The following is a 1075056-nucleotide window of genomic DNA, read 5'->3' as shown; positions in this document are numbered from 1 at the left end:
TGAATGGTATGTGAATTGATGAATTGGGGACTTTAATATTTTGCTGTGTACACTTTCCTATTTGAAAAAATATATCGGTGAGTATTATTTGATAATTTCTAAAAGCCTAAAATAAGCAAAATAACAATAAACAAGTAGAAGACTTGCTTTTTTATTTTAAGGTAAAAAGATAAAAAGGATATGTCTTCTTCTCTTACCTCTTTCTTGGTCCCTTTCTGCATGCTGGAGAAAGGGACAATGATGGGAATTTCCCCAAAGAGTTTCTCCCTTTCCCATTCAGGACAGGTCTGGTTTTCTAGTTACAGGTGACCTGTGGTTGATAAGATTTGGGATTATTGACAAACACCAAATATAAGTAGTACCAGTCAGCCTACAGTGACATCTAAGAAAGTATAATACCCAGATGACAATTATTTCATTTCTTTCATTTGACAGAAGGGCAAAGTGTTTCCTTTTTACTTTCTTTCTTTCTTTCTTTCCTTTTTTTAAAGAACAAAGTTGGGTTTTTTGTTGTGGTGGCGGTTGGTTGGTTATTTCTGAGACAAAAGCTTCACTAAGTTGCTGAGGCTGTCCTTGAACTTGTGATCCTCCTGCCTCAGCCTCCTGAGTCACTGGGGGTTACAGGCATGAGCCACAACACCCAGCAGAATGCAGTTGTTTCAAAAAGCCACACCATCACTAGATAATGGACCTTTAATTGCTTGTCCAGAAACAGGGATAATTTTTCTATAGAATGACTTAACACATACTCCCCAGGTTTCCTGACAGCCACAGGCTGAGTTTGGGGAGACAGCTGGCTAGGGTTATAAACAGCTAGTGACCTTAGAAGAGAATGAAAACTGAACTTGTGGTCCAGGCTCAGAAGCAGCAGATGCTGGTCATTTTGAAGTGAGCACTGCTGACCTTGTGGACAAACCATGGCACCAGAATTAGATGCATACTTAATCATAAACTTAATTTCCTAAGTAAACAAAAATAATTCACTTGACTTCCCCTTTATTGATTCCTCGAACACTCAACTGAGCTCCCTCTGATATCAGAATGTCTTGCCATTAAAAAGGAACTGAGGACATTATGGATATAAGGGTGGCTTGTAAATATAAAGTTATTGCCTCTGCCCTTGAGTGTGCCTTACCTGGTCTTGTGTAACCCAAGAAATAGCTACTAAGGGCGAAAGTGTATTGTGTGCAGAAGCCGAGTTCTCCAAGTGGATAAGAAATGGTGGAATAGGAAATAAATTGATCAGCTCTCTTGTTAAGCTAGCCAGAATCTATTTGAATAGAATTCCAAACTGCAAAAGGGTACTGAGGCTGACTGTGAAATGATAAACTTTCATGAAATGCGAACAAAACACAGTCTCCAAAACCACACTGCCCATTCGTGGACAGCTGGGAACTTACCTAACCCGAGATATGGTGGAATAACACCTGCGGACAGGTAACGCTTTGTGACTGTTTCTTTGATTTAGCTTGGAGATGGAGCTATTCTGTAATAGCTTTCACATGGTTCCATCTTGTGACGCTGACTAGCCAAAAATTTGAACATTCAAGTGATACTTTAAATATATTTTTCAAAGAAAAAAACATGTCTAAGTTCCCCTCAATTCCTTCATTTCTGTTATCCTTTGAAACTCAGTCTGGGTATTTCCTGATCAAATAGCACATTCTCTAAAAATACTTATGCCAAGCATTTCTGGCCCTCTTTCTACAAATTAACCATATTATGAAGCATGACATTGAGATTACACTACAAGTTTCTTTATCTGTCCTTATAAAGGTCTAGCTTTCCCATGCAGCCTTAAATTAAAGTACCTACCAAGTTCCAAGGGTACCAAAGAGAATATCACTTCCTGTTGTTGTTATTGTCGTTTTTTTTTTGGGGGGGGGGGCAGATTTAAGCATTAAGTGCAAACAGATTCACCTAAGATACATTTGGGGACGGGGAGTCAGGATTGAACCCAGAGGCCTCTACCACTGAGCTACAGCCCCAACCCTTTTTATTTTATTTTGAGAAAGGGTCTCACTAAGTTGCTGCAGTTGGCCTTGAACTTGTAATCCTTCTGCCTCAGCCTCCTAAGTAGCTGGGATTACAGGCCTGCATCACCCTGCTTGGCACCCAGGATACTTTTAAATAGGTAAATGCCTGTCTCCATCCCCAGAGGTTGTAATTCATTAGGTTTGGGCTGCAGCCTCATTCATCTACCATTTTAATATGCATCCCAGGTGATTCTGATACAGGGGTCCACATCCCACATGGCTGTTCTAGTGGTTAAAATCTCCACGAGATTCCTGCTTCCTATGCTAGAAACTGTCATCACACAGCATTTGACATCTACCTGTCATCTTACTTTTTAAATGGACTATTTCCCCAATGTACTTTATTAATACTCAATTTTTACTATTTCCTCAATGCCCAATAAGGTCTGCATTTGAAATGAGAAAAGTTTAGAGAAGCAAGATTTTAGGCCAGTTGATGTTTAAAGTCTAAATCAGAATCTAATTTTGTTGTAAGGTATAATGTTCTCTAAAAGCATCTTTGGGATTCTGAGTTGAGAAATATTCATGTAAAATGGGGAAATAAAATTCATCATGGAAGAAGTGAATTTTGTGTTCTTTTCTGAGATAGCAGCCTCTAATTTGTTCAACCATGGTTTTAGTGCTGAAGAAAAAAGGAGAGGCCTAAATGGTAACTGCTGAAAGCATAATGGGGGGGCATTTCCTCCATGCAGCCCCCAGGCTCCCCTTAACACATATTAATAACCAGATTGACAGAGCACACAGCTCCAACACTGAAAAGGTCATTCCATCCTGATTCAAGACCACATAGCTAAGGAATTTATTGTCCTATCATCAGGTCAAAAAAATTTTACTTCTATTTTGACCTTCCATAAGCCCTCTTCTCTCCCTAGACTTCCTCAGCATAAAACAGAATTGAGACAAACTAAGTGGAGTCACAAATACTACTTCATATCAATTCCCTGGGCTTCTTAAAGATGGCAGCCAAGGTTAAGATAGTTGCTATTACTCCTGAACTGGAGTGAATAAAGATGTGAAATCTTGTCCCCCCTGATAATTGAGGGTCTGAACACGGGGAGCAGAAGGAGAATTAGAAAAATGTACGGTAGTGGACTATTGGTTTTTTTTTTTTCTTTTTCCTACTTAAGATCCCTTTCTTCTTCAAGCATTTAACTTCCTCCTTGCTGTGGGAAACCTTTTATGTGTGTTTGGAGAGACTTATCCCTCCCTACCACCACAGCTAGAGTACAAGCCTGGAGAGGGTGGCTCAGGGAGAGGCAGGGACCTAAAGGGACCTGTCAACAACGTCTCTGGTATTTTTCTGACTGATCTACAGGAAGTCTTCTCTTTCCATTGGGATTAAGCTGGAGGGGAATATTGTTGTGGAGAGTCATCACTGTCACCACACAATGAAACAGTCTATCAGAGAGGGAAGGATAGGTAGATCCTAGGTGATAGTTATTTAGCCCTGGCAAGTGTGAACTTTATGTGAGTCAATAAAACCCTTCCCCAGTATTGTTTGCCCTTAAGTTGGTGGGGGTGGTTTTCTGTCATTTGAAACGGAAAGAGTCCTAATACGGATTTTACATTTATTCTTGAGATTTGTGACATGGTAGAATAGATGTTGTTGATGTCCCGCCCAGAGCCCCTTTCTAGCTAGTATGTCCACCCCCCTTCCCAGTTGCTGAGAGTATCTAATGACATACCTGTGATCTTCAAGGAGAATTGCCCTTGATTGACAAAGCACCTTCACCTAGGATGCCTAGGATGTTACTAGGAGTCAGGTGCAGACTGATTAGTGCCCCCTACAGGGGACAATCTGCAGTGCAATTTATGACCCAGAGCTGCCCATGGATCAGCCAAGGCTAGGCTGTACCTGAGGCCAATCCTGGAAGCTCAGCTCCTCCACTTCTTTATCCTGCTTCTCTCACTCCCTTTGAGAAGCATCCTGAAGGGCCTTCCTTCAAAAGATCTCATGCCCTAAATCCCTGCCTTAGCCTTAGCCTTAGCCTATGCTGATAGGAAATACACCTAGACATGCATTCATTTTTAATTAGTTTTTATTTTAATCAAAGCAATATATTGAATGTTTAAGCAATATATTGAATGCATGAAAAGGCTTTTGCACTTTAATGATAGTTCCCTACTCAAACTTCTCCTCCCTCTCTTCTAATTCTCTTGGCAGGGGGAGCTTCTGGCATCATAACAATTGAAACAGGATCATTCGCTACATTTAGCTGTTACTTGTCTCTCCTGATATCTTGGGAGGTCAGACAACAACTTGGTTCCGGTTTGTGATGTGGAAATTTAGCATGAGCAACTCCATTAGAGTTCTAGTCTGGTCTGTTGGGATCTATTTGGTCCAGTGCAAGAGCCTGGTCCAAAACCAAGGTCTCCAGCAAATTTTATTTCACAGAAGTTCCCAAATGTCCAACTGGTAACAAACCCAGATTTGGAAGCTCAACCCATGGAAAAACCAATATCTGAGAGTTGAGTGACAGGGAGAAAGAAAGGTTTTATTCAGTGGCCAAAGAATGGAGTGGATGGAGTTTTGCTCACAATTCATCTTCTCAACTCCAGCTGGTTGAGAGGTTTCAGATCTAGGATAGGAATTATGAGGAGAGGGATCATCTAATAATGAGGAGAAATATTCATGTCTTTTCTAGGAATGGGAAGAGTTCTTCCAGGAACTCAGGTGCCATCTCTTTTAAACTTCTTTCATGGTCTAGAGTTCTGGGTCATGCATTTGACCTTAAATAAGGTAGGGAGAAATGAGGGAAGTTTAGGTCATGTTAAGCTTATGTTATAGTTTTGGACAAAACATTTCTCAACTGATCAGCATGTCTCCAGGCAAAGCTGAACAGAATCTGACCCAAAAGCTGAGGCAACAAAGGAGCGAGACACAATATGAAGGCAAGAGGCCAAGCGTTTCATCTCACCCCAGTCACCCACTGGACACTTGCAGGCCCAAGTGAACAGACAGTGTTTTCAGCACAAGTGTCCTTCAGGTCCCCAAAGACTCACCTAGGCAATTGTTACCATCCTAACCCACATGTCAGAGTGTGATCTAAAGTGAAACCAGTGGGAGACCAATAATGCATCAGCCCACTGTGTGACCTCCAAAATTAGTGAGTTTTAAGTCAATGAAGAGCAAGTGGGGAAAAAAAAGAGCAAGTGCAGCTAGAGGGCTCATGTAGCCTTCTCCTTGAATATGTGACCCATTACTGTGACATGACCATTTACCATATTCTCACGTGCTCAAACGTATCAGCCCCATTTTCTCTTGGAGATTTGCCTCCTGAAGACTCATCCTTTTGCACAAAACTCCACATCCTTCACCTCATCTGGAAATTCCCTGGTCTGTTCTCCCATGCTAGCCTTCTTTTTCCTTGATCCCACATTCTCTCTGTCTTGGCTCACTACCTTGTTCTTGTGGCACATCCTCTCCATTGTCTTCCTGAGACAGGGCCTCTCCTCCTCCTCCTTCTGGAGAGGTTGCATGTCTGAAAATATCTTTATTTTATCATCACCCTTGATAAACAGGTAATGCTGGTTTTCACTCAGACCTTTGCAGGGTATCCTGTTCCCTCCATCTGCCTGCTGTTTTCCAAAAATGTCTTGAAATCTATTTACTCTTGATTCATCTTGCATTCTTTTGGTCTTGATAAGTTCACACCATTTTTTTAAAATAAATTCCTTTACTCTTGATTACTTTAGTAGATTTTTAAGAAAGTGGGAAAATAATATTTCTGGTCAATTTTTATCACAGGGATCTGTTTTTAAATAACATTTCCTTATTTCAAAATCAATATATGTTTATTGAATAAAACACAAATAAGCAGAAGTAGGAAGATTAAAATGACCTGTAATCCCACTGCCTAGAGAAAATAGCTGTTAATATGGATTGTATTTTTTTTCCAGCATTTTCACCTGAATGTCACACACAAACACTGTTCTTATTGGGCTGGGGCCAGTGCTCAGTGATAGAGGGCTCAGCTAGCATGTGCAAGGCACTGGGTTCGATCCTCAGCACCACATAAAAATAAATAAAATAAAGGAATTGTGTCCAACTACAACTAAAAAAAATACATTTAAAAAACGGTTCTTATTGCCATTGTTATCTACTACCACTTTGAGGATGGGGGAAAGGATGCTGGTAGCAGGAGTTCCCCCTGTTAGCTCATCATTGGAAAGGGGAATACAAATGGGGAGGTAGAAGCTGAAGCAGAGCAGATTATTTTGCATAATTACAGGGAGATAAATGTGTTTGAGGGAAACCAGGAGGAAGGACAGAGAGGCCAATGTGTCTTAAAAGACAAGAGGCAAAACCTTATTGGCATCATGGTAGGAAAATAACAACTTACAAGATCAAGTCCTAAACCAAGGATTAGTGTTTACGCAGGGAGGCAATACACTTCCTTTTCATTTGGTTCTTTCCTCAGAAAATTCAAGAGCTACATAGATACCTGTGAAATTGAGCATGAGGATTAAGTATGTAGAAACAGGTAACATGTAGAAACAGGTGATGTAGAAACAGGTGACATATAGAAACAGGAGATATTTAGTAAATAGACATACATGTGTATTTTTAGCAGAAATGGGAACATTGTAAATGAATGAAACTGGAGACCATTATGCTAAGTGAAATGAGCCAATCCTAAAAAACCAAAGGCCAAATTTTCTCTCTGATATGAGGTGCTAACACACAGTGTTGGTGGGGAGAATAGAATTTCATTAGATTAGACAAAGGGGAATGAAGGGAAAGGAGGAGGGATGGGAATGGAAAAAGACAGTAGAATGAATCGGGCATAACTTTCCTATGTTTGTATATGAATACACGACCAGTGAAACTCCATATCAGGTACAACCTCAAGAATGGGAAGTTATACCCCGTGTATGTATAATACATCAAAATATATTCTATAGTCATGTATCTAAAAAGAACAGATAAAAACAAAAAGGGACTATTTTAAACTTGACTCTTATGTATCATGTTGTTTTTCATTAAATGTATTGTGAATATCTTCACTAAAAATTCCTCAACTGCACTAGTTGCAGAGGTACACACCTATAGCCTCAGCTACTGGGAAGCCTGGAGCAGAATAATCACTTGATTCCAGGAGTTCAGTGCCAGCCTGGGCCACACCGTGAGACCTTGTGCCTTTAAATAAGTAAGTAAATGAATAAATAAATATTCTCCTCCTGGGATAACTGGATAATATCCACATGCAAAAGGAGGTAAAAATACATCACAAAATGAGAGCAAATATTTGCAAATCATGTGTCTACTATCTAAAACCTATAAAGAACTTTTACAAATCAACAATAGGAAAACAATTAAATTTAAAAAACAGACAAAGGACAGGAATAGACATTTCTCTAAAATATATGTGTGTGCATATGATTATATATATATATATATATATATATATATATATATATATATATAGAGAGAGAGAGAGAGAGAGAGAGAGAGAGAACCAAGAAATACAAGAAAAGATGCTCAACATCATTAGTCATTAGTGAAATCCAAGCTAAAACAATAAGGGAATATCATTTCACCTATTAAGATAGTTGTCTTAGGGGCTGGATGTAAATGAATGGCTCAGCGGTAGAGCACTTGCCTAGCATGGACAGGACCTGGGTTCGATCCTCAGCACCACATAAAAATAAAACGGCATTGTGTTGTGTCCATCTACACCTAAAATATATATATATAAAGATAGTCGTCTTAAAAAATTTTTAATAGAAAGTAAGTGTTGGTGAGGATGAAAGAAATCAGAACACTCATACTTTGCTTTTGGGAATGTAAAATTGTTCAGTCACTGCAGAAAATAGATTGACAGTTCCTAAAAACTTAAACATATGACCTAGCAACTCTGCTCCTAGGAATATGTCCCAAAGAATTGAAAACAAATATATGGAGATGCATGTTCTCAGCCACAGTATTCACAACAGCCAAATGTCTTTCAATGGCTGAATGGATAAATGCACTGTGGGGCATATATTAGAATAATATTCACCCATAAACAAGAATAATATACTAATCCATGCTACAGTGTGAATAAACCTCAAAAGACCATGTGAAATGAAAGAAGCAGACATCTTGCACAGTTATAAATGAAAAATGCAGAACAGGTAAATCCACAGTGTCAGAAAGCAGATAGGTAGCTATCAGGGGCTGGAGAAGGGGAGAATGGGGAGTAACTGTTTAATGGCCTTTTGAAGTGATGGAAATGTTTTCAGATGAGATTGAATTGTTAGCTATGCAAATTGTGAATGTACTAAATGTTTCTTGGTTGTGCACTTTAAAATGGTTAATTTCACGTTATGCAAATTTCCCCTAATTTAAAAAATGTCCATAAACACTGTCTTTAATGACAAAAATGTTGCAATATGTGGATATAATTTTTAAAAAAATCCTTCATTTTTTGACACAGAGGTTGTTTCTAGCTTTTCCTTATTATAAATGCCTATATCATATAATGCAGCAGCTAAATACTTTTCTATTTAGGAAAAAAAAAAAACCCAAGAGATAGCCTTGATTGACCAAAGAAGATGTATAGTTAAAATGTTTAGCTCATTTTTCCAGACTTTCTTGCAAACACGTTTAAAAAGATTAAGGTTTTCTTACTCAAAGGAAATTATTTGCATCAATATAACTGCTCAGAGTAGAGTCCTAATAAAATTATACAGATTTTCCAATCTCCCCTGGTGTGGCAACCAGATCTCACCCATATGTTCAAATATCACCTGGATGTGTACAGTTCCTAGAGCTCTATTCCAGCTCAACTTTCTCTCTTGTCTATCCAACAACAGGCTCATTTAGATACATAACAAACAAGCCCACGGATTCAGCACCTTGACCCGTTTTTGATCCCCTGCCATACAACATGGACCAGCAGGGGGCAGTGTTTTAATCATTTCCTCTTGCAAATAAAAGACCCTACCAGAACAATTGTAGAGGAGAAAAGTTTGTTTGGGGGCTCATGGTTTCAGAGGTCTCAGTTCATAGATAGCAGGCTCCATTCCTAGGTCTCAAAGTGAGGCTGAACATCATGGCAGAAGAGTGTGGTGGAAGGAAGCAGCTCACATGGTGATCAGAAAGCATAGAGAGAGACTCCACTCCCAGATACAAATATATACACCAAAGCCATGCCCCGAATGCCCACCTCCGCCATCCACACCCCACCTGCCTTCAGTTGTCACTCAGTTAGTTAATCCCTATCAGAGGATTGATTTGATGATTGGATTAAAGCTCTCATGACCCAATCATTTCCACTCTTGCGTTGTCTCACACATGGGCTTTTAGGGGACACCTCACATCCAAACCATAACAAGAAGGGTGGCATAGCTCCTGCTGTACCCTGCTATTCAGACTGCCTTAGCCCAGGCTGCCATAAATACCAAAATACCACAGACTGGGTAGTTTACACAACAAAAAATTATTTTCTCATGATTCTAGAGGCTAGAAATGGAAGGTTGAGGCATTTTGGTAGGACTGGTGTCTCCTGAGGCCTCTCTCCTTGCTTGTAGCTGACCATCTTTTCGGCATGTGTGTCTGTGTCCAGATTCCCTGGACAACAGTCACAGAGTTAGGGCCACCCACATGACCTCATTTTACCTTAGTCACCTCCCTAAAGGCCTTGTTTTCAAATACAGTCACATTCTGAAGTACCTGGGGACTTGAACGTTGGAATTTGGGGGAACACAATTCAGCACACAACAGGGTCTTGAGGCTCCATCTGGAATGTGTTGCCTTTCTTAGTTGGTGTGGGCCTGGGAAGTGGCACTGTAGGGTCTGTTCAGAAGACAAAGTGGTTCAGACCAGAAAGGACACACCTCACTCTCACCCACAACCCTGCGGTCAGAACAGTCACACGATGCTGCCCAACAGGAGAGGGCTGTGAGAGTGGTCTTCCCTGAGCCTGGAAGGGAAGGGGAGGCAGGGATTGACAGGCACTCATGGCTGTCTCAACCACTAAGGACACTTGGCCTACTGTCACCTGATGCAACAATTCTGAGGCTGAATGCCATCCCACAGCACCCTGCCCCACACCTGAGCTGTGAATGATTTCTCCCAGAGATCGATGGCATCCTTGCGCTTGCCCAAGTCCGTGTCCAACAGCCATCTTCTCCCTTTCCCTCTAAATACCACGGATCATAAAGTCCTTTTGGCTCTTTACCTGGAAAGAATTTTACTGGGTTTTCCTCTACAGCTTTCAAGCCATTTTGGTTTCAGCCCACCTCACTTCTGTACTGAACTATTAGAAGAGACTTGTTTTTATCCTTCCCGCCTTCAGGCCCTACCCACTCTCTACACTGCAAGAAGGACCCTCTATAATTTGAGCAGCAGTAATATAACTCCAGTCTTAAAATACTCTGCTGGCTTCAGCCCATGGTCTGAGATCCTTGGGGTTTTGGGCTACCATATGCTCTATAAGATCCTCACTCTAAACTCTCCCATGGCTCCCCAGTTCACAGAGTTAGGAGCCAATATCCTTCCAGAGAGGGATCCCATAGAATCCAAGACAGTCTGCCACACATGCCCTCCACGCCTCTCTGCCCTCACCTACTCCCCTGCCTCAGGTCCATGCTGCTCTGGCCATGCTGGTCTCCTCGCCAGGGCTCAAACACCCGGTCCTGCCATCACAGGCCTTGAACTGACTGACTCTCTGCCTGGGATCCTCTTCCCAGCTATTTGCAGGACTGGCTCCCTTATGTCCTTCAAGCCTTTTCTCAAAAATCACCTCAGCTTTCCTCACTCACCTTCTCCTCATGCCTGATCCAATCTACCATGTGTTTCTCTAATGGTCTTTGTACTTCTCGCCTTCTAACATGTTATGCAATTTATTTATTATTCCTATCATCTATTTCTGTCTCCCCCCTATTAGAATATAAGACCCTTGAGGGTAGGGAATTTTTACCCATTCCGTTCACCAATGCATCCCAAGCACCTAAAGAGTGCTTAGCACACAAGGAGGTACTTTGTGAGCCCATGAAAAATGGCAAGAGTGAATCGCCATCACATTTATTCCCTCATGTTGAATGCTGTAATTATCTATTGATATTTCTGCTGCTTCCACTACAAAGTGGATTTTTTTCATTTCTGTAACTCCCACATGATGCCTGACAAACACATGCTCAGTCGATATTTGCAGATTAAATCATATAGGACAAACATATCACTTTACCAATAAGAACACCAAGGCCACGGGTCTTGCTGTATATCACACAGTCAGCAAATGGTGTAGTCACAGCTAAGATCCAGGTCATCTGTGTCCCTGAAGTGGTGTCTTTCCACTATCCCATTCAACTCCACTGAAAATAGTTTCAGATCCACCTTGGTTTCCAATGGTGTTGCAAATTTCTTGAGACAAGGACTAAGCACTAAGATACTTGGAAGTTTCCCCAATGCCAGGTAGAGTGCAAGGTATATATCAGACTTATCTAAGAAACATTGGTGGTTTAATTTTAATTTTTAATTTTTCAAAAAAAAATTATTGTTAGCAATTGTTTCTACTTTTAATGACAGGAATGATAATAACCTCCCAGCAGTCTGCTTTAAATAGGTTCAAGACACTGAAATACAATTTGAACGGTGTCTTTCATCAGCCTGCTCCCCGGAGAGATGAAATGAGTTCATAATGAGATTCCTGCAATGAGTCAAAAAGCGAGGGAAGGAGGACAGGCTTTGCTCCACAGATGTTCCACTGGCATTCAGAGCCCATTTTTCCTCTGATACTCAGAGCTAGCTCCAGGCCCCAGCGGGTGGGGGGCAGTAGCATGGAGACACCCTCCACCCCCCAGTGCGGAACCCACATTCTCTCTTCTGGCATGGTCTCTTCAGATCCACTTTATCTGTGGTGGAGGCCTGGTAGAGAACTGATTGTCTACTCAATGTAAATGTAGTTTGCTCCCAGCCCATGGAAAACACGGGAGTCTGTGACTCCCGCACAAAATAACACACTGATTAATTGCCAGCAACCACAACAGGTTATTTTCTCAGTAAGAGAGTAGTGCAAAGTCTCTCATTTTGAGTTTCTGTTGTTACTATGCTCGACCTGCTTGATTTTAAAGCACAGGTTAACATATCTGGAGTCTTTACACATTGGTGATAAAAGTGTTAGTTTTGTAGAATCTGGGTAAGAGGTAGACACACAAATAGTCAAACGAGAAAGAGTAGGTTTCATCATTTCCCCTTATGCAACTAGCATAGCATCAAGGAAAGGAATAGAGACCATAGGAAAAAGTAGCCCAGAGGTCACCTAAGTCCTCACACAGGGACACTGGCATGGCTGCTGCAGATTGGAAGGGTTCTTGATACGCTGTCCTGTTCTTTTCTGAGGTGAATCAGGGCCAAGTACCCAATGACAAACTTTCAAAATACTTTTCCATTTGGGCCCACTCTTGCAACAGAATGCCTAAGGCTCTTCTCCACCCTGAATGACACTCTGAAATAAAGAAATGAATGCCCTCATTTCCTGAGCGCTTCTGGGACCCGAAAGCTTGCTTTCTGGCTAAAGTCTCAAGCCTTTGAGCAGCATTAGATTCTTGCCAGGGCAATTGAGGTTGGTTTTCTCTGTGTGAACGCTCCCTGTGCTCACTCTTAGTGCCCCTCTGTATCCATCAACTTTTCATTGCTGTGACCAAAATACCTGTCAAGAGTCACTTAAAGGAGGAAAAGCTTAACTGGGCGCCTGGTTTCAGAGTTTCAGTGTGTAGTCAGCCAAGCCCATTGCTCTGGGCCCAGGATGAGGCAGAACATCATGGCGGAAGGGCATTCAGAGGGAAGCTTCTCTGCTCATGACAGCCAGGAAGCAGAGGCAGAGAGAGGGGAAAGGACCACACAAAAGATGAACACCCAGTGAGCCACCTCCTCCAGCCATTCCTTACCTGCCTATAGTTACCACCCGCTAATCCATCCAAACTAGGCTGAACTGATCTGGTTACAGCTCTCCTAATCTAATTATTTTATCTTACTTTCAGCATTTCTGCATTAACACAGGAGCTCTGGGGGGGCACCTCATATCCAAACCATGACACCCTCTTAGGTCACCTCAGCACATCAAGGCATCCTGCCCCCCCACACTCCCCAAATAACACAACAGCAAACCCGCCTAAAATAACAAACTCCAAACGCTCTCAAAAGTTATAATGTGAGAAGAAAGAGGAGAGAGCTAACCCACAGCTCAGTTAGCAAAATTTGACAAAGCATTCCCCCTAATTTCCTCTCAGGAGCCAGTGGTCTGTCTTTCCTGCTGAGGGGACTCTGCTGCCTTTCAGAGTTTGGCAATTTACAGATCCTCCTGGTTTTTCAATTTGCATCTTCACAAAGAACTTCCTTGGGCATCTCTCTCCCTTAGAAAAGAGGAGGATTGAAGATGGCAAATATTTCTTCCTTTGTCACATTAAATGAAAGGGCTGCTTAAATGGGTGTTAAGTGTTGAGATCGGGGTGCTGAGGCACTGAATGATATACGGGTTCAGCTCTGATCAGGGTCCACTGGCTGGGAATTTAGACACAGGGCAGACTTCCTCTCTCTCTTTCCTCACAGATAAAGTGAGGTCAGTGTCACCTTCCCTAATTCTTCTGCCCAGTGGGATAATAGAGGAGAAGGTATTGGAGGGAATAACTAATAGATCCCAGGAAATTACATTGCCCTGGTTGGAGATTCTGTGATTCCCTTCCCAGTCTTTTGCCTTCTTGTAGTTTCTACCTTTATCATTCTTTTTGTCTCCTTTCCCTATAGTGACCCAAGCAAGGAAAGCCAGACACAACCTCCAGACAGTGGAGTCTCCTTAACTATGAGCACATTACGTCAGTCTAGGGCACGGCTTGCCTGGCTGGCCCCTTTCCCCAGGCCCTTCTTGTTTCTGAGAAAAATGTACCATTGAAACTAAAAAGCCTCCCTTTTCTATCCTGGTATAATTTTCTTCACAGAGAGTGTTTTTCCCAAGGTTTCTAAGGTAAGTGCAGGGAATAATAGCCTCTATGGGAAATCGAATTACATTCTAGTGGAATGAGGATGACTCTCAGGGAAAAAAAATGTGATAATGTATGAGATATCTTTTATTATTTTTAGCAAAAAAAAAAAATGTTTCTTAAAGGAGATTTTACCCCAGGAGTTTTCTATTAATGTAACAAAAAATGTAGCCACACACACACACATGCATAAGGAGACAAAACAGAGGGGGAATGAAAGTCAAATTAGATTTGGAGGATCTTGTTTCTCACCCTCTCTTTCTCTCTCAGGTTTGCTGTGATTCATTGTGCTGATGGTGAGAAGATGATCTTCCTTTCTGGGCATTTGTTGCCACTCGGAGAGGGAAGAAACAACAACAAAATAACAGTGGGTGGAACTTTCCTTTGATGCCAAATTCTTTTGCACAGTCTTTGAGGAGGACACTGGTACTCCATTTAATTTTCAGAAAATTCCTCTCAAAAAAGTTTGGCTCTTAGCCTACCCAAACAACATCCCCAAGGGTCCTAGGATGCGGTATAAGTTCTGAATTCCCTTTCTAGCCTGTCACTTTCATACTTGATCGACCTGTTGATTCCACAACATGCCAGCACAGGAATCCATCTGTCATGATGGCACGGTGCCCTTTCTGCAGGATGACATGCCAATATCCACCAACCACAGTGCCAGCCAAAGTGGCATTAGCAACAATGCCCTGCACGACACAATAAACCGTATATCGGTTCAGCAAGAAGGTCTTCCCGGGGAAGGTATAAGCTGCCAAATGAAGAACATGCTTCTCATTACAGCAAGTCATGTGTGACCCATTTTAGCATATACCCGGTCCCATGGATAATATCAGCTCTGTCTATATAGAGCTACTGTGACAGAGGGTAGTTCCTCCTCCAGAGAGTGCTCACTGTGCTGAAAGAGCACATCCCAGAGAGGAGAACTAGTGGTGGTCAGAACACCACAGGGTGACCAGCCTCCCACTGGGTCAGGGACTGGGGGACTTACTTGGCATGCAAGACTTTCAGTGAAAAAAAAGGGGGAGAAAGTTTCAAACTTGATTGAGTTAGCCACCCTACCTGTGTCTCCATCCCAGGGCCCACCAGGCAAATTCCTTCTTGCCCTGTATCTCCATCCAACCTAGTTTCCACTTCCACTCTTATGGTAGGTGTCTTCAGTGGCCCCAGTGATCCCCACCTCTTGGTCTTCACACCTGGTATAATCTCCTCCACTAGATGTGGACTGGATTTATTTCACTCCCTTCTAATGAGAATAGGGCAGGAGTGGAGAGATACCCCTTCTGAGATCATCTTAGAAATACCATCTAGGCTTCCATCTAGGCCACTCCCTTTTTCTTCTCTTCTCCTTTCTCTTCTTTCCCTTTACTCCCCTCCCCTTTCCCACCAGCTCTCTTTCCTTCTCCTCTAAGGAATAACCAGCTACCATGTTGGGAAAAGCCCTATGGAGAAGTCAGGAATTGATGTCTCTGACCAAAAGCCAGCAAGGACCCAAGGCCCGCAACAGGCACCTGACTGAGCTTGAGGCAGATTCTCCCTCTGTCCAGCCTTGAGATGGCTGCCACCTTTTCCAACACCTTGCCTGCTGCCTCTGAAGAAACTTAAACCAGTGCATCCACGAACCCAGGCTGGGGTTCCTCATCGACAGAGACTGTCAGACAGTAAGTCTACGTGGTTTTGATCTTCTAAGTTTGGGATTAAGTTGTTACACAGAAGTAAAGACCTAATAGAGTTTTAAACTGTTCAGAAGCAGGACTCAGCTCAGAAACAGACTGGACTCCAAATAGCACTTCAGAGTTCACAGTAACCTGAGAGATCAGTGTCCCATTCCATTCATTGGAATGCCTGAGCCCAAAGGAGCCCAAGCAACTAATCAGGAACCACTAGCTTGGCTCCTGCATCTCCGACTTCTGCTCTGCTGCTAGAGCTGTTCTGTCCTGCTACCCAGCCCGCCAACCCTGGCACCCAGATTTTCAGGCTGTGCCTGGATATCCGACTCCTGCTTCCTGTGTCTTGGTTCCCAACAGAAGATTCTTTGAATGGATCAGCGGCAGCTTCCTAATCACGTCTTCCCTGATGGAAGCTTTTCTAACTCCTGTTAGCTGGCTGGATGCTGCTTCCAGGGCATTCTAGATGGAGTGGCATGTGAGTCCTGTCCCCCTGCTTGTATTTTCTTAAACTGTATTGTTTCCCTGAGATTGTGCAGGGGAGAATTTATGTCCAGTCTTGTCACAGGGTTGATAAACATGATAAAAATCTTTTCGGCATGATCTAGAAACACTGCAGATCTTTCCTGGCTCTGACAATCCGGAAGCCTCTTATCCACTTTAAATCATATTTCTATAGTGTGAATAAACTTTCATTCCAATTTAATTCAACGAATATTCCTAAAGCACCTATGCCATCATTTGTAGGGCTGGGATGGAAGAAGGCAAGAATGGGAAAAATATATGACATGATTTTTATCCTCATGGAGTCTGCCGTCTAGGGACTAAGACCTCTGAAATTCTGATCCCCAAATAAACTTTTCCTCCTCTAAGTTGCTCTTGTCAAGTATTTTGGTCACAGCCGCACGAAAGCTAACTAAAATTGAAATGTACATAAAAATATATTATATTTTTTGAATAATTTTTTTCAAGTTAAAAGTATCTGAGTTTAATGAGTATTCACTATGTCCAAGACTCCAATAAGCACTGTACATGAATTGCTCCCAATCCTCTGAGAAAGGACTGATTTTTTCCTTTCTTTTCTGCAGTTCAGGAAGGTTGAATAATTCTTTGAAAGCCACCCAGCTAAAAAGTAGAATTTAAATCTAGTTCTGTCTTATTCCAAAGTCAGTGATCTCCATCTCCAAGTCTTAATTCTTGCTAAGAAGAAATGCATCTGGAGTAAAAAATGAGAGATACATGTATCAAATATGTTCAGACAAATAACTTCAGTAAGCTGTTATACTGCTGTATGTATAACAAAGAATCAAATCTGCAGCAGGAGTTCCCAGTCAGGAAAGTGAGAAGACAGGGCTAAAAGTGAGAAGTCGGTGCTAGCCAACCTAGTAGGAGAAGGCTTCAGGAAACAGATTCATTCATTCATTCAGCTACTATTTCCTGAGCATCTGTTATGTGCACGGGCAATGGGGATAAAGTATAAGTCAGGACAAGACAGAGCACTGTTCCAGAGGAGCTCACATTCGGGTAGGGAGGGATGGACAATCGTAAGTACGTAAGATGACTTTAAATTTTGATAAGTACTATGAAAAAATTTAAAACAGAATGAAGGAGTAATGAAGGCAGGGGCTTTAGAGCAACTGGTTTAGGAAACCCATTGCTTAAAGTTTGATCGGTTTCCCTTTCTGTCCCATTTTTTGAGGTCAAGAGCTCATGACAGGTGGACCTCAAATTATAATTAGTGAGGTTTATGGAGACAGGACCAACAGGTGAGGGCTGACCATGTCAGGAAGGGGATTGGGGTCTTCCACAATCTGATCTCATTTAGTAACGTGTGGACATGTTAGGAGTGGGCAGTAAGGGGAAAGTTAGAGCCTGCACAGGGCGAGAGCAAGAAAAAACATCCTGGGTTTGGACCAGGGTGAGAAAGCAAACCAGGTGAAGGAGGGCCCAGAATGCATGCTGAGAATCAGGGACAGAACATTCCAGAAAGACTTTTGAAAGCCATTATGCTGGGTCTTGGACAAAAATTTAGAGCCAGAGTAGACAACTGAGCAAAAGAATAAAATGATGAAAGTGATATTTTAAGAGGCCTCCTCTGGGGACAGAGTCCAGGGTAGATAGGAGTAGAGACACTCAGGAAACAAGAAAACCTTCCAGAAGACTGTAACAGCCATGTGCCACATAATGATGTTTCCATCAAGAAGGGACCAAATACACCACGGTGTTCCCATGAGATCACAAAGGACCCGAAAGGTTCCTATCACCAGCGACATTGTGGGTGTCACAATGTTGTCGTCCAATGCTGTACCCGCATGTGTGGTGATGGTGGTGTGGACAAACCTACCACACTGACAGTCATATAAAAGTACGGCAGAATTATGTACAGTACAGAATACTGATGATGAGAGAAAATGACTGTGTTACTTTCATATGAATTTCTATACTGCACTTTTATTATCATTATTTTAGAGCGTATTCCTACTTACTGTGAAACGGTAGCCTCATATAGCTTGTGTTTACCATGTCACTAGATTACATCAAGGGATTTCATTGAGTGATTAACCTATACAATCTGGGTCTGCTGAAGTACATTTATTTATTTATTTATTTAGCTGTACTGCAGATTGAAATCAGGGATGCTCTACCACTGAGCTATATATCCTCAGCCACTTTTTTGTTGGATTTTTAATCATTGCTTTTTTTTATTAGACCAAGTCATAAATGCAGATGTACAGCTTTTGTGCAATAAACATGTTCATGAAAGTTCTATATGATTTTTATGTAGTAGAATGCCGTATTTTTACTGACACTTTGGTATTCACTATATAAGTGCATACCATTAAATTGTTTTAGAATGTAGGAAATCATTCATTTACTTACATTTCCTCTGATACCAGATTTTTGTTTGAAGTTTGACTATATTATATATTATCATCTTGCAGTTTGGGTGGATTTTTTAGTGTAAGATCTGGAAACATATTTTATACAGAGAAGTAACCTCCTAACCTCATAAAAGAATGCTAATAACTTAGTACAAAACCACCTCAGCATCTATGGACTTTGGATTTATCTGCCTCCTGAACCATTTGCTGATCTGTTCTATCTTTGTGATTATTTTTGCTGTGCAAATATCAACCCATGCTATTTGTTGATTCAAACAGTCAAAATTAGTATTCAGCCCTTTTTATTTTTATTTTTTTGAGACAGTGTCTTGCTAGGTTGCTGAGGCTGGCCTCAAACTTGTGAACCTCCTGCCTCAGCCTCCCAAGTAGCTGGGTTTACAGGTGTATGCCACTATGCCTGTCTGTGATGTTCATACAACAACAGATTTGCCTAACAACAAATTTCTCGGTTGTTAGGCAATGCATGATTGTAGTTCATACAGGCCCTATGGAACCCTTACCTAAGAAGGCGAGAATTGGGAATGGAGGGGTGTATCTGAGATATTGCAAAGAATCAACCCCAGGAACGAGGAACTGGGATACAGATTGCACAAGTTCTCTCTTAGAGATGGCAGCAATGTTTTTGCCTAGCATTTCTGGAGGATTGGGTTCTTCTGGTCTGATGATGCTTGAACAGATTGTGAAATGATCTCTCCAACTTTCTGGTTTTGGACTTACAATGGAAAGTTTTTCTGAACTACTTGGGAAAGTGGGAGGATCATGCGTAGGACTCAAGCTTCCGGGGGCAGAGAGCTGTTGCCCAGATGGATGTTTTACAGAGCACAGATCACAATCGACTCCAGCATTTAGAAAATTTCCTTTTCCCCTAAAATTTGTTCTACCCTTTCAGAAATAACAAAGGAACTAGTGCCATATGCCTCAAATATCACTAATGCTCCAGTACTTTCCAAAGATATTTAAACTACTATTCCTTCTTGGCCCTATAATTAAAACCTTGTCCACCAACATATTTACATATATGTATATGTGTGTATAATTGAATTCTGTTCTCAAAGAACAGAGTTTTGCCCAAGTTGCCTCAAGTGAAAAAACAGGGAAGGATAATCAATTATTAGGATTTGTAATAAGATGTAAAAATGTCACCCTCCCTCTCTCAGAATTCGGATCAGGGTCCCCAACTCATGATTATTGGTGCAAAATACCCTAGAGCATGGATGCAGGACAAAGAAAGGAAACTGCAAAGAACATGGTGGCCAATGCTGGCTCATCTCCCACCTCCAGGCAACATAAGAGAAATCTAACTCATAAAAGGGATTTAGTGGCCAAGAGTTGGGACTTCTCTTCAAAGTGCCGTCATCTATGTGTTCATAACCACACTCTCCTCCTCCCTCTTCCCCTCTGCCCACATCCCCTTTCCGTCACACTTTAGTGCCTACTTATCCATTTGTCAGCTTCCTGCCCTGCCTTTCTTAGAGTGTCCTCTGGTCCTCAGACCCAGAGAAATTGCTAGAAATGAAGGTCTCCCCTCCTCTGACCCAGGGGAGCATCTCACAGCTCACAGGAGCTGGTAACGAAGTGGGTGTAATAAATTGGCACTGTGTGCTTTACATTAGCTCTAAGTGCTCCGTGGCAGGACTGAGACCAAGGGTCCATAATTGTTACTTTCTTCATAACAATTCCTTCTAAGATTATAGGTTTCCTTCCCCATCCTGTTTTATTCTCCCACTCCTGTATGGGCACCTGGGATCCCCAACTAATTAATCATTTGCACTTATGCCCTTGTCTACAGTCTGCTTCTGGGGAACCCAAATCAAGATGAAGGGAAAGAAACTTAGGCATCTCCTGGAATTTGGGACATGGGACGTCTGGTACCTGACACAGCATCTAAAGATAAAATTAACCAGAGGGACTTTCCTGATGGCAAATCTAAAAGCCAGGACAGCACTGGGAATGGCCCAGACTTCATGGGATGAGCCCATCTTTACTGTCCTTTTTATGTGTTTGCTGGATTGGATCAGCCAAGGTTTTAATCTATGATCCTACCTATAAACCTGAGTGAGATGACCCTACAATTTCCCTTTCTTCCACTGTTTTAAGGGTGTGTCAGGTTATGCAAGCTTCGTGGCCTCACTGAAGTGTGAGCATGCAATCTTCTTCTTTTCCCCCAGGGTAGTGGGCATTAAGCCACGGAGCTCTTCGCCACTGAGCCCCATTCCTAGCTCTTTTTATTTTTTATTTTGAGGTAGGGTCTTGCTGAGTCACCCAGACTGGCTTCAGATTTCTGATACTCTTGCCTTAGGCTCCCGAGTCACTGGGATTACAGGTGTGCACACCACTCCATAACCTCTTCCTCTAATTTTTCAAAGTTGGATTTTTCTTTTCTTTTCTTTCTTTCTTTCTGTCTTTATTTCTTCATTTATTTTGGTATCCAAATGTTTGGTAAAAAACCATCTAGGCTTGAAACTTTCAAGGAGGGAAATGTTTGGATTATTGTATATTTGAAAAATTTAAAGTATTTTATATTTGAAGTATACAAAGGTGTGTGTGGGTGTGTGTGTATGTTTGTGTGTGTGTGTGTGTGTATAAAATAGTTCACATGTTAAACCTTTTCTTGGGTACCTAAAATCTACTCTTTTAGTAAATTTACAGTATATAATACAATGCAATATTATTAACTATAGTCCTCAGGCTACAGATTAGATCTCCAGACCTACTTATCCCCCATAAATGGAACTTTGTCCCCTTTGACTTCCAGCTCGCAATTTCATGAGAGAAATTTGTGTGTGTGTGTGTGTTGCTAGGAATAGAAGACAGAAAATTTGCCAGGTGTGGTGGTGCACACCTATAATTCCAGTAACTAAGGAGGCTGAGGCAGGAAGATTCCAAGTTTGAGGCCAGTCTCAGTAATGAAGCAGAGCCCTAAGCAATTTAGGAGACCGTGTCTTGAAATAAAAAGTAAAAAGGGCTGGGGATGTGGCTCAGCAGTTAAGCCTCCCTGGGTTCAATCCCTGACACCAAAAAAAGTAGAGAGAAAGTTTTTGGTCACTGATTCAATTTCTCTAATGTTTCTAGAATCATCCTGTTTTTTTTTTTAAAGCTCTTTTTCAGTTAGTGTCTTCAAAATACTATCTTATTAATGAATGTTTTCTTTTTTTCCACTTTTAAAACTTAGAATCTAATTTACAGAGCATAAAATTCATGCTTTTGAAGTGTACACTTTGGTGGTTTTAAGTATATTTATAAAGTTGTTCATCTATCACCACTATCTAATCTTAGAACATTATCATCACCCTCAAAAGGAAACCCCACACCCTTTAGCAGTCACTCCGCATTTTCCTTCCCCCACAACCATTGGCATCCACTAGTCTATTTGCTGCCTCTAAAGATTTGCCTATTGGGGGCATTTCCCACAGTGGGATTATAGAATATGTGCCTTCTTCTGTCTGTCCTACCACGCTTCCCAAGTCCACCCACACAGCAACTTGTCTCAGTATTTATTTCCTTATTTTGTCTGAATAATATTTCTTCTGTTATTTGCTCATTGTTTGATGGGCATTTGGATTAGTTCCACGTTTGACGTTGTGGGGTTATCTGGCAACTCTACGTCAACTCTCTGAAGAGGCCCGAGCTGTTTCCCAACAGAATTTGCTCAGTCCCCTATTTTAAATATATAAGCATAATATTGTTCATAATGTCATCTCATCTGCTACAGCAGCAGCTATGGTTATATCCCGTTATTCATTCCTGTTTATTTGTTCCTTATTGTATTTTTCTTGGTTAATTGCACTGAAAGCTTGTTAGTTTTTTTTTTTACTATGGAGTTATTTTTTTTTATTTAACTTAGAATTAAAATGAATTTGCAAAAGAGAAAGTCATATATTGGTGTTCATAATTAGTTTTAGTGATAATAAAAAAGACATATATTTTTTTGAAAGGGTAACTCTGCTTTCTTCATTAGGCTGAAGCAAAGATTTTTCTAGTACTGTGTGTACAATCAGTGGGAAAGGTGCATTCTGTATTGGAGGTTTGAGACAGTGGGGACAGAATGACTTCTAGTTCTACAGTGTGCTAAGTCCTAGATGAAGAGGTTGGCATATTTGGTGTCGATAGAAGCCACTTTCTTGTTCTTGATAAGGTTTTCTTGCTCTCTTCACAGGGTGGAAGCTGTCAGTTGTCTTAGTCTTTAAAATCAACTTTGGGTTTTGTTGACACTTTATTTATAGCATTTTGTTGTTATTTTGTTGCTTTTCATTACTTTCCATTCTTATTATTTTAATTTTCTTTCTTCTTCTCTCTGTGGGTTTACTTTCTTTACTTCCCCAACTTTACCTTACTTTAAATTTCATATTTCATTAATTTTCTAATATGATCCTTTAGGGCTGAACATTTCTCTGTGTTGTGTTTGTACTGTATCCCACAGTTCAAATTATTCAATTCAAAATATCTTCTGTTTTCTATTCTGGTATCCTCTGTGATCCATAGTTTATTCAGAAGTACTTTAGCTAGAGGTATGTTTCTTCATTTCTGAATATGTGGGGATTTCCCCCCATTATATCTTTCTAAATGATTTGTATAATCATTGCCTTAGCGTGCTAGGATCTACTCGTGGTGTAAACATTGAGATTTATCTTCTAAATCTCCCTTCAAGGAAGGTCCCAGCTGTGAAGCCTGTGGTCAGCAGACACACTTTACCTGTCAGCTGCTCAGGGTCTGCTTCTGCTGAGGCCACCTCATCTGGCCGCACAGCAAGCTGCATGGGGCCACTGAGCTTGGTGACTTGAGCTAGACAAGGACGTTTCTGCTGGCTAACACCAACAGCTGTCTACCATATTAGCCAAGACTGTATTGAGCCTGACCTGCAGTGTGACTCCTTCTGGCTTTCTACTCCTTCCTTTGACTGGTGTTGATCCCTGAGAAACATATTGCACCCCAAATTCCATCTCAGAGTATGCTGAGGGAGAACCCAACCTGCAATGCTATTCAACATCATTTCAATACTCTAGAAATGCGTGGAGATTTCTTTTTCTGTTCTAGCACATGGTCACTTTTTATAAATTTTCCATAGGTCTTTGTAAAGCATTATCATGCTAGAAAAAGTCTTTGCTGTGCTGTTGAATGTCATTAGGCAAAGTTTGTTAATTGAATTGTTAATTGCTCTAGTCTTCTATGTGCTTACTGATTTTTGCCCACTTTGTCTATGAATTTCTTAGTAAAAGAAGAAGTCAAAATCTCTTGCTAAAATTGTGGATTTGTCTATGTTTCTTTTTAGTTTTGTCCATTTTTGCTTTTTATATTTTGGGATGATGTTATTAGGTACATATTGATTTAAATATACTTTGATAATTGCAATTTTATCAAGAAGAAGTAATCATCTTTACCACTAGTAATTTTCTAACCAAAATTCTATTTCAAGAGATATTTGTCTAGCTAAACCAGCTTTCTTTCAGTTAATATTTCTCTAATAAGTATAATTTTGTGCATCTTTTTTCTTTAAAAACAACTTTACTGAAATATAGCTGACATATAATGAACTACACATAATTAAAGCATACAGTTGAAGAAGTACTAATATATTAATATACCCATGAAATTATGAGCCTTATCACAATATTGAACATGTCCATCGCTCCCAAATTTCTCTTATACCTTTTTCCCTTCCCTCAACTCTCCTGCAACCCTTCCCACCAATTCCCAGGCAACCACGGATCTTTTCTTCTGTCCCAATAAATTTATTTGCTTTTTATAGAATTTATGCACTCTTTATACAATCTGGATTCTATTGCTCATTATAATTCTTTAATACCTTTATTTTACTTATTTATTTTTGTGTGGTGCTGAGGATTGAACCCAGTGCCTCACTCATGCTAGGCAAGCGCTCTGCCACTGAGCCCCAGCCCCAGCCCTCATCATAAATATTCTAAAACTTACCCATTTTGTGCATACCAATTGATTATTTGTTATTACTCCAAATGTCTAGCTACTCACCCCCTTCTTCAGGGATTCCATTTACACAGATATCAGATGATCTGAAGTTGCCTCACAGTTCACAGAAGCTTTTTTCATTAAAAAAAAAAAAATGTTTTCCTGTGTTTCATTTTGGGTCGTTTCTATTGCTATTAGTCTTTGAGTACATTCCTCTTTTCTCTGGCGATGCTTAATGTGCTGTTAACCCATCCAGTGTGTTTTTCATCTTACACATGGTAACTTTCCTATGTAGGCATTTAATTTGTTTTTTTAAAATGTCTTCCATATATCTATTTACCTTTGTAAATATATGGATTACAGTTATAAGAGCTGTTTTAATGTCTTTGCCTGCTAATTATATTATGTCAGTTCTTGATCATTTTAAATTCATAGATTTTGCTTGTGACTCTGAGTCATAGTTTCCTGTTTCTTGTCATGCTTGGTAATTTTCAAATGGATACCAGACATCGTGCCTTTTTGGATGATAGATATTTTTGTATTCCTATAACTAATTTTTGAACTTTGTTCTGAGATACATTTTAGTTATTTTGAAACCATTTGATCCTTCTGCTCTTTCTTTCAATTTTGTTAGGACCAGATTGGTGTTTAGTCTAGCATGAATTATCCCTCACTGCTAAAGCAAGACTTATTCTAAGTATTCTATCCAATCATCTGTGAATCCAGTTTCTGGTTTGACTGGTGGGAAGAGGTACTAACCTCTCCCTGTCCTATGTGAGGGGCATGAACTGTCCCCTGCCACTTTTCCAATGCTTCTTTCTCCACCTCAGTTCCTGACATTCATGCACTGATCAGGGTTCTGCTGAGTGTTCAGGTGCCCTACAGAGAACTCCAGAGTTCTTGGTCTCTTTAGCTCTTTCTTTTCAGACTATGATTGTCCTGCAAACTCTAGTCACTTACACTCTGAGCTCCATTTCCAGTTCTCTGGGAATTACTGACCTGCACTTGGATTCTACCTACCAACCTGGGAAACCTGGCGATCCCAACAAGCTGGAACAATGGCAGGACCCACCTCATCCGTTCCCCAGCTTTAAGAAATCACCATTCTTCATTGCCTAGTATCCAGTGACGTGAATATAATTGTTTCAAACACTTTATTTGTTTCAGGTGTAGTTTATATCTAGTTCATATTATTTAATGTTAGTTGGAAGTAGAAGTTCCATTCTTTTGTTTTTAATCTTTCTAGAGCCTCGGGTTTTACATGTGTTTTTAAAAATAATATGCATTTGGGTCTTTTAAATATAATTTCAAAGTCTTTATGTTTTAGTCAAAAGCATCAGTTCAGTTTTATTAAAGAATTGTTGGTACATTTAGGTTTATATCTACCATCTCATCTTCATACTGTCCCTCTCGGTTCTACATTTCTTTATTGTTTTCCTCATTTTCATTTCCTGCTTTCTTTTCAATTGATCGCTTTTTATTTGTCTGATGGTTTCCCCCTTTGAAGTAGTTTGGAAGTTATTGGGATATTATCCTTCAAGAAACCAAGTTTTGTAGATCTGATAAGTGAAGTCAGTAAGATTCAGAATTAGGAATAGTGTAGAATCCAGGTGCCATAAGGAAATCACAACAGACCCCTGAAAAGGGAATCAAAGGAATGGGAAGTATCCAGGCTGCCTACTAAGTAAAAAAATAATTAATAATAGGGGGAAGATAGCTTAAAAATGACTTGTTATTATCAGCAAAGATTCCAGTGGAAGAGGTAAAGTAGAAATTGCTACTGTAGTTTTAATTATGCTTCTATGCCTATGGGGCTTAGAGAGCAATGAATTTCTGAAGAAGATCCCAGAGATGATGGGAAGTGGTGGCATAATAATCTAAGCTACCTGCACCTTGCTCTTTCCTTGAATAAAAATCTGTTCCTCAGGGCAATCATAACAATAATGACAGTAATGACGGAAGTAACTAAAAGTTTTAGAGCACATCAGTGTGGGATGTGCAAAACAGTTTCACACGGTTTTTTTTTTTCCACTTAATTATCTAAACAGCTTTTTGACGTGGGTCCTGTGCAGGACACCTGCTGTATACCATTTCATATTCCCTCGCTTTGCTTATCTGCTAATCTAGCAAGTACTGAGGACTAGCCAGCTACTACTTCAGCCAGCTTCATACAGGAATTCCCTGATGATGCCTGCTCCTGGTCCCTGCCAAATACCTCCTGCTTGCTGTCCTCGAGCTTCTCTGTGGAGGCTGCAGCACGAGATGCTTGTAGAAAGCTCTGGTATGTCATCGGGATAGCTACACTTAGAAGAGTCCTCAGGTTAACGCGCTGATCTGAAGAATTTCAGGGGTAGGAAGGACTGTGTGGGGGCTCCTGTCACTGCCCTCCTCCCCTACCTTTCTGGTCAAAATAATAAAGCAATCATGCATCCCAGAGGGAACTGCAGAGATTAATGCTACCATCAAAGGCTTAAAAGATGCCGGGGTCATGATCCCCATAATTATCCCATTCAATTCATCCGTCTGGCTGTTGCAAACAACAACAACAACAGCAAGATAGATCATGGTACATGACAATCATAAATTTAATCAGGTGATTGCCCCAAGAGCAGCTGCCATGCCAGCTGTCCTGTCTTTACTAAAGCAGATCATCACAGTTTTCTAGCTCTTCACATGTGACTATTGATCTGGCAAATGTCTTCTTCCCCGTTTGGATCCGTACGGGGAGGATCACAATCGGTTTGATTTTACATGAGAGGGACAGAGATGTACTTACTGTCTTGCCCCAGGGCTACATTAACTTTCCTGTCCCCTGCCCCAAAAGCATCTGCAGAGACCTGTCTTGACAGTCCACCAGAACATTAGTGACATCTTCTAATGGGAGCTGATGAGAATGGAATAGCAAGTATCCTTGATGCCCTGTAAGCGAGCCAGTTTGTGGAGACAGATCTACAAAAATGGCAGGCACCACTAATGTCATTATTCACCATTTTAAAGTTTTTAACTAAGAAAATTTAAATGATTATTGTAGAAAATTTTAGATGTACACAAACTTGGTAAAATAGTATAATACATCAGCATGTGTCCTTGACCTAGCTTCAATGATCATCAACTCACAACCAGTCTTTTTCATCTATAACTTCACTCCTTCTCCCTTCTAATAAAGTTGGAAACAAATCCAGGCATCAACTCCTATCATTCACAGATATTCCATATGTAAAGGTAAAACTTTAAACATAACTATCATATCATTATCACATCCAAAATACTTAACAATTCCTTAATATATCAAATATCAATCTTTCAAATTTCAATTGTTTCACAAATGTCAATTTTTAAATTTTTTTATAGTTGTAGATGGACAGCAAGTCTTTATTTGTTTAGTTTTTTATGCAGTGCTAAGGATCGAACCCAGTGCCTCACACATGCTAGGCAAGCACTCTGCCACTGAGCCACAACCCCAGCCCACAAATGTCAATTTTAAAGGTGGTATCTGAGTAAAGACAAAGCCTACATATTGCAGTTGCTTGGTATATTCATAAAGCCTCTTCTAGTTTATGACTTCCCCTTCCATCACTCTAAATTTTTCTCCCTGTAATTTATTTGTTAAAAAAACTGGGTCATTTCCCATGCAGGTTGGATTGTGCTAATTGCATCCCTGTGGTGTCTTTTTGACACGTTCCTCTGTGTTACCTGTAGATATGCAATTGGCGATGAAATGTTTTGGAGTCACAGAATTTGAGATGTCCTGGGGTATGTGCCTCTAAGGTACAGGACGGGTTTTTATATGTTGCATCTGTTGTTATTAAGGAGACACAATGTTTGATAAGTGTCTTTGGGCTTTGCACACAATGCACTTGAGCCCGTTGAGTGGGTAGCCAGAAAGTCATCCATTTTCAAGCAGGAGCCTGCTGTCATTTGGATCTGGAATGCATCTCAAAGGTCCACATGTTGAAGACTTTGTCCCCGGGGTGGTGCTATTGGGAGATAGTGGAACCTTCTGGAGGTGAGACATGGTGAGAGGATCTTAGGTCATTGGGGACATGCCCCCTGCTCCTTTCTCTTCTTCTCTTTCACTTCCCAGTCATGAGGTGTGTGGTTTTGCTCCACCACACATTTCTACCATGATATGCTGCCTCACTACATGCCCAAAGTAAACCTCTAAAACTCTGAGCCAAAATTACCTTTTCTCTTTATAAGTTAATTGTCTCAAGTATTTTGTTATAGTGATAAAAACTTGACTAATACAGATTCAGAAAACAGACACACACACACACAATCAGCAATAGGCCCAATTTGTGGAACAAACTGCCTGCCATTTGGACCACATGACCCAGCAGGTTCAATTTGCCCTGAGGGATCCCCAGTGGATAAGAATGCTTGGTGAAATTTCTGACAAACCCTGACATGAGAGTTATAGGATGTTTCTGAAGCAAGAGCACAACCTCTAAAGAAGAGAACTGCTCTCCTTTTAAGAAACATTCCTGGTGTGTTCCTTGGCTCCATCAGAGATCTAACTCTGGAGATGCAAATTGACTGTGAGACTCAAACTGATCATTCTGAGTTCCCTATTACCAGAACCAACAAGTCATGAAGTCCGTTCCCACCGCAGTAGTCCAATGTGCATTATCAATAGAAGTAGGATCGCGTCCGAGCAGGACTAGAATGCACAAGCAAAATATATGATCAGCTGGTCCTGCCCCCAAGTCACCTACTCCAGTTGTACCCACATCTCCCCCTCAGTTTACACCAGTGGCTTTATTGGGATCGTGGCACAGTGGGGGGAGTATTAACACCCAACTAATAGAGGAAGAAATGATTTTTTTCATAAATGAATTACATTATATGTTGGTGCTACCCAAATATATACTCTTATAAATTATGGTATTAGAGGGATATTTTCTTTTCAGGAAAAGCAAGGAGTAGTTAATACACTTAATCATTCCTTTTTGTTTGTTTTGTGGAAGGAAAAATGGTCTAAGGTTGGGATTAATGTAGATTCCTGAGCATTCGTGAATACCTTGGCTGGTGGTCACGGGCTTTCAAGGAAATAAGACTGTAATATATAGGACAAAGAATTTGGGGTAAAGGCCTGTGGATAGACTTCTGGGAAGAAAGCATGCAGGTCTTTGTGTCTCACACTGATGCTCAACAGAGAACGTCCCTTGCAGAGGAGGATCTAAATAGCAAAGTGGTGAGCAGGACCACTCACCTCATGGATGTCAGCTAGTCTCTCTCCTAAGCCACCCCAGTGTCTCAGTGAATTGATAAACATGGTGACCCTGGTAGCAGGGATAGAGTCTATTCATAGGTCCAACAGCATGGGCTCCCTGTCACCAAGGCTAATGGCATTAGTGAATGCCCAACCTGCCCAGAGCTAAGGTTGACACTGAGCCCTTGAGATGGCACCATGCCTTAAGGATACCAGCAGACACTTGGTGACAGGTCAATTATAGCAGACCCCCCTACCCTGGAGGGAGAAGAAATTTGCCCTTCCTAGAATTTATACTTACTCCAGAGACCGTGTTTGCCATTCCAGCCCACAGTGTCTCCATCAGAGCCATCATTCTTGGTCTCCAGAATGCCTGACCTCTTAGCACAGTACGGAAGGACAGTGTCATAGAAGAAAGGGTCCATTTTTATGGCAGAGAGGTACAACAATGGACATACGACCTTTGGTACCTCATGTACCCCATTATTTAGAAGCAAGCAGCCTAATCGAATGCTTTATTGGGTGGGGTGTTGTCCCCAGTAAGTCTCATCTCCTGGATAATGCTCTGCTGGTCGTGGCATTTTACTCAAGGATACAGTATATACAATAAGCCAAAGGAAAATATGTGCTGTACACGACGGGGGCAGGACGGAGGAATGAATGCCAAGGCACTTAGTCATGGAACTCAAAGTTGCCACTATCACCCGATCACTTTGGTAGTGATTCTCATGTTAAAGGACAAGGAAGCTAAGAAAGGAATTATGATACTAGCAAGGGTAATTGACACTGATTACCACAAGTGGCTACTGCTTTCCAGTTGTAAGTAGCTCCCTACTTCCAGACAGGTCTGGAACCCAGGGATTCGATGGGAGCATCCCTTGGTAAGTGGTAAGTGATATTTTAGAGACCATTGCTGCCAAGGCAACTAAAGCTTAGATTATTTAGAAATGAATATCTGAATCATCCTCCACCAGGGAAGCAAAGGGGGTAGGATCAGAGAAATAAATTTCCTTTCCCCTGTCATTCCCCAGATGACTGATTCTGAAATAAATTAAATAAATAACTTTTCTTATAGTCTTGCAGGGTCAAGCAGCCAGTTAACCACCGCTGAGACCAGTTCCAATGTACACCTGGGTGTTGGCTCTCCTTCCTTTCCTATTTCACATGTCCCATTCTTTTTTTGGTAGGGGGGTGTTAATTACCAGGAATTGAACTCTAGGCACTCCACCACTGAGCCACATGCCCAGCCCTATTTTGTGTTTTATTTAGAGACAGGGTCTCACTGAGTTGCTTAGCGCCTCCCTTTTGCTGAGACTGGCTTTGAACTCATGATCCTCCAGCCTCAGCCTCCCACGACGCTGGGAATACAGGCATGAACCACCACACCCAGCACATGTCCCAATCTTTACTTCAGTTCTTAGGAATGACACTGCCAATAAAACATTTTCCTATTAGCCTCTCAGGCTCTGCTTTATGGGAAACCTAGACTAAGACAGGGTACAACTGTGATTTCTGTGTTTATAGACTAATTAGTTATTTCTCCATGGTTACATAACTACGGAGTTATGGAAGCAGGATTTGGTCCCAGTTGGTCCCAACACAAAAGCCCATGCTGTAAGCGAGTTCTGTCCAACAGAACTTTCTATGATGATTGATATGTTTGCTATTGACTTTCTCCACTGTGGAAGCCATTAGCTACATTTGACTATTGAAATTGGAAATGGGATTAGTGCAAGAAGAACTGAACTTTCACTTTATTCAGTTAAAATTTAAATAGTCACATGTGGCTAGTGGCTCTTGTATTGGACAGTGCAGTTTCAAACCACTTTTCTCAGCTTTCTCCCACAGCAGATTTACTGATTACAAATTTATAAAACAATCTGTGAGCACGGTAGATAAAAATCAATAAAGGTGCCTTTGATTGTTCTTGCTGAGAACTAATTGGGAAAAAGAAATTCTCACACCAGAAACTAGAAAGTCATTTGACAAATTAAGGACAAATTTGGAGTCAGGCATTGGGGAGGCAATAGTAAAGGGGACAGAGCTGCCCTTACATTGGATAAAACTGAGGCCAATAATATATGGACAACATTATCTCCCTTTGTCTTTCTTGATCAACCACCACTGGCTCTATATAGGGTGCCATGTGTCCCCCCTTCTTCCTTGACCTTCCCTGGTCTCATTGTTGAGCTGTCTTACCACCATGACTTCCGAAGCACAGGTACTGACTGGAGTGTAGACTCTGAAGCCAGATATATCTGGATTTGAATCAAATTCTACTTTTAAGGACCTTTCCTATCTTAGGAAGTCACTTAGGTAGTTACTTACCTATCTGAACTTTCATTTTCCCATCTGTAAAATGGGGTTGAGGGTTAAATGGAGTCATGTATATCCTGGCAGGAGAAAAACCCCACAAAAATATAATTTCTCTTTTCCTCATTCTGACTTTGAAATTTCTTCCCGATGCCTCCTGAAGTGTTTATAAGAACTTTCCACAGAACAGTCAACCGTATGGAAGGAGAAGCTAACTCCGGAAGTCCATTGATGGGAATGGGTTGGCCATAAGATAATGCATAGAAATGGTTTACACAGGGAGATAAAGTCAGTGTTCTTGGAATCACACCGCTTTTTCAAAAGGAAGAGAAAGTCACAGACTCACAATCTCTAGTCCTATCATGTCCACCATGGAAATAGATTCAAGTTACTAATCAGGAGCATGCAAATACAAGGTAATAAAAAGGGGTTGGCACGAGACTGTGCTCCCTTTATTATTGTAGGAAACTTTAAACTGCTCATTCCGTACGTGTAGCCCTATTAACAAATGCTGTCTGACTTCCTGCCATGTGTCCATCCCTGTGTTGACCCTTGGGGATGGAAAGATCCACACAACCTGTCCCTGAGCTCCAGGCTGAGGGGCGGAGTTTTACATACCCCAGTCATCACAGGCAGCATGTGACAAGTGGTAGTATAGGGCAGCTGCTCTGTCCCGGGCTGCCTAGTGGGCCTCAACAGTGGGCAGCAGCAGTGACTGGCGGCGGAGCAGTGGGGCTTACAGGATGGCCACGTGCACAGGTCATGGTCTACAGGAGGCCTCTTCCTAGAGGTCCGGGCTGGTATTGACAGAAAGGCTCCAGTCTCTTGGCGGATGCAAAGTGAGAGTGAGTCGTGGCACAACTAGTTGCTAATGGCTCCCAAGAATGTCTGGGGCTGGAAAAATGCCTGGGTCAGGCTTTAGTAGAGAATTCTGGCAGCAGCGTCCTGAGGGCTTTGAGCTAGACCCTCAGCTGACCTCTCTTCCTGTGAGCACCCATTTTCATTTCCCTATGACAAGGCGGAGTCCTCCTGGGCCCACCTCAATGGGTCTTCTCTGCAGGCAGCTCAACACCACTGGGGGGACTGGGTTTTACTTGTGGGGTTAAAACCTCCTTCTTGGTTCACTCTTAGCAACTCATCTGGGGGGTCTTTAGTCTTCTCTGAAGAGAATCCTTTTGGGGGGGTCTTTTCAGGAGATTGGTGTTGAGGCCCCTCTGGTAGCATCTTTGAGGAAGGCCTGAGGACTGAGGGATCTGAGAAGGCCTCTCGGAGGTGGAGCATGATGGTCTGGAGAGCTGACCACCCTGGAGTCTGTGGGAATGGATCCCTGCAGCGGGGCAGGGCCCAGCTGTGTGGCTGTGAGTGGCATCCCCACAGCTCTGTACACAGAAGAAGGGGATCACGCATTCTAGGAAGTGAGGACAACATGAGCAGCAACCGGAAGCCCTCGTTTGATCCACACTAATTTATTACCACTTTAATCCAAGGGACATTCTGTAACTCATAGACGTTTTCACCTCATGATTACTTCATTAACTCCCTCTATATCTCTGGGGAATTGGTTTGTGGGAAGTATTATTACCCTCACAGCAATCTCAGTTGAATTAAAGAAGCAACTTGGATCCTGAGAGTGAATTATTGGCAGAGGTGGGAGAGAGAGGGTTTCCCATCCCCGGGCTCTAACTCCTCTCCAGTCCTTCTTAGATTCTATCACCTAAATTAAAAAAAATAAAACTAACCCGATTTTTTTTTCAAGGACGGTGGAAGAAAATTGAGGCGGCCATGAGGGCACTCCACTAAACGAGGACCAAAGCTGGAAGAAAAAATTTAAAAAACACTTACCCTTGTGCAGTGACAAACTGAAGTTACTATAAATGCCAAGTGAAAACAATACAGAGAAAATAGATGGGGTTACTAGAACATGTCCATAAATTTATGCAGTAAATGTGCTGTGTATTCTCCAATTGGCAAAAGCCTGATATAAGACAATATTAAGGTATTGCAAATCTAAGTTAATATAACAGTTCCCCACTATACTATTTAGATTTATTGCCTGAATTTTTATGGGTTTTAAACAGCTTTTTCTTGACATTAAATATTTAGCAGTTAACAGTTAATTTGTCATTTTAATCTCAAATTGTTTCATACTGCATAATGTGACAGGAGGTAGGGGAAAGAGAAGTGGGATATGATTATGTCTTAGATTTATGAGCAAGTTTGGGGGTGGGGATGCCTGATGGGAAATTTTCGACATTGTCAGAAATCTCTTGTACTTGAGACAATGAGACTTGTTGCAAGGCTTTCTTGGGAGATATTTGGGGGTTGGGGGCAGAGTCGGATCTCACACCTAGAGCCAGGAGAACAGACATTGGTGATTCTGTCCACATATGGCAGAATTTAAGGCACTTTGAGCAAGACCCACATGGTTGACAAAGTATTGATCATCACTTGGGCCGGTTGATGGCTATGCAGGAAGCCGATTGTGTAGCCCTCTGTTTTTCTGTATGTTTGCATCTGTATGAAAATTAGAAAGAAAGGACCCCAGGAAAGAGAACTAAAAAGCAAAGACAGGTGCTGGGCCCTAGTGCTTCTCCCCCAGGCTGCTCTTCAGCTCACCTTGTGAGGCCATCCCAAATTGTGTCTCAAGATCAGCACGGCAAATCTAGGATTGAGTCCTTTCAAGATTTCAATAAGGAGAAGCCATCATGGCTAAAAATTGTAATAGTTTCCATATTTTGAGCTCCTAGTGAACACTAAGCCCAAGCTTTTATGTGCCATCTCATTTAAATACTCTGACAATTATCTGGGTGAGAGGAGTATATTGCTATTTTACAGTTAGTGAAATTGATGCTCAGAGAACTAAGTAATAATGTGCGATATCATAAAAGAAGGCAAAGCTGGCATTAAAACCCATGTCTGCCACCCCTAAGACCTTAGCTCAACTCCTATGTAAAAGCAGATCTAAATTATGATCTAGAGGACAGAGTAAAAGGAAGCCCTCAGGGTTGCCCATTAGGACTCAACTCAACCTCACACATGACTTGACATCATTGTCCCATCCAGTGGCCATCAGCAGAAGAATTCAGACTGCTGTCTTCCCTAGTCAAACACAGGGATCCATGATGGGAGCACATGGGCAGGGGCATGGTACAGATGACTTCAGGTAGAGGCTTAATCTGAACAAGGTCATAATAACTGGGCTTGTCTTAAAGTCATGCTGGGCTTTCAGTTACAGGCCAGGATGGAAAGGGGGAAGCAACCAGTAGTAGAGCTGGGACCGAGGTATTAACATGGCTCTCTAGGTAATCCTCAAGGAAGGTTAGCCAGTGGTCAGTCCCAGTGAGACATGATGGATGGATGAATGGATGAAAGGAAGGAAGAAAGGAAGGAATCAAGTCCAAAGGGCTGTAAGAAATTAAACCTTAGGCCACAGCGGCATAGGGATGTGGGAGTCCAACCAATTGCGTGAAGCAAGTCAGCAAGTTCTATGATGTTGAAATACCTTAAGATAGAAAGATGGCAATATCACAGGTCAAGTGATAGTGATCACAGTACATAGTGATTATAGGGAATAACACAATAAAGCCTACTGAATTTCCTCAAGGGAAAAGTCCAGCCATTAGCCATTCATAACTGCAGTTTCTAATGCAATGCCTCATTCAGAGTAGGTCCACGAAAATGTCTGTTGAAAGAATTAATGGGAAGATTTCAAGCAAGGATATGATATAGGAACGAATCTCCTAAAATCAAGATCATCTGAACAGATTAGACCTGTTACCAGGCTTACTTACAACAGTGCACCCAGCTCCATTATTCATGGCTCAAATTATCATCACCGAACATAGCAGATCAGTTTTCTACACCTGACTTAAGTTGGACCTTCTTCAACCATAAGCCCATCCTACCCTGGAACTCTGTACCACCAGAGTTTCCAGTCCTCAGTTCTCCTCATGTAGATCAAGTTTCAAATACTGGAGCAGAGAACTGGAAAGGGATATTCATTCCTAAGATTGATCAGAATTTCTCTCTATAGTTTTCTTTTTGTCATTTCTAAGGTCAGCCCCATTTGATGAACATCTGTTGCACTGTTAACTGGATCCAGATTCTAGGTGCTATGAATATAAGGCTTTCAGACACACTGGCTCAAGAACACTGAGTCACCCTTATCTTGATAAGAGTAACTGGGGGAACAATGCTCCAGCATAGCTTGGCTTTCATGATATAATTGGAAACTGGCAAATTTGCCCTTTGCTGCTTATCACATTCCAGAGCAACTTGGTATAAAGCCAACCTGAACTCTGCGAGCACAGGTTCCTTAGCAACAATAAGAACATCTTACTCTGAGTTATGTCCTTCCCCCTGTAGAACCAACATTTGAAACTCTCTCTGGCTCCCTGCTGCAAGTGGACATTCCCTTTGCATTACAGTCAGGACTGTGCAGCCACCAACAAGATCTGACCTTCCATCTCTCAGCTTCTATCTTGCATCTTGCATAGCCTGCTGAATTCATGTGACAAAGTTTCTGTCAAAGGACTGTCTGAATGGGCTTGAGGCACCAGGAAATCTGGGACTACTGGGTTCTCTCTCCTCATCTGATTTATATATATATATATTTTTTTACTGGAATTATCATTGTCTGTGTTTGTATCCCTATGATGGATGCTGTGATGTACCACTCAGATCATCTTCAAGAAGAAGAGATTGCTGCCCAGCTGCTGGTAGCTGTTGGACGCTCGCCAGCCCCCTTTGGCACTTGCTAAAGAGAGTCACCTTGCCCAAAGCCATGTTGTCTTCCCAGGGAGGTCTGCATCCAACGACTGATCAACAGGGAGTTTAAAAGCCAGTCCTTCTTGCCCCACTGGGACAGCTCCTAAGGTAATTGCATCTTCACAACCGCCCATAAGGTAATTTCAAAACATACTTGAGCCTACATTATAGAATAACATCTCCCTTTGCCCAGTCCTGCTTCTAGAAGTTCCTTCCTTTTCATATCTGTCAATCCCAAGAGATCTCCCTAGTAAAATCCTGCTTCCTGAAGAGCTCAACCTGTCAATTCTCATATTCCAGTATTAGAATTAAAAGTGAGGAATTGGGGGTCAAGAAGGTAAGTCTTTCCTATATGAGCCACTTGCTGCTTGCTCACTGTGAGGGTGCGCTCCAAAGAGCCCAGGCTTGGTAAAAGAGATGATCACACGTACACCTTGAAACTAGAGGCTTTCCCAATCCAATTGTTTCTTCTCTGTTCTTGGGTCTGCTAAATGGGTCTCTACCCTAATTCCAGAGTCATCTGAGAATCCTCTTGAAGAGGGTAGGAAGCCTGATGCAGGGAGGGTAGAAAATCCGAGGCCATGCTTCTCTCTGGTAAACTGATAAAGTGAGGTTCAGTGACCCCTCTTTTTTTTTACCATGTTATTCTAGATTGTTTACATTTAATATAAGTTTCAACTGATAAGATTTTGTTCTGTTTTGTTTCTAAGTCAAGTCAGTTTGGCAGCTAGCACTCAAGGATAGCTGATATAGCCAAGATTCTAAGTTCTAGGAGAGAGGGGAGGCACCTTCATGGATGTTACCACCTTATTAAGGCCCTTGTAACCTCTGGTTTCCTGAAGCTTGAAATTTCTCAACAAGGATATGGCTGTACTGTATTCCTCATTCATTGGCCCTGAACAAAAGCAATATAAGTTAGGGGCTGGGGTTGTAGCTCAGTGGCAGAGTACTTACCTAGCACATGTGAGGTACTGAGTTCGACCCTCAGCACCACATAAATATTAGTTAATTAATTAACAATTAATTAACTAAAGGTAAAAATATTGTGTAAGTTAGAGAGAGGGAAAGCAAGTGTCTTTATGGAGGGAAATAGAGGATGGAATTGAGGGTGTTTAAAATATGTTTGTATCATCTGTGCCCAGGACCAGACATCTGTCTGTATCAATTAGTAAGTAACTAAAAAGGGGACAGCAAAATTATTTCTCCAAATGCCGAGTCTTCTGTAGACTTTGATAAGAGACAAAGAAAAGCCATTTGTCATTTCTCTGTCTTAGGGTCTTTATCTATCAAGAAAAGATACTGATCTCAAGCTGGCTCCTGTGATTGGAGGATGCTTGTTAGATCGTCTAGTTCTCAGGAATAGGCAGCAGGAAGAGAAGATGAAGCAGTTGACATGAGACATGTTGCCTGTTGCAAATTCCAAATAAAGCAATGGTGGAAAAATCTTTTAAGTGGCAGATCTGCAAGTGTGGGTTTAACCCTTGCCTTTGATCTATGCTTTTCTTTAAGAATAGTGTTTCTACTCTCCAATGTTTAAAACAAGATGGAAACTTCAGGGATTAATGCCTGCATTGAAGGGTTTTAATTTTTTAAAAAGTTCTTTCTCCAAATGGCAGAACCTCAGCATGAATGCTCATAATTTCTTTGAGGAATGAAACGCCATTGGAGGTGGAGAGATGAAGTGACAAAGAAGGAGCAGGAACCGGACTGTTTCAAGATCATAGCGGCCCAAGAAATAGATATCTCTGAATCCTCACTCTGGGTCCCTGCCAGAGAATGCTAGGTATTCACTTCCCACATCTCTAAAATGGAATTGGTTAGACCCGATGCCTATCTTCACTGTTGTGAAGATGGGTTTGAGCAAAATAGATCTTTCCACACTGTTTTCACCTAGATTGAACCAAGAAAGTGATGAGCAGTGAATTCCAGATGTTGATGATCCCCTCTTGCTATCATTTCTCTCTGCACCTGCCTTGTCATTGACGGCCTAGGGTGTGGACAGCATCCTGTAATGGCTCACTGCTCTCCCTGTCTCTTCCCACTTTTACCTCCCTCTCCTTTTCTTTCTCCCTTTCTCTGTTTATTTCTCCCTCTAATGAAAACTGCCTTCTATCATGGAGAGATATTTGGCATATATTTAAAAGCAATAGGGGGAGTGCACAAGTAGCAAACACAATCAAAGATCAACTGCTTGGAAATATGAAAAGTGCTTTTGCAAGGGTCCCCAGAAAGTGAGATGCCTATAAACTATCTGCCATCTCAACATATTCCCTTTTTTCTTCTTTTCCTTCTTCTTCTTTTTCTGCTTCTTCTTGGAAACAGAGAGGCACTGGGCTCAGAAAGGTCCAATATCTTCTTCCCTTTTTTTTCAATTTTTAAAGAACAATCCTGGTCAGAATTTTATGTGTTTTTGTCAAAAACAGCAACCTACCTACAGTTTTTCACAGACACATCCTAGGGTCAAGCAAACCCACTGAACACACAGGCAAACTTCACCTATCAAGAGCCGCTAAAGGAACACAGAGTGGGGCTCTTTGCCAGCTGCTGATGTATGACTAACACTCTCTAAAAAGTCTTCTGTGTTACAAGAAATAAGAAGGGACAGGTGGCCCACGAATTAATAGTAATAATACTATCATATGCATATGACACTCTTCTTTGTAAAGCTTGAAACATTTAATCCTTAACACAAATGTATGAATTAGAAAGGGCAGTTGTTGTTGTTTTCCTAGTCAGAGTAAATGGATGGCTTACTAGGGTTAGTCAGAGGTCAAGACAGGGTAATCCCAGATGGAATCAAGGCCTTCCAATTCCCAGCACTGTATTCTTTCCAGCCCACAGGAGCTCCTAGTCTGAGGATCTTAGCAGCCAGCAGCAGGATGTGTGGATCCAGCAGACTGCACCTCTGCCTGGGGCCAGAGTTTAATCCTGCTCCTACTTAGCTGCTTGGACAGCTCTGCAGCAGATGGCCATGATGCACGGTGCCACATCTCCTTGGTCCACTTGATTTCAGCACAGCGGTAGTGGACAGCGCCATGCACACTGCCCCATCCTCCTGCCTGCTTCACATCTCTTCTGCCTAGCTCAGGGCTTTGTCTGAAGCCACAGAAGGTGCTCAGCAGCCACCTGCAGGTGCAACCTTTAAGTGCAGAGAGTTTACCCAGTGTATAAATGCCCAGATAGTAAACATTCAGCTCACCTGTCCCGTGGGGGAGGGGGAGCAATTCTGAGGTTTGTTCCACACTTTTCCTCTGAGTGTCTCCAAAAGGACCAAGCCATAGCCGCCCACTGTAGTAACCAGTGATCAATGTTGCCACTGTCAGTTTTTCTCCCTCCCTGTTCCACTCTCTCCACCCTCACACTATGGGTTCCTGAGACCACCTCCCAAATACATTCTCTATCTGCAAGTTCTTGTCTCAGGCTTTGCTTTCAAAGGAGCCCAAATGGAAGTCAGTCCCCTCTCATCCACTTCCCCTTCCTTTCTCACTGGCGTGATGTCTTCTCATGCATTGTGTGATTAACCACTACCAGCCAGCCCAGCCTCCTCTTCCTTGCAAAAGCTCCCTGGTGGCTTAGTCAGCACTGTTTGTAAGAGCAATGACATTTGCTAATGAGTGATTCAGTATCTCTCTGTCTGGAGTCCTAAATGCAGGGAGCTATGGCTGCACTTACTACTGTCTAGCACTTCAAAGTGCCTTCCTATTTTCTGTGCCCCAGACCATAGCTGCAAGCTTTTTCTCTACAGGGCAGACAATAAATATTATAGCTTTGCAGGCTGTACAGTCTCTGCTGCAACCACTCAACTGTGCTATTAGAGTGGGAAAGCAACCGTAGATGGCATATTAATGCATGAGCCAGGTTGCATTCCAGTAAAACTTCACCGGTGGATGCTGAAATCTGCAGTTCATAACATTTGGACATCGTGAAATATACCCCTCTCCCAACATGAAAAAATTGTAAAGAGCGTTAGTCTTTTGGGCAAAATGGCCCACCCCACCCAAGATCCTAAGCTCCTGAAGAGAAGAACAGCTTCTTCAAAGAGCTTCTTTTCTCTGTTGAGCTCAGTGCCTGGCACGTGGGGTGTGCTTAGCACTTACTGGTGGCTGAACAAGTGGGGCGAATGCCAGCCCCTTGACCGCTTCCTACAAAGCACTCACTTGCTGAACCTCCTGCCCTGTTTGTTCCCCCCAGGAAGTGTCCTAAAAGACAGAGCTTCCTAGCTTAATTCTAACTCGTCTGCTGGGGAGTTCTCCTCAGAACCAAAGGCTCTCTGAGAAAGCACTTAGATAAATGGGTTCCTGGAAGCCAGCAGCACAAAACCTCTTCTTCCAGCCTTGTTTCCAGAAACTTCCAGGCCATGTTTTGGCCCAGCATGCATTGGAATTTGGGTGCTGAGAACAGGAGCACAGGTAACAGGTGCCTTTGCTGCTCTTGCCAGTAGAAGAGGAAAATTCCAGCTATGTTGAGAGCTTTGTTATTGAAATAACACAAACACACACACGAGGGAGAAATAATGATCACAATCTGATCCAGCAATATTACAGCCTGTATTATATAGACCCCGAGAACATTCCCTTAGATGACTTCCCCCTTGATTGCATCCACACTGTTAGGATAACCATCTGTGGACTCAGCCTGAAGGATTTATCACCTCCTGGTTCTGCTGCCCACCATTGATAAGATCAGGGAACTGATTTAACAAATTGAACTTTAATATATTTTCTTAAGAAAATTTATCATCCCAGACCCCCTCTGGCTTGTTGAAACAGTCCCATTGGAGATAAAGAGATAGAAAAGTTCTGAAACAGCATGGCCTCTGGGCTCAGCATTGCTCTGATTCTCGGATACAGCTTTGTGACTGTGGGCACACGCCATATCCAAGAGCTTCCAGAGAAGCATATGGAGGGTTTGGAAAGAGGCTGCTGACCCAGAGACCCCGAAGCTCCAGCCGTTCAGACAGAGACCCTGAGCTGACCCTAGGCAATCATCCAGGCGTCCAAGGGCCCTGTTTTAGTCAGCTATTTTGCTGCTGTGACTAAAAGATCTCGCCAGAACAATTGTAGAGGAGGAAAAGTTTATTTAAGGGCTCACGGTTTCAGAGGTCTTAGTTCATAGAAGCTGGCTCCATTCCTCAGGGCTCAAGGTGAAAGTGAACATCGTGGCAGAAGAGTGTGGCAGGTGGAAGCAGCTCACATGATGATCAGAAAGCAGAGAGAGAAGCCTCCACTCTCCAGCTACAAAATATATACCCCATAGCTATGCCCCCAATGAACCACTTCCTCCAGCCACACCCCACCTGCCTCCAGGGACCACTCAGTTAATCCCCCCAGGGATTAACCCACTGATTAGGTTAATGCTATAACCCAATAATTTCTCCTCCAAACCTTGCGTTGTCTAACAGGTGAGCTTTTGGGGAACACCTCACATCCAAACCACAACAGTCCCTATTTGAGTCTTCTTCTGATTGACTGTATCCATATGCCTGTCACTCCCCAACCAGGTCCTTGGGGTTTTTCCTTTTGGGTTTTTACTCAAAGAGAGTACGTGATGAACTTATTCATGCTCAATGTTCTACCCTAGAATAATGACAACTAATTGTTCATTGTCTCTTTCTCTTGAAACATAAGCTCCAGAAGACCAATGTGTATACTTACGCCTTGACTTAATAGATTCTCAATACGTCTTTTCTAGAACTTTGAAATGAGTGATATGCGTGGGGGGTGGGGGAGGGTACAAACATAGTCCCCATGACTCCCAAAAAAGAGAGAGGAAAGAAATAGAGAAGAACAGATGTACTTATTGCTTTTAAAAAGGCTCGAGACTCCTAGGCCTACATGTAACCCAATGATTGTACTTACAAATTTATCTGTGTAACAAATTTATTATTTGTAAAGTGCTTAGAACAGCACTTGGCTCATAGAAAACAATGTATGAGTTTTTAAAGCAAGCAAACAAACATAAATAAAATAAACAAAAAACTAGCAAACCTTCCCCCCACTACTGAGAGAAATGAGAGCAGACAGTCCCTTCTAACACCCCTCCTTTGTCTTTTCCCTTCTCCGTTTCACTTCCACCAAATTGGATTTTGCTTTTTTTTCCCATTTAAGGCTACCACTCTGTTTGATCTTGCCAGGCTTTATCAGTCTCGGGGGGAGGCATTGGCCCCTCTACCCTTCTGGAGCAGATCTTCTAGAAGCCCTGTGACTGACAAGCTCCTGTGTCACCCTACTGCATTTTGATAGGTAGGCTTGAACTACACAAGTACCCCTCTGAGGCACAACTTTGGGGGCAGTGAATGGACCCACTTTGGCCTGGGTCTCACTATGTCAGTCGGCTTTTCACTGCTATGATCAAAACACCTGACAAGAACAACTTAGAGGAGGAAGGATTTATTTTGGCTCATGGTTTCAGAGGTTTCAGCCCACGGTCAGCTGGCTCCATTGCTTTGGGCCTGACAGAACCTAATGGTGGAAGGGCATGATAGACAAAAGTTGAGAGCAGAGAGGGAGATAGGAAGGGCCAGAAAGCTGGTAATCCCTTCCAGGACACGCTCTCCGTGACCTACCCCTCCATCCAGTTTTGGCCTCCCATTAGTCCATTCAGCCATCAATGGATTAATCCATTGATTAGTGAGGTAGGTCAGAGCCCTCAAAATCCAGTCACTTCCCCAAAGCCCTACTTCTGGACACACGAGGTTTGGAGGACAGGACATTCCAGATCCAAACCCTAGCACTCACTGGGGGTATCCTCCCAAGATGATCCTCGTTGGTAAGATAATGATAGTAAGGATGAAGACAATGGCTGCCATGCCTGTGCTTACCACCTGCTATTTACTGCCCTAAGATCTTTCTTCATGGATTATCCTGCTTAACCCCAGGACATAGTTTTTGTTTTTATATCCCTGTCGTATTGACTAGGAGAAGTTTTCTAACATCCCATGCTCAAACAGCTTATAACTGATAAGGCAGAGATTCAAACTCACATCTGTCTTCATTCACATATTCCCAGCATGAGGCCGGGTGCTAAAGAGCCTGCTGACATTACCTCTCACTCTTGCAACAACACAACAAGAAAGGTATTGGTTCCCTTCTTCAAAGCTGTGACAAATGGGGCTCAGAGGAGCTAAGGGCTGCTGCATGGTTATAGCCAAAAAGTGCTGGAGTTAGTATCTGAAGTCCTTTCAACATGCAGTTTTGTTGTTCCTGAACTGTGGGTCATTTTTATTTTCTCCCTTAAACTTTTAAAATATTTTTTCGAAGTTTCGATAATACACATATATTACTTTAATTTTTATCTTTTATAGTCTTTTAATTACAAACACAATACATGAATATATGCTTATTGTAAAATATTCAACAATGTACAAGTTATATTACTTTTATAACGAAGAGAAGGGATTATAAAAATGACATTACTACATATTTCTTTAGGTTTACTAATGACTAGCAATTCTTAGGCTTGTGGCAATATCCCCATTTTTCAAATGAAGACCCTGTACTTGAGAATACTCTTTACCATTGGTTTATGCTGGGAGATTCAGTATGTTTCTCATTCTCCTCTTTCTGCCTGGTCCACAGACACTGGGGCAGTTAGGATGGGCTTCAAGAGTATCACTGGGAAGAAAGGGGTTTCTGTTTTTCTTGGAGAGTCATGGTGTTATAGGCTGGTGGGCGTGTAGGCTATGAGGGACTAGAGCAAGCACAAGAGGGAGTATTGGTGATCATCAGGACCCTGAGGGCCTATCAATAGAATCACAGAAGGAAACGGATGGTCCCACCAAGGGGAGAAATCAGAATGGGTTTAATGAAGGCGCTATTACAAAGGGGTGGAAAGGACTAAAAGAATCCAGTAAGTGATGGTAAAATATCCAGAGCCACCAGTGGTGCAGTGGTACATGCCTGCAGTCCTCAGGAGGCTGAGGCAGGAGGATTGCAAGTTCAAGGCCAGTGTCAGCAACTTAGCCAGACTGCCTCAAAATAAAATATTTAAAAAGGGCTGAGTTCAATCTCCAGTATCACAATAAATAAAATAAAATAAAAATCCAGGGCAGCAATAGTCACCAGCCTAGGCCCAAGGAGCAAGAGCAAGGAGCAGTCAGGGAAACCTTGGGAGAGCAATAGCAGCGGTCTCTCTGATGGAGCTCTGGCTCCACACAAAAGCTGTGACCAAGCCACTGCCAAGTGGCAGGCTCACTATAAACTAAACACCTCAAACTCTCTTTCTCCCACTTTCTGATCTCCTGCCAGGTCTTTTCATTTGTAGAACTCAACCAGAAGTCAGGGGACAAGGAAGGCTCGTTGGATACATCCGTGGTGGTTAACTTCTAAGGCATCCAGAGGGTGATGAGTGAATCAAGAGGCCAAGTATAGCAGCAGGACCCTACTCTCCTAGCTGAAGGTAAGAGGAGGGCAGAGTAAGAGCTGCAAAACTTCCAGAATGTGAGGTCTGAGAGAAAGGGGACCAGGCTGGTGACCTGATGACCCCAGAGTCTGTCCTTCTTTCAACTGATTATTTTTGGAAAAGTTTTAGAGCCTTACAAAAATTTCAAAAATAATACAGAGACTTCCCACATAACTTGCACCCAGTTTTTCCTCTTATTAATTTCTTACATTAGTATGGAATATCTGTTAGGATTAATGAGCTTATACTAACATACTGCTACTAACTAACATCTGTAGTTTTTTCAGATGTCTCTACTTTTTCTCCATTATTTTTTTTCTATTCCTGAATCTCATTCAGGATACCTCCTTACATTCAAGCTTGTGTCTTTGCACTCATTTTTAGCTCGAGCAGTTTCTCAGTCTTCTCTTGTTTTGATATCCTTGTCACTTGTGAGCAGTATTACTCAGGTCTTTTATGGGATGCCTGCCCTTCTACTGGAAAACGTCTGATATTTTTCTTAGGAAAACTAGGGTTATGAGTTATTGGGAGGCAACCCACAGAGGTAAAGTACCATTTTCATCCTATCACATCAAAGGTCCATAATATCAACATGACTGGTGACCGTTGATCACATGGCTGAGGGAGTGTACTGTAAAGATTCCCCACCACCACCACCACTTTCAATATTGTACCCTTTAGAAGGAAGTCACTAAATTCAGGAGAAGGGATGAATCTACATAAATTCTTCTGCTTAGATTTCTCTCTTATGTCTCTCTTCTTTCCTATTCATTAACTTATTCAATTATTTATTTATCAGTATGAACTCCTGGATATTTACTTTACACTTTGATTTATAATCAGATACTACTTTACATATCTTTTTGCCCAAATTGTTCTAGCCTTGACCAAAGGGAGCTTTTTCAGTTGGCTCCTGTGTTCCTCTGACATACATACCCCTATTGATGTGTTTTCCTGGGTTTTATTTAGTTTTGTTTATTTGTTTGCATTTTCTTACTCCAGGCTCCAAGCTTATCTTGTGTCTTTCTTGCCTTAGTCCTGGAATCTGATATTTCTCCAAGGATCCCTGATTCCTTTTATTGAAAAATAATATTAGAAACCAAGATCTAGACACTAGGTGCACTTGTTGTTACTGGGGTTTTGCTTATTTTAGGCCTTCTTAGCTAACAAAACAAAACAAAAGAAAAATCTATATTTGCTTACAGTAACTACATCTATACATATTTCTATATGTATCATTTGTATCTATAATTAGTTAAACAGGATCTCCTACTGATGTCTTCAACTCGAATCCTTTACCATATGAATTGTTCCAGGCTTCTTTTGGTGTTCATCTGTGAATTTCCATTTTAAAAGAGATAAAGTTATGGTCATTATTATCCAAAGTACATGTGTGAAGACACGAATTGGCATGAATATACTTTGCATATAACCAGAGATATGAAAAATTGTGCTCTATATAGTAGTAAGAATTGTAATGAATTCCGCTGTCATATATAAATTAAAAAATAAAAAATAAATTGGGCTCCCAGGTAGACGTGTGTAGAGCAGTATCAGCACTGTTCACTCCTACCCCATGATTAACAACATACCAATTTGCAGAGATACAGCGCTTTATCATTTAGAATTCAGTGCTTTGGTGCAGTTCCTTCTGTCTTTAGTCTTGCAGATTCCCCTAATTTCCAGAGTGACTTGAATTGGAGCCTTTTCCACTGTCCCCTTCAGTGACATTGTCTCATACAATTGTCATACAAGTGGCTTCTTCCACAGTTGGCTCTTCTTCCTGGGACCCCTCAACTTTCTAAATGATTTTTAAGATTTACATCCATTAGGATTCACTCTTTGTGTTGGAAAGTTCTATGAGTTGTGACAAAGTACAATGTCATGTGTCTGTTACAGGACTACATGAAATAATTTTACTGCCTTAAAAATCCCCGAGCTTTACTGTTCAGCCCTCCTTCTCCCTAGACCCCTGGAAACCACTGTCCATTTTACCAGCTCTGTAGTTTTGTCTTTTCTAGAATGTCATACAATTGGAATCACATCATCTGCAACCTTGTAAACTGGCTTTTTTCACTTAGAAATTTCTCTAAAGAAATTTCATGCATTTCTGTGGCGTGATAGCTCATTTCTTTTTATCACTGAATAATATTTCAGAGTATAGATGTACCACAGCTCATTCCCCCACTTGCCTATTGAAGGACATCTTGGCTGTTTCCAGCTTTTGGCAATTATGAATAAAGCTGCTATAAACATTTATGTGCAGGTTTCTGTGTGAACATAAGTTTTCAGATCAATTGGGTAAATACCCAGAAGTATGATTCCTGGGTTGTATGGAAAGACTATGTTTAGCCTTGCAAGAAACTGCCAAACTGTCTTTCAAAGTGACTGTCCCATTTTGCATTTCCTTCCAGCAATGAATGAGGATTGCTATTGCCCTGAGCCTTCCCTTTTAACTCAACTACCATATTTTACAACATGAAGAAAACCTCTCGATCTCCTTTGCTCCAGAAGGCAGTTTTCTTAAGAAGAGGCAGCAGTCCTTGTGACCCACTATAGTGCTAGGGGACACTAGCTCACAAAGGACGCCTGTAGTTGCAATAATTTTACAAGAGGGAAGAATAGTTCGAGGACACTCGAAATACTTGGTATTCTCATTGCACAAATTGTAGTTCTGTGTAATAGAAAAGGGGTTGCATTAACTAACATTCAAACTGAACATCTGCAACCTGGGTCCCAAGATTTCCTCACATACATAGTAGTCAGGACAAATTAACCAGCAGGAATCTTCAAAGTATAAATATATAACATGGAAGAAAAATTAAAAACTTGCCAGCTTGCTCATTTGCCAACACTTCACCACAGAGATCCATTGAGCCTGTGCAATAGGTCAGTCACCGTGCTAGGTGCTAGCATCCTAAATTCCCAGTACCAAGCAGGAGACCTACATGCCTACAAATTTTACTATCCAATGTTTGTCCCCCAGCAAGGGACATACATTGGTTTTGGAGCTGATATATAAATCTAGTTAGTAAAAAAGAAGTTAAATGACAATTTCAACCATAGCTTCTGCATCCAAGAAACTGGGCCAGTCAACCCAAGGGGCCGTAATTACTTTTTCAGGCTTATGCTAAATTCCTGCAATGAGCTTTTTTGCAGATGGATATGAAAGAGGGGATGAATGCTGCTGTGTTTTGAGGCTATTGTGGAGGAAAAGATGGCTGGAGGTAAAGGAAAAGGCCCAGTGGTGGAGCAGCCCTGGGTAGAGAGAAGCAGAGGCATTTTTATTCCAGAACCAGCTGCAGCCCACACTCACCAGTTTCCAAAGCTTCCCTGTCATTTGGAGAGAAGACAGCACACATTTTAAGGACACAGTGGAATGCAAGCGATGGATGGGTCAACACGGCTGGGTGGGCTGGTGATTTTGTAATTACGAAGCAGATTTTTTAGACAGAATGGTTACCCCAACTGTGTAATTAAGAGAATCGTTAAGGAATGTTGCTGGGCTGTGCATCACCCTGGGGCTAGAGCTACCACATGGTTACAATAGAAAAATGCAGTCAGGCTTCATCATAAGGCCATTGCTAATTAATTGAAACAAATATTTGCAATACCAATTTCTATAGATGATATATTTGCAACAGTTGAATTCTGAGAGAATCTTAATAGAGAGGTCTGGTCAGAGGTGGAAATTTTAGAAAAACAGGTGTTAGGCCCCAGGTTAAGGAAAAAAACAATTGGTCTGTTGAAATTGGATGGCCTTGGCGCAGTTTTAGTTGAATCCAACTCTGTAGCACTTGTTAGGACTTTATTTTGTCCAGCATATTTAGCTTAGAATGGGTATGGGCAAACTGAAGAAGTTCCAGAAACTAGCAATAATGATTTGAATCGAAAAATAGCACTGAAGAGGAAAGTGAAAGAAAAGAAATTATTTAGCCTAGGCTGTGAATCTGCATAGTACATCCATAAAGACTGTCAAAATAGTGAGAAGTTTTCTTTCCCCCCTCCCCAAGGACAGAAATTAGCCACTTCCGTTTCTCCTGAACACAAAGAAGGATTAACCCTCAATTATAGAACATCTGAGCCAAATCTCCAGCATCCCCTTTTTTTTTCATTTTAGTTATAGATGGACACAATACCTTTGTTTATTTTGTGTGTGTGTGGTGCTGAGGATCAAACCCAGTGCCTCACACATGCTAGGCGAGTGCTCTACCACTGAGCCACAACCGCACGCCCTTGTCTTTTTTTTTTTTCTTAGAGACAGGGTCTTGCTAAGTTGCTATAGGGCCTTGCTAAGTTGCTGAAGCTGGCTTTGAACTTGTGATCCTCCTGCCTCAGCCTCTAGAGCCACTGAGATTATAGGCACGTCCCACAGCGCCCAGCTGTTTTCAATTTTCAGACAGGTGACTACCATATTTGATCTAATTCTAACACTTTAGAATCGCAGAGGGGCTATAAATCCAAACACAACTCTCCTTGATATTCTGTAAATAAGTTTCATCTTTATGTTTTGTGGGTTTATTTATTTTTATAATTAATTATTTGGTGCATTATAATTATAAATAATATTGGGATTCATTACTGATATCACCAGTTATCAGTGATGAGTCCTGCTTCCTCACACGTTGAAGTATAACATTAGAGAAGCACACCAAGGCAAGCATATAAAGCAGAGTTTATTTTAAAAGGGGGTCACCTAGGCTTCTCCTGGGAGGGAGAAGGGGGCTGGTGTCCTGGTATCCCAAGAAGTGAGAGCATTCTGCCTTTTTTATATGTGCTAGCTTCCTTGTTTCTCCCGCTCTCTTCCCCTTATCTCTCTCCTTCCTGCGTAAGTGACTAGGCCCAGGAGATGCTCCAGTGGGATGGCCAAAAGGTGAGAAGCAGATGGACAGGAGGAGCCAAGGTAGAGTGATCTGAGCAGGAAGGGGGCCCAGGGTGCATTAATTAACAACTTTTATAACTCCCTGTAGGAAGGGACAATCCCTGGGACAGGTTACCTTAGCAACAGGTTGGAACAGGGGCAGGTTATATTTTTTCTTTTTTTATAATAGCTTTATTTTATTAATTTATTTTATGTGATGCTGAGGATTGAACCCAGGGCCTCACACATGCTAGGCAAGCACCCTACCACTGCACCATAACCCAGTCCTGGTGCAGGTTATCTTAATAAGGATAGAGGAAGGGCTCTGAAGGCACTAATATTTCAATCCCTCAGCAGGTGGTCTCCAACTTCCCAGAACCAAACTGGCCTCTGTTCTCTGGATCTAATCCTTGCCTATCTGCCTGTCTTTAATTCTGGCTTTATTATGAGATATTCACATATGCACTTAACATAATTTGGTCAATTTCATTTCCGAATCCCTTCTCCCTCCTGGGTCCCCTTCATTTACTCTACTGGTCTCCCTTCTAATTTCATGAGATCCTCCTTCACCCCACACCCTTTTTATTTCCTTTTTTCTCTCTAGTTTCCACATAGGAGAGAAAATATAAAATGCTTGACTTTCTGAATCTGGCTTATTTCATTTAACATAATGCTCTCAAGTTCCATTCATTTTCCTACCAAATACATAATCTCATTCTTCTTTAGGAGTGAATAAAACTCCATTGCATGTATGTGCCACCTTTTCTTTATCCATTTATCTGCTGATGGACATCTCGTCTGGTTCCATAACTTGATTATTGTGAATTACACTGCTATAAACATAGGTATGCATATATCGATACAGTATGCTGGCTTTGATTCTTTTGGATAAATATTGAGGAGTGGTATAGCTGGGGCCTATGGTGGTTTAATTTCTAGTCTTTTGAGGTACCTCCATAATGTTCATTTTCTACGTGTTACTCTGGATATCTCTTTTGTTGGAAATCCTTAGGCAGACTTTGTTAGACACAAAATCTGCTTTGGAGAAAACAGGCCAAATCATTAACAAAAGTCCCAATGTAACACATCAGAGGTGGGAGCAGTCTGTAGAATATAACTGAATCTTCTTAGGGCTTAAGGATAGGTTCTAGATCCTGGGAGGTCACCTCCAAGCTTAGGATTCTAGAAATACCTCTGGTGTTCACTACCGTGCTCACATACAGTAAATGTTCAGTAATTGGAGACCACATGCAATATAACATAAGGACTTTTGTTTAAGAGCAGATTGAATCAGAACCTCGGTGAATTTATATTTTTAATACATTCTTCAAGTGATTTTTGGAAATTCCTGGCCGAAGGCCACTAAATGCCAGCATTGAGCTTGGAGAAATCTCCTTGAGAACAACATTCTAGAAGAGAATGCTAAAATCTCAGTGATCAGCAGGATAGGGACTCTCTTACCGGGTTAACAAATTCAATCTATGTCTATTTATCCAGCCAGGTTGTCACAGCATGGATAAAAAATGGCAAAGATCTTCTGAAATGACCTCCAATGTTTCCTGTGCTTCACAATGTCTCGCTGGTTGCAGGTGGAGGTTCTGGGAGAAGCTGGCTCGTCTATCATTCTCAGGGCCTAATTATGAATCACTCCATTCCAATAGCACTAATTCATTCCTTCCCATCCCTCACTGGTTGGGGAGGCAGGAAGTACTGATGGAGACAGCCTCAGTTCTTCGAAACCTGTGTCCCTCCAGCAACAATGTGAAAAACCACAGAATACATCCAACACCTTCCCAGGTTGTCAGTGGTATTCAATGTTCTGTATTAAAATAATTTTTTCCATTAAAACAAAGATAGATGCATTGTAAATGAAAAAGTCACATGAGCTTTAAAAGAAAACAAGAGATGTCCAAGAAATTTCTCCCCTGATCAAGTTCTGACAGAGGCTTCAGAAACCCAGGGATATATACATTGCTGTGCTGTATGTAAGGAATAAGTTTTAAGTAGCACTGTACATAGAATTTTCTTCAATAGTGGCAAGAAGTATGCTCTTTGGACTTTCAGCCTCTAAAATTGTGAGCTAAATAAACTTTTAAAATAAGTATTCAACCTCAAGTATTTTGTTATAGTAGTAAAAAATAAACTAATACAACTTGCTTCTGTGGAAAGCAGTGAAAGGTAAGGAAGCCTGCCTGGGAACTCATTCTGGGTGTTTGTGCTCCCTCAACAAGGTCTTAGGAATCCCGAAGGTGCTCATTTTCAAATTCATCTCAGAGAAATGGAAACTGAAACTTGAAAGTGGAAATATTTACTATCTCAATGACTTAGTGAACAAGACAGGAGTGTCACACTTGGCTTCCAGTCACCATGAGCTAGTTCCTGTGTCCTTCTCAGGGGATCATGGATTGTTCTGCACTGGCCTGAGAGGTTGCTAAGGTTTCAAAGCAAGACAATATCCTTGTAATTTGACCATATGTATCATATGATTTACAAATTCCCCTCTGACCTTGTAATTCCTGTGCTAGTAATTTATCCAAGGTAATTCACAGGGAAATGCCAACAATATTATATTAAATAGAGAAAAAGAAGGGCACAAAGTCATATATACATAGATCACAGATATATATAATCTCAAGAATTTTTTTAAAGGCACATTTGTGCCTATTTAAAAAGTTGGAAGAAAATACAATAACTATATCTGAGTGGTAGGGCTATAGATGATTTCAGTTTTCTTATAACTTTCCAATTTTTCTTTAATAAACATTATTTTTATAATCAAGAAAGCCAATTATGTATAAACACTGACACATTGTTTATTAACAATGACTGAGTACCTGCTATTTGGCGAGGGCCCACATCCTTTTCATTGTTGAAGACATACACTGGTGTTCTCTGGTCTTGCCCTCAGGGAGTGGGTATTCTAGAGAACATGGAATTTTGAACTTCTCCTTCCTTTTCTGAGTAAATTTTCTCTGAAGAGGACCCTGCACAGAGGTGGACATGTTCAAGAAGCAGTGCCAATGTGTAAGAAACAGGTAGTCTGACCAAGGAAGTCTTCTGGGAAGAGATTGGTCAGGTATCTTTTCAAGTGGCCAGGAACTGGGATCCTGTCTATAGCAAGTAGCTATTATCAGAATATGCAGGCTCCCACCCCCGCCCCACCGAAAGGCACTTGGTAGGAAAAAGTGGTGCCCCTTCCTAATTCATAAAGAGGTGAGTTCTAGGCTAAAAATAGCCCCGTGTAAGCTCTTTAGCATCATCAACTTGATCATGTTCAGAGTGAAATGCAAAAGTGGCAAACATATGCAGAAGCTATGTAGGAAATTGCCCTTACAGGAACCTTCAAAAGTCAAGACCAATACCAAGATCTGAAACATGCCTAATTTCCAAGCACAGGCATGCAATTCCAGGCTCATCTCTTCCCTGAGGTGGCTTTAGGTTGAAGCTAAATGGGCTTTGTTTTTTCAAGGCAATTGCTGATAGAATCAGGTTTTTGAAAGCCGTTGCTGATAGAATGCAGCCTAGAACTATGCAGTGGTTTCTAAGGTGTTAAGAGAGCCCATTACATACGCGAGCCAGCTCTCTCCAGACCACTGACAGATGCAGGATTGGTTGAGAGCGGGACATTCTGCTGTGATGTGCTGCTCCCACTGAGAACACAGCGCTTTGCAGGCAGGACACGTAACGTTGCATTATACATCTCCCAGCTTGCCACATCCTGTTATGTTACATCCCATCAGCCTAAACCATGATGGAGGTGAATACAACCTGGGGTGACACGTAGCACTTTGTAATGCATCGTAGCATTTAAATCTACATCGGCCAAGTCGCACACATTGGCTTGGACACTAGATGCTCGTTATTCAGAGAATGGGATCTCATGTACAGGAACTTCTGGCTGAGGGCATAAAATGTGCCAAGGGACAGCATTGGTGTCATACTCCATCTGAGAGCCAAAGTTCATCCAGTATGAACTGAATTATCAGTCCACCATGGGAATACTCCACAACCACTGGGTTCTTAACAGAGAGTATCTGACAAATGAAAATATTTCAAGTTTTAGGGAAGAGGATGGTGCCTCTGATGCACTGAGGGATGGGTCATGCATGCCCTGAGATCTTCAATGGACAGAAAAAAGCAAGTAATTAAAAAAAATTTTTCGTCGTAGATTAACACAATATCTTTAATTTATTTATTTATTTATTTATTTATTTTAATGTGGTGCTGATATTTGAATCCAGGGCCTCACACAAGCTAGGCAAGTGCTCTACCACTGAGCTATAGCCCCAGCCCAAAAGCAAGTAATTGTACCCACATAGCTATCTTTACCCATTCCTGTGACTATAGAATGTTCTCTGGAAAGGGGACTATGGGTGGGATATGCACCTCAAAAGGCATCCTTCTCACTTCTATTTCTCTCCACTCTAAGCACAACCTCCAACTTCTCTTTCAACCACAACTTCACCCAAGTGATCATACAGTGAGAGAGAATAGGCTTGGCAGTCAGACAGACTTGGATTCAAATACTGGTTCTGGTAATTATATTGGCTCTCATATGAATGATAATTACATAAACCTCAATTTCTCCTTAAAAATAATGGAAATAGCATTATTTAAAAAGGCGATTTTGAGAAATAATGACTCATTTTGGAAGGAGCACCTAAATTCAGAATTTCTACTTCATCACTCTGTTAATAAGCGTTTCATCACAGTGAACAAAATAGCTAACAAGAACGACTTAGAGGAGACAAAGGTTATTTTGGGCTCACTGTTTCAGAGGTCTCAGTCCATGGTCAGCTGACCCATTGCTCTGGGCCTGAGGTGAGACATGAGGCAGAGGTGGCCAGGAAGCAGAGAGAAAAGGAGGAGCCAGGGCACAAGATACAATGCCAAGGACAGACCTCCAGGGACTTGCTTCCTCCAGCCATGCCTCACCTACCCATAGTTAGCAACTCCAGTAGTCCTTCAGATTATTAATTCACCCAATGGATTAATACACTGATAGGTTACAGTTCTCGTGGTCTAATCATTTCACCTCTGAACATTCCTGCGTTAATGTTTTGGGGACACCTCATAGTCAAACCATGACATTCCCTTTCCATTTACCCTATACTCACTCTCTCTGTTGTCATTAAGGTCAGCTTTCTCTGTTGCTAATATTTGTCCTGATCGTATTCATCTTTTCAGTATGGACATTGTTGATCACTCTTTCCTTCTTGAAAATTCTCTTTATATTTCCTCTATATCAATGCATTTTGATTTTACAAATCCATGATGGTTTTTTTTAAAGTTATTTTACTAAATAAATGAACAAAAAGTAATCATTGATCTTTTGTATCATCACTAAAAATTAACCATTGTTAACATATTTGATTCTCCTTTATTCTTTTTTTTTCATTTTGGTCACTTTATTAAATGACATGAAATAGTTTGAAGTTTAAACTACTAAACAGCACTTTGGTGGAAACACAGATAGTATATTATCATACTGGAATGCTTTCCTTTAAAAACACAATTCCAGACCATATATATATATATATATATATACAGGGTCTTGGAAACTGGTTCTAGTTCTACATTTGGTTCTCTCTCTCTCTCTCTCTCTCTCTCTATATATATATATATATATATATATATATATATGTATATATATATGTATATATATATGTATATATATATATATACACATACACATATATATTACAAAACAGCCTTAAAGGAATAAGTGACATCTTTTCTACAGTACTCAAGATACTCAATTCAGAACTGAAAAGCAGTCTAACAGAAACAAAGGCAAATCTTCACAGCTGTATGATTTCAGCAGCCAAAGCTGGATGATGGACTGAAACATTACTATACAACTGGGACAAAACATATGCAATATCACAATACTAAGCAAAAATGCTTTATGCCCAAAGAAATAAAGCAGGTTACACAATGTGGAGACTTTAGCAAGCAAAACTATATTATAAGCAACATTTTAAATTGTCATTTTTAAGCCATTGCCATTATTTAAAACAAATATAAAAATGAGTTCTATATTTTCTATTCTTTTCTTTATAAAAAAATCACTTCACCATTTTGTAAAAGTTTTTACTTGCTTATGATATATTTTAATTAATGTGTAAATGTAAATATATTAAACATTTTATAACAGCCCAAATTCCTCCATCTGGAAATTTTTTTAAGGAGATCACAATTAAAACTCTTTGCTTAAACAAAGCATCTTTTAAAAATGCAAATGTGAAACTGGAAAAATAAATACATATTTTTTTTAAAAATGGGTTCACAGGATAGACACTCTTTTAAATTAAAAGAAACTTCATTTTATTTTAATAGATGTGAAACAGAAGAATTTTTGAACTTCTAATAAACTCACTACAATAAAAACAATTTCTAAAAGATTCCTCTACAGCCAAAAGGAGTATATGAACAATATTAGGAGGTTAGAGTCATCGTCTCTCTATTTTGGACATCACCTCTCACATTTCTTCCAACCTCCCTTCCCCTTTTGATTTGTGTTAGCTGTACTGAAGTTTTTATATTGGTCACATTGATAACTTCCCATTTGATTTTGGTATAATGCCCATGATCGCTTGGAAACTGGTTCTACTTCTACATTTGACTCTATATTCAAAGGAATTTTTTGCTCACTGAGTCCTTTCATCATAGAATTTCCATTTCTGAGTTCTTTATATTTGATTTACCTCAATGTGGCATTGTGTTACTCACAGTTTTTCCAAAGTGCTTGAGGGCCTGTATTCTTTATTTCATGTGCTGAGAAGGGTTGTGTGAGGCTTTTCACTTGAAGGCTTATTGGACAATTTCATGTTTACAAGTCACACTTTCCCTTACCACTTTGATAATATTCTTTTTCTTCTTTTAGCACTGAATGCTAGTGTGGAGAAGTCTGGGGCCGGCCTTATTTAGCATTTCTGGCTAGATTAACAAATAAAATCTTCATTCTTGTGTATATAATTTAACCTAGCTTAACTAGATTGTGTTTTGATGCTTACTGCTCCAAGAAATTGACACAATGTAGGTAAAATGCCCCAAACAGTACTCAGTACAGGGTCTACAAACTATGGCCTGAAAGATAAACCCAACCCTCAAACTATTTTTTAAATCAATTTTTGTTGGCTTACACTCTGCTTGTTCATTTATATGTTATCTGTGGCTGCTTTCCTGCCTCATGGCAGAGTTGAGCACTGGTGAAAGAGAACCTATGGTCTCCCAACTTAAAATATTTGCTTTACATGAGGAGTGCATCTAGAAAATGTTTCCCAATCCTACTCCACAACACACACACTCAATCTGTGCTATGGAATCAGAAACACTGGATATTAAAAGCAACTTTTCACTTCATTTTCCAGTCTAACACCTTCTTTTTCTGAAAAGCATTTTCTATAATACATCTGGATATGTGCCCCACCAACCTTAGCACCTCCCAATAAGGGAAGTTCACATGCATCCCATAATTTCCACATTGCATAAAGTAGCTTTCATGAGCTCACATCTATGTCCAGAGGCCCATCCACAGGTGAAGGAGCATGATGCTTCCTTCAGAAACTTACCTTCACACAGCCAGATGCAAATAACCAATCAACCACAGCCCTGTCATGGAACTTCAAAAGGAAGGAGTGATTCTGATTTGAATAAAGCCCAAGAAAATGAAATGAGTAATCTATTAGAGTTCATTTTGAAATGGTCCATATTTTAAGAGTTTTACTCTGTTGATAGGACTCATCTGGGCCTTCCTCTTAGGGAATGGGCAGGTTTCTGCATCAGGAATACCTGTGGAGATCATTTCCGGCTCCGTGAATTGCCATCGACATCCATTATCTCTCATGTACCAATTTGTGGAGAGTGATGAGGGTGGTGAGATACAAAAAGGATTAATAGTCTGCTTCCCAGTGACTGGGAATGCTGAGAACAGATCTATAGCAGAGGCTGAGATAAGAAATCTCCACGCCTTCTATGTGTTTGTACATGGAAGATATTATCGATATATCAGCCTTTCAGAACCCACTTGCCTTAGGTCAATAAAAATTAGAGGCAGAAATTTTACTTAACTCTTTGTTATCTAGTCTTTGCAATCTGAAGTAGGTGTAGGCTAGTTAACACAAAATATTCTTGGGGTGGATCCGTGTTTATATTATATATAAAAAGCTAAAATATGGTTTATTCTATTTCTTTCATGGACAACAGAATAGGCATCTATTAACTTCTTAAGAAATATTACAACCTTAGCATCAGCAGACCTAGAATGTGTGACTTTGGGTGAGTTTCTTAACCTAATCTGGCTTAGTTTCCTGATCTTCAAGATGGAAAAATAGTAAGAGTTAACCTTTGTAAAGTGCTGACTGTGCTTCTATCTCATTCAATTCTTATCACTACAGAGGCATGCAATTATTATTCCCTCTTTGATGAGGAAACTGAGGGACAGAGAGGTGCAAGCCATTAATAAGAGATGAGCCTGGATCTGTACTTGGCAGTCTGGTTCTAAAGATGGTTCTGATTAATAGTAAGTACATTTCTTGTGTGCTTCATATTTAAGCATGCAACACATGGAAGTCAACTACAATAATGATGGTGTCCTTGAGCAGCAAAAAGCAAGCTAATTTTAAAAAGGTATGATGGCAATCCGAGAGGATTAGTGGCCCTATGCCAACAACTTACCTGCTCGAGAGAGGACTTTCTTTACTTGATCCTATTACTCCTTAATAGGGGGTCAATGAAGTCCAAAGCCACCAAGGCCATGGCCACAGATCTAGTTTGGATCATTGACCACAGTGATGTGTTCAACTTTTGTCTTCTGCCCATCTCAAAATCAGGGATGAGCCTCAAGTATTCATGTAGGCCACTAGGTAGAAATCAGGAAATATTTTCACTGAGGAATGTTTGGAAATGGGGCTCACTTAGGTTTATGGGTATCACTGAGAAAGTGTGGGTATATCCTCCTTGAAGTTTCTAGTCCCGAGTTACTATTTCTGCCTTAGCACTAGGCAATCTATAAACAGCAAGCTTGGACTAGGGGTGTAGCTCAGTGGTAGAGCAGTTGCCTGGAAGGGGTCAATCCCCATCAAAACACACACACACACACACACACACACACCCCAAAAAAGATAAAAAAGCTTGAGAGATGAATTAGAATCTGCGAGCTGAAGAAGAGGGCATGATAGGTGGGGGCAGTAGAAGAAGAGGTAGGATCCAGGTTTGACAGGGAGTCACAGGTGAAAACTGGGATGGAGTTGCACAATCAAGAGAATGAGTGGTTCTTCTAAAGGGAGGGCAAAGACCAAAAGAGCTGAAAGCAGGGACTCCAACAGATACTTGTACACTGAAGTTCACAGCAACATTATCCGCAATTGCCACAAGGTCAAAGCAACCAAAGAATCCGTCAACAGACAATGGAAAAGCAAACTGAGGTATATACATACAAGGGGACATCATAACAATGTGAATGTATTTAAAGCCACTGAAGTATACACTTAAGAGTGGCTTACATGGTAAATTTTATGTTATACATATTTTACAACAATAAAAACAATACAGAAAATGTCACCAAAGGAGTAGTCAAATATGAATGATAAAACTTCATCATAGCAGTTACCTTCTCATGCACATCTATTACCAGATATAACTTGGTGGCTGGGACAAAGATGAAACTGACCAAATGTGTAGAACTTCCCATCTTGTCAATTGAACCCTCCATTGCTCAGAAATAGGGTCTATAATTTATTTCAAGGAGCTGTCAGAAAATGTGGGCCACTCTGCCTTCCTGACAATCACTCTCCAGAAAGGCCCAGGAAGCCCAAGAAGGCCTGATGGAGGTGTCATCACCAGGATTATTGATGACTAGAGTTGGCAAGATTAGACCAGGAGGAAAGCAGGTCCATGAAACTGCCAGTCACAGGCTTACAGAGGCTTTGTTTGGGGTGTGGAAGAGCCAGCTGTGCTGCTGGCCTTGCATAGGACAAGAGGGTCTTCTTACACTTGGGGGCAAAAGCTATCACCATCACAAGGTTGCACAAAACCTTCTAGAAACCACGAGACTCTCACTGGCTCTGGCAAGCTCCCTAGTATTGGCAAATCAAGGCATCACAGGATGCTAGTCTCCCTACAATTAAACAGATAATTAAGAAATAAGAACATATTTTTTCAATATAAATTGATAGATGCTGATTGGTAATGTTAGCATCAGGAATAAATGGAGCAGTAATCTGCAAAGGATGTTATTGCTATTATAAAAATAAAGATCTGTCTCCGCAACCAATCAATTCAGCAGATATATACCAACAATCAAATTGTTAAAAATGACTTCTATAAATTACCCAGTGTTCCGTCTAATGGTGCCAGAAGCAGCTGTGATGCAATTTAGAGCTGATATAACCATACGTTGAGAGTGCTTTTTCATTCTGATGTTTTTCGTTCCCTTCAAAGTAGTTGTGGTAGAGCCCACAGCTTTGTTTAGTGCACCCATGTGAAAACAAAGTGTATTTCACTCCGTGGGTTAGCAAAGTCATTTTGGCAGAAATACTCAGGAATATATGCATTTAATATGGGAAGAATAATTCAATTTTCTTTCTATTATTTCAGCTACAAGGTTGCCATATCCTTAATTCTTCATTAAGCCCTCTGGCTTCCAAGGAAGTTGCTGTTTTTTTATGAGCTGCCGTACTTCTTCCAAATGAATGTGGAAAAGACCCACAAAGGGATAGTTATAATCATGTATTTTTCAGTCTTGTCTAACAGCCATTTCAACGAAATCAACGATTTAGTGCCCTTCCTTGCTACCTGCAGCACTTGAAGACTCAATCTGTCTACAAGTTGATTGTCTGCTAATGTCTAATCACCAAGCCAGGCTAGGATCTGTCAGTGGCCTCTCTTCCCTTTGCATATTCATGTCAGTTGAAAAAGTAGTTAAATGCTGGCTGAACTAAAAGCAATTTTCCCATCTGGGAACCCCGACACAATAGAAATCCGTCTTTAATACGATCATTCCAAACTTAGTTCTTACGTTAAGGTTTGTTGAGTGAGCTTAGGAGGTGCCCAGGTTGAGATATGGTTTTCTCCAGATGCAATCAACAGTGAGAGCAAGAACATAAACAGTAGCCACCGCACTGCTACTGAGTGTTCTTTCCTCAGGATATGGAACACCATTAGATGCATCAAGAGAAACAGACATGGCCCTCTCCCTCCAATAACTTATGCTACCATGAGGAAATGGCCAAAAAGTTCCGATAGTTTGGGAATGACTACAGTGATGCAAACAAGGGTGGGTCTCATGGCATAGATTCTCTTCTGGAGAAAAAAGTTCCTGTTTTTCCCCAAGATGGAGTTAGACAGGCTCTTCACGGGACATTATGGAAGGTTACCAAAGGAGCCACAACCTTGTCCTGAGTTCAAGGATCTAACAGTCTAGCTGAAGAAGAAAGATAAATAAAGGCTGATATAATGATGTAAGAGAAATAGACAAATTCAGGGGCAGGGATGTAAGGGTATCTGTCATTGGCCTGGTTTAGAGAAGCCTGAATCTGACATATTAACTTTGTCATAGAAAGGATGCTCAGCCATCAATTAAAATCTGAGTCTGAAACTCAGGAGAAAAATCAAAATAAAGATAGAGTTTTAGAGTTCTGTTTTTGGAGTACCAATCAGATCTACTGCAGAGTTTTTTTGAGGGCCTCCTCATTTATCTAAATTGGGGAACAGGCAAAATTATTGGTTAAAAGTCAAAACATCAGTATAGCAAGAAGGTTTTTGGATTTTACCCTTAATATTCAGAAACCTTTTTGTTTTCGTTTTTTGAATCTCAAAAGTATTAATTTCTTCCCTGACAGGTACTCATTCTAAGACTCTAAATGAAAACTCCCCATCTTAGAATAATGTGTGAATTATAAAAATGTTGACAACTCTGATTGGGTCCTTCTCCTAGACATTGTCTAGGTACACTTCCCTAATCTCTATTCATCCTCCTTCATCCTAATTTGTGCTCGAGGAGGCTGAGCTCTGTGGATGGCGTCATCCTGCCCGTGGGATGCTAAATGTCTTGGCCAATGGGAAGCATATTTGGGAGAAATTGGTTAAGAGGATAATGAGATCAAGGTGTATTTGTCGCGGGTCCCTCTTTGTCTGGTCATGATGACTTGGTGCCTCTTTCTATGTGGCAACTTGCTTTAGGTTGTACAAACCATTCCCCCTACTTGCCCATCTGGCCTAGGGGTGATGACAGCTCCCTGTCATTGTTAGTCTGTTTGTGACACCATCCCATAAACTCTTCCCATACTTCTATAAATAATGCCTTTATTATCTTCATTAATTAAAACTTTATTAAACTCTTCTCAGTTTCCTAGCTTGGATGCACAATGTCTTTTCCAACTTGACTTTGATAAGGTCTTCTGCAAATATTGATTGACTGACTAATAGACTTATTCATTAATACTATCCAATCTTGGCCCTAATATATCTTCTTTAAAAAGTTCTGCAACATAGTAAATGGCATTTGAGCTGATCTTTTTTCATGAAAAAAATTATTAAGATAGTTTTCCTTATCCTAATTATTCATCAATGGGCAAATGGTTAAATAAATTATGATTCATTTCTACATATGATACAGAAATAAAAAGAATGAGACAGTCTTACAGATACAGATATAGAAGTATGCCTAAGACATATTGTGTGAAAAAAATCAAGCAAAACAGTCTCTGTATAATACCATTTATTAAAACATAAAAATATACAATTATACATTTCAAATGAATTCATCATCCTTCTAACTCTAGTCCCAAACATTTCCCTTGCTTCATCTCATACCATATCCCTGCCAAAACATTGCACTTTCAGTATATTATACAGCAGTGAAAGTGGAGTCAGTATTCAATGCTTGTTGGATGAATGAATGCAATTTTCAAACATGTTCTATACTGTAAAGTCTCCATCATAGTGTTGTTCAGACTGTCCCATCAATTGGAATGCTGAGAAGCACTCCTTTTCCAATTGCATTTCAGTTAATTCTCCAGCAAGCATTCCCCTTATCTGTGAAGTCTTCCCCAATTCCTCAATCTAGAATTTTCTGATCCTCCTGTGCTTTACCAGAACACTTGGAACACCTGGCTTTATATTCAGATCCAGCTTCCCCTATAAGATTCTAAGATCCTTGAGGGAGCTTTGCCAATTTTATATTTCTAATACACAACTCAGAATCTCACACGTGGTGGACACTCCTTAAATAGTTGATATATTGCCTTAGAATTAAATCTAATTGATTTCTAGGGTCTGGTGGACCAGGTCTTGCTGCCTATCGTATATCAATCATTGAATGTCTCCCAAACAAACTAAGTTGATTGATTTAATTATGAAATTGAGTGTTATCACATTTAAATAATTTACTCTAAAACTTCAAGCAATTTAAATCTAAGAGGATAAGCAGGGAAAGAGTGTAAGAGAGCAGGTAGGACAAATTTTTGTTGGATCTCAAAGTCAATGCAGAGAAGGTAAGAGTTTCAAACAAAGATGTGGCCTGGCCAATGTGGGAACAGGCAAGAGAGGAGAAGTTGGCTCATAAAACATATATGAGAAACAAGCATATTTTCCTGTCTACTTTAGCAGCAGTTTCCCCCTGTGGATTTCCCAATGAATCGGAAGCCGCCTCCACACAGACCCATAATCCACAGCTTGTAAGTAATTCTCAGATCTAATTTATTAAGAACTCATCTATTTTCAACAACACCAGATTTCTGATTAATTCCCAGCACCATGGGTTATTTAATGCAGTGGGTTTCATTGTCATTTCTGATTTCCCGAAGTACTTGATTGATAGAAGCTATTGTGGACTTAGTCTGTCAGTGTATTATTCCCTTGTCAAGTGACAACAGAAAAACTTTATTGATGAAATTGCTGGTTGTCTCTTAAATAAGGTAGGAATACAGTATGGCACCAGAGACCCACAGGTGTTGGGCATTCACCAGGGAACCTAAAAATCACGCTGAGAAACTGAAATGTAAAGCAGATATCCGCGTCTATTATCCATCTAAGTGTCTGGCAGATCACGTGGTTGTGTTTGTTCATCTGGTATCGAGGAAGAAAGAGGTTTATTCCTATCTGTCTTTCTATGAGAGTGATAAAAGGAGTATCAAAATAGATTCAGAACTATAAATCAACTTTAAATGAAACAAATCTTATTGTTTTTTAAAAATTTTCAAAATATTAAAGACCCATTTAAATCCTTAAGGAGAATAACCCATAGAAGACTAAATAGAATTAAGTCTCAAAAAAAAATAGTAAGATCTGGTGCCATGATGTTTGTGTAGCTAAACTGTCAAAACTAAATAGAAACCCTTTTTTCCTCCCTTTACCTCTCCTCTGGCCTGAGATTATCTCCTCAATCTGGCCATAGATATAAGCTAGCCACAGATATTAATTAGGCACAAATGTCAACATGAAATGTCAATAAAGGGGGAAAGAAGCAGTTTTCTCACACATTAGCAAATTACTTATATACTCAGTTTGCTGAAATGTGGAAAATCTTCTTTATGTACCTTCCTTTAAGGTGTCTTTGGTACTTTAAATTTCTAGGTAGACAGGGTCCTCAATGACGAACTAGTCATTAAATGGAAAGTCTGATCTCCTCACATTTCTCAAACATGAGGATAGATAACTTCCTAATCAGATCTTTCTCTTTTAAGCATCTCTTTCCACAACCCTCAGTGACTGTAGCCCAGAGATTTGGATTAGTTTCTGTGCCAAATTTTTTCCTTTAGCATGGTGTCTGACAGCTGGGATGTTGTGATGTTTATGAAATGTTCACTGTCAAAGAGATTATATAGCACCTTGAACAGCTTAGAGGACACATACTGTGTAAATCTAAGAGCTAAGAAGTCAGCAACCTGAGAAGAAAGCATAATGCAGGATAAGTCTCCCATCCCCTTTCCATCACCTCTACTTGTCTCCTGGGAGGACATTCTATAAAAGCAAACTGGGGAAGAATGGCGCAGGATCCAGAGTTCTTAAGATTCCACTTCACTGGGCCCTTTATTGTGTACGAACAAGCCTACTCACAGAGAAGCTCACATATCAATACAATGCTACTGACACTGTCAGAAAGGTGAGTCCTTTGAGGTATTTTCCAAAGAGAAGCTTGCAGTAATTTATCTAGGAATGGTTGCATGCAAGAACCTGTATTTACTGAATGACTAAATTTAGTGTGAATGAGTTTTTAGTGCCCTTTATAAGAGATAAAGATTGTGCATCTCTACTTTTCATTAAGATTGATTGAGATTTAAAATCAAATATATTAAGATGGTAAAGATATAGGGAATAGACACTTTTTAAATATTGTTGTATATAAATTGGTACAAAATCTATGGATGGCAATTTGAGAATATTTATCAAAATTTAAATGTGCAATCAGAGATTTTCAATTTTAAGATGAGAGAGACAAGATTTTTCTGCTTCATTTTCTTTGCAGAAATCACTCCAATCCAAGGGTAAAGAGAAACAAAACACAAAGTCCATAATCTATGACATTAGGAAATAATCAAAATACATAAAAGTGAATAGAGGAGGACTGGGATTGTGGCTCAGCGGTAGAGCACTCGCCTAGCACGGGTGGGACCCGGGTTCAATTCTCAGCACCACATAAAAATAAAAAGGCATTGTGTTATATTCATCTACAAAAAAGGATATTCTCTCTCTCTCTCTCTCTTAAAAAAATAAAATAAAATAAAGGTATTGTGTCCACCTAAACCTAAAAAACAAATATTTTTTAAAAAATGAATAGAGGAGTTTTATGATGCAGCAGAGTGGTTTTTTGGTTAATGATAGGATTTTTTGGTTAATGATAGGATTTTTAAGACATCAAAATAACACAGAAAAAGAGATTAGAGAAGGGGATATAAATGAGAAGTAAATTAGAAGTCTGTATAAGAAGAGAAGACCTCTCATAACCCCATTCCATCCTAAGCAGCAGGTGACTACCCCTCAAATAATTCATACCAAGAAGAAATTAATCCAGAGGAGCTTCAGACTCAGGATGCTAAGTAGAAGAAGGCAGGTGACAGGGACTAGGTTAAAAACAAATTCTGTGTTAAGTGAACAGTGAGACCCCTCCCCACCCCAGTGTGTGCCCAGCTGCCGGATACTGGGAATCTGCCTTCTTAACACAAACTCCTCCTTTTCCCACCACTCTCTGCATAAAGAAAGTAAATCATACAACTCTTCTCTGCAATATTGAAGAGAAAATACCTCAAGAAACAAATAGGTATGAATTCCACCAACGAAAATCATGTAACATGCTATCCACTAACCTACAATAAAGCCAGCAAGCTCAGCCTTACAAATGGAAGTTTCAATCAGTTTCTTAATGTCTTCTTTTAAAATATGAGCTGACAACCAGGAATCATTTGACATTTCAGGAAAACCTTCAATATTGAAGACACTAAGACACAGAAACAAAAACTGAAAATTAAAAATGACCTTAAGAAGAAAATAGTAGTGAAATGAACAGACAATGAATGTAGTGAAAAAATACTTGCCAAAAAAAAATTAAACATAAATGATAGCATTAGAAATAATGACCACATTATTTCATTGGAAAAAGAATGGGAACTTTAAAAATATAATCAGAGAAACAGCTCTTGAAAATCAAAAACATCAAAGCAAAAACTTTAGAATGTTTTTTCAGTGAAGGTAGAAGAAGAAAGAGTTTAGGAAATCCCTCAGAGAGTATAACAAAGAGACAAGGAAATAAAACATAGGAGAAACTATTTGAAAATTAGAGGTTCAAACCATGAGATCCAACACCTGATTGATGAATGTATAAAAAAAAGAGAACAAAGAAAGTCATGGAGAGGAAATTATCAAAGAAATAATACAAGAAAAGTGTAGGGCACAAGTCTCTAGATTCAAAGAGCCCCAAATGTCAGTACCAAGAATGAAAAAGACCCACACCAAAGGATTCACTGTCAAATTTCAAACCTCAAGAATAAAGACTCTAAAGCATTTTAGAGATTTTTTTTTTAAATCACTTATAAAAGATCAGTGATCAGAAGGGCATTGGACTTCTCAACAACATTTTTGGATATCAAAAGATTATGGGAAAATGTCTTTAAAATTCTGAAGGAAAATTATATTCTACCTATATCTAGCCAAAATATCAATAGTGAAAGTAAAAATAGAGACATCATCAGTTATAAAAGACTTAAACATTTTGCCCTTCATTAATCAGTCTCAGGAAGATACTAGAGAATGTACTCCACAAAAAGCTTGAAAAAAACATTCAGAAAAGACGGGGAGCTGGAAAGTAGGAACCCAACATGAGAATAAGGATTCTTAGAATGACGGTAAAAGCTGGGTAGCCCAGAGAGCCAACTGGTCAAGTTGGAGCAAGAAAATGGAAGGTAGTCATAGGTTGTACATTAGTTACGGTATCAATTTAACCTTGAATTGTGATATAGCCACATCAACAGTCTGGGGGTGAGAAGAGTGATGTGCATAGAGACCAAAATCTTCATCTAACATAAAATAAGGGCAATAGAAAGCACCACAATAGTTACACCAAATGTTATCAGTATTTGCATAAGATTTAGAGATACAGAAGTTAAAAACAAAGCAAAACAAAAAACCCGGAAAATAAAAACAAAGGGTTAACAGTAGAGAGGTTGGCATGAGGAGGATCAAGAAATGGTTGGGCAGGGCACTCTGGTTTTTAATTATAAGTCTCCTAGTGCTATTTGATTTTTTTAAAATGATCTTCCCGTAGTAATTTGATCTTAAAAAATAAGCCCTTATTTAAAAGTGATAACAAGATTAAGAGATCTGTAAAATTACCCCTAGCTTTAAGAGGCACTTCCTGAAAGTTTCAAAGGAAAGAAATCACTTGAAAGAGAAAAGTATGAAAACTAACTAGCATGTTACAGGTAACTAGCATGTTATTATTTTTTAACTATAAAAGTAACTCATATGCATGAACAGTTTTAGTTTAGTTTTTTCTAATTCCATTTTGGACTAGAAAAGAAAATGTATGATTAGAATTTGGCCTAGGTTAATTTCTGGAACTAATTTAATAGAATACAAATAGAATAACTACTCAGTAACTTCTGATAAATGCTTCAGCATGGGTGACTCTTAAATGAATTAAGAGAAAGAAGCGAGAGAGCCACAGACTGTATAACATGTGATTCCATTTATATGACATTTAAAAAGACAAAAGTACAGACATAGGAAATAAATCTGTGGCTGGGGGTCTGGAATGGGGATGTGGAGCTGACTCAGGGGCTAAGAGAATCTTTTTGAGGTGATGGAATAAATCTACTTCTTAATTATGCTGGGGTTGAACAATTAAACACTTGTCAATCTCGCAGAACTGTACACTAAAAAGGATGAATTACATTTTGTGTACATAGACCTTGTGGGTAGGGAGGGTAATGGTTTCACAAGTGTTTTAACTTCACAAATTGCCAAAGGAGACGAAAAGAAAAAAAAAAACACCTAACCTCCTTGGTCTTCTGAGTGTATCTTTAACATCCCATAAGACCTTCTCTCCCAGATGTGTCAGTTGGGATAGAAAAACCCAAAGCATCATGCAGGAGTCTATATTAGCTCTATGATCAACACAGTGTTCCTCAGAACTTTCTAAAAGCCAAATTTTAAACATGAAAAGCATTCCTACAGTAGATTGTTTGCACAAATGACAGTGATTATTCCTCTTCCGGTATCCACATTACCTTGCTATGTGCCTTTGCAATTCCTTCCTCAAGAGGAGATCCTAGTTCTCTGCAACCTGAACATGGCCTAGCCTTGAGGATTGCATTACTGACAGAATATGGCAGACATAACTCTGTGCCAGTCGTGAGGGTAGGCCTCCAGAGGCTTGGTAGCCTTTCACACATTCTCTTAGAGCCCTGCTCAGCTACCATGTGAATAAGCCCAGGCTTATTCCTGTGGCAGAAATGTGACCCAGTCACTATAATTACTCTAGGCAACTTCCAGACATATGAATGAGGCCACCCTGGACCAGTAATCCTATTGCTAATGCACTAGCTGATCCTAGACCCATTAGCAAGCCCAGGCACAATCAGCTGGTGTGGCCTAGATGAGCTAAGTCATCCAGTAGAACCAGATTCAGGAACAATAATAAATGGTTGTTATTTCAAGTTGCCAAGTTTTGGGGTACTGTGCATGCAGCAGCTATCTGACACAATATTAAATATATAATTCCATGAAAAAAGGGAAACAGCTTACTTAAGTAGCTTTATAATACTGAAAGTTAGGTATGTAGATGAGAGATGAATCATCCTGAAACAAAAAGAATACCTCTTAAAGTTTCACCAAACAGCATATTATACTTTGAAAAACCAATTTAACTTACAGGAATTTATTCTATATACTCACCCTGGTGTGCATTAATGTCATTAACTGGATGAGCCCTGAGGAGTATAAATGAAGCCTTAACCATTCATTTACATATTCTTCACTGCTACTTTCAAGCTACAATGGCAGGTTGAATAATCTTGACATAGTCTGTGTGGCCCTCAAAACCTAAAAATATTTACTATCTGGTCCTTTCTAGAAAATGTTTGCTGACCCTCTGGTCTAAGCCAGCAGATTTTTTAGTGTGCATCAAAATTACTTGAAGTACCTGCGAAAACACAGATTGTTGTATCTACCTTTTTTCGGATTCCTTAAATCTAGAAGAGCTTAAGAATTTGCATTCTGAATTGTTTCTAGTGATCCTCAAATTTTCCTACATAGGCACCTACCTGATTGATGTCCTCTGTGAGCTGGTAACAGAGGTTACTCAATCCAAACGCCAGGTGTCTGGGGCACGCATTCAATGCGGCCTTGCTCTGCCCTCCATTCCTTGAGCACCTACCAAATGCTGGGGTTGAGCTCATAGTTCTGACTTTGACTTGTCATAAGCCATCTACTCTTTTCTCCTAGGTATTTGGAGGGGGAGCCATAGAACCTGCAAAAGAATGATAAGAACTAGTTTCAAGTTTCTACTTCACTGTATGCTTAGGGAAGTCAGTTTACCTCCTGAAGTCCTAGAGATAATAAAATGCTCTCATCTGCTTTCCATGGCTATTGTGGGAATTAAATAGAAATTTCACACAAGCTAGTTCATCAATGTTAACATTTCATATAAACTAAAGTTATATTGCTATGTATGACTATTAGTAACCGATTGTATCGACATAACATCACTAGTATTGATGGCACCAGCAGTTTGGAGTGGATGTTGCTATCAGCTGAGAAAAAGGCTTTGCCCAGAAAGAATTAACAAGCATTCATGAAATCAGAGGTAAATATTTGTCTTCATTCTTGGCAGGAAACAAGAGTGTGCAGGGCAGGGAAGTGGGGTTGATAGATACAAGTTATCAGACCTGGAAGCTTGAAGCAAACCCTTCCTGTATCCCTGCCCAGTCTTTGGGTTCCATTCCCAGCCCCAATGCCACGCCATCCTCTGAGCACCTCCAGGTGCTCCAGTGCCTTCTGCTGAATTGCTCTAAGAGGACCCGAGGCACCATGAACACCTGCCCACACAGGAAACCTCAGGAAACGACTGCCAACCCTGTTTGAGCTACAAAAAGCCATTAGCTGCTAATGACCCTTGATCAACCAGGAGCCAGACTAGAAGTTGATGTAGAGTGTGGCAACCGAGCATTCTGTCCCCTCCAGCTGCCCAGCTCCCCAGTGGCACCAAACTGATGATTGCTGGCTGGCTGATTTTGTAAATGTCTTTCCTCAAACCTCACAGCTGTCCTTCTTGGGGAGCCAGAGGCCGGGGCTGCCTCTCTGCTTCGTGTTTGCTCTTCAGCTGTTATTTCAAGGTCAACTTAACTCACCAGCAGCCAGGCCCCAGGTTACCCATCGGATCGGCATATGCTCTGGTGTCCTGATTTGAAGTATTGTGCCTGCGTGTGCTTTTCCTTGCCATACTCCCTGAGAGTCACTAATCCCAAAAGCACCCGATGCTCGACTCACACAGAACTCAGGTGAAGGTCCTCAGGAGCTCTCAGCTGATGCCAAGCAATTCAAATCCCAGTAGCATATGCTAAGAAGGCTCAGAGCCCACGGGGCTGTCAGGCTGCCTTGGGGAAACAGGTGTTGTCTGGTCCGCAGGGAGGTGGAGCCTCCTGATCCAGCCTTGTTAGGAAGCTCTGTGCCTCCAGAAGTCAGAATGCAGATGTTTTCACCCTTTGGAGCACTAACGAGATTGTCCTGACAAGGCCAGAACACTCAGTCAGGCTTCTAATTAACAGTGTGTGTTTCTCCTTTTAGAATGATGGAGTCAGAGACCTGGGTCTGCTCCCAGCTGTGCCACCAGTTCACTCTGAGATATCAAAAGAGTCACATAACCTCTCTGGGCCTTGAATGCCTCTTCTTCAAAAACAAAGGAGGAATTTGCATTACGATTGCTAAGGCTCCTTTTGCAGCTAAGGGTCTATGGTTCTCTTGAACTCTAGGGATGCCGTTCCTAGCCCTCCCCCCACAGATATACACACTCACAGAGAATGCAAACAATTTTTTAATATGAATCCAAGCAAAATGTAATAAAGAAGGTAAATTTGCTGCCCCAAATTTGCATAATGTATTCTCAAACCAAGCAGAAATGGCATTTGGATTGTTTGCTGTTTTGAATTATCTGCACCACCGCACCCCTGCATTTGTGCAGATAATTGGGAGTTGACTCTATATGAGGAAGATATACAGTTGTTGTATATGGATCACATCACAATACCATTTCTCAGAGTTCAGGTTAATGTAATTAACTCAGTTGGTGGAGCCCGAGAAAGAGCATGAGTCAGATCTCTGTAGATTTATATACAGAAAAATTTTTCTTCAAATGTCCCTAATTACACCCTTGATTGTAAAAAGAATTAAGAGGTTAAGAAAATGCATGTTAACTCAATTCTGAATCAGTAAATTCTTCCATTTGTGTATTTTGCTTGTGATCAGAGTGACTCCAAAGGTAGGTAAGGCAGTCTGTCATTTTATTTAAGCTTGAGTTTGAATTAACTGTGGTGTGTGACAAGTAATGGGAACCAGCATTAGAGATGACAGTAACCAAGCAGCTACTCAGTATTGTCTGCATAAGCATCCACACACATGAAGTGAATTTTTAAAAAAATATTTTTAATTGTAGATGGACACAATATCTTTACTTTGTTTATTTAGTTGTTTTTTTTTTTTTAATGTGGTGTTAGGGCTTGAACCCAGTGCCTCATGCATGCTAGGCAAGTGCTCTACCAAGGAACCACAATCCCAGCCCCTACTCTGAGGTTTTAATAAGGACAAAAAGGCTATGAATTTGTCTGTGAAGCTTTGCAAGGGAAATATGTGATTGGGAATGCAACCCAGAAGAAACCCCGGAGCCTGTACAAATGTTCACATTCACTCAAATTCAGAAATATGAACAGGTCCTTGTGGTGGAGGTCTCCAAGGCTACTGAGATAGAACCAAGAAGCTGTCTCAGGAGCTTGAAGGGGGTGGTTTTAGGACAAATACAACAAATTACTACTCAGAGAAGCAGGTAGAAGAGAAATGAAACATGCTGCCCCTGAAGGCGACATGCTATAGGCTGAAAATAGAAATAGGTTCAAAAATTGCTTTGGATAAATTCAAGACTTATGAATCTACTACAGCATTCTCCTTTGGAATGCAAAATCTAGGTACACTTGACACTTGACACGGAATAGCAACACTCGTCTACCAAGCATCCATTCTCAGAATGGCAGCCACTACTACTGGCTTCCTTTGCTTATTGAGTGGCAGAAACTTACCAAGAATTTTGCATACATTATCATATTTAATCCTCACAGGGACACTGTGTTGGGCATTATTATCCCCAATTCAGGAAAGAGGAAACTGAATATTTACAAACCTCCTGGGTTGATTACTCAGCACACTCAATTCCTCCCCAAGACTCTTGATCCTTTCCCTTCCCTGCTGTTGCCAACACATACAAGGGAGGGGGGAATCTCTTTCTGAACCCAAGGTGGGTAAATTACATTCTTTCTTCCCAGATATATGAAATGTGAAGTACAGTTGCACGGAGGTGGAGCTGTGCCCATTAATGCAGAAATCCTGTTGGAGAACATATCCTTTGGAGAAATTGGAACCCTTTATACATTGCTGGTAGAAGCTTAAAATGGTGTGGCCATTATAGAACACCGTTTCACGGTTCTTAAAAAAAACTACCATATGGCTCTTCTATTCCATTCCTAAGTATATATCCAAAAGGATTAAAAACAGGGCTGGGGGTGTGGGGCACTGGGTTTGATCCTCAGCACCACAAAATAAATAAATAAATAAAGTTATTTAAAAAAAAAGAATTAAAAACAGAGACCCAAATACACTAATATTCATGGTGATATTATTCACAATTACCAAATACCAAAAGGTAGAAACAACATAAATGTTCATCAACAGATGAATGGATAAACAAACTGTGGTATATCCTTATAATAGAATATTATTCAACTGTTAAAAGCAATCAAGTTCTGATATATGCTACAATATGGATAAACCTTAAAAACATGATGCTAAGTGAAACAAAATAATTCCAATTAATTAAAATATTTTACTATAGGCAAATTCATAGAGATAGAAAGTAGATTAGAATTACCAGGGTCTATGAGAAAGGGGGTATAGAGTATTATTACTTATTGTTTTACTGAGTTTCTGGTTAAGAGTGACACAAATGTTTTGGCAAAAGATAGTGGTGATGATTATACAACATTGTGAATGTAACTCATGCCACCAAATTATACATTTTAAAAATGGCAAATTTTAGGGGCTGGAGTTGTGGTTCAGTAGTAGAGCACTTGCCTAGCATGTGTGGGGACTGGGTTCAATTCTCAGCACCACATTCAAATAAATAAAATAAAGGTCCACCAACAACTAAAATATATATATTTTTTAAAAATGGCAAATTTTATTTTATTTGTATTTTTACCACAGAAGAAAGAGTGGGAAAAAAGGAAGAAGACACATCTTTCTACTGCTAGCTCCTCAGGGCTGCCTAGACTCTCCATTGGATTATTTAACTGAAGTGACTCAGTATCATGATAATAAATTTCTTTTTGTCACTTAACCAGCCAAACTCATCCAAAATGAAATAGTCTTTGAAGGTTTCAGGTTTTGTAAGGAACTTGTCTAAAGTCCCACAGCTTCAGAGTATCAGAACTGGGATATGAGGCCACATGCCCATAGGTGTCTGGCCTCAGACAGACCTCAGAGTCCATGACTTTAACCACAGGATCTCTGCACGTTGTCAGAAGCCTAGTGTTGGGCTGTGCAGACTCCGAAATACTCTGCTCCTGTTATCTCCTCTGCTAGAATACAAACATTCCAAAGACATGAAAGACAGCTTTATTCATCAGTCATCCATCATTCATTCATTCATCTATCCATCCAGCTGGCCAGACAGTCAGTCATATTTACTGAGCAGTTCCTGGGTGTACAACATGTTACACAATGTTGAAAAGGTGGAGAAGAGAGAGGGAGAAAGAGAAAGGAGAAAACGAAGGAAGGAGAAAGAAGGTGGGCAGGTGGGAGGGAAGGAAGAAAAAGGAACAGGAAGACAGAGAACCCAAACTCCATAACTGTTTGATCTGTTGGGGGACAAGTACCTGTGCATAAAATACTTAAGCAACTAGGCAGTGTGAACAAGGCTTGCAAATCAAAGCATCTGAGGAAAGGGGAATTGAATGAAAAGGAAAATCCATTTCTTATGGATTGGCTTAAATAATAAAAGTTCCCCTTGGTGGACAGTCTAGGCCCAATGGAGAAGATTATTTCCACTTGGATTTACAGTTCAACAACCTTAATTACCATCCCCAAATCCACTTCTAAGGTTTAGCCTCTCCTGTCATTCCTCAAGAGCCACCAGAGACACCCTACTGTAGCGTTTCTGCATGTTACTCCTCTTGCTGGTTCACTAGTTTTTACTGTGAAATGTTTGGCCCATTGGGATTTGGGGGAGGAGTGTATTCAGACAGTGTCGAAATCCAGAAAAGCCCTGCCTTTACTCTAGGTACAAAATTTTGTAGTCAGAAATCTGACTAGATGCTGGTAAGAAAAACAGTCTTGCGTTTCACTGTTTAATGAAGAGAGAGTCTCATATCTCATTGTTGTAGTCAGCTGTTGCGCTGCTGTGACCAAAAGACCTGACAAGAACAATTAGGGGAGGAAAAGTTTACTTTAAGGCTCACTTTTTCAGAGGTCTCGGTTCATAGACAGCCGGCTCGCTTTCCCTGGGCCTGAGATGAGGCGGATCATCAGGGTGGAAGTGCGTGGCAGAGGAAAGAAGCTGGACTATGGCACCAGGAAGACAGAGAGAATGAGAAAAAGAGCTCCCCTCACAGACAAAATATAAACCCCAAGGGCAAGTCCCTGTCAACCAACCTTCTCCAGCCACACTGTACCTGTCTACAGTCTCCACTCAGTTAACACTGATCAGGTTAAGGCTCATAACCCAATCCTTTTGCCCCTAAGCCTTCCTGTATTGTGTTTGGAGGACACCTAATATCCAAACCATAACACTCCTGAAATGAGGATCCTATCATTTGGGTCACCTTCAAGACCATGACTCGTCTCTGATTTATCACTTTGGATGAGCCTTTTCTATCCAGTCCAATAGTTTAGCAATCAGCCATGTTAATCTCCAAAGTATGTCTTCGTTCTCACCAAGCGCTCCTGATTGGACAGGGCTTCAGGCCACACCCCTTAAGTCTGAACCTAGAGAGGTTTCTTTCTGAGTGACAGTAGATGATGACCAATCCAGGCACGAATGAGGCCAGATTGACAGGCTTCCCAACTGCATTCTTTTTTTTTTTTCTTTTGAGGTCTGAGAATTGAACCCCAGAGGCTCAGGCTGCACCTATTTTAAAGCAAAATTTCTTCTCAGAAGTGAGATCCAGCCCAACCAACAGAATATTTGCATTTAACCTTGCATATAAAGTGATGTAGATTTATGGATTGTATATGTTGGCATATTAATCATAAATGAAATAATATAATGACAATTACAGTAAAATTTCATTTTAAAAAGTATGTCTTAGATTTAGATATGTTCCACCCATGAACTCACATAGGGAAACACTCCTTATAGAGTGATTTAGGAAAAAATAACAGCCACAAACTGATTTGTAAATCTAACTTCTTTAATCTGTATGACAGCACTTGATTGACTGACAAAGGCCTTTTCCAAAGGTCTTCTTCTTTGGCTCCTCCCACAATGGGGAGGACTCCTTCTTGCAACTAACAGAGGCAACACAATCCAGTCTTTGGGCCTTTGAGATGTAAGTGAACGACTGGTGGGCCATAGTGAGGGAAAATTCTGGAAAAGAATTTCTCTCCTGTTTAAAAAAGGAGATGTCATGAAGATGAACATGACCTGGAGTACTATGGTAAGTGTCACATGGAATGATGGGTTTAGGGATGAAAACCAATCAGCTAAGGATGTTGAGTACACATGCATTAAGAGATGGGTCCTGAGTCTATACCAGAAACCATGTACTTTTGGGCTTCTTCTTCCAAGTGTTTGTTGTGAAGCATAATATAAGCACAGAAAATATACCTACCACAAATGGACAGATCAATGCAGTATCATAGAACCACACACCCAGGTAAGCAGAACCCAGAATAAAAGGACAACATAACCAGCACCGCAATGTCATGGGTGTGTCCTAGTTCAACCTTACCTCTAGGAGGATAACCCTTCCTGCTTTTAACATCATTGATTAGTTTGGCCTGATTAGTTTGTACTCTGTATAAGTGGAATTGTGTGGTGTGTATTATTTTATGTCTAGTTTCATTTGTTCCATATTTATGAGATTCTTCCATCTTGGTCTGATTCATTCATTTTCTATTATATGCCATTTATGTATATGTATCACAATATATTAATCCATTTTTCCATTGATGAGCATTTGTGTACTATTCAGTTTTTTTCTAAATATTCATTTTTTAGTTGTAATTGGACATAATATCTTTATTTTATTTATTTATTTTTATGTGATGCTGAGGATCGGAACCCAGGGCCACACACGTGCTAGGTGAGCCCTCCATCGTGGAGCCACAACCCAGCCCAACTATTCAGTTTTTGATTATTACCAATGAACATTCTTAGACAGTCTGATGGTAAACACATACATATTTCTCTTGGGTATATACCTAAGGGTGTGATTGCTGAGTCCTAGGATATGCATTCACAAACAGTTTTCCACAAGGATTGTGTCTTTTTTTTTTAATGTGAAAACAAAAGCCACTTCCATATTTGTTTAAACTACTGTAATCTCACAGCTGAATGAATTCCCAACTGATAAAGGCCTCTTGGTGTTTTACAATATTTTTCAATTATTTTAAACACATAAAATCAGTAAACTAATATGAAAAACTGCATTTCTAGCGTGTCCTAAAATATTAGAAGATCTCACAAGATAGCACACATTCCTGAATGAAAACAATTGGCTAGATTTAAAAATAACCATCAACATTTGTACAGAGCTTGCTATGTGCCAGAAGCCATTCTAAATGCTTCAAATACATTGATTCATTTAATGCTCACAGTGATCCTACAAGGTAAGTCCTAGGGATATGCCAATTCCACAAGTAAAAACCCAAGATACCAAGAGATCCAATATATGGTGATCACACAGGAAGAAACCACAGAAGCAGAACTTGGACTCAGACTGGTTCCAGAGTCTGTGCTCTTAACCTTAGCATATCACCAGTACAAGGACCACATGTCTCTACTTCACCACAGTCCCCATCAGTCCTACTGCCTGATATCCAGTTCTGCTTTCATTTATGTCAACATGCTAGATTTCTGTAGACATCAAATTTGCAACCTCAGCATTATATAATTTTGTGAACGAAAGAAAACCCAGAGCATAAATTCTGGATTTTTGCCATGACTTTCCAGGATACTTAGCATACTACTAATTTGTTAACCCCTGGAACTCAAAATAAAATAAATCTATACATTTGCCTATGTTCAATAATTCCTCCCATCATCCATTGCAGTAAATTTCCTACCTCCAACTTCCTGTGGATTTTTTTAAAAGCCTGTTTATTTCAGGGCAATAGTTTCACAAGTAATTTGTGTTTCTATATGTTAAGGTCAGCATTGCTCAGCAAGTGAGAAGCCCTTTAGGCCTGGGAGCCCAGGAATGTTGATAGAATGGAGAAAAAGGAAGCATCCAGAGGCACAGGAGTAGGTGGCAGAGTGGAGCAGAATGATGTGATCCAATTCAGAGGAAAGCAGAAGTAATCAGAGTCCAAGAAAATTAACTGAGCAGAGGCCAGGCATCTAGAATAGTCTTGAAAGCAGAGAGCAAATGCCCAGGGGAATGTTTTCACTTAGGTCAAAAGCTCTGGGAAGAGAAAGGAGGGTGGGCGGTGGGGGCACTCCATTCAGACTGACAAGTAACTGAGAAATTCGTTTTCCAGTTGGCACTGTAGGTAGAAATTGTTCCTGAAAAGCAGAGAAAAGGATCTTCTTGAGTTTTCAGGGATGCAGAGAAAAAGAGGAGAAATGATACATGTGGACATTGCTTGCCTTTATATACCTGGAACACCTGTCCCCTTCCTGGTCATTAGGCTACTCCCAGTCAGTTTGGCTTTGATAGAATTGACCCCACCCCATAGCTCCAAAACTTGTCATGGGGTCCAGGCATAGCCAACCAGCATATTTAATTTCTGCTGGCTACACTAATCTGCTCATCGGTGGGTATAAAATCCAAGCCACACAATGCACGTCAATCCTGCAACTTTTTCTGGAATCGTTAGGAAAGATACACTCTTACAGGTATTTCTGCCTACTAGTAAAAGGATAATAGAGGGGCTGGGGATGTGGCTCAGTGGTAAAGTGTTTGCCTGGCATGCTTGAGGCCCTGGGTTCAAATCCCCAAGCACAAAAAAAAAAAAAAAAAAAAAAAGAAAAAAAGGATATTAGAGGTTTTGTTTATTATTATTATTTCTTTCTAGCTATTAATAACAGTTTGAAGGCACTGGGAACTCCCACATGGAAACAACTTCTAGAACTAATGTTAATACAGATGAGAGAAAAAAAACACACTTCTAATGATTTCACATGGTTCTAGTCCCTGGACCAAACATACCTGAAACTCCAGACTTTTTCATAATGAGAACCAGTAAGTTCCCCTTCCACTAAAGTCAGTTGGAGTTAGATTTCTGTCACTTACAACAACAAATTTATTTATTTATTTATCTTCAAATCATGTAGTTAGAGGCAGGGTCTTGCTACGTTGCCCAGGCTGGCCTTGAACTCTTGGACTCAAGCAATCCTCTATCTGAACCCCTCAAGTGACTGGGATTAAATGTACTTGCCTCCACACCCAGTGATGCTCAAATGGTAACCTACCACTATTAGGCTAAGGCATGAGAGACTACAAGTCTTTAAGGCTTGAAAAAGAAAGGGACAGGAAGAGAGACTTGGCTAGTGCAGAATGAAAGAAGGAGAGTGTGCCTAACTTCACCTACCCCATAACTGGCAAGAGAAAGCTTGAGTTGACAAAGAAAACTAGAAGCCGTCTTGGAACCTTTTGAGTGTGTGGAAGGTGGATGCTCCCTGCCCAGTGTGGATGCTCAGGCCCTGCACTGTGCAGGGCAGAATCTGTATGACATGGAAGATACGGCTGGAAAGAGAAATTCAGGGAGAAAGGCCAGTGACTCTGACCCCGAGGCTTCACTCTTTATAGATACAAGAGCTTTGCATGTCTGAGTGGCAGGGACCGTGTCTGTCCGTGTGGAGCCGGCACTATGTTAATGAAAGGCACTATGTTGTCTGGTAAATCTGTTAGAACTTATTCATCTTTATACCCATTGAACAACGTCTCCCCATTCCACCATCCTTAACCCTGGAAACCAGGCTTCTGTTCTCTGTTTCTATGAGTTTGACTGTTTTAGATCCTTCATGTAAGTGTCATCACACTGTATTTGTCCTTGGACTGGATTATTTCACTTAGCATAATCCATGTTGTCACACATGGCAAGATTTCCTCCTGTTTTTATGGCTGGATGATATTCCATTGTGTGTATATGCCATATTTTCTTTTTAAAATTGTTTTTTTAAATTTTAGTTGTCAATTTACCTTTATTTATTTATATGTGGTGCTGAGAATCAAACCCAGTGCCCCACGCATGCTAGGCAAGTGCTTTACCACTGAGCCGCAACCCCAGCCCCTGCCATATTTTCTTTTTGCAATTCTACATGAGCTCTTTTTTTTTTTGCATACAATTCTTAATACACCTTTATACCACCATTTATCAAATCTCTGTTTGTATGTAAGGTGTGTTGACACCAAATTTACATCTTCATACATGTATTTTGTATAATGATGACCCTCTCCTTCCACCATCCTAGCTGTTCCCTTTCTCTCTCCCTTTCCCTCCCACCCATATTCCCTATCTAGAGGTAATTTTCCTCCCATGCTCTCCCTCCCTACCCCAGTTTGAGTCACCCCCGCCCTTTTATCAGAGAAAACATTCAGCATTTGTTTTTTTGGGATTGGCTAACTTTACTTAGCATAATCTTCTCTAATGCCATCCATTTCCCTGCAAATTCCATGATCATATTCTTTCTTAGTGCTGAGTAATATTCCATTGTGTGTATATGCCACATTTTTTTTTATCCATTCATCCACTGAAGGGCATCTAGGTTGGCTCCACAGTTTAGCTATTGTGAATTTGCTGCTATAAACATTGATGTGGCTATGTCCCTGTAGTATGCTGTTTTTAGGTCTTTGGGTATAGTCTGAGAAGAGGAATAGCTGGGTCAAATGGTGGTTCCATTCCCAGCTTTCCAAAGAAATCTCCAAACTGCTTTCCAAATTGGCTGCACTAATTTGCATATTTTCTTTATTGAGTTATCTGCTGATATACATTCAGGTTGTTTCTACATCTTGGCTGTTGTGAATTATGCTGAAAAGAACATTAGGAATGCTGATGTCTCTTAAAGACTCTGATCTGGCAAAACTGAATCTTTTAATTAAAAAAAAAGAAGAAGTTTAGAATATGAGGTACCTTTTTCTCATTTTAACCCAAGAGTTTCAGGAGAATCCTTCTAGTAAGATTTATTGTTACTGACTCAGATAAGCCTTCCTTATTCTAATTTCAACTGATGCTCAGTCTCATAACTGAAAGCAATACTAGGGGTGTTTTAGTCAGCTTTTTCATTGCTGTGACCAAAAGACCTGACAAGAACAATTTTAAGGAAGAAAATTTATTTAGGGGCTCATGGTTTCAGAGGTCTCAGTCCATAGACAGCTGGCTCCATTCCTTGGTGGAAATGTGTGGTAAACAGCTCAGGACATCACATCAGGAAGGAGACAAAGAGGGAGACAGAAGTAACAAGGGGGAGAGAGGGAGAGAGGGAGACTTTTCTCACCAAGGACAAAATATAAACCCCAAAGGCATGCCCCCAGCGACCCACCTCCTCTAGCCACACTCCACCTGCCTACAGCTACCACTCAGTTAATCCCTAGCAGGGGATTAATGCTCTGATTAGATTAAGTCTCTTATAACCTGATCATTTCACTCTGAATTTTCTTGCATTGACTCACATGAGCTTTTGGGGGATACCTCATATCTAACTATAACAAGGGGACTCCTCCCACTAAAACAAAATATTTATAGAATACCCTCAATTATTAGTTACATATCAGGGTTTAACATGCCAATCACGTCCAAGTGTTTGGCAACAGTTAAATACTTCTTCAGAATGTGTGTGTGTGTGTGTGTGTGTGTGTGTGTGTACACGCACAGGGCACAATGGCGCATGCCTCTAATCCCAGCAATTCCAGAGGTCAAGGTAGGAGGCCAGTCTCAGCAATTTAGTGAAGCCTTAAGAAACTTAGTGAGATACTGTCTCTAAATAAAAAATAAAATGGACTAGAGATGTGACTCAGTGGTTTAGCACAACTGGGTTCAATCCCTGGTCTAAAAAAAAAAAAAAAACCAGAGCTAAAATTAGTAAGCCCAGTTTTTCTTTTGCATATCCCTTTTTGTCCTCCCCCCCCCCCCGCGTCCCTCCCTCCCTCCCTCTCTCAACATGTATTGAAGGCCTATTGTGTGCCAGCATTGCCAGTTCTGGAATGAAACTGAGTGTCCCTGACAGTTAAGTTACAGCCACTCTTATCCCATATTATTTGACTTGATTCACTGAGGGAATCATTTTTAATTTCATTGTAGAAATTTCCTTAGTCTCTGATTTCCCCGGGGGATTGTGTGTTAAGCAAGAAAAAAAAAATTAAACATTTTCCTCCATCTTAGTGAGTTTGAGGGCTGATATACATCATTGAAGTTTGCTATTAACGTTTAAGTTAGTTAATTATGGCAAGCACATAGTCGACATGCTGTGATGATGGAAGAGAGAAAGAATAGCCCATCAGTCAGAGCGAGCTTTGAAATGATTTTGCCATAATCCAGGGATATTGAAATTGATGGGTCTCAGCCCATCAACCAACCAAATATAGCTCTTACTGAGGAACAGGATCTAGGTTTTAAGCATGCTAAAATCCAAAGGGGTGGGTGACACCATGTCGCACTTGAATAAGGAATTATTTCTATCTATCTTCTACATTGCATACTTGTCAATGTCACTTGTCCATATTCACTACTCAGCCTGTGGCACCTTGTGTCTTTCTGACCATTCCAATGCTGACACTTTGGGCTTTGACCTGAAACATTACCACCTGAGCCATGGATGGTCCTGTTGAGGTGCATTTCCATGGCCTAGACTCTGCTCCCACCCCAGGTCAGTCAGGGATGAGTCCAGCCACGATCCTGCAGATTTGGGATGAGTCCAGCCATGATCCTCCAGTGACTTTAAGAGCAGGGCCTCTTGTGGTCCCTGCTATGAGTTAAGTCACTCTCCTGTGGGTGGAAAGGATCCACCTGGTCAGATAACTGGGAACAGGTGGCAGAGCTTAAGGCCCCCTGACTTGACTGTTGAGGTCAGAAGCTGCTTTGAATCATTAACCATGTCTATCAGCAAACAGCCAGAAGACATTTTAGAACAAGTTGGTGGAAGACCCACTTCCCAACACCAATCTCCTGATTCCTCCCTTTCCTCTTCCTCCTGTCACTTTGTTTCATGCAAATGAGCGCATACAGAACTTCCCTAATTGCCCAAGAATCTGAAGCTGAACTCAGTGCCGCAGTAGGAGAGATTTATGACCCACTCCTGCCTGCAGGTCAGCAGCATGGGAGCCCCATAATGGTCATTTTCCAGTCAGAAAAGATTTTTAGGTTCCCTTTACCAACCTGCTCTCAGCGTCGCCCTCCATCTTGATGAAGGCCTGTCTTTGCCTTCATCCGCCTAACAGTTTGTCTCCCTAATAAGAGCTTCAGCAGCCTTAAGCAGTTAATTTTTCCAACCTGACCTCTTCTAGCTATGGTTCTCTCCTTAAATGACTGTGTATCATTTCCTCTGAATAAAACTGAATATTAAAGAACATAGAGAGGCTTCAGAATGAACAGGATGACAGGATTTCATCTGCAGAGGCAGAGGGTGTTAAAATGTTCTACAGTTGTGCACCAAGGAAATTTCTTTCCCCTTACACCTCTGGGAAGCTGTCAGTGCCACGTTTAGCACATATTTACACTCTCACAGCTCCTAGATGGGTATCTCATCTCCTCTCAAAACAAAGTCAGCCGGATTGGACCACCTTCTCTGTCTGAACCTATTAAATCGTATTTATTTCCCAGCTGCTAGAGATTCAGGTAATAGTTATTTATGTAGGAATTTGGCAAATGTCAGACAAACCCAGTGATGCTTGTAGAGTCCCGTTCGCAAAGGATGACAGCTAAAGGGTTGAGAGACTATTTCCCAATGTTTTCTCCGAGGATGACCCTGTTTGAGGCTTTAGGTAAAAAGGCCTTGCAATGTCTGCTCTGGAGGGAAACAGTGAGACCAGATGTTGTACTGAATGCTAAGTACTCCAGGAAGTAGAGTAGATTATATCAATAGTAACATATTTGCTCCACCAACTCGAGGCGCAAATATGTTCAGTTCTTTTGTTTTTCTCATTAGTGTTTGCCCGACAGCAAAACTTTCCCATGTACCTGTTGGCAGAAAGCCCAGGAACTTTCTCTTGAGGTCCACCCTAATGTCTTCAACTGTCAGTGGATGCCAAAGGCTTAATTCCTGGGGACAGTGTTGACAATGGTGGTGACAGTCCTTCCAGAGGGACGGTTTACCAGTTCACAACCACCTAGGAGCTAGCTCGAAGGGGTTTCCGCGACCTTTGTGTGAGGGCCAGGCCTTCCCCTGAGTTCCCCCTCCACACCCTTCCTCTGTGTTTTCCGTTCGGGGCTGCCTTGTGTCTCTGTCAATTTGTTCACTTTTTCTCAGAGAACTTATCCCAAGACAATTGATTGTGAGTGGCATCGTCACACCGCCTCTTAGCCACAGGTCACCCCTCTCCAGTCTGCCGGTGTTCTGCTCAAGCGAGTCTAAGTAAGAACAGTCTCTCCAGGAAAGATGTCACTTTAAGCACCACTGTGGATGGCCGCTGTGTTCTCTCTGCCTTGCTAGGCACACTGTTCTCAGCACATCACTTCCTAATGCTCATTTCTTAGTTCATAAAGCAAATGTTGACTGAAAAGATTCCCTAAAGTAGCCCAGATGTGCACACCCACGGGTTATGACAAACAACAAGATGCTCACATTTTTTTAACACCCCAGATCACTACACCACAGAGCCCCACTTGCCCAATCTCCTCAAGATCCCCATGGTTTCTCCGGGGAGGCCCCCTCATTGCTTCTGCCAGCAGCCAGGAGAGAACAATTCAGATGCCCCTGAAGCCAGTCAGTGGGCAGCAGAGGATGTCTTGGGTCCCCATCAGACACCTTGCCATTGGGCCAAGTGGAATGTCAGGCGGCAGCAGCCACACTGCCTATCTCAGAGGGGTCCCACTCTTTGAGTTTACAGCCATTTTCATCGTGGAGGTCCCATAGAGCTGGGAAGGACAGGTGAGAAGCTAAATTTAACTCATGGGCTCTACCTCAAACCAGCACTTTCTTCTGACAGCCAAGCTGCTCATGCTAAGTCCAGGCCATCAGCCCAGATTTTGTCCTCTTTCACAATGGTCTCCTCTCAGGGACCCTATTCTGCAATCTGCCTTTAGGCTGCAGGACTAGCCTACCTTGTAAAGTAGGACTCATCTGTCATGCATATCTTCATCCCATTTACTCTTAGGATATTCCCAGATAAGGTGTAATGTTTTCTCCCCAGTTGGCTGTTTGGCCTCTTATATCTGATCGCAAATAGATCAAGGATGGAGGTGAAAATCACCTTTCTACCTACCTGGCAATAGCCAAGACCCACACCTAATTCCTCCGGCCAGCCATAATTCCTGCCAAGCCAAGGCAAAAATAGTCTTTTATATCCACGTATGATCACAGTGGTACTTTTTATTCACATTGCTCTTTGTATTAATTTTATATTGCTGCTGTAACAAATTACCCCAAATTTAGTGGCTTAGAACAACACCAAAAATTTAGAACAAGAATTTAGACCTCATTATCTTATAGTTCTGCAGATCAGAAGTTCAAAATCAGTGTCACTAGCTAAAGTCAAGATGCCTGTAGAGCTAGTTGCTTCTGGAGGCTCTCAGGGAAGAATCTTCTGCCTATCTTTTTCAGTATATAGAGGCTGTCCCCACTTTTAGCTCATGACCCCTTCCTCATATCACTTCAACCTCTTGCTCCTGTCATCATGTCTACAGCTCACTCTGATCTCCTGCCACCAGAGCTCTCATGAGGACACTTGCAATCACATCAGGCAGATTATCCAGGATAATCTCCTTATCTTGGGGTACTTAATCACATTTTCAAAGATGCTTTTGCCATATTAGGTAACATATAAGGGAACATATTCACATACAAAAGTTTCACAAATTCCAGGGATTAGGATGTGAATATCCTGGGAGAGGGCATTATTCAGTCTACCAAACTCATTATATTTTTTTAAAAAACTGTTTTAGTTAAATTATTTCATGTAATGCTTAAGACAACATTGAGAGCAGGTTATTGTCATTTCTATTTTGTGAAAGAGTAAATTATATAGGCAAAGACTGTACTGTCCAATATGATAGCCATGGTCACATGTGACTCTTGAATACTTAAAATGTGACAAGTCCAACCTGAAGTATACTGTAAGTATAAAACTCCCACAATGGATTTTTTTATTTTTGGTGGGGGAGTACTGGGGATTAAACTCAGGGGCACTTGACCACCACTGAGCCACATCCCCAGCCCTATTTTGTATGTTATTTAGAGATAGTGTCTCACTGAGTTGCTTAGTGCCTTTTGCTGAGGCTGGCTTTGAACTCATGATCCTCCTGCCTTAGCCTTCTGAGCCGCTAGGATTGAGGTGTGCACCACCTAACCCAACACACTCACAATGGATTTTATTTATTTATTTACTTTGAAATTGAGGATTGAACTCAGGGGTGCTCAACCACTGAGTCACATCCCCAGCCCTCTTTTATGTTTTATTTAGAGACAGGGTCTTGTTGAATTGCTAAATGCTTTGCTAAATTGCTGAGGCTGACTTTGAACTCATAATCCTACTGCCTCAGCCTCTCAAGCTGCTGGGATTACAGGCATGTGCTACCATGCCCAGCTTACAATGGATTTTGATGGTGTTTTACAAAAGGAAGACTGTAGAATACCTCTTTAGTAATTTTAAAAATATTAATTACATATTGAAATGATAATATTTTGCTGTATTAAAAATGTAATTACATTATTTTTACCTGTTTTCCTAAAAATGTGATTGCTAGAAAATGGAAAATTGCACATGTAGGGTGGAGGTATAGCTCAGTGGCAGAACACTTACTTAGAATGTGTGAGGCCCTGAGTTCCATCTCCAGCACCACAAAAGCAACAGCAAAAATATTACATTTCTATTGTATTCTATTTTATTGTATTAGTTTTATATTGCTGCTATAACAAATTACCCCAAGTTTAGTGGCTTAGAACAACACCAAAAATTTAGAATAAGAAGTTAGACCTTATTATCTCATAGTTCTGCAGATCAGAAGTTCAAAATCAGTGTCACTAGCTAAAGTCAAGTTGCCTGCAGTCAAGTTGCTTCTATTTATATCAATAGTTACATATTTGCTCCAACAACTCAAGGTGCAAATATGTTCAGTCCTTTTGTTTTTCTCATTATTATTTGCCCTACAGCAAAACTCTCCCATGTACCTGTTGGCAGAAAGCCCAGGAACTTTCTCTTGAGGTTCACCCTAATATCTTCAACTGTCAATGAATGCCAAAGGCTTAATTCCTGGGGAAAGTGTTGACAATGTTGGTGACAGTCCTTCCAGAGGGCCAGTTTACCAATTCACAATTGGCTATATTTCTGTATTTCTATTTCTCTTTCACAGCACTGGATTAAGGTCATGCATTTGGTAAATGGCCAACCAGGGGGTGTTGGGGTTATGGCTTAGCCGTAGAGCTCTTGCCTCACAAGTGTGAGGCACTGGGTTCAATCCTTAGCACCATAAAAAATAAATAAATAAATAGGTAAACTAAATAAAGGCATGTTGTGTCCATCTACAACTAAAAAAGTTACTAAAAAAATGGCCAACCAGTCTTCTAAACCCGCTTCAAGTGTCCTACATTCCATGGAATAGTAGAAAAACTGCGGGCTTTGGAGTTTAAGGGAGCTAGCTTCAAATTTTCAGGATTTGAATTACAGATGTTTATAAATGTCTCTAAGTTTCAATTTTCAAATCTCAAAAAGAGAATAATAGCACTCATATTATAGGATTATTGTGAATATAAAATTGACAGCCTATGTAGAGGATTCAGCAATGGAAACTAGAACTGGTGATTAATGACAATTCCCTTCCTATGTTGTCATTTGTCTATAAAAACAACCACCATACACAAATGAGTAAGTAACAATTTTAAAGGTTAACAATTACAGGGAAATGTCACACTTACAGAAACCTTGTCTCATCTGTATTAAAGTAGAAAAATCTACAATTCTTTCAACTAACTTTTACAGTTTTCATTCCAGGTACCTATTGGATGATTTCTGTCCATAATATTTGGATCTCAAGGTTAGTTACCAACATGGATGATGGTAGATAGCAGAAAGGAAGTCAGACTTTCTGGGACCAATTGTGCTAATAAGAAAACTCCAAAGGATTGGCACTTACTTCTATTCATCAGAAGTTTGTCTTGAGTGAAATATTGCAGACTCATGAAGGATAAACCTTTGCTTCCATATGTCCTCTACTGGTAACATAAACACAGACCTGTTGCATGATACTCTGCTTAGAAAGTAGCCATTTCACCTACTGCTGGGTATAGCAAATTGCATTTGGTTGGAAACACAAAAATGCCCTGGTGATATAAGTTCAGGAAACTCTGGGTTGAACATCAGGAATCAGGATGGAGTGTGCAAATTCCCAAACTTATTTGGCCGAGGAAAATCCTTTTTCTCCTGACTGAACATGGAACTGCTATAAAGTAATATTGAATTCTTACTCTGGGGAAGCACACTTCAGGAAATGTTGATCTATGTAAATGGAATTTTTGTCCTCTGCCCCAGCTCTGAAAATCATCTCTCAAGTCAAGACCTAGATATTTTGTTGGGTGGACTTCAGGTCAAGTTAGTTACTCCTCTGTCCATGAACCACTGTCCATGTTGGTTGGATTTGTTTTTCAAATCCTGAAACTCAAAGAAGTGCTTTCATGACTGTGTTCTCCTTAGGACCTCCTTTCTGCCTATTTATTGATTTATAAGATAATCAAGTTCCCAGAGGAGAAATAACAGAACAAAGGAGTTCCTCGTTTTGAAAGACTAATTAATATGACAAGTTACTTGAGTGGACTTTGAATCTAAAAGAGATGATTTTATTTTAATAACATGAGAAACTGGAATGCAAATTTCCTCTTGCTGTAACAACCATGCTGACATTGCCAGTCTTTTACTTCTCATAGCTTATACCACGTGGCCATTTGTCCTTTATTGAAATGAATAATGTCAATCTAATCCTACTCTGACTTCATCAGCACCCTCAAGTGGGTCCTAAGGAGAGGGAAGGAGAGATCCCCTACCCTCTCAGTAGCATCTTTATAGTTACTTTTCTATTCCCTGCAACTCATACTAGACATTGATGCAACTTTTAGATGTGTTGCATGCTGTCAGCTGGAGCATCATTTTCTCTGATGATGGCATGATTTTACTCTCTATAGTAATCATTTTAGAAAACAAATAATCCCATTGGTTAACTATTATCAACCTAAGATCAATTGTGCTAAATTTAAAATGGTCACCGTGGGCATATGGGCTCCAACTTCCAAGCTCAACAACTTTCTTATTTCATTAGTCATCAGGAGATATTTATCCAAAGTTGCTTCCTGAAAAAAGTGAGGCACTGAGAAAAACTCACAGGGTTTTAGGTGAACCCACCAGGGTCTTGCTTAGACCCATCATCTAAGCAAGAATATAAATCAGGTTCTTTAGTTTCATCATAAAACTTCAGCTTAGCCATTAGCACAATATACTGAAGCATATGAATCTTCTGTCAAGAATGTGGAATATATATGTCTTAGGTTCAACTTACCTGCTCTTCATTGTCTTTAATTACCTACCTGAGACAACTGATCATTGAAAGGAAGCTTCAAGGCATAGCTGAAGATGTATTCTTCCTAGCCTAAATTCTCTTCTAGACTAAATTCTATTCTCATACTAAGTAAAAAACAAAACAAAACAAAACACCACCATCAACATAAACCTAGCAAATAGGGGTTGGGGTTGTGGCTCAGTGGCAGAACACTTGCCTAGCATTTGAGGCACTGGGTTTGATTCTCAGCACCTCATATAAATGAAATACAGATCCATCAGCAACTTAAAAAGAATTTAAAAAATTTTTTAAAAACTAGCAAATAATACACTTGTGATAGGCTTCTATTAGCTACCTATGAAGAAATTTTAACAAACCACTACAAATCTGCTTAACTTTCTTCCATTGGCATTTGTATTTGAGAAAGTTCTAGATAAAAGTGTTCCTATATCTCAAATAAAATCAAAGATAATAAATCCACCATATTTGTCAAATCTCTCCATGACACATAGATTCATTTTAGAACATAATAATAGGAAAAATGTCTTCTAAGTTGGGATAATTAATTGCACAGGTAATGAAGACTATCTCAGTGATCATATCTCTTTTTCATCTTGGCTTCCAGAGTGCTTGGTGATATGTTTTGGGATCAATTGCTATAATTTTGCTAGACCTAAGTTTTTATGACATTATTGCAAACCACCTAGGGGTTAGCTCTTATTCTCTTTCTATCTTTTAGTGTTTTATTCTTTGTTATAAATCATTTAAAATCTTTTGGGACAGTACATAAAATCAAAATACTAAGTAAATAAGCCACACATAATGTTTATACCAGCCTCCTGGTAACATGATATAGTTACAGGTAGAGAGAGAATGCCCTGCTACAGAAAAAGAGAAAACACAGGCAGAGAGGGGAAGAGTAGTTTTGCTAGGAAGAAAAGCGGGAAGAAATAATCTGCTCTGTGTAGCCCACTTATTTACCAAAGGGGATTAGGATTTGCACCCCATCTGAAAGCAGCAGATCACCAACTGTTGCTTGGACAAACTGTTAGTAACATTTTGTCAAAAAGAAAGACCGTGTTAGTGACTGACTAATTTAAGAAGAAATGATAAAGGTTATCTCTATGCACAGTTTTTAAATGGAGCATGTTTTGTTTGCTTATAGGGAGAAGCGTTTTTCTTTTTTATCTTTCTTCATTCACTCAATGGTTTCTTCCTGGGTTTGTCATTTCTGACACTTTTTTTGGTGTGTGTGGGGGTGGTACCAGGGATTGAACTCAGGGGCACTTGACCACTGAGCCACATCCCCAGCCCTATTTTGTATTTTATTTAGAGACAGAGTGTCACCAAGTTGCTTAGTGCCTCATTTTTGATGAGGCTGGCTTTGAAATCATGATCCTCCTGCTTCAGCCTCCCAAGACGCTGGGATTACAGGCATGTGCCATCATGCCCGGCTCTTTTCTGACACTTGAGAGACCATGAGCACACCCGTACTCAGCAGAGATCCCTCTGTTCAGTTCATCAGACACAGCACTGCCTTCTCTGGCCAGACCCCTCTCTCTGACTTGTAATTCCCAGGCCACAGTGGATTGGCAGGATGGCCCTGGTGTCCCTTAGATGATTTCAGCTGCAAAGTTGGACTGTTGCCAGTCAACAGACTGGATGTCAGGCTCAGCTGTATCAGCCAAAGAGATTGATCCTTTTTAAATAAAATCTGTTTGGGTGAATAGTACAACGCCCTGGGTGTTGTGACAGGGAAGGGTCATACTAGTAGGGAAAAATCCGATCACAATCACAGGGGAATTCAGATGGCAGCTCTAGACTTCACTAAGAAAGGGATCTTGGAGATAAGTTTGGAGGAAAAGATTGCAATAAAGTAAAAAAAAAATTCATCTAACAAGCCAACTGACTTTGTAATAGAGTCATAATATTATAGAATTGAAATGATACCCACAGTAATCAAATTCAGGTTATATTAAGTGACAGACTGTGAAACACCTTGAAATTGGATGCAATATTGTGTGGGTATGTGCAAATGTTCATTCTCCTGGAAAAAGGAGTCATATTTTCATCAAATTTCCCAAGAGGTCAACAATAAAAAAAAAAAAAGGTCCAGAACCTCTTGCTGATCTAATCCAATACCTTCATTTCCTCCAGACCATCCAATCATAACTAACTCAAGTTGCTGAGCTAACGCAGAGCTGCCAGGTGAGGGATTAGGGAAGATCAATCACAGGAAGGGAACTTTTCTAATAAGATTTTCTTTGAAAGTCCTGTAGCTTGCAGGGCTAAAAACACCCTAAAAGGACTAAGAAGGGACCCAAGCCAGCTAGAACTCTACACAGGTTTCTAGTCAAAATATTTCAGGGATGATCTTTTCTGTGATCATTCTGTGTGTTTAGGAGTATCATTTTTCCCCAGTGGTAATGCATCATTTGTAGTAGAGAAGCCTGCAAGTAGGAGACGTCAGTATTGGCTGGAACAAAAGCCTTCATTCTTTCGAACCCTCCACTCACCAAGAACACATGAAGAACTCCACACTGGGAGTAAAAAAAACAATAAAAAAAGAAGCTTCTTTTTTTTATTGGTTGTTCAAAACATTACAAAGCTCTTGACATATCATATTTCATACATTAGATTCAAGTGGGTTATGAACTCCCATTTTTACCCCAAATACAGATTGCAGAATCACATCGGTTACACATCCACATTTTTACATAATGCCGTATTAGTAACTGTTGGCTAATTCACTGCATGTATTCTTTTCTTTTGGCCTGGACCACTGATGGCCTCCAATCTCTGCTAAATCTCAACAACTGCCAGCAATCCACACTCTCCCCTTTCCTCTTCTCTATGGCAGCTCCATCAAACCTCCAAACCCTCAAGTCTCCAACTCTCCCCCCTACATTCAACAGATGACCTTATCTCTACTGTACAAAGAAAATAAAGGTGGTAGACCAGAAAGGTATCCATCTCTTGCTCTGCACTGGATTTGCTTCCTTCCCTTCTGACCCAGTGAAGAGATGCTTCTCCTTATGTGAAAGGCTAATAATCTTCCTTTGTTCTGGATCCATTCCTTCCACCTGTGTTGGGATCACATTCCATTTACTATGTGTGCTCTTTTTGCAGCATCAATCTCTCCTGTTGTACTTGATCCTTAACAACATCTCCAAACAGGAAGGAAGGAAGGAAGGAAGGAAGGAAGGGAGGGAGGGAGGGAGGAAGGAGGGAAGGAAGGAAGGGAACACTGTACCTCAGATATAACAGTAGCATCTTCACCCAATGTCAAGCTTGTCATCAAAGTAAGATGGTCTGTGGCTCCTAATGCAATATAATTGGAGGTCAGTGGGATCGCTTCTGCAGTGTTCTTAAAAGACGTATATGACCTGAACCGTACGACAGAGATATGGTCGGATAAATTCAGCATGTAGATGTTCTGATTGAAAGTTAATCTAGACACTAAAGGATTTTATTACATGGACACAGAGCCAAGCATTGGCGGAAACTAGAGAGACATCATTGCCGAATGTGTCATGTGAACCTTGTCTGGATCCTAGATCAAAGAAAAAAGTAAGTTAGAGGACATTTTCAGGATGGTTGAGGAAATACAAGTATAGATTGAATATTGGATGAAGTTATTGAATTAATGTTGATTTTCTTAGATCAGAAACAGAATGTTCTTGTTCATGAAATACATGTGCTTGCAGTGTTAGGGGAAGGGCACCTTTGGATGCTTTGAGATTCTCTGGAAGGGTAGTGAGACGAAGTGGGTGAATTTGGATGCATTCATCATTTTAACTTTTCAGTGGATTTGAACATATTTGAAAGAAAATGTCTCTGTATATTCTATTTTTTATCTTCTTTTCCCAAAAATTTGATAAATTATCCAAATGCATTATCTTTACATACTCATTTCTCATTCATTCTTCATTCCAACATAGTCTGGTTTCTTCCTTTGACACCACTGAAATTGCTTGCATTGAGGTCAACTATAACAACTTTGTTGCTAAAACCAATTTGTGTGTACTTTGATCTATTTTCTGGTTCACAAAATCACTCTTCAACTGTGTCCAATTTAATGCTAAACTTATCAAATGGGTCTTAAATTTCAGTTATGTTTTAGTTTCCGGATGTTCTGTTTTCATTTCTAGAAGTTTGAATCTACTTTTTTTTTGGCTTAATATTTTTGCAAGTGTATTTTAATGGGTAGAAGCATACTACCTTTACTTTTTAAGATATTGTAATAGTTTTATTGAGGGATAATTGATATACAAAACTACACATATTTAAAATATATAATTTTAAAACTTTGATATATCTATACCTATGAAGCCACAGACATAGTCAAGATAAGAAACATCTATACCTTCAAAAATTTTTGGCATCCTTTTGTAACCCCTCCCTAGCCCTTTGTGCCGGCCCACAAGTTCCCAGGCAAGTACTAATCTGCTTTCTATCACTATAGATTAGTTTGAATTTCCTACAATTTTAAATAATAAGGTCATATGGCATATACTATTTTTATGACTTTTTTCACTTAGTATAATAATCGTGATAGCTGTTATTTCATGTATCAATAGTTAATTCCTTTTTGTTACTGAATAGTATTCCACTGGATAGATGTACTACAATATAATCATTCAGCCATTGAAGAACATTTGGGTTTTTTCCAGCTTGGGACTATTGAAAACAAATATGCTATTATACATTTGTGTTCATGTCTTTGTATAGACAAACAGTTTCATTTTTCTTTAGTAAATTCCTAGGAGCCAATGGTTGAGTCATATTGTATATTTAACTATTTAAGAAACTCCTAAATTTTTTTCCAATGGAGTTCTATCATTTTACATTCCCACCAGAAGTATGTGTAGTACGCTTGTCCCAATTATTCCACAACCTTTCCAACACTTGGTATAATCATTCTTTTCATTTTAGCCATTAGTATGTTATGTGGCCATGTCTCATTATAATTTTAACTTGCATTTCCTATTGATGTTGAACATTTTTCCTGTGGTTATTTGCCATCTGTATATATTCTATGGTTAAGTAGTTTCTCAAATCTTTATATTTTTAAAGGTAATTGTGGGTTTTTTTAATTTTTTGAGTTTTTTCATTGAGTTTTGAGAATTCTTTGTGTCTTCTGGATTTAAGTTCTTGATTAGATATGTGATTTTCAAATATATTATCACTTCTGTAGATAGCTTATTAGCTTATTTTTCATTCTTTTAATGGTGTCTTTCAAAGTTTTAAATTTTGATGAAAACGAATATATTCATATTTTTCATTTTTGATGTTGTATCCAAAAAAATTAAGGTCACAGATATTTTTTCTAAGCTTTATTCTAGAAGTTTTACACTTAGATCTAAAATCTATTTTGAGTTCATTTTTAAATGATATAAATTATGAAGCAGGGAGGAATCCAACATGGCGGCGGGCGCGGAGAGATCAAGTCTCTGACCTCTCCAGCTGCGCGGGCATAGGGAGTCGTAAATTGTCTAAATGCTATTTGCTCAGGATCACTAGGCAATGCTGAGCTGACGTGGATCTGGAGCGAACAGTCTGGGCCCCTCAGAACACACACACGGAGCCCGGATCGGCTGCATTCAAACTCCGGTTCGCCTGCTTCTCATGACTCAGCACTAACGATCCCGCTGAAATAACTGGTCGGCCTGTCTGAACTTACAGAGGTAAAAGCCAACCGAGCCTGCATAGGCAGTGGCCACAGGTTTGAAACGGGGCTTGGGAGAGACAGTCAGGACCCACCCGTTGCATTGGTCACCCGGCAAAGGGAACGAACGGTCACCATTTGCACGGGATACCACCATGGCAGAGAACTGACGTCACAGGCGGAGGAGATAACTTCATTGAAACCAGCGCGACAGCATGAAATAAATTTATAAGAGTAAACAGTAACTCAGCAGTCAAACAGAACAAGAAGTAACATGAGCAGCATAAAAAAGCAAGGAAGAAAAGGAGTACAAACAATGAAGGACAGCCTAAATATTCAGGAGGATCTAGAGTCATCAGAAAAATGGTCATATAAAGAACTCAAGGAATACCTTAGACAGATGGAATGGAACCTTAAAGAGTATACGAGACAGCAAATCCAAACAGTGAAAGAACACTTTGAAAATGAATTACATAAACAGATAAAAGAAGAAGTTAAGCATCTTTATCAGGAGATAGAGATTATAAAAAAAAATCAAACAATAATTCTAGAAATGAAGGAAACGATAAACCAAATTAAAAACTCAATTGAGAGTATCACTAACAGAGTGGAGCAAGTAGAAGCCAGAACGTCAGATGATGAAGACAAAATATATCATCTTGAAAAGAGTCTAGCCAACTCAGAAAGGCTGGTAAAAAATCACGAGAAAAACAACCAAGAGATATGGGATAACATAAAAAAACCAAACTTAAGAGTCATCGGGAAAGAGGAAGGTATAGAGGTTCAAACCAAGGGAATGAGCAACATGCTGAATGAGATAATTATAGAAAACTTTCCAGAAATAAAAAAGGAAACGGATATACAAATTGTAGATGCACACAGGACACCGAGCATACAAAATCACAGTAGACCAACACCAAGACACATTGTTATGAAGATATCCAATATACAGAACAAAGAGAAAATATTAAAAGCTACAAGAGAAAGGAGGCAGATTACATTCAGGGGTAAACCAATAAGGTTAACAACGGATTTTTCATCACAGATGCTGAAAGCGAGAAGATCCTGGAACAACGTATTTCAAACACTGAAAGACAATGGATGCCAACCAAGAATTCTGTATCCAGCAAAATTAAGCTTCAGGTACAACAACGAAATAAAAATCTTTCATGATAAACAAAAGCTAAAAGAATTTGCAGCCAGAAAACCAGCATTGCAAAGCATCTTGAGCAAAACACTACACGAGGAAGAAATGAAAAACAATAACCAAAACCATCAGTGGGAAGTGCCTCTGTAAAGACAGAGGGCGGGGGGAAAGCTAATCATGGAGAAACAAACTAAATTAAAAAACAAAAAGATAAATAATCAAACATGGCTGGAAGTACAAACCATATATCAATAGTAACTCTAAATGTTAATGGCCTAAACTCTCCAATAAAGTGACATAGGCTGGTAACGTGGATTAAAAAAACAAATCTAACAATATGCTGCCTCCAGGAGAAACATCTGATTGGAAAAGTCATACACAGGCTGAAGGTGAAAGGTTGGGAAAAAATATACCACGCACAAGGTCCTCGTGAGCAAGCAGGGGTGGCCATCCTCATATCGAATAAAATCGACTTCAAGACTAAGTTAATCAAAAGGGATAAGGAAGGACATTATATACTGTTAAAAGGAACCATTCACCAACAAGACATAACAATTATCAATATTTATGCACCAAATAATGGTGCTGCGACGTTCATAAAACAAATTCTCCTCAAGTTCAAGAATCAAATAGACCACAACACAATAATTATGGGTGACTTCAACACACCTCTCTCACCATTGGACAGATCCTCCAAACCAAAGTTGAATAAAGAAACTATAGAACTCAATATCACAATCAATAACCTAGACTTAACTGACATATATAGAATATATCAACCATCATCAAGTGGATATACTTTTTTCTCAGCAGCACATGGATCTTTCTCAAAAATAGACCATATATTATGCCATAGGGCAACCCTCAGTAAATATAAAGGGGTGGAGATAGTACCATGCATTTTATCTGATCATAATGGAATGAAACTGGAAATCAATGATAAAAGAAGGAAGGAAAAATCCTACACCACATGGAAAATGAACAATATGTTACTGAATGATCAATGGGTTACAGAAGACATAAAGGAGGAAATCAAAAAATTCTTAGAGATAAATGAAAATATAGACACAACATACTGGAATCTATGGGACACAATGAAAGCAGTTTTAAGAGGGAAATTCATCACCTGGAGGTCATTCCTCAAAAAAAGGAAAAACCAACAAATAAATGAGCTCACACTTCATCTCAAAGCCCTAGAAAAGGAAGAGCAAAACAACAGCAAATGTAGCAGAAGGCAAGAAATAATTAAAATCAGAGCAGAAATCAACGAAATTGAAACAAAACAAACTATCGAACAAATTAACAAAACTAAAGGTTGGTTCTTCGAAAAAATAAATAAGATCGACAGACACTTAGCCATGCTAACGAAGAGAAGAAGAGAGAGAACTCAAATTACTAACATACGGGATGAAAAAGGCAATATCACAACAGATCCTACAGAAATACAGAAGACAATTAGAAATTATTTTGAAAACCTATATTCCAATAAAATAGAAGATAGTGAAGACATCGATAAATTTCTTAAGTCATATGATTTGCCCAGACTGAGTCAGGAGGATACCCACAACTTAAACAGACCTATATCAATGGCTGAAATAGAAGAAGCAATCAAAAGACTACCAACCAAGAAAAGCCCAGGACCGGATGGGTATACAGCGGAGTTTTACAAAACCTTTAAAGAAGAATTAATACCAATACTTTTCAAGTTATTTCAGGAAATAGAAAAAGAGGGAGCTCTGCCAAATTCATTCTATGAGGCCAACATCACCCTGATTCCGAAACCAGACAAAGACACCTCTAAGAAAGAAAACTACAGACCAATATCTCTGATGAACCTAGATGCAAAAATCCTCAATAAAATTCTGGCGAATCGGATACAAAGGCACATCAAAAAAATTGTGCACCATGATCAAGTAGGATTCATACCTGGGATGCAAGGATGGTTCAACATAGGGAAATCAATAAATGTTATTCACCACATCAATAGACTTAAAGATAAGAACCATATGATCATCTCAATAGACGCAGAAAAAGCATTCGACAAAGTACAGCATCCCTTTATGTTCAAAACATTAGAAAAACTAGGGATAACAGGAACTTACCTCGACATAGTAAAAGCTATCTATGCTAAGCCGCAGGCTAGCATCATTCTGAATGGAGAAAAATTGAAGGCATTCCCTCTAAAATCTGGAACAAGACAGGGATGCCCTCTCTCACCACTTCTATTCAATATATTTCTGGAAACACTGGCCAGAGCAATTAGACAGATGAAAGAAATTAAAGGCATAAAAATAGGAAAAGAAGAACTTAAATTATCACTATTTGCAGTGACATGATTCTATACCTAGAAGACCCAAAAGGGTCTACAAAAAAACTACTAGAACTAATAAATGAATTCAGCAAAGCGGCAGGATATAAAATCAACACGCATAAATCAAAGGCATTTCTGTATATCAGCGACAAAACTTCTGAAACGGAAATGAGGACAACCACCCCATTCACAATATCCTCAAAAAAAATAAAATACTTGGGAATCAACCTAACAAAAGAGGTGAAAGATTTATACAATGAAAACTACAGAACCCTAAAAAGAGAAGTAGAAGAAGATCTTAGAAGATGGAAAAATATACCCTGTTCATGGATAGGCAGAAATAACATCATCAAAATGGCGATATTACCAAAAGTTCTCTATAGGTTTAATGCAATGCCAATCAAAATCCCAACGGCATTTCTTGTAGAAATAGATAAAGCAATCATGAAATTCATATGGAAAAATAAAAGACCCAGAATAGCAAAAGCAATTCTAAGCAGGAAGTGTGAATCAGGCTGTATAGCGATACCAGATTTCAAACTATATTACAGAGCAATAGTAACAAAAACAGCATGGTACTGGTACCAAAACAGGTGGGTGGACCAATGGTACAGAATAGAGGACACAGAAACCAATCCACAAAATTACAACTATCTTATATTTGATAAAGGGGCTAAAAGCATGCAATGGAGGAAGGATAGCATCTTCAACAAATGGTGTTGGGAAAACTGGAAATTCATATGCAACAAAATGAAACTGAATCCCCTCCTCTCGCCATGCACAAAAGTTAACTCAAAGTGGATCAAGGAGCTAGATATCAAATCAGAGACTCTGCCTCTGATAGAAGAAAAAGTTGGCTACGATCTACATATTGTGGGGTCGGGCTCCAAATTCCTTAACAGGACACCCATAGCACAAGAGTTAATAACAAGAATCAACAAATGGGACTTACTTAAACTGAAAAGTTTTTTCTCAGCAAGAGAAACAATAAGAGAGGTAAATAGGGAGCCTACATCATGGGAACAAATTTTTACTCCTCACACTTCAGATAGAGCCCTAATATCCAGAGTATACAAAGAACTCAAAAAATTAGACAATAAGATAACAAATAACTCAATCAACAAATGGGCCAAGGACCTGAATAGACACTTCTCAGAGGAGGACATACAATCAATCAACAAGTACATGAAAAAATGCTCACTATCTCTAGCAGTCAGAGAAATGCAAATCAAAACCACCCTAAGATACCATCTCACTCCAGTAAGATCGGCAGCCATTATGAAATCAAACAACAACAAGTGCTGGCGAGAATGTGCGGAAAAGGGTACAATTGTACATTGCTGGTGGGACTGCAAACTGGTGTGGCCAATTTGGAAAGCAGTATGGAGATTCCTGGGAAAGCTGGGAATGGAACCACCATTTGACCCTGCTATTGCCCTTCTCGGACTATTCCCTGAAGACCTTAAAAGAGCATACTACAGGGATACTGCCACATCGATGTTCATAGCAGCACAATTCACAATTGCTAGACTGTGGAACCAACCCAGATGCCCTTCAATAGATTAATGGATAAAAAAATGTGGCATTTGTACACCATGGAGTATTATGCAGCACTAAAAAATGACAAAATCATGGAATTTGCAGGGAAATGGATGGCACTAGAGCAGATTATGCTTAGTGAAGCTAGCCAATCCCTAAAAATCAAATACCAAATGTCTTCATTGATATAATGAGAGCAACTAAGAACAGAGCAGGGAGGAAGAGCAGGAAGAAAAGATTAACATTAAACAGAGTCATGAGGTGGGAGGGAAAGGGAGAGAAAAGAGAAATTGCATGGTAATGGAGAGAGACCCTCATTGTTATACAAAATTACATATAAGAGGTTGTGAGGGGAATGGGAAAATAAACAAGGAGAGAAATGAATTACAGTAGATGGGGTAGAGAGAGAAATGGGAGGGGAGGGGAGGGGGGATAGTAGATGGTAGGAAAGGCAGCAGAATACAACAGTTACTAATAGGGCATTATGTAAAAATGTGGATGTGTAACCAATGTGATTCTGCAATCTGTATTTGGGGTAAAATTGGGAGTTCATAACCAACTTGAATCTAATGTATGAAATATGATATGTCAAGAGCTTTGTAATGTTTTGAACAACCAATAAAAAAATTATGAAGCATGGTTTATTTTTGCATATATTTGTCCAATTGTTCCTATAACATTAGTTAAAAGACAATACTTGCTCCATTGGATTGATTTTTACCTTTAGCGGAAAACCAGTGGACCATGTATGTGTGCATCTATTTCTGGAATCTCTATTCTGTTCAATTGATCTATTTTTCTATCTTTAGCCAATGCCACACTATCTTAATTACAGCATTTTTTGTAATAAATGTTGAATCAGATAGCATAAATACGAATTGGAACATATTATCTCTTTTAGTCCACTCTTGTTCCCGTCTTCTTTATCTCATTGAATGGTGGTATCTTCATTCATGACAGGAACCAGAACATCATCTTGGAATCTTGAACTTTACTTTCTTCATCTTCTACATTTTATCCATCACTGAAAATACTTCTGGACCACACTTTTAAAAAATTATATATTCAATATCTTCTCTCTCTCTCTCTCTCTCTCTCTTCCTCTGTTTCTGCTTCCCTTCCATCAGGTTAATTTCTGCTCTTTCTTCATGCTTCAGTTGAGATATCTTATCTTCCCTGAATCCATCACACCTGAGTTAAATCTTTTTCATATTTGCTCCCAGAGGAACAGATATTTTACTGCATCATAGAATATTATCATTATGCATATTCATAAAAGGTTCTATGGAAGCAGGAAGTAGAACTATCTTGTTGACCATTATCTTTCTAGCATCTAGTGACACATAGTGGGTGCTTAATAAGTATTGCATACTCTGCTCAACATGATTTAAACTGTGAGAGTGAATTTGAAAGCAACATTAATGTTTCAAATTCATTAGTCTATGTTAATATATTTAAAACTCTTTAGAACAGTTTGACTTAACACGTTTCAAAAAGGTTCATTTCATTTTATATAGGGAGTGACTTTGAAATAAATTGAAGTTTTCATTGGTGCTTCTCAAACTTCAGTGTGGACAGAATCACTTGAAGAATTTCTTTAAATTTCAAATGTTTGGGCCCTGTTTCAAGAGTTTCTGATTCGGTATATCTGGGAACGAAACAAGGTACCTGCAATTTGATAAGTATTATATTTCCAAGGTCACCTATCTGCCATAAGTAACCATCAAACCTCATATGGTTAACACACATGTAAGATTCATTTCTGAATCCAAATGAATTTATATCCTTCTGCTGAGATCCAGAACCCAAACTGCTAACCTTTCATCTTCTAGAGAACTGGAGTCCCCGTGGAAAAACCTATCTCCACCCAAGAAATGAAGGAAGATTGAGAATGCAAAGTCCATAGTATGTGAGATGTTTGATAGACTTTACAGGCTATGATGGCAGTGACCGTAATGTGTCCAGAGCTGAACTCAACCAAGAAGTCACACCTATGGGTCAGTTGGGAGGGGGCCTCTTATCATGCTCAATGCAGCAGAAGAGGCCTGGCTGCTCATCAGCACTAACATTCCCTGTTTCTCGCTCCCTTTGCTTCAGCTGCCCTAACTTATGGGCAATAGTTGGAAGACGTTCTGGTATATGACAAAACACAGTTCATTTCTTACAGATTCTAAACATTATCATTGATAGCATAGTTAATTATTCTAACACTTGATTTGAAGATGTCTCTAATTCTTATTTTAAAGTCAGTTAACGTGTCAGATATAGCTCCAGAGGCTGTCTTAGGATGAAAGTTGTCTTCATAGCTTCCATCAACTCTTGGCTACTGCTTATACTTAAAGATTATAATTTCTGGGGCTGGGGATGTGGCTCAAGCGGTAGCACACTCGCCTGGCATGCGTGCGGCCCGGGTTCGATCCTCAGAACCACATACAAAGATGTTGTGTCCGCTGAAAACTAAAAAATAAATATTAAAAATTCTCTCTCTCTCTCCCTCTCACTCTCTCTTTAAAATATATATATATATATATATATATATTTTAAAAAGATTATAATTTCTGGGCTGGCACCACATAAAAAAATAAAATAAAATAAAGGTACTGTGCCTATATACAACTAAAAAAATATTTTTTAAAAGATTATCATTTCAATGACTCTCCTTTTTCATTGCTGCCGCTGAAGTAGTTCCTTGGAAGTTTCAGGTCTTACAATCAATTCTCCCCTTGCAGCAGGAAAGAAGAGTATGACCAGGTAAGGCTTTTCAGCCCTTCAAAAGAACCTCTTGGTAATTAATTCTATTCTTAGGTTTCTCTTCACTTGAATGCCTTTACATCTTTGTGTTTTTTTTTTTTTATGTGAGAGCTCACTCTAAGTTATAACCGTTTGATCAATATTTTATTTCGCACATAAATGATTTTCTTTAGTAACTTCTCAGCAGCTTACAACTTTTATAAGCTGCCTTCTTAAGTAAACTGCTTTCTGAGGAAGATTACATAAGAAAGTAGTTTGTCAAGATTATAAGTTGTGAAAGAGTCCTCATTAAAATTATTGGCTGTGGGGCTGGGGCTGGGGCTGGGGCTCAGCGGTAGAGCGCTGGCCTTGCAAATGCAAGACCCTGGGTTCGATCCTCAGCACCATATAAAATAAATAAGTAAACTAAAGGTATTGTGTTCAACCACAACTAAAAAATAAATATTTTTAAAAATTACTAGCTGCGAACGGTGATTTTTACCTACAAAATTCAGCATTTAAACACCCCCCAAAAATGTTTAGAGGAAATTTTAAAAGTATTTTTCCAGGATTCAATTACTGTAGTAATTATTTGGTTTTTTTTTTCACCTTTTTGAAACTTATTTTTTATTCTAATTTGTTATATATGACAGCAGAATGCATTACAATTCACATTACACATATACAACACAATTTTCATATCTCTGTACAAAAAGTAGAGTTACACCATTTGTGTCTGTAGTAATTATTTGGATTAGCTGAATAATTTGAAGGAAGGCAGTGAGAGAGAGAGAGAGTTGTGGTTCTTTTAACATGTAAAATCCACCTTCACCTTTACTTTCTGCACTGGAGAAAGAACTACAGATGAAGCTTAGAAAATAATTATTCTGAGTTAGAAACCATCGAGGGGAAGAGTGGGGAAACAAGTTGAAACCCTCTGGCTATTTCTAACCAACTCATTATGCCATGCGTGGTTTCCAAATCCCCCTTAGTACAATGAAGTAACTTGGACTCCATCATTCCCCCACTCTCTGTTCATAAAGTGGGTTTTGCCAGAAAGTTCTGCACTAATCTATGAATTTATAGAACCATAAGTCAGAGGAATTGTGCCAAATCTGAAAATATCTTCAAATTCTGTTTTTGTTTTTGTTTTTTAATGAAATGAAGGATTGATGGACATATGGTTGACAAGATGAAGCTCTGTCTCCATTTATTAAAGGAATCCTTTTCACTGCCAGACCTTTTTCAAATGGCTAGGGACAAGGGTCAAGAAGAGGCTCAGCCTCCTTTCCAAACAAGCAAATGTTAGCTCTTATAATGCAATCTAAAGTTCAAAGGATAAGCAGGTGGAATACATCTGAGACACAGTGGCAAAGGCTCTGTACACATTTCCAGGAGTGGAATTCCCTTAAGCCCTGGAGAGGTCAAGAGCCTGGTGTGCTGCGCCCTGTCTATCACTGCTTGGCTTGTTTTCTTTCTGCCATTCTAAGCCCTGGGCAGATAAAAAGCCTTGATAGATTTTCAGTTTAATATTTCTCCAGCTCTGACTCTCTGGACCTCCCTGGGACTGGGTGCCAGGGGCTTTGCAATCTGATTCTGGATATATGAAGTGGATTCTGGATGGTGAAAATAGCCCTGATCTAGAAGGTTCTGTCCCTTACCTAGCACTGATCCTGAGGTCTAGGACTTAACATGCCTCTGCCTGCTCGTTCTCACTGGAAAAATTGGGTGGTCCTGTTTGTACTGTGGTTGTGCAAAAGGCTCACAAGAGAACAAGAGGCTTTTGATTTCTTACAGCAGGAATTTCTCTATGGTGTATGTCCCTCTCTTCATCTCAATTGGCAATATCAGCCAAGTTGTGACACTGTTATCTCTCTGGTTCTCTCTTCTGCCTCCCTCTTCTGCTTTTAAGAACCCTTGTGATTACATTGGACACCGCCCCCCCCCCCGCCCAGATAATATACCTACCTTTTTATAATTTAATTACAATGAATAAAATACACATAACATAACCACCTCAACCATTTTTAAGTGTATGGTTCAGTAGTGTTAACTATGTTCATATGATTATGCCTTTAGATAATTCTTATTTTAAAAGGTAAATTCAAGTCCTCCTAATATCACTTGGATATTTTAATACCTTTATAATAATTATTGACTTAAAATGGAATTCAATACTAAAATTACAAATTATTGTGAAACGAACGGTAACGATAGCCCTCTATGTCAAAACTTGTTCAGGTGTAACCAAGGAAAATTTACTAGAAAATGAGAAAGACTAAAAACAAATGAACTAGACATTCATCACAGAAGCTTGGAAAAGAACAAAAAGAAAAAGAGGGAAATATTATAAACACAATAGTAGAAACTGATGAAGCAGAAAATACAGTAGTTTGGACCAAAATAAAAATGAATTATTTTAAAGAACAATAAAATAAACCAAATTTTGGAAATACTCATAAAGATAAAAGAGAAAAAAAGGAAAACAACAAATCTTAGAGAAAAGACTGAACAAACTAAAGTTTTAGCAGTGGTTTTAAAAATTACATGAGATTATGTAAATTTTATAGCATTATGTTTGAAAATATAGATTAAGTGGATGGATTTCCATAAAAATATAAATTTTCCATATTTATGTAAGTAGATGTAAGAAGTAGAAAACTGAATAATTCAATACCTATAAAAGTAATTTAATAGGTAATCAAATATCTATCTTTTCAAAGGCTCAGTCCCAGATACTTTATAGGCAAGTCCTACCAAACTTTAAAGAAATAGATAACTTGTGCTTCATATAAATTATTTCAGAAACAGAAAAAGATGGAAAGTCTTCTAACTTTTTACACAGACATGTCTAGGCTAAGAAAAATTACATGACCATGAATTTAAATAAATATCCTGTCTAATATATTATAAAATAAACGTGCAATTGCACATCATAGCCAAGGTAGATTTCATCCCATGGATATATGAATATTGCAATGTTAGAAAATATTTTTTATAATTTTGTACATTAACAAATGAGGACTTGACATTGGTCTATGCTGTAAAAATCTGCTCACATTCAACTTCTTTTTCTAATTAACATAAAAAACAATACAAAATAGTAAAGAAAAAAAACACCCCTAACCTGACAAAGGATATCTTCCATAAATTCAGCACAAGGAATGGACCTGAAACATCCCACTGATATCAGGACAAGCAACTGCTGAGCTATTCACCATTGTACTGGAGCTTCAAGCCAATACAGAACTTACTATTTTAAGTGGAATTTCTGGGTCATTGAGTGGATACATTCGTGATAGATAATCTGCTTTCTTCCAGATCAAGTAATATGTCAAGTCTGTTTTCAGTATTATGAACAGATAAATACCGTTTACTGCTGAGCCAACTGAGGTGTCATAATTACATTTATTTTCTTTCTCAAATGTTTGCTTTACCTGGAGTTATTTATAATATCCGTATTTCTTAGTAGTTACTCTGTAGTTTTTGAACCCATCTATCCTATACAATCACAGAGAAATATAAAATGCTACTGTAAAGACTTTTCTACATAGTCAAACTTGTTAGGATATTAATTTATTCTAATTTTTATTTTCCAGAATATTCCTCTTAGAGTCTGCACCTTTCTGTTTCAATCTGGACCCTCTCTGCTCAATTTCTCCAGAAAATAAATCTCTCCTCTTCTATGCAAATGGGTGAGAGTGATTTAAAGTGGAGGTGGGGAGATGAGTGTGGTCGTAGAACCTTTTAAACCATCCTCCTGATTGTATGCTCTGCCTTCTCCCTTCCAAAAAAAACCACAGTGCTTCTAATTTTGGGCTCTCCTAAGCTTCATGAAGTCATTTATCTTTCCTCACCGTGTTTCTATGTTCAGGTAGTTTTGCTTGGGTTTATAAATGACGAGATGGCATGTGTATTTTCATTCATCATTCTCATTATTGTTTTGGGTGATTCCCCCAAAGGAGAAAGGGGGTATTTTATTTAGGGCCCAAAGAGGAAAATCATGGCATGTTAAATTTGCAGTGATTTGCACAATGTTCAATACATGGGTATTTATAAAGGATATGGGAAACCACAGGGGATATTTCAGTGCCAGGGTCTGTAGCAGATCTATTACTCAGCCTTCAACCTGAAAAGGAAAAGAGGGAAAGGGAACTGAGATCCAGGAGAGAGTTAAGGGGAGGAAGCCATCCCGAGACAGTATCTGTGACCTTTGTGTGGCTCCGGAAGTGACCTCATCACTCCTCATTCGTCCTCCCTCTCCTCTCCTGGGAGTGAGGGCAGAGTTCCCCATGGGTTAAACTCAGCCAGGAGCCAGAAGACAAGAGAAAACACTGATGGCTCTGTACATATGTATCGCCATGGTTTGGATGTGGTTTATCTCCCAAGGGTTTGCGTTTGTGTACTGGAAGCTCAGATTACAATGTACCCGTATTCAGGTGGTAGAAACTTCAGGAGACCGGGCCCAATTACATTAGACCATAGGGAACTACCCCAGAAAGGGGTGAATTCCCATTTCTTGGAGTGGATTAGATCTTGGGTGACTTGGTTAGAGCTCTTAGGAGTAGATTGTTATGTCAGAGCTATGCCATGCACTTGACACCTGCATATGGCTGGTTCCCTTCTGCTTCCCTACCATGTTGTGTATCACCACTAGGATGCCTGTGCTTTGTTGTTTGGACCTCCAGTCACAAGAATTGTGAGCCAAATATACTTCTTTATTTTATAAATTACCAAGCATCAGGTATTTTGTTACAGTAACACAAAGCAGACTAAAACATATATCAGCAACCTGTATACTCAGAAAAAATGAGATATTGTATCCCATGTGATTCAAATGTGTGATATGTCAAGGTCATTGTACTGTTATGTGTAACTAATTAAAACAAATAAAAAATTTTGAAAAAACCCATATATCAGCTCTGTTGAGACAGAAAAAAAGGTAGAAAGGGGAGAGTGATTATGGAGTACCAAACAGAAGATATTTGGCAATGGGGTGTAAATCTCTTTGACTACCAAATTAAAACTGGAAGTTTGATGTCCTGTATTTAAATGTTATTTCTCATCTGACACCTAAATTGATGTTATTAAGGCCTAAATTTTATATCTCAAGCCAGACTTCTCCTTTAAAGTCTAGATTTGTAGCTGCTACTGCCTACTTAATAGCTTCACTTGTGTGACTAACTGACATCTTGAACATAAAATGTTCAAAACAGAATTCTTGATTTTTACCCCTAAAGTGTACCTCCCCAGCCTTTCCAGAATTAGCAATAGCACTTCCCGTCCCCCCAAAATGACTTAGATCAAACCATTTCTCTCCATTTCTGCTGTTACCACCCAAGCCTGAGTTCCCACCATCTTTTGTCCCAGTATGAAATTTAAAGTTTCCTTCTACTTAGTTCTACTGCTTTAACCCTTGCTTTCCCATAACTTTATTCTCCACCCAGCAGCCAGAGCAGTCTTTAAAAGCTGAAAGCATGAGCCAGATGTCATTCCCAGGCCAAACTTCCCTGATTTCCAATGTTTCGAGGGTAAAATTCTTGAATCATATTTTGGGATTTCAAAAATAACATGTTTTCAAGTCCCTGCAGGTTCTGGTTCAGCCTCTGCAACTTTTCTCATGTGAATTCAAATGCAGCCTTACATTTTATGCTATTTTTAATTGACCTCCAAGAATAGTCCTAAAAACAGCTGGGATGGTTCCAGGTATGTGCCCTGTACCAGGAACCAGAGCTTCTTGACCGGATTAAGCTTTCAGCCACCCAGGTGGTAGTTAGCTGATAATGCATGCTTTACTGGTAGCTTTCCTTTTCTGTCTCACTTCTGCACTATCTTATCGAAGCTTTCTATCCTTCCAGAATGTGTCACTTGCCTTTGAATACGTGTCTTGGGAACTGCTTCTGGCAAAGCTCAGAGGACCAAAGACAAACACTGAGCCAAGGTATATATTTCCTATCCTTCTGACCTACCTACCTACCTACCTGCCTTCCCAACCCTCCTCCCATAGTACTTTGGTTTGATTCTTAAGATTGAACCTAAAATAGATCCAGTCTAGACAATAGTGATAGTTTGGGACCAGATTACTGGACCCTAGAACATTTCTATTTACATATGCTCTGTGTGTGTATATGTTTTCTGATTTCTGTGGCGTAAATACTTCCACCATGGCCAAGTTCAGGCAATCAGTGTGATGTCATTGAAAGTGGAGTTGGGAAGAAGCACAATGGTTTATCCTTCTATAGTTTTTCCACCTGTACTGGCCAGCCTTTAAGCTGCCACCTCTGGTATTCACATCCAATGTTTGTTTCCCTTCCACATTGTTCCAGGGTTGGTTTTTATAACCAATAGAAAATGGCAGAGCTGGTGGTTGGTAATATTCCAGGTTAGACCATAGAAGACAACGAAACTTCTGTCTTGACCTCTCCCTCTCTTGGATCACTCGCTTTGAGGAAGTTATCTGCCATGCTGTGAGTAGCCTGTTGGAGAAGCCCATGTAGCAAGAAGCTGAGGTCTCCAGCCAACAGATGTAAGAGTTAACACTCCTGGAGGTGAAATCTCCGGCTCTAGTTATTTCCAACTAATGCTTTCACTGCAGCCTCATGGGAAACCAGGAGTCTACCCAGCTAAGCTGCTCTCAGATTCCTGACTTAGAAACTATGTGAGCTAATTAATATTTGTTATTTTAAACTGCTAGATTTTGGGTTAATTTGTTATGCAGCAATAGATAATACCGCCATACAGATAAAATAGATGTTAATAGACTCACAAGCATAGATAATCATAAAATAATAACAGTAAAATAATAAGAAAATGCTGAATTTTGAATATTTATTACCTTTGTTTCTAGCATAATTTATGTAATTATATTTATGTAATTGAAATTTTAATAGTAGTGTGTTTAATAGACAACTTGAAAAATTTCTGAAATTTTAACAAATTGGATCTCCTGAACTCCTATGAGCCAGTTCTAGCCAACCACTGACTCTCATTCAGTAATTGCCATTTTTTTTGTGGTTGCATATACCAATTAGCAATAATTCTTTGAGCTCAAAATTGCAAAATATCTGTAGCTAGTTTTATATTATGTACCTGTACTACGATACTAACTTGGTTATACGAATTTTAAGGGAAAATTAATACTTTAACTGATTTGTGATGTGAAACTTTATTTTATCAGTGGAAACAAACTTTTTTTTAAACAAAAGAAATGTGTATCCTCTCTTAGATTACCACTAACTTCACTAGTTCATATAAGTAGAAAAAGTACCAGCCCTGTTAATTTCTTATTTCCTGTGCTTATGTTATTAACATTCGGCTCAATTCACAATCTTTCTGGGCAATATTTTAAAGTTACTTCTTCTTTTTAAAACTAACTAACACAATCTGAATACCATATATGCAAATTGCATGCAAATTGCAACATCGCAGAATTCAATGAAATAGAATGAAGGAGAATGGGAGTCATTGTCAATGTCAACTGAGTGTGGCATCTTCACTCTTCCTAAGATATTTGGCATATACCAGTGGCAAATAAGTGGACCAAATAACAGCGTCAATGTCAGTCCACATTGCTGATTATTAAAGCTTAACTCCTTTTGTTTTTTAAGAATAATGAATGAATATTTTATTATGTTTCCTCATACACCAGTGGATCATTTTACCCAATCCCTGGAAGAACATCAGCCCCTATTCACACCCATAGCTATGGTTTAATCCTTTGTAGGCAACTAATTTTGACAAATGGTGTTGAATGGCCAGGGAGGATCTCCAACAAGGTCACCCGAGAGACACACTCCCTCTTGTCAGACTAGGGAATCTCTATACCTGATTTACAAAACTGGATCAAATAAGAACACAAACAACTAGAAATCACAGCTCTCTCTGTGGAATTGGAAAGGTGAGACCACAGAAGGATGTTTTAAAAAAAACAAAAAACAATATATACCAGCAGAGACCCAACATGGTGATGGATGTAACGATCAGAGCTGTGGTGCTTTGTTAAAAGCAAAACTCAAAAAAGCAAGTAAGATAAAGAAAGAAAGTTCGAAAGGATCTTGAGTCCCCGAAGTTTCCGTTTTCTGGGAAGATTTAATAGAAGAATAAGGCAGTCACCCATCCTTCTGCCTGACATCTATGAATGTGTTATTCTCCCCCCAAAAAGTCTTTAAAGATGATCATTCAAATGCATATTTTCTGCATATTATAAAGTAATTTGTCACTTCTTTTGTGTTTTGATAGATGTTTCCTGGTGTTTGGCTCCAGAATGTTTCTTTTTATGCATCTGAAACACTGTCATTTCCTAGAGACTCCAACATGGTTTTAAAAAGAGAGTATCAGGGCTGGGGTGTAGCTCAGCTTCAGAGTGTTTGCCTAGCATGCTCAAGGCCCTGGGTTTGATCCCCAGGACTGCAAAAGAATGCAATGAAAGAGTATTCCTCTGTTTCTCCCCAACCATCATCTGCTCTCCCAAGGAGGGGAACCCAGAGAAACTGCAAGGTATCAGTGATTTATGCTGGAGGTGGCCCTTGGCCCACCTTAATTAAGCTTCCTTATCATCGTTATAACACTTTTGGCTAGTGGCTAGGATCAGGGTGATAGTGAAAAGAATAGATTGACAATGTTTCTTTAAAGAGATCAAAGCCTGTATTAGTTTTGATAGTGCCAGAGGAAAAATAATTGCCATAATCATAGCCCTCAACATTTTATAAGGTACTTTCATATCCTTTTCTCTTTAGAACGTATCTGCAGTCCTAGGTTGAGATGGTTTTTATTTACTGTTGAAAAAAATCCAGGTCAAGTGGCTTGCCCAATTTATACAAAGCTTGTTTCCACTGTCAATATTGCAAACACAGCAGGTCCCATATTCTGTGATATATGACAAAAAGAGACAAGTAAAACAGATCCCCCCACCCCACCCATGCCTTTGGTTCATGTTTTCACTACCTCTGTCACTACACCTGGTCCAGGTTGTGGTAAGTTGACAGTCCTCATTTACTCTGCTTGTTTGGAGAACACTTCGGAACAAAATTAAACCTCTGGGGCAGGATAAGAAACCAGGGAGAAAGAGACAGGTTCATTGGCAGACATAAACCGTGAGGATGATTGCCAAAATAGGGACAGACGAAGATAACTAGAAATCTGTGTAGCTATAAAGCCAAGAAAACAGAGACAGTGTAGGAAGATCAGAAAGAAAAAAAAAAAGAATAAAGCAAACCCTGGGGCCTCAGATCACTCTTTCTTTCACCTTTCATAGCATCTTAGGGTAAAACGGACAGTGACCCTGTTCACAATGGTCAACTGTATAAATTGAATGGAGTACAAGTATGCTCTGAGCCTCAGTTTGTCTCCCTTAAAGACAAAAGCACACTCAATTTAAGTTTGACAGATAAAATACCAGGATATCCAGTTTTAGATTTAAAACAAATAATTTATTTTAACCTAAGTATGCCCCCATGGATATATGAAACAAACACCAAAAAAAAAAAAAAAAAAAACTGTTCTTCATGTGAAATTTAAAATTAATTGGGTGTATTGTCTTTTGATTTGTTAAATCGGTTAACTCTAACCTAATTAAGCTTCAGATCAACTTGCTACAGTGAATATAATCTGACAGAAGCTGAACAAACCATTACTATTTCCCACTGACCTATCGAAACAGTTGTTTTCTGTGTTCAGACCTGTACTTAGCTGCAAATGGTTCTTAGTCCCTAGCTATGGTTACTCAAGATTCACATTTCAAGTGTGGTTCCCACTCTGTAGATGCTGGGAAATTTTTTCAATTAGGTATGTTTTGGGATTTGTTCTCTCCTTTTTACAAATTGCAGAGATGTTCAATCTCTTCCCTGTCACCAAGATCACTTCCTTTGCCCAACTGGCAAACAACTCCAGTTAAATCACAAAGTGAACTCAATGTCCACCTCCTTGTGGGCCTTGGAGCTTACGCCTTGGAAGGCTTAGTCATCAACATCAGGAATTTTCCTGTAAATTCTACTCTTTGAGTATAAGGTCTGTTACAAAGTTTGTAGAATCTCTTTCCTGGGAGTCCGTTGGTCTATCTAAATAGATTGAATTGATAGATGGTCTATCTCAATGGATTGAATTCAAGAGTACCACATGTCAGGAGGAAAGAAGAGACAACACCCCAGACTACATCAATTATATTTTTATTTCCTTTACCCAATTCTGTTTTGCTTAGAAGAACTGTTAAACTAGACTTGCCAAGGTGGTGAGTCATTTCATACAGAGATAGTTGAGGGGTACTCCATCCCTACCACCCAACTGTGAACCTGACCCTATTAAGAGTCTCCATGGCACTACCTGCCCCCTCCCAAAACACACACACACACACACACACAAATGATTGTTTTGTGTGCCCTTGAGGGTGATTTTGGTGCATAGAAAAAAAACATCCACAGGTTTTAAAAATTGCTGTTGGATATATTAAATCTTTTTGTTGTTGTTGTTTGTTTGTTTTTGAGGTGCTGGGGATTGAACCCAGGGCTTTGTACGTGCTAGGTAAGCACTCTAGCAATTGAGCTATCCACCTCCCCCCCCTCCATTAAATTTTAGTTGTTAAAATTGAATCTAATTTTTAGTTTTTTAATTGAGATGAAGTTCACATAAAATCAGCCAATTTAAAGTGGACAATGCAGTGAAGGCACTACTACCTCTATCTAGTCCCCAGGCATTTCCATGGCTCTATTTCCATTACCCATTAGCCGCAATCCCCACTCTTAGCCTCCCCTCCACCCTGCGTGATCACTATTCGGCTTTCTGTCCTTTTGAACCTACCTATTCCAGATATTTTATGTATGTGGAATCATGTACTTAGTGGCCTTTCGTGTCTGGCTCTTCAGGCAGCATGATGTTTTAGGGCTCATTCACCTTGTAGCATCTGTCAATGCTTCTTCCTTCTTTTTATGGCTGGATAATATTTTCCTACATTTTTAAGTTCAATTTACAAATCTTATTATATCTGACTGATTAGTACCTAGCCCATGGATATTGTTCATTAAAATTTCAAATAGTACATGCAGATTTAACTATCCAGTTTTCTTTAATACTTTATTGAGCCTTTTAATTGAAGTGTAGCACTCATGGGAAAAGACATAACTGCTGGGCTGGGGCTGTACGTAGCTCAGTGGTAGAGCGCTTGCCTAGCACGTGTGAGGCACTGGGTTTAAACCGCAGCACCATGTAAAAAATAAAATAAAATAAATAAAGGTATTGTGTCCATTTACAACTAAAGATAAATTTCTAAAAAAAAATCTAAAAAAAAAGGAAGACACAATTGCTCAGTTTGCAAGGCCTTTCACAAAACACACCCATATAGTTACCAAGAAGAACATGAGTAGCGTCGCAGAAGGGCCTTCTTGCCCCTTTGCATTTTCCTGTGAAATAATCATCTTCACATCCTGACTCGCTATGATTTTCTGTAGATACTTACCCACCAAACGTTCTATAAGTTATTTCTTCATCGCTTGTCTACCTTAATGACAGTGGCTGCCTGGTGCTGAGGACAAGATTCAGAAAGAAGCTTTTGGTCTCTCTGGCATCTCTTTAGAAGCTTCCTCAGGAACAAATTCTTCCCTTTGTGCTGAGCAGATAACACATAATGTCCTTAAGTATGAAAGAATTGGGGGTAGAAGAGAGTTATAGCCGGATCTATGCTGAAGATAACTGCTAGTTAACTGTATATGGATTTCCCACAGTGGTATAGGCAATTAGTCTTTTTGTTATGGAAAAAAACCTGAGGCTTGGCAGAGCTAACCAGGCAACTCAATGAACCTCAACAACATTTATTGTTAAGGGCTCCCAGGGCTAAAGCCAAAAAATAGCGCCCCCTAGAAAATACATGGTGAGAAGAATTCTTTCTAGCTGGACTAGAGTTTAATAGCAGCAGCCCAGAGCCAAGATCAATGTGGAAAGTAGTTATGAGATTGGGTGGGGAAAACACTGTGGGGCCACAGAGTAGAGTTTCCAATCAGAGGAGAGAAATGTGCTGTTGGCAATCAGGTACTGCTGGAGATTTGTGAGGCCGACTGATCAAAGCCAATCCTCTCCTCTTCTATACCTTTACTTTTATTTTCAGAGGGGGCTTCTGACATGAATCATAGGACGGACGAGTGATTTTTCACTCCTATGTCTTCTTCAGGGAGATTACTCTGTTCACAGAGGCCCTTTATCAACCCTTCTACCTCACCATGGAGTTGGCTGTCCACCTCGCCTTCGATTTCTAAGTCCCCACACGTTGATCTGCGTGGTATCTGTGTCAACCATAATAATAGCTAGCAGTATTTATAATGTGACCTGTTCCAAGGGGTTTTCAATCTATTTAGTCTTTACAGCAACCTAGATAGGTTTTCAATCTATTTAGTCAGCCTATCCTTACATCGATTTTACAAATGAAGAAACTGAGGCACAAAGAGACCAAGTAGCTTATCAGAAGTCACCGCCAGCCAATATGTGGCAAGAACAAGATTCACAGCAAGAGGGTGTGACTCTAGGGCCCATATTCTGAACTTACTCTATTACAAACTAATTCGTAATTTGAAAATACCTTGCCTACATCAAAGCTACATTTAATGTTCAATCTCTCTGCATGTCCCTGGGATTTGTAGGCTGCTATTACAAATTTTGGATGAAGTTTTTTTTTTTTTTTTTTTCTTGCCTCTTATCATCTGGGCCCTGGGCAATTGCTCAGAGGTGGGGCTGTGTTCTGCAGTTCCTCACCTGTGCTTCAGGTGAAGCAGGTAGGGGAGCCTGCATTATTCTTTGTCCATTTATTCGGCACTAATTGAGTGCCCATCACAGACAAAGCACTGGGAGGATTTAAAACGTATAAGACATTATCCCTGGCTTGCAGGTTCTTACACCTCACCTGGATCCAGGGGCATTGGGGGAGAAGATGGGGCAGGACAGAACACTAAGAACAGAAATACTCAGCTCAAGCAATGTTTAGCTATGAGCTTTATCTCTTACTCTATCTTCAATCCATGATGGTGTGAAATAAGTTGCAGCTTTCCTGTACCCTTGCTTTGTTTTGTTTTGATTGTTTTGGCACTACTGGAGATTGAACCCAGGGCCTTGCTCATGCTAGACAAGCTCTCTATACCGAGTTACATCCACAGCCTTTTTTAAAAATTGAATTTGAGACAGGGTCTCACTAAGTAGCTCTAGCTGACCTCGAACTTGCAATCCTCCTGCCTCAGCCTCCTGTTTTGTAACTGCTTTTTACTCAGGAAAATGAAGCTCTCTTGATACCTTTTTTTTTTTTGCCACAGAATACTGGAAGTGGTTTGTTGGAGTGAAAGTGGTTTAAGATCTAAGGCAAAATAACAAAGTGTTATCATCTGCATACACAGCACACATTGCCTTTCAGAACTATTGCCTGTAGACATATTGCACAGAGTAAAGCCCTCTGGGAATGAGCACTTACAAAAAAATGGTTTATTATCATAATGGAGTATTCAATTACTTGCTCTGATGAGAGGTGGAGGGGTTTCTAAATTCATTGTATTAATTTAGAGTTTGAGAGGGAAATAATTAAAAATATAGGCCACCTATGGGTGCTGCATAATGTGGATGATATAGTGTGACTCCAACAGGAATATGATGCATTTTATTTACACAGTCTCTGGCTACAAAGAGTATTATTAGGTATTTTGCAGTGGGGCTCAGAAGCCTAAAACAAACAAGATTAAAATCAGCAATAAAGCAGATCAGGAGAAGCCAGTGAAATTCAGCAATAAATTTGATGCAAAACCAATGTGATATGCCTAAGGCCTTTTAGAATTTGCTGCAGGCCTATGCTTCTGTTTTCTTATTTTTGCGATATGGGAGGATACAGGGGTGGGGTTGATGACTGTGGAGGAGAGGTCAGCCAGGGAGCAGCTCCTGTTATAGCTCCAGTGTTGTGGAGGAGCACAGTATTTTCATGGCCAGGAGATTTTTGTGAAAACATGAGCGCACACGCGTCTGTGTGTGTGTGAGTGTGTGTTTGTGTGTGTGTATGTGTGACTTACAACCCTTACAGGCAAGAAATCCTTCTCTTCCATATGACCCCAGATCATTTTGCTGGGCTTACCATAACATTCTATTTTGTTTTTTCTGCACTGATTCTCAGCTTCCCATCTTTTAAAGTCTCTGGACTCCTATAACCATTACTCCTGGTATCCCTCATGCTAATGTAACATAGCATACTAGACAGACAGAAAGATGTTCAGACCCAGTTCTGCAAAGGGACTGAATATCACTGGTTTGCCTCCTCAGGATAAGATGGACTTAGTGGTTTGGAGTTCACTGGGCCCAAGTATCTCAATGTAATATAACTCAGAAAAATCTCTTACTTCAGATCTTTATGAAAATGGCCACAAAGATTCGTTGAGAAAGACGAAATGCACCTCTGTGAAGAAAATCTTTATTTTTTTCCAGGCATTTAAATGAAACATACTCTAAAGCATATGTCCTAATGCCCTAGTAAAAGCCTTTAACCTCTATGCTGAAGAGAATGGTTCTGGTCTCGGTTTTCCCTCTTTCACATGTTCCAGGTAATTCTTGCTGCAGATGCAGGTGCCCTCATCTGTCAAAGCATCACCTCTGGACTAAACATCGCCTATTTTCTATGGAAGATTGCCTATCCACTGTGGGTTCTACAAATTACTTGCTAGGTGTCTGCTCTACTATTAACAAAAGTGGGTACATAGTAAGAATAGGAATTCCTCTCAGTCTCAGAGTACATGGCTACCCTTGATCTCCTTTTGTCTTGACACAATCTGTGTTTCCTGTATGGAGATGATCCCAGAGCCATTTAATCCGCTTTGATGGGCAGTAATTCTTGCTTGGCAACTAGGCTGAAAGATCCTGCTTTCCCCGGCGCGGTGGCATAAACCTGTAATCCCAGTGGCTCAGGAGGCTGAGGCAAGAGGATAGCAAGTTCAAAGCCAGTCTCAGCAAAAAACAAGGCACTAAGCAACTCAGTGAGACCCTGTCTCTAAATAAAATACAAAACAGGGCTGGGGATGTGGCTCAGTGGTCAAGTGCCCCTGAGTTCAATCCCTGGTACCAAAAACAAAAATAAACAAACAAACAAAACTTGATCCTGCTTTGAGCTCTAACTTTAACATCTCCCTTCTCTCTGTGCTAGTGACTCTAGATCTTATTGTCTTAACATTTTATTTCTAAAACTAGGTGGCAATATTGAATTGTAATCATGTACTATGCTTAATAGTTCCCAACTTGTGTGTTTTAATAGGGCAGGCACTACCCTTAACATTCCTTAATGTTTCTCCATGTCTGATTGAATGTTGAATTTTATATGTATTAACTGCTTCATAAATATACTTTTCCCACATATGCCACTTTCCCTTTTTTCTCTTGACATCTTATTTTGAAAATGTTCAAACCTATAGAGAAATTGAAAGAACAATGAAAATCTGTGCATTTTCACATGGAGTTACCAATTGTTAATATTTGGCCACTTTTACTCTATTTATACAAACCTTATTTTTCTAAGCCATTTGAAAAGAAGCTACAGAAATCATGTTTCAACTGTGACTACTTCAACACACATTTCCTACAAAAAAGACATTTTTCTATATAATAACTCTACTATATTATACCCAGGAAAAAATAACAATGTGCAGTCCATATTTAAAATTCCTTAATTATCTCAAAATTGTCTTTTAAATAGTTGTTATTTTTTGGGCTGGGGTTGTGGCTCAGCAGTAGAGCACTCGCCTAGCATGTGCGAGGCCCTGGGTTTGATCCTCAGCACCACATAAAAATAAATAAAATAAAGGTATTGCGTCCAACTACAACTAAAAAATAAAATTTTTTAAAAAATAAATAAATAAATAGTTTTTAAAATCGAGGATCTCATTAAGATTCATGAATTGCATCTTATTTTTATATTACAAGGTCACTTTGAATCAGTGTGGAAGTTCAAAGTTCTTCTGTTCAAAGTTTACTGTTCTGGTTCCATGATTCTTGGTAGAATCTGGATAATTATTTCTACCCAGAAAATTTGTACAGGGACTAAAGGTAAAAAGATGAGGACACTTGGAGCATAGCCTGATATATATCAGACACCTATTGTGGGAAGAACTAGAATTAGATTAAGGCTGATATTCTGGCAATATGCGCCAAAAAAATTGCCATGGTCATTTAATATTAAAAATACTGCCTGAAGCACCCCTAATATGCTCCCATCCTCACACTTCCAAAGGCAAACTCTAGCACCTAAAACCTTAATTCCTGGCACTGCAGATGACCTCGAGGACCAAGACTGAGATGTCTGTTCTAATTGGTCAGCATCTGTCACACCATTCTTAACTTTTCCATCATCCTTGAATTAAAAGAACGAAAACTTCCAACAGACAAATTCCATGTAATTCTATTTCTATTTCAGTTTTCTCATCTTACTGCAATTATCGTTTTCCCTCACAATCCTTTGCAATTTTCTTGTCATTGGACTCCCATTGATCTATCATATATCTATGTGTATATACCCATGTGTGTATAAATATTCATTATACATGTATATACACACACACGTATATATAAAATTTCCCCAAGGTAGAGCACATTTTCCACACAAAGCTCCTGACATCCAGTGCTGAGGTGAAAATCACATTTATTAATTTACAAAGGTTGGCACTGAACAGATAGCAGGTGGTAGTGACTGTTAAGAATTGCATGCATATCTGAGCATTTATTTACTTCATACTTTTGAAAAATAAGCATAGAAATTTCCCAAACCTATAAAGTGAAGTAAATGTCAACTATTTTGCATTTGTTGCATGCAGTGAAGAGGGTGCTTATCTTGGGGAATGTTTGTGGTAATAATTTATTTAAAATATGATTTTTTGGCAAATAATACCTTTATATGTTTCAAAATTCAAGAAATACACCCTCACTCTTTAGTCACCACTTGCTTCTCAATTGGCAACTAAAATTATTATTAGCATACCCTTTTTTTTAACAAGGATATATATCACCTATGTGTCTGGATAAAAATATTCAGTGTGCACACTCACATGCATATAATTGAACCATATATTTAAGAGCAGCATGTTGTCATCATCTACAGGAAAATTATCAAAATCATACATATAACACAAAAGTAAATGAAATGTAAAACAAAGTTAATGTCCGTTGTGACCACTACCTAATCATTGTCACCCTTTCCTTCAGCCTGGAAGGTAGCCATTTTCTTGACTCACAACAGTAAAGTTTGTTTTCCCCATTTCTCGAATTTTTATACAGATGGAATTAGACAAAACACATCACTTTGTTTCTTTGTTCATTCCATTTTATGTTTTGGAGATTCATTCATGTTGTGGGTAGTGGAAGTTGGCTCCTTTTTAAATTGTTCCAGGGTATTCCATCATGAATGTGCTACTACTTTTATGTTTACTGTTGTTGGGCATTTTCCCCGTAACATCCAGTTTGGGGATATTATGACTAATGCTGCTATAATACACACAGACTTCTGTTGGGAAGAGAAATATATATCTACACCTAGGTACGAAGGTGGACAGATTGATAATATAAATAAGTCTTCATATGTTATTACTCCCTCCACATACAATGGCTTTTTCATAAGGTTTTTTTTTTTAATCAAACAGGACTAATAGAGGCAACTTGGTTTGTGGGAGCTAATCAAATTCCACTATGTAGGTAACTATTTTTCATGTATTCACTGAATCAACTCAGCTTGATAATCTCTGTTCCATGAATGTTCCTTTTTTAATATTTATTTTTTAGTTATAGGTGGGCACAATATCCCTATTTTATTTTTCTGTGGTGCTAAGAATCGAACCCAGGGCCTCACACATGCTAGGCGAGTGCTCTACCTCTGAGCCCTGAATGTTCATTCTTGAACTCCAGGACTGTGTACACAATGACAAAGGTAAAATACTCCTATGTCCCAAAGTAGGAGGTGGGTTAATTATGTATCTGTTCAAATCCACCCTATTCAGCTATTTAAAATTATGCAATGAAACAAAGACTTTTTATGGAACAAGATACTATGTATCACACATACAAATAAAATGTTCATTGTAGTTATGTCTGAGTAGCAGGTGGTAATATTATTAAGGATTATTTTACTCATGTTGTTGCTCTATAAAAATTTTCTTCCATAATAAACACAGTTTTCATAATATGAAAGCATTATTTTAAAAAGTGGAGGCACAGGTCTGTTGACTTGGATATGATGGGCACCTGGAGAACCTCTTACTGCCATGACTACCTTCAATCCTCCTTCTCTGTCTGACTCTCTCTACTTCCTTTGTGGCACTGCGCTTGATTTTTATTCAGCATTTTCTCATGTTCTCTCTCTCCCTTCCCATTTGCTTAGTATCAATTTTGGATATTAAGGGCACCAGCAGACTTTATTTATTTGGCACCCAGAGCTAGAAGAGAGATCATGGACATGGTGACTGAACTCAATTCATCCATCTGTATGGAGCAGTGAACCCACCTGTGGACTGGGTTTCCTGTGATACCTTCCCAACCTCTGCATATCCATGAAGCATTGGCATAACATATAAAGTGATCTCTGTGGGTTGTTGAAGATCCTCTCAGGAGAGGTGAAGATAGATGGTGTTCGTGCTATTATAACTATTACCATTGCAAAGGAAATTGCCATTTTAGGACAATTGAATTTCCAACTCTACTATTTTTCTATTTGGTATAGGTTTTTTTTTTTTTTCCCATTCCTTTCACAAATGAGCCATTTAAGGACAAAAATAAACATCAAATAAGTAAACAGAAATTCAAAAACTTTTGTATTTTGAGGATGTGTTTCATTCTACAATAAAAATCTATAAGTATTCTTATAGGACAAGGACATGTTTTTTAATATTATCTACAGTTTAAATAAAATGTAAAAAAATTAAAAATAACAGAGGATTTTTCTATAGACAGAATGAGAAGTTTCAGATGTGAAATTAGGTTGCTGACTGTTTTAATGTTCCTCCTAATTTTATGTACTAAAACGAGTTACAGTGTATAAATCAATAAAAAATGATTTCTATTTTTGTTATTGTTCCCAAAGGCAACTTAAATTTGAATTAATTTGTTGAAATGGTGAAATCTGTTAAAAATTGCTAAAGGAAATACTGTGTTTAAATCACTTATCATTAGTTTGACGACTGTGGTGACTTTTACCAGCCTCTCTGGTGTAATTTCCCTTAAAATCAAGTATTTTTGAAAGGTTTGATCGTAGCCTGATTATATAGTAAAGTAGTAGAGAGGATGCTTCAATGTAATAAGTACTGTACTTATTCAAAGTCCTAGTCTGTGAAATGCATTGGGGGGATTAAAATGAACACAACATTTTGCACTCAAGTTTATACATAAACAAGACTACAGGGCGCAAACCCATCCTCTATAACAATCATGTCACTTTGTCATAACTAGTACTAATCAAGATTAAGAAAGCTATAATGTGTAAACATGTTGTACATATGTATGTGTGAGTGTTGGGTTAGCTACTGGCCTTTGGCCTGGAAGAATCAGCAGAATTTTAAGCAGGGGAATTGAAAGAAACTCAATGCTTTAAAAAGAACCCAATGCTGAGTGTCCTACATACATATCTTATGGTCTCCATGTCTCACAATAACCCTGGCGATAAGAAGCCACATTTTAACAGATAGAGAATTGGAGGCTTAGAGACATTTTAGGTTGAGCAAAAGTATGCAGGAAGAAGGAAAGTATAATAACACGTGGCATTTTCAGGACCTAAGTAGAGAGTGAGAGCCACTAGAAGAGTAATCAATAAAGAAGCTGGACAATTAGTTGGGGCCTGGTTCTCTAGTGAACAGTAGGAAAACCAATGATGTGGGCCGTGGAGAACTTGGAGTTTTTAAAAGTAGGAGTAGAAGGATTATATTCCCCCCTCAGAATAAATCAGGAGGAAATATGGTGGGTAGATTAGAGTGAGGTCCTTACAAGGAAAGGGATGATAAGTGGAAAGCAATTCAAAGAAGATGAGGGTCCAGGGGCATGAAAATGTGGGGAAGGGGTGGATTTAAGTCACACAGGGAGAACTTGGTGGCCAACTGAGAAGTGACTTAACAATCCTCACTTGAGGACTCAAAAGATTTATTTTTCAGGTAACATGAAATTAACCACTGGAGGGCTGGGGATGTGGCTCAAGCGGTAGCGCGCTCGCCTTGCACGCGTGCGGCCCGGGTTCGATCCTCAGCACCACATACAAACAAAGATGTTGTGTCTGCCAATAACTAAAAAATAAATATTAAAACTCTCTCTCTGCCTCCCTCTCTCTCCCTCTCTCACTCTCTCTTTAAAAAAAAAAAAAAGAAAGAAATTAACCACTGGAAAGGGTGTGACCTGATGGCATTTCGTGCACCCACAAGGGTAAGCAACTCTCAACAATATCTGGTTTTGGAAGGAAACCCCACACTCACTAGGCAGTCCCCCTACGCTCTCTCCCTACCCCAGCCCTCAGACCCTGACAACCACTAATCTACTAGCTGTCTGTGGCTTTACCTCTTCTGGATATTTTATATAATAGAAATCATATAATAGTTCCCCTCATGTGTCTGGCTTCTTTCATTTTCCATGTTTTTGAGATTCATTTGTGTTGTAGGACCTATCAGTACTTCATTTCATTTCACAGGCCACATTTTGTTTATCCAACTATTTCTTTTTAATTTTTTAAAAATTTGTTTTAAGTAGTTACACAGGACAGTAGAATGCACTTTGATACATCATATATAATGGAGTATAATTTATCATTCTTCTGGTTGTACATGATGTAGAATCACACCAATCATATCGTTACATATGTGCATGGGGTACTAATGTCTGATTCATTCTACTATCCTTCCTACTCCCATCCCCCCTCCCTCCCTTCATTCCCCTCTACCTAAAGTAATTCTATTCTTTCTTAGCCCCTACCCCATTGTGAATTAGCATCCACATATCAGAGAAAACAATTGACTTTTGTTTTTTGGGGACTGGCTTATTTTACTTAGCATGATATTCTCCAGCTCCATTTATTTTCCATCAAATGCCATAATTTCATTCTTTTTTTAAGGATGAGTAATATTCCATCATATATATATATATATATATATATATATATATATATATATGTAATGAGTAATATTCCATCATATATTACTCATTACATATATATATATGATGGAATATATATATATATATATATATATATATATATATATATATATAACAGATTTTCTATATCTGTTCATCTGTTGAAAGGCACCAAGTTTGGTTTAGTTTAACTATTGTGAGTTGAGCTGCTATAAACTTTGACGTGGCTGCATCACTGTAATGTTATATCCTTTGGGCATAAACTGAGAAGTGGAATAGCTGGGTCAAATGGTGGTTACATTTCAAATTTTCTGAGTTATCTCCATATGGTTTTCCATAATGGTTGCATCACTTTGCATCCCACCCGCAATGTATGAGTGTAATCCACATGTTAACAAAATGAAATTAAACCCCTATCTCTCACCCTACATGAAACTCAACTCAAAGTGGATCAAAGATTTAGGCACTAGACCAGTGTTAAGAGCCACAGCCGAAGGGGCCCCAACAAACTTCCAGCTGATTGGTTCACCGTGGCCCCAGCAAACTTCCAGCTGCCAGCTGATTGGCTCCTCTGCAGTGATGCTCATTGGGCTGTTTCCCTGCCCTTTCAGACCACGGAGCTGCTCATTGGGGGACTCTTTTGGCTCCACCCACACGACCCAGCCAATCAGCCTCAAGAGCAGGAGGAGTGGGGGTTGAGAGGCTCGCTGGAACCGATGGTGGCAGTTGGGCTCTGAGGGAATTCCTGAAGAGCTCCTGTGGTGCAGCATGTGTGTTCTAAAAATAAAGTTAGTTTTTGCTTGACAAGTGGCTCATGAATTGTGCCCAGCCAGACTGTGGCAGACCAGAGACACTGCGCCTAATAGAAGAAAAAGTAGACCCAAATCTTCATCATGTTGGCTTAGGATCTAACTTCCTAAAGTGCAAGAAGTAAAATCTAAGAATCAATAAATGGGATGGATTCAGTCCAACTAGTAATTGATAAATAGATTGTTTACACCTTTTGGCTTTGTGAGCAGAGCTTCTATAGACATTCATGTGCAAATTTTTATTAGAACACATTTTTAAATCTTTTGGGTATACTGAGGAGTGGAATTACTGGATTATATGACAACTTTTTATCTAACTTTTTCAGGAACCACCCATTTTCCATAGCAGCTACACTATTTTGTATTCTCATAACTAATGTGCTAGGTTTCTATTTCTCCACATATAAGCCCAAATTTGTTTCCCCTTTTAAAAAAATTAGAGCTAACCTAGTAGGTGTAAAATGGTATACCTCATTGTGGTTTTGATTTGTGTTCATCTGATGACTGATGATGTTGAACATCTTTTCATGTTATTGCTGACCATTTGTACATCTTCTTTGGGAAAAGTTCTTTTGCTCATTTTAAATGTTGGATTTCTTGTTTTGATGCTGAGTTTTAAATTCTTTACATTTTCTGGAGACTAGAATATTATGCAAATATTTTTCCCATTTTGTGGGTTGCCTATTCATTGAGTGGATTTGTTCTTTCTTTCAATACTTTTAATAAAATTAAAATAAATGTGGGCTGGGGATACAGCTAATTTGGTAGAGTACTTGTCTTGCATGCACAAGGCCCTGGGTTCTAATCACTGGCACCATAAAAGAAAAACAAAACCAAAACAAATAATTAAAATAATGCAGGGCTAGGGATCAAACACAGGACCTTGTGAATGCTAACTAAGCATGTGTTCTATCACTGAGCTACACTGACAGCCTTCTCACTGAATAGATTTTAGAGTCATTTACTGAAATAGGAAACACAGAGGGAGAAGCTGGTGGCCATGTAAGAGCAAGGGAGAAGCAGGTCTGGTTCTCTGGGGAGAGGATGCCCAGAGGCTTTTGGCTAGATAGACGTATGTCTGGAACATGCCATGCATTCAGTGTTGATGATGAATCCAGGATAGAAGCTGGGAGAGTGTTGTGTCTTTGCTCACTAGCAGACAGGCTTGTGTCCCACAGAAACAAAGGATGCTCCTCTTTCAACAAAATGATCCTTCATTATTGAAAACACTATTCTTCTGTGCATGGTGATGCACACCTGTAATCCCAGTGACTGGGAAGCTGAGACAGGAGAATCACAAGTTGGAGACCAGGTTTAGCTACTTAGTGAGGCAATTTAGCAAGACCCTGTCTCAAAATAAAAAAATGAAAAGGGCTGGGGATGTAGCTCAGTGATAAAGTGCCCCTGGGCTCAATACCCAGTAGGGAAAAAAAGGAGGAGGAGGAGGAGAAGGAGGAGGAATAAAAAAAAAAAAAGAAAATACTATCCTTGACCAAATTCCTAATACACTCAGAATCTCAAATGCAACATTAAGATTAAACCACCATTTCCCCATGAGACAAAATAGATTGATCCAGGTATTAAGAATGTGGACAACAAAATTAACTGGTGTGAGAGAGATTCAGCCTATTGTGATCTACGTATAAAAATTCTCTACAAATAGAGTACAGTATGTGTATACCTGAAATCAAGCGTGCATTTATGTAAGATTTATTTAAATCAACACAATTGAAAAAGCTATACAAAATCTGTCCCCAATAAAATAAAACAGTTGCTTTTTTCATGACGAAAGAATAGTTGACTTCCTTGAATTTATAACCTGAAGCCCATACCTTGACTTTCATGGTCATACCTAAAGTGCATTTTTTAATATTTTAGCTGAGCTGAGTGTTGTAAGCAGGCAGTGTAGACAGGGGCATGAATAGTTCCTTTACTGGAGTCCCATCCCCAGGGCTGAGAGTACAGGATGCTTGTTTTCAAATCTCCTGTGTCTGCACTGGGTGTTCTGCAGACACCCAGGCCTGGACATTTTTACAAATCTCAGAGAAGCCATTCTGCTGCTGAGCAAGCCTCACTCACGCAGTTCATTTATCCACAATAATAAGAATATCAATACCTTGGATTTATAGAGAGCTGCTCATCCAAAGAGGTCAAAGCATTTCAGTTTAATTGGATGTTCCCATGGCTTTAAGAGCCTCTGGGTATATTTACAAATGTAATAATAAAGAAACAGTCTGCCCTGGTTTGCAAAATAATAGACAACATAAAACAAGACCTGCACATATACTGCTTCTTGCCCTCACTGCACCAGTGACTGACTGTGGGGTTCAAGGTTATTTCTGAGAGGATCTCTGTGTGTCCCTTCACCTCATGATGCCATTTCTTCTTCATGAACCAAACATTCTAGACAAATTATCCCCTTGAATATATCATGCATGTTTTCACTTCATACCCTGTCTGGAAGGTCCTTGTCTGCCTCTTTAGGGGTTTAAGCCTCCATTCGAGACTACTCTGGTCATCCTACTCTTCGTTGATTAGTTTGCATTGAAATATCTGAAGCATTTATGCTGTTATTATGTAGGCATTCAGTAGATTCTGTGGCTTACAGTAATTTCTACATTTCCTTTTATTTCCCTGCATAGCATGTCAGCATCTCCACCCAGAAGAGTGTATAATTAGTCTCTTAGATATTCATAAATATTAGTTGGTTCCAAGTAACCTGGTGAGCTTTGGGAATCTGCATTGGCCATTGAAGGTCATAAATGTGTACACATACTAATCCTTTCCTAAGAAAAAAAATTTTTTTTTGATGATACTGAGGATCAGAACCCTGGGGTGCTCTACCACTGAACTACATCCCCAGCCCTTTTTAGGCTTTTTATTTTGAGACAGGGACTCAGTAAGTTGTCGAGGCTGGTCTGGAACTTGAGATCCTCCTGCTTCAGTCTCTCCAGTAGCTGAGATTACAGGAAGATGCTCTAGGCTAGAAATTTAAACAATTGTTTACTCAGATACAGGTCTGGAGTCACTCTAGAATAGAAGAAGTGTTAAGGGATAAGTTCATCATCCACAGATGAAAGGTATGTTGGGCAAAGTTTTCCTGAGGTAGGATACGAAGGAAGGGAACAATCAAAAAGTTTATTGAATGAAGATTTCATTTGGGTGTGTTAATTCAACCATCACTTAATTGCATTTCCAGTATGTGACAAAAGTGGGCCATCATTTTTTAAAAATATCTTTTTTAGTTGTAGATGGACACAATACCTTTATTTTATTTATTTATTTTTAGTGGTGCTGAGGATTAAACCCAGTGCCCCACACGTGGTAGGCAAATGCTCCATCACTAAGCTACAACTCCAGGCCCCATCATTTTTTTTTATGACTAGATTTTTTAAAAATGTGGTATCATCCACACGGTTTACTATATTTGTCCACAAAAAGGAATTGTCAATACGCGCTCCAATATGTATGCTAAGTTAAGCAAGATAAATAAAAGCCAAACCAAAAGTCCACGAGATGTATAGTTCCACTTATATAAAGTGTCCATCACAGACAGGAGGTGGATTAGTAGTCACTGGTGCAGTAGGAAGAGGGCAATGTGGGTGGTCACAAATGAATACAGGGTTTCTTTGGGGGGTGATGAAAATGTTCTGTAAGTTGCACAATATTGTGAACACTCTAAAAAACACTGAATTGTATACTTTAAAGGGGTGCATTTTCTGGACATGTTATATTTTAAGTTATAGAAAAATCATATGTCACACTGTTTTATAAAATTTTTTTAGTTGTTGATAGACTTTTTATTTTCGTGGTGCTGAGAATCGAACCCATTTCTTCACACATGCCAAGCAAGCACGCTACCTCTGAGCCCCAGCCCCAGCCCCTGTCACACTGTTGTTTTTTTTTTTTTAATAATACCTTTATTTTATTTATTTATTTTTATGTGGTGCTGAGGATCAAACCCAGTGCTTCACATGTGCCAGGAGAGCACGCTACCATTGAGTCACAGCCCCCACCCCTGTCACACTGGTTTTTGAATTTACTCTCCCATGGGTACAACCAGACCTGGACTTGAGACCACTTGTTGCTACCAACCCCCTTTTTAGGAAACTTGGAAAAAGGAGATTTGTTCAAGGTCAAGATCTTTGACATGGCCTGTCTCTTTAGGTGCCTGCCACAATTGTTATGACCACAAAGAGTGACAATAATAGCAGCTAATTATAGCAGTTCATTTTACATTAAGGACAATAAAAGATAAAATCCCTATATTATTGATTGCAAAATAATGCAAAAGTATAGAACAATTTAAGTCATAAAGACTTTAGAATATTTTGCTCTTCTATTCTCTTTGGGCAATCATTTTTGACACTTACGTAATCCTTGCTTTTTTAAAAAAAGGTAATTTTGTATATTATTGTTTATAAATGTTGAAACCATGAAAATAATATATTGAAAAATTTCCCATATTATTGTGCCTCAAAACAACTGCATATTACCAACAGAGTTGTATTTTTTGAAGATGCTAGTACCCATTTCAGTAATAATAGCTGGTATTTCCCAAGTGCTGATGATGCATATCTCCCATAGTCTCTCAGTAACTCTCTAAGTGAAGTAATAATCTCTCTTGCTTAAAAAGATATGGAAACTGAGGCACAGAATCCTTAATCGATCACTTTCCAAAGGTAAGCTAGCCAGTGGGTAAAGACCTGGGAGAAAAATCCAGGCTGGTCTACTGTACAAAATACATTCTTTTTAAAAAATCGTTGCAAAATATGCGTAACATAAAACTTACCATTTTTAAACCTTTAAAAATGTGTAATTCAGTGTCTTTAATACATTCACAAGTTATGCAACTATCAATACCATCTAGTTCTAGCACATTTTATCACCCTTGTATCCATTTCTAGTCGTTCCCATTTGAGCAATCATAATATCCCTTCTGTCTCTATGAATTTATCCATTCTAGATATTTCATAGAAATTGAATTAAATACTAGATGGCCTTTGTATCTGACTTTTTTTCACTTAACCCAATGTTTCAAGGTTCATCAGTGTTGCAGCATACATCAGTACTTCATTCCTTTTAATGGATGAGTAATATTCCATCGTTATTTATCTATACTACAGTCATATACCACATATTACACCGCATTTATTCACTTACAGACATTTGGTTATTTTCACCTTTTGCCTATTCTGAGGAGGAATGCTAGGAATGTTCACGTACAAGTTATTTTTTTGAACATTTAATTCATTTGGGACTATACTTATGCGTGGAATTTCTGGGCATATGTGTAATTTCATGTTTTAATCACCAACTATTTCTCACAGTGACTAAATCATCTCACATTCCCACGGGCAATATTCAAATGTTTCAGTTTCTCTACATGTTTGCCAACACTTATTTTTCATTTTTAAAAGTTATAGCCATCTTAGTGAGTGTGAAGTGGTATGTGGTTATATTGTTTTAATTTGCATTTCCCTAATGATAAATAATGTTCAGCATCTTTTAATGTTTGTTGACAATTTGTGTACCTCCTTTAGATTAATAGCTACTCAAATCCATTGCTCAGTTTTTGCTTTTTAAAATCTTTTATTGATTTCTAAGAGTTTTTTAAAAAGTGTATTCTGTATATAAGACAGATTTGTCTATGTTTTCTCTCATTATGTGGGATGTCTTTTTACTTTCCCAATAGTATCCTTTTTTTTTTTTTTTTTGGTTTTCATAACTAGTTTATTTGAGTTCTCTTTCATAAGAATACAGTACATAAAAGAAATGAAATGAAACTGCAGAAATGTTTTTTTAAAAAATTCCAAATTAAAAAATAAAATTACACATAAAATAATTAAATATTTTAGCTTTTCTGAAATCTATTGGTAAAAGTACATTCTCAAATATGGTAGTATAAGTTATAACTGATTGCATCCTTTTATTTCAAAGACAGGTATTTCTCCTCTGTCCCTTTCTATCCCAAAAGAATAACTGCAAAGTAAAATAAATTATATTTTTAAAATTCCTCGAGAAAGAATATTTATATAATAGCATATCTCAGCCTGTTTCTTAAAATGCATTATTTATGTCCCGTTTATGTTTTGCATATATTTAGTGTTAAGAAAACAATGTGGTAGCTATTTGTATATAGTATGCTATCATATTACACTGATAAAAATCTTACTTTGTAAGAACCTAGGTACTTTATTTTTTAATTTTTTTTCAATTTTTATTGTTGGTTGTTCAAAACATTACATAGTTCTTGATATATCATATTTCACAATTTGATTCAAGTGGGTTATGAACTCCCATTTTTACCCCATATACAGATTGCAGAATCACATCAGTTACACATCCATTGATTTACATATTGCCATACTAGTGTCTGTTGTGTTCTGCTGCCTTTCCTATCCTCTACTATCCCCCCTCCCCTCCCCTCCCCTCCCCTCTTCTCTCTCTACCCCATCTACTGTAATTCATTTCTCCCCCTTGTATTTTTTCCCCTCACTTCCTCTTGTATGTAATTTTGTATAACCCTGAGGGTCTCCTTCCATTTCCATGCAATTTCCCTTCTCTCTCCCTTTCCTTCCCACCTCTCATCCCTGTTTAATGTTAATCTTCTTCTCATGCTCTTCGTCCCTACTCTGTTCTTACTTACTCTCCTTATATCAAAGAAGACATTTGGCATTTGTTTTTTAGGGATTGGCTAGCTTCACTTAGCATAATCTACTCTAATGCCATCCATTTCCCTGCAAATTCTATGATTTTGTCATTTTTTAATGCAGAGTAATACTCCATTGTGTATAAATGCCACATTTTTTTTATCCATTCGTCCCCAATAGTATCCTTTTCAAAAATCTTTATTTATTTTTATGTGGTGCTGAGGATCGAAACCAGTGCCTCACACATGTGAGGTGGGCGCTCGACTACTGAGCTACAGCCTCAGCCCCCAATAGTATCCTTTGATAAAATTCAATTTTGGCAATTCCTATTCATCTAATTATTATTTTTTTTGTTTACTCATGCTTTTGGTGTCATTTCTAAGAATCAGTTGTTAAACCTAAGGTCATGAATATTTACCTCTTTATTTTCTCCTTTGAGTTTTAGCTCCTAAATTTAGGTCTTTGATCCATTTTAAAATTAATTTTGCATATAGTATGAGGTAGGTGTTCAACTTCATTTTTTTTTTCTCCTTTTGATATCTCATTTTCCAGACCATTTGTCAAAAAGACTATTCTTTCCTCCACTGAGTGGTCTTGGCACCCCTGTGCCTAATCATAGATGCATAGGTTTATTCCTGGATTCTCAATTGCATTACACTTACTTGTGTGTTTTTCCTTATGCTAGTATGACCCTATTTTGATTGCCATAACTTTTCTGTAAGTTTTGGAATTGTAAAATGGGAGACGTCAAAATTTTACTTTTTCAAGATTACTTTGGCTATTTGGGGCCATTTTTGTTTCCATATGAATTTTAAATAAAATTGAATTTTAAATATGAATTGTTAAATAAAAGACCATTGGATTTTGATAGAAATTGCATTGAATTTTTAGATAGCTTTGCCTCTATAACACTGTTAAGCTTTCTACCTATGCTAGGGGATGTTTTTTTTTTTTTTTTTTTGGTTGTTTATTGTTTGTATGTGCCAGGGATTGAACCCAATAGTGCTTAATCACTGAGCCACATCCCCAGTCGACATTTTTTTTTTTTTTTTAATTTCCATACAGGGTCTTTCTAAGTTGCTTAGGACTTGGCTAAGTTGCCCACGTTGACTTTGAATTCATAATGCTCTTGCCTCAACCTCCCGAGTTGCTGGGATTATAGGCATGTACCACCGCACACAGTTTGGGATGTCTTCCCATTTTAGGTATTTAATTTCTTTCAGCAATATTGTAGTTTTTCACATACAAGTCTACAAGTATTTTATTCTTTTTTGCTGCTATTAAGTATGGAATTGTTGGGGCTGGGGATGTGGCTCAAGTGGTAGCGTGCTCGCCTGGCATGCGTGTGGCCCAGGTTCGATCCTCAGCACCACATACAAACAAAGATGTTGTATCCACCAAATACTAAAAAATAAATATTAAAATTCTCTCTCTCTTTCTTTCTCTCTCTTAAAAAAAAAAAGTATGGAATTGTTTCATTAATTGCCTCTTAGGAAATTGCTAATATATAGAAAAATCACTGACTTTTTTGTTGCTAATTTTGTATCCTACAATGCTGTTGGATTCCTTTAGTAGTTCTAATAGTTTTTTTTTTTGTGTGTGTGTGTGTGTACTCTCTGTACTCTTTATGACATTCTCTACATAACACCCTGTCATCTACAAATAGAGATTGTTTTGTTTCTTCTTTCCAACTAGATACCTTTTTTTCTTGCCCAATTTCCCTGGTTACAATTTCTGGTACTCTGTTGAATAGAAGGAGTAAAAGCGGGCATCCTTCTTTTGTTCTTGATCTTAGTGGGAAAGCTTAAGTTTTTCGAAGAGTATGAAATTCATTTTTTAAAACTCCTTTTATTATGTTTAAGAAGTTTCCTTATATTTCTACTTTTCTGTGTGTTTTTATTATGATAGCATGCTGAATATTGACAAAGATTTTTCTCCATCAATTGAGATGATTGTATGCTCTTCCCCTCTCCCACAATCTGCATTCTTAGCCAACAGGCCCAATTGCCTCTTTCTTTATGAATTATTTAATTTTATATCCTGCATTTAGCACATATAACACAAATTATTTTAATCGAGAACATGATTTCAAGTGCCTATGTTATTTTCCTATAATAATTTATTGAAAAACATTGTTGTTTCAATAACTTCAGTATTTTTTCTGTTAGCTACATTTCTTTTTTTTTAACTTTCCTGTTATTTTTTAAATTGATTTTTAAAAAATAAATGACAGCGAAATGCATTACAATTCTTTTTTTAAAATTTGTTTTAATTAGTTACACATGACAGCATAATGATCTTGACATATATACATTTAAATCAGATGGGATATAATTTTTCATTTTTCTGAGTTACAGGTTGCAGAATTACATTGGTCATGCAGTCACCTATACACCCACAGCAATAATAAAGTCTATTTTATTCTGCTGTCCTTTCATTCCCCACTTCCCCTCCCCTCCCCTCCCATTACTTCTCTCTACCCAATCTAATGTGACACACTTCTTCTTGTTTTTTTATCCCTCACATCTTCATACCTGAATTCTGTATAACGAAGGGGGTCTCCTTCCCTCTTCCATGCAATTCCCCTTCTCCCTCCCTTTCCCTCCCACCTCTCTTCCCTATCTAGAGGTAATTTTCTTCTCATGCTCTTCCTCCCTACCCCATTTCCTCTTTTCTTTAGACATTTGGTATTAGAGAAGACATTTGGTATTCGTTTTTTTGGGATTGGCTAACTTCACTTAGCATAATCTGCTCTAATGCCATCCATTTCCCTGCAAATGCCATGATCTTGTTATTTTTTAGTGCTGAGTAATATTCCATTGTGGCATTACAATTCTTATTATCCATATACAGCACAATTGGAATCAAGTGCTCTACAACCCAAGGAGGTAGGTAAGTTATCTTTCTGTTCATCTCTGAAGCTCTTCCATCTTCTGCTAGTAGCAATTTATCTCCTTATTCCCTCTCAACATTTGTTCTTGTTCCTCACTCTACTCACTTTCCAGAAACATTCTAATTCTGGCTCTGTGTTCATTTAGAGTTCTGAATGAATGACTAGGCCAATAGAGTTAATGTAGAAAACATAATAAACTTAGTGGTAAAACAACTAATAAACCACAAACTTGTTCTATTACTACCTGTATTTATTTAGCTTGGAAAGAAAAGGAATATGCAATTTGGTCAGTTTTTTTTTTTTTTTTTTCAGTTTTCCTCTTTTCTTTATCAATATTGATTTGCACATTCCTGCATGAATTTTCAGATAATCTGGAAATATAGGAACACTGTAAAGAATTGGACTCATACATAAAACGAATGTAGTAACATTTAGTTTTAGAAAACACCAAGGAAAACATTTCTATTAATTTTCACAATGATTGAATTTTTTAAAAAAAATCACTTTATGCTTGAAGTAAAAATTTTGCTCATAGACATCACGGAATCCCTTTCATTTAAACACATATATTTACACATTTTGAAGCCATCAGATATATTTGATTCAAAGACTATTAAAATTCTGAAAGCAAGAATACTGAAAAAAGCCAAAGACCTGAATAGATATAAAAGAAGCTGCTCCTTGCAAGACTCAAAGTTGCCATGGTTAAGTTTTCCTGAGCCGCAGAAGGAGAACTACAATTCCCACAATGCTAAGCGCGAAAACGCAAGCCTCGGCTTCACTTCTTGCCGCCTGAGTCCCGCCTCCTCGCCCCAGTGATTGGACTTCCCACTTCCGCGCCTCTGGACTTCCCTTCTCCCATTGGTGGAGGCTTCAGCGGGGTCAACAACGGAGTTCACGCTCTGCCGGCTTGGTTCTGTCAAGCCCACCGGCCGGCCTTCCCCTCCGTGCCAAGATGGCGGCAGAAGCAGCTGGTGGGAAGTACAGAAGCACAGTCAGCAAAAGTAAAGACCCTTCGGGGCTGCTCATCTCTGTGATCAGGTGAGGGAGGCAGGAAGCAGCGTCAGGGGACGGGGGCAGAGGCTCGATCTCCGCTGTGGAAGGGAGAAGGGTTCGCCGGGTTCTACCCCGCACACCTTTTCCTTTCCTCCCTGCCTCCCCAGCCCCTCCCAGGGCCCCAGCAGCCCCACGCTTTTCAGCCCCAGTAGTACCCCACTTTTCTCCGGGCTGGGCCTAGAGGGAGGAGCCCCGCTTCACAGTCAGTAGGGGCTGAGCCCTCTAGGTTCCCTGGGCCCTAAGAGCACGCAGTTTGGGTTGGTGGAGAGAGCCAGGTGAAGGTGTGTTCATCCATTGATCAAACCTTGATTGATGGGTTGCCTTAGCAGAGCTCTCAGAGGAAGACGTCTTGTTCCCTGTACTCTGGGTGCAAGGCCGGAGACTACTGTCAGGAGTTGCAGATTGTCCAACTCTGGTCACTTTCCACCACTGTGAACGGCCGCAGCCCCACGTACAAGGGCCGGCAGTGGGCTGGTAGAAGGGCTGGGGTTTGAAGGCACACATCTGTTTTCGATTTGTGTTGTGCCGGTTTCTGCCTTTCTATCCGTCTATTCCTTAACAAAACGAAGCAAGTTTCAAATTCTCCTTCACGCATCCTCTTCCCTGCCACGTTAGGATGAGAGTGGGAAAGGGAATCTTTTAGGAACCTGTGTTTTAAAAAAGTGAAATAAATTGAGTACCGTTAAGGATGATACAGGCAATAACTATAAACAACCCAAATTAAAAGTAACGTGACATGTTTTTACATTGTTGGCACTTGAATGTCAAGTCAGTCATTTTCCATGAAAGGAACACCGCTCTCTGCTCCTTTCCCCGACCTATGCTAAACTTTTGTTTGAGTTCTTGGAGGGCTCCTGGAATGTCCTGATCATCTTTTTATTTAAAAAACATTTCATCAGTGCACTATAATTATACATATTAGTGAGATTTGTTGTTACATATTCTTATATGCACACCGCATAATTTGGTTTGATCATCTTTTTAAAACTCAGGACTCATCAGTATCAGATAAGTACTAAGCAATTTGAATGAATATATCAAACTTTAATTTTATTATTTTTTGCAATATGGGGTATTGAACCCAGGGGTGCTTTACCACTAAACTATATCTCTGCTTCCCCCTAACCTAACTTTTAAAATATTTTGTTTTGAGACAGTCTAAGTTCCCCAGACCTGTGATCCACCTGCCTCATCCTCCACAGTTGCTGGGATTACAGGCATGTGCCACCATGCCTGGCATTTATTAAAGGACAGTTTACCACTCAAGGACTAATAAAGATCCATTCTCTGGATCTTACTTAGGAGACTCAAGTTTAAGATTATGTCTTGTTAAATCATTTTCAATTCGTTTTATAATTAGGAGAATAATTATGTATGGAAATACTTAATATACTTGGTAGGCCTAACAGGAAATGCTTTTTTAAAAAAAATTTTTTAACATTTTTATCTTATTTATTTATTGTTTACTTTGTCATATGTAAAGCATTATTTGTTAAATGTTTAATGCTTCACATTAAGCCTATATTCACAATATATTTACATAATCATGATTCTATAAACATTGCTTCCTACTTGTGCATGATTGGAATATCATACTATAATCTCAGACTGATACAATTACTATCTTTAATTATCTTTAACTTGATTTAATTATTATAAATAGTTGTAAAGTGCTTATCAGAGTCAATAAATTCACATTTGCATTTGGAAATGATGTTCTTTTGGATTCTAAAGATCCACATTCTTGCTTTAGCTATACATGTGGTGTATGGATATGTCTCATTATACTAAAATTCCAACTGGAATCTTCATAATTCTCTCTGAAATTACAATAAATGAATTTGGATTTTTTAAAAAAATTGTTCATTTTTTCTGCTTTACAGTCAACATTCACTTATAAGAAGTTAGTGCTAGTTTTCAATATGCTGCCTGGCATTTATTATATACTTAGTCAGATTTGAGCAGATCCCCTGAGTTTTGCAAAGACAAATCAGTTATATTACCTTCGAGGGTCTATCTGGGGGATAAATGTTTGTAAGAACTATGACATAAGACAGAAGAAAGAGATGAAGTAATATGGACATGCAGGAATGTTATAGAAGGAGTAGTTACTTCCAAAGAAAGTGGAGTAGGGCCCGGGGAAGGTAGCAGCTATATACAAAGGTACTATTCTCATTTATATATTTTTGATCCTGAAGATTGTTCCTTTTTTTAATGCTTTATGTTGGTTTTCTTCAGTGCCAGTTAAATATACCCTACATGTCTGATATTTGAAAACAGCATGGAAATCAAAACCTGTTTTTTTTTTTTTTTTTTTTTTTTTTACTGATACTGACTCAGAAACATACATTGCCTTTGGTGGACTCAATGTGGACTCTATGCCAGATGGGTTGCAATATGATTTTGTGATTATTCATCCATCTCTTATTTTATTGGACTTGTTACATTTATTTCCATGATTTGGGCCTGGGCATTTTTTGCTTTTAATTCTGTTGTGTATTAACTGCTTTTCATTTTTCTTCTTTACTCTTGATCACTTGAAAGCTCCTGAATAACACTATTATCATGTCCATTGCAAGTATGGTATTGGTTGGTACCTGATCTAGCATTCTGGGCAAGTTTAGTAAAGATTGGGGTTCAGAGTTACATGTGAATGAACGCCTGGATGTTGTTAATGCTGAAGTGTTTGTGTTTGTGTTTCAACATTTCTTTGAGTCACAGGAAACTTCAGGATTGAAGTAAGGATGTTGCTCTCCTTGTTGTTTCCTTTCTGATGTGTTTTTGAAATGGTTTAAATTCCATTAATAGTGGCAGTGAATGAGAGGAGGATGACAGGATTCCTTCAGTGTTAAGGATTTGGGGTAAGGGAAAGGTCACACAGGGAAGAATGGAAGGGGGAATATAATTTTTGTTAGTAAATTGTGTTGTAGCTCTAAAGTAGCTACTTTGTATATTTGTACATTTTGTGTCCTATTTGTTGTCCTTCTTGCAACATTGTATTCATGATTCTTAATTTCTCAAACAAAAACTCCACCTATCTAACTTTTTTCAAATTCTTCTCAAAGACTGTAGCTGTAGTGGTTGCTTTGGCAACAAGCCTCCAAAGAAAAACCCATTTTAGGCTTGTGTTTATTAAGAGGAACCTAGTACATGCTAGTTCTCTTTCATGTTTCCCGATCATTTTTTCATGAAATAAATTACTTGTTAGGGATATAGTCCACTCACTTTTGAAAAATTTGATCATATTAGCTTTATCTTTTTATGTCACTGAGCAGTTATTTTTCTTTTGTAAATGTTCATAATTCTTCTTCAGTCCTTTTGCTCAGGTATGTAAAAAATGTCATTTCCTTGCAATACTTTATATTGTTTTTAAAATGCTATCCCTAACAGTTGGAATAGCATTTATTATTGCAGTCATTTTTTAATATTGGGTTTTTAAAAAAAAAAAATAGATAAGATTTAATGTAAGGACAGAGTAGGTGTAGATAAGGGGAATATCTAAGTCTCATCACTATTTCCTGAAGTGGTACTAAATAACTAAATGATGACTCTATTTTGCTAGTATGACAGTCTACCACTTTAAAGCATTTAAAGGCCAAAATAATTTAAAATGTAGTATAATTATAACACAAGTATTATATTTGATAGATGTATGTATTTTTAAGTGCCCAAGACTGATAAATAAAAATTTCTGATCATTCAAAAAATAATGGATAAAAATATTTCAGGACAGTCAGATGTCTCAAATAGTAGACTTCCAGGGCTTTACAAAAGAGGTCTTCAAACTATGGGGTGAGGGGTGGGAGCTTTGGTAAGGAGACAGATGGTGCTTGGGATTTATTCCATTGGAGGCTGCTGCTAACTGTACATTTGGGGTTTAAATCTTGCTACTGGCTCTTTAAAATGGAACTAATTGGGTGGACAGAGTCCTGATTATCTGCTGATGTACAGTTTGGACAGTTTGCATGTGTGTGTGCAGGCGCACACATGCAACCTCCCCCCCACCCCCCAACACCTTTTTGTTTGGTGTGGAGTTGGAAGAGGCAGCCTTTCTACTTGGGGAAGAAAGCAAGATGGCATTTTGAAGACGTTGTCTTATTTTTGTGAGTTCCTGTCAGATTTTTAATTGGGAAATGTGTCTACCACTTACTGTTAGGTGATTTGCTTTCCATTTAAATGTTGCCTCTCTTTTCTTTGTAAGTTGGCCTGTAATAGCCAGTTTAATTGGGGAAACAAAATTTAGTTGTGACTTAAGGAGACCTTATGGAAACCTCTGGGCAGAGCTTTTGTAGACAGACTCCGTAAATGTCAAGGAGAATTGAACACAGCTAAAGGCTCACATTTCCATCAACTTTTGTGCCTTCACAGATGTTGAAATTTCAAAAACTTTCAATATCCTTTATTGTAGACACCAGTTAAATTTGCTTCCTCCTCAGAGTGTATTTTGGTCAGCCCACAGTTAATTCAAAGTCAGCTTTGTTGAAGGGGCCCAGGCTTTGATCAGGGCTTTGAACAAATAGCTTTGAGGTTCACAACAGAGTTTGTGGTGGGAAAGGAATGTGGTCCCTGATCCCAGCTGAGTCCTGGAAGTTGTGGTAGGGGTTGTCTCCAGCACCAGCTCTTCATTTGAGCCCATCTCATCATGACCTCTAGGCTTCTGCTTCTTTTTGTATCCTTGCAGAGTCTTGGCACTAGTGATGCAGTGTTAGAATACGTGGAGACCAAACACTTCACAAACTTTCAGAAAGTTCTGGGACATTTAACAACAGATGTGGAAGTAAAACCCTTTTCTGGTTGAACATGCAGATCTTGGGGATCCATGTCTGTCTTTCTAACCCCACATGTGATTGTTAACACTGGAATTTCTTAAAGTCTTTGAGTTATTTTAGTTTTAATATTTGGTGATATGGTCAAGTTTTTTTTCAAGCTGTTCTAGTTAGTTGAAGACATACGTAAGTGGTTTTGTTTGGTTAGGTAGATATTTACTGTATTACCCATGTTACCAAGTAAAATCCTTGTGCTTAGTTCTCATTTGTAAAATGGAATGATAATTTAATCTACTGTGGTATAGGGGAGCCTTAAGTGAGATATGAGTATATAAAAGCACAGAAAAGTTTGTCAAATGTTCATTTGTGGGATCTGTTGCTTCTTTGGTTAAAAACTTGATTTTAATAAATTTTCCAGATGACAACAAATATATAATGTGAATTTTCCACCAGAAATATCTTTGCCAGGTTGACAAGAGTGTTTGAGTGAATCCATGTTAGAATATTGTCTTCGTAACTAGAAAGAAAACCTTATACGGCTGAATTAAGATGGCAGCTATTTGATCATTTGAGATTCAGTTAAAGGAGCTAGATTTAAATACCTATGTCTTTGTTTATACTTGTTTGTGTATAAAACATACAAAATAGAAACACAAAATGTAAACCATTAGATTAAATTCAAAATATTTTACAAACAAGAAAGGGTATCCTTGCCTAGATATCCTTGTTGTCCTTTGTAAAAATATACTATACAAATTTGAAACAAGTAGACCATAAAAGAGTGACACTGACCAGTCATTTCCCAAAATACTACCTAGTTGTTTTGTTTTGTTTTTGTTTTTGGTGCGGGGATTGGACCCAGGATCACTTAACCACTGAGCCATATCCCTAATCCTTTTCATTTTTAATTTTGAGACAGGATCTAGTTGCTGAGGCAGGCTTTGAACTTGTGATCTTCCTGTCTCAGCCTCCTGAGCCACTGCCTATTCTCTTTTTCATATTTTCATATGGATTCTGTCCATGGATGTACAGAGGTTTAATAGTTGTAATTATAACAAGCGTAACATTGTTTAACATAACAAACTTTTATATTGCTGTATAACCTTTTTAGTCACATAAGTAGACTGTAGTTTTAAGTGTGGAAAATAACTATATTCTCTCCACACAGAATTAACCACTGATAATACTATTGCTTCCAGTTTAAAACAAAAATTACTTCACTTTTATAAAATTATTATACTCATGATAAAAAATTCAGATGATGAATATGATAACAATTGAAGATGAATACAAAAAGAAATTATTCTGAATTTTATTTTCTGTCATTTATCATCATAGAAAATGGGTGAATCTAACTCTAGATTTCTTTTTCTCTTTTTCTGTGTGCATGTGTATGAAATGTTGGATGGATAGATAGAAATAATATTGTATGAAATGTGGAATCTTATTTTACATATTGACTTTATTTTCCTTCCTTTTTGAGATATGCAGATAAGTAGTAAAGCATACAAATCTTAAGTATGTGGTTGATGAATTTTCACCCGTACAGATGAAGATATAGGACACTTCCAACATCTTAGAATGTTCTTTCCTTTTTAGTTTTTTCCAATGCATTTCTTTGTGTGCAAGAATATCCAGCTGTTCCAATTCGTTTGTTGAAAAGTCTGTCCTTTCTTCCCTGTGTTATCCTTTGCACTTTTGTAAAAAATCAGGTCACCTTATATATGTGGGTCTATTTCTTGACTTTGTAGTCTGTTCCATTCATGTCTATCTTGATGACATACCACACTATCTTGATTATTGCTTTTGTAAGTCTTGAAGACAGTGTGAGCCACTAAACTTTATTCTACTTTTTTAGAGTTGTTTTGGATATTCTAGTTTCTTTGCATTTCCATGCAAATTTTAAAATGAGCTGGTTTCTACAATAAAACGTGTGATTTTGGTTGGAATTGTATTAAAAGTATATATTAATATAGTGGAATTGACAATATTGAGTCTTCTAGTCTATGAAAGGGGGGGTGAATCTTTCCATCTAATTTGACTTTAGTTCTCAGAAATGTTTTCTTTCTTTCTTTTTTTAAAAATAGATTTCAGTGTATAGGACTTTTATATTTTTGGTCATATTTACCTCTTAAGAATTTTAGACCTTTTCAAGTTGTGTTATTGTTCTCTAAAGACTAATTTTCATATTCTTTTTTTTGGTGTTAGTACTTTATTTTATATAGTTTGTATAGCTGAACCTTTTAATTCACTATTTTCCCCCTGTTCCTAATCTATTGTTAATTCCATCTAATATGATTTTTTAAATAACTTTTTATTTATTCTTTTATTTTTATGTGGTGCTGAGGATTGAACCCAGTGCCTCACACATCCTAGGCAAGTGCTCTTACCATGGAGCCACAACCTCAGCCTCTCATCTAATATAAATTTTATCTTAAATTATGGTTTTCATCTCTGGAAGTTTTATTTGGGTCTTTGGAAGATATCATTTCTCTGTGTACATCTTTAATTTATATCTTTAGCATAGGAAATATAAGTATTTTATGACTCAGTTTCATTACTAATAACTTTAAAAATTGTGTCATTTCAGGATTAATTTCCCCCCTTTATGTGTTTTGTACTTTTTGATTACATGGTAGACATTGTATATTTTACCTTGTTGGATATTGGTTTTGGATATTTTTGTGTTCCTATAAAAATTCTTGAGCTTTTTTCCTGGGCTGTGGTTGGAAACAATTTAGTCTTTTTAGCTCTTGTTCTAAGTTTTACTAGTTAGGAGCAGAACAACATTTAGTTTATGGCTGATTTTGTTTCACTCCTCTCTGTTCCCTATTACAGTCTTACATTCTGCGGCTTTATAGAGTTAGATTTTTGTTAACTGTTTCAAGCTATGAAATAAGTTATGAACTTGATTCTTATATTAGTGTCCAATTCTCTGTGTACTGGGACTTAGCCTTGAAAAACATGAGAACTCATAATTTAACACAATAATAAGGGAACATTCTTCTGCTACATTTGGCACTGTTGGTAAGAAAATGATACAGTTCAAGATTCCTAGGAAAAACCTTTTTGACTTTTATTTATTCTTGAAAAAGTATTTGTAAAATACTTGCTAAAGGTAATGTAGAATATAATGTAAAAGATGTTTTTCCATTTAAAGGTGCCTATCATTGTGCTGAATATTATAGGAGACATTATTTTGTATTCAAAATGTCACTTGAGAGTTTCCTAGGAATGTATGAATTCAGGCACCACCTTGACTCACCCCCCTGATGTGAATATACATTTAAGTAAGAGTCCCAGATGATTTGAAAGCCTGTGAAGTTTGAGTTGCTCTTAGAACATAATGTATTTGGGGAAATAAAGAATAAAAAACCAATTGGAATTGTTAATATTTTTTAGCTGAAATGATGGTATTATGGCTGAAAGAAAAGTGACCACAACACTCAGAGCCACCAAGAGACCTTTATTGCAGCAGTGCAAAGAGGAGAGAGAGAGAGAGAGAGAGAGAGAGAGAGAGAGAGAGCGAGCTCACACACAAAGGAGACAGAGCAAGAGAGCAGAGCAAGAGAGAAGAGCAAGAGAGACAGAGAGAGCAAGAGAGAGAGTGGCCCGGCAGGAGGGAGTTTTTATAGCCCAAATCTAATAGGATCACTGGGTCTACAAGCTGCCTTGTTGGCAAGTGCTCCGGCGGGGGTGGGGGGGGTGGGGGGGACTTGGGCGTTTGGGCTTGAAGTAAACAGGTGATAAAGAACCAGACAGAGGGTTTGAGTGGCCAGGTCATCCTGCAGCTGACTTTGTTTGGCATGACCTGCAGACAACTTACTCAGCCTGTCCTGCACCTAACAATGGCTATGTTGTTTAAAAAAGGATTATTCTTAAAATGTATACACATGTATTGAAATATAAAAATAATACCATGTAGTCAGCCCTAAGTGCTGTCTGAAATAAGACACTAGTGAAATAATTGGACAGGAGTGTTAAAGAGTCAGAAGCAAGATTGGACTGTGTTAATAGCTGTTGAAGCTTTATTTTTTAAAAAAAATTTTTTTGACAAGTCTGTTAATTTTTGTATATGGTTGAAAATTTCCTTGAAAGTGTATGTGTTAGGACTGGGAATCTAGCTCTGTAGTGCTTGCCTAGCATGCCTGAGGCCCTGAGTTTAATCCATAGTACTGCAAAAGATTAAAAAAAAAGGGCTGGGGTTGTGGCTCAGTGGTAGAGTGCTTGCCTAGCATGCACGAGGCACTGGATTCAATCCTCAGCACCACATAAATGTAAAATAAAGATATTGTGAGTCCACCTAAAACTTAAGAATAAATATATTTAAAAAAAAAGAGAGAAAAAGAAAAAGTAAAAAGTGTGTGTCTGTGTACCTATGGTAAAGGGTAAAGGAATAGAAAACAGGTCCTATAGATTAATAAATTATAAAAATGCTACAAAATATATTCTGTTGGGCTGGGGTTGTGGCTCAGTGGTAGAGAGCTTGCCTGGCGTATGTGAGGTACTGGGTTTGATTCTTAGCACCACATATAGACAAAAAAGCTCTATCAATAAATAATAAAAATTAAAAAAAAATATATATATATTCTATCACCTTCCCACCATGTGCCTTGACATATTAAAATCTTATGAATGTCTCAGTTACAGAAACCTGCTCCAATTTGTGTGACCCAGAATTTCCAAAATGTATTTGACCACATAGAACCTATTAATATTTTGCAAAACATTGTTTCTCAGAAACTCACCAGGAAGTAAGGTTACCATGGAGGGTGCCTTAAAGAAGGATGAGGGACTTAAAGTGGAAGAAGAGAGCTAGGATTTGGGTAAGGAAGTATATGGGCACATTTTAAGTAGACGTTGTCACCTTTAGAGTCAGTTTTTTGTCCTAGTGGGTGATTTAACTTAATTTCACATAAATGGCCTTTGTTGGCTGAAACAGTTTTAGCTTTTTGTCCCCTGAAATATTCTGTGTATCTGAGTTAATTGAAATATTGAAAAACTGTGTCAGTGGTGTGTAGTAGTCGGCCCTAAGTGCTGTCTGAAATAAGACACTAGTGAATTTTCAATTGACTACTTTAAAGCAGAAATTGTTTACTGTCACTTGATAGTAAATGAATCTCTGTGCTGTTAAGGGATGCTTTTCTTGTGCATCAAAACTTTTTGAGAGGAACTTGTTATTTTGAATTGCTATCAATTGGGATGAGATTATCTTGTGTTTTGTGGGCTCTAATAAGACATAGTTAAGAAATAAGCAATCACAATGTATAATACAATATAACAAAATTCGATTTAAAAGTGCAATGTAGATTTGCTTGTGCTCTGAGTGAAGCCCTATCTTAGGTGATTATAGTGATAATACATATCAATGATTTCTTTAATATGTAATTTTTTATGCAAACTTGGAATTATGATGAACGCCCCTTATTTTTATAACTCACTGGAAGCATTTCCAGGCTGTTCATCATATACAAAGTGTCCTGCTTAGTATAATAGGTTTGCAGGTCTTCCCCCAGCTTGTTTAGTGTTTATATTCAGAGTAGTCCTCCTTTCCTCCTCTTCAGTTTGTGGTTTTTCACTCCACTCATACATGGAACTGCATGTTCGTTTCCCTGCTGACGTAAAAGGCATATGTTTCTGTCAGATACTTCTTACATGGGTTGTTTTATATTTTAAAGGAAAAGAAAATCTGACTTTGAGGTAGAGCTAAATAGACCCAATAGTATACCCAAAGGACTTCTGGTTAAAAGAATTTTGGGAAAGAAAACAGGATTCACAGTTTGTAGAGTTGTGTCAGCTGTGTGTGTGTGTGTGTGTGTGTGTGTTGGAGTCAGAAAAAGGAATATTATGTTCTGGATGGATCAGTAAGATAATACTTTTTATTATTTCTTTTCCTACTTGGAATGAGGTTCTGAAGCTAGTTAACACTTGAGCATTTGTTGAGAGTTAAACTGTACTTAGTTTCTGCCTTGTGGAAATGTTAGAATATTTTGTAAATAAAGGTGACTGCCTGTTCCATGCTCTTTTCATTATGCAAGTAAAAAAAAAAAAGAATTGTCCTCAAAGAGGGAGGGTAGCGCTGACTGGTGTGCTCAGGTGTTTGATGAGTAAAAATTACAGGGGCCTCTGACATTAGTTGGTTTCCTCAGAGGCCCATTTTGAGGACTTTTTAGAATGGAGGGTCACTGAGGAGATTTGATTCTTACTGTAGATTGTGCTGTAAAGAGCTGTCGTTTTCTGATAAGTGATGTTTGGATATGAGAAGCCTTACTTGTGATTAGTTTTTCTGAGTTGCTTGAAGGGATTTCCATTAATTGTTTTGTTAATCTTTTTATTTCTGGAAGAGTGGTCACTGGATGCCAACAAGGAATGCCCTTAGTAGACAATCAAGCCCATTAACTGTTTTCAGAAAGCATGATTTAATGCTAATCATTCTGCAGGTGTCACCAAAATTCAGGTGTATTACATTAAATACTTATAGCAGGTTAATTAGTTTAGTTGTCTGTAGTTGTATTAGCCAGCAAATTCTTCTTGTGGATTTGCCAAGAATCTGTGTTGTTGTGGCCAAGGAGGCCAACTAATAACATCTGCCTGAGATTTTAACCCTGCAAAATACACTGTAGTGTTTTATGATGTGGTGTATTATTCTGCTCAGGTTGTCAAAAAATACCAGAGACTGTGTGGCATAAACCATGGTATTGTGTCACACTTCTATAGTCTCAGAATGAGACTGGTGATACCTCTGCCTGGCTTGTAGATGGCCTCCTCCTTTGCTGTGTCCCCACATCCCTTTTACTCTGTGAGCCTGTAGAGAGGGCTCCCTGCTGTCTCTTTCTTTTCTTGTCTAGGCTCCTCCCTGACCTCAATCTTTATATCTCCTTCTTAGGCCCTATCTCCAAATACAGTCACATTGAGGGCTGAGGTTTCAACATACATTTTTTGTGTGTGTGTGTTGTGTGCGTGTGTGGGGGTTCAGTACATAACAGGTATACCCTGGAAACTCTTTATTGATCAACATACCTTAAACTGCTTCCAGAGTGATATTCTGCCATCACCAGCTGATAATCTTGAGGTCCAGGTGAGATCCCTGGTCTGTGTCTTAATTTATCACCCTCAGTTGTCAACCTTCCGATATGATTTCTGGCTTATGGAATTTAATAGTCTTCTAATAGCCCTCTCATACCAACACTTACACCATGCACTATTTCAAAGAACTGCTAGCTGGTTGGCTTGAACTTGCAGAAGTTTTGCTGAGAAGGGGAACTTAATAAAACAACTTGATCCATTTGGTTTTATAAATTCCCTAAATTCTAACCTTAGATTAAAATGAATCACTGAAAAACTTCACACATATACCATATTCAGTCTTTCAAAACCTTTTAGCCTAAGTTGATTTTAATGTTATATTCCTGAAGGAACTTGTAAGAAATGGTGATGTAAAATTTATTACTTTGTTTTCAGGGGGTTGTTGAGGACATCATTTGCTATGTTTGATAATGTCTCCCTTGTTTTTAAGATTTCTTTTAGAATTTAGACTAGTATAAAGTTTGTTTTCATAGAGGATCTAGAGTCTGTGTTTTTGAGATTGAGAACTATAATACTGATTCCTTTTTGCCTTGACTACCTGAAAACTCAGATTTATATTAGGGGCTCATTTCATATAAACCACGCTTGGCCACATGACCTGCTTGTGCTCTGTACTCCCACTTTCTCGTGTGAATTTTCATTTCATTAATTATATTCTTGCTCAAATGATCTCAGATTTTTTTTTTTTTTTTTGAAAAGAGGTGGGCTATAATTAAATGCTGGTTGTGAAGTTAAAACTCTTTGGCTGGGTGCTAACCCTTAAGTGGCTTCAAAGAACACCCAGAATAAAAGCCTATAAAGCTGTGCCTGGTCTGGCTCCCGATTTCCTTCCTGACTTCCTCTACTATCACTGTCACTCTCCTGGAATCTGTACAGCCACATTAACTTCCTCACCATTCCCACTTTTCTGAATGTGCTGAACATGTCCTCCTTCAGAGCCTGTGCATCTTCTGTTCTATTGTCTAGGAATTAGTTTCCCTAGATAGTGCCCGACTTTCTCCCTCATTTCCTAGCAAACTCTAGTCAGATGCTGTTCTTCATCTGAGAGATCCTTCCTGGCCTCCCTAGCTACAATCTATGCTTCTCTGCTTTACTGACTTCCTCTCACTGAAATGCAGGCTTCATGAGGGAGGGATTGGCATTATTTACTGCTGTATCTTTAGCTCCTTAGAACTGTGTCTGGAAAGTAATAGGTACTTAATAAATATTTGTTCAGTGATTCAATGCAATAAATAGGGGCACCATACCTATTGCTTGTCCTTGCCTAGAAATTTTTGAGCAGTTATTTCTTTGTGTAAGACAATTTAGTTGCAATTGTTTCTTAGGGCAGGGAGTTCTCTTTATGACCTTGCCAGATTCTGCATTTTGCTGCTGCATCTGTAGCTTTTACTAAGCATTTAATATACCAGCCACTGTAATAATATAGAGAAAAGGTCTGGTCTCAGTTCATTGAATAATATCCTCAAGAACTTTAGAATGGGGGAGGCTTTAGATGATTTGGGCTAATAGAGTGATTCATAGATTTTTATTTTTTTTTATGTTTATTTTTGTAGTTGGACACAATATCTTTATTTATTTATTTTTATGTGGTGCTGAGGATCAAACCCAGGGTCTCACACGTGCTAGGCTAGTGCTCTACCGCTGAGCCACAACCGCACCACCCCCCTCATAGATTTTTAAATATTGTTTCTAATATCATCTAAATTTTTTTTTTAAAGCCAAACTTCTATATATTTTTACACAGCACATTTATACACCTCTCCAATCCCTATTACATCCTGGTGAGGCAGGTATTTTTATTATCTTGCCTGTTTTATAAAGAAAAAACAGACCCAGAGAGATTAAGTAACTTGCCCAAAGTCGAATAGCTTAAAGTTGCAGAGCCCTGTTTGAATCTGTACTTGTGCATTCCAGAACTTGTGTCCTTTTGATGTTTACTCTCGTTTGACCCATTTGATGAGGGTAGAAGAAGGTTTTCTGGTGTATTCCTAATGGTAGCATTCTAGATTTGTTTTTTTCTTTTTATATCCTTTTATTCTGTCTTTGACTGAAAGCTATTGTTCCCCTTGAGTGATGGGTCACTTTTTGGTGACTAACCTTATTCTCATAGGTGTGTTTTTTCTTTTTGATTTTCCTTTTGTCTTTTAAAAGAATAATATCAACTTTTATGTGCTTTCTCCTTTCTGGACTCCATTACCCTATTAAGTCCAAACTGAAAGCAAAATTGCTCCATAGAAGGAACCAGTGATGGTGACTAGTTATTTTCTTTTCAAAACATTTGACCGGCCAACTGAAATATAGAAGCTAGTATAAGAAAAAGAAACAGAAAATTCAGTTTTCAATCTCGTTATTTACCCTGGATTTTAATATTTGTTTATAGGATTTGCTTGGATCTGATGGCTTATGAAACCACTAGAACCATATAACATTGTTGTTCCACTAGATTTGTTAACAGTAGCTGAATGTACTGTGGCCCTTTTAACCCATTAGGTAAATAAATTCCTTTCTGGGGATTAATTAGTCATGGTTAGAGATGTAATTCATCATGTAAAATACCAGAGCTGTCTTTGTGAAAAATTCTTAGTGATCCAGAAATGTCTCTGTGTCTAGCGTCACTGCAACCTGGTTTATTCTGTTACTCCATGAACTTGACAATAGTTTGTAAATCAATTGTTTTGAGATAGAAATGGAAAAATTGAAAATCAATTGTTTTGAGATAGAAATGGAAAAATTTTAAGGAGTGATTTAGTATCTTGGAATGCAACTTTAAACCATTTTGTCTTTACTTAGGTCTTTTATTATTTTTATTTTTTATTTTTTGCAGTCCTAGGAATGGAACCCGGGGCCTTGCACATGCTAGGCAAGTGCTCTACCACAAGAAACACCCCAGACCAGCTCATGTCTTTTAGCTCATGCTTTAAAACCTCCAGATTCAAGACTGTTAACTACTTAAAAAGCTGCTTAGTGCTCTGTGTCCATCTCTAGCTATCCACTCTTTTCCTTGCATGTGTGTTGATTATAGCACGGTTAGGGTGCAGTGTGCACCCTAGGAGTTGAAGGCAGGTAAGATAGGATTTTGTAACATCTATAGAAGAAAGAGCATGGGCTTTGGAGTTAAGGATAGGTACATTTTAGTTCCACTCTGGTATTATTAACGGTATGTGTGCAAATTACTTCTCTGAGCCTCTGATTCCCCAGCTGTGAGAAGGGTGATGATACTATCCAACTCACTATTTTGAAGATTGTCTTATTATGTATACAAAATAACAGTGCATTGCCTATCGTATTATAGGCACTCAATAATTTGTACTTGTGCCTCACTTGTACCTTCTTTTTCCAACAGGTAGGACATAGGGATGAACATAAACTTTTGCATTTCATTTAAAAATTTTGCAAGTAGAACATGAGTGAGAGCTGGCTCATCAGGGTTTACTGTCAAAGGGGTCAGATTATTTTTGGATTCTATATTTTTAAAAATGCAATGTAGTTTTAGGCTAGATTGTTTGGAATAAAGAGTCTAAACTTTCAGTTTGGAAGTATGTTGTTGAGTCAGGCAGCTTTCAGTCACTGTGACAAAATAATCCATATAAAAGGAGGAAAGATTTCTGTTGGCTCATGGTTTTAGAGACTTCAATCCTTGATTACCTGATATTGCTGAGTTGGGCCTATGGTGATACAAAGCTTTATGGCAGTAGCATGTTGAAGAGGAAGCTTGTTTGCCTCAGGGTAGTCAGTGAAAAGAAAGAGAGGAGGGGCTCTAGCCCCAATGTCTCCTTCTAGAGCATGCCCCCAGTGACCTAACTTTATTCCATTAGGTCCTGGCTCCTAAAGGTTCACCTACCTTCGAATAGTGCCACAGGCTAGAGATCCTTCAGTAGTACCTGGGTCTTTGGGGGACATTTCATACCCTAAACTCTTGCAGTTGTGTTCAGTTCTGGACACATCTTGAAAAACAGGATTGTTCAAGCCCTCATGAGCTGGACTATGCAGCCAGTGGCCCAGGTTCAAGGTCTGACTGTGCTACTTAAATGCTCTGTGCCTTGAACAAACAACTCAATCTCATCCATCATCTCTTAAAGGAGGTATAATAATGGTACCTACCTGACAGAGTTGTTATCCAGAATATACGAATTATGTTTAAACTACTTAGATTAATGCCTGGCCACAGTAAGTTCTATGAGAGTGTTAGCTATTTTGAGGGAACTTCAGAGGATAGCAACAAGGTTTTTGGACTACTTGGAAGACACTGTATGGAAGAAACAGTTGGAGATGTTGGAGGGGATGTTTTATGGAAGAGAGAATAGGCTTATTTTGTGTTGCTGAAACATAATTAGGATAAATGGGTAGAATTATAAAGATGCTTATTTTATTTTGATAAAAGGCTTTATAACAAATAGAACTCAAAATTGCAATGAGTTGCTTTGTGAGCTAGTGAGCTTCACATCACACAGAGGCTTAGAAGACGAAGAGAGGTTCCTGATCTGGCTTGTGGGATGAGCTAGAATGCAGACATTTGTTTTACCCTGTCAGTTCAGGTTAAGTGACTAGTTTAAAGTAAGATACCCACACTGAAATTTGTTGGTTTTGCTGGTATGAGTGAGAGCTTTATCTCTGGAAGCTTGCTGCTTCATGAGTTTATGGTCTATCATTCATTCATTTTCCATGTGTTTACTGTGTGAGACATTGTAAATTGTCTCATTTTGCAGAAAAGAAAACAGACCTAAGAAATGAATCCTTACCTTGATGCCATTCAATCCTTAAAGGAATTCGGTGACTTAGGTTTCATTAGTGTTGGGGGATAGTTCTCCTTGGATCAGTTGTTTTTCTGAAGTTCTTGTGAGCAAAGCACTGGGCACCCTTTGTTTTAGACTATCTTGTCAAGGATGTTTGTTTGACAAACAACCTTGAAAGACAGAAATAGCCTGTCCCTCCAGATAAAGGGTAGGCATGTCTTCAGCCCACTATAAAAGATTCAGTTTTCTGCAGGATTCTTCTCCAAGAACTCCCTTTGTGGGGCAGGCATCCATGTGGTCCTGCCTGCCTAATCTCCTTGGGGAGCTGATACAGATTTGCTGATTCTCATGTTGTTTACCATGCTGTGAGTAACAAAGTCTTTAGTCTCTGATTAAAGTTTTCTCCGGAAGTTTGTATCTTCTGTCAGTAGCAATGGAACTTTGGCAGGCAAACTTGCTAGGTTATAAATAGGATAAAGGCTCAGACTCTTCACAATTCTTGACATTAGGGAAAAGTAGGAGTCAGAGAAGTCTCATACCCAGTGCTAAGTGATCTAGTATTTGGGGTAGCGGGACTTGAACCTTTGTCTCTAGAGATGTACTTCCTATTTTATTCTGGAAAAATGCTGTTGTGTTTGCTGTTTCTTCTAAGAGGTTGAGTACCTAATTTGAAAATCTGAAATCTGAAGCATTCCCAAATCCTAAACTTTTTGAGCATTGACATGATGCTCCAAATGGAATATTTTACACCATGTATTATACACAAAATTATTAATGTATAATCTTAATTTTGGGCTATGTGTATAAGGTATATATGAAATACATATTTCATATTTAGACCTGAATCCCCTTCCCAAGATATCTTGTTATTCATATACATACATTACAAAATCTGAACTCCCAAGAACTTCTGATCCCAAGCATTTCAACTCCACAAAGGGATACTCAATCTGTGCTACTACTAGTATTACTATAAAAATAATAGTTGACAACTACACTAACATTTGTTGAGTGATAATTATATACTAGGCTTAGTTTCATCTAATTTAATTCTTACTAATAACCCTATAAGGAAGTATCTTTATTGTCTCCATTTTGTGGATGAGTAAATTGATATGCCATTATTGAGGTCATATGGGAAATAAATGTGGCAGTGCCAGGATTCTTATCCAGGCAGTTTGACTCTGACAGTTTGGAACATAATCTGCAAACAGACCAGCCTGGGTTTTAAATCTCTGTACTACCCTTATACTCATTGTGTGAGGTAGGGTAAATTAATTTAACCTCTTCAAATTTCAGCTGCTTCCACTGTAAGGGGGGAGGTGGGGAGGTAATAACAGGACCCCCTCAAGAGGGATTCCACATATATTCTATAAAATGCACCACACAGCTGCTTCCTGGCAGCTAGTGAGCCTGTTTAAATATTAGAGTCTATTAATATTTTTATTATCCTACTGCCTTTTTCTCTAATTAAAAAAGAACTTTTTGTGTTTTCATGCTCTCAGATTCTGTAACATAAATTTTTTTGACTAAAAGACAAAATGTTATTCTTCCCAGTTTATATCAAGACGCTGAATTTCAGATGTTGGGCATATCTGGCACAGGATATTTCTTATACAAATGTTTTCTCTAAAAATGAAAATAGCAGCAAAAATCTCCTATGGACCCAATTTACTCTCTAATCTTCATTTTAGTACCCTGTTCTATTTCCTAAATAACTCCTAATGATGCAGTAATATGTTGCCGTGACAGCTGACGCCAGAGAAGGTGTCCTCTTTGGGCCTGACATTTTCCTTCATGGTAATTCTAACTGGTTAAGGTAAACAATGTGAAATGTTTGGCATGTTTCTTTCAAATAGTAGTGGAGAGAAAGAATTATAAAAAGCATCGTCAAGATGGTAGGCTTATGCAGTGTAGCTTAAAAATCTGTGACTGTCTGCTGTTCCAAGGGGAACGGATAGAGTTAAAAATCTAAGAACTCTTACCTTTGGAACAGTTGATAAATTGAAGGCATTTTCTGATTGTGCTTCACTTTAGATTAATAGCCTAGAAGGTTTCAGATTTAAAGAGCAAAGTTATGTATCATAGAAACAACTGGAAGACATGCTCAGCTACTCTGTAACCAAATATTACAAGTAATCTTGGTAGTTCTTTCTGTCTCTGAAACTGTTTCCCCCGAATTTTCTACTTTGATTTACTTTAGTAGTCAAAACTTATGTGTTATTCTCTACCCCCAAAATAACCTTGGATATAGTGTGGTACAGAATCACCAGTTTATAAACAAGGAAACAGAATTTGGTATAATAAAGGTAAAGGCCTTCATTCAACTTATAGTTCCCTGGAATGTTGATTTCCTGAGTATCTCACACTGTCCTTTGTGGCTTTTGTCTTTTTGTTCATCGCATTTCTTTCACTGCCCGTTTCATGCAGTACTTGGTCTCTTGGCATGCCTGACACATTTACAGACTTCATTTTGGAGGTTGGATTGTAGTCAAAGGCTGGTCTCCTGAATTCTCTAAATTGAAAAGGAAGTTTTATATATTGTGTGGCTCATGAATTAAGATCCTTCCTCTGAATGACAGTTTGGAGAAGACTGTTGTACAGTATTTTGCTTTCAAGTATCTAGAAGTGGATTTGTGATTGATTTGCTGACATACCATCTCTGAAAGCAGTTCTAATGATGGACTTATAATTGATTGCATCCATCATTGAGAGCCTAAAATATCCCCCTCCCTAAATTAAAAAAGATAAATGAAATAAACCAGGCTGAATGTAGAAGCTGACAAATCTGAGGGAATTTAATGAAACTCTAAATTACCACAACCAACAGATAAGAGGAAAAGGTGTTTTTTTTTTTTGTTTTTTTTTTTTGTCACTGATTATAATACTAAATTTAAAAAGATTACCCAAGAAAGATAATAGAGGAAACAAAGATCTGTGGCCCATGTATCAAACTGTTATTGAAATATTTTTAATAAGTGTATCTATCGCATTCTCTGGTTATTGTTGATTCATATCAATCTTGTTAATGCTGTTTGAAGAAGAGTAAATGCAGGGACTCTTGTTGTATAGCTTAGACTGTTGCTGTTGTAGCATTTTAGAATTAATATAACCTTATTTCCAGGCTGCTGAGGGCTCTGTGAAATTCAGGTCATTGGAATGAACTCTTTAGAAGGTGGTTCCTCAATGTAATTTTATCAGTACCCTTTCAGCTGCATATAAAAGAAGATCAACTGAAAGTGACTTAAACAATGGATATTTATTATTTCTCTTAAGAAGAAGTCTTGAGGTAAGGTGGCTTCAGGCCTGGCTGCTTCCACGGCCTGGTGACATAATTGTGGTAACTTGGCATTTCTCTTGGCTTTCTCCTCCATGGTTGTAAGGTGGCTGGTGTTTGAGCATCTCAGCTTTTTATAACAATACCTAGGGTTTCTGTTATCCTTCTTCCAAGAAAATGATTTCTATGAGTTCGTATTGACCAAGCTTGTCCCTGATAAGAGAAATGGAATCATTAGGAAGTCTGATTGACTCAGCATATCAAGAGCTGCCTGGCCTCTCACAGAGCTCATGCCCACCTGCTATCTGATTAAAATAAATTCTAAGGCCAAGGAAACAGGTGAAGGAAAGGGCTCCTTGGACAGATAAGCCCTAAACCCAAGTAGATGGCCTGTTGGAATTTACCATGAAGGAGATGTCATATTTTCCATTACTTCATTTTTCTAGGTGATAAAATGCATGTGCTAGCATATTGACAGAGACTTTTACTTTCTGCAAAAATTGTATTCAGCTTGATATATTCTGTCTTTACCAGGACTTTGTCTACCAGTGATGATGTTGAAGACAGAGAAAATGAGAAGGGTCGCCTTGAAGAGGCCTATGAGAAATGTGACCGTGACCTGGATGAACTAATTGTGCAACACTACACAGAACTGACGACAGCCATTCGCACATACCAGAGCATCACAGAGCGCATCACCAACTCCCGAAATAAAATAAAACAGGTAGGCCTCTGCTGGCAGAGGTCACCTTGTCTGGTGACTGTGGCACTTACTTTTAGTACAGGTGTGTGCTTGGAGAGGTGCCATGGCAATGGCTAATGGTCCTTAACAAGTGATTCATGATGACAGTTTCAAGGGTTCTGCAGGTGTCTAGAAAGCCTGCCTGATTAAGACCACGGAGAACATCCTGGGCTTGTCCTTCCGTCCTCTTTGTCTCCTTGGTTTCTGCAGTGTGAAGTGGCATAAGAAGGTGGCCTCAACTTGAGGAAGACTGCAAAGAATCTGAACCAGAGGAGAGCTCTTTTCAGACTCCAGGGCTTCTTACAATCAGAGGCTCCATCACAGTGTATTTAATGTGCTCATATCCTATTTTTTACACGTTTAGGTATATTGCTGTAGCAATTAGAAAACATTTTTTTGGTGGTTTTATGAAATTTTGACTTTGAGTATGTCACATAATTGGAAGTTAGTTGTGATTTATCTGCAGTTGTGTGAATTCTTGGTATTTTTGTGAAGAAAAGGAAATTTAATATACAAATTAAACAGGATGAAATGTTTATGAAAAACAACTTTTGAATATCACACTTGGATGTGATGAACTGGTATTAACTTTTATTTTGTAATTTTGTTGTTTGGAACTGTTTCTTTTTCATCTCTGTTCCCCACCCCCTTTTTAAATGATAAGTCTTTGAAAAGCTCTTGGTTCCTGGTTATCTGCCTGAGGTACTTAAGTGATAAAGTGAGTTCATAATGGGCATTTTTATGTTTGTCAAGGGATGAACTGATAAAGTAAGGGTTGTTTATTGTAATTTTATAGTTGTATTGTTCTTGGCTGTGTGTGTGTGTGTGTTTTAGTGCTGGGGATTAAAGCCAGGACCTCACATGTGCTAGGCAAGTGCTCTAGCAGTGAATTATACCTCAACCCCTCTTGACTGTCTGTTTTTAAGATCACTCCTTAAATACCTTTTTTTAATACTATATTTTGATGAGTAACAATAATTTCTACCCTTACTGAACATTGATTCTTTGTCATAAATGGTTGTGTTTATTTTCCAAATTTAGAATTTGAACTCTATAGTCTCCCTGAATATAAAGTTTTGCTGCTGATTTTCAGGCAGTTTTTAAGCATTAAAATCCCCTTTAAATTAAAAAACAAGTGATATTTTGCAGATATCAAAACATTAAGCATAGCAAACATTAAGGGGCACTGCTTTCTACTTATTTGGAGTTGGAGTGAGCCATCCAGAGCATCATGCTTGGTGGTGTCCTTAGCATTTGGCTACTGCCCTTCAAGCACCACTGGGGGATCAGTCTCAGATTCACAGTCCTATGGTAGAGATTGGTAGGGGACTCCCTGACCTGAACCTACCCAGAATGGCTGTGTTTAGGGTATTCTCATATGCTTTATTTCCTGTTCTTTAGACCTTATCTTATGATTTTGTAAGCAGATACATAAATTATCCTTCCAAGAATATTATTGGTATATGATTTGCAACCTCTCAGAGTCTAGTTTCAGAATCACTTAGCTCTTAACCTTTTTTGAATAAATGTACTGACCTCTTTACGTTTTAAAAATAACTGGACATTTTGGAAAGGAATACTATAATTCTTAGCCTTCAGAAGTAGTTGAGTTCATTCTATGGATTTGTCTGTGAGACTAGGTAAAGCTATAGATCAGTTGCTGTAGATTTAAAATAAACTGTAGTCCACTTTGGCCCAATATACTAAGCTCAAGAAGGGTCAGAAAATGAATGTATAGAGCTGCTGACCTTCTGGCTTTGCCTCGGGTAATCACAGCAAGGGTGAAGGACCTTTTGGTATTTGTGTTTTCTGATTAGTTTGGTTGACTGAATGGACTCTGTCCTAATCTCAAGGGAAGCACCAGCATTGCTTTCTGCTTTGCTCCCTACCATTCTGAGTCGATAGCATCTTTGCTGCAAACAAAGAGTGTTCGCCTGGTACTGAAAAGGGCCTCATCTTGAGGACTGCACATTTGTTTTAGTAGCCACAGTCTTCTTACCTTCCTCATTTTCAATATGCTGTGGTTCTGAGCAAAAGGAAACAAACAAAAGAAGCCTTTCTTGTATCAGACAGTGTCATGAAAGTAAATGTCATACAACTCAGTCTTCAGAATTAGCTTCAATATTGGGAAGAGGAAAAAAAGGAACTAAAACTCTTTGCAAAAAAAGCTTTTAATAATTGATTAATAGGAGAAGAAAAATGTTGGGGAAAAATGAGAGTGAATATGTTTTTATTGCATAATTTGACAATTTTGTACCATGAAATTTTTGTCTGTCCATTTCTTATCACCAAGGAAACAGTGATATTTCTTATCTTTCCTTGTCATTTTTTGGTTTTTAATTGCATTTTGGATTGCATATAAAATATAGGTATGCATTTTTTGAATTAAAAATGTGAATGATTCAATCATCTGTGGGGTGCTTTATTTTAGAGCCAAGCAAGATGTGGAGAAGTATAGACTGAGTTGAAATTTTCTTTCTGTTCTGTACCAAAATATAATGAGGATTCATTCAACATATGTGTTGAGTGCTGGTTCTGTTCTAGGTCTGTTCTAGGTTCTGGGGCTATACAAGTGGAAAACACTTGTCCCTGACCGTGTCATGGAGCTTCCATGTGAATGGGAGGAGGCAAGAAATAAGCAAATAGATAATGTTTATCAACACTTATTTAATCTCTGTATCTTGAGTGTCTGTCTTGGACTGAGAGCATTGTTCTAGGCTCTGGGGTATTAAAGTGATGAAAACAGACACAAATTCTTGTCCTTATGGAGTTTACTTAATAGTCCACATTGTAATCAAGAGAGAGAGACTGAAAACTAATAAATAAGTAAACAGATGGAATAATAGATGGTAACAAATGCTGTGCAAAAAAAGGAAAAAAAAAAAAGAAAAGGAAAGTAGGAAACTGCTCTTTTAATTCATAAGTCAGGAAAGCTTCACTGAGGTTACAGTTGAGCCAACATCTAAAGGGGTGAGAGAGAGGGTAGGAACTGCAGCAGAGTCATGGTTAGAAGTTTGGAGGAGTAGCAAAGAGGCCAGTGAGGCTGGAGCAAATGGAGGAGTCCAGGGAGCAGCAGGAGAGAGATGAGAGAGTGGGTGGGTGAGGTGTGGCACAGAGGACCAAGGCCTACAGGACCTTGTAGGTCGTTAAAAGAATTCTGATTTTTAGCTTTCAATAGGATGGGAAACGATTGTAAAGCTTTGAGCATAAGAATGACATAATGTGACTCGCATTTTTGTTAGAACTGCTATTGGTCTAGGACTAGGTTTTAGTGGGGACTAAGACAGATGCAGATGTTCATACTCATGCATTGCTACCTTCTAAAACTTGAGACCATGCAACTGTTTACAGTTTTCTTTCTTTCTTTCTTTCTTTCTTTCTTTCTGTACTGGGAATTGAATCCAGGGGTGCTTTTACCACTGAGCCACATTCCCAGCCCTTTTATTTTTTTTTTTATTTTTCAATATTTCTATAGAAATGTTTTCTATATTTAAAAACTTGTACAAATAAAATACCCTGTATGATTGACAAGGTCAAATAATTTGAGTAATAAGCAGAATACTTGGGAAGTTCTATTACTTTGAATACATTGTAAAATTGGTCAAAATGAGATATTATTACATTAGGTAATTTCAGAATCCAGAAATTCTGCCAGTGTCTCTCATTAAGACTGTCTAATATAGCAGCAGCAATACCAAAGTAGATGAATATGAGTTGATACAACTTGGAGACTTGTAGGTATTTGAATCTGAGAGTTTCTTTGTGGTGTACTAGGTGGTAAGATAACTCAGATTTCTTTTTTTTTTTAATTTTTAAAAAATATATTTTAGTTATAGATGGACACAATATTTTTAATTATTTATCTTTATGTGGTATTAAGAGTCGAGCCCAGTTCCTCACCCGTGCTAGTTGAGTGCTCTACCACTGAGCCGCAACTCCAACACCTAACTCAGATTTCTTTAGGATGAGTTAGTCTGTTGCTTATCCACAGGAGCAATGTAGGCTGAAAGGAGGACACAGAGATCCAGTTCTGTTGTGATGTACACTTAACATTTCACCACTGCCCCCACCTTTGTTTTTTTTTTTTGGTACTGGGGATTGAATGGGGCTCTTGACCACTGAGCCACATCCCCAGCCCTATTTTGTATTTTATTTAGAGACAGGGTCTCATTGAGTTGCTTAGTGCCTCACCATTGCTGAGGCTGTCTTTGAACTTGAAGTCCTTCTGTCTCGGCCTCCCGAGCCACTGGGATTACAGGTATACGCCACTGCACCTGGCTTTAACCCCATTTTTGACTGCCCTCTTAGTACTAGATCAAGATGTAAAATCTGTTTTTGCTGCCTGTAACTAGAAAAATAGCTATATGTGATAATCAAGTAAAGTCATTAGGGCCTAATTATTCGGTAATACAATGCTCATTACTTAACATGTACAGAAAATAACTTTGGCTTTTATATGAAAGTATACTTTGAGAGGTGGAATTAGAATGAAGAATTGCCTTAATTAAAATTAGGAGTATCATAGTGCAACAACATGGTTTTTGTAGCCCAAATGTAAGATGGAAATTCCTACCTGATTGTATAAAAAAAGGAAAAAAGCCTTCAGCTTTCTAGAAATGGTGATGGTAAATAATAGGCGGTAATGAGATATTATAATTTAAAAACAGACCAGTAGTCCGCAGTACATTAGTGTAGTAATAAGAACCATGAGGTAATCCTTGCATGTAGTTCAACTGTACCCAAACTCAGCCGCTCAAAAGGAGATATTGCCCTGGGATAGGGTTGTGGTGAGCCTCTCAGAGAATTTAAGATATTAGAATGTCAGCTGAAAAAAACTAAGTGTAATTTTGAAATGACCTATATTTCCAAAGGGCTTTTAAACAGAACAGTGAGTGGTGTTTCTGAAGTTTGTCTTTCTAGGCACTTTCTATTAAATTTCATGGAAAAAGTTGGGCTGGATACTTGCAACAGGCGAATACCCATAGAAAAGTGCTTATATGTAGAATTACTTTCACTGCCAAAGTGGGGCGGAAGTGGTAAAACAGTATTTTGTACTTTTAAAATTAAGAATAATGTTGATTTATATTAATCTTCAATGACCATCTCTTGTTCATAGGGCACTTTCAGGATCTTTGTGGTCTACAGGTTTGATGAGTTCCTTGCTCATTTGGTGCACCTTATTGCAGATAATATGCACACTTAGAGGTGCACCCTCCCTTTAATCCTAATTCAGTACTTTTCTAATTACATAATTTAAATGTTATAATCTTCCAGCATTTTCCCTGTGCCTGTATCCATCAGCCCCTCTTGAGTATATCTCTTCTCCTCCTTTCCCCAAAGCTAAGACATTATGATTAAAAAAAAAAAAAAAAAAACAGCAAAAAAACCCCTGTTTTTCTCATCTTTTCATCTTTCCCAAGGATAGGTTGCAAAATCTCTGCTTCTCTGCCTTCTGTATCATCTCTCATTTCTGTTTTCAATAACCTCTTAGACTCTGTTTTTCTTTTTTTCTTGTGGTCTTTAATTAGAGTGACTTGCAGGTCTTGTGTATTGAACCTGAAATTCTTGGTATCGATGGACAGGTGATGAGGGGCAAATGTGAAGTTGCTAAAATTCCAAGGACTCCAAGGAAACTTGTCTCCATATGTGATGTCATGATTTGAACACCTCGACTTTTTGTGGATTTTTAAGGAAAAAACAGTAACATAATTTTTCAATCTTAATTATTCTCTTAAATTAAAAAGAAAAGAATGGAATGAAAATACCATCATCACATTTATTAAAGTAGAACAGGGATTTGAGAAATAAATTTTTATGTGTAGTTGGGTACATTTCTCATATTTGATTGTTTTTATTTATGGATAGGCATATCCCTGTTTCCTTTTCCTCATTTAAAAATAAAACTACTTTTTAATGTTTTAAATTGACAAATAAAAATTGTGTAGATTTACTGTGTTTAGATGGATATTTTGAAGTATGTATACATTGTGGAATGGCTAAATTAAATTAATTATTATATGCCTTACTTCATATATTTAGTTCTTTGCAATGAGAACACTTAAAATATCTCAGCAATTTTCTTTTTAAAAATTATTTAATTAATGTATTTATTGTGGTGCTGGGAATTGAAGCCAGGGCCTTGCACATGCTAGGCAAGTAGGCTCTCCTACTGAGCTCTACCACTAGGCCTAACAATTTTCAAGTATTTTTAATATATTAACTATAGTCAACATGTTGTACAATGCATCTTTTGAATTTAGATAAATTGAAATTCTTTTGATAACATCTCTCAGTCCTATTCTCTGGTATCCATCACATTCATTCTCTTCTGTGACTTTGGCTTAAGATTTTACACGTAAGTGATGTCAAAGGGTATTTATCTTTATATGCCTGACTTATTTCACTAAGCATGATGTCCTCCAAGTTCATTCATGTTGTCACAAACGATACGATCCCTCCATTGTTAAGGCTGAATATTATTTCATTATATTTATACCACATTTTCTTGATCCAGTCATCCTTCGATGAACACTTGGGTTGATTCCATATCTTGGCCTTTGTGAGTAGTGCTGCAATGAACATGGAAGTGCAGGTATCTCTTTGACATACAGATTTAATTTACTTTGGATATACACATATTCCTTGGCTTATGGGATTATATCTGGATAAACCTATTGTAAATTGAAAATACCATAAATAAAAAGTGCATTTAGTACATGCCTTCTACTGAACATTCTAGCTTGGTATAGTGCAGTGTGGAGCATTGGCTGTTTATCCTTGCGATCACATGGCTTGCATCTTGCTGCTGCTTCCTGGAATCACCAGAGGATCATATAGCATATGGCTAGTCTGGTAAATGATCAAAATCAAAGTATAGCTTCTCCTGAGAGTGTGTCACTTTTACACTATTGTGAATTTGAAGCATGATAAGTTGGGGACTGTATACACGCTAGGGGGATTGCTGTATCATCTGGTAGTTAGTTCTATTTTATTTTTTGGAGAAACTGCCATACTATTTTTTTTTATAATGGCTATAGTCCCCATCTTTGTCTATATCTAATTTACATATACTAAAAGCATGTATTTTGAGAGTGTAGTTCAGTGAATTTGGCAAGTGTGTATATCCTTGAACGTGTTACCATTGCCCTAGAGTGTTCTCTACTGCCTCTATGCAGTCGCTTCTTTCCCATATCTTGTTAAAAGCTACTATGAATTTGAAATTGGATTCGGTTTTGCCTGTTCTAGAACTTTATACTTTATACCTTCTTTTGCATCTGGATTCTTATGCTTACATTGTTTTACCACTGAACTACCCCAATTCTTTAAAAAAATTATTATTATTTATTTGAGACTGGGTCTTGCTAAGTTGCTGAGTTTCTTTTTTTTTTTTTTTTGGTAGTAAAATTGTTTTTAATAAAATTTTACACTAAGACATACACCAAAAAAAAAAAAAAAATGTAGAACTGTAAGTTAGCCACTGTGAGCCTGGTCCTGAAAATTTACGTTTCTCTTGAGTTAATAATGGGATATTTCTACACTCTAAATATTCTTAAGAATTAACAATTATAGGATGGAAAGCCACAATGAAAGGAAAGATGATTGGAGGATGTATAGTGGGAATGAGACTGGTGACCAGAAAACTCATTATTTTTTTTTAATTGGTTGTTCAAAACATTACAAAGCTCTTGACATATCATCTTTCATACATTTGATTCAAGTGGGTTATGAACTCCCATTTTTACCCCAAATACAGATTGCAGAATCACATCGGTCACACATCCATGTTTTTACATAATGCCATATTAGTGACTGTTGTGTTCTGCTACCTTTCCTATCCCCTACTATCCCCCCTCCCCTCCCCTCCCCTCCCATCTTCTCTCTCTACCCCATCTGCTGTAATTCAATTCTCTCCCTTGTTTTTTTGTTACACAAAATTACATATAAGAGGTTGTGAGGGGAAAGGGGGAAAAAAAAAAAAAAACAAGGGAGAGAATTGCTGAGTTTCTTGTTAAATTGCCCAGGCTGGCCTGGAATTTGTGATTCCGTTTTCTCAGCCTCCCAGTCACTAGGATTTTAGGCATCTACTACTATCCCTGGTTTATAATCATCTTCCTCTCCTCCTCCTCCACCTCCTCCTCCTCCTCCTCCTCCTCCTCCTCCTCCTCTTCCTCTTTCTCCTTCTCCTCCTCCTCCTCCTCCTTATTATTATTATTATTATTTTGCTACTGTGAATTAAACCCAGGGCATTCTACCACTGAGCTACATCCCCAGCCCTTTTTGTTTTTTTATTTTAAGATAGATAGAAGGAGGTAGAAGGTCCAGAGGTGCTGAGGAGCATGCTGTCCTTTGACTTTGAGCTCTCCAATTGCTGAGGCTGACCTTGAACTTGTGATCCTCCTGCCTTGGCTTTCTGAGTTGCTGGGTTTATAAACATACACCCCCTTGCCTTGCTTATCATGTAGTTTTGAGATTATTTTGATTCTTCTTTTTTTGTTGCTGACTAGCCCCCAGTTTTAAAATAATAGTTCTTTTTAACTGTGATGTACAAATATAAAAGCTGAAGACTCTGGATAATTTGTAATAAAAGTTCTTGCACCCGTGTTACCTCAGTTTAGGGAATAATTTTGGTGATGTTCATTTTCTGCGCAGTCTGATGCCTATGTTGCCGTCTGCCCACCTGTCCTGAAAAGTTCTGCCTTTCACTTTTCCTTCCAGGTAGTGTGAAGAAGTAAAAAGTGAGTGAATAACATTGTATATATGCTAGTGTGAAATGCCATAATGGTCTTTTCCCAATCATACAGGAGTTTGCCAAGCTTTACTGATAGTTTGTTAATTTATCAGGAGCCTATTTGAGTGTTGTATGACAAAATATATCAGGAGCCTAGTTGAGTGTTGTATGACATAAAATTTATTTTTTACTACTTCCATGGTGACCATTACATAGAAGAAAAAGCTGAGACTAAGAGAACCAAGGATATGAGTAGAATATCAGAAGTTCATTTCTAAAAGATTTTAACTAAGTTAAAATGAGTTTAATAGCTGAAGTTCTTAATCCAGCGACCAATAACTTCAAGAAGAGTCAGAAATGGCCTTGAGATAGATGTTTAAAAGTCAAAATCAGAAATGGTGATAGATGCCAAGATTCCCCTACTTTATCCTACCACATTCCCAGTTCCAGTGCTTCAGAGGCACTGACTACTCTTCTAATCCACAGGCCCCACAGGTCTTCCTGTTTTTATTAGTTTGCTCACATTATTTCTTCTTGCGTTTTCTCTTTGGGATCTTGTATGTTGACTTTTAGCTATGGAGGATGAGGACTTAGTCCTTTCTCCTTTCCCCAGCCTATTATATCTTCCTCCTTCATTCTCTCTAAATATAGAAATTGTATCCTGGTTTTGGTTAAATTATCAGTGCTTACCTTGTTAGAACTACATAAATATTTACTTTCAAGTTGCACACGATAATTACATTTTCTCTTGTGCAGTTTTGTTGCCGTTTTTGTTTTCTCTGGAATTAGCGAATGGATACTCCTGTTGCCTGAGTTCTACAACAGTTGTACCCTTTCCCGGATCCCATGTTTCTTCTGTTAGTCTTGTGTGTTGGGAGAGCATATTGTTTAGAAATGTGCTGGGGCCTGGTACATGTAATATTCACTTTTTGAGAGCTTGCATGTCTGAAAATGTCTTTATTCTTTCCTCATGTTGGATAGATTGTTTTTCTGGGAAAGAATCCTCTCTCAGAATTTTGAAGGTATAATGTTTCTTTGTATTATAGCTTTTAGTCTTGCAGTTGAGAACAGTCTGATGTCATTCTGATTTTCACACCTTTGTATAGGTCCTGCTTTCCCTTTTTCCTTTTGAAAGCTTTTAGATTGTTTCTTTATCCCTGGTGTTCTTAGACTTTAGGATGATGTGTCCTGGGTGGGGTCTTTTCTCATTCCATTCCCCTGAGCACTTGATGTGCGTTTTCAGTTTGAGAACTCATATTTTTTGTTCTGGGAAAATTTTTAGTAAAATTTTATTAGCCTTTTCTCCACTATTCTCATTTTCCTCTTCCTGGAACTCCTGTTTGGCAAATATTGGACTTTTAGGCCAATCTCCTCATTTTATTTTATCTCTTACCTGTTGTTTGATGTATATTTATATATGTTTCTGTTTGGAGAGTTCTTCAAGGATGTCTTCCATCCTTTCTATTAAATTTAAAAATTTCTGTAATTAAATTTCTAAGAGTTGTTTTTAATTTTCTGAAAACTTTTGTAGCACCTGTCTTGTTTTGCTGTTTTATGTAATAATGTCTCTTATTTTTCCTCAGGCTGTTAATTATAGTTTTTTTTTTTTTTAAATTCTGTTTCCTGCATAGTTTCTGTTCCCCCACTCCTTCCAGTACTTCTTTCTTTTTGTTTGTTTAGATGCTTGTCTGTCCATTCTGCATGCTTTCCTTGAATGGTGACCTTAAACTAACCATTTGTCTGCAAGAGGGAGGGAGCTGGTTAGAAGCACAGAGCATATTCTGGGGTTTGTGCTTGATGATTGGGCAGGTACTTGGTGGTTTCTTCAGTGAAACCTTAGTTGTCACTATTATACAGGTCTTTTTACTTGGACTGGGACACTTTCCTTGGAAAATCATAAATTTCCTGTGTTGGGGTTGATAGTTGAGCTGCTTCTGTTAATTAGAGCCAGATCCCTGAAGAAGGCAGAGGGTCCAGAGGTGCTGAGGAGCATGCTGTCCAATTGGCTCTCTGTCCAGCATCTCATGCCTTCCCCTCAGCCTGGTTCAAATCCTTTCTAATTCAGTCTCTCCAGAATGGCCAGTGTGAGGGAAAGGAATTACCTGTCTGGGTAGCTTGATGGGAGTTTGGCCCTCCAAGTACTCTTATAGAAAGTTGTAACTCTGAACTTCTGCCTTCTGAATACCTGGTGCCTTTTTTCATTGGTACAAACTCTCAGTCCAGGCTGAGGTGTTCAGATTTCCCTGGTTTGATAATTCAGTTGCCCACACCATCCATCTTCTAGAATTCTGTTGCTATCTCTTATTTGCGGTTACTTCCTCTCTTCTCTTTTCTTGATGTTCTTTGCTTAAGAAAGAATTTCTTTGCCTTTACTTTGGTGAGATTGCAGGAAGGAATAAAGAAAATGGGAGCCATTTCTATAAGATTTTTCAAGGGGTCTGTGACCGCCCCCCCCCCCCCAAATTATTAACAGTTATTTTACCATGCCTATCTTGGGACATCAAAAGAAATTTTTGTTTTTAAACATGGGAGAGTATCATATAAATATGATTTAGGTATTATCCTGGGGTTACAGAAATGGATTAGGATCTTCCTCAAGAAACATTTTAATCTTAGCATTCTGTCTTCATATTTTCTGTGCTTACTAGAAAAATGTGGAAATTTAGCTTGTAACCACAGAACTATAGGGTCAGTGAGTATGTACATGAACACACACCAAATATTGCAGAAGAGGAATACAGATTTTTTTAGTTGTCAGAAACGTGGCAGGTATTCCAGGGTAATGGAAATGCCTCATCTTAATGAAGGTTTGGTTATATAACCATATACATTTGCCTAAACTCATCTCATGGTACACTTGAGATGCAGTCAGGCATAAAAATTTTAGCTCAAACAAATCAGAGACAAAACTATAAATACATACTGAATTTTTTTTTTTTTAAGAAAGAGAGAGAGAGAGAGAGAGAGAGAGAGAGAGAGAGAGAATTTTAATATTTATTTTTTAGTTATTGGCAGACACAACATCTTTTGTATGTGGTGCTGAGGATCGAACCCGGGCCGCGCGCATGCCAGGCGAGTGCGTTACCGCTTGAGCCACATCCCCAGCCCCCATACTGAATTTTAATTTAAATAAAATATATGAGGATTGTTAAAAGTATATGAAAGCAGTTTTATGAATGGTCAAAGGTCACGATTTTAAAAAAAAATTTTCCATGTTGTAAGAAATCAGGGCACAAAATAAAGACTTACTCTTCATCATTACCCTAGGTACATGTATGACTGCACATGTGGTGTGACATTACTTTGTGTACAACCAGAGAAATATAAAGTTGTGCTGCAATTGTGCACAGTGAATCAAAATGCATTCAGCTGTCATATGTACCTAATTGAAATAAATCAATCAATTAAAAAATCCTTACTCTTACCATGTGTATTGTGATTCCCCCCCTCTTTCCAGTCCTTGTCCTTTAATTTTGTCGTGTTGTGCCTTGCTAGTCAGGACACTGGACAGAACTACAGAATGCTGGAGACTATCTTATTTAATATCTGATTTTCAGAATATAAAGGCAAAAAATCCTTCGTATGTTCTTTAATTTAAAGATTATCTCTGGATGTACCTACTCTTTTTTAGAAGTGGGTTATTTTTATTGTAGGCAATTGAGAAGAGCACTCAGCTCCTTACTTGTAAATTTGCCCAAAGTTGTAGAGTTAGAAGCATGGACCAAGTCTGTCAGCTGAATCAGATGTCTACAAGGAGGATTGGAGAAGTAATAATGGCTTTGGACTTACATTAACTATTCCCTTTTTATATATATTAACATTTATGTGGTGCTTTATATTTTCAGAGTGCTTTATATTTGTAGTAATTATTTCTAGATTCATTCAAAGGTATTTGGGAGTAGTTTTCTCATTTCATGGTAGAGAAAATACAGGCATAAAGAGGTAGAGATGCACCCAAGTGAGTCAGTGTCAAAACCAGGATTGGAATTTTGTAAGCAGACCAACCAAGGGAAATAAGTGGGAGTGGGAATTAGAAACTGTTTTGCATAGTGGAACCACTGAGGAATGCTAACTAGATTATGGGTTTAGACTGGTTCAAGACTGAATCTGTTTTATTTTAGGTAAAAGAGAATCTTCTTTCGTGCAAGATGTTACTGCACTGCAAACGAGATGAACTTCGGAAACTGTGGATTGAAGGAATTGAACATAAGCATGTCCTGAACCTGCTAGATGAAATCGAGAACATCAAGCAAGTACCTCAAAAGCTGGAACAGTGCATGGCCAGCAAGCACTATCTCAGTGCCACTGACATGCTGGTAAGAGAACAGCCTGTTCTAAGGGTCATTTCTGCTAAGATAAATTATCTTAAAAGTACTCTTTTTTGTTTCCTGTGAATCCTGTAATGCATGCAGTACATTACAAAATGCCTTCTTAGGATTCAGTAGCCCTCACATGTGAAGCCTGGCTGGTTCTCTTCCTAATTTCAGTGTTTGAAATGGTAGATGATTGTTATTTATGTATTTTCTACCTTTGGAACAATAGCCAGAAATATAATGAAAAGAAACCAGTATTTAAATCATGTTGGAATGGTAATGAGAGGTGTTCTTGTTAGCTTTAGAGGAAGATAATGAATCTCATTTTAAGGAATAAAATCTGTATGACATAGAACTTACAAAGATTTATAAACCTGGTTCTCTACAAAGTCTTTAAGGAATTTTTACATTAGGGCTTTTTTTTTTTTAATTTTCAATTGATAAGAAAGAAAATAATTTTTTTGAGATGATTCCTAGAAGTTACCTTGTTAAACAGAAGCCCTTTACAACTTATAGCCTCTATCATAGTCCATTAAATTCTGCTATTTTTTTTTTTGGTGGGGGGTACTAGGGATTGAACTCAGGAGCACTCGACTACTGAGCCATATCCCCAGCCCTATTTTGCATTTTTTTTTAATGGACAGGGTCTCACTGAGTTACTTAGCGCCTTGCTTTTGCTGAGGCTGGCTTTGAACTCGAGATCCTCCTGCTTCAGGCTCTGGAGCCTCTGGGATTATAGGCGTGCACCACTGCGCCCGGCTAAGTTTTGCTGTTTTTTGACTGTATGAAAGTTCTGAGGAGATTGTGGTTGTTGGTGAGTGTCAAGCAGATGAATAAAAAATAAAAATGCAGATTTTGCTCCCAAGTAATCTAACTTTTCCAGGGCTTGTGGCTCTTACAGAGGGCTGCTCTATCTTCTGCCCATTCTACATGTGTAAACACCCACTTTTACTGCTCAAAGTTGGCTGAGTACTACAGAAGTTCTCAGCAGCAGATTGACTGCATTTACTTTTTTTTTTTCCCTCAAGAAGTGAAACCCTTTTTCTTTGTTTTATCAGATTACTTTCACTGTTATACTGGAAAAAAAAAAATCCCTAAGGGAAATTGGTGGGAATTTGAAGGCAATGTTCTAAGTGGTTCCAACTAATTTAGACTTCCAAGAAGGGTTTTGCTAAAAGTGTTTCATAAGTTTTTAAGGTAATGTCATAACCAAAGTTTGAGAAGTGCTATCATATATTAAAACCTGGTTCTGAATGGACTGCCTGGTCAATTTCCACGGGGGAAGAAGGTTAATAGTGGTTTGCTCTGGGGAGTGGCAAGAGAATTGGTTGTTTCCAGCATCTTATTTAAAGTGACATCTTAATAATGACTCTAGATTGTCTGACAGAAAAAAATTACTTTTCAGCTTTAGTGTTGGTTAATGCATAGTTGTGCTAAATTATTAAGAAACAGCAATTGCAACAGATAAATTCATACATATTTGCGAAGCATAATACATCCATTTGCATCATGATTATTTGGGAGTACGCCTGCATTTATGTAAGTGCCATGTATTGAAATAGTTGTTCGACTATATTTCTGGGTTATGTTCATTTTAGGATTTCAAATTTTTGTTTTTTGGTCTTATTACTCAAGGGCTAATTTTATTTACTTAAAGGCTAATGAATTATGGATATACCCCCCTCCTCCCTTTTTGACATATTTTTCTTCAGGACTTCATTATATAACTTCATTAAATGATTGGTCATAAGTTGTAGAAATTCAATGCCAGCTAGCTGTGTTAGTTAGCTTTCCAATTATTGTTTAAAATAGCTGAGGTAAATTAGCTCATAAGAATATAAAGGCTCATTTTGTCTCACAGTTTGTGAAGGTTCAGTCCTTGGTGATTTGGTCCCATTGCCTTTGTCTGTGGAGAGGCAGTATATAATTGCAGGAATAGGTGACAGAGGAAGCTGTCGCCTCATGGCACCTGGGAAGCAAAGAAAGAGGGGTTGGGTTCCCAGTATCCCCTACAGGGTCATACCCCTGATGCCCTAACTTCTTTCTACTAGATCCCATCTCCTAAAGGTTCCACCATCTCCCTATAGGGTTATAGACTGGGGACCAACCCTTCAACACATGGCCTTTGGAGAACATGAAGATCCAAACTGGCACTAACATAAGTACAAAGAACTGCTTGGCTTATGTAACCAATCTGCTAAAAATATATACATGAAATGTCACTGTATGTTCTCTCTGCATGTTTTCTTGTTCTACTGTAGGCTGATCTCTTCCACATGTATGAAAGGGTGTGGGTGTGTGGGGAGAAGTAATATAGGCTGTAGTCCACATCTTTTCAGCTTTTCATAAGAAAATAACCTTTTGTTCCTAATTGAAAAACATGGGATCAAATTGCAAAGATTGCTTTGCAGAAGAAAATAATATCTTTTTATAGTTAAATAATTGAGACTTAGGTTGAGCCAGTTTGGGTACCATGGTCATCGGGTTTAACCAAAATCATGTGGTTAGGGTGGTGGGAATTGGGGTGGGAAGGAACCATAGTTGCCTCCACAACAGGGTGAGTGCATATGGTATGTTTCTCAGAAGTTTTTGTTCCTTTTTCTTCCTATTTATAGTTGTTTATATATTCTGGATACTAATCCTTTGTCAGCAGGTGGATTATAAATATCTTCTTCCAGTTGGTGATTCATCTTTTTACTTTGTTTGTGGTGTCTTTTGTTATAAAATTAAACAAATTTTAATGCCATGAAGTTTCTGAATCTTGTTCATTTATATTAGGTGCTTTTGTTTTAAGAATGTTTTTCATTTCAATGTCTCAAAGATAAACTCTTATGTTCTCTTTTTTAAAAATCTTTTAAAAATGTATTCTTTTTAGTTCCTGTGTTCTCTTCTTTAATCTTTCCAAAGACCATTTTCTATATGGTATGATCTATGGATCTAATTTTATTTTTCTTCTGGATAGCCAATAGGCTCAGACTCTTTATTGAATCATGTTTGTACTGATTTATAATGCTCTTTGTCACACGCCAAATTTTCACATATGCTTAGATGTGATTCCAGGTTCTTTATTTTATTCAATTTGGTCTCATACCTCCACCAAACCACGCTGATTTAATTATTGTAACTTTATAATACATCCTGACAGGAAGTGAAGACATTCACTTTCTGTATGTGCTGTTCTTTACCTTTTACTCTTCCATAGCAATTTCAGTGCCAACTTGTTGAATTCCACAAAAAGTGTGATAGGATTTTCATTAAAATTAAGAGAATCTCTATGTTAGCAATATTGAGGTTTCTTGTCCGTTAATTGGATGTGCCTCATTTATTAAAGACTTTGTTTAATATCCTTTACTAGTGCTTAGTTATGTCTTTAGAAATATTTTGTGTATTTTGATGGATTTAATCTGGGTATCATTTTTTGAGGCTTTTAAAAAACAATAGTTCTTTATTAATAATAGTTTCTAGTTATTCATTGCTGGTATATAAGGATAGAATAGATGTTTCTTTTTTAATTGACTATGTTTTTTCCTGACATGATTCACAATTCTGTGTCCCTGGAAAATGGTGACATATTCTCTAAGATTTTATCGACTCTCTGAAAGCCTCAAACACTTAGATGCTTTTTTTTTTTTATGTTTCCTTAACCATTGTGTTATTCAATATAATATAATTGATTTTGTTTGTGTGGTAGGTCATTGAAGGTAGGGCTGGTTCTTATCTATTTTTGTCTGCCCTGTGCCTAGCATAGTGCAGTCCATGTGGTCAGAGTTCACAAATTGTTAGCCCAAATGAGTAACTATGTGAAAATCTTTAATACTAGTGGAGTGAAAGGTGTTTCTTTTCTAGGAGCTCTGGTATGCTTTTCCTTCTCTGGTTAGTGGGTTTTTTCTTTCTTTTTTAAAAATAAACATCTTGTTTCTGACCATTCTTCTTAGTAATATTTAAATGAATAACAACAATTATAACATCTAATATATATTTAGCTAATATGTATGTTATAATTTGTTAATTCATTTAATGCTCTCCATAACCTTATAAGAAATAAAGCTTTAATATTATTGCCATTTTTCAGATGTGGTATTTGTTTGCATGATCTGAGGGGTTGGCATGTTCCAAATAAGCAATTGTTTGAATATCCCAATCACAAAGATTTCATGGAGATAGGATTTAAAGTGTGCCCAAAAGGTTGGAAGTATTCTTCAACGTAGTCTTTTATATATAAGAGTGAAGAATAAGGTTAATAATGCTCTTTCACTGGACTTCATATAAAAAAAGATCACATTTTCTTTGCCCATGGTTATGTGCCATTCAAAGTAAAATCTATTTAAAGAATCTCAAGGGTCCAAATGGAAATCTTTGCTAAAAGACCTTGGTGGAAAGTAATGTCAAAACAACCTAGTCTTTTAAAACCCGCTAATTTCCTTGGATTTGTTTGTCTGAGATTTTGCATTTTCATTTTAGGCAGGTGCAGATACAGATATGTAGTAATTTGATCCCTACTCATATGGGTTAATATTCTAGAGTAAATAAATCAGTGGTGACCCCTGGCTCTTGCCAGCTCCTGTTGTTCTCGTTTCACCGTCAGACTGGCCTAGTAGCTATAGGCTTGGCTTCTAGGTGGATATTTATTTCTTCTTTTGATATGATAACCCAAGTATTGCATAAAATAATTAAATTGTCATGACAGGGAATGTCTGCAAATAGGTCTGGCCTTTTGTTTCCTTCTTCAAGGTAAACAGCTGCTGTTGGCTTATGAAAAGCTAGAAGTGATCCAACAAGAAGCCTGTATCCGTCACATTGAAATCAGAGACTTGATTAATATTGTAGCCTGTAGCTTTGTGATATGTACGGTTTAAATTAGACCTTTGCAGTCATTGTACTGGGTTGATGCAAGCACATTAATGACATAATTTCTGGTTGCTGCATCACATTTCTGCAGTCTATCCTTTGTATTCCACTCACATTAATTGAAGTAATTTTGCCAGTGAAGCGTGTTTCAAACCTCTGCATTTAAATTGAAATTTTAATTCCCTTATTGTCTTGAAAAGACGGTTGAAGATGCCTTGTTACAGGTTTCATTATCACTCAAAACACTCCAGCTGCTGGTTCTAATGTACAATGACTGATTAATTCTGGAAGAATTATTAATATAAGAATAGTGGCTTCTTCCCAGTGGTATAAGCTAGCCAGGAAGGTATTTTGTGATAGTTAATATTTTTATAAACTTTTATTCTCAAAGAAAATTTGCGTGTAGAAATCTGTATCATACCAAGATTGCAGAGAGCTTTGAAAACCACTTACACAAGTTCTGATTTATCAGCCCATAGAAGTCAATTCATAATTGCATTCAATCAGTGGAAACCAAGCCAGTGTGAGTAGTTTTGAAGCACTTTAGCTGACAGTCACAAGACTTGTGACTAAAATAAATTTTTCATTTCTAAGCCTTCCTAAGATTATAGAGATTTTGAATGTCTTATAATCATTTTTCTTTATTTATATGTCTTTAAAATAGGAATCCATAGCTATACAGTCAGATAAGGATTATTATGATAATTATAGTAATAACATATTTATGTAGCTGCCTTCTTCCCAGAGGATCCCAGAATACTTTCCTGAAAGAATGGTGTGGTGGAATGATTTCTTTCACTCATACTGAAAAGATGATTGTGTCTGGGATAATGAATTAAATCATTTTCTAGAACCCCATAATAAAATTAAGAGTATTTGTAGTATTTTCAGTTTATAAGATCCTTGGCGGTTGTTGGGTAATGTGGATTATCATCATGGGTCTTAGTTTGGGTTAGGTGGACCTTTGCTTGAATCCCCACTTTGACTCTGCAGATTAGTGGACTTGTGGCCCTTGTGGCCATTTATCTTTGCTGAAAGTTGAAGTTAAGAATAATATATATACCACTAAAGGTTGTTGAAGGATTAAATGAGATATTAAACCTTATACATAAAGTATTCATATTATATATAGTAAATTCTCCAAATGTTATTTATAATTTTTTGTTTTTTATTGGTAGGAAAGAATATGGTGATTGCTTCCATGTTATATTCTCAAAAACTGATCTGGAGGTGGACTTACATAGAGCTAGTAAAATGGTTAAAGTAGGGCTAGGTGAAATATTTTAGGGCTAGTTAAGCATTCTTGATTTTTTTCTTTTTGGCTCAACATGCACATTACTTGAATGCAGTAAAGACCAGTCTAACTCTTTATTATAATGATTATTATTTAATTTGTACATATTTATGGGCTACTGTGTGATACTCAATACATGTTATATACAATATGTAATGATTAAATCATGGTAAGTAGCATTTCTATCACCTTTTCATTACTTTGCTTTTGGAGCCATTGAGCCCTTGTCTTTTAGCTATTTGTAAAATATATAATAGGTTATCATGCGCTCTAGTCATTCCACAATGCTACAGAACCACTAGGTCTTATTTATCAATATGATGGTATTTGGGTACTATTGTCCAACCTCTCTCTGCCTCCCCATTTTCCATCCTCTAGTAACCACTGTTTTATATCCAGATCAACTTGTGGCTATCAACATATGAGGGAAAGTATGGAATCTCTGTCTTTCTGTGTCTGCCTTATTTCCCTAACCATAATCTTCTCCAAGTCCACTCATTTGACTGAAATTGATAGAATTTCATTCTTATTTATGACTGATTCCATTGTGTATATACATCACATTTTCTTCATCCATTTGTCTCCTGACCTGCATGATTCCATAGCTTAGCTATTGTGAATGGTACAGTAATAAACATAAGCATGAAGGTATTGCTTTTATATGTTGGCATCATTTCCTGTGAGTATATACACTGAAGTGGGATAGCTGGATCATATAGTAGATTTTGTTTTTTAGAAATGTTTCTTGCTGGGAATCAACGAAATAGTTGAAAACTTCTACAACAAAAACTACAGGAGGCTAAAAGAAGACCTTAGAAGATGGAAAGATCTACCTTGTTCTTGGATAGGCAGAATTCATATTGTCAAAATGACGATATTAGCAAAAGCATTATACAGATTTAATGCAATTCCAATCAAAATTCCAATGTCATTCCTCATAGAAATAGGAAAAGCAGTCATGTAATTCATTTGGAAAAATAAGAGACCCAGAATATCTAAACCAATCCTTAGCAAGAAGAGTGAAGCAGGTGGCATCACTATACCAGACCTTAAACTATACTACAGAGCAATAGTAACAAAAACAGCATGGTATTGGCACCAAAATAGACTTGTAGAGCAGTGGTACAGAATAGAGGACACAGAGACTAACCTACATAATTATAGTTATCTTATATTTAACAAAGGTGCCAGAAACATACATTGGAGAAAAGACAGCCTCTTCAACAAGTGGTGCTGGGAAAACTGGAAATCCATATGCAACAAAATGAAATTAAACCCCTATCTTTCCCAATGCACAAAACTCAACGCAAAGTGGATCAAGGACCTAGGAATTAAACGAGAGACACTGTGTCTGTTAGAAGAAAAAGTAGGCCTAAACCTCCATCATGTTGGATTAGGCCCCAACTTCCTTAATATGACTCCTATAGCACAAGAGTTAATATCAAGAATCGATAAATGGGATGGCATCAAAGTAAAAAGTTTCTGCTCAGCAAAAGAAACAATCAGTGAGGTGAACAGATAACCTACTAATTGGGAACAAATTCTTACCACATGCACGTCAGATAGAGCACTAATCTCTAGAATATATAAAGAACTAAAAATCTTAACACCAAAAAAACCAAATAACTCAATAAATGGGCCAAGGAACTGAACAGGCATTTTTCAGGAGAAGATATACAATCAATCAAAAAAAATGTATGAAAAATTGTTCAACATCTGTAGCATTTAGAGAAATGCAAATCAGAACTACTCTAAGATTTTATCTTACTCCAGTCAGACTGGCAGCTATTAAGAATACAAATAACAATAAGTGTTGGCGAGGATGTGGGGAAAAAGGCACACTCATACATTGCTGGTGGGACTATAAATTGGTGCAGCCAATATGGAAAGCAGTATGGAGAATCCTTGCAAAATTGGGAATGGAACCAACGTTTGACCCAGCTATCCCATTCCTTGAACTTAAAAACAGCATTCCACAGGGACACAGCCACATCAGTGTTTATAGCAGCACAATTCACAATAACTAAACTGTGGAACCAACCTAGATGCCCTTCAGTAGATGAATAGATAAAGAAAATGTGGTATACATACACAGTGTACTATTATTCATTATTAAAAGAGAGTAGAATCATGGCATTTGCAGATAAACGGATGGAATTGGAGAATATAATGCTAAATGAAATTAGCCAATCCCCAAAAACCAAATGCTGAATGATTTCTCTGATTTAAGGATACTGATTCATAATATACTGCAGGGGCAGGGGGAGGGATGGGAGGATTAAATAAACTTTAGATAGGGCAAAGGGAAAAAGGGGAGGGAGGAGAAAAGAGGGAGTATAGGGGTAAGAAAGACGATGGAATACAATGGACATCATTACCCTACGTATATGTATGAAGACACGAAGGATGTGACTCTACTTTGTGTACAACCAGAGATATGAAAAATTGTACTCTATTGACATTCTGTTTTCATATATAACAAATTAAAATTTTAAAAAATATTTAAAAAAATGTATGTTGCTATGTTGCCCAGGGTGACCTGGAGTTCCTTGCCTCTAGAGAACCTTCTGCTTTAACCTTTCAAGTATCTAGAACTGTAAGCACATGCTCACATGTTTTTTGACAAAACTTTATAGTGTTCTCCATAGTGGTGGTACTAATTTATGTTTCCACCAGTGGATTTTAAGAGAGTTGTTCACATTCTAGCTAGCACATTGTGTGTCTGTGCATGTGTGTGTGTGTGTGTGTGTGTGTGTGTGTGTAATTGTATGTGTACTTTTTTTTCCCTAAATAGTCATTCTAACTGGGGTGAGATATAGCTTATGGTTTTGACTTGGTTTTCCCTAAGTATTAATTATGATGATGATCATTTCTTTCTTTCTCTCTTTTATTTTTCTTTTTAACTCCTAGTGTTAGATATTGGACCCAGGGCCTTGTGCATTTTCCACCACTGTGTTACATACCATGTTTATGAATTTCTTTTGAGAAAACTATATTCATGGATCACTTGCCTATTTTTAAAGTAGGTTATTTGCTCTTTTGTTACTGAGTTTTTGGTTGTTTTTTTTTTTTTTTTGAGAATTTTAATATTTATTTTTTAGTTTTCGGCAGACACAACATCTTTGTATGTGGTGCTGGTGATTGAACCCGGGCTGCACGCATGCGAGGTGAGCGTGCTACCGCTTGAGCCACATCCCCAGCCCAATATTTATTTTTCAGTTTTTCCGCGGACACAACATCTTTATTTGTATGTGGTGCTGAGGATCGAACCCGGGCCGCACGCATGCCAGGCGAGTGCGCTACCACTTGAGCCACATCCCCAGCCCTTGGTTTTCTTATATGTTTTTGATATTAATCGTTTGTTAAATGCAGAGCTCCAAATTTTTTTTTTTCTGTTTATGTGTCTCTTTGTTTCCTTTGCTGTGTGGAAGCTTGCTTCTTAGTTTGTTATTGTCCCACTTCTCTATTTTTTGGTTTTGTTTCCTATGCTTTGGTGATTTTTCCAAAAATTTGTTGCCTATACTGATATCTTGAAGTATTTCTTCTAGTAGTTTCTTAGTTTCAGTTTTTACATTTTGGTCTTTGATCTATTTTGAATTGATTTTTATAGAGCATGAGAAATAGGGGTCAACTTTCAATTTTCCACATGTGATTACCCACTTTTCCCATTAGTATTTATTTAAGATGCTTTCCTTTCTCCAGTGTACGTTTTTGGTGCTTTTGTCTAGAATAAATTGGTTGTAAATGCATTGGTTATTTTTTGGACACCCTATTCTGTTCCATTGGCCTTTGTGTCTGTTTTCATGCCAGTACCATGCTGTTTTGATTACTGTAGCTTTGCAGTATATTTTGAAGCCAAGTCTTATGATTTCACTACTTTTGTTCTTTCTGTCCAAGCTTGTTTTTAACTATTTTGGGTCTTTCGTGCTTCCATACGAATTTTAGAATTTTTTTCTAGTCATTGATATTTTGATGGGGATTGTATTGAGTCTGTAAATTGCTTTGGGTGGTATGGACATTGTAACAATATTAATTTTTTCATACCATGAATGTGTGAAGAATTTGTTTTTGTCACAATTTCTTTCATTAGTTTTGTTCCCTCATTGTAGATGTCTTTTACTTTCTTGGTTAAATTTATTGCTTGGTATTTTATTTTTCTGTAGCTATTGTGAATGGGATTGCTTTCATGATTTCTTTTTCAGAAATATATTATTGGTATATAAAATGCTACTGATTTTTATATGTTGTTTTAATTTGGTAACTGATTTTTTAAAATCAGTTTTAATATTCTCTTGGTAGAAACTTGAGGTTTCTCTCTCTATAGAATCATGTCATCTGTAAATAGGGATCATTTGACTTCTCCCTTCCTATATGTATTCCTTTTATTTCCTTCTTTTGTCTCATTACTTTAGGTGTGATTTCTTGTGAGAGCAGACATCTTTATCTTTTTCCCAATGTCAGAGACTTTATTCAGTATAAGGTTGGCCATGGGATTCTTGTGAATAGTCTTTATTATGTTGAATTGTATTCTTTGTATACCCTATATGTTCAGCCTTTTTTTTTTGTTCATGAAAGGATATTGAGTTTTATTAAGTATTTTTATGTATATATTGATATAATCATATGATTTTTGTCTTTAATTTTGTTGATATATCATATTTATTGATTCATGTGTTTTGAATCATTGAATCATACTTGCTTCTCTGGGATAAATCCTATTTGATTGTGATGAATGATATTTTTTGTTTTTGTTAATGTTTTGGGTACCAGGGATTGAACCCAAGGGTGCTTAACTAAGAACCACTCCCCGGTCCTTTATAAAAATATTTTATCTAGAGACAGGGTCTCCCTGAGTTGCTCAGTACCTCACTAGGTTGCCATTCTCCTGCCTCCACCTCCTGTGCCTCTGAGATTATTGGTGTGCACTACTGCACCAGGGTATGAATGATGTTTTTGATGTTATGTTGGATTTAATTTGGTAGTAAGTTGATGAGAATTTTTACATTATGTTCTTTGGAGATGTTGGTCCATAGTTTTCTTTTTTGTTGAGTCCTAATTTCAGTATCTACAGTGCTGGCTTTGTAGAATGAGTTTAGAATTCCCTTGCTTTTATTTTTTGGTTTTGAACAGTTTGAGAAGAATTGGAATTAGTTCTTCTTAAAAGTTCAGTAGAATTCCACAGTGAAGCCATCTGGTCATGGACTTTGCTTTTCTGGGAGGCTTTATTCATCATCATTACTTGTTATTGTTCTGTTTAGGGTTTCTGTGTCTTCATGTTTCTATTTTTTTAAGTTACATATGTCCAGAAATTTAACCATTTCTTGTAGGTTTTCCAATTTGTTGGTGCATAGTTGTTTATAACAACAACAGTCCCTTATGATCCTTCATATTTTTGTGGTAACAGTTGTGATGTCTCCTTTCTCATTTCTAATTTTATTATTGGGTCTTTTTTTTCCCTTGAAAAGTCTAGTTAAAGTTTTGGTCATTTTGTTTAGCCTTAAATTTTTTTTTTCAATTTCTTTGATCTTTTCAGTATTGCTCTATTTTTCTGTCTTTAGTTCACTCATTTCTGCTTTTGTCTTTGTTATTTCTTTTATATACTAATTTTGAGTTTGGCTTATTCTTGCTTTTCTAGGTTTTTAAGATACACTGGCAGTTTTTTAAATTTTATATCTTTCTATTTTTGCAGGGTAGGTGTTTATTACTATAATCCCTCATAGAATTGCTTTGACTATATCCCTTGTTTAAGTAAGCTGTGTTTTTGTTTTCATTTGTTTCAAGAAAGTTTTCAAATTCCCTTTTGACTATCAGTGTATTATTTAATAGCATGTTGGTTAGTCTCCATGAAGATGTTTTTGTTTCTTTCTTGTTTTATTGTATTGTGGTCTGAAAAGATACATGATATGACACGTTTTTGAGTTTTTATTTTTAATTTGTTGAGTCTGGTTTTGTAGTATAATAATAGATCATCTACTCTATGGAATGTTAAATGTGCTGATCAAAAGAGTGTGTATTTTGTAGCAGCTAGGTGAAATGTTTGCTAGGTTCATTTGGTCTGTAGTATGGTTTAATTCTGATTTTTTTGAGGGTGATGCTAGATAATCTGTTCATTGATGAAAGGGTATTGTCAATTATGACTATTATTTTATTGGATCCTATTTCTCTCTATAGATCTAAAAATGTTCATCTTATAAAATTTTGTGTATTTAGGTGCTCTGGCATTAGGGGCATTTGTAGTTGTAATCATTATATCTTCTTGACTTGAGCCCTTCATCATTTTCTAGTGACCCTCCTTATTTCTTTTTATGGGTTTTGTCTTTAAGTGTATTTTGTCTACGTATGGCTAGTTTTGCTTGTTTTTGGTTTCCATTTGCATGGAATATCTTTTCCTATCTTTTTTCTTTTGGTCTATATGCGTCTTTACCTGTAAAGTTTTTATGGTAGCTTATCATTGGATTTTGATTTTTATCTATTCTGTATCTTTAATTCCTTCAAAGTTGTTATTGATACGTCAGGACTAACACCTGACATTAAAAAAAAATTCTATTTGTTTTGAATATCTTTTTTTTTTTTTTTAACCTTTCTTTCTTTTTTTTTCATGTGGTGCTGAGGATCAAACCCAGTGCCTCACACATGCCAGGCAAGCACTTTACCCACTGAGCCACAACCCCAGTCCTGTTTTGAATATCTTTTGATGTCAGTCTTCCTTTCTTGTGGTTTATCTATGAGGTGTGGTGGTTTTTTGTGTTGATAAGATTTTATCCATTTGTGGTTTTTGTGAACCTGCTCTTCCAGTGAGTTTTATACTTTCACATATTTTTACTCTAGTATTTAATCTTTACTTTGCTTCTGGATGTAGGACTCTTCTTGTAGGTCATCTGGTGTTGATGAATTCCTTCAGTTTTTACTTGTCTTGAAAGCCTTTATCTCTTTTTTTTTGTTTTTGAAGGATAACTTTCTTGTGTATAGTATTCTTGGTTGGCTGTTATTTTCTTTTAGAACTTAGAATATGTCACTCCACTCCTTTCTGGTTGTAAGGTTTCTTCTAAGAAATCTTTTCTTAGTCTAAGGAGACCTTCTTGAGTGTGACTTGCTGCTTTTCTCTTATGAGTTTTAAAATTCTCTCTGTCTTCTTATTTTGACAGTTTGACTGTAACATAATATGTCATGGTGATGATCTTTTCTGGTTATGTCTACAGGCCTTCAGTACCTGAATATCTACATTGAGGAAATTCTTGGCTATTATTTTATTAAAGAGGTTTTATCTGATTTTTCCTTCAAGTACTATCAAATTTCAAATATTTATTCGTTTAATGATGCCTCAAAAGTCTTGAAGGTGTCTTCTTTCTGTCTTTCAAGTTTAGATATTCTTTCTTCTGTTGGATCTTGTCTGGTATTCAAGCTTTCAACAGTATTTTTTATTTGATATTATTATGGTCTTCATTTCCAAGATTTCCTTTTGATTCTTTTTCAACATCCCTCTTTGCTGAATTTCTCATTTATATTATGAACTGTTTTTCTAATTTCATTCAACTTTATGTATTTTCTTAAAACTTCAGTTTCCTTATAATAATTTTTTTATTTATACATATTAATTGTACAGAATGGTGTGTTTCATTATGATCTATTCTACATGCATATAAAATTATTTGATCAATGTCACTGACCAGTAACTTTCCTTACTCTTCTCTCTTTCCTCCCACAAATCCTCTTCCTCTATCCTAATGGTCTCCCTTCTATTTTCATGACATTCTTATCTTTCTGAGTTTGGCTTATTTTGTGTAACACGATGCCCTCCAATTCCACCCATTTTCTTGCAAATGACATGATTTTGTTCTTTGTGGCTGAATAAAACGTGTGTGTGTGTGTGTATAAGGTCACATTTTCTTTATTCATTCATGTGTCAGTGGACATGTAGACCAATTTTCTTATCTATCTATTATGAATTGTGCAGTGATAAACATGGGTATGTATGTATCTTTAAAATATGCTGACTTCTTTTTGGATAAATATCACTGAAGAGTATAGCTAGATCATATGTTTGTTCTGTTTTTAGTTTTTTGAGGAACCTCTATACAGATTTCCATAGTGAGTGCTTTAATTTACAGTTCTTCCAGTAGTGTATAGAGTTCCTTTCCGCCCCACATCTTTGCCGTATTTTATTTTTATTTGTATTCTCTTCTGACTGGAGTGAGATGGAATCTCAGTGTAGTTTTTGTCCCATTCTCTAGGTTGTCTCTTCACTCTGTTAAATTATTTCCTTAGCTGTGCAGCGTTTTCTCATTTGATGCCACCACATTTGATTCTTGCTATTATTATTTCCTGAGCTATAGGAGTCTTGTTCAGGAAGTTGTTTCCTGTTATAATATGTTGAAGTGTTTCCCCTACTTTTTCACCTAATAGTTACAAAGTTTCTGGTGTTATACTTTGGTTTTTTCTCCATTTAGTATTGACTTTTGTACAGTGTGAGAATTAGGGATCACTGTCTTCTACTTAGAGATGTCCATATTTCCCAGCATCTTTTTTTTTTTTGAAGGTGCTCCATTATATGTTTTTGGTATTTTAGTCAAGAATCAAATGATTGGAGGTTTGTCTCTTGTGTCTTGTTCTTTTCCATTGGACTGTGTGTGTTTTATGTAAGTACTGTGCTTTTCTTGTTACTGTGACTCTGTAGTAGAATTTGAAATTGGGTATTGTGATGCCTCTAGCATTGTTCTTTTTGCTCAGGGTAGTTTGATTATTTTGGGCCTTTTGTTTTTTCATGTGAATTTTAGGAGTGTTTATTCTACTTCTGTGAAGAATATCTTTGGTATTATGATGGAGATTACTTTGAACTAGTAGATCACTTTTGGTAATATGGCCATTTAATAATAATCTGCCTATCCATGAACATTTAAATTTCTTCCATTTTTTTGATGGTTTCTTTTTTTTTAATTGTTTCTTTTAGTTTTTGATGGACTTTTATTTTATTTACTTATTTTTCTATGTTGATGGATGTTTATTTTATTTACTTATTGTTATGTGGTGCTGAGAATTATTGTTGTTGGACCTTTATTTTATTTACTTATTTTAATGTGGTGCTGAGAATCGAACCTAGTGCCTCACACATGCTAGGCAAGCACTCTACCACTGAGCTACAACTCTAACCCCTGATGTCTTCATTTTATTCAGTGTTCTGTGATTCACTGAAGAGGTCTTTCTTTTCTCTTTTTTTTTTAGGTCTATTTCTAGGTATTTTTTGCTCTTTGAAGCTGTAGTGAATGGAATTGTCCTGATTTTTTTCTTAGTCGATTAATTTTGGTGTATAGAAAAGCTATTGATATTTGTATGTTGATTGTGTCCTGTTACAGTGTCAACTTTTTCTTTCTTTTTTAAAAAATTAACTCTGGAAATCTTCTTATGGAAGTTTTAGTGTCTTCTAAGTATAGGATCGTATCATTTACAAACTGTAAAATTTAACTTTTTACTTACCTGTTTGTATGCCTCTTAAATTCTTTCTCTTGCCTAACTGCTTTGGCTCACATTTCAAGCACTAATTGATTAGCAGTAGGGAGATGGACATCCTTTTCTTGTTCCTGATTTTAGAGGACATGCTTTCAGGTTTTTCCTCTAAGTTTGATGTTGGCTTTGTCATATATAATCTTTAGTATGTTGAGGTAAGTTTTTTTTCTATCCTTTTTTTCCTTCATGAAGGTGTGTGGAATTTGGCAAAGTCCTTTTTTTTGCATGTATTGAGACGATCGTGTGATTTTTGTCCTTGGTTCTATGTATGTGTTATATTACATTTATTGATTTTCACATGATAAACCATCTTAGCATCCCTGGAACGAAGCCAACTTGATCATGATGTATGATATTTTTAATGTGTTATTGAATTCAGTTTTTTAGTATTTTATTAAGGACTTTTCCATCAATATTCATCAAAGATATTGGTCTGTAGTTTTCTTTCCTTGATGTGTCCTTATCTGGTTTTGCTATCAAGGAGATACTGACTTTGTAGAATGAGTTTGGAATCATTCCATTCCTTTGTATTTCATGAAATAATTTGTGGAGTGTTAGTATTAGTTCTTTAAATATCTGGTAATATTAGACTATGAAACTGCCTGTTATTGAGTTTATCTTTTTGGTAGACTTTTTATAACTGCTTCAATAGAATTGCCTATTATTGGTCTGTTTAGGGTTCAGTTTTGGTAGGTTGTATGTGTTGTAGAAATTTATTAATTTCTTGTAGACTTGCTAATTTATTGGAATACATGTGTTCAAAATGATCTCTAATGAATCTCTGTATTTCATTGTGTCTTTTCAAAAATTTCCATTTTCATTTGTGTCTGTATTAGTTTGCAGCTTTCTCTACTAAACTTAGTTTACCTAAGGGTCTATCAGTCTTGTTGATCTTTTCAAAGGACCAGTACTTTGTTTTATTGATTCTTTATGTTTTTCTTTTAGTCTCTATTTTGTTATTATTAGCTCTAATATTTATTGTTTATTTTCTTTTACTAGATTAGGTATTGGTTTTTGTCTTTCCAAGACCTGGTAATGCATAATTAGATTATTTATTTGATGGAATTAAAGATTGTTAAAATAAAATGAAAATAGAAACACCATATATCAGAATCTGAGAATACATCACAAGCAGTTCTATGGGGTAACAGGGATTGAACTCAGGGGCACCTGACCATTAGCCACAACCCCAGCCCTATTTTGTATTTTATTCAGAGACAGGGTCTCACTGACTTGCTTAGTGTCTTACTTTTGCTAAGCTGGCTTTGAACTCCTGCCTCAGACTCCGAGCTACTGGGATTACAGGTGTGTAGCACTACAACTAGCTATAATATTTTTATGTACCATATCAGTTTTAGTCTCAGGTCTAAAATTTCTCTCTTAGAACTGTTTGTGATGTATTCTTAGATTCTGATATGTTGTGTTTCTATTTTAACAATTTTTAATTCCCTCAGTTTCTTCAGTGACCCACTCATCATTCAAAAATGAGTTGTTTAATTTCCATATATTAGTGTATTTTCTGTAGTTTTTCTTGCTATTTATTTCTAGACTTGTTAGGGGTTAAAAAGATATAAAAGGTTATTTCAACTGTATTTGCTGAGACATGCTTTGTAGTCTAATATATGACCAATTTTGGAGAAAGTTCAATGACTGGCTTAAAAGTCTATTTAGCTGTTGTTGGATGGTTTATTTTATAAATGCTTATTAAGTCCATTTGATCTATAATATAGTTTAAATATGTTATATCTGTTGATTTTCTGTCTGGAAGACCTTTCTATTAATGAGAGTGATGTATTGAAGTCCCCCATTACTGTTGTTTTAGGACTTATCAATTCCTTTATGTTGGTAATGTTCATTTTTATCTAATGACATTAGATAATGTTGATTTTTATCCAAGTGACAATAACATTTTGGGCAGAAATATTTACAATGTTTATATTTCTTGTTGAATTGCTCCCTTTACCAATATGTAGTGATATTCTTTGTTCTAATTTTGGTTTGAAGTTTGTTGGGTATGAGAGTAACTACTCCTGCTTACTTTTTGATTCCATTTGTTTGAAATATTATTTTCCATCCTTTTACTTTCAGTCTGTAAAAATCTTTGCCTGTGCAGTGTGTTTCTTGGAGATAATATACAGTTGGGTCTTGTTTTTTAATCCAGTTTTCTAGCCTATGCATTTTAATTGGAGAATTAAGACAATTTGCATTCATTGTTATAGAGATGTGAATGTTATTTTTTGTCACTTTAAAATTTTTGAAATGTTTTGTCAATCCTGACTCTTATTGGCTTATCTTCTTCTGGTGAGATTTATTCTTTCGCAAGTTTTCTTGGTTATTTTTATTTTCCTCTTCTGTGTGAAGGATTTTTTTCTAGCCTATTCTTCAATGCTGGCTTTGTAGCCATGGATTCTTATGTTTATGCCTACATTGGAAGGCTTTTATTTCTGCTTTGATTCTGAAGGATAGCTTTGATGGATATAGTGGTCTTGGTTTGCAGTTTTTTTCTTTAAGGGCTTTAAATTCATCATACTGTGCACTCTTGAGAAATCTGGAATGCTGATAGGTTTGTCTTTATAAGTGACATGGTGCTTCTCTTTTAAGATTCTTTTTTCCTGATTATTTCACATTTTAACCATAATATATGATATAGAGGTTCTTTTCTGGTCCTGTCTATTTGGAGTTCTAAATGCCTCCAGTACTTGCATGACCATAACATTTCTGAAATTCATTGAGTTTTCTACTATTATTTAACTGAATAAGTTTTCAGTACTATTAGTCTTTATCTCCCCTCCTTCCTCAAGAGCTATGAATCTTGACTTTGGCTTCTTAACGTTGTGTCAGAGGTCTTGTATAATCTGGTTTCTTATTTTTTTCCTTTGGTACTGATTGAATATTCTTATTTATCCATCTTCTCAAGCCCTGATATTTTTTCTTGTGCTGTTGTTGAGATTCTTCACTGAATTTTTAATTTGATTGTTGAGGTTTTTTTTATTTCCAAGATTTCTGTTTGGTTATTTTTCATAATCTCTGCTGAAATGCTGTTTTATATCCCATATTAATTCATTTCTTAGTTCTTCTTTTAATTCTTTGATCATTTGAACAATCAACTTTTTGAATTCTTTGTCTGGCATTCATTTACTTCATTGTTTATGGTTCAGTTGTTGGTGAGTTATGAACTTTTGGCAGTGTCTTGTTGACCTGTTTCCAGTGATTCTGTTTTTTTTTTTTGTGTGTGTGTGTGTATGCGTATGCACGTGTGTGTGTGTGTTTGCATATATATCGTAATGGCTTTCTCTTTCTTGGTTTTTAGTGAGCAGTTACCTGTTTACACTGTGCCCTGGGCTCAGGGTATATTGCATCAAAGCAACCAATCAATATAATCGAAATGCAGCCACTAGCAGCACTTTGAGAGAAGAGACTAAATTACCAGTAACAGCAGAAATGTAAGAGCAAACCATATACTAACATGTAATGAACAATTTATTAATAATGATCTCTATAATCACTAACAAATGAGAAAAGGGAGTGGGAAATAATATGGAACAGATTGAAAAATTGAGCATTAATGATAGTGTGCTTAATACTTTGTTATGTATGAAGAAAGGAGGTAAATTGTGGAGGAGGGAAGAGAGAAGAAAAAATTGTGGAAAGAAGAACGAAAGAATGAAAGGGAATAGAGATGTGAATGAAGAAGGGATGTACCAAGAAATATATTTGCAAAAATACATAAATTTAGAAAAAAATATGAAAAAATAAATGAGAGAAAAATACAAAATAACTTACAAATAAAGTTAATGGAATAATAAACATGCAGACCTGAAAATTTATCCTTATTAAGATTCAAAAAAGTGTGGATGAGGAAAGAGACAGGAGAAGAAATGTGGAGAGGAAGAAAGAGAAAAAGGAAGAGAATAAAAATAAGAAAGAAGAAAAGAGGTCTCAAGAAAAAAAATCCCATCATTTGAAAAAACACAAAATGAGGTAGAATAATGAAAAACAAATAATGAGGAAAGACACAGAAGAATAACTTCCAAAAGCAAATACAGGGGCTGGGGTTGTAGCTCAGTGGCAGAGTGCTTGCCTCGCATGTGTGAGGCCCTGGATTCGATCCTCAGCACCACATAAAAATAAATAAATAAAATAAAGGTATTGTGTTCATCTACAACTAAAAACAACAGCAACAACAAAACAAACAAAATCAAATACAATGCCAATTATAAAAAAGTTAAGATTTCTCTTTTTTGGGTTTTAAAATGGAGGCTCTTCTCTATAGATCTTGAATTTTAGATTTCACCACCTTTGGGGAATTGGCACCCATCTCTCTTCCCTCTCCCTGCTGGGTTAAGCTCTGCTAGACCTCTAGCTCTGGCAGCCCCAGTGGCATTGGGGACCTAGAGCATATGCCCTTAGACCTTAGGTGCAGGCCCATGAGTAACGGTTAGCCCCAGCGCGGGGTGACAGTTGGTACATTCAAAATTTGTTGTCAGACTCAGTGGTGGAGATGGCAGCTGGAGGCTGGAGCACATGCACTCAGTTACAGCAGTGGTGTGACAAGCCCACTGCCGCAGTCTGGCTGGGCACAATCAGGAGCCACTTGTCAAAAGAAACTAACTTTATTTTTAGAACCACACACGCCAAACAAAACAGCCTCTCAGGAAAAACCCTCAGAGCCTCAACTGCCACCACTGGCTTTCCACAAGCCTCTCTCTCCCACACAAGCTTCTCTCCACCTCCCACAATCCTCCTGCTCTTGAGGCTGATTGGCTGGGTCACGTGGGCGGAGCCAAAAAAATCCCCCAATGAGCAGCTCCGTGGTCTGAAAGGGCATGGAAACAGCCCAATGAGCATCACCGCAGAGGACCCAATCAGCTAGATGTTGCTGGGGCCGCTGTGAGCCAATCATCAGCTGGCAGCTGGAAGTTTGCTGGGGCCCCTTCCGCTGTGGCTCTCAACAGCCCACCTGTTCTTCTCTATAGTTAATGGAAGTTCCTACAGCTAGAGACTGGATTTTTTTCAGAAAGCAGTTGTGGTCTGCTTTAACACATGGACAGTTGGGCAATATAGACTCCTTATGCCATATTTTTGGAATATGGTATGGACAAATTTCAGGTTCTCTGTGTCATCAATGACCTGTTCATCTTATATGAAGTATGTGTTCATTGGAGACTCAGTGTATGGTTTTAAGCAATGTTGGTACCCAAGATCAGCTTACTGTAAAATCTACTCTTCGGTAACTAAATGTGTTAATCTACTGAATGTTATAATTTGGTATAAACCAGTTAATTATTGGAAAATGCTTGTTAAGAGTGTTGAATTTTAGCCAGGTATGGTGGTGCCCATCTATAATCCCAGCCCCTAATGTTCTCTAATAATAACTCATCAGGAAATGATCTGACATATATTTTAATAGATGGAGAAACGATTGGGTCTTTAACATGTGATGATGCAGTTGTTGATCATTTCTGTTGTTATGTGTTTTCTGTGAAAGAGCTTAAAGGAGCTTACATTCTAGCAGGGAGAGACAGGTGGTGAACAAATACAACAGCGTCTCATCTCATGATAAGTGCAGTGGGGAAATGTGCAGTAAGAGGGCATCCATGGGTCCTCGGGATGAGGTCATGTGGTTTGCTGTTACACAGGGTGGTCAGCTGTTGTTGCTTTTAGCAGCATTTCAAACCCCTTTCATTCCCTTGAACACTTACCTCTGATTCTCCAAGATGAGTTAGGAAAAAGCTGAAAATAAAGTTATTGAATGAGTGACCTTGGTTTTTGTGTCCCAAATTAATTGAGCAGATTTGTGCCAGCTTTATTTTTGTCTTATAGAGTACAAGTACAGAACTTTGTGGTAACTCTTTTTCATGTGATTCAAAGCCCTTTTTATTTATATTTGATTTTGAAAGCTGTAATTTCTAGAAAACAGACTGTTTGATAGGTACCTGGGTATTGTATGTGTTTTCCTTCTCTTTTATTTTGCTTTTCTGTCTGCAGTTCATTTGCCTCTTTTATTTTAAAGCTGATAGAAACTTTATTTTATTGCATTAAACCTTATAAGGTTTAGCAGTTTTCGTTTGGCTCATTTGGCTGTAAGGCAATGATTCCTAAGCTGCACATTAGGAATTCTTCCAAGAATTCTGAAGCTCAGGCCACATCCCAGAATGATTAAATCAAAATCTCTGGGGTTGGGCTACTGGCTTCAGTAATTTTTGCTGTTCTCATCAGTGATACTGGTGTGCAGACAAATTTTGAACTATTGGTGTAGGGTTTACCTTGTGCCACGGAATAGGAAAAAAAGTCATTGTCATTGTCTTCATTTAACACCAGCTCCAAGTAGTCAGAATAAAGTATTTTTGTTTGAAAGACATCACATGGTGATCTTCACATTTATGTAGAAATATTATTGTTTTGAAGATGCTTTGTTGCCACCCTCTGTTGCAGTTTCAGGATAGAGCTCATGAGTACATACATGGCTTTTATAGCCTGATTATTTGATCAAATAAGTTTAGTTTAATAGTCAAATTAGATGATTCTTTAGGTTTGGACTGACTTGGTACTTTTCGGAGATATCTTCTTAATGATATTTCTCATGCATCTTTGCTGTGGGTCTTTATTTTACTGATTGCAGGGCTTTAATGAATTGGAACTGGGGCACGCTTTTATTAATTGACAAGTGGTGGCTATGTGCAGGGTGGCAACATGGAAACAGAGTGGATTTAAATGCTGCAAGAAGTTCACGATTGTAGTCCTAATTCAACTACTCATGGAGTGCTGTGCAGCTTGGACAAATATATCACTTTTTCTTTTTTTTTAATATCATATCTGTAGAGAGGAGATACAAATATTATGTCTACATTATTATGGTTATGAGAATGAAAATTTTATGGGAAGAATGTTTTGTAAGATACAAAGCAATATTCAAATTTATAATGGTGGTCAATATTATGGTCATGATAACCACTACTCAGTGTTAGGCGAGAAGAAAAGACAAGAGTCTTGGACTTGTTTATGTTGAGCCGTGTTTCTATTCTGGTGTTGCCTTCAGTAATGTACATGTGTTGTTTAGTCAGATAAATCATATGTGTGTTCATACACATAAGTCTATAGGGTCTGTAGGAGGGATTATTTAGGTCAAGAACAATGCCCAAGTTATTTGATGTCATCCATCGTATTTCTTTTTTTCAGCCTGATATACAGATTTACTGAAGTAGGTTTTCAATTGGTCAGTCTGTGGCCAGATGGAAACTAGATATTTGTGTAAATTACATCAGTGACAACTCTTGTTGATAGGAGACTTCTGTCTCAACTTGATGATGGTCTGAGAATGCTGATCAGTAGCTTTCACTTAGCTTGACACGATAGGAGAAGCTCATTAAAGAAGTCTATTTTCTCTGACATTCGTTCCAATACTAATTACTTGTGGTTGTCTCACTCTTAAAATGAAAGAAGCTATATTCCTCTCACATTTTGTGGGAGTTTAAGAGTTCAAGTTAGTAAAGAGTTGTGTAAGTGCCGAGCATTTCTAAGGGCTTTGGGGCTCTTTCGGAGTACGAGTGAAATTGTCTTGATTTATGTGTGACCTTGAAGTGATTCTCAGTGACCTCCTTTGCCAACTGTTACGAAGAGTCCTATTCTGTAATCTTTCATGTCCCCAAATAACAAATAAGATGATAGGTTAAGTGACTTTTGGGACATTTGTTAAAAGACAATGTCCTTATATTTTGAGGAGAAACCTAGGTTTTAATGCTCTCTTTATAGTGCACTGATGAAAACTGGGAATTGCAGGGTCCATGAGATTTGGAATAAGGAAGGATTTTTTCCCCAGAAGCTTTTCTATAAGTAATTTACAATTCTTGTCTTTCTTATAAGGTGTTATATTTTTTTTTTATTTTTAATTTTTTAGTGTGGGTTGTTCAAAACATTACAAATTTCTTGACATATCATATTCCACACTTTGATTCAAGTGGGTTATGAACTCCCACCTTCACCCCATACACAGATTGCAGAATCACATCAGTTACACATCCATTGATTTACATATTGCGTGGACAGATCTGTTATAAGGCCTTTTTGAATAAATAACCTTCTTAATTTGGCGTTATGCCTCTAGAACCCCTAAATGTGAGTGTAACTTTGGATTTGGACTTCTACTTGGATACTTTTATGTTGAGGAAAAAATTAAGACTTTAATTATTTTGTGTTTTGAAATGTAAATACATACACACACACATATACACATATATTCCAGTGTTCACACATACACACACACACACACACACAAAGTACATACTAGGATATTTATGAAAGATCTACAGAAGTTAAAAAAAATCACAGTGACTTCAGTCTAGGGAATTTTAAGTCATTTGTGATATAGTCCACAAATACTAAAAATCATATGAGATCTAGTGATAAGCTAATGTTCCCAGTGTGTTGCCAAATGATAAAAAGCATTTTTAAAAATAGTCATTTTTGTAAAACTTGGATGGCAAAATGGTTGGAAGGAATCAGATTAAAAAATATATTATTGCCTATGATGAGTAAGATTATGGGTGATCTTTTCCTTAGTGAGTTTCTGTCTTTCAAGTTGGTTGATATAAAGAGCAGACTATGAATTACTCCATGATGAATAGAGCAGTAGTTTTTAGGTTGTGCCTAACCCTGAATTAAATTTGCCATGTATCATTCCTGTTGAGTACAGGTGCCAGGGTAGAATGATGCTACACCTTGTTTGTGCAAATAAACCACCGCCATTGCCCAGCACTACCATAAGACATAAATTGATATATAACATATTTGTGTCAACTTATCAAACTACATCAGGAGCACCTGACACATGGGCATCCCAAATCATATCAGAAACACCAGATGCAGGGATGTATCGCCCTCACCAAATGTAACCCCCTCACCTAAGACTCATCCAAGGAGGAGCCTCCCAAGACGGGACACAGTGGCACTGGTTTCTTGCATGAGCCTCACTGTGGTAAATCACCACAGCAAAATCCTCTGATTCCCGGTCCTTGGGCTTCAGCTCAACATGGTTTCTTCTGCTAGTGATGACAGTGCAAGGGCACTATAAGCTGACACCTCAAGCTGACACTCAAGTTGACATTCTGAAAGTGCCATCCCTCTGAACCCTACCTTGACAACTCTGTGGAACTGGTTCTTTAAAACACTTATCTGACCCCCTCCAGGGACTCTTTGCATTTCTGTTGCTCTCTGCCTTTGCAGAACATCCTGTCACTTTGTGGCCACCTCAATCCTTTCTTAGTCTTTTTTAACCTCTGTTTATAAGTGTATATATATCACCTTTGACTTGAGTGTTATAGATATTAGGAATTAAAATTGGAGTGGAATTAAAGAACTTATGTTTGCTTAACCTAAAATAAAAGTGGAGTAGCTTATGAATTTATTGTTAAATTCTGATACTGTGGAAAGATATAAATATATTCAGTCTATATTAATGCAAATCTTACTCACTGCAATTGAGCATATGTTAACTTTGAAATTTAGAATAAAAATAAAGTTTAAGAAAAAAAAGTGCCTTTCTGGACCTCACTTTTTTTTTTTTTTATAAATCCATAAAATTTTGTGGAAGTCCAGTTTTAAAGCTTTAAACTCTCAAATAGAAAGTTCTAACCAGGCACAATAGTAATCCCAGGTATTTGGGAGGCTGAGGCACGAGCATCCCAAATTTGAGGCTAGCCTGGAGAATTTAGGAAAACCCTGTCTCAAAATAAAATAAAAAAGGCTGGGGCTATAGTGTGCCGCTGGTTTCAGTCTCTGGTAGTGTAAATACTAAATAAAACAAAAGAAAACACAACCATACAACAAAAAACCTTACATTTTGTTATCTTCGAATCCTGTTGGGTTTATCTCTGTTCAGTAAAGAACTGAAGAACAGGACACAGATAACAAGCAAGCAGCAGGGTTATTGCAAAAGCCACAGAAGACAGACTTCTCCCAAGAGAAGGGGACCCGGAACCAGAAGTCCGGTGGGGGAATTACGGCTTGTTTTTTTTAATGATCTCTGGAATTTCCTCCTTTCTTTATCTCCTCCTCTGACTATGCTCTCATTGATTGGTGTCCCCTGTGTCCACGTGTCTCTTTTAGGCTTTCTATTGGATCCCCCTCTTAGGAGTTTGAGAATAGAAATGTCTGTCTGATTGGGTTGCCAGCTTGTGTCCTGAGAACTTTTATCAAGCAGAATGTTGACTTCATTAGAAAACCCTCTCCATGCTTCTTTGTTCTGTCCCTGACCTCACTCATTGTGCTACCTAAGCCCCTCTACATCTCCCTCAATTTCATCTCCAGATACTGTCATTCTGTGAAGCCTGGTTGATGAAATATCAGAAGACCCAGCTGCCCCTACTTCAGTAACAAAAATGAAATAAGATATTCACCTTAATAAAAAATAGGAATTATTTGTGATAGAATACCCTATTCAGTAGAAGAATTTAAAAAGCCAAAGTTGGGTGAGAGTAGTCCAAGGTAAGCTTAAAAATAGCTTAATAAAATGGAATGCTTTTAAAACAAGTCAGTTTTGATGGCAGTAGTAGGGTGAGACCTTTCATGAAACTATAAGTCCCATTTAATTTCTTTTGAGTTTTGTTTTCTAAGATAGATTCTATGGTACTTTAATGAAGAAATCCACAGGTAAAAGGTCTTTTCTTTGACAACACTTTATTTTACAGCCCCCCCCCTCACTCACTTATCAATAACTTCATCTCATTTGCTTATCCTGTAAATTCCATTATCTCCCAGGCAGTCCATTGCATTAAGCTGTTAGTACCTAATATCGCCTCATTTACATTGACACATGCTTGACCTCAGCCCTTCTCCTCTCTTTGTTAATGCACCAACAAGCACTGATATCTCTCTGGAGCATTATCATTTGGTTGTTAGCTGAACTAATAACAACCCTTCATTTGAGCTGATGAAGGTTTATTAAATAAAAACATGCAATAACCCTGGCAGTAATGAAGGGAGAATGGAGGTAGACTGCATCCTGTTTTTAATGTTGAGAGCACTGCTGAGTCTGCATTATAGGAATTGGTTTCCTGAGGGAGCTGGTGTACCTGACCGGTCTGATCAATATTGTGTTATCAGACTGATTTAAAAATGGGCATTTTTGATTGCCTGATTTGATCACTGTGGATTAGCATGTGGGCTGAGGAGTTGGGGGGAAAAGGTGTTCTTCCTCCAGGCACTTGTCCTTGCTCTGTGATGCAGCTATCTTGGGAAGTCTGTCTTCAGTACCAGACTGTCAATAGCCTGAGGCCTTCAGACAGTGGCAAAGCTGAGCAACAGGGAGCCAAAAACATCATCTGTCTGTCTTCTCTAGTGAAGCTAGGATCAAACATTGTTTTTCCTTTAAGTTCTCCAACATTCCCCCAAAACTTTGCCATAGCCATGACCCTTGAATGATTTTTCTTAATTCTCCCCAGCAGGTCTCGTACTCCCCCGACCCCGCCATTTTTGCTTGACGATCAGTCCATTCCCTGTGCTAGCTGGTGTCATGCTATAAACAGAAGTGAAGTAGATGATAATTGAGTTTATATTTAACAGTTGGGATTTTTGTGAACATAGGTTCATTTGCTTTGCACTTTTATGTCATATACACATAATATGGTATTATGTTCTATTAGTAAAATTGTTCCTAATTTATCTGGATCAGTTACATATACAGGATTCTATGAAGGTCAGAATTTTCTACAAGTGTGTTGTAAAGTTCCAGAGATACCAAAGCTTTTAGACTTTCTCCTAAAATTGATAGGTTTGTCAAGCTAAAATAACAGCAGAGTGGCTGTACAAAGAAATGAATTTATTTAGGAACAAAAGGGATTATATTCCAGGATACTCATGCTGTGATGAATCATAGGCACTTCCAAGGAGGCAAAGGAAGAAAGAGGGTTTAAAGTAAAATGAAGAAGTTTACAGAAGTTGTTTTGTAGAAAAGGACTTTGGTCCACGTTTAAACAAACAGGGCTGGGCACGTGTCCTGGCAGAAGCATTCTTAGTTTAAAGTTGTGGTGGCCTTTGTGCAAGGTTGTGGTTTCATAGAGTCAGGTGCTAGTTTATAATCTTAAGGATGTGCCCCTACTTATGACATCCTGTTTGCATTTTATTAGGGTCTGGCATAAGTAACTTCATTTTGATTTTGACAAGTTTCACAGGTTGAACCATATGAAAGCCAATATTTGATCATTTTGACCTGTAAAAACACATTTTGTTTAAGTTAATACAGGTAAGATGCCATATTGTTTTTTTGTTTTTCTTAAATAGCATTCAGTATGTTCTACCAGTTCCTATCTTGATAAAGGTCAAAATTTCTGCAAATAAGGTGTAGCAAAGTAGGAGTGCTTGATGAGAAGGATGGGGGGGGGGGACACTCTTGTTTCTTGTATAGTAAAGGACTTCCCTCTTGCTTAGAGGTGAGTTGGAATCACTCTGCATTCACAGGGAGTCTTGTAGGCTTCTTTTAGTCTCTTGAAAGTTCCTGAGCTTGAAGGTAAACATTTGGAAGTCAAGGCCACCCAGGGAGCCAGGCCTGAAGTCACCTAGAGTTACCTTCTAGTAACTCACAGGTAGGGTACCAACAGTGATTACGTTGATACCAAATCAATCTGTCTTTCCAAGGCAGTTTTTCTGGTTTTTCATAGCCAAAGATTTTTTAGTATTCTTATTTAGTTGAGATTGTTCAAAGGTTTGTTTAACTTGTGTCTTATTTTATACCTGTAGGAAGGGATAAGGTATCAATTCTCTGTAGTAGCCTACTTTATCTTTATTTATTTTTTATACCTTAATTAAATTAATTAATTAATTAATTAATTTATTTATTTATGTGGTGCCAGGGATTGAACCCAGTGCCTCATGCATGCTAGGCAAGTACTCTATCACTGAGCCACAACCCCAGCCCTATCTTTTTATTATATGAATAAGTTGGGTGGTAATCACATTTTCAGAATAGTTACTTTGTCTCACTAGAAAAATGCCTCCCTAAGGGAGATTTACTCTTGAAAAGTGACCTATTGAAAAGTGTCAAAGCATTTTGGAACTATGTAATTATCAAAGTCCTGAAAGAAATATTTATTTTGGAGTCAACAATAGCAATGCATTTGCTTTCTTGGTTTATATAGTTGCCAAAATAAGCAAGTTCTGTAGCTAGCAGATGTTTTAGTTATCAGATTAGTTTTTTTTTTTTTTTAATTTATTTTTGATATGGTGGATTGAACTGGTACTCGACCACTTAGCCACATCCCCAGCTCTATTTTGTATTTTATTTAGAGACAAGTTCTCACTGAATTGCTTAGCGCCTTGCTTTTGCTGAGGCTGGCTTGGAATTTGTCCTCCTGTCTCAGCCTTAGGAGCTGCTGGGATTACAAGCATGTGCCACTGAGCCCGGCTCAAATTAGAGTTTGTTCACTTATAATTTCCATATTTTTAGATTGAATTTAGGTATTTTTAAAAAACCAGTTACTATATCATTTACCTTTGTGTATCTTACCTTTCCCAAATTAAAAAATGAAAAGTTCAGTAGTTTTATAGGATTTATTCAGCAAAGGAGCTACTGAGCATGGCAAACTTCAGTGTTCCTCTAAAACGTATAGACTACAGAATTAGGTATTTCTAACTAGAAGTTTGAGTCAGATTAGCTGAAGACAAGCACTTAACTATGAAATAATAATTTCCTGTACTTTATACAGAAATAAGATTGAAAAATCGAATTTGGGATAGAATTTGTGCATTTGGTGGTTTTTAATCACAAAGATTTTTCTTTTTTATAGACCGGTATCTCAATTTAAGACAAAAAAAATTCTTGATTATGTATATTTTAACTGTGTACTTGACCTATTTTTTGTGTTACAGAAACATTTTTTGATATTTTTTTTCTTACATGGATAGGTTTCTAGTACTACAACATGCTGTCCTGTTCAGTATTGTGTGTTAAAGTATTTTGGGAATGTATATTTATCTTCATAATCCTAAAAGAAATATTTATTTTCAACTCTAAATCAGATTTCTGTTACCTTTATGAACAGTTTCCTACTTTGTTGACTAAAACACTGATATTCTGTTAGATGGTAGTAAGTATTCTGTGAAAGAATTCCCTGCTAGTAGTATCTTTTTTCTTACAAAGTTTATTTAAAAAAATGTGTAAGAAAAATTCCAAATATATTTAGTTGACTCTTCTCATGATATAGAAATCTAACTTGAAGAAATGGTGTGGCGTACTGGAAAAGTCTAAGAGTTTATATTAGATATCATTTAGGGCATGAATGTATATTGTTTATTCTGTGACTAGATACATAGGCAACATTAATTAATTCACTGTCCTCTGTACTGTCTACTTTTCTTTCATCTGCTGTGTCTTGTCCTGTAATTTTAGTATATATTTGTGACTTTGTTCAAATTTCCTGTCACAATGATTTTGATTTTTTTCCCCTCTAGTATTGGGTATGAACGCAGGGCCTCATGCATGCTAGGCAAGAGCTCCACCATCGAGCTACGTCCCAAGCCCCCATCCTGTCGAGTTCATTTTGTTGCCTAGTTGAATACAAATTCATCTTGTTCAGTTTCTATTGATGTTTCATCAGTGTCATTTAAAAAATGCTCTGTAGTCATTGAATTGGAAAAACCCAATATTGTGGTTTGGATCTTGAATGTTTCCCCAAAAGCCTATATGTTGAAGACTTGGTTGTAAGTCTGTGGTGCTTTTTGGAGGGAGGTGGTAGAACCTTTAAAGGGTGGAACCTTGTAGAAGGAAATTAGGTCATTAAGGGCATGCCTTGAATGGGATATTGGGACTCTGACCCTTTCCTTTGTTTCACTTTCCAGCCCCCTCTGCTACATGTTCCTGCCATGTTCCCCGGGCCACCCCAGGATCAAATTAACAGGACCAAATGCCATAGACTTAAACCTCTAAAACTATGAACCAAAATAAAATCTTCCTCTTTATAAGTTGTTTATTTCAGGAGTTTTGTCCCAGTTATGAAAAACTGACTAACCCAGTGAAGTAACTTATGACTATTTTTCATATACTTAAAAAATACAGCCTCAGTTATGCACATTTCTAAAAATAGAAGGTTACTAAATTATTTTTCTTTTAGTAAATCCCAAATACTCAGAAATACTTAGTCATTACTTGGAAACCAGACTCTGTAGTACAACAGAATTGACCACCAGTGACAGGATGGTCTCTTAGGCTGAGTGCTGCCTCACCACGTTTTCCTTCATGTGTAACTTTGTGGTGCAGGCTACTTAAAACCACACTTAAAAAATGCTAAGTTTTAAAATTGACTTTCTAGAGATCAAATGTTGCATTGATAACTATTTCTTCAAAATGGCTTGATACCACTAAGAAGATCCGGGGAGGAGCAAATGACGACTTTGCCTAGTTCCCAGAATTTTAGCTCTACAAATAGATTTTTAGTAAGTGAAGGTCAGAAAATAAAGCACTGTATTTTCTAATAGGAATAAGAGACTATTCTTAATTCTCTTTTGTGGTGAGGTATCCAAACTTTGAAGTTCTAAGATCCCCCTTGATTACATATGTTAATTGTGTTTTGGGTCAAGGAAACATTCAGAAAGTTTGTCCTATAAATGATTGGTGGTTCAATGAAGGAAAGAACCCTTGCTGAAAATGCTGTTGAAACATTAGGTAAATCCTCTCTGAGATTCTCTATCTACAGAATAAATAGGTGTTGCTAAAAATAATTTCTATGTGTGCCAGGCACTGCATTAATTGTTTCACCTGAATATTTGTAAAAAAAAAATTGATTAGATTGTTTTCAAAGTTGATATTGTCATGTTGTTTTGTATTTGGAGTGTGAACTGTTTGGGTTAAAAATCTTCATGCAAATTTCTACAAATAAATCAAGTGTGGATGTGCAGTGGGTGGTTTTTAAGCTTAAACATCTCAGCTGGATTTAATTACCTTAAGGGATAAGGCTACACGATGGGCCAGTGGTTTACCAAATTATTTTTCATTTTCTGGATCTTGATGTCACTGAAGGTTAATGCATCCTCTTTTCTTCATTGGAGACCTAAGTTAAAATCCATTTTAGGGCATAAGTGTAAATGAATTTGTTGTTTTTCCTCCTTGGGGACACTTTGGTCATTTTGTGAGGCTGCCTTTCCATTTGGAATTGCTGGCAGCTTGCACACGGCCCAGGGGCTCTTGTAGCAGGGGCAGTTGCAAGTCAGCGTGAAAATGAACTGGCAGGGCTTCAGAGGGCAGAGCTGGCCCAGGGCTTGTCACTCTTCCATTCCTTGATTCTTTCTTGCTTAACTTAAGCAAACTTATTTACTACTGACATTTGATTATAGCACATCACAAAACAAGTGATGTGTTTGTGGGAAAGCCATTGGATTTCTTTTTTCATTAACCATTTCAGAATGGTTTATATTTGGCAGCTTTGCAGTTTTCTGTATTCACTGTCTGCAAACTCTAAGATGACTCCTTAAACTGCTGTACATCTGTGATCAACCTTTTTGATCATCAGTATGTTTTGGGGCTTTCATTGTTTATTGTTTTTGTATTAGTGTTTGATTTGGGAGGCATATTTGTATTTATAATTATGTTGAGTGGTTCCACCGTGAAGTGGGTAACGGGTAGTCTGTCATTATTTCCTCTACCTATTAGAGTATGAAGAAGTAGAACCTAAGCAGGGAATAGTCACAGATCTTAGTCCTTCAGGGCTCTGGTGTGCTCTTCCCCCTCCAAGCCCAGCTTGTCGTCATGTCATTTCTTTTCGAGTCTTCTTTTAAACATTCTTTATGTCTCCCTCATCATCCTTTTTTTTTCCTCTTGAGGAATAGTACTGAAAGTATATTTTTCACTTTATATTTTCTTCTTTTAAAATATAAAAAATATTTATATATACATGGACACACATTATTTATATACATAAATAAATGGGATCATATCATATGTGCTTTTTTTCCCCTTTGTAGTTATTGTTTTGAGTTTCAGAGTCAGTTGTTTTTTGTTCTCAGAATCCTTCACCTTCTCCATTTATTTAGGCATTTCTACACCAGTTTGATTAACCCCATCATTTTTATCTTTAAAATCTCCCAAACCACTTTACACCAGGAATATTGTCCTCTCTATAGTTTATCTTCTATTACCATCTAAATTACATTTATTCTCTCAAACTGGATCAGGATAAGGAGGAGTCAATGATTTGCTATTTCCCACTTGTAGCATTTGTGTAAAAAAAAAAGTGCTTCCCTCTGTATGTGTATATGTGGGGAGTGAGACTGATCTGTGTAGATATACATATAACTTAGTTAGCCAAGCTCTGACTCGTGAGCACCATGAGAATAAGCTATTAAAACCTTCATATAGTATGCTTTTATTTGGTCTTAATCTTCAAAGGCTAAATTTGATTAAAAGCTGATTTAAATAGTTAGCATTTGGGATTCTTGTGAGAATATGAATGATATAATCATTTAATTGGGGAGGTCACTTCTGTGTGTCTTTCAGTAAGTGATATGTGTGGAATTAAATAGTACATATAGCTGTAGAGCTTCACATGCCTTCATGTTTATCTTGGTCAAGAATTTTCTTTATTTACCTTAGATGATCAGTCCTTTAAGAGCAGGACTAGACATCTACCTGATGCTCAGCCATGTTTGATGTATGCTCACAAGGCTTTCATGAACTGCCTTTTCATAGTACCTTAAAAATAGTCTTTCTTACTGTATTGCTGGTGATTATTTAATTGTCCATTATTGGCTCTCCTTTTGTGTTTTTTCAGGTATCAGCAGTAGAGTCTTTGGAGGGTCCCCTGCTTCAAGTAGAAGGACTGAGTGACCTCAGGCTGGAGCTTCACAGCAAGAAGATGAACCTCCATTTGGTTCTCATAGATGAACTGCACCGGCACCTGTACATCAAGTCCACCAGCCGAGTTGTGCAGCGAAACAAGGAAAAAGGGAAAATGAGGTGGGTTAAAGTGCCTCTTTGTCATAGTGTCTTGTGGCAATTATCAGAAGAAATATTCTTTGTTTTCAGAATATTCTAGTTTGTTTTATTTTTCCTTTAATGTACTGTCTCTGAGACTTTAAGATGGTTTTTTTTTTTAAACATTTATTCTTTAATTATAGGTGGACACAATATCTTTATTGTAATTTTATGTGGTGCTGAGGATCGAACCCAGTGCCTCACGCATGCTAGGCGAGCACTCTACCTCTGAGCCACAACCTCAGCCCTTGAAGATGGTTTTGTAATAGCTATTCCTTGTTCTGAGAGGTGGGCATCAAAGTTTGTTGATTCATTCATTGTACATTTATTGTGGACCTCTTTCATAAGGATACCTAAGAAACATTTCCTGTGGGCCTCTTGTATATTGGATGAGAGACACTCTTTTATATCTCAAAAGGGAATGAAAAATTCTTTTTTTTTTTTAAATTTGGCAGTAAAGTCAGCCAAGTTAGGAAATATAGATATATGCACTAAAGTTATAAGATTTATTGTTACTTAGGGTTATGTTTAGCTTTAGGCATTCTTCCTTGTGGAATTGTTCAGAAGAGGTTCAGAAAGAACACTTTCCTTTTACTCCTTGGATGGTTGTAGTGTAGCTCTGTGTTTAAGGGTCTGGGTGAGCTTAAGAAATCCGTTGCTTTAGTATAGACCAGATAGGGAGTAAGCCTAGATCTTAAGATGGTAAAACGTTTGGATTATTAACATATGACAGCTGTGCAAGTGCATGTCCTTTCAAAATTCTTTTAAATAGCCATAAAATCTTTTCAGAGGGGATTTTAGTATCATATTCTGAAATAGATATGCTTTTGCTTTCTCATCCATGTATACCAGAAGAACACTGCATGCTAGCACAGAAGTCTTTCAAGTCCTATCCTTTTTGAACAAAAAGTGCTAACTTTGTGTGTGAAGCTTTAGTTTAGCCAGAGATCCTGACAAAGAAAGAGAAATTTGTACCTTTTCAGCAGATAGACATAATATAAACTTTTGCCAGGCACATTCCATTCCAGGTAGGAATGTGTACCCGAGACAAAACTTCAATACAAGATCTGAATAGGGTTAACTCTGAGTTACCCATTCTGCAGAGAGGGAGTGGGAGTGCTAAGGAGATTGTCTCCAGAGTTTGGTGGTAAATGGTAGGTCTGAATGGATTTCTTCCCCTTCCAAGAAAAACAGTAAAACAAAATTACCATGAGTCTTGTCAGTTTCTGTGCCATATAGGAAAATAAGTATTATGTTGAGGTATCAGAGGAAACACTCTGATAAGGAAACATATTTTAAAAAAAGAATTTATAAAGCAACAAGAAAAAATTTGGGAAACAGAAGCTCAAGTTTTCTCAAAAGAAATTTGATGGTAGTAGATTAGATGATTGTTTGAAATAATCTCTTTTCCTCTTCCACTTCAGTGGGAGAAGTACATTTGTTCCCCTCTAGTTTTGGGCTTTTACTTTTGTGAGTCATTAGGATGTGTAACACAGACAGAGGCTGCAAATACTCTTGTGCTGGTAAATGGGGAGTATGCCCTCTCGTGCTTCCTCCATTCCCTGCTGGCTTTTTTCCCCCAGAGGAGGAAGAGAAACACACAGAACCAATTCAAGACCAGCAGACCTGCCCAACGTGGATCAGCTAGCACCAGAATATATGCTTATTGTTGACATCATGGAGCGTTTGTGGTTGTAGGCAGCAAGTGTATCGCTTCTATGAAACAATAACAGGGAGCAGTTAGAGTGGAACAGGGAGAGATGCTAAGAGAACTACAGTGTGAGTTAAATGTGAGAAAAACAAAAGCGAAGAAATTTAAGTCTTAAAATGTTAGATGAATCAGCGATGTGGAGGAAAAACTTTCCTCCTCATGAAGAAGAAAAAGACAAGGTGATAAAAGAAAGATGATGGAATAAAAGATGGAAAACAGTGATCAATCCAATGATTTTAGGTGAGGATTACACCTAAAAATGATAGTGCTGTGGACCGTATTGTGAACCACACCCCCTAAAATTCTCATATTGAAATCCAAATCTCTGGAACCTTAGACTATATTTGGAGATAAAGTTTTTCAAGAGTAACTAAGTTAAAAACAGGTTATTATAGTAGCTGCTAACTCAATAGATTGTTGTGCTTGTAAAAAGAAGGAATTTGGACAAGGAGAGATACAGTGAGAAGACAGTAGAGAAGACACACATCTACACACAAAAGAGTAAGAGGAAATCAACTCTGCCCACATCTCGACTTCAGATTTCTGGCCTTCAGAACTACAAAAAAATATATTCCTATTGTTGACACTCAGTCTGTGGTACTTTGTTATGACAACCTGAGCAAATCAGTGCAGAGATACTCAGAAGCAATAATTGTAATTTAAATTAAAAAGTCTGCTTTAACAGGAAAAAAAAGAGAGAACTTGCTCTGCAAATCAAAAGGATTCAAGGTAAAATTAAAACAAAATAAAAAAATCCTTAAATGTAACTTAGGAATTTTTTCATTAGAAACAAATTCTATAAGCACTAGGAAGAATAATTCTGTTTACTGCTCTGATAGAGACAGTTATCTGCCTAACCAGTATCCATTCTCCCCTTTACTTTTGATAGCAATCCTGTTTGTTCCTGGTGGCCAGAGACCCAGCTTAAAGGCTTTATTTTCTATTTTTCTATATAGCTAGAGCTGATTAGTGGGTCTTTTGCTTGCAAACTGTTGAATGAGAACTCATGGGAAAAATTTTCAAAGATGCCAACTAAATTGGCATGCTTACTGTTTTAAACCTTCACATGCCTTTATCTCCTTCCTATCTGTGACATGCGTCTGTGCCATGAAGTTATTTTAGACACGAGATGTCATCAAGAATAGAAGGTCACATCCTAAACTCTGATGATGTCCAACCATCTATTAGAGCCTTGGATGGGTTGCCTCTTTTGTATGAGAGGAAAGAATCCTTTGGTTTACTCAGATCACTATTATTTGGGTAATTATTATGTTTTGCCCGCCCTCCCTCCCTAGCTCCCTTCCTCCTCCCTTCCTTCTTTCCTTCCTTCCCTCGCTCATTCGTCTTTCTATACTGGGTATTGATTGAGTTCAGGGGTACTGTACCACTGAGCTAGGTAGAGTACCTTTTTATTTTTTGAGACAGATTCTCACCAAGTAGTCGTAGTTGGCTTTGAACTTGTGATCTTCCTGCCTCAGTCTCCTGAAAGCTGGGATTACCTGTATGTGCTACTGTGCCCAGCTATGTCTTCCATTTTATATTGTAAACTCTAGTTTTGATACACAAAAAGGAGTAAAAGTCAGGCTCACCAGAATTTGCTGACCAGTAAATGTGAGACAACAGTGGAGTCAAGTCTATAGTATAATATGCACCAATGACCAAAGATTTCTAGGCCCAGCCAAGTGGCTATGGGTATGCATAAGCAGCTGAGTGTTCTCATATATGAATTTGTAGACAAGAAATAAATTACTAGTGTTTTTTTTCCCCTAGAAAACTACTCACAGATAAACTCTGTCATAACTCAACAATCACAGCTTGAGAACAATACAGTTATAGATAGCTTGAAACAACTTTTGAAGAACATACACCATTTAATATGTAAATTTGTGTATGAGTAACTAATAAATGTGTGTTTACAAGCAGAGAACTACTGTTGAAAAAGAAGGTCTGTGTAGTCATGGAATACTTCCCTAATAATAAGCAGGATTTATATCACCACACTGAGTTAGTAGAGAGTGGTTAATTTGAAGAGGCAGAAAATAAAAAGGAAAATTGAATTTTTGCTAAAGATGAGTCAGAGTTGGTTTGTTTTAGACTTTAACTATTAGAGAAAATACATTTAATTTTGTTTTTATGACTCTTGATAGGTATGTTTAGAAATTTCTGTATTGTTTAAGAATTATTAGGGAACACAGAATCAAATAAAACATACTTGGTATTTTAGAGGATGATGTGTTAGCTAAGATTCTTGATTGTAAAGAGTAGAAATCTATCCTGAGAACTAAAACAGCTATGGAGTTAACTGGAAAGTTATCAGATATTTCACAGAATTTGTGAGCATTCTATACAATCATGTTCTCAAACGTACTAGGAAGGAACTAAAGCAAACAAAGCAGTTGAGCACACAGTCTTAGACCACATGAAGGGCCCATGAGGGTTGCTACCACTGCTGGTACTGTGCTTACCATGGCTAGATTTTAAACACTCCTGTCAATGATCTTTAAATGTCCTGTTTCTCTCCTTAATCTCCTCCAACGTCCGAGTCCTGGGTAGAAACGTCCAGTTTGCTGAGCATCCTGGGCCCTATCTTGCCTCCTTTAGTTTCCATAGTAGGAAGTAGGTCCATCTCTTTTTTGACTCCATGGGGATTCTGCCCAAATAAAAAGATTGTTTACATGGTTAGTTTCCTAAAACAAATAAAATCCAATAACAAATTTCTACAGCAGGAGAAAACAAAGGAAAGCATATGAAGGCATCTACATATAAAGAACAGAGATTTTTGAGTAGGAAATAGACAAGTAGACACAAAAGAAGACACATGACTACATGAAAAAAATATTAAACATCATATCTGGAGGAAATAAAACAAATGGCGAGACTGTCCTTGTTCTTACCTCATAAAGGTGTCAGTTGCAGTTAAATCCCAGTTGAGGTTTTTGAAACTGTCACATGAAACCTGAAGTTCACATGGAAGAAGAAATATATAAGATTTGCTTTAAAAAAGTTGAGAAGGGAAGTTGTGATGGAGGCTTTTCTTATGTGATATCAAAATATATTGTAAAGCTATTTTAGTCAAAATAATACAGGCATGCAGATAGAAAATCAGATTGCTGGGATAAAATAGAATTCAGAAACCAATCCCAGGATTCATGACACTTTAGTATTTTACTGTGTGTGGGTGAGTCGTAGTGATAACGGGTGTTTAGTAAAGAGTTGAGCCAACTGGCCAGTGATTTGAAGAAAATAAATTTAGATACCTATGTTTTTTTACATACAAAAAGTTCTAGCTAGATTTAATAATCACATGATAAAACTTCATTAACATTAAAATACAAGAACTAAGTGTAGAGGATGCTTTTCTAAGAATGTCAGAAAATGTAAAGAATAACATGAAATAATCTAAATATTGAAAATCTGAAAAGGTGTCTATAGCAAGATGGAACCAAAAGATAAATCGCTGACTCTGAGAAAAATATTTATATTATATAAAACTTTAGTAACTAAAATACTAAAATAGTTTTCAGAATAATAGTAAAAAGGGCAAAGGGTAATTCATAGATTTAAATGCAAATAGGTAATAAACATGGGAAGATTGTTCAATATCATGAGAAATACAGATTGAAGAAATCAAATGCAGTTTTTTAATCAACAGATAATCAAAGTTAAAGACACCCACAACATACTTTGTTCGCAGGATGGAAAGAAATAGTTTTTTCTTGGCCAAGATGCCTTTTTAAGCATAAAAATTTGCATATTCTTTGAGCATGGGAGTCCATTTCTAGGAATGGAAGTACAAAAGTACTACTAGTTCATAAAAATGTCTATAATAGGATGTTTAGTGCAACATTATAGGTAAGAACAACAACAACAAATCCCCACGACTGTAATGTTCATGAAGTGGAATATGGTTCAATGCATTATACATCCATTGCATGTAATGCTGGACCTTCAAATGGGAAAGATCTCTATGTGCTGATTTGGTAAGATTTCTGAAATATGTTGGCCCCCCAAAACAAGTTGAAAACAATATATATTATATGAACTTATTGTGTAAGAATTGAGTATATATTTAAATATGTATCACTTATATTTATATAGACATAAATACTTGTATGTGTATAGAAAATGCCTTGAAGTATAATACCAAAGCTCTCATCAGAGTTACCTATGGGAAATAGAATTGGGAGGTGAGGAATAGGAAAGGACTTCCCTGTGTGTACTATGAGCATGTATTACTTGTAAGATACTACATTTATCAATGATTTCAGAGATTTTTTTTTAATGAAATGTAAAAATGTTTAGATTGTACTGTTGAAGGGAAAAACTAGAATTCGGAACTGTATGCAAGATGATTTAAAAAATGCTGAAAACATCAAATGTGCCTTTTCTGGGGTATGTGTGTATGAAGAGACTTCTCTTTTTTTGGTACCAGGGATTGAACTCAGGCACACTTAACCACTGAGCCACATTCCCAGCCCCTGCCCCCCCCCCCCCCCCCCCGCCTTTTTTTTGTATTTTATTTAGACACAAGGTTTCACTGAGTTGTTTAGCACATCGCTGTTGCTGAGGTTGGCTTTGAACTTGAGGCCCTTCTGCCTCAGCTTCCTGGGCTGCTGGGATTACAGGCATGTACCACTGTGCCTGTGTCTTAAACTTTTTAAAGTTTTTAAAAAAAATCTATTCCTTTTAGATACATGTGACATTAGAGTATATTTGGACGTATTTTTACAAACATGGAGTATATCTTATTCTATTTGAAATTCCAGTTTTGTGGTGGATAGACTTTTTTTTTTGGTAAAACATTTTGAAAGGTATTACATCAAAATGAAGTTAATGGCTTATTTTTATGTTTTCATATTTTCAAAAAAAACACCTTTATAACCACATAAAATAATTAAAAAGTCAACTTTTTCATTTATTGCATGCCTCCTGGGTTAGCTCTTGGCTTGCTCTTGCTTCTTTGGACATCTTCAGACATCTCCTAGCTTATGGAGCAGAACGTTTCAAACTCATGGGTTTGGTGTCTGTATTTGTCTCTGAAATGTGTTGAGATTGTTGTGGATCCCATCATGTTATTTGATCCCTGTTTCATCTTTTATTTTTTTCTGTTTACATGTCATTTTCTTTTCGTTTTTTTTTTTTTTTTCCCTCTTTGCTTGCTTTATTTATTCATTTGATCTTGGGGGCTTAACCCAAGGTTGTTGACCATTGACCCATATTCCCAGCCCTGTTTTTCACTTTTTATTTAAATGAGACAGGGTTTCATTAAGTTGCAGAGGCTGGCCTGGAACTTGGGATTCTCCTGCCTCAGACTTCCAAGGTACTGGGATTACAGGTGTGCACCACTGCACCTGGCTGCTTTGATTTTTAATGTTTTCATTTCACTTTATGTTCTATTACCACATCTTTATCCTTGATCTGCCATTTGAAACTATGACTCTTTTTTACTTTTATGTCTTCTAAATCACTCATTGTTCTTTCTGTATGTTCAGCCAGTTCATAGAACTATATAGACTTATTGTGCCAGTCATTCCTGTTTCATGGTTCACTTAAACATTTACTAAACGCATAGTATCAAATGACAGATATTTCTCATCTCAGTGTGACTTAACAAACTTTTATGTGCATTTGCTCTTTGATAGGTACTGTGCCAACTGTCTGGTTATAGAGGTTATAACTAGAGTTATAGCTTACAGTTCAGCTCACCTGTGTCAGTCTTTGGTTTGATATTAAGATCAGCCAGATGAGTTGCAACTATAAATTTTGGACATAGTTGGACCATTGATTACTAAGCAAAGGAATAGAAATATGTTCTAATTAAAAAGCAAATATTCAGTAAGCCTAGTACTTCTCTCCCTTCTTTAAAAACAAACAAACAAACAAACAAACAAGAACAGTTTTCATGGATTTAATTCTGAGATCAAACACATTTAGAAGCAGATCCTAATTAGCTGGGATGGTTGATTAATGACCAGAAATTTCTTGGGGTTATGGGGGCAGTAGTTGTTGTTTATTTTTGGTTTGGCTTCATTTGTTTTATAGTTTTCCTGTCCTCCACCATGTTGTTATTGAATTGCAAAACACATGCAATCCCAATATACAATTGGTGATTTTGCAAGACTCTCTTAGGCTAGGAGGGATTTAGTGTATATCAGCTATTGTTTTCAATTCAGTCATGAATGATTCTGAATGGATTTAAAATAAAAAAGTTGTTATATGTATTTAAAAAGAAAAATATCAATATCTCTCTCAGAATAAAGTGGTTCATATTAATTACAAACTTCAAAAAAATTATTTTTTATCTCAGTTTTTATTTTCTAAAATACATTGAGGGATTCAAAACCCTTTGAAGTAATTAACAGTTTTCACCTTTATCTCTGATATGGTGAGAAGAGGTCTTCTTTTCTCTTCTTAAACGAAAACTAAGGTCCATACACATTAAATGTGATATTCCATAATAACACCTACCTGTCTGCCAAACTTCATGTCTGTAGTTACTAAATGAGTGGGTGTATCCTTTTTTTTTCTCTGGAACTTTTGAAAGCAAGTCCTTCCATAAAAGAACAAGAAAAAAAACCAAAAATCATTTCCAGAGTTACTTGCCTTTGGGTTAGTGTTCACAAAGGAGAAAATTGAGGCCTAAGGGAAATTTTTAGAGAGAGAAAGAGATGAGTCTATGAAAATAGTTCTGCAGTAAATTGACTTTCTACAAGTTTATTGATGGAGTTTGAGAGCCCTCTGGCTCTGATTATAAAGTTGGGAGGTTATGTTTTTCAGAGTTGAAATGCAAGCCATTTATCACCCTATATTTAACTGAATATATTTTTAGGTTAAAACTGAGAAAATAATGTAGGTTTTAATTTAAGATGAATCGTGTGCTCTGTGTTCTTAGAAGTATGTACTGTTACAGATTCTCATGTGTATATACATGTCAGTATGCACATACATATGTACTAACTGTACTTATTTATTATTAGATTTGGCAGGTAGTATTATAGCTATACATCTACCTGGATTTTCCTGCTAATTGATACCTTTATCCTCCTTTAAAAATCACTTGGTTATTTAAATATTTCTGAAATACATAATTTTCCTGACATTGTAAATTTGAAATTGACTTTTTATTAATCACTCAGTAGCAGTATTATAAACCTCAGTAGACTCCGGATCCATGGGCTAGGGTGCTAGGGAAATATGGACAGCTAGTTTTCTAATTATGAGAAAAAAGACAGATAAAAAGTGATAAGGTAGATAAAAATAAAACAATGAGAATGCAAAAGTAATCATAAAAGATGGAAGAAGGATAAACCTCTGATCTAACTGATTTTATAAATACATAAACTTTTATTACAAAATATTGTGTTTTTTGAAGACTTGGAGTTTTTAAAGATCATTGAGGCAATTAGGAGCTTATGGTTTTATGTTGGTGGAAAAGTCATCGGAACTATGATGGTTCAATTCCTCCTAATATAGCTTTTATATCTTATACTTTCAACTTCACATTAGCCTGTGAGTGAACTATTAGAATTTTGCAATTTGGTGTAGCTCATATCCTAGCATACTTGCATCTTCAGCACAGAGCACAGTGCTGAACACTATCAGATGCTCAGTAATTGTTTGGGTAATGATTTCCCTTCTTTTCTGGGTAAGTGAAAAGGGAAAAGTTAATGACTGTCATAGTCATCCTCAAGGCTTAGAACAATGGCTCATACATTATTAAGACTCAATGAAAACAGTGATACCTTAACTGATAATTTTACTCTTTAACAAAGCTTATTTTTCAAATTTTTCTGAAGGAACCATTTTTTTAAAGTAAGCTCAAAATGCACACATGCCTGGGTATAGCATGTAGCACAATAGTAAAGTGTTTGCCTAGCGTGGGTTCCATCCCCAGCACCACTAAATGAATGAATGAATGAATGAATGACCAAAATACTCACACAACTAGCACCTTGGTTCCAAAAGAGTGTGGAAGGAAATGGGGACACATGACCATGGGGTGGTTGCAGGTGTCATTCACAATTGCTCACATCTCTCAGTCCATCCTTCTTGGAGATACCCTTGTGATGGAGATGGTCTTTTCCTTTCTCCCCCTGTGCCTATTGTCCTTTTATGACCTACTTTGAAAATCAATCCAAGGGTAGCCATTACTACTGATGGTGTTTTTTGAAATGGGAAAGAAATGAGAACTATGACTTTGACTCTATATCCTTGGAACTGATGTTAGAGCAGCTCTTCTGTGGTCCTGTTGTGTGGCTAGATCATTTAGTTTCTTGAGGGCAGGGCCCAGGTTTCATCTGCATTAGCATTGCCTACTTTCTTATAGGTAACAGGTGCTCATAAATTTAACAGGATAGCTTGAAAATTGAAGTGTTCTTTATAATCTTTGTATCATTTAAGATCAGTGTTTTTTTTTTTTTTTTTTTTTTTTTTAAGACACTCTGTAGTTTATTATTAACAGGAGGGACTAGGCTTTAAAAGAAGATTTTTTTTTTTTAAAGCTAATCAAATACTAAATCAGCCTGTTTGAGATTCTTTAAATCAGCTTTATTTTAGTGATTCCCAACTTGTTGAAATTTATGGCCTCTTTTAAAGAAAACTAAGAGTAGTTAACTTCTGAAAAAATATGTAAAAATCTGCTTGAATAATACAAATTTAAATGAAGTTTCTGTACTAGTAAACCTTCATTTAGATATCATGTCATGATGTCATTTGAACTTTTCTTGCTAAGGTATTCTTTAATATAAAGGAGAATATAAAGAAATTGTGCAATAGCTTGGCACAATTTCATTATAAGGTGGTCATCCAGATGATCCAGAATATCATTTAAATACTTTGAATCTTTAGACTACATTTTTATGCTCCTGGCTGTGTCAGTCACCGCTTTATTGGAAATGTGCTTGTGAGATTTTTGAAATCACAGTGTGAAGAGGGCTTGTAGCAAAAAGGAAAGTGATAAGGGCCAGGCACCTAGTAGGACTTAAGTTGGTTTTAGCGAAAATGGTAACTACTGTTCATTTTCCCCAAAGCTCCCATGTGAAAGATGCTTCTCCTGGTCCTCTGATCGATGTTACAAACCTCCCTACTCCACGCAAATTCCTTGATGCTACTCAATACTCTACTCCTGGAAGCTCAAGTGGTAAGTTTTCATTCTTCAGCCACAAAATGTTTTAGTATGCCTATTGAGTATCTGTGGATGTCTGAGGTAAGTGCTTTGGTACCTATAATGAGCCCTTTGTGACCCTCACAGGAAATAAGACAGAAAACCATCATTTATTGATTTCTCTATGTTGAACCGACCTTGCATCCTTGGGATGAAGCACACTTGATCATGGTGCATTATCTTTTTTTTTTTTAATTGATTTTATTATTTTTTAAAAATACACGATGACAGTGGAATGCATTACAATCCTTATTACACATATAGAGCACAATTTTCATATCTCTGTTTGTATATAAGGTATGTTGACACCCAATTCAAATCTTTATACATGTACTTTGTATAATGATGACCATCACATTCCACCATCCTTGGTAATTCCCTTTTCCCTCCCTTTCCCTCCCACCCCTCTTTCCTATCTAGAATTAATCTAATCCTCCCTGCTCTCCCTCCCTATCCCTCTATGAGTCAACCCTCACCACCTCATATCAGAGAAAACATTTGGCAGCACTATCTTTTTAATGTGTATTTTTTTTTAAATTTTGTAGTTGTAGATAGATAGCATGCCTTTATTTTGTTTATTTTTATGTGTTCTGAGGATCAAACCCAGTGCCTCACATGTGCTAGACAAGCGCTCTACCACTGAGCCCCAGCCCCAGTCCCTTAATGTTTTTTTTGTATGAGATTTGCCCCTGTGTTTTTAAGAGTTTTTGTATCTTTGTTTATCAAGGATATTGGTCTGAATTTTTCTTTCCTTGAGGTATCTTTGTCTGGTTTTGGTATCAGGGTGAAACTAGCTTCTTAGAATGAGTTTGGAAGCATTTCCTCCTTTTCTATTTCATGGAATAATTTAAGGAGGAATGGTGTTAGTTCTTCTTTAAAGAACTGGTAGAACTTGGCTAAGAATCCATCCAGCCCTGGGCTTTTCTTTGTTGGTAGGCTTTTGAGGGCATCTTCAGTTCATTACTTGAAATTAATCTGTTTAAATTTTCTATATTCTCCTGGTTCTATTTGGGTAGGTTGTATGTCTCTAGGAATTTGTTGATGTCTTAAAGATTTTCTAGTATATTAGAGTTTAAATTTTCAAATTAACGTCTGATTATCCTTTGTATTTCACTAGTATCTGTGGTGATGTTTTCTTTTTCATCATGAATTTTAATAATTTGAGTTTTTTCCCTCTTTCTTTTGGTTAGCTTGGCTAAGAGTTTATCAACACTTCTCAAGAAGAAATATATGAAAAAATAGTTTAACATCTCTAGATATTAGAGAAATGCAAATTAAAACTACACTGAGAATTTATCTGACTCCAGTCAGAATGGCAATTATCAAGAATACAAGTAGCAATAAGTGTTGGCAAGGATGTAGAGAAAAAGGTACACTCATACATTGCTGATGGAACTGCAAATTTGTACAATAACTCTGGAAAGCAGTGTGGAGATTTCTCAAAAAACTAGGAATAAAACCACCATTTGACCCAGTTTTCCCACTCCTTGGTATATATCCAAAGGATTTAAAAGCAGCGTACTACATGACTTAGCCACATCAATGTTTATAGCAGCACAGTTCACAATAACTAAGCTATGGAGCCAACCTAGGTGCCCTTCAACAGATGAGTGGATATAGAAAATGTGGTATATATACACAGTGGCGTATTACTCAGCCATAAAGAAGAATGACTTTATGACTTTTACTGGTAAAAGATTGATCTGGAGACTATCATGCTAAGTGAAATAAGCCAATCCCAACAAACCAAAGATTGAATGTTTTTTCGATATGTGGAAGCTGATCCACAATAAAGGAGGGGGAGGAGAAGAAGAGATGTTCAGAGGTTTAGACAAAGGGGAATGAAGGGAAGGGAGGGAGGATGGAAATAGGAAAGACAGTGGAAAGAATCTCATGTAAGTTTCCTGTGTTACATATATGAATATGCCATCATGTATATCCACAAGAATAGGGCTCTAATTAGAATAAGATGTATTCTATGCAAGTATAATTTTATCAAAGTGGACTCTACTGTCATGTATAACTAAAAAGAAAAAAAAATTATATAAAACCATCAGTTGAGCCCATTGCATTTTCATAGTTGAATACGGGCAGCTAACCCTGGCCTGCCTGTAGATTCCAGATGTGGACGTTTCCTTTCACCAGCACTGTTGGTTTTCTAAAGCTGAAATCTTGGCAGGCATGCTCTTTCCTTTTTAATATAACTTTATTGCTCCTGTTTCACGTACTGTTTCATCTCTGGTCCTTGAGAGCTTTTGAGTATGTGACTCTTCTCCTGTGACCTGGTTGCTTGTGCATCTTCCTGTGGCCTCACTGCTTCCAAATGTACTTGCCTACTTGTGTGCACACACTTAACACATTTGGAGGAATTATCTGTAAACTAATAGTGCCTTCTTTGGGGTGACCTAGCATACTACTGAATGAGATATAGGAGAGCCATTATAGTCTATGTTTAAGTTTGGGGTTGGAGGTCTCTCTTTGATTCTGGATATAAATATTTAGTTGGATTTTCTGTAGTGGCTCAAACTTGCCCCTTCAGCAAAGGGCTAGGCTAAGCTAGAATCAGAGTTTTTGGGCCTCTACAAAGAGTTTCTCTGCTATTGCAGTTTTGGGTTGTGGAAGAGAAATTGGGTGTGTTGTGTGATGCTTTGCAAGTGCCTTCGTTTGGCACCCAGAGTCCTCCATGTCTTTTTAAAAATAGTAATATCTGTTACTGGCTTTCAGATAAAAATTAGTTGTAATAGTTCTTATTAGATCCATAGTTCTGTAGAGCTTGAAATAATGTAAAACTAGAAAAGAGAAAAAATAATTTGTAATCGACCAATACATTTTGTGTAGCTAATTGAAAGTATTTCTTTTGAGAGCTTAACAATATTTTATTCCTGTGGCATATTTCATTGTCCTTTAAAATACCATTTAATTAAATCATTTTAAGGTTATTTAGGCTTGGAATTTTGAAGTTTATTACTTTTACTGTAGAAAAGTATAGGAATTATTCTGTAATAGATTTTTCTTCTGCCAGTTTTCTTACGATTTTTAAAATATCCCAAACACTGATTTTTTATTATAATGCTTTAAAAGAGAACACAAATCTTTTCGTTGAGTTAGGAATGTCTTTATTTTTTTCCTCCTTTTGATGTAGTGTTACTTTTCACTGAGTTTTTGATTCTCTCCTGAGCTGTTACTGAGTGTAGAATTATGAAATAAAGATACATTTATACTTTTAATTTGTGTTTCACCTCTACTTTTTGTGGAAATTACCAATTGTTACATCTTGGCATTTTTGAAATGTGAATCTCACTGTCTAGTCTGATTTTATTACTGTATGCAAATGTTGCCCTGTAAATGGCCAAGTGAAATAAAAAATTTAATTGTTTATGAACAAGTGAAAGTGTAGGCTTTGCAAATAAAAGTGCTTTATAAATATCAAAATAAGCTGAATAATGACAATTATGGCAAATTCAAGTAGAAACTAATTTTGCCACGTCTGTTATTTTTAATATGACAGCTCTACTCTTTTTTAAAAATTTATTTATTTATTCCAATTAGTTATATATGACAGCACAACACATTTTGATTCATTTACACAACTGCAGCACAACTTTTCATTTCTCTGGTTGTATACCATGTAGCATCACACCGTATGTGCCATCACACATGGACCTAGAGTAATGATGTCCATCTCATTCCACCATCTTTCCAATCTTTACTTTTTGATGGGCACATTTTCTGTCAGATTCTGGAGTAAGCCTTTGTCACTTAGTGGAGTTCATGGTGATATTTGGACTTTGACATTATTAGGAACAACTCTTGAAGCACTGCATGGTAGTTTATTGAAGCTGGGGCCATTATGGAGACTGCTTTTAGAGATATGTGCAAATTTTTCTTTTAGACGGTTTTATTATTTACTTTTGACCCTTTTGGAGACTGTTGACCTCATGATTTTTTGGTGGATGAATGAATAAGTAGTTAAAATGATGACTAAAATCTAATAACAGATTAAGATGTCTTTAGTGTCTACTAAAAATGAAATGATATTTTAAGTGCTTTACATTTAGTCCTTCAACAATCTTCTGAAATGGCTATTATTAGGAGCCTCATTTTATAACTGAGAAAACTGAGGCCTAGGGAGGTTTATAATTAGCTTAAACATACATAGCTGACAAGTAGCAGAGCTATGATTTTAACTCAGGAACTAGGTTTCAGAGTAGACTCTTCTAAGTAGTTTGTTCTACTGAAAAGAAACCAGGCTCTGTATAGCAGTTTTCTAGTCACACAGATGTAGTGAGTTAAAACATAAAATTTCTGTTGGTCAGAAATCTAGCATGAGTCCTCTTGTGTTAAAATCAAGTTGTTGGTCAGGGCTGTGTTCCTTTCTGGAGAGTCTAGGGGTGGTTTGTTTCCTTGCCCTTTCCAGCTACTGTAGGCTGCCATTAGCTCGGCTCCTGGCCCCCTTCCTCCAGGTTCAAAATCAGCAGTGGTTGTGGACATCTTTCTCACGCTGCATCTCTCTGACCTACTTTTTTGCTACCTCCTTTCTCTTCTAAGTATTTCTGGGATTAGATTGAGCACATGTGGGTAGTTCAGATGAATTTCTCCAACTTAAGGTCTTTAACCTGATCACACCTGTGAAGTACCCTTTGCCATGACCTGCTCAAAGGCTCTAGGGTTTAGGACATGAGTCTCCTTGGGGAACTGTTATTTGACTTAATCACACTCTGTTCTGCTGATTTTCTGACTCAAGTTATTTTTACTAGTGAATGTGGGAAAACTTGACATTCTTTAAATTATGTAGTGAAATCTTTTCATGTAATTGAAGTTCTAGTCTTTGGAACTTTATCAATTAATTTGCATCACATTATTAAAGGGGATTGTATAAATGAGGAAGATGTAAATTTTGTAGATATTGCTTCAAATGTTACTAAGGACATAAAAAATCAGTGGAGTGAAGAAGATTTCTATAAATAAAGGGAAGAAATTTTGTCTTATTCTTAATCATGAACAATAAGTCCTAAGAGTCTGCTTGTGGAGTGCTCTGCAAGTCAGCCTAGAAAGTAACAGCCATTTTCAGCAGGGAGTTTAACATGGGCTCTTAAAGCTCCCCTCTCATCTTGTGAAACAGTAGGATTGAGCATGTAATCCATTAAAATTGACACTTTGATAGAAGAAGTTGCAATAGGAAATCCCTGGGTAAAACGGATTTCCCATTGGGGTGCCATAAATTAAGGTTGGAGGTGATTCCTGAGAACTTTCAGGTTATTATTAATTAAGTGAGAGTTTTGATTGCCTGTGAATGAGTCGTCTTTCAGATGTCTTATTTAAAGGTAGAGTTGCGAGTGACTTTTCTGTGAGATATTTTCTGTCATAGTTTAAAAGTGATAGTTTGCAAGATATATTTTATCATCCACACAACAGTTTTGTGAAGTAGTCAGGGCAGGTACTGTTGTCAGTACTATTATTATTTTTATACTTATCTATTAATTTTAAGTATATGATCATATATTCAAGGTATAAAAATTATATAGAATTTTGTATGGGTATGCATCATCTAATTAAAAAATAAAGAAAATGAAAAGTCAAGGCATAGATTGGCAGAAGCAAATAACACATTAACAAAAAATGATTAACATCCTTTTTGTTTACCAACTACATGTTAGTGAAGAAAAGAAATGGCATAATAAAGACCTGGGCAGCTCATGGAAAGGTTGGCATTGATTTGATGGAGATTAAATGTCCAGAATATATAAAGAACATCTATAAACTAATAAAACAAGCGAAGAGAATAGACAAAATTATGAACGTGCATTTTGTTTTGTATGAAACCCCTTCTAACTAATGTAAGAAAAATTGTGCATATTCTAACTATTCAAACATTATTTAAAAAATCATTTTATAGATATGGAAACTGATTCCCAGGGAGATTTGAGGGACTGGTCTGGGGTCAACTAAGGTGGTTGTTGTTTGAGCCTGGCCTCATGCTGTTTCCACTTCAAATATGTAAAGAATGCATTTTGCAAGACTTTCTCTTGTTGTTCTTATCAGTCACAGTATTTTGTAATTACAGGGAAACTATTGTTTAATTTATATGTAGTTATTCAGCCATCAGGTAGAAGGATGGGAAAATGTGGAGAAAAGCCAATAATTGTAGTAAAAATGTTGGTTTAAGCTTTTGGACTCCCAGTATGTCCTTTCATTTGGCAAACTGCCTTTGGAACATTTTGACTGAGCAATTACTCCCAGGGTACACAGGCATTTCATTTGTGGCTTCTTTATTCATTTGATTCATGCTCCTGCTGGGAAGGCTGTGATTATGACTGTAATGAAACTGGACTTCTTACTTCTTTTCTTTTTGGTACGAGCATAGGTTAAGAAATAAAACCTAAAGAGAACACAAATTAAATGTTTTTCCTTTTGCTGCTGTTTTCTTGATGTGCGTTTTATTTCATAACATCTTGTTTGAGACTTAATATTTAAGATTTTGAGGTCTGTTATTTAAAGAATTCTCTCTACATGCAGTGGGAGCTATGTATCCTAATATGAGATGAATTCTCTTAGAACTCATATGTATAAAACAGTGAAAATCTTGATTCTACAAAATTATATGATGTCTTTCGGGTTTCATCTGTCCTTAGTTCAGGCCTCCCTTGGCATTTAAAATCAACTGGTCCTAAAGTGTTCTTACATTTGTTAATTTTAACCACTATGTAGTACTTCATTACATAATAGATCACAATCTATTCATTCCCCTATGCTTAGATAAAGTGTAAGTTGTTTCCAGTTTTTGTTCATATGAACCTTATGGCAATGGTTGTTTGTATGCATATTTTATAGGACAGTTTCCCAACCATGAATTTCTTGGAAATGGGTTATATATGTGTCTGAGTCAGAATCTCTATGCACGTGCTCTCTAGCCACATGCAGCCTCTTCCATTCACACACTTATGTAAGTGCTTTTATTTTCCATATGTGCCATGATTCTCAAAAAGTGGAGAAGCTCTACTATTAGGGTGCACGTGTCTGTATGTACATATAGGAACGTTGTGTATTTTCAGCTCTGCTTGCCAAATTATTTTTTTATTATTATTATTTTATTTTTTAGGTGTAGATGGACACATCACAATGCATTTATTTTTATGTGTGGTGCTGAGGATCGAACCGGGGTCCCGCCCGTGCTAGGCCAGCACTCTACTGCTGAGCCACAATCCCAGCCCCTGCCAAGTTGTTTTTGTGAAAACATTATTTTTCAACTCATATATAAAAACAAAATATACAATATTAGTGGAATACCATGTGATGTGAACATATATGCATACATTGTGTAATGTTTAATTCAGGCTAAATATATCTATTGCCTCAAGACATTTGTCATTCTTTGTGGTGAAAATCCTTTCTTCTAACCACATTTCTTTTTGAAGTGGTCGTACCAATGCAGATGCCTCTGAGCAGTGCATGAGCTTTTATTTCTCCACTTGTCCTTTCTGTTGGTTTTGTTAGACTTTAATTTTTGAAAATCTGACAAGACAAGCTGTGTGTGGCTTTTGAAATTTCAGCTTTGTTTATTTTAGTTTGCATTCCTCTGGTTTCCAGTGGTGTTAATCATCTTTCCATGTATATGGACCATTTTGGTCTCTTTTCTGAATTGTCTGTTTTTTCCCTGGTTGTTATTGTGCAGTTTTCTCTATAAATAAATAAGAGAGTTAAGTGGATGCTTATCACTTTTCTGTAAATATCTTCCAGTATAGTTTTTTTTAAAAAAATATTTATTTTTCATTTATAGTTGGACACAATACCTTTATTTTGTTTACTTATTTTTATGTGGTGCTGAGAATCCAACCAAGGGCCTTGCATGTGCTAGGTGAGCGCACTACCGCTAAGCCACAACTCCAGCCCTGTAGTTGGTCTTCTTAAAAATTTGTTTTGTAGTTATAGATGGACAGGATGCCTTTATTTTATTTGTTTATTTTTATGTGGTGCTAAAGATTGAACCCAGTGCCTCACCTATACTAGGCAGGTGCTCTGCCACTGAGCTCTACAGCCCCAGTCTTGTATAGTTGGTCTTATTTAATATTTTATTGTAGTTAATTTTACTTAATTGTAGTTAGACTTGTCAGTATTACTTTTATAATTTATATTTCTTTTGTCTTAAAAAATCTTTTCCTACTTTGCTATCATAAAACATGTTTGCATGTGTTTTTAAAATGTTTTACAAATTTGCCTTTTAAACTTGACTCTCTTAAGCTATTTGGAGTTTATGTTTTATATACTTTTTCAGGAACTGAAATTTTGTTTTCTTATACGTATCCAGTTAATCCAGCGTTTAGTGGTAGCTCATCCTTTCCCCCTTTAATAAAAAATTTTTCTGAAATGGACTTTATTTTAGAATAGTTTTATAAACTGTCAGAAAATTGCAAAGAGTAAGAACAACGAGCCCCATTGATTTTTAATGCCACTTCTATACTTTTCCCATAAACTGTGGGTTTTTATAGTCTTGTGTTTCCCTGGACTATACTGTTCCTCTCCTAATACCACACTGTTCAAGTATCTTTGGCTTTCTTGTTTATTTTGGTGCCTGGCAAGGAAGTGTTCCTATCTTGCTTGTTTTTAGAATCAGCTAAGCTATTCTTGGCCCTTTACTCTCTCATATACATTTTAGAAGTAGAATGTCAGGTTTTATTAAGAATTTGTGTCTTCTTATTGAGTATTCATATTCATGAACTTAAAATAACCTCATTGAATTACCATCAAATTGAATCACCATCAACTATTTACTTTGTCAAAAAAGATGATGTTTTACTCACCTTTTATTAGATGTATTCCTGAGTTCTTTATAGTTTTTCTGGTTACTGTGATTCTTTTTAACTTTTTGTCTTTTGTTATATTTCTAGGAAGTTTGATTTTTCATGTAGACTTTGTACCTAGAAATTTTGCTGAATTATTTAAAAATTCTAATAGTATTCTTGAAAAATATATTTGTGTATTTTCCTGGATTCATATGTAAATAATGATAGTGTCTTCTATTAGGAGTAGTTTTATCTGTTTTTCTTAAAAATTTAACTGATATTTTCCCCCTTTCCCTTTTTATATTTGATTATTAATATTTTTGAGTAGCTGGGAATGTACAATAATACTTTGATACAGGCAGTAGTGGGATTTTGATGGATATGCTTCTAAAATGTCACCATTAAATATGATATTTGCTTTTAGTTTTTGATGAACCATCTACCCTTTTGTGGAATGGGAAAGTATAGATTCTGTTTTTGTTCTTTTAGATTTTAACCTTGATGTTTCAGCACCTACTGTTCCAAAGAGATATTTTAAAGTTATCGGCCATCTATTTTTATTATTTCAAATGCAGTGCATATTCAAAGCTACTGCTTGCCTATAGCAGTAATAAGGTATTTGCCAAATTGTGATTTTCTTTTATAATAGAAAAATGTACTAATTAGAATTCTATCATGAGGAAGAAATGTCTCCTCTACATTCATTATTCATTATTTAAGTCAGTACGAATTCATGGATACATATTTTGTGCTATGAGTTCTAATTGATTACCATTAATTATTTACATTTTCACTGAAATTGCCCCAAATCTGACTGCTGGTAGGTAGCTACTTCAGGTTGGTGTCTAGGTCCTTCCGACATTTCCTTTATCATCTTTTGATCATTTGCATTCCAGTGCCATAAGACATTTTAGACTCACATTGTACATTCCCTGTCCTAGCCTTAAAATCAGATCTCTCTAAGCAACTCTGATTCCTTCTATTGGAGAATGATATTTTGAAACCAAGATTTGTGTTTGAGTTGTACACATTTCTACTGCTATGCTATTGCTGTAGTGCCTCTGACAGAGCTAGTGGGGAATATATAAATACACACACATTTATACTTAAGTATGTAAATTTGTGTATAACACACACACACACACACAGAGAAACAAATACGTATATGAAGAGAAAGCATGAGTTCAACTCCAGTTTCTAATTAACCCACTGCAATTCTAGCAATCTTTCTTAACTTAATTCTAGTTCTTTTCTCCAATAATGAGAAACCTGGCCTTCATTTTTGTTTTATTTATTCCAGTAATCCTAGTATACACATAAAGTAAGTTAAGAATTGCTAACCCAGGAAAAATAATAACAGTGAAAAACAACTTTATTCTAATATTTGTGTACAGTTCTATGTGCGTGCTATAACACTTTGGGTATGTTGTCAAAATTGGTCAAAAGCTACTACGTAGGTTAGGTCTCGCTTCCCTAAACCAACTTTGTGATTATTTACTTGCAATTTATTTAGGTTTGTTTGTTTCTGCTTTTTATTTCATTTGGGCTAATCTAGAACCTGGCTGATTTTAATATTTTATTTTGGGAGACATATGAGACATTATAATGTCCTAAGCATCACACATACACAAAAACTAATCAGATAAGCATCACTTCTTCATCCTTATCTTTTATCCATATCTAGTCTACTTTCTGTTCTGTTTCTACCCATGTTCTGTAGATAACCAATCTTATTAGTTTTTGCTTCATCATTCCTGTATTATTTTATAAACAGTCAGATAAATGTATCTTACATTTTTTCTTCCATAAAAGGTAGTTTATTCTCTTATACTTTGCTTTTTTCACTTAACCATACTTTCTGGAAGTTGTTCCATATCGGTTCATAGAGAATTTGCTCTTTATTTTTTAAAATAATATTCTGTTGAGTTGATTTACCATAAGTCAACCACTGTCTTTATGGGTATTTTGGTTGTTTTACATATTTTCCCATTGTAAGCAATGATGCAATGAAAAAGTTCATTATATGTTTTCATATTGTTAGAAGTGTATCGTTAGACTTAAATTTCACAAGTTAAGCCCATATGTAGTCAAGTTAAGCCCATATGTAGTTTTTTTTAAGCTTTAAAAAATGGTTTTCTTGTGATCAAAAAGTCATTACATAAAATTTACCATCATGAATCATTTCTTTTTTGTCCCCCTTCCTTTTTTTTGGTGGTACTGGGTATGTAATCCTGGGGTGCTCTCCCACTGAGCAACATCCCTTTTTCTTTTTTACTTTGAGATGGGGTCTTACTCTATTACCAAAGTTGTCCTTGAACTTGCAATCCTCCTGTGTTAGCCTCCCAAGTAGCTGGGATCATAGGTGTGTCCCTCTGTGCCCTGCGCTATCATAACCATTTTTAAGAGTACAGTTCAGTAGTGTTAAGTGTATTTACATTGTTGTGCAGCTAATCTCCAGAACTTTTTCATCTTGCAAAGTTGAAATCTATGTTCATTAAACAACTCTTCCTTTCCTTCTACCCTGTACTCATGACAACTAACATTGTACCTTCTGTTTCTATTATTTTGGCAACTCTCAATAACTGTTAAGTGGAATCATATATTATTTATCTTTTGTGAATAATTTCACTTATATATAGTTTTTAATATCTATTCATGTTGTAGCATATACCAGAATTTTCTTTTCAAGGCTGCATTATAATCCATTTCATGTATATACATTCTGTTTGTCTATTCATCTTTTGATGGACACTTGGATTGGTTTTACTTTTTGGCTAATGTAATAGTACTGGTTTGAACATGGGTGTGCAAATATTTCCTTGAAATTCTGCTTTCAGTTCTTTTGAATACGCACTTAGCAGAAGAATTTTGGGTTATATGGTAATTTTATTTTTAAGTTTTGAGGAACGACCGTAATGTTTTCATTGCAACTATACCATGTTTACATCATTACCAACAGTGTACAAGGGTTCCATGTTCTCCACACTTCTCACTTTCTGTTTTGTTGTTAGTTTGATAGTAGCCATCCTAATGAGATTATGTTTGATGTGTTTTTGGTTTTTGTTTCCATAATGACTACTGATGTCAAACATCTTTTCGTGTGCTTATGGCCATTCGGAGACATTGGAGAAATGTCTACTTACACCCTTTGCTTGTTTTTTTTTTTTTTTTTTTAAATTGGGTTATTTGTTTTTTATTGTTGGGTTGTAGAAGTTCATTATTCTGAACATTATCCCCTATTTGTATTGACTTTTAATTATCTTCCCCATTTTATAGGTTGCCTTTTCACTCTATTGATGGTATCTGTTGATGCACAGAAGTTTTAAATTTTGATGTAGCTCAGTTTGTCTGTTTTTTCTATTGTATTTTGGTGTCATATCCTGGAAATGTTTCTCAAATCCAATTTTCTGAGATTTTCTTCATATTTTTTAAAAGAGTTTTATAGTTGGAGACCTTATGTTTAGGTATGTATGATATAAAGTAAGGGTCCCCACCCAACTGTGCTTTTATTAGGTTTTGCCAAATTCTTCTCTAGAATAATGCTAGTTTGTATCCCCATTACTAAATGTGTGCCAGTGCCTGTTTCCCCACAGTCTTGCCATACTTTGATACTGTTGCCATACTTCTAAATGTTTTCCTAATCCGATGGGTGCAATGATATCACTTTGTTTAATTTGCATTCTCAATGTTTAAAGTATGTGTATGTGTGTGTTTGTGTGTGTATGTGTATTTATGTGTGTGTGAATTACCATTATGTCTATTCTTTATCTTTAAATCTTTAATATGCTGTATTTCTGTATTTCCAAATAGTGAACCAATTTGAATTCTTAGAATAAATCACTCTTGATTATGGTATATTATTCTCTCATTGTGATATTTAATTGTTTGCTATTTTTTGGTTGCTAATTTTAAATTTTATTTTGTTATTTAATTTTTTTGTGATTTCATGTGTGATATAACCTACTAAACTGAAAGCAAAGCATAGGGTTTAGAGTCTAAACCAGGAGGTCTGGTAAAAAGGAAGAACTTCAGTTTGTCTTTTCCTTGTTTTTTGTGCTGTGATTCAAAAGAAGGAGGCATGTGACTATCTGTTGGATCTTCAGATCATCCCTGAGTTTTTAGATCTGTTCCGCATTATCTCTCCCTGCACTGATATGGTAGCTGTGGTCACCCTCTCCTATTCAGTCAGTATTAGTGTTATCACAGAGAGAGTGTGCTTACAGTACTTTTGATTTGTAAAGCAGTCTAATAAATCAGTAACTTTCAAGAGTAAATGTTTGCAAATATTTTATTCAGGATTTTTGCACCACTGATGTTCAGGTGTGGTATCAGGTGAGGGATATTGTATGGTTTAAACCTTAGTAGATATTTTCATATGAGTGAAACTGTGTAGTTTAACCTTACTAGGTTTTTATTTTTCAATACCATAATTAGATTCATGGAAGAAATTTGTAAGTTTGAAATTGTTTTTGGAATAACTTGTGGAGCTTTGGAACTATGTGGTATTTGAAGGTTTAGAAATTCCCCTATGAAACAGTGTACTGATTTACATTTTAATTTTTTTCCTAAAATTTTGTCTGTATCTTCTTTACAAAAATTTTAAAGTATTTTATCCCAATGGGATCTTATTTCAATCTGTATTTTTCCTATGAAACTATTCATCTCATCTACTTTAAACATTTTATTTATGTATATGTCTACAGAATATTTTCTTCTGTTTTTTAAATTTATTTTCCTTTTTCTCCCACTTCCTATATTTTAAGTTTGTGTTATCTTACCTTTTTTCTTCATCAAAATCACTCTCAGTTCGTTAGTTTTTCAAGAAATACAACAGAATTTATCGATTAATTTTACTGTTATTCTATTTTTCTATCTTGTTAATTTCTACTCGTCTTTATTATTTCCTTGTTTGTGATTTCTTTTGGTTTATTTTGTGATATAGTCTTTTTGTTTTTTTGACTTTGTATGAGCTAGAATTTAAGTCAGGTATTTAGTTCTTTCATTTTTACTGAAAAGTGTTATGTGATGCAAATTTTGTCTGACCACTGGTTTAAATGGTCCATAGACACTAATATGTAGGATTTTCATTATCATTTAAAAATTATCTTAATTCAATTTGTCTTTCCCTTTTTATCCAAATGTTTATAGTACAGAAAGTTTAAACTTAGAAATGAGCCCATTTTCAAGTTTCAGAATCAGCCTAGGTGTCTGTCAGCAGATAAAGGGATAAAGAAAATGTGATACATATACACCCTGGAGTTTTATTCAGCCATAAACAAGAACAAAAGTATATCATCTTCAGGAAAACATGGAACTGGAGACCATGATTTTGAGCAAAATAAGTCAGACTCAGAAAAAAAAATCATGTTTTTTTTTCATATGTGGAAGCTAGAAGGCAACAACAGGGACTCCATGAAATTAAAAGGGAGATGAGTAAGGTAGAAAGGGATGGGGGGGGGAGGAGGGTAGATTGGGAAGATATTGGGGAGTGAATTGAACAAAATATGTTTTCACTCATGTACCAATATACCACATTGAAGGCCACTATTCTGCATAATTAATATTATGCACAAATTAAACAAAGAAATGAAGCAGGTGGAACAACAAAAATGAATGGCATTTTGTATTTGTTTGCTTTAATACCTAATAGTTTAACTTGAGTGTAATTGGAGAATAGTGTTTGTTTCTTTCTACTTTGTGGAATTTGTTAGAGCTTTCTTTGTGACAATGTAAGATCCGTTTTGTTTTTTTTTCTTAATTAAATCTTCTATGGATACTTGACAGCAAGAAGATTTACTGTTATCAGGTGTAGTGTTTGGTCTGTATCCTTCAGATCTTCCTCATTCAATTACATCACCCAGGTCTTCTATCTCCTTTCCTAATTTTTGTGATGGACTGAAGTTTCCTATTAATAGTGATGGTTTTCCCTCCATATTTCTTTATGTCTCCTATAGTTTTTGCTTTTTAAAGGTGATTTGGCATGTAGTCAGAAGTGTAGCTTCATTGTGAATTGTTGCTTATGTATTCAAATACTTCTTGGTCATGTTTAATGCTTTTGACTGGCATACCTTTGTTCATGCTATAATCTAGCCTTTCTAAATTTTGGGAATATATGTACAGCAGATAGTTTTACTTTGCATTGTGGGCCAAAATTAAAATACTTTTTCTTTCAATATTGAATTGAATCCCTTGATAAGTAGGAATATGATGATATATTTTGTTAACTACTGCCATCCTCTTTTATAAATATATGTATTATATTACACTGGTTATGTCTCTTTGAGTTTGTTTTTTTTATTTTTAATTTTGCACATCTTTTGGTGTCATAGGGCAGAGGGTTCATGGTTAAGGCTTCCATTACAAAAGAGATTTAGAAGAGAAAAGCATAACAAATTTACTTAATGTAAGTCTTTTGTTTCACAGGTGCTTTCAGAAATGAAGACTCAAAGAAATGGAGAAATCTCCATTTTTATAGACAGCCATACAAAAACATGTTTGGAGGACACAACAGCATGATCTCAGATAATAGTGTAGGAGGAGTTTAGCAAGGCTTATTAGTTCATATTCTTTACATGACTTGTTGCTTGAGGTCTTTCAGGGGAGAACTGAGGGAGGTCAGAGAGTGACCTTCCTGGGATTTATGGCTGCTTCAGTGCTGAAGGACAGTGGGGAAGTGAGAGTGACCTTCCTGTATATTTCTTTTTTAAAAATATATATTCATATATTTTTAGTTGTTGATGGACCTTTATTTTATTTATTTGTTTGTGGTGCTGAGAATCGAACCCAGGTCTCACACATGCTAGGCAAGCGTGCTACCACTGAGCCACAACCACAGTCATCCTGCATATTTCTTAAATGACAAGGTATCCTGTTTTGGGGAACCATATCCTGATCCACATCAGATTTTAGGATGCTTTTGTATTAGGGATTGTCCTGAAATTAATACCTTTTAAAAAAATGTTCTCAATATCTTCTTTTTTTCTATTTAACTTAATTTTTTATGTATTCATTTTTATTGGTATCCTTTAATTCCCATCTATTTGCCTAGATAAACAGTAACTTTATTTTACCTGCCTCATTCTCTGTCTTCTGATCTTTTGCATAATTTTTAGTTTTTCACAACCTATTACTTTTGTTTAGTTGTCTTCTATCCTCATCTTCATTTTTGCATTTGTCTTAAATCTATATTGAAATATTTAAAATGCTCATCACAAGCACTTTTGTTGAAGTTTTCCCTGTCAATTCTTGGCTGGATGAAGCTCATCAACTAAGAAGGGCTCATCATTTCAATTGAAAGCTGTTATTTTCCATAGTCTTGTTAAAGGACAACTTCCAGTGGTATTCATTCCTTGGCTTATACTTTCATTCATTGAGTTTTCTTTTTTTTATTTGGTAAGAAATGTTCTTCATTGTTATCTTCCTTTGTATGTTTTTATGAAAATTCTAATAATTCTAATGGTTTTTTCCCTTATTGTGACTTTTTGCCTATAGACTATGAAGTTTTGTTGTTATTTATTATTATTATTTTTTGGTGTGTGTGTGTGTGTGTGTGTGTGTGTGTATTAAAGCTAGGGTTTCACTATGTTGCCCAGGCCGGCAGAGTCAAAATCTTGGGCTCAAGCCATTCTCCTGCCTCAGTCTCCCAAGTAGCTGAGTAGCTAGGACTACAGTTACATGCTACTGTGCCTGGGTGAAGATTTTTTTTAATCTTAGAAATATAATAGCTTTACCTAACATTATATTTCAGTGTTGATTATTTGGATTACCTTTCCCAGATACCCAGTGGACTTTTTCATTTTGTGTGTGTGTGTGTGCGTGTGTGTATTTTTATGGCAAATTTTCTTGATTTATAATTTTATGTATTCTGGCTCACTGTTTTTCTTCTTTCCCTAATAATGTTATTTTTACTTTTATTTTCTACTTCTGCTACTTTCTCTTTGATCTTTTTCATCACTGTATTTCTACTTTATTCTCTACATTGCTACCTTGCATTTCCTCAATACTTTTTAGGAAATACACACACACACATTCACACACACACACACACACACACACACATATATGTAACAATACACATATATATGAAACAATAGATATGAGGAAATATATAGAAAAGGAATCTATACATAAAAATATATGTTTTATATATGTTAGTCCGTTCTCTTGGGCATTTTATAACTTTTTCTTCATGTCTGAAATAACTTTGTCCTTTTCTTCCATTTATTTTCTGAATTTAATCACTTTTCTTATGTTATTTTTTTTTTATCCAGGTCAGTTGTTAGCTTTTGAATTTCTGACTCAAGATGGTTTTTTTATATCACCAAATTCTTGTTTGAATATATCAGTTGCATCTGGAATGTTGCCTTCCTGTGTTGCTGTGTTTCATGGTTAATTTTTGGAGGAACTTTACCTTAATTGATATGTATTGGGTTTTCTGACCTTTTCATAATACCTCAGTGTGAATCTGTTCATCATTATTTATTTTTTATTTTTTGTTAATTTTTATGGTATTAGGTGCTTTACAGGATTTTTGGCTCATTGGCTCCCTCTTCTGTCCATATCACAAAGTCTTGATACTTTTGTGGTTCTTTTTGGTGTTGGGAGAAAGTTGCGTGTTCTCTGAATTTTGGCTCTTTTGTATAGAATCCTGATTTTTTTCCATTTTGCTTCTTTCTCTCTCAGCTGTCCTATAGCTGGAGGGAGTTTATCTCTTCCTTTATGTCTTATTTCTGTTTCAGAAGAAAGCCTGCTTCTTCGTATGGTGTCTACTTTTAAGTCCTTTCTCTATGGTCAGTGCTCTGATCTGGTTAGATCCTTTTATAGTACTTTGAAGCTCAGGGTGGACTTTGTCTTTTATGATGATGATTGTATGGTGATTTTAGATCAACCTTAACATCACTTATCCTCTTGATCATAGGTTTCCATGCTCTACTTTGTCTGCTTCAGAGCCTTGTGGCAAAGAAGGGGGCAGTGCCAGAATGAGAGAGTCATTTGTTGGGTTTAGGTGTTTTGTCTTATTTTTATTTACAGTTATTTTGAATTTCGGGCAATTTCTGCTTTCAAATTACCTTGGTGACATAGTTTTTATGTAGTTTTGTTGATTCTTCTTAATGTTTTATATTGTTTTTGGAGGAAATATTGCAAGATGGGGACCTTAGCACCTAAGGGAATTCCTGGTCTGTGTGCTCCCAAAGCCAGAAGTTTTCAGAGTACATTATTGGGGAGCATTTTTCTTGCCTTTGAGTTTTTGATGTCACATTATCTCATTTAATATGTGTTGCTTTGTGAGGCAGGTCTTATTATTTCCACTTTGCAGATGAAAAAATTGAGATCTGCAAGATTAAATGATATGAGTGAGCTCACTCTACTTGGAAGTGGTAGAGATGCCAATCATATCTAAAACTGAAGGATGACAAGTTCTGGTTCTTTCCATGACATTATGCTGTCTTCCTGCATTATTAAACTTAAAAAATTTAACAAAGGACTATGGCTTAATCATTTTTGTGATTATCAATATAACAATCAGTTTATTATCAATTCTTGTTCTCCCTGTTCCTGTGTCCGTGTTCCATTTTAGTCATCTCTTCTCAAGCAGACCTCCTCTACTCAACCCTCGAAGACCTCTGTTCCTTGCTCTAAGTGAGTTATGAAAGTTAAGCATCCGTCAATAGGAAAATGATCCAGTAGATGTAAGCCGGCTTTGTTTGCTTGGGATCTAACAGAACTTACTTTCACTTATGGAAGAACCAGTGTACACTCTTAAGTTCTTTCAAAATTCACTACGGTGTGGGGTTTCTCTCCATCCCTAAACTGAAACTGTCCGTTTTATCTGCCACTTCATGGTCTTATCCTGAGGCCTTGTAAATACTTCCATTGAAGAAACCATAGCTCCAAGATGCAGGTGACAACAGCTTTTGACAGCCTCTTTTCTGGAGTGGGGTGTTATATTGTCTGTAGTTTTCTTTAAAGTAATTTAATCTGCACCTTAGGGGTGCTTAGTTAACATTTTTGAAGTACCTTAATCAGGAATCTACACTCCAGGGGTAGTTAGTTAACATTTGAAAGACCCTAATCAAGATTCTATACTCCAGAGGCAACCAGTGCATCAGATATTGCTCTCAATCTGCACCAGTGGGTGCATTAATTAGAATAAAAGATGTAAGAAGTAATTTTTCACTGGTGAAGGAAATAGTATTTAAGATAATATAGTTGACCAAGAATTTCCACTGAGACAAGAATGGAGGATAAGGATTTGGTGAGGTCAGTAGAGTTGCAGTCCAAGTAGGAGCTTGCAGCCATTGAAGGTGGCTTTTGTTGGCTCACTTGGCCAGTGGAGCAAGGTAGAGTCCCTTTACTGGCCAAGTCCAGCCTTCCTCTGCCTGCTTCTGTGTCCAGAGCTCCATTGGACCCATACTCTTCAGCACCTCTCATTGTATTTCTTGTCCTTAGAAATGTTACTCTCAATTTTGAGTCAGACTATTTAATTTCTTAATCACATATTTTTGTATATTTTAAGCTGATTGGATATCTCAAGAGTGTGAATTTATAGTTCCATTTTGATCAGAAACAAATTATTTTCATATGGTAACCTTCTTGTTATTTTCTACTTGTGAGTACTGTCAGCATTCTGAGGCCAGGTTTCCCATTTGTGGAGTAACTTTTGTAGGTGAGTAATTTGGTAGTTTAATGGTCTAGTTAGGCTGGATAATTTTTTAAAGTTTCCTTTGAAATCTGTTCAATACCAGCAGACAGATATCATGTTAATAGGGATAATATTTTTGAATACAATATATAATTTAGATTATATAGATTGAAGTCATATATGAATATAAGAACTTTGCATAATTGGTATACCACATGTAATATAAGAAATGACATCTGTTATGAGTCTTATAGCTTTGCTATTGTCTCATACCTTGGTTAACATACAAATGATAAATGACATATATAGCATATTCAATAAAAAGCTCAAGTGTGTTACTGGGGCCCTTGTATTCTGCACTTTGGTGAGATGCATGAACAAGGCATGACACATATTACTACTGATCTTGGCTTAGCAGACATACTGAAGAAAGCAAGCAACCATGAACCGGTGGTGTAGATTGTTTCTCACTGGCAGGCAAGGTAGCTTTTTAAATAAAATATTTGACCACATGAATGGATTATTCCTTTTAAAAATGTGTTATCTGTACTATAAGTATACATGTAAGTTACTATCAGTCATGCAAACAGATTTAAACTAAAATTAATGGAATTATGGAATTTTAGTGCTTGAGATGACCTTAGATATCATCCAGTTAATCGTATCATGAGTCCCAGAGAGTATTAGTTGAACCCCATTTCCATGATTCCATGCTTAGCCCCAACATGGTTTACATCCACTTAGGCATATATACCTGTGTATCAGATCAATCTATAGTAAAGGGGTGTGAGTAAAAAGAAACCCTTGTGGCCAGTGGGATTTTTGTGGAAATAATTGGTCAAAGGACATCAAAGTTTTTTTTTTTTTTTTTTTTTTTTAAATTTAGCACTATCTTTTTGGTAAGATTCAGAACTAAATTTGAGGAATTTCCACCTGGTAAAAACAGCTCAAAAAAAAAAAAAAAAAAAAAAGAGGAATAGAATTGGGAAAGGCAGTGAAGTAAAGTAATTCTATTTTAAAGTGTTTCAAACCATAGCAATAAAGATACTAAGGGATGATCTGGGATTCAGTAGTCTGTACCGAATCTGTACATTTTGTTCTAATTATTGTGTTAGGCTTTGTTGCATTTCAGTTAACTTGTTTTTATAGAAAGCCTCCCCCCCCCTTTTTTTTAAGCTCCAGTAATTCTATCTGACCTCATAGGGTTAGTGAATATTAGACTAGTCATGGTTGATTATATTATCCTTTTAAATTGCCATTTAATTTTTAGCTGATGTAAGTGAAATAGATAATATAAATTAATTAATATTGGATCTTTTCAATGTTTATGCTCTAGGAGATTTCAGGAGACAAATAGAAAGATAAGATTCTAAACAAATGTACCAGTTGGGGCTGTGCAATTTTATTATTCATACCTTGCTTATTTGTTGCTTTTTAATGGGCCATCTATCATATTAGTGTGCATATAAGTAGCTATATGCCATGTAATCTCAGGCCTTATTGATTTAAACCACATTTACCTTATCACCAATCACCTTTGTGGCAGGTAGCTGATATTTAGGTGGCTCTTTGTATATGTCATGTTTGTGACTCAAATGTGCTCCATTTTAAAGAACATTTTGTCTCAGCTAAATTTCTTTTTGCTTTTCTTTCTTCCTGAAGCAAGCAGATGTTTCATTCCCCAGGCTTCTGAATTTAAATGGCTCCTTGGCTAAGTACTTTCCTCTCCTCATTGTGCTGCTGGTTAGTCCAGAGAGTACACTTCTGTGGCCTAAGGTGTCTAGCTTCTTCATGTATAAAACAAAATCACATGTCTCTTCTTGAAATGTCACATTTGGAAATATTGATTTTTTTTAAAAAAAATTGCCTTCAGAATTGTCATCCTTAAAGTTTGAGGCTTTTTGGTACTACTGCTAATTTCACTAATATTAGAAAAGTATACTTAAGTAGCATATCATCAAATGCTCTCTGCCTTGCAAGGAAGGCCACATGAATCTGCTTATTCTTTATGTCCTTCTCTTTCTTTGTGAATTTTGGACATCTAGAGAGTCTAATAAAACACAGGTAAATATATAAAGGATTTGTTCTCATAAGAATGAACTTGTGCAAGTAATTTTATTTTGTATGTAATTAAAATATCTTTGACTCATATATAAATACGATTTTTGTTATGGTAAAATACACACAATGTAAAACTTATCATTGTAACCATTTTTAAGTGTGCGCTTAATGATATTAAATACATTCATGGTGAACCATTTCCACTATCCATCTACATAACTCTTTCATCTTGTAAAACTGGAACTCTGTACAGGTTAAGCAGTAACTTCCTCCTTGCTACTCCCTTTGCTACCCTCTGGCAACCAACATTTTCTTCTGTTTCTAAGAATTTGTCTACTCTTAGTACTTAATTCATTGTAAGTATAATCATACAGTATTTATGTTTTATATATTTTATGACTGGCTTTTTTCACTTTGCATAGTGTTTTCAAGATTCAGTCATGTTAGAATGTATTATGTCCCTTCCTTTTTAAAGCTAATATGCTATTGTTTGAATGTATCACATTTTGGTTAGCCTTTTGTGTGTCGATGGGCACTTAGTTTACTTCCACATTTTGGCAATTGTGACTGAATAATGCTGCCATGAATATGGGTGTTCAAATATATGCTTAAGAATTTTATTAGGGAACTAGGTTTGTAGTTTTCTTATAGTATCTTTTACTGGTTTTGGTATCAGTATAATGCTGATTTCATTGAATGAATTAGGAAGTTTTCCTTCCTGTTCAATTTTTTTTTTTTTTTTTTTTTTGAAAAGCATGAGAAGGATTGGTTTCAGTTCTTCTATTAGTGTTTGGTAGAATTCACTATGAAGCATCAGATTCAGGGCTTTTGTCAGGAGATCTTTAATTTAATCTCCTTACTTGTTATAGGTCTATTTGGATTTTCTATTTCTTTATGGTTTAGTTTTGGTAGGTGTTCAGAATTTGTCCATCTAGGGTCACACATAGTGTTACTCATATGTAGCTTTTATTTATTTTTTATTTACTTTCCTTCTGTTACTAGTTTGTTGATTGTTTTAATCATGAAAATGTGTTGATTTTTCTGGATCAACTTAGGTGATCAAGTGTCACTCCACCCTTACCAATTCTGTGAATGTGGTGTATTACGTTGATTATTCATATGTTCAATCATCCTTGCTTTCCAGGAATAAATCCCTTCTGGTCTTGATGCATAACCTTATTAGTCTGCTGCTGCTTCAGTTTGTTAGTAATTTGTGGATTATTATGTTATTTAAAAGTCCTCTATTTCCTTACATATGTCTGGTTTTCTATCCATTGAGCATGGAGTATTTAACTCCATTATTGTACAGCTCCTTTCTTCCTTCATTTCTGCTTTATGTGTAGTCTTCATTTCATAGTCTGTCATTGGGCATATGATGTTTGTAATTGTTATATTTTATTTCTATAGTGAACCTTTTATTAATATATTATCTTCTTTGCCTCTTGTAATCTTTTTAAAATTTCAAGTTCCATTTTGTTTTATATGTTTACTACAGTCTTGGTCCCTTTTTGTTACTATTTCCATGGAATATCTTTTTCTATTTCTTTGCTTTTAGTTTCTTTGTGTCTTTGTAGACAGCTCATAGTTGGATCACGAGTTTTTAAAATCCATTCTGCCAATCTCTGCCTTTTGGTTGAAGAGTTTAATCCATTTATATTTAAAGTAGTTACTGATAAGGACAGACTTATTGTTGTCATTTTGACATTTGTTTTCTGTATGCCTTATAGCTTCCTTTTGCCCCTCTTCTTTTGTGTTTAGTTGATATTTTTGTAGTGAAACATTTAAATTCCTTTTTATTTTTCTTTCTGTGCATTCTATAGCTATTTTCTTTGAGGTTACCACTGTGTTTAAGCATTCTGAGGTTATATCACTAACTTGAATTTATGTCAGATAAACTTCAATAACATACAAAAAGTTGTATAAAATCTTAGCTGTATTAACCACTATAAGTCCACTGCTTTTGATTTTTTTTAAAACAATTTTTTGTAGTTGTAGATGGACAGAATGCCTTTATTTTATTTTATTTTTATGTGGTGCTGAGGATCAAACCCAGTGCCTCATGCATGCTAGGCAAGCATTCTGTTGCTAAGCTACAGCCCCATCCCCGCTTTTGATTTTTGATGTCATAAAATTGCATCTTTATGTTGTGTGCCCCAAATCATAAACTGATTCTTCTTTTAAGTGCACTAGCCTCTTAATTTAATAGAAAATGTACATTTATAAAATAAAAGACAAAAGACAAAAAACCTCTTTACATTTCTTGCATTTTTTTTGGCTTCTCAAAATTTATAATGTCCATTGCCCTATATTAAAGTTTATAGATTCTTTCTTCTGCCTGCTCTCATCTGCCTTTGGATTCCTCTAGTGAATTTTTTTCCCAATTATTATACTTTTCAGCTTCAGAATTTAATTTGGTTCCTGTCTCTTTGTTGATATTGCCATTTTGTTCATAATGGATGTTCTTGAGTATCTTTAAGATATTTTATAATCTTTGTTGAGTAGATCTCCCATTAGTTCTTTTTAAAGGACAGTTTCTATAAATATGTTTCTTTTCCTTTGAATGGGTCATATTCTCTTTCTTTGTATGTCATGCCATTTTTTTTTTTTTTGTTTAAAATTGGGAATTTATTCATGATAATTTGGTGACTCGGAAATCAGATTCTCCTCCTTTTCTAGGGTTTGCTGCCTTTGTTGTTGTTATAGGTTATCTCAGTCCCAAGTATGTGCCTGGGAGTAAATGTAATGTTTACCCAGATCTGTCTATGCTTGAGTACCTTTTCTTGGCCATGTACAATCATTTTGTACATGAAGTTGTTTTTGAAAATTTTAGTCTTTAATGCCTTATACCCAAAAGAGGAGAGAGAGAAAAATGAAGGAGTGGAAGGAAGGTTCTGGCCCTTGAAACTCTATGGAAGTCACTTCAGCCAAAGCAAGAGGGGCTTGAAAAATTGGAGAAGGGCAACAATAATGGCAGCTCATCTCTGTCTGCACCTCTGTGAACAGAGGAAGAAATCAGCAATAACAACATAGATTCCCAAATATTTGTAGGATAAGATCCTTTTTGACCCATCCTATGTCCTGCCAGCTGTGTCTAAGTTGCCCCATAAATATGTTAACAGCTGCCTGCCAGGGGTCTGGGGTGGGGGTGGATGGGTAGCTGTAACTGTACTAAGAACTGAAATTGACTGACATTAACTATGGTTTACCATCCATCCAAGCATTCACATAGAAGTTACAACAAGCCTTCAGTAAGTAGACTCCAGAGTTCCATGAGTCCTTTAAGGATGGGGATACTTTCTGAGAAATGCGTCATTTGGTGATTTTGTCCTTGGGTAAAAATCATAGACTGTATGGCCGTGATGTCATTAGGCAATGCAGTGTTATGGAACCACTATCATATATGTGATCTGTTATTGACTGAAACTTCATTTTGTGACATATGACAGTAGTTAAATCAGATAGACTCTGTCAGTACAATTGTTGTCTAGGTGAGGAGAGAGGTTCTTGGTGCTTCTTATTTTGCTATCTTTCTAGAATCCTCCTTAAGAACATGTTATGAATTGGGAGTTCTCTAAAAGGGACAGGATAGAGGGCAGAGGATTTTATATTGTTTAAAGTAGAGGTTTTAAAGGCTCTGTATAGTGGCCTTTACTCTATATACTGGGGTATTTTCAATCTTCTCTGGGTAGATTTCAGTAAGATTCCAGTGGTGATGAACAATTTATAGTGGCTTATAGTCCATTGGAACTTGAATCTACTGAGAAGAGTGCATCCATCCCTTCAGGTTGTAAACATGTTGTAAAATCCATTTGTTTTGAAGGATGACTGATGGGGAAAACTTTTAACAGTTAGCCTTCATCTTTGGACTTGTACTCACTTTGGCTTTTGTTCCTTTCATTCTTGCCATAATAAATTAAAATAATTACTTTTAAGCTAGAGGTTTGTAACTTGTGATTCTTTTTTCTAGGTGTGAAACCACAAAATTCATATGTGAAGTTGTGTGTGTGTGTGTGTGTGTGTGTGTGTGCGCGCCTGTGCATTATGTGGAGGGAAAGGCCTGTGTCCTTTAGTAGATACAGAGGTCTCAGATCACCAACTAATTCTTCTCTTTAGCTACCTTCAGGTTTAGGGTATTTCTTCCTTTCAAAACCAAATGATTTGGTTGAAGGCTGTCGTCTCAAGATCCAAAGAGGTTTTTAACCTATAATATTACTTCTCAAAAGATTACTATGGATTATTAGCAGTGTCTATGTTGAGTAGATAATGTTATTCCAGGCAAATCTTTAAAGAAAAATAGGAGGTCTTCTTTTATATTTATGCAACATGTGTTCATTACTTTTTTTTCTTTGAAATTTTGTCTCAGTTGTACATTTTTTCTTGCTTTTGTTTCTCTAGATTTCTTTTTAATTTGTTACAATCTTAACTTATTTACCGTGCTCCCTTATATGGATTTGTAATATATTTTACTCCAGCTGCTTATCACTTCTGACCAATGAATATGAACTTCAGGTTGGGGTCTGGCTTTTTAGAATTGTCCTGTAGCAGCATACATGGCATTTTATAAAGAACCGGTGCCTATTAAATATCAATGGATGCATGTCAGAAGTTACGTAAGAACAACTTCCTGTGGAGATCTGCATACTCAATTTTAATTGCTTCTACCACTTGCTACTAACTACTGGGTATGATTTGAGGAATATAAATATCATTTTGTGACTCTTAGATAATTACTATGTAAATTCATTTGATTGTAAAAAATCTTTGAGCTGGGTATGGTGGTGCACACTTGTAATCCCAGTGACTTGGGAGGCTGAGACAGGAGGATTGCAAGTTTGAGACCACCCTTAGCAACTAAATGAGGAGATCCTGTCTCAAAATAGCAAATGAAAAGGGCTCGGGATGTAGGGGATGTAGCTCAGTGGTTAAATAACAACAACAAATGTTAAAATGTTTATATGTTAAAAAAGATGCCTCTGGGTTCAATCCCCAGTACCCAAAATAAAAAACAAAAAACAACCAATCAAACAAAAAGACCCCAACAACAACAACAACAACAATCTTTGATTCCTTTAAGGAAGGAATCAAAGGAGTAATCTCATTTATTAGACTTCTGTTTTGGGATTTTATAATGTAAAAGTATTACTAGTATTCTCAATATTATTGTTTATTTTGCAGTGAAGGAGATAAACCTGCAGGATCTCAAGGAGGATTTGGAATTGGATCCAGAGGAGAACAGTACCCTTTTTATGGGTATCCTCATCAAGGGGCTGGCCAAACTGAAGAAGATACCAGAGACGGTGAAGGCTATCAAGGAGCGCTTAGAACAGGAGTTAAAGCAAATTGTGAAGAGGTCTACCACCCAGGTGGCAGACAGTGGCTATCAGAGGGGAGAGAACCTCACTGTGGAGAACCAGCCAAGGTAGATGCAGGTGTCACTTGTGTTTTTGATAACTCTTATTTATTGGGTATTTTCTAGGGTACAGCATAAGTAACTTATCTTGGTGTTATCTTCTGAAACTTGGAATACTATATCTCATACAAACATGGGTGAAACAGCTTGACTAGACATATTTTAGCTGTCTGTTTTTTACTGTTGAGGAATTTTAAGTCATATTGTTCTTATTCACATACATTGAATGAAAGCTACAGACATATCTAACAAAAGTTTATATTTAAAGACATTGAATGAATAAAGAAATTGAAAGAACATAGCTGGTATTGAACATGCACTAGAACTAAGCAGTTTTCAAGGTGATTTACGTATTTTATCTCATTTGATTCTCACTGTAATTCTGTGAACTAGTCATTACTACTCATATTTTATACTTAGGAGAACTGGGGCTTAGAGACTAAGTAATTAGCCTAAGTTTATAGCTCAGGAGGCTGTTCGTAGAGTCCAGTTACAAGTCCATTTGATTCTAAAGTCCTTGGTCTTCTGTTGCCTCAGACTTTCTTTTTAACATGTGGTGATATTGGCCAATAGGCAGATCAAGTCTCAGGAAGTCCTATAATTATTTAAAACAATAAGTAGAATTTGGATTTCATAACTTTTGTTTCCTAAAGAAAATGTGGAGATTATATTCTGATCCTAACTCTTTGACTATCATACACTGTGCAATCATGTTTGTCAAACCGGATTTTAGACCAGTGTCATCTATGAAATTGGGGCTTTCCTGGAAAATCAAGGATTCACTATAAAGGGATTTCTGCCCCTACTATTTCTTTCTTTCTGTCTTTCTTCTTTTAGTTGTAGATGGACACAACACCTCTACTTTATCTATCCATCTATTTATTTTTATGTGGTGCTGAGGATCAAACCCAGTGCCTCACACATGCTAACAAGTGCTCTACCACTGAGCCATAACCTCAGCACCTTCTGCCCCTACTTCTGTCCCCAAACTCCCACATACACCAGGCAGGCACTTGGCATGGAGGGAAAACGTGAGTGGAAATGACAGTGTCATCTGAGAATAGAAGTCAGAGGAGAGGATATCTTCTTGTTTGCTCAATGGTGTGAGCCCCTGGGAGGTGGCAATGTGTAGAGGGGTCATCATCTTATTGACATGCTGTGAGGGAAATTCTACTCATTGTACTGGGTACTTTTAAATATTTTAAAAAGAAGTTAAGCAGATTTGAGGAGAAACAATCATAGCTCATTTAGTATACACTTCCTTAGACATTTTACTTTTGTGGAAAAATTGATACTCTATTTATATTTTTTATATTCTTTTGTGTATCTACATAACATTGATTTTAATTGTACTTTATAACTCTTCAAAAAATAATTCCCTTGTGAACTTCATTTAGAAGTACTGTGATTGGTGGAAAAAACTATGGTCTAACCCTCTCCAGTCACACAATGTTTTGCAGCAAATTATTGATGAGCATGGGTTTTGGAAAGCAAATCTGACTTTGTATTCTGGCTTTGTGATCTGTGTTACAGGGTTGCTAGCTGTAGCCAAGGTTATTTGGATGGTGTTTAGTGTAATAGCACCATAGGCACACTGCCTACACACCTGTGTGTGTGAACACACCTGTTTGTTCATGACTGGTGCCTTCTTGTTTCCATGTTTTTGATCACTCATGTCATGATTCAGAGAAGTCAGGATATGATTCTAAATTGAACTTTTCTTCTTTCTTTGCCTGGTTCCTGGGTTTCCATGAACACCTTTTGACTCCTTACTAATGAATACTCTAAAATTCTGGTTTGTTATTTACCCTGTTGCTGCAAGTCCCTGGACAAATATGCTGAACTTTCATAGGGAAATGGCATTACTATAATATATACTGGAAATAAAGCAAAAGGGCACAGATCAATACCTTTTCTGCAGATCTCATTACAGTACTCTTAAAAACATCCTGTCTTTCAAAGGGTTTTGACCTCTTCCTCTTCTGTTTCTTCTATTGCCTCAGTCCTTTCCAGAATCCACGAGTGGAAATTACAGCACTAGAAGTAGAAATTGAGCTCACTGCCCCAGGAAATACTAAATGTTTCTCTGTGAGGAATGAGTCAGCAGAAGGTTTTTTCCCACCTCTCTCTTTAAGTTTCTTTCTTTTTTTTTTTTTTTTGACAGTATTTTAAAAGGCTTTTGTGGGCAGAGTATATGGGATACTAACAAGTGAACATGCTGTTTTCCTCAGCTTCTTATCTGTAACATAATCCCATTTTATAAAACATACAAATTTAAAAATTTTAGGCCTAAACTCTTTGTTATGATATAAAAATTACAGAAAAGGCAAATATTTGGGGTGAATCACTTTGTTGGGAGATCAAAGATTAAATTCTTGGGCTGGGATTCCAAATGACTGATAATTTTGAGCTAGTCTTTGGTACTTGTGTGCTATTAAACGCTTTAAAACTCCTCAGGAATTAATTCCTTTGAATTAATCACAATCATTCGAAAGTGATTAACATTGTTGCTTCTAGTGGATTGGAATTTTAGAAAGGATATTGTCAAATTATCCCTTGCAGCTTGCATGATGTTTTGTGTGTGCAGAACTTCATTAGGGAGGCATTTATTTCAGAAAATAGTAGAATCGCAGCACTTGGTATTATTATTATTGTATTATCATTGTATCATTGTTTTACTATTCAAGATATAAGAATCTGTTTTTCTTAAAGAAAGTTGGAGCATAGCATAAAAAAAAAACATGATACCTCCCTAATATGCATATTCCCTTACCCTCCCACGCTGCAAATGGCCTGTTCCATAACATTAGTATGTAAATGCTTCTCTGAAGGAGGGTAGGAGTACTGTAACTTTCCCTAAAAATTTCATTGTTCCTCCACGTCTTGTTAAATATATTCTGGTAGTGAGGCATTGCAGGCCTGTTTTCATTTGTCTTTATGTAGAGAGAATTAATGTTGTGTGCTATTTTGCTAGAAATATGGAAAAAACAAGGATAATGAATTCTGTCTTGCTTTAATTCCTACCGAGCCAGAATACTTCCTCAGCCAATTTTAAAAATCACTTTGGTGGGGCTGGGATTGTGGCTCAGGGGCAGAGCGCTTGCATTGCATATATGAGGCACTGGGTTCCATTCTCATCAACACATCAAAAAAAAAATTAAATTAAATTAAAAAATTGTGTTCATCTACAACTAAAAATATATTTTGAAAAATCACTTTGGTGACCCACTTAGGATTTTATTTTATTTTTATCTCCTAAGCTATCTGTTGTCTCTTTATAGGAGATATATCTTTTCTGTTCATTCATAATCTGTTGGTATCTATAAGCCTCTACCTACTGTTAAAGGAATGTATTCAACTACTAGTATCAGTAGTTCCCTAAACATTAGGGTAATATATGCTTTTGCTAATCTACCAGAGTCATCTGCCACCCATTGTTTTCTCAGAAAGGAAGGTGGTGTCTTCAGCTTCAGATGACAAATGTGGGCTGCAGCCTCAACACTTCAGAACCAGTTTCTTCAACTTCTATTGATTAATTGTTGATTCTTTCCAAAAATCTATAACATGAATATTTTCATATCTTTTTTTGTGTGTGGCAAAGAAGCTGGAAGTTCTCTAATATTTAGCAAATAAGAAAAGCATGAGGAAGAGATGGAACGAAAAATCTTTCTCAAAGATGTGGTGAAATCTTGTCAAGAATAGGAAGAGAGAAGAATGTGGGAAAGAGAATGGTTGTCATCTGTAAGGCAACTAACCACTCCATCTATTTTTTTGTTTAACATGCGAAAGCACAATTTCATTGCAGGGGCTGAGTGTGGTGGGCACCTGTAATCCCACCTCCTTTGGAGAATTTCAAGTTCAAGGCCAGTCTGGGCAATTTAATGAGACCTGTCTCAAAATAAAAAGGACTGAGAATGTAGCACAATTCTAGAGTGCTTGCCTAACATATGCAAAGCCCTGGGTTCAATCCCCAGCAACACACACACACAGATTATTACATGAGGAGATGCTGAAGGCACACTCCACTTTGGTAAAACTGTTGGTCTTAAAGGTGGCGGAAGAATTGAATGAGTTGGAGCCACAGCTGCCAGAGATATCTTTTTGCAATATCCATTGACCTCTATATGAAGAAGGAACATTGAATGTCAGCTATGAAAAACAGAGAAATTACTTGTTTTGTGCTCCTGTGGCATGGAAGAAAGTTCATGGAAAACACAGGAGAGAAATACTTTAATCCTTAAAGTAATTGTGTTTGGGTAGCAAGGCTATAGGTTTTATTCCTCCTGCTATTTTATAATATATATTAAGTTATATTGAAATATATTTTATTATGTAAAATATATTTCATATAATAAAATATATTTAAATACATTTATTACTTAAAAATTACATTTATATTCAAGGTATTTTAATCAGAAGAAATCATTATAAATGAAAATGCCTCTGGGGGTTTAAATCACCATTAAAGTAAATTTTAGTATGGGAAAATTAACACCTATTTGTAGGCCAACTGGACATTTAAGTTTGTTTTTTTTTAATAATTAATGTGTGTGTGTGTGTGTATGTGTGTGTGTGTGGTTAGTTTTTCAACTGAACCTAGAAAGGGAAAGAGAACTAGTCTACCTTGTTCAGCCCCATACCTGCACAACCTAACACAGTGTCCACCTGACCTATAACAAATATTTGTTGAATGAAAAAATGAATACTGCACATAGCAAGTGTCTGCCAGGGACCAGACACTGGATTAAAGTGCCAAACAGATCAAACATGGTCCCTATCCTCATGGAATTTAAAGAAAAGCATTACTCAGAGAATGTTCAGATAAATGTTACAAATTATGATAAGAGCTATAGACAAAGTGTGCCATACAAGCATATGGCTCTGGATTTGCTATCTAGTGTGGGTATGAGGGTTTTAGGAAGTAGCCTGTGTTTCACGTGCCATGGAAACATATGACTCTGGGTATACTATCTAATATGGGTAGTTTGGTGTTAGGAAGTTGCTTTTATTATTTTGATAGTAAAGTAAGGAAACTTTTTATTATTGTTGTATAATAGTTGCAGTTGTCAGGTACCATTTGTTTGATAGCACCTACCATTTATTCTTCTACTTGTGCAGTTAATATGGCATTGACATGTAAGGTGTGAGGAGAGTGGCCAGCATTTCCATATGCCATTTTCACAGTGTTTGCTGACCCCTATGGTTGATTAAATTTTGATGAGTACTGCCAAGTATGCTTTTTTTTTTTTTTTAAGAGATGATAGCGGTTTTTCATGTCGTGGGTAATGTTTAAGTGCTCCTATATTCCTCTGATAACATATTGTATTATCAAATGTTTTTATCTTTGCCAATCTGAAAGGTAAAAAATGATATTTTCTGTGTGGTTTAGATTTTATTTTTCTTCTGAGTAAGTTAAATTTTCATTTGTTTAGAAAAATTTTGTTGCAATATTTGGGTTATATCTATAATAAAGTAAGGCAACTGGGGGGATACCAAGAACCCCAGTGGATGCCTGAAACCATGAAGAGTAACAAATCAAACATATATTATAAGTGGGATTGAGAGCAGGTGAAGATATAAATAAAACCAGCCATGAAAATGATAATGAAGCAAAGTATGGGTACAGTGTGCTTTACTATTCCATTACCTTTATTTTTTTTGATGTTTGATGTCTTAAAAGTTATAAACTTCAGGTATTGTTTATTTCTTTTTCAATAAATTGTCTATTTTCTACTATGTCTTTTATTGAATTGCCAAAGCTCTTTATATATTTAGGAAATCAGTTCTTTAGATTTATTTCACAACTTTTCCGTAGTTTATTGTGCTTTGACTTTGTGATGTTTCTGACCATGTAGATATTAGCTTTATTTTTATGAGGCTCTATTTTATTATAATTATAGCTTGTGGATTATGTGTTAAACTTAGGTCTTCTCTATTCTTAGATTATAAATAAACATTTCCAGACTTTCTTTTAGTATGTAAATAACCTCATTCTTAATGCAGATGTTCCTTGACTTATGATGTTTTATTGCAGTAAATTCATTGTAAGTTGAAAATATCATCTTAAAAATGCACTTAATACACCTAACTTACTGAACATTATAGCCTAGTAACATAATACTGTGGAGTATTAGTTGTTATTCTGCTGGTTGGGTGGCTGATGGGAGCTATGGCTGACTGCCACTGCCCATCAGCCAGTATTGTCCTATCTTTGAAAGGTAGAACAGGAAAAAACCAAAATTTGAAATTTGAAGAATGGTTTCCACTGAATGCATATTGCTTTTGCAACATTGTCTATTGGTTCAAAACCATTATAAGCTGGGGAACTTCTATATTTACAGTAATATCATCTTACCTGGGGGGATACCAAGACCCCCAGTGGATGCCTGAAACCGTGAAGAGTAACAAACCAAACATATATTATGTTTTTTCCTTCATATAAATATTTATGATGAAGTTTAATTTATAAATTAGGCACTGTAAGAGATGAACAATAATTAATAAAATAGAAAAAAATTTAACCATATACTGTGATAAAATTTACGGTAATGTGGTCATTCTCTCAAAATACCTTATTGTAGTATGCTCACCTTTCTAGTCATAACGTGAGATGATACAGTGCCTACAGGATGAGGTAAAGTGAGGTAGAAACATAGGGTGTGACATGGCATTAGGCCTCTTGCAGAGGTTACCTGGACACAAGCATACCATGACAGTTGGTCTGCTGACTGAGATAGCTACTGAGTAGCTAATGTGTACAGAGTGGGTATGCTCATCTCAATGGCACATGATTTTAAACATTTGAATTGTTTCTTTCTGGAATTTTCCATTTAATACTTTAGGACTACAGTTGACAACGGGTAACTGAAACCACAGAAAGCAAAACTGCTGATGAAGGGGAGGGGCTGTTGTGCATCTTTGGAACATCTGGGATGTGAAGGAGGGGCACACTCTTTCATAGATATGCCCTATTACACTGTACTGTCCTGGGTTGTACATGCCTTTCCTTCCTCTGCCAGTGTATCTGCCATGTACTTCCTTGTCAGGGTCAGCTGCAGGCTTGCTGAAAATTGTAACACTGAATCATTTACTTTAGAGTCTTGGTTCTTTTCAAGGTTGATATTTGCCTCATTTCCTAAAACTTTTTCCTGGGGTTTCTCAGCCTGTGAAGGTTGTAGGTTTTCAAAAATCCATTGAATTGTTGTTCTAAAATTTGAAAAAAAAAAAAACTTTAAAAATATTTTTAAAATTTGAAGTCTATAACTCAGTAGAAGGACATACTGATGCAACAGAGCATTCTCATTAAACAGTTTTATACATGAGGAAGTCTAAAGGCTCAGTCCACAAGTATATATGCAGTGTTTATGGAAAGAGAACTAAATGGCATATTTCTCAGGATCTCTTTTAGACTTGTGGCTAGAGTCAGACATGTGTTTCCTTTTCAAAGTGGCATTTCCTTTCATCTCTTCTTTCTAATTTAGTTACTCTTCTCCAAGTATCTGAAATTCAGGATTTGGTAGAAATTGGTCATTTTATTTTACAGAAAAGTCATTTAAGAGCAGCTTTGAAGCAAGGTCAGGCATTTGTCCTTGTGGCTTCTTGTAGCCATTCCCAAGCTCTGCATGTAGCACCTGGACATGCTTGGAATCAGGAAGGGCCTCGATGTAATTTAGATGAGTAGTTAATTCGAATCAAAGCAAGCGGGAAGCAAGTAAATTTAACTTCAGTGATTATGATTCCATTTGATTAAATCTCTACTTTTGATTACACGTATCAGTGAGAACATGCTTTAAATACACCCAACCATTAAATATTGAAGGGTACGAATAGGATGAACCAGGGACATATAGAAGAAATCCCACTCTTCCTTAACTACCCACGTCCCCCACAGCTTTACTGAAATATTTTTAAAACAAACGAAAGGAATTAATTCTTTCACATATGGGACTTATTACTCTAGTTGTTAACTAAGATACACAATTCATTACCATGGAAGTCCCAAGTCTACGTACATTCTTGTAAGACTTAACTAAACTAATTGATAATAGCGTGATAACATATGAGGTGAATTAGTATTATAAATAATGTTCATAGTTATCTGGTAAACATGAAGTTATAGATTGTCCTTTGCTTGTGAGCTCTAGAAAAAGGGATCTTGAATAGGCCAAAGCTACGAAATTTCTTAAATCTTTGATTCATACTTGAAATTGAAGTTTTTAAAAAATCCGCTCTCAAATTCTTTTGTTTTACACACTACAGTGGGTTGAAACTAGAGATGGGACCAGTTAAGGGGATAATAGATAAAGTCTATTTCATGGGTCGTTATAACTTTATGTAGATGTTACCCTTCATGCTGCATCAGGTCATATCTTTTTGGCAGATAGTAGGATCTGCCTTTGTTCTTGCTATTTTCTGTGCACTTGTTAGTTCCATAATACAAAAGGTAATCCAAGTTTAAGCGGACACTGGATCTTTTCATTACAAAAACAAATGAACTTGTGTCAAATTAATTTCTTCACTTGGTGGTGTCGGGGGGTGGTGTCAGACATGATTAAAGCCCTCTCATGTGTTTCTGTTTGTACTTCATATTATCTGGCCTCCTTTTACTCCTGGCCCATACTTCTTAGTACAATCTCCAATTAGATTGGACTGTGAATTTGTAAGAAGGGAGTTAACTTTGTGTTTTTAGCCAGAGTTAGGTCTAGGCACATAGTAAATGCTCAAGAATTTTAACAAATGAGTTTCTGAGAAAGATGTGAAGAAGATATATAGTTAGAAGAATTAAATTATGATTATTTTTTCCTTTAAGACTCAATTCTACTCACAGTGGCATCTAAGGATCCATAGCACTAGTGTTACTCAAGAGATAGAAATGCAAGTTGTCCCTATGGGTCAGGGAGTTGTGATTAAATTGGGATTTCTGGGTACAGGGCCCACAGGACTCTCTGTTTTAGATGATTCTTATGCATGCTTAAGTTTTAGAACATTCTTTATAGCATCATGAACATCACAGAGTTTTGCAGTCAGTTTTGTAGCATTCCTGCTTTGCAAGGCAGTCTGCCATCTGGTATCTCACCCGAGTGCATCTCACCACTGGGCTCAACACAGACAGGGGCATTATTATTAATCCCAGATTTATCCAAAGAAATGTGAAAGCTGGAACAATGTGATAGTTCACAAAACTTGTTGGTGGAGAATTAAGATTAAAAGTAGTCTCTTTTCACTGTGTAGAAGTTTGCTGTTTGCTTTGTGCAAAGATGATGTTTCTAGCTCATTTCCTGGACCTGTTTTTGTTTTTCCTCAGGAAAAGGCAGTGTTTGTACCGACATAGACACATCCATTCTCCTGCCCATACCTCCCGTTGTGATCAATGGCAGGCATCTCAGAGATAACTGGACATGTTAAGAAGTGGGATCAGCAGCCACAGAATAAATGGATTCTAATTAGCTCACTTGAGACTCAAACTTAGTTACGGAAACAATTCCTCTAGAGGCCTTGACATTCATACTAAGGGTAATATGCAACAAAGTACTAAGAATATGCACTGAAAATCTTAACTTTGGTTATCTCTGGAAAGTAGATTTATAGATAATTTTTTAAATGTTTCACACGGATGAAGTACTGTTTTCACAATGAGAGAAAGGCTTTTAAAAGGATGACACTGATATTTAAACTCAAGGAAAGAAGGCCTCGATTTATTATCTAATTTTAGTCACTAATTTGCCACACATCAGAATTAGCAGTTTATTCCAGGTCATCTCTCCAGCACTCAGAAGCCTGACTTGTCAAGGAGGGAAGTGACTCAGGAGAGGAGAGATGGAGCCAGGACCCGGTGCAGTGTTCCTGTTATTTTTGCTGTGTTTCATTCTGAATTGCTAATAATTTTTTTCCTGTTCTTTTCATACTGCAGATGGAGAATTAGTCAGCATTCTTCAAATAGTAACTTCTTTTTACATGAAGTTTGTTATTAATAAGTGCTAAAACTTATCTCTGTTCCTTAAAAGTAGGTTTTAGATAACCTTGAAGGTAACTGGAGTTTATGTCCTGTTTGAAAAGAAAGATACTAGATCAGCTGAGCTTGTTATGAAAATCAGATTGTAAGTATAGGCAGGAAAAAGAAGACCATTTTGATATCATTGATTTCTTTTATTTTTTCATATGACATATAAAGTCTGAGATTTGTACTTTCTTACCTTTTAGAGCATAGCAGTAGGGAAATAAATATTCTGTGTTATACCTTTGTCTGTCAATGGGAAAATGTAAAATGCTGGCATTAAGGTCTCAGCAGATAAATAGTAGAACAGAACTGCTTTTCTACCTTGTGTATGTCTTTGCTTCGTGACCAAGCGAGGCAGCTCTTTGGCTGCAAACATGGGTTTTCCAGCCAAATGACTAATTCAAGGTTCCCTGATGTTAAATTTAGATTCAGATAGTCTTTATCTCACCTTAAATATTGAACATTTTTCACAGCTTGATGATGTAAGTTATACCATACACACTTCTTGCCTTGGGCATGTGACCATTCTTAACTTTCTATTCTTAGCCTTTCTTCATGGTGGCACTTGAGATTTGTAGGATGTCTGCGGGTAGGAAGTTGGTAGAAGCTCTGGGAGAGTAAATAATGTTTTATTTATGGCTGTTTTTAAAGCCTGCCAGGTAATTGGATGTGTGTTTAAAGAACAAATGCTTTTTTCATCTTAACACGTTTCTATTTTTTGCATAAAATACATTTTACTGTGGTATTATCAAAGTCAGCTGTGAAAGCTTGTCTTTCAGCTTGTAACTATACTTCTTTATGTTCTCATCTTTATGTTGGTAAGGTCACCTTTTTGAGAGTATAGTTTTCTGTAAAATATTTTGTAATTATGAGAGATTATAATCAACATTTATTTCTTCAGCACGTACATCTGTGATCGGGCCTGTCCCTTTGTTCTAGAGCTCATTTTTTATTCCTTCATTCAAATACTCATTTATTGCCCGTCCTGTGCTGGCTCTTATGACGCATGCTGGAATGCAGACAGACATCAGTCAGTTAGAAACAGTTTTTATCCTCCATGAGTTGACAGTCTGGAGGGAAAGAGTCAAGGACTAGAGGAAAGGACACTGGGTTGAGGGTTGTTTTAGGAACTTTGGGAAGAGATGATAAGGCCAGCTTTAGAGGCTAACAATGGCACCGGGAAGAAGCAGGCCTGTCTGAGAGACAGAGAAGAGGTAGACGAAGGGGACCGAGATAGTTATGAGGGAGAAGGGAAGGTGAGGATTGTTTGCTGGGACAAACAAATCATTGCTGTAGCGAACAGGGAGAAGTAGGGAAGGAGATGATGGGTTCTACTGAAGTCGTGTCAAGTTTGAGGACTACAGTCCAGGAGAATGATCGTGCTAGGAGATGTGTTTGGAGGCAGTAGCAGATGGAAATGATGGATGAGCTCACCTGAAGAAAATATGAGGCTGGAGAAGAATTCCTAGCACGTAAGGAACTGGTGGAGAATGAAGTTCTTGAAAAGAAGCAATTAGAGAGGGGGAAGAAAACAGAAGTGTCTGGGTTGCAAGGCCTGTGGAAGACAGTGTTTGACAAAGAAGGGAGAGGCCAGAGGCCAGAGGCCTGCACCTTGTCGATTAAAGACCAAAGTAGGCTGGGGATAGAGCTCAGAGGTAGAGTGCTCACCTAGCAAGCACAAGGCCCTGAATTGGATCCCCACCACCAAAAAGAGACCAGAGAGGTTATACCTGAGCCAAATATTTATTTGGGACTTTTGCAAGAGATAATTTATTTGTAGACCTGGTGTGATAACCTGCTTGTAGTAAGAAGATCAAGGCAATGTAGACAGTTTTGATGATACTCTCTCTACTCTCCCAAGTACTTCAGAGTACTAATCTCTCTCTGACCACCTGTGTTGAATATTTCTTATTCGTTATTTCGTAATAGCCTTAAAAAGGGACATTCTCTAAAATTGTGTCCTGGTTCTCTTCTTGTCTCTGAGCTTTAGTTTCCTTGTCTGTAAAATGGAGATGAAAGTAATGTCTTCCTCATAAGGTGGTCATGAGGATTAAATGAGGTAATCCAAATAAAGCACTTAACACAGAACCTGGCATTTGTGAGCAGTTAGTACCAAAATGTGACTATTGTTTGTATACTTGTCATTGCTGTTGTCCTCATATGTAATGGTTGTCATCTTCGTTGTTGTTACCTGATCTCTCATTTTGGCTTTACTTTCTTAGGGTCCCCTGCATTGTGACAGCTTTAGCTGTCTGCCCCGTGAGAGGCAAGACCCCAGATTGCATCTTGAACCCCAGATCTCTCCTAATACTTCTATCCTTCCTTGCTCACTCTTTTACTTGTGAACTCAGTTGCCCATGGAATTTAAGTGTGTTCTCCATTCTATACATTGGGCCATGTGTTGGCAGAAAGGTGTGGTAACAAAGAAGCATGAAGTTGGTACTCTCTCTTCACCTTCCGGTCTAGGGGACTACGCACACCAATATTTTGCCACTCCCCTAAAATCATTGTAATGATCTGTTTTAGTTTGAAAGGAGTTCATAGGAACACAGAGACTCAAATTTTACTAACTTAAAGCGGGGTTTTTATAACTATGTTATGAAGTATAAGCAGGACTTTACTAACTAAGCTGTGGGAAGGACAGAGATGGGTTGGTCCTAGGACCATCTCGGGTAATGCTTACCTCCCTCTTTGCCCTCTAGATGGTGGCTGTTAAAGTTTCTGAAATCTATTATTACTTTTAGATTTCTTTAAAAGTATACATTTGCATGTGTTTTTTGCATACAGCCCTCACAATCAATTTGTGAGTAGGGAATTGAGATTGAGGAACCTTAGATTTCAATCCCAACATGTATTGAAAGTCACAGGGCTGTTTGCAGAGAGCTGGTATTGAAGTCTAGGTTTTTACTTCAGTGCTTTATACCATCTCTTGCTACCATTTTGCCATCCCAGGGTTAATATTTACCTTTGTGATGCTGTATAGCATATTATTGTATGCTGTTTCATGTCTCTAGAAATAACCTATGAGAGGGGCGTGTGTATGTGTTACTTTTTTCTGAAGGGTAGAAATTTCAGTTAATTGAAATCCAGAGCTCTCAGGGTTCTTAGGCCTATTCCTGTAAGAAGCCTTTCCTAATTCAATTCAGCTTAAGGAATTGTCAGGTAATTTAATGATCTTGCCTGCTCTATTGTCTTTTAGATCAGTGGTGAAAACCTTGATCTAAACTGGATTTAAGCAGCTGAGCTAACTGCAATATAATGTTTTATTTCTTCTTTTATTTAATATTTTGCAGTGGGGGTGGGGTGGAGAACAGTTTTAGTAGGGCTTTTTGTATTTAGTTAATCCTGGGTGTCTCTGCAGCTAAAGGCAAACACACTTGTTTTCACAGTCTTATGTTGTGTGTGGGCAGATGGAGAGTGTATATGAATGTTAATGACATATTTCAGTTTATTTCTGGTGGCTTTAAACTGGGCCATATTAGTGTGGACTTGGTCCTGTTTGTTTGGGTGATTCCTAATCTCTTTTATTCTTTGATGCATTAATGGAGCATTTTCTTACTTTTCCTTTTTTAAGGTGCACATGCTGGTGAGGAACATTGTGCCTTTGCAAAGCTTGAGACTGACCTTGGTTTACTTTTCCTTATTAGTCATTCACTCCTAGCTTCCAAAGCTCTACTGGAATCTTTCTTGCCCAGTTCCCTGGGGACCTGTGAGTTGTACATTTCTCTTTTTCCCTTAGCTGACCTCTGCATACCCTTGACTCTGATGATACTCTTTTCCCTTGTCTTCACATTTCCTCTGGTTCCTTCTTCCTCCCTAGCTGCTTCCTAACCATCCTTCACTGCTGCCTTCTCCTACAGTGTCGCCTCTGTCCTGGCTTGCCTGCTTTTCTTAGTCTGCATATTATCTCTGAGTGATCTCATCCTCTCAAATATTTATACTTCTACAATTTCCAGTTATCAGGCTCTCTCCTGAGCTCCTGACTTGCATACCCAAGTACCTAAGGACAAAACACCTTAAACTTAACATACCCAGGGCTAAACCCAAATTTCTATCTTGACATTATTGTTCCCTCCTTCACTCCCTCCTAGGAAAAGTAACCATCATCTTCAGTGTTGCTCAAGCCAGAAACCCAGAAAAAGAAATTCTGAACCTGCTGCTTTCTCTAATATTATACCATTATCTCAACTAGTTCTGTTCATTTTAAAATTGTATCTTTCTGGCAGTATTGTGAGGCACCTAGAACAGGTACTGATTCTTTGCTCTTACAGATAGAGACTCCTGGAAAAGTTGAGGCTCCACCCCGCCCCGCATAATTAAAGGTCTAGGAAGCATCAGTTCTGGGAAAGAATGGAAGTCTTTAATTTCTATTTTCTTTTTAAAATATATATTATCATATATTATTATTATATATATTATTAGTTGTAGATGTGCACAATACCTTTATTTTGTTTATTTATTTTTATGTGGTACTGAGGATTGAACCCAGTGCCTCACACGTGCAAGGCAATTGCTCTACCACTGAGCCCCAGCCTCAGGCCCCGGAAGTCTTTACTTTCTTATATGTTATTTATATAAGAAGGAGAAACAAACAAAAACCAAATGTACCACAAGGGAGCAGTTAATGTCCTCCCAGTAGTAAGAATTCAAAGGCATAGGCTTCCACCGTTTTGTGAGTTTTCTCTTCACCACAAGAGAGATGTTGGACCCTCACTGTCCTTACTCAGAGCTACAGCTACTCTTTGAAATAATTTTTTTTAAGAGCTATATTGAGATACATTTTGCCTACTATACAATTCACCTTATTGAAAATATGTAACTCAGTGCTTTTAGTATGTTCACAGGATTTTGCAACTGTCAGAACTATCTAGTTCTAGAACATTTTTTGTGCCCCCCCCCCGCCCAATTCCTTATACTCTGTCAGGTCCTACCTAGTTCAAGTAACCACTAATGTATTATTTGTTTCTAAAACTTTTTTGACTCTGGGTATTTTATATAAAAAGAATCATACAATATGTGGTCTTTTGGATCTTTTTCACTTAGCATAATATTTTCAAGGTTTTTTCCTGTTGTATCATATTGTAGTATTTTTTTCCTTTTCGTGGCTAAATAATATTCTCTATACATTTTGTTTTTTCATTCATTAGTTGGTGGTCCTTTGGATTTTTCACCTTTTGGCTAATATGAGTGATGCTGCTATGAACATTTGTGTACAAGTTTTTGTGTGCACATATGTTTTCACTTTTCTCAAATGTATACCTTCCAATGAAATCACTTTGTCCATATGGTAACTCTGTATTTAATGTTTTGGGGAAACCGCCAAACTTTTTTTCACAGTGGCAGTACCATTTTCTATTCCTACCAGTCTTGTATGAAAGTTCTAATTTCTCAACAACCTCACCAACACTTTTTGTCTTTTGATTATAGCTATCTGGTATATCAAAGTGCAATATCATTTTGATTTGATTAGCATTTTACTGATGGCTAATGTTTTCGAGCATCTTGTTGTTGCTTATTAGCCATTCATATTTATATATATGTTGCTATCTTTTTCTTTTTTGCAGCAATGCATTTTCTAATCTTTGTCCATTTTAAAATTTGGTTGTCTTTATTACAAGTTAGGAGTTTTTAGGTATTCTCATTACTAGTCTTTCATCAGGACTTGTGTGATTTGAAAATCATTACGTCGATATCATTACTTCGATATCACTTTGTTGATGGTATCATCTGGGGTAGAAATATTTTTAATTTTACTGTCAGAACTACAGTTTTATTACTATTATGATTGCTTTGTGATAAGGCAGAAGCCAGCTTCCCTCCTATTAAAGTGGGTGAATGTCTCACATAGGTAGAACTCCAGTGCATACTCCCCATGTATGGCCTGTATCTTCTTAAGTCCCTCCCTGTTTCCTAGGCTGTGATGGCCTTTGTAGACACAGGCCTGTCTTGACCTTGAGCCTCCAGCAGTAGCTGAAGCTGGCACTGTGTTTGCATTTTATCTAGGTCTCTATTTCCATGATTTTGCTGGATACCGTGAATCTCATCTTATACTTCATTTGTCCACTGGTCTCTTTTCTAAATGGAGCATGGCTCTGTTAGAGCATTGTCAAGCTGTTCTTCTCCTTAACTGACAGATAAGGTGTGCAGTCATGGAGCTTAGGGGCCCCAAGATAACCAGACAGCAGCACCCCTTCATTTAGAGGAGCCACTGCTCTTCCATTGTTTTCTACTTTATTGCTAGGTCACAGTCCAGTACCAAGAACTTCAAGCCACTGGGATGTTGCACACTACTGGGCTTCAGGCTTCTGAATGTCATGGATCAATGTGCTTTCAAAAAGTGTTGAGTATAACATATGGTCATTAAAGTTTAATTTTGTCAAGTAAGGACATTTGGCAACATAACTACCATTACGACAGAAAATAACTGAGATTTCTCTGCTGAGAGAGTGCTAAAAATATAAAATTAAATAAATTTAACTTAGCAAAAAGTCAATATATTGTTTTTATTTTTCTTATTTTGCTGCCTTCCACTGAAAAATAGATATGACCTGCAGATTTATATTTGGGAACTACAATCTTATATACTTATCATAATCTTTATTTGAAAAGTAGAACCGTCTCTTAACTGGGTATTTACTATGTGTAATTCCAGTTTTGTTATTTTTATTATTATGACAATTATTTCCAGGCACCATATTAACTATTTCAGCTGTTCTGGTTAGTCATATCTTCCTGTACTTTGTACCTTTGTCTGCTGATATTTGTGTCGCTCTCCAATAACACAGATGAGAAAGAGTAATTTTCTTAGAAATATGAGTATAAATATGAAAAATGATATTTTAAATTATCAGTCAAAAGGTGTATATTTTCAAGATTAAGTATGTGTCCTAGAGTGGCAGTACTACATAAATTCTGTTTCTGTCTCATCTAAATTATGATGTCAATAGATATTAGGGTTTTGTCATAAGATAGTTATGGACCAACATATTGGCATACTAATTACAATAACTGGGCAATAAAGAAGCCATAGTAATAGATAATATGCTATACGTTTTGATGAGATGGTAGATACCCTCTATTATTTATGGTAACACCATCTTGTTAACTGGCATTCTGTCAAGCTCTTTCGCTATTTCTTTGTACTTTACTGGTAGATTTACCAGTCTGAACTGAGAGCCACATAATATATAATAAAGCTCAAAATCTAAGATTTTTTGATACTTTCTCACGGTATACACAGGAAATTAGTTAAAAAAAATAATTGCTAACCACTGCTAAGTGCTCCTGAATATACCAGAGACATGTAAGACAGTGCCTACCCTGAAAGATTAATAATGGAGAAGGGCAATAAAATATTTGTATATGAATAAATGTGACCCGCAATTACTGAGCCACATACGTGAGTCACATATGATAAGTTCCATAAAAATGGATTAAAATACTACAGAAGTTCAGAGGAGGAAATGGAGATTCTAGACTTGGGTGATCAGTGAAGCTATATGTCTTGGTGGTAAAAGAATTGCTTTGTACCCTGACCTAAAGCTCTGTACTATCTCTAAATACACAATCTGCATTCTAGTATGGTAGTGACAGGTAGGTGGCTAAATGCCCTGACACAGAAATCAACTTTTGTTCTAGGCCCAGCTGCCTTGCAACCTCATTTTGTGTCCTTGAGTATATAAAATCGATGTAATAATATGTGTCTAGCATATCTCACTATGATAAATGAGATAATGCGGATGCCTAAGCTGCTCCCTGTAGTGAAAGTCAGATTGCTTGGCAGGTGTGTATTTTTTTTTCAGGCACCTTAGGCCATATATTTGAATGGTAGTAAGCACGGCTTTCCATGACTAAAAGGATTAGAATCCTTACCAAAGTACCCAATTTATTGCTAGGGAATAGCATATTCTGTGCAACATCTGAGCTGTTGTTTGAAGAAAAAGAAATTGCCTGAATTCCTTGGAGAAGCTGCCTGGGTGAATATAGAGTGGTAGAATTGTAATCACTGAAATACATTAAAAAGGATACAAACATTCATTGAGCTTCTATTGCTACTTTAGGGACTTTATAATTGATTTTTAAATTCTTAAATTATTTTCGTTTTGTAGCAAAGGTAACTGAGGCTTAGAAAATTATTTTTTTTAAAGTTGCATAGAATATGCCACTGTTTGAAATCAAATCTGTTGAAGTGTGATATTTATGCTGTTTATGTTGAAGTATGTTATTTCACTTTACTACACCTGATGTTTTTCTTATAGACCAGTATGAACCATCCATCAGCATGCTTGCATGTTTGTGTGTTTGTATAAATGTTATTTATTTATCTGTTTGTTTGTTTTGTAACTAGATTACTTCTAGAGCTGCTGGAGCTGCTGTTTGACAAATTTAATGCTGTAGCCGCTGCACACTCTGTGGTCCTGGGATACCTGCAGGACTCTGTTGGGAATCCAGTAACTCAACAGGAAGAAATCAAATTGTATGATATGGCAGATGTGTGGGTGAAGATCCAAGATGTGCTACAGGTACGGGATTTTTGCAAAGGGTTTCATCTTGATTTAGGACAGCAATTTAGAATAGCAATAGTAATAAATCAGTCAACTAAAATACTACATTAAGAATCATAAACAGTGAGAAAGTAGTGCTTCCATTTAAAAGGGAAACTGCTGATATAATTAACTTTTACCATCTTCGAAGGCCATTTAACAGTTTCTTTTTGCCTAACTTTAAAAATAAGAACAGATTGTTAATTTGTATCAATCAAAGATTTATAGTATAATGCTTTCTGTTGTATTATATTTTTCTTTACTGGAATTAGGTATATATAATGTAAAAAATTAAAACACCCTTAAACACCATTTCATAAAATCATATGCACTTATTTGTACTGACTATTTTCTAACAGTCACCTTTTGCATATTTTGGGCTATATGACATGTTAAGAGCTTATTCTGATAGAAGAGAATAAATCTGTAAGATATAAATGTATCACTTGAAGATCAGAGGAATTATATTGCTGTTTGGTATGATACTGCTGAGATGGCATTTAGAAACTGTGCTGTATTTTCTTTCCAGCAAAATATACTTGAGTTGGCCAGATGAAAATTAGAAATGCAATTAAGAGTTAGCTGAAGCAAGTTTGAAATAGCTAAATAGAAATGACTCAGTTAAGTAGTACCTACTAGTAGGAAAAAAATTAAGTATATGTAGGAAATTGAAAAATATAACTATGTAGGAATGAAATTACTTGCATGGCAAATAGGAATCTTTGCAGTAAAAAATAAATCATGAATATAAAATGTAGTCATTTTTGAGAATATAGGCATGCTCTTGTTGGATTGAATGATTGATTCTTGGTTATTCATTCATTAGATTTTTTTTTGTATAGTGCATTTGCTTTATTGATGCCATCATAATATGCCATCAGTAGAAATAATATGGTTTGAAATTACATTTTCTGAGTTATTTTTTACCAATATGTCAATTTTCTTGTACCCATAGTAGGTGCTTGATGAATATTTACTTATTGAATTAAATATCTTTATGGGCTGGTGATTCAATATTTTATATCTTGACTTGATAATCTGTCATATGGAATGAATATGTGCTTTTTATGCAGTTTATTTTCAGGATAAAATAATAGATTTTAAAGCTTTTTTCAAATATAATTAGCATTAGGAGCTTCTGGTTCTGGCCATGATGAAGTTTCCTCTTGCTGGAAGCAAAGGTAAAACTGGTTAGACTCAGACAGCAGAGAGAAAACACTTGAGGTGAGCTTCATATTTATCACTGCTTCTTCCTGGGGGTACTTTTCCAAATTATGGCATAGGGAAGTGAAGTCCAGATAGCAGCAGACTATCTTTGCAGAGATTGGAGTTGAAGGATCTAGAGGCAGCTGGAATTTGTGGGTTGGGATCCTGGAGAGCAGAGAATTGCATTCAATTTGAAGGAGCCCCTTCAGAATTTATAAATGAGTGCCATTGAACCCTTGGGTCTATTATGAAGCTGAGCAACACAACGTAGCTTAGTAGAAAACGGCTACTGTGGGATTTGAGCTGAACAGAGATTTCAAAAGAAGCTGCAAAATGGTCAGAAATGTTGTAATTCAGGCCATCTAGTGTGGGAGAACCTGCAGAATGCCCTGTGCTTTCAGCTGTGACTTCAGACAGATCATGCTTTAGGACCAAGGCTATTCTAGCCACTGAGGAAAGTTTACTGCAGATTTATATAACAAATCCCCAAAACATGTTCCTTTGAGATCAGCCTGATCTACCTGTAAATTAACTGCCTGGTAGACCAAAACTCTCTCTAAAAAAAGCCAACATAATTTGGATTCTCAATAATGATGCAGCTACAATGTCTAGCATATAATTATTACACTTGTGAAAGAGCAAGAAAATGTGACTCATAAGCAAAATTTTAAAAGTTGACAAAAATTAGTATCTCAAATAAAAAATTCGCCAGATGGACTTAACAGCAAATTGCATAGTCTAAAAGAAAGGATCAGTGAACTTGAAGTTAGATCAGTATAGACTGCAAACCAAAGTATGGGGAGAAAATAGACCAAAAAGAAAATGAACAAAGTCATAAGAGGCTCTGGGACATTATTGTACAGCCTATCAATTGTGTTGTTATTATAGAAGAATAAGGGCCAGATAAATTAGGGCAGAAAAATATCAGAAAAAATAATGGCTTCCAAATTTTAAATTTTGTTGAAAAATATACATACACAAATCCAAGAAACTTATCAGATCCCGAGAAAGATTAACACAAAGAAAATCAACGCCTAGACACATCATTATCAGGTTGCTCAAAGTCAAAGAAAAGAAGTCTTTAGAAATATCCAAAGGAAAAAAGGACACATTGCCTATAGGGAAACAGTGATAAAAATTATCACTGGCTTCTCATGAGAAACAACGCAAGCCAGAAATCAATGAACGTCATCTTAAAAGTGCTTGAAACATCAAAAATTGTCAATCTAGAATTTTGTTCTCAACTGAAAATATCCTTTGAAATGAAGATAAAAATACATTTTCAAGTGAACTAAAGCTGAAAGAATTTGTTGCCTTTGTACCTGCACTTAAAGAAATGTAGAAAGTTTTTCAAACTGAAGGAAAATTATACCAGATGGTACATCAGATCTAGAAGAAAAATTCAAGAGAGCCATAAAATAAACATATGAGCAAAAATTCTCATTTCTTAATTTCTTTATCTTTCCTTAATGGAATTTTTAAAGTAAAAACAATAGTAATATGTGTTTTTTTAAAAAAATATATTTGGAACTAAAAGATGTGGCAGTAATTGCATAAAGGACAGGAGAGTAGGGTAAATGAAATTGTAGAGTTGTAAATGTCTTACATCATATGTGAAGGGGTGTAATGGTCAGGGTAGAAACTAGGATAGGTTAAGGATGCACAGTTTGATTCCTGGCGTGCTAAAACATTAAAGTGGAGATATTGTTAAAAAGCCAATAAAGGGGATTGAATTTAATTTTGAATAAATATTTGGTTAATCCAAAGGAGAGCAAGCAAGAAAGAAAAAAGAACAAAGAAAAAAGAAGAGATAAGGACAGATAGACAAGATGGAACACAAATAGCAAGATGTTAGACATATAAAAAATCACATTAAATGTAAATGACTGAATACTGCAAAAAATCAGAGATCATCCAGGATTAAAAACAAAATAAAAAGCAGGACACAGCCATGCAGTTTCAAGAGTTGTGTTTTATGTCATTTTATTACTTTTTAATTTTTAAACGATTTTGAAATTTTTGGAAAGTTGTAAGAATAGTACAAAGAATACCCGTATACCTCCTTATTTAGATTTAACTATTTTTAGCAATTTACCACTTGATCAGTTGTTTTCTCTATACGTACATGCGCATATACACATTTTTCTTTGAAAAACTGACAGCTGTTATCTAAACTACTATTTTCTAGTTTTGTGAAATAACGTTTGATAGAGCAGATTTTTTACTCCTTTAGTAGAGAAATCAACATAGGAGCAGGTATTACATTTAGTCTCCTTTCAACTTGAATATTTCTACTCTCTTTTTTTCTTTTCTTTCTTCTTCTTCTTCAGAAGAAATTGAACTTAGGGGCCCTTGACCACTGAGCCACATCCAAGCCCTATTTTGTATTTCATTTAGAGACAGGGTCTCACTGAGTTGCTTAGTGACTCACTTTTGTCTTTGAACTTGAGATCCTCCTGTCTCAGCCTCCAGAGCTGCTGGGATTTCAGGCGAGTGCCATCACGCTCGGTTTCTTTTTCTTTTCTGACAGTGGCAGTTTTGAAAAAATATGCTCTCCCCTTTTAAGACAGATTTCTCATTTGGGGTTTAAAAGACACACTTTAAAGATGCAGAGATATGAAAAGTATAAGATTTTTAAACCTTTTGAGAGTGTTTAAAAAATCTGTAAAACAATATAGTTGTCAGTTTGGTTTCTAATAAGACAGATATTTTAATGATGGTTTAATGTTTTGGAGCAACTATCTGCTAAGTACTGGGGAATAAAATGAACAAAAGAAAGAGAGCTTACTTCAATGAAGTAGGGAGAGCCTGCAGTAGTGTGTGTTTTTCTATTAAATTCATCATTAGTGATCTTTTATACAAGTAACAGCACAGGAAATCCTTGGTAGGAAATATTTAGTGTTTTCCTACATGCAGGTTTAGGACAGAGAGTTTTGGTTCAAGTTTCCATATAGTTTTCTGCGTAGAACTAATTTAGTTTTATATACTTATTGGAAGATTGATCTTTAGGTTTCATATTATTCCTGGAGGACAAAATAATCAGGAACAGTAGATGCCTGCTTTAAGCATATAGCAGCATGAATGAAAAGAATAAGATCACATGATGAATGGAGTTAGAAATGTTTAGAGTTTGAATCTCAGTGTTTCTTTAAATGAAAAATATTTCTTGCTGAAAAGAATTGAAGTGTTCTTTTGTATATTAAATTTAGGCAAAGAAAGTTATTCTTGATCTTTTAGAGATGAGCATTTTTTCTCATCCAGAACCTGGGCTCTCCCTGGCAGGCAGAACTGTCCTTTAGTTGGAAGGCTTGTTTGTCTCAGTATGTTTGCGTCTGGAGACAGACAGCGAGGAGACAAGGCTAGAGCTATCATAGTAACAAGGTGTCACAGTTTTCTCCTGGTGTCAGCCCTGTGACCACACACCATTGCACTCCTTTTTCGGTTTTCACTCTTTTGAAACTGTGATAATAGAAATACATGTTTTTGGCCTTCTGAGCAGCAGCAGCAGCACCTTCCAAAATGTCACCTACTTGATGACATGCCTGTCATACTGTTGGCTACACGTTTTCAAGTGTATATAAGGCTGAGGTACACCAGAAACAAAATTTTCATTTCTTGTGGAATTCTACATAAAAGGAAATAAGAGGATTACTTGGAACCAACTCATCCTCCTGGCATTATCGTTGTGAAAAAGATCTATTTTTTTTTTCATATCTCATTTCAAAACAAAACTGTCTACTTGGCCATTGTTGGTTAAAACGTACACCCCTTAGTGTGCTCACCAGTATTTACAGATGGAAGTAGTGGGTTCTCATTACCTGGTTTACCACTAACAGTGTCTCCCAGAACAAATCCTTTCACTTTTTTAGTGTCTTGATTTCTTTTTCCAGAGAGTAACAGACAGAATGTAAAATCATGTTACTTTTGTTAACTGCCACATAAACGTTTAAATAGTGACAGAATTAACCTCATGCAGAGAGAACTGAAAGTTTGCTGTCAAGTAAGAAAAGCCACAAAAATTATTGCTACTTATCCATGACCTGCAGGAGATTTTCAAGGGGACATGTAATTTCTATTTTGAATCCATACCTGGAACTGGGTTATTCTTAGTTTATTCTATATTTTGGTTAGTTGAGGATTCCCTACCTTAAAGTAAAATTAGCTTCTTTTCAGAATTCTGGGCTAGAGAGTATTCTTGCAGAAATAGTTTCTCTTCATTTTCAGCCTTTATAACTTCTCATGGCCTCATTTTGGGTGACATAATAAAGCCATGCTGTTAGCCATGCCATTGAGTCCTCAGAAAGGTGCTTGCTCCTAAAATGTTTGTTCTGTCTTCCCAGAGGATAGTATGCTGCACATTGAGGAGAATTCAGTTAACATTTTTTAAAAAATATTTATTTTAGTTGTAGATGGACCTTTATTTTATTTATTTGTTTATATATGGTGCTGAGAATCGAACTCAGTGCTTCACACATATGAGACAAGTTTTCTACTGCTGAGCCACAACCCAAGCCCAGAATTCAGTTAATATTCAAAACTTCAGTTAAAACCCTTCTTCTAAATTAGAATCAGCTTCTACAGTACTGAGACTTTTCCTGTGTTGTTTCATGCTCACTACTAATTCTTCAAGCAGGAATTGATGGGTTGCCAAGGAGATTGCTCCTGGTGCAGATGTGGCAAATGCCCAAGTCAAAGTGCTGGGGTGTCTGCTGCTCAGTGAAGCCTGATGTAAATGCAGACAGCTTAATACACTAAGCCAAACTTCAGAAAATAGTGTCTTGTCAGGGCGTACCCCAGAATAGGAATATCTGGTGGTCAGTCTGCTCTTCTTATATTCTTAGATACCAAAGATGGTCTGCTTGGCCTGATTACCTTAGTTTAAAGGACCTCAGGTAAAAATGGCAAATCTTTCTTCCAACCCACCACCTCCAAAGCTTAGTCCTTATCTATTTTTTTTTTCTGAGATTTTAGCATATGAACAGTTAAAAGCCAAGGGCCCTGGCAGATCATGTCACTACTACTGCCTGAAGTGTCCTTTATCACATTTTGGTATACTTGGGACTTAACAAGGAGCCGTAATAAGTGGTGATGATTACACAATGGAATATTACTCAGCATTAAAAAATAACGAGATCATGGCATTTGCAGGAAAATGGATGGCATTAGAGCAGATTATGCTAAGTGAAGTTAGCTAATCCCCAAAAAACAAATGCCAAATGTCTTCTCTGATATAAGGGAGGTGACTCAAAATGGGGTAGGGAGGAAGAACATGAGAAGAAAATTACCTCTAGATAGGGAAGAGAGGTGGGAAGGAAAGGGAGGGAGAAGGGGAATTGTAAGGAAGAGGAAAGGAGACCCCCTTCGTTATACAGAATTCAGGTATGACGATGTGAGGGAAAAAAAAAGAAGTGGGTCACATTAGATTGGGTAGAGAGAAGTGATGGGAGGGGAGGGGAGGGGAAGGGGGGAATAGAAGGACAGCAGAATAAAATAAACATTGTTGATGCTGTGTGTATATATGTGACTGCATACCAATGTAATTCTGCAACCTGTACACTCAGAAAAATGAGAAATTATATTCTGATTCAAATGTATGATAATATCAAGATCATTATACTGTCATGTGTTACTAATTAAAACAAATAAAGTGGTGATGATTAATAGTAGTAGATGAAATAGTATGATATACAAAGTATCATCATATGTTTCATGAAATTGAAGTAAAAGCTATGAATTTCACTACATTTCTCAGGTCTACCAGAAAAGATTTTAGAGCAACAATAATTATATTTTTCTGAATTGGTAATTTTTTTTTTTTTTTTAAATTTTAAATGTGTCTTTCTTAAATCTACTCTGGTTGTGGAAGCAGTGCATGCATTTGACTTTAATTTTTTTTTTTTTTTTTTGGTGCAGTACTAGGGATTGAGCCTAGGAACTATATCCCCAGTCCTTTTAATTTTTTTATGATTTTTTTTAGTTGTATATGGAGTCAATGTCTTTATTTGTTTTTATGTGGTACTAGGATTGAACCCAGTGCCTCACACTTGCGAGGCAAGTGCTCTACCACTGAGCTACAACTCCAGCCGTCAATTTTTTTATCTTGAGACAAGAGTCTCACTAAGTTGTTCAGGGTCTTGCTAAATTGCTGAGGCTGGCCTCGAACTTGTGATCCTCCTGCCTCAGCATCCCAAGTCTCTGGGATTATAGGCATGAGCCACCATACTTGGAACCAATTTCTAAAAGGTGAAGGCTGGAGACCTTATAAGACTCAGACTTGGGCATTGCCTGGTATCACATTCTTTTGGACAAAAGGACAGTTCAGATTCAAGTGGAGGGAAGATGTAGTCCATGCATTGGGAGGAGCAGCAAAGAATTTGCAGCTAGCTTTATTCCATGCCAATTTTGTGGGGTTTATAAGTTTGCTTTTATAGATCCTCCAGAGTCTGACTTTGGCATGAGGTTATTTCTTTTGCATCTTTGCCACTAGATAAAAGATCAACATTTTTTTCCAACTTCTTTTAATTAGTTAGAGAATATTTAAATGATGTAAAGGGTCAGCAGATTTACCAGTTTGATCATATTAAAGACTGTTCAAGATACACTAGTAAATACAAGTCTTTCACAAACTGTTCAAGTTTATGAAAATCCTTATAGTAATGACATTTTGTTTAACAAATTGTCACTTTATACTCAGGCACTGAAATGATTCCTTACATCTTATTAATTCCTTTGATCTTTCCCTTGTTACCATTTGCCCTATTGTCTCCCATTTTAGAGATGAAGAAACTGAGATAATACATTTTCATGTATTATCCCTTTCTTTTTTTTAATAGTTTTTTTTAGTTGTCAATGGATATTTATTTTATTTATTTATATGCAGTGCTGAGAATCAAACCCAGTGCCTCAAACATGGTAGGCAAGCAGTCTCGACTGAGCCACAACCCCAGCCCTTCTTTGTCTTTTCAGAAATTTTAAACGATTGGTTCAGAAGCATACTTTGGCTTCTACTTTGACATTTCAACATGTAACTCAAGAGAATCTGTGCTACTCTCTTAGTTGATTCATTTGATTGAAATGATTTTAGTGTGTATGTGTGTGTGTGTGTATTTATATATATATACATATATGTGTGTGTGTATTTATATATATACATATATGTGTGTGTGTGTGTGTGTATATATATATGTGTGTGTGTGTGTGTGTGTATGTGTGTGTGTGTATTGTAGTAGTCACTGCTTAGAGATTTGGCTTTTCCTGTTCTAAAATGCCAAAGGTTTGATGAATCCAATAACATGGGTTTGAGCCTTTGCCCTGTATAGTCAGGGAAATTAAGAATATTTTAGGGCTGGGGTTGTGGCTTCGTGGTGAGCCCTTGCCTAGAATGTGTGAGGCACTGGGTTTGATCCTCAGCACCACATAAAAATAAAAAAAGTAAATAAAGTTATTATGTCCAACTACAACTAACAATACTTGTTTTTTAAAGATTATTGTAGTTATGTTTTTGGCAGTAGCTTTGCATTAAATGATCTGAATGTTCTGAATGCTTTGCTAGTCATGGTGGTCATCAGTTCTCCCAGTGTCTGTTCCTTCCTCCTCCCCTAGTTTTTCCTTCTTTTCTTTCCTGTTTTAAAGATAACCATTTTTTCTTGTTTACCTTACTGTTGTGCAGTTTTGTTGGCAGGGAGGACAAAGAGGCTTTGGTGGTTGTCTTTCCTTTGAGATGTCTTTTTGCTTTGCATCTTTTGCTTCTTTGTCCCTCCAGTGAGGACTGCATTCTAGTGGTGGAGGGAGCAGTCCTTGACCTTGTTAGTTCCACTGCTTATATTCTCGTTCTTGGGTGAAAGTTGGAATATTCAGAGGAGGGATATTACTGATACCTATAATATGAGTTTATGCAAAGCTTAATTTAAAAATTGAGTAGAAGTTAAATAATTTAAGTAGGATATTAATATTTTATGTACTTGGTCTTAAAACTTCTGAGGTAAAGGGTGATACAGAACTAGCTCTTGTATTAGTTCAACCTTCATGAGGTCTCCTAAAAAAAGTGATACTGAAAGAAGTGATTTTCCATGAAGTTCTTCCATGGTGGGTAGTTGCTGTGGTTAAGAGGTGGCAAGAAGCAGGGATGCAGTGACCTGTGACATACTGAATGTCATTATTTGGTTTCTTTAAACATAAATATAATTTAGTCAGTGATGTCTTCTGGATTCTGTTATACTAGTCATGCTCTGTCTTGATGTTTTCATATTTACTGTCTTAAAACTGTGATTCTGCGAGAAGGTGCATAGTCAGAATTCCTGTGGACTCCCTACCAGGAAAGCCTACTTAGTAGGATTATAACTGATTCTAATGCACACACCTGGTTCAATACTAGGGATAGTATTATTGTTTGGTTGTATTAATACTAAGACCATGAAAGACAGTATTAGGGAGTGGGAGAAGCTTATAAAAGTTAGATTTAGTTTAACTTTTAAAGGTATGTTCAGTGTTGCACACTTGGGAGGGTTCCATGACGTATGGCAAATGGTGATAGGATAAAGAAACTCCATGAAGATGGGAAAGGGCATTAATATATGCACGTTCTACAGGGTTAAGGAAGATCTAACACCTGTGTCTGAGTTGATCTCCATTTACAGATGATATTGGTCAACTTGAGTGTAGCAGCCCAAAGACAGCAAATGTCGGTAATTCCTATTTGTGACCTAAATAGTTGAGAATGTTGAAAAATACAGTATTTCATCCAACAACTTTTTTGCCTAGAAAAAAATGACAACAGAGTGTTGATAATTATTATATTATTAAGAAAGGGGTTTTCTGGGTTGCTTCTCTCCTTCTATTCTCATTTATTTCTTCTATGATTTTTCTGTATCTTCTTCCTTTTAAACATGTTCTTGTAAAAGGAATTTAAGAAATTATTTTAATTTTGCAGGAAGTTAAGACAAGAACCATAACAATATGGAGCAGATTATGGTGCCCTGGAAAAATGACCAGTATTAAAGCAGTGTTAGTAGATCACAGAAGGACGAGGTCAGAGTGAGGTAAAGTACTTGAGTTTATGGAATAGTCGGACTTGGCACATTTAAACATGGTTAGGGCTAAATATATGTGAGTAGTATTATAGAAAACTGGGGAACAGGGAGGTTATTTTTTGTTATTTGTTTTTAGTTGGTCTTCTTGAAAAGTATTACCAAAACCCTCAAACAAACAAACAAACAACAACAACAACAACAAAAAAAAAACCCCCTTATTTTTGGTTAGTTTTGGGTGGTAGAGAGATCTTTGAAGAATAGATTGGGCCATTTGGACTTGAGCTTTCAGAAAGTAGGCTGCCTTTATAATTTGTTTATTTGCTTTTCCATTATGGAAAAGTATGAATATGTTCAGACATAAAATAATGGATCCCTCTGCACTCATCATCTGGTTTTATCAGATATCAGTTTCTGCCTAATATTGCTTTATCCCTCCCTCTACTACTTCCTTCTCCCTATTTTGAAACCACCCTAGAAATCACATTATTTTGTTTATATTTCAATATGTATCACTGAAAGACAAGAACGTTCTTTGAAAAAAATCAAACTCTACCTAAAAACAAATTTATCATCAAATATCCAGTCAATGTTCATGTTTCTAGTTGTCTCAAATGTGATAATTATGTTTTTCACAGTTTGAACCAGGATCCAAACAACATTTAAATATTATAGTTTGATGTTTCTTAGGACTCTTTAATCTATAAGCTCCCCCTCCATCTCTTGTTTTATTTTTACCCCTCAAAATTTATTTTTTAAGAAGCGGATCATCAGTCTTGCAGAATTCCCTACAGTGTAGCAGTTGTTAAATGCTTAGTGTCATTTACTGTTTACTTTTGTTGTGTTGCTTGAGTCTAGAGACTTGATCAGATTTAAATTGATTTGTAAGTGCATGAATATTTCACAGGTGAGGTGAGATGATGGTAGATGTTATCCTTTTTATTTTTTAATTTTTTGATAGAGGAGTAATATACTGAAAGTCATATTTTTAAGATGCATTTTGTGGCAACAGGGTACAGAATGAATTGATGGATAAGGAAATGGATGAAGAGAGACATCAATTAGAAGGAAAGTTCAATCAGTGTTAGATGGGAAGGCAGGGTAGAGAAAAGAAAGGGGAGAAAGAGTAGAGAGATTTTGAAAAGAAAAAAAGAATGAATTCTCAAAACCTTAATATTTACTCTGAGAAATGAAGAACCTTAAGTCAGGGTAAAGTTTTTAAACTGGGTGATTGGGAATTAGGATAGGAGGGTGGTGCTTTATGTGGGTTAAAGTTGGGGTATTGGCAGAATAGGAATTATGTTTAGGCAGTTATATTGAGCTTGGGAGGCTAGAGTAGAAATTTGAATCAGCATATTACAGGGACCCAGCCACATCAATATTTATAGCAGTTCAATTCACAATAGCTAAACCGCGGAACCAACCTAGGTGCCGTTCAAGAGATGAATGGATTAAAAAATGTGGGGTGTGTATATGTGTGTATGTACATGTGTGTGTATACACACACACACACACGATGGAATATTACTGAGCCTTAAAGAAGAATGAAATTATGGCATTTACCAGAAAATGGATGGAGCTGGAGAATATCATGCTAAGTGAAATAAGTCAATCTCAATAAACCAAAAGCTGAATGTTTTCTCTGATATGTGGATATTAATTCACAATGGCAGGAGGGGGCTGGCTAGGGAAGTATGGAGTTATTTTAAATTGGGTAGAGGGAAGTGAAGGGAGGGAAGGGGGTCTGAGGGTAGGAAGGATAGAAGAATGAATTGGACATTATTACCATATGTACATATATGACCAATGTGATTCTACATTATGTACAACCAGAAGAATGAGAAATTATACTTCATTATATATGACGTATCAAAGTGCATCCTACTGTCATATATAAATAATTACAACAAATAAAAAAAAATAGGATTGTATAGGGAGAATAATGCAAAAAAAAAAAAAAAAGCAAAATGAGAAATACAACATATATGAGGCCAAATATAAGGAAAAGACCCTGGAGTCAAAAGATTGAATGTACCAAGCTTATTTTTCGTTGTTTCCCTTATAATCACTATATTGGCCAACCTGACCTGTACTGTGACTGATCTCTGGTTAGTGGGGGTGGGCCCAAGAGTCTTCTCCTGTTCCTTCCTTTATATATCCTCTTTAAATTCATGTGTTGAGGCCTAGTGCCCAATGTGTTCCTATTTGGAGGTGGGGCTTTTGGAGATTAGGTGATAAGAGCCTAGTTCTCATAAATGGAATCAGAACACAGAGTGTGTTGTTCATGGGCGACTATAAAAATTGGGTATAACATAAAAAAGTCCTTCCTAACTGGAAGGATCTGAAGAAAATATCTTTTAAACTGTTTAACAGCATTGTATTTACTCCTCTGTGATTTGTGTATACTTTTGCCTCGTTGTAGGAAGCCAAAATAAATTTTGCTATCAAATCTGTACTTATAGTTCAATGAAGTGTTGAAGTAGGTGATGGGCTCTTCTTTACACTAGACTTGGGTTCAAAATCATTTTGGTTTTTTAATCCTTATATAGCAAATCTTATAGTACTTAAAGACGTAGATGATTTTTGTTTCCCTGTAAGTCATTCTGGGCTCCCCAGAAGTACTTGTTGTCATTGCTAAAGAATTGTTCACATAAGTGAGTGGCATGAACTTTTTAAAATTAGCTACCTAAAAACTTTGAAGGCCTTTGAAAATAGAAAATGAACAACAACAACAAAATCCACTGCTTTGGATATGATTCCATAGGAAGACCAGGGCTGCTGCCAAGTGAACTACAGCAAATGACGAAAACTCAGCACGAAGGAGCCAGCCTCGTGGGGGTGATAAACGACAGCACATTAGATATGTGTTAGCAGCGTGATATGGCAATGCAAAAGGCCAGCACTATTTTTGGCTGTGCTGCACAAAGCAGCATCTCATCACCGATTTGGGCTGATCATCCCTTTCTATCCAGTTCTCAGGAGGCAGCATCTGGGAGGTTGTCCAGAGTATTGGGCACATGTGTGTTGGGAAGATAGACAAATGGGTGGGAGTCCCAAGCAGAGCATCTGCAGTGATGAAAGACTTCAGACGGGACAAGTTCTGCTGCTTTTGAGAGAAAGTGGCACATTTAGGAATGAGTATGGGAGTGTAAAGAAATGTTAACCTTTTCAGAGATAGGAAGGTAGTGAAGAAATACTGTCAGGATAAGGTTGGTCACCAAGAAGAGAATTGTAACTCCTCCACAGTTGGCATTGGTGTAACACAGTGCACTCAAAGGGGTCACACCAGCACTTTCACAAACAGCAGGTTGTCAGAAAGGACTGTTCCGCAAAATTTGTTTATAGGTAACTGTTTTTTTTTTCCTCAAGGGATCAACATTGGCAATGCTTGCTGTAATGGAAAAAGGAATACAAAATAACAATAGATTATATAGGTCTGGTGCTTTGGATGGGAAATTCAAACGCAAATGTTAATCTTGGAAGCAATGGGGGTGAGATTTAAAAATCTTTAAAAATTTAAATAATGAATCATTGATTCTACAGTAGTATAAGCAAGTATACCAGAAAAAAAATAAGACACACAGAATGTAAGCAGAATGTCAGAGTATATTTCTACAGTGAGAACTACTGGCACACCGGACATTATCCTAGAAAAATGGGGTTAAATTTCATTGGACAGTTGATCCTGACAGAATTGAATGTGTATCAGTAGGGAAACAGGCCAAATATCCCTCTAGGCATTTTCATTTATCTTTCCTCTGATTCAGGGTTCTTGTTGATGATCTCTTCACCCGCTGTGATCAGCAAGAAATTTTATCTCTTGTTTTTCTACAAGATGAGAAGTTTTGCTGATTGACATAGGCCAAAAGTGGAGCTTCATTGCCCCAGGATTGACCTGCTGCCATCCCTCCTGATATTGTAGGATGGCTCCCCTCTGTTTGGGACATATGTTAGAAACCCTTATTGAAGGTGGATAAATTTGATGGAGTGGGCTGGTGTGTGGGGTCAGTTCTTCCTCTCAGATACCTCATAGCTAGCCACTATGTTTTGGGGCCAGAAGAGCTGTGGAAGTGAATAGTAGTCTGTTTTCCTCTGGACTTTGCTTTTAGGAAAAAGGATATTTAGCAGACCAGGTGACCACAGACTCTTTCTTTTCCTCTTTTAGAGGTTTGTTAATGTCAGATTCCTGAACGGGAACGGTCTGCTGAAAACCAGCTTGGCTCCTTAAGGGTTTGGTGGTGACATGTGTGCCAGTCTGTCTATAGTAGTCTCACTGTGTAATTAAAGAAGTAAACTGAAAATGCTAACTAAATTTTTCGTCCATTACAAATGATTTGTGTTTCCTTATAATAAATAGTCTGTTCGATAGCATCGTTTTCCTAGTTTGGCATTCTACTGACCCCAACCTTTGCTTAGCCTTCTTTTCCAGGCTTACTTTTGCTCTTTATATAAAAAATGCTGTGTTCCAGTTAAATCAGTTTTTCTCCCTACCCCCTCAATATGACTCTCCTTTCTCATTCAGTGCTCCCCTGTGAACTGCACATCTTTCCCACTCTCATCCCTGAATATTCACTCAGACGTGCTGTGTTACCTGTGAAGCATTCATTGATCTTGTCCTTTCAAGACCTCTTTGTGCTTTTTGTTTTTACCACTGTACTCTTTTGACATATCTAATGGTTGTATTTTTCTTCTGTTACAGAATCTATATCTTTCCTTTTTAATCAGATTAAAGGTCCTCTTGAGTGCCATTTCTTACATGTCTTTAAATTTCTTACAGTGTTTTTGCACTTTCATTTTTCAATTCATTATTCAACTAGTCTGTAAGCCTTTTGAGAGAGGAGATTTTAGTGTATTTATTGTGTGGATCCCCTCCCCTCTATTCACAGAGTTTGGCCCAGGTTCTTGCAAGTAATAGATACCTAATAAATACTTCTTGAATGAATAAGCAGTAGATACTCATTATGTATCTATTGATTGGTTGATTTAAGATTTGCTACAGATGGAATATATCCTCTTTAACTTCATGGATTGAAGTCTAATGCCCAATGTGTTCGTATTTGGAGGTGGGGCTTTTGGAAGATTAGGTGATAAGAGCATAGTTCTCATGAATGGAATTACTGCCCCATAAAAGAGGCTCCAGAGACCTTTGTGATTACTTTGCCCATTGAGATTACAGTGAGAATATGGCCGGCATGAACCAAGAAATTGGCTCTCAGCAAATATCTGTTTTGCTGGTACCTTGATCTTGGATTGCTCAGTCATCAGAATTCTTTAGAATAAATTCCTTTTGTTTACAAACTATTCAGTCTATGGTATTTTGTTATCATAGCCCAACTGGAATAAGAATGATTTTTTTTTTCAGATTTTCATTAATTTTAATAGTCTTAGGTTTAGATGATCATCACTTGAACATGTGCCATTCCTCTCAGTAAGAAGTCAGGTACAGATGGCTGTTGCCCACAATGCCAGAATAAGTATGCTGTCAATGGAACAATGGAAAAGGATACTAGTTCACATATGAAGGATTATTAGTTTATTTGATTAAGGATTTGAATTCTAAAAAAACAAGACAAGAAGAATATTAGCTTCTTTGGTGGTATTTGGAGTACACTTATGATGCTAACATATAACAAGATTGATTTTTAAATGGCATGTAAATCTGATGAATAGATTTAAAAATTCTGTGGCAAAGAAATCATAGAACTGTGAATGTTTGCTGTGTTCATAAGAGACACATTCATTCTGCTTTCTCTTACATTGTCTTATAGTTAAATTTTCCCTTTATGAAGTGATTCTGTTGGCCAGGTAGATATGAGGAATGAAATAATGTTGAAAGAGAAACCATAAATAATTGAGCCTTTTACAGTATTGCTGCCATCTCACTGATGTTTGCTCACTGGCAGCCATCATTTTTATCTTGGATATGACAATATAGATTGGGAAGAAAGCTAAAAATTTGATATTAGGTTAAGTAAAATAAAACTGTCTGAGATTGTTCTTCATTTACAATTTTAATATAACATTTAAGATTTGGATATAAATTTTTTTGTCCTTACCGAAACAATTTCCTCTAAATCTTTCTATAATTAAAGTGCACTTGCTGTAAACTAAATCCATTTCTTTTGGTGGTATCTTTGGTGTGTCCTTACTTTCTTTAATTGTTATGTCTTTGTTTAGCACAATTGGGGCTTCTATTCTGTAATTCTTTGCAGTAGATGCTAATTAGGACATGCATTTAACCAGAGGGGCAACTTTCATTGAGTGTTTAGGAGGGGTCTCCTCTATGTATAGTTCATTAAGTGTTCTGGGGTACTTGGGGAGGCGAAGGGCTATAGAAATGTAAGGCTTTTATTAGAACTCATGGCCTACTATACAGAACCATGCTAACATCATTGATGATTCGTTTGCATAAACAAAAAAGTCATATTAATTTTCAGCTCCATTAGAGATGCAAGAATCAAAAAAGATGTTTGCCAAATGGGAAGGGACTAAATTGGTAGGAGAAAGAAATTTTAATTTCAAGCTTCAAGTGAATGATACAAATAATCTAGCACTAAGAAAAGGCCCTACTGAAAGTGTCTGACAGTGTGCTTTTTAAACATCAGCAATGTTGAGAGAGGGAAAATGAAAAAAAAAAAAAAGAAGAAGAAGAAGGAGAGAGAAGCCTTAGGAATGTGAAATTAAAATTGTTATAATTGCGTCAGTTTGTGGTAGTAAATTACTTCTGAGAGCCTTGATTTAAAGAGGACCAGCTAGTCTCTGGTAATTAGTATAATCTTGCTGTGGTCACTCAGTCCTTATTTTACTGATGGTCAAATAGCAGTAATTTTGCCTTTTTTTCTTACCTGGTTGCAATTGAAGATGATGAAAAATCCATTTTACCTGTTTATAAGGGTAAATGAAGTGAAATAGGGACATTTGAAGCATTTACATCAAGAAAAGTTTGTGTTTTTAGTACCAAACAGTCTTACTTACAATTTTCTCCCATCCATGTGTAAACCCTGTCAAATCCTGTGGGAAAAGTGCTTGTTTATCTTCTGGGATCATTAATCAGAGGTTAAAGAGAGAGAGAGAAGTATATGCAGTGAAGGGCAGTGTCCTTTCCTCTGAAATAAAAGCCTGGAGACAGTCAGAAGAGTTGAGAAAATCCTTGTCCTTTTTTAGCTATTATGCTCTTGATTTTATATCTACTGTATCTCCTTCAACCTCAGTCAGCAGAATGTAAATAGGGCATAAGCAGATCACAATATCAAAGGGGCAAGTGACTTGGACCACAGGACAGTGGTGGTGAGTGTATTGAGATGATTTGCATTTAGGGCCTATGTGACTCCAAAGGCAGTGAGATTTACTGCGTAAGTTAAAAAATGAAACAACTATATGTATAAAATAAGCATGTGTGTGTGTGCGCAAACACACACACACACACACACACATACACACAGTGTTTAGAAAGAAAAGGCTATGTGTTCATCCTATCCACCATTTCTGTGGGGATCTAAATTGACAGTGAATCACTTGGGATTTATACAGAATAAACTTGTGTTAACAATATAGAAAAGGGTGGGGGGGGCACCAAAACCACCTTCTCTTTAGGGGTTTCCTTTAGGGCCCTGCAGTTGTGTTTAACGGGCCTTTCTCATTATCGAGGACCACTGAATCAGATCCCAGACCATGATGAGAAAATGCCACTATTATTTCAGGAAACCTCAACACTCAGACTCATGCTGATGATTGTGACTTGGTCCTTGCTTAAATGTATTGTTTTTTGTCAGCCTTCCCAGCTTGGTGATGACTACGTCCAAGCCCATGTGACTGGGAAGCAATCCTGGTATGATTTCTAAGTTTGTTTTCTTTACTACTACTGAACAGAAAGATTTGAAGAAAAATGCTTTCAAGTGAGTATTTTTGTGTTTTACAACTTGGTGTGCCCTGGGTTAGGAAGGCACCTGGAAGATAAGCAGCAAGTCACTTGACAAGAACAAACTAGAGCATAAAATGAGAACTCAGTTCCGGCCCTAGCTCTACCTTTTCTCTCTCTGATTCATCTAGTCCACCTAATGTCTCTCTGAACAGGCTTCTTAGGAGTCTTCATTCCTTAGAAGACTGTAACTTCCCTGTGAAGGTGCCATTTTACAGTAAGTCCACGTCTAACTGGAAAAATTAGTATAGTGAAGTAGTTTTTTTCAAGGTCATTTTCCTCCTTGAGTGGAAGAGCTCTAGTTTGCTTCTGTTCATTTTAGTGTGAGAAGTTCACAGCTTTGTTACCATCCTGTTTCAGTGCGCAAAGAAATACAAACCAACCAAGATTCTGAAGTTCAGTTTTCCCTGCATTTTATTTTGCATATACTGTTCACAAAAGTAAAGTATTTCTTTGACTTTCTCCTTTGTTCACAACAATCATGGTTGTATCCATGTCAAGGCTTGATTTGGAATGGCCTTTGAACCACTCTGAATCTATCCCAAACAGACCTGATCTAGCTTTCCATCTAGGCATGAAAATATGCTCTTATTTTCATTGGTTTATAATTTTATTTTCTTACCTGTCATGTGAAGTTGGAGTCTCCTTAGCTGAATTATTGGCCTTTGAACATTGAGTATGAGTTCTTGGTTTTTTTTGTTTGTTTGTTTATAAAACTAATATGATGTCATTTCACAGCAGGTGTTAAATAATTTTATAAAGAACATTTTGGCTTTTCCTTATCTTGATGTTCTTTCCTAGTATCTTCCAGTCTGTCCTCGGTGTATTACTCCATTTATCTTTCTGTATTGATGATTTTTCCTGTTTCCTGTAAGCATTTGTATTTGCCCTTTCCCTAACTTACTGTCTCCATTGGTATTAAAATATTAAAAATTACAGCTAACATATAATGAGCATTTATCATTCACCATTATGCTTAGATTCACATTATCTAATATAGTCCTCAACTTAATTATGCCAGTATTATTCTTACTTTGTAGGTGACAGGAATGAAATTTAAAGAGATAAATTTCTGTAAAGTGATGAGGCTGAGATTCAAACCCAGCATTGTCTGATTTCAGTTAGATAGTTAACCACTGTGGTGTATTGTCTCCATGGTTTGCAAAATTTCATATGAATCTTTTTGGCCTTATCTCCTTTGCTTTATTGTGGCATCTTACTCATATATTGTGTTAATTTGATTGTTGTAATCTGGGAAAATACACTGTAGAGACTGCTAGGCAGGCCCTTCAAGCTAAAAGTTCCACACCTAGAGTCCTGGGATATTCTGCTAGAGGGATCTGATGTTATGAGCAGCAATGATGGGCTACAGCCCCCTGGCTAACATTCATTTCACATGGTCCAAACAATCTCCTTTTCTAGCAATGACAAAATTAATGAATGTGTTCATACTTAAGCTTTAATGTCATGTTCAATAATTGTATAAGTGTAAGGACAAGCATGCTTGTATGGCCCTGCGATGAAATAGGATTGTATCAGTATTTTCCCAATTTGGTTACTACCTTCTGCTATACCACACAATTCCCTATAATCTGGGATCTTTTTGTTTCTATTCTTCTCTTTTCTCTTCTTTCAAACCCAGATCCTTGCTCATGCTAGACAAGTGTTCCACCATGGGGCCACATTCCTAGTCCTTCAATGCAGGGTCTGGTGACTTTGTGTGTGTGTGTGTGTGTATTTTTTATTTTTTATTTTTTTGGTACTGAGGGTTGAACTCAGGGGCACTCGACCACTGAGTCCCATCCCCAGCCCTATTTTGTATTTTATTTAGAGACAGGGTCTCACTGAGTTGCTTAGCACCTCGCAGTTGCTGAGGCTGGCTTTGAACTTGCAATTCTCCTGTCTCAGCCTCCCAGGCCTCTAGGATTACAGGCATGGTGACTTTGTACATTTGTTCATAAATCTTTTTTTTTTTTTAATTTCATGTTTACTCTTTGTATTTGACTAATTTAGTCAGGCTGAACTTTTACTTGTAAGTGTGCACCAGAGCACATAGTGTGGTCAGATCTTCACTTTAATAGCATTCTGCTCCCAGACTCTCCTCTAATCTATTCTTTCTTCAAATCAGTTCTGTGAGGGAGCTAAAATCAGAACTAGAAATTGAATTGGTATGGTTATCTTTTGTTAATTTTGGTATATTCCACATTGTCAACTGAATTTCCAAGGATCAAAGGAAGCTTTAGTTCCTTTCAATGTTACCCTGACTTGATGACTTGACTTACATTTCCTCTAAATGGAAATATTTACATGTATTTGGGGGGATGCCCTATGGTTTAATTCTTATCTTGAAACTGATTAGAGAATATAAAATGGAGTTTAAGTGCTTATTATTTTTAAATTACATTTATAAAGGTTAAAATATAGATAACTCAACCATCATTATCGTCATCATTTAGAATTTGTATACCATTTACATCTCCAAAGTGCTTTATTCATGTAAATTAGCTGGTCCTCCTGGCATTCCTATAAATTATGTCAGTATTATCCATGAAATGTTGCCATTTTCTGTTGATAGTTATTATTTTTATTTCAGCTGTATTACACCTTGTTAAAAGGGTGAAAGCAATTAATAGCTTTAAAACCACATAGGTAAACATTCTTAAATACTCTTGCAGATATAACTGGGTGCTAGAAATACTGATATTGGAAAATGAATATTTTCCCTGTACAGATGATTAGATTTTTCTCCCCCTTATTCACTCTTTTTTCTGTTTAGTTTGTATTTTTTATTCACACAAAATGTGTGCATATTATAAGTGTATATTTTTTTATGTGTTTTCACAGCTATACTTATCCACATAATCAACACTTAGGACAGGAAATAACACAATGTCAGCATCTCCCCCACCACTTGTCCATTGAATGTCTATGTGAATGCAAGATTCTGTCTTATACATTAGACATACAAAGATCAGTATATTTGGAATCATGGGTATAATGAGTTTTATGCTCAGCTGTTGCTTCGGTCAAGAAACTTGTTTGTATACATCCCAGAAATATTATTTCCATATTTTTTACTGGCTCTGAATATTCATAGAAAGAGATGCACACAAGATGTGCCTCATGAGTAGACAAAATATATTATTGGATATTGCCGGAAAGAAGATGGGTCCTCTTTGCAACACTTTAGCTGGAGGTGGAATTAGTGCTATGCTGCTTTCTGAGGATAGAGAGCCTGGGCAGAAGAGTGGGCTTGAGCTACTAGAAGGAAAAAAGATGGGTAGGGGTGGCCTATAGTCCAAACAGGTGGAGATGCCTTACACATGACCTGGATTATCCTAGTTTGTTTGGAGTAGAGGGTTCATGTAAGGGCATAATCACCATTTAAATTGGAAGGGTAAGTTGGGGCTTCATTTTTAAGGATTTTGAGTGTCAGCTAAGGAGGCAGAGAACTAACACTTATTTGTGTACTGTCTGTTTTAGGCACCATTCTCAGAGATTTTTAAATTTGGGACATTTGGGACAGAGGGTCAGAGGTTAGTGACACTGAAGACATGAGGAACCTGGAGAAAAATGAAGAGACTAGAGACAAGGAAAAACAGTTAGAAGGCTATTATGGTGGTTTAGATGTGGGGTGATGAACCTTTGATTAGGGTTGTATTTAAAATTTGTAGACCTGGCCCTAGGATAGACTTTAGGTTTTCAGGTTATTCTATATGTAGTCTAATATGTAAAGAGTTCACAGTAATAAAATGAATAACTATAGGACAGATACTTACCAATGACCCTCTCTCTCTCTATGTCTATCTGTCTGGGCTTTATGGGCTGCTCACTCTGCTCCTCTGCCCATTTGGCATTAGTTGATTTGGGGGCAACCATTGTTACTTTCTAGCATCTGCAGGTGACTGTTAGTTTGGGAGTCATCTGATTGAGGATTGTGGTGTTACTCTCCCCTGCATTTTTTCCTGAGGAATTTTTGTCTTTTTTACAACAATGTGCTCATGTCAGTTTATGGTTTCTCCCTTTTGTTGTTTTTCCCCTTCCATATACTCCATCATTTTGGAACCAAAGCCAGAGCTCTAGGAGGAATTGCTTTTGATATCTTTCTTCCAGTTTTAGCCCCTTTTGGCCATAACAACTACCTAAGTTTGTCTCTGGCTCTCCTTCCCTTTCATCACCCACCAAGAGGTCTTATTCTTCTGTTTTGTTAGGTGGTCTGTTAATAAACTAGATAATGACATGATAGATTTATAAATAAACAAGGTATGTAGGCTAGTAGTTTAATGGGTATACTGGAGAATGAATTGTATAAGAAAAGACAGAAAACAGAGAAACAGAAGCAGAGAATAAAACATACAGAGGGTGAAAATAGGAATGAGAAAACAAAATGATATGCAATCTCAAGAGTGGTAGTGTGAAAAGTTGTTTATAGCCAGATATTACTGGTCAAAGTCAGATTTCTAAACTCTTAACTAAGTTTTGTGGGACACAGTCAAAACTATTGAAATATCACTCTAGTTGTCTTTGAATCAATTACGAGATTTGTCATGGTTTTTAATAGTGCTCTACAGTGGACCTCAGAATCACAGTTACCACCACCATTTGTATGCAATTTTGTTTCTTGATGCCAGAACCTACATGATTTTTTTTATTTGGCAATCTGGAGAACTGAGCCTTTTAAAGTGGCTTTAGTACTAATATTGATCCGAATTTGGTAAGTATGTATGTCTTCTCTCTCCTATTCTGTCGGTTGTTTTACTTACTTCTCAGTGATTTTAGTTGTCCTAGGATTTGGTCTTTCTTAACATTGACAGTGTGTTTTATGTTCTTTGGTAATTAGAGGATAAATCACCAATATAAATATTTTTCATTTAGGATTTTAAAAAATAACTAAAGATATTAAGTAGTACATGCAATGATTTTAGTATGATTTTGTTTTTGTCTAAATTTTGAGTTTAACTTCTCCAACCTTTTAATCTACTCTGGAATGCATTATTTTTAATAGATGTGCTATTAATTTGGAACTGAAATATTAATTAGCCCTTTTAAGGCAACTCACTATCCAAAACACATTAACTGTGCCTTGTCTAAGAACCCTGGTAACACATTTTCACCTGACAAAAGGGGGTGGGCAGAAAATTAGCTAATGAAATCATTGTTCCAGACGAGTATGTAATTAAGGTCTTTGCAAAGCTCTGAGGAAACACGAAAACTGGAGATGAATTGAAAGTATATATAAGTTATCTATTACACATTTACTAAATAAATGTGTAATGATAATGAATTTTCCCTCCGGAATGTACTTAAAACAAGAACAAACCCTAGTTCTATTTGCCTAAGTATTCTGGCCTACTAAATATGGAAAATCCTGCATTACTTTTTGATCAGTGCTGTTTGCCATTAAGTGCCCCTGTGTATTGCTTTGTAAATTGTACAATTTGAAGGTTGTTGTAACATACTTCTTCAATTAGGTATGAAGTCAGCAATACTGTTTTTATTTTATCCATAGGGAATAAATTGTGGACCTGTTCCCTAATTCAGTGCTTCTCAAACATATTTAACAAACACATGAATCACCTGGGATCTCCTTCAAATGCAGATTTTCTTTCTTTTTTTTTTTATAGCTTTATTTTACTTTTATGTGGTACTGAGGATCAAACTCAGTGCCTCGCGCATGCTAGGTGAGCACTCTACCACTGAGCCACACCCCAGCCCCAAATGCAGATTTTCATTCAGCATTTCTTGGGTGGGACTAGGGAATTTATATTTCCAGTAAGCTTGTAGGTAATGTTGATGTTGCTTGGACCAAACTTTGAATAGGAAAGACCCTAATTAATGTTTCTTGGGATAAGAAGAGAAGAGAAGCCTTTTATCTTTAATTTTTAAATTTAAAAATAATAGGAAGCACACATCTTGAAGTCTTGGGAACTGTTTGGGGGCTTTAGAGGGCTATGGTCAAGATTCCTACCCTTTTGATATCTGTTTCCCTGATTATTGGGATGCCAGTGCACTTGAGGAAAGGCTGTCAGCTGGATAACATATTTGATCCAGAATTCAGTTCTGAACTTCTCTGTGGGTTTCAATGCTAGTAGAAATGAATTTAGCCTGTCACAGTCATTTGTCACTACAGTGATGCCATTTGTTGAGTCCTGCCTGTTTGCTTAACTCAGTGCTGAGGACCAAATTAGCTTTATCCTTGGGAACTCCTGAATACTGCCATTCTAGAAGCCCCATGTCAAAAATACCTAATATCAATCATGAAAGTCTGATAATTCTGCCCTTTGCAGCTCTAAAAAATCCTCTTAATTTTCTCTCCATAGCACCATTTTCTCTCCTCACACCACTATATCATTCTGTTCACTGAGCTTCAGGCTGTTTTCTGATTTCTCTTCATATTGCAGCTCACATCATCTTTCCAAATGACAAATCCCTCCCTAACATTCAAACTCTGAAGGTTAATTCCTAACCTCTTGGCATGGTGTACATGTCCTTTCTCTACCTGGCCTTGGCAACTTTTATTTCACTTAGTTCCTTAGTGGGGTCCCAGTCTCTTGTGACTCCAAGATTTTGCCCATTCTGTATCCTCTGCCTAGGATGCCTTTTCTTACCTCTTCTTCTACTAGGCAGCTCTTCTTGGCTCTGATGTCAGACTTTCTGGAAGGCAGATCCTGAACACTTGGGAGGATTTGGTAAGTCTGTGCGCTTCTCCTCCCTGGAGGTTTTCATGTTATATTCTCATTGCCTGTTCCTGGGGGACCTGACTGGGGACCTTCTTGGGGCCATAACTGAGTCCTGTGCACAGCTGTATTCGTAGTGCCTGGCACATAAGTGTATTGGCTGAATGAGGGCCGGAATGAGAAAGAAAAGGTTAAGACTTCAATCCTTTATTTATTTTGTTTAAGGTAGAATTTGCAATGTTTTTGAGGACATAGAAACTTTATATTAAAATCATATAACATTGATTTAGCAGTCAAATTTTAATGATGTACATATAGCAAATGTCAATAAAATAAAATTTGTAATTTTGTTGTTGGTATGTAGTCAATGAGCCATATTAAATGTGAAGGAGGAGGAAAAATATCTGGAATAGTAATCATAAGACCAATAATAAATATTTGAATTAAGATAGCTTGTGGAAATTATAAAAAATTAAATCATTTCTCCTTTTTTGTGGTTTCTCTTTTCTGATTATGGAAAAAATATATAAATATTTCAAACAAATATTAATATTATTATTTTTGTGTTTTGAATGCCTTTTGAAGCAAATGCACCATCCTAAGGTGGTGTCTGGTTTATAATTTACAGCTAGGACTATCTACTTGTCCATCCACCTTATTTAGCAAGTGTTTGAATGCCAATTATGAGCTAGATATTCTCTTAGGTTCTGGGATTACAAATAAGATATAACGTGATCTTACAGATAATCTGTTAACTTTATAAAAATATCTTAAGTGTGATTCTACTCTGGTGTTCCATAGATAATTAATACTTTTGAAGTGATTTACTGCTTGTAGATCCCTTTCATGTGTCTTATTTTCTTTTATTTCTATACCACCGATGAAGAAGATGAGTTTGGGAGTAGTTTGCAAAAAATCACATGGTTACCTGGTGGAGAGAATAAACTTGAACCCAGGGTCGATTCTGATTCCAAATCCTGTGCTATTTTCTTACATCGCTTTGTACTGCCTTCATAAACTACTTTGAAATACCTTATGGAACCCTATCAAGATTTCAAGAACAGAGTTTGAAAAATATTTTTTTTAGAAAAATTTATGGTACATGTTCAAATGCTCAGTAATATCTGAGCACTGGTATCTAATACAACTTAACTTGTGTCTATTATGATATTTATTGAATCTGTGTTGCTTTTTCAAATACTAGTATTTCTCAGGATTGCATTTTTAATTTAGTTATAGAATGTCTAGTTTTTAAAAGTTTAGTTTGATTCTTTTCATTTAATTCTACATTTGTCAATATGCAGCACTTTATTTATGAGACCAAAAGATCTTTCTGAACCACCATAGGTAGCCTTTGTTAGGACTGTCTTCTATAAACAATTTTCTCTTGACTACATAAAAAGAGAAATGTAATAAATATCAGATAAACCTCCCAGTAGGTTAGTCTGTATAGATAAATGATCATTCTTACTCATAGGCTATGTCTCTGCATTGCTCATAAGGGACTGAACTATAAATAAACAAATTTATGGTTAGCTAAAATGCAATAAGAGAGTGATCAAATTTTATTGCTACATTATTGAGGCTTTGTTTTCCTACCAGAAAACTACCATTTTGATGGTCTACTAAAATTAAGAGAATTTTAACTGCATTAGATTTGCTCTTTCACTTTAATTCATTCCTCTGACACAATGTTCCTGCTACACAAGCAAGAGAAGAGATGTATATATAAATGCCTGTGTGCTAAATGCCGCTGCTAAGCACAGTGACCCCCCACCCCCATCTCCTCAAAGAGATCCTGAGGAGCAGTGCCCACTGTGAGAGGCAGAATGTGCTAGAGGTTGGGTTTGTTTATTGTTAAGAATGTCTCCATAAATGACCAAAGGAGTTGATTTTCTTTTGTTTTCCCTGAATGTTTTCATTGGTGCCTTTGGAGATCACTAACTTCAGAACAATAAGTGTGACTTTCTGCTATCCTCATCCTGACCTTTGCCCAACATTTCTTACTGTGGAGCATATTTAACAACTTGACTTACGCAGACATTTGGCAGGCTGTGGTCATTCAATTAATTCCTTCTTTCTTTTCCATATATTTTAATTACCCCAGGGATCCTGTATTCTGAAGAATGTTCCTATTGGCCAGCTCCATAAGTGTTGGAAATACTCCCTCTAAGTGAGTTAGACTTTCAAGGCTGGAAAGGAGATTTGAATTAAAGAACTGGAAATGACAAGATCTTACTTAGAGGGAGGCTGGTTGTCAGTTAGCATTTTAAAGGAATTTTGCATTTTCATGGTTCTTTATTGTTAATTAGCCTATCTGTGTGATGTTCTTTAGACAATATTCAAAAGTATTAGCCTTATTTTACAAGAAAGAAATAAAGACTGAACATATAGATTTGCAGGGGGTCTTTTTTTCCAGCTAAGAAATGAAATTATGGTCTACCTGGACTGCCTGCTTATCTCCTTTTTATTTTCTCTCTATCTTCAGACTCCTTCCTGCTGAGCCCATACAGTTAGTGCACTTTTGAAATGGTTTTATGTCTATGAGCTCCACACAGTTAGCCTGCAGGAATCATAATAATGTGTTGGGCATGTGTTTCAAGGTAGCTCAGAGTCTTCTTATCAAGACTTAAATCTCAAAGGATATGGGGGAGGTGCAAAGAAAAAGGGGAATTATGTTAGGGAAATTAGAGTTTTGCAAAAGGCTATCAAATTAACTTTAAGATTGATGAATGTATATCTGGGTATATGCAAATTTTTTCTCTCCATGCAGCTATACATTCATTCACCTTGTGTGCATATGGGCATCTGTCCACCACCTTATTGTGTTATGTTTGGATAGTGCATTCAAGGTTACCAAAAATGGTAGTAAAATTTTTTGTTTGTAAATTTTTATTTTAGCATCAATAAATACAGACTATTTTAACTGTACTAAGCCAACCTCTCTGACCTTAATTAACTAAAGTTTAGGACAGGTGTTACATTGGATAGGCCTCTGATCTTAAGAGGCTGAAATTACAGAGGGTCAGCTATCTTTGGGTTAGGTAACGTTGGTTTGTTTATTGACCATAGAGTATATCCAAAATTACAGCCAGGCATCTTAAAGATATTCATCTTTTCTATCATAAGGAATTTAGCAGAAGAAAGATGAGTATCAATTTATATCCATATTTTAAAAAATACAGTTATCCTAAAATCTTACATTTATAAAGTCATTTTCACAGACAAAGGAAAGGGCCTTAATTATTTCATTAAAATATTAACCCAATTTAAGGAGATTGAAGCATCTTTGCGGAATCTGGAGATGATACACATTGAAATCACTTTATTTACTATAGTGCTGTCATTAATGGTTTGTAATGTCATCAGAAACAAACTAGAGGATTCTTATTAGTAGAAATATCATTAGCCATTTATCATTATATAGCCATTTCCCATTTCCTGTGCATTTCCTGACCTCTGCCAGTACATTTTAGCATATTCTTAACACTTGGAGAATTCTAACTAGATCTTATCTGTAATGTTTTCAGGATTCAGCATTAGGAAAGTATTTTCTAAACAATTTTTGGTCTTTACATTGCATATAAACATATATTGACATTCTCAAAAAAGTCATTTGAGCGAGAATCCCACCATTGAATACTCCAGAGAGGGCATAGCCAGGCACAAACTGATTGGATTATGAAAGACTTACCTTCAAGGTCACCAAAGTGTGGTGATTTTAGGAAAAGCTGTGTCACAATGTCAAGTAGAAGGAACATGCCTATATTATAGGAAACTCATGCAGTGTTGTTTATACTGAAATCCTTGAATGGATCTGCTCCTGTACTTTCTTTTGCCTTGTAAAAATCGTGGAGAAAGTCATCACATCAAGGCATTTTTTTCCTTGATTTTTGAATTGCAAGTTTTTGCTCCTCTCTAATAGTGTAATTTACTTCTAATTGTAGCCTTTGAAAGGAAACAATAGGACCCTAAACCATAATCTGAATCATCAAACAATAGTCATCTATTGGTGAGCTTATTTTTAAGGTGTGTTACTTTTGATGGCTTATTGCCTGACTGTTCCACCAAAGTCAGTCTTGCTCTACAAAAAGCAATCTACTCCTAAATCTTTAAAGAGCTTCTAGATTACATAATATTTCTGACATGTAACTTCTGAGTATTTCAGATTTCAGCTTTTTTTTTTTTTGGTCAATATTTTCTGGGCTGGCATTAGCTAATAAAAAATGGTCTGTTGGGTTGGAACATTTGGGAGGATTAGATATACTTTATTTGAATGTAATTTGATATTTTAGTACTTACATATTTATTTGAATTGATGTTCACTTAATTTTTCATAGTTAGGCATAAAGTTGTTTTTTTTTTTTTTTAAGCATTTGTCTAAGCACAGCTCAATTCTACAGTCTCACAATTTTATGTTACCCTCAAGCCAACAATGTAATATCAGATCTCTGCATTAATTAAAATAAAGTCTGGTCATAGGACTGATTCATATGACAACAGCAAGTATCAGAAAAATCATAAGAAACATTTTTTCATAAATGAACTCTTGAATCTATTAAATTCAAGGGAATGATAAATTTTGAAGTTTTGTTTTTATTATGAAAACAAAATCCAAAAGGGCTTTCTCAAAACAGTGATTTGATGGCAAACTACTACTAGGCAAGGACTCTGTTTCTTAGGGGTGGTGAATTCATTGCTGGTGTTCAGTTCATGTTTAATAATAATGTTACTCAGGATTGAAATGTGGTCAAGTACACCAAGGTTAATGCTGGTGCTCTTAGGAGGAGGGTGATTGGCATTTTAATCAGAGCCAGTGTTCAGAAGCTTTCAATGACTGTATTTCCTGCTCTTCAGATTTCCCTGCTCAGTGGTTCAGCACCAATTCAGAGGGGAGAGCTCCATCTACTGAGGACCCATTTCAGATTGCTTCCTTCTGTTGAGTTTAGTGACTTTCCTTTTGCACAGCTCATTGAATTTTCTTCTGACTTGTATTTTCTTCTGATTTATATTATTTCAAATCCAATGGAGATTTTGTTTAAAGTGATAATTTGATTGTTTGAAAGCCAAATTCTTTCTCATTTTGCTTAGTGCTTAATTTCAGTGGAGTTACCAGGGAGCATTCTGATTCACTTTATTTAATAGTGATGTTTTGTTGGGACCTATGTAGATGGTAAGCTGCTCTTAGGGAAATGTTGCTGTAGATAGTCTTTCTTTAGTCACCCCTAACTTGAATCGCCTTCCATACAATTGCATTGGTATTTTATTGGTGATGTCACTTTGGTGTCAAATTTAGGCTTGACTTTTTCCAGTTTGGCTGGCTCTGGGATATTGTGCAAGGGACTTAGTTTTTATAAACCTCAGTTTCCCCAAGGGAACCTGTGGGTCATGCTTAATGAATTTGGACTTAGTTGGAATGGCAGTAGAGGTTTTGAAGGGTTTTAAATAGGGAATCATTTATATGTATTGTAGATCAGACCAGAGATGTTATTGACCAGAACTGAAGGTGACAGGCCTATCAGAGACTGCCAGAGCTGCAGATAGTCATGTTTCCCAAGATCATGTCCCTTCTAGGGTTGGCCCACACTGACTGGTCAGTGAGGGGGTAAAAAAGCCAGACCATCTGAGACAAACTCTGATACTCTGAAGGGCAGTATTTCATGAATTTGTGATAGAAAAGGATGATTTTAAAAAGATGGAGAAATCACAAGCTTCTGAGAACTAATATTTTTTATCACACAAAATCTTCAGTATAACAAATGACTTTAAAAACAAAATGCAAAGGTAGACCAAAGACTAGGAGTATATATTTGCAGCTCTTTTTGAAAGGAGTCTTAAAATAAGAAAAAGACAAATTGCTCAATAGAAAATGATAAGGGATAACTGTATTTATGTGGGTTTGTCTCTGTGTCTTTTATTTTACTGCACTGGTCTTCATGCTGTTTTTGCTACTATAGCTCTGTAGTGTAATTTAAGGTCTGATAATGTGATGCCTCCTGCTTCACTTTTCTTGCTAAGGATTGCTGTGGCTATTCTGGGCCTCTTATTTTTCCAAATAAATTTCATAACTGCTTTCTATTTCTATGAAGAATGTCATTGGAATTTTGATGAGAATTGGATTGAATCTGTACAGTGCTTTTGGTAATATGGCCGTTTTGACAATATTAATTCTGCCTATCCGAGAACATGGGGGTCTTTTTATCTTCTAAGGTCTTCTTCGATTTCTTTCTGTATTGTTTCATAGTTTTCCTTGTAGAGGTCCTTCACCTCTTTTGTTAATTGATTCCCAAGTTTGTTTTTTTTTTAAGGCTATTGTGAATAGAGTAGTTTTTCTAATTTCTCATACAGTGGATTCATTACTGATATATAGGAACATGTTTGATTTAAGGATGTAGATTTTTGTATCCTGCTACTTTGCTGAATTCATTTATGAATTCTAGAAGTTTCCTGGTGGAGTTTTTTGAGTCTTCTAAATATAGGATCATTTTATTGGCATACTAGACAAAGGTGCCAAAAACATAAATTGGAGAATAGATAGCCTCTTTAACAAATGGTGCTGGGCAAACTGGAAATCCATGTAGTAGAATGAAATTTAACCCCTCTTCCTCTGTACAAAACTCAATCAAAGTGTTTCAAAGACCTAGGAATTAGACCAGAAACCTTGGCCCTACTAGAAGAAAATGTTGGGCCCAACACTCCAACAAGTTGGTTCAAGAACTGACTTCTCTTAACAGGACTTCAAAAGCACAAAAGTAAAATTAAGAACCAATAAATAGGATGGCAACAAACTAAAAAACTTCTTTACAGCAAAGGAAACAACCAAGAGCATGAAGAGAGAGCCTACAAAATGGGAGACAATCTTTGCCAACTGCACCTCAGATAGGGCATTAATTTCCAGGATATATAAAGAACTCAAAAAACTTAATACCTAAAAATAAATAAATAAATGGGCAAAGGAATAAGCAGACACTTCTCAAAAGAAGAAATACAAAGGATCAACAGATATATGAAAAAATATTAAACTTCTCTAGCTATTAGAGAAATGCAAATTAAAACTACACTGGTATTTCATCCGTCTAGAATGGCACTTATCAAGAATACAAGTAACAATAAATGTTGGCGAGAATGTGGGGAAAAGAGTACACTCATACATTGTTGGTGGAACTGCAAATTGGTGCAACCACTCTGGAAAGCTGTATGGCGATTTCTCAAAAAACTAGAGGTGGAATCACCATTTGATCAAGTTATTCCACTCATTAGTATATATTCATAGGATTTAAAATCAGCATTCTTCAGTAATCCAGCCACACCAATTCATAATAGCTAACCTATGGAGCAACCAAGGTGCCCTTCAACAGATGAATGGATAAAATAAATGTGGTATATATCACAATGGAGTATTACTATAAGCCATGAAGAAAAATGACTTTATGATATTTGCTGGTGAATGGATGGATCTGGAGACTATCATGCTAAGTGAAATAAGCTTGTCCCCAAAAATCAAAGGCCAAGAGTTTTCTGTGATATGTGGAAGCTAAATCACAATTGGAGAGGGATAGAGAATAGAAGTTCAGAGGGTTAGACAAAGAGGAATAAAGTGTAGGGAGGGGGGATGGGAAAAGGAAAGATAGTGGAAAGAATCTGACAAAACTTTCCTATGTACATATATGAATATACCAGTGAATCTTACTATCATATACATCCACAATAAATTAATAAATTCCTTGGGTAAATGGTAGAAAGATCAATATAGGGAATGGAGAAGGGTGTGTGGAGTAGGAAGAGGAAGGAGAAGCACTGAGATCTGAATTAGAACAAGATATATTCCACACTTGTATAATTATGTCAAAATGGATTCTACTGACATGTATAACTAAAAAGAACCAATTAAAAAAGAGAGAAAGTGTTAAGGGATATGATTAGACAATTCCCTTAAGAAGAAGATCGAATGCCAATTATGAAAGATGTTCAACCTCGAAAAAGAGAAATGAAAAGTTGAACCCTGGTGAGGTTCCACTTTATAACTATTGATGGCAAGACCTAATAAGCTTGATAATACCAAGTGCTGGCAAGATAGGAAGGAATGGGAACTCTTGTATATCACTGATGGGAGTAAATTACTACATTCTTTCTATCAAGCCTTCTGGAAATATCTGATAAAGTAGAAGATGTGCATATTCTGCAACTGACGCTCTCTGCTTTCATGTGTCATCCTAGAGAATTGTCATATTTTAAAAACAAGGAGACAAGTACAAGGATGTTCATTGTAGCACTACCTCAAATGAAAATAAAAAAGCAGGAGATTTGATAAATGTGGTATTTATTTTTCTTCCATATAGTGGAAAAATTAAAATAACTAGTTGTACATGTTTCCACATGGATAAATCCCAGAAACATGATACTAGATGAGTACAGTAAGCTGTAGAAGAGTGTGTGTATAATTATATATCTGCAATATTATAACATGTATTTTATAATACATATAAAATTTAGTTGGTATATAATTCTTATACCATACAATCTGTCAATTTAAAGTGTAAAATCCAGTAGCTTTTACTATATTTACAGAATTGTACATCTATCACAATAATCAGTTTAGAACATTTTCATTACCCCTCAAAAGAACCACTCTTCTTGGCCCCCTCAATCACCCTCCCCAAACTCCTGTTGCCTCTAGCAGTAGCCACTACTTTGCTTTCTCTCGTACTTGTCTATTCTAGACATTTCATATGAGTGAGATCGTATAACACATGGTCTTCTGTGACTGGCTTCTTTTAGTTAGATGATGTTTATGACATGTTGTGCCATGTACCAGCACTTTACTACTTCTTATTAGAAAATAATATTCCATTGTATTGATCCACTGCTTTTGATTCACCCACTCATCAATTGATGGACTTGTGAGTTGTTTTCACCTTTTAGCTGTTATTAACAAAGCTGCTTTTTACATTTATGTACAAGTTTTTGTGTGCACAAAATTTTTTATTTCTTTTGGGTATACACCTAGGAGTGCAGTTACTGGTAATCATATGTTAGAATTGCTGAGCTGTTTTCTAAGGAGGCTGCATGCTTTTTCTTTTTCATCAGCAACATATGAGGGTTCCAGTTTCTCTATATCCTTGTTATTATCTGCCTTTCCCTGTTATAAACATTCACGTGGGTGTAAGTAGTATCTCAGTTGTAGTTTTGATTTACATTTTCTTGGTGAGTAATAATATAATCATTTTTCCATGTGTTATTGACTGCATATACATTTATAAAGTATATAAACATTGGTATGTGTTGTTTCTGGGTATACAGATGTATAATAAAAGTATAAAAAGTGGGCAAGTCAGGAGAGTGGGGCTTTAGCTGTATTTGTGTCTTTTCGTTTTTTAAAAAGAAAAATGTGAAGCAAATAATAGAAGTATCACCATTTTTTAAAGTTATAATGTTAAATATATAGATGTTATTTTTTTTATTTGTGTGTATTAAAATAAATACATATACATATACATACACATATACAGGGTACCCTAAAATAATAGTTGATATGGTGAGAGTAGAAAACTTTTCTGAGAAAGAATAAAACATGAAAGTCCAGACATGCTTTGTTGTATGTACATTTTGTTGAAGTAGAACCTATAGGAAATAATGTTTGGTCAAAAAGTTTAAATTGAAGATCAATTGCTAGTACAGATACCAAATAAGGGCTGTTAATAGTGTCAAATGTTGAGAGACAGAGAGAAAAATAATGTGGCTTGGTTAGATACAAACAATAAAATTTTATATTTGATAATTAGATCTAAGTTTTGATTTAGAAGTGAGGTGCAAATTCAAATTATAGGAGGGATGCAATAAATATACAATCTGTGGAAAAAAGAAGAGAATGGTGTAAAACACATTAAGGTTGTCAGTGAATTGAGGGAGATAAATAGGGCTGTAGCTTGGAATGAAAGATGAATCTAAGAACCTTGCTGTGTGTATCAGCCTTGGTACAGTATATGCCCATTATCCATAAGGATCATTTGGGATTCCAAAGTGATACCACAGCAGCACAGTTTGAATTTAGAAGCTTAGAGTGGCTACTTTTTTATTCATAATTTCTCTTTTCCCTCCTTGTTAAAAACATTATGTAATTTGCATACATGCTCTTTCCCTTTGTAGTTCGTGCTATCCTTTGAGTGAAGGAATGATGGCTTAATTATTCATCTCTGTATCACTGCCGACTGCAATGCTTTGTGTATAGCACATGCACAAATAATGAACTTAATTTAAAAGGGAACTTTATTCAGCATGCCAAGGCTTTGTATGTGGGAAAGCCATGGAAAAACATGAAACGATCAGATGCAACAGTGTGTACCAAGTGCCCCCAACAATACCTGACTTACTAATAAGCGTGAGTGTTCCCTCATATTTCCTCCCCTACCAGATATTTGAGATGAGGCAATTGAAAACAGCTCCAGTAGACTCTGAAAGGAATGGAGAGAAAGGGTGACTGAAAGATTTTTTTAAAGACAGGAAAATGAGTCTTCCCTTTCAGGGAAGGAGGACAGGGTGATTTTGGCGTGGAGGGCAGAACCGAATGAATGCAGAATGCATGGTCAATGCCCTAGTGTAGTGAGGAGGAGGGGGTGGTGGGGAGTTGAGGGGAAGGAGGTAACAATATAGGGAATTAAAAGGAAGAAAGACTGTGGAGATTCTTTGGATGAACAAAAAAAGAAAAAAAAAAGAAAAAAGAAAAAAAAAGGTTGATGATTAAGTACATTGTCCACAAAATTGAGGGTTCACTTGAATTTAGATGGGATGACTGATGATGAGTTCCATGTGATTATGTGATTTTTATGCTTCAGAAGCTGGGCCTGAAGAAGAGCATCCAGGGTCTGTCTTACAAGGGAAGGGATTCACAAGGCTGCAGAGAAAGACTTGGTAGTTTTCCTTAAATGATTTGAACAATTCCAATTTGGATAAGTCATTTTTAAAAATTCTTTCTTATTAGAGGACAGAACTCAGGCTAAGGAATTGAAATAAGTTAGTATTTCCTGCCCAGTGAAAATAACTCACCACTAATCCACTAATTAGAGCTTTCTAATATTAGATTACCGTGTTTTGAGAAAGGAGCTTCTTGTGGGTAGAAGGAGTCAAAGAGAGGCCAGGATGTGAAGAAGGAAGGTCTCACTGCACATTATCTATAAACCCTTTCAGCACTTAGAATGTTGGAAGGTTTTATAATAGCAACATTGATGGGGTAAGAAAATGTAGTTTGCAGTTAAGAGCAGAATAAATGTAGTGACTGCAAGAGTGCAGTTGAGGTTACATAGTATTTGTAGCCGGAAAGGCGATGAAATGAGGGTCTAAGAAAATTGGGGAACCACTATGCTGCAGTTCATTACCTTTTTTCTCCTCATGATGTCAAGGACAGATCCCCTCAGCCATATTTCCCCTCAGTTGCTACGATCCTTAACTACTTTATACTTTACTTCACCAGTATCTTTGGGCTCCTTGTGTTTTCACCTTCATTTATAATTTAATTTAGGGTGAATCACTGTATTTGACTTGCTTGAAATAAAAATGGGATTCTAAATTTATTTGTAGTTCATGCATGTGAAACATTATAATTCTTTATACAGTTGCCATTTTTGCATGCTTCCCCCCAGATCAATCTATAGATGAATTTTTGATGTTGGGTAAAGACCATTCATACTAGGAACAGCTGTTTTGTCCATATTTACTAAACAACAATCCCTAAATAAATTGGTTTCTGTTCTATCCTTTATCTCCTCTTCATTATTAAAAATATCTGAACTGTTTATTAGCTTCACTCATGAAGAGAATGTCATCAGACACGAAGTTTAGGACAAGGGAAAACTGTATGTTTTGGTTTCATTTTGGTCATTGCTTAGCATATTTTGTCTGTGGACTGCAGTCTTCCAGGATCTCAGCTCAACTTTTTTTTTTTTTTTGGTGTGGTACATTAGTTCCCAGAAATTTAGTATAGATTACTGCAGTTTCTCTTACTTCATCTAAATGTGAAAGGAATGAAAACAGAATTTGGTTCATAATGTTGTCCAGTCAGCTTTTTTTGCTTACTGAGCTTATGCATTGGTTTTGTAGAACACTGAATAATCATTTTCAGAATTACTTTCACATTGTAGTGATAAGATACTATGGAATTAACGGCATAGCCTTCATGGAAAATAATGTCTGATAACTAAGAAGGATGTCTAAGATGTACATAGGTTGGTGAGATGCTGGAAAGAGAAGAAAAGAGCCATTGCACTGAAGCTCTTGGGATAGGGGAGGGGCCACATTCTTCAAGGGCTATGCCAGTATCTGTGGTTGCAATGTTTGTACAGGCCAGGCTCATGACTCTCTTCCTCAGGTGTTAGAGCCACCATCCCCAGGATTCTTTATCTTGCTTTGTGTTACTACCTATGACTGTCTTTAGGATTACTGTAAATGTTGTGAAATATAAGATAAACTGAGAACCACAATCCTGGTGAACATTATTGGGGATAGGAAATCATTCTATTTGGTCAGTTAGTTTTATAACAACCTCTAATATTGAATATAGGATTAGATAAAGACTTTACATATGGTTAACTTTTAAAAATGAAAAAAAAATAAATGGAGATTTGTGGAAATATATTGTAACGATGACAACTTCAGTGTTGAGAAAATGGTCATCTTTGACTGTGCTTAGAAGTCATAAAGTAGTTCATTGTGTGTAAATGAATTCATGGCATGTGGTATAGCAGAGGAAACAGGAAGTGTCCTTTCTTCAAGTAGCTGGGTGTGTAGGCAGAATTAAAGATTGCAGAAATGGAGAAATAATTTCAAGAAAATAACAAAGTGGTTTCAATTTGAGGGGCATTTGATGAATTACCTATTGAGAGGTTTTGGTGATTATGACCTGATGTGTGGTTAGTAGGACTGGAACAATGTCAAGGAAGAAAAAGAATGAAGGCTCTGGCATGCAACAGATGAAGAGATTATTTGCAGATGCTCTGAAGGAACAAGTTTTAAATTCTCCAGTTCTCCAAGTTACTATTCATCATTGAAATAATTCAAAAGTAATTTTGAAGAACCAATAGTAAAGGAATTTACCACCTGACTATTGTTTTGCTGTAAAGCAAATTTAAAGGGAGCAAATAAATCTAGAACAGAACTAAAAGGGAATCTACATTTTAACTGTATTTCCCAGGTGGTTACATTTCAAGAGGTGGCACTATAGATGGTAGATGTCAAAGGAATTTGATTTGGAGGAAATAGAAGGTTCTTTGGTCGTAGATTGGACAGATGGATTGTCTTATGAAGAAGAAACTAATTTGTGCCATAAAGGCTTATTCACACCAGGGACTTTTTGTTCCCCCACTCCATTAAGTATAGTGTTTTCACTTCTTTTTTTTTCTTTTTCTCTTTTTTGGAGGGGGCAGTGGTGGTGTACCAGGGATTGAACCCAGGGGCACTTGGCTACTGAGCCACATCCCCAGTCCTCTTTTGTATTTCATTTAGAGACAGGGTCTCACTGAATTGCTTAGCACCTCACTAAGTTGCGTGGTTGACTTTGAACTCTCAATCCTCGTGTCTCAGCTTCCTGAGCTGCTGTGATTACAGGAGTGCGCCACCAGGCCCGGCAGGGTTTTCCCGTCTGAGATGCTGTTGGACATCTCTCTGAGAGTCTGTGATTTTCTAATTTAAATGTTTTGAGAAAAGAAAAAGAAATTCTGTTTCTTTGCACTATTCCATGTTGGTGTTGGAGATTGGTGGGAAATAGTGGACTTGAGGTTCTTTTCTCTGCCCTGATAGCAGAACAACCTTGAGAAAGACATTGGGCTCTCCTTTGCATCAGTTCTCTCCTATGTAAATTCTGTTCTTCCTCCCTTACAGGGTTGTTGTGTGAATTGAATGAGTTAAAGAAGAGAAAGTTCTTGGTAAAGTGTAAAGCATTTTATAAAGTTGTAGTAGTAGATACCTTTTGTAGACATTGTCTAGTTCACAGTGTTACCTCTTTGCCACGTGTAGAAGTGGGTAACTGTACCTTGATCATATGACCACAATACCTCAGAGAGGGATGAATGCCCAACCCAAACTGGGCCACGCAGATTCTCTTTCTTGGGAGTCTGCATTTGATATCAAACAATGACAGTTCAGTCCTTGCTGATCTAATGTAAGGAGGTTAGAAACCAAGTAAGCTGTAGTGCTGCTGTCTTCTACCGTGCAGAATGAGTAACAGAAAGCTCCTGCAGAGCACACAGGGATCCTTGGGTCTGGAGGGAAAAGGAAAAACACAGAAAGACAGAGGATTTGCTCTTGAGGGCTTGTCTGCTTTCCAATTCCTGCTTCCTGTTCCTGGTTTTGGCTGCATTTTTGCTTTGGAGTTGTATCATATATAACTCTAATTCTGTATAATAAATTCCACTCTTTTTAGTTTAAGCTGTTTTGCTTTCTGTTACTTTTAACTGGAGAGTTAAAATGAAAGCCAGTAAGTAAGTACTTAATATTTTTAATACTCTAACTACTCATTTATTTCCCCCCCTAATGTCTACTAAGTTGTTTTAAACGGCCAGTTACATTCCTTCATTTATCGAAAAGTCATTGAGTTTTTTTTTTTTTCCAGGGTATTTTAGAGATACTAAGATGAGGAAATATGGTCTTTGTATCCAAGCTATTTTTTATTTGCTAAGAGAGATGGACATGTAAATGACTAGCTCTATTAGGCAGAAGGAAAAAATAAGTGCACAACTCATGTGAAGTGATTTTTATCTTATGCTCGATAATCTTGCTTAAAGTCATTGAATTTTATATATTTATTATATTATATATACTTATTTTATATATTTTATATATATAGTTTTTCAAAGAGTTGAGCCCCTTTGCCCCTGACCAATACTTAGGTTCTGACACTTTTGGAGCAATCACTTTGATCTGTGCTTCTAAGCTTTGAAAGTAGGCCAGGCAGTTTGTCTACAGGAGCCTTTCTTTATTAAAGTAGGTGCAGAGAATTACAATGATATAAGCAAAGCAGAAAATGAACCAAAACAAGCTCAGATCTAATTTTTTATTATTTTAAACTTCTTCCTAAGGCCCCTTAAGATGATTAAGTCACCAAGGGCAATTTGAACATTTCCATGTTTAAGGTTGGTCTTGAGGTTCTGTGTTCCCCAGCTTGCATCAAGTATAAAATTGATACTTATATACCTTGGGTTATGTAATAAATACAGTACTGCTGTGTCTTGCATTTTATTAATATGAAGCGTTCCCTCATATAAGGGTTCTGTGTTCCCTATAGCTTGCATTACATAATAAAATGTGTGCTTAAATTAGAAACTAGTGAAATGATAGTTAAACTGCATAGTGCTGATTTTAGAACCACGTTTTCTTAACATGGAGATTATGTAGGTTACATGTTTTACTGGCTCATGCAGCTCTTCCAAATGACCCAGTTTGGAATGACATTCAACTTGGAGAGAGCTGATTGAAATGGGCATTGGTAGAAAATCCCTTGGGGATTTATGGAGCAATTAAAACAAAAACTGGGAATCTCATTCTTTTTAATAATAGAACAAAACCTGTGCTTAGACTTTTAGAATAGTATGTAAAAGTTTTTTCCTGCTAAAGAAATTATGGGAAAAGCTTAAATTTTATAAAAGGAGGAAAGGAAACAATTAGTTCCATTAGGAAAATATCATTAGAGAAGGTAATAAATAATATAATAACCTAAGAATAAGCTAAATAATTTTCTTTGTGAGAATTCTGCCAGTGATTAATTCTAAAATTATTCTAAAAACTTCATAAAGTGATAAAATTAATCCTGGCTGAGATACTCTATCCTACCTTTCCCCCTCATCTTAGATAAGCCATGTGTAGTTTTCTCTTGGCACTCTATCACCTTCACATCACTTAGCTCATTTGGTAAAAGTGTAGGTGTGAGTGCATGCACACATACACATACAGACATTTCTCAGTTTCTTTACTACTAGATTGTATGCCCTGGACATAGTGCTGTCCTTGGACCTAAAGAGTACTCAGTAATTATTGAATGTATGAATGAGTGAACACTTACTTATTTCCATTACCTTGTCCCTTACAAACATTACTTGTAATAAGATATGCTGGAAGTATTTTTAGGAAATAGTAGTTTTAGGCTCTTAGAATATTGTATATTTGAGGTGAAGTTTAGCACGATGAATGTGGTCAGCAAATAATTCATAAAACTGTTATCAGTTTGACTCATTTCCTATATTCTCTCAGAGAGAAGTAGACCTTGAGAAAAGAAAAGAGAAGTGAAGGGAATCACTAAGTTGGACATTTCCAAGCCTTACCCCATGACTTGACAGATGAGTACCAATGTTCTCTGGGGACAGTTTCTAGTAAGTCTCCACGGCTTCAGTGATGGCAACAAGTTCCTTAAGGAAGCAATGGTGTTTTCTTAGGGTCAGAGCTCAAGAGAGGGGAAGAGAGCAGCATGGTACTCTTTGGGGAAGGCATGTACTCCATGGATAGCAGTTATGAGCATGTGGGGAGAAAAACTTCAAAGACTGCAAAGTACCCATGAAAGCTACAGGGGATGGGGGAGGTGGGGAGGTAATTGCTTTTCTAAGGGAGGATAGAATCAAGAAGTGTGAGTTGGTGTGGATACCCTGTTTTCCTGGATGCTTTCTCTTGTCTCTGGTAATGTGTAATTGATACAAAGTGGGTCACTGGTAAACATGCATGCCCAGATAGGAGAGGTGTTAACTGAATCCAGCCTCTGCAAATTCCACGCTCACTTTAGAGTTGGTGACATCATGCCTCAGTTGGGGGTTATGTCTGTAATTGCCATAGATGAAGCTCTGTGTGCTATGCCTGCAGATGGCTCGGAATCTGTCAAGGAAAGAGCAAGATAAATATTTTCTTATAAATATAAAAGGAAGAGTTAAACACTTATTGTTTAGAAACCAAGCTGATAAGCATATTACATTGTCTGAGGCACCAGAAATAAGCAAATTAATTACATGCAAATAACTGTTGCTCATAAAGTGTGGGATAATAATAGTATCTGTTTAGATGTTTATGGCAAGTTTATTTACATGGCACAATTTTCTGCTAATTTTCCTGTGGAAAATGATAACTATTGGTTCCTTTTCCTTCCTTTCTTAAATACTTTAATGAAATTATGTAAACTGTTATCTTGTCTTTCTATCTTTGCTTTGCCAAGGGTAATTTTAAAGACTGTATCTGTGAATTCATGGTGAAGAAAGAACTGTTAATTGTATTTAGGTTTTTTTTTTTTTTTTTCCTTCCTTAAACAAACGTGGCCATCATCAGCATCACTGTGTAATGGAGAAGTTCTTATTGCATATTAGCACCGAATAGTCCCATCCAGATTTACTTTCTGTTGATCTTTTTCATAAACATCTTTTGATGTCAGCTTCTTGGTGAACTTGAGATGTCTCCTCTCTTAAGGCAAAACAAGGAATTGAACAGTTTATATTGACAGTGTGATCCCGGTGTCGTCTGCAATTCCACTAATGAGTAATTAAGTTCACTTTGCAAGGATACCTTAGAACTCTGCTGTGCTCCACATTCTCTATTGGGACCTTGGCATCCTGCTGCATGCTCTGGGTTCTGCTGCTGCTGTGTGTGTGTGTTTCTGCAGGTGTATCAGCGTGATGAGATGAGTTCTCTCTCTTTTTCTCCCTAAAACTATCAGTTCTTGTGAGTCATTAGCTTGGATCGTATATCAGATGCCCAAAGGCCAGGGAACATTTTAGTTGGCAGAGAAGCAATTGTTGTTGTGTTCAGCTTTATAGGCTGGACTTATCCACTGTCTACCTCCCTAAATCAGGTGACCCACACCTCTACCAGGTTACCCTTTGTTTGCTCTGGATATGCTAATTCTCTGGCACTTACTCACCTCTGTGCATTTTCATCAGCATCCTTGACATTTTGACATGATAATTTGGTAACTATTATCTATGGAATACCAGACACCTTGATTGATATTTCTTATTCACAAAATAGAAAGTAGATTGGAAATGGACTTTTGCTGTAAGTTTTAGAGCTAGAGTTTTATTAAATTCAGTGAAAAAGAAAGCATTTAAAAAATTTTGGACTAAATTGCGTCAACTACTCTTCAACCTCATTTTGTCACCTAGTGGTTACATGTGTGTTGGGATGCAGGAAAATAGGGGTGGAATAAGAAGGTTGAACCACTGAACTCTGTAAATATCTTGCCTTTGGGGGGAATCTCTTTGCTTGTCTTCTTCATTGATTGCCATGATAGAGGTTAGAGGTTGGGAGGTTGGTGGCCAAATATTTTAAAAATGTGTTTCCAAGGGGTAGGGTCGAGAGTTCTGAACACATTCACCTTGGGAATCCACTATTTTATTGTTTCTCCTTTCAGTTGCAACTCACAGGGAAAGAAATTATACTTCCTTTTAATAATCCTGATTAAAAGGAGGACAAAAATCCACTGGCAGATTTTGAGGAGAGAATCAATTTTCTTATTATAGAAATGGATGAGAGACACAACTACCTGTGTTTGCAAATTATTTGCTTTCAGTCTATGATGCTTTCAAGAGTTTGAGAAATAGGTATTTAACTTCTCAACTTATGACTGATAGGATCATAGTAAAAGTGCTCCAGTCTAATGGAAGCTTAAAATGCAGCTCTCAGAATTGCTGGATCACACTTGACAGTGATTTGTATGTCTATGGATTATTAAACCCCAGCATAGAGAATGTCCTGACTTAAAAATTTCCAGTTTTATTCACTTGGTCTGATGTGAGGAGCAGCCATCCTTTCTGTTTTTTATGTGGTAGATTATAAATTTCTCAACCACAGTTTAGATTCTGGTCAAGGCCAACTACATTGAGTTGTAAGGAGTTTATTCTCCCTTGGACTTCTCAACCAGAGAATTGCTAACATTTTCTTCACACTTGACCTTGTTCTCTATTACATTTAAATACCACTTGTTTTTCAGGCAGCCATAGGTATGTACCACCAGTTGTCACCTATGCCTTAGAGTGATTAGAAAGAAGCAATCTTGGAATTTAATTACTATGTAATGTAATATTTTATTATGTTTACTACATGGGTCCTCATAGGGTTTCCTTAAAAAGATCCCTCAGGCTTATACAGCTTTAGTTATGTACAAATGCAAGGTTCAGAAATTTGCTGTTGTAGAATGTATAAATCCGGAAACCGTTTGGGCCTTGAAGACTTGTTTAACATAATCTTCAGGTTTCTTTAATTATTTTAGACAGCACTATGTTTTCTTGTACTACCACTTGCTGTTTTTTTTCCTTAAGCTTAGTTCTCACCTAGGTTATACCAGGACTTAAAATTACTTTTGATAAAATTGCTTGCAATGAATATCATTACTCTTCTTAATTATTTGTGTTTTATCTTTCCTGCCTTTTTTCCCCCTGATCGAAAGTTTTGTTATGAATGTTATACAGATGTGCATATCTAAAATCCTAATTTATAATGAGTCAAAATCTGACTAAAGGGGATTTGGAGAAATATTGATGTTTTGGAAAGGCTGGAGGGGTAGGGAGAGTATGAACCAAGAGGGACCCAGCATGAGAATCAGGATTGAGGTGATTAGCAGTTTGGGTTAGAAGGACAACGATGGAGGAGAAGTTGGGAGGATGTTGATTTAGTTAGTACAAGAGTACTGAAACCATGAAGTCTGAGAATATTAGCGAAGGAATTGATAGATGCATAACTTTTTCATATTCTTTCAATTTTAATGGTGTTTGTCTTTGACCTAAGATAATGGACCAAATATAAGACTACTTTGAAATCATAATCTGAACATTATTTTAAATATTTCTCTAGCGTATCACCTGCTTTCTATTTCAATGTTATTGTCTTTCTTTTGCTGAGTTAATTGATTTTGTTATATATTAGGGCCAATATTTTTTTCTGTAAGTTTTAAATTTTTTAAATGAAAAATTGAGATATAATTCACAAATAAATGCATCATTTTAAAGCATGCAACTAATAGTTTTTAGTATCTTCACAAGTATGTGCGACCATTAGCACTGTCTAATTCTAGAACATGTTCATCACCACTGCAGAAAGGGAATTAGTCATTAGTGATCATTCTCCATCACCTGTCATTCCCATTCCTTTCTCCTCAACCTTTGGCAACCACCAATTTACTTTGTCTCTGTGGATTTCTCTGTTCTGGATATTCATGTAAATGGGGTCATACAATATGTGGCCTTTGTGACTGACTTCTTTCACTTAACAGTGCTTTTGAGTTTCATTTCTGTAACATGTATCAGTACTTAATTTCTCATTATTTCTTAATAATATTTCATTGTATGACCATTTTATCTGTTCATCAGTTGGTGGCCATCTGGGTTGCTTCTACTTTTTGATTGTTATAAATAACACTTCTCTGAAAATTTATATGCAAGTTTTCTGTGAATATATATCTATAATTTAAATATACACAGGAATGAAATTGTTGGTTCCACATAGTAACTTTTTAAACTTTGTATTATTTATTTATTTATTTTTTGACATATGTGGATTGAACCCAGGGCCTCACAGCAGCTAGGCAAGTACTCTGCCACTTAGCTACATCCATCAGTGGGCTATATAGTCTTTTTAAAAGATTCTCTTTTGAGAGAGGATCTGGCTAAGTTTCCCAGACTGATCTCAAACTTGTGATCCTCCTACTTCAGCTTCCCTAATAGCTGGGATTACAGGTTTGCACCACTGTACCTGGCTTGTGCTTAACTCTCTGAGGAAATGCCATACTTTTTCAAATCTTTTGTACCATTTTTACACTCCTACAACATTGGGCATTTTATTTGTAGTGTAACTGACATGCTGTTGAAAAATAGTGTGCCCTTCTCTACTGTCTTTTTTGGACATGATGCTTACTGCTTACTGGAATGAATAGTTGCCTGAAGCTTTGCAATGTTATATAGTGTTAGGGCTGGAGTAGTTCTAATAGATCCCTTCTTTCTACTGGAAGAGAATGTCCCTGAGGTCAGATATCTTGTCCATTTTGTTCACTATTAGATCCACTCTATTTAGATCAGTATGGTAAATAGTAAGCACTCGGTAAATATTTCTGAATAAATGGACCTAATCAAACCCCTGTGTTTTATAATGAGAAACAGCGTCCAGAGAAGTCAGGTGGCATCCTAAGGCCACACAGAGACTTAATGGCAGAATGATAGAACTGTGGTCTTAATTTCCCTGCCAAACTCTTACCCATAATTATTATCTTGAATTCCCTAATATTCTTGAGCTTGGTGGTCTATTGGCCTGCTACAGGATTTTCTTACAGTTTTATAGCTGTGTTTTAAAGGTTATTGGCATTTACTGAGTGTTTTTGTTCTTGTGAAGTTATTTACATGTTTAGTGCTGAGTCCAGCATTTATAAAAGGAGAAAAACATTTAAATAACTGCATTTACCTCAGGAAGATAAATTACGGTTGCCCATCAATAAATAGATAATTTTTACATCTACTAAGATTATTAGATTGTGGAAGACAATAAATTTGTGCCTCCCTTGTGAGTCACACACCTTAAAAAATTCACAACTAATTATCTGAAACGGAGACAAGTTAATGCAAGTTTACTTGCTACTAGTATTCTCTTCATTCCTAATCACCCTTGTGGATGGAAGAATCCATTTTATCAGTCTTTCCTCCTTACACAGCTCTTCCAGAGTAATATATGTATAAATTAAATGTAGCATAACATAAGCAAGCATAGATGGCCCTGTGTCGGGGACAGTGTTCTTGGAGCCACATTTGCATGTTAAGTGGAGTTGTGTGCCATGAAGGATAGGTTTATAGACTAGGCCCTTAATGAAGTAGAGATTCACTGTGCAAAAGCCGGAGGCTGTAGGTAGAAATCTAGAGTCTGCGAGTGCAAAGTGCATATATTTCACTTCCTTTTAACAAAGATTTTATTTTATAAGGTTTTATGGGAAACAGTCATTTCAATTACCTTAGTCAAAACTCATTCTAGGAAATAGAATATTAAGACATTACTTGAAGATAGTGAGATTTCCTTATTTTAAAATAACTTTTGACAAGCTAATTGATACCTGGTATCAATTAAAATAACAGGTTTTAAAGATTCCTAAACTCTGGTTATATTTGTCCAAATCTGTGGTACATATTCTAGGGAGGATCCTTGAGTCTATTAAAATCATAATTGTATTTCTGGTATATTTCATCCTTGTAGTTTTGGGAGTTAAAAGTAGAAAAATATAAAGGAATCCTTTTCCTGAAGGTAAGAAATAAAGGCTTTGTTAGGGAGTTTGTATGGGGTAGTAGGGAAAAGAATGCACAGGCTTTTATTTAGGTTTGTTTTCAAATTTTGGCTCTATGTCTAATGTGTTATGTTGTTTAAATCACAGAATTTTACCAAGGCTCACTCTACTTGTTTATAAAATAGGGGTCATAATGATTCCTACCTCATGACATAGATTCGTAGTTGTTGAGATACTATATTGTTGACATATAATACGCCTTCAGTAGTTGTTAATAAACTCTGAACCTGGGGGTTATTTATGTATAAATAAACTTCATCCTTCAATCTATCTTCATCTCATAACTTTTTTCCAATTATATTTAACTGGTTATGTGGTTGAGAAGTTAACTCTTAAATGTATGTGGTTAGTCGGAACCTTTTAAAATTGTTTGTGGTAAAGATTTGTTAAATAACTACAATTAATATGTGTGTCAGCTCTGTTCCAGTTTCTGCTAATGCCACCACTATTAGTTGCATTATCCAAGTTGAAACCTTGGCATGGTCTTTCCTACTCCTCATCATTTCATCATTCTGTTGCTAAGCAGGTTATTCCTGTGCTAAATGAATATTGCATAAACTATTGTTGGTGCTGAGGTAAGGAATACAATTCAGGAAGTCCATGAAATGAAACTCTAATTTGTTACCCTTTATTTGTTAATAGATTGCTGAAGCACTAATAAAGCTCTAAATCATATCCATTTATACTTAGAAATCCAGTATAGTCCCAACTTTACTGTTTTTTTTTTTTTTCTATTTATTTTGTATTTTCTAAAGGTCCTATAAATGGCAAGCTTAGAACTAGTTCTTTTTTGCCTGGATGATATAGTGACAATAAAATATTTCATTAGCAGGAGGATACCTGGTGTGGGTAAACAAGTAAACAAAAAACACTACTTCTATGAATATGGTAGATTGGATTATTATTCAGCAAATATCCATTCTCTAACCCACCCACTTTTCCTCTTTCCCACCTCTATGGGAGCAGCATGCTTCTGTGCCCCATTGGTTTTGGACATATGACTGACTTATTATGACCAGTGGAGTATTAGCAGACATACCAGCAGCAAAGGCTTGAAATGTGCTTGTGCAGTTGGACTTGGTGTTTTGTACCAACTCCATCTTCTTTCTATTGTCATGCTTCTAATAGCTGCTAATTCAAGGCGGCTGAGAAGCAACAGTTCTGGACCTGATCTGTAGCTTGGTACTAAACCCAACCTACATCTGAGTCTCTCAGAACCAACGTAGATGTGAGCAAGAAAGCAGTTCTTATCATTGTATGCTGCTGATTTATAGGGCATTTTGTTACTCAGTAGTGTTGTGGCAGTAGCTGGCAAATAAAAGGGATGTTGACTTCTTTTAAAGATTTTCTTTGGGCACTGATTTGGGAGCTTTAGTTTTCCTTGCAGAATCAAGACCTTTATTTCATGGCACATAGTTTAATACCAGTTTTGTGTCACTGGTCACTAACAAAACTGTTCAGAATTGAAAGCTCAGTTAAAAGGAAAGTTAACAGTTGAGATCTGGAGGAAGAAAGGCTCTCATCGACCCTGGTTATCTCTGCAAACCTGCTTGTACTTGGAATTTGTTTCTAGAAGATAATGGCCAGAAGCTCCTTTCTTGTTGGATAAACTAGTTGTATATCCTCAGTGGTAAAAAGGGCAGTGAATACACACGGATAGTCTCTTTAATTATGGAAAGAGCCTATTAAAATTCCATTTTGTCTTTAGAAGTAAACATATAAAGGAATCTGGAGGAGGCCAAACACCTCTTTAAAATAATGATTGTCTTGGACTAATTCCTTCACTGTGCCTCTAGATCATTAGATGCCAGTCCTACTGTGTAGGTTCATTTACAAACAAAACTGATTGGTGAGGGGAGGCTGTGTGCCAGAGACATCCCTAAAGCAGACATTTCAGAAACCTGCCCATTGTTTAAACTGGCTATCCTCTGCAGTATTTTTATTTATTTTTCCTTCTTCCTAGGAAAAAGGTGGGGAAAAAAAGATGTTTATTTCAAAAGGTATTGTAACCCATCCTTCAAAAGAGAATGCTACCAAAAAAAAAAAAAAAAGATATTGTATTAAAGCCCAGAACGTTCTCAGCATTTCCCTTTCTTGCCCATTATACACATGATCTTTCCCTTTGCTCTGAGCTCCCCCCTCTGGCATTCATGGTATATTTCTCTTTCTGTAATTACTAACTTCAAAGCTCCCCCACCAAGTCATTTTGCAAACCCTCTAGACTATAAAGTGAGGGTAGGGGCTGCTTTATTTCCTTGAGTGTATGGTGGGGGTGGGAATGCTGAGGAACTGCCTGAAACATTTATTAACTTTTAATTCAGTTCAGAAAAGAAAAAAAAAATCGGAAACCCAATACGCCATTGATGTTGCTTCAAAGATACTTTGAGCTTGTTAACCATTTTTAAGCTTGTGTGCCAGGACTAAAATGAGGTGCTCTTTTCACAGACCTCAGGATTGTGCTGTCATAACAGACAGAACCATATGGCTCTTTGGTTTTGCAATTAATGCTTTCCCCTTACTATTTTTTTTTGTCTTAAATGGCTATCTTTGTTCTGATAGAGACTGACTGCTTTATTGCAAGCAAACTCCTAGCTGTTGTGTCATATTTGTTTGAAAGAAAAAACTAGCAGTGTCCCGTTTAGAATCTGATTTTCATTGTAGCTTATTTTTCCACAAAACCAAATCTCACCGCTTTAAGCACGAAAGGTTCTATATTAACATTTTTAATGAAAAATTTTGTAAAATAATGTCTCTTAATTTTGGTCTTTTTATCATAATATACCTGACACATTTGGAATCTTCTTGATGATTGAAATAATTATTTCAGCCCTGGATAACTGACGCTTGGGTTCAACTTTTCCAAGCTACCCTTTTTTTTGACTGCACTGTGATGTGTTATGGTTGCCCTTCATTTATGAAGGCATGTCCCATGTTCCCCCTCGCTGGACCATCGCTGACTACCATTTCTTTCTATTTCACTTTGTCTGCTTCCCATGCTGTCTGTGTCTTCTCCTCGCTATTTGTTGTAGAATGTCATATCTGGCTATTTATTGTGTCTGCCTCAAACAAGCTCCTCTTGCTTTCTAAGTGGCTCATCTGCTGTGGTGTAAGTAAGTGCAAAGGCAGAGAACCAGGGTGGTTAGAAATTTGTGTATAAGTAGTAACCAGAGAAATGCTCTCTGGCATCAAATGCATAATTTCTTAATTTGGGATTTTTTAGCATAAGTAAATTTTTCCCATGGAGATATCCTTTATCTTCTTTCTTTCCTATTCTTTAGTTTCTATTATTCTTGAGTGGTCCAGGCTGCAAGATAACAGTGCTAACAGTGGCACTTAAGTAAAACACCTTTATTATAAAATTCTTTTTTGCAGTCCTGTCCTCCATGTTTGTATAATTTAATGGATGTATCAGAAATGGGTGCTCCATGGACATACTTTTCTGTGGCAAATGTTCCATTATTTGTTAATTTCCAGAAGTATCTAGGGTAGGTATATAGTTTATACCATTTTTATCCTACTTGGTTTGTGTTGAATGAATGATCTAGCTTCTTTTGATACTGAAGCGAGTGGGATTACTTTTCTTTTGAGTTAAATATTTGGTTGTTTTTCCCTTTTAATTTGTTCTTCTTGATTTTTTTTTTTTTATTTCTTATGGTAGTATAAGGAGGAATAACACAAGGATGTTTGAATTATCTAGGTGGTTATTATTATTTTAAGAGACAGGATTTACTCTTGCCAGTTGATTCACGAGATTGGTGCTCTAGTATCAGTTTGCTTGTTTTTGAAAGATTAGTTTTTTTCTTGGTATACAAACTGAATGGATGTGAACTGGGTCAGACCCACACTGGCTTGTGCCTTCCTTGTCCCCCTTCATACTGTTTTAGCTGGTGTGTCTACATGTGGTATCTATCCTCCTGACCTTTGCCTTCTGAATGAGAAGATTTTGAATTTGAATCTAGTTGTTTTTTAGGCCAGAGTTATGATTATCATATAAATTATATTAGATGTGTCATATTCCTTTCCGTATGTGAGTCATAAGCTTTCAATTTGGTTTAATCAATGTGCTATTATTAACATGTGGACTACACTGTGCTCTGCACAAAAAGATATTAAAACATGAAGTCTCCTCCGATTCCCACTTCTTAATTTAGTATGTAAAAATGCAGCATTTAGTCTTTTTTAAAACTTTTGGCTTATGTTTAATGTTATTTGAGATATGCCTGTGATCTTTCCCATTGCCTTAGTGTCCTTCCTGGAAGCATGTGTCTATATGAATTTGCCTGCCTGCCCTGTTTATATACTGATGATGAATTAATGAAAATACATCTGAGTGTTTGACCTTGAATTGGGTTCTGTTGGAATGTGTATATTTGAGGAACTGCAAAGATTCATTAAGTTATATAATGATTGAATTAAAGGTGCTTTTAAAATTTCTGTTTGTCTATTTTTCAAAATTTATTTATTTAGTTTTTATTTTGAATTTTTAAAAATATTTATTCTTTTAGTTATAGTTGTACACAATACCTTTATTTTACTTTTTAATTTTTATGTGGTGCTGAGGATCAAACCCAGGGTCTCGCATGTGTGAGGCGATCGCTCTACTGCTGAGCCACAACCCCAGCCCTATTTTTTAAATTTTTAATTTGTTATATATGACAACAGAATGCCACTTTGCTTGTTCTCCAAATACATAAAAGGTCTTCTTTTTAAAGAAAGTACTGAAATATTTGCCCAAATTTCTAGTGGTATGTGGCACTGTTTTTTGCTTTATTTTAAAATTTCTCAATCTACTATGTGTTACTAGAGTCTTTAGGTTATTATTCTCATTATGGTTTACGATTTAATTATCCACTAGATGTTGAAGTCTTATACCTTTTGCCATTATGTCAGAAGAAAAAAGCAAGAAGGCTATATACTCCTTTGGGGTTTAGTTTTCTGCACAGAAGAGAGGGAAGTTTTTGGTAGCTTTCAGTTTCTAGCTCACTGTCTGTCCATGTTCTGTCTGGGGATCCTGTACTGTTTGCTCTGAACTCCATGCTAATGTTGCAAAGTGAAGAAGAATACCCCTTGGCCTCATGGAGCTCACAGTCTGGGTTGGGGAAAAATGTTCCTGATTCCAATGCTAAAATTTTCCATAATCTCTCTTTGTAGCCACTTTAAGATTGATAGGATATTTCATTATCTAATTCCCCCCCCCCACTTCAGATCTTATGTTTCCCCATTTTTCTGTGATATTTCCATAATGATTGTAAATGACTCTGCAGTGTGTGAGTGAATTCCCTTAAGAGGCTCCGCTGCTTCCCATCATCCAGGCCTACTGATTCCTGTGAATTCAGTTTTGTCAAGTGTTTCACATCTGCTTTTTGTCAGTCGATATTTTTGCAAAGTCTTCATTCTCTCTAATTACACAAATATGTCTTCTTCATTTTTCTTGTCAAAGGCAAATTAAAAAGAATTAGTTCAGTTTCTGAGCCAGTTTAGTCTTCATTAATTCCATAACCTACTCCATTTTTAGCAGCATTTTTCTTTTTCTAGGCTTTTCCCCTCCCCTTGATAATTTTAAAAGCTCGTCTTCTCATGTCTGACTTACTTGAGTAGCATGAATTAATTTGCTATCTCTGCCTCTTAAAGTTTTAGCTGACTGTTACAAGATACTTTTTGCTTTTCTCCATATTTAGTTCAGATCTGTCTTTGTAGATATTTGAAGAGTCATTTGTGAAACTACATTAGGTGTTTTTTGTTCATTATCATTTTCCCCAAGAGGAATTTTAATCCTATGTGTGTTAATTATTTAATTATCCTAATGATGTCTCATAAGGTACTCCTGGCCTCTTGCACACTGATGGAATTAATCCTTCATCCCAGAGCTCCTCAGAGTTCCTGATTCTTTAATGTTTGCACATTTATATTTAAATGGTTCCTAAGTTTCTTTATAACTAACTTTCCCCTGTTTTTTCCTTTGCCAGGTCATTTGGGTTTTGTCTCTTCATTCTCTATTGCCCTGTGTTCTTTAATTTCAAGATTTTTATTTGTGACCTTTGTTCCTTTCTTTTCATTGTCTCCAGTACATATCATTATTATCTAACATACTCTGGTTCTCAAACTTTAATAACAAGAGATCACCTGGAATACTGGTTAAAAGTCCAGGTTTCTCAGCCCTAGTTCCTGAAATTCTAATTCAGAGTCTTGATATCTCAGTTTTTAACAGTATCCTAAGAGGTTTGGATGAGATGGTCCACTGTGTAATTTCCTTCTGTTAACAGTGGGTCTAGACTGCCAACCTTTGCCTTAAATCCAACAGCCAGGTTTTTCATTTTAGAGTATTGATTCATAAAATTATTTATAAAATGCTTGCTATCTGCCAAGCACTGTTTTGGGCCCTCAGAATATCAGAATGAGCGAAATGGACTTATTTCCTGATCTTGCAACACTTGAAAGCATATTGAGTGCTTTTCTTCATGCAGTTCTCAACTCAAAAAGTCTTTGATTTCTCATCCTGTACAGTGACAGTGAGTCAGTTCATTAGCGTTTTGCTAAGGTCCTGAGAGTACATAAGAGCTGGGAATTGAAAGCTTTGATTTCAGTTTGGTTTTACTTTTGCCCCTGCTTTTGTCTATGTTTGACTTGTAAAATAAGGGTGATTAGGTTAGATTACTTATGCTCCTTTGAATCACTGTTTGAACATCATCTGTGGTTTCTAAGTTCAAGGTCTTTCAGTCAGATTTAGAGGAAATCTACCAGGACAGTGTCATATCACTCTCTCAACCCAGACACCCTTTACATGATCCTCCTGGATGTGCCTCACTGTTGAATTGTGGGGTGTGTGAAGACTCCGGCATCACCTGGGAAACTGTAATTCAGTGGGTGACTCTTTTATTTGCTATTATTTTTGGCAACTTTAAGAAACTAGAGTCAGGTTAACCCAGTGTTTCTTGTGAATTCCAGCCTTCTGTTTTTCACTCTAATTAAATGTATTCATTTAAAAGACTTTCAGAAAACATACTTGATGATCAAATTTAATAATCATTTATGGGCAGGCCTCTTCACCAACCCCCACTCCCCCAGCCATTCCCAAGCCAGGACCTGGCACAGGGAACATTACCTACCTTTTGAATTTTCAGAAAAATCATATTTCTGAAAACTTCAAGGGCTTTCTTATTTCTCTTCATGTTCTCACTGGGTCTGACTAGTCCTAAAAGGGAGGATAACATATTAAGGGAGTCCAGAGGAAAGTACTAGAAAGAGCCTTGTACTCTATAATGCTCTCACCCTGTTACTCTTCCCACTGTTCCTACTCAATTCCCTCTTCCTTTCAAGCACTTTTAGCCTTGGAATTAACTTCTCATGCTACATCAGTGTTCATGATGTGACTGGAGGTACTACTGGGAGATTTTTGCTGAGATCTTCAACAGCTCGTAGTAAAAGCCAAATAAATGGTATGGTCTGTAAGTGCCCAGTGAGTTAAAAGAGAGATCATTGTGACGTTGAAAGAAGCTTCAAGGTGGCAGTAGTATTTACAGATGAGTAAGCCATGAGATCTAGGGAGCTGACAGAAGAAGACAAAAGTAGGAAAGTGCAAGGAATATGTGGTGTGGACTTGTGCAGATCTATGTGAAAGAAGATCTGGTTGGTGCTGGGTGGTGGAGGACCTGGAAATCCTACTTAAGGATTTTCAATTTTGTCTTATGGAGCAAGGGTTTCTGACATCTTATATGGCATTTATCAATAATTCTAAGGTGCCAAGAATCTTCTGAGGACTATGCCTTGCAAATGGTACAGTGGGACCAATTCTGACCAACAGTGCTGAGCCGTTGTGTGTCTGTGATTGTGTGCCTATGCCAGCACAGCATACCTCCTGATGGATATCACCAAGGTGAGGGTCGTTGAGGAGAGAGGAGGAGAGTGCAGAGCTGCTGGACTAGTTCTCCTCTAGTGAATAATCCTAGAATGCTGAGAAATGAAAAGGTCTTTCAGATCTATTGATTTCTAATGATTGACCCACTGAGAAGGTTTATCATAGCAATGAGAAACTACTAAAGGCTTTTTGCTTTTTTTGGGTTATTGTTGTTGTTCTGATTGAACTCAGGGGCACTTGACCACTGAGCCACATCTCTAGCCCTATTTTGTATTTTATTTAGAGACAGGATCTCACTGAGTTGCTTAGTGCCTCACCTTTACTGAGGCTGGCTTTGAACTCAAGATCCTCCTGCCTCAGCCTCCTGAACCACTGGGATTATAGTTGTGCACTTGTAATCCAACCTATAAATACAACTTGGACCTGTATTTGTTTTAATATCTTTTTTTAATCCTAAGAATTGATACTATGAAATTACTGTTTTAGAAAGGACATATTAGGCATGGTTTCCATGATGAATTGGAGGTAAAAATCAAAACATAATCTCAAGGCCAATTCAGGACAGTGAAAGAAAGGGATAGTTATTAGACAGGATGTATGGAGAGAATTTATTCATTTAATAAATATTTTCTGAAATTTATTATGCTGTGGGGATTCAAAGTTCAAAACCTTGGCTTTTTCCTTCAAAGAGCTCCCACTAGTGGGCAGTGCAATATGTAAACAGTGAGGACACTCAGCATTTAATGATGGAACAGGATGGAAGTGCCCTGGAAACAGGAAGCAACTCCTCAGAATGGTGGGGAGGGGGATGGAATGGAGAAGAGCCACAGAAAGGTGATATTGGGTCCTATTTGAAGGCTGAAGGAAAGAACCTGGTAGAAAAGGAGAGGTTTATTTATGATCCAGCTGAGGGGGGGGGGATAATTAGTAAGGTGTATGTAAGTATGGAGGAGGCAGGAGTAGATGGATTTTGACAAGAAAGAGACACCATTTGTAATAAAAAACATGAATTTGTTTTAAATGCATTTGAGTGGGAGATGATGGAGGTCCAGTATGAAGCTCATATTTAGGGTTGATAAGGTCAACCCACGAAAGATGAGAGTGGGCACCACTGACCAGAGAGGAGTATAATGACCATGTAATCTGCAATGGAGATTACCAGTCTGCTGGACTCCCGGAATTATAAAGGAGCGAAGTGAGAAGCCTCAGCTGCTGTGACAGGAGATGTGGCCTGAGATTTAAGATTGTTCATTTCCCTGTCTGTCTACCACTGTCTTGTCCTCACATCTTCTTCTACAGGCCATGTGTTTGTCCAGGCATGGGCATGGGCGTGGTTGTGGAGGTTATTTCTGGCTTGGTGGATGTAAGCATTATTAGAAGCAAAAGTGTACTTCTCAGCCAAGGATCCAGAGACCTAGGCTGCAGAGGCTAGAGGGAAGATGAAAAGTGACACCCATCCTATTGGTGAAGCTTTTGTGCACCGTGCAGAGTGTGGGAAGCTCATCTCTGCTTTCTTCACCAGAAAGAAACAAGGCAGTCTTAAACGGAATCAGAAATCAGGCCTTGGTCTGGGAAGTGCATTACAGTTTCTGCTGTGTCTATTATCACTTCATTCTAGTGGTGGAAACTCAGATACCAAAAACTCCTCCATGAACATTTCTATGGTCAAGTACCAGTATATAGAATCTAGTTGATGCTCTGACTAAAGGTTTGCTTATACTAATCTACAGACTCAATTGCATGCCTGTTACATCTCTAGGGAATTGGTCTGAGGTGGGCACTAGCAAAGATTTCTCCAGGAGAGCTGTTGTAGCCTCTCACTGGCAGTGGATGGTCATGGGCTCAGTCCTGGTGTTACTTCAGGAGAACCCAGATTATGAAACCAGGCTGGCTGACTGATAAAGAGTTTTCAGTCCAAAGAAGGGAGATCCTGGATGAGACCCTGTAAAATGGATCAAGGAAGCCAGAAAAGGAAGTGTCAAAGCAGAAGGTTTGCCAGGGAGATTCCCAGGTTTTCCTGACTCTCCCTCCTTCCATATGTCTTCATTCAGACACATACTTGACTGATTGGAGAATAACATTTATTGAGGACTGACTTTGTATCAGACAATGTCTGTGTCCGTGCTGTGGCAATGAACAAGATAGTCTTTCATTCTTAATGGAGCTTATGTCCTGTACACAATTGGAGATAATGAGCTCTATATACATAAGGTAATTCCCTTCCTGTTGAGTTCCTGTGAGAAACAAAATTAGGGAACAACATCCTAGGTTGTGATTTGTTTGGGAGGTGTCTTTTTTAAGCTAGGGTGTCTAGCAAGCCCTCTTTGAAGAGATGTCATTTGAGTTGAGTCCTGAAGGATGACAAGGAGGGGGTCCCCATTACAGTTGGGAGAAGGGAAAGAGAATTGGGGTTTGTCTTTCATTCATATTAAGTTTGGGGTGTCTGTGAGACAAGTGATACTGAGCTAGGTACTTAGGAGAGAAGTCTCTGCTGATAAATTGAGAAGTCTTATCAAATTGCATTTCAGAAGTCACAGGACTAGATAAGATCTTAATACTCAGAATATTCTGGGGAATTCTTTTTAATCATGTGTATTTGCCTAGAGATTAGCTGCATATAAAAACTCTTATCTATTTTTTAAAATTTATTTTGGTATTGGAAATTAAATGCAGGGCCTCATATATATGTGCTAGGCAAGCAGCCTACCACCAAGTCACATCCCTAAAATACTTATTTTAAGTTGTTTTTTTTTTCCTTTTTTTTAATTAGGTGGAACTTAGCAGGCATGAATAAGATTTTATGTATGCATTTTCCCAATGTTTCCGGACCATATGTATACTGATTGATAATGTCTTTCTCCCAGGTACTTGATAGCTCAATGACAGCATTTCTTAAAGTTTTCAACTTGTATTCTGACAAATTGAAATCTTCTAAACTCATTATAGAATCTACTCAAGTGTGAATATGCAGTCATAGGTTCTGATCTTCAGATTTATTAAGAGTCCCTGAAATCTCTCTCTTAGTAAATATTGTATTTGAAAAGGATTGCTGGAACATGTGTAAAGTGCTTTACAGTTAACACACACATGAGGCTTCAAAATTCCTGTGAGGGAGGAAGATGTTGTACTCTTTCCTTTACAATTGTGTAGGGGAAGGGTCTGGAATACAAAATAACTCACATAGTGCAGCACAACTAAGAATTATGAGGGTCAATCTTAGAACCCAAGGCTTTAGTTTATATGGAAGGGCTCTTTGTATTACTTTGTGGTTCTCAACTTTGGATACACCTTAGAATTTAAAAAGAATGATTAGACATCATTACCCTAAATACATGTATGAAGACATGGATGATGTGAAAATATTTTGTGTAAAATCAGTGACTTGAAAAATTGTGCTCTATATGTATAATATGAAATGAATTGCATTCTGCCATCATGTTTAACAAATTAGAATAAATAAATAATTTAATTTAAAAAAATTAAAAAAGAAAAAGAAATTTAGGTCAGGCAAAAAACAAAGAAACAAATCAACCTATGCTCAGGCCCCACACCAGAGTCCTGGAGATGATATTTGAAAACAAAGCAAAACAAAACCTAAAACCCTCTCTAGGTAATTCTGATGCCAGTGTGAGTTGTGGTACTCCACCTTGAACCGTGCTGCCTTATCCAAAATTACTTCTACTCCTAAGAATTTATTGAACCTTTCAGGATCCTTTCTAATGGCCTTGGAAAGCAGGGGTTTATCTTTTATTTCTGAAAAAGTCTCAAAAAGAGCCTCAACCCTTACCTGTGCTCGTTTCCCTCTCTGGTAGTGTGAAGACATCCTACATTTCTTCCCTCATACCAGCACTCTCTGCCTATCCCTGAGAGCACTGAAGCTGGACCAGCTCCCTTCTTCTCAACGTTCACTGCTATTAAAACCAAAACCTGTATATCAAACTGTCTTACTTGAGAGGGTGTTTTGTCCAGTTTTGGGATTCATAGATATCCTCCCCTCCCCAGTCTGCCCTGGAAAATTATCTTGGGTGATTTTATAGCATTTTTGAATGGTTACTAACAGCATTTAAATGCAGAGTTGTCTGGAAAATGTAGGTGAACTTTTCTCTGGTTTGCATACTGTTAGCCAATTTCTAACTGGATTGGAATACTCAGAGCTGCTCAGAGAATGGTTCCCTGAGTAATACTAGTGTGCTCACAGTTGCTACATCTTGAGAAAATAAAGAAATTGAGACTAAGCCTTTAGAAACTCTTAGTGAGTGGGCAACGTAATTTTATGTCTGTTGAATAATAAACATAAAATTGGAGCTTGGATTGTGTTCATCTTTGACTTATTAATAAAGCTTTACTTTTTTATGTTTTATAAAAACATAAAAAACTAACTCATTCTCCCGGATCATTTCAGAATGGACTAGATCTCTAAGCCCAGCAGGAATGGAAGGGACTATTTACTACTTTACTTTTTCACTCATGGCATCATATCATCTCTGATGGGGGACTATTTTAAGATTATAGAGTAACACGTTGTCAAGTGGTAAATTTCAAGCTCTGGCAATAGCAACCAGGCTAGAACTGAGCCTCAATCTACAGTTTAAATTTCTAAACATATTTTGACACTTTATTTGCCACCTGCCCTCTTAGGCTGCAGTTACATTTACATATGTTTATTTAGCCATTCGAAGACAGGGACATTTTGGTAGGTATAATGTTGTTCTTTAACAACATATTAAGTGATTAAGAGGAATAATCACTTTCAGTTTGCTTTGGCAGCTTCTGTTTCCATTTTTGAGTGGTTCTGGTCAAATCAACTAATCATTTCATCATTTTCTATGTTCTTATGTATTTTGGATTTTATGCTAATGTGTTTTGGAAAATGTATCATTTTTTAAATGTATATTGAAGCATGAAAACATTCTTGGTAATTCTTTTCTATTACACATTGTTTTAGGCAAAGACTTCTGCTTGCTTTCCTCCCCCACCCACTGGGATATATGGATCTTACAGATGAGAAAAGAGCATTGCTTCCCCTGTATTCTTCCTGCAGAGCTATGAAACAAGTCTACTTACCTCCCTAGTATTGTAAGAATAAGGCATACCATGATAGAAATTGGGGAAATTCAGAAAAGTTTAAAAAGGAAAGTTAATCTTTCCACATCTCCTATATCTAGCAATAACCATTGTTCACATTTTTGGTGCATTTCCTTCTCCAGATTTTCACTTCATTAAAAATCATAGACTTGTCATATTGGGAATGCATAACTCTATGCATTTATTTAAATAAGTCATTTTTCTGTTTATAAATTATATGCACATTTTAGAAATATTCAAAAAATAAAGAAAATTTATAAAGTAGAAACTTTTAAGAGTCATTCGGAATCCTGTATCCTGAATATGCAACTTTCACTTGCATATTCATTTACTTTTTAAAAACTGAATTTGTATCCTAATTATTTTTAAGCACACCTATAAAGACATTGTCTCAGAACCTAGGTGAAAGAGCACTCAATGAAAAGCTAATGATTCAGGTCATTCAGTATGAGCTTGGAAGATATGAAAAATTATTACTCAAGTTCTTGAGCAATAAATAAATAAATACATACTATGTTCTTCTATGTAGCTCTTCCTTTTAGAAAGAAAAATGTACTTCTTATAAAGTACTTCTGGATATTGTCCCAAATGTGTTTAAATAGTTAAACCACTCTTAGTAAAGTGGTAGAAAGAGTAACAGTGCTAATTGTCTTAAGTGTCCAACTAAAATGTTGTCAGCTTGGGTCAATACACATGGCTCTAGGTGAGGCCAGATCAGGAAATGGCCTAGTACCTGGAAGCGTTAGGGGCTTCACTTTGCCCCTGTGCTGCACAGGGTGCCTCAGTACACTTAATCCTGTTGGATTACTGAAACTGGGCCTGGGACAACTCATGGATCCTGCATATCGTGATCTCTGTATTCTTTAAATTCTAATTTCTACTCATCCATGGTAGCCTAGAAATTTAATTGCAGAGACAGAAGACACAGAGGAAAAATGCCAGGTAGGAAGCAGAAATTACAGTAACACTTCTATAAGCCAAGGAGCACCAAGGATTGCTGCCAGCCAGCAGAACCTAGGAAGAGGCAAGGAAGGATACTCTTCTAGAACCTTCAGAGACCATGGGCCTGCCAACACCTTCAATTTAGATTTCCACCTTCTAGAGCTATGAGAGACTCAGTTTCTGCTTTAAGCCAACCTATGTGTGTGTGTGGTCATTTGTTACCACAGTCCCAGAAACCTAATCTACTTCCCTAAATACTGGTTACTTATTTTCTCAACTCTCTCATCTGATGCTTTCTAAGCTTTCTTTTTTTTTTTTTAAATTTATATATTTATTTTTGCATTACAATTCTTAATACACCATTATACCATAATTTATCATATCACTGATTATATATAAGGTATGTTGACACCAAATTCACATCTTCATACATGTATTTTGTATAATGATGAGGGTCTCCTTTCATCTAAGCTTTCTTAATGGAGGATAATATTTTTTGAGCATATTCTTTTCTTATAAGTATCTGTAGACAGTTTCACAGTTTTCTATCATTTAGTTATATATAAAAAACGGTATGGTTATCCTGATTTTTTTCCCATAAATTCTTTATTTTGCATTCCACCACCCCTGCCCCCACAGCTTCTTTTTTTGTGCAGGGGTTGCCTTATAAATAATTTCTATCTAGATAAGGGTTATTTCTTTGTTTTCAGAAATATGTAAACTCTTGTTTTATTCATGCTATTTTCCCACCAAAGCAAGTAAGTCTCCCTCTTTTTCTTTCTCTCTGTATGTATATATTAAAAAAAAAAAGTTTCTGTAATTCTTCGATTTAATCATAGTTCTCAAATTTTCCTATTTGTCATCTGTTCCCAGCTTTTGCAATCTTTGTTAATGTTTTTCATTGTATCTACCTTTGATAGTTCAAATTTGTTTTTTTCTACCTAACATAGTACTTTTATTGCAGCTTTCTTGTTTTTTATAGCATTTTAATTTTCCTTGCTGTTCTTTTCACTTTTAATCTTATCCTGCTGTGTTTTCCTTTTAGCCAGTTTTCCTGTTAAAGGTTCCTTTTACTGTTCCAAGAGGACATATGATCTTCAATGCTATTGAGATGCTGACATTTATTGAAAATTTCTTGTTTCCAGTTTCTCGAAATTTACCTGTTGTTTGCACATTCTTAAGTGACAGGAACTTTATTTAGACCTATTGTTTGCTAACTACTGGAATGTGAGGACTGACACTTAGACTATTATTCAAACATTTGGGTGTTAATGAAATCATTTCCTGAGTATTATTGCTAGAAATCAATTTTATGTGTACATCTGCCAGCTCAGTTCTTAGTTTTTATATAATGTAAATCTATTTGCTTGAGATGGAATCTTGAACCTGTATCACTACTTGACTTCCTGGTATACAGAGAATAATAAATAAAATATTAAACAAACCATTTCCAAGATTATTTTTATCTTTATTTACAGTATGTTATGAAAGATGATTTTGTTAAAGCTCCATTGTCAGTCCTCTCCTACTTTATAATAAATTGCTTAGTTTGTAATTTCTAAACGATGTAGGACAAGCAGCATTTGGCTAAGGTGGTGAGCTGGAGGGCTAGCTCCAAGTCAGCCTCCCTGGAATGTGGTGGTTGGTCAGTTTTGTTTGCTCTGAAGAGTACAGACCCTGTGAAGGTGGGAAAAGGTTTTTAGACCTTTTTGTTACAATCAAGCAGGTCACTCTCTTTCCCTTGGTGAAACATAGTTAAACCTTGAAGTATGGGTTCAACTCCATTCCATCAAACTTGCATTTAGTTGGAATTCATTAAAGAGTCTGGCAGTAGCCCTGTGTGGGTCCAGATTTTTGGCATTGGGAGTTGTGTTTCTGTCTTTTTCATTCATAGATACTTTAATAAATATGTGGGAGAAGTTGTGTGGGGTACTATCCTCCAAATAGCTTCTTAACATTTTAACTCTTTGTATTTCTACTTTTAGATTATTTGTTGACTTGTAAGTTAGGGTGGTATCTCCTTTTAATCGTATTTTCCTTAGCTCTAAATGGAATTTTAAATTTAGATGTATATGGTTAACATGGATTAATAGTAATAGTTCAGATAATTTGATAAGATTTTTTTAGTAAAAGAGTATTTTCTTATATTCATGAATGATTTCTTCCATGCATTTGACATATTCATAGTATTTTAAATGGTGCTTTTCTTGCTATTTGTATATTTCCCTATCCTTTATCTGTAGGCATTATTTAAATACCTGAGCCAAAATAGTATTAGGGATTTATCTAGGAAATCGAGTTGGTGGCTGCCCATCAACTCTACTGCTGTCCTTGGAATAAAGTAGATTGGACCTCACTTCTGACGTTTTTTTCACATAAGGTCTAAGGCATGATACTAGTTGTCAGTGTGTTGGTAGGGTAGACCTTCTCAGCCCCAAGCTAACTGTGGGATATATAGAGGCCAGTGATTTTGGTTGAAAGACAGCTATATGTCATCTTAAGTACAGAAACCTTGTGCCTTGCTTACTCCTTTTTTAAAGAAAAAATTTTTAGTTATGGTTAAAGACATAATGTAGAATTTACCACATTAGCCATCTTAAAGTGTACAATAATGCTAACTATATTCACAATACTGTTGTCTTTTTGTTATGGCTTTTACCTTTTGTCCTACTCACTGAAGAGAGTTCAGGCTCTGATAACTGAGCTGATGAACTGTGGTTTTTGAAACAATCCAACTTCTCCTTAAAAGAAGTGTAAATGAAGCCACAAAAGCCCAACTGAGAAAAAGACTAACATTAAACTGGGAGGAGAGGTGGGAGGGAAAGGGAGAGAGAAGGGAAATTGCATGGAAATGGAAGGAGACCCTCATTGTTATACAGAATTACATATAAGAGGATGTGAGGGGAAAGGGAAAAAAAAAACAAGGGAGAGAAATGAATTACAGTAGATGGGGTAGAGAGAGAAGATGGGAGGGGAGGGGAGGAGGGATACTAGAGAATAGGAAAGATAGCAGAATACAACAGTCACTAGTATGGCAATATGTAAAAATGTGGATGTGTAACCTATGTGATTCTGCAATCTGTATACGGGGTAAAAATGGGATCAAATGTATGAAATATGATATGTCAAGAGCTTTGTAATGTTTTGAACAACCAATAATAAAAAAAAATGAATTAACAGGTAAAAAAAAAAACAGACTGTGAGGGGTAAAATAAGACTAAAGTAAACCTATAATGAGCTGTGGGCATAAGGGGTGTTTTGCTTAAGAATCACATGGTTAGACCTGAGTCAGTTGAGTAGGAGGAGTGTATTCTGAGATAGCATTTGAAAAAGTAAAAAAAGAAAAAAGAAAAAAAAAAAAACTGGTAAAGTCTTAAAGTTCTATTTAAGATCAAAAGGGAGAAAAGTTGTAAAAGACCAGGATTCTCAACATTGAATATTAATGAGGAAACATCAAAACAATGGGTTGGTATTTTCCTTCTTAAGATTATTCTGCATAACTGTCACTTTCAAATGTAAAATTTGTTAATGGCATGTATGCTTAAATACTTTGCTATTTTTATTTTTTTCAATGTCAAATGGAAAATGAATGATCATGTATCCAATTAAATATATTTTCATATAGGAAACATAAAGACCTTGTCATAGAACATATCAAAAATATCTGCAGTGCAGGGTAAAGTTTTGGTGATTTTGCAGTTTTCTTGAAAGTTTAAAGGCAAACCAAAATTATCAAGCAAAAAATCCTTGGTCAATGAAGCTTTCATAAAAAGGAGAGTAAATAACCTTTGCATTTTCTTATTCCAAATAAACAATGCATGCTTCAAAGGAAAAAAAAAAAAAGCCCAACTAAGACAGGATGGAAGCAGAGAGGAGGGAAGAGGAATAAAGCTCAGGTTAGAAATGGCCCTTCAGCAGCAGCAGCAGTATTAGCCAATATCTCATTTTCTTGATTTTAATACACTAAGAAGTATAAGATTGGTGGGGATGTGGAGGAGGAAAAAAGGAAAGAGAAATACCACCTTCAACGTACACAGCTATCTTAAGATAACTATTTTTTTTAAGATATGTTAAAATGTGAGAAAATCTGTACCATAGAATCTTAAGAAATATGAGAAACTGTCCCCATGTGGGTAATGAAGCAGTGAAAGTGTCTGAGTTTCGAGAAAGCTGGTGACCAAAGTTGAACAGCGCCACAGCCCAGGCCTCTAGAAAGGTCTCATCATCTGCCCTCAGTTAGCTCTGCCACCTTCATACTCCACGCACTCTTCAACTCTCTGCCCATCTCTTGTGTCCAGAATCAGTAATGCTCATTGATTCTAGATAATAACTTTTTTTTCTATAAAAGATGTTTTGAACTAGGTTGTTTTGGTTTCCTACCATTATGGATTGTTGACAGCAACTGACATTCTAACAAATGTACCCCGTGGAAACATGTTCTTAGTAATAATGACAGAATAGCCAACAAAATGTTACATATGTGAACTACTAACCTTTGAGTTTACTATGAGCAAATGAGCAGTATGTGGACATTTGAAATAAATATCTGTTTAAAATTCTGTCATGTGAGGTTAATTGTTCAATTCGGTGGTCCATTTTGTTTTTGTTCCCCTGAGGAAAGTGCCTTATAATGGCATCACCAATTGTTCATCAATCTCCTTTCCATTATGTAAAGCCTGTCTGTGTCCACCCTCTGTCAATCTCAAGTTTATCATGACATATATACATGGAAAGGACTGTTACCTTTCCTGGAAGGAGAGTAAGCCATAAATATGAAAGAGGTCTAAAGAGCCTAACATAAATCACTAAGAAAAATCTGTAGCAGACTGAGCATATAAAAATCACTGTGAATTATAAATAATACAGTGAGGCTATAGAAATCATTTTATATGAAAGCAGAAATATATTTCTACTTGCTACAGTAAGGCTGAATGATTTTAATATTATTGGTTGACCAGATTTCACATAGAATACAGTAGAGTTTTCAATAAAAATTCTTGAAGATAATTGATGGTATGCATAATTGATACTTGCTAGTAAAGATTACATTTGCTTTATATTCATATTAATGTAAACAACAGAAATCTTTATATTTTCCTGTTTATATTTGTGTTCGGATAATAGCATACAGAGTTTTCATTCTTTAAGAATGAAAATCTGGATTTAAAATTTCAAACATTGTAATTTTACTTGAGAAGAGGTCATTTTTCTTATATTAACTTTTTTGAAACTTATAATGTATGCAGATAATTTACTTATCTTTTTGTGTTATTATATAATAATATTTTCTAAGGAAAATTAATTATAAATAGATGTGAGTAAACGTTTAACTATGTATAAAGAGAATATTCTTTATAATAAAGGTATTATCTCTTGAATAATGATTTCTGTTTTAGCAACAGGTCATTCCTTGCTGAAGAAGTTTTGTGTATAACTCTTTTTTTTTTAAAACTTCTATTTTATTTATTTTATTATTATTATTGTTAATTTTTATGTGGTGCTGAGGATCAAATCCAGGGCCTCACTTGTGCTAGGCAAGTGCTCTACCACTGAGCCACAACCCCAGCCCTGTGTATAATAACTCTTATACAGTTAAGGAGTTATATTATCTGTTAAGTGTATAACTTTATTTTCAAATAGGATGGTCTTTCTTTTTTATAAAAAGTGCTATGGAGCTAAATAACTTTAATAGTTGGTAATAGGTTATACAGAAAAGTTGTAGGGCACAGTACTTGTTGTTAGATTGTTTCATTGATGAGATCAAACTAATATCGTTTTGAACAGCATTGGCATTTCAAGACAATATATGATTAAGTTTTAAATTCTGTAATTCAGCCCACTTTTAAATGTCAGTCTTAAAGAAAGCTGGAGACAGGCTACCATTGCATTTTTACCCCTATTCACACATACCAACCAGGAACATTCTAAATGTTCAGTTCCCAGTAGATTAGGGACTGTTTTCCTCAATTGATTTCTAACAGGAAATTTCTTCCATACTTAAGCACATTTTGTTTTGTGTCATGCTTTCAATTCTCCAAAACAATCATCATTTTTTTGAGGAGTTACTTTGATTTGTTTTTAAGCTGAAGATTACAAGCATAAAATTCCTTCTCTGCTAAGGGAATAATATATTTCTAAGTTAGAAATTTGAGATTATTATTTAAGTATTATTTTATTATCAACTTTCACCTCTTCTGACAAAGCTTAGGAATACTACCATCTAGATTCCTATGAATGCTTTTTGGTTAAAAGTATCATGACTGACACATGAGAAAAAAGAATTTTTATTTTTTAAATTTATTACCTATAGAAACACATTATCATACTGACTTCTAGGCTTCATTGAAAACTGTTCCAGGGTTGATAAATCTGAAAATTCAAGTGATAGGTATAGGAATAAACTGCTATTACTGAACAAGACTGAGCTCTTGGTTGTCTGAATGGACAAATGCTGACTGCAGCTTTAAGACTGCCTGTATAATATACATAACTGGAAATCCATAGATTTATGGTTTAAAGGTGCTTTTATTTTGAGTTAAAAATTGAATGATCTATCTTGATCCCAGTGATGTTTTAAACATTAAATGTAGCAGAATTTTATGCAACTCAAGCAATGTAGCGCTTTCCTTGTCTATCATATCCCAAATCATAAACTTATATTATTCATCAATTTGAGAATTATTGATTATAATAGATTTAACTTCTGCTAATATAAATTCTCAGAAATAAATTATGTAAGCAGTGTGTTTCCTTTTATCTTGGGCCAAACAAGAATGTCTTCGGGTGATACCTTATGTTCTATAATCTATCTGGCACATTCTGCCTTTATCCATGTAATTTATTGTTTAAAGATAAATACATTTTTTATCAGTTCAAAGGAATGAATCCACTCCTTCCCATTTTATGCATTGTCATTGGTGATTGTAATTACTTCTTGTATGTTATTACAATTGAATTATAGAATCACTCTAATTATATGGGTCACCAGATTATACAGGGGCCAACAGGTGGCTAAAAAATGTTTGGATTATTTTTTTTTGGTTCAGAATAAAAAATAGCTGCACCAAGGCCAATAAAATAGGCAATAATTATTATATCTTCAGAGTGTGAAAGTGTGTTACTGGCAGGGCTAATAAAATTGCCTTTATGGAGCAGACAATAATAATTAATATTCATATGATCATATAATCAAATATGCTTAGGGAGAGGAACTTCAGATGAAGCTACTCAGAAAGGCTGGATAATAACAGAAAATAGTACACAGATTGTATACTATTGAATTCTTGTCTGCTGTGTGAGAAAACTTAGAACATATCATAAATTGAGCTCCATAAGCTCTGCTGAATGGCACAGATAATCATCTTGAACTTAATAGGAACCTTCCCAGCTTCCCAGAACTTGAGATAAGTCTGTTGCTGCTCCCAGTGTGGGATCAGGTATCACAGAGCCCAGGATGAAGGGCATGATAGCTAGGTTAGGGAACTGAGTCAACTCCACCTAGCACCTAGGAGATAAATGAAAGTCTTTAAGATAGTGTCTAGCTCATAAGAAATACTCAAATACTATTTAACTCAATCAAGGAAATAAAAGGAATGGGCCACAGAACATGGGGAACAGAAATAAGCGCCTCATTAGTGACTGGAATCTGCTGGCTGGATGGTATTTTTGAGTGTAGACTTTTCTGTGTGCTTATTATATTTTTAACATTATTTTTTTTTCTGTAGGACTATTTGTATAGCCAGCAGAGAAGCTAAATATTATAGTTGACAGTACTAGGAGAGACTGGAGATTCTGAGAGCTCCATATTCGTCTGTGTATGTACAGCACCTCAGTGCCTTGCAGTCAGCGCATGCTAGCTGCATGAACAGAAACTTTCGAAAAAGGTTGATATCTGTGTTGGGCCTCTTAAGGTGACTGAATTTGATTTAGCAGAGATAAATGAAAGAGCTCTCCAAATTAGTAGGTCACTGTGAATAAAGGCACAGATGATGGAATGAGCTTATTTGACTTTGTGGGACACTGGTGAAGTCAGTCTGATTAGAATCCTGAGGTAGATATTGTTGTCATAGTTGGTAACAGGTTGTTTTTAAAGATGGTTTCCTAGGAATTTTGTTTTTATTGAAGCCCTGTCCTGATTATATATCTTATTGGATAAACTATCTTTTGGAGAACAGTGTACTAAATGAATGAGATCAGGCTTGTGGGTAAACATCATTAATTCAGTTATTATTAATAGAAAACGCATAAAAGAGACAGACACACTTAGGGCAAGCTTTGGGGAATAAAAAGGAGAATGTGATACTTTTCTCCTAAAAATCCTGTTTTATAGACTACTGTCATATCTTCAGGTCAGTATCCTTACTCTGCGGTTGTTCCCAAAAAGGTCCAGCAAGAAGTCAGGTTAGTAGCTCAGAACACCCATCTCCTTACAGTTTAGAGCTCAGTGTATTGAGTGGGATCATTTTCTCATCCAGATTGCTTGTCAACCTCTTATTGATAATTGTTGGATTGAATCAAACGTAAAGCTCCCTAATTCTCTTCTTCGGAAGAGGAAACCCTTGTCCTTTAAAGTTGGCCTATCCCATGTTCTTGAGAGGTCTTTACTGTTTCTCCTAAAAGAACCTCATAATTTAGCTGAGGCATTTTCAATAAATGATTATTTAATAATTTTTCTCTGCTCCTCTGATTCCTCCTTTTATTTTCCTGCTAAACTAGATAATTACTATATTACGTCTTTTTTTTGGGGGGTACCAGAGATTGAACCTAGGGGTGCTTTACCACTGAGCTGTATCACCAGTCCTTTGTATTTTTGAGTTTGAAACAGGGTCTTGTCAAATTTCTTAGGGTCTCACTAAATTTCGGAAGCTGGTCCTGCACTTGCAGTCCTCTTATCTCAGCTTCCTGAGTTCCTGGAATAACAGGTGTGTGCCACGACACCCAGCTTATTATATTACTATTTCACTTATGGATTTCTCTAGAATTCAAGTGCTTTGGTTTGTTCTATGGCCAAATTTAATGGCAATGATAATAATAATTTTTTTATTGGTTGTTCAAAACATTACAAAGCTCTTGACATATCATATTTCATAATTAGATTCAAGTGGGTTATGAACTCCCATTTTTACCCCAAATACAGATTGCAGAATCACATTGGTTACACATCCACCTTTTTACATAATGCCATACTAGTAACTGTTGTATTCTGCTACCTTTCCTATCCTCTACTATCCCCCCTCCCCTCCCCTCCCATCTTCTCTCTCTACCCCATCTACTGTAATTCATTTCTCTCCTTGTTTTTTTCCCATTCCCCTCACAACCTCTTTTTTTTTTTTTTTTTTTTTTTTTTTTTTTTTTTTTTTTAGTTTCAGGCAAAGCACTTTATTGGATGCTCCATAAAGCATAAATTTGAAGACATTTTCACTTCATTACCACTGGACTATGCTTCAAAGACAACATATAATACTTGTCCTCACAACCTCTTATATGTAATTTTGTATAACAATGAGGAGTAGCTGTATCTCCACTAGTAATTCTGTTTACATGGAATAGTAATGCTGAGAATCCATATTTTCTTTTTTTAGAAAAGTGTGTTGTAGGTACCGTATATTGGGTAACCACAGAATTTTATTCAGACTTTGAGAAAGAAGAGAGAATTAGAAGTATAATCAGAGATAGAAAGTAGTCTTTCAGAAGGACTTTAAAAAAGATAAATGTGTACTTGTGTTAAAGAATAATTACTCTTTTTTTAGAGAGAGAGAGAGAGAGAGAAAATTTTTTAATATTTATTTTTCAGTTCTCTGCGGATACAACATCTTTGTTTGTATGTGGTGCTGAGGGTCGAACCCGGGCTGCACGCATGCCAGGCAAACGCGCTACCGCTTGAGCCACATCCCCAGCCCCGAATAATTACTCTTATTGGTTGGATGATACCAGTCATTTTCTGATTTTGAGTTCTATATTATTTTGTCTAGAGCATGACATAAGTATTTATCTTGTTCATTTTTGCACTCCATGGTGGTTGTACCTAGCTCCTCTTAAGCTGGAGAATCTGAGTGTTAGAGCTGGAATGAGGACCTGACTCTGGGGTTTAGGATTGTCATTTATCCTATTGCAAAAAACAAGCCCTCACAAATTTTGTGAAGTGCACTCCAAAGACATGGTTTGGCTTTCAACTTGATGACACTATAATTGATCAAATATATTCTTTCCAGGAATCATAAATTCTTATTGGAGTTTGAGGAGATGTCATGTTCATTTGTCAACATGTCACTCCAGGGACACAGGTGCAGCAAATTTATGGAGGAAGCACCTCGTGTTTCTCCAGAGCCACATAAATATGAAATAGAATTGATTGAAAACGTGTGGCTTTAGATTACTCCTCAGATGGAGAGCAATTAAGATCTTTTTGCAGAAGGCATTCCACTGTGATTCTCAGGTTTTGTTGTAGCAAAGGCAGGGATCAGGTGTGAGGGGACACCAGAGAGAATTTTGGAGGCCTGCAGATGTCGTCTCAGAAAAGAACACTGAGATATTTCTTCTCTGGCAGAGGAAATATTGCACATTTTTAGTCAAGTGCATGATTAACTTTGACATTTGGAAATGGAACTTCACGTAAAAATAAGCATGGTACTTCTGCATGTTTAATTAAGATGTTTAGTTCCTGTCAAGGCTGATAGTTTTTTTTTTTTTTTATTTCCCCCGTGAAGGGCAATATATTCTCAACTTTTGAAATTTCAGAAACCTGTACTTAACCTTTAATCGTCATTCCGTTTACATGGAAATCTGATTAACAACTTTTAAAGTTCATGAGCTCCTGGTAAATGCAATTAAGACCTTTTTGGAGTTTGTTATTAAGAACTGGCATTTAAAGACGACTAGGGCCTGGCCACTGTTGCTGTCTCCTCTATAGCAGGATGTCTTAAGCAATTAGCAGAGAACATGGGGTACATGAATTATACTGTATTGCTTCTGCATTAACATGGTTGGTATTTAAATAGCATGCTATCTTTTTCTTTTCTATGACTTGCTTTATGGTATGAGCTTGTTACTGAGTGGTAGAATAGTGCCAAGGATAATTAGGTCTAGCTCTGGCAGTTTTCATAAGTACAGGAGTTCGGCACAGTTCTTCCCTCCCCCTTGCTGTTCTCAAGTCATGTTTACAAACATTCACTCTATGTCGTGTGGAGTCAGGTTAATCATCCTACTTAATCGAATTTATTCCCTCTCTCTACAGGGTGTGATAGTCTTTTTGAGAATTAAAATTGAAAGATGTAGTCATTGCAAACAGAAATAATTAGGTATACAACTGTTTTCCAAACTCTTAGGCGTTTCAGTTCTTCAACCTTGGGTCATGGGGGCAGAAGAGGAGAGTTACATCTGTTGAGCAGACACATGTACTCTTGAGAGCTAAATAAGCTAGGCTTCAGTATTTTGGAACTAACTGATGTATCAAAAAATGGGGAGCTAACGAGTAGATCAGACTATAGAATTGAGATAACATACCTGGAGGTGGGAGGTTGCGAAGGCAGGTGTGTCTTCTGAGATTATGTGGGTAACAGGCATACCAGGAGGCCAAAGACAGACAAGGTCACTAAAATCAAACCCAATGAGACAGGATGATAGTGTTCCCGGCTCTGAAAATAATATTAGGGGCTCTCTTAGAGGACAAGGGACAAATTCTAAGAGGTAAGGAACAACACAACATAGACTAATCACTGAAGTGACTATTGTTACCTTCACTAGTATAGTAAAAATCACTTCCTGAGGTGGAGATGTTAAATGGCAACTAGACATTACATGAAGTGGCATGACACAGAAGAGCACAGACACAACTAAAACACACCTCTATGTGCCATGACATCAGAGACTGGGTCCCTTCTACTCCATAGATGCCATAAAAGCTGTACACCTTTGTCCTTTAAGTCACCCCCTGATTTCTGGCCCAATGTGCTGCTTCTTTTGGACTCGAGCATAAGAATAGTCTTGCTCCTATGCAGCCAATGTGTTTTTCTGTTTCTTCAGATAAAGAGCACAAGAACCCATGGAGTTGGTAATAATGTAATTTGCAGGTTGAGATGTGTGATGATGTATGGGAAATAGGGGACAAATAATGGAAAGCAGAAAGGATCTTATTGATCATAAGCTGCCACTTAATGATAGAATTAAGCTCTCTATTTGATGGATTCATATATTGCATTCCTTAGGTACTATATGTGTGCAGGACCCTGCTTAATTCACATTTAGAGAGATGACAAGAGAAAAACAATGAAACAAAGCATCAACAGAGGCAAATCAATGAAGTACATTGTGTGTAACTATGCTCTTCAAGAATACTTGAATCTTTACATGTTTCTGTACTGTGAAATTTTTATGAGCATAAATTGCTTTTAAATGAATGTTCAAAGGGAAGAAATGTTTGGAAAATATAAAGTAAAAAAGGAAAACCACTCTAAAAGAGTTATATTTTATGTCAATACCAATGGAGTAGTTCTCTACTTTGGGACTCTAGTTTCTGTATTTACTATGAACTTATTTAAATCAGCAATATAGTTCATTTGATTAAACTTTTAAATTGTAATCTAACCTCATGCATAGTAGATAGACAAAATGGTTTAATCCAATGTGTAGATTTAACACATAATACTTTGGCAAAAATAGCGTATAATAACTACAGAATCTATTGTGGAATGGACATTTCTTTTCTGACAACAAAACTGATATAGTAGAATTTCTTTTGTTGTTGATAAGTATTTTTATCAGTTTAACATCTTATTCAAGGGATATATACATATCATCACTTTTAGCTAGCAGAATTTGTTTAGAGACAGAATCTTTCTTTTAGAACCAAGAATTGACAAACTACAGAAATAGTGGTATGCTTTCAGTTATAGAGGATTTTAATACAGTAATCAGTTTGACATGAAATAGTGGTAATATAGAGGAACATTAGACAAAGTATCTTCTCATCATATTACATTGGGAAGTTAAGCATTATTGCTCAACTTATACAGGGCAAGTTAAATATCTAGCCATATATGATTAATTTCCATATTTAGGTAATCATCTGTGTGTATTGTAAATATTTAAAGGATGACTTTAGTTAGGGTGATCAGAGAAGGTTTTGTGTATGAGTCATAATTAATCTAGCCCTTGAAGGAAGGCTAGGACTTGGGCATCTATTTAGGGATAACATGCATATACTCAGAATAAAGAGCTAAATTTACTAAATTTTGTCAGACCCAGAACAGCCTGATTCTGATGAATTCAGTTGAGATTTCTTATAGACTCCTTATGAAAGGAACCACTTTATTTATCTCTGTATCTTGATGCTTTATATCCTTTGTGCCTTCAAACCCTGTTTATATCCCAGTCTTCACAATGTCCCCATCAAATCCCATTGGAAAGGTACCTAACCCAGTTCCTGGCACTCAGTAGGTACATGCAAATATTAATTGAATATGTATCTGCTCTTGTTATTTCTGAAGATATCATTTTGAATGAATTACAAGTAAATATTTTTATGTGTATCTATATTCACATATTACAGATAACCAATATAAAAATGTCTTTAGGAAGAACTGCTAATTGAAAATGCTGAATCTTAACCGCTTAATTGAATAAACTGCCTCCAGAGAGTAATTTGGGTCTTTTCCAAGATGTATTAACTCTTTCAGGTCATTAGGGTAGCACTTACCTCACTGGAGCAGAAATTTAATAAACGGTATTCCTGTGATGTGAGTCAATTAATGAACCTCAAAAAGCCTGAAGTTTCACCATGGGTTTTGTAGTTACACTCTGAGGAGCTCATCTGTGAATGTGAACATCAGTAAGTAGCTGCCCTTTAGACCATCTTACTTTTAATTTAGATAACTTACCACCTACTTTGTTTAAGATACTGTGTTACATGTTGACAGAGATATAAAGAGGAGGCATGGCCTGAACTAAGAGGCAGCAGATAAGGCAATTAGCTACAAGATGAAATTCTTGGGAAACCAAACTGCTGTTTAATTGACAATGTAACGAAGGAAGGCAGGAATCATGACTTATTCATACAATATTCACATTTGTGTTTGTATGTATATATTCAAATATATGTACAAATATGAGCAAGTATGTATAAATATATGGGAATTCTGGACTACATTAATCAGAAGCATTTTTTAAAACAATTTTCACATGTGTGCCATATCCCCCTACAAGAATATGATTTACTGAAGTCTGATATTTGATGTAAAGTGACCGTGTTAAGGATTCTAACTGAATTCATCAGAATAAGGCTGCTCTGGGTTTAACTGAATTTAGTAAGATGCTCTTTATTCTGAGTATATGTATTTTATTCCTAACTAGATACCTAAATCCTAGTCTTCCTTCAAGGACCAGATTAACTATGACCCCCCCCCCCCCCCCCCACACACACACACACAAAACACAGAAGAACAAGCCAGGCAGCATCTTCTGGAGAATGCTCACTTGTTGATTGACAGCCTCAGTTTGGGTGTCAGCCTTCTGGTGGGGTATTGACTGGTAGTTAAAAAAGAGGGTTAGAATGATTTAGTCCATCCACCCGCATTTCTAATGGGTAGATGGAGGCAGCTAGTTGTCATTATAAGATAAAGGAAAGTGACGATTAAAAAAAGAAAAACACTGCAAAAGTTACTTTCAAAAGAAGATAGAGGAACACCTCCACAGGAAGCTGAAACTTGAAAGCTGTAACGTCTACCTCTGTTTCCTCATGCAAGAGCACAACATCTTCTCCAAGCATGAGGACTCTGATGGGTAACATCTGCCTGGAGCAATAGAGGTTTGTTCAGGTTTGTTCTGCTTAGAGTCACTTTCTTGATCTCCTTGCTAATGCTTGATGGGTAGAATGGGCAGTTAAAGATGGAGAAAAATAAGTTCAGATATGATAAAAATCTTTGAGAGTTTGTTTGGGAACAGGAAATAATCTAGTTTAATCCATTGATAGTGATGTAAATGGGAACTAATCCTTCAGAGGTTGTGTAGAAGCCATGGAAGGACTGGATCAGGGGATGATGATATTGAGGTTAATCTGGCAACAGGTTTTGGTGGGGCTGGAGATTGAACTCGGGGCCTTGGGCCTGCTAGGCAAGCACTCTACCACTGTGCCATATCCTAGCCTTAATCTGGTAATAAGATATGGCATAGAATGATATAAGTTTGAAGCAAGGTGGCCATTTGAGAAACTGATGTTATAATCTTATGAAGGATAATGAAGTTGTGATTTAAAAGAATGAATATGGGAATAAAAGCAGTTAGAAATGAAGTGGACATGAAATGTATGGTATCTCTAGGACTGGGTAGTTGGTTTTGAGAAGACTAAGAAAGAGTTACAGCTAAGTACATATTTTGATCCTGGGACCAAGGGGTGTGACTCAGTGGTAGAGCACATGCTTAGCATGCACAAGGTCTGTGTTCAATCCCCAGCACTCCTCTACCCTCTACTCCCTGCAAAAGCTAAAAGAATGATAATGATATTATTGCAAAACAGAGGAACTAAAGAGCCCTTCCTTCCTTACCTCCTCTGCTCCCTTTGAATAGAGGTGGTAGGAAAGCTTTTGCTTGGTTAGGCTGTTTGTTGGATCCATGCTTCAGCACTACCAAAAAAAATTGCTGTGCAGTTTTAACCTTGCTGTGATAAAAATGTGAATGCAGTAGTTCTTGCAGGCAAATGACAGTGCATCTCCTGAGCTTGGGAGTAAAAGGGAGATTAGGGAATCATTTGAAATGTAAAAAAGCAAAAGTGGAAGAGAACAAGAATATTTAAGTGGCTAGTATTGAAAATATAGTAGTAAAATTTATTTAAGTAAAAGAACACATTAAGCAAGTTTTGTGAAAGAGTATTGGTAGAACCTGGATTCAATGATCAAGGCTTCTGTTGTAGAGCAAAGGGGACAAGGGAAGAAGAAGGATAGTCATGAAGTGGTGATTAGGCTGTGGAAAAATTTTATTTGTTTAATAACACTTATAAAGTGGTTGCAATATTTTAGGTAATGTTCTGTGGAATTTACAGTATTAACTCATTTAATCTTGATAATATGTGGAGTAGATAATATTATTACTTCTGTTTACAGATGAGAAAACTGAGGTTATAACATAGAGGTAATATATATTTAGTTTCTGAAATGCATCAGAAAGGAAAACAGACTCCTGAGCTTCATCCATAAAGATAATAATAGTCTGTTACATGCTAAGCATTTTATATGTGTTATTTCTTTGAATTCTCCTACTTTGTTTCACACACAAGGGAAATAAAGCTTAGAGAGATCAGGTATCTTGGCTAAGGTCACATTATTGAGAAGTAGTAGAGCTGATTTCAAGCCTAGACTTTATACATTTCCATATTGCCTTCTCATTTTATAGTTTGAAGGTATGGCACATGAATATCTAATCTACTTTAAATCGAATCTACTTTATTTATTTATTTATTTATTTTTAACTAATTAGAACAAATTTTATTTTATTTTATTTTATTTTTATTTTTTTTATTGTTGGTTGTTCAAAACATTACATAGTTCTTGATATATCATCTTTCACACTTTGCTTCAAGTGGGTTATGAACTCCCATTTTTAGCCCATATACAGATTGCAGAATCACATCAATTACACATCCATTGATTTACATATTGCCATACTAGTGAATCTACTTTAAAGTAGATCAATCTACCCAGAAATTTAGCACAAACTGAGAAGAGATCTATATTTGTTGGGAAGATATAAAACATCATGGTCAGAGAAAATTCAGTTTCCGACCTTGGAGATGGAGTATTTCCAAGGGTGATAAATGTGATAGAATAATGGAGTGGAGGTCATTGAAACTGAGACAGAGAAAGACTGATGATGGAATGAGTCATTATTATGCAGCACTGAAACACTCAAATCTTAATATAGAGTAAAATTGTATTAATTATAGAATTAAGCAACAGTAGCTAAAGTTTTCATGATGGTGTTAATAAAAACTCTTTTGAGCTTGGGTGGGCAATGCTGATGAGATAAAGAAGGGAAAATTAGGTGAATAAGTAAAATGATCTTTAAAATATGTTTGAATGAAGTAGGCAGAGAATATATATATCAGTTTCAGTTAAGAAGGAGAATATATTTTTATCTAACTCAGCATGACCTTTTAAAATTTGTCTTCTATTTTCTAACGGTGAAAATTGGAATAAAAAAACCATCAAAATACTATGGAATTCAAATTATGTGGAAGAAAATCTGACCAAATTGAAAGGAAAAGCAGAAAAATACAGTAATGACAATTGGAGATTTCAATACTCTCTTCTAACAATTAATAAAACAACCAGACAGCAAACCCCAAAGACTTAAGCTGTACTATCAAACACCTTCATTTCAACTAAGTATATTGACACTCTATCCAACATCTCAGAATACCGATTATCTCAAAGTCACATAGAATATTTTCCATGAGAGACCGTATAGGTCATCAGGGAATCTCAATACATTTTCAAGGATTAAAATCACTCAAAGTATAAATCGCACAAAATATATTCTCTCACCACAACAGAATTAAACCAAAGATAGGAGGAAAAATTGAAACTCTGTTAGTATTTGGAAAGAAAACAACAAGCTTTGGCATACATCATAGGGGAAAGAAGAAAGACCTAATATCAGCAATCTTTCTTCCCACCCCAAGAGCTAGAAAAAGAAGAAAAACTGCAAGTTCAAAGCAAGCTGAAAACAGGAAATGACAAAGCCTAAAAATCAGTGAAATAAAAATCAGAACACCAGAAAAAACTATTGAAATCAAAAGTTGGTACTTGCAAAGGATTAAAAAATTGATAAATATTTAGAGTGACCAATCAATAATTAAAAAAGAAGTCATTGAAAAAAAAAAAAAACAAAATCAGAAATAATAAAGGAAATGTCACTATAGACCCTACAGAAAGTAAAAGGCTTATAAGGTCGTATTATTGACAATGTTATTTCAGTCAACTTGATAACTCAGATGAAGTTGAGAAATTTATTTGCTTTCAATTTGATCAGTTTTTCCTCCATGTAATTTGGATTCCATAGTGTTTTGATGGTTTGTTATTTCTAAAAAAAAAAAGAAAATAGAAGACAAATTTGAAAAAAGTCAAGCTGGGGAAAGGAAAAAAAGAGGAGACCAAATATCAAAACTGATTCAAGAAGAAATAGAAAATCTGAATTGTTCTATAACAAGTTTAATTAGTAATTATTTTTTTCCTGTATGTTTGTAAGCCACATAAAAGTTCAAACAGTTTAAGATGAAATTATACCAATATTTTTTCAGATTCTTTCAGAAAATGGAGTAAACACTTTCCAATACTTCCTGTTAGGCCAAAATTTAGACCTTAATAGCAAAGCCAATTATAGAGCACCATCTCTCATGAACGTAAGTAAAACAATCCTCAATAAAACTAGTAGCAAAGTGAATTTATCATCATGTCAAATGCATTAAATACCATGACTAATTAGAATTTTATTAAAAACCACTTAATATGCCATATTAATAGAATAATGGGCTAAACTCACATAATCATCTGAGTAGATTCAGAAAAGCATTTGATCCCCATTAATGACCTCCCCCCACACAAAAAATTAGGAACTTCTCAATGTTATAAAAGACTTTGAGGCCCCCCACCCCCCGCACCTGCCAGGTAGGTGGAACTGTGACCACGGACAGAAAAGGCCCAGGGGCCCGCGGCGGGACAGAGCTTCCAATCACTCCTGCAAGGTAGGCGGGCCTGCGACCCACCGGCAGAAGAGGAGCAGCGGCCTGCTGAGAGGCAGAGCCGCCCCCTCCCCCTGCACCGGCAAGGTAGAGGGAACTGTGACCACGCACAGAACAGGCCCAGCGGCCTGCTGAGGGGCAGAGCCGCCCCCCCACCCCCCGCGCCTGTCAGGTAGGTGGAACGGTGACCACCGACAGAAAAGGCCCAGTGGCCCGCGGCGGGACAGAGCTTCCAATCACTCCTGCAAGGTAGGCGGGCCTGCGACCCACCGGCAGAAGAGGAGCAGCGGCCTGCTGAGAGGCAGAGCCGCCCCCTCCCCCTGCACCAGCAAGGCAGAGGGAACTGTGACCATGCACAGAGCAGGCCCAGCGGCCTGCTGAGGGGCAGAGCCGCCCCCCACCCCCCGCGCCTCCCAGGTAGGTGGAACGGTGACCACCGACAGAAAAGGCCCAGTGGTCCGCGGCGGGACAGAGCTTCCAATCACTCCTGCAAGGTAGGCGGGCCTGTGACCCACCGGCAGAAGAGGAGCAGCGGCCTGCTGAGAGGCAGAGCCGCCCCCTCCCCCTGTGCCGGCAAAGTAGAGGGAACTGTGACCATGCACAGAGCAGGCCCAGCGGCCTGCTGAGGGGCAGAGCCGCCCCACACCCCCCGCGCCTGCCAGCTAGGGGAACTGTGACCACCGACAGAAAAGGCCCAGTGGCCCGCAGCGGGACAGAGCTTCCAATCACTCCTGCAAGGTAGGCGGGCCTGCGACCCACCGGCAGAAGAGGAGCAGCGGCCTGCTGAGAGGCAGAGCCGCCCCCTTCCCCTGCGCCGGCAAGGTAGAGGGAACTGTGACCACCCACAGAACAGGCCCAGCGGCCTGCTGAGGGGCAGAGCTGCCCCCCACCCCCCGCGCCTGTCAGGTAGGCGGAACTGTGACCACTGACAGAAAAGGCCCAGTGGCCCGCGGAGTGGCAGAGCTTCCAATCACTCCTGCAAGGTAGGCGGGCCTGCGACCCACCAGCAGAAGAGGAGCAGCGGCCTGCTGAGAGGCAGAGCCGCCCCCTCCCCCCAGCGCCTGCAAGGTAGACGGAACTGTGACCACCATCAGAACAGGCCAGACCTGCAACCGAGAGACAGAACAGGCCCAGTGGCCTGAGGAAGGGTAGAGCCGCCCCCCCCCGCGCCTGCAAGGTAGGCGCACCTGCGACCCACTGGCAGTACAGCCCCAGAGGCCTGCAGAGGGGCAGTGCCGCTGCCTGCGCCTGCAAAGTAGACAGAACTGTGACCACCGACAGAACAAGCCTAGCGGCCCGCAGAGGGACAGAGCCGCCGCCCGCGCCTGCGAGGGAGACTTTGCAACTATACAAGACCAATATAAATATATAGGGGGAAAATTCAATAGCACAACAGTTTCACCAAGTAGAAAGGAACGCGAACAGTATGAAGAGACAAGGAAAGAAAGGACCACAAGCATTGCAGGTCAACTCAACATTAGAAGAGGTAATAGCTGCAGCAGATGGAATGTCAGATAAAGAATTCAGGATATACATGCTTCAGATGATCTGGAGTCTCAAGGAAGACATCAGACAGCAAAATCAGACAATGAAAGATCACTTCAACAATGAATTACATAAACAAATCCAAGAAGCAAAAGATCAACTATACAGGGAAATAGAGGTTATAAAAAACAAACAAACAGAAATCCTAGAAATGCAGGAAGCAATAAGCCAACTTAAAAACTCAATTGAGAATACTACCAGCAGAGTAGAACACTTAGAAGACAGAACATCAGACAATGAAGATAAAGTATTTCAACTTGAAAAGAAATAGACAGCTCAGCAAGACTGTTAAGAAACCATGAGCAGAACATCCAAGAAATATGGGATAACATCAAGAGACCAAATTTAAGAGTCATTGGGATACAGGAAGGGACAGAGTTTCAAACCAAAGGAATGAGCAATCTATTCAATGAAATAATACGAGAAAACTTCCCAGACTTGAAGAATGAGACAGAACCCCAAATCCTAGAAGCCTACAGGACGCCGAATGTGCAAAATCATAAGAGACCCACACCTAGACACATTATAATGAAGATGCCCAACATACAGAATAAGGAGAGAATTTTAAAAGCTACAAGAGAAAGGAAGCAGATCACATTTAGGGGTAAGCCAATCAGGATAACAGCTGATCTTTCAACACAGACTCTGAAAGCTAGAAGATCCTGGAATAACATATTTCAAACACTGAAAGAAAATGGGTTCCAACCAAGAATTGTGTTTCCAGCGAAATTAAGCTTCAGGATGGAAGATGAAATTAAAACCTTCCACGATAAACAAAAGTTTAAAGAATTCGCAGCTAGAAAACCATCTCTTCAAAACATCCTTGGCAAAACATTACAGGAAGAGGAAATGGAAAATAACAATGAAAACCAACAGTGGGAGGTAGGACACTAAAGGGGGGAAAATAATCAAAGAGGAAAACAAACCATGTTTAGTAACATAAATAAACAAAAATAAGAATCATATGATCATCTCGATAGATGCGGAAAAAGCATTTGACAAAGTACAGCATCCCTTTATGTTCAAAACTCTAGAAAAACTAGGGATAACAGGAACATACCTCAATATTGTAAAAGCAATCTATGCTAAGCCTCAGGCTAGCATCATTCTGAATGGAGAAAAATTGGAGGCATTCCCTCTAAAATCTGGAACAAGACAGGGATGCCCTCTCTCACCACTTCTGTTCAACATAGTTCTCGAAACACTGGCCAGAGCAATTAGACAGACGAAAGAAATTAAAGGCATCAAAATAGGAAAAGAAGAATTTAAATTATCACTATTTGCAGATGACATGATTCTATACCTAGCAGACCCAAAAGGGTCTACAAAGAAACTATTAGAGCTAATAAATGAATTCAGCAAAGTGGCAGGATATAAAATCAACACGCATAAATCAAAGGCATTCCTGTATATCAGCGACAAATCCTCTGAAATGGAAATGAGGACAACCACTCCATTCACAATACCTTCAAAAAAAATAAAATACTTGGGAATCAACCTAACAAAAGAGGTGAAAGACTTATACAATGAAAACTACAGAACCCTAAAGAGAGAAATAGAAGAAGATCTTAGAAGATGGAAAAATATACCCTGTTCATGGATAGGCAGAACTAACATCATCAAAATGGCGATATTACCAAAAGTTCTCTATAGGTTTAATGCAATGCCAATCAAAATCCCAACGGCATTTCTTGTGGAAATAGAGAAAGTAATCATGAAATTCATATGGAAAAACAAAAGACCCAGAATAGCAAAAACAATGCTAAGCAGGAAGTGTGAATCAGGCGGTATAGCGATACCAGACTTCAAACTATACTACAGAGCAATAGTAACAAAAACAGCATGGTACTGGTACCAAAACAGGCGGGTGGACCAATGGTACAGAATAGAGGACACAGAAACCAATCCACAAAACTACAACTACCTTATATTTGATAAAGGGGCTAAAAGCATGCAATGGAGGAAGGATAGCATCTTCAACAAATGGTGCTGGGAAAACTGGAAATCCATATGCAACAAAATGAAACTGAATCCCTTTCTCTCGCCATGCACAAAAGTTAATTCAAAACGGATCAGGAGCTTGATATCAAATCAGAGACATGCCGTCTGATAGAAGAAAAAGTTGGCTACGATCTACATACTGTGGGGTCGGGCTCCAAATTCCTCAATAGGACACCCATAGCACAAAAGTTAATAACTAGAATCAACAAATGGGACTTACTCAAACTAAAAAGTTTTTTCTCAGCAAAAGATACAATAAGAGAGGTAAATAGAGAGCCTACATCCTGGGAACAAATCTTTACTCCTCCCACTTCAGATAGAGCCCTAATATCCAGAGTATACAAAGAACTCAAAAAATTAGACAATAAGAGAACAAACAACCCAATCAACAAATGGGCCAAGGACCTGAACAGACACTTCTCAGAGGAGGACATACAATCAATCAACAAGTACATGAAAAAATGCTCACCATCTCTAGCAGTCAGAGAAATGCAAATCAAAACCACCCTAAGATACCATCTCACTCCAGTTAGATTGGCAGCCATTATGAAGTCAAACAACAACAAGTGCTGGCGAGGATGTGGGGAAAAGGGTACACTTGTACATTGCTGGTGGGACTGCAAATTGGTGCAGCCAATTTGGAAAGCAGTATGGAGATTTCTTGGAAAGCTGGGAATGGAGCCACCATTTGACCCAGCTATTCCCCTTCTCGGTCTATTCCCTAAAGACCTAAAAAGAGCATGCTACAGGGACACTGCTACATCGATGTTCATAGTAGCACAATTCACAATAGCTAGACTGTGGAACCAACCTAGATGCCCTTCAATGGATGAATGGATAAAAAAAATGTGGCATTTATACACAATGGAGTATTACTCTGCATTAAAAAAATGACAAAATCATAGAATTTACAGGGAAATGGATGGCATTAGAGCAGATTATGCTAAGTGAAGCTAGCCAATCCCTAAAAAACAAATGCCAAATGTCTTCTTTGATATAAGGAGAGTAACTAAGAACAGAGTAGGGTCGAAGAGCATGAGAAGAAGATTAACATTAAACAGGGATGAGAGGTGGGAGGGAAAGGGAGAGAGAAGGGAAAATGCATGGAAATGGAAGGAGACCCTCAGAGTTATACAAAAGTACATACAAGAGGAAGTGAAGGGAAGGGGAAAAATAATATAAGGGGGACAAACGAATGTCAGTAGAGGGAGCAGAGAGAGAAGAGGGGAGGGGAGGGGAGGGGAGGGGGGATAGTAGAGGATAGGAAAGGCAGCAGAATACAACAGACACTAGTATGGCAATATGTAAATCAATGGATGTGTAACTGATGTGATTCTGCAATCTGTATATGGGGTAAAAATGGGAGCTCATAACCCACTTGAATCAAATTGTGAAATATGATATATCAAGAACTATGTAATGTTTTGAACAGCCAACAATAAAAAATTAAAAAAAAAAAAACAATTCAACACATATATATTTGGAAAGTTACATGAAATGACACTTCCTTGAAAAAAAAAAAAGACTTTGATGAAAAACCTGTAGCTAATATAAGGAAACAGTAGTATATTAAAATTATTTTGGTGATGGTTACACTAGATATATTTACTTGAAACATGGAGCTGTTCATTATACTGGGTGAATTTTGTGGTATATAAATTATATCATCTCAGAGCTGTTTTAAAGCTATTATGGAATAGAATTAAAGTTACACGTTCTTCAGAATGCTGATGATCTTTTGTGGCCTTATAGATATACACTTAGCAGTCCTAATGAAAGTTAATTTATAAATCTTGGAAATCTCATCAGTACTAAACCTTTTCATGTCAAATATGTCAGGGTATGCACAAATATCAATATTCATATACTTTATAAGGAAGTGTATTCCAGAGTAAATTTATTGCTCCTACTAAACTCATTCTTCTGTGTTCCTGATTATTTTTCATGGCATGATGTTGTCTGTCCTTCAGTAACATAATTTTCAGCCATTGTTTTTATTTCTTCTTTTTTTTCCTTGTAGAATAACTAGTTAAATTTGGTCCATTTTATCCCTCTACACTGACTCATAGATTTATCCCTAAATGTATAATATTATCAGCCCTTTGGCTTAAAACATTATTATTATTGCTGCTATTATCTTTAAATGCTCTGGATAGGTTATTTCTTCTTGCTCTTCTCTCTTTGTTTTGTTTTCTGAATCATTGGTTTGTACTCTTAGTTCCATTGCCTGCTAATCTATTATTTTGTATCTATTTCATGCTGTATTTATTATGATTTCCTATTATGTGTTCATAGTGTATTTATCACCATTTTATTCACCTATTTAACATCTTTTTTATCTACTCAATTTATACTTTTAAATGTTGTTATTAATGCCTTATAGTTATCCATACAGTGGGGTTCGTTTTGACATATTCATACATATACAGAATATATTTTGCTTCATTTCAATCCCTAGTACTTCCTCTTCTGCCCTCTGCTTCCTCTCCTTGTTTCCCTTCCTTCACTCTACAAGGGTTCCTTCTATTTATTTATTTTTAACTGGTGCCTTATATATATACACATATAAGTATATGTGTATATCTATAAACACTATTGGTTCCACATAAAGGTGGAATTCACTGTGGTATATTTATATATTTACCTAGTATAATTTGGTCAATTCCTTTCTTCAGTTTCTTCCTTTCCCCTTCCTCTTCCTTCTCCTTAAATCCCCTCTCTCTCCTCCACTGGTTTTCCTTCTATTTTCCTTAGATTCCCCCATGAACCCACTTTCCCCCCATCCTTTATCTCTACCTTCTGCATGTGAGAGAAAACATTTGACCCTTTAATTTATGAGTTTGGCTTATTTCACTTAGTGTGATGTTCTTCAGTTCTATCCATTTTCCAGCACATGCCACAATTTCTTTATGGCTGAGTAAAACTCCATTGTGTATGTGTGTGTGTGTGTGTGTGTGTATATATATATATATATATATATATATATATATATATATATATATATATATATATATATATAATCACATTTTCTTTATCCATTCATCTGGTGATGGGTATCTAGGAGGGTTCCATTACATGAGCATTGTGAATTGCTCTGCTGTAAATATTGGTATAGCCTGTATCACTACTGTGCTGATTTTAGTTCTCTTCAGTAAATACTAACAAGTGATAAAGCTGGGTTATTATGGTGTTTTCATTCCTAGTCTTTTGAGGAATCTCCATACTGCTTTCCAAAGTGGCTGTGTTAATTTACAGTTCTACCAACAGTTTATGAGTTTAGCTATTCCCCCACATCTTCAACAGCATCTATTATTATTTATATCTTGACGATTGCCATTCCAATTGGAGTGAGATGAAATCTCATTGTAGTTTTGATTTGCTTTTCTCTGATAGCTAAGGATTTGAGCATTTCCCCATATAGTTGTTGGCCATTTGTATTTCTTCTTTTGAGAAATGTCTGTTTTTTTTAGCCCATTTATTAATTGGGTCATTATTATTATTTTAATGTTAAATTTTTTTAGTTCTGTATGTGTACTGGATATTAATCCCCCATTGGATGAGTAGCTAGCAAAGATTTTCTCCTATTCTATAGGCTCTGTTTTTTCTTTTCTTTTTTTAATGTTCAGAAACTGCCTTGGCCCCATCTGTCATAGAGGCCCTTAATTCTGGAAAACTGAAGGAGGGACGATATCTTTTAGGTACATTTGGTTAATGGTGTTTTCTAGTTCTGAAGAATATCTGCTTAGTTTATTCCTGGATAACCTACCTATTAGTAAAAGATGAGTGTTGAAATCATCCAGTATTATTATATTGGGGTCTATTTGACCCTTTTTATTGAGTAGAGTTTGTTTTATATGCATAGGTGTACCAGCATTTGGTGCATAAATATTTATAATCATATCTTATTTTAAAATAATTCCTCTAACAAGTATGAAGCAACCTTACACATCTATTTTAATTAATTTTTACTTGAAGTCTACTTTATCACATATGAGGGTAGCTAGTCCTGCTTGGTTTCAGTCTCCATTTGAATGGCACATCTTTTTTTACACTTTTACTTTCAGCTTTTGTATGTGTTTGTCTATAAGAGGAGGCCCTTAAAATCAACATCTGGTTGATTCTTGTTTTTTTAACCTACTCTGTCAATATTTGTCTTTTGCCTGGAGAGTTTAGACCATTTACATTCAATATTATTATAGAGAGATAATTTTTATTTTCTACCATTTTGATTTATCATTCACCCCACCTATTTTCTGGTGTTGGAGATTAAACTCAGGGGCACTTGACCACTGAGCCACATCCCAAGCCCTATTTTGTATTTTATTTAGAGACTGGGTCTCACTGATTTGCTTAGTGCCTCACTTTTACTAAGACTGGTTTTGAACTTTAGATCCTCCTGCCTCAGCCTCTTCAAGACTCTGGAATTTACAGGCATGTGCTACTGCACCTGGCAATTTTGATTTAATTGGACTCTTCTATTAGATTCATCCATACGCTGGCTCTGATACTTATTTTTCATTTTTTTCTGAATGAAATATTTCATTGAGTATGTTTTGTAGTCCTGGCTTAGTCGTTATGAATTCTTTTATTTTCTGCTTATCTTGGAAGGTTTTTATTTCATCTTCAACTCTGATGGATAGCTGTGCTGGATATAACAATCATGGCTGTCTCCATAATGTTTAAGGGCTTAGTATACATTACTCCAAACCCTACTAACTTTCAGAGACTAGGCTGAGAGATCAGAAGAAAGTCTATTTGGCTTACCTCTAAATTTGACCTTTTGTATTTCTACTGCAGCTTCTAAAATTCTATCCTTGTTTTATGTATTAGATATTTTAATTGTAATGTGTTTTTGATAGGATCTTTTTTGATATTGTCTATTTGGGATTCTAGATGCCTCTTGTATTTGGATTTCTAACTCCTAAGGTTTGGAAAATTTTCTGGTATTATTTCAATGAAAAGGTTGTGCATTCTTTAGTTTGTATCCTTTTTTTCCCCCTATACCAGTGATTATTAGATTTAGTCTCTTAACATTATCTCTGATTTATTGAGTATTCTGCGGAGGCTATGGAGACCCCCTGAGCTGGGGATAGCAGTCCATGGGAGTGATTTGTTCTTGGAAGTTCCACTCTTATTTCCTTTGCCTACAGTGATGGGTAGGGGGTTTAGGTGACCTTCAGCTAGCAGTTTCTTATAGAGAGATTACTAAGACATCCTATTTCAGAGACATTTCCTATAATTTTATTTTCTACTAGCTGTAGGCAGGGAGAATCTGTATTGGTTTAATTTCTTCTAGGCAAGCTGGCTAACTGCGGGCCCTATAAAGTTGCTGCCCTGCCTGGCACAGCTTTCTGCCCACAATTTGGGCTGAATTGTATGATCTCCTTCCCTGTCTTTCTATACTTGTCCGGCTCTATCTTGCTCTGCCTTCCTCTCCAACTGTCATTTAGGAAGTAAGCTTGTAAGCTTTTCCTGCATTTTGTCACCCCTTCCTCATGGCCTCACCCTGGTTGGGCTCAAGGGATTCTTTCCTTATTTTGTATTCCAGCACCCAGATTCCCAGTCCTTCCAAGTCTGAAGCTGTCCATGATTTGAATTTTGGATTTTTTACTCTGTCACCCTCTTCACTGGTTATCTGTTCTTTCACTGCTTCCGTCTGGGCTGTGAAGGAGTCAAGCATTGCTGCATAAGCCTGGCATGGTGACACCCGCCATAATCCTAGCAACTTGAGAGGCTGAGACAGCAGGATCTGGAGTTCAAAGCCAGCCTCAGCAAAAGCGAGGTACTAAGCAATCTCAGTGACAGCCTGTCTCTAAATAAAATACAGAATAGGTCTAGGGATGTGACTATGTGGTCAAGTGCCCCTGAGTTTAATCCCAAGTTCTCACCCTCCAAAAACTCATGCTGCCTAGGTCTGCTCCACCACCTTGAGAACTCTCTAAATTTGTATTTGACTTTGAGACATGAGATTAATATTAAGTCCTCACCTGTGTTGTTTTTATGTCATCTAAAATATTTTCTGTTTTCTGAACATGATCTAATTTTTCCCAGCAGTGTTTCTTCTTCTATTCTGTTGGGTTCTTTTAAAAAAACATTTAGATTCTGTTTTTGTCCTTCTATAGTGCCATGATCTTGAAGACCTTCTTGTCCTATTTGGAAACAATCTTGAGCTTTTATAAAAGCTCTTAGCCTTTTCTTTGTTGTGATGGTTTATCACTGTTTTCTTGTAGTCATTCCTGTATGTATCTTGATTACTAGATATGCACACTGAGGCAAGGATGTATTTTTAAGACTTGTTTTTATATACAGCAAACTTTCTTGCATTGTTTTATGTGTTAAATAAATATATATTTAGTTTAAGATAAATGAAAATACTCTTTTGGAAGCTGTTAAAAATGGATTTTCTTTTTTAATAGCTCTTCTGTGGGGAAAAGAAAAATAAAACCATGAACTCTGATCTAGACTTTACAGATCAGATGTTTGATATAGAACCAGAAAATAACGTGTACTGTTGGAGTTTTTTAAGCTTTAATTCTGCATATTGATGTAATGAACTATTCACAAGGTCATTTAATAGTTTTTTAATAGTACAATTGTTATTGAAATGAGTATAATTAAGCAGGCAACCATTCCACTTTCAAAATGACTATTTATTTTTCTTTTGGTTTCCTTGCTGCAGAATATTTTAGTCCTTATATAAGAGATAATGGCTGCTATACTGAAAAGATAACTTTTTCTGTTTTTTATGTAGTAATATTCCATTCTGTAGCAACCCTATGGGGGAAAAAACCCAATAGTTTTTAGCAATTGTAAATGGAGGTCCTCATTTTGTTACATCATTTCACTTTTTATTTTGTAATATTTTCAGGAATCAGGATGATTGACAGGTATATTACTCTTCTTCTACTCCAGGTATATTACTCTTCTTCTACTCCTCCCCACCTTCTCTGAACTTTCCTTCAATACACTCAATAAGACTGTACTTCCTGCCTGGGCTCTCCCCTTGCTTCTTGATAAGTGGGAAGCCACTTGTTTGCTTCTTTTCTTCTTGCAGGGATCCTAGGCTTCAAGTTTCTGGCTAATTTGGTTCCTCTTCAGGACCTTCAGCTCCCCCCTGCACCCCCCAACAAAGGAGGAAAAGAAAAGAAAAGAAAGAAAAAAACTATCTTCATGAAAATTAATCCTGTGGAAAATGCTTTGCTTTGCCTGGATCACATACTCTTGTGCATCTGCATTTTGAAACAGCAAATTGTTTTAAAATATTTCATATAGGCACATTCAAGAGACTGCTGAAGAGTAATTGAGGTTTAGTTTATATTGGGAGCTCATGGTGTTGTTTTTTTTTTTTTTTGTCTTATTATTAACTCCCCTCATAAGAAATATTGAAACATTATAATTCTCAGATTTGTCAAGGAGGAAAATTATAGTATGGTTTTGCTATAAATTATTGAATATGTGAAGTTAGTAGTCAGAAGAATTGGATTCATTGTTGTACAGATTGAAATCTGTGCAAATCATTATTTTTGCTTTCCTGAAATACAAGAATTCTATGAAGAAACGGTAATATAAATATTACTCATTTATCCTTAGATATCTTAGTAAAGGAACAAAAACCTATTTAAACTGTCATGAGGAAAATGTATTGGAGAGGTTCTTTGGAATCAAAGGGTAGAAAATGCGAGACCTTATCGGCAACTGAATTTGATACCTGTAAAGCTATGTGTGTTAGTCAGATTTGCATTGCTATGACCAAAATACCTGGAAGAATAACTTAGAGGAGAAGTTTATTTTGTTTCATAATTTCAGCGATTTATTACATGGTAGGCTTCCTCCATTGCTCGGAGCTCAGGGTGGGGAAGAACATCATGGCAGAGGGGTGTGGTAGAAAAGCCCCATATCCTCATGAAGGGTAGGAAGCTTAGGGCCAGGGAGAGAAGAGGGGAGAGGGGAGAGAGGAGGAGGAGAAGAAGGAGAAGGAGAGAGAGGGAGAGAGAAAGAAAAGGGAAGGGAGGGAGGGAGAAAGGAAGGAGGGAAGGGAGGGAGGGCGGAAAAGTGGAAAGTTGAACTCTCTCAAGTCACACCCCTAGTGTCCTACCTCCTGCAACCGTGCCCCACCTGCCTACAGTTACCACACAGTCTGTTCAAACTAGGATGGACTGATTGGGTCACAGCTCTCACAATCTATCATCACCTTTGAATATCCCTGCATTAACACAGGAGCTTTTGGAGGGACATTTCACATCCAAACAACACCTTGGAAAACATGGGAAGGTTGCAAACTTTCAATCTCTGTATGGATTTTCTTTTTTTTTTCTGGCCATATATTTCATTGTTTTTATTTTTTATTTTTTTGTATCAGAGATTCTACCCAGGGGTGCTTAACTAGTGAGCCACATCCCCAACCCTTTTTAAATTTTGAGACAGGGTCTTACAGAGTTGCTGAAGCTAGCTTTGAAGTTGTGATGCTCCTGCTTCCGTCTCCCAAACTGCTGGGATTACAGGTGTGCACCATCGCACTGGCTTCAATGTTTTTATTAGTGCATTATAGTTATACGTTACTGTGGGGTTCGTTTTGACACAATCATACATGCATGGAATGTAATTTTCTCCATTTCAGTCCATGCTTCCTCTTTTCCTCCTTGGCCCTGTTCCCTTTCCTCAACTCTCCTGGCCATCTTTCTATTTGTTATTTTCTTCATTCTTTACTTCTCTTTAGATTGGCTTTCTTTGATTTTCTATCCTCATGGTGAAACTTGGTTGTCCCAAAGAATTTACATGTTCTCCCTTACGTTAAACAGCAAAGTCTGTCTTCCCCTAACACAACACTGAGAAAAAGAATCTGGTTAAGTCATTGAAGTTGGCTGTCTCCCTGGTGGATATCTTTACTGTGACTGAGAGGGTGGTATCACAGGTTGTAAGCATGACTACTAGAGTCTACCATATGGTTGGGACCAGTTCTTACATAAAGAGAGGGTTTTGTAAACTGGGAAGTTTCTTGAAAGGAATCTGCCACATTAAGTACCAAGGAATGTCTTGAGTGTTTAAATGAGGAGTTACTTGGACAAATGGAGAGACTGAGAGCAGGAGATTTGTTAATGCTAAGCCTATAAGTGCCATATTCAGCTTTAGGAAACTACATGTATAACCATAAGCAGCCACAAGATTAGGTGATGAATGGAGAATTCCTTCAGAATGGTTTTGCCAATATTATACTAAGTTATGTATCTCAGAATTTTGGCCCTACTTTTATATCATGAGATTTCTGACTAGTATCTTGGCAACTGCTAATCAGATATTATAGAAGAGGTGCCTAATGACTTCAATTTATATGTTTTAAAGCATTATATATCATTGCTTTGACTAGAGAGCCATCCAACCTATCAGGTAGGTTCTCAAGAAATATCATGATATCAGTGGAATATATAGTTTCTTAAGTACTTCCTGTGTCTTTGTGTTTCTTGTCTTTAGTTTCACAAATTAAAGACTTCAAAGTTAAATTTAAAACACCCATGAACTTTGGATTTTGTTTTGTAACTCTTGACCAACAAGAAATTATAATTTCAGGTACTTACAAATAGAAAATAAATTAGTGCTTGCATTATGAAGCAATTTGGAGCCAGCGAGAATGTGGGATTATCTTCTGTAGATTTTTTGTTGACAGGATGTATTTTATGTCATGTGTAATGCTCTTTGTCTTAAGTAATTTTTCACAGGCAAATGACAATCTGTACAGTTTGTTTCCTATTATAAAAATGGAAATATGGACTCATGGATATATGCTTAAAATATTCTGTTCAATTTGGAAGATATAGTGTGTTTTTACCCTGTTGTAGAATCACCACAAAATTATACAGTTATATTCTTTCTATGTATGTATATGTGTATTGTGTGTGTGTGTGTGTGTGTGTGTGTGTGTGTGTCTATCTATACTAGGGTTTGAACCCAGGCATTGATTATGCAAAGCACACACACTACCACTAAACTATTCTCCCAGCCTCTAGTTTTATTTTAATGAGTCATTATGCTTGTGTTACAACTTCATAGTGAAAGATATAGTCTAATTTAGGCAAATTTCAAACAGTTTAGAAATAGGGGCTTTTTTATTCTTGTAGATATTTTAATATATGCCTTTACCAATATGGGTATCAAAACAAAACATTACCTCATTTTTAAAGCAGCTAGTTGTAAATGGTATTAGGAAAAAGAGGCTAACACAATAAAACAAACATTGCAACCATTTAACCTATGGTAACTTTTATATGTATTATAGATTTTTGTACCGAGAACTAATTTGCAGGGTTCTTTCTACTTTGGAGACTCCAACTTGAGTACAACTATATATACATTAGGCTTCTTTTCCTTTTTTAAATTCAGCATTTCACTATTTCCTTTTGATTTACTAGTATGATACATGGGTGTGTTGGGGAAATGAAGAAATATAGTGTTGTAAGGAATGTTTAAGACTAACACCGTTAGGCAGTTTTTGATGCATACTGTTTGAACAATGTAAAATAGTGGTAGTTTAGGAGTTCAGAAAGGGGAACAGCTGACCTAGAATGGCCCATGAATAATTTGTTGAAGAGAAAATGTTAAAGGTGTCCTTAGAGAGTGGGTTTTTTTAAAATTTTTGGGGTGTAGAGTGGGGGAGGGGATTTACTTAGGGGATAACATAATCTAGACCAGGCTTTCCAGAAATGAAGATGCCAGATGTATTCAGAGAATAATTATGTAAGTGAGTTTGACTGGAGTTTTGGCTTCATTTTGGGGAGAATAAGATATAATTGGAGATATATATTGAAGTGATGCAATGCATATCCTTGTGTGATGACAGCAGTGATGTGTTAGGACTGTCAATCTGTTGATGGTGTTTGGGAAGGACTGGAGCTGTAGGAGATGGGAGTCAGAAACTTAAATGAGGAAAACTACCTGAGTTGAACTAAATTAGCTGTTGGCAGAATGGACCTGAAGCTGCATATGAATAGTTGAGAGTCATTAATAGACTGAGTGACTAACTCCTTAATGGGCACAAAGGATAAGAGAATGTATCAAAAGATGTTTCTGAAGTTTTAAACTCAGTGACAAGTGAGAAAATGAAACTACATAGATTAAAAATGATGGCAGAAGGAATTCCTGGTTGAACTGGAAAATGATTTAAATTTTAGGGAAGTTGATTTTATCAGTGGAATATATGAATATATCAAGCATGCAGTTAAAAATGTGGGATTGAAGTTTGGGAGATAAATCAGGAATAGCTCACATAATGGTAAAGGAGATAATATTTGTGAAGACTGCTCTTCAAAGTTTGGGACCAAAATTCAACAGGGAGTTAAAATTGCAGATAGTGGATAAGTGTAAAAGTAGGAATTGTGTTTCTAGATAGAGAAGCCAGTGGATACAAATAGACCAACAGTACTGCAAGGTAGTAATTCAGGGGACTTTATTGATGTGGAGAATAAGATCTTTAAAAAGTGATCTTAAAATAACTGAGAAGAAAAGTGATCTTAAAATAACTTGGTTTTGAGAATGTTGGTTAGTTATGCTCTGGTCAGTAACTGTTTTATTGTACAAGGTCATCTTTTATGTTCTATGATATTAAGTATGTTAGAAGAATTACTTGGTATTTTATTTTCATGCTTGAGTAGAAACATCTTTCTGCCATGTTGATGTTAAAATGAACACTGGAATGAAACAGTACAGTTGTGGGTATCTTTCTAGACTATATCAATTTGAAATTATTTTATAGTTTTTTTTTTTTTTTTTTTTTTTTTTTTTAGCTTTCCTGTGTTCACAGATTGCTGAAAATCTGAACTGTGGCACATCAGGGCCAAATCTACAACATAATTGTGTCCTTCAGTTGAATTGTTAGTAGAGACTCCACTTCTCCCTGACTGTTGAATAGTTTGGGTGACATATTAACAGGGATGGTGTTTGTCTTAATATTTTTTCATCAGTATGTTGAATAATACTCCAATGACTTCATAAATAATATTTTTAAAAATTGACCTATTAACATGTCGTGTGTTTTCCCAGTGCAGTTTTTATTATACAGAGACTGAAATACATATAAACTGATGTTATCGATAGTTCATATAACCTTGGTACAAATAGAGTGTCATGGTTAACAGTATAGGCTTTGGAGTCAATTTAACCAGGTTGAAAGTCTGGCCTATTATTCTATAATTATGAGACATTAGACTGATTTCTGCATACCACTAATTCTGTTTCTTCATTTCCAAAATGTTGATAAGAATTCTGATTTCACTTATTTGAGGTTCAAATAAGAGGTAATGTTTTAAAAATTTCTCATGTTTGCTAAGTTCTGAGGAATGTAAGTTTATGATAGGGACATAATTGCTTTAAAACTTATACTATCCTGTACATAGGATGCTTCATAAATCTTTGATAACAAGGGTTGAAATAGACCTAAAACCTTTCTTGCATAAATAAATAAATGAATAGTTAGTTGGCACCTTCAGTCTCTGACAAACTTTTATTTAACTCATCCTTGCCCACCTCTGTCTTACTTGGGTATCTTAAAGTTTTAAGTGTGATAAGAGGATATCAAAGTGAGTTTACACGTTTTCTGCCCAAGGTAGATTCTAAGGAACAATGGTGTTTTCTCTTCTGGATTTGTTATGTTCTTTCACAACAGTGGGAACTCTTTAGAATCTGGTCTTAGATATTACATAAAAACTGATTCTAGCCCATACACCAACCCCTGCAAGTTGATCTGATAAACAGGAACTGTTGTCAGTAGTTGCTCTAAAACCTAGTTGCTTTTCTTCCCACAGTGAGCAGTAGTTCTGGACTAGTAAGAGTTTAGGACCTCTTAGCTTCCTTCAGCCTCTCTTCCTATACCTCCCCTTAGTAGGGTTTTTGGAGGAGTATGTACGATGCTGACAGAGTGAGGGGCAAGAACACAGACTCTGGAATTAAAACATCAGAGATCACTTTGCAGCTCGTGAACGTTTCTTAGTCTATTTTCTTTGTCAATGCCCTGTGAACTTCCCTGATAAAATTTTGTAATTTCATTTACTGTAAATGAAATAAGTAAATATTAATGAATTAGCACCTAACCTGCAGCATAGTAAGCTCTCAGTAAATATTAAGACATTGCTGCTAAGCCTGCTGTAGTTCAGAATAATGAGGATTAAATTACAATTAAAGAAGACTGATTCAATCATCACAGTTCCTGAAGAATAGTAGACACTAAATAAAATTGTTCTCTTTACCCCCATGTGCAAATGCCCATCCCTCCTTGTTACCTGTAAATAGTCAACAAGTAGATGACTTTCTGGCTAGTGAATCTTTCATCAGATCTCCAATTAAAAAATGGATAGCCACCTTAGTATACTTCTGAATGTCAAGGATGAGTTATAGGTATACAAATTACACTGTTTTATCTGGTTATACAGATGCTGTTGACTGAGTACTTGGATATGAAGAATACTCGCACTGCCTCTGAACCATCAGCTCAACTAAGCTATGCCAGTTCTGGACGAGAGTTTGCAGCCTTTTTTGCCAAGAAGAAACCTCAAAGACCGAAAAATTCCCTTTTCAAGTAAGTATGATGACAGTAAGATAGCAACATATCTAGAAGAGTTCTGTCCAAGTAAGATGACTTGCTATTTTACTGACAGCCATTACTTTCTCTAACTGAAGTTGAAGTATTTTATAAGAAACGAATAACTATTTGATTTTTTTTAACCTTTGTTTTCTATAAGGGAAAGTGGCTGTTCCAGATTATGGTCAGTGGACTATTTAGAACTCTTAATAAAAATTTCTTAAATTTGTTTCTGGAGCGTTTATATAAAATTAAGGGAAATTAAAGGAAATGAAATATACCAGCTTTGAAAAAGCCCCCATGTGCCAAGAAATAGCCTTTTTAACTCTCTCTAGCAAAGCAGTGTTGGACGTTATGTGGTTAGATGTTTAATGAAGGAACAGTCTGAAAGGTGGTTTGGTTTTTAAAAAAAATTTTTTAGTTATACTTGGACACAATACCATTATTTTATTAATATATTTCATGTCGTGCTGAGGATCAAACATAGTGCCTTGCACATGCTAGGTGAACCCTGTACTGCTGAGCCACAACCCCAGCCCTGTTTTTTTTTTTTTTGCAAAACAATCAGGATTTGTTTTTATTTCCTGAATTTAAATCTCTCATTTCCCCCTTTTACTTGTTACATTTGAGCAAAATATTTATCCATTCTAAAGCATCAATTTAATTTATTGAAAAAAATGTAAATGGTAAATGTACTTAATTACATAACATGATTTAAGGGATAAATAAAATATCTATAAAACTTTTATAAGTTTAACTCAAAAGATGCTAGTTTATATCCTAACAGTATTAATAAAACTGAATGAAGTTCAATGAAGATAAATTGCTTGGTTCTGGTCACACAGTTTATACACATATAAGCAAAATTTGGTTTTAGATTTTGATTGAATGGTATTACCTGAATATATACCTTTTAAACCAAAGTATATGGTGCAAAATGAAATAATATTTTTTTATTGTTTTCTGAAACATGTATCATAGATTTATTCATTCTATGACCATACAAAATTGCCTTAAAAAAAAAAAAGGATAGAGAACAACAAAAAAAAGGCTACCAGTACCATTTCATTGGGTAATTTACTGGTAACCACTGAGCTTAATGAAGACAGGACTGGAATTCCTTATTTTTTTTAACTTCTCTATCTTCTACTTTTTTTTTTTTCAATTTTTTTCCAAATTTTATTTTATTTTTTATTGGTTGTTCAAAACATTACAAAGCTCTTGACATATCATATTTCATACATTAGATTCAAGTGGGTTATGAACTCCCATTTTTACCCCAAGTACAGATTGCAGAATCACATCAGTTACACATCCACATTTTTACATAATGCTATATTAGTAATTGTTGTATTCTGCTACCTTTCCTATCCTCTACTATCCCCCCTCCCCTCCCTTCCCATCTTCTCTCTCTACCCCATCTACTGTAATTCATTTCTCTCCTTGTTTTTTTTCCCATTCCCCTCACAACCTCTTATATGTAATTTTGTATGACAATGAGGGTCTCCTTCCATTTCCATGCAATTTCTCTTTTCTCTCTCTTTCCCTCCCACCTCATGTCTCTGTTTAATGTTAGTCTTTTCCTCCTGCTCTTCCTCGCTGCTCTGTTCTTAGTTGCTCTCATTATATCAAAGAAGACATTTGGCATTTGTTTTTTAGGGATTGGCTAGCTTCACTTAGCATTAATTAATTTTTTTTTTTTCAATTTATGTGACAGTAGAATGCATTTTGATTCTTATTACACATACAAAGCCCATTTTTTTCATATCTCTAGTTGTATACAAAGTATATTCACACCAATTCGTGTCTCCATACCTGTACTTTGGATAATAATGTCCATCACATTCTACCATCATTTCTAACCCCATGCTCCCTCCCTTCCCTTCCTACCCCTCTGCCCTATCTAGAGTTTGTCTATTCCTCCCATGCTCCCCCTCCCTACCCCACTATGAATCAGCCTCCTTATATCAGAGAAAACATTCGGCATTTGGTTTTTTGCCAGTCTTGGTTTTTTATTTTGTTGTTGTTACTATCTTAGTGTACCCAGCAGGCTTGTGCCCAAAGTGTCTATCTCTTAGTAACAACTGATAGTTAATTATATTAATAATACTGATAGTATTAATAGCTACCATTGATTTAATGCTTCCTATGTACCAGACTCTATACCAGGTGAGTCTCTCAAACTAATCAATTAAACATAAAATAATTTGGCTTATAACAAGCTTCAGCAGCAGCAATAGTAGCTAACATTTACTGAGTTCTTACTAAGTACTAGCTCAGACATTAAGCCAATTTCATGGATTGTCTCATCTGCTCATTACTACAACTGTACAGGCAAGGGTTCCGTTTTTAATCCTTGAACACAAAAATTTGCAACACAAGAGAGGTTGAGTAAATTATGTAAGGTCATATGTCTAGCAAGTTATAGAAATAGGTTTTAAACTCTTAACAGTCTAAATCCACACCTTTGTGTCCTTTTGAGGGCTTAATACATATTTTAAGAAATTGTATCGGTAAATGTAAGCCAAAGTATCATCCCAGTATTTTGCACTAATTATTTTTAAATGTCTGAAACTCTAGTACATTTTATTGATTTGCCTTTGAGATTTGCTTTTATTTTATATTGATAGTGTTTATAATAATTCAGTATCAACACTTAGTTTGTATTGTGATTTAATGGAGAAGAGTGCATGCCTGCCTGGAATTAAACCCATTCTATTTATTTAATGCAATTCTTTTTTTCTTTTTTTTAAAGGTTATATTTACTCTTTAATTTTTTTGCTTTTTAAAAAATTCTAATTTGTTATATATGACTGCAGAATGCATTACAAATTCATATTACACATGTACAGCACAATTTTTCATATCTCTGGTTGTATATAAATTATATTCACACCATTTGTGTCTTCATATATGTATTTAGGGTAATGATGTCTATCTCATTCCACCATCTTTTTTACCCCCACTTCTCCTCCTTTCCCCTCCCACCCCTTTGTCTTATCTAGAGTTCATCGAATCTTCCCAGGCTCCCCCTCCCAACCCCATAATCAGTCAGCCTCCTTATATCAGAGGAAACATTTGGCATTATGGATCACTCACTTAGCATTATATTCTCCAATGCCATCTATTTATCTGTAAATGCCATGATTTTATTCTCTTTTATTGCTGAATAATATTCTATTGTGTATATATACCACATTTTCTTTATCCATTCATTCCTGCGGGACATCTAGGTTGGTTCCACTGTTTAGCTATTGTGACTCGTGCTGCTATAAACATTGATATGGCTGTGTCCCTATGGTATGCTGTTTTTAAGTTATTTGGGTGTAGACCAAGAATAGCTGGATCAAATGGTGATTCCACTCCCAGCCTTCCAAGGAATCTCTATACTACTTCCAGATTGGCTGCACCAATTTGCAGTCCCACCAGCAGTGTATGTGTGTACCTTTTCCCCCACATCCTCGCCAACACTTTGTGTTCTTAATAGCTGCCATTCTGACTAGAGTAAGATGAAATCTTAGAGTAGTTTTGATTTGCAATTCTATAATTGCTAGAGATGTTGAACATTTTTTTCCATGTTGATTGATTGTATATCATCTTCTGAGAATTGTCTGTTCAGTTTCTTGGACATTTATTAATTGGACTTTTTGTTTTTTTGGTGTTTAGCTTTTCGAGTTCTTTATATACCATAGAGATTAGTGCTCTGATGTGCAAGTGGTAAAAATTTGCTCTCAAGATATAGGCTCTCTATTCACCTCACTGATGGTTTCTTTGGTGGAGAAGAAGCTTTTTAGTTTGAATCCATCCCATTTATTGATTTGCGATTTTAATTCTTGTGCTATAGGAGTCTTATTAATGAAGTTGAGACCTGATCGACATGATGGTGGAGATTTGGACCTACTTTTTCTTCTAATAGACACAGGGTCTCTGGTTTAATTCCTAGATCCTTGATCCACTTTGAGTTGAGTTTTGTGCATGGTGAGAGATAGGGGTTTCATTTCATTTTGTTGCATATGGATTTCCAGTTTTCCCAGCACCATTTGTTGAAGAGGCTATCTTTTCTCCAATGTATGTTTTTGGCACCTTTGTCTAATATAAGATAACTGTAATTATGTAGGTTAGTCTCTGTGTCCTGTATTCTGTACTCTTGGTCTACCAGTCTATTTTGTAGCCAATACCATGCTGTTTTTGTTACTATTGCTCTGTAGTATAGTTAAGGTCTGGTATAGTGAAGCCACCTGCTTCATTCTTCCTGCTAAGGATTGCTTTAGGTATTCTTGGTCTCTTTTTTTTTCAAGATGAATTTTCTGACTGTTTTTCGCATTTCTATGAGGAATGTCATTGGGATTTTGATTGGAATTGCATTAAATCTTTGCATAATTTCATAATGTTTTTGCTAATATGGCCATTGTGCTAATATTAATTCTGCCTATCTAATCACAAGGTAGATCTTTCCATCTTCTAAGGTCTTCTTTAATTTCTTTCTTTAGCATTCTGTAGTTTTCATTGTAGAGGTGTGTCCCCTCTTTCATTAGGTTGATTCCCAAGTATTTTTTTTTTTTTTGAGGCTATTGTAAATGGGGTAGTTTTCCTCATTTCCCTCTCAGAGGATTTGTCACTGATATACAGAAATGCCTTTGATTTCTGGGTGTTTATTTTGTATCCTGCTACTTTGCTGAATTCATTCACTAGTTCTAGAAGTTTTCTGGAGGAATTTCTAGGTATAGAATCATATTGTCAGCAAATAGTGCCAATTTGAGTTCTTCTTTTCCTATGTGTATCCCTTTAATTTTTTTCGTCTAATTGCTCTGGCCAGTGTTTTAAGAACTATGTTAAATAGAAGTGGTGAAAGAGGGTATCCCTGTCTTGTTCCAGTTTTAGAAGGAATGCTAATGCCTACAATTTTTCTCTACTTAGAATGATGTTGGCCTGCGGCTTAGCATAGATTGCTTTTACAATATTGAGATATATTCCTGTTATCCCTAGTTTTTCCAGTGCTTTGAACATTTGAAGATGCTGTATTTTGTCCAATGCTTTTTTTGCATCTATTGAGATGATCATATGACTCTTATCTTTAAATCTATTGATGTGATGAATTACATTTATTGATTTCCATATGTTGAACTAGACTTGCATCCCCAGAATGAATCCCACTTTATGTTGATACACTATCTTTTTGATATGTTTTTGTATTTGATTTGCTAGAATTTTAACAACTATGTTCATTAGAGATATTTGTCTAAAGTTTTCTTTTTTGATGTGTTTTTGGCTGGTTTTGGAATCAGGGTGAATTTGGCCTCATCAGATGAGTTTGGAAGTGCTCCCTCTTTTTCTATTTTATAAGATAATAGAGTATAGGTATTAGTTCTTCTTTATAGGTCTTATAGAACTCAGCTGTGTATCCATCTGGTCCTGGGCTTTTCTTGGTTGGTAGGCTTTTGATGGCATCTTCTATTTCCTTTCTTGAAATTGATCAGTTTAAATTGTGTATATCATCCTGATTCAATTTGGGCAACTCATATGCCTCTAGAAATTTGTCGATGCCTTCAATATTCTCTGTTTTATTAGAGTACAAGTTTTCAAAATAATTTCTAATTATCTTCTGTATTTCTATAGTGTCTGTTGTGATATTTCCTTTTTTTATCACATATGTTAGTGATTTGAGTTTTCTCTCTCCTTCTCTTTGTTAGCATGTCTAAGAGTTTGTCACTTTTATTTATATTTTTCCCTGCTCCAGGGAAACATACACCAACAAAACCTTTTGTTTTGTCAATTTTTTCATTTGTTTCTTTTGTTCCAATTTCATTGATTTCAGCTCTGATTTTAATTATTTCCTGTCTTCTGCTGCTTTTGGTGTTGATTTGCTCTTCTTTTTCTAGGGCTTTGAGATGTAGTGTTAGGTCATTTATTTGTTGACTTTTTCTTCATATAAGGAATGAACTCCATGCAATGAACTTTCCTCTTAGTACTGCCTTCATTGTGTCCAGGAGATTTTGATATGTTGTACCAGTGTTCTTATTTACTTCCAGGAGGTTTTTAGTCTCTTCCTTGATGTCTTTTTCAACCCATTGTTCATTCAGTACCATATTATTTAGTCTCCAGGTGTTGGAGTAGTTTTTATTTTTTATTTTATCATTGATTTCTAATTTCAGTCCATTGTGATGTGATAAAATGCAAGGTAGTATCTCTACTTTTTGTATTTGTATTTGTTAAGAGTTGCTTTGTGGCATAATGTATGGTCCATTTTAGAGAAGGATCCATGTGCTGCTGAGAAGAAAGTGTGTTCACTTCTTGAAGGATGAAATATTCTAAATATGTCAGTTAAGTCTAAGTTATTGACTTCTATGGTTTCTTTGATCAGCTTTAGTTTGGAGGGTCTATCCAGTGATGAAAGAAGTGTGTTAAAGTCACCCAGAATTATTGTGTTGTGATCAGTTCGACTCTTGAGCTTGAGGAGAGTTTGTTTGATGAACATAGATGCTCCATTATTTGGGGCATATATATTTATAATAGTTATGTCTTGTTGGTGTATGGTTCCCTTGAGAAGTATGAAATATCCTTCTTTGTCCCTTTGTTTAACTTCAGTTCAAAGTCTATTTTATTTGATATGAGGGTGGAAACCCCAGCTTGCTTCCACAGTCCATGTTAGTGGTATGATTTTTCCCAACCTTTCACCTTCTGTCTGTGTATGTCTTTTCCTATGAAATGGCTCTCTTGGAGGCAGCATATTGTTGGATCTTTTTATTTTTTATCCAATCAGCTAGCCTATGACTTTTGATTTGTGAGTTTAGGCCATTAACATTCAGGGTTATTATCGAGACATGATTTGTATTCCCAGCCATTTTTGCTGACTTTTGTTACTTAACTTGACTTGGTTTCTCCTTTGATTAGCTTTTTCTTTAGTGTAATACCTCCCTCTGCTGATTTTCATTGTTGTTTTTCATTTCCTCTTCATGGAATATTTTGCCAAGGATGTAGTGCAGGTTTTCTAGCTATAAATTCTTTAACCTTTTATCGTGGAAGGTTTTTATTTTTTCATCAAATCTAAAGCTTAATTTTGCTGGATATAAGATTCTTAGTTGGCATCCATTTTTTTTCAGAGGTTGATATATATTGTTCTAGGATCTTCTAGCTTTCAGGGTCTGGGTTGAAAACTTTGTGTGTAACCTAATTGGTTCCCCCTAAATGTAATTTGATTCCTTCCTCTCATGGCTTCTAATATTTTCTCCTTATTCTGTATGTTAGGCATTTTCATTATAATGTGCTTTGGTGGGGGTCTGTTGTGATTTTGTACATTTGGTGTCCTGTAAGCCTCTTGAATTTAGTTTACCAATTTGTTCTTTATGTTTGGAAAATTTTTTGATATTGTTTTGTCGAATAGATTGTTCATTCCTTTGGTTTGGAACTCTATGCCTTCCTCTATCCCAATAACTCTTGAATTTGGTCTTTTTATGCTATCCCATATTTCTTGAATGTTCTGCTAATCTGGTTTCTTACCATTTTCACTCTGGTCTACATTCTTTTCAAGTTTATATGTATTGTATTTATTGTCTGCGGTCTTGTCTTCCAATAGGTCATGCTTTCAACTGAACTTTTTATTTGGTTTATTGTTTTTCTATTTCAAGGATTTTTTTTTTTGTTTGGTTCTTCTTAAGAATCTCTATCTCCCTATTGAAGTAAACTTTTGCTTCCTGTATTTGCTTATGTAGCACTTTGCTGAAATGATCTTTTGCTACCTGTATTTACTCTCTTATATCATCCTTTAATTCATAGAACATTTTAATTATGTATATCTTGAACTCCTTCTCTTGTCCTTTTATCTGCTGTGCTGGCCATGAATTCTAATAACGTGGTATCTTGATTTGTTTGGGGCATCTTTTCCCCTTGTCTTTTCATATTGCTTGTGTGTCTTTATTTCTAGCTCTGTGGATCTGAGGCATTACTGTTTTTACCATGAAGGCTTATAGTGCCCTTGAAGGGTTTCAATACCTCTCCTTTGAGGGGAAGACAATGTTAACAGATCCCAATATAAACAAAATACCACCTAAAAACAAAGAATTGTTATTAAGACATTTACCGTTTGGTCACAATGTACAGAAATGGTGAATTAAATTATTATCTACAATATCATTAGTAGGTTTGTAAAAGGGTTTACAGTTTCTGATGGTGGGCAAAGAACTGGGGATGAGGTGTAGGAAGATATGCTGAGGAGGTATGAGGTGAGGATATAGAGTTATTATATCTCAGGAAGTGTGAAAGAGAAATCTAAAGAAGAAGGTTAGTAGCAGAAGAATAGAGAGGAAGTAATTTTAGGTAGACAAGTAAGAGGGAAGACAAAGTACATTAAACAAACACACATATATATTAAGAAAAATAAAAAATGTTAAAATAGTAAAAATTGGAGAGAAAACAAAAAAAAAAAAGAAGAAGAAAGAATATACCACACAACTGTAATATACTATTCAGTTGTCTTAGTCCTCTATATCCTAATTTATGAAAAGTGCTTGGTTTCACATATGTTGGGGATGTGATGGCGGCAGAATAAAGAGGGAGAAGAAAGAAAAAAATCATCTCCAAGGAAGAAACAAGGATAGTTTTGGTTTGAGATTAGTGTGTTTTCTGTTTTCCTTCTCATCCAACAGGTGGGGTTGTCTGTTCTTAGTTGGTATCTCTGCCTTCAGGATGGTGGGGGTTCCAAGGATATAAGGGTTGGTTGGTCTTGGGCTCAGGGCACCTGCCAAGTGGGCTATGGCACCCGCTGGTCCTGTTGGGAGACTGCACCTCAAGGATCTCCTTTGGGGTCTGCTCCTGTGATGTGAGCTCCAGGTCTTATCTCCTCGTCTTCCCTGTGGACCTCATAGTTCTTGCCCTCTAAATTAGTCTCTAAAGCTGTCTCCCTCACCTTCTCCCTTCTCCTTCCTAATCAGGAACCTTTCTCTGGGGGGAGGGAGGGGCCTTGTGTGTTGCACTCTGGTGCCTGACCACCTGTCACCTAGGGCAGTTCTGAATTGGCAGTTGCTCTGCTGAGTTAGCGGCTGCTAGGATTGGGGTGAATTTAAAAACTATGGGTACCTGGCTCTTAGGTGTTGAAAACTGGAAGTTGCTCCAACTAAATATGGTGATGGAAGTGGCCCAAGATGGAGGCAGCTGCTTTCAGGGATGAGGCATCAGGTTGGGTGGGGGGAGCCTGTGCGATGCGTTCAGAGATGAGCTCTGTGATGTTCAGTGTTGCAGCTGTCCGCTTCTTCAGAGCCTGTGATGTCCCCAGGTGCAGGCAGACTGCTGCGAGTAGTGGACTATGATGGTAATTGCCAAGTCCCAAGATGGAGGTGACCAGAGGAGCCCCATGTTGGTAGACAGGGGTCCACATGGGGGTGGCGGCTAGAGTTCCTTCTTGTGGGTATTGGATGAGTGTCCTTTGTGGAAGTGGTGTCTGGGAATTCTGTGCAAGTGCTGATGCCAGTGGTCCCGTTAAGTCACCCATGAGACCTAAGTGGGCGAGTTGTCAGGAATCCTTTTCTAATGTTGAGGCCTGGGACCTTTCACAGCATGGCGGCCATGATTCATGCCCAGGATCAGCTATGGAGGGGTCCTCTATCACTCTCAGCAAATCAGTATCCCTACTAGTTGAGACCTGGGTCGTGGGATGACACAGAATGCTGCTTCCCTCTGACCCACCATCTTGGATTCCCCCTGCAATTCTTTTTAAATAGTTTTACTCCTTGAATAGATGCAGTATCCGTTTAAATGCTCTGGGCTGCAAGTAATATAAGATGTTAAATGGAACAGATGGAATTATAGGGAAGTCGTTATTTCATACCATGTAGAGAAATATGGAGGTTTCCTTATTCATTGCTACAATATCATAAAGCACCCAGCCCTTTCTGTGTCTCTGCCTTCTCTTACCAGAGAAATCAGTAGTGTTTTCTATTGTGATTATAATGTGCTTGCATCAGTTCCATTCCAATCAAGAGGGTGATGCCAAGGAAACAGGATGAGTTAGTTCCTGTGCATCTTTTTTTTTTTTTTTTTAAATATTTATTTTTTAGTTCTCGGCAGACACAACATCTTTGTTTGTATGTGGTGCTGAGGATCGAACCCGGGCAGCACGCATGCCAGGCGAGCGCGCTACCGCTTGAGCCACATCCCCAGCCCTCCTGTGCATCTTTATAAAACCATTTTTAATATATTTACTTATTTTTTAGGGCAAATTTAGCTATAGAGAAAAGTAAATAAAGAAATATAGAGTGTTCTCTTACTTCTCCCCCCAGTTTTCCCTATTAATATCTTGTATTAGTATGATATATTTGTTATGGTTGATGGACCGATATTTGTTATGTCATTATTAACTAATAGTTTAGTTTACATCAGGGTTCATTGTTTGTGTTGTATAATTCTAAGGGTTTTTGAGGAATGTATAATATCATGTGTATACCATTACAGTGTCATGCAAAACAGTCGTATTGCTCTAAATATTTTTCTGTGCTCTACCTACTTTTCCATACCTCCTCCCTAATTTCTGAGAACTACTGATCTTTCTATAGTCTCCATAGTTTTGCCACCTATCCCTCATGTCCTGTAGTTGGAACCATATTTTACATAATCTTTTAAGACTGGTTTCTTTTGTTTAGCAGTATGAATTGATTGTTCTACTTCTTTTCATGGCTTGTTAGATTTGATGAGTCATATTTCCTTGTGTGGATGTACCAACACTGATATATCTATTTAGCTACTGAAGGGCATCTTGGTTGCTTTCAACTTCTGGGAGTTATGAATAAAGCCTGATATAAATACCCATGTACAGGTTTGTACTTATTTGAGTTAATATCTAGGAGTATTATTGACAGATTACATGCTATGACTAACTCACTTTGTAAGACATAGTCTAAAATCTTCAAATGTTTTTAGTAATAACTAATTATCCACTTGTTAATATTTTTCTGACAGTAGCATATCCCCTCTGCTATTTCCCCTCAGGTTCTAGAATTGGGTCTTTGGCTCAGTTCTAAACCAATCTCTTGGAAGTTGAAGTTGTCTTAAACTAGGCAAATTCATCTCTGCTACCTGGTTTCCAACTGGAGAGGGAGCCACTTTTCTTGAGTGCATAGCTAAGTAAAGAGGGAGTAAGAAAGTAAAACACCAGATGGAACTGGGGATATGGCATAAAGTAAGAAATATAATGGAAGGAAGAAGTGGTTGATTGTGGCAACTAAGACTGAGATGCAGCATAACCAGACTTTTTCCTCCCCTCCACCTCTCTTCCCCTTTATTACATTCTAGATGTAGGTTTATTGCAGAAAATAATCTTCAGGGTTTTTAGATTTCAAGCACTTAGGTCTCACCTCTAACTTTCAACCTCAGACCATGTGTATATTTTCAAACATTTAGCCACTATTCTGTGGTTTGTGGTGTAGGGGGAAAAACAAACAAATTATTGGAAATGATCAAATTAACTTAAGTAATTGTTATACATGTATTATTATTGGGCAGTGATAAAAACTCAGCACTAGCACAGAATTATACAGTTATTACTGATTTGCCTGTTTCTGGTGTTGGTTCCACCATTAATGAGCCGTGCATGCCTGAGCAGGTCTCCTGTCTTGGCAGGCCTCAGTGCCTTTGGCTATAAAATAAGAAGGTGAGACTGAGTAATCTCTATTGCCTCTTTTACTATAAAATTATATCAATCTGTGACTTGTTGCAAACATAAAAAGAAATCCTGAGTAGTAAAAATATATTCAGTCACAAAGGAGTAAGATTTTGGAGAGCTGTAATCTGTTTTTATCACATCTATGAAGGACTTTATTACCCTCTTTAATTGCCCTCAGCCAAGGTTAATTAAGTGTATTTAAGTTCTGTCTTACTATTCAAAGTATGCCTCTGTATTCTTTGCTCAAGAGTTTATTTTTTTTCCCTTGCCATCTCTGATCAATAGCTGTCAGCATGCTTTTTGGAGGTCAGTGGCTTCTCTTCTGCACTTTATTGGCAGGTGGCACTTTTGATGTGCAGAACTCTTTGCCTTCCTTCCTTCTTGGTAGGGTGCAGAGAGAGAATCAAATTACCCAAGTATTTGCCTCACACACTACAGTCTTGGTATTCCTCTTCCTTGTTAGGAATGGATATAGAGACCTAATTAAGGGAATGATGCTGCTCCTTTCATGTTGCCAGAGACCTATTCCATTATCACTCTGCTCTTTCATGTTTTTTACACCTCAGTAATTCTTAGAAGGATACCTTCTTTATCAGCCTAATATCCTGCCTTTGAAACTCTCAGGTTCAAAATGGAATCTCTTAGCATATTAAAGGATTTACTGTTTGATATAGTCAGAGTTTAACAGGTTGTTTTCTGTTCCTCACTTGTATGTTTCTCCTTGAAACTGGTTTGTCATTGTTGTTTTGTTTATTTCAGCTTTATAGACCCATTGTATACTGTAAGTCTGCCTCTCATATTTTCAACCTTTGGAAACACTTGGTAGCATGGTAGTTTTGAGAGTATTTTATGTGGTGGTAAGTGGCAGATCAAAAAATTTATAGCCATTTGATGACATTATTTTTTAAGGCATTTAAGAACAAAATGCCAAAATTGCCTTACTTATTTGATTTCATTATTCAGCATCATTTATAGTGAAGCCTGTTGTACTAATCCTCCACCTGAGGAAATGAGAAAGGTATGAGTTCTGCTCTGAGAGGTAAATAAGCCTGTGGTGGCAACTGGCAGTTACTGGTGGGTTTTGAGCTAGGTAATAGCATAATTAGAATGGCATTTTATAGGATGATCTTGTTGCTGGGTGTGTACTAATCCAGGCAAAGCTTGATCATTTTCTGAAGGCAAAGGTAAATTGAGGAAGATCAGAGTTGTATCTGTTAAAATGGAGGATAAGCAAAAAATCTAAATACTGTTATAGTGGAGATTATCCTGGAATATCATTCATAAACCGGGGTCTCTGAGCAGCTGTCTCTGGCCTTGTCTTCATATAGCCAAAATTTCATGATGATCAAACATCACACAGACCAGAGTAGAATACTTTTGGAAATCCAGAACTGGACACACCTAACTAAGCGCTCGTTTCCTGTGTTTCACTGCAGGTTTGAATCGTCCTCTCATGCTATCAGTATGAGTGCCTATTTGCGGGAGCAGAGAAGGGAACTCTATAGTCGGAGTGGAGAACTTCAAGGTAGGTAATGGGCCTTCTCTGAAGATATTAATTTTCTGGAGGAAGGTCTGAAGTGTTTATAGCATAAGAATTCATGATCTGCATTCAGAAGATTCTTTCTAGATCAGAACATTTAAAGACTTGATAATCTATTTCTTCTATCATTTCCCAGCCTCTCCTGCCAAGCAAATAAAACTATTACTACAGCCAGAAGACTTCCAGATCTGCTACCATTCAAGCAGGGATTCTAAGTGACACAGAAGTGGTTAGGTTCTTCTTGCTTAGCTAGCATACAAGTCCAATCACAGTCCAGTAGAATGCCAGTCTTCTGTGGTAGCCACTGTTACTATTCCTTTTGTTATTGTTTTCTTTTTGACACTTTCAATAATATGGCAGGCATAAGTGAGATTTGGAAAAGAGCAAATACAATCTCTGTCATTGTTTAAAGGGAAGAAGGATGCCTCTATATAGTATGGTCTAATCAATGTGACTGGGATACATGGGATTCTTCTTACCCATCTGTGGTTACTAGAGTGTTTTACTGCATATCTGCAGAAGAAAATAGTTTGGAAATGAAATATAAAATAAATATATAAAAATCAAACTAATAACATTTCCTTTTAGGATCAAAAATGGTAATTATGATACATTAATTAATTGTGAGTTCCTGCTAAGTGTAAGACATCATAGGATTTAGAAGGAACTGAAGTTGGGTACAAAGAAATAAAAGATAAAACCTTAAGATCCAGTTGTGAAAGTAAGGTATGTGTGTGTGTTTATGTGTGTGAGTGTGTGTGTGTGTGTGTGTGTGTGTGTGTCTGTCTGTCTGTCTGTCTGTGGTCAGTCCTCCATGGTCCATGGTGGATTCTGCATGTATACTGAATAATTATAGGAGTTTTTTTTTTGTTTTTTTTTTTTTGTCACTGTTCCCTAAACACTGCAGTATAACAACTACTTATATAGCCTATCCATCATATTAGATATTTTAAGTAATCTAAAGATAATTTAAGGTAACAATAATAAGTGTACAGGTTACAGACAAATACTATACAATTTTATGAAAGAGACTTGACCACTGTCGATTTTATTACTCACAGAGATGTCTGTATTCACACATCTATACATACACCCATAGAGACACAGACACCTCACCAACAATGTGAGGAAGTACATAGGAGTAACTAAGTAGATTGTATATATAGAATTGTTAGAGGAATTAAGAGAAGAGAGTGATTATTGTAATTATTTTAGAATTCTGGATTTTGTTCATGAGGGGCAGGTATGACCACTTTAGTTTTGATACTTTGAAGCATTGTTCAGTGACTAGCCTGCACAATTAAATATTTAGTTTTTAAGACTCATCATAGTTCCACATCAAAGTACTGTGAAGTAACCAGTCACCTTTTCTGGTTGAAGACTTCTGTCATCTCACCTCCACATGGGCTTATAATAATGAATTAGACTGATCAGTCTAATAATCTCTAATTTTTTTCATACAGCTTTGCTCACTCACTTATAGTAATTGTTCCACTGCTTATATATATGGTACCCCAAAGTGAAAGCCTAGAAATATGTTCTAAAGTACTGGGAAAAAGAGATTAGCCTGCCAATATTTTATTTAATTTTAAAATGTTATCTAACATTTTGGAAAGCATACAGTGTGTTTCTTGGAGGAGTACAGAGAGAATAGTTAAAATTGTGAATGACCAGCTCTGTGGTTGGACAAGCAGTTAAAGAGGGGACTACCCGGGTCTAGCAGGCAGCACCTCCCAGGGGAGTAGGGAGGGCGGCAAAGTGTGGATAAAATGATGGTAACAATACGTTCCTGTTGGAGTTGGGATCGTGGTTGAAATGTCACTTAGGGTTATAGCAGGTTATCTAGGGCTAATGTATCTTCCTTACAATGTCCTGATTTTGGTCTCTCTGCAGTGGTGGTTAAGGAATGTTTTTTTTCTACCTGTCTTCTATTATATTAAGTTCCTTTAATGGTGACAAAGCCTCACCCCCTCCTCCTGCCCCTTAGTTTGAATCCTGATGATTTTATTGTTTTTAAATTAATAAATATTTTAATAGCAGTTTTAAATTCACACCAAAATTCAGTAGAAAATACAGAGTTCCTATATGTCCCCTGCTCTACCCCATATAACCTCCTATTGTATCCATATTCCACACCATAGTGAAGCATTTCACTTGGTTCTTTGAGATGAAAAGAGACCATATAATTAATGGGTCAGCAGTAGAAACTGTCACTCACCCAGATCAAGGATTATTGGCTACTAGGATAAATGGCTGTTTCCTCACACTTTCTTCTTTTTGTTATACAATAGGGGTAGTGAATACTCTGTGCTGTAGCCACATGGCCCAATTTTCAGATGCCCTCAGCTTTCCATGATCTCTTCAGAGACAGTGTGGCATGGTAATGCAGAGTAGGGGATTCTGAGCTCAGACTACTCACATTTTAAAATCTAACTCTACTACTAGCCTCACATCCTTGAACAAGCATCATGACCCCTATGCCTCCTTTTCTTTTCTCTGAAAGGGGATAAAAGTAATGGGACCTACCCCATGAGGTGGTTGTGAAAGTGTGTGTTTAAAAATGTATCTACCATAGAGTGAATGTTATGCCTTCTTATGTCGCTTCCAGTGTTAATTTCTAGTACCGTGACTCCAGAGTTTTCACACACATTTCGTTTATCCTTGTGTTATCTTTTATGACTAAATCCTACTTATGATTAGCTTTTTAGGTTAAATTTAGTCATTACTTATTCTCATGAGTTTCCTTGCTGGCTCTTTCTCTCCTCAGTCTTCTGCAAACACACACATATTGTGGGGTTGTGGCCCTGAAATGTGTTCATGACACATTTTTACTGTTCTGAGTACTTGGATACTATAAGTCAAAGCTAACTTGCTTAAGTTGCCATAAAACAGAAGTTCTGCAACATTTTATTTCCTGTGCTTCATACAGTGCCTAGTGCAATAATTTTTTGATAGACACTAGTTGAGTTAGTGACAGAGTGAAGAGGACAGTTGAAATGTAAAGTAGGATAGAGAGGTCACCATTGAGAGGGAGGAGGGCCCTAAAAGGAGGTGGGACACTGATAGTTAATATCAGCCTTATAGGTTCCCATTCACTTTCAAGTTTGTTATTTTGTCCCATTGTCCTAGACATGGAACTTGTAAGGAAACTTAAGTTGAGCAACAACTATACTACTTATTGTGGCTTTGGATTATTATTTGAGTATTTATTACGTTAACAGAATTGAAAACTTGAGAGACTTAATGGGTTAAGAAAGTCAAGGCTCTGCGTATTTTTTTCTCTGCAGTTTCATTATATATAAGTTTTATTAAGCAGAAGAGTTGCCATTGTACTGTCTGACCCAGGAGGAAACTGTTATGTATAATTGAAAAACATTTTATAATCCAGTTTAGCTGCAGAGAAATTTTATTCTTTGAGGTAGTTAAAAAAATCACTGTAATCTAATCTTCCCATCCTGTAGGTAGTTCATTGAAATATGCGTGTCTCAAACTCAAGTCTATTGCACTTACATTATTCAGCAAGACAGGAGGAGTATCTCTGGTTACATGAGAGAAACAGTTAGCAAAGACATCATGTTCATGATAATCATTAAAAAGTACTTTAGTGGAGCTGGGGTTGTGGCTCAATGGTAGAGCACTTGCCTAGCATGTGTGAGGCACCAGGTTCCATTCTCAGCATCCCATATAAATAAATAAAGTCCATTGACAACTAAAAAAATATTTTAAAAAACGTACTTTAGTAGAGGTGATACATCATACATTTGATGAGAGCATGGATCAGCCAACTAGTTTTTGTGAAAGTTTGATGCTGTTTCATATAGCAGCAAAAGTTTTTCTGACAAATGCTTTTAACATTTCAGCAGGAATAAAAAGAGGAAATCACACCCATCTTCCATTAAAAACTGTCATCCCTTTTCAGTTATTTCATTAATCTGACTAGTTCAAGGACTACAGTGAGATCTGCATTTCAGCTTCCCCTTGAAAAAAACATAATTGGATAGTTCAGTTAAATCATAAGAGACTGGCAAAAGATTTTTGTCTTTTCTATTACCACCACATAGGTTTCGCTTCCCAATGGTTTGGTTTGTGGGGTCAACCTTTCCTTCTGTTGCAGGGTAGCAGCAAAGAAATCCACCACAAAGACTGTCAAAGTAGAATTAAAAAGCTCAGATTTTAGAAAAGTTCAGTTCCTGCCAATGCTTTCAATTTATCATGCAATTAAAATTTTACTCAGTCTAATAATACGCATGGGGTAAAAGAATGTAAAAATGAGATTTCTTTGGTATTATCAACCCATCTCAATTGGCTCTAGCTGCTAAGGTACAGATGGTTCATTATATAGTCTACCGTTGGCAATTGGGCTGAGAAGGTGGGGGTGCGACTTCCAAGTGTGTGAAATAACAGGTGGAAATCTAGCTTGTGTATGTGTCTACGTTAATCATCGACTTCCTGTTGTTTTGAGCCTCTCTAATGCTTCATTGTGCTGCTTAGCTATATAGAAGTGTTCTAGGTGAAGAAAGATACTAGTTTTAATGAATGTTTACCTTGAACATAAGCTTCTCTGGTTTAATGTCTAATTCTTCAGGAGAATAAGATAATTGATGAATGCTGTATCTCATGAAGTTTAAAAGAAATCAAAATATTGCTACTCATGAACAAAATAAGCTCTTAGGGTAATCAATTCAATTGTGTCTCTATTTTCTCAATGAAAAATAGAGCCTTTATCAGTCCTGACTACTTTAGAGGGATATTGTTCAGTTACAAGTTTAAAAATTAGAATAACTATGTTGATTTAAATTAAAGAAATTATCACTGTGGAAGTAGTAGTACTGCATCTACTTCTTCACTCTTCTTTTCTCCTCAACCCCAGTCCACCAAGTAGACTCTTCTCAAGGTCAGCAGTGATTTCTATCATGGCATATTCTTTGATTTTCTGCATTCTTTCAGTTGATCTTTTAGCAGTTCTTTTCCTGTTTTCCTCCTCATGTTTCTTCTTAGTCTTCTCAAGATTCTCTTGTCTCAGGGTTTGACCCTGAGATTTCTTCTGTGCTCATTCTATTAACTTTCCCCTGATGACCTCAGCTAAGACCAAGCTTTATCTACTACCCTAGGTACAGATGATCTCTATGTCTGTTTCTCTTGCCTAAGTCTCATTATTGTTTCCTGACTTTTTCCATTATCCAATCCTTCATTCTATGCTTATTAAAATATTTTTAGAAGTTTTTCATAATGCTTTTTTTAAATATGTCTATGTTTTATTTACTTGTTAACGTGTTTTCTACACTTCCCTTCTTCCAGAATTGAAGTGGTACTCATTGGTACACACCAGTGTTTAGGATGCTTGGCTTGAATTATTGAATTAGGCTCTTAAATAATATACAACAGGGGTTTGAGGTGAAGTTCAGTGATAGAGCATATGATTAGTGTGTATGAGACCCTGGGTTTGATCCCTAGCATGCACATAAATATATATACAATGTATATATGGTGAAGGAGACTCTTTTTTCTTCAATAAGAGGACAATCCTGCTTATTTGAGAAACTCTAGGGAAAGCTTTAATAAATAGAGAAAGAGTTGGAGTCTGTAATTTGTCTTTTTTAATTTTTAAGGATAGTAAGACTCACGAATGGGTGGAGTTCATTAATGGTCAAATGTCAAGGTGTACTCAGTTTTGATTACAGTTTCTTTTGTATCTTGGGACTACTTAACTCCTGTTTGTATTCAGTGATATTACCCTCCCAGTGCCATTTTTATCTCCGTTAGTTTAATGAGTGACATTTCTATAGCTCTGACATTAATATATTCTGTAAAGCTCTAGCCACTTGAGAACTGACTTTGCTAAGAGGATTTGCTTTACATGGTAAATATGGAAGTACTGGCATCAGGGAAAACTGGCCTTTTTACTGACCTGATCTGAATTTTCCAAGTTTCCCTCTCTCATGGATTGTTGGTTCCTGGGGTTGTGAATATGTAATGATATTGTATGTAATTAATCTATTTGGAGATACTTTGCCTTGAGGTTAAACAAAATATTGAGATCTATTAACCATGGATTGATTGTCTTTCTTACAAAAGGATTTGTAATAGGAATCTCTTTGATAGCAGGATATTCTATTATGGAGCATTTAAAGCAAGACTTCACTTATGTACACATTTTCAGGGACATTTTCGTTAAAAGAAGGGATGCTCTGTAGTATAGCAGTTTTATACTCATATCCCACATTTGTTCCACAGCCTGAAATATGAGAAACACTTATGAGCTTTGTATCCTGAAATTTGATTAGAAAATTCTTTGCAGCCTATTAAATTTTACTTAATAACTTTGTTAATAATTATTTAACAATATTCAGGAAGTGTGAAGAGATATGTTTTTTCTTTTGAAAATTGCATGTAATTATTTCAAAATTATCTTTCACAGTTAGCTTTTCTGTTTTAGCCTCTAATATAGTGGGTAAAAATCGAGTCCTTCTCTCATTGTATATTTATTTTCTTGCTTTTTAAAAGAATGACCTTAGTCAATTTATTTGTAAGATTTGTCTTATGAACATAAATAGAACTCTTGTCAATGCTAATTTCTTCATCTGTTTCTAAGAAATAGTAAGTAATAAATATTCTTTCCTCAGGTCATGAACAGAATCATACATTATTTGAAATCATTTAGGAAATAAAATATTTTTATGTCAAGGTTTTATTAAGTATACTACTTGTTAGCCTCAATCTCTGTGGTGTAGAAATTTATTTTAATTAAAAATATTCTTTAGTTGTAGATTTAATTTATATAAAAAGGATTTATGTGGGAGACCAACCTTACACGTGACTGGGTTACACTCTCCGCCCGACTGGGTGCTGAGGCACTCAGTCACAGAAATGTGGCAGAGCTTTCCCCACCCTTCTTGGGTGCCAGGGTCAGTGTCTCGTGCATGGGTGTGTCTTGCTACAGCCCCGTGAGTGAAGCTACGCTCACCTGTTCCTTTGTATTATAATCCCTTGCTCTGTTTAGGATAGAATCTTCCATGGAAGTGCCTTGTATGTGTGTCCCCTTCTCTTACTGTGCCCTTGGGTGTGGCCTACCCAGGTGTCAGTCAACCTGCTGATAGTGGACATCATGAAGATAGACTCAGTCCCCTGAAACCTGACCCCTTGCCTCATTTGAATAGCTGCTTCTCAATAAAAGGGGTCAGCGTATGCTCTGGCTCTCTCTCTTTCTGTGGACCCTTAAAGTCAGAGGAGCCATCACAGTGACCCCAAATAAAAAGGTATTGTGTCTCTTGTGTGGTTATTTCATGCAGCCCAGTTAGCCCAGTTTAACTGGAGTGACCCCTGAGCCTTTTAGTCGCGAGAACAGAAACCCGGAAGGTTTATTTTCTAAAACACTCTAATTCTTATGGTAGCCTACAAAACACTGCTAATTCTAACATTTGGAAGAACCTAGGATTCATGAAAAAATGGATCTTGAGGGTACAACATAGCCATCACAAAGCCCATTACTTAGCAAAGGCATATAGCTTACTTACTCTTGAGATATGATCTTTGGTTGTCATGCAAAACCAATTGGTGACATGTAATCTCATTTAGAAAAATTCCATTCTGTTTATTCACTCACTCATTCATACTGTTATGAGAAAAGAGGGAATGCTATAAAATATAATGTTTTGAGTTTTAAAGGTGACACCAAATGCATTTCTCTATACCTTACTATACTTTGGTTATAAGGTTTTAAAAATAAGTCTGAAAAAAGAACTTCTAACATGATGCAACAGAAAACCTTGAATGTTATAAGTTATTTTTTCATCATTTGGCTAACATTAGTGTATATATATATAAATTTTTTTTTATTTATTTGTATGTGGTACTGAGCCTTGAACCCAGTGCCTCACACTTACTAGGCAAGTGTTCTATCACTGAGCAACATTGGTTTTTTTTAATAAGGTGAAAATAACAGCTTTTCTCATTTCCTTAGATTTCCTTTATTACCATAGAAATTATATTCTTGTCAAACTTAATAGTTTACATAATGAATATAATGCTGAATTTAGATTTTTTTAAAACAGGGAAGATCACAATCATTTATTGCATATATTTACTTCCTACACTAGAGCCACCATACCATTATAAACTTCTGTATGAGAGAAGACTATACTCTGCCTTTTGATTTTCTGTTATATGCAGCCCTTCTTTAATCCTAATTAATTCAAGCCCTGTGATACACACTGTGATGGAGTTATACATATATGTGTATAACTGCACTGTGAATACAGCTGGGATTTGGCAAAGGCAGAGAGGCTTCTGGACATTTTTAAGGCTTAAGTTTGGTATAAAGAATGAAGAGAAGTTTTCTAGGTAAAGAAAGAAATGGCAGGCATTGCAGGCCCTGGGTAATGTATGAAAACGTGGGAGTGTGGGCTGTTCTTTCATAACTTCAGCTTCAGAAAATGAATTAGTTATAATGTTTTCTATTAGTTAATGAACTGAGTTCATATTTGTAGACAACTACTGATTATAATATTACTTCCAGGAACCAGAGATGATAGAAAGGATGCCAAGGCTATTGTGAATGACATTGGCCATTGTTTATCCTAACAGTTAAGAACCAATAAGTACCAATGTGTACTAGTGAGGATGGGAAAATAAAGACCATTATTATACTCAAGTAAAAACTAAATATAATCATATACTGCATTTTCTAAATGATGTTCAAGAGTTATAGCTGTGCAACATCATTATTAAAATTTCTATAGCAAAACAACTTTGTTTTTATGTACAACTATTGGATCTTGTCAGTCTCTTCCTGGTAGATGAGGCTGGACATATTAGCAGGGGCCAGATCATGAAGGATTAGCCTAACCTGTTTTTAAGTACCATGGCTTAAAGCTAGAATGTTCCACTTGAATTGCAAGTGGTGATGGCAGCTTGGTTCAGCATGGAGATGGCAGAATTCTGTGTACTCACGTCTGGTTTCCAGCTTGTGATTGTGGTGTGGATTGAAAATTTGCATCAAGTTACTTTTGGCTTCCCCACAAATTAAACTCAAAAAGCCCATATTACTGTAATGTATGATAGTATGTACGAATGCTGCATGAATATTGTAGTAGTCATAATATAGGGTGTTCATTCCTAGAACTGTGATGACATCTACTGAATCGCAGCCAGTTCATTTGCATATTCATGCCCACTTAGCTCAAATAAGTCCCTGTTTGTTTGCACATTAATGTCTGATTTCTGCATCAGTTAACGAATTTACATATCCCTGTTCAGTTAGTTAGTGATGTTCATATATGAAATATTGGTGTGGCTCTGTTTGTGCTTTGAGTAGCTTGAGGAGTGTTGTAGTTTAATGGATGGAGCAATGATTTCTCATTCCACTTTTACTGGACATATCAGTTTACCTTTCAAAGTTCTAGATTTAGAGTCTAGATAATGGAGTCAACAATAGTTACCCTACCCACTTCTCAGAGTTGCTTTATCAGTTTCCAGGTCAACTCAATTCTGGGTCCTGCCTCGGGAGCATTTCCTACAGAAGGAGTGGTCTTAGGTGCTATGGAAGAGAAGATGTGCAAACAGTTAAAGTTCTAGTGAATGTGTCAAGAACTTTGCGAACATGAAGGAGACACTTACTTAACATTGCCAGAAGTCACAGAAGATGTTACAAAGGAAGCCTCCTTACAGTAAACTGGAAGGGGAGTTAACCAGCTGATCAATGGGAGAGAACTCACTGAGGTGGGAGAAGATGATGAGAGTTTCATGGAATTGTAGGCATTTTGTTGGTGTTGAAACATAAAGTGTAGGTGGAAAAACGGACCTGGACAGGGAGACAGGCAGGCAAATCTCAAAGGTTTTGATATAACATAGCAAGAAAGTTTGGATTTTCTCTTATGGATAAAATGAAGACCTCTGAAGAGTCGAAGTAGGAAAGTAGTATGTAAATATAGTCAGACTTGGATTTTAGAAAAAAAAATTCTGATGGAGAATGAATTGAGTGCAGTGAGATCATTGACAAAGAGGCAAGTTGTGCTGTTATTTCAAGTGAAACCTTATGGAAGGTTTTTAGAACACATGGAAGAGATCCAGAAGCTAATTTGGAGGCAGAGTCAGTTGGACATGATATTCTCTGGAGGATTTAAGCAAGAGATACACAGTTTTGCTGATCACCAATTTTCCAATATGGTGATAATGGTGTTATTTATTAAGAAAGAAACACAAAGAGGAGTAGTTTTATGGAAGGTTAGATAAAGATGAAGATAACTTTTTTAGTATTTATTTCATTTCGTTCAGTTTTATTTATACATATCAACGAATCTAACCTAATATGCTTTTACTACTCTACTCTAATCTTCTTATCTCCTTCCACAGGTTTGAGGCTCTTAGCAGTTTGTGATTACCCAGAAGGACTCCCTTCCTAAGTCCACATTATTGGAGTTTTGTTTTTCTTCCCTCCTCTTCCTCCTTTTATCTTCAAGTTATAAATATTATTTTCTTCTAAATTTTGGTTAATCTGTAAATGTTAACACTCACTTTAGTCTCTGAAGGATACAAATTTCTTTAATTTTTGTTCCTAGATGTATCCTGCATTTTTAGTATTAAAATCAAGCTACTATGTATCTTTCTTTTTTTGTGCAAATCACCTAACTAGTTTTCTGGGTTGTGAAAGGAAGAAGTTAAATTATTTCTGTGAAGCTTATTCATCTCCAAAGCTTTAGATTCTTAGATACTTAGCCACTTGCTTTCTATCTCTTCCTTAGATTGGAGCTTGAGGACTATTTAGAGGTTCAGAGTGTAGTTTCTGGAGTCAGGCTCACAACCAGGGTTACTATGCAAATTAACTCTGCTGTGTGTCACTTCATTTTCTATGAACTGTGAATAAAATACACCATAGTGCCTTAATGAAGATGAAATGAGTTAACACATGTAAAATGTTTAGAACTGTTCCTGGCACATATTTATAATGAGTAAATGTCAGTAACTATTACTTTGCATGTGATACCCCACCCCCTAGCATCTAGCCTCATTCCACCCACACGCAAGAATTATCAGTAGCTGTGTCTTTTTAAGTGCATGAATTAATAGGCATGTTCATGACAAGTAAATTTAAATAATATCTTCCAGAATTGTCTCTAGAAACACTCCCCCCCCCATTCTGAATTTATTTTTGACAAAAATCCTTTCAGAGTATTGAGAAAATGTATTCCTCTCAGTGATCATCCTAACCTGATAGTGTGAAGAGACATTGACTGAGCAGTCTAAGGGAGAGTCACATATACCTCTAATAAAAAGAGGTCCATGCTGTGATTTTTTTTTTAAGTGTTCTACTACTCTTCCTGGATTGTATCCTGCCTCAGGTAAATATCCGTAGTTGTAACAAACATAGACATTTCTCCTAAAAACCATTTTGACCTTGAATGTCTCTAACTGATTTTACTACACAAATAACTTAGAACAATTAGAATATGGAAAATAAAAAGGTTAAAATGGAAAGGACATCCCTTCTATTTATAAATTTAGTGCTTTGCATCAAAACATTTTGGCAGTGTTTTATGTACACTGTTGTTTTGCATTCCTATTGCCTCCGGTTGAAATCACTTCCTTGCCACTTATGAAAACAAAAATAAAAAAAAGGAAGTTTTACTCCAACTCATAATCTGTTGACATCTCTTAACCTAAATGTGTTAGAGCTACAGAGATATCAACCTAGTACCATATAATGAAATAAATGGAAATTATTTTTTGAAAACAGTGTGAGTTCTAAAAAACAAAAGACATGTGACTCCATGTTTGTTAAGGTTCTTCAGAGAAACACAAGCAATATGTATGGATGTATAGATTTATTATATGAGATTAGCTCATGGGATTAAGGGGACAGAGAAGTTTTGTGATATGTCCTCTGTAAGCTGGAGACCCAGGATGGTATAGTTCTGGGTCTAAACCTGAAGCCTGTGAAACAGAGCCACTTGTGCAAATGTCACTCTGAGGCCTAAGGTCTCATTTATTCTGCTCAGTTGAAGGCTCATAAACCAGGAGAGCCAGTTGTAAGGTCAGAAGATGGGAGTCTCAGTTCAAGGACCAAGAGGGAGTTTACCTCTCTTCTTTTAGTTCAATTCAGGCCCTCAGTGGGTGGGATGATACATTGATGAGGGAGATGGAGCTTTACTCAGTGGGGGTTCGAATGCTAATCGCTTTCAGAAAAACTTTCACAGACACCTAGAAATAATGGTCTTCAGGCTATCTGAACATCCCTTAGTCCAGTCAAGTTCACACATTAAAATTAACCATCATAGACTGAAGCAAACTTTACACACAGACACGCAGACACATTGACATATGAGCATGTGTGTGTGTGTGTGTATGTATCTATGTATAGATATATGTATATAACAAGAACACATACACACACATATACATGTATGTGTATAACACACACATATATATTCATGTTGTTATGTTGATTAGTTTGTTCTTGTTGTATATTATGTAGTACACCATTACAAGACCATAGAACAGTTTATTCAATCTCCTTTTTATAGAGTTTTATTCGATTCATGTTTAGGCTATTGTAAATAATTCTGCAATGAACAGTTTTATATATGTTTATTCATTTATCTTGGGAATATACTCAGAAGTTAGAATCACTGAGTTCTGAGCTAGGTATACTTATTTTTAACTTTAAAAGATATTAACAAGTATTTTAAAATTATAGAAATTGAGAAATTGAATGAGAATTCCAATTTTTCTGCATTGTCACTAACATGATTTTATCAACCTAATTCTCCACCATTTTGGTGGTTGTGTAGACTACCTTATTAAATTTTTTTCCAAACAGTTACCAAAGCATTTCTTTTTCTCTCATTCTTCTTCTCTTGCATTTTTAGAGGAGTTTCTGGACTTAATAATTTACTTTACAGGTCACATACAAATTCACTGTCTTACAGTATATCTTTTCATACTTAAAAATTATCTTGTGTTCTCCCAGAAGAAGTCCTGATTGTGTATATAAAATTTCTACCAAGAAGTCTTAAGTGGCCTTTCTTGCTAGAGACCTACTAATTTCTCGGTATTCTAGAGGTTGAAGTTAAAGTACTCCTCTCTTTGCCTTTTTTTAAAAACTCATTGACCTCCTATTTTGAAATCTCTCTCTCTCTTTTTTTTAAGTTGTAGATAAACAGAATGCCTTTATTTTATTTAATTTTATGTGGTGCTAAGGATTGGACCCAGTGCCTCACACATGCTAGGCAAGTGCTCTGCCACTGAGCTATAGCCCCAGCCCTTGAATTATATTTTTATTACATATATTTTATTGGTATCCTCACTGGTACTAAACAGATTTCTGTAATGACCTCAATGACCTGACCCATAATTCCTCCCCTTTTTGTGGGCAGGATCTGTGACAGTCTCTCCCATGATTAGTCTACATTATATGGTGGTAGTGAAGGGATTTTGCAAATATAAATAAAGTCCCTAATGATTTGACTTGAAGTTAATCAAAAGGGAGATTATTCTGGTTTGACATGGCCTTATCAGACAAGTCCTTAAAAGAGATATTCTTTCACTGTGCTCCTCTGGTAGCAGTGGAGTAGTGATTTTTGAGAGAAGCATAAGCTGTGTAGTCAGGGACCAAAGTGACCCCATTTCAACAACCAGCAAAGAAAATATAGACCTCAGTTCTATAACCACAAGGAACAGAATTCTGCCAATATCTAGAATGAGATGGGAAGAGGGCCGCAAATCTCAGATAAGATTAAGACCCAAAACATTAATTTCTGGCTAGTGGGGCACTCTTATAGGACCCAAGTAACCCAAATAGCTTAGATTTCTTACCTACATGCATTGTTTGTGTTATTTTTAACCTGCTGAATTGGTGGTGGTTACACAGCAGTAGAAAATGGGTACACCACCTAGCCTTGATATTCCTTGATTTCCAAATATTCCCTTCGACTAATGGATGGAAGTTGATAGACTTTTTCTATGAAGACAACTTTTTTCCTCTTCCTACCCCAAATTTACTCCATTTGTTAATCTTTCAATTGTTTCCTGCCCCTCTAATTGTGACTTTTATTTATTTAGAAGCTAAAAGGGACTTTGGAGAAACTTGAAGGTTTTGTAGGTTATCTGTGTTTCTGTGGGCTCTATTGTATGAGATAACAGTTTTGAAAATATTTATGGTAATTCAAATGTATAATAAAATATCAACATAACCTTATAGGAAAACAGGACAGATGATATTGTTCTCTGGGATTTTTCATGGGCACCTGACACCCAACATTTTAAATTAAACTCATTGTCTCCTTCTCTCCCACCACCCCAAATTTGTTCTTCTTTCTGTGCACCCAGTTTTGTTAAATGAAATCATTGATTTACCAGTTGCTAAACCTGGAAGGCATCCTTGACTCTTCCTTTGCCCTCTGATGATCAGAGAACTGATCAGAGAACTGATCATCAGAACCTACTTATGTTGCCTCCTTAGTGCCTCACAAGCCCACCTACTGTTTCATTTTAAAATATTATTTGCTTTCACTCAGGTCTAACTAACGTTATCTCCTGATTGTTTTTGTCCTGAATTTCTCAAAACCAGTTTTTATATAAGAACCAAAGGGTTTAAAGGATTTAGTGATTTCTTCTGTCTTTTTGTGCTAGGCCCCATGTTGTTTGTGTGTGTAGCAAGGTTCTGCATGATTTGATCACTGGCTCCTGTAGTGTTTTCCTGACCCCATTTTATCACCACGGCCTTGGGGCTTCCTTATAAGTCTCTGTCTGTACCTGGAATTGGCTTGTTTCTATCTTTTTGACAACAGCTGTCATCTCTTGGCAGTACTCTGCTGTGTTATAAGAATTTTATATAGTGCATATTGAGTACTTACCATGTATCATCAGAACCCTGAAAAACTTCACATACAGTATCTTTGTAGAAGGAAATAGAGTCAGGAAAATTAGATCTAGAAGCAACAATTTTTTAGTGGTACCAGGGCCCAGAGGGATCATTTCCCAAATCTGAGCTCTAAACACAACAGGGCTTTTACTTTTATATGTAAGCAAGTTTTGGTACATAAAGGCAATTCTATTGGATGGTGCGTTCCACATTCCTTATATGTTGTCAACAGCCTAGAGGCTCTTAGTTCATACCACCTTAGGGGGTTTTATTGCACTAAGCCTAAAGGGGGATGGTTCTGTCCCCGCCACATTGTTTCCTGCTTCTGCTACTACAGTCATCTTATTATAGATATTAGCCACTTTCGGCCCCTGTAGTTAAATGTCAGTAAGCAGAGCTGCTGTGTGTCAGGTGCAAAACCACAGCCTCACAGCTCTTAAAGTGGGAAAGTTTCCATTTTGCTCTACTACATCTTTTATATCCTCTTTCACAATGTTTCTTTGGGGACTTTTTTCTTTTCCTTAGCTCCTCAAATTAGGTTATCTTCCTTGTGTGTATCACATATAGTTATTGAATTATTTGTTTTTGTTTGTTTGAGATGTGTATTTATCATTCATTTTCAATTTCATAGTCAGGAACCAAGCCAGTTGGGTTTTCTGTACATAGCAAGAACCTAGTAAGCATCCAATAAATGTTCACAGTTTTCACAGATGAAAAGTTTCATTAACTAAATGGTTGAACTAGACAGAAACATAAGTCTTTTCTCTTCATGCATAGCTTTTTCCAATATATTGATAATAGTTGGGGAAATATATACATAAGTCACAGATTAAATTTTGCTAAGGAGGAAGATAAGGGAAACATATTACTTGAGGGAAAAAGGTAAAGTTATTAAGATGGCATTTTTTGGAGTACATACATAATTATCATTTTATTCTCACAATCATTTTGTCCAGTAAGCCTTATTAACTTTTCTATATGGCTAAGAAAACCATGGCTGATAGAGGTTAAGTAACTTTACCAAAGTCACAGAACCAGTAAATGACAATTTTGTTCTCTGATGGTTTTATTATATAGAGTTTGCAGAGTCATTTGAAATGGCAGTGTATTTCCTACTTTATTGGGACAATTTAAATATGGTAAACCTCTCTTATTTAAAATGAAAAAATCAATTATTTTGAGGAGATGTATACACCTGTTAAATAATGTCTCTATCAAGGTGCAGAGCATTTTCATCACCTATAAGCTTCCTTGTGCTCTTATATAGTATGTTTCTCCCTCTATTCCAAATCTTTGGTAACTGCTGAAATTCATTACATCACAATAGTTTAGCCTGAAATTTGTAGAATTTTGCATAAATAAAATTATCAAACATACAATTTTGTGAATGGCTTCTTTCACTCTACCTAGTGATTTTGACATTTATTCATATTGTTTCGTATCAGAAGTTTGTTTCCTCTTTCAGCGAACACTACTCTATTGTATGGATGTACTGCAGGCTATTTATCCCAGAGAGTTTCCAGTTTTTAGTTATTGGGAATAATGTGCTGTGATTGTTTGTGTACATGTTTGATGTGGGAATGCATTTTCAGTTCCTTGGGAATCCATAGAAATGGGCTTGCTGGATCATATAGTCAGTATAGAAACTATGTAGTCCTAATCAATTGTATCATTTTATATCCCCCCAGCATGTATACCAAAACTTGGTATTGTCAGTTTTTTCCAATTTTGAACATTCTGCTGGGTATATAATAGTATCTCATTATGGTAGCTTGTCCATTTTTAATGTATCATCTTATTGATGTAGGATCCTACAGAGCTGTGGATTTGGGATTTCTGCATCCAAATAATAACCTAAATCCTTTTTTCCTTGTCCAAACCTCTTTTTCATGTCATTTATGTTGGAAAAACTTATATCTACATTCATGAACATTTTAAATACAGAGAATACATGAAGTATTTGACATGTCAACCAGAAAGCCACATAATATTTATGTTCATGTTAAAATTAATAAAGTATTCAATAAAATACTCATTTTGTATATCTGTATAGTTTTAATATTTTCTGAAAGTTTGTGGGTGAGTTCTGAGGGAGCTCTGAAGCTAAAAATTCCCAATTGTTGCTTTATTAGTAATCTCAGGACTGATGCAAAGTGCTACTAATTAAGACTCCATTTTTTTTTTTTTTTTGAGTGCCACCATGGCAGCAAATGGTATCTTAAACTGACAAGCTGTAAATTAAAACTTGCAGAATGCAAGGCCCAGTCTAGGGAAAATGAAGTTATGTATAGGTGACTTGTTCCATTTGAATTAATCAAAGTGCTACTGGTGTAGACCAGATGTGTTCTCTGATGACAAAAACGAATCTTGACATTTTGGATAATGAAAATTCAGTTCAGCACCTCTTAGTGATATGTATGATAATATATTGTCAGTCAGAAGCAGAGGGAAGGGAGATGCACAAACCTTGTCTTATTAAAATAGACAGTGTGACAAGTGGACATTGTTGGATCTCTGGTTTCTAAGAAAAAAAATGTCAAGGGAAATCTCTTCTGAAAAAAATGATAGGAATAGCTGTTTTGTGGAAGGAGAGTGAAAAGATTTGACTTTTGATGCATGACTTCTTTGACAGTGGCCTTTGTTCATGATTCGTAGTTTCATGGTTTATTTTCCTGGGGTACGGGGTAAGGCATGAAAGCCCTGAAAAGGAAACCCACGTTTTTGGTTTGACAGTATTAATGCAGTCATCTAGTTCATACCTTGTAAGCCCACTTATTATTTCCTCTGCGTGTGTTTTTTCTAGTTTAGCGGATTAGCTGCACTGTCTCTTCAAAGGCTATCCAATCAAGGAGGGGTTATTAAAACCAGGGCGATTTATGACTGAGAATTAATTAGAGAAGCATTTTCATGCAAAACATCCAATTTTTTGATTAGCAATGGAGCAGGGCCGCAATTAACACTCTAGGAAGCTTAAATTTCCAGCTTTTTGATTCTCAGGAAATGAGATTATCAAACCAGGGTCAGACACTTGACAGCAAAGCAGGAGTGGGGGAGTGTGAAATTATACGTTAAAAAAATGTCTTTTGATTTTTATTCTGAGATTGCTATTCAGGAAATAGAAAATTCAGAGGAGGGGAAGAACAAAAATATCTTAAAATGCAAGAACCAGAAAGACCTGATTCTTTTGTGACCTATTTGCTATGCAGAATATCTGTTGGAAATGTTTACTCAGAGTATGTGTTAGAAGCACAGCAATATTTTTTGTTCCTTAATTATTACTTATTATTCACTCTTTCTCTCATAAATTTCTTTTGGATATTCAGTGCTTGAACAAATATTTAAAATGTTTATGTGTTGTAAGGAGGCCAAAATTTCTTTCATTAGAAAAGGAAGCTTCTTTTATAAATGGTGGTTGCTACTTTGGAGATCTTTTCATTTTTCTTGGTGTTTTTAATTATTTTAAATCACTTGAGATATAGTTTAGATAGTGAGTCATATCAAGCCATAGATTACCACTTATTGATAAGTGACCTTTGTAAAGTGTAGGTGCCTAAGAAGTAAGGCAGCCCCAGATCTGCTATAAAACAAAGTATACTCTGTCATTATTGTAATTGGTGTTCCCCAAGGAGATACACCATAATGAAAATTCATTTGTTCTGGAAAACATTTTTTTCACCCTCTAGCCTCTTAATTTGGACATCTAATTTCATTGAGAAATAGAGGAGCAACATATCTTTTGTCTTAGCTCATTCTGCTGTTAAAACTCAGATATGTCTCTTCTTTATTCATTAGGTTCCTAGATTCTTAAATGAATAGACCTCATCAGTATTTTCAAGTTACCCAATCATCTCTTCACTGCCTTGTTTTCATGTTTGCACTTACAGTGCTCTGCCTATCTAGAAGTAATATATAAATACTGTATTTACATAGTGCAATAGTAACATGTGTTCTTTATGAGTTATTGATAGCATGGGCATCCTTGACAATCATTTATGGAGTAGAACTCTTGATGAACCTTTTACTTGGACTGGGTGGGTGTGGGGTTGGGTATTGGTTAGTATGCCTCTGTGAATATGACTTCTCTGATGTTCTCCCAGCCTTGGTTTCTCTATTTAAAGCTTAGAGTTTTGTTAGAATCTCCAAAAAGAGCTTCAAAACCATGAATGGAAGAGATTATAGGGTATCTATATAATCAGAGATTTCTGGTGTTGCATTTTTTCTCCCGAAAGCATCTCTGATTTAGGAACATGATTCATTGATCTACTCTATCATCCTTGCAATCCCACTCTAGATTCTCAGCTTTATATGTCAATTTTGCTTAATCCGCCTTTCTTTGTTGATGAAGAGTATCTATCACTGGCTGGATGAAAATTGGCTGCAGTTTGATCTTGGGAAAGGAGGAAGAAAAACTGCCAATCCGAGGCCAAAGGGTTATCTTGTTAGATTTGTAGCTGTCAGTCTCAATGCTGATGTTCGTGTTTTTGGAATGTTGATGATTATATGCTTTTGTGTGTCAAATAAATATTTGCTAAAAGAATTTATAGGGTTATGTTTATAGATTTTTCCTTTTTTTAATTGGGAAATATTTCTGTGTTTCTAGGTCCATTACATAGACTGAGCCGAGAATTAGAGTTTCTCAACCTTTGTGATCTGTGCTGGGGGAAGGTTTATATATGTAGCCTTTGAGCAGTCTATGGTACCCAGCAGTGTTTGCAGATTTGTGAAGAGTGGGAAGAAGAAGACTAGTGTTTGTTAGGTTTGTAAAATGCTATTACTATGTGTTTGTATATAAATACACACATTTACAAATTCATGTACAATATAGTTCTTAACTTTGAGAGTCTTATTACCTATAGGAAAAAAATAAAGTAATCTTAGTAAAAAACACATAAGGTTACAGCCTTTTGTAATAAATGTGAACTAAATATACATATATTTAAATGTTTATTAACATTTAATGTTAATAATATTAATACAAAAGGTAGGTGGAAATAATTGAACTTATGATAATTGAAGAAATTTTAATCAGAGGTAGAGTAATTAAATATAAATCATTTAAAAGAAAGCAAAATTTATTATTTAGTGGAGTGGAAAAGTAAGGATTTCCTAAGCTTGTTTCTTTTTTTCTTCTCATAATGTGAAGTTTTTTATAATTGCAGTTGGACATAGCTCTATCAATTAATTAAGGAACTTGATTTTTCTTTAAGAGGCTCACAATTGATAATAAACATAATTGATAATAAAAACACCAGTAGTGAAATGGTGGTGTCAGCTGCTCTCCTGGCAACGTTTCTGCTTTTGTTCAATTTGCTTATGCTCAGAGTATATAGTGGTGGATGACGGATGTGGAAATAGACTATTTAAAAACATGCTGGCAATGATTGGAAAAAATACTTTAACATGTTAGCATCATATAATTAATCTGTAATAATGATAGTCTTGAGTATCTTTATGATTACATATAATCTATTTGTATAGACACAGATACTTAACTATTAAATATAGAGAGATGCTATTGAAATTTTTGTTGGACTAGATTACATTGCCATTGAACCTGAAACCCTCTTTAGTGCCACTTCCCATTGAAATACTTGATTGGATAGTGCTATCAAGTCTAGCAGAGATAGTGTAGAAGCAGAGAAACCCATTTTCATAGAATCATGATCAGTCTAATTTGTGGAAGTAGATTACTTTGTGAGGATGAAGGGAAGGGTAGGCCAGTGAAATGAAGGGTTGAAACTTCAAGGTCCAAAGAAACAATGGATTGGGAGAGATTCAGGTCAGGGATTGAAATTTATGAATCTTCTTTGTGGTAGATAGAATCCCTGGAGTTGTTTAGCTTTTGAATTAGGATTACATGGAAGGAAAAACTCTTGACCAATCAGAGGAAATCCGCAGAAGGAAAAGGCTGCTACGTGGTTGAAGAAGAAGAGCTCCTGAGACTCTAGGAATGTCCTAACTTATTCTAAAGTTAGGGATAGACAGGCAAGTGGACACGCAAGGTTTCTTGAGTGAAAGTCATGTTATCAGCTTTTTAAAAAATTCACCTAAATGAGGTCTTAATGATTCCTAGGAACCATAACCAAATGTTTGCTTTTGCTTTCAGTGCCCTTCTGTCAGTTGTGATTACTAGACCTTTCTCTCTCAGCCCAATATGTTCAAACTTGTGGGATTATTATAATAGCTTAATAGTCTGTTTTAGGGTACAAATTCCTGAGATAAAACTTTATGACTTCTGTAGCCATTATCAAAATTATTGGTGAAAAACTATCTTTATTTAGTGTTGACATCAAGTCTTTAATGAAAATGTTTTGTTCTGCTAACATGAACTGAACTGGAACCATTCGGAATTTTCCATTGTAGTCTCAAGAATTACTCTCTCTGTCTTATATGAATTGTCTCTGAGGCCCAACTAATTGCAATACCTCTTAAGTTAGTGAATGAGAGCCTGTTCTCATTCTGAATCTTATGAGAATTTGCAACTACTGCAGATTATCTTAGTTTTTTTTTCATACCTCTCTCTAATTGCTTGATAGCATAATCACAAAAGTTTGATGTTCTGTAGTAGATTTCTTTAAATAAAATAAAAAATGTTATGAATGATTACTAGGTTGAATGGCTTCCCTCATTACTCTCTGGGAGTTTTAATTCCTGTGATTTTGTGGTTGTATTAACCTCATTGGTTTAACCATTGCTGAAGTCTTCTACTTACCCACTGGGTAGCTAGTGTCCATCAGCAGCATTTCATACAGGATGAACAAATAATCTCTTTTTCCTAAGTTCAATGGAATATGTAAATATTTTCAAATGTCTTTCTCCAAATATACTTTGTTGGAAATGGGACCCATGATGAAGAAATATTATCAAATATACTCCTTTGGTAGTAGATGGCTAATGGTAGTTGTGTAATATTTCCATTTGGATTACAGGTTATATTTTAGAATAACTAAATGTACTAAGGAAATATATTTCTTGATATTGGTGTATGATAGATTTAAATTGTAGGAGCAACTCTATGGTAGTGGTCTAGTAATCTGAAATTATTCATGTACGTAATTAAAGTTTAGGTGGTCTTCAGTGGTACTGAACCCCTTAAAAACATATTCTCCTCTGGGACTAGGAAGCATCTTCTGAGTTTATCTAGTCTAGTGACTATGAATTGTACATATTCTTTAGGACACTTAGAGGCATAAATACTGTTTGGGTAGAATCATAAGTATTGCCTTAGAGGGAAAGAGTTACAAGAACTCACTAATCAGCATTCCTAGCCCTCTTTTGAAAGCTTCATCCAGAGAAGCTCAAGTTATTTGTTTTTAAATGTTTGAATTTTTCACAAATTTCAAATTTTGCTATTTTTTAAAATGATACAATGAACCTTTCTATGAACACTTGTTTATACACCTTTAATGTTGAGGAACAGAGAAAGGATAATCCTATTTAAAATTTGATAGACACCCAAATTACATTCTGAAATTTGTTTTACCAGTTTATACTTTTTGCAAAAGTCTATGAAAGTATCCATTTCTTTTCATTCTTAACATTATTTAATATTGTCAATTTTTAAAAATGTAAAAATTTTTAAGATTTCAAATTTTACTGACTAGTGAAAGTACCTGATGGATAGCCATGTCTATTTATGTACATTTATTTGATGTGTGTGTGTGTGTGTGTGTGTGTGTGTGTGTGTTTTAATACTGGGCATTGAATTTGGACATTTTACCACTGAACTCTATTGCCATTCCTTTGTTGCTTATGTTTTGTTTTAAGATGGGGTCTTCCTAATTGCTGAGGAGTGCTTGGAACTTGTGATCCTCCTGTCTTGGCCTCCTAAGTCAATGGTATTACAGACATGTGCCACCATGCATTATGATTTTTTTTCCCAATAAATTATTAGTAAGAAGGGCTGGGTTTGTGGCTCAGTGGTGCAACGTTTGCCTAGCATATGCGAGGCACTGGGTTCAATCCTCAGCACCACATAAAAATAAATAAATAAAGGTATTGTGTCCATCTACAACTAAAAAAAAATATTAAAAAAATGATTATTAGGAGTCTAAAACTAACCTCTTTTCTATTTTTAGTGGCTGGTACCTTCTTTTTAAATGATTTTAAATGTCTTAGATGTAATTGTATTATAAATACTCTCTCCCAGTCTGATCCTTAGATAAAATGTGATTTGGAGGAAAAGATGATTTTGTTAAAAACAATCTTAAAGCTACAACTGTAATTGTATGGTATGAATTTATTTTTGATATGATTAGTTCTTTTAGATGAATAGACTTTTTAAAAACTACAAAGTAAATAGGTATAGTTTTCCTTGAGTAATCTGTTTTAGTGCCTCACATTCCTTACCAGCTGTTTTTCAACTTTTCAAAAATTTAAATGTGACAATTAACATCTTATATTAGTTTGAATATCTATCTAGTTTAGTAGTCAAGAATTTGACCCAGCATAAAATTTCAAGATTTTATTATTCACTTTTAATTAATCTCAAATTTTAGTTAAAAAGCAGCAACTTAATTCTCCTTTTCTTCTTAAAATTAGTCTGTTTTATGGACTGTGAGCATATTCTACAATATCACTCTAGATAGATTGCAAGTGGGCATCGTTTGTACTTTTCAGAAGGGAAGCACAGATGTTCAACAATTTGCTGACAGTAATACCACAGCAGAACTAGAAATTAAGATCCCAGTCTGTTAAGATGTTCTCTCAAGATAAAAATGACTATGACATGCAAATGGGCATAGCTCTCTTGTCTAGTAATAATACATGGCTCAGTATGTGGTCCAGCATGTGTTTCTTGTAGGAGACATGAGAATCATTCCTGTGTTGTGTTCCTCAAGGCTTCCATGAAGAGTTTCCATCTGGCTGATGACCAGGGCTGATTTTGGCTGGAAGAAGCCTAGCAGGACTCCTTAATCTTCGCCCTCACCCGCCCATCTCCAGCAGTTAGTGATATGGTGTAAACTAAGTGCAAATTGGAGCATTATAACACCTCTCCGCTTAATATTAAAAAAAAAAAAAACAAGAACAAATATAGTTATGTTTATTTATCAATGACTATAAAGTTTCCTCATTGAATATGTAGTGGCATTTCTTATCTCATATGTTAAGAATTATCTCTCTTCACTGAAGAAGTACAATATAAAGTATATCCTGAACAGTGTCCTCCAACTTCAGGGTAGATCTGGAGGGTTTAAAAGACAGACATCTGTTTTTGAGTTCCTGACTTAGACTCAGAATTTGCATTTCCATCAAGTTTTTCTAGGATGCTGCTTTTGCTCATCCAGGGAAACATGCTTGGAGAATTACTATTCCAAACCTTGTAGTAAAAGTGCAAAAAGATTGTGCTGTGCAGAATAGACCTGTTGACTCTGACCAAGTATTTGTTTCTTCTTTAACACTCTAGTATTTAGGAATTATCTTATTTCCTCTGGAGAATATCAAACCTCATAGAGTTATGCACATGCATTAGGAGATCATCAACCTTACACCTTTTCCCCTGGGCCTAGAGTAATTTGAAAAGAGACATTCCCATCAAGTGACATAAAATCTGTAGCTATAGTAACAAATTAACAATTACCAGTCTCTGTAATTGGGTGTTTGTACAAATCTCCTTCATTGGGGTTTTATGCATGAATTATAAACCTGAAGATAGGATAATATTTGGGAAAAGAATGTGAAGGACTTGTTTCCAAGGTCTCTTATTCTAATAGAGATTTCAGACTAAGTTTGAATTGAAATAAGTAGTCATGTGCCTATAAGGCATACCACATTCTTGAATATAATAAAATACTGTGAGGAAGATATTATCTTCGTGCTATGCTGATTGTTTAGTTGTACATTCGTGTGAGCAATTTTAAAGGTCATCTAGTGGCCACTGTTAGTTGCTTTGTCAGTGTCCGTTTTACTTTGCCTCCACCCGCTGCTGACTTTGTTCTGGGTGGTAATGTTCTCAGTGATACATTTCTCTGTGTCCTTTGCAATTGGATGAAGCCAATGAGATATAAGTAGAAGTAGTTGTATACTTCTGAGAAAACTCCTTAAAAAGGGGGCTGATTCAGTTGAGAAGTAGGAACTCTTTTTTTGGGGGGGTGGGTGGGTGTTGGTGGTGTATAATACCACAACCATTGAGCTACATCCCCAGCCCTATTTTTTGTATTTTATTCAGAGATAGGGTTTCACTGAGTTGCTTAGTACCTCACTTTTGCTGAGGCTGTCTTTGAACTCAGGATCTCTGCCTGCAATTTGAATGTGATGGCTTATTTAGTAGCCATTGTGAACTATGAGGTACCTTGAAATTGGAAGCCAGGGACTAATGTTGGTAGAGCAAGGAGGACTAGTTGACTATATACCTTCAAATTGTCTTTTTAAACCTATTTATTTGGATTTTCTGTTATTTATATGTAAACCTTATTATTTATATTGAAGATGGTATTTTCTTTTGTTTTAAAGATTAATATGTCTTTAAATCTATGAGGTGCTTTTACTATTGATCCTGTGAATTCATTATAAATTATTCCATGATTAGGACTAGCTTCCTGACATTCTACATCTTTTCTTTTTTCTACTTTTCACCTAGAGAAATAGTATGTTTTTTGTAGTCTAAATAACATGTTTTAATTTTAATAAATTTAAAAAGTTTTATTAACATAAAATTCCCCCATTTTATGTGTATAATTTGGTGATTTTTGGTGAATTTACTGAGTTGTATAAATATTACCACAATCCAGTTTTAAAACACATTTGTCAACTTGCTTATATATATAGAATAAAACATTTTATTTGTTTATGTAATCCCTCATTCCTATTTTTAGGAAATCCTCATTTCTGCCTCAAAAAAATAATCCTATCAAGTTGTGATAAGTGCTATGGAAGGAAGAAGGTGTGAGGTGCTTAGAAATTGAGCAGTACAAGAGACAGCAGAGCCAGTAGAATCAGATTTCTTCTCTGGGGATCTCTGAAGGGAGATGGGGCAGAGGCAAAGTAGATTGTTCCCTACACAAGGAAGAGAATGTTGAAGGCATTGAATCAGGAAGAAAAGGAGGGTGTATAAGAATTTCTTAAGGAGCTAGTGTAATGAGGAAGAACTTGAAGAGTTAGGCTGAACATCATTCAGTGATGTGGCTACACATTGTCTCATTAGTTACATGACTTTTTCAGGAAAGTAGTTAATATAGAAGATAAAATAAATGAATTTTTTGCCATATGACTGATGTTATTTTTATCATTAACAGTTTTATATATTTTCTTAAACTTCCTTAAAGTACAGCATGCACTTCTTTATCTTCTTGAACACGAATATTTTACATATTGTATAACTTTTTATTGGTAACTTCAGGAAGTCATTATGAACTTCAAACAGCATACTATATTAAGGTTTGAGTCTGCTTGTCTTTGATTCAAATGATCCAGCATCCTGTCTGGGGTCTAATTTTTTACTTAATTTTATTTTCTTTTCCTTCTTTCTTTCCTTATTGTCAGGCTTTTTTTCTGTTCCTGGCTTATATTCTTCTAGTAATCTTTGTCCCCTTCTTTTTTTTAAATGTAGAAATTGTATGTGAGAATGTATTGTTCCGTGTAAAGTAGAAGTAAATAGACTTGTGGTGAGTAATAAGGCATGTGAAATTTATAACATCTGTCTTGTCCCCTGAGAGGCCATTTTTGTTTACTTCCAATTCTCGATTACTGGCTGGATTCGTGAAATTGCTGGATATGTGAGCTGTATCTGCTCTCCAATTTGCTAGACAGTAATTGGGCAGAGGAGAAAATTGGTTGTTCCATTGAGTGTGTTTTTCTAGTATGTTGGTGGCTGGCTCAGGACCCTTTTAAGTTACGAATTCATGTATGTAGTAGATACCAAACCCTTATTAAGTGGTTGTCATACCCAGATATTGTTCAAGGTGTTTCACATGTATAAATAATATTGATGATATATTTTGCTGTTTTATAATATATTAATTCATGTAGTCCTAATATTCAACTCATAGGAACATTTCTATGTTTAAAAACAAAAAGTAACTTTGTTCTCCCATGTAATTTCTTATAACAGCATATTCTAGAATGAATGTTCCAGAAAATTTGACAAAGATGTTCTAAATAGCATCAGATGCCTCTTTATTGGCTAAATTATTCTTATTATCATCATCATCATCACTACCATCATCACCATTATTATGATGATGATGCTGGGCAACAAACTAGAGACCCCCTTCCGCATCCTATATCACAGAGCTACATCCTCAGCCCCCAGCATCTACATTATTGATAATACATTCCCTAGTCTCAATTTATAGACTCTCCATAGGAATATCAAGAAGCATCAAAGTTCTTAAAAGGAGTCTAATGAAAATGTAAAAATATATAGGAAAACAGGGTTACATATTTTAAATTGATTGAAATACAGTGAAACCCTGAGGGCTTAGACTTAGGGGTTCTATGAATTAGGCATTATACTGAGAAAGAAAAAGAGTTTGCTAAAGGAGAATGGGGATACTTTGGTCCAAGTCCTTTGTACTATGATAAATTATACCTTCTGTATGTAAGGACATTTTTTTCTGATATTTGGACTAAGGACATTTGAAACATTTTATTTGCTGTCCTCAGTTTAGTTTTTATCAATTATTGAGAAATTCAGATTGATAAGCCAACTGTTAAACTATAGTTCTTTTTAAAAATATTTTTATTAGATTTTGATAGACCTTTATTTTATTTACTTATTTATACGTGGTGCCGAGAATCGAACCCAGTGCCCCATGCATGCTAGGCAAGTGCTCTACCACTGAGTCACAACCCCAGCCCTAAACTATAGTTCTTAATATATTATTTTGAAAAGAATAAGTTATTTAGAGCATATTGTTTCTTTTGGGCAAATTTACTTTTGGTTTTACTTATTATATTGAGATTGGAGAAAAATCTGGCCCCAAATTCTTTTTGTAACCAATGCATGAAGCAGTATATTGCAAGAGATCTGGTATATACTTTCATCAGATGAGTTGTAAAACCTTTCTGTCTTCTAGCCCTTGAAATTACAACATCAGGAGCACAAGACACTGAATTTTTCAAATGGCATTTTTTCAGGGGGAAGACATCCAGTGTCTCATTGGGGAATTCTTCTGCCCAGAGGAATCCAAGCCACCCTAAATAGCCACCCTAAATCTTGATATCTCGAATAATTAAACCCCCCTAAATCTTAACATCTCACAACAATTAACAAATAATAAAACACAAACACTCAGAAATATATTTGCAAAAGCAAAGCCCCTGATAGATCTAGACCACATGGGTTCTTGAACTACACAAAGACAAAATGGCTCTGGTGGTTTATTTAAGGGTATACATGAAAAAGCAGGGTTAAGGTTTCAAGGGCGGTGTCTTGCTTTGTGATGTCTTGTAGTCAGCTGGTTGATTAACATCTTGACAGGTCACAGCTATCTCAGTGTTCTCTGGGATCTTAGGCAGAGCTCGAGGGGGAAGTTACATTAGGAGATGTAATACGGAATGCATTACAATTCTTATTACACATATAGACCACAATTTTTCATATCTCTGGTTGTATATAAAGTATGTTCACACCAATTCATGTCTTTATATATATATACTTTGGATAATGATGTCCATCACATTCCACCATCCTTGCTAATCCCCTGCCCCCACCCTTTCCTTCCAACCCCTCTGCCCTATCTGGAGTTCGTCTATTCTTCCCATGCTCCCGCTCCCTACCCCACTATGAATCAGTCTCCTTATATCAGAGAAAACATTCAGCCTTTGTTTTTTTGAGATTGGCTAACTTTAATTAGCATTATCTTCTCCAACGCATTCCATTTACCTACAGATGCCATGATTTTATTCTCTTTTATTGGTGAGTGTTCCATTGTGTATATATGCCAATTTTTAAAAATCTATTCATTTACTGAAGGGCATCTAGGTTGGGTCCACAGATTAGCTATTGTGAATTGTGGTGCTATAAGCATTGATGTGGCTGTGTCCCTGTAGTATGCTGTTTTTAAGTCATTTCAGTATAGAATGAGGGAGGGATAGCTGGGTTAAATGGTTGTTCCATTCCCAGTTCTTCAAGGAATCTGCATACTTCTTTCCATATTGGCTGCACCAATTTGCAGTCCCACCAGCAATGTATAAGTGTGCCTTTCCCCCACATTCTTGCCAACACTTATTGTTGTTTATCTTCATAATAGTTGCCATTCTGACTAGAGTGAGATGATATCTTAGAATATTTTTGATTTGCATTTCTCTAATTGTTAGAGATGATGAACATTTTTTTCATATGTTTGTTCATTGGTTGTTTATCCTCTTCTCAGAAGTGTCTCTTCAGATTCTTGCCCATTTATTGATTGGGTTATTCGGTTTAGCTTTTTGAGTTCTTTATATACCCTTGAGATTATGCTCTATCTGATGTATGAGAGGTAAAAATTTGCTCCCAAGATATAGGCTCTCTATTCGCCTCACAGATTCTTTCTTTTGCTGAGAAGAAACTTTTTAGTTTGATTCCATCCCATTTATAGATTCTTGGTTTGAATTCTTGCACTATAGGAGTCTTATTAAGGAAGTTGGGGCCTAATCCCACATGATGAAGATTAGGGCCTACTTTTTCTTCTGTTAGATGTAGAGTCTCTGGTTTAATTCCTAGGTTCTTGATCCACTTTGAGTTGAGTTTTGTGCATGGTGAGAGAGAGGGATTTAATTTCATTTTGTTGCATATGAATTTCCAGTTTTCCCAGCACCATTTGTTGAAGAGGCTATCTTTTCTTCAATGCAAGTTTTTGGTGCCTTTGTCTAATGTAAGATAATTGTAATTTTTTGGGTTAGTCTCTGTGTCCTCTATTCTGTACCATTGGTCTATCAGTCTGTTTTGGTGCCAGTTACCATGCTGTTTTTGTTACTATTGCTCTGTTTTATAGTTTAAGGTCTGGTATAGCGATGCCACCTGCTTCACTCTTCCTGCTAAGGATTGCTTTATCTATTCTGGGTCTCTTATTTTTCCAGATGAATTTCATGATTGCTTTTTCTATTTCTATGAAGAATGCCATTGGGATTTTTATCAGAATTGTATTAAATCTGTATAGTGCTTTTGGTAGTATGGTCATTTTGATAATATTAATTCTACCTATTGAAGAGCAAGGTAGATCTTTCTGTCTTCTAAGGTCTTCTTTGATGTCTTTCTTTAGGGTTCTGTAGTTTTCATTGTATAGATATTTCACCTCTTTCATTAAGTTGATTCCCAAGTATTTTATTTTATTTTATTTTTTTTGAGGCTATTATAAATGGGGTAGTTTTCCTCATTTCTCTCTCAGAGGATTTATCACTGATGTACAGAAATGCCTTTGATTTCTGGGTGTTGATTTTATATCCTGCTACTTTGCTGAATTCATTTACTATTCTAGAAGTTTTCTGGTGGACTTTTTTGGGTCTTCTAGGTATAGAATCATATACCTAGGAACCAATTTTTTGTTTTGTCAATTGTTTCTTTTTGATTTCATTTCTAATTTTAATTATTTCTTGCCTTCTACTGCTTTTGCTGTTCATTTGTTTTTCTTTATCTAGGGCTTTGAGATTTAATGTGAGGTCATTTATTTGTTGACTTTTTCTTCTTTTAAGGAATGAACTCCGTGCAATGAACTTTCCTCTTTGTATTGCTTTCAAAGTGTCCCAAAGATTTCTATGTGTTGTGTCTATGTTCTCATTTACTTCTAAGAATTTTTTAATCTCTTCCTTTTGTCTTCTGCAACCCATTTTTCATACAGTAGCATATGTTTAGTTTCCAGGTGTTGGAGTAGTTTTTATTTTGTCATTGATTTCCATTTCATCTCATTATGATCTGATAAAATGCATGGTAGTATCTCTACTTTTTTGTATTTGCTAAGAGTTGCTTTGTGGCGTATTATGTGGTCTATTTTAGAGAAGGATCCATGTGCTGCTGAGAAGTGTATCTGCTTGATGCAGGTTGAAATATTCTATATATGTCAGTTAAGTCTAAGTTATTGACTGTATTATTGAGTTCTGTAGTTTCTTTATTCAACTTTTGTTTGGAAGATCTATCCAGGGGTGAAAGAGATGTGTTAAAGTCACCCAAGATTATTGTGTTGTGGTCATATGACTCTTGAACTTGAGAAGAATTTGTTTGATGAACATAGCTGCACCATTGTTTGGGGCATATATATTTATGTTTGTTATGTCTTGTTGGTGAATGGTTCCCTTGAGCGCTATGTAATGTTCATCTTTATTCCTTTTGATTAACTTTCCCTTGATGTCTACTTTGTTTTATACAAGGATAGCAACCCCTGCTTGCTTCCACAGTTCATGTGAGTGGTATGATTTTTCCCAACTTTCCAACTTCAGTCTGCGTATGTCTTTTCCTATCAGATGAGTCTCCTAGAGGCAGCATATTGTTGGTTCTTTTCTTTTTTTAATCCAATCTGCTAGCCTATGTCTTTTGATTGGTAAGTTTAAGCCATTAACATTCAGGGTTATTATTGAAGCATGTTTTGTATTCCCAGCCATATTTGTTTATTTATTTATTTTTATTTAACTTGACTTGATTTTCTTCTTTGATTAGTTTTTTCTTTAGGGTACTCCCTCCCTCTGCTGATTTTCCTTGTTGTTTTTGTTTCCTCTTCATGGATTATTTTTCCAAGGATGTTTTGTAGTTCTGGTTTTCTAGCTATAAATTCTTTTAACTTTTGTTTATCATGGAAGATTTTATTTCATCTTCAAATCTAAAGCTTAATTTTGCTTGATACAAGATTCTTGGTTGAAACCCATTTTCTTTCAGAGGTTGATATGTGTTCTTTCAGGATTCTCTACCTTTCAGGGTCTGTGTTGAAAAATCTGCCATTATCTTAATTGATTTTCCCCTATATGTAATCTGATTCCTTTCTCTCATGGCTTTTAAAATTCTTTCCTTATTCTGTATGTTGGGCATTTTTATTATAATGTTCCTTGGTATGTATCTGTTGTGATTTTGTACATTCGGTGTCCTGTAGGCTTCTTGAATTTGGATTTCCAATTCAGTCTTCATGTTTGGAAAGTTTTCTGATATTATTTCATTGAATAGATTGTTCATTCCGTTAGTTTGGAACTCTGTGCCTTCCTCTTTCTCAATATCTCTTAAATTTGGTCTTTTTATGGTATTCCATATTTCTTGAATGTTCTGCACATGGTTTCTTACCATTATTACTATGTGGTGATCTTTTGCTTTCAGTATTTGTTTATGTAGCTCCTTGTCGAACTGATCTTTCATTGCCTGTATTTGCTCTCCTATATCTTCCTTGAGTTCACAGAACATTTTAACCATGTACCTCCTGAACTCCTTCTCCGTCATTTCTTTTGCTGTGGCTGCCAATGATTCTACTGGTATCTTGATTTGTTTGGGACACTTTCTTCCCTTGTCTTTTCATGTTTCTCATGTGTCTTCCTTTCCAGCTCTGTGAGTCTGGGGTGTTATTGTTTTTATCTTATAGGTTTGTAGTGCTCTTGTAAGGCTCCAAGACCTCTCCTTTGTGTGGAAGGACAATGTTAACAGAACGCAATATCAACAATATACCACCTATGAACAATTTGTTGTTATTAAGATGTTTGCAGTTTAGTCTCAATGAACAGCAATGTTGGATTCAATTATTATCTAAAATATAATCAGCAGTTTTGTAAAAGATTTTACAGTTTCTGATGGTGGACAGTGAACTGGGGGTATGGCATAGGATGATATGCTGAGGAGGTAGGATGTGTGTATATAGAGTTAATATATCTTAGGAAGTGTGAAGGAAAAATCTAATAAAGAGGGTTAGTAGAGTTAGAGTAGACAGGAAGTAAATTAGGGTAGACAAGTATGTGGTAAGACAGTAGAGTACATAAAACAAACAGACATATGTATTTAGAGAAGTACAGGATGTTAAAACAGTAAAATTTGGAGGGGGAAAGAAAAATGAAAGAAGAAAAAAGAAAAGAAAAAAAGAGCATTTCCAACACCTCTATATTATATTATTCAGATGATTCAGTCCTCAAAATCCTATTTTATACAAAGTTCTTGGTTTCACATATATTGGGGATGTGAGGGCCATAGGATAGAGGGGTAGAAGAGAAAGAGAAAAAAATAAAAATACTCAATGGGAGAAACCAGGGTTGTTGCTAGTTTTAAGGATCAGTATCTTTCCTGCTTCTCTTCTCATCCAGTAGGTGAATTAATAGTATTTTTGTCTTCCTACTTTTTTCCCATTCTCCTAGAGTGTGTTTTGGATTCTATCTGAATGAAATTATATGGAAGGAAAACTTAAGATTCATTACAACACAAAAGAATTAAAAAGGGGACTTAAACAGATATTAATATACCTATCTTCATAAGTGCATTATTCATAATAGCCAAAAGCTAGAAGCAACTCAGGTGTCCATCAGTGGATAAATTCATGAACAAAATGTGGTTTAAAATGCACAATGGGATGTTATTCAGCCTTAAAAAGAACGGAAATACTGACACATGCTACAGTATGGATGTATCTGGGAAACATTAGAGTAAGTGAAATAGAATAATCACAAAAAGACAAATATTGTGTGATTCCCATATACAAGTTACCTAGAGTATTCAAAATTCATAGAAACAGAAAGTAGAATGGTTGCCAGCAGGGAAGGAAAAGGAGGTAGTGTTAATTGGGTAGAGTTTCCATTTGGGAAGATGAAAATATTTCTAGAAGTGAATGGTGGTGACCATTGCCCAACAATATGCACGTCTGAACTGTATATTTAAAAATGGTTAAAATGTAAATTTTATGTTTTGTATATTTTACCACTGTTTTAAAAAATATACTCATTGCATTAATGAAAAGTTGGCAACTTCCCAACTGTTTAAGAGTAGGGAAATTGCAGATAAGTAAATGTTTCATGTAAGTTTAGAAAGAGGTATTCATTTAAATGTTTTATAAGAATACTTAATGAGAAGAAGTTGTGTCATAAATAAAAGGGCATGTATTTAAACAATACAACTCAAACAGATAAATAAAATACATAAAACAGGTGTGTATTGTCTTTGAAACTACAAGAAAAAGTTATCTAAAAATAAGCAGAGAGAAGAAAAACAGTCAAACCAGAGAAAATCCATTAGAGTTTTTCATAGCAAACAAAAGAGTTTTATAGAAGTTGAGTGCAACTTAATTAGCCTCCAAATTAGAATTATAGTTCAGAAAAGTTGAGCATTTGTAGAAAATCTGTTCTAGTAGTCATTGCTAGTAAAAAGCAGTTTTCAAATTAAGTTCTTGTGTAAAACAGAATACTCCATCAATGGAAATGAATCCACATCTCAGATTTTGTAAGCATTTGCTGTATATGATAATTTATGGTGCAGTGCATGTAGTAAATAGATGCTGTTAGAACAACTTGTAAAGAATCTGCACAATTTACCTCATAATATTTGACAAAATTAATTACAGATATTTCAAAGAGGTAAAATATACCAAAACCATAAAATTAGAAAGTACAAGCATTTATTAAATGTTCATTTGTAAAAATACTTAGTGCTTAAATATAATGAATACACTTTGCAAGGTTAACTTAATATTGTTACATATAAGTGTAAATGTTATAATCCAAAACATGTAAAATTAGTATCCCCCCAAACTAAATGGACTAATTTTGCAAAAAATATCACAGAAAGTGTAAAGTTCTTTCAGATGTAGGCTTCATAAGACCAGTGCAAGTAGCTGATTCTTGGATTGCAACACTATGTTTTATGATAACTATTTTTTGGCCTGTTTCCCTTACAGTGGTAAGTGTGTGTGTGTGCGCGCGTGTGTGTGTGCGTGTGTGTGTGTGTGTGTGCGCGCGTGCACGAAATTGCCTGTCTGTGTACTTTTTAAAATTTTTGGCCTTTTCCTGAACAAATATAAAGTCTAGCTGAAGGTACTTAGCAAAGGTCTGAATATGAACAAGTCGGTTTGGGGGTGGGAGGGCTTTTTTTCCAAAGGTCTGAAATTCTACAAATGTTTTTGTCCATTGATGAAGCAGATTTGGGGATGGTGGAATAATGTGCATCATCATTATTGTGCAAGGATTGCTACATTATCCTGCCGATATAGCATACATAATCATTTAAATGTAAAACATTTAAAAGATGAAATACATATATTCCATTAAAAATTCAACGGGTATAGACATCACATTATACAATGGAAATAACAGCAATTATTAGTTTACAGGGCCTCACTAAGTTGCTGAGCCTGGCTTTGAACTTGTGATCCTCTTGCCTCTAGCCTGCTGAGCTGCTGGGATTACAGTCATGCACCACTGTGTCTGGCTCTGCTACAGTTTTTAATTTTCCATTTCAGTTGCTGCAGCCTTCCTTTCACTCCTCCTGTCTTATTTCACCTCTTTTTTTTCTTTCTACCTCCTTCCCTGTCTCCCCTCTACTCTTTCCCTCTCTTTTTCTCTATTCCCCCTTCCTCTTTTCCTTTCTTTTATTCTCATTCAGTTTTCTCAACAATCTCAGCAAGAATATAAAGTTTTTGAGTTTAATTTATGCCTTTCCCTGTTTAACCATAAAAATCAACCAAGTGTTTATTTCCGATAGCACTGCTATAATGGGAAATCAGCCTGCAATGCGGGGTGATTACTGTTGGTGATGATGTATAAAATAAATGAAAGGATGTTATGTAGGAATGTTGACCCTTCAGGGCTTATAAGTGCACATTTCATGGTCTGAATGGTAAACTGAGCCAGTTTGATATTGACTACTGGAAATGATGATGTTTATATATTTTCAAAATAATATTTGAATGAATCATTCTTCCACATATTGTATTGAATACACTTGATAATCATATTTTAATGCTGTTCTTTCAGAGCTGCTTTTGCTATGAGAGACAATAGTTGAAAATTTGAAATCTTCAGAAATTGCTTGATTTTTCTTTTCCCCAATATTTCATGTTATATAATTAAGATTTTATGTTTGTAAGTCTCTCTCCGTGTAGCTCATGAGAAAAAGATTTTTCAAGTGGGCCTGATGGTGTACATAGGAAGCTGAGGTAGGAGGATTACAAGTTGAGGCCAAATTGGCAAACTTAGTAAGACCCAGACTCAAAATAAAAGGACTGGGGATATAACCCAGTGGTAGAGCACTTGCCTAACATGTCCAAGGCTCTGGGTTCAAGTCCCAATATCAAATATTTTAAAAAGATTTCTAATTTATGATTTTCTCACTGAAAATAGTTTTTGTCATCTTTATTTTAAAAAGAATTATTTAAACAAAGTGGTCCTATCTAAGACTATTACATTATAGAATCTGTTAAAAATTGATTTGTTAATATTTCTTATTTTGATAGTTTTTGAACTTTGTCCTGTCCCCTGTGCATTTCAACAACAATGTAGAAAATGAAAAATAAAATAGAATTATATCTGCAGAGTAATGTACTATATTTTTTATTTTTTTTCCTGTTTCACATATATCTGTACCTTTAACAATGCAGTAATAATGGAGTGAATTCAGTTTTCCTTCAAAGTGAATGTAAGTAGCTTATCTCATGACTCCTATTGATTAAATCAAAGTCAGCAAAGGTATTTTATCAAGAGTAATATTTGTCCTTTTTAGCCATTTTAGTAAATCTTAAGAAGTGAAATTGCACTTTATTACCAACCTTCAATCATGTCTTATACTTTAATTTTTAAAATCATCAAGCTAGTTGAAGTTCTTCCCAAGCAAACATACAAACAAATCCCCAACTCCAGGTGTGGGCCATCATTATCTTTTCTCTTATGTCTTTAATGTGTTTTGAGTTTCTCTGAGGAGCATAATATGTGTTATTTGAGTTTTAGCCATAGTGATTTTTCTCAATTATGGACTTTACACATAATGAATTTCAGGAAGTACACAACAACAGCTTCTTCTTCTTGTAGATAAAGACAGTAATATGATGGAGTGATCAAATACAAATGTTCCTTTAATTTATTTTACCAAGACATTTATCCATGTTTTATTTATAAGGCAATTGAAGTCATTTATTTTGTATGGAACTCTTCCTCTTCTGAATAACAAATAATATATTATCATATACACTGCATTGGAGGAGTGAATGATGAAAGCCATACTTGAAAATAAAAGTTTAATATTTTGGGCTCATTGGGCACAATTATAGTGGTGCTATCTTTGTTTCCTAGTGAATCATAATGGTATGCACAGATTTTTTAAAAATTTGGATGGTATATCGCAGAGAGGAGTGTGGAAGACAGAAAATTCTTTGTTCAAAAAGGGAGAGTGTGTTGTCTTTTTTTTTTTTTCGGCTGCAGAGCATTTTAAATGCATAAAATCTGTCTCTGCAATATCCCTTTCTAAGATCTTTGCATACGCATAATTTAATTTTTTTTTTTAATTGGTGACTAGAATGCAGTGGGAACCTGCCTGCCTTTATCTCAAGAATGGCCACATGAAGCCTATGGCCAATGAGTTTGGTTTTAATTATTTTCAGATAGCTGCCCATTTGAAGGGATTTGGCAGTATTTGATTTTGGAGCCATGTCAAGTTGACCACTGATGTTTAACTGCATTCCTGCCTTTTGTTTGCTATTGCCTGATGTCATCAAGAAATATACCTAAAGCTGCAATGTAATGATGATTATTTATGCTCAATTAAAGTTCCAGCTAATGGGTATAATGTGCCATGGTGTTATATGTACTGGTTGCCAAGGTTACCTGCTTCTAGGATATTTTAAATGAAAATTCAGAAATAAAGGTTTAAAGTTCAGAACCTCATAAAATAGGTGGCAGAAGATTAGTTAGCTGCTCTGTTAAAACAGACTGTACATTTTAAATTCAGTTAGGATTTAAATGTATTATTAGTAATAGTTTCCTGTGAGTTAATTTGAGGAAATATATGTTAACATTGAAGTGAGCATTTAATGCTATGCTTAGCCAAAGTATTTTCACCTATATGGATAGAGATAGGATCTAAGCTTAAAACTAGAGTACCAACAGCTTTTCAAGTGTTACGTTAAGATTTCTTTCAATAACAAGCCCTTTCTTAACACTTTGAAAACATCTGACTTACAAAGCACTATTTCAAGAGTATCTTTTATGGTAGATTGGATAATCCAAACATATCTGAGAATTATAAAAATATTGGTTGTGATTGTCTTAAAATCCTGTCAGTCTTTTGCAAAGTTATTCAACTGTCAGGTAATTTTAAATCCTTTCTATGCTGACAAAGAGCTTTTGACCTATTCCATCTTATAAGTGTGAAATTAGCTGACCTGAATGGTGTGCCCCATGTCATTTGTTACTTCCTGTGTTCCTACTTTAAGGGATGCAGTTCATGGTATGGCCTCATGATGTTCCTTCAGTGGGGCTTGTAGGTAGGAGTCAGGGCTGAGGAAAATATGGCGCCTGATAATGTGTTTGCTGAATTATCACTGAACTGCCTTTTCCTGTCCCAGGACAGCCACAGCTGGTAGATTAATATTTCTAAGGTCAAACTGATTGTTGAAAATTATTGAGACCAAATAGATCATCTCAACCTTTTTTAGGTTTTATTTTAGTTTTCAAGTGAGAATGACAAGCTAGTATTTCTTCCTAATTTGTTTGTTCATTTCAGAAAAATATGCATTTGTGTTTCTTGGAAAATTTCTTTTCATCATGGGGTTTATTTTGAATTTTCTAGGACTAGTTCAGTGTTCACTTTTCTCATCCTATTTTTTTTCAGAGTTCTTAACTGTTTTTGAGTCACAGTGCCCTCTTGACTCTTAATAATGTTGTAAAATGTATTGAAGACTGCCCAGGATTAAAAAAGTTACCAACTATGTTGAAAAACAGTTATAATAAGTAATAAGATCTACTGGTGAGTCTAATAATACTATAATTTCAAAGAGGTTATGAGTCTAAGTGTAATTTTGAGGTTACCTATAATAACTGTAGTATGTGTCATATGAAATTATTTGTTTCTGTTGTTGACACATATACAAGTATGTTAATACTATTGTTGTTTTGTGCATAATAAGAATTGAAGGAAATGGTAAATTTCAGTGAGGAATAGTCAAATAAAGATGTTTGTTTTTTCTGCTCCAAGGTCGTATACTTGTTATATCCATGTATCCTAGATTATGAGGCTTCTTTTTAAAGGGATTTTTGCTTGTCTGCTCAGTAATTGTTTGGAGCCATTGGAGTTCTAGAGTAAGAGAGGCTGTTATTAGCTGACTTCACTAAATATTAGCAGATGAGGCCTATATATAGTACCTTGATAACTTTAGTGTCTTCTGCTGCATTATTTTCTTTTCCTCTAATATTTAGCTCTTTCTTTTCTTTGGAGACCAATACGATATTGTTCCTCAGGCTATTGAGAAATTCTTATTTCTTTGAGATAGTATAGACCAAAGCATAAATTAATTTGTCAGAAATCCCCATTTTTTCTGTCTCCTGTTTACACATATAAGTTATTATCATTTATAAATGTTGACCACTCCTTCTTCATCCAAGGTGATATATGGCTAGGAATTTGTTTGTGATGTAGGATCAGTGATTTGAAATAAACCAGCTATTCACTGTCCTAAAAAGAAACACCAAATTGATTGGCAGAGAATATATTGATTCATTGAAATACTAGGTGACCATTTCATATTTTAAGTCAGCTAGGACACAGAAAAGTGCTCAGAGTAAAAGAGTGCATGTGGACTCTTTATAGTAGAATTGGTTTAATTTTCTGCAATCCTAAACCTGCTCTACAAAATAAACTCAACTAATTTAAAAAACACATTTTCAGAGGCAATATATTTATCTGAACAGAAAGAGAAGGGATGAGAATATGTATGCAAGTTTGACAGTTACTGGAGGAGAAATATCCTGTATGTGCAAGATTTTCCTCCCTTAAATCCCTATTCATTTACACATCCAAACATCAACAGATTTATGATTTAGCATTTGCCCTGCACCTCTGGCTCTAGGGACCATGGAGTTTTTGGATGTGGATTCTCTGCTGCAGTGAACTCTGTCATTGTTCTGAACAGCTGGGAATGGAGTATAGCTCATTAAGACAGGAGATGTTATCTAAGATTCCCATGGCATCCACAAGAGTAGTGAATATGTTTTGCTGCCCCAGATCTAAAGTATCCATTTCATTACCACCTAGTGTTCTGTTGCTTTTATTGAAAAACTCTATTGGCGCAATTGCTTCTTTGAAGGATCTGTGCAGTTTATACCAGCTGTTCCCTTTTCCCCCCTCTCTCCTTCTCCTTTGGCCTTTATTATGTTTGTGGTATATGCTATGCCTTTTATTAAAAAAAACTCAGTGTAATTAGTACATATCATTTGTTTATGTAACTAAAAGATTTTTTAAAGTAGATTTCTTACACTAAATCCCTGTTATTTAGATATCCCTGCTCCACTGAGGCAAGGAGCAACTTTGTTGGACAGAAGGTTGCAATTTAAGTTCCTCATGCTTCTTGGGGGAAAAAGCTTACATTTCACTTTTTATTGTATGTCAGGTGCTTTATTTATATTACTTAATTTGTTTGTAGCAATAAACCAATGAGGCATCAATGATGTTGTCATCCCATTTTGTAGATTGGTCACTAAATGTCAGAAAGATCCAAAAACCCAATTAGTAAATTGTGGCACAGTGGTTCAAACCTGTGTCCTTTCAGTTCTTTCATGTCTCCCTACTTCTTATACAACCATTTGTGAAGTTATATAAATTTGAACGTCTGTGATCATTTTTTGTATGGCATCATTGATTATGTGGCATGATTATACATTCAGAACAAAAATAGAAAACCAGAGGAATCATGTTAACAATATTGATTTTATCTGGAGATTTAGATTTCTATGTAGGACATCATTTTTCTATTTGGAGAATTATTAAGTCTTTATAAATGAAATAGGCAAGGACAGTCAGGGATAACAACCTGGAACTTTCTTTCTAATTGAACAGAAGAAAATATTAACCTCCATATATATATTGGGAGTGTACAATGTGTTAGCTTCATATGTGTAGTTTTTCTTTTAATTCTCTAGGAGGTGTTGGCATAGAAGAGGAAAATACAGTTCAGAACAATTAGGTAACATGTCCAAGGTCACCTAGTTTGCAAGTATACTGCTATAGGATTCTAATGCTCATGCTGTGAGTCCTGGTGCTGTACTATCTAGGATCTGATTTGGAAGTGGGATACTGTGACATAGTAACCTAGAAAAGGAGATAAATTATTTGAACACCTGGATATTTTCTTTTTCCATCAGAAAATAGAAGCGTTAAGAAAATGGACATACTTTTATTCACTCTCAAATGTTAATCTCCTAAAGAGAAATTAAAGTTCATATAAACTTACTTTATATTCTTATTTATCAAAGTTAGTAATGTGATTTCTTACTTTCTCATGTTAGGTACCATGGAAAGGAACTGGGAATTTTAAGAATGAGAAAGGGAAGTTAAAGCAGTGGCAGAGAAAGGGTAGAGGTTTGCACATACTCAGTTTTGTTAGATGAAGGATTCCAATTCATTTTGCACACTGAAGCATCTATGAGGAAAGAGGGAGTGATTTCAGTGCATTGTTACATTAACTGCATGACCTTGAGCATAGGGGATGGCTTTACCCTTATCTCTTTTCTCTTAGTTAAAGCATCTCTAAGGTATTTGACAATCATTGCAAGACTCTTAGAAAAATCCTTGACTATGTGGTTGGAGTAGTAAGCACTTCTTCTGGTACATACACATACAGATATTTATTAGTATACTTATTTTCTGTAGAAAAGAGCCAAATTGTAGGGAAATTACAAAATTAAGTTTTTAATGAGGAAAATTTTGTAATTAAAATAGTAGTATGTTACCCATTATTTTTCATCCCAATTAATAAATAAATTTTCTTTTATTGGCTATAAATGTACCTTTGTGGTCTTTCCTCAGTCAACTCCTGAACCACATTCTACCATTGGTACTTTGAAGAATCTAACCATTTGTGTTGAAAAGTATCCATGCTTTATAATTAGGTTTGATATAATAAATATTTCACATTTTGCATTTTGGATATGTATTTGGCTTCTAACTACAGATTTACTGATTGAATTTGTAGTTTATTTTAAAATTCCAACAAGTAGGGCTGGGTTTGTTGCTCAGCGGTACAGCGCGCTCACCTAGCAGCGTGAGAGGCCCTGGGTTCGATCCTCAGTACCACATAAAAACAAATAATCAAAATAAAGGTGTTGTGTTAAATTACATCTAAAAAATAAATTTTTTAAAAAATCCAACAAGTAGGTGAAAACTATAAGCCAAACAAAGGAACATTATAATAAAACCAAGACAGATTTGGGTATAGTCAGGGCCTGTTGCACTACCTTTTTTTTTTTTTTTTTGTCCCATGTATATAAGGGTTGGGGAATGGAGTTATAAATGGTGGTGGAATGTGATGGACATCATTATCCAAAGTACATGTATGAAGACACGAATTGGTGTGAACATACTTTGTATACAATCATAGATATGAAAAATTGTGCTCTATATGTATAATATGAATTGTAATGCATTCTGCTGTCATATATAAGTAAAAAATATAATTAAAAAAAGAAACTGACTTTGAGAACAGAGGCTTGGTAGACCTGCAAATATCCAATACTTGTTATTTTAAGTTTTGGGGAATCACTCTCTTTGAAAAATATTATAAATTTATTCTTTAATCATTAGTCTGATCTTGACTCTTTTACTCTTTTGGAGACCAAACGATATTGTTCCTCAGGCTATTGAGAAAATCTTATTTACTACCATTTATTAGCCTTGAATGATAGTTTTAGTTAGAAAACCCCAAAAGAGGATGGGCTTATAATAACACTATTTGGGATAATTTATTCCAGTGGAAAAAACCCTCTTATGAAATGATTGTCGATGGCTCCTTCTACTGTAGATAGGAGCAGAGCAATTAAGAGGTAGTGTTTACTTTTATAGGTAATTTCTTTTTTGGGGTGCTGAATGCTTTTTATATGTGGTGATATGGTAGTAATTTAATGACAGGAAACAGTGCAAAGCTAAATGAAAACATTGCCCTGGGAGAAAGCCTGCTAGTGATATACCTTTTTTCTAGAATTGAATGGAATTTTGGAGTGGTCAGGTCAAAAATTGGCCACAAATGGTATTATGTTTGAAAACCATGTTTGAGTTTGAACTTTAGCTCAAGGGAGGGAGGGAGAATTATTTATTACATGATAAATTTGTAGACATCAATAATAGACTTATTTAGCAGTAATAAGGTAATGCAAATAATTTTAGAAAATTTACTTTCAAGAAGGAATTTCAATAAAGGATAATTAGACAATTGTATTATGCATGAGAAATGACTATTTACTAAAAAGAGATTAAGTTTACTAATGATGGCTAGAGCTTAAACTAAAGATTCTCTCTGAAAATAGTCTCTTCTCTGAGATTTCAGGGTAAAAAATTACATAGATGGAGCATGACCCAGAAACAGCCCTGTCAATGATTGCCACTGGGAATAGAGTAATTGAAGATTTGCCTGTGTTGATTGACTTCCAGTATCTGATTACAGAAGCATTGAACAGTATTTCTTGTCCTTTTATCTCCTTTGTTACCTCTTTTCAGAAATGCTTGTAAAATGTGTTTGCTTTATCTATAGATTTTGAATTCTTAGAAGACTGCTTATCTATTTCTGTTTAGTGTTTGCCAGGGGAATATTTCAGTCAATATCAATATAACAACAACAACAACAACAAAAACCCTCTGAATTAAAATTCACTAAAATCCTGAGACTGATTTCTTTTTAGCATATAATGTACTGTCTTATTTATTCTTTCTAGAACTTCATCTGTATGAATGTTTGAGTCAAAATTCTTAACCTTGAGTGATAGCCTTTGGCAGGACATTGCAGTTTGTAGATGCCATCTCTTTTTGAGTGACTCATCAGTGCAGGTCAATGTTTTGTGTAATTCTGTCTTTAAGAACTAAATTCAATACTGGTCACTTTATTTAGATCTCTACAGAGGAAGAATGAATAAATGGACCTGTATTTTTTTTTAAAAAAAGAACATTGGTGTGGTATTATACTCTACTCCAGCTCTGGGAACAGCCTCTACAGTGCAGATTATTTATGGTCAACTTCTAGCTGTAGGTTTTCTGTTTTATCTTTTAAAAGCTAAAGTAGATCTGCAACTGGCTATGCCATCCCTGTATGGACTTGCTATTTATTTTTATTGTTGTTGTTTTTGTTTTATTGAACCTGCTATGCTGCCAGAAACATTGGTGGATGGATTCTGTTGAGTAGGTTGGAAAATAGAAATTTATTACTCCTTTGACAAGAGGACATTTTGACTCTCATAGACATAGTTCAGTGATTCTTCAGTTTCCCCCTATGTTTTAATCTGCTGATTGGGCCTTGATACTATGGGAGGAGGAGGTAAGAAAAGGAAAGGAAAGGAATGGGAGATCATTGCCCTGAAAGCTATGGATAAAGTATGTAACTCCTAATCTTAGTAAGTAACAGAATGAGAGAAGTCCATGTGGCATTTGAGAGTGCCTTTCCTAATCAACTTAGGAAATCAGGGAATTTTATTTCTGATCAGTACTTGGTTTGTTTCTAGTGTGCCTTGTATTTTCGTAATCAAACCATAGCTTTACCTTTTGACATTTTGTTTTGCTCAGCACTTTGGTTCTGTGTATTCATGTTTTTATTGCCATTTTTGATTTAGTGTAGAATTTGATTAATGACTGCATACATTTTAAACGATGTCACATTGAAATGTATATTTGCTCAAATTTATGTCTAATCAGTAAACGTATGTTTTTGGTGTTTCCTTTCTGTTTCACGGATCTATGTCTGGCTGCAGTTGTTTTCAGAGCCCCTCCATTTTGTCCTAGGTTGAAAAACCTCAGCTAATTTTAATCAACCCTGAGCTGTCATTCCTGTTCATCACTGTCACATTAGCCTCATTCCTGTTCATCAATGTCACATTAACAGCAAATCTGAACTTGCTGATTAGTAAAGTGGATGGAAATCATGGCTCTGTGTGTGTCCAAATAGCTACTCATCAGCAAGGCTTGTGATGGGGTCTAATGGTTTAATGCAGGCCTTAATCAAGGGCTGAGAAATGTTTTCTCTGCAGTTTAACCTAGTAGTATTGAATTACATTAACATGTATATACACTTGCATGCACATACACACACAGAAGCAATGTTACATCATGTTCAAAGTCAATCAGACCAAATCAAACAAAAGGAAAAAATAAGTAGACTTTGAAGATGGCTTCTTTTGTTATTTTAATTCAGTAAACAAACAGCCTATTTGTCTTTGGTCTCATTGAGTCACTCATATCCAGCTCAAGAACTGCTTGATTAGTAATCTGCTATCTTTGACAACATGGACTGAAAAAGTATGTGGTACATGGGACAAATGTTATGTTCAGAGCTGACAGTATCCCATGTAGTGTTAGTTGCTTATTTCTCAGTGGTACTTGTGTAGATATATAAACAGATCTGCCTATGAGACATACTATTAACAGGGCAGAAGAGTCATTATTTGGAGTTGGGATAGTGGAACACATTATGCAGTATTTGCCCTTGAGCACAGAAAACAATTATAGTTTATTTTTTGAAAACAGTCTTTTCGTTTGTCACACCTAAATGGTACATATTGTGTGTGCACTATAAAACCTAATGTCTCTGTGGCATTTGACTTATCACATATTATTTTTGTGGTAGCTCATGGTTAGAAGTAAGTGTCATTATTCTGATTTTACTGATGAAGTTCTAAGTAGCTAAGTGACTTGTCTAAAGTTAAACCACTTGTAAGCAAAAGCTGGACATTGAATGCAAGTCTTTCTGACTCCAGGTAGTAATTTAATCTTTCACCCACATAGCTATTGCCTTCTTTTTTTGGGTGTGTATGGGGGTAGAGTGTGAACTTTAGCACAATTGTCTAATTATCCTTTATTGAAATTCCTTCTTGAAAGTAAATTTTCTAAAATTACCTTATTACTGCTAAATAAGTCAATTACTGATGTCTACAAATTTATCCTATAATAAATAATTCTTATCCCTTCCTTGTGCTAAAGTTCAAACTCCCAGCCCTATTTTGAATTTTTATTTAGAGACAGAGTCTCACTGGGTTGCTCAGCGCCTTGCGTTTGCTGAGGTTGGCTTTGAACTCATGATCCTCCTGTCTCAGCCTCGCAAGCTGCTGGGATTATAGGCATGTGCTGTTGTGCCCTGTTGCTGTTGCCTTTATGTGGGTAATATAATAGATAATTGTGTTAGCTTTATGTAGCACCAAGCAAGACCAACTTAGAGGAGGAAAAGTTTATTTGGGCTCACACTTTTACATGTTCAGTCCAATGTTGGTTGACCCCATAGCTCTGGGACCAGGGTAAGGCAGAACAGCATGGGGGAAAAGCAGTGGCAGAGAAGAGCACAGAGAGAGAGGGGAAGGGGCCAACGGACAGATGAGCCCTTACAGGGTACACCCCCAGAGGCCTACCCTGTCTAGCCATGCCCCAATTGCCTATAGTTATTACCCAGTCAGTTGATTCAAATTAAGATGGGCTGATTGGGTTACAGATCTCCTGGTACAACAATTTCACCTCTTCATATTATTGCATTACACAGGAGCTTTGGAGAGATATCTTATATCCAAATCATAACAATAACCATAATATGAATTTGTCAAAAAATGTCTTACACTTGGATGTTTGCCATCATATCTGTATGACCATGACTTTGTGAATCCTAACTTCACTAAAGATAAGCACTAATATTGGAACTGTTCTAGAAAGCAAGAGTGACACCAAAGTTTACACCAGGATTCTTCAAGAGAGTTATAGAATTTGTAGTAAGACCAAGGACAGCATGGGGAATTGGAGCTCTAGTACCATTTTAAGGAAATTAATGAATTTTTAAAAATAATATCAATTATTTACATGATTAGAATTCTTTTAACCTTATGGGTTTTTATTTTCTTTTTAAAATTCCAACCTTGGAATCATGTTTGTTTATCCTCCAAATGTGGTCAATTTATTTCTCACAAAACCAGCTCTGTGTGTGTGTGTGCGCGCGCACGCGCAAGTGTTTCCAGCATACTTTTTAATGATGTCATAAACTCGGACTAAACATACTTGTTTTCGTCCAAGATTCCCATTACTATTGCATCATCTTTCTCTCTTCTGGTGGTTCCGATTAACACATTTGTTTCCTTTCCCTTTTATGCCAATCTGGATTTTTTACTTTGCTTCTATTCTGAGTCAAGTATGTTTTGTTCAGAAATAGAACATCAGGTAATGGAAAGAATGTGAGCTTTTGAGACAAATGCCTGAATGTGGATTCTTGCTCCTCTACTTACTTTTTTTTTTTTTGTTTTCTAAACTATTTTCATCCACACTATTCTGCCCATAATACTAAGAGCAAGTTAGGTTATTGTCAGGATTACTTGTGGCAGCCTAAAAGAGAGGCCTGCCATAGTTCCTTACTCAGGGCAAATGTTCAATAAATTATAATTCTCCCTTTTATGCAGAACTGTTTTTCATGCTTTTTTATTAGATATTTTCCTCACTCCCTCTGTCTTCCTTTCTTTCTCTTCTATCTGTTCTCACCCCAAAGTCTTAGTGATCTCATGAGATCTGCTTAACGACTTTGAAGTTTGCCTTGATCATGCTTTGGTCATTAGCGTTAGACAAACAGGACTATTGTTATTGTTTCTTCAGCAGGACTCACAGTTTTCATCACACTATTCCTGTCCTACCTGCTACCTCCCTTGCTACCTGTTTTATCTGGACCTGTTGCTTCTTGTCATTTCATTTTAAAGAACTCCATGTCAAGTTGACTAGCTTCCTGCTAGACATTTTTATCACAGCTGTAGGAGTATATTTGGTTTTGTATAACAGAGACTCAGTGTAACAGTCACAATCATGTAAACAACATGGGATTTTATGTCACTTAAAATCTAGTAGTCAATGCTGGCATGGTGGCTTTGATCCCTGACATCTCCAACAACCCAGACACTTTCTGTCTTATTATTTCATATATGTGTACTTTATTCTAAGGTCTCATCCTTATCCAAGGTGTACATTTGAACTCTTGTCATCATACTCAAATATTAGACAACAGGATATATGGGCAAAATAGGACATGTTCTTCTCTCCGGAAACTGTACACACTGACTTCCTGTTACATTTTATTGGATAGAACTTTATTACATGAGCATACATAGACATAGAAAAACTCAGAAATATTGTCTGTTCATCCATCCATGTGCTTTGAAAGGAGAGAATTTGAGGTCACCTAGCAATGTCTGCCTTGTTGGTTCATGTGAGATGTGTGGTGTCCTTCACTAACATACCAGGAAGTCAATTCCTTTTTTTAAAAAAAATACCACTTATGTAGCTATCATTTGCTTCTTGTATTGCACTTTGTAAGTCTGCACTATTTATGGAAATAAAATGCCAATGGCACTCTATTTTGTTCACTTTCTTGCCCAGAGATAAGTGTCTATTCTAGTCAAATTTTTTTTTTGTTCCTGCATGACTCTGGCACTATGGTCCATGACTGTGGGCTTCACATGCAGATCCCAAGTGTTGGGGCGTTTTTCTTTACATTCCTCTGAAAGTAGTCCAACATGTATGTGGACTTTAATATTGTTTTTAATCAGAGGAATGATGGTGTAGCACTCCTCATTGTATTTTTATCCAAGCATCTGTGGAAACATATTCCATATTTCAAATATATCAGTGTTCAAGTGAAATGATGAAAGAATATCTAATTGAACTGTATTGAAGATATAATTGTAAAAAGTTTTACAAATCAGTTGCAGCAGCTCATTGTTTTGTTTCATTTTATTTTGTTTTACAAATTCATGTTTTCTTTCTTTGTTAGCATAAGTACAAGAATTTTCCTTGCTTTTTCATGGATTTTATTGTGATTGACAGAAAGGTGAGGCCTGAAGGATATTTTCATTATAACAGATATGGCAACTGGATTTCAAAGGTTGGATAATGAGTTGACTGGTTATATAATTAGTAAGCAGCATGTGGAAGACACACCCCACACCAGAGTCTTTTGAATTCAAACTCAGTTTATTTTCCATGAGAATACAGCAGCTGAAAAATAGGAGTGCATTTCACTAATCACAGGATATGAGTTCTTAAAATTCCCTTTTGTTGACTTTTTCCAGATGGATGACTCATCTTTCACAGGAGGAGATCAGTTTCCACCATCTTGTTCAGCTGTTGCACCATTGTTTTTCTTTATTTAATATTTGCTATTTGGTTTCTTCTCTTCTTACCTTAATAAATGCATTCTTCTCTGTCCTTAAAATTCTTTACTTTTAGACCCTTTTCCTTCTATGATTGAATTTGTAATATCATTTAAAAAGTTATGTTCATGCTCTCAAGGAACTTAAAATCACTTTTGGTTATACTTGCTCCTTCAAATGGTTGTATATGTAATTTTTTCCATTTATGGTTCTTTAACCACTATATTTTTAATGTAAACTGATACTGACCTGTCATGTTCTATTCTAGAAATACTTATTTGTTTTTCCTTTATCTTTTTCCCATGTACCTTGTATATATGGTATGTTGAAGACTCTGTTGTACTTCATTACATCTATAGAAAAGACAATTTTATATTTGCACACACATTCACTTTATCATATGATTATAAAGAGTAGGACAGAAGTCAATGGCAGAATGTTCTGCCCTGCATGGAACTGGGGAGAGCATCATTCTTCATTCTGTCCTACTTGAGCACTCTGATGCTTTGATTAGTTATGAGATTTGGGTTCCCCCTCCTTTTTCCTTTTTACTGTTTCAGCTTGTGTCTGACACAAATAGCCATCTCTTCTGTACCTCATTTGTCCTTAACTTTATCTCCTGTGCTGTATTTTTCCATTTTGCATATAGCCAATGTCTGAACTTTGAAGTGAACTCAAATTATGAACTCAGGAACTAATGTTCATTGGCAAGATGAACTTAACATTGTTCCAGATCTCCCTTGTATTCTATTCTTTGCTGATTTAAGTAAAAAATAGGCTGTTAGTATCTGATAATCAAGAACTGAAAAAGCCATTTGTCCCTGATGTAGTTTCTCTCTAAAAGCTAACCACAGTATGATTGTAGGTTAGATGATTTTGTTATTTGGAGGGATTATTTTCTTTATTTCCTTCTTCCTTTGTTATACCAATTTTCAAGTAGGAAAAGAAATTATAATATGCTTTTATAACATGAAAACTGTCCCCAGGTCCCATTATAAATTAGCTGGGATTTTTAGTTGATGTTTAGTGAGAAGTTCTTTGCTATGTGATGTTTATGAATTCTTGGAATTTTTAACATTATCTTTCTAAGGGACTTTGTCCATGGTTCCCAGAAGTTTCTAAGGAGGCACTCCTTAAGGGATGGTCTGCTATGGAGGTAATGGGTGATCTCACTTTAGGTGATCACACAGAATCCCTTCTTGCTTTGTGATTCTTTGACAATTCTGTAATTCAGGTAAGTATATAAACCCCACCAGCAACCTCTAAAATCTGAGAGGAGCAGTTAGCTATTTCCTGTTGGTAGTTTTGAGCACTTTAGAAGGAAGGCATTAGATAAACATAAGGCATATTTTTGTTATTACTGTTGCCATTACTTGTTATCATTGATGTAGCACCTGTTTCACTAATGCAATTGCTTACCAGAGCTGCAATTTTACTGCTGATGGCTACTTTTTGTCATTATGTAATCTGGTAAACCACATAACATCTAAATGTCACCAATGGATTTCTTTTTTCTTGAAACTCCAGCTTTAGATTAGTGTTTCTGTCCCATTTGTCAATGAATCCCTAATGGAAATTTCTTAGGAACATAAGCTACTAGATGTCCATGAAAATGAAATATTAAAAATCAGTGTAATTCCAACTGGTAATCCTCTCCTGGTTCTCATTATCTCAGAAAATTAGTAAAAGAGCATTAATAAGTTTTCCACATATGACTTCATTTTTTATAACCAATTTCTAAGTTGCCTTTTTATTTACTTTCAAATTTGTAAACATAATTTCCAAATTTGTGCTTTCATTTACTAATGCACAACTCTTTGATATATATGAACACATGGGCATTTTTTTTTCTGGTGTACTGTCTTTTTTTCATATTTAAAAGTGTTCTGTCTCTTATTCTGAAAGATTCCTGACAGCATGTGCATGTTATAGAACAATACATTGATCTGATGGACTTTGCCAATTTCACTGGCAAAATTAATGGCTTTCATTATAGAGAAAGACTTTATTACCCACACAGATTTATTAATTCTCTATTTACTTCTCAAAAAAGAAACTTTTAGACGATATTTTGTTTTGAAATTTGGACTCTAGATGTGTGAGATATTTTTACACATTGAATAAAAGCATTTCTTGCTGGCTAATTCTGCTTTTCTCACTTTGTTAACAATTTTATTTTTAAATTCTAGGAACATGAAAGGCCTCACATTAAAATAGGTAACAAGAAAAATGATGGCCCATCTTCTGAATTATTTATGTCTACATGAAATAATTTTTGAGACAAAATATGTTTTTGAGTCATTCTCATTCAATGTACTTTGGCTTAATTAAGTTAATTATAGCTATTATTTACTTTTTTTTCTTACTAGAAGTTTTTCTCCCCATTTTTGCAAACAATTTGAGAATTTGTGCACTATACTGATTAGATTTCCATTTCTGAGAACCTAAGCCTTAATGGCCCTTGGATAACTTTTTCACTGTTTTGTCCTTCACTGTTACCTGCCTATTCTGTAGCACTATTGATTAGACTCTGATACCTTTGAAAGCTTTTGGCCATAAACACTTGGGAATAATGATGCTTGGGGCCACATTAAACAGTTGCCCCAAATTCTTTGTTTTAGGTATGTGTATTTACATTTTAAAGAAAAATGTTTATCTGTGTATATCTCTGTTTTTTCCGTGTTTTTTATTGGTGCATCATAATTGTACATAATGGTGGAATGTGTTATGACGTACACAAAATATAACAATATAATTTAGCCAGTATTTCCCTTGTTCTTCTGCTTTTCCTTCCTTCCTCTCGTTCTCCCCTGTACCTTTTCATCTACTATACTGATTTTTCTTTGATTTTTATGAGACATCCTGTCCCCAACTTTCTTTTCACTTTTTCTCTCTCTAGATTTTTGGACCCTCTATTTGATGAATGAATAAGCAGTATGAAAGAGGAAAAAATTCTGGGCAGTCTTGGGAGTAATTCTTGGGAGAGACCTTTTGCCAAGACATGACCTTTGTATCATGTGAGGGGGGTGTTATCAGTGAGGAAGACAGAGGCTCATGTGTATTTTGGGAGTGGTCATGAACTTTCCTCCCTGGAAGACCTAAAGTTCCAGATCTCTTAGTATCAACCTTTTTTTTTGTAGTACACAGTACATATGTATTCTAAAAACTTAAGCTTTTGTAGTGTAAATGTATTTTTCAAATTATTTAGAAATTATTTTGAAATGTCATTTGGGGAATACCCATTTAAATTGTTTCACAAAATGATCTGTGTTTTTGGCTTTTTGGCAAGAACAATATCAGAGGAGAACAAGTTTATTTTGGGGCTCACTCTTTAGAGATCTCAGTCCATGGAGAGCAGGTTCCATTCCTTGGGACTCCAGGTGAGGCTGAACATCATGGTGGAAGAAAGTGATGATCAGGAAGCAGAAAAAGAGAAAGACTCTGCTCACCAAGTACAAAGTATGACCCACCTACAGCTACTCCCTACCTGCCTTCTGTTACCACTCAGTTAATCCCCACTAGGGGATTAATTCATTTAATTAGTCGAGGTTCTTATAATCCAACCATTTCACCTCTGAATCTTTTTGCATTTTCTCACACATGAGCTTTTGGGGGACACCTCACATCCAAACCATACAATCTGAAATGATTTGAACCTGATTTAATAGATGATATTAAAAACTATATTTGATTTTCAGTACCAGCTTTATATTTCTTCCATGAATTAAGAAAACTTTGAATTGCTCTTTTCAAGATCCTTGATGGATTCAGAATTAAAACTTAGATGTTATAAATATTAATGAGGTTAAGTGTGTTTAGACTAGAAATATGCTAATTATGATCAGAAGATGACCACAGCTCTGGAAATGTTTTGCTTCTTTTCATTTATACCACAAACAAAACACCTTGAAAAATTGGAAATGTAAGCCTTTTGGGTTTGACTTTGAACTCTCGGTTGGCTTTGCAATTTGTTTTCTGAATGACACGTTAAAGGATTTATATTCTTGTATTGATTTTAAAAGATGATCAGAGCTTTTTAAGAAAATAATTTTTCCAAAATTCATTTTGTATGTACCTGGACATAATCTGAATAGCCTAATATTTTCTATTCTATTTTTTAAAAGTCTCATTCTCTCATGTATCCAAGTAAAATTACTTAATTCTGCAGATTTCACACAAGCTTTTATCATTTGATATTCTTTAGTATTGAATTTCAGAGGGAGGATTTTTATACTTTCAATATCTAGTGGTTATACTGTAGGCAAATCCCTCCTTTCACCTGATTCCTTAATTTCATTTCCGCTAGAGTGGTTCCTTGAAGAGCTACTCTCATCCTTCAGACAATGAACTCTCATGTATGTTTTTAGTAACTATTATTTGGTTATTCTTATACTGTCATTTCTTTGGTCACAATAATCCCAGTTCCTTTAGGCTTTATTTTTTAAAATGTTTTTATTAGTGGATTAAAGCTGTACATAGTAGTGGGTTGATTTTGACATAATCGCATACACTGAATGTAATTTGTTCCATTCAGTCCCTAGCACTTCCCTCCCTTCCTTTCTCCTCCCACCCTTTCCCACTGCTCTCCTCACTGGCCCTTCCTATCTATTTGTTTTTATAAATCGGTTCTTTATAGGCATGCATAAAGGCAGAATTTGTCATGGTACTTTGGCATATGCACACCACATACTTTGGTCAACTTCATTCTGCTGTTCCTCTCCATTCCCATACCTCCCTCAGTTTCTTCAATTTTCTTTCTGTGTTCCACTCAGCTTGCTATCATTTTCAAAATATTCACTGACTTTACCCCCCCTTATTTTGGGGCTTTATTTTTATATGACTTTATCTAGGCCTTAATGATTTTAATGACTTCTTCTAGATCTTTGGAAAAGAGTAGTATGAGATTATAACATGTACTTCTTACTAGAAATATGCTTGTCATTTATCTTCTGTATCAGTCAAATTCTTTGAGATTCTCAAACTGAAGCCTCCATGGGAACATTTATTATTTGTTCAGTATATGGCCATAAAAATTGACTTTGCAATCATATTGAGTCATCTTGACAGTGCTGTGAGTGACAGAAACTAATCTTATCTGCTGGCTAGCATTTTAAAAATGATAAATGGACCCTAAGTCTTTAGTTAGCCTGTAAATGAAATTAAGTTTATCTTATTTCTCCAAGAAATAACATTACTTAGAAAATTTTGAATTATACCTTTCCGAATGAAGTTAAATAGAAAAGGCTAGGGGCTACATTTTGATTATTATTGTATACAGATATTTTTTGTCTGGCTTTTATCAAACCAAATAATGGTGCGCTGGGAAAATCAAAGTGTTTAGAACTCAGCTTACATTTCCTGAACAGAACAAAAGATTTCTCATCACGTATACTTGCAACCAAACTTTATTCCTCCAGGTGAATTGAGCAATACACATTTGAAGTAAATTTTGCAAATATTTTGTTGGATCATGTTTTGTCAAATGTGAAGTTGCACTAAATCAAGGACATTTAAAGTAGTGACCTTCTAAGTTCTGTTTCTAAGCTGTAGCACTTTGATGTGCTGGGTTAATTGTGAAAATACCTTTTAGTCATCTGTTTGTAGATTTCCCTCCTTCTGTTTCCTGGTCAGCATGCTTCAGGACTCTTTGTATTTTTTACATGAAATAAAATGGGGTGAAGGCTTGAATGAGTAGGAGGATAGCTCTTTACCTTTTGTTTTACACTTTTATTTCACTTCAGGTCTTTAAAAGTCAAGAGCAATATACACACGCATGCACACACACGTGCATCTTGGTATTTGAAAATTTGCAGCAGGTATATAGGTTAGCTAGAGAAATATCTCTATCAAATATTCATAAATGACAGCATCTTCCCTCTGTCTCTTTAGGTTCAAGATGTGCGTCATAGAGATAAAATCTTAGGAATGCCTCATTTGTTGGTATTATTAAGAAATGAAGTATCTCATAAGTATTAGATTTTTACATTCTAATATTTTTTATTTGAACCTCTGTGTTTACTACAGGTTTCCCAGCTCAGATTCTCTTCTTTATTCACATGAACCATTTTCAACATTTAAGCGTCATGAAAGTAATTTGACTTGAATTCTATATACACTATTTCTTAAAGTCGTTTTTCAGTCTCTGTGTTGCTTAAATGTACTGGGTGTACTTTCACCCTGTGTCAAAGTCACAGAGAATGTCTAATATCTGTCTCACGTGGCCTCCTTTCTAATAAATGAGACTGGCTGGCATGTTCCCATGAGCCTCTCTTTCTAGATGAAAACTCCATTCCCAGTTTATATTTGTGAGTTGCCAGTGCTCTTGACATTCTGACATTCTGATTGATATTCTTGACAGTTTTAGTTTAAATTGTTTAAAAAAAAAAAAAAAAAAAAAAACAACAACAGATTCTCTATTCCAGATGCAATTTAACCAGGAGAGTTGGGTGATTATTTCTTCTAGTCTAGATGCTTGTTTTATATTAATGTAATCTTATATTGCTATACATGTGTTTTATAGCCAATGTGTTGATTCATCATGACTTCTAAAGGTTCTTTATTGGTTCAGTTTTTAAGCTATATCTGTTCATTTTTATAGACATTTTTGTGATCAGATTTATTGAGAAAATTATTTATATATTGTAAAATATACTCTCTTTAAGTTGACAATTTGATGAGTTTATGCTAAACTAAAAATGAGATGTAGAGTGTTTTCTGTGTTTCCTTCATTAATTCAGTTTCCTAGTGCCCCTCTGCAGTCAGTCTGTTTCTTTTCCTACCAGCAGCCTTGGGCAATCTGATTTCTGTCCTTGTAATTTTGCATTTTGTTACTACCATTCTATTCGTACATGGCTGATTTTCCTGTTCTGGTGTTAACACTTCATCTTTATTCTTTTTAAGTTTTCTTCATCTTAGCTTGGATGCAGAGCTCTAGACCATCATGATGTTTTTGGACCCTGATCCTGGTCTGACATTATGCATGTCTCTTGTTACTAAGGCCCATGCCAGAGGCTGCTAGGATCCAGACTAACTGGATTTGGTTGCCTGCTGCATCAGAAATAAGAAAAACTAATACATAAAAGAAAAAGTGAATTTAATCACAGTTTGACCCTAACAGGGAAGACAGCTAATCTGCTTTCACCATCCTATAGAAAGTTTGCCATGTGTAGAAAACAAAAGCCAGGAAATATACATATCTAGGTCAGCCAAGCCCTGTTAGCTGAGGGATATCTTATAGTCCTGGTTTTCTGAATTTTGTTGGTAACCTGGGTTTGGGGGACAGTTTCAGCATAAGATGATAGCTGGTAGGAAGCTAGAATGGAGAAAATGACTTAACACACAGGGTAGTATAAAATGGAGAAGAAAAAATAAGCTGGTATTTCTGATTTTAAATGGGCCCCCATGAAATCATAAATGCATAAATTTGGCAAGTTTTTTGTTATATTATTTTTCCATGTTATGGTAGGTAATACTAACTAAAGACATGAACAAAGGGCATCATCCTTTGACACTAGAGAACATTTTCTATGATGACATTTGTTCACTAATCATTCTCTTTGGGTGTTGTACTTTAATTTACCTAACTGCATTATCATTCTGTTTATACTTAGGCATGCATTTTTAACCAAGGACAGCCTGAGAAATCTTGGCAGATGCCTTGTTAAAGTCTAGAACACAATTTTAGAACTAGATTTCTGTTTTATACTAGTCTAGCACCTTTTTTGCCTATTAGCTTGACATAGAAATTATCATATGACCAACTGATGAAACCACATTTTTCTTTGTTATTTCTGTTCTTTGACATTTAAAATTTTGAAATTTATGCATGTGGTACTTTCCATTAACTATAAATAGTTCAAAATCAATATATTCTGATTCTCATTTGACTATTTCTTGTGTATCAAAACTTTGATAATATAGAATACATTGTGTATTTGCATTGAAGCCATGTTATTTGTTACAAAACACTTTCATGAGGAATCAGTTCTACCCCACACCGTCAGAGGATGTTTCCTAGTAGATTATTTACATTCACTAAATAAATTCTCTGAGGTTAGGCACCATGTCTCCTTTGTGTACTGCTATGCCCCCAGGATCAAGGAGGATGTCAGGCACATAATGGCTGCTTCCTACATAAGAATCTCTAATCTCTTCATAGTAAAATGCACTGTACTTATTCATACTAAGTACCAGGCCCTTTTTAGGCTTATTTTATTATACATTTATGGCCATTGCTTACAAAAACAAAGTTGTTATTGCTGCAGAAATTTAATAAAAGTTTATTTTTTGATGAAAATATAACTATAGTCTGAGACTATAAAATCTCTATTTCTGAGCAAATCTAGCATTTAATAACATCTAGTTTTTGCTCAAGAGTATTTTTTATCCCCACTAATAGTACTATTAGTATAGGGTTTTTATACTTTCCTCTATCACTGACTTTTATGAATTAAACATAAGCAGTCCAAGTTAACTGAGATGCAATTGCAAAGTGCCATCTATAGGGCCATAACCCCACAATTGTGGGCAAAGTGCCGGCTTCTACAGTAATACTTGTGAAGGTCATTTTGATGTGTCTACTTTTCTAGACTATAGTCTTCAGTTATTCAGTGACATGGTTGTTTATATATCACTGTGAAAGTATTTTGTATACATGTTTAAAGTCCACAGTCAGTTGCCTTCAAGAGTGGTGATAGTTCTTCGTCATCATCATCATCATCATCATCATCATCATCATCATCATCAGTGGGTGGGCTGGTCCAGATGGTGGAAGGCCTTCTAAGCAGAGTGGTACCTGCCTGAAGGAGAAATTCCCTCTGTGGACAGTAACTTCTTCTCTCACAGAGCCTTCCTCCCTGAATGCCTGCCCTGTGGATTTTGAGCTTGCCTAGATAGCTCCCACACACATTCAGCCAGGTCCTTGCGCTACATTTCTTAATATATATTTCCCACTTGTCCTGCTTTTCCAGCTGAACCCTGACTGACCTATCAGATCCTGATGATTTTATGAGGATAGTGTGGTGCAAAGCTTGATTCCTAATTCGTCTATTCCTCTGTTACCTGTATACAGGACCCCTGCCTAATGGAACATTTCTGTGCTTTACCTACCTTTCTATTGTGCTGCTGCTGTAAACTGACCTGTGATATACTCATTGATTTATCATTTGATTCTTTTGTTGTTGTAACTTCCAGGTTTTCTTTCGTAAGGAAAGTTTCTTCATGTTATTGTTCCATTCAAATATATAGGAAAATAATGTTTGGGTAAATTTAGTTGTTTTAAAATTGCTCTGTTTATTTTCAGAAAGAAAATTAGCTGCTGTGCATTTTCATTTATTGCATTTGGGAGCTAGGTGTATGATATTTTAGCACAGGTTTAATATGTGTTCTAGAGCACAGAGAGTTGATCCAAAGGGAATGCCAATTGCTCTGAAGTTGTATTCCAGGATTCTGTCACATGCTGATATAGTGCCAAAGCATATGGATTGCCATATGGTGTTTCTTTTGGGGTTTATACCACCTGTAATCTAGCTGATTTTCATTCATTTGAATTTGTCCAAGAGGTAAGCAAACTAAACCTGGATGTGAAAATAATATGCCTGTGTTAAAATGCTAAAGTTTGGGATGAGTTACTGTTATTACAGTAATTACCGAGGAAAAATAATTCATTAAAGGAGTGCATTAGTAACATAGCAGCAGTGTTTCTATCACCTCATTAACAGCGGGGAGCAGCATATCCATTTCTGACTTGTGGAGTGGAGAGGAAAATTATTATTTTTTATTTTATTGAGTTTTCATGAGAAGATGGAGTTAGATCATTTTGGACATTTTTAAGAGTAATAATAGTAATGAATTTAAATATTTTTTCATGGTTCGGGTGTAATGGTATTGTGAATGGCATTTGGCATTTTGATTGAATATAAAAAGTAATAAAACTGGTTGTATTCTGACTGCATGATATTGAAGTTGTTTTATATCATTAAGTACCTTTGATTTCAGAATCAGAAAAAAGAAAAAAAACAAAAACAAAAAACATGTCTCTATTGAACCATGGTTTTCAGACCTCATAAAAATGCTTCTTTAAGCTCCAGGCGGAGTTATTGGTTTATGTGTCAGCTAGCATTGTTTTACATTGCATCTTAAATGTTTTAGCCTCTCTTTAAAGCAGCTGTTTTAACACAGAGGGCAAAAATCATTGAAGATCTCTTTGTGCTATTGTTGTATTGTACAAACAAAAAGGTGCTTCTTGCTTACAGTCTAGCATGCATTTGAGAAACTTAACTGAAGGTAGTTTATTGGTAACTAACATTTTGAGGACATTGAGTCATGATTACAGATGTTTGAAATTCCTTGAAGGCCAGATATTTTGGACATTAACCTTATTTTCAGTTGTCACCCTAGAAAAGAATGGCACTTTGGATCTTTACTGCAGGCCCTTTTTTGCTGAGACTCAGAGTGACTTAGGACAAAGGTCGCAGAGGGATGGGGAAAGGTTGGTTAATGGGTATTGAGTTACATAGTTAAGTAGGAGAAAGAAGCTCTGGTATTCTATTGCACAGAAGAGTTCCTAGGAACAATGATAATGTACTGTATATATTTAAAAAATGGGAAGAAAGGAGGAGATGTTTTTCTCTGATTTGAACATCACACAGTGTACATGTGTACTGATTGAAGCAGCACACTGTGGCCCATAAATAGGTACAGTTTTTATGTATTAGTTATGAAAAAGAGAATGAGGGTAGCAGGAGGGATTGATTCCCCAACAGTGTTGGAAGTGGGCCTATGAGGAGAGTCAGTCCAATCCCCTTAGGTACACGGATCTGCCACTGTGTGCACAGCAACAACACAGTGTCTGGTGTAGAGTACTGAACACTGGAATTTCTTGATTGTAAGAAATCATATTTTTCACATTTAACTGTGTGAGCAATCTAGTTATGTCTTACTACTAGTGTTTTACTATGTACTTCAAAATATTTTATTAAATCTTGAACAAAATGTTCTGGTAAATTAAAAAGTAAAGCAGAGACCAAAACCTGCTTTTCTTTTCTGTCCCATTTGCTTTTTGAAGAGTTGAAAGATTCTTGGGTTTAAACATATGCTGAACTCTAGTACTACTTGCCATATACTATTAGGTCTGTGATATTGAATAAGTGACAATATCTCAGGCACTGATACTTTCTTGGTAATATAGGGGCAGAAATTATATGTCCTGCTTACTTTATAGGATTATTATGAGCATCACGTAAGACAATGGGTATAAAATATTTTCTAGCATGCAATGTATGTGTGATAGGTATTATATCACATTGTGTCTGTGGTTTATATACGTAGTTTTATTCTTACTGCCCAACTGATCTGAATCTTTTTCTTTCTCACAGTTGAATGATGCCTGTCTTTTACTAAATGAATTCTCTATCACTTGCTTATATGTAACATGTTAAGTGATCTTGAAATAATGTTCTAAATATGTTTCATTCCTTCTACAGACTTTCTTACTCTGCCACCTGTCTACTTTCCAGCCTCACATTTTCTTTGCACAGCTTTTTCCCAGTTCACTCGCTGGACTACTTGCTGTTTCTCCACCTCTTCACACTTGCCACGTATGTGCCTTTGCACATGCTGTTAGTTTTACTTAGAATCCTTTCTCCCTTATAATCTCTCACTGTGTTTCTTCTCAATAAAATCTTATATGTCTCCCAATGCCCTCAAATATGACTTTGTCCATTAATTTTTCTTTCCTTTTATTTATTTATTTACCCATTTTCCAGACCCAATTTTTCTTTTCTTTCTTTCCTTTTGTTTGGTACTGGGGATTGAGCTCAGGGTCACTAGACCACTGAGCCACATTGCAAAATATTTTGTATTTTATTTAGAGACAGGGTCTTATTGAGTTGCTTACTGCCTCTTTGTTGCTGAAGCTGGCTTTTGAACTCAAATCCTCCTGCTTCAGCCTTCCCAGCTGCTAGGATTACAGGCGTGCACCACCACACTCGACTCCAGTTTTTCTTTTATAGGAATAGATAATGGCAGCTAGGATTGGGGGATGGTGGCCAGAGGAGAAACAGTATTATCTAATTTGATTTTATATTTTCACCATTACAGTTTAAGGTGATCCTTGTTTGTTTGTTTTTTTTTTTTCTGTTTTTTTTTCCCTTATTGGAGAATTTAAAATTCCATTAGGTTTGTATTTCTCGTGTAGCATGTCACCAATTCCTTCATTCATATCTGTTCTGTTATGCTTAAACTTGTATTTTACCAGATTTTATAAAGGTCTATATACTTATTTCATTACATATAGATAAAAATATTTTAAAATAAATCTTATGTAAATTCCTTAGGAAATATATTGGTTAGAGTAATGGAGAGGTGAAGTACCTTGAAAGTGAAGATTTCAATTTTTATATGAAAAACTTCATATTTTATTATGTAAATGTAGCTTTCTGTATATTAGCTTTTTAAAAACCTTGTCATACTTTATTCCATGTTAGTGGAAATATTAATATAAGGGAATTATTTTCTTGTTTATATGATTTGAGTTATAAGCATCTTGTCAATGTCAACAGAGCAGCTGTATATGTTTACAAACTGAGTTTCTGAGTTCTCTACCTCTCTAAAATAATTCCTAAAATAGAATCATTGTCATCTCTCTCTCTCTCTCTCTCTCTCTCTCTCTCTCTCTCTCACTCACACACACACACACACACACTTTTAAAAAATTTTTTTGGTAAATTGCAAAATAACTTGATAATCTGGTAGTAACGTTTTCACTGTTTGTACTCTCCAGCTTAGATTCAGTGCTAGGGTAGTATGTGTACTTACTTCCCTGTTCTGTGATTTATGCAACTAAATTGATTATTTTTCTGTAACAGAATCACTATGAATTTGAATACCAGCCACAGGGTTCACTTTAGGTTTGGTTTTTTGACAGTCATCATTTTCTTCTCTTTACTGTACTAGACCCTGTTCTTTTGCTCAACTTGCTACTGTGGGCATTCTGTAGCAGCCTGTGTGTCACTTTTGATCAATAGTGCCCCACCTGAGCTCTCAGAATTTAATGTTTTCTTTCCGATTCCAGTAGCTCCATATATATTAGTATTCATCACTTTGTATTATAAATTTTTACTTATACATTTCTCTACCCAGTTACATTGTGACATCGTTATGGGCATAAGATCTGTATCTTACTTATTATGTATAACCCTGTGCTTTGCACATTCCATATAGTAAATGTTGCTGAAATTAAAAGATGGGTTAACAGTAATAAGAGTTCTCATCTTCTAGTGACCCTTAGGTATAGCAGTATGCCATTAAGTCCAGAGAAACCTCCAAGACTATTATAGATAGAAAATATTTGGAATAGCAGTGGATTAAAAATTATTGGAAAAATTGAATCTAGCCTGTAATTCCCCCTGGGATCTGGATTAATTCTTATAATACAGAATGCTGGGCAAGTTATTTATCTAAATAACAATGAACAAGTATTTATTGAGTACCCATCAGCCTAAGGGACTGTGCTAGACATGAAGATGCCTTTCATAGACTGAGGCATCTAAATAGATTCCCAAACTAGCAATAATTAAAATGTCCTTTCTCTTGACTCGTCACTGAGTGTCAGTAGTTAAGAAGATGGTAGTACATTAGTCTTTTCTTAACTGTTATTCTAGGTGAGACATTTCGTGTCTCAGAAGACAACCTATACTTAATAATAATTCTTTTTAAACTATATTTTTCCTTAGGTTAGTAATCTTTTGAGTATTGCCTATAAACCTCTGTGGTTTTTTTTTTTTATTTTACTTGTTTAATAAAATTGAAAGACACTGTCTTGGTTCCTCTAAGGATCTAGGCTTCTACTCAGAAGCCATATAGTCCTTTGGAACACAGAGAAGTACTGTAGACTTTAGAATCATATTGCATGGGTTTAGATTTTGGCTTTGCTACTCGTTCTATGATTTTAGACATGTTTACTTTATGCTATTTTGTCATCTACAAAATGAAGATAATAGTAGTACCGACTTCATAGATTAATAATGAGGATTAAATGAGATAATGCACATAAGACTCTTATCCATGATTGTTCATGTTTTTAACATGCACTCAATATACAGGAATTTTTAAAATAAAAATTCCAGTTTGATATCCCCATATAGCATGCAAAATGCAATATTTAATTTTTAAAAAGTTTGAATTTCTTAGCATTTGTGAGTAAGCATGTAGTTATACTTTTTGAAAGGGAAATGGCCAGGTGTATTAGGTTATTTCTTACAGAAGGAGGATGTGTCATTGAGAACATTACCTTCCCAGTGTAGTGGGGATTGCAGGCTTTTTCATTAACTTCGTTTTTCCTGCCAGTTGTTGCTCACAGTTAAGTTGTTGCAGGGCAGTGTGGTACCTGTACTCTTTAACTTGTCACTAGATATGTTCTTAATGGATTGTTGTAACTTTAATGAAATCCAGTCTTGCTGAATCACTAAACCTGCTTTCTTCTCGAAGACTCTTTATTGGGACCTGACAGATCACCTCTCCAGAGCCTTTGGACGTCCTGGCTCTCTAATTCTTCTCCATAACGAGTTTTGTGCTGCATGATAAAATATTCATGTTAAAATAGGTTCTAAACTAATTATCTGCAGCCAGCAGTTGCCACTGCAGTCATTTGCTGTTAGCTTGGCTCAAGTTAATGGCTTGTATTTCAGTACAAATAGTCCCTTCTGGCTGTTTCTTGTCGCTGATTCTTATCCTAAATGGAATTTCCATATATATCTAGCATTAATTCTTATTTTGAAAGGAGATTTGTTGCCCTACTTTTACCATCCCATTTTGAAATGGGTTTGATTTTAGTGTCCACTTCCTTGTTATACACCTATTATCTTCAATCTCTATACTAATACCAAATTAGTAACCCCAACAAGGTCCAGAAAGCAAAAGTCAAGTGTCAACTTTACATTTAATGGAACATACTATGTCACATTTTTAAAGAAACAACAATAAAGTTCCCCAGTAAGGATGCAAGCTAGTTTCAGTGAATAAGATACAACATTTCTGCTTGGATGCTGGAGACTTACAAAGAGAGTATTACGGTAAGGAATTAACCACCAGGAGAAGAATTATGGGGATGGACATGAGGGATAGAAGTCACTAATGGAGTATTTTTCTGTGGGTGTTAGTGGAAAAATGATGTATGAAAAGACAAGAGTAATAGGACAAAGGACTTGTTGTTTTGGGGAGTGCACAGTGTGATATAGAAGCAAAAGGAGCTGTAAGCAAACCAGCAAGACTTTCTGTTTGTTTGTAATTTGCTTTTGCAGTATTGGCATTGCACCCAGGGTGCTCAGCCTCCAGAGTGCTGGGATTGCAGGCGTGGGTCACCTTAGAGACTCTCCAGCACCAGCAAGACCTTCTACCTCATGGACTGAGTTAGGCTCCCTTTCTTAAATCCTTTATGTGTTGTGAGGCCTGGTGGCAATGCCTGTAATCCCAGCAGTTTGGGAGGCTGAGGCAGGAGGATTGCAAGTTTGAAGCCATCCTCTGCAACTTAGGCCATAAGCAACTTCATGAGACCTTCTCTTAAAATAAAAAATCTGAAGAATTGGAGATGTAGCTCAGTGGTAAAGCACCCCTGAGTTCAATCCCCAGTATAAAGAAAAACCAAAATCAAAACACTTTATGCTCTTCTCTATTTAATGAATGAAAGTCAAAGAGAGAGAGAGAGAGAAAGAGAGGGAATTTGTGGATAAGTCAAGGATGGGCTCCTTTAGAATTTCTCAGTCCCTCTCATCTCAGCATCATGGTGATCACTGCAGTTTTTTGAAATGAGCAGCTTACTTAGAATGTTTGAAAGGAGACAGGCACCCAGTCCTTTAACTTAGATTTTATTCAACTTGACTTTTTCACAGTGGGTTAGTCATCTTTAAAGGCTACCTAGTCTCCTCTTTCTCACCTCTTTACTCCTACCCCAAACAGAGCAACTTTAGATTGCATATTGACTCTCTTGCCAATTAAGTGGTACATGCCCTTTACATTCTGTTAATGGTCTCAGGATTTGTGGGCCCAGAGTTAGTGATCTGATTTGGAAATAAAATTTTCTAGATTTTATGAACTAAAAAGGAATGATTTTTGTTCTGAAAAAAATAGAGTTATTGACTCATACTCTTAGGACTTGTCAGGATGTTGAAATAAAGGTGTGTGGTGAATAAAACCTGTGCTTTTTGTGGAGTTCTGATTAGGAAAGGAAGTCTTCCTTATACCAACTTCCCAAATTCCATAGTCTGTTCTCCATGGCACTTAAAACAACACAAGCATGGGGAATTATTGTGATTTCTCCTTTCTTTTTTTTTTTTTTTTTTTTTTGACCTGTGTCCTGAGTTTGTGAATTTATCTGTTCTTTTTTAAAAATATTTATTTATTTATTCTAGTTTTTTTGGTGAACGCAACATCTTTGTATGTATGTGGAGCTGAGGATCGAACCCCGGGCCGCACGCATGCCAGGCTAGCGTGCTACCGCTTGAGCCACATCCCCAGCCCTCATCTGTTCTTTATTGCTTGATGAAAACAGAATCATGACTGTTTTGGGGAGTGCACAGTGTGATATAGAAGCAGGAGGAGCTCTAGGCACCTTGGGAATGCTTCCTGCAAGGAAATGTTACTTCGCATTTTGGTTCTTTCCTTTTTTACTAAAAACATTTTGGCTTTGAATTCTGATATAAATGTAAATCCTAGGAAATATGTAAAGGGAAATCCAATATTAAAGTGTGAGAATTGAGGCTTTTAGGAGTTCCACTCTAACTTGAAATTAAAAGAGCCACTATATATTATGTTTTTCGTTTAATTTCTAGGCATAGAATTATCATAATCAATTTGACATTAAATGCATAAACTGTACTTTTTGACTTCATGAAATTCCTGAGGCACTAGGGAGAAGGATGTGTGAAACATTCACTAATTTAAGAGCAAACATGTTTTTGAACTCTCTTCCCTTAATGTAGAAAAATAAATTTGAATATCATAAACAAATTGCATATATATTCTTTTAATCTCTTTTTCATTCTTTTCTTTTTTTCAATGCAAGTCATTAATATAAATTTTTGAGTTTTTTGAATGTTTCTCACTGAAGGGGTTAGGATATAAACTGCATTTAATGGAATGTTGATCATGTAAGATCTCTGAGAGTTAACACTTCCAAACCACATAGTAAACTTTTGTTGGCTCAGAGAGGGAAAGCTACCTATGACTGAATCCAAGAAAAGCTGTAGGGCCCTTGGGAAGGACACTCTGTGCTCAGCTCTCCTCCAGGGGTTCCCTGTGGCCAGCTCCATTATCTTCCTATTTTAAGGCTAAAAAAGGGCATAGGAGAAGAACGATATCATAAGTTACAGTAGTTACATAAATTGTTCTTTGGGCCTATGATTTTAAGCATTAAAGCAATTACTTCAAACTTTGGTCTTGTACTTTGGTTTGCACTTGATGCCTATTTATACTTCTGGGTTTTTTCTTATTTCTTTATTATTTTCTATACTTCTTTTTGATTTGTATATATCTATGTATTATATATATATCCTTTCTCTATATGTAAAAATTATTTTCTCATACTTTTTGCTTATCTTTTAAACTTTATATAGTATCTGTCATTATGCAATAGTGTAATGTTCCGTGTCATTAATTTTCCTTTTTCTTTATAGCTTCCTGGTCTCAAATTTTGTTTAGGTCAGCCTTCTCTCGGCTAATATTAAAAGTACACAGTTTTCCCCCTGTACTCCATAGTTCAGTTGTTCTGTACTAAATATTGGTTTTTAATCCATTTGGAGTTTATTTTGATGTATATGTGAGGTAGAGCTTGAACTTAATTTCTTTTTCCTGTTGTCAAATCAGTATCCCAGCCCCTCATTTTGGATAACTCTGCCATTTTCCAGTGATTTGAAATATGAACAGGTATTTCCAAAGCACACTCAGGATTTCTTGATTTCAGGTGAGAATGAATCAGCCTACTGAGCAACATGGGGCAGTTATTACAGAGAGTGGATTTTTCCCTCCAAAACCACCAAATAGGACTATAGGCAGGCTTCTGGTACAGCTATGACCTGGGACTCAAATACCATCAGATTTCATTCTCTTTCTCTCCTTTTCTCAGCTCCTGTCTTTCCTCTGTTTGTTTCATTCTTCTTTCTCAACATAGACTATCTTTTTCTAATCGATTGCTGAGCCATTCATCTACTTAGAGACTGACTTTTGTTCTCCAGTTCAAAATCTTGGGGTGAGGCCACCTACCCATTTCATTGTTTTCTAGAAATGAAGATATGAAAGAGCATAGCCAGCCCTGGCCAGACCACGAGGATGAAAGACTCATGCTTCCTGCAATGCCCACTGGATTTTTGTATGTGGATCTCCTTCTGGGCTCTCCAGAAGTTATAATTAATCCATCCCTGACCCAGTTCAGTGCTTTGTCAATTGCTGTATTTTCTGTTGAGCTTATAAAACTGTAAGACAAGTACTCTATCTTGGTTTTATTTTTCAGTTTTTAAAAATACCATTGGTGGGTATTTAATCTTGAGAAGAAATTCAGAACCAGTATGTCAAGTCCCATTACATGGTCCACATTTATTTGATGGGTATACATTGAATTTATAGTTTTATAGGTAGGAAATGGGCTTTCATCTTTGCCACTTATTTTCCAGAATCATGGTATGCCTCTCCATTTAAAAAAGGTTCTTTTATGCTAATGTAGACTGACATAGCTATATTAGTGTCAGCTAAGTTCTTATTACTCATTTCTACCACATCAAAAAAACCTTCATAGAATAATAATTTAGGAAACACAGGTGAGTGAAAGAAGAAAGAAAAAAAAAGATTCCCCATAATCCTGCCTGCCATTCAGGGTTAACCATTTACATATAGGCATGTGGTGGTGCTGCATCTTCTACAGAGTTGAAAGTTTAGGAGTCAGCAAACTGGCATTTCACTGTTTTTTTGTTTGTTTGTTTGTTTTTTGTACCAAGGGCACTTATTCACAGAGCCACACCTTCAGCCCTTTATTATATTTTATTTAGAGACAGGGTCTTGCTGAGTTGCTTATGGCCTCACTAAATTGCTGAGGCTGGCTTTGAATTCATGATCCTCCTGCCACAGCCTCTCAAGCTGCTGGGATTATAGGTGTTCACCACCATACCCAGCTACAAACTGGTATTTCTATCAGGACTGTGTTCACTTGTAAGAAACAAGAAACCCAGTAACAGTAAAATCTATTATTACTTATAATTGACAAGATCTGAAGATTTTGGTTCAGTGGCTGAATGAAATCAGAGCTGGTTCTATAAAATTGTTTGTGCCTTTTTTGTTGTTAGGATAGTCATGTTCATGTTTGAGGCAAGAGGGTAGGGATGGCACATGTCAGTTTGTCACCTTCTTCTCATAAAAATGAAAGCATTTTTAGGTCACCTGTCTTTACATCTAGTTACATGAGCACCTTTCCATACAGGTAAGATGGAGGAGCCACACAGATAAGATGGAGGAGCAAGCATCCTGGTTTTTTAGTGTCAACTGTGGGAAGTGGTCTGGAGTGGCCTTTTAGTATCTAGTCAATACCATCTGCCTTTGCAAATGAGACCATGATCACCCTTGAAAATCTTGTAAATTGTACAAGCAGAGTTTTGTATCATAGATATGTTCTTCTGTATGTTCTTCAACTGGTGTTCCTCTACGTGACTTAATTAATTTTTTCATTTTTTTCTCCAAAGAAATTCTAAGAAGCAATTATTATTGCCTGATACTTGTACAGTGCAGGAAATGGTCCTGGAAACCCTAAAAATTATTTATATTTTGTTTCTGTCATTATTTACTTATTTTTCCTTTTTTATTTTTTAGACAGGGTCTCATGAAATTGCCTATGCTGGCCTTGAACTTACAGTCCTCCTGTATCAGCTTCCCAAGTAGCTGTGATTATAGGTGTGCACCACTGTGCCTGGTCCTCCATAATTTTAAAATGCCATTCCTTGACTGATTATGACTGGGTTGTCTTGGTCATTCCTCACTGAGTTGAATGCTAATCCTGTTTCTGTTTATTGGCTTTTTATATTGAAGAAATACTCAAAGTGCTATGATGGATACAGTTGCTGTCAGGGTCACCTCTGTCCTGCTCCAGGCTACCCATGCCCAGGACTTGGTTCTGCTCACCACATGTCTATCTGGGCCATAGCCTGCCCTGGAAATCAGATTGTCTGGATGCTTCTCTGATCCCTGGGTTCTGCATTTCTAGGTTCTTCCACTTTCCTGACATCTATGCCCAGTCTTGTAAGGTGATTCTTTAAATCTCATTCATCTGGCACTTCTAGACTTATCTTTTTTATTAGGACTCATTGCTTTAGCAGTTACGCCATACCCCTGACAGAGTTCTTTTCTTACCTAGGAAAAATATTAGCTTTATTTTAGCTGTGGCTGTTTTCACAAGTGTGTGAAGAACTGGAAAATTGCAATTAGTTTCAGATAAGCACAGCTGAAATATTCTTGTTTTGTAGTAAGACAACAAATTGAAAAAAAACATTGAGGGCATTGAGTCATTGTAGTTTTTAAAGATACAGCTGATGCATTAGGGGGTTCATGTATCATAGTGGGACCTTATTACTTATAACGTACAAAATAAACGGATTTTAATGTGTCCTTACTAATCCTCGTGCCTCTTATTAAGAGCTTTAATGTTTTGTCCCTGAGTGATCACATTTTTATATTGCTAGCCTTCCTGTAGCCAAACCATATACTTTAATAATTAATTTTAATAATATGAAGACCTATTAGGATAAGTCTGGAATAGACTATGGTGATGCATGAACTTGTGAATGGAGAATGAAGTATTTTGGGGTATTTCAGTGCCACTTTTTTTTTTTTTTTTAAATGGCCATTTGAGGCCAAGGAGGACTGTTTGTGATCAGCATTTGGGAGGCTGAATATTGTACTTTGGTGTGTTCTATTTTATGTGTCTGATATTTATTGGTATGTTTTCACACTCCGGTATCAGTGGTCATTTTAAATGGCCATTTTTAATGGCATATGAAATTGAAAAAGATTGATGGATTGGAAGGAAGGAAAACAATGTTTTATATTTATTAAATATTCTGAATGAAAAAAATTAATTCTCAAGTAGTGTATGTTTATCAACAGTGAAACTCCTTATCACGTACAGCCATAAGATCCTAATTAGAATGAGTTATAATCTGTGTATGTGTGTCAAAACACATTCTATTGTCATGTATATCTAAAGAGACACATAAAAACAAATTTTAAAGCGGGGATAAAAAACCCAAGTGTGTGTGTGTGTGTTTGTGTGTGTTTGTGTGTGTGTGTGTTTGTCTATATATAAATATATATATATTTTTAAAGGTGACTCAAAATTGGGTTTTCTGTCATGAACATACGAACATCTGTAAAGCATTGAATTTTATTCCCCTATAACTGCTATTGGCTCTGAGACTTCTAGTTTTTTTTTTTCTTTATTTCTCCTCTTTTCATGTCACATAGTTCCTCTTTTTTTTCTGTTGCCTAGGTCAAATGTGACTGCTCATGTAGAAAAATTAAGATGTTCTAGTTACTTTTACAAACCTAAAGACAGTGTGCTTATCTACTAAAAAATTTTCCACCAACCACGTGTTAGCAGTGGAATTGATTATGTACTAGCCAGAGCCTAGTTATGTGTGGCTTCAGTGGGAGAGGTCTCATATATTATCTATCTTTTGAAGGTTTTTGTTGAAATGGGTTTGGTAAAAGTAGATGGCATGTGACTTCGAAAAATCTAGATGAATCCTAGATTATAGAAACTCTTTGTAAAATACTGCCTTAAAAGTCAAATGTGACTGCTCATGTAGAAAAATTCAGATATACTTCCTTATACTTTTGACATGAATTACAAATTGTGTGAAGATAAGAAATTTGCTTTTACAAAATTGCCAGGAGTTAAATTGCACATTAAGAGCACTGTCTTTTGACATCAACCACTTTGTCCATCTGAATTTTCCTGCTAAATTACTCTTTTGGGCATGATACTATAGATGTGAGTTACTCTAGAGAAAATTGTAAGTACTGAGAATGCTTTATATTTGTTGACATAAAAAGTCTGATTCAAATTGAACTTCATGGAAAGAACAATTGCTTCAATGAAATTCTTTTATTTTGCCTACCAAGTTGCAGGTCAAAATTGAACTTTTCTCTTTTTGCTCTCTATTTCCACTTTTAATAGGAAATTAAATTAGACATAATAAATATACTTCAGATGCATTTTGACATGCTTTTAAACATACCAATTTAATAATAGCTTCAACTTAACTATATCCGGTGATCAGTGTGGAAGGTAAGATCCAGTCAAAATGCTTACTTTTTGGTGACTGACCAGTAGGAGACAGGCTAAGATTTTCACTATCAATATTTTTTAAAGATTTTTATCATGTAAGGTTTTGGAAGTGCAATTGAGAAACAATGTTCATTCTCATTGAATGAAAGTATGTCCTAACTTGGACCTTATAAGAGTTTTCTGGGACTTTGACATGAGAGCTATGAGTTAAGTGGCTAAGGTTAGTTCTAGCAGTCTGAATTGAAGTGGCCCAACAGTTGTATAAACACATGCTTCATGTAGCATAGTGTAGGAGATCTAGGGATCTAATGTGGTGACTGCAAATGGCAAAGGAAATCTTCAGTTTGGTGAGCAGTAGTGTTGGGATGCCAGATTTAGTTTGAAATAGAATTCAAATTTAGTTGCCCTCAGAAAAAGTTTTCCCATTTTCAGAAGCACAACCAAAATGTTAGGGTTCCAAGGAACTATCACCTAGTTTGAGGAGCTAAGGGAGAAGCTTATTCCCAGTAGTGGGACATGCCTAGTGAGGTTGATAGTGAAGGTTGCAAGGCTGCTGAGCTTTCTGAATTGTTCTGGATTCTGGGCTTTATTTCCTTCAATCTTTGTTTTCTCCTCTGACAGTTAACAGTAGTCCATAGCTGTAGTTACCTCATAGAATTGTCTATGATCCTTGAGAGAGAAAGTCTCATAGGGAATCCTACAACAAGGCCTGAGATATAGTGAGTGTTCAATAAATACGTTGATAATTATAGATACTAACCACAGGATTTTTACTTAGAGGCCAGGCTAGGTTAGAGACGGCTCAGGAAGGAGTAAGGTCCAAGCCAGTGAGTCTCAAATTTTCTGGGTGTTGATTTTTTTTCCAGACTGTCCCATTCAAAATGTGCAATAAGCTTATACTAATAAAAATTTTAAAAGATCATTGTGTAACTTAAATTTGAATTTAACTGGGCATTTTGGGTTTTCATATGTTTGTTTTATATGTTAGATCTGGAAAACTTAGCTTGCAGTATGGCATGTTTGAATTTGTGTCAAACAAGTTCCCTCAAGAGTAATGCTTATAGATTCAGGATCACACATTTTACTTTTCTTTCTTTCTTTCTTTCTTTCTTTCTTTCTTTCTTTCTTTCTTTCTTTCTTTCTTTCTTTCTTTCTTTCTTTCTTTCTTTCGCTCTTTCTCTCTCTCTCTCTCTCTCTCTCTTTTTTTTGAGACAGGATCTCATAATGTTGTCTAGGCCGGACCTAAACTCATAGACTTGAGTAATCTCCCCATTTCAGTCCCCAAAGTACAGAAACTACTTCCAGATAGGTAGAACTGAGGAGTATGTTAACAATCATTAAAAAAACTACCTGTCACACAGGTGGGTAGTTCCCTGGGAGTTTAAAATATACATGATACAATGCAATAATGTTAATATTTATGTAGCCACACTTTAGTGGGTGTTATAGACATGTGATATAATTTTTAAGAATAAGGATCATAAGGTTGATATCCTTTTCAAAGGTATGTAAATAAATGCATTGGCATAAATGAAGTAGATTTACATTTCATCTTTAGCGTGATTTCAGTTTAGGCACATCTCCTTCCATGAATCTCTCTGATTTACAGCTTTTAAAGATGACAGGAGCTATATTTTAGGTTTGAGTGAGAAGACCCAGAGTCAAACCTTAAACTCATCTGTGTTTATCTCCCTTTTAATTCAAAGGCCAGAAATTAATCATATAAAAGGGAGTGTGGTGAGTGGTTTTTTCATGAACTTTATATAGTTATTGCTGGATGCAGTTGCACAGGCATATAATCCCACTGACTTGGGAGGCTGAGACAGGAGGATTACAAGTTGCAGGTGGACCTTCATTACTTACCAAGACCCTGTCTGAAAATAAATAGCACTGGGACTGTAGCTCAGTGTTAGAGCGTCCCTAAATTTGACCTTCAGTAACACACATGCACACACAAATACACATAGCTTGAACGTTATTTAATCCATTCAAGGCCCAGTTTTCGTTTTTCTCATCTGTACAGTGGAAATAATAATAGTAACAATTAATCTCATAGGATTGTTGCAAGTTTGATGTACAGGAGTGCACATAGAACATGTAGTAAACTCTTAAGTGGAGGCTAAAGTAGGATTAGAGTCCATAAAACTCAGATCCTCCATTCAGTGGGAAAGTTCTTAAGCCAGTGGTAACAAATCTGTTAGTGAAGTTTTGTTTGTGATGGAGATGCATTGCTGAGTCTTGGTGGGGCAGGAAGATGCATAATTAAACTTGGTTACTTGGTGTACTCTCCAATAGAATATTAACTCCTTGATAACAGGGACTGTTCTTGTTTTGTTCTTTTATCCTTAATGCCCAAAACAATGCCTTTCACATAAAGATTCTGACAAATATTTCTGGAGTGAAAGATTACTGCCATTGATAAATGCTTTCAATAAACTGTGTTTAGTATAGTAACATGTAGACAAACTTGTTATGTTGAAAGATTATTATCCTATTGATATAACATTTGACTAAAATTTAGAATTTCTCAAATAACAAAAGTGAGCATATGTATAGAATCATAGTATCAATAAAAATGGAAAGGGTTTTACATGTTTATGCATTCATTAATTCTCTATGGGAATAAAGTCTCTTTGCTTCTTTTCACTCTCTTTTTAACATATTGACATAATATATTGCTTTAAAAATATCTTTATTATTGTTCTTGTTATTTTTATAGTGCTGGGTATTGAATCCAGGGCCTCATGCCCTGCTCATCAAGCACTCTACCTCTGAGCTATACCTGCAACCCAAACTTATTATTTTTAAAATCCAATTCAAATAAGTAATAGGCTCATATGCTTTATAATTCAAAAATATAAAAATACATATAGTAACTATCTCTCTGTAACTCCTGTGTCAGGCACCCTAATCTTTTGTGTGGACAATTGATAACACCGATTTCTTGTTTATTATTTTCAGAATGTTTTTGCCTATTATCTTTGCTCTTATTATACATAAATAGTAACCCATTATAAATACTATTCTGAATAACAGTTATCTTCATGTAATACATCATGAAATTTTGTTTTTTTCATTTTCCTTATGGCTAGAGAATATTTCCTTGTGTTTATGTACCATTGTTTAACTAGTTCCCTATTCTTTGCTCTCTCAAGAAGTCTAAAATATAAATGTCCCATCACTCATGTGTAAGTATATTTGTAAAGTAAATTCTTGGAAGTTGTATTTGTGGGTCAATGATATATACACTTGTTATTTTGGCGGACAGTGCCGTGCTGACCATGTAGCCAGTTTAGACTTCAGCATGCAGTACTATTCACTCTTCGCATTCATATCAACACATCATGTTATCAGACTCCTGAGTCATTTCAGTCAATTCTGATGTGTAAAAACCTGTTTTATATTAGCTTGTATTTATATTTCTCTTAATGATGAAATTGAACTTTTATCTTTTATCTGAGCACTTTTTATACTTCCTTTTTTGTGACCTGTCTGTTCTTATTATTTCAGATAATTTTTAATTGCCTCTTTTTTCTCCTTATTGATTCGTTGAAATTCTTTATCAGGGAATTTAGCACTTTGAGATATGAGTTTCCATTTTTTTCTCATTTAAACTTTGACTTTCCTTATCATCACTTTAGCTGAACAGAAATGCTTAATTTTTATTTTATTAAATATTACAAAGTTTTCTTTTATGACTTACATTGTTAACACAGTTATAAAAGACTTCCACCATTTGAAGTTATAGTATAAGGGATTTTATCTTGATTTCTTTCATTAATTTTATAGTTTTATTTTTTACATTTAAGATTTTAATTCATTTGTAAATTATCTAGGTGTTACATGTGAGGAAATCATTTTATTTCATGAGTTTGCTTTATTTCTGATTCCACTAATTCAACTAATTTTTATTTATTATCATTTGTGTGCGAAGAACCTTCTAGATGCCTTCTTCTAGGATATTTTATACCTTAGTAGGATGGGTTGGATTTCCAAAGCAAATAATATAAAGAAGCTTAAGTATGATCCCGGATGCTTGGGAATGTCTAGGAACCCAGAGGAGAAATGGAATTCTGTGTAAAAAGAGAGGTATAAGGAAATATTTTGATCATACTGCTTTTTGAGTGGAATGTCTTAAAACAATTTAGTTTTATAAATACTAATCAAAGGGTTGATTTAGAAGAGCAGGTGCAGTCTGAGTTACGAGAGTTTAGTGTATGGAGTGAATGGATTAACTGATGGCATGATTCACAATTATAAGACTGGTGACTCCCTGCTGATATATTTTTTTTAGCTAGATGAAATAAAGTAATAAAGGATTGAGAAAACTAATTGAAAGAGCCCATTTCTAGGATATAAGTGTTGATTCAAGAGCTCTTACTTTCCAACTTTATGATTTTTGGAACTTCTTTTGAGAAACGACCCAGAATAATTTAAAAATTTTTGAAAAGGCAAAGACTAATAAAACATTAAGACCTCAGATAACTAGAATGGTGACAGAAGGAATTCTAAGATGATATAGACATAAAGAAGCTTAATCGCATGGGGGAATGAATAACACTTGGTACATTTAATCAAGGTAAGCAAAATTTTTAGTAATTGGATAGATCTTAAATGCAGGGGACAGTAAAGATATTAGGTGTACCCAGAACACATAACTCACATGACAGTAGCTTCAGTTTTGAAAACCAGATGAAATTTGTAAGTTTACATAACTTTCAGGAAAGCATAGAATGACATTTCAATGGAAGTACCAGTAGGCAGTTGTTTTCACTTTGAAAAGATATCAAATTATTTTCAAAGCTGAGAATATATACTATATACTGTGGTCAAATGTGCATTAACTTAATGTTCTTAAGAAAATAAAGAATGAGGAAGACAGAATATTGAGAAAAATCCTCCAAAGTATGTGTATGTGCAGACCTTATTTCACATATATATGCATGTATATTATATGTCTGTCTGTCTGTCTGTCTGTCTCTCTCTCTCTCACACATACACACACACACACACACACACTCTGATGGGGCAATGGGATCTGTTTCCAGAAAGACAATAGAGGTGTAAAATATTTAATTATTATTCAAATTTTGTACATAGTCTTCAGCATTTCTTGCATGAAGATTTATATTTTTTTCTTTGTATTTGCCTTGGGTTTCTAGTCCTCTTCCAGGGAATGAGTGGCTGTTACTAGAGATGCTGTGCTTTTGCACATCTGGTACTTTACATCTTTGTTTCAACCAGAATATGTTTTTGAGATGGGTAATTATCACCAGCGTGCACACTTGTTTTCTGTCCACCACTTATTTTTATATTACCGTGGCAAAATGTAACAAAATATCAAATTGTTACCTTACTGCTTCTGTACTAAGATGGCAGTGTTGGTGAAATTGAATTGTGAGCTGGCCGGAAGGGCCCCTGTGGTTTATCTTGGAATATTTGACAGTTCAACTTGGTATATATAAGTCAAGCTAGTAGTGTCAATACCTAATGTGGAATAGAAGGCACAGTATGAATGTCGAGAACCTCCTGCATGTATGTGGAACCTCTGAAGACTTTTAAGATTGAGGGGAGTTAAGGGCCACCAGTTCTCTTTAGTTTGAAGATTGAAAATGCTTCAGCAGTTAATGCTCATCTAGGTCAGTCACATTATTTTATAGCTGAGGAAAGTGCAATCTAAAGTGGTTATTTTTCAAGGCAAATTTTGGTGGCAAAAATTAAATCAGATTTTTCTAGTTTTCTTTGTTGCCTTTTTTTTTCAATTACACATTCCTCCTTCATCATTATGGTTTTCAATTTTCAATGCATTGCATGTGATTCTTGACAAAATGCAGATTTCTGATATCCAACCTCAGAGATTTTGATTGAAACAGTTTTGGGAACAAGACCCCAAGAATCTACATGTTCATATAAGTACCTACTCAAATGGAGATGATTCTTGTGCCACTCTTTGAGAAGGATGGAACATGTCTCATATTAAATTTCAGTACATAGGAGGCATATATCCACGGTCACACATATAGGAAGCAGGAAAACCAATCTCTTATTCACTCCTCTATATTTTTTAATTTTTTTATTAATATATGACAGCGGAATGCATTACAATTCTTATTATACATGTAGAACACAATTTTTCATATCTCTGGTTGTATGCAAAGTATATTCACACCAATTCATATCTTCATACACGTATTTTGGATAGTAATGTCATTATTATCCTCAATATATTTTTGATCTATAGTTTTCATGTTCTAAAATGTTAAGTGACTAATTCTACCTAGAATTTTAAGTAGCATCTAAAATCAACACAATGCTTCTTGTGATGTGGGGTATGTATATTTGTTAATAACCAAAATAAAATTGCCCATCATGATTCACCTGTAAATAGGTATTCAAAAGAAGACTATGATACCTAAAGTTTTAACAACAATTTAACTTTCAGTTGATTACAGATGCTAATTCATAGATTGGTATGTCCATATTTCCTGATGTTCCTTCCTGTACTGGGTGACCACTCCTTCCTAGATGGTAGAATTTAGAATTGTTTTGAACTCTACCTTTAAATAACTTGCAGTCTTGTGAAAGACACAACTTCAATATATTTTTAAAAAGTTTTTTTTTTAAAGGATGCTTGTGAAAGTGACCATTAAATGATCCTTGTATGGTTCCAGTTCACGTGATGATTCAGAGCAGAAGAGACAAGTCTCAGAGTAGTGACCAAATAAGCCCTTTTAATGGTTTATATAGAAAAATGTTATCTGACAGAAGGAAGCCGAAGAGTGTGGAAATCACTAATAAAAACCAAATACCTATATAAGAAGGTGTCATAGTCCTTTTTTTTACTGCTGCAGCAATATACCCCAGACAGAAATTCATTTTCTCACAGTTCTGGAGGCTGGGAAGTTGAAGATATGATACCAGCCATTGAAGTTGTCTGGTAAAGTCTGCCTTCTCTAGAGGGGAGGAATGCAATGTTCTCACATGGTGGAATGTAGAAGGGTGCCCATTCATGAGGGAGGAACCTTTGTTGCCTAATCGCCTTTTAAAGGCATTACCTCTCAACACCATCTTATTGGCAACACCTGAATTTTGGAGGGAATGCATTGAAACCTTAGAGAGGGTTAATAAATAATTAATTCACTGGAAAATAGACTTGGAGAATACTTTGTTTATGCAAAAATAAGAAATAATGGAGAACATCTGATAGAAAAGGCAGTACTGTTTGAGAATGAAGATTTTAAGTGTCATTGGTATCAAGGAAAGTAGATGACTGTTTTAATGATCACGTTTGTGATTGAAGGTAGTTTATTGCAACACCATAGCCTACTTTCTTATGTTTCTCCAGCATTATAACTAATTAAATAACTCAAATTTTCATTGGGAATGCTCTCAAAATTTCTTCTCCAAATTTGCAGCAATGCAAACAATGTGTCTTAATTATAGCAGTGAACAATTGAATAGGCCAAAACATGAACTTGCCTGCAAAAGAAGACTAGAACTGAAGATCAATAAGCTTAGGAAAAAAACTTGTAAAAGTTTGTTCAATATAAAAATATCAATAAATCAAGACTAATGAACATTTGAGTTGTTTGAATAATCATTTTACTTTGAACAGTGGAAACAAAAAAATTGATCATTTATGAGAACATATATGAAAGATTTCTAGTATTTGAAAAGCTATGGCAGAATACAGGAAGTACAAACAAAAATTATATAAAAAAATTCCTTATGGGCAGGTTTTGGGACATCTTTAAATGCCATTCCACTAGAATAGCATGACTGTGATTGCTAATTAGTAACCAGTCCGAGAATATAATATCTGAACTTAATCTATAGTGATTTAAGATGATTTAGTACTATATCTCCAACTAACAACTACAAGACATTTTACAATTTAATAGCCTCAAGCTTCCATAGTGAAAGTGGGCATTGTTTTGGGGAAAATCTATTATTTTTGAATTGGATACCTTCCACTCACCAGGAAGCACTAGCCAGATTCTAAGATAACATTTAAGGATGTCAGTATCTGATAAAGCTCTTACTTGTGTAGGTAAGTTGAAACAAGATCATTCTAAAACAATCAAAAGTTGATGATCATATTCAGTTGTGGTAATAAATGTAGTTAATATGTTGACTTTGAAGTCTTCTGATGAATACAATAACTAAAACCAAAAAAATAATAATCTATGATATTCATGATACTGAAACTGCAATTTATAATTTGATATATGGAAGGAACCCGTTTTCCCACAGTTTAAAAACTTTTATCTGTAGAGGGGGATTTCCTAGTTATTGATAGAGAAACAGGAACTCAAATTATGTGGGCATCAGTTTAGCTAAACTCTAGGGCTATCCAGAATATTTTTAGTGCCAGACAGTAACAGATTGGATTCCTATTCAGTCCCCTAATTGCCCTCTCTGGTAAGTCACTATATGCTTCTTGAGAGCAGGCATTTTTAATAACCCCTTTGTTCTTCATATTCAATAGACACTAAATAAAAATATTTGTTGATTGCTCTGATTTTGGTAGCTCTTGCCCTCTGCTTGAACCTACCCAGGAAGCCTCACTAGAGGCAGCTCCAGTAACAGAAATTAGGGATCAGGAGACTGTGGCATTGCACCCCAACAACATAGTCCTGCAGAACTTGGTGGACTTAGGGCCAGATCTTTAACTGTCAGCCTGGGAATTGATACATAACTGTTAGGCCTATATGCTCCTGTGTTAAGCACAAATTAATGATGTTGGGACTACATATATTTTTATTATGAAGAGATATTCTTCAAGCCTGTAAAAACCTTAAAACACTTTCAGTTCCATGTTATAATTTTCCTAGTTATTATTTAACAATTTAAAACGTTTTGTATTTTCAAAGTGCTTCTTAATGTTATAAGGTAAGAGTTTTGATAAGTTGTTCTTATTAAGAGTTTGTGTGATTATATACATTGTTACTTATAATATATATTTTATTGTTATATATAATATAATATATTATAATACATATATATTGTTTATAACTAGTATCTGATATGAATAAGTAGAAAGTGTGATATATGTAAGTAGCAGCTGTGACTCTTGAAGCAGTAAGTGTATGTGCAGTTATGCGTGCATATGTGAATATCTGTACATGTGGTTGGAGTATACACATGCATAATCATTTCGTTGCATAGAATAGTATGCTCCCTATGTATGTGAAACTCTATATACATTTGTTAAGTCTGTATTCACAAATTTGATAATATGCACCTACTTATATGTAGTTTTAGATTTTTAGAGAATTAGGCTGAATCTAGATTATAAGTTTCTTTGCCAGACTATATGCTTCTTGAGTGCAGGCATTTTTAATAACCCCTTTGTTCTTCATATTCAATAAACACTAAATAAAAATATTTGTTGATTGCTCAGATTTTGGTCTTTGAGAAGATGAGTATTTCTCTCTAGGGGATAATTAAAATCAGGGTGCTTTGTGTGTAAGTAGTCAGTCCATTTGTCTACAGGGCTACTGACCTGCCACCCCTGATATCTGCCTTCATCCTGAAATGTCAGCTCTTTGCATGCATGAAAGATGAAACTTCTGGTCAGCATAACCATTGCATTTCAGCAAAGTAAATGTTCTCTTGTTAATATTGTACTTATGCTTCATGCTGCCTGCTCTTCTTTCTTCTCTTCATCTTTTTCTCATTATAATTTTTTTTTCTTTGCCCTTTACACCTAAATGCATCTGTAAAATGGTCACCTACAGAGATGTGAGTTGGTGAAGATTTGGAATGTTGGAAGAATTAAAATTTATCTTGTATCTTCAGTGGGGATGAGAGGTCTAGAACAAGTTGGAAGGGATGTTGCAATAAAATACTACTTATAAAATTCATGTCCTGATTGTTTTATGTGTCTTTCTATTATCTATATCAATGAAGTGCTCTACAGGATTAAATAATTATATTTATGAATGTGCATCATTGTTGAACAGAAAAGAGATGTGCTCAGTTTCCAGCTGTGGAAGTTTTAAAGTGATTTCTTCCCTGAAGGAAGTTAGTCATTTCTTCTTCTTGTTTCCTCTTCAGATTTGCCTGGTGTAGGTGCCTGATTTCACTGCCTCTACCTTACTCACGTCTTCATCACTTCAGACCCTAGTTGATATACACCCTCTACTTGTTTCCCCTAGTTCTGGCCCAGTCTGTTTAGTGTCTACCTCATGGCCATAAGATCTTAGTTCTCTACTGTGAGGTGGACCAGAGATGTATTTGCTTGGAATCTTCTGAGCACTCATTTTAAAAAACAAGGTCCTCTTTATATTAACAATAATTGAGGACTCATCACATATATAGTACTAATTTGGATGTTGAAAACATTTAATAAATATTTGCTGAATTCAGCAATTTCCTTGATTTAAAAATTTTGTTTTGGTGGTAGGATATAGTAAATGGATAACTAGAGAAGAGTAACTCCAGTATGTTCCTTGGGCAAAGATGACCAATTCTGGGATGAGTAGACCACTTCTTGAAATTAACATTACAGCAAGTCTAGTACAGCAAAGCCTGCATGAATCATTGTGCTGCCTCCTCCTGTGCTTCCTTGATCCTTAGTGGTGTACAATTAAGAAACATTCTGGTGAGTGCTTGTAACAGTCTTCTGTTTTTTCCCTTTCTGTAACTCCAGGTTCATCTTAAGTGATCCTCCCCTTGTTCCCATAAGGCCAGTCTGTTTTTGCATGCCTCAGTTCTGATTTTCTTTGGCAAGAGGACTAGATGTGGTTGACAGATTATATCTGAAAGGGGCTCTGGTAATTGCTCGTTCTGTTTGGCGACTACGTTGCTGACAGATGGGCGCAGAGAATGCTGAAAGTGTCCCGGACCTCCGCATCCTCCTTCAGCTCATGAGTGGGGAGCACTGCCAGCATTTTTCTTATTATCTATTAACAAATTTAAAAAGAGCCGCTTGGATCTTAACATCTTTTTTGGACCTATTACTAACTCACGTTTATGGCTAGGTTTTGTCCCACCTCTTCTACTCCCCGCTTGTTAAATACTTCTTGGAATAAAGAAAATTCTCAAGATGTTAGTGCAGGCTGGCATGAATGGGTGCCAACAGTTCTTACAGACTTGTTAAAAGATTTATTTTTTGACTGAGAATTACACATATGGCCCAGAATGATAATATTAGGATCTGTGTTGGTTGAGATAATTGGCAGATCACACCTTAAGAAAAGTGATTGGTTGGCTTGTCTATTCCATTTAAATTTGCTGTCTCTATCACAGTCAAATTGCCATTGTGTAGTATATCACTATAATTTTTAAAAAGTCATTTAACCCATTTATGGGGGGCAACTGTTAGTTGAGTTTGAATTACTTAAAGTGTTCTTATTTAAAGTTTGAATTATTTAAAGTGGTCAATTTAGTTAGTTGAGTTTGAATTATTTAAAGTGTTCTTATTTAAAGTTTGAATTATTTAAAGTGGCCAAAATAAAATGAGCAAAGATGGGGGATCCTAATAATCACAGATTTATAAAGCATCTTTCTCAAGGGGATATCACTACCCAGGTAATACTGAAGGTAATCTCACTCAGTTGACAACAAAAAAACTCAGAAGTGCGTAATGGGACCTTGAAACCACCTCAGTGAAGGCTCATTGCCCACATGGAGAAAGAGGATGTTGGAGCACAGTGTGATGTTGAGGAGGGAAATGGTAGGCCTTTCTATCCAGGCAGCCCCTGCATGGGTAACAAACCTTTATAGGACACTTTGAGGTTTAAGGAAAATCGATACATTTGTTTTAATTTTATTGAAAACAAATAAGCCTGTGAAATTTCCATAATTCTGATAAGTATTAAATCAGCATTTGTGTAAATATCAGCATTTCAAAGCATTCTTTTTGTAACATTAACTTTTTCTTCTTTTTTTGGGGGGGGGCACCATGGATTAAACCTAAGGGCCCTTTATTTATCACTGAGCCATATCCCCATTATATTTATTTTTTTTTTATTTCAAGATAGGGTCTTACTAAGTTGCTAAGTGCCTCTCTAAACTTGTTGAGACTGGCTTTGAACTTGTGGTCCTCCTGCCTCAGCCTTCAAGTCACTGCGTTTATAGGTATTCACCACTATGACTGACTGTAACACTTAATTTTTGTTATACTGATAATGGACATTTATTTCTGCTTACAAAAAAAAAGATGCTAAGGGTAAATGAATTTAATTATTTGCTTACAGGTCTGTTATTCAGTGAGAATGTGTGTGTCTGTTTGTGTGTGTGTCTAAAATAATATTCCCAGGAGGACCAGATATGTATTTTCATTTCTTTCTTTAAAAAAAAAAACATTTTTTATTTGTTTATGGGCCTCTATTTTATTCATTTATTTATATGTGGTGCTGAGAATCGAACCCAGTGCCTCACACATGTGAGGCAAGTGCTCTACCACTGAGCCACAACCCCAGCCAGTATTTTCATTTCTTAATACATGGAAGAAGAGGCTCCTAACCTTATGTTCAAAAGCCTAAACTTGACAATCTATTTCATAGTATACTTTGTGGCAGAACTAATTGAAAACAACAAATTACACAAATGCTGTTAGTGGGACAGACCTTTGTTAAAGTTTGGATAATACTGTAGATCAGAAAAGGAAAAATGTGCTGCCTATTTGCTTTGAAATATTTACTTATTGCTTTCATCAGACTTTTAAGAAGTTAGCAAATATATGATGATGGTACAAATTGCCTGTCTGTGTTTTCCTTTATTTTAATAATATTTTTCTTTATGAAAATAGTATGAAGTATAAAAACGCCACTTTGTAAGTTCTGTACTCACCATTGTCTTCTAATAAGGCAACTGTTTGTTCAAATAATTCCAATAATTATTATAAAATTGGAATGACTTTCTGAATAAAATTCACTTTATAGAAGCAATAATTGAAACCCCAGTAAGTTAAGGGATTTAAGATTGTGTAGTTAAGTCAGAACCTGGAGAAGAATCTAGATCCTCTCATTTCTATTCAGTACTCTTGCTCTACTCAAGCTTCTATCGCATTCTAAGTCTGGATGAATTGTCTACAAAAAGCCAAGAGTGTGTAATTGTAAGTCTAATTCTGCAATTGCTATCAATATTTTCTTCCATATTTTCATAGAACTGTTGAGTTCAAATTTATTATTTTTTATAAGTCATATATGTAAAAATGTTCAATACATATTTACTGACTGAATGAATGAAACTGGTAATTTTGTTTGGTATATGCAATTTTTATGACTTCCAAAAGGAAATTTAAATCAGAAAAACCAAGATGGATCCATATGGATGATTTGAAAGGACCTTATTATATAATAAAGTATCAACACAATCACATTATGTAAGTCAGTGTTTATAACTGGTGAAAAATCAACATGGCAGAGATTATAGATTTTCATAATAGGTTAGGTATTCCTTTCTTAACCCCCTCCCAATAGGTAGGTGCATGTATTCTTCCAACTCAGTATGCATTTGAAATTGAAATTGCTGTTTTTATGTTATTGGCTTAATTTATTGAAATTGTAATACTTATCTTTTATAATAGGTTTGTTATATAGGATTCAAAGAAAGGAAGTTAATGGTTTAGTATTCTCCTTTTGACCGGATCTCTTTCTTTTCTTTCAATTCACCTTCAAAATATACTCAGTGAGATTTTCATGATTTATTTTGCTATCCTCAGTATATAAAAAGAGGAATTTTTTCACTTTGTTTTATGCCATAGAACTGTGCATATAGTTCCCAGATTGCTGATTATTTTGCAACTACAAGTATAGCCTCTTGTTATCTGGTCACATACATGGTTTTGATCTTAAGGTATTTTTATATCTCAAAATCAGCAAAAAATAGAATTTCTTGCCGAATATTTTTTGCCATTTTATTCTTATCCCCATGACTAATTTGAAATAATAATTTGATTTTAAAAATATGTAACTCTGATATGATGATATACTTTTGATAGCTCCTTGAATTCTCAAGTTATTTGAACCATTGCATAAAAAAGAGTTGAATCACTTTGGGGAATTATCAACTAATTTGCATAAATGTGCTTATGATTGAAAATTAAAGTAATGCATTGTTACTTTTATAAAATATTGGAAGAGCTGTCAAACCTTTTATAATTCTTTGTGGTATTAGAGCTCAAATTTCCCAAGACATTGGAAGAAAAAGCAAAGAAACAAATCTTTAATAGCATTGCATTTTGGTTGTTCTCTTGGGTTTGCAGTGAAGAACAGGTGTTAGGGTGTTGTTGAAATTAGATTGGAACCATGAAAAAATAAAATTCAGCTCTTTAAGATGGAGAGGACAAAATCACTTTGGAATACCACAATTGCTTTGCTCCCATCTGAGAAAATGCTGCTTGTGTTCAGTAGTTCTTGTTAACCTGAAAACTCTAAGATCACATAAATAATGAATGGGTCCAAAAATGCATTGGTTTTGTTATGTAGATGAAGGTAAGATGTCATGTCAGGACTGAATTTGCATATTAGAATAATTTCTGTATCTTATCTTGTTCTTTAAAGAAATAAATGACTATGAATATTCATGGTTCAATTAAAATATTAATGGTGTACTGATACTTCAGTTTTAGGTCTCTAGTCATCCATAAAGAGTTTCATTTAAACTTGATTAACAGTGAAGGGATATTTAGGCATAGAGTATAATATATTGCTTTTTGTCTCTGAAATGAAAATGTTGTACCTGATGTGTAAATAATTTGCTTATTCGTGCAATACATCATTTCTTTGGATAAAAAGACTATTCTTTTTGAGTATATAGTAAGCGCATGCACATAGTCTGAATATCTTTTCATATTGAAGTATTTGTTTTTTTTTAAAAAACACTAGTCTTCATCTTTCTTATTTAGTTTGATTTTCATTATTTAGTCACTTTGACAGTTTTATTTCTTTTCCATTTATTTATTTACATATTTTTTTTCATGGTGTTGAGGATTCAACCCATGGCCTCATGCATGCCAGGTAAGGGCTCTACCACTGAGATACATGCCAGTCCTAATTTTTCCAATTGTGGTAAAATACGCAAAACATAAACTTTAGTGTCCTTCCCATTTTTAAATGCATAGGATAATTTTATTAATTCAATTTGCATTTTTGTGCAACTATCACCTTCATCCATCTCCAGAACTCATTACATCTTGCAAAACTCAGACTCAGATTCCATTTAGCAGTAAATCCCTTTTACTCCTCCCTCTAGCCCCTCTCAATCACTATTCTTCTTTTGTTTGTGTGAATTTGACTACTCATATAAGGAAAATCCTACAATATTTCTGTTTTTTGCAACTGGCTTATTCCCTTAACATAATGTTATCAGGACTCAACCATGTTGTAGTATGTGTAGAATTCCTTCCTTTTAAGCCTGTATAATATTCTATCATTTTTATATATTACAGTTAATTTTTCCATTCATTTGTTGATTGATATTTGGGTTGCTTCCAACTTTTGGATATTGAGAATAATGCTGGTATGAACACAGGCATATAAAACTTTGCTTCTTGAGACATTCCTTTCAATTAATTTGAATAAATACCCTCAAGTATAACTGCTGGGTCAATTGATGATTCTAATTATAATTCTTTGAGGCATCTCCATACTGTTTTCCACACATCTGTACCATTTTACTTTCCCACCAGTGATACACTTGGGTTCCAATTTCTTCACATCCTCTCCAGAACTTATTTTCTATATAATAGATTGATTTTTAAGTTATAGGAGTTGCATGTACTTATTGTAGAGATTCAAACAATATGGAAAGTATGAAGTAAAACTGAAGATCCTTCTTTATACTGTAGTAGAGCAAGGCAATCCTTGGAGCTGAAGTGACCAAGGATGTTCTTGGTCACCAATTCTTGCAACCATGCCAGAAGGATTTCAGATGTGTCACACATAGTAGTAGACAGGAATTTGTTAGACAAGATTGGAAAGTGCATAAGGGAATAGTCTCAAAGGAGAAAGGGAAAGAGTAACTTCTCACAGAGAGGAAAGGGACTGGTGTGCCCCTCCTGCCCTTCAGTTTTATTAGTGGTTCAAAGGTCATTTCTAGAGAATCTTGTCCTGGTCCACCTCTTGACTTTTGACTCACCCAGGATTGCATCAGAATTTTAAGTTCCCATTGCTCATGGCCTTACCCATAAATGGAAGATTTCTCTATAATAATGACATGTTAAGGATCCGAAGCAACCCTGGGTCACTTGGGTCATGCTGATCAGTTCTACTTGGAACTTGTTTTACAAATGTTATGGTTGGGGGCTTTGCTTTTAATTTTCCTGTCTCCCTGAGTCCTGGAATCTTGTGGGTATAAAGTTCACAAAAGTCCCCTGCTTTAAGGTAACTTGTGTTCTTATTGACAGGGAGAAACCTCTTGGGCCTGGATTTCTCCCGCAGATGACAGGTTGTTTGCTGAGTAGTGTGGCCAAGACAGGGTCACAGGTAAATTGATTTTGAAAAGGAAGCATTTGGGGATCAGCACAGTAGACTCAGTTTATAGAATTAGCCCCTTAATATCATGTTCCCACCACTCAAGTCTGTTATCCATCAGTAGCCCTTTTGACTCCTAAAACACTGATTAAGAGTGATTGGATTAGGTCTCAAATGAGGTTTCCAGTTCCTCTGACAACCTTCTCCAGGACAGCATTTTCACAACACCCTCCCTCCTTCCTTTGAGCTTCTCTTTTAAGGAGATTCTTGGTGAAATAACTGCCACCTAAGAGAATGTGAAGTTGATTTCTGCCAGGCTTGTGTTAACCATGCTTTTCATGTTTGTGGCACCAGCAGCACCTGCATCACAGTGCCTAGCATGTGTTAATTGTTCAAGACAGGTGTCATGGATGAGTACAGGTGTGGTATGGGAAGGATGCAAGGGCGCTGATCCAGGGCCTTTCCGTCTAGGTTCTCTATTGGTGGTCTCTTCTGGGGAGTACACTGGGTGGCGGTACACTGCCATCCTGTGTCTCCTCCGAAGCCTGTGAGAATGCCTGACTATTTAATGCTGCTTTTGATGTAGGATCAGAAAATGTTGAGACGCACCAAGTATTCTGAGTTGCTTAGTGGAGCTTAGAATTATGGAAGTTTTAAGTTGAATTGAAGGTATCAAATAGTAAACTGAAAACTAACTTTGCAGATGAGACTGACATATTCAAAGACTTCTTTATACATAAGTTTTAAACAGCACTCTGTCTTTTTTTTTTTTTTTAGCTCCTTTATTAAAGGGTCCTGTGTTATAAAATCACAGGAGCCTCTACATCCAAGACTAAATAAGAGAGACTGCATTATGATGTTTAAGCCAGATTTGTCAAACATATTTAATCAAATAGAATTACCCTAATTACATCTTAGTTATCTTTGTGCAATCAGAATTGCTGTAGTTTTTATTCTAAATAAAGGATGAATACATAGAGGTTTTTCCTTAGTATTATTTACAGGTGTAAAAATGATTAGATACCATACCATGTTAATGTGAATATGAATAATATTTAGAAGGCTTATGATTAAAAATTCAGGAAAGTGCATTTTAAATGGCAGTGAAACCAAATCACAAGATCAGAATTGACCTATTTCTCAAGGTAATCAGAAAAATTTCCAAATATTAATTATACATTAACTGAAAAAAGAAGTGGAGTTTATAAAAAGTACAACAGAGTTAATAGGTTTTTAAAAGCATCATTCTTTGTAGATCAGTTGCATTGTTTCAAGAAATAACAGTATATGTAGATATTAGGAGATAGAAGAATTCCTCTTATTTATTCTTTAAAAATTTTTTTATTTGCTCTCTTTAGTTATACATGACAGTAAAGACAGTAGAAAGTATTTTGACATATTATACATACATGGAGTATAACTTTCCATTCTTTAGGTTTTTATCAGGTTCATTGTGACATAATTCAACATACATATAAGTTGCTCACTTAAAGTGTACAGTTCAGTGTTTTGTTTTTTAACTCACTGAATTGTATAGCCATCCCAAATGTATAATTTTAGAATATACTTTTTCTTTTATGCCAGTTTTTGTGCTGTTATTTACATTCTTCCCAAGATTGTATTGTTCTTAATTTACTTGGTTTTCTTGAGATCTTATCTACCTCTTTTGTCCTGAACTTTTTAAAATAATGTTTAAAATGTATTCTAATGAGTTATGCATGACAGTAGAATAAGAATAAAATTCGAATCAAGTTTAACTCTAATGTTAGGCACATTTACACAGGGCCATATATTTGTAACTTTTTTCTCACTCACATATCCCCATGTAGCATGCTGTTTTAATCTTTTTTTTCAGTATTTATTGAGATCTTTTTCTCTGCCAAGCACTAGACTGTTGGCCTAGCCGAGAAGATGGACTTGTAATCCAGTAATGTAAAAATCCAGGAGCTGCAATGCTCCAATGAATATAAAGTTCTAGATGGTATAGGAAGACAGAGGAAGGCCACTTGAGAGCAAAGCAGGGAAGATGTCGCAGAAAAAGGGAGTCTTGAGCTGAAACCCGAATATTGAGCAGGAGTTAGCATGACTTGCATGGTAGAGAGTGCCAGGCAAAGGGATTCCCAGATATAGAGTTTGAAAGATGCGAGAGAACCTGCAGCATTCAGAGGAGGACAAGTAATTCATTCAGTGGTGAGCACTCTGGCTGGAGAAAGAGATTGGGGAAAAGGCCCCATTTTGAAAGGACTCTGATATCATGCCAAGGACTATCACCTTTATCCTGAAGCCAGTGGTAGACTTTGAGGATTTTAATAAGAGGACAAAATGATGAAGCTGATGAAGGGTTTTAAGCCGAGGATTGGTATGAACAGCTTTTTGCAGAAGTTTTGAGGGTAAATTTGGTAAGCCGTGGACTGGAGATAGATATCCAATTAATGACGTTATTGTAGTTGCTCCTATTAAAGGTGACCAACTGAGGCCAAATTGCAGAGTGCTTATTGGCATGGCTCCCTGGCCACCAAGCTGTGCAGCTAGCCCACTGGTCCCTGCCAGGAAGCAGCAGGGAAGCACTGAAGCTGCAGAGTGGCAGCAGGGTGAGCTGCTGCACAGGCAGTGCATACTGGCTGCCTGTGGAGCCCACCTTGTTGGCTTGGGCCTGAGGTGCTGCAGTCCTGAGTTGGGGGTGGGGGTGAAGGGAGGGGGGCAGTGCAGAAGTGAACCAGAGAAAGCTGATGGGTTAGCCCAGGGCAGCTGGCCTGCACAGGGTGTGGATGCTTTCTGCAGAAGTGCGTTCCACACAGAGCTTCAGTTATAGACCCCCACACTGAGCATGTACAATTCAAGGACTTCAACCTCAGGCTTCCTGAAAATGGAGAAAATGGAAGCAAGGCAAACCTGAATGGGATTCAGGGCTAACTAATAGTGGTAGTCCTTTTCCAAACTCTAATTAGCATATATTTGGACCTCTAGCATTGACCCAAGTGCTATATAAACCCCTCACATAGCAGGTGGCAACCCCTATGGAGTGCCCCCTTGCACTATGGGAGTTCTGTTTGTATGCACACTTGAATAAATCCTACTCTTAAGCTTACTCATTCTGGTCTCTGGACTTCATTCTTCAAATTCATGAGAGAAGAGCCCAGAAATAAGAAATCATTGGTGAGCTTCTGGGGTTTGGGGCAACACTGGTTGGGTAGGCCACCATTAAGCCTCAGGCTGCAGGGGCTTGCAGGCTGTGCAGATCCCATGTGCCAGCAGAAGCAGTGAATAGAGTTTCATCGTAAAACTCAGGTTTCACTATGACTAGGAAGAAAGTGATTGTTTGGTGGGAAAGGATTGGAGATGAGGAGAGGATTGTTGAATGACTCCTGCCTGTGTGCAGAGGGTCAAACCTTGGGTGAAGAGCTTGGGCTAGATACAGAGAAGAGGATCTCAGACTTGGACTTGTTGAATTTGAAGTATGTGAGCTATACAGATGAAGTCTGGAGTTAGGGAGAGCAGTCTGGGCCATGCAGGGATGTGTGTGTCACTAGTATTTATGTGGTGGTTGATGCCATAATGGTGTATTGATTATTCCTATAATGAATAAGACACTTGAGAACCTGTGCAAGAAAGGGACATTGAAGGTAGAGGAGACCATACGCATCTGGTCGTATCCCTCATCATCTCCTCAAAACGCGTCTTCCCAGATTTCCCTGTCCTCTCAAAATGGCAGCATTTTCAATGTGTTGGAATCGAAAATTGGAATTCTCTCTGACAATTATCTGTCACCAAGTTTTTTTGCTTTTTACCTCACAGTACCTTTCAAATCTGCTCTTCCTTATTTTTCCTAGTTATATCACCTTTTTCAGGTATTTGTTTAAATCTATTGAAGTCATTTTCTAATGTATCTTTTTGTCTCCAGAATTTTTTCTCACCTTTTCTCTTTTTTGGTAACAGAAATTGAACCAGGGGTGCTTTAGCCACTGAGCCACATCCCAGACCTTTTTATACTTTATTTAGAGACAGGGTCTCACTGGATTGTTAAGGGCCTCACTAAGTTGCTGAGGCTGGCCTTGAACTTGTGATCCTCCTGCCTTAGCCTCCTGAGTCACTGGATAACAGGCATGCGCCACTGCACCCGGTGTTTTATCTTTTTGAATATAAACCTCTGCATGCATTTGAGGTTCCTGCCATTCTGTAATATTTAATCCTCTTGAATTTTCATGTCTGCCTTTTCTTAGGCTGTTTTCATCACCTTGTTCACTCTTCTCGGTCATTCAAATGTCAAACTCAATTCTTTACAACTCATGTTCTATTTGAAGAGGAGGCAGTGGATATGGTGCAGATCTTTGTGCAGTGACTTATCATCTGTGTAGTGTTAGGTAACTTATGAGAGAAACTACTATGAACTTTACTTTCTAAATAGGCCTTTGTATGGGTTAAATTAATAAAAAGATATATAACACATTAATTCATTTTTCTGATTGCTGTTCCTTCACATCTCCTCCTTCATTTATTTATTTATTCATTCAACAAATATTTGCTTTGGCCCTACTTTGAGCAGTGGAACAAAATGGAAAAAAATCACTGCCACCATGGAACTAGGTTCTAAAGAAGAGAAATATTATAAACAAGGTAAGAAATATATACTATTTTCAAAATAAGTACTAAGGTGAAAATTAAAGGAGGAAAGACAGACATGAATTATTGAGAGGGAGGGTGGAAATTTTAGACTGACTGAAAAGGGAAGCCTCTCTGAGATATTCTGTCTTCAGTAATCCAGAAACACTTGAGATGCTCTTAGTACTCACCCTGGGACCTTCTGTTGTTTGTCTAGACATGTGCATCTCATCAGCTTTGCCCTCGCCTCCATTATGGGCTCTTTGAGCCGAGGGACAGTTTTTATTAGCCCTTTGTATTCCTCACCCCATTTTTACCACAGTGGAAATATATCATACTGAGGAGAAATTGATACAATATCAAAATATGTAAGTGGAGATAATGGAAAAGGCAAGGCTTGCATATCTGATGGAAAATTGGTGGAGTTCTGTGAAAGTTAAATATTTAGTATTTGTTTCATCTAATTTTTAAAAATCTAGACATAGGATTTCAAAATGAAAACCAGAATAATAAAAATTAGTTTCCAGTATCAGGTGTTGTTCTTTGGAGTTTTCAAATGAGGATGGGAGTGAAAACTGATCTGTATGGGAGGGTGGGGTGGGGGAAATGACCTGAACCTCAGACCAACTGAGGCTCCAGCATTCAGACCGAAGCTGAACTAGACTGACCTTGAGAGTGAGCAGCCAATTTTATTCACTTCACTTGTCTGTTTTACAAGGTGTTTACATGTCAGACCCCATCAAGTAAAATGCCCACGTTTTAGCATCATTGTTTGAACCCATCAAAAAAAATCAGATGGTTTTTGAATATGTAATTAACAGTTAAATTTGTCCTCCAGATTTCTTTAGCTTCAGCATACCAGGCAGGAAATTGAAATCTGAAAAAGGAACTCAGGATGTGAAGCTCTCATTTGTGGTTCAGTTTTTTCCAAAGAAAAGTTATCCTGAGAAGAGGTAAATTTTCTGCCAACAATGCCACGAAAGCTGCGCGGCTGCCATTGCTTTTGTTTTCGACTTTGGAAAAAAAAAATCCAACAAATACCTCACTTTGATTAGTTCTAGCAGTTTTTGTTTTTGTTTCTTCCCCTTAGGGGAGACTACAGACTATAATTTTATCACACACAAAAAAGTGGTGCCCAAACTCTAACCAAAGTTTGAGTTTGTTTTTCCCTTGGGGATTTGACATTTTCTGTTTCTTGACATTTTTACCGTTGTTAGACACACTTCTTTGTATGCTTGCCCTATATTCATCCCCTAAGGGAAATTGTGTATTTTATCTACTGCAAGGCAGGAATTCCTTCTGTTTTGGACAAACCATTTAATTGTTCAAATAAATCCAGTATAGTGTAATAGACTAATCATTAGGAACTGGGCCATGTGGCAGTGTTTTAGAATCATGAGACCCAGATCCTCAGTTCATTCCAAAAACAAAATTAAATGCACAAAATGAACAATTTACCTTTTTTTCCCCTTTACTTCCCTGGTCTACCCTATTCTACCTTTTAAAAATATTAAATGACGTTCTAAAAACAAACTATCAAAATATAAAATGCCATTTGTTTCACTACTTATAGTTTGTTTATTTGTAATTTTCTGTTTGAGGTATGATAATTTACTAGCTATTAGTAAAATTTTAAGAGATCATGTTTTTGCCATTTAAAAAAAAATTTGTCTATATAAAATGAAATGTCCAAATAACAGGGAAATGAAGACTGAGAGATACCAAAAGTTAGGTCCTTATCCCTGTGCCAATCCCATAATGAGTACAAGGCTTTAAGAGAAAGGAAAGAGAAGTTTTATTGCTTTGCCAGCAGAGGAGAAAGGCAATGTTTTCAGGTCATAGAGGCTGACAGTCTGACTGCCAGGGGGAAGTGAGGGCTTTAAAAGGGGGCTGCAAGGACTTTTTTCCAATTATCATTATCAGCAGATCTAATTAATGTTTATATCCTTGAAAGAGCTGTTGTTCCAGTTTCCAGGTCCAGAATTTCTTTATTCTTGTGCACAGTGAGTGGAAGGGCAGACAACTTGGCCCAGGGCAGGAAGAATGTTAATCTTGCTTCCCCTGGGTTTGGGGAGGAGAAGAGGGAGAAAAAGGAGAGGGGGGCGGGGAGTCAGTTTTAAAGTAAGCCTCCAGGGGTTGAGCAGCAAGGTCTGTACTTACAGTATGAAGTATACTCCTGTTATATGAAAGTGCCCCCTGCCCTGCTACAGTAACACCTTTAAAAAAATATATCCTTTTCAACTATTTTGATGCGATTCCATTTTTACTTATAATTAATGCACATACACACAGTCATTATATTTCCTAGCAACACTGCCTCTTTCCCTTGATTTATAATCTTGTACATTTGTATAAAAAATACATGTCTGGAAGTAAAATACCAATGGAAATTGCTTAGGACACCGTCTTGCAGTGTCTTTGCAGAAGTGAGTTGTCTCAGGACCTCACTTAAAGGACTAAAGGGCAGCCCACTGGACTATAAAAGGTGAGAGTAAGATATAGGTGACAGTTGGCCCATGACCTTTTATTGGCCTACACTGTGGCTACAAGGCAGATACAAATAGACAGACATAGGGCAGTGATGTCTATTATGATCCTGAGAGGGCAATTTCAGGCTTGGGGACAAAGTAGTTTTTATATTTTCCCATCTGGTCTCTAAAATTCCCCTCCTGGGATTATTTCTGGGTGGAAGACAAGTATGGCAAGATCTGGACTTGAACTCTTTGCAGGCTAGTTGTAAGCATTTCTTTTCATCAACTCTAGTATACCCAGGAATGTCTATACCTTGTATCATCAGGAAAGGCTTTGAAAGATCCATCTGGCCACTTAAGTGACAGATGTTGTCAAGGCTTAAATGTTCCAAAAATCTGGAAAGTCTTTTGGTTTCACAAGTTCTTTTCAATCTTCATTTGTTGTGAAACCTAGGAGAGAAAAAATGCTATAAGCAGCCATCATTTCTGTACTGCAGGAAGCACTGTGGGGTTGTTTTGTTTCATTTTTACAAGTGAAACAGGAGAATGAATCACATATAGGCAAGGAGACATTCGTCAAGGCTGCTTTATTGTTCTGGTTGTGGACTCTGACATTTCGACATTACTTCTTAGTATCTTCAGTTCACTATCTGAAATTAACTCTGGTAATCCTTACCCAGCAGGCATAACCTTCAGAGCCTGAGATAATCCAGCTGGGAATCTATAAGCCATAGGCCATCTTGCTCCCTGAATCACTACCATGCATGTAATTACAAAGTGGGAATCAGTTTGTCTTTGGGAAACTGAACTGAGTAATAGCTGAGGAAGTACAGTTGTCAGATCTGTGTGGCAAATTATCATACTGGGTCTTTATGGTCAAAGTTCTTGAAGGATAGAAATCCTTTCTGATTCTAGATTTCTCTTCAATACCGTATTTCCCACAAATCAAAAGGCTTTAAAAGACAGTATTCTCCATTTTTCACACCTCAAACTTTTCTTTTCCAACATTCTTAAGAGTGAGTTTAAATTAGATAAGGAATCATAATTTGAGCAGATATTGTAAAATGTACAACAAGTTTTAAAGATTAACACACAAAAGTAGCTTATTAAGCAAACAAAAATAAACCAATTTTGTTTTATTTTTATAAATATTAAAATGAGAATAAATTTATTCTGATTTCCTATTTGCTCATCCAAAAAAATCCGAGGAGAATGTATTGGTACATCTAACAGTGTCTGCCTAAACTTCCAGTCTCATTACATGAATAGTTTTTTTAGTAAACAGATGATCAACTACTTAATATATGAACTTTGTTTACTCCCATTTGTCCTTTAGAAAGCTGTGCTATTGCTTGCTCTGGTGGTGCACACCTTTAATTCAGAGACTTGTGAGGCTATGGCGAGAGAACTGCAAGTTTAAGGCCAGCCTCAGCAACTTAGTGAGATCCTGTCTTAAAAATAAAAATGGGTTAGGGTGTATCTCAGTGGTAGAGCAACCCTACATAAAATCCCCAGTACTGCAAAGGCGGGGGAGGGGGAAGTCGTGCCTTGACCAGTAGACTGATGTCCAGTGTCTAGAAACTGCAGAGCTTAATGTGTGTGTCTGTTCTATCTTCACAGTAGACACAAGTCATATGAAGCTGTCGAGTTCTTCAGATGTGGCTAATGTAACGAGAAACAGAATTGCTAATTTAATTTAGATTAAATTTAAAAATTGATTTGATTATTGGTATCTTTTAGTTGTGTCTGGATCAACTTGGGGTGTGACTTTAATTTTTCAACTGTAAATCTTATGAAATCCAAATGCAGGTCTAGTATTTCTGATGAACATGTCCAGAATGTCTGAACTTAGCTGGGCTCTAAGTATAAAGTACAAAACATATTAAAATACTAAGTATGGGAAAAATGTAAAGGATTTCAGTTTTTTAAAGATGCAATTACATGTGTAAATGATAACATTTTCGTTGTTTTGGAGTAAATACAAATTAATTTCACCTATTTCATGTTGCATTTTTATACCGCTATTGGAAAATTCAAAATTATACATGACAGTATTCCCATTGGTCAGCATTGTTGTAAAACTTCATTTTCTAATAGAGGACTTGCCTTCATGTACAGACAAGAAGCTTCTTGATATCTTTTTGTTTTGGGGAAGCAGAAATTTTCAATATGAGTAAAGCCAGGCTTTATCTTTTTGCCACATTGTCCTTTCCGGGTGCTAGTGAATTCTCTTTATGTTACTGTTTCTCTCTGCTTCTTTTGATCCTTTCCTGAGGCTTCTCCTTAGCCCTGTCCCCACCTCACATAAAAGTTGCTGACTAATTACTGTTTAAAAGAAGATGACCGTATTGTGTATTATTCATGTGACATACTTCATCCATATGATGTATCCTTGTATCTTTGTTGGCAAATACCAAATTAGCCTTTCTGACATTTACTTCCACATCTACCATATGTTATTTCTGGATTTTGGTTGTTTCTGAAATGGATTGAACAGAGTCCTCATCTTTTTCTTGAAATTATATGAAGTGTATTGTGTTCAAAGCGTACTCTTTATTGTCTCAATTTGGTATCTGTGATAAGATGATGGGGGGGGAAGATCTGATTCTTAGTTTACAAAGTGAAAATTCATTTCCATGTTGATGTTATTGACCTAAATATCACACTACAAGTAAATCATAGGGTAAATATTGGAAACAACCAGATTTATATGTTTTGAAGTCTTCCTGTGTTCCTTGGATTGCCTAGCATTTTCTTTGTAGTTGTTTTATTTTATTTTATTTTTGAGGAGAGAGAGAGAGAGAGAGAGAGAGAGAGAGAGAGAGAATGAATTTTAATATTTATTTTTCAGTTTTCGGTGAACATAGCATCTTCATTTTTTTATTTTTTATTTTTTATGTGGAGCTGAGGATGGAACCCAGCGCCCCGCGCATGCCAGGCGAGCGCGTTACCACTTAAGCCACATCCCCAGCCCTGTAGTTGTTTTAAATCACTAACCAACTATAGGGATCTTAAGGCAAGGTACTTCACCTTTTGGTATCTTAATTTTCTCATCAATTGCCTCAATAGCACTTGCTTTACCTCACATGACTGCAAGGCCCAGGTTAGAGTGTGACTGCCAAGGCAATTTGGATGCTTAGTATCAATGTCATTGTATTATTTGTGTAGGCCTATTTTCTTCCTCATTGAAATGGGAGTGGTTTAGTTTCCTAATTGCCCAACCACCTAGGTGCAGAGTATCCTCTTATTTTCATAAATAGGAAGAATCAGTGTTACAGATTTTCCAAAAAAGCAAATAACTTAGAAAACCATTTAGAATATCTACCAGCAATTACATGGATCTCTTTTATGTTCTAAGAATTAATAATTTGAGAAATAAAAACTAAAAAAAATTAAGTCTGATTGAGAAGAAGAAACTTTACATTATTTTTAACCCGCAGACTTATTGTTAGAAATGTGTGTTTTTCTCTAACCAATGCAAAGTTCTAGCTTAAATCACTGTTGTCTTTTATTTATTTATTTATTTATTTTTTTTTTTAGCATTTCAGTGCTTTTGGGAAATAGGAACAGATATTTATGAAGAAGCCTTTTCTTTGCTTTTATAGAAGCATCAACTGTATACAAATTATGACAAAAGTACATAATTAAATATCATCAGAATACATTTGAAAGGAGGTTTTCTGTGAATCACCACTCCTGGGAATAATCCCCTGAAGACTGTCCTGGCTGGAGTCCATGGAAATCCAACATGCATACATTTATCACCCAGCCTCTCCTCCTTTACATGCTACTTTTTTTTTTTTAAAGAATTTGGCATATTCATTTCATTTTTTTTCTACAAACCTCTTTGTGACCAAAGTGTTTTCTTCAGGGGCAAAAATCTCCAGTTCATTTTTTAATTCATTCAAATACTGGGTTTTGGTGTTCATTGAAATCACTGTGACACTTAACTGATAGACATGCTATTTCTATTTGAAGGAATTTCTCCTCTTTCCTTAGTAGAAAGATCTGGTTGGGATGGTGGCGATATCTAGGGAAAGGAAACACTCTGTGGAAATTTATATGTGTGTATGTACATACACACACACACACACACACACATATCTATACATATGTGTATGTATATATACATTATATATTATATAAATATATATCTCCATGGATGCACAGGTGTATACACACATATACACAGGCAAATATATATACACATGCATGCACATATATTTGCATATAGATTTACTTGTTTTCAGGTATGCACACTATTTAACATTAAGAGATAACTCATTCTCTTCAATAAATCATTCTAAATTGTTGTATCTAGCCCACCATTCTGTTCACATTCTCTGGTGGGAATCTTTAAACGTGAACAAAATATTTTGGTCTACTCTTTCTGTCTTACCTCTACCTACTTCCACTCCCTAATTCTCTCCTTGTTGGGAGAAGAGAAGTGCTCTAGAATAGGTGCAGAATAGACAAGATGGACTAGCAGTTTTTTGCTCTTCTCTTTCCTTCTCTGGATGTGAAGATGATGACAGAGAACAGCTCCAGCTGTAGAAGCAGATGTGGCAGGTGCTGTATCTTAAGGTGCGATCATGGCTTTTGTTGTTTCACCACAACGCTGGCTAAAAATTGAGCTGGTGGCATAGTTCAGTCAAGCTGAGGGGCTTCCTAAACATCTGGGACTGTGCCCATTGCCAGCAGAGGCTTGGCAATGAAAGGCTCTGTTCCTAATTTCTGTTTTGAAGAAAACCTCCATAGATCTCTGGGGCATGGGGACCATTCAATCCAGATCCTGCACCTGCCCACCTAGCTGGTCACCAGTTTTATAGGTTCCACTTCTATTCTTTGTGGTTGTGTGAATGCATGCCTAAATGGCAATGTGTATGTGTGTGGACGTGCACTTGTCTCTGTGTTTGTATAAGTAAACAAATAGAGAGGTGTGTATGGACTCATAAACAAATTTGTATCTCTAGAATGTGTATATATGTACAATTTTCAGAGCTTTGCTAAATTGGGTCCAGCATGATGCTGACACACTGACTCTCACAAAATTGGTTTTCATTAAAGTCTGCAGGTTGATCTTGTACTGGCAATGGCTTTGATTAAGCACTGTGTTAGGGTCATATCCTAGAATAACAGCATTTTGAAATCCCTGGCTGTTACTGAAGGAATTGTGATTAAAGTTCTGGCTGTTTTCCCGTGATTACTAATGTCTGCTGAGGCTTGAGTTTCCCTGGTTGTTATTGGTGATTGAGTTGTGTGGCAGCCCCTTGTGCTTTCTTGCCAATATCAGTGGCATTCTCTGGGGGGAAGTGATTTTGCATTGAAATGCGAGAACTAAAATCCATAACAAAATTAACAAGGGGTCTAAGGTTTCTGATGTGACTACAGAGCTCAAATGGGAATGTTTCCTAAAGCCTAATTTATCTGTGATTGAATTTCAGACTAAACAAAGCTGCCATGATGAGAAGGGAGAGAAACCCATCTAAAAGAGATTATGAATGAACAGGTTGAGGAATTCAATATGGCAGGGCGAGGTCTAGGGAATCAGATACTTTGGCTTCTGCTGGGCCTTTCTTCCTGACATGTGTGTTCTGTGCCAGGCCTGAGCAGCCCAGGCAGCAGCATACCTGGGAACGCCCCGCTGTTAGGAAGGATCTTTGTTACTAATATGAAATAGAAATTGAGAACCACTTTTTTCTACGAACAAAAAAAAAAATATGTATGTATGTATGTATACTGAAGGTGTGGGCTGTGGGCAAATCACTCCCTGAGTTTTGCAATATGTTGTGGGTTATGGTTGTTTAAAAAAAAATTACTGAATATGCAGTACTTTCCCGGTTAATCATATTCTTTTCCACAGTGGGACAAAAAATAGTACTAGATTTTAGAATTCAAGTATATGTTCAATGTGTAATTTTTTTGATTATTATCAAATTTCTACATAATTTTATGTTCTCTTTGGAAATTTTAGGGGCTATTTATTTCTATTTAAATAGGTTGGTAAGTCTTTGAGGTAGGATACCATGTCTTAGACTTTGTTTTCTCTTACTATGAAATACAGCGAATAGTTTTGTAATGCCTGTCTGCCCTGACTTAGACATTTCCCTTTGTTCTCTACAAAAATAATTTTTAAACTCAACTGAAATTCATGCAAATACCTAAATAATTAAATTTATGCTAACTTCAGAGAGTTCTGAACTTAAAGATTGATACACTTAGTATTTTTCATTCAGCTGTGGTTATGTATTTACTTAATTTGGGAGGCTGATTTTAAGATAGAACAACAGCCTTCTGGTTTTACTGCTGCTTTAGTGTAAGAGTTGCCATATCAAGAAAAGAGAACAGTAAAATAGTAGGTGTGCACATATATATGAACTTGTCAATTATTCAGAAGATACTTGAGATGTAAGAGCAAACTGAAGTTCTTGCAGTTTCTTCTTTATTTTATTTTGATATTTTTTTATTGAGAATAAGATTCATATGTCAAAATATTTACCATCTTACAGAATTGTGTGATCATCACCATTATCTAATTCTAAAACACTTTTGCCACCCCTCAAAGAAACCTTTATCCATTAGTATGTTACTCTCCATCCTTCCTTCCTTCAGCCATTGGCAACAACCAACCTACTTTCTGTCTGTATGCATTTGCTTAATCTGGACATTAAGTATAAATGGAGCCATCTAATAATAATAATGTAGCCTTTATGTCTGGCTTCTTCACTTAGCATAATGTTTTTAAGGTTCATCCATGTTTTAGCATGAATCAGTACTCTACTCCATTTTTCTGAGGTAAGGATAACTATTGAAGGAGTAAGTAGGAGATGGAAGGATATTTTGAACCATGTTAAATTAGACTTGTGCCTACTAGAATTTTAGTGGAGATGTGGAGTAAGCACTTTGGCATGCAGATCTGGAGTACAGGAGAGACATCTGGGCTGGAGGCAACAGTTGAAAAGTCATTGTCATATAGATGATATTTAAAGCCACCTTGGTGAAATGAAGTCTTTTTTGGAACATAAATACAGCAGAGAAAGGATTCAGGAGTTGAGCCTGGAACGCTGAATGCATCAAACATTTATAAAAACAGGAAGGAACTAACAAGAAAATCCGAGAAGGTTTGTCTAGTACCTTAGGAATAGAGTCAAAAAGCATAGGAAAAAAAAAAAAAAGCTAAGTAAAGAAAGTATTTCAAAAGAGGTTGGTTAATTGTGTCTTGTGACGCTGCTTGAGAAGAGAAGAATTCATTGTACAAGAGCATTCTATGAAGTTAGTTTCCACATCACCAACTTCAAGAAAAAAGTGTTGTGAATATATCTGGCAATTCTCATGGTCCTTAATCTCTCATAACTCTAACAACATCACATCTATACTCTCTGTATCTAATCATATTCACTATTTTACTTGTATGAGTTACCATAAAGAACCCAGAGCTCCCCATCATATGTGTTACATTTCTATTTCTATAATAAAATACCTGAGTAGAGTTGCTTAGGGCAATGGTGGAGATTATGAGATAGAACAAATTTTTCACCTCATAGCTAGGAAACAAAAGAAAAAGAAGAAATCAGGCTCCCAAGATCCCTTCAAAGGGTGTGGCTCCAATAACCTAAGTACTTTCCACTAGGCTTCACTATGAAAACGTTCCACACACTTCCAAGTAGCCCCACTCTGAGGCCCAAGCCCATATGGGCCACATAGGCCTTTGAGGGACATTCAGCATCCCAAATATAGGGCTAGAGGTTTAGCTCAGTGGTAGAGCACTTGCTTAGCATGTGGAAGGCCTTGGTTTGTTTCCAAACAGCACAAAAGAAGCAAACAAGTATCCAAATTAGAGTAGCAATTAAACAACTTTCCAAGTCCTTTATCTCCAGCAATGCTGTAACATCTCCATTTCATCATCTTTCAGTGGTGAATTTGCCTGCCTCATCATTGCAAATCCCTTACATTCCAAACACCTTTACTGAATGTTGTTTTAACCTTCTTAGAGCAATTAGAACTAAACCCCATGTCATTCCTGAGAACTTGCCCCCTTTCTGCTATTTTAAATGATGGGTCATCTCTGACCCATGAGAGATGTGATAGGTGGCTTGCTTGCTCTGGCTTCTTCCAGACCATTTTCTTTCTCTTTTTTCTAAAAAATTCTATGCACTAAGATTATTCATTCAGTTATTATTCCTTTTTTGTAATTATTTATAGACCCTAGGATTGTTCTACCTCTTTTATAGCTGTAGATCCTACAGTGTGTATTCACTAATAATAAATTTTTTTCTTACTTTCGGCAAGCATCATTATTGTAACCTGGCTTCAGTGTAGTCTACAAAAGCAAGGACAGTTTTTTGAGACCAGTTTTTTTGAGACATTAGTAAATTTGGAAATGACAAATGCATTCTTCGAGATCCTGCTGTACAGGCCTGCTCTGAAAACAATGCATGAATTTTAAGTGGTTTATGTAGTTGAAAGGAGAAATCAACACATGTGTCTGACAAGCTGATCAAATGATAAAGTAAAAGAAAACTGGGCCTCAACCTTTTGGGCAGTCAGTGAAAGTAAAAGCACATTGCAGTTTTCTGAGACAGATGGAATGTGAACAACTAATAAATCAGGTTTTGAAACACTGAAGAACAACTTACTTCAATGCATATGGTGTTGGATCTTAGACAAGATAGTTTTGGGAGTAAAAATAGATTAGGCAGCATCAGGAGGACATTGTACCTAGGCCTCATCTGCATAACAATATTTGGATTCATTTTGTGGCATCAGGCTCAGAAGTTTAGTAAATCAGTAATTATAGTACACCAGAAGGAGCCTTGGAGGTCTCTCTGGAGTTGTACATAAGAGAGATCAGAGTGAAATTGTACTACTACCAGCATTCTGTTATTGTTTGAATATATTCTTCTCCATTGTGCTTTAAGAAGATCAGAAGACTTGTAATCATTTTATAAACTTCACATAACAAGCATTAACAGCACAAATTCAGATTATTGTAATGAGCAAATTTGCATCAGTGCTTGTTCCATGCTATGTAGTTGTCTCTTTTGTTCACAGAGTGATATAAAATGGACCATTGCATGCAACTTAAGTGTAAAAATAGATTATATAAAATCAAACAGACTTTGAGCACTATAGTGTAGGCCTATAATCCCAGCAGCTCATGAGGCTGAGGCAGGAGGATCACAAGCCAGCCTCAGCAACTCAGGGAGACCCTGTCTCAAAAAAACAACAACAACAACAACAACAACAAAAAACCCAAAGGGCTGGGGATGTGTCTCCATGGTTAAGAGCCCCTGAGTTCAATTCTGGTACCAAAAAAAAAAAAAAAAAGAAAGAAAGAAAGAAAAAGAGAGAGGGAGGGAAAGAGGGAGGGAGAGAAAGAGAAAGAGAGTGGGGGGGCTGGGGATGTGGCTCAAGCGGTAGCGCGCTCACCTGGCATGCGTGCGGCCTGGGTTCGATCTTCAGCACCACATACAAACAAAGATGTTGTGTCCGCCCAAAACTAAAAAATAAATATTAAAAAAAAAATTCTCTCTCTGTCTCTCTCTCTCTTTAAAAAAGAGAGAGAGAAAGTGGGAGTGGGGGGAGAAAAAGAAAACAGTCATGGCTTAAAAATTGTATTTAATATTTGCCAAAAGATGTGGGAGTGGAGCAAACAAGAATTGATATCATTAAGTAATTTTAAGTCTTTATTGGCTTTTTAAACTTGTATATGAAGTTAGAAAATATTTTTAAAAATAAGGCCTTAAAAGTTTGTTAGTAGAATATGCCTCAAATTGAAGATGTTCACAATTTGATGTAGAATTTTCCTGGGAGTTTGTAGTGGCATTTTCTTAGAAGTTTCTCTTAAGGTAGATTCTTAGGTTTTGGCTTCATATAAACTGCTTTAATCTGAGTTTGAGTCCTACTTTTGTTGGATAAATAAAAAATAGTTATGGAAGTACATTTTCCATAGAGTCCAGTGAATATCTTTTCATATTCCTTAAAGGTACTGTAACCAGGTAATTTGTTAGATTTCTTCATTGAATTTATGTTAATTTTTCTACCTTCTTAGTATGATTTTGTATTTATTATATTCACCGAATTGCGAAGACTATCAGAAGGTTAGGCATTCTGCTGAAATATGGGATAAAAAGACTTTGCCTTCAAGATGGTCGCTGTCCCTGGGCAAGGAGAGGGCAACACAAGCTCTGAAAATGAAGATAAAATGAAATATTAACATGAGCTGCATAAACCTAGTTAGGCAAAGCAGTAATTTGTTCTGGGCATAGAATTTAAAGTTTTCTTCAGTTATAAACTTGTAACCAACTTGTACCCAATTGTGAGGTTTTGTCTTCAACCTGCTGTGAATTTGGAGAGGTGCTATAAGCATATGTCAAGTGAATCTTTTAGACTGGCTCCTTGGAGACCACTGCCTGCCACCTCTAAGCCACTTGTCACACTGAATGCTTCAGACGAGGTGCACTGAGTGTCATGCTAGCAAATCTTCTGCTTTGCCTGCTTTTGGCTTCCCAGGTATGCGCTGCTTGCCAGGGTTGCACTAAGCAAAAGAAATCCAAAATGTCTGAAGACAGGTGTTTACCTTGAGGGAGTTACTTTAATAGGAGAGAAATTAATATATAAACATAGTGACAGTCATCTAAGCAGTCAAAACAGAGCCCTGGGAGTGCCAGTGGCATCTTCAAAGCACTCTTCGTTGGAGGGGGCCATCTGCAAGTTGGACCTGAGTAGTGAAATTTTATGAACTATTCTTCACTTCTTGAATAATAAAAAAATAAATAAATATATTATTCAAACATGCTGCAGCAGGGTTTAGGGGGATTTCTTACTAAAGATGCTAATGGGTCCAGAGTAAATTAATAAGTGATTGTTATCTATGGTAACTATTACTGCTCTCTTTCTGGAAGTTTTATTTACTTACTAATTTTTGGAAGAATTTCAAAACAAGCACAAATGTTGGTAAATAGGACGCATATAACTTTCACATTATGCACATTTAATAATTACAGAATTTTCTACATTTTACTATATTTGCTTCATTTCTCATTTTATTTTCCTTTTTATTCTTGTTGAAGCATCTTAATGCAATTCTAAGATATCATGACATTTTACTCCTACATGCCTAAATATGTACCTTTAAAACATAAGCATACTTTCTAAGGTACCATCAATTTCAACAACTGTTTAATATTGTATTTAGTACATAGAAGTGTTATGAACTCTCATTATACATTTTGCCTTCATTTAGAATTTTCTAATTAAAAGGATTCAATAGAAAAGAAATAATTTTTTGTTGTGTGAGATCCAGTATGAAAATACAAAACTAGTATTATAAGTATGATAAGTTTTGGGGGGAGCGATGATAAAGTTATATCATAAAAATCATGAGAATAGTTATAAAAATCATTAGTGAAACAGAGCAGGCTCAAAATGGCTCACTAGAGCTGATTGTCACATTTTTGCATTCAATGACATCATGTTGGTAGCTTGAAATTGACCTTGATTGGGAGTGTTTGTACCACAGAAATCAAAAATGCTATAAATCAGGGTTCCTGCTTTTCTCAGAAAACTCATTATCAGATATTAACCAATACTCCAGTGGTTATAATGCATGAAAAACTTTTTACCTATGTAATGAGAGGCATGAACACCGCTTCATTTTTTTTTCTATACTTTTAGATTTTTCTTAAGGAAAAAAAAAACTGTTCCATTTTTTATGATCATCTGCTTTTTTATGTGTGCAATATTCCTTTTTGCTCTTCATACACTAGATATGATTGGACATGTTATATATTTCATTCCCTTTTTATTATCCTATGTGACTATGACAGAATATAATGGTAATTCTTTAGAGTAGTTACCTCCTGTCAACTCTTGACTATTGACCCTTGATGATGGTCTGTGACTTACTAGTATTTATGGTTTCAATTCCAAGACATTTTAATGAAATCCCAGAATCTCACTATTGTAATGGATTCTTACTTTTCAATCAGTGCTTTAAATCTCCTTTATGATACCATGACAAATTATCTCCTGTTTCACTTTGGAAAAACAAACGACTTATATTATAAGGAAGAAACTATCTTCTAAATCATTAATTTTGCATGCCCTTCTAATATTTAGCAAGTTTTTACTTTTATAAAGCCAAATCTGCCCTTTTGAATTTTTTACTTTTATTTTTAATTGGCCGATAATACTTGTGCAATATTTTGGGTTGTAGTATGATAATTTGATACATGTGTTCAATGTATAATGAGTAATGATCAAATCAGGCTAACTAACATTTCCATATGCTTAAACATTTATCATTTCTATGTGTTGGGAACCTTTGGACTCTTCTAGATCTTTCATAATACATTACAAATTGCTGTAGACTAACTAATTCCTCCTCTCTGTTTGTCTTCATTCTCTCCTTTGGGACCATAGATGACAGATCTGAAGATCATCATCAAATTCCTTCCTATACCTCCATTCTTCTAGCTCACTTGTTCCCATTTCTTCTACATTTTTTAAATTTCTAGAATAAAACTATGAAAATTTATCCTGCTTTTCTATAAGGATTTGGCTCTTAATAGATTTTTCATAGGGCAAATTAGCAAAATTTTTACATCACAGTGTTTCCATGTTGTAATAACTAGTATTTGTAATAATAATTTTATTAAAAAGTCAGAGAGGTTCACACACATTTTTTGTTTTATATAAAAATCCATACAGTTGGGGCTGGGATTGTGGCTCAGCAATAGAGCGTTTGCCTAGCACGGGCAGGACCGGGTTCGATCCTCAGCACCACATAAAAATAAAGGCATTGTGTTGTGTCCATCTACACCTAAAAAAATTAAATATTTTTTTAAAAATCCGTAACAGCAAGGAAGGTATTATTACTGTTTATCGATAACTAAATAAGGTTGGAAATGTTTAAATATTTGGACCAAGGACCCATACATTAGACAAGAACAGAGGATATAGTGGGGTTTGAATTTGACTTCAACATTTGGATTTGTTTGTAATTCTAGAAACTTTACTAATTTTATTATACCTGAAAATTAGAATTTTAAGACTGTCTATGAACCACCTAGAACTGTTTGTAAAATGATGTCTTCTTTTGTACGTGTATTTTTCTAAGTAAGGAATCTGTAGTTTGGATAAGATTCTGAGAAACTTTGGTGACCCCACCAAGGTTAAGAGCCGTGGACATATATATGCCTGCCTCTCTTACGGATTAACCATCAGAGACTGATTTAGAGGCAGACTCTTTACTAAATAAAAGATTTGACTTCAATGCTTCCTTACTTATAAAGACACAGATATACCTTTCTCTAGGTTGAATCTCCTGGCTGTAACATATGAATTGAATATGTAATGAACATTCTTCATTGTTTACATCCAACAAGAAGACAGAAAGAAAGAGAAAATGTATTCTTTCTGTTATATATTTCATTATGTTTTCCATTCTTTTCATATTATAATTTCCAAATAATTTATTGTTGGTTTTATAAGTAATAAGAAACAAATTTAGCCAAAGTAAATCTGAATTATGGAACTCATCCTCATACTTTATATTTGCACCTCATTGAATAATATCACATTTATGTCAGAGTTTAATGTGTGCTATGAATTTATCTCTTTGGTCATTTTGAGAGAAGCTGAATTTTCAATTATAGGAAGTTTAAAATTATTTTAATTTATTATTAAAATTACTCTAAGACATTCTTCTTAGGTATTAGCTATAGGTTCAAAGCTCTGAGAAGAGAACTACAGTGGGCGTAGATATGGGAACATTGATGTTTCTGCAAATGGGAAAGCACAGGAGGTCCAGGTTGTTGACATCTGTATAAAGTAGGAAGAGTGAGGGAGGAAGTAGTGGAGACTGGGGTTTGAGAATAGAGAAGGGCTGATGTAGTTGTTGCCGACAGTGGAAAAGGAAATTATCCACAAAAATGTGGTGGGTGTTCAGGGTAGAGTTGAGGTCTTTTTTAGTTGGCCAATGTGCAGTGTATAGACAGAGTGAAGGCAGGTAATGGGGCTTCTCTTGGGTTGGCTTTCCCCAGAGTAGTTTGATGACAAGGAAGTGGTGTTGGCAAGAGAGCTTGAACAAAGAGGAAAGTGAGAACAGAAAAGGTGATGAAATGGGGAAAGGTGAGGAAGGACCTGGTAGGTTGTAAGTGATGTTGCCAAAGAAGATGGCAAGAGGAAAGTGGGAAATTTGTAGTTGGAGCAATAATAGATGGTGATGATATATGGGTTGAGACAGGAGGGGACGTTGGGGGCTGAGGCAGGTTGGATTCTCTAAAGGCAGAGACTGAAAGAGGTAAAGGTGAATGATCTACTGGTGGTTACCAACTATGACAGCTAGTTTGGCAGAAAAATGGCAAATAGCAGGCAGGCCCTTTAGAGCCTAGGCGAACGGAGCAGGGATCAGTGGAGTGGATTTTGCCCATCAGAACTTCCCTCCACTTGGCTGAAATGGCCTCTTGTTTATGTAATCACTGGATGTGGGCCTGCCTGTGAAGGGCATGGCCTCCACAGAGAAGGTCTTCATAGTCTGCAGAAGGCTGATTACCAAGTGGCTGATAGCTGGGCACTGAAGGTGACAGCACTTGCTGCAGCAGAAGCAATCCCTTCCTTGAAGGAAATTCTGGGTGGTGCATCCCTGTGTCTACCACAGTGGCTAAAGTAAATGGAGGAGGTCCTTGGAGAGGAGAACGTCAAAGCCCTTAGAGGCCCATGTGTTTGGAGGGCCATGAGCATTAATACTGACAACCTGCCTAAATATTGGACAAATTTAGGGGAATAATACAGTGAATCAGAGCAAAAGTTAGTAAATGGTAGCAAAAAAGATGTGATGGCACAGAATAAAGGGACAGACCCTAAAGTAGTAGGATTGTTACAAAGTTATTATCCAAATGCTGGAGATGCAGTGGTCTGAAACATGTTTTGAGATACCACTCAGTCTAGAGAGCTAGTGCCCCTGCCTGTGTGAGAGTAAATAACAACACTTAGAGGCCCTTGGAGAAACGGTGCTCATAGGAGAAAACCAGGAGATAATTGTGAGGAGTTTTGGAAACTAGAAAAGGGGATCTGAATCAGGAGCAAGGAAGTTGAGAATATCATGAGGGGAATTCTGGGGTAATGGGTAGATAGTTACCACCCAAGGAAATTAGCCGATGAAATAGGAACCAGAGGTGTTCTGGCTTTTACCTACAGTGGCCAGAGGTCTTGTCGTCCTATGATGGTTGGCTGTTCCATAAGCTGAAGATTCCACATGCTATTTGGTGGAGAGAAGAGACTGAGACAGTCCAGAGACTTTGCTTTGGAGCAGATAGGAGAGGCATTTCAAAGCAAGACTTATTGGGATATGAATTAAGGAGGGCTTTGTGCTGGAGAGTACCCTTAAGTTTTTGAAGACAGGGTCTTCTTATAGTTCCATTAAGTCATATCACTTCCCTACTATAACCCTTTCATAGCCTCTCACTGCATTTATGATTTTTTAAAAAATCTATTTTACTTCATAAGACCCGCAGGTCCTGTGTGATTGGGCTCTGCCTGCTTGCCCAGTCCATGGTCTGCTCCCACACCCAGCCATTTTCAGTGCCCTGAAGGTGCCCAGTGCCTTCACATGCGCTCCTCCGCTGCCTGAAACGCACCTTCCCCAACTCCAGAGATCAACTGCCACTCATCTTTTAGGTCTCTGTGTAAATAAAAATTCCTGAAAGGGGAGGCTTTCTCTGGTTCTTGAAGTAAATTAGACCCCAATAATATTATAGAGATTATCCATTTATGTGGTAGAGGGCTCAGGGTCACTCCTGCCACTTTGGTCTATCTTTCATATCATGGAAGGCAGTTCATGGTGACATTTTTATTTACGTGATTCCAAATTTCATTAGCCTATGTGAATAATCTCATTTACAGTCTGGTCTTCTCCATGAGGGCAAGGGCTATATCTTTTTTGATCCTTCTTATTTTCCAGCACCGAGTATAGTGCCTGGCACACAGCAGTCTTTCTAATAATAGTTATTGAATGGTAAATGTTTGGCAGTTTCCTACCAGGTCCGTACTCATACTCAGTAAATATTCATTAAAAAAATATTTAATGACATAAGGAAACTATGTTGTTAGGGGAAGAAAAGCTGATGCAGACACGTAGATGTGTGTAGCTTCAGTTTTTTGTGTGTATGTTTGAGCTGTGAGCTTTGCAGATGTTTCATTGGGGTGGGTCTCCCATGTGTTACCTCTTTCATAGAATTATATCATTATGACAGAATTCTTGAACTTAATTCTAGGAGATTTAATTGTTGAAATATAGAAATATATGCTTTGTACTGATTAAATTGAATATTCAAATGAATTTATTTGTATTTTTTTTTCTCTTATGACATATACCAGGGAAGGGTTGACTGAGAAGGAGATTGTTGAGTAATGACCTGAAAGAGGTGAGAGAGGGAGCCATACAGTTCTGGGAAAGAATGTCCACAGGCAGAGGGAACAGGATGAGCAGAGATCCTGAGACAGAGGCATTCATGGTGCATTTGCAAAAGAGCAAGAAGTTCTCCTGAGTTGAGCAGAGACAAGAAAGGATCAGTAGGAGATGAACTCAGAAACCCACCCACGGCAGCAGGGGTGTAGAGTCTTAGAGGTTTTTGTAGGAGTTTGACTGCTACTCCAAATGGGAAGGGCATGCCTTGCAGCGTCCTAGAGAGAACCCTAGTTGGATCAGACTCTCTGGCAGTATTACTCTGGCATTCATGAGGAGAAAGGGCAAGGACAGAAGTAGGGAGACCAGTTAGGAGGTCAGTCATCCCTGAAAGGAGAGGTGGTGGCCTGGAAGGTGGCAGTAGTGAGTAGGGTGAGAAGTACTGGGACAGGACTCTGGTGGGTTGGATGAGAAGTGCTTGAAAGCTTGACGGGGTGGGGGACACTAAGGTTTTGGATGAGGGAACAGAGGCTGGTGTTCTTTTCATTGCCAGAATGGTTCTTAATAAATACTTGTCACTTGTATTTGAATTTATAATTTATAGTGACTTTTTAAAATTCAGATGCTAGTTTGGGAGTAAATGAGAAATATTTTAGATAATAATTTTCCTCTAAATTTCCCTTAGTTCTGTGTTGCGAGATGAAGAAGGCCTCACTGTAGCTCTTTTCCAAGACCATTAATCTCTAGGCTAGGTTACTTCGGTATCTCCACAGCCTCTCTGTTGGTGACCTCTGCCTGTCCCTGCTCCCTCCTAAGCTAAACTGACAAGTGATTCTTTTGTGCATTCATTTTAATAAAACTTTGTCTGTATTTTATTTATTTTTTTCCTGTCTGTATTTTAAACTTTTGAAAAACAACATTTAAAAAGCAGAATAGCCAATCTTTAAAGAAATACAATGGAAAAATACTTTTCCAGGAAGAGGTCATAGCAGTAATTTTCCAAGATGTATTTAGAAAATGTTAATAATTAGCTCCTTTATTCTGTGATTGAGTCACTAGTTTTGATCAGCCAAATGGAGTGTTTATTGAATACCAATATTAAGAATTCTATATTATGTGCTATCATTGCCAATCTATTTTCTTGTATTATTAACATAAGGCTATTTTGTAGAGGAACAGTGCCACATTTCCTCCACTAAACAAATGTAACTTCACATTTCTCCCTTGGATTTTTATTATGCTTACATAAATTGGTTCCCAAACTCAAGAGCAGTTGTTCTCTTTTTGAAGATTTTTTTTTTTAAATTTTGCTATACTTTATAAGGGTTTTATATTTTTTGCTGTGTCTTAAAAATCCTAATCATAACATGAGCTTCTTGTGACCATTATTTATGTCTATCACTCATGCTTATTTTACAACCAACCCATTCCTAGGCACAAAGATGCTGAGTCACTCATTATAGAGTATTAAATACAATGGCATTGTTTTTCCTGTTGCATATGTTTCCTTCAGATTGTTTTTTTAAGAACCATTGGTTATAGTGACTTTTTAAAATTTGGATGCTAGTTTGGGAGTAAATGGGAAATATTTTAGATAAATTTCAGAGACTTGCTATGGCTTTTGCCTCTTTTATTTCTCTGCATTGGAAAATTCTTATGGCAGTCATGGTTGAATCTGAAATGTTTCTCATGAAAGAATGAGAGCATAAAACAGTCATATTAGGTCTGTAAAAGTGTCAGCCCAAAATGATACCAATTATTTTTTTCCTAAAGAATAACTAATATCCCAAAGCAAAAAAATACAGTTCATTCTCATTTAAAATCTCAATAAAATTTTGCATGTGATATTTCAATGATTATAATTGGAATAAATTTTTATGATAACAATACCACTCTATCATTTTATGCAGTATCAGAAAGAGTGTAAATAAAACCAATGGGTAAAATAAATATATTATAAAGGAAATTTTATAATTTAGGAAATCAAAATTCATAGATGGAAGGGTTTCTTGAGAACAAACTCTATGGTTAATTTCTCTCATTTTATTGATAAGAAATAGAAGACTCAGAATAAGCAGCATACTTGATGCTATTACTTGATATCAAAGTAAGAAAGAGAAATTTATTTCCCTAATATCTGATTTTATAATCCATGTTTTTTCTTTACATATTGTTATATTTCTTTGTCATCTTAACTGATAATATTTCAGGCAAGTGCTAATTTTTGCTTTATGATATATGTTTCTTGAATTCATTAAAATAGTTATCTTAGTTGGACTATGAGAATTGACAAAACCCAAAAATGTCATAGTTATATCTGATATAATTCAAAGTTACTTGCACCTGAAAAAAATGAATTCTGAGGAGAAAGTTATTTGTAGACCTTTGTAAAAAGAATAGATTGCAAATGGACCTCTCTTTCTAGCATGACTGATACTTTCATTACTCTTTCCATGAAAAAAAAAAAAACTAAAAATATTGCATAAAACTTTGAAAAATGCATTAAGTTTCTTTGATGAGCTGGCAAGACAGCATTTTTGGGAAACCAAATAAAATAAGGCCTAGGAAAAGATTTTAGAGCAAGTACTGCCAAAGCCAGTTTTCAACTTGTAAAGCCTAGGAGAATAGAAACAAAGCACAGGACCCACCCAGCCTGGGGAAACTAGTATATGGATATTCTAAAAATATCAGCCCTATCCTATTATCTTCTTACCTCTTGTCAGAGACCATAAAAAAAAAAAAAAATTAACCATGTTGTAGTAGGCTGAAAGGAGGAAAAATTCCTAGAGAACTGAAAACTAGATTAGTTGTCTAAATATACATCTTCTGGTGGTGTAAGAAAATTTCAAAATGCTAATTGATTCAGAGTGAGTTTCATGGTGATCATTCCCTTTGGTAGAGTAGCAGAAGTTCCTACAAATGCTTTCTGAGGGAAATGATCTTCATACGTTTCCTTAAATAATTTCTACAGATAAATTTCTATGGAATATGAACCTATAACACACACACACACACACACACACACACAATGTACAGCACAGGAAAAAAGAAGTCAAGATTTAGCAGACTTGAAAGAAAAAAGCACCAGATCAGCAAATATTTCCAAAAGTGCAATTATGGGACTTATAATATAGGCTCATCTCACACTATGATTTTAATCTTTGACCTTTTGTTTAATGGTTTTATATTTTTCTTGCCTTATTGAAATTTATGTACTTTTAGTGGTTGTATAATATTCCAATTATGTATATGTACATATGCATATAGTTAGATACTTATATACTTAGATTTATTTAGCCAATTATGTTTTTCATTTTAAGTGTTTCTTTTTTTAGCTTAATATACTATCCTGTGATGAACATCTTTTTTTTTTTTTTTTGCCAATTCTTTAGTTCTTTCATATTATTACTTTTTATGGAGGGTAAGAGTAAATTCCTAGAATGGGAAGTTTAGGATCAAATAAATAAAATGTCAAATGTTAAAGCTTTAAGTATGTGCTTTACAACAGTCAGTCCTGCCTATTCAAACCAAAGTTAAAAATTTGAAGCTAAATATAAAATAAAAGTGTGCCAGATAAATGTGGAGCAAATAAGACTGGAAAAATTACTGTATTTCTGTCTTTGGTCTTTCTTATCGTAATTAGTGAAGGACAGAAGTAAAGACTTTGAATACAGAAAACTTTTTCTCTATTGTTATTGTCACTATTTCAGTTGTAGAAAAATAGGAGGGGACTGTGTTTACTGTTGTTATATATAAAAAACTCCACTGCGGGTAAAAGAGTACTGACATCAGAGAGCTTCAGGATAGGCAGTCTGGATAGATTGTAAAACACTGATTATTTTCATGAATTATTTGCTGGACATTAGGTATGTTCAATCCTATGTTATTGTCTACACGTAGGCAGTAAAACAAATGCCCTCTATCACCTATAATTTTATTGATCATGTCATGGATCATGTTCAGCTGGCTTGGAAGGCTAATTTTGATTTCATTAGAATATTGTAAGAGTATTGTAAGAGTTGCTGTGGAAAGTTGACTGTTGCTAATCAAACCTAAACAGTGACTGTGAGTGTGCCGGTAAAGTTATTTAAAGCCACCTGTGCCTCAGTAATCCAGATGCTTTCAATGAGCCATGGAATAATGCTAGTTCTGTTCGGATACCAGCACTGATTATCGTTGTCAGTAAGCTAAATGCCACTGTGTTTTGCAACTTATATTTTGACTCTAAATTTGTGTTTAAGGAGCCCATCATCTCTCCTACTTCCCTTAGTCATTTTGGGTTATTATATGTCATATCTGTCACATTGATTCCTTCAAAATAATTATTTCCCAACTTTGGGAGTACTTAGATTTAAGCACATCTCTGTGTGCAAAGACAATAAAAGCATTTAAGAACACCATTTCTTCAATATGAACTCGTATATTTATACATTAAACATTCCCAGTGAGCTCCCTTTTAGACAATTTCATAGGCAGAATAAGGTCTATGGGCTCAATCTGTCCTCAGTTTGAGACTTCTCTGCATGATAAATCTACCACCCAACTGCCAAGCCATCATGGGAAGTCTCCAACTAGCTGAAAGTACCTGCAGGTAACCTGTGATTTGAGCACTAAGGTAGTCTCATCGGATTAGGGAACTTCATCGTGTTCTGGTGTCTTTTATGTCACTCTTGCTTACTTACCAGCAACTATTGAGTAAACTGTTTAGTCTTCTGGGATCTGAAGTTGATGAAGGAGAAAGCTGGGTGTGTGTTTTGTCAGGTGGCAGCAGTGCAGCTAGCATAGCCTTTCCCCTAGCATTTGTGCCTGTTCCATGTGCTTCTGTTTGGCCAGCATCTGCTGCATCTTCCTCAGTGGTCCTTTGAGCCATGCCTACAGAGAGCTGGTAGTGGGAAGGGTTTCTTCTGAAATACAAAATACTCGTAGTGCCTATTTTTTTTATCACTACCCACAAGTCCTTCAATTTTCTGTTGAAAACTAGTAATTAATAAACTAAAATGTATTTCCATGCATGTATGAGTTTGTCAGGACGAACCCAACTACAATGTAGAACCATCAAGCTTTAATAAAAGACAAAAAACAAAACAAACAAACAAAAAAACTAGTGTTGGGACACAGTCTCTTTTTAAAATGATTTAGCAGTTTCTTAAAAGACTAATCAGATTTATATAATCAAGAAAATTGAAAACATACTTTCATACAAAATGTTCGTAGCAGGATTATTCATATTAACCTAAAAGTTTGTATATCCATTTATTAGCTGATGAAAAGTTGAATAAATTAAATGTTACGTGCACAAATTGGAATATTATTTAGTCATAAAAAGAAATGGAGTACTAATATATGCTACAACATAAAAAATATGCTAAGTGAAAGAAATCAAACATGAGATAAGTAAGGTAGGTGACTCCAGCTTACACAATGAGCATTCTGCACTAGATATACCCTATTAGACAACTAAAATGTATTTAATAGATTCAAGATAATTAAAACTAGTTAGAGTGGAAGGAAAAGAAAGGATCAATACAATCTCCTGATGTAGCCTTAAAATAAAGCTAGTTGGAGGATAATATCACTAAGATAGGAATGCTTCTCAAAAATGGTCAATTAAAGTTCCCTTGTGCCTTATTGATCGGCCATTTAAAAATGTGCATGCAGGGACTGTGGGTCCATTGGTAATTGGCTCATATCCTACATGGTCCCTCTTCATGGGGCATGCCATTTTAGACTCCATTCCAGAAGAATTCCGACTGCTGCTACTGGATCCTTCTTTGACTTGTGCTTACGGAGGAGGTCCCAATGAACACAGTCAACTGATGGCTCAGGATGAGCTCTGACTGACCCGAAACTCTTACTGACATTGCTCATTTTGGTTCCAATGTCACCCTGTCCTCCCAAACGTGTTTTAATATTTGTTGAGAAGATAATAGGCACCATGTGTGTTTTTCCTTTTGGTTTTATTTTTTTTAATCAAGAGACTGCACCCCAATAAGTAACAAGTTATTATAAAATTCACTTATTAGCATGTATTCAGTTCTTGAGCTTCAAAAGGATATCATCTGTGTGTGTGTGTGGGGGGGGGGGTTTGTGAGGGAGGGAGGGAGGGAGGGAGGGAGAGAGAGAGAGAGAGAGAGAGAGAGAGGATTGAGCCCAGGAGGGTCTCATGCATGGGAAGCAGGCACTTTTTCCTTGACCTATATCCCAGTGCTCTTTATAAGAATTATTTCATGGTCTCTAACCAAAAATATAGGAATGAAGCCAAATTTGGATGAGTCACCCACTGTCTAGCAGTCTGCTCATCGGGAAATTTCCAGCAGATACAAGATGCCAGGAAGAGAAAAGGATCTTCCCTTTTTTCCTCTTTTGCTGAGACCCTTGGAATTTCCTTCATTTCTGTGTCTTACCATTATCCCCAAATTTTGCTTATGCAAACCTTGAAACATCAGATTTATTCCTCCCCTTCTACATTTCTAATTCAGAGAGGCTCTTGTGGCTCCTCACAGGGAAACTGAGGCAGGATATAATTTCAGCCATCTAACTTCAGTCTCCCTTTCCTTTCAAACAAATGCCCTTAGTTCTTTTTTTGGGGGGGGAGGGGTGGCGGGGATTATAGGGCTTGAGCCCTTGGTCTCTGTCATTGAAGCCAGAGTTAGACAGGCAGTCAGAATAGATAGGTAAATCGAGTCAGGTCAGGTCCAGGAGGCCAATTTTGATTGACAGCTGGAGACTGCTCAGAGGGATTGAAATGTTAATTCCTTCAGAGCCTTTCCAACACCCTTATCTAGAACCTGCCCCTGCTCCTATCTGTTGCTGAGGTAACCTGTCCCAGGAGTTGCCCCTCCCTATAGGGAGCTCTAAGGTTGTTAAGGTGTCCTGGGTTGCAGCATCCTGCCCTTCCCCCTTCAGCACACCTGTTTCCCATCCCACCCAGCATTCCTGGGCCCAGTCCTGTACACAGGAAGGAGAAAGATAAGGGAAAGAGGGCAGGAGGACAAGGGAAGCCTAGGACACTTAAGAAGGGCAGAACACCTTGCTTCTGGGGATACAGGATACCAGCGACTATGTTACCCCCTTTTAAAATAAACCCTGCTTTATGTGCTTCCTTGATATGATTCCCTAATGTTCAGACTTTGACATTTGAGGGAGCAGAACTTGTCACCAGTATCAGGCAGTATCATCATGATAGGTGTACCACTGAGCTACATCTCCAGCCATTTTTATTTTGAGACAGGGTCTCACTAATTTGCCCAAGTTGGCCTCGAACTTGCTGGCCTCTTCCATCAGCCTCCCAGGTTTCTGGGATTACAGGCATACTCCAGAATGCCCAGTTTGAAACCTCTCTCATTCTGACATCAGTCATAAATACTGTGACCTTACAGAGATCCCCAAGTATCAGCTGCCTCCATTTTTGGGGGCCAAGTCCTTTTTAGCCTCATTTCTTTTCCATCTATAGTTAATAGTCTGAATTTCTATCCCATCAGAACTTTCAGGTATATTTTTTTCCCTAGTTTTTCTACCATATCTGTCTCATAGATTCCTAACTCTGCCTGAGTCATTTTCACTATTACTTCTGCTCTAAAATGTTCTATAATTGTACAGTGATACTGTAAATTCCAGATATTTTATCTCAGCTGGGCTATTTATTGGTAGCATAAAAAATTATCAAGGAATCCTTAATCAATATTTTTTCTTTTATTCCTTTCAAAGTTCAGTTCAGTTTGCCTTAAGCTTTAAACTACTGAGGAAATTAAGCATGAATTTACTGAATTTTCATGAGCTCCTTACTCTTTGCTGTTTCATCCCACCCCCATTTTGTATGAGAAAATTACCCTGAAAAAATGTTCAAGAAAGCTTTGTTGTTTTTGTTCATTTGTTTTGTATAAAACAAATCCTAATAAAGGAAGAACATGGAGCAAGAGAGATTTAAAAAAAAAAATAACCGGAATGACTGATTTTCACTTTCCAGTAGTTTCCATTGTAGCTGCTCAGAGCACAGAAAGGATTCTGATTCAACTAGTGAGCACCACCAGTGCTTGTGAGAGGCCAGGAGGACATCCTGGATGATGTCTGTCACCTTACTTTATTATGCTTTTGAACGCCAAAGAACCCATCCCATCCCTTGTTTTTCTCCCAGTGCTCACACCTGCATATTAAGTTGGGGGTGTTTGGGGGTGGGTTGGGGTGTTTCATGACTATTAAAACAAGATTCATGCATGTGACTCTAAAGTCACAGAATAAATAGAGACAAGTTTTAAGAAGGAAGGGAAAGGGGGGAGGAAAGTCTATCTCATTTACATGCTAGGACTCCTCCTTTTATTATGGAACTTTTGACACATATTGAACTTTATTTTTTCCACATTATCCCTTTTGCTTTTGTTGTTAAAATTAAAAACTCTGAGATGATTTCTCTAGGATTCCATGCTTTGTGTGTGTGACATGAGGAAACTGTAAGATATTGTATAGAGGATAGAAAAAGTGGGAATGACCTGTTGGGGACCATAAAAAGCCAGGGAAGACATTTGTTTAAGCAGTAACAGAAAATAATTGAGATTCTGTTACTGTTTTGGGGATTGAGACAGATAAACTGTCCAAAATTCCCTCCCTGAAGGTCCCAGCCCTTTCCTGTCTTTCTGCCTTCATGTTCCTGGCCCTACAAGCAGAGCTTCTCCTGCAGTGTGAAGCATATCTACTGCTGGAAATCAGGAGACTTGGGGAAATAGGGTTCTGTTCTTGCTGCTGGACTGTATTAGAGGGGAGGGGTTCTCTCTGGCCTCACTTTCCCCTAGGAAGTTCCTGTTCAATAGTTTATACAGCTAGACAGCATAGTTGCTCTCAGGCTACACTTGTAATCTGAGAGCCTTTTTAAATATTGGCTTGAATAACCTACTGCTGTCTTCAGTGTTGACTCTGGGGAATACATTTTGTGTGTGATAATACCACAAAATCAGGGTTGACTGCTCTCTTTTTTGGACTTTTCTTATATCACCCATATCTCTATCTCCTTATTTAACTTCTGAGTTGAGTTTCTTGGAATATAACATATTAAACAAATAATAGGATACTAATATGGATGAAAAAAATTTCTTGGGGAGGGCAGCCTGAAGTTTGAATGTGTGTGACCTTGAGCGAGATGTTTTACCTCCCCTCCTCCACTACAAGCCTCCCTTCCTTCATGTCTATGTTAGATAATAATATTGCAGGGATATCCTTAGGATCAAATTAAATATTTTATGTGAAGGATGCAGCACAGTACCGCTTTCTTAGTTATTTGTTTGATAAATATGAATCCTTTTCTCCCCTCTTAGCTCTTTCAACGCATCCAGGGGTAACACTTAGCACCCATCTTATTTATATAGGCCAAAGTTAGTGCTAACTAAGAATAAAATATAATTGAATAATGAAATCTTAGCAAGGCATTTATTTGAGAAGTTACTCTTTTATGATGAGAATAATTAACATATTACTATTTGGAAGATTTTCTTCTACAAATAACCAATATACCTTTGAGCCCTTTATTAAAACTTGGATTTCTTGCTGAACATATTTCATGTAGGAATAGCTGCTATTTTTTAAGGTTGTTTGTGGTTGAATCACTTGGTCTAGAAACATGCATATTTATTGGTTTGTTGTTCATCCACTTATATTCATGTATTCATTCAACAAATATTTATTGAGTGGTTATTATGTGCCAGAAATTGTTCTAGGCACAAGAGATCCATCCATGAAGAAAACAGTCTTGTCGTTAACAGTTATACCCTATGAGTTTAGTCCTGAAGATGATTCTTTCCTTGAGGGACTTCTGCCCGGCTTTTCTTCCCAGGCTCCAAAACAAGTCATCATTGAGCAAAACAATAACATCACCAATCCTGATTTGTTTAACTTCAGTGCAATAGTAAACCATTTGAGGGAAAGGATAAGGATTTTATATTAATTTTCTTCTTGACACCAAACCCCAGGGTCTTTTTATTGACAGACTCATTACAAGTTTAGTGGCAAAAGTAGGAAGTCATAATGATAGTTTATGCCTCAAGAATAGGCACATGTGAAAAAACCTGATCTAAAAGAGCCCACCTAGGAAGCTGTGCATCAGGAAACTCAGATGACTCACTCTCCAACTAAGGACCTATTTATTGATGTGATCAATAAGTCCATGTTTATGGTTCTGTATACATTTTGTGTATTTATGGAGCAAATATTTACTATGAAAGAATTCACCTTCCCAGTGGTTTGTTAAATCCAGAAAACATTAAAAATATCAGATGGGGCCTGCTGCCTTCTTTGGCTTAATAAATGTCACTATCAAATTCTATTACTATTTTTTAAATATGTTTAATTAATTAATTTATTTTTATGTGGTGCTGAGGATCGAACCCAGAGCCTTGCCCATGCTAGGAGAGTGTTCTACCCGTTAAGCCACAACCCCAGCCTGATTATCATTTTTTTATTTAAGTACTTGACACAAGGTATTCATAATGTTAACATCTACATGTTTGATACTGATTACCTTTAATTGAAAAATTAAGAATAGAAAAAGACTTTTTTCATTCCATCATGCTGTAAATTTCCCATCAATTTTCTAAGCGTATCAATGCAGTATTTTTGTCCCAGAGTAACACTTTTTTTTTTTTTTCCATTTGTGGTAAAGTTGGTCTCATTAATGTTATTGACTTTGTTTTACTTTGTTGCCTAATGTATCAAGAATACCACTTCTGTTAATTTGGACCTTTTTTTTTCTTTCTAATTTATATCCAGTAATGAGTGTGTGTGTGTGTGTGTGTGTGTGTGTGTGTGTGTGAGAGAGAGAGAGAGAGAGAGAGAGAGAGAGAGAGAGAGAGAGTGTTCACTTAGATCCTTAACAGTTTGAAATTTTTATTTATTTATTTTTAATTTTTTATTGTTGGTTGTTCAAAACATTACATAGTTCTTGATATATCATATTTCACACTTTGATTCAAGAGACACTAGTATGGCAACATGTAAATCAATGGATGTGTAACTGATGTGATTCTGCAATCTGTATACGGGGTAAAAATGGGAGTTCATAACCCAGTTTGAAATTTTTAAAAGAAGAGTACACAACCATTACTTGGAGAGAGTGGATGTCACATGCTGTAGTATGTGCCCTTGTATGTATTATCTCATTGAAATACCACCACAAATCTGGGATGTTACACAAGTGCTTATTGGTTTTTCCCAGTATATCATGGTTCCTTCAAGGAGAATATTTATTTCCATTTCTATCTGAGCCTTTGGTTTTCTATTTTTGTTTGATTGAGATGGCTATATTCATTATCAATGACAGCAAATCCTAGTTGGGGAGAATCAAAGAGTAAATTAATTTTGAAGGTAATTTCTGAGAAGTAAATGAATTCTGAAGGAAGGAACTAGCCTGGGAGCACTAAGATGCTGTCATGCTCAGTGGTCAGATGGCCTTGGTGCTGGTTCCCAGTCACTCAGGAGAGTCTGTCAGACCGTTCTCATCTTCACCAAAAGCAGGAAATACAACTGGAGCTCTGCTTCCCTCCCTTTGCACTGTGCTGTTCTCAGATTCCCTTTCATCCCAACTATCCATCGTAATTAATGTTTTTTTCTGGTGCTGATCACATGGCCTCCACTGCTGAGATTAGATTTTACGCACAATGAATGCAAGAGAGAGATGTCCTGGCATGTTGGATGCTCTTCTCAGCATTGAGCAGCATGCTTCTTAAATCGTGACGGTAGCTCCCAGATGCCTTGATTATGGGAAGGCATGTGAGGAGAGGTGAGTTTCAGTATTCTCAACCAGAATACTGAAATGCTAGATTAGATCTCAGAGGGTAGAGACTCACAGACCTTTTAATCTCTGGCGTTGGCCTTTACTTTGTCTGACAGCTTTGTTGTCAAGAATATTTTCACTGGATAGGTGCTGTTCATTGGTACTTTAGTGTCTTAGTCTATTTCTTGCTATAACAGAACACTGCAGACTGAGTAGTCTATAATGAACTGAACTCTATTGACTTGTGGTTCTGGAGGCTGGGAAGACCAAGATCATGGAGCTGGGGGAACTTTTTGCTACCTCATCCCTTGGTAGAAGAGCAAAGAGAGAGTGAGGGAAAGAGGTCCCAACAGGAATTTATAACCAGTTTACTCCTGAGATAATGGCTTTAATCCATTCATGACCGCCCTCATGGTAAAGATGTTACCTTCCAACACTATTAAATTGGAGACTAAGTTTCCAAATTATGCTTTTGGGGGGAACCCATTTATAATATTTGGATATCTGGTTTGTAAAGAGGAAATCACATCAAATGTAGTATAGCTGACACTTGATGGAACTATTAGAGTATACAGCAATCTGTAGATGGAATTTCAGCCATGGGTTGAGGCTCGGTATTGGGGTTAAAGTTTTTGCCCAAACTTCACATTTGATTCAGCTTTATCCCACTCAGTGAATCAGAGGTTGTCATTCTGTAGCTAGCGGGGATTTAGACCAAGTCAAATGATTATTTAGTCTCTAGCCTCGTGTTCTGTCATTAATTTCACAGTCAAATCTTTAAATCACTCATGTGACTTCTATGCTTTATATTTCATTTTTTGTCTTTATTCCTCACATTATTGTCACTAGAGAGTATTCCTTACATTTGTTAGGCTTTTGAAAGTTTGCAAAGAAATTTCATATATTTTATCATCTAATTCTAATAACATTCTGCCTAGATAGGTCTCTGACCCTCCATTTAAAAAAGATTTACATAAGCATTAAAAAGCACTAAGGATCTTGGAAGTGTCCTATGTTAAGGTTCATATAGGTTACTTATACAGTTGCTGTTAATGCAATTGTAGACTTTGGGAAGGCATTTGAGAGTTTGGGGCCAGACAGGGACCTAAAGGAATGGCAGGAGGAGAGAAAGCCCTCCAGTGGGCAGCCCAGTGTAGCCAAGGCATACAGGTGGGCAGGAACATCATGCATTCATTATGTTGCAAGAAGAGACTTGCTTGACTGGAGTTAGGTTAATCAGGTCTGAATTTAATTATTAAGTACCAAAAATCATAGCACTTCACAATATTTATAAAACATTGGAAATCATCTCTTTGAATTCATATGTATAATTTAAAGATATGTTCATATTGGGTTGAATAATGAATTATTTTTTGTATTTATTGCATAGGAAGTTATGCTTATGGTTCTTGGAGTGCAGAATATAACCTGGTTTCTTTTATACATGTCTCCATGGTGATTTAATTTTGATTAGATTTTATTATCTTAGAAGGAAAACTTTTGATGAAGATGATATATTTATTCTATTTCTTTATTCTGTTTGAAACCCTACCATGTGACATTTTGAAGAGGATCTTTATTAAAGGAGTAGTGTTTCTGTTAGTCTTTTTTTTGGTGCTGGGGATTGAACCCTGGGGCCATACTCATTCCTGAAGCACATGCTCTAACACTAAGCTACAGACCCAGATTCAGTGTTATTCTCAACACATTTATTTTGCTTTTCTTTTACCTGCAAATATTAGCCTAACATTAATATCTCTGATGCAGATGTGATATTAGAAGCTGGATTTTTTCCAGGCTGGTGTCGTGGCGCAGTTGCAGAGCACTTGTCTTGCCTGCACAAGGCCCTGCGCTGATCACCAGCACCTCTTCAAATAAGAATGAATAGGTCATGATTTTGAATTAAGAACTGTATGTGCCTGCAAAACTATATTCTGATTAGTTGCTGGAAACAGCTGCTCTAAATGTACTTATCTAGTCTCTGATGCCTCTGGGAAGTCTTGATCCAGGGTATGGATTTCTAAAGTTTATCAATTTCCAAGATGCCTCAAGAGACCATTAGGTAGATAATAAATCAAATGAGATTTTTTCGTGTTTGATATCATTCAAAGAACTATAGTCAGAAAGCAGATGTTTAATTTAGAAGAAATAAAATATTTAAATGTAGAATGGTAGAGTTTTGAAGAAACCCACTAAATAGCATCTATTTTTCTTGCCAGAATTCTGAAACTATTAAGAAATAACAAAAGGTAGTAGAAAGTTAAATACCACTTTTATATTAATAATAGTGATATAGACATAACTTAGTTTGTGGTCAAATGGGAGTGGTAATGAAATTTGAAATTTAGATGTATTTACTCATTTATAGAAGGTGTTAGACCACTTCCAAAAACAGGGCCTTTATAAATTTATTTTGCCTTTCTTTCTTTACTTTTTTCTTTCTTCTTTTACCTTTTGCAGTGCTGAGGATTGAACCTGGGGTCTTGCACATGCTAGGCATGTGCTCTCCCACTGATCTACCTCCCCAGCCTTATAGCTACACCAAATCAGACAACACTTAATATCTATGGGCATTCAGTTTCCAAAGTAGAATAAGAGCCTTGCTAAGCCATGCATGCCCAGCGTTTCCTTCTCAATATTTACCAATCAAAGGGGAATTACTTCGCTGCCCCTAGAGTGGATACAAGTAGAGAGAAGTCAGGGATTATATTAATTGAATTTCATTTTAAAATGGAAAGAAACAGGAGGAGTGGTGGAAGCATTTCTCCTAATATCCAAAGTTATAAACATCCTTTTTATATTCTAAACTCTCTGAAATTAGGACATACCCTAAACCCGTGGCATCTAACTGGCCATTGTCCTTTAGAAAATAATTATGATGCCACAGAATGTGTTGCACCATGATGCTTCAGTGTTTCAGTTAATTAACCAATTAAGGATGATTTGATAAAGTAATATGAATTATGATTAGTATAGGAAAAGCTTCTATTTAAATCTTCTAATAGCACCAAGAAAGAATCAACTTTAAACTTTTTAGAATGCTCATCACCTGCTTGGAACAAAATACTAGAAGCTGCAACATGGCATATTTCTTTAAGAAACCCACATGCTTGGTGACAAGAATGACACTGTTTAGAACACAAGGACATTGACAACTCTAAGTCATGTTTATTTGGAAGAACAAGCCTTTTTTTTTTTTTCAATAGCTGTAATGGGCCCAAAACCTATTTATTTATTTATTTTTAATGTGGTGCTGAGGATTGACAGTGCCTTGCACATAGTAGGCAAGTGCTCTACCACTGAGCTACAACCCCAGCCCCAAGAACAAGCCTTTGAACATTATATAATTTTGAGAATGCTTTAACCAGCCTAGCAATGGTGCATACCTATAATTCTGGGTACTCAAAAAGGTAAGGAAGGAATATCTCAAGTTTGATACTAGCAGGGCAACTTAGCAAGACCCTGTCTCAAAATAAAGAGCTAAAAAAAAAAAAATTCTGGGAATGTAGCTTAATGATAATGGTGCCTTGGGTTCAATCCCCAAAAACTGCCTCAAGGGTTTGTTTTTCTGATATTTGCTTATTGAATGTGCACAAGAGAGTATTGGCAAACATATATTTATTTTAAAAGCCAAAGAAGCTTTTCATAAGAAAAAAATAAAGTTTTTTAAGAAAGCTGTATATAGTTTTCTTAGATTTTTTTTCTAGTAGTACATAAAATAACAATGTATCTATAATCATTGGGGTCTTAAATCTGATGAAATATGACCAGGTAGGTAGGTTTATACAAACCTCTGCTCTAGTCCTACAACCCGGGACAGTTTTGAATGGAACTTCTTCCTTCCCCATGAAGTTTCATGTGCTCACCTAAGAAAGGCATAGTTGACCAGAGACCTAAATTTTAACCTTAACTGGCATTGTCCTTCAGAAAATAATTATAACCTTGTGGTGTTGATTTAAATATTGCATTTATTCTTACTAGGTTCTGTTTTTTTAATTCCAAAATCCTAATTCACAGTTTAGTCAGGGAAGACTGGGTCAAATTACTTAAGATAATTTTGCAGATATGGAGATAACAGTTTTCAAATTGTGACATTCAAGTATACAGACTTGGCTTATTTATTTATAAAAGTTTCAGCACGCTAAATATCTCTGTTTTCTTTTTTCTGAAAGGGGGTCCTGATGACAACTTAATTGAAGGTGGAGGAACAAAATTTGTCTGCAAACCTGGAGCCAGAAACATTACCGTCATATTCCACCCATTACTAAGGTAAGTCAAGTCCAATCAGAACTTGCTACAGATCAGCATTTCCATTATTTATGCTGATGTACCGAATGCCAATAGTTCAGTGTTGAAAAAAGTCATTAAAAAATATTCCATTTGTTTGGCCCTCACAATCAAAGTTAGTCAATAAAACAGAAAACATCGATCCTAGAAGTAGTCACTTATTCTTGAGAATAGCTGTTTCTAAATACTTATTTTGATTTTCTTTCTTTGCTCCCTTTTTCTCACCGTCTGGTCTATCTCAGAGGTTGGCATACCATGGCCCCCTGCAGACATCCCTCCTGCCACCTGTTTTTATAAAAGCATTTTTATTGATACCCATTCCTGCTCATCTGTTCATGTATTGCTCCTTGCTTCTTTTGAGCTACATTTGTAGAGCTATATTGCGACATAACCCATGTGGCCCACAAAGCCTAAAATATTCACTCTCTGGCTCTTTATGGGGAAAAAAATTGCCGGCCCATAATCAGTCTTTCTTATTTACATTAATGATTCCTTGTCTTTTGAGAATTGGCAGGTGTCTGAATGAATATGATTTCAAAAACTGAAAGATATTATAGCAGTTAGATACATGATTTTGAGCAGGGTATGGTGGTTCATGCCTATAATTCCAGCTGCTTCAGCTACATCCCCAGTCTTATAGTTTGGGACAGTAGGATCACAAGTTTGAGGTCAGCCTCAGCAATCTGGTGGCACTCTATCTCAAAATGAAATTCAGAGAGGACTTTGTAGCTCAGTGATAGAGCACCCTGGGTTTAATCCCCAGAGTGGAAGGGAAAAAAAAAAGACAAAAAGATAATTTTATGACTTATGTGAAACTATTGTATATCTTAGTTAAGTATAATGCTATGATTATAGGAACACAACAAAAGCAACAATTCATGATGCCGTTAAGAAAATTTCTAAGCCCACAACATCTTTAAAAAGGTACTTTTCAGTGTGATGGTGGGTGGCATGGGCAGTTGTTCAATGGATACAAAATTTGTTTTGCTTAGAAAAGTTTTTATTGATGTGTTAGATAACAGTATGTATGCAGTAGTCAACAGTATTTTATTGTATACTTGAAGAAGATTAAGATGGTAAGTTTAATATGTTTTTTAAATTAAACTTTTAACTGCTACATGAAAATATAAAAATATAAAAATTGTAACGAGACATTTCAATACATGAATACATTGTGTAATGTCAAAATCAGGTTAAACATGTCTATCTCCTCAGTTAACATTTCTTTAATATAAAAACTCTCAAAATCCTTCTACGTTTTTGAAATGTATGATATATAATTCTACTCTATAGACATGCCGCCGGTAGTAGCACACCACAACTTCCTTCTCCTCTGTAATTTACTTTCCACCGTTGATCAACCTCTCCCATCCTTTCCTCTATGGTATTCTTCCCAGCCCTTGGTATCCACCACTCTACTCTGAGCTTCTTCTACAAGATTGACATTCTTTTACTCCACATGAGTAACATTATGCAGTATTTGTCTTTCTGGGCATAGTTTGTTTCCGTTAATACGGATACCTCCAGTTCCATCCATATTCTCACAAATGATAGGATTTCATCCTTTGTATTGCCAAATAGTGTTCCATTGTGTATACATGCCATACTTTCTTTATCCGTTCATTAGTTGATGAATACATGGGCTGTATCCATTTCTTGATATTGTGTATAGTGCTGCAATGAATTTGGGAATGTAGATGTCTCTACAACATTACTGATTTAATTTCTGTAGAAATTCTAATAGTGGGATTCTTGGACCATATGACACTTCTAATTTTAATTTTTTGAAGATTCTCAGTACTGTTCTCTATAAGAGTACTAATGACTTTCCCAACAATGAAAATATAGTAGTTAACACTACTGTACACTTAAAAATATTAAGGTGGTAACTTTACTGTTACATGTTTGTGATCACAATTTAGAAATGGAGTTTTGGGATGTAGATTACTAATATAATTTTATTTGTATGTTTTCTCTGTAAAGAACCATTATATACTTTGCTTTATTTTCATATAAAAGAATAGGAACTTGTGGGTTCACTAAAAGTTAAGTATATTTCACAATAACACATTAACCTTCTAAGATAACTCCTGTAACATTTAAGGCATTTGGAATAACAGTTAAATGAAAGCTATTGAATTGGGCAGTTCAGTACTGGAACTTTCTACTTTCTCATTAAACAAGATAGTGAATTAATATCCTTATGAGTATTTAAATTCAAATCTCTTATTTAGGTAACCATTGTTTTCCACAAGATTACCTTCCCTTGTTAGTTTTGAATATAAAAACATAAATGTATAAATTAAAGTAAGAAATACCACTCTCATACAATGAAAAAATTAATGATATTTAAGAAATCTGTTGTAACAAACATTGTAGCAAGTAAGTTTATTTAAAATTACAGGATTAAGACAACTATGACTTTCTCCATTGGTTTAGTTAATAGAGTGTGTATACACACACACGTACACACACACACATATTTATAAAAGATATATTAGAACATGCAAAATTTCCCTTAGATGGTGCTGTTCATGTATATTAACTGACTTTGGTAATTAGTATTCACTATTTTCTGCAATTACAATTGATTTCTCCTTAGTGTTTTTAATTGTTAGGAAAATGAGAAAACACTTTTATCATTGTAGGCATCTTCTAAACTTAATGCCATAATTTACTGCTATAATTTGAATAAATGGAATCCTTATGCTTACATCTGTTTCATGTATAGAAGTAACCCTATGGAGGCTATTTAGTGGTGTTGCCAATAACTGTTTTTCAAGAGCTTTTTCTTATAGAACGTTTTTAATATAAAGTAAGTGAAAAATATGTTATATGTTTTTCACATTTGAAAGAAGACTGATAGAGTTTAATGTATTATAGTTCTTGACAGTCTTTTTTTAGTGTAATATTTATGTTACTTTGGTAGAGAGTTGTTTCGAGACTTGATAGTACTCCCACTGGTCTACTTATTTGGTTTCTACTTTCATTCAGAATTTTAATTTATTATTGATAATAACTAGAGGAGATTTGTTGCATGATATAAATAGTATATCATTCATTCTTTCTCTATATATCTCTTGATGGAATTGATAGGTATATCATGTGGCCTGTAAGGTAAGTTAATTCTTTGATCAGTAGATGATGATTATAGACTTTAAATTAGCCCTTGACACAAATTTCAACTTACTTCAACTTGCTTCTCAAACCAGTTAAAGAATTTCATTATCGAATACTGGGCTTGTGGAATTTCAAACCATAAGGCTTTTAGTATTCTTGTGCTTTTTAACTTTAGTTTATATACTTCAGCCTTGCTTTATTTGGATTTATCACTTCTTAAGTCTAGAATTTAAATTTTTGTAATTAGAAGAATCAATGTGCATTATTATCATAATGTGTTTCATTATTGCTTTTTCATTTAAAAGTTTTCTCATTTTTTCTTTTGTCATTCGTTTACTCATTAGCACAAATGTTTATTGATTACTTATACTGTATATTTTCCCTTCTCCAAGTTAGTTGTGGACTCCCAACTGAGAACAGTTATTCTTATTTTTGTGCAATTATTTAAATAAAATTGTGCTGTTATGTTTTGGAATTCTCATTGCTTTTTTCCCTTGCTAGTTGAAAGTAAATGTGATTTAGCATTCTGTTGTTTAGCAGAAAATCTGGCATAGTAGGAGGGCAATGCAGAAGAATGGAAAAGTGGGTGAGGGAAGAAGAAGACCTGAAATTAAAAATGAAAACCACAACAACGTATCTTGTTTCAAATGGAGGCGACTTCACTTCTGTTTTACTTAGCGTTTTTTTGTTTGTTTGTTTGTTTGTTTTGTTTTTGTTTTTTTCCAAATTGGACTCTGATTCAAACGAGAGGTCCTAGAAACAAATAGTAAAATGATATTCTTCTCTACAAAGTACTCACTTGGTAGTTTGCATAAGTGGCAAAAATTAAGAAGCCTGAAACACCAGATATTGGAAAGAACACGAATTAATAGGAAATCTTATGCCTGTGAGAGATTATGAATCACTACAGCCTTTCCCAAAAGAGTTTTGCCATATGTGAAATGACATATCCTATTACCCTTACTACTACCTCACTCCTAATGCTGTTCTTCAATGTGTTTCTGCTTGTATCAATTGATTCATATTATTTTACCATCCCAACCAGCCACACTCTTCTTCTAATTGATCTTAACAAATTATTTTTTACTTAGAATTTACATCATAATTCAGTAGTTCAGAAGGAACTTTTTATGAATTCACTTTTATCACAAGTTAACACATGTTCATTTAAATTTACGTCATTACCTCCTTGGAATGTTTGAGTGAAATCAACTAGTTTTCGCTGGAAGGGAGAGACATTTCCTTTTCTAATCTTTCCCCTTGTCTAGCCTCTCTGGTACTCTGTCTTCCTAACATTGTGCATATGGCTTTCTATATGTCATTCATTAAGAAAACTCTTTTCATAATTTTCATTCTGCTGGCAGTGCAGTCTTTGAAGCCTGGAGTATTTTTTTCTGTATCAAACCCTCTGAACCATCCCGCTGGGAATACTACACAGCAGTTCCTGTTATACTCTTTTGTAGATTCCCAGCAGTCCTGCACGCTCCCTTCTCTTAACATCATACTACAATGTCCTCAATCCTGGTAATTTTGTAGCTTATTTTTGTTTTGCCCTCATAACCCCCTGTAGTCTCATCATTACATGATTTCATAGGATGTTGGAGGCAAATGAACTCACTTCCAATTTCTTCTTTCCCCTTTAAGTCTGCTGATTCTTTTACTTGTTTATTTCATGTTTTTATTGCTATTTTCTTTCTGGCCAGTCTTGGTTCTTAGAAAGATGGAATGTAGTATTTTTTTTTCTTGCTGTACTGTTCGTCTACTAAGATAGTTTGTGCAAATAAACCCTTAATGAAGCTTGTGATGACAGTGGTCATCTAATCAATTTTTCTTCCTTTAGGTCCAAATGAAAAGAACTATATTGAAACAGATAAATTTCTAACCATGCCCAGGTAATTTCTAAAATATTTTGGCATAGATATGATGACTAATGCCTTTTTTGCCCACCACATGTTTTTCAGCTTTCTGTGGAAACTTTCAAGAGAAATGGGTAGATTGATTTTGATAAGTGGAATTTATTTTATGAGCCTGAAGGAAGATAATGTTGAAATTTAATGTTTTTGAGCCTGAAAGAAGATAATGTTGAAATTTGAATGGCATATTTCCCTTATTTTGTGTAGGTCCAACTTATATTTAGATGTTTTTGGAAAACTACTATTTCTGAATAATAACATTGTGGTAATTATTCACCATAATCTAGATATAAATGAACATTTGGCAATGAAGTTCCTTTTATTGATGTATCAACCACAGTTTATCACAATGACACTTTTTAAATTAGTAATAGTGATCATTTCAGGATAATGATTCCTGTGGAATTTTGGAGTTGAATGGTCAGAATTTAATTTTTTATTTGTTTTTTCATTAATTTTTCATTATTCTCTGAAAACCTAAAATGAGATAAAACATATTGTGCCTTAGATTTGTTATTACAGTTCCTTCATATAGTAAAACATGGTGAGAGCAAAAACGTTTCCTTCATAAATTCAATGCTTACAGCACTGAACTAAAATATGCTTTTTTTTTTTTCCTTTAATGAGCAAATAAGGTACACTGGTAACAGTGTTTCTAAATGAAAACAAAGTTCTAGCTGGCTGCAGTTACCTATGAGGTCAGTAGTGCACACCTATAATCCCAGTGACTAGGAGGCTGGGGCAGGAGGGTCTCAAGTTCAAGGGCAGCCTTAGCAACTCAGCAAGCTTCCTTCTGAAAAACATAAAGGTCTTGGGTTGTACTTCAGTGGTTAAGTGCCCCTGTCTTCAAACCCCCCTACCAGGGGGAAAAAATCCTATCCTTGACTCTGTCACATCTACTCCCTCATAAGGGGAATCATTTAAAAAAAAAAAAAAAAGGTGCAGGCATTTAATATAGTCCATCAGGGCTTTAGAAACAGAATTCCAAGTCCTAATTAGCTTGGACATGAGTCACGTAGGAGGACACAGAGTCCAAGGAGTCCTCACTTTGTCCCTTATCTGTGTCTGGGAGGGAGAGAGCTCCCTGATATCTTTTCCTCTTCTCATGGGCACATGAGCCCTGTTGGATCAGGTCCAGCCTCCTGATCTCAGTTGCCTTAATTCTTTTCTACATAAACATTACTTTCTTCACATATGTTAGTTTTTATATTTAAAACCAATTCAGAAAATTAATGTAGTCAATGAAAGTGTCTTGTGGGATGGATGGGAGTCAACACATTCTAATCTTTGATGTTGGCCAAATCACTTGTGATTCTTCATTTTCCTTATATGTACAGCAAGGAGTTGACTGGCCTGCATGTTGCTTTCTGTCTTTCAATTTTTATGATTCCATGACTAGGAAATGCTTTTATATTATTTAGGGATTCTAAAACCCTTACATTTCAAAAGATCAAGTGACAAATGGATTCTACCATGTGTGTTTCTTTCGCTTCTTTGCTTCAACCAGCTTTTATGAGTATTTTACTCTTCACAGTAATGAGGACTTTCTTATATGAAATATGCTTCCTATGAGACAGCTGACGAAAAATTGTTTGCATTTTTTGTTGGGCGTATTTTCAGAGACCACAAGCTGGAGACATGGGGATGATGAGGGATTTCAAAGTTGTGAAAATGTTACTGATGCACACTGTATTAGAGGCAGCTTGACTATTGAATACCTGACCATGAGCATTTTCACTGTTATCATCAGCCACACTTCATTAACGTCAAGTAACAATTAATGTCTTCCTGGGGAGAACAAAAGTGAAGTACTTACTGGTCAGTGAGGAGTGCACTGGCATCTAGGTCAGTGAAAAAATGAAATTTTCTTCACTTAGATTTTTATTGATGGACAGTATATCTTCTGGTTGGCTGTGTACTTTCTTAAATCAAGCAATAGTAAAGAAGTAGTTATTATTGTATTGTCTAATGTATAGAGAAGAAGAACTTCATATCGGATAGAGTAACTACCAGTTGGCAATGGTACAGGGAACCATTTCAAAAACTATGGCCCTTTTATGAAATCGCTTTGAAATTGAAAAATAACTAAATAGAAGGGAGACCAATGGAGTAAAGGAAGAGGATAGGGAAGGGATACGGGAGGGACGGGGGAATGAAATGGAACACAAATTGTGATATAAGTACATATGAATATGCCACAATGAACATGTATGTTTATACCGTATTTTTATAATGTTCTAATAAAAACATTTATCAAAAGTTAATTGTAGAAAGAAAAAAAAAAGAAATGCCTGTGATGGCTAGGAGGGAGTAAAAATTAGGAGGACAGGAAGTAGCCAAAGGCAGACATAGAACAAAGAAAGGCTCCAAGAATAATAATGCCATTAACATAGTAAGTTATGTTTCTCCAAAATGATATTCTAGAATAGATGACAATTGTGATTAACTTTACTTTATACTGTTTCTTTTACTACAGTACTTACAATATCACATTGCCAATGCTGCTAGGTCAAAGGCACATAAAATTAAATTATAATTAAGTAAAAGAAAAATTCACTCACTCACCCAGTAATAAAATCTATTGAGAATTTTGTAGCTAATCTTCAGCTAGTGATTACCAAGTCTCTGCCTCATGGAATTTAGTCTAGTGGAAAAATCACACAATGAAGAAGTAAACTAGTACATGTGGAGAAGGTATGGAGTAGTGATAGTTTTATGAAGAACAACAGAGAAAGGAATTTGATAGTGACTGTATGGACTGGTGTTGGGGGTAGGGACACTATTTTAGGATGAACTGGGATGTTCTAAAATACAGCATTTGGTTAGACCTGAAAATGAAGTGAGAGAGGAAGCCGTATGAATAAATGGGGCAGAATGACTTGGCCATAGGAAATGGTAAGTATAAAGGAAGAAGACACACATTTTCAAAGAATAGTGAAAAGACTGATATGAATAGGGGTGTGGTCTAGAAGGGCTCATGTTGGAGGACATGTGTAGAACTGTACTCAGGGTGGTCTAGATGAAAATGGTCTTCTCTTTGCTTAAACAACGAAGATATTTGGATTTACAAGAAATTTTGGCACTGCTTCTCAAATTCCCAAAGATTGTGATGGCATAGAGAAAGCCTGATGATACTGGCTGTTGGGAGAAATTATTTCAGAAGACTTTATCTTGCTGGATTTGAGATATGCAGGAATCTCTGTTTTTAATGGTGAAGTCATTGTCACTACTCTTTTTATTATAGTGAAAATGCTCCATCCTCTCAAGAACTCTATATCCCAAAATAGAATATATAATTTGATAGAGGCCACTTTGGCATTATTAGCCAATGATATTGGGCAAATATGACATTAGACTAGCAGAGTGGTTTTTTTAAAAATTTTTATTTGTTCTTTTTAGTTATACATGACAGTAGAATATATTTTGACATGTACAAACTTAGAGTATAACTTCCCATTTTTGTGATTGTACATGATGTGGAGTTAATGATATGGAGTTAACACTGGTTGTGTCTTCATATATAAACATAGAAATGATATGTCTGATTCATTCTACTGTCATTCCCATTCCCATATACCCTCCCTCCCTGCTCCAATCTAGTGTACTTCCACTCCTCCCTCCCCGGACCCCCACCTATTGTGAGTCAGCATCTGCTGACTCAGAGAGAACATTCATCTCAGAGAGAACATTCAGCCTTTGCTTTGTTTTTTTGGAGATTGACTTATTTCATTTAATATGACAGTCTGCAGTTCCATTCATTTACTGGCAAATGGCATAACTTCATTTATCTTTATGGCTGAGTAATATTCCATTGTGTGTGTGTATCACATTTTCTATATCCATTCATATGTTGGAGGGTATCTAGGTTGGTTCCATACCTAGCTATTGTATATTGCTAGCAGAGTGTTATTAAGGAGTAATCCTATATGGTATTTCAAATATATGAGTTTTCAAAGAGTATAAGTTATTGTTTTCTCCTCGAAAAGGTATGGTATGGCAGGCTGCATTGCAGAAAGCCTGGTTTGTTTTTGATTTTTGTAATAAGCTTTGCAACAAATTTATCAAATGTGTTAGTCTAAACCTGATCTAGCACAAAAGGTGTTATCAACATTTTTTGTTTTGGCAGTATTAACTTGATGAAGGAATTTGGAAAGATTGTTTTAGGCCTTCAAAACTCTGAATCTGTATTCCTTAACATTCTAGGTTTCTGCCTTTTTGATGTTTCCTTTTCCAATCCTTTTTAAACACTGTTTAGTGAAGAGAGAGAACAGAGGTTCAGGTGTAAGTTCAATATGACTGGGATACCCACTAGTTCTTAAGCAGTATGTTGTAGGAGTGCTTACTAAATATTTTGTTATATGATATGCATAAAATATGCAGAAAAATAATTTGTCTTTAGCAATGACATTAGTCTGTCTTTCAGACTTAAAGATAGTACAGTAGTTCTCCTTCATCCACAAGAGACATGTTCAAGACACTCAGTGGATGCCTGAAACCACAAATAGTACTCAACCCTAAATATACTATTTTTCCTATGATACACATCTATGATAAGGTTTAATTTATAAGCTGTGTGCAGCAATGATTGAAAACAACTGCTAATAAAATGGAGTAACTACTTCAGTACAATGTAATAAAAGTATGTAGAACCCTATGAATTAATTACCATTAAATGAAATTTACCATTTATTTTTGGAATACTGTTGACTGTGGGTAACTGAATCCATTGAAATGGAAACTACAGATAAGAGGAACTACTCTAGAGTCATTTTACGTCTTTTTTTTCCTTTATTGTAAATCTAAGAAGTGTTTGTCATAGGATAAAATATAGAATTATAAGTATGTTTTTAGAAATCTACTATTTTACAGCTTTGATCCTAAATTTCTGCTCTTTGTAACTTAGAATTTCTTTTGTACTGATTTGTTAGAAACTGAGATACTTTCTCCTTTTACATTTTTCTCTCTCTTATTACTACTGCATTTGAAAGCCAGTGGTTGAATGAAGTATCTTTTGCCTTGTTCTTTCATGAATCATGGAAGCTTCTTCTAACATTATAAAACCTTTGTGATAGAAGAAACCCTGTTTTGAAATAGTTCTTAGCCTTTTACTTCATTTCTGTTGAAATTTTTTCACTTTTATTTAGACAGTAGATAGTAGCTCTTGGATCAAGCATTCCTTGATATTTTGTGTGTGTGTCTTTGAAAGGAAGATTTAGTTTGAATACTTACATTAAACTTAAATATCAAAATTTGAAATAAGTCTTTCTTAGTTCCTTTCTTAGTATTTTTATCTTTGAGAAATACAGAGGAGTTCTCCTTCCTATGTCAGTTTGATGTGTGCATTGATGCATTAGAATGTTTTCCTTAGTATTCACAGGTAGGTGATATTTTTATACAGGTACATGTTTGTTCTTAATGAGCTAAAGCTTATATAGACATTTGAAAGATGTTGGTGATTAGATAGTCTAGCAAATAATATTGTGGATCATACATTATTCATGCATGGAGGGAAATGTGGCCACCTTGTTGAATTTTTATGAAACACAACCTTTATTTTTTTCCTGTTCTCAAAATTATGACAAATATTGCTGTGTTTTCAGACAGTCTGACCTACAAGGCCTGTGAAGCTTTGATTGGTGGTATATTTAGATTCCAAAGTTCACATTTATGTAACTGCTTTCAAATTTATATTACCAATGTTAGATGCTTTTATTCTTCAAACTAACTTTTGGAGATTATATAAGTGTTTTCTTCTAGTCCTTTTTTTCACATTGGATTATCAAAAAGTGTTTTAAGATATAGCTAAACATTGATTGTGATTAACATATTCTTGAGGGAAGTTGAAAGACAGTCAAGGCTCCAACCCACTTATATATGCACATTTCAACAATCTCAAAAGAAGTTAAGACATGCCTGCCTGGTTAGCAGAAAAGTATAGGTCATTTCTTATGAGAAATGATAAGAAAATTGGAAATGTTAGTGAACCTTTGACGATTTGGTGTCTGTTTCCAAATATATAAAAGCTATCATTTAAAAGAGATAAAACAGTTTTTTTTTTCCCTTTGTTGCTTCATAAACCTGGATTAGAACTAATTGAATGTTAAAGAAATGCGATTCTACATAATGAGACTATGTGCTAAATAATGATAATTTTCTAATGAATATGGCAACAGAAATAGGATAGCTTTCCTTGGACGGCAGTACTCTTCCTGAGATGCTTAATTAACCAGAAGCTGAGTTCAGGTTGCAGTTACCTGGATGCTGAGCTCTCAGATCTACATTCTTTCATGCTATGACTGTGCAACTTCAAAGCTATAGATAAATCTATTTCTTTCAGTCTTATTTTCTCAGGTTACTTTTTTGGCTTCATGTTAATATTGGTGATTATCCTTGGCAGCAACAAGAAATTATAGTTGCCTGTTTGGACTGCTTTTGTTTTGCACTTTCTTCTTCCTGATGTGTACCAAGAAGGAAACTCATGCCATGACTCAATCTGGAGCACTTAGTAGAGAAACTCCACCTCCATCACCACGTAGCTCTGTTCTCTTTCTTTTTGCCCTGTCTACTGTTTTGTATTCTTCTCCTGTGCCAGTAACTAGTTCATATAACTTAACTTTTTCAGTGACCCTCAAAGGCAAAAAGAAATCTGCCTTTCTTTTGCTGTAAAACCTAAAATCATCATGACTTTACTGCTGTGACTTTGACCTAGATTTTAGCAGATATTTTAGATAGAGGTTTTCTTAACTTTTTCAATTAAATTTCATCACTATCAATTAACATTATCGGAGATTTACATATAAGAGACAGTAGAAAAGATTATTTTCAGTACAAAAATGCTTACATGGTTGGTTACTGCTCTTTATGTATTCTGAACATGTATTCATCTTTTGGACTACAGTAGCCAAAATATGCTTATGCAGCATTCAATGAAATATATTTATGTCCAGCCACAGGCCCATTTACATCTGATTTTGAAATCTAAATTGATAATGTAATTTGGTATCAAAAATAATATAGGCATACCCAGAGGAAAATATACAGTTTCTCCCTTTAATAACTTATACTCCTTTGGATATTGGATATGCATTATATCTCCGTACAGTTTGTAAAATTATTTTACCATTCCCCTTGCTCCTCAGAGCTCAGACACACACACATTCCTGTTTATTTTGTTCTCTTGTTTCTGCCTTGTAGACTTTATTAATATGTCTTAGACTTTATTATTATGGCTTCTGTATACTGTCAAGACTCTTCCTTGATTGTTTGAAACTTTTTGACCTTGATTAATTTTTTGAACATTTAATCATTAATATTGCCTACTATTTTTTAATGTGTATAATAGCTTGTTCTCCATTGTCATAACAAAATGTCTGAGAATGGGTAATATGTGAAGAAAAGGGACTTTCAGATTTTATTTAACAAGAAAGAATGAAAAGTTCTTTGATTCAAGCAAGAGATGAGAAAGCAGTTACTTATATAGAAGAATAGATGTATTTTTAGTTTAGTTTTTAATTACCTCCATCTCATTTTCTGGTAAGAGTGGTTCCAAGCAGCTTTGAACTTAGAAACTCTGAGTGTTCTCTCTTTTGTTTTGCACTTGAAATAAATACTGAAGTTTTTGATGTCCCAAAGTAGTTTTCATTAGTTATAGAAGAGCAGCAATTATTTGACAATTACTGTTTTTTAAATTCAATGAGAATTCTTTAAAGCCTAAGACACCACAGTGTAAATAGGTAAGCAAGTATTCAATAATATTTTAAAACTATACAGTGCTAGTAATTTTCTAGTATACCACTTTTTAGAGAAGGAACATGGAAATATACTCAATTAGACTCAGAGTGCAGTGTCATAAATTTTTCTGTTATGTTTTTATTTGTACATCCTTTTTATACATATCAGATTCTCTAAATTTTTAAAGCTAAAATAATTTTTCATTTTTATTGAGATATGATATACATCAAATGTTTTACATATATATTCATATATTTTATGAATTTTTACATTAGTATAATGTGTCTTCTTTGTGCAACATGATGTCTGTGTTGTCTACATTATTAGAAGTGTTAGCAGTAGTTGGTTTGTCATTGTGTGAGTACATTACTGAAATTTACAGTTGTAAAAACAAAATTCTCAATCATCATTTTGAAATATATGAGAATATTTAGCATTTTATGGTACTAAAAACTGCATGCAATTTAAACTTCTTCAAAATAATGTCTTAGAAATATTTTTCATTTCCTATCATGCCTGGCCAAAGATCCTCTCAGGCTAGTAAGAGACCTTGGTTGTTGGGACAGTGCCTATTGGGCAATGGGCCAGGGATCCAGAGTCAGATTCTGTACATTACACAGTGTCATAAGCCTGGTTGTAAAAGTCAGGGAAGGGGCTGGGATTGTGGCTCAGTGGTTGAGTGCTCGCCTAGCATGTGCAAGGCCTTGGGTTGGATCCCCAGCACCACTTAAAAATGGATAGATGAAATGAAGATATTGTGCCCAGTTATAACTAAAAAATAAATGTTAAAAAAATCTTTAAAGTCAGGGAAGTTAAAATTAAATGAGTCTTTATATCCAAGACTTTGGGGTTTATGCATCAACCGATGAAAAAATAATTAACAAGTAGCATAATTTGCCAGTTTATTTAAAGAAAAAGAATTTTGACACCAAAAAAAGTGATACTATTTCAGCATTAAATAGTTTTTCAAAGAGAGAAGGTAGGCAACTTTAAGTCAACATTCTTAAGCAAACATTAATGAACAAACTACTTTGGGGAAAGAATTCAATCCAAAAATGGAGGTGAGACGCTTGAGAAGAAGGATTAGCTAAAAGCCTGTTAGCGGGAAGAATATTATAGGAAGCAATGAGAAGGCATGGGCCCATTTGACAATTCATAGTGAGAAAAAAAAATCACTTTTCTTGACTATGTTTTAGTCAATAAAATGGTCTGGTTGGTCCATCATAGCAGTTCAGTTAAAAAACAAACAAAACACACACACACACACACACCATTTTCTGTAAATGAACAAATGACTCATAGGTAGGTATTGGATCAATTTTAAAAGTGCAAGGTGAACTTGACAGATATTGAGTACTCTTTCAGTATGTCTTTGAAATCTTGCATTTTAATTCTTGCCAATTATAAAATATGTGTTTTTAATCTCTTTTAGTGTCCTAGGTCCCTTTACTCATCACCTTCACTCTAGCTTAATGGCTATTACAATGAAATATGTCCTGTAGTCATATTTGTCATAAGCACTTTATTTTGGGGAGTTTCGGTACATCTGTGGGCTCTCCTGGTGGCCAGTAGGATTACAAGCCAGCCATATGAAGGACTCTCACTCTGTCCTGTGTATTCAGAGTGCTAGCATCAGTGAAACCTTCCATATCTTATTTGCATATTTTGCTTTTGCTTTTTACATCCATGTGAGGTATGGTGGGAAAATGTTTAAAAAGAGTGGATATAAGAGTAGCAAAGAAAATTGTCTGAAAAACTAAAAAAAAAGCAGCCCCTAAATCTATTCTTTAGAATGAAATTAGAAATGCTTAGAGAGGTGCATCGATGCTCAGAAATGCCTCTCATTGAATCTATACTTCTTTCTTATTTTGAAGCTTCTAAGAAAATTGAAATGAGGATTTCAGTAAAAAATAAAAAGGACCCAATATCATCCTCTGGAAGGTGGAGGTCCATCTGCTATATAAGCCTTAACTCTTTACGTTCTCTCTCAACATGTTCGTGATTGACTTGTTGATTTTCGAGATGCAACACTGACATCCAATGGAAGTTGACTGTGCTTTAAGTAAACTGAATGGGGGTGGGGGGGTTCCTTTAATTTGGTCCTATTTTTTCTGCTGTTTTGTTTTTCATTGTTCCATTCCCTTTCCCCCAACCAAATATTCATCATGAACTTAATATATATCAGATCCTTGCCACACCTTTGTGGAGCTTATGTTTCTAATTAGTATGTGGTCATTTGATTATAAAAATACAAGTCATGACAAGGAAGTCCGTCATTCTGAGTGCTGCATTTCCTCCATTTTCTTTTTCACTTTGGAATGTTATTTGTTGTAGAGCTACCTCTCTGTGGCCTTTTATTTTTTCAGATTAATTCTATCTCTAGTCTTAATTCTGCTTTCTTTCATCCCATTTGGAATCCAGGCCAAAAAAAGCTTGGAGTCCAACTAGAATACTCTTGTTCCTAATACCCCACACATCCAGGGTCACCAGTTTCTTCTGGTTTGACTTAATAAATGTCTCAAATTCATAACCTTCTTTGCATACCTGTTGGCATTGCTTAAAGTCTCCTCACCTTCCTGATTTCTTTGCATTGTGCTAAACGTGGACTTATCTACTCCGTCTACTATGCCTCTACTGGAGTGATCATGCTACTTCCTTGTTTCATTGCAATTTCTTATTCCCTATTCATGGTGTCTGATTTCCTTATTGTGGAATAAAAGGCCTAACCCTGATCTATGTACAGTGCTGTCAGGTCCCTCTTGTACATCCTTGACCTAAGATCCCTTTCTTTTCTTAGAACAGTCATATTCTTATACATATTTTTCTTTTTCACCAGAAATATACCCACTGATATCAGTCTTCTGCCATTTAAGTATGTATATGTGTATGATATACACATTTTAGTTGTCAATGGACCTTTATTTTATTTATTTTTATTTGGTGCTGAGGATCAAACCAGTGCCTCACATATGCAAGGCAAGCGCTCTACCACTGAGCCACAATCCCAGCCCTCTTCTGCCCTTTTTTATTATATGACATTTTATCCTTCAAGAATCAGCTTGTACACCACCCCTTCCACTACTTTGTGAATGACTCCCACACACCTTTATGATCTATATTTAGAAATAAATGTGGGTTGCTTATTGTCTCCTTTTGAAAATTATTGTGATTTAGACATATTTTATACCATTTAACACATTATCTTGAAATGATTCAAGATAGAACTTAGATCTTATTTTGAAAGGAATATATCTACCCCAAGTGAAAATATTAAGAAAGTAACCTCCTAATCAGGAGAAAATGGTAGCCTCTGTAATTACTAGTGATACTTGGGAAGAAGTTAGAAGAATATGGATGAAAAAGTAGTTGGAATGTATTCAAACTCAATATTTTTGTTTGGAAAGTGGAGTTGGGAGATGGAAAAGGAGTGACTGTAAAGGAGAGTGGAACTTCTAGATAAATGATGTGAGCCAGATGAGCTGATGATACTCATTTAAGGGGAACAATCAAATATTGCATTGGATGATGGTGGAATGGAGGGCCTTCAGAAATCCCTTAAGCTTGAACACAGGGATTCTGGCAGTAAAACAAAGCAAAAGGATGAGTGGGTAAGAGGATGGGAAGAGGATGGCTAAGAAGAAAGTTAAAGATTCTGAAATGGATGAATCACAGGGGATGTTAGAACTGAGATCTATATTTTATAGGGCTGTCTATCTAAAGGAATTGATTGTACAAATTATATTACATGAATATAACCTTATTTGTTATACTATCTATATTTGTGGATTCATGATAAGAATTGTATATTTATTTTATGGTTAAAAAAAGAAAGTCAAAAAGAGGGGCCAGCCTATGAGAAGAGGATCTACCAGAATACAAAAAATAAGGATTGTATTAATGAGATAGATCATGATACTTTCTTAAATGTATAGTAACAAAGAATACCTAACATGTAAATAGAAATTTGTAAAATACTTCCAAGGTTGATCGTCATAACAACTCTTATAAGTAGTTTTAAGAAGTCGAACTATTGTCCCTAATTTCATAGATACACGTGAATATTCAGTTTCCTCTTTGAAGGACTACAGTGTTGGAAGCAGGTCTTAGTCCCAAAGATCCGCTTCTAGATACAGGGTTTTCTGCAGTGTGCTGAATTTGGAGCCTGGCATGAAGCTGGACTATCTTAGGGACACCATGGAAGGTACTGTAAAGTGATGCAGGAGCCAGGCCACCACCTTGTGGCTCCTCTCACGTCTAGGCTCTCAGAGTCTTTTTAAGGGAACAAGAAGGCAGGCTCCTTTCCTTTATTTCTCTGTCTTCTTCCTATAGTCTACATAGCCCTTGTAAATAGCTTGAAGTTCTGTAAACCACAGTGCTCTGTCATACCTATCCCTTTGTGAATGTGTTTTCTGTCTACTTGATGCCTTTTTCCTCCTCCTTTGCCTGGTGAACTTCCACCTGTCTGTCAGCAGCATCTTATTGGAAAAACTTTCCAACATTTCTTTTACTCCCCCTTTATTCCCAGTGTCCTTTTCCCTTTCCTCTGTGCTCTAGCAAGACCTGGCATGGAATTATTATCTAGATGTGTGTTCTCACCCATTCCTCCTTCATGAAGAAGATGCTGGGACCATTTATTATTGGCTTTGCATTATACCTACAACTTCATTAATGTCAAGCTTGCTGTATGTTTTCAGTAAATATCTGGTGAGTGAATAAGTCGTGTGAATTTTTCCACAATTTCTCACTGTCAAAAGCTTGATGCGACCAGGCAACTGGGTGTCAGGTGACCATAGACAGTTCATGTTTCATGTTTCAAGCTCCCAGTGTTTGCCTTGGGATCCTTGAATCCTAAAATGGATTTACATTTTGTTCTCCTAGTTGTTGCTTTTGAGGCCCAAATAGGTAAATTACAAACATACATCTTCCAGTGTGTTTTGTGGTAAAGTTATTTGAGGAAAACTGATTCTCATTTAGGTCATTAGAAAGAGGAGGAGGAAGCAGAGAGAGTTGCTTCAGGTGCTGTCTTCAGTGCTTTGTGTTTGCTGACAGGCCACCAGTGTTTGATTTGAGATGATAGTCTGTAAACTCCTTAAGGTAGACTGTTAATTTCCCGTGACAGCACAAGAAGCTTATCCTCGCCTCCCTCCCCACGCCCAGCGCATGTATCACAAAAACCTTCTGACTGAGACATTTGCTTAACGTTGCCTGTCAGAGAAGGTACTACAGCAAGTCAGTCAGGTTTGGAGTTTGCAAACACACTTCCACCTTACTGAACATCACAAAGACTGTCAAAAATTTCATTTCCCTATATTTTCTCTTCGTTCTTGAAGAAAAACCATTATAGGTGTAAATGTTAGAGGTATTTTGTTACAGACTCTGGAGCTTCTGCAAGAAGTTTTATGCAGTTTGAACTGGGCAGAGGAAGGAAGCCTGGCTGACACTTTTGAAATCTTCCCAGCAAGAGAACTTTATTTGAATATGAGAATTTTATAGTTTATTGCACTACTAGAGACTACATATTTTTCTTCAAAATATTAGCTATGTCTTATACTCTAGTTTTTTTTAACCTCCTTTCTCTGAAAAGCAAAGTGTAAACTTTTCTAAATAGTCTTGGTATTTATAAAATATCTTTTTAAAGATTTTTTTTCAGTCTTCTGACCTTTTTCTACTAACCCCACTCTTAGAAATTATTCACTTGAGCATTGGATGAAATGTATGTGTGTACTATTCATCTTTCAGATATAATTGTATTTGGTTGCTAATGAATAACCACCAGGAAAGAAACCAGTTGCACTTCAAAATATAATTAGGAACCCCAGCCCTGAAGAAGTTTGCATTTGGTTGTGACAAAGCCAGTTGAGTGGTGTGCCCTCTGCAGAGAGAAGGGGAATGCAATCAGGAAACCCCTCTATAATTTAAATGTATTAGCATATTCTAAGAAACCTTGGTATTTGAATGTCCCTAAGATAGTTCAAAGACTCTCCCCAACAAACATGGCTGAATTACTTGAGGGAACACATTAAGACAGCAGGCATGGTCCTTAATGGATCAACACTGTCTATACTCATTATCACAGCAAACTCCAGGAAGAGTATCACCAAAGCCATAAGGAATCAGATTACTGATGCAGTCCTAGTGATTTTGCTTGCATTGCTCACATCTAATTTACCACCAAATGTTTGACACCATGCAAACATGGAATTTCTAGAACATTAATATTGTTTCCTACTTGGACCTAGAAATGCAAATGAGCATGCATATTGAGTGCTTGTTGAATTATATATGAGGAAATAAAGAATAATTTGAATTTTGTATTACATATACAAAATAAATAATAGTTTTCAAATATTATGGTTTCTAGCAATGTTAGTGTAAAATGCTGTGGAATTAATGGTCTAAGTATACATTCTGGGTTTCTTTTTTTCTTTTTTAGTCCTGAGAATCAAATCCAAATCTTTGTGAATGTCACTTTTGTAATCTGCTTTTGTGTTATTCAGGTCTCAATCAACTCAAATAAATAATAAGAGTAGCTAAAATGATTAAGCCCAAATTAGGTGCCCAAATATAAGTGCTTTGCATGTATTATCTAATTTTGTCTTTCCAGCAGCTCTCTGTGGTACATACCCTATCAACCCCATTGTAAAAAGGTTTAGAGATAAAGTAGCTCAACTAAGATTAACCTATTGTAAATGAAGGGGCTAGGATTAACCCTAGCCAGAAGGAACTAGGAATTCTAGCTCTTACTTTCTACTTCATATTGCAAGTGTGCTCCTTCATTCAAAACTCTTAAAATCCCAGTTTTCCCAGGTTCTAGGATTCTTCCATGATGACTTTGATTGGACTGTTTAACTTTGTAATATCATCTTAACAGGAAACTTTGGGAATATATTATAAATGTAATTCTGGTAGGTCACAAGAAACTATTTTTTGTTCAAAAAAAATAAAATGAAAAGACATAATTATGACCAGCTTTGATTCTCAAAGACATTATAGGTCAGGTCTTGTCAATCACTGTGTCCTCTTAAAAATATATGAGCCAGGGGCTGGGGTTGTGGCTCAGTGGTAGAGCACTCGCCTCGCATGTGCTGGACCCTGGGTTGGATCCTCAGCACCACATAAAAATAATAAACAAGTGAAATAAAGGTGTTGTGTCCAATTACAACTAAAAAATAAATATTAAAAAAATATATATATATGTATATATATGCCAATTTAAAATACCATGGACTTAACTGGTTAATTTGGGTATAATTATTTGCATAACGTAAGGACTTTTATTATATAAACTTACCCAAGGTAAAATTTTAAACCTATTTAAAATAAAATTTATTTAAAAGAAATTTGTCTGCACAGATTAAGGATGTCTCTATTGCAGGAAAGGTGCACCTACTATTTTTAGAATAGAACATTGCAATTTTCCTATTAGGTTTGGTTCTTAGTATGGAGTGAAATGAAAACTTTCAAGCATCCCCTGCAGTGACTGAAGGACTATTTTCTTCATGAACATTCTCATTGTCATTATCTTCTGGGGATTGCACTTTCTCTATATTTTTTGACATTATATGATTTCTCAAATGATGTCTGACTTTGTAAGTCCTTCTTTTGCTGTGAAGTATGACAAGTATGGTATTGTAAATGTTTTAGTCTTTATGACTAAAATATGAATTTTTATGAGTTGACTTTAAACACATATATCTGCCAGTGTATAACATATTCCTTATTCCTTATTTTATAGTAGGAAAATACAGTGAGATCCATAAAGGGAAGGAAGACAGTTCTGACTCTCCTGGGCTATTTGTTGATGTCATCTTGCCAAACTTTAACCAGCGAGGAAGAATAGACACATCCATATATTTTCTTGGAAACGTTTGAGTAAAAGTTTAGCACTTTGGACTCTGAATTTCATTAATTCTTATAATTCACTTACTTGTTCAATTCACATTTCTGCTTTTCTAAAATGACTGTGTGACAGCTGATTAAATATTTTGTTTGAGGAACACTTAAAAGCTAAAGTAAAACAATTCCAGAAATGACTTATTAAAAGAAAAGCAGTGGACCTGTTTAATTTTTCTTACTCATTTCTCTTAATCTACCTATGTGTTCCCATTTAGTGCCTTAATATTGGGGAGAGAGAAATGAAGTGATTATTACCTTTGGTAGATTGTTATGAGAATGAAGTAGGCTTTTTTTTTTCTTTGTAGAAGCAAAGTCTCAGTTCATAAGTAAAAATCATTTGAAGCTTTTAAATGTAGTTGGATATTTTCTGGAGCTTATTATTTTGACATAATATGCTCTCCCCTTTTTCAAAGTACCATATTGCAAACTCTGTAGTAATCTTTTTCTAACATTTGTCAAATTCCTTGAGGTTTCTTCTGGTTCTGTGAAATTTCTCTTCTCCAGGTATTAACAAAATCATTAAACAAGCTGAGTCTCATGATTACTTTTCCAGCACCTCTTTCCTTGCTTTTTATCTTTTCATTTAGTATTGTTTCATCTAGTTCTCAATATCTGTGGCAGGGTTCACAGCCCAGCCAACTGGAATGAATATAATCAGGAAGCATTTCACACCTGGCTCTGTAGCATCCTCTGCCAGCCCCTGCCAAATGGGAAACATGACTACTTCGTACCACCAAGGATCATTTACAACTCTTCCACTCTATTTTTCGTTTCTGAAGATAGGAAGGAGTGGTGTGTGTCTTTTCAAAGTGGTTCTCTTGCTGTTTCTCCTGTAAACCTTACTAATTCGTTCATTTACCACCCTCTGTCACTCTTTTTACGAAAATGGAGACAAAAAATGGAGATCTGAATGTTACATCTCTTTTCAGCAAAAATATGCTCTGGGGAGTTCTGATTAGTTCTTCCCAGATACCTCAATGGCTTCCCATTAGTGGCTTGAGAAGCTGGAAGAGGGAGAGTGTGTTTTGTTGGGAGTGTACTTCAGTACACATTTTTAAATTAATGGGTCTCAATAAATAATTTTTAAGAGCTTAGTCCTTAGAAATTGTGATGAAACATGACTGTGGGAATGTATTTGATGTTATGTCACTACTTTGAGAAAAAAATAATTTCTGATAAAAATTTCAAAACTAAGAGAAAGAGTTTATAATTCTAGGATTTTAGTTATTTTCCAGGTTTCTACCTTTTTGTAAGTATCCAAAATTATCCAAAGCAACTTGTATTAAAATTCTAAATCAGCTTAAGGTACTCTTTTCTTTGGCCATTTTTCCTTCATCTCTCAGTTTGATAATCCTATAACCATATATATGTTTCCTAATTTAGAGATTTCCCTCACGTGGCATGATTAGTCATGATGTGTGAACTGATTATGTGGAAACATAACTGCAAATTCCGGCTTGTCTAAATACTGTATGTTTTTACTTGAGAACATCAGCTCTGGAATGTATTTCTGGCACTTTGAAGAAAAAGAAAAGTCTTGATGTAAAATATAGCCAGAAATTTATTTGTGAAATGAAGCTTTCAACTCAATTGTTCCTCCCACTGGTAGCAACTCTAAATTTCTTCTTTCTTTCATAAAATGAAAATTGAACCCTGTTAAGAATACTTAGTCTTATTTCTTTTTAATCTTTAAGTTGATGTTTTCTTATGAAAAGAGCCAAGGTTTACATGATATGTTTTTGTCTGTGTGTTACGTAGAATCTAAATTCCAAACCCTAATCAGCACCACTGAAGACTAATGGGGTCCCTAGTAATTGTAGTAAGCCCTTAGGATGGGGAAGTGAAACTTACATGAAGACTTAACACTAAAAATACAGGCTGACTTCTCATCCTGTATTGAAATTCACATAGGGAATAGTATTCCTATTATAAGATGTAATCAATAACAATCTAATTGATGAAATAACTTTAGTGATACAAATTTAAGAGGAAGAAAAACTAGGAGATATTCCTATTTTCTAAGCTATTTTATCTTACAATAGAGCAAAGCTATTCATTTGAGTTTATAAGTAAAGCTTTCTTAGTACTGAGATTGGTCCATTTCATTTTTAGAATGGGCATTATTGTATTTCTTCAAAGAATGAAGGAAGTGGGAAGCGGGCCATTTCTTTGCTAATTTAATTATTATGACCATGGAAGGTTCTTTGAATGTGTCCAATGTACTGTCCATGTAAGAAAGAAGACAAATTGAAAGAAAGCACAGGCCACATTTTCTCCCTTGCCCATTTCTCTCCAAAGCGGACATCGATGTTATGTAGTAAAATGTCACTTTCTACTCATTCTCAGCATTTCATGTAGATGATTGACAGCATGTGTACTGACTTAGTCTCATTAGGGCCAAGGCCAAGGAAGACATCATAGCTAAGATCAAAACTCAAAACTGAAGCAGGAACTTTTTATTCAAGCTTGAATAAATCTAGAATAAAAGGATGAGGTATCTTCAGAAAATTAAATATCAAAACAAAATGAGGAAAGAAAATCAACACCTAGTTTCTTAGCACCACAGATTCTCTATTGGTTTTGAATTGAACACTTTTAGAAAAAATATCATGTTTCATTAGTCTGAAAAATTATTACATTATCAAGAAAAAGATTGCTTAATGGAGTTATGGTTGGATTGCTTATAGCTTGAAGTAAGTTCATAGAATTAATCCATGATTTAAAGATACAGAGTGTTCACTGCATAGGATGATTTTAAAAATTACACTGAAGACATTTATCTGAATTGCCCACAGGTACCACACCTTGTTACACAGTAACTGTAGAAGCCACATACTATTTGGTAGATTGATTATCTTTATTAGCTTAAAGATAAACAGAAAAGCTGCTTAATTTCCTCTCCCAGATATTCAGCTATGATGCTGATATTTTAAAGCCTACCTTTCTCCTTATGGCATCCACAGTAAATATTCTCAGTAGATGAAAAGCTACCAGCATACGTACTTTTGATAAAAGATGTGTTTTTTAAAACATTTACATGCAAAAACCTATGCAATTGTGATTATTTTCTCACATAGCCAGAAGTATAGTATCTTTTTACAGACAAATGAGAGATGAAGGAGAATTTTTTTTCTCCCCTCTGGATTGCCCAAAAATAAATTATATGCTAAATACTGATAAAGTGGATTTTTCTTTTGTTGTTATTGTTGTCATTCTTAGAGAAATAGAAGCTATTTAATTTGTCTTTAACATAAAATAGAAATATAGTCCTTTATTTACTAAACATAACAATTGTTTAAAAACAAGACCTCAATTCCTTGTAAGCCCTCTTAGCAGAGGGAAGGAAGGAAAGGGTTGGAAAGGAGAGAGTGGGAGAGAAAGGAAATCATATGAGGCAGAGCAAGGAGAGAGAGGAGGGCCCAAAGAATGGGGGAGGGTGGGTCATGGTTCCCAGAGGAGACCTTGGAAGAGAGAAATGGCAGTGCTTGGCAGCTGGGGAGTGAGAGGTGTCCCCAGGACACGCAGCCTTCAGCGCCCTCCCTGATCTACAATTGACTATTTTGTGTTTTTATGAAATTTCAACTGTTCCTCCTGATTCTCCAGACTCCCATCATAATATTCATTTTTACTTAGAAATATAAAAATGAAAATAGCTTTAATGCTTTATGTAGTATTTTTCTATGTACTTAATACACAATGAGCCTAAGGGTGTCTACTAATGAAACTTTAGAAAGGAGAGGGTCATTATTAATAGCAATACTTATATTTTTAAGCAGATATTATATTTTAAGATTCTTTGTTACTTTGAATTCTTCAGAAATCTAAAACCATAACTTAGCTCTCAGTGCCTTTTCCCCTAAAGACCATTACTATGATAAAATAGTTCTCTACATGTTGTGCCTATCACAGATAACAATACCCACTGTACTAAAACACCTCTTTATTTGGAAAATTGTGCTCAAAAATAATTTTTGAAGCATATACGAGAACTCTTGGTACAGAATTATTGGTACAAGAATTATTGCTATTTTTGCAATATTTTGCATTTACATACAAAACAGCAGTAATTTTTTTCTTTTAGAACTTCCAATTCTCTCTGGCAGGTTCAAATGGGTAAATAGCATTTCTAATCTTTTTTTCCTTTGGGTCTTCAGCTCTGCAGACACCCCTCACTCCTTGTAAACTCTCCAAAGCTGAGCAAATACCTCCCCCTGTGTAGCTGAATATTCTTTTTTTGTATAGCTGGATTTGCCTCCTTTTTGACAGATAAAAAAAGTGAGCTGGGATTTCTAAACCTTTCTCTGTCCTGTCACTTCTCAAACAACTTCCTGTTTCTGAACTGCACAGCAGAATTTGAAGTGAACAAAATAGAAATATTTGAGAATTGTGTGCTATTTGTCCATAAGCTATTTGTCTTTGTACTTACATGACAGGAGAATGACAGCAAGTATTCAGGGCTGGAGCAATTCAAGTTCTGTTAGTATACAATAAGTAGTCTTAAGAAAGCCTAACTATAATTAAGAAACTTATTGGGAAACACAGGGGCAGTCATGGAAGAATCGAGTTTCCCCTAGATGTCATGTATTTTCCCCTGTCCTTTGGGTCTCATAAAATAGGGTTTCTAATATATATGAGTTTTTTCTTAATAAGAAATCAAGTAGTGCACCGGATGATCTCTGTCATTAAAGCACTTCTTCTAGACATTTGTGAATAAGGGTTTGTAAAAATCGATATTGCATGAAAGAATAAGTGTTTGTAGGAATTTAAAGGAGGGCCTTCAATTCATTAGTATTCTACGAGTTGTGAGTAAAGCTGTTTAGCCCTGAAGGCAGAAATACTGTGGAGATTCAGGTTTGGGAGTCAAACTAATCTAATTTCAATTTCCATTTTGGTCGCTGAGCTTCATTAAGCCTCAGTTTTTTCCTCTATAAAATAGGAATAATATTGTAGCAGGGTGCTGTGGCTCATGCCTGTAATCCCAGTGACTCAGGAGGCTAAGGCAGGAGTATTGCAAAGTTGGAGGCCAGCCTCAGCAATTTAGCAAGACCCTATCTCAAAATAAAAAGGGTTGGGGATATAGCTCAGTGGTAGGGTGCCCCCGAGTCAATCCCCAGCTCCAAGGGAGATGAGGAGGAATAATACATTAGCTTTATGGGATTATTCAGAGAAGATGAGCCAATATTACCTAAGTAAATTAGGATTATACCTGAAACACAGTAAGGTTTCCAGAAGTAATATTAGTAGAAGTGGTTATTATAGAAAGTGAAAATGGATAGTTAAAATGGATTAGCATTCTTATGTGATTTGCAGGCCTTAGATTTAGTGGCTATTGGATATGGATAGAACAAATTGAGGGAAGAGAGAAAATATTTGACCCTTTCTTCTAATCTCAGTAGTGGGCCCAGCAACTCTTTCTTGCCTTTTCCTATTGATCAGTTCTCATTCATAGTAAAGTAATAAGATATATTGCTCTTACACAGTATTTGTTTTATAGTATGTGAAGAAAAAATTGCTTGCATGTAAGTTATTAGGGACTGATTATTAATGGCATAGTTCTGGTTTTGGGGGGTTTTCATAATAATACATAGACTATGCTACATTCCTTCTTTGAAAAGAAATTAGCAAAATTGGCTATTGGGAGAAATTGAAAATGAATCTCATCTTGTAAAATATCTAGAGTATACAATCAGAATAGCAAGAATTATTTTTCAGTTTTTAATATGCTAAGTAGGTAATAGTAACCACCTCAAATACAGAATAAGCTCTAGTAAAATGATGAATGATCCTCATTAATTAAAATAATAGTGCAAATGACATGACAACAGAATACTGATGAAATTACACATTAAAGATTCATTTACAATAAGCAAATTAATTTTATGTGAGCACTATAGTGAACCCTTACTGAATAAAAAAAAATAGGCAGCCACCTGTTTTAAAATGTTTTGGTTTTATGCAGAAAATATTCCTAAAAATGATAGTTGAAATGATATATACGATTTATGCAAGTAAGTGAACACAGAATATTGTAAAATAATATAGTATAGTTTTTTGTCTGTTGTTTTTATACTTGTTTGAATTTTACTTTTAATAGCCAATTTCAGAAATTAAGTCATGAGTAGAAATAAGAATTCACAAGAGCATATCAGATAACAAAAGTCATTCGGAGGGGGACTTCATTCATCTAATTTAACACCTGCTGTGAGGAGATATATACAACCAAGCAAAGCTTCAGAAGTAGCAGATACTATTACCTATCTTTTTGCTCTTAGTCTGGTAAAGTAAAATGACATTTCTTCTAGGAACTGAGGCATGATTTAGAAAAAGAAAGTTATCCTAAGTGGCTCATGATAGTTACTGATCCCTTCTGGTTTCCTGGTTTCTTATTAACTTAATGATAATGAATTAAGCCCAACAAATGAGAGTCCTGAGCATCAATTTCTTTCCACTTGTAATTAATATTCAGCCCAAGAAGAAACTGCCATTCACAGCTACTATCAAGAAAGTCTTAGAATTTTGTCACTTGAACATAGGAAAATAAAATCTTGAGTAACAAAATTTTATTTCAGATCATTTTTTTTTCATCATGGACATTAAATACTATTGGATATTCTATATTAATTCATTTATCCCAACCATTGACAGTCACAATTGAATGTTAGTGATATTTTACTAAAGGAGATCATTATATGTTCAGTATAAATTGTAATTATGAACAGAAATGATATTTGATTTCCCAAGGACAGCATTTTGGGCACGTGTTTTGAGATTTTTCTTTTCTAACGAGAGTTGCACTATTATATTAGGAATTATTGTGGAAACTGACTTAGTTGAAAATGAAATCAATATTAGGAGATCATCAAGTCAATTACTGAGGCTTTATGGAAAAAAATTGGAAATTGGGGTTCTCTTTGTTGTATTTTAATACTCTGGATGGGTTAGGACTTCAGAGAATTCAAGTCAGTTTTTGCTCTTAGTTTCTACTGCTGTAGGGAGAGGGACATGAAGTCAATTATGCAGAATTGGCTCCACTCTGAACCTACTGTGGGAGCTTGGACCTCAGTAGGGTTTAGTTTGCTTGTTTGTTTATTTATTCATTGGTTTACAGGGCAACTATTTACTGAGCACTTGTCATGAGCTAGGCCCTAAGCTAGCAAATAGGAGTAGAGTAGACCTGAGTAACACATCCCAACCCTCTGGGGAGAAGAACAATCATGAAGAAAGTAGTTAAGCACCACAAAGAATGGGAGAATATAGTAGGTAATCTAATTCTGACTTTGAGGGCCAAACTTTGCCTAAATCAGGAAGTGTGTAACCTGAGATGCAGATGACATCTGGGACTTAGGAATGAGGGAAGAACTTTCAGAGAGTATAGCATGTGCTCAGGTAAGGAGAAAGGAAGAGTGAACCAGAATAAAAGAGCAAGGAGAGTGGAGGATGGAAGTCCATATGCATCTGTGAGGGCTTTATGAGTCTTAAGGTCCACCATATTGTGCCATCATGAACACATTTGGCCATTAGCTCTTGGTGTCTCCTCTGTGGTTTGAAATGTGAACAACTTATTGTAGACCACATGACCTCTTTGCCAGTATATTTCTAGGACTTTTCAGAATTCTAGAATTTTTAATTTAGGTTAAAATTTATATATCTTCCCTTTGCCAACCAAGGTTAGTAGGTTCTGATCTCCTTTTGTGACCATCCTTACTTTGAATGTCCTCTGTATTACCATGCTGCTTTGTAAGTCATGTTGCTCAAGCTCCAAAAGTACTTGACAGTGGTGCACACCTGTAATCCCACCCACTTGGGAAGCTTAGAAAGGAGGATCACAAGTCCTAGGCCAGCCTGGACAACTTAGCAAGACCTGCCTCAAAAAACAAAAAAACAATGGGCTGGTGATGTGGTGACGTGGTTAAGTAATGATAATTTCAGAGGACAGTAGTTAAATAAGTAGCCCTGGGTTCAATTCCTAGTACAAAAACAACAACAACAAGATTCCGTGTCCTTACATTGGATTTATTGAATCAGAACCTGAGGACCAAGTGTGGAAATCAGCATTTAAACAGCTCTCAGGGAACTCCTGTACATAGTGAAGTTTATAACCTTGAATCCCATGGTCTTACTAGCCTCTCACTTGCTGCTATAGTAAGGAAAGACTGGCAGCAACTTCCTACTTGTTTCTTTTTTTAAAAAAATTCTAATTTGTTATGTATGACATCAGTATACATTATAATTAATATTACACATATATAGCACAATTTTTCGTATCTCTGGTTGTACACAAAGTAGAGTCACTCGCACCATTTGTGTCTTTATACATGTCCTTAGGGTAATGATGTCCATCTCATTCCACCATCTTTCCTACCCTCTTGCCCCCTTCCTTTCCCCTCCCACCCCTTTGCCCTGTCTAGAGTTCATCAAATCCTCCTCCTATGTTCCCACTTCTTTCTATTATATATGTTTTCTACAACTTTGAATCCTGAGAGACTCTGTTTTATTTTATTTTAGAGAAATGAAATTATTTAATTCTGTTTTTTTCTTTTTAATTTTTTTCTTTTCTTTTTGGTACCAGGGTATTGAACCCAGACCACTTAACCACTGAACTGCATCCCCAGCCCTTTTTGTTGTTGTTTTTACATTTTATTTTATTTTTTTAATTTTGAGGCAAGATTTAGCTAAGTCCCTGGGCCCTTACTATTTTGCTGAGTTTGGTCTTGAATTTGCAATCCTCCTGCCTCAGCCTTTTCAGTCCTGGGATTACAGGTGTGGTCCACCATGCAGGGCAGCGATTTATTTCTTTAGTAGCCTTCATTTACAAAGGTTTTCCCAGAGAAAAGTAAGATGTGACCCAACTCTTTCTAGATAAGTCTGCCATTCCTAGCATCCATTTATCTAAAACTCAAGGAGAGGCCAATCCCTCTTTGTCCTCAAGCTTGGTATAATGTAGTTAATAAAGCACTTTTCTTTTCTCCATCATAGTGTTTATTACCTTGGGGTAATATGTTCAGCATCCATAGCCTGGATATTAATAACAAGGAAAAAAGGGCTGAAATTCTGTATGTGTTTTCATTAAATTTTTTACATCCTTAAATTGATTGTTTCCTTTCTCCCAAACCACACCCAAAATAACTCTGATGTAGTGCAGCTTAATCTATAGACTGAAGAATGACTCATTTGTTTCCACTCATTTCTTTTCCAGGTATCTTCCAAGCAACAGTGAGTAGGGTGAAGAGAGATGTTAAGCATAGGTGGGCAGCTGTCTTCCTGTGTTGGCTGCCATGAGTGTGTAGAGGAATAAAGAGGAGGGGAGCAAAATGGTGAAAATGCTCACCTGCTATGATGTTATTTCTGCCACATTACCTGAAAGATTTCTTGATAATGGCAGAGTAGCTCTTTAATGTATCATTGGTTTTGTGGTGGTCTGTGTAAGCCATAAACAATATATTAACCACTGAATGGGCCCAGAGCAATTATGCATATTTTAAAATCATCTAATACTAACCTTTGAGTGCAGTTTAGGATTTTCCTTTTCTTTTTTAACTCTTTTTTATCCCCCTCAGATTACTTTATGGAAAAACTCAATGTTAGTTTTATGTTTATGGGGATAAAAAATAAATGCCTCAATAAAGTTGAGTGCAGAATATAATGGGAAGGTAGGGCAGGCATGTGCTGCCAGATGCAGAAGTTCACACAAAGCCAGAGTCAGAGAACTGCCATTTATTCATTTAGTAAGGCTTGCTGTATACCAACTGCTTTTCATGTCTTATTTGAATTTTTGTGATAATCATTTGATTTTTAAAAACCAGAAGACAGACTCAGAAAGCCAAGTACCAAATGTTTTCCCTGCTTTGTGGAAGTAGAACAAAATAAAAGAAAAGGAGAGGGAGGACCCCTGTGAAAATAGAATGGAGATCAGTAAAGTAGAAGAAGGGGAGAGAGGATAAGGAAGAGGGACAGGAAAAAGGAGGAACTGTCAAATAAAAGTGACCAAATTATGTCATGTACATATATGACTACATCACCGTGAATTTCACCTTTTTGTGTTATATGCAAAGTACCAGTTTAAAAAAAACAATAACAGAAAGAAGAATAGTAGAGTGGGGGAAGGGGGATGGAGGTTGATAGGAGGGAAGAGAAAGAGGAGAGAGTAGGGACTGAAATGAAGCAAATTAAATTCCATACATGTGTGATTATGCCAGACTCAGCCCCACTATTATGTATAACTATAAAGTACTGTTTAAAACATTTTTAGAAAAACAAGAATCTGAGAAAGAGATAAAGTGATTTTTTCTGGAAGTCATAGAAGATAGTAACTTATGATGGATTTGAATTCATATTTGTCTTACTGTAAGTTTCATTTGCTTTCTGGCACCGGACTCGAGCCAGCCTGAGACACTTGAGATGATTGATATAACAGTGAGGCATAGCATTGTTCCACAGATGACTAGGAGAAGTGAGCCCACTTTACCTGTGTGCTGGTCATAAGCCACACGCTAAGAGATGCTAACTATGATTCTGAAGAGTGAGGTTCTAAGAATTCCCACTTTAAGAGCTATCCTTGAATGGAGAAAAATACAAATTCACGATGAGTCCTATACTCATCTTATGGTGTTGGATCATTCTGTTAGCTTTCTGTCACTATAGCAAAAATACCTGAGATAACCAACTTAAAAATAGGGAAGGTTTATTTGGTTCACAGTTTGGGAGATTTCAGTCCATGGTTGCTTGCTTTTTGGCCTGTGACAAGGCAGCACATCCTGTTGGGACCGTGAGGTGAAAGAAGCTGCTCACCTCATGATAGCCAGAAATTAAGGACAGGGAAGAAGAGGGGTAGAGCCCCCTTCTAGGGCACATCCCTCAGTGACTAATTTCTTCCCACAATGATTCACCTCTTAAAGGCTCACTCTTCTCCAAAGAGCACCAATCTAAGCACCAATCCTTTAATACATAGCTTCTTGGGAGGGGGCAGGAATTTCAGATCCAAACTATAGCAATCGTTGAGCAATCCAGGAGGAGCTTTACACATTTGAATAACCACTTCTGATACCTGAGCTATTGTAATATTCTGCCCTTTTCTTCTGGACAGAAGTATCTGAACATTATAGCCATGAGGATTATGAAAAGCTCACAAGGAAATGAGTATGCCTGTGATTGGTATAGTATGCTTATTTTAATTCTTTAAAACTAATACTGAGTAATGGTACAGCTGGTTCATATGGTGATTCCATTCCTAGACTTTGAGGAAACATCATACTGATTTCCATAGTGGTTGTACTAATTTATAATTCTCCAATACTGTAAAAGTGCCCCCCCCACATCCTTACCCGCATTTATTATTCTTTATGTTCTTGTTGTTTGCCATTATAACTAGAGTGAGATGAAATATCACTGTAGTTTTTAATTTGCATTTCCCAAATTGCTAAAGATGTTGAAACTTTTTCACACATTTGTTGGCCATTTGTATTTCTTCTTTGGAGAAGTGGTCTGTTCAATTCTTTTGCCCATTTATCATTGTTTTGTTGTATTTTTTATGGAAAGTTGTTTGTTTTTTAAATTTTTTTTTTTTTTTTTTTTTTTTTTTTTTAGTTCTTTGTATACTCTAGGTATTAGTCCTCTGGCATAAGAGTAGTTGGCAGAGATTTTCTCCCATTCTTTAGTTTCTATCTTCACATTCCAAATTTTTTCTTTTCCTGTACAGAAGCACTTTATTTCTATGCCATCCCATCTATTAATTCGGTTATCCAGTATTTCTAGCATAGTTGTCTTTTCTCCAACATATGTTTTTGGTGCCTTTGTCAAGGATCAGATGACTGTATCTATGTGAGTTTGTCTGCTACAAGGTTATTTTTAAGACTTGAATATACATAATTGGAAACTAGGCCCAATTTAATCTTAGAACATGCTGATATGAAGGGGGTGAGAGAAGTATTGAGACAGCAAGTGATGAGACAGCAAAGGGCATCTTAAAAAAGCCAATTAAGAAAACCATACAGGAATTTGTAGAATAGAGAGGTATTAAAAGCTGCAGAAAAGTTAAGGAATGAGAAAGGAATCATTGGATTGCAAGATTGTGTTTTTTGGAGACTTTGAAAAGAGCAATTTTAAATAGAACATTTAATCATAGCTCAATATGCCATTCCTTTTGAACATTTGGATTAGTTTACTCAATGATTATCCTTGAATATCACTTAAGGCTAATTCAAGATCATAATTTTGTCTAGGATAATAGATCTGAACATTTTCTTAGCAAATTGAAACCTATGTAGCACTTACTTTACATCTTTATTCCACCCCCTACCTCAAATAAATAAAGTACATGTGTAAAACAAAGAAAAGAATGTGCCACGTTGTCTGCCTTACTGAAAATAGCTGTGAGGTACCAGATATTTTTGTATATTTTGCCTAGAAAAAAATTGCTAAGAGAAAGTAGATAGAAGATAGCAATAGGTGATGTGGTAAATGTATCAGTGGGCTCTTGAAAGCAGGATTTCCTATGCTTTTCATAAGGTACTCAGACATTTCATAGACTTGTTCAGTTTTTGTAAATGAAATATGACATGTATGAAAGATAGACTGTTAATTTACTTTGTTTTCCCAATGCCCAAACATAAACAGAGACAGGAATTGTATGGTATGGAGAAAATATGACCCCCAGTTTTACTTTTCTGTGCATTCTCCCCTATTCTGTACTTTTCCTGCTAGTCAAAACAAAGTGACCATCATTGTGACCAACCACTTACACATGTTACAAATGTTACAAAACCCATCTGGAGTATTTCATGGGCCTTTTTTCTGAGACTCCTTGAAGATTCTTCACCTGGTTCCAGGGTCATATTTTCCTCTAGTTTTCCTCCGTCCACATTGGCTCTCATCTACCTAATCTCTTAGCCTGTGGTACCCAGGTCACCTTCTTATTACATCTCATCCCATTTTATAGGACTTTAAAAGTATCATCTCAAGCTGATAACTTCCAAATTTATATTTTCAAACTGGACAACTTCACTGAACTCCAGCCTTATATATTTTTCAGCATATTTGACATTTCCATTTCTTTGTCATATAGGAGTCTCAGGCTTAAAATATACCAAAGTGAGATTTGCATCATATGTTCAACAATTGCTATCTTCCCCATTTCGATAAATGGCAGTGCTTTCCTTCTAGTTGCTCAGACCAAATCCTAGATATTATCTCATATGCACATATCCCAGACGCAATTTAACAACATGTCCTATTGTCTTTTCAAAAAAATCCCTGGAATCTGTAGCTAGGTGTGGTGGAGCAATACCTATAATCTCAACTACTTTAGAAGCTGGGGCAGGAGTATCACAAGTTCAAGACCAGCCTCCTAAACTTAGTGAGATCTTTTATCAAAATGGAAAAGTAAAAAAGGGGTGGGGATGTGGCTCAGAGGTACAATTCTTGTCTGGTATGTTCTAAGCTCAAGGTCCTTAGAACCAAAAAGAACCAAAAAATAAAAAGCATAAGAACAGAATCTAAACATTGTTTACCATTTCAAAACTACTATGCATGTTTAAGCTACACCATCTTTACTTATCTGGATTATTAAATTAGGCTCCCAACTGTCTCTTGCTTTATTTCTTCCTCTGTTCTCTTAGCCATAATGATGCTGCTGAAATGCTGGTCACATCGAGTGAACTTTTGGCAAACTCTTCACATCATACAGGGCAAAAATCAAATATTTTCTTTTTCTTTTTTTAACACGTACAAGGTCCTAAATAATGTGGCCTTGCCAGTTGGTACTGAATGCGTTTTCTACAACCCTCTCTGTAGCTCACTCGCCTCCAGCCACACTGGTCTTCTAGATGCTCCCTGAAATTTCCCCACATTTACATTACCCTTTTTTTTCACCAGACAGCCTTGTATCTTATCCCCTTAACATCTTTATTGCTTTTCTCAAACCGTAATATTACCTTCCTAGCGAAGCCAACCTCCCTCCCTTATCCTATTAAAAATTGTGACATTACCCTCCAAAATACTCTGCTATTTTATCCCCATCACCTGTATTATCGTCTGCATATGTTATTTTTATCTATCTTATGGTCTGCCTCTACTTCAATATATGTTCCACAAATGCAGGGCTTTTTTTTTTTTTTTTGGTTCATTGTTGTTTCCCTGCTACTTAGAATAGCAAACGCCATTCTAAGTAGCAGGGAAACAAGTAGGCCCTGACTTACCGTTTTTTTAATGAATAAATGAAGTTTCCAAGACTAGAGGTATTGAGTCAGGGTATATAAGTACTGTATATGTTTGTGGAAAAAAAAATTCTTTTACCTGCTAAGCTACAGTCCTAAGATAGCACTTGTCTACTTCTAAAAAAGGTACCTCTGTATACCCACATCTTTAGCTCTGTGAATATGCATTGCCTATTAGAGCCAGATGAGAGAAACACATATCACCATCTTCAATTCCATAGAGTCCCTTTGGCCCAGAATGACTTCAAAATCCTGTCCCATAAGGCAGAGAAATCTAGGGACCTTTGTAGTTCCCTTTGCCTCTGTTGCATTAGCTGAAGATAAATCTATGCAGAGTTCACTAAAGGGATCAGACAACTGCATTAAGCTGTGTAATGATGAACACTAATGGCCTGTGACAAAATGGGCCTCTATAGACTGAGCTGCCATGCAAGGTGGAGATTTTCCCTCTTTTTACTTTTTTTCATTATCATTATTAAAGACAAAGCCACTTCCAGGGATGCAAAGAAACAACCTGTAGTCCAAGTTAAACATGAGTTCTCATGCTCTTTGTTTTTCCTTTTCACTTTGGAAAGTACATTCTGGCTGAAAAAGGTACACAGTACACACACTACTGTAAATGTTGGGACCAGTAGAGACAACCTTCTTTACCTAATAGCAAGTTCATTTGTTTCTTTCTCCATGGCATATGGCTCATCATGCAGGTTGTTAAATTGAGTTTTCTAGTTGTTTGTTCTTACTTATAGACACTTACAATCAGTATAGTGATCCATATGTCATTTTCCGTTCATTTCTCCCATTCTTAAGTAAGAGCTTATTTATTTATTTATTTATTTATTTATTTATTTATTTATGCCCCTCTTCCCCTTTGACAGTCACATAGTTAACTGGGTAATCTTGTGGTAATTAGTTACCTTTTTCTATTGCGTGTTGTTAAGAGAATCAAACATATACTTATAACCGCACTTTATAAACTACTCTTAACATTTAAATTAGCAATGCTAATGTGAATATTAAACCAGTTGATCTCTAAGTCTTCTTTCACTTATAGACCTGAATTATTTGAAGACTTCCAAAAAGTAATCTTTCTAGTAGATTCTATAAATTTAGGTAATTAATGTCTAAGTGTATGTCTGTGTAAAACCAGAGACTTCTGAGACTTAACTGGGAAATATTAAATAATCTGAAGTGACTTGGGATTTTTTTAATCTGTTCAGAATTCCAGTATGACCTGCACATGATGTATTTTTAGTGTTTGCTTCTCAGATATTCAGGACACATTTTACTCTACAGCAGAATTACTTAACAACACATTTCCTTCCTGCCCTCTGAATCTCTCTGGATGATCTACAACAATATAGCATCTCCATTTGTGACTATATAAAGCCCTAGTATGATGCTTTCCTATAAATCTAGTTTTATTACCTGAGCCCAAAGTAATTTCTGATAATCCAACCCAAACCCTCAGTTTTGTTTATCATTTTCAAGCTAGATTCTTGAATAAGAAGGCTCTTATTTCAGCCTAAGAATAAAGGGTTACAAGGACAATTTAAGACCCTCGTTTTGTTGCCTGGTCTACTAAATTTATAAATTCTAGGAATCCATTTATTTTTTAAAACATTTTTGTTCTTATTTTCAGTACCAATTTGTTTCTTTCAGCTTTCCCACATGCATGACTTTTATAGCCCAGTATAAAGTAGAGTGCTCTGCCATATTGATTTAATGGTATGTTTCAATAAATTTCCCCTGTACAGTGCTTGCTCCATACCAGGCAGCCAAAGGGGAAACAGACGGATGTACTGGTTAACTAATTTTAAAAGAGAAAAAAATCCCATTTTCTCCATCTTTTAATGTCATAGCTGTCCTACCAATGACCTGATACTGAGATGTATTAGGTTCCCCTGACATATGTTACAGGAAGTAGTGACCTGACCTTTTAAAAATTTTATTAACATTTATAAATTTGTTTTAGTGTATTATGTTGGAAGCAATGATTTTTTTCCCCCGGAATGGATTGGGGTGACTAGTGCACAGATTGATAGCTGTGCTGTATATTAAGCTGGTGGACATTTTGTGGTGTGTACAGATGCTGGCTTCTTCCCTGCTGACCCCCATGTACCTCCTCTCTTTCCTTTAAGGGTAAGACTAATAGGGATGGGAACATTTAAAATTATTCTTTTAAGTGTTTTACAAACAACTGGAGCCATCAATGTTTTGTCAGCCTTTACTAGTTTCGATTATTACTTGATAAATATTGAGACATTGGTATTTATTCACTTGGTCTTCTTTCAGTGCCTAATGCATTCCAGAGGCTATGCCAGTCACTAGGGATATAAGAGTGATTGCCACAATCCCTGCTCTCAAGTAACTTGCAAACGTATGTATTGGAAATCAGTGGTATACAGTCAAGATCCTAAGCAAGGATTTTTTTTTTCTCCCTCAATTGTGTTCAAACTTCAGATGTGTTTACTAGCTTGCTTTCCTTCTTTCTTATTTTCTTTCTCCTTATATCTTTAAACCATTCTGCCTTTGTACTTCCTAGGAATAATCTTTGTAGGCATATTTGTAGATTAATACAGGAAATCTTTATTAATGCAAGTCAGTGCAATTTAGCTATGTCCAATTTTAATGCCTTAGCAATTCTCATCTTTCATTCCCTACTCTAAGAAACAGAAAAGTTTATGGTTCTTTAAAAGGGACACTTCTCCCATGACAGAAAACACAGGAGCCAAGGAGAGCTGGCATGCTGCTTTGCTAACCTGCTTCCTGCCCCAGCAGTCCTGAACAGTGATGATGATTGACACTTCCATCCATCATCTGCCTTTTTCCAAATGCTTTTGAAATTTAAATTAAGCCTCCAAACTCCTCAGTAAGTATAGATTGCTTTTTTATTTTACAGTAAATATTTGCTTATTTTATAGACAGGGAAATTGAGGCATTGAGATCATAAGTGGATAAATAAGTCATGGACATTGCTGGGAAATGTCAGCTAATGTTTATTGAACCTGTGTGGAGCATGATACTCTCATGAGCCCTGTGCAATATGTTTTGTTTCTAGCTTTCCACCTTAGGTTTGAGGAGAGTATTTTGTGACTTAATAACTTGAATTTACTCTTTTGTTTGCATGGAAAGTCATTGCATTGTTTTTGAACATTTCATTTTTACATTTGCATTTTCCTCATACATTTTACTTTTTAACCTTTGCTGTACAAGGCATAAGAATAAGAACAATGGCCACATTTCCAGTTCTAGTTACTCAGTTATTAAAAAAGAAAAAGGCAGTATTATCAAATGTCAAGTACCATCCCATGGCCAGAATGGTGAATTAGGAAATGGTTCTTATATACAAGAAATTATTCTAGAATGTCCTTTTTAATAACAACTATCTACCAAAAAAATATATTTTTATTTGCTCATCTATAAAACAAGCAGCTTTCCTTATCACTAAACTTTTAAAAACCTTTCATACACAAGGTGCATTGTGAATGAATGCGTGGAGGGAGGCAAAGAGCATGTGCCACATTTTCTGAGCTTATGTGAATAATAAACACTTTATTCAAGAGTATACACTCTTGGGGTTGCTCTTCTTCAGAACATACTTCAAAGAACAGACAACATAGCCATTTTTTACCATCCACTTGCCAAACAGCCCTAGAAGAGATGATGGGCAGACAATCCAATTTGCCCAGAACAGCTGTTGAGAATTTAATCTGGTCAGTCTTTGAACCTGTTGTCCCTTCAAATCCAGTAGCAGCCTACAAAAGAAAAATAGGCCCCCTCCTCACTGCTCACATTGATGCTTAATCTACAAAGATATTTTATGTGTGAAACTCTTAAATGATCAGTAGTCGTCCATTCTGTCCCTCATGTTCAACTTGAACAGACACAGAAGCCAGGAGGGAGAGGCTTTATGATTTACTTAGGATAACAGGGCTAGTTAGAAGCAGAAACTAAAAACAAAACAAAAATCTTTTGCCCCTTCCATTCTATACCACAGTGTCTCAAATGATGCCTGATCACAAGTTTGTTATGTCGAAATAGCTAGTGCATTGGATTCAAAATCATAAATAACCTTTACAGTCAAACAGACCAAAAATAGCCTCTCCAGTCAAATACTTTTTGCTGTTTTCCTACAATACCTGAATCTGTCAGCTGTTCTTTTCCTTCTTTGCAGCTTTCTCAGCTGTTCTGTCCTATCATAAGTTTTAGGGTGTGTGTCTTCAATAGTCTTATCGTATATGAGGCCCTGGTGGGTCTGCTTCCTCCATGCTTCCTGACATGTGTAGATTGACTCAGAGTTAAAATCTGTGTAGGTTATATTTTGAAAGTTTTTTTTTTTTAAATGTCAGGGGAAGTGCAATAAATATAGGCCTGTGGATGGATTTATGCCTGTTAAATGTATGGATGGAAAATATTTTATAAGACCTGTTTTTCTCCTACAAATTTGTTCCAAGAAAGCATGTAAGTCAACTAAAAAATCTGTACTCATTTTGTAGAATATTCTGTGGGCATCTTTAGGTCATGTTCATGGTCATTTGCCAAATAGCCTCTTTTCTGAAGCTTTTCTAAAATACAATACCCTGTCCTATCAAAACAATATAGTTTCATACTTGTGAAAAGATTATACTCCATACATCTGGATCATTTGTAAGTCAGTTGTTTGGAACTCCAAATGCATTTTCTCATAGAAATAATCTCATATTTGTTGCAAACTTCCACAAAGCAGTTTTATCCAAAATGTATCTCTAATGTCACTGTGACTTTCTGAAATTTAACAAATGTGTCCTGGGAATGGATTTAGAGTTTAGGTTGAGATTCTTGGAGCACATTTCTTCCTACTGACGCCTGAAAGTGGGGTCAAAGTTCATGGAGTGTTAGAATATGTGAAACATAGGGGACCTTAAACATCATCTCGTCCAACTTTCTTATTTTTGAGAATAAGAATATAACCCTCATTCCTGTTACCAATGCCTGAGGCAGGGATTCCTTTCTAGATAGGGACAGACAGTGAGGAGCAGAGTCTCTAGCAATCACTGATAGGAGAAGCAGGATCTGTCCTAGGTCAGGCCTGTCTCTTTGGTGAGGTATGGAAAGGGGAGATGCTGAGGGTATCTGAGGACAGGAGTGGATGTGCAGAGCCCTCCTTCCGCATGGCAGAATTGCTCTTCCTTCTTTGCCTCGCATTTTATACCCTACTCCATCTACTTCCCCTCTACCTTCTAAGCCAGATTCTGAGCTCCCTTTCTTGTGGCAAAGGGAATTCATCTTTGACTTCCCCATTGCTGCCACCAACACACCAAAACAGAAGCCCCTAGAGGAACAGAACTCCATGGTCTCCAGTGGCTGCAGAGTCTGCAGTGGTGACAGCCGGAGGAACAGGGTGTTCTGTCAGTGAGGCAGGAAGGAGCTCCTGTGTAATCCAGCCTGGGTGTTCGGGGGATGAGGCCGTCTGAATGTAGGGCTAGACACACACATTACAGTGCCTGCTGAAGCCACTGCCGACATGGTAGAGAACACAGCACTAACTCCATGGCCAAGCTGCGGTGCCTGCCTGCAGGTGAGGAGGTAGCAGGGAAACTCTTCTTTCCTGATGAGTCAGAAGATGTGATTTGGTGACAAATCCTGGAAAATTAAATGGGAGATTGGACTTGAGAAAACAAATAATATTCAAACACCACACTGAATAACCCGTGTTCATTAAATGACTGCGTTTAATACACAAGAAGTTATGTTCTCTTACCCTGAATCTTATAGATATTTATAGTTGAAAGATAGAAATTAGCAGTAAAATGTATTTGTGTTTGCTGAGGTGAGAGAGGCTGGTCAAAACAGAATGGACGGCACGAAACATGGAGGAAAATCCTTCAGAGCCCTCTGTGAAGAAGGTGTCCTTGTCCCTTCCATTCACTGAGAGCTTCTTGAAGGGCACTGGGAGAGAACATTCTCATTTCTAAGGAACTCTTAAAAGGACCCTAAAAAACATTGACCCTCTTATTCCATTTTTTTTTACCTTAACATTACATAGATATTCATAGTTATTTCTTTACCTAATTTATCATTGTAGCTGTGTGTTTTGAGGGGTGAGTAGGAAGTTCATTTTCTTAAGACTAAAGTTTCTGATGAAATTTTGGTGAGTTTTCTAGAAATTAGTTACTTCAATCTGGGGTAGTACAAATTTGCAATTGATTTAGTCATGAGCATGATGTTGCCAATACCTGATGAAGTGGGTGTTTATGAATTAAAAGTGGCTCAGAATGGTGCCTGCATCACTGAAGTACCTGCTAGTGTCAGCAGTTATGTTGACTTTTCTCAGCTTGCAGAGTCTTTAGAGCCCTGTTTAGGATGAAATTCTAGCTTTGCCAGCTTTCTGATGCAAGGCAATTCTTTAATAATGTCAATTTCTTTCCTTGCCTGTCTGATGGGGCAAATATTACCCAGCTGGAAGTGTTGTTCTAAGTGTTAAATCTTAACAATACATGTGCAAGGTCCTGGCATTTACTAGCTGCCCAGCCAGTGTCTGGTTTGTGTTAGTTTAATTCCTTTGTGACTGTGCTCTTGGCCTGTTGCTAAAAAGCAAGCAGAAACCACAGCTGCACAGTCTGGCTGGAGGGTGTTTGTGACACTGCAGAACCATGAAGGACAGCCTGCAAAAACTGCTTTGCCTCTGTGTCAGGGTGCAAGCCTCCAGAAATTGCATCCTAGATTTCAGAATTCCATCTCTTTTTCTCACTGTGTGCCTTTGTATAACTGGCAAACTCTCCTGAATGTTTCTTTGTGCCTTTATCTCTATGTTTGTGGGTAAGATTTGCCTCATCAAGATAATTCCATCTGGTAGACTGGATAACAGATCTAAGGAACATTCTTATATATACCTCAATTTGCTACAATGATATAATCTTTGTTTATGTTCAACAAATATTTATATAGCTTCTATTATGTGCCAATCAATGAAAAACAAATCTGCTCTCTAATGATGAGTATTTTTGATGAGAGAGGCAGACAATAAGCAAATGTCAGTTGCCTCAGGTTTTTTGTTCCCTATGATGAAGAGAAATAAAGTAAGGGAAGGAGGAGTTGGGGAGGATGTTGTTTTATTTAGGGGGCTCAAGGCAAGTGTTCAAGCAAAGACTTCAATGAAATTAGGTAATGTACAATGGTATATGTGGGAATGAGCATTCTTGACAGAGGAAATAGAAATATACCTGAATTCACAAGCAACCAAGAGATGGTGTCAAAGATGGTGTCAGAGAGATGCTAGGGACAAGATGAGTTAAATCTTTTCGGTGGTGATGAGGACTTTGGATTTTATCCTGAGGAGAAAAGCTGTTAAAGAAGTTTCTTTTTGTTTGTTTTGCATGGTATTGAGGATTGAACATAGAAACTATCACTGAGCTTTAATCCCCAGCCCTTTTATCTTATTTTACTTTATTTTATGACAGGATCTTGCAAAGTTACCCAGGCTTTGAACTTGTGATCCTCCTGCCTCAGCCTCCTAAGTAGCTGGAATTTTAGGGGTGTGCCATCACACTTGACTTATTAAAGTTTTGACTAGCAGAAAATCATAATTAGGTTTCATTTTTTTAAAAAGGATTGCCTTGGTTGCTATTTGACAAATATGCCATAGAGAAGCAAAATAGTATTACGATTTGGATGTGAGTTGTCCCCCAATAAGTTCATGTGATAGATAATGCAGGCATGTTCACACGTAATCCATTTGGTGGATCCATAATTTGAAAGGCCTAATGTACTAGGTGGTAATTGTAGGCAGGTGGTTAGGTAGCACATGGCTGGAGGAAATAGGTCTCTGGCAGTATGCCCTATCTCTGTGCAATGGAGTCAGCCAACCCTGGACTGAATATCTGAAACTCAGAGCCCCAAATAAACTTTTCCTCCTCTGTGTTGGTCTTGTTGGGTATTTTGGTTAGAGGAATATAAAGCTGACTAACACAAGTAGTAACAGAGTAAAAAGCCATTCCAATAATTAATGGTAGAAGCTAATGACCTGAACTAGGTTGGTAATAGTGAAAATATTATGAAGATTTGTCAATGAGTTGAACATGAATGTTAGAAAAAGAGAAAATCTGAAAAGGTATTCACTTAAGCAAAAGAAGAATGGTTCCATCAACCTCATATTATATCATAAATTCAAGAGATGAAGACTACAGGAAGAGCTAATTGGGTAATGAGATCATGAGTTCTGTTTGGGGACATCTACATTTGAGATGACTGTTACTTAGCGAAGGGTATATGCTGACTAATTACGTGAGCATATAACTCTAAAGTTTGGAAGTGTGAAATGGACTAGCACTGTCCAACAGAACTTTCTGCCATGATTGAAATGTTTTTAATTTTTACTGTCCAATAGGGCAGCCACTATCCATGTGTATGGCTACAGAGCACCTAAGATGTGGTTAGTACAACTCAGGAACTGAGCTTATTTAATTTTAATTTATTTAAATAAAACTTTAAAGAATCATTTATGTTTAGTGATTACTGTATTGCTAAGTGTGGAAGACCATAGATAGCAATTTAAAACCACCAACATTCCTATGCTGTCTAAGGCTGTGAGATGGGATAATACATTTGGGAGGAAGAATAGGTGTAGAAGAAAAAGTTTGTGAAGACTGAGACCCTCCAAGATACAGGGCTACTAGCAAAGGATTTTAAAAAGGAGCAGATGTTGAGGAAGCAAAGACTGGAAGCAAGTGGTTTCTAAGGAGCCATGATTTAAAGAGAGTGTATACATGCTGCTGAGCTGTCCATCAACCTCATCTTACAGTGAGTCACTTAAGGCTTTATTTCTTTATCGCCTCCCCTTGTTTTGGCTCCTAGCAAATAATTGTTGCTATATAATCATTTCTCCAATGAAGACTTAGGACAAAGAATAGTTTACTGAGTCTTTAAAAAATTATTTTCAGGAAATATGCTTTCTAATATAGGGTTGATGCACTGACATCTTAGAACAGCTACCTGCTGAAATCCCCAGCAGTGATTACCCATTGGTCCTCACCACTGTCCCACCCTCCCCTGTCCTGGCAGTATTTATTTCAGAGGAGCAGATGTGCAGACACCATCCAGACCTCTTAGCAGCTGAGATGAAAGAACCAAACATCTGCCTCACCCTGTGCTTTCCTTTTCTCCTATACTTTGCTTTTCTGCTATTGATTTATTTAAAGAGTTCTGTTAAAGGGGTATCCTAGATATGGATGTGGGAAGCTGTATGTACACTTGGCCCCTGTCAGCTTTTAGAGTCAAATAAAGTTATTTTGTATGACTAAGAAGCCAATTTTACCCCAACTCTCTGATAACTGAACTTGATTTTCCCCTACTTCCTTTTAATTCTTCTTTTGGGCTTTGAGTTTTAACACCCAATAATGTAATCTCCTCCCTTTGTTTTGTGTATATTTTTCCCTGTTCTTTTCTCCCTTTATTCTCTACTTTTGAGAAATTCTGCTATTTTTCCTGTGTATGCCTTGTCTTAGATTCTTACTTTATCTGAACATACATCCTTGTTTTATCCTGCGATGCTCTGAAATGCCTTCATTAGGAATGTTCCCCATGTGTCCAGGCCTCTGTCTTGGTTCTGTGCACCTGCCTCTACCTCAGCTTCCATTGTATATGTGACATACAGTTTCTGCTGATCTCTGAGTTATTACAGTAGTTTGAAGAAAAATCTCAAAACCAAGGAAACAACAGTCATGCTTTTTTCCCCTGATTATTTTTTAACCATAACAATTATAGTTCCTATGGTAATTCTTTGTAGAATGATTTTAAATAATTACTACCTTTGGTTGGTGCTCATTTTCCTTGTTCTTTATGTCTTGGTTGTACTATCCCATAATGCAAAACAAATAGTATGGTTGACACAGAGAATGCAGTCTCGTTCCTATTGTTAAAAGTGCTCATAGTCATGTGGGTAGTGTTGTGCAGCACCAGGGAGGAGGAGCAGATGATAGGGTAGTATGGAGCCTGACCCTGAAGACCCACAATGACTTTGTGGAGCGAAGTGCAAGGGAGGCAAGGAATTGGTGTCACTCTCAAGCTCTCCAGAGTTTAAATCTGCCAAGGAAAAAATGCGAAGCTGTAGCTTGCCTTGAATGATTAAAAGTCACACGAGGAATGGAGAAAGAAAATCCCAAAGGATTGGTGGCTAGAAAATCTTTTATAGTCAAAAGCTGTACCAAAAGCAATTGCTTGAAACTCTAGAAACCAACGGTGGGAATGAGAATGGATTATATATAATACAAAAGACAAATGCACACACATTCCCTGCCCAATGGGCTTTCAATATAAGACAAGCCGATTAAGCCAAAACGCACAGTAATTAAGGCATATCTTACGAAGGGTCAGGGTTACTGGATTCTTCATGCATTCGTACACTTAGTTTATTCTGAATTCTCCTGTAAGGATAATTATATTATTCTTAAGGTACAAATTTTTGCAACCAGTTACATGAAAATGACAGATTACTAGATGACTTTTCTGTATTTAACCTCATCATTTACTTCTATGCCGTTTGTGTTTCTTGCCTAGAATGTTTGCCTTTTAATGTTTCTGTGTTAACCCAGCCGCCTGCCTTTATTACTGCCATATTACAATGAATGTTTTCTGCATTTTTATGAAGAGCCTATTAGCAGCATAGGCTTGATTTAAAGAACTTCTCCAGTTTATGAATGCAGTTCATCCCTGTGAATGAATTTAGCACTTTAATGCTATTTATTTACTCCACACCATAAAATGTAATATAATAAATAATGGGTCCCTTGGGCTTATGGTAAAACTTGGTGATCATCCTCTCAGCGGGAAGATGAACACAACTTGAGTGGAGAAATAATGATCAAAATTCACCATGCTCTCTGGGATGCCATTTATATACCTGAATGTAATAAAGGCAGAATTACAATGCTTAACATTATGCTTAGAACTGGCATCTGAATGTAATGAGGCTCAGAGACAGAAAAGACTCAGTCATATTAGCCACATTTTAGAAGATTATATCAACTTCAAATTGGCAATTCAAATAAGAAAGTGTTCTTAAAATGTATACAACCTAATTTTTTTCTTGTAAATATTTTATTAGTTGTTGGTGGACCTTTATTTATTTATATGTGGTGCTGAGAATAGAACCCAGTGCCTCACACATGCTAGGCAAGCACTCCACCACTGAGTCATAACCCAGCCAAAACCTAATTTCTTATGTGAACTAAGTGGTAGTGTCTTTCACCTTCTTCATTAAAAGGAAAATCTTTGGCCTATTTTTGTTTTGTTTGGAGAGAACATTTTTTCAAAATCCCTTCATCACCATTTCTGTTTGGAGTTTTTAAGGTGATCCTGTAAGCCATCTATACATGAAATACCTACAAGCCAGAACTTGAACATGGTCATTGGTCAGTGGGGTCACCATCTCTGATGTGGAGGCAGTCAGTTTATAAGGGTTCAAAAATCTATATACATGAATGTGTGCCTGATTATATACCAAGGTTATTCAGGTGATTTTTTTTTTTTTTGCTTTCATTTGATGTTATTTGCTTCATTAGATTATCTCTTCCTTGAAATAAAGGGTTACAAATGTAAATGCCTTAGGAGTCTGAGCCTGATTTATGACCCAAATGAGTGACTTAAGCATGAATTAAGTCTTAACGCCAATTGGATGTACTCATGTTCCATCCATCTAAAGGATCTAGCCCCTGTTCAGGTCCAGCTAACTGTCATCCAGAATACAGTCCCTATTGTCCCAAATCTTCAAAATTAAAAAAATAAAAACAAAAAAGTCATATACCTTTAATTTTAATGTGAAATCCTCATACGTTCAATCATAAACTAATTTCTTAAAAATTAAATATGTAATTTCATATCAGATATCTCAGCACTCTGGTTTTGATTCATCATTGACCATTTTATAATTACTAACTACAATATTCTTTTAAAATCTTTAAAAGGAAATTGCTAAACAAAGTTGAATATTAGAAAAATAGAGGCATATACACATATACTACTGTAAATATATATGTATATACATACATATACACAATTATATATATATGCATATAATACACATAGAATAGTGTTTCTTTCATATGTCATTTATATATATATCAGTCTTTAAAAATCAATGTCTTTAAATTTCCTTTTAGTGTATGAATCGATATGGAGAATAGAGGGAAATGCTGAGATTTTTCTTTAATAGTAATAGAGTCATAGATAATTGATTTAATTGTGTTTTGTTATTAGTAAATGATAATCATAAATACATGTCAAATACACGTCAAAGATTTTTCTCATTTTATTTAAAGATATTTGTTAAAAATGTATTTTTAAAATTTATTGTATAATACTGAGGAGATATTGTATTGATACTTCTCTGCAACCCAATGTTTTTTCTATATATATAATTTGTTTTTATTAACTAGAGAATAATGTCTATATTTAAAAGTATGCATTTTAAAAGGGGATCAGTTTATGAAGACTATTGTCTTTATTGTATTTAAGGATGTATTAAATCATTTAGGAAACTCTAGAAATCTGTATTTCTGAATCAGGGAAGAGTTTATTCTGAAAGATTCTGAGGTTTGATTTACCTCCAGTGTGGGCAAATCATCTGCTTTGTAGACTATTTGATTTAGAGCAGAATGCACTCCTGAAGGTCCTAGTAGGTTGTACTGGGCCCATATTACATCTCCAGATAACAGGGTAGACTGGCTGGTAACAGTATGAAGAGTCCCTCTGAAGAGCAGTTTCAAGAGGCAGATTTTGACTTGTGTAGCTGGGAGCCCAGTAATTGTTCCTGTATTAGACAACTTCAGTTATTAAGTTGAAATAAACTCTGCTTTCTTGTCATTTTTACTTCTAATTTATTCAACCTCTGGATTCCTCATAGTAATTCTTTGTCTTCTTCTCTGGTAATTATTACTTTCTGCCATGTGTATTATTTATGCTTATACCATGAGTGAGGAATGTGTCCTCTCTTTTTAGCAAGGTTGCCTACTCCATAAGCCTGCAACCAAAGCAGTACTGTGGTTGGGCAAAGCACCTGATACAGCTCAGACTAGCAAATAGTCACAAAATTAGTGGGTGAGAGTTGTCATTCAAAAAATATTTGAGCCAGATATAGTCACGCATGCCTGTTATCCTGGCAACTCAGTAGGTCAAAGGAGGATTGCAAGTTCAAAGCCAGCCTGGGCAACTTAATAAGAAGACCCCCATCTCAATAAAAAAAAAAAAAAGGCGGGGGGCTGTGATGTAGCTCCATGGCATGTGTTTGCCTAGTGTGCGTAATCACTCAGTTCAGTCCCTAGGATTGGAGGGGTTGGTGGTTATATCTATTTTGGAAAACAACATAGAGTAGGTCTGATCACTTTGTGACAGTTATTAAGAGTTTTAACCCCATTGTCTTATGTCTAGGCTAAATAACAGTAGTTCTTCTAAACAATTTGGTTGCCTTTCTTCTTTGTAGATCTGGTCTCTAGTTGATTATTGTAGGCCTTCAGGTGTTGGTACCTGCCGCAGTCCAGCTGCAGCAAAATAGCCGGGGGGTGAGGAACAACTTGTGTACATTGATACAGCAGGAGTGGGAGCCTTTTATTGTAGGACAACAGAGGTATTTATACATTCCACACAGCTTATCTTAATTAACATAAACTAGATACAGCAGTCAACCAATAAGGAATCTCCACACTTAATGGCTCGCTGGCATTACTTCACAAACCACTCCCTCTGGCAAAATGCCAGGCGCCATCCTAACTTGTTTACAGACTCTAACAGGTACCCAGACATTTCATCTTTCCAAACTTCCAGACAGAACACAATGTTTGTGAGAGGATCTGCATATACAGAGTGGTGGGGATGGTGGTATATTTTGTGGGATTTATTAATTTTGCACAAGTTATTTTATTAACTAAAACCCTCTTCATTTTTTTCCCAAGGCAGTCTTATTTTTCTCTTTTTCATTAAGTAAATCAACTAACAGGCTTATGTATGTGGTATCTAAGTATGTCTACTCTCCAGCTAATTTTTCTTATTTTCCTGGTCATTTTTATTAGTAAAAAGAATGTGATTAAGGCATCTTATTTGCAGTAGGAGGTTAATATCATGTATATGTTAGAAAAAGATTTTCAAGAACTCATATAAAATTATTATTTGGGGTCCAAAAATGCTGTGTGTGTGTGTGTGTGTTTGTGTTAATGAGATCAAAGTGATCGTCTCCAAGGCTGAGGATTTTTTGCCACCTTATTCTGGCAGTCATTCTTATTTGTACAGATATCTGTCTTTTCCTCATAAAATTTTGTTTTATTTGAACTCATTGTTTCTTATACATGAAAAAAGTAAACTGTTTTGTGAACTTTTAGTATCTCTCTTGTCTCTAATTTTTTTGTTTTAGGAAAAGAATTAAAAGATTTCTATTAATGTCTTTGTTGTGGTTAAGATGGATTGCCATCCCAGGGAAGAACTGACACATCCCTGTCTTTTCCAGTCCACAAGGCATCTACCAAATCCATGGGTCAAAGTGCCTTATCCAGGTGATTTACTGTGCTTGATTTGTTCCATGATTTCATGTTTCCACACTTCCATCTTTGTCAAGGCCATACTGACCTCACCATAGGAGATGTGTAGTAGAATTTTTCATATGTCAACATATTGCATACAGCAAGAAGAAGAAAAGTTTGCCATCCAAGTTATCAGCTCCCAAAATAAAATTGCATAGCCTCAGTTTGGAATTACAGGCTTGTGGTTTCAAAGGTTGCTTTGCTTTTGTTTGGTTTTACTTTGCCCACTACATGCCAAAACTATTCCAAGCACCTTGATAGTTACAAAAATAAGCAAATGTACATTTCTTCCTTCTTTCACCCAAGACCACCCAACCATCAATTAATCTTAAGTGTTTTCCTTTCTATAAATAAGTTCCTTTCACTGGTTGACAGTTATATTTCAGAGAATGTAGTGAATTAGGATGTTTACTGAATGACCTAAAATGTATTAAGCAGTGTAGTCGAATTAAAAGGTGTTATTATAATTATGCTCTTATTTATTTAGGTGTTTTTTTTTTTGTTTGATTTTTGGTTTGGTTTTTTGTGTAGTACTGGGGGATGAACCCAGGGCATAATGCTTGCTAGGCAAGTGCTGTGTCAAAAACTCAGTTATATGCTCATCCCTGTTTTTACTTTCCTGTTGAGTCAAGGTCTTGCTAAGTTGCCCAGGTTGGCTTTGAACCTGAGATCCTCCTGCCTCAGCCTTCCAAGTGGCTGGGATTTCAGACATGTCCCCACCCTCGAGCCTGACAGCTTTATTCCATTATATTTAATAAGTCTCCTTTCCCTTCTGTATTTGTTGAAGTTAATTATAGCTTTAAATACAGCTGAACTTTATGGTATATAAATTGTATCTCAGCATAGCTATACAGATTATATCTATATCTCTATATATGAAATAAACCAGAAAGATCTTAAATAATATTATTGTATGTTAGAAACACAAATAGCCTTCTTTAGTTATATTTAATCCCATCTATAACAAATTTATTGGACCATTTTGCTGCACCACAGATCAACTGCTTTATTCCACATACTAACTTCAGTTTCAAAACATGGAAAAATCTTAGTTAACTAATTGAGACACTCATTTGGATAAGAACTTAAGCAAGGTTCAGTAATTCCCAATTTCCCACTTTGCTTGCAAAACACAATGTAAGTATGGAATTACCCTCTTCACAGCTTATTACACTGTGTGTTCACTCACAAGGAAATAATTTAATGCAATTCACTCCCAACTGTTTCCCTCATGCTGACCCTGTTATTAAAGTAACTCATTTCTCAAGGTTTCGTTTATTTTGAAATTATTTTCTTGAAGGTCATAAATTTAGTCATACCTGGCAACTTCTCTTTTCTTTTCTTTCTTGTCCTAGCTCTAGAGATTGAACCCTGGGCTCTCTAACACTGACCTACATCCCCAGACCATTTTATTTTTTATTTTGAGATAGGGTCTCACTAAATTCCCCAGTTGGGCTTGAACTTGGATCCTCTTGCCTCAGTGTCCTGAGTAGCTGGGATTACAGATCTGTGCCACCACACCCAGCACTCTCTGTTTGTATTGTTTCCCTTTGAAATTCGAAACTGACCCAGTTCTTGATGACTCCAACCGTTTTTTTTTTCCTACCTAGCTGATCTTATAAATGTCTTTCATTTAGACAGTTATTTTTATATTTTTCTATTATTCAATCCAGTTCGAACTTCTGTCTCATTAAAGTTCAGAAGCCCTGTTACACATTAATAACTTTGGCGCTTGCCTTGAAGTTTTGTCTTCATCTCTTGGCCTGGGAAAAGCAGAACAAGTTTTTACCTCCTGTACCTATAAGTATGATTCTTCTGTACTATAAGGTGTTCTTTCAGGAAAGAATCATGTCGAAAAATAAGTGAGTCATTTCGAATACTTCAGGAGATTTTATTTTCAGACTTTTGCAAAGCATTTTTATTGAATTTTTTTTTTTTTTGCCATCTTTGTTCAAATCATGCTTTTTAAAACTTTCTCCCAAAGCACTTTAATTAATAGCTGTGTCTTGAAGACCTCCCAGTCATAACTGATTGTGGTCAGTTATTTCCTCCTCCATGCTGTCAGTGCTGTAGAGACCTCAGAGATTCCTGTTGATTGAGGATGTCCACCACAGAGCACAGAAGCAGACCCCTGGCCTGGTCTTCCAGGAGCGCCTGCTGCTGCTGCTTTGTTGTTCCCCAGTGCTGGCCTGTGCAGTGTCTTCAGCTTCACTGAGTCCACCGTCCTCTCATGGCCTGGTACAGACGTGACATTCACTGTAACACTCATCATCAGTTGATATTGCCCCTCATTATTTGAAGCAAGCCTTTGTTCTCCTAGATTTTCCATTTTCTCACTGCACAACTATCTAAAGATAAAAGATTACTCAAAAATGGCAGTAGATGATAATATATGCAGTGCAAAGTTTAATAGTTTGTCTATGATCTAAGCATAAGTAGAAATGAAAATTTAGGCTGGTTACAAATTATACTATCTCAATATAAAATAATTTCTTTTTCAGTTCTTTAAATTACTTCAAAATCCTTTATGTTTTTGATATTATTGATAAATATTTCAGGAAAGATCATCATGTCGAAAAATAAATGAGTCATTTCGAAAGCTTCAAAAAATTTTATTTTCAGACTTTTACAAAGCCTTTTTATTCCTTTTTGCTTTGATATTATTTGTTGAATTTGTGTATATTCTCCCTTCTAAGGAGGAACCTTTATTCCTTAGCATAATCCCTGTAAATTAGAGGCTAAAACTCTTTGTTTTATATCTGGAGAACAAATGGATATTCCTGTGTCATTCTAGACAAGAGAGTGATTGATGGCTTTGATATCAAATTGTGAACTGAAATAAATTTTGTCTCAATTTGAGAGAAAACAGTGATAACACAGATTCTCTTTGCCAACTAACTTAGGAATACTGCTTTTTATTTTTTGTTCTTTATTTATTTCTACCCGAAGTTGAAAAATCTCACATTTTCTTCTAAGTTGATTTACCAATATGGTTATCATTTTAAAGTACCTAAATTAAAAAATATATCACATTCTACAAAAATAAGTAGCCAGGACTTACATGTTTGGTCTAATGCATTCCTCACCTTACATAAATCTCAAGAAAAGCTATGGGAGGGAAACACATGCCCCTGACAGGACAGGATGTAAAATGGATGTAAACCAATTACTTTTTGCAGCTCTTAGAGCAGTCTCTGGAATACTGACCCTCTGACTTCATTTCCAAGCAAGAACTCTCCACCCACATCTTGCAAGGAAAAATAATTGAGCTGAATTCCTAGCAAGAAGTAAATCAAGGTGTTCAAAGAATAATTTTGCTAGGACCTACAGAGCAAATCACCTTTCAAACACGCCAAAGGTAGTTATTTAAATACATTTAAGCCCCTAATCACAGGGGTCTTTGATGAACTTTTCCTACTTTAAATACATCAAAGGAATGAAAAAGAGTAGAAAAAGTCATTAGAAAATCATTATAATAAACAGCAACATTGATCTACTTCCCTTTCCTCTGGAACCTCCCCTTTCCTTGTCTTCAGCTATTTAGGTGGGTTTTATATAGCAAAGTAATAAAATTCTCAGAGGTTATTAAAAAAGAAATGTAACTGTTTAAAACAACAACAATACTTTATTTAGATTTCAAGGAATCTGGGCAGTACTGTGAGTGCCCACTTTGGGGCTCTGACTTTCAAGTTGAACCTTTCATGGTAAATAGTCTCCTGCTTATGCCTGTGTGTTTTGGCTTAAAAAAAAAAAAAATCAATCTTTGAGAAAATGGGCTTCCATCTTCCTTTCAGCCCCGTCTCCTTTGATGATTGATGTTAATTCAGTAAGCTGCTGACCCAAGAAAAAAGAATTGTTTGTGCTGTTGTTTTGAATAAATAAACTTACAAAGAATCAATGGCTGTAGCTTAGAGAAATTAGGTGGTGGAGAGTCCTAAGTCTCTTTCTGTCGTGTTTCTCATGTAAATAGAGCAGGTAAAGGGCAATGCAGCACCAGATAGCTTTTTGAATGATGGAAACTTGCTTCAAGGGGAAAATTTTTTTTTTATTTAAACATCAATGCTCTTTCTCTGTAGCTGTAATGAAAAAGGCCTGTATTTATGACAACACAGGTATTTATTTGCATACTGGCAGTAGCAAAGTAAATTTCCACATTCCCTGAGTCTCTGCTTCCATTCATTATTGTTAGATGTGCACTTTGGTCTTCTACTGTCCTGGAAAGAAACATGTGGAAGAACTTGAAAACTCTTGATAATGCTAAAACTGAAAGGCAGTGTGATCTGCCAGACCTGAATGGTTAGCTCAGGAACTTGGCTGAGTGTCAGCTGGCTGTTTATTGACTCATCATACTTCAGTGAGTTTGCTTCTCCATGTCACCATTTCCAATACCTAAACCAAACCACTGAATATTATGGCCATGGAATGAAGGTGACATCAACATAAAATGACTCTTCTTCAGGCAAAAAATTTGATTAGGTGGGTTCCTGGCCATGGCCATAAGACTTAATAGTTAGTGATACAGGCAGTCCAAGATAATTGAAAATATAAACGCAGCCTTACTTTTTTATTACCTTTTTTTTTTTCTGGTACCACTTACACAGCAATGTCTCATAAATACTATGTTTCACTTCTCAGTCCACTTGCTTAATCCAGTTTCAGCCAATCAGCGTAAGTTTATAATACATGCAGAGTCCGACTTCAACATTAGCTTTGTGCATTACAGTTATATAAGTTACAGATAATCTAAACATCAAGAAATAGTGAAGCCTGGCATGCTAGTGCACCTTTATCATCACAGCTTTTCAAGAGGCTAAGCAGGAAGGTCACTTGAGGCCAGAAATTCAAGGCCAGCCTAGACATGATAGTGAGACGCTATCTTAAAATTTAAAAAGAAAGGAAGGAAGGGAGGAGAGGAGAAAGAAGGGCAATATGGAAAGACTGAGTACATTACGGTATTTTCAGACAGTGTACAATTTATCTAGTCATTAACTCAGGTATCTTTTTCTGTGAAATAGGCATAAGAGTACTTGCCTCATTGGGCTGAGGTGGAAATTAATTGTCCATCTATATGAAACACTTCAATACTTCAAGTAAGCTTCACATAAATTTTTGTTATTATTAGTATTAGTACCTCTTTTTTTGGTCTGATTACTTTTTTTGAAGTTTTAAATTGGTTCATTAAAATTATACATAACAGTGGGATTCACTGTTATATAATCGTACATACCTATAGCAATATTTGGTCAATTTCGTTCCCTAATACCTCACCTTTCCTTCACCTTTATTAGTAGTTTCTTAAAATTCTGTCCCTGAAGAGGTTTATTAGCAAAGAGAATATATTCCAAGTGAATATGAGATAATGCACACACTATGACTTCAGCTATATAGAACATAACTAGGAAATAATATAACAAATAATAAATGTGGGCATTTCTTATTATTTTCTCCTTTCTGTTTTTCTATTTATTTTTGTTCAAGGAGTATGTATTATATTAGCTGAAACAAGTGTCAAAAGTTGCTAGACAATTTAAGAAGGCATTCTGTCTAAGAGAAGTAATCTCATACAACTTAGTATGTTCAAATTCAGATATAAATAAAAGAGTGAGTACCTATAAGTTTAGGCAAATGCATATGTATAGCCTAAATCTAGTTCTATCTAGTTTCAACTCCTCACTCTACTATTTACTAGGTAGTTGATTTCAGGAAGCAGAAAGAGAGTCCACTCACTGGATACAAATGTATACTCGAATCCACACCATAATTCCCACCTCCTGCATCCACACTCTACCACTTCTGTTACCACTCAGTTAATTCCTATCTGGGGATTGAATCACTGATTGGGTTAAGACTCTTACAACCCAATCATTTCTCCTCTGAACCTTCTTGCATTGCCTCACATATGAGCTTTTGGGGGACATCTCATATCCAAACCATAACACTGATCTTACCTGAAAATCCTAAGATTCTCAGGTAAGAGGAAAAAGGGCACCCTTATCTCCAACCAAGAAGAACCTGAACCAACAAATCTTGCAACATTTCCCAGGTTGTTACTTGTTATATCATACTCCTTTCTCAAGTTGAACTTCTCGACACTGATCCACTTCTTGATCAAAGAGCATAAAAGTACAGAAGTGTCTGTTTTTCTTGACTTCATTTCTGAAGAGTTCATGTCTCATCAAACTTACATTACATACATTTGTATGTTTTTCTGTTGTTAATCTGTATTTTATTGTAGACATATTAACCATGAACCTAGTGATGGATGAGAAAAATAAATCTTTTCTCCCCTACTGCATGGTGACTTTCCTCTATCCAAGTGCCATGCATGAAAAGGGAAAAAGATAATCTTACAAGGAAGAAACATAATAGGTATCTCCTTGCAGGTGCTCCAGGTTTACATCACCAGTAGTAAGACATATTGATATTGTGTATTTCCCCATGTGAAGATGAGAAGAGCACTTTACCCATGTGGCATTCTTTCCAAAAATCTATAACTACCATCTAATCTTAGGAAAACATCAGAGCATCAAAATAATTGACTGATACTCTTCAAAAGTTTCCAAACCATTAAAGATAAAGAAGGTACTATGTAGCTAATAGGAGTCTAAGGAGACACGACAACTGAATTCAATGTGGCCTCAAGCATTGGACCCTGAATCAAAAAGAAAATGTTAGTGGAAATGCCAGAGAAAACAGAAGGAAGTCTATAGTTCAGTAGTAATAACAGATCCATGTTATTGATCATTGGTTTTGATCATTGTGCCATGATTAAATAAGGGGAAGGTGGTGAGAGTTGTCCAAGAGCTTTCTGTGCTATCTTTGCAACCCTTCTGTATGTGTACAGTTACTCTAAAACAATATATTTGTTCATTTATTTTTGGTGTACAAAAACATTTATTCAAAGCTAGCATTGGAAAAGATAGAGAAGATGTTTTCTGTCTCAAATGTTCATCTTTGGGGGGCTCAAGTGGAGGGCAATTACAGCTTTCAAAATAACATTTAAAAAAAGATTTCTAGGAACAATCATATACATATATAACAATAGTTTTGCAAAAGAAGTGCTGTGCTATGTATTATATAAAATTGTATATCATAAAGTATATCAATATAATTTACATCATTAAAATCTGAAATATGAGGGTATAGCTCAATGGTAGAACACAGGTTTCATCTGCAGGTAGACCTACAGTCATTTCCATACACAAAAAAATGAATAAGGAGAGAAAAATCTCATTAATCTTTTGAAATTTGCTAACTTGTTAAATTTTGGTTCAATTTCAATTTCCTTTGTTACCGGTTTTGAACAATTATTCTATTACATATTTTCTTGGATTTTTTTTCTTCTGGCAGATCTACTATTATACTTTGACTTTAGCTTCATGTTCCTTTTTAAATATGCACGTGTAACACATACTCTTCCATTTAGTATGGAGGAAGAATGTTCCATTAAAATGGTTGAGATGGAAACCTATAAAAACTATAAAAATTTATAAGTTTGCTAAATGATAATATAGAAGTCAGAAAATCAAATAAGTACCTTAAGCATGACAACAATAGTACAATTAGATAAGTTTACAATTATAGAGTGGTATCAGTCTAGCATTGCTTTAAGCATTATACATATATGGATTTATTTAATCCTTATAACTATTTATAGCTTATCAGGTAGGCATTGTGGTAGTACTTGCTTTATAGATGATGTATGTGATACACAGGGAAAAAAGCCCAAATTCATACAATAGACAAGTCAATAATTTTCCCCTATTTCTGAGAATTCCCTTTACCCAGTTGATGCCATTGCACTCACTGAAGTAACACTCATGACTGTGTGGTATGTGTGGGAGAGGGCCATCCCTGAGCAGTTTCATGAGCCACCTTTCTCATGCACACATTATAATTTTATTGCCTACCTCTTGTGTACCAGATGTAAGATCAGACCCTTTTCCACCACATAGGGTTTGAGGCTCTCCGTCAAAATGATTCAAAAGCTGCCCCCGCTGGGTCTAAGAGCACATGGTTATTTTTTTCAAGCACAAGTGCATGCTTCTGAGGGAAAGAAGTTGCTCCAAATATGGCAAAGGGACTCATGGATTTTCCTCTTATACTGAATACCATGAAGTGCCTTCCTCTAAACAAGCTAATGTTCTGATCTTCCAGAGACTTTGTCATCCTGTGAAAAGGGGAGAGGGGTGTGAAGTCCCATTGGAAAGACCTTCCTTTCCATCTTGATTTTTCTGAGCACCATGACTCTTCTGAATGTCATCTCTCTTCTATTCCTTTCTTTCTTCCTGGGGCCTGGCTTCTCCTTCCCCTGTATGTTTATATTACAAGGCTCATTCCAGCTGACACATATTGTTAGTGTTATCAGACAGATTAGAAGGAGCGAAATCACTGCCAGTGTTGTTTCTCATTCTTCCAGGTCAGCAAGCTTACTTTCAAAGATAGCACTCCTTGATTGCTCTGCTTGGGGCATAGTTGATCAATATGAAGTTTGCAGTTTATTCTGCATCTGGGTTCTTAATTTAACTCACTGTGTACTGATTTCATATGCAGCGTTAGTTCATATCTTGGGGCTTGGATCTAACATATATGCTAAACTGTCAAGAGTCTGGCAACAAAAGAATAAATGTCTTATTATTTGATTATCTGAATCATTATAACTAATAGATATAGCTTTTGAATTGAACGAAACTGTATTGAGGTGATTATTCTTTCTCCAGTTTTATAATATATGTCAATGTAACATGTACTGTTTATCCAATGAATTGAGGCACCTTTGCTTTAACAAACTTTGGATGGTACTTCTTAGCCCACAGGGGAGGAACTTTAATGAGGACTGGTCACAGCTCAGAACTCATATGTCTGGATGTTGTACCATTACTATTCTATAAATGAAAGATAAAACATTCATTCCTGAAGATTAGAAAAAATGCACTTAAAATGATAAAAATCTTTATTGTTTTAGTTTTAATGTACTCTTGTAACTTTGCAAAGGATGAGAAAATTATAGTTTAATGATAACACTGTACATAAATTACATATGCTTCTAAGAACTAAGAGAATACTATAAAAAAATTACCATCTTTTTATTTAATTTCCCATTTTAAGGATTAGTAATTTATAGAAACAAAAATACTTTTACTTTTTAATAGTGTAGTTTGCTGAAGTAAGAGGCGTTTCTGTGATATTTGACAAATTTGTGGGTTCAAAGAAATGGGGAAACAGAAAATATTAGAAATGACCCTATAAAAATAAGTTGAAAGGGCTTTGGTTTCTGGCAAAGTCCAAAACTAAAAAGTCTGGAAATTTTCCTGATACAAAGCAGTTAGAAATGCTGGTTAAAATGTAATAAACTTCCTTTTAAATGTATTGCTGACCTTGTTAGCGAATAAGAGGTCTCCTGGGATGAAAATGAAGAGGAAACTAAAAACCAGGCCCATGAGCTGACACGGATATTGCAGCTGCTTTGGGGGCATTTGTCAATCTCAGTTACCTAGAAGTTTGAGTTTTAGCAGCTGCTTCACTCCTGGACACAGGGCCTGGGGCCTGGTCAAGAGGGATTTAGAATCAAAACCTCCATTGGAAGCATAGGAATTTCTAAGTGTTACACCTTCAGTAAAAAAGTAGAATAAAAGAATTCCAGATCCCCAGCACTGCCCTTCCCCAAAACATTGGAAAGAAAAAAAGCTCATCAGCAAAGAAAGATGAGGAGGAAATTTGCCATGGCAAGAGAACCCTTCTTCTTAAGGTGCATGCCTTGGGTTCAGGTTCTTTCCCTGGGAAAAAAAAATCTCCTAAAACATGAGTTCACACCCCCAAATCACAGAAATACACAAGGAATGAAGCTATAATGAAGCTATAGAAGAGCCATTCGAAATGGTAAACAGTGCAGTTAGTTCTCAATAATTTTAGAAATGGAATTGCTGATTGAAGAATATAAAATAGTTATGATTCAGATACTTTAAAATAAAATTTTGCTGGGAATAGCAATGCATGTCTGTGATCCCACCTTCTCAGGAGGGTGGGAGACAGGAGGTTCACAAGTTTGAGGCCAGACTAAGCAATTTAGTAAGATGCTTTCTCAAAAACAAGAATAAAAAGGGCAAGGGATGTAGTCAGTAGCAGAGTATGATTGGGTTCAATCCCCAGGACAAGAAAAACAAAATATTAATAATGATAAGATTAAAAAAACAAATTTTGATGAAAACATGAGAAAAGGAAAAAGATGCTGTCAAAAAAGACTAGGCAGACTTGAAAAGAACCAAACAGACTTCTAGGAATGAAAATTCTCATCTTTGCTTTTAAAGTTTATGGGCTAAATGTTAGATGTGGTGATTCATGCCTATAATCCAAGTTACTCAGGGGTCTGAGGTAGGAGAATTACAAGTTCAAGACCAGCGTTTGCAACTTAGTGAGCCACTGTCTCAACAACAACAAAATTAAACAACGAAGAAGTAGCTCAGAAGTACAACACACTTGGGTTCAATTCCCAGTACCCCTACCTCCCAACACACTTGCTTAGGGTTAAACAACAGATTATACACATTCAAGAGATAATTAGTAAGCAAAAACATACATTTGACAAAGGTACCTGAAATGTAACACATATAAAGATGAAAGATTTTTAAAAAATAACAAAAGTACAAAAGAGATATTAAAATTTCTAAGATTCTGCAGCAGGTGCAGCTTAGTGACAGAGCATATGCTTAGCATGTGTTGAGGATCCCGGTTCAGTTCCCACCACAAAACACCAAAACAAAATAGTAGAATTCTGTAGCAGTTTTAAAAAGGACCACAAGTTATTTTAACACTATCCAGTTTGCAGATAGAATCCATGGGACAGGGTGTGGTGGCACATGCCTACCATCCCAGCTAATAGGGAAGCTGAGGCAGGAGGATCACCAATTTGAGGCCCTCTAGGCAATTTAGTGAGACCCTGTCTTGAAATTGAAAGGAAAAGAAAGAAAGAAAGCAGAAAGGAAGGAAGAAAGGGAAAAAAGAAAAAGAGAAGTTCTGGGGATGTAGCTCAGTAATGAAAAACACCCCTGTGTTCAGTTCCTAGGACGAACAAATACAAAACCACACATAAATGAAGTTACAAAAGAAGACAATTTAAAAAATCAGAAAGAAGCAATATTTTAAAAGATAGAAAATGAGAAATTTCCAGAATTGTTAAGTGGCTAAGACCCTTGGATCTCAGAAGTATGATGAATCCCAAGCAAGGAAAGCAGAATAAACACATACCTCAATGCATCGATATAAAACTGTAGAACAGCAAAGTCAAAGATTAAGCAGCATTAAAAGCAGACAGAGGGAGCTGAGTATGGTGGCACAAATCTATAATCCCAGCTAGACAGAAGGCAGAGGTAGGAGAATCACAAGTTCCAGGCTAATCTGGGCAATTTAGCAAAATGCTAAGAAAAAAGGACTTGGGATGTAGCTCAGTGGTAAAGTATCCACCCCCCAGGTTTGAGCCTCAGTACTGCTAAATAAATGAATAAAGGCAGACAGAAAAGATAGACTCCTTACCAATAAAGTAACACCCTGTATTAGTTGGTATAAGTAAAGTACTGGAAATATCCTAACTATTCATGAATAGAAGGATTAATAAAAATGCTGTAATAAAACATATTAATGTATTTATCACATATAAGAAACACATAATGTTATAATAAAAGGATATCTATTCTACCCAGCAGTAAAATTGATTGGAAGGGAGACTATGTGTATCAACATGAAGAATCAGCCTTCCAAATGTAGTGCTTGGTAAACATCACATCGAAAGCATTTATATAAAGTTTAAAAAGTTGAGAAATAATACTGTGCATGCTTTAGCAATCCGTACATGTAAAATCAAATTATGAATGATAAACATTAAAGTCAGAAGAGTAGGGAAAGAAAAGGAGTACAACTAAGGACCATAATCCTTTCAGGAGGTGAAGTCTCCATGTCTGTGCATTCTGCTTGCATGGATTCAGCAACTTCATATCTACAATCACCAGAAAAAGAATTATATCTATATTTTACACATACAGACATTTTTTCCTGTCATTATTCCCTAAACTGTATAAAGTAACAACTATTTATGTAGCATTTACATTGTAGTAGGTAATTTATAAGTAATCTAGAGATGATTTAATTAATAGAATGATATGCCTGGATTATATACAAATACTATGCCATTTTTACATAGGGAATGTGAGCACTCACAGATCTGATTATCTGCAGAGGATCCTGGAACCAATCACCCTTGGTTAACAAGGTAGTGGAAAAGGAAAAGGAATGTAGTCTGGTAGGACAAAACTTATTCCTTGAAGGAAATAAGTACTTAATTTGAAAGGGATTTGGAAGTTAGAGATTAAGTGAATCTTATTTATACTTTGGTTTAGGTAAGTAATATAATGTACAAGTGAAAGATAACATCAGTTGTGGGATCAGTTCTATTTGGGAGATTTTGAATTGTGGAGTACATGGAGTAGAGAAAGGGAGAACATGAACTACGAGATATGGAAACTTACTTTTCTTTTGTTATTGTGTTTTCAGTGCTGGGGACTGAATCCAGTTCCTCACACATGCTCAGCAAGCACTTTATTGCTTGAGCTACATCCCCAGCCCAATATGAGACCTTATGATTGAAGTCTAGGAATTGTTGTGAATGATATGTTGCTTCATAATAAGTAAGATACCATTGAAAAATCTTTATGGTCTTAAAATCTTTTGATTGTCTTAGTATCTATAATAATGAATAATCAGATTTTGGTAAAGAGCATTTTATTAATTTCTCCAATGTCTATAAATCACTAATTTGTCAATAATAAATGAAGTCCTTGTTAGGTGATTAAAAATGGACTAGAGAGAGATGTGTGAGGTGAGGCATAGAGACTAGGTAAAGACAGGTGGGAAGTGAAGGAACAGTAATTATAAAATTGCTAAGAATGGTGGTTGCAAGACCATTACTGTCATCTGTATTCTTCTCTCCAGTGAGAATTTGTTGAAGAAAAATTAGTTATAAAGATAGCAACTTACTTGGAAATTTTACTAGGTTTTAAAATCTAGTCAGGCACAATGGTGCACAGCTGTAACCCTCATGACTGGGATAACCAAGACAGAAAAATCACAAGTTTGAGACCAGCCTCAATTTAGAGGGACCATGTCTCAAAATAAAAGGGCTGTGGGTATAATTCACTGATAGAACACCCCTGTGTTTTATCTCCAGTACTGCAAAACAAACAATATCCAAACAAAGTAAATAAATTCCATTGGTAAAGCTTCTACCCAATCTTCCATTGGATCCCCACCCCACCCGCACCCTCCCCCCTACTGGAGATTTAACCTAGGGGTGTTCTACCTAGGTTAAGCTCTACCTCCAACCCTTTCTTAACATTTTTATTTTGAGACAGTGTCTTGCTAAATTGCCCAGGCTGATCTTATACTTGGATTCTCCTATCTTAGCCTCCCAAGTTGCTGAGATTACAGATGTGCTCCATTACTGGATATTTTCTTTGCAAAGAACAGGGACTCATTCAGAATATTGCAAGTGTTAGGGCAAATGTGTGACATAGTTAGGGGCTATTAAAAAATGCAAGGGAAACATAACAATGGTAGTAAAGTTTATAAAACTGGGTGAAAGAAGACAGGATTTAAATGACAGCTGGCCCACAAGATTCGTCTTCCATAATAATTTGGCTATCGTGCTTGCTTTTCCGTTTGTTAGTATTTCTTTTTTTTTAATTGAGTTTTCCTGTAAAAAATCAACATATATGTCATTTCCATCCTTACTCTAAACCATGATCCTTTAGAGTTTTATTTGTTATTGTTGTTGTTGTTTTAATGTTTACTACTTCATTTCAATTTCAGTTTTGTAATAGGAAGAATAAGATCCTGGGTTCTAGTTATCCTTTGACTTGGCTGCCATTGAATTCTGTAGTTTGATGCAGTAGAATCCTGCTGTAGAACAGAGTCTCCTGGCCTGACCCATTTATTAACAGAGACAGTGTGAAGTAGATTATGGTGATTGTGCTTGTGATGGTGATTGTGGTAAACTTGATCTAGTATATCCAGGAATGAGTAGTCAACAGAGTGTTTTCTGTCACTTCGGCTAACACCAGCTGAGACTTGACTGGGCTCCTATAGATTTGTTTTGTTGTGTTGTTGTTTAGTTTCTTGCTCTGTTGCCCAGGCTGGCCTTAAACTCCTGGGATCAAGGGATCTTCCTGCCTTAGCCTCCCGAGTAGCTGGAATCTCAGGCCTGTACCACTGCACTCAGCTCAATTCTACAGTTTTGATAAATCTATAGGAGAAGAATAGACATGCTTTGGAATGTTACTAACTTTAAAGATTGGCTTGCTCTAATATCCTTATAAATTTTCCCATATTATTTTGGATTTGAAGTTTTTACATTGGCTCCTGTCCATGTGGCTTCTTGACATCAATGTTTTCCATACTTCATGACTTGACTATTAATACAAGTATTAACCTTTGTTTAAACTAAATTATTCAGTCTGTTCTTAAAAATTAATTTAAGCCATTGATCATTATTTTAGCTTACCTAGCTAGTAATCAGATGCCATGAAATATGACTTAAAGAAATAATTCTGTTGGCTAAAAGTATTTAAGATAAATATTTATATCAAATCTTAAAATACTAGTATGTGAGTTTAGCAAACTGTGTTTTATATGTACAGGATTATGTAAAAATTTATTTTAAAAAATAGGATTAGAGGGCATTTATGTTTGCCTCGAAACTCTTAAAATAGTTGGTCTAGAGTGGAACTCTTTAGCATCAATTTAAATGTCATTGAACTTGGGGTTAAAATCATGATGGAGACACCCTATAATGTAAATAGAAATGTCCCGAGGTCATTATGTAATTTTATGGAGAACTTCACCAGGAAACAGAGCCAGGAAAGAGAAGGCAGTAAGTTTTATAACGTGATTAACTCTGAGACGGCTGGCCTTTATGAAGTGGGTTGAAAATGGAACTCCGAAGGCACACACTAGAGGAACCAGGCATTTCATTATGTGCATTCTACCTGCGTTTTTCCTTTGATCAATGTGTATGTTTAATTAAATAGAATGAGATCTTCTACAAAATGAAAGTATGCACTGAAGAAAGTGGCAGCAGTAAAACAATACCTGGCAGCTTTTTACTCTGGGTCCCAGTGGATTAGCAATTTTACTTTATAGTATAAATGATAGTATAGTGATGATTATTGCTCCCTGGGGACTGATAAGAAAAGAAATGGTACCCTATTATATTAGTTATTAGCATTCTCTGTTATAAGTAGTATGGGAAGGAAGCTCTGGAAGTAGAATATGGCCTGAATATATATATATATATATTTAAGCAAGTAAATTATCTCTCAGTATTGGTGAAATGTACTTTTCTGCCTTAGAAAAATAAAACCCTCATATGTAATTTATCTTGTCTATCATTTAAATATTTCAGAAAACATAGTTTCATAGTCTAGGCCCATTTTTCTTTGTCAAGAGATGCTTAATTTGTTCGTGGGTGAAAGTTTTGACATTTATATTACATTCTGAATACTTGAAAAAACAAAGGATTCCAGTTCTTTTGGAATTAACCAATGGTTTCTCATCCATCAGTCAAGCATTCACAACATTCTGTGTGCACACTAAAACTGTGCTAATGTCTTCTTGCCTTAGATGTGTTTTGTTGTATTACTATTTTTCTGTTTAGCTTCTTCCCTTTGCAACCCAGTGCTTCTCATTCTCTCTTAACCCCTCCCCAAAGTTACTGCTATAGATCAAATAGTTTGAAAAATAAACAGTTTTGAATTTTTGTTTTTCTCTCCAAGCAATTTCTTCATAAATAGCTTTCCTAATAGGGGTGATTGTTCAGGACCATGTAGAAGGATTTTGTTGGACCATTTTAGTCCTCCTGCTTTAGTCATAACCCAGCACCTTTTCTCTCTCTCCCTATTCTAGCAAACATAAATGCAGAAAGCTAGCATTCATGGCCTGATCTACTATGCATCAGGCTAAGAGTTACAACTGTAAAGGAATTTCTAAAGAAAAAACAATATTCATGACACTTGTTAAAGATAGTAGGAAGCCAGGAGCAGTAAAGCATACCTGTAATCCTAGCTACTCAGGAGGCTAAGGCAGCAGGATTATAAATTTCAGGCCAGGCTGAGCAACTTAGGGACACCTTGTTTCAAAATAAAATTTAAAAGGGCTGGGGTAGCTTTGTGGTAGATTGCTTGCCCAGGATGTGCAAGACTCAATCCCCAATACTGGGGAAAAAAAAAAAAAGTATGAAGACTTTATTTAAGTGGGGCTGCTATATCAGTGATTTGTAGTAGAGGAAAACATTGTATTCAACACCAGACGTATTATAAACCAAAGGTCTGTAGAGTTTGATGGATGGAAAACTGCTAAGAAGAAACAACCAGGAGTAGAGGAATCTGGATATACCAACTTAACTGGATTATTGCTGAAGACAGGTCAAGGCAATGCAATATTGAGGCTTGGGGATGAGCAAAGTTGATACCAGATATTAAGGATGGCCATATATCAAGTGTGGGGCACTAGGAGAGATATTTGATCAGATATGAAGGTCAGTTGCCTAAAATGACCCAGGAGTATTATTGCTAAAACTCGACAAAAGGGGCCAAGGACAGAGCCCAAATTTAGTGGCCTAGGCAGAAAGAGGAGACTGGCTCAAGTTTGGTCCAAGTCGAGAGTCTTTGTCAGAATAAAGGAGATATTTACTTCTGAGTTTCTTGAAGAAGGAAAAAGTCATCTTTAGAAATTCATCCTGAGCTAGGGGTGTATACATGAGGTCCTGGGTTTGATCCCCCAACACTGCCAAAATTAATTAATGAATTATTAAAATAAAATTCATCTCACTGCAAAGCGTTTTTTGATATCTCTTCCTCAACCCAAAGTTAACAGTCACAGGAGGTGCCACTAATGTGTTCACAGGCCCCAGATCACTATGGGTCTGTCTCAGTAGCCTTTGCCTCCTTCCTCCCCTACTGGTATTCTCTATCCCACTCTGGGCCTTTTCCTGACAGGTGGCTCCCATTTAGTTCTATAATACAGTGCTTCATGTCAATAAACAGATGTGTTTGTTTATATTCTCTCTTTTCCCATGCAGAAGGAGGAAAAACTTTTCCTCTACTCTCTAAGATTCAGTGTCTATTAGTATTCAGTGCATGTGAGTTAAAGAAAAAATTAAATAGTGACTAGACCCAGGGTCTTATATACCAGTTAATAAAGTGAAAGCGGTTGAGCTTCATGGGTCAGTCAGTTTGGGCGAAATGACTAGGAAAATGGGGAAACTAATGGGAGATAATTTTATTTTTTATATGGTGCTGAGGATTGAATCCAGTGCCTTGCACATGCTAGGCAAGTGTTCTACCACTGAGCCACAACCCCAGCCTGAGACAATATTTTTTAATGGGAAAATTATCCCCCTTTCTCAAAGGGAAATTTAGTCCCTCTTCTAAGTGCCAAAGGGAATAAAAATTTCTTCCTACATGTTTTGATTCTCTGCTTTCTTTAGTGCTAAAATGGCATGTTTGGGGGTAGAATATCCATATCCTCTTCATTCTCAAAAGATCTAAGATGACTTGTAAAGATGCAACTAAGTAACCTAAAATCTTTTGATAAATATAAAATTAAGGATATTATAGCTGAAAAAGTCACATAGAGGGCTGGCCGTGCAGCTCAGTGGTAGCACAAATGCTTTGATGCAAGAGATCCTGAGTTTAATCACCAGGACACACACAAAAAAGTGAGATAGCTATGATATTAGTGTTCTGGCCATAGGTGAGCCACAGGTGTGTCTTTGAGCTTTGCAGTATCATTATGTATATATGTGTATGTATATGTATGTGTGTGCACGCATATCTCATTTAATTCCTTTTATCTGTAATATAAACTAAACCATTTGCTCAAAAGAACGTCTGTTGCTGAAAACAAGAGTAGCTTTTACAGATCTTGGAGATAATACTATGTAACGTGAACAGTAACATCTTCAACAATCCATAAATGGAATGCAACAGAATAAATAGAATATCATTAAAAAGTACTTATTTATCTTCTATATGGTGGCAGAAACATGTTAAGTGTGCTGGATATGTAGAGGTGAACCAAACCAACATGACTTCTGTCTTCACAGGTTTATAAATATAATGGGGAGAGAGATAATAAACAAATATATGAGAGCAAAAAGATCAGAGAATTAGAAAATGCAATAAATGACATGAATGCAATCATGAGGGGAATAGTAGGAGGGTAAAAATGTGTGGCCACTTCAAGAGTATTATTGAGCAGTCTTCCTGGAGAGATGGCATTGAAGTTGAAGATTGAAAGGGTTTTGTAATTGTTGTTGTTGTTGTTACAGTTCTTGTTTGTTTATTTGTTGTTGCAGTACTGGTGATTCAAACTATGGCCTCACCCATGCTAGGCAAGCACTCTACCACAGAGCTACACCCCCAGCTTTTATTATTTTATTCTGAGACAGGGTCTTGCTAAATGGGTGAGGGTAGCTTCAAAATTCAGATCCTTCTACCTCAACCTATCAAGTAGCTGAGATTACTTATAGATGTGCACAAGAATTGGAAGTTTTGTAATGAGGAAGAGCTCGGCACATTTGAGAAATTGGAAAGCAACTAGTGTGGTTAGAACAGAGCTATTCTTCAAATCATAAAAAGTGTTCATATAAAAGAAAAGCTACATTTGACCACCTTCTCCATGTCCCTCACAATCTCATGGCTGTCATTTCAGTCCTGTATTGGACAATCATGAGAAATAGAGAAAAAATTACTTAAAAAGCAAATCAGGCATTGTGGCTCATATCTGAAATCCCAGTGACTCAGGATCAGGAAGGAGGAAGGAGAATCAAAAGTCTGAAGCCAGTCTGGGCCACTTAGTGAGACCCTGTCCCAAAATACAATTTAAAAGGACTGGTGATGTAGCTCAGTGGTAAAGCACCCCTAGGTTAAAACAAAAAAAAAAAAAAAGAGTTTTGTCAATTCTAAATGTAGTAATCAATCCTATTCAAAAGCATTGAATATTATCAATGTGTGAAAATCAGTGTATGCTCATGTACCCTTTCTTCAGGAATTTTCCAGCAGCATCTTAGCATTGCTTTCCTCCTTAGAATATTTTTAACAATATAGTCAAAGAAATATTAATGATTACTTGGGTCTCTGCCAAATGTCAGGACTGTGCTAACGACTTGACATGTATTATGTAATTCAGTTTGTACTAAAGCCCCTTGCTATCAGCCCTGTTGATAAACCTAGGTGTTTTAGATAGGAAAACTAAGGCCCGGGGAATTTAAACAGCATACTCCTAACTACACAGAAAGTCACATAGCCAGATTCAAACCCAGGTGGTCTGATTCTAGAGCCGACTCATTTCCTTAATCATAACATGCATGTAAATCAATAAAAAATTTGTAAAACACTGTCTTGTGTTCTAAGCACTAAAGATAGGAAAGCAACCATGTAGGGATAGGGGTGTGGCTCAGTGGTATCAGAAGGTTGCCTGGCGTGCTAAAAGCCCAATACCACTAAAAAGAAAAGTATCTATGTGGACTTCATCTCAGTCTTTCCCCCTGACATAGAAGGACTGTAAGGAACAGATTTTTCTATAGGAGGAAAGCAAATGAGTTTAGGAGGATACTGGTGGAGTCTCCAGGGCTAGAGATGGGATTGTGCTTGAGGTAAGCTTCAGTGGATGTAGCCAATTTGTGTAGTTAGTTGGTCAAGGCTGAAGAGCTGCTTGGCAGGTACTTCACAGGGTGGTGACCCCTGGACCAGCCTTCTCTGGCATTTTATTAGAAATGCAAATCATCACCCTCACCTAGACTGGTAAAATCAGAAACATGGGAGATGGGCACCCCCCAAAATGGCATTTTTTAAAAAAATGGACACAATATCTTTATTTTATTTATTTTTATATGGTGCTTAGGAACGAACCCAGGGCCTATCAGTTGCGAGGCAAGTGTTCTACCTGAGCTCTCACCCCAGCCCCCAAAATGGCATTTTTTAAAAAGCCTTTTTGGATAATTCTAAGTGTATTTAAATTTGTGTACCACTGCAAATGCAAACGCTCCAAAAGCCAAAAAAATAAAAAAAAAGAAAGAAAGAAATCTTGACATTTTAAAAATTAGAATATTATTTTCATTACTCTCCCTGGCAACCCAAAGTTCTTTGTTTATCGCACCTGGATTATTCCCCTAGCCTAAAAGTAAAGAAAACAGTTGAAGATGCACTCACTTTTTAATTTATTTATATTTATTTATTTGTCTATAGAAAATGCCGAAGATTTAACCCAGTGCTTTCCATATACTAGATAAACACTCTACCACTGAGCTACATCACCAGCCCTTCATTTATTTTAAATAAGATAGTAGACTTTGTGTCTAGTGATTCAGCATTTTACTGTCACTCTTCAGTCCTTTGCTTAAAAGCTAAATATCTTCCAATTTGCCTGTCTTGAGAAACTTGATATTGTTTAATGATAAGATATCATAATTAAATAATGAGTTATTTGCCAATGAGTTGACAAAACCAAGCCATTAGTAGTTTAAATAAGTCTATGTTGGTAATTGTTATAATGATCATGATAGTAACTTTTCTAGTCTTTATTACCAATGATGTCCATTATGTGGAGTTGATATCTGCCTTATGAAATTTCATCTAAGAACAGCGTTTTAAAAGTTTGAAATGGAATTGTACAGGCATTGGAATTATGTTTATCCTAACAATTATGTTGCCTGGTTCAAGTCCTATAACAGTAAAAACCAAGGGACATCCAAATTCATTGATTATGCTGAAATATGGCTGCATGAGATATTACATAAAAAGTATAGTTTTTTATGAAAATTGACATAAATATGGGTCAGGAATACTGTGTTTCAAAGATTATTCATACTGCTTCTTAGTCATTAAGAAATGTAAAATAACTGATAGAACAATGGTCTCGCATGTTTAAGGACCTGGGTTCAACTTCCAGCCCTTCAAAACAGGTAAAGTGGTGTGGGTGGGGACATAGAGTCCTAATTAATGGGCATCTAAAACATGGGCACTATAAATGCAAAGTATTGATATTTCCATTTAAATTTGGGGTTATTTTTTCTATATAATGTTTTGAGGAATTTTGTTGTTGACATTGGAACAATACAATCTATTGAATTCATATAGCTGCTTTAGAGTAGCACATTAATCCCACTCTACTTTTTGCTATGTTTGTTTTATTGCATTTATCACAATTTTATTTTGTTTCATTATACTTAACTGTCAGGCTCCATTATTAAATTGTGGCGGCACAATATCTTATTTGTTGGTGTTTCTCCTGGGACATTATTAGTATAGTTCTAGTGTTTTCTTTTTTGAATATATTACAAATGGGCTCAATCAATCATATGCAAAATACTCATTTAATAATACTCATTTAATAAATATTTACTAAACATAACCTTTATGTTATGGGTTTATGCCTTAGGAAATTTCATCTAAGAACAGGTCTGGAATTGACTGAAAGAGAATTACCTAGTGAACTTCAAAAATAATTCCAGGTCCAGGGCCCTTTCCTGGTGATTCTAATACATAGGGTAAGTCTTGGGACCTGGGAAGGTACTTTTTAAAAAATTCCTATGGTAATGCTAATGTTCTCTCAGAGTTGACAGAGAAAAAGGTGGTTCTTTCCTAAGATGGAGAATATCTTCTTTTTCCTTACCTTTTATCTTTGTTTCTTTTCTTTTTATGTTTATTCTCATTCATAGAAACAAAAGTTTAAATAAAAAGCAAGAACTTTAACATAAACTTTCTTATTATTTTCTTATAATATTATAACAATATTATCTTTCAATATGTCTGTGAAGTTAAGATTATTCTTCCTTCTTTTTTTTTTCTTCATGAAGCATTCAAAAATAGTTGTAAAAGCTTACTAAGGCACACAATCAAGGGACCACCCAAATTCGGGAACACAGAACTGTATAACTCCATAGCTCATGTTTTTTCCCCTTGATACAACCAGTTTTGAAGAAAAAAACTAGCTGGGTGTGGTGATGCATACGTGTAATTCCAAAATCTCAGAAGGCTGAGACAGGATCACAAGTTCAAGGCCAGGCAAGACTTGGAGAGACCCTGTTGCAAAATAAAAAGGGCTGGGGATGTAGCTCAGAGGTAGAATGTTTTGACGTTCAATCCCTAGTACTGAATTTTTTTTTTTTTAACCTTTTCACTTAGACTAGCAACTTTATGGCTTCTCTTTGGCATAGAAATTCTCAAGGTAAACTAAAATAGGGGTACTTAAACAAGAGCACTGTGTTACCAAGATGGTCCAAGTAATAACGAATATAGCAACTAGGAGGCCAGTGGGTGGACAACACATGTAGCAAGGCTCTGCTGGATGCAGGGATGAGTCATGTCCCACATAGGTGGAACACGACAGTACAAGATTTTATCACACTGCTCAGTATGGTGCACAATTTAAAAACTTGCAAATCATTTGTTTCTAGACTTTCCGTTTGATATTTTTGGACCACAATTGACCTCTGGTAACAAACTGTGAAAAGTGTTTGTTCCTCTGGAAGCTGCCTATAATTGATTACTTTAAGTGTATTTGATTGTCAGCTGCTTTGTGTGAATACCAGCCCTGGATGCTTCCAGAGATGGTGAAGACCATCTCTGAAACATTGCACATTGAGCTGGTGCAGTGCTACATGCCTGTAATCCCACTGGCTTGGGAAGCTGAGGCAGGCGGATCGTGAGTCAAAGGCAGCCTCCGCAAAAGGGAGGTGCTAAGCAACTCAGTGAGACCCTGTCTCTAAATAAAATACAAAATAGGGCTGGGGATGTGGCTCAGGAGTCAAGTGCCCCTGAGTTAAATCCCTGGTACCAAAACAAAACAAAAATTGCACATTCACTACATATTTGATTTTTATTTGATGAATAAAATATATTTTATTTGCCCTTCAAATGGAAACTATACCAGAAAATTGATTTCACATGATATGGTTGTGCAACGTATTGTAATGCTTATTTTTAGAAAAGCTGAGGTATGGGGGAGTTATAGTTTGCTAAAGCCATACAGATTTTTCTTAGATTTAGTCTGACACTGTGTTCATTTTTCTTAAATCTGTACGCTTTTCAATAAACAACATTTGCAAAATTATTTTCCACTATTGCCCCTAAGAAATGTAAATGAACTCATGGCCACTAAAGTGGAAGATGGATTTGGTGGAGCTTGAGGGATAGAAACTTGGTTAAATATTAGAAATCTTTTTAAAATAATATTCTTGTCTGCCTGGAAAACCTGGATTTTTTTTTTTAACCATACAATTTGGAGAAGGTGGACTAATGTATTTTATATGATGTGCAAGTTCTTTAATGTCAAAGTCATCTTGACTTTGTATGTTAATAACAACAACAACAACAAAAATGAAAGGATATTGGTTATGGTCTCTTTTCCTGAATTTGTCTCTGATTTATTCTGTGAATTTTGACAAATCCCAACATTGCAGGAAATTGTTTCTACTTTTTATTAGTAAGGGGAATATCTGGGGAGAGTCATGGTCAAATACCCAACCTTAGGATTTGTGACTTTGAGCCTATAGCCATTGTTTTGCTAATGGGCTTGAGCAAGATGTATATGTCAGATCATATTATAAGAGCAACAATTGACAATTGACATTCATTTATTTTGTTGAATTTATGTTTTTATTGCCTGAAGCAGTTGACTTGGTAATTGTTTTTTATATGGAGACTTAGGCATTAAATGTGGTTCAAGAAATATTGCAGAAATTTCTCTCTGTGGCCACTTATCCTTTGTCTTGTAAAAAGAAAAAAAATCTTTCTCTGCTATTAAATATTAACTTAGTATCTGTTGTAAGAAATTTTAACTTGATCAAATTCAAATCTAAGGATAACTATGAATTAAAGTTTAATTACAAGAGGGCATTTAGATATAGTTATAATTTAAGATACAAACCTCAGAAAGTTAATAGAGATTGTAGATTTTGGAAGTCCAGGATCATCAGTGCAAGGGAGTATTGTTGCCATCGCTGTATGGAATCAATAATTGTAGGAAAGACACTGAGCTTTTATACTTTCCCCAAGAGAAGATGTTTCAAACTTACCTAAATGTATTCCAGGAGAAATCATCCAACTAAACAAATATTGGTGATTTAAGTTAAAGCTCTGGATCTACCTGAATTTGAAGAGAGGGAATGTTGTAGATATGAATCAGTGTGGGAGTATTACTGGGCTGAGACTCAGGCCCATAAGATTTGTGACATAAAACAGCTCCTCTCCTCTTCATATACTTGGAAAAAATGGAAGTTCAGACTTCATCAGACCACAACTCAGAGAGAGGAATGGAAGAGGAAATAGAGGAAACGTCTTTAACATTAATATTTGAGGTGACATGTTAAAGGCATGTTCATTAGAGGGATTTTGGTTTTTAGTAAATAATCTAGATTTGATCAACTAATTGAATTTTACCCATAAAAATATTTATTTAGGAATGTATGTTTTTTTCAATAATTATGGTGCTCTTTTTTTCAAACATTTTTAAAAATTTTTCTTTGCAGTTATCTTAGAGCAAAATTAAGGTTCTAATAATCAAGTGCAGTTGCCTTATACATTTTTCATATATTTATATTTATTTTATATGTATAGTTGTATATGTGTATATATAAAAATGTGTGTATATATATATATACACATACATATACATATTTATATATTTTTTTTTTGAACATAAAATCATAGTATCCAATTTCCTGACTTCATCTAATTGAGGTTTGAATGATTTTATTTTATTTTTTTAATATCTTTATTTTACATTTACGTGGTGCTGAGGATAGAACCCAGTGCCTCATGCATGCTAGGTGAGTGCTCTACCACAGAGCCCCAACCCCAGCCCCTGAATGATTTTAAATAGTCAAAGAAATTCTTAGCTGGGCACTGTGGCACATGCCTATAATCCCAGCCATTAGCAGGGCTGAGGCAGGAGAACTCCAGGTTCAGAACCAGCCTGGGGAACTTAGTGAGACTCTGTATCAAAATCAAAATCAGAACGTATGAGGATATAACTCAGTGGTAGAGTACTTGTGTAGCGTGTACAAGGCTCTGGATTCAATCCCCCATACTTAAAAAAAAAAAATATGTAGTCAACAAAAGTGTATCCCTGCTGATTTTTTTTTTCTAAGACAGTTACTTAAGTAGAATTCTTGAATATTTCAACTGAGGCAGCAGCTCTGAGATAAACATTTAACATCCATAAGCCATTGTTTTGGGAGATTCTTATTTAAATATTCATTATGTATTTGTATGTTTTAAAAATAACAATTATATTTTAACATGTTCTTACCTGATAAAATAAATCGAAAAGATCAAATAGGAACTTTGAGACTCAAAATGCAGAGCTATACATCAATTAATATAAACATTACTTAAACTTGTAGGTGGTAGTCTACTAAAAGTTTAAAAATACCTAGAAAGTCGTAATTTCAAAGTAGCATTTCTCGCTGAGTAATTAAAACTACACTGTATTCCAAGACTTCAGAAATTTTCCATTATCTAAATAGATGTTACATGCCCCAGAAGATCTGTACAGCGCAATAAATCACATAATTCCACATCTGTGGTAGGATAATCTGAATTGGAGCTGAGTTGAAGTGTATTACTTTCAAGATTTTAATGAAGGAGAATATTAACATGATTAGGCAAGATCAACAAGATCAAAAGGGAAATATTTGTTTAATCAAACCGTTCTTAGGCACTTTGTTAAAGAGCTTGCTCCCATTGGGGCTTTGCTCTGCCAATTTTACATTATTTTTATTTGTTTGTGAAGTTATAGTTTGTATGAGACAGCATTTAGTTAGCAGTTCCAGGGTATTTATATCTTCAGAAATAATCAAATTTAATTTTTTAAAATAAAAACTAAAGTATTTACCTGGCCTTTCTGGGAGTTTATGAATAAACTTTCCTTCCAAGTTGTATGAATTCATGTCATTATAACTACGCTGTTTTAGTTATGTATGCAGGTCTGTGTCTGTAAGTATGCAGGTCTGTGTCTGTATGTATGCAGGTCTGTGTCTGTATGTATAAAATATGTATAATTAATTTTTAAAAATATATATGGTATTATTAACTCCAGTAGCATCAATACAATTAAATATTTTACTGAAAACAATTGGTTAGCTGTTTTCAGCATACTACCTTTCTTCTACTTTATAGGAATTTGCAAACTAGATTTATCAATTACAAAAGAAATACATTGTTACTTGTCCTTGTATATCCTTTATAGACACATGAACCCCTAAGTCAACATTAGACTTGGCTTTGGGTTGACAAATGTACAGATTAGCGCTCTGCAATATAAAATATAATATGACCTACAAATGTGACTTTATTTTCAATATAAATATAACCCAAGCCACAAATGTAATTTTATTAATAGAAATGTAATATGAACCAACATTAGACAAGTATAAACTGATTAAATAAATAACATTTTAATTTGATTTACAACATCCAAAGTATTATCATTTACTTGTAATCAATATAAAAATTATTAATGTATTTTAGCTTTTTTATATTGTCTTAGAAATTAAGCGTATATTTTAGAATACTTTTGAATTTGGATCAGCCACCTTTGAAGTGCTGAATAGTCATGCGTAGCTCATGATTACCATTATTGGGCATCACAGGGTAGATGACTATCAGCTTGAAGCTGTGAGAAGGATTGGAATTGTGAGAATAATAAACTTAGTATTAAATCATAGCTCATTTGACAGCTTACCCACTAATCACAGATTCTTTGCTATAGTAGGTAAAAATGAAACAGAAAATGGGAAAATAAGATAGCTTTCTAAATATAAGTGGACACAAAGAGTATTTACCCAAAGAATTGACTCAATTATTTTTTCTAGCTTGCTGACAAAAGCAACATTTTTCAAATTCAAAATAAGTGTAAGAGTCACAGACATTTCCAGTCCTTACTAATTCCTCCTTAGGCCTTCTCTCAGGGTTGCAGGAGACATGCAGGAGTGGAAGCCTGCTTTATCCAGCAAGTTTTCCATTAACATGTAGAAGGAGCGGGGATCTTGGAACTGAAGCTGTTCTGAAGGAAGTTTCAGAATCCTTTGAGTAACCTTCACAATAACTGCACATATGAAGACCCAGCATGAAGGGGTATCTCAGTCAGCTCAGGCTGCCGTTACAAAACTTCATAGATTGGGTGGCTTGAAGAACAGGTATTTATTGCTCAAAGTAATGGAAGCTGAAAATGAAAGATCAGTGTTGCCTGCATGGTCAGATTCCTGGCTTGCAGATCTCTGCCTTCTTGGTATGTGCTCAAAGATAGGTGTAGGGGGAAAGAAAGAAAAAGGAAAAAGGGGAGAAAAGGAAGAGAGGGAAACACACACTAGTTCTTGTCTAACTTTCATTACAAGAATACCAATCCCAACCTGGGGCCTCCACCTTTGAGACCCCATCTGAACCTAATCACCTCCAGAAGGCCCTACCTCCTAACACCATTTCACTCAGGATTAGGACTTCAACCTAGGAATGAGTGGAGGGTACAAGCATTTAACCATAGCACAGGGGACTGCTTTCATGCCTCTGGCTTTCACTGTATCCCAGTATACCAGAATTCTTAGAATGTTTTTGTGTGTTTACGTAAAACAGCCTTTTTCTGCCTGTTCTCTTCTTTGAAAATCAATACAGAATGGAAGCCTAGAGATTAATGAAGTATATTATTAATTGTCAGATGCTTAGGAAGCTTTGCATTGAAGCTTTCACTGGCAAAAGTATAGAATTTAGTTCGTACCTGCAATTAGTTAAGAAAATGACAGAAAAGCCATTGTTAAAGGGAAACAAAGAAAAATAAGGTGACTCACGAGATACCATTTAGATTAATACTTTTCCACTTCAAAGTGGATTTTAGGACTACTCCTCGGTTTCTCTCATATCCCAAATGCTTCTTTTTCGTTTTTTCTTTGTGGTACTGGCATCGAACCCAAGGCCTGCTTATGATGCTAGGCAAATGCACTATCTCTGAGCTGTACCTCCTACCTCAAAATGCTTATTTTTTAAATATATTCACTATCTTTTTTGCTTCTGTTAGATTTGAGGCCCTGGAAATTTAAAATTCTGCAATTCTGGTTGTAGTATGTGACAATGAACTATTAACTAGATAACGGAATAATAAAAAAAACCTGAAAACTTTATGGTGCTTTGCGGTTTATAATATTTATAATGAGCTTTTAGGAAAGCCTCAATATAGAACTTCATTAAAGAAGAAGAAGAAGGAGGAGAAGGAGAAGGAGAAGAAGAAGAAAGAAGGGGGAGGGGGAGAAAAGAAAGAAAAGAAAAAGAAGAGGAGGAGGGGATATGGTCAATATTAAAGAAACCGGAAAAGGATTGGGGATGGGGCTCAGTGGTAAAGCACCTGCCTGTAGTGCAAATTCCCAGCATCACAAAAAAAAAAAAAACAAAAAAAAAAAAAGGAAAAAACCTGGAAAAATAAATGAACTCTTCATAAGCAATTTGGTAAACTGAAATAAATGAAGAGTTTGAGGCTTTTATCATCATAAGCTCTTGTTTGAGTTTAAAGTACTAAGTTCAGGAAAGATCAAACATTTAATTCACCAGATGGGGACTTCTGGGGCTTGAATGTCCTCTCTAAAATTCATCTTGAACTTTAGCCTGGGGATATAGAGCAGTGGAGGCCTTGATTTTGAGCAGAGCACAAAAAAGAAAGTCATGGGAACAGCCATCTCATGAATGGATTTGTGTTTTTCCGAAGAGAGCAGGTTATCTGTTGTGGGAGTAGGCTCCTCACAGAGGTCAAGTGTCTGATGAGTGCTAACTTGTACTCCTGCCATGTTATGATGCAGCAAGAAGGCTGCATGTTTGAACCTTGATCTTGGACTTCTTAGCCTCTAGAACTGAGAAATAAATTTCTGTTCTTTGTAAATCTCCTAGTCTGTGCATACTGTTATAGCAACACAAAATGGACTAAGACAGTGGCATATTGATTTACAAGGATTCCATAAGTCACTTAGTCCTAATAAAAGAATTTCCACATCACTGAAAAAGGAATAGCTATTAATGGACAATGGATTGGTAAAGGGCATACAGAATATTTATTTATTTATTCATTCAATACATGTGTTTTAAACATATCATATGCTGGAGAATAGGCAAGAATCAATAGGCTGGAGGGTCTCTGTTTCATTGCAATACTGTGCCAGGCTTTATTTTATTTTACTTATTTATTATTTATTTTGGTACTAGGGATGGAACCCATGGGCAGGTGCTTTACTACTTAGTTTTGTTCCAGTCCTTTTTATTTTTCGAGGCAGAGTGCCACTCAGTTGCTGAGGGTCTTGCTGTGTTGCTAGGCTGGCTTCAAACTGTGATCCTCCTGCCACAGTTGCCTGTGCTTACCTGGCAATTACCAAGCCTTGAGTCCAACCTGTAAGATCGAAAAGAAAAGATGAAGACAGGAGATGTGGTGGCTTGTGCCTAGCTTGGGATAGAAAGAAGGAGCACTTAAACCCAGGAGTTCAATGCTAACCTGGGCTAGTGAGAGCACCCCATCCAAAAAAAAAAGACACTGAATTTTAGTAGTAAATTTCTCAAGATTATACAACCAGTTAATTAGCAAGAAAGGTTGGTGGTATATACTTAGCCCCAAACATATATATACAGCTTTTGCTATGTCAATTAAGTGGAATAGTTTTTTGTTTGTTTGTTTTGTTTTGGTTTGGTTTTGGTACCAGGGATTGAACCCAGGGGCACTTAACCACCAAGCCATATCCCTAGCCCTTTTTTTATATTTTATTAAAGACAGAATTTGCTGAGTTTCTTAGGGACTTGCTAAATTGCTAAAGCTGGCTTTGAGCTCAAAATCTTCCTGCCTCAGCCTCCCAAGCCCCTGGGATTATAGCCACATACCTGGCTAAGTTAGTGGCTTTAATAAATTCAAAATAATACCAGCTATTTGGGAGGCTAAAGTAGGAGGATTGCAATTTCAAGGCCAGCTTCTGCAACTTGGTGACACCCTGTTTCATAAAGTAAAAAGGGCAAAAATATAGCTGCGGTAAAAGGCCCTGGTGTTCAATCCCCAGTATTGCAAATAAATAAATAAAATACAAAGTAAAATAAAGTCTTGATTTGTCTGACCCCATGCATAGTCCCATAGATATACATCTCCCATGGTCACATACTTTACGAGGCAACCTTGTTGAAAGTCAGTATTTAATAATATTAGAAAATGTAAGTGTGCTTATCATTCTTTTGCTTTTTTGTTGTTGTTATCAAGCTTGGTTATGTCTTCACAAGAAATCAGATCTGATATGCTTAATCTGATCTGATAGCACAAACTGCTTCTTCCCCTCAATAATGGCAGGAGAGTATTACTTTTTTCTTCCACAAAACTGTGGCACTAGAAGATTCCTAATGGGTGCTGTCATTAAAAGGGTGGCTCTTATAAGCCTCTTTAATAGTTTAGTCTGTGAAATAGCAAAAAACAACCAATTATAATAAGGCATTTTCTGTCAAAATTGACATTGGCAAAGGTGCTACAGAAATATATAGATTGTGGGTTGAGGTGTGGCTCAGTTGTAGAGTGCTTGCCTATATGCTCAAGACCCTGGGTTGATCCCAACACCACAAAATAAATATATAATATTCACTCTTTATAAAAGAAAGGAAGGGTTAAGGAGAGAGGGGGGGGGGGAATAGACTGCAGGAGATGCATCAAGGAAAAAAAGGATAAAAAGAAGTAAGATAGTTCCATGTATTATAGATGAGATATAGTAAAACAGTAATACATTGTACTGTCACCAGTGGCCTGTTAACACACTCTGCCCCAGTAAGTTAGTGTTGTTACCTGCCAAATTGTTTAGATATCTTTTTTTTTTTTTTTTTTTTTTTTTTGGTACTGGGGATTGAACCCAAGGGTACTTAACCACTGAGCCATATCCCAGCTCTTTTTATATTGTATTTAGAACAGGGTCTCACTAAGTTGCTTAGGGACCTCAGTAAATTGCTGAGTCTGGCTTTGAACTCGAGATCCTCCTGTCTCAGATTCCCCAGCCATGTTTAGATATCTTGATTATTAGGTTAAGGTTTTGATTACATCTGGTCCAACAGAAAAGGGACCATGTTTAATGAGGGGGTGTCGACCTCACATTTAGATGAGGGAGCATGTCTGCTCATTGAGTGAGTTTAGCACTGTTTTCAGATTTCCTTTAATAGACTCATCACTATCATAATCTGTTTTCTATTTCCCTTTAGAGTGGTGAGGAGTTTTAGCGTAGTAGTGAAAACCCTGTGGAGCTGTAGGTAGATCGCCCTGGCACCCACCTCTAAGTACCTGTGAAACCTCAGACAAATAACTCAGTATCTCATTGTTTCAGTTCGCTCTTCTGTAAAATGAGAACAGCAATAGAAATCACTCTGTAGGAATTTTTGTTTCTCTCTCTCTCTCTCTCTCATACTGGGGATTTATCTCAGGGGTGCTATATCCATCTCCAGCCAACACCCACCTTTTTTTTTTTTTTTTTTTTGAGACTGGTTACTTCAGGTCTTACCAAATTGCCGAGGCTGGCCTGGAACTTGGAATCCTCCTGCCTCAGCCTTCTGAGTTGCTGGAATTACAGGCATGCACCACCAGTGCCTGGAATCTTTTTCTTTTTTGATGGTGCTGGGGGTCACACCTAGTCTCTGGGACTCTAGGCAAGCCCTCTACCACTAAACAACACCCCCAGCCTGATATGATTTTTGTGAGCAAAGTACTCAGAGGAGTGCCTGGCACATGGTAGATGTAATATACATTAACTAGGCTGCTATTATTATGATTGTTGTCGTTATTGCTATTATTGTTATTATAGAAGTGTTATCATGTCATGCTTAAATTGGTCACCATTATCCTCTTAACATCAAATGGCAAATTTACTTTTAGAATCTTAGTACTTTACCCATGAATTGTTGTCAGATTTTTATTAGCCATAAAAGAACTTGTGAGTTTTATAAAATATTGCATGCAGTAGTAGCTGAGCTTTTAGGATAGAAGAAGTGGAGCAAAATGGCACAGATCAAAGTGTGGGCTTCCATGGCATGGTGAGATAGTCCTTGGGGATTTCCATCTCCTCTGCAGATGATCTTTAGTCACCTTCCTGTATTTTCCCTTTTGCTCACAGCCTGAATCTGTGCAGCTTTGGTGGCTGATATAATATATGGGGATTTCACTCAGTGGCAGGATGATTTGAACATGGATATGAGTTGGGATAAAAACTGGTAACAGGGCTGGTTCTGTTGCTCAGTGGTAGAGCACTTGCCTAGCACGTGTGAAACACTGGGTTTGATCCTCAGCACAACATAAAAATAAATAAACAAAATAAAGGTATTGTGTCCATCTATGACTAAAATATATATATATATATATATATATATATATATATATATATATATATATATTTGGTAACAGAAAATATGAACTGCTGCTGTGTAAGACCTGTCCAGCAGCCTCAACCATTTTTATTGAGCAGTCAGTGACAAAGAAGCATATTCTGGGACAGTTTCTACTAATTTCTCTTTCCTTTGTTTTGCTTTCACACAATTGTCATTTTAAAAATTTTTTCTCTTTGTCATAATCCTAAATCAGGAAACCATGTCATGTTATCAGGGTTAATTTTAACAATGAGAAAAAAAAAAGAGAGGAGAAGGAAAAGGTGTCATCACCCATCACCAGTTTCAGACATTTTACAAAATGAATGAAGGGAGGGATAAATTAAGCACACTATTGGTAAAGTGGAGTTCAAGGGGTGAAGGGGACTGTATGCCACACTGTCCCCATGGAACAACAGCAATAGAAAATGAACTATATCATTTTTTACTGACTTGTTCTGCCAGTGATTGAGGTATTTCAGCACACAACCAGGAAAATAATAGGTTACTTGCACAATGGTAAAGTTTAACAAATGCTCAATCATTCACCCTACATCAGCGCTGTCATTGGAGAGAGCTTGACTGTATGATATTGATGCCTTGCTTCTTTCTTATTGCCGTATTCTTTTCAGATTCAATCTGTCTGCAATGGGCCACTAAACATTTCAATTTGCTACCTGTAGAGCTGGATTGCAATGCTCAGACTGAAATGAGAGAGAAATGGATTTCGTGAAACTCAAAATAGAAAGAGTTTCATGGATTTTCGTAGAAGGAAGCACAAACTGAAACCCACTGATAAGATACACACAATCACTTTTGAGTGTCTCATAAAAGTACATGGTATTAAGCAATTCGTGAATGTTTATAGGGAAAATAGACTTGGCTGGATACTGATAAGACCCCCTACATTTAGAGGAACTCAGATCATGACAGCCTGGGTGTACCTGCCTGTAGTCAGGGCCATGGTACTAGCCTTGAATACATGTAAAACTGTGTTTTTTGGATGTTCCTCAGTGAACTGAGCTAGCAAAGAACAGGAGAAAGTCAAAATTATTTTCTGGCCATATCCTAGCATAAGCCTTCTCCTAACCCCAATCATTTGGGAGATTTTCTGGCTAGGAATAGAGGATTCCTTCCATCTGGGTACTTCTCATTGTTATCATTTCCTGACTTATTTGACCATAGTTTTTACTACCTCCCTGTTATTTTATTGATTTATCCTTATTTGCAACTTGCCATTCTTCATGCTTAAAACAATATGCTTCTAAAAATTCCCCATGTACCCTAAATTTGAGCTTTATAATGTAAAATGGATAGGACAGACCTCAAGAGTATTCAGAAGTACCCAGCAGAAAATGAAAGTATGAAATTAGAGCAGTAAAAAAGATTCAAGTACCACAGCAAGGTATCCCTTGACACTGCTAGGATGGCTACATCAAAAGAATAGAAAATAACAAGTGTTGGCAAGGATGTTGAAAATTGGAGTATTTCTTCATTGCTGGTAAGAATGCAGAATGGTTCAACAATGAAACTTTGCACATTTCCTTAAAAAGTTAAAGATAGCCAGGCACAGTGATGCAGTTAAGAGGACCATAGAACACTATAAGGGCTAGAATGAAACTAACCAGAAGCTGAGACATAAAAATATGGAAGGACACCTATTCTGTTCCACTCGATAGGATATATGATACACAGGGTCTTGGACATGGGGATGACCACCTCCACACCCACAATAATTGCCAGTGCTGGTTAGAAACTTTCTACTCAGAAGTCTTCTAGGAGCTGAGAGGAGAGCTCAGTGGCTGATCATGTGCTTCTCATGCACAAGTCCCTGAATTCTATTCTCAGCACCCCCCAAAAACTCTTTGGGGTTGAAGTAGATGGGTTCCTTAATATTGCTGCCAGTATCTATGCTTGCTGCCTCCATTTCCCAAGGCTTTGCTGCCAACATTGTTTCTACATATCCCCATGTTGTTCCCTTACTGCTTACACTAGTTTTTAACCAGATGCCTTGCTCTAATAACTGGTCTGAACACCTTTTGTGTTATTATGAATACTACCTTGCTTTGCTACTTGTTACTGGTGTGATACCAGTAACATGCATTACTGGTTTGACCTTTTCTCTAGCTTTTGATTCCAGTGTTCCCAAATTGGTCTCATTGTCTGATATCCAACTTCTAGAGTTCCATCATGATGCACTCTTTTCTGATTTCTGTCCAATCACTCTTTTATACTTAGCCTTGACCTAACTGTTTATTCTCATCTCTTCCCTCTTTGCCCTGTTGATAATGAAAGCAAAGTCAGAAAATGTACAATTGTTGGTTTTCCTCAATAGCTTCATGAGCAGCCAGGAAAGCATGCATATAATCTGTATGTGCATCAGTTTTAAAGATGGGTCTTTCCTGGGTTTGTTTATTGACAATATCAATCATGGCTGCAGAAGGAAAGGCAGAGTGAAAGCAATTAGGCAGGTATCAGAGTGACAAGAGGTGATAGGGTCAGAACATACTTTGGGATTCTGGGAAAAAGCAAGGACTTCACTCAAAAGGGTTGTCTGGAATTGAAGAAAAAGTTTTAATCATGGTACAGGGCTTTAGGAATACCTACATCTTTATTACTGATCTAGAATTCAACCTTAGCCTTGAGCATTCTTGTACTTTCCACTGAGACTGTGCCCTTTCATCAAATATGATTTGTGTGGTCTGTTTTATGTTTATCAGGGTGACATCATTACCTATATTGGATGATGGTGCTTACCTGCTCAGAATCCACCTCCTCTCCCTCCTTCTGAATAGTATCCATTCCTCCCTAAAGCAGCCCATGGGACCTGGGGGAGTCTAACTTTCCAAGCTCTAGAGGTTATGCAGAGTTCATCAAATCCAATTCTAAAACAATCCCTTTGCAGGGACTACACTCCAGTGGGATTCCCCTAAGGAATACCCCAGTACAAGGTAGACTCAAAACTTCACTTGGCCCAGACAGACTGAAAGGAAAGATGTGTATTCCGTAGTTAGGAGAAAGAAGTTTTCTCTATACTGCAGTTTAAAAGCAGAAAAACCTGAGGACAGACTGTGGAGGAGGAAGTGAATTGCAGACAACTGGAGCCACAGCCTGATTTTACCATCCTTGAGCCCTCCCCTCCTTCCCAGCAGCTATTAAGTAAAAAAATAGATTGTCTTACTGCCGCCTTCCCTGGCTGCTGGAAGCACACTGATGAATAGATCGCCTTGGGGTTTTACCTATACTCTGTATTGTATATTCAAACGTACAGTCGTATTTCAGGAAACAGTTGTGCAAGCTGGCAAGTTGCCCTACTTTACCAGAGTGGAAATGAAAGGCTCTAGGGGTGACTTGCCCAGGGCTCAGCCAGGAGTCACGTTCTGATCTTTAAACGCTGATCTAGCTCTTTTCCATTCAGATCACAATCACTGTCATAATATAATAAAAATAATACTGAACTACAAAGGAGTAAATACATTTGGACTTTAGCCTCTACTCTGCCACTGTATGACCATGAGAAAGACATCACATCTCTGGGCCTCATAAATCCCTTCAGAGTAATGAATGGGGTACATATATTACACTATTTCTGATAGTTCTAAAACCTCCTGAGACCATTAACATTTCTTTTTTATGTCTTTTTATTTTCCCCCCAATCATCATCATCATCGCAAAAGATCAGCAGTGCCTTCCCAGGTTGTATAAATAGAGGTGGCTGCAAGGCAGAGAGTGAAACCTGTGAATAATCTCAAACTGAGTGTTCTGGGCGCTGGCATCCCAGCCCAGTTGTGTGGAGACTTCAGTGCCCTAATTGTCCCCTCATTTCTTGCTGCCAACACTAAACAACTCTGCTAGAAAAGGTGTTTCTTAACTTATAGACTATAAAAGTGAATTTGGTCTCTTGCCACCTTCTCTGCTGTCCTTGAAGGTACTATTCAATTTCCCTCTTCCAATGATTTTTTTTAAGAAGGGGGAGATACTGGGAATACAACCAGTGGGAGAGATCCAAGTTAAAGGTCGTAAGAGTAATAGTAATTTAGTTGGGCATGATGGGACATGTCTGTAATCACAGCTACTGGGAAGCTACTCAGACCAGACTGTGCAACTTAGAAAGACCCTGTCTCAAAATAAAAAGGGCTGGGATGGAGCTCAGTGGTCATGAGCTCCCTTAGCCTGTGCAAAGTCCTGGGTTCGATCCCAAGTAAAACACACACAGTTATGGTAATTCAGTCTTACAGCATAAAGGCCCTTATTATTTTGAATATAGAAAGGTTTTTTTGGTTTTGTTGTTATTGTTTCCTTTGCCTTAGCTCTGCTCAGCTCTTATACTTTTCTCTTAATGCCAAGGCCTCTAGACGTTGTGTCTGAAAAATTTGGTTAATGTCAAAGCTTACTACTTCCTACCACTTCTGCATTTTCTGTTGTTTTGCTAGACATTGCTTATTTATTTGTTTTCTTTACACTATTAGAGACATTCAGAAAGAGGAAGAGAAGAGAGAGGGTGTCAGGGGTCTGTTATTTAGAGAGGAGGGTATTGGTATTTGTAGTATAGATTCATGGGACCAGGCATTTACTTCTCATATTAACTCTTACTCCACAAAGCATATTTCTTCATCACAATGTTGCTGTGAACTATCCATGTTATTAATCTTCAAGTGATAACTGCTTGAAGGTGATACAGAATCATTAAAGCAATTAGCTTTGCCTTGAAGATGTAGCTAGCACATTATATTCTGGTTAAGAAATTGTTTTCTTATTTCTTAAAAATATTAAAGTCAGCTGGATGTGGTGGTGCACACCTGTAATCCCTGCAACTCAGGCGACTGAAGTAGGAGAATCCTATGTTCGAGACCAGCCTGGGCAATATAGAGAGACCCTGGCTCAAAAAAATTAAAAAGGCCAGGGGTATAGGTCAGTGGTAGAGCATCCCTGGATTCAATCCCTAGTATTAAAAAAAAATTAAAATCAAATTCTCAAAGACTGTATGATAGAATATTACCTTCAAAGAGAGGTGTGTGTGTGTGTGTGTGTGTGTGTGTGTGTTATACTGGGGATTAAACCCAGAGATGCTTTTCCATTGAGCTCCACCTCTAGACCTTTTTATTTTTAATCTTGAAACAGTATCTCCCTAAGTCACCCAGGCTGGCTTGAACTTGTAACCCTCGTGCCTCAGCCTCTGGATTTGGGAGTACAGGCCTGGGCCACCATGCTTGCCTACAAAGACACTTATTCTAGCATGATAATTGTTAAAATATACTTTTTCTAGATGCATTTCATGATTTAGTGATTCATTCAGCAAATGTTTCACTGAGTTCTTCTTATGTGCAGTGCACTTCCAAGTGAAAATGTAGACAGGAGGCTCTGCATTTAAGCGGCTTTCAATAATGGTGGAGAAAACAAATTGAATAATTAAATTTAAGGGCTTGTTAAAGAGCTGAGTGGGAGAAGGTCTTAGACAAAAATAACCCATATACACATAGTTAGAAAAATTTGGGAGTAAAGAACACTACTTTAGAAGGATCTAGGAGAGGAAATTCTCTATCCATAGGATAAGTACATACTTTTCATATCTTGTCTCATTGGAATTAAAGACTTAAAAAGGATTTTTATTAGAGATCTGGTCTTCTATTTTGAAATGCAGAAATGGAAATATCCAAAAAAGAGGCACTTTCATCTACAGTGTTCTTGTAATTACAGGATGTATTTGTTTGTGTTTATAGCATATAAGTATACCTGTTTCTTAAAACATATGTCTCTTCAATTGACCATGACTCATACCAGCTCTGTGTTCCTTGAACTCAGATATACACAAAGAAACAATAACTCTGTTTTTCTTTCATTATTAATTAAAAACTATTTATTTCAAGATAATTTCATTTGATAATTCCCATAGAATTAGATTTGGCTATTAAAATAAAAATAAAACAAATTGGGCCAGGCATGGTGTCACACCCTATAATCTCAACAACTGGGGAGGCCCAGCTGGAGGATAACAAGTTTGAGGCCAGCCTGAGCAACTTAGAGATACCCTGTCTCAAAAAAATTAAAAGGCTGGGGGTGAAATTCAGTGGTATAGGACACCTGGTTTCAATCCCCAATACCCAAATAAATAACTAAAAACAAAACATACACACACAAATCTCAGACAAAGATGAATTGTTTGAACTTTTGAAAGGTCATTTCTCTGTCTTATCCTTTTGGGTGGCTATTTCCAAAGAATAAAATCAATAAAATTACCCTTTCTGTATAATTCATGATTAATAACTGATAGGATAATTTTTGATCATTAAGTGAACTTTATAGTTTTATAAATGATAGGAATTATCTCCTTATATGTTAGTATTAAATTACTAAATAACTAACTGGTGTGTTTCTCTTGTCCTGTGTAAGCTTTGAGTCCTCCCTTTAGTGTGGTTCATCGTGCCATATACATTGTGGTGCTCCACTTGTGTATCTGCCTCCACCTACCCGTGAGGTCCTACATGTCCTGCGCATACTACCATGTGTTTCTGATTAATTTTATTATAATACATTGCTTATTTGTCTTCCTGCTAGCTTAGAAGCTTCTTTTGCTGAAATAGTGGTATCTTGTGAGCCCAGTGCCTAACACAGTTCCTGATATGCTAGATGTCTGCGTATTTCTAATAAGCAGATAAAGGGTACCCTTTTGAAGAACAGGTATACTTATATGCTATAAACACAAACAACTAGGAAATATATATTAAATGCTTGTACATGATTCCATCTGAGCCTCTTAAAAGTTTCTAAATGAAGGGCCCATTCCCTACCTTGCCCTACCCTTGAGAAACAAAATTTCACTGAAATCAAAATGCATGTTTGCGGAAAAAGTGCCTTCACTGGTGTGTAATGTATCAAAGGTTTACTTTGTGTGGAGCCCAAAAGACCCCCTTTCCTAAGGAGAACGAGGGCCTTCTTTCCAGAAAGAAAGGGACTTTAATTCAGTTTTATAAGTGTGGGTAGGAAAATATAGATGGGGATTGTTGTGTTCAGCAGCTCAATCCAGCTCTCCATAGTGTACCAGAGGTCAAAACTGACCTTAGAATCTCTCCCAGCAGGAGTAAGGAATAGGTTTTAATGGCTAAAGGCAAACTTGCAAGGCTAACTGGGCAAGGAAAGAATTGGTGTCCCCAATTCTCCCTTCATCCCACAGAGAGGCAGACTGCTTTGGGACTGTGCTGCATCTGCTCTGGGGGTATAAGTTCCCTGTTACTCTGCCTTCCCTTAGAGCAGGAATGGAACCTCCTTGTCATTGGGAGGATGTCTAGCCTGCTTGGTCCAAGCAGTTCTATTTGGGGTCCCTGCAGCCCATAGAAGCTGTCTGAGAACATCAGCTGCCTGGTACCTTGATACCTTCAGGCAATGGAAGTTGCAGTTTCCTCTTCTGAGAGGAGGAAGTCACCAGTGCTGGGATAGTTGACCTGGAAGTCAGGTGCTCACCTGCCCCTGCCAGTTTGTTGTTCAGGTTACACTGACTGAGCTCTGGGGTTACCATAAGATAAACCTGCCTCTTGCACTATGTTGGCTGAGTTTGGACCCCAGAAGTAGAGACCTCAGTTTGTATTCCAGCTTCCCACTTATTGGCTGTGTGATCTTGGACCTTTAACTTCTCTGAGTCTCAGTATTCTGAAATGTGAAATTGGGATAGTAGTTTATTTTTCATAAGATGGTAATGAGAATTAAATAAGCACATAGGGCTGGGGTTGCGGCTCAGTGGTAGAGTGCTTACCTAACACAAGTAAAGCACTGGGTTTGATCCTCAATACCACATAAAAATGAATAAATAAATAAAGGCATTTTGTCCATCTATAACTAAAAACTTATAAAAATAAATAAGCATATCACATATAGTTAATGTTCCGTGATTTTTAGCTGAAAAGGAAAGATCCTCTAAGAAGTGGAATATTGACCAGTCTCGTGGGGGAAAGTGCTCATTCTGGGGAGCAGAGGACAAGAATTGTGGATAGGCCCTTTGCGAAGGACTGTAGAGTTATCTTCTAGTCCATTTGAAGCTCCTGAAGATTTTCCATCAAACCATGATGTGTAGTTGAATTTTTAGGAAGAATAATGTAGTGTTAGGCATTCCATGTAGATTAAAAGGTAAAGAAACTAAAAGCAGGAAGACCTTTTAGGCTGGAAGCAATTTATTTTCCAGGAAGCTGTAGATTTGAGTTGTTTGAACTTTGACTCCACTCAGTCTGCCATCAGCCTTCATCCCTTTAGTTACAGCCTTAGTTACAATGTATGTCAGACCTTGCTCCATCTGCCATTGTTCTTTATTGTGGCCATGGTTTGAAGTTTAGCATTGTAAAAACAAGAAGTTAAAAATTAATACAAATTATTTTAAATAAGATATAGTAACAAATATAAATAACATTTATATATAATAGCATTTCTCTGAAATGCATTTGGTGATTTCTTATTCAGTTGAACTGGCAGAAACTCAGAAACAATGCATCCCTATTTAAGAAATAATAATTGTTTTTAAAGTTGCAAGACAGAGTTTTAGAAAAGTTGTCAATGTTTGTTTTAAAATTCGGTTTTCCAACCCTGCCTAACATAGTACTTTCTAGAAACTGATTTCTTCTCAAGAAATGGTGGAAGGATGGAGATGCATTGACAGTTTGCTAAGGCATTGCTGGATGCTGTCCCACTGGATTGTAACTGATCATGTGTGGTTATTTGATATGTCTCCCACTGTCACTGCAGTGGACCATGGACTTCTTGGGCAAGGACCGGCTCTCTTTTTTTCATTGTATCCCCAATTCCTACCTCAGTGCCTAGAATAATCTCTCCTAAAGTGAGTGAATTTACCCCATTATGAGGTTAACTATGGCCTTTTAAGATAGTGCATCACCACGAAGGGGATGTGTTCTAGCCTTGAGCCTTGAGTCACTCAAGTAAGATCTGTAAATCTTGGTTTCCTTATCTGTAAAAGTGTGGATAGCATCCATTTTGCCAGTAACAGGTTAAAATATAATGTATACTCCAGGTGCAATGGTGCATGCCTATAAATCTCAGCTATTGTGGAGTCTAAGGCAGGAGGATTGTAAGTTCAAGGCCACTTAGTAAGACCTTGTCTTAAAATAAAAAAGAAAAAGGGTCAGGGATATAATTCAGTGGTAGATCACTCCTAAGTTCAGTCCCCATTACTGTAATAGCAATATAATAATAGTAATATTAAAAATGATGCAGAGTACTTCAGAGTTATAATAATCTAGTCTATTTATGCAACTTATGGGGGAACTTGCTTCAAGCTTTTAAGGCATGATATGAGATTTCAAGACACAGCTACAGATAAGTGACAGCACTGTATAAAAACCATGATTTACAATACAGTCAACCTTATAGTCTTATTTTGGAGATATTTTGTTTTCTTAAGCAGTTTAAAGAAAAGAAATATAGTTACTTTGGGTATTTCTAAACTTATAAAACTGAAAATTTCTGACAATTATTGGATCTTTTACTCCTGCCCCAGTTGTTTTCTCTTAAAATATCTGAGGGAGGAAAAATTAAACTTTTAAGGGTAGGACAATATTTTGCTTACTCTGTTAATGATACTTGTAGCAGCTCACTGTTTAGTTTTGCAAATAATAATATTCCCATCCCAGATGAACAGTATGCAGACCACTTGGGGAAATAGAAAATGGACACCGAGAAAAGGAATAGATAGCTTGAGGTTGTCCTGACTGCCATTCTCAGCAGGCCCCCACAAAAAGAATGGATTGTTATTCAGGGCTTAAATGTAATCTGATAATTTTAAAAATAAAATCTTTGGGGCTAGAATAGGAACTTCTTAGTATTAATAGGAGACTTCAGTTTTCCTTGAGCAAATATGTAAGTAGGTAGTGTTTGCTGTTAAAAATGTTATTTTGGCTCTATTTTTTCTGCGTTTGGTGGACTTGCTCTTGCATTTACTGTCTGTATCCAATTAAGGGGAAAATGGAGAACTTGAAATTCATAGAACTCCTTCTGCCTTTCACTACATTAATGGGCTGGCTTCGGTTTTCAGTGAAGATGGGAAAATATGGAGTTTCATTTCCATTTTTTTCATTAAGATTAAGAAAAAATATCTGTATTTTGCACATTTATCAGCAATGACATCATATTGCAATTTACTGTTTTCCATACTCATAGGATCTTATTATAAAGAAAAATACCTTGAAATATCTTCAAACATACTTTTTGAGTGTTTCCTATTTAGAATTCATATAACATCTTTAGTGAAGGAACCAGAAATCAAAACTGATAATTGGAACCATTAATAAGATAGAGAACCCCTTTTAATATCCACACAGTGTGGGACGGCAGTAAAAAATAGTATGTTTTGAAGTCCAGAGGTCTTGTTCCTGTTCCTAATATTGTTATTACCTATGTCACAGGCCAGATTTTATCTCATTTGACACAGGCCATCGTAAGATTTAGTGAAAGAAATATATAGACGTAATATGATACTTCCAAGACAGAGTAAGTTTTGGAACCTTTGTAGTCAACCGAAAGTACCAGAAATTTCCATGACCTCCTACTACATCATGTATCTCTTTTATATGTAAACACTGGGCAGGTTTCCAGGGTGAGAAATTTGTAGGGAAACAACTTTGCACAGTTCTTTTGTGTTTCTTCCTGTCTCAAGAATATTTTTTTCTTGTGGACTCTTTTCTCAATGAAGGGCACATAATGAATAGCCTTGGAAGAAAGTGATTGTGTACTATCTGCAGTCATAAAAATAAATCTCCCTCAGGGCAAAGGTTGGACAGGTTTTGAAGCCCATTATAGAGTCTTGGACTTTTCTAACCCCAGCTTCTTCTCTTATAATGCAACGGAGTATGTGCACACCCTGACCTCATCATATGGTTCTGTGGGAGGACCAGTATAAGGAAATGATGAGAACTAGCTGCTGTTGTTGCTGTGAGTAATAAAATGTCCTTTGTCCCTGATCCAGAAGATTTTTTTTTTAAATTTCAATTCTGCCAGCATCCATGAGACTGTAGCAGGTTAGCTTCTTAGCTTGCAGGTAGGGTAAGATCTCAGATTCTTCACAATTCCCAATAGAGTTGAATTTGAGCATAGTCATTTTAAAATAAGGCACAGAGATGAAGTTCTGCACCTGATGCAGTTTGCAACCTCATGGCACACAGAGAAGAACTAAAGATATAAAATGTGGCTTTGTGATTTCTTACTAAATAGGTCTTACCCTTATCTCGTTTGGAACTTGAATACCTTAAAACCATTATTTCATTGCAATGAAATATTGGAAATTCGTTGATAGTGAACTTTGATTTTGAGAGTTTCAGACATAAAATTAGGGTGAACTGATTTCTTTGGCCACACATATTCAACTACTTTATCTGAGTTTATTAAATTCTTGTTGCTTTTGCATTTATCTAGACTTCAGGAGGGAAATCAGAGGCTCTTTAAATGGAGGAAAGAATTCATTTCTGTCTCTTTAGGAAAAATCAAGATTCAGCAGACTGAGGAACATTAAAGAAGCAAAGTATTCTTTCCACAGTAAAAGAGAAACTGGCTGTTGTTAAATGTTGATTTGGGCAGTCATGTGTCTCTATCAGTAGTCAGATTGAAAACAATATCAGAACCTTCCATCTTTGGTATAATATAACTAACAGGTGCAGTCAGCGGAGTTGATAACTGTTAGGGATGAAAGCTCGAATTCTAGGCTTTTTTTTTTTTTTTTTGGTACCAGAGATAGAACCCAGGGGCACTTAATCACTGAGTCACATCCCCATCCTGTTTTATTTATATTTTGAGACAGGGTTTTACTAAATACCTGAGGCTGGCTTTCAATTTGCAATCCTCCTACTTCAGCCTCCTGAGTCGCTGGGATTACAGGTGTGCACCACCCTACCCAGCTAGAATTTTTAGGCATTTTAAAGGTCATTGGAAAAGGAAAAATAGTCCATTAAATTGTTACTAGAGTATTCATTTAAGTGTCTTGTGGAAAATCAATGCAAAATTTCACCACCATTCAAAATGCAAGTGTTATATAATATCACAACTCCAAACTACCCTAAGTTGTTGAATTTTCAAATAAGCAGAGTTTGGGTCCCTTACCACAGACATTCAACTTCTCAGGTTAGATTACTGCCATATTAATGCAGTAGAAGGAAAAATAAGTTTGTGTCAGTCTGAATTGCATTTATTATTTGAAGTGCTCTTAACCTTTTTCCTAGGTCAGTGATCCTCTTACAGATTTGTTTTTATTGATATGCTCAGAAAATAAAAATCCCTTTGTTCATGAGTACTATTTATAAGTTTCTTCTCCATATTAGTAACCTTAAATTATTTACCTGCTTTGAAATTGATATGTTACAAATTTACCAGATCAAAACTGTCAGATGAGTGAATATATTTTTGCTACTGTCTGTTTCTCATTAAAGTACATGGTTTGGGGTTCTGGCAACAATAAAGTGTTGTGAAGGGCAAAAAAAGAGAGAAGGGTCAAGAGTCCATATCAAAGTCTGCAGTACTACAGCTCACATCAAGTGGCCTTGGCTCCATTTCAGCTAGACCTTGAATCCTTTGTTCACCCTTCTACCTTCTATGCTGTTATCTCTCCTTCAGTCTTAGCTGGGATTGGTTACAGTGGACAAATAAGACAACAGTATTTGAAACATGAGATATAGCATCTCTCTGACAGAGAGCAAATATATGACTACCTCTTATACCTACCAGGGAGTATTATCTTGCTTTACTAAACAAATATAGTTTCTTTCCATAATGACTTTCTCAAAATTGGAAATGAAGTCCTGAGTTGTAAAAACAAAACAAACCAACAAAAATACTAACTTACATATAATTGCTGGTCATGCTAGTCAAACTTATGTGATACAAATAACTCAAATATAATCATTTATAATTTTAATTATTGATTAAAGATTATTAGTTATAGGTCAATAATTGAACATAGGCTAGTAGATTTAGCAATGCTAAGTTTTGTCTTTGGAATGGTAAATTTAGTACAAGGCCTTGGGTTACTTGATCACTTCTCGTTTTTCTTAGGCTGATATTTCACATCTTACACTCTTGTAGAATAGCTTGAGGTAGAATTCAATTTGAGCTGTAAAGAATCTTTTACTTACTTTTTCAGTGACTCCAAAGTCAACTGAATGATGTCAGTTAAACCAAGCTTTGGTGGAAGTAGAAGACAAAATTTCAAATCCATGTCAAGAAAATAGGTCAGCAAAGCATGTTTCAAAGCAGAAGAACTCACATCCTAATTCTTCTGTCCATTCACGCATTCATCTAATGTTTATGGAGTAATTCCTATGTACATGTATTGTTCTGGGCTCTGAAATATATCAATAATAAGACAGACACAATTCCTACTTTTGGGAGATTCACACTCTATGGGGAAATGCAGATATTAATAACATCATATCTATTATTTTATTAATGAATCATAAAATATAAATAATGACCAGATGGCAAAAAATATCATCAAGATAAAGTACACTAGAGGTCTTATTAAGAAAAGGATCTTTGAAGGTGACTTTTTAATAGAGGCCAAAGGAAATGTGGGAATGATTCAAGCAGATATTTGGAGACAGATGCTCTGGAAGCATGGAACAAATACAAAGTGCCTTAAAGAAGCACATTCCTGGCATTTTGAGGAACTGTAGGAAAACTGAGATGATCAGAACAGTGAGGGAAGAGAAGTGAAACTTCTGAAATTGTAAGCCCAAATAAACCTTTCCTTTTCCAACTTATTTGTGTTAGGTATTTTGATCATAGCCATAAAAAGCTAACACATGGATGTCATATGGTCTCTTAACATATGATCTCTACTCAATTGTGCTTTTAACAATATGTAAATGAACTGGCATGATTATGTTTCAATAAAACAGTATTTATTATTTAAAACATTATTGGGTCAGATTTGTCCCCGGGGCTATAGCTTTCTGACCCCTAATGAGATTGGGAGGTGATGATGACCAGGCTATTCTTCAAAGAGAATTGGCAGGATTTATTGGTAGATTGCACAGGTAGTGTGAAAGAGGACTAAATATAGCATCTCTCTGACTCCCATTCTTGGTAAAATGGAGTTGCTGTATACTAAAATGCAAATCAGGAGTCGATTTGGGAGGAGAAATAGAGTTGAATTTGGGTTTGTTGTGTTTAAGATGTCTATTAGGCATCCAAAAGGAGATTGGAGTTTGGAAGAGATATCTGGTATGCAAATATAAATTTGACAGTTATGAAAAATAATGTATTATAACCATGGTCATGAATAGGATGTAGATAGAATGAGAGCTAGACAAAGAGGAGAAGGGGACTTAGGACTGAACCATTCTTGAGCATAAAATAGAACAGAGAAGGAGAATGCAGTAAAGAAGACTTCAAGCAATGGTGAAAGAAACCATAAATGATATCCTAGAAGCCAAATTAAAGTATGTCAAGGAGGCATTGATCTACAACTATCAGATTCTGCCTGGACATAATAAGCACATGTATACATGTTGAGTCGGAGTGGCATTGGACACACGCTTCTCTGCATTTCTGTTGAGTTGTAATATGCAGTCTCCTCCTATTCAGAAATTTTTAATGGATGCCCATTGCTCATTTACTGACCAAGAGTTTATATTTTAATATGGCTGTAAGTCACATTGAAGCACTTCTTTATAAGTGTCCAAAAGGTCCAGCAATTTTGTACTTCCCTGTGTAGATTCTTCAGTCTTTGTAGATTCCTTTATATCTGGCATACCATTTTGTATTCCATTACCTATTGAAATTGTAGCCATCTATTGGGGGCCAATTCAAATGTCTTTCCTCCAGGAATACTTACACCTCCTTCCTTTTGTCTCTTCTAACTCATCCTTAAACCTTTGCCATGGCTCCATGGATGTGCATTTCACTGTACACTTGATTCCAGTTGTGTACTTCACCATGACTTGGACCCTGTAGGAGCAGGCGAGTGACACTCTACTGATTATGAGCATGGGGGAAGATATAAAACAGATTTGTTTTTAAATACCAGCTCTTTTATTTACTAGCTCGTGACTTTGCAAAAGTACTTAAATTCTTGGAAGCTTTATTTCTTCACCTGTAAATTAAGATAAATAAGGTTTCATGGGAATTAGATGAGACAGTCATATTGCTTATTCCTTTATTGCATTTACTGTATGTCGGGTTAAAATTAAATTTTTTTTGTCAATGTAAATGATTTAACAAACAAGTGTGTACGAAGAAAAATCATTAAGATTATTGTTATCCATGTTTTCTAATCTCTTCCACTGTTTGCCACTTTCCTTCACACATACTTATTCTTAAATCATTGACATTGAAAGGATTAAGCACTGAGTTTTATGCCTTAAGTTAATTACAGTTCAATTCCTCTTTTTTCATTTTATATTCCTTGCTGAAGTTCTTTTAAATCATTTCTACTTGGCAGTTTATTAACTTGATAACAGCATATGAACATCTGTTTCTTCCTTTACCCCCACATGCCACTTTGCTTATAGATCAACAGAGCATCAGTGAGTGAAAAGGAGTAGCAGCCAAAGTCAATATTTATAACTTTTTCATTAGACCTTAAAACGTTATGTGAGAAATTTATGGAGGTGCATCAGGTGGAGAAAGGGAAAGTTACATGGAAGCTAAACCTATGGTTAATGGCTTTGTGAACCCTGGGCAGCAAGAAGAGTAGTTTCTCTTTCTGTAAAGTACCTGCTAGGAAGTTGTCTTGAAAGGATTATTTCTGAGACAGTGTGTACTGGGAAAATTTTTATTGAGACTTTCCATTGATGTTGTCACATAGTTTTTACTGGTGACAGCTTTTTATTTCAGAACCATAGATAACATTGAGTGTTATACTGTCTCAGACCTTTTTGAACATATTGAATCAATCAAAGAGTACCTTTCTTTGTTAGGTTTTTGTTAGATTTTCTATCCTTGACTTGGAAAATGATTGTATTAGTTGGTAATTTGTTTTGATATTTAGTGCAAATTTTCCTTACTTCATTGCCTTTGTTATTTGTAATTTATATTATGTTCTACTGTAACATAATATTAAATTGTATTTCACAAACTCCTTTGGAGCCCTTCCCATTTCTTTATTAGTTAAAAAGAATCATTTCTATGTGCAAGTCATTGTTCTAAGACCTTTAAAGTCTTCTATTCCAACCACCCTCCAAAATATGATCTTCTCTCTACTCTCCCTATCTTGAATTTTTGTCCATTCTAATAATTAGTAGGTTTATAGTTTCACAAAACTCTCCACCTTTTGAGGAAACCCATTTCGCCTTTCAGTAAAATTGCGATGTGAAAGGTCTTGTATTGCAAAAATACTTTGTCTACTCCAAGTCTTACCTGTCTAGTCCAGGTCTAGCCTTTGGGTTCTTATGGAAATAATCTAATCTATCTTCCACCCAATGGTCCTTCAGATATTTGAATGACAAGAAAATAATTCTATTGTATAAATTCTTTTGATTTTCAGATAGTGTTGGTTTTTGATGAGTTTTTTCCTCCTTTATTTTTTACTTAGAATTAGTTTCAGACAGAGCTAAAAAGAACAAATACAAAAATAAATTCAATTGCAAACTAGAAACTTGGGACAGGCTGTATAAGGAGAAATGTGGAATGAGTGACAGCTGACTTGGTTACTCTCTATTGAGTAAATATATAATTATGCCATTTCATTTAAAAATCTGACATTTTGAGAAGACAGTAATTGCATTGGTGTATTGAATAATTGTTAAAGCAATACTATTTGCTTATTTGTCACCAATCAATGGGTTTGGATGCATCATATTGGCCTAATATGCAAATCTTGCAAACTGCTATTTGAGGGACTGAAGAAAGGTAGAAATACATGAAAGAGACTTCCAGAAAAATTCTTATTTAGCCAGGAGGAGGTAGGCCAGTAAGTTCCCTATGCATTAGGGAGCAATGTAGAGGCCTCCTTGTGCTTCCTAGGCATGGCAGAAGGAAGTGCTAACTTACAGAATAGCTTCTGGATTCCTCAAGATTTTCTTCTTTTTAGTTAGCTATAGAATTTTGTTCAACCTTTTTTAAATGTGTCTTCTTTTTCTAATCTTATATGCATATTTTTATGATAATATTTTTTAAAGAAATGGGATAGTCACAGTGAACACTGTGATTCTCTTTTTATAAATGCTTCCTTGAGTGTACGAGATAGAATTCTCCCTCACTACAAAAGACTAAGAAAACTTCCTTTTTCTGGGTCTAAAATAGCCTTGCCTCTTGGTCAAAAGACTAAGATTAATTAAATCTTAATCTGGAAACCTTCCAGAGCAAGATATAAAGTAACTGACCTTTAGAAATTAAATGTTATAACATTCAAATGAATAATCATTGGCTGCTGTGATTCTTAAATCTGGGTGAAGGAAATAAAAAATGTAGGCTTTTGACCAAATAATAGCCATGCTTTTATTTTCTGTTATTCTAATATTGGCACTATGTCTAATAACCAAACAAAACCACCACAACCAAAAACACTTTCTAGCACCCAGAAGCAACCAAAGCAGTGTCTTGGTGACCTCCTTTCTGCCCTACATAGTACAAAAGAGATGCTGGGAAACAGGCTAATAGTTGATAGTGACAATATGGGAATATTGATGAAATATATATATATATATATATATATATATATATATATATATATATATTAAAATTATATTCTTAACTTGGACTGTGACCTTTCAGGAATAATCCTACAAGCCAGCAGACAGAATCCCCAAGCATGGATTCTTAGAATTAATTGTATTGATACTTTGCTGAGATATTCTAATTTGGCCTTATTCCTTTCAAATAGATGATAGATGGATAGGTAAGGTGATATTAATGGTGCTGACATATCTGCTGAGCAAGGCTCTAAAACAGTAGCTTTTTGATATAAGCAAAGTCAACTCGATGAGCAACCAGCTGTTTCAAATTTGGCAAATCACAGCTTTTTTTTTTTCCTGAGTGCCTGTTTGGATGTGTTTATAAAGTTATTAATCTTCCATCTCTTCCTTCTCTTCCCTGGTATCCTTCTTCTGTTATTTGCTTAAGTCTGGGCTCACAGCAAAGAAAAAGACAAGGTCCTGTCTTCATGGAGCTTACAATCCAAAGCATTTTGAAAGAACTATATTAAAATACCATTACTGAGTATTAAGCATTTTAGAATTATTGTTTTGTTGGTTTTCCTAAGTTGGTTGTCCTAAGCTTTGTAAGGAGTAGCTAATTGGTAGATAAACACTAGTATGGTGAGTTTTACTCATTTCATGTGAATCCTATAGAAGATATAAATATCTTACCTTCTGCAATTAGATTTCACTTGACAGCATGAGACTCACTTAAGTCTTTAAATCATTACAAAGAGAATCTAGTTATTCTGAAGGAAAGTATAATTTAAGTTTTTTCTTTTATATTTTACTTTAAATATGTGTCACATTTAAAATGAAGAACAGCATATTTAACATAGATCCTTAAAGACAGTAGATTTCACCTGGAAATAATTTATGATTTGCATAGTAATAAGTCAATCAAAGCATGATGTGATTTAGAAAAGTTTTATTGTTGTTATTGTGATAATGTACATAACATCAAATATACTATTTAACCATTTAGCTGTATAGTTCAGTGATATTAAACATATTCACATTATTAGGCAACCATCCTACCATCTATCTCCAGAACCTTCTCATCTCCCTAAATGCAAACTGTGAACTCATTAAGCAATAAGTCTCCACCCCTTTTAATGACTTGTATTTCATTTATTTGGGACCTAAATAAAAGAATGTCTAGTATCCTTGGCTCTTGTGAAATAAGTGAAAACCTCCTCCTTATGTATAAATGTTCATGGTTAAACTGTGCACTGTATTTGTTCTCCCACCTTTCTGACTGCTCGTTTTCTCTTTACTCTTTTAACTCCTTTACGCATTTCTGTTCCCAAATTACTGCTTCTGCCTGATTCTTCTTTTTATTATTATTGCTGCTGCTATTGTTGTTGTTGTTGTTGTTATGATTATACTGGGGACTGAACCCAGGGCTTTCTACATGTTAGGCATGAGCTCCACCACTGACCTCCATCTCTAGTCCATGCCATAATTATTTACTTAGGTGAATTATTAACTTAGTCTATATAATGTAGATTAATGATATTATTTCCTTGCTATACCTTATATTTGTATAATAGATCCCACTCTCTGTCCCAAAACCCACAGACCTCATCGTGAACTGCCATCCAGACACCTTCCTATGCATATACCAATGGCATTCATGTCCAAACAAGAGCTTATCTTACTGACAGAATTTTTTTGTTCTCTCTAGCTTCTGTTTTTCTCAGTCACTTATGTCATAAAAACCATACTTGTCTTCGATTTTATCTTCTTTTCTGTGGCTCCCATTTATTATCTAAATCTTTTAGATTCCATCCTAGAATTACTCCTTAATTTGCTATTCTTTTAATATTTCCCCAGTCATTAATCTTATTCTGACTATGTGTGGACAACTTCAATAACCTTGTGGTTGGCCTTTGCCATGTCCTACACAGTGCTGTCATATTACTCTTCAGGCAGAGCTCCAATGTTTTCACTATCTTTTAAAACCTTCTAAGGCTCCTTATTGACTATAATTGAATACAAACAATTAGCATGAAATTTGGGGCACTTGATAACAGGCCCCTGCCTGCGTTTTTTGTCCATCCCTGTCACTGTGCCTCAAACTCCATTTCCAGCTAAACTGGGCTGCTGCTTGCTGTTGTTTCCCAGCCTTAAAACTTTTCTCTCTTATGAAGATTATTATTATTTCTGGTTCTCTTAGTCAGGAGGATTTTTGCCATAAATGTCCCAGGCTATGTAGATCCTTCTCCTGTTGCTTGATTTCTAGATACAACACAGAGCTAGTACCTTGAGGTTTCTGGTTGCTTGGATCTCATTTAAACAGGATGTCTTTATATACTTGAAAATGGTTTGTGGCTGATTGTAAGGCATGTGACATCCTGGAACTTTGTGTAGCAATTGGATCTTTCCTTGAAACTGTTGAAGGTTAAGGAGACCAGTAGAATAGTGGAAAAGAGTCCAGGGGATCAGGGGAGGAGAGGGAAAGGAGAAATATTGGGAAACAATATAGACCAAATCATATTGTTATATTGTGTGCATGTGGGTATGTATAACAATAAATCTCATTATTATTTATAATGCACCCATAAAAATATAATAAAAAATAAAAATAGAAAAAAGAAACTATTAAAGGTCACGATGATGTTTCTTAGTTTGGGGGTAGTTATTTGTTTGTTTGTTGTAGAGGCAGCTCCCATGTTTTTGTAGGCCAGAGTCTATCTTTCCAGTCTGGACCTTTTGCTGTTCAACTCTCGAGTTTATTGACAAAATAAATATCCTAGAAAGTTGGGCCCATTTAATTTTCTCTTCTTTTAACTTTGCATGCTGTCCGTGTCCCTCGATTATTAAATCCAAATTGTCCTCCTGCTATCTTAAAAGAAATGAAATTTCTCAGCAGTAGCAAATAACAGTGTCAGTCTATTTGAGACTGTTAATGACTCATTTATAATGCCAGCAGACACATGAAGGCTGGAAAAATTAAATGTACAGCATCATTACCTTTGTGGTTAGCATTGCTGGAAATGGCACAGGGCTTAGTGCAACATTTTAAAAGATGAGAAGAATTCCTCCAGGAGAATGAGCCTTAAAGTTGAGAGTATAGATAATGGAATGACAAACTGATCACCTCTTGCTATTTGTGCTGCCTTCTATGAGGTATTCTTTGGGATTAACTATCAGATTCTACAAACATAAAGAATCTCAGTTGTTCTAATCATGGTGACCTCTTTTGCATAGATAATTTTGGGCGTATATTTTTGGAGTTTTGAGATTATCACTTTCAGCGAACATGATTTAAAATCTCATATAGTAGCATTTATTAGAAATTCTCTAAATTATTATCTTCTTCTAATTTGAAACTGACTTTACTGTCATATCAGGGATGCTGCAGACATTATGTGCCTATAAGTTCCCTTCAAATGCCCTGGTGTACTGTTACTTGCATTCCACTTGAATGGTTTTCCAGTAACTGAAATGAATATGCTCTAGATGATTCTTCCTTTTTATCTAGAGAAGATATTTATAAAATAGATGGATTGTTTTGATGGCTTATACCTGTGGAAGAGAGCAAAACTAATTGGTCCAATGGAGACTGAAACAAACCTGAGATCCAGAAGTGCAACTTGAACTATCTAGTGTAATATAAATGCAAATTATTTGGGGTGGTCTGAGAGGAGACACTCTTACTTCTACTGCCCTAAATAAAGACTTTACTTTTTCTTACAGGGCAACAAACACATTTTGTGAAAGGACAACATAAAGTTTCAGGGCATCTTCCTGTCCTACAGAAGCATGTGTATAATAAGGGATTTGTCACAGGAACTTCACTCAACTCAGGCAATTGTGGGATCAGGATAAACAGTCTCTGTGAGGTTCTTTATTTATGGTTCATACTGGAGCTTGAAATCTGTAGAACAGATCATCAGGAAAGTGAGAGGGATATAAAGTTGGTGAAAGCAAGGACAAGATGGAACCCATGAAAATGTTCTAGAATTTTTGTTCTTACTATCTCCAACTCTGATAGTGTAAGTTTCCCCTAGGAGCAAGAACGCCGTCATGGAGCTAGAGGCACAACTGGCTCAGAAGTCCACAAAGCTGGGAAGTTGTAGCATGTGTAGGCTGGGCAACTGCCCAAAACCAAGGAGTTGAGCCAGCAATTAAGCAACAACATTGAGTACACAGCTGCCAGTATATAAAACACAGCAGCTTCTGCTTCACTGCCATCCTTCATATCTCAACAAAAGTGTCTGGTAGCCCCCACCAACCCTAAACACATGGGGAAGGGGATTTTGGGAAAAGCAATTCAGTCTATACCAGTTCCATGTTATAATTTACTATGATAACAAATTAGCTCTCTCTATAACTGCTTTATTCAAAAGGCTAATATTCTACAGGACATAGCTTCTCCAGCCTTCTCATAATAGTTGAATGACAAAATTCCAGGCATAACCTGTATATATAATCACGCCATTAATGCTGCTATGGAGCTGAGAGTCCTAGAGTTTGGCCCATTGTATTTAAGGGTAAACTATTAGAATATAGCAAAATTAAGAGTAAATAAATGAAGGTATCAGGGAAATCTCTTTTAAGAGTTTCATCATAAATTGATGGCATCAATTCTCAGATAGTAATTCATATTATAATGTAGTTTGATTTAGTGAACTAACTTTAGTAAGCAGAATGATACTATAAGCATATTAGGCTGTAATCCTTGATATCCTCATGATTTTATGAAATGAAATACTACTGAGTGTAAAAAAATGTTAGAACTTGACAGGATTGATATGCATTAGCTTGTACACTGTAGCCATCAAGCAAGCATGTGACCTTTGAAAACTCTGGCCCATGAAATTTTCATTATCTACACATTTTACATAGACGAACCTGCTTGGATATTAGCATGTATATTAATACCAAGCCCTGTCCCTTAAACTTCACATGTCTTGATTCATTATTACCTACTTGGATAGCACTTAACATACTTCCCAAGTACAGTTCACCTTCACACCTTCATCTAATATAGTGGTACTGCTCACAAGAGTCTTCATGAAAAATGAAACAAAACAAAACCTGACCAATCTCTGGCAACACTCCCCACACTGTTGGCAGTTTCATGGCTTGCTTGTCTTTCATCAGATAGAATTTAACTTCCTTTTCCCAGGATGACTATATAAGATGTTTCAGAAACACACATCTTAGCAAGTTGCTTTTCCCCGACAATTATTTGCTCTTCTAATTAAACTCATCAGAGAGGATGGTACTTTCTGAAAACAAAAGTCTCCTCTCTGACTCCCCATAGTATGTCACATTGTCTACAGAGGTTTTACTTGTGTCACTTCATGTGATCCTCCAGGACTAATTGACCTGTTAGATCAGAGGCATTACTTACCATGGGAATGATGCGCTTGTTAGAGGAGCAGGCAGATATTACACTGTTGCTTAGAATGGAGGGGTGTTAGACACAGGATTGGAGGTGAGCAACCTTGCTCACCCTGTTGGTTGACTGCTCATGTCCCTTCTCCTAGATGTCATTCCTCACTTTGTTCAGGTTGCACTTTCTGCACAGTGATGTGCTAAAGGAAGACTGGTCATGATAACAGTGTGTCTCAAGCCATGGTGATCTGGGACATAGATAAATAATATGGTTCTGTCAGTGAATGTGAGAAAACATCTATTGAGGCCTTTGGGGAAAGATTTTCTCCAATTAAAAGATAATACAAAGAAATAGTCTTATTTGTTCCTGGCAACATTATCACTTGTACATATATTAAATAGAATGGTTGCAGCCATTTTTCAATCATGTAGGGACAAATCTGATGGTAGAGAATAGAAAAGGAAAAACTGAGTCCTTAATAATGGATTAACTAATTCTGAAACTGTCTTATCTTTAGAATTCTTGTCATGAATGGTAGAGTTGTCCTCAGTGTTTAATCTGCGTGTGGTGGGTATGGTGATTGGTATTAAGGAAACATCCCAAGCTCCTCCTAGTGTGTCTTTTTGGTGATATTTTTTGACCTTCATTACAGCAGAATTTAGGGGATGACTTAGATTCCTCTAGGTAGATGCTTTCATGTGATATTTGGAAGGGGGAACTTGGAAGAGATTTGGAGAAAGATTGTTTTTTGTGGCTTGTTTGTTTCTTGGACAAGTCTAGAGAAATTCCTATGTTTCCAACAGTGCTGCTGGTCACTCTCTGGCTTCTTTGCTCTCAAGAGGCAGTTGTAGTCTTGGCAGTCTCCTAATTCCTCAGCTTTCTAATAGTGACAGAGTGTCACTTTTTCAGTGTTATTTTGGAATAATTCCTGGAAACTGAGCTTGGATCCAGCTCCACCAGGCCTTTTTATGATATTGCAAGCACCAAATTTCTTGTATTAAATTCCTCCTCGTGCTTGAAATAACTGGAGTGTTTTCTGTTGCTTACAATGAAACCCTATTAACCACTTCTACTCAGTTTTCTGACATTTGTAGCTAAAACTGCTGGCTAAAACAGTTGCATACATACGAAAGAATGGAGTTAGGACTTAAAAATCCAGCTCACCTGGACTACAAATTCAAACTTGACACCATGACATCATGCCTAGGAAGTCCATAAGATGACATTCGCTTTATTGTTTCATTTTTCTTTTCCCATCCCCATCTCCTAAAGTAACCTCCTCACAGGCTTCTCTGTCTCTTATACCTTCCTTGTCTTTCCAAACACATATCTGCTCCTACTGCTATGGTTTAGATAAGGGGTGTGCCCCCAAAGCTCATATGTGAGGTAATGCAAAAATTTTCAGAGGTGAAATGATTAGATTACAAGAGATTTAACATAATGGTGGATTAATCCACTGATTTGGACTGGGTGGTAACTGTAGGCGTAGGTAGGGTATGCCTGGAGGAAGTAGGTTACTGTGGGTTTTGGAAGTTTTATTTTGTTCCTGGTGAGGGCAGCTCTCTCTGCTTCCTGCTTGCTGTGTCCTGAGCTGCTTTATTCCACTATGCCCTCCTGCCATGAAGTTCTGCCTACCTTAAGCCCAGAGCTGTGGAGTTAGCCCTGTATGGACTGAACCTCTTAAACTGTAAGCCAAAATAAACTTTTCTATCTTTAGCCAAATGAACAACTAGTTCCTTTTTTTTCTTTTTTTTTTTTTCAATACAGGGCCTCAAGTATGCAAAGCAAGTGCTGTACTACTGATGTGCTTCCCCTAATTCCCCCCACCCCTTTTTTAAGTTTTATTTTGAGACAGGGTCTCACTAATGTTGCCAGGGTTGACCTTGAATTTATGATCCTCGGGCCTCAGCTTCCCCAGTAACAGGGATTGTGGTCATGTGCCATTATGCTTGACTTTGAGTGTTTATCACCACTAGACAGTGACCATTTTAGAAAGTAAGCCTTTGTACTCCACTGTCTGGGACACAGTGGATTCTCAAAAGTGTTTCCTGAACTACAGAAACACCATCAAGTGCTCAAATCAAGCTTTGTGTATAGCATAGTATTAATCTTCGGAATAAGTAATTCAAGATCTTAAGGATGTTTTTCAACTTTCATTTCTGAACTTGAGTATTATATAATGCACCTGAACCAATATTCAACTAAAGTATGTTTGAAACCTAAATCATAGATGATTACCTACGACATTATCTGTGGCCGTTCTGTATTGTGGCATAGATTGTGTATGACTTTCTCAATACCTTCCAATGAATTGTTTGTCATTTGCTGATCTAGATTTGTGATATACTGATGCCTGTGACCAGCTGATTACAATGATTTCCTCAGGGACTGATGAAGCTATTATAATATAAATCCATTTGCCCATTCACTAAATCTCCTGGAAGTCCTTAGAATTGTCACTTCATAGTTTATGTGCCTTTGTTGGTATGATAACACGCTGTATAGGGGTGAACTCCTTCTGCTGCTCCTACTGCTCAGTGCACCCTCTCTGCTATGGACCAGGCCTTAGCCCTCCTCTTGTTGTTGTTGCTCTTTGAGAGTTCTTGCATTTCATTTTTTCCTTTGTCTCCACTGTATTCTTTCCACCACTTCCCCCATGTTCTGGGTTTTCAAGGATTACAGGTTTTACGGCTATTGTTAGCCCTTGAGAAGTCCCCCTTTTAGATATTTCTAATCATTTTAACCATTATTAACTGCTCATACTTTATGTATTTCTTCTCAGAATTACCTAAAAATATAAAGTAAAACAGAATACATCAGTTATTTTTGTTTACCAGGTCATCTTGACTTCTAGATAATTGATTTGGACACAATTCTACTAAATTATATTTGCTTCTAGAGAACTACACCTCGGTAGCAATTTAAGACTCTCAACCAACAGGTATTATTAATGTTCCAGAAAACTTAGATTTATGAAAAATTGAAAAGTTTAAATGCACCTTAGAAGTGTCTTTTAAGCAGGTTTCATCCCCTACAGCAAGAAAACTTTACATTTCTCCCAGACAAAGAAGTCATGATCTGTTAAAAGCAATTGTCAATGGCACATTAATATTCAGGGAGGCTCACCCAATATTGCTTTTTTTTTTTCTTTTCTTTTTTTTTTTTTTTAAGTTGAGACTTTAAATACAACAGCATTTGAAAGGGAACATGAACTCAAAAGATGTCCCTCATTCCTAGGTTGTTTATCCTCCTGGAGTTGTTGACCTGGAAGTTCTAATAGATTATGTGCTGAAAATAGGAGAAACATCATTTTAACATCAAAAGAGGAACAAAGAAAAAGGAGTTGTTTTCCTTTTCCCAGCTGCCCTCTGGTGGCAAAGGCACAATGCACAGCGAAGACACAGAACAAAGATTCTTGTGGTGCAGGTGCTGCTGGTGATCCTTACAGGGGTCTCAAACCAGAGTCTTTGCTGTCCATGTGAGCCTGTGGGAAGCAAGGCAGAATATCGGGTCCCCTAATTACATTGTGCTTCCCAGTGGCATCTGTTCTTATCACAGTAGCACCAGGTTTTACCAGCTCAGTCAATACTTGTATATTAACAAGAGACAATCAATAAAAAAATTAAAAAGGAAAGTCAAGGTAATTAGGCTAAAGCTGCTGCTTATGAGTTTTCAATAATTACTTTAGCTTCTTCTTGTTTTCCCATCTCCAGAAAAATAGGGCCTGATTGAAGGACTGGGTTGTGTTTGACTGAGGACATGTCAAAATTATACAAAGCCAGGCAGGAAATAAAATTAAGCTGTATTTGTTTTAGCACAGTCAAGGGGGCTTTGCATGATGGCATGGGGAAGAATAGACTTTGATTTCAGTGCCCATTAGCAGCTGTGCCATCGTTGGTACCTGTTTCCTGTCATTGGTTTCTGTGTCACTGGCAGAAGCCCACTCAAAAGCTCGGTGACATGTTATGTATTAAACCTCCAGAGGAAGATAGTGGATGAATTTCTCCCAGAAACATCAGGATCTTTCTGGAAACCAGATGATATGCTTTACAAAACAATGAGATAAGTAAATCTCCCTTGGCTGCCACTGCACGCCATATTTCAGCCATTGTTCTTTGTGGATGTAAGTGAAGGAATCACTGTCCATTTATTGGGCCTTAATGAACAAGCCATCTACATTAGGGGACTGAGTCTAATCCTTGGTTTTGAACTATTTTCGTGTTTTTGGGCCCTGGTGCTGTAAGTCTTCTAAATAAATAGGAGCCATCCTGTTTATATACTGCATGTTAGGTTGGTGTGTCTGCCTCTTCAAGAAGGAAAAAACAAAACAAAACAAAACAAAACAGAGGAATTCCTAGTTTGGGAGAGATAACTCTAAGGAGAGAGGATAGTTTAGTGAGAGAGATATTTCATGTTTTATGTCCATTTACAGTATTCGTTGGCACTATTTCTGTCAGCTCAAAGCACTTTATAAACTTTACAACCAAATTATATACTGACATCATTTCATTCTCTGTTGATATGTAGCTGTTAAACATCTGCCAGGTGTATATTTCCTGGAGGCAAAACAAAACAAAAAAAAAAAAGAATGTAGAAGAGAATTAGATCTTATTAAATGTCCAGAGAAAATTAAGATATGAGGTCTCTTATATGCAGGTATTTATTGAGCACCAGTTATATCCAAAGCATTATAGGAGACTCCCCAGTTGAAGAAAATAATGCAGGAAACTTTCAATACCACCATCAAATCTCCCTTCTTCCCTTCAAAGTTTGTTAATCAGAAGTTAGTGATGGATTCAGTATTTGAATGCAGGACAGTCTGATTTCAAAGTTCAGGCTTGTAAACCTTTTATTACATCATAATTTTCATTTGAAATTTTTGTTGTTGTTGTTTTTAAGGCTCTTTGGGGGAAGATGAAATGTGTGAAGCATTGTCTTTACTCTTTGAATCCAAAATCTTATGATAGAGATGCCAAGGTATGGATTTGGAGAGTGAAATGGAGGATTATTGACTAGGGTTTTGGTAAGAATTTTTGTTATTCTTAATATTGCACATGGTCTTATATTATTCTACCACTAATTGAGCTTGCATATGTGAATCTCAGCTGGATGTAGAACTTCCAGCACAGGAAGCCAGTCCAGATTGGTGATTTGGGTCTGTCATTTTCATAAGATGGTGCCAAAGCTCTCAGAAGATTCCTGATTCTGTGTACCCTTTCATTGAGGCCTGGGAATCACAAATCAACTAAACCTAGACATATCTGACAGCTGAATACTTTGCTGGGTTTTATCCATGATCCCAAAAGTTCAGAAGCTTCTAGCTGACATGTTCATAGTGAAAACAGTACATAATAAGCATTGGTTCTTTTCCTTAAAAAAAAAAGTTATTTTTAATATATAACCACTTCGGGATTGGCACTGTGTAGAAATTTGCCAAGGGAAAAGTTTTTGAAAGCTTATTTTTCCTCTTCTCTCCTAACTTGTTTAGTAATTCCAAAGGAAGCCTCTTACTACTGCTTTACCTTACCCCTCTGTATTTATCACTTCCCTTTTTTCCATGTTTTTTCTCTGTATTGTTTCCACATTCACATTATGAAATATTTGTTAACCAAATAAGAGTGATGGAATATTATGCAACCATTAAGGCAGAATAGTTCTAAGAGCTAGACTTGAATCTAACTGCCTAGTTTCGATCTCAGCTGTACTTTATTCTCTATGTTTCTTCCTTCCTTTTTCTACTTTTTTCAAAAGCTATGCTTTTCATTAACTAGGTAATCTTCAGTAAATTGCTTAAACTTTCTGTCCAATTATTTAATCTGTAAAATGAAGACAATAGTAGTACCTAAGTTATGGACTTGTTACAGAGATTAAATTAGCTAAGACACAGGCAATACCCTCTATACAGAGGTCTATAAATATTATCCTACTTAATAACAAAAACTATTATTAAAATGACATCCATAAGGATTGTATACTGATATAGAAAACGTTCAGGGGAAAACTTTATGTGAAAGAAATGGGATGTGAAGTGACAGAATCACTTGAATAAAGTAGAATAAAATATTGTGGTTCATTTTAGAAACATTTCTTCTTGTTACTCTGTCTTTTACAAAAGAAAAAAAAAACTTGAGGTACTTTTCAAAGCACATAGTATTTTAATGATCTGTTAACTTGGTGTGTAGTTATCTCGTCCTTCAGCAAATTATTTATTTATTTATTTTTATGTGGTGCTGAGGATTGAACCTCACACATGCTAGGTAAGTGCTCTCCCATTGAGCCACAACCCCAGCCCCCTTCAGCGTATAATTTTTGTCAGACTGACTTGTGTCAGTCTTTCAGGATTGTATATCCTGCGTCTAGGGCCTAGTGTCTGGCACAGGAGATCCCTTCATAAGTATTTGTTGAGTGATTGTGTTTACGTCTTACCTTTCTGTATTTTCCAACGATGTTAAAAGAAAAGTATGTTATACTGGGGTGGGACTATTTAAAAGTATCTTAGCCCTCCTAAAGGCAAATTATTATAGTGCAGTTTACAGTGAGTGGTCAAAAATGAAGGCCCAGTTTCTTATGTTATTTACTTGGGTATTTTTGGCTGTTGGTTGGTTGATTTTAGAATTGGCCATTCTAACTCATAGATTTTATTTTTAACTTTTTGATATTTTTGTCTTCAGCTGTTAGTCAATTTATGAAAATCCTAGTCATTAATTTCCTACTATTTTGGTTTAAACATACTAAGACTCTTCTTTTTCATTTAGAATAATTATAATTGCAAGTTCCAAGTAACAGAAATTTCAGTTATTTTCTGGTTAAATTTTACTTTAAAGCATTATTGTAGATGAAGAAATAATATCTGTTGTTAATTCCAAAAAGTATAACCTGGCTAATGAACTCACAGATTCCTTTAGTGGTTTGCTCCATGTCAACATGCCCAGCCCGGAGTCCCTACCTAGTACATTTTTGACTAGCTGAGCCACGGCATGTCTCTGTCTACCTGCAGTATGACAGTGAAGGGAGGGGGACACACTTGCTTCTCTGCCGGAGACTTTACTTTCCGGTGAAATTTGGCCTTGGCATTCGGTAGAAGTACACAGGCTCTCTGGTAACTCTGTAATTCAGTGTTCATTTTTTAAGTGGAAGCCTCAGTGAAGCAGGATTGTAACGAAACACACAGGTTCACACAGTGAATTCAAACAGAATGCAGAAAACTTTTCATCTGTTGCTCGAACATTTCAAAGTCCCAGAGATGCAGCTCATATTTCCCATGATTCTTCATTCAACTGCCAGACTGACAGCAAGAAATTTTATTATGGTTCTTATAAGTCAAGGCAGAATTTTCTCTTTTCTGAAGAGGGTCTCAATGAAGTACTTTGGAAAAAGCAAAAGCAAAGGAGATGAGAGAAATAAGAAATAAGTAAAGGTGTGAGAGTCTGTGACTCAGAAGAAGGGCAGTACCGGGTACAAGTATATGCAGGGAGTGCTAAGATTCAGGTATGTCAAAAGATCGTCCAGGCAGCGCTGAGAAAAGTGTGAGCTCTCTACAGCTGTGGTAGAAGTGATTATATCTGTGGGTAATAAGTCTTCCTTTGTTGAAGGTCTGAAGGTCTGATTTCTCCTCTCTTTTTTCCTTGTGTGTCAGGGACTGAACACAGGGGTGCTTAATCACTGAGTCACATCGTCTGCCCTTTTTAAAAATAATTTATTTGGAGACAGGGTCTCACTAAGTTGCTTAGGGTCTCACCAAGTTGCTCAAACTGTCTTCAAACTCGCTATCCTCCATTCTCAGCCTCCCAAGCTCCTGGGATTACAGGTATGTACCACCACACCCAGTTTGAGATTTCTCTTCTTTGAGCCCTTAATTCAGATTAACTCCAATTTGCTACTGATTATTTTCTGAAATACTGTTATCACTCCGTATTAACAACTATTATTTATTTTACATAATGTTGGGATGCATTGCAGTGAGCACACTTAAAAGCAGTTACCATTGAAAGTAATGAACTCAAGAGTAAAGAAAACTGTATTCTTAGTATTAGTAAATGGTGGATGCCAGGTTGTAGTGGCAGTGGTGATTGTAGCAGTGATTGATATCACTGTTGTTATTTTATTTTTCTTATTGGAAATACATTCAGCATGTTTAGTGTTCAGAAAAAAAAAAACTAAACCTCTAAGGAGTAACATCATTTATTTAAAATCACACCAGAAATAATCACAGAAATTGGTATGCTGTGAAAGTCAAATGAAATGGTTTGTGAATTGACTTTGAAATTTACATACATTGTAATGTTGGTAAGATGATGGTGATTATTCTGTGCCTTTCTGATCCTCATGTATGTAATTATTCCAGTCAAAAATAAGGGTGATTTGAGCTGCTTTGCCCCTCATGGATCACAATGAGTGCATAACCTGACTTCTTAGCTTCTCTATCACTCCTTGCTTCCCCATCCCATAGCCCAAACATAACTATTCCTGTTCTGAGGCAGAGTTTAAAATCTGTATGATTCAGCAAGAAAAATCAACAGTTAAGGAATATATTAATTATTTTCTTGCCTATCAGGCACCACCACATAATTGCAATATCTACATCCTGATTGAAAATTTCATCTTTCAGATTTAGAATGTCTCATTAACTTTTTGCTTCTTGTTCTCACACTGAAAAAGAAAATCTGTATAGTCAAAAAGAGTAGGAGACTGGTAGATTTTCTCTTCCTCTGGAAATGTGCCTTCAGCCTTCCCTTTGTGCTAGACAAGCCCTGTTTGCAGATCTAGGGCCAGTTGGTATAGTATGACCTGAGACCCTGCAAAGCCTGTATTCCCCCCAGATACTTATTTCACTGACCAGTTATTCAGTCTTTCTACTTGGCCTTAGAATTTCTACTACCAGAGTTCATTCTTTAAATTATTTAATGAACCTGAAGTAATGTGTTTTCAAAACTCTACTTACTAAAAATGGTACGGTTTTGAAGGAAGATCTCAGATCCTAGAAATATATAATGACACTTTTCACTAATATAATTTATACTCATGTACTAATATACTCAGTCTGCAAAGGTAAAAACTAGGACAAGCTTCAAATGGGGACAAGTGAAGCCTACCAATGAGTGAGCCCCAGTGATGAGAGGAACCACATGAAGCCCCAGATTGGGGAGGTATTCGAGAGTTGTATCAGGGGTGCCCAGAATTACTCCCGTATTTGGAGACTCACTAGAAGGACTTTTGTAACAGAGTCTGAGTCTAGAGTTTATTACAGTGATGCAGCACGGTCATATGCTGAATGATAAGGCGGAAAGGCACAGGCAAGGAAGGTCTAGAGGAATTCATGTGCAGCCTTCCTTGTGCTCCCCCTCCCTGAGAGGCTCACACAGACAACACTCATTTCCCAGGGACAAAAATACAGTAATGTGTTGGAGACATTCAGTGCTGAGGTGAGGGACTGGGTCATGGAGATAACGTCTGACTAGCATTTACCCAAATTCTAGATTCCCATAAGGAAAGCAAAAAGCACAATTAGGAGAAGGTGAGGTCACTTCCAAAACCCAAGTTTGCAAATCCCAGTCGATGGCCAACCTTGCAAATTGGCCTTTCTTAAGAATTCGGCCTCAGGCTTGCTATGCTAACCCTATCTTGTACCTTATAAGCATACCAGCCTCCGTGAACTCACTGGACAGCTGAAACGCAACGTGGCAGAATAGGCTGAGGAGCCAGGGAGCTGGCTTTCCATGAGGCTTCTGTTTTCACACTCCCATCCTCGCAGCAATAAAGAGGGCTCACTGTGGCAGTAACTGAAGGGAATTCCATTAACTTGGAAATTGAGTTTAGGGGATTCTGGCGCCTTTTCTTTTCTTTGTGAATCACTGCTGTCTGAATAGACTCTCCAGTGGAGCCTGGAGCAGTGATCCAAAGGAGAGAGACTCCTCCCGATGGGCTCCTTACAGCTTTATCCATGTTTTCAGGTCCTGGTGGATTGTGGCTTCTATTTAAAAACTGTGTGTGTTATTAGACTGAAGAACTCTAAATTTGTGAACAGTTGTTTTGAGACTGGTTTGACCTGTATCACTGGTAAATGTAATCTTTTCAAACTTCAAAGGAATAATATCATGTCCAAAATTCCCTAGTTCAAGCACTGAGCAGTGTCAAGTATGAACTAGTATTTTGACACCAAACCAATATTCAATTCTTTCTCCAAGTTAAATTGTTTCTCCTTTTATAGTTACCTTGAGATTCAGTAGATGACTTAAGAACCTGCTTTTTAAAATTGTTTTTGCCCTTCCTTATTGGCCTTCATGAAGGTGGTTGGCTTTTTCTCTACCAGTGGATTTTTATGTCATGAATACTAAGCAGATGACCCTCTGAGACAAAGTTAGATTCCTGGAAGTTTATCTAACATAAAGGAAAGCTACACAACCTAATGTTGTGACTTTCTAGTCTTAGCAGAGGGGGGTGTGGTATATATTAGAATTACCTGGAATATAAGTTACATGTGCCCTATTTCTCTATGGTGTTTGATTCCAGTTGTCCCCTACCTCCAAGATTTTGGATTCCATTTGCCCTTCATAGTGATCCATTATTAATAATATTTTATATTTCAAACATCTTTAGGCCCCAGTATATTTAAGAATTGTTGGCTTAAAACATATTTTCCAGAGTTTTCATTGAACTCCACTGATCTTAGGTATTTGGGTTTCATTCAGTCTTTCCTAGATGGAGACCCAGCACTACTGGTAGCTTACTGATTTCTTCTGAAATGAACATACAATTTGAGCATCTCTTACTTAAACTGTTTGGGATCAGAAGTGGCTTGGGTTTAAGTTTTTTTTTTTTTTAAGCATTTGCATATACATACTGAGCTATCTTAGAGATGGCATCCAATTCTGCACAAAATTTGTATATGTTGTGTGTATACCTTATATACATAACCTGAAGGTAAACTTATCCAATATTTAAATAATTTTGTGCATGAAACAAAGTTTGATGATGTATTAGTTGGCTATTGTCACAATAATGAAGTATTTAGGTAGATAACTTTAGAAAGAGATTCATTTTGTTCACAGTTCTGGAGGTTCAAGGACATGATGCCTGCATCTGCTCACACATGGTGAGGACCCTCTTGGTTATGTTATACCGTGACAGATTTCAACAGTGGCCGTGCATTTGGGAGTAGGGTTTGACATCACAAACAAGAAGTAAGAGAGGGATGGGTCCAAGCTTGCTTCCTTTTATATCCACCCTCTAGGAGAAGTCACACAAGAATCATCTTAATTCCTTTCAAGGACATGTCCCCAATGTCATAAGGTCCTCCTGCTAATCCCTGTCTCTTAAAGGTTCACACTATCTATCTTAGCACAGCTACCTGAGGACTCACATGCACCTTTGGATGGACACCCAACATCTAAACCTAGCACGTGATGTGGAAATTTTTTACTTGTGGCATCATATTGGCACTCACAAGGGTTTGGATTTCGGAGAATTTCTAATCTTAGGTTTGGAATTAGGGATGATCTATCTACATATGTGAAACAAATATCTATGGTGCTGAATGTTTTGGGGAACCCAGGTTTCAACTATGATAAAGATAGCCTGGTACTTAAAAGATGAGTAGCTGATGTGTGAGGGATTATGGACTTGATTTAAACTTTTTCAATGGCAAAACTTAAGGAGATCCATTTCTGGAGAACAGAGGGTTTCCTAGAACACAAGGGTCAAAACACTTGCATAGAAGTTGTTTGTGTTTCCTTCCCACATTTGTGTATCATCATGTAGGAGAGGACTGTCTTGGCAGAAAGTACTTTTCTCCCTGAGTTGGTTTACTGACTCTTTCAAGTTACTTTTTTCATCAAGAACTATTAAAATATTTGGAAAGCTAACTGATTTTATCATCACAAACACACCTTTAATTGCTTACATGAAGTTGGAGCCTGTCTTTCTCCTTTCCCAACAGTGACATTTATTAGTATTTCTCTGGTAGTTATTTGTAATTGCACTAATGTTCACTATCCAAAATGTTACAATTAAATCATTTGAGATTCTAGTCACATTTCTAAGCAGCTGTACCAAATTACAGCTTGAGACTTCTGCTGGAAATCTAGAGTTTCAATTAGTGAAATATCTGGGGTGGGAAGGGTTAGCAAGGGAAAGACCTGAGAAAACACATAGCCCAAAATAGTTTGAAATTTCCTTGCTACATTGCCTCCACCCGAATTTGATTCGTAAGCATATAAGAGGGTGTTGCATCTTCTAAGAAACTGCTTGGTTTCCTTTTCATTCAAGTTTAATTGGTTTTCATGGACTGAATTAAATCAGGAAAGCAAAAGTTAGATCGATGATGTAAGTGAGCAAATGATTCCATTTAGAGCAGCATCTCGATTCGGGTGTTTGTGAGTTCTTTGTTGTTCTTTGTTTCCATCAAAATCACAGTTTCCTTTACAGCTCTTTTTGTCATGTGGGCTTTTACATGTTGCCTTAAAACAAAACTGCAAATTCTTATGTCCAACTTTTTATTTTAGCTTGTTTCAAGAGCCCTTGTAACTATCCTTTCAGAAGCAGCTCCTTTTACTTGGAATGGCTCCTCTATTACATCTCTAGATTTTCCAATTTATTTTAAAACCAACATCTAAAATCTTTCTCCTGTAAGTCTTCCTTTCCTAGAGACTCATTAAGGTTCCTTCAGCACTTATGAATTTAATTTTTTCAGTTGCTTCATAAGGGAAGCTGAGTTATCAAAAGGAAAGAACATGGATGGTAGCCTTAACAGTTTGGCTTATTATTGCCCCTGCTGCTAACTTCAGAGACGGACGATGATCTCATCATGAAATGGGACTAATTGTACCCATCCTTCTGGGATGTTCTGTATTTTCTTAATTTGCTCATCTTTCTTTCATTCATTCATTTAGGACATGTTTTGAGCAGTTACTCTGTGTCAAACCCTCTGCTAATGCTGGGGTGCCAAGATAGTCTGTGCTCTCACAAAACCTGCCATCTATTAGGGGATGTGAACATTAAACAAGTAGGTTACAAGCATGACCACTGCTTAAAAGCAAAGCCCAAAACAGGATGCCCTAGAAGCAAAGCAGGGGAGCAGCAAGCAAAAACTATCAACCTATTTCTATTTTAGCAGGTTGGGGGTGCTAAGACTAGTCATGAGGAGCTTTGCCCACCAAATAAACAGTGATTTCATCTATGATTTCATAAAGGCTGAGTGGGTGGGGGGCATGCCTTTCTGCCATTCACAAGTCCTGCAAATGTTTTACCAGTGCCTCAGTTTCCCATTTCTTCTCAGCCTTTGACAGCTCAACTGGCTCTATCAGACATTATCCCACACATGTGCCACTTGCATTCTACTCAGGTAGAGCTAGTCAGTTTGTCTTCCCTCCTCTGGGATCTTGTCACCTCTGCTTCTCTGACACTATTCTTTTTACCCCTGTGTTGTGAAATACTCTTTTCTCTGCCATATTGACCACCTCTGTCAAAGATCAAAGAACTCAGTCTCTTTAGATTGGGCTTTTTTACAAGGTAAATAAATGCCACTTCAGTATATATATAAAACACTTTCATCTATTGGGACCAAGAAGGTGAAATAACAATTCTTTTCTAAAAGAATGTAGTTCTTATTTTAATTGCCAATTTATTTTTTGAATCTACTACTTTACTGTGGTCTTGCTCATATTGGGACTTGAACTTATTCACCTTTGTATCACTAGCGCATCCAAGAATACTTAGAATGATACATGGTAGATATTTGATAAGATGGTATTTAACTAAAAGAATGTACTAAAAATAGTCACAATTGAGCTTGTTACATATAAACAGCAATCAAATGCCCTAGAAATGAAATAAGTAAATATTTTTAGGTACAACAATATACAATTAATGCTACATAGATACCTGGCGAGGATTAAATGCTCTCTACCTAGGGAGGTCCAGAAAGGCCTAGTGAACATTAATATCGTATATCTTAAATTCTAAAGGATGCTGAGGATTTCTTCGGGTGAATTAGGAAAGAAGATCATTCTAAACTGAAGCTTCAATATGTAGAAAGTAGGAAAGAATCTCACACATTTGCATAAGAACAAACTGCTCACTGCACCTAGTATATTTAGAAGCATAAACATAAGGCTGGAGAAGGGGGCGCCAAGGCTGGAGCCTCAGGGCCTGTTTGTAGTTACAGAGGATTCATAAGCTGGACTTCATGTGTTGTAAAGAATTGAAGGGGTTAAAATCAGAATGACTTGATCTGACTTGAGGGTAGATGAAAGAGAGGAAGAGAGAAAATAATTCTTAAAACATGCCAAACAAAAACCTATCTTCTCTCTATATTACTCATTTAATCTTTATGTCTTCTATGCTCACAGTAATACATGCATAGTATAGAGAGGATATTTTGAAGGGGGCAAAACCAAAGGCAATGAGTATAGTCTGGTTGAGAAATGGTGAGGTCTTGAAATAGGATTTTTCCGTAAGTCTGGAGTAAAGAGTCTTGTCAATGGAATTGACAGGTCTTGGACAGGTTGTTGGAGATGAAGGAGAGGGAGGAGGCCCAGTTCTGCCCTGTACATCTGGGAACTTGACAGACCCTTTCTCTGAAATAAAGATATGAGTTCAGGAGCAGATTTATGGAGAAATATGTGATGTTTAGGTTTGAACTTGTAGCATTTGAGGTTCTGAAGAAATAGCTGGAAGGAGTGCCTTAGTTAGTTAGAAGCATCTGTCTCTAGCTTATAAGGGTAGCTGTAGGAGATGTGTGTAAAGGAATGATAGGTATTTGAGTGCTAGTTAAAACCAGAAGAGTAGTTGAAATGAAGTAGGGAGTGAAGAAAAGAATTGGCTGAGCATAGATGTTTATGGAGTGGTCAGAGGAATGAGGCTTAAGGTGAAGATACTTCTATTATAAATGTTAAAATTCTTAACTGTGATAAAATGATTAGCATCATAAATGTTCCATATTGATTGATTATGTAAGGCATTCTGATACATTACGAAGTATGATGTATGCACCATTTAAAAATCCATCTTGACTTTAAATTTAATGCTAACAAATAGGATTATCACCACATAGTTAGTTAATAATTTCAGTTTAGAAGGGCTACTAAATATCATTTCTGAAATCCATGCCTAAAGTTATTCAATAATGTTTGGCTTTTACATACACACTTTCTATCTTAACAAAAATGGATAGTCTCCATTTTTCCATAGATTTGTAAACACAGTATTACAGTTGCTGGTCAGTAAATATCTATTGAGGATGATCTTTTTCCTATTGAGAAAGAAAATCATGGCATCATGTTTGACCCTGCATTTCTCCCGCTTATCTTTTTCTATCAGCATAGTTTATTTAAAATATGATATAAATGCTGAGAATCAGACTATGTAAGAACCCCAGAAAATAAGTGCTAACACAGCCTCCATTCACCAGCTTATCTCCATAAGACCTACTTGATTCTACACAAATTCTATGCTATGGAAAGCCATCTGATGTAAACGGTAAGCCATTTGTTGAGAATGTTTAAAGGTGCAATGGAAGAAATAAGAGCAGCACCTAATTCCATTTGCTGAACGCCTGTTCTCCAGGCTCTGTGCAAACAGGCGCAGTATGCGCCTCCTCTCTTAGCCTCACAACTGTGTACTTAACTACTCTGAGCTGCTTATACCATTTTCTGGATGTTCTTATTTTAATTTTTCATGTCTTGACTCCAGGTGGAATATTCACTCTGTATAGCTTGCCCTGCCTTCTCTGAGATGCCTCTTCATCTTTCATGAATTAGCTTTTATCACCAGACTCTGTGTGGTGGCTTCCTTCACAATTAAATCATTGGAAAAATACTGGGATAACAGTGAAATATTTGGGTGAAAAAACTCATCATTCTATCCCACATAGCAACTTCTTTTAGTTACATACCTTCCAGTTCTTTTCCTCATGCATATGTATGCTTATTTTTCTAAAAGTGCTATTTTGTATTCTACTATTTCTTACACGTATTTTCACATTTCTGTATAATTTTCATCATAATCATTTTCATCAAAAAATATTACTGCATTACAGAAAATAAAACACACTTACTAGCATGATGACACTACTGCTTATTTTCTCTGAGTACTTTTGTTACAATTTAGGTTAAAGAGTGGAAATGTTTAAATACCTAAGGAAAAATAGATTGCCACTTTTTATTTTGATAAAGTCGTTTTTTCATAAAAGTTCTTTCAAATTCATTTAGACTTCTGAACTTCTATTATGCGACCTGTAAAATGATTATCTCTGAGATTTTCTCTAAAGTCCTTTTAAGCTCTAACCAGTCTATGACTTTGACTCTTTGAATGTAATAAACCTCTAAAGTATTGATAGTTCTTCACCTTTGTGTGCCATACACCCCATTAAGAATGTGGTGAAAGCTTTGAGCCTCTCCATTTAAAACTGCCCCTATGCATAAATACATGAAATGTCTCATGCAGTACCATCTGGGGACTAAGAATCTTGCCCTAAGCATAGGAAAGAAAAATTATGGAAATGACATAGAAGTCAGAAAGCATTTCATATCTGAGAGGTGGTGGGAATGATGTGGCTCCTTTTACTCTGGTATTGCACAACCAAGAAAATAGAAAATGAGAAGAAATTCTGAAAAGTGTATATAAAACATACTGAAAAGTTATATAAAATATTGACTCAATTAGTTTAAAATGTTTGATTTTGATCTGGTTATTTCATGTAAGAGAATCACTGTAGTAAAGACAGTGATGCTTAGAGTATGCATGGGAAGGGGGAAATGGGCATGATCCCAATTGTCTGGCTGCTTCTTTAAAATATGTATTAAAAGACTAAATATGCTCCCTGGATTTACCGTGCATTACTTAAAAACCTATTTGTGGAATTGGCTGTTGGGTATTTTGCTTCCCCTGTGTAAGCAGGCAGATGCTGGCATTCTGCCTTAAGACTGATGATGCCTTCCTTTCTTTCTAGAAAGGACCCTCTTTTTATCCTTAAAGATAGTAGATCCTGCTTTCAAGTGCAATTACAGTGAGGAAATGATGTAATGTTGAATGTAAGCCTTTACAAATGAGTTGCATTTTATGCCTCTAGTTGAATGGTTTGGATTTTTTCTGTTGAATTAAAAAAAAAAAGAGGGTATTTGGGGGAAAATTAAGCAGCATCTCATTTTTTTAAAGCTGTAGACTGGATTTGCATTGCAATTTAGATGTTTAAAGGAGTGTCCTGAGGATGCTTTAGCTGTAGAAATGCCTAGGCTGAGGTGAGAGAAGACTGTCAGCCCTTTTCCAGAGGGCTGTCAAAACTCTTTGGTGGATTCTTCTAAGAGAGACTTTTAAATGCCATGAAATCTCGGGCTGAGGATGTGGCACAGTGGTAGAGTGCTTGCGTAGTATGTGTGAGGCACTGGGTTTGATTCTCTGTTCTACATATAAATAACCAAGATAAAGTGCATTTACAACTAAAAAATTCTTAAAAGAAGATCTTTTTAAAAATAAATAATTAAATGCCATGAAATCTCATCTTGGATTAAATTATAGTTAAAAATTAGCAATAATGCCATAATTGGATATCTTTCATTATCTGTGGAAAATTTTTGATTCATACATTCTTGAAATGCTCTGAACCAAAACAAGATATTCGTGGATCTGTATTCTAGCTAAATATTTGTCTGTTTAGCACCCACTTCCCGCTGCCAAATCAGTTTGGTTTTGAGTGGCTGCTCCTAAGCCTTGAATATTATGCTTTTAGATTGATTGAATCATGTTATCCTCCCAGTAACCTTGTGAAGGTAGGTATCATTATTATCCCCATATTTTGAAACAAATAAGGAAATTGAATCTTTAAAAAAATTATTTAACATCCCTAAGTTGACACAGCAACTAAATGATGAAACAGGGATTTGAACTCAGTCCAGGTAGCTTGAGAGCCTTCTTTCTTATCCAGAGAGGTTAAAGAAAGATCACCCTAACAGCTACTTTTATTTTGTGTTCAGTCAAGAGAATTCTGAATCGCTGCACTGTTTGGGAAACATCTCTAGTGGTACCACTAGTTAACAGTGACCCAGGCAGAATGACATGACACTAGCCTCAAATAACTAAATCACTGCTCAGTTTATTCATTGAATGGAGCAGATATTTTTTGAATACCTATGATACCCCAAGCACTAGGGATTCAAAGATGGCTTGAAGTCCAGGCCTTGGTCTCTGAGGAGCTCTCTTGGAGAAGCAGACATAGAAACCATAGGTATACTCAGGTAATATATACAAATGCAGGGAGAGCACTGGGGGTGAATGTGTCATTATGGTTTGGATCTTAAGTGTCTCCCAAAGCTTTGTGTGTTAAAGGCTTGGTCCCCAGTTGATGGCATTATTGGGAGTTGCTGGTACCTGTGAGGATGGGACCTAGTGGAGGGAAAGATCATCAGGGGTGTGCCCTTGAAGAGGATGTTGGGACCCCAGCCCTCAGCCCCTTCCCCCGTGTCTCTCTCTCTCTCTCTCTCTCTCTCCCCCTCCCTCCCTCCCTCCCTCCCTCTTTGGTTTCATGGCTGTCATGAGGTGACCAGCGTCTTCTGTGAGGCAGTCCCTGCCACGATTCTCAGCTTTGCCATTGGCCCCAAATCGCAGGAAACCGCTGAAACTTTGAGCTTTATGAGTTATCTCAGGTGTTTTGTCAATGATGAAAAGCCGACTAATAAGTATTTTTCCCCTCAGTCATATTTCATGAATGTATTTAATTCTGTTACTATAAAAAAGTGGATACGTGGTATTTTAATTCTAATAGTATGCAGTGTTACACAGTTATACACTAAAAGTGTGTGTATAAAGCTTAATTAATTTTTCTTGCCTGATGCCCACTTGATTCTTTATTAATCTTTGAAGTTTAATAACCTCACTAAAATATATCTCTCTTCTCCCCCTTCTGGGATATATTTTGCCTTTTCAGTCTGTAGACCATAAAGAGGATAAAGATTATGTGATTCATAAGGGAAAATCAAGAATTAAAGGTCTTTGGCAGTTTCAAGTGCTTAAGGAATAAGTGTTGAACTTTCGAGGTATTTCTGGAGAGTAGGGGGAATAGGAAGAGAGGCCAGTGGATATTGCTAAGGTAGGCAGTTTGAAATATGATGAATTTTTTTTGGATTTGAAGGACTATTTTCAATGCCAAAAATTCTCTCCCTCCATCATTCCCTAAAATCCCACCAGTAATATCTTACACATTAACTCACTTTGCCCCAAATTATGTTCTGTAGAGTTCTATTATTTTGCAAAATGTTAAAACATGTTCTAGGCAAAAGAAAGAGTTTCGTAAGCAAATAAGAGAATAAAGTTAGAAAATACTACAACTAATCCCATTCTTGACAATTGCTAAGAAGTGCCCTTGTAAGAGGGGAAAAAAATCCATTCAGTTCTAATTAGCCCAGCCCTTCACAACTTAATTAATTTAATAGTGGGGAATGAACCCAGGAGTGCCTTACCATTAAGTACAACCCCAACCCTTTTAATTTTACATTTTGAGACAGGGTCTGCTAAATTGCAAAGGCTGGCCTTGAATTTATAATCTTTCTGCCTCCACCTCTCAAGTCACTGGGATTACAGACATGGACCACTTCAGGAATTTATGTGCTTGTAGGATCCTTATTTTTTCATGGAATATAGGATTAAGGTATTAGTTCTCTAACCAATCTTCCTATAAAACTCAAGTGAAACTGAGAGAGGCCAATATGTGATGATAATGGTGGTAATGATAACATTAATGATGAAGTAAAATAGCACGAATCCATAACTGGGTGTCTTCTATGTCTTAGGTACAGATCTAGAGTGGCTCTGCATGTATTAGCTCATTTAAATGCTATACACCTATGAGCTTCCTTGGTTTACAGATGAAGAGATTTAGTCTTGACTGAATTCCATAGTTTTTTCATGATTAAACAGCTAGTTAATGACAGAGATACTTATAGCCTAGAATCACTTAGTAACTGACTTTCTCTAGTATAGCAAACTAAGAGAAGGGGCCCGGTGAGTTAAAATTCAGATGGAAGTTGAGGGCAGGGAGAAAGGCCTCAGTCCTCACATGTTGGGGAGCTATATGAGTGTGGTCAGTAGGAGTAAAGTGTGTGTGTGTGGGGGGTGGATTTCACCTGCTTTTCAATGTCTCTAGCACAAGGGATGTTTTAAAATTAACAAAACACAAAGAAACAGAATGCAGATTGGAATTTTGTTTTTCCAAGGCAACATCATACTGAACAATATTATTACTTACTTATATAAGTAATAAGCAAAACAGTAAATTAAGAATTTAGTATTAACACTACATCTACTGGGGCTTCAACCTTTCCTAATTAAGAAGTCTTAAAGGGAGATTAGCATACTCTGTTGATGTTTACCTCTGAAATTTTGAACAAAACAGTGTAAGCAAAAGATACCCTAAGGAACATTTTTGGCAAATCCCACAATTACATTGAGCCACACAGATGAAATGATTTAATTAGGTTGGATAATACTATTCTTCTAAAGCATCTGAAGCCGACTCATGAAACTCATAAAAAAGCCTTGTATTTTCTAGCACATGTGAATTATACGGGTGCTTAAGGGCCTACTTTGAAAGATTTGCTGAGTCTCCGTTGGTAAAAATGTACTGTTGCCAGAATTATAAGGAAAAGAGGCCGTTTATAGTATTATACAATTGTCAGTGTCTTCATAGAATTGAGAACTGGAAAGATACCATAGAGCTCTTCTAATCTGTCTCTTTTTATAAAGGAGTGAACCAATTCATACATTGGCTATTCACTCAGTGAAGGTCCCACAGCTAGCTTAGGCGACAGGTCTAGGGCTGGAATCCAGACTGCCTGAAAGATAAAGGGAAGTTCAGAGCTCTTTTATCCCATCATACTACCTGGCTTGTGTTTGATTTGCTTTTCACTGCGCAGTCAACTTTGTTGATTGAGCTAGTAGCAGATAAGTGACTGCGCTATATGATGTTGTTCTTTCTAACCATGTCCCTGGGCAGTTCACTATCAATAGTAATTCTAAGCATCACTTTCACTTTAACCCAGTGATTTGGGCCTACACTTACTAAATAGACAATTTGGGCGGGCTTTTCCTTAGTAAAGAGTTTCTCTCCCTTCTTGTGAGATTTCACTGAAGTGACTTGCCAAGAAAGAAAGAGAAATAGGCACATGAAGAGATATGCAGACAGACCTCACTGCCTCTATGAGCTCAGCTCTCTTGTGCTCAATCTTATCTATTACATATTTTAAATGGTATAATCCTAGTGGTTACTTGGTTGTTGGAGTAATTGAGAGTTGTAGTACCTGAGGAGTGATATGTATTTTTTTCTGTTTTCATGTATATACTTGTAGCATCTCAGATAAACTGAAAATTCCACCGCTACAAGGCTGACACAACTTTAGAATTTCATGTATAAGTGATATAATTACAGAGTTCTGAAGGATAAGCTGTTAGGTTTGAACAATATGAAATTGCTGATTTTTAACATAGTTTATCTACAAAAATATTACTAGTCAGGCCTATAATCTCAGCTACTAATGAGGCTGAGGCAGGAGGATTGCAAGTTTGAGGCCAGTCTCAGCAACTTAGCAAGACCCTGTCTTGAAATAAGATAAAAAAGACAGGGAATGTAGCTCAGAACTAGAGTGCTTGCCTAGCATGCATGAGGCCCTGGGATGACTTCCCAGTGCCTAAAAAACAAAAAAGACTAATCCAAAAAGTAAAAATCAAATAATACATCATATATGTGTTAAAATATCATAATAGCTGATAAGTATAATTCAAGAAGTTCAACGCTGCTAGAAAACAAAGTAAATAAGGAACCATTTCCTTACTTTTGTTGAATAATAAGCCAACACATAGTCTTATACTCTGCTGGTGGGAACATTGATTAATGCAACCAATCAGTAATGGAAATGGAAATATTTAAGCTCAGTGTTTTTTCACTTTTAGATATTTATACAAGATAGTACACTGATATGTGAATAAATATTTCTACTCAAATATGTTCATCACAGTTTGTTTATAACAACAGAAAATTGAAAACAAACTAAATATCTAATAATAGGGGAATGGCAAGTTAATCACGATACATCCATTTTATGTAGTGTTATGTAGTAATTAAAATGATTCTTACCAAATGTTTTTAATGACACTGAAAAATGTCTAGAATAAAAAATGAATTATTTCAGATAGTATATACATTATGATCATAATTATGTTAAAAAGGCAGTTTATAGTCAAAGGAAAAAAATATACCAAAACATGGACAGTGTCTTAACTTTTGACAAAAAAAATCTTTGCACTTTTCATTTATTATGCAATTAGCATACATAAGCATATTGATTATATTGTTAGTATATATTAATAAGAATAAATGTTTATTATTTATAATGTGGAAGAACATTCAAATAATTGTTGATTAGATACCTATTTACTCAAGGTCAAGTATAGCAACCTGGACAAAAGTTAGCATGTTCACACAAAAACATGGACACCTGCATCTCTAGGTTCCCAAGGAGTGTTGCTGCTGTGAGCCTTAGGCCACGCTGAGAATTACTAATGTAGACAGTGACTTGACAGGGATGTCCCCATGGAATAAACATGTTCCCAGTATCCTCACATATCCACGGCTGCTGTCCTCACCACAACCTCAGCAGCCCAGTGAGGCTTCTCCTTATTGGAATAGAAACACTTATGAATGAGGCCTAGGTTTAGTTAAAACAGGGTGGAGTGCCAAGGCTGTCTCTCTAAGTCACTAGGCTCCAACAGTGAGAGGGGTATAGTTTGTTCACTGTCCTATGTGTGTGTACCCTGAGGACCCAGAATTGTGCCTTTCCTTTCTGTCTCCCCTTCACCTAACACAGTACATGACATATAAAAAAATGTTCAGTTCTGTTGGTTAGTTTATTGGATGAATGAAGTGGTGAAAAATGTAGTTTTCAAATCATAAAAAATGAATTAAAATCCTGGTCCCATTAACTTCCTATGATATAATGTTGGACAGATTACTTACCCTCTTGGTGCCCCTGCTGCTTATCTGTAAAATTATTTCATGGGATTATTGGGATAAATAGTTAAGACACTAGTTTGAAAATAGAACTTTATAAGTATTCACAGCTGTTGTTACTTTCATACAGGATTACCTGCATTTTAATGTTTTTTCAAAACAAAATTTATTTGAGTACCCAGCCAACAAAATACACCAGCAAACCTTTCAAGAGAGGGAAATTATGATTCTTTTAATAACCAGGGAAACTTAAGGAAAGGACTGTAGAACCAATAGAGTTATTTAAAAGCAGTATAACAGGTTTCTATTGTATATTTTTACTTTTAGTAGCCCTCACATCCCCAGGATTTACCAACTAGGGTACCTCTCAAAAGTACTTGAAAACTTTGCAGTCATTTTTATTTTTTTGTAGACATAAAAAATAAAAATCTTTGAGCCTGGATAGAATGTCTTTCTTTCTTTTCTTAATTTTTGCTTTGGCACAGGATTGGCAAAGTTGCCCTGGCTGGCTTCAAACACAATCCCTGCCTCAGCCTCCTGAAGAATTTCTTCACCTTGTCACTTCTGGCCTTTGTCTCTGATGTGAATGGCAACAATACTGACTTCCTTATGGGTTAGTTGTAAAAAATGTATAAGGAATTATATGGAAATTAATTAGCAATGTCCCAGGCACACAGACAATTCAACCTAATAAATGTTAAATCATTTTATTTTCCCTCCTTGTTTTACCTTCTGCTCATCCTTTTGGGTCCCACATTACTAGATAAATTTTCAAATATTGGACTGAAATCAAGATAGTATTTCTACTAGGATTGGTAAACATTGTGATAAACTACCCTAATATTTCACAAAGTAAAATAATAATCTTTGATGCCCTTGCCATTAAAAAAGAGAAGATAGACTCTAAGAAAGGAATCCATCCAGGGGCTGAGAATGTGTGTGGCTCAGTGGTAGGGGACTTGCCTAGATGTGGGACACCCTGAGTTCAATCCCAAGTCCCAAAAGAAAAGCAAGAAAATAATAACTCTAATCCTCCCTCTCAATATATGAAGCCCTTCTCTCTCTTACAGTAGAAGAAGGTTCTGTGTCTGTTTCATTATGGCATTTTGGTGTTAGGGAAGATGCCAATGACCCTTGCTAGGGGGGCTCCAACTGCTGTGCCTAGAGAAGTATTTTTCAGAGGCAGATGTGCCATTGGATATTGTTTGATTTGAGCCTTTCAGTTTTAAAAGGTATTCATCCAGAAAAGCTGATTTCCTATGGAAGAGTTAAGAAACAGACCATATACTTCATGTATGCACAGTTGCCATTTAATTTTCTTTTTAGGTAATATTTGAAAATATGAGAAAGTTGTTAGTTTCAAGCACACTAAGTAACTTTTCCAGATGAATTGTTTTGCCATTTGTTGACCTATCTTGAAATTACTTCCTACTGCTGAAGTTTTTGCTAATCTAGAGAGTGGTGATATCTAGTATACATTCTCACAGACCTTTGTTCATTGTGTGACATATAGAAGGTAGTGGGGAAAACAGAAAATTTAAAATCCAAAGGCCTGGTTTGAAGCTCGGGTTGTGCTACTTACTTGCTAGGTGATCTCAAACAGGAAATTTGACTGTTCCAAATTACAATTACTGTGTTATAGATATAACTCACTAGGTAACTACAGTTGTGACTATCAACCAAGTAAAATGGGAGACATTTTTTATAACCTATGAAAGTAGGTGGGGCCTCCACTCCAAGGTGGAAGTAGGCTACTGCTGCTCTCTGTTATATTACTTGTAAAAATAAGTTTTCTTTTTTGTAAAACAAGAAAATCTTGTTGCTCTGGGAGAGTTTACACTTTGATTTTAATGAGTATTTCCCTTGACTTCAGAACTTCCATTTAAATTAAAGTAACCCCTAACACATGATCATTACCTACCTTTTTTTTTGACTGGTTCAAACTGGTTTAGATGTAACTTATATCATACAAAAATTTTTAAAACTGATGGTTGGGGATGTAGCTCAGTGGTAGAGTTCTTGCCTTGTGTGCACAGCATACTGTTTTTAATAACAATCATAATCATCATCATCATCATCATCATCTAGATAGTTCTTCTAATGTAGAATAGATCATATTTTCAAATAGCCTATTCTCATTTTGAAAACCAGAGGTTAATGGAATACTTCTAAGGACGGTAGACTCAGGAAGCAGAAGTTATCTGTTTCCAGATTACTTTGTTACTTTGTTTCTTGAAAAGAACATATTTTCCACGTTTATACATACTGCCATACTAGTGTCTGTTGTATTAATAAACGTGGATGTGTAACCAATGTGATTCTGCAATCTGTACACGTGGTAAAAATGGGAGTTCATAACCCACTTGAATCAAATGTATGAAATATGATATGTCAAGAGCATTGTAATGTTTTGAACAACCAATAAAAAAAGAAAAGAACATATTTTCTATGGGTATAGAGAATATGGTATTTTAAAATCTTTGTAAGGAATAGATTGCAAGGCTAAAATTTCTACTTCAACTTATTTTAGAAATTACCTAATTAATTATCCCATCATTTTTCTTTGCTCGGTGTTAAATAACAATACATATCTTAAACATTACCTATAGTTATACTTCTCTCCTTTGGTAATTTACCTAGACTCAGAATGACATACAACTTCTAAGTGATTGGTTTTCTTTTGTAAGGACAAAGATCTTACTAGGGAATTATGTAAAATCAATCTTTTTAAAATATGGCTTTGTCTTTCCAGCTTAGTGATATGGCCCCATAAGACTGAAGTGAAATGAAATCTGGTAATGTATGGATGGGACTTCAAAATCAAAATCAACTCGACTTTTAGCAGTGATACTCGATTGCATTCTCCAGTGCTCTCTCTTCAGTAGGTTTCTTTGCTTTGCTTTCTTTTCCTTGAAGATGACTTTTAGGAGGCTTGTATTTAGAAACTTCTATGCTTATAAAATGAGAGAGAGAGAGAGCTTTATAATTACTATGTAAGAACTATGAAGTGGGAAAGAATACATTGGCAAGGCATATTACAATTACTTTGTCATGCATCTGGTTATGTTGGCATATTTGTTTAATTAAATTCCCTGCTAATTATAACTGTATGTACTTGTGTTAATTATTATTTGCTTAACACAGGCAATAGCGTAATTCTTTAAAGGAAAGCAACTCGCTTTTTATTTAAATTAAATTCCAATTTAATATGCTTCCTAAAATAGTAGTAGTGACATTTCATTAAAATAGCAGTTAAAAATATTTATCTACCTCAATGGAATCTGGACTGTCTAAAATTTAACAGAGTTGTTTTAATATCAAGTCGTCATAGGGATCTTAAAGTTTTAGAGTAAAATGGTTAAGATCACCAAGCCCTCAGCTGCTGCTACACATACTTCCTCTACAGAAGGACTTCCACCCTTTAAAGAGAACCTCCCTGCCCTCCAAACCTCCCCATCACATACTTCAGAAGAGAGAGGGAGGGAAATAGTTGACAGTGATTCTCAAAACCAACAAAGTGCAGTTCTCCTTCTGATCCAGTCTTTGAAGCATTTGAGGTCAGATTGCCCAAGTCACTTGGTTAAGGTCACTCACCCAGAGGCTCAGTATATTTATACACTTTCTCAAGGTTACAAATCTTTCATTAAAGTTAAAATCAGATTTCTGGCCAGGCACAATGGCTCTTACCTGTAATCCAGCTACTCAGGAGGCTGAGGTAGAAGGATGGCAAGTTCAAAGCCAGCCTGGGAAACTTAGTAAGGCCCTCTCTCAAAATAAAATAAAAAGGGCTGGGAATCTTGCTTAGTGGTAGAGTGCTTGTCTAGCATGGGTAAGGTACTGAATTCAATCTCCAGTACTACAAAAATAAAAAAATTGGATTCCCAGTAGAGGTGGGTCTTTTCCATTTTATTCTCTTCATCCTCTCTGTTTCAGAATTCTTCTACCTCTGTAAGTTTCACCTTCCCTCCACCTGTTGTCAGATACTAGATAGATTAAAACAATTTCCCTCTTCTTAGTGAGGAGGTGGAACTCCTATCCACATAACTGCCCATTTCTTTCATGAGTACTTGCATCTATTTAGCAGGCTTGCCTCTTATCTGTGCTTTCCCTTCATTTAGTTTAAAGCTACTTTTTCTTTATAAAATGCCAGTTTTAAAATTTTACAACCTATTCTCCCTAATTCAGAGATCAAAAACTTTTTTTCTGTTCTAAGAGCTTGATCTTTGGTCCAAGCAGAGATGAGTTTCAAATGTGCCTCGATTGCTAATTTTCTGAGCCTGAATTCTTGTTTGTAAGATGGGTTATCAGAGATAACTGCCATATGCAGCTGGGAGCATGTCCATGACATAACATATGTAAAGTATCTAGTTCATAACACTTCAGTGAAGTGGCATGTTGTGTGCATACTATACATGATGTGTATGTGATATTTTAAACTTACTATGTACACACAGCTGAACCCCTGTTCTCATATTCCCCCAGTCTGTTTCAAGAGACAAATGCATTTACAAATGACACAAGATCTACTCAAATCAGTGATTTTCTTTTGAGCGGTGGAAAAATCTTTTCAGCTGAAACCTTGCATGAAACCATATGAGACTTTTGTGAAACAGAGAAAGGCATATCCATTCTCCATGAAACACAAGATCCTTTTGTGCTTTTCCAAGTCACGCCCTGTAAAATTATGTGGCCTGTGACCATAATTTAAAAAGTTACTGAGCCATGATTTTGAATTCACTCACATTAATGAGTGCCCGCTGTATGCTAGGCATGGTGCTAGAGATGAAGATAAATTAAGACATACCCTTCCCCTCAAAGAATTCACAGTCTGGTAGATAGCCTCTTCCAACTCAGGTTTAGAAATTCTAGATTCAAATAAAGATGCCAATAGTTATAGAACAATGTACATGGCTAAATATGATATTTAATTATCTAAAGGAAACAGAGTTGTGTTTATCCATAGACTCATCTCAGAAGATTTCCTCCAGTGATGATTTGCAAAAACTTGACACTTACCTGCCAGAGGTAGAAAGGAATCCCTGCATAAATGAAAACTTCTGGACCTATCAAAGACTAAGATAGAAAACAAATACATTGCTCAGTGCACTGATCTTGTCAAATGGGAAAGGCAGAACTAAGAAGTTAGAAATGAGATAGAAGGAAAAATTGGCACCAGTTGTCAGACGATTTAAAAACAACTTGGTTAATGGTCAGTATGGAGCACTCTAGATTCTTTTTTAATCAAGAAAAAAATGCTATTCAGAAAGAATAGCATTGTGCATCTGGAGTTTTTTTTGTCATCTACTCCTCTCCCCGCCCATACACACCCTGCCCGTATCCTTTGAAAACAGGCAATCAGCAGCATTTGAGAGCATCCCTGGGTCATAAAACACTGTGGATGAGTCTACTCTATCTGCAGCAGCAACGATGCCCTCTAGGAACCTGAAAATAGTCAAAACTGCTTTTCAAGTTCAGATAACTGCTTTTCAAGTTCAGATGTCCCCAAGATTAGAGAATAAAATTTAATTAGCAAAATGCAAATACTACAGCGTTTTTTAGAGTAATTCCCCATATTTAGAAATTTGTACGTGGCCCATAGGAAATTATTCTCTACTAGCTATGTTATAACACTTCAATTAATTCTCTAAAATTTGATGCTGAATTTAGAACAGGTATTCAGTTCAAGTCAACAGATATTCTTTGGTTGATTGTCATATATTAGGTACTCTTCTGGGTACAAGATGAAAATGGCATGAACCCTGTTGTCAGGGAGCCCACAATCCAGTACTGGGGTCAGAAAAGTAAGCAGGCAATTTCAAGATGTTGTGGTACTTGCTATAGAAGAAATGTGAAGAGAAGCTTATTTGAACACAGAAAAAAAGAGGATGTCCCATCAGAGGCCATGACATTTAAGCTGGAAGTTTGAGAATAAATTAGGAATTAGGCAAAAGAAAATGTAGGGAAGGACATTGTTACAGTTTAGATATGAGATGTCCCACAAAAGCTCATATTTTAAACAATGCAACAAGTTTAGAGACAAAATGATTGTATTATGAAAGCCTTAACTTAGTGTATTAATCCACTTGAATACATTACTGAGCGGTGACTAAAGGTGGGTAGGACGTGGCTGGAGGAGGCTGGTCACTGGGGGTGTGCCTTTGGGAGTTCATGTTTTGCCCTGGTGATTGAAGCTGTCTTGCTGCTTCCTAGTGCCATGTCCTGAGTTGCTTTCCTCTGTCATGCCCTTCCGCCATGTTGTTCTGCCTCACCTTGGGCCTACAGCAACAGTTTGGCTACATATGGACTGACGTCTCTGAAACCACAGGTGCCAAATACACTTTTTCTCCTCTACGTTGTTCTTGTCAGGTCTTTTGGTCACAGTGGTGAGAAAGCTGAATAAGATAGATGTTCTATGTGCTTTCTGTTGGAATGGACATCTGATACACCAGAGCCTAGGTTGGCCACACAGGGTGATGTAACCATGTATTAGCCATTTTTAACCTCTCTGAGCATTACTTTCCACATCTGCATTTAGTGTTTGCCACAAAATGCTGCGAGAGTTAAGTGAGAATAGATGTGAAGAGGCTAATTGAGGCCTAGTTTATTGGTTGTTCAATAATAGGTTGGTTTCATTTTGAATGTTCACGGTTGGGCTGTCATTGTCAAGCCTACCAAATTCTGGTGTTTGATAGCAGCTAAACCTGCCAAGTACCCATACATTAGTTAGGCTACTAAGAGAGAAAGTTTCACTCCCAGTTAATACAGCATTTTTCTCAGAGACTTTGAACAGACAAGTTTTTGATCCATCAAATCTTTCTGTCCTGGGGTTGTGTCTGGTTTTTATTCCAATTTTAAGGTCTGTCTGCACACATTGTGCCTTGAGCCATGTAGTGCAGAGAAGGACAAATGATTGCTTCTTATGAATCCCTTTATTAACAACTACCGGGAATAGTTAACATTTGTTTAAGAAAGAAAAAGCTTACTTGAGAGAACTTTTAGTTATTTTCTAATGAGGAAAAAAAAATCTGTAAATACAATACATCAATCTTGTCTCCTAGATAACAAAGCAAACCTGAGACAGTTTTGAACTTTTCCCTTATTCCCTTTATCATGAATGTTTAATATCCAAAGGAGCAGATTTTGTTCAGAATTAGCTTCCAGGTTTGAAGGACTATTAGCAATCACCACAGGGAGCCTCCCACTTCGATTATATTTGCCATTTTTTTTTCCAGAACAGAATCATTTTCCATGTAGTTATCGCAAGTGCCTTTGTTTGGACAGCCTCATCTTTTGTATTTTAAATATGTTCACTTTTGCCCGACATGAGTTGTCAGGAAAGTAACCAAATTATATTTTAGGAGAGAATAGATCTTCAGTAATCTTGGTGAAATCATCATGTATAGCCTACCATACCAATAAAATGCCACCTCCATCCTTCTGTAGCTATTTCAGCCACATCACAACTATTCTCATAATCATTTTATAATCATAATATTAGTTTTTTAATTTTTTTCCTTATTTAACACGTTAACCACTTAGCATGTGTTATTCTATTTATCTTTATGACAGTCCTTTCAGTAGATCCCAGAGTGACATCATTTTATCTATGCAGAAAGGAAGGCTGAAGAAATCAAAAAGTTGCTATTATCCGTCAGGGCTGGGTTCCACACCCAGGCCCTCTGATTCCAGAGCCCCTGTTCTGGAACACCAGGCTGTCCTGCATCTATTTAATCCTTCTGTGGTGTTCCAGAGTATACTTTCCCTATGACAACTCCTACTGTACACCATAATGTGATCTCTTACAATATGCTTATTGTCTTATTGATACTTTTGTTCTTAAACATTGATATTAAGCTATTAAGAGTGCAAACTAAGCTATTTATCCTGCAAGTGTGTTGTTGCTAATAATAAGCCAGTCATTATCAAGGTTAAAACAAACAAAAAATATCCTTTGGTCTTGAGGAAGTCACATCTCATGAAAACTTACCCCCCCCCCAAAAAAAATCATGTGAAATCCTTTATCCAATATTCCCTATTCCAAAATACTATGAGAAAGGAGTTTTTAATGTGTGAAACTCTAGCGTGCTCTGACCTGATAGAAGACTGCTTATGACCTTTGTTTCTACCTCTTTGTATTGGATTTTGAAGTGCTGCCCCAAATTCTGCTGGAGTTGTTGCATAATGTATAGCATAACTTTTCTAAGATCGGAACTTCTGAATTCTGAAGTCTATCTGATCCTCAGGATTTAGCAAAAGGGAATGTGGGCGCCTGCAGTGATCAGAGGTGTGGTAGACCTGTGAGAAAAATTCTGTGCTTCCCCGGATTGAGTTTCCCATTCCCGAAGAGAGACCTTGGGCAGTGCAAATAAAATTTCCTGAAGGGAGATGACCATCTAGGCAGAACTGAAGCCCAGGCAAAGACATAGAACCATTAACAAATACGGCAAGGGTCTGTGTCTGTGTGGGAGATGGGACTGGAAAGGCCATGTGGCACCAAGTTATAGAGGTAGGGTGTTGTGTGCCACAGGGTGTCTGTGCACTGTTCTTCTCTGGCCAGGTTCTAGGGACAATGGGAAGGCCTTCAGAAGGTGAGTCACCTCATCTAATTTTTATTTTTTTAAGGAAGAATAATTATATTAATTTTGAACATAAATTAATTTGGAATATATGCGTGTGTATATATGTGTGTGTGTGTGTATTCTATATATGTACATACACACATATACATATATCCTAAGATGAGATACAAAATAATTGGGTTTTTTTGTTCTTTTCAGTTATACATGAGAGTATATTTTAACATATTTATACAACATGGAGTACACTTTATTCTAACTAAGATTGCAGTCTCATGGCTGTATGTGATGTGGAGATCCAGTGTGGTGTATTTAATCTATGTACACAGGAAAGTTAAGTCAATTCGTTTCACTGTCTTTCCTATTTCCTGTGCCCCTCCCTTCCCTTCATCCCTGTTATCTAACCTATTGAAATTCTGTTCTTTTCCTCCCATGCCTTGTTGTGTGAGCGTCTACACATCAGAAAGAATGTCCCACCTTTGACTTTTGGGGATTGGCCTATTTTGATTAGCATAATAGTTTTCAGGTCCATCCATTTACCAGAAAATTGACACAAAATCTTTCTTTTTATGGCTGAGTAATATTTCATTGTGTATAAATACCACATTTTCTTTATCCATTCATCTGTTGAAGGGCACCTAGTTTGCTTCCATAGCTTAGCTATTCTGAATTAAGCTACTATAAACATTGATGTGACTGCGTCACTCTGTAGTATACTGATTTTAAGTCCTTGAGGTATACTAAGGAGTGAGATAACAGGGTCAAATAGTGGTCTATTCTGAGAATCTTCTCTTCCTGCAGTGAGGAGGCTGTACTAGTCAACAAGGTCTAAAATGGTGACACATGTCTGTCATCCCAGCAACATGGGAGGCTGTGGCAGGAGGATCACAAGTTTGAGGCCAGCCTCAGCAATTTAGCATTTCTCAAAAAAAAAAAAAAAAGTATGGATAATGCTTCTGAGTGGTGGAGCACCCCAGGTTCAATAACCAGTACCTCAAAAAAAAAAACTAATTAATTAAATAATTAAGATTTTAAAAATACACCTTTGCCACTAGAATTATTCAATCTTATCTATTTACCCCTGTGGATGGAAGATGGGAGCAGACATATCTAATGAAAAGACTGAAATTAAGTACCTGGCAGGCTTATACTTGTTCAATTTGCTATGGGGCCATTTATTTATTTAGTGAATATTTGTTGACCAATTGCTTTAGTCCAGGAAATTTCCAAACTTGGGGCCATAACCAACAATATGCACACATTTCACTACCTACAGCAGGCTCCAATTTTTCTATTCTGTCTGTTGCATTCCATTTCATGCTGACCCATTTTTGGAAAACACTGGTTTGGTCATTATTAATAACACAAAATTGAGCACATATAGAATTTTCCTTCCACTCCCAGAAATTCATAAATGATTGCAGATGTGCACTGCCTCAATCTTAGAGTGGGGTGGGTAGGAGTTCCCTATATGCATTATTTGCAGTATCTTACACAACTTCTATCCACTGCCAGTATTCTGTCGTATTCCATTCAGCCTCATTTGCTAATGTTCCTTGCTTAGTTGCAGAATGTCATGAATCCATTTGGAGAAGCTGATGAGTAATCTTGTGAATGGAAAAATGAACTGAGGGAAATTACTTACTTTCTATGTTGATTCAGGCCCCATTTCATCTTAACCCCCTAGTTAGAGGACATCAGTAATGATTCTGTCTCTGCAACTCATTCCTAAATAAAATTAATTGGAAACTAGATAGCTCCCTAATAACCATGCTTGTTTTTGCATAATAGACAGAGAAAAGGATTAAATTCTTTGTTCTAATTAATAGGAATGAAAATAGAATTGCAATCCCACGGTATGGCAAAATGAGAGAAAATAAGGCTTGTAAGTAATTTTCATGGTTGTTTAGGAATAATTGTTTCATTATTGAGTTAATAGTTTTTACAAACAGCTTCCATTTCCATATCATATTTCTGCAGTCACTCTTTATTGAGATTGCCTAGGCAGAAGATGACAAGAAGTTGTTTTAAATTCATCACTTGTCTAAAATATGAGTTCCAAAATAGTTAGGGGAGGAGGATGTAGCAGGAAAGAATGAGGTACAGGAGGGAAATAAGGGGTCAGCTTGAAATCACTTGATTAATAAGACAACAAAATTCATTCACCAGCTTGTTTCAAAGGAGACTTTTATTATTCTGGAAAGAAATTAGACATCAGATCCCTTGTAGGCCCCAGGCTCTGACATGTGTTTTATAATGACAGTTAATTAGATACTGTCTGCAGCAATCATAGGCTGTCATTTCTAATACATTTCTGGGAAGTTGAAGGACAGAAGAAGTCACCCCTCCCCATCTTACCCCTTCCCGTAACTAAAATCGGTTGCCAAAATTAACTATGAATATATGAGGCACGAGTTCAACAATTATACAGTCGTTCAGCACATTTACGTCTTCTATTTAGTATGTGCTCTGCATTCCAGGCTATGCTGGGCATGCATTTGCAGACAGAGATGTTACTGCAGCCTTGGTAATATTTAGGAACATCTCACACAGCAGCCTCTAACACCTGGTCTCATGGAAGATGCCACTTGTCATTGCAACTTGTGCATTGGAACACAAAGCATCTTTCACACTGTCAAATTCAATCCACTAGGCCCCCCTCTTTACTAAAACAGAACTTACAATGCATTAATTAAAGTTATTTCTTTTTGTGTGTTTATAAAATCCTTACATTTGGATAACTCTTATGGTAGTACTTAACCTAGATTTTTCATGCCCCCCTTTGTCAAACATCATTATAACATGACCACAAAGAATAATTTTAAAGAAACACCCATGAGGTAGAATCTCTGCTTATGTCAGTATAAAATCATAGATCGTCAAAATTTTAAAGATTTGTGGAAATTTCCTAGTCTACTTCCTTTACTTCCTTAACCCTCGGAAAACCATTCTTTCTCCTTAAGCTCAAATGTCCTGATCTGTAAAATAGGTATAGGAATAGTACGTATTTCATAGAGTTGCCGTAGAGCCACTCTTCAGTCTTCTATAGGACTCCAAGCAATTGTGTTGTCCTCTGGTTGCTTTTACCAGTGTGTCATCATTTCCCAGGGCATGCCTAGAGCTCAAAGGGACATACACAGGCTCTTAGTCCCTTTCTGGTTGAAAACGTCTTCTTTGACAGATTGTCCACTATAATAAATTCTGCTTTCTGGTTCAGCTACATATTACTCTAGTTATGTGCAGAAATACAAGCTTTTCCAACCAAGTTAGCATAGCTGATGTCTCTCTAGGGCAGTGGTTTCCAAGCATGACAGAGTGAAAATTACCCAAAAAGTGTTTTGTTTTGTTTTTTATTTTGTTTATTTATTTATTTTTGCCAGGCCAGAGATCAAGAGCAGGGCCCTGCACATGCTAGACAAGTGCTCTACCACTGTGCTACACCCCCAGTCCTGGAGAGTGTTTAGTATATATTCCAAGCATCCAACATATGCACTCCTACCAATTTCTCTTAGAAAAAAATCTCTAATACAGCTGATTTGAAGGAGGTCCTATTAATCTGTATGTTTGCTAGGCTTTGTTCTATTTGTTTTTATTTTTATTTATTTATTTATTTATTTATTTATTTAGCTCCCTGGATAATTGTGGAGTGCATTCAGATTTTAGAGTAACTGCCTAGGAGTTGATGCTTACCAGAGCAGACCATATTCCATAATACAGCACCTTCCACAGTTGCTCAAACCTCTGGATCTGGATACTTTTTTTGGATTCTGATGAAACATTTTAGAGTTTGAATTCACAACAGTAGACTGATAATATAAATTCCCAGAAAAACTCACATTTCTTTCTTTGCCCTTACATAGTCAGGTATATGCGAAGCTCCCACCTCCTCTACCAGCACCATGCACAACCCTTCTGACCTACCTGGATTATATAGTAGAGAGCTGATGTCTCTGAAGATAAGCCTGCTATCCACTACCAATACATAACACATATGAGATTTGTTTTGTTTTATGGTGATACTTTTAACTTCAAACCCACCAAGATAAGCCTGCTATCCACTACCAATTCAAAACACATCTGAGATTTGTTTTGTTTTATGGTGATACTTTTAACTTCAAACCCACCACCCTAATAAGTGAGCTGGGCTTGTATTAAGTCACTGTCTCTTATATGTGATTCCCTCATGATCAAAGACACATATTTTCAAAACATATAGCTGAGATTAAGGATAAAGTATATGGCCTTGAATAATTATTCTCTATGCAGGAGAAATTGGTATTGGATTAAGCCCTAGCCTTGACTACATTGTGTGATTCTCTGCCCAATAAACTAACCAACCAGGGCAGAGTTGGGAAGGTGCAGGATTGTAGGCCTTTAATGTCTTTGAAGATCCAGGCTGATGTCTTAAATTACATTCAAGCATAAGCAGTGCATACACAGCCAATTCCATATGTGAAGCTGTCATGGTTTACTTGCTTTCTAATTGAATGCAACCTCCTTACCAGCTGCAGACCCTTACTATTTATAAAGGTTTAAAGATGCTCCACTAAGGAAGAAGAATGACATTGAATAAAGATATTGGAAAAACAAGGTAGTCAAGGATAATAAGATAATATATGTGAAAGTTTAGCAGAACCTGGCACACAATAAGCTTTTAATACATGGTAGCTCTACTTGAGGTCATTACTATTACTCTAATGCCATCACTTTTTAACTGAAGTTATTGCTGATACTCAGAGGCATATTGACCATGGATATTAAGCATAGAAAGATGAAGGCATTTAACTTGATATTTTTTTAATCTACTTCATTCAAGCCTATGTTCTTACTCTTTTTGTGTGTATTATAGTATATGGTCCTTAACTTATGGACATTAGCTCTGAGTTTATATTTCCATTGGGTTTAGTGAATTAGATGTTTTGAGGTGAATTAAATGGGCTGTATGAAACTCATCCCTGGCTTATGGATAATTCACAATGTCAATTCAAAGTTTATGATTATTTTTCCCTAAGGACTCTAATCTTCCACTCAACTCTCCCCCACACCACTTTATTAGTTGAATAAATAAGGAGGAAAACATGGTTAACCTGACTAAAGTCTGTTGCCTCTAGCAGTGACCCAGATATATGGCAGTAGAATGGAGCCTGCCTTTACCCCTGGGGCTCCAAGTCTAGGGCTTTTAAATGGATTGAACTCCCTATGGAGCCATAATTGTGGCAATTTTTCAAAAAGGTAAACAATATTTTGCATGATTTTTTTCTTAGTGTGTCTTGTCAGAAGTGAAGAATTGTATTTTTCCTCCTAAATTCTTTACTGTGTAATGTCACATGCCAAATTTTCTTAATGTCTTTAATCTGCATTATGCCTATCCTTCAGGGAAAAAGAGCAGAAATCAACATGGATGAAATGCACAGCCTCCGTGTGTTAGGCTTTCATATCAATTAACGGAGTGTCCATTGATCATTCACAGCTTGTGTCATGGAAAAATGACTTCAAGCCACCTGTTAGGCCATTCAGTAAAGTCATCAATTTGACAATCCCACAAGGCGATGTGCAGAAACCTAGTGTTCTCATCTGAGTACACAAGGTAGCATTGTCCTCATACTCTTGTTTTGTAGTTTGTTGTCTTTAATGAGGTAGACAGGGGGTTAAATGAATTGTAGCAGGCTTATCCAGAAGAGCGTACACAGCTACACTGATGCTATCTGGGATATACTCTCCGTACAGTTTTCACAGAGATTTAGAATAATAGGACTGTAACATGGCATGCTAGTCAGCTGTCACTACAATGAAATACCTAAAGCATTTAACTTATAAAGTGAAGAAGTTAATATTTTGACTCTTGGTTTTGGAAGTTCTAGTCTAAGACCAAGTAGCCCTGGACCTCATGGTTGGGAGCATGTAGTAGAACCCAGATTTACATCATGAACCGAGAAGCCTAGAGAAAGAGGAAGAGACAGTGGTCTCACCATCTCCTTTAACAGCATGACTCCAGTGATCTCAAGGCCTCCCACAAGATCTCACTTCCTGAAGGTCCACAGTATCTCCCAGTATCACCACCCTGAGGACCAAGCCTTTACTACGTGGACTTTTGGGGGAACATTATTCAAACCAAAGTACATGGATAAGACATCAAAATGACTAGGAATGTATGTGAAATCTTTTTCCTTGTCCACATCTTCTGCAAGGTATCCATAAATCTTACAAACCTTTCCATTCACTCTTCAGTTGTGTGTCCTAATTGCACAAAAACATAGGAGCTAGTGGGACTGATATGACTGGCACCCTTAATACAGATAAATCATAGCTGTGACCATTTGTGATGTTCTGGTATCTGCAAATAAGAATTGAAACATGATGTTCTTGAGGCTTCAGAAAAGGATGGGAAATGTATAATTAGGCTTGGTTCTAGAAAAAAAAAAAAACACATCATCAATTCTCTACTAGGAATTGCATCCACCTTCTTCTTGCTTACAGTCTTAATGGACTTAATTCCTGTGGAAAATCCTGGCTATTCTATAGATAAATAGTACTCTTAAATTTAAAAAAAGGTAAAATGAAGTATTTATATTTTTCTAGTTGGATTAGAGTGCTTAAAGGAGATGGGAACTTCAAGATACAAGTATTTGGTTTTAAAGTCTAGGTTAACTCCTTGAGGGAACTGAGTTTCTGGTTGCCTTTTACACTGTCTCTTGACTGATTGTCATGAATCTATTTTGTAACTCCACCCTTTAGTTATAAGAATACAAATGATGTTATCTCTATATTGTTACTCAATAAAACTACAGCACAGTATCTTCCTCAAAGGCTACCTTTCCTCCCCCATTCTGATGCCTGTTAAAGGCAATCACAACGATTTGGACCTTAACTTCACTTCTATCTTAATTTCTATTCAATCATCTTTCAAGCGTTAATTGAACATCTTGTCTCTTGTTCCAGACATTTGGCAGGTGTTGTCCTAAGCTCAATTCCTTTATATGGAAAAAGGGAATGCCAAAGAAAGCTAATTGACCTTTTTGTGAATGAAGGACTTCAGAATGTGAATGATGAATTGGGGTCCTTTGTGAATGTGGACATGATTTATTTATTCTTCTGTAATTTTTAAGTTCATGTGTAATTTATGAAAAATTCAATTCGTGTTTGATTTGTGTCCTCTTAAATCATCAACATTATTTTTTAAGAGTTATCGAATGTTCAAGAGCTAACATTTGGCCCAGAGTAAGCCTATTCATATGCCAAATAATTTGGATTAAGTTCAGAAACATATTGATTTGGGTCTTCAAGTGAGTGTTCTTAACAAAATGTGATGTTCTGTATTTCTTTATTGCAGGTTGTGGGCCTTGAATTTGTCACCTGCTTTACTGATAAACTCCTAAGTCCTTGTATCTAAGAATACTTATCTATAGTTTACTTCCATGCTTAAGATACAAAACAAAGCTGCCCTGGAATGAGAGACCCTTTTAGCCTTCTGGAAGTAACTGAAGTGAAAACAAAGGAGAGCAAGAGCTTTCATTTTGTTCTAAATATGGGGTATCCTGAGGGCCAACAAATTATTTAATTTATATTTTCAGATATTATTTCATAAATACATTTTGTTGTAGATACTTAATTAGACTACTAAGATTACAGGTTTAAAGTAGTAAACATGATCTTTAATGATTCTTATTCACTGTGAAGGTGAATTCTTTAACTGTGGTCCTTATCAGAATTTCTATTGAGATTGAAAACAGTATACACTTTATTCTTTCTTCTCAGCCTGTGTGTGTGTGTGTGTGTGTGTGTGTGTGTATGCACGCGCCTGAGAGAGAGAGAAAGAGAGAGAGAGAGAAAGAGAGAGAGAGAATGTGTTTGTATATCAATTAAATTCTATTTCATTAGCTACATTTGCAGAAGGAATTATCATAAAACCTTGTTCTATACCAGGTCTGATTAATACAGTCTAACAGTCAAATTTTGGATCACAATTCACAATTCATGGTAGAAATACTTCCTGTAGAAGGTCATATAAGAAGTTTTTCTTCTAGAGCTGAGAAGTGTTGTCACATTCTTCATGCATTTCTGTAGAAAAAGGCATATTATGATTATTTGTGGAATCAGAAATGTCCTGGTTTGTAATTGTAGCAGGGAGTGGTTAAATAAAATAGATGATATATAGTAGTATATACTTGGGATTGCAGGCTTTAAAAGCAGACTTTCTAGATTCAAATTGCAGCCCAATCACTTACTAAATGTATAAACTTCAGAAAGTTGCTAAACCCACCTGTGCTTCAGTTATGTCACCTAGTACACAGAGATGAAAGTGATGGTGAGAACTTTTATGAGGATCAAGCTTGTTAATTCTTACAAGTCTCTGGTATATAGCTAGCATATATGGAATGTATATAATGTCTGGCTATTCTTATGAGCCAGTATGAAGTTTGTCTTGGTACCATACCTTGCCTGCTAATATTCTGTTCTCTCTGTGTTCCTGTGCTATTTTCAGCCTAGGTGCCTACTAACATTTGCACTCTCTCTTTTTTTAAAGAGTATCTCTGAAAGGTTTATGAAAGTCTACTCAATTGATGAGACTTGAAGGCGTTCTCCCAAGAATATTTACATGTTAACCAGGACACTGCTATAATTGAGACAAATGAAATGTCCAAAGGATTAAAAGTAAGGATTTTGATCCAAGTTGCCATCTATTCTGCTGCATCTCTTGATTCTGATCCCAGAGGGCGATTAATGAGGACAAAATGTAAACCAAGTTCTTCCTGAATCTCTTGTTAACTGTCAAGTGGGACTTGATCTAAGACATTCTCGTTTTAGACTCCACTGTTTGCAGGGTGCTGACAGAATCAGCAGGCAGTGGCCACCCTAACCAAACTTTCAGAACTGTTTTCCCCTTCTTTCTATCACATAGCAGAAACAATACCCAGGCAATAATTACTTTATCTAATCCCTTATTAGTCTATAATATGGCTTCTGTCATGTTGTTTTTTCTTTTAATTTAATTCTACCAAAATGCTAACAGCATTTCCCTTCTGATTTAGACTCACATGGGCTGCATCAGAGATTTTTAGTAAATTATTACAGTGTTAATTAAAATTTCATGGTCAGGCTCCATTCCTTAATAGATATGATAGGATTTGGCCTCCTCTGTATCTTCAAATAAGCAATCCTCAAACATCCTCTGATCTCTCCTGCCGCCTTAAGAAGATTTGATATAATGGAGGGATGATAAAGCAATCAAACAGATTCTATTGATTCATCTCTGTGAGCATAATTCATCCATCAGTGAGCACCTTAGATGCAAAATTACCTTTGGAATTTAAATTTCCTTTGTAGAGTCATATTGGAAAGGTAATTTTGTTTGGGTAGGCCACAGGGTTTTGCTTTGAGATACCATAAAATTTATATCTACTTGCCATCTGCATTGTATAAGTAAGAGGTTTAAATACTATGCATTTAATGCCCTTGTCTATAAAAGTGAGGGTTTTTTCTTTTTAATGGCTTTCTCAATACTACTAACTCTTATTTTTGCTGCAGTGCTAGGTGAAAAGTGTGAATTTATGATACTATAAAATGCAAAGAGTAGAAAAGAGAAAGAACAATTCAACTATCTTAGAAACTGTGTTCCTTGAAACTTTTCAGAACTCAACTAGGCCTCTGGATCATTTGGGAAATTCCAGTTATTGATTTCTTGATGCTTAGGTCAGAGGACATATCTTGATGATTTGTTGAAGAGCAGGGCTGTGTGTTCTGGGAGGATAGAAGAGCAGGAATTAGAGGCCAGAGGGATGGAGTTTGCTTAGCAAGTGATATTACCATAAAACTAATGGCCACTAACTGTTTTTGACAAGTAGCTGTATTTTCATTTATATTCATCAAGCAAATGTCCTAAATGCTTTAGATTCATAGTTAATAAGCATTTTTAAAAACGCCTCTTTATATTTGAAATACTTTTTTCTTCCTCTAATTGCTTTCTAAGAATCTTTTAAAAATCACACTTTTAGCATTTTATTTGACAGTATTGCCAAGTCAATAAAAGCATTTTGTTTTGTTTTTCTAAATCTGGAAAGGGAGGCACCAATGCTGTTAGCAGCCTCAGCGAAGTGTTAGACCAGGAGCTCAAAGCATATTGTTAAGAGCTTGTCATTAACTCGGCTTCTTCTTGCACACACACATATATAGGTTTTTAATTTTCTTTTATATTAATAGAGACAGGCTCTTGATTGACTTAACAACTCTACTAGACTCACCTTGAGTCTACTAAAGTTATTTTTTTACAAATAATTCCTGGGAGCAATGTTTCTTTTTGTGTTGGTAGTATGGTAGTTTCATAAAGAATCCCACCCTGGAGCTGGGTGTGGTGATCCACATCTGTAATCCCAGTGAGCAGAGAGGCTGAGGCAAGAGGATCCCAAGTTTGAGGCCTGAGGAAGTTTGAGACCTAGGGAGCTTAGTATGATCCTGTCTAAAAATAAACATAAAAAGAACCTGGGGATATAGCTCAGTTAGAGTATTTGCTTAGCATGCCTCAGGTCTTGGGTTCTATCCCTAGGTACCACAAATAAAATACAAAGAATCACACATTGGGCCAGAGTGGCCTTCAAGTATGCTTACCACATGCAATCATTGACTAGGGACAAACTGAAACAAGACTGTAGAATCCAAAGATGTGCACTAATAAGGAATCAGCTTGCTCCCCGAAGCAGATTATGTGGATCAGAGATCCAAAAGGGACACCTCCATGGCTATCACAACTCCTGGTAGCATGGTGGTGGCTTTTAAATGAAGAATTGTGCATTTGTCCCTCCTCAAATGTAGTAAGTATTGGTTCTACTAAAGATAGCTCTTATTACATGCTGTGCTTCATGGTGACTCATCACAAAAGTGGACAGATGACCTTTAATTACTCTTTGGAAGCCTGATGCCCTGATTAGTGAGTCAGCAGCCCTCATAGCACGAGGCCTAATATGGCCTAGATTCTCTCCAGTACTTTGATTCTTGGAGGGAGGGGATAAAGCCAACTTGTGGATAGGCTGTCTTTCCATATAAGGGAAATACACAGGATCAAGAAACAAGTAACCTGTATAGTATTCAAAACTGTGTGAAGAAGGCTGTTGAAAACTGAAAACTTTTAAGGGCTTTTCTAAGTTGTCTGGTTCTTTTGTTTTTCTCCTAGGGTGGCCATTCAACTCAAGATCAGACCAGACTTCTTGGTATTTCTAGATTCACTCTAAAAATAAACCAGCTTTCTGTAGATTCTAAATCCAAAGGATGGTAATGAAACAATGGGCCAGCAACTGGTAAACCTGAGTTTGAGATCTGGCTCTGCCACCTACTGGGTGCATTCCCTTGAGGGTTTATCACTTATTCTTTGTAGGTTTTCTTTGTCTATGGAAGGCAACATCTGGAATATCAGTGAATGCAGCTATCCTTTCCATTTCTTAAAAAAAAGTAACTCTGTAATTGTCTGGGTTAAATCCAGGTAATTGTGGCCCTGGATACCCAGCCACCCACAAACTGGAGCTTGTGGCAGAGATTGATGTTTCCAGAGACTCTGCCTGACGTTGGGGCGTCTTCGTTTCCGTGAGTTTTCCATATGGGATGCAGCATTGACTCCTCCTGGTCAGTGGAGAGTAGGGCTCAGAGCCTCATTTCCCAATTGTGTTCTTGGCTTACTCATAGTTCTTGTGCATTTGGGCAACTTGTCTAACTTATCTTTAGTTTCACCAGCTGCAAAATACAAATAATGCTTCCTTCCATTGAATGTGTTATCAATGAGGGATAACATAGAAAAGCTTTTGTTCTGTGAAAACTGACCACTTTCCATTTTAATCATTACTTTGTGCCTTCTAATTTAAAAAAAAAAATTCCTTTTCAGTTCTAGCTTATATGAGCTTTTCTTTTTTATAATTAATTTATTTTACAGTAGAATGCATTTTAACATTGTATGCAAATGGAGCACAACTTCTCATTCCTCTGTCTGTACATGCTGCAGAGTCACTCCACTAGTGTAGTTATACATGTCTACAGGGTAATAATGTCTGTCTCATTCTAACCATCTTTCCCATCCCCACAGCCCCACCCACTCCCTTCTACACAAAGTTCACTCATTCTTTCCTATCCCCTGCCCTACTATGGATCAGCATCTGCTTATCAGAGAAAACATTCAGCTTTTGGCTTTTTGGAGATTGGCTTATTTCACTTAGCATGATATTCTCTAGTTCCATCCATTTACCCGAAAATGCCATGCTTTCATTCTTCTCTAAGGCTGAATAATATTCCATTGTATATATGTACCATATATACAATGGAATATTTCTTTATCCATTCATCTGTTGAAGGGCATCTAGGTTGGTTCCATAATTTAACTATTGTGAATTGGGCTGCTATAAACATTGATGTGGCTGAGTCACTATAATGTGCTGATTTTAAGCCCATTGGGTATAAACCAAGGACTGGGATAGTTGGATCAAGTGGTGGATCTATTTCAAGTTTTCTGAAGTATCACCATACTGCTTTCCATGGTGGTTGCACCAATTTGCAGTCTCCCAGCAATGTATGAATGTACCTGCCCCCCCCACATCCTTGCCAATGCTTATTATTGCTTGTATTATTGATAATTGCCATTATGACTAGAGTAAGATGAAATCTTAGTTTTGATTTGCATTTGTCTAATTGCTAGAGATGTTGAACAAAATTTTTTCATATGTTTGTTGATTGATTTTATTCTGTGAAGTGTCTGTTCGGTTCCATAGCCCATTTATTGATTGGGTTATTTGTTTTCTTGATGTAAAGTTTTTTGTGTTCTTTATATATCCTGGTGATTAGGGATCTATCTGAGGTTCGTGTGGGTAAAGATTTTTCCCCATTCTGTAGGCTCTCTCATCACATTATTAATTGTTTTCTTTGCTGAGAAGAAGCTTTTTAGTTTGAATTCATCCCATTTATTGATTCTTGATTTTACTTCTTGCGCTTTAGGAGTCTTGTTCAGGAAGTCAGGTCCTAAGCCAGCATAATGAAGATGATTTGGGCCTACTTTTTCTTCTATTAGGCGCAGGGTCTCTATTCTAGTATCTAAGTCTTTGATCCACTTTGAGTTGATTTTTGTGTAGGGTGAGAGATAGAGGTTTAATTTCATTTTGCTACATATGGATTTCCAGTTTTCCCAGCACCATCTGTTGAATAGGCTATATTTGCTCCATTGTATGTTTTTGGCACCTTTGTCTAATATGAGATAACCGTATTTATGTGGATTTGTTTCATGTCTTCTATTTTGTATTCTTGGTCTACATGTCTATTTTGGTATTGGTACCAATATATGACCAGTTATATGAACTTTTCTACCTAATTTGTTTGGGGGGATGAAAACAAACAGGTTGGGTCAGTATAAAAAGGTTGCTGAGTGACATGATGTCCTGGGTTGCTGGATTGTCTGCTACCAGTAGTATCTTGGAAACTTTCATTAAAGCCATGTTAGCTTTCTTAGCTCAGAGGAAGTCATCAATCCAGACCTTCCCAGTTATTTGTCAAAATGCTACAGAGGAAATGTTATGTTTATACATATCCAGCTTTACTAAAATAAATGTAACCTCTGAGGGCATGCAATCATTTTGGAATCCATACTGCTTAGATACTTGGGCCTCTAGGCTTACAATAAGCAAATATACTTCCTTGGTTTTATAAAAATGTTGGATTATTTCAAATCACACAAATGCACCTATCCTTGGGGTCTTGGGGGCATTAACATTAGTCAAAGTGATGCAAAATTCAATTAGAAATTATCTGATGCTCCCTGCATGTTGATTTCACTAGGCAAGAAGTCTCTTTTGCAATAATCTGCTTGAACAGATGAGACTCAGATCATGCAGGCTGAAAGCCATCAAAGGATAGTTTCAAATAAGGGCAGAAAAATGATCCCCTTCTTCAAAGCATCACCCATAGTAGAAGTGGAGTCTGGGGCTAATCATACTGTAATGGGCTCCTGAAATACTTTATTTAGTACAAAAATATCTGGTTAAATTAATGCCAGAATGATTGTCACCTTCGATTAACTTTTCCTAGGACCTGGGTACATATCTATAATTATATTACACATGTGGGGAGAGGGATGTGATGTCAAAGACTGATTGTATTGTGTGAAGTTGAGCCTTTGCATTCCTTGGATCGGCTGTGCTTGATTGTGGGAAGAGTGCATCATAGTCATGTACTCCTGTGAATTTTGATGCTTACATATGAGCACTATATGTGACATCATATCAAGGCATGGCCCAGGCCATCGTCATGTTGTGGTTCCCTTAGGACATAACTACTTTTATGAACAATGAATTTTATATGATCTCTAGTGGCAGAGGGCCAGAATGTTCATCTCATTCACCATGCCAAATTGCTCATCCATCTTTATGCTCTTGAACTCTGTCACACTGACATATAATAAAGCATGCATGCAGTGATGGGATCATGCATTTAGTGTATGGGATCATTGCTTGTAGGTAGTTTCAAAAAATTGTAAATGATTTGGAAAGCAGGAAGGTTTAGACTTTCCGACTTTAACAAGTTACAAAAAAATAACTTAGTTATTGGGGTTTTTGTTTGTTTGTTTGGTTGGTTTTGGTACCAGGGACCAAACCAAGGGACGCTTAACTACTGAGCTATATTCCAAGCCCCCTCTTTTTTTTTTACTTTGAGACAGGGTCTTACTAAGTTTCTTAGGCCTCACCAAATTGCTGAGGCTGGCCTTGAACTTGCTATCTTCCTGCCTCCGTCTCTCCAAGTCTGGGATTACAGGTGAGTGCTACCACACTGGCTAGCTTAGTTCTTTTTTCTTCACTTACAATACAGCAGAAGTATGTGTTCTCAAAACACAGGATTTAGCACAGACTTGGGGATGTGAGGCTTTCAAATGTTGCTAAATTCTTTTACACAGTTTAATTGCTCAGACACTTAGTTGCCAGCACAAAGAGAAAGTTATATTCTTTAAATGAAGTGCATGTTTATTTTGGATGCAGTTTGTTTTGCTCTCTTTGGACAACTTAAATGTGATAAGTTATTCACACCCCCATCCTTATGCTCTTAAAGAATAGGAACCATTAATTTAAAAACTTCCACGTTGGGCCTGGGCTCAGTGGTGGAGCATTTGCCTAGCATGCATTAGGCCCTGGACTTGATCCCCAGCACTTCAAAACAACAACAAAACACACATTTTTTTCTATCCTTTCATTTTCAATCTTAATATTATTAACTATGTTAATTTAAGTCAATAAAAATTATGATTGTGCCACTTAATTTTTTTTCTTAAAGCACTTTTTCGTGTGGTTAACACACAGTCTTCTCTTTGCCCCTTTTTTTCTTCTTCTTCATCTCTCACTAGGCAAAGGTCAAGTGGAAGTGCTTATAATGGTGCATAACAGTTATTGAACTCTTGTGGTTAAGACTTCAAGAGACCATTTAAGAGGATAGAAAAATGCACCTTTGATATCTTAATTTGATCACTCTAATTGAGAAAAAACACCTTAATAATTATTCAGTAGGTATATTGACCTGATCATTCATTTGCCTTCTAATTTGAACCCTCAGTTTCTGCCTTTCTGAATTTTATCTCCATTTAACTAGGTGATATATGAAGAGCCCTGGACATCAATATTCATTCGATGGAGCACAGGCCTTGACCTGTGTCTTTTTCTCTTCTTTCTTCCTCCCTGGAGTCCATTCTTCTCATGCATGGCGTTGTTGGTAGGCTCCATCAGGGAGCTGACAGCAGAGGGTAGTTATAATGATGCTTTCAGATTTCTTCAGAGTCTGTAATTAAATGACATCACTGAGTCTTAAATGCATCTGCTGTGAAAGTCAGAAGGCTAAATTATCCCATTAAAGAGAGAAAAGTGTTATTCGGTGTTAAAGAATCCCAAGTTTAGTATGCTGAAGAGTTGCTTCAGGAAAGCTGTTGAAAGCCAGTTGAGCATGGAATGGAGAGGAAAGATTGGGGGGCTGGAAGGCCATGTGGCTCAGAACAAGCTGTTCAAGAATCGCAGCTGCACTCAGGCTAACTTAAAAAAAGAAACCATTAAAAAAATGTCTTTTGCTTTCCCAAATGCAGTTAACTACTTAACTGCTGGCTTTACTACTAACAGCTGTACTATTCCAGACCCTGCAGGTGATACCTGTAGCTCCATGAGGGCAGAATAGTATACTGTGGTCATTAGAGCACAGTTAGGCAAGGACAAGGCCATGAGTTTAGTTCTCATAAGGTCAACTAACTTCACTAAGTTAAATCACCAGATATCATATACCCAACCTTATTTAGGCATTTCCCAATTCCTGCCTCACAGCAAAAGGGGACCTGGGAAAAAGAACCTCTTTTAGAGGTTAGAATTATGTCTCCTAGGCCTATTTGACTTAGTGGAGGTAATTTCTAGAATCAGTGGAATTACTTGTACGTTATCAGCTATGAAGCTTCTTTTTAAATATAAAAACAACTATAAGCATTATATCAAGTCATAACTTTTCATAAGCTATTTTCTTTGACTCTTCCATACAATTGAGAGATTTTTTCAGTTGATTTTTTTTTCTTTCTATGTATATCATGATGAAAAATATTTAGTATACTGTCATAATTAAGAATTTTATTTTTTAATTACTGTTTACTATAGAGAAGACTTGAACAAAACCTGCCCATATTCATTCTTCCCCTAAGCACTTTCTCTAAACTGCCTGGCTCCTTCCTTCTTCACCACTTGATAATGCCATTATTTCAGCCACCAAAATGAGTTTAAAGGAAGAGATGGAAGACAGAAATCAACACATGTATTAACTTCTTGGTTTTCCTTTAAAACATTCATGAGTCTTCTTACTTAACATCCCAACTCCTTTTTTATATGTCATATATACAATTAAGGGTTTTTTTGATTGTATATAAAAGTAACCAATTTTTAAAACGTAACTTTTAAGCAAAAAATATAATATTTTAGAAGGACACTACACTATACTATCTCATAGGGTCCAACCCTTTGGAAGAATGACAACCAAGCAGCGAAGGGGACCTCAACAAAATGAATCTATGGCTTTTCTCTCTTTTGGACTACCATCACAGGCCCTTTTTGTTATCAACTCCTAAATCCCAGGTGTCTCACTTAGGCCAGTTACCTCTTGATACTGTGGAATGCACATAGATCAACAATAGGGCCATACAGCAGGGAAACACATACACACACACACACACACACACCAAAAAAAAAAAATTCAAAGGATCTATCTTTCTGGGGTTATAGATCCTTCTCTGAGAAGGTACCAGAGAGTGTCATCCAAAAAGCATCCATGTTGTTGTAACCGGAGTTAAGGAAGGGCTTATAGGAGAATTTAGAACATCAAAAAGTAAGAAGTTCAAGGAGTTCTTTCAGTACCTGAGAATTTTGAAGCAATAGGTCAGAAAAGGACATTCCCTCAGGCTCAAGGCCACATAGAAGGTCTATACTCTCCATATGTCAGCTTGCATTTTTTATGACCTTTATTCAAGTATTTGCCATTTCTTCCCCATCCAAGAAAAGGCCATGTAAGATTCAATGGTGATGACTTTATCATCCCGCCTATTAGAAAACTTATGGTTTATATATCTCATAGTATATGTTCCCTCCTAAGCATCTAGGCAATTAGAGAATAAAGTAAAAAAAAAAAAAAATGAAAGACCCAGATTCTATTCTGCTCTGCCATAGTGTATTATTCCACTAATACATTAGTGTTCAGTATCTACTATGTCTATAACCAGAATTGTTAAAAATATAAGGAAGTTGAAACCATTTCTGAATTCTTATACTTTAGTTGGAAATGTAAGACATAACACAGAAGTAGTTAAAATTATGCTTTGAGGTTATAAATAAATTCCAAATGATCAGTTTATAGATGGTAAGTGCTTTAGGCATAAAAGAGGAAGGATTCATGAATAACAATGATAATGTTGTAACATTTATTGAATATTTTCTGTCAGGTACTATATTGAACACTTTTTATGGGTTAAGACCTGTAATCCTCCAAAGAGACAGGGTCATTGTCTTAGTCATCTTGAGCAGCTAAATCAAAATACCATACACTGGGTGGCTTAAATTTCAAACATTTATTTCTCATAGTCTGGAGGCTAAAGTCTGAAATCAGGGTGTCAATTTGACTGTTCTGGTCAGCGTTCTTCCTGGCTTACAGAGAGGTGCTCGCTTGCTTTCTTTTTCCTTTTATTTTATTGTTTTATTGTGATACTGGGATTAAACCCAGGATGCTTTACCACTGAGCTACATCCGCATTTTTTTTTTAATTTTTTGACAGGGTCTCATTAAGTTGCCCAGATTGACATTACCCTTATCATCCTTCTGCCTCAGCCTTCTGAGCCCCTGGGATTATAGGCATGTGCCACTGCACCTGGACAGACAGACAGCTGCTTTTTTGGTTGTCTTCACATGGGGTCATGGGAGAGAGCTAGCTAGCCCCCTGGTGTCTCTTCTTATGAGGACACAAATTGAATTCCATTTTGAGGTCTACATCTTCCTGACCCCATTTAAACCTAATGACCTCCCAAATGCCCCACCTGCTAATACCATCACAGTGGGAGTTAGGTGTGAGAGGCCATCCTTGCACGTGATTCGAGTCACCTCCCTGGCTGGGCCAGAGGCGCTTAGACACATCTTTGTGTTCAGAGCTTTCCCCACCCTTCTCGGTCCGAGGGCTTGTCCCTGTGGAGGCGTGGAGGCGTGCCTGACCACAGCCCCTGAAGACCCAATCGTCTCACCTGACCTTGGGACACTGCCCCCCTTAATCTTCACTGGATAGGATTTTCCCCAGAATTTTTTGTTTCCCAATAAAAATTTACTCCCTGGCATGTTCCTTCTCTCTCGCTGGCCTCTTCAGTAAACCTCCCTACTCTAATAGGTAGCTTGAGCCTGGGGGTACGAGAAGCTGTCCTGGAGCTGGTTTAAAGGTAATTAGAGTCTGTCTCTCTCTTTAATTCAAACTCCCTTTGTATTTCTCACGTAGCCGAACCTTCTCCTATGAAGCCTGTGCTGGCCGAGGGCTAAAGTTAGGGCCTCAACATCAGAATTTGGGGGCAGAGGGACACAATTCAATCCATAGCACTCACAGAGGTTAAAGAGCTTGTTCAAGGTCAATATAGCAGCTGCACGACCTAGATACTTCTTCCTTATGCTTGTGTTCCTGACCATTATGAAATATCATAGTTTAGGTACTTTTTTAGAGGGAAGAGAAATTGAATAAAATTTGTATGTATTCAAGACACTATGATTGAGTTCTAGGCCCATTGCTGATGCTAGATATATACTTGGTCAAATTATGAAAAGCTATACTTCAATGACTGTTTTTGGTTATAAGATTGCGTTACCATTATAATAATTGTAGGTTTACTAATCAATCTAATTCATCCATTTCAAGAGAAATTATAGACATGGTGAAAAGAGACTTTCTCCTTTCCATTTAGGTTTCAAAGACATACCATTGTTACAAGTAGTGGATAGACTTAACGTGTAAATTGTGCATGTAACCACCATGACCACCTTGTACTGACTTAGTTTCTAATGCTCCATCTTAGATGTAGTCAACATATTGACCATCCTGTTTAAAGTGTCCAAGGGCTTGCCACTTTGTCTGGATAGTGAGATCTTCAGCCCGTTGACCACATAATTAGATGAAATATATATTCTCATGTAACAAACCTGACACCATTAGTGTTAGGCAGCTCCTGAGGGAGTCAGAAGCTGCCTCCAGCCTTGTAAATAATGAGCACATAACTAACACAACCTGATCTTCCCAGCAGAAATAAACATCAGCCCCCTTCCCAGTGCTCAGAATGGTCAATGAGTCAGTCAGTGGTTGCTGAGTGAACTGCAGTTCCCCAGCTGGGGGAGAAAGGAGCTTTTTTTTTTTTTTTTTTTCAGGAGCAATAGAGCATGCACTGGAATGTAGACAGGAAAGGAATTTGATGAATTGATTTCCACTGGAAAAGTCTGAGAGATGTCTTCACCTGAGATTGCTTAATAGTCCTAATGCTTTATGCTGCTAATGAGTCTCTGCCCATCCCATTGGGAGCACACACATATTGCTGAGCACTGAGGAGGCTGAAACAAATGATGCAGAAGCATGAGTCAGTCCTCTGGAACTGTGGGGTGATTACCGTAAGACCTCAAATCTCAAAAGTGATGGAACTTAGACAATTGATAGAAAATCATGGAAGCTATTTGCCTCCATCACAAATTCACATTAGTCCTATTTCATATAGTTTGTATTTTGGGGGTGGCTATATCCATTCTATTTGAAAAATAAATGATTTGGAAAATCCTTCATATCATTCACCCTCCATGACTAGAGCTAGATTGTCTCCCTATTTAAGATTTAGAAATAGTAGCTTAAGGGAAGATATCAGGATGGAAAAACAAGCCTGTCCAGACAGGATTTGCAGGTAGTTTCATGCTGTGTGCGGTGGGGGCTCTGAGGAGCCTGCTTGTCAAATAAACAGAGAACATTCATTCTCAGGCATGTGGTCTCAATAGCTTTCACAAGCATTAAACTCACTTAGAAAATAATTAGTAATCAAAAAAGGCATTTAAACTCAACTCTCTGAAGCATGGAGGGAGATGTACATTACATCGATTGAATTATCAGTTTAAATATCTACTTTAGTTGTAGACATAATTAGGTTTTAGTGAAAGAAGACATTTATGTAGATTGGGGGGATGTGGAATGCTTTAATCATTGAAGTATCCTTTTTATTAGGGCTGCAGATCAGGGACTGGTATTGAATTGTGGATCTTCTCCACTGGGAATGGTGGAATCTTAACATGGTAGAAGTAAAAGGAATCTGGCAGCTGGTCTCAGCAGCAGCCTGCTCAGGGGTCCCAATTCCTAGAAATCAGTGAAGTTGATGAGATTTTTTCCCCAATGTGTTCTTGTGTTTGAGTGTACTCAGAATGGCTGCAAACTCACCAACAGAGAACTTACTCCAAGCAAGACATGTATAGCAAAAGCAAGTTCACATTGGTCCTATTTCATATGGTTTGTATTTTGGGGGTGGCCATATCCATTCTATTTGAAAAATAAATGATTAGGCAAATCCTTCATATCATTCACCCTCCATGACTAGAGCTAGATTGTCTCCCTATTTAAGATTTAGAAATAGTAGCTTAAGGGAAGATATCATAGTCTTCCTGCTAAGAACTTTATTCCCAAACTACTCCAGGTTCCTTCAGTTAAATACACCTTTCCTAAGATTTAGAAATGCAAAATCCATGGCTGTAAGTACAGCTTATCTCTTACGTTTCTTCTCATTTTTATTCTTACATTTTGTGAGTGTGTAAAATTAATGCTGTTTTTCATATGAAGACCAGGCTCTAGACCAGGCTCTATCTAAGGGAACTTTGTGGTTTTGAGACATGTTGGGGATTACAGCTGGTGACAGCTCTGAAGAAACACCTGTGTGTTTCTTGCATCAAGCAGTTCATAGATCCCAGGTTAAGGATCCTGATTTAGGGAACCTGCCACCATTCCTATGTTCCTCCTGTGGTTTGGGATGTTCCTTTCAGAACTGATGAACTTCCCAATATGGAGGTTCCTTGGAAAACTTGAAACAGAAACACCATTTGACCCTATTATCCCATTTCTTGGTTTATAACCAAAGGGTTTAAAAGTCAGCATACTATGGTGACCAGTCACTTCAATGTTTATAGCAGTTCAATTCACAATAGCCAAGCTATGAAACCAGCCTAGGTGTACCCTACAATAGAAGAATGGATGAAGAAATGTGGTACATATATACAATGGAATATTACTCAGCCATAAAGAAAAATGAAATTATGGCATTTGCCAGTAAATGGGTGGAACTGGAAACTATCATGCTACATGAAATAAGCCAGTCCCCCAAAAAGAAAGGTCAAGTGCTTTCTCTGATACTGACCCACAACAAGGGAGGGGTCATTGGACTAGACAAGGGGAATGAAGAGATGGGAAGAGGGATATGAACAGGAAAGACAGACAGAAGAATGGATTGGACATATGTTTCCTATCTGCATATATGAATAGATGGACAATGTCACTCCACAACATGTACAACCACTATAATGGGATCCTATTGTAACAAGTTGTACTTCAAAGTATATTCTACTGTAAAAAAAAAAAAAAGAATTGATGAGCTTCTACTCTGATCAGTTAAATAGCCCATACTGTTTCATCATTTTAAATGCCCCAGAATGTACTTTTCACGTTGTCCTTAGAAGCTGATTACTTCCTTTACAACTCAGGCATTTTCATTTTTAAAAATATCAAAAATCTGCTGTAGAAGAAAATTGTTCACAAAGAGCAAAAATATAAATTACTACACCATGATGAAGCCATAGAAGAGCTATTGTAAAATATGCATTTTTATCGCAAAATGAAAATGGACCTGTAAAAACAGACTAATATTCTGGGAAAAGTATATAAAATAGTATGCATTTGTAGTTCCTCGAGTGTCAGGTCGTGGAAGAGAGCAGTCAGCTGCAGCTGTCTGAATGGATTTGGAGGCTCATCAGTACAGAGAGGGCCACGTGGCGAGTCCTCTTTCCCGATGTTCTCCTTACTTTGGAATGTCAGCAGGACCATTGTGAGACAGGAAGGTGAATGTAGACACTCACCTTGGCTTTGCTGAGGCATTTTTCTCCCTTACCATCTTTTTCTTTCCCCTATGAAAATAAGCCAATTATTGGGAAAGCAAGTCCAGTGTTTTAAATTAGCAAATGAAAACATTTTATAAAAACGGAGTCTCAAAATCTTCAAAGACAGGGCTCAGGTTGTAGCTCAATGGTAGAGTGCTTGCCTCGCATGGATGAGGCCCTGGGTTTGATCCTCAGCACCACAAAAAAAAAAACAAATAAATAAAATGAAGGTTAAATTCTTTATTTAAAAAATCTGCAAAGAGCAGCTTTAGCTGGGAGCCTTTTAACTTCATTTTCTCATCTTCATTAAGACTTTTAATCCTAGTGATTTAAAAAGGCTCTCCCAGAGGTGATCATACTCTGTTAATCTCAACTTTGTTCATCAGGAGCCTCATGTAACTTTTGAACTGTGGCTCTTAGATATACAGCAACAAGAGGACCTTCAGCCACATGTTGCCCTTCTCATGACAATGAAGAGGCCTCCCTTGCATTTATAGAAGGTCTTTTCCTCCATCAGTCCCCCTGATACAGCGAGAAACTGATGGAAGAGTCGGATATGAGGACCTTGTGCATAGAGAAGTCATTTAAGCCATTTCTCTTCATATATTCCGGTTGTTATTTTGCTACAGTGTGGTTTGTGGGTTTTTTCCAGTTTCTGTTTTCAACTTTGAATCCTTTGTGAGGCTTTTAAAGCTCTTGTCTCCTAGCTGAAGAAATAACTGTTTCAAGAAACCATGTTGGGGCAGGGGTTGTGGCTCCGTGGTAGAGCGCCTGCCTAGCCTGTGTGAGGCGCTGGGTTCAATTCTCAGCACTACAGAAAAATAAATAAAGGTCCACCAACAACTAAAAAATGTATATATTTTTTTAAAAAGCTGTACTTCCTCAGGAGACTTGAGTAAATAGGGTGATCTTTTCATCTTTGCTGTCAAAATCAAGTCTTAGCCTAAGTGCCTCTCCCAGTTTCAATGGTGAATTACTTCAGAAAGCCTCTGGCAGCCTAGCTCCTCCTCCTGGTAACATGGATGCTACCTGGCCTACGTCCCAAGCCCAGGAGCAGAGCCTGTGTCTTCTACGTTGGTGTTCTTACTTGTCAGTGTTTGTGCAATCTCAAAATTAAATCACCTTTTTCTCAATTTTGAACTTCCTTGGCTTTCACTTAGCACCTGAAAGATATTACCTTCAACTCTTTCAGCCCAGATGTTCCTTCCAACTTTATATTAGGTCCTTGCAAGCTGTCCTGGCTGCTGCTAATGGCCTGAATGTATCACAGATGATGAGCACTGATCACTTTCTCTTCAGGAGAGTGCCCTTTGGCCTCACTGAGGAAGCGTCTCCCAGTCTAATCACTCTGCATATTTTCTTATATGTTACTTGCTGTGCATATTTTCTCAACATGCTAAATTGAAGATGCTACGTATTCATTATTTTTACAAAAATTATTACCCAAGCAAGTTCATATATAACCATTGTTGAATAAACTATTATCCTTAATAAATAAGAAATGAAGATACTTTAAAAGGACAGAACAATGGTTAATGGGTCTGCTTTTCCCTCAAGCCGCAACCAAGAAAATATAATCCTCATTAAAGGGCTGTAAGTTGTCAGCCTAGCAGTTCAGCGTGCTAATGTCTCCTTGCTTTTAGTGCTGTTTTAGTGTGTTGACCCTCTGTTCCCTGCAGCTGGGAGTATATTAGTCTTTGTGGACTTTGGGAATGAATATTCATAATGAGATAGCCCCGATGACTCAGATCCCTTTTAGGGCCCTGAGGGAATGACTTCCTAGCAACTAGGAAAGCCAAGAAAAAGGCCAAATCATGTCAGCATCCCATATTGAACCATGGAATGAATGAGGCTGTATTGAAAGGATCCAGTGATTAAACTGAGACCCAGAGTTCCATAGTTATAAATAGTGTAGCCATGTCAAAATTCTGGTCTTTTGATTTCCCAGGCCTTGTTCTTTCCATGACATCATGCTATCTCCATATTAATTTGTCTTTTCCCTTCCTAAGGTTCTAAACCAGGGAAGACATGAAATGCCAAATATCTAGCTAGTATTTGGCCATGATGGTGTGACATCTGTGACAACTATCAAGGACTATGGAGTGGAAAAGCATTCCTATAACTATGTTGGTTCTTTGAAGTAAACACTAGTTATATTTTGAGGAATAATTTTACCAACTATATCATATATTTTCCTCTTAAAATTATTCTTCTTATTTTTAATAATTTCTTTATAAAACATTCTTAAGTTTATCAACAGAGTTTATAGAATACCCATTACATGCTAATCATTAGGTCACCCAGGGTGGGGAATATGGAAAACATGTGCTCCTCCCTTTTTAAGTTATTTTTTCCGAATTGAATTCATCTAATCTTAAATTTTTTCAGTTAAATTCCCTTTAACTTTCTCTATACACAGTTCATTTTACTCTTTAAATTTCTAAGTGAGATAAGGTAAAATGAAAGAACTGTTTTAGTTGCCCAAGGTGACATCATTTGGATCCCAGACTAAGGCTGTATCTTTTCTGGGCTGGGTACCAATCAAACATATGGGGGAAAGGGCTGTATTCGAAAGATGGCCAGAGAGCCACTGCTCCCAATCAAGGTTGCTGAGGAAGTATCTCAGTTGACTGAGGGTGGAGTAGATGGCTTTGTCTGTTACAGGCATGACATTGACATAACATTGGGTTAACAAGATTATTTTTAGTGATCTATGTCTTTGGTTTTATTTGGAAGACACCTGACTTCATAGATGGGCTCCTTCCCCAGTTATGTGCCTAGAAAGCTAATTATTCAGTCGGAGGATAATGAAAGACCCTGCCATCTGTCTGCCGATTTAATAGAGTGTCAGCATATCCCAAATAGGAAGTAATTGGATTGACAGACACAAAGCCAGTTATTAGACTGTTATTATCTGATTGGAAAAAAAAGCAGACAGAGAAGCATACAACTGTAGCAAAACTAATCTGACGATGTCTGTTGTTCCCAGAATGCATAGTTCTCCACACAGAATATACGGGCTTTGAAGCCCCTGACCAGCTTAAGAGCATTTGGAGTTCCTTTTCTCAGAATTCATCTCTGTATTCTTATTACAAATCATTATAATGCAATCTAATAAAACACAGTTTGCATAAAGATGGGGCCCATTTATAAAACTGTCACCACAGCCACTCTATTAATAGAGCCATTTTAAAGATTTATTGTGAGCATATGTTACTTTTTACAGGGGTCCAGATTGAGAGCTGCAGGATTTGAACATGCAAGAATGTGCTACTGGTGATAATTTAAATTTTTTTAAAAATGAAGCTATTCTTCCCAAGTGATGTCGTTGGACTCGTACTTTTTCGTTATCAGGTGTAATCGTCAAACAACAATCTTGATTAGGCACTAGAAAAGGGTGACAAGGTCTAGAGCAGTGTTATTTACCCACACTTTTTGCTTTCTGAGGTTTTAGTTTTATTCCTGGGTACCACTGGAGATCAGGGAGTATGGGATAGACAAGATACGATGAGGGTTTGGAAGCAGCACTGGATTTGGTGCTTTATTCACTGGCCAGCTGTGGCTGGCTGGATCTGATGGGGAGGAGGTAGTAAAGACATTGTCCCCCTTCCTTCACTAATCAGTTCAGTGAGAGCCAGAACCCTGCTCATTGGAATTCCTGGAGTTTCTTATCTTTGGAGCTCATGGAGAGAGGTAGACAGGAGTCCAGCAAGCTTATGTTTATTCAACATTATCTAAAGAGCACCTGTATTGTGCAAGGCACTTTCCTAGGTCTTAGGTATACAGCTGTGAATCGACCAATGGCTATGCCCTCAGGGGGCTTATGTTCCAGTGACGCAGATGGAACATAATAAGCAAGCAAATCCATAGATGTTCTATTGACTGCGACAAGTTCTGTAAAGCAAAATAAAACACTGGGTACAGTGGTGCACATCTGTCATCACAGCAACTTGGGAGGCTGAGGCAGAAAGATCACAAGCTCACGTCCAGGCTTAGCAACTTAGTGAGACCCCATCTCAATTAGAAAAAAAAAAGAGGACACTACCCAGTGGCAGAGTGCCCCCTGGGTCCTTGGTTTAATCTTCAGGACTAGGGGTGGTGGGGAGAGTCAATGAAAGGAGATAGCAGTGCTTACGGCAGTATTTTAAATGTCAGGCCTTCCCTGAACATCTTCAGAAGGGGACATTATGCAGACTACAATGACAGAGTGAGTCCTGTGACTGTCTTGAGAAAGAGCAGCACCCGACAGAAAGGCAGCATTTTCAGCCAAAGTTATTATAAATGTTTTTCTCCATGTTACAGCCAGCTTCCTTTGCTTTGTAATAGTCCCCAACTTTGATAGTCTGAAATTATGGAATTAGGGAACTGTAAACTCTAAATAATATATAAATATATGATAGTGTTAGTGTTAGTAAGCTCTAGAGAACTCCATTATTGTAAATTGAGCCATTACAAATTTTTGAAGGAATTTCTTTCTAAATACACTGAATTTATGGTGACATAAATTTATGACACAAATATTCTATTATTAATTTGATTGGCAAATTTACAAGTAAATAAACAAATCCATTATTAGAAGTATCACCTACTGTAAAATGAATGCTACCATATTTCAGGAACTATACTTATATATATTGAGGGGCTGTATAGCATTATTGGAAAACTACCAACTTTATAATAATCCTCCAGGGAATGTATTATTTCTCCATTTTATACATTAGGTACGTGGGTGGTCAGGGAAGGTCCCCTGTTAAATCCAGGAGAGCTGAGATTCCATCCTACGCCTGTCTGACACTAAACCCTGTACTCTCTTCTTTGTACCATGCTGCCCAAAAGATGGGCCCTCCAAGTTCTTAGGTGAGTGGCAGACATGTTAGGAACCATGGGAAATGTGGGGAAAAGAAAAGCCAAAGTCCTGTGTTCAGAGAAATGAAAATACTGTTGGGGGGAGATAATTACAAGAGAAATAACAGAGGACAGTAAAAGATGAGGTATAAACACATAATTGCATTCCTAGGACTATGAAAGAGGGAGATTAATGTAGACTGCAGACAATAAGCCTGAAGCTGAGCTTTTGAAAGACAGGTAGAAATTAGGTAGGTCAGATCATAAAGTTCCAATCAGATAGGGGTGTTGGAAACCACTTCTGTACTTAGGGTGAAAATCGAATATGATGATTACCCATGAAAATTACTTAGCAAGCAAAAGATGAACTACTGTCTCTCAATATGGTAAATAAATACAGTGCAGCTAGATTTTTCTCTAGTTGTCCCCGCTTTGGTTAAGCTCCAAAAGAAGTATTTACCTTATAAATAATAGGCATTATATTACATTTTAAAAATCGTATCTTAAAATACTAGATCACACAGTCATATTCAGAGTTTCTGGACACTGACACGAAAGGTAGCCAGGAGCTGCACCTGATAGAGGATTTGTGTCTCCCTGTCCTACTCACCCTGGGGTATATTTTCCTTCAGTGGGATGGCAGGCTAAATGTCTTGTTGTATTTATGTTGAGCCCTTTCTCTCAGCCCTTGCATTATTGATTGTATATATGTTAAATATGAATATTCTGAAACCTTACTGAAATAGGACATGTTCAATTTGAGAAAAAAAGAAAAACACTAGCAAAAAGTCGAGGGTGGAAATAATTTTGGATTCTGATGAGATAATATGCAAATGAGCATCCTGCCAAGAGATGGGAGAGCAATGGGGCCAGATCATAGGATAGCCTTGAAAACCAGAGACAGCTCAGGAGTCACATATTGGAAGTAGAAATAATTGCAGGTTTTTGAGAAATGGAATATCACTGTGGAATAGATATGTAATGCAGATTAATCTGCTGATAAAATGTAGGATGGGTAGTAAAATAGAAACAGATAAAAACCAGTGTAAAGACATGTGTAATAATCTAGGAAAAGAGGTGGTATAAAGGAAGTATTGACCAACCATAGAGATGGAACTTGTTTGGAGATAACTTTATTTTCTTTTCATCTTACTTGATCTCATTAAAACAGTTTAAAGGAAGCACATTATTATTCAATCCCAAGAATTTGGTGACTCAGCTAGCTGTAACTTTTTAGAATGTATTTTTTCATCCACCCATCCATCCAGTCTTCTTTCCTTCCTCTCTAAATATTTGGTTACAAACACATTCCTTCCCCAGATAAAAGTCCCAGCATAGCACCATAAGACGTTGGTGGCAGTTAATTAGGTGATGAATGTGAAAGTAACTCAACAATTCTGAAAACATATTTGAAATGGTAAGATTAATTTTATTATTTAGTTGTCATTCCTTTTGGATTCTCTTAAAATCATATTTAAATTATGTAGGCAGATTACAAATTGCTTGTATATTTCAAAATACACACTGTATATCGTTCAATGATCTAGTTCCTAATTATTCTGATTCCTATTGCATTTTTATGACAGCATCTCCTAGAGAACTAATTGATCAAAAAGGAAGACTTTTTCTTTCCTCTATCAAGACCTAGAATTATCACTTTGGTTTTCTCTATGATGCTCTTAATGAAACATTTGGAACTCTAAGAATAACAATTGTCCTCTTCTGTTTTAATAAGATTTCTTTTTTGTTCTCATTAGACAGTATTAAGGACAGTCATGTTAAGCACTGTATTTTTGATCTTCTGATAATAAGGTTTTCTTTCTTTTGGTTACAAAAGGCCAAATAACCTTACGAATGGCATCCAAAAAAAGTTCATTTACGGAAACATTCATGGCGATCCCCTGGTCATTGCTTTCAGAGTTTGGTTGACTGAAGTAACTGACAGTGTTGACATCTAATTATAATTTTCTTTTCCTATTGGGAAACCTAGCAGGCAAGCGTCTTCTCTTCTCTAATAACAATACTAAAAAGTGTCAAGCAAGTATAACTTCTCAAGTCTGAGAGCAAGATATGAAATTTTTAAGATCATCTCATGTTTTTGTTCCCTTCCAGCATTTTACTTACATAAATTATCTTGGGGAATAGAGTGGCTCAGTGTTACCGTTGAAGTTGATTAAGCCCATCCTTTCCTAACTGAATAAAAGAATTGTTACATGGCAACTGGCCAAGAGCTACAACCTGCACAACAGACACCTACCAGATACTGGAACCTGGTGTCAACAGGGACCAGGGTAATGAGAGAGCATAAAGGCAGCTCCCTTCTGGCCCTGACTGCTCTCCTAGCGATGCCTTCTACTCCCCTGCCCATTTCCAAGGCTGTGAAGGGAGGAGAGCATGGAAAGTTTCACTGGAAAAGAATTTTCTTCTTGTTGGCTGTGAGTTCAACATTATTTACTGGCTTTCCCCAGTTTATATTCTGTTGTTGGGCAAGTATGTTATGTTTTCTCTTTATGAATAATCAGGAGGCCCACTCCTCCCCTCCTCCCCTCCACTCAGATTTGTCCTAGCAGCAATATTGTTTATAATTCCTGAATACTTCCTGAAGTAGAGTCTCAGAAATATAAATTAATTAGAGCTTGCACAAATGAAGTTAGGTCTAATTGTCATGGGAGAGGGATACAAGCATAAAAATGATCATAAAAACTGGCCAACAGCAAATGAATATATATTTTTTCACATATGCTCAGCTAAACATAGCCCCGGGTAGCTAGTTTGCTCCATGGCCACTCTCACAGCTGGCTTAACTTCCCACTTTATGCAGGATGTTTGCACTGAGCATCTGCCAGGGCGATATGCTTGGCACTGTGGGGAAGGTAATGGTAAATCTAACCCACACCCTACCCTCAAAGGAACTAAAGCCTAGAGCGCTATAAGGTCTGTAAACAAATCAAAGAGTGGATCCTAACAGTGCTCTTGGCCTGTCTAAAGTATAATTCTGAAACTCTTTTTTTCTGTGAATCAGTGGGTTGTTTTTTTTTTCAACCCACATTAAGAATTGTAGTGTGGTACATCCTATATGTGTGTAAAATAAAATAAATATATATTTAGAAAAATTATGCATGGTTTACTATTAATAAATGTAATACACTCTAATATTTCCTATCCTGTTCAGTCTTCCTCTCTCCCCCTCCTTTTCACTCACCACCATACTATCTGCAACTCTTTGTTTCATGACATTAATATAGCATGAGGTGTGGTTTGCACTCAGCATGGTTTTGCCTGAGCTATAATGACACAGGTTCTGTATTATGTTCATTTTCTAATTTTCATCATCCAGTCATGCTTGAGGTGTGGTAAGCACACTCAATTTTCATAGATACTCAAATCTCCTTACAACCAATTTTTGGTCAAACCTGATGAATGGCACAGATATGTTCCCTATGATCCTGACCTAGAGAAATAAGAAAAAAATGCCAGTGTTTCCTTCTGTCACCTCTACTGAGGCGAATGTAAAAGGATAATGAATTCTGTAATATTGGGAAACCATCCATATGGTGTAAGGGTAGGCAAAAACATATACCACCCTCAACTTTTAATACATTTCATCTCACTAATGGTCTCTTTTATTCAGCATGCTGTTGAGGATTTTTCTGAAACCATGACTTAAGGAATGAAATCTACCTTCAATTATTTATGGTTTAAATTAATGCAAATAAGACTTCCTGGCTTGCTGTGCTGATGCTCATTAATAAATATTTCACTGGGTATTAGGAAGAATCAGATTGACTAAATGAGGCTCTTTTTCAATATAAACAAAAGCCCTTGTGTTTTCCACCACTGTGCAGGCTGATTCCTAGGTCTGGCTTTCATCAAGGCAAATGAATGTTAGATGGGTGCATCCACAGAGCCATGGGTCCCTGTGGGAGCCAGAGTCAGCAGGGGCTCTGCAGTGAAATAATCCTTCAGTTAAACCAAATTTAATCTCATTAGCAGGGTAATTGTGCTGCTAGGGGAAATGGCCAACCAGGTTAAAGAGAACCCACATAGTCTAATTACTCTTCCACTCTTGTCATTGGAGAATAGAGCATTGAACTAAGAGGCAAAAGATGCAGGGATTCTGTGCTTTGGCCTATAGTCTCGTGTGTTGGAAAATCCCAACACTTCCTGTGAACTGCATGTGTGTCATGTCCTACATACTGGGATCCTTTCCTATAAACACAACAGTAATATTAGATCCTGTCACACTGCTCCTTTTTATATATGCATTTTACCCCCTTACTTTTCCAATAAACTTATGCACATCAGAACTCACCAAGGTTTTAAAGCTGTTCAGAATATGTTAGTGTAACAGAAAGTTCCAAACTACCAAAATTTAGTTATGCAAATCTTGATTACCATATTTCTACTCATTGGGGAGTTTTCTAGAATCATTGAATCTGTAACCATATAATTTACATTCTTATAACCTTGTGTGCATAGGGGTAGCCATTTTTAGGATGTGGTTTGGAAGAAAAATAATGAACTGATTAGCAGCCAGATCAGGGCTCTAGACAGTCTTAAAACTTGATAGCAGTGTGACCTTCAGCAAATTACTTATCTGAACTATAGTTTTGTCATATGTAAATCGGAAATAATTATCAATATCCAAATAGCCCCCAAAGCAGAATGAAGTTCAAATATGAAAAAGTCCTTTGTAAGCATTGACATACACTACAGGTATGAGATGTCCTCATGCATCCATTTGCACTATATGATGTGGCATCCCTAGCTCCTAGAGCACAGCTTGTTCATAGTCAGTAGATACTAGTTTTATGTTTTGGAGGTTTAATATGATGTTTCAGATTGTTGCTGACATTTTTGTTTGGTTTTGTCTTTTGGGGTTTTTGTTTGTTTGGTTTGTTTTGTTTTGTTGGTGGCATCGGGATTTGAACCTAGGGGTACTGAGGTACATCACCACCACTCTTCAATTTTTTTTTTTTTTTTTTTTTTTTTAATTTTGAGACAGGGTCTTGCTGAGTTGCCCAGACTGGTCTCAAAATTGCAGTCCTACCTCAGCCACACCTGAGTCGCTGGGGTTAAGTCCTGTGCCACCATGCCCAGGTGCTGCCGGGATCTTATGTGAAGGATTATTGCTTAGAATTTGTCAAAAATAAACAGACTTTCTTTTTAGAAAAGAGAGAAAATACATTGAATACCTTCTGTCCAAGAAGGGCTTATGTCACTTCCAAAACAAAGTATGCTTATGGAAAGTAACATAAAAACACTTAAAGATATTAATAAGTAAGAATGTGATGTAGTAACAACCTGAATGCATAAATAGTAAATGCAGAACTAACTCCTGAGCTTGTAGTTATCATGCCTGCGGCCATAATTTTTCATTGTGGATCTCATAAAAATGAACAATTTTATGTTTACTATCATACTGAAAATAAACGGTGTTAAAGGGACCTGGCTGCTGATATGATGGCTGGAATTTTTAAAATAAATTTTCATATACAAACAACTTCTATAGGCCATTCTGTTTCCTGCATGTTCTTCTGTAGTTAAGAACAACAATCATCCCAAGAATGTCACACACTGAAAAAAGTCACCTGATTGCAGAGTTGACTCTTGGACAGCTGTTTTGTCTGCTGTGTTTTTTTAGGTATTTGTCATCAGCATAATCCAAAAGAATATCAGTTCTGCAGAAACTGATAATATTGTAATTCTTTTATGGGGGATAGTTTTTCTTTGGAAATGCTGTGTGTTCCATCATTTTAATGACTTCACAGTTGATACATATTCACCTGGAAGTTCCCAGCCACACAGGAGACTATTCTTTTTCTGTCATATTCAGTATACAATGTAATAATCTATACTTTCCTACATCTCAGATTTGTGAGCAGAATTTTAACTCTAGTATAGCTTTACAGAGAATATGAAAACAAATAAAATGGAACTTTAGAAATAATAATTCTTTTTTTTTAGATTGGCTGATGTTTTATTTTGTTTTTGATTGACACATAATAGTCATACATATTTATGGGATAAAGTGTGCTCTTTTAATACATGTATATATCATAATGATCAAATCAGAATATTTTCATAATTAAATTTTTTATATTTAGATAATTATATATTTAAGTGTAGTGATAAGAAATAAAACAGAGAGATCTCATGTATCCTTTACCCAAGAGGAATAATCATTCTTTAATTCCTGTCTAGTAAGTCAAACACAGGATATTTAGCTTAGTTCACTTCTGATATTAAACTGATTTTACACCAGCCCAATTTGTCATGTTGAATCCCTGAGAGTATAGTTTTTCAATACATAGCCAAAAATGAATCTAAAAAGTGAGACTCTTTTCAAGTAGGAATGGACTCTGTAGAAAGTAAATTTGAGAAGTACTTTGAACCACTATATAATAATAACTTTGGGAATATTGTTGCAAGATAATTAGATATAATATATGTTATACATTGGCCTGGGAAAGTGGGGATATAGTAGCAGAGAATGAAACCAACAATGATAAGAAATTATTATTTCTTAACTGAAGTAATGAAGTATGCAAATAAATGAATATGTACATAGAAAAGTATAAGGGTCAAGACTCATATCATAATTGTTATGGTCTGTCTGTGTCTTGTGTCCTATTTGCTGACTAGAGGATCACTTACTACTTTATAGGTACTTTTTTCTCAGAGCACATTTCATTCGGGTTGGCAGGTAGTCAAGTGACAAGAAACAGAAGGGTGGGGTGCAAAATAATCATAAGTTAAGTTCAGGAGCAAGGTCAGCTGCCAAATAGGCTCATTAGAGATCATTCAAGATGAGTTTCCAAAGCTCATTTGTTAAACATAACAAAATCCATCCTGTTGAGCAACCATGGAGGAGAGAACCGAGTAGCCTGCCTGTCTCTTCCACAACAGGATACTGTAATTTTATCCCAATAGGTTCACAAGCCATGTCTTTTTTTTTTTTTTCCTACTTAGTTGTACATGACCACAGAATGGATTTTAATTCATCATAAACAAATGGAGCATAACACTTCAGTTCTCTGGTTGTACACAATGTAGACACCATTCATGCAATCATACATGTACCTAGGGTAATGATATCCATCTCATTCCACCATCTTTCCTTCCCCCCTAACCCCTCCCCACCCTCCCCTTTGCCCAATCCAAAGTCCCTCCATTCTTCCCATGCCCATCCCCCATCATAGATCAGCATCCACTAATCAGAGAAAATATTCATCCTTTATTTTGGGGGGATTAGCTTATTAGTATAATATTATATATTATTATATTATATTATAATATAATATAATTAGTATAATATTCTCCAACTCCATCCATTTACCTGCAAATGACATAATTTTGTTCTTTTTTAATGCTGAGTAGTATTCCATTGTGTATATATACCACAGTTTCTTTTTTTTTTAATTGGTTGTTCAAAACATTACAAAGCTCATGACATATCATCTTTCATACATTTGACTCAAGTGGGTTATGAACTCCCATTTTTACTCCAAATACAAATTGAAGAATCACATCGGTTACACATTCACATTTTTACTAAATGGCATATTAGTGACTGTTGTATTCTGCTACCTTTCCTATCCCCTACTATCCCCCCTCCCCTCCCCTCCCATCTTCCTTCTCTACCTCATCTGCTGTTGTTCAATTCTCTCCCTTGCCCCCCCCTTTCCCCTCACAACCTCTTATATGTAATTTTGTGTAACATTGAGGGTCTCCTACCATTTCCATACGATTTCCCTTCTCTCTCCCTTTCTCTCCCCCCACTCATCTCTGTTTAATGTTAATCTTTTCCTCATGTTCTTCCTCCCTGTTCTGTTCTTAGTTGCTCTCTTTATATCAAGGAAGACATTTGGCATTTGTTTTTTAAGGATTGGCTAGCTTCGCTTAGCACAATCTGCTCGAATGCCATCCATTTCCCTGCAAATTCCATGATTTTGTCATTTTTAGTGCTGCGTAATACTCCATTGTGTATAAATGCCACATTTTTTTTTATCCATTCATCTATTGAAGGGCATCTAGGTTGGTTCCATAGTCTAGCTATTGTGAATTGTGCTGCTATGATCATTGATGTGGCAGTATCCCTATAGTACGCTCTTTTAAGATCCTCAGGGAATAGTCTGAGAAGGGCGATAGCTGGGTCAAATGGTGGATCCATTCCCAGCTTTCCCAGGAATCTCCATACTGCTTTCCAAATTGGCCTCACCAATTTGCAGTCCCACCAGCAATGTACAAGTGTACCCTTTTCCCCACATCCTCACCAGCACTTATTGTTGTTTGACTTCATAATGGCTGCCAGTCTTACTGGAGTAAGATGGTATCTTAGGGTGGTTTTGATTTGCATTTCTCTGACTGCTAGAGATGGTGAACATTTGTTCATGTACTTGCTGATTGATTGAATGTCCTCCTCTGAGAAGTGTCTGTTCAGGTCCTTGGCCCATTTGTTGATTGGGTTATTTGTTATCTTATTGTTTATTTTTTTTAGTTCTTTGTATATTCTGGATATTAGGGCTCTATCTGAAGTGTGAGGGGTAAAAATTTGTTCCCAGGATGTAGGCTCTCTATTTACCTCTCTTATTGTTTCTCTTGCTGAGAAAAAACTTTTTAGTTTAAGTAAGTCCCATTTGTTTATTCTTGTTATTAACTCTTGGGCTATGGGCGTCCTATTAAGGAATTTGGAGCCCGACCCCACAATATGTAGATCGGAGCCAACTTTTTCTTCTATCAGGCACAGAGTCTCTGATTTGATATCAAGCTCTTTGATCCATTTTGAGTTAACTTTTGTGCACGGCGAGAGAAAGGGGTTCAGCTTCATGTTGTTGCATATGGATTTCCAGTTTTCCCAGCACCATTTGCCGAAGATGCTATCCTTCCTCCATTGCATGCTTTTAGCCCCTTTATCAAATATAAGAAAGTTGTAATTTTGTGGATTGGTCTCTGTGTCCTCTATTCTGTACCATTGGTCCACCCGCCTGTTTTGGTACCAGTACCATGCTGTTTTTGTTACTATTGCTCTGTAGTACAGTTTGAAATCTGGTATCGCTATACCTCCAGATTCACACTTCCTGCTTAGAATTTTAGCTTATTAGTATAATATTATATATTATTATATTATAATATATTATATTATAATATAATATAATTAGTATAATATTCTCCAACTCCATCCATTTACCTGCAAATGACATAATTTTGTTCTTTTTTAATGCTGAGTAGTATTCCATTGTGTATATATACCACAGTTTCTTTATCCATTCATGGATTGATGGGCATCTAGCTTAGTTCCACAGTTTAGCTGCTGTGAATTCAGCTGCTATAAACATTGGTATGGCTATGTCACTATGGACTTCTGTTACTAAAGCCTGAGTAGTGTTTGAATTAGGAAAGATTCACTGAAGTTTACATTAGAGAAAAAGACTAAGTTTAAATTTGCTGATAATTTGTCTTTAAAATGCCTCATTTTGACACATTTAACTTAATGCCTGCATCATTTCATTTTATATGTGTGTGTGTGTGTGTGTATCTCCTTCTATTTTGATTTGATATACTGAATTCTATCTCAATTATTTTATCATATTTTTATCCAGCCCTAGTTATTCCCTAAAATAGCTTTAAAATAATATGTGCATTGTATTCTAACCTTTAAAAAGTCCTGGCCTTTAACATCAAGTCTAAGTAAATTGTAATAATAATTTAATATTATTTATTAAAATGCTTGTTTGCTGTGTCCACTGTACTTAATATTCTGTTAGGTGCTTCAGTATGATTCAGAGATGTACAAAATATAACTGCTGCTCTGAAGGAGTTTAATTCTGTTATGAGAGAGAAAAACATAGGTAGAAAAATGACTAATATTATGATGTAATGAAATAAAGAAATTCAAATAAATAAGTAAAGTAAAGCAGTTTAAAGAGGTTTAAAGAGCAAGTCAGTTTTGAATTAGTCCTTGAAGGAAAGCTTCAGTGAAAATAATAATTTTTCAAACCCCTACTCTGATATGCCACAATTTATAAAATGTAGGGTGTACCATAAGTAGACCACATGGACATTGTGAGAAAAGGCATGGAATTCTTTTTCTTTCAGTGCACAGAGTACACATTAAGTGAAGTTTGCTGATGCATAAAAGTGGAAATAATGTCAGACTTACATCTTATGTACCTTACCTACATAGCCCCACATACTATCTACAATGAATAAGACATATTTTCTCTTTTCAAGAAACTTAAAACCTACTAGGCTTCAGACCACTCAACAGGAGTAATCTTTGTAGGTAGAATGATATGGTCACATAGAAAAAGGTCATTCAACATACACATATAGGATTAAGTGACACCTAAATTAGTGTCTGTAAGACACATGCCATTCAGGAATATTCTAGGTAAATGCTTCAGCATGTGCAAAGACCCGGAGGCGAGGGAGGGCAGGACACATGTACAAAATTTCCAGTAGTTATATATTCTGTGCTTTTGTGAGATAAATATGATAACTGTCTCTTTGAAAAATTGCAGGAAGCAGGGGTTGAAGATAGGAAAACCAGTTAGGAAACTGTTTTAGGAAAGCCTGAGAAAGCTTACATGTTCTATTCATTCATCTACATATCTCATTTAATAAGAACCTGAATTAGGGAGTGACTGTTAGAATTGGAGGCACAGGAGTATCTGCCTGAGTTGGTTCCATTCATATCATTTGCTGTGTGAATGACAGCCCTTGGACCATTACTTGTTCTTTCACTGTGGATGCCTGAGCACCTACAGCAGTATGGTGGACACACTATAAACATTGCCTATATAAATGATGTCATGAACCAATGAATATTTGTATTAACAAAAGAGATTATATAAAACTGATGTCTCTAAGTCTGGAAGCTTCTTACATGAATAGAAAGATGAGGAAAAATTAAAGGATGGTTTTTAAGCTTGATCCCGGGTAACGAAGGTGATGATGGTACAAAAATAGAGAGCAAAGAGAGAATTGAAATAACAATTGGAGGGCATTGGTGATGAGTTCCGTGTTAGGCGTAATTTGAATTATCAAGAGGACATTCAATTGAAATTATCTAACAAGTGATTGAAATTGCAGATCACAAGCAAAAAGTGTTAGATATGATTCACCATATTGTGGTCTTTCATATATTAAAATATTTGTATTCAGCAATACTTAGACTTCTTCACCCACACAAGATCCCATTAGGGAGCCCACTGATGTTTTCAGCATGGACTTGAGACTGTTGGCTGTTCCCCACTCGCCTGCCCACCTCAAGAGTCCTAACCCTAGGGGTGAACATTCTAGAGGCAGTGATGTTAGAGGTGTATGTGAGATAGTCGAGTAGGCTTGCCTCCAGAGTGGTCTCTGGGGCCAAACTGTCCAAGATCAAATTTTATTCCCAACTCTGACTAGTTATATGACCTTGGGAAGATGACGTAACCTTTCTATGCCTTTCTTTCCTCTTGCAAATGGCAGTTACAGAAGTACTTTATTTCATAGTGTTGTAAGGAATAGATGAAGCAGAGCATGATCGCCTTAAAACAGTTCTGGCATATAATAAGAACAATATAACTGTCAGCTATTAATGCTACTGTTATTTTTTCAGTTGCTCAGTTTCATCCTAGGAAAAATGGAGCTAGGAATAGTGCAGTCCTCTGGAGTAATTGTCAAAGTTACATGAAATACTCCACATAAAGCTCTTAAATCAGGACATGGTAAGAGCTCCATAGGTGTGAGCAATTGTTAACACAGCTTCTACTGACACAGCAACAGGTAAGACTTGCCAGATTCCCCTGTGTCTTGCATTAGAATAACTGAAGCCCAGCCTGATCTGGAGCACCTAAAGTAGAGTATAATTTTACACGTAACTTTCCAGGTGATGATAGTCATTTTGTAATAAGTTGGTTTTTTTTTCTTGGAAAAATTTTTGACAGCTTTATCTTTTATTTGAAGAAAATATAAAGGGGAGGTTATTTTACTGTAAGTAAAGTAAACTGAAAAGATAAAAATAGAATTTCAAACCTACCAGAAAAGCAGGATAATTTTGCCTTTGAGTTCTATATTCATAGGCCTTATTTATTTATTTATTTATTCATGTGCATTTTAAGGTGTTTAAAAAAAGATTTCTTGATATTAAGGGTTAGAGTTTAAGTCACTTCAATTTCCAAATTATATGCTTAAAAAACTTAACAGCTGTCATTTTAAAGAGCCTTACTTCGTTTTACCTAAAGTGCTTTTCAGTCTGAAGGGAACACTTAAATGCAGTTGCGAATCTCTTGCAATATACTCATGGTAAGAGTTTTAAAAGTTAAATTTGTTTGTAAGCCTGCAGAGTCCAAATTTTGTAGATAATATTCTTTTCTCCCTTTTCCTAGCGATTTTTACCTCTTTTCTTCTATAGTCTTACACATAAATTTCACTCATTATAAATAAGAGTGCCCAATTCCTTTTTATTTCATTACTTCTGCAAATTGTCTCCTAGGGGTGTGGGCCGAGGACATGATTGGACTTTGCAGTGATGAGCTTATTTTGCACTTTTACCCAGAAAATCTTTCTCTACAAAAGCACAGACAGTAGTTAGACTCAGCATGAACAATTACAGCCTGTTGGGGGAGAGGCTCTTCCTGATGTGCCAATGGCTTACTCCCATGAATTAAGAGGCAAATGTGCTCCAAAGTGCATTAACCTTTATGGATTTTTCTTCGGTTTTCATGTTCCACTGATTTATGGTCTTAAATATGCCTGTTGCTGCTGTTTCTGAATGAGTCCCTTGTAAATCATTCCTAAACGATCTTTTTCGACTCAGATAATACAAGTAAGTTGAATATATTGCAAATCAATTCCTCTGATCTTCTTTTCCTCTTTGTCCAAGTTGTTTTCCAGTGTTCTCTGTGCCTTAAATGTCATATCTGGGAGCAGTCAAGGAAGTAAGAAACATGTCTTAAAAGGAGCCACATTTGCCAGGCTGCCTCTTTCTGCAGCTGAGCATTTCTGTTCTTTTGCATGACCTTACTTGGGTTTGATTCTGAAACCACACTTAACTTTAGTACAACCAGCTGGTCATCCTTTGTATAAGAATGGACTCATGTCTGGCAGTAGAGTCTATTGTAGTTTCTAGGGATTTTTTCCCCCATACAAATCAAACATGGAAGGGATTTTGAATATCCTGTATTCTCAGTCCACTATCAAGAGCTGTTTTTTATTCAGATGAATAATTAAACCTGTTTCCATCACACCTTCTACAATACAGTGTAGGCCCTCTGTGTTCAAGGATACTTACAGCTGTTAGCAGCCACAATTCTTGGCTGACATGAAATGGAAAAAATGGAGCTTTACGCTAAAACATAATTTGTGATAAGGAGGCTGAGCTAAGCAAGGGGCTTGGGAAACTCGAGTGAAATTTTATTTAATTTATAACTTACCTGGATAGAAATCCTATCAAGATAAAAATTTTGAGAATACTGGGTGAAATGTTGATAGTGCATGCTCATTTGTGCATTCCCAAAAGTGCATAACTTGCTATAAGAAAGTCAATTTTAAAATGCAGGTATTACATATGTATATGCTTTTAGAAATTCCCTACTGATAATCTAAAAAGAAAACTTCTGGTTAAATATTTACATCTACCAATATTAGAATTGAGGAAATAAGATCCATGCTTTACACATTCAAATATGATGAATTGACTTGCATATGTTGGTTATTTATTTTGTGGTTTATCCTACTTTACAACCTTAGGTTTAGGAAGCTGATTTGGATAATGTTCTTTAAAAAATCCTGTAATTAGATGCTCCACGCACAGCCTTATACAGATCCTTTTCTTTGATTCCCGTGGTCTCTTTCCCATATGCACAGATGTACCTTTACTTGGTGTCTGCCCATTCACCACTTGCAGGGTTAGGAAGTCCCCAGTGTGAAAACACTTCTGGAGATGAGCTCTTACCCTTTTGACAGGGTTCCATCTGTGTTCTAGCTTAACTTTGAAGTGAAGTATTTTCTTTCCTAATGAGATTCTTTTCACTGTTAAAAATTCAATGCTTTCCTACTTCCATAGAGTTAAGAGCCTTGTTGGAAAAACTGGACTTTTTTGATGATTCTCCTCTACATAATTACCCATCCCACCTATCCTCCCACTCAACAGATCATTTAAAAAGTACTTACTAGGTGAAAGAACCCAGGCAGTTTATTGTGGGAATTTGGGGGAAAGTAAAATATAGATTTGCTCATGAAAAATGTTGAGGAACTGCGCACATTTTAACTTATGGAAATAATTCAACAGCAGCAAAATGAAGATTTTGCTTCATTCACTGTGAGGTTATCTATTTTAAAAAACCTGGAGGCAGCATTGATGTTGCCTAATACATGTTTGGTTTAATAATGTCATATTCGTTAGCACCATGGAATGAGTTTAAATATTCTCAAAAAGTAAGAAAAAAAGTAGTATGGACAAACATATTGCACAAAATGATTAAGAACAATGTGGAATGCAGACTGTGACCAGATAATACTCTTGTCAAAACAGATACCAGTTAACATTGAAGTGGTGGAGATGTGGCATAATTTTTTTTTCTTCTTTTTAAATCTTCTATTTGAACTTCTCCAAATTCTTGGGAGTAGGGCATTAGTTTTCAGGTAGGTCATGTCCTAGTTTCAGAAACTATGGGTATAAATCACTATGGGTATAAAGATATATTCTTTATTTTATTCAATATTTTTTTCAACAAATACTTTCTGGGACTTACTGATTATTAAGGATATAGGGAGCAGTTTACACTTGGCTTCTGTGCACTTGGGGACTTGGTTATTCCTGCATCTATTACTGAAATATTCAAAGTATCACTCTAATCATGTCAGTTGCTGGTTATGGCTGCTCATATGGAAAAGTAAAGGATCAAGGTGAAAACAATCATCAAATGTCACACATTAATTTCTAGCCATTTGGGTCCTACATAATAGTAATAATAGAAATTATAAAAATAGCAGCAGCCATCATTTACTTAGCAGTTATTAACGTGTCATCCTCCATTCTGAATGCTTAATTTTTATTTCTTCATTGAATCATCAGAGCAATCTTATAGGGTAAGTATTGTTATATCCTTTTTACAGACTAGAAAAGTAAAGCTAAGAGATGCTAAGTGATCTGCCCAAGATGGTTCCTTCCAGATCCAGACTCTTGAGTACCTACTCTGAGTTCTGTACTGTTAACACTCTGCTTCCCTACATTGTTCCTTGCTACTGTGACAGTGGGTACAGTGAGTGAGGTTCGCCTCTCAGATGGCTAGAAAAGCTCATTTTCTATGTCTTTTCTGCCCAAGAAAGGGCAGTTTGCCCAAATAGCTTCTCACTTTTAAAATTTATTATCTGAATTTTATTTATTATAATGAAACTGACAAAGTTTTATATATATAGTATGTAGCACAATTTTTCAAATACACATTTCCAATGGCTAAATTGAGCTAATTAACACAGCTATCATTCATATTTACCATTTTTATAGGAAGAATACTTAAAATTTAACTACATTCTCTGTGATTTTCAAATATATTTTATTATTAACTATTTTATACAATAGAGTTCTTAAATTTATTCCTTAACTAAAACAATGTCTCCTTTGATCAACATCCCCACCACCACCCTGCCCCAACCCAGACACTAGTACCCATCCTTCTACCCACTCTGATAAAGAAGGGGCTGGTGAGACAGCCCTAATTTTTTTCTTTCATTCTTCGCACCATCCCCCGCTGCACACACACACCCATGTTTCACGCTTTCTGAACTTTGAGGTCTCTCAGGGTTCTGAGAGCAGATTTGGAAACATGTTGAATAGGTCCCCTCCAGTTAGAGATGACAGTATCAACCTGGAAATGTCTTTGTAGACTGATGAGTGTGCTTTAGGAAATGAATGATTTTTATTTGAAAGAAATCACTCAGCAGCAAGTGATGGGGCCCCTTTGTCTGTGGCGCTTGGAGCAGTCACATATTGTAGGGACACCAAAGACAAATAGACACTGGAAAAAAAGAAAATCTAGATAGTTTAGAGACTTCATTAGTCTGTTAGGAACAGGTTGACTAGGAAAATATGTGTTCTAATGTTTAAGAACATTTTGAAAATATAACCAGTACTTTCTGCTTAGAAAATCTCATTCTAAGTTGTTTGAAGAAAATAAACAGGAATTCTAGAATTGATTTAAAAAAGTAATAATAAAGGGAATTTTGAAGTATTTATTCATTAGCAAATTAATAAGAGCAGTTATCCTTTGGAAGCAGACCAAGGAGACCTGGATGCACCTGGGTGGGGGATTTCTCTGGGAGTTAGATGAGGTCAGAAGAGGTTAGCCTGCAGGATATGGGGTTGGAAGAACTTAAAATTATGGCCCTGGTTAACTACTTTTATTTCTCCATTTTCCTCTGCCTTCTTCAATTCACCCTTTTCTGAAAGAATCTTGTTCAAGGTCATGTTGAACATCAACATGTTGATGGGAGGGAAACATGGCATAGCACTGAACTATCTACATTTTCTTTTTTTCCATGTTGATAACATCAAGTAAGAAGTCTTATTGTTGTTTCTCTTGCTTCTCAATTCCTACTTTCTTTTCAGAATTTTTGGGTTGATTTTTTTTATTATGATGATCCAATAAATACTATGCCACCCCCTTTCCAACACACACACACAAACACTCACACACACACCAGAGCTAATAGAGTATTTAACTGGTGATATGCAAGATTATCTGTAATTTGTTAATTTAATAAGTAGAAGAAACTATTAGGCTGAAAGCTAACTTAAAGAATTATTTATACACCAAACTTTAAATGTGATCTAATTACATAGCAATTTATGAAATATAGTCTTTGATATGTGTAGGTAATTTTTTAACTTTCTAATTTAATTTTTAATCAAGCAGCTAATACATTCACAACTTTTAACAATCAAATGATTTAAAAAAGTTATAATTGAAAGTCTCATTCCCACTCCTCCTCCAGACTTCACCCCTGCCCCTTCCTCCTACATGTACTCTTTAGTGTTTTGTAAAACTACCCTGGGTGTCTTTATGCTAAAGTAAACAAATGAGGATATATAATTTTTATATAGAGATTATTATAGTAAACATTCCCAAATAGCTATTGATCCCCACTTACTTTTTTTTCCCCCACTTAACAATATATCCTGGAGATCTTTTCACATGGTTCATCAAAAGCTTTTGTATTTGGAGGTTAGGGGGAGCAGTACAGTATTCCACTATGTAGTACACCATAGTTTCATTTTCCCCTAATTGATGAACTATGGGGATGTTTCTAGTCTTTTGCCATAAAAACAATGTTAAATGTTGAGTGTTCTTATTCAGGTATAGCTGTCCAAAGAATTTCCCAGAAGTGGTATTTCTGGGTCAAAAAGAAATGCATTTGTAATTTTGAAAGATAGTAGTATCAACTGCCCTGTATTGTGCTATGCCGTGTTTCCCTCCCATCAGTGTTACATAAGCAAACCTTTTCCTCTGCATTTGCACCAATAAAGGATATTTTGAAACTTTTGGAATTTGGACAATTGCATGGGTGTAAAAATTGGTATCTCAGTATGGCTTACTTTGCATTTTTCTTGTTATGAACGAGGCTAAGCATCTTTTTATGTTTACTGGCCACTGTATTTCTTTTATTATTAATGGTATTTTCATGTCCTTTGTTCAGTTTTCTACTAAGTTGTCTAGGGTTTTCATTTTGATTTCTAGCCACCATCTGTAATATGAGTTGGACATGCATCTTCCCAGTTGGTTACTCATCTTGTCCTTTTTTTTCAATATGAGGGATGGAACCCTAAGAGTGCTCTACTACTGAGCTACACTCCCAGCCCTGTTTATTTTTCATTTTGAGGCAGGGTCTCACTAAGTTGCTGAGAAGGGCCTTGAATTTGTAATTCTCCTGCCTCAGCCTCCTGAGTCACTGGGATTACAGGTGTGTGCTGCCACACCTGTCTCTATTTCATTTCATTTTCCTTCTTCTCCTTTGTAAGGAACATTTAAAGGCAGCCCTTGCTTTACATAGCATTGTAGAATGCTAAAAATGACCAAGCCAGTGAAAACCATGTGAAGCAATGTTAAGCAATGAGAAAAATCACAGTAATTTAAAAACTTTGGTCAAAACACTAAGGACTCTTAAACTGATATTTGTAAGTGAATAGAGGAATGAAAAATAAGAAAACTAAGATATATTTAGTATACTATAACATTAGAAACATTGAGAATTATGTTAGACAGCTTCTTATCACTGTAACAAATACTTGAGAAAATCTACTTTTATTCATTTATTTATTTCTTTAATATTTATTTATTTATTTATAGTTTTAGGTTGACACAATATCTTTATTTTATTTTTTTGTGGTGCTGAGAATCAAACCCAGTGCCTCATGCATGCTAGGTGAGCACGCTACCACTTGAGCCACATCCCCATCCTTGAAAATCTACTTTTAGAGTAGGAAAGATTTGTTTTGGCTCATGGTTTCAGAGGCTTGCATCCATGATTTTTTGTCTCCATTGTATTAACATGGTGGAGCAGACTGATTACCTCATGGACATCGCAAAGTACAAAAAGAGAAAAGTTGGGACTAGAGAGAAATAAACCCTTCCAGTGCACACCCTAGTCACCCACTTCTTCCCACTAGGCCCTACCTCCTATAGTTTCATTTATGTCTCAATAAAGCCATCAGATTATGAATTCCTCCAGGATTAATTCATTGATGAAGTCAGAGCCCTCATATCCAATCACGTCCCCAAATCCCCACCTCTGAAGCTTGCTGCCTGAGGACCAAGCCTTTGCCACCTGAGCCTTTGGGGGCATTCCAGATCTAAACCATAATGAGAATTAAAGTGTTTTATTTCTTCTTGACAACCTTAGCGAGAGTAGTTTGAACAGTGTTTCCACCTTCATCTCATTACTTAGTGAGACAGGGTGAGAGTCTTTTCCATGTCTTGGAAAACTGTCATATCCCGTCTACATTTGGATCAGCTGCCAGCATTTGATCCTTTTTTGTTGTTGTGAAATATCTACACGAATTCTAATGTGAAGCTTTTTGCCAGCATCCCTTCCTCTGGCATCCCATCCTTCTCCATCCTCTTCCTTCCTTTCATCACAAGCACTTTCCTCACTGATGTTGAGAAACTCCCCTTTGTTCTGGCAACATGTGTCCCTCCAATGGCAGCAGTGTCAATATCCCCTCAGTCATCTGTGTCTTCTATAGCTCTATTTACATTCAGTTCAGATTTCACTTCCAATGCCATCACTTGTAGTTTTGTTGCTGTGCTTTTATCTTTGTTCTCCAATTCCCTCTTTCAATTATCCATTTTTATAAAATGTCACATGGGCTTATCGCTGGGAGACAAAGAGACAACACAACTACACACTTGGCTGCCTGCACATGAATGGAATAGCCAATGCATTTTCCATGCTCAAGTGGAGCCCTATGGACTGTGTCATGAGGCTGTCTTGCCATGACCAGTTACCAGTAGACTTGGAAAAAGTCATGTGATTGTTCACCGATCACGATGCAAGGCTGTTACTTACTTAGAGAATTCAGAAGAGCTGGCAACATAGTTTTGACTTTATGCAATTACTCAGAATTAATATACTCTGGTAACTATACTGTGATACTATGGAATTTAAATCATGTCAGGGCAATGATACTACCTAACGAAACCGTAGTAAGTTAAATTTGTGCATATCAAACCACACAATGCAAGGGCTGCCTCTTTTTAAAAAAGAACAAGAATAATGTAAACAACTCTGCATACTCATCTCTGAGACTTGACCATTATTAACATTTTGTTGTGTATGCATCGAGTGTTATTAATAAAGGAAATAAAACATTAAAAATAAATTTTATATTCTTTGCCCTGCAGCTCCCATCGTATTCTCCTCCTCAATCTCCAAACTGATGTATCATCATGAATTTAAAGAGTATCCTTTGAGCTGAGGATATAGCTCAGTTGGTAGAGTGCTTGTCTTGTAGGCACAAGACCCTGGGTTCAATCTCCAGCAACACACACACACACACACACACACACACACAAGAGTATCCTTTATCCTCTCCCCTGACCCTGCCTACTCTCTCTCTTAATGTTTATAGGTGTTCCTGTGAAGGCTTCAGTGAGCAATATGTACTATTTGTAGGTGTGCTCTTTGATTTGTGTCATCAGTTTGTTTTCTGTTTATCATACTCTTCCTTTGCCACATGCAGCCTTAGTTCTCTCCTTTTCCTAGGAGTCATGTTTTTCTATTTCATCCTATTTCTATTTAATAAGTGAAATAAATTTTTTAAGGAAAATCATGTCTAGATGAATGCTAGAGTGCTGACCTCTCTCCATGGACATGTGTTGTGGTGTCATGTTTATATAAATATTTTTCTGATATATTTAACAACCTTTTTACTCTGTCTTCCAGATTTATTCAGGAGATTGAGCATGCCCTGGGGCTTGGACCAGCCAAACAGTGCCCTCTTCGAGAGTTTCTCACCATGTACATCAAAAACATCTTCCTCAGTCAGGTCTTGGCTGAGATCAACAAGGAGATTGAAGGAGTCACTAAAACATCTGACCCTTTGAAGATCCTCGCTAATGCAGACACCATGAAGGTGTTGGGGGTGCAGCGGCCTCTCCTACAGGTAATAATCTTCCAGAATTTACTGCTTTTATCAGCAATTTTTATTGGCTTGGCAAGAGTTGTGAATTAAAGAAGAAGGATTACCATCTGTTTCCATATTCAGCAAGGACAAAACAAGAGGAAATAAATTAAACAGGCGCTAGGGAAATTTAGGTCTAACATAGTTGGAATTTCCTTAAGATCTTTAAGAAAAAAACTGGTTAACTTTGTGGGAAATGTTGAGTCTCATTAACACAAAGTCAACCCTTCATTATCTGCTGGAATTTGTCCTTGAAAGGCCTTCTTTTTCTATTTGTAAATGCATCCCAGAGTATGAAGGATTAACAGGAAGGAATTCAGTCACCCTACCTAACCTCAATTACCAGCCGGAAACCCTCTGCACCATTTGACAGCAGACTTGCTGTAAATAACTTGACTAGTTCATGGTGAATTTGAACCAGTAAACTGACTTTTACAAGTGAAATCTTTTAATTCAAGTAATGATCTCATTAACTTTGAAAGTTCTACTTTGACTTCATAACAAAATGGTTTGGAAGCAGTAGAAATTAAACAATCTGTAAATAGATACTTTTGATTAATAAATTTGAAATATATATATTATACACATTTTGGCTGGTGACTTGGAGATGAATATAAAACTAATAGAAGATTAGTACAATTTTAAATTATGGGTGAAGTTTGACTTTTATTACCTCACAACTTTATATAGGGTTTCTTCATTTAAAGGAACAATGGGCATAAAGCCCATGTTTACATAAATTACACAATGTGGTGATATTCAAGGTACAGAAGACTCAAGTTCTTCAGGAGAAGCTGGAGGGGAGTTTTACTTGCTTCAGTTACCTGTGGGATCTTAGGGAATTATCCTAGGTATGAGCATTTTTTTTATAAGCAAACTTTTCTGCGATACAAAGAATTTTGAACAGAGGCCTCACACTTAGGAAGATGCTCATTTGGATTATCTGGGCCTGTGTTCGATATGTTCCTGATGAAGGATCTATACTGAGTCTTGGGTGTGGAGAAGGGGAAATGGCAAAGGAGTGTGTTCACTGCTCCATCTGTGGATTACTCTATAATGGTTCTTTGCATAGTAGGGAACTTCTGCGTCTTATTTGACATGCCACCTCCACTGAGAGGTCTTTCTCGACTGCTCCACCTAAGTAGCTCCCCTTTCCTGATTTTCATCCATTCTTCACCTCCCATAGGTTTTCAATACTACAGCTAAACTCTATGGTCTGTGTCACTTGCCATATGGCTGTGATCAGGTTCTTTCAATAAGAAACACCAGCTGAGGTGGAGGGTGAGGAGAACAAGGTTGAGTTTGTTCTTCTCCCTTTCCTCCCCACTTTGGATCATGGTCCTGGCTGTGGGTGCATCCCTCCATAACCAGAGGTCCCACCAGGTGACATTTCCTTCACAGCTTGTCTTTCACTGGTCTCTGGTGACACCATTTCTTCCTTGTCCCTTGATTGCAGCTTTCTGCTGTTACTGGTCTCCGAATGTCTCACTACTATCCCTTGATGCTTTGTTCCACCCTGCCCATGCCTCTGTGAGTTCTCTCTTCATTAATCTCTCTTCATTTGAATCATCTGAATCAAATACTCTTTGTGTCAGAACCCCAAAGGAGTCTCCTCAATCACTATTTTAACACTTTGGGTTTTTTATTGTATTTGGTTATTTACTTATTTATTTATTTGTGCAGTGCTGGGGATTGAACCCAAGGCCCTGCACACCCTAGGCTAGGTATCTACCACTGATCTACATCCCCAACCCCAACATAGGTTGTTTTTGTCCTCAATGTTTATCATGACTATTTATTAATTTTGCTAACTTGTTTAATTTCTGGTTTTTCCCCCACTAAAAGGTAAGTCGCAAAAGCATAATATAGTATCAGACAGCAGGAAAATGCTCAATAAATAATTTCTTGAATGCATTCATGCATGCATGGGTAGATGGATGGACACAATAAGTAAGTTTTGAGAGTCATAAATACCTGCAGAGTCAGAATGGGAAAATGAGAGATAATGGCAAAAACATGTTTACTGTCCTGCTTTGTCTGGCCATGTTAGTCTCCTTCATGAGAAAGCCATTCGTTAGTTATTTCCCTGAAGTGTTGTGCTGTATGCCACATAGAGCAACTTGAACATGCTTAGTGTACTGAGAGGAGAAAAAAGGCAACAGGGCACTACCAGGAGATCTGTGAACTAGAGACTCTGGCTTATTAAACATGATTGTTTTCAGCTTGAATAGCAAGGACACATTAAAACTTATCACTAGCTGACTGCAATCTGGGCTGTGTCAGGCCATGTGCTGCCATCTGAGTGTCATCTCTGGGCAGTGCACTGATGTGCCTGTCAGGTCACTCCCAACCTCATCACCAGCCATTTTGTATGTGTAACTGCGCCTCTTGTCCTTTAAATCAATTACTCTGTTCTGAGACTCGGGAAGAACTCCATTTCACCTGTTCCATCTTTGACCTTGTCAGGATATAATTATATGTAAGTAAGTAAATCTTGAGACTAAGGCCATTCAAGCTATTAGCCTCTAAATTTGTTTTTGGAGATAAAAATACCTGCTTTGTTATTGAGTTATTTTGTTGCCCTCTCTCTTTTTTCAATCCAAATTTTATTTTATGAAAATGCAAGGTGCTGGAGGTGCAGATAATACATTTGTTTAATATTCTCAGAGTTACAAGATTTAAAAAGCAAATGAGGAGATGCTTATCTTTCCTTTCTCATGCTGAGAACTTCTCTTGCCTTATAAATTGTCTTCTATCATGATTTCCCATGCTCATGTTTCACTGTTTCTGTGTCTCTTTATGTTTTTATTCTCAAATAATCATAGGTAACTAGTCTGGGGGAAAAAAGTAAGAAATAATTCTCAGAAATGTGAACTGAAAATCCAAAACAAAAGTTAAGAAGGGAATTGGAAAAATATATGCATATGTGAAAGATGCAGGTGGGTTAAGTATTCAATTACATGAAGCATAAAAATGTCCTTTACAGTTATGCCCTCTACTAGACGGATGTTTGGTCAAAGAATAGAAGGGAGGACATGCCTTTTCCTTGAGGCAGCACCCAGTGTCATCTGTCGTCAGCCCAGCCTGATTCCTCAGGGAAGAGGAAGGACAGATGTCTTAATGCTGTTTTCATCTGTTTAATGATAGGCAGATACAGTGCCTGGGTGCCCTGTGAAGAGAGCACCAGTGTTCCTATGCCTCTGAGATGGCTTCCGGGCATTACAGACACTCATATTATGAGCGGGCATCTCCTTGGGTGCTAGCATGCTTTACCACCAGTGATTTCACCTGCCATCGCAGATCCCCCAGAAGGGAAGGAAGGAAGTCAAGAGGAAGGAAGAGAATACAAATATAATTTTATAAGTGAAACAGCTATGCAAGTATTGGCCCAAAATGATACAGCAAAGTAGTACTGGTAGAAATAATTGAAGTACTACTAGTAATGGCAGCAATCTTAATAGTAGGTAATTGGTAATGTTAGCAGATATCACTTCAGTAGCATTTTCCATGAGCTGGAACTATTCTGAGTGCTTTATGTGTGTTGACTTATAAGTGCTTTGATTGTATGGCAGGAACTTCTGTGAGGATCTTATTATAGTTATAAAAGTGAGAAACAAAGAATTTAAATAATTAGGCCATCATCATATAGCTGGCAAAAGTGAAATTATAATTCACACCCAGGCAATATAACCCTGGAATCTGTGCTGTAAGCCTGTTCTACTCAAATTGTAGAAAGGATCATGTTTGTCTGCAAGTTATATGTTACAGGTATCTCAGACACAATTTGAAGGTAAGTGTGTGTATGTGTATGTATATATATGCAATTTGACATTGTCAAGACAAAAACTGAGAGGGACTTAATGTTTTGTACATTTTTGTGAGTTTTAAATTTTTCTTTTCTAGTAATTTATTTCTATTGCATTTCACAAAGGCACCTATCTGAAATATATTGAGGGAACAAACTAGACTTTCACCATGTTGAAAAGCACAGCTCTAAATCATTTACTCTCTTTGTACTGACTCACAAAGAAGTAAAGCACCAAACCATCTCTTTCGTCAGCATCTGAAGCACTTTATAACACATAGAAGAGCTTGGATATTTGCCATAGTTGGTTCTCTCCAGTTCCTTGAAGACTCTTAAAATAACTTGAATATTGAGGAAGCACTCAATATTTAATAAATGAGTGATGGATGAATGAATGATTGCTTCCTTAGTACAAGGATGTGGTGTCTATTTTCCTCCATGATATAAAGTTTATGATACTGGATTTAAGATTCTAAACACTGCTTAAGTTAAAATGGCACAGTTCTTAAGCTTCTCATGCTGATAGCATGAAGTCAGAACTAGTTCTGGCCCATGGGCTGACCATCTGAGAGCCCTGTATACCCATCCCTTTTTCTGCAAAATGGTTTTCATCCTTGTAAAGTAAAGCATATGGATTCAAATTAAACCAAGGAGACCTTTTAGGAGAAATTCATTTTTCCTGAGTCATATTCTGGACATGGGATTTGGGAACTCCATGTCTGGCATTCTAGACAATGGATTTTGGGAACAGTCACTTTAGGGAGACCTTATATGTCTCTCATAGTCTACAAATTGTTCATAAGACAGGAAAAATTGGAGTAATCACTTTTTTTTCTTTAGTTTATCATGGGTTTGGGGATTATTTCTTCTTTGGTACCTCTATGTTGTTGTTTTTAAAGATTCAAGGGACTAATGCTTAATATTTTTATTCTTTACCTTTAAAACTGATGAATGGGCAACGATCTGTGAACAATGGCCCTAGACAAGTTACCTGTCCTACCTCCAGTGGCACTTAAAGGGCAATCTGTGGACAAGAGCACCAGACCTCTGAATCAGAGTCTGCGCATGTCTGGTGTCACCAGCTGATTTATCTGCCCATTAATGTTTGAGAAGCATTGCCTTAGATCAGGACAACACAAAGCACGGGCCATGGACTGTAGTGTTGGCATCTCTGGGAGCTTGTAAGAACTAAAGATTACTGAACCTCATTGAATCTTTGAAGTAACCAGCCTTCCAGGTGATTTTGATACACTCTGAGGTTGTAGGTTCATGTCCTTAATACAGCAGCATCATGCCCGGCCTGAGGTTAACAAATAGGATCTGGTGTTCTGAGCTTTTAACCTTGTGGTGAACAACAGTAGTCACTGAAAATAAGTTTTCCGCTTTGTTTCACACAGGCCCAGACGTTGTAAAAACAATATTTGTCGTGGCAGCAGAAGCCACTTCCTAGTCTAGCACATTTCTGTATTTTGCTAAGTTCTTTTCAAAGGCAGGAAGAACCCCCATTTTCTGGCTCCTGTAAAGCAATTCAAGACAGAGGCAGCTTTCCTAATGCTCAGGCTCAAATTCCCACATCCCTGGAGGAACAAACATAAGCTATGCAAGTAAAATTTTAAGCAGTCTTAAAACATTTAAAGCATATTTTCATTTTCCTCACTGCCCCAGTATTTGTCAGTCTCTTCTCGGAAGTGAAACAGCTAGTCTGCCTGCAAACACCACACTCTCACCTCCTCCTCAGCCAGCTACACTTCCCACTTACACCTGCGGGCTCGTCATGGCAGATTCTCAGCTCCATTAGAATCACCCAGGAGCTTCCTGTAAATACCCCTGCCCACTTCCCATCAGTTGCCCTGCTGGGGCCTGCCTTGGCATCAGTATTTTGTAGAGTGCTCAGAAGATCCCAACATACAGGCAGAATTAGTACCACTGGCCTAAAGTTTCTACTCCACGGAATCAGTTATTGCCCAGAGAAAGAGAACATAAAAAAGTATAGTTGAGGCTTTCTTCAGTCAAATATATAACAGGGTGCTCTGTTGGATAACATTGAACCAAACTTTGTATAGAAGTTTTGGATTCAGGCATAAATGGATTTAAATTCCAGTATCTGTTCATGATCAAATTGCTTAACCTTTCTGTACCTCATTCTTTCTCTAAAGATGGGAATAATAAAATATCATAAGAAGACTCCAATGGTGAACTGGAGCAATTGTAAAGCATGCCCTCTTCTTTCTATTCCATGTCACATGGGCTTGGATTTCAGCATTGGCTGCTCTCCTATGTTACCTACCTGCTCCTTAATCTCACTGTTATGGCTTTCTGACCTCTGACCTCTGACCTCTACCAATGGCTCCCCAACCCCTGCCATCTCCCTGGATTTCATTTTGCATCTCCTTATCCTGACTTGCTCTTTACCCACTACTTGCTCTTTGTACTCTAGCACCCACCTAGTCACTTTTCTTTCCAGGCCCCCACTACCCTGGCCTGACACAAGAAATCGTATTTTCTGACCTCCTTTCTCCCTTTCATGGAGTTTATCTACTGATCATTTATAACAGCAGAAGCAGCACGCAGTATTGATGATTAGTGGATTAGTTTCCTTGGGCTGCCATAACAAATTACCACAAACTTGATGGCTTCAAACAACAGAAATTTATTCCGTCACAGTTCTGAAACCATAGTCCTTCCAAAGTTCTAGAGGAGGACTCTTCCTTGCCTCTTCCAGTTTCTGGTGGCTTCTGGTATTTGTTAGCTCTGGCAGAATAACTCCAGTTTCTGCCTCAGTCTCGACATGGTCTCTTCTGTGTCTTCATTTGTCCTTTTCTGGCCTGTATAAAGCCATTTGCATTGCATTAGGATCCATCCTAACCCTGATGGTCTCATCCCAGTTTTTACCTTAGTTACATCCACAAAGAGTCTGTTCTCATTTTTCCATTCTGAGGTTCCATGTAGAATCTTGGGGGGGCAACACTGTCCAGTTCACTACAGTCATTAACTAGAAGCAAGTTACTTAGAATACAGTATACTCAATTTGCAATATTTTTCCTCAAGACCGTCTGTCAGAAAACAGTGTAGAAATATTGCTTTCAAGTAACATGCCCAGGATGGTATAAAATCTAGACACTAAGTTTAAAATGAATGAACGATCTGAGTAGGCTGAGTAATTGCTGAAGCTCTAGTTGAGCCATATTGAAGGTTGGTGGACACAGCTGCTTACAGTATAATAATTTGCTAGAGATAATTACACCAATTCCCAAACCTATTATCTCCCCAGCTAAGCCTATGTACTGCCAGTAACCTCTTCTGTTTTCCCAAGGAAGTGTGGCCAGCAGTAACAGCATATTGTTTTCATCATATCAGATTATGTTAATATGAGGAATGCTGCCTTTGAGTGGCATTTGCACCACAGCCAGTTGTTGCCGTTCCACTTTCTGGTATGGAATAGATTCAGCTTTTATTAGTGTAACTAGATTAGTCCCATTTAGGTCTCCTGGAAGTCATCACGAAAATCATTAAGTCGAAAAGGGAGCTGATCAATTGATTTATCCCCCTTGTAAGCTCAGAGAGATGGCGCTGATGGTCTCACTGTTCTAAAATAGGCCAAAGAACCAGCGTGTCTTGGGATCTAATCTCTTTCTTCACTTGTATCTATACCTAAAGAAACACAACTTACCACTCGGTTTTATTTTGAGTTTTACCCATAATTTTATTTATTCACTAGCCGTATTGTGTGGCCTCTTCATGACAAATAGGGGCCTCACATGAGCAGCCACTTGTGGAGTACTAGAAGAGGCCCTTTGTTCCTGTCTTTGTTTAGATTGTCACCATTGCTTTCAACACTCACCTGTTCACTTCTATGACAGCTAAACAAATTAAATCTTTCATTACCCAGGGGGACTTTCAGGATCTTTTGACATTCATCTGTTTTCAGATCATTTCATCAAGTTGTGCTACTGTTGTTAACTCTCCTGTTGATTTAATACATTTTAACTGTGTAGAATTTTTGTTGTGATCTTTAAAAGATCCAGAGCCATCTTTTAAAGTAATTACTGCTAAGTTTCATCATGGTGGGGTGGGAAAAGCAACTAAAGCATGAATCTGGTCTCTGTAGCAGCCGAGGACAAGCCAGGCAGCTGCCTTCCCTGAGTTCCCATCCCTCATCTCTAAAATGAGAATGATACTTACCAAACTGCTTCATCAGACTAGGGCAAGAAGTACAATGGGATAAGGTATTCAGCAGGACTTGGGGAGGTGCTCTAGATATTGAGGTATTCTTTGATATTTATTGGTATTGGTCCACATGTTCACATAATTGCTCCATTCAGAAAAATCCTTTAGCATTAAAGAGAATGGTGATAAAACACCAGCAGAAATAAAAAATTTCTCTCTTAAATGAAAAGCTTCACTAGTCTTTACCAACAGTTTTTTTCATATGACTAGAAAACCATCATAAGAACCTGACAATCATGAAATTATTTTAAGAACAGTTTATCATGAAAATATTTCATACATTCATAAAAGCTGGAAAAATGTCCAGTGAACACCCACATCATCACCACCCAGATTCTACAATTGATAGTCTTCTATATTTATTATACATATACCACAACTGAACCTGGTCATCTTAATTCCTTTATCTAAGAAATGAATCCCCAACCACTCCCTAAGCACTTTATCAAGATGCTATTCACAGGATTTTAATATCTTATGTAGAAAATTTGAACATGAGAAAGTAGTTGCTTTGTTGAATGTGTTCAACTTCTAAAAGAACTCATCCAGGTGTCTCCTTTAAATAGTATCATAGAACAGGAAATTGACCAGCTCATGCTTATGATTAATCTACAAATAAGGTCTTTATAAATATTTTATTACAAAGGAACTTGTCCCCTTAACTGTTGATGAAGAAGGTTGTGAACTGGGATGGTGAGAAATGATTTTATACATAGCCAGTCCAGGCACATTATACAATTGTCTTCAATTTTTATAAATGTCTTTAACTTATATTTTTATCTCTGAAAGAAAAATAAATAGGATCTCATCTGTCTGGTTTTCTTAGAGAAGATCCTGGATAACAAGACTTTTATAAGTAGCTTTATGCGAGCCAGGAGAGAAAAAAATTAACTATATTTAAACCAACTTATATAGACGATAGCTAGCTAGGCATTTGGAGTAATACCAAAGGGATTAGAAATAAGCATTGTTTTTTTTTTCTTTTGTCTGCAGAAAATCATCTGCTGCTAGCCTTGTATATTTTGTAAGGATCCTTATGATCTCAATTTTTTTGTTTTTTGGGGTCAATCATTGTTCCAAAATGTTTTCTTCAGCAATCCATCATCTCAAACACTGTATTTGGAACAGATTTTAATTTAGATGCATTTTTTCAAAAATCCATCTACTACATCTGGGTTAAGGGGTCAGCTTCAAAAGAACAAGCTGGAAGGCTTTAGTCACAGGGGACAGCCGAACAGAAAAGTAATTACAGCTGGTGACACTTGTTTACCAGCTTTGCTTGGTACTAAGAAACTAGTTTGAGTGCAAGCCTGTTTGAGAATGACATCAGTATGGGGATAAGCTCTGGCTTTAAACTAGGACTCTGAATTTACTTTCTATCATGAGTAAAGGTAGGTCCACTGATGGCCAGCTTAGTTGTCACCTGGACTGCTCTATGAAACTGGACTCATTTGAGATAAATATTTTGAGACGTTGATTGGCTGCTGTCCATTTTGATCTTGCCTCAGCCCACTCCTTGGTGGATAAGCAGGAGAGAAGGTAATGACTTATGACAGATCTGCTGACAGGAACCGAACTACATTAACACTCTGTCACTCAGATCTTTAGAGAGCTGCCTTTGCCTTTGCCTATATTTGACTTTACTTGCTAACAAAGGCATCTTCAGATTTATTTCTTTTCCTTAAATGTTAGAGAAGAGGAAGAGTGTCCCATCAAAAGATACTCAGAAGAGAGAAAAGCCTGTCTCAACAGCCCAGGCAAATGATAGTCATCATTCTCGGGAGCAACAGAATTGCTGATCTGGCAGGATTACTGGTCTGAGCCAGATGAGTGGAGACAGAGAACTGCTGTACCTAGGGAATTTTTGAGGTTCTTATCCTAAGTCTTTTTTGCCCTGACTGGATGTTGCAGCTCTGGCTTAGAGATGTTCTAGTGAGAAAATGAAGAGAGAAAAAGAAGACCTCTCAGCTTGAAAGTTAAAGGGCTCTTTCAGATTAACTGTTAAAGGAAAGCAGCTGTTTTTCTTTATGCTTTTCAAGGATCCTGTCCTACTCAGAACTTGTGTGCATCTAATCTTGGTATAGACATCTAAGATAGCTTGGTTTAAGCCCTAGAACAAGAGTAACATGGCACAGTTCCATAATTTCAATGGTTGAACTTCTAATAAAGCTAAATAATTAATATTTGTTTATTAAACATTTGCTTTGTGCTATCACTGGACAATGTTATACAGAAATACCCGATGAATTTAAAGCAAGGCTGTCACTTCTCAGCAGTTTAGAAGGAAATCAGCCTTTAGGAAATCAGAATTCCTCTCACCTATAAATCCAAAAACAGTACAAGGCAGTTTATAATTGAGCACGGAATATGATGATTCAGAAGATTCACACTGTAGAAGTTGAGGAGGGGCACACTGAATGCTGGAGGATTCAAGAGAGACCAGACCTTAGGCAAGAAGTAGATCCTTGGGTGTTATAGGATGTGCAGAGATGGAGAAGGCATCCAAACATGGGATACACGATGTGCAAGAACAAAGAAGGTAGAACTGGCCATCATGTAGTCATGAAGAGGGAGAGTGATACAGCTGAGTGAAGGAATGGATGGAGAGTGAGAATTCAGGTTATCAGGGGCACAAAACTATCGCAAAGGTCTGAGATTTTGAGGAGACCAATAACTGGGAAGATATACAGTAATGAAAGTGTAAGAGAATGGACCTGCTCACATGGATGTGCTTTGAAGGAAGAGTGGGCTTACCATGGATGGACACAGTAGAAGACAGAGAGCTGGGCTCACAGAGGCAGCCAAGGCAGCCTTCGGTGATCCAGGGCTGAAGGAGGGACAGAGTTTCCTATGAGTATTTTGTTTCACTCTAGACTGAAGCTTCCGGTAATGATCTCAAGGCTGCTCGATGTGGTAAACCCCAGATTTTGCTGAGCTCAGCATTTGAAGTCATTCTTTTGATTGATTGTCCTAATCAACCAAACAAACCCAATAGACTGACTTTCTGGAATAAATATTGTACTCATAAATCTCCCATCAGGGTTTTCTTCCTGTGCCTCAAAGGCCATCCCTAGATGAAGTTCGTCATCACCTCTGTGTCTGAAGGAAGCGCCATTTAGCTGTAACACATTCATATTTGTTTAAAGATTAAGCTGTACATTTCTCATTTATTACCTTTCTAGACACACAGAAGCTCTGTCAGTTAAAGTCCTGCCGTGGGGAAAAGGCAACATGCAGCTCGCTTATTAGCAGGTTATCTATGTCATTATGTCCTTTTGGATTGTGCATATTAGAAATAGTCTTTTGAGGAAAAAAAAATCATGTAGGCTTCTGGTTTCCCTTTCCTTTTCTTCCTCATTGTTATCTACTTTTCTCCCTCCATAGTTATAACTATCCCCATGATGGATGGTCATATCTGTGGAGGCCAGAATACCCTGAGCATTCACTTGCAAATAGCTACAAAGTCAAATTCAGATAACTGCACTTAAATGAGAGCCATTCTCTATCTCCCCTCCTTGGACACACACTACTTCTTTTTGCCCTGTTTCAACCCACAAGAGCTTAATTGCTTTCTCCTTTTTATTCCACAAAGCATTTCTGAATTGGTTGTCCCCTTGGTCATACCAAGGTCAAGGCTACCTATCTGGTGCTTGCATACATGCTTTGGAGACCTTGCTGGCTGTGTTTGCCCATGCTTTCCAAAGCTTTACCAGACTGAGGAGGCTGCCTGAGCAGGCAGGGCTGGATTGGCAGTTAATCTCTTACCTCCCAAACTAGAGTACCCTTTTCTTCAGTCCTTTCAAAGCTTTTCTTTAGAGCCAATAGAAAAAAATTTTTTGGCTCATAGTAGGAACACCTTGTTGAATGAATAAAATAGAAATTGCCAACAGCTATGTCAAAGGGTATTCTCTGGTTTACATATTTAGGGAGTATATAAGTATATAAAAGTATATAAGAGTATATAAAAATTAACCTATTTTGTTTGCAAGGACCATTACAAATTGTTTTTTTTTTTTTAATTAAACTTTCCATTTAGGAAAAGTTTTGATTTACAGAAAAGTTGCAAAGATAATACAGAGTCCCCATATGCCCCACATACAGTTTCCCTATTATTAACATCTATGGTTCATTTATTACAATTAATGAACCAATATTGATACATTATTATTAACGGAAGCCCATGCTTTACTTATACTGCCTTGTTGGGTTTTTTTGTTGTTTTCTTTTGATTTTAACCTAATATTCTTTTTCAATTCCAGACTGTCATCTACAATACCACATGACATTTAATTTTTATGTCTCCTTAGATTCTCTTGGATCTAAAAGTTTTCTGCTTTTTCTTTTTTGATGACTTGATAGTTTTAAGGAATGCTGGTTAAGTATCTTGTAGTGTGTCCTCAGTATGGGATTATCTGATGTTTTTCTCATGGTCTCACTGGGATTATGTGCTTTTGGACACCATCCTAGGGGTGTAGACTATAGGGATGGCTGAGTGCCTTGGTCACTTACCTTTGGCCATGCTTATCAGATTTTTTTCACTATAAAGTAACTCTTTTTTTCTTCCTCCCTTTACATACTGTACTGTTTTAGAGGGAAGCCAGTATACCCATCGGAGAGCAGGGAGGTATGTATGCCCCACTTCTTGAAGGTGGAGTATCTGCAAAAATTATTTGCAATGCTTCTACTTAAGAGATTTGTCATTTCTTCTCCATGTTTGTATTCATTCAATCATTTATTTATACCAACATGGACTCATGAATCATATTTTGGGTTATAATTCAGTCTTACTTCAGTTTGTTGCTCTAATTGTTCCTGTTTTGACCATCAGGAGTTCTTTTAGTTGACTTTTATATCGCCTATGTCCACATCATTGGTTTTGGCTGTTTTGTTATTTTCTGTTTTTGAAGCACTTCCTTACTTATTAGCACTGAAAGATGTTCCAGGCTTCTAAGGTTCCTGTCCTGATCTGAAAGTCATCTATTTTTTTAAAAAACCCCAGTATGTTTGTTTGTTTGTTTATTGGAGAATGGTATTCGAATTCAAAATCTGGGAATTTGGTAGGCTTCTTGCTGCTTGAGTTTATCATTATTTCTAGTATTTCTAGTTCCACTTGGATGTCGTTATTTCTAGTCCCTCTCAGCTGAAAGAAGGAAGAAGTATATGTATGTATTCTAACCCTTGTATATATTTGTATCTATATCTAAAAATCTTTCTGTATGTAACTGCTGATGTATCCAACTCTCATTCATTACCACATGGATCATTCTAGCCTCCTCTCTTGCTTAACGGTGGGAACCTGGCTCCCCACACATCTTCCCGTCCATTTTCCTTTTTTCCCCCCCATTTTTTAACTATTAGATTCCAGTATACATGTATAGCAATATCAGAATTGCTAATCTATACCCTCGTGAAAAGCATCCTTAGCAACCAGTATACCATGCTTATGTACACTTTCTTTTGCCACGGGTCTTACAGAGTCTAAAACTAATCTCCAAAATGATTTGGGCAGCACATTTGTTTCCCATTCCCTTCATAGAAGTTATTTTATACATTTGGAATATGATTGGTTTTGTTAATTCTACATTCTATCCTGAGATCCCATGGCATCCTAAGTGATCTTTTTTAATTTGCATACATTAGTATTCACTTTGTCTTGAAGTTCTGTGGGTTTTGACAAATGCATGGTATCATGTATCTATCATTTAGAGAAGAGTTAATAATGTGGGAATATAGGCAGAGGGGTCAAAGTGTGAGTGCAGAAAGCACTTTCTCAACAGTCAGCATGACAAGAAATTCGTAAGCAGAGAGTGATCAGAAGCTTTTTGATGCATAAAACATAAATAAGAAAAAAAATAAAGATTTTTCTTAGAGTGAAAAAATAAGTTGTAATTTATAATGCTATTATTTAGTTGGTGAATGTTTTTAATTAGTCCCTAGGTAACTGTTTTTTTAAATCTTGGACATCTGAATATAAAGTCCTTATGTTTGTTTAAAATGCATGAGTTAAATATTTATATGATTAGTTACATATTTATAATATCTGCTTTTTATGGAAAATATATAATAATTTTATAGAAATTAGCATAAGTGACTGAGTTGAAAGCTATTTTTACTCTTAACTAGTTAAATCCAGAGAAAACCAAGCTAATTGGCTCATGAAACTACTGGTCAGATACCTCATGTGTATTTAACCCAATTGCAGATCTTATACCTGGGTAGAAATAATCGATTGCTTTAGATCTAGCTTAGCAGGTACAGATACTTCAAGTAATAGCAAACAGTTTAGGCTCATTTAATTCTATTTCCTTATTTCTTTTAAATCCCAAACATATACTCATGGGCCGATTTACTTATATGGTGGCAATATAAGAAAGCAATAGGTAATGTTGTATCCAAACTCATACATATGGGGCAAATATTATTTCTAAATTATAGCTCTTTTAATAAAAGCCTGATTTTTGTATAAACCTGAGTTATGAATTTTTCCCAGCTGATATTGGTAGTCTATCATCTGAAAACTTGACTTCAGTAGAATTGTCAAAGCTAAAATATACTTTAGAAAGTAGTCCATGTCCTTCACTGGGGTCAGGCTCAGCACGTTAAAAGCCTTGTCTAAGGTGACAAGGCTCTGCTAAGGTCTGCTAAATGGCAGCTCCACTGGTAGAATCCAGGTCCCTCTCCTGGCCCAATTCTCTTTCTGTTCTACTTGTAGTACTGTGTAAAATCTGCTCCTCTCATGGGCTGAGTGCTTCATTCGTACTGGATTTTAACAGCACAACACTGTAGTATAAGAAAAATATTTTGTTCTGCTGAACTTTAGGAAAAATAACATTTTAAATCACCTCCTATTTAGGGTGACTTTGCCTTTCTTTTTGCTTCTTTCTCTAGGCAGAGCACGTTTCACTCCAAAACCAAATAACAAGCATCTCTCTCCTAATTTATGGTTTTCAAAATTTTATAGTGTTTTTTTTCCCTTGCTGTCCAGAATGCTGTCTGGAAAGTCACAATCATTTAAATAATTGATGGCTACTTTATGAAATTGTCAGCCTGGATCCATCCTCCTGCCTCCCTCAACCACAAGTCCTTGAGCAGCTAATCCTTTTATGTTGTATGCTTTTTTTTTCTTTCTGGTTTCATTTAGATAATTATATTATTCACCCTGGAATATAATTGCCGTTATACTGTGGGGGAAGAGGGGGCGGAGCGGGGCGGGAGCTGCCTGCTGTTGGCATCTGCAGGTTGTAAAATGCCTGTTATACTCTAGCCTCTAATTTCTTTGCCATCCCACCTTTTAAAGATTTAATTATACCTGTGTAAAAGCATAATTTGAAATGTGACTTCTGATTCTTTGGGAAGATAAAAGAGAGATTAATCCATTGTTAAATATGAACAGGCAGGGTACAATGGGAAAAACTGGAGGCGAGAATTCAGGGATCTTTAGTCCATTGAACAAATAATTTCTGAATGCCTGCTGTGTACCAGGCATAGGACTAAGGATTAGGAAGTACAAAGATTTAAAAAGAATTAAGAAAAAAAAAACCAAAAAAACTCTCCTCCAGGACCCTCCGTCTACCTGTGACATGACTTTGGGCAGTGTACTTAACTTCTGGGCCTCAATCCCTCATCTCCACACAGAGGCAGCTGGGCCTCTTCAGAATTTCCTCCTACCTGTAACATTTGGTGACATTCCAAAAAAAGTTCATAAAGTAATAACCACATTCCTTCTTTGTCATATTTAACTGGGAGAGTGAAGAATGGTAAAAGGTATGCATTTTCTAGGACAGAAGTCAGTGTGTCATCTGGAAATCGAACATGGTTCAATTTGAAAGCACTTAGACAAATGATTTTTTTTTTCTTTTCTTTTTAAAATATATTTTCTACCTATTAAGTTTAGTATTCTGCTTAGGGACAGAGGATACATTGTCTAAGCAACAGAAAGTTATTATTAAAGGAATGATAACTCCCCTATCAAATTCTTATATAACATCATTTTTGCTAGCTCACAAAGCTGTTTTCCCAGAAATTCCCACATGTGATTTTTAACATGATTTTTCACAAATCAAAATTTCTTTGTCCATTGGTTAGAAGGGAAGATCATAAAATGGTTCTTTTCTCTTTAGAGGTATTGAATGTGGATGAGGTAAAACTTGCCAACTTTGAAAACTTAAAGATATTAAATATAAAAAATAGTAGAGTAGGCTCTGTAACTTTAAGTCATGGTATTCATCTCTGTCAGATCCTTATGGTGTTGGATAAAGTAAACTCAAAATGACAGTAGATAGCCTGTTACAAATGGAACACAAATAACGCATGCTAAAATAGAGATTTAGAGTGGATTTTATAACATGTTTATTTTCAGAGAGCAAATCATAACCCATTTGCCTTATTGGAAAACCAATTTTCCTGTTACACAAGGAAAATGGAGTATTTAAAAAGGAAATGAATATGACAACTAAATGGACTCGGTTGAAATCAGCAAATTTGTTTCTTACTTACTTCTTGTTTTTGTACTGGGGAAGGTGATACTGGGGCCTAAACCAGCTTCAATATTCAATACTAAGAGTTCTTTTATGGAAAAACAACAACAAAACAAAAGTAGCCATCTGGGCTAACATAATTTGCACATGTCCCATATTCTGTAAGGGTATAAATTGGTGCTAGAAATCTCTCCCTCTTTGTGTATAATATCAATGTTTTCCATAATTTGCCATCTACCTTCTTTTTTTTGCCCTTCTTCATCATTATAAAAATATTTATGAGCAGCCTTCACCTCTTTTGTCTAGTAATCAAATATTATGAATTTAGAATTATCCCATTCCTTTTGGGGAGTTTTGTTTCTCTTTAGGACTATATTCTTTAGCCTAGTGCTTCTAAAATTTTAATATTTATGTTTATCATGGGGGGTGACTTTTAATAGGCACAATCTGATCCAGTTAATCTGGGTAAGTCCTGCTGTTCTGTATTTTGAGCAAACACTCAGATAATGCTGATGCAGCTGGCGCCGAAGTCCAGGAGCAAGGTTGTGTACCTTCTTCTATAAAGATGTGGTAAGATTTTTAGCCATGTGACTCATCTCTGTTTGAATAACTGTGCCTTCATAGTTTAAAGGCAAGGAGAGACAATAAGTAAATGACTAAGCATGGCTGTGTTCTAATAAAACTTTATTTACAAAAATAAACCTGCTTTATTTACAAACATATAATGCAGCTGAATTTGGCTTGTAGGTTGTAGTTTGCCAAACCTCTGCTTTAGATAGTGTGTTTGGAATCATTTATTATTGTTGTTTTGACTTAAAGGTCTCCATCCAAATGTTTCCATAAGGTTGTTTTGAGGTGGTATGCATATATATAGAATATGTGAGAGGTTAATTTATGCTCCACCTAGGTATTATATAAGAAAAATTTTAAGCTTTTTAAGATTTTTCTTCCCCATAGAGGACTTGGTGAGATGAGTAATGTCTTAGCCCTCTTGTGGAATAATAGTGCCAACATTTTGAAAAATCACTTCCTTTCTGGCAAGTAGTGTTTTATGGTTATATATTGTTCTGTGCATGCCTTTCTCTGAACTCTGACTTTTTCCTGTGTGTGTGCATTTCTTTTATAACATCCCTTGCCATATCATTTGGCAGTGATCCATATTTGGGTAATGAGATAGTTTGTTGTGCCTGCAATGAAGAAAATGATTTAAAATGTTTTTTAATAAGTTAACAGGAGCAAGTGTTGAAATTACTGTAATGAGATAATGACAGTGCAGCATATTGCTTTGAAGATTGTGCTCTGGTGAAAAATGTAAGCTCTTAATAAATTCATTTTCACTGTATTTTCCTTGGCAAGTTTATTTGGCATTTGTCTGTCTACCAGTAATAGGAAAGTGGTCATACGAGTGGTCGGTCAATAACAAAGACCAAAGCTAGTACTCATTTAAGAGGGTTATTGAGCTTTAGGATATCAGCCATAGAGGACTTGTGCTAATACCCAAATGCTATAGTGGCAAGTGCTTTATGGGATGTTGAAATCCAGATTTACGAACCTCAGGCTTATATACCAGGTGCACCTTTTTAATCTATCTGTTATTGTAAATCACATGTACTTTGTTTCTTTGATATTTTAAGTGCTATACTTGAAGAGTGTCTAACTTTTGAACAGTAGCCAACACATATATTGTGTGCATACTCAATACATAGCACAGTGGAAGACACTAGAACAACAGAGATGAAGAAACCAGAGTCTTTCCCTCAAGTTTGCTGTTTATTAGAGAGAGCCATACATGCTGACAGGTCAGGGTTATATCTGCCATCATCTATGACTGTACATGGCGCATTGGGAGCTTGGGAGATAGTGGTCATTTCTACTTTGAAATTATTCAAGAAAGACTTTTTTATATGAGAGTTTATATGTAAGCTGAATCTAGAGAGGTAGGAGAATGTTCCTTGTACAGGAAAAAGCATTAGCAAAGGTGTAACAAGTAAGGCATAACTGTGAGGCTAAAAGACACATACCGTAGATACCTGTAACTGTTGTAATCTGAAATGATACCCCAAAACTTATGCATTAAAGGCTTTGTCCCCAAGGCAGCAGTGTCCATAGGTGGGGTCTTGAAAGGCTGTTGGATCATGAAGAATCCAATCATTAATCCACATCAATGGATTAACCCATTGATAGATTCATAAATTAATGGACTATTGGGAAATGGTAGAAATTTAGGAGCCTAGTTAGAGGGAGTGGGTCCTTGGAGGCGATGTGCCCTACAACCTTATATTTTTATCCCTGTCCCTTCCTTTGCTTCCTGGCTTCCATGAGGTGAGCAGCTTTGCTTCACCACACACAGTCAGCCATGATGTTCTCCCTCACCAGAGTCCAGAAACAGCCAAGCCAAAAACCATGGACTGAAGGCATTCATCAAAATCAATATTTTCCTCCTTTTAAATTTTTTGTCTCAGTTTGTCTTAGCACCAGAAAGCTGACTAGCACAACCACTATAAGGGAATTCTCCAAGGAAGTGAAAATGAATGAATGAATTACATATTACACATAGCCTGGGTGAACCTAACAAGCATTGTGGAAAGAAGCAACATACAAAAGAATATGTAAAATATTATTCCATTTGTAACAGGACAAATTTATATATATATATATATATATATATATATATATATATATATATATATATAGAGAGAGAGAGAGAGAGAGAGAGAGAGAGAGAGTGAGTTTAGGGATACACATGTTAAGTGGTAAAATCATAAAGATTAACCAAGGATTGGTACAGAGTTTACCTCAGGTAGGAGGGAGAAGGTATTGACTAGAACAGGGAAACATTTAAGATACTGGCAAGTTTTGATCCTTTACCAGATTTGTGGTTCCATTGGGTGTTTCTTATATGATGCTTGAGATGTAAATTCATACTATAAGCTGGTTTTTGTATACACAGGTTAGTTTTCTGCTGCTATAACAAAATACCTGAGACTGGGTACTTTATAAAGTAAAGAGGATTATTTGGTTCATAGTTTCAGGGGCTGAAGATCAAAGATTGGGTGGCCCTATAATGACAGTAATATACGTGGAAGAGATCACAGGATGAAATAGGAAATGAGAAATTTGGGGGTCAGACTTGCAGTTTTTATGACAACTGATTCTTGGGAGAATTACCAGAGTCCTGCAACAACTCTGTTAATCCCTTCCAGGAGTGATGCTCCCAGTAACCTCACTAACACCCATAGGACCCCCACCTCTTATGGTCCCATCATCTGTCAATATTGCCATACTGGGGACTTGCCTTCCAGCACAAAAGACCTTGGGGGACACACACAAAGCATATCCAAACCATAGCAGTGTGCATGTGTATGTGTGTGTGCACATGTGTGTATGTTAATTTTTAAATAGAATTTTTTTAAGAAGATAAAAATCCAAAGTAAATTAGTAGGAAATGGAAGAAGAGGAATTGTCCTAGTCTATTCAGGATGTTATAGCAAAATATCACAAACTGTGTTGTGTGGCTTAGGAAAAAAACAGAAATTTATTTCTCATAGTTTTGGAGCTTGAGAAGTCAGTCATAGATCATCTGTCCTTGTGACCTAGTCAGCTCTCAAAGCCCGTGAGGGTTAGAATTTCAACATATGAATGGGGGATATCTTAAACATTCAATCCATTATGGTTGTAAAGAGAGTCAGGTGGTAGAGCCACATGGCCACTGCTTCCCCCGGGGGTGGAACACCAGCATCCACCATGATGCCCAGGTTTTTAACTTGGACTAGAAACTGGCCTTTGCAGAGATAGGGAATGAAGTTTGCATAACGGGCAAGGACTTTTCTGACACAGCTTTTCTTTCCTTTTAGACCAATTCTTATTCCACAGAAAGGTTACTTTTCATACCTGCTTCTTCAGATTGGAATAGTCAGTTACCCCTTCCACCTCAGTCCTGCCAAGAACACTGCTCAGTTCGCGTCTTCGGCTGTTGATGCAGGCACAACTCCCACGATCACTTCAAGCCAGTTGTATTCTCTCACACAGTTTATCTGACCCATTTAATTCCCATGAGTCTTCCCTGCAAACAAACATTCTGTTCTTCTCAGTTTGACAGTACAGTCCTTCCTGCTCACTCTCTTTCCACACCCTTGCCCAGACCTCCCTGCTGTGCTTCTGTAGGCAGAACAACATCATTACATCCTTTTCTTGAGATCCAACTCAGTTTTTATGACCAAACTTGAAATCCCCTTCAAAAGCCAATTCCTACCCCAAATAGATCATTTAGGCCCTCCCTGAACTACTACCCCAAAAGGTCTGTATCTATTGAAGGCCACACTAGATTTTCTACTTTGTAATAGGTTTCGTTCTGTCAAACGTGGATTTTTTTTTTTTAATTTAGAAAGGCCTTCCATTAACTAAAGCCTTAAAATTCAAACCTATATCTTGACATTGAAATGTGTGGGAATAAATGGCCTCTATGCTGGGTTTTTATTGCTTTTTGTTTTCCCTTTGTTTGAAATAGAATGAATAAATCCTGTTATCTACTTAAAAAGATGATATGGGGCCTACTCTAATGAGGTTGTCGTATGCTTTATGTTGTTTTCCTAGCATAGCACCTGGACTTGCATGTTCCACATACATCCTGTTCCTAGTCCCTCCTACAACAAACGGCCCACTGGGAACGGTCTATTCAGTTGAAGTGTTCTGAGCTCCCCGTGTGGGCCAACTAGCAAAGATGGAGAGCCAGGTTAGGAATATAGCCTCTGTCCTTTTGACCTTACTGAAAATACCTGTGGGTTACACTCTTCCCAAACCATCTGCTGTCTGGTTCTCTAAGAAAGTCAAAAAACATTGATGTGTGGCGTGGTGGGCTTACTTCCTGACAGAAGCACTTTACATATGTCACTCTCCAGCTTGTAGCTCCTACCATGCATTCCATCCCTGAGGACTCCCTCTCACCTAGCAAACTGCATCTTTCTTGGTATCATTTTAGAGTTTGATTTAAACCAAACTCCACACTTTCCATTGCATGCAGTGAGTTAAAGGGAGCTTTGCTTACTCTAATGGGTTACAGGTTTACTTTATAATCATGTCATGAACACAAGACACAATATTCTGACCTTGGCTTCGGTGGCATCTCAGTGCTGATAATGCACTCCCCTTTTTGTGGGGGGAAATGAAGTGTCTCTGGTTGACTGGCTAAACTCTTCAGTCTTGCAAGATATGAACAAATATAAAAGGCAAGCATTTGTTCACTATAATAAACCAGCAAACTTTACAATGAATTCTGTGATAACTGCCATCTTTCCACTCTCCTATACACATATGTGTGCATTCATATACACACACAGAGGAAATTTTTAATTTATAGCCCCCAAAAGTGAAAGTCACATTTATTTTATATCTATGAAGTTGGTCTTCAATCAAGCAAAGAAATAGGGGATAAAGTGAAAGGAAATTTGAGAAAAGGCAATGCAAGCAGCAAGCTGAGACTGGAATTTCATAAAATCCATTTCTAGCCTGTCAGCTGCTTGCTTCATTACCTTAGGCTTTCATTTAATCTCTTAAATCTTTGGTTCCATCTTTCTACTTCGTTCTTTTTCTTCAGTTTCTTGGAAACCTAAAAAAATGCTAACATAAAAATCATAGGCCAATCTGAAGTTACTTAGTACCTTGTAACCATAGCCCTTTCCCCGCCCTTAACTGAGTTGGGTGTTGGTGCCAGACATCCCATAGTTGGCACTCTGGCTTGTTGAGTCTGTGGTTGATATGTAGGTGGTGTTTATCATGTCTTGGCATTGTGGCTTAGAGGTTCCCTTTCCGGAACCTCTACTATAGGCTGAACTGAAGGAGTCCATATTTTGTTCCCAGAAATTTAGAACTACTCGACTAAGGCAATATGGTATAGTACTGTAGGGGTCAGCAGACTTGTTTACAGCTATGTGACCAGTATCACTACTGTCATAACTACAGATAATTCCCAACTTTGATGACTCGATATCCAATTTTTTACTACATCATGGTGTGAAAGTGATACACTTTAAATAGAAGCTGTACTTTGTGTTTTATTTGTTTTTTAGATATATGTGATAGTAGAATGTATTTTGACATAAATCCATGGAGTATAACTTATTCTAATTAGGATCCCATTGTTGTGGTTGTGCATGACGTGGAATTTCACTGGTCATGTATTCTATACGAACATAGGAAAGTTATATCCAATTCATTCTGCTGTCTTCCCTATTTCCTGTCCCTCCTCCCTTCCCTTCATTCTCCTTTGTCTAATCCAGTGAACTTCTATTTTTTCCTTCCTGCTCCCCTTATTGTGTGTTAGCATCCACATATCAGGGGAATATAAAGCCTTTGGTTTGGGGGATTGGCTCATTTCACTTAACATGGTAGTCTTCAGTTTTGTCCATTTACTGACAAATGCCATAATTTCATTCTTCTTTATTTCTGAGTAATATTCCATTGTGTATATATACCTCATTTTCTTTATCCATTGTTCTATAGAAGGGCACCTAGATAGCTTAGCTATTCTGTATTGAGCTGCTATGAACACTGATGTGACTGCATCACTGTGCTATGCTGATTTTAAGTCCTTTGGGTATATATTAAGGAGTAAGATGACTGGGTCAAATGGTGGGTCCATTCCAAGTTTTCTGAGGAATCTCCATACTGAAAAGCTTATTTTGAATTCTAATTTTTATCCTTTCCTAGCCTACCAGTGGTGGGTTCTGATATATATGGAAAGGAGCATGAACCTAAGCTCCAGACAGCCACATGATAGTGAAGGAAAGCAGCTGATACCCTGTTCTTGGCTGTGTTGCTAACCTCTGATGGTCAGTAGTTTAGGTACATTAAATACATTTTCCACTTGCAGTATTTTCAATTTATGATGGTCCTTCAAGATGTAACCCCATCATAAGTTGAAGAGTGTCTATACTCAACTCTGTCTTTGTAGTAGGAAAATAGCTTGGACAATACATAAATGAACCCATGTAACTGGGTTCCATTAGATTTGGCACACCGACGATAGCTTGCTGACCCCTGCTAAAATGACAAGAATCCTGGATTTTGAACTGGATTTTGAGACCTATAATCATCCCAATTTCGTCTTAAGTGAGTCTTGTTGCTTTTATATTTATTTGTAAAGTTTGTGGCAATGTCAATTCTTACAACTCCCTTAGTTGAATGGGATAATTCAGGTGAATAGGATTTTTTCACTGTGAAGTACTGCGTAAACATAGTCTTTTTTCCTAATAAGTATTATTAGCAGCAATAAAGGCAGGATTAGGACTCATTTTTAATTCCCCACAACCATAACAGAGTATGTTGGAACTTGTAGTTTCAGGGGTAGCAACAGAACACTGGGAGGCAAACTGCATCTGGAAATGTTCATGTGAACGTGATTCTGATTTAAAACCCGGTAGCATAGCACCTGGCATATTCCCTCGTGTGTTCCCTCTGCTAGGGAAGAAATTAGAAGTGGCCCCTTTTGCCTGAGTACACAGTTTCAGGAAGCGCACAGAGGAGCAGAGGGATGCCCTAAGGCCGGTGGTGTTTTTCACATCAGCCATGGCAGTCAGCGGCTGGTAAGTATTGCAGCGCGTCCCCCTTCCTTCCGAGTCTTCCCTTGTGAAGATTTCAGGCTTACCAAGGATTTGTTATACTCACATTTTGCTGCTAAAATTTTCCAGTTTGTGTGTCTTTAACACTAATGAAGCCAATCTGCAAACATGTCCCATAAAGGGCAACTATGGAAAATAATTCTGTCTTATATAGAACAGTGTATTTTATATAACTAAGATCTTTTAATTGATCGGGCACTGTCCTCAAAAGCATGCATGGCATTCTTTTGACCCCTTACTCTTCCACAACTCTGCCCTCTACCTAAATAGTCTTTATACTTTCCTTCAACTGTCAGATCCTGTCTACAAATGTATCTCACTTCTTCTCTGGGATGTGAAGTATTGTTGTTCTCAGTATTGTAATAATACTGGCTGTCCGGACCATCAATGAAAAGCTAGAGATTGCTCATTTTATTATTTCTTATCTTTTCATTCTTCTCAATGAGATTGTAAATTTTCTGAAATCTGAGACTCTTTCTAATCTAATTATGCATCCATCTCAGAATGTTGGGTATGATAGGTTTTTTAATAACTACTGATTGGGTAAAAATGTGTTTAAGCAAAAATAAAGACTTTTTTGGTATAGAAGTATGGCTGTAATCCCAGTGACTGGGGAGGCTAAGGCAGGAACTCTGTCTCAAAATAAAAAATAAGAGGGGCTGGGAATGTAGCTCAGTGGTAAAGTATGTCTGGGTTCAATCGCTAGTATAAAAATTAAAAAAAAAAAAAACACCTTTTGAAGCCAGGAATACCAGAATATAAAAACAATCTTTGGTAGTTTCTATCTTTTAATGGAGGCCTCATCTATGTTAACCTGAATTCTGGGAAACTGAAGGTAGTTCTTATCCAATAGTGTTCTGGTAAACTTTTAGCAACCAACTTTCTGGGGAAGGGGGAGAAATAGACTGAGGAGGAAAATTAATAAATGAAACTCTGATTTGTAGTATTTACAATTTCCGTGATATAAATACTATTGCCAATTCTAAAAGCCAAGAGGGTGTTGAATCAGTCTTGGGAAGACACACACATTATATCACACCATTATGTAGAATCTCCATCACACAGGTTCAGTAGCCATAAACCGTCTCCAGAGCACCAAGGAGGCAAATGCAAAATAGCTGGGAAGTGTTAAGTTTTATTATCCTTGTTTTTAATAAAATGTATTTAATTATAACTTACATAATATGTTAATGGTTAATAACTGGCTTATAAAAGTCTTAACAATGTAACATTGGGAGCTGATAGGAGCCAGGCCCAGCACATCACTGTTGTTATCAGTTTAGTATAATAGCTTTTTTAACTGTCTGCCTTCTTTCCTAAATAATGAGCTTCCTGAAAAGAGGGGTAATGTCTTTATTACATCTCTAATGATGAACATATACTAGATACCCAAGTATTTGTTGACTGAATGAATCAGTCTAATATTTTCATTCTTATCAAATTAAACCTAAAATAAAGGAAAAGGGTCTTTTTTTCTGAAAATCACATTTTCTTCCTTCTGTTTGACTTCACCATATACTATGAATGTTCATCTCTAAGCATTCCAACATATGAAATATTAATGTTTTCAATATCTTGCAACTAAGCATATGTGAGTTATTCATGGGTATAGTGTTCAAAGAAGTAACTCTTAATGTAAATATGTTCAGGACCTATTTTTCAGCAGAATGTCGATGTCTTTTGAGTTCCTTGTGTTCTTTTAAATCAATAAGACACTGCCAATTCCTATAATGTATAATTTGTCTTTTTGAAATTGCAGAAAGTTTTTTTTTAATTTTGGGGTACTGTACATCTTTCATGTTCTCAACCTAAAGCTTTGGTGCTGACCCAAATGTAGAAATAGAAATTCTAGCATTTTTACACTTAAGATAAGTCTAAGAAGAAAAGAATCCTCTTTCCATAGTGTAGGCTAACTTTTCCTAAAATGTATTTCATTAGATCCAGCTGTGTAGGTTTTTTAATAGGTACTGTTTTAGAACTGCTTGCAAAGACAAACTAGGTTTCTTTCAGTAACACATCACAGAAAGGGTACAGTATATACTGTTTCCCAAATAACCCCCCCCCACACACACACACACACACGGGCACACAACACAAATTCAAAAGAACATCACGGAAATATTATGTTTATGTGTGAACAGACTTATGGAATCATATAATGTTCAGAATCGAGGAAGCTCAAAGGTATTCTAGGTTATTTCCCCGCCCTCTCCACAGCACACCCTACAGATGGCCATTGGACCTCTGCTGAATACAAACCTTAGCAGGAAACTTACTATTCCAAAAAGCAATCTACTCTATCACTGACCTCCATTCTTTTTTTAAACATAGTTCTTTCTTATAATTGAATCAAAAATCTGTTTCTCTGTGACTTACCATTCCTTCTAGTTTCGCCATTTGGACTGTGGGCAAAAAGAGCTTGCTTTCTTTTATACATTATGACTGTCATGTTTTCTGTTATCCTTCTCTTCTTTGAATTGAATATTCCTAGCTTTTTCAACTCTTTCTCCAATGTGGAAGTTTCTAGAATTTCACCATCCTGATTACTTTCCTCTGGATAATGTCCAGTTTCTCTGAGTGAGATATCTAGAATTAAACACAGTCTGCTACAATCTGCAATGCATAAATGTTTAACATTTTATTCAACAAATACTTCTGGAGCCACCATTCTATCTTGGGCTCTATTCTAGATGAAGAGAATACTGCAGGCAATAAGACAGGTGTTGAGTAGGAAATGTAATTTTTCCACAACCCTTTTAAATTCATAGCTGGGACATACCTCTGTAACAAAAGACAGATTAACAAGAAAAAAACACATTTATTAATATGTGGGTGCACATCACACTGGAGAAACCTCTATGAAAGGTAACTCAGAGCAGTGGCTTAGAACTCTGGCTTACATAGCATCTTCAAAAAAGAATAATAAATATTACAAAAGTGACAAGACAAAGGAAAGCAGTTTTAGGTTTCCAGAGGTGGGAAACTATGGGGAGGTAAATATATGGGAAGAAATCAATAGAGTAGGGTTTGTTTGTAGTTTCCTCTGATGCTGTCTCTGAGCTTATGAGAGTTATCTTGTTTGTCATGGTGCAGGGAAGGCATCTTTCCCATAAGAATTTTTATGGCTTGCTACAGAAGAAAAGGGCAGATCAGATAGTACTTTCTACAGCTGCTGTTTCTCAAGTGCCCTCAGCTCAACATTCTCAGTGTACCAAATTGGCATATTTGGGAATGGCATGTTCTGGTTTCCTGCACAGGCAATGTCATAGCTTTCATGGAGCTCAGTCTAGTGATGGGAAAGGCAAATAAAGGTACATAAATAAGCAAGATGGTCAAAAGAGTTTTGAAGAAAATAAGGATAATGCAATAGAGGGAGTTTGCGGAAAAGTGGCTTATTTTAGGTTGGTGGTGAGGGAAGGCCTCTTATGGTGCCATTTGAACTGTTCCTGAGAGATTCAGAGTGTGTGAGGTTCTGAGGCAGTGCATTCCGGGCAGAGGAAGTGGGAAAGGGCAGGCTTAATGGTGGACACAAGTCTTGTCAATAGAAACAGAGCTCTTTCAGGAAGTATAATAAGGAAGGGGAGAATAACTTGAGGTGACTTCAGAGAAGAAGGCAGCAGCCAGACTAGTTAAGGAGGGACAGCTGTGTTACCACTGCTCAGGTAAGTGTAGGTTTTAAACATCGTCAGTGGCCTTTGGAAGATTTAAGCAACATAATGACACAAACTTATAAAAGATAATATCAGTCAATTTGATCTGCCCATGAGCCATCCTGCTACATTATATTGCTGGGAATCCAGGCCAAGATTTTTGGTTCTTATTATTGTTTTTCTAAGAACCTGTTCAAATTTCTAATTCTTATTGATTTTCAACAAATTAAAATGTCTAGATGTTTTTGTCATTGTTGTTGACAAAGCCAGCAATTTGGAATCCAGGTAAAAAACATTTCTTGCTCTTAAATTTCATAAATTTGGTCTCATGCTTATCAGAATCATGTTGAATCCTGACCACGTAATTAGTGGTATTAGAGCATTCTCAGCTTTCTGGTTTTATCAAGTTTAATAAGTAAACAATAAAAGTCTTTATTCAAAATTATCAATAAAATTTCTGTGCAGGACATGTTTGAGCACTGTAGTCTGTGAGGGATACCCTTTAAGTTGAAAATACTCCACTGAGCAAATTCTCTTCAGTGTAGTATCTCAGCCGCCTGCTAACACTTTTTACTCCATGAATTGTCATCCATCCTACATTTTTATCTCAAGATATTTTAAGACTTACAGACAATTTTGTCTACAAGTTCTATAAGAAAAGAAAAATCAATGTATCTGGGTGATAAAACTTCTTTGTCTAAACTTTCATAACATAAGAGATGACGGAAATTTAATCAATGGTTTCTAAATTGCATCCTTTCCTCTTTTTAAAAATATGCACAGTATCTCCCTTACTCCAGGCTGGGATGGAGATTGAATGCAAACAAAACTCTATGGAATTAGAAAAAAAAGCACTTTTTCTAAGGAAAAGGAATACTGGTAACATCTGTTGTCTCTTAAAATCCATGCCGTTATGAGGGCACGCATAGTGAATTTATTGAGTACTCCAAAAGTGACAAAGGGACCAAAGATTTGTGAAAAACACACACCAAAATAATAAACAAATAGACAAGTATCTTTGTTCTTAAGTATTCCCTGAAGGCCTGGCAGAATCTGAAATGGGTTAAGTCCCTGGAAGCTAGATTTAGTCAATTACCTGTCTTTTTGTTCCTAATGTTCAGAATCCAGTAAATGGTTCTAGCCTCAGGTAGAAAAGTACCTGTTAAAGTACAATTTGATGGTGTGTAGACAATCAAGATTGTCTTAGGCTTCTTTGGAACAGTGCCATTCTTTAGCTTGACACTAAGGGTGACTGTGCACTTATTCACCAGCAAGAACACCTGCTTCACGTAGCTAGCTAGGTTTTCATGCCGTTCACCTCTCTCTTAATAGCCTTACTGATGAGATTTCCTCCATCGTTTTGACCATCACCACCTCTGTTTCACAGGGAAAGAAAATCTTCCTTTGCTTTGTTATCTAAGTTGCTCAGTACGAAGCCTACGCACCCCTGAGGAACCAAAAACCATTCACAGGTGTTGCCAGTCCCCAGTCATCCTAATTCAGCTTGATACAGTTCAACAGCTGTATATGCAACCTTTAGCATGTACTTGCATTTGTATTCATCTGTGGGAGCACAGAGATTCTGTTCTAGAGACATTTCTCACCTCTTCTGCCCCCAAAAGAACCTGCTGGTTCATGTTAGCTGAGCAGCAGTTTTGTGCTATACCCTCTTTCCAGGTACATTCTTCTGTTGGTGTGTCTTGAGGTACAGAGCTCCTCATGAACAAAGTTCTGGCAGTTCACAGGCCCTGCTTGATTCAAAGATGTTGGACTGTGTTTCCATTTGTCTTCCAGAATTAGGGCATTTAATCTTCAAGGAGCTGTGGTGCACAGAAGAAGCAGCCTTCACTTCATCAGAGAATCAGTGCTCACATCGGAAGGGCTGTGTCAAATGGTCCATCCCATTTGGCTGTGGGCAGACTGTTCATAGTGACACATCAGCAGTGTTATTTTACATTTGCCTCTCCCCTGGTCACCCAGCCTCCTGTTTCTCAGCACCAGACTAAGGTAGAACTCTGCACACAGACTCCTACAGGGACTGAGGGAGGTCAGGGCTGTTCAAGACTGAAGATGCTGTTCCTACACACTTGCTTGTCCCTTCTGATGATCTCTTGGTTTCTAGGTATTTGTCATTAGCAGTCTTCTCAACTGGGCTCAACTGTTAGGACATGTGCGCGTACACACACACACACACACACACACACAGTTCTAATCCTGTATTTCACATGCTCTGAAGCTAAAAGCAGTGCAAGAGGAAAGAAGTTTACATCAGACCTGACAGTCTTACTGATTGTTGCTGATAAAAACTGGCAAAGGGAAAGGTAATAGGAGCCTCGGGAATTCAATTCACTGCTTTAATCCACTCAGCAGATATTTTATTTTTAAAACATAAGCACAGCCATCAGCAAAATTGAAAGGCTGTATGGGACCCTGAGGCACTTTAAACTTTTGAGCCCTCTTAACTCCCCATCCCATCCCTACCTTCAAATGGTCCCTCTTATCCATTTCTTCTGCTTAGTGTATCTTCCTCACCCCCTCTTTCCCTTGCTTCCTAGAAGCCAATTAAAAGAGAGAGAGAGAGAGAGAGAGAGAGAGAGAGAGAGAGAGAGAGAGAGAGAGGAAGAACTTGTCTGTTGGCATTAATTAAGTAAGGAAGATGCTTTGTGATCTAGACCACCAGGTAGAGATTCGTGCTGTATAATATCCCTATCCTGTGATTCTCTTAATATGGCCCTGTTGTTCTCATTTACAGTAGATAGCAAGGTGCTGTCTTCCAGCTGATTAGAGTTCCATATGTGGCACTGCCAAGTTAGAGAAGTGGATATAGTCCTCATGTATGGCTTATCCCAGGCATCTAGTAAAGAGAACCTCTTCTACCTTAAACAGTTCTCTCAACCCTACTGAACCACCATCCTTCCTGGAACCCAATGATCTAAACCAGAAAACCAATTTAGTTCTACCTGTAGGTACCCATAACAGGTACCTACAAGATTTCTTTTAATAAGATATGAAAATAAAATATATAAATAGCCATGTTCATATTTCTTCCATTTATTGAGCAGGCAGTCATATTTTTTTTAAGTTTTTTGTTGTTAAAGTTGGACACAATACCTTTATTTTATTTATTCATATGTGGTGCTAAGGATTGAACCCAGCACCTCGCATGTACTAGGCAAGACTCTACCGCTGAGCCACAGCCACAGCCCAAGCCCCCAGATTTTTTTTAAGGACTTTTATCTCAGTTCTCAAGATACCAACACAAATGTATTTGGAAATCATGTGGTTTTTATTCTAGGATCCTTGGGTCCATAGTTTACCCTGTTACCCTCAAATCTTCAAATCCACTTTCTTACCCTATGCCCAAGTTGTGATGTAAGAGTACTGTTAATATAGAATAATAAATGGTTCTGAAAAGCATAGCTCGTCCCTTTTCTTTTGGGAGAGGGTAAAGCAACTATGGGTAGGAAAGTGGTTCTTAACACCCACTCCCTATGTTCTGTCTACCAGTCAAAGTAGTTAACTCTGCATTCCCCTTTATAGTCAAGAAAGTTAGTGAACAATTATTACATAACTGTAAGACTTATCTACAATTATTATGCCTATATATGTAGACTTTAAGGGGAGAGCTGGTTTAGATCCGGCCCCTGGCTGTAAGTCTTTAATCTTATCCCTTTTAGCCATGTAAACAGGTCTCATCCCTCAACACACCAAGGCTCCAAGCCTCAATTTTCTTGCCTGTGATCTGAGGCATTTACCCCACAGCATTATCAGGAGATTGGATGATCTGGAACCTATAGAAGAACTGTAACTGTGTAAAGTGAGACCCTACAGGAATATTAATTTTGAGAAACTGGTCCTTATCAGTAGACAAGAATGGGCTTTGATATTAGATATGGGATCAGATTCCGACCTGCTGTTATTGGCTGTGTGAACTTTCATAGGAAGCCTAGCTTCCTTGAGCCCTAGTTTCCTATAAATTAGAAATAATACTAATCCATCTCTTGCTACTCCAGTATGTGGATTAAATCGTAATGCATGTAAAAGAATGTAAGACCTGTACAGATAAAGTTATTGGTGCAATTGTAAATGAAAAAATATGTATGATGCTTTACTAAGTTGTGAGAGAGCTTTGTAACAGTTAAGCACATGTAGCACTCTCCCTAGGTCTAATTCCTGGCACTGGTGTTTACTCACAGAGGGACATCACCTGTTCTGTAATTGCTTGTAAAATTCTTTGCCACCCCACTTTAGATTATTTTTGAGTATAGGGAGACGACATGAGCATCTCCCAGTGTAGTATCTCAGGAAAAGTCTGTTGAATGATGAAATGTGTGGCTTTTATGATCTACAATACTTTTTATGCTATGGTTCCTCATAAGATATCATTCACAGTTAGAAAAGTGGCTATAGATTGGAATTAGTAGGGCAATGGCCAATTAATACAGTTGGTGTGCAATCTACGAAATTGCTCCTATCCATCTTCAGGCTTATTGATGGCTTTCAATTCAAGTTTCTTGCTTGATAGGATCTCATTTGAAACCAGAGTGCTAAGGAGAAATAGGACACTCTTCTTGAGGTACTGGGGATTGAACCCAGTGGTGCTCTACCACTGAGCCACATCACTGGCTCTCTGTTGTTGCTGCTGCTATTGCAGTTGTTGTTATTATTATTGACATTGTCATCATTGTTATTATATTTTGAGATAAGTTCTCACCAAGTTGCCCAGGCTGGCTTTGAACTTGTGATCTTCCTGCCTTAGCCTCCCTTGTAACTGAGATCATAGGCATGTGCTACCATACTTGGTTTAAAACATTTTTAAAAATAATACCTCCACCTGCTTTACCTGGATGATTGCCTTAGTACCTGGGACTAAACACACACACTTTTATCTGCCAAATGGCCCTGAGGAAGATACTCTGTATGCCTTTGGGAATCACATGTCTTAGAAACTCCTTGTGTGTGGCTTTGTGCAGATACTCAGTTGATTCTAAGATTGGTGTTCTGTTCAGTTTGCAGACATCACAGTTTTCTTATACCTTTACTCCACGACAGTTAGTCCAAACCTATATTAGGTTATTTTCAAGTTAGTCAAAATAGTGTCACAGTCTTGGGCACCTCTTATGCTTCATTTGGTTTGAACAGCAAGTGGCATCGTGTTGCAGCTTGCTCTTTAATTCCAGAATGCATCTCAACTTCCAGTCACTTATTTTGTGACAGCGTTACACTCTTTCAGGTCTCTTTTGTTGATACCCTCTTGGTACTTTGCCCTTCAAACTTTGCCAAACCACACCCAGTGGCACCTATTTAATTTTTTAAAAAACTGATTCTGCTTTTCTTACCATTTCTTTTCAGTTGAGTTAAATCTACAGCCATTGCTTGTGCACTCTTAGTTTTTCCAAGCGTCCATTAGAGGCAAATGGAACCACAGTTCCTGCTACATTTCAAGCACAATGTCCCAAAGGTGGTGAGACAGAGCATCAATCTTCAGCGCCACCTGGCTCCCTGATAAGCTTTTGTTTTATGTGTGGCTCTGTTGTCAGGAGCTTTGCTCCCTCTGTTCCTACCATCTCACTCAGAGAGCTTTTCTGAATATGACAACCATCTAAAGACGAATTATCTCCTGGAAAAGTTAATTTCTGTTTCTCAGCAGGGAGCCGTTGGTTCCCGCTGGGTTTGAAAGTGCTGCTGTTTGGTTAATGGATGAGTGTCTCTTGGATCCTGGTACCCACACTGGAACTGCTGCAGCGCCTGGCTTTCCATTTGCTTTAATTTCCTACTTGCAGCTGGAGTTAGGAGACCTAAATGGGTTTATTCACGGGATAGTGGCTTACAGTCATTAGCATGGGAAGGAAATGATATTGAAGACAAGGTCTGGAGAGTTGCTTTTATGCCATCCTTGTTCAGCTAGGACAACTTTGTTGCTTGGTTGGTTGGTTGGTTGGATTTTCTTTTAGAGAATGGATTCACAAAATCCTTGTAGAAGTAGAACAAATAGCCTAACATAAGAAGTTCATCTCTGACTTTTAAGAGTGGGGAAAGAATGGATGGCATTTTTTTGTGTTTCTTCAATGCCAAAGATTGTGACGATAAAATAAGATGCTGGATGGAAATTTCTCTAGCACTTTTAAGTATAATAGTCAATGTTGCTAATGTTTTATATCCTGAAGCTCTTTAAAATGCAGGAAATTTTGTGACAACTAGTACTCTTATCTTCCAAAAAGCAGAGCCAGGATGCAGACTACAAAACTTTTAGGACACATCTAGAATGTTTCTGTTAGATTATGAAATTGACACTTTTGTTGGTCAATAAGGTCAAATCTTGGCAATTTCTTGCACGTTCAAACTCTGTAGTTTGGGCTTTTTAGATACAGTTATAAAAGCCAACAGAGTACTGTAGGTATGTGTTTCCCTCTCTGAAAACACCCAAAGCCTAGAGGCCAAGGCCTGTTTGTCCTTGAGAGGAGCCCAACCCTAAGGTATTAACTGTGTATCAGAAAAATGACAGAGTCTCTATGCTGGGGAACATCTTGGGAACACAGACCTGCTAGTATTGGACTGCTCTCTTCCCACTTTTAAGCCTCCTTTTCCTCAGCATTCCTGCATATTACAGTTAACAGCAGCATGAGATAGCGATCACCAAACTACAGGTTCTGAGGAACCAAGTAAAACAGCCAGCAATTCCTCATTCCTAAAAAGTATTTGACAATATATTTTTTTTAAATTCTGGTGATGCCAGAAATGTGTTTATTTGGCAGTTTATGAGAGGGAAGAAGAAACTGTGTAATAAAAGAAGAAAGGGAAAGAAAAGGAACCCCCATCCCAACCCCACCATATCCGCAATGCAACTTTGGGCAAATATCTTTTTTTTTTTCTTGATGTTTTTTTTTTTTTTTTTTTTTTTTTTTATGACAGTGGAATGGTGATTACAAATAAAAGTCATGAGACATGGTGTTTGGTCAGCAGGTGGTTATATTATGTAGCTTTAGAAACAGTCCAATAAAGTGCTAAGGCATACATCAATAGTGGCTCCAGTGCTTCAGATCTTTAGTTGTTTTTATCTTTCTTTTTTTAACTTTATTTAGTTCATTTAAAAAAAAAAAAAGCTTTATTTTCAGGACATTTTATTTCTTTGGTTGATCAATTGACAGAAGTACTAATTATAGCAGAAGGGATAGAAGGGATCGCCTTAGTTAAACTAAATCATTGCTTCCAGCTGTGAAGCTCATGTATGGCTCTTTCTAAGATTTCCAGGGACATCTCCAGGAAGTCAAGGATGTTCTTTAAGTCAAAGATAGATACATTCATATTTCTTCTTTCTTCTTCTTCTTTTTTTTAATAATACAAGGGATTGAACCCAAGGCCTCACATATTCCAGAGAAACATTCTACCACTGAGCTACATCCCCCAACCCAGATATCTTTCTTTTTTTTTTAATTTATATATGACAGCAGAATGCATTATAATTCTTATTGCACATGTAGAATGTGGTGAGCCGTGTTTGTAGACCGCTGCCGCCATTAGAAGATGGCGCCGGTCTCTGTTGTGGATCTTGGTAAACAACTCCTTATTAGGGAAAGTTGGTGCACTGTCCCTCAACACCCTATGAGAAAACCCCGCGTGGCAGCTTTGGATTGGACTTGAGTAAGCTTTATTAGGCTATGCTTGGGCGCTCGGCGGGGGGTCACTAGAAGATGATACATGAAACAAGGCCTGAATAAACTGCTGAAAGAAGAATCCTGTGTCGTGTTTTCCCTTGCCGGCGAGGGGTCGAGACAATTGGTGGCCCGTACGGGGAATATAATTCCAATTGTCGCGACCCCTCGCCGGCAAGGGAAAACACGACACAGGATTCTTCTTTCAGCAGTTTATTCAGGCCTTGTTTCATGTATCATCTTCTAGTGACCCCCCGCCGAGCGCCCAAGCATAGCCTAATAAAGCTTACTCAAGTCCAATCCAAAGCTGCCACGCGGGGTTTTCTCATAGGGTGTTGAGGGACAGTGCACCAACTTTCCCTAATAAGGAGTTGTTTACCAAGATCCACAACGGAGACCGGCGCCATCTTCTAATGGCGGCAGCGGTCTACAAACACGGCTCACCACAGTAGAGCACCATTTTTCATATCTCTGGTTGTATACAAAGTATATTCACACCAATTTGTGTCTTCATACATGTACTTTGGATTATAATGGTCATCACATTCCACCATCATTAATTACCCCATGCCCCCTCTCTTCCCCTCCCACCCCTCTGTCCTATCTAGAGTTCCTCTATTCCTCCCATGCTCCCTCTCCCTACTCCATTATGAATCAGCCTCCTTATATCAGAAAAAAACATTCAGCATTTGGTTTTTTGGGATTGGCTAACTTCACTTAGCATTATCTTTTCTAATTCTGTACTATTTCATTTACATTTACCTGCAAATGCCATCTCTTTTATTGCTGAGTAATATTCCATTGCGTATATATGCCACTTTTTTTAATCCATTCATCTACTGAAGGGCATCTAGGTTGGTTCCACAGTTTAGCTATTGTGAATTGTGCTGCTACAAACATTGATGTGGCTGTGTCCCTGTAGTATGCTATTTTTAATTCCTTGGGTATAGACCAAGGAGAGCGATATTTCTTATTAAAAAACTGAAGGTCTGGAGACAACACTTGGTGGTAGAGCACGTGTCTTGCATGAGTGAGGTCCTGGGTTCAAACCCTAGCACTGCCCAAAACAAAAAACTGAGGTGGGCATTATGTAGGAAAAATATTTTTCCCATATACTTACATTTGGTGATATATAATGAAAAGCATTTAAAAATTAACATATAAAGCAACTGTTACCAGGTCAAGGATCTCTGTGTTATTGCAAGGATCCATCAATCTGAATAATTTGTCAACATGGGTAATTGTTTTGTAGCCTGTAAATGTATTTCATTGAAACGTTTTTGCCAAGAAAACAATGACTGTGTTAGAGGATGCCATCTAGTTTGGAACAGCTTTCTTGTTTGGAAAAACTCCCAACTTTACAACTCTGCACTAGTGACTGATGGTTGTGACATTCAACAATTCTACTGGAATCTACTGACCAAACAGTTATATAAATAGATTTCATAAAAGGCAATAAGTGGCCCTTGAGTTATTTGTTTTCTTGCATCTGTTTAGGATGGTATTAGTAGCAATAATAAGTATATCTTGATTCTTTCCACACCTAAGACTTATTCTCATCACCATCATCAGTTAATATTTTGATGATTGCTGGCTGTGTCTCTGCTGCTATCCCTAATGGCTACTTCACATAAACAACTGTAATGAAATAGTGCAAAGCATCATATGCCCACGGTGATTATTTATTCACAAGTTCTGAAGTTTGATTTGACTAGACCCACTAATCTATTTGTGGAAATGGGTGCTATCAGTGCATATTTGGATGGCATTTCATTTGTTGCCTTTGTGTATATCATGTGCACAGCCATCTTGAAAGAGGTTATTTCTTCTATTTTGCATAGAAGAAACTTGTCTAACTCTGTTACTGTATCACAATTAGAGTATGTGAGATCAGAATCCACTCTTTAATTCTTCTAATTTTGTGTTCTTCTTATTCTGCTTCCTTTCCTGAATTAGGAAGGCATAAGGGGTCTTCAATTTTCAAAGGTTGGTAGGAATTATTAGATGATCTTGCTAACCCCCAACCTTTTCCAATAATTATTAAAAAAATATTTAATAATTTGCCAAATACTAATCCAGAAAATATTGCTTAGTAGTAAATTCTTAAACCATTTCCTTCTGGTTTTTAAAACTTTCACTGGACTACAAAAGGAAGAGGGATTGAATGATGAAGGATAATTACTCCCAAGTAAATTTGTGTATCAGAAGTGGGAACTAAACTTTGTCCTGCTGTGGCCTATCTGGACCTCGTAGTCTTACATGATAAGAAGTGAAAATACAGGAGTCCCGAAGACCAAGTTTCCTAGACCAGGAGCCCTAAGAACAGAAACTGAAGCCCTGAGAACATTTGGTAGCCTGGGGACAAGGGGAAGGAGAGGTCCTTTCTGAGCATTTATCTTCTCCAGTCCTGGGTGGTCAGCGCCTGGGTTCCTTCTCACCTTCTTGGCCTAGTCCTATTGTTGCTCTGCCCTCTTCCCCATTCTGTGTTCCAAAGGGGTGGTGTGCCCATATTGTTTTTCATCCTTATTGGATGGCATCCTTATTGGAGGCAGTTGCTACACTTCATGAAATACCAAAGTTTATTTCCTTTTATTCCCGTGGTGATTTTAGGAAATAATTGATTACTAGTTTTGCACAGGCATAAACTCACTCAGGTGATCTGAGATATTCAAGAATGAACAGGATCAGGCTTTGTTTCAGGAAACTTAAATTTTAACTTAGGTATATGAAAAATACATTTGTATGATGAATTCTGTCTTCCTCATCAAAGTATTCATGGTACTTTTTGCACACCTGACTTGGGAAATGATAGTGATGCTCTTGCACTTAAAGTACTTGATTGCTTTAAGAAATTAACAGTAAAAGTAGATTAGTATAAATAAAATGGAAGCTTCCGAGTTCGTAACTAGTGATCTTAACCTAGGTACCAAAGTTTGTGTACTTACCACACAGACCCTTAGTCAAATCTAGTTATTCTAGAAAATTTCAGCTATTTGATTTTCTGACTAACATTGTTATTAATTAGTTTTGATGTTGGGGATTGAACCCAGGACCTCTCACATGCTAAGCAAGTGCTCTGCTGCTGAACTATATCTCCAGCCTCTGGTTCACATTATTTTTAAAAAGCAGCATACTAATATTTCAGGAACTGAAAATAGTAAGGTCTACTACTATTTTTTTTATTCAAAGCATTAAGATTTAATAGCTGCCAGTCTCTATAAGGAAAACTATGAAATCATTAAACTACATGCTGATTTGCAACTATTTAAGTGGGACACAGACTGCTTTCTCTGCCACAGTACCTTTTGAGGGCATGGCTTTGTTGCTGAACAGAGAGGTTAATTGTGATAACAACAAACCATTAATTCATAATGAGTCATTATGTGGTTACATTAAGATCTATGGATTTCACTGAAAAAGGCAGGGCAGCATGAATATATTTTAGAAAAATCATCAAAGACTGAAGTGTAAGAAATTATATAAATCATTAAAGTGTTTATACTGGAAGTTTGATTTATTAAATATTATATTAAAACAGGTAAACTACTTATTAGGAATTGGGATTTTATTTGGGAAGTCTTTTTCTGAAAATGTAAGTGAGTAGTAAAGGATTATTATGCATGCATTTTTAAAAAATATATATTTTTTTATGTGGTGCTGAGGATCGACCCAGTGCCTCATACTTGCAAGGCAAGCACTCTGCCACTGAGCTATAGCCCCACCCCTATTATGCATGTAATTTCAATGATATTTACAGTTATCTAATAGTTTTTAATTTGCTTAAACAAATTTCATGTAACAGAGTTGTTATTTTGACTAATTTCATCTTCCCAATCAGATTTAAAGTGATTTTTAGCATTTTTATTTTTACTGAATTTCTTATTTTCATTCTCTTAAAAAATGGCAACCTTGTGTCAAAAGAAATGAAAATTAAGAAATTCATTGGCAGTGCATTGAAACAGGTGAAAACAAGTAGCTTGTGATGAAAACCTCTAAGAGTCATATAATCTACTTACAAATGATATATAAATTCAGTGTATGCCAAAAGTTTTTTTTAAATTATACTAATATTCTGAACATTTAATTGAACTGCATTATAATCCCATTGTTGCACTGTCATGTTTATTTTTATTCATTCCTGTAGGGATACTTGTTTTTTAATTAATTAATTGATTTCTCAAGATACATTTTGATAACCAAATGAATGCAAAGGCATCTATTTTGCTGTGCATATTTTTCTTTATATTCATATCTCGAGTATTTTTGCAGGTGAACTAAACTTAATTTGGTCAACATTTATGAATGGGGACTATAAAACCACCATTTATTTCACTAAGTGCTTTTCGTAAATATAATCTTATTTAATCTTTGCAATAATCCTCTGAAGTGAATACTTTAAATCAAGGGAAACTAAGTGACTTCTCAGGGCACAGAGCAAGTTACTATCAGAGTTAGCAGTGAATCCCCACACTTTGCTCTCCTTGCCACACATCTTCCCTCAAGCATCTGGCTTACTGGGTATCAGACACTGAATGGCTGGCAGCTCAGGGTGTGCAGGGCCCTATGTGTCTCAAGGTTTAGTTGGGATGAGATGGTTTGGGGCAGGGACTAAAGAATAGGGGTGCAGGTGTGCTCTTCAGTGCAAGCAGTGCCAGAGGAAATAGGCAAGAGATGAGGCCAACTGGAGACAGCGTGCTGGCAAGACTGCTGTCCTATTACTGGCGAGGGTACTCAGTCACACAGGCTGGGCAGCAGGGATTTGGTTAATCTGAGGCACTGCAGCTTCCTCCTCCTGCTCAACTCTGACAACTGCCCTCCTATTTAATTATTTATCTATGTTCCAAAGTAGAACTCATTTTGATTCATCTCTGTATCTGAGAGCCCGTGTGCTCTGAAGCTTGGAGGTGGTTCCCCCATCCCAAGTTGAAGTATAATTTACAAATAAAAATTCTACATAGTTAAGGTGTAGAACGTGATGATTTGATATATATATACATTGTGAAACGATTACCACAATCAAGCTAATTAGTACATGCATTGCTTCATATACTTACTCTTTGAAGCTTTGAGTTTTAGAGCTTTGCAGGACTTGTACAGCTTCTAATAAAGACAGAAGTGTGCATGCTCCCTTTGCTGAAATGGATTCAGTCCATCCTAGTTTTCATGGAGAGGCTCATTTGTAAGTCCCTTTGGTTGATTTGAAAACATTTATCTCTCCTGTGCCCTGCATTCTCTCTACCCAAACCAACAAAACTCAACCCCTGGAACTTGCCTTGTTATAGTGTAGTATTGGGCTCCCAGACAGCCACACACCACCTATCAGTGACCTTGGGCACTATAATAGAGGATTCTGCCACTTATGGAAGCTGCTACTACTCAGTCCAGGCATTGCCAGGCTCCAGGGATCCACTAGGAGTAATTAAGCCAGTAGGCTCTGGAGCCAGACTGCTTGAGTTCAAGTTGTGGCTCTGCCACTTACTACCTGGGTAGCCTTGGGAAAATTTCCTACCCCCTCTGCCTCAGTTTTTTGCTTTGAAAAATGGCAATAATAGCACCTTCTTCACAAGATTATTGAAAGGACTAAGTAAACTATTGTAAATTTCTAATATGTGTCCTATGAATGCTCTCTGAAGTAGTGATCAGCACTCAGCTAACATGCTGTATTGTCATTGTCATCATTGACCTTAACCTTTTCAGAGCATACAGAACCTTCTGCCCCTTCCCACTGAGGGCAGTATCCCAACCTCCTCTTTCAGCGGCCTGACCAGTGCAGGTCAGGTCTCCTTAGAAGCTGTTAAACTTTTCCTGTGGGGAAAAAAAAAAGATGATTATTCTTTCACATGGAGTCAGGGAAGGAGAATAATGTATTTGGGGGGTTTCCCCCAGCCATTTCTTTATTGGCTATAACAGAATTAGTCTCTCAAATTTTCCTGCCATATTCACTTAAAAGTGACATTTAGGATGACCCGTAGAATAACAGTGGAATACCTTCATCACTTCCTTAAACCTGCAAAGACCAATTTTTCGATGCCTCAGAAGTGGGCATGCATATTTAAAAAGACTAGGTCTTTCAGCAGAACCCTGAGCAAATGCATATTGATTCACTTAATTAAAGGAAGATTATAACGTGTGCACTGCACTCCGTGTGTTCTCTTGACTACTGTATGCTTCCAAGGGCTGTTTAAAGCATGTGTGCTAATGGCCTTCTCTTTTAGCCCTGCATGCATTTGACATTATTTCATCAATTTGGTAATCAGATAATCACCAAGAATACAGAAGGTGAAAAATAAGAATTTTCTTTTATAAGTTAAAATACTATAAACTGTCTTTAGTAAGAGTTCTATGTGGAATATGATTCAAAGAGATTCTTCCTTTTTTTCAAATTTTATTTTATTTTAAGAGCAAGGGTTCTTTAGCTTTTTTATCCTTCTGATCAAACTTCTTGGCTTGGATAGGGGTCATAGAATTGTGAAGATTTGACTGGGCCATTTATTTGGGAGACCTCCAGTGTTCACATCTTTAGATCATTCCTTTTGGACCAGATTCCACAGAGGAAGATTCTCTAAACTGCTTTCTGGAGACTAAAGCCTGGCTGCCAACCTCAAATGCAAACAAAGTGGCAGTGGGCTGGTGATTCTTGTCATCCAATATGTGTCAATTCACCTAATGCCCACGTTTTTCTCTCGCCCTTAATTATTCATGCCACTGCCTAGTCCAGAGACCCTCTATTTTATTCTTTCCAGAGAATAAACCTTCAGGTTTTTGTTAGAGTGGGGAGGAGATCTGGAGGTCTGACTACTGAAATCGACCAATAAGCAATCCTTTTTTTTTTTATTGGTTGTTCAAAACATTACAAAACTCTTGACATATCATATTTCATACATTAGGTTCAAGTGGATTATGAACTCCCATTTTTACCCCAAATACAGATTGCAGAATCACATCGGTTACACATCCACATTTTTACATAATGCCATATTAGTAACTGTTGTATTCTACTACCTTTTATTAGCCACTTTTATTAGCCCTTTTGCTCCTGCATCAGATATGCCTGGAGCTGATAGGAATTTGAAGTGGGTTGCTTTTCAACTTTCCCAACTACTGCCATAGGATTCTGTTTTCTGGAGTCTAATTTAGAGTCGCTTGCCACTGTAATCTACTTTCCAGCTTCCAAAATTGGCTTGTTTTTGTTTTCTCCCTCCTGTTCTCCTTACCCTTGTAGGTTTACGTCTTAGAAAAGAAAGAATCTCTTTTACTGTCATTTCAGCAGGTATTTGTGTGACAGAGAATCTATCTGCATGTTCAGTCAGCTTTCTTTACCTGGAAGTAAACTCTTTGCTCATTGCATCTCTCTATTCCTCATACCTGTGCCTTTACTCAGAGCTGTGCCCTGCCATTCACTACAGGCATCTGAGGAGAAATATGTGCTGGGAGCCATTAGCCAAGTAGGTATGACAATTTCCTTGCCAGCATACCCCATGTTGCAGTGACATTGAATGTAATGACCTTGCTCAAGGACCAAGGCAGATTAGGGTGTTCCCGGTTTTAAGATAATCGTGTTTAGGGCGTTCCCGGTTTAGGTTCCAGGTTTAAGGTTTAAGATTATTCCTGCTGGGAATAGGGCGTATCCTGCTGCCTGAGTTCCCCTTGAGTTCTCACGGGATTTAGACAGTATATTTTGGGAGATAGAAGCCCAGTGGAGGTGGATTTGGGCAGAGAACGTGGATTTGGGCAGAGAACGTGGATTTCCCCAGAACGTGATTGTAGACGGCTGGTGTGAGTTCGGGAATAAAGAGTTGCTGTTTGAATCTACAAGCTGTGTGGTGGCTCGTGATTGTGTGCCCAGCCAGACTGCGGCATTTGTGCCCAGCCAGACTGCGGCAAATATGTCCCTTTCTTCTCTTCCTACCCATGCTATTGAGGTCCAGTTTCTCCACTTAACACCCCATAAAGGCCCAGCTTATTTCTTGGTGTGTCTGAGAAACCATTCTAAGCATCCCAGGCCGTAATGAAGAGCATCCATATATATGTCATGTGTGTGACTGAGTTTTTGCATATTCATTTTTTCCTTCATCTTTCAGAACCCTAAAACTCAATTACATTTTCTTCATGCTAGTGCCTTGTCTGATAATTTGTGATGGAAGTGGCAATATGATCAATTGAAAAGAGCAGCCTTGAATAGGACAGCCTGGGGGCCGATCTGGGCTCCACCACTTTCCAGCTATGTTTTCATGGACATTTAACTTAACCTTTCTGCAGCTCTCTGTCTTCATCTGTAAATGAGCTGTGTGAGGACTGCATGACATGAAGCCTGTGGCCCTGCTCGGTGTAACCTGTGGCATAGAGGAGGTGTTGAATACAAATTCTATCTCCTTGGCACAGAGCTTCCTTGATAGTAGAGCTCAAGAAATATTCAGTAAATGATTTTTTCTGGAAAAAAGAGCTTAGTAGAGATTCTTCATTAGACATAGTTACTGTACTTTGTCCAAGCTGTGTCACATCAGTTGTGGCACAACTAACGTCCATAGAATGTTATGGCAGGAAATTCTTAGGGCACCAGGGGAGCAGAAACAGTGTTCAATAAAACTGAAAAGGCCTCAGTCTCAGTATTGGCTTTACCAGAGTCAACCTGAGGCTTATAGCTGTGCTTCCTGTTTACAATTATAAAAGTGAGAACTGTGTTAACTAACTTCCAATTCAGTCCACAGCTTGCCACTTGGGATCTGGAAGCTAGCTGATTCTTTGACCTAAGGCACTCTGCTATGTAGAGTTGCCAGTTATAATTATATGTTCAGGTGTCAATTAGCAAAACAGCCCATTATTTGGCAGTTTGGAGTAATGAGATGGATCTTGCCCTAATCTTTCAATTCGACAAGCATTTGATAAGTGCTTTGTACATAAAATTCTATATTGTACATACCTAGTAAAAATTACACAAAGAGCTGGAGGTCAGAAATTTAAATGTGCATTCCTTTGTGAACTCATGAATTTTCCAAGAGAATCTTAAGCAATAATGAAAAATGTAGAATGTTCTCTATTTAAAAAATATTTTTTTCTTTCATACACACCCTTTGTATTCAAGTGATAAGAGTTTAAAAGACTTCATGGAAAAGATATCATGAAAATCCATTTAGTGTAACCATTTAGTGGAAAAATATTTCTGAAAAATGATTGTAGTGGACTCTGCTGGACTCTGGGGAAACCTTGGTCAGTGAAACAGACCATCTTTTTCCAAAGGTTGCTAGTTGCTTGTGATATTTAATGACATCAGAGCTTTCCATGAGATTTTTATTAGTGCCACATCCAGCTTTATGCATAGATTGTCTTCATTAAATTCATTTGTTGCACTCTCTTTTTATCATTATGGCTTGAGCTGTGATTATTTCCCATGAATTAAAAGTTTCTGCAGGACACAGAAAGAAGATTCAAGACCTTGCTTAGGGAGTTGAGAGCATGGTAGCCTATAGCATAGTAGAGCACGAAGACTCAGCCATGCACTGGACTTACTTACCTTCTCAAACTTCCTTTTTCACACTTGACCTCTGTTCTACTCATTGGATTGGAGTGCATATTCTGTTTTTCATAAACTCTAGCGTTCTTTTTTTGTCACTCTCTTTCTGAATTTATTAGATTCAGAATGTGGTGAATCATTAGATCAAACATCCAGATTGTTATCTATCCATATATTTGAGAATGGATGTGTTTGGGTAGTCATACTCCTGAGGTTCCTGAGAGATGGTCTGATATTTTTAGGAATTTTGTGAGCTGATTAATAAACACAACCATTAATAAAAATAGATTCCATAATATTAAAAGCAAAGGTAAGAAATACTCAAATTCATCAGTTCTTAATTATTTTACTACATCTTACTATTATCCCTGCCCTTGAGTTAATTTCCATCCATTGTAGCAATACTATATATCACTATGTATGTTACTGTGCATCTCTTCCCAGCTCTGAGTTTGGTGGCATTACATTTACTGTTTAAAATTGGCCATGGTAGAACTATTTACATTACTAAAACCAGAAAACACTACAAATCGAACTTCTCCATCTCTCTGGAGAGCCAGTTATCAAACCGCCAGTCATGTTCTTTTCTTCTACTACTACCAGTTGCCAATGACCTTGAGCACCACAGTTACCGTTTATCTTCAAGATGGCCAATTCTCCCACTAAGGTAGTCAAACCTGTCTTTTGCCCCAAAGCCTGAGTGAACAGATTTCTACTCTGGATTCATGAGCACTCCTATACTGCTCCTCCTTCCTTCCTGTTTATCACCAATGAACCAGTCATTCATTTATCCTTTCCTTCTTCTATTTTTACTGTCAATTCCCTTGTCCTTCCTCCTCCTTCATATTCTTTCTCTACCAGTGATTAAGAGCAGGGCCTCTGAAGCCCACCTGACTGAATGGCTCAGAATCTGAATCCACCATTAACAGGTGGTATTACTTTTTCTGCCTTGGGTTTATTATGTGTGAGTTGGAGATAATAATAGTATTTACCTCACAATTTTTATGGGGCTTAAATGAATTAATGATTTTTAAATCACCTAGAACACTGCCTGGCACATAGTAAGCAATAGGCACATTTTTTTTTATTAAAATAAACACCTGTGACTGTTATGGTCTGCAAATGAGTGTCCCCTAAACACATTCCTGTGCTAATGTAGGAATGTGAAATGACTGCACTGGAGTGCTGGAACTTCACCATCCTAGTTTGAGTGAACTGTGTGGTACCTGTAGGCCTGTGGAGCGCGGGGGCTTACCCTGGAAGAGCATATCTTCTCCAGGTCCCCTTCCCCCATCCCACCCCCTCCCCCTCTGCTTCCTTGCTGCCATCAGTGGAGTGACTTTCCTCTGCCATGCCCTTTTGTAATGTGCTGCCTCACCTTGGCCCAGAGCAATGCAGTCGGCCATCTATGCACTGACACCTCTGAAACTGGAACCCCAGATAAACTCTTCCTCCTCTAGATTGTTCTTGTCAGGTGTCTTGGCCACTGCTACAAAAAACAGCTACCTAGTCCTTTCCTACAGGCTTATGTGGTAGTGTTCAAGACCAAGTAGTAGTAGAGGGATACATGAAAATAAACGAGGCCAAATTGCCTGGAGATGCACCTGAAAATGATAGCTCTAGGAAACTAGGGGAAAGGTGGGCGAAATAAACCAGAGGAGGGGTCCCAGCAGGGAGGGAGGTAAGAGAAAATAAAAACAGTAATATTTCAGAACAACCTACAAAAATTACAAAATATATAATAGAGACTTTTAATATTTTCTTTCAAACAAGAATACCAGGAAAATAAAGGCACATTTTTCTAACTGTATAGAAAATGTCCATTTTTATTTTAGCAATTAAATCAATTTCAGTCTTCATTCAAGACAGAAATTTGGTTGTCATATATTTAAGGTACTTAAGCTAAATCAAACATGTATTGAACAAGAGCCACAGAGACAGAGTGAGAAGAGTGTCCATATCTATAAAAAAAAACGCAGGCCCAGGAGCCAGAGTACTCGTTTGTTTGACCATCTGGAAATCTCTAGTGATCTAGGCACTTAATTTTACCCTCATTTTTAGAACAAAAGGGAGACAATAAAAGAAGAAAATGGGCAGCAGGGACATTGTACTTTTCATTTAAAAAAAATCTTAGTGATAAAAGGAGCAGAGAGTTTAAAAGAAAAAAATGAAAAACCATTAAAATGATTTGAATGCTCTGTCTATATTTTGTGGTGGGCTCTATTGTTTTCTGTTACATGGGAACTGTGGTAATTTTATGAATCATTAGAGTTTTCTTTCCAAATTATATCTGCATGTTCTTAAAGTGCCTCCTAAGTTACCCACAGTAAGAGGCTGTTGAACAATTTCATTTAATGCTTTTGAATTTTGTGCTAATTTTGCATTTTAAAAAATTTATACTTAACAACCCAGAGATAAAATCATGACAGCTGAGTCTTTGTGTATTTTATTTCTCCTCCTTTTTAAATCAGTGGAGGCTGTCTTTATTCTCATGTATAGTGACTATATGAAGCCCTTGTTTGGTATAATGATGGCTTCCCACTTAAAAGTAAGCACTCTCCCATACTATTCAAGGTTGAAGACAATCAGAATATTTGACCTTTGTCCACTGGCCTATGTCTCAGTAGGCATAGTGATCTGCAAAACATGAATTTTGTTACCTCTCCCTCATAGAACGATGGCCCACAAAGCTAGGCCACCAGCCTAGCATGTAGTCCACGAAAGCTGGTAGTGTATGCATGTGCATGGGAGGTATGAGCTGTGATTTCAAGTTTACTTTCTTTGGGGGACTGCCTTTGTTTTTTCTGATATTATTTTTCTCCTTTTTTATGTTAAAGCAGTCACAATTTTGTGAAAACAGTGACAATATAGGTGATCTTCTTGTTTTGGTTCAAGCATCTTAATAAGATTAAAGGTCATATCTATGCTGGTCTCCTTTTCCTTCTGGTTGGTGAAATCCTAAAGTCTGGAAGTAATTGTAGATTCTAAGTATTGGCTGTATCCTTCCCAAGGGCGTAGGTGTTTCCTGTGTGAAGAGATTGTCTTAGAAGAAAATACATCAAAGCTTCAATATTCTGATTTTTAACCACTAACTATTCTTGTACTTGAGAGAAAAGCTGCCTCCCTGGGCAGCATGTGGGTGGTTCTATTACTGTTCTTTCACACTAACTTTGGCAGGATGCCCTGGAGTTTAGTTCATTAGAATGCATTATAGGGATTTCCAATCTCATCTTGGCCTATCTCCTCATAAATAATGTGCCTCAATAACTAAAATCTAGGAAAGAAAAGTGTGGATGACTCATGTCTTGGAAAGATGAGCTAAAGCCCAAGTTTACTTTATGGTAGGCAGGCTACAGATGTCACCGTGGTTCATGAAGATTATCTCGCCCCTTGCCAACATAGATGCTTAACATCCCAAAGTCAGTGAGTATTAAAATGATGTTCAGAGCCCACTTCTCTTGTGGGCTTGTTTGATTTTGTGCCTGCCGTGCATTCTGTTTTGCTCAGCATGGAAAGAACATATAGAGCAGTTAACTTTATTCCTGGAATGAGCTAGAATGCTGGGTTTACAACTGCCAGTTTTTTTAAAAAAAAAAAAAAAAACAACTACTTTTTAAAAGTCATTAGTTCTCAGATGTTATCGTGCCTCCCAGTGTGAGGCGTATCTGAATTGTACCTCTACCCTTGAACAAATTCTCCCTTGCCTGTGCATTCTTGCATGCTGCTGGAGCATTCTCTCCCCCAAACAGTTCCATATGTTCTGTTTTACTGGAAGCCAAGCTCCCTGCTCATTCTCCTCCTCAGAGGACTCCAGATCTCACCTCTGAGGTGCATGAGTAACTGAGGCTGAAACAATTTGTAGGGAAACTTGTCAGCATAATTGATTATTATATGGCGTGAGCCACCAAAGACAGGTGAGCCAGCACAGAGCGGAACAAATGCGTATGTAGTGTGTATCTCCCACTGGGTCCAACTGGACTTCCTCCTCTGACATGTTGATTTATATTATTTGTAGCTCTTCCCTAATGAATCCTGCCCCACTGTGGGTCATTGCAGCCTCCTGGTGAGTAACCTGCTTCTATGAGCAAAAAGAATAGCAAAGGTTCTGCTCTGTGAATTTTTGCATTTGTTTGTTGGCTCTAATGGGAGTGGCTGAGGACATGTAATCTCTAAAAGGACAAAATAATCACATAAAATGCTGGAATAGTGTTGCCACATCAAGAAAGGGGCTGCTGTACTGCAGGTGCTTTGTGACATGACAGAAATCTGTTGAGGAGCATGAGAATTTTTGAATGTAAAGAAGTAACAGCATTTCCAATCACCTTTGGTGGCAGCTTGATGTTCTGATGTTCTTTGAAAACCTCTTTCTAAGTGTTATGCTTGTTCCTGGAAGCTGCTCTAAGTGTTAGACTTGCTATAAAATAGGGAGATAATGACTGCTCCACTTTCTCACAAGCTGTTAGGATACTGACTGAGATATTTGCAAAGTACTCTGAGTTCTCAGGAACAGGAAGAAGAGCATTACAAAACGCTATGGCAATGTTGTTAGCGGGGCATGGAAAATTATGCTAAGACACAATCTCAGAAACAAGTTTGAAGACAGGTCGGATTACTAATCTGAGCCTGTGCAGCTGTCCTGCATCCTTGTGGTCTGTCCTTTGGTCTTAGGTATCAGTTTGGTGTGATTCGAGGCCAGGGTTTCAGGAAAGCAAGAAGAGTTTGCCCACGCTGGCTCAAAACTGCCCAGGAGTAGACCATGGGCTGCTGGCCTGGAGTGGCCTCTGCCTCCAGAAGCCTGGTCAAACAGAACAGCCTGCTGATCCACCAGAAGGTTTGTTTCCTGTTCTGACTCTGTCTTGTCCACTGGCTGAGTTCCTCTCATCTCCCTTTCACTGACACATCTCAGGTGACCGTCTCTCTTCCCTCGCATATATTCCTTTCATAGCTATCCACAAACCTGATTTTGGTCTAACAACCCCACCATTGTAACTGTTGTCTTAAGGTGCAGTAAGCTTCTTCCTCTGTTAGTCCTTTTTCATCTTGACCTTGCTACACCAGACACCGTAGACTGCCTGGATAGCTAGAATGCATCACTTACGGTGTTTGTGTATTTACTAAAAGCAACAAAAATACTGACTAGGAAATGGACTCTGGGATCAGGCTGCTTAAGTTCCGATTCTCTATGTAACTATTACTTTCTAGTTGTGTGATCATGGACAACTTTTTCACCTCTTGGTACTTTTATTTTCTCAACTGTAAAACAGGGGTAACAATAGGAACTATTTTATAGAAATTTAAGTAAGACTTACAGTGAGTTAAATAAGATAATGCATATAAAGTACTTGGACCTATTATGCCACATTTTATTACAATCTCCTGTTTTGTTTATTTATCTAAACTATAAACATCAGGAGGCAGAAAATGTGTGTGTGTGTGTGTGGTGTGTGTGTGTGTGTGTGTGTGTGTGTGTGTAAACTGTTGTACTCTTATGTTCCCAAAGAAAAGCACAGTGGCAGGGCCAGGCACATAATGGATGCCACTCCAGTAAAAATTGGATGGATTGATGGATGAATGGTAGGTAGGCAGCTCATTTTAACATTCACATTTATATTACAATGTAAACTCTTTATGTTTATATCCAAAACTTGAGAAAGGAAACCATGGTTCTTGGGAATCTTACTTTGTTCAATCAAGATCAATAAGAGTTAGAATAAAGTTATCTTTAAATATCCATCTATTCTTTGTAACCTCATTTATCTTTGATCCTTTTAATTCCTTTTTACTTTTATACTACTTCTTGTTATTAATTTTCTTCTTTAAGTAAATTGCCTTTTTAAGAGAACTTGTATTGGTTTTGTTAAGGAAAAGAATTAAGGTTTTTTTTTTAAATGTGTATACCTAGCCTTTAACACATGGAATAATTTGGGGCTCTTTAAGCAGAAAGAGAACATTTAGAAATATACAACAGGGAAGTAAAATTCCCAGGAACAATGTTAGATGGAATAAATCCTCCCAGTTTCTTCTTTCTTCCCTGGGATTTCATGAGTGGTTGGTTTTGTTATTTAAAAGTCAGATACCCTTACACTATCCCTTTTCCTTGTAACTGCATCCTTTTTTTTTAAGTTAAAACTGCTGATGCAGTAAATATTTTATTACACTGATATTTTAATGAAGAATTTCATTTCCAAGTATGAAATATTTCAGGGAGTATGTAAAGACTATAAGCTGATAACAGTAGCCAAGGTTATCTATTTTTTCCCTGCTTAAGAAGGCTTGTGTAAATACTTAGACGCCTTGAAATTGTCACTTTAAAAAAAAAATGAAATGTCTTGCAGTGAGTTTTATGTCTACTTGACAGAAAACTCAAGATTGATTCATAGCCAGCCAATAATACACCACTCACCACTCAGGAAAAGAAAAATACATCAATTTATAAGAATAATGAAATGTTTTTATTTTCTATTATCTTGAAAATACTTAGAAATCAATTTATTTTACTTCTCTAAACTGACTTCTCACTTGTATCATGAAGGTCAAAGTCAAGGCACAGATATTCATTGTTCCAAATATCATGACCTATTGTTTATGTGCTATGTTAGGTCTATACCTGTGTACTTCCTGTGCTTTTCTTACTATCCCAATTGAGTAGTATAATACCTCTACCTACTCGCCTAAAGAAGAAAACAGCAGCACTGACTTTTCAATCTACACCTTTTGTTAAGTTGTCTCAGAAACAGCGAGAGATGCTCTGCCTTCTCCATCACACTCACTGGTCCTGACATATGCAACAGCAAATAAAGCAGATTTATGTGATGGCTGTACCTGTATTTCTATACTCTGGAATGTGTATACTTGCAAACAATCAACTCCAGAAGTGCTAAAAGGCCCTCAGAAATTAGGAATAGTATTTTTAGTATAAAAGAATTTTAAAACATCCAGTTATAAATAGCCCCTGTGCACACTGTTTGTTCCAGCAAGAAGTGCAGAGAGGTAGCAAATGGAAGGCACATTTTCCCAAGTTGAGGACCACTGCATTAAGCTAGAGATCATATAACAGCCAGGCCAATCAGGGGTTCTAATTGATGCCATCTCCTCTGACCAATATTAAATGTCATATGTTGGGAAAATAATCTGATGTTAGATGTAAACACAGCACTTTTGACTGGAGGAAAGGCAGGTGGGGTTTAACAACCCTTTCACGGAAAGTTCAAGAATAAAGGACAGCTTCAAGTCTCCTCTTCCTTTTCCAAGAAATCAATAAATACTTCACTCCATCAATTCCCTCCTTGGTATTTATAAGTTTATCGTAGCTAAATTCAGTTAACTGATCTTGGAGTGTCAGATTACTACTGACTAGGAATGCCCCCAACACTGCTGGTAAACATCTGGAAAAGAAAGTCCATTGTAGGAAAAGTTATCTAGTTATCCACTGATACTTTATTAGTAGCCTGAACATCCACCTTATATTAGGAATAAGAGTTTGTGAGATATGAGTCAGGGAACTAAGAGGTAGAGATCCAGACTGTTTATCCATAAGAGAATTTCCATAGGATGTTCTTTAGTTATAAGGATTAGATGTAGTCACTTTAGACCGGAGCCCGTTACAACAACTCTCTTTTACATGATCCCACTGAGAAAAGCAATGAGGTAGTCAGTAGATGCTACAATATGTATATTACACAAAGATGATTACTGTCCAATAATTTGCTGGCTGTCATCTCCTCTCAACATCCAAATGTGGATGGGAAGTATAGTTCTAAAGATGAATCTCCTTTACATTGGATTATTATCCAGTCTAGTTGATCCCTGCAATGTCATAAAGTCCCAATATGATCAAGGACTTCTTCAGTTATAAAATTAAGGACTAATTTCACATTGGTTTCAGGAAAGAAGCCAGAGTTGGCAACATGAATAAAGTCCTGCAGCATAGTGCTTCAAAACCTTTATGGTAAATCTTAGAACCCAAACCATCAAGCACAACTCAAGGAGTAACTGTAGCATCCATTCATGAAACCATTGTTCATATGACTAAGTTCCTCATAGAGTTGTGCAAGTTCCTTAGAAAAGGAAGGAGAAACCTTACTGAATAGATTACGCAGAGTTGGCAGATCCAGGTTAGCTCTCTTTGGTTTCTGCAGTGTTCTATCAGAAGTGAAAACTTTTAAACTGCTGTCTCAAAATACTCTGCTAAGTTGCTTGTTTTATCTTTTTAAATTTTCTTTGAAGGTGTTTCTTTTCAAACAAGAGCTGAAACTCTATTCTAGGCTTGAATCTTTTGGCTATGACTGCATTAGTCTCCTCTTCGTATTCTGAGAAAGCTCTTCATCAGCCTTTAAATTGAAAGCAGAATATTCACTTTCACTGTCAGAATGAGACCTTGGAACTATTAATCTTTCCTTAGACTACAAGGTGGCGTTGACAGAAATTCACTTTTGTCATTGTTCTTCAGCTGAACTTTGAAGCCGAATGGCCCTTGCTACTTTGAGGAATATTTATCATGATTTCAAAATCATTCTTCAAACTGAATTGAACACTATTTCTTGGTGTGTTTGCTGGTTCTTAAGACAATATAGGCATCTTCTCAGAGTGTTTTCTACTCTAAAGGGAAAAAAATAATATTCCCATCATTTGTAGTAGAACCATTTTTCAGGAATTAGTGGTGGAGGCTCTAGGGCATGGTGCCAGCATCAGCTAGCTCCCATGAAGAGCCCCAAGGCTGCATCACATGGTGACGGAGTGGGGGCGGGGGGAGGGAGCATGAGGCCCAGCTAGAAAGACCACATGGTGAGACAGGAAGCCCAAGCCCTCTTCCTTAGCTTCTGTCAAAGGTTGTTCTCTCCTCCCCTTCCTCTCCTTCTCCTCCTCCGCTCTTCTTCCTCCTCCTTTTTGTCTATAGCTCTGTTCTTTATTCTCTGTTAATCATCTTTACCTCATGTCCACTACTGTCCAAGCCATTCTAGTCTCCTGCCAGGTCCGTAGTCACCTCCTTGCCCTGAACTCTCCCTTCTTTAGACCATGCCCAATGTGCCTGCCCAGTTCATCTATGTTTAACACCCTTTTCCCAGGAGGGGGCACAGTAGGGGCTAGTAAAGATAACATTGACCTGGAAATCAGAAGGCCTGACTTATTTTTTCTTTCCCAATCTTATTTCCTTCATCCTTTCCCACCCCCCTCTGTTTTTGATTTTCTGTTTATCTCTGGTTTTCAGCAATTTGGCTATAGTGGACCTTGCTATTGTTTTTGTTGTCTTCTACTTGAGGTTTATTGAACTTCTGGAATCTGTGAGCTTGTATTTTTCATCCATTTTGGGAAGTTTGCGGCCATTCTATCTCCTTTCCTTCTCTTTGTCCTCTACCTTCTTTGGAAACTAAAGATGCGTGTGTATTAGATTACTTGACATTGTCCCACAGTTCACTAGCTGTTCTATTTTATCATCCATTTCTCTGTGTGTGTTTTAGTTTGAATAGTTTCTTTTGCTATGTTTTTCATTTCTCTTCTTATCATGTTCATATATTCCTTTACATTTTGAAGCATAGAATCACATTTATCATAACTATTTCAACCTTCTTTCTACTGATTTTATTATCTGTGTACTACTGGATCTCTTTTGATTAATTTTCTTTCCTCTTGGGTATTTTCCCATATTCTTCCATGCCAAGTAAATTTTGAGTGATGCAGAACATGTAATTTTATTTTTACATTGTTAAATGCTGAATTTTGTTATAGTCCTTTGAATGTTGCTGAACTCTGGAAACACATATAAATTTGGGGAGATTATTTTGATCATGCCATGCTTCTGAGCTTTGTCAGATTTTTCTAGAGCAGTCTTTAGTCTGAGACCAGTTTGAACCCCTTACTGTCACATTTCTTTTCTGAGGGTTTTGCCCGCACCGATTTGTTAGGAGGTTCTTCCACCCTAGCCAGGGGGACCATGGGCCATTCCTGAGCTGGGTGAACTCTGTAGACTGTTCTTCCTGCTTCTTTCAAACACTTCTCTCTGGCTCTAGTGGTTTCCTTGACGTAGATCAATACTCAGCTGAAGGGTTAAAGGGACCCTTCTGAAGAGCTCCAGGGTTGCCCGCACTGTCTCCTGCCTGCTCTCCTGTCTGTCTCTCTCTCTCTCTCATTCTTCCTCCCTCTTTCCCTCCCCCTCCTCCTGGCCATTTCCCTCTGCCCCTCCCTTTCACTTCATCACATCATCTTTGTCTCTCCCTCTATTTGTGCAGCTACCTCTTCTCCAGTATTTTTCCTCACAAAACTCTAGCTGCCTTCATCTCCTCCAACTTCAAATTCTGTCTCCTCGACTCAGCCAGTCTTCCAGGTTCTGTTTAGGTCCTTTCGTGAGAGTGATGCTGGGATGATGTCTGGATGAGGCCTATATCCCTCTGACCTCTACCCCATGTGTGGTTTTCTTTGTCTGATCATAAAGTAATCCATGTGGTATTAACTTTGGTACAAGGAATGTTCATTTCTCAGTCAAGTCTCTTGTTTGTTTCAGTACCAATGGCTAGCTTTTACCTGAACCCACTGTTTGGCTACAAGATGATTTTCTAATTCAGTTACATCTCCATGTATTAGCTGGCATTCTTAAAGTAGTCTTTTCCCTATTTGGTAATACGAAAATACAGTTTCTACTGAAAAGACCAAGCAAACACTCAATACTTTCTCTTTGCCCATTTTCAAAGGAGATTTGATTTGTCACCCCAAATTGTGACAAATAAGTCTTTTTCTGATTTTCTTTCTTCTTTGGATTTTCATGTGTTTTTCAGTAAACATAACCAATTCAGTATATTTTTTTTTCTTTTTGATGCTTTTATCATCAGCTTTGGCCAAAGGGAATTGAGAGACTTGGACTTTAGCTTTTGAAATATCATGATCTGAGCTATCTATCTATGCATGTTGCCAGATCCTTTAAGATTTGTATTTATTATGACTCTTTTTTTCAACTGGAGAACAAGGGTTGCTTTCAGCTCTAGAATTAGGACTCCAAGCTCCACTATCTCATACACTGCCTTGCTGCTCTCGAGGTGCAGGAGACCCTCAGCCTGCCTATCATTCAGGTTTTCCACAAACTGGTTCCTCTTCTCCAGTCAGCCCCAACTCCCCTGATTTCTCCGTGGGAATCCCTTCCTCCAGTCATATTTCTCTCCTGTTTGCTACACAAGACCAGCTCATCCCTTGTCCCTAGCCTTTGCCTGCACCCTTCTCTTGCCTGGAATACCTTGCCTCAGCTCTCCAAGCATCCAAACCTCACCCATCCTCCACATCCCAGACCAGCCTCCCCTACCTTTTTGCTTCTATTTCCTAAATTGTCTTTTTTGCACATATTTTCATCTGCTATTGGAATGTCACCTTTTTCTATTCTGAGTGATGTTAGCCTAACTAGATTAGCATCACCCCCAGAAAGAAGAGCCTATATTTTTTAACCAAGAATATTACTTGACACAAAAGAAGTACTGTAGCTGCTAATGTTACATAATCCATAAGTTTCCTAACATATAGTGCTTTCTATTTTGCTGAGTAGCAACTTTACGGTACTATTGAAAGACAGAGAGAGAGAGAGAGAATATATGTTGAGGATATTTTCTACTCTTTCCACTCTCTGGATTTTATTATATATCCAGGGGAATTGATAACTTAGCCGTAGCATTTCACTGATATAAATAGAAGTCAACAGACATTTCTTATTACCTAATATTATCCAGGGAAAGGAAGTTGCCCCATAGGAGCCCACAGTCTAATTGAGCATACTGTTGATGCTTTTTGTTTCATTCCCCTTTCCTGCTATTTTGTTTTGCTTTGTTTTGAAGATGAAATCACAAATCCCAAATAAGCTCATAGTCAGCTGTGCTTGTAAAATATGTTAGGCCTAGATTTTATTCAAACATAAGTGATTATCTACCCAAAATGCTTAAAAATACATTATCAGTAATTTATATCATATATATTTTCAAGTTTTTAACTGGCAAATGAACTTTATAATCACTTTTATGAATTCTAGGGCTGGAGATGTGGCTCATGGCAGAGTATTTGCTGGTGTGCGTGAGATCCTGGATTCAATCCCCAGTACCAGCAAAAAAGAAAAAAGAAACATGGATCCTAAAGGGATATACTTTTTTCTAAATATCCAAAATTTGACTTCATATTTTCTTTGTTTAAGCCTATATGTAAATTGTCCCTTACTCTTGAACCTGGTGAAAGAACCTCAGAATATTTTTTCATGTCTGCTATATAAGTATATTCATCTTTTCTGAGCAGTGGAACTTTGCAAGAGTACCTTCCTGCATTTGAAGTGGGTCACGTAATGACTAGTGTCATCAGATCAGTTTACTTTGTTGGATTTTCTTGCTGAAAAAGAAGGATATTCAAAATGTTCTAATATATATATATAATGTATTATAAAAGGACTTTCATTATTTCACTTCTGACGGCCTCTCAGCCTGCCCTTCAAGTTGATCTTTCTTTCTTTCTCTTTCGTCACACACAAACAGACAGACACACACACACACACACACACACACAGCCTTCAACCCAACCACAAAGAACGACTTGCAATTCTCTGAGTCCCATGCTATGTCACATTCACACTTTGCATCAACCTGAAGTACTTTTCTTTCATCTTTGTTCAGCCTGTAAATTGCTATTTATATTTTAGAACTCATTTCAATTGTGAATTTTTCCTTCTCACCATTTTCTCTAGCCTTCCACCATAGCCCCATTAACTCTTTTTTCTGTGCCTCTCCCGTATAATATACAGTTCCCATCATAGCACCGATATTTTATTGTCTTTATTTGTGAACCCATTTGTCTTTCCATCTAAGATTGTTGAAAGGCAGGAACTGTGTCTTGTTTGGCTTTGCATCTCCTAAAGTTTGTCTAATATTTGGCACAGAGACCATATTTAATTAATAAATCATTTTCTTCTCAATTAGTTATTTTCCTTCTGATCCTCTTTAGACTAGTTCTCAGCTGGTGGTCAGTGGTAGCATGGCCAGCAACACTGCTACATAGTCACAGTTTTAAATACTCCCTAAGTAAAAACCATTATGATAGGATACATACAGATGGAGTTCTGAAAAGTTTTTGAAAAGGTGCCTATTTGTACAATGGTTAGAGATGAGTTATTTAAAATTGAGGTTTAAATGCCCCTCCCACAGCCACTAGCCAGATGCCCTTCCTAGTCAGTCTCCCCTGGCTCCAGCAAAAATAACTCTATTCTGACTTCTGCCACCATAAACTCTCTTTGCCTTATTTTGAGCTTCACATAAATGGAATCTAATGGTATACATACTCTTTGGTGACTACTGGCTGCTTCAGCATTATGTCTGTGATGTTCATGCATGAGAATTTTTGTGTGCACCACTAGTTTGTTGTTTTGCATTGCTCTGCAATATCTAACGATATGGCTGTTTCAGAATTTTACTTTCTGTTCTATTGTCAACGGACATTTGAGTTATTTCCAGTTTTTAGCTTAGCCTTGAGATTTTCTTTGGGAACAAGACTATAGAGCATATCTTCAGTGATCTGCTTTTTATGCTTTTCTCCTCCTTCCTCTGACAGGTAATGGATTGCTCTTTACATAGAGAGTGCCTTTTATGTGCCTATTTCTATATAATTTTCCCTCTTTTAAGGAATCTTATGGAACAGTGGGGAGGCGATTAAAAGTACACAAAATATTATAACAAAGAAGTTAAAGGAACAGCTACCCAGTCAGGATTTTTTTTTTTTTTTTTTTTTTTGCTACTGGGGATCAAGCGTAGGGTCTCAAATATTTTAGGCAAGTGCTCTATCACTGAGCTACATCCCAGGCTAGAAGTTGAGCGTTCCTTTTTTTGGGGGAGGGGTGGGTGGACCTCGGATTGAACTCAGGGGCACTCAACCACTGAGCCACATCCCCAGCCCTATTTTGTATTTTATTTAGCAACTCAGTTGCTTAGTGCCTTGCTTTTGCTGAGGCTGGCTTTGAACTCTCGATCCTTCTGTCTCAGCCTCCCAAGCCACTGGGATTACAGTATGCACCACCACGCCTGGCACCAGTTTCTTTCTTGAAGAAGGTTCTTTCTTCCCCTTCAGGACCTGCCCCTTCCCAGGGGAGCCAGTATTCTGACTTCTCCAGAGATTTCTTTTGCCTGTTTTTAAACTACAATAATAATAAAATCTTACACTTATACTACTTATGTCTGATCACTTTTAACTAAGCATAAGTTCTGTATGACTCATCCCTGTCATTGTGTACATTTGTCCTTTATCATTGCTCTGCAGTATTCATTGAATGAATATACCACAATTTATTTGCTCACGCCTATTGATAGATCTGAAACTTGCTCTTCTTTTTGACCATTTTAAATAAAATTGTTATGAATGTGTGTATTCTTGTCCTTTGATGAATAGGAGCATACATTTCATTTCAGTGGGAGATATAATTTTTTGAAAGATGATTTAGTGGAATAGCAGTGGCAGTTCCTCAGGCACCAATTTCTGAACTTGTGGCCTTTTACCAACTGGTTCAGTAAAGAGCAGACCCATTCAGAACAGTTGAAACATCACACAAATCACAACATGGGCCAAAAAACAGAAAGCAGGTTTCCTTTCGGCCTCTGTCACGGTTGTGTTTGTAGGTATTTTCATTGTTTAGTAGCCAGTTACTATTTCTTGCTGATAGTAACTGGAAGGACAGTGTGGTATGATATGTTTTGCTAACTTGTAGTTGATTATGCTTCAATATACAACGGTTATTGTCATCATCAAGAATTTGTGACACCCCCTCATTCCACAACTTCCTCTGTGTATCATGGAGACACAGTGTGTGTACCTGAGGTAGTGAGTGGATTTTTATGACCATGTTTTCCTTCCAGTTCTTCTATAGCAGTTTCCCAGAATCCTAGGTTCTTTAATCATCTCTGAACCATCCCTGCACAGGAGCTAGAACAGCACACACAAAGACAGCATCCTTCAAACCTTGTTTGTTTTTCTAAATTGTGAGTTAATTTATATATCTTTAAATCTCTAATTAGCATATTTTGTTTTATGTATAAATGTGTTATAGAAACTAAGATAATTGGATGAAATTAAGTGTTTTGCAGAACTATCTAAGACCTTCAGCTACAATAAATGTTTAGTCCTTAGAACCTTGGGAATCAAGATGTGTTCATAACAGTAGTAAGTAGGCTATGGTCCACTTTACTCAGGTTTTTGACCCACTACTGAGCATTATAATTGTATTCCAAATTTATCTTTTCACCCTCTTCTGAATGTGCAGTGCATAACTTATTTAATAAACAATTAATGAGCACCTGCAGTGTGTTAGATACTTAGCTAGGGTAGAGTCACTGGTCAAAAAGAATTTACAGTGTAGTGGAAGAGACAGCCAAGTGAACCGGTGGTTACCATAGACCATTTAAAGACTAGGCTGAAATTATTTAGTCAGTAGGATATATAATTTTTTAAAAGATGATTTAGACTAGGCTGAAGCACAGAAGACTGGCATTTACGTTAGACCAAGCAACCCTTTGGTGAATCTTCAAGGATAAGAGTCATGAGGAAGGAAGACTGTTCCAGGTATAGAGATCAGGAGGCACAAAGGGACAGAAGCAGGGATTATCCTGGTGCAAGCAAGCAGCTGCTGGTGACTCAGTGTGGTTAGAGCAGGGGCTCAGTAGAGATGGAAGGAAGGCTAAACAGGTAGACAGGGCCAGAGCTTAAGAGGCCTGGAGTGTAGGACAGGGTGTGGGTCAAGAAGGAACAGACCTGATTTCTCCACTATGAAGAACACTGGTAGTAATACTTGTCAAGCATGTCATTGGTCTTTAGTGTCCTTGACAGAGCAATCAGGAAAGAGACATTTGCAAACCATGTTCTAGAACATTGTTCTAGTAGATGTAAAAATATGGGCCATGAGAAAAAAAATTATTTCAGTAGTTAAGGAGAAGATTGAATACTATATACACTTCTTCAAAATTCACAATGAGAGCATATTAAAGGTTTTCAAAGTCTTCTAGTAAAAGAACCACTTTAGTTTTAACTCACCATTTTTTTTTCGAGTTTTTTGAGCTTGGAGTCAATTTTCTATATTAATGTCATGCTGTAGAACCCCATTTTGACAAACAGAATGGACTGTGTCTCCACGGTCTGAACATCTTCATTCCCTGTTCTGTTTGTGTTGGTATGCTGGGGATGGCGCATGCCCTTCAAGTGTTCCACAATCAAGCTTCACCCTCGGTCCTCAGTGATTCCTCTTCAATGTGCAGGACCAAAGAGCTGGTTCTTATAGATTCACTTCTTAGATCACTTTGTATCCTTGTCATCAACTTTGGCTGTTTATTTTTCATAGCAACTTTTTTTAATCGCCTCACCTGTCCTTTTCTCCTCACTTTTTATGTCATGCTCAGACCATATGACCTGCTTTTAAGTTCCAAGAAATGTGAAGTGAGTTGTTGCTAAATAAATATCAATCGTTTGTAATGTATTTAATAGAAACTATAATGAATAAAGTCAAGATCTTACTTATTATAAAGTCCTTATATTCTGCATTGGCAAACCTCAAAATTAATAGAGTCATTATGATGCTAAAGTGATCAAATAAATAAAAACAGGATTGACTTTGTTAAAAATTTAATATTTTCAACATTTATCTGTCAGAGCCACTGATTTGGAAATTGTTATAAATTCTCAAAAAATGGGAACATTTTTTTTTCTCCTGTAAAAATCCCCATCATTTTGCAAACTGCAGTGTCATTTTCCTTGAAGAGAATGTAGTGATTGATTATCCAGAGTGCTGCCATGACAAGGTAAACCAACCAAATAGCTGGAAAATTGTATGTAATCATATAGCATCACCTAGGTGTGTGCTGAGCACAGCCATTAGAATTAAGCCATGCCATTCTGACCATTCCCTGCTGTACATCCTTCTCACCCCGCAAACATGAACCTCCAAGGAATGGGCAGAGATGCTTGCAGTCACCTCTGCCCCTACAGATGTCATCAGTGCAGTTCTTGTCACCCAGATGCACTGTGGTAAATACAGTGCAAACCTACTTCACAGCAAGAGATTTCAAAATGCAGAGACATCTGTATCAAACATCCCTCACATATATGACATTCAGAGAGATGTTCATTAACGTTCTTTTATTAGTAGTATAATCCCGAAGGTCCTGAGAAACTATAAACAAGGAGAGAAAGGAATCATGGGAGCTGAACAAAAAGGAAAGGAGAAAGATCCCTCCTGAGAATTCGGCAGTGTAGTCAGGAAGGCCACACATACCTGTGATGACTTGAGAACTATTACACTGTGATTCAGCAATGTCAAGGTAGTGTAATGATGAGCAAATTGAATACATGAGTCATGAGAGTGATCAAATTATCCTTGGTTATCAGAGTACTAAACTGAATCAGAAGAAAGGAAGGGGATACCCAAGCTACCCGAGACATGATTATCAATACTGTGATTGGGAATAGAACCAGGCTCTTTCTCTTAATAATTAGAGTAATCTCCCTGTGCTCATCTTCCCTGCAATGCTTTAGATATTAAATGGGCTCCGTTAGGATGGCTGACTCCTCTCTCCTTTATTAATTGCTGTCCACATGTTTTAGGATACCCTGTGTTCTGAATCAGGATGAGAATTTTAGATGTTTCTACGCATGGGGACATGTAGCCAGGCAGAATCAATTCCTGTCACTCACTCACAAATACAGAGGAATGGGATTATGGATCAGGGTGAAGCTGCAGTGCTTTAATCTTAAAATCAATACAGAAAAGGAAGTTGAACTTGTGGGGATTCTATAGAGACTGTAATTTGGTTTCCTAAGAGGTTTGCCTTACAGAATATAACTGTTCCTTTCTTCTCTCCTTCTAATTATTTTACTGAGAATGGAAAGGGGAGGGGAAGGGGGAAAAAGACAGAAACCTCTACAACCAAATCATCTTGAATAAGCATGCAAATGTAAGTCATAATTCAAGCTAATCCTCCTTTGTGTTGAGAAAAGCTATACACTTTTATCCATTCTTTATTAAAAAAAATTAGTCAAAACCCTGTATCCTATAGCCTGTATTTAAGCATAATAAAATGCCTTTGATTCCTTCATATGTCACTAGAAAAATGTTTTTAATGTTTACTTTTATGCCTAAGTCTACTATAGCCTATGTGATTTTACACAAATAAATATTCAACACACTTGTTATTGACCAAAGGATTCCAGGCTGCTAAGCATGTGATTAATATTTACTCCCATGTAATTCTGCTCCTTTTGAAAGAGACATGAACTAATGGTTTTAAAGACTCAGTCTTTTTCTTAATCAGAGATTTACAGCTAATTGAATATGCCTCTTTTCAGATATAACACTGATTTGTGGCACAGTACTATCTATCCTACTTTAAAGTGGGCTTATTATTTTTCCCTTTGGATAGTTCTTTAATTCAGTTTTAAAATATGTCTGAGTCTGTTTGGATCCTGTTCCTGTAGTGGTGACAATGATGTTGTTACAGTTTGGATTTGAAATGTCTCCAGAGGCCCAGATGTTATGTTAAAGGCCTGTTCCCCAGAGTGGTGCTGTTGGGAAGATGGAGAGAACCCCCAAGAGTATAGGGTCTACTGGGAGGTCTTCAGGCCACTGGGGGCATGCCCTTGAAGGAGGTTTTGGAACCCCAGCCCTTCCTCCTCCTCCTCCTCTTGCTGCTGGCCATTAGATGAGCAGTTCTGCTCTGCTGTGCACTTCTGCCATGATGCCCTTGCCATAGTCCCAAAACCACGAGGCCAGTCAGTCATGGACCAAAACCTCCAAACTATGAGCCAAAATAAACCTTTTCTCTTTATAAGTTGATTATCTCAGTTATTTGTTAGAATAATGGAAAGTTGACTAACACAGTAATATACTCTGATCATGGGAAAATGTTTGAGCTGTGAGCAGAACTCAGGACTAGCGCTGAGACAAAACAGTTTGGTGAAGAGAGCAGAGCCTGGAGCCCTTGCTTTATTTGCTTCATCTTTCCAAGTTTCTTTACACTTCCTTTGACTAGGGGTGATTTTGGGTGATGGGTAGGGGTGTCGAGAGGAATAAATGAGCTGATGCATGCAAAGTGCTTAGCACTATACCCTGCACTTGCAAGAGCCCCATAAATGTTCATGATAGTCATGATGATTATGTGAGTCTCGAGTGAGAAAACATATGCTGTGCATGTGAAAACGTTCTACAAGCTTTAAGACAATACAAATGTTGTTGTTAATAGATTGATAGTTTTGAAACTTTCAAAATAAACCATGAAAGGCTTTTTCTTTATGCTGCTTATCATAGGTCACTCCTCTCAAAGTAGAACCCTGAAGGTTGAAAATCAGGCTCCAACTGAATATGCATTTTCTTTCTTAAAAAACAAAGAGATATCTTGTGACTGACAAGAATTCCTCAAAATCAGTTTGCAAATCCTTATCCTATGTCATTCCAGAGAAAATACCTTCACAGGTCTTTGGAAGACCCAGTAGGATGTAAGATACTAATTTTGTTCTTGATTTTAGTCCATGTTTTTAAATGTCACATCCTTCAGGAGAGTTCAAGTGTCTTCAATTATTACATCCCTTCATTTTTCCTTCCTTGTCCTACACATTACCTGAGCACGGAAATCTCATGAGTTTCTGTGTCCTCTTTTTCATTCATTTCCAGAGCACTATCATCGTGGAGAAGACGGTGCAAGACCTCATGAACCTGATGCATGACTTGAGTGCATATTCAGATCAGTTCCTCAACATGGTGTGTGTGAAGCTCCAGGAGTATAAGGACACCTGCTCTGCAGCCTACAGGTAGAGCTTCTGCTAGGGCCTAAGCAAAGTCACTTTAGAACCCCAGGGGTGGCTCTGATTAATGATACTATCTTTGTTGCCTAACTTCCACCTTAAGAAAAAAGATCACTCCTGAATTTTTCAGGGGGCCTGATAGAACATGTTTCATAGAAATAGGCTTTTAGATTCTTCCATAGTCATCCTGACTGAAGGAATGAAAGAGACCAAGAATCAGAGACACATAAGACTACCCTGGAGTGGCCCAGCTGAGGGTGTCAGCCTTGATTTTCATGAGACTCTAGAATTGTAAGGTTTGCCGTCCTCAAGGAAATTTCAAACCTTGATTAGTCCATCTGGTGAGTGAAAAGATCCTTTAAGTAGAGCAATTTGAAACTCTTAATAATCTATAAAGTACTTCTTTTTCATCCTTACAAATGTATTCTACCTGATGTTTGATCTATAAGCTTCCTACCTTCACAAAAGGACAGTTTTGTGGTGATGTTTTCAATATCACTAGAAATGAAAAACTAATGTTACAAACTTGAAAATGGTTAGTTATACGTCTGATATATTTTCTTTGGGTTGAAAAACCTTTCTGGGCTTATGGAAGAGATCATAGTCCTTCTCACGGAAAACAAATTTAGGAACAAATGATGATCTTGTTGGCAAGACATAGGACAATTATCAAAGAAAGGAATGTGGGCTGGGCATATGGCTCAGTTGGTAGAGTGCTTGACTCACATGTACAAGGCTGGGGTTCAGTCCCCAGCACCACACACACAGACACTCTCTCACACACACACACAAAATAGGAATGTGTGGTAATATTCTAACATGTATAAGATATATAACTAAGGATAGAGAGTTACAGAACATAGTAACTGTACTGCAAAGGTGATAACTTTATAAGACGTACTCTTAGGGCAGAAAGAGCAAAACATGAGCAAGACTGGAAAAGGATGGTGGCAGCCAGGAGTGACTTTGCAGAAGGAGGCATATGTGCTGGGGAGATGACACTTAGGGAGGTGCAGCTCTGCAGGGGCGGAGGGGAAGCACTAGCATAGTTGCCTTGCCTTTGGAGGGAACCATGAGAAGGAAGTTTGACTGGAATAGAGCTCTCAATGGAAGGTAGTAGGAGATAATGTTGAATAGAAAGAGTAAGACCAAGCAACATAGTCTTTTTAAAAAATGAGACTTGGAAATATAAACATTGTATAGTAAATACTAAGTGAGTCCGAAAGCAGTGTTTAGGGGAGATTAATCAGACAGAGTAATACAGTATAGATGAATGCTCAACCTTCTTCTTTCCAGCAATAAGTGGTATTTGTGCACACCTACGTGAACCAGTTAAAGAAACCCAACCACTTTACCGAGATGCACTCCCAATAATATTTTATTTTTTTCATTCAATTATTAATTCATCAAAAATTATTTTGGGGTTAAAATTATACATATAATGAATAACTTATAATAGAGTATTTAAAAAATATTTACTATACTAATTCAGATAAAAAGGCTAAAAAGTATATTGTTGTGTTAACAGAAATCTTAAATTTATATTTTTTAGATTCAAATTCGTATAAATATTTTTGCAGAAAATTCCATATATCCCATTAGGATAAAATTCATTGAGGAAGTGAAATATAAATAATATTCCAAGAGAAAAGAAAATACATCCAACTGTTAAAAAAGAGCCTTTTCATCTATATTTTAATGGAGGGTATAAAATTATAAATAACACCTGTGAAAGACACTGACTTAGGATATCTGTCTTGATTGGAATTTCTGAGCCATACATATTGTTTTTTTCAGTTGCACAAAACCTAATTCCAAAGCAGTTAAAAAGTTGTACCAATGTCTCACATACCAAATGAGATCTAATAGCATATTTTAAATATTAAAGCATAAATAGTAAAAATGTCTTTAAATAATGACATTTTAAAAGCATTGCATTTTAATTTTGCTTTTATGACTATGTTGAACTTCCATTAAATTTAAAACTTTTAAAAAAGCAAGTTCTTCCCTCTTTTTCTTATATCTGATTATGAGTACCCAATAATTTCTCACAAATAATAAGAAGTTATATAACCTGACTATAATAAGGTAAAGTTGACTCTAGAATCTAAATGCCTCTTGTAGTCATTTTTATAGTATTGTTATTCATCATATTTTGACAGAAAATTTTAAAATTCTTGCAACATTATTCATCACAGGTGTTCTTTTTATCGTAATTTTTGATCCTGCCTCTCAACATGAGATGTGACTGGAAGCTATGTGTATTAGTCTGCTTTAAGATGCTATAATAAAATGTTTGAGCCAATTAGCTTATATAGAGAAAAGGATTATTTTGGTTCACCATTCTGGAGGGTCCAGTCAAAACTCAGATGATTCCATGGCTTTGGACCTCAGCCAAAATAGCACAGAGTGTGTTTAAGCATCTGTTAGCTATTTACTGAGCATGTGCCAAGACACTGGGTAAGTGTGTGGGAAGAAAGAACTTAATCAGTAACTGATTCTACCTCTAATGAACTTATATTATAAAGGATAGAAAGGGAAATATGAGACAAATGATCATAATTTTATATATAATCTTCACACCACTAATTTATGACAGGAAATATGGTAAGGTAAGGGAGAAAGAAATCACTGAGGGAAGGATATGAACCAGGCTTCTGGAAAAAAGAGGAGGGTTTAGAGAGTCTTAGGCAGGGGAAGAAAGGAACCAGAGCAATGTCAAGGAACTGGGGGTACATTGGGGAGGGAAGAACAAGTGAGCGAATGTGCAGGCTTGGAAAGGAACGCTGTAGTCAAACTGCAGGGTCTTGAATGCCAAGCTCCAGGAGCGGGGCCTTTTAAAACTAGGTAGTGGACAGCCACTGACTGGGTGTGGGTAGACAGCACCAGGCACAGGCCTGTGCTTCAGGGAGATTTTCTGAGTATTTTTTAAGGTGGACTAGAAAAGTGAGAGTGGGCAAGTAGAGGGGAGAGAGATTAAGTCCCTGAATTTAGGGGAAAGAAAAGGATAATGGAGGGGAAGTAGACAGCTCAAGAGGAATTAAAGAGGTAAAATTTTTAGGTTTGACTGTTAGTTGGCTACAGAGAATAAGGAAACGTTAGGAAGAAACACTGGTTGAAATTAGCATTATCTTTTCTATTGCTGTGGTTTGGTTTTTTTTTTTGTTGTTGTTGTTTTTTAGTTGTTGGACACAATATTTTTATTTTATTTATTTATATGTGGTGCTGAGGATCGAACCCAGCACCTCGCACTTACTAGGCGAGTGCTCTACCACTGAGCCACAACCCCAGCTCCACTGTGGGTTTTTTTTAAAACATAAATTTAAGATCTTACATTTACCCATTAAATGTAATGTTATTTTTAACTCCTTATTGAAGTCTATTAAGGTATTTTTAAATCTTCATTCTGTCATCAAAAAATTTTAAGCTATTCTTCCAAATTCCATGTCATTCTTGATTTTAGAAGCAATCTTTTAGCTTCTTTATGTATGTCCTGAAAAGAAAAAAACAAGAAGAAGTTCAACCTAACAAGACAAAGTTGAGGAATTTTGGAATCTACTTCTTAAGATAACTATGTATCACTCAATACTTCAGGAGCCCCTTTGGTTTTCTAACTAAGAACGTGGACTTTAGTTCAAGAGCAGGCCCTGCAGCCCAAGTGTGAATACCAGCTTTCTGCCTACTAGTTATATGAACTTGAACAGCTAACCCAGTCTCTCTGTCTTAACTTCCTCATCTGCAAAAAGGGATAATGATAGTTCTTTTCTTTTCTCAAGGGGTTTTTAAAAAATACTAACTTTTAAAACAAAATTGTTTTTAAGTAAAATAGTATGTCCCCCCTCACACAAAGATGAGCTTCTGTTTTGTTGATAGCAGTGTGTGGTGGTGATGGCTGCCTTGACTACCACCTGTGGCACCTGTATTTTTCATCTTCTGCCCTACAAGAGATTGTATCAGGTTTCTTTCTGGTATCTCCCAATTATAACACTTTTAAGGCAAACAGTACCCCGCTTACTGTGTCTCCCCAAAATGTGCATGTAAAAGCCAGCTGTGGACAATACTCCAAGTATTTGTTCAGAAATCTTCCCAACCCTTCACTTTCAGGACCTACTTCTCCTGCTCTACTGAACTATTCCTTAGGAATTCTCATTTTAGGCCATGTTTGGATAGGAGATGTCCCCAAAAAATCTCATGTTAGACAATACAGAAATGTTCAGAAGTGAAAATATCAGTGTTATGGGTTGGATATGAGGTGCCCTTCCCCCAAAAAAGAACCCCTGTGTTAATGTAAGAATGTGCAGAGGTAAAGTGATTATATTATGGGAGTTGTGAGGTTATCACTCCATCCTAGTTTGAGTGACTGGATGGTAACTGTAGGGAAGTGGGACATGGCTGGATCAGATGGGTCATTTGGGAAATGCCCTGGAAGGATGTTTCTTTCCTGTGGCCCCTCTCCCTCCTCTTCTGCCCCTGCCCCTTCTTTCTGGTCTCACCATGAACTGAGCAGCATTCCTCTGCTGGGCCCTCCCCCATGAAGGCCCTTACCTGGGCCAAGAACAATGGAGTTGACAATCTACGGATGGAGACCAACAAAATCATGAGCCCCAAATAAACTTTTTCTTCTCCAAGACGTTCTTGTCTATTTTGGTCACAGTGATGAAAGGCAAACTAACACAGTCAGATCTTGAGAACAAAGTCAAAACAACTGAAAGCCAAATTTGTCATTTCTTCATTTAAATCAGGAAAGGAACAAAGTCATGTGTCTTGTTCTTTGAAAGATCTTCCTAGCTCCTGGAGAGGACCACTTTCTCACTGTTCACAAACTGCCTTTTATAATCGCTTCAGAATCTTGTCCATGATTCCAAATTCACTCCATTTCTTTAATTTAATTTCCTTTTCTTTTTTTGAACCTCAGGGATTTGTTCTCAGTGTTTCTCCATTTCTGTCAAGATATCTCCAGTAGTTCTATGATTCCATGTTCAATTATTTCAGTATCCCAAGATTAATTGCCTAAATTTGTCAGAATATTCTTTCATCTCAGTAATTATTAACACAGTTTATTATTTCATCCTTAAAACAATTATTTACTTCATTTCTAGGATTTCATTCATTTAACAAATGTTTATGGAGTACTCATAAGAGAGTTTGTAGATACAGTGGTGAAAAAGCAGATTAAACATCTGCCTTTATGTGGCTTACATCTGTTGGGATGGGAGAGAGGAGATAAATAATAAGTAAATATAATACATAAACATAAGGAATTTCAGAAGATAATAAGTACTGAGGTGAGTGTGGGAGAATGTAGTTAGAAGTTTAGTCAGTATTCCAAGGAGGCCCTGTAGAGTCGAGGTTGAGGAAAGGCTGGAGAGTTAGGCAAGGTATCTGGAAAACAGTACCCTGGCAGAGGACGAGGCCCTAAGGCAGAACTCTGCATGACCCTTTTCAAGAACAGCAAGGTAGCCAGAATCACAGAGGCAGTAATGAAGTGAGTATTAGAGGATGGCCATGAGGACAAGGCCAGCCCACTGTTGTGATGTGAAGTTTACTCAGTGAAATGGGTGCCATTGCAGGAATTGTGCTAGGAGCAGCATGCTCTTACTTACACTTAAAATATAAGTACTGAAAATGGATTATAGGGAGACAAGATTGGAAGCAAGGGGACCAATTGGGCTATTGTGGTAATCAAGATAAGAAATCAAGCAACAGTGAACAAAGTTCCTTGCCAGATTGGACATAGGGTATGAGAGAAAGAAAGGTGGCAAAATGACTCTTAGGACTTATTATTTCCATTGTGAAAAGATAAGTTGCCAGCTATTAAGATGGAGGACACTGCAAGTTTAGGATCAAATAGGCCAAGATTTAAATTTGGAGGGCCTGTTATATCCACTTGGAGAAATGGAGTAGAGAGTTGAATCAAACAGAGGGAGCTATGGCCTGAAGATAGATATTTGCCAGACATTGACATATAGCTACTATATATGGGATATTTAAAGCCATGTTACTAGATGAAATCTCCACAGGAGTGAGTATATATATGGCACAGAAAAAAAAAAAAAACAGAAGTTTGCAGAATGAATAAACAACAAAGGACACTAAGAAGAACAACAAGGGAATAGGAGAGAAGTCAAGAGAATATGGTGTTGTAGAAACCAAGTGAAGAGGGAGGTGATCAGCTGGGTCAAATACTCCTATTAGGTCATCATTAGAACTGAGAATGGACTGCATGGAGGTCATTAGTGACCATCATGAGGGCTATTTTTTTTGGGGGGGGGGAGAGAGAGAGAGAGAGAGAGAGAGAGAGATGGAAGGATGGAAGGGGAAGTATAGAAATTGTAAATATAAGCAAAACTTTTATGAGTTTTGCTGCCAAGAAAACACAGAAATGGGGTAGTGGCTGGAGAAGTGAGCCCACATAAAGGGTTGTTTTTTTGATTGTTTGTTTGTTTTGTTGTTGTTGTTGTTGTTATATGGAATGTTATTTTAAATAGGAGAAGTAAATGCATATCTATATGTTAAGAAAATGATTAGGGAAAGAGAAAATTGGTGGTAGGAAAGAATAGGGAGAATTACTGAAACTCTGCTTTTGACTGGGTAAGCAAGCATGGGGTCTCATGCACAATTGGAGTGATGGTTTTAGGCAGGAACAAGAATAGTTTTATTCACTGGGGTCTATTCTGCCTATAGGAATTGAGTTGCTTCTCTCATTTCTGTTCACATTTTGTTCAAGCAGGAAGCTTCTACCTTTTGCGCTGTCTGCTAGAACACAGTTCTTTTGGTTGCTAGCATATCATGGTTCTCAAGATTATCCTGATTTCTTTCCAAGAGACTAGACCCCCTTAACATCTCTCCAGGCCATAATTTCTGGAGTGGTGTCCACTTTTTAGTACTCATTCCCAGAGTACTCCACAAATAGGGGGATGCCTGAGATGATATGCCATGGCTGCTGAATTACAGGTCTAGGTTGAATTTATCTCAGGGTCTGGGAAAATAATCTGTGAAGAGTTGAAGGGGAATAAATAGAAAATCATCTTTATGCTTGTTATGCAGCAGTGCACAGTCACACACACACACGCACACACAACACACGGCCCCATGGTGCACATTGCTTGTTTCTTAATCAGGTTTTCCAGGTCTAGAGAGAAAATGTTTTCTTGTTGTATGGGTCTGAAGATTCGAAGTGTCCTCACTTCCTCTCTTTTCATTTATTGCTCTCCCCCGGATTGGCACCTGCTGAGGAGTAATTAGGGCAGTCCTAATTTGGACAGCCAAATTCTGATTACAGTGAGAGGAAAAACAGGAAATGTTCTAGTTTTGCTGCCAGCAAATGACTGATTTAAATAGAAAGCCATATACAATTCAAATGATCCAAAATGATATAACATTGGGGAAGGAGGAAGGGAGCAGGAAACATTGCAATCTGATTTTCTCCCCCGTGATTCTCAGCAGATATCTTTCACAGAAGTGATCAAATCCATAAGCTCACAATGCCCTCTGCTGAGATTTGGTTTCTTTTCCATTTGCTGCAAGAACCTGGCAGCCACTGGGAGTTTAGAGATCTGAGGAAGGTCAGAAAAATCTCCCTTCCTGAGAGCACCTCACTCTGGAGAGGTGGACTGTACTATATAATGATGTCATGTCACAGGCTTTGGATAAAGAAGTTTCCTAAGAGGGAAATGAGCACTAGATGTCTTTTTCTTAATTAGTCACACCCCTTGGAGCTTAAAAGAAAACTCAGCTGTGAATTCTGCACTGCATTAGCAATCAGGCAGTTAGTTGGTCCATTACTCTGATGCTTCTAAGTTGAACACTTCTCTCCCTTTGCTTGTCCTCTTTGCCCTGAGACACAAGCAGCAGCTTATGCGTCCCAAAGTAGTAATTTCATGATTGGAATCACAGTTTTCTGAAGCTTCTATCTGTTCTAATTTAGCATCAGTTTATTAATTTTTTTCGGGTCTGAGAGAGAATCCCACCCAATAACTGGGCCTAGTAAAGAATACAAATAAAAACTGCACTCTCAGAAGTTCAACTGATATAAGACACAAGCAGGTATTTTGGAGGGATGATATCATCATCCTCATAGCTCACCTTTCACCACTTCTAGGAGAGCTAGAACCCATGGTGGAGCCTGAAAAAAAGATAAGGATAATGAGATATGTCTGGACCAGGACTGGGCACCTGGTTGCCCTTAATTTGCTTGTTGAATAAATAGGAAATTGCTTCCAGACTGAGCAGGATGAGCCAGCAGCAGAGCAGTATCTAGGAACATGATACATGGGGAAAGGTTGAGAAATCCAAGTGACTGAAATGACTACTGTGGTTGGGTGGCAATGGGTCAGAAAGGGGAGTTTTGAAAGTTCTCCATATAGGTTAAAAGAATGCTGTCACAGGTTTTCACCAGGAGGATAATATGATCAATTACCACACAGTTTGAAGATCCTCTGATCCCACTGTGCTAACGAGCAGGAACTGGATGCCAGAAGTTCTGGTGAAGCCCTTCAGGTTCCCTGTGTAACCAGAAACTACAGGAATGAGAGCCCGGCTGAGCTTGCCTTGCAGGCTCTGCTCACCTGACTCACTCTGAACATCAGAAGAGCTGAGGTCAAATGCCAGGGAAACCTTCTGCAAGCTCCGCAGAAACTTGAATTCTGATCTGCCTGTTACAACTTTCTCCCCTACCTTTTTAGCTCAACTCCCACTGATATATATAGATTCACTTTTATTAAATATTGATTAGATACAAATGAACATTATAAAATATGTACAGTATCTCTTTCATAGAGGGCATTCAGCAAGTGAGCTTTTATTATGTGCTTCTGTAATTTATTTTGTATAACTTCATTCTGATATTTATTCCATTGTACTGAAATTTAAATTTTTATGTATTATTTGATCTGTTATGTGTTCCTCTCTCTAGAACATTATTTTTCAACCATTGGTTCACATCAGAGTTATAACGATGTGAGTTATAATATCAGATACACTTACTGGCTTTTCCACATTAGGCCCACTGACAGACCTGGGGAAGTGTGGTTTTAAAATGTCCCCAAAGTGACTCTTCTCTTTCTGGTTAGAAATCACTGTGGCATATCTCAGCTATGAGAAGGAGGTTATTATGAGGTTTTACACAGTTTTTCCTCCATTATGTAGCATGGTGTCTCTATATGGGCTTCCACGTGTGTTTATTGATCAAATGACCTTCACTTGACTTTGGCAGTGCACACTGGCTGCTCTCCTGGCCCAATACAAATGTGTCTCCCTAAAACATGTCCTAGGAATTTCATAGCAAGCAGCTAGTCCTCATGTCCCTTGCCTTACTCAGCCTGGCAAGATCAGATAGGAGTCTCTTGCAGCAGTGACCTTGATGTGCAGTAATGAGGACCTGGACGAGAATGGAAATAAACACTCAGTAATGTACTTGGTCTCTGTGCAAGGGACTTTTTAGTCATTAGCTTTATCTAGTCGTTCACAACCATTCTGTTAAATTGGATTTTTCTTACCTTAGAGATGAGAAAGCAGAGGTTCAAAAAGGTTAATAATGTGGCAAAGGTCATAGAGTATGAAAGTCATAGTACGTACATTAGAAGCTAAGTCTGTCTACTATAAAGTCCAAGGAAGAGGCAATGGAATTCTAGAAGAAAAAAGAAACCTGAAAAATGTTTCAAGTGGTTTAGAGAGACAGTATAATAGTAAGAAGCACAGACTCCAGAATAATGCGTATGGGCCCACTTCAAGCTCAACCTCACCAGCCAGTTGACCATAGGAAAGTTCCCTGACCTCTGTGCCTGTGACTTTCATCCACCAAATAGGAATAACGATAGTGTCTACCGCAGAGATTGTTGTGAGGATCATAAGAGTTAATAGACATAATGTGCTTAGAAGAACCCCTACCTAGTTTGTGGTAAATAATGTGTTGGCGAGTATTATTATTCCTGTTGCTCTTTGTGGTGTTTTCATTGTTTTATACTTTGAAAGTAATTTCATTGGTAATATTGTTGATATTTGCCAATAAGATGACTTCTGTTATTTTGCTGGTGTTTTGTGCTTCAGTTGTGTCATTCCCTCATTCCATCTGTTACTTAACAACCATTGATCCTAAAGTAAGACAAAGAAATCACAAGAAAGGAAACCTGCTGGCCAGTATTCTTGATGAACATAGATTCAGGAATCCTCAGCAAAATAACTAGCACATCAAATTCCACAACACAGTAAAAGGATCATTCACCTCGTTCAAGTGGGATTTATTCCTTGGAAGAAAAGATGCTTCAACATACACAAATCAATGAATATTTTTTATCACATTCACAGAGTGAAGGACAAAAATCTTATCATCTCATTAGGTACAGAAAAAGCATTTGACAAAATATAGTACTCTTTGACAAAAAAAAAATTCTAATAAATGAGGTATAGAAGGAATATACTTTAATGCGTGTAGGCCAGACATGATATGCTCACAGCTAATATCATGCTCAGTGGTGAACAATTGAAACTCTTTCTTTGAAGATCTAGAAGATCAAGACAAGGATGCCCACTCTCATCGCTTCCATTTAACATAATATTGGAAGTTCTGGAAAATTAGGCAAAAGGGAGAAATAAAATGAAAAACTGTTGCTGTTCGCTGATGACATGATCATATAGACAGAAAACTCTTTAGATTCCTCCAAAAAAAAAAAAAAAACATTTGAACTCATGAAAGAATACAGTGAAGTTTCAGGGTACAAAATCTACATATAAAAACAAGTAGTATTTCTATACACTAATAATGCATATTCTGGAAAAGCAATCAAGAATACAATCCCATTTACAGTAACTACTTTTAAAAATACTTGGGAATAAATTTAACCAAGGCAATAAAATTCCTACACACTGAAGACTAAAACATTAATGAAAGAGACTGGAGAAGAAACAAGTAAGTAGAAAGATAACCTCTGCTCATGGATAGAAGAAATAAATTCCATGATTATGTTCATACTTCCCACAGTGATCCACAGACAGATTCAGTGCAATCCCTACCCAAATTCTTGTTTTTCATAGTGATAGAAAACAATCCTAAAATTCTTAGGGAACCATAGAAGACCCTGAATAGCCAAGGCAATCATGGACTAAAAGAACAAAGGAGGAGGCATCACACTACCATACTACAAAACTACAGTATAAAACAGTATAGTACTGGCATAGAAGTAAATTCATCAACCAACAAATACAATAGAGAGCCCAGAAATGAACCCTCTATTTTTGACAAAGTTTCTAAGAATAAACATTGAGGAAAGGAGTATATTTTGAACAGTGTTGTTTGGAAAACTGGATATTCATATGCAGACAAATGAAACTGGATTCTTATCTCACACCATGTACAAAAATCAACTCAAAACGGATTAAAGACTTAAGTGAGATCTGAAACTGTAAAACTACAAGAAGAAAATTTGGCATTGCTCTAGGCAAATATACATTTGACCAACACGGAGACAACAAAAGCAAAAATAGATGAGATTACATCAAAATAAAAGGGTTCTATACAAGAAAGGAAACAAAAGACTGAAGACACAACCTATAGATTGAGAGAAAACATGTACAACCCATACATCTGATAAGTCGCTAATATCCAAAAGATATAAGGAACTCAAACAACTCTATACAAAGAAAGCAATTACTCCAATTAAAAATGGGCAGTGGGGGCTTGGGATATAACTCGGTGGTAGAGTGATGCTTAGCATGCATGAGGACCTGGGTTCAATCCCCCGCACCACCAAAGTGAAAAAAGAAATGGGCAAGGACCTAAATAGACATTTTTCAAAAGAGGACATACAAATGGCCAGCAGATTATGGAGAAAAAAACGCAACATCACTAATCATAAGGAATTGCAAATTAAAATCACAAAGGGATATTATCTCACACCTTTCACAGTGACTATTACCAAAAAGATGGAAGATAAGTGTTGGCAAGGATGTAGAGAAAAGGGATTCCTGTACAGTGTTGTGAGAATGTAAATTAGTACAGCCATTATGGGAAACTCAAGATGGGGGTTCCTCAAAAAAATTACAAATAGAATTACCACATAATACAACAATCCCACTCTTGGATGTTTACCCAAAGCATCTGAAATCAGTATGTCAAAAAGATGTCATACTCTGTATGAAATCAATATGTCAAAAAGTGTCATGATCACTGCGGCACTGTTCACAGTAGCCATATTATGAAGTCAACCATAAACCTCCATCAGTAGATGAATGGATAAAGAAAATGTGGTTATACAGGGAAATTGACCAAATTATACTGTTTTGTGCATGTATGAATATGTAACAATGAATTCCATTATTATGCCTAATTATAATACACCAATAAAAAAGGGAAAATGTTATATGTACATGATGGAATATGATTCGGCTTTTAAAATGAAAATTCATCCTTTGTGAAAACATGGATGAAATTTGCAAACATTATGTTAAGTGAAATAAAGCAGACATAGGAAGACAAAAACTTCAAGTCCTCACCTATCTGTGCAATCTGAAACAATCAAACTCAAAGAAGCAGAGGGGAGAATGGTGGTAACCAAATGGTTGGGAGAAGGAGATGAAGAGATGGGAGGCACAGGTACAAAGCTGCTATTAAACAGGGGAAGAAGACTTTTTTTGTTTTAGTGTATTGCAATGTGATAAGTACAGTAAATAATAATGTATGTTCAGAATCAATAAGTTTCTAACTTTCTCAACACAAAACTAGTATCTGTAATGACACATTAGATTGATTTAATTTTTCACATTATAGTCATAAATCATAACATTACTTTGTATCCCATAAATGTATATTGGATATAATTTGTTGATTTATGATTTAAGAATAAAATTTTTGAATAAATACACAATTATTTATTGAGGGCTGGAGTAGAGAACTGAATCACCTAGCAAGGTCTTGCCTTCCAGGATTTTACATTCTAATAGAGGGAGATGAAAAATAATCAGTTGTCAAATGAAAGAACAAAATAGATTTATCAGGATTGAGGATGGTGTGATTTAAATAACAACAACAAAAAAGAGTTTCTGAATGAGGGGCAGCTTCAGGAAAGGCCTCACTAAGAATGGTGATGTTTGAGCTCAATTCTGAAGGATGAGAAGGAGCCACAGAGAGGAAAAGGAAGGAACAGGCAGAGTATAGGATCTAGCTCACAGCTTATGTGAACTCATGTAAATTGAACAGAATAGAGTGAGCAAAGATTGAATACTGAATGAGGTTAGACAGGTGCAGAAGTCAGATCATTTGGGTATTTTTCTGGCTACTTGTGAGAATTATGTGGGAGCTTTAAAAATACCAGCTCTGAGCCCCACTTCAGCAAGTGAAATTGATATATTTTTAAAATACTTCTCAGGTGTTTAACATGCAGCCAGGTTTAAGAATCACTAATGAAGGACCTTGAGACCAGAGGATATGAATTTTACTCTAAGTGCAATGGGAAGACATGCAAGGTTTAAACAGGGAGCTACCTGGTCTAACATCTGTTTATAAAGATCTTAAGGATATACAAACACAGAATGTGTTTGTATTTGCTTAGCACAAGAAAAGTCTGATCAATGACAGTTGAGACAGATTTTATATTAATCATTGGTCCACTGTCTATGCTACAATATAATTCTATTTTTTCTTGGGCTTTTAAATGTCCAACAATTATGACTCTTCATATGAGAACTTGTCTATTTGAAGATCGCTATTAAATTATCTCTATGAGTTACCTTGTGTAAACTCTCAGATTCCAAATCCTCCTTCCCTAGGGTCCTCTTGAATTGTTTCCCATGAACCATCTCCAGAATTATCAGATGTTTTCTAACCTCTGGGTACAAATACATACCACCATAGGGTGTGACCAGCATGGGGTATTGATATCAAAGATAATCTGAAGTTTCTCTCCTCTTATGTATTCTCTTCCATCTTATCTTGAGGGATCTTGGTTTGGGTTGCCTGTTGGTTTTGTTTCATTTTCTTCAGCAGTAGCATAATACTGACTCTTATTTTGAATCTCTCATTGTCATTATCACTTGTGTTTCTGGGCACTGCTCTGCAGTTTGGCCTGCTGCAGGCCCAGTCATTCACAGTCTAAACTGGACTACAGCCGTTTAATTTGGAGCAATTTTGTCCAGGGTTCATTTGTCTAGCTTGGCTCCTAGTTTTTGAAGTGTCTGAAAGATTCAGTCTGGTAAAGTAAGCATCATGCCCTGGTTGTCACCAAGCAGTTGAATCCAATTAGCCCCACCTGCCCCTGGTTGTTTACCTAATGAAAGACTCAGCACCCCAGCTGTGTCCAGGGACCATGCACACTTGCACATCCAACTGCTCCAACGCAGAAGCAATGCACATCAGAGCGAGTTGACACCAGCAGATGTTTTCTGAATGAAACCCACTCAACCGTGTCTAGAAGGTGGACCCTTCTTGTGGCAGCCTTATCACCTGTTTCCAGAGGTATACCTATCTTCTCTTCCTCCTGGGAACGGGTACAAATAGTTTCACAGATGGCTCTGTCTGTGGCCCACTGAGCTGTGAATTAATTAGTAGATGATGGTTCTGGTAGAGATGATTAACCCTATTTCTCTTAGAGAATAATTGTTAGGAATGCAGTGTTCTTTTTTAAGGCTATTTGGATATGTCCTGGAATTTTGTAACCCACATGATCCTGTTTGTCGCAAAACCAAAAACTAATCAAGGCAATTGGTCAGGGTGGAAACTTTGCCACTTGAATGGAAAAAAAAAAAATCCTCTATGGTAATTGTATGCTAATTGATGCCAGTATTTCAAATTAGAATATTTGGAATTGCTTTTGGGATTGGTATTCATTCCAATATGAATTAACATATTTATTGTTAAGAGCAGGATGAAGTAGTATTTTAATTCATTCAGATTACTATTCTTTAGTAAAATTGGATCCATGAATGTTAGGTAGTAACATAATATTGAATTTTTGAATTAATTCGGTGTTTAAAAAATACCTAAGTAAAAAATATGTGTACCGTTAACATAGTGTCCCACTAAGATAATGTTTTATTCCATCAAATGCTAAAATAGAAAATTATAACCCCGATGTGTACAATACCATCTCACACTTATTGAAACTGTATCCCAAGCTTGGGGGCGGGGGTGGGGTTGGGGAAAGACTATCTCTGACCCAAAGATTTAGATGCTTTGGGTCAGATTTTGGGCTTGTAAGTGCAGAGCAGAATTCAGCCTGAAATGTGGCTTTAAAAGGAATTGAAGCATCCAACCAAAATTCTTTTCGGACATTGACACTGAAATTTAAGTTTCACATAATTTATATATGGCACAAAATATTATTATTATTTTAATTTTTTTTACAAACCATTTAAAAATGTCAACACTCTTTTTAGCTTACAGGACATAATACAGGACAGCTGGTGGATAGATGAGATTCACAGGTCATAGTCTGCCTACCCACTATGTAGGACAAAATACCATTGTAAAGTGATAGAGTTTTGTTTCCTTTCCAAAGGAGAGATCATTGTAGGCTGTCATACCAACAGATTATTCAGAAAAAGTGAGTTTTGGAGGAAGTTTTTTAATAGTTGAAAGGAAAGGTTGTCATCAGTCCTTGGTTCACTTCTTTTGTGAGTCAGGACTTTTTCTGTTTAATTTTTTTCAGAGGGAGACACACCTATGTTGATTTATTATTCTTATTTGTATTTTTTTCTTTTTTTATTGTACTTCTTAATTCTAATTTGTTATATATGACAGCAGAATGCATTATAATTCATCTTACCTATATAGAGCACAATTTTTCATCTCTCTGCTTGTATACAAAGTATATTCACACCATTCGTGTCTTCTTCATACCTGTATTTAGTGATGTCCATCTCCTTCCACCATCTTTTTTTACCCCCTGGTTCCCTTTCTTCCCTTTGCCCTATCTACAGTTTGTCTAATCTTCCCATGCTTCCCCCTTCTAATCCACTATGAATCAGCCTCCTTATATCAGAGAAAACATTACGGCATTTGGTTTTGGGGATTGGCTTACTTCACTTAGCATTATATTCTCCAACTTCATCCATTTACCTGTAAATGCCATGATTTCATTCTCTTTCATTGCTGAGTAATATTCCACTGTGTATATATACCACATTTTCTTTATCATTTATCTACTGAAGGGCATCTAGGTTGGTATTCTTCTTTGTATTAAATTCAAAGAGGCACAGAATGATCTGTGATTTTGTTGAACACCAAGTGACTTAGTAGCTCATCTGAGTCATTTACTGCAAAGAAGCAAAGGGAACCCACTAAAATGGTTTTAGTTTAATACATTATCTAGACTTCTTAAATTGAGGACTGCTTATTTTTATCTCCAGTTTAGTTCTTATATACCTTCCAAATACCAGGTATTGTTTTGAGCACCGAGGATACAAAAACTAATAAGAAATCAACTCTCCAAACTTGTAAAAATGTGTAGCAGGGCCAGTGAGAGAATGTGCAGGGTGATGATTGTGACCCTTGGGTGCACACATTTGGATCTACTGGGAAATGAAAATCTTTTGTTGCCCCCGCCCCCAGAGATCATGATTTGCTTGGTCTGGTATGGCCTGGGTGCCTAGTTTTTGAAAGTGTTCCCCAGGTGTTTCTTATGTGCAGTCAAGGTTGAAAACCTCTGATGTAAGAGTGATGGGCCATACACAGAAGGGAGGACTCAGCTGTAGCAAGGTAGGAACTGTCACAGGAGAGCAGTCTCCAAAGAAGGGTCCATAGAATTCCTAGACAGAAGGGGAACTTGACTCAGGGCCTGCAGGGTTTCTTGGCATACGTGAAGGAAAAGAATTTCAGCACGCTCCAGTCAAAGGCATAGACAGAGGTTTATTTAGGAAGATAGATACACATTCAAGGGACAATGGAGGCAATCTCAAGAGAGAGGCCTTTGGGGTAGAGCAATAAATACTCAAGGGAGATTGCAGGTTAACTTCAGAGGGAGAAACAGCACCCCATTGGTGTGGGGTGTTTATATTTATAGAGGGCTGGTCCTAGGGGCTGGACTAAAGGTGAAGCAGGGTGGAGCTACACATTTTCACTCTGGTTTTTCCTGTGCTTGCATGTTTTGCTCATGTTACACAGGCATGGGTCAAGGGTGTGGGCCAAGGACATGTAGCTCAGGAATTGCAATTCTTCCTGGGCACTTTTTTTGCATCTTGATGCATCTTGATGGATTATAGGTATTTCCTTTGAGGCTCTGTATATCTTTCTACTGAATCCCTATCTAATAGTGGAGGTAGTGCTTGATAAGCAGAGGCAAAGGAGGAGGATGAGAAAAAAGCCTCCCTGGCAGTGATAATACAGAGAAGCAGGAAACAATATACAGCATGTTCACCCAACGTGCACAGAAGCTTGGAGCAGTAAACAAAGACAAAGGAGGAAAGCAGTAGCAGCAGGTACCTCCAGAAAGATAGATGTTCATGCTTGCTAAGTGTGGTCTTGGTCTTACATGGAATTAGGAGTCACTGGAGAGTTCTGAGAAGGGGAATACAATTATTATATCTGTAGTTTAGACATAAGATTTTTAGACATAAGATTCTTCCAACCTGTGTGGTGAGTTGGACTGATGGTCTTGTACTTCAGGCAAAAAGCCCAATTACAAGGTTATTGCCAAATCCAAGTGAGAAATGATGAGGGTTTAAATATAGGTTAATGGCAGTGAACCTGGACAGGAAATGACAGATTTATGAGATAGTAAGGAGATGGAATTGGCAGGATGTAATCACTGTGGGTGATTAGGATGCCTCTGTGTTTCTGGCTTGAACAACAGCATGGCTTGAATAGGGGATACCAGGTGTTTAGTGGGAGAGAAAGGGGTAGAAAGCAAATGAGTTCCTTTGACTCATTTTAATTTGAAATGCTGGTGGGACTACCAAGCAGGTTTTCCAGTAAACCTTTGGATATGCAGACTTAGAAGAGAGGGCTGCCCTGGAGATATTAATTTATTTGTTGGAATACAGGTTGGTCACATCTGGCAGGAAGATGAGATTGCCCAAGTGAGGAATGCAGAATCTGCAAAACACAACATTTGAAGTATAGATACAGGAAAAGAGCCATCAGTTTAGCTAAGAAAGGGGTTAGGATGGCAGGAATACAACCAGGAGGAAATGATATTATAGAAAACGAAGGAATAATGTTTTAGGAAAAGAGTGATAAAAAAAAAAATTGGATGCTTCAGAATGGTCAAAGAGTATGAAGATTAAAACATGCCTGTGGGTTGGTAAAGCAGCGTCACTGGAATTGGGTTATAAAGCCCTTTTTACAGTTGGTTTAAGACTGAATTTTAACTTCTTGTCAAAAAAATATGGAGTGAATAGTTTTAGGAAGCCCTTTTCCTGCTCCTTTTATATGGAAAGTAGATAAAAATGTGTAACTTTAGAAGTGTTTCAAATAGCTAACCAACTCTAACCAAATTCAAAAGGAAGAAAGAATTCTCCAGATGTCATGAACAAAAGAGGAATTAGAGGCCATAGAAATAAGTGTCAAAGTTGAGAGGCCACAAAGGTATTAGATCACATAGGGAGGTCAAACAGGGACTGGCATTTTAACACCTCCAAGACAGGGAGAGAGGGAGCTTTTTTGTGCAGAGTTATGCAGAGGAACTGTTCTAACCATGAATGGAACCAGGAAAACTCTGGGTTCCCAGGCTACTCATTTGATGAGTATCTGAAGGAGAGAGAAGAGCTTTGGTAGAGCAGAATGTTGGATCAAGGGAAAAAAAATCTTTTTTTTTTTAAGAAAATATTGAAAAAATACTAAAAATATAGGAAGGAAAAGGGATAATTATAGATCCTCAGAGCCTAAGTAGAGAAATTACTTGAAATAAATGAGGAACAAATTTGAACATATTATCTGTTGGAGATGGGAGGCAGAATATTTAGCCATATTTAGTAGGTCCCCTCTTCTCTGTCAGATAGGAAGGATAAGGAGAATAAGCAATGTGGAGATTCAGAAAGAACAAAATGGCTATCTGTTTATAAATCCATTATAGAAGTGGAGAGAGGAAGCTGAACAGAGACACATAAAAAGAATGAGGGTCCACCTGCAATGAGATGTCAGAAATCTGCGGTGGTACCATTCTTTACCCAGCAATGCAAGTATGATTATAAAATTTATTAAAGTTAGATTTTTTAATTAATCCTTTAATGTTGCAGAAAGATGCCAGAAAATAACAAGAGAAAAGAGGGAATAAAAGGTAACACCCAGAGAGTAATTTGGGAGAATAGAGGGAAGAAGGTTCTATACTCAAATTTTTATCTCTGGCCACGGTAACTAATAGAAACCATTCAGTTATAGTGAGTTAGAAAAATTCTAGAAATCACATACAGTTCTCTTATTTATTCTAGCTTATCTTAAGAGAATCAGGGCACTATTGCATTACCTTAAGTCAGGCTGTAATTAAGTCAAGGTTTGGAGGCTTCAACTTCTCTTGTCTTCAAACCTTAAATTGTTTATTGGGTCCAGCAAGTTTTAGCATATGTAAATACATTATATATATATATATATTTATTTATTTATTTACTTGAAAATGCATAATGTTCCCAGGTTGACACTTACAACAAAAGATATCTCTGCCTGGGATGGGGAAACCTCCTGGAACCTTGGTCATCTTCCAGGGGGCATCCAGCTAATTAGCACTTCCTTCATAAATAAATGTCATTTCTAACACTAGTATTACTGATAAGGATTTTTAGGCCATTGAAATCAGTCTTAGTGACAGAAAAAGAAGCTTTTTAATTAAGTTGAAATGGAATATTTAAGGTGAATTTTCAGGTACACTCTGGTAAAAGCAGTGTTAGTAGTGATCCCAGCGGACTATTAAAGGACTTATTAAAAGCCTGTCAACTCTGGGTCACTAGCTAAAGCCCACTGGAGATAGCAATAATCAAAGGCTCTTTCTGTCTCCCAACAGAAAGATTTATGTTGGTATATTTGTTTTGAATAAAGGAGTGTCTATAGTTTAAAAAAAAAAACTTAAAGTAGAACTAATTGATAGTTTAAACCAAGAAGTCAGAGAATAATGTTTTGTAACACTTCTGTCATCTTTCAGGTACCGCTCATGTTGTCATTTAGCAGCATTTTAAAAAATACAATCATCCCTCTTTTATTTATTGAATATATTCTTGAAAGATACCCCCTAACCTACAACACAATTTATTTATCCTGAGGGATTAACCATGATAAGAAATACTAATTAGTATGATCTGCTTTCATGATTACTCAACAATTCAGAAACTAAGAATGAAATCTAGAAATGATGTCTCCCAATAATGTGACCTATTAATGGATGCTTCTGCTTCCTACTCAGATAATGGATTATGTTATAAGAGAGATGGATGTGATATCTTTTTCTGCGGCTAAGGTAAATGAAAAAAAAAAAAAGCTAACTGAATACCAGGCATTGTGCTAAAGCACCTTTTTTATGGGCTATTTTTAGGGGCATTGTCCAGTCAGAAGAAAAACTTGTCATCAGTGCATCTTGGGCAAAAGATGATGATATCAGCAGACTCTTGAAATCACTACCAAACTGGATCAATATGGCTCAGCCCAAACAGCTGAGGCCAAAGAGAGAAGAGGAAGAAGATTTCATAAGGTAAAAATCTATTTTTTTAAGATCTGTTTCCTAAGTGATATAAACATATGGAGGAAAGTACATATGTTTAGCTCCTCAAGGTTGTGATTCCTTCCTTGGCCCTGTGGAGTCTGGTTAGGGTGTTTTTGATTTCTAATATTTCCTCTTGATCATTTCTTAGTATGTCATCTCTTCTTATATACCTATGGTTTACTTTTTATTTAATACAATATACTGAGAAAAATATAAATGTACATACCTCTCTCTCTCTCTCTCTCTCTCTCTATATATATATATATATATATATATACACACATGTGTGTATGTGTGTGCGTATACCACACACATATATACATGTACACACAATAGTATGAGGCATAATAAATATATAGAAATGTACATATATCAGAGCCAGTTTAGTGAACATGGTGATGAAACAGAATGTGTTTGTAACTAATATCCAAATCAAGAAACAGAACTTAAGCGAAGTGCAGAGGCACACATCTATAATCCCAGCAACTCGGGAGGCTGAGTCAAAGTCAACCTCAGCAACTTAGCAAGGCCCTAAGCAACATAGTAAGAGTCTGTCTCAAAACTTTTAAATAAATTTTATAAAGGGCTGGAGTCATTGCTCAGTGGTTGAGCACCCATGGATTTGATCCCTGGTACCAAAAAAAAGAAGAAAAGAAACATAACGTAACCAACAAGAGATGAAACATAGCAACTTGAGAACTCCAAGTTATTCTTATCTGATTTCTAACTACATAGACAGTTTAATCTGGTTTTGGACCTTATATAAATGGAATCATGCAGTTATGTACTCTTTTATGACAGGCTTCTTATGTTCCACCTTATGTTGGCAAGATTTATCCATATTGTGTATAGGTTCTCTTTACTTTGAATAGACCACTGTGTGTAGTAAGCACTACAGGTTATTTAGAAAATATTTTATTATGTGTATGTATGACTATGTATGTATGTGGTGGTATGTATATACGCATAGGTACAGAAATGTGTATATGTATATTTATTCATTCTACAGTTGGTGAGCATTGTTTAGCTTTCATTTTGGAGCAATAACAAGTAGTATAGCTATAAATATTCTGCTGTGTCTTTTGGTGACCATGGGTATATGCCAATAGAAGAATTGCTGGTTGAGTTCATACTGTCAAATAGTTTTCCAAAGAAAATTGGTCGTAAGAATTTACATTCTCCCAGTGATCTATGAAAGTGCCAGTTGTTCCACATTTCATTAACACTTGCCATTTTCATTCTTTTAAGTTGTATCCATTCCAGTATGTTTGTAGCAGTATCTCATTGTTATTTATTTATTTGTTATTAATAATTTTTTAGTTGTAGATGGACACACATTATCTTTGTTTATTAATTTATTTTTTATGTGGTGCTGTGGATTAAACCTAGTGCCTCACAGGTGAAAGGCAAGTGCTCTACCTCTAAGCCACAATCCCAACCCTCTCATTATTATTTAATTTGCATTTCTCTCACAGATGATGAGAACTTTCAATTTATTTTTATGTATTTCTTGGCCATTTGGATATTTCTTTCATAATATGTTGTTTCAGATAATTTCCCAATAATTTCTAAATAGGTTGTCTGTCTTCTCCCTAGAGACTCTGGGGAGTTCTTTATACATCAGGTGAAACTCTGTTATGGATGGATCAGTCTTCTCCCACTTGACATGTTGCCTTGTTATTCTCCTAACAGTGTCTTTTACTAAACAAACTTTTAAAAGTTTCAGTAAATCTAGTTTATTAATTCTTTTATGGACATGCCGTTTTGTACCCTATTAAGAAACCTTTGCTTATACAAAGTCACATAGATGTTTTCCTTTAAAACTTCCATTGTGCTGAATATATATCCAAATCTCAGCTTCTGAAATCAATTAAAATTCTAAAATTTTTAATTTTGTATTCTTGCACTCTATACTTCCTTAATTTAGATCACATTATCATGGCTTTAGTAGGAGAGCGTATCCTCCTGATTTTTTTTCTGTCAGGAGAGGTGAAGAGGATTAAGAGATTGATCAATTTGAGCCCCAAGTACAAATAAGTAAACTGACCTAAGACAGAAGCCAGCCAGGCCACGGGGCTCCAGTCCCTCACTGAATTACCTTCATATTAGCCTTCCCAGATTCTTAAAAGGTCTAGGGCAAGCATATTCTCACCCTTTTCTTTAAGTATACTCATATAACCATATCTGTTAGCATTAATAGTTGTTTAAGAAGCTATTTCTGAAGCAATTTCTCCCAACTTTGCAGGACTCTTTAAGTAAATATGTGCCTTTTTCTTGTTCCTCAGCTTATTGCTCTATAGTTTTTGAATTGGGTTTTATACTTGCAAATGGTTTTTAATCAGGTGTGTTAGTTATCCTCTATGGCATAGAATTAAAGGAAACAGTTTCTAGCTCTATTTTAGAGAAGAGAATGCTGAGCCAGAGATGAACGTCTGTGTATGCCTCACTTTTTTGATTTAGAAAAGCTACGAATAAGACCCTTTTTTTTCCCTCTTGAATTTATGAAAGAATTGTATCACTTTCCATCTTAAACTTGAAGGAAAAACAAATTATGTTAACATTTCTTAGCTTTCTTGGTGCGATCTACATGAAGACATGAAGTAAGGTGTAGTCTTAATTGTATAACACACTGAAATATATAAACATGATTATACCCTTGTAACCCCCTCCCAGATCAAAATATGGAATTTTTGACTGTTCTCAAACGGCCTTCCTTCCCTCAAAGCAACCACTATTCTGATTTCTATATTCATAGCTTACTTTTGTCTGTCTTTAAATTTTACATACATTTCATCATATTGTCTGGTTCTATTTTTGTGTTTGTTTTTCCTGAATAAGCCTCAAAGATTTGCTCATGTTTTTGTTGGTAGACATGACTTGGAAAACAAATTATATTTCCTTTAACAGAAGAGAACTACATTTTGCGATCTGTTTTGTTTTGTATGTTGATTGATTCTTTCCTTTTAAACTGTCACATTCTCTTCTGGATTAGAAGTTGAAAGCAAGTCAGGAGGAAAGGATGCTCTTCATTGCTATTCATTATGGTTGAGCTGATGGAGAGCCTTGAGCAGCACATTAGAGCGCCAGAGAACATGGCTCGAGCCAAAAGGACTGAAAAGTCACACTTTCCACCTATAATTAGTTTTTAAAGCTCAGAAGGGTATTTGGCACCGAGATGAATATAGAATCCAGTGCCCTTTGCATCCAATAAAGGTTACATTCCCTTCATTACTAAACAAAGCCCTTTTCTATTCTTTTTTTTTAACTAAAAAATAAAATGTATTATTTCCAGGTTTAATTTTGAATAGAGGGGGAACAAACTAGGTCAAGCCAGGGCTTTAATAGCAAAGAAAAACAGCAAATACCCTTCTATTCCCAAGGAAGCTGAAAGCAGGTTCTTTAGCAGGATTGTCTTTGCACCTGTCAGGTATATGTATGTATTTATCCTTTTGGGATCAGGGAGTATCCACTGATAAAAGGCAGCCCTGCTTGCTGGAGGTGTAATTAACAGAAGGAAGAAGGTATGGAGGAGTAAAGGAGGTAGGGAAGGGCTGTGTAGGAGGTGGGGAAGCCAGGTGTATTAGAAAAAGTCCCCCCAAACCAGTTATCCATTCAGGGTCCCTGAATTTCAAAGAATAGGTATCATTCCTCTAGAACCAGGTTTGAAAATTCTTAAATGGGATTGGTGGGACCAGGGCTAGATTTTTCAGGTTATAAGGGATCAAACATTACATAAAAACCTAAAAACTAGTCTTGAACTATAGCAGGTAGAGAGATGAATGATAAAGAATTAAGTCTAAGGACAGATTGTACAATCGATTTCAACGATCTAAATAGTAAGAGCTAACAGAGCCTGGCACCCACCATACAGTGATGTTATGAGTTTCCAAGAACTGTTACTCCCATTCAACAAATGAGGAGACTGAGGCGCAGAAAAATTAGCAACTTACCCAAGTTTACAGAGCTATCAAGTGACAGAGCTAGAATGTAAATCCAGGTCGCCTGGCTCCCTGAGCCACCACACTGGAGTCAGCCACCTAAAAATGGATCCGGAATTTACATTTTTGAACTTTTGAGTCATTTCTTTATTTTCATTCACCATCATAATCTTGACTGATAGTCATCATTTTCTGATAAGGTCAAAAGCTTTATCACATTGGCACTTTGACTAGATTTGTTTGATATTTTGACATTCACTGTTATATTTGATATATGTATTCCTTCCAATAACAAACTTAAAACAGCACATATCCAGCTATGTCTAGGGAGAATAATGTATTGAAACCAAGTCTATAGGTGCATTAAAAATGCTTCTTTTATTTTCCTCTGAGTCATAAGTTTCCCTAGTCAAAGCAAAGAAAATAGAAATAACCATTGTTGAAAAGGGAAGGAGAACACAAAGGGGATGAAATATAAAATTATAAAACTAAAGTGTGTAGTTTTGGGATAGAGGGTGATGCAGTCCTGAATATGGAAGAGAGCCCATTTGTAGCTATTTAGTTATTTAGAAGGTATCTTTTACAACTTGGGGAATCAAATGAGTGGATGCTCATTTAGACTCATTTTTGTTGTTTTATAAATTATTAGTTAAGATGATTAAATAATCACAAAATATTGTTTTCAATGATCAACTGGTTGATTATGATAATTTCTGAGTTTGTATTTGGCATGACTTCTGTATTATGTGAGTAATGAAAAAAAAAGAGTCTGAATAAAAGCAGAAAACACCTTTACCTGACTTCTGTGGAATACTAGGTCCTTTAAGATGTTGAATGAATAAAATGAATTTTAAAAACTGGAAAAATCAGCCACTCTTCAATTAAAAATCATAAAATGTGAGTAATAGGGATGCTTTAAACTATAAGATGGTGCTTTGAGTAGACTCCTGAAAGTTACACACATAGAAACATTTTCCCTTAGGAAGCTTCATGGGCGTGAATTCTGGTCCTCAGCATTGACTCTACCTAGTTTGTTTTGTTTTGTTTTCCTTTTTGGGTCATTATATCTGTTCTATTTCTTTATCCAGTTCAAATTAGACAATTATAAGAGAAGCAGAAATCTAGCACAGGTAGGAATACATTTTGATATAGAAATTGCATGGATAAAGTAGAGCATTAATAATTTTCTGAAAAGTTCCACTCGAAAATTTAAAAGGTCCCTAGCATAATGTAAGCAATGGCTATTAACACGTACTAGCTAACTACAACTATTCAAAATCTTTAGATAAATTTGAGGAAGCAAATAAAAGAGGAGATGCAAGAAAAAGACTTTAGCTACCTTGAAGAAAATGTTCAGTGGGTGCTGACATTGATTTCACTACCTCTGGGTGCTTAATATGACTTTAAAAATATATTTATAAAAGGAAAAATGAATCTAAAAACATGACTATATCAAATAAGTGCAAGAGTAGAAAATGTTCTGCTAAAATGTTCCCTTTTCCTACCTTCATTAAATCAGACAAACATCATAGATAGATGTAAGTCAGGATGAGAAGCAGACTTATATCCCAAAATAAAACAAAAAAGACAGGCCATTAATTAGAGACTGCAACAAACATATTGATTAATGTTCAAGATGACTGAATTAGGCACTTTGTTATTACATCAAAGTTCTTTTTTTTTTCTTAGTGATCCAGTTATTGTTGTCAAAAGATTGGTAGTAAATGAGGCAGAGGGAGGAGAAAACAAACTTAAAATCTCCCCTACAAGTTGCATAAGTGCTAGTCTCTCTAGGCAATTATTTGGCAAGTACAATCCTGTTAGTATTATTGTCAAGAAATTTGTAATGTTTTGAACAACCCACAATAAAAAATTTAAAAAAAAAGCCACTAATTTGATATTCTCTGCATTTTTAATTTAATTTCAGTTCATGGAATTATTTAATATTTTTCATTAGGTGTACATTTAATCCCATTTCTCTTTTTCTCATTTGCAGTCTTAGTAAAAGGAAAAAACTGTCATCCTTCCAATTTAGTCCACCTTAGCCCTTGAGGCTGATAGTGATCATCTTGCCATCACGATGGTGGACAGGATGTTCAGGATGGGGCCCTGGAAGGTGAGCAGGACAGGGCAGGCAATGAGACTTGCAAAATCATTGCTGCAAGCCCTGTGCCTTCTGCCAGCTTCCCCTACTCTGTCTCTACTGAAGGCTGAAAGTCCCTGCCAGATGATGAAGGGCCACTCACCTCCTCATATCTGTCTTTTCCTGTTGAAATTTTTAAGGTTTTCAATCTGCACTGCTTTACTACCCCTTGTCATCTCCCATTCCCATTCCTCCTTCCTGGAATGCCCTCTGATCATCCCACCATACCTCCTGTACCTGCACAGCTTGGCTTTAAGATTCAACTCAGGTATCAACTCCCCCAGCATCTTCTCCCAGCAGCCCTCTCCCTTCCTGCAAGCCACAGGGCTTCCCATTGTGCTAGGAGCTCCCAGTCTGGAGAGAGTCATACAAATGAGCAGACACTTTAGGGGGCGATATCTGTTGCCCCTTAAGGTAAAGCTATGTGTAAACATATGAAGAAGAGACTAGTAAAAGCTAAAACTCATTATATATTAGGAAGGAGTGGGGGATGTCATTGGGGCCAAGAGGAGGGGACCCAAGTAAGCTAAGTCTTTACCCACCCATCAAGCAGGAGATCAGAATAAAAATCTCTAAAATCAACACATCAACAAGAAGCAGTTTTAACAGATTACTTAGCTAGATGAACATGATCACTAGAAGAACTAAGAGAAAGAAACTATTTTTCAAAACCTCTGCATTTTTTCTTGGGGCACAGGACAGAGGCTGGGGAGGAGTGGGATGGGGGTCAGTGCTCATCATTTAACCATGGGTAATTATTACTTTTGGTTTAAAATTTTTACTTGCTTAAAAAAAACTCCATACATCCTCAAACCCTGTCACTATTTGCTTCTAGTTCACTAATTCTCCAAAATACACTGTCATTCTAACAATTTTATCCCTGAAAAAAAAAAAAAAACTTTGTCTTCATTTATCTTTATTTTTCACCAATTTTATACAAAACATTCACTCTTCTGTACTGAGAATACATTGCACTAAAGCTCCCATCTGTGTGTGTGTGTGTGTGTGTGTGTGTCTTTCTCCTAAGACCACACCCTGTTTCTCATCTCTTCTCTCTAGTCTAAGAGACTCACTTGAAGATCTGATGCTTGGGTGCCCTGGCTTAAGATCAATTGTTTAGTGTCTCTACTTTGAACAGATTTAGAAGAATACTTGGAGAAAGTGTTCAATGCTATATAAATTTCAGCTTTTAAACATCATCATTCTATGTAGTCGAAAAGCCAAAGTATATTATGTTCAAATTATAAGTGGTAGTCGATTATTTTAATCATACACTGATAATGTCTCTCAGCTCAAGACATGTTCTTGATGGGAAACTATTACTATTTGTGTGAGTGCTGTAGAAAACCTGCACCCCCTGGAAGTTCCAGCAGCTAAAGAAACAGCTTGTGCTTAATTGTTTATGTCTAGTGTTGCTCAACAACATCTATGAAGGAAACTTAGTGGCCAAGCTTGTTTGAGTGGCTTTTCTAAAAAAAGATGTGTTCTTGTTCTTAGCTAACAAAGCAAGTCAATGCAACTTTATTCCTAGTTTAGTTTCCACACCATAACTCTGGGCTGGTGCCACAGTCTCTAAGATGCTGCTTTGCAATCAGCTTTTTTGCTTATTGTTAGCAGCATCAATTTTCATGGAATTTTTCACTTTCTTTACCCACGGATATATCAGTGAACTCTTGTTCCAAAAACGGGATATTTTTAAAAATGTGGAGAAACTCGTGATACTGAGCCTTAGTTCCTGCCCCAGTCTGCCTCTAATTTGCTGTGTGTCCCCTCATTCCTCTGCACCTCCATCTCATCTGCCAACCACAATCAGTGAGTCTAGATTTATTGGTCATTTTTCAAAAATAGTGAGCCTGAATGTGTGTGTGTGTGTGAGTGTGTGTGTGTACATACACGCATGTGTATTTATTTTAACTGACGTATTAAGTCTTATTTATGTTGTGTTTTTATGTTTTGGATTTACAATCTGGAATAGATTGGAACTCCTTGTATAATGAGTACACCTAGTGCATTCTGCCCATTTTGTCAAACTTTGAATATAATTTCACTATTTTTAGTTATTAATTAGAGTTCTAGTTTTAGTATGTTTACATTCATGGCATATATTTGCAAACATTCATCATTTATTTGATGCCTCAGAAAAACAACCTTCAATTATAATGCTGTTTTATAAGAAACTTTGGTTAATTCTCTGATGTTTACTGGCCAATGAAGTTTTCAGCAAAACACTGCACAAAAGCAAAGACTGCTTGTAATAGGTTTTGAAACCATCAAGTTCCCAGATCAATTCAGGATTCAACACTGATATCAGAAGTGTAATGCAAACGACTAGAGTGAGTCATTGCTCTAGAATTTTGGTGTTGAATAACAGAATGAGTCACACAGTACTTGCTCAATATATGCTTGTTGAATGCACACAGGCCTGCCTTCTTGTACTCCTTGTTATACAAATAGTGGAGTTAAATAAGAAAAAGGATAGTGTTGGAATCTTTGAGTGTTGATACTTAACTATTTACCTAAAATCTGAGCTCTAGTTTTCCATTACCAATTGGAGATTTTTAAGTTAACTGTTTAACATAATATGTAGAATACATTAATAATACAGGCAAAGGAACAAAGTCATGCTGCTAGAAAAGCAGCTTAAATTAAAAATAAAATTATAGAGAAGTGTTAAAGAATTTCTTCTTATATAAATTATGCAGATCTGATTCAAGTAGGAAAGGTTTTTTTTTTTAACAATAATGAATCTCCCATAATAATGCATTTGAACTTATCACACAGTTACCTACATTGACCTGTGATCAAAATCTTAGCCTCTAATTGGAGACCAGCTCTTTGAACCCCAATCTTTTGCTACCAGCTAATCTCTGTCAGAATGATGCTTTTGTGTCTTTTCTTTTAGAAAAGGAGCCCAAGAGGTGGCAAAGCTGCCCCTAACAGAATGGTGCCTGCAATTTAGTTTCTAGACCTTTGCCCCGCCACAGCGTTGGTAGCTATAGCCCTTTTTTCTTTAAGAAAAGATTTGGTTATGCATATAATTTTTTCTGTGCTCCCTAATAAGAACGTAACATATAAAGTGCTCAAAAATACTTATATAAAGACAAAAAGGAAGAGGAGGAGGAGGAGGAGGAGAAGGAAGCGGAGGAGGAGGAGGCCGAGAGAAGAAAAAGACAGGGTTGGAGATGTAGCTCAGTAGGTAGAGCATCTGCTTAGCATGCACAGGTGCTTAGCATCCCCAGCACCACCCAAAAAGAAAAGAAAGAAAAGAAAAATAAGACAGTATGCATTTATGCATTCATAAATTAAGCATGTGAAAACATAACTGACTGTCATTCTAAATATTATCTCTCTGGACCTGAAATGAGAACAACAAAAAGAGTTTGCAAGAGTTCTGATGGCTTTAGTAATATTGTTCAAGTTTTTAATTTGGTGCATTGCCTTCTTATCACACATGTTATATTATACCTTATATAAAACCTTCATTTCTAGAAACTCAACACTGGTTAGAAACTTAGAGATAAGGGAGAAACTAATTTTGAAAAGCCCAACCATTGCCCTGTTTCTCACTTCTTAGTTTTCTCCTGAGCCTAGACTTTTTTGTTTTTTAAAAATTGAAAAATTTTTTAACCCTCAAAAAATGTGAAATAACCATCCAATGAATACATATATACTGTACACTGACTTGGACTTGCTGTTACTATTTGTCATGTACATTCTTCTTTCTCTCTAAATACACATACACTTCCTTCCTGCCAAGCCTTCCAAAAGTAGGCTACAAACACAGTGACCATTCTCCCTTGAACTTCAGCATGCATCTCCCAAGAACAAAGACCCCCTCTTCAATACCTACCTCCTTACAGTATGTATTAGTTTTATGTTTCTGCCCTAACAAATTACTCAAAAATTAGTGGCTTAAAACACAAATCTGTCCTTACAGTTCTGTAGGTCAGAATTCCAACCTAAGTCTCAATAAGATAAAATAGAGATTTCTGCAGGGCTGTCTTTCTTTTCTGGAGGTTCTGAGGAAAATCCATTTCCTTGCCACTCTACCTTCTAGAGACCAGCATCACACTTTGGTCTGTGGTCTCCCTCCATCTTTAAAGTGAGCAACACAGCCTCTCTCTCGGACCTTTCTTCCATGATCACATCTTACTCACTGACCAATCACTTGAAGTGCTCTGTTTTTGAGGACCATGTAATTAGATTTAATACACCCAGACAATCCAGGATAATCTCCCCATCTCAATGTGGTGTTTAACCTTAATCTCATCTGTAAAGTTCTTTTTTACTGAAGTAACATAATCACAGTCCCTGCAATTAGAACTTCTTTGCAGGGCCATGATTCTACTTACCATACCACACCTAATGAAATCAACTTTCATTCAAAACTTTATCCAGCATATATCTACAGTCATATTTTCCCAGTTGCCCCTCAAAAATGTCACCTACATTTCTTTTTAAATCCAGGATTCACTCAAGGTTCACATATTGTGTTTTAGCACCTCCGTTTTCTCTAATGTACAACAACAGTCTCATCAACTCCCTCTATTTATTTGTAACTTGGAATCTTTGGATGAGATGTCAAGCAGAGGTCTGAATTCATCTACCAGTTTCTTTGTGATTATATTCAGCATGACCGTTTCTGTCAGGATCACCAGATACATGATATATTATACCTGCAGCCCTCTTGTGAAGCCTGGCTATGTGCATGGAGGAAAGCCAAGCTGACCATTTGGGCAAGGTAGTACTGCCAGATCTCCTTTTGGTCAAGGTTTATTTCCTTTGTTATTAATTAATAAAAGAGGTTAATTAATATTCTCTGTGGGGTGGCACTCTGACACAATGTGATTTTCCTCTTCTGTAACAACTTTCCATAGTTTCAGCATCCATTGATAACCCTTGTCTGAAACATTAAGTCATTCTTTTATTTAAAAAGAGCTTTTCCTCTGACTCCCCTACCTCTACATTTCCCTCTCCTTTCTCTCTCGCTCTTTTCATTTGTATTTAATATTGAGGTATAATTTACTTACAATGTAATACAAAGATCTCAGTGATCAATTGGGTGAGTTTGGCAGGTTCATACACACATGTAACCTGCACCCCAGTCAGTATAGAGAACACACTCACTACCACCGGAAAGATTTCTTTTGCCTCTCCACCTGGAGGCAACCACTGCTCTGATATCTCTGCTATAGTTTTACCTATTCTAGAATTCCACAGTAACAGAATCATACAGTAATGCCCTTTTGTGTCTGACTTCCTTTATTCAGAATAATGGTTTGAGCTTCAACCCTATTATCATACTATATCATCCCTTTATCAGTACTTTCTGTTTATTCTTGAGCTGTTTCCACTGTTATGGATATGCTACAATTCATTTTTTCAGTTGTCCTGTTAATGGGCATTTGGGTTGTGTCCAGTTTCATTCCGTGATAAATAAAACTGCTGTTAATGATGCTGTGTTGTTCATTAATTACTATTAAATGGCTGTCTTTGTATGCTTTTATTCTTTTGACAATGGCATAGAAGTAGAATTGCTGTGCCATAGGTTAGGCATATGAAACTGCGAAACTGCTAAACTCCTTCACATCCTTAACATCATGTTGTTCTGTTTCTTATTTTCTCTTAAAGTTCATGTAAGACTGATTTTATTTCTTTCTTAAATGCTTGATAGAATTGATAGAATTCAACAGCAAAGCAATCTGGACTTGTATTTTTCTTTTTTAGGAGCTTTTTCTTATTTTGATTTCTTTAATATAGCAATTTACATTTTCTATTACTTTTTCTATTTGTTTTCAAATTTAAACTTTAAGGAATTTGTTCATTTAAGTTACAGAAGTAAAATTTATTTTAAAACTTATTTTATAATAATTATTATAAGATTTACTGTATTTGTTATAATAATGGGGCCCAGGTTGGGGTTGTGGCTCAGCAATAGAACACTCACCTCCTATGTTCAAGGCCCTGGGTTCGATCCTCAGCACCACATATAAATAAATAAATACATAAATAAATAAAGTAAAGGTATAAAAAAAATGGGGCCCAAAATGTGGTATAATTGCCAAGAAGATAATCTATCTTGATTACTCTTCCAGGTATAATTGCAATGAATGTGTATTCTACTGTAGTTCAGTGATATTAGAAATAAATACTTATTACTAGTTCAGTGCTATATTAAGATATATGTATACACACATATACATAGTGCATGTGTATATACTGCAGATATATATTTTGCATACATATATTTACATATATACACATTGATATGGTCTGTATTGAAGTCAAATAATGCCACCAGATGGCAAACTGGGATGGAATTTACTTCATTGTTTTCCTTCTCCCAGGAGGTTACTGTTTCATGCTGCCTGTTGCTTAACATCTGAACATTTAATTATTTTATCCAGTTTTATGGTTGGCCCATAGTAGGAGGGCTGATTCAATACCAGTTCCTCTATCATGACTGAAAATGGAAGTCATTATTACTTTTAGTTTGAGGAGATTCAGATTGTCCCAGATATAGCCAGGGATAATCCTTTTTTCTGTTGGGATGACCCCTTTAATCTTTCATCACTTCTAGTGCAACAAAATGATCTAAGCTCATCTTGTATTTTTACTTCTCAAGTCTGAAGCCAGCCATTTCTCCTAAGAATCCTGGTTTCCTTTATAGGGAATGTTATTTAGAAACTAAGATTTTAGCATTAAGTATGCTTATTACTAACATGTGCCTTGAATTCACCACAGGATCTAGGACAGAACTTAGTTAAATCCCTAAGTCTAATGTTCTGTGCCTGTCCCAGGGAACAAACTGATTTAAAGACACAGGGGACAAGTTGATTCCCTCACCCACCTCCCCACACCTTAATTACAGACATGGTGAATTTCTATGGCTATTTTCTAAGTGAGCAGATATCCAGAAGCCTTAATTTCCCTTCAACTAGAAAAAAAAATTGAATGAACATTGTTGTGAGTATTGAACAGGAGGCAGGGGAAGAAACGTTGCTGATATCTCTCCTTATGCAACTTGATTACAAAGAACACACTTCTTCCCAATGTGCTCTGCACACTGTGGGACTGTATGGCCTCATCTCATCAAATGCATTGCAGATTTTAAATGGTAGAAGAAAAGTTGATAAAACAAATGAAAAATCCTTGAACATGATCACTAAAGGAGGAGCAATTACTTATTAAATACAAAAAAGTAGCTATGCAGATGACAGCGTGTAATGACATACACATGCATGAAAACCACTGAAGGATCAACTTAGTGATGAGAAGGAGCGTTCCTAGGAGGAAAAATTAAATTTTAATCAAGATAGCTAGACAGTTTTATTACTTTCTATTTGTGAGGGTTTAGCAAAGATCATTTTAGAAAAACAATTTTTGAAAAACTGATTAAATAACTCATCAGAATAGTAGTACCCCCATTATTTTTGACATGGACAAATTAGGAAGGTTTTGAAAGGGCTGAAAATTGAGTAGTTGTGAAAAGTAGAAGAATTAAATGGAAGTGTCATTGTCACATCTCATAAGAATCAGTCAGCATTATTAGGAATCTAAGTAGGTGACCTCAACTTTTTTATTACCTTTATCAGTCTCAGCTTTACCAGATAATGCCTAAGTGATTCCTTTTTTTTCACAGTGCTGGGATTGAACCCAGGGACTCATGAATGCTAGGCAAACACTGACCCAGCCCTGCCTGAGTGATTTTTAATAGGTCACCTTAACATATTTCAGGTTCTCTATCTAAGTGACAGAACTACTGATCCCTTTGCTGAGAACTTTAATCAATTCCAAGTAGTATTAAATATATTGGTATTAAACATAGTGAAATATCATGGTAAGTCAAGGTCTAACATGAAAACAAAGTCACTCCAGGTATTTACCTCAGAGAGTATTTAACACAGGAAATTGGTTACATAGGTTAATGAGGTTCTGAGCCTCAAGCAGAGGATATTAAGATAACCCACATGTTAGCAAGAGCAAGGAGCCATTATCCCTGCCATGACCATCATGACCCCACTGCCCCCCAGCTGTAATACTAACCAGACAGGCAAGTTAGCAGAGCACAAAAGCAGCAGAAGGAAGCTGGGGCATGGTCGGAACCAGAGCCATGGAGGAGATGCTGCCATTGCTAGAGATATGAGCAAGGGGGATAATCCCTGGCTTCTCTTCTCTTTTTGCCCTTCAGTTTCCCACCAGGGATTCCCATTGTCAGGACTCAGCTGAGAGCTTGGAAGCCAACCAGCAAGAGTCAGATCCCTCTCCCCTCAGTACAGATCAGAGCAGGGGAAAGATGGGGAATGATGAATCTTAGAGCAAAGCAGCCTGGGATGTTTGTGTATCCATTCTCACCCTAGACTTATCTTAGAGGTTTGCATTTCTGCTTAATTAGTTCCTGTTCATCACATATAAAGGTATTCTCTCCAGCAAGATAGACTTAAATCCCATCAGTCATTCCATTCATTTCAAGTCTAGGACCTCGACAAGCGTCCATTTCAGGTCAGATCTGCATCCTCGTATTGGGTGACCTCTGAACTAATTGGAAAGTTTGTCACTGCCAGTGCTGCTCATGTAAAATAGTAGAGGAAATACCACTTCATATCCATACCCATGGCTGTTATTTTTTAAAAATCAAACAAAAAGTAGAAAATAGCAAATGTTGTCAAGGACATGGAGAAATTAGCTCTTATGCACTGTTGGCAGGAATATAAAAGGTGCAGTCACCGTAGAAAACAGTTTGGTTATTCCTCAAAAAAACAGTTACCACATGATCCAGCAATTCCACTCCTAGGTATATACTCAAAACAATTTTAAGCAGCATAGGTATTTTGTACACCAATGTTCATAGGAGCATTATTTAGAGAAGCCAAAAGGTATAAACAATCCAGCTGTCCATCAAAGGTGAATGGATAAATAAAATGTGGTAATGGACATATGATAGAGTATTCAGCCTTGGAAAAAGAAGGAAATCTGATGTATAACAGAGATAAACCTCAAAAGCAGTATGCTAAGTGAAATAAGTCAGATACAAAAGAACATGTATTGTAGGACTCCACTTATATGAGGTATCTAAAATAGGCAAATTCACAGACACAAAGTAAAATATAGTAACTAGGGACTGCAGCAGGGAGAGGAAGGAATGGAAAGTTACTTTTCAATGGACACCGTTTCTATCGGGGGTGATAGACCTGGAAAATGTTGGTTGCTCAATATTGAAGATCTGCTTGTTGACAATGAATTGTACCTTTAAAACATCTTAATATGTAATGATGTCATATGTATTTATACACTTTGATATAATGAAAAATTGATGGAGAAGTGAAAAACAGAAAGCATCAATCAATACAAACTATGTAAGGCTGCTGCAGTCCTTTCTATTACTGGTCACAGGCAGTGGGATATATTTACTTCAGCATCCCATGCTGCCCTTGTCCTTGGCCAACATTGCAGCTGGTCAGAGTTCTTTACCTGTTTGTGCTGAATGTAGCCTTTGTTCCCTGAAGACCTGACTTCCTAGTCAGCTTGCCTTTATTGGGCTACCATGTTTTTTTGCATAACTTCTACTATAGACAAGGAAGAGAGGACTCAGTGAGTCCAACACACTCTCTGCCTGGTTCAGTAATGTGAGAAGTGTCAAATAATCAGATGACAACTTCTCCCTCCAATTCAATGCAGTCATTGTATTTTCAATGGAAGTATCCCTTCCTGTACATCAATAAATTAGCTTAGCCCCAAGCTGCAGGGGAAAGAGTATGACACCATGTGTAGCAGTGCTGAACAGAGGATCATTTGTACTCCTAAGTTACATTTTCTTGTTCTTGGATCGGTGGAGGGAGGGCTTTTATACACTGGTCTCTGGATCACAGTATTCCAGAACTCCTGCCTTTTAAATATTTTTCCTGGTGCCATGGCTAAATTCTGCCTAAGCCACTTCAACCCCTGTGTCAGGCCACCTCTATCTGAACAATTGAGTGTACAATATGAGAGGAAAATTCCAGGAGTTGGGGCCCCCACCTCACTTGTTTTGCTACAAGTTTCTGGTCAGCAGCATTATTGAATGGGATACCATGATTGTGAATATGACTTTGAGTACATCTCTCAGCAATGGTGTTGGCAGAATTTTTTCAAGCAAGGAAGGCAATTCCAAACTGTCCCTTCAATATATGAGAAATCTGTCCATCCACTTGAACCATTCTTCATCCTTCCCAACTGTCCTGTGTATGAGACTCTTGTGCCATGTCAGGGCTGGGCTCAGCAGTAGGAAGCAGTGGTACAAGAATTGGGATGGGGACTTGGGGAGACAGGGTTGGATCTAAGTGTATTTTGTCTTGATCAGATATAACAACATATATGCAAATCAATCACTTTGAAGCCATTTATGATGTTTTTTTCATGGTTTCATTTAGTCTGCTGAAAATGCAGATTTTTTTTGGCCTTCCTTTCAGTGAATAACAGAATTATTTAAAGACTAAATGGAGATAATTTTGTGCATCTTTGGTAACATTCTCTTAAATGAATTCTTGTCAGATAGTCTTCTTTAAAGATTATAATTGTGTGGTAAAATTAAGTTAAACAGGTTTAGCACTCTTGGCAAAATTCTTTTAAATGGATTCTTGTCAGATCAGGCTCTTTAAAGATTAAAAAATATTGTGTGGTGAAAATTAAGCTTTAACAGGTTTAATGCCCTTCTTCAGTTTCATAAGCTTCTGTGTAAGCTCATTGGCCAGCTGATTGTGAAGGGGACTCTTCCTGTGCAGTTTACTACCTAAAACCTGCACATTCTGAGTTCTGCCTTCTCTTCTGGGCTATATCAGATGATCTCTGGATGGTGATGAGTGCCTATTTCTTCTGAGTTTGTTACTTCGCCTTCTCAGCATAGTGATTATTCTTTTGCCCACAACACTCAAAATTATGTAATGTCCTCATTAAGTAACCTATTTTCATAATAAGCAGAAGATGAAGACTATGTAACAATTCAGATCTAGAAAGAGGAAATAGTTCTGCTACAGATGCTGGGTGATCACTGTGGCACTGAGACAGTCTGCTGGGGACAGTGCATCTTTAGTAAGCCCAGAGCCACAAGGACAGAGCAGCCCCAGGCCAGCCACTCATTGCCTCCCAGTTTGGCTCTGATACCTTTATACCCACATCTTACTGTTTGCCATTCCAGTATCCTTGACATGCCCATTTGTTTTCTCATTTTTGATGAGGATTTTCAGTATTTCTTTCTCTTTTTTTTCTTTTTCTTTTTTTAGTTGTAGTTGGACACAATATCTTTATTTTATTCATTTATTTTTTTAATTATAAAAAGATTTTAATGAAAAGTAAAGAATATCTTATATGATTTTTAATTTATTTTAAAGTGATGCATAAAACTATTAAATCCATACATATTAATATAGTACATTATGATGCTTCAATATATGTATACATTGTATAATGTTTAAGTCAGATAAAGCACATTTATCTCAAATATGTATCACTTCTTTACAGTGAAAACTTTCAAAATCTTTTTCTCTAGGTTTTTTTTTTTCTAATTGTATACAAAGTATGTTCATACCAATTCCTGTCTTCATACGTGTAACTTTGGATAATAACGATCATCAAACTCTACCATCTTTATTTCTTTTAAGAAGTCAGATAGTAGAATGCATTTATGTGCTTTGATATATCAAACATAGATGGGATATAATTTCTCATTTTTCTGAGTGTACATGTTGCAGAATCATGTTGGTCATATATATATATATATATATATATATATATATATATATATATGGTCATATATATATACATATAGTAATAATGTCTGTTTCATTCTACTATCTTTCCTATCCCACAACCCTTCCCTCCCCTCCCATCACTTCCCTCTACCTAATCTACGGTAACGCTGTTCTTCCCTAGTGCCCACCCACTGCCTTATAGTGAATTAGCATCCACATATTAGAGAAAATATTCAGCCTTTGGTTTTGTGGGATTGGCTTATTTCTTTTAGCATGATATTCTCCAACTCCAACCATTTACTGGCAAATGCCATAATTTCACTCTTCTTTAAATCTAAGTAATATTTCATTGAAAAAAATATATATATCACATTTTCTTTATCTATTCATCTATTGAGGGACACCTAGGTTGGTTCCATAGTCTAACTTAATACACCTTAATATGAATTGAGGTGCTATAAACATTGTGGCTGTGTCACTATATTATGCTGATTTTTAAGTCCTTTGGGTATAAACCAAAGTGTGGGATAGCTGGGGCAAATGGTGGTTCCCTTCCCAGTTTTCTGCAGAATCTCCATAATGCTTTCCATATGGTTGCACCAATTTGCAGTCCCACCAGCAATGTATGAGTGTACCTTTTTCACCACATCCTCGCCAACATTTATTGTTGACTGTATTCTTGATGATTGCCATTCTCACAAGAGTGAGATGAAATCTTAGTGTAGTTTTGATTTGCATTTCTCTAATTGCTAGAGATGTTGAATGCTTTTTCATATATTTGTTGATCAATTTTATTTTTTCTTTTGTGAAGTATCTGTTCAGTTTGTTAGGCCATTTATTGATTGGGTTATTTGGGTTTTTGGTGTTAAGTTTTTTGAATTTCTTTTTGTAACACTCATTTTATTTTATTTTATTTTTTATTTCTTACATACATGACAATAGTGGAGTGCATTACATTCATAATTATCCATTCACAGCACAATTTTTCATAACTCTGTATATAAAGTATGTTCACGCCAAATTATGCCATTATACATGAGCTCTCTTTTTTTTGCATACAATTCTTAATACACCTTTATACCACAATTTATCGTATCTTTATATGTCCTAGAGATTAATGCTTTATTGGAGGTACACATGGTAAAGAATTTCTCCCAATTTGTAGGCTCTCTCCTCACATTATCAATTGTTTTCTTTGCTGAGAAGAAGCTTTTTAATTTGAATCCATCCCTTTTATTGATTCTTGATTTTAGATCTTGTACTTTAGGAGTCTTGTTGAAGAGTTCAGTTCTTAAGCTGACATAATGGAGAGAGTTGTGCCTACTTTTTCTTCTATTAGGTTCATCTGTTCTAGTGTCTAAGTCTTTGATCCACTTTGAGTTGATTTTTTGTGCAGGGTGAAGGATAGAGGTTTAATTTCATTTTGCTACATATGGATTTCCAGTTTTGCCAACACCATTTGTTGAATAAGCTCTCTTTTCTTCAGTGAATGTTTTTGGCACCCTTGTCTAGTATTTTTTTTGGGGGGGGGGGGGTTGTCTCTGTGTCCTCTATTCTGTACCATTGGTCTACAAGTCTATTTTGGTATTTTGGTATTGCCATTTTTGTTACTACAGCTCTGTAGTATAAAGTCTGGTATTGTGATGTCTCCTTTTTCACTTTTCTTACTAAGGATTGCTTTAGCTGTTCTGGGTCTCTTTTAATCTTCCAAATAAATTTCTATTTCTATGAAGAATGTCATTGGGATTTTAATAGGAATTGCATTAAATCTGTATAACACTTTTGGTAGTATGGACATTTTGATAATATTAATTCTGCCTCTCCAGGAGCATGGGAGCTCTTTCCATCTTCTGAGGTTTTCTTCAACTTCTTTCTTTAGTGTTCTATAGTTTTCATTGTAGAGGTCTTTCACCTCTCTTGTTAGGTTGATTCCCAGGGTTGGTTTTTTTTTAATTATTTTTTTTTAGGCTACCGTGAATGGAGTAGTTTTCCTAATTTCTCTTTCAGTGGATTCATCACTGATATATAGGAATGCATTTGATTTGTGGGTATTGATTTTATATCCTACTACTTTGCTGAATTCATTTATTAGTTCTAGAAGTTTTCTGTTGGAATTTTTTGGATCTTCTAGATATAGAATCATGTCATCAGCAAATAGTGATAGTTTGAGTTCTTCTTTACCTATTTGTATCCCTTTAATTTCTTTCTTTTGTCTAGTTGCTCTGGTTAGAGTTTCAAGGATAATGTTGAATAAAAGTAGTGAAAGAGGACATCCTTGTCTCATTCCAGTTTTTAGCAGGAATGCTTTCAAATTTTCTCCATTTAGAATGATGCTGGTGTTGGGTTTAACATATATAGCTTTTACAATGTTGAGGTATGTTCCTGCTATCCCTAGTTTTTCTAGTGTTTTGAACATGAAGGTGTGCTGTATCTTATCAAATACTTTTTCTGCATCTATTGAGATGATCTTATGGTTCTTATTTTTAAGTCTATTAATATGATGAGTTACATTTATTTATTTCTGTATGTTGAACCAACCCTGAACCCCTGGGATAAATCCCACTTGATTGTGTTGTACTATCTTTTAAATATGTTTTTGTATGAGATTTGCCAGAATTTTATTGAGAATTTTTACATCTGTGTTCATCAGGGATATTGGTCTGAAGTTTTCTTTCTTTGATGTGTCTTTATCTGGTTTTGGTATCAGGGTGATGTTAGCCTCATAGAATGAGCTTGGAAGGGTTCCCTCCTTTTCTATTTCATGGAACACTTTGAGGAGTATTGGTACTCATTCTTCTTTGAAAAACTTGTAGAACTAGGCTGAGAATCCATCTGGTCCTGGGCTTTTCTTGGTTGGTAGGCTTTTGATGGCATTTTCTATTTCATTACTTGAAATGATCTTTTTAAATCATGTATGACCTCCTCATTCAGTTTGGTAGGTCATGTGTCTCTAGAACTTTGTCAGTGTCTTTAATATTTTCTATGTTTTAGAGTAAAAATTTTCAAAATAGTTTCTACTTATCTTCTCTATTTCAGATGTGTCTGTTGTGAGATTTCCTTCTTCATCTTGTATTTTAGTAATTTGAGTTTTCTCTCTTTTTTTCTTCATTAGCATGGCCAGGGGTTTTTCTATTTTATTTATTTTTTCAAAGAACCAAACTTTTTGTTTGTCAACTTTTTCAGTTGTTTCTTTTGTTTAGATTTCATCCCTGATTTTAATTATACCCTGTCTTCTACTGCTTTTGGTGTTGATTTTTTCTTCTTTTTCTAGGGCTTTGAGATACAGTGTTAGGTCATTTATTTGGTGACTTTTTATTCTTTTGATGAATGCACTCAATGCAGTAAACTTTCCTCTTAGTACTGTCTTCATAGTGTCCCAGAGATTTTGATATGTTGTATCAGTGTTGTCATTTACCTCTAAGAATGTTTTTTCATCTCTGTTTTTTTGTATTTACTAAGAGTTGCTTTGTGGAATAAGATATGGTCTATTTTAGAGAAGGAGCCATGTACTGCTGAGAAGAAAGTATATTTGCTCGTTGATGGATGAAATATTCTACATATGTCTATTAAGTCTAAATTATTGATTGTAGTCTTTAGTTCTTTAGTTTTTGTTTGGAAGATCTGTCCAGTAGTGAGAAAGGTGTGTTAAAGTCACCCAGTATTATTGTATTGTGGTCTATTTGACTCTTAAAATTGAGAAGAGTTTGTTTGATGTACATAGATGCTCCATTGTTTGGGGCATAAATAGTCATAATTGTTATGTTTAGATATACTTACCTTAAGAAATATGAAATGCTTTTCTTTGTCTCTCCTGATTACCTGTGGTTTGAAGTCCACTTTATCTGAAATGAGAATAGAAACACCTGCTTGTTTATGCAATCCATATGAGTGATAAATTTTTTCCCATCCTTTCACCTTCACCCTCTGGATGCTTTGCCCATCTCTTGAAGACAGCATATTGTTGGGTCTTGCTTTTTAATTCAAACTGTCAGTCTGTGTCTTTTGATTGATGAGTTTAGGCCATTAACATTCAAGGTTATTATTGAGATATGATTTGTATTCCCTGTCATTTTGATTTATTTTTGGTTTTTGATTTGTCTTAGTTTCTCATTTGGTTGAATGTCCCTTTAATGTAGAGCCTCCCTTTGCTGGTTCTCACTTTTTTTTTCACTTCATCCTCATGGAATATTTTGTTGAGAATGCTCTGTTCTTCTAATTGTGAATTCTTTTAATTTTTGTTTATCGTGGAATGTTTTAATTCATCTTCAAATCTGAAACTTAATTTTGCTGGATATAAAATTCTTGGTTGTCATTGATTTTCTTTCAGAGCTTGAAATATATTATTCTAGGACCTCCTAGCTTTGAGGGTCTGGGTTGAGAAATCAGTCGAGATCCAAATTGGTTTCCCCCTATGTATAACTTGATTTTTTTCTCTCACAGACTTTAAGAATTTATCTTTATTCTGTGTGTTAGTCATTCTCATTATAGTATGTCTTGGTGTGGGTCTACTGTAATTTTGTACATTTGGGGTCCTGTAAGCCTCTTGTATTTGATTTTCCCTTCCATTCTTTAGGTTTGGGAAATTTTCTGCTATTTTTTCATTGAAAAGATTGTGCATTCCTTTGATTTGTATCTCTGCTTCTTCATCTATTCCAATAATTCTTAAATTTGGTCTTTTCATGTTATCCCATAATTCTTGGATGTTCTGTTCATATATTCTTACCATCTTCTACGCATGTTCCACTCTCCTTTCAGGATTATGTATTTTGTCTTCATTGTCTGAGGTTCTGTCTTCCAAGTTGTCTAGTGTGTTGGTGATGCTTTCTATTGAATTTATAATTTAGTGTACTGATTCCTTCATTTCAAGGATTTCTGCTTGTTTTTTTTTTCCATGATTTCTAATTCTTTATTGAAGTGGTCTTTCACTTCCTGTATTTTTTCTTTGATTTAACTCCTTATACTATCCTTTACCTCACGTATCAATTTCACTATTTACATTCTGAACTCCTTCTTAGACATTCTACTGTGTTGTCAGTGGCTTCTGTTGTTGAAACATCTTGGTTTGTTTGGGGCACTTTATTCCCTTGTTTTTTCATGTTGTTAGTGTGTTTTCCCATCTAAAAGTATGGATCTAAGGCAGGATAAATTCTACCCTGTAGACATATTATGTCCCTGAAGGTTTCAAGCGCTTCGCCTTTACTGGTGAGACCAATATCAACAGCACCCAGTGTACACAATATAGAGCATTAAACCTAATAGCTCCCACTAAGGCATCTACTGCTTTCTCACATTAAACCAAAATGATGAGTTCTGAAATGAGAATGCTGCTGAGAAGAAAGTATATTTGCTATCTACAGTACAAAGAGAATATTTGTAAAAATGATTTACAATTTCAAATGGTAGATGAGAGAACAGAGAGAGTATAATATGCAATATTCACAAGGGAGGAAGAGAGAAGTTAGAAGTAAAAATTCACAGGAAGAGTGGAAGAGGAGCTGAAATAAATTGGTTGTTGGTTGGAGAAAAGTTGGAAACAAAATAGACAAGAGAGAGAAAGAATACGAACAAAGAGAACAATTAAAGACATAAGAATACAACAAAAATGCAAAACACCATTCATATATCATGGTCCTCCACACACTGATGCATAAAAACATCCTGTTCCAAATATGGTAGAGAGATTAGTGAATCAAAAAAATAAAATAAATCTTGCTGGAAAGTCGAACTGTCTCTGTCAGTGTTCAACAGTTTCTTAGCCCTGTCTCTAATGTCTCTTGGGATCACCAAACCCAGATTAGCCCTTTCAAACCCAGTCCTATCCCACCTATCTGGGCTTCATATACCTCAGGGTTGGCTACACTCCAGTCCCAAGATCTCAATGCTGCTCCTACTTGCAGAGAGATCACCAGGGATACATTCATGCAAAGGAGCAACCATGAGATGCGGCAGCAAGACAAGGGCCACCAGCACTCTCAGCAGGAAGACCCTACCCAGGCTCCTCCAAACCTGTAGGCACCCCCACACTGGACCTGTGGTCTTAGCTGAAATCCCCAGAAAGAGGCTCTTGTGGTGGTAAACCTGCTGGCACCCAGGCCTCAAGCTTTGGCTGGTGTCCCAAACTACATGCAGCCACGTGCAACCAAACCTGGAGTCTCCTCCGAAACAGTCCTCTAGGCTGGGGTGGCAGTGGTGGTTGTTGACAGCAGGCAGCAGGTCAGCAGCAGTGTTGGCTTCAGTTGCATCCAGGGCAGTGGTTTCTTCTGTGGCAGCAGCACCCAGAAAGAAGACCTCCAGGCGACCTCAGGCTGACAGCAGTGGAATTAGAGGCAGCAGCAATGGCAGTAGCGGTGCAGGCCTCATTTATTATTATGTGGAGCTAAGGATCAAACCCAGCGCCTCGCACATGCTAGGCAAGTGGTCTACCGCAGAGCCACAACCCCAGCCCTCGGTATTTCCTTTAATTAAAAAATAAACATATTTCTTGAAGAAATGAGGAAAGTAAATAAGAGCAAAAAGCATGATTTAGTCACATAGTTAATACTTTCAGTATCTAGATATCCAATCCTTTTTCCAGTTTATATATATAATTATTTTGTATTATTATACAGTGTATACATTTTAATAATAATTTATTTACTCAACTACATATCATGGCTAGAAATAAGTAATACCAAACATTTTCCTATGATATCATAGAAATTACATATTCTGTACTATGTAATTTCTAATCACTCCATAAGTTTTCATAGCATAGATATACTGTAATTTAATAAATCAGAGGGTTTAGGGAAAAATCTGTAGTCAGGCAGCTAAAGCCAGCCCTCTAAGGTTATTGTTACACATAAAAACCTTCCACCAAGCTCTCTCATACACACAAATCCTCGAAGGAATGGGTTTTTGTGTGAGATGGTTACAGCTGTCAATCAGTTATCCTCCACGCCGTGGCTTCTGTGCTCGTTCCAGGTTCTTAGGGGGCGATTATGGATTCCTGTCAAATGAGATGTCTACTATGTATTCAACATGAGGCAGTTTGTATTTTTCTCAGTCTATTGCTCTCCCATCTAAAGAGGTTAAGCAAATCTGGGTGAGCCAAAGGGAAATGGGACAGGCATCCAGCGCTGGAAGCACAGCAGACATGCCTGGGGCCCACAGAGCCCTCTCACAGATTAGCCTTCTACATAAATTTAACATTTGTCTTGATTGTCACATTCCACCCAGGGTTACACCTACATGCATAAAAATGGCTTCAAGCCTGGCTTTCAAAGCTAGTTGCCTCCCCTGTTGCTTTTTAACCACCCAGCTTGCAGGCATTCTTTGTGTTATATCTATCAAAGATGATTAAGGGCTGGAAGAGTTGATATATAAGAACAGATTAAGAAAACTAAATATTTACAATTTGGGTGACAGCCAAGGGGAAGATATTAGAAATGTCTTCTGGACTCAGTCACAGAAGGGACATGGTTTTGCTTTCCCAATAAATGGATTTTTAGGGATATATAAATACAGAGTCAGTTTTCTGAGGATGACATCATTTATGCTAATCAGATGATTGTGTCAGTTAGAAATTACATTTAGCAGCTAGTAACAGAAACTTGAAATATCAGTGACTTAAACAAAGAAGGTTTCTATTGCTCTGCAATGACATGAAGCCCAGAAGCATATTGTCTGGGAAGTTTGCAGCTCCATGATGTCATCAGTGCCTGCACCCTCTTATCTTTCTGCTCCATTACTCCATTACTTCCACACTCAAGGTCACCTGATGTTTGAGAAGAGCTCAGTTGCTATGGCTGCATTCCAGAAAGTGGGAAGGCAAAAGAGGTCCCTGCCAACTAAGATTAACAGAGAAAGAGCTTTCTAGAAGCCGATCTGATTTCAGTTTACATGTCACAGGTCATCACATCCACAAGAGGGACAGGGAAATTTAGTGGACTTTTTGTTTGGGTTCATTTTCTGTTTAATTGGGGTTTATTGCTAACAATACCAGGCTCCTCTTACCAGAAAGACATGGGATATTGAGTATTGGGTAGGGTAGTGATTTCTGTCACAATAATTTACCTCTTAAAGATTCTGTGAGATACAAGGACACATGCTATAGTGTCATGAGGTTCCATTTGTTAAATGAGAACTAATTTATTTCCTGCTGCTCACTCTTACCTGTTTAATTTATTCATCATCACATGCCTTGGGCTGACTCTAAATAACTAGCCATCTCAGCAGACCTAAGAATAGTAATAGCTTCAACTGACAAGCTTTACCAAGTTCCAAGCACTGTGATACACTCTTAAAAGCATCACCTAAATGATTTTTGTTGAAGTATTTCAAGAGGGAGAGGATATGAGGACAGGGGAAACTAAATTCCATGTTGAGTTTCTAACAGTTTAACTGGAATATGGGTACTTGGAGTTTGTAATACTCTTCTCTCTGATATTGAAATTTTCCCAATAAAAAGAGTCAAAAATTGCTGGGCACAGTGTTGGCACACACCTGGAATCCCAACTACTCAAGAAACTGAGGCCGAAAGATTGCAAGTTTGAGGTCAGCCTCAGCAACTTAGCAAGACCCTATCTCAAAAGATAAAAAGGACTGGGGACAAAGCTCAATGGTAGAGCATCCCTGGATTCAGTCTCCAGTGCCATTAAAAAAAAGAAGAAGAAAGTTTAAAAAATCACCTTATCTGATTGTTGCATTACTTCATGCTCAGGGACATTAAGCAGCATCCTACAGTGAGCTAGTAGCAGACTCAGGATTCAAACTGCAATTTAAGGAAGACTGCAATTTAACCCTTGCTACTCAGACTAAATAGCCTGGGAATCATCTGGAACCTAGTTAGAAATGCAGCATTTGGGGTCCCACAACAAGACCTTTTATAAGATCCCAGATAAGATTTGTTGGCATACTCAAATTTCATGTGCTCAGTCCATTGTACTTTATTGTCCCTAAAACCAGGACTTACTCAAATCAGTCAATCATCTATGACTTTTCCGTTTAACAAGGCAATCCTCTGTTGAAATAAGGTTAATCATGAGTCACTGCTTGGTAGCATAAGCATTTTTAATAGACATCTAATCATAGTAGTAGTTTCAGCGTTGAGTGCTATAGTGCTGGGCTCTAAGGATCTATTTGTCAGTTAAACACCTTCTGACTGTAGTTCGCCTGTTGTTACTCATTGCTTGCTTGAAACTTAATTCACCTTGTTCTACTTAAATAAAGCCCTTGCATCTTCTCACTTAAGGTGTTCTGTGTTTTAAAAGCCGTGGGACTCAGAGAAAACTCCCGGTGCCTCTTCCTACCTCCCCAAGCATCAACTCTCTTACCTGCCCTGTGTAATTTTCTGGAAAAAACATAGTTTTTCTTTCCACTATCCTCAGTCATCTTTTCTTATTTTAGCCCTCTCTCTATTGGAAAGAAAGAGAGCTGTTGAAACCAGGCAACGTGAGCCCAGCATTGCCGCTCATGTGTCACATAGGCAAAGCAGTTCACTTTCTCAGTCCCCATTTCTTCATCTCTGCGGTGGTTTTGACATGTGGTCTCCAGGGTCCCTTCCAGATCTATTCTCTGTAACCCTATGTAACTTGATTTTTCCACCCCTGAAAACATTTTGAAGATATTGGGCTCTGTGTGAAACCTACCTGATTATATCGTTTCAGTTAGTAAAGGAACTTGGCATTGGTTTTTATTGGTTTCTCTTTCCAAGTGATGCTTACAGTTTATTTGCATCAGATATTTTAGAATAAGTAAATGAATAAGACTAGTCATCCTTATCAGATATAACCTGCTCCCTCAAAGAGACCGGGTCCTCTTTGCTTTTGAACATTTTAAAGTGTTTTCTAGCCACCGGATTAACATGGTCTTTTGTTTTGTTTACGATGAAACACTAACCATATTTGGCACCCTAAGCTGTTCATTAGGGGAACTCAGAGAAAACTCCAGGTGCCTCTTCCACAGTTGGAGAAGCAGTAAGAAAAGACCCCACAAGAGAGTAGCACAAGAACCATCCTTGGGGGCTGTCACTGTCACAGGGCCCATACTGGTTTCTCCTAAAGTTGCAACCAGTGGGGTTACCTCTTTCTTCTTCCAAGAACTCTTTTTCCCACCAATAATTATAAGCCAGCACATGACCATTCTGTCACGAAGTTAAGCCTAGGACACAGCACAAAGTGAAACAGTGACTGCACCAGTGTGCCTTCAAAAGCGTCACACATCTCTGCCTTCGCTGTGCTGCGGGTGAAATGTGTTCCTCATTTGTTTTTCAGGGCCGCCTTTGGCAAGGAGTCCGAAGTTCTCATTGGGAACCTGGGTGATAAGTTAATCCCTCCACAAGACATTCTGCGTGACGTCAGTGACCTCAAAGCCTTGGCAAACATGCATGAAAGCCTGGAATGGTTGGCAGGCCGAACAAAGTCAGCTTTCTCCAATCTGTCTACATCCCAGAGTAAGTCTCTAGTAGGACAGGATTGTGGGGACTGTGGAGGAACTAGTCTGAGTGCTGTTGTTTGAAATGTGTCTTTCTGTCACAATGTGGGGACAGGGCGTGTGCCATATTGTCAGAAGATCTGAGACTGGGGATGGTAGAGCACTTGCCTGGTGTGCACAAGGCCCTGGGTGTGATTTCCTAGCGCTTCAAAAAATGAAACAAACAAGGAAACAAAAAGAAAAGAGTGTCAGAAGATCCTATTAGATCTCTGAATTCCATCTGTACTGATCTCCACTACTTTGTGATTCTGGAAAGGAGCTAATCTAATTTCCCTGAGTTGGGTGTGGACAGTCAGGAAAGGCTCATGTTAACAGGGCTTTATATTAAGCTCTAGAAACATAAAATCATGTCGGACTGAACCACTGTGTCTCAGGAACAGAAAGCAGTACCTGTGGTCCTCCTTACAATAGCTTCTCAAGGGCAGAAATTGTCTCAGAGCTCAGGGTTGAGTATGGCTACCTTCTCACTTTAACTTGATATAAAGCTAATAAAAAGTGTCTAAAAAGAGAATAATAGAAGCAATTAAGGTGCTAGAAAATAGAGGTAATGAGGACAGCAATTATTCTGGAAAAGAGATGGCTGAGAGATAACAATTATAGATTTCAAGGAAATTAAAGAATAGAGTGTGAAATAAGAATGGGAAAACTTTCTCGACCAAGGACCAATGACTCAGAAAAAAATAATTTGAAAACTTTAGGGCACATAAACTTTTAATGGTGATGAAATAAATACTTTTTCTACAGCATTGCTTTAGGAGTATGTATGTAAGATGTAGTTAAAATAGAGACCAAGAAAAACTGATGTGAAGAAGGAATAAAGGGAAAGGCAGGTTTAGATGTATGAATGGAGAAACAAAAACAAGATAGCAAAAAGCACGTAGCAGCAGGAGGAAGAAAGCGGCAAAATCAGCTCTGTATTTCACTTTAGGGTTAACTGTCAGATGATTATTAGAAAATGCTGATGTTGTTTGGACTGTGGACTCTTGAGTTACCATCACTGTCGTTTGAGAAGTTCCTACTTGATTAACCATGATTCCAGCCTAGAAATAGAAAAGGAGTGGATGAATTTCATAGGGGTAAATTATTCCCTGAAATACAGGATCCATAGCTGAGTCTGAGACCTTCTTTGAATGCTCATTCTGCCTGCAGTCTCATGCTGATTATGTCCCTACTCTGAGGGCCAACAAAGGGCAGGTAGAAGGGACAGAGGGAGTGGGCTTCTAAGGGAGATTTTGTCATCAACTTTAGAAATCTTCTTAAAATATTATTCTTATACTTTTATTTTTATAACATAATTTTTATACTTTTATTTAAAATATTACTTTTATCTGATGGCAAAATTATACATTTATTCTCAGAAATCCATAAAAATAAAAAATGCATATGCCTAGTATATATAGTATTGCATTTGAGCTGACTCTGTGAGGAGATATACTTAAAAGGCCCTCCAACTTTAGAACCTCATAATAGCAGGCAGTTCTATCACAAGCAGTAGTTGAAATTGTCCATTTTATATCTCAGACAAGCCCACTCTCCCCACCCCCAGTCAGAAAGGGCTAATTTTCTGTTTACTAATATCAAAATGAACAGCTCTATAAAAGGGACCACATGCCTCTTGACTTCTTGTGGCTCCTGCAAATGCAGGGCTGCTTGGGGAGGTTTCTTAGTGATGTTTACAAGGGGTCCTCTCATGTGGTGGCCAGCAGTGTCTAATTGTAATATGATCTTGTTTCCATTGGCATAGCATTCCAGATTTCTATCCTATGCAATCTCAAAGGACTGCACAAGGCAAGATCCCTCACCATCTCTAAGGCAAAACACTGAGTGATTCAAACAGGCTAACTTGGCATCAATTGCTTCAAAAAGAGAAAGATGCTCTCTGAGTTATGCTTAACTTTGTAATTGTGCAATTTAGCTGTTGTGTTCATGTCACTAAGAGTACCCGGTGGAGATGATGTCTGATTCACGTCTTTAATCATCTCTGTAACTCTGAGAAAGATCTCTTCTGCCACACCCATTAATACTCTGTCTCATGTGCTCAATTCCATTTTATAATATAAGCTGTACCCTCTCAGTTCCTTTCAGGATGATTATTCCACCCAGTGAGTGATTTAAATGACTGTCAGCATTTTGATGATCAGTGCAAAACCCAAGTGAACCGTAATCACACTTTCTGGTGTCTTTGCTAAAACAAAGCGTCAAGCAAACCTAGTTTATCCTGCTAACACCCAGCCTACCTCACCCACACTTGCATGCTCTCTGAGGTCCCAGGAGAGATGCTCATTGATGTTTATAATTTGAACAAAGCAGGGGATTCTCTGATAATGGGTTACTTTGATTGCTCCATGTCAGTGTGACTCTATGGAGGGAATAAGGGGCAGCTCTTTATTATTCTTTTGAAAAGTGAACCCAATGATTACTCCAGCTAAGCATTTCCACATCTGGAGAAGAGATTGCATGAAGAAAATGCTGGCCTTTTATCCTGTACTCACAGATTCTCAGAAGGACAAGGGAAAAAAAATCAAGTCAAGTCAAAAAGATTTTGGATTTATTTGTTGTTTTATATCCAGTTAACTATTTGACACAGTAAACATCATATTTTATTAAATTTAAGAAGCTATAAATGCAATAGATTAGAGAAAGTTTGCAGAATATTGTTTTCATGGCAGAATATCTCTTCAGAGAGTACAGTAGGATTCTCGCCCATCTGAAAGATTACACATCATGCTGAAGAAAGTATTGCATGTCAGTAGCAGGTTCTCTTTGTTGGTTTATTCGTCTTGTTTTCTGACTTTCTTCCTAACCTTAACTAAATGTCTATCTGCCATTCCCATCCATAGAATACCTTAATTTTCAGGATCTGTTTTAATATCCATGATTTTGGTGCAAAGAAGTTGATCAGGATCACATTCAGCATTGAGTATTCATAATCTATGTTTATACATATTTTCCCCCTTTTATCACAATTTCAACCATGTAGTGAAGGTACCAAAGGAGGGCCTTTTAAGTATATCTCCTCTGCTCTTCATAATATCTGATGTTTGTAAAAATTCTAAATAGTGACTTTGAAATTGTTCTGATTAAGGGAGTTCTAAGGGTAGATTACCACCTACATAAAAATTCCTGGATTATATTTCAATTTACTATTAATTACTTTCTTTTATACTTACCCTTTTGTTTTAAGGATGTGTTGCTTTTATTTATTTTATTTCATTTTTAACTAATACATCAAACAAAAAACATTTATGGGGTACCATGTGATGTTTCAATATATGCATGTGTGTCATGTTTAGATCATGTTACATATATCTATCTCCTTAAAAATTATCATTGGTGAAAACATTCAAAATCATTTCTTCTAGCTTTTTCAAAAACATAATATATTATCATTTTCTGTAGTCACCCTACCATGCAAGAGCACACCAGAACTTTATTCTAACTTTTTGTACCTTAGTACCACCGATCAACCTTTCCCCATCTCGCCCTCCTCCCCTTTCTCCCCAGCCTCTGGTAACCACAATTCTACTCTCAACTCCTATGGAATCAATGTTTTTAGAGTCCATATAGAGTGAGATCAAGTGATCTTTCTGTGCCTGGCTAATTTCACTTAATGATCTATAGCTCTATCCACATTGTTGCAGATGACAGGGTTTCATTATTTTTTTATGGCTGAACAGTATTTCATCTTATATATGTAGTACATTTGTTCATCCACTCATCAGGTGATCCATTTTTTTTTCTTGGCTCTGCAGTGAACGTGGGAGTGCAGATGTCTCTTCAACCTACAGGTCCCATTTCCTTTGGATGTACACCCAGGAGTGGGATTGACTGCCAGGACATATAGTGGTTCTGTTTCTGATTTTTCAAGTAATGTCCACACTGTTTTCCATATGGCTCTATTAATTTATATTCCCACCAATAGTGTGCAGGGTTTCCTTATTTCTGCCTTCTAGCCAGTACTTGCTATCTTTTGTCTTTGTGGTAATAGTCATTCTTACTAGGATGAGGTGATATCTTGTTTTGATTTGCATTTCCCTGATGATTAATGATATTGATCATTATTGATATTCTCTATGTATCTGTTGGTCATTTGTATCTTTTGATAAATATGTATTTAGGCCTATTGCCCATTTTTAATTGGGTTAATTGGCTTTTTTGCTATTGAGTTATTTTAGTTCCATATCTATCTAGATATTAATTCCTCATTATAGGGTTAGTTTGCAAATACTTCCTCCCATTTTGTAGATCGTGTCTTCACTCTGTTGATTGTCTCTGTTGCTATTCAGAAGCTTTTTCTTTAATATGACCTCACTTGTTATTTGTGTTTTGGGGGTCTTGTTCAATAAATCCTTGCCCATTCTAATATTCTGAAGCATTCCCTCTATTTTCTCTGAACAGTTTCAGAGCTCACATTTAAGTCTTCAGTCAATTTAAAGTTGATGTTTGCAACTGGTGAGAGATAAGGGTCTCCTTTCATTCTTCTGCATGTGGGTATCCAATTTTCCCAGCCCTATTTATTAAAAAAGGCTGTACTTTCTCCAACATGTGTTAGCACCTTTGTTGAAAATCAGTTGGCTGTAAATGCATGGGCTTATTTCTGTACTCGCCACAAGATGTGTTGCTTTTAGAATCATGCTTCATAAAGCTGGAAGGAAGTTCCAGGGCTGGTTTTGCCTGCATTGCTCTCAAAGAGGCCCTCCTTTCTATCTTGGAGTTTGTTAAAATCTGTAGGATTCCAATCCACAACTTTCTACAATGTATACTGTCCTTTACTTTTAAAGAAACCTTACTGTTTAAGAGGTCATCTTTTTTTTTTTCTTTTTTGATGGTTGCAACCAACATTTATTGAGCTACATAAATGACTATAAATGATCAAATAACAATTATAGCAATGTATTATTTCATTTATAACATTAAGAGACATAATATGTATAAGAATAAAGACAAAAGAGGTAGGGGTGTGGTGAATATATAAAAGTGACATTTCTGTATCTCATTGGAATTGTTAGTATAAATATGAAATTGAATCTGATTAGTTAAGATGTGTACAGGAAGCCCCAAGAAAAAAAAACATTTAAAAACCCACCAAATAGTGACAAAAAAAATCAAAGAATTTAAATGCTTCATTACAAAATGTTCACTTAATACTAGAGAAAACAGTAAAGGAACAATAGAAGACTAAAAAGACATAAGACAGGAAACAACCATTAAAATGGCCACGTAAATCCAGCTTATATCAAAAGAACATTAAACATAAATGGATTAACCAACTGAATCAAAGCAAACAAAAAATGAGATATAACTATATACTGTCAGAGATACCATTTTAGATTCAAGAATACAAATATAAAAGGATGGGATGTGGCTCAGTTGCTGAGTGCCCCTGAGTTCAATCCTTGGTGAGGTCATCTTCTTTTTAAAAATTATTATTAAAGCTCCATTGCCTCATTCTAAACATTTTTCATATGTTATGGAAGTTTCAGAAATTAAATGTTGATTATTTTTTTCTTTAAATGTTTCTGAGAACATTTTCCTCATCCCATACCTGCCCATTTTAAAGACTTTTAGCCTGGAGGTCCCAGTCTGAGTCAAGGGTACCCAACCCTGGTGGGATTTGAAGCCCATATCAGGCCCAAGTTCACTTACATACATGTTCTTGCTCTGTGATTTTGCTGTTGGGTTTGGGGAATGTGAGCTGTTTAGATTCCTTTGACACCAGACTCATCTCCCGCCCTCTCACTCAGTCCCCATTGCTGAAGATCTCACTGAGCCCTTACATGTGGGTAATAAAAAATAATAATGTCATACTCTAGTCTTTTTCAGTCTCAGCAATCACAATTCCCTCTAACCTCCAGGGCAGGTAATCTCATAATATTGATTCCTGGGATTGTTTCAGGAATTGCAGTATTCATTTTAAAGTTATTTATATACTTATTTCTTAAAATAGAATTATTGTTAAGGATAAAAAATCATCTGCTACAACTCAGTTGGTTTAAACATGAGGAAATTAAGGCTTCAGGATTGTCACACTGTGTGACTATGCTGACCTGGGACAAAAGCAAGTCTTCAAATTCTCAGTCTAATTTCCTTTCTGCCACTTCACTGTCTTAATGAATACCAGCATTAGAACCACTAGCTGGTGTTTCACACCATATTCCTATTAAACCATTTCAGCAGAGTGGACATATTTTATTTTAATTGAAACACTCCAATACCTACAGTTTACTCATGATCACTTCTGATTATCATTTTCTTTTGCCTTGTCAGAATTTTTATACCCTAAGTAGATGGAATTATTGCATAAATCTCTTTTAAATTTCATCTGACTTATAATAAAACATTTCTCTAAATTTCCCCCCTCTATTTTTGTGTTAAAAGTATTTTGTGCTGGGTATAGTGGCACATGCCTGTAATCCCAGCAGCTCGAGAGACTGAGGCAGGAGGCAACTTCAATGTCAGCCTCAGGAACTTAGCCAGCAAAGACCTAAGCAACTTAGCAAGACCCTTTATGTGAATTTTTAAAAACTAAAAAGGGCTGGGAATGTGCCTCAGTGGCTAAGTGCCCTGGGTTCAACCCACAATAGCTAAAACAAAATTAAAGCATAGAAGTGTTTTGTAAGTTATTCACAGTGTCTTATTATGCTATACAATATATTCTAGGTATTGTATGATCCTATAAAGTAGCCACTACTTTGAGTCTATTTAAATTAAAATTTCAGATTTTCTGTTATACTAGCCACTTTTTAAATGTTCAGTGGCTACTGTGGAAGCACACAAATAGAGACTTTCATTATCACAGAATGTTCTGTTTTACATTGCCATAGATTACCACATAGGTCATTGGTAAAGGTTTAAAAGGTTACCAGTTACATACTTAGTCCTTGAAGCATACTCCAAGCATCCACCTAGTTATGTCAAAACATGGATAACTACCTAAACTGCCCAGCCTCCAAATCACTCATATGCCTGTACATAGATACATGTTTTAAGCCGAGCATTAGCCAATTTTGTTTCTATTGATGTTGATAGATGCTAAAGGGAAAAGGTGCATTGATCAAATAGACTTGAGAAACAGTTAGGACAAGAATATTCGGTATAAGTCTATACCCTAAACCTATGTTTTTTTAATTATTTTCTTGTCTCTTCCTCACCCACCCAGGTAATTATAGCAGTGTTTTTTCTGCTTATTTTTTAATAGAATTCTCTTGTTTCAGAGGTCTTTTTTTCACAGGTCTTTTTTCCCCTTAATACAATTCTAAGCCACACAGTCCAGTGCTATATTTATATAATTTGTTCACTGTCTTTTATTTCTCCCAATACTGTAAGGCACAGATGTTCCACTGTTACCAAAACTTAATGTCATATTGCTGACAAATTTGCACAACATCAGATAACTTCTCTTGCAATCTGGTTATTTGATGATTTGATTTGTTTAATTATTTTTAGAAATGTTCAAGTCACCCAATACAAAATGACCATGGTTTCCCTTTTGGTTTGTTTCCAGCTTGGCTGCTATACTGACCCTTTTCCAGACTGCATTTTTCTCACAGTTCTCAAAAATTCTAGCTGCAGTATCCTAATATCACACCTCAGTTCACAGAGGAATGCTAGTATATTTATTGACAGTCTTGCAGAATTGACTTTTTTAAAATCAAATTGATTTCACAATACATTTAGATTTAGAATGAAGTTGCAAAGACACTGCAGAGAATTCTCATGTATCTCACATCCAGTTTTCTCTATTGTTAACATCTTACTTTAGTACAATAGGTTTGTCACAACTAATGAATATTTGTACATTATTATTAACCAAAGCCTATACTTTATTTAAATTTTCTTGGTTTTTGTCTAGTGTCCCTTTTCAGTAGGAGCTCATCTGGGATATCACAATACATTTAGCTGATGTGTGCCTTTGAATGCTTGCAAAATGGACAAGTTGAATACTTGCAAAATGTGGTTATCCACCTTAAATAATTATGCAATCAATATAGCTTATAATCCTAAGGGTCAGAAAGACTCCATGTGGGAGAAACAGTTTTTTCTTACCTGGGTCACTCTTTAGGGCCTGAAGCTACTTCTTAGTTGCCACTGTGCTATAAGTTGCCCTTAATAAACATACACACCCATATCATTGTGAAACTAAACCATATTGAGATTTCTTTACTAGAAATAGTCTCATTCTTAACTCATTTTCATTAAATTCTAATGTGCAATGTTGAGTTGAAGAAAACTTGCTTCCTGAGATCTATCCTTTTAGAGGAGCAATTCTCAAATTTGGCAACACATCTTTTGTAATCAGTTGAGCAACTAGGTCCTACTCCCAGGGATTTTAATTTCATTGTTCCAAGCTTTGGCTGTACCCCAAACCAGCCAAATCAGGCTGAGAACAACAGTTCTAAAGGAGTAATTCTCAACTTTGACTCTTATCATAACACCCATGAAATCTCCCCAGGAGATTTCAACAAACAGCCAGGGGTTAAGAACCCCTAAATTTTCTTCTTCAATCTCTATAGTTCTTTATATTTTGGAAATGCTTTGGAGTTGTTTTGCCAGTTCTTCTATTCTCAGATGCATAGGTTGACATGATTTTCCATTTTATGGACAAAAACAAAGGCACTGAGATACCATATTTTGTGTCTATGCCAGAGTCAGCACAACAACCCACTTCTGCTTACCAATAGATATATAGCCCATCTGTCACCCAAATCCAACCACAAATAAAAACATTCCTCTTATCCTTTCAAACTAGCTAAATGAGAAGGACACAAGGAATCAGTGCTTCTCTTGACTCAAAAGACCACAATTGCCACACCTAGAAATGAATGTGGAAATATGCTTATCAGTCAGTTATATCATTGAAACTAAAGGTGGAAAAGGTCCAGGCGGCTGTCCAGCCATCTCTGAGTGCCTGGCTGTGTGGCATGCCAGGATGTTTGCACGCATTGCCTGCTATGATTTTACACTTTCTGAAGATGGAAGTTGAATTCTCTTAAGCTAGAATTTACTATCTTGGACTTTTTGTGCCTTGATGTTAAAAGAAAACTAAAATGCGAATCTCTGCCTTGGCAAAAATGAGAATAAAAATTTCTATAGCCAAGATCTCATGGGACACTGTCCTGTTTCAGCTTTGCTTTTGTCAAACTATTAAGCCAGAGTTTTCCTTGTCATAATTTCATCTGATTCTTTTTAATTAGGACGCTCTGTGTGTTAATTCCTCTTCTGCTTCAGCATTTACAAGTTTCAAATATTTGTAGACTGTTATCAGACAGCTCCTCCTCAGCATGCTTAGCCTTCTGCTGCATATTTCATTCCTCTAATCATCTTTCTGTGCTTAGGCTTTTCTTGTCTCTTCCTCACCCACTGTTTAGATATTAGGTGTCCCCTAAAAGCTCATGTGTGACACAGGGCAAGAAAGTTCAGAAATTAAATAATTGGGTTAGGAAAGCCTTAAGCTAATCAGTGCATTAATGCCCTGATAAGAATTAGCTGGGTGGGAACTACAGACAGGTAGGGTGTGGCTGGAGATGAGTCCCTGGTGTTATGTCCTTACAGAGGGGACTTCTCTGTCTCAGCTTCCTAGTGCCATGTTCTCAGCTGCTTTCCTCCTCCACATCTTTCTGCCATCATGTTCTGCCTCCCCTTGAGCCCTGAGGCATGGAGCCATCCTTCTGTGCGCTGAGATCTATGAAACCGTGAGCACCAAAATAAACTTTTCTTCCTCTAAAATTGTTTTGTCAGGTCTTTTTGTCACAGCATTGAAAAGGCTCACTGAAACACTCTTCATCAGTTTTTGTTCTTAGTAGCTGTCATTTTCTTAAGCGGACTCATTCCTATCATTCCTCTTCTTTTACTGGTGAAACTTTTCAAATTCATTGGCATTGGTTAATTTCACAGTCATGCTGTTTACTAAGAAAATTAAATTACCACTGGTATTATATTTTGCTTATGAGTTTCCCACCCGTGGTCCAACTCAGAATTTGTTTTGGTATTATCTAATTGAGACTGCTCTACTTCTGTATGAGCCTTTCTCTCTTGTTAAAATAATGTCCAAATGTATTTCCATGTTATACCCAATTTCACAGTTAATCAGGTTTTGTAGGAGTAGAAATACCAACAATCATTTTATGATGATTTCATTTTTGTCCATTTTCAGTCTTAACTGTACTCTGTTGATATTTATAAACCCATTGACATTTATCATAATGAGGAAAGGATGTGTGGAAGCTGCTGTGCTCAGGGTGTTCACCTGGTTGTTCTTAGATTCTTCTGAAACTTAGGTTGTTATAAGGAATGGAGTCTCTGCTTTTTCCATTTTGTAAGAAATACCACCTGGACCCCTGTCTCCTCCACACTGATGTGCTGCACACTGTGAATATCCACTGTCATCCAAGCTTCAGACTAACCCCAGTGGGGTCCCCCAGTTCATTTGCTTTGAACACATTATAAATGCTAGTGCACAATGGAAGCTCTCCTGTTTAAGCACTGCTGCTCTATTGTTTTGTCTTTTCTCATTGAGCGCCCTCTCATTGCTCCCTAATTATGGTTGATTGTGTCTCTCTCCATATGTCTTATGTCCTTTTAATTTGTAGAATATTCCCCATTTTTATTCCTTGGTGTAGGAGGCATATTGGACATATTTGACTCTGAAGTTAGTCACACTTGAGAACAAATAACCAGATTATTGTATTAACATGAGGGAATTATTTAGCCTTTATAAGCCAAATAGGTTTCCTCACCGATTAAGTAGAAATAATGATGTTGCTGTATCCAATAAATGAAATGATGAACTTGGAGTTCTTAACAATGTCTGACACACAGTGAGTGAGCAATAATAGATTCCTGGGCTTCCTACTGTGAAATCTTATCACTGAAGATCTCTCATTCATTGTACTGGGTTTTTTACCTTCCATACCCCTTCAGAGGCTTCTCTGTTATCTCAAGTTGTATGGTGGTTTTTAAAACATGTTAATATATGTGCTTATGAATCATTCTAGTGAATCACCAGTTTCCAAATGTGTCTGAGGTCATAGGAATATGTCTTGAGAGTGTATTTGCATCTGAGAGGCTTCAAGTGACTGTCTGAGAAGCCAGGGCACCTTTCTGTTCTTCAAAATTCTGAGAAGGCCCAACCATTATTCAAAAATATGCCCGGAGCCAAACCCAGTTCCCTTCCTCTGATCAGCTGGTCATCTGTAGAGTTCATTGTCCTCTGCCAAGTCCTGATCAGGACCTCCCCCACTCTGCACGGTGATTATTAACTGCAGAGCAGAAGACTTGTGCTGTGAGCTTTCCAGTGTAATGATGGAGTTCTGAGTATCTTCCCATAAAGAATCATGTGACTATTTCTTTACAAGTGCCAACATCTGTATTCATAAGGGAAATATTTTATTAAAATATGATCATATCATGGATGTTCAAGTGTGTTGGGGGGGAGCTTCCAGCTGCTGCAAACAAAACTATAAAATGGATACAGGAAGAATAAATGTAAATGAAAATCTCAAGGAAAGAGAGGAGGCAGAAGAAGGTGGAAAGCAAAAGGCAGCTCTTTAGTGACATGCTGAAATTGCAGAGCCAGACAGAGAAGATGGTGGAAATGCAGAGTTGCCTGGCCGGAGCTGGCACCCTGCGTAGATTGAGGAGGAATGGCTACTGTCTGAGGGGACTGATTTAGCTGGGAAATAGAGGGACATCTTACAATGAGAAGCAGTGGAAGATTGTACCTGAAGGCACCAACTGTACTATTAAATCTACGCTATCCTCTGGAAAGCCAGTAGTCAGTTAGATGCTTTAAAACTTGAGATAAGCCCTGCACCAACATGAAATCATGATTAATAAACTCCTCACTAGAGAGTGTGCCTTTTAATTTCATCACCCTTAAAACTAAGTTTAGGTATGTTACAAAAGGTAGTGAGTGGGTAAAGGGAGACAAATCCTAACAGAGAAACCAGAAAGAGGCTGAAGGATTGGCTGAGGTTTCATGGAAGAAATCTCTTCCTTGGTGGGATTGAATTGAGAAAAAATTTTCTAAATGTATACTGGATATGCTTTTTCAGTGCTTATTCATCAATGGTGCATAAAGACTTTTCCTAGACTGCCAACCCCAAGAAAGTGTAGCAAAAGGAGATATATATATATATATATATATATATATATATATATATATATGAATGATTGTGCGTGCATGTAACCGTCCCAAAGGATGATGATAATTGCACTCAACAGATTACATTTCATACTTTCAAGGACCTCTACAATCATTAATTCTTAATCACTTCACCCTGCCTCAGGCTTCAGTTGCCTGCCTTTATTCTCCTAGATTTGCAAAGCATGGTCATGAAACAGAAGATTGACCATATGGCAAGGTCAAAATGAGTCAGTGACAAAATCTAGATGAAATATAACTGTTCTCAGAGTGCACACCACAGCATCTGGAAAAAAATATATACTCACCTGTTATAAGGCTGCCTCCGAATATTAAACCAGCTGGTCCCTACAGAAACAGACATAGCTGTTCTTTCATTGTCTCCCCAAAAGACAGTGGCAAGATGAATGCCATGCCATGTCACTGGCATGAAAAACATTAGATACACTAAAAACAGTGAAGGAAGGTGATCTTGACAGTATTTCACCCACTTTGAGAAGCTGAAGCATTATAGCTCTCTGGCCCTAAAGGACCTTTTTTTAAAAAAAATATTTTCTTAGTTGTAGATGGACACAATACCTTTATTTTTTTATTTTTATGTGGTGCTGAGGATCAAACCCAGTGCCTTCCCATTCGAGGTGAGCACTCTACCATGGAGCCACAACCCCAGCCCCCAAAGGACCTATTTTGAAGCCAATCTGGTAGTCATGTATCAGGGGAAAATTCTATATTTCATTATCTTAAATCCAATACTGTAATTTATTTTAAACATCATATGTTATGGAATAAAAATGTAAAAGACCTCCTCTTCATATGAGGAACAGGTATATCAGATGTCAGACTTCAAGGTACTGGGTTGCTTATTAATGGCAGTTAATTCTGTGCACTAACATCTTTGAGCTCTGGTCATTGAATCCTAGGTGGTTTTGACTAGGCTCTTAACTAACAACTTAATCCAATTTTTATGAAAAGAAGAATAAATGGAGACTTTTCTGTAAGATTGATGAAAAAACCTAAATGTCTTTATAGAAACCAAGAATATCTGATCTGATTCTTAAGGAAGCAAAAATCCTGTAAATGTCAGAAAGATGTTACATGCTGGGAAACCCCTTTGGTCAAATTCATCTAAAGGAAGTACTATTTATAGGTGACTTTTTTAGCAAGTCTGTCAAAAGCTTCTCCTACAGATAAAAATTCAATAACCTTTCACTGTGGATGTGCCACAATTATCACTCATTTAAAAACAGTCCCTCTAATAGAGTGCTTTATCAAGCTGGACAGTCTCTGCATTGTTCATTATTTAGTGTTTGCTAAGCTGATGGCACTTCCACCACACTTTTCTTATCTCTACTCCTTCAGAATTGGATTTTATATTTCCAAACCAGTCAGATATGACAAGTCATTTTCTTCCCTCTTGTCTTTTAAGAAACGCAAACTTGATTTCTTTTTTCAGCAATCACCACTTGAAGATTAAAGTTATTGGAAATGTCTGTGTTAACTAGCACTGGGACACGCAGTGGAGGACCATTGCATTTTAATTGCAGTTGGGGTTTTTCCCTCTTCTTTTTCATTCTTTTTATTTTCCAATTTATGCGTATTTTAGAAGTCTTCGAAACCCCTCCGCCCACACCATTCTGCAAAGATACACAGTATATGGCAAAAATGAGATATTATGAAGCCTGATGTGGTTAGAAGGCAAGGCGAGGAGGGTATTATCAAAGTTATTATATTCTAGAACCTCAGTAGGTGATGATAAGTGATGTAAATGGCTCTCTCTATAAATAAAGACTGTCTTTATATGAGAAACGTCCTGAAAGGAAAATGATAAAGTCATTAGCTTGACACGTGGGAGAAGGAGGCCCCAATGCAAACAACATCTCTTTCTATCCACAGGTCATTATTGAGAATTTGGCTGTTTTGAAAAGTTCTACCTGTGGTTCTGGAAGGATTCTTTGAAAAGATCTGTAAACCTTACCTAAGCTTTGGACCTGACCCAGAACACATACATTTAAGTGTTTACCTTTTATTCTGGATTTTTTTTCTTGGGTGCTCTCCTCGAACCCAGTCTCTTTAAAATGAGAATCCCTGGGAGATTTGGGTGAGACAGCCTGAACAAAGGAACAGAATAAAACAGACACATTTCTGGTTTCACTGGGAACTCTGTCCTTTGGCCTCCTGAGGATCTGTCCATTCTGTCTAAAACAGTCTCACTCTCACGTTTTTTAGGGAAATAATAGAACTTCATTCAAAAAGTTTGATGAAAAGATCTTGGTCTCTTCTGGTACAATTTTTCAGTAGTGATGTCAAAATACTGTAAAAAGATTGTGATGGAGAGAATAATCCCACCAAAATATTAACTTTAAGCTTTATGAGTATCTATAGAAGAAACACTGGAATCTTTCTTATAACACTAATGGTAAGGGCTGCCCTTTAGGATTGGCTTTATAAAGAAAAATATTTGCTCAAACTTTTCCCAGAGATGATTAGAACTTGTGCTTCTAAAAGAGGGAGTATGACTAAGAATCTGCCATCGTATTATTTGTTTAAAGGTACCACAAGCCAATTAACGCATTTGTTCAAGCCAACAGCCTTTTAGCTTTTCACAGAAATCTTGGAAGTGTGCTAGAGAAACACCCCCACAAGAGTTTGCATATGCTGCTGTATCTGCCTCTCTCTGAGAAGCAGAGCATGGGTCACTGACAGACAGATGGCTGCCATTAGCACTGCCAGTGGCCAGAAACTCCACCCACCAGCTCCCATTCCTGCAAAACAAGTAGGGAGAGGTGCATTCCTTTAACACTGTGCCCAGATTCGCATTCTCTTGACCAACCCTGCCCTTGGAGCACTGAGGCCAACTCAACGTCTAATGTCACACTACACTCCTCTGTCTTCTTGCTATTCCTCAGCACCAGCATAACTCAGCAGAGGAGTGGACAAACGAACTTAACATCACTGGAGGTGTCCTGTGTAAGAAACCCCTCATAGGATTTCCTGGTGGATCTAGTGATCTGATGTATACATAACACCTGATACAGTGCCTGGCGGTGGACTTGATCCATAATAGTTTCTTCTCCTGCTGCTTTTTAAAGTTCTTTGCATCATTCTTAACCATCCTGGGACTATCTTATTTTTGACTCTCCCATTTGCTGCCAATAGTTGAGTACAGTGACACGCAGTGTGAAATGCCTAGGTGTGCCTCCTGTTTACTTTCCTGTCCCCCATCCTTCCTGTTGATAGCTGGGCCATTCTATTTAATACTTTAATTTCACTGTCAAGGGATCTTTGATGTATTGCATTTGAAATTAGATTTTGAACTCTTAAATTTAACAGCCTTCCATAATCCCATGTGGCCTTGGATCTGAGGTGCAGGGTAAGATTGTATTTATTCAGGACCAAATGAATGAAACTTAAGGTTAAACCTCCAGCTCCTGTGAAATGACTTTCTCTGTAAACATGAACTTTATTGTATTAGGAGATATGGAACTGAAGACGCCGCTGTGTTGTGGCTTCAGTGAAGACTATAACAAAATGGTAGACATCTAATTTTAGAGCCACTGGTAGCTCTGGACTCTTGGGTCTGCTTTTGTTGTTGTTGTTAATATGTATTTATTTAGTTTTATGTGGTGCTGGGTTTCAAACCCAGTGCCTCACGTGTGCTAGGCAAGCGCTCTACCACTGAGCCACAACCCCAGCCCTGCTCTTGGGCCTTTTAATGTCAAGGGATTCTGTCTGCATTGAACTAGGCTTATGAAATAGCTCCCATTATAATACCCAAGCTTCAGTGGGGCCTACTCCACAAAAGTAGCATATGATCTGGTTAGCTGCTTGCCCCTTCTCTGCCACCTCTGGGATAATAAAACACTCAGGGGAGTTCTGAGGTCCCAATTTTGCTCACACTTTAGGAGTATTACCTAGAATGGAAATTAGCTTTTTTCCCCCTACCATTTTAACCATCTTCAAATGGACAGCTCCACAGCAGTAAGTACATTCACGTTATTATATAACCATCATCAATCTGTAGAATGTTTTTTTTAATCTTCCCAAACTGGAATTCTGTAATCATTAACAATAATTCCCCACTCCTCATTCCCTTCAGCCTCTGGCAGCCACCCTTCTACTTGCTGTGTCTATGAATTTGACTATTTTTGTTAACTCTTTATAAAATAGGTATTATACAGTGTATGTCATTTCATACTGCCTTATTTCATTTATATGATGTCTTCAGGTTCCTCTATGCCATAGCATATGTCAAAATATCTGTCTTCTTTTAAGGCTACATAATATTCTATTGTATGGATATACCACATTTTATTTTCTTATTCATATATTAATGAATGGAGAGGTTGCTTCCATCTTTTGCCCATTTTGAATAATGCTTCTGTGAACATGCATATAAAAGTATCTGTTTGAGTTCCTCCTTCTGTTTGAGTTCTTTTTGGCATGTACCCTGGAATGGAATTGTGAATATTAGTATTTTGAGGCAAGATAAACTTCATTTGTTTTTCCACTTAGTACTTCCTAAGCCCTTGATTGCTTATATACAAGATGTCTTTTTTTTTTTTTTTTGGCAGAAAAAAACTTCTACATCTTTATAATAATAAACAGCATTCTTTACATAAAAGTCAATTTTTAAAACCCCTCAAACTTTAGAACATAAAAATAAACTTCTGGGCATAGATTTCCCCCTTTCAGTTCCAAAAGTGGTTATTTTAGAATAAATATTCATCACACAAAAATTTAGCTGATCCAAATAAGAAACAATCATCCAATGCAAATATCAATTCAAAGCACAGATTTTATCCATACTGCTTTCATATTTCCCCTTCACTTCTTTCCTAGATAAAAGTGGGAAATTATTAATATCCCATACTATAAAATTCTGACCAAGCACATTGGCCTTTTCAAGTAATTCAGAAAAGGTAGATCAAGAGAAACTCCTGGGTCACTGCAGTCTTCAGTATGTTCACAGGAACCTATAAGTATAAACCCTCTTTAATTCACCCCCTAAAGATGGACCACTTGGACTATTCATGCAGATATATTCAATTTCCTTTACCAAATAAGCCACAAACACTTCCACTGACAACCAAATTTGTCCCTTCCATTTACATCAAAACATTTCTCACATGCTTTAACACAGTAGTCTCCAGTCCCAGAAGAAGCTAGGTCAAAAAAACTCATTAGCATCTTTGGTTACAAGGGCAATATAGTGTGTAGATGCTGTTAATAAGGATTCTTCCATGGTTAAGTCAAGATTGGAAAAAATCCTATAGGTAGATATAAATGTAGCCTGCATTTTCCAAGGTCCTTACAGGTCATTATATAAAGTACGGCATTTTTTGAAGTTTTATATATATTAATGGTAGCCATCTCATAATGGGGCCACCCACAAACTTTATGCACTGGAAGTCAATTGGGGAGATCACAGATGTTATTCCTCTAGTCCCCTCCAGGGCAACCTAGGTCTCCAAGGGGCACACAAAAGATAAAAACATGTCCAGCTGGTTCTTCACAATAACCTCATCTGGGTGCAGCTTGTGGGGTAGATAATGGGCCAGGGTCATCTCCCAGGCATCAACGAGATATACTCCAACCCCTGAGAACATCCTCCGAAGGATGGTGTCCAGTTGAAAGTTGTACCAGTCACTGTTGAAGAGGCTCACTTCAGGCCCCAGTTCCTGGGCATTGGCTGTCCGGATGACTACTACAGTCCTAGGGCTTCGATCCAGGAGCTGGACCACTGACCGACGGATGTTCCTGAGCCGACAGATATACACTTCCAAGGGGTAGGTGCTGAAGTGAGACCACAAAGATATGGCAATCACTGTGTTCCTTCCTCCCACGATTCCATTCAGTTCATTTGCCACATAATGGAGCTCATTGCTAAAGACGGTCGTGAAGCGGATGGGTGGACCATGGCAGCGGTATTTGAGCAAGATGTTGTGCTTCTGATCCACTGCAAGGAAGGGACCCACATTCTTGGGACTACCCATTTGAAACTCCACTAAGTCTGGAACAAATGTAGTGAGGTAATCAAACCATTGCCTGATTGTCGAGTCACCAAATAAATACACCATTTTTCTTTGTAAGCATTCTGTAATGTTGTCAGGGTCATTAAAATGGCGCATCTTAAATCTTCTGGGCTTCCACTGATCTTTGTAATAATACCCAGAAGGAAAAGTTTCTGAGCCTTCAGGTACTTCTTTTATCCTCCTGGGAACCACAGTCACCCAATCATGTCCACTGGAATTGATTGGCATTTTGATATTGACACCACTCTGGAAGAAAGCACTCTCTGTAGCAGTTAGAAGACCCTTCAGATATCCACCTTTGAAATGATTAATTCTGCTGCTGCAAGGGAGTTTCTTTGGTTTGAAGCAGAACCAAGGCTCTCCAGTGTAGAGATCTGTAAAGTTACACAGGGGCAGACTCCCAGGAAGACATACATTGCACTCAGTGGTTTCAGAAATCCTTCCTGAACGGAACAGGCTCTTGAAATAGACTCTGTCTGGCTTTTCTTCCTGTAGGTGCTGAAGAACTCTGATCCCTTCACTTGGGTGAACCAGAGATATGGACACTTTAACTTTGCCTGGCCAGAGCAAAGTAAAGAAAACCTTATAAAACCCATTCTTATAGTCTACTACTCTGCCCACAGCCCCTGCCTGAAGCTTGGGGGAGTGGATTTTGGCCTGCAAGTAGTCTCCACCATACTTCTTGGGCTTTCTTTGAAAATCCTGCACATGAACCAGTACCTCCAGTTGGCTTCCCACCCTGAAGAAGGCTGCGGAGTTCAAGATGACAAAGTAGCTAGAAGAAGGGTCGGTGCTCTTCACAAAGGGGACTAAGCCCACATCAGGTACCTGCCCCTGTAAGGTGGCCAGCAAGGAGTCCTCCTCCAAACGTTCCTGACGGGAGAGAGTCTGGTGTTCATAGCCACAGTAGGGATTTCGGCTAATGCCTGTAGCCTGGGATAAAACAACTTGCCCGCTGCTGTCAATGAATGTGGCTGAAACAGTCTCATGGTCCAAGTACTCTACCTCAGTAACAATGATGACCAGCACTACCACCATCAGCACTGCAAGCAGACAGCAAAAAATCCGCAGTTTGAAGAAATTGGTCCACATTGTCTGGCTGTGTCCTGATCACCCATGGCCGACATCATAATACCTTCACTCCTCAAAACTCATGTCTTTGTTTTTCTGAGCTGCAAATGAGCTCTCAATGTAATTTGCTTCTATCCTGTTAGTAGCCTTAAGAGCTCTTTGTGTAGAGGAGAGACTGCAGTTGATTCAAGAAGCATATTTTTCTTCAACAAACTCCTTTTTTGGAAATTTCCCAAGAGATATGTATTGGAACTATGAAAATAGAATTTATTTCTAATTCCTTCCAGCGTGAAATCCTGAACCCAGGCAATTGTAAGCAGCAGTCCTTATTCTTTTCTTGCCATATTTGAAGCATACATTGATGTCTTTTCATGTTTATATCATTCTTCCTACTGCAATTTCAGTGACTCAGAAGGTTGAGGCAGGAGGATTCCAAGTTCAAGGTCAGATTTAGCAACTTAGGTACATACTCTGGGTTCCACCGCACCCCATTTGCTCCCCAGGGGAGGGTTCCTGACACCGGGGTTTGCTCGGCAGCGCCAGGCCGTTCACCCCCTGCTTCCTGACCCAGCCTACAAGATGTCTTTTGAAGAAAAATTCAGCATTTTTTCAGATATGATAATAATGATGATTATATTAATGTATGCCAAGCTGTATATATTATTCCACCTAGAATTTATGCCTGTGACCCATTAATTCATGGTTCTGCTGTTGAGTGGTAGAGTTAATACACACTTACATTTGAGTAAATCAGGGCTCATGTCTCTTAACCATCACAACCCCGCTGCCTTCAAAGGAATCATTATTCCTAAACACTCTCAAAATACAAAATAAAAATTCTAAAATCCCTAGATATAGCCCTCTTTAAATTTCTGGGGAATTTTAAATTTACCACTGAAAATTAAGCTTACTGTTCTGTTCTTTAGATATGTTGTTTTCAATGGGGACTATATGCACCCTCCCCCCACCCCAGGAGTCTGTAATACATTGGAGCATAAGAAAACATTAGTTCTTCTATTTATATTTTGAAATCTAAAAAAATCATAAACAACGTACTGACGTTTATTTACTGTAAGAAATGACATGGAGCCACTCATTTGGGCTATATGTCAGATACTGTGTAGGTGGCATCTGGAAGGGAATTCTAAAGATTACACAACAAAGAAGGCTAACTTTGACATCTCTGCCATTTTTTTCATTTTCAACATTTTGTACAGAGTGACTGGTGAAATGGATTTATGGATTATACTTTCTAGTTTTTAACTAAACTCACCTTCACAAAATGGATTAATGGCTTAAAAGGGAAACCAAGGATTAAATATATAAGCAAGGGGACTGGGGATTAGCTCAGTGGCAGAGTGCTTGCTGCCATGCACCAATGCACCAGGCCCTGGGTTCAACCTCTAGTACTGCAAAAAATAAAGAAAATTTAAAAAACAAGCCTTAAAGATAAAAACAAGAGTGAGCAACAATAAAATGGCAGAATTGATATCACTCTTTCTGCTGGAAGGCTCTTCATCAGTTGCATTATAATATATCTAAGGAGTAATTACAGTCTAATCAGATAACTGGAAACTGGCAAAAAGAAGTTGAAATTGTCAAGAGTATTATTTGGAATATGGATTTATATCTGAAATCATGAACACAAACCTTGCCCTAGGTGTGTACGTACTTCAAGATATTCACTGGCATCAGTTTGAAGCAATCATGATAAGGAAGACATTTAAAAACATTGTTTATTCCATCTTAGCTTATCTGTTATTGATTTCTTTGCTGGTTATGTAAAGTGTATATATAGTAACAAAATAAATTGTAGAATTGATAAATAACTAAATGTACATATACTGATGGTCTGGGCTCAACAATGTTTTGCTGTTGTAATCAAAGGAATTCTGAGATCATCAATACCTAGACAGTATTGTCTTCAGATGGAGCTGTTATGGGACCACAGGGACAGCATTACCATTATTGTTTTGCATTCTTTTGGTTTTTATTTTTATTAAATGAGCACTGTGAATTGTCTCTGAAAATATGACATAATTAGAACTTTAGCAGCTTCCAGGTTTTTTCCCACATAAAGTAAGTGGTAAAGGATAGAAGTGACTCAAATAGGAAAGGGTATTTTGATGGAAAAACAGAGATTAACAACAGTTTTCCCTTATGGAAGCTCTCAGGTCTATTTCAGTCATTGCAAAATGAAACTGCCATGGTCAAAAAAAAAAGGTGTTGCTGGAGTGTACAGAAACTTAGTCTTTCAGTTATCTGTTACTATAAAACAAACCACCCAAGTGTTTCTCACAATTCAGTGATGTGACTGGGCACCTTTCCTTGCCAGAGCTCCCTGAACAGCTGGGCTAGGCTAGCACCTCAGCTGAGAGCTACCTCATCTGGGTTAGCAGGGCCCCTCCCCTCATGAGGTCTTTCAACCTGGGCTTCTCCCATGCACAGAAGTCTCTGGCAGTTCCAAAAAGGTGGGTGCTATAATACTCAATCCTAGGTTCTGGAACCTATCTAACATGACCTCAATCACATCCTGTGAGCCAAAATAAGTCAGAAGGCCGGTGGAGATTCAAGAGGCAGAGAAAAGACTCTACTTCCTAAAGGGAAAACAGCAAGAAATGTTACCATATTTAATTATGAGGAAATAATACCAGAAAAAGATATTACTTATTTTTAATTAATCAGTTGGGCCTATACAAAAAACATGTTTTCTGTGCATTTCCTTAGATTTAAAAAAACATTATTATATTTTTGAACTCATAGTACTCTTGATTTTCTTAGTGTAAAGACTACAGAGAGAGACTAAAATGCACAATTAAAACGATACGTCTTTTTAGTATTCCTCAATGTCATACTCAAAATGGTCTTTATATTCATGGCTTAGAATTAACTGAATTAAGTTTTCAATGCAAGTGTATTTCCCTAAAGTCAAATCTTTTCTTCCTTTCTTCATTAGAGATTAATTTATTAACATGTCTCATTAGAAGGATTGCTCATAGAGATTTTTTCATTTAGGCCTCTCATAAATAGTTTTATTTTAGGTAGACAGAATAATTATATACTGTTCAACATATGAGTGACCCTTAATAGACCTAGTAAGGTGTACTAAGAACTGACAGGCCAATAATGTTATATATACTGAATTTTTAAAATAAATATGCACTGATTTTATATATAAAAGGTAAGTGAATAAATAAATAAATATGCATTATTTTCAAAATCTACCATAACTTTTGAATAAGTAGAGTCTTTAGTCTTTAATAAATTCCTGATGGAAAAGCTTAAATTAGACAAAGTTAGGACTTTTCTTATAAGGGTCCAAGAAATTCAAGCCACTTTGGCCTTTAGGAAATCAAAATTCAAAATGTTAATGAGGTAGTTTCTGGGTCCTCTATTTAGATAATAAATTATTCATAATATATAAAATTTCTGTGTATACAAGCCCTTTACTAGGGATCATTCCTTAAGATTTTACCTACATCATGAGACAGTACTACCAGAGGTTTTTATTAGCTTCAGCAGAACTATTTGAAACATCTGAATAGCTGAGAAGTACATTCTAGTAATATACTCGAAAGGCTAGGAAACAAGAATAGTGAAATAGCCATTCAGCTTGAATTCATTAGGGGTCAATTACCCATGTTGCAATTTATTTAATTTTCTGCTTTCCTCCTAGAAGTAGACATGTGAATTACTTGACAACCCCACTGCTGCTGTCAGATCAGTTAGCACTAAGATTCCTTTTCCTCACCAGTACTTCATGTTGACTTAGACTGTAAACCAACAGTACCCACACCCTGATGTGCTGCATGGGGCCCAGTGATACAATAGGAATTATTCCTGTTGATCTGGATGTTAACAGAGCCAATATGCTTTGTCAGTGTCAATAATAAATCCTGTTCGTGGTATAATTTCTTGAACATAGCAGGTACTGAGTAAATGTTTTATTAAATTGAACTGACTTAACAAAAAATGCTTCCAGTGAGAGCCTGTTATCTACTACTTTGCTCACATTTTCAGAATTGGCTGCTAAATTAAATGAACCAACCCTTTTTGGTAATTTTTTTAAATTTTAATTTGTTTTATATAACAACAGAATGCATTACAATTCATATTACACATATAGAGCACAAATTTTTATATTTCTGGTTGTACACAAAGTAGAGTCACATCCTTCGTGTCTTCATACATGTACTTAGGGTAATGAAGACCATCACATTCCGCCCCTATGCCTGCTCCCTGCCCCTCCCTGCCCCTCCCTCCCCTTTTCCCCTTTGCCCTATCTAGATTCATTTGATCCTCCCATCTTCCCCCAAGCCTGCAGCATATTATGTATGAATCACCATCCTTAAATCAGAGAAATCATTTGGCATGTGGTTTGGGGGGATTGGCTAATTTCACTTAGCATTATATTCTCCAGCTCCATCTGTTTATCTGCAGATGCCATGATTTTATTCTCTTTTAATGCTGAATAGTATTCCATTGTGTATATATAGCACATTTTCTTTATCCATCATCTACTGAAGGGCATCTAGGTTGGTTCCACAGTGTAGTTATTGTGAATTGTGCTGCTGTAAACTTTGATGTGGCCAACCCTTTTTCTTATTTTCTTATTTTGTAGCCATGATTCTTTCTTTTCTTCCTCCTCATATTTCCCAACCAATAGTAACAATTGTAGTACAGGAAGAAGGTTCTTTTCTGGTCATACGTTTTTCTCTGTTATGAATTTCTCCTAGGTTTAAATGGTATGATTACCTTTGAATTTCCATAATACAGGAGTAATTTAATTCCTTCTTTAAAGCAATATATTTAATTGTATGCATATTTTATCCATTCCTAAAGTTACATTTTATTTACTGAAAATGTTCTGACTTTCTTTGACTTGTCTTTTCTTTTTATACAGATTTGTCGTTTAGTACCTATTGGGCACAAATACTCACTCACTGAGTAATATATATATTATGTTCCTAAAGTTCTTTTTTTTACCCAAAAGTTAGGGAATTGGCATAGCTAATTACCATTGGAAGAAGGAGTAAGTGCTGATGAGGCTAAAAACAGAAAGACTTGTTGAAAATCTGTTTAAGGGATATGCAACCTCAGAATTTCTCCCCCGTTTTACCCAGATGCCACTGTTTCTGTCAAAACCATAGAGTACTAAATGTTTAGTATCTAAAACTGGTCTATTGGACCAGAGGCCCTGCACCTACTAGAATAAAAAGTAGGCCAAATTATCCATCATGTTGGCTTAAGAACGGACTTTCTCAGTAAGATTCCTAAAGCAGAAGAAGCAAAATCAAGAATCAATAAATAGGATGGCATCAAACTAAAAACCTTCTTCACAGCAAAGGAAACAATCAAGTACGTGAGCAGAGAGGCTACATGATGGGAGAAAATCTTTACAGCCTGCACCTCAGGTAGAGCATTAATCTCCAGGATATACAAAGAACTCAAAAAATTTAACACCAAAAAATAAATAACCCAATCAATAAATGGACAAGGGAACTGAACAGACACTTCACAGAAGAAGAAATATAAATGGCCAAAAAATATATGAAAAAAAAAGTTCAATATCAATAGCAATTAGGGAAATGCAAATTAAAACTACACTGAGATTCTATCTCACCCTAGTCAGAATAGCAATTATCAAGAATGCAAGTAACAATAAATGCTCTTGAGGATGTGGAGAAAACATTTACTCATGCATTGCTGTGGGACTGCAAATTGTTACAACCACTCTGGAAAGCAATATGGAGATTCCTTAGAAAACTTGGAATGGATCCACTATTTGACCCAGTTATCCCCCTCCTCCACTTATACCCAAAGGACTAAAATAAGCATACTACAGTGATGCAGCCACATCAATGTTTATAGCAGCTCACTTCACAATAGACAAGCTATGAAACCAACCTAGTTACACTTCAACAGATGATAAAGAAAATATGGTATATATACACAATAGAATATTACTCAGCCATAATGAAATATGGCATTTGCCAGTAAATGGATGGAACTGGAGAATATCATGCTAAGTGAAATAAGACAGTTCTATCTGGCATGTGGATGCTAACCCATAACAAAGGAGGCTAGGGAGTGAAGGAATAGAAATTCATTGGATTAGACAAAGGAGATTGAAGGGAAGGAAGGGGGATGGGAATAGGAAAGTCAGTAGAATGAATTGGACATAACTTTACTCTGTTCATATATGAATACACCACCAGTGTAACTCCATATCATATACAACCACAAGAACAGGATCAAATTGGAATGTGCCACTCTTTTTGTATGTATAATATGTCAAAATACACCCTACTGTCATGATTATATAAAAACAACAAATAAAACATAAATGAATAAGTAGAACAATAAATAATAAAACTGGCCTATTAGTCAGCTTTGCATCACTATGACCCAAGTATCCAAGAAGAACAACTTAGAGGAGGGAAAGTTTATTTTGGCTCACTGTTCAGAAGTTCAGTCCATGGTTGGCTGAATCCATTGCTCTGGGCCCAAGGTGAGGCAGCACATGGTGGCGGAAGGGCATGGTAGAGAAACCTGTCAGGACATGGTATCTGGGAAGCAAAGAGTGTGAAAGGAACGGGAGGGGACTGTAGGAAAGATGAAACTTTCCAGGGCACACTCCCAGTGACCTGCCTCTTTCAGCCACACCCCAACTGCCTGCAGTAACCCAGTCATGAAAGGTTGAAAACCAAGATGACCTGATCAGGGTACAGCTCTCACACCTCAATCATTTCACTCCAGGCATTCCTGCATTAATAAGGAGCTCCAGGGGACACCTGATATCCAAACCATAACAACTGACTGGGAAGAGAGAGATTCCCTGGACTGGAGGACATAAGTCATGACTGAGTGTGGGGGCCTCCATACCAGAATTAACCACTGTTTGTGCGACTATTAAGACCTCCCCTCTTTCCCCCATTGGCTAGTATCTAGGTATATGTGTTCAGGCAAAAGACTAGAAGAATCTGGTCAGCCCCCAGAGAAGGGGGAACAAAGACCTTAACATCAGTAGTTCCCTAATAAAAGAGGTCAGTCAGATCATCTACAAGGATGACTAGAATCTATCCACCCCTCCCCAGACACAAAACTACTTAGCCCCTCTTAAATATGAACAGGCAGCCAAAGACAGTAGATATTTACAGAACCCTCTTACTATGAGGCACAGAGACCACAGCAAACGGAAGTGTGCCTTAGAGGAGGTAGGGATTATCAAGAAAGAAAAATTTTTTTGAGAAAAATTGTAATTAATATCCCTAGAATAAATAACGTATTGTATCCATGAAACAAGAAGAGCATGCTGTATGAAGGGAACACATGCGGAATACAAGAAACCTTAGAAATAAAAAGAAAGCAAAATAAAAATCTCAGAAGTAAGGTTAGAAGATAGAGTTGAAGAAATATCTAAAAAGAAAAAAAGAAGAAGAAGAAAGAGGAGGAGGGGAAGGGGGAGGAGGAGGAAAAGAAGAAGAAAAAGCTGCTGCACCTTGTGGAACACTCCAGGATGTTGAACAACTGAGTAATAGGACCACAAAGAGAAAATAAAGGAGCGAGATTCATTCAAAATGTAAGAAAACTTCCTAAATGGGAAACATGAATTTTTAAATTGAAAGGATATTCAAAATATTCCAAATTGAGTGGACAGTCTCACCAATATAGGTATCACAAAATATAATCCTTTAGGATAAAGAGAAATTTCTACAACTGTTTTTTTTTTTAACTTAAAAAAAGGTAAGTTTTTCTAGAAAAGAGCCAAAAGAAATAAAGTGACTTGTCAAAACTAATACAGAAACCTAGCCAACAACAGAAAATCCTTTAGGATTGTAGGAATAATTGCTTCCAAGCCTGGGTTATATATCTAAGCATACCACTAACTCAGTGGGAGAGGGAGAATACACACATTTTCAGATCTGAGGTCTCAAAAAATTTACTCTCTATACAGTCTTCCCCACAATCTGCCAAACTGAAGGAGACTATATAAAGATAGGAAGACACAGGCTATAAGAAATGAGAATTCTAGAAAACTCCCTGGGATGAGGACAGGAGATGCCAGGATACCAGCTCTGCCACAGGCTTACAGAGGAACTAGCCCAGGAGGAGGACCTCAGATCTCAGGAGAGCTCAGGAAAACACTGAGGATAAGAGCTCAAGTTCAAAGCCAGCCTCAGCAAAAGCAAGGCACTAAGCAATTCAGTTAGACCCTGTCTCTAAATAAGGCTGGGATGTGGCTCAGTGGTCCAGGGTCCCTGACTTCAATCCCGTTACCCACCGCATCTCCCCACCACCACCCCCCAAGTAAAGAATATCCAGATTGTTCAGATGTACTGGAAGGAGAATTGTTCAACTTGGGAAGAAGTCTAGGTTGGAGGATCCCTCAGTACTTAGGAAACGAAGCAAACAACTAATATGACTGCTAGAAACGCCAGAGAAAACAGACATGTTGTGAGGAGAAAAATTATTGGACACAACATTCTTTAGATGTTGATGGCATTTACCCAGCCACAACCACGCAAACACAAGATGTTGATGTAACCAAAGTTAGGAGGACTCTGTCGTGAGAGGGTAATGGACACAGCATGTCAAGGGGAATGAAATCCTTATTCTTCATAGTGGGAAGGCAACGACATCCATTACTATGATAGTCAAGTTCTATGCAGGGGAAGAACCAATGAATTCAACTGGAAAGTGCTTTTCTAGCAAAAAACAAAAAACTTATGAAATCTACTTGATTCTAATTTATATGAGTATCTAGATTTGAATAAAGTAAAGAGTGAACTAAAAAGTGATTTCAAAGGCTGGGGTTGTGGCTCAGTGGTAAAGCACTTGCCTAGCAAATATGAGGCTCTGGGTTTGATCCTCAGCACCACATAAAAATAAATAAATAAAATAAAGGCATTGTGTCCATCTCTAACTAAAAATATTTTTAAAAGTTATTTTAGTGTAATAGTCCTCTCTAATCTTCACTTTTTAAGTTTGTGATCAGTTCTTTTAATACCTACTACGTGAAAATATACCGATGGGCCCAATCAAGGAAGAGATTGTTGTCCACAAAGTTCCAGTCAGTCCTCCTGAGATCTAAAACTAGAGAAAAACAGACCTTTCAAATACCTGTTGGAATATGGACTTTCATAGTTTTTCCTGTGAAATTTAATGGGAGTGACTATATAACCAGACCCCATTCCTAGTACTGACCACCAAACCCAAATCTAACCAGAATAATTTATTTGCTTGGATTTGTGTGAGAGGATAAAAGCTACTGTCTGGTAGACCCCACATGGATTCTGCTATATTCTGTCTTTGTCATGGACACACATTCTTGGCCAAGATGTTTACTGGTTAGATAACTAAAACCAATAGCATGTTCTTCCATTCTGTAGCATGTCTACCAGAATAGATGGACCTGGTCCTGCTAATAGTATTAAGTACTTCCAAGAGATACGGGAGGGAGGACCCTAAGATTTTGACTCCGGGTTTTTTTTTTTTTTTTTTTCAGGTATAGTAAAAGATTTTAAACCTATCTGTATAAATACACATGTGAAAAATTGGGAAAAAATGCAAATATGTTTAATATTTAGAGACATATCATTATACTCCACGTAAGTAATAGCATACACAATTTGCTATTGTGTGGCTATTTTATGTAAATTATTTGATAGGGTTTTTTAAAACAGTTTCCCCAGAGATATAATAATCCTGTTAAGAGATTTAACTTGCCTTAAATTACTATCAACAGTTCAACCAGAGAGCCAAATATAATTTTGTTATAATATTCTGTCTATTCGTAGTAGACAAATGTTACAGTTACACAGTCAGGACTTGGACTTTACCTCCTTTGGATGAAAACATAAAATTATGAGCAAATCATTTAGCTACAAAATGACAAGATCTTCCAAGTTTCATAGGTCTTAGCCACTAGTCAGCTCCAATGATGAGCACTGCTATTTATTGAGAATTTATTATGCCCAAGACACTACACAGAGGGTTTTACAATATCTTCTCTAATTTCCACAACCCTGTCAGGGTAAGCATATTAGGCAAAATGGTGGCTGCGCTGCTCCAAAAATGCCCTCACTCTAATCCCCAGAACTGAAACCTAGAACCACGTGCCTCCCAGCCAAGACTCTTTCAGTTGCAACAGTAGCTGGCATTTATTGAACACCAACAAAGCAGAAGGCAGGCTCTGGTCTGTGCACTCTAGTGTGACATCTTGTGTAGTCCTTACTGCAACCTATGAAGCAGGAGGTGAGTGCCTTCATTTCTCAGAGGAGGAAATTGAGGCTGAAAGTGGCAAAGGCAGGATTTAAAACTGCTGTTTATCTGCTTGAAGCACATAGTTAACGTGGAAATGCCACATTGAGCAAAGATTGTAAATAACAGCCCTAAATACCAAATGATGCGTTTGCTCTCTCCGTTTTGTTAGTGTGGTTCAGTTTTCCCGAGGAATTTTGTACATACCTGAAATCTTTCTATAAAAAGAAATTGTGCAAATCCCAAGTGACTGTCGTGTCTGTATTTTGTTAGCTGGGCTCATTAACATACCTTTACCTTAAATGACAGTCTCCTTAGGTTAAATTTGTTCAAAGTGGATTGCTGTCACTACTTGGCTCTAGTCAGGGCGAGATGTGTTGCCTTGACCCTCTGGTTCCCTCTGACATCCTCCGTGGAGACACAACCCAAGACGTTTAAAAGGCTGTGCTCCTGTTTTCTGTCACTCTCATACACAGTCTCGATCATATCATACAAACATCACTTATCACGCAAGTTAAACAGATTTAAATTTAAGCAAAATTGAGTGTCACCATGTGCGGGTATGCCAGGTCTGTATAATTCTTTTGAGGTTTTTGGAAACATGAACCAAGCCATTTACGCTTCATAGGAACAGATTATATCATTTGAAATTCTCAATAAAAATGCAGTCTCATATTCTACAGATGGGTGTCATTTAATTATAATATGTATTTAACATGCAAAGGGCTACATTAATTCCACACTGTGGCTGAGATTTTAATTGCACTCAAGTTAGGAAATTCTGAGTTAATGTTCCCCTGGCATCTCTCATTCAGCCTCTTAGAACAGATGTATTGTGATCTGAAGAGGATCTCAATATGTTTTCACATGCTGTACATGTAGAAATGCCTTTGAGATATGAGGGTGGCAGGCATCAGGAAAACAGAGAGTCGATCCCAGAGGGCACACTGCAGCCTGGGGCTCCCTTCCATGGCTCTTCGTTTGGCCAAGTGGCCTCAGCTAAATTCCCACTTGCAGTGGTGCTGCTTCTCATCCCCCAGATCAGATACTACAGAAGGTGGTTGTGGGGCTCCTATTTCTGTTTTGGCTTGGGAGAAGGGAGATACCCATATAAAGTGCTCATAACTTTGAACCACTCAGACATTTTTTTAAAAATGAATGCTTTTGTCCTTGTAGAGTCTACATGTATTTAATAAACACCAATTGACCAGCAACCCAACCAGCAGCCTCACTTAAGTACCATTGTGATATAAACTAGAAAACACATTCCCCGGTGGCACACAGGAATTCTGAACTCTTAGGAACTTCTCCATAGATGGGAGACAGCACAGGGCAAAAGGAGTGCCAGCCCACAGGGGTGCTTCTGACATGTGAGGCCAGGACTGAGAGGAAAGTGACATAGCACTTGACGTGGAGGGCCCCAGAGCCACGGGACAACTGTAGGGCCAAGCGTTTGGGGAAAAGACTGATTTTATATTTAAATTGGTGCAGTGTAATCCATGATATTAAAGTGTCAAAAAGGAAAGAGATGAGAAGTCCCATGACAGGAGAGAGGAAGATTAAATTGGCACAGAGCAAGAAAGGATAGTATTCCTTCATTCTTCCTGTTCAGCCTGCTCTATGCCAAGGACAGTGTTAGGCTCGGGGACTTCAGGGTGAACCACGGACACATGGCCCTGGCCACTTTGGGGCTTGTCACCTAAGGGGCCATTATCTACATAAGACATGAGTTAAATCAATGTAGAAATTCTTGTTTTATTTTTAACACAGTTACCTAGGAAATACTGAAGGTTGTGGCGTGAAGAAGAAAGGGGTAGTTTATCTTGAGAGGATGAATATTAAGAATGTTAAGTATAGAAATGGGAACTTTTCTTATATATTTTATGAGAATGTTTTTATTATGTATGTATGCCCTTGTGAAATCTTTTTAATTAAAATCTGAAAGACTAATAAGAGGTAATATATGAGAAAGAACTTCAAGTTCTTAGGAAAATAGGCAGCGTATAATTCTTTGGGGAGAAAAATAAATCCCAAACCTTCTTAGAAAAATCAGGAAAAGAACCAGTCATAGAATTCAGACCTCCTGGCTCTTCATCTAGTTCTTTATGCCATACCTTTTTATACTAAAAAAAAAAAAAGAAAAAGAAAAAGGAAAGCCAGTTAAGTTGAAGGGCCAACCATATTTTTCTCTCAGGTTTTTAAACAGTTTTCTATCTGGTAGAGAAAACGACTACCACCAGGAGACTCCAATTTCTGAACCACCTTCTCCAGATCCGCCTTCCTTTTTTTCCTCTACTAAGTTCTCCTTAGACTTTAAAATGATTCCCAGATTACTTCTGCAACTTTAAGAAGTGTCTTCCAAATGAAGAACCCACAGAGAAGCTGAGAAGAGGCTGAGAAGAAAACCTCAGTCTTAACTGCAGTTCTTTGTAAGACACAGAGGTCCTAACCTCAGGAAATGAAGTATCTGAGGCCCAGGCATGACTGTCTTAATTCTGCAGGAGTAGAGAAGTCTAAGGACCTTGGCAAACGGAGAAAAACTTAATCGTCAGGGTTAATGTTTAAGACTCAACCAGGGAGACATTGATTTCTCTATATTGTCATGGAAAACTAATAGGACTTCAGAGTTGTTGGGTTTTTAAAAATGTTCTTAGCCTATATCTGAATCCTTACATCGGACGGATGGACAGATGGATGGATGGATTTTTATGAAGGTTTGTTTTGCCTGCTGTCTTTGATCTTTATCAAATAAATTAGATAATTTATAAAGAGGCAGATTTTCTTAAGGCAGGATGTTTGCAAGAACTAATGGAAAACAAACCACTTTTAAAGGACTGATTGCTTCCTTAAAAGTGCTCATTTCCATGTGAAATGTATGCCTTCTTGCAGAGTCAGTGTGGAGTACCCCAGGCAGTTGGAAAGAGACAATTCATTAGTGGTTAGTGTACACACTCCATGAAGGACATTAATTCACAAAATGAAAAACTAATCGAGTGTCTAGCTGGCTCTTTATCACCGGTGGCAGTCTGCACTGTCTCTGTCCTTTGTGTTTACTGAGCCGATGGGACTGTGGTCAAGCCTGCTTATCACAGCCTCATCTCAAATGAGTTTGCATCACTTTCAGAGCTTCAGTGGGCATTCCTGCTCTCCTCCTTGAAACCACTATCCAGGGCGCCCCAGGAAAATTTGAGGTTATTGTGTCCATTTTTAAATTTTGTTCCCTTTCTCTTTGACTTCCTAAGGTGTCAAGGTCTAGGTGCGGAACCTTTCTGGCCTTCCATTTGTACCTTATGCAATATATCTATACTTAACCAGTGATAGAGTTGGGATCCTGATCTGAGAGCCATTCGTTTTCATTACATCTCCTTTTAGAGTTTACCCTACTTCCCCTTCTCTTCCTCACATGTCGTACTTTCCATTCTCAGCGTCCCTCACGTTTGATGATGAGTCCGTACACTGTTCTCACGATTTCCACGTCCTAAGGTGATGGATACTTTTGCCAATCCTTTATCAGTAGTTCACAGCAAGTTGGATTTCCCCACACAGTCTGTGTGGGGACTCTTGGACCCATCACAGATGAGCATAGAGCTGGCACACGACATGAAGGTGAGCCTTTGGTGTGCTGTCAGGCAAACTAAAGCTCAGAATGACTTGGTGGTCATTTCGTTGTCCTCAGCTGCTGCAGAATGTGGCGGTGCTGGGCACAGAAAGAACGTGGAACAGACCTGCCAATGAGAGAAGTGGAGAGTGTGCCATTAGTAGAAAGCCAAACTACTCTCCTGCTTGTTTCTTTCTTCTTTAGGAAGGAAACTATTCTCCAGATAAAAGGACAGGACAAGTCGTGGTATGTAACAATTGTGAGGAGAGTACCAGATGGCACCTGGCTTCTTTAAAGTAGAGCTCAAATGGATCAAAACTGAAGATGTTATGAACATTTACTGAAGTCGAAAAGTTGTGGATTTTGTAAAAGATGACCAAACACCAGATTATCACAAATATTTCTATTTTCAAAACAGTAAAAGAAGAAATTCTAGGAACTGCAGATTATGCAGCCTAAAGTTAGACCATGAGCCCTAAAATCATTGTGATTGTTAGTACACAGAAAACAAGGAACCTGGTGTGTTGGTGCATACCTATAATCCCAGTGACCTGGGGGCTGAGGCAGGAAGATTGCAAGGTCGAGGCCAGCCTCAGCAAATTAGCAAGGCCCCATGCAAGTAGCAAGTCTCAGTCTCAAAATAAAAAATGAAAAAAGGCCTGGGGACATGACTCAATGGTTGAATGCCCCTGGGTTCAATCCCTGATACAAAAAAAAAAAAGAGAGAGAGAGAGAGAGAATGGAATGAATGTCAAGAGCCAATAATAGGGGTTAGCCAGAGGGAAAATATCACAGGAGGCCAAGGACCACAGAAAGAGATTAGTTGAAAAAGACAATATGTATCCTTATGATTAGTGAATATATGTATATATTCATATATATTTTTATCATTGGTGATCAGAGACCAAGACTTGCCACATTCTCAATATTTATGTTTAACAAAAACAGAATGGATTGGCACCAAAACAGACTGGTAGACCAATGGTACAGAATAGAGGACACAGAGACTAACCCACAAAACTACAATTATCTTATATTAGACAAAGGTGCCAAGAACATGCATTGGAGAAAAGATAGCCTCTTCGACAAATGGTGCTTAGAAAACTGGAAATCCATATGCAACAAAATGAAATTAAACCCCGATCTCTCACTATGCACAAAACTTAACTCAAAATGGATCAAGGACCTAGGAATTAGACCAGAGACTATGCTTCTAATAGAAGAAAAAGTAGGCCCTAATCTTCATCATGTGGGATTAGGCCCCCACTTCCTTAATAAGACTAATATAGTGCAAGAATTGAAACCAAGAATCAATAAATGGGATGGATTCAAACTAAAAAGTTTCTTCTCAGCAAAAGAAACAATCTGTGAGGTGAACAGAGAGCCTACATCTTGGTAGCAAATTTTTACCCCTCACACATCAGTTAGAGCACTAATCTCTAGGGTATTTAAAGAACTTAAAAAGCAAAACACCAAAAAAACAAATAATCCAATTAATAAGTGGGCCAGACGCTTCTCAGAAGATGATATATAATCAATCAACAAATATATGAAAAAATTCTCATCATCTCTAGCAATTAGAGAAATGCAAATCAAAACTACTCTAAGATTTCATCTCACTGCAGTCAGAATGGAAGCTATTAAGAACACAAACAACAATAAGTGTTGGTGAGGATGTGAGGCAAAGGGCACACTCATACATTGTTGGTGGGACTGCAAATTGGTGCAGCCAATATGGAAAGCAGTATGGAGATTCCTTGGAAAACTGGGAATGGAACCACTTTGACCCAGCTATCCCTCTCCTCAGTCTATACCCAAAGGACTTAAAACCAGCATACTACAGGGACACAGCCACATCAATGTTTGTAGCAGCACAATTCACAATAGCTAAAACTGTGGAACCAACCTAGATGCCTTTTAGTAGATGAATGGATAAAAAAAAAAATGTGGCATATATACACAATGGAATATTACTCAGCAATAAAAGAGAATAAAATCATGGCATTTGCAGGTAAATGGATGGCGTTGAAGAAGATAATGCTAAGAGAACTTAGCCAATCCCCCCCACCAAAATGCCGAATGTTCTCTCTTATATAAATAGGCTGACTCATAGTGGGGTAGGGAGGGGGAGTATGGGAAGAATAGACGAACTCAAGATAGGGCAGAGGGGTGAGAGGAGAAGGGAGAGGGCAGGGGGTTATCAAGGATGGTGGAATGTGATGGACATCATTATCCAAAGTACGGTGGAAGACACAAATTGGTGTGAACATACTTTATATACAACTAGAGATATGAAAAATTGTGCTTTATATGTATAATAAGAATTGTAATGCATTCTGCTGTCATGTATTTTTTTAAAAATCAGTAAAGAATTTAAAATATTTATATTTAATATTCAAATATATTTTAATCTGTTTTTAAATTAACATTTACATCGTATCAAACCAAATCTACTTAGTCAATCTACCAGAGGAAGATGCAAAAATTTAAGAGTCCAGGCTGAGCTTCCCTAAACGAATAATCCAAAATCTCAAATGATAGGTAACATTTCATGCAGCTTCAGATTTTGGAATATATGGGATTTGGGGTTTTCAGAATAGGGATGTTCAACTAGTAAAGTATATGCAAATATTCTAGAATCCATTAAAGATCCGAAATCTGAAACACTTCTGGTATCAAGTCTTTTGGATAAGAGATATGCAACCAATGTTCAAAGTACACATTCTACACAATGGGCCTGAGAACAAGAACTAAGCTCTTCTTCCTCAAAAAGTGATTCTTGATTAATTTATGCCTTTAACTTAGCTGCAAAAAGACAGATGGGCTAAACTGTGGAGCTCAGAAGCTGTGACACAATGTGTTCATGAACAAGGTGTCTGTTTGGAAGGTACAGTCAGTATTAATCTGAGATTTCATAGAATGATTGAAAGCAACTCAAAATTGAGTGACCTTACTAAGAAATCTGTTTTGTACGGTCTATGTCTCTTGGTATTAACATGCAATAATCATATAGGGCACAGTCACAGTGTGACATTTCAGCAAGTGTATACAAAGCCTGTACTGATCAAATTGAGATAACTAGCATTTCCATCTTCTTGTCATTTATTTATATTTGGAACATCAAGCTCTTCTCTTCCAACTCTTCATAAAATATGCACGAGGTTATTGAGAACTATGGTCACCCCACTGTGCTATAGAACACTAGAATTTATTCCTTCTAAACTGAAAGAGAACATTTAGTACTTGTCTGGCTTATTTCACTTAATATAATGCCCTCCAGTTCTATCCATTTTACAACAAATGACAAAATTTCCTTCTTTATGGCTGAATAATATTCCACTGTGTACATATATGTATATCATTTTTTTTTAAATCTATTCAACCAATATGGAGGTTGCTCGAAAAACTAGAAACCGATCTTCCACATGATACAGCCATCTTACTTCTGGGTATATATTCAAAGGAAATGAAATCAACATTTTCATGTGCATGTTTATTGCAGCACTATTCACAAAACCAAGATATGGGATTGACCTAGGTGCCAGTTAAGGTTTATTTAGAAAATATTATATATAACATGGCACAATTTTCTGAAAAATTAGAAAGCAAAATTGTTCTGTAAAATATTTTCTGAAGGGAAAGCTCAAATCTGCTTTGAAAGGGAATCTTGGAATGTGTTATCAAAAATCAGCAATTTGTAATCAGTTCTGTAGTAAATACACAAATAATGAGACACTAGAGATCATATAACTAAATAATAAAGAAAAAGGAGAAAGCTGGTCACTTACTCCTAATAAATATTATTTATATAGATTTTCCTGGAACTTATCCTCAGCCTGTAGGAGTTGTGCTCTAATTTAAATGTTCGACTTTTAATTCTAGTTTGGCTGCCAACTGAAGAGTGGAATGCAGTAGAAACGTGTTTGTTTGTAACCAGATCCTTGCTTTTCAACAGCAATGGTTTGTAAAGACGTTTAGAAAAAGAAAAAACAGCAGCAGCAAAACCCTTTCTTTCAGCAGAATTTTATGGGCAAATTTTAATTAGGTAACAAATAAATATGGAGCATCCCTGATTAAGGTGGGGAAGAGCAAGACTGAGAGAACGGAGGTTAGGGACTCTGAGCACCTTCTGCAAACACTTGCCTTGGGGTTTACCACCTTCCATTAAAGAGTGGTTGTTGGTGACCCCTCATGCCACTCCTCCTCTCCAGATGTTCTCTGAGACTCCAGATGCATAGTTCAGAACTCTCTCCTGGGCGGAAGGTTGTATTCACTCATCAAGGCTCAGTCAAGAACACAGAAACCAGTTAAAATGTTTAACTGGTAAGAGGAAATCAAATACGGGGAATTAGATGCTTTAAAATTGCTGAAAGGGCTTAGAAAACAGTTGGAAGGAAGCAAAAAGCAAGGAAAGTTGCTGCTGGCTTTCAGGAAAATCAGGAAGTGCAAGCCCTGGGTTTCGCCTACCTGCAGTGAGAAAGCAGCTGTTTGCAGGCGCTCTCGGGAAGCTGCAGCAAGCCTCTCATTTGCCAGCTGCCTGCACATCTTTCTGCCACTACAAGTGGAGATGATGCTTTCCTTTTTTTATTTTTTTGCCTTTCACATCTTTGGGGAACACCACCCAGTGGCAGGATCTAAATCCTGCTGGACAAATGTTGGAGAATGTCCTCATGCGGAGGGTACCATGGTGATGGCAGGTAAGGACACAAAGGTAATTCCCACTTCACTTCCTACAGTAGATTTAGTCTAGGTTAATATGAAGGGGAACATATTTCCAAGAAAGCAAATAAAATAACAAGACACCTGTGTAGTAAACAGATAAGCACATTACCCAAGTAATCCTGATTCAGCTATTTTAAGCCTTAATAGAAGGCCTGATTTGTCAGTGTCTTTCTGTGCATATTAAACTAATTTATAACCCAATTTTAGTCTCTTCAGGTAAAAATAACCCAGTTTCTGTCATTTTATGTCAAAAGTGTGTATGTGACCATAATGGCTATTAGGTTAATAATCATCACCCCCTTATCATACCATGCAGAACCACACCCATGTGTATTCTTTTTCTTCTTTCCTCATCACACCTTTGGTAGAAGAGAAGTGGTCATGATGTAAATGCTGATTCAAAATAAATATAAGCTCAACCTTTCAGGTCCTATGTGAGTGAGATGGACCTGATCTCTCAAACATGTGAAGAGTTTTAAAGCATTGATGAATATTCTTTTGAATTCCTAAAATAACTCCTAACTTCTGTTTGCTAAACAAAGGAAATCTCTACACATCCTTTCTTAGGCAAGCTTGACCCTTCCAAGGAATGAGAATGACCTTCAAAATAATGTAAGGAACACCCTTTTTATTTCTTCCAGAGCCACTTCTGAGTGTCATTCCTTTCTGTCCCCAGACTGCCACTAACCTCATGCCTGAGTGAAATGCCATCTCTACTCCTGAAGCTGGCAACTCCAGAGAAAGTTGCTCTTCCCTTTCATGGATGAAAAGATAAATTTTAGGCCAGTGTCCCTCAATTCCTATTTTTTCCTGCATGTCTACTGGTTTCAACATTGCTTGACTTCTGTCTGGGTCTCATATTTCTGTAACTCCTTATTTTAAGTTCAAAGTCATGGTTTTACACGGTGTAAATGTCCTAAGTGTGTCTACATATCATTTCCTTTCTGACCATCAGCCATGTGAACAACTAAGCCCACAGCTCTCAGGTTTTTCAGAGAGTTTTTGGTGAGTAAGAAATGGGTCCCGGAACCTCACTCTTCCAGGTTCCCATTAGGACATTCACATACTAGCCTAGATTCACTGAGCGCTTACTATGTGCTTAGCGTGTATTTTTAATCTCACTGAATTAAAAATACAGTGAGATTAAAAATACACGCTAAGCACATAATAAGCGCTCAGTGAATCTAAGCTGAAATAGAAGCTGAAAATATTGTCATTTGATTCACAAGCTGAACAATTTTCCCAAGGTTATTCAATTAGTAAGTGGTTGAAGTGGAACATAATCACTGCTTTCTGGGCCATTGTAAAAATAAAGGTAGTCAATCAAAAAAAGAAAAGGTTTTTGTTGTAGATGAAAGAATTCGGTTCATAATTAATATGAGAACACTCACATCCTTTTATGTAGATAAAGTTATTTAGATTTTGAGGCAATATCCTGAAATTATGTAATCAGCTGATAGATACAATGATAATTCTCTATGAGGGATATAAACACAGATTAGGAATATTTTTTCTTTTTAGGGAAGTTGATTCTGGAAGCATCTATGTGAGCTGTTAATTATTCGAGGGATTATATAGCAAAACTTAAATGAATGTGTGTACAGTGTTCATGTGTTACTAATATATAAAGACAGAAATATGGCCGTGTATTACTAACCTTCACAAGGCATTAGTCAATATGTGTATGGTACCAGCACATCAATTTAACCTATACAGGTTAAATATCTTACACAAGAGATTAAAGGGGAAGTATTCATCCGTTATCTTTCCCACATATGGGAGAAGGGGCCATATTTGTCCTCACTGAGGAAAAATTATCTTAGCAAGATTTATACCTGAAGATTCTACACTATGTGTCAGTAAGTTGATTCTCTGTGTATTTTCTTTCTTCCAACATTCTTCAAAGGAGCCCTTACAACTACATAGTCATGGTGATGGTCCATGTGCCTGGTGAAAGGGACAGTTCATTCTTCCAGATAAACCAGTTATCTATATATTGTCTATGTAACAATAGGACTGAGCAGCCAAGCATCTAGGATTCTGTGTCCATGTAGTAAGACGCTATGTGTATCGTACACTTTTTTCAATTATTTATATATTTTCTTATTTGACTATCAGAATCCTGTGAGATAGGTATAGTAATCCTTTTTGGCAAATGAAGAATCTGTTACAAAGAAGCTCATAAAAATAGTATATGAGAAAGTCAGAATTTGAACTTGGGTCTGTCTACCTCTGAAGAGCATTTTCCCATTCACTGTACTTGGTACTTTCTGGTTTCAGAAATATTATATGCTGGAGATCAAAGATAAGAGTGAGGTTGTATCTGCTGTCAGTCCAGAAGGTAATGATCATTTCTCAACCCAGGCCCAATATGAGTGATGCAGCTGCCTGAAAAGGAAACCCCTGAAAAAAGGCAACTGGAAAACAATGAAATGTTATCAGTTTCCCAGCCGGGACTCTCAGTTCACTCCTGGTTCTGCCACTGAGGAGTGCTTCTGCATCGTGACATTTCCTTGCTGGCCATCTTGGGAAACATGCTTTATTGCTATGTGACTCCATTATTGTTCAACTTTACCATTCATAAATGAACCTAATGTTTTTCATTTACCCACCGAATAAACCATCCCGTTTGAACATGTAGATAAATGTTTTCTTTCTGCCATTTAATATTTTTGCCTCAAAAATTCTCTTAAAACTACAATCCATGTCACTTATTCAACTAAAGTCTGATTGTGTGTTTAACAGTCTAAGACGATCTCCAACATGGGGTGTTGCAGAGGTATGAAGAGCTCACAAAGCCATGGATAGGGCAGCACTCTTCAGCAGGATAGGAACCACTCATTAACCTCCCCCACACTCCTTTCCATATCTGTCAGAGCTGCACTGGCCACACCACAGTCCTTTTCAGTAGATGATGAGGTTTCTATCAAGCCTCCGGGAGGATTATTTGGAATAAAGGAAAAAAAGTCAATCTTAATATTTCTCCCTGGGACTAAAAGAGACTGAGGTCTGCCCTGTCAATCACCAGACGTGTAAAGCACATGTTGGGGCTGGTTTGCACTGTATGTAGATAGGACCCTGAAGCTAAATGCTTGGAGGACCTGAGGCTTGCCCAGACCTGTTACCATCAAGCACTATTTCATGAGTGACTGGATGAGATCGTTTCTCTACAGAGCTGTGCAGAGTGCAGTGTGTTCTGTTGGCTCATAATTGGCCTCTTATCCCATGGTAGCCTAAGGGAACAACTATCCGTCTATAACTTGGCTCTTATTTCTGTTTTGCTTTTCAGAATGGGCCTTACATGATTTGCCTTTGTTCTTTCTATGTAGCTCATATTTGGAATAATTTTTTCTGTTTCAGATGCTCATACCCTTTTTGGAGCTTCAGTTTATTACCCTGAAATGGAATTCTGTTTTAGGCTAGTGAACTATTTGGAAGACCTTAGGTTAAAAGTACTGTGAGGTATAATTTGTAAAATGGGAAGAAAAACAGTTTGATTTGTCCTTAAATGTTAAATTCAGCAAAGATTATTGGCAGTCTGCTGAGTGTAAGCAGGAGCTGTATAGTATGAAAGAGGCCGGGAAGAACAAGTTATATATGTTGCCATGAGTCTTACGGCCTGTGAGAGATACTGTAGGTGGAAAAAAAGCACAAAGTGTAATGTTCCAAGTCGACTGAAGAGAGGCCGAGCATTACTAGAGGTCCAAGGGTGGCCCTTGGCTCTGCAGCAGGCACGGCACCAAGTATCCCATTCCCACTTTTGTGCACACAATAAGTTGTGTGTATTGGGAAACTGAGGCTTAGAATTGTTAAGGACTTTGTTCTAGAGGTAATAAAAAGTGAATACATTATATTTTCTGGGAAGTAGCAGGAAAGGAGTATGGCTTCCTAGAGATGAAAATTACCCCTAAGTGGTATCCTTAAAATCAATGCAACTTTGTATAAGAGCCTGGTATTTGGTCTTTTTGGAGGGAAGGTGGGGATTATAGTAATACATGGTCAGATAAATATTATTAAATATCTGAGACATTAAGCTGGGCAGTGAGTGGGACAGGCATATCCTTTCTTCCCCAAAGGGTAATATGTGACAGTTCAGAGGAGGCAAGCTGTGGAATGCTTAGAAGCCATATTGCCCATAGTCTTATAACCAGTAGCAATGAGAGATGTAATACATGGTCATTTAAATAACAGTACCACAGAAGAGAAAGTTGATCTCTACCTCCTATACCCATGTATGAAGTGTTCCCTTCATACTTAGGTTGCACCTATTTTTAGCATAAATATATTATTAGTTAAGCAACTAATCTGTAGGAAAGCAAATAGAAATAATATACCTTCCCCTGGTCTTCCAGTTCTCAAAACTTATTTATTTTTTTCCCTTCCTGGTAATGAATTTTCCTACTCTTTCCCACTCTCCTTTTTAAAAAGTACCTTCCATTTGCCCCTCTTCCTTATCAGAGGGGACAAAGAAGAGCTCCCCTCCTGGCAGTGCCAAGGCTGGTAGTTGTTGCTGCACAGTTCTTTGATGCAGAAGAAATCAGAGGTTGGGAGTTGTGTCTCACATAGTAGGCTCTCTCTGCAGAAACAGTCATATACTTGTGTATGTGTGTATAGAGTGTAATCTGAGTGATGGGTAATGTTTCCCCATCCTTTAGAAATCAGAATCCTTGTTAAGAACCTGCATGTTGGTTTTCAAAATCAATTAACATTGCTGGTTCAGTAGTTATTCTTTGGTGATGGAAGAACCACTGCTTCTGAAATAGGAAGTAAAATGAAGAGACTTCACAAACTTATTTCTTAGATGCCATCATGTAGAAACAAACAGAAACCTCAAAACTAGATTACAGATGGTTTGGAAGGTAAGAAAGAGCAATTAAACAAATGAATTGATAATAGTAACAGAAGCTGAGATCTGTTGGGAGTATTGGAAAATATGTCTGGGGAAAGAGTTAGGAAGAAAATTTAGCTTAGAGTAATTAAAGAGGAAAGGACATCTCTATCCTAACTCAAATTAGATGTTAATAAGACGGGAGACACTTCAGTGAAGACCACCTGTCCTTTCCAGAAGTCAGTAGGCGGCTTCACATATAGGTAAAAAATTTATTTAAAAAGCATTTATTAAGTTCCTACAGTGTACCAGAGTGGGAGAAGATGCGTGTTGTACCTTTGCAAATAATTCAAGCGAATGAATAAAAAGTAAAGCTAGTGGTATAAAGAAATGAGGAAGACTAAGGGTAGAGTTAGGTGGCACTAAAGTTGCAGCTTGGAGCTGTGGTATTATAATGTCTGACACTTTCACACCCTCCCTCAGTGCTGAGCTTGCTAGTCACATATCCTGTATACATTTAGGGAGAGAAAAGAAGCTAGGTGGAGGGACTGCTGTCACTGACCCCAATGACTCTGTGAGTCCTGTGGATTCTTAATGTCACAGACCTCATCATATTCCTATTTTTACTTTTTTAAAACAAGGTGCTTAGCCTGGTAACAACATCAAAGGATCTCAAAATCCTTTACAAGACCTAATAACACATTGCCATAGGAGCTAAGAAGATGCTGTTGCCACAGTTTTCTAAACAGGAATATGGAAGATTGGAAATTAAATAATTTCATCCCAGGTTAGAGCAAAGATCATTATGTTGGAGTCTATTGCCTCTGTACGAATAGAGGATTTAGAAATAATTATTGCACCCAAATTTGATCTAAAATGTTTCCAGCAAGAAAGTCTCATGAGATCATTCTTCACTGTCTTTTTCTATCTTCCAAAAAGTTTGAATTCACAGGGTTAACCTTTCTTTTTCTGCCATAATAACTATCTTTCCCTTTTCAATTTATCACTCTCGTGACAGCTGATAGCAGGCTAAGCTAATATTGTAACAGTTTTAGAGAATATTGCAGATGCACAAGGACATCCTCATATGAATCAATTAAAGAAGTCACAGTAAGTTGCCATTGAAAGTGTAGCAGCTGCATCCTTGAAAACAGATGCTCTTCTGGGTCTGAATGAGTCCAATTTTGACTAATTTTAAGGCCTACACAGATTTCAGTCCGGTTAATATTAGGATATGGAACCACTTGAGACATCTTAATGTCCTCAACTGATTGCTTCTCCATGACAGTTAATATGTTGGTTTTCCTTGAGAGATGCTGGTTCTTTGACATGCCAAGGATTTTGTCAATAGAGAAGAGAGACTCCGAGTCTTGATGCAGCAAGGTGGACTGAGTCTCTGAAATTAAAGAGTCTTCAAAGGGCAACCCCAACAATAGGAAAAGTGCTCAGGCTGCAGGGATTAAGCAGAAAAAATTGCATGCAGTAAGCATCCTGAATATCCCAGGAAATCAGCTGTAAGAAATCATCCTCACTCTCTCCCTAGATCAATCCCAGAAAAAACTAAGAAGAAAGTTACAGTTGTAAACAGCAAACTGTTCCTTCTTTTTTTTTCCTGATCTTTATCAATATGTTATGTGAATATTTCATCATATTACACTGGTCAATTAAAATCATTAGTTCAGTTTAGTTAACAAGGAGTGGATTGAGCCCCCAAAGTGCCTCAGAGTTATTCTGCTGGCTTTGAAAATGGAATGTATATTTCCACACCCTGAAAAAGTTAATGATCAAGAAGGGAGACATGCTGATAAGCAGATAATGTTAATGAATGTGACAACTTTCATGCTAGAATTGTGTCAGCTGAAAACCCTTGGAAGCCCCACTGACCTTATCCTGGAAAGAGTGAATAGTTTTAAAAGAGCCTGCAAATGTATAAGATTATGAAACAGCATGAAATAATTGGGAAATTTGCTTTAAAAGGGTGATAGGTCAGAGAGCCAGTGTTAGGGAAGGGATAAGTTAGAAAGGAGACTGGTGGAAAATGTAGTGCTGTAAGGTTGGGCAGAAATAGGAAAGCCTTGATAAGGAGCTTGGACTTGATCACTTGAGAGTGAAAGACACTGATACAGTTTACACAAGGAATTAACATAGTCAAATTTGTGTTTTGGATAACACATATTTTGGATAACTCATTTAATTACATTCAAAGAGGCAAAGACACCAGTTGGGAGATGATTCCAATTGTCCATGGAAGAGATAAGGTCTAAACCAACAGAGTGGTAGTAGTATAGAAAAGAGATAACATATATTAAGAAAAGGTTTAGATGATGTTTAATGTTTAGCAAATAAAATTAACCTTTGCTGGAAATGAGTCAAAGATCCTACTCACATTTAAATTCAGCTTAAATTCCTAAACTGATATATCACTGTTAGAAGGGGAATTCAGGATAAAGAACAGATGCCAAAGAAAGATAATGAGTTTAGCTTTGAACGCATTGCATTCGAGATGCCTAAGGGGGGATGCACAGGTACAGAAATTTTGCAAACAGAGACTTAGGAGTCATCCTGTCATAGATAATAGTGCAAATGATGAAAATTGATGAGCTCACCCAGAGCATAATGGGAAATAAGGAGCACCCATATAGGGGGAAATTCCCCCGAAACACCAGTAGTTATGGGCAAATGAAAGGGAAGGTCATTCAGTGAAGGAGACTATAAAGAAAATGTCAGAGAAGTTAAAGAACAGCCAAATAAGTCAAAATAAGACATAGTTTCAAGAAGTAAATGGCCAGTGATGTCACATGTAGCAGAGAGCTTTTAAGAGACTAGGACTGGAAAAACACCTCGTTTTGCAATTAGAACATCCTTGATTATTGTGGTAGTCAGCTTTTCATTAACATGACCAAAATGCCTGACATAACAACTTAAAGGTGGAACATTTAATTTTGGCTCACACTTTCACAGGATTCGGTTCATGGTCAGCCAGCTCCCTTGCTTTGTGTCTAAGATGAGGCCAGATATCATGAAGGAAGGGAGCAGCAGAGGGAAGCTGCTCAGCTCATGGCAGCCAGGAAGCAGAGACAGAAAGAGAGAGGAAGGGGCCAGGGACAAGGTATAGTCCCCAGAGACAAGCCCCCAGTGACCTACTTCCTGCAGCTGTGCCCTACCCGCCTATAGTTTCCACCACTTCCCGGCAGTCCGTTAAGCTATCAGTGGATTAATCCACCGATGAAGTCAGAGCCCTTATGATCTAATCACTTCTAATCACTTCCCCCAAACCACCTCTAGACATTGGGGCATTTGGGAACCAAGCCACATAAGCTTTGGGGGGGGGGGGGCATTTCAGATCCAAACCCTAACAAGCACTATCAGTAGTATTTTTTTTTTTAAGAACGAGGTAGAGATCAAAATTAGATAATGTGGCACACGGAGGAGCAGTTAATAGAAAGGCGGACTGTGGAGAAAGCAGGTACTGACAGTTCTTTTGAAGCCTTAATATGAGTCTGAGGTTCTCATGAGAGAAGTAGTAGGGGAGGGTCTGAGGAGAACAGCCTGAATGTAGAAAGATCAGTGACAAAGGGAGATGCAGCCAAGCAATGGTGAGAGGACTGGCAAGTGATGTGGAAACCCTTTGTCGAGATTGAAATCCAGAACATCTTATTGGCAAAACTCTGTACTTTGGTTTTCCTGTCAGAAGTTAGTTGTAGAACTGACCCAGGGTTAAATGGAGTTTTAGGGCATTTATGTGAAAGGAGAGGATTCAGGGGAGTTGATAAAAGAGCAGTACACAGGATCAGCCAAGCTCTCCATGATGAGGACCCACAGAGGGACCTCATCTACCAGGAGAAAATGGGGGGATTACAGAGTTTAAGTGGAACAGCAGAGATAGTGGAAACAAGGTATGAGAGAGCTGGAAAAGGAGAAGGTTTTCATCTCAGAATATGATCGTAGTGCTTAAAATTTCAGAGGCAAAAACAAGATTTCACTTGGCAGCAAATTACTGTTTTGTTTCTTTTTGAAGTTGCAGTAGTTTTAAGAGGTGTTTGTTTTCCTAATAGAACAAGAAATCTGAAGACGAGCAGTTGACTAGGCTTGGCCAATGGTCCAGCAATAAGACCTGCACCTTTCTGATTCTCGGTCTTTCCCTCTCAGTCAGAAAAATGAAAAGCAGGAGAGAAAGGAGTAGCACCAGCCTCAGTTCTCTCCTTTTATCAAGAAAAACAAAAACCTTCCTAGCCAGGTGCCATGGCATAGGCTTGTAATCCCAGTACTCAGGAGGCAGAGGCAGTAGAATCACAAGTTCAAGGCCAGCCTGAGCAACTTAATGAGACCCAGTCTCAAAACTTAAAAAATTATTTTTAAAAGGCTGGAAATGTATTAGAGCACTCAAGTGGTGATAGTGGTAGGGGGGTTAATCCCCAGCCCCAAGGATGGGGGAGCCTCTTTCTAGAAGTTACAGAAAACTCTACTTAGATCACTAGCTAGAAGTGACCACATGTCACAGTCTAGCTATTATCTAAGTAGAGTTTTCTGTAACTTCTAGAAACAGGGATGACAATGGGAATAGTACACTTGCCAGAGGCTAAAGTAGAGTGAGCAAGAGAGAAGGGAATTGGAAATGCCCTGTTGTTTCCTCCCAAAAGAAATGTCTGCTTCAGAGACGAAGGTTCCGCCTCCTCGTATAAACCAATCAATTTAGTACAGGAAGCCATAGTACCTTGCCATGAACAACTAGCTTGCTTGCATTCAGTGATTGTAAAAAGACTAATCATATGAATGATCTGATGTCACCCATCCCAATATTAGAAAAGTTACTCTATGTGCATGTCTTTTAAAAAATCATGTGCTAATATATTCATAACTTAATGTATGTGGACTATGCTGATGTGAAGATCAATCCCTGAGATAAATATGGAATCATGTGGCCGCTAAAGGATATGTGCAATTATGTGTGTGTGTGTGGTGTATATCCACTAATCTCATTTTTTGACTGTAATCTCCCAGATTCTGTCAGCATTGCCTTTTTGTAGCTTTCCATTTGACATTTAAGAACTATTTTGTGTTGTCTTTATTTGCCATGCTCAGCATTTCTTTGCTCAATATATTCCTTCTCATTAAGAACCCTTAGTAAATTTCAGTAAGCCCTCAGGAATTCATAAACCAGCTTTTCAGTAGAGCTCTGGGCATAATTTTTTGTGTTGCTTTAATAAAATGTTTTATTTTTGCTGCAGATTACAGTCAAATGAAATGTAGTGCCTCTATTCAAAACTGCTCTTACCTTGCTCATTGCAAATCAGTTAATTACCTTGGCAGCTAAACATGCTGTTGACTTACTCCACTTGGATTTTCCTTATATTTGTAGTTTGGCAGTAGTCAATTGCCACATGATGAAATTACATCTTTCTGTTGTAGGAAAGGGAAATGTTTTAGTTTCTACTTAGGTTTTGTTCAGGATATCTTTGATAGAGTCTGATCAATTAGTATAGCTTTGGACCTCAGTCCACAAGTGAAACTGCAGGGTCTGATTTCTGCCTCTTCTTACTGGTACTTAGGTGTGACACTAACTTGGGTACGTGCCCCAGTTAGTGTCACACCTTAGTGTCACATGACAGAGGAATCCAGGGTTTGAAAGGCTGTCACATGCCTTGAAATATTACAACAATGTTATTTACAGTTGCTTTTGTCTTGCCTGCCACATGAAACATCATGAAGGCAGTGATCCTGCCTTATAATCAGACGTGAACAATGTTGACCTAAGAGAGGGGGGATGCAGTGTCTTTCCTATCCAGTTTCCAGCAGGTAGAGTTAGTGAATATCTAGGATGAAACCAAGCCTGGGAATAATTCAAAATCTACATTGCTACATTCCTTCTTCCCTACAGGTCAGCTCCCTTGAAAGATGTTCACTTTTTTGTGTTTACCATATTATTTTGATTTATTTAGATTTAGAGTCTGGCTCCATGGGAGTTAATTTAGCTTTATAAGTTATACAACTGGATTATCTATCCAGGCCCTTGTATGGACCTGGCCCAGTCTAAGAATAGAGACAGCACTGAAGGGCCATGACAGTGCTCACTGTGATAGCCAGAGGGTGGCTCCATTCCCTGTGAGGTGAAGCTACTGTCCAATTAGTCAGTGATGGCTCACCAGATCCCATGTGTCCTTGGTCCAGGGAGCCCTTCTTCCAAAGGACTTCACATCATCTGATAGAGAAGATTTTCAGAGAGAAAATCAAAAAATGCTGATAAATGGGAATTGAACTTCAAGACAGATGGAATTATTTTGTAAGGAATTCGTAGCTAAAATTCATTTTAATATAATCTGGAGAAATAACAGGATAGAGAATGATAATTGCTTATTTTTCTGAATTATATTAATATTGACTAAGTTTTATATGCTATTTCATATTTCACCTATATTAATCCATTTAACCCCATAACATAGGTACTATTTTCCCCATTTTACAAAAGAAACTAAGGCAGAGAGAACATAAGTAATTATGTTTTAGTTATATAAAAAAGTAGTAGAGACAGGATTCAAAACCAACCTTTGAAGCTCCAGAGAAGTAAGAGAAATTTGGAAAGGATAATTTGAATAATTGCCAAATTATTGTTGGTGATCTTTGAGAAATTGTGAGAAGCTGGAAATACAATTGAGCTTTGAAAATAAACAAATATAGTTCACACTTCTAGATTTATGTTCCTGAAGAAAATGTTCAAATGTGGTTAAATATTTTCATAAATTATTGTTGAAAGATCTGGAAGGTAGCTCTACCAGTGTTTCCAAAAAGATCTTTTTTTTTTTTTAATTTTTTATTGTGGGTTGTTCAAAACATTACAAATTTCTTGACATACCATATTCCACACTTTGATTCAAGTGGGTTATGAACTCCCACCTTCACCCCATACACAGATTGCAGAATCACATCAGTTACACATCCATTGATTTACATATTGCCATACTAGTGTCTGTTGTGCTCCGCTGCCTTTCCCATCCTCCACCCTCCCCCCTCCCCACCTCTCCCCTCCCCTCCCCTCCCCTCCTCTCTCTCTACCCCCTCCACTGTATAACCCTGAGGGTCTCCTTCCATTACCATGCAATTTCCCTTCTCTCTCCCTTTCCCTCCCACCTCTCATCCCTGTTAAATGTTAATCTTCTTCTCCTGCTCTTCGTCCCTACTCTGATCTTAGTTACTCTCCTTATATCAAAGAACACATTTGGCATTTGTTTTTTAGGGATTGGCTAGCTTCACTTAGCATAATCTGCTCTAATGCCATCCATTTCCCTGTAAATTCTATGATTTTGTCATTTTTTAATGCAGAGTAATACTCCATTGTGTATAAATGCCACATTTTTTTTATCCATTTGTCTATTGAAGGGCATCTAGGTTGGTTCCACAGTCTTGCTATTGTGAATTGTGCTGCTATGAACATCGATGTAGCAGTGTCCCTGTAGCATGCTCTTTTTAGGTCTTTAGGGAATAGACCGAGAAGGGGAATAGCTGGGTCAAATGGTGGCTCCATTCCCAGCTTTCCAAGAAATCTCCATACTGCTTTCCAAATTGGCTGCACCAATCTGCAGTCCCACCAGCAATGTACAAGTGTACCCTTTTCCCCACATCCTCGCCAGCACTTGTTGTTGTTTGACTTCATAATGGCTGCCAATCTTGCTGGAGTGAGATGGTATCTTAGGGTGGTTTTGATTTGCATTTCTCTGACAGCTAGAGATGTTGAGCATTTTTTCATGTACTTGTTGATTGACTGTATGTCCTCCTCTGAGAAGTGTCTGTTCAGGTCCTTGGCCCATTTGTTGATTGGGTTGTTTGTTCTCTTATTGTCTAATTTTTTGAGTTCTTTGTATACTCTGGATATTAGGGCTCTATCTGAAGTGTGAGGAGTAAAGATTTGTTCCCAGGGTGTAGGCTCCCTATTTACCTCTCTTATTGTTTCTTTTGCTGAGAAAAAACTTTTTAGTTTGAGTAAGTCCCATTTGTTGATTCTAGTTATTAACTTTTGTGCTATGGGTGTCCTATTGAGGAATTTGGAGCCCGACCCCACTGACTGTAGATCGTAGCCAACTTTTTCTTCTATCAGACGGCGTGTCTCTGATTTGATATCAAGCTCCTTGATCCATTTTGAATTAACTTTTGTGCATGGCTAGAGAAAGGGATTCAGTTTCATTTTGTTGCACATGGATTTCCAGTTTTCCCAGCACCATTTGTTGAAGATGCTATCCTTCCTCCATTGCATGCTTTTAGCCCCTTTGTCAAATATAAGATAGTTGTAGTTTTGTGGATTGGTTTCTGTGTCCTCTATTCTGTACCATTGGTCCACCCGCCTGTTTTGGTACCAGTACCATGCTGTTTTTGTTACTATTGCTCTGTAGTATAGTTTGAAGTCTGGTATCGCTATACCGCCTGATTCACACTTCCTGCTTAGCATTGTTTTTGCTATTCTGGGTCTTTTATTTTTCCATATGAATTTCATGATTGCTTTCTCTATTTCTACAAGAAATGCTGTTGGGATTTTGATTGGCATTGCATTAAACCTATAGAGAACTTTTGGTAATATCGCCATTTTGATGATGTTAGTTCTGCCTATCCATGAACAGGGTATATTTTTCCATCTTCTAAGATCTTCTATTTCTCTCTTTAGGGTTCTGTAGTTTTCATTGTATAAGTCTTTCACCTCTTTTGTTAGGTTGATTCCCAAGTATTTTATTTTTTTTTGAAGATATTTTGAATGGAGTGGTTGTCCTCATTTCCATTTCAGAGGATTTGTCGCTGATATACAGGAATGCCTTTGATTTATGCGTGTTGATTTTATATCCTGCCACTTTGCTGGATTCATTTATTAGCTCTAATAGTTTCTTTGTAGAGCCTTTTGGGTCTGCTAGGTATAGAATCATATCATCTGCAAATAGTGATAATTTTAGTTCTTCTTTTCCTATTTTTATGCCTTTAATTTCTTTCGTCTGTCTAATTGCTCTGGCCAGTGTTTCGAGAACTATGTTGAACAGAAGTGGTGAGAGAGGGCATCCCTGTCTTGTTCCAGATTTTAGAGGGAATGCCTTCAGTTTTTCTCCATTCAGAATGATGCTAGCCTGAGGCTTAGCATAGATTGCTTTTACAATATTGAGGTATGTTCCTGTTATCCCTAGTTTTTCTAGAGTTTTGAACATAAAGGGATGCTGTACTTTGTTGAATGCTTTTTCCGCATCTATCAAGATGATCATATGGTTCTTATTTTTAAGTCTATTGATGTGGTGAATAACATTTATTGATTTCCGTATATTGAACCAGCCTTGCATCCCAGGGATGAATCCTACTTGATCATGGTGTACAATTTTTTTGATATGTTTTTGTATCTGATTCGCCAGAATTTTATTGAGGATTTTTGCATCTAGGTTCATTAGAGATATTGGTCTGTAGTTTTCTTTCTTTGAAGTGTCTTTGTGTGGTTTAGGTATCAGGGTGATGTTGGCCTCATAGAATGAATTTGGAAGTTCTCCCTCCTTTTCTATTTCCTGAAGTAGCTTGAAAAGTATTGGTATTAGTTCTTCTTTAAAGGTTTTGTAAAATTCTGCTGTATACCCATCCGGTCCTGGGCTTTTCTTAGTTGGTAGTCTTTTGATGGTTTCTTCTATTTCCTCAATTGATATTGGTCTGTTTAGGTTTTCTATATCCTCCTGACTCAATCTGGGCAGATCATATGACTTAAGAAATTTATCTATGCCTTCACTATCTTCTAATTTATTGGAGTATAAGGATTCAAAATAGTTTTTGATTATCTTCTGTATTTCTGAAGTGTCTGTTGTGATATTGCCTTTTTCATCCCGTATGCTAGTAATTTGAGTTCTCTCTCTTCTTCTCTTAGCTAGTATGGCTAAGGGTTTGTCGATTTTGTTTATTTTTTCAAAGAACCAACTTTTAGTTTTGTCAATTTTTTCAATTGTTTCTTTTGTTTTGATTTCATTAATTTCAGCTCTGATTTTAATTATTTCTTGCCTTCTACTTCTTTTGCTGTTGTTTTGCTCTTCTTTTTCAAGGATTTTGAGATGAAGTATGAGATCATTTATTTGTTGGTTTTTTCTTTTTTTAAGGAATGAACTCCAAGCAATGAATTTTCCTCTTAGAACTGCTTTCAGTGTGTCCCATAGATTCCGATATGTTGTGTCTGTGTTTTCATTTATCTCTAAGAATTTTTTAATTTCCTCCTTGATGTCTTCTATAACCCATTGATCATTCAGTAACCTATTGTTCATTCTCCAAGTGATGTATGCTTTTTCCTTCCTTCTTTTATCGTTGATTTTCAGTTTCATTCCATTATGATCAGATAAGATGCATGGTATTATCTCTACTCCTTTATATTGTCTAAGAGTTGCCCTGTGACATAATATATGATCTATTTTTGAGAAGGATCCATGTGCTGCTGAGAAAAAAGTGTAACTGCTTGATGTTGGGTGGTATACTCTATATATGTCAATTAGGTCTAGGTTATTAATAGTGTTATTGAGTTCTATAGTTTCCTTATTCAACTTTTGTTTGGAAGATCTGTCCAGTGGCGAGAGAGGTGTGTTGAAGTCTCCCATGATTATGGTATGGTGGTCTATTAGACTCTTGAACTTGAGAAGAGTTTGTTTGACGAACATAGCTGCACCATTGTTTGGGGCATAAATATTTATGATTGTTATGTCTTGTTGGTGTATGGTTCCCTTAAGCAGTATGTAGTGTCCCTCTTTATCCCTTTTGATTAACTTTGGCTTGAAATCTATTTTATTTGATATGAGTATGGACACTCCTGCTTGTTTCCGAAGTCCATATGAGTGATATGATTTTTCCCAACCTTTCACCTTCAGCCTATGTATGTCTTTTCCTATCAAATGCGTCTCCTGTAGGCAGCATATTGTTGGGTCTTGTTTTGTGATCCATTCTACTAGCCTGTGTCTCTTAATTGGTGAGTTTAAGCCATTAACATTTAGGGTTATTATTGAGATATGGGTTGTTCTTCCAGCCATATTTGTTTATTTCTGTTACTAAACATGGTTTGTTTTCCTCTTTGATTATTTTCCCCCCTTTACTGTCCTACCTCCCACTGTTGGTTTTCACTGTTATTTTCGATTTCCTCTTCCTGTAATGCTTTGGCGAGGATGTTTTGAAGAGATGGTTTTCTAGCTGCGAATTCTTTAAACTTTTGTTTATCGTGGAAGGTTTTAATTTCATCTTCCATCCTGAAGCTTAATTTCGCTGGATACACAATTCTTGGTTGGAACCCATTTTCTTTCAGTGTTTGAAATATGTTATTCCAGGATCTTCTAGCTTTCAGAGTCTGTGTTGAAAGATCAGCTGTAATCCTGATTGGCTTACCCCTAAATGTAATCTGCTTCCTTTCTCTTGTAGCTTTTAAAATTCTCTCCTTATTCTGTATGTTGGGCATCTTCATTATAATGTGTCTAGGTGTGGATCTCTTATGATTTTGCACATTTGGCGTCCTGTAGGCTTCTAGAATTTGGGATTCTGTCTCATTCTTCAAATCTGGGAAGTTTTCTCGTATTATTTCATTGAATAGACTGCTCATTCCTTTGGTTTGGAGCTCTGTACCTTCCTGTATCCCAATACTCTTAAGTTTGGTCTCTTAATGTTATCCCATATTTCTTGGATGTTCTGCTCATGGTTTCTTGACAGTCTTGCTGAGCTGTCTATGTTCTTTTCCAGTTGAAATACTTTGTCTTCATTGTCTGATGTTCTATCTTCTAAGTGTTCTACTCTGCTGGTAGTATTCTCCATTGAGTTTTTAAGTTGGTTTATTGCTTCCTGCATTTCTAGGATTTCTGTTTGTTTGTTTTTTATAACCTCTATCTCCCTGTATAGTTGATCCTTTGCTTCCTGGATTTGTTTGCGTAATTCATTGTCGAAGTGATCTTTCATTGTCTGATTTTGCTGTTTAATGTCTTCCTTGATACTCCAGATCATCTGAAGCATGTATATCCTGAATTCTTTATCTGACATTCCATCTGCTGCAGCTGTTACCTCTTCTAAAGTTGCGTTGACCTGCATTGCTTGTGGTCCTTTCTTTCCTTGTCTTTTCATACTGCTTGCGTACCTTTCCTGCAGGCACGGGCAGCGGCTCTGCTCTCTCCTTATTCCAATTGGGGTGTCGTGGCTACCACGCCAGCAGGTCACTGGGCCTGTTCTGGGAGCTGGCGGCGGCTCTGTTCTGCCCCTACTCCAATTAGGGTGACGAGTGTACCACGCCGGCAGGCCACCGGGCCTGATCCGCCGGTCGGTTGCAGGTTTGCCTACCCTGCAGGCACGGGCGGCGGCTCTACTCTGCCCCTACTCCAAATGGGGTGACGTGTCTGTCGTACCGGCAGGCCACTGGGCCTGTCCCGCTGGTCAGTCGCAGATCTGCCCACCTTTTGGGCACGGATGGAGGCTCTGCTCTGCCCCTACTCCAATTGGGGTGTCGTGACTACCCCGCCTGCAGGACGCTGGGCCTGTTCCTGGCACGGGCGGTGACTCTGCTCTGCCCCTACTCCAATTAGGGTGGTGTGTGTACCACGCCGGCAGGCTCCTGGGCCTGATCCACCGGTCTGTTGCAGGTCTGCCTACCTTTGGAGGCGCGGGCGGCGGATCTGCCCTGCCCCTCCTACCACGCCTGCGGACCCCTGGGCCTGATCTGCAGGTTGGTCACAGGTCTGCTCACCCTGCGGGCACGGGTGGCGGTTCCGCTCCGCCCCCACTCCAATTGGGGTCACCTGACCACCACACCGGCAGGGCCTGATCCGGGCGTGGGAGAAGGATCTCTCTGCTCATACTCCAGTTGGGGTGACATGTGTACCACACTGGCAGGCCACTGGGCCTGACCCGCCAGGCTGTCACAGGTCTGTTTACCTTGCAAGCGTGAAGGGCGGCTCTGCCCTGCCCCTCCTACCACGCCCATGTACCACTGGGTCACGGGTCTGCCCACCTTGCGGGTGCGGGTGGCGGCTCCGCTCCACCCCCTGTCCAATTGGGGTCACGCGGTCACCACGCTGGCGAGCCGCTGGGCCTGCTCCGGGAGCTGGCGGCGGCCCGGCTCCTCCCCTCTGGCTCGACGACAAATTGAGGAGACTCGGGTGTCTGTGCCTCACCCCCCTACCAGGAGACCAACTGTTTATGTCGCCGCTGGTATTGATGAAGTTCTCTCCTCCGCCGCTTTCTGATGACATCAGATCTCTGCCATGTTGGTATCCTATGCTAATGGCAGCATTTCGTTCCCCTTGCCGGGCAACCAAAGCAACGGGTGAGTCCTGACCGGCCCTCAGCAGGACCCAGACCGAGAAGCAGTTTCCGCGGGCTCCTAGCCCTGGGCCAGGGAAGTTCCGGGAGCCGGAACTTGGCCGCTCTGTGCTCAGTGTAAGCTCCTATAAGTGTAGGCTCCAAGAAGCAGTCCCCGCGGGCTCAGTTCCGGGAGCCGGAATTCCGCCGCTTAGTGCTTGGTGTATGCTCTGATAGGAGCAGGGTCCAAGAAGCAGCCTCCGCAGGCTCCGCAGCCCTGGGCCAGGGCGGTTCCGGGATGGTTCCGGGAGCAGGAACTCGGCCGCCCCGCGCTGGGTGTTCGCTCCGATAAGATCAGGTTCTAAGAAGCACCCAGGCACTGAACCCTAGCAATCTGTCCAAAAAGATCTTTTGAAGACCTTAGTTGGCCATAAGCTATATGAGTTTCTCTTCCCAGATTTTAGGCATCAGTACAAGTGGCAAGGTATCTCAGAAAAGGGAATTGATAATTCTGTTTAGGCAGGTCATGCCCCTCTGTGGAATTTATCGTGCTTGATCCTGAGTCCCACATTTCAAGGGAGATATAGATCAACTAGAAAGTTTTTGTCAGTAAAATTTGAGAATTATAATGTGATTCAGTCATTTGAAGAATGACTGAAAAACTGAGGACATTTAACCTAGATTAGGGAAGACTTCAAGAAGTCAAAAGAGAGATCTTCAATACTTGAAGCACTGACATGGATTGTAAAAAGATGGAATCAGAGCCAAAGATGAAAAATTAATGAGGACAGATTTTGGTTTGTTGTTAGATAATCAGATATTTCAGAGGCGGAATAGGCTACCACAGAAGGTATTGAGTTTTCTTGCATAAACATTTGTGTGAGCCTGCAGCCAGAAGCTGGTCAGCCACTTGAAGAGGTATAGAAGACACAGTACAATCCATGGGTCCATCCACACAACCAGTAAGGCCACTTCCAACTCTGAGATCCTGTTTCTATTATTCTAGGAACTGATAGGAGGCAGTGGCTTCTGTATTTAATAGTTTCTGTGTTTAACCAAGTACAGAAATAGTCTAGTATATCTTGGGCTTCTGTGCTCTCAACACTAACAGTAGCCAAATTAGTAAAAACAAGAAAATGAACAACAAAATAATATGTATTCCAGAAACATCTGTAGACATCTAATGAGGTGATTAATGTTTTGTCCTCACCCCTTCTTCCAGTGCTTTCTCCTGCTCAAGAGAGTCACGTGAACATGGACCTTCCCCCAGTGTCCGAGCAGATCATGCAGACTCTAAGTGAACTCGCCAAGTCCTTCCAGGATATGGCTGACCGCTGCTTGCTAGTCTTGCATCTGGAAGTGAGGTATGGCCAGCCAAACGTAGGACTTTGCTGTGGCAGTACATTATTATTTATAAATCACTTGTGTGTTACTGGTGGAGTATCACCATAATTTGTGGTTCTTATGTTGATGTTGTCCCTTTTTTCATGATGAATATGATTTTTAGTGTTATTCAGTCACTTTGAAGTTAACTGACCACATGCTGTATTGTACGATGATCCAGCGTCGGCATGGCCCATATAGTCAGAAATCTGACATTTGCCAACTGGGTAGGTGATCTCATGTCAGCTAGTTAACTTTACAAACCCTCAGTTTTCTCTTCCTAAAACTGGAAATGGTAATTCCTAATCTAGAGAGATTTTCTGAGCAAAATAATACATACTGAGCAGAATGCCTGCTACACAGGAAGTGCTCCAAATATGGTAGCTTTGCATTTAGGGTGACTTTATTATCATTGATATTTTTACTGAAGGGGAGAATCATGAAGGAAGTTATAGATGCAGGAACTATGATCTACTTCTTCAAGGTACTTAAAATCCAAATGCAGAGATTAAGTTAAATAATAATTGAAGAATATTATTTCGAATATGGTATATTCTTGTCCCTGTTCTTCCCCCTGAAGTGAGGAATACTCTGATTGACTTTGGCAGCCTCTATTATTATGCATATAGAAGTGGGAGGAAGGAGGACTAAGAAGTCTTCAGTTGTCTTTTATTTGTTGAACAGGTATTTATTGAGTGCTTTCTTTGTGCCAAGCAGTGTTCTAAAAACTGGTTACAGCAATGGATAAAACTCAAGGTTCCTTCTCATAGAACTACATTCTAAAAGGGGAAACAGTCAAGACTAGATTAAAAAGACAATTTCAAATAAGTGCTACTATAGTCATAAAATAACATAATGGGATCAATCAGTACTATTCACCAAAAAGATGATATGAACTGAGATGTGAGCTACATAGATAATTTTACATTTTCTAATGAAGTTGAGCATCCTCAATCCAGAAATTCAGAATGCGAAATTCTCCTTTGATTTTGGAACATTTCAAATCCTGGATTTTCAGATTAGCAATGCTCAATTGGTAAAGTCTATGCAAATGTTCCAAAACCCAAAAATCTTTTGGTCCCAAGCATTTCAGATAAGAAATACTCAACGTATAGTCACATTTGAAATAATAGAGGGAAACAGGTAAAATAAATTATAATCATATATTTAATTTAACCCATTGTATTTTGACATGTAATTAACATAAAATGATTAATAAGATATTGTGCATTTTTTGTACTAAGGCTTTGGAATCTGCATACTTTGCATTTATAGCATATTACAATTTTAGTCACATTTCAGGTGCTCAGTAGTCACATGTGGCCAGAGCAGACTGGATGTTGCAAAATTACAAGGTTGACTAGAAAGGGAATTTTTTTCTTTAGATTAAGTAGTGAGAGGAAATATGACAAAGTGACAAGAAAAAGCTATCTGAACAAAAACTTAGGGGAAGAAAATTTCAGACAGAGTACAGAATAACATTTACAAAGGTCCTGAGACAAAATCAAGCTTGGCCATTTTGAGAAACAGAGAGAAGCCCAACATGTTTGTAGAATGAGGAACAAGACCATGGGAAGAACTGGAAGAATAAGATCCAAGTGACAGGCTGGAACCTGACCCTGTGGGATCACAGAACCTCACCCTCAGCTTATAGGCCAAGTGAATTGTTCAGATTTTATTCTGAGGGTACTAAAAAGCCACAGGAGAGTTTTAAGCAGGGGAGAGATGTTAATTCATTAACATGTTTAAAAGAAGTAGAAAGCTTGCCTAGCATGTGCAAGACCCTGGATTCCATACCCAGTACCAAAACAAACAGAAAATCACTCTGGCTATTGTTTGGAAAAGGTATTAGAGGGAGAAATATGAATGGAAGTAGGGTGGCCAGTTGGGACCCGTTAAGAGAACTAAAGTGGCAGAGGTAGAGTTGTAAGAGGTGTTGGATTTGGAACATATACTAAAGATTTATTGACGATTGATTGGGTTGGGTCGAGTTGCTCGTAGCAGCAGGAGAAAGGAAGGTATCACGGAAAACCACCAGTGTGGGGCCTGGCAATATTGTGGATGCCAAAGCCATTACCTGAAGTGAAAGACCAAAGAAGGAGAAAGGGTGGGGGAGGGATGATACCAAGAATTCCTTTCTCAAGATACTCAATTTGAGACGCTCATTAAACGTCTAGGTGGCAGTGTCAAGTAGACAGATGCATACTTGTGAAACTTCAGGATCAAAAACCTCAGAGGACCAGAAAGTACACTGTAGGGTGATACTTTTTCTTCTGTTTACTTTGGAGCATTATTAAAATCGATAGAATATTTTCTTTTCATTTGAAGTCTTAATAGATTTAGGTTTTAAAAATGTAAACAGGACTTTGGTTCATAGTAACATCTTTGGAATATGCTTAGACTCAAATTATACCTTGGGTATCTTTCAGATGGTGTTCCTATCACTTCTTTTTTGTGCCACTTGCTTTTTTTATTCTTCATTATCTCGACAATGACTTACTCCTTTATTGCTTATAAGCAACTTGTGAGTGGAACAAAAGAAGTAGCATTGCAGATTTGGAATCTATTTTACCCAGCATTATTTCTGATTTTATTTTTTACTTTAACCTGTTGAGAAATAAAGGCTCTTGCTATATGTTTTTTGATTTATTTTATGATAATTTTTAGATTTGTTTTCTATTTATTTTCATGCTGATAGTGAAGTAAGTCAGGCATTTTCTATGAATAGATAAATGCAATAGTCAAAGGGGGATGAAAACACCCAGTAATGTTCTGATGCCTCTGTTACCTGAGTTACAAAGAAAACCAAGGGAACACCAAATTAATTACTCTCACAACTCCTGGAATTTATGCTATTGATTGTGTGGTGGCGGGACGTGTTCTACATTCTGAATTTCTTACTTGGAGTGTAGTTAATTCCAAGTGGGATATTTTCAACACGTTTGAGTAAAATCTTTTAAATCCTTAACCTCTATTCTGTCCTTTTTATTTCTGTACATCTTGGCAATACTATTCCTATAATGCTGAACATGTGTTAGCCATTATTTATTAACTTTACAAGAAACCATACAGTGCTATAACACTCTGCCTTATCTCCTTCAACTTTAGTTTAAAAACAGAGAAACGCAATTTTAGGCTGAATAACAAAAAAGACTGGATTTTAGAATCCTGAATGCAGAATTGTCTTTCCTTGACTTTGCAAACACTACACATACTTATTTTTTCTTAATTAAATTTACACATTTCCTCTTATAACATGATTTCAACATTCAGATTGTTTTTATTTTTCCATTTTTTATTTTATTCTTATTTATTATTTATTTTTATTTTATTTTATTGTTCCATTTTTCTTTGTTCCTTTTAAACTATAGTTTATTAAGCTAGGAAATTACTCCATGTGTGGCTCAGACAGTAAATGTTAACACACTTTATTCTCTCCTACCACATTAACAATGAGGGGGTTGTACAGTGGTAATACAAAATGAATAAGACAAATCCTACAATACCACACAGGCATCTGCTAAGCTCCCTGGGGACCCAGAGTGCAAGGCTATGTGGGAGAGACCATCAGTTCATCCACCATTGTGGACGGCCCCAGAACCTGAATCAGTCTTCTTGCATATTAGGTGCTCAGTAAAAGCATGAATGATTTTTAAGAATTATCTGTTTTGAAACCACACTTAGATAAAATAAGTTCTAATTCCCCAAACAAAATTTGCAGCTCTTTGAAGGAAATGAATCTACTTATAGATTCTGTTTTCAGACAGTAGTCCACTGGCAAGTCCCCTGCTCGTATTTAAAAGGGTGCAGTACTGCTAATGTTTGCTGTTCCCATCACTCTGTGAAAGAGAATCAACACTGGGCCCTGTTGTCCAGGAGCTAGTGTGATGAAGTGGCTCATTGGATTCTGTCTCTGGCACTTTTAGCCAAGAAGCCACTGTAATAAAAGAGCACAGAAAGAATAGAAAGGAAGTAAAAAAAAAAAAAAGTGATGGGATATGCCATCAAAAAATATAGAACAACTTCAAATGCCAAAAATCGTTCTTATTCTCCTCAAAATCTTTATATCTATAGCCCATAATTTTCTTTAGTGTTTTAAAATTCAAACCAAAAAAAAAAAAGTTCTCAAATCCAGCAAGTACTCTGTGAAAGAACCCATCCAAAAAGCATTCAAACTTTTATCTGGGTCACTGTGGGTCACATTTAAGCACCAAATACCCGCTTTCCACAGTTTGAGGCATAAGGGAGATGACATCCCCAGAGTTGAAGGATGTAGTGCAGCCATTAAAAATTGTTAAAATTTTGTTTCCCATTTGAACTTTAGAAGAAAATTAAGTTGTCATTTGAGTCCAAGATGCCAAGAATGTCACCTTTACCTGCTGATTTCCCTCACTATCCAGAGGGCTCTGAGTGGGTTCAGCAGCAACTGCCCATCACTGTTGGCACCCTAAGTGTGCACTTTCTGAAAATCAACCATCCTGCTATGTAATCAGCAGTGTTTGCAGAAAACCTAATGCCAAAGTCATGTTAAGGTTAGCAACAACATGCCAGAATTTAAAGGAAAAAAAAAAAAAAACTTTATTTGAATTTGACTGATGACTATTTTAATTTCTTCACCTCTAATCATTTGGGAAGAAGAAATGTATACCTTGAACAGTGGTTCTCTCTCTCTCTCTGCCACCACTTTAGGATCTGATAAATTCTTACCTCCAATTCATAAGACTTCCCTGACCAGTATCTCTACTTTTGGTTGGTTCCATTCTCTATCATCAACACATTCTTATATTATGCCTGAGTTGCCTTACCAAAGCTCATATCTGATAATACCATTTTATCTCTTAAAATTCTCCTAAGGCTCCCTGTGGCTTCTAGCAAAGTCCAAACTCTCTAGCTGGTCTCTAAACCCTGTGATGACCTCCTGTCCTTTTCCCCTGACTTATCTCATACCTGGGTCATGATCTCAGTGAAGCAAGAAAGAACCACTCACCATAGCTCAGAACCATCCTCTGCCTACTGTTTCATGCCTTCTTAACACAGTCTTCCTGTTGACTGGGTTTATGCCAACTGTAATTTAATTTAAAAATACCTTAGCAGACATGCTTTGATTTCAACTAAGTCCTACTTCCTTTAAGTTTCTACTGCAGTAGTGATCCGTTGCCCTAATCATGAATCCCAGGATTGTTCACTTTTCATTGTATAAGAAAGGTCACATTTGAGAGGGGGCTCTGACCAGTACCATTACTGGCATTTTTATCAGAACTGTACTCTTTGTCAATTAGCATATGAATGTCAGGATGAGTTTTTATTGATGAAACTAGTCATTACTTAATTAGCAGTTGTTTTGATGAGCACCTGTAAGTGAAAATGAACAGTAGTTTATCAGGATATTTAGATTCCCTTGCCTGAATAGGATATAAGAATGTCACACAAAACTTATCTCAAATGAATTCTAGAGACTGGGGGTGGAGCTCGGTGGTAAAACATGTGCCTAATATGCACAATGCCCTGGATTTGATCCCCAGCACCCCTCAATAGGGGGAGGGGTCTAAACTGAATGTAAAACCTAAAACTTCTAGAAGAAAACATAGGAGAAAAGTTTTGTGAACATGTTTAGGCAAAAATTTCTCAAATATGACACCAAAAGAACCACATGTAAAAGAAAAAATGGTAAGTCAAGCTTTATCAAATTTAAGAACCATTCCTTTTTTTAAAAAAAGAGAGAGAGAGAGAGAGAGAGAATTTTTTTTATTATTTATTTTTTAGTTCTCGGCAGACACAACATCTTTGTATGTGGTGCTGAAAATCGAACTCAGGCCGCCTGCATGCCTGGTGAGCGCGCTACTGCTTGAGCCACATCCCCAGCCCAAGAACCATTCCTTGAAAGACATTTTTAAGATGAAAAGACAAGCCAAAGACTGGGAGAAAATATTTGCAAAATGCACACTTCATAAGAGATTTGTTTCCAGAATATATAAAGAAGCCTGAAAACTTAATAACAAACAACCCAACTTAAAAAAAAAATGGTCAAGGGATGTGAATATGTAATTTGCCAAAGATAATTGGTTGGAAAATCAGTACATAAAAAGTGCTCAACATCATTAGTCATTAGGATAATGCAAATAAATGCCACAAAGAAATTCCACAATACATCTATTAGAATGACTGAAAAAAATGTTTAAAAACTGACACACTGAGTGCTGGCGAGGATGCAGAGCAGCTGGAACAGCATTTTGGTGATGGCTGTGCAACAAGAGAAATGAAAATTCATATTTAAACAAAACCTGTACATTAGGTAGATTTATTTATGACTGTCCCAAGCTGGACATAATCTCGGTGTCACCTAGTGAATGGATATACCTCCTGCCATTCAGTGCAAGACTGCTCAGCAATGACAATGAGTGAACACAGCAAGATAAATCACAAAAGCTGTTTCAGTCAGCTTTGTTGCTGCTGTGACTAAATGACCCGGCCAGCACAAGTGTAGAGGAGGAAGAATTTATTTGAGGCTCACAGTTTCAGAGGTGTCAATCTGTAGACAGCAGGCTCCATTCTTCAGGGCTCCAGGTGAGACAGGAACAACATGGCGGAGAGTGTGGCAGAGGGAAGAGGCTTGTGTGGTGATCAGAAAGCTGAGAGACTCCACTCTCCAGATACAAATTTATGCCCACGCCCCAGCTCCCACCTCCTCCAGCCACACCCTACCCCTTTAGTTACCACTCAGTCAGTCAATCCCTACCAGGGGATTAAATCACTGATAGGGTTAAGACTCTTCCAACCCAATCATTTCTCCTCTGAACCTTCTTACACTGGCTCACATGTGAGCTTTTCGGGGACACCTCACATCCAGACCATAATAAATGCTCTGTGCATAGTGAAAGAAGTCGAACTCAAAGGCTACATGCTATCTGACTGCATTCTGAGGAAGACAAAACCACAGGGACAGAACATAGATCAGTGATGTCTGAGTAGGAATTACATGCGAAGGGACATGAGGGAATTTGTATGGTGGTACTTATGCTACTAGATGCATTTGTCAAAACTCATACAACTGTACACTAAAAGGGAAATTTACTGTAAAATATTTCTCAATAAACCTTTAAAAAGAAAGATGGGGTTGGAGTTAGGGCTCAGTGGTAGAGTGTTTTCCTCACACGTGTGAGGCACTGGGTTCGATCCTCAGCACCACAAAAATGAAGAAATAAAATAAAGGTATTATGTCCATCTACAACTAAAAAAAAAATTTTAAAAATAAGAAATATGACAGGCAAAGCCTACAGTTGTATCTTTGGGAATGATTTCCTGGGCTTTTGCCACCATTTCATTAGGAATGCTTCTTATATCTGATGCCAAATCCCTAGGTCATGGCAGCCTAACTCTGGATTAACCTCATGTCACTTCCAGCCAACAAGATCATGAAGGATCAGAAAAAGCACCTGATGCAGTGGAGAGTTAGGACTTTCTGAACTTACAGAAGCAGACTGTTTGATCTATGCCTGCCAATGCCTGGCATTGATTTGGGGGTGTTGGGGGGACGGATTGGGTTTGGTGTTTTAGTTTATTCAAAAGAAATTCCTGTGTGTGAGGCAGAATCCAATGGCACTTACTTGCTTTCATTACAATTTAAGTAGGCTAAGGAGACAGAGCCAGTCCTCACCCACCTCAGATATCTCCAACTGTCACTAACATCAGCCAAAAGACACTAAGGATATCCATGTCCAAACTGACTCAGACCAGCTCAGCCAAGAAATGCCCTTCTTCCCAGGCTCGCTCAGACATATTTTGAGACTCAAGTATTTCTTCCTGTTGTGACCCTTTCCTGGTACCCCAGGGTCACTTTCTGTGGCACCTCAGGTTGATGGGCTTTCAATGACATGTGTCCCCTCGGGGGCATTTTTTTCTTCTTCTTCTGCCTCAGTAGGCTGTGGTGTGTTTAAGGACACAAACCGCTTTGTGTTCCCAGGGGCCTAGTACAATTTCTAACAAGTTCATAGATGCCCAGTAAGCAGGTATTTAAATAACACATTAGCAATGATAAACATACAGCTAGTGATGATAGCCGAGACTTCACTGTGCGCTTCCCTTATTCCCAGCACTGTGCCGTATACTTTATATGGAGTACCCCATGAAGTAGGGGTTATCATCCCCATTTCACAGATAAGGAAACTGAGGCTTAGGGAGATAAAGTAACTTGCTTAAAGTCAGCAATGTTGGAACTGGGTATCAGAACCAGTAGTTTCCCACCAAAGCCTACACTTGGGGATCTGTGACCTCTGACATTTCCATTTCGACCTATACTGACAAATATAATGCTTTCCACATTTTGCATACAATCCTAGCCCTGAAAAGACTTGCAGAACTCCTCTATTCCTTATCAACACTGTGTGGATCAGTAAAGACCTTAGAAGCCCACTTTGCTCCAGATCATTCAGCTATTCTACAGAAAAACTAAAATTGCTTTCTGGCAAAAAAAAGAGGCTGGCAGGGAAGTACATAAAAATTTATGAAGCCACTGTCACTTCGAATATTTTGGTACTCTGTCACAAGATCATTGTCCCTGCAAAGATTTATTATTAGCTGCTCTCATCTTTCTCTTTTTCAGAGTTCACTGTTTCCACTATCTCATCCCTCTGGCCAAGGAGGGGAACTATGCCATTGTCGCCAACGTGGAGAGTATGGATTACGACCCACTGGTGGTCAAGCTCAACAAAGACATCAGTGCCATCGAAGAGGCCATGAGCGCCAGCCTTCAGCAGCACAAGTTCCAGTATATCTTTGAAGGTCTCTGTCTCTGGGAGTTAGGGAGGAAGGAAGGGTGAAGGTTTTCCTGATATTCTTTATTTGTGAAGTGAAAAATTGTAGAAACAGGTATTTTACTAGTTTGCTTGGATGAGAGCTGCAGAACCCAGCCATTCCCTGTACAAGTAGGTAAATAATACGGCTGCCATCTGCTCCTGATTGACAGGGAGATTTAATCCAAGGTAATGCAGATGGCTGCCTGCTGTCCACCTTGACAGACCACTCATGAGATTTGGTTGGACCATGAATTAACTAGAGAGCAGCCCATTAAAAAAAAAAAAAACAAGGAAGAAAGAAAAGAAAAAAACCCAATGAGGAGAGCACCCTAAAAAATCTTTCATTGGCTAAAATTATCATTGGAGGAAGAAGTTTGCTCTCACAGAATGCATCATCGCAGGAAAAGAACAGAAGCCTGTGATTATAATGCAGCAATAATGAGGAAAACAGCATGCATACATGCATTTGAAGGAGCAGGCAGAAGAAGAATGAGAGGCAGTACCATCTAAAGACATTGACCTTCAAAATTTTTAAAAACATGGTGCCAGCCAAAAACTTTTTCAGGCTGAATTCCACTCATAGAACGCTGTCACTGTAATAAAATACCTCTAAGATACTTAGCTTATAAAGATAAAAGGTTTATTTTGGTTCATAGCTTTACAGGTTCCAACCCATGAGTGAATCGACCCATTTCTCTTAGGCCTCTGGTAGGGGTCCTAGGTGGTAATGAATGACAGGGAGTAAGCCGCAGAACAAATGGTTCAACTTATGGCCAGGAAACAAAAGAGAAAGAAGGAGAGGTCAGTTTCCTCCCCACTGACTCAAGGACCTCCCACTAGGCCCCACCTACTAAAGACTCCAACACCTCCCAGTAGTGCCAGGCTGGGAACGGAGCCTTTAACACATGAGCCTTTGGGGCCACCTTTGCAAAAACAAGAAAAAGTGAAGGAAGAAACATTTACTTAGTTCTAAGTATGTATAATTAAATCTAACTTTTAGATACAGTAATCTGTACATGCCCCACATTGTTCTGAACTGGTATTCCTCAACTGAAGCACATGGGAGCACGAAGATTTGGCCTTATATCTCCCTGTAGGAGACCCATTAGTTTGTTGATGTCCTGGGCTGCCCTCTACCAAATTTCATAGACTATAAGACAATACTTAAGATTAAGAACAAACCCCCACTTATGGGCCCCCAGAAATGTTCACAGACATCTTGTGGAAACTCAACAGCTAGCTCATGATCTGCTTTTCCTTTGTATTTTGTTTCTGATCACATCATTCCTATTACTACTTTAGAGATGTACCCCATTGCCAATGCTTAGGTGTATTAATAAGCATTATTGCCAGTAAACCTCCCCAACCCCTTTTTATGGTACTGGGGATTAAACCCAGAGTGTCATACATACTAGGCAATTGCTGTACCACTGAGCTTCATCCTCAACCCTAACACATTTTTTTATTGATTTATTTTCTTACTTGTTGATATTGAGGTTTATTCACAATATTATCAATGCCCAATTTTGTATTGAAATATTTTTACTTATGTAGGTTCCCAATCAATTTTAAGCCAAATTGTTCCCCTTCCTGTTTTATGGGAAAAAAAGGAGAGACCAAAACAGATCACTTGAATTTACTGCTTCCCAACTGTCTGTACATAAATGCTCATTAATAGTTTATCACAATCTGACATATTCCTTAAGCCTTGGCATGGTGGCTGTAAGTGAATGTGGCAGTGCAGGAACTATAGATATACCAGGTTTTCTTGACAACATACTAGGACAATGTAGAAATATTCTGACATGATTGTAAGATGAGCCAGTACAGCTATCAGAAGTGTTTCTTTGTTCATTTCAGTTTATGGAGATTTAGAAGAGATGCCCTAATCTGTCTTCTCTTTTCTCCCCACTGCCCTGCTGACCCCCAGGCCTGGGACACCTCATTTCCTGCATCCTCATTAATGGAGCCCAGTACTTCAGGCGTATCAGTGAGTCTGGCATCAAGAAAATGTGCAGGAACATTTTTGTTCTTCAGCAGAATCTGACCAATATCACCATGTCCCGGGAGGCAGACCTGGATTTTGCAAGGTAGGAGGGAAGATTGGGATCAACTTCTTGTACCAAAGCCAAGGCTCACTACCTGTAAAGTAATCTTTTAAATGGATTCTTGATACATAAAATGCTTTTGTTAAAAATAGCGGGGGGAAAAAGATAGATGTTCTTAGCTGATCAGGAAATCAATTCCACAAAATTTTGTTTAATGTTTAACATTCCTTGGGCGGGTCATTTTTCCTTTCTAACCTAAGTTCTTACTATAAATCTTTAGCAACTTATTTTTTTTTAAATAAAAGTCACATATGCTCATTGCATAAAATATATAAGCTAATATGCAAAGAAGAATATTTCTCATAAACTTTTGATCCAGGGGCCACAATCCTTGGTGCACCCTCTTCTTGGCTTTTGTTGCACATGCTGAATGCATATACAACTTTTCACACACATAACTGCACGTTATTTCTCTTTTTGCAAAATCAGAGCTATGTTAATATAATTTTATATTAATTTAATTGCACTTTTCCATATCAATAATGTTCTTTGATACTATAATCTTTCCAACATTCATTAATACTTCTTGAAAACATAATACCTAAACAAATATTTCATAGTATAAAAAAATCATGATTTATTTTTTAATCAGTGTGCGATTATTTGGACATTTGAATTTTTTACCTTCTTTCTCTCATAGTAAATAACAACTATCAAATGTATCTTTATAAGAACCTATTTCTTTATCTCTTCTGTCTTGGTGCAACTGAAACTCATCTCCTCTTATTTCCACCAGAGAATAATAGTTATTCACCACTGGCCTTTCTCTTCAGGTTTGCTGATCTCAATTTTTTTGGTACTTTTCTTATAAGATACACTTTTAAATTTGAGAGTTAATTTTCTTTTCATTTGGTCTTAACACTGTATCTTAAACAATCAAACCTTTGGTACTTTAATGAAAGTTGAAGCAGTATTGAAGAGGATGGATAATAATTAAGGTACCCCCCACTTTCTATTGCTATTTATACCTAGGTGGATCATTCCATAAACTCCTTCATTTTCCAAAAGCCATTATGGTTAGAAGTTACTTATTTTTAATAGTCCAGAATGTTCCTGACTATTACTTCTGTTTCTTTTCATTTGATTTTTGATTCCTTGAAAAATTCAGGATAAATTAAAACAATTATTGAGTTATTTAAGGGGATCATAAAACATTATGTTACTTTGACAATTATGAAGACATATTTTCTAGTATCTTTGTTTTGAAAATGAACCACACATGTTCATTTTTAACCTTTCTGCCCTTATTACTCCTTTTATTTCATTTACTGCATTGCCATCCATTCCTATGCTTCTCTCTCCTCCTCCTTCCCTGTCTTTTTCCTCTTATTTGCAGGAAAGAGAGTGTGTAAGTGTGTGTGTGTGTATGTGTGTGTGTATGTGTGTGTGTATGTGTATGTATTAAACTCCCTGTTCTAGGTAAATTTGGTGGAAAGCCTTCCTTGCTCAGATTAGGGAAACCAGGTGTGACTGAATGCTGCATTTATTTGGCTGCTCTTATGGGAAATGATCTCATTATTGAATTAGTCTATTCATAATAACATTGACAAGGGGAAGTTAAGAACATGGAGGCCTGAGGGATACAGAGAACCATTACTAATTCTCTGAGGAATATAATTCCTAAATTCAATCATCCTTTTTTAAATGATTTTTTTTTATTTAGCTGAAATAAGTAAATTAACACAGTTCTTGGCAGACAGTATGGGGCCCAAACGCGTGCTGAAAACACTGGTGTCTGAATTATGCAGTGCTGACTGGGCAGTATTAAGGTTGGCATGAGTGGCTGTGTTCCAACGAAGCGTCTGTTCAGGACATAATCAGAGGGCACCCAATTCATGTCTTTCACAGTTGGATTTGTGAATTATGTCCAAGGAAGTAGGTAAAAGCTGAAGTGACCACTGGGAGAGCTTCTTCTACTTCTACTCCTTATTCTTAAATGGATTATAAAAGAAGTAGGCTAGCATGAACACAGTGCAGATTATGTCCAGGAGGCCAATACTGTTTCTTCAGTGCCTGGACCAGAGTAGGTGATCACTGTGTGTATTTGACTGAATGCCTGGATATCACATGGAGGTGTGTTTTGCTGTTGATGAAGGGCTTGCTTAATGACAGCTTAGTTTATCTTTAATACTCTGAAGGTTTTATTTTAACCGGCTGACATGGTCAGTTTCCTTATAAGCTGATAAAAAACAAAGCACCCCCCTTACACTTCTTTCTTTTAGAGCAGAAAGCATTACAAAAACTAATAATGTAATAATTCATAGTCTCTTTTTCTCATTGTCTCTTACTCTCATAGAGACACACTTTATAGCCTTAATTTTTTCCCATCTTGCTTTCGGTAGGGACAGGTTTTGTGAAATGGGCTCCGTCAATTCTACCAAATTTGAAGCTATGTAAAATAAATTTAACAGCAGTACCAAAATAGCCAGAAATAATAGACTGCAGCAGTGTGCCTCAGCATTCCTTAAGCAGTGTCTAATCAAGCATGGACGGCATCTGTATTTCCAGCAAATCTCTATAGGAATGTTATCTTCTAACACAGTAATTAATCACTGGTTGCCATGTGTCAGAAAACTTATTTAACAAGAAGTTGCTCAGTGCTGGTAGTTTTTTACTTCCATAGCCTTTCTGGCCAGTGGGAGATATAACACCTTTCTGTACTCAAGAAATGAGGGATCTGGGACTGGAGCTGGGGGAGCAGCTCAGTGGTAGAGCACTTGTGTAGCATGCACAAGGCCCTGGGCTCAATCCTCAGCCCTGAAAAACAAGAAGGAGGAAGAGGAGGGGGACGGGGAGGGAGAGAAAAGAAATGAGGGAGCTGGAGTGATTGATTCCCTTTGTGTTGACTCTTATGATTGTGGCATTGTTGTCTGTCTTTCATACACAACAATCTTCATTGCACAAAGGATCAAAACAGTCTATACTGTTACCAGAATTTCTGAACTTCGATCCTTTAGGGCAATGATTGCTTAAGCACTGCTAGATTTTTGACCTGTACAACCGCACAGTTGTTGTACAGGTCATACTCAAAAAGATCCTTTATCCAGGAAGATTGTTGTAAATTAACTATAAAGTGGAAGGGCTTTATACATAAGAGTGCCTCCTTTTCAGTTCCTTCCATATCACAGATTTTTTTTTTTTTTTTTTTTTTTTTTGTAATCAGGTATTGAACCTAGGGACACTTAACCACTGAGCAACATCCCTATTCTGTTTTTGTATTTTATTTAGAGACAGGGTCTCACTAGGTTGCTTAGGGCCTCATTAAGCTGCTGAGACTTTCAACTTGCTGTCCTCCTGCCTCAGCCTCCGGAGCTGCTAGGATTACAGCCATGCACCACGGCGCCAGACAGATCATCTTGAGCTGCCATGTGTGTTTCAAAATGTAAGAAACACTAAAAGCCCCAAAGATTTGCAATGATGATTATGAAACAACAGAGGTCTGGATGGGTATTAAAGGCCCCAAGGTGTATCTGGCAGTCTTTGTAATTGAAGTGAACCAACTACCTATTCAAAAGGAACATCCCCAGAATTCTCTTCTCATCTTCCTTCTCTCCCCCATCCTCCCTTTTGAATCTGTGACCCTTTTCATTTGCCAGGCATTCTTCCTCTATCCTGTCACTCTGCCTCCTGACTTGCTTCTTTAAGGTTTCATTGCTCCTTGAATTTCCCCCCTCACTTAGTACTTCTTCAGACGGCTGTCTCTTATTTTTAAATCTGACAAAGATAAAGGAATGAAAGGTTAAGTTTCAGAGAGTGATAAGGAGACAAGTTCTGTGTGTGTGTGTGTGTGTGTGTGTGTGTGTGTGTGTGTGGTGTTGGGGATTAGAATCCGGGGCCTTGTGCATGCAGGGCAAGCACTCTACCAACTGAGCTATATCCCCAGCCCCAGGAGACAAGTTCTAACACACAAGAAAGTTTCCTCATCCTTTTATTCCATTCCTTCAGCAAATATCATTTGGGGTATGCAATCTGATTAATAAGTAAAATGTAAAATATGTCAGATGATGATATAAGCAATAATGAAAAGCTAGGCATGGGAAGGAGATTGGAGAGTGCCAGGGTCTAATCAAGATAACCTGAATTTTGGAGTGTTTGTGGACATCCTTAATGAGATGGTAACATTGGAGGAAAAAATAACAGGACGAGTAGGAGTGAGCTGTGAGGATATCTAGGGAGGAGCATACCAGGAAACAGTCTCTAAGGGTGAAAACCCAGGGGGAGGAGAATCCTTGACTTTTGAAAGCAGTAGACAGGCTAATGTAGATGGAGTAAGCAAAGAAGACTGATAGATGAGGTCAGATGCTTAATCCAAGGGGTTAAATCTTGAAGACCATTGTACCGACATTGACTTTTACTCTACAGTAAGCTATTTTGAGGGTTTGAGGCAGAAGAAAACCCTAATCTGAATCACTTTGGCTGCTACATTGAATAAACAGACCCCTGGAGAAGAAGGGTTGTAGGCAAGGACAGAAACAGAAGGATCCATTGGAAGACTATGGCAGTGATCTTCCAGGTGAAAGATAGTGGTGATCAAACCAAGATGACAGCAGTGGAGAGGAGAAGAGGTGTTTTTAGAAGCAGGTCAGCATAGGTATGTTTTAAAAGTAGAACTGACAGGGTTTGCTAACAGATTCAAAGTGAACCAATGACTCCAAGGTTTTTGATCTGAGCAGTTCAAAGCTTAGGGCTTATTTTGTTTTGTTTTTGTTTTTTAATATTTTTAGTTGTAGATGGACACAATAGCTTTATTTTATTTATTTGTTTTAAGTAGTGCTAAGGATCAAACCCAGTGCCTCACACATGCTAGGCAAGCACTCTACCACTCAGCCCCAGCCCCAGCCCCAGCCCCAAGCTTGAGATTTTGATGTACTGAAATGAAAATGAGCCAGATCATGGGTGAGGCCAGCTGAGTGTATGGAGGGCAGGGGGACAGATAGGGAGGAGATATGGAAGACTTTTACTTTACATTAAGTCTGATAAGGTTTTTAGACATCAAAAAAGATTTTCTTAAAAAGGGAGAGAACTGGATCTAAAATTATAGAGTTCAGAAGAGAAGTCTGGCTGGAGATATGAGTTTGGGAAGCATCAGCATATAGATGGGACTTCAAGCCATGAGAAAGGAGGAAAGGTGAGAGCACAAGTAGAGGAAGAAGAGAAGCTAGGAGATGGGTCTCCGTACCCCGCTGCTGAGATGCTGGAGCGCTGAGGAAGGACCATCCTAGGGATTGGAGGGGACACAGCCAGTGAGTGGGAAAATTGGGGGGGGGGTCACATCCGGAAGCCCAGTGGAGAATTTGAAACACTGAGGGCAGGAGGTGAGGCCGGGGTCTTCTCCTGTGTCAAATGCTGCTGCTGGATTAAATTAGCTCAAGACAGAGAATTGGTGGACTGGAGCTGTGGCTCAGTGGTAGAGCACTTGCCTAGCATGTGTGAGGCACTGGGTTCAGTTCTCAGCATCACATATAAATAAATACAGGTCCGTCAACAACTAAAAAAAATATTTAAAAACAGAGAGAGAGAGAGAGAACTGACTGGTCTAAAAAAATATTTAAAAACAAAAAAGAGAAAGAGAAAGAGAGAATTGTCTGGTGTTGGGCTTGATGAGCTCTGACAAGCATTTGAAATGCATCCCTTCATCTTCCCTTCACAACTTATGTAAAACAGGAATCAGCTTCAAATGGTATGTTTAGAAGCAGGACTCTCACTCCTCAATTAAGTAGTAGGGTTTGATGTGATTAGAGCAAACAAAAATGGGATTAGAATGTTTGTAGTGTGAAATATATAAGACCATATTGGCAGCTTCTCTTTTTTCAAGGTCAGCATCAGCATGCAGGAACCATTTTGAGAGTATGTTCCCTTGATACGTGATAAAAATGGAACTTTACCTCTATGACCATCTTTCCCAAAACCCAGTTTAATCATGAGAGAGACTTCAGAAAGATTCCAATAGAGACATCCTATAAAATACCTGATCAGGGATCTTCCAAACTGTCAAAGTCATCAACAAGTTTAGGAAACTGTCACAGCCAAGAGAAGCCAAGGAGACATGACAACCAAGTGTAATGTGGTCTCCAGGCTCGAGTCCTGGAACAGAAAAAGAGCATTAGGTAAAAACTAATGATGCCAAATAAACCATGGACTTTAGGTATTAATAACGTGTTAATATTGGTCCATTAGTTGTGATCAATGTACCATACTAATGTAGAATGTTAATAACAGGGAAAGTGGGTGTGAATTATGTAGAAACTTCATACTTTCTTTTCAATTTTTTGTGAATCTTAAAGTATTCTAAAAATTAAAGTCTATGAATAGAAATTAGGCAAGAGATTTGAATAGACATTATCCAAGGAAGATATACAGATTGGTAACTCACACTGAGCCTAAAAAGACGCTCGATATCATTTGTCATTAGGGAAATAAAAATCAAAACCACAATAGTTGTCATTCTACAGCCTCCAGGATTGCAATGATCAAAACAAACAACTGGAATCTTCATTTTTTGCTAGTGGGAATGTAAATGGAATAGCTGCTTTGGAAAACAGTTTATCAGTTTCTCAAAACATTGAACATAGAGTTATATGATTCAGCAGTCTCACTTCTAGACCCAAGGAAAATGAAAACATACATATATAAGAAATTTGCATGCAAATACTCATAGCAGCATTATTGATGATAGCCAAAAAATAGAAACATTCTAGGTATCCATCACCGATGGATGAATAAAATGTGTACACCAAACAATGAATATTATTTGACCATAAAAAGAGATGAAGTCACACAATACAACGTGGACAAACCTTGAAACTTATATTATATTTAAGAAGCTAATCAGGAAAGACTATATGTTGCATGCTTCTATTTATATGAAATATTCAAAATCAGTGAATTTATAGAGATAGACAATAGGTTAGTGGTTTCTTAGAGTGGGGGCTTGAACAGAAATGGAGAAATGGATCCAAGATTTATTGTGGAGGTGATGAACATGTTCTAAAAAAGATTGTTGATGGTTACATGACCCATAAATACACTACAACCTTGAATTGTATACTTTAAACTTATGGATTATAATGGTGAGTGAATTGTATTGCAATAACTTGTTCTAAAAAATGCTGAGCTTAAAAATCCTAAATTATGGGACTGGGGTTGTGGCTTAGCGGTAGAGCACTCACCTAGCACTTGGGAGGCGCTCAATCCTCAGCACCACATAAAAATAAATAAATAATAAAATAAATAAATAAAACAAAGGTATTGTATCCAACTACAACTTAAAAAAAAAAACTTAAAAAAAACTAAATTATGTGTCAGCAAATGAGTAGCCAAAGCTTTATAGTGATATTAATGGGCGGGGGGTGCGGGGACTTTGTAAAGAAAATGAAAATATCTAGCTCATTTTTTAGTTTCCCTAAGCCATCCTGAGAGTTAGGCAACCAAGAAAGAATTTTTTGGAGAAGGAGGTGATGTTGAATACTAATTCTAAATGGAATTATCAAGGGTGGGAGAAGAGCCATTTCAAACAAAAACCACTCTGAGGGACTGACTGGGATAGATGTTCAAGGAAGAAATTGGTAAGCATGAGCCTGAGGTGAAGTCAGGGCTAGCTTAGGGCAGCTACAAATGCTACATCTTCTGCAATTTTAAGACACACCTCCCTCCCCCACCAGCACTCCCTATTCTCCTTACTTTGATTTATTTATTCTTATCACGTATCTAATATATTTTATATTTACTTATGTATTTGTTCCTTTATTTGTCTAAACCCATGTAGAATGGGAGACCTGCAGGCATAGGCTCTTTTCTTTTGGTTCAGTGTGAGAGTCCTGGGCCCTGGATCAGCATGCAGCATGTAGTAGAATTCAGTGAACACTGGTGAAGTGCTACAGTTATTCAGACTTGATTTTGTAGGTGACCAAAGGATTTTAAGCAGGGGAGTGAAACGGTCATGTTTGTATTCCAACTGAGTCATTCTCAGCAGCTATTGAGGGCATGGATCTGAGGCCCAACTGGAAAGTAGTTCTTAAGAGAATGATTTATAGGACCTGAATCAAGCCAATGTTGGCAGAGAAGTAGGACACAGATTTCAGAATTGTGAAGAAGCTAAAATCTGGTAGGATTTGAAGAGTGATTGAACAGCAAGGGTAGAAGAAGAGAAGTCAGGATGGGTTTACTCTCCAGTGTCTGACCTTGGCCACAGTATGTCAAGGAAGACAGGCCGCAGGAGAAAGGAGCAGTAGGTTTGATCATCATGGCTGTGTGTGCGCAAGATGCCTGGGGAACTTCTGAGATGTGTAATAGGCAACTGGAAACACAAGCTGGAAGCTTGAGGGAAAGGCCAGGATACAACAGAAGATCTTATCAATCATCAGCATAGTCTAATTTAAACCCATTAAGGAAGATGAACACAGTGACATAGAAGAATCCTCTAGAACAGACCCAACCTTGAAGGGCATGAGAAGGAAGAGGAATCCTGAGGAGGAAAGGCACTATTAGAACAAGGCCCAGAAGGGGAAAGTGTCTGAAGACCAGAGTGTGTGGCCCACTGCTGCCTGGGCCCAAGTGCTACTTACCCCATAAACTATTGTAGCAAATTTCTTCCCAATAAATGAAAGCATTTTCTCATTTTAACTTCTCTAACTCCTTTTGGAGGTCAGCTGTCCAAATGCCTTCTTCTAGGAGATAGAGTGAGTGGTGAAGCCAGCCTTTATCCTTGACCTTGTGCCTCCTCAAAGGCCAGGAATGATCTCTGGCCTGGCTGAGAGTGTCCAATTCCTCCCAGGGGAGCTGTTCATGTTCACTTCTTTCCTACAAACCTATTGCACAGGAGCATTACTTTTGTTATTTGCAGGAAAGGTTATGTGTTTTCCTATTTGGAGTGACCAGGGCATAGCTTGAGAGTGGGATTAGCAATGACATGCTGCCACCTACTGGAATACCCACCAACATCCAGACAGATGAATATCTGTGGTCTGAATCCCCATCTCTTCTGAATCAAAGATGGGTACTGCCCCTGAAGTAGACTTCAAAGATGACTTAGCAGAAAATATGAAATGCCCCCACCCATCAGATGTAATTTTCTTTGACTGCCTTGCAGAAGAGTGGTTTTGTTTCAGAGAAAAGAATCAAAAATATTTTCTTTGTCCTTTTCTCGGTTTATTGTTTTCCTGCCTTTATTTCTGCCGTTGGTCTACCTGCCTTTCAATTCTAGGATAACCTGTCCCTTTTCCAAGCCTGACCTGTAATACTGCAGATTCCTGACTCAAGTTAATTAACCATGTGGATTTGTGATTAATTTCATAGGACAGATTCACCTGATGCAAAAAAAAAAAAAGTCTTTTAATGATGATGCCCCTAGAAAATCTGATAAATGGTGATAAAAAGCTAGCCCTAATTTTCATAGGGCCCAGAGTAAACTGGCAAATATGATGAGTCACATAGCTTCTGCTGCCTGGTAGATGGAAATATACCAGTTAATAAAATTTAGTAATAAAACTAAAATGTGTATGACTAAATCTGATAGAATTTTCTTAAAGACCTTTTGTAAACCAATTTCAATAATATTACATATGATTAAACCCTAATTTGACTTTGCTATGGCATTTCAACCTGATATCCTTCCATATCCCTTTTCTATTTTTAGTATACTCAAAGTAGATCCTATACATTGTAACAATTAATTGGATTCTAATTAATTATTTAATTAGTTAGGGCTTTTCAAATGCAGGTGAGTATGCCTTGCTAGACTACATATCTAGTCCTAGAACAATGAATACTTACAAGTATCTCAGGAAAATGCATGTCTGTAATTGGTGTTTGATTTCTTATAAACATATCTCATTAAGAAAGATTTTTTTGATTATACTCAATTAATGTCACCATACCTTGTACATATATAGTACCAATGTATAATTTAGGGTTTCTCAAGATCACTGGCAGACATGGCGGTCTTTCCCTTGTAGCACATTTGCTGGAATTGGAATGATTTAGAGATTAGCATAGATGGCAGGTGCTATTATTATCCAATAAAGATTCCGAGAAACAGAAATCAGAAGTGACTTGTCCAAAATCTCCTCAAGTTGTGCTATTTATATATCCTGCAATACCTCTGTAGTCATCATAGTTAGGAAATTAAATTAACTTACCCAGTGAGGCCATTTTTTTCTGCCAAGAAAGGATTGCATTGTACTGAAAAGACATTAAACTTGTACTGTGACTAAAACCCAAGACTGATCATTTACTGACTCTATTAAAATTCGTACTGAAAAACTTGAGGCTAGAAACTGCCCTTTCTAGTTTCCTAAATAAAGATGTAGTGTTGAAATTTGGCTGCTTAAAAGTAGGAAATAGGCCCAGCTGTGACAGTTGTAAAGCAGAGCTGCCAACCCTTGCAGAGCAGGCTTTCTACCTGGCTCCTGCCTTGTCTTGCCCAGAGAATACAGAAGAGTCCTCCTCTAGGCCTCCCTCCTGCTTCACGTTAACAGCCTTTGCCCTCTACAGAGAACAAGGCCACTGGAACATGGTGGGCCACTCTCAGCCCCAGTCCCTTCCACTCCCCCAGCCCTTCCCCAGTGTGTCTACCCACATGAGTTTCTCTCTTTATTACACTTTTTTCCTACTTTTCTATATTCTGAAATTAATACCTCATTCATCATATGCTAAATCATTCTTCATTTGTTCCCATCTTATTATTGCTCTCAGTTTTATTAGCATGTCCTCCCTCCCCACTTAATTATAAACCCTTATGACTAGTTATGATTGCATTTTGGTTTCTGGGTGTTTTCTAGGCTTTCTTTTTCATAACAATCTAAAGTACTATGAGTGTAATTTGGGCTTCAAAGTATGTTGATATGTAGAAATTTCCATGTATTTCAGATAACATCCTTAACTCAATACAAATAGGTTAAATAGGTTACCAAGAAATCATTTTTGTACCTAGCCTTATAAACTTGGACTCTAAACTGCTTTCTTTAAAATAAGGACAATTCCTAGAAGACAAGTAACCTTAATGTACATTATCCTAGAGGCCTAAACTGGTTATTTTCATTGATGATGATATATTATCATTATAATATAAAAGTGATTACTATTATATAATTGAGCTCAGTTACAATCTACATTGGTTCACTTGAGTCCTCCTTGAAAGTCTGTCATCTGCAGCTGTAATTTTCTTATTGTATAGTTGAAAAAGCAATAGTTGAGAGAAGTTGAATAAATTCCCAATTTATATTATAGCAGAGGCAGGATTCAAAGTTAGGTCACTTGAAGCCCAAAGTCATACATGCTCTTACCCATGTGAAGTAAGACTATTATTTTGGTAAATATTTGGTCTTTATTTTGCTTTGTTTAACTCAGATATAATTTCACTATTCAATTAGACTCTTAGATCTTAAATATTTTTTCCCTTTGTTTTTGTTGTTGTTGTGTGTCTACCTCCTTGATTTCCATTGCACTCTGATGGCTGGCAGAGTTTTAACTAACCTAGCAGTATGTAGAGAGCTCTGCAGATTCCTGCTACCCTGGCCTGTGTTGTGGGGTTAGTTTTGCACAGCCATCAGGTGCTCTGTGCTGCTTGTTGATCTTTGCTGACCTTGCACACAACAGTTGTAGAGTAGTAGCATTTACCTCCCACCCACTAGAGCCACAATTAGAGGTAGCACTTGCTCATCCCCATCACTGGCAGATTTCAGCATCAATTCCAAATTCACATACCTGTGCTTTTTTTTTTTTTTTTTTTTTTTTTTTTTGGTACTACGGATTAAACTCAGGGACATATGACCACTAAGTCAAATCTCCAGCCTTATTTTGTATTTTATTTAGAGACGGGGTCTCACTGAGTTGCTTAGCGCCTCGCTTTTGCTGAGGTTGGCTTTGAACTCAGGATCCTCCTGTCTCAGCCTCCTGAGCCACTGGGATTACAGGCATGCGCCACCATGCCCAGCTGCACATACCTGTGCTTTTAAGACAATAAGCAGCTTAGCCAAGTGGTTCCCAAAGGAACCAGGGTATAATAATTTCCTGGGGAACTTGATTTAAGTAGAAACTCTGACTCCATCCCTAAAAGTTCTAATTTACAAGGTTGAAAGTGTGGTCTGGTCACTGCAATTTGACAGATGCCCAGGAGATCCTGATGGCTGGTCGGTAGTGAACACTCTTGGAGAAACACAGGCCTGACTGTCAGACTTTGGGATTACACGGTATCCAGGCCATTGTGCTTCCAGCCTCTTGTTCTCCTTCAGACACCTCACTCTTGCTTTCTCTCCTGCTGCAGCCAGCAAAAGAATAACCCGAAAGAACTTTTCTATATTGATTGAGTCATCATTAAAACTACTGGACGAATCAGTCATTATTATTATTTTTAGTTTACATATGTAGAAATTTTGGCAGAGTCGAGTTGTATTCTTGGAAGTCTGGTATAAACGACAAATCCCCAGCTGGATAGCCAGCTCAGTGGTAGAGCACTTACCCAGCAGGCATGAGGCCCTGGATTTGATCCCCAGAACTGTAAACAAACAAAACACTATAAAAGTCCTTGGCTTATAATAGTTTGACTTACATATTTCAACTTTATGATGGTGAGGAAGTATACCCAACCAACAATTCTACCTTTGGTTGGTTGCTGTGGTTTGGCATTTTGGTGCTAGGGATTGAACCTAGAGCTTCATGTTTTCAGCAATTCTGGTTTTCACTTTCAAGTAAGTATTCAATAAAGTATATGAGATATTTGGCACTTTAGTATTATATAGGCTTTGTATGAGATGATTGTGTCTAACTGTAGCTTAATATAAGCATTCTGAACATGTTAATGTAAGCTATGATGTTCCATAGGTTCGGTGTATTAAATACTTTCAACTTACAATAATTTTCAGTTTACTATGGGTTTATCAGGACATAACATTATAAGGCAAGGAGCATCTGTATTTCATTTGCCTAGTGGATGGCTAAGCAACAAACTCCACCCTCATTTATTACATGAACTTGAGCAAGTCATATAACAAGTTTAAATGTATAGAATAAGTTGGAATAGAACATCAACCATAAGGTTTTTTACAAATTTGACTTGCCCAGAGTCCCATGATGTAGTGCCAGAGATGGGGTTGAAAGGACTGGTGCTCTACCTCACCTCTACCTTTCAAAAGACAATCTCACAGGAAAGGCTTTCAAAAGGAAGGAAAGTAGCTACAATCCATACTGTAAAGATTTCTGAAATACACAGTACCTAAGAATGCATTTTAGTATTTGTTGATTGGCCACACAACTAATGTGTGTGTGAGAATGGATGAATGAAGAAGGAAGTGACACGGGCTCATTTCTTTTCATAGTCAAGATCATGTTTATAGCATTTGCTCACTGCACATGCAGGAGAGTAAGATAGACAGACAGCGATAGAAGCTGGCTACTGCTTGTGCCTGACCTATAAAGGTCTTCTAAGGCTCTGAATAGTAATTCAAAAAATAAACATGTAGGTACTCAAAAACATAAATGTCACATCTGCTGTAGCTCTTCATCTCCTTTGCTGTGCTATGCTTTTCCAGTTGATGGAAAGGTTGTATTCAGATCAGCCATTTTACTTTTTCCTGGAGGCACTCTTAATCTTTATGTTCTAACCTTTAAAGATATAGGCTTCAGTTGCTGCCATAATGATTTCCATTGCCCAGCATCTACATGTTTAAATTTTTCCAAAGCATTGTGCACCTTCTATTTTTCTCAGTTGTAGATGGAGTCAAACAAGAAAGAAAACCAAGTGGGGGTAGGAGAGTCTGGCTCTTGATTGACTTCTCTCTCTCTCGATATGCACGGCCGGGAAGGAGCGGATCAATGGCGCCAACCTTCCAGCAGGCATTAGCACTGCGTCTCATTCTCCTTCAGGCAATCGGCTTCACAAAGACGCTGATTAAACATTTTGGTGGTACTAGGGACAGAGGAGGGAGGGAGAGGTCGGGAATTTTTAGTGGCTAGAGCCATTTATTGACAACATTAAAGGCTTCATGATATATTTGACCAGAAATTAATTACAGCCCGGTTCCCCGTTTCTCCCTCAGGTGACAGTCTTCTGTTGACGTGTGCTGCTGGGAAAGTAATAATAGGTTTCAAATGTTTGTGAAAAACATGAAGTAATTACTTGCAGGGATAGATCAGCCATTTGAAGCTTCGGCTTCTCTGGGTTTCATGTATGTGTTTCTGTCTGATTCTTTTGTTAACCTTAATTATAGAGCATAGGAGGATTTGTATTTTTCGGTTTTCAGAAATTTGCCTTTTTTCATTTCCTGGCTTGGTAGTTCTCCAGGGATGTAAGTATTGAAATGATGATGACACATAACCAACATTTGAACAAGAGAAGCATATGTCTGCCAGAGAGCTGATTGCCTTAGTTAAGTTCTGTAGCTATTGGCTATCAGTGATTTGCCAGTTCCTCTAATGAGCCTTAAATATTTACTGTGTTGTACAGAGGGGAGAATTGGCTCTCAGGCATTGTGAGGCTCCTTCTCACCAAAGGCATGTTTAAATTATGGGCCCTCAAGCCATAGTCTGTAATAGCTCCTTTCCCCTTTTTAAAATTAAAACAACAAAAGCAAAAACAAATGTACGGTTTTCCCATAACAGCTACTGCTCCTTACCCGGGGTCCCTTCCTTCTGATGGGACCTGTGCAGATCTGCTTGGGTCATACCGACCTCTGTGTTTGCTTACCTGAACAAAGACAGGGAAGTTTCCTTTTGGCAACTCTCAAGAGGGAGCCTCACCAGATGGATACATAGCGAGGCATATGCAATGACCAGCTTGACGCGTTATCACGAAGGTAATGCTGCTTGAGCTGAGGCTGGCCCACCTCTAAAAATATGAACTTTACATATTCATATTTCTTTTCAATTCAACTAATTAATATTAATCCTCTGTTTTCCTATTCTGTCTAATCTGTCTTGTCCATTCCTGATCAGTGAGCGATTATAAATCCTAACTTCAAACGTTTGCTTAATCTCCAAGACCAAGCTGTTCCTGTCCTAAAGGAATAGTTGTTTTTCCTTTCCCAGTACTAATTTTTTCCTTTAGACTATTGCTTACATTCAGAACCAGGTATAAAAACAGTGGGAATTTTTTATCAATAATTCTTCTCTATGGAAAATCATACTGACCAGGACTTCTGTATTTGGGGTTCGTGATGTTTGCCACTGAGTGTGGAAGATCCCGTCTGTCGTGCAGAATACTGCTACATTTTTTTTTTTTTTTTTTTTTTTTTAAAGAGAGAGTGAGAGAGAGATAGAGGTAGAGAGAGAGAGAATTTTTTAATATTTACTTTTTAGTATTTGGCGGACACAACATCTTTGTATGTGGTGCTGAGGATCGAACCCGGGCCGCACGCATGCCAGGCGAGCGCGCTACCGCTTGAGCCACATCCCAGCCCCCAGAATACTGCTACATTTAGGATGGTTATAGCATTATATAAATTTCACTGTGTTCGGTCTTTTAAAAAGGTGATTCAGTGTGATGTCTCAGAATCACCAAGAATGTCTAATTAACTCTGACCCCTTGTTTTCTTTCCACACGGCATTATGGAGCTTTTCTATCTCTATAATTCTTCATGTTCATATAATCCTTTTATTTTTTCTATAAGATTAGGTAGTAACAAGAAATTACTTAAAATAATTATTTAATATTTTATTATTGTTAATATTAATTATATGTGTATTACTTTGTACAAGGAATCCTCCTTATGCAATTTACAAACACTCTTTGTCTTAATCCTCACACTAACCTAGTGTGTATAGGTGTTTGCATTTTTATTTTACAAATGGGAAAATGGAGTCTCTGAAAGATTAAGTAACCCAAGGTCTACAGAAGTAAATGAGAGGACTTGCTCCGAAGCCAGGTCTATCTGCAGTTTAGCCATCCTGCTGTGCAGTTTATGACAATATAATGCTTTCATATTCCAAGAAGATATACCATGGCCTCAACATTTTTATTGACTCTATTAAACAGTGGTGATGTGGTGTTCCTAGTTGAAAGGGCTTAAAGGAAGAGGGTATGTGTGACAGTTTTTTTATCATCCCTGAGAGAAACTGAAAGGCCATGTTGCTTAGTAAACCTGCAGGGATAAACAAAAGAAAACAAAAAGATTATGAGAAAGGAGTTTAGCACAGCAGCCAAGATCTGTCCATGGGTGACCACAATCATTGACAGACCCAAACGAGGCATGAAGGGATGTGGGGCATCACAGAGACTTGGCATGGCAGCAGAGTTAAAGGGTGTGCAAATCAGTGAATAAAACTGGAACAGAGTGGGGTCTGCCACTGTGATCCCAGAGTATTTAGAGCTTGTGCAGATGGTTGTAATATGATGACCAATGAAGTTGTCTTTAAAAGCTAGTGTGTTTTTGTATAAATTGGTGAAAGCATTCAAAAAGGAGAAGAAAGAAAGAAGTTATGTCTTTTTGTTCTATCAATAGAAAATCAATTCTTGATAATTATTTAAGTATGTTATATAATTGACCAAGATAAAGAGGATGTGGGTCAAAAGTTTAATCATGCATAATAACAAATGCTAGATTTTCTATCCATGTCTATATGTATGTATGCAGCAGTCTGGGTTTGAATTTGCAGAGAAGGAATTATTGAAAAGGTACTGGGTAACTCCTAGTTCCAGGAGAATGAGATTTGGAAAGTGAGCAAGAATGAAGTAAGCTAGGCAGCAGCTGGGATCACAGCCAAAGCACTCCAGAATCACTCCTCAATGATATTTTCATGAAGATAGCACCACCACTGCTGCTAAACACAGATCACCACATCTCGCTCTGCTGCCTGCAGGACTGGATGTTGGCTATGCCATGACCACTGCTGCTGTCACAGCCTTAGGTCAGTGGAAGCTGTCACTGCCATGCCACTGCCTCTCGTGGTTCTCCATTCTCTGTATTCCAAGGCCCCAGCTCCCAGATGAGAGCTCTGAGTGGCTGCATTTGACTGGTCCAGGCTGTCCTCCACACAGTCAGCAGGCCTGGACTTCTGTGTTTTTTGATGGAAGGTGAACTGTCTCCTTCCAAGTCCAGGTGATGGGGAGTCCCCCATATATATTTAGAAGCTAGGTAGCCAAAATATGTCATATGTCACTAATTTTTTTTGAAAGGACTTGATTTTCTGTTGATAGAACAAAAAGACATATCTTCTTGCTTTCTTTCCTTTTTAAAAAATTTTAACCAATTTATTAAAAAAAAAAAAAAACACTATGACTGGGGATTAGCTGCAAGGCTCTTCTCTAGACTGCTTGAGGTCTCTCGCATAGCTGTAAGCTGCTGACAGCCGGGACTGGAACATCCAACACAACTTACCTCACACGTCTGTGCCCTGGTAGAGAGAGCTGGAAGGCTGGGCTCAGCTGGGATGCAGAGGTAGCTAGAGCCCTCACCTCTCTATGAACTCTCAGAGTTTTCCCTTCTCCCTGTAGCCTTTCCATGTGGCTTTGACATCAGGGTTGCCACACTTCTTACATGGTGACTGAGGACTCCCCAAAGCATGAAAATAGAAGCTACTACACACTTTTAAGACTTAGACTCAGGACTGGCACAGTATCACCAGTGTCACATCCTTTAAGAAAGTCACAAGGCTAGTCAGATTTAGCACAGGAGAGGACTATATGAAGGCCTGAATAATGGGAGTCATGGCTTATTAGGGGATGTCTTCTTTGGACAGGCTCTAGGTTAGGTGCATTTAATTCAGTGCGTGATACAGTAGACAGCCGATGTATTTTTCAAGACTCTTAGAGTTTCAAGGAAAGAAACCTAATCCAAACTAGTTTAAGCCAAAATAAGAAATTTTTTGAAATCATGAGACTAAGACTTTCAAGAGAAAGCTGGCTCTAGACTTAGATTCAAACCACATCAGCAGAACTTCTTTCTTCCTCCATCTCTTATATTATCTACATCTACTTGGACTTTATTATTATTACGTAGCCTGTCTCTACATGGTGGCAAAAGAGAGCACACACTTAAATCATACTCAGCTGGAAATCTTAGGGAAGGAGAGACACTCTTTCTTCCAAAAGCATAGAACAAGTCTCATGGCAGGACTCTTGTTGGAGTCTGTCCATTTCTGAACCAGTTGCTGTGGTCAAGAAGAATGGAGCATTCTACTAAACCCAAATCACCTGTCCCCAACTGTCCTGAAGGGTTAATTAGGGCCTCATAGAACACTTTCCAGAGATGAGGAAAACTTGGTTTCCAAAAGAAGAGAGACAGGTAAACAGAAACAAGAGGTAACCACTACTCCCAACAGCAATTTGCTGCAGGAATACAGTTTAAGTAACAAATGAGTGGTGCAGACGATGACGTCCTGAGTTTGTGATGTGTCAAAGAAGATAGACATTTTAAAACAATTATTTTCTGGAAAGACATTTTATGGGTAGAGTTAGAGATGCAGCTGGGCCATTATTGAAAGTGGGTTGACATAATTAGAGAACATGTTGAAGAAGCAGTTTTTGAGCTGTACTTGGAAAGAGGTAAGATTTAAAAGAAAGGAGGACATCATATGAAGAGGAAAGGTTACCTTCTCAAAAACCAAATGCTATTTAAATGACCTTTAAGAGGTTACAAAATATAATTTGGAATGCTGCTTCTCTCCTGAAACTAGACCTCTAAGAAAAGCAAGACTTTATTGACTCTAGGTATGTTGTACTATATAGTTTCAAATTTGATTGATTCTAAGACAAATTTTAACCCTACATGTGATTAGTAGGTGTCTCAGTGTTTATGGGCTTATACAAAAATAAAATTTTCAAGGTCATTGGTATTAAAGAAAAGAAAACCCTTTTTAAAATGTGTATTAATCTCTCCTCCTCTGCCACTTTGACTACCATTACATGCTGAAATTACCAGAAATAATAGTGACCTGTGTCTATCCTCCTGTGATGCTGAAGGCATCAATGAATGTGGATTAATTTAGCAGCACTCTCATGAGTTAAGAAAAAAGAGTGAATTGGCTCCCCCCGACCACCATCTCTCTCTCTCTCCCAACCACTTCAGTCTCTCTGAGAAAAGTAGCAAAAAAGGACCGAGAATATGAAGAGCAAAGGAACAAAAACTGAGTCAGCTAAACTGACTTAACAGCTTCCAGGGGGTGAGGAGAAAGCAGTGGAAGGCTGAGAAAAGTGTAGAATCTGGTAAGTAAAGTTCCTGGTGCCTGGGATTACTTACATCATATGGCCCCAAACCTACAAGGACTTCATTAGACAGGGCCTTTGAGATGGCACCATCTGGCCCCTTCTTTTCACAGGCAGGAAGCTGGCTCTGAGAGATGGAATAGCTGTCAGTAATGATCCTGGCAGGTCTGGAACCTAGCTTTCCTGCCTCCTCATCTAGGGCTCCCTCCTGAAGATCCCAACGCTTCCTGCAGACTGACGGCAGAAGCTCTCACCCTGTTCACGTTCTCCTCACAAACAGTGACACCATGGACCAGTGAGAGGCAACCTGAGGAGGAGGAGTTGCTAACATCCTCTGGGAAGGGGTGTCATGGTACAGCTGGACCCTCCGCTCCCTACCCATAATGCAGTCCTGAGGGTGTCGTGCTCCCTCACCAACCACTGTCGGCTGTCTACTACTACAGTAGTATAGCTGCAGGTACTTCCTTATAAAGACTCCTACAAGGCCATAATTATGACTTCTACTCACTGTGTACACTTACTCACATCCTTATTACTAAGCAAATGCAGACAGATTATTAGTTTTATTAGCTTTTGATATTGATATTGCTGTATTCTCTCAACTGTAAATGTCTGCTGAACCTACATTAATTTATTAAGGAAATTAAAATAGAAACTATAACACAATCAATTACTATCTAAATTCTCCTAAACAGTAAGTCAAAACAGAGAGAATGAGAGATCATAGGAGACTTTTCTGATGCTAAGGAACAGAAAGTTAAATCTTTATAGAACACAGAGTTCTTAGGTCATCCCAGTGTGGAGGACGGCTAGGCTCATCTCTTGCCACCAGTGGGCACAGGGTCACTGCCCCAGCTTGGGTGATGACTTGCCTTGCCAAGTGCTGACCTGGTGCTTGTCTCTTTCCTCCAGGGAAGATTTCTCTCCAGGGTGCACACTTTCTTTTCCTGAGCCCCATAGTTCATGATCAGAGTGTAGAAATGTACCCTTAAAATGCCAGATGAAAGGGAGAATCTAAACCCCTGACCAGTTTGGAGAAGAGCAGAGGTATATTGTTGAGGCCACTCACACATGATCTTCAAATTCTTATGTTCCCCTGGTCTAGTCTAGATGTCTGCTGACTGTCTTGAAAGAATTTTCTCAGTTATGTTGGTGTGTCTAACATAGATGTGAGAGATCCAGTGGTCTTTCTAAGGAGTTAGGAGGGATCATGGGACATGCACCTAATGATTTTCTCTTTGTGGCTAGCAAAGAGTGTTCACCCAATAGGCTGGCCTTCTTGTGTTGAGGGGTGACGTGCCCTCTTTCTCCAACGTGTATTGATTCTTTCTCATTGACTGTACATTAAGTCTCATCCCCAGTTTTAGGATATTGGTGGTCCTTTTGAAGTATCTATGGAACTATCTATGAATAGTGGCTTCTTACCATAGATTTGTTTCCTAAGTATAGCCATGTACAAGCATAAAGCATATATTTTAAACCATTTCAATATCTGAAGCATTTCTAAAAGAAGGTACTTGCTTGAGGTGGTTGTGACAGATTGTCAAGGGGTCGGTCATTTCATTCATATATCAACTATCTATTAAAGGTATGTGAGAGATAATCAGCATAATTCCTGCAGCTATAGGTACAAATATGTGGTTCCTGCATGTAGTGTGTCATGGGAGGCTCAGTAATATGAGCAGTGCAGTGTGATGAGAATTAAGAGAGAGGATTGAGATAAGAAAGGGTATTAAAACCTCACAAGATTCATTCCTAGCTATATACCCAAGAGAAATGCAAGCATATGCTCACACAGAAATTTGTACACAATTGTTTATAGCAGCATTATTGATAATGGTCTAAAGGTGAAAACAAGCCATATACCTTGTTGAATGAATGAAGAAAGCTTGGCATATCGATAAAATGGAATATTATTTGACTCTAATAAGATCAAAGAACTGAAACATGCAAGATACATGTGGAGAAACTATGAAAACATTATGCTAACTAAAAGATGACAATCAGAAAGACTACACATTATCTGAGTCTATTCATATCAACTTAGAATTAGAAAATCCAAACAGAAAATAGAATCAGACACAATAGTACATACCTGTAATCCCAGCTACGAGGCAGGAGGATCCCAAGTTCAAGCCAGCCTCAGCAATTTAGCAAAACCCTGTATCAAAAACTAATAATAATAAAAAGGCTGGGAATGTAGTTGAATGAGAGCACCCCTGGGTTATATCCCCAGAGGGAACAAGGAAGGAAGGGAGGGAGGAAAATCATTTTTTTATTAGGGGTGGGTGGGAAATAGAGGGGACAAGATGATAGTAGCTAAAGGACATAGTATTGTTGGTTTTTTTTTTTCTGAAGTAATGAAAATGGTCTGAAATTCACAGTGATGATAGTTTTCCAGATTTGTAAATGATACTAAAAGACATTGATTGCGTACTTTAGATGAATGAGTTGTATGGTATCTGAATTATATCTCAAGAAAGCTGTTTTTAAAAAACAAAAATTAATAAGAGCAAAAATTGAGAATAGTAAGGAGCTTCTCCCCAGTGTGCCCCTCCAAAAGGGAAAAAAAATCTTTTATGGTTGATGAAAAACAGACACAAAGTTTGCAACATCGCCTCTGAAAGTAAGGGAATGCTTTTAGTAGTCCTGGTGATTTTTATTATTTCTATAATTAAGAATTGATTGTGGAACTAATTGGGACTAAGGAACCAGCTAGAAAAAAAAGGTAGATTGTACTTAGCGGGGAACAGACAGATATTACTGGTCCCAAATCTGACGCACAGCTCCACCCAGCTGGAAGACTTTCTTACCCTAGAAGAGGATTTGTGCTGCAATAAGTTACTGAAGATATAGCAATTCCAATGTCAGGATGAATGCATCTCAAGCAGAGAAGGAAACTTCTGTGCAAATGACTTGAAGACTCTATTATAGATCCATTAAGTTCAGAACAGCTAAAGAAATATGACAGAATTGTTTTGTATTTACAATGAAAATTTTTGTTCCATACGTTTTTGTTGCTGAATCCTTTGGTTGTAATTATTATAATAAGTAGACAGTGAATTTAGAAAGTCATGATGTAAAATACTTTACATCTGATCTCTGCAGGAACCCCAATCATCCGGGAGTATAAATTATGACTCTTTATTGCCACCTGATGACAACAAAGAGTACAGCCCCCCTGGAAATACTAGCCTTTCTAGAAATAAATTAACTTCTTGGTAGATGAAATTTGGAATCATTGATGAGAGATGGTGACAAAGGGCTTTTATAAGGTCCTCTGACCCTGGCATCAGAAAGAGACCCCTTGTCATAGCATCTTTAAACATACTGAAGTCTTTTCTTTTAACCACATTAACTAGAAATCAATATGCTATGTTCTGGAAACAATTATATTACATTAAAGTATTAGATGTGTGTAGCCCTGTGTCTGTCAACACCTTCTCCTGCAGTTGTAGCTGCTGTCACTGTCCAGTGGCTGCTCCTCTGGTGTCTGTGGCAGCTGCCAGCCTGATCTCACCGTTGCTGCTGTCATCACCATCACACACAAGCTGTTGCCCCTGCCACCATCTTCCTGCTGCTAATGGGACTGACTGGCACCTCTCCATGCCATATCAAGGTGCATATGCTGTCACCCTGCCAGGCTCAGAGCCATCTGACACCCTTGACTGCCACTGCTCATTATCACCCTCCCAACAATACACCAACTGGGACTACCCCAGCTGAGCCGGGAGGCCTCATGGGTGAAGTGACTGCAGTGGCCGCCTTGCTGCCTATGGAAGCAGGTGAGCTCTTAGTGAGATGGGACCTAGGAACTCAAAAAATTCTGGGGTTGTCAAAGCAATCCCTATCAGGTCTCGTGTTTATTGGTTTCTGGAGATGAAAGCAATTGGGAACTGCTCTCTGTGGCTCAGGGCTCAGCTTCACCAGCCTCCTCCTCACCTTGTGTCTGCGCAGGTACCGTAGGTAGGCAGTACTCTGTTCATCCATGACCACAGCGTAGAGAGAGGTTGATGCCATACGTTGAAAGCTGACAGTGTCCTGCATCATGTTTAATATTTTTAACATATCCCATGAGGCTTAAAAAATAGGTAGGACACAATGTGGCAGACCACTACTGAACTTTCACAGAGAAATGAAAAAGAATGAATCCACAGCTGAGAACCAGTTGGAGGTTACTTACCAATGAACAAAAGATATCAACAGATTTCTAGAAGACAGGAAGAATAAGGGACACTGGTAAACCAGTGGAGAAATCCTTAGAGTGTGTAGTGACCGCCTCGGAGAAGTTCCAAACTCATAATCAACAGTCCATGGGAGTGCCAACAGAAACCAGAAGAAAAGATGCGTAGAAATATATCATGTAGCTCTCTTTCATTGTCCCCTCTAAAATGTTGGAGAATTTATTTTTAGAAGAGCCTTTTTAGGAAATACTTAAGGATAGTCAAGAATTCTGATGGGAATGTTGGAGTGAAACCTCCTAATTCTGAGATTGGAGGAAGAGGTTTCCTATCTGACAGTTGGCATCCCATCTGCTCCCTTAAAAGAGAAACCTACCTGTTGGCACCTTCTGCACCACCCCATGTCACCCAGGCACAGCACTGTTTTTAGGAACAGGATTCTGCCCATACATAGAAAACTTGTATTCAATTGGAGCCCCAAGAAAAGAGAACAGAAAATGAAGGGGAAGGAAATTACTGAAGAATAGTAGAAATTCTTTCCTAAAACTGACAAGGACACAGGTCTTCATATTAAGAGCCTACTGGTGCCCAGGGCAGTGAATGAAAAAATAGCAACACCTAACCCAGCTTCACAAATTCTCAGAATGCCAAAGGTAAAGTTTCTCTTTTTTAAAGCATTTTTTTAGTTGTAGATGAATACAATATCTTTGTTTTATTTATTTATTTTTTAATGTGATGCTGAGGATCAAACCCAGTGCCTCACATATGCAAAGCAAGCACTCAACCACTGAGCTGCAACCCCAGCCCATGTATTAGCCAATTCTGAGGGCAAGATACATCCTTCCAGATGTATAAGGACAGCTTACTTCTCCTGTCTTCTTTCTAGAGAACTAATTGAAGATCTATTCAAGCAAAGGTAGGAAATAAACAAAAAAAATTAGAAAACATAATGTGTAAAAAAAAAAAAAAACACTTGAGTCAGGCACAGTGGTACACGCCTATAATCCCAGCAGCTTAGGAGGCTGAGATAGGAGGATCATGAGTTCAAAGCCAGCCTCAGCAATGGCGAGGTGCTTAGGAACTCAGTGAGAGCCTGTCTCTAAATAAAATAGAAAATCAGGCTGGGGGTGTGACTCAGTAGTTGAGTGTCCCTGAGTTCAATCCTTGGTACAAAAAAAAAAAAAAAAAAAAAAACTTGATTCTACATAGAAGGACAGGGAAAGGGTAGCCATGAAGCAGGCTTAGAGAAGAATCCATCCAAATTGGAGCAATAAGATAGAGTTCCCTTGGGGAGAGGCCTCCCAGCAGGGGTAAAAAAAAGTGGGGTAGAAATGATAGTAGAATGAATAGGACATTATTACTCTGTATGCATAGATGATTACAGGACCTGTGTAATTCTACATGATATACAAGAATGAGAAGTTATTCTCCATCTATGTATGATGTGTCAAAATGCACTCTACTGTCATAACTAATTAGAACAAATAAATAATAATGATTTGCCAGGGGGGAAATAAATATAATGAGGGCAGGAAAAAAAAACAATAGGCAGTATGATCGACAGGTTGGAAAAAACTTAGAATAAATACAAATAGCACAGAAGAAAGGAAAGTCAATTCAAAATGTTCAGAAAAAAACCAAATAAGAAATTCATACAAAACAAATAGGGCTGGGGCTGTGGCTCAGTGGTAGAGCACTTGCCTGGCATGTGTGAGGCGCTGGGTTCAATCCTCAGCACCGCATATAAATAAATAAATAAAATAAAAGATCTATTAAAAAAAAAAATTCTAGAAGCATCCCTTCTGAAGATCCTGACTGCCTCATAAGGAGGCAGGGATCCTGGCTGAGCATGGACCAGTATTTATGGACACATAGGCACAGTGACAAGAACCCTTTTTATTGGTTTGGTGAATCATCCTGCAGAAAAAGTGTGAAAGACTTCATGTGTTTGCAGGACAGTTTGTAAATGTTTGCCTTCACATAGCAACATGAAAATGTAGCTGAGAGGAATAGAAGGTGGGCAGAGGTAGAGGGAGGAAGAAAGATTTTAAAAAGTCATTCAAGGGAGCAGGCAAGAGATGTAATGAAGTAAAAATAGTGGCTTGGGTGGTTAATTTAAATAACGAAGAACAGCATTTTCCTATAAAATATTAGAAGAAGAGCAGTATTATAGGTGAGCCATATCTTTGTTTCTCACATCAGGAGATCTCTCTATTAGGATACTTCAGACTACCTGTAACAGAAAGTCCTGAGTTTTCTTGAGGCCCCAAGTTCAATTCCCAGCATCAAGAAAAAAAGAAAGAGAGAGGGAGGGAGGGTAGAAAGAAAGGAAGGAAAGAAGAGAGAGAGGAGGGAGGGGAAGGGGAAAAGAAACCCTGACTTGAGAGGGTTTTTCTGTGATGGGAATCACTGTAGCTAGCCTTGAACTCCTGGACACAACTGGTCCTGCCTCAGCCTCCCAAGCAGCTGGGCCTATAGGTACATACCACCACACCCTACTAAAACATTTTTTTTTAAGATTTTTTTTTCTGAAATAATATGAAATCCCAAGATAAGGTGGCTGACTCTATGGCCTCTGGAAGTCACCAAGAGCCCAGGCACTGCCATCTCTGCTCTTACTTCCTCAAGGTAAACTGGCTTCATCCTCCACAGCATTGTCTGTGGTCCAGGGTTGGCTGCTGGATTTCCAAGCATCACAAAAACATCCTACAGAGGAGGAGCATTTCCTCGTCCAGTGCTTTATTCTTGTCATCACAGAAACATTTTGCAGTCTCTCAGCTTACTTCCTCTCATGTCTTATTGGTCAAAATTTTATGACACCACACACACACCCACACCACACACCTAAAGCAGTCACTGGAAACAAAAATGGAAAGTTGCTACCTTGCAGCCACTCCCCAGCACATTGAATTCAGAGGAAGGTCCCTGGAAAGGGTAATTTGTATCTCAGCATGAGCCTAAGATATAGGCAAATCCTCTCCTAATCTCGTCTCTTAATTAGTATGTGCTCACACCAACAGACCTATTAAAGAAAAGATACCCGCATTAGCCCTGTACTCACATCCATTACAGACATCATTCAGAAAGGCCATGGTCACTGTCACTGTCTGTTTCCCTTGTTTAGAAATTCTGTCTTGAGATATACAAATGGGCTTTCCTTCTTTCTGGCTAATGTGAAAGGTTAGGATCCTCAAAGCGGTTAAGTGAATTTTTTCTTTGACTAAATAGCTTCATATAATTCAAGATGCTAAAAGATCCTTCATCTCTATGTAATCTCTAAGTTTTACATAATATATAGGTTCTATAAAGACAGAAGGATTCTGTTTCTCTTCTCAAAACTTCCTTGTTCTTTTAATACTTTAGTTAACCTTCTCTATAAAATGGAGATGGTGTACTCACATTTTAGAGGGCCGTAAGGATTAAAATGGAACTACAAACAGAAGTATCAGCTACAAATAAAAGGGGGAGGTCAGTAATTGTTCACTCTTTTTCTTATGATTGTAACATGCAAGAGGTTGTCCAGCTAGGTGCAGTGACATATGCCTGTAATCTCAGTGGCTCTGGAGGCTGAGTGAGGCAGGAGGATTGCAACTTGAAGGCCAGCCTCAGCAACTTAGCCAGTCCCTGAACAACTTCATAAAAGTCTGTCTCAAAATATAAATAAATAAATAGGCTGGGGATGTGGCTCAGTAGTTAAGCATCCTTGGGTTCAATCCCTGTCCTCCCAACCTCCCCCCAAAAAAGGATGTCTAGCTCTTGGATTCCTGGTTTTCATGTTTTTTATGAGCCAGTTTTTATATTTTTGCTAGTAGGTTGATATTATTGAAAAGTGAGTCAAATTAGGGGGCAAGGCAGGGGAATTTAGCTCTCACGACTATAACAACAAGAAAAGAGATGAAAAGCAGCAAGGGTATAAAGACCAAAGGGAGAAAACACCAGTGATTTCAATTACGTTCTCTCAAAGACTGTGAGCTGCTGTCACCTAGCCCCGAGCTGGCTCCTACGGAGCCCCACTGAAAGTGTTTCAGTGGAACTGTTCCCTCACAGGAGGAGACCCAGGCAACCTTATCTCTTCACTGAAACACTTTGAATTATAAAAAGAAATCAGATGATCAGAAAGCATGATTGATGAGTAAAATATGTTATAGGATTAGAATTCAGTAATCATTGAAATTCTCTAGCATTTGTCCCTGGTGGGGAGGCACAAATAAGTTCAAATGTATCATCTCAGTTAATCACAATGCATTCATCGGTAGAGATGAGGGCCTGGGGTTAAGTCCTCTGTTCTTCTGTTCCCACCAAGACCATGAGACTGGAACACGTTTTCATTTGTGGCTTGATAAACTTTGCAACAAACATTTCAGGCATGATTCAGAAGTGGATTATCCCCATCCCTCCTGGGAGACTTTCTTGGTCCTGAGAATCATCTTTCCAGTTTCATCTGTGAATGCCCCTAGAACAGTCGCTCTAGGTTCAAACAGTTTGTAGAATGGAGTGCTGCAAGAAAACAAACTGAAGACTTCCTGTGACTTTTCACAAGTTCTTATTCCCCAGTGATAATTCAGGAGTTCTTTACAAAGCATGTTTTTATTTCCAGTATTCCAATTATAAAATAGTAATCCTCAGCATCTCACTACATACCAGCTCAGGTTTTCTCTGCTTCTAAACCTAGGGGGTTCTTTTTTTTTATAATTTTATTTTTTTTTTTTTTATTTTTTGTTCTCGGCGGACACAACATCTTTTTGTTTGTATGTGGTGCTGAGGATCGAACCCAGGCCGCACGCATGCCAGGCGAGCACGCTACCGCTTGAGCCATATCCCCAGCCCCCTAGGGGGTTCTTTTCAAAATTCATAAACTACAAATAAATAACAAGACACCAAAACAGGTAGCTTTTCTTTCCACCATCTAACTTTAGAAGGTCAAGATGGAAACAAAATCCAGTGCATTTTAGGCCTTCTTTGCCTCCCGTGGCCCGCACAGTAGAACGGACATCACATTTTCTGCAGCAGGGCTGAGTAGCACCAGCTGAGGAATTGCACCAGCTGAGGATTGTGGAAGGATTAGCATATCTGGCAGATGGGGGCTGTCTGAACTCATTGGATGAGGGGAGTCTGCACCAGGAAATCAGCACTGCTGAACTTTCACATGGCAGATGCAGGATCTTAACATGCAGCCCAAGATGTAGCAGCCTGACACCTCCCTGCAGATCTAGCAAACACATAAAAAGATTTAAATCCTTTATTAGTTTGGGGATATGTTAAGCATAATAGAATAAAAATATTTTCCAAAAGTGTCACGTTGATACTCTGGGCATCTATAGTTACATTGATGCTCTCTGGGAACCACTCCATGGAGTCAGGTATTGGGGTTGGTGGCCTCAATAATTTGTTTTACATATGCCTTAAATTGTTGTAGAGTGCAGAGCTTAATTATGTTGGCAAATCCATATTTTTTGAGAAATCACTTGGAATACCTAAAGTTCATTCTCCATGGCTTCCTTTTGTTCCACATCTCGGTCCTGTTTCTGCCTTCTAACTCATTCTCATCTCTGTGCTACTTCTTTCCTGATTTCTTACCTTACTTTCTTTTGCTCTCCTCCTGGCCCTGATGCCAGAGGTTCTTCCCAAAGAGCAGTGTGAGGCCTAGGCCCAGCCAAGCAAGGCATTGCACAAGCTGCTGAGATCTGTTATCGGTTTCCATCCACAGTAACTAGGGGCTCTTGGGTGATCCCTCGATGATCTCTAGGATCATCTCTTGGATGATCTGGATGATCTCTAGGACAAGATTGTCCTAGGGCTTGACTGGGTCTAGGTAAGGATGCTGTGAAACAAAATAATTGTAATTTGCTTACACTGTAGTCTCAAAGCACTCAAAATACATGTGTAAAGATACATATGTGTCTCTACATAATAAATACCATAACCTGTGGTCCTACTTCCAGAAACACCAAGGTTTCTGCCTTCATTTGCCTTGCTGTGATGTCGAAAGATCCACCCACATTTACATTGCTTTAGTCTTCTGCTTCCTTTTGGTTTGAACAGCAATGCTGATTAATCAGAAATAGCATGCATGAGAAAGTGCTGTGTGAGACCTTAATAGTAGATAAATCAGTAGGAAGATGGATGATAACTATATAAGCACTCACATAGGCATGGTTTATGTTGTAAAGAAGTATCTCTGGATAAATGAATGTGTGTGTACACATGTGTACATGTGCAGTGTAAAGTATAAACCATGTAATCCTGACTTAGAGTGCATGATGGAGCTTCAGAGGTACAAAAACACCTTAAAATTATATCAAAAGCTTTGTTTATGTAGATGTGAAATTTTTTCTGACAGGGTAATTCATGATTTTACCAAATTTTCAAAAGGTGCTATGAGATTCTAAGTTCCTTCTCTTGGCCCTCTGTATTTGCTCTCGTTCTTGGCATTCTGAACACAAAGCTGGGGATCAGAACAGACATTCCACTTGGACAAGAGGTAACCATGCTGGGCCCACTAGTGTCATCTCCCTCGGTGTCTCCCATAGTCCTCCATTCACAACTGATCACGCTCTCCAGTATTGTTCAGCTGCCCCAAAAGAGTGAACACTGTGGAATACAGTTGTAGAGTGCAAGGGTTTTCACTTCACTGAAGAGTTTACATCAAAAAGAGCTCAGCAACACTCACAAAACAAGTTCCAGTTTCTAACCTTGACAGCATTCTCATTCCGGAGGGAAGTCTCGCATAGTGGCTGCCTCCTGATGTTGTTTCCTTACTCATATTTGGTCCTAGTGTTCAGGCATTTGATAGCTGACAAACATGTTCATTCGCTTGGTTTTGTTTCTCTAAAATGTTACTGAGTTTCAGTGACCTCAGAATTAGCTATATATTGGTCGTCTCAGATCTGCCAATCTGAACCTTAGCTCCACATCCCATCCCTTCGCTTAGATTTCACATTACAATTGCTAACACCTCTCTGTGGTTTATCTGTCTATCTTGTCACCCTCTTACATCCAGTTAAACACAGAGTTTCATTATCTCCTTTTCTAAATGGTTCTCAGTTTCTTCCTGTTTTGCTTTTCTCATCTTCGCTACCACATCACATCTGGAATGAAGCAGCAGTCTCTCAGCTGACATCCATGTTCTTCATTCTCTTCCCTTCAGCCATCCTTTGTGATATTGTTGGCCTAATTATTTTCAAATCGTGCTCCCCTTATACTAATTTTTTGCACAGTACTTAGTGTGACATCTTTATATATACTCCACCTAGCCCATACTATGGATACTCAAATAAAAAATTGATGCTCAAATAATAATTGTCCTTTTTTAATTAGCTGGCTGGTTCTCTCATTATTTATACTGGAATCATCTGTTCCCACTGATCTCACAGTCCTCCTTACATGTGACTTGTGGTCCAACCCCCATGCCTTTGCTCTGCCATTCTGCTGCTTGATTCTTAAAATTCCCACCATCCAAAACACATGGCACCTCTACCCCTTCTCTAGAATGATTGGCTACTTTCAGTTGATCCTCATGTTTCTATTTTCTAAGGTCCTTAACATATTATTTGTATTTGCATAATGCAGAGATTATAATAGATCTTAATAAATATTTGATCATTTCAAAGATTATTTTTCAATAAATGGAATCCAAGGGTAATAAAGGTTTGTCTAGGGGAAAGCATGTGATAATTATGGCAGAGTAGTTACTGCCAGATTTTTACCAATATGCAGCTAATTTTGAGGTCAGCAAAGAAACAGATTTAAGAATGTTTATTAAGGCTAATGCTTCTGAAGGGCAGCCAATTGCCTATAGCCTGGTGTTATTATTGATCAAATAGTATAGTATCAGTGATTGGGCCTTTTCTTTAACTAATCAGGTGACTATTTAATGTAGTCTCCCCAACCTACTCCCTGGTTGACTGGTGAAATGTAGTGAGCTGTTTACTTTTGACCTCTGTAAAATGTAATTATGCATTTCCCTTTCCCTCCCTAAGCTGATAGTAAACACCACTGAATTTGCATATGTCTAGATCTCCCTGTGATTATGGCATCAGATGTTTGTAGATGGTTTCTGTTCCAGTTGGTCCTAAATAAGGGCAAATTTTTCCATTGTAATTACTGTTCCCAAAGACTAACAAACTGCTTTAGTCAGCAAATATATGTATCATATTTGTCTTGCTCTATATTGAATTGCTGACTCTTCTTTAGATCCAATAGTCATTTCTTTCCTCCCTAATTTATGCATGAAGCCAAAAGAAAAATCACTTAGTATTCTTAATAAAACAGCAATAAGGTTTAGATAATTTTTTACTATATGCAGTAAAAATGCAAATGTGTGTGGCTTATTTGCAAATGCAGACATTAATAACTGATATTTAAACAGGCTGGATTAGCAATTTTACTGATATATTTAAGAGATTTTTCCAATAATTTGCACACTCAAAATCAATTTGAATACAACATGTAAATTGAATTTAATTTTTTGATATAAAATTGTAGTTATCAGCTTGAACCATTAAATTTACTATTTAATATATGCTTTCCAGCTCACTTGGTTAGAATTTCATTGCGCCTTATCTATATAAATTTAATTAGGCTTGATATCATCAGTATATTATAGAACTAATTAAAGATTTAGATAAGTGCTGAGGGTCTTATTGAAAACTCCATAAAGTTCCATTTGGAAAATGAGATATTCTTCCTTTGGTTCATTGTGAGAGAACGAAACAGCAAGAAGTATCTCTTGCAGTATTTCTGAAAAATTATTTAACTGGATTTAATGGTCTTATTCCATTCTTTGAAGAGCTTTTTAATTACTTCGTATCTTTGTGGAGTCTAACAACAGTTACGATCTTTATTTAAAGGCTTTAAACTCCTCATTTCCCTCTCCTCCCTTGAGCTAGCTTTCTTCTGTTGTGGTGTGCATGCCTGAGTGTGCGCGTGCACAGGAAGGAAGAACGCCTTGAGATCATGTAATATGTAGTGGTGTTTGCTGGGAAGTCATCAGTCCTCACAAGTAGAATAAAGGTTGAGAAAGATCTGGGAGCATCTGACATAAACAGAAAAAAGATAAGAAACCCTAGTCCAACCCTGAGCAAAGAAGCCCTAGGAAAAACTGAGGTGCCCACTCAGAGATCTGCCTACTTTGAGTGAATCACTTTGTAGAAACTGCTTTTGAATTCCCTGTATCTACATCTCTGCAATGGGGTATAAAGCAGATTAGCTTAAAAGACTGTGATTTCAACTAAGTGCTTTGTGTCTTCATTACAAAGCACAATAAAGCTTTTTATTGCAATGAAGCTGCTATTACATTCAATTGAATATACACTGAAATAAAGCTGCATCAACCACATTTCCCAGTGCACTCACTCTATGCTCTTGTGAAAAGCATAAAGCATTTTTTTTTTAGTGCAGATGGAGTGATACAATGCATGCTAGCAAAATAATGAAAGTGAAAGGACAAATAACAAATGTGGACCATCTATGGGTACACTGTGGTTTAGCACAGAGGCCCGGAGGAAGCCAGGGAACCAGATAAATTGTCGAGAGCCTGTGTAGGATAATAGAAAGGTTACAGGCTTTGGGCTCAGGAGATGCAGATTTAAGTCAAAGCTCTGCTGATGATTAGCTGTGTGACCTGGGGCCTAATCTCTCCATCTCTCAAGTCCAAATTGCATTTTCTGGAAAATGGAAGTAATATTAATAATACTGCCCCTTCCCTTGACTCCGGGCTCCCACGTGGGCTGGGATGGCTTTTAGATGTCATCTGTTCTAGCCTTTTCCATTTAGTTTTCCATACATGGAAACTGAGGTACAATAGGATTGAGAAGCACGACCATGATCACTAGTTAGCTAATGACAGGACAACGACAGGAGTCGATGCATCAGCAATGTCACATCACGCCTGCACGGTCACATGCTATGTAACAGTGCATTATGCAGGAATGGAGTGAGTTCAGAAGCATTAAGGCATTCTCTTAATGACATTCTGGCTGCATTAGGTAGCGTTGGGATTTCCCCCCCAAGCAACTATTACTAAAACACATCACTGCAGTTTTCCTGCCCAAATGGTTTGTAAACATTTCCATCCTCCTGCCCCCAGCCTGAGAAAACATTTGCAGAAACATTTGGGTCACAAACCAGTATTTGTTTCACCACCATGTTTTCAAATGTTTCCCTTTGAAAACATTAGAAATGTTTGCCAGTAAAACAGATTCCAGCAGCAGCATAAGTATGAAATGGAAGGGGCACCCCCAGCCACATGGTTTGGGACATCCAGGGACTTCCAGCATAGCAGTTCTTCCAGAACTGCATGTGACCATGCAGGCATGTTGCGACATTGCTGATGCATCGACTTTTGTGGTTGTCCTGTCACTAAGGAACTATGGCATCTCCCAGCATCACCTTAGACTTCTTTAACATTCTTTGACTTTAAACTATAATAAGCATATTGAGTGGTGCTGTGGTTTCAGGTGAGTTTTGCAAGTGGCAGGTGAGTCCTCCCATCAGGCTGGGAATTTGGAATGTTTATGGAGTAGGAACTGTGAAGGGAGGAGGCAAGACATAGGCTGAGTAGTCTACCATAGAGTGGCGCAGACTGAGGCCAACTTGATTCCTTCTTTTTCTCCTCCTTCACAACATGGCCTCTGCAGCTCCCACATAGTAAGTAGCATTAATTTGAAGCAGGGGATTTAGAAGAACCTTGCTTAGTAGCATGGCCTGCTCTGTGCAGAGCATGATCTAGGGATGAGACGAGCATCAGGTTGAAGTTCAGGTTGAATCTTGACTTTACCTCTGACCCATGGATAACCTCAAGTAATCCAGCCTGCACAGGACAAGGCCCAGTGGCAAAGAGGCTCAAAGGCCCCTGACCAATGTCTGGTTGAGGTGGTTTGTCACCCGCTTCCTCCCATGTTGTTTCTTTCCACTAACACAGAAGTCATGAGAGCAGCATTTCCTCTGGGTCACAGGGAAGCGAGCAGAAAGTCACCTCCCCACTGGAACATGTGAGCACCTATGTAAATTCAGTAGGCTTTTGAAAGCACTGAATATTATAGGAGTCTGATTCTGGAGGTATTAAGAGTGAAGGAAGTGGATGAAATAAGCCCTTTAGGCTCCATCCTGCCTGCCACCCTCTTCTGCAGGATCTGAGAAATATTAAGTTGGGCTTCCAGGATATTTCTGTTGCCTTTTGGATGACTTCTACTTTTCCTAGTAGGGATCACCATATATTTTCTTTAAAATCTGTATCTGCTGAGATCCCAGGCCATCCCGTCTGCACCTTCCTCTCTCTCTCTTCTACTCAATTGTGAATGGTCATTCATGACCACGAGTAAAAATCTGAAGGTTAACTGTGCAGGAGAGCCAGCGATTGCAAGACACCTCATCGTCCCCTTTAACTTAACAAGTGGGCGTCACACTTATACTTTGAGCAGTCAGCTGCACCATGGTGTCCAATCTCCCCATCCACTACCCACCAATATGCTCCTGCCTGATGCATACTCGCAGAGCACTTTAGGCTTTCCCTAAGGCTGCCACAAATATGATTTCAATGGGCTTCCCAATGAGTAAACCCAAGCTCTAGTTTGTTTTCTCATGGCCCAACTCAGCTGTTTTCCTGGAGTGGTCTAGGGGAGATAAGGCAATATAGTGTGTCATTATGTAGTCAAAATCCAGTCCTAAAAATAAAAAGAATTCAATCATGACATGTGACTGTAGGCAAGTGTTCAGCCTTTTCGAGCCTTAGTTACAAGAACTCAATCAGGTATACCCATGAAGCACCAGGCACCTATTATATGTTAAGTGATAATTGTTCCCCTTAATTATTGTCCTTCTTAATAATAAACATCAATGCAATATTAGTGAATCTTTGGCTCAGTTACTCTGTAATTGTACACCTAGAAGTATTTTCAATTCTAACCTATTTTTCTAATTTGGATTAATCATTATTAGGTGCCATAAATTTTTCTTGAGAATACTATTTAGGGATAGAGTGAGTTCGAAACATTTACAGCAAAATGCTGGGGGTCCCCTAATCTGCAGAAGTGTGGAGTCCTGAGAAATGGCTTTAGTCCATTTTGGGGGCACCTAGTGAAAGTGTTTTTCTGTCAGCTTAGAGACTCTTTTCCACAAATCATCACCGGGGAACACTGAACTGAAGCAAATGTCCTGATTAACAGATGAATCTTCACAGGAGTGTGGCTGTGGCTGGATGTCCTCTGTATACCTAAGCCAGGGTTCTAGCTCATAAAATTTGCATTTTAATAATAGCTTTATGGTGTTATAATTTGCACACTATACACACTAACCCTTTTAAAGTGTGCAGTTCATTGGGTTTTAGTGTAGTCACAGAGTTGTAGAGCCATCATCACCAGCTAATTTTAGAACATTTTCATTGCCCCTCAAAGAAACCTCGTGTCCATTAGCAATCACTCCCTGTTCCTCCACAAGCCCTCCCCCTGGCAGCCACTAATTACTCTCTCTCTTCTGGACAGATCACATAAATGGAATTATGCAGTATGTGGTCTTTTGTAACTAGCTTCTTTCAGTTAGCATAAAAATTTCAAGATTCATGAAATTAACATTTATTAATGGTAAGATATGAGACTGAGTTAAAAAGGTATATTCAGGTCACTACCCCAACACCTGGGCCACCACTTGCTCACTTTCTTGCTTTCTTCCTCCTCCTCCTCCTCCTCCTCCTTCTTTTTCTTTTCCTTTTTTTTTTTTTTTTTTTTGATGGAGGGATGAGGAGAGTAGTAGTGTGTTTTATTGAAATACACATACAGTAAGTTCCATTCATCTTAAGTATACAGCATGATTACTTCTTAGAAAGCGAATGCATTCTTGTTAAATATCACCAAGATAAAAATTTTGAATCTTAAAATCACCCCAAAGCTTCCTTTTGTTCCCCACAGTCATCCCCCTGCCCCCAGATATCTCCTGGTTTATTGTGATTACCTCCTTTTTCCTTAAATGCTTTTAGTTGTAGATGGCACAATACCTTTATTTTATTTATTTACTTTTATGTGGTGCTGAGGATCCAGCCCAATGCCTCACACATGCTAAGCAAGTGCCCTGCCACTGAGCCCCAGCCCCAGACTGATGTCCTGGTTTGCACGTCCACATCCCTGTGCAGCCTGCAGAGCCCTAGCTGCCGTATTCCGACTAGACGAGCCCTTTCCAACACTCCAGCCTCAGTGCCTGCATTCATTGATGCTGGTTCCCTGGAGAAAGCTGTGTGCTGACACTCAGAGCCCCTCCAGGTGCACTCCTGTCCTTCTGCTGTTCTGAACCAAGTGACTCCCCGGCCTTTGTGTCTCCTTGCTTTTGTCCCCAGCTTTCCTCCCAGATGCTAGCACTCTCTGGGCACTGGTCACCACAAGAAATGGTTGGAGCATGGGAAGGACACCAACCTCCATCCCCCATCAATTGCTGGGTGTGACCAGTGCGTGGAGGGGAAACCTGGGGGGCGAGTCTCTGCCACCACCTCCCTGCCTTGTCACAGGCTCACTTGACAGATCAGAGTGGTATCCCTCTTATGAAAATCCATGGACAAGTTTGATCTTCACAAATAAAAAAGCATTTCTTAAAGAAATTAAGTTTCACTTTAAATTCACTTTACCATCTTTGAAAAAACTTTAGTTTTCCTGTGGTTCAGAGCCATAGGTTAGCATTAGCATTTAAATAGAGGCAGTAAACTTACTCAAAGACCTTGCCCTTTCTGAGGGCTTTCTTCAAATCAGATACTTTTTCTTTCTAAATGAAGACTGCAAATGCTATATAAATTTTTCCCATCAAAGACCCTTTTCTTTATAGGTAGACTTAGGAGAGTGGTATTGTAGAGCAGTCTCAGTGTTTGTTTTTTTTCATGGGAAGGGCCATTTTTTAAAAAATTGCTATTCTCTTTCTTAATGCCTGATTTTTCTCTGCTGACTCTCAGAATGTATTTCCTATGGTTAGTTTTATCCAACTATATCTCATTTCCCTTGAGACAACCTCCCCAGACTCAAATCCCAATTCTAAATTCTAGTGGACGTTCTCACTGTGTGATATTGGTGCTTGGAGTTACCAGTGTGTCCATTAGCTCCCAGAAGAACCTTGGAGCTTGAGCTTTGGGATCAGATCATCCAAGGACTGAATTCATGTGAAGACTTTGTGAACCTCTCTGACCCTTTATTTGCCTACCAAATCGTGGTTATCAAACCTTTGTTGTAAGATTTTCAGTGATTACGTGAGATAGCTATATAACTCCTAATGCATAACCCCGAATCTCAGTTGCCCTCCACACACTTCAGCCTGACTAGTTGGAGACTCGGGGTGAGAGGTACTTTTGAGTAAAAGGCATCTTTTCTGTTACTTGTGTTCTTCCTGCCAGCCCTCCTTTCCTCCCAGCCCCCTGCCTCTTCTCAGTCCAGGTGTGTGTATCGTGAAAGTCCCAGGCCAGTGCTGACCTGAACAAAAGGTAAAAGATTAGAGACCTGGAGTTTTTCTGGTGGTTGTTGTTGTTGTCCTCTACTCAGGTGGCATCACTCTTCTGTCTCTTTGAGGTTGATTTTGTCAAGTTCCCGACTTGGGAATGTAGAATTGTAAGGCAGTTTTTCAGGAGACTGATATGGTATTGTTATCATCAGGGAGTCCAATTGGGGTCCAGGTCCTTGGGGTCCCAAACAAAGAAATGAACAAGACATACAAAAGTAACGGGCAAAGTACAGACTTATTGAAGGTGAAGGTGAAGTAGCACTCTGTTGGGTGGAGCAGAGTGGACTGAGCAAGAGAGAGGAGCTCAAGGCCCCAGTCTCTGGGAATCAGTGTCTTACATGCTGAGATGTGAGGCAGTCTCCTCCCTATATGGACCTGATAGAAGACCTTATCCCCTTGGCTTCCAATGGTCAACTTATGATAACTGATTAGAATATCAGTTAATTTTTAATTTTTGTCCAATTTTCCTCCATTGGTTACTTTAGAAAAACTAATTAGAATACTACCCATTTTACCCACATTGGTCATTTTAAAATACCCAAACTGTGGCAGGAGTTGTCATGGTGAGAAGTCCTCGCTGGCAGGACTCGTCATGGAATGGGATTTATTGTAACAGGGACAGGACTCATTTCCCTGTCTTGTCCTCCAGTGACTTCTTTCTAATATCCTGTCTTCTTCATCATGTTGTCCCTGAACTCCTACCTAACAGTCTGATTGGAGAAAAGAAGTTAAGGAACCCAGGCTAGGGCTGGATTGCCCAATGATCTGAAGTTCTCCTACCCTCGGTCCCACTCTGTGCTGCAGCTGAAGAGATCTCTCTGAAGCACAGTGGCCATCCAGTGTGACTTCTTCCCAAAATGGCCTGTCTTCAGTTTTATTCCTCCCCTATCTACTAAAGCATCAGTTCCCAGATGCCAGGGGTTTGTACCAAAGCAGGACAGTCCTCACACACAGGAGAATTAGAAAAATCATGACCAAGTAGTGACTGTGTAAGTTTCTCAGAAAATAAAACATGGAACCTTTCATTCTAACATTATTTCCTTTCTACTTGAGGAGTGTTCACATACCTTCTTTTATTAAATCCTGGAAATAATAAATGGTAATTGTTTTCTTGTAATAACCTGGGCAAAGTAAAATATTAACAACTCTTCAGGCAGCCTACCCTTCCTCCCCTTCCGCCATCCATGAACGTCCTCAGTCCTCAGCATGACCCAGGTCTGGTACAGTCTGGCCCCAGTTTACCTTGGCTAGTGTTTTCCCTGCTTTCCCCCCATTGCACTCAGTGAGAAATAAACCTCTCACAGTTCCCCCCAAATACCACACTCTTCTTATTTTCCCACCCAGTTCACACGTTCCATTTCCTGTTGTCCTGGAGGATTTTCTCCCCTCATATTTGCCTTGTCATTATCGTTTCCTCCAATAAACCTTCCGACTGCTCTGAGACACATGCAGCTCCTCCTGTCTGCAATCGTAGATAAAAATCCAGTGAGAAGTGCCTAGGATCGGTGATCATGAGATTGGAAAGAGGAAATGAACATGAAAGATGTTATATTGATAGACCTGGTGACAATCAGGCAGAAGAAATGAACGAGTGAAGAGTCAGTAAAATTCAGGAGTTAGGGAGGTTACCTGATAAGGGCTTCTAGTAGAAATGTCGGAGAACAGTGAGAATTAAGCTTTGATCTATGGAGAGACCAAGCCAGGCACAGTAGTAAACCCTGTAATCCCAGTAACTCAGAGGCTGAGTCAGGAGGATTGCAAGTTCAAGACCAGCCTCAGCAACTTAGTGAGACCCTGTCTCAAAATAAAAAATAAAGGGCCTAGGGGTGTGGCTTAGTGATAGACCATCCCTGGGTTCAATTACCAGTACCATACAAATACTACTACTACTATTAATTATTATTATTTAAATGAGGGGCCAGATCTTGAGAGAAAGAAACCCAAGCATCACAAGCGCAGATAAGACTTTGGGAAGCAGAGAAAGGACCTGACTGGGAGGAGGAATGACTGCAGTGGGCAGAGTCAGAGCCACTACATCAGAGAAGGACCTGAGAGGGAGCTGAGAGCAACACCTAAAAAAACACGATGCAGAGTCAGTTTAAGATGGAAAGCTACCAAGGAAAAGAGGACTAAGTAAGGGCCATTGTGTCTGTTCACCAAGATGTCACTGGTGACCCTTTTCAAACACAAAATGGAGGCTTTGGAAAGACCAGGAATACAGATGCTTGTTCAAGAAATTCAACAGTGAAAGGGAAAAAAGACACAGAGTAGAAATGGAGTGGATACGGGGCCGTGGGTTTTGTTGTTTGTGTTGTTTTTCCAAAATAAGAGAAACATAGGATGTTTGAAGGCAGGCATGAAAGAACCAGTGAAACAGGAAATACTGAACACTAGAGTTTAACTCAAAACAATGCCCTGAAGGTCCTGAAAGCATTGGGAGGGGCTGGGATCCAAAACACAGGGCTGATGTTGGACAAAGGAAGAAAAGATACTCCTCTTTCTGAATCAAGAGGGAGGGATTACACACACACACACACACATACATGCATGCATACACACGCATGCGCACACACACACACTCACATTCTCTCTGACATTTCAGTATGGAGGATACAATCCCTTATACAATTGTGGTAGAGTGAAGAACCAAAGAAATGATCTAAACATGAACAGTGCAGGTGAAAACCACATCCTACAGGTTAAGCATCCCTAGTTTGAAAATCTGAAATGTTCCAAAATGCAAAACTTTTTGAGTTCCAAAGTGACACCACATACACAGTCAACAGTTCAGCATACACACTTGTTTTAAGAACTAGATTATTTTAAATACTGTATAAAATTCCTTGCAGGCCCTGAGTATAAATGTATGAAATATGAATGAATTTTGTATTTATACTTGGGTCCCGTCTCCAAGATATCTCATTATGTATATGCAAATATTCTAAAACCCCAAATCCGAAAGACTTTGGTCCCAGCATTTCAGGTAGTAGAGACTCAACCTGTAGTGTTCAGTAAGTCAGTCATTATTTTTACATGTTGTTTGATTTAATCTTCACATCTAACCTGTGATGTCATACTACTTATCACATTCTGTAAGTGAAGAAACTGAAGTTCAGATAGGTTAAGAAATTTCCAAGGTCATACATCTTAATGAAAGACAGGGATTCACATCTAATTCTCTGCCAGAGAATTAAAGAATGGAGAGGATTACAGATCATTAGCCAAAAACATCACTTCTGACCATATCTTCCCCCTTTCCATTCACAACCAGCTGCCCAACCATGTCTCTCTGTGTTACAAGAGAATAGTCCTTTGCATTTTACATAGTTCACCTGTTTTCTATTCATAGATCTTCCCTCTCGGTATCAATGAATATGATTATAGCTCATACTCATTTATTCCTGTTCACTTATTTAGCCCTCCAAGACACCCTCTTCACAGGCCCCTGAGGGAGCAAGGAGAGATACAGAGTCTAGCTGTGTTCTCAGAGGGCCTGTATTCTAGGAGCAGGAGGCAGGTGCTTCTATAACATCCAGTCTCTGCTCTTATTTATGATTTGCAACAACTCCATAGTACTATTTCTTTTTCTCAGATGAAGAAAATAAGATACAGAGAAATTAATAAATCGCCCAAAGTCATACAAATAATAAGAAGCACAGTGGAGACTTTCACCCAGGCCACTGCTGCCTGGGTCCAGGATCTTAACTGCTGTCCTAAGCTGCATCTCTCTACATGCCTACATTTAAATGTACAGATTAAAATATATTTTGAAAGCATATAGCTTGTTAGATGGAAGTGAAACTGGAAAGAAGAGTTCTATAGAAGGACAGTTGGATGAGAATGGGGCAGGCATACTTTAATAAGGTAATAGGGAAGACCCCACTGGTTGACAACCTGCCATTTAAACAAATTGGACTGAATCTCTTTTAATTTTGTATTTTCTCCCAACTCTTTATCCCTTTAATCCCATTTGATGTTCTTTTGGAATATCCTTTCAATTGTCTTCTGTTATAAAGAAAAAAAATTACTGTAAAGAACAGCAAAGGCAGAGATTACATCACTTCCTTGCCCTATCTCCAGTCCTTTTGTTTACAGGAAGTAAGAAAATGCTCTGGTTCCTCCATTTCCCCCCAGCACACACACAGCGGGTCCATTTCACCCAGTACAGTTCTGAGGTTTCTCTCAGCTGTTTGATACAGGAAGTTAGAATTTCTTCTAGACATATTCACATGGGTTTTTCTATGATGGAATTCTTTTCATTATTTGCTTCCCATAGTTCTAAGCTCTCTGGAGTCCTTCATGTTATTTCTTTGTCAATGTGCACAGCCCTTCCTAACATTTGCCCTCTCCACCACTCTGTATCTTCCTGAGCTATAATTAAGGTATTAAGTGAGATCAGTTGTAAAGCCAGGGTCCTTAGTATTCACTAGATGCTTTCTCCTTTGAAATTGTTGATTTGCTTTTATCATTTCCCTTTGTTTGTTTTTCAGCCTGTGTCCTATCAGGGGTAGCCATTCAGAATAAATTCATTTTGCTAGTTATATTTTTTTAGCAGCACTGTATCAAATGGTTCACTGACATCCGAATATGTATCAGCCACAATGGTTTTTTCATCCCCCAAATTCACATTGCTCCACAGCTATCCATCACATTTGGCAGAGTCTTTGGGTCCTTAATTAAACCCTGCTGGATACTGTACATATTTCCATTAGCTCCTTCCTATTTAGTCCATTATTTTTCTAATTGACATCCATTCTGAGTCACATGTCCTTGAATCTCAGGTGGCCCATTTTGTAGCTTTGGTTTATTTAGTTTTTCTCTCTTTCATAAATAACCTAAGGCTTTAGTTAATACACCCTCAAGTCTCTACTATTGGGACTGGCTGATTTGCATATGCTCATGCTTTCAAATAATCCACTGACTTTTTTGGTTCCTCTGCCAAACCTTTTTCCCTTCTGGCTTTCAGTCCTAAAAGATGCATTCTTTTCTCTCAGCAAAATGAGAAATCCCCTAACAATTTTGAGAAGTGTACCCAGGATCACTAAGTAGAACCACAAGGTCCAGTCAGTGTTTAAGGGACTCGGGCAAATGATAAGTGAGCTTTAGTTAAGGAGAGCTATGCTGTGCTGAATATCACTTCAGAGGCTTTTCAATTCAAAAAAAAATTGTTTCTTGAATATCACTTTGAAAGACTCTTTTCAATTTTTAAAAATAATTTATCTAATACGACAGGTTGATTAAAAAAAAGACCCAGAATACATACATACACACACACACACACACACACATATGTATGTATTTCTTTTAACCAATCTGCATGGGCCTCTTATACTGTGTGTTATCTATATTTCCATTATCTATAATTCCATTCCAGCCCAACAGCCACAATGGGGTGCAGTAAAGAATCCATTTGACCTCACTTGGCCCCTGTCTGGACACAGTTGTGAGGCAACTGGCTAGAGGCACAGTCAGTGGCCACAGACTAGAACTACCGGCACCTATTAGAACCAATTCATGGCCTTGGCCTCTTTGGCATGATGCTCCAGTGGGAGTATTTTCCCATCAAAACCATGCGATCCACGACTATTCCCAATGATCTTTCTCCCCAAACACTTCTAGGTAGAAGTGTTTATATTTTAAATGCAGAAACTGGGTGGGTGTGTAGTGTAGTAGAATACTTACCTAGCTTGTGTGAGACCCAAGGTTTGATCAACAGCACAGCAAATAAATAAATGAATGAATAAGTGAAGAAACCTAAAGCCCATTACCTTTTACATCTCCGTCCCATTACTAACTCCAGTCATCACTTGGAGCCAAGTCTTGATTTCTTTCCTTTCTAGGGTCTTCCAACACTTTTATTCTATCTCACAAAACAAGAATCGGAGCAGAATGGACCACAGGCAGACTGGAAAGCCTTGTTTTACTTTAAATTAAAACATTTGCATTATGCCTTGAGTACCTTTGATCTGGGCCTGGACTGGATTTTTTTTTTTAAGAGTAAATTAAATAAGCCTCTTAAAGTTAAGGAGTATACATTTTTATGTTATGTTATCATTTAAAATGTTATTGGAACTTCCTAAGCATTAATAATAATAATATTAGGTTTCCCTTTGAAGAAGTACTATGCATTATTTATTGAAAAGTTAATAATTCCATTTCATTACTAAAAACTGAAAAAGCCATAAGGCCTCTGAATTGTTTTTAGTCAGCATACCTCAGCAGTTGTTTTTCCAGATCTCTAAGCAGGGAAATATAGATAATACACAGTATAAGAAGCCCATGCAGATCAGTTAAAAGAAATACATACATACGTGTGTGTGTGTGTGTGTGTGTGTATAGAGAGAGAGAGAGGGAGACTGTGTACTTTCTGGCCACCAAAATGCATAATATATTCTGGGTCCTTTTTTATCAACATGTGATATTATACAAATAATTTTTAAAAATTGAAAAGACTCTCCAAAGTGATATTCGATAAACAATTTTTTTTTAATTGAAAAGACTCTGAAGTGATATTCAGCACAGCATAGCTCTCCTTAACCCGGGCTCACCTTTTGATAATCAAAAGAGCATTTACAGAAGTATGAGACAAACACAATTATGAAAGTAAAATGAAGGACCTAAATAAAAAATCACAGAACAAGAGGGTAATTCTATTCACTCTTTCATATTTCATTATTTGATAACATCAGAAGATGAATCCATCAAAATTGCTTTGGCAAGTGCAAACAGAAATGTGCCTGATCAATATTTATTAAAACCTTCAAAATGGGAGAAGGAGTTGAGCAGACTTCTTAATGGACTGAATAATTATTCATATAAATGGGCTTTGACCAAAGGCAGCGCCAGACCAAAGAGACACAGTTTTAATTGTACCAAATTTAAAATGCAGATCTTCCTCCAGCCCTGCTGTAGAAAACTTAATTTAAAAAATTATCTGATGTAGCAGAGAGTGACATATGAATCCTTAAGTGTTGAAGAGGACATTTAACCATAGATATTTATAAATTTAGAATGTATTCCAAAGGTGGAGAGAGAGCAAAGTTGTTAGCTAAGGGAATGAGAAGACATTTTCTCCCCATTCCAGTGACTAACCAGGCTTGGGAGTGTGCCATCTCAACAGTGATGGGGACATCATGGGGGATTCCTTTGTTTTGAGCAATTATATTTTCTGAAGAGACATAAATCCAGGCTATGGCTGTTGTTGACTGTCAAAAATGACAAGATCTATGTTCCTGAAAGGAGTGGACACAACTGACTTTAACTTTTAAAGCATCCCCAGGAGAAACACCCACAGTACTAGTAGAGCATGGCATTCATCAGAACTGGGCCAAAAGGTAATTGTCATTTTTTTTCCTTTGGTGGTGCAGGAAGTCAAACCCAGCACCTCCACATGCTAAATGTGGAGCTATACTCCCAGCCTGGCAATGGCCATTGTAAATATAATGCCATACTTAAATGGGGTGTCACCTTATATAAAGACAATGTAGGTAGACGACCAGAGATGCCAAGCAAACATTAAAACCATACACTTTCGGGTTCTCTTCCCCTTTATTCATCTAAATCTGCCACTAACTGCCTGAAAATTACTCAGCTTTTCTCTACCTTAGTGTTCTTATTCTTGAAATGGAAATAACTTCCAACTCATTTCAAATTAGAATCTTCAATAATGTCTGTAATAAACTCTAAGCTCTTTGAAAGGGAAAACAAATAAGAGCAATTATATTCTATTTTTTAATAAACTAATTTATTGTTATGACACATAGTATTACCATACATTTTATTATTGGTCTGGAAAACACATCAGAGCTAAGACTACACTTGTTCCGAGTGTTCCAAATCAATTGCTAATACATTTGCTTACCATTGCTTGGTGAAAATCAGCATCAGCTGATTCCAGTGGAAGCCCCATGATGTTAAAGGACCCAGCAGGGAAAGCCATAAAGGTTGTAAAATCCAAAAAGGCCGGCGGTATCTAAGCTGCACCTATAACCTCTCCAGTTTCCACATGGAAAACAGATGTCCAAAGAGCTGACATCGTTTGCCCAAGGTCATGTAGCTAGTCAGGGGGAATGAGCAACACAACCAGAGTCTGGGTTTAGTTGATCTCTTGAGTATTACCTCTCAAAGTCTTTCTGTTGTAACCACCTCTCAATTATTTATGGGATGATTATCTAGTTTATGGATTATTCAGTTCCTTTCTTTCCATTTCCCTGCTTATTATCATATGTACCATTGGGTAGGCAGAGAAAACAGGAATGTTTTCAATGTTTCACTTGATGTAGTGGCCCTTTTACCCCTGAAGTTTTACTAAAATGCTTGAAATAGTCCAGTAACAGGTTGAGCATCCCTAATCTGAAAATTAAAATCTGAAATGCTCCAAAATCCAAAAAATTTTGACCACCAACATGATACTGCAAGTGGAAACTTCCTCACCTGACTGGTTGCAGTCAAAATGCAAGCTCACTAAAAATATTGTATAAATGCACTTCAGGTTATGTATGTAAGATGTTGTTAATCAGCTTTTCATTACTATCACAAAGTACCTGAGCCAAGCTACTTATGAACACAGGAGGTTATTTCGCTCACAGTTGTGGAAGTTCAAGGGCATGGTAGCTGAATCTGCTCAGCTCTGATGAGGGGCCCTCAGCTGGATCACATGATAGCAGATGGCAATAGTGGGAGTGTTGGAGGAGTGAGAGATCACATCTTGATTCAGGAAACCAGAGAACAACTCAGGGGTCAGCTCCAGGCTTTTCTAACAACTGGTTCTCAAGAGAACTTCCTCCAGGAAACTAGTATTTCCCTCCTAAGATAGGGGTAGCATCCCCAAAAACCCAAGAACCCACCACCAGACTCCCCTTTTAAAGGCCCCTCCACCTCCTAATACTGCTACCTTGGGGACCAAGCCTCCTAACCCATGTGCCTTTGGAGGAATGCTCAAAACACATTCAAACCACAGTATATATATGAAGCAAATGAATTTCATGTTTAGATTTGGATCTCATCACCAAGATATCTCATATATATGCAAATATTCTAAAATTTGGTGAAAAAAAAACCATCTGAAATCCAAAGCAGTTCTAGTCCCAAGCATTTCTGATAAAGAATATTCAGCAAGTATTGGCTAAAAAGTTATTTGGGGAGCTACTAAGTATATATAGGTCCTTCTTAAACTTGTATTTCAGAAATCAGCACTTAATTATCTTGTTGACACCAATATAGTTTTACCTCAGGAAGGATTAAAGAGAACGTCTTTTTTATTGAGACATAATATTTACATGGATTTCAGGGTTATGGTATGATAATTGAATACATGTATGTAGTGTGTAATGGTGAAATGAGGGTAATAAGCACTTCCATCTCCTTCCACCAACAGTTATTACCCTAATGCACTCTAGAAAACCAGAACCAATTCCTCCTATTTAACTGTGTTTTGGTGCCCTTATCTGACTTCTTTTGTGCCCTACCTGTGCCCCTTTCAGTGTCTAGTAACCACTATTCCACTCCATTTTTCTCTAAATCAACATTTTGCTTTTTATAAATGTGTGCAAACATGTGCATTTGTCTTTCTGTGCCTCTGGCTTATTTCACTTAACATAATGACCCTTCATCCAGCTTCATCTATGTGGCTGCAAATAACAGGATTTCACTATTTTTATGATCAATTAATACTCCATTGTGTGTGTGTGTGTGTGTGTATGCCATATTTTCCTTTTTTATGCATCTGTAGATAATGCAGTTATTTTCTTATCTTGGCTCTTGTGAATCGTACTGCCATAAACATGACAAGGCAAGTTTCTCTTTTAATGATTTTATTTCCTTTAAATATATACACAGTGATAGTTTGGATCATGCAGTAGTTCTCTTTAGGTTTTTAGGAAGTCTTCATGCTGTTTTCCAAATGGCTCTGCTAATATATATTCCCACCAACAGTGTATAAGAGTTTCCCTTCAGATAAAGTCTTTACAATGAAAATGCTTTGATTACTCAGAAGTAATGAATCAGAAGAGCAGTCAGCTTTAAAAAGGGGGAAAAAGTTACTCATCCATGAACTTTTAGCTTTGAGTAGCAAAGAAGGAATAAAGAAAGGTAATAAAATGAAATAGTCAAAACTCTTTCTGTAACTCCTTAATTATGCACTGTTTAAGTTTGTATCACTTAATTCCCAGGTCCAAGCCAGTGTTTTTTAATTTAACTACAAAGTTTGTATAAATGAATTCTGACTTTCCACTTTACTGGCTCATTCCATTATGATAGAAGTCAAAGAGTTAGTACAGGAATTTTATTTAATTTATATTTCCAAAATCAGGGCTAAAACTGAATTAGCTATACAAATATTCTTTGAAATTAGTACTTTCGCTTTTTACAGTTTCAGATATGTATATTATGTGGCTTTGGAATGAGTACAGAGTTCAAAGTACTTCACTTTGAGGCCTTAGATAAATCATTCGTACTCTATATCTTAGTTTGCTCATCTGTAAAATGTGGATAGTCGTACCTGTTTCAAAGTTTTAACTCTGTTGATATATCTAAAAGTTGAACATTATTATTAACATTATAAAAATAAAGACAGATTCTAAAAACCAGCATGAGACATAGCGCACTGCCAGCCAGCCTTATTCATGGGCTCTCCATCCACGGATTCCAACACCCAAGAATCAAAAATATTAAGAAAAAATATTAAATGTACAGATTTTTTTCTTGTTATTCCCTAAACAATAGAGTATAACAACTATTTGTGTTGCATTTACATTATATTAGGTAATACAGATAATTAGGAATGATTTAGAATATGGGAGGGTGTATATAGATTATATGCAAATTATATGCCATTTTATATATGGAACTTGAGCCTGGGGATCCTGGAATCAGCCCCTCCCAGATACTTAAGGACAACTTTTATTTAAAAGCACAGTTTCCATTCAGGGATCTAGACTCTGAATCTCACCAATGCAAATGGCAAAGCTTTATCCAGAGATTTTGGACAGTTCTATAGTCAGGGCCTTCCTGTCACCCCTACACCCAAAGCCCACAGGTACAAGAAGGAGAGTTTGCCCTGGGTGGAAGTAGATGTTTTAGTGGTGCCTTGTTCCCTCAATTTACAAAAAAAGGATTTTTTTTGTAATATTTGCAATAACTTCCAGAGATGCATTAGTAACTTCTATACCGAGTTTGCCAAGGTGGGAGATAGAGCGAGGGATGAGAGACTAAAACTATCCTGGTGTCTTAGCTTTGAAAATGTATGAAAAGCTCTTAAAGAAAGATCAGAATACTCAAAAGTAAAACAGATATCAACAGTTTGTTTATATACATTGAAAATCAAAAAGCAACCCAGCAGCACTGCCTAGTATTCAAAACAATATGCTTACCTTTGGACTAATTCTGCTTTTAGAATCTACCTCAGGAGAGAAAGTCTTGTATAATTGGAAACAACCAAAGTGTCCAATTGTGCTTCAACCTAAATATTTCAACTATAAGAAAGAAATTGATTGGAACACTACATGGTAGTGGGTGGAGGAGCTACCAGAAAATATGCCAAAATGTGGTATCTCTTTATGATGGAATGATATGAGTAATCTTTTTCTGTATGTTCCATATATTCTATATGGTATGTGTATTAAGTTCCAGAGAGACACAAATTCATTACAAAACTTTAAAAAGATATGCCCACCCTACCAAATGGCCTTCATATCATTATAAATGGTATGAATGTTTTCAGACAGAATCTCTGGGGGGAAGCGTTGCTGGGCAATGCCATTAGATAAAGTCAGGGGCTTGGGGTGCAGCTCAGTGATAGAGTGCTCACCTGGAATGTGTGAGGCCCTGAGTTCTGTCCCCAGCACCAAAAAAAAAAAAAAAAAAAAAAAAAAAAAAATATGGAAAGGAAAGGAAAAGCCGGGGCAGAACTGTCTACCACTAAAGCAAACTTGAGGAAGATAAGAGAAAATGATGTGTTTGCCCCAGAACAAAATGCCAATGCTGTGTGTTATAGACTGTGACCACGAGGGCCAGACTGTGTGACATCACGCGCTGCTTCTCTACCACTCCCCGTTTGCCCTCGCTGTTGGTGATACTACTCTGGGAACTGCTGCCCAAAGGCACAACAAAGGATAAGAGAAGCCACCTCGGAAGGCACACCCTTCTTCACAGACTGCTGTCCACCAGGCTGATGCGGAACTCTTGGGTCTTTAGATTAGGGTGTTGGGTCCACATCTAGTAAGTGACCCTGAATAGACTTGCTGTACAGGTCATGAGCTAGAAAATGTCACTGACCCTGCCCAGACAGCCAAGTAAAGCGCCATCTAGTGTAAAATGCGGTGCCCGGGAAGCCGTGGCTGCTCCGGTAACAGCTGCTTGCTGTTCGAGACCAAGTTTTGCTTTCCCTGGGGCCTCAATAAGTACTGATCAATTATTTATCCCTGTTGGGTGACATAATTTCATTTCAGTCTGCCAGTGTTTATCATGGAGGCTCACTCTAATTGCATAGTTTGGGGCGTTTTCCTATTTTCTCTTTAGGGCACCTCACAGCACCCTTTCCCCCCCTCCACGTCTAACTGTTGCTATGCCGATTTATTAGTCTCTGCTACTGGGTACCTTTCTGAAAGATAAATGAATTTCATTCTGTCTTTAAATATTTATGTTTCTTTATAATCTAATATATCATCATGGTTATAGGGGAATTTTTTCCCTAACTATAGAAAAATACACCATCAGTTACCTGTCAATTTTGTTTAATAACTTGGCTTTGCAATTCTGGCACACTGTTCATCTGAAGCTGTTGAGAACTCTCTCAGTCTCTCAGTCCACTTCGAAGTGTCAATCTGGGATTTATAAAGGTCTTCATTGCACAGAGGATATTGAAACATTAAGGACTTAAGTGGCATGCCCTTCGTCACTGTCACACAGAAGATCCAGGACCAGCAATCCAGGCATCTTCATCTTGTTGTTTGCCCCCAGCAGAAAAGAGCAGTCTCTGTAGAAAACCAGCCAGTATCCCTAGAAACAATTCATCAGACTTTTCAAAAGAAATCCAATTTCATCTAGGCTGATGGGTTCAGTGTTACTTCTTAAGATAAATGAGAAAAATATCAACATTATAATGCAAAGAATTCCAATTCTTTTGGTTTAGTCTCAGTGAAAAGCATCACAAACCCTTTAACAGCAGGCTTCTGTGGCCTTCCCTAAGGCTTTTAGGGCCTGGCGGGAGAAGATGGGGATGGTTTTGTATTTATTCCCCTACCAAAGAGACTCGGAAGTCCTGGCTGGCTCAGAACCTTTGACAGTCACAGTATCTGTGTCAGTGTCTCTGCACTCTGTACCTTTAAGAAACTCCCCAGGTAATTAATATTGAGGCCCTCTGAAATTCAAGAACTACTAGTCTAGAAACTGCAGATTTCAAGTCCCTTCAAGCTTCAAAAGCATCATAAGCCCCAAATTCTCATTCTATTTGGTAAACCTTAATTTGTATGTGAGTTATTCTCAGGCAATTTTTTGCATGTCTATTCTTAGGAAGTTTCCTAAACAGACAGCTCTGTTCCTCACAGGTATAGCTACGGGAAAGCAAATTAAATGATATAGGCTCTCATTTCTTAAAACAAAAGCCAGTGTCAGGGAGGAGGCCATTGTGTGCCAGGGAACCCGTGAAGACAGGACAAATATGGTGCATCTTCCTACAGCATAAGATTTTCTCTAAAATATTATTTATAAATGTTTTTGTCGAATATTTTTAAATTACAAGAGGTGTATTGAAGAGTGGGGTGCAAAGCTCACATGGGGATTATACTAAACATGTAACTTCAAAAGGTGTCCTGACTGTAGCTAATATGGCTCCCAGACCCCGGGCCTGGAGGTTAGTTCATTCTGCTCTTCTACCAGAAATGCTTTTGTCATATTCAGTGTTACCCTTGACCAGGGGTTCCTGCACATCAGGTTCCATGGGATTAAATGAATACACTTTAGAAACCACTACAGAAAATTAGTCTGAAGAGGACCCTCTACGAAGGCAATGCTGAACAGTCTGCTCCCAGGAGACACTCAGTAAAATGAGCACTTTCATTCCTGCCACATTTCAGGAATGTTCACAAAAGAGAATTATTTTGCAGGGCATATTGGTGCACACTATAATCCCAGTTACTCAGAAGGAGGGGGGGCAAATTCAAGGCCAGCCTGGGCAAGACCCTTTCTCAAAAAAAAAGTGTTATTTCTCTTCTCCTAATTTTTCTTTTCTTTTTTTTTTTTAACCAGAATTGAACTCAGGAGCACTCGACATTGAGCCACATCCCCAGCCCTATTTTGTATTTTATTTAGAGACAGGGTCTCATTGAGTTGCTTAATAGCCCCTCGCTTTTGCTGAGGATAGCTTTGAACTCAAGATCCTCCAGCCTCAGCCTCCTAAGCTGCTGGGATTACAGGCTGTCATTTTTAAATAGAAAGTTAATTAGAAAAGTAGAGTAAAGAAAGCAGAAAAAAAAAAAAAAACATCATATGAAAAGACACCAGAACTTTTCTTGATTACAATCCCATTGTGTAATTTTTGAAATTATAAAGCTCCTTGAATATATTCCCTAGCCAGGATGGCCTCATCTTTCCTTAGGATATGTACATATACCTATATTTTTTTTTTTCAAAATGTTCTTGATGAAAAAGAAACAAATCAAAGATCCTTATTCCAACAATACAGGATTTCCAAGCCAGTGATCCTGATAAGATTTGTGAGACCCCTTTACCCACAGGAGTTACCTTGGGCCTGCTCCCTGGTCTATCCCTACGACCCTGGCAAAGCTCCAGCCCTTTGTGTCAGGAAGAGAGAAGGTGAACCAGACCTGGGAAGGCTCTCATGTCCTTTGCTAACAAGCTATAGTGGCAAAGGTGGCTCGGAGCCTGTGCCAAATCGCTCCTCCTGGGTAGTTTGGAGTGACCATGCAAGTAGTAACTTAGAGTCCCCCGGATGCATTGGGATATAGTGGTGGTAATGTCCATTTTAGGAATGGCGACTCTCTTCACCTTCTCAGACTCCCGCCTTCACCCTCTCTCTGGGGTGGAGAAGATGTGTGGCACTTGAATGCAGTGTTGCTCTTTTCTCCAACACCCAGCCAATGACTCCTTGCTCCTGCTCTCCCCTCCATCTGGAATTTCCTCCCAGAAGCCCCATATGACCAAAGCCTAGGCCTGTGAGTTGTCCCCCTGGTCCCACACCCTCCTCTCAACAGTGTGACTTTTCCTTCCTCTGCTGTCAATTCACTCTGTGTACACCTCACTCATGGCACATGAACATTCTTCTTTTGAGTTCTCTGTGTCTGTGAATAAATGCTAATGGGTTTGGAGTCAGCATCCTGGGTTCATACCCTGGTGCAGGAACTCAACTGTCTTAGTGATATGGGGCGGGTCTGCTAACTTCTCTTGGACTTCGTTTCCTTATCTGAGAAATGGGAGTTACAGCTTCCTGGGTGCATCAAGGGTTGGACAGGAAGGAACTCGGTCAACAGCAATGTCATTATTTCTCTTCTTCTCTTTACCTTTCCTCCGAGCTACTTGAGGAAAGGGGCCTTTTCTTGCTTATTGCTATTACTTCTAGCTATTGACACATTATTGTTTCATTCCTAATAAGAGCTCCTCTTCATCAAGTATCACCATTCTATGCATTAATTTAATTCTTCCAATAACCCTAAAAGGTAGGTACTACTATTAGCCCCCTGTATGGAGCGTCCAGAAATGAATGAATGAGCAAGTGAACCAATGGGGGGTTGAATGGGACCAAACCTGCCTGCCAGGGACGAGTCACTGCTGCGGAATAGTAGGCAGTTAACACCCCCACATTCCTGTCTCATGTCACCACCCCGTCCTGTCCCGCAGGCAGTACTACGAGATGCTCTACAACACGGCCGACGAGCTCCTGAACCTGGTGGTGGACCAGGGCGTCAAGTACACCGAGCTCGAGTACATCCACGCCCTCACCCTGCTGCACCGCAGTCAGACCGGCGTCGGGGACCAGAGCACCCAGAACACGCGGCTGCAGCGGCTCAAGGAGATCATCTGCGAGCAGGCGGCCATCAAGCAGGCCACCAAGGACAAGAAAATAACCACGGTGTAGGGGCGCCGGGCTGGGGCCCTTCCCTCCACCAGACCCACGCCCCCTTCAGTTGGTCGTTCGCTATACTCTGAGCTTAGTTTGTCCTCACTGATAGCTAGCAGAAGCCGGGGTGGGGGCTTTTTCTTTAGTTTTGGTTTTCCACGGGAACTCTAAAGGAAGTCTGCAGTACCAATGTCGCCAGGTAACAGCGATTTTAATGCAGTCTGTTCATCAGGGGCTGGGGTGGGACAGGGGGAGGGCACATCAAGCTGTTACACGCTGAAAAACAAAAAAATGAATTTGTGACATTCAGTAATGTTTGATTACCAGCATGGAAACTTCCACCTTGGGAAGTAGACTGCCACCTAAGTTTTAGTCCCTTTCTACAACCACTTAATGGGGTTCTCCTACATGAACAAAAAGATTTTTATCCCCTTTAGAGCCTAATGAAATAAGTGTATGCTCATTGCTTTCTGACTCTGTTGCCAAAATTAAATAAGTGGCTTCTCAGCTGGCTGTGACTTCCAACAAATTTCCCTCACCAAAACAGGAACTCTCCAGGGTTAGAAACAAATGCCCTTTATCCACATCGCTGAGCAAACTTCTATGCTGTAGCTTGTACACAGGGTATTGGTTGGTTTGTTGCCTTTTTCTTTTATTTTATAAAAAAAAAAACCCATAAAATTAATGACAAATATGGAAGAATGAAAGGCAATTCAACCTCTGCCTGGTTTTCCCCTCTAATTTCCAAGAGAAAATAAGGGTTAGAGAATGTTCCATCTCACTCAAAATTTGGGGGATAGTGATCCTGAGGTCCTCACTTGTCCTCCTGCCAGCACCTCAGTCTTTCTCACCTCAGAAAGCAGCCCAGGTCTGCTCAGCTGAGTGCCAGGACCTTGAGACAGCTGTGACCTTTCTCCTCTGTGCAGCCACCTGGGCCTGTTTCTAATTGCTGTTCTGTGGCGTGGGTGGGCACTCCCTGTGTTCCTGGCCCACTGGACCTTACCATTGTCCCCAGGCTCCCAAATTTTCTGCCTGCCCATGCCTCGTGTGTCACCAGAGGCCACAGTCACTGACTGGGTGCATATTGACTACATACAGGAACGAGAGCCAGAAGGACTTGAATGTGCAGGGTCTCACCTCGTGCCCTGGCGTGGGGAGCTTTATGCCTGTTTGTAACAACTTTGGTCTTGATGGAATAAACAGAAAATTAAAAGATGGTTTGAGAAGCTTAAATGTTGTGTGTTGCTTTTCTTGTATTCTTCACTCAGCAAACATACCCTGAAGGCCAGTATGCGTCAAGCCACGAGGCCCGGGGCACATATATAAAGAGGACATCCTTATTGTGGCAGAGTGTAGGAGCTGCACTCAACTCAGATCCCACCAGCCTCTGCTCAAAACTAAGCCGGAAACCAGGCTGGCCAGTGCAGCAGCTCTGCAGGGACCCAGCTGCAAACTGCATGGTGGCCTTCCACAGGCTTCTCAGGGGAAGGAATGTGACAGAGCTCTGTAGTTCAGAGGCCTGGCTGGAAACAAGTTGAATCTGTGTAGGAGAAAGCTGTGGGAAAACAGGGTCCTCCACAAGGTCATTGGCATTGGTGTCCCCAGGAAGGAGGGAGGCCAGCGGAGGTTAGAGTGAGCCACTTTTGTTTGTAGTGGCCTCCCTCTATGCCTTCTCTTCTCTTTCCTGTCCTCTCTAGGGGGAGGACCTGAGTGTTGCCAGAAGAGCCAGGGTAGGACTGGGGAGCGCCTAGGAGAGCCTCCCTGGATGTGGGGAGAGACAGGCGTTTGGGTCGATTGAGTAGAATGCCAGAAACACTGATAGCCAACAGAAAAATGGCCACAGAGCTGCTTCAGGGCAGCATTTAGGGAAGTGGGACCCTTACTGTGCTTACAATAACGATGCAATTGAAACGTGTCAATTCTGAACAGAAGAGGGAGTTCAGTGATCTTTGTGCAAGACATTCCAGACACAAATTTCTTGAAGGTTGGAACATCAGTCTTTATTCTTCAAAAGGTTAAGAATCCCCAGTGATGCATTCAGGGGCTGGTTGAATGGATACAGCTGGAGATGGCAGGATTATCTTAAATCTGCCATCACTAGGGACACGGTGAGGGTTTCTACATGTTATGTCCCCGCTTCGGAGGTATTTGTGAGACAGGTTTTGCACTGTTCACAGCCATGACTGAAAAGTGCTCCAGAGAGCCAGAGTCCACCAAGGACAAGCCCCAACACACACACACACACACTGACATGTAACCACAAGAGTCACATTCTCCCACGAAGGCCACCCTCTAGATGTGCAGTTGCAGCTAAAAAGATCAACAAAATAGTCCTCACCAAAGGGGCACCAAAAATAAAGTAAACCATATTCTCATTCATGGTTTTCCTTTTCCTTTTTCTTTTTATGTATGTCTGCATGTATTGAGAAAACGTGTCACTGTGTCACCCAGGCTGGTCTCAAACTCCTGAATTTGAGTGATCTTCCCCCCGCCCTAACCTCCCAAGTGCTGGGAATACAGGCAGTCACCACCACAGCTCCACTTTCTCCCTGCACAGAAGGGACAAGTAGAACAATATATAGCTGGCCCAACCAGTGCTCAGGTTCCAAATTTAGGGATTCAGACAACTGTGGACTGAAACTACTCAGGGGGAAAAAACCACATGTGTACAAACAGGATAGACTTCTTGTCCCGTCATTATTCCCTAAACAAAACTGTACCACTGTTTACATGTCATTTACATCACATTATGTATACAAGTAATCTGGAGATGGTTTAAAGTTTATGGGAGGATGTGCTTAGGTTATAGTGTTGGGAAAAGTATAAACGGCAGCCATACCCCAGAGAAAAAACCCCAACAGGGCGCCTAAGCACCTCTTCTTCCTACCTTCTTCTTTTCTGCAGTGGCGCGAAAAGTTCCCGCCCGTGTGAACTCTCCCACCGGCGCCAATTTCAAATCTCGCTGGCGGGGAACCTTAGCCCCAATGAGAACTAATTCCTGGGCTCCGGAGCTGATATCTGAAAGAACTTGCCAATAAACAGGTTGCCTGCCATTTATCTAAACCCTACCATCTCCCCCTTAGTTCTATATAAGCACACAGCTTTTTGTAATAAAATTGGAATTCTCCCGGCAAAGTGTCTTTGCGTGGGGAATTCTTTCATATAGGATAATAAAGCCACTCCATACCAACTTACTGGAGTGTCTTCAGATTTGGGCATCCAGAGAGAGGGGGCCCTAGAACCGACCTCCTGCAGATATAAAGGGATTACTACAAGGGGAACACTGTCTACAGCACTAGTCACACATCATGGAGAAGGCTCCCGTGACTAGGCAGGGTCCTGAGATGGCCATAGACATAACCATGAAAGAAAGAAGGCTTTGGTTGTATCACCCAGCCTGGTGGTGATACAACAACAGTAGTTTGAGAAAACTAACTTCTCTGGTCACTATTGTCTACTCTACAGTGCTTCACAAGTTTTTCATTTTGTCCCCACAACAAACCTGTGTCCTAAATAATACTTTCCTTTCTATCATACCCAAGGGATCAGAAACTACTAGAAGCTTCTCTCTCAACTTAGCTACCTTTAGAATAAATTTGTTTAAAAAAAAGAAAAACCAATTTAACAGATTAGACGCAGTTCTTAACTGGCAAATTGTGTTCTCAGAACTGCAGGTAGTAGTTGCTGCTGCAGGGTTTTTATTTTTGTTTTTGTTTTTTCTTGTTACTTAACCGTCTTATTATCACCTGTCAGTACCCCCTTTTAATTTATAAACAAAATTACGCTTTGGTGCTATTGTGCCCTTTACCCCATTGCTGAGAGCCAGAGCCAAGTAGGAATGACGCATGGCATTTTGGTTTGAAAGGTGACCCTGCTCAGGGATTAGGGTGGCTCGGGTTTAGGGTGGATCCTGCTGGGAATAGGGCAGCTCCAGGATTAGGGCGTATCCTGCTGCCTCAGGCGCCCACTCTTGGAGTTCCCGTGGAGTTCTCGCGGGGTTCTGAGAGTATTGGTACGCAGAGCCCGGTGGAGGGAGTGGATTTTCCCAGAACATGCGTGTAGAGTGCCGGTGAGAGTTCGGGAATAAAGGGTTGCTGTTTGAATCTACAAGGCTTTTGTGGTGGCTCGGTTATTTTGTGCCCAGCCAGACTGTGGCACCTCATGAGCACTCATTGAAAATACCTGGCCTATGAACACAGTTACTTCCAGGGCTTTGATCCTTGTGCAGTATTTTTACAGCTACATCAAAATCTTAAATCTTATTTCCCAATTAGAACTTTCTCCCCTTCACACAAATGTCCCTGCTGATTGGACAAGTGTACCTTCCTCATGTTGCCCTTGCCTGAAGCAGACAATTCCTGCTTCCAAGCCCTGAAAGACAAGTTTGTTTCTGAGTGGATCCAAATCAGCTCAGATTAAGGGCTAGGGCCAGGCCTGAGCTTCTACAGCCCATGCTCTTGAGACAGGCATTCACAGAATGAGTGGTGGGACCCTCATCCAGTCCCTGCATTCAGCAGAGTGACCTCATTGACAGAAGCTCCAGCCCCTCTCCAGGACTGCCTTCTTACTAAATGTTTTCAGTGCCTCACAGTCACAATCTCATGCTTCAAACGGTTTGGGAGGAAAAACAACAGTCAAACTGAATTGGCAACCAAACCCTAATGACTCCTACTGTCAAGTCATATGCACGGATTTCTTAGCACTGACGCATTCATTCAGTAAGTCAGGAAGATATAATTGCCTGTTACAGCTCAGGTGGTGTGGGATTCATGCAGTGGCAAGCCAATGAGACAGGCCTTGTGACATGGAGCTTATATACTTCCATCTGCTTCTTCAAGCCACCTCTTACAGAGATCATATTCTCAAAGACTGCCCTTTCATTTAGCAAGATATTTCATAGGATTGACTGAAATTTTCAGCCTAACCTCCTGCTGCTCTCTTCTGAGCTCTGCTTTTCTATAAGCTTGGGACTGTCACTATTCATGTGCCCTTGCAGGCAACAGCCTGGCATTTCACCCTTTACCATTCCTTGGTAAAGCAAATGGATCTCCACCTCATAGGCTCTATGAATGGACCAAGGCCACTGCATCCAAGATTCTTGCACTGAGGCATAACCATTGCTGCCTCCCCTGGATCAGGACACAGAAATTTCCCAGGAAATAATGAAGGAGAACAGAGTCCACCCCCAGGGCTAGCAAGCCCAAGCTAGATTTACTCCATTTAGGGTAAATGTGATCAAAAGACCCCAAAAGGTGACTGTCCTAGTAGGATATAAACACAAGGAGAGTCCTGGTCAACAGAATCTTGCTTGAAAAGCAAAGTGTTGAAACATGCACACCTGAGAGCAATCGGCCTTAATGTGGCAGGGATGTAAAACAAATTGGGCATAATTTGGAGGGAGGGTAATGAGGTACGAAGAACCAGAAAACATAAAGAATCACTAGGCTCTGCAAAGGTCTCAACTCTGTCCTAATTAGGCACAGTTGTTATAAGAAGTACATAATTAATAAGCATATGACCAGATGTGAAATACAGTGGATTTTTTTTTCCTGAAATAGAAGTGGTAATGAACTGTACACAGCTGGAAGCAGTTGTCCTAATTTGGCTGCGGCAGAAGGCCTGCCTGGGATTTTGAAGAGATGTAGTAAGATGCACGCCACAGGTTTACACCTGAACCAGCTAATCCTATTCCAACTGGGCTGGAGTGTAATGAGATAGAGCTAATTATCAAGAGTGCAATGAGACGCAAAAGCCATCGGAGCTGAGCTGGAAGTTTCTTTAAAAGTGAACTAAGATGCAAACACCAGAAAAGACTTTCTGCTAAGGGAGCCAGCGAGGCAGGTGAGACTGTGACGGAATGCACAGGACGTGCTGGGGTGGGGGTTGGGAGCTGTAACATACCTGAGCCAAAGATGCGTCTGTGATTAAAAATATCGCCAGGACATTCACACACCTGCAGCAGGAGCTCCTGGGATCCCAAGAATGTAATGACCTGTAAAAGCCAATCCCTGCTTTTTTAAATGAATATACAGCTCATGTGTGTACACACAGCTGAAAAAAATAACAAGTCAAGGTGCTTTCAGGTGAGTGGAGTTCCCATTACACATGATCCCATTTAGAAATGTGGCCTCTGATTCCTGCTGACTTAGCAACACTCTAGGAGAAACCTGACTCCGAACAGAAAAACCAGGCTGAGTTCTCTTTCTCAGGATTTATTTACTGTGAGAGATCAGGAAACCATTAGCAGGCAGGTTTGGTTATTGGTTTTATTGTATAATTGCCATTATATTATGTGAAGCACCAGTTCTTGAACAATTGAGTGTCAGATGCTGTGCTAAATCTTTATCACATCATTTCATTTCCTCCCGACAATGAGCCTGTGCTGGAGATCTGAGGAAACCGAGGCTCACGTTAAGGACCTCGCCCCACGTCCAGTAAGCGGCCATGTTCTGCCCAGTACCAGAGTTCAAGCTCAGACTCCCTCTCTGTGTTCTCTGTTCTGAGCCAAACTTGTGGGGCAAAGGGAGCGGCCCTCTGCCTGAGCTGCAGGTGATGTTCTCTGGAAAGCTGACTCCCTGTTTCCTCTGTCCTCTCCTGTGGCCCCTCGAAGGAGCCATTCCTGGACCAAATGTGGAGTTGCCCCTCCCCACTCTCTGGGCCTCGGCTGCCTGAGCCCACCCTGTAGTAAGATGCACGCCACAGGAACCCTGGAAACAAGCCACCGAAGCTCCAGGGCGGAGTCCCAGAAGGTCCACCGAAGCAATTCAGCAGTGTTTTGTAAAGGTAGATTTGATAAGAGTAGATCGTGGAAACGAGAGGACGCTGGGCATGAGCTGGCCGGGGAACAGGCAGGGCCTTCTGTGGGTTTCCTGTCTCAGACCTTCATCTTCAGAGATAAAGAAGTGCCTTCCTCCAGGTGGAGAGAGGGTACTTCACCTACGGGTCTCAAGACCTGCTTTAGGGTGAGGTCAGAAATGCCTGCCAAGGTTCTATGACCTGTTCTGGGGGACAAGGAGGGGAAGGTCAGAGAGACCCTCCTGAAGCCTTCTTCAGCTTTGAGTAGGCAGGATGCCAGGGTGCGGGATTTGGGGGTCGTGTGTACTGAACTCAACCCATTTTACAGGTGCCTTGATATTATATAAGTTATTAAATGCACAACTTCTCAGTTTCCTCATCTGTGACATGGGATAATAATAATAGCTTCTACCCTACAGCACTGCTCTCTCAGGTAGGCGAAGTGTTCCCCGCCTGCCATGTAATAAACATACATAACCAGTAATAAGATTATTGTTTGCCCATTTCTTTGAGGAGCTTTTAACCCAATTCTGAGACAACTTGCTCTTTGCAGGTGGCTTGAGAGGCCAGCCACCCCGCCCAAGCCTGGGTTATGGCAGGAGGGTCCCAGACAGCTCTGCCTGCTGTGTTTGGATGCCTGAAGCCCCAGGGATCTAGGGCAGAACCAGAACCAGACGTTCTGATTTTGTTAGGTGATTGTTTCAGCCCCTGCCTCTTGTGGTGCCCCACACAAGATGACTGCCCCCTACGTCTGGCTCCTGGGTCTTCCTTTCTACCTGTTAGAGAGCAGTTTTGCATCTCCCTGCCTGCCAGGGTTTTTATATGCGCATCTCATTAACTCAGGAGCCTCAGTGCCCTTCAGGGGCCAGGCCTTCCCCGCCTGTCCTGGCCTTCTGCTGGGCTCGGGTTGCAGTTTCTCTTCCCACCTGAGCTGAAGAACGTCAGAGCATGGACTTCTAATAGGTTTTCTCAAATTGCTGTATGAAATTGGGGTGAAAAAAATGTCACATTCTTTTGTTTTGTTTTTTTTTTTAATTTTCCTAAATCAAATGTAGCTGAGCTCCCACTTAGCATTCTCAGCAGAGGTCCACCTGCAGTCATGTTTTGTGGCTTCCTCCCCAAAGGGATGCTTTCCTTCCTTCCAGCTGTGCCAACATCACTGCTGAAGCAGGGCAGGAAGATCGGGTGAAGACATCCTGATCCCTTCGCCACCCTGCTCCTCCTGTGACCAGTGAGGACTCTAGCTGCCTGCTCTCCCCAAGCTGTGCTGCTCTTCCCGAGGAAGTCCTCTTCAGTGTCCCCAGTACATACATCCCTTGTCCCTTCTGCACTGAGAGATCAGGACTCCCTTCTGCTAACCTAAGCCTTCCGGAACAAAAGCCTTCTGCAGGGATTCCTCAAATAAAGGTATGTTCCTCCCTCCTCCCCTTCCCTCCCCTCCCCTCTCCTCTCCCCCTCCTCTCCTCTTCCTTCTACCTCCTTTTTTTCAATCCCCTGAAACATACTGGTTGGTTGGTACCAAGGTTTAAACTCAGAGGCACTTGACCACTGAGCCCCATCCCCAGCCCTTTTTTGTATTTGACTTACAGATAGGGTCTCACTGAGTTGCTTAGGGGCCTTGCTAATTTACTGAGGCTGGCTTTGAACTCTGGATCCTCCTGCCTTGGCCTCCTCTGGAGGCACTGGGATTACAGGTTTACAGCAAACAGGATGTTTATCAACCACACCCTGGAGGTAAAGGGAGCTTGGACTCCAAGAGCAATCCCAAGATAATCTTCGCTATGAAGAGACGGGAGGTGGGGGTATTCTTTTTTATTCTAATCTAGGGTAAGGTTTTTACATAAATTAATTTTTCAGTAACTTTGTTAATCATGTGACTAACTGTGACATGTACCTGAGATAAGCCAGTTTACATGAAGAAAAGGTTTATTTTGGCTCATGTTGCTTTGGGCCTGGGGTGGCACAATAAATCATGGCAGAGGAGGCCTGTTCACCTCATGACAGCCAGGAAGCAAAGAAACAGAGAGCCAGAGAGGAAAGGCCTTATACCCGCTTCAAGGGAAGCCCCCCCCCCGCCCCCCTCTCGTGACCTAACTTCTTACAGGTTTCAGTTTTCCAGTTGTGCCAACTGAGGACTACAATTTTAACACACGGGTTTTTGCCTCCAAATTTAGCTCCAGATCCAAGCTCTAGCAGTAAATTCCCCTGTGGTGGATACATCGAGCTGGGTGGAACTTTAGAGAGCTTTCATCCTAACCACCAAACTTTTCAGAGCAGCAAAATGAGGAAGTCCAAAAGAAGACAGGAGAGACATCTAGTTAATGACCCCGCCAGGACTGGCATCCAGGTCTGTAAACCAGCACACTCCAGGGACCCTGCATTTGAGAGAGTCCTGGCCTGGGTCTCACACTGTAGGCTGCCAAGTGGAGGGGTAGAAGGCCCGGCCCTGAGTGCAAAAGCATGGCCACCTCATGGAAAGAACAGGACAGTGCGCGTGAATTAACTATGGAGTGTTTTAAGCCAGCCTGCCAGTTGTAAGACTGGAAAAACGCCGCACCACACGACACAGATTACCAAAGAGGTTTCCGCTTTATTACAAAAGGCTGTGTGTTTATATAGGTCTAAGGAGAGGTCGCAGGGCTGAGGTAGATAACAGGTCACCCGTCTATTGGCAAGCTCTTCCATATGTCAGTTCCGGAGCCCAAGAAGTTAATTCTAATTGGGGCTAAGGCTTCCCACCGGCAGGGTTTGAACATCGGCTCCGGCGGGAACTTTTCGCGCCAGTGAAAGAAACAAAGAGGAGAAGGAGGGTCGTTAGTCGCCATGCTGGGGTTTTTCTCTGCATATGTTTACCCATCACCAGTGGAAGATCATTCCGCGATACTTGAGGAATTCAGAAAAGGGGATAACAATCTGTAAACTATTGTTACTTAATGAAGGAGGTGTATTGGACAATGGTCTTAATGAAAATGTAGAGCTAGGGCATTGGTGAGGGGACTTGAGATGAAGGGAGGCATTTTAACAAACTCCATAGTTTAAAAAAAAAAAGTATGAAAATGAAGCAAAGAACCACCTGAAGTATAAGAAGGATCAGCAGATGCAATCATGAAAACTTGCCACTTGTGTGTGTGTGCCACTATTACAGAATACCTGAGACTAGGAAATTTATAAAGAACAGAAGTTTATGTCTCACAGTTCTGGAGAATGGAAAGTCCAAGATCAAGGTGCTGGGATCAGGTGAGGGCCTTCCTGCTGTGTCATCACATGGTAGAAGGAAGAAGGGTAAGAAAGAAGAGACAGAGAATGCCGCAGTCTGGCTGGGCACAAATCACTGAGCCGCCACAAAAGTACTTGTATGTTCAAACAGGAAACTTTATTGCCCGAACTCCACCAGCACTACATGCACACTCCCCGGGGAACTCCCCAGCTCCCCACCGGGCTCCGCGCCTACCCTCTGGGACCCCTCGAGAACTCAATGGGAACTCCAAAGTAGCGGGGCGCCGGAGCAGCAAGAGCTGCCCTATTGCCAGACAGTAAAGGTCTATATACAATTGAATATACAGCTTAACATAACCATCATCATCTCAATGGCTCGCTGGTCACCTCTCAACCACTCCCTTCTTCTGGCAAAATGCCATGCATCATCCCAACTCGGCTGTGGCCCTCAACAAGAGAACACATATTATGAAGGCTCATACAAATTATATATATGCATATGTGTGTATATATATATATATGTGTGTATGTGTATATTTGTATGTGTATGTGTGCATATATATATATATATATATATATATAGAGAGAGAGAGAGAGAGAGGGAGAGAGAAAGAGAGACAGGGACAGAGATAGAGACAGAGAGTCAGAGACAGAGTCATTTTGAGAATTGGATCATATGATTATGGAGACTGAGAAGTCCCATGATCTGCCATCTGAAAATTGGAGAACAGGAAAACTGGTGGTACAGTTCAGTCTCAGTGTGAAGGGCTGAGAATTAGGGGACCAGTGAGGGTATAACTTCCAACCAAAGGATATGAGCCCTAAAGTACAAAGGCCTGAGAACTAGGAGCTCCAATTTCAAAGGGCATGAGAAGAGAGAGAATTCATCTTTCCTCAGACTTTTTTTCCTCTGGGGACCCTCAACAGATTGGCTGATGGCCTCCCACATTGGTGAAGGTAGATCCTCCTTACTTAGTTCACTGATTCAAATGCTAGTCTCTGTCACAAACATCTTCACAGAGGATCTCAGAAATTATGTTTTGCCAGCTATCTGGGCATTCTTTAGCCCAGTCAAGGGGTCACATACAATTTTCCATCACAAGGTGTGACCTTGGGTCCCCTCAGCTCGTTTACATCTTATGATTTCTCTGCCTCCTTCCTTTATTTTAACTCAAATATTGTTTGTGAGTCTATATACATAGGTTCAGTATTTCTGACTATTCATAGGAAACCTTCTATGGAAATCCAATATAAAAATAGAAACAGCTGCTATCTATAATAATTAGCTGTTGTTAAGGCTTAAAATCAGGCCTAACCTTATTAGCAAGAAAGTATGGAAGTCATCTTCCAAGATGCTCTGTGAGTTGGGTGATGTCCCCACTTTCTGGCTAGTACTTTATTGGAATGTTTACTCCAAGGCAAACCAAGACGTTCTGCCAACAGGATCAGACCCACCATCTAGACAGAACCGGAGACAGAGTTCATTATAGAAGACCAGGGTCTGGGATTGTGGCTCCATGGCTGTCAAGTACTGGGTTTACTTATTCTTAACTATACTCACAAAAGCCCAGAGAAGTTACCAGCCAACCACACATCTTAAATACATTTCACCACTTATTTCCAGCCCCTCTTATGCTAATTAACCAACCCTCTGGTACTACTCCAATTTGGATGGCAATCCTGGAGATATCTCTGTGGCCACCTCTGGAGAGCAGTTTCTAGAAGAATGCCCCTGAGTCTGGTCTTTAAGGACAGCCTTTCTCAGGGAGCTATCAGCATGGGCTGTCATGTCCCTCATGAATATCCCAACCTTCAGATGCAGTGTCAGTTCCTCTAATCTGCAATAGGACGTCTACTAATTGTCACGTTCTTAGTTTGGGGCATGGATTTGCACTAAGCTGTCCACACAGCCTTAGGAATTATAACTCAGATTGGCATGGCAAGATCCAGGGTGTAGCCCCTGTCTGCTTCAGAGCGTGAAGCTCTGCCACACACAAGACTGTGCTTGGCCCCAGTGGCCCAGTGCTCCTCTGACCCAGTGGGCTCCACAGTCACCTTCTGTCACAGTTCAATTGAACTGCCATCTTGATTAAATTAAGAGATGCCTAAGATTCACAGGCTTCTGGGGTATCAGTGAGGGTGTGTCTAGGAATGATTGGCATGTGGGATAGCGAACTCAAGTGGAGACCCTCCCTAAGCGTGGGCAGCAGCATCCAATAGGAAGGTGGCTTGAGTGGAATAACACTTGGAAGAACAGGGAAGCAGCCACAGATGCTAGCTCCATTCTTCTTGAATGGGTTCTTGATTGCTGCTACAATCACCTGAGGCTATCAGACTCAGGCTCCTCCACTCTTCCAAAACAGACTCTGCCAGTGATTCTCCAGGAAGTTTCCAGAAGCCTTTGGTCTCAGACTGGAGTAGCCTCATTGATCCCTCTTGTTCTGAGGCTTCAACATCTTGGACTGTGCAGCTACTGGTGCCTCCAGCTCTCCAGCCTGCAGACAGCCATTGTGGACTATCCAGCTTCTGGTTGTGTAAGCCAATCTAATGAATCCCCTTCTTATAGTCATACCTCCATTGGCTCTGTTCCTCTAGAGAACCCTAATACACCTTCAATCAGGAAGTCTGAGTCAGAGAGGTGCCTGTGCAAATCCCCCCCACCAAACCTAACCCCCATTGCCATGTGATAGGTACCCTCCCTGAGGGTACACAGCTTTGTACTCTTATCATGTCAAGACTGGGGGTCCAGCTAGCTCGTGCTATTAATAGCCAGGGCCATGCCACCAGCCCTGGGCTTATTAATAATGTATAGCTGCAGCTCCTGACTTAGTTAAGCTGCCAACATCGCTCATCTGCATGATTAGCTCTTACCTTCCTGATTAGAAAGTTTTGTTCTGTCATAAAACCTACCCTTTCTGAATGAATGGCTCTTTTAAAAGGAGCCAGTTTCTCTAAAATATATATTAAACTAAAAAGATGTTTTGACAGCAAAAACAAACTTCCTTTGTTTCCTTTATGGAATGAGAAGAAAGGAGCTTAGGAAGGTTCTTAGAATTCAGCCCTGTGCTTACAGCTGTGGCCCTGAGTGGGGACTTGGAGGAGACAAGGTTGGAGAAGGACTCAGGAGCTTGTGGGAGACATTATTTAATGAGCTTGCATTTTTTACTTCGAGGAGTGTGGAGTAACCACCAAGGGGTTTCAAGCAAGAGAGGGGAAGCAGGTTTTGACCTTCAAATTATCAGCTGGTGTTGGGAGGGTGGAGGAGGGTGGGGGGTGGAGGATGGAGGAGTGATAGGCTGAGGATGAATGGAGTTGACAGGATATGATCATGGGTTGGATGGGGTGGGGCAAGATGAAGTGGTAAATTAAGGAGCAAGGGAAGAAGGTCCCAGGTTTCTAGCCTGGTTAACAGGGTGTAGGGGTTACCATTCATGATATGGAGAAATACCATGCAGAAGGAGAGGGGCAGGGTGGAGTTGAAGCAAGAAATGTGTAATAAATTTGAGTCAGCTGTGGGACAAGACAGACGGGAGAGAGCAGTGGGCTAGAGGAATAGATTTTGCAAAAATTTATTGTGATTCAAAAAATGTTTATGATTATTCTAGTTGTTCTAGACACTATGTCAGGCATGGTGGATACAAAGATGTGTGAACTGATGTCATGCAGATACACAGCATTACTCGTAAGATCACTGGCACTACCACCCTTGACAGCAGCCAGTATTCTTGAGGGAGCACAGAGCAAGCACTTTAGACTTTGGAAGGAAGTAGGAAATGATAGCACTTTTCTGGAATACAACTTGACAGTATGTTTCCTTTTCTTTTTTCTTTTTCTTTTTTTGGTACTGAGATTGAACCCAGAGGCGCTTAACCACTGAGTCACATCATCAGTCCTTTTTGGTATTTTATTTAGAGACAGGGTCTCACTGAGTTGCTTAGGTCTTTGCTAAGTTACTGAAGCTGGCTTTGAACTCATGATCCTGCCGCCTCTGCCTCCTGAGCCACTGGCATTACAGGTGTGCAGCACTGCGCCCAGCACTCCCTTATTTATCTAACAGCAGAGACTTGCCTCTTGCAGTGTTACAGAAGGCATCCAATCTCCTATTAGCACACCATGAGCTACACCATTGGAGTGATCAACGGTGAGAATGCGGCTACCAATTGCTGACACCATCCAGAGAAGAAGAGCGCCAGAAGCACTGGGGAGCCTGGCTAGGAAAGCTGATGGGAAAGAAGGTCCCCAAAAGCTGGCAAGTGCTCCTATCTCAGGTTGACATCTGAGCTCCCCTTGGATTATCTTGCTATCAGAAGGATCTGGGGCAGCTTTCTCTGAATGTAAATCCCTCCCCATCTTGCAAAGCTGGCAGGTGGTTTTATAGAGGACACAGAGCTTCCAAGTGGTCAAAGAGGGGATGAGCTCTTCTGCAAAAGTTTCCAGTTTGACTTTAGAGAAAGCACCCGCTTAATTCCCCTGCTGTATCCTGTAACTGTTAATGACAGCTCTTGGCCAGGTTGAGGTGAGACCTTGAATTTCAGTTCTCAGTACAGGTGAGTGTGGTGGCTGTAAAATATGTTGACAAATTCTTTGGTGCTTCTTCCTTCAAAAAGTGGAGCTTGGAGACTTCTAGAATGGGGAGCTAAAGATCTTTTGAAAGTGTGCTTCTTTAGAAAAGCAATAAGAATACTGATCCAAAAAGGAAAAACCAGCTTTTCCAAACTCTGAAAATTTATCACAAGCATGCAACAACATATAGAATATTTATTCAAGAAAAACTACTGCATAATAATAGCAATAGGTGTTTTAACTTATGCTATTCATCTCACCCTAACTCTGTGGTGGCCTTAAAAAAACAGCAGCTTTGTAATCATGGTTAACTGTGCAAATAAGCAGTGCTGTGGCCTCTGGAAAGATACACTGGGTCTAGAGCTTTTCAAACTGCGTATCCCATATAATTGTCATTAGTGTAAGCTATCCTGCAGCCTCTGGAAAAGCCTCACACCCAGGATGTTGTCATGTGACTTCGTTCAGAGCTTTCTGGGTTAGGAGAGGAAGAGAAAGGTCTCATCCCCAGGGCATTTGTCAAAAACAATCAATAGAAATTTTTCAACATTTGGTTGCCTAAGGCTACAGTAGTAGTTGGGGCAAATGTGAGTCTGGCCAAGTATTTAAAAGAAAGATCTTGCAAACAAGATGTTCTTAGTGGGCTTTGAAAAGCTCCAACACATCCCTGGAGATCTAGAAGGCCACTCATATGTGTGTGGGCATTATACACGCCCTGCAGGACTGTTGCCTGCTCAGGAAAGACCCACAGGGTAGCCTTTTACTCCTGGCTGATCTTCATGCCCTCTATAAGCAGGAAGCTTTAATCTGTGGGAGCACTGACGATGCACCCCAGCATGCAACAAACAGCGTCCCCTAGCAAAGGCTGGAGACTTACTGGTTCAAGGCATTTAAGGAAATTCTCTGCTTCATCATTAGCTGACCACTAAGTTAACCGAGCAGAGGCTTTGGTCATGACAGGGAATAGACTACAAAATTTGTCCAGAAAAGTTACTAAACAAAGATCAATGACATCAACAAGACAGCAACAGTAGATCCTGGGTAGAGGAAGCTATCTGGTTTCCAGAGGAACAACATTACATTATTCTAAATTTCTACTTTTCAAGTAGTAAGTATGGGGTTTCTTTTTATAGGTACCACATGTTAACCAATTGTGCCATCGGAGCTCCAAGGTTTCTTTTAAGCTTTCTTTTTAGAGTGAGAAAAATACAAGAGTGGTGATATTTGTACACTCTGTGAGTATACTGAAGTTCGTTGAATTGTATGTACACTTCAAAAAATGTGAATATTAAAGTATGTGACATATCTCAAAAAATGTTTAAGAAATAAGTGTCCAGTTTTCAACAATAAAAAATCAAGACCTACATGTGCAGTGTGGTACATGCCTGTAATCTCAGTGACTTGCGAAGTTAAGGCAGGAGGATCACAAATTCAAAGCCAGCCTCAGCATCTTAATGAGGCCCTAAGCAACTTAGTGAGAACTTGTCTCAAAAAAATAAAAGTAAAAAGGGCTGGGGATGTGGCATCCCCGGGTTCAATCCCTGGTACAAAAAAAAAAAAAAAATTGAGATGCACAAAGAAACAGAAGAGTGTGGCCGATACACAAGGGGAAAAGGAAAGTCAATAGAAAGTGTCTCCAAGGAAGCCCAGATGTTGGACTTATAATACAAAACTTTCAGTCAGCTAATATAATGTATGTCCAAAGAACAAAAGGAATCATGTATAAGGAATTAAAAGGAAGTATATGAACAATCCTCACCAAACAGAGAATATCAATGAGAGAAATGATTATAAAAATAAGTAAAAGAAGTGGAGATTGATTTTTAATTCCCTTCCCACTTGAGCTGGACTGCAGTTAGCCCCTGAGTTCTCCTGGGTGGAATATGGCAGGGTGATGGTGTGGGGCCAGATTAGTCATAACAAGCATGGAGGCTTCTTCTTTCTCTCTCAGATATCCTCTGGGGGGGCCAGCTGCGGGACACTTAAGCAGGATTTGGAGAAAGCCACATGGCAAGGATCAGAGGCCTCCTGCCAGAAGCCAGCAAAGAACCAACCGAGGCCTTCTTCCAACAACCAGGTGAGTGGGTCATCTGGGAAGCAAATCCTCAGTGTAGCCAAGCCCCACCAACCAGCATCTCACCCTCAGGAGAGACCAGGAGCTGGAACCACCCAAGTCATTAGCTCTTGTTTCCTGACCCTCAGAATTTATGACTCTCACACAAACCATGTTGTTCTTTAAGTTGCTAGATTTTAGAATAATTTGGTATGCAGCAACAGTTACTAGTACATGCTAAAAAGAAAAATTCTCTAATCAAGGAAAGAATTAAAACAAATAGGGAAATGTTACCATGCTAACTTTGTTTTAATACAGGAAGAACTTTACATAGTGAGAGCACCCCACAGGGAAGAGGTCACATTTTATTTATGTATTTGTGTATTTCTGGTACTGGGGCTGAACCCAGGGGCACTCTGCCACTGAGCCACACTCCCAGCCCTTTTTATTTTTTATTTTGAGTCATGGTCTCTCTAAGTTTCTGTGGCCATCCTTGAACTTCTGATCCTCCTGTCTCAGCCTCCTGAGCTGCTGGGATTACAGGTATGTGCCACCACACTGGGCTGGACTAGGATTCATTGTAAAGTAGTATGTGACTTGATACTTCAAGATTTCAACCAAAGATAGATGGCCACTTTTCACAGAGGATGAATGTGGTTTTCTTCTCTGGTGTCTAGAGGAGTTTTTCAACAGAGATGAGCTCTGTTTTCAAATTTACTTGCAATTTGACACACCACCATCTTTTTGCAGAAAGAATTTGAAGTAGTCTGGAATCATGAACCATACTCATAGAGAAATTTTAAAATGATCTGTGAATAGTGGCACAAACCTGTAGACCTAGCATTTGGGAAGCAGAAGTAGGAAGATCACTGAGCCCAGAAGTTTGAGATCACCCTCTGCAAGAGAGTGAGACAATGCTCAGAATAAAAAAAAGTGAAAAATAGAGATCAAAGACCACATAGAAGAATTAGAGAGTTTCAACAATTAAAATTAAGGCTCATGGAAACTTAAGAAAGAAATCTAGCTCCTAAACACTGGAAATGTTAATTCACTTAAGCCTGAAGAGGAACCAGGTAATATATTTTCTTTTAAGCCCCCTTGCTAATTCTGCTGACTCTGACTATCCCTCCAAACTTATCATCTCCTTTGTGCATTTGTGAGGATCTAAGCATTACTCAATTTAAAGTAAGTTGAATATTTCTTGTTTTGAATAGAAAATAAACCCATGGACAGAGGATCCCAGGAAGCAGGCTTGAGAAAGTTCTAGCTCCCTCCTTAATGGACTCTGTTGTTCACAGGAGATGCTTGCCATGCCCTGAAGTAAGGCTGTTTTGTTCTGTGTAATTTGGGGAGCAGTCTCTTCAGTTTACCCTAATGGAAGATGGAAGACTTAATTTTGGCTCATAGACTATCCTTGCTTAGGCAAACATCTGGGTGATTGCAAAATAAGGTTTCCTGCCCCCCTTGACCGGGGATCTATCTCCATAGCCTGATGTGGCATTCAAACACCCAAGCCATAAACTGGTCATCTGAGCCTTCCTAGTGAGAGACATTAAGATGTTACTGGTACTGAAATCTCGGTCCTTGTCCCCAATACCAATCCAATAATGAGGACACGGTTTTGAGAAAAAAGGAAAAAGGTTCATTGCTTTGCTAGCAAAGGAGAAACACAGGGGACTCTTATCCCAGAGGGTGTGATTCTGCCCATCAAAGGGAAGAGGGGGTTTATAAAGAAGGGATTCAAAGGCTACCTTCCACTGTGCTCTGTCCAGAGCTGTAATTCGCTTGTTAATTTGGGAGCTAGTCATTTCTGAGATCTTCTGGTGCAATCCCCAAACTCTGAATTACTTCTGTTCCATGATGGGTATGTGCTCAAGGAGATAACTGTGCCTAAAATGGGGAAGAAAGGTGATTCTGTTTCCCTTGAGATTAGGGATGGGGAGAGATGGGGGAGAAGCTGGGAGAGGGGATGAGAAAGAAATATGTCCATTTCAAAAATAAGTTGAGGTGGCAGAGCAGCAACGGTTATATTCAAAGCATAAAGTGGACCACTGTTACAGAAACTGGCACACACGTCTCAGGCAATCCCCGGGAAGGAGGGCTACCAGCATCCATCAACATAAAGTCTGAGACAAAAGGAGAGAAACAGCGCCTGATGTTCTTTTCGAGGAAGGTCCCTGCTTAATTCCCAACATATTCGACAGGCTGGATGTCAGGCAGCTGAAGGATGATCAGTCTTATGCTGGAATTACAGCCTGCTGTGATGTTAATGAAGAACAGCCAGTGGGTTTGCTGGAAGGTAATTTAGATCTACATAATTATGACTTAATCCCTCGCCCTGTGACATCAAAAGGGTCCCTACCCAAGTGCAAGCTGCACGATTTCATGCCACAAAGAGTACAGCTGTGCGACTCCTGTTCCCTTTTGTGTGTACTGCTCACATCAGTCATGATAGCTTTATTAAATGGTGTGACCTGACCCAATTCTTGCGCACAGGGCGCTATCTCCTAATCAAAACCACAAAACGTGGCTGAGCCGGCTGTGGAAAGAAATCGAGATCTGCATCTTAAACAGCAGATTAACTGCTCTGGACGGGAAAGTTGCTGACTGGGGTGGGGATGGTTCTGAACAGCCTGCTCTTCAGAGGTAGCCATTGGAGATGCGGCCTTTAGTGGCTGAGGTGAGATAGTCCTTAGGAATGTCTTCAGAACTGCAGTGCTGGTTCTGGGAACAACTGGTGTGGCAGAGAACGCCCACGAGGACACACCTTGTTGTACACAGGAGGTTCCAGGGACAAGGAGCACTCTTATTGAAGCAGCTACGCTTCCTGTTCTCTGTCCCCAAGAGAGACGAGACACTGGAGTGAGATTTAGAGACCCTGCAGGCCCAGGGTCAACATTCCCTTCAGAAAGTAGCCAGGAGCCAACTTGAATATCTGAATCAGATGCAAAGCCAGGGTTGTGTGTCATAAAGCTTGACAAATCCGAAAGAGTTACTCAGGCCTGAGGTGTCAGGAGGGGTAGAGATTATGCCAGGCTGGGGATAGGGAAATGAGGAAAGGGTTGTTTTCAGAACTAGAGAGCATTTGGGCTTGGCTTAAGATGGTGTCATGGATGGGTTGAATTGTGTCCTCCCGATATTTGTATAATGAAGTCATAATGAAGCCAGATTTAAAGTTAGGTAGTCAGTGTAGTTAGGTAAATCGGGTCTAATACCGAGTGAAATCTAAAATGGAGGCCATGCTGGCAATGATTCCCGGAAATGCAGGACAACTCAAGGAATGTTAATGAAGTCCGAAAAGGCCCTAGGCCAAAGTCCACCTCAAAGAAATGTTAATGAACAGCCCCCAGCAAAAAGGTGCTGACTCAGAAGTCCTTCCTGACCAGATTACTTCTTTGGCCCACCTGTGTCCCACCCCTAGGTCCTTCCCACCTACATTCCATCACTGAAAGAACTATAAAAAGGGGAGACAACATCCCTTCCACGGATTCCACCTCTTGGGTCCCCTTCTTCCTCCGGGAGAAGTCTTTTCTGCTGTCCTTTAATAAACTTCTAATTTCTACTCTGACCTTGCCTCGGCGTGCTTCTTTGGTGTTATTCTTCAACATTGGGGAAGCAAGAACTCGTCACCGGTCAACAGCGGTAACAATAACCCCTGGTAACTCAGAAATGATTATATAGAAACAGGATCCTATGGATGTCAATAGGTAAGATGATGCCATACTGGAGTAAGATGGCCTCTAATCCTATGAAAGTGCTGTCCTTATACAAAAGATGGGACTCAGAACATGCTACCCCCTGTGTGGCACCTTGCCATTGAGAAAACAGTGGAAGCAGGAAGGCCACTCTCCTGTTCCCCTCATCCTTTATTCCTAAAGCAGGGGAACTTTTTATTCCTAAAACGTAGGAAGGTTACTCTCTGCCTTCTCTCCCCATTGACCTCTGAAGACCTTGGGACAAGTGTTCTCACCTATACTGGAGGGAAGGAATGTCACACAGGGTTGCTTCGAAGGGTCAGAACAAGCAAGCTTGCCAAGTACCCCAAAACCCTTTTGTCCTCCAATCTTACCTCTGCACACAGTCCATACAAATTCGTAGATGTCCCCTTTGTATGTTTATTTATGAAGATTCTTGTGTCACATAAAACTGATGTTGAATAAATGTGTGAACTTCTCTATTGTTAATCTCTTTGGTTATAGGAGTCTCAGCCATGAACTATGCCAGGGTGAGAAAGCCGTGAAATGTCCCTACAAGGGGACATTTCGAGACACACACTCTTATGCTTGAATTCGGGACCCCCAAAAGACCACCAGAGACCAAGATCGATGTAAACAGCAAAGAGGTGTTTATTGCGATCTAGCTTGGTTCTCCCTGTGCACACACAGCAACTGGTAATGCTGAGAGGCCCCGAGCCCAGGGTTTACAGCAGTTTTATACACTTTTTGGGGGAGGCAGGGACTTCACGTACATCATAGCATCTCTTAGCAAATCATCACACACCGCGGGAAAATCAAATAACAACTCTAAAACATGATTAGCACATTCACTGGCAGGAACAAGTTGGGTAGGGGTGATTGGTTACTACAAAAGGGGGATTCATTTAAACTGATTGGTTTAAGCCAAGAGGGGTGTTCATGCTGAACTATATGGTTTCCCAACACCATAAACTACTGGGAGGGTCATCTGGCATCCCAGGTATTTCCCTGTCTCATGCTGATTGGTGGCTGCTAGGGGGTTGCTATGGGTCCCCACCTAGCCTGAGTCAGGGACACCTGGTGCAGCAGATCTCATTTGTAGATAAACAACTTAGCAGGAGTGCTCTGTGGGTCTTTCCAAGGACAAAGGTCATGTCCCTTCCTTGGACAGGCTTTGCTCTGAGGTAGAGGCTGGTTTTTCAACACACATAGGGAGATGCTATGTGAGGGCTAGAGCGATGCTGCCACAGCCTCAGAACTAGCAGCAGCTAGAAGAGGGGGCTGGAATCAACCCTTCTCTGGCACCTCTGGAGGAGCCCAGCAGGCTGCCCTCCTGATTTCAGACTTCTGGCCTCCAGACCTATGAGGCAAAACATTTCTCTTGTTTCAAGCCACCAGTTTGTGGCTTAAAATAGCAGCCATAGCAACTATTTATAAACAACTATATTTATAAACAGCCTCGGGTATAGGGATGAGCATAAGGTGAGTAGGTTGAAAAGATGTTCCTACATAGTGACAGGGGGTTCCACTATTATCACAAGTCGAAGAGGAATTGTGGGAAGGGTGTTTTAACCAAGCCATAGATGGCTTCAAACGCTAGGGAAACACTTACCTTTTTATTTTATGGAGTTTGCTTATTTGCCAAATAACAGTCACACAGGATATCTTGTCACCAAGACCACTCACTGCCTCAGTGCTGTCCAATAAACTAGAATGTGAGCCACATGTGATGTAAAACATTCCAATAGCCACATTAAAAGATAAAAAGGAACAGGTACAATTGATTTTTACCTATAATCTCATTTAACCTAAAAAATTCAAAAATACTACCCCTTCAATACACGATATTTCCTTTTATTTATTTATTTTTTTTTGATATGAAGTCTTCAAAATCCAGAGTGGTCCAGTTTGGCCCCCCAAAATGTTTTGGAGGTAGCTGGCCTTAGCAAGGCCACAGGGAACCAGGCTGGGTGCTAAGAAGTGACTTGATCAGAGCCTCCACAGGAAGATGAACTCGAATGCCCCTTAGCCAAATGACAGGCAAATAGTCCGGGTAAGAAGCCATGGTCTTCATCTAAAGAAGAAGCAAGGAAAATCTAAACAGGGAAAATGGTGGCCAGTCAGAGACGAAGGGGTCAAGGACTAGAGGTAAGATTATGGATTGACCTGGCAAAACTTGGAGTGAGGAACGTGGGAGAAAGTCTGACGACTGGGGGACTGTAGTGCCATGAGAAGCCTTAGTGAGGAACAGAGAGGGTCCTGGGGTGGTGTCCATGGGTTGGTTTTGCACGCACTGACTCTGAGGTGTCCCTGGAGCCTCCAAGTGAGTGAGTATCATTCATCTCAAGAAGTGACATTTTGAAGCCAGCTGAAAACCCTGTTCCACTCGATAGGAAATGAAATGAAATGGGGCAGGAAGACTCACTCTCTTAATCCATGTGAAGGTTGTCTGTCTATTCGAATGTGTGCTGTTGGTGTTCAAGTACTGTTAGCAAAGAAGAGGTCCAGGCACTGCTTTTAGCAAAGTTGTTCCTCTGTGGAGGAATGACATCCTGCAGAGAATGCTCTAGTTTGTCAGGGAACGTCTCTCCTGCCTGAAAAACAAAAGCTTGAACTCCAGCTCATCGGTGAGCCTGGAGCCCTGCAGTCCCGAGGCACAGGAAGTGGAAACCTCTGAGATGAGGGCCCCTCCCGTGCTTTCTTTGGAGAGTTAATTAGCAAGTGAGCAAGGAGCTCTCTGTCCGAGGAAGCTCAGGTTATCAAAGCATCCTTAATTGACGCATCTGCAGAAAGGGACAAAAGAAGCAGCCTCAGGAAGACCTTGGATGCTTTTAGCACCACAATGAGAGAGATTCCTTTCTCTGTAGTAGAGTAAAAAGAGCCTTGGTTAAGTTAAACAGTGAAGAGCCCGCAGCTTACCTGATACCCAGCACCACTCCTTCTGTGCTGAAGTATTTATTAAGCAGGTACCAGTGAATAATATCTCCCGTGGCCTCTTGTCACCAAAGCCTGTTAAGCCAAATAACGGTGAATAAGATCACACAGAATGACTTGTCACCAAAACCACTCACTGCCTCAGTGTTGTCCAATAAACTAGAATGTGAGCCACATGTAACTTAGAAATTTCTAAAATAACCACACTAAAAGGTAAAAAGGAACAGGTAACCGGTAAAATTAATTTTAACTATAATCTCATTTAACCTAATACATTCCATACACAACCACAGTTCACTTTTTCTTTGTTTCCTGGTATTGTTAGGGGACAGAGGAGGATGGTAGGAATATGAGGTTAAGGGAATAATTCATAATTCTATAAAATGGGCCCATTGTGCTGACTCCCACATGTTTTCTTTGCAGAAAAGCAATTTACCTGCAGCCCTGCCCAGCCTAAGTGGACAGGATATGTCACATTCTTCAGCAAATTACCTGTTACCTATAAGGAAATGCAGGCAGGAAATGACAGGGATAAAAGGAACTCAGGTTATTTGAAAGGGAGAGACTTTTGTGACCCTTTTCACAGACCAGATTTTGGAAATAAGAATAATTCCTCCTAGCAGGGCACAGTGGCGCATGCCTGTAATCCCAGCAGTTTGGGAGGCTGAGATAGGAAAATTGCGACTTCAAAGCCAGCCTCAGCAACTGCCAGGCACTAAGCAACTCAGTTGGGACCTGTCTCTGAATAAACTACAAAATAGGTCTGGGGATGTGGCTCAGTGGAGTGCCCCTGAGTTCAATCCCTGGTATCAAAAAAAAAAAAAAAGAAGAAGAAGAAGAATTCCTCCTCTTACCATAAAACATACAAAAATGCATGGTTAAAAATCCAATTAGAACCAATTAGCATAGGCCAGGGTGACACAGAGTTGTCATGGCAGTGTGACTTGAAAGTCTGGTGTCATTTGCTGTCAGTCAAAAGTCAAGAGGTGGACCTAGGCAGGACTCTCTGGAAACTTCTCTGAGATCCCCAATAAAACTGGAGTGCAGGGCTGGGTTGTGGCTCAGTGGTAGAGCACTCACCTGGCATGGGTGAGGCACTGGGCTTGATCCTCAGCACCACATAAAGATAAATAAATAAAGGTGTTGTCCATCCACAACTAGAAAATATTAAAACAAACAAACAAACAAACCGGAGAGCAGGAGAGGCAGCTGTCCCTCTCCTCTCTGAGAGGACCCACTCTCTCCCTTGAGAATGTCCCCTTTCCCTTTTCCTATCCCTTTAATAAAGTCATGCCTGATATTCTGAGCAACATGTCTGAAATCTGTCTGACTTGATAACAAAAATCAGGGTTTGAAGGGTGGGTCTTCAAATGGCCTCAGTTTCTTGGAGGGCCCCAGCTCTGTAACAGTATTAAGTCTTCAAAATTCAGAGTGTATTTTATATTTAAAGCATTTCTCAACCAACAAGCCACATTTCAAGTGTTCAATAGTCTCATGTGACTGAAGGTCACCTCAGGGGAAAGCATTCTTTCCTCTGAACAGATTTCCTCTCTTGCTAAGTTATTCATACATATCAGTTCTCTAGTTAAGGCTTTCTGCCTCATTTTCAAAATTTTTAACCTCTTGTTTTTATGTTTATTTATTTATTGTACAGGGAGTTGAATCCAGAAGTGCTTAACCACTGAATCACATCCCTAGCCCTTTTTATTTGGAGACAGGGTCTCACTAAGTTGCCGAGGCTGGCTTTGAATTTGCAATCCCCCTGCCTCAGCCTCCAGAGCCTCTGGGACTACAGGCATGCACCACTTATGTCTGACTTGCTTTTTCATTTTTATTATTTTTTTTTTACTTCTGATAAAGAGAAAAGCTTTAAACAATATAAATTTAACAGAGTTTATTTGTGCAAAGAACAATTCATGAATCAGGCAGCACCAAAGAGGTTCAGAGAGCCCCACTGCTGCTGCAGCCTGGGCAGTGAGCTTTTATAAGCAGAAGTAGTCAAAAAGGATCTATTTAACCAGCTAGAGTGGAAAGGTCCTAGTTAGAGGTTAGTTGATCGATTGTGACTGGTGGAATCTCTAATTTTGTTTTACTGTTTACATTGGGCTTTGCTTTGCTTCTGCAGAAACTTAAAGTAAAAGACTCTAGCCTAATACCACCCCATCAAAAAATATGGAACATTAGCATATTGACTATTTTAAGCTAAAGGAACTTGAGAAAACCACAGAAGCAGAAGTGTTACTCACTGGCCTTCTGTCTTTGCCCCCTGAAACAGGTCATAAAACTTAGAGAGGATTTTGTGACCTTCCTTGAAGAAGGTCATAAGGCCTTCACTGAAATGCCTTCCCTTCACCTGGAGGGAAGGAACATCCTCATCTTTGAAAACACAGACACACAGAGGAGTCTGAGCCAATAGGCCTTCCTAGGATCCACCCGCTACCCTGGTTTATTATCATTAGACCATCCCCCTTTTGTCCTTATATTTCTCTATGATTGTCTGTTCTTCATCAAATTTAGGATTAAAAATATAGTAATTTTATTTATTCTTTGGATCTTCATTTCCTTATGAAGGCTCCCATGTCACTAAAATTTCCATTAAACAAATGTGTGTGCTTTTCTCTTATCAATCTGTCTTTTGTTATAGGGAGCCTAGCTATGGTTTGGGGGAAGATATTTTTCCTACCCTACAGTGCAAAGGCAAACTAGAATCTCAAATTTTTATGGAAAGGCACTAGGGAGAAAGAACATTAACATTTACAATTGTTTCCTATTCAGATGAGAAAACTGAATATAAAATTGTCTAAATATCTTGTCCAAGTACATGTTGCAACAACAGCTTGTAAGTGTCACCATTAAAAGGTCTAATGTTCAATATTAATGGTCCTTTTAGTTCTAAGTAATGGTCTACTAGCCAAGGTCCTTGATGGTTTTCCTTTTCTCTTGCATTGAGTGAGCACACGAAGGCAGGTCATGTGGCCATCCAAACTGTCACACATTCTTATTAAGGCAGGTGGACGTTGGACCCATCCCATCCACCTCCCCTCACGTTAACACATGTAGCACCATGCAGACCCTGCCCAGCACACCCTGAAGCCACCAAGATCTCCTGCTAGGGGGATGAAGGAGGGACTGAAGGAGAGCCCAGTCGTTGACCTAACCGACTCCATTTTTTTTCCTCATTTGCCTCTTCAGACTTTATCCCCCTTCTGAGCACTCTCTTCTCTTAGATTCCAGGAACAACAAGTCTGATTGGTAAACACCTTTATGCAAGAGACAAAAAACTATCCCCAAGCAACGATGAACCTAATATAACAAATCACCCCATGATGAGACTGCCCTGCTAGGGGATGTGATTACCCCATCATGGGAACCATGGAACCAAGGTTGTCCCCATAAGCTGGAGCAGTCATCTCATCATGGCAACCAAATCGCCCCCTCGAGCAAGGACAACTTTCTAAGAACTGCACAGAACCAGTCCTGAGATAATGATCAACCAGAAAATGGCCTGACCAAGGTTCCCAGCTCCGCTAGCCCAGCCAAGCTGCATCCCCAGCCATGCCATGACCCCAACCCCTGCTTTTCTACCCCTTTTCTATAAAATCTCAAAGTTCTTGACAGGCCCTTGAAGACAGATCTTAGGTCACTGAAATCTGTCCTTCTTGGCATTGCCATGCTTATTAAATCTCCTTTCCTGCCCTTTATCGCTCCTCTTTGATTCATCTCTTTCGCTGGCATGTTGGAAGGGTCCCCAAACTGTGTGTGTTGGGACCTCTGCCCTAAAATTCCAGCAGAAGGACAAACAGGGAATGTTCGACTGAGACAAACGCTAAGCTGGCTGCCCAACCCCTGTCCTGACAAATCCTAGTCCCTCCTCTACTATTAAATTCTTGTCTCATGGGCTGAAGGATGAGAGCTGGCTTAATCTGAAGTGGCACCCCCTTTCTCCACTGAAAAGTCTTAACTGGGCCTCTCCAGAAATCTTCACCATGGCTGATTTTAGGACTGTCAGCAAAAGAGTCTGCAAAAGAGTCCAATGTAGATAAACTTCCTATTTTCATGTCACCCTGTTTACTTGGCCACTGGCCGAGAAGATACCAGCACTCCAGGTGCTGGACACCCCCTTACTAGTTTTTCACAAACATATCCAGTATAGTAGTTTGTAGAAATGTGCAAACAAGGCCTCTGGCCTTGAACTGGGCTTCACAGAGATGTCTACATTTTTAAGATAAGTTACAATTGGGCTCCATGGTAACAGCTGGAGGGGGAGGAAATAAAGGAGAGAAGAAGCTCTCCCCTTCTCAGGTGTTGTCCTTGAAGGGTTAACTTGCCCAGAACAGTGAAAGAAAAAGCTGCTTTATGTGAACTTCTGCAGACTGTGAACTTCTGAGCCCCTCCCCTTCCATGCTGGGTATAAAACTCTGAAACTCCCTAAACTCGGGTTTCATGGGATTGATTGATTACAGCAAAAGCTGTGCCCTCTGAACCTGGCTGCAGCCAAGTAAAACTGTTTCCTGCTGTCTTCGGTGCCTTGCCTCCTCTGTCCCTACAACAAATCAGCCTCTTGGAGTGGGCCCTTCTTCATGCTCAGACTTAGAAGATCCCAGGAAATGCACAGCTTAAGGGAGGAAAAGGAGGCAGCAGGCAACGGCAGTTAACGATAAATTTATAAAAGTGGTTGAAGAGGGGCTGGGTTGTGGCTCAGTGGTAGAGTGCTTGTCTCCCATGTGTGAGGCACTGGGTTCGATTCTTAGCACCACATATAAAACAATAAAATAAAAAGGTCCATTGACAACTAAAAAAAAAAATTAATTAAAAAAAAAAGTGGTTGAAGAGAGCTGCTTATTGGAGAGCTGAGGCAGCAGGGCAACCAAAAGGGGTAATGGACTGACTGGTTAAGAAGAGAGGTCAAGAAAAGGCAGTGGTAGAAAATCTGGTGGGGGGCATGGGACCTGGGCCTGCAGCTGATCTGCAGACCAGTCAGGGGGGTGGCAGGAGCTGATTCACCCTTTCTGCCCCTCCCTCCCTCAGTCTCACCTGCCCTTTCTGCCTCTGACAGTCGAAAATGGAACCCTGATTTGTAATCTCTTCTTCCCTTACTTTACTCTGCCTCATTTCCCTTACTAGAGTACAAGTTAACCAAGGGTAGGCACGTGACTTTCTTTCTGGTATATTCTTGTACACACTTATCACTGTGCTTTGCACATAGTGGACACTCCATTTGGTGAATTAAATGAAAAAAATCTGGCATGTCCTGTGAACTCAAGGTTGTAAAGTAAAGGAGCTGAGGGGGCAAAGAACACAGACTTTGAGAAAATCATTGGAATTGAGAGAGAAGAGTGGAGGGAGAATGCCCACAGGGGATGAATTGGGAGAAGAGGTGTAGGCAGGGTGCAGCTTGCAGACCCTTGAAGAGTCCAGGAGAAATCCTAGACCAACATTATCTCATTATCACATTAAAGAGCTGGAGCACAGGAGGACTGCCCTTTGTTGACAGATATCTGTTTGATGTTAGGAAGGAACACAGGGAGAGAAGTTTCCTGCGGCTTCCTGTGAAATTGCTCTGCATTTCACAGAGAGAACTCTCTAAATGACAAATGAGAAAAGAAGGTGAAGTGATTAACTGCCCCAGATTTTACAAAAATGGAGGGGTAGAAGCAAAAGATCTCAAGTAACCATTTAACCATTGGACACATCAAGGAAAACAATGAAAATAATGAAAGACCCAAGCTGGATCTTGATCTGGGCAGAAGGCAGCCATTTTCAGAACACCAGGTCCCCTCCCACAGACCCCGGTGACATCCTGCTGACTAAGAAGGCTGGTGATTTTCAGAAGCTGAAAATCCACATTTCTGAACCAGAGCCTTTGAAAAACCCCTCCAGGAAGGGAGCCTCACCATTTTAAAGTTGATTGGTAATTTCTCCTAAGTTTCCTTGGTGATCTCAAAGCCCTTTGACCCACAGAGCATAGACGGCTGGAGAGCAGGTATCACCCCCCCCCCCCCTTTTCAGGAAAAGAAAACAAAGTACAGGACCACAGCAAACAGATGGCAAGGCTCTAATGTCCAACAGCTCTACCAGCGAAGGAGATGATTCATGTTTATAACACGAAGTCCCACAATCCCAGCCCCAGGGCTGGAACGCACAAGCTCAGCGTATATCCAAATACACAGGTTTGGGTATGTTGTTTTTGGCCACCACGTCATCCTGACATGCCAGCCTAACTTGGAACCTCAAAGAAGCTGGCACAGTCCCAAGAGCCCTATGTGGAAGTGTCACCAATCTATTCAAGACTCAAGATCTTTTCCTGATGATACCACTGGAAATTGGTGACGATCCTGCTCCCTGACATGTTGAAGAAAGACATTAGAGAAGCATGCAGGGGCAAGCATATAAAGCAGGGTTTATTTTAAAAAGGGGTAAAACAGATGTTTCCTGGGAAGGAGAAGGTATCCCAGTATCCCAAGAAGTGAGGGTGTTCTGCCTCTTTTGTACATCCTAGATATTCTATGTTCTCCTCCTCTCCTCCCTCTTATCTCTCTCTTTCCTGTGAACATGATCCAGCCCAGGAGATGCTCCCGTGGGATGGTCAAAAGGTGAGAAGGAGATGGGTTGGAGGGGGCCAAGGTGGAGTGATCAGGCGGGAAGGGTGCCCTTTTATAACTCCCTGTAGGGAGGGACAGTCCTGGGGAAGGTTACCTTAGCAACAGGTTGGAGCAGGGGCAAGTTGTCTGAATAAGGGTGGAGGAAGGGCTCTGGAGGCATTAACAGGTCAGTTCCTCATGTGGTCTCCAAACTGGTCTTCCTTCTCCAGATCTGACCGGGATCACCTATCTGTGTTGACTGCCTGATTTTAATTCTGGCTTCACTGGGGACCTTTCTTTTAAAAAGTGAAGGGAAATCATTCCCAGAAACCTCACCAGCATAGATTTCAGTGGCCAGACAAGTTCCATGTGACCATCCTAAGCCCATCACTAGTAAAGAACAACACTCTGACTCGCTGATATCAGTCAAGTGGCTGTGGCTGGAGGGGAGCCCCTGGAAGTCCCCGTTCCTGAAGGGAACTGAGCTTTTTGCTGGGAAGAGGTGGGGGACATAGAAATTAGGTTATCAAATATTGGCTATGCTCTAGTTTGAGTTTCTCATCACTCAATATTTAATTCCATTTGTTAAACTAATGATATCTCAGCTTTTTTTTTTCTTTAAGAAATTTCAGTGTACTTGATTGTATTTCAGTGTTTTGGGGATGCCCTGAATCTGGTAGAGAGAACAGGGCTTTGGGATGGATGGAGAGAGACTGGATTCATATTTTTCACTGTGCCAAGTAGCATATGTGCTTGTAGGTAAGTCGTCTAACCTCCTAAATCCTGTTTTCTCGATTGCAAAATGGAGATAATAATTACCACCTGTGAGCATCAAGAAACAGAAAGTATGTAAAGAACCCAGCACAGGGTCTGTAATACAACAGGTGTCCATTCAGTGAAGTCCCTTTATTCCATCTATATTTGAAACAGTGGCAGTACCCTATGGGCTAGTTGTTTATTAATTTGTAGCAGGATGAAATCTCAGATTTGTTTTCAAGGGGAACACTTTAAATAATTTACCATTCTGTAGAGTCCACAGAGAAAACTGGTGTAGAATGAGATATTTGTCATAAATACTGAGGGTGGAGGTGCGTGTAACCAGTCTAGCAAATCAGTGGATTCAAACAGTGAAATGCTGGGCTGCCCATTTTCTCATCTCCAGGACTAGAACTCCACTTGTCCACTGGGCTGTAATGGCAAGGGTTGTTGGGTCCAGAAGAACTTGGTTCGCTAGTCCCACCATCTTGCTTTCCCTTACCACTCGTTCCCTAGGCTCATTTTTAGCATTCATCGAGTATTAGAGCACCCACCAGTCTTAAGAATCATCTGGACTTAGTGCAGCTTCTCCTACTAGATCATGAGTTGGCCTAAGCACTGATTCTTTTTTATTCTGTCTTCCTAAGGGAAATGCCAGGAATCTAGAAGCTTCTGTTTAGTATGTAAATTACAAAGAGAGACTGCCATTTTCTAACTAATTCTGACCCCTTTTAGTTCTGTGATGAGGTCACAGGTGCCCTTTCCTCATGTCTTTAAGGGATGGCTGCAAAGTTAACAGAGTTACCGTCGGAGGAGCCATTAGGAAGGCAAGGGAGGGCTGAGTCTCTGACCCACATTTCATTTTTTTAAGGGGACTGCCATCTTGTTGCTGAGTCATTGCTTTTTTATCTCAGCCTCTCTTGGCAGATCTCTTTTTATCTTGTTCTTTGAGAGGGAGTTCTTGCTCCTCTATTCTAGTAGAGTGGCTCAAATTTTATTGACTCGGCTTTCTTCAATTTGTGCTTTTCTGCAGGAGCTGCGTTTACCAGACTGGCTTTCAGAAGAACTCGTTTTCTAATAATGGCCTTGAGTTTTAGCCCTGGTGGCCCTGTTTTATTTGGGATTTCCACACATTCCTCATGCTATGATATTTGCTCATTTTTGATGCTTCAGTTTTTAAATGGCTGAGCTCAGAATTGTAGCTTTGATGGTCTAGAGCTCAGATTCTACAGTTTGTCATGCAATTAAAATGCTCATATTCTTTTGGTCTAATTAATACATCATGGGTCTGCTTAACAATGAAATGTTGCTGTCTGTAGTATCTGCAATCAGGAATTAGGTGGGTTGATAACCCTGGTGACACTAACAGATGCCCAGCATTTATTTGGGGAAGGGGAGGGGAGGCAGGGCTGGGTGGTAAAACATAATTGCATGGCAAACCCATGTCTTGTGCCCTATAAGAGAGGGAAGGTATCTTTCCCTTCTACCTGTAAGTTCATTAGCCAGGGTTCCCAAAAGACAGATTAAGAAGAGAAAACATGCACATGGATTTAATGTTTTATGTGACACAAGAGCCTTCGTAAGGAAATGAAGACCCAAAGAAGTGGATCAATTTTAGTATTTTGGGTTTTTTTTTTTTTTTTGGTGGTTGTTGTTGTTTTTAATGCTAGACTTGATTAAAAGTAGAAAGTCATGGAGAAGTGTGACAAGGTGAACAGGGTCTGCCCTGGGAGCAGCAAGGTCTGTTCAGATACTTCTTGGCCTCTTCTCTGGTGTTCATTTCCTCCTAATACAGGGAGAGCACCTCTCCAATGAGGGTCTTAGAACCTGCTTCAGGGAAGACCAGAGAATCCTTCCTGGGTGGGGGAGACGTAGGGAGAGATCATCTGATCACCTTCCTTGTTCAATAGTTTTCTCAAATCTCTTCATCTTAAAATATGCAGTATACCAAGTTGTCAGATTTTGGGGTATTATATCCTAAAACCCATCATCCCCAAGGAAGTTCTCAAAACAAACCAATGGCTCAGTGACGGTTTAAAGCTATTGCCTCACTGTCACTTGGAGTTGAGGAGACTTGTCTTTGGTCTTGCATGCCACCCACAACCTTCCCTTCCAAAACATCCTATCCTTTTCTTGATAATATCTGACCCCCGCCCACATCAGGTTTAGTGCTCTCTGCTCCCTGATCCAACTTCTAGCCTCTGCTCTTTCTATTACTCTCCCTTATCTGTTTTCTTACCACTGGAAACAGTATTGCTGAGTTTGCTGATGCATTCCAGATTCTAACCCGCCCCACAGCACATTCTTATCTTTCCGATCTTTCCCTTTCCATTCATCTATTCCTGTCGAGCCAATTCAAATGATAACCTCTACTACAGTGGCAGCCTTTTTTTTTTTTGCTGGATACAGTTGTAAAACAATATAGATCTCTTTCCTCTTTACTCAGAAAAACGAATGTCTTTTGTGGTCAAAAGAAAATTAGAAGCAGCTGAAAGTGGAATTTTAATGACACTAAAACCTAATTGTTATTCAGCTTTAACTTTAAATCCTACCTCCTCTTCCACGAATTCCTATTAATTCATCAGCTAAATAATGTGGCTGCTACTAAAGATTCTGACATCTAATTCTCTGCCTGTGCAGGTTTATTGCCAGGGTGAGAAATACTTTCTCTTTTTACTTTCATTTTTTAAAACAAGCATAATGAAAATATAAAATATTGTTTAGGATTTATCTTAAGAAGATGTGGCGGTTTCTTTGAGAAATGGTTGAATGGGGAGATATGAATCAATTTGAAAGTCTTCTCTCCTTGCCTAAGTCATTATTTTAAATAAATAGGAGCTGATTGATTAGGGAGAGGATCTCTCTATGTATTTTTTGGTACCAGGGATTGAACCTAGGGCACTTAACCACTGAGCCACATCCCCAGTCCTTTTTATTTTTTTATTTTGAGACAGGGCTTAGGGCTTCACTAAGTGGCTGAGGTTACCTTTGAACTTGTGACTCTCCTACCTCAGCCTCCTGAGCCAGTGGGATTATAGGGTGCACCACTGTGTTCAGCTCTACTATCTATATTTTAAAATATGACTCATATCCATTTAAAACAAAATTAGCATGAAGAGTAATTCTTGAGGTGTCAAAGGATTAGGAATTAGTGGTGTGTGTTAGTCAGCTTTCTGTTGCTATGACAAAATACCTGAGATAAACTGCTGCAGTCTGGCTTGGCACAAAATCACGAGCCACTCAAGCAGGAACAAACTTTATTTTTGAAACTGCCACCAAATTCCGCCAATTGGTTGGGGAAGTGCAACAGGAAGTCTCTCCTCCGGAAATCCCTCCTACTGCACTTCCCCAACCAATGGGAACTCTCCAGGAGTCCCAGCAGGCTGAGGTGGACAGCAGGAGTCCAATATCCATATGAATGTAGGTCTTAACATAATCATAGCATCTCAATGGCTTGCTGGCATCACCTTTCAACCAAAAATGCCATGCATCATATTACTTGGCTGTGGCTCTTAGCATCTCCCCCTTTCTGTTTAATTAAGCAACAAGCAATGTGGCTAGGGATCCTGCCTGTTAGGTTGTCCAATTCAACATATGGTTCTTACCCGTCATCGGATGAACTGACCTCTAGGCGTCAGCCTCCTGTCTTAGGTTGATACCACTGCAATTGAATCATACCCATAAGACAATAGTAAAGGCCTTGTAGCTTTACATAAGTGAAATCTCCATTGCAATGTTTAAAAACTCCACAGTCAAAAAATAAAACTGATCAGAAAAACATTAACCTATTCTGTATGAGCTCAAAAATAAAATAGAACTTTATGATGTGGGAAAAAGCAATAATAAAATAGATATTGAAAAAAGCATCCTGGTTAATCACTGTTACAGATGTAAGAATAGCCAAGCTGGAGCTCTGGATATCAGCTGTTATGGATTTGAGTCAAATCATCTTCTTTTTGGTCTGTAGAAATTGTTTTGGTTAGTCTCTCTGGAATCCAAATCGGCTGCTGTTCTCCCTGTGGAAACACACAAACAGAACTCCGACTCCAGACAATCACTGGGTCAGGACCTTTCCATTGTCCTGTTAGAATATCCTTCCAAAGTACCTTAGGCTTATGTACATTTTTTGGATACAAATGTCTTTCCGCAGCACTAAGCCCTGATGAATCCAAATTTAAAAAGTTTAGAGTAAAAAGGGTTATTTTAAGTTTATCTTTGGGGGATATATACCCCTTTCCAATTCCCTCCTTTTGTTTTAATAAGTACATTTTAATAGTTTGATGAGCTCTTTCAACTATGCCTTGTCCCCGTGGATTGTATGGAATTCCTGTTATGTGAGTAATGCCAAATGATGAGCAAAATTGTTTAAAAGAGTTAGAGGTATAGCCAGGACCATTATCTGTTTTTAACTGTTTTGGAACGCCCACAGTGGCAAAATTTTGTAAGCAATGAGCTATAACATCTTTAGTTTTTTCTCCGGCATGAAGGGAGCCCATCAAAAATCCGGAAGAAGTATCAACTGTAACATGCAAATATTTTAATTTTCCAAATTCTGGCAAGTGTGTGACATCCATCTGCCAAACATAGTTAGGTATCAGTCCTCTAGGTTTGACTCCAAGATTAACTTGTGGTAAAAAGGTCACACAATTTTGACATTGTTTTATTATATGTCTGGCTTGTTCCTTAGTTATTTTAAAACATTTTTGTAAAGTATTAGCATTGACATGGAACCTGTTATGAAAATTTATAGCTTCTTCTATTGTGGAGAAAATATGTATGTCATGTGTAGATTTATCTGCTAATTCATTGCCCAAACTAAGGGCTCCAGGCAATCCTGTATGTGCCCTGATATGTCCTATAAAGAACGGATCTTTTCTGTCCCAGATTAGACTTTGTATAGTGGAAAACAGTAGAGGAAGGGGAAATCCTACCAGCATCTTCAAGGGATACTATAGCATTAACTACATACTGACTATCAGAAAATAAATTAAATACAGAATCTTTAAACATCACAAAAGCTTGTAATACTGCATTAAGCTCTACCTTTTGAGCTGATTGTTTGGGTACTAAAAATGTAAAAGTTTGATCAGGGGTAACTACTGCTGCTGTACCATTATTTGACCCATCAGTGAATATATTTGGAGCATTCATGATAGGGTTTTTTTTTGTTTTTTTGTCATTTTTGGAAAAACTACAGGATGCAAAGACCAAAAAGACAACAAAGGATTAGATGGTAAGTGATTATCAAATGAAACATTAGATTTACACATGATTATTGCCCAAGTATTTAACTCATTAGCTAACTCATCAATTTGATCCATAGTATATGGAGTAATAATTTTATTGGGAGAAATCCCAAACACTCCCTTTGCTGCTCTTATTCCTTTGAGTATTAATTGTCCTACAGCCTCAGGATACCTAGTAAGAATAGTGTTAGGAGAATAAGATAAATGTATCCACAATAATGGACCTTATTGCCAAAATACTCCTGTAGGAATATTTTTTGTTGGTAGTACAATAAATAATAAAGGCAAACTTATATCAATTCTATCCAGATGCATATTTTCCATATATATTTCAATGATTTTTAATGCCTTTCTTGCTTCAGGCGTTAACATGTGGGGTGAATTTGGATCTGATGGACCTTTTAGGATATCAAATAAAGGTCCTAACTCTCCTGTTGGTATGCCTAGATAAGGCCTTATCCAATTTATGACTCCCAATAACTTTTGAAAGTCGTTAAGTGATTTGAGTTGATCTACTTGTATTTGAATTTTTGGTGGATGGACCATGGTTGAGGATAATAGAACTCCTAAATAATTAATTGGAAGATTTAATTGTACTTTATCTACTGCTATCTCTAGATTATAATTTTTTAATAAATTTGTAAGTGTGGCATAACATTCTAGCAATGTGTTTTTATCTTTATGTGCCAATAATACATCATCCATACAGTGAAATATTTGTAGTTCAGGATTTTGATTTCTAAGTTGCTGGATTGCTTTGTTAACATAAATTTGACACATAGTTGGACTGTTAGCCATCCCTTGAGGGAGTCCTTTCCATTCATATCTCTGATCAGGACCTTCATGATTCAGTGCAGGGATAGTAAATGCAAAACGTGGACTATCCTCAGGATGAATTGGAATTGAAAAAAAACAATCTTTAATATCTATAGCTAAAACATACCAGGTTTTTGGCAAAGCAGACAATTGGAGAATCCCTGATTGAGCAGGTCCCATAATAACCATCTCATTATTAATGGCTCTTAAATCTTGCAATAATCTCCATTTACCAGATTTCTTTTTAATGACAAAAATGGGAGTATTATGGGGAGATACGGAAGATTGTATATGTCTCTCCGCTAATTGTTGTTTGACCAGGTCATGGGCTACTTGTATCTTTTCTTTAGTCAGGGGCCACTGAGGAACCCACACTGGTCTTTCTGATTTCCAAGTAATTTTGATTGTCTCAGTGGCCCTTTCTGAAAACCCAATCCATGTCTATTTATTCCTTGATCTATTTGAATTGGTGCTGCTATACCTTGTTCTTGTTCTCTTAATCTTTTTTCTTTCCTAAAGCCTTGTCTAGCCCTAGTAGTGGGCGCGTTAGGATTGATGTTATTTGTTAATGTCAAACCTAATTGATCTAGGACATCTCGTCCCCATAAATTTATAGGAAGATGATCCAATACATATGGCTGTATATTTCCTTCACATCCTTCAGGATCCTTCCAATCTAATACCATTGCACTTCTATGGGGATTAGTTGCCACTCCTAGGCCTCGAAGCATTTGAGTGGCTTGTTGTAATGGCCAATGTTTTGGCCATTCTTGACGAGATATGATGCTAAGGTCAGCTCCTTTGTCCAGTAGCCCATTAAATTCATGTCCTTGAATATTTAGTTTTAGCATTGGGCGAGAATCTAAATTTAAAGACAGTATAGCCCAATCCACACCTGTGGAGCCTAATCCCTTGGAACCTCTTTCTACAGAACGACTGGAAAATTTATCATGCAGGCTGGATATTATTAATAACTGTGCTATTCTATCTCCTGGTGAAATTACTGATATACCTTTTGGAGAACTAGCTATAATTTTTATTTCACCTTCATAATTGGGATCAATTACCCCAGGACTTATCATAAGTCCTTTTAGTGTAGAAGAACTGCGTCCCAATAATAAGCCTACTGTTCCTTGGGGAAGAGGTCCTTTTATTCCTGTGGGAATGATTTGAAGTCCCATCTCTGGAGTTAGTACTGCTCTGGCGGAGGCGCAGTGTCCAACCCTGCATTCCCTCTAGTTTGTCTGATGAGGATTTAATGGATAATGTGTCCTGGGCACTACCCTGATGGTGTTGCTGGGTTCCTCCATTGCCCCGTATATTTGTGGTTGTGGGCCCCAGAGCATTGGGCCCCCCAGTCCGTTTTTTGGCAATGGAGCCTGGTGCCTTTCTCCATGATATCATGGGTAAACACTTGGTCCTTGTCCATTTTTTGATAACGGAGTACCCTCTATGGTGGTTTGAGAATGGCATTCATTAGCCCAATGTCTCCCTCTACGGCATCGTGGGCAAATACCCGGTATTCTATTCCTTTGATACCTAGCTTTGTTAAATCCTCCTCCTATGGGGCAACTCCTTTTAAAATGTCCTGTTTGTTCACAATTGTAGCATGTTTTTGGCCTGGCATCTAAAGCCTGTTGTACTGCAGCTGCCAAGACTTGCCCTTGTTCATTAATGTCTCTACATAATTTAATATATGTGTTTAAATCTTCATGTCTCCATGGTCTAATGACCTCTCTGCAGCAACGATTTGCTTGGTGATAAGCCAGTTGTTTTATAAATGGCATTGCTTGTTCTGTATCCCCCAAAATTCTGGAAGCTGTTTGAATAAGCCTATCTACAAATTCAGTGTAAGGTTCATTAGTTCCTTGTATTACCTTAGATAATTGTCCTTGTAAATCTCTATGCCCCTGTAAAGTTTTCCATGCCCTAATCGCATCTACAGCAATTTGTGTGTATATGCCAGGATCATATTCAATTTGTTGCCGTTGACCCTCATAAGGTCCTTTTCCTAACAACATATCTAGATTTCTTTGAGGGTAACCGGCTGCTGCATTTCGCCTAGCTGTCTCCATGTAAAATTCCTCATTGGCAACCTTCCATAACAAATATTGTCCTCCATTTAGCACAGATTGATACATGTTAGCCCAATCTGCTGGCGTCATGTCCACGTTGGTAATGGATTCTACCATGCTTATTGTGAAGGGTGCTTGTGGATCATAGGTTGTTACAGCCTCCTTTAATTGCTTCACTGTTTTGAAATCTAAAGCACGGTGAATTCGTTGCCTTCCTGCCTGCTCAAGTACAGGGCATGCTAATCTTTGAGGTCCTGCCTCAGGATTCCGTCCATCAACTACGGGGGTTGAGGGCCACTCAGCTGTAGATGGAGCTGTTGGTTGAATTATGCCCTCTGGTGATAGAACGGAGTTAGTAGCAGCCTCCTGTTGTAGCTCCCCCCCTGATGGTTGTTTGTCCTTTAAGCTTTCTTCCTTTAAAATTTCCTCTGTCTGACTAGCTCGAGAGACCTTTTCTTTTGCTTGAACTAACATGTTTTCTACCATAGTCTGGACCTCTAACAATTTACTTAACAGTCTTTCAGTTTGTTTTTTACTAATTTCTAATCTACTATAAAGGTAACGCAACCCAATAATATAACATAAAACAAAACCGAAACAGAATGAAACAAAAATGGAACAAAAAATCGTTGTATCAATTTTCTCTTTCTCAGGGTCGAACAACTTCAAATCTTGAGTTAATCATTTTTCCCAGTTTGCCTGAGAAAGTTCTTGGGATAGGCAGCTTGAAACAAAAACAAAATAAATCAAAACAAGGACACATTGTTTTTTGAAATGGTCACCCATTCTTTCGCCTTCCCTCAGGGGCGAGCAATTTTACTCACCTCCAAGCTTCAGGCGTTCCCCGTACGGGCCGCCAATTGCCGCAGTCTTGCTGGGCACAAAATCATGAGCCACTCAAGCAGGAACAAACTTTATTTTTGAAACTGCCGCCAATGCTTTGTACGCTCCTGGGAAAATTGCCGACCGACACATGTGGCATTCTCCCGGACCAACAGGAAGTCCCTCCTCTGGAATTCCCTCCTACTGCACTTCCCCAACCAATGGGAACTCTCCAGGAGTCCCGTAGCAGGCTGAGGTGGACAGCAGGAGTCCAATATCCATATGAATGCAGATCTTAACATAATCATATCATTTCAATGGCTTGCTGGCGTCACCTTTCAACCAAAAATGCCATGCATCATATTACTTGGCTGTGGCTCTTAGCAATAAAGAAAAGGATGAAAGGTTTATTTTGGTTCACAGATTCAGATTCAGAAGGTTCAGTCCATGTCACTTGGTTCCATTGCTTCTGCGTCTATGGTGAGGCAGAACATCATGGGAGGGAGGATGTGGTGGAGCAAAACTGTTCACCTCATAGTGATCAGGGCCAGGGATAAAATATACCTTTCAAAGATACAACCTCAGTGACCTAATTCGTGCAACTAGCCACATCTCCTAAAGTTTCCATCACCTGCCAATATCCTGTTAATTCATGAGTTCATCAAGGAATTAATCCATGATTCCTTTGGGGACCTTTTAGTTCCAAACCATAACACCATGTAACCTTACTGATTATGATGGTTGTTGGTCTTGGACCAAGTTGGGTTTACAAAATCCCACACACAGAGTATTTCCATCTGAGGCTTAAATCTACCCCTACAATCCTGATAGCTGATATTGGGTGGTAGTGGGCATGTTTATAAGGGCAGAAGCAGCATCTTATGATTGAATCAGCAATGGGGGTTGCCCCAGGGCTAGAGAAGTGCTGTGACTCTGACCTCATGTGTGCTCAGGATTCTCCTCTATGGTATAAGATTCTGAGTATTTTATTATTATTATTATTATTAGTAGTAGTAGTAGTAGTAGTAGTAGTACTGGAGATTGAACTCAGGGGCACTCGACCACTGAGCCACATCCCCAGCCCTATTTTGTATTTTATTTAGAGACAGGGCCTCACTCACTGAATTACTTAGTGCCTCACTTTTGCTGAGGCCGGATTTGAACTCATAATCTTCCTGCCTCAGCCTCCTGAGCCACCGGAATTACAGGCATGCACCACTGCGCCCAGCCTGAGTATTATTAACAATTATTAATATAAGTTTTGTTAGATGGCAGAGGGACCTTCTAGACTCAGATTGGTAAATAACTGAGGCAGGGCTGAGTGTGAATGGGGTTTTCCCAATGAATAAGTTCAAATGTATAGAAGAGAAATTGGCCAGGAAAAGATATAATCTCTCTGAGAGAGGACTAAAAGCATAAGATTAAAAGAAATAGAATACTTTGGCAGTCCCAAATTGATGCCATTAACTTCCAGAACGATAAATTTTTTCCTTAATGTAATTCAGCCCTGGATTTGTTTTTTATTCCTGAATTATGAACATATTTCTGTGGCTGAGTAGTACATAAACGGTGCTTGTTTTTGTTTTTGTTTTTATTTGGCCATGCTGGGGATTAAACCCAGGGCCTTGTGTATGCTAGGAAGCATTCTACCACTGAGCCACACTCCCAGGCCAGTGCTTAACTTCTTGACTGGGTTTGGGGAGTCTTTAAAACCCCTTTTGGTTACTTTAAGGTGCTGACAATGTAAAATCCTATTACTAGTCTACTTAGTGCTCAGCAAGGGATGTTGGTCTTTCACATCAAGTTTTCCCTTTGAAATCATAGCCTTTAAAAAAAAAAAGTCAGAATCCCCTTCCCAAGCTTCTCCCTCCTCCATACCAAGAAAAAAAATCTAAAAGAAAAAAAGGCAAAAGAGGTGACTCCGGATTCTCTCTCCCTCAGCCTGCAGCTACCACACAGGAAGTTAGGCCCGGAGGCAAGTATCTCTCTGGACTAATTAGTTTCATGGGCTCCTTTCAAATGGTCGTGTCTATATCCATCTACCATTGCTGTCAGGCAGGGGCCCTGGAGGAAACTTGAGGCCCCCTCAGAATTCTGTGGAGATTTAACTAAGGGACACTTTTCAGAGGTAAGGTCAGGGTTGGAGGAACTAACAAAGGAGGCTGAGGTATCTAGGGCCTAGCCGCTGTGGGAAGAGGAAGGATCAAGGGGAGCAGACAATATTTTTTAAAAGGCAGTGGTGTCTTTTCAGCACACAATGTTGGCAACACTGGATATCTACATGAAGAAGAATGAAATGGGACCCTGGTCTCACACTGTGTATAAAAATCAACACAAAATGGGTTGAGACTTAAACCTAAGACCAAACACTGTAAAACTGCTAGAAGAAAATGTCGGAGAAAATGTACTTGACATCGGTCTTGGCATAATTTTTCAGATGGACACAAGAGAGCAGGCAACAAAAGCAAAGACAGACAGGTGGCATTGTGTCAAACTAAAATGCTTCTGCACTGCAAGGGAAACAATCAACAGAGCAAAGGGAAGAAAATATGTGCAGACTATTTAGCCAACAATGGGATAATATCCAAAATATATAAGGGATTCAGACAACTCAGTAACAAAAACAAACAAAAGAGCAACAACAAAGACCAATTTAATTAAACAGTGGACCAAGAATCTGAATTAGGTATTTTTCCAAAGAAGACCTACAAATGGCCAACAGATACATGGAAAGGTGTTTGACATCACCTGCCATCAGGAAAACAAGTGTTGGCAAAGATGGGAGAAAAGGAGTCCTTGTATACCGTTGGGGAGTAAATTGGTACAGTCATCATTATAAGAAATAGAAAGTCCAGTTTTAGAATATAGTATTTAGCCTTAATTGGGATGTAAGATCCCATAGCCCTTCCATTTGCCCTCCCAGTTTTAAAATTAGCCAGTCACGTAGATTGTGACCCTAAGCTCCTCCTATCAGAGCAAGGGGCTGTGCCGCATCAGGGATAAGAACAGGCGGGCTACCTGCCCTGGTGTGCTTGCATGCCAGGCTCTGTTGGGTAGCACACCCTTCTGCAAAAGTGAAGTTGGCCTGGCCGAGCTACTGTCTGAGCACGGGTTTGATTCCTTGCAGGACCCTGGTATGGCTAACAGTATGGACAACAGTATGATGTTTACTTAAGCAATCCCACTTCTGAATACATATCCAAAGGAAATGAGATCAGGATCTCAAAGAAATATTTGTAGTGCCATGTTCATTGTAGCACTATTTACAATAACCAAAGGTAGAGAAAGAACATAAATGCACAATAATGGTTGAATGGATAAAGAAAAATGTGAGATATATATATATATATATATATATATATATATATATGCATGTATGAATATGTGTATACATAGATACATGGATTTCTATTTTTAAATAAACATAAACATTTAAAATATGTTTAAACATATTTTTTTAAATAAAATAAGCATCTGTATTTAAAAACAGAAATTCATATATATGTATACTTACATAGGTATATATGACTATTATATGTGAGTGTACATGACTATTATTCAGTTTTTAAAAAGAAATTTTTTTAGTAGTTGGGCACAATACCTTTATTTTTATTTACTTATTTATTTTTATGTGGTGCTGAGGATTGAACCCAGCACCTCACATGTGCTAGGTGAGCACTCTGCCGCTGAGCCACAATCCCAGCCCCTTATTCGGTTTTTTAAAAGAAGGAAAATCCTGCTATTTACAATACAGTGAATGAACCTGAACATTATACTAAAGGAAATAATCCAAACACTGAAAGACAAATATGATCTCATGTAATCTCATATGGAGAATCTTGTAAAAAGTCAAACTCATAGTAACAGATTAGAATGGTAGGATTCAGAGGCTTTGGGGAGGGATAAATGGAATCAAGATATTGGTCAAAGGTTACAAATTTTTAGGCCAAATGAATAAATTCTAGAGGTTTAATATATAGCATAATGACAATAGTTAACAATATTGTGTTGTGTATTTAAATTTGCCAAGAGAGCAGAGCGTAAGTATTCTCAGCACACAAATACCCACATCCAAACCAAAAAAAAAAAGAAGGAAAAATGGTTTTCAAACTGAAGCGGCAGATATGTTAATAAGATTGATTATGATGATCAATTCACAATGTGTACTTCTATCAAAATATCAAGTTTCATACTGAACTATACATAATTTATACCTATTATACTGGAGTAAAGCTCGAAAAAAAACAGGGCGAAAGCTTCATGACATTGGATTTGCAGTGATATTTTGGATATGATAGTAAAAGTATAGGCAACAGATTAAAAAGAGATAAATTGTAATACATCAAAATTAAAAACTTCTGAGTCTCAAAGGTCACAATCAAGAGAACAAAAACTCTAGGATAAGAATGGTTAAAGGATTTGGAATAAGAGAAAGTGCTTGCAAACCATAGATCTGATAAGAGGTTAGTATATAAAATACATAAAGAACTCCTACAATGTAAAAAAAATAAACAGGCCAATTTAAAAATAGGTAAGGACTTGGATAGACATTTTTCCAAAGAAGGTATACAAATGTGCAATAAGCATATGAAAAGACGCTCGTTATCAGTAATCACTAGGGAAATGCAAACCAAAACTACAATGAGATCATACCTTATGCCACTGGGATGGTTACTATCAAAAAGCAGAATAACAAGGGCTGATGAGGATGTGGAGAAAATGGAACTTTGGGCAGAGTTGGTGGGAATATAAAATGGTGCAGCCACTATGGAAAAATTGGTGGTTTCTAAAAGAAACACATAAATAAATATAGAATTACCATATGATCTAGCAATTCTGCTTCCGGATATATAACCCCCTAATTCCCAAAGTTAAAAGCAAGATCTTTTTTTTTTTAATTTTTTTTAGTTGTACATGGACATGATATCTTTATTTATTTATTTTTATGTGGTGCTGAGGATCAAACCCAGTGCCCCACACATGCTAGGCAAGTGATCTACCACTGATCTACAACTCCATCCCTAAAAGCAAGATTTTGAACAGATATTTGCACACCCATGTTCATAGCTCTGTTACTCACAACCAAAAGATAGAAGCAATTCCAGTGTCCATTGGTAGGTGAGTGGATAGGCAAAATGGTACTGACATGCAATGGAATAGTATTCGGCCTTGGAAAGGAAGAGAATTGAGACACATACGGCAACATGGTTGAACCTTACAGACTATTATGCTGATTGAAATAAGCCAGTCACAAAAAGACAAATATTGTATGATTCTACTTATATGAAGTACCTAGTCAAATTGATAGAGGAAGAAAGGAGAATGAGGGTGATGGAAGGGTATTTCTTAATGGATACAGAATTTCAGTTTTGCAAGATGAAAAGGTTCAGGAGATGGCTGGTGACATGGCTGTGCAGCAGTATGAAGTCCCTCCTGCCACTCAACTGTGCACTTAACTAACCATTGTTTTACGGTACATTATACATTATGTGTGTTTTATAATTTTTTAAAAGCAACTCGATATCTAAAAAGGTAAAATCAATTTTCCCCTAAATAATTTGCATTCAAAAGATTTTTTCCAAAGCCATAACCACTTTCTGGATGGACTCATAGTCAAGATGGACTTTTGAGTAGCTTGATTGGGTCAAGAACAAAAATCAAAGCATGACAAAGAGAGCTGCTTAAGAGGACTCAATAATTAATGAACTTCGAAAAATGCCCTAAGCTTCTAGCTATTTTTAATGAAAACATGCATACATAAAGCTTTTTGTATGTGCAAGACTTTTATAAATCAGATGAATAATTCAAATACAAATTTGATCACCTGGGTATCACAGGGCAGTAAGGGGCAAAGGCCAAGGTCCATCTGATTCTTCTGATGGTTACGGATTTTTGTTCTACAAAAATATATGTTGCCATTGAAATGTCCTCACTCACCTAAAGGTCCCATGACATGACTCTGGGTGTGATTTCTCTCCTTACCATCCACTTTTATCTTTGAAATTCTAATGTTTGATTTGAAGGGAAAAGAATTTCAAAGCTGCTTCTTGTCTACTTGTACTTTTTCATGTAAGTGTGGCTCTCATCATCATCATTATTATTATTTGGGTGTGCAACCAAGACTTTTTAATATTCTTAGGTTTGCAACATCACAGACCTTAGGGAAGGCAGGAGTGCCACCCAGACAATGGTGCATGAAAAAGATGGGGGGTTCTTCCCTGTCATCAATTCCAAAGAACTTCATAGACTCCACAGACTTTCTTTCTGTCACTTACTTAGTGACTTCCCATAAGTGTTACTTGCGGAGATAGTGAATTTTATGAGACAACTGGACTGGGCCATGGGATGCACAGGTGAATGAACAGATGTTATTCTGGGTGTGTCTGTGAGGGTGTTTGGGGATGAGATGAAAATATGAATTGGTGGACAGAGGGAAGCAGATGACCCTCCTGAGTGCAGAGCTTTATCCAATCATTGAAGACTTCAATAAAACAAAAAGGCTGAGTAAGAGAGGACTTCAGCTGACCGCTTGAGCTGGGAATTTGATTTTTCCCTGCCCTTGGACTAAAACTTACATTATCAGCTCTCCTGATTCTTAGGCGTGCAAGATTTGTACCTGAAGTGCCCCACCTGCTTTCCTGGGTCTGCAGCTTGCCAACTGCAGGTTATGAACTTCTTAGCCTTCATAACTGCGTAGCTAGATAATATCTAAATATCTATTATGTATATGTTTATCTCTCACACATATGCACACATGCTCACATGTGTGAGCGCGTGCATACACATACACACACACATACACACACTACTGCTTCTATTTTTCTGGAGAACCCTGACTACTAACATATTTACATTTTTGGAAAGATCTGAAGCCTCAATAGCAGCACAGATATGTTTATCAAGGAAAATAGTACCTACAGTATTAAAGGCTAATATGCAAATCCTCCCTTCAGATAGAATCAGAAAATAAAGACTCTAACCTCAGGCTGTTAGTAAACAGCTGGGGGAACATGCAGGTGTTCCAGACACCATATGTGTAAGTTGATTGTTGCTGCCTTTTGACCCTTGCCAGATCTCAGTGGCTTTAAATGACTGTGTGCTTAGCCCATGATTCTTTGAGTTGACTGGGCCTCTTATCAGCCAGTAGGCCCAAGTTTCTTTACAGAGGGGAGTGGGGGCTTACAGGCTGTCCCCAACTCAGTCCCTCCCTGAGAGCCTTAACAGAACTGCAGACCAACCAAGGGGAACTTATCTCCTCTTGAGTATTTTTTAAATTTATGTTTTGAAGTCTGTATCCTGTGGCCCAACCATGATGCAAATCCCTTGGATAATGCAAATCTCTTTAGACCCAGGCTTTAATGGTTTTTGTATCCAGAGGTACAAAAACAAGCTGCTCTATATATGTAGGGCTTTCCTAGTTGTAATCAGGTGGTGATAATGGTGACGTGGGTGTCCCTGTGCTTCATACTAAGGCTGTCTGACTTGCTCTTCCACAGAGCACCACCGTTTCACATTTGCTCTTAACCAGATGAAGTACATTGCTATTTCCGAAGTGGATGGGCTTTGATGGAATTTCTTGCCCATTTCATTTTCCTGTCTTCTGTTTGCTCTTCCTTCTGTTTTTATTATTCAGTGCCATTGATGCTTTGGTTATGCAACCTGGCGTGTCTCAAGCTCTATTTCCTACCACCTCCTGTAATAATTTCTTCTGAATGTCCTAGCATAACACCCTCAAGTCCGTGTGTATGTGTGTGTGTGTATGTGGTGTGTAACCAGGGTTTGATCCTGGGGGTGCTTTGCCACTAAGCCACATCCCAGACTTTTAATATAGTTTATTTAGAGACAGGGTTTCCTTGAGTTGCTTAGGGCCTCACCAAGTTGCTGTGGCTGGCTGTGAACTTGTGATCCTCCTGCCTCAGCCTCCGAACCACTGGGTTTATAGGCGTGCACCACCTCATGTCTTCATCCCAGATATTTCTAGTCATTTTGACCTTAAGTCTTGATGACTTCCCTGATGAAATCCATGTATGTGCGAGAGATAAACATTTCTGTGGGCTAAAGTAATCTGAGCTAGAAATTCCCAGGAATCCCCTCTAGTCCTTGGCTCAGATTTCATTCAAACTTGACACTTGGCAATTCCTTTGCAGAATTCTTCACTGGGCTTGACTTTTCTGCTTTAGTCTCTGAGCTCTCAAGATGAACTTTTCCTAGACTTCAATTTTTATCTTTGATCTTAACACCAGTGTCTCATCCACGTTTTCTATGAGTGGGGACGCCTTCCCCTGTGCCTTTGATATCTTCTAAAACAGATATTATTTGACTCAAAGTCCTATTAGCACAATTAATTATGACAGTAATAATCTGAATACAGCCGAGTTCTGCAAGGACAATAAAAATAGTCCTCATTTGCCTTATTGTCTTTCCAACTTCCTTGATAAGTATTACGAGGTTTAAAGTGGCTGTGTGACATTTTGAAGGACCCCTCCCTGCCATATTGGATCAACGTCCCAAGTGATATTCTCACAGCTCCTATATGCTTCCTTTTTAGCCCTGGGACAATAAAAACCAAATGATTATTTGTGTATATAACTGTTTAATGTTTATGGACCCACCAGGTATCTATTAGATAAAAAGCTTTCTTGTGAAGAATCATCCCTTCTTCATATAAAGGTATAATAAAACACAAAAGGATAATAGTTGAGTTACCTCAAATTTAGGGTTTTCTTCCATGAAGTTTTACTAAAGCAGTTGAGAAGTAGTGTGTGTTTTTTTTTTTTTTTTAATATTTATTTTTTAGTTGTAGATGGACACAATACCTTTATTTTTTTAATTTATTTTTATGTGGTGCTGAGGATCAACCCAGGGCCTCACATGTGCTAGGTGAGCGCTCCACTGCTGAGCCACAACCCCAGCCCAAGAAAAGCAGTGTTTTGATCAAGGGTGTAGGATGGGTCTTGACTTTGTCACTGTCTGACAAAGTGGGTTTAGTGAGTTACATTGTTAATACAAGGAAATAGTAATGTGATTTTTTTTTTTTTAACTACTGGGGAATCAAATTCAGGCCTCAGGTCAGAGCCAGGAAGCACTCTACAAGCACTGAGCTTTATCCCCAGTTCTTTTTTTAATTATTATTTTTTTATTTTGAGACAGCTGTCACTAAGTTGCCCATACAGATCTCAAACTTAGCTCAATATCCTGAGTAGAATCATATGAATCTTTACCTTGCAGGGTTCCTGTACAATTAAATGAGTTACTATACGTGAAGCATTCAGAAAGTTGCCTGGAATGTAGTTGTTACTCATAAACATTAGTTGTGATCGCATTTTGTTTTGTTTTTTAAGTACCATGGATTGAACCCCAAGGGTGCTTAATCACTGAGAAACATCCGTAGCCTTTTAAAAAATATTTTATTTAGAGACAGTGTCTCACTAAGTTACTGGGGGCCTCACTGAGTTGCTAAGACTGGTTTTGAACTCACGATCCTCCTGCCTCAGCCTCCTGAGCCACTGGGATTACAAGCATGTGCTACTGCACCAAGCGTGGTTGTAAAATTTTTTTTCTTTTTTTAAAATATTTTTTTTAGTTGTAGATGGACCCAATACCTTTATTTTATTTATTTTTATGTGGTGCTGGGGATCGAACCCTCTTTTTCTTCTGCCTTTTTCTTCCATTTTCAGTGAGGAAAGGTCTTACATCAGGGTGGGGTTCCAGACTAGGAGAAGACTTCAGGTGTACACAAAGAAGTGAGGATGAAAAGTCAAGGATAGCACTGAGGAAAAGTACCTGAAGCTGGTGGTCACTACCCTCCCCAACTTAAGCTTTTTGCCCCCTTGTTTTAGTCAGCTTTTTTGCCACTGTGACTAAAAGCCATGACAAGAACAATTTTAAGGAGGAAAATTTATTTTGGGGGCTCACAGTTTCAGAGGTCTCAGTCCACAGACAGCCACAGACTGAGACAGTCTCAGTCCTCCATTCCTTGGGGCTCGACGTGAGACTGAATGTTAGGGCAGAAGAGTGTGGTGGAAGGAAGCAGCTCAGTGATCACTGTTGAACCACTACGCAAAGAGAAGACCACCGACTCCAATTTTAAATCAAATTAAAGCAAACTTATATTGTGTACACAAAAGCTGGCCAGCGACTGTCTCTCCCAAAGCTGGGCTAGAGAGCAGCAGCCCAACTCTCCAGGTAAAAGGTTTTACGGCACAAAGAGTTACAGAGGGGGGTGTCTTTGAAACTTACAGCTAACAGGATTCTGGCAAGCATAATACAAAGGCAGAAGCAGGTTAATAATCTACAGGCTTAACATTTCAAGGTAGGGAGTAAATTGAGATTCCAACATCAGAATTTATGAGGTGCCCCTGAGGTTTTAGGGAGGGTTGTTATCTCATCAAGGAGAGCCAGGCATGGGTGAGTTCTGAGCACGGGCAGGAATTCCAGACAAGTTTAGAAACCTCAGTAAATTTATAGTAAAAGAGAAATTAACTTTTCATGACTTTGTGATGAGATGGTTCCCAATCTTAAAGTGGAATTAGGCTGGGTTCATCAATGATCAGGAAGCAGAGGGAGACTCCAGTGGCCAGATACAAAATATATGCCCCAAAGGCACACCCCTAGGGACCCTCCTCCTCCAGGCACTCCCAGTCCACTCAGTCACCACTCAGTTAACCCCATCAGGGGACAATTCACTGATTGAGTGAAGACTCTCATAACCCCATCAGTTCTCCTCTGAACTTTCTTGCATTGTGACACACGTGAGCTTTTGGAGGACACCTCACATCCAAATCATTACACCCCTTGATCCTCTTCTGCCAGCTACCTGTTCTGGATGCCCTCTAAGGAACACTCCTAAGTGTCACAGTGCCATTCTTCCACTTTCTCCTTTCTTCCACCTAAGGTGCTAAGGACCCAGAGCCATCACAGAAGACCCTGCTCTGCTGGGTGATCACAGCCCAGTGGCTGCCTTCCCTATTCCACCTCCTTAGCCCCGAAACCTGGGATCTTCCTGGCTACACACACACACACACACACACACACACCCATACACACACACACAGCCATTTATAGTATCTCAGAAGGACCAGGTGTCTGTCTCTCACAATAAATTCCTGAGAAACCAATTAATGTTCTTGGAGAAAGTAAACCATTATGTTTACTATCAGGGGTTTGGGATCCAGAAAGATCTGAGTTGGAATTTCAGTTTAGACACATGTTGTGTGACTAGGCAACTCATGTAACATCTTTTTTTGATACTGGGGATTGAACTCAGGGGCACTTGACCACTGAGCCACATCCCTAGCCCTCTTTTTGTATTTTATTTAGAGACAGGGTCTCACTGAGTTGCTTAGTGTCTTGCCATTGCTAAGGCTGACTTTGAATTCACGATCCTCCTGCCTCAGCCTCCTGAGCCACTGGGATTACAGGCGTGCACCACTGCGCCCGGTTAACTCATGTAACATCTTTAAGCCTCATTCTTTAAAAGAGGGTATATCAATTCTTATTTCATAGGATAGCTGGAATAATTAAATGAGATATGTACACAGCACTTAGCAAGGCTAAGTAAGCAATGTATAAATGAAAAAGATGATTGATGTTTTATACTAACACTCGCTCTCTGCTCACCTTCTTTCCCTCTGCCTATTTTTCTTCTCTGCCTGATAAAATAAGTTGCTTTATAGAGACATAAGCTTTCTATTTTCATGTCCATTATTCCAAAGTCAGAATTCTTATAGAAAAATTCCAACCTTGGGAACATATTGGTGAACTACCAAGAATGAAGACAGAATGGCAAACAGTCTAGACTCTAATAGTACTCTGTGGCTAATAAGTCAGGCAATTTGGGGCACGTCATTGTCCCTCAAGGGCCATCAATTTCTTCTGTAAAAGAAAGAGTTGGTTTTAAGATGGACTTCTAGATTCCTTTCGATTCTTATATGATCTAATCTATACGAAAAAGTGATTCTGAACTGGGTGCAGCGGCACATACCTCTAATCCCAGGGGCTCTGGAGGCTGAGACAGGAAGATCATGAGTTCAAAGCCAGCCTTAGCTAAGCAACTCAGTGATACTCTGTCACTAAATAAAATACAAAATAGGACTGGGGATGCGGCTCAGTGGACAAGTGCCCCTCAGTTGTTCAATCCTCTGTACTAAAAAAAAAAAAAAAGTGTGAAGTAAATTATTTTATTTGTTCTTAAGAACCTTGACTGGTTTGTTTTTGTTTTCTTCTGAGACCACTAGCTCTATCTTGCCTCCCATTTTTTTTTTTCCACCTACAAAGGTGGCAGTTTGTGGAGTTGGTCACTCTAGCTCTGGATTTCAGCACCATCATGTGGTTTTGGGTCAGTAATTTAACTTCCCTGAGCCTCCGTGACTTCACCTATCAAAATGGGAAAAAAAACGAAGTAGATATGAAGCTGAAAAGAAATCAAACACCTAGAAATATATTACGCAAATGCTGTTTTCTGGTGCTGTAGGGCATTAACAAATTTTGTAACTTAGCCAGATCACTTCAGAATGTCTTTCCTAGTGGATTCTGAATACCATTACCATCTTATTCCCTCATTATTTAATGAGTTATACAGAATCTTTCACATGTGATTTATTCTATCTTTTATATGAGAATCATGTTTTTTTGTTTTTTTTTTTTTACTTTTTGAAATTATTCTTTGACACGACATAACTAGCTCTACCTTAAGACACCTTTCCTGATAGATGGAAGCCAGCAAAGCTGGTTTGCTAGAAATGCTGATTGTTGTAGAAAACAACAACAACAACAACAAAGGTTTGTATTTTTATACTTTCTGCTCCCCTTTTCCCTGTGTCAGTTTGGGGGAGAGGGTAGAGAGAAATCCCTTGGAGGAATCTTTACTACCAGAAAGAAAAAATAAGCAAGAAGCAAGATGAGCCTAGTAGAGATACTTTCACTGTGGCCTTTACATTTATGACTAGCAAGATAATGAAGGAAGGTAATTCTGAAAGCTTTATGTCAGTTTTAACGGTCCCTCAAGCACTGAGAAAGATAATAGTCAATGGATGGTGTCCATAAGGATTTTTTCTCCTTCTCCCCTGACAGCCATTGACAGGATCATTTTGTATTTGCAACTGCTGTCACTGAAGCGTGGAGAAAAGGCCCTGTAAGGCCAGGAGGATGAGGGCAACTTCCCTGCAAGGATCTCTATTGTCATCACTATGGCAATAATGGTTACTATAATTTTCATCCTGCTTTTCTATGGAGTGTCTACTTTGTGGAGCTTAAGGCTATGGGATTTGGGTCACATAAAATCACACTAGCATAGAATCATGCTTTGTAATCTTGCAAGAGTATTTTATAAAACTGCAAAGGGATACTATGCAACAAGAATCAAATAATTACCAATGCAAGTCACTTGACTAATACAATTATTTATGGGATGCTAATAGCTTTTCAGAGGCTCTCAGATTCAGCCTCAATTTGACAGCCATTCTTTTTCCTCTCTCTGTATGGATTGCCAGACCACTACCAGTTTTTCTCCCCCAGGACAGACAGAGCTTATCATTTGAGGTTGGAGAGATTAAATTAATTGCAAGTTAGTTCTCAGAAGTCTGCTGGTAGTTTCTCTTTATTATCCACAATTAAACCATACGAACAGGAGTCATGCCTTGGATTTCACTAATGCACACCCTCATCTTCTCGCCCCACACTGTGCACACGGTTAAATTTCAGTGATATAGGGACATCAAAGCCTTCTAAAGTAAGATTCTGAAGAAAGGGCCCTTTGTGAACCAAGCGGGACAAGAGGCCCACGTGTGATCAAATGTGAGATGTAAAAAAAAGCTCTGAGAGGGGCTTCTAGGAGGGAAGAGAGACAGGTGGAGACAAAAGGAGGAGGGTGGCGAAAAGAGGAGACACACAAAAAGAAACAAAGCCAGTGACTGAACTGAACGGGCTAAAAAGCGAATAATAATAGAAAAATGCAGATAAAAAGAACTCAAAACCAAGGCGAGCGGCCGCGCGGGAGGAGGGCGAGCACGCGCGGCAGGGCGGGGACTACAGCCCCCAGGATCCCTTGCGGCCCCGCGCCCCCCGGCATTAGTCTCCTAGGCAACTCCGCCAAACAAGATGGCGGCCTCCGAGGGAGGTCCCCAGGGACCGAGAGCGCCTTCTCTCCAGAGAGCCTTCAACAGTTTACGAACTGGATCCCCGTCGGTGATGCTGCACTCAGAAAAAGAGCGCTATCCTTGTTGGTCTTCTTTCCCCATGGGGCAGAAACAGAAAAGCACTTTCAGCAAAGACTCCTCCTACCTTCTCCAGCAGCTCATTCACCGCTATCAGGAGTCGGAGGCGGAAGGAGAAGACTACCAGGGCGAGCCCGAGGGAGAAGGGGAATCCGAAGAGTCCTCCGAGTCCGAAATGCTGAATTTGGAGGTGTGCCTTCTCCCCTGCCCCTCCCTCCCTGCCTCCCTCTCCAGCCGTCAGGCCCTGCCGCTGCCTCGGCGGCTCCCCGCGCACCCCTCACCAGCCCCGGGCTCGGCCCGTGCTCCCGGGCTCCAGCGCCCCTGCCGGACGGCGCAGTCCCGCTCTTCGCTTCTCATTTCTGTCACCTGTTTCTCCACCCGCTGCGTGAACTATCACCAAACATCTTTCTTTTTCGTTGACGTATTTGATTTCTTATGAGTCAAGTTACATATAGCATCGTTACGAAAAGAAGTATGTATTTGAATGAGGGTTAGGGCTTTAACGTTTTCAAAAATCACACCTGGACAAAATGATTGCCTTATTGTGAACAGGCAGAATTCATCTCTGGCATCCCCAGCAGCTGACCTGTTTCCCGTGACTGTGTGAAGTACGCTCGCACTTTCCCCCGGGTTGTGGGGTTACTCTCTTGAAGTAATCTAAGTGCTCCCTCAAACACTAAGTGACTTAAAACGACTTAAAACTTTCATGTATTGCTGCCAGGGACATATGCCTTATGTGAGTGAATGAGGCGGGGGTGGGGGGAGAGAGGTGAAAAGTGTAGAATGTTCAAACAGCCAGTTTACTGGGGCGTATTTCACAGATGTGCAGAGCCTTCCCAGCATTTTCACATGTATTACTTGGAGTGGTGGCTTCACCTTCCACATCAATACAAATTCCCTTTTCTACAATTCTTCTTTTGTCCATCTCCCAGTTTCTTTCTTCCACTAGCTTCCTGTTCCCCTCTTAGCCTTCTTGTTCCTTTTCATTTCTCATCAGATCATTTTCTTCTCTTGGCTTCTAATAAATTCTTTACTTTTTTTTCCCGAAAACAAATGGATTTGTTTTCCTTTCAATACATAGTTAGGTTTCCCCTCTTGGTTTTGACTACCAGGAGACTCAGAATCAATATTTTTCCTAATTTCAATAATTTTCTTTCCCTTTTCCTCTTCCTTCATAATATAAAGTGCTTCAAATTCTTTTTAGAAGTACACATAATAATTGGAAATAGAATGTTTCCAATATCTCCATTCTGTATATTCTTCTTGCTTTCCCTCTTAGCATCTTTGTGTCTTTCCCTAGTCACTGTTGTTCCTTGGAGCCAAACATGTTTCTCTGTTAATGACTATTCCCTTTCACAAACTCCTGCCTTTGTCTTATTTCTTCTCATTCTCCCCTCTCTAGCCTGCATGTTACTGATTCTACTATTAACTGTTCGCATTCTTCCCTCACTTGGGTTCCTCTTCTTTAGTAATGTCCTTTTTCTATTCACTTTGAACAATTGGCAGTGTTTTCCACCTTTAATCCTCCATTTTATTTTTCTTCTTCTACTTATGCTAGTTAGCACTTTAGTCTTGCTTAAATAAATTAATTGTAGGAAGTTATTACTTTGTTCATATTTTGTTGATTTACTTTGTTTGCCACCTTTAACAATAACTGTTGCAAAACTGTAGCAGTGTTTTTGCAACTTTGAAATGTTTGTATGGTTTCCACCAGCTTCCATCCCAGAGGAATTCACAAATGAACCACCAGTATACTTTATTATTCTAATTAACACATGCTCTTCAGCTATGGGGTTCATTAGTACCAATGTTAATCTGTCTTCAGTATGCCATTAACAAGCCATAGAAGGAGTTGACTTGAACTAGTTATTCCTTTTTGGCTTGTAGAATGTGTTTAGAAAAAGTTCATTATTTCTTCCATTTATGTTGGAAGCATTAATATTTATTTTGGGTCCTCACATTCTATTTTGACTTTTCATAGTATTGTTTAAATTTTAATGTGCTGAATGAACTAAAAAGTTTTAAAAAGAAACATTTGGCCATTCATTCTCTGTGATTTATTTTCCTTGTCTTAGCCTGATTGAGTTGTAATGCTAACATGGTCACAGTGACTATTGAGTGCCTATCATTGCAATTAGCCTCAAATTTCAGAAGCCCTTATGAATTTAAGGGAAGCAGTGCAGTCCATCTACTCAAAGCAGTGCTTTTGGAATGACAGATTTGTGTTTGAGGTTTGGTTTAATGTTTTGTTAGTGTGAGATCTTGACCAAGTTACTTAACCTCTTTCTGACTCATGCATAACATGAGGATTATATTAAGGGAATTGTGAGAATTAAGTGAGATGCTATCTGTAAAATGCTTAGCCTAATATATCACTTATACTTTGTAAATAGAATAAAGTTTTACATGTTTTTATCTGCTTAGTAGAGTCTATTAAGAGGTTGTGTGTGTGGTGCTGGGGATTGAACCCAGGGCCTTGTGCATGTGACATAAGCCCTCTACCAACTAAGCTATATCCCCAGCCCAAGGTTTTAATGAGTTTGACCTTCATCGAACAAACATCAATGGGATGATTGCTATATAAGAAGCCCTCTGACTGTGTAAAGAAGAAACAGCAAGTCCCCAAATCTGATGCATGAAAACCACACTTTGTCTGTAACTGAATGTGGGTAACAATGCCTACTCATGAGATAGTTATGAACACCAAATTTAATGAATCTATTAAATATGATACAACATAATTAACTATAACAAAATATAATAAATATAAACCATAAAGTGTATAGCATAGGATCTCAAGAAATTAAAAGATGCAGTAAATAATAGCAACAGTAATGGTAGGAGAAGGTGAGAAAATGATGGAGGACATACGTGATCTCTGCTCTGGAAGTGAGGTGAGCATGTGAGTGAATCCTAGCACTCAGCCTCTGTTGGATCATACACCATATCTCCTGTTTGGTGAAAGGTGTGCGCGGAGCAGCTTCCTACTGAGGAGTTCCAGGTGAGAGCAGAAGCAGCAGCCGTGGCAGGGCCAGTGTGGAGGGCTCTCTGCTGTTGCACAGACTTGATACTCTAAGCAGTGGGGAACTGCTCTGATGGCCAGTTGGGGTTAGATGAGAGGTCGGTAAGACGGTAAGAAGATTCTAGCAGTGTCTAGAAGAGTCTGGATTAAGGCAACAGCAGTGGGAATGCAAAGGAAGATAAAGATGAAAGGTTGCAAGATATTTAAGATGGGATAGTTACTAATTGAATGTCAGTGGTCTGGGATGACTGCTGGGCCTACGGGTCACCATCACCATAGGAATCAGGGACAGGTGGAGCTGTGCATTAAGGAGGTAGATCTAGGAGCCAAATGACTGAAAATCAGGGGAGTGGTCTCAGAGTAGATGACTTGGGGACATTTTGCATGGGAGCCTATGAGGTCATCAGGGAAGACAAGGGAAGGGAAGGGAATGACCAGGAACAGAATCTTAGGGCTACAGTAATTTTAGTGACAGGCAGAGGAAGAAGAATCAAGGAGTAAAAGTGGAAAAGGCTGGTCAGAGAAGTAGGAGAAGAAAGAAGAGCTATATAATGGGGAACCAAGGCAAGGAAGAGTCTCAGGAACGTGGATGTAGGTTCTGCCACTGATAGATTATGTGGGAAGAGGCCGGTAGAGTTCTCATTCTCTTTGCTTATTTGAGGAAAGCATGGTAGGGCCAAATTATGGGAACCTCAAAGGACATGGGAGGAGGTTGCTGGGCAGTCTTGCCTAGGGAATCTGGGAAAATGCCTACAGAGTGGCCCATCTCCCTGTCACAGTGACCTCAAAAGACAGGCATCTACCTACTGTAGGAAGGATGGAATGCCATCACATTTTCAGGGAATGGGGGTATGATGGGACAGGTGAACTTAAGCATCCAGGTAGAAAGTTTGGGACAGGAGTTAATATTCTCCTGTCTCCATCCCTTCCTGGGCCTTACAGAAGACATTGCCACTTTATTTAGAAAGAAATAGCTTCCCTTTTGTGAACAGGTTGTTTGGAATGGATGAGTGAAATATTAAGATGTGAAATTTCTGACATCAACCAAATACAGCAACTGTCATTTAATGGGGACACTTGTTGGGTTCCAGGCACTACACTAAGAATGTTATATATGTTCTTTTTTCATTCTCCCCCAAACACTAGACATAGGAGAGGAAAAGCTTTCCCTCCTACCTTCCAGGTTTGATAGCAGGGCCTATGAGATAAGCTGACAACAGGTAGATGAACTGGAAATCAGCATATAGATTTATTAATTTTAATATTACATGTATGGGGGCATCATAGGAACTAACAAAAGTGAATACCCTCCCCCAAACAGTGAGATTTGAGAGTTTAAATGCCATGTTTACAGGGGGAGGGGAGGGAGGCTGTAGGCCACTTAGAGGAGAGTGAATGCTTTTCCGGAAAGCTGCAGGGGCTCTCGCAGAACCCAGGAGGTAAGCTACCTGTGACAAAGTGTGGTGTCAGCTCTCTTCTCCTTTCCTGTGAGAAGGGTCAGTCTTCTCTGGTTGGAGCAACTCCCAGGGAGGGATTCATGACAATTGAGTTCCTTTGGGAGGATCTGTCTTTAATAGATAAAAGGAATTTGGAGAGAGCCCCTCCTTGCCTGTGCTGTTTTCAAGCACCTTTAGTTCCAAACAATCCATATACCAAAGCAGCGTACTTTGGAGTGGCATGTCCAGAGCTCCTTCAAAGAAAATAACACTTCCTACTAATAAATGAAGACATAAAACTCTGCGAAAACTTGACCCCCCCAAAGTCACATATCCAAAATGGCAGAACTGTGGTTTGGCCACACCTGCCCAGTTACAAAGCTCGTGTGCTGTCTTCACATGGGCAATATGTGCATGGACCTATACTCATGTCCTCAGTATTCACAGCCTCAGCTGCACTGTGGGCTCCTGAATTAAATGGAAGACCCAGAAAAAGGATATTTTGCTATTGTGGTTCATATGCTGCTCATAGGTACACCAGTGTGACTTACATGGTTACCGTATTTTCTGTTGTGCTTTGCTCAATGTTAATGCATTGGTCATTATGGAATTGAAGTCAGCACAAACATGACACTGACCTACTTGTTAGCTCTTCTGTTGTCATTATTGGGGCAAAGGCATTTCTGGCTACCATTTGGTCCATGAGATGTGTATGGATCAAGGATCAACCTCCTTATGAAAAGGATTGTCATCCTTTAATATACCTTTTAATATATCTTGCAAATTATATTAATCTAGCAAAATTGGCCAATGGGAAGGACCTGCTTTCTACAGTAAGAATACCAAATTTAGAGAAATACTTTACTTCATTTGATGTAACCATTCTTTGGGGTGTGGGTAGGTAGTTAAGTATAGAATTGCCCGGGGTCAGACAGATTTAGGTCATCTCAGCTCTGTCGAATACAGTTTCATGCAAGGTAACCTCTGAACCTCAGTTTCTTCATCTGTTAGATGGAGGTAAGAATACCCGCCTGAGGATTGATGGAAGGGTGACTGAACTCACACACAGTGCCTGCATTGGGGACCACTCACTCAGTGGCTGCCATTACTACTGATGGTGGTGCTTCTATGACCACTGTGTGTTCACTCAACTTTGAATGCCTAGTACAAGAGACTACCTGAAAAATCAGTGGCAATAAAAATATTAATTTGGTAGATATGTATTTAATTATACCTAGTATGTGTGTGTGTTCAACATAGAATTTTCTTTGGGGGTGGCAAGTTGTGGAGGGCACAGCACTGGGTATAAAATATGCTAAATAAATTTTAGATATGACAAGACAAATTGTTTCTTTTCTAATGAGAATCCTTTCTTTGCCTCTTTGTCATTTTACAGGAGGAATTTGATGGGGTTCTGAGAGAGGAGGTTGTGGCCAAGGCCCTCCATGAATTGGGGCGCTCAGGTCCGGGGACCGAGCAAGTCTACCTCAACCTGACTTTATCAGTGAGTGTAATGGGATGGTCACTGGCATGACACTGTCGAGACCATGTCCATTTTCTTTGGTGCTCGTAGATGTTATGGTGACAGAAAATCTCAGGGCTTATCATTTGATGAAGATGAATGATGAGATAATTATGTAAATATTAGACTTCAAAGAGTACTGGTCAGGTCAGGCATTAGCTCCCCAATTCCTTCATTTCCAGTCTCTTCACACTCTATTTCTTTCATCTTAAGTAGCCTGTGTTATAGTAATCAATGATTTCTTTCCAAGAAGTTGAATTTGATTCTGTAAAACCAGAATCTTTAAGAATTTTCTCTCTGATCAGTGAAAGAAGCATTAAAATTTATATCTGAATCCACGGGAACCAAGGATTTTGATATTGACTTCCCCTCCTAAGCATGTCAAGAAATAAGTAGCTTTGAGCTATATTTTACTTCTCCCAAAATACCTATCATTGAAGAAAAAAATCTATTCTTATTCATCACTTTTCACGATTTCAACCCTCGTCATAGAGTGGCCCCGAGCCTTGGCTCCAGATTCATCCTAAGAGGAGCTGTGGGAGCAGACTGCTCAGAGTGAAGCTTCTTTTCTCATCCTTTTGCCACAATCTTAGGAATCTCGCTCTTTTTGCTTCCTTGTGTGATAAAGCATTAGCTATTCCTTGGAGATCCACAGAGTAAATACAGATCCGTAGGTGAAGAGAGCACCTTGACAGTTGACTTCAGCGCCGTGGCCCGGCTCACTCATTGCAAGGCCGGTCTGTCTTGGATTTGAATTAGTAAAACTAAAGACTGTTTTCACCTGTGCTCATTTCATGGCGTGTCCTTCGAGGTCAGCCTATTAAGGCTGTAATCTTTTACTCTTGTCACTTTAAAACATTTATGTAAGACTCAGCCAGCCAGGCGATAACATATGGGGAGCACCCTAGGCTTCTCGCACTGTTAGGCACTGCAGTGGCATGATTCCAGCAGCCATTACCCCCACCCCCCACGGGTCCCTTTCAATCAATATTCTCCTTATGTATGTAGTGCCATGCCTTAAATTGATCTACCAAGAAGAAAAAAAGGCAATCCTTTAAATCTTATTTCAACTGAAGGGACTGAAGTTCAACTTATTTTGCCACTGACCTCCTTACATTTGAGGTATTGCATGTTGAATCACTTGGCCTTAATAACCTGTCTTGCTGAATACACTTTCTGGTTCAGTGATTCCTCACCACCCCCAAGTCTCACTTAGGTCGCACGTTATTTTTTGCTTTCACCTATTACTTGTGTACATATCTTCTCTCCTGCCAAAGTCATACATTTCTTAAGGGCCCACTATAGCTCTATTCCATTTCTCATCATGCCAGCTCCCCACAATGACGTCTTATACATAGTAACCATTCAGTATTTATTTATTGCTTGTGGAGCAGCCTTTCTTAAACAATTATTATTCTACACGAGAATTTGCTTACAATGACTTCATTGCTTGTTTTTTTTTTTTTTCTTCTGACTCTGATGATATGACATAAACCAATCGTGTAAATCATTGTTCCGCAGGATCAAATTCCCTAATCTCACTTGGAGTTCCCTAGAAACACCAGTTTCCTAGATCCAATTTTGTACCAGGACTCAGAAGACTGGAATGCTGCTTCTTTCTACCTTGCTTTGTAATTTCAGGTTACTTACATACCTCTTTGTACCTTTTATTCCTCATCTCTAAATTGACAGTAATCTGCCCTTCAGATCTCAGAGATGTGTTTCGTCCTTGAGATTATTGGGAAAGAGCTTTGAAAACGAACCTGTGAAAATGTAGGTAGTATTGTTATTAATGATCTTCCGATTAGGCGTGAACTCTCTTTAAAACTTAATTTAAATTCTAGGCATTGCTTTTTCTTCTACTAGATAAAAGCTTTGTCTTTATTGCTATTTTTTAAATATAAAACTCTGTGCTAAAGGTCTCCACAAACACTGCTTTAATTTGCCTTTTCATGTTGTATTCATTCTTTCTAATACCACTGTTTTCCTAAGCTATTATTTTTTTCAGAGGAATATAGTCTTATTTTTTTTTAATGGGGTCTGTTGTCTTTTTTGAGATCCTATTAATAGTAGACCTCAGATTTTGTTTGCGCATTTCTTCCATATTTTTGAAAGAAATTTGGAAGGCCAAGAACTAACCTGTTAAAGTCTTTTACCTTGATTTCCTCAGGGCTGTGATTTAATCGACGTTAGTATTCTGTGTGGCTACGTTCACCTACAGAAGTTGGATCTTTCAGCGAATAAAATTGGAGGTATGTGATTGTCATTCTGGTAGATTGATTACTAAATTATTTGAAAATGTAAATGTTGCAGTATGCAATATAGTTTAATAACACTAAGCTTGATATAGTAACTTGTAGCTCAGTTCACATGTTGATCCTTTGCTTTCCACGTCCCCCACCCCAGGCATCAATGACCGAGAATGAACAAAAAGGCTAAAATCTGCAATATTAAGATAGGTTTGAGATGCACTCAGTGATGCGTTAGAGAATGAAGTGGAATGTTCACTTTTTTCCTTGTAAGAGGTTGATCATTACCTCTTCAATACTTCCTGTTCTTTACTTCTCTTAGTAATTTAGTACCCATGAATTCATATTTTCTTCCCTCTAGTACATTATTTTCTTTACTTTGCTTTTGCATTGATATTTTAATCCTGGCTAGCTACTTTTGTTATTATTTGAGCCTTGGGGAGTCACAAATGTATTTTCTCTCTCTTTTGGCTGTCTCTCTGTGTTTATTGATTCTTTCAACTCCATCATTTGTAGTTCTATATATTTGTTATGATACCTTGTTCACATTTAATGAAATTAGTACTACAGTTGTCATATATTTTCAACACTTGATCCTCCTTTCTGATTTTCTGATCTTATTTGATGTTAACAGTGTGTGCTTTTTCCTTTAAACTCCTAGAGAAGTAAGCAAATCATTATTTCTGACCTGCTTTCTCCACTGATTTTCTTTGTACTTGCTTCTCTTGCCTTCTTTTTTAAAAACGACAATTAGAATGTTCCTGATGTGGTCTTCTCTGTTTCATGTTCTTTCTTTTTTAACCCCACGTGTGATTCTGAAAGTTAAAATCCACCCCTTTCAAGGGCTAAGAAATATTCCAGCCTCTTTTAATTTTTAAAATGCTATTGTTTTAAGAAGACTTTTCAATAATCTTTTTCAGTCTTTATAAAACTATTGTGGAAAATTACAAACAGGTGCAAAATAGAACATTGGAATGAGTATTGAGGTTCAGTAGTTATCAGCCCATGGCCAATCTTGTTTCATCTATACCTCCCCGTCCCACTTCCCAGGGTTATGTTAAAGTAAATCCCAGATGATGATTAATCATATCATCAGAAGGACTTTTTGTGTTATGGACAGGAGTGCTCCACCTACCCCATATTTCCAAGATTGATTTCATTTTCTAGATAAGAAATCACAGAGTAGGGGGAGGCTTTGGCCATAGGAACATACTTGGCTTTGCAGCGAGGGAAGAGACTTGGCTTCATATCCTTGCCATTTGAGCAGAAGTCCACAGTTGAGAACTTCCTCTTCATCTAGACCAGTCTTCATTGATCCTGTACAGCCCCTTCATTATTCCCATGTGACCATTTGACATTCATCCAATGTTTGAGATCCCACTATGTGTCAACTACAGTATATTTTTCTATGATGATGTTTATTAAATTTCAGCTTTTATCAGAATCATCTGGAAGGGGGGTCTGTTAAAATACAGATTCCTGGGCCTTACCCTCAGATATAGTAGATTTGGGGTGGGATCTGAGAATTCGCATTTGGACTAAGCTCCCCTGTGAGACCAGTACTGCTGGTCCTAGATCAGACTTTGAGAACCACTGATGTAGACATGAGGTGCTCCTGCCATCTGGTGGACAAGGAAGTCACTGCACCTAGTAGGGACCTCTCAGCCTGCTTGTGACCAGGGATTATTTCTGCCACAATGATTTTGAAACATTGACTCTCTCCAGAGTAGGACATGTCCTCATCATCTCTTTGTGTATATTTAAGTATTGATGCTGATTCTGCTTTAAGACATATCTCACTGGTAGCATTTACCTGCCCACAAAAAGATCTGCTCCAACAGGAGTCTGGGGCCCAGTAGAAGTTCATAGAGGTGAGACCATTCCTGACATGCATCTGGGCTCAGAATGGACAGGTAGATGCATATCACAGAGAAGTTAGTTACTCCTTAGGTTTCCTCTCACAGGCAGCCTTCCCTGGTTGGTTGATAAATTTCTAACCAAGTGATTATGTCCTAGTGTACCATCTCTCTTAGAACCATTTACATTTAGGGGATGGTTTAGTCCAGAGAAATGAAGTAGAAATTGGTGGATATTTTCTCATTTCAGTGCTCCTTGAGAAGGGAAGATGGCAGGAGGCCCTCTCACACTGCTGCCCATATGCTTCAGGGAAAGGCCTGCTGCCCCATTGTTCTACCCAGTCCCTGTCTCTGCATGTGTCTGTGCCACCTGGTGAAGGGCAGACGCACTGCGTGTGGCTTTGGTGTAGAGGTTCCATTCTCCCACTGGGAGCCATCCTCTGAGGGGTTGTAACAGCTCCTTCTGTGCTTCTGAAGGAGAGGGACAGGAGTTGCTGTTCTTGGTACCATTTTCATGTGGAGAAATGAATTACTGGTGTCCACAAGGCCATAACCCTTATTGCGATTCTTCTAGATCTCTTCCTTCTCTAATTCATTCTGCTACCCTGAGTGCATCTGTCACAAAATGGCAGCGAACGGCAAAACAACCAGTATGTTTTATATCTAATTTCCATTAAAGTCTCTATCCACATAGAGTCCTTTACTCTGTATTTAAGTTTGAGGATATCAGCTTGGGAAAAAATGCAAAATTTAGATGTAATTTTGAAACAATCCAGAATAAAAAAATAATAGCAATAATGCTTGAAATAACTTCAAATAATTAATGAGATTTAGGATTAAGTCCAACTAAAACAAAATTGAATTTACAACAAAGAGAGTTTCCTAATTGTGGCATTTCCAATCTTCTGAAAAGACCTAATTCAGTTATTTAGGGGCTAATTATCAAGAGGATTATCTAAGGCTTTAGTTTCTCATTGTTTCCTCAAAGGCTGGAAATTTTTGAAGCACATAGGCATAAGCAGATTGTGGGAGAATGAGCAGGAACATGCTTGAGGCCTTGGCCATTGGTGGTCCTGGAAGCAGGGAGAATGGAAGAGGTAGACCAGCCCTGGGAAAAAAGGTTAAATTGTTGCTGCATAGAATTTCCACACTTTTTTTTTTTAATTTCACACACTCCTGGTTTTACCCATTTCATTCATCTGTAATATTTAAGATGTGCTTATGACGAGCATAATTAAAAAATATTCTCAAGTAACATCACTGTTTTTAATGACTTTTTCTCGTTATTCTGTTGGCTTACCTATTCTGTATCTATTTCCCCCAGATTTGTCTTGTGTGAGTTGCATGCCTTATCTTCTAGAACTTAATGCTTCTCAAAATAAACTGACTTCATTCTTCAATTTCAAGCCACCCAAAAATCTCAAGGTACCCTTTATCAATACACTAATTACATATGTTGCGTGGTTTGCAAAATACATTTAATAAGCAAAATAGCACTGAAATAGAGCATTTGAAAATAATAAGATGTAGGAGTAGTATGTCTGAATTGATATAAAAATGAAATATTTGTGAATCATTTATTTTGCAAAAGGGGGATGGACTATCAAAAAGAGTTTTTTAAGGAAGCTTTGCTAAAACCTAGTGTTCAAAGGACTAACTTACTTCTGTTTTCCTCTTGCCCTTTTTTAGATAATTGTCATTGCATTTCATTATAGCAAGTAAATTTTTTTAATATGAAAAATTTTGTATCTGTACAAATTTCCTTGGGGCTCCAATATCTCCCTGTTTATTTCTCCAACATTCACTTTTTTGAAAAAGAATGCTTTCAGACCTTCCTTCTTGTTCTCTGGACTTGCTCTTGCACTTCTAAAGCAGAAATGAACTCTCTGTGGTCTGGGGACAGTTTGCTCTGCCATAGAGGGGCGTGTTTCCTGCTTTCATGTGTACCCAAGTCACCTGTGGTTCTTGTGAAGATGAGATTCTGACCTGGCAGTTGGGGAGTGGGACCTGAGACAGTGATTTCTAGCCCCCTTTCAGGCACTGCTGATCCACGGACCCTACTTAGATAGAGAGGTCAGAGGGGTGGTTCCCGAACTTTTCTGCCCATCAGAGTCACCTAGGGGAGTTTTAAGAACTACCAAAGCCTGTATCCCCTGCCGCAGACTGTGCTGACAAATTTGGGAGTCATTGCCACAGAACTTGTGATTAATTTTCTTCTATTGAACTTTAGTATTTAATAAAAAAAATCTTAAAAAATGGACATCAGCTACTGCCTTTTTAAATCTATTCATGCTATCTTATTTACAAATTCAATTAGATCTCAAGTGTTCTGAGGCTTGCACAAACACGAAAATGTTCTAAATGAATAATCTGACGTTGTCCTTGTCAGTGAGACTCCTTGATTTTCTTCTTTGCTTCATATCACTCCGTTTTTGTCAGTAGTACATTTTCCTGCTTTGAAATTGTAGTTATTCCTAGGGAGCCATTCCTTGGTCCAGATAAGCCACATTAGGTGCGTTTTTAGTACTTAGTATTGAGAACGCGGGTCTTGAGGTCATCGAGAAGTGTGTTTGCAGAGCTGCTTTGGTTCTCCTCAGCTGCCCCACTCACCTTGCTGTGAGCCCAGGGAAATCAATCATGGCAGCACCAGGCTGTTCCTCCGTTCACACCCTACCTTGCCCCCACCCCCCACAAAAGACTCCACAAACCAACAAAAACAAACCATATGCCCCATCTTTAAGGTTCCAACTTCCTTGAGCATTAAGAGCAAACATATTGGTGACTTTAGAGACATGTTTGCCAAGTGCCAGAGTGCCCTGACCAGGGCTATCAACCCTGTGTGAGCTCTGTGCAGACCTGGGAAGGAATGGTTGAGGACTTTCCAGTGTTATCAATGCATCTTCTTATTTAACCCTCCCAAAGAAGCTGTGAGCCAGCTGATTCTGTCCCATTTTATAGATTTGGACATTCAAGTACAGAAAGGTTAAGTATCAGCCATTACTGGGAGGTAGGGAACTGAGATTGAGCTCAAAGCCTGAGATTCCACAGCCCATTTTTTTTTTTCCTGAAAATCAGGCTTGGGTAGAACTATGTTCCCTCCTCTTGAGAGGATTACTTCTTTTTCATTTCATTTCTATGAGCTTTGTACTACCAAATTGAAAGCATACATTTCCTTTATAAAGAGCAGGGGCTTACACATGTACTCTTTTTGTATTTATAGAATGATTTTGCTTTTAGTAGGTGGAAAAAACCATTAATTTGATTTGATGGGTACTTCCTGTAAGTTCTAGTTTCAGAGCCCTATCATGACCCCTTCAAAGTCTCTCAACACACCTAACATCATAGGTGCATAGAGGGCATAGTGTTGGCAGATAGTTCTGACAGAGGTGTGTGTGGTTAGATGGCGTGCTACAGCACAAAAGTGAAAGTGTCAAGTGAGGTAAGCCCAGACAATGATGTTTACTTCCAATAATTATATTATCATTAAATAGAAGAAATTATTATAGAAGAATTATTATATAGGTTATTATATAGAAGAAAAAAGTGCACATTGAACTCCATTTACATCATGCGAAGCTTACTTGCCTCATAGTATGCCTTTTATGTATCCGCCATTCCTCTAGGTACAAATTTGTGGTCAGAATTTTAACTTAATGTTTTATTTGCACATTTCTATTCTTTCACACGGCCTACACACTTGTGTTTTATTGACTATAATCCTGTCATTATCTGGTAGTTGATTTAACCAGTTTTCTACTCTTGTATTTGAGTACTAATTTTTCTAGTGTTTAGTATAAAAAATTTTAGTATGGAAAATATTTAGTATTCAGTGCATTGCTAAAAAAATATTAGTGAAATTGGGGGTGGCATCATGGCTTTAAAGGGCATAAGAACTTTAAGGATAGTACTCATTACATAAATTGCTTGATAGTTTTTCAGAAAATGATTTTAGTCTGCCCAGCAACTTATCAAAGCAATGTTTAAAAGAATTTGGAGTTTATTAAAAAAAATATATATATATATATATATATATATATATATATATATATATATATATATATAGTCTTTGATGGTAGGTGAATAATTAAACAAAGTTAATGTCATTTTTAGTCTCATACTTTTGTCTTTTTGAGTCGGGGGAGGGGGGGTCCTGGGGTTGGAACCCAGAACCTCTCATGGGAGTCAAGTGTCTGTCACTGAGCTGCACCCCCGGCCGCTAGGCTCATATTTTTGACCAGGAACAACAGATGTTGCTGAAAATGCTTACCTAAAATTGTCAATTTTGAAAAAGGTTGTAGAGTTGAAAGGGCGGCCTGAGGGATGAAGAAAAAAGACTATTCCCGCAATTAGGAGGTGACATGGGAGAATATACTGTCATAGGAAAGAAAGAGGCGAGGGGAAGTGGATATGGTTCACTGGGTGTTGGAGAAGACCAAAGGCACAGTGTCAGGGTGAGCTGAGGGAAGCCTGCAGGAAGACCAAGGAAGTTTGAAACCAATGCTGGACAGAAGAGCGCAGCTGCAGACGTAAAACCTGTGGGTCGTGGGGAGGTGGCCATGAAAGAAGGTCTCTCCCACCTCCTGTCCCTCAGAGTCAACGGAAAAGGACAAGTTTAGGAAACTTAATTGGAGACACCTGAATGTTTTAGCCTTGGTGTTCTTTCAGAAACGTATTCTAACTAGAGCTGTGCAGAAATGACAGAAATACCTTCTCATGCAATTAATTACTGTGGTGAATACGAATGAAAAATGATGGGTAACATGTTCTCTTTTTCTCTCCAGATGGTGGATTTTTCCAGCAATCAAATCTCTGAAATGTGTAATTTGTCGGCATACCATGCTCTCACTAAACTGATTTTGGATAGTATCCTTTGAATGAGTAAAGGGGAAAATTTGGTTAATAGCTACTACTAGCTCCATCAAAGAATGTGGAGCAGATTAGATGGAATAATAGCAGATGTGTAATTTACTAGAGATGTGACTTGTTTCAATGATTAAAACTTGTTATGCACAAAATGAGTAAAGATATTTTATTTACTAAGGAATAAAACTGCAAGTTAGAGCTTTCCAAGAGCATACTCCTGAGAAGTAAGGTAGTCCTTCTGAGGATTGTAGGCTTATTCTTAATTCCCGAGCCAGAGTGAATGAATTTCTTCAAATTTTCTTAAATTTGTGCCCAGTTTTATATAAATTCAGCATTTGAAAATCCAGATATTTTCATAAGGAAAATTAGTGGTATTTATTTTATAAGAGAATTCAAATTAGGTTTCCTTTAAATAAAGCAAACCCTTCTAGTTTGTTTGTTTGCAGGGCTGAGGATCAAAACTGGCCTTGAGTATGCTAGGCAAGGGCTCTACCTTTGAGCTATGCCCCCAACCCCTCTAGTATATTTAAATATGCTTTCACTAAACAAAACAAAACAAAACAAAAACAAAGAACCCCTTTTGATTTACAACCAACTTTGGGAGCATACCTCTTGCATGAATCAGGCTCCCATGCAGACAGAACTCCTAAAGTTCTAAAGCAACTTCTGGGACCTAACAGGTTAGTTAATTGGAGATCTGTGAGTTTAATGAGCTTGAGTTTCTTCCTGACACCAGAGACGGGTGTTCTCTGGGTAATAAGGGAGCAGTGACTTCTCTCTAGGCATCTTTCTACCCACCTGACGTTCTTCAGGACAGAATGGAGCATGAGTTGATTGCCCCTGGGTACCTCATTCCAGGGATATGGCAGCAGCTTGTTTGATTACAGAAGGTATATTTTTTTTGAAAACATATTTTGTAAAGAAACCTTTTATTCATATATTATGGAATGCTAGAGCGTAGTCCCATCCCTTTAGAACTTGTATGTGACAACAAGCAATTAATGGACGTTTAGATGTGCTCTTGACATGAGCATGCTCTCCTGATTGTAGCCTAATAGAGAAATCAAATAGTGATCCAAATAGAATGTTCCATTGACAAATTAGAAATACCCATTAGCAGCATGTCTCCATAAAACCTTCATTTAATGCTTGAGTATCATATGTATTAAATTTTCAAAGAAAATGAGTCTGACAGCTTAGAAGCCATGTGGCTAAGAAATCCAGTCATCTCAGGCCATATGGAAGCGTGCTTCCCAGGGAGACTAGAGTCAGCATCACCGGCAATGTCTTAGTAGGTTCTTGGGCTCCACCCCAGAATTATACAAACATAGCCTGTATTTGAACAGATGCCCAGACAATTTGAGTGGACACTAAAGCCTGAGAGGCATTGGTCTAGAAATCAGGTTCCTTCCTAAACTCCTGCCTTCCAGAAGGGCCTCAGCATCCAGAGCCCCTTCCCAGCCTTCAGGGTACCCAGACATGACAGTGTGGAGTTTGATATGGAAAGCACTGTTTCCCCCCAAATCATTCATTATGTGCAGTCTGGAATTGTCAAAGAAAATAACTTCCTATTATTCTGGAGTCAAAATGGGGAACACATATTAAAGCATGAGAATCTTAAATTTCCATGTAATAAAATTAAAGTATTATGACTCTGTAAATGTCAACTTTCATAAAGAAAGGAGTTAGTTTTTTGTTGTTGTTGTTTTTAACTTTACATCAGAAGTAGCAATCAAGTTTTATCACTGAAACACATCAGCTATATTTATTATATCAGAACCAATCAAAATCCAGAATATGGGCATCTGATTAAAGCATAACATGGCACCATGAGTCACCTGGTTTGAAAAAAAATGCAAAGTAGTCAAAATAAACTACTCTTCATGGACTACTAATGAAATAAACTTAAATATCTTACAGTTTTGAAAAGCTAGTAGGCTGTTTTCTAAACAGTACTCGATTTTATGCCTCTTGTTCTTTCAATAATCATATTGCACATGGTGCAGGTGGTGGGGCTTTATAAGTTTGGACAGTTGAAACTAAAATATGCATTTGGTAAGATTATAGATTAATCTATTTGGAGGGGAAATGAACCGGATTAGATTATTTCTTAAATGACTAAACTACTTTGAGATTAAAAAGATAATTTTGTTTTATGGTAGTACATTTGAAAACTTAGATGAAATGGACAAATGCCCAGAAATTATTTTAAGTCAAAACATTCATTTGGAATTAGAAACCCCAAGTAGTCCTATAGCTATAAAAGTAATTCATTAAAAACGTAATTCTTACAAATTAAAATTAATTAGATTAAAAATCTTCCTACTAAAACATTTCACTATACCCATAATTTTAAGAATAGACCTTCCAATAATGAATAATTTCTTTCAAACATTAAAAATAGAAAGCGTATTCACAATTCATTCTGATGAGGTACGTTGATCGCCACTCCAGACAAGGAATTACAAGAGAAAGGAAAAGGACAGCCTTATTTCAACTGCGATATAAATGTAGAAATCCTAAACAAATTAGTAGCACCTGAATTTGATAAAGTATTAAAAATGATGATAAACTGTGAACATGAGTTTATCTTAGGAATGTAAGAGTAGTTTAATATTTGAAAATCTATAAATTAACTATATTAACAGATTAAGGAAAATAAGCCTTATAGTCCTTAAAGAAGCTGAATAGATAAGTAAAATTTAATAAAACACAGCACTTATTCACAATAAAACTCCCAGTAAACTAGTAACAGGGGCTTTTCTTGTTACAAAATGTCTACAAAAATGTTTCAAACTTTATCCTAGTTGGGGGATTGGGGATCCTATGCATTCTTCTTTAAAATCGGGAACAAGGCAAGGATACCCACCATTGCAACTTTTACCCCTTATTGTTTTTGAGGTCTTAGCCAATACCCTAAACCAAGGGAAAGTAATTAGATGTATAAAATTGAGACTGAAAAAAATAAGTCGTTCTTTGCAAATGACATGTATAGCTACAGAGAATATAAACAAGAGCTTGCACTAGAAATAATAGTTTTGAGAGTTCAGCGAGGTGGCGAGATATGACTTCAATAAACAGAAAACAATCACATTTCTCTTTATCAGAAGCAAGGAATTGGAAAACACAAAGAGACACCACTTATAAGAGCAAAAAACATGAATCTTATTAAGGATAAATAAGTGTGGGGGGGTTCATAATAAAACTTTCTTGAAGGATATTGAAGATTTATAGAGAAATATATCCCATGACCCTGGATAAGAAGATGTGCAAAGATGTAAAATGAATCTTTTAGAGAAAACAAATTAGATAAGCCTTATTTGCTTTCAAAGGAATGAAACTGAAAACTACTTGACATTGTATTATATCCATTTCATTGGCAAAATTTAAGAAATCTAAAAATACCAAGCAAATGTTGGAGAACAGCGTTCTCCATATCAAACTCTACACTGTCATGTCTGAGTACCCTGAAGGCTGGGAAGGGGCTCTGGATGCTGAGGCCCTTCTGGAAAGCAGGGGATTAGGAAGGAAGCTGATTTCTAGACCAATGCTTCTCAGGCTTTAGTGTCCACTCAAATTGTCTGGGCATCTGTTCAAATACAGGCTATGTTGTACAGAACATGGGGAGCAAGAGGATTTCTTTTTTACCTTGTTAGTAGGTATGACATCTCTGAAAAATAACTTCGTATTATCTCGTAAAGTTGAACATCCAAATTCACTATGACCTACCACTTTCATTCCTCATATGCAAAGTTTAGCATGCACCTGGAGACGTGTGTAAGAATGTCCATACTGATATTGCTCATCAAAGCAAAAATTGGAACAATCCAAATGTTCATTGACAACGGAAAGCAAAAATTATACTGTATTCTCACAATAACATATCATACAGTAGTTACAATGAGTAAAATATACCTCCGTGAAGCAATAAAGATGAAATCTTGATAAAAACAAATATAATTTAGGTATGAAACTACAGGGAGGAGGAAAGAGAAGAGGAAAGAGACAATCCAGCATAATGATGATCTCTGCCAGATCCCAGATACAGGATTCAACAGGAACAGTGTGCAGAGGCAGGTTTAAGTTGTTGCTGGTGTTCTACTCTTGGGTTGGGATGAGAGTAGTTTCATGAATGTTCATTTTATGTGTGTGGCTTCAGGTTGAACCGAGGGCCTCAAGCATGCTAGGCAGGTGCTCTACAACTGAGCTACATCCTACCCCCTATTATTTTTGGAAGAATATAAAAGGCCATCCATGGCCAATAATAAATCAAGTATAAAGATTAACTTAATTAGCTTAATTCTATATAAAAATTTAAGAACCCCAAATATCTGAATTAATTTAGTTGAGAATAATGATCTAAATCATCAGTTAAACAGGCTAGTAATACTGACAATGTGATTATAGTAGATTATATCAATAACTCAGAGTGAATTGTAAACTCTAAAGGCTCAATTTTAAAATTTAACTTATTTTAGGCTATTTTGTCTTAACTTTTAACTGATGGATAACTGATGATTAATTGATAATCACCCTAAATTGCAAGATAAGAAATTTTGCTAAGGTAAAGTAGATGTACTTATTATTATATAAGGTTACAGTTTATTTTTTTACCTGTAAGCATTGAGTGGTTATTGATTAGGCTGCATTTTAGGATTATGGATCATGGAATTTAAAAAAATGATTCATAGAGATTTAAACCTAGATAGGATTTTAGAGATCATCTAGTGCTTACCATTATTTTATTTATATATTTAATGAAAAAGGAGTCTGAGACTCCTTGAGGGTCAAGGACTTGCCCAAAATCATCTGGTAAATGCTTGAACTGAGATCAGTCTTCAGGACTCAGTTGTTTTTCCCATGTTGCAATCTGCTGAGTAATTATTACTTTTATTGCATAGCCATTTAAATCATACGCATGTTTCATTTCTTAGATTCACTCATTTTTCACTGGTAAGGTGATGTAGATCATTCAGGATTAGTTTTGATTAAAGCCATCATTGTGGTCTTCTCCACTGAGAGAATTGTGATGGATTTCCTACGTATTTCTCGGTAACTGTTTTCTGTACACCTGAAACATATTTTATGATTGTAGACAAATGGATAAGAGCAAACACTGAACTAGTGAATAATTCATGTCAAGCATTTGAGAAGTACTGACAGACTGCCAAAATGTAAAAATATATTGTTGGGATTTTTCCCTCCTTGTAAAGTTATGCTAAAGTGCCACAGGGTTCTCCACTCGGTTTCCACAAGGATCTAAAATTCCCCTGCAAGAGATTTATTCACAGAATGGCAAAACTTCAGCGCTGGAATGCAATATGATGATTTTGAGTTCCTGGAGTCTCTCTTACCTGATACCATCTTTTAAAATTATAATATACCTAAGAGGATTAGCCCAGTAAGCTAATTCATTGTAATAGTTTAGTGATTTATCAGATTATTCCTTTTCTTATCAGAAACTCCTAAGACCTAAGAAAGAACATGAAAGAATAATGTTAGGAAGAAGGGCAAGTTACATTCTGTGAAGGTTCTTAAAATAAGAAAGCAGGAGATTGAAGAGATAAAGGTGCTCCTGAAAGCAAACTGCCAACCAAGAGCTCTCTAAGGCTCAGTCTGGCATGTCGACTGTTACTGTTGCTGGCAGCCAGGTGTGATGTGACTGTTAGAATAATTAGAGGGGCACTGGAATACCGCTGCTATAAGTACAGTCATACTAAAGTATCCATGGGGGATTGGTTTCAGAACCTGCCTCAGACACCAAAATTTATAGATGCTTGAATCCCTTATGTACAGTGGCCTAGTGTTTGCCTATAGCCTAGGCACATGCACCTGTAATTTTAATTCATCCCTAGAATACTTATAATACTCAATAGTTGTTCTGTATTGTTGAGAATAAAGTAATGAAGGAAGTCTATACTTACAATGTAATTTTGTCTTTATACAATATTTTCAATTCTTGGCTGGTGGAATATGAGGACGTGGACCCTGTGTGTTTGGTGGGCCAGCTGTGCTCTTTACACAACAACCTGACTAATTTCCAGTGCCTGGAGTGAAGAATTGGGAAACTGGAGGAGATAGTTTTTCTGAGATGAGCATATTTCTGAGCAGAGATGTTTAGTCAGTGCCTTACTCTTTCTCCCAGGACTGTGAGGGATGGTGGTGAGACCTGCAGGAGCCATGCTGGATTGAAGTAAGACATCTGCGTTCCTCTTTCTTTCTATCCTTACAGGACTTACTTGAGAACTTGATAGGGAGCTGGGTGTACCAAGGGAGCTGTGGTATCCTCGAATGTCTGGGAAAATGACTGTGGACCCAATAAACAAACTTTCAATTCCTAATATCAGGATTCCTGTTTTGTAGTTTTCTGATCCTTGCCTGTTTCCCATGGGACCCTACCCAGTTACTCACAAGCACCTGTATTATTCTGCCTGATTCAGAGCATCTTCATCTTGGTTATAAAAGAGCTACCAGGACACTAGTGCTCCTGAAATAGCTAAAGAAGGTGGCCACTTGAAGTTTCATAGCCTAGTGTTTTGTTGTCAAAGATTACCTCTTTAAAGAGTATTTTATTTCATCCATAGCTGTGTGAGATAGTTTAATTTCCTCTTTCCTATATTTTATATCCATCTTTTGTTATAATTCATATTTACAAAGGTCTGGTCTTTATTCTAGTTTTAGAACAATTATTTGAACAGCACAAAGAAATCAGAAGCAGAAAAGATAGTGTTTGTGAGCACAAATATCTATGTGTGAGAATGTTCTAGTGGGAGCTTCTTGGAAGTCAATCTGAAAATACATATTGACCTCACAGAGCTGGATTTCCGCCCAAAGACTGAATCTGAAACCAGTGAGGAAAACCTAGGAATTTCTGTATATTTAGCAACATATTCTTATCTAGTTTCCTTATTGACATTTTTCTCTGGCCTAGCTCTTTTTTGATTTAATCCCATCCTTGAATCTCCCATTTCCATGCTATTGGCCAAGAGGTGCAGGACAAGATTCCTCAGCCTCATGTGATTGTAATTTAGTAAATGAGATCAGTGCCTTATAAGTCTGAGGTATGGCTCATTGACATCCTAACATTTGGCCTAATGGCAACTTGATGTCCCCATTTTACAAATGAATAATCTGAGCAGAGCGCAGTGAATTCACAAAACCAGTAAATCCTAGAGTTAGGATGATTCCAAGTCATTCTGAGGCAAAACATGTTTTTATGATATTCATGATCCCTTCCTTCCTATCTACAAAGTTCTCTGTTTTCCAGTGGATGGGAGAGGACAGCAAGGGGTTAGAAGTTGAACAGAAAAGGCCTTGAGAAAGATATGGCTTCTCTAGAATGGATACCAAGAAGTGAATGTGCTGTGACGTATTTGCAAATATGATAGGCATTACCAACTTGCCTGCGGAGTGGTTCTATCATAACAGACCCACTCATCCAGTTATGTAAAAATCTATGTTCCTCAAAATATTTTATTTTATGATATTTGCTAATCAGATGGTGAAGAATGGCATCTTGGTTTGCATTCTCCTGACTTCAGGTGAAGCAGAACATCTTTTTATATGTTTATTAGTCACTTGGGTATTATTTTCTGGAAATTGCTTGATCATATTCTTTGTCCATATTATATTGAGTTGGTTTGTCCTCTCCCCTCCTAGGTTTGTGGTAATTTTTAATGTATCCTAGGTAGTAGTCTTTTATCTGTTACACATAGTGTGAATTTGCCCCCCTAGGCTATCCTTTCTACTTGCTTGTATAATCAAAAAGTAATAAAAAAAGAAATAAGAATATGAGGATTATCAAAAATAAAACTTGAGATATCAGTGTAATGTGAATGTTTAAGAGAAAGGAAAATAAAAAACTATGGAATATGGAGTTATATCCTAAAGAATAGGGTTTAGGGCTGGCTCAACAGTAGAGCGCTTGCCTAGCACGTGCAAGGCCCTGGGTTCTATCCTCAGTACCACGTAAAATTAATAAATAAAATAAAGGTATTTTGTCCAACTACAACTAAAAAATATATTTAAAAAGATTAAGGTTTAGAAAGTAATAGGAAAGCAAAATGGATTTAAAAAAAATACACTGCCAAGTAAGAAAGATCCTGGTACATTCCAGAACAATTGAGAGAATTGGAGAACATGGGAGAAATGGAGAACCCTCAATGGGTTATAATGGAGATGAAATAGGATAAGTAGGTTTTGTGAAGGGTCTTAAATGTCAGTGAGCACTTTGAAATTCATCCTAAGAGAATTTTTAAATTGAAACAAGATATCCAATCAACATTTTGAAAAAATTAACCTCTGACTACAGTGTGTAGGGGACTTAAGGGCAGGAATGATGAATATAGCAGTGGTGTTGGAGGTGAGTGCTGAAGGTGGGTTCAGCTGGCAGAGGAGTGATTAAAGGCAGGGAATGATGAAAGAGACATTTTAAGGCAAAAATGCCAGGTCTTAGTGATGAATGGGATGTCATGCCGATTATGAATAGCTGAGAACTGGTGATGTCACAGGCTACTTGAGAGGGAACACTGAGCTTGGAGGAGGCAGTGACATTAAATCCTGGAACTGATCAGAGAGACTGAGGACAAAGAGCTGGTGACTTTGAGATTGCAGCTTTAGGGGACTACAAGGAAGGGACACAAGATAAAATGTTAACATTTAGCAATGAGTAATAAATTTAATTGACAGAAGAAAGTCGAGTTTACGCCTCTTTTATTTTAAAGGGAGAAGAGAAACCAATACAAACAGAAAGGGATGTCCCTCTCTGTGCCAGGTGCTAGTCGTTGGGCCACCCATTTGCTACAGAGGGCATGTCCCAGGCTGTCACTCTAGTTACAGAGATGAAAATCCTTGGCACCTGTGCCCTCTTCAGGGCCACCCCATATTCAGAAGTCCTAGCCGGAAGAATGCACATGAGCTTATCCTGGAGATCATTAACCAACCAAGAGAAGACATTGCCAAGGAGGCAGCTCTGAAACTGGGAGTTCATTTATACCATTTGAATGAGTCACATATGAATGCAAATACTACTGAGCATTTTTTTAACATTTAATTTCATATAGAATGCCATATGAAAAATATATCTCAGGATCTAGTGTTCATCTTATATTGGGCATATAATCTTTATTTCAATTGTTGTCTGATTTTTCTAGTGATGATTTAACACTAATTCTTTTTATCTTCAAAATGCTTTCAATGACATTTTCCTTAAACCGTTGTGATATACAGACAATGAGATAGAGGAAATTAGAGGACTAGATATGTGCAGTAGCCTCACCCACCTTAGTTTGTCCAACAACAGGATCACAACAATTAGTGGCTTAAACTCATTACCCATCAAAATACTTTGTCTGGTAAGTGTCATTCTTTGTAGAAGTAGCAATTAATGCTTAGTAAATCTATGAATTGTGACTACTTAGAATTTTTCAAGTAGATAAAGAGCCAGTTCCTTCATGAAATGTCATTGTCTTCTCCTTGTTTGCTTCATTCCATATTTGGGCTCTGTGTGTGTGTGTGTGTGTGTGTATGTGTGTGAGTGTATATGTGCACATGCATGCACTATTGATAATCCTTGAAAATGTAAAATGATTTTCTAATTTGTTAACCAACTTTTTAAAAAGATTTACTTTATATACCGGGAAAGAAAGATATCTTTTATCAGTTATGAAAAAGTATTTAACAGTATTTTATTTGGGAAAATAATATTAAACCTTATTTAAGCATAGTAGTTATTGTGGTTCACACTTTATTGCCTTCAAATGAACCGTACGATGTTTCTAGGCATTGAACTTTGGTTGTCCTTTTATATTAGTACATTCTAGTCTCTCATTCTAGAAAATCAGAAATCATGCTGACAATAACAGAACAATTCCAATCAGAATGTTCAATTTGATTGGTTTTTCCCATGGAGAGCATCCTTTTTAAGCCGTACGATATGCAGTGTGACTATGATTCAGTGAAAATAGAGGTCATTTACCAAAAACATTAGCAGGATCATGGTGGTTCCAGAGATATACATGATATCTTAAAAATAACACTATAGCTCACGAATGTGGGGTGCCCATAATACTGTTTGTTGGCATATCCAGATTTCTTTTGCTTCCTTTCCTCCTCCCTCCTACCCTTAGATGGTTTTGCTGTTCTTTGTTACATGTGTCACAGGGTGGGCAGGAAGCGTTTCCAGCTGTGGAGCTTGTAGCTTATCAATTTTGTATGTGAACTGTCCCACAGGAGGATGTTGAAACTGTTGTCTGAAATGACATCTTGGGCTATCTGCAGATTTTTGACATATGAGGTATACTATTCCTGTCTTATTAACCACAGATCACTGAAGGTTGCCTTTGTGAAAACTTCCCTTGCCCTGAGCTTAGAGCATCTCCATAGTGAGTTAGGTGAGGGTAAAGTACTAACATTCTAGAATCAGACAAAAGGTTTAATAATTTACCTGGGACTTCATGTTTTCTGCCTACTAGGGTTTGTTCACAAAGCATATGAAAATGAATTTGATAAATGGTATTGAAAATTTTAAATTCAAAAAGAAAGTCATGTTTTAAAGTTATGATCATCTGAAGGATTATTAGCAATATTGTACTACTCATTTCCTAGATTCTTAGAATCTTTTCCTTTTCTATGCATATCTCGTCTGCATTAACATTCCCACTATTTTTAAGTGGAACTTTAAGTGGAAAGAGATATGGAAGGAAATGAGAATTGAATCCATTATTGAGAATGACACACAACGCTTTCATCCTCAGAGTTTGATTCATTAACTACATAAATAATCCATGTTGACAGGTCTGTCTCAACCAGTTTTTAGAAAAAGCATGAAGTATTTATATTTTTCTGCAAATAGATCAATCCAACTCCAGCTCCCATCACCCAAAATGAGCTACAAAATATACAACATGCTATCTTTTATTGTCCTTAAAATTTTTGAGAATAAGAAGGTTTACTTTTTCTATTTTTAAAAAGTTTTATACCATATGGGGCTGGGGTTGTGGCTTAGTGGTAGAGCATTCACCTTGCTGTGCAAAGCCCTGGGTTCAATCCTCAACACCCCATAAAAATAAATAAAATAGAAGTATTGTGTCCAACTGCAACTAAAAAATAAATATTTAAAAATAGATTTATACCATAAAATGACACATATTTACTTCTACCATTTTTAATGATTTTGTTTTTAATTCATGGAATCAGAAAAACAGTTGCTTTTGTTACTATTGAATTCATTTTACAGTTTAGACCTAATTCTCAACCTTCGACTTTTCTGATAAATGTAAAAGTTGAAAAGTGGAAAACGTGGTTCGCTAATGGGCTGTTCTGTCACCCAGCTTTTCTTAGCAAGTAATGACAGCACATTCCACACTTAAGAGCCACTTGGTTTTTCCCTCCCAAATCGATAGACTAAGAATGTTTTTTACTTATTTAAGAAGATAGCTTTTCTCTAAAAGTGTTATCTTTGCTAATCATCACAAAACAAGCAGGAAGAACCATCCATGCAGAAGCTGCTGTCCCTTTCTAGTGGGAAGGTCAGTTTTTCAGTGGTGGGTAAAGGCTTTGACTAGCTGACACTCACTTCAGAAATTTTGCAATTCTGAAATTCTCTCAGTTCTGGTTTCTTTTATGACCACAGGCTATCTAATTAAATTTTTCTGTGCATCACTCTGCTCATATCATCTACCACTTTGAAAGCCATCAGAGACACTGGGAAGAAGAATTACGGTCTATCTAACATATCGAAAGCTCTTCAAAGTTCTTTGGGGGAAAATGCATTGTATATAAATTTGATGTGTGGGCATTTTTTGAATAGGATATTGAGGTCTTATTTCAATACATTACATTTATATGGATATGATACTAAGCTTAGTTTTTTTCTTTCCTTTTTCTATTATGCTTTTTATAACTTTTTTGAAGTGTGAACAGAAGGAAATTTGATTTCATTTTGGTAAATGGGATTATGAATATTTTTTTCCTTTCCATTATTGCATTTTTAAAACATAAAAAATAAAAAGAATAGTATAATAAGCCCTCATGCACTTTAACAGATTTATAGATTATTAACATCCTATTAACATGTTTTAAGGAGTCATAGAATTACATTAATGAACACAAATCCAACTCATTATTGAAGTGAAGTTTTATGAAAAATAGGATGACAATGAGCTTTTGCTATTAAATGTACCAGGAAACCCATACTAGTGAAAATATCGTAGGTGGAAAAAAATGCAGAGAACTTGTAGAGAGGCCACCTAGAGAAAAGGAAATCACATGGCAGAGTCCCTGGGACTAAAAAGAAAGAAAACCTAACCATCCCAGGATCCCAGCTGAGTCAAGTCCCAACCAATAAGCCAGATGAATGCAGCAAGCCCAGCAGAAGAACCACTAGAATTTCATTTTTTAAATGCTCATTAAAAGTTTTGAAAGTTTAAGGATGGGTACAGTAGGTCATCCACTGAACCTCAAAATTACTCTTTATTATAATTTTCAACTCAAACTAAAGTTTTAATTTTACTTTATTATACTATTTCTTATACCTAAAGGCTAAGGAAGTCAAGAAACAAAGAATGTGTTGGAAAACATACAAGAAAATACAATTATTATTTTTTGGGGGTGGAGTACCAGGGATTGAACTCGGGGGCACTAGATCACTGAGTCACACCCCAACCCTATTTTGTATTTTATTTAGAGACAAGGTCTCACTGAGTTGCTTAGCACTTCACTTTTTGCTGAGGCTCGCTTTAAACTCACGATCCTCCTGTCTCAGCCTCCCAAGCCTCTGGGATTACAGACATGTGTGTGCCACTGCACCCAGCAAGAAAATAGAATTATTTTTATCCCTCTTGTTATTATGAGTACATGGAGGTTGGGAAAGAAAATATTTGAGTATGAAATCTTTGTTATAGTCTGACTGAGAAGATACTCATGTGTGAATTATTGAAGAACTTAGTTTGTTACCTTGGAGAAATAACTTTGATTAGCTAACAGTTCCCTGGTCTGAGCTGGGTTCTGCAGGGTGGTTCTTCTGCTGGGCTTGCTGCATTCACCTGGCATATTGGTTGGGACTTGACTCAGCTGGGATGCTAGGATGGTTAGGTTTTCTTTCTTTTTAGTCCCAGGGACTCTGCCATGTGATTTCCTTTTCTCTAGGTGGCCTGTCTTCAAGTTCTCTGCAATAGAGTAGCTGGAATTTTTACATGATATCTCAGAGCTCCCCAAAACCCAAAGCAAAGCTTTCCAGCCTTCTAAGTCTTAAGCTTGAAACTAGCACACTTTTGTCATACTCTTTTGGCTATGGGAAGTTATAGGCCAGCCTAGATTTAAGAAAAGGGAATTGTACACAGTATGAATTACTAGAGACAAGATTCACTGGAGGCCACCAAAGCAGCACACTACCATTGCCTTTGTGGTCTGATGTTATTATATTTAGAGTATTTCTGAAAACAAAGTATACGTGGGACTTATAATATTCTAGTGGTTTATTGTGATAGGTTGAAAGAATTGTATTTAGTTTGTATTTATCGAGATCCAGATGGAGTTATACTGCCATTAGGCTTAAGCTGTGCAATGTTACAAGCTCATATTACCCACCTTTTGTCTTTCCTATTGATTGAATACTCATCTGTAAAATGAAGATGATATATTCCAATCTTTCAGTTGAAAAACTAGGATTACTCTCTGGGGTGTTTCAAAGAGTAAATGATGAAAATATGTATGTGGTGTGAAGAATGACTTCCTTCCTTTCTTTTTTTTTTTTTTTTAAAGAAGATTCGGGGAAGTATCCAAAATAAAAATTTGCTATTACAACTTTTCTTATGAGACGAATTTAAAATATTACATATATTTTGTTCATTTTAGAGCAATAACTGCATTGAGACCATCACGGGTTTAGAGAATCTGAAAGTCCTGCAGAACCTAGATCTGTCCCATAATCAGATATGCAGCCTCCAAGGCCTACAGAATCATGACCTCCTGGAAGTGATCAACCTGGAGGATAATAAGGTAAGGTGCTCCCAAGTCTTGGTGTCTGCATCTACCTAAGAAGACACATTAGAGAGTTAACACATACACCCTTTATTTATCTAGGTGGCCTGTCTTCAAGTTCTCTGCAATAGAGTAGCTGGAATTTTTACATATCTCAGGGCTGTCACATGAAATGACCTGTCACATGAAATGCCAGTTTAGAAATGTTATTCTAGCAAATTTATTAGAGCAGTAGTTCCAGAAGCACTGTTTTTTAAAATAAATATTTACAGTTCATGAGTTTTGAAAAGTTGATGCTTACTAATTGCACTGTTTTAAAGGTTTAAACTGCAATCATGTGTGTATAATTTTCTGGAGTAAATGTGCTCATGCAAAATTTTGTGTAGAAAGATGGCATTAGAAATATCTGAACTGTCAGATCAAGGGGAGTGGAGTATGAGACTAGCCTCAGGCTGGTATTACTCTTGCCTACATTCAAAGAGAAGACTGTGCCAGTATTGATGTCAGAGGAGGGGCTTGGGAGATGTTGGCTGTTATGGTTTGGATGTGAGGTATCCCACAAAAGCTCCCGTGTGAGACCGTGCAAGAAAGTTCAGAGGAGAAATGATTGGGTTGTGAGAGTCTTAACCCAATCAGTGAATTAATCCTCTGATAGGGATTAAGTGAGTGGTAACTGAAGAGGTTTTGTGTGGCTAGAGGAGGTGGGAATTGGAGATGTCCCTATATAATTTGCATCTGGAGAGTGGAGTCTCTCTCTCTGCTTCTGGAACATCATGTGAGATGCTTCCCTTTGCCACACTCTTCCACCATGATGCCTGCCTCATCTTGAGCTCTGAGGAATGGAGCCAGCTGTCTGTGGACTGGGACCTCTGAAACTGTGAACCCTTAAATAACTCTTTCTTCCTCTGCAATAGATCTGGTCGGGTCTTTCAGTTGCAGCAGTTTTTGAAAAAGCTGACCAAAACATTGGCCAAAGCGTATAACATTCTGGTTTGATAGGAGGAATAAATTCAAAAGATCTATTGCACAGCATAGTTACTAAAATTAATAATAATATATCATATCTTTGAAAAATGCCAAGATGGTAGATTTTAAATGTTTCTACCATAAAATAATAACTTGGTGAAGTAATACATATGTTAATCAGCTAGATTTAGCCATTTGACAATTTATATATATTTCAAAACATCATGTTACACATGATGGATACATATAATTTTATAAAAAACTTTAAAAATACTTTAAAAATGTGAACACCCCAGGAAAGGGGCAAAAAAAAAAAAATAAATGTAGAGAAGAGGCATGGAAAGTTACTTCTTATATCCTGTTGGCAACAATAGGGTATGATCCTAATCTGTATAATGGGTTGAGAATTGGGCATATTCAAATTTTGAAATCTGGTTTAAGATATATTGCAAAAATTATATAAGCTGATTTTCACTCTTAATTGCATTTTATTTTTAATAAAGCATTTGCGCTTCTAGTCGTGATCTATTAAGTTGCCACCTCTAGCCAACTTCATAAGCAATGAGATCTCTATAAAGTGATTTTATTCATATTGAGTACTTCGTTTATTTCTTCTTCCTCTCTCTCTCTCTCTCTCTCTCTCTCTCTCTCTCTCTCTCTCTCTCTCTCTTGTACCAGGGATTGAACCCAGGGGTGCTTAATGACTGAGCCACATCCCCATCCCTTTTTTTTCATATTTTATTTAGAGACAGGGTCTCACTGAGCTGCTTAGGGTCTCGATAAATTGCTGCGGCTGGCTTTGAACTCTCAATCCTTCTACCTCAGCCTCCTAAGCCACTTGGATTACAGGCGTGTGCCACCATGCCCAACTTGTTTATTTCTTCTTGAGAATGAAAAGTTGGTCAAAGCTTGAGACAGACTGTGCTCAGTGGAGCAATGTGTGACGCTGTGGAGACTTGCTCTGTCTTGCTGGGATGCTGTTTATCAGTTAGGTCTGACCCTTTTTCTGACAAATTTACATCATCTGTTAAGTTGCTAAAAGTCAAAGTTAGTTATTAAAGTCTGAGAATAAGTGAATTTTTAATCATAGAAAAACTGTTCATCTTCATCTCACTTGATTTGTATATCAAGTTGTTTTGATCACTTCTCAATTCTAGTGGATGAACTTTGTTCATTGCACTGTGTTTCTTAGGACATCAGCATGATCTCTAGTTCATGTTATTTTTTCCTTTTTACACAATTACCATTGAAGACTGTTTTTTTTTTTTTTTTTAAATTCCTGCTTAAAATGGTTCTCACATATAGCCCGGGGTGTTGAAAAGTTGGAATAAGCTCATTATATGTCAACTCGGGGCATCTCATGATTTAGGAAAAGGAGCAATGGTAATGATAGTAAAAATTACAGTCATAAAATTATCTAGACATATCTGCTGAGTACTTATACACCAGGCACTAGTCTAAGCACTTTACATATCTCATTTAATCCTTATTACAACCCTGTTATTATTGCTGTTTTGTAGATGAAGAAACTAGGGCACAGAAAAATTAAGTAATTTGCCCAAAGTTCTATATAGCAAAAAGCAGAACCAGGACTCAAGTAGAGAATGCTTTGCCTCCTGAGTCAATGTGCTTACTCTCTGCAAGATAACACAGCAAATGAAATGCCAATGCCCCCCCCCCTTTCAGAACTAGGTGTGGTGTAATGCCAGAGAATAGTGCTTTTTTCTAGAAATACAATGTGAGCCACAGAAGTGAGTCATGGATATCATTTAAAATTCTCTAGTAGTCACAATAAATGGAAAAAATAAACAGGTGAAATTAACTTTAATGATATATTTTACTTAATATATCCAAAATATGATATTTTTAGCACATAATCTACATATAAAATTATCAATGAGTTATTTTGCCTTCTGTTGTCTCATACTGAGTTTTGACATTGGGTATATGTTCTATGCTTAGATGACATCTCAGTTCACTCTGGCTGTAATGCAAGTGCTAAGTACTACATGAGGCTAGTGACTACCATATTGGGGAATGCAAGTCTGCAGACACCTCTCAAACAGTATATAGTTCTCTTCCATTTCAAGAGACTTCTCACATTACATTCAGAACAGTTTAAAGAAAAAAGAGCTATCCTCAAGCAAAGACAGGAGTTTATAATTTTCAAGTGTTAAAGAGATTCTATTAAAAAGAAAAGTGGCTACATGTCCCAAAAGGAGCTCCTTTGGTAACAACTGGGTCCTTGACAATAACAGGATTACCTGGCTCCCCACTGGGTAGGTTGGGGAGCAACAGATGGTACTTTGAAACATTTGCTGAGCCATCTGAAGAGTTCCTCAGAGATTTCTCCAGGACAACTGAGAATTCTATGTATCAGGGATGGAAAATTTATCATGTAAAAGAAACACAGCAGAGTTTCTGCTTCTCATCTGATTATTTTGGGGTTAGGAGCACAGTTTTGATGGGAAGGACTTGGATCAAGGTTGTTTCCTTGTTTGGCCATTGAAACGTGGTAGCTCCTACCCAGCTTCATTTGAATTACTGTCCTCGACACATGTTTACTGTCTGCTGGTAACATGCATGGGGACCTCTGTCACCATCCATGCTGCAGACCTTGTTAGATTTTAAACCATGTCTAGCATTTAAAACCTGGCCAAATCTGTTAACTCTATCAGGTAGCCCCTGACCTTTCTTCCAGCAGTGAGACGTTGCTCTGGAGTGACTTAGAGAATCCTGGGGTACTTCCCTGAGTCTTAGTGTGGCCGTTTCACATGGTTTATCCCAAATATTTTTTCTTCTGAGTCTCTGTAAGGATTAACAAGATAATTCTCATAAAGCAATACAAGCAAGGAAAGAACTGTGATCCTAAGTAACAGTGGTACTCCCCCAAGCTCTTAGTCTTTGTTGTTTGAGTGTCCTGGCCTTTCTCCCAGAATGAGAAGACCACAATTTTACCTTTTATTTTTGTGACACCTCAAACAGATTAGAAGTTCTTCATGGAAGATTTCTTGCTTCTTGTTGTTCGGAGATGCATACCATTTGTCTCAGGCAAGCAATGCTCAAATCTTCATTGGTTCCTGGCTCATGTTTCTGTTTATGTCTGTGGACAAAAGGAGTTTGGGGGATTGAACACAGTCTGGTTCCTAAGTCAACTTGGTCTCTCCTGTGATTTACATTTGTTAGACCTGAGAAGAGAGGGGTTGGACTCCTTGGGGTCCTTGGGGCCTCCAGGGACTGACAACATTGGTGCAGTCACCTGAGCTGGGTATAGGAGATGCAGGCATGATCAGATCTGCTGCTAAATTCAGTTCCCATTCCACCTGGCCAAGAAACTCCTGCCACGGGATGCAAACAGGAAGGAGGCCTGTTTTGGAGGCCTTTGGCCTCTTTAGATTCAGGAGGGTTGGCCAGGTCTAGGTAACCTGAGCTTCCATATACTTCCAAGACAATAGAAACTGTCCCAGTGTCTCTCTCTTCTGGTGGCTGTGGCATAAAGCCCTGAGAGGGACACACTTTGAATCCAATCCTGATCTGCTTCATCACTTTGGCAAATACTTTTTTGAGCTTTCAGATCAAGGCCAACCCCTTCCCTCTCTGCCCATGGCCCCATACCTAGTGCCTACCTCATGGTGGTGAGTTTGGCGCCATGGAGTTGGAGTTAGCTTGCTGTAGCCAGCAGTTCAGGACTGAGGCCTGTTGTGGCCTTTTTGCATCACTGGGCGTGGAGAGAGCATCCTAGGGGCAGCGTGTGGAGTGAGATGCTCTTGCAGAAGAGGGTGGGAATTCCCAGTTGCTGGCGTTTCCTTCCGATCTTCATACAGACCAAGCTCACTTCCACTTCAGGGGCTTTGCATATCTGGCATCTCCACTAGGAGTTTTCCCCAAAATTTCAAAACAGTTTACATGTTTGTTTAATGTTGGCTTCTGTCAAACCCTCAGAAACATTCTCTGACCATCTCAGGCCTCTCTAGCTCCCCGGCCCTATTTTCTGTCTTTATTTCTCACTAGTCCTTATTTCTGTCTGAGATTGTAGCGTATCATGTATCCTGTTGTTACATCTTGAAGAGTTTTTGTCTTTCCCACTATACTGTTAGCTTCATGAGCTCAGGGATTTTATCTTGTTCACTTTGTGCAATGTCTGGTTCGTAGTTGGCACTGAAGAGTATTTGTTGACTGAATGCAGGGCTCTCAGGAGCCCTCAAGAGCGCTCAGATTTGCCTCTCGCCTCGCAAGTGCTTGGTTGGCGTTTAAGGTGCATGTGATGAGATTCTAGAGTGATTGTGGATAAAAAAAAGGCATTTCAAAAATCTGATTTAATAGTAAAGATATTTTACCGAATGGATATGATACATCAGGATTTACCAAGTCATTCACTCACTGAAATTTGTTATGTCTGTAATTTGATATTAAACATAATGTTGTAGTGTGTATTCCTTATGTGCATATTTTATTATGAGGATAAATTCTTGGAATTCCTGGGTATGGGCATTTAAAATACTCTTGATGGGCTGGGGTTGTGGCTCAGTAGTACCATACTTGTCTGGCATGTGTGAGGCTCTGAGTTCAATCCTCAGCACCACATAAAAACAAACAAACAAAAAAACAAATAAATAAATAAAGGTATTGTGTCCATCAACAACTAACTAAATAAATAAATAAAATACGATTGATATATTTTCTGAAGGTTCATACTAATTAAGACCCTCTGCTGTTTGAGCAACTAATAAATTTCTGATGTTTAAAATAAATAAATAAATAAATAAATAAATAAAGTTACCAAATTATAGTGACAAAAAAATAAAAGACCTCTGCTGTAGTATATTACTACACTTTTGTCAACAAATGTCATTTTAAAATCATGTCAGTCTGGTAGAGGAAAATGGTGTTTTGTATTCTGTTTGTTAGGAATATCTTTGAGGTTAAATATTTTTGTGTGTTTGTTAACCTTTTGATTTCTGTTTTAGAAATTATCTTTTCATTCCCTTAATTACTAATTATTTTACGACAGTTTTTCTTTTGCTTTTCATTGTGCTTAAGGTGCTTTTGATATACATATTAAAATAATTTATGAAGGGGTTGGGGTTGTAGCTCAGTGATAGAGCACTCACCTCGAATGTGGGAGGCACATATATGGAGCCAAACTCATCACCATGAGATATGCACTAAGTATGGGGCCATGGGCAGAGAGGAAGTGGTTGGCCTTGATCTGAAAGCTCAAAAAAGTATTTGCCAAAGTGATGAAGCACATCAGGATTGGATTCCAATACATAGTGTTCCTACTATAGGACTGTGTTATGACTCAACAGATCCCTGGGTTCTATCCTCAGCACCACATTAAAAAAAAAGGTATTGTGTCCATCTACAACTAAAAAATTTTTTAAAGATAAAGTAATTTATGAAGTATAATCAATATATTCCTTTGCTTCCCTTTATTCTTTTTATAATGTTTGTGAAGTCTTTTTTCATTCTAAATCTGGTACACGTTCACCAAAGCTTTTTTGTTTGTTTTTCTTCAACTTTTAATCTATAGTTTATTTTGTGGTATAATTGAAACAAAAATTTAAATTTTCTCTTTTTCCCCAATATCTAATAGTGATATGATGATAACAACTATCATTTATTTAGTGCTCACTGTATGCCCAACATTATGCTCAATAATTCTCATTCATTCATTAATACATTTAACCAGTACCTTTTCTGAATAATTTTCTCACTGACCTGTGGTCCACTTTTTAAAATATTCTATTCCATTGGTCCATCTGTTGTCTCTTAATGCAGTAATGCATTTATCACCACCACCATCATCATCGCCATCATCATCTAATTGATAGAGTCTGTAATTTGAAAAACACTGCTTTTCTGCACAGATGGATGTATACATAGCAGTGGAAAAAAATTAATCATTGCACCTAATGGTCTTCTAAGGAGGTGTGTGTGTGTGTGTGTGTGAGAGAGAGAGAGAGAGAAAGAGAGAGAGAGAGAGAGAGAGAGAGAGAGAGAGAGAGAGAGAGAGAGAGAGAATATGATATGTATGTTGAGATATTTTTAAAGAAAAGGCTTTAATAGATCCCTTTAGTGCTGGATGATGGTGCTTGGAGAGCATGACCATGAAGGAAATGGCATAAAAAAGAAGTTGGTGTACTTCTGGATTGCAGTGGTCACCAAGGGTCAAGTAGGTTAGGAAGGGGCCGGCAGGACATTCTTGCCAGCAGATAGCTCATAAGAGTCTAACCTCTCTGACAATTTTTACTTTCAGTCATTTGGGGTGCTGTTGTCCCTTCTACACTTCTATAAAAGCTTGGCACATGCATAGCCTTGGGTCTGTGGCCTTTTGGAGAAAAGATGGAGGGTGGTGGTGTCGGCTGCTGAGTGAGGCTGTGCAGGAGACAGGGACACATACAGAGTAATGGGTATCTGTAGCATTTGCTAATTTAGCAGAAGTGAAGACTTGAAGCCAGGCTACCCCATGGCTGCTTCCTTCTTCCCAACTTCATCAGACCCTTGGAAGGACTGGGAAGAAAGTTGTATCCCTTGCATTTGACTCTCAAAGATTCACTGATCCCAGCTGACATTTTATTGGTGATATAATTTCATACAGTCCATGATCATTCTATTCATAGTGTTTGCAACATATCAAGATTTTTCTGGGGCTGGGACTGTGACTAAGTGGCAGAGTGCTTGCTTAGCATGTGTGAGGCACTGGGTTCGACTCTCAGCACCACATAAAATAAATGAAACAAAGGTCCATCGACAGCTAAAAAAAATTAAAATTAAAAAAAAGATCTTTCCATGTCAATCACTGTAGATATCATAATTGTCTAAAATGAATACATAGTGTTCCTACTATGGGACTGTGTTATGACTCAATGACATAATGATATAATAATAGAGTTCTTGAGAAATTAGAAACTTTTTACTTTTACTAATAACATTAGACTGAATGTTCTTATATCTAATTTTGCCTGTCTGATGATCTCCATCAGAAACATCTTGAAGTAGGATAGCTCGTTCATAGCTTAAACATACATGCAATACATCAGATTCCCCTTTAGAAAGAATATACTAATTTCTATTCTTACCAGCAATGTCTACAGGTGCATGTGGCTAAGACTTGTTGGTGAGATGTGGTGAGTGCAGGAACACATTTCCTCTTAATGTTTATTTTAGGTTCAAGGACAAGAATTCCATCCTAGAGGGAAATTATCCACCACTCAAAAGTTCTGTGGAGCAGTATGAAACAAGTTTATACTCTATCTTCTTGAATGACACAATATTAAAAAATTCATCTCTCTTTTTTTTTTTAGATGATCCATCTAATGATGGACTGCCTAGTATCCTATGGAAAAGCATGTGTATAATAGCCTAACATTGCTCTAGCCAGATTGATGTGTGCGGGTTGTATATTGCAACTTTGGAGTTTGCCTTTCATATTACATTTTTGAAAATGGCATCCTTTGAACATGATGCATATGTTCATCTCCTAACTTAGCTTTGGGACTAATTTACATTTTAGTGCATTTTGTGGTTGCAGAACTCAGGGTTACTGAGACCCTGCTATTGGAATGCTTTTGCAGCATGTGCACAAAAGTTTTGGAAAAAAATAGAAATGAAAAAGTGATTATTAAGTTATTGAAAACTCCAATATCTATACCAATAAAGTTGTGATTTGTCTAATCGTAGAAAATTTAAAGTATTTGTCTTTAGTGGAGGATTCAGGCCTGCTTCAACCCAAGTTGGTTAAATTAAGGATCTACCAGGCAATCTTTTTTCCCTTTACTTTTCAAAGTTGGGAAACAACTTATTCAGAAATGGGTGAAAAATAAATGTACAGTCTATTAGCAAAAAAAAAAAATTAAGGCAAATAGTGGATACTCATCAAGAAATATGTCATGCCTATTCAGTTTTTACCTTTCCTAAAATAATTCTCTTCTGTGGAAAAAGTGATAGCGCCACAGGCATATGGAGTAAGAGGGCTTAGCCAGTTACAAAGGAGCAGGGCTAGGGAGGGAGGTTGAGTGGCGGAGGGCTCAGTAGGTGTAGGGACAGGTGGGGAGTCAGGCCAGCCTTGTGTGCAGTTTTTGTACTGTTACTTTTGTACTCTTTTATTTCCATTTAAAATAAACATGGATGAGAGAAGGAAGCCAAAGGTTCTGTAACTTGAGAAAAAGAAGAAAAGGTGGTTGTGTGTTCACATTTATTGAAGAGGTAATTCCCATGTCTGTGTAGTTTTGTGGAATTCTTGTTAAAAAGCTGGATATTCAAATAGGGCAATATTAAAAAATAAATTTAAGAATCCAAACTGGACTCCATTATATTGTTTTTCCTATTGCCTTTGTGCATTGTCTATTAATATTTTTGCTTTGATTAAACAGATTGCTGAGCTGAATGAAATAGAATACATTGAATATCTTCCTATTCTCCGAATTCTCAATCTTCTAAGAAATCCAATTCAGGTGAGAGCTCATTTATATGAGGGGAGGAGGTGGAGGAGGACCTTAAAAGTTTTCCTCTTCGGGAAGTACTTCTGATAAAGAACATCCGGTATGTGAATACACTTTATCTTTCTTCTCTGTCTTTTAGAAAAAAAATTAGTCAGGATAAGTAACGTGGCACCTAAAATGACCTGTTTTTCTAGAAATTAGATTTTTGTGACTACAAGCTGTCTGCACAGCAACACTATCAGTAAAAGTCGAGTCCAGAACTGAATGTCATTCACTTGCCTTGCAGGGTCATTTGTGGCCCATCCTGGGTGGCACTAGGATTGTAGGAGAGAACAAGTGACACTGGAGAGCAGTGTTCATTCACATCAGAGAACACAAGACCCCGGAAGTATAGACAGAACATGGTTCCTATTTTGTAACAGAGTCAGAGAAACTGTATGATTAAATACCTGAAGTGATATATAGCCATGAAATTGGTGTGGTTATAAGAATTATTATAAAACTATATGTATATATGTATGGAGTTATCTCCTAGGGTTTCTTAACCTCTGAGATGCAAAGCTCAGGTTTTTGGGTTTCTTTTTTTTCTCCATTGATAGATCCATTCTCCTGGCCTCCCTCCTTCCCTCCTGTCCATCTGTCCTTCATCCAGTTTTATACCTCATCCTTCACGTTAGCTTCCACAGACTCTTGCCTGTGTGCGTCCCCAGGTGCCTTTCTTCCTGTATGTAGTAGATGAATATGTCTGGGAAAGTGAACCGCAAAATAGAAAAATAAATAAGGAAGATTTAAAAGTAAAAGCAGCCCTTATTGAGGGACTAGTGAGAGAGAATTTAAAAGCGTCTCTGGGAAAGTGAGGAGTGGGACATGGCCTGCATGTCCCAGTTGCAGATCCTTAAACTGCATTTACACATGTCCATAAAGAAACACTACACGCCCTGGAGAGAATGCTGGGTGCACACCCTCTCTACAACGTTCACACATGGTATACATCAAAGAAAGCTTAACATTTCTAATTGACATATGTACTTATTTATGGGATATGGTGTGATAATTCAGTACATGTATACAATGCATAATGATTAAATCAGGGTAATTAGCATTTTCATCTCCTAATTCCTTTGTGTTGGGAAGCTCAGTAAAAGATACCTTTGTATATTTAGTCACATGAATTCTCTTCTATAAAAGGTACCATCCACTATTATCTTGCCTTTCAAAGCAATGTAGCTTCTTTATACAAAAGACAAAATGACATTTTAAAAAGCAGATAATCCTAATAGAACAGATGGTAGGGGGTAATAAAGAATTTGTTTTATAAGTGAATATTAAATTATTATTGTTATGAGAAATTAATAACAAATGATACAAATCAATACAAAAATGCAAATAGACAATAAAATAATAATAAATCGCAAAATTTAATTCTTTGCAGTAATGAAACTCATTGGCATTAGAAAACAAGGTTTGAGCTACTGGCCTTGGAATCTTAGATGAGATGTTTTCCCTCTCTGAGGCTTAGTTGTTTTTTTCTTTAGAAATGAGGATAATCCTACCTACCCTGCTTATCTCACATGGAGATTAATAAGATCTGCACATTTGAAGAGCTTTAAAAATGACAAGGCGCAGCCTGCATCTGATTGTTAATACATGGGGCCTGGGGAGTCTTAGGAGGGGGTCTGGGGATGGTAGGGGTGGCAGGCCAAAGGCCCGAGCTCATGAGAAAAGACTGTGGTGCTTGCCGACTTGGGGAAAAGAAAGCAACTGAATGGTCCTCTTGATATTTTACATAGGAAAACCCTGAATACTGGTTATTTGTAATATTTATGCTACTGCGACTCACAGAATTAGATCAGAAGAAGATTAAAGTAGAAGAAAAGGTATGTAAATCATTATCATTTCATGTGTTTATGGGTTAAAAAAAGCTTTCACTGACTGCTGTAGGGCCAGTGTAATCAATATTTGAGATGCAGACTAATCTGTAAATTAATTCTTACTTAGGGACTGTTTCCTTGTCCCAGGATTTATCAGTCAAACCCTCTGCAGAGCTTGGCATCAACACATGCAGGCTTCCGTTGGTCCAGTGGAAAGCTTAGCTATGAGAAGCAGAAAAGACACTCTTCTTATCTAGGCCACATTGTGGCAGATTAGCAGTTTGAAAACTATCCTGTTGGGAGAGGATACCATCCTATGTGGGTTACTTTAAAAATTAATTTAATAATAAAATGTACTATAATGTCATCCTACTATATAATCAAAAGGTATTCAAATAAATAGCTTCTCTGATATTTTTAATCCTTTAATTCTGCTCTTTAAAAGAATGATTTATCTGGTCATACAATTCCAGAGCAGCCAGTCTTGAATGCTAACACCTGACTCCCTCCCTACCATCGCCAGAGTAGAGATCTCTACTAGTGAGGCCTTTCCCACATTGGATGTGAATTTGAGACAGGACTGAAGACAGGTGTAAATGGGTGGAGAGGCACGTATTCCATCTCAGATGTGCCTTTCTGTAATCTTGACTAAAAATAGATACAGATGATCCCTATTATTATTTTCATGCTGAAAGTCACTTAGTAGATTTCTCTTTTCCTTTAATATTTTGCAAAAAGAATAAAATTTATAACCATTATTAAATAAAAGTATGGCAGATGAGACTGTTTGGAAGATGGTAAAGATGAGATAGGGAGCAGCTCATTAGGAAGAAAAGACCATATTTTCCAATGGAGAAAGCTCTACTAAAGGAGGAAGTTTGGGTAGAACATGAGAGTGTGGAATAATTCTGGGTGACATGGCATTAGAAAAAAATTCCCCAGTATCTACTGCTGTAATCTAGAACTACAAATTTTATTATTCTTCTTGTACTAAAAATTGCAATCTTTGCCATAGTAAAAGCAAGCATAGGCTTCAGAGGTCTGGTTTTTTATTTTTTTTCCTTCTGCCCCTCCCAAACCCAGGGATATAAAAAGTACGAGATCAAAGGATTCTACTCAACGTTTAAAAATAATTATCATTATTTAGATTTTAGGAATGTAAGAGTTGACATGAAAACTAATCACGGGCATGGGTTAGATTAGTTTGCATACCTGGTTGCATGTCTAGAATAATTCATTAAAGAAACTCTAAGCCCTGTCTTCATTTCAGAAACCAAACATTTTCCCTTTTACTTGTCTAATTCTGGAAAAGGTTTCAGCAGTGAATAAATATGACCCTCCCCCTGAAGTGGTCGCAGCCCAAGATCACCTGACTCATGTTGTCAACAGCGTCCTGCAGCCACAGAGGATCTTTGACAGGTATTTATGTGGACTCTCCAGGGTAGAACTCAGGATGGGCAAGCAGACGACAAGCTCATCATTTTCCCCAGCCCTCTATTTTGTGACTGGTTCATTTCCTAGACATGTGACTTTCTCTGAGGGAAGGGGCAAGTGTTTTTTGATAGACTGTACTGTCTCAGTTATGGCCTATCATACTTCAGCCTGCTGCTCTCAAGCAGGGGGACCCACTGATTCATCTTTACTCTTTCATCAGACCCCTTGTATGTCGGCTAGCCTGAGCCATATGATACTGAAATAAAAAAATAAAAAAGGTTGTCAATTCTTCTGCCTTAGCATCAGAACCCAGTCCCTAGTCTCATTAACGGAAAATTGTGATCATTTATATCCATTGTAAATCTTTCCTTTGCTGTGAATTAATACTAAATACTCCTGCCACAGAGCCTTCTGTGAACTCAGATTATTAGGGAGTCCCTAGAAGGAAGCACAGCTAGCCTAAGGGAGACCTGAAATATCTTTACTGAGTTGCAATCTACCCAGCAGGGAGGAGTCGCCCAGCTTGGTTGGGCGCATGAATAGAGTCTCTCACCTCTAAATTCCAAGACAGATTTACCACGGTTTCTCCATTTCTTTTTAAACAATCTGTTGGAGCAGATGGCCATTTATGCTGTAAGTATAATGCAGAAATTCTATCAATACCCAAAGGCATTTTAAAAATACTTGTAAAACTCTTGGGTATAAATGGCCTTTCTTGTGATATTTGCTTCTGTATTTCACATGGCTGGTTTCCCACAGAGAGCAAAATGTTTTATTTTGCAACCCAGGACATGATTTTTACGTAGAATTTAATAATGTGGACATTGACAGTTTCTGTGTGTATGGAAGCCCTCTAGGTGAAATGATCTATCGTTATTTGTACACATCTGGAAAAGCACATTTGATTTAAAAGGTGGGCATTTATGTCCTCATTGTATTTTTTTTCCAGTTTATAATATTGCGACTTATTTCATGCTTTAGGGGCATTTATATAAAAACATGTATCAAAAATTTGCAGCATGTTTGATAAACATGTATTTCTTGATCATTTCTGACTGTCAGGAAAATAAGAGCCAAGGCCCAACAGGCCGGATGTCCAGGATGGAGCAGTGTTCCTGGTGCTAGCTCAGCAGCTGGTGCACTGGCCCGCCTTTGCCCTTTCCGCTGGGCGCCAGCACCAGAAGTCAGGCCCAGGAGGGGAGCTCTGACTCTTAGCCCTGGGAAATGAATGTTGCATTATCGGAGAATCCTTGTCTCCCCCTCTCCTGGCATGACCAGGGAGAGGATACCGTATTCAAATGACACGTCCAAACCTTGACTCTGGCCTGGTAGTCATTGGTAGCTTTCTTATTTGAAATGACAAACTTCCCCAGTCTTGTGCATGTCTTCTTGTGCCAAATCTGGAATTAGTCATTTTTCCATGAAGCCCCAGTGTTGGTGAGAAATGATACTTCTCTGTCCTAAAATGGTGCTAGAGATACTCATAGCTTTTGGGTTGGTCATTGTTTCTAGGCTTTTTAGTGGAAAGAGCTGGTAACAGCTTTCTTTCCATTCATCCATCCATCTTTATCTGCACGTGTCCATCTACATCCATTCAATCCAACTGTGTCTCTCTATAGATGGCTCTATCTGTATGTACCTCTAGATCCATGGGTTAAGTAACTTGTCAATTCATAGCGATACTTAAAATTAAATTTCAAGACTACAGTTAAGCTTTATTTCTTCTCCTTTCCATTACATCTGCATTTACTTTTCTCCCCCACCCATAATCCTGATTCTCAAGGACAGAGAGGAGCATAGAATGACAAAATCTCGTAATCACTCATTTTTAAAATTTTAAAATGCTATGGCCAATGAGTCCTGAAAGACATTGAAAGCATTTTTTGCCTATGCTGCACCCATTTAACTTCGCCCCATTTTTTCTTGTGGTAAAATATCTACAGTATAAAATTCCTACTTTAACCATTTTTGCGTGTGTGTGTGTGTGTGTGTGTGTGTGTGGTTGGTGCTGAGGATTAAACCCAGGACCTTGTGCATGCGAGGCAAGCACTCTCCCAACTGAGATATATTCCCAGCTACTTGAACCATTTTTAAGCAGACAGTTCAGGGACCTAAATACTCACCATGTTGTACAACCTTCACTCCCATCTATTCTCAAAATATTTTCATCATCCCAAACAGAAACTCTATACCCACTGAGCAGTAACTCCCCTTCTCCAGTCCCTAGTAATCGCTCACCTTCTTTCTGTCTCCATGAACTTGCCTACTCCATATATTTCCTAGAAGTATCAACAACCCCATTTTTAAAGTAGCATACTGCATTTTTCTGGTCAGAACATACAGTTGCCACATACAGTACTTTCTCCTTCTTTGTTCTCATTTATTCGCTTTTAGTCTTAGTTCTCATTAGTCTTGAGCAACTACATATTTATTGCTCACTACCAGTCCTTTTACTGGTGTCTCTTGAGTCATTTGGGTTGTATGAGGCTTGTTTTCTAGTAGATTCCTTAGGAAGGACTGTGGGATCGTTGTCCTTTGAGTTCTGGCATGTTGGTAACAGTTGTGCCCTTCACATTTGAAGGTCATTTCTGCTAAATATAAAATTGGTTGCTCACAGTTTTTCCCTTGAATACATTGAAGATGTTACTCCACTTCGTTTTGGCATAAAACATTGCTATCCAAATCTACTGTTTTCCTTTATAAGTTGTGTGCTCTCTTTTTCTAGTTTAACCACCATGTTTTCCCTTTTTCTTTAAAGCCCAGTAATCTTACTGTATTGTGTCTCGGTACTGGTCATTCTGGCTATTTATAGGTATAAAGTGTGTAGTTATCTGTTTTGTTTTGTAATGTCAGGAAAATTTTCTTGAATTCAAAGTCTTTACTATGTTTCCTATTCCTTTGTTTTCGTTGCTTCTTCAGGAAGATCTCCTTTGTCTATTTTCAGCATTTGTCAATCCTCTCAAATACATTTTTTCTCTTTAGACACTTTTCTAAAAGAAATGTATTTTGAGGTAATTATATATTCACATGTAATTATAAGAAACAATAGCAAGAAATTCTGTATACATTTTCCCCAATTTCCCCCAATTGTGATGTCTCACATAGCTTTGGTAGAGCATCAAACCCAGGAAATTGGCCCGGAAATCCACCAGTTTTATTGGATTTCAGCAGCTGGGCCTGTCCTCATGTGTGTCTTAACTATTTAGTTTGATGCAGTTTTATCACCTGTAGATTCATCTGAGCACCACTGCAGCCAGTTTCATCACAAGGACTTCCACAGCCACAGTGCCTCCCTTGCTCTCCCCTAGCAATCACTAATCTTTCCCCATCTCTGTAATGTCACTTCAGGATGTTATGCCAGTGCAGTCATACAGCATAACTTTCAGGGATCCCCCCACCCTAGTACAATGCCTTAGAAATTCATCCAAGTTGTTGTATGTATCAATAATTCCTCTTTTTTAGTGCTGAGTAGTGTTCCACGGTACAGATGTATCACACAGTTTACCTGTTGGAGGAAATGTGGACTAATTCCGACTTCTGGCCACTACTAATAAAGTTGCTGTGTACATAATGATCAGGCTTTTGCACGTGTGCGACAGCTGCAGCCTGGTGGCTGTGGAGTTCCCTGTCCTCAGATCTGCCAGCTGTGCCCCATTACTTCCTCCTCCCTCCTGCACAGACTCCAGCACGCTGCAGCTTTTGTGGGTGTGTGTTTGTTTTCTTACACGGGTTTTCCGTGAGCCTTTGCTCTTACATTTGTCTGTATGTGGCCATTCAAAGAGATTAGAACAGGATGCTGCTTCATCGTCTTCACAGAATTTTCGTTGAACCCATACTTCAGTTGTGTATTTCAAACATTTTATTTTGTTCTGCACTTGTACGATTTGTTTCATGAGTCCAAACTGCTGTGCATGTCGCAGGAGATTCTATCGATAAATTCGTCCTTTAGTCCAGTCTTCATGTCCAGAAGCCAAACCTAGAGTCATTTATCAACTCTTCTTTCCTTTGAGCGAGTTTATTAACCTTTCTGCACTTCAGTTTCTTCATGTGTTAGAGGGGAGTGATGACAGTAACATCTTCCTTAGCTTCTTGTGATGATCGAATGAGGTGCTATGCTAGAATCACCTCCTAGAAACTCCTAGAATAGTGCCCAGGACATAGACATTGCTCAGGTAAATTTTTGTCATTTCTATAAAGTCTGCTTTGCCTACCTGTGTTCCAACTCAGTCTCAGAGGGCAGTCATTTCTTTCATTGACAAGTTCTGGAGGGAATATCTGAACAATTAATAACTACTTATCTTACCATATTTTTCCTTTAAAAAGCTTAGTAAAGTCAATTTACATAAATTTGTATTTTACCTAGCTTTTATCTATGCTTTGGATTTTATTTTTGACATAATCAACTTGTTTCTGGACCATCCTTCTGTCTGTAGTGTCTATGTATATAAGTGCTCATTACTGTAGTGGTGACATGGGGGCTTTTCCTAATGGGTGTAGTTAATATGCTGCATCTCTAATAGGAGTAGGACAGTAATTCATTCTGGTCCTGTGTCGCAGCACTCTTCCCAGTCTGGACGCTCCTTATCCCATGTTGATACTTGCTGGTCCTCAAGCTTGTGGGAAACGAGAACTTGCTCACCGCCTCTGCAGACAGTTTAGTACTTACTTCAGATATGGGTAAGTGTGTTTATTGGCTTACAAGACTTGGAAATTCTTCCAAGTTGTTACAAGTATCAGTTGTTCCTTTCTACTCAAATCTCAGATATTGCTATTTTTGGCTATTAATTTTAAGCACATTCATAAAAGTACATAATCAATTTTTTCATATTATATTTTATAGCAAAGCTAGAAGTGGTAAGTAAACTCAATGTTCCACAGACATGAGCTCTTGGGAAGGACAGAGTACCCTGAGAGTGTCAGTTCTTGAAAGTAATTTTTTTTTTTTAATAAAATTGAATCAGTGTTGTTAGCTGGTCATAGAAAGACTAGGAATCTTTATTCTTATGCCATGTTAGTAGACGTGGTCGAGATGATTGTTAAAGCATACTTCCTAGTTATGGAACTTAACAAGTAGCAAGAAGATTTGGTCTTTTGTGAAACAGACAGTAAGCACATAGCAGTGACCACTCCCTGAAGCAATCAATCAGTGGTACATCCTGACTATTAGATGCCTCTTCCATAAAAGGTCCACTGGCTTCTTTGCCATTTATTATACTGTAGTATACATCCTCCAGATGTTTAACTTGATTCAATGCCAGCCCAAATCACTCTCCAGAGCTTGAGAGTGCTCTTCTTTATAACTGATCAGGATGGAGCTTGAAGGCAGGCTCCTCCTGTTGCCTCGAGGTGCAGCCATGAATCACGGTGCTGGGTGGGATGTGCTCCAGGGGACAGCGGCCCCAGCTTGCTCGCTTGGGACATGTGCTGGCAGCACGTGAGCTTGGTCTTCCTCTTCTGGGGCACCTTTCAGTAGCAACAAGGACAGAAAAGAGGCAGCAAAAACATCTCCTGTCTTTCCCTTTAGGTTAGCACTTGATAAACTCTCTTCTGGAGCAAATATTTGGTTACTGATTCCCTAATGGCCCAGTTAAAATAGAGGATATATCTTGAAAAACTAGAACCATCCAAGAAAACCATCCAGCTGGGTTTACGGATGTTTTAGAGGTTCCTGTGAATGCGATTTAGAATTGCTGCTGTGGTCTCTTCAGCAGTTTTCCTATTTATTTTTTATTATGGTAAAGAAATTACTTTCAGATTAGTGGTGTGTGTTGATGAGCTGAGGATGTGACTACAAAGATATATAGGACAGCAAGAAAAAATAAATGCAAACTTATGCTCTTACAAAAAAAATTCCTTCCCCTTAAGCTACATAAGTTCAAATAATGTAAATACTATTTTAAACAGGTCACCTTATTTAAATATTTTAAATTGCAATCTGCATCTCAACAACTTTAAGACATACATACTACAGAATGATTTGATTAATATATTTTAATATTCTAAAGTACCAAATAAATTAAAAGCTAATATTAGAATAAAAAGCATAAAGTGTCATTATGAAGGTACTGAACCTGTCCTAAAAGATAAGTTGAACATAGTGAATGTGAAGTCAAACTGGGACAAAGGGCATATGCTGGACTGTTGTGCTAATGTGTAAGTTTGGAACCTTTTAGCAAACCAAAGTGACCTAGGGAGCCAGGCTTTCTCTGGTTCCTTTCACGTCTCTATACCAATTGTGTTGCCCAGAGCTTTGCATTTGTGATGTGCTATTGCTGAAGCATGCTGGGTCCCTGTGTGCCTGGAATGTTTGTTGACTACCATCAAGACTCTGGTCCTGTCACCCCCACATTCTTAGCTGGCTTGGCACCCTCAATTACTCATTTTCCCCAAATTTTGTATTTCCCTTGTTAGAATGCTTATCCTCCACATTTCAATTGATTTATTTAATGTTTGTTTTCTCTGCTTGTCTGCAAGCCCAATGTGGGTAGGGGCCATGTCAGCTTTGTTCACTGCTGAGTTCTCAGTGCTCAGCATATGGCCCGGCACTGTGTGTTAAATGACTGGGCCATACTTATCTGGCAGGGGAGATTCCATGATCACGAAGGTGGTTTTCCCAGGGTGAGGCTCATCCATTGCACTCCGGATGTGCTGACCCCTGTGATTTCCCCAAATGTAGGAACCTCGACTGCATAATTTGTGGTAGTGGGGGACTGCATTCACACTCAAAAAAAGAAAAAGAAATGACTGGGTGAGTGAATGGAAGGCTTGATTCATAGTAATGTACCTAATATTTAGTGGAAATGACTATGATAAAAAGCATAGATGATTTCCTAATAGATATGGAGAAATGGATGAGTTCATTCAATCAGTAGGTATTTTTTGAGTTTCTCCCATGTGATAGCCCCTGAAGATGTAGTGTTAACCAGACTGAGGAGGTCCTTGTCTCCAGGAAATTTGTAGTCTGGTGGGGAACTCAGATAATTAGTATGATATAAAATTTGTGTGGCAGCACAAGATGGCAAAACAAAATTCTAAAATAAATTTCATGTCCTGTATGGCTGCCACTGTGATTGTTCTCCTCTCAATGGAATTAGTGGTGAGTGGAGAGACTCCTGACTGCCCCCACCAAGTCACTCACTCGCCTCCCTCACAGGCTCAGACGCATCAGCCAAACCACTCATTGTCATCCTCCTGGAGGCAGAGACCAGGGCTTGTTCAGTGGCCAATCGTCCTAAGAATTTCATCAATGCCCAGATCAAAGACCATGTCATTGGATAAAAGAGGATATTATATGGCTAGCCATTTCCTCCATTGAGAAAGAAAGATAGCTCTACTATTATACACAGCAACTTTCTAATTAAAAGGAGATAAAACCAAAGCGCATCTTCAGGGGCAAGTCCTTTCTCTTGTTTAGATTTTCTTTTCTTTTATTCTTTATCCAACATAAGTTTTATTGGTTTTTAATTAAACGAAAGCAGGCATGAATACAGTCTCTCTGTGAAACATGAAAGCATTTGCAAAGGCACTTTCCCTGCCATTTGGCTTGAATCTTTTCTCTCCCTGTTATGTATTCCATTTTCTCCTGTATCTTACTTTCTTTTCAAATTAGATTCACTCAAGATCAAGGTGTTCGGCAAAGTTTTCACAAGCTAAATTGCACGTCCAGATAAACAAATAAAAAACAATTCAGTCCTATAACAAACGGTGTGGATGAAGAGTCTGCTCTGGTCTTAGGTTTTTATGTTTGATTTTACTATTTGTTGTTGGTTTTAGAAATAAGTTGGATGTCTTTTCTTTACCTGTTTTAGTTATAGGTGGCCTGGAGATATTCGTTGGTTGCCTTCAAAGTCTGTCTATTTATTTCTGACTCTATATTGCCACACAAATCAGTGACTTCCTGGAAGAGTGCCAAATAATGAGGGTACCACAGAACAACACCAGCAAGCCTGTTTATCTTCCAGATTTAAGACCATTTTAGTGATCTGAATAGTCTGGGAAGAAAAACTTTATTCTCCTTTACATCTCTGTTTTATAGCAATCTCTATTTTCATAACCATTATAACCTTCTCATGGTGTTGACTACTAAATCTATTTTATTTTTACCATTATAATAAAGTAAAAGACCACAGCTCTTTCATTGCATGAGAAGGTCTGAGGTATAGCAACATAGATGTAGTTTCTAATCTAATGTGTCCATTTCTACAAATATAGCAAACTTGTAAAATGGCTCATTTATTCATTCGCTCAGCATTTGTTGAGCGCCATCCGTGTGTCATGTGTTGGTGATAAAGCTGAAACGAACAGACATGAGTCTTGTCCTCCTGGCAGTTTACGTTCAGTCTAGTATGGGGTTTAAATGGGAAATTCTCTTACAGGATGGTTTGATGGGTACTATTCTGAGGAAGTAAAAAGCCTCTAATAGAAGTGAGAGAGAGAGTGGGTGCTGGGCTGGCGTTGAGCCACACCGCTGAGAACCGCAGGCGTGGTGCATTAACTGAGAGTACAGGTTGTGGCATGGCTAAGCCTGAGCTGTGAAGGACAGTGACAGAAGACAAGACGGGAGAGACTGGCGGAGGTCTGATCACAAAGGGCTTCTAAACAATTCCCAGTTGTGTTTTGGAAAGCATACCCTGTGGGCAGTTTGGGACAGGGCTCAGGAAAGGAAGGCTGGACACAAGAAGACCAGCTAGAATATAGTGACAAATGAGGATGGCAGGAGTTCTAAGGTGGTGAGCAGCTACTGGAACATGGCAGAGTCGTGGCTTTTGTGGAATCTGACCCTCAGATACAGTGTGTGCTGGAATCCCTGCGCTCATGATCCCTAGAGTGTGTCCCACATTCGGTGACGAATATTTGCATTGGATGTGAAGACCAACGTAACTCACCTACCTGATGGATTTGGCTGGACACCTGGGCATTTGAGGGCATACATTGGAAATGCCCACTCACCAGCTCTACACAGCATGTTCTAATGTGCTTGAATTCAGATGTGCTCCCAGCCAAGCCTCTGCCTAAACATTGGTAGCAGCAAGAAGTCATTATTTCCTGAGGCAGTCTGGTCCAGAATTAGATTCTAAATCTGCCTGCTTCTGAATCACACTGAAAAAAAAAAAAAAAAAAAGAAGTCTACTTCTACTTCCTCATCCACCTGCTTAGCTCTTCTCAGACATCTGTTCTTCCCGTTAAATTTCCCTGGATACTTTCTTTTCCACTAATTTGGCCTGGCCATCCAGATGATTCTTTTCCTTCCTGGTCCCCTGCTTTCTGTGGTCTCCATGTCTGTCCTTAGAATGGCTAAGCTCAACCTTGGGCCTTCACCACCGGAGACACTGTCTGGGGTTAGTCCCACCTCAATCCTTTCCTCTGTTAAGTGGAACTAACAAGAGTGTAGTTCCTGTTACGGACCATGACTTAGTCAGTAAATTAATCAGTGAATAACAAACCCATGGACATATTTAGGTGGAGGAGAGGAGGGATATTGAAAGCAATGGTCCAAGCGGATTTGTTTGTCTAGAATCTGGCATCATTTTTTCAAAGTAAGTTTGGGAAACATGGCTTTCACTGTGAAGTGTTTTCCTTGTAAGATGTTCACATTCGGGCTGCATGCTCCACAGTGAACGCTTCTGTGTGTAAAAATTGGGTGACAGACACAAGCACCACAGGTCATCAAGTGCTCCTCCAAAGAAAGTTCCGCCACAATCCTGTGGTGAGCATCCTCCACATCACTGCAGCCGGCTTTTTACCTGCCTGATGCTTCAAACGCTTCTTTGTTTTGTCTTCCTTTTAGAAACTGAAAAAAATCTGTGCCGCTCAATTTCTCTGTTGGGAAATGTAAATCCAGCGTAGCGTTTGAACACTATGCTGAGGGTTTGTGGCACAGGGCGCAGGGCCACAGATTTATCTTCTCTGTCAGGGCCACCAGTAGACAGAGGGTCTCGGGTCTCTGCCAAGCATGGGAAGAAACGCCAGCGCATTCGAACAACAGAACAAACGCCAAGGTGTTTTGACAGTCTCCTCCAAGAATGCACAGTCTTTCCCTAGTATACAATGTGAATATATTATTAGGACCTTAAAATTTCCTGGTATACTTTCTTCTTCATTAAAATAGAAGAGGAGCAGTGCATGGATTTTTTTTATCTTTGCCTTTGAAATGGAGAGACTTTTGTGGTTTCAGCTTTACCCTCTTCATTACTGTGATCTTAAAAAGAATTGATTTGGGATTGGGGATGTGGCTCAGCGGTAACGCACTTACCCAGCACGTGAGAGGCCCTGGCTTCAATCCTCAGCACCACATAAAAATAAATAAATAAATAAATAAATAAATAAATAAATAAATAAGTAAAATAAAATAAAGGTACTGTGACCAACTACAAATATATATATATATATATATAATTTTTTTTTAAAGAATTGATTTCGAGGCATCCTGGCATTGCTGCTTAGCAAGGTCCATAGTGGCTATGACTCAGTTTCACCATCTATAAAATAAAAATAGGAATACCTGCCTGATAGGTTTTGTGAGGTATCAATGTCGAGCGTCTAGCTGTTCATATCTCGTATTTTAAAATCACAGGCTAATCCAAAAATCCATTTGCATCCCCAAGCTTAACATTGGGAAGGTGGAATGATAGGAAATCTAGAGTCTTGGGTAATTGGAACCATCATAGTCTAGTTCTGATACCAGCCTTTTTAAAAAAAAAAAAAAAAAAGAATTGATTTGGAGGCGTCTTGGCATTGCTGCTTAGCAGTGTGACCTAGGACAAGTCACTTTTATAATCATCCATTCAATGGAGCTCTTCTTATGTACTTCACACATTTAAATTTTAATTCATTATACAAACATTTAGGGATACCTGCTATGAGCCAGGCATGGGGAATGCTGAGCCAGACAAAGTCCTCCCCTCGTGATTTATATGTTCTGCTGGGGAAGATAGGAAAAATCAGCTCACTGTGTGAAAGAGGCAGTTCTGGTCATAGAGAGTAATTGGGGTGTGGTGGGTGGGGGGCCCTTTCAGGCAGGGGATAGAAAAGGTTGAGTTAAGGATTCCATTCAGCACTGGAATCAGTGCAGCACAGGGTGGATGAGACGACTCTGTCCTCAAGTCAGGGTGCGGTGTGGGGGAGCCCCCCAAAGTACTGGAATGCAGTTGGCATAGGCTAAGTCTATGAGAGAATGCAGAGGCGCATAATGCAGCCCTGGGAGGTGGGGAAGAACACTGGCGGGGGGGCGGGGGGGGGGGAGTGATGCTTAAACCCAGTCCTGAAAACAAGTGGGCCAGGCACATGGAGGGACAGGAGAGGGGCCTGCAGAACAGGCTACTAGAGCAGAGAGAACAGGAAAGCATTTGGGAGAGTGAAAATATCATCTTCAGAGGGGATGACCCAGTACTCAATAGCAGTATGCAAAAAGTTGATCCCGATAATCCAAGATTTGTGTGATCCTTGAAGACTAGTGATTGAACGTAGTCTAACACTTCAGAACCATGGTGTTTCCACAATTCTATTGCTTTCTGATTGATGGATCAATTTCATTTTCAAAAACATACTTTATACTGAGATCTTATTCATTTTGAATTCAAAGTTAATAGAAATAGACCTGGTTACTTATTTTATGATTTCAGGGCCTGCCACACAACAAGACCACCTTACTTTGGAGAAGGGGATCGAGTTGATTATCATTTTATTTCTCAAGAAGTTTTTGATGAAATGCTGAACATGGTAAGACTCTTTTCCTTTGTGTTTAATTGTATAAGTGAGACATTCTCCGTCGAGAATATTAGGAAATAGTGATTTGAAAGAAGAGAAAAATTTAATTTTGTGCTTGTTTTAAATCTGGTTCAATTTGTATCTTTCTGTTTTTGTTTGGACCAAAAAAATCTGATGCTCTAGTCACTGGTAGTAGAGCATGACACTGTTGTGTTTTAATTCATTGTCTTAAAAAGAATGTACTCCTTCCCTCTTGGCCTTCCCATGGAAAGGGAATCCTCACAATCCTACTGTGTTTTATTTTTGAAAGTAAATACTTTCATACTCCACAGCCACCCGGGGCTTCAGTTAAACTGAGAGTGTGTCGTATCTTCATTACAATGAATGAATGTGTAAATCTATGTTTTTCTTATTTTTGTTTATATTATCATTCTTTCCTTGGCCAGTGGCTCCTACACCACGTTTTATTTCTTCTAAAGTCTACTGAAAAACTGAATGAGGGACCAATCTGTTTCTGCCTATGAAAAATCACTTTCTAGGAGCCTAGGAGAGCAGAGGAAGGGGAGGGAGGAGCAGAGGGCATGGCTAGTACTGGCAGGAAATCTACCAAATGATGCTACGATCATGTACAGATAGGCCATATTGAATCCTGCTTATACATAATTATAATGCATTAGTTAAATAATACTTACAATAATAGAAGGGAGATGAGTAGAATAGAGCAGGCAGATCAGGAGGGGAGGAAAAGGGGATGGATAATGATCAAGTTGTGTTATACACATGTACAAATATGGCACAATAATTCCACTGTTATGTAAATTATAATGCACCAATTAAAAAATAAAATTAAAATAAAATCACCTTCCAACCAGCACTACTGCTACAGCTACAGCCCTCCCACCTCCTTTCCCCTCCTCTTTCCTCCCTTCTTTCTCTGACTTCACCCCCAAATAATAGACCTGGCTCACACCTGCAGTGTATATAATCACAGTTTCCATTAGTTTAATTTGAATGGCGTGTGTTTTCAGGACTTCTCTTACACTCAGAGAAACATGCGAGAAAGTCCTATCTATACTGCAAAGGCAGCTTTCCCTCCAACCTTGTCACAGAAATATCTTGGACAGGGCTGGGGTTGTGGCTCAGTGGTACAGCGCTCGCCTAGCATATTCAAGGCCCTGGGTTCCATCCTCAGCATCACAGAAAAATAAATAAAATAAAGGTATTGTGTCCAGCTACAACTAAAAAAAAAAAAAAAAAAAGAAAAAGAAAAATTAAAAAAAAAGAAATATCATGGACATTATAATTTTCTCTCCTAGCCTGTATTTTGGCAGTATCATTTGATTTATTAAGAGAACTCTGGAATTTCACATTTCTCAGGGCTTTAATAGAGGAGTTTTAGTAAGAAATGTTCTCTTAGGACTCTAGGGTGAAAGACAGCTAGTTCCCTAAATTAATACTAATATCTCCTGTTGGAGTCGGAGGCATTTTTGCCTTAGTGCAGTTCACCTGTGCTCAGTACTCCGGATGCTCTCCTGAGGTTCCACATGTTATAGGTTTATGATCAAGTTAGTCTGGTTCCATTCCTAGCCTAAGAAACTCCTCTGCTATATTTAGCCTTATAGTTAACTGCCTCTACAAAAATCCCCTGTGTTTAAGAATCACTCCTTTTTACTGTTTTTGCTATCTGCATTACTTCAATATAATGTAATTTTCTTCCACCTGAATTTTGCCTCTGATCTCCTTTTCTTTAACATTCGAGACTGTCTAATGAAGAGAGATAAACCTAGAGATAATAAATTCATGACACATTGTCAGATTTGCCAACTAGGCCCCCATACTCTGCCCTGTGTACATAGGCCCCCTTTCCATATAACACCTACCCTGGTCCCCTTTGACAGACACCCTGGCATACCCCACCCCTATGCACCTATATGGGCAGTCACATCTATTTGCTGTGACATGTACAACACAAGGGCCTGCATGCCCTCCTACATATACATGCCTCCCCCAACAAACACCTGCCCAACCCATACGTCATTCCTACACGTGCCCATTGACACATGAACCCTTTAACAGGCGCACACACAGTCACTTATCCACAGACCCTGCCCCTCTCTTGTGGAATCAAAACCACAGACCTGGAGTATTTGGAAATAAAATGATTGCTACTTATTAGGTAATCCACATGCAGAAAGAAATGAGAGGAGTATCACCAACCCAAACTATGGGGCGGGGGGGAACTACAACTCAATTCCTAACATATCAGTCCAATGCAATCTCTTTTATATGTATCCACAACGCAAGATTTCTCCCAACCCTACATCCTTCCAGAAAATGTTTTTGGGATCTGCAGAGGAAGGTCCTTGTACACACAAATGAATGAACTTATATATCTGAAAATAATTTAAATATGTACACATTTTGAAAATGGGGTAACAGGGTATTAGTCAGGGTTCTTCAGAGAAGCAGAACCAATAGGTTGTGTGTATGTGTGTAGAAAGAGATTTAGTATAAGAAATGGGCTCACATGGTTATTGAGATTGGCAAAGCCAAATCTGTAATGTGGGCCAGCAGCCTGGAGACCCAGGAGAGTCAGAGGTGTAGGTGATGTGCAAAGACTGACCTTTATTTTCTGTGCAGGCCTTCAGCTAATTCAGAGAGACTCACCCACATTGTGGAGGGGAATCCCCTTCCTCCAAACTCAACAATTAAAATGTTAATCTCCTCCCCAACATTCTCCAAGTTGACACACAAAATTAACCATCACACACAGTAAACAGGATCAAGTATATGCCTAAAAGGAGAGCCGGATAACTACCTATCTATCTCTAAAGATTTTTTTTTCAAAGAACAGATAGTATGAAATTGAAGGAGTAAAATCTTAAGGATATTTATTGTTGACTTTTTAACTTCAGAATCCATCACAGAACCTTCTTTTGATTGTGGGGGAGACAGATTTTCCTCATCATCTGCAGTAGACACATCCTCCAGAGACTCACCCTAGCCCTAGAGGCACCCTGTGTCTCCTGCCTAGTCCTGTCCCCTGAGACAGCCCTTTCCCCTTCCACCCATATCTCCAGAACACCTGGGGCCAGGAGGGGAGCAATGGGCTCTTAATTGCTTGCTGTTCTTAATGGTGCTGCCATTCAATGGGATTCAACGCAGCCCTGGAAGCTCTGGCTTCATTATTTATTTTAAAGTCACGTGTGTGAGATGTCACACATCCCAAGATTATCCACATTTTTATTCCTTCTGTTGTTACCAGCCTCCCAGTTTAGATGAATATTGTCCAGAAAAAGTCACAGTTTTGCTCTCAAAATTGTATTTTTTTTTTTTTTTACTTCACTTGTATTTTTTGGAAAGGAATAGAGCTGTCAGAGAAACCGATTTTCCAGAATGCAGAGAGAGGGCAGTATTTATAGTTCAAATGACTCTAGGGCAGGCAGCGATTTGGGGTAGTTTCAATAAAACACTATCTTTATGAGGAAAACCAGGATGGGCCTATTTTTCAAAGCTTTTAGGATGTCACTGTAATTCATGGCCATTAGGAATTATCCATAACTCATGGCTTATCTTGGAATGCAAGGTTTTGGGGAATGGGAGTGTATTTTGGACTCCCTTGGATGCTGGCGTAGCTGAAATGGCAGCAGGAAAGGGCAAGCTATTAGTTTTGCTCTCAATAGTGAAGGTTTGTGGTGTGGATTTGGCAGGAGTGGGTAAGTACGCAAAATGGTCTGTCCGACCATAAACTCCAGTCCTGAAAACTCCAGTCCTGATCCTTCTCTCTATGGATTATTTCCAAAAACCTATTTTTGGGTCAGCTGAGAATTCTGAATAAATTTCTCTATCACAAAGTTTGATATTAAGCTTCATAAACTCATTGTTAATTTGTCACTCTTACATATTTTCTCATATTTGGAAGTTTTATAGATTTATATAAAACTAAGACATCAAATTATTTTACAAATGTTAAATTCTATTATGGCTACTTATACACACAAAATCTTTGTGCTTCTCAAATTCCAGGGGAAATTCATTCTAACATTTAATTATGGTAATCACAATTATGGATTAAATAGGGACACCATAGAAGGTATCGCAAGAGATGGATTAGCAAGCTGTATTCATATGGAAATAGAAGTAAGTGTTGTTTATTCAATCAATTGTGTGTGTGTGTGTGTGTGTGTGTTTGAGGTTGGGTCTACAGTGCAGGGCAGATAGCATGCTGCCAGGCCCAAGAGAAATGCATGCCAAAGCGTGAGGTGTTCCATTTGTAATTAATAAGGAGGAGGCAAGACTGGTGCAAAGAGACAGCATTTTGATTAAAATGCAAGAAATTGTACATATAGTAGGAAGAAAACTGGCACTCAAAATTTATTTTCTTTTATTTCTTCCCTATATTATTATTATTTTTTCTTTTTACAACTTGGTCTGTTTATGCAAAGACATGTTAGATAACGTCCAATTACTGCCAAGTGTGACCCTGGTTCATTGTCCCCTCAGGACAGTGGCAGCCCTGAGTGGTATCCCTTGTTCCTTGAGTCTCCGCAGACAGTTGGGCTGTGCATCTTTTGACTCCACTTGTTCACCGGGTGCAGTATTTTTATACTTCCAGCAATTTAGGTTTTCCAAGTTTGACTTTTCTCTCTGCCTCCATATGCCATCTTTCCCCAACTATCTTCTCAAATTGGAGTATCCAGAATTTTATAAAATTTTATAAAATTAAGATCCAGAGTTTAAAAAATATATAACTTCATTAAATACTTCTTCAAAGAGAGTAATCTTTCTCAAGTTACTTCCATTGAGCAGTATAACACTTTTGTAATCAGGGGGCAAAAAATGGCTCAAGTAGACCAAACTTCCAGAAAACAAAGCTTAGGAAAGTCTGGTATTTTCTGTAGACTCTGAATCTTTCCTGTGTTTCCTTCTGTAACACCACAGACAAGGGACTGCAACTCCCTTTCAGCCCCTTGTATTGGTTTAAGTGTTCCCTAGCTTCAGCAAAATCACTCCCATTTCTTCCACCTCTTAAGTTTCTGCACAATCCTTGCATTCTTATCTTTCTGCAGTGGACTGGTTTTGTATCTTAAAGAGGTGTTTTCTTTGTTCCTGTGCTAATTATTAAAAAAAAAAAAAGACCAGTTCTAAAAAAATTTTCTTCTTTGGACAAGGCAGAAACAAAAACAAATGCGTTTTTGAGTGCAGAAATACTCCATCCTCTTTGTGCTACCTTTTTCCACTTGAACAGTTATCTGAGTGATGGCTCCTGATTTACTTTTTCCTCCCTGGGAGCTGACTCCTACTCATTTCCAGAAGGTTGAGTCTATAAACCATGTTTTATTCCCTTGGTTCTCCCCAGCTGATGTATTTTTCCAAACTACTGTTGTCATTGACTCTTCCAGAAATCATTTAAAAAGAGCTTGGATTCCTTCCTACCAAAATTTTAAAAGAAAGGTTTTGAACTTGAGTTCAACTGATGTTGATAGAATTGAGACAAAAGGGACTTTAAGATCCTTTTGGAATAATGTGTAGGGAGCTGGGGGCTTTGTGGAGAGCTGTGGTCACAGCCAAGCTCGCTGGGTTCACAAACTGTACCTGAGCTGCCTTGTGCTGTGATCAGCAGCTTACCCTGAGCTCAGCCTTCTGGGCTCTGGATAGAGCCTGTAGGATGTCACTGGAACTGGCCCACACAGGTTGCTGGCAGGAAAGGTCCCACGGTGTGTTGACAAGGGTGAAAAGGGGCTCTCTTCTGGTGCTATACAGATGCGTTTTAAAAGACAGAATTGAAATTACTTTAGAGTAATAAAGTGAATTACGTATTTTATATCCAGCAATTTTCCTTTTTAGCAGTCATATTCATTAAAATGATTAATTAGAGAAAAACCAGGTGGAATGAATTCTATCTAATATTTCTAATGACAATTTAATATTTGATGAAGAGAGAAAAGTAATTGAATCTTGAAATATTTGTGGGAAAATAGTGGCTAATTCTACAGATAAATTCTTCAATATAATACTACTTATTATACACTATATTGTCAGATGTCTCCAAAATGATTTCTAAATCATGCATATGTTTCCACCTTATTATCTTTTCTTTAAACGCCTAGGGTGTAAGAAGTTTGAAATACTCCTATTTTGAGCCTCGCTATATCTTGGTGGTGCCCATGAACAAGGAAAAATATGAGGGACATTTGCGGAGAAAAGGATTATTCAGTCGTGCAGAAATTGAATTTGCTGTCTCCAGAGTGGACCTTTATATTAAAATTAATCAGAAATTTCCAGGGTATTTTGATGCAGTAATCAATGCAGGTCAGTACTCTCAGCAGAGTTTTACTTTTGAAGTATGAGGTCAATAGGTTAGAGACTGTTTTATGGAAATAAACTTCTAAATTGCAAAGAGCTGTTGAAAGGGGTAGGAATCCATGAGCTTTAACCTTCTATTCTTTTAATCAGAGTATTTATTATTTTTATTAATCCTTCAGATCTTAACTAATAAGATTTGGTATGAAATGGACCCTAAAATAGGTTCCTTCCTAAGGGACATTGTGAGAACTAAGTTAGATAATACGTCATTTGAAATACACATTTAAATTTTTAGGAAGGCAAATGATACCCAGGCAATTTTATCATAATCTACCTCTAGTTAAAAACCCAACTACTATAAATATCATAACCATTAAATATCTGTGGGAAACATTTTCAAAGATTCCTTTAGAAATGGCTATTTATTTGAAGTAATAGAGAATTTCTCAAAATATAGATATTTCTTTTTTTTTTTAATTTTTTATTGTGGGTTGTTCAAAACATTACAAATTTCTTGACATATCATATTCCACACTTTGATTCAAGTGGGTTATGAACTCCCACCTTCACCCCATACACAGATTGCAGAATCACATCAGTTACACATCCATTGATTTACATATTGCCATACTAGTGTCTGTTGTGCTCCGCTGCCTTTCCCATCCTCCCCCCTCTCCCCTCCCCACCTCTCCCCTCCCCTCCCCTCCTCTCTGTCTACCCCCTCCACTGTATAACCCTGAGGGTCTCCTTCCATTACCATGCAATTTCCCTTCTCTCTCCCTTTCCCTCCCACCTCTCATCCCTGTTAAATGTTAATCTTCTTCTCCTGCTCTTCGTCCCTACTCTGATCTTAGTTACTCTCCTTATATCAAAGAAGACATTTGGCATTTGTTTTTTAGGGATTGGCTAGCTTCACTTAGCATAATCTGCTCTAATGCCATCCATTTCCCTGTAAATTCTATGATTTTGTCATTTTTTAAAATATAGATATTTCTATATGTTTTAAAACCACACTGTATTATATAGCTATAAAAGAGAATGAGAAAACACTCTGTATGTAGCTAAAGAAATATCTTTAATCCATATTGTTATTTTTAAAAGGCCAGGTTCATAACCTTACATATAGTATGCCATCATTTATGTTTAAAAAAAGAAATATAAAGCATTATATAGTTGTATTTTCTATTTTTTCTATATATTTTGTATTTTCTTGTACTACATAAAAGTATATGGAAGAATCCTCAAGAAATTAATAACATTGATATCTTTTTAGAGGGAAATTGGATAGCGGGGACATTAAATTTAACCATATGAAATTGCCAGTTCAACTATTTTAACCTACGAGAACAATAATTTGATATGGTTTCACTTACTAGTTTAGCTCTGCAACCTGTTAATGTATTTCCTATGCATATTGGTCTTCTTTTGTTGAATAAGAAAAATCACACAACTTAAAACCATGCCTGTTTATTAGCTCACAGTTCAGTAGGAGTCGGGTACTGCATGACTGTGTTCTCTGCTTGGGTATCAGGGGTATCAGGAGGCTGAGGCAAAGGTGTCAGCTGGGCTGAGGTCCCGTCTAAAGGCTCTGGGGGAAAATCTGCCCAAAGTTCTTACTTGTTGGCCCAGTGCAGTCTCTTGGGGTTAAGGACCCTGTTTCCTTGTTGGCTGTCTGCCAGGGGCTGTCCTCATTTCCTGGAGATTGCTCCCAGGTCCTATGCACGTGGTGTCCACCATCTACTAGCCAGCAACAGAACATGAAATCCTACCTGTGCTTTCAGTCTCCAGTTTTCTCTTCTGCCACCAGCCAGAGAATTCGCTCTCCTTTTGTAGGCCTTCTGTGATTGTAAGGAACCATGTGGATAACCTTCGTTTTGATTGGCTCAGACTCATGAGTATCCTTAATTACATCTGCAAAAAATCCTGTTTGCCATATAACATAATATAATCCTGGGAATGATATCTCATTACCACCGTAAGTTCTGCCCACACTTTAGGGGAGGAGACCATACAAGGGTGAAGTATCATTAGAGCCATCTTAGAATTCTGATACCACAATATATAGAACTAAACATAGCACCCAAATCAGTACCACCAGCAGTTGAACACTAACTGTATTTTAACCTGATCCTGTTGCATTGAAGTACCTATCTCATTGACCACAGATGATCTGGAAGTTGCCTACGAAAGGCTGAGTGAGCTCATTAGAGAATACCTGGGATTGACTGAGGAACCTGCCACGAGCTTGGCTCCGACTGCAGGTACCATCCTATCTCTTTTGTGCGCCCATTTTAAAATTATTGTTATGGAAAAGAAAGCAAATCTTTGAGTTATTGTCTGGGTACCCATCAACCAGGTTATAGCTGGTTCTAACTCTTTCATGCCTGTAGTTCTCCTGGGGTAATTGTTCCCACAAATGAGCTTTATGGATTAGCACCCTGGATCTATAACTCTACTCGTCTCCATGACCATAATAGAACTCAGGGACTCGCCTTCGGGAGATACGAGATAGTCTTGGGGAGTGGACAGCAAATAAGGGTTAGCCTCATGGTTCAGAACTCAACCTTCCAGAATTTTATTCCCTTATGGGGCTGAGGTGTTGTTCTACTCACCAGGTTGATGTTTAGCCCAGGAGTTTCAGTCCAAGAGTTTTCTTTCCCCTTCAGATTGCCCCAGCCCTTCAAGTGTTGTACTGCAGAATAGAGGGGCAGGGCCCTAGCCAGGTGGCCCTCTTCCTGGCTCTCTACTCCCCTGGGCAAGCTTCTTTGATGTTCTGAGTTTAGGTTTACGCTCTTGCTAAATGGATTTCTTGTTCCCCTCATTCCTGCTTGATCATCATCAGCAAATGATGTAAGACATATAAGAGGGCATCTCCTTGGAATTTAGGAATTTGAAAGCCCTCTCTTAGAATTTTGGTGCATAAGTATTTTGAGATGTATTTAAAAGATTTTCCCAAATTCTCCTCCAAATTAGGATAGCTACTCTAGCAACAGAATAAAACAAAACAACAACAACCAAAAAATAGAAAACAGCAAGTGTTGGTGAGGATGTGCACTGTTGGTGGGAATGTAAAATGGTGAAGCTGTTTTGGAAATAGCATGGTGGTTCCCCATAAAAATTAAAAATAGAACTACCAAGCCAGGCACAGGGCACACATCTGTAATCCTAGTGACTTGGAAGGCTGAGGCAGGAGGATTGCGAGTTCAAAGCCAGCTTCAGCAACAGCAAGGCACTAAGCAACTCAGTGAGACCTGTCTCTAAATAAAATACAAAAAAGGGCTGCAGATATGGCTCAGTGGTTTAGTGCCCCTGAGTTCAATGCCTGGTACCCAGAAAAAAAATAGACTACCATATGATCCAGCAATTCCACTTCCAGATATATACCCCAAACAATTGAAAGCAAGAGCATGAAGAGATAGTTACACCTCCTTGTTTATAGAAGCATTTACTTTAGCCAAAAGATGGAAGCAAATGAAGTGCCCATGGACAGATGAATGGATAAACAAAATGTGCTGTATACCTACAGTGGAATATTATTCAGTCTTCAAAAGGAAAGAAATTCTGATACACGCTACAATATGAATGAACCTTGAAGATATGCTAAGTAAATAAGCCAGTCAGGAAAAAGCAAATACTGTATGATTCCACTAATATGCGGTACATAGGGTAGTCAGATTCATAGGGATACAAAGAAGGGTGGTTGTCAGGGGCTGAGGGAAGGGGAGAAAGGAGTGTTATTATTTAACATGTCCAGAGTTTGCACTGGGGAGATGAAGAGAGTTCTGAAGAAAGAGGATGGTGATGGTTTAACAATAATGTGAATGTACTTAGTGCCACTGAGCCATAGGCCAAAAACTGGTTAAAATGCCAAATTTTATGTGTGTTTTACTACAATCAGTATTGTTTTTAAAATGTCCCCTTGTGGGGTGCAGTGGTGCATGTAATCCTAGTGGCTTGGGAGGCTGAGGCAGGAGGATCACAAGTTCAAAGCTAGTCTCAGCAACTTAGTGAGGCCCTAAGCAACTTATCAAGACTCTGTCTCAAGATAAAATATAAAAAGGGCTGGGGATGTGACTCAGTGGTTAACCATCCCTGGGTTCTATGCCCCAAAAACATGAAAAAAAAAAAAAAGGCCCTTCAGTGGACTGAACTTTATTCATAGGTCACGTTTTGCAAAATGTTCAACTGAGGCTCTTGCCACTTTGTAGATGCTGTGCAGCTTTGTGGTTCCACCTCCGTGACTCTTGCCCAAACATGATTTTGTTTGACTGATTGCATTCTGGAAGGCTGAGGGAGGCCAGGTCATGATTTTGCCAGAGTTCAAACCCACTGTGCCATTTTGCAATTTTGCATGCTTTCCCCAGGTCACGTGCCCCTAATATTTTGGAATGAGGTCACTGTGAAACTGGTAAAAATCAACAGAAAACAGATGAGAATTTTCTTCTACACATGTATAGGAGATAAAATGACCAAAGCATGACCTGCCGCCTGAGAAGGACATGAAGAAAGTTTGACCTGTCTAAAAATTAACAGAGGCAGTAATGGAGAATTGGAAGGCTGGGTTCCATCTACAAAGTGGGGGGTGGGGACATTAAATCAGGAGCATGTCGGCATAGCTAGCCAACCCTGATCGATTCTCTACATCAAGCACTAGTTCTTTACAAAGCCATGGCCTTTAGGGTACTTAATGAGGCTTCCATAGGCCACAGAACTTTCTCTTGAGGAAATCTGGATCCTGTTGCTTTGGTTCTGGGCTATCCCAGCAACCTGTGATCTTTAATTTGGTCCCCAGAGTAGACTGTCCCTGTGGGGACTATGCCTTACGTTAGCGTACCCTCCCCTGATCCCCAAGCTGGGTCCATCTCCCACTGTAAATTAATAAATTGGTGTGCTGGCTTTCATGTTAGTCTCTCGTGGTTTTAAAAACACAAGTCAGTCCCCTGAGGCTGACCAGTTCTGCGTAGCTGAGACATGTGCATTTCTGTATCGGTGCCTCTGAACGAGGCGTATGAGCAAAGCAGCTTCCACATCTGGCAGGATTCCCTCTGTATTTTGTATTTACCTTATTCTATGATGATAAGGAACACTGATTATTGGGTGCATTTACCATTTGGCAAATTAATAGACCAGATAATGTGTTCATAGGAAAATGGACTCCCTTTTTAAAGAGTATAATAAAATTGTATTTGTTTGGACTAATTAGGTTAGGCCTGTCTGATTTAATGAAAGGTATGAATTATAGAATTTGTAAAAATGTTATCACTCTCAGATACATTTAATAACTGAAACCCAGCCATCCAGTTATTGACTATCAGAATTCTAGCTTGAAAAAGTAGACGGGGAGAGATTGCAATTAATATATAAGATCCCTAGCTTCAACAGAACTTTGCTTTTCTGGCAGGTTTAATATTTTGGAAAAGGTTGTATTTTCTTAAGCTGAGATTGTATTTCCTTATTTATATGGTTAATTTGTGGAGGGAGTTATTTTTTTTAGTTGACATTAATTTTAAGGATAAACTTGCACATAAAGTGAAACTGTAGAGGCCAGACATTATTCAACTGAGTATTTAAAAATTCTAACAGCCACAGTCCTTATTAATAAGCTTTTATGGCATCTCCAGTGGCCCAAGAATTAGGACCAGTGGCTCAGTTACAGGACTGTGAAGTCTACACAAGGGAAAAGGGCCAGATAAGAATGAAACTCAGTGTAAGAAAACAGTTTTCAACTATAGTTCCCTAAACAAATGGTCAAAAATGCCTGAGAAAGGGTCTTGACCCAGTAAGCCACTGTCCTGGGCCTGGTTGGTACTCACATCTTTGCCTCTGCACTAAACTAGGTACTCTAAGTTCTACGGTTTAGGTACATTTATATAAATACATTACTTATCTAAATGCGATTCCTAGAAGAAGAAATAATAATAATAATAATAATAATAATAATAATAATGGAATTATTTTTTGGCTAATGGAGTTGTCCAAGGAAAGAAATTGAAATAAAAAAATTTAAGATTCTGTGAAATATTGGTCTGAGCAATTAGAAAACTGTACTGAAAATAAGAAGTCTCACATTTTTATTCTAGATTTAGCCAGTAATCATTAATTTGATCTAAGAAATTATTTTGAAAATAATTATTTTCTTAAGAAAACTGTATATAATTTTATGGCCATTATTAGAATCTGGCCTTCCAAAGCTGAGGTTTTTCCCAGTTGAATTAGACCATCTATGTATTTAGCTTCAGTACAAACAGAAATCTTATAATCAAATAGCATTGTCTTTCTAAAAGAGGTAATCCTGTGTCAATGCAAACTAAAGATAATTCCCAAATATTTGAAGTTACATAGCTTTATCTTTAGTGATTGCATGCTGCTAATTTGTAACTGAGAATGCAATTATAATGTCTGCTTTTAAAAATGGGAGTGAAACAAAGAGATGAAAAGTAAGCCAGGGGCTATCATTTCTGAGTACAGCATCTGTCAGCCCAGACCTAGAAATGTGAACCTTCACCAGTGGATAGTTAGTTGAATTTTTATTTAAGGCATGTGTGAAATAGTAGCTTTAGGTCCAGATGATAAACTCTTGAAATATTTAGGTGTCTAATTAAAACACAGTATTGCAGTTTGTGTATAGAATTATCTTGTTTTTTTTCCTTATAATAAGACAAATAATATTTGTCTCTAAAGCACAAAGACCTAAAAAAGTTGATTAAACACTACCTTTTCTATAAAATCAAGAAATATTATATTCTCAACTCAGGGTGAGGGATGTCTTGCCCTCCATTTGTCTCGAGACAGCCTATTTCTAGGTAGTTGGTGCTTCCAATAAAGCTTTTAGAAAGCTGAACCAACTATCATCCTGAGTTTTTGCTAAAAAGATCATGAAATGAAATTCTGTTTGCAAATCATTATGCAGAATTCTGACTAATGGTAGAAGAAAATGATGATGGTAATGATGAGTCAAACAGAGGAAAACTGAGCAATTTACTAGCCTGCAAAGTGGTACCCTTATCATTAATGAAGGGCATGGAATCATTTGCCAAATTATGTGATTGCTAAGTTGTAAAAGTAGGAAAAGAAATTGTGTATGTCTGATTATAGGAAACCAAGAGAATTAAGGAGGGAAAAAACCCTTTAGCATCAGGTTTTACTGTTCTTATATTTTTCTCCCTTTAAATTACCTTTTTAATTTAATACATCTATATACACACATATGTATATAAACCATATATATGTTTTATTATGTACATGTTACATGTATGTATATGTGTGTATTTATGTATGTATAATTACTTAACTGTTAAATAAATTGGCCTTAGTAGCATTCCTCATGTTGTAGGGCCATCACCACTTCCTATTTCTAGATCTTGTAAATTTTCCATCACCCAAAACAGAAACTCTATACCCACTAAACAATAACTCCTCCTAATCCCTGGTAATCTCTAATCTACTTTCTGTTCTCTGTGAATTTGCCTATTTTAGACATTTTCATTGTTTTATATTTTAATTTAACCTTGTTTCCTGCGTAAAGTAGTATTTTAGTTTATATTGTTATATACTAGGACCATAAAAATGATGGACAGGGCATCCTCCCAGGAAGTAAGCTTTTCCTCGTTTCTACTTGTTCCCTCTCCCTCCCAAGAGACATCTGGTTTGACCAGATGCAAGGGGCTTCCCGTGTAGGAGGCTCAGTGTGAACCCAGAGCAGCTTAAGCCCTCTGTTGGGAATGGTGGCTGGGAGTGTGGTTTGCTGCAGGGGTCAGACCACTCTGGGATCACTTAGAGGTCTTTTTGGATTTGGAATCTCTGAGGATCAGAGACAAGTTTCCTCCAGTTCCAGACTGATGTTCCACTTCTGCCCACTGCACTAGGTAAAGGGCTAGGTAAAGGTGACATGTAGGTGAGTGTGCGAGACCAGAGCCACTCTGAGAACTTGCACCCACGGTGATGGAGGAATTCTTTTCTACAATGTCAATGTCCAACATCGTTAGTGGCTTCTGAGAGCTATTGTGAAGCCAGGGTAGACTTGGTGGGAAAAGAGGAGATCTGGGGATGAGGGTGGGGCTGCGGGAGCAGCTCAGAGTACAGATTCTCAGGAGCAGCTTCTCTGAGCCTTGGTGCCTTGGGATTTCAGTGGACACTTTCTTTACTTCCTTGTTTCATTCATCACTTATTTACTGAGTTTCTGCTGACCATCATGCAGATGGTCAGGTATTAGTATTGGTATTGGTAAACAGACAGGACTCTTCACAGGGCTCACACAGTGTATTTAAGGGGACCACCATTAAACAAGGGAACAAACAAGTGCAAGGTCATCTGACTTGATGTCCATCCTCTAGTTTCTCTAGTCAAAAACAGCCTTGATTGCTAAGGTCAAAATTTCAGACCTCATTCATGTGGAAAATTTCTTCACCACCCAAAAACCCAGACTAGGCTCCTGAGCTATCCTCTTTATGTTTACTCGTTAGAGTTCATGTGTTCAGTTGATTAAAATTGTCCTAAGTTCTACTAAATAAGAAAATTGTAGAAACTTAGTGCCTGTGAGGAGCAGGAAGATTTAGTTCTCCTCTATGTGATTCTATTCTTTTTGAGGATCTGTGTGCATCACACAAAAGGGAGAAGTTTTTGTCATTAATTTCTAGGCGGTCGAGACCATTTTGAGCTAACTTGTTTTTGTATTGAAGCAGGAGCTCCCTCTAGCAGGAAGACTGTCTCTGGGGTACCAGCACACCTGGTTCCGTCCCCCAGGCGCTTGGCGAGACTGCAAGCAGATGGCCAGATACCAGAGCATCTCTCCGGGGTGCAGATTCATGGAAAGGTCCCTGACAATCAGAACCCAGTTCCCTCCCAGAATCAAGAGCTGACTCAGGAGGGAGAAACCCATAAGAAGGAGCTTTCTTCCAACAGCCTCCGCAATTCAGAGCCTCCTCAGCAGCTCGACTCATCAGCACCTGGGGCTCCTCAGCAGACCCAAGACAAATCTCCAAACCCAGCGGAAGGGGGTGTTCAACAATCAGATCTTTCTCCAAAAATAACAACCACTCAGCCAGATGTCCCTAAAAATGACACCGGGCCATCTGAGACGAAAGCCGGTGAAGTGGGGCAGTCCCACACCACTGCTTCCCAAGCACCACCCCAACACTCCAGCCCTTCTCCACCCCATGGCCCTCAGCCAGACCAGGATGAGGAATCTGGGGAGACCAGGGTGGCCCCCAGCAGCCCTCCACTGTCTGAACCACCTCAGGGACCTGGCCCATCTTCTCTCAGTCCTCAGAAAATCCAAGAAACTGAGTCAGACAAACCTCTGCCCCAAGGTTCCCACCATGATCTTCCAGAAGAGCCCTCCCACCCTGACTCAGTGCAGCCACCTCCCCTAAAGGGGGAAACCCCCAAATCAGAAGTTGTCCGGGCCAGTACCCCCTACCCAGAACTGCCACCTCCCCAAGACTCAATGACCAACACAAAACAGACCCAGGACCAGGAACACCCAGTGACTTTGCTCCCTAGGAGTCGTCTGGCTCCTACGAGGCTGCCCCAGCCTCAGACACTGGCTCCCCTGCAGAGCAGGAGGCCCACACCCAAGCTCCTGTCACCCAGCAGGGAAGAGGCTGCAGGGACAAGCTCAAATCAAAACGTGACCCCCTCTCCCAGGCCTGTACTCACTCAGGAAGGGGACACTAGTAAGCTTCCTGCCATCAGCCCTCCCAGTTCCAAACCGCCCCCAAATCTGAGCCCCCAGGCAGCCCACAGTGCTCAGCAAGGCCAGGAAGAGAAAGCCAGCGAGGTGAAACTCCCTCCTATCAGTCCCCCCTTCCAGGAGCAAGCCTCACAGCGCATCCCCAGTGCCTCTCTGGAGGAGGAGGCTCCCACAGTTAGGCTCCCGCACATTCCTTCTCCTGTCACGGAACCTCAGCTGCCTCGGAGCACAGGCCCTCGTCCCGAGGCAAAGCCTGCAAAGGAAAGGAGAGCTCCCAAAGCAGCCCCTTCCTCCAGCAGGAAGATTCCAGATGTGCAGGCCTCGCCCCACGGCCAAGATTCCCTGCCGCAGAAGGGAGCTAGGAAAAAAAAACTCCCTATCCAAGGAAAGACAGCACCTCTGAAAAAGGCACCTCCCAGAAGCCCCCAGATAGACTCGCAGCTAGAATCCCAGAGTAAGCCAGGACCCGCAGAGGTGCCCGACCATCCTGACCCCATCCCTCCCCCGAGCCCCCAGGGGAAGCAGAGAGAACCAGTCCACACTCCAGGAATTTCTGAACCATCACCCAGAGATCCCAAATCACAGGAAGAGAAAAGAGGGAATATGCGTCATCCCAGAAAAAAGGCCCCGACCAACCTTCCCCCCCATGACCTAGTTCAAGATGTAGGTGTATCCAAAAAGAGACCATCTTTGAAAGCACCGATTTCTGAAGGATTATCTCAAGAAAATGATACTGCCCTCAGTGGTGGCCAGCCAACTCAAGAAGTTGGGCCCCCACACAGCAGACTCCTTGGAAATGAAAAGGTCCCTGCAGAGCCAATCCAGGACCCAGAGAGAAGAGAGCAGGTTCATAAAAAGGAAAGACCTCAGAAGAGAGAGATTGTGTTGGAACCCCTAGAGCATGAGGGCGTGGCCCTTGCCCAGCAGCCTGTCAGAGAGACCCTAGCCCATAAAGGCACCCGTCAGATCAAAGAGAGCCCCATCCAAAGGGACGATGCTCTTGCTTCCAAGCAGCAAACCAGAGAGAGACAAACCCGAAAAAACATGGGTGCAACACAGGACAAAAGCCATGCTGCTCCCCCAAATCAGGTGTCCTCTGAGGAGAAGGCCAGCCGAACAGGAAGACTACGTGCCAGGGGCAGTCAGAGCACCAAGGTTTAAGTGCTTCCTCAAGCCACCAGATCATTAAACCTCATCAAGCTGCACTGTCTCGGAATGAAAAGCCAAGGCCAGGGCACTATGAGTTACACACAGGCTTCCTTCTGCAACCACAGGTCAGCACAGGTGGAGGGGCCATCCCATGCTGACCTGCCCTGGGGGCCCAGAAGGTGGTCAATCTTTGTAACTTCTGTGCCCCTTATCTGGCTCACCATTTTTTGGTGGGAAGAGCAGCCATTGCAGAGGGAGAGAGCAGCAGGAAAGACAGCTGGGTCAGTTGCTGCCAGTGATGGCCAATCTGTGTCCAGACACGGATTCCAGTGGATTCCAACGTGGACTCCAACTTGGCCAAAGCAGTCAGTGCCTGAGAGCCATTAAATTTTGCTCTCTGAATTAGGAAAATTCACTTCTAGAAAATTCTCTCATACCTGTTGCATTATCGAGGGGACCCAAAGCATAAAGAATTCTGAAAAAGGAAATCTTGTTGTTTCTGGAAAATTCTACTTAGAGTTAATTTGTGGGAATCTTCTTTAGGGGAGAGGACACATCTTTTCACACATGTAGCTATGATCAGGCACCTCAGATTTGCTTTGGCATATGTTGCTTGGAACTTTTATTTGAAATGTATTTTAAAACGAATACCTTCCTTCTCTCTCAGAATAGGAATCTCATGTAAATTAGCCCATGCTATCATTATGCCAAACCATCTGGTAAAATTAGTTAAAAGAATTAGTGGGAAAGAAAATCAGGTGAATCCGTTTTTTCATTTATCTATTTATGTCTATTCTCTTCCACTGCTGTAAATGATGTAAGTCCAACCAGGGCCAGCCTAAGTGAATGTGTTCAGAAGGAAGTGGAGTTTATCACACAACTATGGGAAGGGCAGAGGTGCAATAGGTTCTCAAAGAGATAGGGGACCAGTTACTGAACATCATCAGGATCTTTGTCATCTCCAGGATTCTTGTCATCTTCTGGACTCTTATTTGGGACTCACACCATCTCATATCTGTCTCTTTCTCCATGTTGGCTTCATTCTCTGGACTACAAATGACTGTGTGTCCATTTCTGCACATGGCAGGGAACATGGCTATCAACAGCCGTCAAGTTTATATCTCGTTTTAACTCTGGTAGTTCTTGCTACTATAAAGGGATTAACTTGAATGTTTCCTCAATTTTAAGATTAAAAACAATCCATCTTCAATCAGGCATTTCGTTTTTGAACCAATCTCTGTTACCTTTGACATAAACCATCCCTCTGTATGGAAACTGAATTCCCCAAGAAGAGAGAGTAATTGTGATCCAGGAAGCAAACCCAAGATCTCACTGTTGAACACTTACAGGATATTTGTTATGTAATTACTGTATGCATATGCAATGTGCTAAGCAATATTTGGCATTCTGTATTTAAAAAATGTAACTGATGACCAAATGCTGGTATGTCTTATACAAAAGATATGTGTCCATAAAACAGTATGAGTAGCAAATGTTATTTCAAGAGCAGTAGAGGAAATTGATATTTTAAAAAATCCAGGATTTGGAATCCTCTTGTAAGCTAAGAATCCTCCTGTAAGTATGTAATGTTGGTAATTTTCTTCTGACTTATCTGGTTTGTTCAAGATAGAAGTTATAGGGTAACTTTAAAAACATATCATAATTTATACTTATTAAGTCATTCATCCAATAAGCATTTGTTGAGCATTTCCTGTTGCCAGATACTCTGATAGTTGCTAGATATAGTGGGACGATAAGGACCCTTCAAGGAGCGCTCTCTGTCATCAAGGAATACAGACAAGAGGGTTGATTTCAACACTGGGTAATTAGGGTAGCTAGGGGCCCTGTAGCATGCTAAGCTGTATTTGGCATCCCACAGACAGAAAACCTGTTTATTTACTTTTCCAGACTCTCCTAAGAACACCAAGGAAGGACATTGAATTCAGTCTGAGATAGGAAAATGGGATCAGGAAACACTTCCAAGAGAAGATCATCCTTCTGCTGAGTATTCAGGGTTGCAGAATTAGCTAGTAGGCTGATGCATGTGCACGTACAGCATGTGCCTTGCCTAGAGGCGTGAGCAGTTAGCATCCTCTGTGTACCTGGATGCCAGAAGAGCTTAGGTCTGTGTAGAGCCAAAAGGGCCTTTTGTGCTGTGCTGAGGAACCTGGAAACTCGATCCTGTAACAAAATAGGGGGCCGGTGGATGGTCAATTTTGTACCTTAGAGATATCTTTCTGGAGGTGAAATGGAGGATCAACTTAAGAAGGGTGATGCAAGAGGCAGGAAGAATGGCTGGCACGTGATGGCGAAGGTTGGGACAACAGTGAGGGCCTGGTAAGGCAGTGGCGGCAGGAATGGTCAGATCCCGTCAGCATTTATCCTGGGTGTAGGGTCGGGTAGATTATGAAGAAAGAAGAAAATAAAGGTTTTCCATGAGTTGTGCATGGGGCACTTTAGAGGTGCTCATGCCTCACCTAGGCGAAGAACTTCAGAAAGGTACCTACTGTGCCCTCTGCCCCTGTTTCTGAGTTGTGTTAGTGTTCAATGGGTAGCTAAAGCATACTTTCCACCTGACTTGGGGGAAGCTCCAGCTTCCCTTCCCTGAAATTCTTAATGGTAATAGAAGTTTTTGATTGTTTTGCTTTGGTGTAGTGTAAGAGTTTTTAATGTCTCAGATTCAATGCTGGATTCTGATTTTGTGGATGACAATTTGTGGTGGAAGCAAAGCAATAGAAAAGATTGTCAACTCATCACAGGTTTTTACTGCTGTTACTGTCTTGATGTAAGGAAAAGTTTAGATTTTTAAATGGAGACTATATATATTCAACATTGTCATTTTCCAGTCTACATTTAGAAGCCAAGTTTATATTATTTTCATTTGATATGTTTCTCAGCAAAGTGATTTTTGGTTGGGGAAAAAAACATTGGAGACTTGAAGTCACAGTAATTAGTAATGTCTTTGGCTTCTTAAAGTCTGGTACCCAGCATTCAAATTAACAAAGGTAGTAGTTTCACTAGACTTGAGAATCTTCTTCAGATATTTAAGAACTAATCAATTATTTTCAAAACCTCAAAAGTTAATTGGAGAAAGGCATGATTGAAGGGCTGGGGTCTTAGCTCAGTTGGTAGAGTACTTGCCTCAAATGCACAAGGCCCTGGGTGGAAGGAAGGAAGGAAGGAAGGAAGGAAGGAAGGAAGGAAGGAAGGAAGGACGGATGGACATGATTAAAAATTCACAAAAGAGGAAGTAAAAATGTCCAATAAATATGTCAAAAATATTTAGTTTCATTATGAGTTAAAAAATATCAAGTTAGCAAAGATGAAAAAACAGGTTAATGCTTATTTGGGGGAGATCTTTGTGTCACAGCAAAAAAGTAAACTGACACACATTTTCTGGGGGACAAATTTCTAATATCTGTCAAAGACCTAACCTTTAGTCCAATAATTTAAATCCAAGAGTTATCAGGAGAAAATCATTTGTGTGCATGGATATTCATATCAATTTTTTATAATAGCTAGAAATAATTTACTCCTCTAAAGGGATTTAAAAAAATAAGTTATGATGCAGCCATATGCTAGATTGCTATGATGTAATTATAATCATATTGTAGAGTATTTACTTAGAGGATATTCACTATATATTAAAGACAAAATTTAGGAAGGCATAGCTAGCATGGCTTCAGTTGTTATATCTGGATTGTTTTCCCCTCTAAAGATCTCCTTGTTGAGAAACATCAAATGGAAGTGATATGAACTTGGCTTCTAAATGTAGATTGGATAATGACAATGTTAAATATTTATAGTCTCCATTTAAAAATTAAAAATTTTCTTTATATATTAAGACAATCAATAACAGCAGTAAAAAAGTTATGAATAATTTTTTCTCATTTATGTTTTTTAGTATTTTCTAAATTTTCTGCAATTTATGTTTATTCAGAAAAGTAAATAGAATTAAATTCTCTGTCACAAACACACATTGAAGAGCTTGTCATGTAAAAGCAACAGCCTTATGGTCTATTTCAATTTGGCATAATGAAGAACTTTCTAAGAGTTAGAGGTGATTTGCAGAGAAACAGACAGACTTCTCCAGAAGTTAGATGCTCCTTTGTGGAAATCTCACAAAAAGTCTCCATCTGTTGAGTGATTTGTTGGAGTAGATGAAATTTAAATATCCTTTAATGATCTATGATCCATTTGTTATGACTAGCTCTACTTCTTGGCCCTGAGGAATCCAGCTGTCTGTTTTATTAAATATCGTGCTTAGTACTAGAACAGAGCACACTTAGTATTCACTAGATCACTGGCTTTTCAACATTTTTAACCAAGATTCATAACTTGAAATACATTTTACATGGGAAGCAAAGCCTCATAAAGCTCCATTACTATAGAGATACAACTTGATGTTTTCTGTGTGCTGAATTTTAGCTTTCTAAATGCAGCCTATAGCCCGCTGCATTGATTTCACAATTTGATTTGCAACATGCAGTTTAAAAGCCCTGCACTGAACCCTCTAGAGCTTTGCTTGGGTGCCATCTTTGGAGGCTCATTTACCGGGTCATCTGCCTGTCTGGCTGCCATCAGGTGAGGTTGAATGTCATCCCCTCATTTATGCTAAATTCTCTGAAATGATCTTCGTAGTGGCAGATATGACCTTTGTCAATGTTGGAGCTCAGGAGAAGATATATCCAAAATTTGTATGCATAATTATAAGTTCTTTATGTAAAGCTTAAAAAATACTTCTTGATAAACACAGCACATGATCTCCATCAATAGTGTTTCCTCTACTAAGTTCTTAACTGACTTCTCTGATTTTTGTTCTGTGACAACCCTGGAAATAATCTTGTTACCATAAAAGATCCTCACTATTGATATAGTAACTAGCACAGTATGTCCATAAATGAATTCAATTGCTTAGTTCAATTTGAAAGATGCAATTCTAGAAATCACTTTTCCGTGTTGATCAGGCATTCAGAGAAGAGTCTACCCTTTTATTTATGTTGAAGATAGATAAATAAACATTGGAAGACTAAACCTCTAATCTTAAAGGTGATTACAAAAGGGCAATCCTGCATAGCAAAAAAATAAAGCTTTTTTTATTAAAGATTGTAACCTTAGAAATACATGACTGTGAATGACTTCAAGAGTCGAAGTAATCCTTGGAAATTCCAGTTCCACTACAATGTCACCCTGTGAACTTGGCAAGTTAGAAAGTTCTCATGTATTAAATGGAGGCGATACTAGGATTGCTGTGAGGATTAAATGAGTTAATATACTGAAAAATACCATAACAATGTCTTCCCCTTTTCCAATTTTTCCTATATAGTACAGATCTTAGATAGCAAGTTTCCTCTCTTGAAATTTGCCTACTCTATGTTTTATCTTCTTCAAAGTGTTGACTAGTTATTTTGTGATAAACTCATTAATTTTTTAAAAATCCTAGATAGTAGTACTATGTTTTTATTTTTTTGTTCAATTGTTTTTTGTGGTATGGGGGATTGAACCCAGGGCCTTGTGCATGCAAGGCAAGCACTCTACCAACTGAGCTATATCCCTAGCCCTGTAGTATTATGTTTTAATTGAACCATTCTGGATGCCGTGCTCAAATGTTGTCATGTTAATTCAGCTCTACAGAAGACATTACAAATTATGAAACTTAGTAGAAATAAATGTTTTTGTAACTCATTTTCTCTGTATGTGAATGTGTTTTCATGAACTTTGCTTTTTCTTGGTATAGAAATAGCTTCTGATTATTCCTTTGACTGGACTGAAGACTATAGCACTTTACAGTTATAATAGTTTAATAAATATATTCACTTTATCATAGAACCATGAACATTATTACTATTTCCATGGACTTACATGGTAGCTTTCTATTGCAGTAGTTTATTTTGCTATGAAAAGTTATCATGGATACTATGTGAAATTATTTTTTTCTAATTTCTATCATTCCTTTCTTAGAAGCACAAATAGCAAAGCTTTTAAGATATAATCTGTCCTGGAAGAAAGCTTCTTTTATGTACCTTTGGTTTTGTAATAGCAGTTCTTGATGAACTAAATATTTTCTTTAATTTTTCACTATAAATTATGTGACTATTCTATTAGAAATAAATATCTTAAATTCTAAAGAAGATTGTTGTGTTTTAATTTGTTTAAAACCCTTTTCATGGTTACATATTTCAGTATAGAGATTCTTTTTTAGGATTTATATAGGTATTTACATTTTATATATGTATATGCATTTAATCATGGTAGCTATAAGTTACTCTTATTAATTGTAAACACACACACACACACACATACACACACCTTATCACATGTTTTTTAAACCCTCCTTTCAGTGGAGAAAAAAATGAATGATTTCAAAGTCATTTGGGCATCTGAAGAATTTTGTCTGAAAATGAAAGTCTTATTCAAGTCATTCATTTCCAAACGCTTCCAAAGAAAATAAACTCGAGTGTGGATACATTTATTTTTGCAAGGTTTTAATTAAATGTTTTTAAAAGTTCATATTGAAAAGTGATTAGTCTCATGTTCTTGGACAGGAGAACAACTAAATTGGTTTGCTATACAAGTAATCTGATGGACGTGGAAACACTGGTCATTAAAATAGGGATTTTTGTTTTTCAAAATATTTACAACCTGACCCACAAATGGCATTTTTTTTTTTTTACAAATTATTAACTTGAATGTATGTGTATGATAACAGATCATCAATATCATTTACTTTCACTTTTACTCAGTAAAAGGCCCTACTTAGCCTGTGTGATGATATGATATTTAATATATATGCAAATGCTTTATACTTATGTAATTATATCTCCTGCATTTGTTAACTAGGTTGGATTCTATGATTATTCTTTTAAAATATTTTCTTCAAATAGCATTTAACTCATTTGACTTCAAAGGGATGTAAGCCAAAATAAATGTCTGAGCCAGTTAGAATTGTTTTTGAGATGCAGTACCAGTTGTGCCAGATACTTCATTTATAGCTTCCTGTATTTGGTAATGATATCAATCCATAAAATGACTTTAAAATCTGCCATGCATCATTAAGTTCTTTTATGCTTCATTGTAGGGGTTTAAATAAATTTAACTGGCCTATATACTAAAGAATTTGCTTCTTTTGTGGATTATAAAGTTGTGTGTGTGTGTGTGTATTTTTAAAATGTTGTCTCTAGTTGACTTTAATTTAGATACTTTGAATAAGATCGCATTAAGAAACTTTGTGGCAGGGTATTATAACATTGGTAATTGCTTTTTTTTTTTTAACTGAAAAGTAAGATCTTTTGCCTATCAATGTATCAAGACATTAGAAAATAAATTAGGAACTGTTTGAAACTCTTTATTATAGGAGTTCAAGCCATTAAAGTGGTGGCATTATAATGTGGTTTAATAGTAATCTGAACACATTATCTTTTACCCAAAATGTTTTGTTGCTGAGAAACCATTAAGACATTAAATTGCTGGAATTATGGCTGCCTTGTATCATCAGATGGAACCTGACTTATTTTCGCCATAGTTTAGATGGCTTATATTTTAGGTTAGAAAAAGAAACTCTGACCCAAAAATTTTATCTCAAATACATTTTAACAGGCATAGGATCTTTCTATGAAAATTATATCAATGAAATACCTTTGTTAATTTTTATCTTATTTCAGTCTGTTCAGATTTCTGGTCTTTTTCATGATGCTCTGTTAAAACAAGTGTTTTCTTAAAAACTAACGAACACAGGGTCTAGCCCTGTTAGAGTCTGTAAACAAGTCTGGATGGCGCCTGGCATTTTGCCAGAGGGAGTGGTTTGTGAAGTAAAGCCAGCGAGTCATTAAGTGTGGAGATTTCTTATTGGTTGACTGCTGTATCGAGTTTATGCTAATTAAGATAAGCTGTGTGGAATGTATAAATACCTCTGTTGTCCTACAATAAACGGCTCCTACTCCTGCTGTATCAATCTACACAAGTTGTTCGTCACCCCCCCCCCCATTATTTTGCTGCAGTCGGACTGCGGCATAGCCCTTCCATCTTTTCTCTCTCCCCACTGCACACCCCCTGTTCCTGTTTTTTTTTTTTTTTTTTCTGTATTAGCTACACTGAATTCTTAACAGTGGTAATAGTCAGGTTAAGCATGTATTTGGCTTCTTATACAAACCACTTTCACTGCCTGATATTTATTCTCCCCAGATGTTTGAATGCCCCCCCGCCCCGATATTTCTTTGTTTTAAAGTTTTGTTCAGATATCACCTCCTTCCAGAGGACTTCTGTTGACTGCCATGCCATCTCTCACTCTGTTCCCTTACCTGGCTTCACTGAATGTATCATCCGATATTTTAAAAATGTGTTATCTGTCTATCTCTAATATAAGAAGGTCTTCCTCTCAGGACTCTCTGCTCATTGCTACATGCCTGACATCCAGAAAGTCCAGCACAGGGAAGGTGATCAATAAATATGGGTGAAATGACCTCTTTCTCCTGGAGATTTAGTAAAGAATGGTCCTGCATACAGTTGTCTCCTTTCATCCGGTTGCTTGTGATAAACTCAGTTGCTCTGTTGTTCCTTTTCAGGTTCCTCTGTTACTCAGAGCTCCTTGGATGTAGGACTTGACCATGTGTTGCCTGTGTCAAATCTCTCTGCTCTGTCTCAAGTCAGGTGCTAGGTTGTGGAGCTCTAGACTTTCCTGCCTTAATTAAATCCTTTTACTTATCTGCAACAGCTTTCACCTTATATTATTGGTTTGGGATTGTTGTCGGAGTTTAAGTTCAGATTACAGACCAGCAAACTGCACAGAATAGGGATTTGATCTCCTATAAGGATTCCTGGCCTCAAGCTACGTGAGACTCTGCTCAGATAAGTCCTTACATCTGTGGGCTGAGATTTAGACTCCTCCTTTCCAACTTTTCACCTTATCAAAGCACTTGAGTCTTGACAGCAAGGCACACAGGGACAGGGACAGGGGCCTGCCTTTTCAGGACAGGTATTCAAGCCTCAGCCCTGATACCTCTGACCTGTCAACCTCAGTCCCCACTCTTCTGACTTAGAGCCTTCACTTCACTTGTCACAGGTGGAAGGTTATCTGTCTGGATTTCAGCCTGGATCTCTATTATATTAAAATAAACTAAATTTCTGTTACAGATTAGTAATATTTTTTTCCTTTGGATGGGGGTAACTTCCTACATCTGCTTAATTATATTGACATGTAAATTGTTTATTTTAGCATTTTTAAAGCAAAATTCCCGAAAGTGTTGATGTTCCTAAATAGCTATAGGTATTTATTCCTGGGCCTTCTATAGATGAGCAATACTAAATTAATATTCTTGAATTCTAGGTCTTTAGACATTCTAATGTTTTTAAAGGGAATATTATATATTATTTATAAATATGTCATGTTAAACAGCAACCTCACCATCCATTCTATTTGATCTCAAAGTTTCTTCTTAGCATTGCATGTTTTGTTTTCCTTTAAGCCCTTGGGAATAATTTTGTTAAATGGAAAGTAATTATGGCACCAAAAGAGGCTGGTAGACCAATGGTACAGAATAGAGGACACAGAGACCAACCCAAAATTACAACTACCTTATATTAGACAAAGGTGCTAAAAGCATGCAATGGAGGAAGGATAGCATCTTCAACAAATGGTGCTGGGAAAACTGGAAATCCATATGCAACAAAATGAAATTGAATCCCTCTCTCTCACCATGCACAAAAGTTAACTCAAAATGGATCAAGGATTTAGGGATCAAACCAGAGACTCTGCGTCTAATAGAAGAAAAAGTTGGCCCTAATCTCCATCACGTGGGGTCAGGCCCCAAATTCCTTAATAAGACACCTATAGCACAAGAGTTAAAACCAAGAATCAACAAATAGGACAAATTCAAACTAAAAAGTTTTTTCTCAGCAAGAGAAATAATATGTGAGGTGAATAGGGAGCCTACATCCTGGGAACAAATTTTTACCCCTCACACATCAGATGAGAGCTCTAATCTCTAGGGTATATAAAGAACTCAAAAAGTTAAATAACAACAACAACAAAAAAAAAAACAATAACCCAATCAACAAATGGGCCAAGGACCTGAACAGACACTTCTCAGAAAAGGATATACAATCAATCAACAAATACACGAAAAAATGCTCACCATCTCTAGCAGTAAGAGAAATGCAAATTAAAACTACTCTAAGATACCATCCCACTCCAGTAAGAATGGCAGCCATGATGAAGACAAACAACAACAAGTGCTGGCGAGGATGCGGGGAAAAATGTACACTCATACATTGCTGGTGGGACTGCAAATTGGTGCAGCCAATTTGGAAAGCAGTATGGAGATTCCTTGGAAAGCTGGGAATGGAACCACCATTTGACCCAGTTATTTCTCTTCTCGGACTATACCCCAAAGACCTAAAAACAGCATACTACAGGGAAACAGCCACATCACTGTTTATAGCAGCACAACTCACAATAGCTAGGCTGTGGAACCAACCTAGATGCCCTTCAATGGATGAGTGGATAAAAAAAAAAATGTGGCATATATACACAATGGAATATTACTCAGCACTAAAAAAATAACAAGATCATGGCATTTGCAGGGAAATGGATGACATTAGAGCAGATTATACTAAGTGAAGTTAGCCATTCCCTAAAATACAAATGCCTAATGTCTTCTCTGATATAAAGGGGGTGACTTAAAATGGGGTAGGGAGGAAGAGCATGAGAAGAAGATTATCACTAAATAAGGAAGAGAGTTGGGAGGGAAAAGGAGGGAGAAGGAAAATCGCACGGAAGATGGAAGGGGAGACCCTCATCGTTATACAGAATACATGTATGATATTGTGATGAGAAAAAGAAAAAAGAAAGAAGGGTGTCACATTAGATTGGGTAGAGAGAAGTGATGGGAGGGGAGGGGAGGGAAGTGGGGAATGGAAGGACAGCAGAATAGAATAGACATTATTATTGCTGTGTGTATATATGTGACTGCATGACCAATGTGATTCTGCAACCTGTACACTCAGAAAAATGAGAAATTATATCCCTTCTGATTCAAATGTATGATAATACCAAGATCATTGTACTGTCATGTGTAACTAATTAAAAAAATTTTAAAAAAGGAAATTATAGCTCAACAAAGATATGAGGAAAAATAAGATGTTTTATGGGACATTTTAAATTTTCTATATGGAGAGTCTTGACAGATTCTTCTTTTATATTCTATAAAAGAACTTAAATTGTGAATTACAATATGTCTGAGAACATTCTTCACTGACCTCCTCCATATACAAAGTAAACTAAACTCATTAACATATTTCTATTGCTGCATCTTTGCTGTCAGAACTTGATCTTACTTTGTTTTTAATTTTGATGCTCATTAAAATGTTACTTTCTTTAGAAAAAAAAAGAAAGTAATTATATATGGGTGACTTTTCCATTAAGTATCTAGAAGCCAGTGTTTTTGACATGTTCTATGTCCTAAATTCCATTCATAAACCTATATTGATTGAGTATTAGGTGTACTCCCAGGATATGACTCCTACATGCTACCAACCGACTTTATTATTAATTTTATTAATTACTGCTTTATTTTAAAGATTCATTTTAACTTTATTTTCTAGTTGAACTTTATACAATATCTTGTGTTTGGGCAAATACAAACATTTCTGTTGCTTCAGAAAGTTCTCTTATTCTATTTTGTGCCTTTTATTTTAAATTTTACTTCTTTCCTGCCAGATGTTCAGACATCCCACCTGGAATCTGAAGACGCTCCCAGGAAGTCTACTACTTCGAATATATATGATTTCCAGGATCCTACAGACAGAAACTACTTTGCTAAATTATGGGCCAAACTTTCAGCCAAAAAAACACCAGTGGTAAGGGAGGGACCGAAGGGGTGAAGTGGCAACTGAGCCCTATGTGATGTCAGGCAGAAAGAGGATTTGATATTTGGGGATGAATGAATTCCCCCCAAATTATTTTCTTACTGGTGTGAGCCAAAGACAGGACTTTTTCCTGCTCTTTCTACATCTCTAAGAGTAGATACTGATTCTAAAAACCAGAATATCCAAACTCTGACACTCAGTTCTTCTATTCTGTGAGAATAGAAAAATACTACAATAAAATTGATGCAGAAAAATATGTATTTCAAGAGAAAACTTGCTCTCTCGCTGGGATATAATTTTGAATATTGTGGAGCTGAGCCTGAAAAGGGAGTCCATTCAGGGAACCTGTGTTTTATGACAGTACTGTTTTTTTCTTCCGTATTTCTAGAGGACCATTATAGTTGTACATAATAGTGGAATTTGCTGTTATACATTTGGACATGCACATAATGATTAATACACCATATAATTTGACCAATATCACTCCCCAATATTTCCCCCCCACCCCCCCTTCTTCCCCTGGTCCCTTTCCTCTACTCCTACTGATCTCACTTCCATTTTTATCACATAGTATTATTTAAATCAGTCACGTAACTTGGTTCTAACTCAATTCTCTGGGAACTTAAGAAATCAGCATGTGCAAGAGTGTCAAATATAAAATGGGCCCTACATGCAGATTAGGTTGCTCATTTTTCTTTTGTAATCGTTTTTCTGTGGTGATCTGGGAATGCAGAGAGACTTAAAAAGTCGCAGTTGCAGCAGTGGCAGAACTTTTGTTTTGATTGTCAACTCTGTGCTTGTGTTTCCTTAAGCCTAGTCTGTTCAGATAATTACAACATCTTCCAAAGTCAGAGCCACAGGCAGTGGCCCAAAGCACCAGACTGATTACTGGTCTCTTCCAACAGAAAGGCTCAGGCTCTGCCACATACAGACAGAGCTATGCATTCTATTCTAAGCCATGATAGTTGTCGGGCGTTCTGGGGGCAGGAAGCAGTATCTCTGTGTGTATGTCCTGTGTATTCTTGGTCTCCTCTCTGCTGGCGGGCCTCCTCCACCTCCCACTCCCAGGCCTTCCTTCCTCATACTCACTGTCTCATCATGGTCCAGCCCGACTCTCTACGACCTCTTGGTTCTGTGCCCACACTTGCAGCAACTTCCTCTGTCTCTTTAATTCATATTGCTGAAAACAAGATAATTCACTTGTCCCACTTGACTTTTCAAGCCATGCCACACAGGTCCTATTAGAATACTTGCACAGTCCCCTGTGGCTGGGCAAGAGCGAGACCTCCTTGGTGGAGACTGGGTCTTGGAAGCAGCAGTGGGTGGGTGCACTGTAAACATGTATAAATAACATGAAGTGTGCCCTGGTGGTTGAGTGTGGGAAATGCATGTTTATTTGTCCAAAATAAATTAAGTCTAGAATTATTCTCATCGACCAGGAATTGTGGGAGATCAAATATTAGTAATTAGAAATGGGGATCCCTCCCCATAATCAGTTTAAATTCAAGAATTCTAAGACTTAACAATATTCTGGAAAATTACAGAAGGACCTGTGGCCTCCCAGCTACCACAGTTACCCTGGGGTTGTTCCTTGTGTAATATTCTAAATTTTCTATTTTAAGCCAATGACTCTGGCATTTTTTTGTATCTTCTCTACTTGTAGTAGTTTTTTTCTACTCTGCCCCTTCAATCTTGCGGAGCTCTGGGGAGCCAACAGAGGTGAACAGGTACACCCCCCCGCACTTGAGGAACCCATTACCCTGTGTCATTGCAGGGCTGGGACGTCCAGGCCTTCCCAGGTTAGTCTAAGCCTCCTCACGGGCCCTGGCCTCCTTAGATGGTACGGCTTGACGCTTCGAAGAGCTTAGCCTTTCGAATACAAGTTCTTGAATCTCCATCTGGAACATGGGTGTCCAGAGTTCAGATCTCCAGACCACAAAATCCTGACCACCTTTAGTCCTTCGTGATAAGCCTGTGCCTTTCAACCAGACCCAGTTCTTTCCCAGTGAGGTTGTCCTACCTACCACATAGACAGGCAGAAGCACGGATCATTGTTTGGCACCCTTCTGCAAATGGGCATGTCATGCTTTATTTAAACATGTTTTATCTGTGAGAAAACTTGCAGGCCTTATTAAAGACAGTTTTTCTCTGGTTAAGGGCACTAAGATACCTGGAGTTGGGGACTGGGAAACAGAAATGGAAAAACCCACACTCTGCTCTTAACTGTGATTCATCTCTTAAAATTTTAATATAAGATTAGCAAACAGTATGGAGAAACCCAAAGAAGGGGAGGGTGTGATAAAAAACATGAAAGTAGAAGAGGCCACCTAGATGGTGATAGATGGGGGAGAAGAAGCAGGTGACATAGATCACCTGGGGTCAAAAAGTCTCACAAACTTTTCACATGCCAGATTACTCTGTACCTGCAATGCACTCACTGAGAAGCTGTTTAGCACCTGTAATCCAGGTCATCCAGAGCTCCGTGTTGAACTGAAATGTCTGTTGTGACAGGTGTCAGGGTTGGCGGATACTGATCCATGCTGGTAACAATGCCCAGACCCAGGAGGTTGGGTGCCTTTGCCTGTCAGGCTGGTAGTATAGATGGAGTTACAATGTAACAGGGTGGTTTTACAGAAGAGCCAATCAGGTCTTCCAAGAATTGACAATTTACTTGAGAAATTAGTCTAAATGTCATACTGCATTGTTGTCCTATATATGGGTGCATTTATCTAAGGTTATTTTGGGTGCCTCACTTTTCTTTTAAAGATTATGAATTTCAACAAATTTCACAATTACATGCAACTATAGTGTACCAAAAAATATGGAAAAAATGAAAACTTCAAAAAATTATTCACAAAAATTATGAATTCAATTCTATTTTGAAATTTGCAAATATTTATCAAAATGTAGGAGATCTCCCAGATGATTAGTCTTTGCACTGCAGGGATAATACCACAAAATAAGCAACATACTTTTTAATGATTGCAACAGAAGGTTCAGTGAAACGTTACAGTGTTATGTTAGGGAACATAATTGCCTGTATACAGCATTTATAATTTAGATAGGGCTTTCACTAGATTATTTATGTATTCCTCACTGCAGTTCTAAGGAGATGCTATTTTCCTTGTTCCACTTTGGAGTGTTCTAGTGGAATTGATAAAGGAATTACAACTTCCTCTGCCAAAATAAACAAATGATAAGTTGTCTAAAAGGGAAAAAAGTAGACTTTTTTTTTTCTTTTTTGGTATCTGTAGATTTAATGTGTTCCTCTTTTCCTTTGAGAATTATTAAGTAAGTGATGTAAAAAGCAGAAATTCCCATCTGTAATATCTTCCATGAGGTTCTGTTTCTCTGGAACATACATCCTACTTAAGATTGCATTCTCCCTCTGCTCCTCAATCCCACCTCAAAACTCATCATGTAATGAGGTTTTGGAGAACAATGCCTCTCATCTAATATTCTGCTTCTTCCTTGGCCACAGTGTGTCAAGGTGTAATTACAGAATAATGAGGCCAGCTCAAAGGTATTGTATGACTTTTAGAATCCAGTCTTAGTCCTTGGTAGACACATAGCACATGTTATAACTAGATGATTGAGAATATGTTTGTTATATGTTTTTGATCTGTGCTTGTTTCTATCTCCATTTGACTATTGGCTCTTTGACTCAGGAGGAAAAATGCACTCTGTGGTATTCTTGTACTGGGTAATCTTACAAAAGTCACTTTTCTGCTATGCAATACCATTTCTTTCTGCAAAATAGAGATATCTACTTGACAATATCTTTGTATTAAACTCTTTTGTAAATTATTGATTTTAAAATAAATGTTAGTTGTTGCTATAGTGATGGTGATGGTGATGACTGGCAGGAAGTGGGGAAGAGTTCAGACCTTTCGCTGTACTTTTTATGTTCAAGAATAGCAGCTCTACTTTGGGGGCTCATCATATCTCAGTATCACCAAGAACCTTCAAATCCATGAAAAGTGGTTCATTGGACTTCTACCAATGGCAGATTTAGCACTTTGGACCAACCCCCTCTGAAGACTACTAAAAAAACAAGATAAAAAAAATCTACTGAAAGATATCAGAGAGCAAAGAGACAAGTGGAAAATTATCTGACCAGGAATTCAGGGAAAATGATCCTGAGAGATGAGCCTGGTACCAGAGATAGGCATGATTGAAGCTGAAGTAACACTTCTGACATCTTGTGGAAATACAAAAATCAGGTGTGCTTGCTTTGTGTTGGTGAGTGAAGGGCTGCAACCTTGCAGTGGGGGTGAACAAGAAGTATTTGGGGCTTCATGGGAACAACAGTTTAAGTACTCTAATTCCTGAAATTCCATTTGTTTGTCTCCAACAAGATGTTTCCAGATATCCAACAGAGAAAGATTTTCATAAGCAATTTTGACAATATTATGTCGAGTTCACAATAAAAAATAACAAAACATACAAGGAGATGAGAAAACATGAACTGAAAATAACAATTAACAGGTAATAGAAATAGGCCTACAGATCTTCTAGATATTGGTGGAATCAAACACACATTTTGAAATTTCCAAGTATTGATTATTAAACCCAATTTTTAATATGTTTGTACTTAAATATCCAAGGTACAGGATTATACTGGAAATTTAATCAAAAATTAGAGATGATAAAAAAACAACTATATGGAATTATAAAGCCTATGAGAAGGGGGAAACAATAACTAAAATTAACACCCAATTAGACACACCTTTGAATTAGTGGACAGGAAAATTAGTAGGAAAAATAAATCTTAGATGATAAAATAGGCAATACTGTGAAAAGGGGAAGATTCACAAAGTAAACAAGAAGGTCTAATGTGTTATTGAACCCTAAAAAGAAAGAAGAGAAAAAATGGAACAGAAGCCAGATTTCAGAGGCAAGTGATGAAATCTTATAATCCTGATGAAAGTTCATCATTAATCGGATTGAAGAAATCTTTAAAACTCAATTTAGTATATATTTGTTGTGAAATCATATTGAACGAAAAGAAAATCATCTAAAAAACAATTGGTGGGGGTTGGGGGGAGACTACTTTTCAAGGAGTAACTATTAGGCTGACAGATGATTTTCCAAAAGAAATCATGCAAGTTAGAAGACAGAGACTAAAGTGATGAAGGAAAATTATTGCTTATTGTTCCAAACTGAAAATGAATCAAAAGATATTTCTAGACAAAGGAACAGAGAATTTGTCACAGAAAACCTACATAAAAGGAGATTTTAGGGAATTTTCTTTAGGCAGCATGAAAATGATCTAAAATTTAGAGACACAGGAAAGAATAAAGTGCAAGAGAAAATGAAAATATGTTAGTGAGTCAAAAGAGATGTTGACTATTTTTGTCGTTGGATATAAATAGAATTAGAATATATGACATTAAAATATAAAAATGAAAACATACAACAATTACAAAAGTCAAGAACATTATAAGAGGAGATGAAATGCCCTAGAATCCTGGCATCTGAAGTCCAGGAAGGTAAATATAATAATTAATATCAGTCTGTTACATTGTGATGTGTCAAGAACACATTTTAACCTCTATGATGTCCTAAAAGATTAATAAATGTACGATTTTTAATCTTAACTGGGGGCAGAAGTAGAATAATAAATAATTCAACCTTGTGTCAGCAACAGTAGCCAGAGTGATAAAGCATGAATAAGTAATAAATAGTGTAAAGTTTGTAACAGTTAATAAATGCACTTGACAAAGCTATGATATATAATATTAGTATACTTAAATAAATTGAACTTCAATAAAATTGCAGTGATTTTAAAGGTATTTTAAAAAATTTAAATATACTTTCAACAGCGTTCAAAAATCAAATATTTAAGGATAAATCTAATAAAGGATAAGTAATGCCTTCACACAGAAAGATATCAAACATATTATTTAGGAAATTTGAAGAACTAAATAATTGGAGGGAAGATCATGTTCATAAACTGCAAGAATCAGTAACATACAAATGTCAGCTCTCTCCAAATAAAATTATAAATTCAATGCAATCCAGTAAAAAAAAAATCCCTATAAATTCTTTTTGGAAATTTATATCATCTTAATATTTACATGGAAATACTGGTATCATAAAATAAACTAATAGACTGAGTAAGAGTCCAGAAACAAACCTATGCACACATGAAAAGGTACTAAAACTATAAGGACAGACTTAACATGGGACAATTAAAATTCTTATAAGACAATTTATGGGAGGTTAATTGGTATGCTTTAGAAAATAATTGGGCCTTTCTTACTGAAATTGAATATATATACACACACACACATACACATACACACACACTCACATACATACATTATGCATCAACCATGATATTCCTGAATATTTAGAGATATATATCTATATATCAGAAAAAGAGACATGTACATCAAAAGATAGGTACAAAGATTTTTATAATAGCATTGTTCACAGTAGTCCTAAACTGGAAATTCAAATGTCCATCAGCAGTAGAATGGCTAAGATTCTACCTTGTGTATGTGTGTGTGGTACTGGTGATTGAACTTGGGAGTGTTCTACCTCTGAGCTATAGCCCTAACCCTTTTTATTTTGAGACCTGGTTTCATTAAGTTGTTCAAGCTGGCCTCAAACTTAAAATCCTCCTGTCTCAGTCTTCCCAGTAGCTGGAATTTCAGACATGCCTCACCACACCCAACTAAAAGAACTTAGATAATTTAATAAATAAGATATTCAATTTTCTCATTCCTTGCTCTTACAATCCTTTATTGCTTTATTTTTCCTCCCTCCCTATCTTAAATGGTATTTACTTTTCTGAATGATTCCCAAAGCACGTTAATTTGAACATCTCTAAAAGATTCTTGGAGAACTGTAAATATAATTTTAATCAACCTTACTTCTTAAACACAATTTTTCTCTTTAGATTTTATTTTTTAAACAAATTCACAGCTTTTTTTCTTAGGGCTGAAAAAGGCGTCTTACAAATGCCACCCAGTGAGGTTATTTCAGACCCCTCCCTCGTAGTACCCAGCCCCTTTTGCAAGGTCAGCTCTCTGGGAAGCACAGAGGCTGTGCAGACTTAGACAATATTTTTTTCCCTCCAGAATTGTTATGACCAAGCCTTTGCCTTCTAGAAGAAGCAAAATGACTTTCTGTACTTCAGTCTCTTCAATCAGCTCCTCCAAACTCTGTAGGGGACATCTACTCCCACGGTAGGCCAAGTCACCAAAGCCAGTTCTCCAGGGGGAAAATAGCAAGTGACCAGTTGTTTGAGGGCAAATGTGTGTGTAGAGCATATAAGGCCAGTTCAATCCTATAAGGTACCCATCTGTCTGAGGCCAGTGAGAACGTGGCTCTGCAGGGACAAAGCTCTGGGCACCTCCCTCCTCCAAGCACCCCTTCCTTTCAGAGCTCTGCAGCCAGTCAGCTCAGGGAGGAGGGCTGCTTGCCCAAGATTACAAAGCTTCAGAAATCCTATTTTGATCCCCCCAAAATATGCTTTCTTTTATTTAGGTGCATTTCTCAGTGTGGACAAACCAGTGTGAATCCTGGGAGAATAAAGTTCGTCCCCAGAGTTTTCCCTGTTCTTCATGTTCCGTTTGAACTCAGGATCCTCATGACTGTTCACTATTTCACTTTCAACTTTTCTTTTGTCATGAAAAAGACTTATTTGGCTCCACAGGGGTATGAATTACCATCTCAGGTGCTCCCCAGCCCTTCATGAGGCCTGTTCTCAGTGTCCCCCTTTTCTAATTATTACATCACCCCCTACTTGGCCCTTACCACAGCGCACCGCAAGTTCCCAGCCACTCGGCCATCTCATGCGCTGACTTGGAGTTGAGATAGGCGTCTTGGTTCTAGATGGATTCCCAGTTCCTGGTGTGGTTGTTTGACCCCTACAGGGTGTCGATAAATATTTGCTGAACCAATGATTGGACAAAGGAAGGAGGGATGAGTGAGGTGACACACTAGAATCCTCCCCCCCCCCCCCGAATTTTGTTTTGACCCCTCATTCCCCATTATTCCCAGCTGATGAGTGGGGGGCTATTTCTACTCTATCTCTGTTCTTCCCAAAATCCATACCGTATTCCTTCTCATGATCAATTTGTTTTTCTAGGGACAGATTTCTTACCTGAGCCACTTGATTCAATCTTGGCTTTCCTCCTACCTCCCTGGCTGTTCCTTCTCAGTCTCCTGGTCTATTTTTTTCCTCCCCAACTTGACACTGGTGCACCTCAGGATTCCTCTGCCCCTTTCCTCCCTTTCTCTTCCCTTCTTTTTCTTATCTACTCTCACTTCCTCCCAAACTGAAACCCTGACCTTTGCCCTAAGTCATCTGTAACCTTCTCCACCCTAATTGATGGCTTATTTTCAGGTATCAGGACAGAAACTTTGTGGTCCTTCCTCTCCTACCTGGTATCCAATCTATCCCAGGAAATCCCATGGACTCTACTTTCAGATTGTGTCTGGAATCTAGACTCTTCTTCCCAGCTATACAGCTGCTGCCCTGGTGTGCTCTGCCATCCTGTATCTACTGATCACTGTGGTCACCTCCCAGGTGGTCTCTCCATGTTGACCTTTGCTATTCACAAACACAGAACACAAACACAGTGGTCAGTTACAAACCTAAGTCAGACTGCAACCGCCCTCTGATCAAATACCCGCAGCCGCCTACCTTGTCTTTGGTTTCCCGCAAGGCTCTGTGTGGTCTGGTCCTCTGGGTGTCTTTAATCCCATTCCTCCTCCTCCTCTCCCCACCTCAGCCCCATGGACACTGCTGTCTTATTTCTCTAACCCACCAACACTCCTGCCCAGACAAAATGATTAGTACTGCAACCTGCAACCCACACTCTGTCCCCTTCCTTGGTCTCCCTAATCCCCTTTCCCTGTAATACTTAAAAAAAAAAAAAAAACCAAACCTCCATACTACCCTCTAACATATTATATTATTTGCTTTCTAATTATGTTTGTTCTTGTATTCTGATTATTTAGTACCTAGTAGTAGTACATAGCCAGGCACATGGTAGGTGCTTAGTTTATACTCAATGGATGAATGAAGGGATAATAATTTAGAGCACTGCCCCTTGGGCAAATCATACATCTTTTCTGATGCTTAGTTTTCTTATCCACAGAGATAATGGTGATAAAGAGCTAGGTTGTTAAAATGATTAGAAAAGTTAATGGATATAAATTTCCTGCCACTTCATAAGTGCTCTGTGTTATTATTATATTTTAACCACTAGAGCAAGGCAGTGCTAGAGTAAATATTATGAGCATAGGAAGACACCACATATTTTCTCAATCATAAGATTTTACTAGGTAAGAACAACAGTGACATTCTTGTTTTTCCTCAAATTCCAATATTCTCCCCACATCTTATTCAACTCCTGTTATTATGGTATAGAGTGCATTTGTGTAACCTCTTTTATTATACGATTAAAAATACACAAAGCAAATGTGAGGATTTTTCTAAGGCAAACTCCATTGTGTTGAGATGGCCCAGGCTGAGACATGGAACATTGCCAGTCACTCCAGAAGACCCTCCTCCACCCCATCCTACTCCCGCTCCCTCCAAACGTCATCACCATCCTGACTCTGACCATACCAACTCCTTATATTCTTTTTGGATTCTAGTTTGTGAAAGAAAAGTGGAGCAGAACTGACCACAGGCACACCAATTATACAGGCTGTCTTGCGCAGAGAGAGCAGCAAGAGAGGGAGAGCAGCAGTAACTCCCCCTTGAGCATTTTTTATAGGTCAGAATCATGGCTGCCTGTTAGGGGTGGGTTTAACCTTTGTGACTGATATAGCAAGCAACACCTGATTTTGCAGAAGGCAAGTTTCTGTCCCTTGCGAACAGAGACGGGCAGATCTTTTCTCTCTTAAGGAGAATATAGAGAGGCCGGCACGTCTCCAGGCCAGTAAGTTTTTTTCTTGGGCTAGTTTCTATTTCTTGAGAGTAAGAACAGAATAAGAACTGCCACTGCCACTGTCATCTTTCCAGTTGTGATATAATTTAAATCAAGCATCGATTGAGAAAAAAATCAGGATGATATAAACGAAATCACAATAGTAAATGTTGTGTTTTGTACTAGCTCAGAGTGATGCAGGGTAAAATAATAGCCAGTTTTCATGAGAATAAATAAAAAACACAAACAAAATAATAAGTTCACAGCAGGTGTGGTTCATATGTGGTTATTTTATAGAAATGTAAAGCTATTTAGATTAAATTTATGGAGTATTCATAAAGTGAGGGTGGGGAGAGGAAGATGGCTGTAATTATGCCAACAATTTGGTCTTTTCTATTTTCAAATGAATATTATATCTTTTAATGACAGGTTCTCCACCCATTCCTTTGTTTTCTTTACAATTATCTGTTAAAGAACTCCGTCTGATCCGTCTGATCCGTAAGGTTTTCCATCCTTTGGGTTTTGCTGGTTGGCTTCTTATGGTACCATTCATCATGGTCTCCTGCCCCTAGATTTCCTGCAAATTGACAGCTGGATCCAGAAGTTTGTCCAACTCAAGGCCCATTTCTTTAGCAAGGCAATAAGAAGTTCTGTATTCTTTCATTAAAGGGCTCATGCTACCTGGTGTTCTCTTTTTGTGATGTTAATAGTTATTGTTGCTCAATGTCTAGGATTTTTTTTAATATTCTGGGAAATTGAAAAATGATGATTTTGGAATTCCATGATTTCATTTTCACTTATTAGCTGGAATAATACTATCAAGAGAGGCTTCTCTCATCTGCCACTTGGAAAAATGGTACAGTTCACATAGAATCAGCAGTCTCAAAACTTTTTTTTTTTTTTTCTTATTTAAGATAATAGATTGGTTTCCTCTTTTCTCTGGAGGTGATCAATTAATTTTAAAGTATCATTGGTAATCATTATAACTTGAATTTATGCATCTTTGAAGGCCATTTATCCTCTACATTTTTAATCCTTATTGAAACACAAATTATCCTATCTTTGGCTAGTGGAGTCTCTTCCAAGTTGGCTCTCATGTCCTTCTAGCTCGGCCCATGTAGTTTTTGATAGCCATCTTGCAATCTGGCATGACAAAGACATTTCATGCTATCGTGTAGGCTACCTGACCCAGACCTGGAATTAGTCTCTTCTCTGAGAATTCTGGGTTTCTTTAAGTGGGAAATGGTGGCACAGGAACACATTGCATTTGAGATGCTCAGAGCTATCAGGTGTTCATTGTTTTTAGAACTTTTCTGTGGAAAGATAAAATATTTCATGAGTTCAAGTGAATATTTCCTAATCAAATGCACAGAGAATCCTGCTTTTCAAAGACATAGGACATGATGGAATTATAATGTCCCATTCAATGACTCCTTTACTTTGTCCCGCATTCCACACAGATTATTCTCAGAATAATAATACTATCAGATCTTGTTAGGAAAACCAAAAACAGTTACCAATTTTAAACAAATGTTCTCCCTCCATTATTTATGGTTATAACTATACTATCAGAGCATAGTATCCTTATATACTTTATTCTTTTTAACTCTTTTTTGTTTTAGTTCTCAAATATGTACATACTTAATACTCATCATTAGACCCTACATCAATATCTGTCTTGTTGTTTTGTTGTCTAAATTTATTCTCTACTAGAAATCGAAAAGGCAAAGGAAAAAACATTTCCTGAGTTCTTGTGTGTTGATAACAATGTTATACTGTTAAAATTTATACCTGAATTGTACTTTTTTTATTATTTGTCAAATTGCTTGTTTTGTTTATCTTATGAAGTACTTTTATTGTGTGTATGTTGGATCTTCTTTATCCATCTTAAATATTTATCATTTTCTCATTAATCTATTTTTTTACCTTTCTTTATTTCTTTTTGGTTTAAAAAAAATTTTCCTTAATTCACTTTCTGTTTCTTATGCCATTATTTCTTACATTTATTTGCTCTTGTATTGCTTGTCTAGTTTTCATTTCTGTGTTGATTTTTCCTTATATTTCTAATTCTTTCCTGAGTTCTGCTGCCTCGTTTATGAATTTTTTAAAAAAACACAGTATTTGTTCCTTAATGTTTTGTGTCATTTTCTTTTCTTCTTGTTCTTTCTTTTTTCTTTTTATCTTGTGGTGCTAGGGATAGAAACCAGAGTCTTATACCTGCAAGGCTGGCCCTCTACCACTGAGTTATACCTGCAGCCTCTGTGTCACTGTCTTAATGTCTTTGTTTATTTTGAAATAGTAGATTACAGATTGTACCGGTTTTATATGCAAATTTTCATTATGGGAGTGTTGTTTGTTCCTTTTTCTTATAATAAGTATGTATAAAATGTGATTGGATACTATTACTCGTTTTATGTGATATGAATTTTCTCACACTTTTAGAAGGGACCATGGTGGTGCCTTCCTGAGATTTCCTGTCCCTTGTCCCCTTCCCCCTTTGGTCTAAACCTTATCTTTCCTTTGTCTCTTAATAAATTTTTATTCTACTCTCATTGGTTTGTCTTAGTGGGAGGCCCAGTGGGTCACTTACATGACTTCACTTCTCCTAGAACTTACTGTGGACCTCTGTGCTCACCCACTGATGGAGCTGGAACACCCGTCCTGTGTTCAGCTGTGGTTCCCAGTGCTTCCCTGTGACTATTTTGAGTGTCTTCACATTCTTGTCCTCATATCTCCCAGGCACCACTTGGTTCCTTTGGCTTCCTCCTGCATAGACATGGATACCATGCAGGAGCTGCAGCTGTTAGTCTCACCTGTATGTTGGGCTTTGAGGGGATATTTTGTCACCTATTTTTGTTGTAAACGTTTCAATATGAGTTTCATTTTGCTATTTGGTTGTTCTTGTCTATTTTGCGGGTGAGATTCTGAAAGAACCAAATCTATTCAGTCACCACCGCTGTCCACCATCACTGTCATCTTCCCAGTTGTGATATAATTTAAATCAAGCATCAATTGAGAAAAAAATAAGGATGATATAAATGAAATCACAGTAGTAAATGTTGTAAAATAATAGCCAGCTTGCATGAGAATGAATAAAAAACACAAACAAAATAATAAGTTCACAGCAGGTTTGGTTCATATGTGGTTATTTTTTAGTAACGTAAAGCTATTAAGATTATATTTATGGAGTTACTTAAATATATGGGTTTTAAATGGCAAAATTTAAATGGGTTGTTCCTTTCTCATCTCATTACAGCCTCCCCTGACCTCTCAACACATATTTTCTCTCCCTCCTGCTGGCAGAGAATCACAGAGCTAATGGTCAGGGACAGGGTAGAATGGTCTCCGTAATCGAATATCCACCTGAGAGTCTCTGTTCAATGAGTCCACATTAGCTCTCATGGTCATGATTTCTAAGAAACAATTTTAAAACTTGACCTAGACTTTTTCAAGCTAGGAACAGTTGATAGCAAGTTTTAGTGCAGGTTATAAAGAGTGGTAAATATTATTTGTTCTTTATGTTATCCCCCCAAATCTATACTGTTGTACATTAAAGGACTTACCAAGCTCCTGCTTTATGCCAAGGTGCATATGCTATGTACAGGGGATGCAGCAGAGACCCAAGGGACTTCTGTTCAGGGTCAGGACTCATTTCCCAGAGATGATCAGTGTGCTAGTCTTGGGCATCGTTATTAATCAGTCACTCCTACAGATAAGTTTTTGTAAAGCAAAAATAATTTTAGAATCACATCAACTTAATTCTCAAAAATTTTGTCTTAAAATATTTCCCCTAAAGACATGCAAACACTTGAAATAATGCTAGTCCCCAAGGCTAAGCAGGTGGTGAGCCTGGAGTTGTGGCTTAATGCCACTAAGTATAGCATGTCTCCTTTTCCTAGAGGGCTTGTTTATTGTTATTTTCTATGCAATTTTAAGCAAATGCCAACTCATAATGGAGCCTGCTTCTAATGACATAAAAATCAAAACAGCCAGGCTTGTTTCACATTGTGACTGCAAGCAAAGATTAGTGTGTTTTAAATGTACTTGCTGTTTAAATCAATGTTATACATCTCTGTAAATGATGGAGTCTTTTATGAAAAACAAATGAGCACTTGCTAATTTATATTTTTTGGAAGTTAAGAATTTTATATATTAGGTTTGCTTCAAGTGGGGAAATCCAGCACATGGCCAGTTGCTAAACAAGTCATTGTCATCATCTGAGTACCAACGTTTGTATTCTTCACAAAGCAACACATGCTAAATTGTTTTGTTCCTTTATTCTGTCCCCCTTTCTCACCAGATTATAAACCTTTCGAGTGCAAAAGTTTGTTTTTTTTTTTTTTCTTTCTTATTTCCTGAGTGCAAAATCCTCTGGACTACCATTGAGTTCTTACCAAGTAACCATAGTGGTGGTGACGAGGGTTAAATACGGAAGAAGTCCTTCTGGTTTTTTCTTTTGGGATCATCCTTGGATATGTCCATTCACTCTGTTAGCCATTCTGTGTGCTATGTTCCAGGAAGACTAAGAAAACATTAATAGCCTGTACCCTTGAGACGTCCATAGTCTCATTAGATAAAAAAACAAACATAAAATGTTAATGAAAACTGTCACATTATCATTTGGATATTAAACAAAATTTATATGTTAAATTGAAGTCTTTCTAAAATATTTGGGGTTTATTTATAAAGTTTATCATCTTTCCACTGAGGGATATCAATTGTTTTATTTTAATGCCTGTTTCCCCCTCCTTTTTCTTTCCACATATTTGGCAACTTCTAGTAAGAAGAGAATTATTATAGCTATTTTGATCATCTGGCATATTTTTAACATTGATATAATTTTCCGATCACATGTCTTGCCTAGGAAAGAGATTCTGTGCACAGACAGCACGAGGCAGCCCGGCAGGCACTCAAGGGAAAGACGCCTCCTGGTCATACACTCCTATTTCAAAGGTAGCGATTTATCACATTTATTGATAGCCAAGCCATCTTAGATTGATTTGCTGGTGTCCATTTATACCAAATGCATCCTAAATCATCAATAGAAACAGAGACCTCTGCACTAAAATGGACCTTATGATTTAGTGGCGAACCCAGTTCTAGAAGCTGTATCTCCTTGTCATTTATATATTGTTTTAAAAGGTACAATATGCTCATAGCTTCTAGAAACTGATGGTATTTTGCTGACTGCAAAGAATAATGTTTCCAGTGGTGTTGGAATCTAAGTACCAGGCTTCACCAAGACTGTTCATGACTGAGGGTTAATTATATCCTGTTGATTTCCCTGTTCTTGTCTGTCAAGACTCTCAAAACGATGGTAATTGTGTGTGGGGTCATTTGTTAAGTGTCTCCTTTCCATATTAGACTGGAAATTCCATGGGGATAAGGGCTGTTATGTCTTTATTAATTCATGAATTCTTAGTCCTTGGTATGAAATGTTTTACTAGGACCTGCCACATAGTGAAGGCTTCACAGATATTAGTAGCTACAATAATTATTGTTCTATTAATAATTACACATGATGAGGTAAGACTTTAGGTTTTAAGTTTCCCTGAAAATGAATAATATGCAAACATAATCATCCTAGGATGATTATGTAACGTTTGCATGTTATTTCTCATTAATGTTGTAGGTTTCAGTGTTTTGAATTCTCCTTTCTGTGTGACCTTTTGCAATATTTGAATAATGAAATGGAGAAATCCCTGTTTTCAGAAAATTGCTAAGAGCACTGAAAAAAAATGTTAATTTTAGTGTTTTAAAAAAAACCTTTTTAGTAAAGAATGTAATGACTTGAGGAAGTGGAATTTAAAAAAGTGATTTAATTTTTTTCAATTTCAGTTCTTTTTATTGTCTGTAATATTATCTGCTGAGAATCTTTGATCACTATAAATAAAATTAAATCTCTTTTGTCTAAGAAAGTGTGATTAATTTTCTCCATGTTAGTAGGCTTTCTTTGGATAGTCTTATTAAAAAATGCAGGCTGTGTATAAATGCAAAATTCTACTGGGACATTGGGAGGGTGGGGATCAGGAAGTAGAGTGTGTTCCCAGAGCAGTTAAAGTTGGGGTTGTGTGCCCACCAGGGTGTCGCATGTCTACTCAAACACTGTGGACAGAAAAACTAAGCAGTTTTAAATATGAGCTTCAAATGGATCATCACTCGGCAGATAGATGCTTTGAATTTGCATGCACTTACATGCAGTTGGACTGCTTTGCACATAGCAACAGCAGCAAGTCTGAGCTGAATTGCAGCAGAGTTTATTCACTGAAAATGGTTAACAATTCTTTTTCTCTGCAGTCACTCTGAGGGAACAGGCATATGCATTCCATATACATAAATAGATGAAAAATGAATATTTTATACTAGAGCTTAGTTCAGAGTATATTATTAAAATTTTCAGAAACATTTCACTGGAGTACCATCTTAAAGCATTAGATTATAAACAAAACTGGAAAATATCTATTTCAATTTTTGTAGAAGTTGGTATATTGCTAGGCTTTTTATGACAAATGGACTAGGGCTTATAACAGAGTATATGCAAATCACGGAAAGATAATATGCCTATATTAATGACCTAATGGATAAGGAATATCCGCAATAGCACAAATGTACAAAATCTTCAGATTAGGATGTAATGATGCCAATGTCCAAGATAAGCTCTAAGTGGGTATGCTACAGTATCCGGAATAGATTTTATTGGCATTTACATTTTTGTGAGATACAATGGTCAGTATTTGGGTATTGTGTGTGTGTATGCTTAATAACACCATAAAATCCTTTGTTTTAAAAAAATTCTAATTTTAGGGGTTCAGTACCAGCACCTGTGGTCAATGGCCTACAATATTTCAATGGCCTACAATATCTTACAGCTTTAGAGGACCTACATAAAAGTTTTGAGCTTTCTGAAGATTATTTTAAATTTCCTTTTGGACCATATGCTGAAAAGAGGTGAGCTGAGTTTTGTTGAATGGAATTTTTTGTTTTCTGCTGGTTAGTTAAAATCATAATATTCATCCCTAGCCTTCAGAGAAACTCTAAAACTGAGAAGCAGGGCCCCACTCTCCACTATGGAATTTGAAGAAAGTAGACCCTGCCCCTCTAAAGAGGGCACAGTTATACAATGTAGGTTCATAAATCTGGGACTTTGAATCTTGAGGGAGTTAGAGACATTCAGGTCACCAGTAGAAGAAGAAACAAGAATCCAGAGGAATGGTTCAGGCATCCATTGTGATAATACAAGCTATGATGTTCTGCTCATCTATTCCTATATATTTTGACACCTAGCTTACCTTGGTTCCTGTCCAGAACCTGGTTCCTGATTTTTATTAATTCTATACACTAATCAATAGCTTTCCAATAACTCCCTTTTTAATATTCAGATTAGCTAGAGTTGATGTTTGAAATTTGCACCCAATATCTCTGATTAGCACAATGCTCTATTTCAAAATGTTTATTAACTGATATCATACATATGCATATATTTTACCTTGTCCCATAAGCAAACCAGAACCATTAAGTTGCAGAAGGGAAACTTGGCCCCCCAGCTAGGACCATGAGACACAAAGCTTGGATAAGAACATTCTCCCCCCCAACCCCCAGTTCCAACCTCCACCCCACTTTCCCACTCTGACTGGCTAATAAATCCCTCAGGTCTTAAATGTCACTACTTCATGGAGATCTGTCCTGGAATTACTAGTATATGATCTTCTAGTATCCTATGTTCCCCTTCATGTCACTTACACAATTTTAATGATGTGTGTGTGATTCCATAGGCCAGTAAATCGCTAAGCTGTATGAGGACAGGTCCAAGTCTCTCATTCATGGTGGATCCCCCGAAGTTCTCAGTGCTGGCATATGAACGACTTGATAAATGAATATCAGGAAAAGGTCATGAGCTTAAGCAAAATTCAGAGTATTACGTTAGGAGGTGGGGTGCATGGGTCAAGGAGGAGAGAATGGTGTGTCTATCAGTCAGGCAGGATCAAAGCTGTTCCCTTTAGTGATTCAGGGACTTGTCATGCATGACATCGATATTTAGTGAGGAAAATTCACTGAGTAAATGTCCTCCACCCTCTGATTGTGCCTAAACAACTGCCATGAGAGTTATTCTCCTTTATTCCCCCAAGACTCTGGCCTGAGTTAAAAGCAAAATTTTTCCAAAAAGTAATGGTTTAAGTATGGGCCAATTTCAAGTGATCAATTTGATTCTTTAATGACAGCAAACTTAGTAGAAATGAGGCACAATTGTAGGAGTGAAGAATCCAAAACTATGAGACCCAAGGACTGAGAACAAAGCTCAGCTACTTTACAATATTTTACAGATGGTCAACGTAGGTAGAATGGTGAAAGAAACCAGGAAACTGGTGAATCCCATAGGAGAGGAACCAGGCAGTAGGACTGTGCATTGGCTCACAAACAGAATTTAGGCACCAGATCATACAACCTCATCTTTAAAAAATGGAGCAAAAGGATAGTCCCCCAAAACTAGCATTTGATATACTCAATGTTGGGTCCAGATCAAGTCACTTAACATTTAATTTGCTCTGTCCTTGAAAGTACTGCCATTTATAAATTAACACTTGATTCTGAAGTCCCAGAGATTAGGGCTTGTGCCTTACTAATCTTGTTTTACACTCCAGCACCTATTGCAATACCAAGTTCATAGTAAGTCCTAAGTTGTGTTTTGTATGATAGAAGAGGAGTTTGTGCTATGTGTCTAGTACCTACTACCACCAGCCATGTCAGCTGCTCTACAGTGCTTGCTGCAGATACCATTTAAGATAAGCCTAATAGAGACATATTGTAAACTACCGTCATGACTTGACAAAGGTTACCCAGTGAAGTCGTTAGTATAGATCATATGACCATTAGTAATTTTGCATCTCAAAAAGAGTGTTCATTTCTTATTTTTTTCAGTGGCAAGAATACTTACTCCAAGAAGTATTCTGCACTTCATTCTTATCTGTGGTCAAAAGAATGGTCTTTTCAGCCCCCAGAGGGCAGTATTTCCTCACGCCCAGGATCAGGAGCAAGTGACGGTGAAATGGATCAGGCCTTAAAAGGTAGAATATGTTATATTCATATGTTTTTTGCCATCTTTCTGACTGGTCCTGACTGTTTTAAATGAAGTCAATGAATAGACTTTTAGTCCTCTTAAAGGAAAGTGAGAAATGTTCTAGGACCTCCTTAAAAGCTGTGACCTGCTACTCCAGGGCCTGAGGGGACGGAGAAGCCTGGACAAAGCAGTATCAGGGTACATCATGGTTCTGGCTTTCCAGAGGACGGTGTTCCCAGATCTTCCCCATCTCATTTTCTCTCACTGTTCTTTAAATAGGATACTTGGAGTATCACATATACTCAGAGAATACACAGCTTTTTAAACAGTATGGCCAAAGCAAAGTGGGGCTGTTTTCTATGGTATGGTACAGTAGAAAGAGCATTAGATTAGGAATCACAAGACCTGAGTTCTAGTTTCATAATGTTGGGCAAATAAGTTAATAGTTGAGCTTTGTGAATAATAATATCTATTCTATACTATGGTCTTACATATTATTATACATATGTATAGTATAGTGTAATATATAATATAGGGCTAGATAAGATGAGATACGGTATAAGAAGTAAGAAGTAAAATACTAGATACTTGTTATTTATTGTAATTGGAAATTTTTATACACGTAGCAGAAGATTTTGGTAGTTTTTTTCAGAGATGGTTTGTAGATGTGGGGTGTGTGTGTGTGTGTGTGTGTGTGTGTGTGTTTGCATGTTTCTTGGAATGAGCCATGTTTTCCTGTTTCTTTGTATACCTTATAATCTTTTGTTGAAAATTGGGCATTTGAAAAAACAGCCATCTTGCACACTGGCTGACTGCAGGGCAACACCTTCATCAATTATCAGAGTGTGTCCAAAATGCATGAAAGCTTAACTTTTAGGACTTTTCTGGGTATGCATTTTCCCTGGCGCCTATTTATTGGCTTTTCCCCAATTCCCCAGTATACAGAGCTGCTTTTAAAAGTCTTATTTTCCTAAAGGTTGTATTTCTGCTTCTTCTTTGGACGTTAGCTCTATAATTGTATTCCTTGATTCCTTGTGTGGTTTCCGTGAGCCATTCCCACTGTTTCCTGTGACTTTCCATAGTTTGAGATCCCAGTTGTGCCTCTTTGGGATATATGAATTTTTCATTAGGTGACACAGAGACCAATCAGACAGCCTCCAGACAGGTTAGAACATTATAAAACAGGTATGTTCTACTCTCTCTGGTTCACAGAAAGGTACTAGGACATGACTGCATTTTCCCCAAACCACACTGTGGTGTGCTAGGGAGGTAGTTAGGTAAGGGTAAATGAAACAACATAGAATTTCCCTCCATTGTAAATATGGCTTTTTACTGATTGAGCATTCTCTTGGCTGCATGTATATAGTAATGAAAGAATATGGCATGGGACATTGTTACGGAGAGTGTAAGCAGGGTGGAAGAGGAGCTGAGAAATTGCTTCCTGAAAAGCCTTCTGGTCCTTGGGCAAGTCTACACAATGTAAAGCTTGTCCAATTTTCCACATGATATATCTGACCTCTTCACCTATTTTTTCTTTTTCAGTGTAATTTATTCAATATAGTTTGTCATAAACAAATCCTAAAACTTATTCTAATGCTTGCTTACAACATACAATGCTTATTTTCTTTGTTTAGTGTACCAGAGGATTAACTATATTACTGGATCTTTTCTCTTTAATATTTTCCAGCACTGCATAAACAGTCATCTTCATATGATAAAAGGACTTTCCAACCCAAAAGACACTCTGGTACAGTTACAGTTCGCCCAGGTTCCAACACCAAACCTGTCCTCCCTCCAATTCCTCAGGGCTACAAATAGACGAGCACTTGACATCTGATCTTTAACATGGAAAACTGGCTTTGATAATGTCCAATCCCTGTGTCTTACCAGGACATGGCTCTCAGCCGTTTCTCCCTCAACCACCAACCTACTAAAGAATGTTCCACCTGCCTTAATTTTCTCAATCAATTTCTGTTATGATTCTCTGAATTGCGTTTTTTTATTTATTTTTATCTTTTATTATTTTTCTTGTTTTAAAATGTTATTCTTAGCTTTTAAAAATGTCTTTTCAGTTTTTCCCATAGCTACAAATGATTTTTCCAGCTGCTTCCTGCTCTGAAATATCAGATGTCAAAATCTCCCAAGGTTTCTGCATTGCTATGTGTGTAGTGATTTTTGGATATATCCAATGGGGATCATCCGCTGAAGATATTAATGTATCCATTTATAACTTAAGTGGGTACGCTAGAGAATTGAATTATTTTGTTTTAATTATGAAAGAACTGTAGAGTTCCATTTAATTTGTGGCCAACATGTCAACTGTACCTCTCGAAGGGAATTAATTAATGTAATTTTGGTGAGTTCTTAACTTCCTTTAGCAATATGAGGGACTAAAGAGTATCAGGTAATTTTTTTATTTCACCTTTTCCAGACTCTGATTATGTACTGCTTTGTCATTAAAAATATTTTAAAACAACTTTCACCGTCTTGTTATTTCACTCCCTGCCTTTTGCAGGAAAAAAAAATCATTGAGTAAATATGTGCCAGTAAACTTATCTCCATTGCTAAAACATTGAAGCACATCCTTGTGGACTAGTAAGTGGTTTCTTCTCTGAGTCCTCCATGCATGATGACTAGTGGGAACAGGAGTGTCCACATCATACTGCACTAATTCTTAAATATTTCAATTATTAGAATTTTCTAGCGACTCACCCTTTTTTTCTTTATTCATTTTTATAGTACTTGGGCTCAAAACCTGGGCATGTACATCCTCTGCAAGTGCTCTACCACTGAGCTACCTCCCAGCCCTTGACTTTCCCTTTTAAAATATTAGCCCCTCCTTAACAACACTCTTCTCCATAACTTATACTTGGGTATGACATGATTTGCTACTGGCTTATTTCTTCCACATAGTCCCCTTCTCAAGTAGGAGCTGGTTAAAGTTTTTTTCCTTAGGGTTGAGAAGAAGGGGTCTGGGAACTTGGAGGAGAGAACAAGAGCAAGCAGGAGAAAGAGAATCCATCTTTTCTGGAGAAGTGGGGAGGCAGAGGGTGGGCCACAGTGTCCCAAGCATCTATAAGAAATAATTTGACTTTCACAGACATCATCTAATCTTTTCAAAATTATTATGAGATATTTTAGATATACTTGAAGATATAACAATAATAGTTCCAATTTCAGACAACGTGAAGATCTATTTTTCCCTATTTCTCCCTCTAAATACAGCTCATACATTGGAAATTATATATAAAACAAGCATAAGACCCTGAGAGGTGGAAAGAAGGCGGATAAGCTAAGCATCTCATG

At 37.5% G+C, this 1075056-nt stretch overlaps 3 protein-coding genes, 1 non-coding gene and 1 pseudogene across 7 annotated transcripts; 3 read left to right on the top strand and 2 right to left on the bottom strand.

Moving 5' to 3' along the window:
• Positions 1-135382: 135382 nt before the first annotated feature.
• Exoc4 (exocyst complex component 4) lies at positions 135383-917916 on the top strand. The gene is made up of 18 exons (XM_046455063.2): positions 135383-135544; positions 155956-156145; positions 169013-169207; positions 202601-202785; positions 213544-213653; positions 240336-240579; positions 258915-259089; positions 355781-355926; positions 369016-369104; positions 496339-496435; positions 680784-681003; positions 745611-745747; positions 766189-766344; positions 794417-794595; positions 851769-851910; positions 860529-860707; positions 862652-862811; positions 916464-917916. Exons 1-18 carry the CDS (start codon positions 135459-135461, stop codon positions 916699-916701), a joined length of 2928 nt encoding a protein of 975 aa, XP_046311019.1. The 5' UTR covers positions 135383-135458; the 3' UTR covers positions 916702-917916.
• LOC124099830 (origin recognition complex subunit 2-like) lies at positions 733167-734612 on the bottom strand (annotated as a pseudogene).
• Positions 811341-814447, bottom strand: LOC124099832 (NXPE family member 3-like). The gene has a single exon (XM_046455064.2). It carries the CDS (start codon positions 813900-813902, stop codon positions 812238-812240), a length of 1665 nt encoding a protein of 554 aa, XP_046311020.1. The 5' UTR covers positions 813903-814447; the 3' UTR covers positions 811341-812237.
• A 52405-nt stretch (positions 917917-970321) lies between the features above and the next one.
• On the top strand, positions 970322-1074191 carry Lrguk (leucine rich repeats and guanylate kinase domain containing). Of its 4 annotated transcripts, XM_046455130.2 has the most exons (20): positions 970322-970635; positions 976300-976407; positions 978596-978677; positions 981855-981955; positions 985312-985393; positions 994622-994746; positions 999248-999391; positions 1008715-1008795; positions 1010574-1010660; positions 1011967-1012073; positions 1016646-1016765; positions 1023710-1023806; positions 1027821-1027934; positions 1029905-1030106; positions 1032266-1032361; positions 1052654-1052793; positions 1067560-1067648; positions 1069500-1069643; positions 1071612-1071757; positions 1073438-1074191. In XM_046455130.2, the coding sequence occupies exons 1-20, from the start codon at positions 970330-970332 to the stop codon at positions 1073566-1073568; spliced, it is 2502 nt and encodes an 833-aa protein (XP_046311086.1). In that variant the 5' UTR covers positions 970322-970329; the 3' UTR covers positions 1073569-1074191. The 4 variants fall into 4 exon arrangements, with proteins under 4 accessions (XP_046311086.1, XP_058438811.1, XP_058438810.1 ...); XM_058582828.1 differs by lacking the exons at positions 1052654-1052793; positions 1067560-1067648; positions 1069500-1069643; positions 1071612-1071757; positions 1073438-1074191 and adding an exon at positions 1038782-1046994; XM_058582827.1 differs by lacking the exons at positions 1052654-1052793; positions 1067560-1067648; positions 1069500-1069643; positions 1071612-1071757; positions 1073438-1074191 and adding an exon at positions 1038779-1046994.
• On the top strand, positions 1018656-1018815 carry LOC124099883 (U1 spliceosomal RNA). Its single transcript, XR_006854120.1, has one exon. It is a non-coding gene; the product is annotated as a U1 spliceosomal RNA (small nuclear RNA).
• Positions 1074192-1075056: the final 865 nt, after the last annotated feature.

Source organism: Marmota monax, unplaced genomic scaffold, assembly GCF_021218885.2.
Source record: "Marmota monax isolate L192 unplaced genomic scaffold, Marmota_monax_Labrador192_F-V1.1 WCK01_AAM20220418_F8-fsc00131, whole genome shotgun sequence".
NCBI lineage: Eukaryota > Metazoa > Chordata > Mammalia > Rodentia > Sciuridae > Marmota > Marmota monax.
The sequence above is the reverse complement of the archived record's forward strand: the minus strand, read 5'-3'. Positions and strand labels throughout refer to the sequence as shown.

Bases quoted from the DNA above. Each gene is read 5' to 3' on its own strand.
- Exoc4 (XM_046455063.2), top strand. From the start codon at position 135,459: ATGGCGGCAGAAGCAGCTGGTGGGAAGTACAGAAGCACAGTCAGCAAA. The intron at 135,545-155,955 runs GTGAGGGAGGCA...TGTCTTTACCAG, and splicing joins CTGCTCATCTCTGTGATCAG to GACTTTGTCTACCAGTGATG. The intron at 860,708-862,651 runs GTCTCTGTCTCT...GCTGACCCCCAG, and splicing joins GTTCCAGTATATCTTTGAAG to GCCTGGGACACCTCATTTCC.
- LOC124099832 (XM_046455064.2), bottom strand. From the start codon at position 813,902: ATGTGGACCAATTTCTTCAAACTGCGGATTTTTTGCTGTCTGCTTGCA.
- Lrguk (XM_058582827.1), top strand. From the start codon at position 970,330: ATGGCGGCCTCCGAGGGAGGTCCCCAGGGACCGAGAGCGCCTTCTCTC. The intron at 1,010,661-1,011,966 runs GTATGTAAATCA...ATTCTGGAAAAG, and splicing joins AGATTAAAGTAGAAGAAAAG to GTTTCAGCAGTGAATAAATA. The intron at 1,016,766-1,023,709 runs GTAAGTGTGTTT...TTATGATTTCAG, and splicing joins AGTACTTACTTCAGATATGG to GGCCTGCCACACAACAAGAC.